The sequence below is a fragment of the Panthera pardus genome, unplaced genomic scaffold (genome assembly GCF_024362965.1).
Source record: "Panthera pardus isolate Hobbes unplaced genomic scaffold, ASM2436296v1 HiC_scaffold_24, whole genome shotgun sequence".
Lineage (NCBI taxonomy): Eukaryota > Metazoa > Chordata > Mammalia > Carnivora > Felidae > Panthera > Panthera pardus.
Window position 1 is genome coordinate 59,463,472 of NW_026526810.1, and position 1,153,433 is coordinate 60,616,904.

General features: G+C 38.3%; 7 protein-coding genes and 5 long non-coding RNA genes across 26 annotated transcripts in view; 9 read left to right on the top strand and 3 right to left on the bottom strand.

Moving 5' to 3' along the window:
• Nucleotides 1-147,865: 147,865 nt before the first annotated feature.
• Nucleotides 147,866-225,969, bottom strand: LOC128772971 (uncharacterized). 2 transcript variants are annotated; one of them, XR_008417125.1, is made up of 3 exons: nt 225,836-225,969; nt 218,954-219,048; nt 147,866-149,631 (listed from the first exon to the last, which is right to left on the bottom strand). It is a non-coding gene; the product is annotated as an uncharacterized LOC128772971 (long non-coding RNA). The 2 variants fall into 2 exon arrangements; XR_008417124.1 differs by lacking the exons at nt 147,866-149,631; nt 225,836-225,969 and adding exons at nt 193,463-193,953; nt 225,375-225,561.
• DPH6 (diphthamine biosynthesis 6) lies at nt 225,199-665,024 on the top strand. Of its 7 annotated transcripts, XR_008417119.1 has the most exons (19): nt 225,204-225,413; nt 230,275-230,369; nt 243,606-243,799; nt 330,398-330,471; nt 334,356-334,474; nt 365,692-365,753; nt 388,948-389,042; nt 395,402-395,489; nt 420,616-420,765; nt 434,254-434,380; nt 435,799-435,870; nt 438,553-438,729; nt 579,627-579,719; nt 616,185-616,275; nt 616,580-616,688; nt 627,792-627,886; nt 651,730-651,790; nt 652,952-652,987; nt 663,228-665,024. XR_008417119.1 is itself a non-coding variant. In XM_019442636.2 (9 exons), exons 1-9 carry the CDS (start codon nt 225,391-225,393, stop codon nt 397,203-397,205), a joined length of 804 nt encoding a protein of 267 aa, XP_019298181.1. In that variant the 5' UTR covers nt 225,211-225,390; the 3' UTR covers nt 397,206-403,454. The 7 variants fall into 7 exon arrangements, 2 of the variants coding, with proteins under 2 accessions (XP_019298184.1, XP_019298181.1); XR_008417120.1 differs by lacking the exon at nt 435,799-435,870 and having other exon boundaries at nt 663,228-665,023; XR_008417121.1 differs by lacking the exons at nt 616,185-616,275; nt 616,580-616,688; nt 627,792-627,886; ... (1 more) ...; nt 652,952-652,987; nt 663,228-665,024 and adding an exon at nt 610,245-610,364.
• A 27,158-nt stretch (nt 665,025-692,182) lies between these two features.
• ZNF770 (zinc finger protein 770) lies at nt 692,183-720,100 on the top strand. 4 transcript variants are annotated; one of them, XM_053889211.1, is made up of 6 exons: nt 692,183-692,293; nt 693,503-693,581; nt 703,093-703,392; nt 704,748-704,989; nt 708,706-708,912; nt 715,311-720,100. In XM_053889211.1, exon 6 carries the CDS (start codon nt 715,364-715,366, stop codon nt 717,443-717,445), a length of 2,082 nt encoding a protein of 693 aa, XP_053745186.1. In that variant the 5' UTR covers nt 692,183-692,293; nt 693,503-693,581; nt 703,093-703,392; nt 704,748-704,989; nt 708,706-708,912; nt 715,311-715,363; the 3' UTR covers nt 717,446-720,100. The 4 variants fall into 4 exon arrangements, with proteins under 4 accessions (XP_053745186.1, XP_053745187.1, XP_019298187.1 ...); XM_053889212.1 differs by having other exon boundaries at nt 704,887-704,989; XM_019442642.2 differs by lacking the exon at nt 703,093-703,392 and having other exon boundaries at nt 692,275-692,293.
• AQR (aquarius intron-binding spliceosomal factor) lies at nt 716,611-813,747 on the top strand. The gene is made up of 36 exons (XM_019442640.2): nt 716,611-716,723; nt 722,408-722,900; nt 726,259-726,315; nt 729,807-729,847; nt 737,231-737,266; nt 739,981-740,101; nt 742,472-742,612; nt 744,310-744,378; nt 745,471-745,571; nt 749,185-749,261; nt 750,841-750,905; nt 752,560-752,676; nt 753,996-754,109; nt 755,832-755,935; nt 760,993-761,095; nt 763,586-763,706; nt 766,615-766,756; nt 769,821-769,999; nt 773,307-773,474; nt 774,757-774,926; nt 778,311-778,552; nt 780,020-780,166; nt 780,988-781,057; nt 783,288-783,398; nt 786,073-786,182; nt 789,176-789,311; nt 791,406-791,615; nt 793,574-793,711; nt 797,256-797,327; nt 798,417-798,604; nt 799,287-799,458; nt 801,617-801,787; nt 805,237-805,322; nt 806,608-806,782; nt 809,891-810,004; nt 811,460-813,747. Exons 2-36 carry the CDS (start codon nt 722,826-722,828, stop codon nt 811,769-811,771), a joined length of 4,455 nt encoding a protein of 1,484 aa, XP_019298185.2. The 5' UTR covers nt 716,611-716,723; nt 722,408-722,825; the 3' UTR covers nt 811,772-813,747.
• Nucleotides 813,748-822,706: 8,959 nt separating this feature from the next.
• Nucleotides 822,707-843,427, top strand: LOC109263204 (uncharacterized). The gene is made up of 4 exons (XR_002078119.2): nt 822,707-823,598; nt 828,940-829,081; nt 830,270-830,360; nt 843,202-843,427. It is a non-coding gene; the product is annotated as an uncharacterized LOC109263204 (long non-coding RNA).
• Nucleotides 843,428-862,302: 18,875 nt separating this feature from the next.
• ACTC1 (actin alpha cardiac muscle 1) lies at nt 862,303-867,600 on the top strand. Its single transcript, XM_019442645.2, has 7 exons — nt 862,303-862,435; nt 863,020-863,170; nt 864,325-864,649; nt 865,305-865,466; nt 865,587-865,778; nt 866,589-866,770; nt 867,270-867,600. Exons 2-7 carry the CDS (start codon nt 863,042-863,044, stop codon nt 867,411-867,413), a joined length of 1,134 nt encoding a protein of 377 aa, XP_019298190.1. The 5' UTR covers nt 862,303-862,435; nt 863,020-863,041; the 3' UTR covers nt 867,414-867,600.
• Nucleotides 867,601-878,748: 11,148 nt separating this feature from the next.
• On the bottom strand, nt 878,749-922,030 carry LOC109263207 (uncharacterized). 2 transcript variants are annotated; one of them, XR_008417127.1, is made up of 3 exons: nt 921,858-922,030; nt 885,721-888,335; nt 878,749-879,069 (listed from the first exon to the last, which is right to left on the bottom strand). It is a non-coding gene; the product is annotated as an uncharacterized LOC109263207 (long non-coding RNA). The 2 variants fall into 2 exon arrangements; XR_008417126.1 differs by lacking the exon at nt 921,858-922,030 and adding an exon at nt 905,671-905,923.
• Nucleotides 905,968-910,195, top strand: GJD2 (gap junction protein delta 2). Its single transcript, XM_019442646.2, has 2 exons — nt 905,968-906,534; nt 907,633-910,195. Exons 1-2 carry the CDS (start codon nt 906,464-906,466, stop codon nt 908,525-908,527), a joined length of 966 nt encoding a protein of 321 aa, XP_019298191.1. The 5' UTR covers nt 905,968-906,463; the 3' UTR covers nt 908,528-910,195.
• Nucleotides 922,031-971,369: 49,339 nt separating the features above from the next.
• Nucleotides 971,370-982,680, top strand: LOC109262631 (uncharacterized). The gene is made up of 2 exons (XR_002077849.2): nt 971,370-971,674; nt 982,465-982,680. It is a non-coding gene; the product is annotated as an uncharacterized LOC109262631 (long non-coding RNA).
• A 70,347-nt stretch (nt 982,681-1,053,027) lies between these two features.
• ARHGAP11A (Rho GTPase activating protein 11A) lies at nt 1,053,028-1,071,773 on the top strand. Of its 2 annotated transcripts, none has more exons than XM_019442647.2 (12): nt 1,053,028-1,053,928; nt 1,057,209-1,057,279; nt 1,059,379-1,059,475; nt 1,060,168-1,060,421; nt 1,061,068-1,061,231; nt 1,061,395-1,061,541; nt 1,062,076-1,062,150; nt 1,062,963-1,063,127; nt 1,065,995-1,066,124; nt 1,066,834-1,066,942; nt 1,068,734-1,068,872; nt 1,069,265-1,071,773. In XM_019442647.2, the coding sequence occupies exons 1-12, from the start codon at nt 1,053,800-1,053,802 to the stop codon at nt 1,070,830-1,070,832; spliced, it is 3,048 nt and encodes a 1,015-aa protein (XP_019298192.1). In that variant the 5' UTR covers nt 1,053,028-1,053,799; the 3' UTR covers nt 1,070,833-1,071,773. The 2 variants fall into 2 exon arrangements, with proteins under 2 accessions (XP_019298192.1, XP_019298193.1); XM_019442648.2 differs by having other exon boundaries at nt 1,066,049-1,066,124.
• A 2,929-nt stretch (nt 1,071,774-1,074,702) lies between these two features.
• On the top strand, nt 1,074,703-1,140,605 carry SCG5 (secretogranin V). Of its 2 annotated transcripts, none has more exons than XM_019442649.2 (6): nt 1,074,703-1,074,825; nt 1,076,307-1,076,539; nt 1,124,627-1,124,776; nt 1,129,056-1,129,168; nt 1,136,290-1,136,343; nt 1,140,026-1,140,605. In XM_019442649.2, exons 2-6 carry the CDS (start codon nt 1,076,314-1,076,316, stop codon nt 1,140,119-1,140,121), a joined length of 639 nt encoding a protein of 212 aa, XP_019298194.1. In that variant the 5' UTR covers nt 1,074,703-1,074,825; nt 1,076,307-1,076,313; the 3' UTR covers nt 1,140,122-1,140,605. The 2 variants fall into 2 exon arrangements, with proteins under 2 accessions (XP_019298194.1, XP_019298195.1); XM_019442650.2 differs by having other exon boundaries at nt 1,129,059-1,129,168.
• Nucleotides 1,139,978-1,153,433, bottom strand: part of LOC109263212 (uncharacterized) — a 45,127-nt gene continuing 31,671 nt past the window's right edge. For both annotated transcript variants that reach the window (XR_008417129.1, XR_008417128.1), the window contains exons 6-8: nt 1,149,463-1,151,499; nt 1,146,400-1,146,624; nt 1,139,978-1,141,233 (exon numbers count right to left, since the gene is read on the bottom strand). This is a non-coding gene — a long non-coding RNA (uncharacterized LOC109263212). The remainder of the gene's footprint in view (nt 1,141,234-1,146,399; nt 1,146,625-1,149,462; nt 1,151,500-1,153,433) is intronic.

Below are 1,153,433 nucleotides of genomic sequence, written 5' to 3' on the forward strand. Positions count from 1 at the left end.
GCTCAGGTCATGATCCCAGGGTCATGGGATTGAGCCTTGCATTGGGCTCCACACTGAGTGTGGAGTCTGCTTGAGATTCTTGCTCTCTCTCCCCCACTTATGCTCTCTCTTTCTCTCTCAAATGTAATATATATAATATACATGTCATATATATATATATATGTCATATATGTCATATATATATAGTTGTTATATATAATATATATATTGTATATATATGTATATATTTTGTGTATATATATGTACATATGTACATATACATATGTATATATGTTGTACATATATATGTATATATGTTTTATATATATATATATATATATATATATATATAGTTGTTAATCTGTTATGTGCCAAATATATAAATTAAGCTTTATCATAGCTATGTATATTTAGGAAAAAAAATATATAGGGTTCAGCACTGTCTGTGATTAATATATATACATCCATTTTGAAAGAGAGAGAGAGTCTTTCTAATCCTCACTTTCCATACTCATTGATGAATGCCACTCTCACTGTTCAGTGTTGTTTTCATATACTCTCTCATCCCCCATTCACTTATGTATCCAAAATATTATTAAAAGTAATACTTGAACATTAGTGGAAATACTAGTGAAATCTGAATAAGGTATAGAGTTTAGTTTTAATAAAAAAAAGAAAGGACCTAATACAAACAAAATACAAAAAGTATGCAAGCTCTTTGAAGGCAAAGAATCTGTAATACATCTCATAATTCCATGATATACATTCAATATTGCCTGCTACTATTTCTGCCAACAATGATTATTTTGGATATTCTTTGTCCTCCCTCCAGATCCACCTTCCATCCTTCTCTACCTTCTCTATATCCTGACCTCAATAGACTGGACCAGCTTGGCTCCCAGTGGAGCTCAGACAGTGGGAGGCATCAGCAATTGATCAGAGGTGGAAAGCAAGAGATCAGAGTACTTATTGTCCAAGATCTCTTTATGATAGACTGCAGATTGGCAAAGACTACATTTCCCCAACAAAGTTCATGGTTCTTGTTGATCAGTCTACAGTTGCGGCTACCATTCTCCCTCCAGGTTCTGGAAATACTCTATCTTCTTGCTCCTTCAAACTTAATAGTAATGGCACCTGACCTCTGGTAGACCCAATAAGCTTCACTATTTCTTGTTGGTTTCCCTTAATTCTTCCCATATTTGTTGAAATGGTCCTTTTGTTAAACTCTCTTCTGTCATTCTGTTTAAGTGTCATCTATTTCCTAAATAGTCTCTGAGTCATTTGATTAGGAGAATATGTTCTATATCTCTAGCAACAATAATTATTAGTTTGCTTCTATTATAGCACCAATTCTCAAATAGTTTGGTAAGAAGGGGGACATTTTTTACTTAGTTTTTGATATCTGGCTTAATAAAAGATGACTAGATTCTCATATTTGCTTCTGCATTCACTCTGTTTTGGTATAGTACATAAAGAAAATCCAACCTTACATGGAGATGTACATGGAAAAGGAAACAGTAATAGAATAGTCATTTCAGATAATTATGGTTATTCTTATTTGATAATATATCAAAACTTGACAGTTTGTAATTACTTAAAGGTTAGTGGCCATATGGAATCTGAAACTTATGAATAAGCTTTTTTCATATCTCTTACATTGAAATTCACTGGCCTATCCTTCATTTCCATGGATCTTTATTCATATAGAATTGTGTAACATCATAAACTGGTCATTTAGAAAGTATCATTTCTCTGGGGCGCCTGGGTGGCTTAGTCAGTTAAGCATCTGACTCTTGATTTCAGCTCAGGTCATGATCTCACAGTTTATGAGTTTGAGCCCCATGTCAGATTCTGCCCTGACAGCATGGAGGCTGCTTGGGATTCTCTTTCTTTCTCTTTCTGCCCCCGCAAAAAAATAAATACACTTAAAATTTTTTTCCCTTAAAAAAAAGGAAAATATCATTTCACCAAATCATGCAGATCTTCCAAATGTTGACACATTTTATTGTACAATATCAAAACATCACATTTAATTACATCACCACCAAGCTTATGAAAAAGTTTTCTGAAGTATTGGAAAGCTATTAAGCTCATTGTAGTTGCAAAGAAAATTTTAGCATTTGAAATTAACAATTTAGTGAGTAATAATGAGTTATAGAGACTACAGAAGGCATAACCAAAAATAACTGGTTAAAATAAGATGGAAATAATTGAGAACAAATTGAGTTAATTTCTAAAAGCTCACATATATTTATACATTCAAACCACTACCTTGGAAAATTCTATTAAAAATAAGAATTCACCACCACCCCAAATCTATTAGTTGTTAAATCAATAACAGTAGGAGAAGTCATGTGGCATCTGGAAAGCTTTAGTGTGCACTCATGAGAGAATGACAGTGAAAAGGCGAATATCATTTAATATTATTATGAAAACAGCTTTGTCCTTGAAAATATCCTGAAAGGATCTCATAGACCCATAGGGGTCTCTGAACCACACTTTGGGAACCACTGCACATAAATTGTCATAGGTAGGGGAGCCTGGTGGCTTAGTCAGTTACGTGGTCCACCTCTGCTCATGTCATGATCTCACAGTTCGTGGGTTCAAGCCCCGCGTCAGGCTCTGTGCTGACAGCTCAGAGCCTGGAGCCTGCTTCGGATTCTGTGTCTCCCTCTCTCTCTGCCCCTCCCCTGCTTGTGCTCTGTCTCTCAAAAATAAATAAACATTAAAAAAAATTTTTAATTGTCATAGGTAGAATTATTTTATCATTACTTATGGGTTATAAATTTTGAAATAGCTTGAATTCATTGGCTTAGCAAACTACATCCCAGCACTACTAAAAATACGGTTAGAAGTTAAAAACGTAATTAATCTCACTTAGGGGCAAGACTCTTTCACAAATATATTATACCTCCAATTGTCCAGCAATTTTGTAAATTCATATAATAAATGAGCATGAATAAGATTATGTCTTTCCAAAGTTTTTAAGTCTAAGGACATATTTTCTTAAGATCAAAAATATCCACAAATATTCCACATAATAATGAATTCATTGAAAAAGGAAAAGGCTATGATGAAGACTGCATGGGATGATACATGTAAGCTGCCTAGCACAGTGACAGACACATAGTAAAAACTAATTAACAGTATATACCTCCCCTCTCCCAAAATGTCTTTCTTCAACCTAATGCTAACAGAAAATTTACCAAAATTTCTGGGTAAGAACTCAAACTCTGAATCAGTGTCATAAAAGGTCTTGAATGCAAACTTGCAAGAAATATAGATTTATTTGATTTGTAAATTTTTAGAAAGAATCAATCTAAGTCAAGCTCTGCCAGATAAGGCAGAGGTCATGTGACCTTTGGTTGGCATCAAACCTCAGGATCACGTGTATGTAACTGAGTGATAAATCTTAATTTTTTTTTTTTTTTGCAAAATCATTTGAGATCTTAGGAATTCAGTATTTTCAGTATAGTAGAACATTTGTGTCTATTGGTAGTTCTCTCTTCCATCAATTACAACTTCAGTGTATGAAGTATCTGTTTCTACAGATCGATGTCATTTCTAGTGTATAAATGATATTAGAAAAGTAGGACATTCTTTCATCTATTTTCCAAAGGGCAGTAACAAACAAATAGGCTCTGAATTTATTATTTTTCCCCAATTTGTATCTCTCAATGAACCCATCCCTACTGCCCTTAGGCAGATTAAAAAAAAAAAATTCTTAACACAATTAAATCAAAACATGCCATGCAAGTAATCAGCAAGACAAACAAACACTAAAACAACCCATTCTCAACCCATTCTCAAAACTAACATCACCTTTTAAAACAAACATCCCTGTCTCAGCAATGAGTTCCTTGGAGCACATGCTCCAGCAAATTGATGGATCTTGGCTATAAAATTAAAATGCCCAGAATCTGTTAAAACAATATGGGAAACTGCTTCCATAAAGGATTATCTTCTATTACCAATGGTGTGCATAGCCTATAGTGTATAGTGTAAATCCATGGCAAGCAAGACTTGTGGTCTGGTGGAGGACTTCAGGGTCAGAAACCCGAGTTGATGGCTTGCCCTAATCACTAGTGTAGTTGGTTCTCAAAAAAAAAAATTAATAAAAATTATTGTGACAGGCTCAGGAATCCATAAAATAGTTAAATGGCAAGGTATTTTAACCAAAGTAATGGCACAGGAAAGAAAGAAGAAACCTAACATTGTGGTAAACATGACGTAAAGGACTTTTAACTGTGGAGTCCTTTCCAGAGAGTTTCTATTTTGTTCAAGAGGCAACACTATATATAAAATCCCTTCCCACTAGAGCAGCACAGAGGGAGGGGAAAGCATTTAAGGGCAATGGTGTAGGTATATCTGAAGAAATGAAAGGATTTTGACATTTCTTGAAGTTCTATTATGTGCAAGAATTTATGTAGTAACAAATTAGAAGTGGAAGAACTAGCCTACAGAAATAAATGCAAACACTGAAACCATCACGGCGTAAACTATGAACTTTGAACAATTACAAAGATGGAGAATTGTCTGTAATTGGTACATCACTGAAAATGTCTTAAAAATCACGGGTTTGACATGGAACAACATAAGCAATAGTGGAGAGTGGCCGAACAAGTGAGAATCAGGCAGTGATCTAGAGAGAAGAGACCAACGAGGAGCAGAACTCAGATCAGAAGCAAGACGCAGTCACCTCTAGTTATAGCTCCTAGTGAAGATTCCCATATATATTTTCTTAGGGGATTGGTCTACTGTATATAAATATTATACCATACAGGTTTAATAAATTTAAAAAGAACTGTGATGCAACTATTCTGAGATCTGAAGTATATCAGTACTCCTTCATATAACACGTTGTTATTTCAGCCAAATCTGTCTCTTTAATGTGTACTTTGGGTGGTATTTCCCCCTCCCTTGCAAACTTCCTTCTCTCTAGGCAATGAAAGAATTCTTAAAGATGACTCATATCAAAGTTTTTATGCAATGTTTTTGGGGGGTAGTCTTCCTTTGTTGCTACTTTTATCTTACTCATTGCTTTCAAGCTTCTTGAGTAGAGCAAATTCAAGGATTCTTCAGATCATTTTCTTCCTCCTTTTTGCTTCATTTCTGGAAATTTTACTTTTCTCTAACTCTCCGTGAAGAGTCAAGGTAGGCAAAAAAGAGGATAAATCACAGAATGTTCCCTTTGGCTTGCTTATTGACAGTTTGGTAGGCATACTGAAAAATTAAGATAAATTAACTCAGGTTCTTGTATTTTGTGTATTTTCATTAATATTGTATTTCTTTTCTTTCCTTCCTATAAGTAAAAGTTGGCTTAGTAAATAATTGCTTTTGTTCCTGCTCTGTATATCCCTGATTAGCTGTGGGTGTTTCTCTGCTTTGCTGTCTTCTGCACATGTTTCAGTTCTCACCAGTAAAAGCTGAAAGTCAAACAACCTAGTGAGGCCTTAACTTCACTAGTGAATTTTTCATTATCTCTTTTGACTTACTGAAGAGCCTAAATTACAGCCAGTGGTGGCCGCAACAGAACGGTGGGGTTTAGAACAGCCTAGGAAACAAACCCGAGGCTGGTCTTCCAGCCTTCTTTTTTGCTGAGGGACTTATCCTACCTCAATAATTGATTGCTTAAAGATTTACTTAATCAATCTTCATTTCTCAAAGTCTCTGCTCCCAAATTTGAGCTTAAGAACTAAGTCACACAAATCTTTTCAACTGGAGCTCAGCCTACCAGACATCGGTCTCCCCCACTGAGGTGGGAGCAGGGAAGTTGAGAAAGTGGTAGACTTTCTAGGTACTGGTGAGGAGGGACAATGAAAACACCTTCATCTCTCTCAAGTGTGTGATGCATTCATGTTCAAATGTAAATCAATGTAAAAATGTCCACCCAGAGACAAAAGCAAACACTTTGGGGATTATCTCCTTCCTATTAGTGTAGATATGGAGGACTTGACAATAACTTGCTAGGCAAGGTTACCTATTCTGCAGTCCTTGTCCTTTCAGAGCATGACTAGCCAAGAAATTCCATGCTCAGCTCTACAGAGCACTCAGGATGTCACTTGGCAAATAAAATCATTCCCTAAAAACATTACCATGGCTAGATTTCTAAATTTAAACAAAATATACACATTTACAAATGACCTGGGTTTCTACTCTCTGGGTTTGTACCCTGCAGATTGAACCATTACGGGTTTTTTTTCTATCGTGTTTAGATAGATCTTGAAATAGGTCAAAAGAATGAAGTATGTTCACTTTTATTATTTTTTTAACGTTTATTTATTTTAGAGAGAGAGAGAGAGACAGGTTGTGAGCGGGGAGGAAGGAAGGGGCAGAGAGAGAGGGAGACACAGAATTTGAAGCAGGCTCCAGGCTCTGAGCTGTCAGCAGAGAGCCTGACATGGGGCTTGAACTCATGAACCAAGAGATCATGACCTGAGCTGAAGTTCGATGCTGAACTGACTGAGCCACCCAGGCGCTCCAAAGTATGTTCACTCTTAGAAGAGGGTTAGTCACTGGGGTGTTTGGAGAAGATACCCGAATCTTTAGCTTCCTTCTACTCTTTCAAATATACCTTCGGTGAAAGCAGTGGCTACATTTAATTCAGCTCAGAAACCTATCGCGATTAACTGGAAAAGGAAAACATCACATCCGGGCCAGATTACATGGTGCTCATTGTGGGCATTGTGTGTGTTTGTGTGTTTGTGTGTATGTGTATTCATTCATTTATATTTAATGAGCGCCTGTGGCGAGACATCATAAGTAAGTCAGTACATATTCTCCCACGTACTTTTAAGAACGCTTGGCATGTTTGTTAATAGGTAGGAGCAAAGGACATGGAGGAGCATGCTCAAAGCTTTTTAGCACAACCTGACATTTTTCTAGATAAAACATGGAACAGATGGCTTGTGGCTTCACAAAATTCTAGTTTCAAAGTTGATCCCTCTTAAAGGTGCTTGGATAACCCTTACAAACGCTGGTTACTTTAAACCAAACTTTTATTCTCTACCATACAGAGTAAATCCAGCTCCCAGTATGCTTTTGTCATTAACAAAAACTCTGAGGGTGGTTTCACGGGGATTTTTATGCATTGTTCTACGTTCTTTGTTTGATTTATAAACTGCTGAGGGGAAATGGGGTTGTAAACCTAATCCAGGTTTATGATATAAAAGGGCAGCACATTTTAGAAACACCTTGTGGTCTTACAAATAGAGTTAACTTTAAGCAATTTATTTAGCTAAATAACTGACTCAACTATGTATTAAATTGCTGCCAGTTGGAAATAATGGAGCTTGGCAGTTTTACTGTCAAATATAGTGGGCATAGGAAAATATGTGGAGACTGGAGACTTGCAAAAGACTGAGCTGCTGTAGCATTTAGTGATGGAAAAACCAAGTAATTCACCTTGACTCCACTCAAAGGGAAAAATGTGAAAAGCAAGCTTCCACTATTAAACAGTTAATTACAGTGTGTTTATGTGTATGGGGCTTGATTGTTAATTGCTTAAACTAAGTTGTTCTATAAAGACAAGTGCTTGCCTAGATTCCTATGTGCTTAGAGATTGATCTGAGTGGTAAGCTGGTCTGTTTTGCAGGGTGTAAACTGATTGACATAAATGTGTAGTCTGGATTTGAGAAAAGAGGTTTTATTGAATGTCTTGAGCGAAAGATAAACTATGAGGAAAATCTACAACTTTAATGGTAAAATTAAGATATTACATGCTCTGTCTTCCCACAACTTTTGAAGAATTGTTTCTTAGCCTCTTTATTCCCATCAGCAAGAAGAGAAAAGGAAAGAAAGGAGAAATAAAGAAAAGAAATATAACAGATACTGGATTATAAGATTTTATGGGTCTAGAGGCTTTGTGATTATTTATGGAAAATAAGATCCCTGGGAAGAGATCAAGGAACATGGAATTATTTGGGCTGGAGCAAGGAAGGTTAAAAACTAATATAAATGATCCTTAAGCCTATGAAAACCATATAGGAAACAGACACCATCTATTCTATTTGAACATGAACACAGAGTTTAACTGACAAAAGCTGCAATAGAAATAATTTGGGATGGAAATAATAAGAATCAATAAATGTCCTTTCTTTTTTTTATTTTTTTATTTTTTTATTTTTATTTTTTAACATTTATTTATTTTTGAGACAGAGAGAGACAGAGCGTGAACAGGGGAGGGGCAGAGAGAGAGGGAGACACAGAATCTGAAACAGGCTCCAGGCTCTGAGCAGTCAGCACAGAGCCCAACGCGGGGCTCGAGCTCACGGACCGCGAAATCATGACCTGAGCTGAAGTCAGCCGCTTAACCGACCAAGCCACCCAGGCACCCCTAAATGTCCTTTCTTAAAGTGTTGTTTTGCTTTTTTAAAAAAATTAGGTACTAGGATTCTATAAATGACATAGTAGCATTTCATATAGAAAATAGACTCATATTTCAAATTTTATATTAAAAATTCCTATAAAGTTTGGTTATTAAGCATTTGAATTTGATCAGTAGGGTAGCCTTCTGGAAAACAATTGCTCAAATCATGTTAATTAACTATACCATGTAATTAAGTTATAAGCTTGTAAATACCCAGAAATGAAAAACTAATGATGAAAGGTAAACCCAGTGTCAGGTGAAGTCATTCTGTCGTTTACGTTTAGCTAAAATTGGCTCAAGGTCCTTATTGCCTGTCCCTTGGAAGGTCCATGCCCTCTAAGATTTCGAGAATATCCCGAGGCTAAGGGTGCCATGGCTTCAAGTTCCTTTGAGCTTGGAACTCTAAGTCTCACTTGAGTCTCAAAATCCAATTAAAAATAATAATAAACCCAGTGTTATAAGGCATTGTATGCATGGACTCTCACATTAAACTGAATGTATCCTCTCAGAATAGCTGTGTAGATACTCTAGTGTTCTCAGAAATTATGTTCTGTTAAGCCCATGAGAGTCTCAACTGCCCCAAGTAAGGATGTTGTGCACAAAAATGTAGCCAGTTTCTGTAATAAACTGTGGAAGAATATTACCAAGTCAATTCAAAAAGCAAGTTATTGTGAGCAAACGTCACCATACTTTTCTACCCTTGCAGACTGTCTGTAGCTTGCAGACAGGGGACATCTGATAGAATTCGGGAGGGTCATTAACTGAAGGACAGCATGCAGTGTGGAAGTAGGTTGTGTCTGGTTCAAATCAGGAATAGAGAACAAGCTTTTTGTTCATTTTTTCTGCGAACTTCAAGCTCGGTGGTGTAAAAAACTGTTCAAAAGAGGTAGTTCAGTGTGATAGATTAAACTAAGAGGTAAGTATGATATACTTAAAATGATATAATACCTCAAGAAAGTCATTTTTCCCCCATTAATAATGAAAGTAAACAAAGGGCTTTCCAATGTTTCTTGTTTGGAATTGCCCCTCTTTATTCTTGGGCTTTTCCCCATTATTCTCACTAGCTTTCTTTGAGTTCAAGTACAGCTCTATAAAAAGGAATGAAATCATCTGTTTATTAACTTTCTATGCAGTAAACTTTTTTTGTTGTTTTCTTCAACTACAACTCTCATAATTTTTCTAGTCACCATACTTCTCGTCTATTTGCACATTCCTTAGTTGGCATGTCAGTCCCAAATGCCTCAACTCATCAGTTAAATTAGTTCTGTTTTTACAACAGCTCACAAAAGGGTTTACAGCTGAAACTCTTCCTCTAATCTAGCTCTTCTTGCTGCATGGACTATTTCTTTATTGACCTTAGCTTTGGAGAGCTTTAAAAATAATACATATCAGCAAGGCTTGCATGCTTTCTAATCATATGTTTTCTCCTGCTAATCATTCAGTTACCTGATTAGAAACAGATGCAACCTATTTGAAATGTGAACTTTTGAGTGAACTGCCCATAATGGTTGCATATATATATATATATATATATATATATATATACACACATATATATATGTATATATATATATATATATATATATATATATACACACATATATATATGTATATATATATATATTTTTTTTTTTTTTAGATATTCTATGCCTATGTTGTGGAATGTCCTAGAAGGTTTCGATGGTAAGCATTTAGATGACATTTTATAGCTACAAGCATTTTTCCTTCCGAGGGACCCATTCCCACCAATACAAACTGACAAAACAGGCAACAACAAAGATTCAACCAACATCAAAAGCCACACCATCTATAAGTAATCTGCAAACAAAAGCACTAGAACTATGACAGCACAAATTTTAAAATAGACAAAACTATTGCCCTCAAAGACCTCGTGACATGTTAGAAAAAGTAAACACATAAACCACTATTTGTAACCCAAAGCAGAATATGATACTTTAATTAAACTACATACAAAGTATATGCACAAAGAAAAGAAAAAAAAGATATTTCTGTCTAAGGAGAATCAGGGATGGCTTGATGGAAATGTTGGTGTTTGTGTTGGATCTTGATAAAGGAGTAGGGTTTCCAGGGGCAGAGATGGAGAGAAATTCTAGGCTGGAGCCAAGGATCAACAGCAACTTTCAGAAAATGCTTAGCAGTCATGCAATCATATCACCTACAATTTTACTGATAAGAGGTTAAATTACTGATTTGAAATAAGTTGATATTATATTGAAGCGATCCATTACAATAGCACACTACCAACCAGAGGGACTTGAACTAAGCCATGTAATATAAATATACTCAAATATACTCAAATATTTGCTTAATCAGACTGCCAACTCAACTGAAATTTTCTTTTAAAAAAAAGTGTCCGGCGAACATCAAATTAGAACTGAATCTATGTGGGTGTTTTTGTTTTTTTAGTTGACTTTACTTTTTTAAAGAAGTTTTAGGTTCATAGCAAAATTAAGGGAAAGGAACAGAGATTTCCCATCTATCCTCTGCCCTCATATATGCATAGCTGCCCTCATTTTCCACATCCTTCACCAGCATGGTACATTTGTTACAATTGTTGAATCTACACTGACACATCATAATCACCCCAAGTCCATAGTTTACATTATAGTTGATTTTTTTAAGCTTTTATAAATATAACAAACTCAGGGCAATCAGCATGTTCTCTAAATCAAATCTGAGCTAAACCAATATTTATTACATCTGGTTCATATCTGTGGTTATCAATGAAATACCAATTAGGTCACCAAAATCTGGACAATGAATTTTAAGTCTTAATAAACTGCTTTTATAACAACTATTGGACTATTTGGAGAATTTTTGTTTAGAACAATTCTCATCAAGGACCAAGCAAGGGCAGAGTCCCTAAGCTTAAACCCTGGTACAACATTTAAATTACACTTTTTCCTTTGGCCCAATGGTTTGTTCAGACAATTCAGGGTGGATACAGAAATAGCTGGGAGGAGGGGTGGCGCCCCAGTGCCTCAGTGGGCTAAGTGTCCAACTTTGGCTCAGGTCATGATCTCTCGTGGTCTGTGAATTCAAACCCCGTATTGGGCTCTCTGCTGACAGCTCAGAGCTTGGAGCCTGCTTCGGATTCTGTCTCCTTCACTCTCTTTCTGCCCCTCCCCGGCTTGTGCTCTGCCTCTCTCTCTCTCTCTCTCTCTCTAAATAAATAAATAAACATTAAAAAATTTTAATAAAAAAAGAAGTAGCTGGGGGGATATATTGGCTGAGGACTAGTTAGTAGTAATGGTAACCAGACACCTCAAAATCGGCTGCTTCTTAATAAATAAATTCTTGTCAGGGGACTGCTGAGTTCATCCCAACATGCGCTCTTTGTACACATGGTCCTTTCAGTAACCACGAGAAGTAGAGAGGCAGGGATCTGTCGACTAAATGGCCCTTTTTCCATCGCTTTGATCTACCACCAATTCTATTTAGTCATCTCTGCTCTGAAAACCAAATTCCTCTATAACTCTGAGGGCACACGACGGCTTGTTTTGGCACTAACTCTTAGAACTAAAACTCCGGGCTACAGAAGCAGAAAGATTTAAGAGCCTCTCACCTCACAAACTTGAGTTTTGGGTTAGGGCAGTGACAACCTGTCAGAATCTCGTTTGTGGCACCCAAGCCAACCAAGCACATGGACAGCGGAAATGGCTAGAAAAATCCTCAGGCCCTGGTTCTCTTGGTCATTAATTCCATTGATTATTTTGGTGTTTAAATACTGAGACAGACCCTGGTGCCAGCCTAAAATACGAGTCAACTCACATTTCCCTTGGCCTTTTAGAAAATGCAGATGTGCCCAAATCCTAAAAAACAGCTGAGTTTTTAGAAAAAAAAAAACAAAAAAACAACAAAAAAAAAAAAAAAAGGAAGGAAAGAAGGAAGGAAGGGAGGAAGGAAAAAGAAGCGGGGAAGAAAAGTGTTCCAAACAAACGAAATGTTGATCTGCCTTTTATTAATTTCATTTTTTATCTTCTTGTGTACAGACGTTTGACAGCTGTGACATTCATGGGCAATGCATTTGAAAAAGAAGACATAAATATTCAGAGACATATTAGAATGCTGTTCAATGTAAGCACCTGTCTACTTAGTGTTGACAGAAAATCATTTACTTTGCTTTATGCATGTTCCCTCCAGAGACCACAGAGGTCCTATTTTATTTAAAGAGCTGGTCCCAATATCAGTGCTTGTTCTTGAAACTGCAGTATATACAGCTAATTATATTTATTGAGGAAACAATTTTGTTTTATATTTTCAATAATACTTAAATAATTTTGTCAATCTTGACCTCGGAAACCATTTCCCCAAGGATCCAGTTAACGAAAGACTTCATACAAGACCTGATACCAATGTCCTTACACTATACTGTTTCCATTATCACCCAGGGAAAATTTTTCAAGTATAACTTTCATAGATGAGAAGTACACAAGATGGAACTGTAAGATCTCTGTGGATCTTATGAAAAACACCACAGTCAATGAAATCTATGCCAGTATCTGTATATATGTATTTATTATTTATCATGCTTTGATTTGTATAATATTAAACAATATTAGTATTGCACAAAGTGATTCATTATTAAAGCCCCAGGAATCATGACTTTTAAATCAGATATATCAAATTTGGTAAATCTTTGTTTCTTTTCTACTTTGCCCAAATCAGAGCAGTAATCATCTAACTTAACTAGACTAAAACAGGTGGCCACGCATGGAGAAAAGACAGAAGAAAGAAAGAAAGAAAGAAAGAAAGAAAGAAAGAAAGAAAGAAAGAACCTTTAGCAGGATGCTAAGGTTGTTGTGGGATCTCATAAGGTAGTTTTGAGCCTCCTGACTTGTTCCCAAGTGATTAAAATAGGCAGGCTTAAGTGAAATTAATTATTCACCCAAACTATAATTTCCCCCCCCCGTACTTGGTAAAATGCCTATCTGAAATGTGTATGGTTTGCAATGGGTTAACGTTGGACTACTGAGAAGCCTCCTTTAGCTGAATCTCAGGTCAGAATTACAAATGTACCATATTATCAGAGATATAATGAAACACAGACCTAAGTGAACAAAGCCTAATTTTTTGGCTATGACATTTCTCTCCATTTTAGTTTTACCTGACATGAGTGTGTAATGATGTTAGCTGGGCCTGATGAGGTGGGGGAGGGCGTGAGGGGAGGGGGGTCGCTGGCGGTGGAGGTTGAGGCGTGGGGGAAAGGCAGCTAGAACAGGCAAAGACCTCAGAGCTCAAGACTTCCAAAACCTTACAATGCTGCCACCTACAGGCCGAAACTTTCAAGGCGTATATCATTAATATTGTGTTTTCCTACCCTTAACAATGAAAAACATACAAAATCGCGGTAGAAGACCAGAGCCCCAAACCCAGAATCCTGCAAAGAGTTAAATGGCCAGGTGATACGAAAGAACAGGCCCTTTCGCTTAGCTAGTTCAGTGCCGTTACATAATTTAATTAGGATCATCACACGGCAACCAAAGCTGTCTAGAGGAATTATGAGCCACAAGTTCAGATCACATGTGAATCCTTTTGCTCAATTAAAGCTAAGCAATTTTTAAGGTTTTTTTTCCCTCTTTGCAGTATATGCAAAGAGCAGTGAAGCGTGGCCTGCATATTTTTCACATTAAAATTATTACATAAAGCCTGTAGCATTTGAAATACTTACAGAAATCAAAACGTTACACTCTGACCTTGGGCATTTAAACTTGGTCATTTTTAAAGCTATTGTTGCCATGCTCTCCTTTGTTCTAAGAAAATTACTGTGGTTAGTTATAATAGCTGAATGAATAATTACCAGGGGAGGAAAAGAAATATGTAATAGCACTGAAATGACTCAAGCCTCCGTACTACTAAACAGTTTTGATTCTGGTTTTGAAGTCCAAACATGGAGACGAAAGGCATAATCCTACTTCTCTTTCCCTACCGTGCCCAGCCATAAAAATGACCATTTCCCTTCTCAGCAAACTATCTCATCTACTTGCCTTTATGTCAGGAAAAACTCTGCTAAGAACTTGAGGACAGAAGAGAACTTCTGGAGGAGTCGTATTGTAGGTTGCTCTATATTTGATGACGCAAACACATGCAGCATGAAGCATATTAGACTAATGTGAATCATTAAGCTTTTTTTCCTAAAATTGTAAGCTTCCTCCAGGCTTATAGCTTCCTTCTTCACTGATTGTATCAGCAAACAGGAAAGATGGCCGTACTTTCTTGTCTGAACTGTGCTTTAAACATATATAATCAGACAGAAAATTATAATTTTAGTAATTCAAACTATAACTTGGGATCATGTTTGTTATTTGTACTTATGAAAATGACTCTTTGCAAACCAACCTACCTCCAATTTTCCAACGGAAGTTCAAAGTTAACTTTTAAATATTTACTTGGAGTAATCAATAGTCATCTTCATACAAGACCATGCTAATAAAAATGCCAAAACAGGAACATGAAAAGATACAAGTCAATATTAAAAAGAATCTCACAGGGGCCCCTGGGTGGCTTGGTTGGTTAAGCGCCCAACTTCGGCTCAGGTCATGATCTCACGGTCCGTGAGTTTGAGCCCCGCATCGGGCTCTGTGCTGACCGCTCAGAGCCTGGAGCCTGTTTCAGATTCTGTGTCTCCCTCTCTCTCTGCTCCTCCCCTGTTCATGCTCTGTCTCTGTCTCAAAAATAAATAAACGTTAAAAAAATTTAAAAAAAAAAATAAAAAGAACCTCACATTCAGTTGGGGATCATGGCAACTTGGAGTAGTATTACTTATTTATTTGTTTGTTTATTTATTTTTTAAATCTCAAGTATTTCCAGATGTATTGTTTAAGACAGTTGAAACTAGAACAGACAACAAAACGTCCAGTGAGTATTGTGGGAAATTCTTCACCAACTCATAGATCAAAGAGAATAAAGCAAAACTCATTTTTCAGTATTACAGCCTACTTATTATTTGCAATAGAAAAAAAAAGTCTGGATATTAAGGGCACGCACAAGTAGTGTATCAGAGTCACACATTGTTTATTAGTTTCTTAGATGAGAGGTACACAAAATGCAAAAATGAGGAGATCTTTATTTTCAAAGAATCTGAAAAGGTTAATTCTTCCTACTGTGCAACCAGATATTTGTTGGATTAACAACTCCTTTAAACACTAGTTGGATTTAGCTATAATAAGAATATAAATACAATGAGACATTCCTAAGGGGAATACAATTTTTAAAAAATTTCCATATTTGCCACAATAAATGTTATGCCTAGAAATTTTATAGCTAACAGAAACACAGAAAATACTATACCCCGAGCTACAGAACTGTTCCAGTACAAAGCAAGTCTGATATATTACCTCCCAAATACACAGCATATCCCTGGTAAAGTTGTAAATTATGGTTGCAAATGAGGCCACAAACAAAATTTTGCTCAAGGCATGAATCATAAATTCAAACAATAATCATCTCCTACGTGAGGCACAACTACTTTGTTTACTTCTTAGACACTGTTTCCTAAACATGAAGATGAAAGTAGGTCAAGGAAATTTAGCATCTTTTTCTCATGAAGCATGCTCTGATATTGGGTGCACTGTCTTATTTACAATTGCACAAACCTTTTAAATATTAAAAAACTGTGTTTCACAATGCTGGGTCCTTAAGCATATTGATATTTTACCTCATGATGACACCATATCATCAAAAGTATAGATGTTTGCTGAGGAAAAATAAATGATTCTCAATAGTAACCTGCTATTCAGAATTCTGATATGCATTTCATATTGAAAATAAAAAGATGTTTAGCCAATGCTCGATGGTACTTTTAATCTACTCAGTAGATATAATTGCTTGCTGCTGTTTGCACATGTCTGAGGAGTCAAATGTTTTTTTCTCTTTCTACATTTTAGAATTTCTAAAACTCTAATTCCACAAAAACCTTTTTAAGTATGAAGCTTAAGAAGGCTGGCCGTTAATTAAATCTGTTCAAATCATAGAAAGAATCATGAAGTTAATCACTTACACCAGTTCTAAGAATTACCTTGGAAGAGTATACACCTGTCATATATTGTTTGGAAAGCAGATTTTCAATATTAACATAATGACTTCTATCTACAGACAATAAGAATAAATAGCAGCACGCTTACTGGTCAATAAAGTCCTCAGATGTCACAAACTTCCTGTTTTTTCAGCAATGAATATCAATAATAATAACAATAAAAATAGTCACATTGATTAAGTGCTTATAATATATTCTGAAATATGCTATGTGCTTTATATGGATTATCCTATTTAATTCTCAACAGCAACTCTTTAAAACAGGGCTGATGTTTATTTCTGTCTTAGAGATTATGAATCTAAAGGCTTAGAGAGAAAAATAAAGTGCCTTGCCCATGTCAGCCTGAGCTAGGCACTGGGCATTCACAGATGAAGAGTAGTCTATTTCCTAAAGAAACCAATAATCTATTCATTGAAACTTTCTGTCAGTGTATAAACCAAGGGGGACACATAAAATCTGATTTGTTTTAGGGACGCCTAGGTGGCTTAGCTGGTAAGGCGTCTGATTCTTGATTTCGGCTCAGGCCATGATGTCATGGTTCATGGGTTTGAGCTCTGTGTTGGGCTCTGTGCTGATGGCATGGAGCCTGCTTGGGATCCTCCCTCTCTCTCTCCCTCTATGCCCCTCCCCTGCTTGCACTCTCTTTCTCTCTCCCAAAGCAAGTAAATAAATTAAAAAATTTTTTTTAATTTGATTTATTTTAAATCTATTCAATTTAAATCAGACAATTTGTGGACACGTAAACAGAACTAATAAACTGGCACAGTGACCTACATAATCCAATCATTCAAGAAGTATTTATTGAATGCCTACTGTGTACCATCTCTACTAGGGGGGATGAATTCAGTGGGGAGAAAGGTGAAGGGATCTCTGCCCTCAAGAAGCTTTTTACAGTAGTGGGAATATAAAACAATTATTTAAATCTTCAAATAAAATAATTAAAAATTAAACTAAATAGAGAATAATGGAATTTAGGCAAGAGGTCAGAAGATGTCTCTAAATAGATGACACTTCAGCTGGGACCTGAAGGATGAGGATTTATCATGCCCAAACATGGGAAGGGTATCGTATGCAAAAGGAAGTATATATGCAAAGGGCGTGAGCCTGGAAAATCACCCCACAACCAATCAATCAACAAGTCCTGTTGGCTTAGACACATCTTCCTGAATCTATCCACTCCTTTCTATTCATCATCTTAGTCTAGTTTATAATCATCTCTTTCCTGGACCACTGCCATAGCTTCCTAACTAGGCTGCCTGCTTCCACTTGGCCTCCTTTGATTCCATTCTCCTCACAGTGGCCAGAGCAATCTTAAAAATATAAAACAGTTCACATAAGTAACCTGCATAAAATCCTCCAAAATCATCCGTTTGCACTTCATTCTGATAACCATATCATGTGTTCCACCTTGTCTTTCAGATTTTCATTTAAATGCCACCTTCTAGTTTTCTTTTAATGTTCATTTATTTATTTTGGGGAGACAGACAGAGAGAGAGAGAAAGAGAGAGAGAGAGACAGGTGGCGAGCTCAGAGTAAGGGCAGAGAGAGAGGAGAGAGATAATCCCAAGCAGGCTCCGTGCTGCCAGAGGGGAGCCTGACGTGGGGATTGGTCTCACAAACTGCAAGATCATGACCTGAGCCGAAAACAAGAGTTGGAGGCTTAACCCATTGAGCCATGCAGGTGCCCCTAAATGCCACCTTCTAAATGAGGCCTTCCCTTAGGGCTCAGTCTAAGATAGCGCCCTGACACATCATATTTATTCTTTTGAAGTTTCTGTTTATGGCATATATTCATTTCCTGGAACATATGCTATTTGAGGATTAATCTTATCTATCTTAGATACTCTCTCCACTCGGTGTGTCAGTACCTAGCACATAGCAGATACTCAAGCTGAAAGGATTGGAGTAGTGTGCAGAAGTCAAATCATGCATCAACCTTTCATCCACAGTGAGAGTTGGGATTTTTATTCCAAATGTAATGGGATGTTTTTGGGAAATTCTAAGCAGGGGTCAGCAATCATGTTGGCTATGCCGTGTGGAGAGTAGAATGAAGAAGAATAAGAGTAGAAGCAAGACGATAAATTAGGAGCCAATTCAGAAACCCAAGAGAGAGATGGTTTTGTCTTGTGCTAGAATGGCAGTATTAGAGATGGAGGAGAAGTAGATGAATTTGCGATATAATTTCAACTTGCTGATGGATTGACTTGGGAAAGAAAGGAAAGTAAGAAATTAAGAGCCATTCCTATAATTTTCCCCCTGACATGGCAGGAAGGGAGAAGCTAAGGAAGTGAGACCTAGAGGTAGGACAATGAATTCAAATTGGATGCATTCAATCATCCTGATCAAACCTAATTTTTTGACAACACATTTGGGTTTGTTTCAGGTCTGATATTTCTCCTCAGAGGGGCAATTTAAGGAAAGGCCAATCTATTAACAGAAATAAACATCTTTTTAGCAGATATCCTGGCTTGATTAGACAACAGCATCGTAAGATGCAAATAACAGTTCATGAAAGATGATGAACATGTAGCTCTTCATTCTTTATAGCACTTTTCCAAAGAAGTAAAAAAAAAAAAACAAAACAAAAAAAAAAAAAAAAAACAATTTTGTCAAAGACTTCCAGCCCTAAATATAATATATGGAAGAACTCATGGGTTAGTAAGACTTCCTGCTGCATTGAATTGAAGGGATGCTGTGGGATTTTACTTTTTCATTCTCACATCACAATCCCACCATGCTATCTGTAACAACAGGGGCATGTGGGACAGAGAGGAGGCCCAGAGGTGGGAGTGTGTTAGTCACTGTTACCGAGGGAGACCTGAGAATATAGACCAGGGTAGAACAGCTAGAGAAGGAAGCCCATACAGGAGTCCAAGAATGATAGTGACTGCAGAAGGAGAAGTGGTTAAAAGATAATGAAAACTGGAAAAAGGAACACAGCAGGAGAATGGAAAGGACCGCGAGTGCCTCCTGGTTCCAAGATGAAATGCTGCTTTTCAGGTGTCCCAGTTGACTCGAAGATTGATATTCCAGTAGATGCCAAATTATTAAGAATTTAAAAATCGCTTCTCAGTGATGCTTTATCTTTATGACAAAGGCAGCCATTATATTCCTCTTGATCCTTCTATTGATATTATTTATGAAACAAGAGTGTTTGGGGCTCTAAACTTGTTCACATCTGGTGAACACAGATTTAGAAGGCATGGCAAAGATTAAGAATGCAACCAAGAGTAGGTAAATAACAACAAAGACATTACTGTGGATAAATTCCTCCTCACAGCCTTGCAGAAAAAACAAAATAACCATTGGTTGATAACTTCTAAGGAAAAAAAAGAGAACCTTTGTCAATATTCTGCTTGACAAAAATGATTATGAGAACTGAATGATTAATGTTTCCAATTAGAATTTTAATGTAACAAAGAAGGGGACAGAATACCAAAATAATATGATTGTTGTGAACATAACTACATTTCAATAATAACTTTAGTACATGACCAAATAAAACATGGACAAAGGAAAAGCATGCATTAAGACCAAAAGAATAAACTGGAAATTTCCTTTATAACACTCTTATTTTATAAATTAAGAAGTGTGTGCCAGGATATCCACTTCCTGCTCACCCCAGCTGGGGATGCTTTGAAGGGCCCGATTCCAGCCATAAAGTACAAGGACAGGAGCTTCTCTCCTTCCATTCTGCTGGATCCAATGTCCTGCTAGGTATCCTCGGTCTCCTGGGGCACAAATAAGCTTTTTTCTCAAGGGTCTGAAGATCAGGCAAGCATATATTCAGCCCCCAAATGATAATACTGACTCCCTTCAAGTAATGACTTGACAACATGCTGGTAGGATGAATCCTTCTTTGGCCTCTATTTTTTTTTTAAGAGAGAGAGAGAGGAGGGGAGGGGCAAAGAGAGAGGGGGACAGAGGATCTGAAATGTGCTCTCCGCTGACAGCAGTGAGCCCAATGCTGGGCTCGAACTCAAGAACCTTAAGATTATGACCTGAGCCAATGTCGGATGCTTAACTGACTGAGCCACCCAGGCGCCCCTGGCCTCTCTTTTGAGTCAAGTTCTGATTCACCAGCCTATGAATCTACTGGGTACTTGAGCATTGAGTCTCACAAAAGTTCTGCTAAGCAATCAGCCATAGCCCCCTTTGGGCACAGGCTGAACAGTGGATAACTTTCAGGGACTGGAGAACAAATGCCCAGTTGCTCCTGCCCCCATTCTCCTCATCTTTTCTTGAGCATCTCCTCTTTATTTGTGCTTCCTTTATCTTTTGTCCTTCATCCTGCTCCTTTTCTCCCCATAGGACTAAATATCCCATCAGAAAGAGACTTGTAGCAAGCACCCCACCATGCAGCAACGTGCAATGTATTTACCTTCTTTGAAGTAGAAGGGGCCAAATCCTCAATATGCAACTCCTTCCACAAAGGAGAGAGGAAATGTTTCTAATCCTCTTGGCATCTTGGACATTTTTAGAATGGACAAGATGACTTGTAAAGAGAAAACATTAAGTGTAACACACACAGAAGATGATGTGTTTTCATACCTGATGATGAACACTGGCATTTAAATAATTCCTCTCCATCAGGTGACTTTCTAAGTCTTTAGGTCCTACCTCCTGTCTTATCTGTAAAATGGACCAAAAATGACTCCTTTTGATGACCCTGATGCTTTGAAACATCCGGAGAGCCTCAAAAAGGTATCTGGCCAGCTTAGAGCAAAGTACTATTTTAACCTGAAGCCAAAGAAAATAAAAAATAAACTTTATCAATACTAACTTGACTTGATTTTCATATGGCAAAATTAGTAAATAGAATAATCCAGAATATACAGTTAGCATCCTTACATCCCTCCAAGGATGGAGACACCAATTCTAAAAATGTATGTTCTCCAAAAAAATAAAAGAATATGGTTCCCTGACTCCAGGTAAATATACATTTACTTGTGGTTAAACCATTTAGGCATATGATAAGGCTGAAACTGGTGATACATCTGTATAATTAAATAAAAGCCGGCATGGTTGGTAACCCCTCAGGCCCTCCTAATAGAAGTGATGCCATCTACCCATTAGAATTTATTTGTAAAGCTATTGCCATAACCTGTTAGTGTTAAAGCAGGCTATTTTGAACTAGACTTTGCTATAATTTAGATCTCATTCATGGTAAACACGGCACTCTACAGGTTTTGAAATTTGGCACTAAATTCACAGTTTAGGACAGACTGAGAACTCATCTGCCGAGCTTCAGTCTGGGGCAAATATTTTATAGGCTAGTTGTAAACCCTAAATATGGAGAGTATGATGAAAAGTGCAAGCCCCCCATGATAATAATACATTCAGTAAATCTTTTTTCTCTCTAGTTTTACCAAACTACACATGAAAATGTAAGCATATAAATTCTTACCATGTATAAATAGAATGGAGGAATAAAAACTAGCAGGAAATGAACATCAGAAGCTGTAGCCTGCTGTCTGCAGGTATATGAACTATTTCTCTATTTCTCTATTTCCCATAATTTCATTAATGTGTGCCACCTCACTTTGCTAATGTTTGCTACTCCATTTTTTTAGCAGCCTATGAAGCCGTCCTGTAAACTGAGAGTACTATTCCTATTTTGCAAATGAGACACTGAAGGAAAAAAATGGCCATAGAGCTAGTCAAAGTAGATAAGAGAGATTCCAAATGCTTTGTGTTTGACTGCTCAGCACATTAGGGGTCAGAAAACCATGGGATTCACATTCACAATGTAGCAAAATCCATCAGGCTGCCTGAAAGATCAGCATCTGGACTCAAGAAAAAATGTCAACATGAACAAAATATGATTCTAGTAATCTCAGATATTTTTTAAAAGTCCGTCAGTAACAAGTTCATGTGTGTTCCTCCCCTTTGTCACTGTTTTCTACTACACTGTGTTGAAGGACCATGCCCACATGTATGAGCTGGCTGGCAAAACTACATAGACATTTACATTAAAAGCATGCATAATTTACATGTGTCTCTGAAGACAATCCTTTGTGTCCTTGGACGACTTTCAAGATAATAGTCTTACATACCACAAGTCAATAGACTCATGACAACAATAATGAGACAATCACCAAACATCTAAGTACAGACTTGACTGACCAAGAAAAGAGAAGTAGAGAAAAGGCCATGAAGGAACTGGAAGAAACATTATAGCCCATTAAAGACCTCTGTTAAAGTCTTAGAGGCAAGATACCATTTGCTCTGAAAGACAAACTTTAAAAAGTATGTAACATTCCTCTTGTTCTGAAGAAATACAAAATCATATTGGGAGAAAAGCTAGACACTACTGAGAGCAAAGAGATTTGAAATGTTCCAAAGAAATAAAATTAAGAATGAAAAAAGACTAATTAGTTAATTCTCATAATGTGGCAGCAAAATTAAAAGATCAAGGATTTGGAGTAGAGGACCAGAGCTCCATCATTCAGTGGCCAAATGACTTCAGGTAAGTTCTAAACTTCACTGATCCTTACTTTCTTCATAGGCAAATTGAGGACCCACACGAGCAATCTTTAGCACAAATGTTTGTTATATGTGGTAAGCTCATGATTATAATTCAAAATGAAGTCAGGTGGAAACTTCACCAAGAAAACCTGCAACTAAGGTGTCATGTCTAAATTCTAACAGTTTATCTTGAAGACTTTTCCTTATCTATATCCTATTACCCACAGAACTCAAGAAATTCAAAGCTGGTGTCTGGACAGAAAGATCTAAAGAACTGGAAATAAACAACTGAAAAACAACTCATAAAGTTGAGGAAATTAAAGTACAAAGCAATTAGTCATTTATGCAAACTTCTAAAGTACTTTTAAATGTATAGAAGTATTTTGATTAAAATACTTTGAGTAAAATACAAGAGTCCATTCTAAGTCTTGAAATCCCAGAGTAACAGTAGGGACTTTATCTACAGAAGTGGCTCTAAGACAGGGCTTGACAGCCTATATTGTACTGCAACAATCAACGATGATTATTGAATATCTATATGCCTTCCCAACGCTGTGATATTGCCAAGTGCTCTAAAGATTTTGCACTTAATACAAATTACATTTTCCCCCCCATCCTCCTCCAGTTTGACTGATCTCTACACCTCGTAACAGGCTGAGGTCTAGAGGCCCGGCTCATATAAGGACACACGTCTGCTGGTTCGATAGAGTCTCTGAGGTTTCTGCAGTAGCAACATTACGTTTTCATCACTGAAACCCCCCAGCCAGATAATGTCACTTCATACACTGTAGACCCTGTGAGTCTTGCAAATGCTTGGCATCAGATCCACACGAGCATATTCTCATTAGACAGTTTCCCTTCACTTTCCTTGTACTGAGCTGCTTGTGAGGCCAAAGATTCCCCTTACCTTGTCTTATGACCCATTTCTACAGTATCTCCTTTGGCAGCAAGATTTCCAGGGGTGTATAAGTATTGAATCCCTGGGTGCTTTTGGTTGCACCTGTTTTATTCTTTACGGAGTCATTAGAATTTGGATGAGAGGACTGAACAGCGGGTATGCACTGAGTTTCTAAAAGAGCAGCTCAGCATGGCATTTTTTTCCCCCAAAGCGCAGTGGAGTGCATCCTATAACAGAAAATTTAGCCACAACCAACCACCTTTCAGTTTATAATTTGGAGCTCTCACACTATCTGTTCCTAGGATTTCTCCCTCTAGTCTTGATGCTTCAGGCAAATTCTGAATAATAAATGGGAGGAGCTGGGGAGAAAGTGTCAAGAACCCTAACCCAGGAAACGAAAATAAAAAGATCCTGTGCAGTCTATATTGGATACAGATGTACACAAGACAGCGACCCTGTCCTGTAAACTTGCCAAGAATGTACCAGCTACATATGGCTTCATAGTAGGATGAAGAACCATGATAGGATAATCTAGTAAGCCTTCCTTTACAGTTAGAAACAGAGCTATATACTGTTCTATTGCCCTAGATCTACCTGATACCTCAGCAGCTAATGAGTACCCACTATGGGCAGGAGACCAGATTGGGGAATGGAATTTTGTGTCTCTTACTGCCCTTCATTCTACCCATGCCCACAACAATGGGTCAGGACCTTATTAATTCTCAGCTGGATTCTTTTATTTAAGTTTATTTATTCATTTAGTTTTGAGAGAGAGAGAGAGTACAAGCAGGGTGTGGACAGAGAGAGAGAGAGAGAGAGAGAGAGAGAGAGAATCCTAAGCAGGCTTTTCAACTGCGGAGCCCAATGTGGGCCTTGAACCCATAAATCACGAGATCATGACTTGAGCTGAAGACAGAGGCTTACCCAACTGAGCCACCCAGGCGCCCCTCAGCTAGATTCTTAAAATCGTTTAATAATAGATCATTACCCTTCCAAACCAACTTTCACACCACAGTGGAATTATTTTTCCTAAAATATAGTGTTGATCATTTCACTCATCTGATCAAAAGCTTTCAGTGGCTCTCCACAGGGTACCCACTTAAGTCCCAAAACATCTCAACATAGCATTTAAGACATTTACAAAATGGTTCTTTTCTGCTTGCTTTTACTCTCTATTCTCTCTAGTTAGGCCTCTGAACAAATCCCATAAAGTCAGCAATTCTCTAGAGTTTCCAATGTCAGCAAGTGTGAAACAGCCAGGATGTCAAGACATTCTGGGAGTTTTCCTATTGGAAGGAAGGTTGGTGATGGTCAACAAACTGCATAGGAATGGATCCATGATGAAAAGCCAGAAAGGGCCCTCTAACTTACAGACAGTGGAGATGTTACACATTTCATACACATCACTCAACCAGATAGTTCTTACTGGTAGCCACTCTCAGAAGAATAGAGCTAAGTCCAGGTGGGGCTAGTGATCTTGGAAGTTTGCATGTGAAGAAATGGTGGTGACCATTTTCAATCATGCTCAGCCTTCCTTCTCTCTCTCCTTTCCACTCATCTGAGGACTGACTATACAAACCATTATTTTCTCCCCACTGACTCAGAGAGTATTCTTTTCTTTTTAAAACACTTCCATATTATGTACAAAGACACTTGTTAGTTCAAATATTATCAGCCTACTCTGACTAGCATTCTGTATGTTTGTGTACCTTAAAAGTGGAGGAAAGAAGAGGATTGAACTCCAAGAAGGTGGAGGTTTGAGCAAGGCAGACGAGGACTGAGTGTATGGGTGACGTGTATGACACAATCAATCACCAACACCTCCCCACTGAGATGAAGAACAAGCCAATTATGTAAGCAATCCTTACTTCTCTTCAACATTATATTGGAAGTTCTGGCTAGTGCAGAAGGGCAAAAACAAAGAAATAAGAACTTTATAAGAATTGAGAATTCATTATTCACATAGGACATGACTATGGTTGAAAAATCTGTATATATATACTCTTAGAATTGACAGATTTAGCAAGGTCATTGCATACAAGAGTGATATATAAAAATTAATTATATATCAGGAAAAATATATGCAAATAGTTTTTTAACTTAAAAATTACAATAGCATCAAAACTATTAAATAGATAGGAATTTATGTAACAAAAGGTTATACAAGTTCTTTCAAAAGAAAACTATTAAACATTACTAAGACTTCAACAATGGAGGGATATATAATGGTTGTAGATTGGAAATTGGAAGACCCAATGTTCTAAAGACCCTAATTCTCTTCAAATTGATCTATAGAGTGAATCAAAATTCCACCAAGTAAAGACGTTGTTTTTTTGTCTTGTTTGACTTTGTTTTGTTGGGGAATACATGGTTTTCATGTGTGTAGAAATTGACATACAAATTCTACAATGTATACGGACCTGCAAGGGGTAAAACATGGCCACAATAATCTTGAAGATGAAGAACTAAGCTGTAGGCTTTATACAACTATATAGGTAAATTTCTTCTAAAGCTACAATATTTTAGATCTGGTAATACTGACACAATGATAACCAAAAAGACAAATGGAACAAAAGAAACCAGATACAGCTTCATGGATACAGGCTTTGTGACAAATATGGTGCTGCAGTGTGGCGAGGAAAAAGGTGGTCTTTGGGGTCAAGTGGAGATCTATACGGAAGAAAACTAATCTTGACCTCTACACTTCATATCATACACTAAAATCAATTCCAAGGGGACTGTAGATCTAAATGTGAAAGGAAAATCAATTAAACTTTTAGGAGACTACATAGGAAATATTTTCATGGAGTAAAGCAAAATTTCTTAAGACACAAAAAAACATTACCATGAAGGAAATGATTGATGACTTGAAAGACATTAAAATTGGAAACATCTTCTCATCTGAAATACCATTAAGAGAGAGAAAAAGCAAGCCACAGAGTGGCAGAAAATACCCACAATACATATAGCAACAAAAGAATCATATCTAGAATGAATAAGCAATTCCTACAAATCAATTTTTAAAAGACAGATAATCCAACAGAGACTAAGAAAAATATTTGAATAGGTGCTGCACAAGAGGTATCCAGGTAGAAAATGACCATATGGAAGGGTGTTCATCCTCATTTGTCATCGGAGAAATATGAAGTAAGACCATAATATACCACAACATACCCACCTAAAATTGCTAAAATTAGAAAACCTGACAATACCAAATGTTGGCAAGGATATGGAACAACTGGAACTCTCATACACTCCAGGTGGGAGTGTAGATGGGTACAATTGCTTTGGGAAACTGTTTATCCTCATCTACTAAAGCTGAGCATATACAAACCCTAAGACCCAGCAATCCCACCCAAAAGAAATGCATACATACATGCACCCTAATACATTTACAGGTAGTTTCTTAAAAGGTTAAACATAGAATTACCATAACACCCAGTAATTTCCCTCCAAGAGAAATGGAAACATACGTCCACAGAGAAACATGTTTGCAAATGTTTGTAGCAGCATTACCCAAAAGGTGGAAATAGCCAAAAGTTAGAAATGACCCAAATGCCTGTGGATGAATGGAAGAACAAATTGAAGTATATCAATAATATATTATCCAACTACAAGAAGGAACAATGTACTGATTCATGCTACAATGTGGGTGAAACTTGAACAAGTTATTCTAGTGATAGAAGCCAGACACAAGGGTCATATATTGTATGATTTCTTTTATATAATATATCCAGATAGACAAATCCATAAAGACAGAGAATACATTGGTAGTTATCAGGGAATTGAGGAGAGGAGATGGGGAGTGATTATTTAATGGGTACAGGGTGCTTTTCTGGTGTGATGAAAATTTCTGAAAGTAGAGAAAGGTGGTAGTTATATAACATTATAAATACATTAATTCTACTGACTTGTATACTTTAAAATGGTTAATTGTATATTATATGAATTTTACCTTAACTTTTTAAAAGATATAAAAATAGCCCTTTTCTGGCCTCACTTTCATCTTCTCTGGAAACTATATTCCTATTCTCTACAGGCAGTCCTCACTTTACACAGTACTGGCATGAATTTCAGCTACTATGGCTAAATTAAATTATACCAGTCTCCCAACAAAATGGCCCAAATTTCAGTTACCACAGTATAGTATTTATGAGTAATTACACAAAGTGTGAACTTCACATCTAGCTTTTTGGTCCACAAATTACATATAACAAATAACTGATATGCATCATAATCAGTGACCGATCGCATCACTTCTTTCAAGGTCTGGCAGTGATTAGCCCCTGGACATCTGTTACTCAGTGTATGCATAGACAGTGAAGAATACACTTTTGTTGTTTCCCAGTGATAAGCCCAGATGACGTATTACAAAAATGGATAATTGAACGAGGGAATTGGCCTCTTAACAGAGATCAAAATGTTCACGGAGATAAAAATGCAGCAAAGAAATGGACAGCAAAATGTCAAAACTGAAATTCTCATCTAGTGAAGAGTTATAGAAGAAAGAGCTGACCACAGGATTGTTGACAGGGCTACCATTTGAGAGACTTGGGATGTAGAGCCAGAGGAACTTACTGAAGGTGAACTTATCAACATAAATGAGGAAAGAGGTTTTGACAAAAAGGACGAAGATGTCCCAGAGGGGAGATGCTGGCAAACAACTTCAATATTAAAGGCGTTCTCAGAGATATTTTGTGATATTGAAAGCACGGAGGATAAAATGTTGGAAGCTAATCAAAACTTAGAAAGGAGTATGACAATATGTCAATGCATAGAAAAATGTTCACCCCCTGTCATAAATTAGAGGCAAGAAGATAACAAGTACTATTAAAACTACTCTTGATAGATTTTTTACAAAAACAATAATATTCTTTAATTCTCAATATTTCTCACTTTTTTTATTACAGTATATTAAATTGGCTTCACTGTTTTAATTTCTCTACTTATTTATAACTGACAATACGACAGTTTTTACTTTTCAACACAATTTTTTTTAATGTTAACTTATTTTGACAGAGAGAGAGTACAAGCAGGGGAGGAGCAGAGAGAGAGAGAGGGAGAGGGAGAATCCCAAGTGGGGATCCATCCCACGAACTGCAAGATCATGACCTGAGCTGAAATCTAGAGTTGGACGCTTAACCAATTAACAGGCACCCCTTAACAGAATTTTTTTTAAGTTGCTAAACAATTGTAACTTTCTCCCTGTGACCATTAAGATTGCTTTGCATGGGTTCAGCTTGCACAGCCATTTTATGACCCCACACTACTATGCAAAACTACAACTCTGCTCTCTATGCTCCATATTCCAAATACTATTATCACCAATTTAAAATATCTGTATCCTTCCCAACAATATCTCTGCCACATAATATTGGCTTAAGAAATATTTGTTTCCACCACTCCCTTCCACTCAGTAACTTAGATCATGACATTTCCTTACCCTGTGATTTCTTCCCCTTACAATTTTAAATTCACCTTCCTTCATGAAGATATTTTCTCATTTCCTGTTCCCCAAATTATGGTGATCTCATCCTCCCTCCCTTGAAGCCTCTGCCTACTATAATAAAAAAATAGTCCTTTCGATTTAGCAACAATCCCCTTTTAATATACCTTTGTTGTAAGATAATATGTATCTGGTTTTCAGTTTTGGTTTTGTTTTGTCTTGCCTTTTTTTTTTTTTTTTTTTTTGGAAGTAGGGAATTGTGTGATTAAAACAGGATATAGCAGGGGCGCCTGGGTGGTTCAGTAAGTTTATCATCTGGTTTTATATTTTGGCTCAGGTCATGATCTTGCTGTTTGTGAGATTAAGCCCCAGGTTAGGCTCTGAGCTGACAGTGCAGAGCCTTCTTGGGATTCTCTCTCTCTCTCTCTCTCTCTCTCTCTCTCTCTCTCAAAATAGATAAATATACATGAAAAAAAATTAATGGGATATAACAGAACATATGTATATACAAATAAAGGTAAAATACACAAAGAAAGGCAAAACCAGAACTTCTCTTTTATTTTTAATAAATATAAAAATTCTAAAGCAGAATGCTCCTGGAAAACAATTAATATGCTATTGTAGCTTTTTATTTGAGTGTTCATATTATATTGGATACCTCTAAAACATCTACATTAAGAACACAGTCTATGTGAGTTTTATTCCTCAAGGATGTGGAGGAAAGACAACATTGTACACAGTAAATAGTTTAGCAGTCACTCTAACAACTACCCAATTGCTATGTTCAATTGTACTTTTTACACTTTACCCTTGAATGAATAGTTATTTGGCTCTGAAATTTCTTGAACTGAAAGCTCTTTGTTGAAGACCTCACAAGATTTTTAATAGAAACAACTGAAAAAAGCAATTGATTTTCCCCCTAGTTGGAGACTGTATTCAAAAGATTGGTAAACAGTTATCTACTATGCTCTCCCGTAAGAACGCATCCTTTGGTCTGTACTTTGAAAAAAACTACATATAAGTCAATATTTGTTTTTTTTTTAGGCTAAGCACATGCAGAATTTTCTGGGACATTTGTACAATATAGCTATTATTATTGGGGAATGGGACAAATGGTTTTTTGTTTATATCTTATTCTAGGTGACTTACTTGAAATTAGTTCTGGCTGATGCATACTTGGATCAATTTCTGCCCATATCACAGGCAACACACTTCATTACACTTTCAGGCACCCTGCATTCCCTGTCCTTCCATCCACAATGGTAGGCACAACCGTAGCCATTTTATTTATAACCCATCCCCTTAGCCATGGTTGATTGGACCAGGAGTGTGCATCTGTCTCAATCTCAGCCAAAAAGAGTCTCTTCCTTCAGAAATTGGATTTAGGTTGTCCTTTTGGAAGTGTCTGGACCAGTGAGGTACAGACTTAGAAATGCGGGGAAGAAATTTCATTTATCATCATGCAAAAGAAAACAATCTTCAGAGAGGAAAAGACAACTTTTTGGTCCCTAGTATCAATTCCTTTCAAAGCCCAAATTCCTTCCCACTACTGGACTCCATGGGACATCCCTGTATCATTATAATGAATTCTTCTTGCCCATTTAAGCTGACTAGAATCGCTTTCTGTTGCTTGCTACCGTGACTCATAACAAAAACAAGAAATATTCGAATGCACTTCTGTGTAGAGACTTCATGTCTGAAACAGGAATAACAATGATTTTAATGTTATAAATCTCAATAGTAGACAAGCATAAAAATGAATGCCCTTTTCAAATTAGAATCAACTATTAATTATCTTTACATACAAAATTTGCAAGCTTTTCCCAAGAAGGCTTTGCTACTTGTCCTAAGCTTGCTATGTAGTCTACACTACTAATTTGCTATACTCAAATTGATCTGCTATTCCACAAAATCACATCAGCCTTTCACATAACAACCAAGCTTTTTAGACCTGCAAGTAACTCTCCACCTGAGTAGGGTATGTGGTCTCAAACACCCTAGTAGATCTTTTATATGAGACACTCTGTTAAATGAATAATAATTCCAACAGCTTAACAGAGTCTGTGTTGGTTTCTCTGGTGCCATAAGATCTTTATTGGGGAAAATGTCTCTAATCTGACCACTGACCATAATGGTGCTTGTTTGCTTTCTGTCTAATGTTATTTACCTTTAGAAATGTTGAGTTATTGATTTCTTTAACTTAATATTTTCTAAAATGCACTTGATATTCTCAGAAGATTTTTTTTTCTTTTCCTATTCAATTTCTCATGGGTCTTTAATTCCACTCTCAGCACTAAACGGTATATGCAGGAGCAGAACATCTAAACTTGTCATTAATTTGGGAAGCTGGATAAATGGAATTTAAGCATAAACCTAGAAGAGAGACAATCTCCTAAGTTTAGCAAACAATCCATCCCATTCTTGTTTTTTCCTAACCCATTCTTAATGTGTTAAAAATAGCATGATTATACAAGCAAGACCAGAATAAAGAGCCATTTCTCATTTACTAAAAGCACACACAATAGGATTTATTTCCGATATTTGTACTTATTTCTGAGAAAGTTCTTGAATATCATCAAATGGTTTAAAAGGCATTGACACTCCAAATTTTACTGACTCCAACAACATAATTCAGACCAACATTTAAAAAAAATCAGTCAATTAGCTCATTTGTTGCATACCTGGAGAATAATTGGCAAATTGGTTAATTTACTGTTCGAATGTCAAGGTTAATAGTTGCTTTCTTTTAATTATGATATTTTATTGTTTTAAAGTTTCTGTCCTCACTGTGAATGAAAATGTATTTGATTTTTATAAATATGTTTAAATAAAATAGAACATTTCATTCCTGGAATATGAACTTTGGTAATCTTTTTCAGTGAAACAGGGTATTATTTAAACCAAAAATACACACAAAAAGTAAAAAGAACCATAATTAATAAATATTGTCAATGTATTTTTACTATTAGCTATTAATATATATATATATCCAATCAACTATATAATATTGATTATCAGTTATTGAAGTAACTGTATTTTAGGTTTGTCTTTAATACAGACTGCAATGGCATAGTAAAAGTTTTGAGTCAGAAAAAGTTTAAGGAATAGGAATGGGCATTTAAATTAAAACTCAATTCAACTTAATCGCCCCCTATATAAAATGGAGTTCTGATCAAAGAATATTTTGTGTAGAAGAGTTAAAGCTATAACAAACCATAGATAAAACAATAGAAATTTTTAAACGTTGTTGAATGTGAATTATAAATTACCATTATAAATACTTCTATTTTAGCTGCTTTGGAACACAGTCTGAAATTCCCCTCCAAAACTCAAATATAGAGTTACCACATTGACTCAGCAATTACACGTCTAAGTAAATTCTCAAAAGAATTGAAAATAGATGTTCAAACAAAAACTTGTAGGGAATGTTCACAGAAGCATTACTCATAATAGTCAAAAATTGTAAACAACTCAAATATCCTTCATCTGATAAATGGATAAACAAAATAGGGTATCACCATACAGTGGAATATTAATCAGCCATGCAAAGAATAAAACAATCAACAAAGCATTTCCAAATTATTTTTCATTTTTTTAAAGTTTATCTATTTACTTTGAAAGAGAGAGTGCACACATGCATGTGGGCACACGCAGGTGAGGGGCTGAGAAAGGGAGATATAGAATCCCAAACAGGCTCCAACCACCAGCATAGAGCCTGATATAGGGCTCCATCCCACAAACCGTGAGACTATGACCTAGGCCGAGATCAAGAGACGCTCAACTGACTTAGTCACCCAAGCGCCCAGCAATTCCCAAGAGTCAGACGCTCAACTGACTTAGTCACCCAAGCGCCCAGAGAGGCAAAAGACCCATAATAGCCAATACAATATTGAAGGAGATGAACCAAGTTGGAGGAATAAGACCGTCCAACTTCAAGATTTACTAACAAGCTATGGTAATTGAGATATTGTAGTACTGGCAAAAAAAAAAGGGTAAATAGATCAATGGAGCAGAATAGAGAGAACAGAACAGAATATAGACCCCCATAACAGAACAGAAATAGACCCCCATAAATATAGTCGATTGATCTTTGGCAAAAAAGCAAAGGCAACACAATGAAGTAAAGATAGTCTCTTCAACAACTGGTGCCAGAAAAACTGGACATTCTCATGCACAAAAATAAATCTAACCACAAATCTTAAATCTTACATAAAAATTAACTAAAAATGAGTCACAAACCTAAATGTAAACTGCAAAACTACAAAACTTTTAGAAAATAAGATACGAGAAAACCTAGATGACCTTGGGCACAGCAATGCCTTTTTAGATATGTCAATGACATGATCCATGAAAGAAATAATTGATAGGATGGGCTTTATTAAAATTAAAAATTTTGGAGTTCTGTGAAATACAGAATCAAAAGAATTAGAAGACAAGCCACAAACTGGGAGAAAATATTTGCAGAAGATGTGTGATAAATGACTGTTATCTAAAATATATAAAGAACCCTTAAAACTCAACAACAAGAAAACAAACAGCTCAGTTAAAAATGGGCCAAAGACCTTACTAAGTACCTCACCAAAGAAGATATATAGGTGAAGAACAAACAGACGAAAAGATGCTCCACATTATGTGATCAGAGAAATGCAAATTAAAGCAGTCACATGCCACTATACACCTAGTAATATTATAAAAATTTGGAACAGTGACAACACCAAATGCTGGCAAAGATGTGAAGCAACAGGAACTCTCATCAATTGCTAATGAGAATGTAAAATGGTCCAGCTACTTTGGAAGACAGTTTGGCAGTTTCTTATAAAATGAATCATATTCTTACCATATGAACCAGTAATCACACTCCTTGGCATTTACCCAAAGGAGTTGGAAACTATGTCAACCCAAAAACCTGCACACAGATGCTTATAGTGGCTTTATTCATTATTGTCAAAACTTGGAAACTACTACAATGTCCTCCACCAGGTGAATGTAGTACATCCCACAATGGAATATTATTCAGCAGTAAGCAGAGATGAGTTATCAAGACATGAAAGAAGCTTAAATGTATATTACTAAGTGAAAGAAACCAATTTGAGAAGGCTACATACTGTATCATTCCAACTATATGACATTCTGGAAAAGGTAAAACTATGGACACAATAAAGTGATGAGTGGTTGCCAGGGCTGGTGGGAAGGGTGAGTGAATTGGCAGACCATAGCAGATTTTTACGGAAGTAAAAATACTCTATATGATAGTATAATAATGGATATATGTCATTACATAATTGTTCAAACCCATAGAAGGTACAACAAGGGTGAACCGTAACATAAACTAAGGACTCTGGATGATTATGATATGTCAGTGTAAATTCATCCTTGGTAAATTATGAACAATTTGGATGAGTGATATTGATAAAAGGGGAGGCTCTGTATGTGTGGAGTCAGGGTATATGGAAAGTATCTGTATTTCCCTCTCACTGTTGTAAAATTAAAACTGCTCTAAAAAATAAAGTCTTAAAAAGATTGGAATACTGATACATGTTACAACACGGATGAACCTTGAATATATCATGCTAAATGAAAGAAGCCAAACATAAAAGACCACCTGTAGAATGATTCCATTTACACAAAATGCCAAGTATAAGTAAATTCACACAGACAAAAATCATGCTAGTGGTGGCCAGGAGTTGGGAAGAGGGAAAATGGGGAGTGACTGCTAATGGGTGTGGGGTTTCTATTTGGGATAATGAACACGTCCTGAAATTAGATTGTGCTGATGGTCACACAATTTTGTGAATATACGAAAAGCCACGGAGTTATACACTCTCAAAGGGTGAATTTTATGGTATGTGAATTAACTTAAAAATGATATGAGAAAAACATTTTTTTTTACAGACAAGGAAAATTAGATAGAACATAACCAATGCACATGATAATAAATCACTTGATTCTGGTCATCATATTTCATCCTAAAAATGGCCTCAATCAGTTAATCATTTGTGTGTACAGAAGCATCCCCTCACAGATCATCACCACGCACAAAGAACACCTCCAGGGGAGAGATGGGAATCACACTGGAAAGCACTGGGGAGGCTCTACAGGGAGAGAATGGCATGTTAAACTTCAAGCAGGCAAAGAAAAACTAGTGTTGTACTTCACAAGCACCTTCAGAACTTCGGATCTTGAGTCATAAAAGACTGCGAGAGTACAAATATGAATTTAGAACGGTTTGCAGAAATGGACTAAAGCATCTATCTAAATGTGAATGTTAGTTTAGTGCTAACCACATGACCCTTCTCTGACTCTTTGTGTACGCTATGTTAGTCCTCATACCAGCCTTTCCCAAATGTTTTCCTTTGCCACAAAAGACCCAAGAGGGAAAAGAAAATGAATTTTCAGCCAGTCATGCAAGTGAACACAGTTGGGGTTTTTCACAGTAGCTGATAGAACATTTCACCTTTTCAGTGCAGTGTCTTGATAATGCCAACCCTCATTTTGTGCCCTCCCTAGGCAGAGCCTTCTATTTCCTCCAGTGCCTCAGAGAATGAGATCCCAATTCCTTAGTGTATGAGTGTGATTTGCTGAAATTTATCTGTAGTCCCAGGCAATGTCAGTATACCAAAATGGATGCATTTAGTGTTAAGTACCTTAGCAGCAATTTCCCTTTTGAGCATTGGAATGTGATAAAGCATTAGAACTTTACTCTTTGGAGTGAAATGTAATACTGCATGGCCTGCAAGAAAATAGATTGGGGAGAACTTCCTGCAGCCATTTGTCCCAGTAATTGACCAACAGAGAACAATAAAGCGGTATTCCTCAATACTACGACCCTATTGGAAGCGTCTTGCCCTTCCTCTTACACATTTTATAAAGTGGAATGCAAGTAGGACAAGCACACTTCTCCATTAAATGGATAAATTTGGCCCCTGGAACATGAGCAACAGCAGTGTAGCACCTACAAACAACAATGAAGAGATCCATTTCCACCGCTTCCCAGAACTTGTGGGCCTCTTTAAGGATGAAAGTAATCTTTCCTCGTTCCTTCTTGAAGCAGTGACCAGATTGGCTCTGAAGCGGACACCTACATTCATCACATTCGGATAAGTAGCATCTCCAGATAACTTTCTTTCCAAGTAATTCCCCAACTTTATAAAATTAAATAAACTGATGGGGGGAAAAAAGGGAAAGGGTTCCACCATGGAAGAATATCATGGCAAAGAGAGAAGTGAGGACTGCTTCTTGCATGTCGAAAAATGCATAATGCATGTTTGCAATAATTAAGGGGTCCCATTCATCTGAAAAGGCATAATCTCCCAGCACATCCTTTTATATGAGAGATCCTCTAAAAACCTACTCATTTGTTGCCTAAATCTATAGCTTACTTTGGAACAGTTACATGGAAGAGAAAAACATTCTTTCCCTAGGTAACAGTCCAGTAGATTTTCCCGCCTCAATTCCTTTCTCCCAGCTATCTCTGGTCCCAGTGTGTGATTTTTTAAGCATTGCAAAATGTCAATACACAAACAAAGGAGACCAGCAGCAAACCCCTGCTATCACAGAATCTTGTTGTATAAACTGAGAAACACTGACATGTAATGAAACCTTATTCCCTTTTTTCCCTCCTCTTTGTAAATGATTTGCTTCCCCCTCCTTCTTCATGTATAAATAAACAGAAAAGTGTCTGTATATTTGGTGTTTTTTCTCCTTTGGTCTTCATAATCAAGGGCTATTACAGCAATAGATCTTATCTGTGGAATGGCAGTCCCACTGTACCTTCAGTTCAGATTTTTGTTTATGCTTGGCTGCCATTGTGGCTGTTCCTGATAGTTTTAGGTCAGCCATGACAGACTATGGGTGACACTAAATAAACAAGCTGGGAGTCTGGGACCAGCCAGGAAGGAGTGGTACTAGGGCTCACAGTTTGATTTTCCTTGATTAATCGCCCCTTTTATTTAGAATAACTTATTGCGTACAGTACCTGCTTGTCTGGCTGAGCAAATTACACCATCAATAGGCAAGAACTTAGAAATCCTCATAAACAAAGAGAAACAAGGAAGACAAGCACGGCTTACTCAACTGCAAAGTGAAGCTGCTGGCTTTAGGAGCATGATCAAGGCTGTTTATTTATTTTCTTAAATAGTGTATAGCTCTTTCTTCTACTGCTTGTTATCCTGCTCTGACCTGAGTAACCTTGTCAAGCCACCTCCCAGGCTGCCCAGATAGTCACAACCAGCAGACTAATCATTCTGAATGATAAGAAAAGGCATGATTCCTAGTGCTTCATATCTCTGTATCCATAGTGGCTCCCCAGAAGGACTCCTCGTGTGTGTGTGTGTGTGTGTGTGTGTGTGTGTGTGTGTGTGCGTGTGCGCGCACAGCGTGCTGCAGCTATTAAGTTTAAAGAAGAGGCTGCCGAATGGGGCCATGCTTTTTATTTTATTTTCTGCCTTTTGACTCAGTTCAGAATCATCCCCAGTTCCTACTGTGTGTCAAGCAATGTAGTGTTTATTTTAAAATCATCGTTAACCATTAATGTCCTCAAACTGACTCATAAATTAAGCAAAAACTTGTGACTTGTGTAGCTGATTAAAATCATTTGGGAAGAAAATGTATTCCTCACATTCTACATAGTTTAAAAGCATAGCTGTCAGGAATATTGAGAATGCTTTGGTTTAAATTTAGCAGGTTAACAAAAAGTCTTAGAAGTCATCCACATTGTAATAACAAAGTAATAATAATAATGGAATTTAGAAAAGTGTGCAAATAATTAGATTAGAAAAACAACTATCAAATGCTATGTGCGGCAAATTCATGGACAAATATCAATAAAGAACCTCACCAGTAATCAAAGAGGAATAAGAAGTAACATTATTAAAATATAATTTTTCACCTATTAAAAATGCAGTTTAGGGGTGACTGGGAGACTCAGTTGGTTAAGCATCTGACTTCGGCTCAGGGCATGATCTCACGGTTTGTGGGTTCGAGCCCCATGTCAGGCTCTGTGCTGACAGCTCAGAGCCTGGAACCTGCTTCAGACCCTGTGTTCTCCCTCTCTCTCTGCCCCTCCCCTGCTCATACTCTATTACTCTCTCTCTCTTTCAAAAATAAACAATAAAAAAATTAAATATAAAAATGCAATTCTTTTTTAATTAAGGGCAATACTCTATGTTGCAAGACTATGGTGAGTTGGGTTTTCTTATATTCTAAACTCTCCTGCTGCCAATGGAAAAATAAATTTTTATTATCTTTATGGAAAGTTAGAATTCTTATGGCCACTACCCTACTTCAAGGCTGTCCTTCTCAAGCTTTAATTTGTAAGAGAATCATCTGGGACTTAAGAAAAAATGCCCAGGTTCTGATTGACTAAATCCAGGTGGGAACTAAGATTCTTTATTTCTAACAAGATTGAAGGCAATGGGGATGTTCCAGTTTCAGGGACTATATTTTAAATTGCAAATTGTTAGGAGGCTCCTCAAAATTTCCCTCAAAGTGCTGTACCTAAGAAAGTGCATATAGAAGGCAGGTATCACATATGACTACACATGTGATGATCATGGTATGGGGCACTGAAGGACAGGAATGACCCAAAGATGAGGCCAATGCTTGAAGCCTACAGGTTTCCTAAGAAGATGTTAAGTTCTGTGTTAGATGTGTTATTTGGGAGGTTCCTAGCATATAATCATGTGGGCAGGTGTAAAAGGCAGAGAGACATGCAAGTTTTGAGCCTCAGGAAAGTCCACAGTAGAGGCATATCAGGTTGAGCCAATGAAACCATCAATAGCCAATCACTTTCAATATATAAAAATGGTCTTCTCATATGGTTCAACCTAGTAACTTAGAGGATCACTTTCATGGTGGTAATAATTGAATGTGTGGAGGGAGGTATATGATATTAGCAAGTCTAAGCATGAAGACTGATCTAGGGACTGAAATTTGGGAAATTAGAGAATGAGCAGAAAAAGACAATATGAGACTGTATTTGTTTGCTAGAGCTGCTGCAACAAAGTAAAACAGACGAAATTCATTTTGTCACAGTTCTGGAAGGCATAAGTCTGAGATCAAGGTGTCAGTAAGGGCAGTTTCTTTGGAGACCTTTTTCCTTGGCTTGTAGATGGCCATCTGCTCCCTCAGTCTTCATATGGTCTTCCCTCTGTGCATGTCTGTGTCCTAATTTCCTCTTCTTATCAGGATGCCAGACATACTGCATTATGGCCAATCCTAATAATCTCATTTTAAGTTATTTACATCTTTAAAGATCCTATCTCCATATATAGTCACATTCTAAGCACTAGGAATTAGGGCTTCAATCTATGAATTTGAGGGAAACACAGCCCAGCCCATAACAAAAATTGACAAAGAATTTTCAACAAGATAGGAGGAACCAGCACTGCACTTTCAGAATGTTAAAGAAGGAGAATTTCAGCAGTGAACTCCAGAAACAAGAATACAGTGGAAAGATAGTGGATGAGAGCTTGGAAAAATTCATTGGATTTTTAACATGTAGGTCTTTGCTGACATTTGGAAAAGCAGTTTGGGTGATGAAATTGGGGGTGGAACTCAGAACAGGAAGGGGAAGAAGGAAGACATCACAAAAAGATTAAAGGGTCCCATTGAACTAAATAAAAGAAACATAAATCCTTGGGTGATCCTTGGCCCAGCCCTGCTATGACCTAGCAGTTCTCTTTCTCTCTCAATTGAGACACCTCTTTATTTACCCAGTAGGAGCCCAACTTTCTGCACCTTAAACCATGGGTAGTCCTAAGTTCTGGGACAAATTCTATACTACCCTCTGAACACTCTAGTACCTTGAGGATAAAACGTACAGTAGAAATCACTGGAAAATCATCTCCCTCCAGTAGATTGAGCTTAGCTAAGACTGCAAGCGTCAAAGAGGAAGGAAAAAGGTTCTTTTTTGTCTCAAAATTAGTCTAAGACAAATAGTCAACAGTGAGGCATCCAAGTACCTTTGCTGTTTCTGTGACATCATCTCCATAGCATTATGGCAAGGTCATAAAATCACCCATATTCTTCTGGCAGGTCTCCCTACTGTCAGATATCAAGGACAAAGAAGTAAATTTAACCCAGATAAAAATAATTCAGTCATTCCAGTATAAAGCTTCCTTTTAGTTTAAACATTCAGTCCATTGATAATTCACTTTTAATCAAGATCCACTCGAGTACTCTCTCCTTTGAGGATCCAACCACTTGTAGATTTTGCCATCTTCTCCCTTCTCTTCTCAAATGGTGTCTGGGTATATGTTAGGGGAAGGGGCTTGCCAAGTCTTTGTGGCAGTGGATTGAAGAAGTTCTCTGATCTGATGATGTCTCTGCTTCCCTTTGACTTGGTTGCTACTCCCTCTGCTGGCACTCAGGTCTGAAGTCAGCTAATGTGCTTGATGCATACATGGCCCATTCTAACTTGAGTGGGGCCTGTTGGTGACCCCTTGACTCTTATTGTTGAATTGCCATAGGCATCCAGTATTCAGCCCCTGCTTTGATTTACCACCCTCCACCCTGCCCAGAGTAGATACCATGGTAGGCCTACTAGATCTCAACTCTGCCCCAACTAGAATACAATCTTAGCAAGGGCAGGGTTTTATCAATAGAATTTTTCACTGCTGTATTCTCAGTGCTTAGAACCATCTCAAATCCATAGTCAGCAGTCGTCAGCAGTCAGCACTTAATAAATATCTAGGATAAATGAATTTTTTCTAGGCTTGGCTCTTGCTATGCTAAAGGAAAAATATTCTTTTTTCCCTCTCTCTTTCTTCTCACCTAATTCCACATGTATTTGGTGAAATCTTTATTTGAATATCCCAAACTGAACATTAGCTCTTTTTTTTTTCACTTTGTTATCACTTTTCTAATGAGTCTAAACCCTTCCTCCTTCCTCTCTTCCCACCTTTGCACAAAAGGAGATAGTTCCTTCAGCCCATGGAGAAAACGCCATTCAACACACACACACACACACACACACACACACACACACATTTAGTGCCCCCCCCCCCCCAAGTTGATAAAGAAGGAAGGCGTTTCCCCAGTGTTGGGTTTCATGCCTTTCATAACACACTGAAAGGAAAGAATCATAAAAGGCAAAATGACAAAGTTTTAGGAGGGAATGCTCCTTCTTCTACCTTATTTCTTCCTGTGGGGGAGTTCCTTGCTCCTCTTTCACCGCACCAGCAAAGATGAAGGCATAAGAGGCAAATGGAGTTACTTATCAGATTAGTACATTTGATATGACCCTGCCCCCCCTCCTTGCTCCTAGGGAGCAGGTCAGCCCATTGGATGCTGGGAGTCAGCTCAGCCAGCCCATCTGAACATGCTTTAAGATATATTGTTCAAATTTTATCAGTAATAAAGGTGATCTTTCAGTACTCCATTAGCTTACTGCTGATTTATTTCTTGATTAATTCAGAATCCGGTAAGGAAGAGAAGTATTATTTATCGCGCTGCCTCAGAAAACCCCCAAATTGGAATATTCTCCTCAACCTAGATCTATCAATAGACACTTAGTCATTAGATAACGAAAATCCAAAGTATGCATGGTATGGATGAAATAAATGACCGGGTTAAATTATGTAACATGTTGCAGAGCATTGGAGATAACAGAACTCCAGCATTCTGAAGCTATCCAGCCCCATCTTTTTGCTTCCAGCTTGGTCATACTGCTTATCTTGTCTAGATTTGCTAAAGAAACAAATTTAAAGAACTTTCCTTATTAACCAGTTGCACTTTTTTTTTCTAAAGATTGTATTATAAAATCCTTCATTGGCTAACAGTAGTGCAAAGGAAGGACTCTCAACTAGAAAACAGAGAAGCTTCCATAGTTTCTATTCCAGTCACTTTATGTTCTGTTGCTTCAGCTCTGAGGGGGACAGGTGGACTAGATGTGCTCTAACATGACATTCTGTACATATTCTAGACAATTTGTCCTCTTCATCTCAGATAGAGTGCAAATGTAGTCAATCAGCATTCTTCAATAAGTCACCTCTAAATTAAAGATATTCCTCAACCCTATTTTTCTAATCTTAATAGAATCACCTTTGTGTCCCTTCACAGGTATTATTTGTCGATCAGTTGAGTGGTAACTTTTTGGTTCCAAAATACATTTTAAATAGTGATGCTTTTTTTTTCCAAGGGGATGTTGGCCAGAGTAGCTGACACTAGAATAGTTTAATTAGTTACGCATTTGCCTCCTATCCAGGTCCAATAAATATGCATTCATCAGCACAGCTGCATCTCAGCATGCACATTTAAATTAAAGAGGCCTCCTCAGAGGCTGGGGCAATCCTGGCATCTCCTCACTTTGCCAGAAGCCACATCAAATCCTGAATCAGTTGTCTCTTCAGAATTTCTTCATAGGTGACTTCTTGTAACAATTACAAACATGTTGCCAGATTAGATTTTCATATTGCTGCCTAATAACCTAGGGATGATTTCTAAATGACATACTAGCACCTAGTTCTTTAATGAAATGAAATATTTTTTTCTCTCTTAAATGAATATACATCAATGATGTTTGATATAAGAGAAGACTATTGTCCCATGTTTTTCTTTCAGCTTCACTATTACTTTTCTAGAAAAAAGCATCATTAATTGAAAATGAAATTGAACCTCACAGATTTGTTTTTGTACATTAGGATCCCAATGTAAGTTATCCCAGCTAATAGACGTCGGATTCATGGACATTCAAAATAAGATGCTATTTCTTGAATGTTAACATCTTACAATTATGTAGATATTCTTTTCTTCCCAATCTGAAGTCCCTAGCTAATAGGAAAAGGGGGCACTGTTATGCAGTTTCTGACCAGGGCTATGTCAGTCTCTGAACATTCATCTACAGCTTGCACCTGACAGGAAGCAATGATGGATGAGCCCACTTGCTATTTGTTCTCCCCTGCAGAGCATTTGGGCTTTCTTCTTTTCCAGAGAGCCAAAGGGAAACGGATGAGAAGGAGACGGATGGGCATTTAAGAGGCACCTGCAGGGACCCTGTATGTGTGACAGGCATCAGTGATACCTGTCACCACATGGAACCAGGCCAGGAGGTTTCAGGACCTCCACCACATACCCCCTCCAGTCTGGTCCTCAGATTGGACCCATAGAAGAGACCCATATCGGAGCCAGAGAAGAAAAGATCTTGCTTAGCCATATGTAAGTGCCTCCTTGAGAGCTGCCCACATTGAAACTTTATAGGCTGGAGCCAAGTAACAACTATCACTATCCCTGCATGAAGAGGACTTCATACATTTTGAAGACAGACAGAGTGAACGAAACAGGGTGGTGGTGAGGCAGGATGGGGTAAGGGGGTGATGAAGAGAGGGAAGTGAAGAGAGAAATGGTGAAGGAGATTGCAGATTTTCCTCTACTGTTCACTTCTTTAAATAATGAGAAGGTTAATGCTTTCTGCAGTCCTAAAATATACCTATGCCTGCCAGGTTCCTGAAGGTTAATTGCTCCTGCTGGGGGAGCTGCCCTCATTTGTTATGCCTTTTAATGACCTTCCTGTAGGCAAACTCCAGAAGAGGCCTGCCTGCAGGTGTGCTGCATGCTCAGGAGGCGACAACCCCTCTCAGGGCAACGTGTGATGGGGGGGTTGAGTGCTGGAAAAGTTGATTGGTGATTGGCAGTGATTGATATTCAGGGGCAACAGTTGCTAGACAATTTCACATTTGCATCTGTCTTTCAGGTTTCTTCAGTGGAGTTTTCAATTCCCTTCCTATCACCTTCAAGTTCTTTATTAGCCACATCGTGCTCCTATAACACGATCCATGCCTGTTGACAAGGTAGGTTGACAAGAGAAATGAATGGCATGACACAACCAAGTCCAGGGCCACACGGTTTGCCCTTCCACTGGGAACAACGAATATTTCAAATCCAAAAATTGAGATACACAGACACCTGTCTGAAACAGGAAATTCCAGGACAAGGAACGACCATAAATTTTTTGCAACAAACTAATCCCTAGAGACTCCGATGATTAAACTGGGCTACACGAGGCCAATTTCCTAACCTGAAAAGTAGATGTTAAAAGTGTATGCATTGATATTCTTTTGATATAAAAGTAGAAACTGTTTCCAACCATAGGGCTTAGTTGAGCCACTCATTTTTACCAGCAACAGCAGAGGGATTCTTTGCTTTCCTTATAGCAGTTCACACCTACATGGTCCTCTCCCATCTTCTTAATCAACTGACAAGGAGACACACACTCACATATGCCTGCTCCCCTACTTCAAGCTATTTCTAGAAGAAGGTAGAGAAGCAGGCAACCACCCATGTGGAGTGTAAAAGGGCAGGGGACAAACCTCCTTCCAGTAGTCATAATATGCTAGAGGCGCTGCCCTAACTATCGTTATAGCTTCACTTCTTTGGTTCTGGGAGGACTTTCTATCCTCTTTGGGTCCTCTTTTACATGGTAATAAGGTTGGTAGAGGCCATATGCTTTATTTGCTCACTGTGTTAGGTGTGGTGTGGAAAAGACATGGCAGTAGGCTTGGTGTGGAAACATATAATGACTAAGTCCCAGCTCTACCACTGTGAATATGGGTTGAGTACTTTGTTTCCTTAAGCTCCAACTTAGTCATCTGTGCAAAATGGAATTAATACTCTCTGTCCCACCTATGTCTCTGGGTGATTGTGAAGGTCAAAGGAAATATTTTGTATAGAGATGCATGTAAACTGTAAAGACCCTATCAATTCAACATTGTTGATTAATGACTTAGTTGAGATCAAGTAATAACTCTGTTAAACAAAATGCTAAATCTGTAAAAATGTGCCTTCACTGAGGTGGGTAGTTCTAAACTGACTAATGCCAAGTATCGTGAGGGAGAGAGAAGTACAGGTACAGAGCAAGGCATCTAGACTAACCATTAGAATTGTTTGACAGATACTCACGCCTTTTCCAGGCATATGGAGGGATTTTATTTCCCTGACCAACTAAAGATAATAAGACCATGGTTGTTGGGGTTTTTTGTTTGTTTTTGTTTGCTTGTTTTGCTTTGCAATAAATATGACCAAAAGAAAGAAATATGTTCATCAACAGGATGCCTCCACCTACTTGGTCCTGGAGAAGTTATGATATGCAGAAATCCCTGTTAACCCCTGTTAGACATGGAGTATGAATAAGAAATAAACTTTTGTTGCATTAAGCCACTGAGATTTTAGGATCATTTGCTGCTGGTATGGGTCGAACATAAATTTTGTGCATGAACCATCTCCCTAGATTTGGCCCTCTCTCTGTTGTACTTTATCTCCTGCTCTTTGGGGGAAAGAGACTCGGATGATGGTTTTCCTATGGATAATTTACATTTGATAACAGTGTTACAGGATTGGTCTAACCAGTAAGTTGTCTTTGGTTTACTTTATTGAAAAGCACAGGAATGGAAACACTGTGACTCAGTTTATTTGTCCAACATTTGGCAGCTAATCCTTACACAAAAGCTGAGAGATCTTCTCTCTGCAAGGAGAGCCACCTGCAGGAACTGGCAAATACCAAATGAGCACTAAGCAAATTCTGGAAGGCTGTTAATGGGAATCATTAAATGGAGTTAATTGTCATGAAAAAGTAAACTTTGAAGAAATATGAAGGATGAAAAGGCTAAAGTTTAGCAACATAAAAAAAGGGAAAAAAATAGGAAGACCAGAGAGCAATTTTATAGTCCCCCAAAAGCCTTCACCATAGGTGGGAAACCAACTGGGCCAGAGGATATTTGAGGCCAATTCCATTATGTCTCAGTTGGAAGTCTCTGGTTTGTAATCAACAAAAACCAACTCTAATATAATCAACAAAACCTAAATCTAATTTAAACAGAAAAACAAAATTTACTAGAAAGATATTGAGCAGCTCACAGCATGGTAAAGAAGCTGAAAGAACAGACTCAGCAAGGATTAAGGCCAAAGCAATAATGAGGGTCCAGGGAGTAGGTAGGGGCAAGTAGACAGTCTTGGAAATCAGTGAGCTCTTGCCATTTTGAGGAAGTTTTGTTTTGCTTTTGTTGTTTTTGTCACTTTGCTTCATGTCAAATTGTTGGTAGAAGGTTTGGATCACAGAATTTTGCCAAGGCCAGAGCGGGCAGGACACCTTGGTTGACAGTCCCAGGAGATTCTATGCAATAGGGCAAAATTGAAATGATGTTACCAGGAAAAACAAATGTTGAGCAGTAAAAAAATTCTACCAAAACCAACAATAGAAATGTATTTCTGGAGTGGTAAGACTGAGTTTAGATTTGACTTAAGAAATAACTAGAAGGGTGCCTGGGTGGCTCAGTCAGTTAAGCATCCAACTTTGGCCCTGGTCATGATCTCATGGCTCATGGGTTCGAGTTCTGTGGTGGGCTCTGTGCTGATAGCTCAGAGCCTGGAGCCTACTTCAGATTCTTTGTCTCCCTCCCCTACTCACACTTTGTCTCTCTCTCTCTCTCTCTCTCTCTCTGAAAAATAAACATTTAAAAAAAGTAGTTTAGAGAAATAACTAGAAACTGTAGTAGGTAGATTGCACCTGGAAATGCTATTCTCTAAATAATACTTACAGAAATGATCCTTACTTTTGGGTTCACACACACACACACACACACACACACACACACACACACAAAGTAAAAAGAAGAAGAAAACAATAGTCAGGTAACAGATTACCGGAATAGTATGAATCCATATGAAGTAGTCACTTCTTGTGAGATGCCAACTTTTCAAAAGAACAAGGACTAAATCTGAACCCTCTGAAAAATTGTCAGAGGTAGCAATGGACTTGATTTGGGGATTGAAACAGAGAGGACTTAAAGACAACTCATGTTGCAGCAAGATAATCAAATCACAGGGGCGCCTGGGTGGCTCAGTCGGTTAAGCGGCCGACTTCGGCTCAGGTCATGATCTCGCGGTCCGTGAGTTCGAGCCCTGTGTCGGGCTCTGTGCTGACAGCTCAGAGCCTGGAGCCTGTTTCAGATTCTGTGTCTCCTTCTCTCTGACCCTCCCCTATTCATGCTCTGTCTCTCCCTGTCTCAAAAATAAATAAAAACGAAAAAAAATATGTTGTTAAAGATAATCAAATCATGTAGAAAAGCTTAATACCAACCAGATAGCAATATTAAAAATGATTCTAGTTTAACAACTTTGAATGCAGCACACTGATTTCAAGATTTCTGCAAGTGATTAATCTTTTCTCTACATGATAAATTGAATTGAATTTCTATGTTTGGACTCCATGAATGCTGATGGGCCCAAAATCTCCTTTTAAATCCATTTTTAAAAAATTCCTTTCCTCTCTTTCTTCGATTCATCACCCTAAGAAATGTTGTTCAGATTGTGGTGAGTTCTAAATGGATTGATTGCTTGTTTTAAATAGCCCTCTCATTTCCTTTGGGGGGAGGAATTGTACTTTTAAGAAGGCCTGCTCTGAAGCATAATGCAAGATCACAATTCGAGATTCCTCTCATATTTTCAAGCAGGAATATGAAATGAGACACCTCCGGTACCTGAGGAGAGTTAGAATTTTTCTCAGAAGATGGGAGGTTTTGTTCTTTTATCTGCGTTGTGTGTGTAAATGCAGGGTGTGCACGTGCACATTCACAGGCCTTTAAAGATAGGTGGAAAAAGGGCACTGATGTTGAGAAGCATGAGAAATACAGCACAAGAGGAACAGAATATATCCTTTTAGGGAGAGAGACTGTGTCAAGGAGAAGGGACGACCTTAGGCTGACAGACAAGGAAGTGAGAAGGTGGAAGTTTTCAAAAGTTAATAACTTAATGAACTTTAAATTTCCAAAAATAAAAGGGAAAAAGAAGATACGTGTTCCTATTTAAGAACTCTACGCTTGGAATTAAGAATGTTATTTTACCTAAGCATTAGAACTCCTACAGAGAAAAGAGTTTGGAATCTAAGTATTAAGTTTGAAATATACCTTCCTCTAGGAATAATGAGTGCCAAGTTCAGCTGACTTTTCACATCTCCCTCTAGCCATTAGGGGGAAGGGAGGGGGGTAATTGACGAATGGACTGCGAGGAGAGATCTTTATTTGGGTCTTTCAGAAGAAGATCTTCAGAACCAAAGTATTTTGTAGTTTGAATGACTAAAATGAGTCCCTGAGGCTTAAGATTCTCGAAGAAATCCCAACCCTTTGGGCAGGTCTGGAAAGCTTTTTATTTATAATGCTCAAATATAAAAAGTGGTGACCAGCTATTCTCCTGGTCTGGTCCTTGCCAAGGCCAGAAAAAGAAGGAAGGATCTAAATCACAAAAAGAGGGTTATTTAAACATAAGTAAGCACTTCCTGCTTTGATTCAGTGGGAGGAAAAAATATACCACAGTCCAAAGAACACAGATTTAGGCAGAGCTTTGTCACTAACTATCAGATTGAAGTGGACAAGTTATGTGAAGTGTGTGATCCCCAGTTTCCTCTTCTTTAGAAAAATGGTGCTGAACTAGATTCTCACTCATGTCACTTCCACAGTTAGTGACAGAGCTGTGTCTACAATCCATGACTCTGGATTTCGTCCACTTCTTTAACCCATCATCCATCTCCAGCCTATGCTATAAAGGGCTTAATCTAGACCAGGGAGAAGAGAGGAGAAAATTTGTTTGGGAAGAGTTGATCGGAGCTGTGCATTTCAAAGGACAAGGTGCTTCCTTACTATGAAGCCAGGTTGACATAATTCAAGAAAACCTGAAACTGGTTTTCACCTGGAAAAATTCAATGATGAATGGCTACCTCTCTGAACAGAGAATAGGGGCTACACTGGATGCAAGCTACATTTAATCAACAGCAGGTAAGGATGCTTATTTCTTATAGGTGGCATATAGTAGCAGAGCTTGAATACTTGGAAGAATCCTACGCAACAGATCGAACAGACTGGAAACCTCTGTGAATGGTCATTCAGAAGGTGCATCAACTGCACCAAGGAATGGTCAAGGAGAAGTCCCTTTCCAGGAGTCTCAAAGAATTCACAATATATTTCATGAAACAAAGAACCACTATCTTGTCATGGGCCACACATAGGACCTAAATTTATAGTACAGAAGACCAGTCATATTAGAACTTGACCCTTCCTTCTAATCATCCTTCTTTCTTGAACCTAAGTTTGGAGAAGACAGATAAAGCATATAAAAGTTAGAAAGTTGGTATAGCAAAGAAAGAAGAGGAAATAAGAAAGAAAGAGAGAAAGAGAAGGAGACAGGGAGGAAAAAGAAGAAAAAAGAGAAGGGAAGGGAAGGAAGGGAAGGGAAGGGAAGGGAAGGGAAGGGAAGGGAAGGGAAGGGAAGGGAAGGGAAGGGAAGGGAAGGGAAGGGAAAGGGAGGGGAGGGGAGGGGAGGGGAGGGAAGGTAAGACAAGGCAAGACAAGACAAGACAAGACAAGACAAGGCAGAAGAAAATTGGCCATATGCCTTTCCTCACTACAGACTTCTAAATATGGCTCTAGCTTAAGCTACAGTGGAGAAAGGAGAAATATGGGATTGGATGAGAGATTCAAATTTTTATATTAGACTTAAATTGACCTAACTTTTTAATAGTGAGGTAGATTATTGTTCAGCAATGGTTCATTCTCTCTACCTCCTAGAGGAGTATGCTTCCCTCCTTATTTAAGAATATGGGTTGGAAGTGACTATGTGGATGTTCCAAGCCTACACCTTCAGTTAGTTAGCATAAATGTTTTCTGTAACCCCTCTGGAAGCTCCTGACTTCGCCAAGAAAAGAACATGCCCCAAAAAGTCTCCACTCCTCCCAGCTGGGGGTCTCAAAACAAGACAAATGAAGTAGAGCTATGATGGGCAATCTGCACACTGCACCCTGAAGCAGAGCCACTCAGGTAACCACTTGCTTATGAGAATGAGAATCAATGCTTATGGCCACAAATTTGGGGATGGTCATCATGCATCAATATTGTGGCAAGGGCTGACTGAGCTCCAAAATAATACATTCAAAGAGATGAAAAGTCAAAGAGAATAAACAGAAATTCAATGGAAATTTTCCCTCCTTCTACAATTACCCTAGCCAATAACTTCCCTACCTACAGGCACATACTCTTATTAGGTCCTTGGTAATACCCCAAAAGGTATTCAATCATACATGCTTATATATGAATATGTATGTGTTTCTCCCTTTATCACATATTGGTAGGTTATCGTATTTACTTTCTTGCTTTTTTCCCCACTTAACATTTTGTTTAGTATGCCAAGAACATCTCCATTTTTTTGGCAACACATAGTGAGCATTCTATTAATGTATGGATCATAGTTTCTAATACGGTACCTGAAAAGTGATCAAGAAAAGTCAGCGGATCTGCTGAATACATTGTCCAGGGGTAGTCATGGAGCACTGAGTGGGTGGGGTTAAAAGGCTATAGTAGGAAAAAAAAATTATTTACTGCCTTGAAACTTACTGAGTGCTGCCCATTCAGTGAGCCAGTTATTACTAGGATTAAATGAGTGAATACAAGTAAATCACTTAGAATAGTGTCTGGCATACAGTAAATGTTCAGTGTTTATATTTGACCCTTGAATGTATATTAGGGTTAGAACTATGTGGGTCCACTCATACACAGATTCTTTTTGATAAATATGGTACAACACTATACACGTATTTTCTCTTCCTTATAATTTTCTTAACACTTTCTTTTCTCTAGCTTACTTTATTGTAAAAATACAGTATATGATACATACAACATACAAAATATCTGTTGATTGTTTATGTTATTGGTAAGGCTTTCAGTCAACAATAGTCTATTACTAGTTAAGTTTGGGGGAAGTCAAAAGTTATACACAGATTTTTGACTGCATGGGGGTAGCACCACTGACCCTCACACAGATCAAGGGTCAGCTATGATTGTTCCCTCCTTTTCTTCCCTCTAGCTTTGGCTGCACTCACCTCACACAATCAGAGGATCTCCCTGCACCCCTCGGAGGACTCCTATGCAGTGTACTCATCCCTCGCCTTCATTGTCTATGTTTCATATGTCTCTGTCCTCATAGGACTGGAATCACTTAGATTTGAAGTCAGATAGATTCAAGGTTCAAGTCTGAGCTATGTATTCATTCTTATGTGATCTTGGACCATGCCAGGCATTATTTTCCTGCTGTGTAAAATGGGGCAAATTACACATACCTCATAATGTTTTTGTATAGTTTAAAGGGACAATGTAAATAACATGCCTGACACCTAGTAGCCTCTGAATAAATGTAACTCCCTTGACTCCAATTTTCTCTCCTCCTTTTCTTTATTGATAGTCTTCTTCATTTCCAGGAGTTCATCTATCTCTATGTAAGCAATCCCCAAATCTCTATAGATCACCTAATTTCTATTTTGCAAATGAGCAAATAAAGTCTCACTCTTTCCCAAGTGCACAAGGACCTGTCAGACATAACAAAGAGATGTCACTGGCAACTCCATTGCAATAGATTCAAATCAATCTTTCCTTTCCCACTGATTTCAAATTATCCTCCCCACTTGACTCTCTTGCCTGTGAATGAGCCTATTCACCCATTCTTTAAACCTCACTGCCATTTTCTATTCTCTTTCCCATTCCTCATATATCCATTCATTTGCTGAGCCCATATATTCATAATGATTATGTAATCAAAGGTCTTCAAAGCTGGAAGAAATTTTGGTGCTTGCACTAGAAACCATCCCTGTTCCACAGATGAGGAAAACTAAGATCAAGAGAAGTAAGGGGAGATCTAGTTAGAGGACAGGTAGGACTAAGATCTGAGTTCTTGGAAATGCAGGACTGTGTTCTTTCCATAACACTTCATTAATAGACTTCTTTCTTGACATTTCTGCTACTCCCACCATGGATCAGGGCATTGTAAGTCTGCCCCATTATTACAGCAGCCTTCTACCTCTTCCCTCTGCCCCAGTTTATCCATATACACCCTCCTGACTTATCTCATGACAATACAGTCTGCCATGATTCTGGATTATGGCATCCCTTCTTGTTTCCACAGTAGACCTTGGGTACTGTTTTTCATACTTCATCATTTTGTAATCACCTGCACAACTTTGGTCATGTTCATTTTCACATACACTTAACATTAACTTAACAGTTTCTTAATTCTGCCTTATGTGGACTCATTTTTTCCCCTTAGCTCCATCCAAAAAATAATAATCTATGAAATCATGAGTTTGGTACAATAATGTATTTTTTAATGTGTGTTGAAAAATATATTAAAATTATTTCCCATATATCACCTAAAACCATGCCAAATACCACATTTCGGAAGATACTAACCCAGTAAATGAGTGAAAATTCAAATAAAATTCAATTGGTTTAAAAAAGAATGTGCAAACAATTAGAATGTCCTGAAAATAAGGTAGTAAGTTTCCTATCCCTAGAGATATGCAAGCCAAGATTGACCAATCACTTTTAAGGGATTATATGCATTAAAAACTTAGAATAGATTATCCTCAAGGTTTTTTTTTTCCCCCAACTCTGAGATTCCATGATTTTAAGGTCTAACTAGTACTTTTTAATTAGTTACTACTGAATGATTCTTTTGTAGAATAAATTTTAACTCCCTCTTCCCCCATGAGAAAGCCGTGGTTGTTCTCTACTGCCTTCTAAGTGAAATATTTTGTGAAATGAGAGGATTACTCCATCCTTTTAATCTGGTAAAGTTTCCAATAAAGTTTCTACTTGTTTATTTAATCAAACAATTTCTTTTTACTTGTACTCCTCCAGACATCCATTTTAGATCCTCTCCAAAAAGGATACACTTCAACCCCAAGCCAAAGGTCATTTCCTAAGTAGAAACTCCACTGAAATCAACAGAAAGCACGAGCATCTTAATTCTTTTGGAGTTAGGAACATTCTTCCTCAAACTAGATCACAGAATTAAACCTGGGCTACTCTCATTTCTGAATTTCTATTTTGTCTTTACTTCCCATTTCTTAAAAAAATAACAACTGCACCATTCCTCAAAAAGGTGAGAAGGGTCTAGACTACTAATCTCTCTTTGAAAAAAAGAAAGAGAATTTATAGCTTTTAGTGGTTGTGAAAACCAGGAAATAATAGAGAAATCATGCATTCTGCAGGAATTCTCCTGAGTGTATTAAATTAAACTGACAGCATTGATATCGCTATTCATGTTGAAATAATTAGCAATTCTAAGGCTATTAATGGTGTATTGTATCACTGTTTTAGAATTGGTAGGATGAATGCAAAAACCTTTTGGTGACTTTTGCTCCTACTAAAATTTAATTAGCCTTAGTTACTGACCTCATGTTTTATGTAACAGTACACTCCAAAATGATCTCATAAAGAATTGAAGTTTTAGAAGAAAGTCATTCTTGCTTTAAAAACTAGCATCGCATAAAAGTTCTCTGAGTGTTTTTTAACTACTTTTGCAAAGTATTCTTATAATTGCTAACATTACCTATGGGACTGACTGACTTTGAATTTAATTGAAGTAAAAATGCATCTCTTTGACAAGGTCACTCTTTAACGTGAAGTTCTACTACTTTGCATTATAGTTCTGATTTTTTTTCTTTCTAAATTAACTATGATCTATAAAATTATCGATAAAGAATAATACCTTGGCCATCATATATTAATAATGATTACAAGAGGGGGAAACTACCTTTAATGCACATAAAATTTATGGGTGGTAGTGATCTCTACTAAATCTGGAAGACTGCGCCTGCGCAGCTGAGGGTGGGCAATGCAGTGGGGTTCAATGGAAGAATCGGAGCCAGAACCGTTATGCTTCATGAGGCATTTGAGACTATGATGTCTGAACTAGTTGAAATCAAACAAAGGCTTAAAAACTAAATGAAACAGGAAGTACTACACATGGTACAGTGCTGTTGTTTGGGGGTACGTGGGAAGGAGTTAATCCACTAATACCTCCATGTTGTTTTAGTTGGAGTTTTATAAATGCGCTGTGATTTTGTGATTGTGCATAACGTGTTCTGAAAGCACATTATGGAAATGGCTATTAATTTTTTATTAATAAATTATCTTTCTTTGACAATTTCATACATATTGTACTTTCTACCCCTTCAGAAAGTTACTACTAAACGTATCCTCTCAGTTTTGAAAAAAAGGTGAAGAGTGCTATAATTTTCCTTCTAGTGGGTCAGTTGACCTAGAAGCTTACACTAAACTTCCTTGGTCTAAAGCCAGAATCATGCTGGTCAAACAAAGCACAAGAGCTCAATATGCTCAAAGTGCAATGTCTGAGTGACCTGGGGCTTTTTTCCATGTAACCTTCAGCTCCTTAAGAACTCTTATTTAAAAAAAAAAAACCATCTTTTTTCAATATTACAATTTTATTATGCTAGAAGCTACAGGGCACAACAGTAACTGTGGGACTCTATTGGCAAATATCACTTGAGGCAGGGTTGTTATTCCAGAATGAGTCACAGACTATGAGTGTTGCAGTGATAGCTTTATGGAATGAGAGAAACAGCATGGTGGGTTGGAAAGAGCATGAACCCTGGAGGTAAAAAAGGAAACAAAGAAAGACAAAACACTGGGTTCAAGGTTCAACTACTTGCAAGATATCAATATGGATAAATCACTAAATCCTGTGAGCTTCAGTTTCTTTAGCCACAAAACGGAGTCAATACAGATTGACTTCCAGTTTTCTTGGAGAGTCAAATGAGGTCATATGTATTAAAAATATCTGAACTTCCAAGAAGCCATATACATATATAAGTTACAGTCATTAAAATAAAGGTAATTCAACTTTGCCATGTCAGACCTGCTCCTCATTTGGAGCTCCCTGCACAGGACCCATGGGCGACAGAAACACACTCCTCTTCCAGTTTTATCTCATCTCCACACAGAAGAGAGCATTGTACTAATCCTTTATGTGGTCGAGTAATTTATTTTACCTGTGATTCATGTTATAGTCAGTCAACAAACTTACTGTCTGCTCTGTGTAGAGCAACATGTTGGGCCCTGTAAAATTAAAGAAAAAAGTAATGAAAAAAAAGAGCGTGTAATTTAATTAAAAGGACTAAGCAGATGCATGAAAGAGCTGAAGAATGTGAAAAACTATATCAAGTCAAATGAAGCTATCTACATGTTCATAGATGGATCCGTTAAAGAGGCAAGTTTTAAAAAGGTTCTGGACCTGGAATAGCAGAGTGCAAGGGGAAGTGGTATTTTCAAGGAGAAATAATAGTTGTCACAGCAAGGACTTATTCCATGGCCTCCTTAGATGTCCATTCAACCTAGTAATTATATACTCTCCTCTTGCTTCTCCTCCCAACATTAGTCTATTAAACAACTATAGCTTGAGTGCTATAGAACCAGATATATATCTGTCCCAGAAGTCTGTCCTAAAATTAAAATAAAGCAAAAAATGGACTCTATTAGGAAGGTTTTAGAATATTGCATATACACCCATCCAATAAAAGAGGGTTTTGTGGGAAAGATTGATTTTTTTTATAGAGAGAGCTTGAAAGAACACACATATGCATTCCTAGTTTTTCTCTTCTTTCCTGAGGTAGAGCAGGGCTGGGTTTCTGTTTTTCTTTTTACTTATAGATACAATACAGTACCAGAGGCTGAGAACTTGAGTTTTACACACAATGGGCAAATCACTTGCCCTCTTGACTCTCAGTTTTTCCATTTCAAAATAGTAATTCTGTATTTTCTCCAGAATTTTTAGAACAGAGAATCAGAGAATATTGAATTTCTTGTGAGTAAACAAAACACTATAAAGTTTAAATTTTGGCTTATGTTAATAATCTCTTTTAAAACAACCAAAATACCTGTAAGAAAACCTATCAGCCTTCTTTGAGCACATTTTTATAAGAGTTCCTCTTATATCAACTGGAACTGAGCTTTTAAGAAAGTCTACAATGGATTAGAAAAGCTTAAGATGAAACTTGGCCTTTGCTGAATGGAAGTCTATGACCCTGAGATATGCAAAGAGGTACCCAACCAAAGAGGAAAGAATTACTTTACCTTATTGTGGATGACTACTCTTCTGCTTTTATTGAAAATTTTCTAAATTCTCTACTAATTACTCTTAAATGTGTACATAAATTAGCCACTCAACCAGAATATTTTAAATTACTATCCAATTATATTTCTGGACTTCAGCCTTTTAAACTGCTCAAGGACAACAAAGAATTCCATTGAAGAAAAATGAACTTATCTGAGATCTTTCCCACTGAATGATCAGGAAAGATGTCTTCTTTAATGAAAGTATGATGTGAAACAACATAAATCGAGCAAATATGGGAGAGGGTATCTGATCTAGAGCTCTACTTTTACAAAAGTAACAAATGAGTAAAAAACAAAAAAACATGAAGCCTCAGTATCTTCAACAATTCTACATGGGTGTTCAAAACCAAGAAGTTACCTGTCATTAATGCAAGAAAATGCTAGAGATGCTATGTTTTATTTTCTCACATAAATTTTAGATGAAGACTTGAAAATGGATTCTTTGAGTTGACAGCAGCAGTAGTCAAATCCCATTCTAACCCCATCCCCAGACAAGGTCAGGAAAAGCTCTTGAAAGTGGCTTATTTTACATCATAGCCCCAGGTTAAGCCAAAATAATCCAGGAGGAGGAAAACAACAATCATAACAACAAAAAAATTCCCACAGTGAGCTACACACCCCAGATGCCCAGACTTTCCATGGGATCTTAATGAGGGTCAGAGGTCAGTGCTAAGGAGCCTGGTGAAACAGTGAGAACCAAGATCCTGTTTCCATTTTAATGCCCTTATGTTTATGTTTTGCCTTCTGCAGGGGAAAGGCCGAGACAATTCTACTTCCAGGGAGGCCAGAGAAAAATGCACTGGATATAGTAGTTTGACAGAAAAATAGGGGTGTTCCATAGGGCTAAGGGTAGCCTCAGTTCAGAAAAATTCAGAACTGCCAAAAAGTATACTGTTAGCTGAAAGTTCTCATTCAACCCTGGCCTAAAATTAAAGTATATTATTAAAATAAAGACCATTGTTTTCAATCTGCCCCTTCACCTCTCCACCCACACACCTCCAGAGAAGGCTGCTCATGTTTAAATTTAGCAAAAATGTTAGTTACATAATAGTCATGAGCCAACTCAACATCCCAGTTTCCCAATTTGTCATGCCTGACCTTCCTATCACACTCTGATAAACCTCATTCTATTACAGCTGCTTATTTTGCTTATCTTAGAGACCCAGATTATAGTTTATCATTAATTTAAAGTTACCTATTTGCTTAGACATTTCAGTCAAAACTGGGTTTTCTCTCTACAGCACAATTTTCCCCTGTGGGTAAAATGATAGACCCCCTCCAACCAACCCTTAAACCCCCTGCCCTTTCTTAGCTTCTGAACCTTCGATAACCTCTGAGACTAGATCTAAATCAACATCTCATGTAGTTCCTGAGCTTATCACTTTGGGATAACTTTAGCTTCTGGCTTCCAGGCCAGGACTTGCTGGAAATCCTGAAACAACATGAGTACGTTCATCCTAGAGGGAAGTCCAGTGGAGGATCGGAAATGCCACAGTCTCTTCTATTCTGACCTGACCAAATGTCTAGTTGGTCCTGGCTCGGATTCAGGAGGAGCGAGCTTCTCAGACCATCCCATGGTTAAACAGATGAGAGAAAATGTCATGACAGCCTCATCCTAGAGAACAGGGAACGCGGTTCTTTAGCCTAGGTCTAGTACTGAAAATGAAATAAGCCATAGACCCTCGTGGTTAGCAATTTCAAGCAAAGTTTATTGAGCGCCTACTCTGTGCCAAGCTCTGGGATATGCACTTTATGTGGCTTATCTCCTTGAGTCCACCCAATAGTCTTCTGTGGATAGTTATTGTTATTCTCCCCCATTTTATAGATGGGAAAACCGAGGCTTAGAAAAGTTCATCTTAAAGTTAAAAAGCTAAAAAACTCTAGGGCCAGTTTTAAACTCAGTCTGGTCAGAGCCAGGAGCCTGTCCTCTTCACTATGGCACCTTCTGTCAGCATTGTGTACTAAAATCACCTGGCGAGTGCTGTCACCTGCTTCCTCCATCGACTTTACCACTTCCCAACAAGATTCCATTTCCCAAGTCAGGTTGGGTTATAAAAATCTGCACAGTAAAAAAAAAAAAAAAAAAAGGCCTACCCAGGTGATTCTGATACAAATTAGATTTGGAACCACTGACGACTACAGATAATAATGTAGGCCAATAGATTTTGTGAACTGTAAAGCAGTTTGTGAATGCTTTTATAATCAATATGCCCCTTGTGGGCAGAGACTTCATCTGACAGACCTTTGTATGATTTTTTCTACTCATTTGTTGAACAAATAGGTTCCAAGTACCTACTCTATTCCAGGAACAGCAAGGGCCTTCCCAGATAAACATCAGAGAATGTCTCTGGGCTCATAGAGCTTAAAGACCAGCTCTGGGATATCCTATGACAAAGCACTGTCACAGTGGCCATTCAAGAAGCAACTATTGAATTGTTAAAGTATTTCTCTGTATTGCTTTGCTTTAACCTCTTAATTGTAGCTTGGGAACAGATAGGATCTCTAAGAATCATGCTTTTGGCTACCTACTACACAAAAAGACTATACATTCTGCATCAACACTCTTCCAGAACCATCACCCCCACCTCCTTTCTTTTAAACCCTAAGCCCTTATTTCTATGTAGCTTAGAGCACAAATATGTTGTTCCACTGATAGGGAAATACTTCTCCAGTGAGGACACTACTTTCAATTTTCTTTTCCAGTACTGGTATTGGGTCTATGTTCTCAAATCATCCTTTTTGGGGACCTTGAAATCCACTGAAAAGTGATAATTCAGGATGACTATGTCCCTAAGATCTCGAATTCCGGTTGGGTTTACATCAAGTTTCTCATTGGCCATAAATCAAAAATTTCTGTTACCAAGACCAAAAAACCAAACAAGCAGGATTTGGTGTTTGAAATCCTAAAGACCAATGGTTTGTACACTTAAATTTTGTTGTTGCTGTTCTAACAAATTCTCATGAAATTCATCTGGTCTTGGTTTCTATACCTGATAGACAGGAAGTATCTCAGTAGTAGTCATGAATTAATTCAAAATTTGGGGCATGTAAACTATTGGTCTAAAGAAAAATATATACTTCCCAGAGTATATAGTGGAGAAGATTTAAAATATATTCTTTCACCACACAAATATCACTCTTTGGTCAACTCATTTTCATACAGTCCCAGATTTTTTTCTTAAAATAATTATTTAAAAAAAGATATATCTAATAAATCCCTCCTTAAAATAAGACAAACACATTTCCAATCTCTTTTTGTTCCTACTGTGAGTTGCTTCCCTTTTAAAATACACCTGATTGCAGGGAATTGCCATGATTTTGTTTTAAATGAGTATAAAAAATAAGCTCATATAACAGTAATAATTCAAAGATAATGTGTATTTGATATTTAACATTCCTTGCAAAGCCAAGTCCTTCTTTGAGTGCCTAAAATAGGTGATATCCATTGGGATCCAATCTAGAAACTTTTGTTTAATTGGGAGCACGGCCATGAACTTGGGAAAAGAGATCAGGCCAAAATCTTGACTTCTCTTTGAAACACTCTTTTAGGAGTGAAAATAAAAGATACAGCCACACAGAGGCCCCTCACAGGCAACCGAACAAGGGAAAAGCATTGTTATTAAAGGGAATGCAGAGGAAGGGAAGGCGGAATCATCTGGATAGTGACCCTAACCTCAAAAGCCTAAGCTCACCTCTCGAGGGGCAACCTGGAAACTGAGTGAGACCTAATACTGTTTGAGTGATCTTTCTGGACCACAGAACTGAAAATTGGGCCTGAGAATTTTCTCACTTTGTTTTGTAGTCAGACTATAAACAAAGATATTTTTATTACCTTCTGAACAATTTCCCTTTCTAAACACCATTTGTCAATCAAGTTGGGCACACAGAACACACTTGAAGGTCTATGAAAGAAAACTTACCTCTGGAGTAGCACCCAATCCAATGCCTACAGCCTATTGTTTGAATCTCTTCTGCTCACCAAACACTGGAAACTCAATGGAATATAAGGCAGGCAGGGTGAAGAAGGAGAATATCAAGAAACTGAGGATGAGGCTGGGAACTTTGTCTTAAATAATAGAGTAATATTTTCTCAACAACCAGTTTCATAAACTGCAATTATACCAAGATTTGTTTCTTCCTGGGTTCACTATATCTGAAGGTTCAAATCTAACAAAATAAAAAGTAACAGAAATCTTACAAATTACTTTGCAATTAAATTCCACTTATTTTATATTTTGTTGTTTTGTTGCTGTTTTTATAAGAAAGGATCAGAATGCATAGCATCTAGAGGAAGTAGCCACTGAAGTCAAATTTTCATTACACTTATCCATGGCCCCAGTAGAGCCAGATGTCTTGGAGTTGCTTTACAACCCACAAACGGACACTTTACTGTGACGTAGTTTGTAAAGAATAAAGTCTGGGGTATGGGACAAACCCTTTCAAAACAAGCCAGTCCCAACTTAATAAGTTAAACTCTTTGAATAAGTTAAAGTCATTCTGCTTTCTCTAGCTATGAGAAGCCTTTACACCTTAGTCATGTAGTGTTTTGGGCAGCATTTCCCTCATTGTCACAGTGATTCAAATGATCTTCTACAGAAAGCATCTCTTTCTCAATTCAGTATAAAAATAAAGGACTTTGTTTTTTTTTTCTTTTTAAAAGCATCTTAAGAGAAAATAATTAAATGTCCTCTTCTTTCTAAAAAAAAAAAAAAGAAACCACACACACACACACACACACACACACACACACATTCTCTACATTCCTATCCACTTTAGTCCATTAAAAGTTACCAAATCTTTACAAACAAACAAACAAACAAACAAACAAAAATGTTGAATCTGAGGTGCCAGGGGAGCTGACCAGATATAAACAGGGAAAATAAGATTTGATTCCTTTGCGGTGGTTTGCATACCAAATGTTCCTATTTGTGTTTGATTAATTGTTCTCTAAGGTGGCCTTAAAGCTAGAAAATACAGGTTTTATGAACTCCTTCCCTAAGGATAGAAAGTTACTCATTTCACAAATATATGCAAAGACTCACCTTATGTTATATCAAATTGGGTCAGACTACAGCATTTTAAAAAGTGCGTGTGTGTGCTTTTCAAAGACAGTAAGGAAAGTGGGCTCCTGAAAGTCGCTTGGATAGATAGCACAGTGGGAGGGAAGCAAAACGCCCTTCTGTTTTCCATTAAAGTTATGTTCTGCACCAAGTTTGATTGCTAAACATCTGGCAGTCTTTTCTCTGATAACGTAGTTCAGTGGAGTGGACAATGTGAAGCCTTTGAAGCTCTCCCTGTAACTCTTAAGTGGTAGGTGAACAAGAGAAGACGATAAGAACTCTAGAATTTTCCCCTTCTATCAAAAGTGGCAAGAGAGGTTTACAGTCTTTCACTGTCTTTATTCTTTGAGGTCCTGTTGCTCCCATTCCCTTGAATAGGTTGTAGGAGAAATGATAGGGGAAGTCACAAAAATGCTTTGGCCACCTCCACTCCCAGAAACAAAGCCTTCTGCCTTTTCTTCACTGCAGGAAAGGAACCAAGAACGGACTGAAATATTCATGACCATGCCTTTAAATGTGTTGGGTCATTTAGAGTGAGAGAGAAAGCAGAAGTAGCCCAAGTGAGAAGATCTGAAATGTTCTTCCACATTTTTCAGCTCTGATCCCATGCATCCCTTGTTTTCTAGAGAGCCTCTCCTTCATTTATCCAAGCTATTATTTCCAAGAACAAAAGTATTCATTTTAATTAAGGATCAGTACTTCGAAGCTGGAAACAAAAAACAGAAGCCCAACTTTACATTTTAAAGATGAAGGAGCTGTCTCAAAGAAGCAAAGTGACTTGCTCAATGGTACACAATTATGTGAGAATAATTGAGGTCGTTTACAAGATGCATACGGCAAAATATTTTTTTTCACAAATAAGGACATGGATGTTTATGAAACTAAAAGAGGGAGAAACAAAAGCTTGTGATGCAGGAGAGTCTTGTGTAGATAACTAGAAATGTGTTGGCCACAAATTTGCCTATGTGACTCCTAGCCACCAATGCCAAGAAAGAAAAATGATGTGTCACATATTCACTGTTCATAGATAAGAACATCTGTTTTTACTTGGACTCTCATTAAGAAGTCCCTACACTGAAGTGTGAATCACTCCTAGAGTAAATGCATGCCTACAACAGTAAGTTTCATGGGGATCATGTCCCTCAAAGAAGCCTTCTAGCATAACGCTGAAAACACAGTAAGCTCACTCCTTCTAGAGATTAAAATGATTCCACTTAGGTGCATTACTTTGAGGTTTGGCTTTATCTAGACAGGAAATCTACATGGAGGAATGAAAGGGTCAAAGATCTTTCAACACACACGGATTGGTTGAGCACTTACTCTTTGCCAGGCTGTATTCTGGGTGCTTTATTTGCATGAACCAATTATATCCTCAGCAACCTATGAGACATGTACTATGTCTTCCCACTTGACAACTGGTGAAAATGGACGCATGGCTTGACTAAGTGCATGTAGCTAGTGAGGACTAGAGGCCCACACTCAGGCTCCAGAGCCTAGGCTCTAAGCCACTCCATGCTACTAACTAGTACCAGTACTGCTTGACTCCCTAGTAGGTCATCACTCTCTCCTCTGTGCTATGCTCTTTCAACTGTTCTCAACCTTAGGATCTAGTAAGGAGCAAATATTGACACTGAAAATTATCTTTTTGGTAAATATAGTGCTGTTTTTCCAACCTGTACAACACAAGGTAGCTGAAAGTTGATATTTTTAAGCCCTGGATCCATGCTGAAGAGAAACTACTTCCCAAATTGATTTTTCCCAAAACCAACCAACCTTGAGAAATGCTGAAAAGGACGGTTTTCGCCCGATCTTCTTAGGAAAATAGAACAAGAAATGCAAGTCAAGTTCCAGGGCTCCCAGTGAAATAATTCACCATAGAAAAGGCTCCTGACACTGCAGGGAAAAGGCACTTCTGCGAACACTTCTAAATGTCCCTTAACCATGCTCTTCTACTTACTTTGTAATGATTGCATGTTTTCCCTTTGGGCCTACTAAAGTATTTAATTGCAATTACACTCATTTACATAGCAGATGAGGCTAATTGCTGGTATTAGTTACCAAATGTATGCTTGTATTGTGAGGGTGAAAAAAAATGCCCTACAGAAAAGAAAGCGACTGTGCCTCTAATTAAGGAGTTATGAAGTCAGAATGAGCTGGTTCCAAGATGTAAATATGAAATTGAGGGCTTTCAGAACTCTATAATGGTTTTTTATTACTCCATCTCACTTCCTTGATTACACACAATGTTTAGGGACTAAAGATAAATACAGTGCAACGTTCATAGTGCTGACCTGATTGCTAGGCACATTCTCTCACACATAGATTGAAATAAATGCGGTTGTCTTGCAAACCCATGATAAATGGTGGGTTATGAATACCTGGTCTTCATTTACTTGGCTATTCAATTGCTAATCCTGGCTCTCCTTATTGCAAGAACAGCCTTGGCATCATCAAATACACACAAATTGGTATTTGAGTCTTGTTATGCACACTCTATACAGAATAAACAAAGAAATCATGCAATGAGGTGCAAATTCTTTAGGAAAGATCAAAAGTTAGATACGTCTAGGTTGGTCCGTTCTTCCCTGATCTGTGTCGGCACAGTGTCTAAAAATGGCACTCTGTGCTGACCTACCTTGAGGAAGCTTGCAATTTCATTGGGAAGACAGAATTCATACCCCCAAGATCATTCCTTATACACATTTTCCCACCCATTTCATGCCAGAAAGACTTTAAGGCAGAGTGGTAGCCAACAATAAGATATGACACTGTTGGGTACTAACTATAAACCAGAGGGTCAGAAAGTCAAGCTGACAGAAACAACAGGAGCTCTTTGAGAAGATACCATTTAAAAAAATCTTTTCTTAAAAAAGATTTGCAATGAACAAATAGACAACTTGTACATTCACAGTACTCCAACTTCCAGAACTGACGAGCTTAGTTGTTTGACAGCTTCTGTCTTTACAATGATGTTTTCACCAGTAACATTTTTCTAATTTCTCATTCCTTTGTTCTTAGTTTGGATCCCCACCATGACCTCCCACACCTTCTTTCAAAGATAATTTTTTTCTTTAAAAAGAGAGACAGAGACAGACAGACTGACTAAGGAAAGAAGAGAGAGAGGGAGGGAAGCAGAGGAAAGAACAGAGAGAGCAGAGGAAAGAAAGAAAGAAAGAAAGAAAGAAAGAAAGAAAGAAAGAAAAGACAGTTGCTTTGTTGATTTTTCTTTACTTAATGCTTAACTATGGAATATTACACTGGACAGTGTTGTTACCTACAAAGGTCATTTCATGAAATGAGACTGGCCATAAGTCAAGTTCCTGACCCTCCTTTTTCTCTTTGAGAAAGAAGAAAAAAAGAAAGAAAGAAAGAAAAAGAAAGAAAGAAAGAAAGAAAGAAAGAAAGAAAGAGAAAGAAAGAAAGAAAGAAAGAAAGAAAGAAAGAAAGAAAGAAAAGGACAAGAGAGGAAAAGGAGACAAAGGGAAAGGCAAAAAAAAAAAAAAAAGAAAGGAATTGAATTGGGGAGAACAAAAGAAGGGGAAGAGAAAGAGAAAGGATAAAGAAAATCCTCCATGACCACCAAAAACTGCATTCCATGGATACCATGGCCTCACCCTTCTTAGTAAGCATTCTTTTTAAATATAGGCCTTTGGTAAACCAATCCCAGGTGGTATGATGACAGGGTCAGCTGAGTGTTATTTTTTAAACTTGTGTGAAAAATCCATTTTGAGTTTCATCTCACATCGGGGGTACTCAGGCAGTGTAATCACTAGGCTCTGGTGCCAAATGTAAACAGGACATCCTTTCAGATATCCAGGTCCAGCTGGAGAGAACACACACCCTCTGGTTCTTGCCCTGTTCGGGAAACCAACCCCAGTCCTTTCACAGAGAGATGCTGGAGCAGAGAAATCTACTGCTGCATGTGGGTGGAAATAGAATTCTTGAAAACATCTTTTTCTCGCCATTGTTTGATGTGTGCCTCCCCATGCCTTAATTCTTCTTGCACCACAGCAGCACCTGCAGGCTAAAATTGTCAGAAGCACCCCAAGGTGGTGATCTGTCACAAAGTTTTCCATTCATTGGGGAACGTTTATATCTTAGACCCTGGAATCAGAGAGTCTTAGGGGTGGAAAGCATGTGAGAGCTCATCCAGTACAATTTTCTGGTTCTGTAGTTAATAATTTGATGCTGAGGAGTGAAGAAAAGGTACAGCCTTTAAGTAGCCCAATCTCTAGGTGAATTACTGCATTAGGTGCTCCTGAAAGCAGGTGGGCCATAAAGAAACCAAAACATGAATTCCACTCTGAAGAAGTTATATATGTGTTTTCTGATGATTTCGCTCTGTAATATAGCACTAAAAAACTCCATAAGATATTGTATTAGCAAGAGCTCTGTAGCAACAAAACTGTAGAGGTTTAGAGGTTAAAAGCATTAGTGGAAAATGACTAGTCAGGAAATACTTTAGGTGGGAGGTAAAACTCTCACAGTACTCTCCACTTCCACATTGGCAAAGGAGAGGAAATATTCTCACTCAGAAATTCAAGAGTGGCTGACTCTAATCTTGGTTGACAAAGAGTTACTTTTATCTCTGCTGTGTGTTATTTTTTTCTTTTACTTCAACCTCTCATTTTCCCCTACCTTTTTGCATCAGCTCACTGAACCCCACTTCAAATTCTACACAACCACTCTTGGGTATCTGCCCAACTCAACTGACTTACTACTCTTTGAAAATTGCTCACAGAAGTAGGTCCCCAGTTGACTGATTTCATTAGTTCAGTCAGTTCTCTGATCACCCCACCCAAATCCACCAGAAAGAGATGATCAGACCAAGGTTGAATGGCTAATCCAAGTTGGATCAATCCACTTCTCCCAGGAATTTGGAATTAGATTATCACCATTCAGTTAGACTCAACATGCAATTAGACGTATGACAAATACCTCTGAGACCTGTGTACTGGCCATGTGTATCTAAAGCAGAAAGAGTTGGAGAAAGAGTACTTTTTGGCTTTCATAGGAACTACTCCAATCCCTTTACAAGAATTGGCCATACTCTTTTCTGCAGGCACCCAGGGATGCAGCCAAAGAGTCTTAATTAAAACTCAAGTCCTGGAATTAAATATTTTCCCAGTAGTTCCATCTGAAAAGATATCTCCTTTTCCTGACTATCTATCTAATTCTAGAACCAACCCATCCCTGTGCACTAAGTGTATTGAATCCAAATACGTATGTCCATTTTTTGTTGTTGTTCACCCTCCAGCTCTGTCAGAGGAATAGTATAGCCAAGTTCAAACATGATTTAAGATCAGTTAGCTAAAATCAGATTTCTCCTAACAGCTTTTAAAATAGTAATTAAATTTAAGGAAGTACCCATTGGGATCTGCAGGGCACCCTAATCCCTAGTGTATTGACTAATCAGAGCAGTCCCACTTTCAATAAGACCTGAAATAATGCTGTCACTTCATGTTTTTATATGCAAATATTTATATGACTTCATAAAGTCACTTTTTATAAAATCAGTAAAGCAAACATATGCTTATAGAATTGCATGGGACAATGATTTAAAATATTTATAAAAGATGTTTGGCTTTACAATATGAATTCCTAAATAAACTACAGTTAGAATTGATTTCACTAATTTCATGCAGAGGTTTGAAAAAAAAATTATCTGTGAGACTGAATATTTTCACTGGACTGTCAACATACATTGCCCATCATCAGGTAAATACATCAGGAAGAATACTTTCAGAGATTGTGGTCCTTACAAACAAAGTGAGATTTTCTGAAAAATCACTAAAATCATGTTTCTTCAAGAAGGTCACAAGGCCCTAAAGTATCACATCCCCTTCCCATGCCTTTTTACCAATCCCCCATCAATCCCTCCATCATCACCATAGAAGTGCTCAGGACCAGGTCTAAGCCAGACTGTGAAACAGAGCTCTGTTTTAGTGTCCTCTCCCCAGGTAGGCTCTCAGGATCCTCACACTTGTCTCTTGGGACAAGGGATCCTCCCTATGGTTCACCCCACTTCTATCACCAGTACTTTTTTCCTGGACAACGCCCAGTGCACTTGATTTCACCATTATCCACCATTATCACCACCTTTCCAAGTCCTTTTGTCTTAGGACCCTTATCCCTGCTGATAAAATGACAAGTATTTAGGAATACTGATAAATTAACTCATTATCTCACCCAGCTAATTAGGTTTGCATTTTAAAAGCTTCTGGAGACAATGTACATGTTTAGGAATATGTCTTAACCCTCTTCTACATATACTATAAAATGTAACATAGTGCAGTTCTAGTAATAGGTGCCAAATATAAGCCTGGATTGAATTTCTGAAAAGAAGTAAACCAGATGAGTCATTCTAGATTTTTCCCAATGTCTTTCCATCCGTCTCTCCTTTCCTTCCCACATATCCATATGTTCATGTCAGAGGAGGTTACATTAGTCAAACTATATGTGGCTCTAGGTAAAAAACACAAAATAAATCTAGAATTTATTAGCTTTGTTTCTATATTATGTCCCCATTGAAGTCATTTTGGACATACTTTATCTCAATTTCCTCTTCAATGAAACAGGGTTATTATTGATCTATTACTCCTAGAGCTTTTGGTAACATTCTGTTTTGGTAAAACAATTTGGGAGCCTTCCAGGAAAACTGTCAGAGAAAACTAAATATGGTCTATTAATTTATATATATATATATATATATATATATATATATATATATATATATACACACACATATATACACAGAGAGAGAGAGATGAGTCAAATGTTTGGAATATATATTTTTTTCTTCTTTTTTTTTTTTTTTTTTTTGCTATGGTTCACAAAGCACTGTATCAGCTCTTAGAGTAACACAAATGTGGCTAATATGTTCTGTCTTTAAAAAGCCTAAGGTGGAAAAGTCTAATTTGGAACTTTATAATCTAAATTATTTTAGGTATGATAAAATCGTAACATAAGCAACAGCATTTCTATAACTGCTGCGCATAAGAGAAAAATACACTTTTTACTTTCTTTCAGAAATTTCCCCATAAATAAATGAGGGAAAAATTAAAACACCCACATGTTACTGAAGGTATAGCTCAAAGAACATAGGCATGTTCTATGATTTTTATGCTTGATTTTGTAGCTCAGCAGAAGTTGACCTTATATCTTCAGAACTGTCCTTTCAATGCCATTCATCTCTGTGAACTCTAGGAATTCACGGTAGAGTGTCTTGCTAACAGTGTTCACTTTGTTAATGTTAACTGTGAACTTCAGGTCCTGCTGGAGGTATTCGAGGGGCAATATAACACAGAACTTCAAAGCCCAGGAGACAGCCAAAGAGAAATGACGATAACAGTTGAGCTAGGAAAAACTGGACAATTTTGAGTGGCTCTAAATAGAGTTCCCTTCCCCCTCCCCACCACACACACACCCGAGCCAACAGAAGGCACATCAAGTGAGTTGTTTAACTGTATACTAACTGTGTCACAGCTTGGTTGCTGGGACAAATATATATATATATTATTCCAGGAATTACCACCTCTACAGAGCAGATTCATCTGAAAATCCTGTTGTGCTACAAGAAAATGCTGAAATTTTGACACTGAGGCCCCTTCTATCAATATCATTTTATGGAAAATCCCAGAAATTATAAGGTTAAATATGTCTAGGGATATTCTGAACATTCATCACAGATGCTGCTGTGTCTAGGATTAAGGTAAGGCATTATTTTTCTTCCTAAATTCTGTTCATGTGAAGGGAACACATTTGTGGGGGGGAAATGGTCTTTGAACGTTTACTCCAAAAACAATCAAGGAAATTTTAAGAGTGAATCATATTCTCCCATTTTGAATTTGAAGGCTGATCTGCTAGCTTCTTACCCAAACACCCCAAGGAAAAAAGATTTTCTTTTCTAAGTGTGCAAATAAAAGCATCTCTCTCTTCAAAACTTTCCTCTCTGAAAGTCATAGTTTTTGAACTTAGCATTAAATGCAACTGTCCAAGAAGTAGGTGTGTACAGGAAATGGGAGGGAGACAGGGAACAGTGAAAGGGTGTTTTTATCTGGTCTCTGAGAAAGCTTGTGGAAAAATTTTCTAAATATTTCATGGAGTGGCAAGAGTCAAATGTTTGGACTTTAGGTGAAAACTCTATCAATGGAGAAACACAGCAGAAGTATTAAGGCACAAAATTTTCCAGCTTTAGGCTTAGGGAACTTAATACTGTGTGAGTGTGTGCATTGCACACACGTGCTGGGAAGTGCTATAAATAATTCAAAGCTTGAACAATCACATTTTTTTCCCTTTCCTACTCTAAAATTTCTACCTATATTAATTATGTGTCTAGTTAACTTTGTCTCTTATTTGAGTATGATCCAATTACAGAAGTTAGGAGAAAGGAAGGAAGGAAGGAAGGAAGGAAGGAAGGAAGGAAGGAAGGAAGGGAGGGAGGGAGAGAGAGGGGATGGAAGGAGGGAGGCAAGTGGGACTGGAGGAAAGAAAGAAAGAAGGAAAAAAGAAAAAACAGATTTTCTCTACCTTGTTCTTCTGTACATTTTCTATAATAATCCTTCCTGACAGCTACTTCCTAGATTTTTCCCTGTGTCCACTTTGTAAATTCAATACACCAAGTCACAGTGTTGTGTTCTGAATATCAAATAAGTTTTGTTACATGGCTTGCAAAGAAAGTGAATATGATCTCTTTAAAAATAAATTCACTTCAAGAAACACAACTAAGAACTTGGAGCAGAAAGATGGATCTTAGCCATCACTGCATCTCTGCAGGCTACCCTTTTTCATATTCATCTTTGACCTGATCTAGTAACAAATTTACAGTTTCAGAGAAACTTGGAATTTAACAAAAAAAAAGCTAATATTTTCCCCATGTATCTGCTCCTTATCTCTTTGTATCATTTTGTGTTAAAATATCCCGCTTGTCAAGTGCTTCGGCCTTTCAGAGATGAGCACTAGAAATACATAAATACATAGATGTCTTTTTATATAGGCTTTTTCTAACTAAATTTAGCTGCAAGGGGATATAAATGACAAACGTGTTGACAAATGACAAGATGTTACTCACTGTAAAAATATTATTGCATGCACACAATTTCCTGTTATGGTGCATATATTGAATGCAACTTTGTTCAAAATGAACTGTGTATTAAGAGAAATCTTACCTTCTGATGTGTTCTAGCTTAATCTTGGATGGTATGGAAGTAGCTGTTTAAAAAACCTTGCCCCGAACCTAATAATCACAAATAGAAGTGAATTTTCCCCCACAAAATGCCACAAATTTTTTTAAAAAATGGATTTTATTTGGATCAAAATTGGTTTTGGCCAGAAATTCATAAAAATATTTCAGATAAAGTAAGTGAGGGATGTGGCTCTGGAGACACATTAAGGATTGTTACTGCCAACCTCTGCTGAGATGAGCATTCTTCAGTAATAATGTATAGATAGGTAAGTGGCTATTTAAATTTATTATCTACACTTCAAATAATTCAAAGTCTTTAAAGACAAATCTGGTGTCAGAAGTATAATTCGTGTTTGTGAGGGCCTTAGAAACTCTAACCTCACAAGTATTCTTGTATAATTGGTTCCAGTATATTGATTACCTAAAGAGTATATAGTGTAGTTCCAGTATCTATTAGCAATAATAACATCATCATGTAATCCAATTTATTATTTAGCTGAGTTGGACTATATTTTTATATATCAACATTAAAAATAATGGGTCAAGAATTTATATATTCTTATTCTCCATCAAACCTTGGCATATTTAAATCTAGGTTAATATTACAACCCATAATCATAATTGATGAATGAAACTGGAGCCAGAAACTGGAACAAGTTACACACAAAAAGAACAAACTTGAATGCACTCATCTTGAGCAACTCAGGACTCTTGGGCATAGAACTCATTTGGCCTGAAAAAATAATGTCACAGACAGCATCAGACCTTAGCTAGGGTTATAAACCTAGATGTCTTGTTCCACTGGATTCAACTATTGGGTCAAAATAGCTCTAGCCAAAGGTTGTTTAGTGTTCTCAGTACTAATTATAGTTGTCCTCGTGGTTTATACTATGTCTGGAAAGAGCATGACGAACAAGCCCATTCTGGATTAGACAAGGCACATGGTAGACACAACACTGAACTTGAGGTCTATATTTGGGCATCAGCATGGGCAAATCCTAACTGTGTTTGGCAGAAATGCAGGTCTAATGATCCTTCCAAGACTAATCCAAACACAGGCAAATGGCTGGATTTGGTAAAGTTCTCAGCATACCGCATTTCAAATAAGAAATAGGCCACTGCTTTGTCCAAGCTTTTATTTGAACTCAATATTTAATTCTAAATTTTTCCTATTGTCTTCCCTAGCCTGCATATCTTACAGAGCCATCACACACTATGAGGCAAATATTTTTCCGTTAGATCTTCAGGGTGGGGATTCTACTGAGGTCAGTGTTTCAGAGCTTGGTACAGGATGTTCCTTCAGCTTTCTGAATCCTGGCTCAGTGAAATCACTGATAAGCTGAGCCTTTGCTCTTGATTTCCCACAGAACTGAAAAAAAGTATAGATGAAGTAACTCGGGAGAAATGGGTAAAATGTATTTTCCCAGCCCAGCAAGCTCCCTTTGCAGCGCCCCCCCCCCCAACATACTCCCACACACCATCTCTGTCTCTTTTTTTTTCCTTCCTTTTTGGCTTATGCTGTTCTTTTTTGGTCTCTGGCCCTAGTTATGACAGCTGATTGACATAGCTGGCACTTCCCTTCGTGTCTGGCTAAGCAGAATTCCCCCTGCAAAACCAGGATGCAAAACAAAGAACAGACATCAGTGTAGAAAGGAAGACAGAACAAAACAAAACCAAGAGAGAAGCAATGTTGTTTGCTGAAAATATTTTTAAATTTTTCAAAAAGAGAGAGCAAACCTTTAAAATATTGTTTTAATCTTCTGTGTTCCTTTTTCTTCCCTCTTCTCTTTCTAGCCATTCCTTCCCCACCCCATCCCCCATCCCATACACACTGCTTTTTGGCTTTCATTTCTCCATCTGCCTTCTTCCTTGTATTTTTTTCCCTGAGTCATAAACATTTTATCAGTAAGAAGTCTTCCTATTTCTGACCTTCCTCAGAGCCAAGTATTTGTTTTATCTTATTTATTTTTCCACCTGGAGGGTAAAATCATGATTGTGTCAAGTGAAATTGTGAGCAATTATTGTTCTGCCTCCTTCCATTTAAGACTTGTCTTCTATAGAAAACTAGATTTCACACTGCCCCCAATTCTACCACATGCAGGGTAAAACAGTCCCAACCTAAATTACTCTTCACCAAAATTTTGTCACATGATAAATGGCTCTCTTCTATATTCACTCTGTTTGAATATCTATTGGGTGGGTCATTTGCCTATGAAGTTTCTCTCAGTTTTCTATCATATAGCAAAAGATGACTTAAAATTATGCTCATTGAAGTGTTGGTAACTTAATATATCAACGCTTTGGTGGTATATTCCTTTTAATATTATTAAGGCAAAGAAACAAATACATAAGGATAAAAATTTATGCCTCAGTGACAGGCCTTCTGAGTTATTTTCTGATTTTATAATGCAAACATTTGTACTGGTTACGACAGAGGTCTGTCCAACATATCAGACAGAGTCCTAAAACTCCCTAGCCCTCTTTTCCTTATACTAATTTTGCATAAAATTTGAACTCAATACTTTTCTGTTACTTGTTTTTTTTTATGTATTTAGTTTTCCTGAACTTTTAGAAGGAAGCTTAGCTTACACAGCTTTTTTACCTTCACAGAGAATTCTTTTATGTTATTTTTGTGCATGGTTAAAAAGTATATAGTATATCTGATAGAGGACTTGCATCCAGAATATATAAAGAATTCTTAAAACTATGAAAACAAGCAACCCAATTAAAAAATGACCGAAGATTTAACAGACAGATTTCATCTCATCAAGAAGATACACGAATGGCAAATTCTACATATACAAGATAAGATACAAAGATGCTCAATTTCATTAGTGATTAGGGAAATATACCATTGAAACCTTGAGCTATCACTACATACCTATTAGAATGGTTAAAATAAAAAACACTGACCATGCCAAATGTTGCTGAAGATGTGGAGGAAATTGAACTCTTCATACACTGCTGGTGGGAATTATAAATGGTATACCCTTTTTGGAAATAGTTTGGTAGTTTCTGAAAAACTTAAATGCACACCTGCCCTATGATCTAGCCATTCTACCCATTGGTATTTACTCAAAAGACAGGAAAGCATATATCCATTCAAAGACTTATACATAAAAGATCATAGCAGCTTTATTTAAAATAGCCCCAAACTGGAAACAACCTAAGTATCTATCAACTGTTGAGTGGATAAACAAATTGTGACATATCCACAAAGTAGAATACTACTTAGCATTAAAAAATAATGAACTAATGTTATATACATGCAAAAACATGGGTAAATCTCAAAATAATTACATTGAGTGAAAAAAAATCCAGAAAGAAAAGAGTAAAACATTATGGTGCAGCTTACATAAAATTCCAGGAAAATGCAAACCAACCTATGGTGACAGAAAGCAGGTCAGGATTACCTAGAAGGGAGCAGACTTTGGCAGGAGGGATGGATCACAAAGAGGCATAGGAAACTTTTGGGGTGATAGAAATATCTACTATCTTGAGTGTGATGATGGTTTCACATGTCAAAACTTGTCAAACTGCACACTTGAAATATGTGGAATTTATTGTATGCCAATTATACCTCAATAGGAATAAATACAATGGTTTGCTTTCTGATACTTCTTTGCTCTGTTTCCCCTGCATTTCATTGATGCTCTCTTTTCCTTTCTTATTAAATTCTCATTCTGCTTCCAGAAGTTTCTCCTCACTGTGGGACTCCATCCTGGAAGGGAGCTCTTGCATCAGTTTTGAGAGCATGTGGGGGCTGGGCAAGGGCCCTGGAACCCTTGAACATTTCAGCTCTTGGGGCAAGCCAAACATCTTCCAATTTCAGCTGCTGCCCTTGAGTGGGCCTGCCACACTGCCAAGCAGCACCCTTCGTCCGTTTGGGGGCTCTCTTCTCAACCCATTGCTTCTGTCCACTTCCTCTCTCTCTGACATCAATAGCATGCAGATACCGTGACTGCATGTGGTTTGTTCCTGTCCACTTGTCTTTTGGGATTTGTGGGAATGCCTTATCACCAAGTTTTATCCCAAGGTCTATCTATGAGCTTTTGGTTTTGCTGTTTTATTCTGTTTTTATACAGATAAGAGAAATTTAAAAACTACACTGGCCACTGCTGTCACCATCTTAGAATCTCTGATGGATGATCTTTTGAGATTTTCAGATTCTTTTTTTAAAATTTCTTTCTTGCTCTGCTGACGAAAATCAAACACAGTGCTTTCATGAGGCATCACATACTGAAATTGGTTGTTTATTCAAGTAGTAGTTGTTGAGTGCCTACCCCAAGCCAGGCATTATACCAGGCTTTGCAGATGCAGTGGTGAACAAGGCAGATAATGTCCCAGCTTGCATGGGGCTTTAATTCAACAGGAGAGACAAACCTACACATAAAATAAGTAAAATATATGGACATGGTCTGAATGTTTGCTCCCCTCCTCCCCAAAATTCATATGTTGAAATTCTAACACTCAAGATAATGGTGTTAGAAGGTAGAGCCTTTGGGAAGTGACCAGGCCATGAGGGCTCTGTTCTCAATATTGGGCTTAGTGCTCTTATTAACAACAACAATAAAAAAGGCCCCAGAGAACTCCCTCACCTCATCCACCACAAGAGGTGGTGTCTATGAAATAGGGATCAGGCCCTCACCAGCCACCAAATCTGCTAGCACCATGATCTTGGATTTCACAGCCTCCAGAATTATCAAAAATAAATTTTTATTGTTTCTAAGCTACCCAGTTTAGGCTATTTTTGTTATAGCAGCCTTAACAGACTAAGACATCTATGTATAATAATATATCAAGTTTTTAAAATTATCAGCATGCACGTGATTAAAGCCCAGGTAACAGATGATGTGATTTGGGAAGATCATGTAGAATAAAGAGAAACAGAACCCCCAATCATATTCAAATTTTAGATGCAGTATTAAAAAAGAAGCCATGGGGAGGAGTCAAGATGGTGGAACAGCATGGAAGTTTTTGTGTGTCTCACGTCCATGAAATACAGCCAGACTAACACTAAACCATCCTGCACACCTAGAAAACTTATCTGAGGATTAACACAACAATGCACACAAACCAAACCACAGAATTCAGCAGGTACATGGCTCGGAGAGGTGAACTTGGGGAGAGAGAAGCCACAGAGGGCAGGAAGCCGCTTTTGCATGTGGTGAGAGGACGGAGATGGGAGTGTGTGTATACAGGAAAAGCACCCCTCCCCAAAAACAGCTGGAGAGAAAGTGGAAAATTGGAAACAGACACAGGGACTGAACTAAGAAGGGAGAAAGGAGAAAAGAGAGGGTTTAAATTCCATTAAGACTGTAAACAAGGGGAGCGCAAAGTCTGTAACTCCTCAGCTCAATACCTGGCAGTGCTCTGGTGGAAGAGTGAATCCCCAGGAATGGAGTGGGGTCCGGGAGGTTCTCGCGGACCACATGGAGAGGAGTGGTTCCACTGCTGGAAAGACATTCAATAGAGGCTGTGAGGCCACCTGGGCCCAGCAGACCCCAGAAAATGGCCACATTGGCTGGTGCTGGAACAAGGTCATTGGGGGCGAAGCCTGGTGCCAGATGTGTGTTGTGATTTTCCATAATCCCTGAGATGCTACTGTTACACTTCTCGTGAACTTTTTCTGGAGTGGGCTGGCACCCGGCCACAGTCTGTGGGCATTGGCAGCAGCATGGTCGTGCCAGCATTCCTGGGTGCGGCCAGCCCCAAGCATTGCTTGGTGAGGCCATCTGCAGAGGGGCAGAGTGGGTCAAAGCTGCGGTCTCTCAGAAGTGGGGGGCTGGGGAAGGCAGCCACATCTGCAAGAAAACTCAGGAGGGAGGGGCTGCTTGGGGCTTGGTCAAGGACATTGTGGAAGTGGGGAGTGGACAGAAGCTGAAGAGGAAAGACAGATGCACAATTGCTGATCAGGGAGAACAGAGTTCCGACACTAGAGCCTGGGTAGCTGGGTGATGCTGTTTTCACCACTCCCATGCATGCGCATACACACCATAAGCGCCACAACAATCCACCCCAGTAGGCTAGCAGCGCCATCTAGTGGAGAACGGAGCCATTACACAAAGCCCTGCCCAACTAGGCCAACCTCACTCTTCAAGAACACAAGTCTCACCGCCTGCTTAGTTTATGGACTATAAAGCGCTTCATAGTTTGACTTCTAGGGGAAAATGCAGTAATTTCAGTCATATTTTAGCCTGTTAGCCAGTCCATCTATTCAATTTTCTTACTTTCTTTTCTCTTTTTTGTTTCTTTTCTTTTTCTTGAATACAGAGAAAAAATTCATTTTTATTTTCAATTTTTATTAAGAAATATTTTCTTTAATTTTTTTTATTATATTTTTTACTTTTGTGTAAATTTTTTCAAATTCTATTTTACTTCCATCATTTCAATTTAGTCTACTTTAGCGTATTCATTTTTTCAAATTTTCAAATGATTTATTTTCTTTTCTTACCTTTTTTCTCTAATCTATCAAGCCACTTTCAACAACCAGACCAAAACACACTTAGGATCTAGCATCATTTATTCGATTTTTTGTGTGTGGGTTTATTTTTAATTTTTTAACTTTAATATTTATTTAATTTTAATTTTTTTAATTTTTAATTTTTTCTACCTCATTAATTCCTTTTCTCCGTTCAAAATGACTAAACAAAGGAATTCACTTCAAAAGAAAGAGCAGGAAGAAACGATGGCCAGGGACTTAACCAACACATATACAAGCAAGATGTCTGAACCAGGATTTAGTATCACGCTAATAATAAGAACACTAGCTGGAGTTGAAAATACATTAGAATCTCTTTCTGTGGAGATAAAAGAAGTAAAAACTAATCAGGATGAACTAAAAAATGCTATAACCGAGCTTCAATCACAAATGGATGCAGCAGCGGCAAGGTTGGATGAAGCAGAACAGATAATCAGCGATATAGAGGACAAACTTATGGAGAATAATGAAGCAGAAAAAAAGAGGGAGATTAAGGCAAAAGAGTACAATTTAAGAATGAGAGAAATTAGTGACTCATTAAAAAGGAACAACATCAGAATCATAGGGGTCCCAGAAGAGGAAGAGAGGGAAATAGGGGTAGAAGGGTTATGTGAGCAAATCATAGTGGAAAATTTGCCTAACCTGGGGAAAGACACGGACATCAAAATCCAGGAAGCACAGAAGACTCCCATCAGATTCAACAAAAACCGACCATCAACAAGGCATATCATAGTCAAATTCACAAAATACTCAGGCAAGGAGAGAATCATGAAAGCAGCAAGGGAAAGAAAAAGTCCTTAACCTACTAGGGAAAACAGATCAGGTTTGCAGCAGACCTATCCACAGAAACTTGGCAGGCCAGAAAGGAGTGGCAGGATATATTCAATGTGCTGAATCAGAAAAATATGCAGCCAAGAATTCTTTATCCAGCAAGGCTGTCATTCAAAATAGAAGGAGCAATAAAAAGTTTCCCAGACAAACAAAAACAAAGGAGTTTGTGACCACTAAACCAGCCCTGCAAGAAATTTTAAGGAGGACTCTCTGTGGGGAGAAAAGATGGGAAAATAATATATATATATACATACACACATATATGTGTTTACATATATAGAGAGAGAGACAGAGAGACAGAGACAGAGAGAGAAATAAATAAATACCAACAGCAACAAATATTAGAAAGGACCAGAGAACACCACCAGAAACTCCAACTCTACAAGCAACATAATGGCAATAAATTCATATCTTTCACTACTCACTCTAAACGTCAATGGACTCAATGCTCCAATCAAAAGACATAGAGTAACAGAATGGATAAGAAAACAAGATCCTCTATATGCTGTTTACAAGAGACCCACTTTAGACCTAAAGACACCTTCAGATTGAAAGTAAGGGGATGGAGAACCATCTATCATGCTAATGGTCAATAAAAGAAAGCTGGAGTAGCCATACTTATATCAGACAATCTAGATTTTAAAATAAAGACTGTATCAAGAAATGAAGAAGGGCATTATATCATAATTAAGTGGTCTATCCACCAAGAAGACCTAATAATTGTAAACATTTATGCACCAAATGTGGAAGCACTCCAATATATAAATCAATTAATCACAAACATAAAGAAACTCATTGATACTAATACCTTAATAGTAGGAGACTTCAACACCCCACTCACAGCAATAGACAGATTATCTAATAAAAAAATCAACAGGGAAACAAGGGCTTTGAATGACACAGATGGACTTAACAGATATATTCAGAACATTTCATCCTAAAGCAGTGGAATATACATTTTTCTCCAGTGCACATGGAACATTCTCCAGAATAGACCACATACTGGAACACAAATCAGCCCTCAGCAAGTACAAAAAAAAATCGAGATCATACCATGCATATTTTCAGGCCACAATGCTATGAAACTCGAACTCAACCACAAGAAAAATTTGTAAAGGTAAAAATACGTGGAGACTAAAGAATATCCAACTAAAGAATGAATGCACCAACCAAGAAAGTTAAAGAGGAAATTAAAAAGTATATGGAAGCCAATGAAAATGGTAACACACAAAACCTCTGGGATGCAGCAAAGATGGTCATAAGAGGAAAGTATATAGCAATCTAGGCCTTCCTAAAGAAGGAAGAAAGATCTCAGATATACAATCTAACCTTGTGCCTTAAAGAGCTGGAAAAAGAACAGCAAATAAAACCCCAAAACCAGCAGAAGACAGGAAATAATAAAGATTAGAGCAGAAATTAATGCTATCAAAACCAAAACCAAAAAAAAACAAAACAAAAAAACCAGTAGAACAGATTAATGAAACCAGAAGCTTGTTCTTTGAAAGAATTAACAAAATTGATAAACCACTAGCCAGTTTGATCAAAAAGAAAAAGGAAAGGACCCAAATAAATAAAATCAACAATGAAAGAGGAGAGATCACAACCAACACAGCAGAAATAAAAACAATAATAAGAGAATATTATGAGCAATTATATGACAATAAAATGGGCAATCTGGAAGAAATGGACAAATTCCTAGAAACATATACACTACCAAAACTGAAAGAGGAAGAAATAGAAAATTTGAGCAGACCCGTAACCAGTAAAAATATAAAATTAGTAATCTCCCAAAAAACAAGAGTCCAGGACCAGATGGCTTTCCAGGGGAATTCTACCAAACATTTAAGGAAGAGTTAACACCTATTCTCTTGAAGCTGTTCCAAAAAATAGAAATGGAAGGAAAACTTCCAAACTCTTTCTATGAGGCCAGCATTACTTTGATTCCAAAACCAGACAGAGACCCCACTAAAAAGGAGAACTATAGACCAATTTCCCTCATGAACATGGATGCAAAATACCTTAACAAGATATTAGCCAACTGGATCCAACAATATATTAAAAAACTATTCACCACAAACAAGTGGGGTTTATACCTGGGATGCAGGGCTCATTTAATATTCAAAAAACAGCGTGATTCATCACATCAATAAAAGAAAGGACAAGAACCATATGATCCTCTCAATAGATGCAGAGAAAGCATTTGACAAAATACAGCATCCTTTCTTGATAAAAACCCTCAAGAAAGTAGGGATAGAAGGAACATACCTCAAAATCATAAAAGCCATATATGAACGACCCAACACTAATATCGTCCTCAATGGGGAAAAACTGACAGCTTTCCCCTTAACGTCAGGAACAAGACAGGGATGTTCACTCTCACCACTGTAATTCAACATAGCATTGGAAGTCTTAGCCTCTGCAATCAGACAACACAAAGATATAAAAGGCATCCAAATCAGCCAGAAGGAGGTCAAACTTTCACTCTTTGCAGATGACATGATACTTTGTGTGGAAAACCCAAAAGATTTCACCAAAACACTGCTAGAACTCAGCAAAGTGGCAAGATATAAAATCAATGCACAGAAATCGGTTGCATTCCTATTCATCAAAAGGGAAGCAACAGAAAGAGATATCAAGGAATCGATCCCATTTACAATTGTACCAAAAACGATAAAATACCTAGGAATAAAACTAACCAAAGAGGTGAAAAAGCTATACACCGAAAACTATAGAAAACTTATGAAAGAAATTGAAGAAAACACAAAAAAAAAATGGAAAAAGATTCCATGCTCCCAGATAGGAAGAACAAATATTGTTAAAATGTCGATACTACCCAAAACAATCTACATATTCAGTGCAATCCCTATCAAAATAACACCAGCATTCTTCATAGTGCTAGAACAAATAATCCTAAAATTTGTATGGAGCCAGAAGAGACCCCAAATAGCTAAAGCAATCTTCAAAAAGAAAACCAAAGCAGGAGGCATCACAATCCCAGACTTCAAGCTATACTACAAAGCTATAATCATCAAGACAGTATGGTGCTGACACAAGAACAGATACTTAGATCAATGGAACAGAATAGAGAACCCAGAAATGGACCCACAAACATATGGCCAACTCATCTTTGACAAAGCAGGAAAGAATATCCAATGGAATAAAGACAGTCTCTTCAGCAAGTGGTTCTGGGAAAATTGGACAGCAACATGCAGAAGAATGAACCTGGACCACTTTCTTACACCATACACAAAAATAAACTCAAAATGGATGAAAGACCTAAATGTAAGACAGGAAGCCATCAAAATCCTTGAGAAGAAAGCAGGCAAAAACCTCTTTGATCTTGGCCTCAGCAACTTCGTACTCAACGCGCCTCCAGAGGCAAGGAAAACAAAAGCAAAAATGAACTACAGGGACCTCATCAAAATAAAAATCTTCTGCACAGAGAAGGGAACAATCCACAAAACTAAAAGGCAACCAACAGAATGGGAGAAGATATTTGCAAATGACATATCAAATACAGGGTTAGTATCCAAAATCTATAAAGAACTTATCAAACTCAACAACCAAAAAATAAATAATCCAGTGAAGAAATGGACAAAAGACATGAATAGACACTTCTCCAAAGACATCCAGATGGCCAACCAACACAGGAAAAAATGCTCACCATCACTCATCATCAGGGAAATACAAATCAAAACCACAACGAGATACCACCTTACACCTGTCAGAATGGCTAACATTAACAACTCAAGCAACAACAGATGTTGGCGAGGATGTGGAGAAAGAGGATCTCTTTTGCATTGTTGGTGGCAATGCAAGCTGGTGCAGCCACTTTGGAAAACGATATGGAGGTTCCTCAAAAAAGTAAAAATAGAACTACTCTATGACCCAGCAATTGTACTACTAGGCATTTATCCAAGGGGCACCAGTGTGCTGTTTTGAAGGGACACATGCACCCCCATGTTTATAGCAGCACTATCAACAATAGTCAAAGTACGGTAAGAGCCCAAATGTCCATCGATGGATGACTGGATAAAGAAGATGTGGTGTGTATACACACACACACACACACACACACACACACACAATGGAGTATTACTCGCAATAAAAAAGAATGGAATATTGTCATCTGCAACTACGTGGATGGAACTGGAGGGTATTATGCTAAGCGAAATAAGTCAGAGAAAGACAAATATCATATGACTTCACTCATATGAGAACTTTAAGAGACAAAACAGATAAATATAAAGGAAGGAAAACAGAAATAATATAAAAACAGGGAGGGGGACAAAACATAAAAGACTTAAATATGGAGAATAAACAGAGGGTTACTGGAGGGGTTGTGGGAGGAGGCATGGGCTAAATGGGTAAGGGGCATTAAGGAATCTACTCCTGAAATCATTGTTACACTATATGCTAATTTGGATGTAAATTAAAAAAAAATAAAATTAAAAAAATAAAATTTCATTTAAAAATGGGGGGAATGAAGCCATGAAACAGACTGAGAAAGAGAAATCAGAGAGATGGAAGTAGGCCAGGAAAGATTAGGATTAGAAATGAAAATAGAAAAGAGTGTATAAAAGGAGGGAGGTCCAAAATTACTACTTCACAGAGCTTGTCCATGAAGAAAGGAGAGAGACAGCGCAATAACAGAAAAAGAATGCAAACTCTCAGCAGTGTGTTTTGTTAGGGAGAGAGAAAGTTGGCGTTTCTGGTTGTATTGAGGAAGCAAGTGGAAGAGAGACACTGTAAAGGAATAGCGATTTATGCAGAGTACATTCAAAAGTTTCCCAGCAAGCTTTGGTGGAAATAGGGCCAGGCACCATGCTAGGCACTGGGTATATAAAGAGTTAAATTGCATCTTCTTCTGCCCCATGAAATATTTGCAGGCTAGTGAAAAGGATAGGAAAATGGACTTAATTTATCAACTACACTATCTTAAATTGCTGCATCCACATTGTGTACTGGATTGTAAACTAGTTGGTGGAATTTTATAACTGCAAAGGGCTTAGCAAATATCTGGTCTCCTTTTTACATGATAAAAATGAATCATAAAAAGTTTAAATAGCTTGTCTAAGGCTACTACAGCTCAGTAATGGAAGTTTCCCGATTAGGACAGAGTGTCCAGACTCCTGAGAATCTTTTTACTTAAACAGCACAACGCCTTACTAAAAGCATGTCTATTTATCTTATTTTTAAATACCCCATGCATGTTTTAAATATTTAAAATCTAAATGGTCAATTCCAGAAAAAAAAAAAGCAGACTTGTATAAATCTGAAACCGTCCTGCTACCAACATCCAGAAATAATGGAAAAACACAACAAAATTTTTAATGCGTGTCTAAGTTTGAAAGAAAAAAGGAAAATCCCAGGTGGCAAGAACCAGGAAACTGAAAGCCGTAATTGTAAGCACATGAGCTGACTTTGTAGCTGCCCTGGGGTAGGGTCCTCTAGTTTGGCAACAGCCAGCCACTTAAGGTAGCAGAGCACAGGAGACAAGACTTTGGGCCTATATGATGCAAGGTATTAGAACTGAAACAGAGCATAAAGTTGGGACTTTTAAAGCCACACCCTCAGAGAAAAGGATAATAGAAAGAAAATAGACCACCGCCCAAGGGAGATGACAAGGAAGCTTGTCCATGAGCTCTGGGAAGAGAAAATGAAAAACATCCCAAGCCTGCAACTTGCACAGAATTAAAGACTGAATTTATACCTTCATAGTTCACAGTTCCCCTGAACTGAGAAATTAACAAAAAAGGATAATTTTTTCCTAGGGAAACAAGGCAGATATAAAATAAAACCATTCTGAAGAAATACTTAAGTCTGGAAGGCAGAGAATTTACACACACACACACACACACACACACACACACACAACACCACTAAATGGTGTTAATGGAGCTAATAGTTGAAACTTATAAAGCAAACATAACCAAGAGTTAGCAATGAAAATCAATGGGGAGTTTAACTTCTTGTAGCAAATGTTGTTGGCTGCCCTTCCAACAACATGGTATGGTTTGGGCCTTGGACTACGTTGTTAACTCCCAACTGCACGTATCTGCCTGTCTGCCTGACGGCTGTCTCTAATTTTTTTTTTAATGTTTATTTATTTTTGAGAGAGAGACAGAGAGACAGAGTGCGAGCAGGGGAAGGCAGAGAGAGAGGGAGACACAGAATCCAAAGCAGGCTCCAGGCTCTGAGCTATCAGCACAGAGCCTGATGTGGATCTCCAACTCACAAATGGTGAGATCATGACGTGAGATGAAGTTAAAGTAGGGCCCATAACCAACTGAGCCACTCAGGCCCCCTCTGAGGGCTGTCCCTAAAGCAGCAGCGTAAGTTCCACTGTCCTTGCACAGGGCAGGCTACATGTTCCAAGGAGGTAACAGCCACAGAGAAGCCCACAACCAATGACTAATATGTAAATATCCCAGCTCCCTTGCTTCTGGGCAAGAGACAGAAGTGTGATAACTCTGAGAGTTGTGTTCTAGCTGTTTCCCATACATTTCCTTCACCTCCCAAATAAGCCACTTGCACTTGAGTCTACTCAAGGTCAACTTCTGGAGAAACCAGAACTAATAAAATAGTAAAACAACAATTTGAATGAGAATATAGAACAAATATATTTAAAAGTGTTAAAACATAAAAGAAAGAATAGAAACTGTAAGTCAAGAACTAAAGCTATAGACAAAAGAAGAGACAGATTTGGAAAAGAAATTAATAGAAGTTGCAGAATAAAAGCTGCAATTATTAAAACTTCAGTGAATGAGTTAAAGAAAAGGTTATACATAAATATGAGTCAATTAGTGACCAAAAGCATAAATCTTGGTAAATTAACAAGAATACAGCCCAGAGAGTAAAAGAAAAAAATTGGTGAAATATATGAAAAAATCCACGAAAAAAAAGTACCAAAAAGGGATATACCAAAGAGTACCAATATACCTTTAAGGGAGGTATACGCTAAATGGAATAGACATAGTACTCAAAGATAGAATAGCTTAGAGTTTTCTAAAATTAAAGAAAGAGAAGAAAGCCCAGATTTAAGAAACACTAGTCCCCAGCAGGATATATGAAAATAAATTTACACTTAGGCACATTCCCAGTGAAATTGCAAAATTATCAAAAAGTGAAAGCCTATAAAGCAACCAAAGAAAAGAGTGCATATATGGAACTATCCATTACAAACACAGCAAATTTCTCTCAATAGTAACTATAGTCATTAAATTACATTTTCAAAGTGTTAGAATAACTATTGACCACAAATTCATGTCCAGCTAAACTATTCATCAAGAGCAAGGGAAAAATAAAAATGTTCCTCAGGGGTGCCTGGGTGTCTCCATTGGTTGAGCGTCCAACTTCAGCTCAGGTCATGATCTCATGGTTCATGGGTTCAAGCCCTGTGTCTGGCTCTGTGCTGACAGCTCAGAGCCTGGAGCTTCTTCAGATTCTGTGTCTCCCTCTCTCTCTGCCCCTCCCCTGCTCATGCTCTGTCTCTCTCTGTCTCAAAAATAAATAAACATTAAAAAAATTTTTTTAATGTTCCTCAGATAAACAAAAACTGTGATGGTCTTCCATTCGCAGATCCTTCTTAAAAGAACTAGCAAAATTTAGACTTCAGAAAGACGGAAATTACAGAAGAAAAAAATTAAATGAAGGAAGCAATAGTGATCATGTTAATAGATAAATATTTAGGAAGACCTGAATAAATATGGACTGTCAGAAGTAATGACCACCTATTTAAAGGGAGAAGCTAAAATCAAGGCTGTACCAAAACATAATAGTAGCATATTAGGTGGGAATGGTAATAGCAGTTAGAATACTCTAATGATCTTGTATTGCCTGAAAGAAAAATAGATGTACTGATCATCCTTAGAGTTTCTTAAATCAAACATGCATATTAAAAATGTCAGGGGGCACCAGGGTGGCTTAGTCGGTTAAGTGTCTGACTTCGGCTCAGGTCATGATCTCACAGTTCATGAGTTCCAGCCCTGCATTGGGCTCTCTGCTGTCAACATAAAACCTGCTTCAGATCCTCCGTCCCCCACCCTTTCTGCCCCTCCCCACCTCACACTATCTCTCTCTCAAAAATAAATAAACGTTATTTTTTTAATATCAGGAGAAATGAAAGTATATCCAACAAACTAATAGAGGAGAAAATAGGAAAATAAACTTTGTCAATCCAATATAAAGCAAGGAAGGAGAAACAATGAACAAAAATGCCCACAGAAGTCACCAAAGATGCTGTAAACATACACATGCACACACACATCAGTAAATGGACTAAAAAGATGCTCAGATTGGACTTTTAAAATCTAGTTGTGTGATAGTTTAGATTTTTTTAATGTTTATTCATGTTTGAGAGATAGTGCATGAGCAGGGGAGGGGCAGAGAGAATGGAAGACACAGAATCTGAAGCAGGCTCCAGGCTCGGAGATGTCAGCACAGAGTCCAGCAGGGGGTTTGAACTCACAAGCTGTGAGGTCATGACCTGAGCTGAGATCAGATGTTTAACCGACTGAGCCACCCAGGCACACCTAGTTGTATGATAGTTTAAAGAGACTCAAAAATATTGCAGAGGTAAACCAAATAGAAAACGAATAGCAAAATGGTATATATACACACACATATATATATATATACATATATATGTGTGTGTATATACATACATATATATATATACATATATATATATATATATATATATATATATATATATATATATATAAAATGTTACTGTTACTGGGGCACCTGGGTGGCTCAGTCGGTTGAGCGTCCAACTCTTAATTTTGGCTCAGGTCATGATCTCGTGCGGTCTGTGAGCCTGAGCCCCGCATCCGGCTCTGTGCTGACAGCATGGGGCCTGCCTGGGGTTCTCTCTCTGCCTCTCTCCTACTCACTCTCTCTCTCTCTCAAAAATAACAAATAGATAAACTTAAAAAAAATTAAAAATAAAATAAAAAATAATATTACTAGTAATTTACAAAGTAAAGAGACCATGGAAAATTTGAGAGAATTATATTGTTTGCATCAGTTAGCTATTGCTCTATTACAAACGACCCAAAAATTCAATGACTTAGAACATAAAGATTTATAATTGTTCATGAGTCTTATATCAGCTGGCATCTTATGCTGATATCAGCCAGGATCAGCTGACCTTGCCTGGGCACATTCATGCATCTATAGTCAATGAATGGGCTGACCAGAGTTTGCTGGTTTAGGATAGATTCATTTGCATGCCAGCTCTTGGGGTTGGTGAATGGGCCACATCTCTCATTGTCTAACAGGCTAGCTTGAGCAGTCTCAAGATTCCAAGGAAAAGGTGCACAAAGACGACTCAAGGCCTAGATTTAGAAGAGGCACACTGTCATTTCTGATTCATTCTATTGGCCAAACCCAACATAACAATGAATAAGATCATAGGAATTTCCCAGAAAAAAATAGAGTTTAGTGGAACTTGATGGATCTCTGTGCTTTATATGCAATACCATATGTCAGGATGGCAGTGGCCAATACAAAGGATATCTGGCAAAAGAAGAAATCAGACTGATTTAAAAATGCAAAATATCGGGGCACCTGGGTGGTGCAGTCGGTTGAGCGTCCAACTCTTGATTTTGGCTTCAGGTCATGATCTCGCGGTCTGTGAGTCTGAGCCCCACATCCAGCTCTGTGCTGACAGCTCAGAACCTGGATCCTGCTTCAGATTCTGTGTCTCCCTCTCTCTCTGCCCCTCCCCTGCTCATGCTCTGTCTCTCTCTCTCTGTCAAATATAAATAAAACATTTTTAAAAATGCAAAATATCAGTGAGTATCTGAAGATCTAAAGCAAAAATAGTGAGGATAAAAACAGAAGAAAATAACAGTGGAGGTGGGTTGGGTGGGGATTTTTTTTTCCTGAAATCACCTGCATGCATTGCTTTCAAGACTATGCAAACATCCTTCTTCCACTTGCCTACCACACAATCACAGTTGCCTCTTGTAAAATGTGTCCTCTCCTTTCTTATATCCCAAGAAACAGGTGCAACACATGCATTCCAAGGGGTATGGTGGTTTTTCCCTCCATCAAAACAGTTCTCAAAATCAGAAGAATTTCATATTGTTCTGAACTTGTAATTATCATACTTTTTTTTGCTGTATTTGAATTTAGTCTTCCTAATTTAGCTGACAATTACAGAGCAGGCAGGCACATTCTCTAAGCAGTTATGCCTAGGGGTCCCATAAAAGAGGAACACTCTTACAGACCATCAGAGTTTTGGATTAACCAACTAGTTTCTGAGCAAAAGGTCAAAAACAGCTGAGCGTGTCAAACTAGATTGAAATCCTAAGTACTTAACCCACTCAGGTACAGAAAAATAACATGTGGACCACTATATATATATATATATATATATATATATATATATATATATATATATATAGTCATCTTTATTATGTTCTAAACACCTGTACAATTCATTTCAGCAAGTAATGGTACTAGAGGAAATAATCTGAAAAATTATAGATGACAAACATTTGACCTATTTTAGGAGGTGAAATTTGAGACTAACAAAAGTGCTTTTCAGCTTATTCTGTATTTAAAAAGGATTTCCATTTTCATTTTCTCAATACACTTTTAGAATAGCAAAGGAAATGCATATACCCATGTTAGATAGGAAAAGAGAGATCCAAAAGAGTAAATAGACTTAATTAGGGTCAGACTTTAGGATCTGATGCTTCTGTTATTAGGAAAAACAGCACAACAAATCTGTTCCTTCTGACCTTCTTTGTCCTGATGATTACAATATTACAACTGTAATTCAATCCCTTAGGAGTATCCCCAAGTTAACTGGGTTTGATTGCTGAGTTTACAAATTGGGAGATGCAAGAAAGGCTATGTCTCTTCTTGAGTAGATTTTCAAAGTCTGAGGCAAAGAAACAAAAATACTTATCTATATTGAATATTTGTACATTCCCTGAAAATTATCGATTTTAGTTTCTTAGTAACAGAGGCACATGTGGCTAGAGACAAAATAACATACTGCCTGATTAAAAGATGTTATAATGATGCTATTCTTTTGAGAACTTTTTGTTTTAATTTAGCTCTTGATAAGAAAGAAATATATGCTAAAAGGATAAGAGGAAATAAGTGTTAATGCATTGACTTGAATTTTGGCAATAAATCATGCCCTTTAGGCCAGTTAATATCATGAATATCTAATCACCTCAATACCCTCTTTTACTGCCTTGAGAAGATGAGGTTCTGCTAAATATTTATAAATGGCAATTGTCTACACAAACTATGCTATTTTCTGGCATGGGGGAATGCAAATGAGATTGAGCAATAAATAAATAAATAAATAAATGCACCAGCTTGTTTTTCCCAGGAAAGTATATCCTAGGACATTTGGCACTTTTTTGTTTGCTATTTCTATATTAAACTAACCTTGAGCTAAAACACTGTGAGACAACAACAACAAAAGCACAAAGCATGCAGAATGGTTAAGAAGGGAACAGGGTCACATCATTAGTCTGGGATCTGTGAAAGAGAAATCAGAGTATATAATCTAGCTGGGGAGAGAACGTGTATACACATGAAGTGATTTATCAGGTGTGATGGATTGATTATCAGTAAATGTAAACTAATATGCACAAAGCTTCCACCAACCAGTACAATTAGACAATTAGCATGGGCTGTAATTAACCTCATTTTCTCATTCATTTGTGTTTAGCTTAGCAGTAGACGGGGGTGAAGCACCACACAAGTACATTCTTATTGTTTAAAAATTCCCAAAATATGGTTTTTGGACCTTTGCTGTTCTAGCAAGTAAAATATAGTTAGAGTAGCACTGGATTTTGGGTTTTCTAGGATAGCTCCTATTTCAAATACTTGACCTCACAGCTTCCATTAAATGTTTCATTTGGGATTTTGCAAAGACTTGAGGCTATCAAACTGAACATCAGCAATCTCTTATTAGAGCTACAGATTAAGAAATCATAATAGACTGCCATCAATGCATATAATGCATGTACATACTCCATGATTTTCTTTAATGAAAAATATAAGTTCATTTTGTGAACATATTTTTCTTTAAAAATAAAGTATATCAAAAAGATTACAGTTTGCCCAAGATTCTAGTAATTGGCTCTACCTAAGAATTAATAGACACAGAGAAAACATTCATAGAAACCAGATCAGACTTAATGCAGTTAATGCAGATGTTGGACTTGAGTCCTGACTATGAACATGTAACACAGCATTTTTGATATATAAAAATATTCATATAACATCATGTCAGACAATGTAGGCTAGTCCACTCAAAAAGTTTCTTCTTTGCCTTCCTGTATTCTAAAAATTGGAAAGGTGAATATTCAATTACTTAACCTCTCTTGTAAGTAGACAGCCATGTGACACAGTTCTCCACAATGAGACGTAGGCAGAATTCTGCTAGAAAGGCTTCCCTTCCAGAATAAAAAGACAAAGTGTCACAAAGAATTTTTTTCCCTTTTTTCCTGCTTGAAATACAGACAGGATGCCCAGAGGTACAAAAGTCGTCCTTATACCAATGAGTCAACCCAGTAAGAAGAAAGCAAAGATTACCCCAGAGATGTTGGCCTTGTTTATTCTGTTTCTTAGAGCTGACCACATCTCTAACTAATGAAAATGTCTTCTATGTTTACAAAGTTTCATAGCAGCACTTTCCCCTTTACTATTATCTCATTGATTCTAACCACAAATGTGCAGTAGGCTAAGCAGTAGCAGTCATAGAACTAGTGACAATAATAATAATAATAATAATAATAATAATAATAGCTTAGATTTATAGCACTTACCATGTGCTGCCAGCATGCCAAGTGTTTTGTAAGGCATTATCACAGAAAAGCCCAGTCTTTTGAAAGTACTCTAAAATTTTTTTAACTATGAGTTTCAAAGCATACCACAAATCATGCTTATATACTTAGCAAATTCAAAGTGAAAATAATTCACAGCCATTTTTCAAATGGTTTTTTCCCCCAAGAAATGTTAATAAGAGACATTATAGTTCTATATATTTTAAAAAGAGGACATTCTCCCTTAAACACTGCTCACTGAACTGGATTGGATGTTGTTCCTCTGCTCCCCTAACACCATTTCAACATCTCCATACACCTTTGCCATATTTGATTTTAGTTATCTATATCCCCAAGTATGCACCTCGTATACTTCATGTAACATTGCAAGTAGTCAATAAATATTTGTCCAGTTAACAAACTTTTAAAATATTGTCTTTGACCTTTTTTTCTTTTAAGTTTATTTATTTTGAGAGAGAGAGAGAAAGTATGAGTGGGGTGGGGCAGAGCGAAAGGGAGAAAGAGAGAGAGAATCTGAAGCAGCCTCCATGCTGTCAGCGCAGAGCCCAATGTGGAGCTCTAACTCAGGAACCAAAGCGATCATGACCTGAGCCAGGATCAAGACTCAGATGCTTAACCGATTGAGCCGTCTGGGCACCCCTCGACCTTTTTTTCTGTAATAACTCTGCTCTCACCCTTCAGTTATCATTGGGTTATGTTGTCCTTTATTTCTCCCTCTCGCAAAAATTTGTTTAAATTTGAAAAGGGCCTATAGCAATTTAACTTTGTGATTGTAGGGACTGATACACCTCCAGGATATTAGCATATTTGGTTTAATTTATAAAAACAGTAAGCATCTAATGTTCCTTCCCCTCTCTAAAGAAAAAGGATCCAAAACAGTTAGGAAATTTTAAGGTGAGTCAGATCATTTGTTCCACTTAAGGGATTATCGTTTCAGACACAATAGTTAATGTTATGTGTTCAGGAAGCACAGTTGAAGTCCAGACTCTATGTCCAAAAAGTGAAACATTTGTCCTTTTTTGCTAAGACTTCTGCACATCAATTGCTTTTTCCATAATCAAAATAATAGCAGTAGTTTTTCCAGTATTAAAATATAGAAACACATATACATGCATGTATACATGCATACAAATGTGTGTACATGCATACAAATGTATATACATGCACATGTATGCATACACATGTGCAGATATGTATACACAGATAAGCATGCATTGTGCACATACACATACACGTATAAATACATATAATTCTGTAAAAATATTTGGCTGTGTACATGTGGGTAGAATTGAAAAAACTGTTAAAGTTCAATCTAAAGACATTTTTAAAATAATGACAAGGCTAAGGAAACCCTCAAGTTGATGAAAAAAACCCAAATGCTTAGTCTCAAAGCCTTTAATGAATACTTTGCATTCACAAGGTCAGCTGAACTTGACCTTTATATTTACTACCCTTGTATGCCTTGTATATTGAGAAATAAACAAAATTATTCAGAATTCAAGAAAAATATTTGTGTCTTTGATAAGTGTATTCTTGGAAATAATCTCATTATTCTAGTTATCAACATACAAGTTTTTTTTTTTAACACATAAGCTTTTAAGTGAAAGGTTATATAAATGTTATTGGTCTATGTCTTGTTTAGACCATTATCAGTTTGTAATTATATGTTTCCTAAAATGCATAGAGTCATTCGATCAATAAACACCAGAGGAACTAAGGAAAAAAAATTGTCATTGCTATAATTATGTTGTAGGTCTGAAATGCTACCTATGAACAGATTTTTGGATGAAAAAATTCAGAGTTATAAAATGATGGTTGCATGTGGTTAAATTGCACATGTTTGGGATTATATTATATAAGGCAACAAAACTGTGAGCATCATCTTTCCTTTCTTCCTTCTGAGCAAGCAAGATCCCCAAAGTAGCTTTGAGGATACTTTATTTATGGGCCTGCTAGTTCAGGAGCCACACACCAATTCATCATGCTCCTGCTTTGTGCCATCTGTTATAAATAAATATCCCTGCCTGCAACTTTCTGTCGGGGCATGTGTTTACTGTTATGCAGATGAATGCAATATGGGAAGACATTAAAGTTAAAAAAGAGAAAAATTGCTTATGAAAATGTCTATCGAACGTATATATTCCTACTACTTGTATACAGAGGTTCAGATCACATGAAGGCCGATAGCCCAAGCAAGCTCTGACTCAGAGCTCCCCCTGTAGCTCGCAAGGAGCTGGGGCATAGGTGCACAAAAGCAAGGGCAACACGGCTAGGTTAACAAAGAAGTGCACGGCCAGAGCCTTCTTTCCTGAGTGCTTTGCCATTTCACACCACATAGCGCTGTGACTCTGGGGAGAGGACAGACAGGTAATGTGGGAACAGTGTGAGAGAGTTTGGAAGGTGGCAGTCAGCGCTCAAGCTAAAGAGTGAAGAAAAGCCTCCAGGGGCCTTTGAGAAACAGAGTGACACGGTCAGAGTTCTCAGAAAGCAAAATAATTCTGAGAAGTGTGTAGAAAATGTCTGAACGGGAAAGAGCCTGGAAGGGTAGGAATGAAGCCAGGCAGGAAAAAAAAAAAAAAAAATGATGACAGTGACTCCAGGAGTAAAGCACCATAAACAACCTCTGGAACCAGTTACTGACGTCTCATGCACCCTTGAGACAGTCGAAGGCCCTTTTCTCCCACAGCACCTTACAAGGCTCCACCACCTTCCCAGCATTCCCGCAGACCTAGCCGTGGGAAGGAGACATCTGCAAGGACAGAGCAAGGTGTGGCCACCGCACACTACATTTCAGTAGCAGACAGAGCTTTCTGTATCCCCTTATGGCGACGAGAAGACGTAAGCCCCAGGAAAATCACAGGAAGTGATCCAGGGCTAAGAAAACACCTGACTGACTTACTAAAAACTGGAACCAGCCTTTTTTCCCCAAATAAGAAGAACAATGAAATTGGGGCAAGAAATCTAAAAGACATCTATTTGACTTTGGTTGTTTCAACTGATTACAGTATATACAAATAACCATATATCATAACATTGTGATTATTTTTCATTACCTGGAATAGCAAAAACATATCACTATCTTCAGTGGTTAAATAGGGAAATTTGGTACTTATTGTGGGTAACGTCGCCTTAAAAATCTATTACAGTCATGTGTGTTTTCTGCATGCTACAAATTAAAAAACGATGTAAGTTGGCTGTAAATTTACTAGAGTTCTTATGGCCCAGGTAGAATATTTTACTTGGTAAATCTATATAATGAAAAGATACCTCTAAATTAACATAAGAAAATAAATGATTTCCCGACTTCAAAATAAACTACAACCCTCATCCCCAGGGTGTCATTAAAGACTGGATGTATTTTCCAAAGAATATTTTTGAAAGCCTCTTCTATTGGCATTTTAATATTCTGCAATGTTGTCTGTTAGTCATTTTATTATTTCCTTTAAAGATTTAATTCAATTCTCTTTGATGTGTTTCTCAGAAGATTAATTGTTTCTATTATTTACTTTTAGAATAAGATTTCTCCTTGAAAATAGTCCCCGATCATTTCCTTTTTTATTGGATTTAAATATTTCTTCTTGGAAATCAGAGTTTGTGGTTGAAGTCGAATTAAAAAAGAAAGGAATACTTTTCATTAAGAGCAAATATTATCACTCTAACCAATTTGTTTGGCTCATGGTATTTTCTAATTTTGAAAATTTCCAGAATCCTAATTGAAAACTGCTTGTTACAAACAGTAGGTTACTGACAAGAAAGCACCTACAAATACTCACTATATATCACACTGCTTCATTTGGGGTTCTATAATTGCTAAAAGTGGTAAGCGCTAATTAATTATAGGACAAATTAATAAATGCACAATTGCACTTCTAAATCATGATTTAAATAGATGTACAGGTAAGGACTATAGACATTACCTGTGTATTCCTCCACCTTGCAGAGTTACACATTAGAGAGAATTTTTACACCCAGAACATTTAAATGGCAGAGTGAGTCATACGTTTAACCCTAGCTCTCATTTAAGCTATTGTACTGGCAGTTATTGGACATGAGCTTTACACTAAACAAGATCCACACTTGAATAAAGTCGAGTCTACATGAGCATCTGTGGCTAAACATAAAAAAGAAGGTTGGTGTTGGGGGCAGGGTGCAAGTTTCGTATCTTGATTATTTTCTACTTTGACAATCAGTCTGAGTGTTTCTTATTTCCTTTCTACCTGAACTGTTTGCCGGAGAGGAGATGGCAAATAATGGAACTGATAGTAACTTTCCAGTGAGTAAGAACAGTCCCTTCTATCTGCGAGGAAGAATGTCAGGTCTGCAAAAGCCAAATGATCCAAAGCACCCAAGAGGAAAAACATCCAGTGTGACTCCAGCACCTTGGGTCTCCTCCCCAAATAAGCCCTGTGCTGCTATCAGTTTTGATAAGCAGGCTTTCCTCACCCATGAGGCTATAACATGATAATGTCATTCAATAACCCTCACACCCTTTCCTGCTATTTGTCCAGCACAGGAAACTGAGGATTTTCTTGTCGTGTGGACACAGCGGAAATATCTAGCCAGCAAATACTGACCCTTGCATGCAAACAAACCCATATCCTCTTTCCGCCTGACAACTTCCTTCCTGCATGCTAAGAACAATCTACCCTTCATTTTTTTTTTTTTTCCGGACTTTATACTGACTACTCTGAAAGCCCTTGGGGAGAAGACCAGTGTAAACTTCCACTCAACAGCTGGATTCTCAGACAAATAGGCTGACACCAAACATGGTTGAAGGCACTGACGATGCCCTCCAGATATGGTGATGTTGTAGGAAAACGGTGTCTACTTACCACAAACAGACATGTGCTTTGGCAGTTGCCTGAAGACCTTGGCCTGTCTGGACAATTGCACTAGATATTTCAGACCAGAATCTAAAATATTTAAAACTCCAGGCCAGAAAGTTCTCTTCTCTAGCTATACTGAAGAACTGGACCTTCAAACTTGGGAATTTAAGACACAGACATTTAGACCCGGAGAGGCTATATTGGAGCTATTATAGGCACATATCCAAATTAGCAGCTAAATTCATTTTGCACAACCCAGCACCAGAGTTGACTTCCTAGAGATATTAAAAATCACTATTCATCTCTGAGTTAGGTAGCAAGACCTGGTGAGGTAAGTTATTTTGCTGGTTAATCACACCTCATACCTCAAGCAAGAACAATGTGGCTTTTCAGATTTTTTTCTGAAATACTGAAAGCTTAATCCTGATAGTCAAAAGCCTAGTGCGCATTGGGTATGTTTAATTATCAGAAAAACTTCTTGATATTTAAAAGACAAAGAACCCAAATTTGGAGGGGGAAAAAAAAGTCACTAGACAGTTTTTTCACCCTTGTATGAAATAGGTTTCTTAGAATGTGGTGGTTTATAATGGGCAAGCTTAAAAAATCCCATTTAATATCATCAATAATTTTATTTGGTTTAAAACATTTTACTTTCTGAACAGTATCAGGATATGCCTATGCACCCAAAGCTCAGGAGCATATAGCAGAGAGGAGAAGAAGGCTATCTGTTGAAAACGAGGCTGCCAAGCCTGAAGTCTGTTATCACCAGCTGCCTCTTTCCTCATATGTCCTCAAGTGCTCTCCAAAACTTCTACACATAAAATGATACCTAACAATGGCACAGAAGAATAAACACTGCTATTTCTTTAGGACAGTTGTCATAGTGGTAAGTAGCATTCACGGCCAATAATGACCTTTTAGCAAATTATCCAACTGATGAGTCTTTAGGCCTTTAATCCACACGTATAAGTTTATTTGCAAATATATGACAGTAAAGGAAGCTTAAAAGTACTGAGTGTTGTCGCCAGCATTCTAGTGAGGGAGGGATGCAAACAGGATCTCCTAGTCCTCAACTGATAATTTATTTGATTGTATATGTTATCACCATGATCAAATAAGCATCAAAATCATATTAAAAGTATTCCAAACACTTATTCAGTGCTTCTATTTTGCCAGGAAATGGGCTGAGTTCTGCATGGATTATCTCATTTAAACTTCACAAACCTGAAAAACAGATATTATTATTTTACAGCATCATATTACTAGCTGATATTTCCTGAGCACTCATGATATGCAAGGCAGAGTCTTCAGAGAACGAATTAAATTAATCCTAACAAGAACCCTGAAATAAAAGTGTTAATATAACTTTTACAGATGAAGAAACTGAGATGCAAAAAAACAAAGTATCTAGCCCAAAGTCATAGAACTATTAAGTGGTAGGGGTGGGCCTAGGCATCAGGGAACCTGAAAGTTTAGTGCCTAAGACCTTGAGGGAGATACTTAGTCTCAGGTTCCTCATCTCTGACATGGGTCTAAAAATAACTGTCCACCCCCTGACAGGGCCATAAAACTACCAAACAGGGAAAGGCGTGTGAAAAATTAAAATAGAATTTCCCTAACCCTTAATGCGCACAATTTCAGATCACTAAGGTAAAACGACAGGCTGTATGTCAATTAAACATAAAAGCCACATTTCTCCTCTGTGGCTTTTTGTTTCTTCACTTCCTTTAACAATTTCTGACATTTTCATAAGCTTGTTCAAAAGAAAGAAAGCCATGCCATTTTGAGAGCAAAGAGCAATTTACTTCATAATTGATTGGGTAAAATGTCAAGAAAACGAAGAAACAGAAGGGTATCGGTGTTGGCTGCAGCTATAAAAACAACCCAGAGTAACATGTATGAAAGTTATGGAAAAGCACGGTAAGGGAGAATCGTATGTATCTATAGTTATTTGCCAGAAAATGCTGCTACCTCAACTCTAACATTCATCCTTGGAAGCCCAAAGGCACTGACTGGCCCATTTTACTTCGGTGCTTTCTTTGGGAAGCATGATGTCAGAGGGAAGTCATGGAGCAGCAGAAATACTCAGTGTCTCCATCGCAGGACCCCACTCTTAGAGGGGATCCTGCTCACACACTCACATCACACAAGGCTCCCATCAAGGCAGCTCACGGAAATACTAACCCTCCCAAGAGAGAAGGCTGCCTAGAGTGTAGGTATGAACACATATCACTTCGTAGGAGTCCCTCAGTTTGGTTTGTAAAGATGGGCTACAAAGGAGAGAGTTTTCAATAATTTTGCATATTATCTGCCTCTGTTCTCCCTTCCATAAGGATGGCTGAATGGCGGTAATAGCTAATGTTCATTGAGCGACTCCCTGTGTGACATACTATCCACACTGTGTCTCTTAATCCTGACCACATCCCTGTAATCTTAAGCATGAGGAATTTAAGGAGCAGAGAGGTTAAAGTATACAAACACAAGTTGTATACTTGTGACAGAGCTGTGATACAAATACTTAAAATTTGATTCCAGTCTCTGTGCTCCATACATTAAGGGATAGCTTCTGACTAAAATAACAACAACAACAACAACAACAACAATAATGGACAATCGTAATTAGAAGAAAATAAACAGTGAGTTTATTTCAATAATTAAATCAACAGATGGTTGTGCCATGCTAGGTATAAAGTAGTGAATAAAGCAGAAATGTCTTGCCTCTGCCTACATGGAGTTTACTGTCTAGCAAACAAAATAGATACTGAACAAATAATTTTAAGTGCATTGAATCTTACTTAGAGTTTTAAGTACATAATAGGGCATTTCTGAAGGACCTTTAACCTGGTCCAGGGGATACCTGAGGAAGCAGCATTTAAATGGAATGAGGAAGGATAATATCAAGCAGAGAAAATGAAGATGAAGAGCCTTCCAGAGAGAGGTAGTGATGAGTGTGTGTGTGTGTGTGTGTGTGTGTGTGTGTGTGTGTGTATAGGAAGGAGCATTTCAATACGAACCAACTCCATACATCCCTACCTGCATATTATTCATACACAGAAAATAGTATGAGTGTTCTCTGCTATACAAAGATGAGTGAGATAAAGCCACACCTTTAGAAAATCACAATCTAGTGGAAGAGACAAAGCCATTTAGAAATACATGGAAAACAGTGGTGGGTGGCATAAGGAGACACAAACAAGATATCAAGAAAGGGTAAGGAAAGAAATTAATATTGACATGAAGGGGAGCTTTTAACTGGTCCTTGATGGATGGGATAACCTTCAAATTTGATGAATGATCTACTCATAAATGGGGAACAGATGGGAAAGTAGGGGTCAGCTAGCATGTAAAGGCTCAGCAACCCCCAGCCCTAGCCCAAAATAGGAAAGAGATCTCCGAGTGATGGAAACAGGGGTAGCTAATGACAATTAAGGCATGGAGATGACACCAGAGACAGCAGTATGAGAGTAGGTAAGGAGGGCTTGTGCTGAGTGAATTCTTGGCATTGTTCCCATTTTGTTTCTCCCTCTCCTGGAAAGTGTGGTGTTGGGAGGGCAGGCTGAATATAAAAGGCAGAGACAAACCCAAGCAGATATTTGCACCCTTTGCAGCAACATTAAAAGAACAAAGAAGTTAAAAAGAGAATGAGAAAAGACATTATCATACTTCAGGGAACAATAGCAAAAAAAAAAAAAAAAAGTAGTCTGGAGATCTTTTTGTGGTTGAGAACACACTGTGCCTGAAATGTAGTACTAGTCATTGAGTAAGTGTAAAGAGGATCTGAAAACCCATGAAATACACATGTGAACTTCACAGAAGTGGAGAAAGTAAGATGGAAAACATGAATTCAGAAAAAGAGAAGGAAAAAGCTGTAGAACTGACCTGTGACTGATAAACAATTGTCAACTCCCCAGCAAGACACACTGTAATAAATAATAAGCAGAAATACACCTGTACAATATGCCTACAATAAATAATAACAAATAACAAATATTTGTAGAATTATTTACAGTGCCTGAAGCATGTGTTTTGACATATATTATTTCAACTAATCTTGTAAACCACCTTGTGAGATAAGTATAAATCATGTCAAAATAGAATGCCAGTAGATACTTATCTATTGAGAGATAAATGGCCAAGAAATAAGATTCTAAATACCTAAATCCTGTCCTAGACGAGTCATTTCTCCATAAGTTCTCTGAATTCAAAAAAAAAAAAAAAATGCCCAAGGGAACAAAGACGATTTATTACTATCTGAGACTTTGACCTCAACATTGACATGGACTCCAGCCTTCTGGGCTGTGTGGAAGATTTCTTCTGCCCTAGCAAAGTAGATTCAACTAGAGTATAGCCAAAGCAATTCTAAAGGCCTATCCTGCTTCCTACCACCCCCCATCCAAAGCCTGACAGTTCGATATTACCATCCCAGTGGAAGAAAAATGCAATCCCAGAATGCATGTGTTAGTCGGAAGTAGTAGATATCACAAAAGTGAGAGTGACTGCCCTTGATCTCACTCTAGACTTTAGGAACCTCTTCCAGTCACTCTCGCTTGACCAGCCACGGGTAATGTGAAAGACAGCCTGTTGCCCCTACAGGGAACTTATCTAAGCTCACTGCGTAAGGGCAAGAAGATCTAAAAGGGCCACACTCACATGTGAGCCAGGCTTCAACCTGGCACAGTCTTTTAACACTGTGTCAACAAAATGAACCCAAACAATTCATAGAGCATTCCTCTAGAGAAGAAGCCCTGAGCTTCTCTCTCCTACAAAGAAGTATCAGTATCCCCATGTTCTAGTTGTCAATGGCTTGACTAAGAATATACAATAATGAAAAAGGAAACCAGAAATGGAATCCAGATCTTCTACTTCTAACTCCTTGGTCTGAGTTAAAATGAGAACTTTAATGCTTTATTAAATTAAATTTTCAAGACCTGATTTGAATATTCACAAATAATGCCTTTGTTTTCTAAGTCCCATCGTAAAAACTCATTTTGGAGAATAAAAGTGCTTGAAGGAAAACATATATTAAATAAAACAACAATACTGTCACTATGCTGATGTCGTCTCTGAAATACGTTAGTGCCCAAGGAGAGACAAGAAACAGGACCACACCCTGATTGACATTGCCCTGTTTGCTGAAGATGAGGAGTGCAGAGAGCAGCTGTCAACCTGGGTCCGTGCATATCTGGTGATCCTGAAGCGGGCCCCTAGCTATTGTATTCTTCAACATCTTTGCAAACACAGGGGAAAGTCCCAGTAGTTGGCAATCTTGTTCTAAGAATCAAGATTCTGTAACAAGGGACTCATGTGACCTGCCAACAAATCGGTGGGTATATTTTGGAAGCCATTTTAATCTAATATTTTGCATCAGGGGAGCTTGTCTGGTTTTAATAAAAGTCCTCAATAAGGATGGATGACCCAGTACATCATTTCTCTTGCTTCTAATTTAAGAATCTGGTACATAAAAGCATAAAGAGTGTGAAGGAAATGGATCATGACCTTATGACATTTGGCATGATTTCTGAGGCAGGTGTCAGATAGGTTCATAAGCAACTATCTTGCCAAATCTTATCAAAACCTAAAAGACAAAAAGAGAAGAAAAAATACACACTTTATAATTGACATCAAAAAGGAAGTCATTTTATTTTTAGTTCATTCGCTTTGGAGGGTGAGCCAACTAACTGGAAAGAGTCCATAATTTAACCAACATCAGATCATCTTACTGCGTTCCCTGTTGAAACTTAATAAATGTTAGTTTCCAGATTTACTGACTTTACAATTTTCTCCAGTTAATGATCAGCAAACACCTTTTATTGCTTTAAATGAAAACAAAATGAAGACCTGAAATCTCGTGATCAAGAATTGATTTCTGGCAGACAAGCAAAATTGTTTGGTCTATTTTTATGGTTGATATAATTGTATTCAAAACCCATAAACAATGTACATCCACTTCAATACTTTTTCAGCTCGTCTTTGGTCATAAACTTTAATTAAAACAAAACATCCCTTAGGTAAATCAAAGGAAGTGCCATTGAAATAATATAAACACCCGAGAAAACCTTGGGCTGTTTCCATGCTGAAGTCTGATTAGATGGAAAAGCACCAAGCTCTTGTGTCAGTAGACCAACCCATAGAGTTTGTGACTATGAGAACTTCCTCTAGTATTAAAGAGCTTTGGCATAGTTTCTGGGAAAACTTGTGCCAAATTTCTCTATTCCAAGAGAGGGTTTTCCACTTGGAGGCTGTGGTATCTATAAAGGCTATCTTTCATGAGCAGGGTGTCCTCTATTTAGCTGTCAGAAGGCCTGTCTATCGCAGGACTCAGACTGTCTGTCCCATTTGGCTGATGTCAGAAACTTATGCTAGAGTTATGGCAGAGAAAACATGTTTTCCATTACGCCTGCACCAAAGTGTTGATTAAGGTGGCACATGTCAGACCTGGGAGTAGCCAGCAGTCAGAAACAGTATAGACCTTTTACAGATGCTGAAATTGTTTCCAGAAAATTCAACATCTCGGCTTATCTTTTTTTCTTTTTCTTTTCTTTTTTTTAAGATAGAAAAGAACCCAGAGCATTTTGTGCTTATTTTTAAGCTAGTACTTTAATCACGCCTGATTTTGGGGTGGGGGGGGGGGCGATGGGTACCATATTCAGACCTTTCCTTTGTGTTTGTGGTCAAAGAGTCTTGAAATTGACAAGTGATTCTACAAGAGGCAAAGATTTCAATTTTTACTTGATATTTAGTGCTTTCCATAAAGGGTCCTTTCTATACAAAAATGATTCTTAATCTTTTAAAAATTCTGAGCCCTTTAAAAACCTGTCAAAACCATGCATTTTTTTCTCAGAAAACAATTCTGCAGGATCACAATGCTTAAGAGTTCCAATGCCTTAGCTTAAAGACCAATGTTCTAAATGAAGCCAGAAATAATTGTATAGCTGGCAGATTGAATTTTTGCTAGTAGATAGGAATAGAATCTCTTCACAAAACATAAACAATAAGTCTGTGTAATTTAAGCAGTTGTTGGGGGTTGACAGATTCTTCTCATTCTGGAAGGTAGAAAAAAGCAGAGGTTATCCCAAAGGTCAGCAAGCCTTTATCCGTAAGTCTATGGAAGACCAACTTCTTGGAGAGTATATTGGTTTCCAAAGACCATTAGTGAAAACCACAATCTTTCTCCTTTAGGAAATACACAGGCAGTGTCTAGGGCTGCCAGATTTTGCAAATAAAACACAGGACAGGGAGTTAAATTCAAATTTCAGATAAATGATAAATAACTTTTAGTAGAAGCAGATCCCAAATACTGCATGGGACATGCTTGAACTAGCAACTATTTACTGTTCACCTGAATCAAATTTAACTGTATTTTAGCTGGCAGCCCTATGGTGATCCAGTAACTCACAGTCAGATCCCTGGCTCCTCCTGACAGTGGGATCTAGGTTTCTAATATTTTCTAAATAATAAGCGATGAGAATTACCAGGAGACTTCACGGTGCCATTGCAGTGTACTCTTGGGCTATCGGTAGTTAAAACAAGCCAAAGTGATAAGAGATTGGTATTTATCATTTCCGTTTCTCCTCTGATTATTTGACTCTGGCCCATTAACTCATTTGTTCATCTTTCTCTCACCCGTAAATCTGGGTATTTGACTGTCTTCAGTCCTCAGCCCTGTCTATTCTTCATCTTTTCCCACTTTGCATTTTCAGGCCCCTCACCCCTTCAATAGCTTTACCGACAATTCCGCAACCCACACTGCTACTTGTCCTAACTCCAGACTGCTCTTTCCTGGTGTCAACAGAGCCTTGTGCCAGAAATGGACTCGTTAAATCCTGTAAGAACACCTCAACTCACCACCAAGTAGTGAAGCATTGTTTGTCCTCTTATTTCCTTTTCTCCCTTATTCCACACTCCTAGAATTAGTTCACTAAAATCTGTATATCTACCTATTAAATATTTCATTTTCCTTTCCCTATGCCTTAGGTCAGGTCCTCCTCATCTCTTTCCTGTGTTAATCGCGTTTGCCTCAAATTCATCTCCCCACATCTATTCCTTTGCCACTGTGGTGCATTCTACATCATGGTCACATTAATCTTTCTTTCCTATTTAACTATTTCATTGAGTGTCTGCCACAGATAAAGGTAATGAGACTAAATTGCCCTCAAGAAAAGTATATTCTGATGAAAGAGGCAAAAATACACACAGATAGTTACAGAAGAAAGTAACCAGCCCTATGATGGAGAATAGCACAAAGTACTTTTGTTAGAGAAGTATGTTCAGGGTATCAATGATGGTGGTAGAAAAAGTTTTATGATGCTTGGGTGGATGACACCTGAAATGAATTTTCAACTGGATGAGTGTTAGTCATTAAACAGAGAGACAGGAGTTCTAGGCAGAAAGAATACCATGTGCTAACACATAACAATATAAAAAATGTGACACTTTTGGGGCGCCTGGGTAGCTCAGTTGGTTAAGCGTCCGACTTCGGCTCACGTCATGATCTCACGGTCCGTGAGTTCGAGCCCCGCGTCGGGCTCTGGGCTGACAGCTCAGCTTGGCTGATAGGCCAACTGCGGAGCCCTCAACAAAACAGTTATTCAATACATAATTGTTAAAATTAAGTATGATTTTCTAAATCAGTTGTCTGAAATCGTCAATGCCTAAGCTTCCCTTTTATTCATGTGGACAAAGTGCAGGGATGACAGGTTCTCATTTATAAATGCTAAATCATATGTAGTGCCAATTAACTGTAACTGATACTTACTTCTATAAATAATGAACTTTCTTAGAACATTGAATATATTTACCATCACAGCTCATGAAATATCTGAGTTTTGTCCTTATGTTCTTGTTCCAGTCCAGGTTTTGGATTTGCTTAGTAGAGTAGATGCTTAAGATTCCTTATACATCTTTACACACTGATTTACCTGTCTACCAGGTGTTCTACATTGCCCTCCAACTGCTCATTTTAAGCTATTTAATTCTGCAATGCATGTTTCATTGCTGATATCCTTAGAAAATTTTTCTGCCTGGTAAAATAAAACCTGTTCTTTGTCAGTTTAATAGATGCCACTAAACTACTTCGTAGAAACACTGGGAAATATGAATGGCATGGGTGGCCAAGACTTTGCTCCTAGATTTTTACTTTATTGCCTTTTGACTTTTACAAGACTTACTTAAGGACAAAGATTGAACATTGCTTAGTCCTCTGAGGGCCATGTATTCATGACAGGCATTTCCTTTGCCCATGTACTAATTCATTTCTCACCACCTCTGAAACAGTTTATTTTTTCCAAACTCTGTAAGGTCTATGAAATGGAAAAGAACCTCTGAATTCACCATATTATTGTACACAGTGAGGATAGGGTTGGCAATTCTGTTTTCTGCTGCCATGTTTGGACTTGGGATATGTGTAAAAGCCTCAACAAGAGAACACAGACAAATCTTCAGCAAACAAGGTGATTTAGAAACCAAACTACCTTCCAAGCTACAGAGAAATTGTCTCTTTTATAGATGATAAAAAAAAATCCAGGCAAAGTATAATTTTCAAAAGCAGATGTTTGTGAATCATGTGGACCAGGATGACTCTGTGTCTTAGCCTATAATTAGTGTCAATTAATACTCAGAGAGATAGATGACGGATGGATGGATGGATGGATGGATGGATGGAAAGGAAGGAAGGAAGGAAGGAAGGAAAGAAGGAAGGTAGGAAGGAAGGGAGGGAGTAAGGAAAGAAGATAGATGATAGGAAACTATGTCCTAAGAAACGAAGTCTTCCTGAGAATATTAAAATTTGGAAAAGAACCAGTCAGAATATTGTTGAAGTTTTTAAAATGTGTAGATAATCGACATATAACATTATATTAATTTCAGGTGTACAATATAATGATTCAATATTTGTATACGTTGTGAAATGGTTGTATGATAAGTCTAGTTGATATCCAAATTTTTTATGCTTTTTTCAAAATAGCTACTCTAGTAAGAATTATAATCCATTTATTTCCATCCCCCTTCCACTACACTGACATGGAGTAAATGCATTTTTCTTATTTACGCCTGACCAAACATATTTTACTACAATATGAGATCCTAAAGACCATAGATTATATCTTATTTATCTTTATTTGTCTTCACATCACCTGGCCCAGGGCTTTGAATGTTTTTAAGTGTCCAATAATTGTTCTTGACTTTGAGTTTGGTCAGTCTTGTGGTATAAAGACAGGTGTGGTCTGAAATAGCTGTACCAAACCCCTGTAAATACAAGTTCTCACTGTATATTAATAAGTATTGAGACTTCAGTTTGCAGATGAAATTCTCAACTAATATTTGTCATACTGACATAAAAATATATTTTGTCTTTCATTAAATTTGAAAAAAATTAAAACAATTATTATTTAGAAAGAAAACAGAGGTAAATAAAGAAAATGATTGATATTATAATAGTAAGAAACTGAATATATTTAACCGCACAAATGATTTTTTAAAAAGTAATCCAGGTGAATTTAGTTAATTATATATTTTTATCCAAGTGTTTAGACTGTCCAAATGTCTGTTTTGGTACATTGTTTTGATACCAGAATAACACTGGAATGAAATCCAGTAAGCTGCAAGGGCACAAAACTGCAATGCTTGTTCCCGGATGGCACCTCTAACTGAACCTCTCCTAGAATGCCTAGGTAACATTCAAGGTCTGGTGCAGGGCAAGTCCAGCCAACACAAGTGAAGCACTTATGTGTTAATTATATATTAAATTTTACAACTTTTATAATAATAATTCTCTATACAGAGTCATGCAATACTGTTTATGTCTTCCAAGAACTTCATACACTGTTTTCATAATCAGAGTCCTGAGGTGAACAGGGCAAACACTGATCTCCTAAGTTTACAGATAAGAAAATCTAAATGAAAGGTTTTAAACAGCTTGCCCAAATACCTCTTCTTTTAGTTAGGGGCAGAGAGAGGATGGTGCTCACCAAAATCGAAGGTAGGCTATGCCTGTCTCCTTTACCCATTTTACCAGATCATACATACTAGAGCACTGACACATCATAAATAATCATTTCAATTGTTCATTTCTTTGAAAGTGATTTACTGAGTACACATAACAAAGAATAAAAGACATCTGACCTAAGACCAAAGTTTTATCTTAAATATATAGCAGTAAATTCAGAATCAAGATATCCAGATAATGTCATGGTGTAGCACCCATATTCTCCCTTCAGGACTGAGGCATTCTTTCTCCTGATTTACAGATAATAGCTGTATCCCGCTACAGAAATTGTCCTTGTCCGAAGGAAATTGTTTTGTCCAAAGTTATGTTTCCTCCTGGGACAGCCGGTATCAAATGACTGGTCAATACAAGGTTTCAAAGCTTGAGTCTTTTGCCTCAATTTGGGAAATCTATGAAGGATCATTCAAGCTTTAACACTCCCAATGAGACCATCTGAGGCTGTTATTGCAACCACATTTCAGCTCATGATCTTAGCTGCCCAGGCCTGTTGCCCTCGCTCCCTCACAGGTGTCATTCCTGACTCTCCAATAAACCTCTTGCATCCAAATCTCTACATGTCTTGTTTCCCCAGGATTCTGATCTGTGATGGTTGGTACCAGAGTCCCATAGAGCAGAATTTAAAATGAAATCTACATTTCTGGATACATCCAGAGTCCCATTAAACCTTAAACTTCAGGTGCCTCTTGGTCACATTGGGCTCCTCTGATCAAGAGATCAGCAGGTAAAGAAAGGAGTCACTCTCCTAACAGTCACAAGTGGCCCTGATAAGTCAGGGAAAAGTAGGTCTGTTTTTACACAAAAAGGACAAAGAATATGTTTGGGACTCAGGTGATCCACTGGAATATCTCCTGGTAATCTAGTGGCCAATTTTAAGGGTAAAAGACAAGTACTTCAGCTTGGGACTGAGAAGAGCATAGTGACTATAGGCAGATAGATGAGAGTCAGGTCACCCTTCCAGATAAGCCACCTGGATCAGCCAAGTTGTCAACCAAGGGTGAGGGGAAATCTAGAATGCGTAGTTAAGAAGGGAAATGATGACTATTAGGTACAACTTTGAAACCAACTATTCTGACTGGAACTATAGTTTCTCCAAACTTTCTCTTGAAAGTTTCCCCAGGGGGGGCGCCTGGGTGGCTCAGCCGGTTAAGCGGCTGACTTCGGCTCTGGTCATGATCTCGCGGTGCGTGAGTTCGAGCCCCGCATCCGGGTCTGTACTGACAGCTCAGAGCCTGGAGCCTGTTTCGGATTCTGTCTCCCTCTCTCTGACCCTCCCCCCTTCATGCTCTGTCTCTCTCTATCTCAAAAATAAACGTTAAAAAAAAAATTAAAAAAAAAAAAAAAGAAAGTTTCCCCAGGGAAAGAAACTGACCAGGATGGAGTAGCTCTTCCCAGATGGGGAGAATTTACTATATGAAGCAAGCAGATTTGAGTAGCAGAGGGAAAGACTGTACTAGATTCCATGGTGTGCCCCCCAGACCTCTCTGAGGTTCAAGTCATTTATTTCCTCCGCTATGAACTTCCCCAAGAATTGCTCTTGGCCAAAGGAAGCTATTTGACCAAGATCATGTTCTTTCCCCAAGAACAGACTACATCCAACGATTGATCATTGCAAGGGTATAAAGATCCAATCCCCTTGCCCCCATTTGGAACATCTCGGAAGGGATATCCCAGCTTCAGAACTCTCTCTAAGTTGCTGAAGCTACTTTTGTAACTCTATCACAGTTTGATTCCTCCTTCTATTCATCCTGCTTCCCTTTGCTACTCAATAAACTACCTGCAAACAAATAGCCAAATTAGTCTGTCTCTCAGGGAAGCTCACCTTTGGCAACTAAAAATTCAACTGGATACCATTTTATCCTTTATATTATACATTCTGAAATGATCCACAATTTGTTTTTAGTTTTAGATTTTTTTTTTCTTTCTCTGGGTTAAAATTTGTTGTTCTAGTGATAGAAGCAACAGCAAGAAAGCAAAATTACTACTTTTTTTTTTCCCTCTAATGATTCTGGCTCTTGGGTTATGATCACCTCACTTCTCAGAAAACTGACTTTCATACTATTGAGCTTTAATTTCATCTTATGCAGTGGAGGTTTTTTTACAGCAAATATTTCATAAGGCTTGTCTGCCTGCTGACTCAGAACCCATGTGGTAGCAGGTCTGACAAAATAGATTGTCATGATCTATTAAATCAATAATCCATGCACTAAAGAAAATTTACACTATGACTTCCACTCTACTCTCTAATATGCATCACTACAAAGCTTGGGGAAAAAGACCAGCTGCTGAAACTTGTGCATAAAAAGGTAATTTCTAGGTTTTATTCTTATGTGATATGGGAATCCTAAGTGGAATTTAGTCCTAAGGCATTCCAGTCAATCATACCAAAATTTAGCATCACAGAAACAGAGAGACATCAAATTGAATGGGACCTCAAGAGATCATTTCTTGCAGCCTGACTCAGAGCAAGGTTTGACTGAATTACTTCAAATATGTTATTTTGTGAAGTGTTCTTATAGCTTTCAAATAAGATACCCATTCTAGGCCTCCAAAAATCCTCATTGATAGTAAATTCTTCTGCATGTAATAATTTTTTCAATTTTCCTATATTGAATAAGTAGTGTCTTTGGTCAATATCTTTCCTATACTTGGAAGAAGAGAAAAGACTGCTTCAACTCTTCTTAAATACGTTTCTTTTAACCTATCATTAGATCTTTTCTTCCAAGCTTTCATCTAAACTTTAAATCTTCCTATTAAATACAGAGGAGTTAGAGTGAAAATTGACTTACTGAATAAAAATTAGCAGAGAGTCCTTACCAATGATATTTAATCTTTGATTAGTCATTATTCAGGGTGATTAATTTGTGGCTTACACAATTGACTGGCTTACTAAAATCCTCATTCCCAACTATGGTGTAACAAGTAAGTGAACAAAAAAAACCAACATAGTAGAGACAGTGGACCCAAAACTATATAAAAAGAGCTTGCATCCTCAGAGCTTGCATCTTTGAGTAACTGAAAAAACAGCAGCAATAGCCTGTCTCGTGACTTCTTGTTATATGAAAATAATAAAACTTTGTTTCAGGAGTGCCTGGGTTGCTCAGCTGGTTGAGCATCCAACTCTTGATTTTTGGCTCAGATCATGATCCCAAGGTCATGGGACTGAGCCCCATGTCGGGGTCCATGCTGAGCATGGAGCCTGCTTGAGATTCTCTCTCTCTCCCTATGCCCCTCCCCCACACCCCACCATTCTCTCCCTCTTAAATTAAGTTAAATTAAATTAAACTTAATTTAATTTAAAAAGCTTGAGGGGCACCTGGGTGGCTCAGTCAGTTAAGCGTCCGACTTCAGCTCAGATCATGATCTCCCGGTCCATGGGTTTGGGCCACATAGAGCTCTTTGCTGATGGCTCAGAGCCTGGAGCCTGCTTCATATGCTGTGTCTCCCTCTCTCTCTGGCCCTCCCTCACTCATGCTCTGTCTCTCTCTATCTCTCAAAAATGAATAAATATTAAAAAAGTTTTTTTAAACCAAAACCTTGTTTCAGTTCCTATTCATTAGATGTTTTGCTACTTGCAGCCTAGCACAATCCTAATTGACACCATGATTATGATGATGAGATATTTATTACATCACTTCTATAAGTGAAGTGCATCCCAGGGCCAGGTCTTCATTTTTAGTGCAAGCATTCAGTCAGTGTCCACTAGCAACCATTTGTACCGTTAATGCAAAACATTTCTCAAACTCTGTAAGTTGTTTTCTCTCCCTAACTTCCTAACTGTGCCACTCTTCTCAGTCCAGGAGAGGACAGAAAGTGATGACAGCAGTGATGGCAAGAGAGAAGGCATAGGGTAAATTACTGAGTCTTTGGTTTTAGTATTGCCACATGCTAGTCATGGGGATTTTGAATGAAATTATGTCATGCTGGCTGGGGTGGGTGGAGAGGGATGTGGACAAGGAGAAGAACTCTTAGTCATCTCAGGATCCAGTTGCATCTGAACTGGGTTTTTTTTCCCCTGCGGCTGTCTTATTTCCATCACTTGCCACATGAAAAGTAATAAAGCAAATATACTGAAGCCTCACTCGAAATTATTTCTTTAAAGAAGAATTTCTGGCAAAGTCAGTTTCTTTCCTAACCAAGAAGGATTAGTTTTCAGTACCAAAGTTCTTTTTAATAAAGTTAGAAATCCACTGGGTGGTCCTACAGCTTTAATTCCAGCATCATAATGAGATTCCAGTTTTTACTTTTGTGGCCATAGGAGGCAGACATTCGCACAAATCTTATATATGGCAATGCTATCAGTAGGCTCAAAGTATTACCCTTCTTAATGCCACCAATACCATAACCACAACCACCACCAACTGATATGGTACCTTACTTTGGTGGATGTTATTTATTTCCTGGGTTTCTAGAAACAAACTTACTTTATAGATGTGAAAATACATGGCTAATGGCAAAACATGTTTTCCATGCTACTTTTTTTTAGATATTTGCATAATTTTATTTTTAAAAATTACAGAGAGAAAGACATTGAGAAAGACAGATTGAGAGATATTGAGAAAGACAGAAAGAACAGGGGAAAATTATGCACCATGTAAATTCTTGATTATTTTAGTTTTTATTGTAGTTTTCAATATCCCTGAGTTTATGAAAGTACTGACCATGTCCACTGAGCTATAAATATTTTTCTAGGAGTAGAAAGCTGAAGGAACTAGAGCTCAGTAGGAAATCTTAATCTGTGATATGGCTTTGCTCCGTTAGATGAAGAAAAATCTACACGTCTTTGGGAATAAGACAGCCCTGGCCTCATTATAAAGATGTACTGAACACAATTCAATTATCCAAAGTATCCTATTCCTTCAAACACTGTTTTTAAATAAGATATTACTATAAAACTACATTAGAAGCCATCATAGAAATGTAGATAACACGTTGAAGTTTATCCATCATGCCCATCATAATTGAAAAGGAACATGCAATGTCATTCATCAGTAGAGTGTCATCATTCATTCACTTGCCTTCTTTGGCTCTTAAATGGTCAGTACAAGTCTCTACTTTCAAAAGGAATTCGTTTTCACTATTGAAAACTATAAAAGAACCCAGTTTCCCTAAGAATCTTTTGTAAAAATATCATAATTAGTGAACAAAAGATGCTAAACTCTATCAAGATTTGTTGGCAATTTGCTACAATCAGACCAACTTAAGCATAAGTTTGTACCTTGCCCAATTCTATCTAAAGACTACATAATGAAAAACCTTTTGACAAGTTGATTAATAATACTGAGCTGTTAAAGTTCAGCTGAGTGAGCAATTAAACATTCCAAACAGCAATGAACCTTCAGAAGGTAATTTATGATAATTTTATGCACAAGAGCTCAGTGGCTTTTTAATTTGATAGAATGTTAGTAGCACAAATTTCTAACAAGGGAGTGTCAGAGTTCCATACATCACTGAGATTACTTAAACATTTCAAACGTGGCTGATGAATGAAGTTTCTTGAGATGTGGGGAGATACAGAAGGTGTTGGAAGGTTGAGATTATTCATCATATCAATTATTGAGAGTGGATGCACTGACATCATACTCCCTGATCATATTTTATGTCCACAGTAAAGATAAGTCAAGCTTGAAATAACAGACTTTCCCAACTACCATATCTGTAGGTAATTCAACTCCCTATACTTCCCTCCCCTTCTTCTTTACACCTCCCTTCAAACTCATTGCCCCTCTTCTATTTTTACACAGCCTTTTTAATATCCAGACCCCTTTCTTGAAAAATCACAGTGAAATAATTAGGAATAAAGAGAAGAATAGAAGAACAAAAGTGGAAAGGAAAAGAATGAGTACAAAGCTAGAATCATAGACTCACAGAGTGAGAAAGAACTGATGGAATAATCTAGTTTAATTCCACTCTTTTCACTAACACACACACACACATACACACACGCCCCAAATATGGAAATCCCCTCTCCTGTATCCCCAGCAATGACCATCCAGCCTCTTATTTAGCACTTCCATCCTTGATTTAACACACCACATCTCTGGCAGCCCCTTTTCTTTGCAGATTAAAAAATAACATGTTCTGTTTTGAGCAGAAGTGAATTCCTCTTGCTTCAATTTCTACCCTAAAATTCCTGAATTTTAAAACCAAAGACACCCTGGAGATCACTTAGACTAGAGTTCTCACTTTTATTTAGATCATGGACCATTATGTAACTTGTTAACACGATTATTTGACCCATACATTTTTTTCGTTTCCTTTTAAATTTAAATGAATTACTCACCTTGAAAACCTGAGCTATAAAGCCTGGATTACCAGCTTGAATTTTTGAAAAATTAGTTCTAGAAACACATGTTCTTCCATTCCCAAATACCAGTGTTTTCCTGGAGCTTAGTTGCAGCTGCCCATTTAAAGGAAATGTTTTCTCTCTAGTTCATCACAAGCCCCCCCCCCCCACTCCCTACAGTCTTACACTTGGGCAGTTTCACTCATGTAAGATACCAGCCTGGATGGCCCATGTAGAAATCTGAGTCTGTGATCCCTGATTTCGATTAACCACTTTGTTTTAGAGTCAAAGAAATGAAGTCAATAGTCATAACATGACCTTAACCAAGGTCACCAGCTAGTTAATGGCAGAACCAAGATCTTTCAACTCCTGATCCAGTGCTCACTTTATTACATTGTAGTTTAGCTTATCATTCTCACCACTTCTCTGTGTTTGTGTAATATGAGTCATGCCTCTATATCAATTTCCATTGATCGAATTCCATTACTGAAATAAAAATAAGATGAACCCAGCTAAATTTAACCTATAACCATGTATTTTTTGACATGGTGGCATTTTATTGTCTACTCAGTTCTCTCCACCTTTGATACAGATTCCTACTCTAAAATCAGAGTAGTACATTAATTAGAAATTACATCACTGGAGTAATAACAAGTATGGACTGTCTTTATGCCTATTTCTGTTTCCTTCTATAAATGTTAGACAGCTACACAGCACATAATCAAATGCTGACACAAAGTTAGTTATGTTTCTCTGCTGCAAACACTGAGATTGAGTGCAAGATCACCGTGACTATTTCCTAATGCTTTTATTTCATCAAATGGGTTGGAAAACAAAACCAAACAAATAAACACAAGCTCATCTAACTATCATCTCTGCAGATGTCATTTTTTGGTAATGTGCTATTATAATTCATGTCAGGTAAACAGTCTTGCAGATGAAGTCAGAATTATTCAGGCAAGTTTCTTCATACCCTGTAAAGCTGTTTCCCTCACATGGGAAACTTCCACAAAGACTACTTGTTTACAGAGACCATGTGCCTCGTGATCCGCTTTTGTGTTTCTCCCTCCCTAGTTCTGAGCATATGTTTTTAATGTTAACACTCTCTCATCTATAGAGACCATCTGCTTATTAAAAAGAGTGTTCTCCTCCCTTCTTAGCCAGCTTTTTTGCATGGTGAATCCTCTCTGCCAGTTCCACAGATTCAGGGGAATGAGAAAAGGCTGTAGTCTCCAGTTCCAAATGAGAGGGTTTGAGGACTTAGGTGGCCTTTGTAGAAGGAGTGGAAGGTGCGTGGGTGAATTCCAAGAAGGAGAGGTATCACACTCCTGAGGGCCTGAAGCTGTGTTTTTTCTGCCTATGTAGCCTCTGGATAAAGCTGGAGGGTCCTGTTTCCCCTATATCACCACCACCTAACCCTATGGTTCTTTGCTTTCCATCTTTGCATCTATACTTAATCTCAGGAATATTATGATAATAAGACAGTTTCCCTGAAATTAATACACTTTGTCTTGAAAATTAAGTAGGAATTGGTCAGGCAGGGGACAGACGGAAAAAACTCCATGTGCAGAGACATAGTGTAAGAGCATGTGATATGTAGTAGGGCAAGTCACTCAGTATTTTTAAAGCCTAGGGTATATGTAAAGGAAAAGCAAGAAACAATGAAAGAGAACTGGAGAAAGACAAAATACTGAACATGAAAAACCTCACAGTTATTTAAGGCTGATTTGGCTTGTAAGTCCTGAAGTTGAATTTTGATGCCCTGATTTGGGGAGAGTAGATCTCAATTCAAAAAATTACAAAGGGCAGAAAGAGTTGTTACAGTTGCTCTGATTTGGAGGCTCAAAGAGGAAAATAATCTCGGCACCAACTCTTTATTTGGACTTGTGTGTCCAAGAGCATAGGAGTCCTGAAAACCTCAGCTGTCATCAGCCTCCTGGAGTCTTCTACACCTACAGCACAGCTGCTGTCTACAGCCTTACTCTGTGTTGCCTGGAAGATGGTGGGTTTGAGAAAGCTTCATAGTGTGATATGGTGAACTTTTCCCCAGTGAAGCATTTCCTACTGGTATTTGAAAGAATCTTCATAACTTAATTGGGAGTTGATAATGGGGAGTGGGCAGTGGTGAACAACATGGGAAGGCAAAAAAGGAAAACATATCTCCTCTGGACTGAACTATCAACTCCCGACTCTGGAAGGGGAGACGTGGCCAGAGAATGGCAGGAAAAGCAAGCATCTAGCATGCAAGAGCTCTCCTCTCTGCCTCAATGACATAATAAAGACAGGAGAGGAACTGGAGAAGTATTGGTAGTTAACATGCCCAAATGCTTTACTGCCCAAACTGATATATTTTTGAGTAAAAAAAAAAAAAAAAAAAAAAGACATAATTAATAATTTGGGGACAATAGCTATAAATTAGACTATCCAAGGCACAGCAGAACAAATGACCACCCTATTTAAAAGACACCAGGATTTAAAAGGCTGTCTTCCAAGTGATCTCTCTTCATTGAGTTCTCTGCTTTACCTCTTCTATCCTCCAGGCTTCCCTGACTTAATGGCTAGTATCAACATCTGCCAGTTGACAAAGGCTGGAAACTTGATTCCTATCTTTCTCTCCCCTCTGATGTTACTCTGTTGCTTAACACCCTTCAAGGTTTCAAAGCATGCCTATTCTAAGAAGAAAATCCACACTTCTTATCACGGACTTGCATGATCTTGCACCTTACCTTCTTTTTGGACTTCATCTGATGTCATTTTCTGTCTTTGCTCCTTGTGCATCTGGACTTTTTTGTTTCCAGAGTCAGTTGAGCACTTATCTGCCTTGTGACCTTTACACCACTGTTCCCTGTGCCCAATGTACTTCTCCTAGTTCCTCATATGCCTAGCTTCTCATCCTTTATCTTAGCCCAAGCATCTTCTAGAACATTCTTGACCTTCATCTAAAGACAGTCTCTTTCCTTCTATACACACAAATATCAGAGCAGCCTGTTTTATTTTATCAGCACTTATCATAAGCTGAAATTATCTTGTTTGTCAATTTAGCTTACTTGCATAAAAACAGACAGATAGACCAATAGAACAGAATCAAGATCCCAGAAATAGACCCACATATACAGAATCAACTATCAAACTAAAAAGACTCCACACACCAAAATAAAAACAAAAACAAAAACAAAAACAAAGCAAAAAACCCCACAATCAACGAAATGAAAAAGGCCACCTATAGAGAAATATTTGCAAACCATATGCCTGATAAGGGATTAATTAAACTATACAAGGAACTCATACAATTCATTAGCAAAAAAAAATTAAAAAATTAAAAAATAATAATAATCTGATTTAAAAATAGGCAAAGGACCTGAAGAGACATTTTTCCAAAGAAGACATACAAATGGCCAACAGGTCTAGGAAAAGGTGCTTCAACTTCACTTATTATCAGAGAAATGCAAATCAAAACCACAATGAGATATCACCTCACACCTATTGGAATGGCTATTACCAAAAAGACAGAACAAGTGCTGCTGGAGAATGTAGAGAAAAGAGAATACTTGTGCACAGTTGGTAGGGATTTAAATTTATAAAACCACTGTGGAAAATAATAGAGAGATTCTTCAAAAAAATTATAACTAGAACTACCATACGATCGAGCAATCCTACTTCTGGCTATTTATCTGAAAGAAAGGAAATCATCACTGTCTCAAAGAGATATCTGCATCCCCATGTTCACTGCAACATTATTTACAATAGCCACAACAATCCGTCAGTGGATGAATAGATAAAGAAGATGTGGTATACAATGGAAAGTTACCCAGCCATAAAAAAGAAGCAAACCCTGACATTTGCAACAACATGAATGGCCCTTGAGGGCATTGCACTAAGTTAAGTAAGTCAGATAGAAAGACAAATACTGTATGATATCATTTATGTGAAATCTAAAACAAACAAACAAACTCATAGAAACAGAAAGAATTTTGGTGCCTTCCAGGAGCTGAGAGGGTGAGAGAAATGGGAGATGGTGGTCAAAGGGTACAAACTGCCAGTTATAAGAGAAATAAGTTCTAGGGACATAACTAATGTACACCATGATGACTATAGTTAACAATACTGTATTGCATATTGAAAGTTATTAAGACAAGAGATCTTAAATGTTCTCAACATACACACACACACACACACACACACACACACACACACACCTCGAAAGGTAACTGTGTGAGGTAATGGATGTGTTAGCAAAGCTTAATATGGTAATCATTTCACAATAAAAATGTATATCAAATCATCACACTGTATACCTTAAACTTATACAATGTTATGTGTCACTTATATCTAAATAAGCTGGGGGAGAAAAGCTGTCATAGAAGAACTTTTTTTTTAAGTTAGTACACTTGCATATTGTCTGTCTCTTCCACTTTCAAGCAGGAAACGATACTGTTTTGTCCATGTTAAATTACCAATGATCTAGTCCAGTTCCCAGCTCTTGGTGGACACATAATAACTTCTTATTTGAATGAATGGTGAATCACCGAACAAGGTCTAAGCCACTCTTCCACCATTAGAACCTGTCACCATCAATCAAGACAAGAGGAGGAAAGGAAAGACAATGAGCCCCCAGCCCTGCACACTAAAAGATAAAACAAGATCAAACAAACCTCATAGGACAAAGTTTTTAGCCTTTCCTTTGAGTATGCTTCAAGACTTTCAACCCCCTGCTAAAAAAACAGCCTCCTAGAGGATTGTGGGGACCTGTATGGGGTCCATTCAAGGGCTCCCCCTTCTAACGCCTGGAACTTCTCTCCTTCTGTCTCTAGGGTTTCAGAGATATCAGCTTGATACACTTTGAACATGGCTAAGAACCAACACTGGGCCTGCTGGTGGATTTCTCATAGCTCCAGGCTAAACATCTTTAGTTATCTGACAATCAATATGCACGAATGTAATTATTTGTTTTCTAGGAGTTAGATGAACAAGATCATTCTAAATTCTTGTGTTATTAATACATGGTAATGCAAGTGAAATATTAATGACTTAGTCAAGTGTATTAAGAATTTGAAGTGCTGTGCAAACTGAAAACTTGCATCTTAGAGGGGAAAAAAAAGCTCAAATGCACCAGATGGCTTAGTGACAGCCATTTCATTTAGTGCAGCCTCAGCAGATATGTTTGATAGCCTTCAGGAAAGGCCATCAACTATGCAAAGGAGGGTGCTGCACCTGATCGTTTGGGAAGGCCATGCCCGAAGACATCAAAACGATGGAGCTGAACTGTACTTCTTTGTGTCTCAAGTGTGTGCCGCTCTGAATGAGATAGTAGAGCCTCTCTGATTGTCAGTGAACTGCATTGGAAAAGTCTGCTGGTTTGTCCCCCTTCCCCCATGCTGGACTGTCCTATCTATCACTGGCCTTACAGTAATGATCTTCATATCTTAAATTGTGATAGAGTGGAAACAGCTCCAGACTAGGAGTCAGCAGAACTGAGCTTAGGCCTGCCCAACCACAGAGCAGCTGAGGGACCCTGAGCAAGCAGTATCATGACTTTGGGTTGAAGTTTCCTCATCTCCAATCTGCAAATGATAAAGCCTTCCTTTCTACCTCTCTGGGACTGCTGAAAAGATTTAAAGAGATAGCGTTTTATAATTAAACAGACTGTGCAAAAAAAGAGGAGGAAGTTGTCATGAGGCTGGGTTTACATTCTTAACGGTTACATTTTTGCATCTGAATTATTCATACTTATGCAAAAAGAATACCATTCATTAATAGTTGCCTCTTGTAGAAAATATTTACTTCAGGGCTGTCTTTCTTTTATTTAGTTTTTTGGGAGATGATCTGTATCCCAGGCACATATATGTCTGCTTTGTATTTCGGTGTATGATCATGAATTTATTCTGTCTGATAATTTCAAGATAAAGAGTACTGAGGGAAAATGATAGGAGATAGTGATCTATAGATCTATCTATATATAAGTAGATATCTCCTGTCATTTTACATCCTAAAAAGAAAACCGCATAATTAATGCATTCACATTTTCCCCAGTCTGATGCCATAGTTAAATATTCACTAGCCACAATCTCACCCTGCATCAAGGATGTGGAATGCTGGTTTGCCATAGAACAAATGGAAAGAATTGGCCTAGATCACATGACAGAGAATGGGAGTCAATAATAGAGAAATAATTCCTACTTTGTCAATAGGGAAAATGCTTCTCTTCCTTGTGCTTTGTTTATTATGACTCTACCAACTCTATGGAGAGGATACCTTTTGAGTCAGGAAGTACCTGCCTAACAGGAGATTCCCAAAGAACTATAACTGAGAAGCTAAAACTCTTATGTCATTCTCCAACAGAGAAGCCTAGTAGCTTAGAGAGTAAAGATCTATGTATTTAAAGGACTGACAGAATTTTCTCATTAGTCCACACCTATCTCCTCTTCCCAGTAAAGCACAGACAACAGTTACCACTGGGCACTAGTAAGGGGGTTCATAATGCAGAAATTCTGATAGTTCAACAGCAATTGTCATTTGCTAATCTTTAATTTCCTTCTCTTTGCTAAATTCTGCTTCTGACTCTGGATGTGTATGTTAGATACTTCTGAATTTTTATCAACAGTTATGTCCTCTGGCTCTGTCCTAATGATTTGTCCTTATAACTACTCTGAGTTTGTTTATTTATCCATCCAACAAGTATTTACTGACATCCTGCTATGTACCTAGCACTGGTCTGGACACTAAAAAGGATATAGATGAACACAATATCTCTACTTAAGGACACTGTAACTGAGTCAGAGTTAACATCATTCAAACATCTTTTTTTTTTAATTTATTTATTGATTTTGGGTGGGGGAGAGACAGAGAGAGCATGTACACAAGGGAGGGGCAGAGAGAGAGGGAGGGATGGAGGGATGGAACAAGAGAGAGAGAGAGAGAGAATCCCAAGCAGACTCTGCACTGTCAGTGTGGAGCCCAACATGGAGCTTGAACTCACAAACCGAGAGCTCACAACCTGAGCTGATATCAAGATTTGGATGCTTAACTGACTGAGCTACCCAGGCACCGTTCAAATATCTTTAATGATCTGATCATCAACATACACAAAATTATTACTCTGTTATAATCAGGGTCAAATAAGCTACCCTTCAGTAACAAATAAAAATGCAAATCTCCACGGCTTAACATAATGAAGGTGTATTTCTCATTCATGTCACAATCTGATACAGGCTGCATGGCTACTCTGTGCCAGTCTCTTCATATGGAGAGTCAGAACCAGGATGCCTCCAACTTAAAACTCTGTCATCTCAAAAGTCTTTCATTTCCAGTCACAGTGATTTAATGTAGATCTTACTCTCTCCTGTCTCCAACCAGAATGACACGTTACTTCTGTTCATATTATATTAGTGACAATTAGTCACATAACCCCACCTAAATGTATGGAAGCTGGGAAATACTGAAGAGTCCATGAAATTTTAGTGAATACCAACATTCACTACATGTTGTTAGTCTTCTAAGAGAAATATAAACAAGTTCTAGACTGTCGTATTAGTTCATATTTTGAAATATATGTAGATGATTAATGTTCACATGTAAGCTAAATCTAGACAAATGTTTGATATGTACCAGGCACTCAATACATTTCTTAGGAATATTTGTAGCAAAGTATAACTTATGTCAGTGGACATAAGTTTAGACAAACATCCAAGATATGCATAAGTGAAAAGTTAGTTAAAAATACAAGAAAAACATGGGCACCTGGGTGGCTCAGTCGGTAAAGGATGTGACTCTTGATCTCAGGGTTGTTGAAGCCCCATGGTGGTTGCAGACATTACTTAAAAATAAAATCTTTAAAAATATATACAAGAAAAACAAACACTATACCACTTTATAGTGCCCTTAACTGGCAAGGAGGCTGTACAGATAATAGGTACTTAAGAGGTATATATGAGCAACCACCTTGAACTGGCATAGGCAAAGTGTTTTTTGTTTTGTCTTGTTTTGTTTTGTTTTAAGATGGTAGGGCTTGGTTGTAGAAATGGTAAAGATTTGGACAGAGAAAAAGGTCATATCTGATAAAGACCTTTGTGATCAAAGGCATACAAGCGGGCAAATGTGAAGTGTGCTTGAGATCAGTAGGTCCAAGAATCTGGTTGGATAAGATCAATGCAGCGAAATTACTAGGAGAAAAGGTTGGAGAGGAAGATTCAGAAATTTGAACTTAAATGCTTATCTGCTATATACAAGATAAACGTTCAAACAAAAGAGTAGCAACATCGAGGTCACAGAATAATTTTGTTTCCTGCTGCTGTCCTCAAGCCCATTCTAGATAAGATTCTTTGGCCTAAGTCCTGCCTCAAAATAAAACAAGAGGCTAAGTACAAAGAAAATGTAAAGTTATGCACTAAACCCAATGGTAATTATCTTTCTTTACTACTTGCCCAACATCATGGCAATGTCAAACTGTATGGTCTAAGAGATACAGACTATGAAATTAGTATAGAAAACTTTGCCTAGTCTTGAGATCCCTGGGCACCTATGAAGGACAAATAATTCAAAGATATGAACTGAAGTTAGAACTGGTTTGGGTGTAGGGCATCTGGGTGGCTCAGTCGGTTGAGCGGCTGACTTTAGCTCAGGTCGTGATCTCGTAGTTCTTGAGTTGAAGCCCCACATCAGGCTCTGTGCTGACAGCTCAGAGCCTGGGGCCTGCTTGGATTTTGTCTCCTCTCTCTGCCTCTCCCCCACTTGCACTCCATCTCTCTCTCTCTCAAAAATAAAAAATAAACATTAAAAAAAAGAACTGGTTTGGGTGTATTAGTCAAATTGTTTATTTAGAAAAATTATTTACACACATTTTTATGTGATTATATTGAAAAAATTTCTTTTGGAGAGGGGATGAATATAGATAATGAGGCTCCTACAGGTGTTTTTGTGGAAAGCTTGTTTTAAAACATCAAATTTACAAAAAAAAAATTAAACCATCAGAATGGGAATTCACAAGCATATTCTGTAACTGTTTCCCATCAGTTTTTTCTCCAGTCAGTGTTGTTTTTTTTCCCCCTGATACATTTAAATATGGTTCTAAATGTAAACATTTCACTTTAAAACCCTAAAAGTAGTTTGCAAAGCATTTGGTTGCAAATTTAGCACCAGCAACATTGTTCAGCTTCATGCTCTTAACTCTAAAACAGATAAGTACTTTGTTGGAAGTTGAGGGGTTAGCTCAGACATTTGTAATCAAGCCACATAATATTGAATCTCATTAAACTGCTTATTTTACATTAGGAAAAAATAACGATTATTTTCAGTAAGAAGAAGAATATGGCAAAATGTATCTCAGTAACAAATAACAGGCTTGAATCCATTTAGCCATTACCCTATTTGGAATCTAGAACAATGGTTTTCAAACTGTGGGGTGCCACCCAATTGGTGAGCCATGACATCAACTTAGTAGGACACAGTCTACATTGTTGAGAAAGGGAATGGAATAGGACAGGATAGCACAGCCTAACATAGATCCAAACAATTCAAGTAATAAAGATAGATACTTTAAAAATTTTGTTTTAGTTAGTTATGTCTGTGTGTATATTGAGATACACGGATATAAAATTATATCTTACTGTAGGTCAATGTCAAGTTTAAAAGTCACTAACCCACAGGCATTATAATTATAAAAAAGCATGTATAATTTTTTTTTTACCATTTATTTATTTTTGAGAGACAGAGCATAAGCAGAGAAGGGGGAGAGAGAGAGATACAGAATCCAAAGCAGCCTCCAGGCTCTGAGTTGTTTGTTAGCACAGAGCCCCACACGGGGCTCGAACTCATGAACCACGAGACCATGACCTGAGCTGAAGTCGGACGCTTAACCGACTGAGCCACCCAGGCTCCCAAAAAACATGTATAATTTTAAATAGTCATGTCAAAATAAGAAAAGGGCTATTAGTAATCATAGTGATTATAGCATAGAATCACATCCACAAAAACATCTTTCTTAAAGATAGGTAGACCCTGAGAGGATCTGAACACTTTCATAGACAAATTTCTCTTAATTGTGTTAAGTCTATCCCTTCTTGGCAGAGAAGAAGTAAAGTTGGGATTACAGTGGTTCTACTTTATCTGTTATTCTTACTCCATTTGCTTCTAGCAGAAGAGCCACCTTTTCTAGTTTTTCTTGTTCTGAGCATAACTGAAAACAAATTTTTTTAGGTCTCCCACTTCCTCATCTGACTCCACTTCCTCTGTCTTTAGTTTCCTGATCCCATTCTAATTGATTTGTGTCAGGGGCACCTGGTTGGCTCAGCTGGTTAGGTGTCCAACTTTGGTTCAGGTCATGATCTCACAGTTCATGGGTTTGAGCCCTGCATCAGTCTCTGTGCTGACAGCTCAGAGCCTGGAGCCTGCTTCAGATTCTGTGTCTCCCTCTCTCTCAGCCCTCCCCTGCTTGTGCTCTTTCTATCTCGAAAGTAAATAAATGTTTAAAAAAATAAAATCTAATTGATTTGTGTCAATTTCTATGTTGATTGTGGATCATGTAACCTTTCTTCCATTTTTGGCTAATGACTGTTGGAAAGATGGATTCATTTGAGATCTTCTATGTAGCAACAGTAAATTATTTACCTTTCTCCCCTTCTCCTTTTTGTCATTTACAATTTCATACCAGCAGATGGTTTCATTTATTGTAACCTATTCTCCTGGCTATATCCTACCCACATTACTACAACAAATCTCTTACCATACCACTACAGCTTTATTCTCCACTGACCTCTGGTCTAAATTTATTTTTTAAATGTCCACTCTCGCTTAGTGCTCAGGCATGCTCTTGGCCTTTTGGTAAATCTTTCATTTTCTCCTGCCTCATTTGACCTTTCCTTTGGCATCCATGCATGATTCTTTATTCATCAGTCCAATTTGACCATTAAAGCCCTGTAGCCATTCCTTGCGTAACAGTTTCTTCAGATTCCAGTGTAGACGATACAGTGCTTCTCTTGACATTATTCTCTACTGACGTCTTTGCTTCCAACAAAATGGTGACCTAGTTTAAGTAAGCCTTTTATGAAGACAGTTGTCTTCATTTTCTCAAATATTAGACACTATCCCTGAAGTTATTTCACATTTTACAAGGTAATGGACGAGGGAGTCACTGTGTTATAAATATGGGTTCTCTCACTCTACTAGTAACATAGAATGATTTATTCCAATTTGATGAATTTTGGAATTCTTATCATTTTCTCCTTTACATGAGGCAAACAATGCTAATGATTTTTGAAGGTCTGTTCTGCCTTCACACAGCAAAGTATCGCTTTCTTTTCCATTTCTCACTGGGACATGCCACAGAGCACTGCAATGGCTCTGTCAGCAAAGGGGTCAATGACATTTCAACACAGAATTATCACCAGTTTAGGAAAAGTAATCCAAAGCAGATTTCACCAAATTGTTGACTCCCACTTTCCTCCTTTTTTCCAAATGAAGCCTATTTCCCCTTTGTCTGGGTGCTGTCCCCTCAAATCCAATGTTCTCACACACCTAAGATCACTCTTGATATGGCAAAAGATAAATCTGAAAGCCTAATTTGTACTACAATGGTAATGACTTACATGTTACCTCTTATAAGAGAAACTACTGGAGGAAGTTAATATTTAATTCAAATATATTAATTTCATTGGGAAATTCAGGCTCTCTAAAATGTGTTTCAGGAGAGAAATTGGAAGCAGAGGTGACTGGCAAATTGTACCATGTAGGTGACTGATTTTTTTCTGAGCCCAATTTGGAAAATTTCTTGTTTTACCTCATCTCTATAGAGACATTCTTGTTCTAGGAGTTCACATCTCCCATCAGGCAAAGGCAGCCCATTCCCCATTGCTCATTACCTCCCTACAAAAATAAAACCAGAGCCCAGTAATGCTCTTTGGAATGTAGACAATCATCAACTACAGAGAATTGACTAACGTAGCTCCTGATTATTAACTCAGCCACATTTTGATGATTCAATAAATTTAGGAAAACATACTAAAGTAAAAGGGATGTGAAATCCAGAGAGAATAGAATAAAGATTTAAAGGGTTTTTGAAAAACCCTTGCCCATTTCAAATATTAAGAACTGAATTTACATGTTCTTCTGCCTAAGGAAGAATGCATCAGGAGAGTTTCACAGATTAACAGTTTTCAATTCTAGTCGGGGCCTAGGTGTTAGCAGTACCCTACTGCCATCTTTCTTTAATAGAAAGTTATAAGTTTCCAGAATTCACGGGAGTCTGGTTGGCTCCTATCCAGGACATGAGCATAGAGGAGAGGTAATCAATATGCCCTAGCCTGTCCCACAAGGTTTATTTTAAAGATTACTTTGAGTTATGGTAAGGTCTTTGTGAAATAGATCATCCTTACAGAGTAAAGCAGATCCATGGAGGTGTCCCGGATGGGTCTTTAGGGAACTAGAGCAAAATGTCAAGAAGCCCTCGAAATCTCTGTTTTTATTTTATGAGGAGTAGGAGGTCGATAGTAGTGATTGGTAGAGCTCAGTTGATGAAAAGGTCCATAACATGGGAGGATGCTTCCAGCCGTGATTGGCAGAGGGACCAGGTTGCAGGTTAGAGGCAAGAATTAAAGTTGCATAAGCAACATGAGCTAAGCCCAGACACTGGGTAATCTAGAAATAGCCTTGTCAGAAAAGCCATGCTAGAGAGAATTACAGAAATCAATTTTGGTTGCAAGCAAAGCCTTGTTTAAAATTTCAGCTTGCTAGATACTAACAACTATGAGAGATTCTTCGATTCAAGAAAATTGGAGGCAAATGCTTTGGGATACTACTGTGTGATTGACATGGTTGAGTTCCAGGAGAGAATTGTGGTGTCTTTATAATGAGGTTTAGGAAATCTTCACCTACTGCTATACTGTAGTGGTAGTTTTTATTATCACTCTAAATAATACTAGTAGGTGAAATAAAAATTTTTATGAAAATGTTTGTAAATTATCACACTTATATTGATGAATAGTTGTTATCAGCTTACTTCATTATAAATTATTTTCTCAGAATTAGTAGTCCTCTCTTTAAGTCAGAGTTTGTGATAGGTGAGAACAAATTCTGTGGCAACTAAAGAACTCTAAGTAACAGACAACAATTATAATAAGACTGCTTTTAGTGGTTATGAGAGAAGCAGATGGAACCTATTGGAAGTCCACTGGACCCATGCACGGCATCAGATAAAATAATCACAAAGGCAATTTGACTAAAGTAGCTAGCTCCTCATAAGCTCCATATCCTCAGGGTAATTTCTTGGCTCTCTTGGGGGTTTGGGGGGTTTCGTTTGTTTGTTTCTTAGTTTTTTTTTTGAAGTATAATTAATAGTGTTATATTAGTTTCAGGTGTACAATATCATGATTCAGCAAGTCTATACATTGCTCAGTGTTTATCAAGATAAGTGTAATTTTATTCTTTTCTTTTTATTCATTTATTTACTTTGGGAGAGAGAGTGGGGTAGGGGCAGAAAGAGAGGAAGACTGAATCCCAAGCAGGCTCAGGCTGTCAACACAAAGCCCGACGTGGGGTTCAGTCTCACGAACTGTGAGATCCTGACCTGAGCCGAAACTGAGTGAGACACTTAACCAACTGAGACACCCAAGAGCCCCAGTAGATGTACTTTTTATCCCCTTTTCCTATTTCACCCATACCCCACCCCTCACCACTGCCTCCCCTCTGGCAATCACCAGCTTGTTCTCTGTGTTTAAGAGTGGGGTTTTTTTGTCTCTTTTTTTCTATTTGTTTTGTTTTTTTAAGTTCCACATATGAGTGAAATCAGATGGTATTTGTCTTTCTCTGTCTGACTCATTTCACTTACCATTGTACCTGATAAGAGGTTAATATCTAAAATATATAAAGTACTTATACAATTGAATACCAAAAAACCAAAAACAATCTAATTAAAAACTAGGTAGACAATCTGAATAGACATTTTTCCAAAAAAGATATACAAATAGCCAACAGACACATGAAAAGATGCTCAGTATCATTAATCACCAGGGAAATGCAAATCAAAAGCACAATGAGGTATCACCTTACACCTACCGGAATGACTAGAATCAAAAAGTCAAGAAATAAGAAGTGTTGGTGAAGATGTGGAGAAAATAAACTCTCATGCATTTGTGTTGGTAGGAATACAAATTGGTACAGTCACTATGGGAAACAGTTTGGAGGGTCCTCAAAAAATTAAAAATATAACTACCATATAATCCAGTAATTCCACTACTGGGTATTTATCCAAGGAAAATGAAAACACTAATATGGAAAGATATAGGCAACCCTATGCTTATTCCAGCATTATCTACAATAGCCAAGATATGGAAACAACCCAAGTGTCCATCAGTAGGTGAATGGATAAAGAAGATGTGAGATATATATATATATATATATATATATATATATATATATACATGAAATGGAATATTAGCCATAAAAATGAAAGATCTTGCCATTTGAAACAATAAGGTGGACTTTGGCTCTGTTGTTTTTACTTACTACTTCCCCTCTTTGCCTTCAATGCTTATGCTCTCATTCAACTTGTAAACCCTTCACTTGATCCTGCTACTCCTAAGTATGGGGCCAATTCATAAACAAGTCTGCCCTGATTTCTTCCTTTTCATCTTCAAAGTAACCACTTAACCTCATTTCAATCTGGCCCTTATCACCTTAATTTCACTGCAACCAAATTTCTCCAACTTCACCAATGGTTTCTTCACTTCATACTCCTTCAAATTCCGTATGCCATTTAATGTTTTGATTACCTGCCTCTCTTATTAGATTTGGTTCTCATCTAACTTCTGCAATTGCTCTTTCTCTATTTCTTGTTTAAGTCTTCTAAAGGTCTCCTTCCCCCTCCCTCAGCTATCACTCAACTTTTCTTTGACCCTATGCTAACTGCCTCTGCTTTCTCTCCTTCATGGAGCTCTTGAGGCTTCAACCATCATCTTTATCTTCCAAATATTATATGCCAGCTGACACATCTCATACACTTCTGCCTAATTAATCTTTAAATAGCACTTCTTTGTTTATGTGGCTTTCCCTTTTTATGAGCCTACAAAGATGCCTGGATTCTTCCTATCTAATCACACTGGTCTCCTTACTTCCTTAACTACACTTTAATATCATTCACTGCTCTCTGAAATGCTATTCCCTGTTTTTTCCATTAATACAAATTCTGTACTTCTCTGAGACCCAACCTCTACACTTGACCTCTTCCATGAAGCATGTTCTGACCAACCCTAGTCCAACAATATTGCCTTAATTAAACTTTTCTACCAGTTTTCTATGTCACACAATCTAGAATGTACCTTTCACTGCCTTTTATTATCTATTCTATCCAGATCATCAATCTCACAATATAACATTCCACCCATATGACATTTTCAAAAAGACAAAGCTATAGTTATAGAGAACAGATTAGTGGCTGCCAAGGGAGGGGGCAACTATAAAGAGATAGTACAGGAAGCTGTTGGGGGTGACAGAACTGTCTCCATCCTGATTGTAGTGGTTGTTACATAAATCTATCCGCGTGTTAAAATTCACTGAACTTTACACCAAAAAATTCAATTTTACTGTATGATCATTTGAAAAATAAAATTTACAAAAGACTTAGAGTATGGGTAATGTTTCTTCTCTTTTTCATTTTGAAAGCTTTAGAAAAGAAAGGAGGCATGAAAAGAGTAGACCTGGTCTGTGGATAAAGCTTTGAAAACTCGAATTTATCTTCTGGGTTATGCATGCCTCCATGAGGAAGCCATCAGCAAATGTGGATTGGCCATAAATATGAAGAGAAAGCATGAAGTAAAGCAGTATTTTATAGTAAGTGCCACTCAGCTAATGTGAAAAATAGGCAAAAAAAAAAAACAAACAAACAAACCCTAGGCCTCCCAAAATATCTTCTCTTGAATTGTAGCTATGAGTGAATGAGACAGTAAAAAGCTAAGGGCTAAGATACAGGCACAAACCATCAACTCTGAGGGAAGTAGAACTTAGGAGACATCCAGGTGACAACTTTTTCTCTTATCTCTAGGTTGTTAATAACTAGTAAAGAGTCCAATTTCATGCAGATTTCATAGCTTCTCTGTATTTTTATTCCCTATCTTGATGGAAACAATGATCATAGTTGTACATAGCCAACAAACAAATACAACAATGACTAGTCTCACAATTCATGCAGCTGACTTCATGTATTTTTGACAATGCTATCATGTTTCTGAATTATCAATTTTTCTTCCTTTGCAATTTGGGATCCAGTAGGGGTAAAGGGGTATACATCATCTGTGACTGCTTTCTGATGCTACCTTCACAGCTAAGCCCCTGACTCTGGGTGAGCCTTCCCCAAAATCTCATTCTGTGGAAGGCTTTTCCTAGTCTCTTATAATCTTCATCAATCAAAAGTTAGCATCTCATGGGCCATGCCTTATTTGCAGGCAGCTAGAACTTCCAGAATTCTTTGTTAAGCAGAACTCCTTTGACTCAAGGCATGATCAATATATTTTAAAACTAGAGGCAGTTGTCTTTGCTAAGGTTAGCTACAACAATTTCTTTTATTGCCATTCACAGCTGGAGACTTTCTTATTGAAATGTAATCAGCACCATAATAGCTTTGCTATGCTCAATGTTTCCCATGATCCCTTCAGAGGCCTTGAAGTACTCATCCTTTAGGAAGGCTGGATCAGCATAACAGTGTGAATAACATCTACTGTGATGGTCCTAGGCTCTCTGTGGGATATCTCAGAAATTATGTGATGGACATCTGCCCATCCTAAAGCATCTCATCCACACATGCTCTTCAAGGTTCAAATGCTTCCTTTCCAGGAACAAAAACAGGACTTGAACATAATTTCTTTTATAGACACTGAGTGCAGTAGGGGAGAGCTCTAACACCTGCAGAATTCCTGGTCCCAGGGCTTTGGGCTGGAACTCCCAGAATTTCAAGGAAGCCCAGCATGACAATACTACCTCTTCTTTAAGCACTATTGTCACATTCATATAAGCACTATCTCAAATCCATGTTCTTAAAGCTGTGTCAGTTGAGGAAGGTTTACCTTCAGTCACTCTCTTTAGGGAGTCTAACAGGCTCTGTAACCCCTGGTAGGATATATAACCCCTTTAGAGAATTGTTTTGGAAATATAAAGCAAAAAAATTAAATCAGAGAGCACAAGGCTCATGCACAACCTTGGGCTCATTCTTAGAGCCCCACCACTCATAGTAAAACAGACTCCTAAATTTTCAGTTAGCATCTTTCCAGCACAGATCTTGAAAAATGAGCACAACAGTCATGGACACCAAATGATAACAAATGGACAAAATTAGGGTAAACTTAATGCTAAACATCCCATGAGCAATCTTTAACCAATGAAGGATGGTTCCTCACCCTTCTTCTCCCTTCAGAGGGAAAACTTTGAATCGTATTTCATACAGAGTTCCCCAGTGAGACTGAGCCCCAGTTGCCCACTGTGAAAACCCACTCATCAATATAATAAACTCTTTATTGGCTTCCCTTTCTTTCACCTCTTGTTTGCTCACTCACAATGCTTTCTAATGTAATCTTAAAACAAACAAACAAAAACAAACAAACAAAAACCTCCTTATATTCAATCCTTGTCATAAGATTTGTTTTGGGGAAAACCCAGTTTAATACCATGTCTGTGACTCAGATATAAAATTTCTGTGATTTCAATCTGCCAAGCTTTCTGCTGGTTGGACTTAATTTATTTTTCTTCAAAAAATATTTACTGAACGCCTAGAAGACAACAGGCTCAATTTACTATTATCACACAAGACATCACACTAACGGACTTCTTAGATTAAAAAGAGAAATAAGAGGTGAGAACTTAAAATTTGTATTCAAGTGTAGGAGAGCCTGGCTGGTTCAATCAGTTAAGCATCCGACTCTTAGTTTAGAATCAGGTCATGATCTCATGGTTCATGAGTTCAAGCCTTGTGTCAGGCTCTATGCTGACAGTGCGGAGACTGCTTAGGATTCTCTCCCTCTCCTAATCTCTCTCTGCCCTTCCCCATTTGTACACTCACTCTCTTTATCTCTCAAAATAAATAAATTAATTAAAAAATTGTATTCAAATATATAAAACAGGGATAATAAAAAAATTATAAATGTATGAGGTAGAAAGAAGGGGCTAAGAGACCAGGATAGAAGGACTGAAGGAGGTGACATTAGGGCTGGACCTTGAATACAAGAGGATCAGAGCATGAAATAGTCCTGAAAGTATCTGCTGGGCCAAAGGAAAAATGAGTGCAGACATTGGGTTAGGAAAGCACAGGGTGTATATGAGTAGTCCCATTTGTTCCAAGAACAGTACTATGTAATAAGTCATGAAAGATAAAGACAAAAAGGTAGGATGTTGTCGGATCATTGATTCTAGGTTTGAATCGTCTATTAAGAAGGCAATGGCATGCCTTTGAAAATATTTGGGAAAAAATATTTTACATTTTCCTCAGTTTGTTATCAGTTCAGGTGCATTTGCTTTTACCTCCTTACACCAATGTCCCTATCGCTCACTCTGTCGAGATTCTTTTTTCTTTTGTAGCATTATTACAATACAATGCTGTTTTTATTAATTTTTGGACTTATTTTTTCTCTCTCAGGGAAATACAAGTTCTCAAGAAACCTATTTAATATATCAGTGCTTTTTATGGCATCCTGAAAATAGTAGACACTTAGTTTAAGTTCTGCTGAATAAATGAATAAGTGATCATGTTTTCTGTTGGTTCTGATACTTTATCTGAAATTTCTCTGACAAAAGCGTTCTCTCTTTGATTTGTGTGTTCAAACACAAATCAAACTCGCAATACTTAAAGTATCCCATAGTTCCCAGACCCACACAAACAACTGTAACTTTAATTATGTCTATATATGATTTGAGAGAGTGCCAAGAGACCCATCTGGCAGGCTCTAATACTCTATTTAGTTAAACCTGAACAGAGAATTTAGACATTTATTCTACTTGTACATCCGAAGCCCCAGACTTTAATTGAGGGCATGGCTGGTTGCAATGTCCAGCTGGTTCTTCCACCAGGTAAGGTGACCCTCCCACAACACAAGTCAGCCCCAGTGAGCACAAAGGAGCAGAGTGGCATGCCTTTGTTCTGTGTTTTGATTGTTTTGATTGTTCCAGTCAAGCCACTATTTCTATAATAGTCTACAATAGTTTGATTGTTTTGAGTGTTTTGATTGTTCCAGTCAAGCCACTGTTTCTATAATAGTCTCCTCCTCTTGGTTAGAACACAAATCCTTGTGTTGTGATGTTACAAACTAAAAGATAGTCATTAGGCTGAAACGCTATGGCAGCCCTATGCAAACAAACCAAAATCTAAACATGTACAAGTCTCGAGGTTATAAAATCAAAAATTAAGGACAACCAATCATAGCCAACTAGGTTTTAAGCTATAGCCAATCAAATAATTTCCTTTTTTTGCTTCCATATCTTCTCTATATAAATCTTTCCTCTAGCTCCTATTGGCTGAGTAATCTTTGCCACTTCTGGGTTGACACTGCCTGATGCAAATCAATATTCGCTTAAATAAATTCTTTAAAAATTTTATATGCTCAATTTATCTTTTAAGAGCATTGAGTGTGCTGTGGGATCCCCAGTCTCCCATCTCCAAAATAAAGAAAAGATTTTTGCCAACCCAGAGAACCAACTTCTCAGGATTTACCGCAAAAGGAAGAAACTCCTGAGCAGACAGATGGTATCTCTGACTGTCTGACCTAAGCAGGAGTCTTTCCTCCAGTCGTGCAGAAATGGCCTCAACACATTACTGCAACACTCTTGGGTAAGAGAATGTGTAGAGACTGTTAACCCCACCAAATATTGGCTATAGGCAAAAAAATAATAATCAAAGCGGATAGAAGAAGGAAATTCTTCTCTCTACCCAGAACCCCAAATGACACGTGCAGGAATTCAAAGAAAGCCAGCATAGTTAACCACCAGCTGCAATTACCAAATAGCAGTGAGCATAACAGAGAAAAAAACAAAACCAAAAACAAAAAAGGGATATCATGAGTCAAATTTAAACAACAGGAAAATTACTAGATAAAAGAGAAGAGAGGTGAAGATAATCTCTAGTTGAGCCTGAAAATGCTGGATTTTTATCTTTCCGAGGATTCCCATCTTTTCCAACACCCACTGTTCATGGCCTAATTTTTCAACTATTTCCATCAGTGTCTCTTGTTTTCATTTTTCTAGCCCAGACTCCCAAACATTTGCCTGTTTACCCGTTCTTCTTCTCTTCCTAGTTCTTTCCTTCTGGTCCCTCTTTCCTTTCTTTATTCCTCCCTGTCACCCCATACTTGTTAAAAATTATTTGCATATAGCATTCATAATAACTTCATATCTTAGCAAAGTGACTTGCATGGGGGAGGATTTCAATAAATATTCATTGAAGATGACTTTTCTCCCCTCTTTCTCTGCCCACCCCCTTTGAGCCCTGGAGCCATCGGTCTTTTTGTAGGTTGCAAAATGAATGAAGTGCAAGGATTTCACTTTAGGAAGAAACAGGAATCAGGACTTTTGTCACTGACTTTCATGAACTGGGCTTCCAACTTTTAAATGTGGTGCATAATTGACACTTTGATACTTTTAGGCTATGGTGTATTCTCACACTCTCGTGGGGAAAAAATACTTGCTGACACAATCAGGAAACAGATGGTGACAAAGATCTTATACTTTGGTGCCAATCAATATGTTTTACTTGCCACTACTAAAATCTCATTTATGGGACCCAGGAATTTAAAGGAATTTTTCTGTTCTTTTTTTCTATCCTTTAAAGACTATTTTTAAGAATCTTCAGGGCTTAAAAGTTTTACTTCATTTTCCTCTTCAGTGTATTAAAGCAATTCTGAGAGGATCTGGGATTTTATCTGCCAGAAAATTCATGAATTAAAGTATTTTGCTCCTTAATGTCAGTGACAGAATAAGTTTCTTAACTCTTGCCCCCTGCCACCCAAACACAACCCTTGAGTATAGCTACCCTAAACTTGGAAAAATAATCTTCTGGAGAATAACTCTGCAGTTGTGAATTGATTTAACAACAGAAATGTTTCTGCCCATCCTTCCATACCTGCTCATTCACATAATAGTGACTGCTTGTCAAACAAGCAAACAAAAGGAATATTTCTAAAAGGAGTAGATAGTATTCTCATTCAGCTTATGAAAACCTTAATGATTTGAAACTCTATGTTTAAGGAGAAAGAATCACATAATCCCATCCAACTGGGAACCCCTCTCCCAGACCAGAAGCTTCTGAAGGGTAAGCACAATGCTTTTTTCTACCTGAGTACCCACATTTGTTTTAACAAATATTTGCTGAGTTTAATCTGCAGCAGTCTATGAATGGGCAAAATAGCCACCAAAAGAAGCCCCTCCTTTTTTTTATGTCCCTCTAGTACCCTGGATTTGCATCGTGACCTTTAGGGTTTGGGATGCCTAGAAGTGTGTAGATGAGTGAGTCCTTATGTATCACCTTCCTGGGCTAGTGTGGGAGTCGGATTTAATCAGACATCTTCCATTTCATTATGCTTTCCTCCCCCACTGCTCAAATCAGTCACTAACATCTCTCAAATAACTTGAAAATGTGTGTTGAGTATGAATTCCACGGAGGATACAGAGGAAGAAAACTACAATGTGTTGCGCATATACTTTATGCCAAGCACACATAGCATATATAATTTAACCCTCAAAACAACTGTACAGAAAGCTGTTATTATTATTCCCATTCTACAACGAGGAAGCAAAGGTTCAAAGATACTAATTAGCTAGTCTGACACCACACAGATTGATTGTAACATAACTGGGGTATAAACTTAAGTCTGTCTAATTGTAATGTCTGCTGCACAGGAAGATTACTTTTACTTTAATTTCCTTTAATCTACACAAATCCCGTGCTCCCACTTCTAGGATCATAAATAGGTCATTACTTCTAATTTCCCCAGTTACTTCTCTGATAGTTTACCCACCAGATTTTGGTTTTGACACCCTAAGAGAGTTCTTTTGATGTGGTTTTGGTTTTCGTTCTTGTTCACAGTCCCTTCTAAAAGCCCACAAAATGCCTAGAGTGCCTTGCCCTAACTCTTTTTCATATATCAGACTTCCTGAGAAAGTCTACAAACTCCAAACTGGTTACAATCTGAGCGAACATGCTGGTGTGGAAACAAATGCATGGCACATATATCATATAATTCCTCTCCTCAAAATCCTCCAGTAAATCCCCATTTTGCTCAAAGTACAAAATCTTTGGCTTTCCTTTGGCCTAGAGGGCATTATATTCATTACCTGGACCCACCTCCATTATCTCTCCAATGGACCCGCTTACTGTTTTCTCCCTGGCTCACGTTCTCTGGCCACATTGCCCTTCATGTGTTCTATTCCTGCATGCAAATCAGTCTTTGCACTGTCTGTTCCCTCTGGCTGGTGGCTTCTTCCCCAGATTTACAGACAGCTCTCTCTCTTACCTCCTTCAAGTTTTTGTTCGAAAGTCACCCTCTCAATTATATCTACCCTGATTCCTCTATCAAAAATTGTGACCAAACATGAACAAGTGTTCTCAATCTTCTTTACCCTACTATGCTTTTTTTGTTTCGGTAACATTTATCACTTTTTAATAGACTTTATATTTCAATTAGTTCTTAGGCTCATTATTGTCTGTGAGTCCACTAGAAAGAACATAAATTCCATAAAGTCAGGGATTATTTTGAATTTTATACATGGATGCACCCAACGCACCTGGAAACAGTGCATTTAATAGGTGCTCAATAAATGAATAAGTATGCATGTAAACACATACACATTTGTGCATTCTCAAACACCTGAATTTCTCAGGTGTATCACACAATATTAAGAATTATAGTAATTACCTAGTTTATGAATTTAGATTCAACTCACCCAACTTCATATTTCTCTTGCATCAATAAATTCAACAAGAATTGTAGCAGTTAAGTCAAAGCTCCAGGGGCACACATTTCTTTAAAAGGCAGATACAGGGGCTCCTGGGTGGCTCAGTCGGTTAAGCGTCCGACTTCGGCTCAGGTCATGATCTTGCGGTCCGTGAGTTCGAGCCCTGCGTCGGGCCCTTTGCTGACAGCTCAGAGCCTGGAGCCTGCTTCAGATTCTGTGTCTCCCTCTTTCTCTGATCCTCCCCCACTCGCTCTGCCTCTCAAAAAATAAGCAAGTGTTTAAAAAATTTAAAAAATTAAATAAAAGGCAGATACTTATATATTTTCTTTTCAGTAGTAAAATGACTTACTTGAATCAAAGGCCTCAAAGTCCAAGTATCAGGGTGAAAACACTCTCACATAAACTGAAAAGTGTATACACATCAACATAAAAATACCAGTCAGGGGCTCCTGGGCGGCTCAGTCAGTTGAGCTTCCAACTTCTGCTCACGTTGTGATCTTGTGGTTTGTGAGTTTGAGCCCCACATTGAGCTCACTGCTGTCAGCATAGAGCCCACTTTGGATCCTCTGTCTCCCTCTTTCTCTCTGCTGCTCCCCGGTCTCTCTCTCTCTCTCTCTCTCTCAAAAGTAAATAAACATTAAAAAACCACACACTGGTCAGACTCTAGTTTGGGTGTCTGTCTCTTTCCAGCTGTCTGTTCATCACTCAGCTTCCCGTGCCTCTTTCAGTCTGTGCTCTCCTCTAAGGAGTAGCCCTCTGTTTCTCCCAACTCAAGAGGAAAACAGTCTTCCATCAAACATGGTGCTCTGGCTCCCACTTCCTTAAGCACAGCATCAGATTTATTGCCGGCTTCATCACTTATCAATAAAACCAGCTTACACACCTTGCTCTATCTCGACAGCCGTCTCTCCAGACATCGGGAACCAAGGTTTCCATAGACTCCTGACTTTATCTGGGCCCCCATGATGTACAATATCATGGCAACAAGGCCTTTTCTCTTTGTTCTGGGGAAACTTGAGCCATAATGTGGCAGCCTGGTGTTCATGCTGATTGTGATAAAGAGCAGCACACTGAACATTTTTTCTCACTCTTCTCTTTTCTCTCTCTCTTTTTTTTTTCTCTCTTCTCTCTCTTTTAAAGAAACAGGTGTTGGCATGGATTAGAGAAAAATTACATCATCTTCAAGAGAAGAGGAGGAATAGAAAGGAGAAAAAAAGTAGGGAAAAAAAAGTGGCAACCAGACCCAAATACATTTGCACATATAAAGCTGTTCTAATGAGAGCCAAATTGATTTGACATTCAGTGGCAGTTTGAAGCCAAGAAAAGCAAAGCAGCCTACAAAAGGCCTAGCTCATTGTTTATGGAGTGTCATACTCTATCATCTGTGAGACCAATAACAGGGATGGGAAGGCCTTTAAAGGCAGGGTGTGTGCTGGGAAGGGCTGTGTGGATACCACCAGTGTCAGATCTGATAGACGGATTGAACGTGGCTTCCTGAGCTGAGATGGTGTTTGTCAGATGAGGCGGATATTCTCTGCAGATTATACATTAGCCAGCAAATTTGTAAAGTGTTAGCATTCTTTGAGGATGTGTGCTAGGCACAGGGAGGCACATTTTGCAGTGGTCTGGGGGGAAAAAATCCTCATGAAAATATTAACCAAAGAAAGAGAGTCATGAATTATGTGTCATTCAAATGGAACTATATGCATAATATCATAGAAGCATCATTACCGTGACAAAAAAATACGTTTACCTCCTAGCAAACAATGTGCATTGCAGATGTGCACATGTATACAGTTGACAGAATGAAGAAAATCATACTAAAATAGAAATTTTTCCCATTAACCTTATTTTTCAAGAGAGAAGCTATTTGGTCATTTCAATACTGGTGACTGGCCAGGGATTTACTGTTAAAAATACCTGGAAAGGAATGAGGTGTTTATTAAATGTCAGCACATGACAAGGTAGATTAAATAAGTCTTCCTAGAAATGCGTGAAATGCTAGAGTGTTACAGCCTGTGTATAAAGAAGTTTCTCTTTTTCCCTCCTCTCCAGCCTCAAGCCCAGTCTAAGTGTTACTCTGATATTAGATTCAGTGTAAGATTCAGATATGAGTGTTTACTTTTGGACTTCACAAAGGAAAGTTGATTTCGTTGCAAGGTATTGCTGAGTGATATCAAATCCAAAATTTCAGCCTCTTTCATCTCAATTTTCTAAACATTTATAGGACTAAGGATGGAATTTGACTTTAAGTAATCTAGACTTCACTGTGTACATCCATAGTACAGATTTTTATAGCACCATGAAATACTGTGTGTATGAGACAAAGAGCAAAAACAAAATTATGTCACAGGGAGGGTATTAATACATAATTAAGAACTAGAACCCCTATTAATTTAAACATATACATCTTTAATAGAAATTCAAATGGAGAAATGGAAAGTACTATTATTGATAGAAATACTAATAGTGCAGATTGGAATTTTATTATTCCCATTTATTTTGTACAGCTCTGACATCCTTCCTTCATATTCCTTGAGACTTGATAAACCTTAATCCTTCTTTGCCCCATGTTGCCGAGGGTCTGGGGTAGGAGAATCTGAGGATACATGTAAAGAACTACTGGGATTATTTACCTAGCCCACTGCCCCCTAGTTACCCCCATTCAGATAGTGACCTATAGTCTTTTTATGCTTCTGGAGCATGAACACCTTACCCTGGACCCAAACTGAATCCCTTAGCCTCTACCCTGTGCAGAATACAAGAATGAAAGCTCTAGCAGTGACCAGGCTGGGACACAGTATTTGGCATATAGTTTCTCTCCTTCCTTGCTACCACCACACCTAAGAGTCACCCCCAAGGAATTCAAATCTACAAACATTTACTGTGTCTATCATGGCTTGATGCTGACAGTGGATAGTTAAATAAGACCCTAGTTCTTACTCTCAAGGAGCTTACTGTAATTTACAGAGTACCAGACAAGAATAACTCTTATTGCCTCCAGATCTCAAGCCACTATCATCAAAGCTTGTGCTATCGGATGGCACACTGTATGCTTCACTCAACAGAAGGATAAACATTTCCTAACAGAGATTTGATGGATCTGGAATCCCAAAGCATCCAAATGGGCAGATATGGAAGCTTTAAATTAAAACTCAGCCACCTATACCTATAGAGTACACAGTCAAGGAAAACAGGGGTTCAAATTAATGTTATAACTAATTGTAGAGTGGTTGCTTTCAAAATGCTTTCACATAGGTGATTTACTCTAATAATGCCACGGAATTTGGTCTTTTTATGGGACAGTTAGAATTAAGATATAATGAATGGATTATAGCTATACTCAATTGTTATGGACTGAATGTGTTCCCCCCAAAATCGTATGATGAAATCTTCCTCCACCCCCCCCCCCCATGATGGCTTTAGGATGTGGAGTCTTGGGAGGTAATTAGGATTAGATGAGGTCATGAGGGTGGAGCCCTTGTGAACAGGATTAGTGCCCTGATAAGAGTCAGTAGAGGGGCACCTGGGTGGCTCCGTTGGTTAAGTGTCCTACTTTGGCCCAGGTCATGATCTTGCGGTTCATGAGTTCCAGCTCACGTTGGGCTCTGTGCTGACAGGAGCCTAGAGCCTGTTTCGGATTCTGTGTCTCCCTCTCTCTGCCCCTCCCCTGCTCGTGCTCTGTGTCTCTCTCAGAAATAAACATTAAAAAAAATAATAAAAAGGGGTGCCTGGGTGGCTCCGTCAGTTAAGTGTCAGATTTCGGCTCACGTCATAATATCACGATTCGTGAGTTCAAGCACCACATCAGGCTCTGTGCTAACAGCTCAGAGCCTGGAGCCTGTTTCAGATTCTGTGTCTCCTCTCTCTCTCTGCCCCCCTCTTGCTCATGCTCTGTCTCTCCCTCAAAAATAAATAAACACTAAATTTTTTTTTAAATAAATAAATAAATGGTCAATAGAGAGCTTGCTCCTCCTCTCTGCTCTCTACCCTGTGAGGATACAGTAAGCTGGCAGTGTGCAAATGTCAGCTATGCTGGCCCCCTGGTCTCAGACTTTTAGGCTCCATAAATGTGAGAAATAAATGTCTGTATTTTGCAGGCCACTCGGTCTATGGAAGTTTATTACAGCAGGCTAAAAAGATGAACACATCAACCTAAGATCTGGCATGACTGGTATAGATGCTACATAGAAGTCATCCAAAAGATAATCTTCTGGAGGTATCATGATTCTTTGTCTAGAATTTGTGGCTATATATATTTCGTGGTACAATTTCTGTGAACTTCAATAACAACACAAAAAATGCTTTGAATTCTTCTATATTTGAATTATTCTATACATTTGAATTCTTCTATATTTGATGATGTTGAGAAACATTTTAAGGACAATTCGAGACAAGCTGATCAGTCTATGTGTTCTATAAAGTAATTAATGCAATTATCACTTCTGAGTATTAGTCATATAAACTGATCCCTGCTAATATTTTAAGCTAAAATAGCTGTCAGAATCATTCTGCCCTTACTTGATAACTAAGAACAACCTGACTCAGCTCAAATATTGCCTCTACTATTTACTAGCTAAACTAATACAACTCAATAAGTTCTTTTGTGCCTCCATTTCTTCATTTGTAATATGGGAATAATAAAACAGGTATTATAAACATTAAACAAGAATAAACATTCAAGAAGAAGGCACTCAACATATGACATTTTGATAAGTTTTGATTTAAAGAATAGTTATAACAACATTTTTAGAATAATTCAAGGGGCAGCTGGGTGGCTCAGTTGGTTAAGCCTCTAATTCTTGATTTCGGCTCAGATCATGATCTCACATTTCATGGGATCGAGCCCTGAGTTGGGTGCCTAGATGACAGCATGGAGCCTGCTTGGGGTTCTCTCTCTCCCACTCTCTCTGCCTGTCCTCTGCTCGCACACCCTCTAAATACATACATACATACATACATACATACATACATACATACGTATGTACATAAATACATAAACTCATTTAGAATAATTCAGTAATTGTTTCACTAGATTTGTGGTGAAATATTTATTTTTCATGGGGTGCCTAGATGGCTCAGTTGGTTAAGCGTCTGACTTTGGCTCAGGTCCTGATCTCACTGTTTGTGACTTTGAGCCCCGTGTTGGGCTCTGTGCTGACAGCTCAGAGCCTGGAACCTGCTTTGGACTCTATCTCCATCTCTCTGTGCCCCATCCCCACTGATGCTCTGTCTCTCTCAGTCTCAAAAATAAATAAACATTAAAATTTTTTTAAAAAATAAAAAATAAAATAAAAAGTGCTAGATCACTTGTATTTACATCATATTCTTCTGCCTACAGGTGTCTTTATTGGCACATAAGTATACAGCTCTCTATATTGGCCAAATCAATGGTCTGTTTTCTGGTGTAAAACTTCATCATCTCTTTGTGGGGTTTCTCATTATGCATGCTTGCACTGCTTTACCTCACAGGCCATAGATGTCATTCTGCAAAGTTTGTCACCTTGGTTGAATCACTCTAAAACCCAATATCTAATAACCATATTTGCTGTTCTGTGTCAGAAGCAAAAACCAGAGAAAAAAATCATGTTTCTTTTCCCAGATTTGTTTAAAAATCATCACTGAAATGAAATACAAAATAACAACAGCTAGTCTAACAAGATGCCAGGAAGTAGGTATTATTACCATCTCTATGTCACAGATAAGTAGAGAGGAATTTAGTACAGAAAGGAAAGATCATACAGCTGTTATGTGGCCAAGACAAGATTACTCCAGTTTCTTATGCCCTTGATTCAGATGCACTGTCCCCTGGGATTACATGTGTGGCTAAACAATGAATGGGCATCTATCTCCTAGTGATAACAAACTGGCTGCTCTTTCAGATTCAACAATTAGTGATTATAATTTGTGGCATGTACAGCTCCAACAAGTTCAAGTTTCACAGACAGAAAGAAACTAGGGCATTGTAACTTTTTTGGGGTTTTTTTGGTACACATTTCACTAAATCTACAATGGTTGAACCCATAGTTTTGGTTATCATAAAGCTTAGATTAAATGTCTTTATGCTCACTAAATGTGCAGTTAATGATGAAAACATGATAAAAGACATAAAAATATCCATTGACGATCACTGACCTAACCAGAAATCTGACTCTCTACTTTTAAACTTAACACATGTCTAATATGGGTATTTCATGTAGTTCACATGATAGCTTAACAGAGCTATAGTCTAAATAAGTTTATAAATAACATTACTAAATAGTCGGCAAAGGTATTTTGTACTTTGTACAGAATGCCATACCAAATAGTATGTGAATAATAGAAGACACCTGAGTTCTAAATTGATGTGAGATTGGTGCTACAGAAGGCATAGTTTAGTGTTGGATCCCAATAAGCTGAAAGCTTTATGTCCCTTCCTGATAGGAAGAGATGCATCTTGTTTGGCAGGCCAGGAAGGGTCTATTATTTCTGACTCTGTATCACAGCAAAATGTATCATATTTAAATCTCAAATATTTGAAATTTTATTTCTCAAGCAAGCAAGCTTAGATGATAGTGCCTAACAATGAACCGGCCAAAAAAAATGCCCGTGATAAAGCAAAATGTCACGAAATCCATCATCATTAACTTGTGCGTAGGTGGAAAATCCTCAGGCCCTTACTCAACATATTTACGCTTGCTTTTTCTATACTGTAAAAGAGCCATTTAATTGTTTTTCTTTGTCCCCACTTCCAGCCCCACAACAAATGAGATACAACAGATTAATGGGTGAAGACTGCTATTTGAAGACACATTGAGAACATAAGAATGTGCTGATTGGTAGCAAGAGGAAATGTGGAGAGATATAGAAACAGACATAGCTTGAACCACATTCCCAGCTGGGGCCATTTAGTGTTGGAGCAAACAGCCACTCTCTAATCAAACCCCACAATATTTCATAGATCATTAATACATTATAGAAAATTATAATTTACATCCATGATAATTACCTTATATAAATTGGATGCCACAAAAATTACGTTCAGTATATTCTGTATAAGAAGACAAAAAGTTCCTAATATATTTTAAGAAATATTTCCATATGAAATGCTTCAAATTTTGTCTTAGCTTTGATATTTAAAGGATAAACACTAAAATGACCAGAGCGGTCAAACATTCACACACACACACACACACACACACACACACACACACACAAAAAGCGTTCCCTGAACGCTCTAGACTGTTGCAGTTTTATTAAATATAATAGTTTTTGAAGAATAATACTGGTATGTCTGATCTGGTTGGTGTCCTCAATAGCTCCCTCTCCACCCACAAAGCCAAGGGCTTTCTGTAAGTGCAATTCCAATACATGTTCCAAAAAATACCTGTAAGCTCCATTGACTACTCACCCTTCCGAATCCACTAATTCTGGCTTGGGGTCCCTGGTCACTATCCTGTTGCTTTGCACCTGCTTTGTACTTCAATTGCCTGTTTATTTCCTGGTTCTGGCTTTAGCCCTGGATAGAATTCAAATATCCCATAGATCCGTGCCCTAGAGTAGCACTAAGAGAAAGATAATGTAAGTCATTTATGTAATTTCCAATTTTCTAGAAGCTACATTTCTTTATTTTCCCCCATGTTTTTATTTTTTAAAGGTTTTATTTAAATTCCAGTTAGTTAACATACTGTGTAACATTAGTTTCAGCTGTACGATATAGTGATGTAACACTTCCATACAACACCTGGCGCTCATCACAAGTGCACTCCTTAATCCCCATCACCTATTTAACCTGTTCCCGCACCTCTCCCCCAGCCACCTCTTCTCTGGTAACAACCAATTTGTTCTCTATAGTTAAAGTCTGTTTCTTGGTTTTCCTCTCCCTCTTTCTTCTCTCTAGAAGCCATATTCAAAAAGTCAAAGCAACAGAGACAATTTGAAAATACATGTATTTAACTCAATGTACTGCAATCATTGGAAAAATATTAATAAGGTTTTACTCTTTTTATTATACTCAGTCTGTTATCTTGTGTATATGTTGTACTTACAGCATATCTTATTTCAAGCTAGCTACATTTCAAGTGCTCAATCGATACATGTGGCTAGTGGCTACCATATTGGACAGTGCAACTCTAGAGCACTTGAGCCATAATCACCCCAAGTGCCAGAACCCCCACCAGCTAAAGCTTTAGATTCCCTGATTGTCTCTGAACATAGTTTGTGCAGTAGGCTACATTATTTGCTACAGACTGGGTGTATGTATTGATACATAGCTAATAATAATATCATTTTAAACAACTTTCTCATTTATACTTTTGACACCAAAACACTTTTTTTAGAGAGTGAGAGAGCACACACGTGCACCTGAGTAGGGCAGAGGGAGAGGGAGAGAGAGAATCCTAAGCAGGCTCCACACCCAGGGCGGAGCCTGACACAAGGCTTGATCTCACCACTGTGAGATCATGAGTTGAGCCAAAATCAGGAGTCTGTCAAATAACTGAGCCACCCATGTGCCCCCACACAAAAATACTTTTAAATATTTTTTTCTTCCAGTTGAGACCCCCATAAACCATATAAGGTACACAAAGGAGGCATCAATATCCCCATTTTATAGATAAAAAAACTGAGAATCAGAGGGATTAGTGGTCTATTTAAGGTTGTCAAACAAAGATAATATCTCAGCGAGAACTTTGTGATTTTTAATTTACAGCTCTTTCAATGACTACTTATTACTCCTTAAAACAATTCGACGATGAACCTATTTGTTGATTCTTGGATGCGAATTCCCAAATAATGCAGACATCTGGTCAGCAGTAGCCTAATTCATTCTCTTGAGCAATGATATCAAATATATATTAAAGCATGCACAGTCGACCCATAGACATCAAGGCTAATAGAAGAAAGTCTGCATGAAATATGCGGGAAAGATGTTTTTTCTTCATGTATAAGCAGAACTAACACTTGGGCAATGATTAAATCACGTTGAGAAACCTCAAAGACACATATAAAAGGAAATTCTTTGAGGGGTTTGCTTCTTGTTTATTTTTTAGAAATGAAGTGATCTAAAAAAGAGAGGACAAGCTCATTCAGTTATAGCTTTCATATAATTACCACAAACTCTAATGCAAATTAGACTGTAGGTCTGCTCAATGTACATTTCTGTGCTTGCCAAATTATGTTTGGCAGTGTGGTCAAGCAAGAACAGATGCACACTGGGCCGAGTTTTCTTGGGCTGTTCAATAATTAGGAGGACCATGTATTATAATAAACCACATCCCCTTGGCTAAGATTTGGATGCAAATTGCACACTAATTCACTTCCAAGTTTTTTGGAAGCTCACCAAGAGAGATGAAAATCAGGGAAATATACTGTTTACTTCAGGAAATTTGTTTTAAACTAAATATGGCTCATTTCTAAGAGGCGTTGGGGAACTCCATAAGAAATGTAACAATAGCTTTTTCAGGTTCCATTCAGTAGGAATAAGAAAATGCTAACAGGCTCCTTTGAAGAGTTTTTCCTCTGTTACCTGCCAGTTCTAACCATCTCTATGAACACACTGAGGGAGTCCTAAATGGAGGATAAACAGCAGCTTCTCATATCTGTAAAACATCCCGTTGCTCAAATGGAGGGTGAAATCAGGTCAGTGAGTGAGACTTTGTCAACATTTTCTGCAACTGACTGATAGGTAGCAGGTTGTCCCTTAGACCAGGAAGTGGGTGGGTGGAAACATTTTTTTTCTGCAAAGCCAAAATAACCATTATAATAATAAAATCCCTTGCATGATTTCAACTAGTATTTCTTAGTAATCCAACAACTGCAAATACTATCTAGAATGGGATATTAAAAAAAAAAGTGAGCGCTCAAAGACCGAAGCCTATGCCACATTCATTACATATCCTCATCAATTTACAGAAAGAAGCCAAAGCCTTCCAATGTCACTTTTATTCTTAGATGAAGCTACATCCTCTCATGTTGTTAAGAAGACCTGCATGTTTGTCCCAGTCTCTTTCTCCAAATTCCATTGTATTTATTTATTTTTACTATTTGTTTGAGTTCAGTATTAACTCCATCACTGACCTGGATCTATGTATGTCAACTGTGATAGACATAAAAATACACTACCTGCATCCCCATTCCAGGCAGAGTTTGTTGCCCAGCTTTGGGAAGTGCAGCAAGCAGACATTCTCCAACACTCAGCTCTTTCAGGATCTGCCTCTGTGGCAGACAGCCTCTTCACCTGAGGTTCTGCTCAATGAAAGTGATCTACATCTAATGCCTGAGCCATTGGGTAGAGCTCCCTTCAGAGATCTATTATGATCACCTTTCTTTTATCCATGCTAATCCCCAATAAACACCCTAACTTCCATCTCATCATCTGCTTCCAGAAAATACAGCCTATAGTCGAGCTTCTTTCAGTATCCTTCTACCCAACCTGGATCTATGACATGAATGCTAGGACTTGATCATGTTCTCCAGTTAGACCAGACACTCCAGCCTCTCAGCATTCCCTTCAGGATTCATTAAATCACTCCTTTCAGGAGACTCTCCAACACTTACTTTCTTTCTTTTCTTTTCTTTTCTTTTCTTTTCTTTTCTTTTCTTTTCTTTTCTTTTTTTGTCCCCCAGAATTTTCTGACTTGATCCAATGAGTTACTCGATATCATTCTTCAGATTGATGTCTATAGCAATGCTAAGTACAGACTACAGTAGTATATTCATAATAGCAGTGAATAACCACTTTTTTTTAAGTTTGTACTTTTAGATAACTGTAGATTCACATGCAGTTTCAAGGAATAATACAGCAAGATCCCAAAAATCCTTCAGCCAGTTTCACTCAATGATAATATCTTGCATAACTATAGCATAACATCACAACCAGGAAATTAACACTGATTAAATCCAATGATCTATTTCAGATTTTACTAGTTTTACATGCCCTCATTTGTGTCAATGTGTGTATGTAACTTTCATACATACAATTTTATCATATGTGTAGATTGGTCTGACCACCACAACAGTCAGGACACAGAAGAGTTCCATCACTAGGCTTGTTGGTGCTACCCTTTATAACTACAGTGCACCATCCCTCCCAACTCCCTCCCTAACCCCTGGAAACAGCTCATGTTTTCCATTTCTATAATTTTGCCATTTCAAAACTGTTATATAAATGAAACCATACAGCATATAACCTTTTGAGAGTGGTCTTTTTCACTCAGCATAATTCCATTGAAATCTATGAAAGGATGTATCAATAGTTCTCTTTTTATTGCTGAGTAGTGTCTCATAGGAAGTATGGACCACAGTTTATTTAACCATTAATCCATTGAAGAACATTTGGGTTATTTCTAGTTTTAGACTATTAAGATAAAGATGCTTTGAATATTCATGTACAGGTTTTTGTGTGAATGTACATTTTCATATCTCTAGGATAAATGACAGAATGCATTTGCTGAATCATTTGTTAAATACATGTTTAGCTTCTAAGAAATTGCCACACTCTTTAGCAGAGTGGCTATACCATTAAAATCTGCACTATCAATGTGCGAGTGAACCAGTTTTTCAACACCATCACCAGGATTTTGTGTTATCTTTTTTTTTTTTTAATTTTAGCCATTCTGATAGGGGTGCATGAGACTGCACTGTGGTTTGAATGTGCCCTTTCAAATTGCCAAGAATGTTGAACATCTTTTCAGGTACTTATTTCCCATATGTTTATCCTCCTCAGTGGAATATTTCTTGCTGTCTTTTGCCCATTTTGTAATGGGATTATTTGCTGTATTATAACTGGGCTTTGAAAGTTCTTAATAGATTCTAGACACAAGTTCCTTGTCAATACATGATCCACAAATATTTCCTCCTACTCTGTAGTTTGTTTTTTCATCTTCCTACGTATTTTATTTTTAAGTAGGCTTTGTGACCAGCACAGAGCCCAACATGGGGTTTGAACTCACAACCATGAGATCAAAACCTAAGCTGAGATTGAGTCAGATGCCCAACCAACTGAGCCATACAAGGGCTCCTGTCTTTTCATCTTCTTAACACAGTCTTTGGCATAGCAGAAGTTTTAAATTTTGATAAGGTCCAATTTATCAATTTTTATTTTTATGGATTGTGCTTTTGGTGTCAAGTCTGAGTAATGAGTTTTTTATTGTAACTTTTTTTTTCATTTTGAATTTTTAACAAGCATTTTTATTTTATTTCTTGGAAAGAAATTCACATGGTAAAAATAAATCCAAACAGTCCAGGAAGGTATAAAATCAACAATGAATGTGTTTTCAAGAAACATCTACAAATTATTTTTAAAATCAAACAGCAGCAAGCTTTTAAATTAATTAAGACAAACTTTTAATTAAGAAAGACAGCCAGGTTGTGTAATAGTGAATATAATCACATATTTATTATACAGTATTTTCAGATGATCTACTTCTTCTCAATTCAATGAGATTCATGGTTAATTTATGAATGGGGATAGCTCACATTACATTCAATATTTATTCACTTATTTGTTCAACCAATATTTTGGACAATGTTTGAACTGAACTGCATACTTGACCTTACCTATCACTCACTTTCATTCAAAAACCCTTAATGTCGTAGTTATACAATGATATTCAGTAGTATTTCTTCTATATTCTTCTACATGGTACCATAAGTTGCCAGGAGATGTATAGTTATAAACTTTCAATTTCATTCCAAATCAGCTCTTAATTTGTTAAAGATAAAGGTGTGATATCTGTGTTTTGTGGTGGGAAAACATCAGTAGTAAGGTGTCTGATGATAGAAAAATTGCCACAAAGACAATTAATATGCTTTGTTTTTAAGAAACATTTCAAATAAAAAATAATTATTGTTAGCACCAAGCAATTTAGTTAAGGCAAAGTTGAGAAGATATCACAGCTTCCAGGAAAGCCTTAATGTTAATCAGACAATAGAATAAAATATAAAATTGAGTACACATGAACATAAATATGCAATGGCAGAAAATTTTAAATTATTTGTAGACACATATGGATTCCAAATCAGTTGTAATCACTCAAGAACAAATGGAGACATCATTATGAGTAAATCAACAAAACCATAACAACTATTTTTAAAATTGAGTGAAACTAGATTGTGCAAGGGTAAACAAATGATGTGCAGAATACTTTGATATTAACTATAATGCCATATTAAATAGTAAATTCAAATCAGCATTCTTAGGTAAAATAATGTTGTTAAAATAATATTTAATTACATGTTTTCTAGGAACCTCAAACTGTTTTTGCAAACAAATTAATGTTGTAAAGGAAAATACCTCAAGAAGTTTCTGCAAGTTAATAGAACAATAATATGTAAATCTGACACCTGTGAAGTGGACACATTTTTTATATTAAATATAATTTATTGTCAAATTGTTTTCCATGCAACACCCAGTGCTCATCCCAACAGCTGCCCTCCTCAATGCCCATCACCCACTTTCCCTTCTCTCCCACCCCCCATCAACCCTCAGTTTGTTCTCAGTATTTAAGAGTGTCTTATGGTTTGCCTCTCTCTCTGTAACCTACCCCCCTTCCTCTCCCCCATGGTCCTCTGTTAAGTTTCTTAAGATCCACATATGAGTGAAAACATATGGTATCTGCCTTTCTCTGCCTGATTTTGAAGTGGACACATTTAACCATACAGCCTGGAGAAACAGAAAACAACCAGTCAGCAGAGACTGGAGAGATGCAGAGATAAGAGATAGAAAAAGAAAGCATCACCTGGGTTGCTGAAGATGATCAATTCCTTATACTCAAATCTTGGTTGTATTCTTGCCCTGAGTTGTGTGATAAGATCTTCTATTTTTACTATAAATTTCTTTTTTTCTTTTTTTTTCTGCATTTAGAACATAGGTCCAGCCATGATGAAGTAAAAAGTACCAGATTTGCCTTACATCCTTAAAAAATTTTGAAAACAGACAAAAGAGGGGCACCTGTGTGGCTCATTCAGTTGAGCATCCAACTCTTCATTTTTGGGCTCAGGTCATGATCCCAGGGTCATGGGATTGGGCCCATGTTGTGTTCTGCACTGAACATGGAGCCTGCTTAGGATCTTCTCTCTCTCTCCCTCTAAAAAAAACAAAAAACAAAAAACAAACAGACCAAAGATCAAGATATGGAATAATAAAATGAATACTGGACAACAAGAAGCACTGGACAGTGATCCCTGGGAAAGCAGAAACAAATGATTTGATCCCTACAAAGGCCCAAGCTCACTACATGAGAAGATTTTCCAAGCCACAACATAAGGAGGAGAATCAAAAGAGAGACTGCAATTTTGCTGAGTTTCAGAGACAGAATACAGATTTTGGGGGGTAAAAGTGGCTGAAACCTTGAAAGCAAAGTAACAAAGAGGAGAGAAGTCTGTTAGTAAGAGGAAGAATGCAGGAGAGGTGCTATAGAAGAGTTTCCCTTGAGTGTCTGGCTAAGTACTGATCTGCACATGAGTAGTGAGGCCAGGAAAGGAACCACTAGAAAGAGGCAGCTCAATTCTCAAAGGCTAAATTGGTCCAGAAATAGGATCTATTCTCACTAGCCAGAGTAAAAAGACCTTCTAATACAGAGTATGTAGTAGAGTCCTCGGAAGTACTGTACTGTTCTGTTAGCAAATTAGTCTAGAATGAAGGGTATCTGAACCCTCACTAACAAACCTTGAAAGGAAGCCCCAAAGGATAATATTGGACCCATGTAACTTAACTTTATCCAAGAACAAAGCTCTCAAATATTTGAAATATTAGTCCCATAGGGCTCCTGGGTGACTCAGTCAGTTAAGCTTCCAACTTCAGCTCAGGTCATGATCTCATGGCTTGTGAGTTCAAGCCTGGTGTTGAACTCTGTGCTGACAGCTCAAAGCATGGATCCTGCTTCAGATTTTGCGTCTCCCTGTCTCCCTGCTCATGCTCCATCTCTCTTTCCTTCAAAATCAAATAAAATACAATAAAATACACATTAAAAGAGAAAATTTTTAAATAAAAAATAAAAGAATAAGAAAATATTACTCCCTTCAAAAATCCAGAAAACAACCTAAAATTCACATGTGTTAGCATTCAACCAAAAATGGTCAAATGTGCAAAGAAGTGGGAAAGTATGATGCAAATCCAAGAGAAGAATCAATGATTAGAACCATACTCAAATAGGGGCACCTGGGTGGCTCAGTCGATTGAGCATCCGACTTTGACTCAGGTCATGATCTTGTGGTTTGTGGGTTTGAGCCCTGTGTCAGGCTCTGTGCTTACAGCTCAGAGCCTGGGGCCTGCTTCGAATTCTGTGTCTCCCTTTCTCTCTGCACCTCCCCTGCTTGCACTCTGTATCTCTCTGTCTCTCAAAAATAAATAAATGTTAAAAAAAATAAAAAATAAAATAAAAGAACCACACTTAAATATGTTGATAGTATATATTAAGTTAAAATCTAGATAATCCATATCTAGATTTGGATACTCTAGATATCTAGATTTAGATATTTAGATATCTAGATATCTAGATCTAATAAAGAAGGTATGGGAAACCTGAAATTTTGGGAAGTGGAAAATAAAAAACAAAAACTGAACTTCTAAGGCTGAAAAATAAAATATATGAAATAAAAATCATGCCAAATAGGATTAAAAACAGAATAAACTTTACAGAAGGGGAAATAAGTGAGTTTATAAATACAGTAATATAACTATACAAAATGAAATACATAGGAAAAAAAAGAGTAAAATAAAAACAAAAAAGCCATCAGTGGGTTGTGGGAAGATAACAATAAGCCTAACATAAGGATAACTGAAGACCCAGAAAGGTAGGGGGTAGAAAAATATTTGAAATAATAATCACCTTATATTCCAAATTTGATAAAATACAGAAATCCTTAAATCCAACAAGTTCATGCAACTCATGCAGAACACACAACTCATGCAGAAGACACAAGAAGAAAACTATGCAAAGGCATATCACAATAAAACTAACATAAACTAGTGAGTTGAGGGAGAGGCCCTGAAAGCAGCAAGACTAAAAATGGCACATTATGAACAATAACAAAAAATAATGAAGTAGACTTTTCAAGAAACCACGCAAGCGAGAAGACAATGAACATCTTTAAAGCACAAAAGGAAAAGAACTGCCAACCTATAATTCTATACCCAGAAAAAATATCTTTTTGAAAATGAGAGTCAAAGTAAATTTATTTTGGTTTACAAAAATCGAGAGAATTCATCCCCAGCGGACTAGAGCTATGGAAAACACTAAAGAAAGTTCTTCAGGGAGAAGTAAAGTAAACGTAGGTAGAAATGTAGATCTACTCAAAGAAATGAAGATCACAGGAAAGGTTAAGTTGTGATAAAATACAAAAGGCATTTTTTTTCATTTCTTATCTCCTTAGAGCAAAAGCAATAAACATACGTTATGTGGCTTGTAGATTTGTAAGTAAAATTTACTACAAAAATAGCACAAGCTGAGGAAGGTTAAAATGGAAAAACAAGGTTAGTAAGTTTCTTATGTGATAATATATTATTTGAAGACAGACTGTGATAATAAAACTATGTAATGTAAAGTCTACATCAACAGAATAGAAAATAAAGAAGTATAGCTAATATGCTAACAATGGAGATAAAATAGAATTATTAAAAAAAAAACTAATCTGACAAGAAAAAGTAACAGAGAAAAAAGAAGTAAGAAAAGAAAAAAGAACAAAGAACAGATAGGACAAATAAAGCCTAAATAGCAAGATGGTAGATTTAAACCTGACTACATCAATATTCACATAACAGTTTATACTCCTGCAATACAATAGTTTGGTGATGGAAACATTCATTATGTGACTGCAGTAATAGTTTCATGGGTGCATATATAAGTCAAAAATGATCAAATTATATATTTAAATATGTAAAGTTTTATTGTACTTCAATTATGCCTGAATAAATTTATAAAATAGATAACCAAAAAAGATAGAAAAAGAAAGAAAATAGTAGAATTTAAAATAGTCTCAAAAATATGAAATACTTAGAAATAAATTTCCAAATATTTCAAGTTAAAGGTATATATATTGTTAAATTACATAAAACATAAACAATGCTAATCTCTATCTTGTATTAAAGAAACACACTTGACATATAAATATATAATATGTTAAAAGTAAATTGATACCAAAAGATATACGTTGTGAAAACAATAGTCAAAAGGAAGCAGAAGTGGCTATACAAGTATTAGACAAAATAGATTTCAGAGAAATGAATATTTCCAGAGAGAGTAAATTCATAATGATGATGGGGTAAATTTTTTTAAGAGGCATCAAATCTCCTAAATGTGTTTGTACTTATTATCAGAGATTCAAAATACATGTAGATTAACATGAGAAAACTAAAGGCAGAATTAGACAAATCCATAATATAATTAGATATTTCAATATCCCACTCTTAATAATCAATAAAGAAACTAGAGAGAATATCAGTATGTCTATTTAAGACTTGAAAAACACTACCAACCAACTTGACCAAATACATATTTATAAATTCTGTCAAGCAACAGTAAAATGCATATTCTTTTCAAGTGCATGTGAACTATTTAAAGAGATAGACGATTTGGGGTCTTAAAACAAGACTCAATAAAATTTAAAACACTGAACACATACATGGTATGTTCTCTTATCACACTGATTTAAATTAGAAATCAATTTCCTTAAATGATATCTGGGAAATCTTCAAATATTTTAAGTTAAGTGACACACAGCCAAATAACTTGTAGGCCACAGAAGAAATCACAAAGTTAATTTTAAAATACTTTAACTGTATGAAAATGGAAATACAGTACAACAAGATATGTAAAATGCAGTGCCTGGGGGAGCATTAAATACTTATGTAAGGGAGAAAAAAGGAAGATATCCAATCAATGATCTAAGTTTCCACTTTACAAATTAGAAAAAAAGGAAACAAACTGAAGTAGCAGAAGAAAAGATAAAGATTAGAGCAAAAGTCAATAAAATATGAAACATAAAAACACTAAAGAACATCAAGAAAATCAAAAACTGCTTCTTCGAAAAGAGGAAAAAAATTGACAAACATAGTTATACTAATAATGAAGAAAAAAGAAGACACAAATTACCAACACCATGAATAAGAAACAAGACATCATTACTGATTCTACAGGCATTAAAAGACTAATAAGGTAATCCTATGAAAATTATATTCCAATAACTAAAATAAAATGGGCAATTTCTTAAATGACATGAACTACCAAAATCCACTAAAGTAGAAATACATTAAGTTGAATGTTCCTATTATATTAGAGAAAATGAGTTTCTAACTTTAAAAGGTCCTACAATGAAAACTTCAGGCCCAGATGGCTTTAGTGGTGAATTTTATCAAACATTTAAAAGGAAATGCAGCCAATTCTACACAAGCTCTACCCAACAGTAGAAGAGAAGAGAATTCTTTTTGATTCATATGAGTCCATCATTAGCTTTGTACAAAAAAGCAGAAAAACAAGTTATAAGAATATCCACTTTTACCACTTTTATTCAATCTTATAGTGGAGATCCTGGCCAGGGCAATAAGGCAAGAAAAAGAAATAAAAGGCATGAAAATTGAAAAAGTAGTAAAGCTGTCTATATATTTTTTTAATGTTTATTTCTGAGAGAGAGAGAGAGAGAGAGAGAGAGAGAGAGAAAACATGAGTGGAGGAGGGGCAAAAAGAGAGGGAGACACAGAATCGGAAGCAGGCTCCAGGTTCTGAGCTGTCAGCACAGAGCCTGACGCAGGGCTCAAACCCACGAACTGTGAGATCATGACCTGAGCTGAAGTCCAACGCTCAACTGACTGAGCCACCCAGGTGCCCCAAGTACTGTCTACATTTATAGACAACATGATCACCTTTATTGAAAAACCCTAAGGGATCTATAAAAAAAAAAAAAGGCAATGACACCATTGAGTGTAACAAAGCCACAGAATACAAAGTGAAATCAACTGCATTTCTATACACTAGCAAATGCAAAAAGCAATTGTATTTCTATACATTATCATTGAACAATCAGAATCTGAAATCACAAAAATATGGTTAGGCAGTTTCCTTAAAAATTGAACATTCACATGCTATACCAACCAAGCCATTCCATTTCTAAGTATTTACTCAAGAGAAACAAAAGCATATGTCCATACAGAGACTCATACACAAATGTTTATCACAGCTTTATTTGTAATCACCATAAATTGGAAACAACCCAATGTCCATCAATGGGTGAAGAGAGAAATAAATCCTGGTGTATTCATACAATAGAACAGTATTCAGCAATAAAATGAAACAATTATTCATGCATGCAATAACATGGATGAATCTTGAAATCATTATGTTTTGTAAAAGAAGCCAAGAATAAAAGTAATACTGGACGATTTTTTTTTTTTTTGACATTTATTTATTTTTGAGACAGAGAGAGAGAGAGCATGAACAGGGGAGGGTCAGAGACAGAGGGAGACACAGAATCTGAAACAGGCTCCAGGCTCTGAGCTGTCAGCGCAGAGCCCGACGCGGGGCTCGAACTCACGGGCTGCGAGATCACGACCTGAGCCGAAGTCGGACGCTTAACCGACTGAGCCACCCAGGTGCCCCTACTGGACGATTTGATTTACATAAAATTCTAGAGCATACAAGCTAATTTATTATAACAGAAGGCAGGTTAACAGACATCTGGGGCCAGAGGTGTAGGAAAGGATCAACTGCAAAGGCATGAAGAAACTTTGAAGAATGATGAAAATGTCCTTTGTTTTGATTGTGATGATAGTGTCATGAGTATATAAATAAGTCAAAACTGATCAAATTGTATACATTACATATGGGCAGTGAGTTGTTCTTCAATTTTATCTCAATGAATTTGTGGTTATAAATAACTGAAGGAAATAAAAAGTAAAGAAAAATAATTTAAAATAGCATGTAAGTATGAAATATGAAAGGGATAAATTTAAAATATGTGTGAAACCTTTATGCTGAAAACTATAAAATATTATTAAAAGACAGTAAAGATGTCTTAAATAAATACTTATATACTATGCTCATGGATTGAAAGCATCAATACTGTTAAAATGTCAGTTCTCAAAATAGTTGCAATACAATCCAAAACAGATTCTTTTTCAGAAATTAATAAATTGATTGTAAAATGTATAGGTGGGAGTGCATTCACACAAATGCAGGAATGTAAAATGTATAGGCCACTTGGGTGGCCTAGTCAGTTGAGAGTCTGACTCTTGATTTTGGTTCAGGTCATGATCTCATGGTTGTGAGACTGAGCCCTGCATTGGGGCTATGCACTAGGTGTGGTGCCTGCTTAAGATTCTCTCTCTCCCTATCCCTCTTTCCCTCTCTCTCTCTCTCTTTCTCTCAAAAAAATACTAATAAAATAAATAAGAAATAAAATGTATAGGTATAGGGAACTAGAATGTCCAAAATAATTTTGAAACCAAAGGAAAAAGTCAGAGGACTTACACTACTGATCTTAAGACTTATAATAAAGCTACAATAGTCAAGGTATTAGTATTAAAATTAATAGATCAATGGAAAAGAAGCCCAGAAATGGACCAACACATATATGGTCTGTTGATATTTGATAAAAGTGCCAAGGCAATTCAATGTATAAAATTGATTTCCAAAGTACTGGCACAATATTCACACGCACAAAAAAAAAAAAAAAAACCAGAAAACAAAAATGAAAAACAAACCAAAAAAAAAAAAAAAGCAAAGAACAACTCTGGATCTTTACCTGTATATACCAAACTTAACTCAAAATGGATCATAGACCCAAATTTAAAAGCTAAAACTATAAAACCAATAGAAGAAAATGTTAGTGACTTTACATCAGGCAAAATTTCCTAAGACTCAAAAATTACAGACTATAAAAAAATTGAAAAATGATACTTCATCAAACTAAAAAGTTCCTCCTCAAAAGACAATGTTAAAAAATGTAAGAGTATGCTTATGTCTTACTCCAGATCTATGAACTCGGTATCTCCAGATGTGGTTCCATGTCATTTGAACCATGAATAATGATAATTACTGCTTTACATTCTTAAAAACAAAAACTTGAGAATTTCAATATACTATATTGGTAACCTTCATATAGGACCAAAGAAGAGCCATATGGAGAAAAAGAAGATATGTATTTTCTAAAGAAAATAAGGAAATTTGACTCAGAGAAGGTTTAAGGGATGGATTAATATATTGTTCCGCAAGTGTACAAATGATCTCTATGCAGTGATCTTCACACAAGTGCAGGAATTTAAAAGAATGGAAAAATGAAATATGAAAAATTTAAGCTGAAAATAAAAACTAGTTTCTGACAGTTGGTTTCCAAGCAAGGTTGTGGAATCTTCTCAAACATTCATTAAGATAAATTATCACTCAGTATTTAAAATGATCCTAACCCCTAGAAGATAATCTAGGAAATTTAAGTTTCTCTCTGAGGGGACTAGACACAAGGGGGCCACTCTCTGAAGGTAAAAATAGTGACCTCAACGTTCATTTGCCCAGAAGTGTCCATTCTCAAGTTGGGAGTCAAGAATATCCCAACACAAACAATCTATATCCTCTGCCCACTTGTTAAATTGTACTCTGTTAATGTACTATTGAAAAACTACAATAGTTTTCTCTTTGTTGGCCTACTTACAAGCAAAGAGTAGTCAGTAAGGAAGGAGATGAGGAAAGTTTTTAAACTTTTGAATTTATGTGTATCAGAAATAAGATCCAGCAGGTCCCAAGAATATGCTCCATGTCTGTCTGCTTTGTCTGGAAAACAGTTTTCACACATGTGTTAAAATCTAGATAATAATCAACCCCAGAAACTAGTGTAAGCAAGAACAAAATAGGTGAAGTTTTGTTTATACTGTATATCCTGATCTCCCCCAACTGAATGTTAGAAATCAGGGTGTATGTGTCTGAAGGAGTATCACAAAGCAGGCACTCTAGAAATGATTATTTTGCTACCACAAAAGTAATGCATGCTTATTTTAGAAAATAGAGCTGAACACACACAAAAATAAAATAAAAAAGCAAAGAAAAATTATTCATAGTTCTGCCACCCAGAGATAATTATAATTAATACTTGGATACCAACCATTGATACACTAACCCACCCATAACAACAAAATGAAAGCAAGAAGTGAATAATTTTTGAGATCTTGAGAAGTACATTCTTCAGTTAACATATGGATGACTCTGCTGTTCCAGCTATTATGTCAAAAAGAGTTCACTTCCACCAAATTGCTATGTTGAGAGTTTGGTAACCTCATTTACCTAATTGCAACACCCAGAAGTTAATTGTGTCTCCCTTGCTTGTCACCTTGCATTCTAAACAGAGGAACACCATTTTTTAATGGAAATGTCTTACTTTTTCTTTATCCCCAGTTCTTTCCATTGGAAACTATTGCTTCCCACTTAGTTGAAAAATGAATATTATCCGCAGAGATTAAAGATCAAAATTTACCTTCCTTATACAAATATAAATTTCTTCTCTACTTTTTCTTGGGTCCTTGTCCCTAAAGTGTAGCAGTAATAACTCTCATATTAAAAAAAGAATACCATACAAACAGGAACTATTATTGTTGCTCATTCTTGCTGTCCTTTTTCCACAACCACAGGGAGCCAAATTACTAATTCTTTATTGGATTTGTCATTGGAAATGGTGCCAACATGGAATTGGAATGAGAAAACAATTGGTCTTCCTAAGTAGAACACAGAGCACAAATCTTTGAATTAGTTCTAATAATTAAAGCATCTTGTGAAGGGCTTCAATGACAGGATAAACTCATCTGTCCCTAGTGTAAGACCCATATCAATTACACTGGGCATAAGGAGGATGGTACACAACAAAGGGAATTAAAATACAGAGGCTGACGGTCCAGACAAAGCCTGACTTTGGTCAAAGGCAGCCTCTCCAAGTGTTATCTATCTTTAAGCCAAGTGCTTTTAAATAAGTTTAAATACCAATAGGGGGTTAATTTGAGACCAATTTGATTTTATTTCTGAATTAATGGTTTTTAAATCTGCTTTTATAATTTCTGCTTATCAAGGATTGCCCTTCTGGTATAAAAACTGAGCCAAGACTCAGTTATCAAATTACTATGAAGGGTTCTGTTAATTAGATAGTTTATCTGTGATGAGTTGTTGACACTGAGATGATGTGTGTTAAATAATTTTAAAATATTCTGTGGGGCACTAACTTGGTGGCTCAAAGCATTGCTTATCCATTTTTCAGACCCTGCTTGAAGTTAAACTAGAAGCTCTTAGTAAAAATTAATATGATGGTGTAATACATTTCTTAAATATAGAATCATTCATATCTTAAAATTATACATATGAGAGAATAAATCTTCTGGCACACTTTATTAAGCTCCTCTAGACCATTCTAACTAATTCAGCCTCTTTCACATGCTGGTTGGTCTTTAACTGCTCAGTATAGACTGCCAGGAAATTCATCACTGCTGTTATTAAACACAATTCTCAGGATTTGCTCTTTTCATAGTGTTTCTTTTAAAAGCTTTTTTGGTGATTTTTCCTCTGGCTTCTCTTTCTACCTCCAAATCAGGCAACCCAAGAGAAATCTCAGAAACTGAAATATTTTTTTCCCATGTAGGTAAATTAAAGCTCCAGCTGTTAAGGGTTTTTCTTTCTATCTGTCAATTTCCTTTTTCTAGTTATAGTCTGTGACGGCAGAGGCCAAGAACAGTCCACAGGGAATGGCTTGGAGCCTTACAACAAGCTGGTATCTTTGCATTTTCTAGAGGAAAAAACATTGAACATTGGACACAAGTCTTTAACAGCAGGACAGCTGCTAATTAATTAACCTATAATTGTTAAAAGCACAAATCATTCTTTATTATCTCTGCAATTGCATTTTAAGCTCCTGTTAAATGTTGATTTTATTTACAACTTTGGTATTGTTTTTTTTTTCTTTTTTTAATTTTGCTATTTTCTTTCCTCACTAATTCTCTAAGACACATGGTATACCAGAACAACTGAGTCTCAGAATCTGGAGTCCTCAGTCTTCCTAGTTTTTTATTTTAATTAATAGCTATAATGTGTTCAGCCAGTATACACATGGGTCAGAAAAAGATATGGCTCTTTCAAGGTAGTAAAGTTCACTGTGAGTCACTAAACTCATATGAACCCTGAGTTCAGATTCCAGTGTTACCACTACTTGTGTGGTCTTAGGCAAGTGGACTCTGTTAGTCATGATTTTATATTTATAAAATAAGGAGACTGGAATCCACAAGTACCCTTTCCAGCTCTAATATTCCATGATTCATTTTATCAGAGGAACTTATTATTGCGAAGGAACAAAAATGGAGTTCACATGAAGCATGCATGCATTCTAAACTGGTTTTGTTCAGTTTCTTCAAAGGAGGTTTCAAAGAAAATTATCAACAAAGAAAGAAGAACATTGGGTATCAGGTAAAAGGAACAAACATGGGTCAAGGAGGAGGACCAGGTTCCAGTTACAATTGTGCCATTAATAACTTAACCGTGAACAAATTATGGGATTGAAACTTCTGAGGCCAATGACTGAACTCCAAATTGAAGAGATTTGACTTAATCATCTTTGAGTCCTGTTCAGTACAAAAATTCTATGATTCTAAAAAAAAGCCCAAGAGCCATGGAGGAGGATATCTGGAAATATTCAAACAATTATTGACAATGAACTCCACTCTTTTGCTCCTGGTTGGAGAATGTTGTTCAAAAACATGCTGTCTCAGACCATCAATGGCAAAGTAAAAACATTCCCTTGAGGACCTGAAACAAATGCTACAACTAAGGGTAACTTTCTAAATCTGTAACATCTTAGTTATCATGATGGCAATCTCTCAGGTATACATATATTTTGCTAAAAGGCTGGGGTGCATGAGTATTGCAAGCTTGTAATATATATATATATATATATATATATATGTGTGTGTGTGTGTGTGTGTGTGTGTGTGTATATATACACACACACACACACACACACACATATATATATATATATATATATGCATGAGTATTGCAAGCTTGTAGTATACAGTATGCATGTGTATATATATATATACATATATATATATATGTGTGTGTATATATAAAATCACTAATATTTTTCAAGCTCTATTCCAATTAAGAAATCTGAAAGAAACAACTTGGGGGTAAATTTACTGGACACTGCCTGAAAGCAGATGGTGTAATCCATTCCAAAGAGTCAATTCTCCTGCCTTTCTTTTTTCTTTTCTTTATTTATGCTTGCCTCCTTGGAACTCAGTCAGATGCTTTTCCTTTTTCTTCAAGACACTGACTCTTCCCCTATTGACCCTGAGACCTCCATTTTTTGCAAGTCCTACTTAGGATAAGTAACATATTCCAATAGCCATTGCTTTGAACCACATTATAAAAAATGGAGATGCTGTTTCCGACTTCTTCATGGACCTGGACCAAACCCCTTTAACTAACCCCCTCTAGTCTCATATTTTGATTTCTTTTTTCTTTCTTTTTGATTGGTAAGATAATAATTGGCAACATTTGAATACACTTAAATATGCATTAGTGATTATAATCCATTATACTTCAGTCATGGAAGTCATAGCAAGAGCTATCTTTAATGAATAAATAAGAAATCTGTACTTCAAAATGTTACCCATAGAGGTCTTGAATCATAACAAACAACCAATTTCCCTTAGCTACCTACACAACTATCCCATTTTCCAAATGGAAACTTTAATAGAGACTAAGGGACTTTCCTTAGGCTACAGTCCAGGGTCAGGGAATAATTTCATTACTCAATGTAAGTAATTCATTTTAAATCTCCCAAACAAAAAATTTCCAATGTAAACCTCTAAAACATGCACAGCACTGACCAAGCATGGAAAAATTTTCAAAATATTCATGATGTGACAATCAGACATTACCTAAAGTAGGCTGTAATGCTAAAGAATATTTCCTCAAAACAGGCTCTCATATAATTTTCATGTTGTAATCACACTGTTTGATGCATAGTACAGACTCTTTCATTGTGTGTTGAATGGAAGATGGTTGGTTGGCTGTAGTGTTAAATAAAGTAGCAGCAAGAAGATGGGGAATTGAGTAGAATGGATGTACAGAAATGCTATACAGAAATACTATACAGAAATACTATATACAGAAATACTATACAGAAATACTATAAAGATAAAAATAAAAGAAGTTGATAATTGGGTGTGGAAAGTGTGATGAAGAAAGGGAAACTCAGAGGGATTTCCTGGTTTCTGACTTGGGTGACGAGATAATGTAATTCACTGAAATAGGAAACACAGAGAAGTGAGAAGCAGGTGAGTAAGTAGGCAATGAGTTCAATATTAGACGTGCTAAATCAAAAGCTCTGTGAACTTCAAGAGAGATTTATTCAATAAGAATTTGGATATATAGATTTGAGCTTAATAGAGATATTTTTTCCTTGGAGTTAATTATCAGATAAGTGATAACTGAAGTTTTATCCATAAATGAAATTACTTCGGGAATAAATGTAGAACAGAATATCCATGTCCAGTATATTTTTAAATGGTTAGGAACAGGGAGTCAATAAAAGGTTGCTCATTTTTTTTTACTTTTCATGGATATTAAAAGTACATATTAGTGGCCATATACTATCATTATTTCATAGAAGAAGAAGATTTTTCAAGTTATAAAAATATGGATGACATAATCTTAAAAAGAAGGATAATATAATAATATAAAATATTTACCATATCATCCCTTTTTAAAATTTTTTTAAGTTTATTTATTTATTTTGAGAGAAAATGTATGAGCAAGGGAGGGGCAGAGAGAGAGGGAGAGAGAGAGAATCTCAAGCAGGCTCTGTCAGTGTGGAGCCCAATGTAGGGCTCAAACTCATGACCATGAGATCATGACCTGACCCAAAATCAAGACTCAGATGTTCAACTGACTAAACCATCCAGGCTCCCCACCATATCACCCTTTATCACAAAATGATACCATTTGGAGACCAGCGTTTGGGAAACACTGGTACCAGAGAACAGCGAAGACCAAGGTCAGATGTCCCACTTGAAGATATGATCTTCAAGTGTTCATCAGAGGAGAGGAGCCCACAAAGGAGCTTGCTTCTAATGGAGAAGCATGAAGTAAAGCTAGGAAAATGTGGTATTTTAAAGCAAGGGAAACAAAATCTTTCAAGGAGTATATGGTCAAAAGTTCAGATATCACTAAAAGACCCAATAGGTTAATTAATAGATTACTGATGTCCTTCCTGAGTAAGAATAGCTTTATATAAAAATGACATGATATGAGGACTTCAGCTCAGAGCCAATTCAGGCAATGCAACATTTTGTTATGGCTCCTAAATTCAGGTCAATAAGCATTTGTTGAGCACTTAGCGTGCTCAAATCAATTTAAAAGATCCCCTAAGAGATTAAAATATTAACAAAAAAATATTTTCTGTCCTTAAGAAACTTGTTCTCTCGAAGAAAAGATGAAAAAATGAACATAAAAATCTATGGGATATCTCCAAAGAAAATATACACATGGCTAACAAGCACATGAAAAGATGCTCAACATCATTGTCATTTGGGAAATGCAAATCAAATCCACAATGAGATAATACTTCACATCCACTAGGATAGCTAGAATTAAAGCACACACACCCTCAGAAAATAAAAAATGTTGATGAACATGTAAACTGGAGTCCTAAAACACTGTTAGTGGGAGCATAAAGTGGTACAGCTTCTATGGAAAACAGTTTGACATTTTCCCAAACCTAGTAATTACACTTCTGAGTATATGCCTAAGAGAAATGAAAACAGGTATTCAAACAAAAACATGTATTTGGAAGTTCATAGCAGCTAAAAAGTGCAAATAATGCCAAATGTCTGTCAAATGACGAATGAAGAAACAAAATGTGGTATAACCATACAATGGAATATAATTCAGTCATAAAAAGTATTGATATATGCAAGCTATAACATGGATGAATCTTGAAAACATGCTGCTAACTGAAATAATCTGGACAAAAGGCCACATGTTGTATGGTGATTCCATTGAAATGAAATATCCAGAAGAGGCAAATCCATACATACAGAAAGCAAGTTAGTGGTTTCCAGGGTGGGGGAATGACAGTTTAATGGGCACAGGGTTTTTTAGGGGGTGATGATGAAAATGTCTTGGAATTTGATAATCATGATGGTTGTAAATTTTGAATTTACTAAAAGCTACTAAATTACACACTTTAAAATGGTTAAAATGGTCAATTTTATGTTATATTAATTTTAACTCAAAATAAAAGTCTATGGAATACAATGTAATGAGCCATAAGAAAATTGCCAAGCACCGGGAGAGTATAAAGCAAGACAGAGTGATCAGTGTACTAAAGAAGGTGATGGTGTTCAAGTTGAGCCTTAGAGACTAACTAGAAGAAGAATAGTATTGGAAGCAGAGAGAACGCTTTCAGTGGGACAAGGGCAGCAAAATATAAGTCATGTTCAGAGTGCAGTTGACAGCCTCACTTAGTGGTCATAGGATAGGTGAAAACAGTAGTAAAAGAAAAAAAAAAACAGGGGTTCATGTAGTTTGGAAAATCAAGTCTGCTCTCTGTTCTCTTCCTTCAGGGCACATTTCCTCTTGCCAATGAGCAGTGACAGGACATTCTTTGAGGCAGGTCTGAAATGCAGATGCTTGAAATGATCCCCACAGTAAATGTCTGGACGTTCTTTCTATGCCCTTCCTCCTCATCTTTCTTTTTTTATCGTGAGCAGATTTAGGATAAACAAGACAATTAATCACGTAAAGCTCTTGATGCAGTGAAAAAACTAGGTCCTATCCTCCCACACAGGTTCTTTGCTGGGTATTAAATTCTTAAGCACTGGCAAGTAGCATCAGCCTCCCTGTTGTGTATAGTTTTGTTAGTTATAAAACTCAAAACAGCCACAAGTTAACATACTCGTCATTTTCCTTCACATGGTTTCAGAGTATAAATAGGCCAAGACATTTTAACCATCTACTTCATTTATTTAAGTCACGGCAGGGGATATAGACACCTTAAGTCCAGAAAACACTGGAGGGAATACAATATTTAAGAGCTACAGGCTTATGAGATGCATAGGATGGAAATTTAGCTCATAGTTAGAAAACACCTCATCAGTATACATGACACCCATCAATTTGAATGTTGCCTGAGAATGTCTCTAATCTTAAGCTGTTCTTTCTTCCTTACAGCACAAATTTCTAACACTTGGCCCTGCATCTCCATGATCATCATCATTAGAGTCATTGTCACTACATATCCATGAAAGATCTGCATGAGTGTAGACTAATTTGCCATCAGAATTTATATGAATGATATTATACCTCGGCAGCGGACAGACACTAAGGTGGCCCCCATGATCCTCACCTCCCGGTGTTCACATCTTTGTGTAATCTCCCTCTCCAGAGCATTGGCACGCCCTGTGATTGCTTCTAACCAATGGAATATGACAAAGATGATGGGATATACATGATTACATGTATATGATTACATTGTTGCATAGCATCACCTTTCTGGAGTCTCTCCCTCTATTGCTGACTTTGAAGAAACAAGCTGCCATGAATCCGATGGCTGTTTAGAAATGAATCTACCATCAACCTAAGTAGCATGGAAATAGATCCTTCCCCAGTCAGGCTCCTTGTGGTAAGAACCTAACCTTACCTAACACTGTGATTGCAGTTTTTTGAGACCCTAAACAAAGGACCCACCCAAGCCATGTTCTGACTCTTAGCCCATAGAATCTGTGGGAGATCATAAATGTGCATTGCTTTAAACCATTAAGTTTGTAATAATTTGTTATGTAGTATAGAAAGACAATCTCAAAGAAGTACATTGTTCAAACCAGATAAGGATATACACACAATTATTCAAACAATAAAATTAAGTAAGTAGAACTATGGGCTTTTTCACTCTCTGTGCAGGGAAGAAGGCATGAAACTTGATATTTTATTACCAATTAGAGAGGTTAGACAGAGAAATGTTTGTAAGTTCTCAATGTTAAGGAGCCAGATAAGAGGGGTATCATATCGTGACATCCGTCCAGGTCATTTAAGTATTAGGAAAGTCCCTACAGCCCTAATTCTCCTCAATCCAAGAACAGAAATTCATCCTTCTTCATTTTTGCCTATGGCTTTAGGTTCTGGGTGTGTTTATATTCCTAAGAAGGAGGACATTTTAAACTATCATCAATCCTTTTCACATACAGGCATACCTCAGTGATATTGTGGGTGTGGTGCCAGACCACAGCAATAAAACAATACTGTAATAAAGTGAGTCAAATGAAAGTTTTGGTTTCTCCATGCATATAAAACTATGTTTGAAGGTCCCTACCTGTCTCAGTCAGTGGAGCGTGTAAATCTTGATCTTGGGTTGTGGGTTTGACCCCCACATTGGGTGTAGACATTACTTTTGGGGGGAGGGGGACAGTCTTTTTTTTTTTAATTTTATATGCTTTTTATGCTTTTAATTTTTTATTTGTAATGCTTATTTATTTTTGATAAAGATAGAGACAGAACATGAGCAGGGGAGGGGCAGAGAGAGGGAGACACAGAATCTGAAGCAGGCTCCAGGCTCTGAACTGTCACCACAAAGCCCAACGCGGGACTTGAACTCACGAACCATGAGATCATGACCTGAGCCGAAGTCAGACGCTTAACCAACTGAGCCACTCAAGTGCCCCAAGATTACTCTTAAAAAAGATAAAATCTCTTTTAAAAAATTATGTTTACACTATACTGTAGTCTATTAAGTGTGCAATAATAGCATTATGCATAAAAACATGTACATACCTTAATTAAAAATACAGTACTTTATTCCCCCCAAATGTTAACCATCATCTAAGCTTTCAGTAAATTGTAATCTTTTTGCTGGCAGAGGGTCTTGCCTGAGTGTTGATGGCTGCTAACTGACCAGGGTGGTGGTTGCCAAAGGCTGGGGTGGCTGTGGCAATTTCCTACAATAAGACAACAATGAAGTTGGCTGGATTGATTGACTCTTCCTTTCACAGATGATTTGTCTGCAGCCTGCAATGATGTTTGATAGCATTTTACCCAGAGCAGAATTTCTTTCCAAATTAAAGTCAGTACTCTCAAACCATGCGGCTGCCTTATCAACAAAGTTTATGTAACATTCTAAATGCTTTATTGGCATTTCAACAATCTTCACCGCGTCTTCACCAGGAGTAGATTCCATCTTAAGAAACCACTTTCTTTGCTCATCTATTAGAAGTAACTCCTCATCCACTGAAACTGTATCATGAGATTGTGGCAATTGAGTCATGTCGTCAGGCTGCACTTGTGGTTCTCTACTTCCTCCACTGAAGTATTGAATCCTCAAAGTCATCCAGGAGGATTGAAATCAACTTCTTGCAAATTCCTGTTAATGTTGACATTTTGACCTCTTCCCATGCATCATAAATGTTCTTAATGGCATCTAGAATAGTGAATCCTTTCCAGAAGATTTTTAATCTACTTTGCCCAGATCTACCAGGGTAGCTATATAGCTATGGTAGCTATAGCTTTAGGAAATATATTTCTTAAATAATAAGACTTAAATGTAAAAATTACTGGGCACCTGGGTGGCTCAGTCAGTTAAGTGTCCGACTTGGGCTCAGGTCATGATCTCACAGCTTGTGGGTTCAAGCCCTGCCTTGGGCTCTGTGCTGACAGCTCAGAGCCTGGATCCTGTTTTGGATTCTGTGTCTCCCTCTCTGTCTGCCCCTCCCCTGCTCATGCTCTGTCTCTCACTCTCTCTCAAAACTAAACATTAAGGGGCGCCTGGGTGGCTCAGTCGGTTAAATGGCCGACTTCGGCTCAGGTCATGATCTCACGGTCCGTGGGTTCGAGCCCTGCGTCAGGCTCTGTGCTGAAAGCTCAGAGCCTGGAGCCTGTTTCAGATTCTGTGTCTCCCTCTCTCTGACCCTCCCCCATTCATGCTCTGTCTCTCTCTGTCTCAAAAATAAATAAATGTTAAAAAAAATTAATAAAAAAAAATAAACATTAAAAAGTAAAAAAAAAAAAAAAAAAAAAAAAAAAGTAAAAATCACTCCTTGATCCATGGGCTGCAGAGTGGATATTGTTAGCAGGTGTGAATGCAACATGAATCTCATTGTACAAGCCCATCAGAGCTCTTGGATGACCAGATACATTATCAATGAGCGGTAATACTCTAAAAGAAATCCTTTTTTTCTGAGCAGTAGGTCTCAACAGTGGGCTTAAAATATTCAGCAAACCATGTTGTAAACAGATGTGCTGTCATTCAGGCTTTGGCGTTCCATTAATAAGCACAGGCAGAGTAGATTAAGCATAATTCTTTACGGCCCTAGGATGTCTGGAATGGCAAATGAGCAGTGGCTTCAACTTAAAGTCACCAGCTGCATTACCTCCTAAAAGGGAGTCAGCTTGCCCTCTGAAACTTTGAAGCCAGGTATTGACTTCTTTCCAGCTGTGAAAGTACTAGATAGCATCTTCTTCCAGTAGAGGGCTGTTTCATCCACACTGAAATATGTATTATTATACTGTTATTTAGTATAGCTTCCTTCATTAATGATCTTAGCTAGTTATTCTGGGTGAATGCTGCAGGCTTCTACATCAGCACTTGCTGCTTCACCTTGTACCCTTACGTCATGGCAATGGTTTCATTCCTCAAACCTCAGGAACCAATCTCTGTTAGTTTCCAACTTTTCTTCTACATCTTCTTCACCTCTTCTAGCCTTCATAGAATTGAAGAGAGTTAGGGCCTTACTCTAAAGTAGGCTTTGCCTTACGGAATTATTGTGGTTTCCCTGGTTTGATCTTCTATCCAGACCATTAAAACTTTCTCCATAGCAGCAGTAAGGCTGTTTTCATGTGTTCACTGGAGCAGCGCCTTTCATTTCCTTCAAGAACATTTCCTTTGCATTCACAACTTAGCTGTGTGGTGCAAGAAGCCTAGCTTTTGGCCTATCTCAGTTTTCTATGTGCCCTTCTCACTAAGCTTAATCATTTCTAGATTTTGATTTAAAGTGAGAGACATGTGACTCTTCTTTTTACTTGAACATTCAGAGGCCATTGTAGGGCTATTAATTGGCCTACTTTCAATATTTTGTGTCTCAGGGAATATGGAAGCCTGAGGAGAGATGGGAATGGCCAGTGAGTGGAGTTGCTAAGAACATGCACTTTTACTAAGTTTGCCATTTTATATGGGGGCGGTTTGCAATGACCCCGAAACAATTACAATAGCGACATCAAAGATCACTGATCACGGATCTCCCTAGCAAATATAATAATAATGGCAATGTTTGAAATATAGCAAGAATGATCAATATGTGACACAGAGACACAAAGTGAATAACGCTGTTGGAAAACTGATGCCCATAGACTTGCTTGATTGCTTGATGCAGGGAACCACAAACCTTGAATCTGTAAAAACAAACAAACAAACAAACAAAACAAACAAAAACCACACACAATATATGCAAAGTGCAATAAATCGAAGCACAGTAAGATGAGGTATGTCTGTATCGAGAATGAAAATTTATATGAGTGGAGAGAAGCATGAGAACTCTGTGAGGCCAGTTCTATCCTTTTAAGTCTCTGCCCTTAATCCAGGCAAACTTTCTAAGACCCTCATAAAAGCAACACCCCCAAGGATGCTCCAGGTTTTCAGACCTGGATGTTGAGCCATCCACTTCAACCTCCTCCCTTCCTCATTGTGTATCACTGGTTAATGTCTCTGCCTTCCAGTTGATGTGTTGATTGACTACTTTGTATTTTCCCCACCTCCAAGCATGACTCCACTGTGACCCTTATCTTTCCTTCCATTGATTCTGATACTCCAAGGATGGATTTCTAGATAACACAACCTAGCACTTTCCCTGGTAACAGTGAACCATTCTTCTAGCCAGCATCTCACCTGGGCAAAGTCCATCCCTACAAACAAGACTGAGACAGGCATCTGAAAAGAGAGGGAAAAGGTGCTCAGGAAGAAGGAAAGACCATGAAAACAATTTTACCTAACAGAATTTTGCATAATGCTATTAAGTTATCTACACAAGCTGACATTCAAACTTACTTGAACTTGGTCATACTCTTCTGTACTGTCTAGGACTCAGTAGTGGTATCTGTGGAAATTAATGAGCATAGAAAATTCTCTCTTTCTCCTAATTACTTTCAACATTTATTAAATTATTGTATGTAACTTTTATTAATTCTTGTATTCAAGTCACTTTGCAAAGTACTGTTAGTAACCCCAAAATGAATACATATTGTCTCTTTTGCTGAGTTGCAAGAGGGGAGAACATAATTTAAATAAGTACAATGCAAGGCAGAAAAATAATGTTATGATAGAGTCAGAAGGAGACAAAAGGGAAAGATTATATAGACTGGAGTAATCAAGAAAGCATGGAGAAAGGAGTTAAAACAGTAGGTCAGTGAGCCATTCCTTTCTCAAATACCATGGGGGTGATTCCAGAAAAAGGAAGTAGGGAGCGACTCAGTTTAATATCCTTGTAAATATGATAACTAGAATTCTTGGAAAATAGAGTAATGATGCAGCATGTCAGAGTGCTTAGGGTAAACAAGTAAAGAGGCCTATACAACCTATGGGTTTATGATGCATAACTCTGCAGAATGTGACATAAGCCATACTACTCTCTGGAGCATGAGGCAGAGATGTTTCCTAACTTAAATGCTCCCCATTGTGTGAGGCAACCTCCAGTCCTCATTAGAGACCTCATCTATTATTCTGAGACAAAGAGCACATGTACACCAAAAAAAAAAAAAAAAAAAAAAGGATGTGGGAAGTCATCTGGGATGTGCCAGCCTTCTCTCTGCACTGTCTATACCTTTTGAGTGCTTATATTCTTAGAGTTGGTTGGAAAGCTTGATACCAGGTAAGATATCCAATTTATATGTATCTGATTTGACAATCTGATCGTTAGTGTTAGCTCAGTCTTCAGGAAAAGGTAGAATTTGAAATGAGCTTATAGAGGTGTTTAGGATTTTAAAAGGCAGAAATGAAGCAGCTGATATTTTAAGCTGAGGAAAAAAAAAAAAAAACAGGCACAGAGGTAAAAAAACAAGAAACCACAGGATATATTCGGGTCATAATACATGTCCTAGTTTGGCTATAGAGTATAAAACATATCTAAGGGACAATCATGGATGATAAAGCTTGAAAAGTAAGTTGAGGACTCAGAATTCCAGGCTGAGAACTTACACTTAATTCTGTAGGAAATGAGAAGCCACTAAAGGTTTTTTATGAAGAAAATAACAGAATCACAACATAGCTGCATGTAGCTTCCCAGCAGCTTTATGCAGGTTGCTTTGGAGCAGGAAGAAATTACCAGATTGAAGCAGGAAAAGGCTTAGTTAAGTGATTCTCAAATGAGGTCCATGAACTCAGGTGGATCTACAGGTTCAAACTGAAGTTTTTTTGAGGATTTTGTTATTGTTGTTATTTGTTTGCTTTTTTTTTCTTTTTTAACATTAAAAAAATGTGTATTCATTTTGATGATAATTTTGAAATGCAATTCAGGATCAGCTAGGTGAGCATATTATAATTGAATATTGCCACAAATTTCAGTGCTTATGCCTTCCTTCTGTTTATCATTGTGTTGGCACTAATTATAATTTAAATTGTCATGGACTAATAAGAAAAAAAATAAAAGGATCTTCAAATTTAGACATATTCATGCCAAGGAAAGGGCAATTTTTTTTCACTAATTTGAATGTTTAAAAAAAAAGAAAGAAAGAAATGGGAGAGCTATGTTATCACAAAGTATCTGGCAGTACATACTGAACTTCAAAGACCTTGAATGAATATTTTCCTTTGCCTCTCCAGACTACTCTGTCTACCTTTCTCCACTCTGTTCTTTGCCTATAACCTTCATTCCCAGGCTTCTGTGCCCTCTGCCTTCTGGTTGGGGTCAGCAAATGGGAGTTGATAGCAGGAGGTTGAAGACTGGGAAGAGTAAGGTCAGAGTATTTATTTTGATGGCTTCCTCCCTGCTGGGTTCCTACAAATTGATTGTATCCTTCTAACAAAGAGCATAGCTTCTCTAAGTCATTCTGCTGGTGTAACTGTAGCCACACTCCAGGCTCTGATTATTGCTCCTTCATTTGCCTCTACAGTCTCACCTGTGATAATAGCTCTTCACTATTGCTATACTCAACCCTGTCTTTACCTTGTATATTTCCTTTATTAAACCCTCTTCAAATGCTCCTGAAATAAATGCCTTTCATTTTCTGCCATGATCTGTCTGATACAATGAATCTCAATGGTCATTACAATGTTTGTATTGCAAACATCAATTTGGTTTCAGCAAAGCAACATTATCTGTTACATTAAAAGAAATGTGTTACTCTGAATCTTACTGGTTTTATAGTTTCACTTGTATTTAATTTATAAATTTGGTTTTGTTTATAGTTGTATCTGAGCTTTAATCATAAGAAGCACACATCTAATTTATGTTTGTATATATTTAAGTAAATGAATAATTATACTAATAATGTCAATCAACATTAAGGAGGTCCTTGAATTCTATTCTCCTTTAAAAAAAAAAGGCCATATATCATTTGAATTTGAGAATCACTAGCCTAGCTTATTGCTTCCAACATAGCTTCCAAAACATCTCTAAAAAGCACATAAAAGTTGTCAGAGTGTGAAATGGACAATTGATAGTGAATGCATACTGAAAGCCAAGAACTTCATAAAGCCCATTATGACTCCAGAAGCCATGGCTGAAAACAATTGCACGTTCTCCCACCCCCAAAGGGCTCTAAGAAGGCCTGCATGAACCACTATGGCTTTTCATGTATGCTAATCTTTAAACTCCATATTGGAAAACTGTGTTCTGAAAGTCTTCTTACTTAAACTAGTAAGTTTATGCCTCAACATACCTCTCTTTGCCAAACATATAGCAAGTATGGAATGATAAAAAAAAAACAAAAAAAAAACAAACAAAAAAAAAACATACTTTTTAAAAAGCAAGCATCTCTGTAAACCAGAATTCATAGTGGTGGGTGAGTGGGGCTGAATCTCCTGGCTAGCTGGGCATCACACCCAGACTGGCAGCAGGTAGGTCAGCTGCAGAAGCATAAGGTACTCCAGGTGAAGAACCAGAGTCAGCTACCCTACTTGCAGCCAGAGGTTAGGGGAAACTTCTGATGATTACTGCCTGGGGCTAAAGAAGGCCTAGGGCTGAGGGCACTGGGAATGTAGAGACCAGCCTTATAATAAGAACTGAAACCTGCAAGCTAGCTTGGTGACTTGTCTTCAATACCTCAAATTTCAAAATAGGATAGGAACTTTAAACCATCATTTTATAACCTGGTTCTGGAATACAGGCTGGAGTAGGGGACAGAGAGGCATGTGGTAGATCAGTTAAGGCTAAATTATGTCTCAGTAACAAATAAACCCAAAATATCAGCAGATTTAGAAAATAAAGTTTTATTTCATGTTCACATCACAGTCTGTTGCAGGTCAGGTGGCTCTCCTAGGCAGCTGCCTTTCAACAGTGACTAGGCATCTGGGATGATTCTATCTAGTATCTCTGCCAATCCAGTGTTCTTTATACCCACTGATAAGCTACAAGATATAGCTATTCCACATACGCCCTTAACTTTCTTTTGGATTTAGGAGCAATACATGTTTCTACCATTCATAGCTCGTTTGCCAGAACTAGTATCATAACCCCAAAGTAAATATAAGGAAGGCATACAATGTAGGGGAGAACATGAATATGTTCTGAGCAGGATCCACGTAGATGAGTCCTCAAATTTTCTAGAGAAGAAGGGAGTCAGTCAAAAGTGAGAGAGAGAATGAACAAGCTCTTATTCAAAGTAAACTTGTAAACAAATGTTTCCAAAGATATGAAGAAATCTACCTAAGAAAGGAACCATAAAACAACAATCAGAACATGAATTTGCTTCATGGGAAATTAATTTTATAGAAAAGAGAATTGGACTTCATAATAAGTATATTTTGTATGCTCATGGAGATAAGTGGGTTAATAACTTCTATTTAGAAATTAATTATAAAAAGAAGAAATCATTAATATCAAAGACGACCCATTAGAAATATAGCTGTTACAGGGCACCGGGTGGCTCAGTCAGTTGAGTGTCCAACTTCCGCTCAGGTCATGATCTCAAAGATTGTGAGTTTGGTGCATATGTGCACACACACTTTCTCTGTCTCTCAAAAATAAATGAACATCAAAAAGTTTTTTAATTGAAAAAATATATGTAGCTGTCAAAATAAAAAATACAATGGGTAGATGAAACTAAATTAGATATGATTGAAGAAAGAATTAGCAATAGCAGAAAAAGGAGTAAAGAAGCCACTCAGGATTCCAGAGACAATGACGTTTTTTAAACAGGAAGAGCAATTTTGAGACTGTAAGACAAATTGAGAAACTCTCACATTCATCTAATAAAAATCCCAGAAGAATAAAATAGAGATAATGGAAGGGAAGAAACATTTGAAGAGATATTTTCTGGGAATTTTCCAGAATTGAAGAAAAACATGAAATACAGAATGTACTCCAAATTATAAGAAAAAACTCCCACATCAAAACCCGTGGTAAGCTGTAAAGTATCAAAAAATTTTAAAAGACATCTTAAAATCTACTATAGAAAAGATTTTACATACAAAGGAATGAAACTAGACCAGCAAAGATATCTCATCTAAATCAACAGAAACCAGAAAACTATGGACCAATATCTTTAAAAGTTGAGGGGAAAAAAGATGTCAACTTAGAATTTTACATCTGCTTAAATTATAACTTCAGAATGAAGGCAAAAAAAAAGGAAATAAATATATTATCCGACCTAGAGTTTGCCACACAGAGATTTTAAGCATAAATATTAAGGGATGAACTTCAGCAAAAAAGAGAAGTGAACCACAAAGAAACATACATGCTACAAAATGTGTGAGGACAAAAATCAGTAACATTTTAGTTCGGAAATATAACACTAGCCATTTAAAAGTAATGATAACTAATAATTTATGTTTAAAAGGCAAAAATAAAACTTTATAATGCCGTAATAAATAGGAGAGAAGGTTCAAGAGGAGTTGAAGGATACTAAAAGCCTTATCATTATCACCCTCTATTGCTTGGGATTTCAGTATTAGAAAGTATTAGGTGGGTCAAAAAGGCTCAGGAATGATAGGTAGATCATGCCTATCTCCAAGTAGGTAGCTATGATTGGCTTTGATAAAATACAATTTTTTTGTACCTTGGTGTATTCCCTTCGTCCCATTTATTTAAAGTGTTGAAAGAGAATAGTGTCTGATCTGGGTCTTCAACATTAGAATCTTTTATGTTTTCTATTAGTCTGAGTGAGCATATTTTAACTATTCACAGAAGGTATTAATGTTTTTGAGATTGCAGAGAGGTGTCATATTTCTGAATTCCGATGGGGAGGTGCCCAATTCTCCCCATGAACCACAAGATTACACACACACACACACACACACACACACACACACACAGAATTATAATGGACTTTCACTTATGTTACCAGGTTGCTGTAGTTCAAAAGCATTGTAACAAACTGCATGAAGTATTCCAATTGCTTCAGAATGGCATCTTACTTGAAATTAAATTTGCCATCTGCAAGTGGTAAAAATGCAAAGAATCTGATAGGTTTCCCAGTTAGAATTAGCTTGTGAGAAAAAACAACAACAACAATGTTTTGTGTTCAGGAAAAATAGAAGATGCTATGCTATATCCATCATTTTGAGCATTAGACACTATAATTGTTTGGGGTCAGTGACAGTCATATCAAACTTTAGATATTTGGGTCTTTTTCTCTGTCTGAAATGGTTTTGGTAATAACGGAGTAAAATTTTAGGAACGTTGACATGTAATTTGTGTTTGATGGCAGAACAAAGCAATTGTAATAAATTCATCTATAGCTCATTACTGTAAGCAGCAAATAAGTCTGTTGCTTAGTGATAATGATCATAAGACAGAAACAAGCAGAAGAATTTTATTGCAGAGAAGTGTTCATTACATAAAATTTGTTATAACAAGATCATTCTTTCATAGAGAAACTCACTGAATGGAATAGGCTTTGTTATTCAGAAAACCTTCTGTAATGCAATTTGTACAGTAACTATTTTTACTTTTTAAATCATATTTTAAAGCCAAATCATATGAAATAAATGGTCAGTTTCTTATAGCTCTGGGATCTGTGTCACCAGAAAAATGCAAAAAGTAATAAATTATTGAGTACATCAAAAGAACAGAGAACTCACGCAGTGAAAATGTAAAACATATGAGAAGTATGGTTTCAAAGAAGATCATGACTTACAAAAGCTTGGAATTTCTGAACTGACTTCTTTTTTTTTAAGTTTATTTATTTTGAGAGAGAGAGGGAAGAGCAGAGAGGGGGAGAGAGAGAATTCCAAGCAGACTCCATACTATCAGCGCAGAGCCCAACGTGGGGCTCGATCCCACAAACCGTGAGATCATGACCTGAGCTGAAATCAAGAGTTGGTCACTTAACCGACTGAGCCACTCAGACACCCCTAAATTGGCTTCTTGAAGTAAAAACAACAACAACAACAACAACAACAACAACAAAAACAAGCGTATTTCAGCTGATTTTTTTACTAACATGGATTTGAATTGATTTTCAAGAACCTATGTAATTAACTTTGTTTCAGAGCCATAGACGTGGCTTCTATTAGTTTTCACTATTTAAATTCCATACTTTCTGAGAACCAAAATTCCTCACCATGTAGGAAGTGAGAAAACTTCATTTTATTTACCATGACTCACTTCAAGCCATTTTGACAAAGTTGAGCTACTTCTAGCCTTCTACCAACTAACTCCCAGTAAAAGGAGCATCCGTGAGACCACCAGTGTTTATCCTTAATGAATAAGCGACCAAGTTGTTACTTGTTACTCTAAGGTATGGGGTAAGTAGCAGAAAACAAGTAAGACTGAAACTAAGAGAGAGGCTGTGTCTGAGTACCAGAAGTTGAGCAAAGTTGGAACTCTATATCACAAGTTTACAGGAAGGAAAAGTCAGGCATTCAATGTTGTACCAAGCTCAATATGCAACAAAAATATGCAGAACAACACGAGGGGAGATGGATCCTGTGGTTTAGTGGGATTGTCTTCCATATTCTTTATCTTTCTATTATGGTACAAAGTAATCACAGGGTAGAAATAGAAAAGAAATAACAAAAAGAAAAGCTTTACATACATGAAAAGTTAAGTAGAAAGCGACAGTTTGCAGTTAAATGTTAAATGAATGGTAATAACATGTATAACTGAGCCTATGCAATTTTTAAGAAAGGTGGAACGTCTGTTCACTTGTCCCATTTGAAGTTCATGTAGGCATCACGTTTAGGCCAAAATTACAGTCAACAGACCTTTCAGCTCTTATCTTTCCAGAGTCAGTTTACCATCGCAGCTGCTATAGATTTACCTAGCGTGTAATTTTCTGATATTTTACTGAATGTATTACATCTGATTATATGTTGTTTTTAAAATAGCCTGGTAAAACTGAACATATAATTCTAAATAAAGAGTCATCATTAGCAGCTTTCATTACAGAATGTAAGAACAATGGGAAAGCATTTTGATAATACACAGCAAATTCACCTCTGAGACATGATTTTCTGTCTTTGTGTGATCAAAAGCAAAACAAGCCTACTGATATTAATATAGGCCATTTTTCTAACTCTGCCTTCAGCTATTTCAACCTTGAGCTTCCCATTTTCAGAGACACTGGGTCTTAAGGGACATGTTGTATTTTAAACTACTATGTCAAATTGATCAATTTAAAAATACATCTATGATGCACATCTCTAGCAAAATCCATTAAAAAATGGACAGTGTTTGTTGGAAACTAGACAAACAACCCCACTAGAATAACATTTTGGGTTAAATTTAAAAGCATCCCAAAGACTTGAGATTAGGTGAAACTTTTCTAACTTTTTAAAGTTCATAAAAAAGAAATAAAAGAAAATCTCTTTCTTTCTCTCGCTTGTCTACTATGACTAGTATTTCCATTTTAACTAGGAAAAAATGTTTGTACCATTGTCTTCTGTACCATTGTCTTCTAATTCAAGTAAATATTCAAAATAATATTATCCACATTATTCAGTGTTAGGCAATACCTGGGCATTTTACTAAGGAAACAGAGGATTTCTGCCCTCAGGCCCTTCAATTGCCTGTGAGTTAATAAGTATTCACAAAGAGATTTGAAAAGGAAACCCAAAATTCCTGCTTATTATAATGTGAGTGATGGTGCTAATCCTGGTAAAAAATACAGAAGTAGTTTGCTTTGGAAGTCGCATCTCTCCCTATTGGCCACGACATTCCAGGGTTCTTCACATCAACCCTCTTCCTCTACACATAGTAGTGACAATTTTAACCCAGGTAGAAGATGTATGCATGCCAAATATGTTAGAGAGATAAAGGATTGTCAACAGGTTTTTAGCAGATACTACTTAGGGGTAATCATTCAAAATAAAACGTCTGTGTGGCTGGGTTGGGATGCTTCAGAGAGGATTTCTACAACATCTTGAATTATTGTCCTGACCCTTTCAAAAAGCATTTAATCATTCAGAAAAAAAAAATATTGATGGCACTAACTGTATTTACTAGTTAGAGGGCATCTAGTTTAGTCCTCTGATTCTACACAATGAACCACACTCACACAACCATTTTATGATAATTCTCTGCTTTTAAAGGATGTTCGATGCTGAGTGCCAGAACTGGCATCCAAATACCTCACATTCTACGTTCAAAGAAATGCCAGCTGCATCTTCCCTCTAGGGCTTATAGAAAGACACTCTCTCAATATTAACAAAAAAGACCACTTCCATATCACCACCACCACTATAAGCACTCTGATTAATATAATAAAAAGACCGGATATGGGAATTAAGGCATGGATTTCCTGGGAAGTGTGAGGGTTATGAAGTTGAAAATCAAGGAAGGAAAGAGATGGAGTAATTCTTGCCAAAGTAGAGAGAAGAAGTCTCTAGGAGAATTATTTTCAGTGACTGTCTGAGCAGTCCTGTCCCCCATTGAGTTGGCAACTACTGATAAGATATTTAAAAGTTTCCAGGATACTAGGCTAGCAGAATGTTTGAGGCTGAGTGTGGATGAAGGGCCAGAGGAAGATGGTATTTGAGAAAAGTCAGTGAAACAGTCCACATTCCACTATTAGGTATAGGTAATTCATGATTCCCTATATATCCCTGAATAGAATGGCCATGCTTGAGCTGTCTTCCTGGGATCAACCCATCTCCAAGAACACTGACTACTAACTAAGGGGACTCCAGCAGTAAGAAGCTGGATGTCTTGTGAGAAGGGTTGAGGCTAGAGTGAAAACATTAAAGCTAACCTGGATCTCCCATTCCAGGAGATTATGGAGGGGGCATTCCTGGGACTTTCAGAAGAACCAAAGGTGGATGATGGACAGTCATCATTAAACAGAGAATAGGTTTGTTGAAGGAAAAATCAGAAAAGAACCCATGTACATCAGAACACAATTCCGTTTGGGCTGCTAGTATAGAATACCATGTCCTGGGTAGCTCAAACAACAACAACAACAAATTTATTTCTTATAGTTCTGGAGGCTTGGGAAATCTGAGTTCAGTGTGCAAGCATGGTTGGGCTCTGTTGAGGGGCCCCTTTCCTGATTTAAAGGTGGCCACCTTCTTTCCCCCTGTATCCTGACATGCAGCAAGAGCTAGCTCTCTGGTCTCTTCTTATCTCAACATGAAGACTCTACCCTCACGACCTCATCTAGACCTAATTACCTCTCAAAGGCTCTACCTCCAAATACCATCATAGTGGAGTTATGGGTTTCGACACATGACTTTTGGTGGAGCACAGTATGTGCAGTCCACAGCAAGTCATAAATCTAAGGGAAGCTGGAGGGAGGATGGGAAAGTTTTGAGTGGAATGTGAGATTCAGTTGCAAAACACACACAGGACTGACTTTTTAAAAAAAACTAGAGAAGCACCTGTAACTCAGTTGGTAGAGTATGTGACTCTTGATCTCAGAATCATGAGTTCGAGCCCCACACTGGGCACAGAGATTACTCAAAATGAATGAATAAACAAATAAAATTTAAAAACTGGAGAGGGGTACCCAGGTGGCTCATTTGGTTAAGCATCTTACTTCGGCTCAGGTCATGATCTCGGAGCTCTTGAGTTCAAGCCCCCCGTCAGGCTCTGTGCTGACAGCTCAGGACCTGGAGCCTGCTTCGGATTCTGTGTCTCCTCTCTCTCTGCCCCTCCCTGCTCATGCTCTGTCTCTCTGTCTCTCTCAAAAAAAATTAAATTAAAAAAATTAAAGAAATTAAAATAAATAAATAGATAAATAAATAAAAATAATTTAAATCAAATCAAAACTAGAGAGACTGTTCTGATAACTGAAAGACTGGAAAGTCATAGAATTGGAAGTAGTACCTCAGCAAAACCTGGAATGTTCAGCATAGTACAGAGTTATCAGAGAAAGAAATCTAATTCATGTTTATCCCTAACAAGTTGAGTCTCCTCAATAAACTCATCACAGGTTTTTAAAAATTTTTATCCTATTAAAATAAATTTTGGAATAAAAACCAATCCCTGAAAATCATACCATACTAACATATTGCTACTATTTCATAAATTCCTTTTTAGTGCTTACCCATATATATATATATATATATATATATATATATATATATATATGGGTATATATATATATGTGTGTATATATAGTTACATATTTTACAGGGCTACATCTATAGTATAATTTAAATTTTGTATTTTTTGTTTCCTGTATTACATTCTAGCACATTTTAATCATCCATTATAAAAAAAAATATATATTCCATTTCATTGAATTGCTATTTTATAATGTGTAACTATTTGTGCTTTTTAGAATATTTGCTTCTGGGGCTCCTGTGTGGCTCAATCAGTTAAGTATCTTGGTTTTGGCAGGTCGTGATCTCATGGTTCCTGAATTCGAGCCCCTCATCGGGTTCCGTGCTGACAGAATCCCTGCTTGGGATTCTCTCTCTTTCCTGCCCCTCCCCCACTTGCTCTGTCTGTTTCTTTCTCACAAATACATAAAGTTTTAATAATAAAATAAAATATTTGCTTCTAATTTTTGCTATTATAGAAAATATAGCCATTACTTTAGTTCATGTACTTTTTATGATTTTATTGAATCATTTCTCAGCCTTACTGGTCACTTATTAAGGCTTTTGATATAATAAAATAATCAAATTTGTCCCCAGAAGTTTTACAATGCAGCCAACAATAAAGACATATACTGGCTTCCCCACAATCTCACCAGCATCATGTAATACTTTTAAAGTTTTACTTAGTTTAAAAGATACCAAATGGGCCTGTATTGTTGTTTTAATATTTAATATTTAAATATTTAATATTTAATATTTGTCTTGGATTCCTCATGAAGGTGTACAGTTTTCTTGTTTACTAGGTTCATTTTCTCCTGGATAAGCTGCCTCTTTATAAACTTAGTCCATTTACCTATCTGGGGTCTTGATGTCACTCTATGTATTTAAATGAACTCTTTATAGATTGAAAATATCAACTGTTCCATGTTAAACTAGTTAAACTACTCAAGCTCTAACTCTCCCTTACAATATATGTGCACAAACATGGGCACAAACATCCTCTAACTCTAAAGAAGGTTCTCTTTTATTGAATTGTTCTTGCCTTCTAAATTATTCAAGAACTCATGCCATTTGGGAGGAGAGGTTCATCATTAAGTATATGATTCCCACTCAAGTAATTACATTCTGCTAATTGGGGCTATTCTTGTGGCATTCCTGAGGGATAGGATTCTCTGACACTGAGAAGCTTATTTTTTTGAACAGCTAGCGACAATGCGCTCCATGTGTGGGCAAAAAAAAAAAAAAAAAAATCCTTTTCTAATATTCCTTGTCCTTTGACAATTATTGAAAAAAGATCCATTCACATTTCTTCTCCACATCCTCATTCCCTTTTCCCGTCTGAGAACAGAAAGTTTGAAGCCGCTGTATAGTCCAGCAGAAAGAAAGGCCCCACGAGGCCTTAGAAGGAGGCCTGCATGGGAGATAATAGGATGGGGGTCAATGAGTGTCCTATAGCAAATAATAGTCGAGATAAAGCCTGTTTAGATGTCTCTCGTACAGATATACCTAGAGCCTAGGTTCCGATTCTCCAAGGGCAAGATTTCCTAGCTATGAGTAAAGAGATGGCTGTGTCCATTTCTACGAAACCTTAGAATGAGAGTTTCTGCTCGTACAACTGAGGTGTAAGGGTCACTCAGAGTCCTTCTTGTAAAATTAAGGAAGTTCTTCTGGCATCAGTAGCTATATTCCCTGAGCCTGGCTCCCATGCAGAAACAACACTGCTTCAACAAGAAGTCAATGACTATTTCCCATAAGGCTTCTTCTCCAAGAATGATAAGGCTTCAAAGAAGGAAACTATAAGAGCAAGCAGGGTTGTGAGCAGTAAATACATGATAAGGCTGTGTGGTTTGTAGGTGAAAGACAAACTGTTTAAAGACTATAAAGACTTACTGGGTGCACATACAACACATATGAACACTTGCGACAATAGTTTCCATTGTTTTACTCATAAATGACATATTTCATCCTCTCTTTCTAGTTTTCTTAAATTTATAAAGGATCAGTTTACATTTATACCTTTCTACCAAATATCTCCCTATATCTTATTAATAAAAGGTTTGCCTTGTATTGAAAGAATGAAATGAAAAAATATTGAAATGAAAAAAATCATAAATCCAAGAAAGGGCTAAAACTTTATTAAAGATTTTCAAAAAATTTGTAATGTTTTATTATTTATTTTTGAAAGAGAGAGAGAGAGAGACAGCATGAGTGGGGAAGGGGCAGAGAGAGAGGGAGGCACAGAATCTAAAGCAGGGTCCAGGCCCTGAGCTGTCAGGACAGAGCCTGGCACAGGGCTCAATCTTACAAACTGTGAGATCATGACCTGAGCGAAGTCAGATGCTTAACCGACTGAGACACCCAGAAGCCCCAAAAGATTTTAACATCTCTAATTCCTGACTACTACTAAACTGCTTGTATTTCTATGAACAAAGAACCATGGACTAACATGATTCATATAGGTCATTTGCTAAAGAAATCATTGTCCATTGACACACTGTCAAAGCATTAAAGAGAGGACAATTATTACCACTTTTTTTTTTTACCACTCTTGGAAAATGAAAACAAGGTCCTATACTTAGATAAGTAAGACAACTGCCCACCTGGGTGACTACATAGCTAAAGGTAAGATTCCTCTGTTCAAAAATGTTTTTCTTGGCCACTCTTTCAGCCCTTTCTGAATAAGAGATGGACCTTTGGGCAAGTATCCCATTAAACTTCAAATAGCCTCCCATATAGAAAGACACTGTCAACCATTCACATTTTGGTATGAATTTCCTTACCATACTCTTCTCCTATTTAAGAAAAATGGTTTTGAAAGGAGAAATAAGGAAAACATTGATCCAGAGAACAGAAGATCCTAAGTTCAGGCAGTAAAAAGGCAGTAAGTTTTTTATTCTAAGCCACAAATACAGGATGAAAATCCATCAAGAAATCTTCACCTATTAGTTCAATTATTTATGAATACAAGGTCCAAATTAACTCAATCATGAAAAAAAACAAAAACAAAAAACAAATTGTTCTCTCATAGAACTACTCTGGTCTGAACTTATTTTTTAGAAAACTGAGATCAGAGATGCCTTGCTCAGATTTTATGTTCTGACAAATTAATTTCCTAAATTCAGCCCCAGGGCAGACATGGCTAATTGCCACCCAATATCCTTTTTCACTTCTGCTTCTCAATAGGACCCTGACTTCTTGGAGATGTAGCAAACTGTCCAGTTAAAAACATTTGCTTTCCCAACTTCTGTGGCATGCTAATCACGTGGCACAGTCCTGCTCTATGAAACGTAAGCAGACATCTGCTGGGATTGATGAGAAAGCTACTGCTTTCCTGGTAGAATCTCCATCCATTCCTGACTCCCTCTTTACTCCTTTATCTTTCCTTCTTGTTTGGTGAAATATTAGCGTTAAGACATGGTAGCAAGCATCTTTCTTCTTTCTTTTCTTTTTTCTTTCTCTTTATCTTTCTTTTTTTTTTTTTTTTTTTTTTTTTTTTTTTTGAGAGAGAGGGTGCAAGTGAGCAAGGGGCAGAGAGAGAGAGAGAGAGAGAGAGGGAGAGAGAGAGAGAATGAAGACTCACCTGAATCGGGGGTCAAGCTCACCCAATGCAGGACTTGAACTCATGAACTGTGAGATCATGACCTGAGCCAAATCAGATGCCTAACCAACTGAGCCACCCCAGCGCCCAAAGCAAGCATCTTTCTTAGAATCATAAGATGCCAAGCTTGAGGGCAAATGCCTACAAACTACATCTGGCAGGACAGAAAAATGGAAAAATAGGTTCTTTGGTGGCATTATTGAGTTGCCACACCAATCCTGGATTGCTTACTCCCAAACTTCTTGTCCCAGAAGACAAAGCCCCTCCTGCCAGGGCCACTGTGGCAGTTTTCTATTATTTGAATGTAAATACATCCCTAACAGACCTCCTTTGACCATGCCCTGACCATACATGGATATCAGATCAGAATAGATAGCAGTATATCCTTTATTAGAACTTGCTTTAAGTAGAGTCCTCTGGATTTCTGAGCAAACACACATAGAGAAATAAACTCCACTGTGATAAAAATACCATCTTCCCAGAATTGTGTTCTGACACGTCATATGCATTGATTTCTTCTCCCTTTCAATAAATATGTATTGAATGCTTACTACATACAGTCTAGTCACTAACAATACAAGAATGAAAAAATATATAAAATCCATCTGTTAATAGAGTTTATATCTAGTTTCCATAAGAAATATCTTGTTTTAGTTTTTAAGAAACATGCTCATTGACCAGAGTGGCACTAACTGAACATTTCATTTTTCAAATGGTTAGCTTGGTATACTGTAAAATTCAAAACTTCCCTTCCAAATAGTTTTAAGAATATAGTTTTCTAACATGGAAAATACCACTAAAGTCATACTGAAAATTAAAAGCAGAGGATTCATGAATGAATGCTACAATATCCAAATTAAAATAAAAAAAAAATCTTGTCTAAACAAAGAACTTTTAGACCTCTAGGGTTTTACTTTTTTCCCTTTCATTTACCTTAATTCTTATATTTGTCTGAGTAATGTAATAGGGGTCAGTGGAAAACAACCTTCTCTGATGCTCAATAAAGTGTGTTTTTTTGTGTTAGACACTGTAGGGAGTTTTTGGAGAAGCAACAAGCTCACAAAAGATTTAACAGGCCAGGCTGCCCAACTTCATGACAGCTTAAATTATCTATCCAAACTCAGCGACATAGTTCTTGAGATCAGCCATTAGACTTTTCATAGGTGGGGTTTCAGGAACATCTGATGTTTAGAGACCAACACTCTTTGTGCATTTAGGTAGGGAGTGATTTTTACTTTGTCTTTTCCCCCATGGACACAGCATTCTTGGACTGGTCCTGAGTGCTCCCCTGGCTCCATAATGCATGAGCCTCTTATGGAGATAGCTGATTTGGGAAGAGGCACAATGTATAATAACCTTGTGTAAATTATGTGAAACTAGAGTGGAACCCAGTTATACAGTAAGTAATTCATGAGTACAGCTCAGAATGCTCAAGGCTGGATGCACTATATTTTCTACCAGATCAGCTCCCTGCTATGATTTAGATCAAATAGGATACACATACTGTTTGTTTGTCTTTGTATTGGCAATGTGCTCATAATGAATTGTATGGCTTCCGTGAGCATACTAAGGATTGAGTGAATTAATTTTCCTGTTTGGTGACACCAGCTTGTCCTATTCCAATGCAAAGTGTCAATAATGTCAGAATTGTGCTTGAGCATAAAATATGAATATGTGCACTTGTGCTTGAATACAGGTCTATGGATTCTTTTTTATTAGACTATTAAACATGTGTGTGTATACACACACACATTCTTACATATAAACATAAAGCTTGTTCTCAGAGTGGTCCATTCAAATCCTGCATGCTAACGTAGTGTATACCTGCCTCCACATTCCCAGAAGAACACATATTGATTCCAAAGGAAATTGATTTAGAGGCAGACTATGTATTCATTCTCTAGAACTTCTTGTCTGAAAGTCTCTAAGTGAAAATCCTACCTTGTATGACTTTGTCAGGGAACCACACATGAATTACCATACCTCACCCATGTTCTTGAGGTAGCATGAGTTCATAAACATTCTTTAGACCACAATGTTCTAGTGTTGAAACAATTATGAAAATGTTTCCATTTTTAAAAAAATTTTTTTAAGATTTTTATTTATTTTTGGGAGACAGAGAGAGCATGAGTGGGGGAGAAGCAGAGAGAGAAGGAGACACAGAATCCGAAGCAGGCTCCAGGCTCTGAGCTACCAGCCCAGAGCCCTGACGTGGGGCTCGAAACAACCAACTATGAGATCATGACTTGAGCCAAAGTCAGTCACTTAATCAACTGAGCCACCCAGGCACCCCAAAATTTTTCATTTTTGAATTTTGTTGATCATGTGATTGAAACCTAATATGATGCCTTTTAAGGGATTTTTCAGTAAATCTAAAGGTAGAGAGATGATAAGATCACATGCCACCTTTTCCCACCCTTTCTTTACAAACACATACCTGGAGATCCACTCTTACTGATGAGTAAGTATCTTTAAAAATTACAGGCATATGAGGATAGGAAAAGAATTTAAGAATAATTTTAAAAGTCAAAAGTAAAACATTTCTGAAGTCAATTCACCTTGTAATAGATGAATTACATGTGTGGTCTTTTATTGGTTTAAAAGAGAAAAACACTAAATTTTTCTTTATGACATTCAAGTGTTTTGTCAAACTATACCTGGCTATACTTATTACCTTCCCTTCCAACACTCCCAAACACACACACACAGAGTCAGAATAAACCTGAAGAAGACAGGTACATGCATTCATAGCATTCTGATGCAAGTTTTATATGCTTTAACATTGGCTACCCAGTCACAAGTGATGTATAAAAATGGGACAGAGCTAAAACTCCTTTGTGTACTTTGAACAGATAAATAGAATCACAATAATTCTCAACTCAGAAGAGGTCAAAGGGTGGGATGCTTCCCTGACCAATAAGCTATCAAACCTTAACTGAGGACCAGATAATGCCACCATGTTGGATAGCATGTTCTTTCTCTAGGGAATATACATTTCTACGATATTATCATGCTGTTGTTGAATCTACTTGTATTATTGCAACCATTCCTGTCATCGATTGACACGAAGTTGTTTGGCATGCTACCTCACATATGAATCTATGTTCAGACTAAATAATTATCTAGTGCTGTCAGTGGGGCCTGATATAGTATAAGCAAACTGAATTTCTAAATACGCGCTCTTGGTTCTGATAACAAATTAATATGGTGAGCTCTTAAAGTCAGGTCTGGATTCCCTTTGTTTCTCTTAATGTCAATATGTCTGAACAACAGGTCTGATATAACTCAAGTCACATTCAAGGCTACTGTATACAAATAAACATTATTTTTCAAGTCAAATTCCAGAGAGAGACAATAAGAAGACAAAAAATTGCTGATTAGTAAGAAAAATAGTAGCAACAATAGCAGTTTTTTACATTTGATAAATCATTTATAGATTAACAATTTCACGACTGAGTTCTTTAGTTAGAAAATATCTCTAGTCATTATACAAGTTGATTAATTTACATGGAAATGTTTTCAAAAGTCAGTCAGAAGGTGGTCAAAACCAAGCCTTTACTATGGTCTTAAAATCTATCATTTATGCATGACCTTTAAACTTCTATAGAATTACTTCCTTCAGTTTTTCTAATATACCTGTTAAAATATCCTCAAAAACATGACTGTATTATTCTGCTGGGAAAGTGGCAACTCAGGCAGCAGCTCTGACATTAAAGCTGTTGTTGGTGTTTTATCTTCTTTGTATCACTTACCCCAAACAGGCCTGATAGCTACTTGCCTGGAGCGAGGTCAGGGCAGAGGAGCCCCCTGAGCTGGCTCGCTGAGGAGGCCGCATGCCTGATTCGACCTTCCTCTCCAGCAGTAAGTGGGTTTCCTCTGTGCCATTTCCACACTTGTAAATATTTCAGTCAGTAGGCTCCCACCGGAGTAGAAAAAAATCTGACTCTTGCCCCTTCTTTCTTATATCTTTTTCTCCTCAGAGTTGGGGGGGGGGGGTGGAGGAGGGGGTGGGGAGGATGTGTTTTTAAGCTTTGATGCTGAGAAAGGCTAGTGAGGCTTTAAAAAACTTGGTACTCTTCAATGAACATTCCTTTCAGAAAGTTTATTCTCAACATTGTTAGTGATAATGTCAATGCTAATGATAAAAATAAAAACTATTTATTGGTGGGTGCTCTAGGTCAGTGATTTCTAGACTTTCAAATTTTATGAACCTGAAAATTAATCAACAATAAAAAACAATTGGGAAACTGACATAGAGTTGCCAACTTTTCATTTTCCCAGGAAAGGTAATCTGAATAAACAATTACTATCCTTTATTGCCACCCTATCATGAAAAGGCAATTTGATACCAAAGCAGTAGGAAGAATCCCTGAATAAGATGTAGTTTCTTACCAAACAGAATAATTTGGCTTAATAAAATGTTCACTACTTTTTGTTTTTGCCATCCAATAATGTCATTACCGACTGGCACCAACTGATATATATCCAAGCCATAAGCAGCAAAAGCCCAATGAGGCAGACAAATGTTGTCTTTTTAGTTAGTAATGAGTTTTCCATTATTTCTTCTTCTTTTTTTTTAATTTTTAAAACTTTATTTATATTAAGTGAGAGAGAGAGAGAGAGAGAGAGAGAGAGAAAACATACTCTATTGTGTTTATTTATTTATTTTGAGAGAGAGCATGAGTGGGGGAGGGACAGAGAGCATCCCAAGCAGGCTCCATGCTGACAGCTGAAATCAAGAGTGGGACACTTCACCAACTGAGCCACCCAGGCACCTGACCTATTACTGGCATTGTTAACCCAACAAGAGCAATTAATAAGTAATTTCTGAGCCTCTACTTTAAATATCTGTGCAGATCTTTAAAGGGGCAGAGAGAAAGAGGAGGAAAGAGAGAGAATCCCAAGCAGGCTCTGTATTGTCAGCAAGGAGCCTGATGAGGGGCTCGAACTAAACAACTGTGAGATCATGATGACCTGAGCTGAGATCAAGAATCTGACACTTAACTGACTGAGCTACCCAGGTTCTCCAAGCTTTTCATTGTTTCTGTATTCAATATTATATCAGTGCTTTGGGGCCTAGAAAGAATTCATTAATATCTTGCTTCTGAGAAATAAAGACCATTATAATTTCCATGACCTTCCAAATCCACTTGCTCAATGCTTTCATAAGAAAATTGAAGACCAGCAGAATCCAATTTCTAAATACCACACAACTCCCCACTCAGAGTTCAGATATCAGCTTCCAACTGTCTATACCCATATGGACACTTTTCAATTTATCGTCAATATTTGAGTGTCTAACAGGTATCAGATATGTTTACATGTTATTTCAGTTATGCTTGTGGTTTTCTTAACCTTTTGCTGTGGAAGTTAGCTGTCCTATTATACAGATAAGGAAAATAAAAATCAATTTATAGCTAACCCAAGCTCATACTGCTAGGCAGTGGTAAAGTGGACATTTAGTGAGATCTTCTCCAAGTTAAATGTTTTTTATGCTTTACCATGCAATTAGCAGGTATTTATCAAGTGGATCCATGGGTCCAGCACTCTGATTAGTGCTAAACCATTTACCACCCAGGTTGGGGATACTAGGGTTGTCATGAAAAGGAAAAAGAGGTCCCTTGAGCTTCACCTGCTGTCTTCTATTAAGAGGAGAGTGAAAGAAATCTTTTTTAGTAAGAGTAACCTAGGGGCACCTGGGTGGCTCTGTCAGTTAGGCATCCGACTTCGATTCAGGTCATGATCTCACAGCTCATGAGTTTGAGCCCTGAGTTGGGCTCTGTACTGACAGCTCAGAGCCTGGAGCCTGCTTCTGATTCTGTGTCTCCCTCTCTCTCTGCCCTTCCCCACCTTGTGCTCTGTCTCTCTCTGTCTCTCAAAAATGAATAAATGTGGGGGAAAAAAAAGAGTAATCCAGTGTGGTCCAGGTCAAGGAACACTGGGCAAATCAGATGGATTCCCCCTCCATATCTCAGTATATTGGCTCTGAACCTCCTGATTCCAGAGGCAATAATGATGGCTCCCTCCCCTAATTTTTGCATCCTTTCCTGTCCCTGGTTAATTTTTTTGGTACTACCTCATGGTATCTACTGTACTGTTAGATAAAATTATGCTTTATTTTATGTTACTACTTATGTTTTCACAGGCTTAGATGAAGTGCCTCCCTCTCTCTCCTCACCAGCTCTGTATGTATGTCTCATGTCCCCTTGAGGACAAAGAACCATATTTTGTATAGCACATATCTTTACAATAGAGGTTCAGAAATTATTTATTAATTGCTCTTGTTGGGTTAACAATGCCAGTAATAGGTCAGGGGCCTGGGTGGCTCAGTTGGTGAAGTGTCCCACTCTTGATTTCAGCTGTCAGCATGGAGCCTGCCTGGGATTCTCTCTCTCCCTCTCTTCTCTGTCCCTCCCCCACTCATGCTGTCTCTCAAAATAAACAAATAAAAAAGCACCATAGTTTCAAAAAAAGTGCCAGGAATAGGCAAATTATACAGTAGACAATGTCTCTAGCTCTATGTCTCATCTCCTTTCAATACTTTTCTCCTCTTTATATTACTCTCTTCCATGCCTACCCACCCAATCCAAAAGGTACTGGCCCCTTAATACTTCCTAGTAGATAAACTTTTGTTGCTCTTCCTAGAAAATTACTTTCCCTGTAATTAAAACTTGTAGTCCTTCTGTGTGGCCCGAGCTCAGCTACATATCACTGGTCACAGAAGTTGAGCTGATCAGCTAATTAGCACTAAAGTATGATAACTAGAAGTAATTCATTAAGAGAAGCATCAGGTATGATGCAGATATTTGGAAACATAGGACTTGAACCCATTCACTCTTTCGTAATTAACACTAGTATTTGTGGTTCTCGATGTTTCCACTAAGGTAGTTTCAGAAAGTGAAGGGACTCCGTTTTAGAAAGCCTCCATCTCTGCTGTTTTTCTGCCAGGCTCCATTTATTCATGATCCATATTTTGCCTCTGAGTAAGTCATAGAAGCTATGTTCCCATTTCAAAGGGGAAGCAAGAAAGTTAATCAATCTCTGACTTTTGTCCTAGGCCCCAAACACCTAATAATATCCAAGAAGAGCCAGATCCCAAACAGGTTGCAGGACATTAGTTCAAACAAACCTCCATCATACACGGGCATCAATACCCGCTACCTCTGGTAATTTACGGAATAACACCTATTGTTCACCTGACACTCACCTTTGATCAGACCCTGCCCTGGATTCCCAAAGGAACAGTACCCTAGACCCCTTTCTAATATACATCTGTAATCCAAGCAGCAAGACTCATTCTCCTTTCCTTTCTGAGTTTCCAAGACACTCCATCTGCTGTTCTTTACCTGTCACTTATACTATTCAGGAAACTCTGTTTTCATGTTTTCTGACTTGTGTTTGATTTCCATCCCACATGAAGCCAAGGACCCTCTTGGTTGGTCCTATAGGATCCTCCCCTGGCTTCTCGGGATCAGCCTGTCTGCATCATCAGCATTAAGTAAAGCTTTCACAATTCATTACACTCCATGAACCCTGTGTTTTGAAACATTTTGTTTATCAAACGAAATTCATTTTTAGCCATATTTGGTTTCCCATTTTATTATACGTATACCTCTGTTAATCAAAGCTTCTGGTCATCATGAAGAAACCAATATATAATCTTACTAAACTGGTAGAAGCCAACAAACAAGAAATTCATCTTTGTCGATGGATTTATCTATCTACATTGCAGCCTTATCATTGTAGATGGATAATTTCCCGTGACAGTTGAGACTAGTGACTGTAAAACACGTGGATTCTCCAATACTATCAACACTTTCCCGGTAGTCCAGAAACTGATTTAGAATTCCTGGTGAAACACTATACACTGAACATGATGCTCAATGCTCAAAATATGAAATTAAATAAGTCAAGGGCCCTTCCTTGATATGCTCAGGGTCTACTTTCTGATATGGATAACCAGCATTTCTACCTCCTCCATGTTTATTTGGTTTATTTCTTGACCACCCAGGGCTATCCTCAGGACTGAGCACTTAAGTGCTGTTATCTTTTGTTATCTTAAGCACTGTGAATAATTCAAGTACTTCTAGCCTAGCTCGCGACCAGCAGCTGCTACCAGGGTGACAGCAAACAAGGCAGCAGAGTGTAAAGTGAAGATGTCACCTGAAGGTGGGCCATCCTCTGGATTTGAATCTCAGCTCTTCCACTTTTGAGTTCAGGGACTAGGGCAAATTTCTAAACCCTTCTATGCCTCACTTTTCTTATCTGAAAAACAGAAATAATAAAAGTGTTTACCTCTTAGAGTTTTATGAGGATTAAATAACCTATGTAAAGCATTTATCAAAATAATGGCACAAAGAACGTGCTTAATATTATTAAATGATATTAATATCATCTATTATTATTATTATTATTACTATTATTAAAGGGGAAAATAAGACTAAAAAAACACTAGGATTCTGAGACTTAACAAGTGAAAAAGGATGCATTCTTTGGATCTTTAGCCAGAGATTTATCAGGTTTGAGAGGATCATTGTTTTGAGATTTAACAGAGGACAGGTGGAAGTAGATGAAAAAGAAGAACAAAGACAAAGAGAGCAAGGAAGGTGAAGCAACAAGACAGAAAATGTCCATTAAGGTCCATAGAAATTCGTGTCTCTCTTTCCTGGGTAATTTTGGATGACCAGGTTTCTAATTTTAAATATCATAATATGATTAAAATGTTGTTTTAGAGAAGAAAAATGGTAAAGAATTATAGAATGTTAAGTGGAAAGATCTGCTTTGTACATACTTCAAATGAAAATAAACCTAAGGTTTCTTTTGAGTTTATTTATTTATTTTGAGAGAGAGAGTGCGAGCAGGGAGGTCAGGAGAGAGAGGGAGACAGAATCCAAGCAGGCCTGCTGCTGTCAGTGCAGAGCCTGACATGGGGCTCAAACCCACCAACCATGAGATCATGACCTGAGCCAAAACCAAGAATCCGATGCTTAACTGACAGAGCCACCCAGGTGCCCCTGAAAATGAGTTTAATAATGAAGCTAAGTGAGGCCAAGACTTCCAACTTTTTTTAAAAATTTTTTTAATGTTTGTTTTTGAGAGAGAGAGACAGAGACAGAGAGCGAGCAGGGGAGGGGCAGAAAGAGGGAGACAGAATCTGAAGCCAGTCTCCAGGCCCCACACTGTCAGCACAGAGGCCGACGTGGGGCTCCAACCAACGAAACTTGAGATCATGCCCTGAGTGAAGTTGGACACTCAACCAACTGAGCTACCCAGGCACCCCCCTAACTTAAAAAAATTTGTTTTAAATATTTATTTATTTTTGAGAGAGAGAGAGAGAGACAGAATGCAAGTGGGGGAGGGACAGAGAAAGAGGGAGACACAGGAATCGGAAGCAGGCTCCAGGCTCCCAGCCTGATGGCAGGGTGCTCCTTGAACTCCCGAACCTTGAGATCTTGACCTGAGCCAAAGTCAGATGCTTAATCACTGAGACACTCAGGCGCCCCCGCTTCCAGCTTTGAACTCTTCCCACTTTTAATCCTTCCAACTTTTAACTCTTGGAAGTTATGTCACTAACCTTCAGTGATGAATTAGTAAGCAATCAAAATTCATTCTGTAACCTTAAAAATTTGAAAACCTTATGTTTCCCATTTCTGCTGTAACAATGACCACAGACTAAGTGACTTCATACAACACTAATTTATTATTCTACAGTTTTGAAGGTCAGAAGTCCAAAATGGGTCTCACAGGGTTAAAAGCGAGGCATTGGTAGGGCTCAGGGGAAAGTCCATTTTCTTGCCTTTTCCAGCATCTAGAGTCAGTGCACATTCCTTGGTTCGTGGTCCACTTCCATCTTCAAAGCCAGTAACAGCCAGGCAGTGTTTCTCACATTATATCTCTAACAGTGACTCCTGTGCCTCCCTCTTCCATTTGAGCATCCTTGTGATTATACTGGGTCCACCTGGATAATGCAGGCTAACCTTCTCCCAGATCAACATCAGTTGATGAGCAACCATAATTCCATCTGCAACCTTAATCCTCCTTTGCCATGTAACCTAGCATATTCAGGGGCTCCAGGGATTAGGATGTAGTCATTTTTGAAGGGCCACTCTTCTGTCTACCGCAATAGTGCACCGACTTCATTATGCTTTAGCTCTTCATGCTGACAGAACTCAAACAGAATAGATCCCAATTTTACATTTTCATGTATAGGCAATTAATGCTATTAATGGAGATTACTTCTAAAGTCCGGTTAGAAAGCAGTTCTCCTCATTTACAATTGGGAAAATTGATTAACATTCCTGAGCAACAATCCCCTCACTTTAAATCATAATATCTACCTGATATTGTTGTGAGAACTAAATGAATTAATTTATGCAAAAAATTTAGGATGTCACAAAATGAGCAGTCCGTACAGTTATTATTACTGTATTATAATATTATTATTGTTATTATTGTTTAGCTTTATAATCTATATTATCTTCTAAATTCATGTATAGTTTTATATATTCATCAGTCATTATCAAACCATTCATTTATCCAGTCCATCCATTGATCCACCATTATTTATTGAACATCTATTGCAAAATGGACAGCATACTATACACAATAGGAATAACAAAAACACCTTAAAATTTGGATAGCACTTTGCAATTTCACCATTTCAGAGTTTATCTTATCTGACTCTACTTAGAAGAAATGGTTCCTGCCCTTAGGAATTCATAGTCTCTTTGAGAAAACAACAGGTTACATACAAATTCAGCCAAATACCATAGACGGGTGTTGAAGGTTTGCAACATTGACAATTCACTAAAGCCCGACATTCATTAAGAGTAAGCCTATGGAGTAGGGGGATCACTCCCGGAAATGATAGCATCTACCATCTCAGTCGAGAGTGGGCTGGCTCTTCTCTCATAAACAGTGAGGACTAGACTCAGCAGGTAAAGCAGACCCTGACGGTTCAAGAGAAAAAGAACAACAACAACAAATGCAGGCAAAGAGGAAAATAATCTATGGCCTGGTAGCTGTAATACCTCCATAAATTCCTCCATTATACAGTTAAATCCACTCTACAAATGCCCAGATTTATGCTTCTGCCAAATAAGGGAGTGGTGGAAAAACACTTATTTGCACACAATCTCTCACTCAGTTTGTGACCTGAGAAAAGTCTGTCAGGCAAGCAACTGTGCCTCTGTGCCTCTTCCCCCAGAGTTGTATTTGAGTACATCCACTTGCTGTTTGGTAGGTTAATCATTGATTTGATAATCATGCCACACCTTAGAGGACAGCACAGGGGGAGAGGGGGTAGCACTCTTCAAGAGAAAGAAAAGACCAGTACAAACTAGATGGACTGGGGAACCCAAAAGGAAAATAGTAAGTGAGGACACAAGACAGGAACTTCAGCTGGACTCTTCTATTGCTTCCACTAATCCCTTCCCTAATCTGGTTGCCTACCCGGAGCTTTGCTCCCAGGTGGATTTCTGGGAAGAGAAAGCCACCATTTGCTCCCTTTACCCTGGGGCCACACAGCTGCCAAGTGTCAGCTGAACAGAGGTGCATCAGAGGCCTGCAGTCAAAAGGCAGCAGGATGGCCAATTGCCATGAATTTCTGCAGCGTGTCTGGCATCTTGGCATCTTGCTGCTCTCCCCCTCCCCCAGGTTAACTGCTGAGAATCTCCGCCTCAAAAGCTGCTTATCCTACCAACCTCAGCTGCTGCCCTCCTTTCCCTATGCCGCCCTAATACCTTACCCCCTCACACCCTGCAAGTGAGAGGAAGTCTGTCATATACCTGGCTCTACTTGTGAGACCACCTAAGCTCTAATGTAAATGTTTCTTTCCCCCCTTACGCACCCCCATGGGTAAAGGCAGAATTGCCGCGTCCCCCTTGGACCTGATTGCTAGGCAACACTCAGCCATGTGAATTTGTCACTTCTGTTTGGCGCAAATTTCAATTTCACCTCCAACTGTAACAACACTGCTCGATATATTTTAGATGCCACTGTGGTTGGATGGCATCCCAGGAAAGATGTGAAGTACTACTGCCAGGAATGAATGATTGGCATTGGGTAAAGCAATTCTCTGAACTCAGCCTTGGCAGACCATTAATTGTTAAGTCTGTTCTGCTACCACCAACCTCTTGTCAGAATCATGTCTATTGTAAGCCTTTGAGACAAGAGTCCAAATGGTAGAGCTCTTTCCCTCTGTAAGACTCGAATTATGTCGATAACGAAGCAGTGGATTTCTCGGCTCACAACATATTACTTCTTTCTACTTTCATCTATTGGCTGCACTTCCATGTGCAAAGAAAAATAGTTCTACGTATGAATATTACTGAGCTAAGAGCTACTATGTGCCAATTCAGATTTGGGCCCTGATAAGAGATTCACCTTCCCTTTGGTTTCTTCATCACAATCTGCTTCCATTCACGGTAACGATTAGATGCTGCTATGAGGAAACAAGTTATTAATGGAGGAAGATAGAAATTAATGCCAAACATACTCTGCTGACAATAAATATATAATATTTGACATGCGAAATTCACACACCGACGTTATATCAGAAAACACGCAACATGAAAACAATTATAATTTTTGAATAAACACGGACCATCGCTGGCAAGACATAATGCATAATTCCCAAAGCCTCCATCTAATGTGGTCTGTCCAATGTTTCCATACACATGTTGAATATTATTTGCCCTTAAAGACACGTTCAATTGCCTAGACACCTACGTCGACTATCCTTAAATACTACAAAATTGCTCAATCGGCTCTAAAGATGCTACAGTGCGCAATGCTTTCATTTCTGTGCCTGTGCTAAATAACGGTGAAAATAGGAAGTCTGTTTTGATTTCCCCTTCAGCCCTCTATCCACCAACTTTTCAGTCAATTGATTATTTTTTTCCTCAAATCAAAACATCCTCAGAAAGCTTGGAAATATTTTCCTGGAATGAGTCTAATTAAATAGAAGGAGTCAGTCAGCTATGAGTGAGAATAGTGTTTCAGACTGCGTGCATTCCCTGATTCATTGGAAACAAAAGGAGTTTCTGTAACAGTGTGAATGAACCATGAAGTGTGCATGTTCTTTTAAGAAAGGCCAAGGGTGCAGTTCTATTTTCTTAGCTCTGCTTTCATATTTATGTGTCTCATTTCCAGCTCATTGCTGATGCCTCAGCTGCGCTATCCATCACCACTTTTATCCTCCTTGTTCCTCAAAAAGAACATAAAATCCTTTTTTATGTGGTGGTAATATTATTGCAAATAAAAGCAAATACCAAAATCTTTATTAGTCTGCCAAAATAATAAACTATTTAATAAAAGCATGCTGTAAAAATAAGGTCATTTGCATCACTCAAGTTACTTGCAGGAAATACAGAGAATTATTGGTCAAAAAAGTACAAACCGACAGCAATTATTTCCGTCGTTCATCTGACGCATTGTGCAATAGGGTTAAAATTCTGTTGATATTTTGCATATTTCCTGAATTTAAATGCCTTTAATATTGCTCAAAACTGGTTTGGAAATTGGAAAATGGGAAGAAAAAAAAGCCCAATTCTCACAAAATACTGATTTCTTGTTTGTAAAAAGATCTTTGGTGAGGGAAAAGGACTAAGTAGACCGGCCTCTTTGCTGATACCTTTTTCACAAATGTAGAACTTGACCCACTGATAACCTTGATATGTTAAGATTTATTGCCTAAATATTTACCATTTTAATATCCAATATTAATTTTATTTGCTTTGGATTTGTGACCATGCTTCGGCTGTATAATTTTTCCCCTCTTTGTATTCACCTTTTGTCATTTCTGCATGCACACCAATATAAGACACTTTATTTGAGAAGGTTAGTTTAACAGTGAAAGTTAACAATACATGTATTATTTCTAAATAAATGCCTCACGTTTGATCTTTTAGCCTATTGCGATATAAACCCACCGATTCTTTTTCCCTTGTAATTTCCATCCTCAGCTGGCAGACTTGCAAATACGTTATTGATATGTTTGTAACATAACCAAATCAGTAGGGTGGTAAGAACTGAGGTATCAGTTGTGCAGTCCTTGCATTGCCAAGAACAACCTGTATACTGTTTCGTCTACATAAAAAGCCCACACAACAATTAAGGCTCTTTTCAAGACTATATATAAAGTATTTACATTATTTGTTTCATGATGACATTTAAAGTCATGAGAAGCTCATCAAATTCCAATTATTTCTATTTTTGCTTTATAAAGCCTTTTGTCTATGGTTGTTTTCTTTGGGCCACAAATTAATGACGCCATTTTTAGTGACATCAGGTTAACCTAAGAAAATGAGGTGCAATTTCTACCTAATGTAAGGAACCTGAGGGATAATTTATCTAGGAAAATTTGGACATGTGAAATAATACTTTTAGGAGAAAATAAAGGCAATTAGATTCAGATCCTATGCATTATGGCCTGAATTTGTGTCTCCCCCAAAATTCATATGGTGAGGCCCCAGCACCCCATTATCTCAGAATATGACTGTATTTGGACACAGGGCCTTTAAAAAAGTCATCAGTGTTAAATGAGATCATATGGCCTAATCCAACCTGACTAGTGTCCTTCGAAGAAGAGAAATTTGGACTCATCAAGAGACAGCAGAGGTGCAAACCTAGAGGGACGGCCAAATGAAAAAACAGCAATAATGCAGCCATCTGAAAACCACAGAGAGAGGCCTCAGGGGAAACCAACCCTGCCAGCACCTTAAACTTGGACATCCAGCCTCCAGAACTGTGTGAAAATAAATGTGTGTTGTTTAAACCACCCAGTCCGTGGTATTTCCTTACGGCAGCTCTAGCAAGTGAATGCACTATGCAATATAAACAGGAATTGTTTAAAACTCTATTTGCGATATCAAATCATATATAGTATTAATTTTGGCCAACTCTACCATTCGAATGTGTTAAAGACAATCCCAACTGACTGTGAGCAACTCAGTGTCATGATAGAACAAAAATCCAACCTGACCCCCTAAATTCTGTGTTATCACACAGTTGCAATCTGAAAATTTTGCATTATATTTGAAATTCTTTGTGCTTCAGGAGTTCTTTTTTTTAATTTTTTTTAATGGTTTTATTTATTTTTGAGACAGAGAGAGACAGAGCCTGAGCAGGGGAGGGGCAGAGAGAGAGGGAGACACAGAATCTGAAACAGGCTCCAGGTTCCGAGCTGTCAGCACAGAGCCTGATATGGGGCTCGAACTCACGGACGATGAGATCATGACCTGAGCTGAAGTCAGATGCTTAACTGACTGAGCCACCCAGGCACCCCTGTGCCTCAGGAGTTCTTAACCTGGATCTACAGACCACAAAAAAGCCTCTTAATATTTATTATATACCACATTTTGTAGGCTTTGCATGTATTCATTGTAATGGGGAGACTGTGTCATCCCCAAAAGTTACAGCTACTTAAATCTTGGGATACTGTTTCTATTTGATCAATCACTAGGCAATAGAGATTATTCCATAATGGAAATAAAATTTAATGCTAAATATCTTTATTAGTAGGTTTAGATAGGCAATCATTTGTCATCAAATGTATGATCTGGCTAGTCCATAGTGAGATGTTTGACTCAGTGAGAAAGTCATAGGACTTGAAAATTTTGTCAGAAGACGAGATACATCTTTTTTTTTTTTCTTCCTCAAAATGAAATGTTTTCTGAGACAGTTTACTGGCTTGTAGCTTCCAGGCTCATAAGGATCACATAAGTTCTGAAGATTTGCAATATGTTAAATTCTAAGAAAAACATCTGCAAATTTAATGAATTTTATTCTCTGCAGAGAAGACCCTGAGATTAAATTTTTAATCTGGGCTAAGTGCTGTGTCTTCGTCAATGACACTAGGGTAATTCCTAGAAAGTCACAGTTCTTTCTTTTTTTTTTTTTTTATTTTATTTATTTTTGGGACAGAGAGAGACAGAGCATGAACGGGGAGGGGCAAAGAGAGAGGGAGGCACAGAATCGGAAACAGGCTCCAGGCTCCGAGCCATCAGCCCAGAGCCTGACGCGGGGCTCGAACTCACGGACTGCGAGATCGTGACCTGGCTGAAGTCGGACGCTTAACCGACTACGCCACCCAGGCGCCCCAGTTCTTTCTTGACATCATCTACAAGAGATTAAGAAGCTCTCCTACACAAAGCTGACATCCCCCAATAGTTGTTGGATTTGTCTACAATGCATTTAAATTCTTGCCATCATCCTTCTGGATTCATCAGATTCAGTACTGGGGATTATCCCAGGGAGCAACAATCATGCGTGGGAGAATCAAAAATGCTGAAACGCAAAATCTCCACTATGCTGGTTTGTGGCCCAGTTATCTGTTTTGGAGTATGTCTGAAATATAATATAGAAGATGGGGCGCCTGGGTGGCTCAGTCGGTTGAGCGACCGACTTAGGCTCAGGTCATGATCTCACGGTTTGTGAGTTTGAGCCCCGAGTCGGGCTCTGTGCTGCCAGCTCAGAGCCTGGAGCCTGCTTCTGATTCTGTGTCTCCCTCTGTCTCTGACCCTCCCCCACTCATGCTCTGTCTCTCTCCGCCTCAGAAATAAATAAACGTTAAAAAAAAAAAATAACATAGAAGAAAGGACATCATTCACCTTTATCTGGCCACTCATCTAAAGAATCCATTCTTGGCATTGTTTTTCCTGGGGATTTAGTGTAGATCTTCTCAGAGGGCACCAGAGTAGATTGCAACCTGTCTCAGAGAAAGAGCAGGACAGCAGAAGAAACACCAGGGCTTCTAGGACCAGTGGATGCCAAAGTCTCTTAAGGGGCTAACAGTTTTGAAGTTCATCTAAAGGCACCATCTGATTTGCTGCTGTGAGTAGGGACTTAAATTCTCAGAAACATTCTCATGGTTTTGTGAGCTCGAGTCTCGTGTCAGGCTCTGTGCTGGCAGTGCAGAGCTTGCTTGGGATTCTCTCTCTCTCTCTCTCTCTCTCAAATAAATAAATACACTTAAAAAAATTCTCAGAAACATTTGATGAGAGGAACTTCCAGGAAAAGACTGAAATTCCTTCTACTAAAGGCAATGTGGCCTTGGAACATTGTAATATGTTTACAAATATAAATGAGACCATTTTTTACCATACATGGCACTTTAAAAATTCCTTTTTTACACAGGAGGAAACTATAGCCCAAAGATGATAAAGGTCAAAAAGTTCATAATAGACCCAGATTCAAACCTGGGTTTACCTGGCTCCAAAGCCAGTATTGCCTACCACACCACCACTGCTTGATCCATCCACTTCCTGCTTTGTAAAATGTGGCAGGTCTATAGGACTATATTAAAGCAGCCACCTAAAAAGTAGCATCATACCTGAGATAAGCAAGTTAAAGAGTACACGTTTGAAGTGGTAACTTAAGCATAGAAAGAAAGCCATAAGGGCCTCCCACTAAATGCCCATACCTCTGTCTAAATAGTTGAAATAAAACCAGTGTGGACACTGGGAGAGAGACAAAAGACTGAAGAAATCTTACCGGTTTGTAAAATTCAAGCAAATAGATCCATGTTTCAGCTGTTTAAACCAGATAACCATACTTTTCCATAACCACTTCACTTCATAATACATGCCTAATGAATGCATTTAATTCATTAAACAAAACATGGTATGACATTATATGAGTCTCCTATGCTGGTGTTAAAAACATCACCCCAGGCTTAGTGCCTTAATGCAAGACAAATTTATTCTTTCTTTTTTCTTTTTTTTTTTAACTTTAGAGAGATTGAGCTTGAGCAGGTGAGAAGGGCAGAGGTAGACAGAGAGAGCATCTTAAGGAAGCTCCATGCTCAACTTGGAGCCAGACACAGGGCTCTATCCCACGACCCTGGGATCATGACCTGAGCCAAAATCAAGAGTCGGATGGATGCTCAACCGACTGAGCCACCCACCGCTCCCCCCAACAAAAATTTACTACATTACAATTCTAGAGGACAGATGTCCAAAATCAGTTTCACGGGGCTAAAATCAAGATGTCAAGCAGGACCACACTCCCTCTGGAGGCTCTAGGAGAAAATCTCTTTCCTGACTTTTCCAGTGTCAAGAACTGCCTTCCTTGACTTGTGGCTCCTTCCCTAATCTTTAATGCAATATAATATCATCTTGCTTTAGTCATCACACTGCCTTCTTCCATATGCAAATCTTCCTCTGCCTCTTTCGTATAAGAATCTTTGTGATTAGGGATGCCCTGGTGGCTCAGTAGGTTAGGCATCAGGTCATGATCTCACGGTTTGTGGGTTTGAGCCCTGCATCAGGCTCTGTGCTGACAGCTCAGAGCCTGGAGCCTGATTCGGATTCTGTGTCTCCCTCCATCTCTGCCCCTCCCCTGCTCACATTCTGTCTGTCTCTCTCTCTCTCTCAAAAATAAACATTAAAAATTTTTTTTTTTTAAATCTTTGTGATTACATTTAAATTCCATCTGGATAATTCAGGAAAATCTTACAATCTCAAGATTCTTAATCACATCTGCAAAGGTCCATTTGCCATATGAAGTAACATTAACAGGTTCCAAAGATTAAGACCCACCTGGGTAACTTTGGAGGATATTATTTAGCCTATTTAGCCTAGGCAATCATACAAAACCTCTATCATTATGGTATACTGGAGAATTGAAGCACTTATTCAGATTTTTTAACAGTAGTTTATAATTTTTTTAAGGGACTGGTAATAATATTTATTTAGTGCTTATTTTGTACAGGCACAGCTCAAGATATTTTATATATATTATACAAGTTAGAAGCAGCAAAACGTATTATGAGGTAGGTCCTCTGTCATTCCTGTTTTAAGGATGGAGAAAACTGAGTCACAAAATGTAAGATTATCAAACGTGCCCAGGGTCATAACTACTTCATTAAATTATCCAGATTAAAAGCATAGTAGACTCTTGAACAGCACTGGTATGAACTGCACGAGTCCATTCATACACAGATTTTTTTTGTGATAAATACAGTACAGTGTTATAAATGTATTTTCTCTTTCTTATGATTTCCTTTTCTCTACCTTATTTTATTGTAAGAATAGAGTATATAATACATATAATATACAGCATATGTGTTAACTGTTCATGCTATCAGTAAGGCTTGCAGTCAATAGTAGGATATTTAGTAGTTTTCAGGGAGTCAAAAATTGTACATGGATTTTCAACTGCATGAAGGGCCAGTGTCTCTAACCTCTGTGTTGTTCAAGAGTCAACTGTATTTGCACATATAAACAAACTCCTTAAAATATCATTTCATATCGCCCATGCAGCTATTCTAGTATGTTATGTAGTTTATTGATTGGCAGCTACAATGTGCTCTTTGTATAAAGTTATTTTTTTACGGACAAACTTTAATTCTTACTTGGAATCGTTTCTAAACAATAAACCCACTAAGTCCTTCATTCTGCTACTGGCAATGATAATCCTATTTCCTGAGCACCTTTCTTTCCTCCAAATGTCACAAAGTTCAAGACAGAGTTACATAGTAAAAGAAAGCAATTTCTCTCACCAAAGAAGCATGAGATAGATAGCAGGCCTTGGCAGGCCTTGGCATATGCTCAATTTCTGTTGTTACTCAATTCACTAATTGCTTGTTTTTATTTGAAAGTCTTCTCTGAATGTGTTCCTTATAACTTTTAAAACTTCTTTTTATACTCTTGTTTTCAATGGTCCCTTACAGGCTTACAGATGGAGATCTGTTTCCCTTATCCTCATAGGTCACCCATGTTCTTGTTTTTCTTTGTGGAAGAGGAGGGGAGAGTGAACAAAAACAGCTCTGTTGTTTAAGATCTTTTACACACATTCCTTAATCTTTGGAGCTTTCTTTAAACCTTAGCTATATGGTGGTGTGTTGGGAATTTCTTTCTGGAGTTTTGAAGAATGTACCTTAAATAATGGAAAAGTTGTAGAATTTGAAGACTCAGTGAAAAGTTAAGTTTGATCCCAAACCCACTGGCAAGGGTTATGGGTTTTATTTTGTTTATAGAGGTTTCAAGTTACCCCAAGCATGCGTAGTTTGTTGTGTTATTAGATTACTTCCCTTGTAACATTATCAGAATACATAATTGTCCTGGCCCCTTCAGCTTAACTAAATGGAGTGCCCCCAATGGTAAGAGTTTTATACACCACACCATGTAGAAAGAAGAATGGTTTTCAGCAGAGTCTGGCCTTGTGGCACCTCTTAACACATGATACTATCAGGGCCTTACTACATTTCTCTCTATCCCAAAGAAATAAATATACTATGGTAATATGCATAAAGAAGTAGTGTCTTAATGAGATGGTGACTAATGGCTGTAGTGACTGGTCAAGTCGTGTTCAGATGAAATCTATAGAAAAAGATTGACTGATTGATTTTTTAACTATGAACAATACTGAGAGCAGATGATACTGAAAGAAGGAACTACATGGTCACAGAGTCAAGAAGTTGAGAAGCTAATTAATACAAGGGTAGAAATCCATGAGATAATTAGAGAACTGAGGCAGACATTGATTGTTACTTGTAGCTTTATTTTAGCCTGCACGACAGTACATATCTTAAGAGATCTGGAGAATTACATATGTACACACACAAGAGGGAAAAAAATCTGAAAGCATTGTTCTTATGACTCTAAGTTTAGGGTGATCTGTAAAGCTTTTAATTAAAAAGTTACTGAAGAAGAAACATCTGAAATAGAACAGCGAACAGGTTCCTCAAGCGACTTAGCAGCTTTCAGTAGCATCAACTGTTACAGCAAAAACAAAGATTTCTAATCTTAGAACTTGGCAGGTGAGTGAGTAACAGATTTCTCAATATAATGTTTTGATTTGGGGAAAATAAATGGATTTGTGATTTTTTTATTTTGCCTGTTTCACAGTCACATATTTTATTACCCACTTGGGAGGTTGATTACAAATATTTTTAATTAAAAGAATTCTTGGCTCTCCGTTAACTGAACAATTTCCTAGACCCTTGGCCTCTTTGGGGATATGTAAGGCAGTTCAAGTCTGTAAAAATGAGTATATCCTTGAATATGCTGATTTTAAGATATATGTAGGCCTGTGCATGCGTGTGTTCAAAATGGAAGAGAGGACCTAATTAAGAAGTTGAGGTTTTTAGTGTTAGAGTTTATTTTTGAATATTATTGGTTTCTGTCACTTTATTAATTTCTCTCAACTTTTTGATTTTACTGATTGCAAATGTTGGGAAGAAGGTGCAGAGTTGTTTGAGGTATTTTTACACCCCACAGCATACCATCTTACGTTTCTTTAAGTGCAATGAATGTTCTATTAATGAGGGCTGTTGTCAACGCTGTGCCAGTAAAACTGCCAATTAAGACAAGAAAAGGTACTCCTAGATATTTCTTAAGACATAAATTAGCTCTGTAATTGGGCTCCACAAAAATACATTTAAACAAATAATTTTTCCACTAATAAAATGTTTTTGAGTCACCTGGAGTCTCCCTTAAATTTTGCTCTTCCTCATCACCTTTACACGGGCCTTGCAAATATTCCCTTATTCACTTGCCCACTGTAAGGAATCATGTGGGCCTAGGGGTAATAAAGACTATGAATTTACTGCTCAAGCATATGTCTCCTGAGGTGAGGGCAGGTAGGAAAAATACTAAGTAAGTCAATTTCTGAAAATTATTTGCAAGGCTGCTCTAGCCCACATTACAGAATGAAAACAGATGGTCTTCAGGATGTGCATTGTATTGACGATTAAAACCCAGCACACTAAGATATTTTATACTATAGTGGCAAAGGGATACAAGCCAAGATCTGAGAGAATACGGTACCTTTCCCTCACAAAGTAAGTTGTAAAAATGCCAGACTTCTACAATATTACCTGTTGCAGATGAGGTCACCTAACATAGTAAATCCTCTTAGTTGTCTTTCTTCAAAGGGTCAACGTTCCTCGCTTTTTGTACATTGAAATTTAGAACACAGTATGGTTTGTTGTGAAGTATTTTATGCCTAACACTGTAAATATTTTCAAACATCAGCTTAATGGCCCTTGATTATTAACATAAATTTAAAAATCATTGGTAAAAGTTTTTTAATGACACATATGGCTGGAATAATCTTAACTGCTTAGGAATGGTATAAAAATAACCACACCCTTTGGTTATGGTTATTTCATATTAACCCAATTCAGTATGCATTTGCCTTCATAAATTTGATAATCCTCTGAAACAATTTCCCTTACAATGCTGTAGACTCGGTGGCTTGATTTAAATAAGTTTCTCTATTAGTTTCTCTTTCTCTGGCAGAATAAAAATTCTTTAAAACTTTTTAAATTGCCATTTCTCTTTAGAGATCACTTAATTCTTTTTTTCCTTATGGTCTCAGATGAAACATACAAGGCCTATTCTGCATCAGTGAAGAATTTTCATATAATTAAAAATATTTTCTCTTTCCTTTCTTTCATAACACTCAAACTAGGTTCATCTGTCCATCCATCTACTTAGTCATCCAACATTGACTAAGTGCCTACCATGTTAAACACAAGGACTAAAAAAATATCAATATATAATCTCTCCCCTTAAGAGATACGTATCATTCAAGATGCTAGCAGGGAAACACCTGGGTGGCTCAGTCAGTTAAGCGTCTGACTCTTGATTTTGGCTCAGGTTCTGATCTCACAGTTTGTAGGATCAGGCCCTGCACTGGACTCTGTACGGACAACATGGAGCCTACTTAGGATTCTCACTCTCTGCCCCTTCCCCGTTCATGCATGCACTCTCTTTCTCTCTCTCTCAAAAGTAAATAAATAAACATTTTTTAAAATTCAATGGAAAGATCATTTATAGAGGTGTGTGCAGAAGTGAAGAATCAGCAAGGGATACTGAGGTGTCCAGACACTGGCAAATATGGGAAGCCTAAAATGTCCCCAGGCCTAAACCTCCCAGGCAAGGAAATGGTGTTACCAGTATTCAGGGAGGGCTAGAGCCAGGGAAGCAGGGCCATAAGGCAGAAAAGTACAGCCAGACACACAGCATGAAGGCAGAAAGCAGGGAAAGAAATATTCTGACTTCTCTTTCATCTTTTATTCTCCTGCTAGAACTCTTATTGGCAAAACCCAACAGAAAGCCAGAGGGCAAGAACCTGACTGATGCAGTCCAACTAAGATCCAAATAAAGGCAGAGAATGAATTGGGGTTATGAGAAGTAGCACCTAAGGTAGCTCCCAATGATCCCTGCCTTCTGGTATTCATTCCCTTGTGTAATATCCTCCCCTTAAAAGTGGGATGGACATAGTCACAAACTTCTGATGAAAAGAATATGACAAAAGTGTTAGAATGTCACTTCCATGATATGGTTCCATCCTGGCTCCTAGCTTCAGCTTCCATCTTGGATATTCTCTTGCTGTCTCACTTGCTCATTCTATGGGAAGCCAATTGCCAGGGTACAAACTTCCCTATGGAGAGAACTACATGGCAAGGAAATGAGATAAGCCTCAAGCCTAGCAAGTTGCTGAGGTCTTCAGCCCAACAATACCATGAGGAACTGAATCCTGGCAATATTCATGCGAGTGAGCTTGGAAGTGAATCTCTCACTAGTCAAGTCTTTTCATGAGTCTTCAGCCCTCTGAGAGATCCTGAGCCAGAGGATGTAGCTAAGCTATGTCTAGGTTTCCGCCCCACTGAAATTGTGAGATAATAAAGAATTATTGTTTTAAGGTATCAGATGTGGAAGTAATTTGTTATGCAGCAATAGCTAATTGATACATGGGAAGGGAGAAAAGTCAGAAAGCAACCAGCACAGTTTGCCCTTTGCCTCCCAGCATGTATTTCTGCCCTTTTATGAAGCAACTCTTGCTCTCCACACAAAAGTGATACTAAATCCCATCAACTATTCTGTAATCATGGGATAATTTCAGTTCATTCATGCCCTTTTCTAAAACTTAAATTATAATTTACCTTCCATCAGAACTTTTCATATTCAGTAGCAAAGAGGAAAAAGAAAACATAAATTAACATAAGATACAGCCACTATAATACCTGATTCTATAACTGATCATGAGACCTAAAATGATATCCATCACTTGTTTTACCCTGTATTTTTGCTGATTGGGGTTCCTTCCTTGGTAGGGTGACCCAAACCTTTATTCCCATGATTTAAAATCTTTAGTAGTGCTGTCTTTATTGAATTCCAATTTCCATTGACTATTCTTATAGAATAGTAAGAGGTTCTTCAGTGAAACCTCTTAGTTCTGCCATACTCTTCTTGCCCCTACTGTATCACAGTGACCCAATTTCCCCGTGGCAACTGGATCCAATTACCTCATTCAGTAGAGTAAGGTCTTCCTATTGGTTCTTCAGCATGAGAAGCCCCAAATGGCCAAAGGATAGTCTCAGCTTCTAAGGTAATGAAACAGCAACTATGTTTCCTGGCAGAAATTGTCCTACCTTGGGAATTAGGACTTCTAAAACTTCTGAACCTTTAAGTGAAATATATAATAGTGAAAGAGGTAGCTCCCACCTCCACCCTTTGGTTCCTCAACCTCTAGATTCTGGCTATGGAAGGATGGCAATATATGTCTCCCGTTAGTTGAAAGTACTCTACAGCAACCTAAATTCACCAGTGTTTCTAAGCTGGTGCCTCAGCTGAAGAAAAAAAAAAAAAACAACTATTTTAAAATAGACTCAGAAATTGTGCAAATAACCACAGGGGGTCAGCAAACTTATTGGAGCCACTTTCAGGCAGAATGGAGTCAGGCCTTTTTTAATCCATTGATCTCCATAAGTCCATGCTCTGACTACTGGAACATGATGGTGTTTTACATCCTAAGACCTAGCATTATCTCAGAGGCAGTATCTAAAAATCTCCAGAAGACCTGAAAATTTCTCTCCCCCAGAAAAAGTATCCTGGTAAGTGACTTGGTAGCTTTATTTGGAAAACCCATGGAGCTCATTTATGGCCATATTGCAGGCCACGTTCTTCCTCAAAAGAACCTGGCTTGTTCCTTAATTAAAAGGGCTTTAAATCTGTGAGTTGGCTTAAGTCTGGAAGATGGGTATGAGGCTAAGAATTCTCACTATGACAACCTAAGTCACTTTTTATTTTGTAACAAGTCAAGAAACACCTTAGAAGGTTGCCCATCTATTCAATTCCCAGTGACCTTATGATCACTTAGTTATGGGCACATGTCCATGTGAGTCAAAACACTCTGATTGCAACTCTGGAAACTATATCCTTTTAGGATAATTGTGCCACATTGACTCACAGTTAAGAACGGACACTTGGCCCTACTACTCTGGGATCCCTTTTTTTTTTTCTATTCAAATCAGGGTGTCATTTTCATGGCAACATCACCCATGTCCATCATCAGCTGCTAGGGACAGCCACCACAGAGGCTTTCATGGATGTGGCTGTTACTCTCACCAGTGCATTTTAATATGTTTTGAATGAAAGAAGTTTCCTCAGGGTGTTCTGGGGGTACAGAAGGTAAGAGAATGGTGGAGCAAATTGCACATTTTAAATCTGTTCTCATTTCTCTAAGGCATCAAACTTCATTTTCTACATTTTGTCAGGGTAGACCTGTAATCTTAACCTCATTGACCATGAGCAACGGTTAAGTCCAGGCTTCCATTAACCAGCTAACCATTAGACTCACTCCCAACTGTCCTAGCTAAAATACTAAACCTCAAATCCTAGTAGTAGCCACATATGTACATTTAGCATATTCCAGTGGTTCTCAAACTTTAACCTGTAGTAGAATCACCTAGAGGATTTGTTAAAACAGATTTCTGGGTCCCATACCTTAGAGTTTCTGATTCAATAGGTCTAGGATAAGACTGGGGAATTTGCATTTCTAACAGGTTCTCAGGTGACAATTGATGCTGGCTTGGCCCAATCACCACACTTTGAAAACCACTGTCCTAATTCAGTTTTACAGTTCATTCCCCTTAACTGTAATCTCTTTAGAATTCAACCTAATTCATGCCTGCCAGATTCTTGCTTATACAAATTGGTAAAATGATCTCCTCCCAGAGTCAATCTTGCAGTTTTCCCTCAGGGTTACACTAGTATTTAATTCTCTTTAAAGACCTAAAGGTGGTAAGGGGTGTTGAATGAGGGAGGAGTGTCTTGAGGAGAACAGAAGTTACTGAAAAGTTTATTTGCAAGGAAAAACTGGTTTTTCAGACAATGGAAGAGAGCTGCATTCACTCTTAAAGCAGGTTCAAGACAATCAGAAATTCTAAATTCTCAGCCTCATCTATGCCTTTCCAAATGTTCCATCCCAAATGTCAGTGTTTCATTTCTTCCCAACAAATGCCCCTACATAAGAAATATAACATAAGAAACATGAATTCTAAATGTGTACCCTAGGTTAGAAAATCTTCCTTAAAACTTCCGTAGAAACTTTCTGATATTGCTTTCACGTTCTGGTTTAAGAGTTCAAGCACTAGGCATGACTTTTTCTTTCTTATAAGCTCTACAACAAAGAGATAGCCAACCCATCTCTGAATCTTTTAATTATCATTGTTGCCATGGTGATCAAATGACACAACCACATAATTTCCTAACGCCTTGCACCAGCTGACATTCCACCCAGTATCAATACCAGCGATTACATGAGTAATTGTGTTGTCACTGCATACCATGAATTACGTCTTATGACTTACCCTCTTTACTTAATTAACTTCTCAATAAACTTGTTCAAATTGAGCCACTTCATTTTTGCATGCCAATATGATCTCTTTCACAATGCTTCCCCAGTTACTTTACTTCTCGGTGTTCTTCATAGGAGTTCAAAATGTGGTTTATAAGTATTTAATACCAATAACTGAAAGGACCTTATGACAACATTCAATGAGAAAACAACCTGTTGAAGTAAAATAATTCCCTAAAAAAATAAGAAATGCAGCTTGCATCTTAGCATTCAGATTACTTTGCCTTTCATTATTCATTCTTTCATTCATCACATATCTTTAAGCACTTCTTACGTACATGGCAAACAAGCAGGAACTGGAAATGTATCAATAAAGAGGTATGTACATTCTTCTGTCTGCCCTCCCAAGTCCCATCCTTCATCCTTCTCTGCTTTGCTCTCTGTCTGTAAGGAGCTGATCTCTGTGAGCTGTATCAACAGCCTTCCTCATCCTCTGACCTTCTGTGAGATTCAGTCAGTGGGAGGCTCCTGGTAGGAGATGGAGAAAGAGACCAGGGTATTTCTTCCCCAGAGATTTCCCTTTTTTGGTGTACTATTGTGGAAGTATGATGTATTATTGTGGCTCCTATTGAGTGACTCCACTTCTATTGTTCTACAATAGAACAATTGTTCTTTTGTTGTTCTATTGTTCTATTGTTCTAGTCTACAAAAAAATCTAACTGTACCATTTTCTTTCCTTCAGACATACAGATATTATTTTCTTCCTGATATTACTAGTTCCTGGGTGCCTCAACATCTCTGGGTGATTACTTAATCTTGCCAATAACGCGCAAAAAAAGTCCTTTCATTCAATTTCTTTCAAATTCCAGTTTCCTGCCATTAGCCTGACTGGTACAATAGAACAGGACATTCTTTGCCTTCATGAAACAAAGATTGTAGCAGGGGAAATAGACATTTAATATATTATAACTGGAAAGCACAAGGTGCAATGGCACTGCCTGGAGGGATATCTTACCTAGCCTCCCATATCTGGGAAGAAATGCTGTATGAGATGTTAAATATCACATAGCCAAGAGTAAGTATGTGAGAATTTAAGTTTTGGCAAATACAGTCTTCTGTGTCTTTGCATCAAAGAGGTCTGTAAACTAAACCTATTTGAGAATCATGAAAAGTGACTACAAGTAAAAAAAAAAAATTGTTAGTTTTGTAAGTGTTAGGATAAGGTAAATTTTGCCTAATTCAATTTCACAGTTAATTCTCTTTGATCTATCACCTTTAGAAACCATTCCTACACATGCTTGCCAGGTTGCTGCTCATGTAAATTGGCAGGATTACATATTCCTTGAGATAACTCAGTGGCCTCCTAATTTCAGTGATCTTTAAAATCTCAGTGGTTTGCAACAAGAAAGGTTTACTTCTCAATGATGGTAAGTGTCCATCCCTAAACAGCTAAAGGCTCTGTTTCAAGACTTAGGCTTATGGAGCAATGACTGATGATTGCCAGTCTCTTGAAACAGGGAAAAGAGGATCAAAGAACTGTGTGCTGGCTCTTAAGGGTTCTTCCCTGAAGTGAATTCTGTCACCTCTGCTCATTTCATTGGCCAGAACAAATCACATGATCACTGAGCAGCAATGGATGGTCTCTCAGCAAGGGACTCCATAGGGAAGGAAACTAGAAAATTTAGTGAACAGTAACAAAAGCTACTACATCTAGTAGATGCAATTTTGCCAATGGATGGAAATCAGGTAGTCTTGAAAAGTCTTGATAAGCCTTAGGAAACAAGAGTCTTTTCTGTAAGATACAAAATTAATAATGAATATTCAATTAGGTCTAACTTACATGGGCAAAATATTCCCATCCATTCACACACATTAGTATTCTGCAATAATAGCATTAGAATATTTCAACTGAATGACAACACTTCATATGCATTTTAAAAGAGAGCAGAATTAAGGACATATAAATTTCCTTTTGCCTGAGAGAGGCAAAGGAGTCAGTGATAAAGAAAAAGAAAGAAAATCCTATAAATAAATCAGGTAGGTTAATTTATGTGTTCTTTATTAATTTATAACTCCATCTTTTTTTTCTCTCTCTCTCTATTTTTTTTTTAATGTTTATTTATTTTTGAGAGACAGAGCGTGAGGAGGGGGAGGGCAGAGAGAGAGGGAGACACAGAATCCGAAGCAGGCTCCAGGCTCTGAGCTGTCTGCATAAAGCCTGATGTGGGGCTCGAACTCACGAATTATGAGATCAACCTGAGCTGAAGTTGGATGCTTAACTGACTGAGCCACCCTGATGCCCACTCCATCTTTTATTTTAAAAATATTTGAGATTTTAGAGAAAGATTCTTCCTAAATATTTTTATTATCAATATTTTGAGATATTGAATCAAATTAATACCCACTACAATTTTCCAAAGAACTTCTTACCTGTAAAAAGCATTCATTTTTCCAAGTCAAAATACAAAATTACATGTACTCAAAATAATTATGTTAAAATTATGTGTGTGTATGTGCAAACAATTAAAAAATTAAATATGGAAAAATTAAAAGAAATGTTTGTAAGGAGATACAGAAGAATATTCTTTTGTTTAATTTCTAGAATTATAATGCCAATTTCATGACAAATTATTTTAAGTATTCACTGTCTATTCATCATCAAACATCGCTTATTATTTTCATTCCATCAGTGTTTATATACTAAATTTTGCTTGCTTAAAAATCTTACCTATTTCATTTGTCATGTTTTTTATTGTAGATAAATTAAATCATAACAACTATATATGTTCTCCTTCCTCATACTTAAATAATTTTCAAATATCACTTATCTTGCAGGTATGTGCAGAGTATGTATCCTGTGTGTATGCACTGAGATACACAGATGAGAAATGAAAAACAATATTAGAAATATGTAAGCACATAATCCAATGTACACATTGCTAAACACAATAAAATTTTGGTAACCTACTAAAATTTTCTACAAAAAACAACACCAACATACAGAAATCTTATTGATGAAATAAAAGCTCAAAGGGAAAAGGACCATAAATAAAACGTTGTTCAATCAAATTCTAATGTATTCTACAATTGCAAAGAAAATGCTCCAACTTTAAATTCTCCTTTCATATGCTAGTTTTTCCAGTTCTTCTTGCAAATTGCTCTACTTCAAAGAAATATCAGGTTTTCCATTAAAATAAACTAGTTTATTTAACTATTCCTGCTGCCATTGAGTCACCTTTTAGAATTTAGTTTGTTGGACTTTTGAATTCATCTAATTACTCAGAATTGCACAGCTGAACAGAGAAAGTTATTCATAAGGCTTTACCTGAGCCATGAGATATTGCTCTGAATGATTGTAGGCTATATATGTTCCATGATGAAAAAGAAATGACAGATGGGCATGATGTTTATGATGCTCCCAATATTTTCAAAGCTGTGGTCGGCCACTTTCAAATGATTGATTTAGAGTCTAGGGCATTTATATGTTTGGACAATATTTTAGGGGAATAAAAATAGGTGTAATATTGAATCTGATGTCATCACATTTTAAGTTCATTTCACAGAGAAGTGCTTAATGAAGAAAATCAGTGGTTGAATATGTATTCTCTACATTTCTTGAGAACTGTTCCTTTCCAGTGAGATTCTCTAAGGAAGATTGTTTTCTTTTTTTAATGGATTATTATTACAGCTCTAGAAATTCAGAATGTGTGAGAGTATACACCATTACTTTTTCAAAATTACAGAGTAGACAGTTTTATGATTCTGAAACACATAATCTGGCTTGAAAGTCAGGAAACCTGGGTTCCAGTCCCAGCTTGGTCACTAACACACTGCGTAGCCAAGCACTAACCACCTGATATATCTGTTTCCGTTCTTTCACTAGTAAATTGAAAAGAAAATATTTTCTTCAACCTATTTCAAAGGGATATTATTAGGATATATGAAACAGAACTTGTTAAAGTACTTGGAGCTTGTCAAAAGAAGAACCATAATACCACACTATAATTATAAAACTGTATATCCCACCAGACCGAAATATCTTCCTAAATAAGAATAGCAATAAATAAAATTATAAAGAAAGAATAAACTTTTTGAATAGGGAATATTAAAAACATCAATTTATCACTTAAGAAACCTCTTAAGTCCTCTGATGCAATTTTATAGACAAAACATCTGGCAATGGAGATTGGAACTGGATGCAGATACTAGTCTTAGTTCCAGTGCATTGAATAGGTAACAATGAACTTCAAGAATTTCATCATCCATCTCCAACTTATTGAGACACCTTGAGAGTACAATCTATAAGACTTGGTTACAGACTGGGGAAACATCAGGGAGAAGGGGAAGTTAAGAATTACCTTGAATACTAAGTAGGTGGAGGATGGTGTCCTCAAAAAGTAACAAACTGGTAGAAATGTGAGTTGGAGTGACTCAGTGGGAGTGTAACATGTCAGGATATTGACCTTAGGTTTGAATGTGTGACATATCAGGATATTGACCTTAGGTTTGAATGTGCTGGAGATGCAGGTGTCCCGAGTTCTTTAAATTAGTTACATCCCAATCATATTTTGGAGGAGTCTCACTTAGCCATGTTAGCTAGAATTTGGAGCACTAGTGTTCTTGATGGAGACCTTCCAAAAAACAGACTTTACCATAGTTTAGTTAATACTTTTTTCCCCCTATACTTTACCATACAGCAGTTAAAAAGAATGAGATAAATCCATATGTAGTGATACAGAATAATGTCTTAGATATATTTGGAAGAACAAAGTAGATGACAGTGAATACAGTATGCTCCCCTTGGTGAAAAATAAAAGTGATATATGCTTATATATTCATAAACTCATTCTGGAAAGATACAGAAAAATGGGTAATGTGTTGCCTCACAGGAAGGGATCTGGGGGACTGGAGATCTGAGGAAGCAGAGAGACTAATTTTATTCCTTACTCTGAAATCTACATTTTCTCATATATATGTATATAGCTTTTTTTTGACCAGTGTTTGCATAGTATATATCTTTTTTCCATCCTTTTACTTTTCATTTGTCTATGACTTCATATTTAAACAGTGTTTTTTGTAAACAGGGTAGTCGGGTCTTGCTTTCTTGTTGAATCTTTCAACCTGTATTTTAAGTGTTTGGACATTGACATTTAATGTGATTACTGATATTGTTAGATTTAAATCTACCAGCTTATTGTTTTGTTTCATTTTTCTCTTCTCCTTTTACTCTTTTTTTCTTACCTCCTTTTGGACTAAGTGAACATTTTTATATGAATTTATCTTCATTCCTTCATGGCTTGTTATAAATATTGTTCTATCATTTGTAGTGTTTGCTTAAGAGTTTGCATGTGACAGATATTGTGACCAGTGCATTTATTAAAAAAAAAATTTTTTTAATGTTTACTCATTTTTATGAGAGAGAGAGAGAGAGAGAGAGAGAGAGACAGAGTGCAAGCAGGGGAGAAGCAGAGAGAGGAGACACAGAACCAGAAACAGGCTCCAGGCTCTGAGTTGTCAGCACAGAGCCTGACATGGGGCTTGAACTCACAGACCATGAGATTATGACCTGAGCCAAAGTCAGTTGCTCAACCAACTGACCCACCCAGGCGCCCCATGACTAGTGCATTTATATACATTTAATCTTCATTTCATAAGGTAAGCACAGATATGCCTCTTTTACAGATCAAGGAAAAACATCTTGCTGAAATTACGAACCAATATCTCAGAACCAAAATTCAAATTCAGGTAAGCCGACTCCAAAACATATTTTTAGGAAAATATTGGAATACCTTTTCAACCTTTGATATGGTCAGAAGTCCATAAAAAGGACACAGGATAAACACTGAGTTGGTACTACATTTAAAATGGTTGAATATACACATGAAGACTTGAAAGGGATAAAGGGTCTAAATGTAAATAATTGTCAGAATTTGGCAATAAAATCAACATATACATTACTGTTATCCTTCTCTATGAAATTGAATCTAGTCAAACTCATCAATCAGAAGAAAAACAGAATAGTGAAGAAATTAACTATCTGCAGAAATAAAGTCTTACCCTTCAGGCAAAGTTTTAAAGTATGCTGCTGATAATATTAATGTGTAATGCAAATTTTCTTTCATATATTTATAACTGACTAGTGCCTGACATCAATACAATACTCAAAAATGTAAGTGCCACTAAAGATGATTTAGGAGGCTTTAGCTCCTCTATAATATCTAACACTAGCCTCAAATAAACTCACAACTTAAATACGAGTATGCTTACTATACAAACACACTTTTAACTACATAGCCACTCGTAAAACATCTTTGATATAGAATTCCAGAACTCCCATTATTGGGGGAAAAGAATGAAAGAAAAGGATGTCTCCACCAATGGATTCTAGTCTCCTTCAAAGTTTAATTCCTATAGTACATATACTCATTCATATACAGATACGCATTTTGAGAAAGTGAATTAATGGAATATAATTTATCAGATAATAAAAATGAACTCTATCCTTACCAGTAACTTACCAATAATTTAAGGTATTAATTACATATAAAAATTTTAACCAATTTTAACTGTATAGTTTGATGAATTTTGGTAATTGCATAACTACTGTTACTAGCAATATGTAGAACAGCACTTTCACACTAAAATGTCTCCTCAAGGCCTTTTGCCCTTAATGACCTCTCCTCACCACTGACACCAGGCAACACTGATTCCCTTTCTGTCACTGGTAGCTTTGTCTTTTCTAGAATTTCATATCAAGGAAATCATACTTAATGCGCTGTAGCTTGTTTTTGAAATTCGTTCATGTTGTGTGTATTGCTGAGCGCTATTCCATGGTATAATTTGTTTATCCACTTACCACTTGATGGAGATTGGGTTACTTTCATTTTCTTATTATAAATAATGCTACGGGGGCGCCTGGGTGGCTCAGTCGGTTGAGCGTCCGACTTCAGCTCAGGTCACGATCTCACGGTTCGTGAGTTTGAGCCCCGCGTCAGGCTCTGGGCTGATGGCTCAGAGCCTGGAGCCTGCTTCAGATTCTGTGTCTCCCTCTCTCTCTGCCCCTCCCCCATTCATGCTCTGTCTCTCTCTGTCTCAAAAATAAATAAACATTAAAAAAATTAAATAAATAAATAAATAATGCTACGAACATTGTTTTTTTTTTTGTTTTTTTTTTGCATAGACACATGTGTTTATTTCTCTGGGGTAAATACCTAGGACTGGAATTGCTGGGTCATAAGGTAAATTATGCTTAGCTTTATACGGTACTGACAAACTGTTTTACAAGGAGGCTGTACCATTTTTGTATTCTTACTAACAGTGTATTAAAGTTTTGGTTTATCCATATCCTTGCCAACACTTAGTAATGTTAGTCTTTATAACTTCAGGTATTCTAGTGGGTATGTGGTGGTATCTCATCGTGGTTTTAATTTATCAAGCAATGTTTTGATGAAAGAATATTTCTAATTTGTGTTTTCCTAGTGGCGAAAGAATCAGCTGACTCATACACATTCTGGTTTATTAATGAGTACTCCATGAAACTATGTAGCTTCCATCAGTTTCCTACCATCTGGTCTACATTGGATAAATAGTAAAGTTGATTTCTAAAATCTATGGAGCTGAAGATCTATGGATCTACTCTTCATACTTTTCTGTAACTTCATCAGAGAATTGGCTCCCTGTGAGACCAACCCTGAGGCAGTCAGGTATCCCATCTCTCTTCCTTCCCTCCTTCCATTCTACCAATCATCTCTTCTTCCAACTATCATTGACTTTATTTACAAACATTTGCATTAATTTTAGAAAACCAAAACAATACAGAAAGGTCTATATATGGAATCAAAAATTCAATTCAATTTTACCACCCAAAGACTGCCACCACCAACACATTGATGATTTTTTTCCAGATCTCTCTTTATGTAAAATAACAATAGACTATGTAATTATGATGGTCTATTTAATTTAATTCTTACAACAACTAGGTGTGGTAGATCATATTTTAATCCCATTTTACAGATAACAAAATTAAAAGAGAGAAAGAAAGAAAGAAAGAAAGAAAGAAAGAAAGAAAGAAAGAAAAAGAAAGAAGAAAGTTTCAGTTAAGTAACTCAAAGTAACAAGCTTAGTAAGTAGCAGTTCTGACATTCAAATTGAGGGAGTCTGACTCCACACTACAAGTATTTAACCGTGATTCTGCACTGTCTCCCATATATATGCCCATGTGTACTTTTTGTATGTTAATGCAATTATACTACATTTCATGCTTATATTTGCATACTAACAAATATATGCATACATCACTCTTTATAATGATGCATGATCTTCTACTGTATGGGTATACTGTGGTATATTTATCATGGTACATTTCTTTAACCAGCCTCCTAATTATTGATATTCAATTTGTTTTCCATTTTTTAATACTATAAACAGCATCACGAGGAATATTCTTGTATATACACTTCTGTATTACTGTACAATTATCTTCTTAAGATAAATTCCTAGAGATGGGAATGCTTAGAGCACATGCACATTAAAGACTTAATGTGTAGTCCCCAATTGCCCTCTAGAACAATTGTACTTACTTCTCCAGCAACCAAGCATGAGATTGTTCCTTTCCCCGTATTCTTGCCGACATTGGTATCTTCACCAGCTTTTCTTCTTTGAAATCTTTGTTAACCTGACAGTTAAGAAATGAGATTATATGGTTATTTCATTTCATTTATTTATTAATGGGGCTAAATATTTAGCCTTTGAAAATACACAAGTAACACACATATATTCATCTAAGTCAAACAACATAGATGTATATGAATCAAAGAGTAGAAGTCCTATCTCCCATTTTTTCTCATCAGAAGTATCATTGTTAACAGCTTAGGATGTAACTTTGTAAAGCCTTTAATATCTACTTACATATGTATGCATATATATATGTTTAATTTTCCTTCAGTACAAATGGAACATCTGCAACTTGCTTTTTATGCTGAAAGTATATCTTAAAGAATTCTTCATTTTTCTTTAATTGTTACACAGTATTTCACTGTGCAGAGGGACCATAATTTATCCCATTCTGTTGATGAAATTTAAGATATATATATATCACACACATTTAGTTCCTACTTTAATTCCAGGACTGTTCTAGAAGTGAATAATACAAAGTTCCTGCCCTGATGAGATTTCCATTTTGCAAATAATGCTGCATTGGCACATACTTGTATATTTTTGCACATATGAGTACAAGATATTTCTGTAGGAAAGGACATAAAAATTTTTAATTTTATAAATAAACATAATGGATTATCAATAAATGCTGGTTGAATAAAGGAATAAAGATTACTCTCTAAAGCTACTCTCTAAATCATAAAATTAATAATAAGCAGATATGCCTTATTTGGTGTGAAAACAATTAAAATTTTAAAAATTAGTTTTCTGGGCATCTGGGTGGCTCAGTTGGTTAAGCATCAGACATCAGCCCAGGTCATGATCTCATAGTGCGTGAGTTTGAGCCCCGCGTCCAGCCCTGTGCTGACAGCTCAGAGCCTGGAGCCTGCTTCCGATTCTGTGTCTCCTTCTCTCTGCCCCTCCCCAACTCATGCTCTATCTCTCTGTGTCTCAAAAATGAATAAATGTTAAAAAACTTTTTTAATTACTTTTCAACATTAAAACAAAAGGAGTTAACTAAAATGAAGATTTATGTCATTTCTTGGAAAATCAGAAGGTCTGGTCCTTCTGATTGGGTCCACATTTGCACAGCTGAAGCCAAGTGAGGAATGAGTAGTGGTTTGCCAAAGTCCTCACTATCCTGTTGTCTTATACCAGGCTACTTTACTCATTTATGTTACCTGCCTGGCTCCTATAGCTTTTGAATTTCATGTTACCCATTATGAAGCAAAGAAAAAACATATGTAAAGGCAACAGAATGACTCTCAGGCCTGGAATGTTTAACAATGACTTCATACAACATATTAATTCATATAATACAACAATTTGTGTCTTTAAGAAAAAGCATCGGTCAGCTTGGGAGCACAGAAAAAGGAAATTCAGGAGGTGAATGATGGCATTGTCCTTCCAAACATATCTTGGAAACAGGATATTTTAGCCAGAAAACCAGCTGACCATTTCAGTGGCAGATAGAGTATAGAGGTTAAAAGCATAGACTTTAAAGTTAGACTGACTGGGTTGGAATCCTGGTTCTGACATTTACTAGCTATAGGACTTTGGGCAGTGCAATGGACTGAATGCTGAAGACCTAAAATCCAATGTGAGGGTGTTTAGAGGCGGGGGCCTTTAGGTGGTAATTAGATCATGACATTGGACCCTCATGAATGGGAATAGTACTTATAAGAAGAGACTCTCTCCACTCTGTAAGGATACAGCAGTCTGTTAACCAGGAAGAGCGCTCTCACTAGAACATGACCATGGTGGCATCCTGAGCTTGGACTTCCCAGCCTCCAGAATTGTAAGAAATAAATGCCTGCTGTTTAAGTCACTGGGCTATGATATTTTTTTTTTAAAGCAGCCCAAACTCACTAAGATAGGCAGATTATTTAGCTTCTTTCTACTCAGCTTCCTCATCTGCAAGTGGGAATGACACTGTATCCTACTTCATAGATTTGCTGCAAGATTTAATTGAGTCACCATACATAAAATACTTAGAGGATTGCCCAGCCCATATAAGCTGCCATTACTAATATAGATGGATCAGATACTCATATAATGATGCCCTTAAATTTATGCTTCAAATAAGTACTTAATTCTTTTTTTCCTAAGTTCTTACCAAGAAACCTTCCGATGGCTTCCTGATACGGCATAATGAAATCCTTAAGGCCTCTGAGAATAACTACCTGCAGAGTTTTCGATTTGATTATCTGAGTCTTTATCAATCAGTACATCACTGAGATGTGCTGCCAGGAAAGCAGAATTCAGTGACAGCTTGCAACTTTTTATTACCAGCAACAGTGTTTGGCTATGGAGAGTTTCTTTTAAGTACCCTGGCAAGGGATTGAAATTATTCTGAGTTTGATTTCCTATTCACCTATTTTGTTGGCTCTACAAATGAATCCATAGTCACTCAAATGTAAGAGTTTGAGACTGCAGGAAGTGAGCTCACAATGCCTTTAAAATGCGAATCTTGGACAAGTCATTTCAGTATAATAAATAGTAATTACTTTATACTGATATAAAATTCATTAACTTGTTGACATTGACTAGGCTGCAGTAACCTTTACACTATCCATATAGAACGCTATGCACATAGAGGTCTTGCTAAGCCAACTTTTCTTGAAGTTTCAACAAATTATTGTAGGCAAATGGATATTACTAATTAAAAATAAGTTTTCCCTATTAACTTATGAGTCTTCTTAAAAACACTTTGTCAGCATTCAATGAGTACACTACTAGGTTTAAGATTAATATATTGTTTTTGATTTAAATTAAAGCATTTCTTTAAAATACTGTTTATTATGTAGATTTTTCACAAATTCAGATGGACTCTCCTTCAAATATAATTCTAAGTGTGAAGGAACCCTTCATTCTACATTTCTTACTCCAAAGGGACACGGTGTGAAACAAGTAGTGTAAACATTGTTGCCCCTCATTATGTGACTCTATGAAAGCCATTTTGCCTCAGTGTGGCAGTCATGGAGGTGACCCACTCAGATATCCTTTCAAAAACACCTGCTGCGGGAAGCATGGATGACAGACACCTTTCAACTGCCACACTTTTGGATCCGCTATGGAATTCACCGAAGGCCATGCCTTTCCAGGCTGCTCCCAGACTTGGATTGAACAGAGAGGATACTAACCTGGCCTTTCTTGTCTGCAATGACTCTACTAGCAGTGCTCACTCTATAAGCAAAGAATCCCATCCAGCAGAGTATTCATAAAGAATAAAAAAAAAAACCCACTTCACAGAGGATGAGGTACAGAAGTGGGCCCATATCCATGAAATCTAATTGTATCACATACTGGACTATTTACATGAAGCTGGCCTTATAGAGTACTGGAAAGGCCTACTGAAGTAACAGCTAAATCAGCAGCTGAAAGACAATACTCTACAGTGAAGGTGCACCATTCCTCAGGATACACTATAGGCACTAAGTCAGAGATCTCTGTATGACAGTGTGTTTCCAATAGGAAAGCTATCTGGATCTGGGAACCAAAGGGTGAAAGGAAGAACAGCTTCATTTACAATCACTCTCAACGACCCACTGGGGAACATTGTGTTTCACCTCCCACAACTCTGGGCTGGGCAGAGTTAGCAGTTCTAGTCTTTAAGGTTTTCTCTCTTGCCAGGGGGTACAACACTGATATATTGAACTAGAAGACATTTAGTAGTAGGGCATTTTTAACCCTTTGCACCCAGGGGCAGGCAACTAAGGATACTTGACTCTGATTAGCAAGAAGAGATGGGACTGCTTTCACACAGTAGAGACGAGGAAGAATACAGGTGGAGCACAGGTGGTCAACTTGGGTGCCTCTTGACATTCCCTTGCCCAATGGTAACTGTGAATGGACACATGCAACAACCCCAGAGTAAGAAGGATATGATGACCAAAGTCTACAACCCCTTAGGAATGAATGTTTAGGTCATATCACGTCTATTCCTCAATTCCCTGTCTCTTTTCTGCCGAGTACAGGGAAGGCACCTTCTATGAGGGAGTTTTATCCCTTGTTTTCAGGAATAAAGAGGGTCAGAGTGCCCTTCCCATGTCTGCTATTTCTCAATGCCTTTAATTTAAAATAATCAATACATTGAAGCAACATATTTTGGGGTGACATGCTCTAAACTCCTCCTGTTTTGTTGCCTGTTTGTAAGGTCCAACTGTTCTTCCTGCTCTGTTTTGCCCATCTTTGAAATTCAGTCCTCATTGTAGCATTTACCCTGTGGGTTCAATTCATGGGCCCCTTGCTATAGGCATCACATAACTTGTTACTTTCAAAATATGCCATCTTGTATTGCGAATATCTGTTTAATGTATTTGTCTTATCTCCCCAACTAGACAACAAACACTTTAAATAGTTGACTCATTTGTTAAATACCCACCATCTCATAATTTTAAAAATGCATCATTTTAATAATTTATTTTATTATTTTTATTTTGGAGAGAGAGCACACAGATGAGCAGGGGAGAGGGGCAGAGGGATATATATACACACACACATACATATATATGTATATATATATATGTACATACATATATATACACAGCCTATATATATATATATATATATATATATATATATATGTATGTCTACACACACACACACACACACACACACACACAATTCCAAGCAGCCTCCATGCTCAGTGGAGCCAAATGGGGGGCTTGATCCCAGGACCCTGGGATCATGACCTGAGCTGAAATCAAGAGTCAGCTGCTCAACTGACTGAGCCACCCAGGGGTCCAATAAAAATGCATCATTTTAGATGGTGAAACTGGTATGCAGACTGTCATTGCTGTAGTCACTCATCATACCAAGAGTACTGGAGTTAATGAGAACATTATAGTATAATTAAATTGAATGATTATTTTATGCTGGGCATGATTCTAAATTCCTTACATATATTAATTTAATGCATGACATTAGTATCATCCTTCATGGTTTTCCTTCTTTCGTAACTCACATCTAACCCATCCAATTCAATGAACTCTTTCAAAGTAGTATTTTGAACTTACTTTCAAAATAGACCTGGAATTCTCTTACTTCTGCCCAAATTCACTAGCACCATCCTGGTTCCTGGCTCCACCGTGTCTCTCTTCAATTACTGCAATAGCCTCACCATAGGTAGGTGTATTCTTAAAACAGCACAGTGGAATCTTTTAAAAGTTTTAAGTCAGACTTCTGTCCCAAACCCTACAGTGGCCACTGACTTCACTCAAAATAAGACAATGTTCTTTATGGCTTACAAGACCCTATATATGATCTTCCTCCTCCCTCCATCACTGGAACCTCATCTGGCTGTACTCTCTGCCTCACAGTACTCTCAGAGCTGCTCTGCTCCCACCACAGGGGCAGCCTTGTTCCTCTACAGACACCTAATACACCTGGGGCCTTGGTTCTAGCTTTTCCTTCTACCTGGAGCACATCTCCAGTCATACACAGCTATCCCTTTTGAGTTGGCTCAAATCTCACCTTCCCAGAAGTCCTATCTTGCCTTTTAATTCTGCAACTTGCCCTTCTGCCTCCTTCCTGATTCCTCTCAATCTCTAACTTTTTTTTCATACCACTTACCACTTTTTAAGATATTACAGGATTTTTTTAACCTGCATGTTGTCTGCTCTCCTCACCCCTATATAAACTTCAGGAAGGTAATGATCCTTGTTTTATTCATGAATGTATCCCAAAGAGCTTAAAACAGTGTCTGGTACATGAAAGGCATTCAATAAATACTTAGTGAATGATTCTGCAAGGCCAAGGCTCTTTCGCGAGGAGCCTTAGCCGGCTTCTACGGTGCTGTATTTACGCAAAGGGCCGAACCCCAGGGAGCTTCGAGCTTCACAGGGGTAGTTTCAGGTTTAGATTTGTAATACAAAGGAGATATTAGGTTAAAAAACACTAAAGGGTGCAGTTAGTTTCTTGCAGGTGGCTGAGGAAGTGAGGGCACACTTCCTCTCCCTTTGCATGTTCCAAGTGTTTCCATTTGCAGCCTAAGTGATTTTGAACGTTCTCTTGCCGAAACAAATCCACTGCCACCGCATTTGGGCTTGGCGACGCGGACCCTGCCCTTTCCCTGGTAGCTTCAGTGCCCTCACTTAGGTGGTCAGGCCGCGCCTAAACATCATTTTTTTCCTGGGCCAGGAGGGCCCTGTCACAGGGACAAGGCGCCGACGTGCCGCCTCCTCCGTGGCCAGATGTCCCACAAGGCAGCCGCAGAGGTCGCAACGCCCCGCCGCTCACAGGCGGCGAGGCGAACACCCGCGCCAGGCCCCGCGGCGCGTCACGGCCGGCGGCGGCGGCGGCGGCGACTTCCCGGCTCCCCCCCCCCGCGCCCGTCGCACGCACGCGTACTGCGCCCAGCATGAGGGTCGCCGCTCTGATCAGGTAACGCGGCGCGGGAGCCGCCTTCCTCCTCCCCTGCCGGCCTCTCATCCTTTCCTGCTGGTAAACGGCAGCTACCGCCGCCGCCTTCGGCGGCGCGGAAGAGTGTCTGTGCAGGAACCGCGTGTCCGGGGGCCCAGCGGCTCCTCCTGGCCACAGGAAGAGGCGGAGTTTTCGGGCTATTGCCCGGCCCCTCCCGCGGCCCTGGACTGAGGCTCTTCAGTCTGTCAGCCCCTGCCTCTGATTTTTCTGGCCCTCATACGTGAATTCACATTGGGTTCACCAGGGGAACTTGAAAACCCACCCTTTTCTGGGTCTCACTGGCAGAGCGCTGGTTTCATTACTCTGACAAGGTTCCGGGTCGGATTCTTAAAAAGTGTAACGGGCAGTGAAGTTTGAGAGCCAACGGCTTCACTTCCACTTACTCAGTCCTCTTCTGCAGTTCCTTGTCTTTCTGCGCCGACTTCGGTCCGCCTTCCTCCGGGGGCTGTTACTAGCTCCGCCCCCTCCTGCTTAAGGCCACTTCTCCCTCGCCTGCAGTCCCACCCGCGACTGGTTTGCTTTTGACCAAGGTGTATTTTACCTTGGGGCTCAAGTACAGAGAAAGGGTCTCTTCCCTCGGGATGAAGATGGAATTGTATCAGTTTTATCCTAAATCCAGTTGCTTTTGATATAGACACCTGCTTTTAGGTTGACGTATGGTAACATACTCTATTAAAAAAGAAGTTTGAAATTTATAGTAGCGCAACTTATTTAGGTGTCTAAAAAAGTGAGTCCTGTGATAACCAAAGACAGACTAGTCTATACTTTTTATTATTTATTTTTCTTTCTTTTTCTTTTTTTATTTTTTAAAATTTACATCCTAATTGGCATATAGTGCAACAATGATTTCAGGAGTAGATTCCTTAGTGCCCCTTACCCATTTAGCCCATCACCCCGCCCACAACCCCTCCAGTAACCCTCAGTTCTCCATATTTATGAGTCTCTTCTGTTTTGTCCCCCTCCCTGTTTTATATAAGGGAAGGGAAAGACAGACTAGTTTAGATGTTTCTATGTCCAATATGTAAACTGAAGCGAAGATAAACATAGTAACATTAAAAAGGGAATTTAGACTACAGTACATGTATATTTGATGAGATTAGGACCTGTATAGAGTGTCTGAGATACATCACAACCAACTTTTCTTTTGTAAGCCCATTGAAGATTTCATAAACGTTTTTGTTCAATGCCCTAGTTAATTGATACTGCTTAACAATAGTGACCTATTAAGAATGCTTAATGTTACATTCTAATCCTTTCTGCAGTGACTGGAATATTCCAATGCCATTTTTATGACTCTGTAACCTCAAAATAATTATTGATATTCAGTAAAGTTTTTCTGTTTTTTTTAAAATTTTTTTTGATGTTTATTTTTTATTTTTGAGAGAGACAGAGCACAAATGGGGGAGGGGCAGAGAAAGCAGGACACAGAATCCACGAAGCAGGCGCCAGGGTCTGAGCTGTCAGCACAGAGCCCGATTCAGGGCTTGAACCCACAAACCATGAGATCAATGACCTGAGCCAAAGTCGGCCACCCAGCCGACTGAGCCACCCAGGCGCCCCAGTAAATTTTTTCTGTTAAGTGAATGATTAATCTCTGACCATTGTGATCTTCATGATCAGATAGATAAGAATAAAAAGTAGTCCAGGAAATGAGTAATTTACATCATATGCCATTTGCCAAAAGTTTAACCATTGAAGTAAGACACACCAACTGAAGAGTCAGATCCTGGCGACATTGATAAAAGATTACTATAATCCATTACAGTAAATATTCAGTAATGTATATATATTACTTTTATGGTAAAAAAGCAAATTACTAAAAAACGTCAATGTTGGAAAATTCTTGCTAAATGTAAGATCTGTATAAATGTTAGGAGACATGCTATAAGTATGAATATATAACAATTTATATATAAGAATATGAATGCATACATAAATATACATTTATATGAATATACATTTGAATATATATGAATTTAAACTTAAATACGGTGAATCTATTTGTAATGTATCGTGTGTGTGTGTGTGTGTGTGTGTACTAAAATGAGAGATGGGATATATTCGTGTGCTTTAAGGGATAAGTGAAACCAAGATTCTCACATATCTTTAGAGCATGAAGAACATTATTCTTCTTATACACAAAAGATTGACTTCTTCAATTTTACAGTTGAAAGACACCTTGAGGATTAGCTAAACCATTCTCTGGTTTTATAATGAAGCATGTAAACCCAAGCACATTGAGTAATTTCACTTAGTATACCAGAGGTGGGAATTAAAATTCTAATCTATAGGACTTTTCACCTAACATATGCTTAGGTACTTTGTAATGTTCTAAGAGGCAAGTAAGTTGCTCAGCATTTTCAAAACCTTTTGTTCTTACAGTATTTTTTGGACACTAACATTCCATAGAACACAGTTTAGGAAATGCTATTTTAAAGCCATATTTGAAATTTTAACGTATTTACAAATGAATTATAAAGCTAAGTTCTGATTATAGGTGTCAACTCTTTATTATTTTTTAAGTTTATTTATTTTGAGACAAAGAGTGGGAGCAGGGGAGGGGCAGAGAGACAGAGAGGGAGAATCTCAAGCAGGCTCTACATTGTCATTGTACAGCCCAATGTGGGGCTCTAACCCACAAAACTGTGAGATCAGTTTGAGGCCTGAGGTGAAATTAAGAGTCAGAGCTCAACCCCCTGAACCACCCAGGTGCCCAGGTGTATACTCTTTAATCTTTAATAATCTAAAGAATTAGAATTGTGGTTTTATGCACATAAATCTTTAATATTCTAAATATTCTAAAGAATTGGTGAAATCTTTTTGTCCTGAGAAAATAGAGCAGTGAAGTTCAATAGGGGAAGTTGTGGAAGATTTAGGGGAATATCAGAGTCTGAGGAAAGGGAGCATGATGTATAACTTCACCATGCCCCTTGTGGTCTCACCTTGAGAAGTTCTGGAATGACCGTTGTTATTGATTAGAAGAATGCGGTAGAGGCAGATAAATGTTGGCAACTAAAATAAAAGGCAAAAGGTCCAGTTTCTAGGACAAGCAGTCTCTTTTTAAAAGTTTCTTGGTCTATGAACAGGTCTCAAGTGCCTGGAGGGGCACCTGCAGATCTTAAGCAAAGATTGGAAAGAATGGAACAGTAGGGAAAAAAGGGAGGTAATGATAAAGTAAAGGAAGAAACATGTACAATGAAAGGCAGTAGAGTTTTATTTTTTTAATTTTATTTGTTTAATTTAAATCCAAATTAGTTAGCATATAGTGCAACAATGATTTCAGGAGTAGATTCCTTAATGCCCCTTACCCATTTAGCCCATCCCCCCTCTGACAACCCCTCCAGCAACCCTGTTTGTTTTCTGTATTTATATTATTGTAAATAGTATAATTATTTATCCCTGTTTTTATATTATTTTTGCTTCCCTTCCCTCATGTTCATCTGTTTTGTCTCTTAAAGTCCTTATATGAGTGAAGTCATATGATTTTTGTCTTTCTCTGCCTAATTTCACTTAGCATAATACCCTCCAGTTCCATCCACGTAGTTGCAAATGGCAAGATTTCATTCTTTTTGATTGCCAAGTAATACTCTATTGTATATAAATACCACCTCTTCTTTATCCACTCATCCGTTGATGGACATTTGGGCTCTTTCCATACTTTGGCTATTGTCGATAGTGCTGCTATAAACATTGGGGTGCATGTGTCCCTTTGAAACAGGATACCTGTATCCCTTGGATAAATACCAAAGTAGCTGCACCAGCTTGCATTCCCACCAGCAATGCAAAAGAGATATTCTTTCTCTGCATCCTCACCAACATCTGTTGTTGCCTGAGTTGTTAATGTTAGCCATTCTGACAGGTGTAAGGTCGTATCTCATTGTGTTTTTGATTTGTATTTCCCTGATGATGAGTGATGTTGAGCATTTTTTCATGTGTCATTTGGCCATCTGGATATCTTCTGTGGAGAAGTGTCTATTCATATCTTTCGGAGAGGCAGTAGAGTTTTAAACCAAAATAAAGGTTGCCATTCAACCTTGTTATAGATGAACTTGGCATAGAGGTTGCCATTGGCATAAAGGTTGCCATTCAGCCTTGTTATAAATAAACCACTTGTCTTGACTAAGTGATTTGCCCTTGCCTTAGGTAGATTTGGTATGAGAATTTAGAAGTTCCTTTCAATCTGTTTATTAGATCTAAGGCTCAAGCCTTGTCCTGCCATCATCCATATAGTGATAGCTAAAGTACTGATGGTAATGATGTTTAACTTCATCAGTGTAATTCAGCGTTTTGTTTTCTAGCTCTATAGAATGTGAACCCACCATGGCCATCAAACTGTCCTTAGAATGGGTCTCAGATCTTTAATTTGAGCCTTTAATTGGTGATGGTGGTCAGTTTTTAGATTTCTTATAGTAAAACAGAATAGACTGTTTTCTACTTTTCCATAGAAAATTTCATCTAAGGAATATATGTAATAGCTGTTTAGCTAGAATTTACAATTAAATCATATTTTTAATTTTCAAAGCACTTTGTATATAAAGGAGAGCCACTGTTATAAACCAAAGAGACCAAAGAGTTATCATATTTTGTTTAGAATGGTCTTTGTTATCCTGGCACATAATTTCACAAGCTCTTGTCAGTAGCAACCTTAGGCATTCAGATACATTTGTTTAGTTTGCTTCTGCTATGGAAATTACATGTGGTCTTTTGTGTTTTAATTCTAAAGCAGTTCCTGAAGTATTCTGAAAAGTCGAATAAGTATATTTTGATATCTAATGATTCTATGTTCAATAACCTGATATTTATCTCTTTATTTCTTTTTCAGTGGTGGGAAGGACAGCTGTTATAATATGATGCAGTGCATTGCTGCTGGGCATCAGATCGTTGCTTTAGCAAATCTAAGACCAGCTGAAAACCAAGGTAAGTGTATGATACCCTTACTGGGAAGTTCTCTAAATGACTGAAACTCCCAACTTCATAATTGCATTCTATTGTATGCAGTATGCAAAGACAAAAATGGAACTAATATATATTTAGCACCTAATTAGATGCTAGGTTCTATGCTAAGTGTCTTTAATTGCATATCCTTTATTTCTCTTAAGAACTCCTAGACAGTTTTATTAGACAGAGATACTGAAACTCATAGTTTTATAAATTTCTCCAAGGTACGTAACTTGAATAAACTTGCAGACCTGAGGCTTGAACCCTTGAACCTCCTTACTTCAGAGTGTACTGCTCCTCCACCACAGCACATTCCAAGTATTGTAAGCAATGTACAGGTGAATAAGATACACCTTCTAGGAGAGTGGAGAGTGAGACATATAATGATAAATGATCCATTTTACATGTACGCTAAACATGTAAGACTTGAGAGAAGCATAAAGCAGTACATTTCCACTTTTTATTTGCCTGTGATAACAAGGGCATCCACAAATAAGCCACAGACCTCATGTAAGCTGTTTTGTTTTTTTTTTTTCAGTTTTCTTCCCAGTGAAATTTCCCTAATTAGAAATTTTCCCCCCTGTGACCTTGTCTGTGTCCAAGTTTCCCCTTTTGATAAGGACACAAGTCATATTTGGATTAAGAGACCACCCTAATGATCTTATTTTAACTAATTACATCTGCAGTGACCCTACTTGCAAATAAAACCACATTTTGAGCTATGGATATTAGGATTTCAGGGAAAGAATTTGAGGGGGACACAATTCAACCTTCGATAATTTCTTTTTACTGAGATATAACTGCGAAATAATATTGTATTAGCTGTAGGTGTACAATGTAATGATTTGGTATATGTATATATTAAGACATGATTACCACAATAAGATTAGTTAACATCTATCACCATGCATAGTTGTACTTTTTGTTGCTATTAGAACTTAAAAAAAAAGGAAAATATTCACCAATTTGCCTTTTATACTCTTCTATTATACCCATATAATTATAGATATTAACTGCTAAGGTATAATAGGGAAAGATTTACACTTGTCTGACTTTATTTAATACTACTTCTCCACATGGCTCTTCTAGTAAGAGCTTTTTATCATCCCCTTTACTCAGCTTTTTTCAAGACCATGCTTTGGCTCTATTGTTATTTTAGGATGAATTAAATGAGTAGTATATGTAAAAACACTAATTAGAGTTCCTGGCATGAAGTAAGCATCCAGTAAATTTAGTTGAATCTGAATCTAGTGCTAAATATGTCCCTTTTTTTCCCTCCCTCCCTCCTTTCCTTCTTTCCTTCCTTCTCTCCTTCCTTCCTTCCCTCCCTCCCTCCCTCCCTCCCTCCTCAAGGCTACCAGTCTGTTGAGTTTTTGTTTTTATATCATTTTACAGTTATTTTCTATTTATTTAGTCTTTGATTTTTATCCCCAAATAGACTGCTTATTCTTGAGAGGAGAGATTATGTCTTCTATGTTTCTTTAGTTGCGCCTTAGTACTTGGGACCGCTCTATGCCTCTATAGTAGGCATTCACTCAATTATTGGTAGACAGATGAATAATGAACTAACTAGAATTAGGCCTGGAATATCAAGCAGTTATTTCAGTCAGATATCTGAATTTTCTTTATTTCACACTTAAGACCCAAGTAATGTTGGAAGTGAAGTGGGAAGGTAGAGATTTGAAATATTTTATAGGAAGAAATAGAAAACAGATCTTGTAAAGGGTCAAGGGTAAACACACACTCTAGGATTTTGCATTAGGGTTTCAATGATGACTAATATAACAGCATTTCAATGACGAATAATATAACAGCATTGGAAATGACCTCCTTTTTCTGACTTTAAATAATACAGAGAAAACTCTTTGACTAAGCTTGAATGGAAACTGTATTGTAACTTCTATATTATAAAAGAAGAAGCAGACTTTTGTTGCAGCCTTATGTTCTGTTACTAAAGGAAAAAAAACTTCCCTTATTCCTTCTGGCTAAGCAGGCAAGTGGGTTTTTTAAGCTTTCTATCTGAGAGGTCTTGGTATTTAAAAAACAGAAATTTATATAATATATATAATGATATAATTTTTCTACCTGGAGTTTCTATCTTGTTTTAAACTTCTCTACTTGAATTAGTATAGTTACTTTGTACTGAATCATTGATGTATAATCTTCCATGTGTTCATGGTTCACTGGCAGGGTGGATAAAATGATAAAGTGTATCTCTAAATTATACTTCAGAATGGTATGGAGACATTTACTTAGAATATTGCTAGAAAAATTCAACAGTAAATGGAATTAAAATATTATGAAGTAAAAGCTGGAAAAAAAATCAGCTGAAACTGTAGGGGAAGAGAGTAGATGGCTGTGGGTTGGTAAATGGAGAGGATTTAGCTAATCTTGATTTAAAGTCAGCAGGAAATTGGTGATTATTGAATGATTCATTGATTGACTTATTTTTTCCCCAAACATGTTGTAAAAGGAACTGTAATGAGGAAAGACTGGTAGAGATGACTCCAGTATGAAATTGGTTAGAGTGAATTCATGGCACTGGGTTTTCAATGCGTAGTCTGGAAAGGAATTTATTTCCATCAATGGGGATAATGTGACCTTGTCATAAAATTCACAAAACCATCTCTTTAAATTTGTAGTAGGAACTTTTGTGGCATGTTAATTGAGGTGCTTCAGGCAACAGTGGAGTCTTTTGGTTTTATTTGATCTCATACCATTGTTGCAATATAGGTTCCATTAATACAAGTTACATTGTGGTTAGGACTAAATGGAGCCTTAAAGGAAAATTGTCTTCTAGGTTTTTTGAAGTCAGTAAAATGTTTTAATTATTGTGCCAACATCAGGAAGTTTCTTGCTGAGAAGCTCAAAGTTCTTTAAATATATTAATTCAATTGTATCAGTGTTCTTTAAAACTAATATATTTAAAGATCCAGGGTAAGTGTGAGATGAGGGTAGGCTGAAAGGTTTTTTGGTGACTTTGGCTATATCTCTACTTCCTACTGTTGACTAGGAGTAGACAGGTATGTAGTAATAATGTGAGTACATGCAAGCCAGTGTGGTGTATGGGTTGGGTTCAGATCTGGTGGGCCAAAATGTGATGGCATATGGTGATGGTTTTGATTAATGAAGGGGCCCTTAAAATATCATTTTTTCATCCCTTTTGATAGGATACTTTTCATACTCAGGTTAATTGGACATTCTTGGCATATATGCATACATACACACATACATACATATATGTCAAATAGTGTTGTAAACTTTTTTTAAAACTTACTAACACATTGTGAACATATTCCGTGTTATTATTATTCCATCACAATATTTCCTAGATATATTCTTTGAATCACAAATACCTGATAAAATGTAAGTCTTTTAAGGGTACATAAATTTGAGATGTAGTTCATAATCTCTCCCCTTATTGGAACACGTTAAAGCACATTAGCCTAGGAAGAATTACAGCAAAGACACCTGTTTAACATGGTTATCCCGTTTTTAATAAATTATTTGACCATGGAATCCTTTCTGCATCCAGTATTTATTACCATCACATGGGATTCCTATTCTGCAGAACATACTTTAGAAAACTAAAAGGCAACCGATGGAATGGGAGTAGATATTTGCAAATGACATATTGGATAAAGGGTTTGTATCCAAAATCTAGAAAGAACTTACCAAACTCAACACCCAAAAAATAAATAATCCAGTGAAGAAATGGCAGAAGAAGGGGTGCCTGGGTGGCTCAGTTGGTTAAGTGCCCAACTTCAGCTCAGGTCGTGATCTCACGGTTCATGAGTTTGAGCCCCGCATTAGGCTCTGTGCTGACAGCTCAGAGCCTGGAGTCTGCTTCGGATTCTGTGTCTCCTTCTGTCTGTGCCCCGCCCTGACTCACACTCTCTTTCTCTCAAAAATAAATAAACATTAAAACAATTTAAGAAAGAAAGAAAGAAAGAAAGAAAGAAAGAAAGAAAGAAAGAAAGAAAGAAAGAAAGAAAAGAAAAGAAAAGAAAGGGGCAGAAGACATGAATAGACACTTCTCCAAAGAAGACATCCAGATGGCCAACAGACACATGAAAAGATGCTCAGTATCACTCATCATCAGGGGAATACAAGTCAAAACCGCATTGAGATACCACCTCACACTGGTCAGAGTGGCTAAAATTAACAACTCAGGAAACAACAGTTGTTAGCGAGGATGTGGAGAAAGAGGATCTCTTTTGTACTGTTGGTGGGAATGCAAACTGGTGCAGCTGCTCTGGAAAATAGTGTGTCGATTCCTCAAAAAATTAAAAATAGAATTACCCTATGACTCAGCAAGTGCACTGCTAGGAATTTATATGGAGAGTACAGGAGTGCTGATTCATAGGGGCACATGTATCCCGATGTTTATAGCAGCGCCGTCAACAATAGCCAAATTATGGAAAGAGTCAAAATGTCCATCAACTGATGGATTAATAAAGATGTGGATTATATATACAATGGAATACTACTTGACAATGAAAAAGAATGAAATCTTGCAATTTGCAACAACGAGGATGGAACTGGAGGGTATTATGCTGAGTGAAATAAGTCAGTCAGAGAATGACCGATATCATATGTATTCACTCATATGTGGAATTTGAGAAACTTAACAGAAGACCATGGGGGAAGGGGAGGGCAGAAAATAGTTTCAGAGAGGGAGGCAAACCATAAGAGACTCTTAAATACAGAGAACAAACTGAGGGTTGATAGGGGGAGGGATAAGGGAGAGGGAAAAATAGGTGATGGGCATTGAGGAGGGCACTTGTTAGGATGAGCACTGGGTGTTGTATATTAGCCATGAATCGCAGGAATCTACTCCTAAAGCCAAGAGCACACTGTATACACTGTATGTTAGCTAACTCGACAATAGATTATATTTTAAAAATAAAAATAAAAATAAAAAATAGAAAAAATAAAAAGAAAATGCTCCTTCTTCATTTGCAACAACATGGATGGGCCTAGAGGGCATTATACTAAGTGAAATAAGTCAGACAAGGAGAGACAAATATTATACGATTTTACTTACATGTGGAATCTAAACCAAACTAATGAACAAACAAAACACTAGACTCTTAAATACAGAAAACAACTAGTGATTGCTAGAAGGAAAGTGGGTAGGGGAATGGGTGAAAGTGGGTTAAGAGATACAGACTTCTGTTTATAAAATGGGCATGTAGAGTAGCATAGGAAATATAGTCAATAATATTGTAATAATGTTGCATGGTGGCAGATGGTGACTATATTTATTGTGGGAAGCACTGAGAAGTCTATAGAATTGTCACATCAATATGTTGCACACTAATATAACATTGAAACTAATATAACATTGTATGTCAATTATACTTCAACAATAAAGTAAAAAATAGAAAATGCTTTTCCTCAAAATTATATTAATGGTTGCAAAGTATTTCATTATATGAATACACTATAATTTTTAATATAAATAATGCTATGATGAATATCTGCAAATAATATTTTGTACCTTCATGATTCTTTTTTCTCAAAAGTAAATATGAGATCAAAAAGCCTGATCCAATATATTTGTAAGTTCGTTTGTATCATCAAAATAGTCTGGTGTGACTCATCTATTTTGAATATTTTACCTGTATTGATATTTGTGGAATCTTGTGACAACCAGTGATTGTGTTACTGACTAGCTTAAGCTATGTTTCTGTACACATTTGTAACTGCTCTAACAATATTGAATTTCTTTTTCTTTTTTAGATAAACAGTTTTATTAAAAGTATATTACAAAGCTCATGGGTCCACCTGAGACATGGTTTATTTATTATTTTTTATTAAGATAAAATTGGTATATAACATATTAGTTTCAGGTATATAACATAATAATTCAATGTTTGTTTAAACTCCAAAGTGACCACCATGATATATCTCCTTACCATTCATCGCCATACGATTGACCACCCTCATGCATTTCATACATGCTCCTTCAACCCCCTTTCCCTCTGAAAACCACAAATCTGTTCTCTGTATCTGTAAGTATGATTTTGTTTTTGTCTTCTTTTGTTTGTTCATTTGTTTTGTTTTTTAGATTTCACATGTAAGTGAAATCATTTGATACTTGTCTCTTTCTGACTTATTCCACTTAGTGTGATGCCTTTGTATGTGGCAGTATATATGCCACATCTTCTATATTCATTTATCCATTGATGGACACATATTATTTCCATATCTTGGCTATTGTAAATAATACTGCAGTGAACGTGGGGATGCATGTATCTTTTTTGAGTTAGCATTTTTGTTTTCTTTGGATGAATACCCAGAGGTAGAATTGCTGGATCATATGGTAGTTCTAGTTTAATTTTTTCAGTAACCTCCATACTGTTTCCCATATTGGAAATTTCTTATTAATTTACATTCCCACCAAAAGTGTATGAGAATTCCCTTGTCTCCACATCCCCTACAATACTTGTTGTTTTTTATCTTTTTAATAATTGCCATTCTGACCAGTGTGAGGTGTCACATTGTGATTTTGATTACATTTCTCTGATAATTAGTAATATTTGACATCTTTCCATGTGCTTGTTGGTGATCTGTGTGTCTTCTTTAGAAAACTGTGTATTTAGATTCTCTGACCATTTTTATTTGGATTGTTTGGGTTTTTTTGCTCTCGAGTTCTTTATTTATATTGGCTATTAATCCCTTATTGGATATATGATTTACAAATATTTTCTTCCATTCAGTAGGTTGCTTTTTTATTTTGTTGATAGTTTCCTTTGCTGTGTAGAAGCTTTCTAGATTGATCTAGTCCCATTTGTTTATTTTTGGTTTTGGAGTCTGATCCAAAAGCTCAGTGCCAAGACCAATGTCAAAGAACTTACCACCTATGTTTTCTTCTAGAATTATTATGGTTTCAGGTCTTTCATCTATTTTGAGTTCTAATTTGTTTTAAGTTTTTAACCGATTTTGAGTTCATTTTTGTGTATGGTATAAAATGGTGATGTAGTTTCAGTCTTTGGCATGTAGCTGTCCCATTTCTGAACACCATTTATTGAAAGATACTATTCTTTCCCCAATGTATATTCTTAGCTCCTTTGTAATAAAGTAATTGATGATATATGTGTGGGTTTATTTGTGAGCTCACTATTCTTTTCCACTGATCTATTTGTCTGTTTTTATGCAAATACCATACTGTTTTGATTACTATAGCTGTTTTATTACTATAGCTTTATAGTACAGTTTGAAATCAAAGAGTGTGAAACCTCCAACTTTGTTCTTCTTTCTCAAAATTGGTTTGTCCATTCAGGGTTGTTTGTGGCTCTATACAAGTTTTAGAATTATTTGGTCTAGTTCTGTGCAAAGTTCCATTGGAATTCTGATAGAGATTGCATTGAATCTATAGATTGCTTTGGGTAATATGGACATTTTAACAATTAATTTTTCCAATCAATGAGCATGGAATATCTTCCCATTTATTTGTGTCTTCTTCGATTTCTTTCACCAATATCTTATAGTTTTCAGTGTGCAGGCCTTTAGCCTCCTTGATTAGATTTATACCTAGGTATTTTATTCTGTTTGATACGATTGTAAATGGAATTGTTTTCTTAATTTCTCATTCTGGTGGTTTGTTATCAGTGTATAAAAATGTGACAGACTTCTGTATACTGATTTTATATCCTGCAGCCTTTTTGGATTTGTTTATTAGTTCTAATAGTTTTTTGGTGGAGTCTGTAGGGTTACTATATAAAGTATCATGTTATCTGCAAATAGTGACAGTTTTACTTCTTCCTAATGTGGATGCTTTTTTTTTTCTTGCTTCATTGCTGTGACCAGAGCTTCTAGTACTATGTTGAATAAAAGTGACGAGAGTGAATGTCATTGTCTTATTCTGATCTTAGAGGAAAAGCTTTGAACTTCTCACTATGGAATATGATGTTAGCTGTGGGCTTGTCATATATTGCCTTTATTGTGTTGAGGTACTTCCCTCTATGCTCACTTTGTTGAGAATTTTTATTATAAATGGATGCCAAATTTTTCTAATGCTTTTTCTGCATGTATTGAGGTGATCATATGATTTTTATCCTTCATTTGTTAATATGGTGCATCATGTTAATTGATTTGCAGATGTGAACCATCTTATTACCCTGGAGTAAATCCCACTTGATTTGTTTGTTGGAAGGTTTTTGATTACTGATTCAATCTCCTTACTAGTAATCAGTCTATTTAGATTTTCTATTTCTTAAGGAGTTAGTCTTGGAAGATTGTATGTTTCTAAAAATTTATCCATTTCTTCTACATTGCCAAATTTGTTGTCATATAATTGCTTTTAATAACTCTTATGATCGTTTGTGTTTCTGTGGTGTCAGTTGTAGCATGTCCTCTTTCATTTCTGATTTTATTTATTTGAAGTCCTCTTAATTTTTTGCTGGATCTAGTCAAAATCTTTGTCAATTTTGTTTATCATTTCCAAGAACCAGCTCTTAATTTCATTGATCTTCTCTTTTGTCTTTTGAGTCTCTATTTTATTTCTGCTCTACTCTTTGTTGTTTCCTTATTTCTGCTAATTTTTGGCTTTGTTTATTCTTTCTCTTGTTCTTGAGATGTTAAAGTAGATTGTTTGAGATTTTTCTTGTTTCTTGAGGTAAACCTGCATTGCTTTGAACTACCCTTTAAAACTGCTTTTACTGTATCCCATAGGTGTTGGATTGTTGTATTCCCATTTCCATTTGTCTCAAGGTATTATTTTTTACTTTGCCTTTGATTTCTTTATTGACCCATTAGTTCAATAGCATGCTGTTTAATCTCCACATACTGCTGAAATTTCCAGTTTTCTTCTTGTATTTGATTTCTAGTTTTCATAACATTGTGGTTGGAGAAAATGATTGCTATTATTTCAGGCTTCTTAAATTTATTATTTTTTTGTGGCCTAATATGTGATCTATCCTGGAGAATGGTCACAAACACTTGAGAAGAATGTGTATTCTGCTTTTGGATGGGATATTCTGTATAAATCTACCAAGTCCATCTGGTCTGATGTGTCATTTAAGGCTGATGTTTCTTTGTTGATTTTTCTGTCTGGATGATCTATTTATTGATGTAAGTGGTTCTTACTTACATGATGATTAAGGTTCTCTACTATTGTATTGCTATTAATTTCTTCTTTTAGGTCTGGTAATATTTGATCTGGCAATATTTATATATTTAGGTGCTTCTATGTTGGGTACATAAATATTTACAAATTTTATGTCATCTTTTTTGATTGACGCTTTTATCATTGTATAATGCCCTTTATCTTTTGTTATAGTCTTTGTTTTAAAGTATAACAGTACCACTTTTCTTTTTCCATTTGCATGGAGTATCTTTTCTATTCCTTCACTTTTATTCTGTGTGTGTCCTTAGAGCTAAAGTGAATCTCTTTTAGGCAACATATAGTTGAGTCTTGTGTTTGTTTGTTTGTTTAATCCATTTAGCCACTCTTTGTCTTTTGTTTGGAGAATTTGGTCCATTTACACTGAAATTAATTATTGACAGGTATATTACTTATTGCCATTTGTTAAGTTTCCTATCTTTTTTGTAATTTCTTTCTGTTCCTTTCTTCTTTTCTTGCTGTCTTCCCTTGTGGTTTAATGCCTTTTTTTTTTTTTTTGATGTTGGATTTAGATTCCTTTCTCATTATCTTTTGTGTATCTATTATAGGTTTTTGGTTGTTGGTTGCTGTGAGGTTTATATATACATAACGTTTCATATATAGCAGTCTGTTTTGTTTTAAATAGATAGCAACTTTAATTTGAATGCATTTTAAAAGCTACATTCCCTCCCCCACACTGTATGTGTTAAAAGTTTTTTCTTTTTTTGTTTTTAAGAGAGAGAGGGGGAGAGAGAGTGTGTGAATGGAGGAGGGGCAGAGAGAGAGAATCCCAAACAGGCTTTACATTGTCAGCGTGGAGTCAGGGCTCGAACCTATGAACAGAGAGATCATGACCTGAGCCAAAACCAAGTCAGGTTTCAGCTTAAGTTTCAGCTTAATCGACTGAGCCACCCAGGCACCTCATTATGTTTTTAATATTATATTATACATTTTTAGTTTTGTATATCCCTTAATTATAATTATAGTAAATTTTTCTACTTTTGTCCTTTAACCTATAAACTGATTTTATAAGTGGTTAATTCACTACCTTTACTATATATTTCCTTTAACCCATTAGGTTTTTACTTTCATATGTTTTCTAGTTATTAGACATATGCTTTTTTTTTTTTACAGCCTAGAGAAATCCCTTTGAAATTTCTTGTAAGGCCAGTTTAGTGGTGATAAACTCCCTAAGGTTTTCTTTTCTGAAAAATATTTTATTTCTTTTTCAATTCTGAATGATAATTTTGCTGGGTAGATTTTTCTTGGCTGGAAGTTTTTTTCTTTTCAGCACTTTGAGTATATTATGATACTCCCTCTGGTCCTCAAAGTTTCTGCTGAAAAATCAGCTGATAGTCTTATGGGGGGGGGGGTTCCCTTGTATGTAACTATTAGTTTTTTTCTTGCTGCTTTTAATATTCTCTATCTTTAGCTTTTGATATTTTAATTATAATGGGTCTTGCTATGGATCTCTCTGGATTCATCTTATTTGTAATTCTCTTTGCTTTCTGGACCTGTATGTCTGTTTCCTCAGGTTAGGGACGTTTTTAGCTATTATTTCGTCAGTAAGTTTTCTACCTCTTTTTCTCTTTCTCTTCTCCTTCCAAGACCCCAATAATGTGAATGCTATTATTCTTGATCTTGTCTCCTAGGTCACTTTAGCTATCTTCACTTAATTTTTGTTTCTTTTTTGATCTGATCTTTCTGGGTGAGTTCCATTGCTTTGTCTGCCAGCTCACTAATCCTTTTTCTGCTTCATTTAGTCTGCTATTGAATCCTGCAGTGACTTTTTCAATTCAGTTATTGTATTTTTCAGCTGTGTGACTTCTGTTTGTTACTTTCTTATATTTTCTGCCTCATTGTTGAAGTTCTCACTGTGCTCATCCATTCTTCTCTTGAATTCAGTGAACATCTTTGTGAATACTACTTTGAACTCTTTATCAGTTAAATTATTTAACTCTATTTCTGTAAGGTGTTTTCTGAGGTTTTGTCTTATTCTTTCATTTGGAACATATTCCTCTGTTTCCTCATTTTGCTTTACTCTCTGTGTTTGTTTCTATATATTAAATGAAACCGCTGTCTCTTCCAGTCTTGATGGGAGTGGCCTTCCGTAGATGAACCTTGTTGTTCAACCTTGCTTTAGTTCCTGGTTGTCTCTTGAACTTTTGTGATTGCCTAAGTAGACTGATTTATTCTTGTTAGGTCCCCAGTGTCGAAGGTGTTCCAAGACCTATCAGTGTTACAAAGGGAGTGATCTCAGTTAAGAACTAGTTTCAGGTGGATTGAAAGCCAGATCCTCAGGCAGCAGTTTTTAAAGAATGCAAATATATACATTTCGGTGGGACCACAAGTATAAACTCTGCTGTTAAACTTTGAGATTTGATGAAAGTGTCCTTTGGGCATGAGTTACAAAAAACTGGGCTTCTTTCTGAGAGGTATCAGTGAGCTGTAACAAGGCCAAGGGAGGGTTCAAAGATGTAACTCCTTGCCTGTGGTTCCTGAGGGCACCTCTGTAATCTTTAGGTATGTGACTAACATGAAGCCTGTCCCTCAGGTTGAAGCTCCAGGACAAGCATATGGGCCTTTTGCAAAGCAGATGGGAGGAGTTTCAGTCTGCTGTCTGTTCAGTGCTGTAGGTGTGGTAGCCTCCATAGAGCTAGTCCTGTGGGGCTTAGAAACAGAAGCCCCTCTGGCTACTAGGTTCAAGTGATGGAGGAGTGTCTGTTGTGTGGACTGTGCTTGGTGGCCAACTTGAGTGAGGCTGCAGGAGAGCACTGAGGGTGATGTCCATGGTTTTAGTGATGCAGGGGAAGAGTGCTGGGTGCAGAACATACCCATGGCTTTAGCAAGGTATGGGAGGAGCACTGGGGTGGGACATGCCTACAGATTTAGCAATGCAGGAAAAGAGTGCTAGAGGTGGGGCTCACCTGTGGATTTAGCAAGGAAAGAGTGCTGAGGGTAGGGCATGCCTATAACTTTTGCCACGTGGGGGAAAAGTATTGGAGGTGAGGCACCTGCACTTGTCACCAGCGCTAGCAATGTGGAAAGAAGGAGAGGGAAAATGTTGTTTACCAGCACTTCCATCTCCAAAAAAAGTCCCAACTTGCCCCTGCCCCTTCAGCAGACAATTATATATTAGCAAATAAATCTTCACGTATGACCCAGTCATCTCTCAAACTGCTGTCTTTGTGCTGGGTCCTGGGAGGAGTGAGTCTATGCACAAGCTCCTGAAAAGGAATATCTCAAATCTCCACAGTCCCTTAGACCCCCTGGGTGTGTGCCCCATTGGTTTTCAAAGCCAGATGTTTTAGGGTCCTTGTCTTTCAAGTGCAGGTTTTACAGTTTTGGGGTGTCCGGTGTGGGGCACAAACCCCTCCCTCCTCAGGGAGAGGTTTCAGTATTGTGAGATCCCTTTCTGTTGTGGGTCACTGCTGGGGTTTTGGGCAAGATTGAGTCTCTGCTTTTGTCACACATTTTGATGTGGGCCTTTTATTCCTTGTTGTGGAAGGAGCTATTCAGCTAGAATTCAGTGGGAATTATGCCATATGTAGCTGTAGTTTTGGTATTTCTGTGGAAGGAGGTAAGTTCAGGGTCTTTTGCAGCTATCTTGGACTGCTGTTTAATTTATATGTTTTTGTATGTCTTGTTGAAGTACTGAATATAAAATATATCAAGAGCATGTAATTTATTTTTACAAATATTTGTCACTTGTTAGCCAAGTAGCTACTTAGTTAAGGAAGGTTTTTTCCTACAACTCCAGATGACTTTGTAAATAACCTTGAATGATTTGAAAAACATTTATGTAATAAAATCTTTAATTGAATAAACTAATCAAAATTTATTGGCTATATTACTCTTCTCTTTAAACATTTATTGTATATAGTTTTAAAAATTTATATGTATCTGTAATTAGTAGTAGAGATGACTAGAGCTGATGTGAACTGGATGCAACTGTGGACAAATGTGCCACTCTTCCACTTTATTTCACTTCGTTAATGCAGAGAGATATACTGTAGTAAGTCTCCAAGCAGTAACCCAGATGGACTTTCAAATCCACTTTCTTTTTCACTCGGTTTTACTGATTATTTCCACTTTCAATGTTGCAGTGGGGTCAGATGAACTGGATAGCTACATGTATCAGACAGTGGGTCATCACGCCGTCGATCTGTATGCAGAAGCGATGGCTCTTCCTCTCTACCGCCGTACCATAAGAGGAAGGAGTGTGGATACGGGACGAGTGTATACCGAACGTGAAGGTGATGAGGTTGAAGATCTCTATGAGCTTTTGAAACTTGTTAAGGTATGCACAGGAACCAATTACATTAACTGAATAATGTAGTAATAATTAACAACTGTTAGTAACCCAGCTATTCTTTGACAAGATATTTAGTCTTTTTGGATAGAAAAGAAAACTTACTATACCTTTATTTTAAATACTATTTAAAAATAAAACTTTTGGTATAGTTTGGCATTCATGGTTGTCAAATGTCTTTAATTAAGTTTTTCCTTAGGATTTTGGAGCTGATGACCTTTTAATCATTTTTATTTTTTAACAAATACTTATTGAATGCTACTATGTGCACGGTATACAGTTCTAGGCACTGGGGATAGTGCAATGAAGAGATCAGACAAAGCCCTGTTGTGTTGGAGCTTACTTTGCAGTGGGAGTAGACAGATAATAGACAAACAAGCAAATCATATGCTTGGTGCTGAAGAGTACTATGAAGACGAAGGAAACAGAGTGGTAAGGAGTGATGAGGGGGTGCTCAAGCAAGACCTTTCTAGTATGGTGAAATTTAAATAGACCTAAAAGACTGAACCTTGCTTAAATCTAGTAAGAGAGATACGAATTAAGTTCTTAAGTCCCTGTACATAAGAGTTTGGCAGCCATTTTGCATTCACTGTTAATTTTTCTAAATAGGAAATTTAGGAGAGAAAATGTGGGCCTTATAAATGTAGTAGAAACTTATTCACTAAGTGTTAATTAATGGAGATTACTTTATACTAAGCCATTATCTTTTCATTCGCATTGATAGTTAACTATTTGAATACATTCTGTATTCTTAATATGAATTTTTTTAATCAGCTGTAGTCAATTCATACAAGGCATATCTAATGAAATAGAGAATGTAAGCTGATATTTCCTGCTTGTCTTAGCGTATTGTCACAAAGGGAAGGAAGATTTCTGTCCCTTCTATCAAGAAACATTGCATTTCATTTTCTCATTTTTCACAGAACGTTCAGCTTCTGAGAAGTTATATTATGAACCAGTATCATGAAAATTTGTTACTTCAGTGTTATATTTTAAATTTGATGCTGATCAAAGCTTAATATCAATTAAGGATTTTGATTCAGAAAAAATACATGAAGCACTTAACTTCTTTTAAAGTTTGCTTGAATTAAGTATTTCTTATTTTGTATGTCAGATATTTTCATTTGTATTTACCTTTAGAAAAGAAACTGATAGGGAAAACACTTGGAATAATGCTGTAATTTATTGTTTAGTTATGCATAGCATAAGAAGTAGATATTTTTCAAAGGAAATTACAAGGACCTCATTTCTTTCCTCTGGGAAGATACATACTAATAACAACTATTTTGATTATCAAACAAGGGGGAAAGGCATAAAAGTTCCACTTTTAATTGTCTTTCTGTACAAATAAGATCTTGAAACTGCTCACTTTCAAGTGTGAAATATTGAGTGCAAATTCTGCATTTTTAATTTTTTTTTTAACGTTTATTTATTTTTGAGACAGGGAGAGACAGAGCATGAACAGGGGAGGGTCAGAGAGAGGGAGACACAGAATCTGAAGCAGGCTCCAGGCTCTGAGCCGTCAGCACAGAGCCTGACGCGGGGCCAGAACTCATGGACCGTGAGATCATGACCTGAGCAGAAGTCGGCTGCTTAACCGACTGAGCCACCCAGGCGCCCCTGCATTTTTAAAATTTCTTTTTTAAGGTACAGAGAAATTGGGTATTAAGTTTTTAGCATAAACAAGTTTTACAAAATGGTGGGACTCACACCAGAAGTAATTGGATTGCCTAAAAATCACTGATAACTGATAACTTTGGGGAAGCTATGTGATAATAACAGCCTTCCAAGAAAGGGAAAGATAATAAATTACTGATCAATTTAATTAAAAATGGGCAGATTAGTAGTAATTAAGAAGAAATTTCCCTTTTGATCCATGCTGTCTTTGGAGAAATGGATGCTTTGTCATTATCTTTATAGTAACCGTCAGTTATGACATAAATTAATGCTAATGTTAAATCTTGACAACTGCTTTGGAAGTTCGTACATGATAATTATAACTATAGTTGAAAGAGATGTTATCAAGTTGTCGGGGACGAAATAGTTCCTTCTCTTTCTGTATAGAAATATTAATTTTACTATAGGATATTTTAAGGACATAAATATTAGAAATATATTGCTTTTATGGAAGAGATTGTATAGCTAGGCTTTTATAGTTAAATCCATTTGTGAAACACTGGTGTAAAAATTCCAATAGAGGTCTTACATATTCTAATGAATAATTGAGTAATTATGGGAAAAAACGGATCTAGAAGAGCTATAATTCTTCAGGTTAGTGTTCACTCATTCTAAGAAAAAGATGGGATTGCATTTCTTAATCCTTTGAATATTAATGGAGCATTGGAAGCATTTAGATTCATTTTCATTTTAAGCATTTATTTATAACAGGTTGCAGTTTTGTGACTTTCCCATGTAAGTCAATCTTTTGTTTTGTAGCTCTTTTTTTACCTCAAAATATTAAAGCTAATTTTTGAGTAGGAGTTGTTTCTTTTTGCAAAGTGCTTAACTAACTGCTGAAAAGAAGTAGCAACGACTTGGGAGAAATGACAGAGTAAGTTTCCTACTTTGTAGAAGTTATGAAAACCAATATAAATGTAATAAGCTTTTATATCTCATAGATTACTGGGTGATTATGACAGGTAGATAACATATGTATATCTCAAGCTGTTTACAAGATAACCTGATTTTCACATAACTAGCCTTTTTTTTATTCTTTAGAATTTTGTTAGTATTAAAACGTCACCTTGGTTTTCACCTGTATTAATTTGGTATATATATTTTTTGGTATATAAATATTTTTGGTATATATATTAATTTGGTATATAGATAACCTATATTATTTCCTGGAAATATAGTGATTTTTAAATTCTGTGGGTTTTCTTTGTAAGTCACGTAAGAAATGTAATAGGGGCGCCTGGGTGGCTCAGTCGGTCGAGCGTCTGACTTCGGCTCAGGTCATGATCTCACACTCCATGAGTTCGAGCCCCACGGCCAGCTCTGTGTCGACCTCTCAGAGCCTGGAGCCTGTTTTGGATTCTGTGTCTCCCTTTCTCTCTCTGACCCTCCCCTGTTCATGCTCTGTCTCTGTCTCAAAAAAAATAAAGAAACGTTAAAAAAATTTTAAAAAAAAGAAATGTAATAGTTACTGAAGGATATGTGTAAACACCATATCCCTATAAAGAGTATATTTAAGGATTAACTTATTCTTTCTCTCTCTAGTGGTTTGGAGCCACTTCTTACTGTTTCTGATATCTTCCTCTGTCTTGGCTATTCCTTCTTTTTAGTCCATCTTTAAGAAACTTCCGTAAGGAAGGTACTTTCAAATCCATACATTTTGAAAATGTTCCTATTCTGCCCTCACATTTGATGGATACATTGGATGAATTTAAAATTTTAGATTGAAAAGTAATTTTTCCTCAAACCATTCAAGGCATTGCTCCATGGTTCACTAGCATTTTGCTGATGAAAAATTTGATGCTGATGTGATTTTTGTTCTTTTTAGCTGACTTATTTTTCCTCTCTGTTAACTTTTATGATTGTGTCTTTATGGTTGGTGTACTGAAATGTCACAACAATGCATTGGATATTGAAGGTTGCTTTTCCTGCATCCGTTCTGCAGCTTCCTATTGAGTAGCAGCATATCTCTGTCCTCTTTCTCTTAATGATGGTTCAGGGATGGTATTAATCCAGGTGAAAGCCAGTCACAACATGGCATTCTCCTGACTATAGTGATTGCATCAGGGATGGTTTTGTTAACTTATATGTACCCAATAGAAGGAATGAAGCCTAGGATGATGGATGGTTGGCAGGAGATAAACACTTTCTCCAGTAGAGAAGGATGTGTGGATGTAAGACCTAGAGTTGCTATGGCTTTTTGTTTTGTATGGAAAAAACATACAAATGTCAGATCTGACACACACACAAAAATAGCAGAGCCAACGGAAGTGTAGCTTGAGGATGGCTCTGAGAAATGCTCTTCCTTTGTTTGATAATTGGCTCCCTTGGTTTTCTCTATTCCCTTTTTGTGGTATTCTCACTGATCGGACGTTAGACCTCCTAGTTTGAATCTTCATCTCTCTTTTCTCACATTATTTTGTATCTTTCTATCTTTTTTGTTGTACATGATGTGAGATTTCCTTTTTAAATGCCCTCCTTTCTTAACAGTTGTATTTTTGGTGATCAATAACTTCACTTGTTGGTTGTTTCTTTTTTATAACAATTTATTTCTCCTTCTATAGATGTAACATTCTTATATCCCTCTTAAAATACAAACTAGTGATTTTAAGCATTGTTTCCTAAAATATTAATGTTTCCTTTAGGGTCTTTTTTCTCCTATTTCCTTCCCTTTCATGTTGTAGTCTTTTCTTAAATGTGTTGGTTGCTTATTCATATCTGAGAATTAGGCAGGAGCAAAGCTGACTGTGAACATTTTTGACTTTAGAGTTTTTCCAGCCCCATATCTCATACTTGTTACACCTGGAGTTCAGGATAATGTAGCCTAATTTGTTCTCTTCCTTGGTTTTCTTCTCTGCTACGCAAATAGTAGGTTACAGCTTCTGCTGCTGACGTATCAGCCGTTGTTCCATCTTCATCTGTTGACTCAGGAAATGTACTGAAATCCTTTGATGTTTACCCCTGCCTGCCCCACATTTTGTTTTCTAGATGTTATATCTTTGTTGTCATTTTAATGGACTCTCTTTAGCCAGAAATCTGTGTTAATTTTTTTTCTAATGGGATTCATTTAATATTCTTCCTTAAGCTGCATATTCAGTCTTCCTCTTCTAATCCTTGCTACTTTTCTTCTCTCATATTTGTTTTCTCACTTTATCTTGGTGTTGATGACCTTAAATTCCTTAATGGAAACTTGTATTATAATTTGAATATAATAATAAATGAATAACTGCTGTTTGTTTTTTAAACCAAATATTTACTGTTGATAAAGGTTTGTAAATAAGTGGCTGATTTTTTAAACTAGATTTTAACTTTATATTTTTAGAAACATCAATTGCCACTTTACTCTTTGTGTTGGTTAGATTTATTTTGATTATAAGTCATATTCAAACTGTTTTAAAGAAAAAGAATTTTGGGTTTTTTTTACATATTATATATTCTTTTCCTTGTTAATTTTTAAAAATTTTAATTTCATATAGTTAACTTATAGTGTTGTATTAGTTTTAGGTGTACAGTATAGTGATTCAACAATTCTATACATTACTCAGTGCTCACCACAACGTGTACTTTTAATTCTCTTCTATTTTACCCATCCCTCCCCCACCCACTTCCCCTCTGGTAATCACGTTTGTTTTCTATAGTTGAGAGTCTGTTTTACGGTTTGTCTCTTTTTTGCTTTGCTCATTTGTTTTGGTTTCTTAAATTCCAGATATGAGTGAAACCATATGGTATTTGTCTTTCTCTGACTTATTTCACTTAGCATTATCCTCTCTAGATCCACCATGTTATTGCAAATGGCAAGATTTCATTCTTTCTTATGGCTGAATAATATTCCATTGTTTATATATAACCTATAGTATATACATATAATTATTAATATATAATAATATATATAAACTATAATCACATTTATATGTGTATATATATACCACATCTTCTTTATCCATTCATCTATTGGTGGACAGTTGAGCTGCTTCCCTAATTTGACTATTGTAAATAATGCTACAATAAACATAAGGGTGCAATATATCTTTTTGAATTAGTGTTTTTGTATTCTCTGTGTAAATATCCTCTAGTGGGATTACTTGATCATATGGTAGTTCCATTTTTAACTTTTTGAGGGACGCCCATACTGTGTTCCACAGTGGCTGTACCAGTGTGCATTTCCACCAACAATGCATGAGAGTTCCTTTAAGAAAAAGATAATTTATTGACAATAACCTAAAGATAAGTTTGGCTTCAAGTAGACTAAGTACAAGACACAAATTATATAATCAATAACTTTTCCCCCCTGTTTCCATCTCTTGCCTCTATTTTCTATTGATTCCATTCTCTGACTAGACTCTTATATTCAGAAAATGGCTCCTGGTTACATTTTTTCTGGTTCAAATCTAGTAGGAAAAGCTTCAGTCTTTTTAAATAACTCAAAGGAAAATGTAGTTATCCAGTTATATTTCATTGCCACTCAGTGGCCTGACTTGTATCATCTATGAACCAGTCATTGTTGATGATTTTATTTGACTGGATAGGTCTAGATCATATGCCATTCCTAGAGCAACAGATAGAGTCATGATTACTAGAACTACATTTTACTATGGTTCTGTGGGAAGAACAGAACCCATTGGGGGGAAAAGTGGATCTCCAAATACAAAGCAAGCTGTTGCTGGTAGAAGTGTGAACTGTGTCAAGGAGGTAAAAAGCAGCAGGTTTCCTGAAAATAAATAGGTTTCAATTGCTTACAAACTTAGGAACCATCCTAAATGGCTCTTCTTTCAGTATGTCCCTCCCTCCTCTCCTCCATCTCTTCTTCCCTCCCTCCTTCTGTCTTATCCTTTTTCAAACCTAGTTGACCATTGGAACCACAACAGTGAGTCTATACTCTGGGACTGGCATTCAATTCTCATGATATCTCCACTTGAATATTCTATAGGCACGATAAATTCAACAAGTTCAAAATTTTATTCATTCTCTTCCTGCACAAGCTTGCTCCATTTCCTATATTTCTCTCTTAGTTAAAATCATCATCATCTACCCCCATCACCTAAGTCTAACCTGGGACCCACAACTAGATTTCCATTTTCTTTCAGTTTGCTCCCACACCAACCACCACTATTAGATCTCTAGGAACCTGCTATTACTTCTGTGACTTCTGATATCTGACCCTGTGATTTCATTCTCACTATTACTGAGTTTTCACCTGTACTCTGTGAGAGTCTCCTAACTCGTCAGCTTGCCTTCAATATCACCTTGTGTACCATTCAACCCTTCTACTATATTGTCCTTGGCTGTTCTGCATAAATACTTAAATAACCCACTACTAAGGCAAACTACAAGCACATTACCTTGGCAGAAAAGACTCTTTTAAGAAGAGATCCTTGCCTTCCCTTCCATTCCTACCTGTCTGATCCTGTCATTTCCATACAAGTTTCTGGGTTCAAGTTATAATGAACTAATAGGTTTTAGGAGATTGCTTTTTATATCTGAATCTTTGCCTGTACTTTTCCATATCCTTATCTCTGTTCTAAAGAACTTCTCACTTCATACACTTCTATGAAATGGGCTCTAATTTATCTGCTTCCTGTATTTTCCTTCTCTGTTTGTCTATACCTCTACTGTTTTCCTCAGGACATTAGTAGGATTATTTATGTGACTGTCTCTTGCTAGATTGTGAGACCCTCAAAGACATACTCGGTACTCTTCATTTTTACATATCTAGTGTACAGCAGTATTTCTGGCATATGGATGCCTTTTAAAGGATGACTGAACAAATTAGTCCAAAGCTTAACAAATTATATTTTATATCACAATGTGTCTAATTCAGGGGAGCCACAACATTGTTATAAAATAGGATGTAATGCCATTGGTAAATTCATTTTGTTTTTGTTTTTCCACTTAGAAGCTTAAATGGAATAGGCATAATTGTGAAACTTTTCAAAATAAGATATCCTATCAGATTTGGCACTATAACCCACTAAGTATACCAAGAATTATTTCCAGCTGCAGAGTACTTTATAAAAATGCTGAGCAGACACTTTTTCAAATTATTTTTGGTGTCTGCATGTTAGAAAACATGCTTATGGTGGAAAATTGCTCTGTGGATCTTTTTTCACTCTGAATATTAGGGAAAAAAACCCTTGGTGGTTGGGTGGCTTGAGGCAAATCCAAAAGGTTTGGAGTGGGAGGAACATATAAGAGGCCCTTAAGATTTGCAGGGAGGACCCAGACATAATGCTAATTAAACAGGCACATAGCCCTGTACAGATTGCTCCTGGCTCTTCAGCATTGCACAGCTTGCCTCAAGCCCTGTCAGTTCCCAAGATTTTGGACATTAAACCTGGTCCCTTGGCACAAGAAATGCTTTGCTAGTATTGATTCTGGACCCTAAACAGAAGAGTTGGAATCAGCACAGACAAGTGTCATTTTGACTCCCAGGTGTGACTTCATTGAGGCTGTGTTATTGCTGGCCCTTCAGACAGTAAAGTCATGCATGCATGAGAAAGCACATGATGGAAGATCTGTCTGGAAGTAAAATGTTGGATTATACTTGTCAATTATTACAGTTTGTAAACTTATCGCAGGTCTAGAGTCTTCATCTGTAGATTCCCCCTAAAGCTTAGAAAATGTGACTCCCTCATTTTAGCAAAATGATTATTCTGTCTCCTAACCTTGAACTTTCTCCTCTTGGTATCACTGATTGTGTGTGTATATTAAACATGCACATATATACTCTTTCAATTTATTTTTTGCCTGGTTCAGTGCCTCTCTATAAATTTACTAATTGACTTTCCTTATGTTCCTTTCTTCTGCAAAATATAGATTTCTATCTTAACTCTATGTATTTTAAAGTGTGTTGGGTATGTCTGACTTATCTTTCAAGTCTCTGGTGTCTGGGTCCTATTGAATTTTTCGTCTTTTTTCCTGTCTATGCTACCATTTATTTTTTCAGAAACCTTTTGCAGATGTCTGCTTAGGAATTGTGTTGTCTAAGACAACACAATGTATGTTTCTATCCTACAGTCCTTTACTTCAACTCTAGACCTGTATTTTACCTTGTCTTTGTTATATTCTCTATTAAATGACTAAGAACATATTACTAAAATTTACAAGTATAAATTACTTTATTCATCTGTTGTTATCCTTCCATTTTTTCATAGCACGGGACTTTATTGGTAGTGACACAATGGTATGATAGATCTTAAACTGATATTTTTACATTGACTTTCCCTTTTAAATTGGGAACTTGTTCATCCAGATAATTTGTGGTGCTTATATCATAAAATAGCCATAAAAAGCAAAGATGATATCAATAAATAGAGTTTTTAAATTATTAGTATTGGTAAGAGATGATTCAGTAGAGACTTGTTCTGTGACATGCTGATGTGAGAAAAAAGTTGAGTGAATAAAAAGGATGAATTAATCAACCTTGACTTTTCCTGCTATCTTTAACCTGATACTACTGCACTTTATAGACTCCTCTATGTTTTTCTTTCTGCAAACATTAATTGGATGCTTATAATGTACCAGTAGTGTAAAGAGATGTTCAAGACAGTCTCAGCCTTCAGAGAACCTGGAGAGGCAAGGTAGAGTTGCCATTGGAGTATGCAATTAAAGTGCTATGGGAATTGAGAGGAGAAAAAAAATCTCATGTAGGAGCATCAAGAGGGTCTTATGGGGGAAATTACATTTGATATCCTTGTACGTTGTTTGGGTTTTGACAAAGGCAGGCATGAGCAAATGTCTAAGAGAAAGTTGCAAATTAGGGGCAGAGTTTATCCAAACTCACAGAAGCAGGAAATCATGAGATACATGAGGGAAGTAGCAAGAAGTTCAATTTGGCTAGAGCTCGGAGTTTAAGGAGTAGTGGAAAATAAGTCTACAAAGGTTGATTGAAATAAAAAAGGAGTGTCTTAAATTTTAGGCAGGATTGTGTAGGCAAGCCCCTAAGTTGGTATTTTCCAACTGAGTTTAATGTGTCACAACCTTTTTTTCTTTAAATGAAAGAGACTGGAATAAAATAGAAAATATCAAAATGCATTGTACATAGTAAGGTTAATTATATTTTGTGAAATGTGCATTCACATATGTGAATATAAATGAGTGTTATGTGAGTATAAATGTATGTTATGTATATTCTACACTGTTAAACAAATTGTTATAGTTAAACAAATTTGAAAGCCACTACTCTGAAGGATTTTGCAAATGGAATGACATAGAATTGTACAGTTGAAGGGAACTTCAAGGACATTAAGTTGAACCACTATAATGATGCGAGAAATGGATTAGAGAAGTGGAATTCTGGAGATGAGGAGCTCAAACTGAAAACTGAGATACTGGGCTAGATGAAAGTTTCTGAGGACCTGAACTGGGGGAATAGCAGTGTGAAAGGGGAAGAACGGACATTGTAGGTGGATTGATAGGGCTTGACGGCGGCTTAAATAAAAACATGTTTAAATAAAAAGTGACAAGGAGTCTACATGAAGTACTTCATAAACTAACAGTTCCATGTCTAATTAATTCAGCTTTCACTGGGCAGTGTTTCTAAGCAAAGTGAATTACAATAGCTATGTATTACAAATATTGTGACACTAAATTTTACAGCACCCTGTCTTTGTCATCTGTTTAATCTGGTGTAGGATGGTATAGGAGATGCTTCATTCAAGCTGGCTTCATTTAATCAAGATTAACTCTTTTTTTTTTTTTTTTATAAATCAAGATTAACTCTTAATAAATCTTAGTCTTACTACAGGTGTTGGTGAGGATGTGGAGAAAAAGGAACTCTCTTGTACTGTTCTTAGGAACAGCCAAGAACACTCTGGAAAGCAGTGTGAAGGTTACTGAAAAAGTTAAAATAGAAATACCATATGATCCAGCAATTGCACTACTGGGTATTTACCCAAAGAATACAAATACACAAACTCAAAAGGATACATGCATCACTGTGTTTATAGCAACGTTATTTACAGTAGCCAAGTTTAGAAGCAACCCAGTTATCTGTTGATTGATGAATGGATAAAGAAGAGGTGGTATATACAATGGCATGTTATTCAGCCATAAAAAAGAATGAAATCTTGCCATTTGCAACAACATGAGTGGACCTAGAAAGTTTAATGCTAAGTGAAATAAGCCAGTCAGAGAAAGACAAATACCGTATGATTTCACTAATATGTGAAATTTAAGAAACAAAACAAATGAGCAAAGAGAAAAAGAGAGAGAGAGAGAGAGAGAGGGACAAACCAAGAAAGAGACTCTTAACCATAGAGAACAAACTGATGGTTACCAGAGGGGATGTGGGGGATGGGTAAAATAGGTGATGGAGATTGAGGAGTGCACTTGTGATGAGCACTGACTGATTAAAATAAAAACTTAAATAAATAAATACATAATGTTAGTCTTGATGGTGCTTTTAACTGAATGTTTAACATTTTTTTCATATTGTTATATGTGGTACATACCAACTAAAAAATTTGTTTCCCTATTTCTTAACTCTAAATAAAATCACCTAGTGTGAATTCCCAGAAGGAAGCAAAAAGTACTATATTAATGAGCTTAACATAATAATCTGTGTAAGTGGGATTTAATTTTATAGTAATTGAATTAAAAACTTATTTACTGGTGATCATGTAAAATATTGTCTTTTCTTCAGCTTTATTCATATAGTTGACATAACATTGTATAAGTTTGAGGTGTACAATGTTTTCACGTGATACATTTATATATTGCAAAATGATATCACCCTAGCATTAGCTAACACATCCATTCCATCACTTATTTACCGTATTTTGTTTTGTTTTTTTTTTGTAGTGAGAATATTTAAGATCTATCTTTTTAGCAACTTTCAAGTGTAATACAGTATTATTAACTATAATCGCTATGCTGTACCTTAGACCCCCAGAATTTATTAATCTTATAATTGGAAATTTGTACCCTTTGATCAACATCTTCCCACTTAGCCCACCCCAGCCCTTGGTGACCACAATTCTACTCCCCATTTCTCTGGGTCCGGAGGTTTTTAGATTCCACATGTGTCTGTCTCTGGCTTATTTCGCTTAGTATATAATGAGATATATGTGTACTACATGTCTTCATCCATTTATCTGTTGATGGGTTGGATTGTTTCCATATCTTGGCTGTTGTGAATAATACAGCAGTGGACATTGGGGGTGCAGGTTATCTCTTTGAGATCCTGTTTTCATTTCCTTTGAATATATACTCAGAAGTGGGATTGCTGGGTCATATGGTAGTTCTATTTTCTTTTTCTTTTTCTTTTTCTTTTGAAGAACCTCCATACTGTTTTCCATAGCAGCGGTATCAATTTACATTCCTACCACCAGTGCCCAAGTATTCCCTTTTCTCCACACCCTCACCAGCACTTGTTATCTGTTACCTTTTTGATAACAGCCTTTTTAACAGAGGTGAGTGGTATCTCATTGTGGGTTTTGATTTGCATTGCTCTGATGATTAATGATGTTGTGCACCTTTTCTTGTACTGTTGGCCATTTGGATGTCTTCTTTGGAAAGATACCTATTCAGTCCCACTGCACATTTTGAAATTGGATTACTTGTGGGGCTTTTGTTGTTGCTGTTTTTTTTTGTTTGTTTGTTTGCTGTTGAATTGTATAAATTCTTTATGTATTTTGAGTATTAACCTTTTATCAGATACATGATTTTGCAAATATCTTATTCTGTAGGTTGTCTTTTCCTTTTGTTGATTGTTCCTCTAACTATGCAGAAGCTTTTTAGCTTGATGTAGTCCCACTTACTTACAAAATACAAAGTCTTAATAGATTCTGTAGGCTTTTTGGCATCATGTTAGATTGAACCTGGCTTCAGACCTGTAAATTAATTGACACCTTAGATATTTCACTTATGGTTTTCCTCCAGTCTCTCCTTTTATAATTTATCCTACAAACTCCTGCCGGGTTAGTCTTTCTAAAGTGTAGATCCAATCACATTCCTCTCTTCATCAAAAATCCTTGTTGCTCACCATTGATCTGTCAGGTGCTCTGCAATATGGCTTAAGCTTATCTTTCATCATTTCCCAGTATTCCCCCACATGGAACCTATGTTCCATCTAAACTAGGCTATGTCAGAACTCATTTTAACCCACATAGGCCATGTCTTTCCTGTACAGTGCTGTGCTATAGTCATAAATAATCCTTCCTCTCCAGTTGCTTCTTTCACATGGCATCTCCTTTTGATATCTTCCTTCAAGTGCTCTCACTGAATGTAATATCTTTCTCTCTGGAACCTTCACATAATATTGTATTTCTCTTATAGTACTTTATCTTGATATTCAGAGCTACTAGGTTTTGTTTTGTTTTGTTTTGTTTTTTATCTTGTGGGTTTTTGTTTAAAGATGCTAAGTACCTTGAGGAGCCGGGCATTGTATTCCTTTTTTTTTTTTTAATATGAGATTTTTATACAACTCTTGAACTATATAGACAATGTGTTCAACTGTACTTCTCTGGAATTCATTTATTGCATCTGTAAACTACGAATATATCTTTCTGTTTCTGTTTTTTTATTTATCTGTTTTGAGAATAAAGGTGAAATATACGAGAGCCTCTTTAGGTTTCTAGGAAGAAAGATGCTCTATAAACTAATCTTCTTTTGTTTTTTTGTTGTTGTTTTTCTTAGCCTGCCGACTTCATGTTAGTGCCAGGTTTTCTTTCTACTTTATTCCTTTGCTTCCAAAATAATCCAGTAAAGCTAAATAAAGTCAGTTTTTTTTTTCATTGCAAAGTTCCATTAGTATATTAATATTAAGCAGTAGCTGTAAGTTGGCATTGAGATGAGTGTAATTCCTCTTGACTTTATTAGTAAGTTAATACAGAGAAGAAAAAGAATGGTAATTGTTCATATTGTGAAAGAGGTTTTAATATGGGGAAATTTGTATTTTATATTAGATTGAATTTATCTTTCTACATTGTTGCCTATAATTTTTGGCCCTCCTGAGACTTTTTTATAGACTTTTTCATTCAGATAATTGAACCTATTCTAAGGGACATGTGGAATTAATGTTTTCTAGCTAGTTACCTACATGAATAAACTGATGCATGGGTCATTCAAAAGAAGATAAAGAAGTGAACCTGAATATGACAAAACTTGTTATCTACAGATGCTTTCTTTCCATCAGAACTTACTTTGGCATGTTCTTTTCAGATTTAACTCTATGGTTATCTTTAAAATCTAAGCAGTGTTTTCTCTACTAACTCATTTGTAAAAAGTCTCAAGCAAGGACTTCCATTTGAAAGTTACATGAGCTGACTTTAGAGAATTTAGATTTCTGAAAGAGCGTATGAAAAAATAAGATATTTTTAAAAATGGCTCTTAAATGTCCAGTGGCAATAGAAAAGGGCTATTATATACACTCCTGTTTGTGAAAGCTATTACCTCTCAATGCCAATGGAATTACATCACAGTTACTCATAACATCTCCAGTGCTGGATCATGTGATTATTTTGTGTACTTGCACACATTGAGTGCTCAATGAGCAGTTGTTAAATTAAACTTAGTGAACAAAGTTAAGCGCATCTAACCCTGATAAAGTTCATTGCTCCTTGTAGATTTTTATGAAAATACATTGACAAATAGGGGTGCCTGCGTGGCTTAGTCAGTTAAGCATCAGCTCTTGATCTCTGCTCAGGTCATGATCTCTCGGTTTGTGGCTCTGCATCAGGCTCTGCACTAACAGCATGGAACCTGCTTAAGATTTTCTCTCTCCTTCTCTCTCTGCCCCTCCCCTGCTCACTCTCTCTCTCTCTCTCTCAAAATAAATAAAAAAAAATTTTTAAATACATTGAGAGATCAGAAAAGGCAGAAATTATTTACCAGACATTTGTTTCCCTTCCTTTACAGAATTCTTTTTTACCTACTATACGATTGGTTTCAGAGCCATTGAAATGGCTCAAGGTCTATTTTAAGACCAGTTCCCTTAAAGGTTCTTTCCTACATAGTAATTTTGCTGGCAAGTGGGGAAGGCAGAGAGAATCATTATTTGATAAATAATCCATGGTCTCCCTTTTGAGCTTTTCACAATTTAGCTCCGTTAATAATTTTTACTTGTCTCATAGTCATTTTTGTGGCTTACTTAACCCTCACCGAAGTTCTACTGATTTTGAGTGGTCATATAACCTGAACTTGGTCATAGAAAACTAATAAAAATCAATCCAGTGGAATTCAATGCAGATAATGTGATACTGTAAGACAAGATTTCTTAATCTAGGGGGGAGAGGTGTTTTTGAACTCTGAAATTCTGTGCAAATTTTTTGTATATGTAAATTTTTCTGGGGAGAGATTTTTATCATAGTCTCACATTGGTCTCTTCAGAAGTTTAATAACTACTGCTTTTTAAAAAATTTTTAATGTTTATTTATTTTTGAGAGACAGAGAGAGACAGAGAGTGAGCAGGGAAAGGCAGAGAGGGAGGGAGACACAGAATCCAAAGCAGGCTTCAGGCAGCACAGAACGTGATGTGGGGCTAGAACTCACAAACTGTAAGATCATGACCTGAGCTGAAGTTGGATGCTTTACTGACTGAGCCACCCAGGTGCCCATGGTAAGTACTGTTTTCATCCTCAGTTTCAGAAAGCCTTATATCCTGGGGGGTATTTATGACTACTCAACTTGGAATCAGTTGTCTTTTGACTGTGTAGCACATACTGTGCTCAGTACTTGGAGGTCAGAGGGGCTCCCTGGGTCTTATGAAGAGTGAAGAGGGAGCACCTGCGAGCCGATGAGGAGACACGTATCTCTCAAGAACGTCATTAAAATCTCAAAGAGAACAGAGTGCAAAGTGGCATCTTCAAATTTCAGGCAGGGAGTAATGGGGACCAGATGGGCAGTAGACTTGTAGACCTATACGTGGTCTGGCTGGCTCATAATAGGCCCTTGGGTTTGATGTTGAAGGAGAGAAGGATAAGGACGTAAAAGATGATTTCCTCAAGTGTAGTTTTTATTTGTTGAATTTTTGTTGTGTTTAGTTTCTTTTGAGGGAAGTTATTATGTTATGCCTTGTTTTACATATTTATTTTCATATACAGTATATCTTGCTTATTAGTTTATACCTCATGAAGGCAAGGACTATGTGTTTTTCAATTTTGGATACTCTGCAGTGCTCACCATGAGGCCTTGTCCAAGTGAGACGCTCAAAATTTTTGTTGTATATTTGCTCTAAGGATGCTGTTGAGGATTTTTACCATATCACACATTTAACTTTATGGCACTCCAAGGGTAAAATATTTCTCCGGATTTGGTCTTTGTAATAGTCTTGCCTTAACTATAACTGTTGGACAGTTTTTATTGTATGAACACTGTAAATCATGCAACTCGTTCTAGTTTTCGTTTTATATTGATTATTAGAAAGCCCACAGCCATGTGATTTTTTTTCAGTTATTTCTGTATTATAATTTAATTGATGTTGTTTATGTAGCACAATCTGCCAGGCACTGTTACACGTTGTATACATTATATTCTAATTTATCTTTATCAACCCTGGTCTACTTTCTTTATTTTGCAGATAAGTAAACTGAGATATAGAGATTTTAAGTAACTTGTCCAAGGTGACACAGGTAGAAAGTAGTAGAATATGTACTTTTAATCACTATATTCTTCTGCCTCCCACCATTACATTGTGTTATCAAGAAGATACTACCATATAACAGTACATATATAGTGCATATATAAACAAATAAGACGTGTGAATTAACTGTGAGACAGAGGGGTGGGCATGTGGTTTGATAAGGCAAAGTGGGGTTATTGAGTCAAGGATCAAAGTGATCTATCTGTGTTTGATCTCATTTCATAGCTCTCAGAATTATTTTAAATCTTTGCTACTCAAAGTGTAGTCTAGGGGCTGGTGCTGTCCATGAAGTGATTGTTATTGGTTCAAGGTCAGCTATTTATAGAAATGGAAAATAAGCATTTGGAAACTTTTATACTTATTTGAGAGTATTTTTATATCTGTTGGATCTAATAACAAAAAAAATTGGCTTCATATTTTGTATGTTTGTAAAATTTCTCTCTTTTTTTATATTTTATTTTAATTGTGTTTTATAGATGTTTCTGTCTCCAAAGTTTTAGAAATTAAGAGAAAAATACCCTTGTCTTTAACACAGTTTGAGAAGCACTGTTCTAGGTAACACCTTTAAGCTATGGTTTGTTTGAAAAGGAAAAGACATGATCTATAGCTTGAAATTACATTCTAATCTAAGTCTGTTTCTGAAGATGAAGTAGGAATCAGTACATTTGGCTACTTTGTCAGTTCCTTGGTTCTGTGAGAAAAGGCCCTAAATGAATTGACTTGGAAGAGAGGGAATTTTTCATTTTTTTCTTATCCTTAGTACTTTCCTCAAGAATGACAACATTTTAATTTTTTTTTAATGTTTATTTATTTTTGAGAGAGACAGAGACAGAATGCGAGTGGGTTAGGGGCAGAGAGAGAGGGAGACACAGAATCCAAAACAGGCTCCAGGCTCCGAGCTGTCAGCACAGAGCCCGACGTGGGGCTCAAACTCACGAGCTGTGAGATCATGACCTGAACTGAAGTCGGATGCTCAACCAACTGAGCCATCTGGGTGCCCCAAGAATAACATTTTAATTAAGTCCTTGATCCAGGGTAATAATAGCATGAGGAACTTGTCTATCATCTGTAGTTACAGTTTCCTTCCATGATTTATCAAAGTTGCTAATAAGGCAATTCATATTTTTTGTGGGTGTTCAAACTGTTCCCTGGAATAATGGAAAAATAAAAACAAATAAAAATAAGCAAACAAAAAAACAGAACATTGCTGTTAATTCCAGATTAATAGATTAGTATGATTTTTCATTTATAGAAAATAAAAGTTGCTTCAATGAGACAATATTTATACTAGTTCAGCTTTTAATTTTTTTTATTCTTTTTGGGCAGGATAGGAATCCTCCTTCTATAATATAATATGTTGTAAAGGAGTCCCATATAAAGTTACCAACCTTAATTGAGTCTTTGAATGTGTATATAATTACAATATACCTCTTCAAAATAATCTCTTTTCCGTGATCCTCCAAGGTTGCATTTGAGAAGACTCTCTCACTGGTTTTTTTGTTTTTTTTTTGTTTTTTTTGTTTTTGGTTTTTTTTGTTTTTTTTTTTTGATGTTTAAAAAGTGGCCTCCAAATAGAGAAATGGGCTAAGGATATGAACAGGCAGTTCATAGAGAAAGAAATCCAAATGACCAAAAAATGTGCAATCTCACTTACTCAAAAATGCTGCTATTATTTTGGCAGGATTAAGAAATGATATTGGTTTTGAAGAAACGAGTGTCTTATGTGCTGCCAGTAGCCCTGTAAATTGGTTCAGCCTTTCTGAGGTAATTTGGCAGATCTCATCAGACACAAAAAATAGATTCTCTTTACCAAACATTTCTACCTTGGGAAATTTATTCTGAAGAAATACAGATGTATTCAAAAATTAAGAAATGACTGGCAAACTGAATTATGGTGTGTATATATATATATATATAATGGAATATATAGCATCAAAAATAAAGTTGCAGAAATACATCTGTACATGTTATTAAGAGAAGCAAATAGATTACCAAATACCCTGTAAGGTATAATTACAGTTTTGTAAAACATATTTGTGAAATGTATGTATAGAAAAATAATTGAAAGATGTATTTAGATCTGCATGTAGCAAGTATTAAGAATGTGTAATTTTTGCACATTTGAATTTTTAAGTTTTTTCCCTCTAATGACTACATTGTATTTGAAGCTTCTTTGTTAATGATTTGGCCTCCATTTTAAAATGCACAGAATGGTCTAGGAGGAAAGGAAACCTGATAATCAACAGGATGTCGCCATTCCCTAGGTCCTTTTCTGAAGGTTTACAAGGAGCCTGTTTTTCTTTCAGAACTTGTTCTTGAAAGCTGTGTTTGAGTTTTGTGGTTATTGTTGCTGTTTTTCTCCCTGTGACAAATGCCTATCATTTTCTAAACAAGAAAGCCAATGTCCCAGTTAGGTGTGTGGAGTGTTTCTCATTCACTCTCAGCCCTGTTGTGTTAATACTGAATAAGCAGAGACAGCCTGACCAGTGGTGAAAGATAGGACGCCAGCCTCAGGCCTTTTTCTGCTCAGCCCTAAACCTCTGATTGCCACGTTTTCCTAATTTCCCATTTCCAGGGCATCGCTAGAGTGACCTTGCCTGCTGAATATGATGCTCTGAATCTCCAAGATTTTCACATGAATTTGGAAGTGGGCAGTCAGGCAATTGTTTACAGGACTCCAAATGAACTGTGCACTCACAGCAAGTTTGATAAACACACATTTCCTCCTTTTATCAGTGAGATTGCAGAATGTGAAGTATGAGTTTCCAGTTTTACTCATTCCCTTCAACCCTTTTCCTGTTTAAAAACTTAGACATACTAATTGGATGCTGATCTGTCCCTGTTTTTTAGTCTGTTTACTGATAGTTGACGGTTTATTCCAATACTTACCTAGGCGAGGTTTGGCAGTTCTTTAAATAATAAACTTCTCATGTATTCAACTTAAAGGAGATTCATCCCAAGGAATGCAATGTGAGCACTAATTAACAGTAATGACTGCTAATCACTTTGCTTTTTATACTCCTTTAGGAGCACTGCTATTACCCAATGTAGTTAAGCAAAATGCTTGTATATGAATCAACAATGCTGCATCCTTTTAGCAGCTATTGCTCACAATCAAGCTTTGCATAAATTAGAGTTAACTAAAATTGATTTTAATATCCTGCATTTCTTTCTGCAATAGTAACTAACATATCCAGTTAAGTACACTGGATGTTTAAAAGGCAGTCCCTGATTTTTTTTTTTGTAGTCATACTTATGGTAGATGAAAAGCAAGATTGCAAATAAATTTTCTCACAGTTGACGACCTTCCTCTTAGATTTCTACAAAATTGCGTGCAGCATACTCTTCATAGGCACACGGCAACACTTGGATTCTGTTGTAAGAATTTTATCACATCAATGAAAATCAATAGGTTTATGTTTAATTTTTCTGAATTTGTGCATTTACTTCCTAGAGGATCTTACAGTTCCTTTAAATTATATAGCCCATTTATATAAACTTGGTTCATAGGATTGTGCATTCAGTGTTCATTAAAAGGGGTTGTTTTATTATGTTTGGTGTATTATTAGACTCTTATAAAAGCTTTCTGTTTATTTACATGCATTCAACATACCTACAAACTGCCTTGCCTCAGGAGGAGACGGAACAAAACTCATAAATTAATAATTTAAGGGAGCAATACCCAAGTAGCATTTTGGTTAACTTAATAAGCTAAAGCCTTAGAGTCAGTGCTGGCCACTTTAACAATGCTTTACTTTTGACTTTTATTGGCTGAAAATAACTTGTTAAACCAAGGCTTTTGTCATAAAGTGAAATCTACATACCATCTGAAGTCCCTTCCCCTCTTTTTTGATTTATGAGTAGGTTGACATATTATTGAAGAATTTTTAACGCTTTCACAGTTCTGCACTTTGATTTCAGAGAAGGTGCTAATCTCTCTGGAAGTTTGGGAGTGACAAAATGAATTGTATACTGTTTTTCTGGGGAATTTGGGATTCTTTATTAGAGGCCTTAGTTTTATGATGGTACCTATATTAATGTTGATTTATCAAATACGTGATGTGGTGTTGCGATCTGATATGCATTAGCAGAATGTCCTCCTTTCGCATTTTACATGTTATCTGTAGTTGCCTGGTCATGACATTGTAATTCTTATAGCTAATGTTAGTGTTTCTACAGAGGTTCAGCAACTCAAGACATTATTTTTAAGTCACCAAAATAAAATGACTTCCCTTTTATTTTTGTATTGCTTTGTAGTGTCAGAGATCTAAATTTTTGGTGAGTAAACAAGTGGAAAGAATTAAGTGGTAGTGTAATGAAAAGGTTTATATTTTTTATACTAGTCTTATTGTAATACATTGCAAACATATGTATTAAGAAAAAACTTTGGCACTATACTTAATTGAATTTAGTTTCAAAGAACCCGCAAGAGGAACGATGTAGAGAACAGAAAATATATGGAAGCTTAATTGAATGTTATTCATATCTAATTATAATCTTTGTGCGTATTGTTGTAACTTTTAAATTTTGTATCCCAGTACTATTGCACAATAGCATGAAATACGTGTCTGTGAGGAAAAACTTGTTTTTTCTATTTTGCTTTGAGTTTGAGTTCCTGTGTGTAACAAAATTACGTTTAAAAATGGTGAGGATTTCAGTTTTGATCCTTTTTTTGTTTTGTTTTGTTTTGTTTGCAGTGTGTTTACTTTCATGTGAGAGTGATTGATCTGTAGCTGTCATTTTACCCAAAGAGGGGACAAATGGAATTGGCCTTTTAGACAAAAGTATGCAAACAGACTGCATTCTTTCTGTTGATAGAATTATGGAAGGATTGCATGAGGTGCCACATTCATTTTCCTATTGATTGTAAAAAGGATTCTGCAATGGGCTGCTGTTTCCATTGGATAAGGAGGTGCTATGATTAGTTACCTTTCTCCTGAAAGCACTACAAAAGAAAATGCAAAATGTGTGCGGTGCAGTGTTCTCAATTTGACAGTTGTTTTTGTTAAGTTTTTTTGCCCTATTGAAGTCCAGTCTATTTTTAAAAAAACATACATTTTGGTTTTGTCCCTTATATTAAGCTTGGTAGATTTCCATGCATTTGACCCTTTAAAGAAATTATACATTGTAGACAGTTTTTCTAGGCTTCTATTGTAAAGCTTCAAAGCTGATGCAACAGTGCCCTCTGTAGTCTTTCAGTGAACAGTAGATAAATGTAGATGATTTGGAATATTCAGGTAAGAAGCAGGATATTTAAATTTAATTTTTGCTCAGACAAGAGACTCCTTTTTCCTGACTAGACATTCTTGTTTTTCACGAGCGGCTTTACTTTAGACAAAGGGAACAAAGGACCATTCTGAGTTTTCATTTAGAATTATTGGCTACCTCTTGTTGTTACCCAGTGGTAAATCTCAAGTTTTATCAGACATTCATCAGGGTAATTTGAGATAGAAGGAATCTTACAAGCTGTACTGTCTCTTCATGAAATATCTTTTTGAAGTTGAGTTCCAATAGGAGTATTTTTAAAAATAATTTAGTTCCTTTGTGCTCTTTTCTTCTATTTAATTAGAGCCTAAGTGGCTGCCTAGAACTTAACTTTTACTTGTCCCTGAATTGGGTAACACAGGCTTTATACAGGACATTATTTAAATTCAAACCCAGGGAGTTACACAATGTCTAAAGTATTTGTCATTCATTAGCATTGATTTAAATTTTAGATTTCCCTTCCTTTCTTTATTGGTTACCTATTTGATTGTATATATTGATAGCTAAATTTTTCATTGTAAACACAACTTTATGTGAAGTTATTAGATGATAATAAAAGCAGGCATCATATTTAGCTGTGATCAGAAGAGAAAAATACCACGGGCTAAGTTTGTTTTCCTTCTGAAAGGGTTTTAGTAAAAAGAGCATGGGCCCAATCCTAGCTTCTCCATGTATTCACTATGTAATATTGAACACATTTCTTAATCTCTGAGCCTGCTTTCTTATCTGCAGAATGGGAGTAAAAAGTGTTTATCTTTTGAGGTTTTTGTGAGGGATTAGAGATAATGTATATTAATTGGCCAAGTTGTTACAAATGCCCAAATGGTTACTTTGTTCTAAAAAATCACAGTGTGAAGGTAAATGGCATTGTTTTATACAGGGACATTTCAATAAAAATCTAGAGCACATTTAATGCACTTTAGATTTTTCAAAAATTTCTGTCTCATGACTTGCAATGATTTATGTGAATCTGAAAGCTGACATGGCATCCCTCAGTAATGTGGACTGACACAATGAGATGTGCATTAACTTTCAAGTCTTTACAGACTTCATCCCCAAACTTCTTAAATAAGCCACGTTTATAAACTCTAATGGACAGTTACTAGCAAACCAATGTTTGGCAACTTGTGAAAACTGATAATAAATGAAACTCGAACAAAGAGTCTTTTTTTACTGTTTCAAACCCTGGGTGTATTGGGGAAAACTTAGGATGCTTTTTGTTTACCTGTGTTCTCAGTAGTAGTCTAGAGCCCATATTTTTCTAGGTAAGTGGATTTTGCTTTCTCTACCCAGTTACAGAAAAAGACTGATTTATAAAAATAGATGAAAGTGGAGCTTTTCTGGTTGAAGTGGAGATGGGGGCTCAAGTCTCTTTTTGAAGGAACAAAGTTTAAAAACCATTTTGGTGCTATACCATATATGTATATGTGTGTGTACACATAGATATATTTTCTCTCTCTCTCTCTCTGTCTCTCTCTCTGTCTCTCATACAAAGGCTTTGTGCTACTTTGATTTGAATTCAGAGCAGTTAATTCTATACCTAGCACATAAAAGATGCTCAATAGTTAATTCTATACCTGGCACATAAAAGATGCTCAATTAACATGTGCTAAATACAGAATTTTTTGAGTACCAGGCCTCCCATTATTGACACAGAAGATTTGAGATACCATATGTTTTAAAATGCACAGTTTAATGTGGCAACATACTATTACAATAATTGTTTCTATGTGAACCCTTTAAACAAGCACACTTCAAGTGTAATTCACCAGTTTATTTTTTAAAAATCAACTTGTTGTGACCACAAATAGTAATGGGAAATGAATAAAACTGTTCAGAACTTGTCTTCCAGATGATTAAAAGCTGTTGCATTCCACAGTGATGGATTTAGCAAAAGATTCTGACATTTCAAATGACCTGATGGTAAAAATAATCTTGCACAAAGAACTTGTGAATTAAATTTTCTCAACATTGACTAAAGCATTGTTTTTCTTGTAAAGTTCTTATTTGTGCTTCATATTGATTTTGAGTAGTCCTGAATTTAATGTTATAATAAACCACATTTTGTTTTTAGTATATCATTTGGGTTAAAATTGAGAACTATGAAAGTATCTTTTTTTAAAAAAAATATTATAGAGAAGGAACCAGTGTTTGAAACCAATAGAATGAAATGGAAACCAAATATGGTAGGTTTTTTTTTTTTTTTTTTTTAATAGTGACCAGTTGCAGTAAGAAACATGTTTAAAATTAAATTCTGGTTCATAAGACTGACAAGATGCTGTCTACAAAAAAAAAAAAAAAAAAATGAATAAGGTATTTTTCTTTGCAATGAAAGTACCAAATTAAGAATCTGCTTAATTAAAATAATGATAAATGTAGATTACATTACTGAAGACAGTGAAATACAGCTGCTCTGTCTAGTGAGAGCCTGCATAATTTACCAAGACTGTACAAAGAAGCAATGGAGCAGCCACTGCAGACTGTTAGAGGAAATGTCCTGTTTATTCTACATACATTTCTTTTTTTAATTAAAATGTCAATGATAATTTTATAGCAGTCCTCCAAAGAAATCCCTTAAATTTCTTCAAGGTGGTAGAATGTGAAATGAGATCATCGCTGCTGAATGAAACAGATTAAACCCAAGAAAAAAGTAGCATTTTATTATTTTTTATTAATTCAGCTTTCATTATTAGGAGTTAATATTGAAGTATGTATGGTTTTTTTTTTTTTTTTTTTAATGAGTCTTTCATGAGAGAAATGTGGCAAAATCTTTGAATACGCATTTTATTTCAAAATCTCTTGGAGCCATAAGCACGATTTGGGTGGAGACATAAGTAGCGTTGCTTACAAATAACAAAATAGGTATGTATACCGTGGAATTCTCTAGGTGAGACAGACACCTCTGGGTGTATCAGGATTGACTGAGTGGTATTTCCTCCTCAGCTCCATCACTGGACTATAATGATGACCAATAATATCTTTATAATTACATATATTTAAGAAAACCAATTTTGTGTATAACAAATGCTTTTTTGTTTTTGGTGGGTTTTTTGTGTGTTTTTTTTGTTTGTTTGTTTGTTTGTTTTGCCTACAAGAGATAAGTGGGATTTCTGGAGTCAGACTTATCTGTGTTCTAGGCTTTACCACATGCTAGCTATATGACCTTGGTTTAGTTAACTTCTCTACACTGTGGCTTTCACATTTGTAAAGTTGGGGCTGGTGATAGTACCTACATCATAGGATCGTCATGAGCATTTAATGTGATAATCCATGTAAAATAGATCATAAAGGAAGCCTCAGTAAATGTTAACTATCACATTAAGAATAATAATAGTAATAGTAATGTTAACTAATATTAATGTAATGTTAATATTAATAATATACCAACTCACTAGATAAAATGTTTCTCCTGCACGGGAACAATGGAAGAATGCTCATACTTAACTAGTTTAATAGGATCATTGTTTAATAGGATCAGTTGCTTTGACATTGGTGAATATGTCAAAGCTTGTGCATTTCAATATGTTTGTTTTAGACTTTGCATTAGGTTGATACCGACTGGAATTAATTGAATATTTTCCATGGTTTAGTTTTTCTACAGGGTCTTCCAGGAGTCCATCTGCTAAAAACTTCTTAATGGAAAGGGTTTGTGGGCAGAAAATGGTCACATCACTAAGAATTTGAGAAGTTTATATGAGAAAACGGTATGAGGAGAAACTTCTTCAGATGATTTTATTCTATACGCTTTTTTCTTTGAACTTCAATAAAATGATAAGTGCTAGAAGTGCAAAGATAAGAAGTCACACACTATATAACCATTGTTTGTAATGTTTACACATGCTGTATGAGTTGCAGAAGGTTAATATACATTTACTTTTTTTCTCTTGGTTAGTTGTGGGCTTTTTTCTAGTTGCCAGAAATGTAGATGATTAAGGCACAGTGCCGGTCTCAGGGAGGCAGAAAGTTACTGCTATGTATTCATGGAAATTATTTGTAGCAAATTCTTTGCTCTTTTAAAAATATTCCATTTTTCTTGTAGTGTATCTCTGTTCCATGACTTGGCATTCATCCTTCATCGTCTAGCCATTGTTGCTGAGTTTCTCCTAAGAATCCTGTGGTCTTTGAGGCTCAGTATTGCTCTATCTGTGCCTGTTTGGGAATTATACTGACGACTTTTGATTTAGCGCATAATTTTGACTAATACCTTGAAATAATTTATCATTTATAGAGTCTTAGAATCTCCAGGCTTCTTCCCTATCCTGGTCCTCTCCAATAGAGAGCAGGTGACTATACATTAACATAGGTTTTCAGTGCTTCCTCCACAGTACTACTGTAAGATGTTTGCTGAAGTGTGAAGTATGATATAGCACTGAAATTGAATCAGACTTTCAGTTCAGTGTATCCTGAGGTCATTATTAGACAGTATTTGCTTCCTATTTTAAATTAATTGTTTTTGGAAGGCCAGTAGCTGCCCCCCCCCCCCCATTATTTATAGAAGCATCTTTGCATTTATTTCAGACATTCTTTAGGGCCATCACAGATCAGATTCTGTCAGAGGCTAGGTGATATTATAAACTTTAATTTTAAGTTAATATCAATGGGCCTTGTTTCACATGGAGTTCTTAAACATTTATACTTACATAGAAATTCGGTCTTCATCTTTGAGTAGCTTGTATTGTGCACAGTTTCTTCTCAGAATGTTATTTGTGTATATTTTAGACAAAACAATGCTACATGATAGATAAAACTTATCTAATTTGTGAAGATTTTATATAATTAGAAGCTGCCAAACTTAGGTTGATGTTTTTTGCTTTATGGTTAATTGATAATTACCAATTCCCTACTGTGTATAAATCCTTGCATTCACTGAATTCTGTTTTATATAATGGCTTTAGTGTGGCTACTCTTCACCCTATGTTTATGTTGATTTGGAATCAACTGATTAGTCAAGCAATCTGAAATGGAAATGATACAAAGCATTTACAACCAAGAAAAGTTAAGGGAAAATATAGTAAGTTACAACTAACTGTTACTAATAAACTAACTAAAATAATTGTTTCCTAAAAGCCACAGCTTGTGGATTGTACACATTTTTGAGTGTATAATTTTCATTATCTGCACAGTTTAAAGATGTGTTTTAACTACGTTTGTCAAAAGAAAAAAACAGTCTTTGTAATTATCAACTTTTAGAAAACAAAATGAAGATCTATAAATTGTGTTTTGATTTATTGGTAACCAGTTTCTTATATTTAACCTAAACGCTGGAATAAGCCTCCTAAAATGGTTATCATTTATTTTCTGCCATTATTTGGTGCTTTTGCATAGTAAAAATAACACTGGCATTGATGAGATCCCCTTTGCTTTCTTTGTGTAGTTATTAAATTCTAATAGATCTGACTTTTCTGCATTCTTTTATTTTACTTTCATTGTTTTTATGCTTAACTGTCTGTGTTTGTCCTCTGTCTTCTGCCTCTTAGGTAGTCCAGAAAGCTTCTTTCCTCTGAGACTAGGTTCTTTGTACTCCTCTTGCAGACACACGTACTTTCTCTGTGCAGTGAAAATAGCTTTGTTATAACTTCACAGGGTTCTTACCCTTGTTCTTCACGCCTTGTTTTTTTTTTTTTTTAATCTAAATTACTCCTTAATATTCTTTGATACTTAGGATAATTGTTTTCTAAATTAAGGAGAACACATGAAAATAGAAAAAAATGTGAAGATCTTACTCAAAATTCAATCATTTAGAGTTAACATTTTGATGCATTTCCACGCATATATACTTAACATACTGTCATAGATACACACAGACACACACACATGTATAATCAGTTGTGTGTATAACTTTGTAGACTGCTTTCTTTTAACTTAAAATATCAGGAGCATTTTCCATGCCATTAAAACCTCCTTATGAACATAATTTAATGGCTACTTAATATTCCATCATGTAGCTGTATAATAATTTCCTTAATGATTCCCTAATTTTGTAAATTAGGCTGAATATAATTTTTAGTATAAAAAATAGCACTTTGATGTGGGTACATCAATTATTGTCAACATTTAAAAATATTAATTTCTTAGGATAGATTTCTAGATGTATAATTAATAGTTCAAAGTATATGATTATTTCTCAGGCCATTGATACATATTGCCTAGTTGATTTCCATAAATAATATACCTGTTTATGCATGCATTATTTATATTTTGAAATTCTAAGTCTTTGTTTAATGTGTCTGAAACCTCAACTTGGAATTCTATTTTTACAGTTCCTGGCATGTGGTGAATACAAGCTGGGAGTAGCATTCTGCCCATCTTTGACTGCATTTTCTTCTTGGAACAAAACCAAAGAGATATGTGTTAGGGCAGCTCAGTCATGTAACGCAAGGCATAGGGTGATGTTTTTCCCCCCATATTGTGAGAAGTCATTTTCCAGTGTTTTAATGGGACTACATTCAATAGATAATCTGCCGCAAAGTGGGCTGAGTTTTAGTATATTGCATACTAATATTGTGCCATGTGGATGAACACAGATGCAGAAATAGATGCATATATGTTATTTTTTTTTTAAGTTCCAGATGTCATATGAATTAAAACTCATTTTTTTCTGATAAGTTCTATTTTCTGACTAGCCACACTGTAGTCTCTGGATATCAACTGGTTTATTTTCTACTGGCATCATGAAGTTTGGTAGTATTTAGAAATTATTTCCAGTTTTCTCATTAAATAAATGCTGATAGACTATTGGATTAATCACAGGAGATTGATCATTTTGGGTATATATATTTAATATCAAGCATAATATTTTAGGTATATTTCACACTCTACAAATTATTACTGTAGGTGTAAGCCATTACTTCATGTTCACTAAATCCCGTAGAAAATATCTTATGCTTCCTTTTTTTAAAAATGAACTTCTATCATTAATGTTGGCTATTTTTATTATGTCATGAAAAATAAAACAATAGTGCTACTCTTTTGAATTTAGTGGACTTAGTATAGTAACAATAGTTCTATAATAATGGTAAATTCATTTGTAAGAATAAAACAAGTAATGTTCATTTCATGGTAATTATAACTAAATGGTTACTTAGACCTTGGGAAAAGAGAATTAGATCACCTTTTTGGTATTATAACTACCTTTTGCTGTTGGTCTCTTTGCTTTCCCAGAACTAGTTCTGTGTTTACTTGTATTATACAACTAGTATTAGGGGATGCTGGCATCTTTGACATACTTACTCTTTTAATGCTTATTGCTTGGCAGTTTCTTGTTAGTGTTATGAACAACATTCCAACACACCGGCTTAGGCTGGTATGTGGGAGTGTTGTCCAGAGGCGGTATTGCTGTTTTTTCCTAAGCAGCTGGGTTCTCACTTTATTTCTTCTTCTTTCCAGCTCTAAACATATCTGCCTCTATGCACTGTGTACACTTTGTGGTTCCATTCTCTTCTTTCTCCTGTCACTTTCATTCTGTTTCTCCTGTCTTCCTCTTTCATCTCCCTCATGCATTTGTGCATGCTCATCCGCAACTATACGTGTATTTTCAGGTATTAAAAACAAAGATTGCAGGATCTAGATCTAATTTAGTTGCTAAAGTTTTACGTACATTTTCTCCCTGTTTTCTCTTACATTATTTAAATTGGGGTCATCTGTAACATTTACACGTTTTTATGAGTACAAGCTCTTCTGTCCTTAAGCCTTTATGTCTCTTAATGATGAATAAACGGTACAACTAGAGAAAAAAAAAGACCAGAACTTCCAAAACTTCACTATGTAGACGAGCCATCCGGGAATCTTATTAAACATCCGGGTTCTGATTCAGTTGGTCTGGGTGGAGCCTGAGATTCTAACACGTGCCTCGGTGATGTCAGTTCTGCTGGTCTGAGGCCCCACTTTGCATAGTAAGGTTTTAGACTCTGGTTCCCTGCTGAGAGTGTCATTTATTTAGAACAGGAATATTTGAATTTAAAAGCCAGTTTGTTCATATATTCGCTGTACATATTAGCTATAAGAGTCTAATACCTACAAGGATGAGAGGGTACATTTTCTTTTAAGACATAATTTGCTATGTTTCTACAGTTCTCTAATTTAGGCAGTGGTAAAGCATGGTGATTTAAGTGATCTCTGAGTCTTGGGCATTCTGTGATGGTCCCATGTACAGCTTCCCTTGTTTAGTTGGCTGTTTAGTGTAGACTAATGATGACATGTCTCTAGGTTGATGTGGGTGATTAGATTTTATGGTGTTGAAAAACTTTTCTTGTGGAAGTTTTGGGAATGAGGGTGAGGGGTGGGGAATTGGGACCAGGGATGGAGGCGCTGGTGTAAAGGAGAATGAGATTACAGCAGAAAAATGCTTTGTTCCTTCTCATCGGTATGATGAGCACTAGGAGAAGCATGGACAACTGGATTAAAATGAGTTACCTGTTGAAAGTGAGAAAATCACCCAATACATATGCAGAAGTTATTCCCATTATGCTTTTAAATAACAGGTGTTTCATGTCTTTTAAATAAAGAGATCCACATAATTTCCTGTGTAAAAAATGGACAGCTTCTAGCACTAAGGATGTATCAGAACCTACAACAGATTAGAAGATGGGCTGATTTTAGAAAGGAGATGCTGTGACCAGCTTCTGCAGGTTGGCCCATTATTTGCAGTCCATTAGTCAAATGTGACCACCATCAAAACACTTGCATCTTTAAATTGCAGAATATCTTGATCTATAACATTGTTGAGGAAAAATGATCAAATTATCTAACATGGTTGGTTCCTGAAATGACTGAAGCCACGTAGTCTGTTGTAAACTCGAAGAAAGAAATGTGGGAAGCCTTTCCCTTGCCAGTAAGCACCGTGCTTGAAAATAAATTGTATTTTAATTTATGACCCAAAAAATTCATCTAGCTTTTGCTTTTTCAAACCTTTTCAAACATTATTTTAGAACTAGGAACAACATTTTAGTTATATTTCCAATCTTATTTGTCTATGTACTTTCAATGAATATAGATTGCCCTTTTCTTTCGGCAGCCTACATTTAAAAAGCTTATGTTTTGCCATAATACAGTAGAATTATTTGTAGTAATGTTACAAGTCTCTAAACTGCATGAACATTATCCTGCTGTTTTATTGTTTTATAATGTAAAAGTAAATGCAAGCATTAAGAAATGTGCAGTGCTGTCAGGCTCCTTCAGGATTTAAGAAAATTGCCCCAACTATTGAAGAACTGAAAATAATCTTTCAGGTCGCAAAGAGCAGTTGTTATAATATTGCCTAACATTTTGCTTTCTTTTTACTCTAACCATAGTGGTGATTTGAGTCAAATGCTAAAAAAAGAAAAAAAAAAAAAAAAGAAAAGAAAAAGAAAAAAAACCCTCAGATTTTATTTAATTTCAGCACTGATATTTCTTTGTAAGAATTGCATGTAAAACATCATGGTTAAAAAGTAGGAATAAACTAGAGGACTCATTCTTAACTTTGCATAAACTTAGATCATAAATCTGTTTCTTGTAATAACAGAAATTTTGCAGACCAACTTCTTGATCCAACCTGTAAATTTGATAAAATAGGCTTAAATAGTATGTGTTAATCACAAAACTGAAATTGTTGCTCTGAGAGCTCTTCATAAAAATGAAACAAACATACAAACAAAATCTAAAAGCCATACCTTCCAGAAAAGTTCACGTGAAGCATTTTGGATTTTTAAAATGTAAGGAAGGAGGTATTCCTTACGGTTTTAGCCTTTTTTCTATCTGTTTTAAAATATTTCCATTTAAATGCAGATTTTGATTTTCCATCTGGGACTAGGTGGAAGCCATTCTATTACACTACTAAAAGAATAATCCACTTTAACACAACATTTCTCCCTAAAGGGATGGTCTTTTCTAGTCATAAGGTATTATTTTTCTCAGAATGATATTAACATTCATGATGTAGCGATTTTATCTTGATTTGAAAGATGTTTTGTTCTGGCAGTAAAAGGGATTAAGAGAATGTCTTTTGTATCCTGTTGCTAATATATATATATATATATATATATATATATATATATATATATATATATCTCCTTACCTTGCTCAAGATTAGGTATTAGCAATTTTCAGAGTTTTGGGTTGGGTTATGAGTTATATTTTTAGAACATTAAAATCTTTAAACCCAGTGAAATGGAAATCACCAGATTCATTTAATCGAATTCTTAAACATTGGGTTGTACAAATATTTTTTTTTAACAGATCAAGTAGCATATTTGAAAATTTCTGAACGAGCTATAACATTTTTTTGGTTTCATTTTCTTTTACCTTGTAAAGAAGCCTTTTGTGTACATAAGAAAAGTGTTAGAGCAACTAGTTACTGCATTCAGTGTCATAAATGTGTTGATTTTGTCTCACCTTCTAAATTTATTAAAACTTTAAGATAAAGAGGGATTATATTAATTAAATGGAATGTCTCAGAAGAAGAAAGGCTCTATAGGCCTCTCTGCTATTTGTTGGGCAAAGTCTTGGCGTGCAGAATATAGCTATCCAAGGCTTAAAGCACATTGGGACCCTGTGTAGGATGCCAGCGCCATGCCCCTAGGCGCACTGTCATTCAGCCGGCAGATTAATTAACCAGAGGCTGCAGAGGCTCGTGCTTTCAGTCAGCCCATTCTTGAGGCAGATAATGCAAGGTTTTTAAGACTTTGAACATTCAAAAAAGTTTTTTTCTTTACAGAATCATAGTGTATAGTGACACTTTTTCTAGGAATCTAGGCATATATATATACAGTATATGTATGTGTATGTATATATATATATATATATATACATACACACACATATATTTTTTATTGTTGTTGTTCTCTTTGCACATGTGATTTTAAAATCCAACCAGAGTATGATATGTATAACCCCTAAAGAGAAAATTTTTCTAGTGTCAGTGTGCACGCTTAAAACTTCCTAATTAATGATTTATTAAATCACACTGAGTAGTGGGCTCTTAATTTTGATTAAGATTTAGGAGGATTTAACAGAGTCAACTTAAAAAATACATTTTTGTTTCTGATCATAAACTATGCTCATTCAAATTTTCATTAAGGTCACTTTTTATCTTCAGCAAGGACATTTCCATTCATACATACACAAAAATGTTTTGAAATGAATGAAGATTTTTACATTCTAGTGTTTTATTTAAGCAACAGTTTTAAAAAATAACTTTTAACATACCTATATATTACATTCATCTTTAGAAATGCGTTCATTAAATTTGATTGTTTTTTCTTTTCAATCTGGTGTGTTTTAGAATTATATTAAACATTGTTTAATAGCTTAGGGATAAAATAATAACTGATTATTTTCTAAATATAGCGCAAGGTCTATGTTGATCAGATAGTGTTTTATTTGTGGCTTAAAATTAGGAAAGAACAAGGACATAACTAAATGCAAGAAAAGGCATAATTTCATTTTAATTTTTTTAGCAGTGTCGATACAACTCCCTCCTCCAACCCCCAGCCTTTTTTTCTCTGACACTGTCAATTTGTTAGCGTTCTCACTGGAATTTATTTTGTTGTAGTAAATAAAAGACAAGTCATTATTAAACAGATTTTGCTGTTAATTCAATGTATGATTACCCTTTGCCATAGGTACTTTTAAGGGCTTTTATCCAAAATAAAATTCATTAAAAATGCAATTAAAAAAATCTATTGTTAATGACTGCTTGAGTGACTGGCTCATAATTGGCTCATTACAATAAAAAAGCAACTGTTTAAAAATCCCGACAATGAGATACAGTACAGAGCGAACAATTCATTGTAAGGCCCTATGTGATTACAGGATCCTGAAGGTGAAGCAGAGAAGCGTGCAAATCTGAGACTCCAGCACAACTTTCTCTTTTACACCAGTACAGTGAGTTCAGGTCATGACCTAGCATGGGCTGTCCAAGTAGGAGCCCCTCTTATTTACAGTGTCCCTCACTGAAGAGTAAACTTAGGTAATATATTCCACTTTAATGCTAGCACTCAGACTCCTCTTTGTTTCCCTTCCCCAGAAATCTTTTCAGTTGACTTAGATTACAAAGTTGTAATCAGGAAATCTTTAGTTCTGTTGGGGCTAAACTAACAAAGACAATATTGTCATACAAGCCATCATTATTACCTGCCCTTTTGTTAATGCAGGGAAGCATGTAAATAGCTCTTTTTCAAGCTCCAGAATTTTTATTTAAGCATTCCTAGAGATTTGTTTTGTTCTAGTATTTTGGTGGTTTGCTATTTGTATTAAATTATTTTGAATTCATTAATTTTAATTCATTTTATTTTAGGCCATTAATCCTAAGTAAGATAAAAATATAAACTTGGTGATGCAGGAGGAAAAGTAAATTGTGCACGGTAAGGTTTTTCTTAACAAATCAAAGTTTTATTTCTCTTTTTGTGTCTTGGATTTGGCATATTATGGTTTTAATAATGAACTTTGCTATGTCAAACATCAGCTGTTCTCTGTAGAGTATAAAATTGTAAAATTCTGACAAGTGTAAGTAAGAATGGTCAATAAATTTCTGTTCAGAGTTCCACCTATAAGGCAGAAATCCTAAGTTCCAACGGTAGTTTAAAGGATGTCTTTAATGAGCCCTGTATTTCCAAAATGCTTTTCCTGTTTAAGGCTAGAAAAACAGTAAAAGTTTAAAGACTGATCACTCCTGCTTTTGTTTAGTCTACAGTGGCAATATTAATGTTGCCTTTGTGTTCTGGTGAGTGACTTAGGTGTAATTTTTCATTATATGTATTAAAAGTTGAATTATTTTGAACTCTGAACTTAGACCAGCCCTTGTGTGAACCTTAGCATATAAGCAACACAGTCACTTTAGGATCAGAATCACTCAATACTATTGACATTATTAAATGCAATAAAAAAATGTTGATATTAGAATTTAATACAAATTAGGAAAAAAACTGTCAGTGAGATACTCATCAGTTTTTAAAGGAATAAGACATATGTAATGAACTTCATTGTAGCTTAAGTACCAAAACCGCTTGGGTATTTCATCATTACTCTGTGTTACTTTGAATTTCTCTCATCACCTTATTTTGTAATCTTTACTTTTTTTTTCTTAGTAGAATTAAGAGGAAATGCTTGCAGAGGAAATAACTGCTTAAAACATGGTAGAAATCACATTGCTTTCTGGTTGAATTTTTCTTTAAAGATCTACTTTATACACTTTACTTTTATTCGTATAAGCAAAACTTAAGAGCAGTGTGTTTCCCACCCTTGAGGCTCAGTAGACAGCTTCAGTCCACCTCACACTTATATTTAGTTGGGCATGTAAACTGCTGTTTTTGTGATTTATAAATGTAATTTAATAAACCATAACTTACCATATGGTAAATACCATAACTGGGTCATACCAGAGCCCAGATATTTTCTTCATTAAGGAATTAGTGTAGTGGGGAAAACTATTGAGACTTAACACTTCACTGTTTAGTTCATGGGGATATTTTGTAAAGTTTATAATTTGATGATTGTTTTTGACCAAGTCTTGTGACTTAGAGATAGGCCTAACATTTATGACTTCTGTTTGTTTTAATATATTTTATTATTTACTCAAAGATTGCTTGTGTAGATGGTGGAGTTCTTTGCTCAGTGGCACGTCAAGAAAGAAAGTCTATACTTGTATTAAAATTTAAACAAAAATATCCTCTGCATGTTGCTAAGTTTTTAGGCATTTCATGGGCAAATAATGATTAATTAAGATTATGATGTTTCCTACGATGTATTAATTTATCTTCCCATGTCCAGGGCACATTGATTTTGAATATTAAAGAAGAGCTACATCTATTCATTCATCATATATGTTCTGAGTGACTGCTCTTGTTCTGGGCACTGAATACAAATATCAATACGAGAATGTCCCAGTTCTGTAAGAGCTCGTAGTCTAGATTATTAATGACAGTACAATATTATATTGTAATGATAGAGTTATTACTTTTTTTTAACAAATGTTATGGGGATATAGAAGTAGAAGAGACATCCACTTTTATCTGGGAAAGGGGCAGGATGGGCAGCCCCTTTCCCAGGTGATAATACAGGTGAGCAATGATTCATCAAGAGGAGAAGATTAAAAATGACTTCGTAAACTGAGAGAACATTATGCATGGTGCATGGGGTGTGACAAAGTATGGCACATACTTCCCAAAGGCTGGTGATTAGAGGATGTGTATAAGGAAGGACAGGAGTAGGAGTAAGAAGGTAATTTGGGGTCAAGGTATGAAGAAACTTGTGTGCTTTACTGAAGAATTTGTAAACCCCATTTTGTAGGTAATGGAGAGCCATTGAAGGTTTATGAGTTAAGAAGAAAAGTAGATAGAGTTGTACTTTGTGGTAGCATAGAGGAAGCTTAGGGAGAGGAGCGATTAAGGCTGGGTCTTTCAGATATATTGAGATTAAGGTATCTCAAAATAGGAGGCAGCAAAACTAAATAGAAATCAAGACTAGATAAAGTGATGGTAGCGATCATCAGCATATAATTAATAATCAAAACCATGTGAGTAAATATGGGGATGAAGTATTGCATAGTGGGAAAGAACTTGAACTCATATCTGGTTTCCCAGCTGCCACTTTCTAGCTACAGGACTATGGGCAAGTTACTTTACCTCACTGTGCCGCAGTTTCTTCTTTTATAAAATGGGGATAAAAATTGCCTACCTTATAGAGTTGTTGTGAGGATTGAATGAGTTAACATAGTGTTACTTATTGTTATGCTATTATTTAGGGTTGAGAATAGGCGTTTTGTTTTTTCCCCTATGAAGTGTTCTGTTGAGGAGGAAGAAAATGGCTGATCAATAGAGGGCAAGAGTTTTGTAAGATGAGAGAGAATGGGATGTGTTTATAAATTAAGAAAATGCAGCCAATAAAAAAGTTACTGAAGGTACAAGTGATGGAATAAGATCCAGGAAGATGCAGAAGTGATTGTGCACAGAGCACAGGTTGCTAGGTCAGTTCTGGACAGAAGGATATAACTATGTTTAGAAAGGAGAAACAGAATGATAAAGACTGTCCATCCAGCAGCTGCTATTTCGAGGCAAAGCCGTCTCCCTCAAATGGGTGGAGATGATAGAAGTAATTAAGGGATTTGAGGAGAATTTTAAATATTTGGAATGATCTCTAAGGAGAAAGGAAACGGGGTCTGAAGATTGCCAAACTGCCCAGTGCCCATGTGGGGTGGGAAACCAAAAATTTGAAAAGGAGGCAGTCTTTAAAATTTAATGTCAACTAAATTGAAAATAAAACTAAGGATCTTTTATAATAAGATCACTTTTTTTTTGGGGTGTTACTTATATTAAAGGCAAGTAATGTATTTTATTATGGAATATATAAATAAAGCATTTCAGAAATTATTATAGAAATAACTGCTGAGTAAATCTCAATGAGAACAACCCTCCGCACTTCAGAGAGGGGAATGCAGCATTAATATGCATTTAAATGAATACAGCTGCTCAAACACAGTATTTTCTGGGCAACAAACAATAGATGATGCAATCATTTTATGATGGTCACTTAATACATCAGTGATGAAAGACCCTCATGCCAGAAAACAATTCACAGAATCAAACGCATAGCCACACCACCCTGGCATTAGTAATGAGATTAAGGAGACCTAGGTGCCTGGACTGCTGACTTAAATGAATTAAAAGCAAAGGGAGGGAGCCAAACCATAAGAGACTCTTAAAAACTGAGAATAAACTGAGGGTTGATGGGGGCGGGAGGGAGGGGAAAGTGGGTGATGGGCATTGAGAAGAGCACCTGTTGGGATGAGCACTGGGTGTTGTATGGAAACCAATTTGACAATAAATTTCATATTAAAAACAAGCAAACCGAGACATCCACAGATAAGTTAATAGATGTCTGCATAACAACTTGTTGTTGTAGTTTTCTGTATTACGTAAGTTGCTTCAAGAGTTATTTCAATTAGTTTTTTCAAAAAATCCTTTTTAAATGCTTATCCCATATTTAATTTATTAAGCAGTTTTCCCATTTTGAGCATGGCGGATAATCTTTAGAATACTTTCACTTCATATACATTAATTTATATTACAGAGGATTATTACATACACCAATGTTGACTGCTTACAATTTTTTAACTCATGAGAAATTGAGTGTTGATAGTTTGGATTCATAAATAGAAAACAAAACTCTGAATGGGAGATTATTTGTTAATAGACGAACAGTGGTTGGAAATAGGAATGCAGAGATTCTGGTGGTGTTTTGTTTCATTTCCTCTCACTCTGGTAACTACACAAAGTCTCATTTAATGCTTAACTTTTTTTCCTTAACTTTTGATTGACAAAAATTTCAAACATGTATAGAAGTAGAGAGAATAGCATTATGAATCCCCACATAGCTGTCTCCAGCTGTAGTAGTTTTCAACATAAAATGCTTCACTTAATGTGTACAGATTCCTATGATGTGTTGGTGCCGATATGATAACTAGTTATATCTTAATTATAAATATAAAAAAGCCCAGAATAGCATCTAAAATTAAACATCAGTTTGCATAAATAGGCTTTGAAGGAGTAAGTTTTTCCCTCTGTACCCTAAGGGAGCATTTTAAAGCCATTGTTTTTATTATTTTCCAGTTAGGGCAATTAAAGCATCATAATTCTAGGTTATTTATCAAATGAGAGATTAAAGTCAAGAATATCTACTAACTACATGATAAGAATTGAACTTATTTTGGGAATGCTAAACTTAGATAAGTTAAGGTCTGGCTTGAGAGTGTCTTTGAACCACTGAATAGTCCTTCTTACCCTGATTAGGAAAACTCTTGAGAGCTGTTTTAAAATACAGCCACCCTTAAAAGTATATGAACAAAATTTAAATAAGAATGGCTTTCTACTTTTCCTCCAGAAGATAAATATAATATTTTGAGTTTTTAAAGTTTCTTAATGAAGGAACAAAAATATGATCAGTATTTTGCTTTGTGGTTAATTTTTCAGGAACACATTTGCTCTATTTACTTGAAAACAAACAGCTGGGTTGACTTTCCAGTACTTAAATCAACTCAGTGGTTCGTAATTGTGTGTGTGTGTGTGTGTGTGTGTGTGTGTGTGTGTGTGTGTGTGTGTGTGTAACAGAGACTACACGTTTGTTTTTCACCGGGAAGTTGAAGAAAAGTAATGTGCAACTAACTTTTCTATCTTTTTCATCTTATATGTGAAATATGATGAAGGTTCCTAGGAAAAGTTACAGTTGTCAGCAATTGGCCCATGTCAGCAGTTTAGAGAACTAATTGAGTTTTTGACTAATCGAAACATTAATGCTGATAGGAAGGCTCCTTTAGCATTCATGAGCACCACTTTGCTCAAACATAAAGAAACATGATATTAGTGAGAGGCAAAGTTTTCAACAGAAAGTGATGTGAATGTGAGAGGAAGCTCCTAATGTTTTTCCATATCTCAGGTTATTATAACTATTGATAATCATGAAACTAGAAGAAATAATTTTTGAAAAGAGAATGGGCAGTGAGACAGGGATAAAAGAGAAGTACATGGACAACCTACTGAATAGGTAAATTCATACAATGCATACTTAAGCTAAGACCTATTTTATTTAATATTAAAAGTTAATTATCACAAAAAGGGAGTAAATGTTGCAGTCTGTGTGCTTAGAGTTATTCCTAGTAGAAACAATGCTGGAAGATACCAGGTTTGTGTGGGCATGGTGGCTTACCCATGTTTGGTACCCCCCTCCCCGCCCTTATTTAAGTGAATAAATAAATGCCAGGGACCAAAGCAGTGGGAGTTTAGCCTTCCAGTGAACAAGCACATAGTAAAACAATGACTGCTTGCAGGACAGTAGCTTGAATTATTATTTAAATCATGACAGGGATCCCCAAATCAATTTACACTTGTTTGTAAAAATAGCCCTGGCACTCATTCTCCTTGATCACCAGGTTGCATTGCTAGCAGACACAGTTCTGATAAAAGGTAGTGAATATCAAATTAAACTGACTTGGATCATATTGGGCTCCCTGTTAGTATGTTGAAAATATTTGCAAGGTAGAAAATATTGCCATCAATGACCCTTTCATTAGCCATAACATTATGATTCTACTTATGGAAAGTATGAGGTTCAAGACTGAAAATAGGAAGCTTCTGGTCAAGGGAGAGCCCTTCACTGTCTTCCTAGGATAAAATCCATCAGCATCATAGGAGGTGATTATGATACTGATTCTGTTGTGATGGACACTGATGTATTCATTATCTTGCAACAATAGCTTACTTACAGGGTAGGACCAACATGTTTCTCATATTTGTGACAGGAGCGAACCTAGCTTCAGCTTCACCTTTAACTTCTCAACGTCTTGACCTGTTGGCACTATGGAAAGCAAGTCACACCATTGCAGTCTGTGACCTTGCTGACACCCACAAGACTGAATGGTCCCTTTAGCAAGCTGGTTGTTACGGGCATGTTATTGCCAGGAACCTCGTTTCTGCTTCTGTTGACACTGCTGCAGCTGTTGTCAGGGTACTTATGGAGTTAAATGGGAAGCTCACTGGCATGACACCCCCGCACCTATGACCAACAGGCAAACCTGCCGAACACAATTTCCAGAAAGTAATAAGGCAAGCATCTGCTAGACCCATAAAGCTGTGGTTTCCTTTTACTCCTGTAACTGGCATTCCCCTTAATACTTAAATGAGTTCACTTACTGGTACAATAGTGATGTGGCCATGACAACCATGCTATTGATATTAGGGGCTTAGGCTTCTATTCCTATAGCAATAGTCAGGGATCATCTCTCCTAACTCTTCCCTCTTTATCTTCCCTCTCCCAAAATATACCATAGAAAATTCCGATTTCAAACCTAAAAGTTTTACCAGATTTTATAGGGGTAGAGTAAGGGACAGAGATATTCCTGTATTCTGTGCCGTTAATACAAATTGCACTTGGCCCAAATTTGGTAGATTGGAATAGAGGAAGTATTGACATCAGTCAAATATGCTTTTATAGACAAAAAGATACATTAAATCTCATAATAATCAGAGAAAGAATTGGGCGGGGGGGGGGAGTGTATAGAAGAAAGGAAGGGAGGGGGGAATCCTATCTTTCTATAAGCTCTGAAAGTCCTGCCCTTAGTCTGTTTCATTTGATTCTAGTCATAGCATCTCAAGTGAAACTTTGTCAGGAAAAACGGGAATTGGAAAGGAATATGAGAAGGATGGACAAGTTCATTTATATTTGGTATTCTAGAGCTGGCAAGAGACACATTTAGGAAAATAAAAAAGTATAGAGTGGCTCTCTCAAGGAACAGCATACTACTGGAATTTACTATTCTAAGAGGTATATAACATTGTGGGAATGGCTAAGTAAGTAATCCAATTAAATGGGATATTTTACACAGATTTAAAGTAAGTGCTGAAACCTATATATTAGCACATGAAAGCATATAAAAAGATACCAAATTACACATACAGTTTCACAAGCGTCTATGTAAAAACAACAATGAATAGAGACTAAAAGGGAATATGACAAAAATGTAATAACTTAGGCTATATTAGCAGAGTGGTAAACTGTAATTTGCAAGATTTAGCATTGTGAAAAAAATTATGACATATTAGATCTCTCTGTTTAGAATTCTATAGGAATCATTAAGGATCATATTGTGCCTATCCCACAGTAGAATGACCCATTCTCATCAACAAGGAAGCATGTACTTCTCACCAGCAGCAGTTTCTTAACTATACATACTTCTTGGGAAGTGGAGAGATGTGGAGGGAGGAAGAGGAATGAGTAGAAGATTCCTGGATAACCTTAATCTTGTGCTTTGATAACGCTGTGACAACCTGTGTAGAAATATGTTTTTTATGATAGTCAAGGAATAAGAGGACTCTCTAATTCTTTCCCAAGAAGTGATTTTATGTTTCAGACTGAGGGTAGGAAGGAGAGGGAGAATGAGGAACAGGAAATAGAGAAACTAGTTCTATCAGTTCAGGACCTTGCTGTTAAAAATGAGGGGCCTGAGACCGAGGTTTTAGCATTCTAGGTTTATCTGAGAAAAGCCTTCTGAGAACTTACAATCCAAGAGCATGGTTAGAAAGATATTTGAGATAGTATGAAGGGCATGGGTTTTTGACTTCTGAATTAAGAGATGTTTCTAAACTCAACAGAGAAAAGGTGCTAACTGTTAAATTTAGCAGTGGTCTTAGCTTCTAGCCCCCTTGCTGGGCTTTATGGTCTTATGTGTGCTCAACCTCTAGAAAGTGAAGAAGATGGTTTACAGAGTGATCAACTAATACCACATACGCTTTCTTCTAGTATTGAAAAAAGAAGAGCACAGCTCTCCAGTGGTCAACAATAATACAGCATTTAACCCATGATTCTTTTGGTCTGGAATCTTCAATTCGTGTGGTATTTGGTGTTTGTAGTATTGTTTTTACACTATTGGACAGTGTTATAGAATAGCATGTTTTTTAAATACCTCATACTTTCAATAAATAGTTCTGAAATGATACTGGATAATTTTAACTATGTTTGAATTACTTCAGTTTTGTGATTTGGTTTTATTCCTTTTAACTATGAGTTTGAGTCATCCTTTTCTCTCCATTATATTGAGGATTGATTGAAATTTTGATATATTGGCAGGGTTAGTAGTTTTTTTCTTTCATTTCCCGCGTACAATATAGAGACTGATGAAAGTTCTATTCTGTTTTTGCAAGGAATGAATTCACCATGTTATGGAGCTCTTCTTCCTGACTATGTATATGGTTATAAAAATCTTAGGAGTACACTCCTTAGAGCGAGCAAACTTGCTGTATGAAAGAGGAACACATTTTAGAGAACAGAGTCAATTCCAACTTTGTTAGATAGCTTCATATCTTGGTGTCAGTGATGGTTTCTAAATGTGTGAAGTGTTGGAAATTCACTCTTGAAAAACAGCAAACAAACATTTCAGTATAAAGGACAACTCACTAAAACTGTTTCCTGACTGCATGATATTATTTTATAGTTTTATTTCATTACATTTATTTTCATTCCTTTACTTAACAAATATTCATGGAGTACTTATTGTGTGACAATAAGTGATATATATCACTGCTAGGAGTATAATGGTGCACAGCTGCTTAGAATCTAGTAATTAATGTCTGTGTTAATTACTAATTAATTACATAATTAGTTATTAGGGTTTATAGGCATTAATCAAACAAACCATCTAAAACGTAAAATTGCATCTGTGACAAGTGCTACAAAGGAGAGGTGTAAGAGACCATGAGAAGGAATTTAAATTGGTCAAAGCTTTGGAAAGGCTTTCTTGAAGTTAGGCTTGAGTGTTAAGGTTTCTTCAGTTGGACAGTATCTGAGTGAGTGTTGGAAAGGAAGTGCTTCCATCCCAGAGGTGGACATGGCCAAAGGCGCCTCTCAGGCCAGAGAGCAGCCTGGTGAGTAGCATTAGGCTGGGAGAGGACAAGTATGGCTACAGTGTGTGCACTGAAAGTTGAGACTCCTGTGTGAAGAGTCTGGAGAGGTAGGTGGATTTGGGTAGCAGTTACCTAGGTTGTTTGTTTATGAGTATCTATCACACTGTCCCCTTTGATACTCTTTTCTATATGTGCATTATACTTCAGTAAAAAAAAAAAATTACTCAAATATTTTTTTGAATGAACAGTTTAAGGCTCCAAAGTTTTATGCAAAAGAGCATCTTGGAATTCCCTTATATCCACTCCTGGCCATAACTCTCCCTTTACCAGGGGCTTCCATCACCACAAGTTATTTTTGTCTGTTCCTACTGTCACACAGTCAGCATCATAGTGTTTAGGCGTTTACAGCTGGCTCCTTTCGATCCTTTTCTGTCTCTGAGATGCTTCTGTGTTTGCACAGAGTGGTAAATGTGCACTTTTATTGTAGCATAATATTCTGATGTATGGATATACATTATTTTACTTATTTATTTTACTCTTGATGGTCATTTGGGTTATTTCCAGTTTGGGGCTCTTACAGAAAGTGCTGCTGTGAATATTTTTGTATATATCTTTCAGTGTGCATACGTATCCATTTCTGTTAGGAATGTGTATAGGAGTCAAAGTGCTAAGAAATAGGGTATGCATATGTTCAGCTTTAGTAGGTACTACCATATAGTTTTCCAAAATGGCTGTACCAATTTGTACTCCCACCAACAGTGTATAAGAGTTCCAGTTGTTCTACATCCTTGTCAGCTCTTGGTATCGATAGTTTAAAAAATACAAAAGTTAGTCATTCTGGTAGATATAGTATTGGGCGTTATGGCTTTAATTTGCATCTCTCTGCTGATATTAAAATCATTTCATATTTTTTTGCCGTTTTGATATATTTTGGGGGGTAGTGCCTAGTAAAGTCTGTTGCCCATTTTTCTATTTGATTTTCTCTCTCTCGTATTGATTTAGGAGTTCTTTATGCTTTTTTTGATACAAGTCTTTCATCGGGTACATGTACAGTAGTCCCCCCCCCCACCTTATCTGTGGGGAATATATTCCAAGACCCCAGTGGATGCCTGGCACTATGGATAGTACTGAACCCTGTACTTACTGGTTTTTTCCCCATAATACATACCTATGATAATGTTTAATTTATAAACTAGGCACAGTAAGAAATTAATGAAAGTAACTACTAATAAAGTAGAACAATTATAACAATATACTGTAGTGAAAGTTATGTGAACATGGTCTCTCTCTCAAAATATCTTATTATACTGTATTTACCCTTCTTGTGATGTGTGAGAAGATGAAATGCTTACGTGATGAGATGAAGTGAGGTGAAGGACGTAGGCATTGCAATGTGGTGTTAGGCTGCTATTGACCTTCTGACGATATGTCAGAAGGAAGATCATCTGCTTCCACATTGTGGTTGACTGGATGGAACTGAAACTGTGGAAAGCGAAATCCCGATAAAGGGGGACTACCGTACTGCAAAGATCTTTTATTCTGCGGTAGAAAAATATCTTCTACTTTTTTGATTAAAAAAAATTTAAACTAGCAGCTCTTTTTATTTATGATTAGGTAAGATGGGGGGTTTTGTTTGTTTTTTTGGGTTTTTTTTAATAAAGTTTATTTATTTTGGGGCCTTGGAGAGAGAGTGCAAGTGGAAGAGGGGAAAAGAGAGAGAGAGGGAGAGAGAGAATCTTAGTATGGAGCCCAACTGTCAGCAAGGAGCCCAAAATGGGGCTCAGTCTCAGGAACTGTGAGATCATTCCTGAGCTGAACTCAAGAGTCAGATGCTTAACTGACTGAGCCACTCAGGTGCCCCAGATTAGATAAGGTGTTTTTATGCCTTGTTTAAGGAATCTTTCCCCAAACCAAAGTCGTGAAGATATTCTCCTATACTGACTTTTAGAAGCTATTTTTTATTCACACATTTAGATGTACACTTGAAATTGATTTGTGTCTGGTGTGAACTAGGGATAAAGATTCATTTTTTTCCCCCAAATGGAAACTCCTTGGTCCCAGTATTATATATTGAAAAGACCTCATTATACCACACTGTCATCTTTGTAATAAATCAGGTAACCATATATGTGTCGATCTGTTTCTGAACTCTCTGTTTTCTTCCATGGCTTCATTAGAACACTTTTTAAATTATTGCAGCTTTATAATGAGTCTTGCTATCTGGTAGTGTAATTTCTCCAACTTTGTACTTTAAGAGTGCCTTGGCTGTTTTCAGCTATTTTAGAATCAAGTTGCCAGTTTCTACAAAAATAATCTGCTGGGATTCTGATTGGGATTGCACTGAATCTATAGATTAATTTGAGGAGAATTGGTGTCATGACACTATTGAGTCTTAATACACAAATGCAGTATGTCCCTTGATATATTTGGATCTTCTTTTTTTTAATTTTTTTTTTAACGTTTATTTATTTATTTTTTTTTTGAGACAGAGAGAGACAGAGCATGAACGGGGGATGGTCAGAGAGAGAGGGAGACACAGAATGTGAAACAGGCTCCAGGCTCTGAGCAGTCAGCACAGAGCCCAACGCGGGGCTCGAACCCACAGACCGTGAGATCGTGACCTGAACCTGAGCCGAAGTCGGATGCTTAACCGACTGAGCCACCCAGGCGCCCCTATTTGGATCTTCTTTAATAATCATCTTCCTCTCAATAATATTTTGAAGTTTCTATGTAGAAGTCATGCACATATTTCTTTAGGTTCAGGTCTGGAGTTTTTTTGATGCCACAGCCAATGTTTATTATTTATTAGTTTGCTAGCACTGGGATAACAAAGTACCACAGAGTGGGTGACTTAAACAACAGAAATTTATTTCCTTATCGTTCTGGAAGCTCAAAGTCCAGGATCAAGGTATATGCTGAAGCCTCTCTCCTTGGCTTGTAGATGGCCCTCTTCTCCATGTATCTTCACATGGTCTTCCTTGTGTCTGTGAGGTTGTCTGTGTTGTAATCTCTTCTTATATGGATACCAGTCATATTGGATTAGGACCTACCCACATGACCTAATTTTATTTAAATAACTCTTTCAAGACCCTGTGTCCAAATACAGTTACGTTCTAAGGTACTGAGGGTTAAGGACTTTAACATATGGATTTTGAGGGGTCACGGTTCAGCCCATAATACAATGGAATTGAATTATTTAGTGCTGAAATAGGAAAATACAATTTGTTTTTTTTTTTTTTTTTTTTTTCAATATATGAAGTTTATTGTCAAATTGGTTTCCATACAACACACAGTGCTTATCCCAAAAGGTACCCTCTACAATTTACTTTTGAATATTGGTCTTATATATAGTGATCTAGTTAATTTCACTTAATTCCAAAAGTATTTCTATTAATTATTTTGGATTTTCTACATAAACAATCATATCACCTGTGAATAATGACTTTTATTCCTGACCTCAGAGGAAAAAGCCTTTAGTATTAGACTACTAAGTAAGATACATGCTATGGGAATTTTGTAGATACTTTTCATCTAAGGTAGCTCTCTTTCTATTGCTCATTGTTCATTTGTTAGGAGTTTTTTTGTTTGTTTTGTTTTTAATCATGAACTAACTTTGAAGCTCATAGACTATTTAAATGCTAATTGTTGCTATAATGGAGAAAAGTTGATAGGATTTACTAATGGATAATTTTCATATGGAAAATAGAAGAGAAATTTTTTGTTCATTGGAAATTGAAGTTTTGGGATGTCTCCTAGTTTCTGTAAAATTTGAAAGGAATTATTTGGAGGAAACTGTGAAAATTAGTTTGAAGTGTGAGTTTCATTGAAAAACTTAAAAACTCAGCTATCTAATATTTCAAAAGCTCTAGATATTTAAAATCAACATTTGAGTATTTTAACATAATTTTTATTTCTTTTGTTTTTGCTACACAGGTATCCAATGTTGTTATATAATTTATTTTCATTTAGTAATGAAAGTAACCGTTCTAGTTTCTTTTATTTTGGAATTTGATGCTCTAAAATAGTGAGAATGTACAAAAGGTTAAACTGTGCATTGTACAAATTGTTATCATTTGGAGCCATCTGGAAGCCGTCAAAAAGTATGTCACAGACTGTACTTTGGGTCATTGAGATAGATGTATGACAAGCAGTAGTCATAACGGTAGTCATAATAGTAGTAAGAGTAGTAATAACTAAAGGTAATATTTTTTGAACAATTAAAAATTGCCTGCTTTTGAGCAGACAGTGTTCGGTGTGATTTACATGAATGAACACAGTCCTTATAATAACTCTCACACTACTATTTTATCTATCTTTTTTACAGATTGAAAGACTGAGGCACAGAAAGATAAGTAACTTACTTAAGGTCACACAGCTAATAAAGGGTAGAGTCATGATTTGACTCCAGAGTGTTGGTTCCAGAGCTTTCTCTAGAAGGCTGCAGTATGTTGTGCTGGGATAGAAATTTTTAGCTTTAGTAGGATCTTAAAATAGATGGATAATAGCACATTTTCATCTCAGACTCAAAAAATCCAGCAGGAGCAAGAAACATGTTATTAAAATTTTCCCACATGATAGGGAATAGTTCTCCACGTGAAGACATCATTATTTGCCCCTGTACATGTGCTGGGTACACCATTTCTCCCTCCTGTCTTTCCGAAACCATCGAGTCTGACCTTCACCCAAACATCTCTTTTCCTACACGGAACCACTTCACATGCTCTCGGTAGCAACAAAGCCGTTCTGCAGTGAAATTAGGTGTAATGAAGAATCTTCCTCAGTGTCCAAATGATAAACTAGAGTGAAATTATTTAATCTCTAAAATTTTAGAATGACTAAATCTAACCTTTCATACTCCTAAAATGCCTGTAATGACCCTTCAGGTATCCCAGAATGTCCCATTCTGTTTCCTCGGCTTTCATTAACAATGCTTTCCTTCAAGCATTATGTATATGAGATACAACCTTTTTTGCTGTTGTTTTAAATCCAGTTCTTTTTGTTGCTGCTGTTTCATTACTAAAATTTTAACTATGACTTTCTACTCTTTTTTCATTACACATATCTATGGGAATATTATTATTAGGTCAGCAAATTTAGCCTGGGACTCTAACCATTATTTAAATAGGTTTGCAAAACATAATTTTTTGGTGGGTTGAAGTTTGTATACACTCCTTATCCAACACACACACACACACACACACACACACACACACACGCACACTTGATATTTGTTGCTGTTTCAATCATTTATTTAGAAATAATGAGTGAGCCAATTAGCTTTGTTTTGTCTGTGAATCTAGATTACATTTCTAACCAAAGAGAACTGTCTCAAATATGTTTTATTTTGTTTGCAAATGAGAGACTGTTGGTGGATCAATATGAATCCACTATTCTCAGATAAAGAATTTAAAGTTAGTGTCCTTCTTATGATAGGAAATAGAACTATCTTTTTTTTTTTCTTTTAATGTTAGAGATAGCACTAAAAATCAGATCAAAGTAATTTATATATTTGGATCTATATTTGTAAAGCTCTGTGTAACATTTAGTAAACCAAAATAATGGAATTAATTATTCACTTCTTTCAGTACCTTTGCTCTAGTGTTCTAGTGTAGTGGTTATAAAGTGTGGACTCAGGCCAAATGGCCAGGGTTTAGATCCTGGTGTCATATGACCCTAGTTCTTTTTTCTTTTTTTTTTTTTTAATGTTTATTTATGTTTGAGAGAGACAGAGACAGAGTGTGTGCATGGGAGGGGCAGAAAGAGAGGGAGACACAGAATCTGAAGCAGATTCCAGCACAAAGCCCAACGTGGGGCTCAAACCCATGAACAGCAAGATCATGATTTTAGCCAAAGTTGGACACTTAACCAACTGAGCCACCCAGGTGCCTCCATATGGCCCTAGTTCCTGAGCAAGTTACTTAGTCCCTCTGTGCTTCAGTTTTCTTATTTGTAAAATCAAAAATAAAAGAACACACCTTATGAAATTATAGTGAAGATTAAATAAGATAATACATGTAAAACTCTTAGCAGAGAGCATGCATTTGATTTAGCAACTCTGATTGTTAGCAGTGCTCTCAAACTTGAAAATCTGTTGGTGGTAGCCAGTGAAAGTATGCTTTGTGAGAGAAAAAATGTTTCTGAATGTTAGAAAGTATTACTCTTGTGTATTGCTATTACTGATAAAGAGGGAGGGAAATTTTATGGATTGCCGTGTAGCACCCGCATGATAAATAATTTTCATTCGTTTGCTGGCGAATATTCTCATGTCTGCATGAAACACTTGAGTAACCTAATAGGTGAATTAATTATCTTTTTTCACTGGCCTCATGTTTGATGTTGCCCATGACAGGTCAGATGATTAATTGACAATGGCCACTGAGGAAGTGATTATAAGAAGGACTTGAAAGAACTTGGTTTAGGACACTAATTTCAGTAACAGTCTACTTTGTAGGAAAATTTTCTGTATCTACAAATCTAGTCATTTCACTTTGAGCCAAGTCAGGTAGCCATCTAACCTTAACGGTGCTCTTGTTTACTCTGCGCCAGGAACTGTATGTAGGTGCCTATTAATTTTCTCTTCCCTAGTAGTGTGCAGACTTTTATCTGTCTACATTCTAACATTCTTAAAATATATATGTATATATATATGTGTGTGTGTATGTGTGTGTGTGTGTGTGTGTGTGTCTTTAAATTCCCAAAGCAAGCTGAGATGGCACAGTGTGTTTAAACAATGTGGATTTCGTCAGACGTCACATTCTTCCAGATATATTTTTCCAAATGGAAAGATGGCTCAACATTTTCTATTATTATTTTAGATGAAATGTTCTGCAATATGTTGTTGACATTGTACTGAAGTAAATACTGTATGCTCAAGTCTCTCAGGGACCCTCATGAAAATGAGATGCATGTCCCAGGAGGCTATCTCAGAAAAGAGAAATTCTAAATAAAATAGCATGAATGAAGTGGCACACAAGAATTTATTATGAGAAAATATTCTTTCGTATAATACCGGACCTAAAGAAGATGAAATGTTGGCACAACTGATTGCTGTCCTTATATGGCTCTATGGGGTCACATATACATACTAATTCATAATTTCTTTCCTTTTTCAGTAAATATACGGAAGGTATTTGTTTTGTAGTGATGGAACATAGTTTATTTATTAGCTACATTCCACATTCATTTGATCTAGTACACATCTCTCTTTATGACTGGCAATTCAGGCTGTCTTTTTGGTTTTTAGTTTTGTTTCTCGTTAAGAGTACTAAGCGGGGGAGCCACACAAATCTCAGACTTGACTGTTAAGTGAAGTACCTGTTAACCCGAGAATTGAGGTGTAATTACAGAGCTGGTGTGCCTGGAATAGATTTAGTCAAAGTAAGGAGATAATTGTTCAGTCTTCTCTTAGCATTGACTGTTTTCTTTAAGTTTGGGTGGCCCTTCTGCATGAAGAGTATTCCTTTTGGGCTTATGTATTTGGAACTGTTTTGTCTAATTGTTTGCCAAAAACAGTTTATATCTTTTTGTACTTTTTAAAAAGTAATCATTATTAGGTTTTTAAATTCAGAAGAATGATTTTTTAAAAATCTTGTAATCCCATAACCCAGCTAACCCTTGTGGATGTGTTTTAAAAAGATGTATTATTAGACAATAGAAACTGCACGTGAAGGTGTAGGTTTTGTTTTCCATCCTCCCAAAGCAAAACATTTAATAGTTTTTCATATATTGTGCTAGAAAGAAAAATTATTTTCATATTTGATCTTTTAATTTGTAAACAAAAGGCTCTTATTCTATGTACACTGTTGAATACCTCAGTTTTTTTCCCCACCCACTTAAAATGTTCAGGAGACCTTTGCAAAGATCTACTCTTGATTATGTATTTTTGATGACTATTCAGAGAAATTTGTTTATTTATTTGAGAGAGACAGGGACAGTGCAAATGCAGGAAGGGCAGGGAGAGGGTGAAAAAGAGAGAATCCCAAGCAAGCTCCCTGCTGCCAGTGCAGAGGCTGATGTGGGAATTGAACTCACCAAACCATGAGATCGTGACCTGAGCTGAAACCAAGAGTCAGACACTTAACCGAGTATGCCACCCAGGTATCCCAACTATTCAGATAAATTTAAACATGAGAAAGATATAGGCCCTTTCTGCAAGAATTTAGAGAAAAAATTTTGATTGTAATTATGGTTAATATTTATTAATATGCATAATATTTTATGTGTGTAATATATTAGTTGGGTTTCTGGTTACAAGTGACAGAAACCAAGTTAAACTAAGTTAAGCTAGAAAAAAAAGTGTTTTAAGGACAGAAGGAAATCTCATGAAACTCGGACTGGGGATTGGAGCACTTTAAAAACTTTTATTTCTTATTTCTGTTTCTCTTTGTTTATCCACTCCATTTTCTCTCAGTAGATTGGTTTTCTCAGATCCACAGGTCATGTAGGAGAAAAACATGGCTGCTAATGGTTTCCAAGGTCAAGAGCCCCATCTTAGTCTGAAATTGAAATCTCTTAGTTCCAATTTCAAATTTCTGAGAAATCACCTACTGCTGAGCTTGGAGTACCCATTATTAAACCAATTAGTTATTGTCATAGGGGCTGAATAATTGTGTAAAAAAATCAGTGTGGTTATCACATAGATGGTAGGTAGGCAGTTTGAAGAAAAGAGATACGGGACAGGCAACTAAGTACATACTTACTACATTCATTGACTGAAATTACAAGTTGCTAAGTGATTTTCTATCTTGCTGTGCACAAAGTTGCAGTATCAGTCTTGTATTTTTCGGGAATTTAGTAAAATTCAAATCTCATTTCTGAATTATAGTGCTCAACCAGATTTCTTAATTCCATTTTTTTATTATAATTTCCTTTCCTCATCATTTTTTTCTTTTTATAGCTCCATAGAACTTTATTTTACGTAATGTGTAATACATTCCTTTTTTTTTCTTAATACTTAAGTAATTAAGTATTTAATTACTTAAGATACCTAGTGTGATTTGTGGTCTCCTGCTAAACTCCAGAATATCTAGAGAAGGACAGTGGGTACTGGGAAGGCCCCTGGACTAAGAAGCCCAGGAGTCTGGGTATGAGCTTTGAATTCATCTACTCATCATATCACCATAATCTAAATTTAGCAGTATTATAGCAAACTATTAAATTCATCACAGGCTTATTATGAGAAGGATCAAATAAGATAATATGGATAAAATTACTTCATAAATTCAGAAGTGTTCTACCCAAACAAGTTATTATTAGACATTTGACTCTGACGCAGAGAGAGCGAAGCATGGGAATAGGAAGTCTTACCTTGCCAACTGATCAGAGACCAATGAAGGTATGTGACTAATAGAAGAACAAAAGATAGTTGAAAAGAAGAGCTAGGCACGTTACAGTATGTATAAGTGTGAAATTAGATTGTGTAATAAATATTGCTTATATCTAAAGGTAATCCATGCTGATGTTTTGAGCAGAAGATGAACCATAGAATAAACTTGTCTTTGTAATGACCCGGTCTTGTAATGCAGTTGACAAAGGAGAGTTAAGATTGTTTAGTTATTTTGACCTAGTAATTAATGACACATGAATTATATAGTAATGATTTAAACATTAATATGACAACACAAAAAATCTCAGTCGCCTTTACCAAGAATTCCTAATTCTAGGAGCAGCTGGGTGGCTCAGTTGGTTAAGTGTCCAACTCTTGATTTCAGGTAGGGTCATGAACTCACAGTTTGTAAGTTTGAGCCCCACGTCGAACTTTCTTTTCTCTCTCTCTCTCTGCCTCTCCCCAGAGAGTGCGCACGTGCTTTCTCTCTCTCTCAAAAATAAATAAATAAATAAATAAATAAATAAATAAATAAATAAATAAAAAAGAATTCCCTAATTCTACACTTCTGATGTGTTCTCTGTGCCATCCAATCCCCATCCCCCTCTTTACTACCTATGGAACTTTTTGCTTCTACTACTTACTAGCTATGTGACCTTATACAAATTATTTAACCTCTCTGCCTCAATGTTCTCATCTTTAAAGTTGTGATAATAGTAATACCTACTGCAGAGGATTGTTGTGAAAATTAGATTACATTAATACATGTTAGGTGTTTATAACATTTGTCTGCTATGTGATAAGTGATCAATAAATTTTAAAATAATCGTTTTTTCATTTAATAACATTTTCATTATTTTGCTACTTTGTTGAAACTTTTTCAGTTTTGTTAAACATGAGAAATGCTTCCTTACCTTTAGTTTCAGATAATAATACTTCCTCTTTGTTTTTGAGCTTTTTGTCATGGAAAATTTCAAACATATATCAAAGTAGAGTGAATGGTGTAACAAACCCAATTATCAATCACCTACTGCGTTTGGCAGCCTCTAAGATGGCCCTCAGTGATCCTTGCTTCCTAGTGTCCCTGGCCTTTGGTAGCCTTCTCCCTTTGCATGTGGGCTGGACCTAGGGACTTCTAACTGAAAAAATACAACAAAAGTGATGGAATGTCACTCCAAGATTAAGTTACAAAAAGGCTTTTTTTTTTTTTTTAAATCTTGTGTGTTTTCTTTCCTGTTCTCTTGCTCGATCACTTTAAGGGAGGTCAGCTACCATATTGTGAGCTCCCGCATGAGGCCAGCGTGCCAAGACACTGAGGAAGTCGTCTTGCAATAGTCAGTGAGAAACTGGTACGCTTGGTCTAACAGTCCACAAGGAACTGAATTCTGCCAGTAACCATGTAAGTTAGAGCCTGAAAACAGGTCTTGCCGAAGTTGTGTCTTCATATGAGATCACTGTCTTGGCTGACAGCATGACTGCAGCTTCATGAGAGACCTTATACCAGAGATGTCCAGCTAAGCTGCACTCGGATTTCTAAAGCACAAAATTTGCAAAATAATAAACACTTTTTGTTTGAAGCCTATAAGTTTTGAGGTAATTTCTTTTTTTTTAACATTTATTTATTATTAAGAGAGAGAGAACATGAGCATGGGAGGGGCAGAGAGAGGGGGAGACACAGAATCTGAAGAAGCTCCAGGCTCTGAGCTGTCAGCACAGAGCCCGATGTGGGGCTCGAACTCACAAACCGTGAGATCATGACCTGAGCCAAAGTCAGTCGCTTAACCAACTGAGCCACCCAGGCGCCCCATTTTTGGGGCAATTTCTTGTGCAGCAATAGGCAACTAATACAATAAGCTTTAAAAAAAATTATCAGGATATTACCAAATTTGTTTCATCTCTATCTCCCTACCCCTTATTCCCTGTTGATCATTTGTTTTTGTAGCTTTATTGAGGCATAATTTGAAAAATGCTATAAAATTTACCCATTGTGTAATGTAAAATTACCCATAAGTGAACAGTTTAATGATTTTAGTAAATCTATAGAGTTTGCAGTCAATCTGCTTTTCTGTCTCTATGGATTTGCCTGTTCCAAACATTTCATACAAATGAAGTAGTCTAATATGTAGTCGTCTGTGTCTGGTTTCTTTCATTTAGCATGTTGTTTTTTTAGGTTCATCATGTTGTACAGATATTATTATTTCATTCCTTTTTATTATTGAATAGTACCTCTTATATAGATATATGTACACACCTTGCTTATCCATTCAACAATTAATGGAAAATTAATTCTTTCCAGTTTGAAGCTAATATCATATAATGCTGCTGTGAACGTTCACATATAAATTTTGTGTACATGTGTTTTCATTTCTCATGCACAAACACCAGGAATGGAATTGCTGGGTGTAAGGTAAATTTATGATTCTTTCTAAGAAACTGCCAAATTATTTTCAAACATGGTTGCACCATTTTAAATTCCTAACTGCAATGAATAAGGGTTTCAGTTTCTCCACATTCTGGTCCCTACTTGTTATTGATTGTCTTTTTGATTGTAGACATTCTAATGGGTATGTACTGGAATCTCATTGTGGTTTTAATTTGCATTTCCCTAATGACTAAAGAGGCTGAGCATCTATTCATATGCTTATTAGACATTCATATGTCTTCTTTGGTAGAATATTATTGAAATCTCTTGCTCACTTTTTAGATAAGTTGTTTGTATTCTTATCATTCACTTTTAGGAATTCTTTATTCTGTATACAAATCTTTTATCAGATATGTGGTTTGCGAATATTTTCTCTCGGTCTATGGCTTATCTTCTTATCTTTTGAGCATGAAATTTTAAAATATGAGGAAGTCTAATTTGTATTTTTTTTCTTTTTGATTTTGCTTCTGACATTGTTTTTGAGCTAAGACCATTCAGATTTCCCCCTGCATTTTCTTCTAAATGTTTTATGGATTTAGCTCTTACCTTTAAGTTTGCGTATATGTATTTTTTAGTTACTTTTTGTGTATGGTGAGAGGTAAGGACCCAAATTAATCATTGTGCATATGAATATCCAATGGTCTCAATACCCTTTGTTGAAAAATTATCCTTTTCCCCATTGAATTGCTTGGAAAGTTTGTGAAAAATCAATTGGCCATACGTATAAAGGTTTTTTAGATTGTCTTTAAATTTGGGGTTTTTTTTTTTTTGTTTGTTTGTTTTTTAAGAATACCTCACAAATGGTTTTATGTTCTTCCATCAGGAGATATAGAATGTCTAATTATCTCCCTCTTTTTTGTGATGTAAACAGCCGTTGATGAATGTTACTTAGATTTATTTAAAAGGTGATATTAATGATTCTATAATTCCTTCTTTATTTGTTAGTTGGAATATTCTATAAAGAGAGTCTTCCATTTGCTGATTACTTGGTTACCAACAGTTACTCAGTGATAGAGTTCCTATGTGGAAAAATAGGACAAATTCTTAATTCTTAACTTAAAAATAATATTTTCTTACAGACAATGCCACTCTTAAGTATAAGGTGGCTTAGAGTCTCTTGTTCCATTATTTTAGTGGAATTCTTATGTTAAATATTAGCATGGTATATGTAAAATATGATAGTGCTTGTTTCAGATATTAAACACTTTAAGTGTCAATTAACTACTATAGGTTTTACAGGCATTCTACAAATATAATTGCTATTTATGTAGTTAGTATTAGATAGAAACCTTTAGCCTTTAGATGAAATTGTTGTGGTTATTCATTGGTACCTCATCAGTGCAGAATAATTTTAGTTTATTAAATCTCAGGAAGCTTAATATAGGAAGTTTTAATATAAATCATCATCAGGTCTCTGATGGAGGTCATCCTTACGTAGGATTTCCTGAAAGAATTGTCTATAAGCAAATGTTCTGTGAATCTCTGAGCTTTTATTTTAAAGTGAGAAACAAAATGCCTATATTTGGGACGGCCAATAATGATCTACCTGAGATTAGATTTTTTAAGGTAATGTTGTTATAAGATCTTCTTATTGGCTTGAACCCTCCCTAGGAATGAAATTTGATAATTGCTATAAAATCAGAAAATTATTTAAGATTAACTTTTATTGTTTTCTTCAAAGTTTAATATGATTTATATCAGTTATCACATACCAAAATAAATTTTATCATTAATTTTTTAAAACAGTAACATTTCCACAGTTCAGGAAAATACATTGAATACATTATTTTAATAAATGCCATTATTCTTATTTTCCATTCTGTTACTTTCAGAGGATGGACCTAGTATTGTAATTACATAGAGTCTCAACTAAAGCTTTTGGTAATTTTCTTTCAATTAGAATTTTTAATACTTATAAATCATTATGCTTTTTATTTAAACAAGTTGTTAAAACTCTTGCATAGATTTGGGGCATTCAGAGGGACAGTGTGGTGACCATTAATGTGAGACATGCAGAGGTCAAAAGGAGCACACACTAACAAACCCTGTGGTATGGGAAGAGACCAGGGAGCCTTGGGGATTGCTAAGAGCAGCTGAATTAAGTCACCTCTTGGCAACCAGTTCAAATTCCATCTTGTGTGTAACCTTAAGGTAATTTTTCAGCTGCTCTTTGGTGAACTCTGAAATGTGTAGATGTCTTGGAGAAGCATTAACCTGGTTTTAAGCAGTGTTAGTCCTTGCTGGACTCCCATCGTTAAAGTGTTTCCTGAAGGGTGTACATTGCTGCTTGTAACAGTTAGGAAAGCAAAACCACTTCCTCTGCACTTCAGATAATTCTTTTTCTTTTCCTTTTTCATTAAAGTATAGTTGAAATGCAATCTTAGATTAGTTTCAGGTGTACAACATAGTGATTTGGCAATTATATACATTACAAAATGCTCACCGCGATAAGTGTAGTTAGCTGCCAATATTGTTGACTATATTCCCTATGCTGTACTTTACATCCCTGTGACTTATTTATTTTTTAATTTTAAGTTTGTACCTCTTAATCCCCTTTCTCTATTTTTCTCCCCTCCTACCTTCTCTCTGGGTGAAAGTGATTTCAGAGGGCCTGTGTTAAATGTTTCAATGTATTGAGAATCTAAACTTTTAAGACATAGTGATCTTGTATTTTTTTGTGGGTAGTGAGTATGAAATTTTGTGGGATAACTTAAATTCGTATGTGTGTCTGATATTTAGCAGCTTATATTTGTGTAGAATTGGCCCCATTCTCCTGTCATAGGTCTACTTACTGAAAAGCTGCAGTTGATAAAGAAGAATGAGAATCTTGTTGCAGTGGACTACGTTATCTGATTATAGTAGAAGCGAAGAATAAAGATAATGGAGTATTAATTTGAAATTGTCTTTGTTAGAAGGTTTGGGACTCCTGTTCTGCTCTATAAATGGATTTTTCGTAGCTACTGCCCATTATGTCTTTCAATGATAATTTTCTTTTCAGATTTAGTTTCTTTCTTGCAGTTGTTACTGATATATCAGTTTATAAGATAGTGTTCTTCTATAGTTAAAGCAATCTTAATTAGGAATCTGAGAATGCTTTGAAAATCATAATATGCTCTGAAAGTTTAAGGGTTTGCCAGCCTCTCTAATAATTGTAGAAGCTTTTAAATCCTCTTATTAAAATAATCAGGACCTGATAATATGTATTATTTTAATTGGTAATATTGCAAATGACGGTTGGTGCTCGTTGTTACAGGTTAAAAATAATCTGCTTTTTAATTAACTTAGGATCTTGCTATAATTTTAGACTACCTCAGGTTTTTTAAAAAAATGGCAAAATTGCATCATTTAGTCACTAGGTGAGAACTGTGTGGGTAAATAATCTTGAATTCACATATGCTAAAAACTATGAAATATTTGGTTTACTTGGTGTAATTTCTGAAGTATCCTAGAAGTAGTATGGGTGTTAAGTTCTCTTTCAGTTCTCCAAGAATCTAGTTTTAAGAATTCCACTTTCCTAATCCACTGCATAATTTTACTCTCTTTATGTGAGTTTATCTGTGTGTGCGTGTGCATGTATGTTTGTGTGTATGAGTAAAGTATTCCTAGCCTTTTCTCTAAACTACACTTTTTCTTTAAAATTTTAGAGGAATTTGAATGTTGAATATAACATTTCTTTCCAGACAGACATTGTTATAGTGGTAAGCAGTTCTGTTTAGTTATAGGCTTATCAGTAACCTTTACACATAATGTGATATTGTCTGAATGTCTTATTTTGTTCAGCTTTCCCTGGCACTGATGAAGCCTAAGGCTGCTGTTTCTTTGAGTTAGTGATAATTTTTTATCTGATTAACTGACACATTTAGTTGAAATCAGACACAGCCCTTAGGCTGGGCATGGATTTAATTTAAAAAGTATCAAAGGTTTGCTCTGTGTGCTATTTAATCATCATGTTTATCAGGCAAAGAAAAATTACCGGAAGGACCATAGGGAGAGGGTTATCTTAAGGAGCAGTAGCTTGGGAAATTGATAATAGCTACAAGGTAATTTACTGCTAACTTTTACATTCATTAATATAACATTTCCCGCTAATAATTACAGTGCATGTAATATACTAATTAAATTGAAAGCATTATCACTAATTTTCTTTTTGCTGAACCCTAAGATGGCTAGATAAGAAGTGAGAATGTGAAATTGAAGAAAACCCATGTAAGTCACACTAATTTAAACAATTGGTTGGCCAGTTAAGACATTTTAGAAACAGAAAATGAAACTACTATGAATGTGGAGAAAAACTCATTTTAGACTGTGACAAGGAAATGAAATTTCTAAATGAATGAAATCACTATGTACTGTAGTTTATAAAATATTACAGTGGTCTGACCTGTAAAAGTAATACATCTACCAGGAACCAATACATCACTACTATCCAAGTGTATGATGGCACCACTCTAATGAATGAATATGCTCGGTTGATGAAATACCCTGATGCTATGGGCCTTTGCAGTACCTTTGTTTGTTATATAGCTCTTAACACTTCTTAATATGATTCATTTTTAACTTGGAAAAATATTTTATGCTGTATATCAAAGCACAGTAACTCCATGTTAATATTTAAGAGAAAACCTTCCTCCCTTCCAAAGACCCCTTAACAAAACAACAAAAAAAATCTAAAAAAGGATTTATTTAAAATTTTATGTAATTCAGACAATAAATGGTATACTGTGATATATAGTTATTGTATAATTGTACATTTTAATCTAGCAGTAAGCCTCCAGGGTTTTTTCCACTTTCATTAATGATAGGCGTAGGGTATAATAAAAACTAAAATAATATCACTTCAGCTTGTATGAAAAATAAAACCTATAATTAAGAAGTCTTATCTTCATAGATGTGATAAAGTATTGTGCCTGCCTCTAAATGTCTTTTGTCATAATCCACAATTGTATTTGTTTTTATTTGGTTTGTTAGGTTTGGTTTTTGAAAGTCTCGTGTTCATTTTTAGAACAGAAAAGCTTAGTGGTTTCCATGGAAAGAAAATATTATAGAAAATAAATTTTATTAACTGGAAATCTGCATAGTCTTTTGCTACCTACATTTCATAGTCTATTTTTCTTAACAGTTAGTGTGCTATAATTATTTTATAATGAACGTTCTGAAGGCTAAATCAATACATTGGGATTTCTTCATAATGCACATTATTGCTGGCAAGGGGGATTCAATCTGGTCAGGCTCTATTGTACCTGATTAATCATAGGACATTCTTTTAAAGAAGTTTTACCTCTGAGTAATCCCATAAGATAGATCTTGAAGACTTTGTAATCACAAAGTTTTAGTGTATTTTTTTTTCCTCTGTAAATTGAATGTAAGGTAATGGCAATAAATTAAAATCATCCAATGGAATAAGCAGAATTTTGTGCTTGTATGTGGACTTTTTAAAAAAATTAAAGAATTTAGATTGTGTTTAAATGAGCGTTCTAATCTCAGAATTAAAGATCATTGCTTGCATTTATTTATACTAATTTCTTTGACAATCTTAGGTAGGCTTTAGAAAAAGTGAGCCTGTGTTTCATTGATTTAACACAGCAGGACCGAATCACAGTGTACCTCTTCAGATCATCAGTTACTCCATCATCCTTACTTTGGACATGACTATATTTATCATTCTCAACAGCTCAGTATCAGAATAACAGACATGAAAAGAAGTTTAAGCCTCTTATTAACTAGTGAGGGAACCGAGATCCAGAGAAGTTAGGAATTTTGGCCAAAGACCCATAGTTAGTGATTATCAGAAATATACATCCTGTAAGATATCATTTCTGTTATGGGAACTCAGTCAGGAATATTTCTTGCTTTCACAAATCATCTAGTAGTTTTTATAATTGAAAATGGCTTGTGTATTTTAAACCTTTTTGTTAAAATTAATAAGCCTTCTCTTGTCCCAAATCTTTCCTTTTTATTTCCTCTGTACTCTTTGTAGCCAATTACAGCAATGTTTCAATGTTTTGCTTTATAAAAATTTATTTTGTTGTTTTTATTTACTGTTTTGTATTAATATTATATTTATATAACTTTTTTCTGGAAACAGGTAAACTCTGTGAGGGCAGAGACTGTGACTTATATTGCTATTTAATATTCTTCCCAATTTTTTTCTTTTGGTTTATGTTACTATTGTTATATTTTGCTGTTGTTGTTCTGCCACCCTTACCCCTCTTCTTGACTTTTTTTTTAAACCAGTCTTTTTTACATTAATTTCAGGTTCCTGTGATGCTTGATGTCCAGAAATTAATGATATTAAAATGTTAATATAATGTAACTTTGGCCAAATACAAAATACTTCAAAGCAACATTAAATTCCCCTCCCCTCCACCCCCGTTTCTTTAGCAACTGTATCAGAAAAGTTTGCTTTTCTGAAATCGACCACAGAATATCAAAGACTTGAGCTAAGAAATACATAATTCAACTTAATCAGTATGTCCCCAATAGCATTGCAGTCCCTTAATTGTAACCGGATGTCATCTCAGTCAGTGCTTGGTCTGGAAAGACCTTGGCAAGTTTGGAATACTGGCTCCAATTAGGTTCTCCAGTTTTATGATTTTTGAGTGCCTTTGATTGCAGAAAAAGTTTGGAGAAGCTAAATGAATATTGATGTCTATAGCTTCTGAAACCATTACTGATCTGGGGTTTATTTCTAGATCTGCCCTACAGCTGGTATGTGACCCTGAACTAGAAAATCACACCAGCGATCTTTTGGATGTATGTGCGGTTTAATACTTGGAAAGAAGACCTATAAGGACCGTCTCCAAGTTTCGTTTAACTCTTGCTCTCCATCCTAACTCTATCCTGTCCAGTGTCTAATGTTTGCCAGCTGGAACCAAGATAACCGTGCATTTAGATTAAATGTACTTTACTGTGTCTGCTTCATATCCAGATGCAGAGGTAAAGCCTGAAGGAGAGATAAAATCAAGAATCATGCTAGCTGTTTAAGCTTTTTTCAGCTCTCCCGATTCTGATAGTTTGCAGGTAGCATGAGGGGCAATATTCTCACTACCTCTTTCTGTCCCAAGTTTTGATATCAAAGATCTTCTGAATGAAGACATTTCATGCATTTACTGCTTTTCAGTGCAGTTATAAAGCTGACATTCATTAATTAGATAATGCTGACTAATAATCAACATAAAAAATTCTTTAGTTATTTTAACTTTTTACATTTATATAATATCCCAATGTGGTTTGAGAGAAGCACTGTTTGGCTGCTGGTCAGCAGTCTTCAGGAATGCTAAGATGAATAACTAAAAGATGATCCACCAGGAAAAATTGGCACATAGATCTGTGTTTATCTTAATTAGCCTAACCCTATACAGGCCATCAGCAGGTTGGCCTTGAAATAATTCTGAAAAGTATAGTCTATGCCTTGAAAGTTTTGATGTTATGGCTGGTGTGTGTGTGTGTGTGTGTACGTGCACGCATCAATGTCTGCATGTTTGAGTTTATTGAGGGCAAAGAAGAGTTAAGAATGTAACTGGTCCTCAGTATTTGCTTCTCCTTTGTGCAATTCCATATGTTTATGTGACAACATTCTGCTAGAGTTTTAAACCTAGTGACTCTATAGTTGTAACAACACTTCAGGCAATAATATGCAGATCAGGGCTAATTAGAATTTTTCCCTTGAATTTTTCTCTCTCTCAGAGAGAGGGGAAAAAAATTAACTTGGTTTAGAAATCAGTTTCCTGCCAAATTTGCTAAGGGCAAAGATTTAGAGTAATTTATTGTTGATGTTGCTGTTAATTTTATTTATTTATTTATTGAGGAAGCAGACATTCACCTGGTTCAGAATTCAAAATGTTCCAAACGTTCATGGGCACTTCCAATTTGTAGTTGCGTGCAGAAGTTGTGGATAACCTAAGGACCTACTACTGAGAATTGGCACGTGAAAGGTGGGGGGAGGCAGTCTCAGGGGACTGAGCCATTTCTCTGTGGGATCTCACATTAACTCCAGACAGGTAGTGTCAGACTTGAGTTAAACTGTAGGACACTGGTGTTGCAGAATTGCTTGGTGTGGAGAAAACCCCACACATCTGGTATCAGAAGTGTTGTGGGTGTGGTAGTTGTAGGTGTGAGAGTGAGGGAGAAACACAGGAGCAACTGGGATTTTTCTTATATAATGGTTATGTTATGTTTAATCTAGGCTTTTATTTTTACTTTTTTAATGAAAGGAATACATAACTCAGTATTAAGCTATTTACCTGATACTGATGCCTCTGATGTATTCGGTGAACTTATGAAAAGCACAGCACTTGCTTCATCTTTCAAGCTGGCACCATGACTTCGTTCTTTTCCAGGATGGTCACTAGCCTCTATGTAAAAATGAGACCACTCCTGTTTGTTTAGCAATCTATGTGGCATTTATTAATTAGCATCTATAAACATAGATACTCTTGCTACCCCTCACTCCTAGCAAAGTATTTCTTAGTCTGAAGCTGAACATCTTAAAGACTGTTCCTCCTTAAGTTTCCTTTTTTGGTATAGTCAGTGAAGTTGTATCTATCATTTTCCAGATTAGCACTTAAGACAATAAGAAGAAAAGAAAATTTCAAAAAGAGGTGGTAACCCTCTATTCTTAACCTTTTCTGTGGTGATGCTGGAAACCACCAAATTATATATTTCTATATCTTATTTAAAAAGGTTGGTGTATTCTAGAGGGCCTTTATTAGACAGTAATCTCCTTGAACATACAGGTGATGTCTTCTTGTGTATTATTCAATCTAGAATGCATATAGGAACTCAAATTATTATTGAGTAATTTACTGAGTAAAAACAAAAAATTGTTGGGATTTGTCTGTTGCTGATTTTTAGGCATTTTACTTTGATAAGTACCTTCCCACCACCCTTTCCTTAAGTTTTCTTAAATAATTATATATCGTTAAGGTCATTGTACTTATCCTAGACCTCCTTGCCTGTATCTCTGTTCTTTGCCCCTTCTAGGCACTGCTTGGTACCAAAGGGGCTCATTGGCTTCGATTCTCTTGCTCCTTTTAGCTGGCTTTCCCTTGGATTTGGCCAGTGCAAGCCACTGGGGAGACTGGAGGTCAAAAGGAAGGGAGAAACCCTGACTCCTTCTCTGCCTGGGTGGAGTATCTGCTGTGGCTGGCTTGCCTCTTGCTTTAGTTCCTCTTGGACACATCCACTGAGGTTCCAGCTTCTGCCAGGCTACTTGGTTGGTTCCTGCACTGTTTATCCTTTGTCCCTTCAGCTTAGGGATAGCAACTGCCTTCTGTTACTGCTGGGCCTGGGTCACTTCACTGTGCTGTCTTTCCCTTCTCAGTCCTGTCATCTGTGAAATCAATTCCCTGTACTTTTCTTTAAACTCTTAGAGTGGTTCCTGTTTTTCTAGTTGAACTTTAACTGATACAGTCTTTGAAGTCCTAATCTTGTATAACTCTGATATTGCTAAATAATTAATAAAATAGCCTTCCTTTACATTTATTACTGTAGGATCCCTTAAAAGGACTGAATTTTGCTCAGGCACTTGATGATTGATTATAAGAGTATACTGGGTTTAAATGAGGGAGAGATCACTTCTGATCAGAGGGAACAGGTGTGGCTTCATGGGTTGTGAAGATTGAGTAGGATTGCACTTGGTGGTAATTGGGCCAGAGGGTAGAACATTGAAAATGGAAAGAAGAGTAAGAACAAAGGTTGGAAGATGGAAATTATTATATTCAGCCTAAATAGTAGAGATTTGTGTAAAGGATTTATGGAAATAAATGTAGATTAGAGAGAGAAATTTATTTGGCGGATGGGGAATATGAATGGGTTGGGTCAGTTGGAGGGAGAAGAAATTAGAGGAGGAGAGAGCAGTGATGGCTCCATTGATGTTGTTTTAGGGACTGCTGATAGGATCTGAACTGGGAGTACTATAGTGAAATGCCTAATTTGCCCTACCTAGTGACTAGAGATGGGGGACTCTTCGTATCTTATGCTTATCTGGCTCTGAGCAAGCACCCACAGAGAGCGGAGAGTCTAAAGTTACTAGCCTGTTTTGAGCCTGGGTCGTTAGTGACAAAGGTAGAGAAATGGGGCAATAAAGGAGGTTAATTAAGAAACCAGTAGGGGCGCCTGGGTGGCGCAGTCGGTTAAGCGTCCGACTTCGGCCAGGTCACGATCTCGCGGTCCGTGAGTTCGAGCCCCGCGTCAGGCTCTGGGCTGATGGCTCGGAGCCTGGAGCCTGTTTCCGATTCTGTGTCTCCCTCTCTCTCTCTGCCCCTCCCCCGTTCATGCTCTGTCTCTCTCTGTCCCAAAAATAAATAAAAAACGTTGAAAAAAAAATTTAAAAAAAAAAAAAAAAGAAACCAGTATTTGTATTGCTTTCTATGAATATTTGAGTACTATCTTGTATGTTACACAAGTTGCCTCACAACCCTATGAACTAGATATTATCATTTGTATTTCATGAAGAAACTATACTCATCAGAGTTAGGTTTGTACAAGATTTTATTATTGGCTATGTTGTGAAGTTGAACATTTTAACTCAGGTCTTCCCTTTTCCTGTTTTTCTTTTTTAACTAATTCACTTTATTAGCTTCCTTGGTTACATTTAATGCCATGTGTTCTTTTGACCATAAATCACAATTTCTTCAGTAATTATGGTAAATTGAATTTTGGACATGTTAAAGGAAAGATACAAACTTTTAGAAACCCTTTTCTTCTGAGAGCATAATTTTTGTTTATGACTGAGGTAAAAGGTAAGGGTGTTTCTTTTGTTTTGGTTGCTTTTTGAAGGACACCCATGCTTTAAAAGATTACTAAACTAGATACATATTCTCATGACTGTGTCATTCCTGAACTGGATAATGTTTCTGTATGTTAACGGAAGTGAGGGGGTGCCTGAGTGACTCAGTCATTTGAGGGTCTGACTCTTGATTTCGGCTGAGGTCATGATCCCAGGGTCATGGGAGTGAGCCCTACCTCCAGCTCTGCACTGAGCGTGGGGCCTGCCTAAAATTCTGCCCTCTCTTTTGCTCTCTCTCTCCAAATAAAAATAAATAAATAAATACGTGGAAGAAAGACTGAACTGGGAAATGGCATACCAGATTCTTTCCATAATGGTGCCACCATCATGTTTCATAGGCTTTTGGTACTGAACATAATATATTCCCCTCTGATTCTACATCCCTTCTGGCAGTTGTACCCTGTCTTTTTAACAGTAGATCTTTTTAGAATATTTATTTTTACTTATTTTCTTTCTCATTGCCATTCTCTTATCCTGCTTCAGTTTGATTTCCATCAGAACCAATTTATTAAAATTTCTCTTGTTAAGGTTGGTAACAACCAAATCAGGTAGACACATTTTATTCTGTTTTTTACCCCTAATTTTTCCTTTCCTTGACCTCTTTGTGGTAATTCAGCCCTATGACCTTTCCTTCTTTTTAAAATCTTGACCTTGGCTTCTGTGATCTTCATCCCTCCTAGTTTCCCATCTGTCTCTCTGTCTTTAGTTTTCTTTCAAGATCTTTCTTTCTCTTGTCTACTTGATAAATGGTATGGTTCCTCACAGCTTCATTCTTCATCTTCTTTCAGCCTACACTTCCTTGCTGTTTGATTGCATCTCTTCTCATGGCTTCACTTACCACTGATGTACACATTTATGCCACCCAATTATACTTCTTTTCTTTCCTTTTTTCTTTTCTTTTAATTTTTTAAAAATATACATCCAAATTAGCATATACTGCAACAATGATTTCAGGAGTAGATTCCTTAATGCCCCTTACCCATTTAGCCCATCCCCCCTCCCACACCCCCTCCAGTAACCCTCTGTTCTCCATATTTATGAGTTTCCTATGTTTTGTCCCCCTCCCTGTTTTTATATTATTTTTGTTTCCCTTCCCTTATCTTCATCTGTTTTGTCTCTTAAAGTCCTCATTTGAGTGAAGTCGTATGATTTTTGTCTTTCTCTGACTCATTTCACTTAGCATAATACCCTCCAGTTCCATCCACTTAGTTGCAAATGGCAGGATTTCATTCTTTTTGATTGCTGAGTAATACTCCATTGTATATATATACACCACATCTTCTTTATTCATTCATCCATCGATGGACGTTTGGGCTGTTTCCATATTTTGGCTATTGTTGATAGTGTTGCTATAAACATGGGGGTGCATGTGTCCCTTCGAAACAGCACACCTGTATCCTGTGGATAAATGCCTAGTAGTGCAATTGCTGGATTGTAGGGTAGTTCTGTTTTTAGTTTTTTGAGGAACCTCCATACTGTTTTTTGAGGAACCTCCATACTGCACCAGCTTGCATTCTCACAATTATACTTGTTTTCTGAGCTCCATACCCAACTGTCTATTGGACAGCTCTCATTGAATGACTAAACGCACATGCCCAAAATAGTACTCATCATATCCCTTCCCAAAATTTGTGGATTTCTTATGAAATCAAAACCATTGCTGTCCATCAAATGACCAAGCCAAAAATTTGAGATCATTCTAGATTTCTTTCTCAGCCACATGCCAGTAAAATCCGTTGGTCTTATGTCACAAATCTGCCATTTCCTTGTTATATCGTCATAACCACCCTAGTTTAGGCCTTCATCATATATTTTCTTAGATTTCTTAAGGGTTTCCTAAGTAGATGTTTTGCATCCAACTTTATGCTTTTCTGATAAGCACTCCCACATAATGTTTTAAAAATATAAATCCAATTGTACAATAATGTTAATGTCCTTAACATTCCGTGCTTATCAATTGGAAGAATTACAATTGTTTAAAATGTTCATACTACCCAAAGTGATCTACAGATTCAATGCAATCCTAGCAAAATTCTAATGGCATTTTTCACATATACAGAAAAACAATCCTATAATCTGTATAGAGCCACAAAAAGCCTCAAATAGCCACAGCAGTCTTGAGAAACAACTAAGCTGGAGGCATCACTTTTTCTGATTATAAACTGTGTTATAAAAACAGATACGTAGATCAATGAACAGAATAGAGAGCCTCAAAATAAACCCATGCATATATGATCACTTAATTTTGACAAAGGAGCCAAGAATAAACAATGAGGAAAAGATAGTGTCTTCTATAAATGGCATTGGTAAAACTAGTTAGCCATATTCAAAAGAATGAAACTGGACCTCTGTCTCACACCATAAATAAAAATTAACTCAAAATGGGTTAAAGACTTGATGGTAAGATCTGAAACTATAAAACCCTTAGGAGAAAATATAAAGATAAACTTTTTGACATTGTTCTTGTCTTAGCAATGATTTTTTGGATTTGACACAAAAAGCAAAGGCAACAAAAGCAAAAATACACAAATGAGACTATATCAAACTACAATGTTTCCACACAGCCTCAGAAACCAACAAATGAAAAGGCATCCTGTGAAATGGGAGAGAACTATTTGCAAACACATTTATGGTTAAGGGATTAATATCCAAAATACATAAGGAATTCATAAAACTCAATAGCTAAAAAACAACCTGATTAAAAAATGGGCAGAGAACCTGAATAGACATTTTTTTAAATAAGACATACAAATGTCCAACAGGTATGTGAAAAGATGCTTAACATCACTAATTATCAGGGAAATGCAAATCAAAACCATAATAGGATATCACTTAGGATGCCTGTTATCAAAAAGGCAGGAGATAATGAATACCAATAAGGATTTGGAGAAAAGGGAACCCTTGTGCACTATTGGTGGGGATGTAAACTGATACAGCCACTATGGAAAACAGTAGGGAGGTGTCTCAAGAAATTAAAAATAGAAATACCACATGATACAGCAGTCTTGCTTCTGGGTATGTATCCAATGGAAATGAAATTATCTCAAAGAAATACCTCTATTGTCATGTTCATTGCATTATTATTGGTAGTGGCCAAGGTATGGAAAAAGCCTATGTGTCCATTGACAGATGAATGAATAAAGAAAATATGGTATATATGTGTGTGTATACAAACACACATATATACATATACATATGTACAATGGAATATTATTCAGCCTTAAAAGAAAGTAAGAGGAAACCTTGCCATTTGCATCAACATTGATGAACTGGGAAGGCATTATACAAGCTGAAAGAAGCCAGACAGAGAAAGATAAATACTGCATGGCATCACTTATATGTGGGACTAAAAAAAAAAAAAAAAAAAAAAAAAAAAAAAAAAGAGGTTGAACTCATAGAGTACAAAGGTGGTTGCCCTTGGAGAGAGGTTGGAGAGGGTATAAGCTTACAGATGTAAGATGAAGAGGGTCTGAAGATCTAATGTATAACTTGTGACTATTGTTGATAATACTGTATTGTATAATTGAAATTTGCTTTGAGAATAGGATTTAAATGTTGTCACCAAAAGAAAAAAAAAAGGAAATATGCGAATTGATGGATATGTTCATTAACTTGATAGTGAGAATTTTGAATTCTTTCACAATGTATGTATATATCAAATCACTGCATTGCATGTTTTAAATTGCTAACAATTTTATTTGTCAATTATAACTCAGTAAACCTGGAATAATTTTTAAATCGTATAAAAAATAATAATCCTCATTTATATGAGTTGCATTTAAAAAATTATCTCAAACTAATCAAAGGAAGTTTTCTTAGGAGCTTAAAAAATGAGTGCAGAAAGCATCTTCTAAACAGATTAAATGCTTTCTATCAAACTGATTTGCTTAGAATTGAAAACTTATTGATTGTTGCTTTATTCTCCCAAAAAGGATTAACAGTTTAATCCTTTGTTTATTTATTTTGTTGTTGTTAAAGAGTTCCACAGAAGTCCTCAAAATATCACCTTATCTTTTTACCAAGAAGAATATTCTTGGGAAACTCAATTGAAAAAGGAACTATAGTTCTAGACTTCTGTTCAGCTTCATTTTTAGGTTGAATTTGGTATCGGATGAATAGCAAACTCTCAGCTTCCACATTAAGATGTAGTAATGGCTAATTTATTCAAAACTGGGATTGTCATACTATGGCAACTAAAATGGACACTCAAAAGTAAAATAATACACCAGCTTTAAATAGAAATAAATGACAAATGGTTATGATTTTCTGCAATTTCTGTGTCATTTAATTTTCAGCCTTAACAATTTTTTTCCCTATTAAATTGAGAAAGCTCACAAAGGGAGACAATAATCCCACAAATTAGTGACCTAATACTCTGTCATGAGCTCACTGTTTAATGGAAGAACTCCACATGGTGATCATTTTCCATTTCAGAAATGTTTTATATTGATGATACTAAGAAAAACAAACGCCTTTCTAACAAGTCAAACAAAACTTTTAGTCAGAATGTATGTCATTTGAAATCACTACCATTTGAAAATTCTCAGTGTCACTTTCAGAATTATTTCATATAAAATAGTATTCATTTCTGTAGTTATTTTTATTAACCTGGACTTGTGTAGTTCTACTCAAGTGAAGAATTGGAAGTTTAAGGAAAACTGTCTAGTGCTTTCCTGGCCATATAAATTTCTTATTTAGTTATCCAGGCCCTAGAACATCATTGGCATTCACAAATGTTTCTTATTTAATAATGTCATGTTGCCAGAAGTCCAAATATCACCACTCAGAGCTATAATGCAAGTGTGCTTCTTTAATGAATGGTTCATATTAAAAATGTTGGAATGTTTTTCAGATGAAAACCGCTTTAAATTCAGCAGATCATTTTTTTCTCAACAGGCAGGAACTCATTAACAGAATAATACTCGTAACTGGGGCATTTTTCAAAGAAAATAATATCCCCGATAAATGCAAGCTACATATCTTCTTATCTTTAGAATAAGTGGGTCTAGTTTTCATTTGTTAAAAAAAGGGCAGCTTGTGTTCAATTTATCTTGTCGTCTTTGTGAACCAACTTCTTAGTATGGAGACAAGTAAATATTTGGCTCTAATATTGGGTCTAACAAGTAAATCTAATTTGGGTCTGGATTTCTACCTTGAAACCCTCCTTATAAACTTAGAATTATCACTGTTACCATATGGCCAAATGCTTTCACCATCCCAATGTCTGTATTGGGTGCCTTTCGGCTGTGATATGGTAGAGCTTCACATACAAATGAGAAAAACAGATCAGGTATAAGTCCATTTATCTCCTTGTGTGTCTATGTTCCTGACACTTTAGGGTACTGATATTAAGAGTAGGCGTTAATAACACTTTAGGACTATGGGAAGGTCCATGTTTCTACTTCTTCCAGTGATTAGACTAGGACTAATGGCAGATTAGGCCCTTATTAGTTGGTTGTTTAATACAGAAGATTCAACCATACAATCAGATACCAAATGGAGATAGGCAATTAGAATTATGTCAGTTTGTTAGCAGATAAGTTATATATAAATTTCTTGTTAGAGTCAGATTTGTTTCTTTGAAGAAAAATATTTAGTGGATTTTTTACATAAATGCTTTATTAAGGAGGGTATAGGAAGACAGTAATAGGAGCAGTTATCCGTGTTCTTATAGTCAAGAAGGGCAAAGAATCAATATCTCTGATTGTTCCATACTTGGGGTATAATTTTTTTTAAGTATTTCCTAAAGTCATTCCTCCCCTCCTTCTTTTGGTTCATTATCATCTGTATAGACTTATGTCACATATTTTATTTGAAATTCCCATTCTCCTGCATCCCTCACAGCATTTTAGTTTCTTAAGGTTAACAACTGTGCTATTTCAAATGTGCTTACCCTCTCCTAATATGGGATTGGTCACACAGTAGGGTTTTATATATTAATGTTTAATAAATACATGAGTAATTTTGCCTGCCAGTTTGTCCACACATGGGATAAGAGATGAATATGTATGTATTTTTAATAGTAATAATAGATCTATTTTAATAATAGATATATTTTTAATAATATTTCCCCTAATTGAAAAAGTAATACACATGGTATAAAAATATTTGTGGGGTACTTGGGTAGCCCAGTCGGTTAAGCATCTGACTTTAGCTTAAGTCATGATCTCAGGGCTTGTGAGTCAAGCCCCATGGCAGGCTCTCTGCTGTCAGCTCAGAGCCCACTTCAGATCCTCTGTCTCCTCTCTCTGTGGCCCTCCCCCAATAGCACATACTCTCTGTCAAAAATTAAATAAACATTAAAAAAGGTATTTGAGAAGGTATAAAGTTGTAAATAAAACAGAAAAATGAAATACTGTTTAGAAATAAGCATTATTGTAATTTGGTCTATTTCTGCTCTTCTTTCCATGCCTTATGGATATTTCAAAAAAAATCCGTATATTTTAATACACAATCTGTGGAAATTTTTTTCACTGAATCTAATGTCATAAATATTTCCTCATGTTGGGCATCTTTTGGGATGAGCACTGGGTGTTGTATGGAAACCAATTTGACAATAAATTTCATATATTTAAAAATAATAATAATGTAAAAAAAATAAATAAGTATTTCCACATGTTATATATCCTTTGAAAATATTTTGTTAATGACTGCTTTGTCTTCTCTCTTCTAAATGTACCATGGATATGCCTGGGTGGCTTAGTCGGTTAAGTATCTGACTCTTGATTTTGTCTTAGGTCATGATCTCACAGTCATGGGATCAAGCCCTGTGTTGGACTCCACCTTGGGCCATGGAGCCTGCTTAAGATATTCTCTCTCCCTCTTCCCCTGCTTGTTCCCCACTTGTTCATAAATGCACGTGTGCATTCTCTCAAAAAAAATTTTTAAAAATTAATGTACCATCCTATTATTTGAGATTTTAGGATTTTAAAATTTTTGTTCCAATTACATGAAGAATGTAAATAAGATGAAGATACTTATAAATAAACTTTTGTGTACATTTATAGTTAGTTTTATTGACTACATTTCTGAAAGTAAAATATTAAGTTGCTGGGTCTCACTATTGACAATAGCCAAAGTATGGAAAGAGCCCAAAAGTCCATCAATTGATGAATGGATAAAGACGTGGTATAAATATGCAATGGAATATTACTCCATGATCAAAAAGAATGAAATCTTGCCATTTGCAGCAATGTGGATGGAACTAGAGTGTATTATGCTAAGCGAAATTAGTTCAGTCAGAGAAAGACAAATATCATATGATTTCACTCATGTGGAATTTAAGAAAACAGATGAACATAGGGGAAGGGAAGCAAAAATAAGAAAAACAGAAGGAGAGACAAACCATAAGAGACTCTTAAATACAGAGAACAAACTGAGGGTTAATGGAGGGAGGTGGGTAGGGGGATGGGCTAAATGGGTGATGGGCATTAAGGAGGGCACTTCTTGGGATGAACACTGGATGTCATATCTAAGTAATGAGCCACTAAGTTCTATTCCTGAAATCATTATTACGGTATATGTTAACTAACTTGGACTTAAATTTTTAAAAAATTGTTAAAGAAAAACAACGAAATTACTGGGTCTAAGAAAATAAACATAATAAAGCTTCTTGATACATATCACAAGGTTGGTTTTCAGAAAGGATGCACTAGCAACAGTGTCATCCATGGTGCACGAGCTTATGCAACTCTCCATATCCTAATCATCTTTAAGTATTAATCAAATTTTAATAAAATTACACACAGACATATATCTATATTTGTTTGACAAAAAGTAATTCTAGTTTGTATTTTCTTTGTTCTTCTGAAGGTTGAAATTAGTCATTGTAGTTATTCTCTTAAAAATACCTAGTAATATCTTTTCTCATTTTTACTATTAGGTGTTAATCTGTTCCTTCTATCTTGAAAGACAAAGACATTAACTCTTTCTCATGTATGTTACAAAGTGGTATTTTTATTTTCATTTATTGACTTAGTTTTGTTTAGGATAATTGCTGAAGTTGTAATTTTATGTAATCATCTTCATTCAACTATAAATATTTATTGAATATTCAATATTGTCCTAGGTGCTTTTCTAGAGCTGAGGATATAGTGAAACAAGACCAAGTACCTGCCCTCATAAAACTAAAGACACATTTTAAAAAATTAAATAAGAGAGAAAAATAAATAAATAAAAATTAAATAAGTAAACATATGATGTAATTTCAGGTAATGCTATGAAGAAAATAAATTCAGGGCAAGGAAGTAGTGACAGGGCTGGGGAGGGGTAGTGAGTGGAGTAGGAGGACTGTTTTAGAAAGAAGGCAGAGAAGGCCTGTCTGAGATATTTGAGCAAGACCCTAAAAAAGTAACCAAATAGATCATGTAAATTTCTACAGGAAGTGTTTCATAGGCATAGGGAAGGAGACCCTGAGATGCAAATGAGCTTAAATGTTTGAGGAACAAGAAGTCCAATGAGGATCATTGGAATAAGCTGACAGGATAGTAGTAGATGGTGATGTCAGAGAAGCTGGGAGGGTCCAGGCCATTTAGAACCTTGTATATTATCCAAAAGGAGATTGTGTATTACTCTTAAGCTTTGTGGGAAGCCATTAGAGGATTTTCAAGCAGGGAGCTGCATGTTCTGGTTTATATTTTGAAAGATCACTGGTTTCTCTGTGGAGATAAACTGTAGTGAGGAAGTGTGGACTTCAGGAGGTGAGTTAGGAAACTATTGCAGTAGTCCAATTGAGAGTGATGGTGGTTAACACTAGTGGTAGTGGTGGAGGAGATGAGAAGTGATTGGCTTCTGGATATTTTTGGAAGATGGAGCTATAGAACTATTGCTTGGTTGGATGTGGGTCATAAGGGAAAGAAAAATCATGGACTCTAAGATTTTTGGCCTGACCAAAAATATATGTGCAATGTCATTTCCTAAGATGAGCAGCCATATGGAAGCATCTCTAGGTGTGATGAGTGTATGTGCCTGAATCAAGAGTTTTGTTTTGAATCTGTTCAGGTTTGAGATACTTAGTAGACACCCAGATGGGCATTAGAGCAGACATTTGCATCCTGGATCTTTAGAAAACATGCAACCAGATGAAATTGCCGGGGAATGAATATAGTTAGAGAAGGGAAGAGAGACAAGGACTGAACTCTGGGCACTTTAATTTTTGGAGATAATGAAGAGGACAAGGAGCCAGTAAGGGAGAGAGAGGAATAGCCATTAAGGTAGGAAGAAGAATTCAAGTAAGGTAATGACCAAGAATTGCCCATTGAATTTGGCAAACCTAGTGATCACTGACAGGATAAGAGAAGTTTTAGTATACTGATAGGAACTCAAGGTTGCCTGGAGGGGGTTTAAAAGAGAATGGATGATGAGGAAATGGAGAAAAATATATACGTTCTTTTGAAGTTTTACTTTAGTAAAGATAATAATTATCCCTATTAAATAATGATACCTGGAAGAGGACATGAGTTTTTTGGCTGCTATCACAGTATATTATATAATGATGAACATGAACCAGGAGTAAAAATTGATGGTACAAGAAAAAAACAAAAAGCCCTTAAGCCATCTAGATGTATTGGGATCCCATGCAAAGGATCACTTAGGAGCAGTTAGCACTTAGGAGCCCATTTTCATAGGAAGAGGCAGAATCTATAGGTACAGGTTCTGATAGGTTGATAGAGCTGATGATCCTTAGTCAGATCTTTCTGGATTTTATTTTCTTTCTTTTCTAAATGTTTAGAATGGTTCCCAAGAGCAGGAAAAAAATCACGTATGTATTCAGGATGATGATGCTTAATTAAAATCAATACAGTTTGCTTCAAAAGGAAAGAGGGTGACTCAGTTAACTGTCTGACTCTTGATTTCAGCTCAGGTCGTGATCTCATGGTTGTGAGATCAAGCCCCATGTCAAGCTCTGCACTGAGCATGGAGCCTGCTTAAGATTCTCTCCTTCCCTCTCCCTCTGCCCTTCCCATGCTCGTTCATGTGTGCACTCTCTCTCTCTCAAAAACTTAAAAAAAAATAATGACAGAGCTAAAAGGGAGGTAGTGAGGGGGTAGGAGAACTATTTGCTGAAGATCAAACTACAATCCTCTGCCTTAAGAGTCCAGTGCAGATTTGTAATATATAATTGCAGAGAAGTCTAAGAAGCTCACTAATATTTCCTGACTGAAAAAGACAAGGATTAGACATACACTAACAGGTATTCAGACATATTCTGAAGATGCTGTAATTAAAACAGTGTGATGCTGACCCAGAAATAGATCAGTGGAACATGTACACAGAAGACCTAAACATGTATAGGAATGTAGCATATGATAAAGTTGACAGTGAAACTGGTGGGGAGAATTCTCTACATAGAAGATGATATTGAACAATTTGCTAACTACTTAGAATGATAGAAATTTCTATCTTTGGTATGTCTTCTACCTTGCTAATTCGTTTTTTGTTGAGGCCTGTCTACCAACCACACCTGTGCTCTTGCTTATCTACATAGTACCACATGCTAGTAATAATGAAGCTGTGTTTGTACCAGTTTGTGAGTATGTTTGCTTCTGCATATGCCCTCTCTATTGTTATGATTGGCCTTGTTGGTCAGATAGCTGCATGGACTAGCTTCTCAGCAGTCTTACAGGTGTGTCTCACATTGACAAAGCTTGGGGGAAAGGGTGATGTAAGCAACAAATGACCCCTGTGATGTCTACTTAGCTGATCTGGTCATAGCTGACTTTGTAAATATGTGTTAGCATTTTTTATCTACAAAACAAAGAAGATGATGACAGTCTACCTTGGAGCATTGTTGAGAGTAGTAACTAATACAAATGTTTAATGGTATTCTGCACTGCTGTTTCTCATACTCAGTGATGCCATTGCTGACTATTATTTCCTCAGGAGAACTAACACGTCCATCATTGATAGTGATAATGTTCTAAGCTGAGTAGTGTCCATTTGTGTTTGAGAGCTCCTGTGGCTTAGCAATGTACTCAGCTATTTAGGGTCCAATCTTTGTCTCTAACTTCTCTATCATTGACATTATTATTTTTTATTTTGCTTTTCTCTGCCTTTGACAATCTTGATGACAGGAATGTAATTTGATTTGTATTCACTCTCAAAATTCTGTGAACTGTGTTCAATTTAACAATAGATATTCATTGTTTGATTAGTCATTTGTTTTACTGAGGCTCTGACATTCATTTTTTGCAGAATTTGGCAATGGTTTTTGTGTCAAATATTTTGTTCTTGCTTTCATCAAACATGACTGCAACTTTCCCCACAGTAGTCGTAACTAACTAACTTCTTAATTGTAAAATACAGTGGTTCTGTTGAACTTTCTATAGCATGTGGCACTATGTATATGTATATAAGCAAGAGCACAGGTGTGGTTGGCAGACAGGCCTCAGTGAAAAGGCTGCTTGTTCTACTGACCAGCTGTGTCAACTTGAATGAGATAATCTTATTTTTTCATATATAAAATCAGTTTAATAGTATTCTGGAATGCTATAAGGAATAGCTAAGATAAGATATACACATTACCTAACACAAATTTTGGCATATACTAGGCACTTGGTAATATTGTTGCTTTATCTTTCTTTTTCATCAAAATTCTATTTATGCACACATTCATTACTCTATCCTTGCTGTGTCTCTTCTTATCATGACCACTCTTTTCCAGTGTCTTCACTGAAGTCTCTTTCTTCTTCTCCTTACATTTAGCTGTACCCTCACTGTCTTACACTGAGGCACCTTCTTGCTCTTTGTCCTGCTCCTTGGGGTTCTTGTTTGCTCCTACGACTTCAAGTTCTTCTATATGCTGATAACACCCACATCTTTCTCTATACTCTTTTGAGCACCAGAGTATTCAATATACCTAATAGTCTTTCTACTTTGGATACCTAACAAACAAACTTAAAAATATACATAAAGCTTAAATAAACCTAGTATTTTGTTTTAAGACATGTAGTTCCTTTCTTAACTAGTGGTCACTTAAAGTGGAATCATTGGTCCCACCTTTTATATGTGCTTCTTGTCTCTGTGCTGATGGTTCCCAAGTTTTATTAATTTTGTCTCTAAGTTGTTTTTGGAATTTAGCTTCTTATCTCCATTCTTCAGTTCTTTCAGACTAAGCTCCTTCTCTCTCTACTCTCTTGTGTACCCTTGACACTGTGAGTCTTATCTTTCTACTTGTATATATGATCGTATCTTCTTAAAATCCTTAGCATGACCCAAGAGAAACAAAAACATGTATTCACACAAAGACATTTAGGAAAATTCATAGCAGCTTTATTCACAAGAGTAAACTGGAAACAATGCAAATATCCATCAACAAAAGAATGGTAAACAAATGTGGTATGGCCTGTACAATGGATTAAAATGGAACACAAAGGAATGAGCTATAGATACACACAACATGGATCAATCTCAAAATCATACTGAGTGAAAGAAGCCAGAAACAAAAGGATATGTATTATATGACAAAATACAAAAGGATATGTATCATTCACGTATATGTATATGTGTGTATATATATATGTAAGTATATATGTCCATATATATGTGTATATACACACATATATATAGAAAACATTATAGAAAATGCAATCTAATGTGTAATGACCTAAAGCAGGTTAGTAGTTGCCTGAAGCAAGGAGTGAAGGGAGGGTTGGGCTGCAAAGAGACACAAGCTATATTTTGGGTATAACCAAAATGATTTGTATCTTGATTGTGGTGGCAGTTTCACTGGTATATACACATTTGTTAAAACTCATTGAATTGTGCACTTTAAATGGATACAGTTTATTGTATGTAAATTGCACCTCAATAGACATAATTAAAAAAAAAATTCCTACAGGGAAGGGCTCTCCATTGCCTTCAGGATGCAGGTCACATTGCCCAACAGTTTGATCCCAGGCTACATTTTGCAGCCTTTTTTCCTTCCACTTCTTGATATGTGCTTTCAACAGCAGCTACTCAATACAGCTGACCATCCCTTCTTATATGTCATGCCCTTATTTTGTTGCTTATACGAACAGTTAAAGAACAATGACAGTTAGCATTTATTGTTGGAGAGGGTTAAATGACTGGTTAAGTTTGATAATAGTACTTGGTGAGCAATATGGTATAGCTCTCCAGGATCGGTTTTGACAATGTACCAAGAAGTTATCAGTCTCTCTAGTATAGATTAATATAAACCAAATTCCTTTAAGACTAATGTCTAAGCCAGAATGTCAGTTCATTTATAATGTAGACCATTTGTGTTAAAAGGATGAGAATGCTTGTTTTGATGGATTAGCATAATCTTTCTGGGTTTGAAAGTAACAAGGCAACCTAAATTAGAGTCTAAAGTTTGCTTAGTGGGCACAGAATCAGATCATAGGAAGTTGGTTTGAGTGTGGCCAGACTTCAGGGCCCCACATTCTGTGTTAATTATTTTCTGCAGCACATCCATTTTTTATTTCTATTATGGCACAAGGTGATTTATCTGGCTGTGTCTTCATGCAGCCTCAGTTCATTTTTGATTCTAGTCGTCATTTTCTTTTTGTTTCTCTGTTGACACTTCCACTGCTATTATTTTGCTGCTATTGTTAATTTATTGACTTTTTTCCCCAAATGATACAGGTCATGGGTAAAGGCATGAGCTTATTAGCTTTAAATTTTTTTACAGAGTAAATTGACTCTGTTAGATCTTTATCTTTTAAAGGTCTGTTTTGCCTTCTCCGAAGTTAGTAGTATGTTCTGAATGGTTAAGGATTCAACAGAAGTCTTACTTACCCTTGGATTATTCAGGACTCACTATGTTGAAAGTTTGTTGTATCTGGACTGTAGAGTTGAGTGTTAGGGTTATGTATTAGCCATGGCTCTCTAGAGACACAGGGAACTAGGGATATACAAAGATGTATAGAAAGAGATTTATTATGAGAGATTATCATCTGATTATGGAGGATTATGGAGGATCTGCCATTTGCAAACTGGAGACCCCAGAGCACTGGTGATATGTTTCCAGTCCAAACCCAAAGACCTCAGAACGAAGGCAGCCAATGATGTAAATTTCAGTGCAAGTTCTAAGTCTCGAAAACCAGGGGTGACCATATCTAAGGACAGGAGAAGATGGATGTCCCTGCTCAAGCAGAATAAATTTACCCTTCCTCTGCCTTTTAGTTCTATTCAGGCCCTCATTGGATTGGATGATGCCCACCTCTTTGGTTAGGGCTGTCTTTACTCAGTTTTAACAATTCAAATTATAATCTCTTTCTGAAGTGTCCTCACAGAAATAACCTTTTATCAGCCCAGTCAAGTTAACAAATAAACTTAACCATCACAGGTTTGTAGGCTTGTGTTGAGGAATGATAATGAGCAAGAAGTTAATGCCCAGGAATGAAGGGTTTTGTCTGTCAAGTTAGGCCTTCATTACGTAGTAGTAACAGTAGTAGGTGGTGCTGGTGGTGGCCAGTAGTAGTAATGGAAGTAGTAACAGAAGTAGTTATAGAAGTAGTAGTAATAAGAAAGAAGATTATGATAATGACACAAAAGATTTTCTGAGTGCTTACTGTTATTGATCTGGATTATTTTACTCAGTCTTCACAGTAACCCTAGGAAACAGGAACTATTATTATCCTATGAATAAGGAAACTGAAACACAGAAATTATGTAACTTGTTCAAAACCACCAAGCTAGTAGGTGGTAAGGTTGGATTTTTAATGGGTAGCAGTAATCATGATTGTTAAACAAGTCATTAGTTAGGCCTATATTTAGATTATGAACTCCCAGATGGAGAACTTGACTATCCTACCATCAGCTCTGCCTTGCACTCCAGTTGTTAACTTTCTTCAGATCAAGAGTAGGCAGGTACAAATAGTGGGTTCATAGCACTTGACCTCAACTCTTTATTCTGAGTTATTTTGTACATTTTTCAGCAGCACGGCCAAACTGAGTCTTCAACTTTATCCCTGTTTCCTGCAAGGGAAGAGCCTTTATACAATTGGACATGTTTTTATTTTTCCTCTGTAAGAATTTTAACCCTTGTATTGTTGTTATTATTTCTACAATAATTTGTAAATGTTAATTTTTACTTGCTTTTTTTAAGTTAAAATTTTGTATACGGTATTTATTTGTCAAAATAAAGATTCTCATGTAAAAAGACAGTCTCTCCAACAAATGGTGTTGGAAACTGGATAGCCACATGCAAAAAAATGAAAATGGACCACTTTTTCACACTGTGTACAAAAATAAACTCAAAATGAATGAAGGAACTAATGCCAGACCTGAAACCATAAAAATCCTACAAGAAAGCACAGGCAGTGATTTCTCTGACATTGGTCACAGCAGCATCTTTCTAGATATGTCCCCTGAGGCAAGGGAAACAAAAGCAGAAATAAACTATTGCAACTACATCAAAATAAAATGCTTCTGGGGTGCCTGACTAGCTCAATCAGTAGAGCATGTGACTCTTGGTCTCAGGGTTGTGCGTTTGAGCCCCATGTTGGGTATAGAGATGACTTAAAAATCAAATCTTAAAAAATAATAATAATAAATCAAAAGCTTCTGCATAGCAAAGCAGATCACCAATAAAACTAAAAGACAACCTACTGAATGGGAGAAGATATTTGCAAATGACATTATCTGATAAAGCGTTAGTATCCAAAATGCACAAAGAACTTATAAAACTCAACACCAAAAAACAAAAACAGTCAAATTAAAAAATGGGCAGAAGGGGCTCCTGGGTGGCTCAGTCGGTTAAGCCTCTGACTTTGGCTCAGGTTATGTTCTCATGGTCCGTGGGTTCAAGGTCTACATTGTACTTTGTGCTAGCAGTGCAGAGCCTGCTTGGATTCTTTGTCTCCCTCTCTCTCTGCCCCTCCCCTGCTCATTCTCTCTCTCTCTCACTCTCTCTCTCTCTCTCTCTCTTTCTCTCTCTCTCTCTCTCAAATAAACATTTAAAGATTCTATGCTCCTGGATAGGAAGAACAAATATTGTTAAAATGTTGATAATACCCAAAGCAATCTACATATTCAATGCAATCCCTATCAAAATAACACCAGCATTCCTCACAGAGCTAGAACAAATAATCCTAAAATTTGTGTGGAACCAGAAAAGACCCGAATAGCCAAAGCAATCTTGAAAAAGAAAACCAAAGCAGGAGGCATCATAATCCTGGACTTCAAGCTATACTGCAAAGCTGTAATCATCAAGACAGTATGGTACTGGCACAAAAACAGACACTCAGATCAATGGACAGAATAGAGAACCCAGAAATGGACCCACAAACGTATGGCCAACTAGTCTTTGACAAAGCAGGAAAGCATATCCAATGGAATAAAGACAGTTTCTTCAGCAAGTGGTGCTGGGAAAACTGGACAGCAACATGCAGAAGAATGAACCTGGACCACTTTCTTACACCATATGCAAAAATAAACTCAAAATGGATGAAAGACCTAAATGTAAAACAGGAAGCCATCAAAATCCTCAAGGAGAAAGCAGGTAAAAACCTCTTTGATCTTGGCCTCAGCAACTTCTTACTCAACATGTCTCTGGAGGCAAGGGAAACAAAAGCAAAAATGAACTACTAGAACCTCATCAAAATAAAAAGCTTCTGCACAGCCAAGGAAACAATCCGCAGAACTAAAAGGCAACCAACAGAATGGGAGATGATATTTGCAAATGACATATCAGCACAAGGGTTAGTATCCAAAATCTATCAAGAACTTGTCAAACTCAACAACCAAAAAATAATCCAGTGAAGAAATGGGCAAAAGACATGAATAGACACTTCTCCCCAGAGAAGACATCCAGATGGCCAACCGACACATGAAAAAATACTCAACATCACTCATCATCAGGGAAATACAAATCACAACCACAATGAGATACCACCTTACACCTATCCGAATGGCTAACATTAACAACTCAGGCAACAACAGATGTTGGCGAGGATTCAGAGAAAAAGGATCTCTTTTGCATTGCTGGTGGGAATGCAAGCTGGTGCAGCCACTCTGGAAAACAGTATGGAGGTTCCTCAAAAAAGTAAAAATAGAACTACCCCACAACCCAGCAACTGTACTACTAGGTATTTATGCAAGGGATACAGGTATGCTGTTTTGAAGGGACACACGCACCCCCATGTTTATAGGAGCACTATCAACAATAGCCAAAGTATGGAAAGAGCCCAAATGTCCGTCGAGGGATGAATGGATAGAGAAGATGTGGTATATATATATACACAATGGAGTATTATTCAGCAATCAAAAAGAATGGAATCTTGCCTTTTGCAACTATGTGGATGGAACTAGAGGGTATTATGCTAAGCAAAATTAGAGAAAGACAAATACCATATGACTTCAGTCATGAGGACTTTAAGACACAGAACAGATGAACATAAGGGAAGGGAAGCAAAAATACTATAAAAACAGGGAGGGGGACAAAACGTAAGAGACTCATAAATATGGAGAACAAACAGAGGGTGACTGGATGGGTTGTGGGGGGGGGGGGGCTAAATGGGTAAGGGGCATTAAGCAATCTACTCCTGAAATCATTGTTGCACTATATGCTCACTAATTGGTTGTAAATTTTAAAAATAAAAAAATTTAAAAATAAAAATAAACATTTAAAAAATGGGCAGAAGACATGAACAGATGTTTCTCCAGAGAAGATATCCATATGGGCAATGGCCAGACACACAAAAAGATGCTCAACATCACTCATCATCAGGGAAATGTACATCAAAACTATAATGAGATATCACCTCACACCTGTCAGAATGGCTAAAATCAAAAACTCAAGAAATAAATGTTGGTGAGGATTTGGAGGAAAAGGGCTCTTTTTCCTTTTGCATTTTTGGTGGGAATGCAACCTGGTGCAGGCACCATGGAAGACTGTATGGAGGTTCCTCAAAAAATTAAAAATTGAACTACTCTATGATCTAGTATTTTCACTATGGGGTATTTACCCGAAGAATATGAAAACATTAATTTGAAGGGATATATGCACCCCTATATTTATTGCAGCTTTATTTATAGTAGCCAAACTATGGAAGCAGCCCAAGTGTCTGTCGATTGATGAATAGATAAAGATGTGGGATGTGTGTGTGTGTGTGTACACACACACACACATACATATATATACATATATACATACATATACATATACATATATATGTATATATAAAATGAAATACTATATATATAATGAAATATTATTTGGCCATAAAGAAGAATGAAATCTTGCCATTTGCAACAACATGGATGGAGCTAGAGAATAATGCTAAGGGACATAAGCTAGTTAGAGAAAGATGTAAATACCATATGATTTCACTCATATGTAGAATTTAAGAAACAAAACAAATGAACCAACAGGAAAAAAAAAAAAAAAAAGACAAACCCCCAGATAGACTTAACTATAGAGAACAAACAGATGGTTACAGGGGGTGGAGTGAAATAGGTGAAGGGGATTAAAATGTATACTTATCTCAATAAGCACTGAGTAATATATGAAACTGCTGAATCACTATATCGCATAACTGAAACTAATGTAACACTTAATGTTAACTACGCTGGAATTAAAATTTTTAAAAATTAATAAAAAATGATTCTCACATTAAAAAATGAGTGATTTAGGGGCGCCTGGGTGGCTCAGTCATTTAAGCATCCGACTTCAGCTCAGGTCGTGATCTCACGGTTCGTGATTTGGAGCCCCACATTGGGCTCTGTGCTGACAGCTCAGAGCCTAGAGCCTGCTTCGGATTCTGTGTCTCCCTCTCTCTCTCTGCCCCTCCGCTGCTCATGCTTTCTCTCTCTCTCTCTCTCTCTCTCTCTCTCTCTCTCTCTCTCTCTCAAGATAAATAAACATTAAAAAAATTTTTTTTAAATGAGTGATCTATATTTAGGCCTAGCTTGGAAGGATAGTCCAAATTCAGTTTGGTATATGATTCTACAGCTGATTAATTAGGTATTATCAAATAGAAAATAAAAGAGATGGAAAGAGAAGAGAATTCCAGAGAAAGTATGTAGACTAAGAATGATTAAATAATAATTATTTTAGGGTTATGGTGAACATTAAATGAGAATTATAGAATGATAGCACATTTTAAATGGATAGTCAATGCCAGTTTTTATTTTGACAATGGCGTGACTTAGTTAAAACAGAAAAGTACCAGTACCTCTTATCTTTGTTTCCTTGATGTATAGAGAAATACACACATATACATATATAATTTTAGTCCTTTATATTTTCTTATGGCAAAACTTCATGTAAACCACTATATGATATAGGAATAATATAACTGATTTTGATCTTTTGATGACACTATTCACTACTCTGTGATATATGACATATTTGCATTTATTTATTTATTTCGTTTAGGAGAGAGACAGAAAGAGAGAGGGAGGGGCGGAGAGAGAGAGAATCCCAAGCAGGCTCTGCACTGCCAGTGCAGAGCCCAGTGCAGAGCCCAGTACAGAGCCCAGTGCAGGGCTCGATCTCACGAAACTGGAGATCATGACCTGAGTGGAGAGCTGGATGACAGACGTTTAACTGACTGAGCCACACGGGCACCTGCCATGTTTATATATATTTAGGAACACTATGTCTTGACTTTTTCTAAAGAATACAATGACTTTTATGAAAAGAAAATGGCTAGGAAGTGAAGAGAAAGGTTGTAAGCAAATGCTCTAACAATGTTGCTAAACTAGGAAAGTACAGGAAATTGCTTTTGTTCCTGTAAACCTTATGTAATAGAATCTTATTTGGGGGATGTTTGGGCAGATATTTCTTTCTCATTTTGGAGGAGAAACTCTAAATTGTCTTTATTTCCAAAGACTTGAGAGATTCTTGTTGCGCATTTTGTTTATTTATTATGGCATCCTATTAGGACACACTGGTTATTTCAATATGCCTTGAAGTATTACATATGTTTTTATGTGAAACACGATTGCTTTTCTTTGTAGATTTCCAAGTATGGAAAGAGTATTAATAATGAAGTCATCTCTCTCAAGTAGTTTCTTCCGTACTCCATATACCAGGATGGATTTTCTTTTATGCCTATTCAGAGAATTTCTATTTAGTTTGTTGTTAGTAATTACCCTCCAGTCACTGTCTTCATATCTGTTTTCTAGATAACAGATTCCTAGTGTATACCTGTATTATGTATTATTCTTCTGTAAGTGTACTATCTTATACTTCTCTACATTAAATCTCATCTTAAACCTGTCCTTCCAAATCCCCAAATTCTCCATATCCATCCATGTACATGTTTGATCTTCGTTTCTTCCTTTTTTTTTTTTTATTACCCATCCTTGCTTTGTATCATTTGCAAACTTGATCATATTTGACTTTACATTTCCTCCAACTCATTAATGAGCACACTGGATAGATTATTCCTCTTTCCTGTGAGATTCTGTTAGATGTAGTGCTGGGTATTCTCAGTTGTAACTCTGCTGATAGCAATCCATTGCTTTCTTCTCATCATAGAATTCTTTCTCCACTGTGCTATACCATTATCCAAGTAATGGCTCTATTATCTCTGCTTCCTGGAGATACAGATAAAATCATTGTGTCCCCTTTTCTACTTATGCCATTGCTTACTTTTTTTCAAGTTACTCATTCTGGGGTGCCTGGTTATCTCAGTCGGTTAAGTGACCGACTTCGGCCCACGTCATGATCTCACGGTTCGTGAGTTCGAGCCCCACATCGGGCTCTATGCTGCTGGCACAGAGCCTGGAGCCTGATTCAGATTCTGTGTCTCCCTCTCTCTCTGGTCCTCCTCTGTTTGTGCTCTGTCTCTGTCTTTCAAAAATAAATAAACATTATAAATAACTAACTAAATAAATAAAGTTATTCAGTCTGAAAAAATAGAAATTTCTCAAAAAATTTCACTGAACATCATTGAGTCTTTAAAAATATTTTTAGTGAGGAAACATCTTGAAAGTACCGTCTAAATCTTTGCCTTCTTCACAGAAAATGGTCTGTACTTATTTGGATTTTAAGTAAAAAGAATAATTACTTTCCACACAGCTGAGAGTATGACTTAAATACATGTATTTATTTTTTCTGAATGTGGATTGCATTTTCGTAAATTATTCTGCTTCAAAATGGTTTTCTAGATGAGACCCAGTTCTTTTATAACTTTCAGAGCATAATGCATAGCCACATGTTTATTTTTAAAGTTATATTTTTTCTTTTACTTTCAGGAAAAAGAAGAAGTAGAGGGGATATCAGTAGGTGCTATACTTTCTGACTATCAGCGTGTTCGAGTAGAAAATGTGTAAGAGAGCATTAATTTCTCCTGTATTTTAAAAATTACATGTATTTTAAGAATGTGAATAAATGAAAATATAATTGTATCCAAATAATAAATAGAATGTGATATTGTACATATCTCATGGAACTATCTATATTACCAAAGTAACAAAATAAACTACAATAAAAAAATCAAGACAAAGATTTTTTAAAATCAAAAGTATTATTTTCAGTGTTTCCTTATTTGAATCAGTATACCTGTTTAATCCCTTTTAACTCATCATCATTTGTAATAAAAATCAGGAGCTAATAAGAGGAATACAGTGATATTTTAAAGAAAAAAAAAAGGCTTATTAAGGAATCATTCCTTTTTTGGTCTTTAGAATTCAGTTCTTGGCCAAAAATATTCATGTGATTAAAATACTTATATACAAAGTCATTCAACTTTCAAGGACTTTTTAGATTATTGCTCTCTCCATCTTTCTCACCCTCTAAGGTTGGTAAAATATTGTATCTCCAAATACCAAAATAATCCATTCCATTGATCTCTTCAAAAACCATGAAGTCAAGTGATAATATTGATTATTTAATGTTCACTTGGCAAAAGATCACATGAATTTATTTTTCATTTTTAGTTTCTGGATACATAAAATACTGTATAGAGACTTTACATATAATTAGATTAGCAAAAAGAAAATGTGGACTCCAGTATTAATCTTGCACACAACTTGACCTAGAAATAAGTAATTTTGCCATCCAAAAGGATAAATGCAAATCACATAAGGACTGTATTTGTGTAATTGTTTCAAATTCTTGACAAAGAAACATTCGTATCAACTATCACATCAAAAACTTGCATATTAATTGACTTGAAAACTTGTTTTATTTTTATTATTGCATTTATTTTGTTTCTAGTTCTACAGTGAATCCAAGGCAGTCAAAAGTCCAAAGTTTTTAGGGTTGCCCAGCTGGCGCAGACCGAAGAGCATGTGACTCTTAATCTCAGGGTTGTGAGTTTGAGGCCTGTGTTGGGTGTAGGGGTTACTAAAAAAAAAAAAAAAAAAAAAAAAGTAAAGCATTTTTTAAAAATCCAGAAGTTTTAAAGTAAACAGAGGAAATATAGGACAAAGCATAATTAAATGAAGGGGACTATGATGATCTCCTATTTTGGGGTGTGTATCTCTAGAGAAGGGAGAGTGGAGGTGGAAGTGGAGGAGGTCATATGTGTAATTTGAAAAAGATTTCCTTACGTTCTACTTGCCTACATTTGAGAACAACTGATCTACAAATGGAGATGGATTGCATAGCCCTTAAACCATATGTTGGAAATACTATTTTCATCAAGTTTTAGGTCACATTCTCTGAGAATTATTTAGCTTACAAATCTGTGTTTTTTAATAAGTTCAAGCCCACATGGTTTAATGGGTAGCCAAACTGTAGATGGGGCTGACATTTATTTATGAAAGTTAAAAGCCAAATGAAAATGTGCTCCTGATTAAGAGGCTGCTTTACATTTATATGGGAGAAAGGTCCATAGCATACCCATAGATAGAGCAAGATTTTTCTTAAAACAGTCTAGATACGCTTCAACACATGGTTAAAATACCCAGATTTTGTACCACTAGGCATATCTCCAATAATTTTATCCTTAAAAATGTTAAAGCAATGTTACTGGGAGTCCGTTGGTTTATAATAAACTCAGTTTTCAATTAGCGTGTCTTACATTTGTAGTTTGTATTGCATCAGTGTATTTTTAATATATAAAGTATTTAATAAATGTCACAGCTCAACTGCAGTAGTGACTTACAGAGGAAGTGTATTTGAGTCATGATATTTTGAACTGTTAAAGAATTTAAATAGGTAAAAAAAAAGTTTGACTTAAGTCTAGAAATAATCAAAAGGTTATGGTTATCAAAGCAACAATCAAGAATTTTACAATAAAGATAAGGGTGGAATAAGGTTTTTTCAATTAAAAAAAATCTTAGCTTTTTAAAAGAGGTAGAGAGCCCAGTTTCATAGGTAGGCATTAAACACTGGTAAGAGGACAGCTAGAATTATACTTTTGTTACATGGGTAGTTTCAGTTATATTATTTTTGTGTTTATTAACTTCCTCAACATTTCTGTAGATGCTCTGGGATATTTTACAAAGTATGTATAACAGTCTTCAGTAGGACGGTTTTGGTTTCTTTGAAAGGGTATGTATACATGGAAAAACTAGTGATATATATATATTTTTTTAAGTTTATTTATTTTGATAGAGAGAGAGAGGAGGAGGGGCAGAGAGAGAGAGAATCCCAAGCAAGCTCCGCACTGTCAGTGTGGAGACCGACGTGGGGCTTGAACCCACGAACCACAACGCCATGACCTGAGCCAAAATCAAGAGTCAGACACTCAGCCGACTGAGCTACCCTGGCCCTCCTAAAAGCAGTGATATTTTTAAGGCCATGTATGAGTAAATGACCAAACGTGGTATATTTACTAAGTATTGGGATTTTCTGAGAGAAAAAGAGATCATTGTGGCCTAGTAAGCCAGGCAAACTTACAGACACTGGGTTTTAGGGCTATGTTTTTTATTTGAAATCTGATTTCAGCCACTTATGCTGTGACTTGGGCAAGTCACTTGGTTTTGACTACCGTTGTTTGAATATTTATTTTATCTAGGCATTTGTACTATTTTCTTTATTTATATTACTTTTAATCAATTATAATCCTTCTTGAGGAAGTCACATTTAAACAAAGGCATGAAATAAGTGAAAAAGGTAGGAAGCATGTCTAGTATATTAGACAAGAGTGGGCAGTCCAATGGTGGTAGTTGGAGCGAAGGGAAAGTAGTAGGAGGTGAGGTATGAGAACCAACCAGAGTGAGATCCATGCAGGTCTATTGCAAGGACTTTTACAAGGAGTGATGTCGAGATTTGAGCAGAGGAGTCCCATAATCTGTTTTATGTTTTAAAAGGATCACACTGGCTGCTGCATTGAAAACTGATTTTAAAAGGGTAAGGGTAGAAGCAGGGAAAGAATTTAGGGAGATATTGACCCAAAAGATAACGGTGGCTCAGCCCAGGGTGTTCGCAGTGGTATTGGTGAGGAATGATTCTGTCCTGTATTGGGGTAGATTGGATGACAAATATGAAGGAAAAACAAAACAAAACAAAAGGAATAAAGGATGACTTCAATTTTTAATTTCTTAATCTTCTCAAGAACTTTGAAAGGAAATATTTTTGTTCCTATTTATGAAATAGGAAACTAAAGACCTAGAGTTTCATTGACTTGTCAAAGTCATGTTGCTAGTTAGTGTAGGGATAGGTTTCAAATCCACATTTGTCTTGACTCGAACTTATATTCTTTCTGCTGCACCATAATGTAAAATATGTAACACAATGCCTACAGCATATTTGGTGCTCAATATATTGTACTTTTTGTTCTTTTTTTTCCACTCAGAGTCAAATTCTTTTTAAAAATGTCAAAGTTGGTAGATAAGAATAGTTCATGTAACCATAGGTATTGTAAAGTCAATCAATATATGATTATTTTATTAGGATAAGTTGATTTGCCTATTTTGCATATGCTTCACAGTTTTGATACCCAAGGAAGTTCTAAAAACAAGAATAAGCATCCGTTGGCATTTGGAAGCTTTTTAGCATAGATTTCTAAACTTAGAGCCTTACTAAAATTAATATTTCTAATCTGCCTGGAGATTTCATTTTTATCTGTTTATGCATAGCCTGTGGAAATTAAATATGTTTATGTTGTATATATAAACTTCATTATGCAAAACATGTTTTTTTAAAGCATTTTAAATGCTAAAATCCTTGAGAGAAGCATTATGTTTAAAATCAAAGTAATTGCTATGGATCCAAGTATAGAACATTAAGATATCATCTGATTTTTTTCTTTTTATTTTATAGGTGTAAAAGGCTTAATCTCCAGCCTTTAGCTTACCTTTGGCAGAGAAACCAGGAAGATTTGCTCCGAGAGATGATATCATCTAACATTCAAGCAATCATCATCAAAGTAGCAGCTTTGGGTATGTAGCCAGACTTTCAAGGGAGCTGTCTGTTACCACACAGATAATCTGTATTCACTAATAAGCAGTTACAACAGAAAAGGAGGAATAATTTAAAATGTAAAAGTGTGGAATCACAACTGAAGTAGAGGGAAGTTTAAGATGGGTTTTTGACCATTTACCAAAGTGATTACAAATGAGCCTCATCATATTCTTTTTTAAATGTGTAACTGCCTCTAAAATTGTTATAACATTACGGACCTTTGATTTAAGGTCTTTTTATACTATTGGGAACCCAGGTTCACAGGAAACAGGAAAAAACCTTTCTTTCTTTCTTTCTTTCTTTCTTTCTTTCTTTCTTTCTTTCTTTCTCTTTTTAAGCTTCTTAAAATCTATATTTGTCACAACATGTGATATTTTTCTTATTTTTTTAAACATATTTTGAATATGTTAAAATAGAATGATTGGCTTTGTAGTGTCCAAAATAAGCAGAGTAGTAGGTTTTTGTTGGGGATGGTAAGAAGATTATAATTGAGAGACTGTCATTTGATCAGTTAGCATAGACACAACGGGCAGGTGGTAATGTGATTCAAATATGGATATTACATACGAACACACTTCATTTGTTGTTTTGAATTTTTATAATAATATTCATTTTCAATGGGTTTAGCTCAATGCATTTATTTCACAAACCTATTACAGTAAATGCCCTGGAGCCTCAGGTTTCTCAAAGACTAAATCATGTACCTCATTTGTGAGTTTACATTGCTGATCTCTGAAATAACGAGGTCTCAAGCTGTGGAGGATTTTAAAGACAAATTCACATTTTAAACAACATTAAAAGAAAGATCTCATAATATTTCTCCTTGGTAAACACCAATCTACTCTCTCCTTGTTGAAGTTAAAATGTTGTCTTTCATGGAAGGTCCTATAAAAAGAACCTGAAGTTGATCTTCTCAGCTTTTAAAAAGAGAAAGATCAAGGTGAGTGTTCTCATATTTGAGAAAAGATGGCTCAGCAACCCATGACTGAAATTCTCAGTATAGATATATTTGTCCTTTGAGTTTCTATGTAAATCTATACAGATTATGCTCTCTTGCTTTCTCTTTGTCTCTTGCTCTCTCTTTTGGATTTGCTAAGATTGCCTAGTTCTGTAATGAAGTTCATGTGACACTTCACTGGACAGTACATATTCTGTCACTTTTACTGTTGGAGAATAGGATGGCTTACAACCCAGAGAGAACCTACCTCATTAGCAAGACAGAGCCATAGGATATAACCTTACTGACACCTCTATTATAGTGTAACTGATATTGTGTGTCTTTTCACTGGTCTGTGTGGATGTGCGTGCACCTCTAAGTAAGGGTTAGAGATGGTGTTTCACTGTATTAAACTTTTGGATAAAGTGTAACGCTGAGCTAATTTGTCTTTATCATTCCAATGACAAAAGTATAGATCTGATTTTAACATTTTTAGCACATAGTTTCTATTGATTACCTAAAGGTATACAAAGATAAAAGTTATTCTTGAGAACAGTATTAAGAAAGGTTTCTTGAGTGGAACATTTTTTCTAAGGACACAAAAATGTGTAAATGGTGCGATATAGGTTTCCAAAGTTTTTTACCACCACCCTGCCCATTTAGTTTTCAGAAAGGGTTTCAATCAAAAAGTGGGACAAAAGGATCTTTATAGGGAGAGGGGTTCAGCAAAGTTTTGTGGCCTATTAGATTATAGAGTGGTCTTAGAAAAGGGTTCTACATAGGTGAATAAAAATGTATTTCTGATAACTGTGTCACATAACCTTGGTGTCTTGTAACCATCAGTGAATTCGTGCAATCTAACATTAACAACTTGGTGTTTTAAGAAGTTTCTGAGCTTTAGACTTACTTGAAGAACGATGTGTACATTGTATTTAAGAAGAATCTTGCCTTTTAGAAATACTTATTTTTAATTATGTGAGTAGTACATGAAAACATTCTAGCCACATAATATTAAATTTTTGTATATAAAGTTTCCATGTGTTTTCTGTTATCTTCTCTTCCTCCAGGCACTCCCTTTCCCGAGGTATATACCAGAGTAATAACTGATCATCTGTCTATGTCACTTCTTTTGTATATGTATTATGTATGAGTCGAAATCCTATGATTGTTTTATGGGGTTCTTAATATATTACATGAATGGTATTATAATCTGTGTATTGATTGGCAACTTGACTTTTTTACTCAACAATGTGTCTTAGGGATTTTTTTCCATGTCAGTAAATATATATCTATGTCAACTACTTGAGGTAAACAGGTATCACCTTGGTAGTCATGAGCCTTAGACTAAGGGCTGCTATGAACCTGATCTAACAAATGACTTAACTCATGCCAAAACAAAATCCTTAACTATTTTTTTCTTTTTTTTCTTTTCTTTTTTTCAATTCCAGTACAGTTAACATACAGTGTTATAGTAGTTTCAGGTGGACAATATAGTCAACTATTCTATACATTACTTAGTGCTGATCAAGATAAGTGTATTCTTAATTCCCTTCACCTATTTCACACACACCCCATCTCCCCTCTGGTAACCATTGATTTGTTCTCTATAATTGAGTCTTTTGTTTGTTTGTCTCTTTTTTTGTTGTTTATTTGTTTTATCTCTTGATTTCTACATATGAGTGAGATCATATGGTATTTGTCTTTCTCTGACTTAGTTTGCCTAGAATTATACCCTTTAGGTCCATCCATGTTGTTGCAAATGAAAGATTCCATTCCTTTTTTCTGGCTGAGTTATGTTCCTGTGTGTGTGTGTAGTTGTGTGTATGTGTGTATGTATGTGTGTGTGTGTGTGTGTGTGTGCCATAACGTCTTTATCCATTCATCTATGGAGGGACACTTGGTTTGCTTCCATGATTTGGCTATTGTAAATAATGCTGCAGTAAGCATAGGGGTGCATATATCTTTTCAGATGAATGTTTTCATATTCTTTGCATAAAGACCCAGCAGTACAGTTACTAGATCAGATGGTGATTCTACAAAATCCTAAACTATTTAAAGGAATACTATAAAATCCAGTACACACTAATTAAAATTCACTGTGCCTTGCATCTAAATTACCCAGCATGCAAAGAAGCAAGAACATTTGATTGATACTGAGTAATCAATCAGAATAGACCCAGATTTGGAATTAGCAGGCAAGGAAGTTAAAACAGCCCTTATAAATATCCTCAGTATGTTCAAAAAAAGTAGAAAAATACAGGATTGTGACAAGGAAGATAAAAGATATAAAAAGGCCCAAATACAACTTCAGAAATGCATTATCTGAAATGAACAATGCACAGCAATTAGACATTGCAAAAGAGCTGAATAAACTTGAAGACAAATAGAAAGTGTCAAAAATGAAACATAGAGGGCAAAAAAGGGACTGAAAATAATTAACACAACATTGGCGAGCTATGAGACTATATCAAGCAGCCTAACTTGAGTGTAGAGTCCCAGAAAAGGGAATGGGAGACTATTTGAAGAAATAATGGCCAAAAGATTTTCCTGATTTGATAAAAACTATAAGACTACAGATCCAAAGAGGAAAAACACAACACATTATAATCAAATTGCTGAAAACCAGTGGTAAAGAGAGAATCTTAAACGCAGCCAGTGTGAAAAGATTAATTTTATACAGAAAACAAAGATAAAAGTGTTAACAGACTTTGCTTTAGAAACTATGCAAACTATGGAAGATGATGAAAAGACATCTTTAAAGTATTGAAAATCACTAAATGTCACCAAGAATTTTATACCTAGTAAAATAGATTTCAAAATGAAGGTCAGATAAGGACATTTTCAGATAGTACAAAAGTTGAGAGAATTCATCACCTGCAGATCTGCATTACAAGTAATATTTTAAAAAGTTCTTTGGACAAAAGGAAAAAATTTATGACATTCAGCGTTACAAAAAGATAAAGAGCAGAGTAAATAATTATTTTAAAGTAAATTCTAAATCTATTTTACTTTTTGAATCTCTTTAAAAGATATATTAGATTATTTAAAGCAAAAATAATAGTATGTTGTGGGGTTGACAGCAAATGAGAAGTAAAATATATACAGTGCCACAAATAACAGAAGGGGGAAATATAGTGAAATGAAAGTATAGTGTGTAAAATTTCTAAATAATACATGATGTTGTATAATATTATTTGAACGTAGACTGTGATAGCTTAAAGATATAAACAATAATGCAGCTATTTTTTAAATTGTTTTTAATGTTTATTTATTTTTGAGAAAGACAGAGCGTGAGTGGGGGAAGGGCAGAGAGAGAGGGAGACACAGAATCCGAAGCAGACTCCAAGCTCTGAGCTGTCAGCACAGAGCCCCATGCGAAACCCGAACTCAGGAGCCGTGAGATCATGACCTGAGCCAAAGTCGAACGCTTAATTGACTGAGCCACCCAAGTATCCCTACAATAATACAACTATTAAAAAATAAAGCAGTATAGGTAATAGTCCAATAATGGAAAGTAAATAAAAAATTATAAGATAATCCAAAAGAAAGCAAGAAAGGGTAAAAAAAAAAAAAGAAGAAGAACAGATGAGACAAATAGAAAACAAAAATAAGATGGTAGATGCAGACTTTATAATTTTAATAATTACATTAAATATAAATGATCTTACTCCCTCAAAACAAAAGGGAGGGATTTTCAGATTTGAAAAAAACAAAAACAAAAAACCAAGGCCCAACTATATGCTCTGTATAAAAAATGTGCTTTAATTATAGAAACATAGGCTAAAACTGAAAGGATGGAAAGAGATGTTGTAACACTAATAAAAGAAAGCTGAAGTGGCTATATTTGCATCAGACAAAGTAGTCCTTAGAACAATGAGTATTATTAGGGATAAAGAGGGACATTTCATCATGATAATGGAGTCAATTTATCAAGAAAGCATAACAGTTTAAAGGTTTATATAACAATAACAGGGCTTTAAGATATTACAACACAAAACTGCTGCAAGGTGTATTGGACAAATCCACAATTGTACATGGAGCTTTCAATGTCTCTCTTCAGTAATAGCTAAAACAAGTAGACAGAAAATCATTAGGGATGTAGGAAATTTGAACAACACTACCAACCAGTTTGACCTAGTTAGCACTTATAAAATACTCCATCCATTAACAGCAAATTACATATTTTTTCCAAATGCACATGGCCATTCATTAAGATAGACCATATTGTGGATCATAAAAGAAATTTCAGTATGTGTAATATACTGAAATCAGGCAAAGTATGTTCTCTGACCACAGAAGAATTAAATTAGAGAAACATATTTACTGCTACAAATGCACAGAAATGGACAAAAAATATTTCATAGACATACTATATTTATTAACAGTCTCCGAGCAGTAGTGTCACTGAAAATAGAATGGGCAATTGATACACTAGCTAATTAAAATGGCTACTTAAAAGAAAGAAAAAAGGGGGCACCTGGGTGACTCAGTGAGTTGAGCATCTGACTTTTGATTTCTACTCAGGTCATGATGTCACATTCATGGGACTGAGCCCTGTGTCAGGCTCCATGCTGAGTGTGGAGCCTGCTTAAGATTCTCCCTCTCCCTCTGCCCCTCCCTCTGCTCTTGCTCTCTCTTGAAAGAGAGAAAGAAAGAAAGAAAGAAAGAAAGAAAGAAAGAAAGAAAGAAAGAAAAAGGAAGGGAAGGAAGGAAGGAAGGAAGGAAGGAAAGAAAGAAAGAAAGAAAGAAAGAAAGAAAGAAAAAGAAAGGGAAGGAAGGAAGGAAGGAAGGAAAGAAAAAGAAAGAAAAAAAGAAAGAAAGAAAGAAAAAGAAAGAAAGAGAAAGAAAAGAAAGAAAGAAAGAAAGAAAGAAAGAAAAAGAAAGAAAGAAAGAAAGAAAGAAAGAAAGAAAGAAAGATAGATAGATTGATTTAAGGGTTAGCTTAACCAGTTAAATGATTTTGTAGCTTAACTAGATAAAAGAAAGTAATGCCAAGACTCTACAGGGAAGATTTCTAGAATTGGGAGATAGGAATGAGGTGATAGGACACTATAAGTACACAACTATATATTTTTCCTACTTCACAAAATTTTTCTTTTGTCTTACTTGATCTGGTAGTTCCAGGCCTAAGTTTAAAGTTACCATAGGGAAGTATTATCAATGCACTAAACAAATATTGATACCACTAAGTTTGACATGCATATTATTTTTTATTATTATTTATTTAAATTCAAGCTAGTTAACATACAGTGTAGTATTGGTTTCAGGAGTAGAACCCAGTGATTCATCACTTACACCCAGTACTCATCCCAACAAGTGCCCTCTTTAATGCCCATCACCCATTTAGACCATTCTTAAAGACTCTTAGGGGTATGTCATAGCTTCATCCATGTAGGCAAGTTAAGGCCTGTCTGTAAACATAGGGCCATGTGTCCTATGATTCTTTATCTTTCAAATTCTATATCAGCCTGGGAGTGAGTCCAAGGAGATGTGTTAACAAAGCTATTGTTTTTACTGGCCTTGTGGATTTATAATACATCTGCTGAGCCAGAGAGACCAATCACAGGGGATAGGTTATGGGTCAAACAGGTAATAAATGGAAATGAAAGGAATCATAGGAAATAGAAATGTACCTATAAGCAGATTACAATTCTATGGAGGGGTGCAATCATGTGACCTCTGTGCCAGGGCCTCTCAGGTGGAGATTCTTAGGCATCTCTCTCAGATCTGATGCTGACTACTTAACTGTTGTCAAGAGAAAAGTCTGAACCTGTTTTTGCAGGGAAGGGAAATTGCTGATGTATGAGCTCTACCTAAAGATTCCATCTGTATAATTTGGAGCAACTAAATGACACAGTGCTATTTGATGACTCAGTAAAGGGCTAGTTTCTTACAGTTAGCACTCAGTTATTAGTGTAAAGGCAATAGTCTTTACCATTCTGATCATATTTCTGATGACTTGATAATTACTAAAGAATTATATAGGTGTAAGACTCTGAACAGTAGAGCTTTTGCTCTCTTTATGGGCATAAATCAAAACAATATGTTGCTAAGACATATGTATAATGGAAAACAGATTTCTGCTGCCTGCTATAGCTTGGTCTAGTCCTTTGAATACAGAATATGTCAGTGAAAATGGAATTTATTTAAGGAAACACCACCCTCGAGGGAGATAGATTTGGAGGAAATATAATGAATCAATATTACTGATAACTCCTTTGTGAAGTTATGCAAAATACTTTTATGGAATATCCATGACACCCACACAGAGCCATATTTGGGTATAATATACCAATTGACAACGTCATTGGACTTATTTTTGTGTGCAAACCATTTTCCTAAATCGTACAGATATACTAATATACTCTGGTAATAACTTATTTCGTCGTTTGACTGCTGTTGTCTCCTCTGTGCCAGATGTTCTGTCAGGATTTTGGGTACTGGGCTTGGGAAACTACATCAGACCAAAATAATGTTCCTGAAAGCTCATCATGATGAAAAGGACTTGCTAGTCCGAATAGAGACACTAGAGGGAGCTCTCCTCCAGGAGACTGGCTCTATCTAGAAATGGCCCTGGAGGGACAACAAAGCTTTAAATGACTGGACTAATAGAGTATTTACTTTAATGGAGCATCATTATCAGCTAACAGTGAAGGAAGAGGACTTGTATCCTTACCCAGGAAAGACTATTTAATATTCTAATCATTATGGAAGTTGATGTTTTTAAAGATCAATGACCAGGAGTAACGAAGGCAAGCAAAGGATGCCAACTATGGGAATACTATGGTCAACCTAAATTATGATAGGACATTACTGTACAGTGTGACCTTTATGTATGTTTTCTAATGGCCTAGGTACCACAGATTTATAGGGGTTTTATCTTTCTCATGATACATTGGTTGGGATTGGACAGATAAAGGAACAACACTGTGTTGTCCTGAAAAGAGCATCTTGCATAATGACATCTGGAATCTAATGACTGTTAAAGCCCATACTGTGATATCTGGGATATAGTTATGTTCTCAAACCAGATGGAATCAAGAATTTATTGAATGATAATTTCTGGTCATTACCCTAGTCACTGTGAATGTGTATGAAAAGAGTTGTTTTTGTTGGGGAAGAAATGGAGAATGTTACTATAATTCTAATTGACCTCGTATGTTAACCTGGGCCACAGTATATCTACTGTAACAAGCAAGGACCTGGAAAGCTCTTCTCATGGTCCTGGAATGCCTCCTGATTTGCTGTACTTTTTCATTACTTCTATTCTTTAAAAGTATCTGCATGGTTAGGGCTTTCTGAGCAAATTTGATAGAAACTTGGGACCTAGGCTAAAAGACAAGCATTAAAATTTAATTTATGACTGAACAGTGAGATTTACTTCTCTGGAAGTATATGTTTATATTTCAAGGGTCGGGGGATGAGACCAGGATCTTGGAGACATCTGGGTTGTAAAACTGAAGACACTAGTTTATTCCCCCCAGAGATTTTTTTTTTTTTTTCACATTCTAAAGTATGAAGACACAAGTCATTCCCTTCACTTTTTCAAGGAAAAACTCTCAGAAGGGGAGAGGGGAACAACTGTCTTCTTTTTCCTAAGTAAACATGCAGATTTGTCTTTGGGGAGATTCCTTACCTTCAAGTTTCAATTACTTGAAAGATTACATCTCATTCTCATCACCTGGCTCCTGTGAGAAGAGCTGGGGCAGAGAAGAGCCAGAATGGTATTATCTACTTATTATATGTAAGTAGTAATAATCATCTGTTCTGCTCCAGGAAACTCATATTAGCATTCAGCATATTAATAAATATAGATATTAAAATTTTAGCAATATATGAAACAGTCTGAGAATAACAATGCTGCTACTACTACCACCAGTATTATCGTTGAGAATCGCAAAAAAGAATTTTTTACATGTTTTTCTGAATGTTCCCTACCTATTTTTTGAGTTCTCTATTTGGTCCAAGCATAAAGCTATTATATACTGTACACTCTTTTTAACAGTTATTGGAGATACAATTAACATCTGTAATTCACAAATGTAAAGTGTACAACTCAATGTTTTCTGGTATATTCACATGGTTGTGCAGTCATCACCATAATCAGATTTTAGAACATTTTTGTACCCCCTAAAAGAAACTTGTATGCCTTAGCAATAATTCCCCATTTTTCCCCAACTTTCCCCCCGCATCTCCACTACTAAGCCTCTTGAAGCCACTTTGCATCTTTATGTCTTTATAGATTTGCCTATTCTATGTATTTATACATTTGCATATTTCATATGAATGGAATTTTACAATATGTGATCTTTTGGACTCACTTCTTTCATTGAAACAATGTTTTCAAGATTCATCTATTTTATATCATAGATTAATATTTATTGCCATATAATATTTTGTGATAAATTTTCTTTTATAGTTATTGCTTCAGTTTGCTATTACTCTGTTTAGGAATTTTGCATGTTCATAAGAGGGACTGATCTATAATTTTTTTTCCTAGTAATTACAGATGTGGGTAATAAAGTTACCGTGGCCTCATAAAGCTTTGTAGTGTTTCTTCTTTTAATATTACCTAAAAGTTTTTCTGTAAGATTGGTATTAATCTTTTCTTCAGTGTCTTGAAGTACTTATTGTTTAAGCCCTCTGGCCATGGAGATATCTTCAGGGAAAGTTTTCAATTCAAAATTCAATTTCTGTGTTAGAGTGACTGTTTAGATTTTCTACTTCTTATTTCAGTTTGATAAATTGTGTTTTTCCCAGAATTTTTTCTGTTTCTTCTATGTTGTGAAAATTATAGGTATAAAGTAATCCCTAATGACTTCTCATTGTCCTGTCATCTGTAGGATCAGTAGTGATGTCATCTTTTACATTTGTCTATTGATGGACTTGGGTTGCTTTCATATCTGACTATTACTAATAATGTGGCAATAAACAGAGAGGTGCATATATCTTTTTGAATTAGTGTTTTCATTTTCTTTGGATAAACACCTAGCAGTGAAATTATGGGATCATACAGTAATTCTATTTTTAATTTTTTGGAGAACCTCTATACTGTTTTCCACAGGGGCTCTACCAATTTGCATTCCCACCAACAGGGCACAAGGGTTTGGTTTGTTTTTTTTTTTCTCTCTTTTTTTTTTTTTTTTTTTTTTTTTACATCCTCACCAATACTTGTTATTTCTTGTATTTTTAAAATGCCTTATTTTTAATTTAATTGAAATTTAATGCTTGTGTTTTTAATTTTAGCCGTTCTTACAGGTCTAAGGTGATATGTCATTGTGGTTTCGATTTGCATTTCCCTGGTGATGAGTGATGTTGAACATCTTTTCATGTGTCTGTTGGCCATCTGTATGTCTATTCAGGTCCTCTACCCATTTGTTAATTAGACTATTTGGGTTTTTTTCGTGTTGAGCTGTTAGTTTTTTTATATATTTTTGTATATAAACCCCTATTGGGGTTGCAAATATCTATCCTATCAACCCCTATCATTTCCAAATATCTTCTCCCATTCAGTAGGTTGGCTTTTTGTTTTGTTGATGGTTTCCTTCACTGTGCAAAAACTTTTTACTGTGGTGTAGTCCCAGTAGTTTGATTTTGTTTTTGTCTCCCTTGACAGAGGAGACATCTAGAAAAATGTTTTTCTATAGCTCATGTCAAAGAAATTACTGTCTATGTTTTCTTCTAGAAGTTTTATGATTGCAGGTCTCACATTTAGGTCTTTTAATCCACTTTGAGTTTATTTTTGTATATGGTGTAAGAAAGTGGTCTAGTTTCATTCTTTTGCATATGGCGTCCAGGTTTCCCAGTACCATTTGTTGAAGCAATTATCTTTTCCCCATTATATATTCTTGCCTCCTTTGTCATAGATTAATTGACCATAAAAGTGTGGGTTTATTTCTGGACTTTCTATTCTGTGCCACTGGTCTATGTATCTATTTTTGTGCCAGTATAATATACTGTTTTGATTCCTACAGCTTTGTAGTATATCTGGAAATCTAGAATTGTGATACCTCCAGCTTTGTACTTCTTTTTCAAGATTGCTTGGCAATAATTCAACACTTTTATTGATGTGCCTATTCCCTCCTTCCCTGAGATACAGGAATGAATGCTTTCGCCTATGATCAGGCCCTTTTTCTCTCTTTCTAGTTGGGCTAATTTCTGGTAGGACTTGTGCATAGTCTGAGAGGTCTCTTATAAATGTGAGTCTGAAAAACCACCGAAGAGAATAGTAAATGATGATAGGAAACTCAACTGCAGCAAACATTATACCTGGAAGATAGTACCTCTTTCAGGAATATAAATTAGCAATATACTCTTCTATAAGATATTTCCCATTCTTACCCATTTCAAACATGTAGGTTTTTTCCCTTCTCTTATATTCTTCCAAGTTTCATATACTGCTTTCCTTGTATTTTGTTCACCCACATGTGTAATATTATTATCAGTGGTCCTCAACCATGGCTACACATTAGAATCCTCTGGGGAGATATTGAAAAAAGTACTTCTACATAGGCCCCGCTCTAATTTGGTAGTTCTGGGGTGAGGCATAGGTATTGGTATTTGTTAAAAGTTTGCCAAGTGATTGATATGAAGGGGCAGCCAAGATTGAAGATTACTCTCTGCCTATTATAATAATCTATTGTGGGGCGCCTGGGTGGCTCAGTCTGTTGAGTGTCCGACTTTGGCTCAGGTCATGGTCTTGCGATCCGTGAGTTCAAGCCCCACGTCGGCTCTGTGCTGACAGCTCAGAGCCTGGAGCCTGTTTCAGATTCTGTGTCTCCCTCTCTCTGACCCTCCCCCATTCATGCTCTGTCTCTCTCTGTCTCAAAAATAAATAAACGTTAAAAAAAATTTTATAATAATTTATTGTGCCACCTCTTAGGCTTTTCAGTGTATGCCTAATATCAAAATGCTCATCCTCATTGTATTTCATTGTTTGGGATATTTATGTCCCTAATTCTCTTAACAAAATTGTTCCAAGAAGGTATGTCATGTTAATATGGGCCAATATAGCCTGTGGCACACTGCTGCCTGTGTACTGGAGTTTAAGGAGCACCTTTTTTATTTTATTATGGTTTAACTTGATCTTTAGGAAAGAGTACTGGACTCAGAATCAAAATATGTCATTTCAATGCCTGATTTTATCATGTGTTAGCCTTGCAATCTAGAGAATTCACTTAGCCCCAGAACCTTCATTTTCACAGCTCCTATTTTCTTATCAGTAAAACAAATATTTTATCATCTGTCCTACTAAACATTTCTAAAGTAGGACTCTATGAAAGTTTTGAACAGCTTAACATGTTACACACATTAGTATTACTTCTAGACTGGTATAGGGATAATTATGAGTGACTTTTGATATGCAATGATGTATTTTAACAAGTACACATAGTGGGTAAGCTTTTCTCATATATTTCATTTGCTCTTTCATTTTTCCATTTGGAAAAAAAAAGAAGCTTGGGTGTTGTATAACTGTAATGCAACATAAATCCAATACACCACTCTCTCTCTTTGCCCCTATAAAACTCATTGGAAGTTTCCCATGCAAAAGGTGGAATTTAGACAAGAAAATTAAAGCTGGTGGTTTTCAATGGAAATGGAGCTAGGAGATGTATTTTTTTTTTAACAGGTTCAGAAAAGTCAGTGTCTGAACTAAGATTAAATTTTGTAGCTTTTTGGCTTCTTATGCTGTACTTGTTAATCTCACATTTTTATTTGCTTTTCAAAAGATTTTTAAGATCACTTAAAAGTTATATGTTTTGGGAAAATGGAACAGTATCACAATTTATAAATAACAATGTTTTTGAATGACCCTAAAATGTTTAATTTGAAAGATCCAGGAAATGAATTCATAGTTGACATTGATGATGATTTACACTAATTTTTCTAGGAGGAAATGTTTGTATTAAGCAGTTAAAAACATAATTATAATGGTTATTGCACAAAGCCCAGCTTTATAGGGTCTGAAAGAGCAAGTGCTACAAATAGTTTTAGATAGTAATTAGATTGAAAATCACTGATTTTATTTCATTTTATTTTTTATTTTTTGGCTACCAGATAAAGAAGGATCTTATAAGAGTAAATTTCTCACCTGCCTCAGGCAGGAGTAATTAGATGTAAGCAAATTTAATGGAGCCTGTGTGCTCTGGGGCCATTCAGCTGTGCTTCGATAATTGCATTTTTTTTTAAGTATGAAGGTTGTTTAACATATCAAGTAGCAAAAAAGTTAAAGTACAGGTTATCTATTTATCTTTTAGGTAAATAACTGTAGTACTTTATAAACCAAGCAGTAATGAATGCATTACCAAATAATAGACTCCAGTGAGGAGAAGCAAATGCAGCCGATAGTATGCAATTATTATATATGTAAGTCCCTAATTCATTAGCAGTAGCATGACTTCAAACTACTTTCATCTTTGTTCCCTTTTTTCTATGTACATTCACTTAAAAAGTTCAAGGTTTACTTAGACATATATTTGAACAAGTAGATATCATATTTTGATGATTTATTTTTTAATTCAATCTTTACATATTAATGTGGTTAACTTTGTTCTAAGACACAGATCCACATTAACAAATTAATCCCCCCTCTTTTTGCTCACAGACTAGTTTTAGCTCTTATGTCCATAGCCTCCTAGGATCTAGCTCCTATTTAATCGCTGTTTTGCTTTTTACCACTCCTAACTCATAAAAACTACACACCAATATACAGTTAAAATAAAACAGCATTACTAAAATATTACTCATATTAGGGATAGATTTTTTTCATTACACAAATCCTTTCAATATTGAATTCTGTTGATATTTAAAATTTGATTTAATTTACTTAGAGTTTTTCAAAGACACCAGATTTTGTATATACAATGTGTGTATGTAAGTCGTGTAAGATAAAACAAATGACTTAATAGTTAATTCATATTTAGTTAAATAAAACTAATACTAAATTTATAGTAAGTCAGTATCACATGTTGGAAGACCTGTATCACTCTTTTTTATCCTACCCTTTTATTCCTTTAAACAGTTATTTGAATGAACCCTTGAATGGCATGCTGATTAAATATATAGATGACACAGAGGTTCTTAGGATCATTAATACTTTGAATGATACATTCAGAATACTGATTCATATTAATTGGCTAGGAGTAGGGACTAAATCTGACCAGGTAAAATGTAGAAAAAGTAAACATAAAGAGTTCTGAATGTTAATTCCTAAAGCCAACTCCACGATACAGGATAGGTAAGATACTCCTTAACGCTAGCAGTTGAGAGAAAAATCTTTGAGCTTTTATGACATTACATATGTGTCAGTGGTACCTTGTAGCTACCAAAACAGCTAAACAGATCTGAGGGGTTGCATTAACAGTTAAGGTAGAATATTTTGTCTCATTATGCACCTTAATTTACGAAGGTTACCGCTATAGTAATTTAAGAAAAAAGCAGGATAAGTAATTGGATCAAATGTATGCAAAAGGTATTTGTGGGGAAAAAAAAACAAATAAAATGACAGTGGATTAGCAGAAGATATTACTGGAAAGTGTTAACATGAAAAATTTTTAAGTTTTGCTAATTTTTTTATTTCCTACAATGAGCAGAAATTGGTTTTTTAAGCAGGGGGAAAGATCGCATTAAAATGGGACACAGAAACAGCTATACTGAGTGGAAAGTGACCAGAACAATGAAAGGACACACAGTGGTGCCACAGGAGGACTATATAAAGGAGCTATATATTTAGCCTGAAGTGAAGGCAGCAGGTTACTGGGCCAAGGAGAACAGGGATTTTTGTAGCAACTCACAATATTTGAAAGGCTGTGGGTACTTTCTGTGGATTCAGAGGATAATTCTAAGAGCAAGTAGAAGCTATATGGTGAAACATGTCTTGGTTTAGTTATGAGAACTTTCTAACATTTGGAGAGCTCTCAAATAATGGCCCAGGAGGTTGCCCCAGGCCCTTGTGTGATTTCTTCAAGACTCTATTGCATGGCCCTTGCCTTTTCCCAAATAATATGGCTTCTTTGTACTGTGTGTAACAAAATGGTAATCAGAGGTTATAGAATTGGACTAGCAAAGGTTGCTTTCGGGAGGGAATGCTACCCCTCCCCAATGGCTTCTGGCTGCACTATTGAAGGATGAAGCTTTGCCACCACTGGATGATTTCAGAACAGTATGCCACTGGCTCTGAAGGCAGTATATCTATAGAAAAAATTTTAGAAATCATTTGAGGATAAATATATCGTACTGTTGGAATAAGCATATAGTGTGCCAAGATGACCACCTTGAAGGTGACAGCCTTCATTTGCATACGTAAAAGTCAGTCTCATTACTCTACTACTTGTTAGTTTTTATTAAAATCTGATTTTGGCACAGAGCACAGTAATGAGAAACTTAAACTCAGTTATGACTTTCAGATTCCATTGGATAGGTAAAAATTTTGTTACTTGCTTATCTTGCTGTTGTCTTTTGGTCTCTTGTTTCCTTCTTGATTTGGGAGCACATCTTTCTTCCCTACTCTGTTACTGTGTGTCTTGTCCATGGTGAAATTTTTTTTTTCTTTTTTTAATTTGAATGTGATCTATACTTTTGGAAGAGGTAACTTAGTGTTAGGGAAGAAAAGAGAAATTGTCCCTGAAACTTTGTTTTCAATACTTAGCAAGTTTTACAATTAATGACAGAAGTTTCTCTTGTGGCCTCTCCTCCCAAAGACTGTGCTTATTTATTTTCCCCAATAGTCTCATGTGACCTTGTTAAAGCTTCATGTAATTCCCAAATAAATTACATTTACTGGTTTGCTTCTATCTAGTATTTTATTGACATTTCCAGATAAGTTTAATAGGATGGAGAGAAACAGTGTTCTCTTTATAGACTCAGTGGGTGATTTGACCTTAGCAGGTTAACCTTATCCTGATGTTGAAGGAAGCTATTCTTAATTAGACTCTATCAGTTTCTCCATTATCACCAAGAGAGCCACTGGTCTGTAATTCTATAAATCTTAATTTGATTGTTTTTTTCTTTCCTACAGAAAAGCGACCATATTAGCAAAGTCGCAATATTTGAAAACAGTTGCTGGTTTTCCAGATACATTGCATATCCTCATCTGTAGCTCAGCCATTTCACACTTTATTTACTTCAGAAACTCTCAGTTGAATACCATCTGGTCATGGTGATTTATTGCTGTGGTGGAATTTCTCAAGTTGCTCTATTATTTTCTCCTAGGAGATTGCTCTCTGTTACTGCCCCACTGATTTTCTCAGAAAGTGCCCTTGGAATAGTCGTTTCCCTCGTATCCTGTACAGACAAGGTCAATGCCAAATAAAACTGAATTAAACTTCTCTGCTGCTTCTTGTCCTCTTACTTGCTGTCTTTGTAGCAAGTCCTCGTCAGTGGAGAGAAAGTCAGCACTTAGTCCAACCATTCATGTTGGCTGTCTAGCCTGCATGTTACCTTTTGTATTTTTATTTTCCATATTCTCCCTTTCTTTGACAATATATTTTTGGCATTTAATTCAGAAAAAAAAGTTGCATTAAACAATGTTCTAAATACTTCCAGTGTGTTCGTAAATGTCTGTATGGACTTAGTTCTAGTTTTTTGCTTGTTTGTTTTACCCATCCACAAATTTCTCTTTTGACCTTTCAGATAATGACACGGTACATACACCTGTCATTGCCGGCATCCTTATCTGTCTTCCAAGCAGCCTGGATAGTTTTTAAACTCTTTACTTGCCTCTCTCTTAGAGGGCTGCCCACCTTTTTTTTTTCTCTTAGATTTTTAACATATACTTCTTATAGTTTACCCCTTTGGGTTAACATTCAGAGATGCCCATACTAATTAGAACACGAGCTTTAATTGTGCAACCCTCCCAATTGCTGAGTTCCACTCCTACGCATACTCACCTGTGGTAATTCCTGTATGTCATATTAATCTATTTCCTCTTTTGTAACTGCCCAAATAAGCCAAGATAAGGCATATTAATTATTGCTTCTACGCATTGTGCTCTTCTGTCATTCATTTGGATAATAATGGACATAATTAAAACCATTCATTGCAATAGTCTTCCTAGGAAATAATGGTGAACAGTAAAGGTTAGAAGCAATTTGCATTATTCTTTCATATTCTGTGGTTAACATATCATTTTTTACCTGAACTTTGTTCAAATAATTATTTTGTTTAAAAAGAGTTACTTAATGTGCATTCGAGTGTAGTTTAATTGCTATTAGAAATATATTTCTATCTTTATACAAAATAATTTAGTGCAAAATTTTTAAACTTATAACTTAAGTATTGAAACATCAAAAGTTGAGACTTCTGACATTTCCCAAATGTATTGTAAATCACCTACTATTTTAAATTGAGAGGGAAATAAACAAAGATTTAAATATCAAATTCTGAGTATGTGTGGTAGAATCCTTCCTTAAGACTCAAATACAAATACTGCCAATCCCAAGGTTCATAATCTCTGAATAAAATGCCTTTTGGTCAGTCTCTAAAGGGGAGTAACAGATTATAACAGCAGAGGACATAAATGCTGGTTTTGTTCATTTTATTGCTAACACATTTTTTTTCTCTAGGTGGGGCAGGCTGTTCTAACACTAAGTTACATCCATAACTCTTTGGTGCTGGTATGCATATGTTCTTTGAATTTTTTAATAGATTGAGGTCCTTTCCATCCCAAAGCCATGGTGTGTGTGTTAATATATGTAATATATTGCCTTACAAGAAATATGTACTATATTATAATTCCAAAACCTATCTTTCTATCTTCATCTCAACGAGTAGCTCCAATTCCCTCTATTCTACAAAAATCAAAAATACACAGAATGCAATATTTACAAATAAATAAGATCTTATTTAATGCAGTTGTTATAAAAGTGAGCCCTCTAACATTTATATCTGTGTCAGACAGCTTATGCTAAAACAACTTTCATGGTAATACGTAACAGTTAACTGAAAACTCCTGGAAAGTAAGTCCACAAATCTTTTTCTATTTGTCTATTTAGTTATATGACTATTTAATAATTATATTGTCCAAGCAGATATTTGTGTTTCGTGCCTTAATACCAGTATGATTCTGTATTTGCCATGGTTGGAAAGTGAGATTATCCTACTGTAGCTGAGCACCCAACATTTATCAATTAAAATTGCGTGGAGCAAGAATATGTTATAAAGGTTGTAGGGCTTGTCCTCTGATGACTTCTCTTTCAGGTAGATACTATTGTATTGGTTGATGTCTCAAATTTGAACAAATGTATATAGGTCACAGTCAGTATAAACTTATATAAGAACCACATGAGGTATCACATCTCAAGATATGGGAGCTGAGGTACCGGCTATTATGATTCTCCCGAGTCCCCTTTACTTACTTTTCTTAACAAGTTATTCTTTCACCAGAAAAGTCTTAGGACATATTTTCTTCTGAATTTGATTCCATCTTCTGTCAAGCAAAATTTAGTTCAAGTTCTGGGTAGTTTCAGTCCTGATGTTTTCTTCCTGATTATTCAGAGATTTTTTTCTTAGTGGAGTTTGGAATGGAGAAATGTATTAGGAAATGTATTGGTCAGGGTTCTTCAGAGAAGCAGAGCCAATAGGATGTAGAAGGTGATGTATTATGAAGAACTGACTTACATGATTATGGAAGCTGAGAAGTCCCACAATCTGCTGCCTGCAAGTTGAAGACCCAAGAAAACTACAGGTATAATTTAATCCAAGTTGGAAGGCCTGAGAACCAAGGGAGCCAGTGATGTAAATCCAAACCCAAAGGCAGGAGATGTGAGATGTCCCAGTTCAAATACTGAGGCAGGAAAAGGGGAGGAGTAATGTCTTCCTTCCTCTGTGCCTTGTTCTGCCCAGGCCCTTAGGGGTTGGTTGATGCTCACCCACATGGGGGAGGGCAAGCTACTTTACTGAGACCACCGTTCGAACACTGACCTCATCCAGAAAACACCCTCACAGATACACCCAGAAACAATGCTTAATCTGGGGACCTCATGACCCAGTCAAGCTGACACATAAAATTAACCATTGCAGGAAAAAAATGGAAAAATTAGAAGCTAGTGCTCATCTTGCCCAGAATATGTTTGAAAGATTTTGAAGTGAAAATGACCAGATCCGATTTGGACTTTGGACAGCTGACTACAGTGTCAATTAAAGTTTGATATTCCTCAAAGCTCTTTCCTGTGTTTTCTCTTGTCACTTTGCATATTCTCCTTGAGTCATTTCATCTCATAGCATCTATTTCTATATTAGTATTTCTAGCCCAGACCTCTCTACTAAACTTTAACCCCTTATAATTAATTGCCAATTAGATATCCCTTCTTGGATGATTCACTGGAACCTCAAATACATTTCCGAATTGATTCTACCTTTATTTACCTTCCCAAACATTCTTCTGTTACTGTCCTGTATCTGAAGTAAATGGTGCCACCATTTTTAACATTGTCCAGAGTCAGAAACCTGAGAATCATCCTATAGTTCATTAGCAAGTACTATATATCTTACCTATTTTATGTTGCTCTCAAATCTGTTCTTTTCCTTTTGTACCTACTGCCTTGTCAGTTACATACTCTTACTACTGCAGCAGCCCCTTTATGTGCCTTCTTACCTTCAGTCTTATTTCCTGCCAAGGAATTATACTGAAGCTAGAGTGATCTTTCTGCAAGTCAAATTACATCCTGTCATTCCTCTGCTTATCATTTCTCTGTCTTCTCTGTGACCTTACATTCAGGTGTAAGTTCTTTAAGATGAAACTCGAGGCCCTATAGGATCTGGCTTTTGTCTACTTTTTTAACCTCAACTTTTACTCCTTCAAATACTCCCTACTCATATCAAGCTTTCAGTTTCCAGTACTTACTATGTTAAATAATACTATGAAAGTTTAGGAAGATATTTCTAAATGAAATATTTCAAATTGCTCCCTTAAAAAAAATCCCTCTGTTTGAAACCCGTATCTTTTACTTTTGATTCATTTTTTACATGCTAAAACTGTATAATCTTTTTAAAGGTAAAAAAAAAAAGGACCATTTCAGCTATCACCAGCAAGTATTGATTATCATTAACTGCAGAATTATACTTAATATGATTTATTGGTCATTAATTTTATGGATGTCATGGATCTTAAAAGTGAATCCATAAAGTATCTGAGTTTCCTTTATGTTACTTACACTGAAGTAAAATACCAATTAATAGATTTCAGAAAGAAGTTATGTTGAGATGAGTTCTAATACAACCTCTAAGGTAAGGGTTTAGTGGTCTAATAGTAGAAATGGAAAATCTAGAAAGTGAAATAACATCCTTCCCCAAATAGTCAACTTTCACAATATGTGAGTTTATCTTTACTTTGAAGATCACATAATTAGTCTTTCTTACCTGTTCATTTTTACACAGGTTTAATCATTTTATTTCTAAAATGCTCAATTATTATGGTGTGCTCAAGTGGAGTCTAGGAATAAAAAAAAAAAAAAGAGAAAAGGAAAAAGTTGCATTTACCAACAAAACTGTAGAGCTTTTTAAATGAGATCTACTTGTTCTGGTGGCTGGTGAATCTGGTAGAAATAGGAAGAGATTATTAAGTGTGTGTGTGTGTGTGTGTGTGTGTGTGTGTCTGTGTGTGTGTGTTTAGCTTTTGAAGATACATGGGATGCTCCATTCCTGTCTGCACTGAATTTATCAGAAATTATAGGCAGACTAGAAATTGCTTCTCAGAAGGATTATACCTCTTCTAATATCACCTACTGATTTTACAGTAAAAGTCTAGGCTACAAAAGTTGATATGAGAACACAATTCATTTTACTTGACTCTTTTAAAAATAGCATTATCAAACATTTTGTGATGTTTCTTTCATATCGTATATTGGGCTGTCGTGAAGAAATAAACCTCCACTTGCTTTCATGACAGCAGATAATAAATTGACTGATATAATTCAGTTGAGAATTTGAAAAATGCATTGAAAATAATGGGGCATAACAGTGTAGGGTTAACATTTATTCATAGATGATGCAATTAAATAAAACAGGCATTAACTTCAAGGTCAGTCAGTAAAGTAATAAAATTGAATATTTTAATTGAATTGTAATTGCTTCCCATTGATACATGAAAGTAAAGTAAAATAGATGTCAGCTCTGCAAATTACGGTTCTTCCTCCTAATTAATTTCTTAATTCTGCATGGAGTTATCCAGTGCCTAGGTCTTGTTGTGGGTTTATTCATCCACCCAGCTTCCATCAAGGAATGTCTATAAGACATGATTAAATGGTTAGGGGTCAGGATTTTTAGTAAATTTTTTCTGCACTTTGGAGAAAAATGTGTTAGTAACTGTAAGTAACTTACGTATTTGAGTTCAAATTTACTCTAAATATAACAGCATCCTGGGTTCTATGGAATGTAATTATCTTCTTTATTACTATTGATGTTTCTTGATATTGATATATATATATTAACATTAATAAATGTAAACATCTCAATCAATAAAAATGTTTTCATATGGTAGATAGATATATTGAGACTTTCATTCTACCACTCACTGATTCAGGAGGTAAATTGAACAGACTATTAAGGTTTGGGGGAAGTGCAGTTTATGTCCATTCATGACCCAGGTTTCACTAGAAAAAAACACCTAAATTGAGTGAATCTAAAAAAGAAACATCTTTTTCAAGGACTGGGATAAGTTGAAACTTTTAGATAAAGTTGAATTTCTTTGAAAAAGCCCGTGAGCCATTGTGGCTTTTTCATAGGCTTTTCATAGTCCCTCAAAGAGTTTTAACATAATACAGTTTTATATAAAATAAAATGGGAACAATGACATTACAAAGATTAGGAGAGAGATTTTCAAATTATACTGAAACTGTACTGGGTCTAGATTCTTGGGTTTATTTAAAGAAAGAGAAGATTATGCCTTTTGGACTGGCTGCATATACCAGTTAAATGGCTACTGCTGAAAAATTGAAAATGGAATGAATGCGTGTATAAGATGGCTTTAAAAATTACTGATGTATTGTTATCTATTCTTATGCCTTAAAATGACTTTATGTATGGGGCACCTTGCTAGCTCGATCGGTAGAGCATGTGACTCTTGATCTCAGAGTCATGAATTCAAGCCCCATGTTGGATGTGGAGATTACAAGAAAGAAAGGGGGGGGGGGAGAGAGAGAGAGACAGAGAGAGGGAGAGAGAGGAAAGAAGGAATAGATAAAATGATTCTGTGTAATAGAAGATGTAATATTATATAATACAAATATATATTATATTATATAATACAAATATATTGGTACATTAGTATCTTTAGTTGTACTTAGAAATATGGGTGGATTCTTATTGGTAAAACAAGTAAATTAAACAGAGAAGGTATTAATGTTGTCTAACCATTGTGTTAAATTTTTACTCAAATATTGACTTCATTATTTAAACTGTTTCTCTCTAAACCATTTAAAGCTTAAAAGTTAAAAAATATGTCCAATGATAAATATATTTTTTGATGCTAATCTGACCCTGACCTTCCATTCTCAATTATGAAGGACTCAATTATGAAAGATATTCAAGAATGTCAGAATTTTCCATGCATATCACCAAGTTAGAAAATACCCAAGCCAAAAATACACGAGATAAAAGACTGACATCCATGAGCTTCATAATTATAGATACGCTAACAGTTTTTTCATGTTAAAGTGATTTGTTTCTCCAAATCCTTGTTTTAAAATTATTTTAGTAATAATCTTGTTCCATTTAAGAAGAATTAAATATCATAACGACTGTACATACAATGCTACAATGTTTCTAAATGAGGAAACTTGTGAAAAAATATGTGGAAGTGTAAGAAAATTAAATATTCAAACTTTCATTATATTTATAAAAATAAGTTACAACGAGTTTTCATTTGCATGTAGTTTAATATTTATGGAATCATCAGTGTTCTAGGAAGTAAAGATTTCTTGAGAAGAGTTCTATATCTGAATATATTCTGGCATAGGATGAATAATCGTCCTACCACATCCCTGACTAATATCATCCCACGTGCAATAGGCTCAGCTGATTTAGAAGAGATCTCTGAGACCATGGTGGTTCCAGGCCATTAATTTCTTAAAGAGAGTAGCTTGAATTGCTAGTAATCTCTGGATCTTATCCAAGAAAACATTTTATAAAAACAATCTGAAATTTCATATGGGCATGTCATATGAGTAGTGATCATGAGATCCCCAATGATTTGTCACTTTCTAATGAACAGAAAAATGGAAGCAAAGACAGATTGCACTTGGACAGAGTACCCAGCAAAGCATCAGGAGAAAAGGACTGAAGTAGTCATAATCAAGTACAGTGGAATGGGTTGGCCTGACCCAAGTGTGCATGATATACAGTGTTGATTTAAAGTAGTAAGATCCATTCAAGAGAATATGTAGACTATTGTATTGAACCTAGACAAAGAGTTTCATTATAGAATTTAGACATTTTTTGGAAAAGAATTCTAGTCTATTTAAATAACATCGGATCATGAGATAAGAACCTTTAAATCATTGTTCATGCCAAAGAAGCCTACCAAAATCCCCAGACAAAACCTCCGATAAATTTACAATGTGTCTAAGCTATTTATTTCTCAGGTCCTGCCATTCTCTTGCTTTTATATGTCCAGTGAAATCATCTATTGCTTTGTGTATGTGAAATGTTACTGATTGGTTGTTTTCCCTGTGTGAAATGTCTAAAGCATCAGACCGTGAATCATAGAACCTATCATGCTCACTAAACATAACACAAACCCCATTACCATACTATAAAGACTTATACATGCAGCTTATTTCATTATTAACTCTAAGAGAAAAGAAATGTAGCTCTTTTATTTTAGCTATTTTATAGCTTTATAGTAATTTTCTACTGTAGTGAAAAGGTCTATAATGTGCTTCAGGAAAATATTTGAAAATCTTATTTAAGGTTTTAAATTTTGATTTATTTTAATATTTTTAGTGCCATACTCCAGGACTAAATAAATTGAAAATATTTCAATGAATAAGGAAAAACTTTAAATAACCAACTAATTTTTGATAAAATATACTGTGTGATGATCACAGATTCATGTGGAAAAATTATGCCTAGTGGCTTATGTTTACAGATTTTACTGACTATTATCTAAAGACAAGCCAAATTACTTTATCCATCATGGAATGCAACAATCTCTGAAATGAGATGTAACAGCTATTTTTATAGGTTAACAGTTTAGAGCTGAGGCCTGGTGATTCTATAATGAATTAAACGACTGGAAGAAAAATGGGAAGATTATCAGTTTGATCTTCCAGTGCCTACCTATGTAAAACCATGTCCTCTTAAATTCCCTTCATGACTTTTAGACAGGCATTTATTTATTCCCAGATCCTTACAGAGAAGCAAAATGTCAATTATTAGATTCAATCATGAGAGACTTTTAAAATGATTTTAATGATGTGTAGCCTAGTGCCCAAGTGCTGAGTGAGATAGGTTATGTTGTAAGACCAATATGTAAGAATCAAGGGTTTGGAAGGAAAGCTAAGAAGTGACTTCCAGTCATCCTGGCCTTGTACATTCATGCTTTAAAATTTCCACATTCCCATTTCAAGCCCACAGTAATAGATAAAGATACGAAGGAAAAGTATGAAAGACATAGCTGGGCTGGAAAACATAAACATCTCTGTGAAGTAGAAATGAGTACACATACAAAATGGTAAACAAGACTGAACTGTGGGGCTGTAATACAAAAGGTTAGGAAGCAGGCAAAAGCACTTAGGAGATCATAATCTTGGGGGGAAACAGAGACTGAAAGTGTCCTGTATGAAGGAGAACCTCAGAGAGATGAAGAGAAATAAAACATCCATTAAAGAAAAAGCAATCAATTAGAAAAACAAATCACATTGGAATAGCAAGAGACTGATATGAAAAGTAACCAATTACAAATATTGGAGGGGCATCTGGGTGGCTCAGAACCTTCTTGGGATTCTCTCTCTCCCTCTCTCTCTCTGCCCCTCCCCCATTCAGTCTCTCTCTCTCTCTCTGTCTCTCTCTCTCTCTGTCTCTCTCTCCCTCTCTCTCTCTATCTCTCTCTCAAAATAAATAAATAAACATTAAAAAAGAAAAGAAATATTGAAAATGAAGCATACAGTCACTTAAAAAAATCAAAAAAACTCAGTGGATAGAATAAACTCTAGGTGAGTCAAGTCAAAGAGAATGAATGAAGCAGGAAAAATAACCCAAAAGACAACATAGAGGGAGAAAAACAAATTGAAAGAGCAATTTAAAAATACTAAGATAGATTGGTAAAGGGCAATGTTTGTGTAATAGATGTTTCAGAAAAAAAATAGAAGGCAGAAAAACAGTATTTACAGACATAATGACTGAAAATTTCCTAGACTGGAATAAAAATGTAAATTTTAGAATTGAAAGTGTACATTAGGTGCTATAGGGTATAAATAAAAATAAACTGGGGCACCTAGGTGGCTCAGTCAGTTAAGATTCTAACTTCGGCTGAGGTCATAATCTCAGGGCTCCTGAGTTTGAGCCCCACATTAGGCTCCACGCTGACAGCCCAGAGCCTGGTTGGGATTCTAACCCTCTTCCCTCCCCACTTGCACCTTCTCTCTCTCAAAATAAATAAAAATAAACAAACATACATTTACACACATTATGTTAACATTATAGTATGTCACAAGTACGTTGAAAACTGTACAGTTTAGCACAGAAAAAATAAATATTATATGGGAAGCACTATTAAGCTGACAGCATAAATCTTATTAGGAACAACTAATTTCTGAAGAAGGAATATATTATAACTAATCTATTATGTAATGATGAAAGTTAAATAGGATATTATCAGACATCTAAAACCTAAGAGGTTTTACCACTCACAGATCTTCAGTAAAAAAAAAAAAAAAAAAAAAAAAAAATTAGTAATAAAGAATGGATTTCAGTTAGAAATAGATTGAATTCCAGGAGAAGTTAATGAGAAACAATTGTGAACATAGACATGGTAGAATATGTTGGCAGGCTTAATTTTTCTTGCCAGAACTGGTGGAAATAAGAATTAACACAATAATAACAACTGAAATGGTAGGGCTTATTTAGTACCAGTGAAAACATGCTAATTTCTCTTAGTCAAAAGGATGCTAAACAAATTGTTAGATTCATATTCTAAGATTCATACTTCTTAGATAATACATTTATTTTTTTTAATGTTTATTTATTTTTGAGAGAGAGAGATTGGAGTGGGGAGGGGCAGAGAGAGGGAGAGACAGAATCCGAAGCAGGCTCCAGGCTCTGAACTGCCGGCACGGAGCCCAATGCAGGGCTTGAATTCATGAACCATGAGATCATGACCTGAGCCAAAGTCGGACACTTAACCAACTGAGCCACCCAGGTGCATCCCAGTTTAGATACTACATTTAGACTTTAAAAATATGGTTTTGAATGTTAAAAATTACAAGTATTTACTAAAAGAGTAGAAATTCAGTCTATAGCTTCCTAATCAGTAGAGAAAACAAACAGACAAAAATCCTTTCATTATAGCATGAAGCAGAAAAGAGCAAAGGAACAAATTTGTATAAAGCTTAACAGGAAATCTACAGTAAGATTTTTAAACTCCATTCTTTAGAGTTGTATTTATAAGATAGGATAAAATTTTTAAAAATCCAATTATATGTAGCTTATAAATGACATCTAAAACAAAAGCACATAGAAAATTTGAGAATAAATGATGGAAAAATATATGCCAGTAAAATATTAACAAAATAAAGCTGGTGTCGTAACATTGGTAAATAAGATATAAGATAAAAACCACATATGGAGACATATGGAGATGAATAGGTTGTTACTAATGGATAAAGAAATAATCTTATCAAGAAGTTTTAGAGATTATGAATGTGTATGCACATAACAACATAACTCTCAAATACATAAAGCATAATTTTTTGAGAAACCTCCATAGTGTTCCATAGTAGTTCCACCAATTTGCATTCCCACCAACAGTGCACAAGGGTTTCTTTTCCTCCACATGCTCACAAACACTTATCTCTTATGTTTTTGATTTTAGCCATTCCAACAGGTGTAAATTAATACCTTATTGTGGTTTTGATTTTCATTTCCATGATGACGAGTGATGTTGAGCATCTTTTCATGTGTCTGTTGGCCATCTGTACGTCTCTTTGAAAAAAATGTCTATTCAGCTAGCCGCTCATTTTAAAAAAATATTTGTTTATTTTTAGAGAGAGTGAACATATGCAGGCATATGAGCATATGAGCAGGGCAGAGAGAAAGGGATAGAGAGAGAATCCCAAGCAGGCTCTTCAAATTGCAGAGCCTGATGTGGGGCTTGATCTCATGAATCGTAAGATCAGGACCTGAACTGAAATCAAAAGTCAGATGTTAAACCAACTAAGCCACCCAGGCATCCCAGGTTGTCACCTATTTTTAAATCAGATGATTTGGGGAGAGTTTTAATGTTGTGTAAGTTCTTTATATATTTTGTATAACCCCTTACTAGTTATATTATTTGCAAGCATCTTTTCCCATTCAGTAGGTTGCCTTTTTGTTTTGTTGATGGTTTCCTTCAGAGTGTGCAAAAGCTTTTTATTTTGGCATAGTCCCAGTAGTTTGATTTTGCTTTTGTTTTCCTTGCCAGAGGAGACATATCTAGAAATGTGTTTCTATGGCTGATGTCAAAGAAATTGCTACCTGTTTTCTTCTAGGAATTTTATGATTTTGGGTCTCACAAATAGGTCTTTAATCCATTTTATTTTTAAGAAAATGGTCCGGTTTCATTCTTTTACATGTAGCTGTCCAGTTTTCCGGGCACCATTTGTTGGACTGTCTTTTCTCCCATTGTATATGCTTGCCCCCTTTGTCATAGATTAATTGACCTTGAATGTGTCAGTTTATTTCTGGGCTCTCCATTCTGTTCATTGATCTATGTATCTGTTTTTGTACCAGTACTAAACTCTTTTGACCATTAAAGCTCTGTAGTATGTCTTAAAATCTGGGATTGTTACACCTCCAGCTTTGTTCTTCTTTCTTGAGACTGCTTTGGCTATTAAGGGGTCTTTTGTGGTTCCATACAAATTTTAGGATTATCTATTCTAGTTCTGTGAAGAATGTTATTGGTATTTTGATAGGGATTGTATTAAATCTATAAATTGCTTCAGGTAGTGTGTACCTTTTAATAGTATTGTTTCTTCCAATCCATGATCGTGGAATATCTTTCCATTTTTTTTTGTCATGTTCAATTTCTTTCATCATTGATTTATATTTTTTTGGAATATAGGTCTTTCACTGCCTTTTGTTAGGCTTATTCCCAGATAGTTTATTCCTTGTGGTACTATTGTAAATGGGATTATTTTTTTAAATTTCTCTTTCTGCTACAGAATTATTGGTATATAGGAATGCAGCAGATTATTTGTGCATGAATTTTGTATCCTTTACTAAATCCATTTATCAGTTTTAGCAGGTTCTTGGTGGAGTCTGCAGAGTTTTCTATATATAGCATCATGTCATCTGCAAATAGTGTAAGTTTTACTTCTTCTTTACCAGTCTGGATGTCTTTTATTTCTTTTTCTTACCTGATTGCTGTGTCTAGGACTTCTAGTACTATGTTGAATAAAAGGGAGGAGAGTAAACTTTCTTGTCTTGTCCTAATATTAGAGGAAAAGCTCTGTTTCTTACCATTGAGAATAATGTTAGCTGTGGGGTTTTCATACGTGACTTTTATTTGTTATGTTCCCTCTAAACATACTTTGTTGAGAGTTTTTATCATAAGTGAATCTTATACTTTGTCAAGTGCTTTTTCTGCATCTTTTGAGATGATCATATAGCTGTTACTGTTTGTCTTGTTAATTTGATGTATCATGTTGATTGATTTGAAAATATTGAACCACCCTTGCATCCTTGGAATAAATCCCACTTGATCATGATGAATGGTTTTCTAATGTATTGTTGGATTCAGTTTGCTAATATTTTGCTGTGGATTTTTGTCTGTGTTCATCGGAGATATTGGCCTGTAGTTTTCTTTTTTTTTTTTTTTTTTTTGGAATAGTTTGAGAAGAGTAGGTTTTAACTCTTCCTTACATATTTGGTAGAATTCACCTGGGAAACCATCTGGACCTGATATGGTGCTTACTTTTAACAGTAATCAGAAAATTAAAACTAAAATATCTAAAACAATTATGTGTATATTTTATATATTTCAATGTATACATGTATATTACATATATGTGTATATGTATGTATATCAGATTAACAAAGATTTAAAATTCTGACACCACTAAATTATTTTCACATTATGTGAAATATGAATTCTATGTCCCTGAAAGTGGAAGTAAAACGGTAATACTTCTTTAGAGAGTAATTTGGCAATATCTAATAGACTTGAAGATTACACACATACACACACACACACACACACGCCTATATACAATAATGTATATAATTATATGTATATATTCTCCTCTGTCATAGTAATTTCACATAAAAGCATGTTCACTGCAGCATAAAAAGTACTTGTGGCAAAACAGAAATTAGAAACAGCCTTTGCCCAAGTACCCATCTATCAGAGGTGTATAATTAAATTCTGGTATACCCATATAATGGAATAGAATACAATAGTAAAAATGAATGGACAAGAGCCATAGTAATCAATATAAGTAAATCTCTTTAACAGTGTGAAACAAAAAAATCAAGTTAAAGATGACATCACTTATGTAAAAATTTAATATACATGAACAATAATAAATATTGTTTGGATACATACATTTACAGTAAAATTATAAAAATGTAATTTTAGAAGAGTGGTTACATTATAGAAGGAATAGGGGATATAGATTAAGAGTAAATATACTGGGACATTCTATTGTGTTGGTGGTGTTTATTTCTTAAAAAAAAATGTTGTGGAGGAAATATGACATGATGTTAGTGCTTGTTAAATGTGGGTGGTGATTATACAGGTGTTTCTGTCAAAGCATTTCATTTACTTGTTCATTCTAAATACTGAATTGCTAAGTGGTGGTAGACGTGGAGGAACCAGACAAAGTCAGTGATTGGTTCATTTATGCGTTCACCCATCTCCCTGCAATTTTAATTTTAGTGAATAGACCATCAGAATAAGATTTTTGTGAAGGGAGTTGACTCAGAAAGTCTCCATAGTGCTACTGGTCTGAGTTTTTTTTGCTTTGAGTTTCACCTAAAAATACTCAGTGGCAGAAGAATCCTCAGTCTTTGCCTGACTTCCCTTCTTCTGATGTGTGATTATAAGAAATATCATGTTACCAAAAAAGGCATCCAACTAGGAGCAGAAAATTATTAATCAGTTTGTGTAATTAATAAGCTAAATAGTTTAATCCCCTAAGAAATAAAAATAACTTATTTAAATGAGGCTAGGCCAGTACATATGTTATGGATGTAAATATCTAATTGTATTATGAATGTAATATCTAAAATGAATTATTTCATTCTATAGCAGCCATTTGGCATGTGACTTTTTCTTCACTGGCAAGTGAGTTTTGTTATGTCGGAAGAGTTTATTGTCCATACGTATCTGCCTATACCTTGTCACCTACATAAACTCTACTATATCAGTTGAACATCTCTGTCTAAGATTATGCACATGCTGTTGGTACAATAACAATTTTTTCAGAGCTGTCTCTGTCTTTGCTTAGGAAATACATTATTGCACAAGTGGTCATTGAAATGAAATGTCATTTAATTTGATAATGTAACTATTTTTGTCCTTGTTCGTACCCTCCTTTGAGGTGAATTAATTATAAAAGCATAATGGTCTACCACTCTCCTATTTTCTACTCTTACTCTCAAAGTAAGAATTTTAAAGCTTAGATAGAATAGGGACACATAAGAAAATTCTCACTGTTGTCCATCAGTAAAATAATGACAATAATTAAAATACCGAGGACATAAATGACCTTTGAAATGAAACCTGTTTTCCATCCTAATTACAGTTGCTCAAAATGAATTGAAACAATGTATCTGGAAGCTGATACAGTGCAATCAAATGATTTGGTATAAAACTTACCTTTCAAGAGCAAGAAAACCAGTTATCCAAGGGGAATAGGAAAATATATTTTACTTTAGGATCAAAGCAATTTGAAATATACACGTACTGGTTTCCTAGGCAAGGAGGGGCAGAGGGTAGGGGAATGCGTCTTTAAACATCCAATCCAATAATTATCTTTATTTTTTTATATTAAATATAACTTATTGTCAAATTGGGTTCCATACTCCAATAGTTATCTTAAAAAAAAATGTAACCTTTCTTGGCAGGTTTAGATCCAGATAAGCATCTTGGAAAAACCCTGGATCAAATGGAACCTTATCTCTTAGAGGTAAGAATTTATACTATTTCTCAAAATATAGGCCTCTAAAGGAAGAAAAAGTGAGGCCGTCATATGATGATTACAAAATTAATTTTATTTTGGAAAAACTCAGATAACATTCATGATATAATTTTGTGAAAAAATTAAACTTCTAATGGATATAAAAATGTCTAAAATTAATTATGAAAATCATTACCAGCTTTTGGGTCTGAATAAAACAGTAAGTTATACCAAAAGGGAACTGTCCTGTCAGAAGGTTTCTTTTATTAAAATGGACATTGTATGCTATATAAAAAGTACTATATTCCTAAAGTAGCTGATGGTCTCTGTGATCATATGCTTTTCAATCAGAAATGTGAGTAGGAACTTCCTTCAGATATTATCTAATCTAACCTCTTCTCTTTTACCAATTAGGAAATTAACCTGCAGAGTAGCAAAAAAATTATTTTAAGGTTTCAAGTAACAAGTGTTAAACCCATATCGTTGTCAAATCCTAAATGTGTTCTAAACATTAAAGAAAGATTTAGTTATTTTGATTCTTTTCTATTAACTGTGTATTATATTTTATGAGAGTTTGGGAGCAAATGTTATTAGTATGGCAATGATAACTAAAAGATATAATTGTAAGAATATTTTATGTCACAATTATGATGGAAAAAAAGAAAATTACCCTACTTCTATGAAAGAATGGAACTCCTCTAATAAGTTAGCATTTTATCCTCCACTGCTCTTAATTTATCAACATTATTTCTAGACATTGTTAATACTATTGCCATGATATGTTAGCAGTTACCTTCTTTACTAACTTTGTGGATTTCATATTTTCTTTCAGTTATTTGCATTTATTTTATGGTTTACCAATATGTACCAAATGCTTAGAAATCTCTGAAACATTAATTCCTTTTTTCATCAAGCGTTAGTAAGCATCTAATATGTGCGAGGCAAATAGTAAATAAAGATCAAAATAAAAATGAAGTTAGCATATATTTGCCACAAATTACATTTGATTTCTAGATTATTTGTTGTCACTTAAGTTGAGCTAAATGAACATGGTTGCTTTTTATACTGCTCTGATGGGACTCTTCTCACGGCGGCTACAGCTTCTCACAACCTGATACCTATGTTCACATCTATTCCCTACCATCAGACTAAATGTTGCCTCTGAAAAAAGCAATGTAGATAAATAATGAAATTAAGTTTATGGGGGCGAAAGAAAGAGAACTTCAGAAATGAGAGACTGGGGCTTTGGCAAAAAAGCTTTTTGCAAGCTGCTCCATAAATCTAAAGTTACAAGTTCAGGTTTCAAGCATGTAGAGTCTTTGTAGCACAGGCAACTAAGGCTTTGGGATTGCAGACCTTGCAAACACTCATCCCCTCCTGTATCTTCCTCCTCTTTCTCTTTATTGTGTCCTTCACATCATAGTAACACATACCACCGTCTCTCCCATGCCAGATTCCACCCCTCCTCCACTCTGTTTATTGCTTTAGCTGCTTCTCTTTTTTGCTTCCAAACCAGAAATTTCAGAAGTGTTCTTTATATTCGTGGTCAGTGCTTCTTCCTGTCCCAGACGCCTCACATACCTGGAGTCTGGCTTCTCTCAACACCTCCAAATGGATACAGCTCTGACCAAGATCGCCCACAATCTCTGTTTTACCAAACCCAACCAATGCTTCTTAGCCCTTATGTGACAGCTATAAACACTTCTTAAAATGCCCCCATCAGCGTCCGTGATGCCACATTCTCCTAGTTTTTCTCCTTTTGTTCTGGTTACTCTTAGTCTCTTTTGTCAGTTCCTGGTCTAGACTCCATTTTTACTCTATCACCTTTTTCTGGGTTTAATCAGTCACTCACATGGCTTTAATAACTAGCTATATTCTGATGATTCCCAAATCTTGCTTGGCCAAATTTCTCTGCAAAGCTCTGGTGCCCGGAGGCACTGCAAATTAAATCTCCACAAACTTGATGGCGGCCTTTATAGCTATACCTCACTTTTTGCCATTCATTTTGTCTTCACCTTAGTTCAGTGCCTGTCACACGTCAGGCCTACAGTATTATTGACAACCCCAAATTTGCCTCTACCTTCCGTTTCATTTCCCAAAGAATGCATTTTGCTCACTGCCTGAAGATAACTGTTCTAATATATTCTACTGTAATTGTGTTACTCACTTCAAAACTTTAAGTCCCCATTGCTCACTGGCTAAAATCCAAGTTCTTTAGACTCCCCTTTCCGTTACTTACTCTTGCCAACCCGTTAGCATGATCTTGTCTGTTCCATCTCCGGAATATCTTCTACACCCAAGCACTTCTCACCGTCTCTGTTGCTACCACCATAATCCTCTCTTGTCCGGAGTACTTCATCAACCCTTAAGTGGTCTACTTACTTCCACCACTGCCCTGCTACAATCCATTATTCATACAGATGCCAAAGTAATTTTTAAAAGTGTAAATCAAATCATTTCAGTGCTTTGTTTAATTTAAACAGTTTCTCATTGCAATTAGAATAACATCAAATTCCTATGAGACCACAGCCGACAAAACCATGTATGATCTGCATCCACTCAATCTTCTTGGGTTCGTTTTCTGCCAGTCTCCATCTCACTCACTGGGCCAGAGCCACAGATGCCTCCTCATTACTTAAACACACTTGTTTGCCCTTTTTCTTAGAACTCTGCTCTGCCCGAAATGTTTTTTACCTCAGACCTTCACATGGCGACTGCTTTCTCATAATTTAAGCGACAGCTCAAATGCTGCCTCCTCAGAAAAGCTTTCCCAGACTACCCCAGTTTACATAGATCTCTACAAATTACCATGTTTATCTGTTTACCTGTGTATTATCTGTTGTGCCCTCACCCATCCCACTAGAACGTAAGTTCCAGTAATCTTACCAAGGTTTTTGGCAAAGATACTAGTTCTTTAGTTCTTTCCTGCAGTTGTGTGTTCATCTGTCTGTGCGTCCATTCATTGCTCTCATCCTTAAGTTACTTAGCATTTATTGAGGACCTGCTATGTGGCAGATGCTGTGGTGAGCACTAAGTATACACGATGAATTAAACAAAAAAATTCTTGTTCTTACGGAGTGGACAGTCTGCCACCGTTACTTTCAGACCTGAGAGTGAAGTTTACTGGGGACCTTGTTAAAATGTATGTACTCGTTTCCCACCATAAGAAATCTGAGTTCAGAAGGACCAGGAATCTGATCTTTAAACAAGCACTAAGTACTTCTAACACAGTGATCATATATATCATCTTGTAGTTCTTCAATACCAACAACACACTTCAAGCCGTATATTTCTAGATTTCTCTGAAAGAGTGTAAGCCTTCTTGAAACTTGTCATCCATTGGCTTCTACTACTTAAGTCTTGAAGGCTTTCTGAATATTTTCTTAGCTTGCTTTTGAGGCTTACCATGTATGTCCCACCCCTTATAAGTGGTGGTCCCACCCATAGCCTTCCTCCTGTGGTGATACTAAATATCCCCCATGACTTCAGCTACCAATTTTATTCTTATGACAATTAAGACTGTTCCTCCGCCATCTTTTTATGCTCCAGACATCTGTATTCAGCTGGACACCTTTCTCTCTTATATGACTCAAGCACTTCAATCTCAATTGTGCAGAACTAAACATTTCTTTGGTGACATATCCATGCCATTTTTATGTGTCCTGACCATGAAAGGTTCTGTCTTCTACCCAGTTGTCCAAGACCAAGAAACAGTGAATCATAATAAATGATTTCATAGGCTCCATTATTCATAAATAAGGCCCTGACTTCTTTTAATTCTACCTTCTATCTTATTATCTGCCCCTTTTAATCCTTGTTGTCAGTGCATTGGGGTTATTGCATTCTTCTAGCTCAAGTCTCTCCTCCTCACCTTACCCCTTGTCAATCCATCGTCCACAGGACTGTCATCATCACACATGTGAAGTGTAAATCTGATCATATTACACTTTGCTTGTAAACTTTTGCATTGTTCCCCATTGCCTCAAAGTAAAATTTAACTCCTAGACACAGCCCAATGTGTCCTTGGGGAAACTGAGGCTTGTAAAAATGGGCAGTCTTCTACATCCACCCTATCTATCCTTTATGAGTTTGCTGCTAGTGATGGTTTCCCTAGAGTGAGTACTCCCTTGTTCCTCCATCTTCTACTCCCCCTCTCTGCATGCTTTCTCTCTCCTTTTTTTTCAAACTTTATTTTGAGAGAAAGAGAGTGTACATGTGCACACGAGCAGAGGAGGGGCAGAGAGAAAGGGAGAGAGACAAATAAGAGAGAGAATTCCAAGCAGGTCCCACTCTGCTAGCATGGAGCCCTACACAGTGCTCCACATGGAGCTTGAACCCATGAACCATAAGATCATGACCTGAGCCGAAACCAAGAGTAGGACAGATGGTCAACTGACTCAGCCACCCAGGTGCCCCGTATTCCTTCACTCAAGTAAATCCAAACTGTCCTTAAAGTCTAAACTTCACAGTCATGCTTAAATAAGCCTCCTGTGAGCTGCCATTTTCTTCTTTGACTCCCAGTATGTAGACTTCTCATGCTATATATTTTTTCTATTGTTTATTATAACATTAAACCATGTAATGTATAAAAACTAAATTCAAACACTATCAAAAATGAAAACTCTTATGATTCCAAGTCCCCAGGTTTTCTACCCCTTCCCACAGCAACCAGTCTTCTCTGTTCTAATGTATCTCTTCAAAAACTTTTTTTGCATATGTAAATACATATGCAAGTGTTTATTCAGTTTTACCTAAATTGGAGCATGCTGTGCACATTTTTCTCCATCTTCCATTTTAACACATAAAGATACATGTCATTTGTTTCCACAACATGATTATGTGGATAACTATTGAGCCCATTGTTTATTGATGAACTTTATTCCTTACTGATTTCTTTCATGCTTTCATGTCTTTTGCTACTTCAAATAATGCCGGAATGAACATTACTGTACATATATTTTGTGGCATGAATAAGTTTATCTGTAGGATAAAGTCCTGGAATGGAAATACTGTGTCAGAATGTATATATGATTTTAAGTGTAATAGACATTGAAGACATCCATTTTCAGCTGTGGTGGAATAACTTATATCAGACCGACTCTCCCAGTTAAAAAAATTAGAATAGTTATATGAAATTAAAACAGAAATAATGTTGGAAGGCATTAGAGAATTACAAAAAAAATGAGAAAATTTGACGGGATTCCAGTGAGAACAGAGCCTCTATTCCCTTCAAGATATTTTCTAATTCAAAAAATGGTACAGGGATAGGAAGAAGTTATGGAGAAAACTCTAGCTGAGTAGGGCTTTCATGGCACTGGAGAGACCCAAATTGGAATTCACTGCAAACCAAAGTGGAGTGGACCTGGTTAACCCTCCAGGTATTCAGTCGGTCTCCTGAATGGGTTATAGCTTAGGGGTAAAGGCAAACCAGAAATAGAGCAGCCCTTGCAAATACATATATCCCACTTTTGATCATACCAATCCTAGACTGAATTAACCTGTGCTACTACTCATATTGCTTGTTTCCTCTTAAGAAAGATAACATGATTCACAGCTTCAGACTGTCTCTAAAATATTTCACATACAGTTTTCAGCAGGCAATCAGAAATTACCAAGCATATCAGGAGATCTGATGAGAGAATTGAAACCAGAGAAACTGAGAAAAAAACACACCCTAGAAACAGTCTCAGAGGAGTCATATGATCACATTCCCAGATCTAGACTTTAAAATGACTGTGGCATTGGGTGAGAAGGTGAACTATTTTAAGGGAAATTTGGAATCTATACAGAAGAATCAAATAGAATTCTGGAACTTAAAAATACAATATCTGAAATTAAGGATACAACTGTGTAGATAATTAAAGACCTGGAAGATAGGGTGGTATAAAACATCCAGGCTGAAGCACAAAGAAAAACAGGATGGAAAGTAAAGAGAAGAATATAAAAGATATAAAGGAGAGAAGTTTGTCATACCCGTAACTGGAGTTGCAGGAGTGAAGGAGAGAGAAAAAGGAACAGAAGCAATGTTTGAAGGGATTTTACTATAGGATTTACCTGTCATTATTTTTGCTGATTTTGACAAGGAGCTTTTCAAAATGGTAAAAATTGCTCAAAAGAGAAGGATTGAATATTAATGGTTAATTGCACATTTTCGGCAGGAATTATTTTTTCCTGATGGTTACAGAAAATTATGCAAAATAATCTAGTGTGTCTTTTTCTCTGGCTTCTGCATAGTCTAATCTGTGTGTACATGAGCTTTCCATGAAGTAAGTGCTAACTAAATTTTTACACCAATTTGTTATCAATTTATTTCTCACCTCATGCACAACAGTTATCTGACACAACCCAGATCTTAACCCAGATTTTTGGTTTTCTTATTTTTCCTTTCATTTTTACTTATGCTCATAAAAGAGACCTCAATCTGATGTACCCAGAGCACAATGATTCTAATATTAAAGCAGAATGAGTCGTTTGTCAAACTCCATCTTCTTTCTGCATTTGTAGGGTATGACTTTTTTTTTTAATTTTTTAAAGACACGTTTTCTAGGATTCTGTCTTCTCTGTCATTGCCTAAGACAAATCAAATTTTAAGGAATGTCTGTATGTCTCTATCTTTATGAATAATGTGATTAACCTCATTAAGTGAGATAAAAATCAACTACGTATTCATTTTTCAACTTGTTGGCACAACTCTCCCAAATACTCAATATATTCAAAAAGAGAAAAAAAAATGTTTGACCTTGTAGGAATGGGAGAAAAAGGGATTAAATAGAGGAACCCACTTTGTTCACCTGCCTCAGATCTCCTGAAACATCTTTTATGTACCTTTTGTGTAACGTGGGTGGACATGACTTATAAAATGTAATAAGTTAATTGAGCTAATATGTTAATCCTTTAATATATTATTGTATCCAAGAGTTAATATTTTTTAGTTAAGGGAGTTTTTGTATATTATAATGATTTCCCTTGAAGAAATTACTATTTAATCGTGAGAATTACAGACAGGTTGGTGGCAGAGGTGGCGGAGAAAAGATGATACCTTTGGGCAAGGGTCCTTTTCATAGTTCATTCAGATTGCCTGGGGAAGAGGCAGTGTCAGACAGCAGTCAGCAAGCTAACTCTGTACCCAGGAGCTCAGCTGTGAATCCTGACTCTACTGCTTACTTCAAACATTCATCTAGTTAGTTTCCCACGTATAAAATGGAAGTAATAGCAATAGAATGATATATAAGGTCCTTAGCTCAGTATCTGGCACATTCTAAATGCTCAATAAATGTTAGCAATGTTTACTATTATGAGTAAAATTTGTTATTACTGAAGAATAATCCTGAAATTTTTCTGCTTTACAATAAAAAACCCCAGAAAACTGAGTAGACACAATAGTTGGAGTAACATTTAAAACTCTCAAGAGATTGTTAACTGACATATATCAACATGTAGATAACAATCCTAACAGAAAACTGGCAAAGGCTGTGGAGAAACGCTGTACAGAAAAGAATATCTCAAAACCAAGTACAGATATGAAGAGATGATCAAACAGATTTAGCAATCAGAGAAGTACAAACTAAAGCAATAATAAGATGTTACCTTGTACCAATTTGATAAAAATAAGAAAACTGGATAATGCCAGTTGTTGACAGGTGAGGTTTTTATAGAACCTTAGGAATATAGGTTGGTACTACCATTCTGGAAGGCAGTATTGCAATTCCTACATTAAATATCCCCATCCTATCAGTCCACAAGGGGACGTTAGTGAAAATAGTTTTTGCAGGTTTATTTTTGATGGTGTTGGGGTTCTTGGAAGCAGTATGAATGTCCATTGCCAGTTAGTTAAAATTAACCAGTTACTTAAAATGTGTTGAGTGCACATTATGAAATACAGGTCTGCAGTTAGAAAAATATCTTCAATGTGCATATAGCAACAAAGTGTTGAATGCATAAAAGTGACATGGAAATCAATTAAAAATACAGGCACACAAAATAATAATACATTTGCAAGGACATAGACAAAAGATACCCATTAAATATTTCTAAATGTTTGCCTCTGATAAGGAAAAATCTTGAATAAATTATACAAATAAATGGCAATTAAAAAAAAAAAACAATGTAAGGTACTTGCATATTGCTGAAAATTTGAGTATAATAACGTACAGAGAAGTAAATAAAAAGCATAGTTTCTCCACCCTGTGATGCACACTGCTAACATTGTTGGTGCCTTCTGAAACTGTTTTTTTTTTCCTGAGAGTTCACTTTTTTTACAAGTTCACATAATTAAATAGTTGTGCATGTTTTATTTACATAATTAGGTTCAACGGTACATATAGTTTGTCTTGGTTTTTTTTCCTAGCATTATGTCATATTTATTTTCCCACATAAATATATCTAATTTGAAAATACATTAATTAATGACTGTGTGGATTCCATCATATTTGTATCCTACATACAAATGTATTATGACAAATTTAATGAGTTATCTCTTGTTGGAAATGTTTGTTATTTCTAAATTATTATAAATAATTTTACTTATTTTAAAATTATTATAAATAATATTATGATTATTATCTTTCCTACTGAATCTTCATGTACCTTTCTGATTATTATTTTCTTTAGATAAATTCCTAGGAATGTAATTTCTAGATCAAAAAATACAACTTTAAGGATTGTACATTTGTAACTCTAAATTAACTATAGAACAATTTTAGCTTGCTTCTTAAACTTCTGCAGGTTCCTAAAATTATCATCTGATAAGTGAACAAATGGATTCTAAAATTATTTTCTCCTTCGTGGGTTTTTTCCCCCAGGACTATTTTCTCATTGTTCAAAAAAGTAGATGAATTTTAATATAAAAGTTGCATCAAATTTTAAAGGTTTAGAACTATTCCTTAAATGTTAAAGAGGAGTCTTATTTTTGTGATGTTTTACAGTGTTTGTCAAATGAGTCTTCAACTTTTGGTTCGGAAACAACCTTCTGAGTCTTTCCCTTCTCCCATTTCAACATCTTACTTTCATCCTCTGTAGTTGATTATTTTGATATTTACCTCCACATCTCTAAATTACATGTTTGTATTACTACTTCATGACTCTCTTCAATTTTAGCATTATTTATTCACTTATCACTCCAGAATATGCAGAGTTAGCTGTCTCCCTTTACCTCCACCGCATATGTGAACTTTTTCCCTCTACCATCTTCCCATATGGTTATTTTGCAAGTCTAGTTGACATTATGATAACTGTGAAAACCCAATACACAGCTGAATTAGGTAATAAACTCTGGTCATAAACCTTTCCTGTACAACTTTTTATTTTTTCCCTTGAAATAATAATTGTCTTGTTCTTTGATTTATTTCGTATTGTGCTCACCACTAATTCAATGCTGTACTCATTACTGGTTTATCAATCTCTTATCTAGATGTTCAGGGGTATTGAGTATTTTGTCAGTTTTCTCCCCAGAAGAAGTTTTCTCCAACGCCTTCTGACATGTAGCCTGGACCAGTTTCCTCCTATGCCTGTTGTAAGGCTGTCATCCTAGCATCTCCCCATAGTCCTGGAGATCCCTTGATCCTCCCTCTGTCTTGGAGCCCTTGTTTCCTGGACACAACATTTTCCTTTTTCTTTGTTTATTCTCACTTTTGTGAAGCATATTCTCTAGAAGATTTTTAGGAAAGGGTCCACAGGAGGTAAAACATTTGAGACACTGTGTATTTCTATAAATGTCTTCATTCTTTCCTCACTTTGGATTGGTTCTTTAGTCACAGAATTCTATTTTCAGAATATTTTTCCTTCTGGATCTTATTTCCTTGCATCTCAGTACTGTTGAGAGCCCAAAATCATTCTGATCCCTAACTATATGTGATCTTATTCATTTCTCTCTCCATCTCCTCTCCAAGAGTATATATTTCTTTTGTTCCTAGAATTATAAAATTTATTTGCTATGTCTTGAGTGAGTGTGTTTTTATCCGTTGTGCTAGGATAGGTAGAATTTTTAGTTTGAAAATTTCAGTTTGGGGAAATTTCCTTGAAGTATTTCACTGATGTTTATCTTCTTTCTGTTTTTGCCTCTTGGAATTCCTATTATTTAGATGTTACTTAAATTTCTAACTTTTCTTTCCTTATTTTATCTGATTCATTTTTGCCATTTCTAGAATTTTCAATTTTATCTTCAAACCTTTGAAACTGTGCCCCATAGGGTCAATGAGGTTGAAACTAGCCGAAAGTTTAAAGCTTGTTTTTCAGAGAACTATTCCCCCCCCATCAGATACTGTGTCTTTTTAGACACCCCCCCCCCCCCCAACAAATCCACTAGCTATGTCTGCAGAAGCCTGGACTCAAGGTCAATTGCTATGGTTCCAGCCTAGGTATAAGATATCTCCTAGAGATAAGGAGTCCCGGACCTCATCTAGTTTCTACCTGCCCTCAGAGCATGCCTGTAGCTCCTTCTCCTTGCCCTCAGGTAATCTCCTGACTCAGGGTCTGAATTGTGCCTCATTGTGGTGTCAGTCTCCACTCCCCAGTGAACATGGGATGTATGTTACATACATGTTACATGCATGTTTGCTCAGTGTACAGACTCCATCTTCCCTCATTAATACTCATAACTTTTCCCTTCCCTTTTCCTCAATATGTATGTAATCTCAACCCCTATGATTATAAAAAACATATTCTCTCCCTTTGGAGGGAGGCAGATTTGAGGCTTGCCCTCCAGTCTCGTCTCCACGTTTGGCTGCTTCTCAAACCCTTTCCTTGAAGCATACCTGACTTCTGTCTCAGTGATTGGCTTTGCTGCACATCAGGCAGATGGACTTGGATTTGGTTACAATTTCAACTGAGTTTTTCATGGCCTATTTTTAATTTCTAAAAGCTCATTTTTTGTTCTCTGAATTCTCTTTTTTAAAATTATAGCACTCTATCCTTATTAAAGTGTATCCTATTTTTATTGTTGTTCTCTCTTTTTTTGTTTCTCATTTTTCTTCCTTTGGTTTTCTTTTCCCGTATATAGTCTGTTTTCTCCATTGTTTCCGTTGGTCTCTAACTTTAATTTTAGAGATGTTTCTGCTAACCTTGGTGTTCTCCTCATATTTAAGAGTAAGGGCCTAAATTTTTTATTGTAAGCACTAAATGTGTGAATAGGGCTTTATGATCTCGAACTTTACTATAGGAAGGTATGGCTAAGTCATTTAATCTAAGCCATCTAGATTCCAAAGAAAAGGATTCTCCAATCTCCTTTCTTGAAGTAAAGACATGCTGCAATTTGTTTTGTTTTGTTTTATTTTGTTTTGGTTTGATTTGTTTTGTTTTGTTTTCCTGGGAGTTAGGCAGGAATAAATGACTAGCAGTCTCAGAATCTTATGTGCATACATTAACTGATTCCATTTTATTATAGTTCCTCTTCCCTCAGCTGTGTCTCATTTCTCCTACGCCAGTTCCTCTGTTTTCATCACCGTATGCAGAGAATAAACTTCCAGGGTTCTGCCAGGGTGGAGGAAAGACAGTTGCCAGGCTACAGGGAAGGAATTTAGGGATCTGACTGCTTGTTAAACAGACTGCCAATCAATCTTTATTTTGGGGCACTTTTCATTTCTCCTTCACTTCTCGAGGTACCTGGTGCTGCCAACTCCTTACTCTGTTTTAGGGGAAAGAGCTGTTCTACTATGTAAATTGGGTTGGTCCTCTACACTCTCCACTGTTGACCTAGGACTCGGTGTTCTTCGTTCTGCTAAATTGTTTGATTTTGTCACTTCCTCTCTTCTGTTCCCCATCTTTGTCAGTTTATTCCTTGTTAAGAAATACATTCTAGGAAGATTTTAGAAAGGAGTGAGAGTAGATATCGGGATTCAATCTGCCATCTTTACCAGCAACAATTAGTCTTTAATCAAGAAATTTCTTAAGATCATCTAAATAAAAGTTGTCTGCTAGATGGGAGCGTGGAACCATACCAGGTGAAAAAGTGTGAGTTCATAGGTTTGGTTGCTTCTTCCAGGACTGTTCACATAGAATTGGGAAATCTGAATTCTTGCCTTGAGTCAAAGGTAAGCAGATAAGTGTAATGCACCAGGATAAGTGTAATGCAAGTTTCAAGCTTAAAACTGTGTTCCAAGCTCTGTTCTATAGGAGTTAACTTATCTTCCTTCTGGGTTTGACAAAAGTACAGTCTGCAATCCAAGCTACCTATCACTTTTTCAAAAAGAAAAAGAGGGGCACCTGGGTGGCTCAGGCAGTTAAGCATCTGACTTCGGCTCAGGTCATGATCTCACAGTTCATGAGTTTAAGCCCTATGTCAGGCTCTATGCTGACAGCTCAGAGCCTGGAGCCTGCTTCAGATTCTGTGTCTCCCTCTCTCTCTTCCCCTCCCCTGCTCATGCTCTGTTTCTCTCTCTCAAAAATAAATAATAAAACATTAAAAAGAAAAGAAAAGAAAAGAAAAAGAAAAAGAATTTCACCAAAGTTGATTTAAGAGAGACAGAATTTTAAGCCTTGTTCCCTGCAGTGCCAACTTTATGGAAAAGAACACCTTTGACTGACCTTGAAAGTAAAAGGTAGGCAGAATATCTTTGACAAGAGATTTTGAATTTTGAACATAATTGAGTTGGAAGGATATGTGAAACTTTATGGTCAAGATGTCCACTATGATCAATAAAAACTACAAGATGTGTTAAAATTTACTCTAAGAAAGTAAAAAATATTTGCCAGAGAATTTCAAAGAAAAAAATTAAATGTTGAAAGTATTGTGAGTAACTTCAGAGATAAACTGACAGTCGTACTGGCCTTACAAGAGGGACAGTATTTTTGACTGGCTGGATTATTTAGAGTATATTTTGAGCAGTAGGAGAGGAAGTTGAAAAAGGAGGTTGAAACCAGACAGAAAGAGATTTTGAATCCTGAAATGAGTATTTAATTATCTAAACAATGAGAAATAACTGAAAGTTTTAGGGGAAGGCAGTAAAGTCCTTAAAAGTGTACTTTAAGGAATTTGACCAGGCAGTAGTGTCCATTGATTGTTGTATTTAAAGAGAAGAGGTGCAGGCCATCTTCCATAGTTAGTGGCTGTTTCAATATATGACTTTGAACTTATTCCTCACATTTCTCTGAATGTGTTTCATAGGTGAACTCTTAATTGCCAGTGTCATGTTGTACTAATAGAATTGAATAGTAAGTATTTGTAAGGACTTTTTATACAACCAGTCTATGCTAATCGCTTTAAAGGGTACAAAATAAGTAAATGATTTGGTATTTTTCATGACATAGAGAGTCTAACAAGTCTAGAGACCTGGATAAGATGAAGCCAGATAAATTGGTATTTACTATAAATGTAATTGGAAGCTAAAAAATGGAAGATGGTTGCATGACCTGGAGTAGCTGAAAATGATATCATTCAAGTATTAGCACTTAAACTGGTTTGAAGGATGGATATATATTACACGGATGGTGGCAATGAATTGAGACAATATGAATGAAGATTTCTTGGCAAAAAGCCATGCAGGAACAATGAGGAACTTGGTTTAAATGGAACTAAGAGCTGATGTTGGTAGATTCATAAGAAACAGATGAGGTGGGAATTTATGACCTCATCAAAAAGAGCCTGGAGAGATGGGCCAGGCAATTTGGGGTAAGAACTAACAAGATGTAGAAGGTTTATCAGCAGGGATTTATATTATTAAAAGATATCATAGGAAATTTAGTTTGGCAACAGTAGTTATGGATTTGGGATTAGAGGAAATTAGAAATAAAAAAAGAGTCTAAGACGCTGTTATAGGTAACAGTGTGAAGGGTTGGAGTATGATGCCTGCTGACAGTAAGGATGAAGAGAGAGGACAAAATTGAAAGAAAGATTCTGATGGAAGAAATGGAAAAGAAATTGGCATCAAACTGACAGAAGACAAAAGGAAAGAATTAAAGAGTAGTCCACACATAATGACTGTGGAGACTGGAAGCATGTATTTCTGCAGAGGAGAACAGGGTTAAGAAAGAACATGATGGGGCGCCTGGGCGGCTCAGTCGGTTAAGCGGCCGACTTCGGCTCAGGTCATGATCTCACGGCCTGTGAGTTCAAGCCCCGCGTCGGGCTCTATGCTGACAGCTCAGAGCCTGGAGCCTGTTTCAGATTCTGTGTCTCCCTCTCTCTGACCCTCCCCTGTTCATGCTTTGTCTCTCTCTGTCTCAAAAATAAATAAAAAACGTTAAAAAAAAAATTAAAAAAAAAAAAAGAAAGAACATGATAAGCTTGGTCTTAAACACACTGAGCTTCTAATTATAACATATAAACCAAAGGCATATTTTTTAAACTATGAGATTGGAGCCCAATTGAGATGTTCAGGCAAAACTCTAAAGTTCATTTATCAGCATATTTTAGAGTCAATATACAGCTTCAAGTTCTGGTTTTATTTAGTTCTAAGTTCCATAACCTTTGCAAATCAAGTCAGTTCTCCCCACTAGAAAAGGGAAAAAATAAATTTTTTTAGCCATTTTATGGAGTATATATTATATGCTGGACAGAACATTAGGCTTTCCTTTCATTTGGTTTTATTTCTGAAAACAGCTCTTCTATGAGATAGGTACCGTCGTCATCTCCACTTTACAGATCAGCCATCTGAGGCTCAGAGAGCTGGCATGACCTAAGATTGCACAGCTAGAAAGTGACTGAGCCAGGGTTGAAACCAAGGATTGTGTCTCCAGCACTACTGCTTTTAACCAGTTGTGCAACACTGCTCTCACTGCGCGTGACTACAAATATATGCCTTACTTACTTTTGTAGCAAAGCTGTGTATTTATTAAATGCTTACTAAGTGCCATACTCTGTGCTAACCGCTTTTTATGCATTATTTTATTTGATCAACTAATCTATGAGATTGTGACCATTGATATTTACATTTACAGATGAGGGATCATTCAGAGGGTGAGTAATTTTTCCCATAGTCACACAGCTGGAGAAAGCAGATGTTGAATATGTGCTTAAATCTGTCTGTCTGATTCCAGAATCCATGCTCCTTTTTATTCTTAAAAGTCATTCTGAGGATTAAATAATTATATCATTTTCTTAACTTTAAGGCATAAAACAAATGGTCTTTAATGAATGGTGATAGTGTTGGTTTTAGCAGCAGCAGAATAACATAAAGGTGATGGTCGAAGCCTTGGAGTATATGGGCTATCCAAGGGAATAAATTGAGAAGAATATATTACAGAGAATCATGAGGGATATTTATAATTTAGGAGGAGCAGGAAGGAGTCAGAGAAGCTTAACAATAGCTTAAGAAACATGGTAACATGAGACCTGAGGAAGATGATTACAAAGATATGTGACATCATAGTATCATGCCACATAAAATTTGGAAAGGATAAGGTCACTGGAGTCTCCCAGCAAATGCTTCTCCTGCTGAGATACCAATAAACACAACCACCATCCACCAGTTTCCCAGTGAAGAAAACTGGCAATTTTCCTTAATTCTTTTTAACTTTCCTCACTCCTCCATTCAATTATGGAGCCTCCTAATGTATGGAGCCTTCACGTATGCAGCCTCCTAACAATATCTGTCAAAATACCTTGCCTCTCCCTTCTGTCCTCACTGCCATTTCCTCAGTTCAGGAAATCTTCACCCCCTGGCTAGATTCCTCCAGCAACTTCTCAGTTCTTTGTGCTTTCTGACTTACTTGCCTCAACCATTCCCCATTGTGTGACCAGAATATTTCTAAAAGATAAATGTGATGAGTTCAGTTATCTGCTTAAAACCTACCATAGGTTCTCACTGAACTTTGGATAATGACTTAGCATGACTTACAAAACCCCATAAGATGTGTCTTCTTTCTAGTCAGCCTCATCTCAGCATTATTCATCTAGTTATGATCCAGCTATGCCATACTTACTTCAGTTTCTAGGACCCATCATGTGCTCTGGTACTTAATATATGCTGTTCCCTTTGGAACAACCTTTCCTTCTCTCTCTCCCTCCACCTCTGCCTCTCTCCGTTTAGCCTTTCCTGGTTAACTCATCCTTCAGATTTTACCTTAAGTTTTATTTTGAGAAGGTTTTGGGTTCCTTCTGGTTAGGTATTGTGCTTTATACTCCCACAGCATCTCCTGCATCCACAAAAGCAACCACTGCCTTTTATTGTGATTGCTTGTTTAACTTTCTGTCTGTATTTCCAGATACAAAGCTGTTCTATGCAGGATTTATATGTCTGCTCCCATCATTATCCGCAGCACCTAAAACGATGCCAAACCTATAGTAGATACTCAATAAATAATTCTTGAGTAAGTTCTATGTTTTAGCGGTTTTTATAAACCTCATGGTTTTCTGTAGGTGGTGAGAGGATGAAATGTGATTTGATTTCACTTTTTTTTTCTTTCCAATTTTAAGATGACCAACAGATAAATGAAGCTGGTTTAAAAGAAGAAAAATCTTGATTTAATAAGAAATTCTCACAATTGTATTTATTATAATCTTTTAAAGGAATAAAAATTAAACAGGGAAGCCAGATGCCCTTAACTTTTTCAGTTCAATAATCAGTAGCATTCAAATGGAATTGTTATGACTATGAATATTCATCTATATATAAATACACTAGAAAAAAATAGAATCATGTAAGTAATTTCCTTTTTATTTACTAGGAATTCACTTCTTAAATGTTCAGACTCTGAGGCATTTTTATAATCCATGAAATGACCCAAGTCAGCCACATCTGTCAGATTGCTTTTTAAAAAACTTATCTTAACAACAGTTAGATGGAAACCCAATGTTCACTTTCCCTAAGAGTTTTATCTAAAAGAGAACATAGGGGTGCCTGGGTGGCCCAGTTGGTTAAGCATCCGACTTGATTTTGGCTCAAGTCATGATCTCACAGTTCGTGAGTTCAAGCCCCGTATTGGTCTCCGCTCTGTCAGGGCAGAGCCTGCATAGGATTCTCTGTCTCCTCCTCTCTGCCCCTCCCCGACTCTCTCTCTTGCTCAGATAAATAAATAAATAAATAAGTACATAAACTTAAAAAAAAATAGAACATAGCACAATTTAGATATACATGAATCAATGAGTATGCTTTTGTGCGATGAAAATTATATTGTGTAATAAGTAAAGAAATGATCTTGTTTTATTAAAAATAATTCAACTCATTAGAAAACAGCAACATTTCTTTTCAACTGGTTAAGATCCTTTAGAACTTTTAATTTATCTATTGTATTAGCTTTATATCTTTGTATTCATACAAAGGTTGGGACCAAATGGTAGAAGTCCGGCAAAATAGCACATGTGTTAATCTTACCCAATAACCAGCTGGTCTAAATCTTTTTCTACATAACATTCCCCAAATGGTTGAAAAGAGTGGGGGAAATGTCACATCACTGATTCAGTGGCTAATGAGATAAGGAAAACATTGACTATCATGTTTGAATTTTATTTACTGTTTCAGATTTCTAAAACTAGAGGATAAAAATCCTGTTTCTAAGGGTAGAGAAAAAGAAGTTAGTAACTTTCTCTGCCCTTTTACTTGGTAATTCTGATTAGGGGTGGCTTTGTTTTAATTCAAATTAGACCTATCAGTCCATGTCTTTTGAGCTCTTGTCTGGGAGCATGCATGGGTATCTGGGCCATAAGGAGGGCACCCAATTGGGTCACTAAGTACTACGTGCTATACAGTGGGAAGGAGCTAGGAGAGAGTCTAAGGAATTTAGAAACATAGTCTCATGAGAAAAAGTCACACATGAAAAATTTTAAATTCAAGAGGTACATAGTGATGCAGTGCAGAAATATATCACAAGCCAGAAATATATCATAGTGTAGTCCCACAGGCAATAAAAAGGGCAATTCCTTTTAAGTTGAAGAGAAGAAAACTAGATGTTGGGGTTTATCACTTTATATTTCATTTTATAAGATTTAGTGTGTTTTTTTCCTTCAGCCAGTCAAGATCCTTTTGAATTTTTATTTTATTTTACTTACTGTATTACGTTTCAATCTTTATATCCATGCAAAGGATCGGATGAAATGGATGAAGCATTGATTGTCAGTCTACAGAGTTTGCTTTTTACTGAACAGGTAACAGTCAGCCCCCAAAAACTTTTAAGCAATTGGTCATATATTGTTAAGGAGAGTTAGTATGGTAATAATATGTAGGGTAGATTGGGAGTTATGAAAACTAAGCAGGAAGACAAGAGATGGTTGTAATTGTTGAAGTGTGAAGTGATCATGAAGGATATTAGACTGGAAGATAGTGTTCACTACCATTCCCCTAGTATATACCCTAGGATCTGGCACTTAGTAAGTACTGAGTGAATCTTTGTTGATTCAATAAATGAATTAATGTAAAAATTTTAAATGTAGGCTCTCTGGCAGGAAGAATGACAGAAGGAAAGGAAGGAGTCAAGTTCTTCAATATTTCAAGTTTTCATTGTGATTGAACCATTGCAGAAATAGGGAATTGAGCAGGGAGAGAAGGTTTTGAGAAAAAATCAAGAACATTGCTTTATTCATGTTAAATTTAGAACAACAAGGCTCCCAAGTAAAACAGTAAGAAGTTTGAGGGGTGCTTGGGTGGCTCAGTCAGGTAAGCGTCTGACTTTGGCTCAGGTCATGATCTCAAGGTTCGTGAGTCCAAGCGCCACATCAGGCTCTCTGCTGCCGCCACTTTAGCCCACCTCTGATCCTCTGTCTCCCTCTCACTCTGCCCCTCCCCCGCTTGTTCGTGTTCTCTCTCTCTCTCTCTTTCTACCTCCCTCCCTCCTTCCCTCCCTCCCTTTCAAAAATAAATAAACATTTAAAAAAAGAATTTTCACAGGGGCCTAATATATGGGAGAGAGATCAGTGACTAGGGTTTTTGCTTTGAGAGTCATTTGCATAGAAGTAATAGAATAGTGGTCATGATCCTCAAAAAGGGAGTGTATAGATAAAAGAGCAGAAGGCCCAAGGGAAGGGCAAATTAACCTAATAGAGAAAAAATAGCATATATTGAGAGTGCTTACTATGCACTTAAGAGCTCTTGTATGTATTATCTGTTTTAGCAGTGACAACACACTTATAATAGTAGTTATTACTAGGAAAATGGAAATTCAGAGAAGTTAAGCAATTCATCCTATGTTCTATGCCTAATAAGTGTTGGAGCCAGTATATGAACCTAGATCTGTCTATCCTTGATTTCCATCTTTGGTGAAACTATTCTCTGGTCATGAATTTTGCCTATCTTCTCCACTAAATTCTTTAACATATTTACAATAGTTATGTTATAGTCTTTGCCTACTGAGTCCAATATGTGGTTAATATTGGGTCTGTTTCCATTTTTGTTTGTTTGTTTTTCTATTGATTATAAGTCACAGTTTTCACTTTTTGACATCTCAAATTTTTTTTTTACGTATGTTGTGGTAGATACTGAATAAAAAAGAAGAGTAGAGACTAAAGTAATACCGTCCCTCCCCAAACCACACCTCTTCCTCTGTCTGACAGCTAGTCTGGGGTGTTTATTCTGTTTAATATCCAATTGAGCTGGGTCTGATCTGAGTTGCATTTTATTTCAGTTTACTACTTTTTTCAAATGCTTCAAGAGTAGGATCAGGGCTCTTCATTTATCAGGGCTTGTGGTCTATGCTCCCAGTGAGTCTAGATTTCTCTCTCTCTCTCTCCCCTTCCCTCCCTCCATTCCCCTCTCCTCCCTCCTTCTCTTCCTTCCTCACTTCTGTCCTCTCCCCTTGCTTTACTGTCCTGCCACCAGTGTTTCGTGCCTTTTCACAGGCTTAGTGCTCTGAGCCTCTCCTTGACTTCTTCCTGGCCTTCCAAGCCTTGGGAAAAAAATCTCTTAGTTTTCCTGCTCTATCCCCAGCCTTTGGTACAGTGAAAGCTCAATAGAAAAGACTTGATAAGTAGATGTTCCCAAAGGAATCTCTCTCTCTCTCTGTCTTCTGGCCCCAGCACATAGTCACTATGTGCAGTTGGTTAAAGCCTTTGGGAAAGAATTGGCAGGCTATACTGACTCCTGGGTCTCCCCAGGACTCTAATAAGCCATTGCAGAAGTCCGCAGATGGTCATGTGTTTGACTGTTTTCTACACACGCTGATCGAAGTCTCTCTGTGGAAGTATGCCGTTCTCCCATTAGGAAAGCGGCCATGCATCTTCACTCGCCTAGGAAAGGTCCACCCCAACCTGGAATTTAGTTCATCCAGACTTCTTTGCCTCCTTAGCTATCTCTATATAAAACAAAAAAACATGATTTTGTAACCTGTCTGACATATTTTTGCTGTTATGGTGAAAACAACTGTGTTTTCCACTTTTTACATACTAACTGAAATTGTTAAATATAGTTTAATCATTAATAAATATTAGCCCTTAGTGAAGAAATATGAAAAAAAATTTATTTTTTTATTTTTCAATATATTTTTCAATATTGTTGAAATATTGAAATTGAAAAATATTTTTCAATATTGCTATTTTATGTACTTAAATTACAGAAAAAATCATGATAATTTAGTGAGAAACTAAACTTTAAAAAAACTGCTAACTATTTAGCATTTTCAGTGACAGTAAGATTGATAGAAAAACTTATCAAAGAGAATTGCAAAACTGTATTTGGAATGATTAAGTGCTAGCATGCAATAATGGCAATTTTGAGTTGAAACCAGACATGGACTTGAGACATGTTAGAGACATATTGCAACTTTATTAAGCTGCAGTTTTCTGTGGACAGTATATTAGTAACACAGACTTAACAGGTTTTAGAAGAGTAAAGTGAATATTGTGTATCACAAACATGTCTCTGGAATGGGCACATCTGGATTCTCCACTTCCCTAAACTGACCCTTTCTATAACAGGCATACATCATGCTTTGGTGCTGCAAGGATATTGATTTCTAATAGAATGCTGTGTCTTCGCAGGAGATTCGTTACAGAGAGTGGTTGACTAGCATAGGCTTTGCTTCTTAAGAAAGTTCTCTCACAACGTCAAAGGGCCTTGGAGCTGGCTAAAAGTAAGCTGATACAGTTGGATTTTTCTCTGAGGACTCATGTCTATTAGAGCTTGAAACTAGTAGAGTTTAGAATGGCTGCAAAAGACATCCTAAGCATTCATATTCAAGACTACTTCTTAGTTCATCAGCTATAAAAACCAGTGAGCTCTTTATTCAGACTTCTTGACTTAGAATCTGTGTTCATGCTGATGAATCAATAATAGAAAGGGAGAAGAGATTGTGTACGTTTAGTAATAGAAGAAACATCACTGTTTCATTATCTTGTGGTGTTGAAATATAGGGTGTAAGATATTTGATAAGCTTCAAAACACCAGGGATATTGTCTTAATTTACTTTTGGATCTTCCTCATCTAGCATGACCTGCCTAATAATCATTTTTCAATAGATACTAGTTGAAGAAGTGATTACATGAATATTATGGAAATATTGTGTGTGAAATGAAAATATCACTGGATACATCCAAATTTTAGACTTCCTAGTACTGGCAGTCTTTTTATAATGATAATATGTTGGTTTCACATAGCAACTTACATTATTTTTACTAGAGACTAATAGAACTACTTCAGTAGGGTAACAGCAATGCCAACTTTAATTTAAAAATCCAGCTATTCTTTGCTGGTAGATTATAGAAAGTATGCAAAGCTTGGATAAAGCATTTTCCAATTAAAGGAAGCTAATAATTGGTAATGTATACTCTCACATAAAAAGACTGACCATAAAAGTGAGATTTGAAGGTTCACTTGGTGGAAAGGTGCTGGAATGAGAAGACCATTGAAAGGGAGATAAGCCAAAAAGAGGACAGGCCCTAGCTGGTAGAACGAGAAGACATTGCTGAAACCCATATCCCATTTTTGTTTCTACATTTTTATTGCAAAGCAGATATTAATTTAATTTGACTTAATATGGTAAAGTAAGCTGTTTTTGTTTTCTGCTCCCAAAAGGGCCACTGCCATAATTCTGCCTTGCTGATACTCTAGTTCATGATTCAACATGGTGAAAATTTCTGCTTTGCTCTTGTGAGCTCGTATAGCAAATGCCACCCAGTTTTCTTTCCCTCCCTTTCTTACTGTTTGGCTTTACGGTGTCATTCACATTACTGCTGATCCGTGGAGAGAACAGAATTCTCACAAACCCATGCCTTGAATCCCTAAGGGCACATAGTCAAGACTTGAAATGTAATGGATTCAGAATTATAGCACAACCACAAAAATAACCAAAGAAATAAATACATAACTATTCAGATAAAACTGAAGACTTAGGCCATAGTCCCAGCACTGGCAGTAACAGTGACATCAATGGAGTCACTCTTCCTTTGGGCAGTAAGGACTCTGGACTAGGGGAGGCTATAAGCAGGGAAAGCTATGAAATTCAGAACAAAGGGGATGGAATCACAGTCATAAAGCGTCTACACAAGAGCAGAAAGATTCTCTGACACAGCCAGTGAGCGTGTTCCCCAGCATCAATTCCAGTCATATATCAGCCCAATGGGAGATTAATTTACTGTTGATATCAGGATTATTTAAATAATACAGCTTATATTTAATGCAAATCACAGGTTGTTTATTTCTTTGCTTGCTTGTTTGATTTTTAATTTCAGAATTAATTAGACAACATGGTAAGCTATCTATCCCAACATTTCTTGGGAGTTAGACCTTCCTAAGGCTTGTCTACAGCTTTGGAATGTCACTAGTTCTTGGTACCCTTGGAACTTCACGAAAAACAGCCTCAAGCATAATAACCATGTCTGTGACTCCTTTCTGTTCACAGGCCACAGGAAAGGCCTTAGATTGCTTTCTCTGTGTCTCCGAAAAATGGCCTAAACATGACCTATTTTTCCCCATTCACATATAGGTCAAAGGACAAGAAGCAAGCACAGTTTGGCTGCGTATATTCTCATTTACTATCTAGTGACTCAGTACCTTTCCTCTTTAGCCTTCTTTGAATCTAAAGCTGGTGTCATTCCTGACATTTATAATGATCTCTAAGTTTTCTCATTATACATAAAATGTTGGTCCTTTACATCTTTTTACAAGGATTTGGGGATTACTAACATTCCTATGCTTTATGATAACATTTTTCAGATGGCTTTAAACATATGTTTTAAGTAGAAATATAAAGTTATTTTCCTGTAGCTTGTGATGTATTTTGGAATTAAAGTTTCTTACATGTATTTTTTTTTAGGGAAAAATGCTATTAAGTGACAATTTTTGCTATCTAATTTTAAGTTTTGTTGTTGTTTTTGTTGTTGTTGTTGTTGTTTTCCTCTTTTTAGCTTTCTAAGAAGTATGGAGTCCATGTTTGTGGAGAAGGCGGAGAGTATGAAACGTTCACTTTGGATTGCCCTCTATTTAAGAAGAAAATAATTGTGTAAGATACCATTTCAGCATTTTCTTCACTTTCCTTAAATTCAAGTGATGGAAGCAACTTAACATTAAGCTCGAGGCAACTTTTGTTGGGAGAAATAGAACATGTCCTCCAAGTTCACAAACACTCAATTTGTTTAATACCAGTGAAATCGTCTGAATACCTAAATCAATACCTGACAAGACGAGGCCTTCATAGAAGGCTATAAACTTTTTAGACATTGCACTTTCGTTTACTTGCTGATTATGCCCTGCAGTAAAACTGGTACCTACACACTGACACTTTTATCCTTTCATGAAGTGTGAATTGCCTGTATTATTTATCTTTCATTACAGCTACATTTGATAAACTGCCACATCAGTAGCCTGTGGGTTCCATTAACTCCATCCTCTTTTTCCTTTTTCTTGGCTTTTAGCAACTTGGAATAGTAATGCTAAACATTTCTCTTTCATTTTGGGGGGTTATTTTTACATATAAACTTTTTTTAAATGAATTCTATTTATGGTGAGCATAAGATTGTTAAAATTAGTTCAGTGAAAAACAAGAACTTTGTTTTTTTTGTTGTTGTTCAGTTTGTTACATTGTTATCCATACTCTAAATTATGTCACTCTTCTCCTATGCTAAAAGAACACTTTATCTGCTTTTCCTAAGCTCTCATTCTTGGAAAAGATTGGCAGAATTATGCTTGATTTCAGAAGCCTCATTTGATGAAAGATTAGAATCCTGTATTGAGGAACAGCTTCAACATGTTCACCACTAAGGGATGGGTTTTTTGGTACATATTAATAATGAGCGGAGGAGTGAGCTAAGAAAATTAAGACAACTCTAGGTGAATTTTCTAAACAGATACGTTTATCTAGTGAAACATGGCCAGGACACTTTCATTATCATATATATAATAATCATCCACTCTTCTTTCATGTTCTTCTAACTCTTTTCCTTTAATAACCATCAACAGAATAATTTATTTGGCAAACATTTATCAAGTACCTATTATGTCTAGAGCATTCTACTGCACATCATTGTTGTTCAGAGATGGCGGGGCACCTGGGTTGCTCAGCAGGTTAAGTGTCCAACTCTTGATTTGGCACAGGTCATGATCTCACTGTCATAAGATGGAGTCTGATGTCGGGCTCCACACCAGGTGTGGAGCCTGCTTAGGATTCTCTCTCCTCTCTCTGCCCCTCCCCTGCTCATGCTTTGCTCTCCCTCTCTCTCTCTCTCTCTTTCAAAATAAGTCAATAAACACTAAAATAAAAGATAGGTCCTGCCTTTGAAGATTAGCTGGAGGATACATCTGTACACAATTAAGATACAAGATGATAAAGGATAAAAGTCATAAGTTCATAGGTAGGAGATATTTCTTCATTTGGGTATGATTCCTGAATGAAGTGTACATTAGGTCTTACTCTATACTATCTGGTTTTTCAAGAAGAGTATTTGCATGCTAGGTTGAATTACAGTATAATGGGAAACTTGCAATATATTTGCTTATTAATATGGGTCGAACTAAATTAGTAAAAACAAAACAAAACAAAGCACAGTAAGAGAAAAATGCCAAAGAAGCAAACTTTTCCCGTTTACTTGACAACTTGAGGTCTTAGAAGTCTTTATGACCAACTTAGAATTCTAAGAGATGTACTGCTTTACACTACATAACCAGAAGGTCTGTTTATTATAGTGCTTTAGCCCTAAACACTGAATCTTTTGTAGACATCATTTGTAGGCACAGAAACCTGAGCCTGACCAACACAATAGCATGAGGGAAATTAGTCATGCTATCGTAGAGAGGGATGTCAGGGGAGGTATGGAACCCCCTAGTTTAAAAAAAAAAAAAAAAAAAAAAGAACCCTCTAGTGCCGAAATGAGCTGTTAAGTTCAATTGAATAATCGTTTATTGAGATGAATTGTGTGAGCAGAGCTCTGCAAGCTAATGCCCTGCCCTGTAGATGAGTTCTTCCTGCAACAGGAGAGGTGGGAAAATCACCCATACCAAAGTCCTAACATAACAGGTTAGACAAATTAAAGTTATTTGACTTAGAGATACAATTAAAAGTGTAGTTCTTGTAACGGTTTGTTAACAATTGACCATTAATAATACTGGATCTTGTAGGGGCACCTGGGTGGCTCAGTCAGTTAAGCATCCGACTTTGACTCAGGTAGTGATCTCATAGTTTGTGAGTTCGAGCCCCATGTCGGGCTCTGCTGACAGCTCAGAGCCCGGAGTCTGCTTCGGATTCTGTGTCTTATTCTCTCTCTGCACCTCCCCCACTTGTGCTCTGTCTCTCCCTGTCTCTCAAAAATAAATAAATAAATAAATAAATAAATAAATAAATAAATCTGGATCTTGTAACTTCGAATTCATTCCTTGGACAAATTTAACAATTTATCCTGTTCTATTTGATTTAATAGTGGCCTGCCACAGTTGGCATAAAACTAATTGATTATTAGGAAGCTCATTTCAAATGTCTAAATCAATTTATATATATATATTTTTTTTGATGAGAAGGAGAAGACCACCTCTAAGGGGAGAAAAAATAAACTTTTACTTGCAAAATGATTTGATTATTATTAGGGATTTTTTTTTTCAAAAACACAGATTGAATCCTTTTTGTATAATGAAGTAATTTAGAGAAATTGAGGTGGTTCTGGAAGTTTATTATAATATACATTTTGCCTCAATTAACATTTTTTAAATCTTACAGGAAAGTCATATAGCAGTCTTTGTCTGGAAGTAATTTTAAAACTTACTAGCTAGAACATTTCACAATTCACTTTTCATGTCAATTAGAATGTGATTACTCATTTCTAGATACAGATTTTTAGTTCAGAAAATAAAGGTGGGTGTTTTGTTTGTTTGTTTGTTTGTTTCTGGAAAGGCCTTGAGGAAAAGAATTATAGCCTAGCCTTTAACAAAGGAGGATAATTGCAAGACAATTGTAGATCCTCAAATAAAGAGCCTACTTATTACTTCTTACTTTGAAATATATATCTGTGTGTATCAGACATAAAAACTGAACTCTTAATGTTGTTTTAATGGAAGTGATTTTCTTCTGTCAACGAACATATTTTGTAAATGTCAGGATTTGATACAACTCCATCTTTCCATTTGAATTATTAGTATTGGTATTACTATACTGCTAATGTAAAGTTGCTACACATGGGATGGATGCATGCATGGATGGATGGATGGGTGAACAGATGGAAGGAAGAATGTGAAGGACAGAAGGAGGGAGAGAGGGAGAACTAAATTCCATGGTTAAAATACTTTGTACTCATTTTCCCCACCTACTCCTATTTTCTACCCACTCAAGGCATCATTCAGCACAGAGCATCATAATGTGACATTTAGCAGTAAGGATGAATCAAGCACTTATCTACCTTCTGACGTCTATCCTGTATAATCTGGGAATTTACTTAAATTTATGAACTGTTTTCCTTATATTTAAATTTTTAGACCTATTAAGTATTATCTTTATTATGCTAGAGATCCTATATGCTATTATTGGTGTATACACACACGTATACATACAGCATGCACATATGAAAAAGTATGTATTCATGTGAAGATAGGTAACTGAAAAATTAGTGTGGGTTTGTGAGAGCTCACTAGTGTGTGTGAAGATACTTAACAAAGTTTCACTATACAGTCATTTATTCAGCAAATGTCTGATAAATACCAAGCAATGTACTCTGTACTGAGCCAAGAGAGGTCGGGTGGGGGTAAGTCAGACAAAGGTGATCAAAATCTGTTCCCTCTCTACGAAGGAAGACAAGCATACAAACACGTAATTATAATGTAGTAGATGTGCAATGAAAAGTCTGTGAACACATTACTAAAGCACATAAAGGAGAAAACTAGGGAAGGCTTTGCAGAAATGATACTGGACATGTCTATGAGGATAAGTGTGAATCCACAGAGGGTCTGTTTACAGTTGTCTTTTTAGAAGAAGGGTAGGAACAAAGACCATGGCTGTGTCTCAAGAGATAATGTCAGGGTTTTTTGTTTTGAAGTGAGGGGATAGGGCCTGACCTCACACCTTGGGAGCCTGGCCTGACTCACCTATCCTTTTGAAGTTGTAAATAGGGGTAAGTCTAATGCCACAGTGAAAGGGAACATGGGCTAGCCCCCTTGGCTGCAGAGAAGCCCCACTTGTATAAGAGATAGTGCCCAGACTCTTTGTATTAATAGGGAAAGGACAGGAAAGTAGCCAACTGGAAAACATTTTTGCTGTGGCACAGTTGGTCTTAATTTCCTGGGTAACTCTGAGGATATTCCAAAAGGGTAAAGAAGAGAAATGGTAGCATTAAACACTGTTCATTTGAGATCTAGTCTCTTCCAGTTGGCTGGCTTATTGTATAAGTGAATGAATTGATGTTAGTCAATTAGAGATTATGGGTTTAATAGAATCCATAAAAATCATATTCTTCTTTATTTAGCGCTTAGAATATCTGTGTTTTCTCTGAATAACGATCTTTATTCAGAATGCAGTAATTACATTTATTAAATGAGCTATTTGCTGTCAACCTTCTGTCTCTTTTTAAAAAAATTTTTTTAATGTTTATTTACTTTTGAGAGACGCAGAGACAGAGCTTGAGCGGGGGAGGGGCAGAGAGAGAGGGAGACACAGAATTCGAAGGAGGCTCCAGGCTCTGAGCTGTCAGCACAGAGGCCGACGCGGGGCTCGAACCCATGAACCGTGAGATCATGACCTGAGCCAAAGTCGGACGCCCAACCGACTGAGCCACCCAGGTGCCCCTCAACCTTCTGTTTCTAGTGGAGAATACTGGCATGACAAGGGAGTTGCTGACACCCTTTCTGCTGACATAGCATTGGTTCTGGGTTAATTAGAGTTTTGGTGTACTCCATTGTCAAGAATATCAAGACCAAGCTGCCTAGATGAGGCATAATCAAGGCTCAGGGTCTGTATCCACGGCTGAGATCAGGAACAGGGAGATTGAAATTTAATGTAAGAGTGAGACTGTACATAGGAACTGGAATCGGAATCTGATTGCTGAGCCAAGATAGGATCAGAACAAGCAACTCTGGACTAAGTAGGAGAAATAGGATTAGGGCTAACAAGCCAGAGGGGCACGTGGGAGAAATCCTGAGGCCCTCTTTACTTTGTCTTGCTCCTCCTCCTCGTTACACCTGAGACATCTTTTGGTTGATGTAGCCTGTGAAGGCAGTTATACCTTTCTGTCAAGATCCTGACTCTTTAATAATTCTGTTTCTTTTATACTAGAAGTTGCTTTCCTTGTAATGTCACAGAAGCCTTTTTTAATGTTATTTTTCCTAAGCACTAACAAGAGGCATATTTGATATTAAAAGTTCATGAATGGTAGTTGACTTTTTTAATCATCAAACATTTTTTTTTTCTATCTCTGATCTTTCAAAGGGGAAAGTAAACAGATTTTGTCCATGAAAATTTAATATTTTGGAGCCAAGTATTTTGAGGTTCCTTTTATTGCCATTAAATAACTTTACATTACGAAAGTTGACTCAAAAATAACTTACATTAGTGGCAAAGTCAAATAAAGTAACAATTTATCTTGCTATCCTACAAAGGTTAAAATGCTAACAATGTAGTAATATAAACAATGGAACTAGCTCCCAAGGCATTAAAGAGATATGGGGGAATTTCTATTTTTAAAATTTCGGTTGAAATGCAAAACACTATTGCTTTCTTAATAAACAACAATAAAAAATAATTAGTTATTAGAACTTCACACATCTTAGTTATTCATATGTGCTTTACAGGGTATCTTTGATAAAAGTTGAGTTAATTTACATGTATCCATATGGTGCCAGCAAGCAGTTCATATCATTTTACCTGAATGTGGTAATTACTATGTCAGACAATCAATTTTAATAGCAACGATATTGCAGTGTGAAGAGTTCACCTAGAGCTTAAAACCATCACCAGCACTGCTTTTGTGAAGGATAATTGAGATTTTGTGTGAAACACTGAATGAATTACCTCTTGAAAATGAAAGGAATAATGAAGATAAAGCGCTATTGTTTAATGGTTAGCCCCTACCAAGCAAATTTGTGAAAATGAAATTGAATAGGAATTTTAAGTCTCAAAAGTGCTCAGAGAGCTTTGAGTGAACCTGAAAGTTGAACTGTGTGTCGTTATGAAGACAAAAAGCTTCGTTACTTTTTCCTGGAAATTTCATTTCCCCAAATCCTTTTCCCAATTAAAAATTGGACTATTAATATGTAGTTAATCACTACATATTGTTACCAGTGGAAATAAATACAAAAGGGGGATTTTTGGTCTCTTCTAGACACTAGCAGAGAACAATTTGCCATAATTTATGTAGTAAGTAAATGCATTATAAAATTTTTGTGTTTTAGGGATGCATCAGAAGTGGTCATACATTCAGCTGATGCATTTGCACCTGTTGCTTATCTACGCTTTTTGGAATTGCACTTGGAGGACAAGGCAAGTAAATCTAAGATTCAGACTCAACAGTGATTTCAATAGAAAGTTGAGATACATGCACTGGCTCTGTATATATAATTCTATAACAATAGCTAAAAGGGTTAAAAAAAAAAAGCATTGGGGTTTTTTTTCATATCCTTAGTGAAGAACTTTGCAAATGTTTTTAGTTGTGAGAACTCTATATGATGCAAAATAAATTACATTTCCGAAGAGTTTGTAATTCACTTCAAAAGGGACTCCTATATACATGAAGTAGTGAGAGGACAGGATATTATATAATCAAATATTAAATCATCTAGTAAAATAAAAATTAGTTTATTGTACATATGCCTGAGAGGAAAGGTTTGAGGAAGAATTGGAGCTTCATTACATGAAGTTTAAGATTGGAGGAAAAGGGGGTGCCCGGGTGGCTCAGTCGGTTAAGCGTCTGACTTCGGCTCAGGTCATGATCTCACAGTCAGTGAGTTCAAGCCCTGCGTCAGGCTGTGTGCTGACAACTCAGAGCCTGGAGCCTGTTTCAGATTCTGTCTCCCTCTCTCTCTGCCCCTCCCCCACTTGTGCTCCCTCGCTCTCTCGTTCTCTCTCTCAAAATAAATAAAACATTAAAAAAATTTTTTTAAAAAAGAGTGGAGGAAGAAAAGAAACAAGAGATTTTCCAAAACTATCCACGAGAACAGAAGTACAAGTGAAACATGGAAAGTGAGGCAGAAGTGTGATAAAGGGTTTTATTTTAAATACCTTGATTGTCAAGATACAGCAGAATGTCAATTTAAAGATGTATTTGGAATAGGTAAAGATCTGGTTTGCATCCTTTGACTAAAAGGTCCATTCCTTGAGAGGAGCTTGGTGACTCAGTTGGTTGAGCGTCCAACTTCAGCTCAGGTCATGATCTCGCGATTTGTGAGTTCGAGCCCCACGTCGGGCTCTGTGCTGACAGCTCAGAGCCTGGAACCTGCTTCATATTCTGTGTCCCCCTCTCTCTCCGCCCCACCCCTGTTTGTGCTCTGTCTCTCTCTGTCTTTCAAAAATGAGTAAACATAAAAACAAAATTTTTAAGGTCGATTCCTTGAGATGTAAAGGATCAGAAAAAGTTTTCTGCATGTTTCATGTTCTGTCACCAAGTCTTGAGGCACACCCAAGTTATATATATGACAGGGAATCTGAAGAATCAAAAGGGTTTAATGAGGATTGGCAAAGGAAGGAAAAGAATGGTAACTCCAGAAATCTTAGAATGAGTTTCCAAAGTGAGAAAATAATTAGTAGTGTCCAGAAAAATTAGGGTTGACAGGATTGAAAGTAAGTCACTGAATTAAGCTAGATGATTACTGGTGATCTTTTCCCCAAAAGCTGTTAATCCTCAAGAAAATGAAGTCGTACTATCCAAACCTCCTTCATATCCAATGAAAGGAACCTCTTACCTTCTAGTTCTCTGCTACTATTGCTGCCACGTGCAATGCACAGAAAATAAAAACCACCGAATTCTTGTTTAGACATCACTCATTGTATGTTCGGCTTTACCTAAATATCTCCTTATTCATTTGTTGTTTTAGTATTTCATTGGTTTTCACAGTCCATTTGCCCTCTTGAAAAAAAGAATGTGATTTCTTTAAGGTGGGATAAATATGAATAAATATGGTGAGTTTTCCTTCTTCTTTTTTTTAGGTGTCCCCATTGCCTGACAACTATAGAACATCTAATTATATACATAATTCTTAAAAAGCATTTTTGGACATTGCTTACTAAACTGCCATTTATGGAAAAAATTACGTAGTATTTTCTCAATTACTATATCCAGCTCTTTCTTTACATTTTTTTATTCTAATAGAAACATTGATTAGTTGGGGAAATGTGAAAGCCTTGTTCATTCTTATTGGCAATTTCTTCAGGATTCACTTTCTATGACTTTTGTTTCCATGTCCTGTCCATGACCTCTGTCTGATGTGTGCCCTTTTTCCCCTTTATTTCATCTTCAACTCTCATTTCTGTAACATTTCTTTGCTTTCATCACGCTGGTTTATTTTCCCCTTTCTCTCTTCCCTGCTCTCATCTCCTCCAATTATATAATGATGCAGAGCATTTGAAAATCAGGATGAAAAGGCAATCACTTTATTTAGCCAATCAAGTTTATTCTACTGGATGTCTCCAACATGATTTGTCATTTTTTGTTTTGATACAGTATTCATTTTATCAACATTATTGGACAATCAGGAAGAATATCATTAACTCTTACTGGTTATTTTGTAACATTAAAAAACACAATTTTTATATCCAAAAGGAAAAAGTCTCTTCAACAAATGGTGTTGGGAAAACTGGACAGCAACTTTCAAAGGAATTAAACTGGACCACTTTCTTACACCATACACGAAAATAAATTCAAAACAGATTAAAGACCTAAATGTGAGACCTGAAACCATAAAAATCCTAGACAAGAAAGCACAGGCAGTAACCTCTTTGACATCGGCTCTAGCAACTTCTTTCTAGATATATCTCCTGAGGCAAGGGAATCAAAAGCAAAAATAAACTACTGGACTTCATCAAAATAAAAAGCTTCTACACAGCAAAGGAAACAACGAACAAAACTAAAAGACAAACTACAGAATGGGAGAAGATATTTGCAGATGACGTATGTGATAAAAGGTTAGTATCCAAAATATATAAAGAACTTACAAAACTCAACACCCCGGAAATGAATAATCTAAGTAGAAAATGGGCTGAAGACATGAATAAACATTTTTTCCAAAGAAGACATACAGATAGCCAACAGACACATGAAAAAATGCTCAACATCACTCATCGTCAGGGAAATACAGATCAAAACCACAATGAGATACCACCTCATACTTATCAGAATGACTAAAATTAGCACAAGAAACATCAGGTGTTGGGAAGGATGCAGAGAAAGGGGAACCCGCTTAAACTGTTGATGGGAATGCAAACTGGCATGGCCACTCTGGAAAACACTATGGAGGTTCCTTAAAAACTTAAAGATAGCACCACCCTATGCCTCTACCCTATGATCCAGCTTGCACTACTAGGCATTTACCCAAAGAATACAAAAATACTAATTCAAAGGGATATATGCACCCTAGTGTTTATAGCAGCATTATCTATAATAGCCAAATTATGAACGTAATTTTTTGGTATTATCTTTGCTGACATTAGACGAGTTTACTTTGAACAGACTTAATTTTTTACAACAGTTTTTGGTTCACAGCAAAATTGAATATCTGGAACAGAGTTCCCACTCATGCGCAGCCTTTCCCACTATCAACATCAGAGTGGTACATTTGTTACAGTCAGTGTAACAATGTAACTCACACTGACACATCATTATCACCCAAAGTATATACTTTATATTATGGTTTACTCTTAATGATGTACATTCTATGGATTCGAACAAATGTATAGTGACATGTATCCACTATTATAGTATCATACAAAATAGTGTCACTGCCCCAGAAATCCTCAGTGCTCTGCCTGTTCATCCTTGCTTTCCCTTTAACCCCTGGTAACTACTAATCTTGTCACTGTCTCTATAGTTTTATCTTTTCCAGAATGTCACATAGTTGTAGTCATACAATATGTAGTCTTTTCAGTTTGGCTTTTTTCACCTAGGAATATGCATTTAAGCTTCCTCCATGTCTTTTCATTAGTTTTTAAGTGCTGAGTAACAGTCCGTTGTCTGGATGTACCACAGTTTACTTATCATTCAATTCACCTACCAAAGGACATCTTTGTTGCTTCTGAATTTTGGCAATTATGAGTAAATCTGCTGTAAATGTCTATGTGCCAGTTTTTGTTCTCAACTCCCTTGGGTAAATACCAAGGAGTGTGATTGCTGGATCATATGGTTAAGGCTGTGTTTAGTTTTTATAAGAAACTACCAAACTGTCATCGAGTGTGGCTACATGATTTTATATTCCCACCAGCAATGAATGAGAATTCTTGTTGCTCAGCATCCTCATCAGCATTTAGTGTTATCAATATTTTGGACTTTTGCCATTCTAATAGATGTGTGTTGTTATCACATTGTTTTAGTCACCAGCTTTACTCCTGAACTCACCCAAGTAGTAGAGAAGGGGATTCTAGAGGGAAAACGAAGTATGATTTCCAAAAGGAAGGTAAATAAATGCTAGAGGGCAAAAATATAGATACTTTCTCACATGTTTTATCAAAATCACATTGCTATTACAAATTCAGAGTAAATTAATTAAACCTCCACCCCAAATAATAGATCTAGAAGGTAGTACCTTGAATACCACTCTGAAAATCTATATCCGTTCCCTAAATTCTTTTAATTTCCATTCACTCTATAACATTTGCAATCTAGCTTGACCTCAGTTACTTTGATGAAGTGCTCTTGGTCTTTTCTCAATCTTCATAATCTTTAATTAATCCTGTTCCTTGATAATATTGGCCACCACCTCCTTGAAAAATTCCCCTCTAATGGTTACATGTCCCTGTACCATTCTGACTTGTACTCGCTCAAGATTTCTTCTGTTTCCTTCAGTAGTTTCTCTGTTTCTTACCTTCAACAAGTATATACTCCCCAGTTCCTTTTATGGCTACATTTTTTTAATTTTTTCATATTTTCTGTCTCTGGGATTTCATCTTCTCCCACAGTCTACTTTTCAGCTTTATGCAGATGATTCTCAAGTCACTCTTTTTCTGATCTTTCTGCTGATAACTACTCTTTCTCCTTAACTCTAGATCCTTATTTCTGACTGGCTGCTGGATGTGACTCTATTCAGTATTTGTCAAGTTCGTTGTGTACAAACCTTGAACTCATTGTCCTCTCCAAATGTACTTTCTCCTTATTTTTATTATTTAACACAACTGTTTCCCCCCTAATAACTCAGGAAAAGAATACTGGCATCATTTCTTACAGCTCTCTCTCTTTTAGCATGACATTAAGTTGGTTATCTAGTTCTTTACATGCTAGTCTAATTTATCTTTTACACCATTCCATCTCTATGCCCATCTCTCTAGTGAAAGTAGTATCTTGCCTAAACTCTTGGAGAACATAAAGCTTCCTTAAGTGGACTCCTTGCTTTCATTATCCCCAAATTCTGTCCCACTGCCATCTTGATTTTTTCTTCCTAGATTTTGTTTCTGTGCACAAAAATGTGTAATACAGCTACATTTTTTTCTAAGTAAAAAAGATATTTAGCCACGAATTGAAGACTGTCCAACATGTTAACCATAACGTCCTTTCTCAGTCTTGCTCTCGGGACCCCCCTACGTGTATCCTTTACTCCAGTAGTATGGAGTCATTAGATGGATACTCTCTTACTGTGCCTTATGCTTCCCTCCTCTCTTGCCTTTGCTTTTTCTATCTTATTTGTCTTCCTTTCTTCTTCACTTTCTTTAACTGTTTATATCCTACCCATGATATTCCTGGCAGATTGAGCTTGAGCTCAAACATTCATGGCCCCACCTGATGAACTGTCTGTCCTAACACTTCGTTTCTTCCTTTCTTGTGACAAATAATCAGCTATATCTTATAATGTTTAAGCACTTGTTATTAACACTAGGTCATAAATTTCTTGAGGACTATTCCCTTTTTATCTTTATACTCTCTGTAACAACTATTAGTTCTGGAATAAGATCTTTGAATTTATAATTGTTATTTTCTTCATTTTTTCTTCTTACAGAATTTTATAGACATGTGCTTCCTTTTCCTGTTGCATATCATTTAATGAAAGTCAATTTCTTGTTTATTTTTCTTTTATCTTGTTGTTAGAGAAAAAATGCTCCAAACAGACTAGAATATAAAAATACAACCTTTAGACAGATTGTCAGTGTAAAATTTAAATTATCACTAAGATTTTCACTTTACATATGATGACCCTTAAACTTCTCTATCAAATAATTAATCTATTTAAATTTTATCTTTAAGTTAAAATTGTGAAGTTATTTATGTGAATATAAAACTTATATCAACTAAACAGGGGATCTTGAACAAAATAACTGAATAATGGAAAGCTCCAGGTTAAAAAATGGGGAAATATATTAAAATTTCTTTGGGGCCCAGGCTTTATTGCTTATGGCAAACTTGATGCTAAAATGTACCATACATCACTACAGTGGCAGCCTTGAGAAAATGAAAAATACAAAGCTTTACATAAATCAGCCAAAAGATCATATTAAAATGCATAACCTTTAACAGAAGAATCAAGACTTTTACTTTTCACCATTACAAGCTTTTTCTTCCTTATATAGTTGTTTTAGATTTTCCAAACAGCTTTATGGGAAATAATATTTCAAATTAATTGTTGGCAAAGCCACTGCATATTTAAAGAAACAGGTTCACAGAAAGTTAGCCCCAGTTTTATTAATGGACTCTACTATTACTTAGTACTTAATTTTGATTTTTGAAATAATCTCATGGGACAATTATATATTTTACATAATTGTAAAGGCCCACATTCGTGGAAGTTATAACTTTTAAATATACCATAGTCTCATAGTCCATTCTTGGCTCTTTCACTTTATTTTGCTTTATTTCAAACTATCATCAAATATCTTGAAAAACTTTATAACATTAAGCTATCTCCTTTTATTTTTTGCTTCGATCTAACAAATACCTATGGACACCTACTCTGTTTAAAAAATCTCTTAGGCCCCTATGGAATTCACTATAAATAAGGACAGATTACAGAGTAATTTTAATTCTAACTTCAAAATGAAGTTATTCTGGGAATCATGATTACCGTGACAGATTTCTAGTCCATCTAGAGTGATGTGTAGGATTTGATCCTGTTTTTCTGAAAAATATTGGTGGAGGCAAGGAGCTTATGTATTTATTTATATTTGAATAAGGAGAATAGGGATGGGCATATAATAACCAGAGTGATGATATTGGTTTCTTTGGGGGAAAGGGGCATGAAGAGAGAAAATAGAAAAGCTTAATACTTACATATCTGTAATTGGTGACATCTTATAATGAGCATATACTTGTACATTTTAAGTATTTAATTAAGAAAATTAACTTCAAGGGGCAGGGTGGAGATGGTGTAGTGAGTTTTAGTGCTAAATAAATATTTAAATGTGATTCTGCAACATTATTTAGTAGTCTAAGTAGAAAGAGACATATTAGTGCCCTTTAAAACTTTCCATAGAACTCAAGTGAAAATGGTACCCACAATGTGGGTTGAAATCTAGTTGATCCTATGCTAAAGTCTACTTAGAGATTGCCGGGGAAAAGTATATGTATAAAAGAGACTGAAAGCATTCAGATGGAAGGCCTCTTGAGTTTGTTATGCATGAAAATTTGCTCTCACCACTCATAGCAACGTGTATAAACTGGAAGATCCTATCCATAGAGGTATGCTGCCACTGTTCTATGCCACCTCAAAAATATTTCCTTACAGAAGGGGCAAAAGAAGGAAGATAAATGATGATTTTTATTCACCAACATTTGGTTCAGTACAGCTTTCCTACCCCATCTTTCCTACCTCCGCATCTTTGTCCTCAAGCTAAAGAGGAGGAAAATGATTTGGTAAGGGGAAACAAGGCATTTCAGAAGCTTTAAAACCTAATTCTATAAACTTCAATGACATAACTTGAGATTCAGAGAGATTTTGGCTTTGGGTACCAGTAAGTCACTATTGCTACAAAAGGTCATTGGAGCAGAGTAATCAAGCATCAGATTCACTCAAATTTAGAGAACTACTTGACTCATTTCTGTCCCAAATGCATGAATTTCAATACTAGCAATAATATACCACTGTGTCGACAAGTCAAGAATCAAATTGGACAGCGGAAGAGTATTTTTCATTCCAAAATCCGTGGTGGACCTATCAGTTTGGGGGAAGGTAATATAAAATAACCAATCAATTTTCTTCTCTGCTTTTAAACTCTAGTTGACTATATATTATTTCCTAGTGTTTAGTTGTTATGCTCTCCTATGTGGCTTGTTGTTGTTGTTATTTTTAAAATAAAGTTTCTGATGTTTTTTATAAAGTTTCACTTTGTTGATTTCTTATAAAAGAGAAGTGGGGAAAGTATTAAAAGAAATAAAAGAAAAGTGGAATACTGTTCGTTTGTTTAACACATATTTGTTGAGTGTTTACATCTATATACCTAGCACTGTTCATATAGTAGGGATGCAATAGTGAACTGAACACCCAAAAATCATTTCTTTCCTGAAGCTTTTATCCTATGGATAGCCTATGGATCCTATGGAGTGAGACAAATAAATATATAAACTAAAGAAAATGGTGGGAAAGTTGCCTCACTGCCCAAAGAAATGGGGATTCAATTTTATGGAATAAGCATAGTCTGAGAATCCTGGGCTTCCATGGTGATAGATTTAAACCCAGATTCAGAGTAATAAGACCAGAAGTTTTGGTCATATGGCAGAGAGTGGTGGTGAGCTATGACTGTTTGGGTTAAGGTCGGGAAGGGGAGAGGGTCTTGTGAAACATCTATAGGTATAGCCAAAGAGTGATTCAGTGAATTGGAAAATAGGTGAAAAGAAAATATTAAGAATGAAGCATGTAGAAAAACAAAGATAGAAAGCACACATGAGAGGTTAGGAGAAGTAGAAACAACGAAGTGGTCTAGAATACATATAACTGGTGTCAGAAAGAAAGGAGAGGGATAATGGGAAAGATTCAATATTTCAAAAGATAATGACTGAGAACTTTCCAAAGTTGATGAAACACACCAAGGTACAGATTCAAGAGGTCTTAATGAAACCCAAGCTGAATAAAATAGAATTCTATAGGCATATGCTGATGAAATTGCTGAAAACAAATGCAAAGAAATTAAAAACAGTTAAAGTGTCTTCAAAACAGGCTACTCTCAGACTATTAGAATAAAATCTAGCTTTTAAACAGAAAAAAAGGAGAAACCCAAACAATGGAATCATATCTTTTGTAATACTAGATGAAAATAACTGTCATCCTAGAATTCTGTACCCAGCAAAAATATCCTTTAGACATAAAAGCAAGGGCACTTCCAGGATGACAGTAATGGCATTTGTCAAAATTCATTGATGGTACATTTATGGTTTGTCCACTTCACTGCAATTTGTTTCCTCAAGGAATAGGCAAATATAATTCCAGATAATAACATTCATGTTAAGGTCTTAACATCCTTTAGCATCCTTTGGTGTGAACCTGCTAATAATAAATTTTCTTAGTTTTTCTTTGAAATTTTCTTAACTTCACTTTTGTTTTATCCCAACATTTTATTAAAGAAAATTTTAAACATTCAGAAAAGTTGAAGGAATGATAAAGACCTTCCCGGATAAACAAAAGCTGAGGGAGTCCATCAACTGCTAAACATGCCTGTCTTACAAGTATTGCTAAAGTGAGTTCTTTATGTTGAAAAGGAAAAAGAAATAAAAGGACACTAGACAGTAACACTAAAGCATATGAAAATGTAGAGCTTTCTGGCAAAGGTGAATATACGTACAGAAACCTGTACTACTATGATGGTGTCATGTAAACTACTTTTAATTCTGATATAGAATTTTACAAATAAAAATTTAAAAATAAGAATACAAAATATATGAAGATGTAATTTGTGACATTGGTAATATAAAATGGAAGAGGAAGAATGTAAAGGAGTAGAGTTTTTTATATGACTGATATTATTAGTTTGAATAGATTATTATAACAGTAAGATATCTGTTTCCTGTAATTCCCATAGTAACCACAAAGAAAATACGTATGGAAAATGCAGAAAAGAAAGTAAGAAAGCAACCAAAGCATGCCACTACAAAACAAACAAATAAACAAACAAAAAACAAACCTGCGAAACACACCAAGGACAGCTGCAAGAGAGGAATGACAAAATAATTACAGGACATGAAGAAAACAATGAACAAAATGACAGTAGTAAATTCTACTCTATCAGTAATTACTTTAAATGTAAATAAGTTAAACTCCTTCAATCAAAGACAGAGTGGCTGAACGGATAAAAAAAATAAGCTATACTATATGCTATCTATAGGAGACACATTTTAGACATAAAGACATACAAAAACTGGACATGAAAGGATAGAAAAAGATATTCCATGAAAATGGTAATCAAAACAGAGAAAGAGTTGCCATACATATATCAGATAAATAGACTTCAAGTCAAAAATTGTCACAAGAGACAAGGACATTATGATAAAAAAAAAAAAAGTCAATTCGCAAGGAAGGTATAACAATAAATAAATATGCACCTAACAGCAGAGCACCCAAATATACAAAGCAAATATTGACACAATAATACTAAAGATTTTGATATTTCTTCTTCAATAATATATAGATCAACCAATTCAAAGATCAGTAAAGAAACAGAGGACTTGAACAATAGTATAAACTAATTGGACCTAATAGACATAAAAATAGCACTCCACCCAATAATAGCAGTATGTACATTCTTCTTAAGCACACAAGAAACGTTCTACAGGATAGATCACTTGTGAGGCCACAAAACAAATCTTAACAAGTTTAAGATTTAAATCCTATCAAGTATCTTTTCCAATTACAATGAAATGAAGCTAGAAGTCAATAGCAAAAGGAAAATGGAAAATTTACAAAGCTACTAAAATTTAAAAATACATTCTTGGGGTGCCTGGGTGGCTCAGTTGGTTAAGCAGCCGACTTTGGCTCGGGTCATGATCTCTCCATCCGTGGGTTCGAGCCCCATATCAGACTTGGTGCTGCCACCTCAGAGCCTGGAGCCTGCTTTGGATTCTGTGTGTCCCTCTCTCTGCCCTTTCCCTGCTCGTACTCTGTCTCTCTCTCTCTCTCTCAAAAATAAATAAACATTAAAAAAAAAAAAATACGTTCTTGAACAATCAATAGGTCAAAGAAAAAAGTTATAAGAAATTAGAAAATATCTTAAGGAAAAAAAATAATAACAGGGGCACCTGGGTGGCTAGTCTGTTGAGCATCCGACTCTTGATTTCAAGTCAGGTCATGATCCCAGGGTCATGGGATCAAGCCCACACTGAGCTCCATGCTGAGAGTGGAGCCTGCTTAAGATTCTCCCTCTGCCCCTCCCCACCACTCAGCACTATCTCTCTAAAAGAAAAAAAGAAAAAAAAATACCAAAACTTATAAGATACAGCAAAAGCAGCACCAAAAGGTAAATTTATAGCAGTGAACACATACATTAAAAACAAAAGCAAGGTGTGGGGGCAGGGCGGTGACTTCTGGGTGGCTCAGTCAGTTAAGCAACTAACTTTGGCTCAGGTCAGGATCTCACAGTTTGTGGGTTCAAGCCTTGCATCGGTTTCCACGCTGACAGTGCAGAGCCTGCTTGAGATTCTCTCTCTATCACACTCTCGCTGTCCCTCCCCACTTGTGCTTTCTCTCTCTCTCAAAATAAATAAAATTCTTAAAAATTAAAAAAAAAAAGCAAAGATCTCAGATCTACAATGTAACTTTACATTTCAGGGAACTAGAAAAAGAACACACTAAATAGAAAGCTAGCAGAGGAAAGGAAATAATAAAGATTAAAACAGGAATAAAAGAAAGAATAAACAATAGAAAAAAAATGAAACAGTTTTTTTTTAAATATCAACAAAATTGACAAACTTTAGCTAGACTAAGAAAAGTAGAAGACTCAACAAAAATAAAATACAATAGAGGAAACATTGCAATTGGTGTAACAGAAATAAACAGGATAAGAGACTACTACTATAACAATTATATGCCAACAAATTGGATAACCTACAAGAAATGGATAAAGCTCTAGAAATATACAACCTACCAAGACTAAATCATGAAGAATTTTAAATCTGAGAAGAACTGTTACTAGTAAGGAGATGAAATTAGTAATCAAAACTTCCCAACAAAGAAAAACCCAGAACCAGATGACTTCACTGAAAAATTCTGTGAAACTTTTAAAGAAGAATTAACAGGAATTCTTAAACTCTTCCAAGAAAGTGAAGAGGAGGGAATACTTTCAAACTCATTTTATGAAGTTGGTATTACCCTGATACCAAATCAGGCAAAGATAATACAAGAAAAGTACAGTCCAATATCCCTGATGAATGTTGACACAAAAATCCTCAACAAAATATAAGGAAACTAAACTCAACAATACATTAAAACTGTTATATACCAAGACCAAGTGAGATTTATTCATTTAATATGAAGACGGTTCAGGATATGAAAATCAAACAATATAATATATCACAGTAAAGGACAGTAACTACCTACCTTAATTGATAGAGCAAAAGCATTTGACACAATTCAACACACTTTCACGATGGAAACACTCAGCAAACTAAAATTATAAGGAAATTACCTCAACAGAATAAAAACCATAAATGAAAGTCCATAGCTATCGTTATTGTCAAAGGTAAAAAAACAAACTTTCCCTCTAAGATTAGGAAGAAGGCAAGGATTCCTTTCTCACCATTTCTATCCAACACAGTACTAAAAGCCCTAAACAGAACAATTAGATAAGAAAAAGAAATAAAAGGCATCCAAATCTAAAAGGAAGAAGTAAAATTTTCTCTGTTGGCAGATGCTATGTTCTTACATGTAGAAAACCTTAAGGAAGGATTTTGTTCAGAAAAAAATTGTTAGAGGCGTGCCTGGGTGGCTTAGTTGGTTAAGCATCTGACTTCAGCTCAGGTCATGATCTTACGGTTTATGAGTTCAAGGCCCACGTCGGGGCCTGTGCTGATGGCTCAGAGCCTGAAGCCTGCTTTGGATTCTGTGTCTCCCTCTCTCTTTGCCTCTCTCTCTCTTTTTCTCTCTCTCTCTGTATACCTCTCTCTCAAAAATAAACAAACATTCAAAAAATTGTTAGAACTTAATAAGTGAATTCGGCAAAGTTGCAAGATACAAAACTAGTTGCAACGCACAAAGCCAGTTGCATTTCTATACACTAAAAACAATCTGTAAAGGAAATTAAGAAAATAGTCCTGCTCATAATTGCCTCAAAAATAATAAAATTCTTAGGAATAAACTTAGCCAAGAAGATGAATAGCTTATACAGTAAAAACCACAACAAAAAAATGCTGAAAAAAATTAAAGAAGACAAATAAACAGTAAGACGTTCCATGTTTGTAGGTTGGAAGACTTAGTATTGTCAAATTATCCATACTACCCAGAATAATCCAAAAATTTAATGCAATCCCTATCAAAATTCCAATTGCTTTTTTTAATTGTTATTTTGCAGAAATAGAAAAGACCAGCCTAAAATTCATATACATTCTCAAAGGACCCCAAATATCCCGGTAATCTTGAAAAAATAACAATGCTTTATACTTTCTAATTTTAAAAAATATTACAAAGTTACAGTAGTTAAAACAGTATGGTACCAACATAAAGAATAGAGAACCCAGAAATACACCCTCTTGTATATGGTCAAATGCCTTCAACAAGAGTACCAAGGCTACACAATAGGGAAAGAATGCCATTTTCAACAAATGGTGTTGAGAAAACTGGAAATCCATAAACAAGAGAACAAATTTGGGCTCTTCCCTTGCACTATTTACAAAAATTAATTCAAAATGGATTAATGACCTAAACATAAGACCTGAAACTATAAAACTCCTAAAAAAACATAGGAGAAAATCTTCATGATATTGGATTTGACAGTGATGTCTTGGATATGACTCCAAAAACACAGATAACAAAAGCAAGAATAGACAAATGGACTACATCCAACTTAAAAACTTATGCACAGAAAATCAGTCAATCAACAACACAGTGAAAAGGCAACTTATACAATGGAAGAAAACATCTGCAAATCATATTAGTGGGATGCCTGGGTGGCACAATCAGTTGAGTGTCCAACTCTTGATTTCATCCCAGATCTCACCTCAGTGTGGAGCCTGCTTAGGATTCTCTCTCCCCCACTCTCTCGCTGCCTCTCTGCTGCTCATGCTTTCTCTCAAAATGGATACATAAACATTAAAAACACACACACATTATTATACAGGATATATAAAATACTCTAACTCAATCACAAAAATAATCCAATTAAAAATAGCAAAGGACTTGAATATATTCTCTCCAACAAAGGTAGACAAAGGGCCAACAGCTGTATAAAAAAATGTTTAGCATCACTAATTATTAGGGATATGCAAATAAAAACCACAGTGATATATCTCCTCATTCAGTAGGGTTGCACTATCAAAAAAGGAAGAGGGGTGCCTGGGTGGTTCAGTCAGTCAGCTAAGTGTCAGACTTCAGCTCAGGTCATGATCTCGCAGTTTGTGGTTCGAGCCCCACATCAGTCTCTGTGCTGACAGCTCAGAGTTTGGGCTTTGGATTCAGTGTCTCCCTCTCTCTCTGACCACCCCCTGCTTGCACTTTCTCTCTCTGTCTCAAAAATAAATTAACTTTTTAAAAAAAATTTTTAAAGAAAGAAGAGAAGGAGAATAAGGAAAAGGTAGATAAGGAGAAGAATAAGGAGGAGGAGGAGGAGAAGGAGGAGGAGAAATACCAAATGGTGGTGAGGATGTGGAGAAATGGAAACGCTTGTGCACTTTTCGTAAGAATGTGATGGTGCAGCCATTATAGAAAAACAATACAGAGATTCCTCAAAAAATTAAAAGTAGAACATGACCCAGAAATCTTTCTGGGTGTTTATCCAAAAGAATTGAAATTAAGGTCTTAAATAGTACTATCACACTCATTGTAGCATTATTCACAATAGTTGATATGTGGCAACAACCTAAATATTCACTAAGAAATGAATGGATAATGATAAGTGGTATATACATACAGTGGACTATTATTCAGTCTTAAAAAAGAAGGAAATCCTGTCATATGCAACATCATGGGCAAACCTTTAGATTATTATGCTATGTAAAATAAGCCCATCATAAAAAAAGACAATTGCTTCATGATTCTACTTATCTGAAATATCTAAAGTACTCCAACTCTTAGAAACAGAAAGTATAATATTGGTTGCCAGGAGCTAGGGGGAGGGAGAACTGAATATTTGTTCAGTGAGTATATACTATCAGTTTTACAAGATGAAAAATTCTAGAGATCTGTCGCACAATATGTATATAGTTAACATGGCTGTACTGTACATTTGAAAATGGTTAAGATGGTAAATTTTATGTTGCAAGTTTTTAATTACAATTTTAAAAAGATAGATTGAAAATATTCATACATGTGGAAATTAAACAAATTTCTAAGTAATCCATGATACACAGAATTAATCCCAAGGGAAATTAATAATTTCTTGAACAAATTGCCAATGAAAAATTTGACATATCAAAATTATAAAATAACATTAAAGCAGTATTTCTAATGTAATCTATAGCCTCAAATATATATCTCAAATATATATCTACATATATAGCCTCAAATATATATCTACATAGGTATCTATATAGATGTAGACATATATTAGATAAGAAGGATGGCTGAAAATCAATGAGCTAAGCCATCATCATAAGAAGTTAGATAAAAAATAGCAATTTAACCCAAAGAAACAAAAATAATAAAGTTTAAAAAGAAATTAAATAGAATAGAAACATACAGTAGAGCGATCACCAAAGCCAACAGTTTATTCTTGGAAATGACTAAACTGAATTCATCCCTGGCAACACTGAGATTGAAGTGAAGGCACAAATAGAGTTGATCCTTGAACAACATAGGTTTGAACTGCGTAGGTCTGCCTGAACATGGATTTTTTTCCATAAAGACGTTACTGTAAATATATTTTCTCTTCCTTGTGATTTTCTTAACATTTCCTTTACTATTTTACTTCATTGTAAGAATATAGTATATAATACATAGAACATCCAAATTATGTGTTACTTGACTGACTGTTGATGTAATCTGTAAGGCCTCTAGTCAACAGTGGGCTATTAGTAGTTACATTTTTAAGGAGTCAAAAGTTATATGTGGATTTTCAACTGCACAAGGGTTTGGTGTCTCTAACCCTCCATGTTGTTCAAGGGTCAACTATGAACAGTACCAGAAATCTTAAAAGGAAGACATCCTTATGGTTCTTTCAGATGTTAAAAGGAAAAAAGAAGATACTGCCAACCACTTCATGCTAATAAACTTGAAAACCTAGATGAATTGGAAATTTCCTTTAAAAAAAAACTGACACCAGAAATAATTCAGCAAATCTGAATAGTCCTTTGTATTAGATAAATTTATTACTAAAGATCTTCACACACTTCCAGGTCTAAATGGCTTCACTTGTAAGTTTTACCAAACATTTAAGGGCAAAATTGCCAATTTTATAGAAACTTTTCAAAAAAAACAGCAGAGGAGACTCATTATTTTGTTACTATAATGTTATTTAGTTATTACAATGTAGATTCTGTTAAGTATAACTGACATTTCTGTTTACAATGCTTTGGAAAGGATGACTGCATATCCTTTCAGTGTTATTCTGGGGTATTATTAAACCCACTCAAGGAATATTTCATTGTCTAGGAGATGAACTTGTATTTCACTTAAAATTTACTGATTAAGGCCTAGACTCTGTGAAGTTGCTAATTGATATGTAGATTTTTGCTCAGCAGGGATGTGAATGCTTTCTGTGAAGTAGAACAGAGCCCTGCAGGACATTAACCATTTTTGTATATTTATCCCTGTCTTATTCTAGAGTTCTTTCATTAGTGTAACTTCTCTGATTTCCTTGGACTAGTTTTACTCAGTGGGTAAAATCAATCTTTACTGATATTTGATATATGTTCAATCTATATTTGTCTTAGATTCATGATTCTAATTTTTTTAAATATACTTGGAAATAACAAAATCTGATAATTAAGGAATTTTTTAAGGAATTTAAAAAATAGTAAAGCAATCACAGTCATGAACATAGATTTTTAAATCCTTCAAAAAATATTATCAAATAGCACCTGTAATGTATAAAATGAATAATCAAGTTAGGTTATTCCAGGAATGCAAGGCTGACTTAACAACTGGAAATCAGTCAATGAATTCACCATATAAACAAAATAACAAAGACAAAAGCATAGGACCATTGCCAATGATGCAGCAAACATCCTACTTTCAGTGTGAGTTGATGAAATCTTTTCATCTGAGTTTAAAGACACGATAAAAATGCTTGAAATCATTACCTCTGTTCAACCAGTAGAGAAGGCAAGAAAAATAAATAAATGTATAAGTTAGGGAAAGGAAGAAAGAAACCTATTATTATTTGAAGATTATAAGTGTATAAATAGAAAACATAAAACAAATCTACAAACTTCTTAGAATTAATAGTAAGTTTTGTAAAGTTTCTGGATACAAGGTTAATGTAGAAAAAAGTTTTATTTATGTATTCCCAGAAAGAGAAAGGGATCCAGGCTGACTTTCACTTTCATGTTGACCAACCTTGAACAAATTTTCTAAACTCTCTTGTCCCAGTTTGCCCTTTAAAATAGGGATGATAATATTGAATTTTATAGATAATAAACCATGTTTTCCATACTTTAACATCTTTGAAATTATGTGTCTCCCAGTGGATGTTGTCTTGGATTTGATGAATGTAAGGTAATTTTGAAGATTAAGTGAATAAATAAATATAAGGTATGCCTGGCACTTAACAAATGTTCAATAAATGTTAGCTATAATTATAGTTTTCTTACATTATGTTTTCTAACAAGTTATTGTTTGCATAAAGCTTCTGGTTTTTTATAAATTGACTTTATAGCACTAACTCAAAAAAATTTTATTATTTCTAGTATCTTTTTTGTTAATTCTCTTGGATTTCCCAAGAATATACAAGTGACCCTTGAACAACACAGGTTTGAACTGCATGGGCCTGTTATATACAGATTCATTTTTTAATACAATACTGTAAATGTATTTAGTCTTCCTTATGATTTTCTAAACATTTTCTTTGCTCTAGCTTGCTTTATTGTAATAATTCATTATATAATAAATAACATTTAAAATGTGTGTTAACTGACTGTTTATGTCATCCATAAAGTTTCCAGTCAACAGTGAGCTATTAGTAGGTAAGTTTTTAAGGAGTCAAAAGCTATACACAAAATAAGCCAGTCAGAGAAACACAAATACCATATGATCTCACTTATATGTGGAATTTAAAAAACAAAACAAATGAACATGGTGGGGGGTGGGGGGGAGAAGAGAAGCAAACCGAAAAACATACTCTTAACTATAGAGAACAAACTGATGGTTACCAGAGAGGAGGTGGGTAGGGGATGGGTGAAATAGGTGAAGGGGATTAAGGAGGGCACTTGTGATCAGCACTGGGTGTTCTATGTAAGTAAAGAATCACTAAATTCTACACCTGAAACTAATATTACACTGTATGTTAACGAACTGGAATTTAAATGAAAATTTGGAAAAAGGGAAAGTAAGTTATATGCAGATTTTCAACTGCACAGGGAGGTCAGCATCCTCCTCATTGTTCAAGGGTCAACTGTATATGTATCAACTAATTAGGATATTTTTACATCTCACTTATTCTTCTTAAGTGTTACTTTTTAAGTACCTTAAGAACAATTACAATAACAATAGCAGTGATAGCAATAATAATAATGACAATAATGAAAGCCAACACTAATGCAGAACTTACTGTATATAACAGATACTCTTCTAAGCATTTTAAATATGGACATGCTTGCATTTTTCTTTTTAAGGGCAATAGTTAAATTATAGTACACCAGCTCAGTGGAAGACATCCATTCAAAATATTTATTATACAGGGTATACAACATTGATAATTACATATTGCATACCATTAAATGCACAATTTTATTTTATTTTATTTTCAATATATGAAGTTTATTGTCAAATTGGTTTCCATACAACACCCAGTGCTCATCCCAAAAGGTGCCCTCCTCAGTACCCATCACCCACCCTCCCCTCCCTCCCACCCCCCATCAACCCTCAGTTTGTTCTCAGTTTTTAAGAGTCTCTTATGCTTTGGCTCTCTTCCACTCTAACCTCTTTTTTTTTTTTTTTCTTCCCCTCCCCCATGGATTTCTGTTAAGTTTCTCAGGATCCACATAAGAGTGAAACCATATGGTATCTGTCTTTCTCTGTATGGCTTATTTCACTTAGCATCACACTCTCCAGTTCCATCCACGTTGCTACAAAAGGCCATATTTCATTTTTTCTCATTGCCACGTAGTATTCCATTGTGTATATAAACCACAATTTCTTTATCCATTCATCAGTTGATGGACATTTAGGCTCTTTCCATAATTTGGCTATTGGGGTACAAGTGCTATAACATTGGGGTACAAGTGCTATAAACATTGGGGTACAAGTGCCCCTATGCATCAGTACTCCTGTATCCCTTGGGTAAATTCCTAGCAGTGCTATTGCTGGGTCATAGGGTAGGTCTATTTTTAATTTTTTGAGGAACCTCCACACTGTTTTCCAGAGTGGCTGCACCAATTTGCATTCCCACCAACAGTGCAAGAGGGTTCCTGTTTCTCCACATCCTCCCCAGCATCTATAGTCTCCTGATTTGTTCATTTTGGCCACACTGACTGGTGTGAGGTGATATCTGAGTGTGGTTTTGATTTGTATTTCCCTGATGAGGAGCGATGTTGAGCATCTTTTCATGTGCCTGTTGGCCATCTGGCTGTCTTCTTTAGAGAAGTGTCTATTCATGTTTTCTGCCCATTTCTTCACTGGATTATTTGTTTTTCAGGTGTGGAGTTTGGTGAGCTTTTTATAGATTTTGGATACTAGCCCTTTGTCCAATATGTCATTTGCTAATATCTTTTCCCATTCCGTTGGTTGCCTTTTAGTTTTGTTGGTTGTTTCCTTTGCTGTAAATGCACAATTTTAAAGACACAATTATGCCTATGGTATGATTATAGATGTTTAAAATTTATGAGCCTGAAAAAAGGACAGAGAGAAACATGGAGAATGATTTGTTAGGAAAGAATTCTAGATTTTTCGCTTCTTTTTTAAATTGTTTTTTAATGTTTATTTGTATTTTGAGAGAGAGAGAGAGAGAGAGAGACAGAGACAGAATTTGAAGCAGGCTCCAGGCTCTGAGCTGTCAGTAGAGAGCCCGTCACCGGGCTTGAACTCACGAGCCATGAGATCATGACCTGACCTTAAGTCAGATGCTTAACCAATTGAGCCACCCAGGTGCCCCTGGATTTTTTGCTTCTAAATTTATCTTTTTTTGTGTGATAAAATTAGGCAATAATATTTTATAATTTCTTAATGGTTTATAATCTAAGGATACAATCTATACTTAACATGGTAAAGATTGGGAAGAACTTCCCAATTTGCTGCAAATACAAAATTTCTCTGAGAAAACAGTGTAATGCTCTTATTGTTACATTTGACCTTTTTAATATATTAAAGGTGGCATTAGGAATTGAAGTTCTTGGAAGCAGTAAAATAGTTGTGGACAGAATAGAAAAAGAAAGTCTCAAGAAGAATTAATGATAATGCAACACCTCCCCCAAATAGGTCAGTCTCAAATATTATAAATGAGCTAATATCTAACAGTGCTAATATTATTAAATAATATTAGTATTTAATAATATCTATTAATTAGAAAATGGCTACTGTAATCATAGAAAATGTTCACATTGTTATGTTATTTGAGCGGTAGTACTTTCACAATGAATGTTAGCGGTATATCGGGTGCCACATTACATCAAAAGTTCTACCCTTATTGAGCAAATACTATCTACTATGATACTTTGCAGCTACATATTTGAGTCTCTGTTGATCTTTTTATATATGTGTATAAGTTCATGGATTGTTGATCCAATTCAAACACATAAAACCTTTTATTGAGAAATATTTGATATATATCACAGTATAAGTTTAAGGTGTACCGCATGATGGTTTCATTCACATATATAGTAAAATAATCACCACAATAAATTCATCAATAACATCCATCTTCTCATAGATACAATAAAAGAAAAGAAAAAAGAAAGGGAAAACTTTTTCTCCTTATGATGAGAACTCTTAGGACTTACTTTTTTTTTTAATGTTTATTTATTATTGAGAGACAGAGAGAGACAGAGACAGAGCATGAGCATGGGAGGGGCAGAGACAGGAGGAGACACAGAATCCCAAGTAGGCTCCAGGCTCTGAGCTGTCAGTACAGAGCAACGCAGGGCTCGAACTCACAAACTGCAAGATCATGACCTGAGCCAAAGTAGGACACTTAACCGACTGAGCCACCCAGGTGCTCCAGGGTTTACTTCTTAACAACTTTCCTATATAACGTACAGCAGTGTTCACTGTAATCATATTGTACATTACATATATACTATCTTTTTTCTAATAGTGTAACCAAGGGGTAAGGTTTCACGTCCCTTTAAAAATAAGATCCTCCACTGCTTTAAAAGTGATTTCCCTGGATTAAGTTCAAAAGTAGTTCAAGTTCAGTTTGAAATAAGGTAGAAACTGCTATCTGCTTATATTTTTGTACATTCTTTAACTGTAACATAATACATAAATAGTGAATTTTCTATATTTTTTATAACTAAAGTTCAGAACAAAATGATGGGTTTTGGTAACCTATTTTTTATTTTGTTTATAATGGAGACCATGGTGCACATGTAGGAAAATATTTTACACGATATTATAGCATGTATTATTTAACTGCTTCTTTTTATTGATTCAGTTTGATATCTATCACTTGGTCATTCACTTCCTTAAATAAGTGAATATTTAATGAGAGAATATAAATCCTTTGGGAATCTTTTCTAAACTTCCTTTTAAGCCTCTCCTGAATTGTATTTACTAGAAGAATGAAGGACAGTAATTGAGTCTTCTGAGAACTTTCAATGTACAGCTTTACTTAACTAGAGACTTTCTGTTTTTAGGTCAAGTATTTATGTATATTTTGAATTTCTGGTTTACACTTTTGACCCACGTCAATTATAAGCTAAGTTTCCATTCCATTGCAAATAATGGGGCGTTCAGTTTGGAACAAGTATTTTTCTAAAGATAGAGACCATTTTTTATTTTATTTTTATTTATTTTTATTTTTTATTTATTTTTAATTTTTTTTAATATGAAATTTAATTTCAAATTGGTTTCCATACAATACCCAGTGCTCATCCCAAAAGGTGCCCTCCTCAATACCCATCACCCACCCTCCCTTCCCTCCCACCCCCCATCAGCCCTCAGTTTGTTCTCAGTTTTTAAGAGAGAGACCATTTTTTAAATGGATTTAGGATTGGCAGTTATATTTTCTCTTTGAACTTAGTATATGTCCCGCCACTCCTTTTTCTTTCTAACCTGGCTTCCCTTTATCATCAGTGGTAATTATAAACTTCTGAAAAGGAAAGGTACCTAATAATAAAACATAGACTTGATGTTTTAAACTTATCTTGTTTGATTACTTCAGGTTTAATTATAAGTTATTTCATCTGCCTAAGCACAGCTAACTGTTATTAAAAATGGAAAGTAACAAGTGCCTTATCCAGGAAAAAATCTAGATTAATCAGTTTAGTCCCATTTATTTTGAGTATCCTATATGTGAAGCTTCCTACCTCTCCTCAATTTTTTCTTAATAAAATTATATTTTCCACATGAGAAACAAATGTTGCTAGGTATTGTTTTAAATATCATATTTTCTAAATGTTAGAAATAGATCACATGGGCATTTATTGCTTTGGCATATTTTTACAGTTTTCCTACTAAATTGTATCATTAGCTAGATGAGAGGAGAGATCACTTTTCTCTTGGTGACTGCAGACGTCACAGTATATATAATATTGCAGAGGCATTTACTAGGCATTCAATAAATATTTGTTGAGAGGCACCTGGGTGGTTCAGTCGGTTGAGTATCATTCTCTTGATTTCGGCTCAGGTGGTGATCCCAGGGTCGTGGGATAAAGCCCCGCATCAGGGTGCACTCTGAGTAGAGCCTGCTTAAGATTCTCTCTCTCTGTCCTTCTGCCCCTCTCTCCTGCTCCTTCTAAATACATACATACATACATACATACATACATACATACATACATACATACATACATACATACATATTTGTTGAATTAAGTTGAGGTGAATTAGTCATCTCCTTAAATTTGTCAGAGGATGATTGATTTAAAAGCCATCTTTTACAGCAGTCTAGAGCCCTACTATTCATTGTCACCATAGATAAAAGTTATTGGAATATGAGGTAGTATATAATAGAAAATAAGGCAGCAATATAACTAAAAGGACCTCATGCACTGTTGTGTTATGGGCATCATCTCTTTTTATCTGTGTGCAGATATTAATATAAGTTAGCGTTGACTGTTCACAGAAAGAAAAGTGAACACATGGGAGATAATTCATTGGCAACTACTGAATCTTAAAGTCAAAATCCTTCTATATTGCTTAGTGGAGATTTTAAATTAAATAACATTGGATACTTAAGAATTTTACCTGTTAATAATTCATATGTGAATTAATTACTAAGGCATATATTTAGATCAGGTGTGTGGATTTTGCTTCAGCCATTTATTGTACCATCTGCTAAGATATCTTACACTTTGTTATAGTTCATCGAACTATAGTATGTCAAAATTCAATAAACCATCATTGACAAGACAGTTGATGATATTAAAGAATTATTTTTTTAGGTGTGATAATTGTATTGTGGTTGTATTTAAAAAGAAAAAATGAGTTTTCTGCCTTAACTTACTGAAATATATACAGATGAAATACTATATCTGGGATTCCTCCAACATAATCACAGTGAGGATAAAGAGGTGGGTGAAAATACAGATGAAAAGATTAGCTTTGAATTGACAAATGTTAAAGCTGAGTGAGAGGAATACTAGGCTGAGTTTCATTCTTCATTTGACTGTATCCAAAGGAAGGAAGTCAGACAACCCATGAATTACAGAAACTCTATTTAATATTATTGAGAAAAACAGACCTGATGGGCATGAATTAATCATCTTTGACACCTCTAAAATTTACTGGTTAGTTTTTTAGGAAAGCATTTAACATTTTTTCTCAAGTTCATATTATGAAAACCCATATAATAAGAAAAGTATATTTTGACATGAAACCCAGTTTAAAAAACCACTTGGAAACCAATTTGAAAACCTAGAGGAAAAAGTACTTTATTTTCTATTGTGATACACAAGTTTACCTTTCATACATATTTTACGTGTGTCTACTTTAAACCAAACTCTATTAGAAACCCAGTCATCTGTTCTTTAAAATAAACTTAGTTTTCATCTTTTAAAAGCTGATGTTTTGGGTTACCTGGGTGGCTCAGTCGGTTAAGTGTCCTACTTCAGCTGAGGTCACGATCTCATGGTTTGTTATTTCCAGCCACACGTTGGGGTCTGTGCTGACAGCTCAGAGCCTGGAACCTGCTTTGGATTCTGTGTCTCCTCTCTGCTCCACCCCTTCTCTCATTTTCTCTCCCTCTCTCTCTCTCTCTCTCTCTCTCTCTCTGTCTCTTTCTCCTTCAAAAATAAACATTAAAAAAAATTTTAAGCTGATGTTTCTTTTAGAGCTGAAATTACAGAATCTCAAATTAGTACACTTCTCTATTCCATTTTTAAAATTAGAGGACTTTGAAGAATTAAGAATGGCTATCTATCATATTTGGTGCCCATTAGATCACTATAGTAATTTAGACCCATAACACCCATGTGCAAGAACAAATTTAATCCAGATTGAACGCAAATTTCATTTCTTATGAGTATGCCCAGTACTTTAAGTTTGTTCATTTATATTACTTTGTCCTACTTTACACAACATTTATGTACTAATTTATTTAATTGAACTCATTTATTAATGGTGTTGACACATGAGTTTCTAACGCTGGCCTGATACTGCATGATCAACCTTTTCTCCTACTGGAATTTTTAAATTTTTAAAGCTTTTTTTAAATTGATGCTCTCTTTGTGTCTGTTATGCTTTTAGCGGCCATATATTTTTCCTTTTCTCGTAAGCACTTCACCACCCAACTCTACACTGCTGTAGTATAACGCCTTTGTTCCTTTGTATGATTGTGATACACCAAGGATTTGTGCGATTGTTGTAGCTCTTTTCTTCTCCACCACTCACAGACCGTATGGTGTCACCAACATCAACTTGCTTGCCATTCCCAGATAATTGCGTTTTCCTATGAATGGGTAAACTTTTTGCTTTTCCTCTCAGTTTTATCTTGAGTAAATGTAAATTCTACTTACCTATCCAATTTCAGCTTTTTAAAAAAGCTTCCTGAGTCATCATTTCTTATTCTGCTCACTAATCTTTTTTCTTAGCATTTGGAATCCTCAGACAAGCTGTTTATGGGTAGCCGTTCATGTGAGGTGAACCGTAATGAGGACAATGTCCTCACTGTAACAGGGGAAGAAGACCAAGGTGAAACTCCACCTCCCATTGGAAATCATGGAGTCACCTTCTACAAAACAGTGAGTCTATATTTCACTCAGTTACATGCTCTTTCTCCTTTATTACTTTGTACTGTAACAATATATGAGGACACACATAATTATGAACTTGCCCTTATGACTTTTTACCACCTAATTTTTGCAGAATATTAACAACAGCAATAATAATAAACAATGTTACCGAGCAGTTATTCTGAGTTGGACACTTTTCTGAGGGCTCCATACATATTATATGATGTCATGTGATTTAATTCTAAAGTACCAATTACTGAATGTATTACTAAATATGTCACTGTTACCATTTTGCACAGCTGGTAAGTTGTAGAGTGAGAATTCAGACATAAGTATCTGACCTCAAGGCCTGAGCAGTTTTAACCACTATGATATATGGTCTTTTTTAAAAAATACAATTAAGACAATGTGTTTGTTCGTGATGCTGAAGCAACCATTTGAAAAATGTTAAATTAATCCAAACCAGATTGTTCTTTATTGAGGTGAAAAAATAATTACGTTATTTTCCATTTAAATAATTTTGTACTGCTGACACAATGTGAAAATTAGTTGTCATAAACACCTATTTAGGTGATACTCTTTCTTTCTCTTTTTTAGCATCATTGCCCTCTTCTCTTTCCTCTTTTTCTTTAAATTTCAAGTGCATTCTTTTGCCTAGTTTAAACATTAATTTCTTCAGAAAGTACACACACACACACACACACAGAAATGTTAATTGGAAAGGAGATTGGATTGGTTACATGAACACAAATTATTTTTATAAATTAGATTGTTTGCAGCTTTTTTTAAATTTAGGAATAATAATGAATTTTAGAAAGCAAAAACTTTGAATTTATGAAGAGTCTTACTAATCTCCATCCTGTGAGCTGATTCAAAGTCATGTAGTGAAAGCTTTTGTAGGTGACCTAGCATCTGAGGTACAGGTGTCTGATGCCCTTGTCACATGCTGTCATCTCACCTCTGACCCTAGCTACAGCAGTACCGAACAGCCCTAGGCACACTGACAGTGTTCTGCCAGAAGCATGAGCTGTGCATTCCTCCATTCTTCTTCCCTGAGGCTTTCTCTGAAGCCAGCGGACCTCACTCAGCCCTTATGCCAGGAAAGCCTGAAAGGGTGAGGGAGTCACTGCCACCTGCAACAGCCCTCAACTAATGGGAAACAGGGTATTGTGAATAAAGGCACCAGCCTGACATCCTTCAGATAAGCAATTTTAAGGCACTTTCTACAGAGCTCCTCAGAGAATGCCCAGGAGAATTGATCCTCAGTTGCCCAGATCATTAATGAACTCAATAGCATTATTGGTTTTTCTTTCCCTCTCTCATTCCCCACACCTCCTTCACTCTGTTTCCTAGGATTCACCTCCCAAAGAAATTACCTACAGCCAAGTTCATATTTTAGACTGTTTAGGGACAACATAAACTGAGACAGGAATTTGGAACTGAATGTTCAGATAATTTACATAATCCAACATTCTTTTGAACTCTGCATTTTAATTTCAAAATTTCGATGATTCTCTTTGATAATCTTTTTAGCCCTATATACATGTTACATAGTGACATGATTTGTCTGTTTCCGGGAGATGATATACGTAGGTATACCTGAAGTGTACACTTTCATGCTTCAAATCTGTATTGAAAAGTAAAAGCTTTTGAAATCATTGGGAAAACATGTTACTATATGTTTACCTCCTCCAACTATGCACAGTTCACTTGTTAAAATCCAATGATAAGGGAAGGGATGTGTTTCTTCAACTTGACATTTTATTCTGCAGGATGTTATTTTTTCCAGGAATTCTGTTTTATGGGACTATATTAAGAAAGTGTTGACTTGATATCTGTCAGTGTAGGTTTCCTTTACTACTTTCTTTTTTTCTTTTTCTTCTTCTTCTTCTTCTTCTTCTTCTTCTTTTTTTTTTTTTTTTTTTTTTTTTTTTGTCTTTTTCAGGTCAAAAACCAGTGTGTTCAGGAAAATCTCCAAGTGGTTACCAGTGGATTAGCAGTATCACAGCCCATTTTCTCTCATTCAGTGTATAAAGTATTCCAAGTGCAGTTGCTCAAGCCTTTTCTTTTCTCCAAGGTGCTAATCTAGTTAAGTACTTAGTGGTAAGGAACCTGCTTTTAAAATTCAGAAAAGGAATAAACAGGTTTATTTATTTTTCTTTATTCTAAGCCTCCCCAAAATCTATGAATGTCTGGTATTAAATGACCTTTAGTGATGAAAATCAACTGTCTGGTGATATGAGTTTATTTGGAAATTCATTAACACCAGAGTGGTAGGGAGAAAAAGGAAAACCTGTGGATTTAAATTACCTCTGAGATGTATTGAAAAGCTTTATGCAAATACCCACAGCTCCTTTCTAGAGCCGGCTCTCCTAGATGCCTGTGTGCGTGCACGCCAGCCGTGTTGTCTGCTTCCTAAAATGCTTTTGTTAACACCATAATTTTAAATTAAGTTTTTCAGAAAGCTGTTCCTGCTGTACATTTTGGCATCTAAGATTAGGTCAGTGGCCATAAATCTCATTTATGTACTTAATGCAAAGGAGATACTGCTGTCTTGGGAATCATGTGAGCCAGATCCCTTACTTTGCCCCTCTTACAAGATATTGACATATAAAACAAAATGCTCCCATTTTGTTTTGCATCTTTCTTCATTTAAAACTTTAAATAAAGAATGTTTATGCAGGGTTCTTTTTCATTCATAAAAATGGAAATCACCCTCAGCGTCTGCATGAGTAGGCTTGTATTCTTGTTCACGATTTCACATGATAGATTGGCCCATAAAACCTTTACATTTGGCTTGTGCAGCTGAGTTCATGGCTGAATACAGAATGATAAAGAAGCTTTAGCATTTTGCAGAAAGAAAAGAAATCAGGCCTTCTAGATGGCCCTTAAGCTAGCTTTTAACTGCCTGGAAATCAGCTAGAAACATATAATCAAACTTGCCATTAGAAGTACTGCGTTTAGTGCAAATCTGTGGAGCATAATCTGTAAATTAATGCAAAGGGATTTTTTGACATTTATTTGGTTTTCATTATATTTCATGGAAGTCTGCCAATCCAAACCTATTTTTGTTATTTTTTGTTTCTTTTTTCTTTTTTACCTTTCTATCCATCAGAAGTTAAAATAGAAATGATGGATTGTGTCACTGGCCAGTCCAGCAGCCTATTTCTTTCAACACATTACTGTTGTATTTACTGTTTTAGCTATATTGTTTTCAATTTCTGGCAAAATAGTCGGTTTTTGATCCTGGGTAGAAAATGTCAGTGCTCACATTTCCTGTGGGGTTTTGGCCTTTTTGTGAAAAGGTAGGAGAGAGCTAAATGAATTATGATGCTGTCATCTGAAGAAACCACAGTGTATTTCTTTGCCAAATTTTAGCAAGAACAGAGCTGATCATCTGCTAGTGTAAACCTTTCCTTGAACCCTACCCGTGGTTCACTCAGGCTTCTGCCTGTTCTCTTTCATGCTGTGAGAACGTAGCCCACAGAAGTCCTTTTAACCTTCCCTTCCCAAGGTTAATTGATTTAATAACCCCCAAGGAAGATAAATTTTGCCAGAGGAATTCAGAAGTCTACATTTAAGAATTTAGAATTTCACAAGTTAGCTGAAGTAATATTAAAATTAAGACTGAGTTGCTTCTTAATGTTTATTACTGTCTTGAAAGCTGACACTCCTCCCATCCTTCACAACTCTATCTCCCTATATTTTATCGAATAACAAATATTGCCAGATAGCATTTGTGTGTTATAATCTTAGAAGTCAATACATCCTGGATGTGAATAATTGCTAGCACACACTGTAGTCATCTGATACTGTACTTTGCCATGCTTAAGTCCTCCCCAGTGACCATTAATTTATACTTTTCTAATATATTTCACTGACCCCCAAGGAAGTGTCTTTGCTTGCACTTAACGGCATTACGTTCCCACCTATTTGGAATAAATCTCAATATTAAGGATTGTGACCTATGAGGATTCTTCAGCTTAATTTTTTAGCAATCATTTTGGAACACTAGTTTCAAATAACTTTTCAGGACTTAACTTTGATTTATCTTCCTTGATAAATTATTTTAAGTCTTTGTTTCCTCTTATCACCTATTTCTTTCATCACCTTTTCTTCTTTTGACCAGCTGTATCCTAGGACTCCTTCTTTTCATAACCTTCATTGAGCAAACACTTTCTTAGTATCTATCCTGTGCCAGGAACTGTGCTAAATGCTGGGCATACCACAGAGAAGGAAACGGACCTGTTGTCTGCACTCACAGGATTTAGAGTCTAGTGAAAATAATACCCATAACAAAATAGGTATGAGAGGCAGAGAGACAGAGAGAGAGCAATGCACCTGACCTAGATCTCGGGGGGATTCAAGTGTCTTGGGAGTTATCAGGTGAAGATAGGAGAAAGAAGGAGAAAAATGCTGCCTTGTCAAAGACAACAAATAGCCTTATGAGATCTAGAAACAAGAGAGAGTATGATGCCACAGAGGGCCAGAAGGCAGACAAGGGAGGCAGAAAATTTTGAACATAAGTCAACCTACAAGCATGTGTTAAGTGTGTATTATGTGCGGTACCATGTCATGCCATTGAGATGTAAAGACAACTAAGGAATAGGTCCTGCCTTCAGAGAGCTTACAATCTACTGGCAAGAGTGTGTATTCAATTTGTATTTAAGGATTAAGATGAAGGTTTTTTTGCAGAAAAATAAAAAAAGCTTTGGAGATTGTTCAAAGACTTGTACTTTTATCCCATGAAGACTCTTGCAGCCACCTCACCCTGCCTTAGCTGCATAGAAGGCAGTTGCTTGAAAACTGTCCTGGGTATGTTTTTTCCCAGATATGACAGCCTCCACCTTTTCCCAATCAGGAAATAAGAAACTCAATATCATTTTTCCACAACGTATCCCTAACTTTATCCCAGTGAGTGGAAGTTTCGATGGTTCCTGTTATGCGAAGATAAATGAACTAACCAGAGCAGCCTCCTAAGTTTAGGAGGGTTTAATAAACAAGGTACAGTCATAGTACCATGCCCTTATAACTTAGAGGGTCCATAAAAGATGTTTTGTCAGGAGTCAGGCAGATAACAAGGAATGAAATGGGCCAGATAGAAGATGGCAAGTTTCGATGTTTACTGGGGCGAAGTAGAGTTAAACCAAAGAGTTCAGTCTAAGGTTATTCAAAATACCCTATTCATTGAACAAAATGTGGACATAAGATACCTGAATCAACTCACCTGTCCCATTCCATAGGTGAGGAAACTGAGGACTGAAGAAGTTTAGAGACCAAAGGCTGACAGCAAGTTACCAGCAGGGATGGGACTGGAGCGCATATCACCTGACTTCCAGTTCAGAGACTCTCAACATTGCTTATAGGACCTTCCCTGGAGATTTTAGTCAGGACTTTTTGGTAGTAAGATTATAATGATTTTGGAAAGTCAATTTTAGAAAGCCTTTACAAAGCACCTAGATTATAACCACTCAGCAAGAACTAACGTGTTTAATGCTTCAAAAACTTGCAACATCTTAAATTGCAGCACAAAGCAAATGGGGAACCAGTAGAAGTTCCAAAAGGCAAAATGTGAATGATTAACACAGCTTCCTTTTACAGAAGTTTCAGACATTGTATAGGGCCTTTGCACTTGCAATTTAGCCTTCCTGGAACATTCTTGCCTTACTTTGTGCCCCTGGGGGCATGTCACCTTCTCAGGGAGGCCTGCCTTGGCTGCCCTATCTAGGAATGCCACATACTCACTCTAATATCTTGTCTGTGTTTCCTTGTTTTAAACGTCTCAATAACACTTGTCCTTTTCTAACATAGGGTATATTTTGCTTCTTCCACTCTGCTTATACTCTGTTCCTCAGCTAGAGATGTAGGCTACTGGGTGGCCTCACGAGAGCAGGCATACTTGCATCCAAAAGATAAGCCCACATGAAGGCCTGGGCGCATGGCCAGAGCCCATATAATCAGAGCTTATACACAGAATCAGGAAAAAAAATATATATTGTCACTAGGACTGGGGACATACACTGCAGCTAGCAGTGATCAGGAATCTAGATGCTTATCCATAAACATCAAGTGATAACCAAGAATCACCAAAAATTTGAGGAAAACCAACACAGGCACCAAAGACAGGCATCATATTCAACACACAGGAATAATTTACCTGTTTGGGAAGATGAGTTGAGAAGCAGAAGAAAACTAATTATTACCATTAGCATCAGATAAATTACAGAAGGTACAGCTGACTTAACAAAAAGGGCTGCTGTTGTAACAGTGAGTCAATTGTAAACAAAATGAAACCTTGGTATTGGGATGCATGGCAGGAAGAACTGATCTAAACATCAGCTTAAGGAGCTGGAAGGTTAAGCTGAGGAATTTTTACACAACCCAGTGCAAAAATTGCAGAGATGGAAAAGTACAGGAACTTGTGTGTGGCGATCTTTATTCTCTTCTTGGGGTTTACAGGTTCCTCAGCTTCAATGTGATTGTGTGTATATGCTCAGTGCTTGGAAGACAGGGCATAGGCAATGTTTGAAATCATAGAGAGAGCTGCTAAAAAGCATCAGGAATAACAGAAATAGCAAAGCCAGAAGGCACAAGAGGAAAGAGTGGTTTTGTATTTAACTAACTTATGCCCTTATTTTTTATGCTATTTTTCGTCTATTTTTATTGGGTTTATCATTCCCTTGACTTCTAAAGTTAGCAATTTCTATCTTTAAGTCTTTTGGAAGATGACTTATAACTTTATACAATACATGCATATCTCTACTGATTTAGCATCTTCAGACACTCTCTAATGATTCCTCACTAAAAACAGGAATTGGCTAAATTTTTTTAAATTTTTAAAAATGTTTATTTATTTGTGTGTGTGTGTGTGTGTGTGTGAGAGAGAGAGAGAGAGAGAGAGAGAGAGTGCAAGCAGGGGAGGGGCAGAGAGAGAGGGAGATGGAGGATCTGAAGCAGACTCTGCACTGACAGCAGAGAGCCCAATGTGGGGCCCAAACTCATGAACCATGAGATCATGACCTAAGCTGAGGTCAGATGCTTCACTGACTGAGCCATCCAGGCACTCTGCTAGATTTTATTTAATACTTACTATGTGCCAGGCACTGTATTAACTCATCTATCCTCACAACAGCCCTATGAGTTAGGTACTGTTGTCATCCCCATTTTACAGATGACGAAACTGAGGTATCTAAAAATTAATTAGGCTAAATTCACACAAGTAGTCAGTTGGTGAGATAAACAGAAGTACTCTGGCTCTCATGCTTCTGCCTTTAACTTCTATGCTATATGACCTCTCCATAGGTCAGTGATGTACCTACATTATAAGGCTGTCATTGAAGGATTGTGTTAAAAAACATAGGTACTTTTCTCAAGCTACTTAGCTATGAAATTTTAAGTGAAAAGTTAAGTGTAGAAATTTGTCAGATGTTGTCAAATAAATTATTTCCAATGGAATCCTAATGACAGCATTTTCTAGGTGCTGAAGCAAAGCAAATACTTACTGGATGGGTTCTGGTGCTGCATTTAGTTTTAATTAGTGGCTGAAAATAATTTCTCAGTGTTGTTAGAGCAATTTAATAATGGAATAACTCTAGAGCAGTAATCCTCCTTACAAATAAATTCACCTTGAGCAAGCCATACATAAAAATGAAATGATACCACTTAGGGTAAACAATAGGCTTTTGTTAACGTGTCTAAATGTGGCAGTAACTAAAGAGGTCAGCTGGCAAGGACACTGTTTTGGAAAGCTACTGACTTTAGGAACAAAGTGATGCTGACAGTCACCTCTGCTGTTCAGATCTGGAAGTTTGATGGCAACCTGTGTTCTCTCTGTAAACAAAAATATCCCAAGGAAAAAAAAGAAACAAAATGTTTTCCCCTTCATTCCCCAAATGGCACCTTTTCTTGGCTGTCGTCCCACAAATATGTTCATTGAAACAAAACCAAAAAAACTGTTTTAAGCGAGACGTGAAACCAAAATTCTCTATAAGAAAGATGATTCAAAGCATTCATAGGAAAATGACATGTCTAAAGCATATTATATCTTAATAACATCATAGAATAGATGTTATTCTATAATAGATTCTAAGAATAGATGTTATTGTTTATTCCTTAAATAGAATGTTTTTTTAAATGCCATATTCAGAATTGGACCTTAACTTTTTAAGAATCCAGCTTAATTACTTAATGTCTGCATTGTATAACATTTGACAAGGCGGAATTTAGCATCTTTTTCAAACTCATCCATGAGCATTGTCTTCATTATTTTTCCTTTATTCTTTCACTGTGTTTGAATAATATATGTGAGTGAAAAAACTCAAAAATTCAATGAAAATCCAGGTGTTTCCAAAAATATTGATAAATTCATTCAGAAAGCTACTTGGATTCCTGAAATCAAGTATATGTTAACCTGACTTTCAGAGACATATCATATAGTTCAAAACAGAAGAACAAGTTTATAATCTAATAATTTCCCACCTGTCAAGGATGTGGCCCAGAATATATAACAAACTGGAAAATATGGAAGAGAAGTTGAGAGATATGGAAGAAAAATGTGGGCCCCACTTTAAAATAAACAGAACACAAATCGGTGGTAGAGGAGAGATATTTTATAAAATAGAAGAAAATTGTCCTTAGTTTGAGAAGACATGATCATTCAGACTAAAACTTCCACCCAAAACTACTCTTGGATGCTCTCAGGGTTATTATCTACCACTTCAAAGAAAAAGACAAATGCAGTAACACAGAAAGGACGGTGAGAGAAAATGTTTAAAAATACAGGTGACATGACCAAAATTTATTAGAAGATGGTGGCTGTGCAATTGGAGAAGCTGGAAGAAATGTGTCTGTCACCTGTGCATGAATGAAATGATATTGGGAGAATCACTTTAGTGAAATCCATACAACTGCTTTGTATCATTTTGTTGATGTATTAACACAAAGAGCAAGAATCAAATACACAGATGAGTGAAATTTCACAAAGTGCTCACACCTGCATAATTGCTATGCAGGCCAAGGAATAAAACTTTATCAGGACTGCAGAAGTCCTCCCCTCAGATCTGTGACTTTCCCAGTCACCATTCCTTCCCCTTCTCCTGAAGGTGAGCACCGTTCTCACAATTAATACCACAGGTAATTAGGAGTGCTTGTTTTTGAACACTACACAAATGAAAATGTTCATTCTCAGGTATTCTGTTGTGCCTGGCTTCTTTCTTTCTTTTTTTTTTTTTAATTTTTTTTAACGTTTATTTATTTTTGACAGAGAGAGAGAGAGAGAGAGAGAGACAGAGACAGAGAGAGAGAGACAGAGCATGAGTGGGGTAGGGGCAGAGAGAGAAGGAGACACAGAATCCGAAGTGCCTGGCTTCTTTCATTTCATTTCTCACAACATTATGGTGATGAGAGTCTTCCATGTTGTTGTAAAGACAGGTTGGGTTCATCTTTTCTTTTAAATCTTTTTCTGAAGAGTATTCCTTTGTATGGATATACTACACTTTATCCATTCTAGGATGGACTTTTGGGCATTAAATGGCTATTACAAATAATTACAAATAAATAAGAAGCTACGAATACTCTTCTACGGAACTTTTGTTTACATGTGTATGCATTCTCATTGAGTAGAATTGCTGGGTTTTCTAAAGTGTGTGAAACAATTTGAATTCCTACCAGCAGTTTAGTAGAGTTCCATTTGCCCCATAGCCTCACCAACACTTACAATGTCAGTCTTTTTAATACTTGCAGTCTTAGTGAGTTCATGGTGGTATCTCATTGTATTAATTAGTAGTCCTGTGATTGCTTGCTTTTTAGCCATCTGGAAATCCTAAAGTGTTTGTGTAAGTCTCTTGTACATTCTTTTACAAGATTATCTGTCATACTTTTTAATTGATCACTAAGAGCCTTCTTACTATTTTAAATGTAAGCCCTTTGTCAGAGATGTGTGTTGCAATATCATCTTCTATACTGTGGCTTCCCTTTTCACTCTCAGTGATGTCTTTTGGTGAACAATTTATTCTTTTTTTTTTTTTTTTTTTTTTGTCTTTTAAGGTTAATGCTTTTTGTGTCTCATTTAAGAAAAATATTTCCCTATCTCAAAGTCATGAAGACCCTGTTATCTTCCAAAAGTTGTATCTTTCGTATTCCAAATATGGACTCTGAACATGTGGTTAAATTACTGTTTTAAAACATTGAACCAGGGGCGCCTGGGTGGCTCAGTCGGTTAAGCGTCTGACTTTGGCTCAGGTCATGTTCTCACACTCCATGAGTTCGAGCCCCACGTCGGGCTCTGTGCTGACAGCTCAGAGCCTGGAGCCTGTTTCAGATTCTGTGTTTCCCTCTCTCTTTGGCCCTCCCCTGTTCAGGCTGTGTCTCTCTCTGTCTCAAAAATAAATAAACGTTAAAAAAAAATTTTTAAACGTGGAACCAATTTATATGCCTATAAAATGTGCATGAATTCCAACTTTTCTCACACATTTGCCAAAATTTGCACAAATTATTATTAATATCTTTTACTTTTACTAATATGGTAAGGTATAGCTTTCTATAGTTATTCAAATTTTCAAGATATTTAGGACACACAAAAATGATAAAGAATATATTTTTAAAGTATCCATAATACTTTTTTTTTCAATATAGTCTAGTTGAAAGAGAATTTTCTGAATTCAAGAGACTAAGCACTTTAAACGTTGTGGTTACATTGTTTCTTGCTTATAAAGTTAGCAGGATAACAGATTCTGACAAAGTTGCTGGCAAGGTAAATTTTCACAAGTAGCTGTCTCAAATCATTTTTCCATAACATGTGCATGACTAAACAAACTTTTTCTTGCAAATCAATTTCTATGACAAAAATTATATTTTCAGCTAGAAATTCCTAGTTGAAAATTCTCGGCATTAACGTGTCATAAATCCAGATAGCCCAATGGGATAATGAAAAGGATAATCTCCGAAAAATTAAAAAGCAGTGAAGTGCATCTTGATGCTCCCAGAGTAGCATTCCTTAGCACCCTGACCCACTACAGACTTGTTGGGAGGAAAAGGGAGATTGCCACAGTAGCAGATAGCCTTCATCTTCTGGGGAGCTATGGATAATAGTGGACCTTTCAGCCCATCTCTTATCTACTACTGTTTGTGGGGATAGCTGCATATAATCAGGACACCTAGTGTTCTCAGCATCGTAGTGCAAGGACTTCAGTATCCCTAGACCATCAAGAGTGGAAGCAGCTCCAACCCAAGTGTTCTCAATAGGCAAGCAAACCAGCCAGGTGTTGCCAGCAAGTGAGTCAGGTATCTTTTATCACCTGTTTGTCATCCTCAGGGAATAGCTGTGGGTTGAAAATTCCAAATCCTAAAAGTAGACGTATTTTGTATAACATGAGTTTCAATTCAAGATCTCCAGCTGTCAGACCTATTGAAAACACAGATGTGAGTGAGGGAAGTTTCTAATTCTCTGTTACTTCTAGACTAAGAGCAGTTGGAGAAGGATTCTGACATGGGAGCTTCAGATTCTCTGCTTTATAATGGTATCCTCTGTCTCCTAGGTGTAAATGCTGTTGAGTGCCACATTTAGCAAACGATCACCAACCAGAAAGGAACGGCAAGAGCTCATCTGGGCCCAATCTCTATTCTTGAGCAGAATTATACTTGAACTTGGAAAAATAGCAGTGCTTTCTTTGAAAAATATAAAGAATGAAACCCAAAAATCTTTCCAATAGTCAAATATGTCAGAATTCTTATAGCCAGAAGTTCTAATAAATGGGATTTTTTTTTTTAAATTTAAGACTAAATATTTAATCCTTGCTTAGAGATCTCACTTTTAACCTTTTATCTTTGGATTACTTTTAAGTATTAACTTGCATATCAAGCTATAACACATTAGAATAAGTTTAATTCATTTTCTTAGTACTTTAAGAAAGACTATCACCGATGAATGTTGAATAAGAGAAGTTAGTGCCCTGCCCCGGCCCAAATAAATGGATCTGGCAAGAAAAGAATATCGCTGTTTGCTGGCACAAGAAATAAATTGTTATTTTGACATAATTTTTTAGTGTGTAAGAATGACATAATATTAATTTAGAAAACAGCTTAAGATCCTCAAATGGAACTGTTTGTAAGTTATTATTTTGTTTTGTAGCTATTTTCTTTTATTCAGAATATATCATATATATTAAATCCTATTCCTTTTGTCACTTTACTGATAATTAGGTGCTCAGTTATCTTCTCAGCATTCTTTGTCTGTGATTCTCAGTTCTAACTGAATCACCTTAAAGGAGAGAGAATTTCTCCCAAGTTCCTTAACAACTGAGTTCTATAAAGTCAATGGTCACCCCAGGATTAACTTCATCCCAAGAATTTTATTGCCCTTTTCTGTTTTATTTGTAATGTTCAGTCTCCTCAGATGTTGTTCTGGTTTCTTGCTTCTTTATCACATTAAATCCTTCTGGTGTTTGTTTCCATGAAGATTTATCTCATTATTTTCTAGAGCTTTGGAGAAAGTAAGTGATAGCAATATATGTAAATAATCAACAATCTTGAAGAAAATTGTATTTATCTTAATTTTCTAGTATTTACAATCTATCTAAGGCAAATCAAATAGAAAGTGTTCTAATGTCAGATCTAGCATAGAGGGCATTACAAGAAATTTCAGAGGTCAAAAATAAGATCAATTTGTTTTAATTGAAATTTGGGTAATGGTTTCTTTCCTTATTCTGGCTATTGTTCACTAAGGGATGAGTTATTAAAAGCATTGAGATTACTCATTGGAAGTATGCTAAAATAAAAACCAATAGATTATTTTTCCATAATGTTAACATTTAAAAATGTATTCATTTATTTAATATTATTAATATAAAATTTATAAGGAAAAAAATTGGTGAATTATAATTGATTGATTTTCTAAAACCTGTAGTTTAAAGTCACACTTTAATTTTTATAAAAGGCCAAATCATGATAGCTTTAGAGCTGAGTACTGCTTCAATGAATTCAAGGTCTTAGACCAAAGCCAGTTTGCTGCCATTTTGATACCACCCACAAGCTAAGAATGATTTTTACAGATGACCTTTTGCAACCATTTTGATGTCAGGAATACTAACGTTGAAAGTTTATTGAGTGAAATGTTATCCCAAAAGAAAAGAGAACTCCATTCTTCTCATTAATCGACATTTTTTTAATGTTTCAATTATTACTGTTGTAATAAAGCAATTTGTTGTCTACATTTTGTTAGATTTTCCAAAATGTGTTATGTTCTATATAATGTCTTCATTTTTGCCTCTTGTCCTGCAAAGTCTAAAATATTTACTATCTAGTCCCTTTACAGAAAAAGTTTGCCAACCTCTGCATTATTTCATCACCAAGTGCTACAGTCACACTAGTACATTGTGAGAAATATATATAATATATGGAATATATTTTCTATGAAGCCTGCTCAAAATATCACCAATAATTGTTTAGAAGAATTTTAATTACAATTTTCCTGAACTTATGAAAATCTCTTTTCTTCTGCAGCTCCTATTAAATTAGGGAAATGGAATTTAGAGATATCATTTTGGTCCACCTATCTGAAAAAGCATGAAGAATTTCCCGGCTGCTAACTCAGCATATGTGACCACATTCACCTCTGTCTGCCTGCAAGGTAGGTAACTATTGCTGTCATGTGAAGAGAAAGTTGCCCGAATGCCTGACATGAGGCACTTTTCTGGTTATCTCGTTGAAATCCCCATTCCAGTTTCATGCCTTGCTCTGTCTGGCTCCCAAGCCTGCCCTTTATCGTGCTCTCTCCCATTAGTAGAGTGGTTGTGTTGCTTTCCAAATGTATGTGTCTTTCATGTTTCCTAGCATGATTTGTTATCACAGGCTTCTTCTCTATCCCTATCTTACGTGGCCATTCTTACTGTTCTTTAACAACCATTGTCAGTAATCCACACACAGAGAGACATGCATTAATGGTACGGCTTGAGAAGTAAAGGAATTCTGGAATATACACAGAGGAAAATTAATACTGGAGAGAGTTACTGGCAATGAGGTCAAGAAGGCATCTTTGCAGAGCTAGTACACTCTTCCTCTTACTCTCTCCCCTCACCTCTGCTTCCAATCTATGTTCATTTTCAAATGGTCCAACTTGGCCTGGTTTCCTTATCCTTGAAATAAATGGTTTCAGACATACTTTTAAACAACTGAACACCACATGTTTTGTTCTTTTTTTGACTATATAAGACTGACCAAGGAGATTGACTAATATTTAATCATATTTTTCAATTATTTTTGAAATACTTAACCTTCAAAGTAAATCAAGGAAGGAAAAGAAAATGGTTTTGATTGTATCACAGAAAATGCTTGAAGTAATTTGACAGAAAAGTTGATTTTCTGGGAAGTTTTCTAGAGACTGGTAGTCATTTAATTTTTATGCAAAACACTATTTCAGGGAGATACATCTTTTAAAAGAAAGAAAGGAAAAAGATTTTTCTTAGGTTTAGAGATTCTAACTCTCTAAGAATTAGGTAATATAATTTTGTGAAATAACCCAAGGCCCAGCACAGGTTAATAAGCAGAAAGTGATTTACGAATGAGAAAATGTTTTAATACTTAGTAGGCAGGAGATAAAGGAATGATCAGAGTATTCTGGCATTACCCAGGGAAACCAGGAACATCTGCTTTGCTTTGGGCCTATTTCAGGTGGCACAGTGAACAGCTTTCAGGCATGAGCAGGCTACCCATTTCACCCCAGAACTAGTGAACAGTGACCAGGATATGAGAATCTCTATTACTATTAGGCAAATGAGGTAAGAAATGCTCACTGGGTGCTTTACAGATAGGGGCTCGAGTACCTGACATCTGCCAGCCATTCTACTGTGTAGACAATGCTAAGATTACAACTTCCTACACAGACTTCAGTGGCTCTGAAGCCCAGAGTTAACTCACTGACTGGCCAGGTCCACCGTTTACTTTATATTACTTCCAGCCTGTTTTCCTGTTTGTCCTATTTTCTATATTTTCCTTCCACATTCTGATGAATTTCAAGGAATTTTTTTTTAATCTTTGACTCTCCTACAGATTATACTCCATATTGTAGAAACCTCCTGCATTGTATGACTACCTTCAGACTAAGAAGGAATTGTCAAAAAGGTGAGAAGAAGACCCAGTTCAAATAATACCATGGAATTCTAGGGAAGTTACATTCAGAGAGAGGGTTTAGTGGTGTTCATTGCTGCAGATGAAGACTAAGAAAAGAAAGAACATAGGTTTTGACTTATGAAGGCTCCAGCATTGTTTTCCATCCTTTTCCCATTCCTGATGAATTTTCATGATTCTTCTCTATCTTTGGCATTATGCTCTTTCCACTCCCCATTATCCCACTAACTTCAAACTAAGAGATAGGATCATGGAACTCCAAGGAAAACTTCCTCAAGAGAGAGTATTTGGCAGTGTTCATCGCTATAGGGCTTAGAGTTAATGAAAGGGCTGTGAAGGATAGGAGAGAGGTTGAATTGAGGAGCTATTTGGGGGATAGGGAAGATTTATCATCAGTTGTAGAAGAAAAGAAGGACCCACAGAAGAAAGATTAGAGATACAAAAGAGAGAAAGAGTTGGGGAGTGGGACAGTGTACTTCTTAATATTGAAGAAAGGTTAGAAAAGCAGAGTCTAAGTGAATTTACTAAAACGTTAATGGAGAGTTGGAATTAAGATGGATGGCTTCCATTTCAGTAAACTAGAAAGTGTTATCAGATTACATTTGTTTAATTGCTCATTCAGTTCGAGTTGACAGAAATTTATATACTGGTTCAAGAGAACTGACTGAACATTTTGACAGCTTTTGTCTTTCCTCCCTACCAGAATTCTATTGAACTGACACAAGAAATATAAAACAATAATAAATCCATAGCAACTACCGAAAGCAGGGAAGGGGTCTATCAGAAGTACAAATTTCTGGAAAGATACAAAGCAAATAGGATAAGACTGATGGCATATCCCAACAAAGCTCCATAGAGATGGAAAAGATCTTCCAAAACAAAAGGAATAAGCCCATGATTAGCAGCTATAAGGAACTGAGAGGAATAGGCTATGTCTGGTTGGCCAATTAATTACAAGGTGTTAGAACAACTATACCAGCACTCTGCTTTCAAAGTAGCTGACTCTACTAAGTACAGGATAAAGCCACAAACTGGGAAAACTAATATGATATGAGAGAGTCCCAAAGGAGATTTTAATGGGATAGGGTCTCTTCTGATTAGTGGGGTCCCCAAAACAAGAGAATGTGTCCACCAAAAAGGTATGGTATATACACAAGCCAGCCTGTAAGTGTGGCCAACACCAGGGAATCATCTTTGCTGTCAGAACAATGTTCTGGTGAACATTGTCACTTGAAATACACTCCAGGTAGCAATATTCAGTAATCAAGATCCTTGCATATAAATATGAGTAGATAACCAAGAACCAAAATTCAAGAATAACCAACACAAGCACAAAGAGGCAAGGAACTCAACAAATAAAACAATGGAACTTTTGTGGAAACAAAGTTAATTTGATAAATAAAGAAAACTTCAAAATTATTCTATTTAATATCTTTAGTGACATTGAGGTAGATAATATTTTTTTAATTTTTTTATATTCTTTTTTTTTTGAAAGACAGGGTGCAAGTGAGTGAGGGGCAGAGCGAGAGGGAGAGAGAGAGAATCCCACTAGGGGCAGAGAGGAAGAGAGAGAAATGGAGGGAGAGAGAAAGAGATAGAGAAGCAGGGCTCACCCAAAGCAGGGCTCGTGCTCCCCTGAGAGGGACTCAAGTTTATGAACCATGAGATGAACTGAAGTCTGATGCTTAACTGAGCCACCCAGGCACCCGAGGTAGATAATAGCTTTTTTGAAAAGCTGCTATGGGGGTGCCTGGGTGGCTCAGTCGGTTAAGCATTCAACTCTTGATTTTGACTCAGGTCATGATGTCACAGTCGTGAGAGTGAGCCCCATGGTGGACTCCATGCTGAGTGTGGAGTCTGCTTAGGCTTCTCTTTTTCCCTTCTCTCTCTCTCTCAAAAGAAATAAACTTGAAAAATTGAAAAAAATAAAAAGCTGCTATGAAAATGAAATTATTAGTGATTTCTTAAAAGTCACTCAGGCCAGGAGCTCCTGGGTGGCTCAGTCAGTTAAGCATCTGACTTCGGCTCAGGTCATTATCTCGCTGTTCATGTGTTCTAGCCCCATGTCGGGCTGTGTGCTGACAGCCCCGAGCCTGAAGCCTGCTTCCGATTCTGTGTCTCCCTCTCTCTCTGCCTCTCTCTCTCTCTCTCTCTCTCTCTCTCTCTCTCTCTCTCTCAAAAATTAAAATAAACATTAAAAAAATCACTCAGGCTGAATAATAGAACAGGCTGAAGATCAGTTTAGTGAATTGGAGGTTAAATAGACTAACTTTTACATCACCCCATGTGACTAGCAAAGAGGTGAAAGTTATAATTGTTGAATGTAATATCCTTTCTTTGTTTTTGTTTTGTTTTGAGTTTGCAAATTCTCTACTTTGTTGCAATTTTTCCCCAGTTTTTCTTTCATAGTCTTGCTTCATACCTTCCAGAAATTCCTTCCTCTTCTGGTATGCTGTTAGCACCCCTCTAACTTTGCAGCATTGCTAAAGATGTATTTTTAGATTTATAGTATTACTGTTGCTTCACTAGAATTAGGAAAGGAACAAAAAATAAATGTTTAGGTTCCATCCGATAACTTAACCCACAATAAACGATCTTTCCACATTGATTACCATGGTTTGGGGTTTTGATTTTTTTAACTTTACCTCATTCCTTTCAATATGGCTTACTTTTCAGAGTGTGTGTAGAAACTAGGTTGCTGGAAGGAATACGTTTCTCAGTAGATTGCCTTGCCCACCAGAGTGACGTGAAGATTGGTGATGGTCTCCCTCTCGTCCCAAAGAAATCCTCCATGTTCAGAGTACTTCTCATTGAGCACCTGCTGGCATTGGACCATACAGTCAGTCTATCAAGGTTAGTAGATGTGCTTCAGATTTTCTTATTTTTGTGGCAATTGACTAAATACGTGAAGTTGACAGGTTGGCCCTTTTTTAATAACAAAGTTTTCGATTCAAGTATAATCTTTATCATATTAGTGATCCCAGGTATGTAGAGTGACATCTTTAAGAGGGGAACCTCATTTATTGGCAAAAACAATTAAGCAATTTTATGTATTATTTCATCTATACAAAGTTAATCAAAACAAATGCTCTGCAGATTTTTGGTAATTAGCTGAAAATCAATGCAAATTTATTTTACAGCATGGTTTTAAATGTTTGAAAATAATTTCTGGATCAGTTTCTGCAGTGGAAAACTTCTGGTTGTTCTTATTTGTTGTAGTGTTAGTTTAGGATAGGAAACAAAGATATTTGTTATCTTTTAGTTATTGATTTCCAGCTTAATTAAGTAAGTAGTGGTCAAAGAATGTACTCTAGATGATTTTAGTCTCTTGCAATTGGTTGTGGCTTGTTTTATGGCCCACATGACCAACTTTGGAAAATGATCCATATTCATTTATGTAGAATGTGCATTCTATTACTGTTGGGTGCAGTGCTGTATATATGCCACTTACAGGAGGTTTGTTGAAAGTATTCTTTAGATCTTCTATATCTTTGCTGATATTTTTCCTTTCCCTTCTTTACCAACAATTGATGGAACTGGTTGTAAGGATTTGTCTTCTCCTTTAAGTTTTGTCCATTTTGCTTTAGATATTTGGAGGTATGTGAAAGCAAATTTAGAATTGTTTTCTTTCTGATGGATTATCATTTATCATCCATTTTAAAAGTAGAATAACTGCAGCAGATTTTCTGGTTAGAGTTACAATGCTATATATTTTTGTATCCTTTTACTTCCAACCTTTCTCTATACTTATATTTATTTTTTTAAGTTTATTTATTTATTTTAAGAGAGAAAGAGAGAGAGGAGGCATGAGTGGGGAGGAGCAGAGAGAGAGGGAGAGAGAGAGAATCCCAAGCAGGCCAGCACAGAGCCCGATGTGGGGCTCAAACCCACAAAGCTGTGAGATCCTGACCTGAGCCAAAACCAAGAGTCAGGCACTTAGCCGACTGAACCACCCAGGCTCCTCTCTCTATCCTTATATTTAAAGAATATCAATTATAAATAGCATCTGATTGTATTTTTTAAAGTTAATTTATTTAATTTGAGACAGAGAGAGGGAGTAAGAGAGTCCCAAGCAGGCTCTGCACTGTCAGCATAGACCCCAGTGCATGGCTCAACACAGGGCTTGATCCCACCAACCGTGAGATCATGACCTGAGCCGAAATCAAGAGTCTGACACTTAACCGACTGAGCCACCCAGGCACTCCTCTTACAGTATTTTTTAATCTAGTGTGAAATATTTTTTAACCAAAGCAACTACTTTTAATGTAATTACTCATGTATTTGTGTGTATAACTGTTTTCTTCTCTTCACTTGTTTCATGTTCCTTTTTTTCCTTCTTTACATTATTTAAGGTTAAACAGATTTCCTTCATTATTATACCCCACCCTTCGTTTTTTTTTATTTTTTTTAATGTTTATTTATTTTTGAGAAAGAGAGACAGGGCACAAGCAGGGGAGGGGCAGAGAGAGAGAGGGAGACACAGAATCTAAAGCAGGCTTCACACTCCGAGCTGTCAGCACAGAGCCTGACGCGGGGCTCAAACTCACAAGCTGTGAGATCCATGACCTGAGCCAAAGTCAAACACTGACTGGGTCACCCAGGTGCCCCTGTTGGTTTGTTAATTACACATTCTTTTATTATGGTTAGTGCCTATCCTGAAGAATACACCATACAGTCTGATCTTATTGCAACGTAATATAATTCCGTACATTTAAAACTTCCTGAACAATGCTAGGACTTTAGAATACTACGTATCACCATCCTTTGTGTTATTGTCATCAATCATTGTACTAATGCATCTATTTTATTCCCCCAGAAAGTGTTGTAATTGCTGCTATGTATCATCAGTATTCATTTATATTTACCCACATTTTTATTATTCCTGTTGAATTTCTGTGCTTCCATTTGGAATCATTTTCCTTTTTTGTTTTTTAATGTTAATTAATTAATTAATTAATTAATTTTTAATTTACATCCAAGTTAGCATATAGTCCAATAGTGATTTCAGGAGTAGATTCCAGCGATTCATCTGGAATATACAGATGAATATACTGGAGTATAACACCCAGTGCTCATCCCAACCACTGCCCTCCTTAATGCCCTCCTTAATGCCCATCCACCCACCCAACACCCCTCCAGCAACCCTCAGTTTGTTCTCTGTAGTTAAGAGTCTCTTATGTTTTGTCCCCCTCCCTGTTTTTACATTATTTTTGCTTCTCTTCCCTTATGTTCACCTGTTTTGTATCTTAATGGAATCATTTTCCTTTTGCCAACAGAACTAACTTTTGTATGCATTTCATTGAGGATATTTCATTTTCTTTTTGTTTGTCTGCTATTGTCTATTTCACTTTCACTTTTGGAGAACATTTTTGGTGGGTATAAAATCCAGGATGACAATTGTCTTTCAGCAGCTTGAAAATGTCATTCCATTATCTGCCTTTCATTATCTCCATTGATAAGTCAACTATTCTTATTTCTGTACCTTTGAAAGTAAGGTATATTTTTCCCCTTTGGCTATTTTCAACTTTTTTTTCCTTTGTCTATCATTTTTGGCAGTATTGCTATGATGTGTCTTTCTTTGCCTTGATGCTTTTCACTTTGGAAATCCTTTGCCTTTATTTATTCAGTTGTTTCCTGTCCTATTATTTTTCTCCTCCACAGTCTGAACATGAAGTATACTTTTTTTTCATTCATATATTATAGCTAAAATTTTTAGTATTTTCATTCCTTTTATTACCCAGATTTCAACCCAAATACTCTCTGGTGTTTCTTCCAGATCACTTACCCCTTTCAGTTTCCAACATTGTATTTAACCCACCAATCTTGTTCTTATTTCCACTTATTATTGGTCCTAGAAATTCTATTTGATTTTCTAAATAAGTTCTACCTCTCTAGAATCTATAAATTTTTCATGTCATTTATTTTTTAAAACTATTAATCATAGTTCTTTGTTTCCAACCTGATAATTCCAATAAATCGCTCATCTACTGATTTGGTTTTTATCTCCTGTCCTGTTTTGGCGTGTGTGTGTGTGTGTGTGTGTGTGTGTGTGTGTGTGTGTGTTTTATTAGTACCAAAAACTATGTTTGCTAAACTGTAGTGACTCTGGATAATGTTAACTTTCTCTGTGGATCTGGTTGAGCAATACAGTGTTGGCAGATTACCTTATTCTGATCCTGAGATTTAACTGCAGATTTGGTAATTGCTCAATCTACCACTTTTTTGTCTCTGCTTTGCTATTGTGGATACCTGTGTTTCTAATTGCAATCCTAGGGTTTTTAATCAGGATTTCTCCCCCTTAGAAGTTTCTGAACTCTATTTTTTTTTTCTCCATGGGACTGTGAGACTGTGGAAAACCTTCCTTCAGTGGCTTTCTGCCTAGCTTCTTATCCTATTTTGGATAATTTGGTAATTCAGCAAATGGTTCTTTATTCTTCAGTTCATTTATCTTTTGAAAATGCATGCTTTATTGGTTGCCTTAAATTTTATAAAATAACTGCATTTATCATAAAGTGTATACTTTTAGAATGTAGCAACTTCTCTTGTCTTCACATTCAAAAAAAAAAGCTTCCTCGCATGCTTTGTTTTCCCTAGAACCCAAGTAAAGTACGTTGCTTGGTTGGTTTTCTTTTCTTTTCTTTTTTCTTTTCTTTTTCAATTTCTTAACCAGGCCTTGGGATTTGTATCATTAAGGTAGTTATTCATGTTTGCGATAGTCATAGGACTTATACAGTTTAGCATTGGAAGGAACCTAAGGCATCATCTTCTGTTGGCTAACCTCCCACACAGTGCAGAAATGTTTCCTGCAGCATCCTTGGCATATGCTCATCCGGTCTCAGTTTGGATATCTTCAGCAAAGGAGCTCATCATTTCCTGAAACAATCCATTCTGTTGGACAACTCTATTTTAAAAATCCTTATGTTGAGCTAAAATATGCCTCTTTGTAACTTATACTCATTTACTCATTGTTTTAAGTTTTCCTTCTGGAGTAAGTCAAAACAAGAGAACATTTTAGATAGTACTTAAAGCAGATCTAAATGCCATTCCTGTCTTTTTCATTTTTAATTAATTTCTTTTCTGCTTTCTTGTCCCAGACCATCGAACATAAATCGCTAAGCTTAGATAATAATAGAAGGAAGGCCATCTATTTAGTAATGATTAAAAACTATCTTTACATTACATCTTACACACCCTCTGACATTTCGGAGACAAAATCCTTTTTTAATTACCTTGAATTACATTTTTTATAGAAAAAAGAATAAGAAAACCGCCCTCTGTTTTCAAAGATGACACTGTATTACCACTTGTGGGAATGCAGAGGAAACCAATTTTCAATTGTAGAGATGTGGTTGAAATCTGGCAGTGTGTGTTTTTGTTTCCTTTTAATACTTGTAGACTGCCTGTAAAACATGTTGCTTGTGAATTAATAATAATGACGATAGTCTTACAGCAAATAATACTTGTTGAGCATTTGCTATGTATAATTCATGTATCTTGTCTCTACTCTTTTTTTAAAGCTTATTTACTTATTTTGAGAGAGAGAAAGCACAAGTAGGGGAGAGACAGAGAGAGAGGGAGAGAGAATCCCAAGCAGGCTCAAACTCACAAACCATGAGATCATGAGCCAGTCGGCTGCTGAACCAACGGAGCCACCAAGGTGCCCCATTGTCTCTACTTTTTAAACTGAGTTCTGTGTTCAGTCTGAACTCTCTAATCCCTCATAGTGTAATTCACAATCCAAACAGGACACTCTGAGTCAAAGAAGGTACTGTTAGCAATACACAGAGACAATACGTGTAAACTGGAACTGTCCAGGCAGAGCAGGATTTATAGTCTTTCTTCTTCAAGCTGAATTCCAGGTTATTCTTCTTGGCAAGAAATTTATATGTATATGTTTATATTCTTCATTGTTTCAAAAAGCCCTAAAAGGTATTTTTAAAAGGTTCATATGTTCTGTCCTGCTCATAATTTAAGCTCCTGCTTAAATCCCACCCTCCCCTTCACATTCATGACTGTATGATATAGTTGTGTAGGCAGAATTTGCAACTTTTTTCATAACTTGTCAAAAATGAAACAAAACAAAACAAAACAAAACATTGTTCTTGCTCAGCCCTTCTTCAGCTAAAATGAGGGAAGCTGTAGGACTTGGAAAGCTAGACGACCTATTCTCAGACGGTCCCTTAGCAGCCCTTAAGGTGTTCTCAAGATGTGAGAAGAGATGGAGTTTGAAGAGTCAGAGCTATTGTGTTTGTAACTCCCACATTTCCAGACCTAATTAAAAGACAGAGCATGGGGAACGCCTACCGCTTCCAAATTATTTTGCAAAAACGATGCCCTTTTTATAAAACGAATCCCATGATCCTGAAAAAATGCCCAACCTTATCCTCAACCTTGGGTGCACAGTCAAGTGCGGCTGATACCTACATTTCACTCTGATTTCACTGGTCTGGGATGGAGCATGGGTTTGAGATTTTTAAGAGTTCCCCCAGGAAGGTAAACATGAATCTAGGTTTCCTAGAGCTACACAAGGTGAAGGGGAAATAGTATTTTTCCTGGCCCAGGATCTGTGATTTCAAGCTTTGGCATAAGTCAAGTATCGGCAGGAGGGTCACGTAGATTACAGATCTTCACACCTCCAGATCAAGGAATCATTCTGAAACATCTGGTGAATTCTAAAGGAACTTTCAGAATCCTGCCAGGAGATTGGGGGTGGAAGCGATTCTTACCCCCACCCTCCAAATATGTCCTTTTAACCTCAACCTGCCAGAAATCACTTTGATTAAGGTCTGCTGTTCATAAAATAAAGAACTCGGTGAATTTCTGTGGTATTGCATACTCTAGAAATTGGATCAAAGCAGTGATTAGGCAAACTTTGGGAAAAGCCATGTCCATCTTCTTCCTTTTGTTTGTAGAAAAGGAAACTGGGCATAGAAATATCTGTTTCCATTCTTCTTGCGTTTTTACTCTTTCAGAAGGGTTTAAGGTAGTTACTCTTTATTCTGTCTCTAAAGAGGCAAGTATCACTAAACTAATTTTCATTGGGAGCAATATTAGATGATCATCATGCAAAAGTGCCTTGTCTTTTTATGCTATCTTTTCTAATTTATGCATTGCTACAGTCAGACCACCTGTCTGACTCTAGAATGTGTTGAGGAAAATATTTTTTTACTTTTAGAATCCAATACCCTTTTCTTAATCACCTTACATCATCATGTCCTCCACTCTATTTTTTTCAATCGGTATACAGTTTTCTTTCCTGAGAAAATTGTATCTAAAAAAACAATTAGCTGTCACATCATGATTTTGACCATTGACTGGATATTTGTGATTCTACCCACCAGAATGAAATCAATCTCACATGAGCCAAGCAGCTCAGCTCTACCAAACACTGGTCCGTAACATTGCCAGAGGCCCCACTGCAATCAAACTTCACTTCTGAGAGTTAATAGTTTCCTCACGCTCCTCCCTCTGTCAAGTATATTTAGCTGAGCTTGTGCATATGACTCAGTTCATAAAAAGTTTACAAGTGCAGCTGGAATGCTTAGCATTTGATTGTTACATAAATAAGTATTTGAGAACATATGTAAACTTGACAGTGTTAGTACCAGATGTTCCAGTAACACAATAATGTACTTCAAATGTCCGTTCTCACTTTCGGTTGTTTATTTTGGCAGTATCTCTTTATCTGCTAAGTTTCAGATAAGCACATATTAACTCTGTCCACAGTGTTGATCCTCGTATTGTTACATTCAAGTTACATTTATTACATTTAGTGTAGAGAAGTACAAATAACATAGACATTACTACACAAAGTCGTTTTTTATGTCTTCATAAAATCCAAATCTTTCAACTCCAACTATAAAAAAAATAAAGAAAGAAAGCAATCTCCTCTGGGCATATGTATATATTCTCCTCTCTACAGGAATTACCTTTCCAATTATGGATTATCCAAGTATTTGCCTTCTCTCTCTGACTACCACACACTTAAACTGAGAGATTTCTGTCTACTGTACCAATTGTCCTACCTTCTTCATGCTTTCCCTGCCCCCTCACCATAGCTGACGATATCTTGTATGGTAGAAGCTATTGGGACTCTAAAGCACAATTTTTGTTTCTTTATGGCTTCATTTTGCAATTATTTCAAACTTACAGAAAATGACGAATATAAGAATACAGGGCATATACATAGAATACTCATATGTCTTCTGCCCAGATTCACCTGTTGTGGACACTTTGCCCCATTTCCTTTATCAGATGTGTGTGCTCACCTGCTCTTTCTCCCTCTCTCTGCATATGTATATGTGTGTATAGAAAACATATATTTATTATGTGTGTATTTATATGTGTGTGTATTTTTATGTGCATACATGCATTTTTCTGAGCCTTTTAAACGTCAGTTACATGGCCTTTTACATCGTTCAGTGTATTTTTTTTTCTAAGAATAGGAATACTGTCTTGCATACAAGTAAATTTTAATTTGATATGTTTTTCTAATCTTCCATATATATTGTGCCTTGCGTGGGCTTTGACTGAGAGAAGGCTGTCTTAGTTAGGGGCATGGCCCACATAAGGTGAGAGTCCCGTCTGTGACCCTCTGCAGCAGAAGCTAAAGTTCTCTTCCGAGATGAGAGCGCAGGGTCTCCTCTGCTGGTCGCCTCCGGTCACGAAGGAAGGAGTAGAGCAGCATCCAAATAAGACTCAGCAGAGTACAGAGTAGTAGGACAAAGGGATTCAAAGGCCAGTGGGTAAATGATTGCTAACTTTCAGAGTGGGCCTAGAAATCATGTTTCAAGGTGGGCAGAATGGATGCACAGCTCTAGAGAGAAGAGTGTCAACCGAGTTTACTGCTTGAATTGCTCCCCTTGGTGGGGAAAAAAAAAACTATCTTAGAAACACACTGTGTTGTAAACTTCGAGCTCACCTCCAAAGACAGGGGAAAAGAAGAAAAATGTGCATGAAGTTAAGTAAGAGTAGATCTAATTAGCATTCTTACAGAATGAGCTGTAGATTTACTGGAGACTTACTGAGGGAAAAATACCAGAGCACCAGACTAGCACATCAATCATTTGAAATTGCCTGACAGTCTTGAAGAGGATATCCTGGCTGCAGAAAGCACAGAGCTGTCTTAAGGCTAGAGGCCCAGGTCAGGACATAGTAAGAACAAAAGATGAGCACTTTTGAGAGGAACCAGCTGGCTTAAGGTGATCCAAAGTGCACAGATGTTGAGGGCTTACTGTTCCAACAATACCATTACCTAACACAAGAATAACAGAATAACCATTAAAAAAAAAATGATGAAACTTGATTTCCCATGTTGACCCTTGAGGTCTGACTCATGTGTTTCTTTTCCGTCATGCTAATTTTCTATTTCCATTTTAATGTTATTTTATTTTGTGTATTCTTGAAAAATAAAATGTAACTGATCTTTCGTAGGAATATATGTAGGATTCTGTTGATGTGAGTGAGGTCTTTAATGGGTTTTTTCAACGTGTCTAAGCACAATAGCCAAGAGTCTAATTTTCTCTATGCCCGTGTCAAAATGCCTCAAACTCTAACACAGGTGGCTTTGTGGCAAGTAGAGAGATGGTAGATCTCAACTCAATTGTAAACCTTCTGATGTGGTAATTGAACGTAAAAGGGAGTAATCTAAAACTTAAAGCCTAAGTGCTTTGAATCATGGGAGTAATCAGGAACTGAACACAAAAGTGGTTTGGAAAATGTTAATTTTGCTGTTGCTAAGTGTGTCCGCAGTCCAAAGTCACAAAAACTAGTTCTACATTCTTTAAGACTGTGGTCATTGTTTTCCATTCGAGACTACTGAGCCCTTTGTAAGTGTAAGGAATGTCACTGATAATTATTACATACCCTAGAAAGAGTCACTGCGTAGCACTCACTGTACATAGCAGAATCAACAGCGTACTCCCTGACTCAGAGGCACCCAAGTTTATTTATTCAACGAGTATTATTAAATGCTCAGTAAAAACCTTTACTCACATCTCCGAAGCATTCCCGAGTACACAGGCTGGCCTTGTTGCATGCCACGCCATACAAGGAAACTTCCTCATCTACTCTTACATGAAGATGTGGACACAGTAGTATTAAAAGTGTTCCTCTGTAACTAGTTGTCTGTATTTTCAGCTCTAGGACGCAGTAACTGTATAAATAAACAGAATTTCAGATTTGATTAGCCAACTCTGTTACATCAAGTTCCTTTGCTATTTGTATGCAGAGAATGTGAGAGTGAGACCATCTAATTGAGCTGCAGCCTGCTTCCTCTTTTTTTAAACCATCAAAATAGCTTCATGGCAATGAACTTTGAAGAATGGTGTAAACTTGCTTGTTCTTTTTCTTTCTTCTCAAGTTAGTGTCACTTCAAAAATAAAAATAAAAATAGGCACTCTTATTGGAACTTTAGGAGTTATGCTGGGTATAAACAGGCTTAGAATATACTTAACTGTAGTAATCCTTCCCGACACACATAGAGATGAATTGATAACTGGACTTGGCATTTCAAATATTTTTTACCCAAGGCAAGGGCTTTAAGGTGTTTTCTTGGTATTAGAGAGTTTAGAGATGAAAAAGCTGCCATTTATTATTTTCTCTTTCTGTCAGCTTAGGACTTCTCTTTGCGAACATGTTTATAATACTGGGCCTATCTGTTCTTAAATGTTTTACCTGTTGAAGAATGTTCCATCAGAGGATGTGCTAAACTCTTGGATTGTGTGTACCCAAGGTTTTGACTGAATAATAGTCTGATATAATCAGATAAGGTAATTTATTGGAAGAGAACTTTGGACTTGGAATCAGAAGTCATGGGTTCTAGTCAGGAGTCTGCAAGTTAATTTGTATATGATCTTGAGCAATCACTCAATGTCTCTTGATTCTCTATTTCTCCATGTGAAATGTGAGAGGTTTTGGCCAGCCTGTAAGATTCCTCCAGTGCAAAATACATTCCATCCGTTAAGCATCAAATAAATAAGTCATTTAACCATGTTAACCAAGCATCTGATCAGCCAAAATATTTAAACCGTTTATAGTAAGACTATGAACGGTCAGAAAACCACATTGTCATATCTTGAGAACATCAGTATCTGTTTTCTTAATATTCGTACTACTTTGCCAAGCAATGACGACTTAAAAGATCTTTCTCTCAAATATGGTAGTAGTACATGATTTTGCTACAATATTATCTTCCAGAGTATAACCACAGTTTACCTATTGCTAGGGCCATAGGCTATACATAAAGTAGATAAATTAGATTAAGTTTCACTAACTTACTTTCTCATGGGACTCAAGGAAGAACATAACTGTCCTTCTTAAAAACAAAACAAAACAAAACAAAACAAAACAAACAAACAAAACTATATCCTTATTCCTCCAAAACGCAGAGTATCCAAATGAAAGCTAAGTAGTCATTGAACCTTTTTTAATTTGAGAACTCACTAATTTGAATAATTTTTTTCTTCACCAAAACAGAATATTTTACTGTATTAACAGGGTATTTCTGATTGTAAAGACATAACCTCATAGTTTACTTATAGTGGAAAAAACATAGGACGTTAACTCAGGAGAGCTAGGTTCAAGAATCTGTCACCTGTCATGTAGATATGATTAGGATAGTTCCTTAAACATCTCTGAGCCTCATTTTCCTTGTTTTTAACAAGGTGGTAACAGTAATCCTTACCTTGGATTACTGTTGTCTGGATGAAATGAAATAATGAATGTGAGTCATAAAGGCCAGTATGTATTATTAACATTAAGTCTTACAAAAATATTCTAAAATATTTCATATTTAATAAATTATATTATTTCCATCTGACTACATACAACTAGCATCATACATTTACAGAAAGTATTATAAAACTCAAATATGAAATGTGGAAGGCAGGAAGGGGAATGAAACCAACATTTCTTGAGTACCCTGCCTCAGCATCAGGACAACCCAGACAAGAGCTTTATTTTCTACCTTCTATATAAATGTACTTTCTAACTCCTGTAAAAGACAGGGCTTTGCCATGTTACCGGCGCAATAAGAGAAGGGAATTCTATACCTTTCTGGGTGCTATAAATCGTGGAACAAAGAAGAGTTACTGAAATGTGGAGAAACTCTAGATTTTCCTTCACCACCTCACTCCACCATTTCTCCAAATTTTAGTTTCTTAATACATAAACCATTCATAAATATTTGGCTCACAAGTCTAATGGCTGTGACTCCACACCAAGCTCTGAACTGATCTATGTTTCAGAAGGCTGCTATTCCAGTTTGAATCCAGGTGGATTTTTAACTGAAATGCCATGAGAAAAAAAATGAAAAAAGAAAAACCTTCTTCATTATGAATATGAGATAATTACTTTTCAAAAATCATTGCAGCCCCAATCCAAGAAGGGGCCACAAGGTTTAATTGTGGGTGTGCTATTTACAGATTAATTAGGACATTTAACTTCATTTTTTATACCACAGAATTAATCCCATAAAAATTAGTGATCTCGAAGGAGTCAGTTGTCAACTCTGACAGGATCTCTTTGCCATAATCTATTAAAATGCTGCTTTTATCTTGTCTTGCCTGTGTCATATTTTATGGATTTTTTCATAAACACTGCCTATACTTCATAAATGTCTCAATTTTCTAGTCTATTAACATTACTTCAAAAGCAATTGATAAAAGAGTAGGGCACGCATGAAATAATGCACCAATAATGTAAAGTGCTGGAGGCGAGAACAGTGGGTAGGATCTGCGCAGCTTGTGAGCTGAAACAATGAAAGGATGTTTTATCTACGACAATAAAGAAACAAATGATCATTTTTGATAGTAGAAAAAAGATTGCTAGTAATTGGGCAGATGAAAAATGGGTTACATGGAAAATACAGCATATTTTGAAAATGAAACTGAAATGAGAAAAATAAACATCCCCAAGTATATATTTACATTATGGGGAACCTTTTCCCTTGGTTACTAAAGAGGTGGTATTCAGTGTGATTGAGCTCAGGCATGATAGTTTTATTCTATATGTAAACAGCGTTTTCTTTGTATGCACGTATTTAACAAACCTATTAATAGATGTATTGTATGTATTAACTACAATGAATGTTGGAACTCGTGTTTTTAATCTGTATTACTTTATAATTTGGGGTTTTGAAATCAGTTTCATTTTTCTTTTAATGTGTAAATGATATGTCTCTAGCATTCCCTTCAAGTTTTTAAAGTACTAATATATGATCTGGGTTGATGTAATGAAATGAGAATATTACCTGGATTTGTACCACAGATTCAATTCACAGGTATGTAAACAAATTGAATTTTCAAAACTTACTCAGTTATTATGTATTTAGATCAACCAATGAAAAAAAAGAAAAACAAGAATACTAAATAGATGCAGAATTCCTGACTTTCATTTTATGCTTGTATTTTACCACCTGATGTAGCTAAGTGGGACAAGATACTGGTCTGGATTTTCATTCTTAATATAACAGGCTGTATAGGGGCACCTGGGTGTCTCAGTCAGTTCAGGGTCTGACTTCAGCTCAGGTCATGATCTCACTGTTCATGAGTTTGAGCCCTGCTTCAGGCTCTGTGCTGACAGCTCGGAGCCTGGAGCCTGCTTCCAATTCTTGTGTCTCCCTCTCTCTGTGCCCCTCCCGCACTTATGCTCTATCTCTCTCTCAAAAATAAATAAACATTTAAAAAAAAAGATATCAGGCTGTATAAAATGAGTGACCATAGGTCCCAATATGCCTGAGCAGTCTTGATGGTTACCTGTAATAATCAACCACTCCTTCTTTCACTCCCCAAAATGCATTGGCATGGATGATAAAGTATACGGTTACCTATATGGTCAAATTAATATTGGAAAGGGTGTTTTCATAATACATTCAATTTTAAGTTTCTTGAAACCTACATAGTACTATTTGAAAGACTTAGTGTGATTTATTGTTTAAATTCAGAAAAGCCCTTGGTTCTTGATTCCTATTCTTTTTTTCTAACTTGGAAACAAGATCACGTAATTGTTGTTCAGGTCAAAAACTCATCTTGAGTAACTCCCTTGTGACCATTCAATTCTAACACTTAAAAAGCGGATGATTTTTTCTCATACCCTGGTTGTTGAATTGTACTGGTGGTACTCTGTGAAGAGGACAACATGGTTGAATAAAGTATAGAACCCAGCATAATGATACTACATGTGCCTGTGACCACACAGGGGCGTAAGAGATCATTACCAAGGAAATTCTTACTCCTCAAATGTTGCAAAGAATATCTGAGAACCTTCAGTCCTCAGTACTAACCTAAGGAAACAGTCACCAGAATTATTGAATAATATACAGACTTACAATGTGTGGTGAAAGACAATAAAACACCATAATAGTTTATTAACCTGACCTAACTTCCACATATCTCCCCAACTCATTTTTCCTTCAGTCTTTCAACCATCACGGGAAATATCATAAATATTCAACCAGTTTCTGAAGGCAGGAACCTGGAGATTTTCCATGTTTCCATATGTATGACCTCAGTCACCACTTATATGTATAAAATGATTCACAAATTTATAACATTAGTCAAAATTATTTCTCAGAGTTCTAGAATTTTATATCAAGCTGCCATTTTCTCATCTCCTCATAATTATGCCAAGAGAAATCAGAGTTAGCATGCCCAAACAATAAGTCATGACTTGTCCTTAAAAGTTGGCCTCTCTTAATGTCCCTAAGTCAGTAGTAAAGCATAAATACAAATTTTTTATGACATCCTTCAAATATCCCTTTCCTGGACCCTCACTTTTGATATCCAAGTGTGATAGGACATCAAGTGATCTTCTTTCTAAGCATCTCTGGAATCCATTCTCTTTTCACCATCTCTACCTTTACTGTCTTAGGACAAGCTCCCATCATCACTCACCCAGCCTGTTCTAGCAGCTTCCTTACTGGCCTTGGTATCAACTCTGACTCTCCAGCCAGAATGATATTTTCTTAAAAGTACTGTATTTGATCATGTTGACCTCTTTATTCCTTTTCCATTACTACTCTTTCCACCGTGATTCCACTTTCAGCTCCCATTCATTCATTCAACTACATTCAAGTTGCTGAACATATAGCCCTGACCTTAGAGAATCAATATTTAGTTGGAGAAGTAGGCACTAACTGTACAAACAAATGGAATAATTTCAGATTCCACTAAGTAGTAGGAGGAAAATCAATTAGGACACAGAGATAGAGAATAATGAGGATGGGTATTCCCTTTTAGATTAGAGAGTTGGAGAAGTCTTTCCCCCAAGAATTAGCTTGTGAAAATCTGCAGAAAAAGGCAGGAAGGAGCTAGGGTGGGGAGAAGCATAGTAGGTGAGGAAGAAAATAGAGATAAGGTTGGAGAGGTAGGAGATGGTGGTAGGAGAAAAAGAAAAGGGGATGATTTGGCACATTCTGAAGGTAGAGCTAACAGAATTTGCTAATGGTTGGTAAAAAGAAAGGTAGGAATTAAGGATGATACCTAAACCACAGACACATGAAAAGATGCTCAACATCACTAATCATTAGGGAAATGCAAATCAAAACCACAATGAGATATCATCTCACACCTGTCAGAATGGCTGCAATCAAAATGATAAAAAATGACAAGTGTTGGCGAGGATGTGGAGAAAAAAGAACCCTTGTGCACTATTGATGGGAATGTAAATTGGTAGAGAACAGTATGGAGGTTCCTCCAAAAATTAGAAATAGAAATACCATATGATCCAATAATTCCACTCTTAAGTATTTGCCCCCAAAAAAGGAAAACAATAATTCAAAAAGATATATGCATCCCTGTGTTTGTTGCAGCATTATTTATAATGGTCAAGACAGGGAAGCAACCTAAGTATCTATTGATAGAAGAATGGATAAGGAAAATGTGGTATACACACACACACACACACACACACACACACACACACACACACACGAGAATATTACATAGTCGTAAAAAAGGATGAGATTGTGCCATTTGACACAACATGGATGGACATAGAAATAAGTCAGTCTGAGAAAGGCACATACCATGATTCCACTCATAAGTAGAATCTAAAAAGATTTTTTAAAAACCCACAAATGAATAAACAAAAAGTTGAATCAGACTTATGAATACAGAGAACAAACTGATGGCTGCCAGAAGGGAGGGATGTGAATGGATGGAATGCATATGTCAAGAGAATAAAAGGAACAGGATAAGGAATACAGTCCTTGATATTGTAATAGCAATGTAATGTGACAGATGGTAGTTACACCTGTGATGAACATAGCATAATGTATAAACTTGTCAAATTACTAAGTTATCCACCTGAAACTAATGTAACATTGTGTGTCAACTGTACTCAAATAAAGGGGAAAAAAAGATAGTCCCTAAATATTTGGCTTGACTATCAAATGAATGGTAGTCCTATAAATAAAGACAGGGAAGAGTAGAACAGAAGCAGGTTAAGTGGGGATGGGAGAAAACCCAGTTTCCCCTTTGGCTGGGGAAAGGTAAGTTTATGGTATCTGGTAGACATCCAACTGTTCCTTTCAAGCAAGTATATAATTATATGAGTTTGGAACTCAAGGGAGAAGTCAGGGCTCTAGATATAAAATTGAAAGCCATAGCATGTCAGTGGGGATTAAAATCTAAGAAATGAGTAGACAGAAAACTTTGGGAAGTGACAAGGAGAGGGATCGAGTCCTATAGTACTCTTAATAAGATCATCAGTTAATCTCCTTTGTGGATTTCTATGTGTTAGAGATAAAAAGAAAACCAAGAAAGCATGGTATCTCAGAAGAATAAAGTTAAAGAATGAGGGGGTGGGAAAAAAAAATGAAGACTTAGTGGTATAAATGCTGCTCTGAATAGAATAAGATGAGGACAGGGAACTGACCTCTGGATTTGGCAAAGTGGGGGTTGTTGCGAACTTAGACGAGACTGGATTCAACAGATGGGTAGAGATAAAAACTGATAGCTAAAGTGAAAGTGCAAGTGGGAAAAGGACAGTGGGTATGGATTACACTTTCACGGGGTTTTGGTATAGAGGGGAACAGAAATAGGGCAGTTGTAAATTAGCATTGAGAGATTATTGTTTTTAAGATAGAGGTTATTGGGCACCTGGGTAGTTCAGTCAGTAAAGCGTCTGACTTTTGATTTCAGCTCAGGTCATGATCAAGTCCCACATCAAGCCTCATGTCAAGTTCCATGCTGGGCATGGAGCCTGCTTAAGACTCTCTCTCTCCCTCTCCTTTTGCCCCTCTCCCACTCGCCCGCTCACTCTCTCTCTATCATAAAAAAACAAAAAAGTTAAGATGGAGGTTACTACAGCATATTTTTATGTTAATGGATATAATCCAAATGAGAGGATAAAACTGAACACATAGGACAGTATAACAGTAATTTCAGAATCCAAATCTTTGTGTCAGCAAGATGGATGAGAATTCACTGTAAGTGGAGTGGTTTAACCTTAAACAGAAGTAGGGCTGCTTCTATTGTGACCTAAGGGTAGGCACAGTATATGGGCTCAACTGTTCACAGATTTGGTATTGGAAAAACAAAATAAACCGGGTCATCATTTTAGCATAAAATGAAGATGAAGCATAAAATTGTCGCCAGGAGAATGGGAAAGTTAAATTCCTAGGGAGATGTAGTAGGATTAAGCAGCATTGAAAGCCTGCTTGAAATCTGTGATCAGAAATTCAATGTGATATCTACACAGTTCTGTTTTCTCCAGTGACAGTAAGAAGCTTAGATGGTAGCACAAAGTAGTTGGAGAGTTTGGTGTAGCTTCTGGGATTTTGACAAAAAAAAAAAAAACAAAAAAACCCAAAAAACCAGAGTAGCAAGGGGCAAAGCAGTTAAAGGAATGATTAAAGTTAGAGCCTGGAATCTGAGCCAGACAAGGAGAGTTTTGAGCATATGAAGCAGGAACGGGCAATTTAGTGGAAAGTGGTGGAGTCAGTGATTTGGAAGTCTGAATGAGGTTAAAACTTTAATAGAGAAGAGCCTGGAACATGTGGGCTCTGAAAGTAGAAGGTAGTAGTTAGCAAGTGGGATGTTTAAAGTCAATGTTTTGGGGGGGCACCTGGGTGACTCAGTCAGTTAAGCTTCCAACTTCAGCTCAGGTCATGATCTCATGGTTTGTGAGTTGGAGCCCATACTGGGCTCTGTGCTGACAGCTCAGAGCCTGGAGCCTCCTTCAGATTCTGTGCCTCCCTCTCTCTGCCCCTCCCTTGCTCACGCTCTGTCTTTCTCTCTCTCTCTCAAAAATAAATAAACATTAAGAAAATTAAAGTCAAAGTTTTGGAAGTAAGGTAGCCATTGGTGAAGACAAAACAGGTCAGTATTTCTTACACTTTTTGGACTGGACACAGTAAATAAATAATATGATTTTCGAAACAGCTTTGTATGCCCATACATATATGATGTGTAACCGAAGGAAATTTTCATGAAACAATGTTTGCCTTACTTAATGTAATGAACTGATATTCAAAATCTATTTTATCTCACATAAAAGGGGGAAAAAAGCCTGGTTATAATTTGTTAAATCAAATCAAAAACTCATTGATTTTTATGATTGCTAATGGACCCAAACTTGCAGTTTGTAAACACAGCTCTAATGACTATGGGAATGGGGAAAGGGTGGTGGGAAATGCAGAATTCAGACACCTGAGAGTCCACAGGGTCAGCTAGATTATCTGTCTACGTGTGGAAGCGGCCAAGGACAACAGGAGTAGCAGCACAGTGGAAGACAGAGACATACATGCCAACTGAGTCCATGAATGAGAGCCATGCCAAGTGTGATAGGTGCTCAATGATATGAAGCAGAAATGGTGGTACAGTCTGGCTGTGATTTGTGCTTCTAAGAGGCTATAGGCTTTAAAGCACTGGAGAGAACACACTAGCCCCAGGTCCTAGAATATGAGATGGGAAAGAGAAAAGGAGCCTGGTTTGAATGACCTCAGGGAAAGATATAGACTCAGAATATAGCCTGGTTTCACTGTGAGCAAAAAAGTGAAAAGAAAATTGAGTGAAAGTTTTGTGCATATGGGGACTTTGTTGCTGTGGTATCGTTTTATTAAGTTTGCGCCTTCCACAGGGCCCACGGAGTCTTTGGGAGGTCAGAGAAGAGTGGGAGATGGGTCAAATGAAAATGACTAGGGAGGGTTGGGCTAAGATTAACATGGATCTGATTAGTCATGATGGTAATGAAAGAAAATGTGGACGGTCAGCCCATATGAGCCTTCTTCACAGTTTGATTTCTTAGGTAGGTTTTAGAGGAGAGATGGTGTTTCAGCTGAGGAAGAGCAACCTCACTGGAAGCAAAGCAATTCCAGGGACTTCCCTTCAGTCTTGAAGTAGTGATATAGCAATAGGACGAGGATTGAGGCTGTGAGGAAAGGCAGTTTCACTGAGCCCCTTGAACTTGAACATGCTCCTTTCTGCAGCAGGACCTTTGCACGTACCTCATCCTGGGCCTGGAAACTAACTAACTGGTTGTCTCCTCTCAGGTCTCTGCACAAGCTTCATGTCTTCAGGGAAACCTCTCCTGTCTCTCTGGCATCCCTGACCAGGCTCTTACATCACCTCGCACTTCACCTTTAAATCTATTTATTAATGCGTCTCAGTTGCATTTTATGCCTGAGATTGTTTTATCAAATTTGACTGTTTTACTAGACCCAGCTTCCTACAAAAGGGCATACCTGCTTTTGTTCACTACGATACCTCAAGCTTGGTGTATGGCATATAGTAGGTGCTCAGCAATGATACATTTAATGAATTAACAAATCAGAGCTGGCAGGTATAAATGACCCAAAAGAAAGGGTGTAAAGGGTGCTAAAGAGAACCAGTAAGAGAACAGTAAGGAGATACTGTTAAATTGCAAGGAGGACATCTTCCTGCAATGTCTTCATGAACATCTTCCTTTTCAGTCTTCATGGACATGACCTAGCTAATCTTGAGGAGGCAACACTGGGAACCTAGGGTCTGCAAGCAAAGAACTATTTAAAGATATATTAGTTGCAACAGTAATTGCCAGAAGGGCATAAGATGGAAATCTTGGGGGACAACAAAGGTCTGGAGGCAACTTCAAAGACAGCTCCTACAAGAACCTAGCCCTGGTTAAGGAAGTAGCCGCTGTTACAGTTCTGTAAATGGTTGTGGGAGCAAAGTGCACCCAGGAAGGAAGAGGTGCTTTGGGGATACAATGGAGAGGGGAGAAGAGGATGAGAAAAAGAGGATACAAAATAGCATTGCAACATTATGAAGCAGGAAAGCACTTGACCATATTTGAGGTAGACCCAGGAGCCGGGGCATTTGGGGGAGCGTAGCCATGCCTCAGACAGTTATTTGGGAAAGTCAGAATTAGTCATAGTTGGAGCAAACGACTTAACTAGCTAGGATGTGAGGCTCTCTTCCAACTGAGTGGGACTTGGAGTCTAGAGGTTGGAAAGCCAGAGGTTTTATGGGAACTGTGCTCTTCCCTTGTGCTACCAAGTGTCACCCAAAACAAATATCCTAAGACAGCAAATACAGAGTCAGGTCATCGTGGACACAAGTCATAACAAAGTTGAAGAATCTCCTCTAGGGAAGAGTTCATTCTGTTTCCATTTTAATTTTGTGCCAGTCAGGAACACCCTCACATTCCTTTCACGCCCACCCCCTCTGTGCATTTACAGTGCATACTCGTCATTTGTCTTGTTAAAACCTGCTTGTGAGAAGTGATTTTTTTTCCTTACTGGCTCATCATTCAATAGCAGAGGAGGACACCTCTGAGCAATCACCCAGTTTCATCTTTCTGTCACAAAGGAATTCTGTGACTCACCTCTTGCAGCTGTGTTAACTCCTTCAGGCCAAGAGGCCAGTGGCCGGGGGTTTTGGAGGAAGTAACTTACTAAATGGTGCCCTTGTGGCCAGAAAGGCTAAACACACATAAAAGAGAGAAACCCAGGCTCCATTTCTCCTTTTCAGAGTGTTGGAAACAATTAGAATTAATTATGTGTTTTTGTGTGGAAGTGATGATATGAATTTCAGTGACATATAGGAAAGGGAGATAAGCCTATTTTTCAAGGGAAATAGTTCCGATTTAGGTCCATTATAGCTACACAAATGTCTTTTTGAGGTATGAGAAGGAGATAACTAAATTATTCATATTATAATTTTATTTGTATTCTATTCTTTATTTTTCCTGTAAAATGTCCCTATTTGTTATTAAAACTAGCGTGTTTTGTAACGAGATTTATGTTAATTACATAGAAGGATGCCTTAGTCAGAATAGCAAATTCTATAGTGAATTTCAGGGCTTTTTAATGTGTGATCTCTGTGGTGTAGAATATTTCTTACTAATGGTTCATGCCATCTATATATCTAGTGATCTTTGAACCCCGTGTTCATTATTATGGTTATGGCTGTACCCAAATGGCAACATATTATTAAAATATGAGACACTGATTGAAGAAACTAGGTATAATTATGCTTACAAAGAGAAACAAACCTTTTAGGAGTTTTTAGAAGACAAAATAATACCTTTACAATGTTATGCTCAAAGGAAACACATTATGACAGATGCCAGATTTTCAAACCAAGAGGGAGAGAGACAGAACACAGTTATCAAAGGCCATCTCAAAAAAGTTGCTCATTTCAAACTGTACTTTTTTTTTAAATAGGAAGTTTCCAGGAATTTTCTTTTGATAGATTTGGAATTTTTTATTATCCAAATGAATACCTATAAAATCATTTTTATTTTGGCAAACTCTGAAGTTCTACCAATGGGTAGTGTCACAGCTAACTTTGTGATATTAACTCCTAGCCCAATAGGTCTGTTTCTGAGTCATGAAGTCTAGGAGCCTGAAAAAATCATGAAAACTGGTCCCTGTCACCAGCTGAACCAGTTCCATTATCATATTAGTCCTAAAAGTTCAGGGGGAAAAAATACATATCAGCTGATCTTATATCAAGATGTAGAAATATCGTGTCTCACAACAGAGACCCAGACTTGGAGGGCTGATTTTTTTTTTTTTTTTTTTTTGGAGGGCTAATCTTAATCTTAAGCTAGATGTCTTGCAGACTGACCAAGAGTTGATCACTGGTCTGTTGAACTTCTCTATAGAAGGATATATATTCATTATTGGTTAGGACCAGGTAGACAATTTACATTAGTATATTTTTAATGTAATAATAGCTTAATACTGCCAGGCATTTGGAAAGTGTGTTTACTTTGTATACAACTATAAGGAATATAATTTTTAGCACAGTAACCTTTTTCCTAAATATATATTTTTATCAAAAAAATATTTATTTATGAAAATGTGTTTTGGGATTACATGAACATTTATTATTTTTTGTTTTTTTCTTTTTTTGTTCTTTTAATTTTTTGTTTTATTTAAGTTAGTTAACATACATGTGATATTGATTTCCAAGATAGAATTCAGTGATTCATCACTTATGTGCAACACCCAGGGCTCATCACAACAAGTGCCCTCCTTAGTACCCATCACCCATCTCGCCCATGCCCTATCCACCTCCCTCCATCAACCCTCAGTTTGTTCTCTATATTTAAGAGTCTCTTGTGGTTAGTTTCCCTCTCTTTTCTCCGCTCCCCCCGCCCTTCCCATACGTTCATCTGTTTTGTTTCTTAAATGCATGAACGTTTAGATGTTTGTACTGACAATTCTTTTAACACCAGTACTCCTTTTAGGGCTCAGTTCTAAAAGCTTTCCTGAGAAAGGAAAAAAGTGCTTATATGAGGATGCAAGAAAGCTGATAATTAATCAAGTATTAGGGAAAGCAGTGACACTGGCTAAGGCAAGAAAAAAACAGAGTAAGCAAAGAGAATTGAACAAAATTCCTAAAAAAGAGAACAACAGTATGTGAGATAGGAAATAAAGAAGTGAAAACCATCTCAGAAGTGAAGGAAAAACTAAGACACAGGAAAATAATGTATATATCATACGAAGTTACCACCCTGACAACATGATTCCCATTAATCTCTACCCAAACACCTTTCTTCATATCTCCCTGGTCATTCATAAGCAGGCAAGGCCGAGCTTTCTGCCATAAGCCCTAAGATATCATAACATCAGCTTTTGTAGCTGAGATGCTAGAAGTAAATCCTGGAAAAAAATGGGAGGGGGTGCAAACATAAATAAATTATATAAAAAAACTTATGCCATTTATCTTCTATTAAGTCAGTTTTCCCTTCATAGGAATATCTTACCCAAATAAGCAGAGAATAAGAAAGAAGAACCAAAAATTAACAAATTACAGGGTCTATACCCAAAAACAATTTAAGAGTTGGATACTATGGAGTTTTATCGTAACATAAAAATCTATTGGTTGAGTTGTATTACAATATCATATTTCCCTTGCTATTGTTTATCTGGATTGCTAACCAGTGTTTAACACATCTTCCTAGTCATTGATGATCATCAGGTTATAGGCATGTAGGGTTTTATTTTAAATTACTATCAAATTGTAAAGACCAGAAAAGTGGCAATGAAGCAATTTTCTGTAATGCTCCTGCTTTTACTTCTTTGAAGATAAGGCTAATTTTCTGCTAATGGTTTTGGAGCCTTAGGTAAGCAACTTCCCTTATTGCCTGTGAGTAACTTACAAGATAGTCGTTGTTTCTCTTAGACAAAGTTGACTTATGTTAGCAACTCTTAATGTTATCTCCTTGAGAATGGAATACGTTTATTTATTTTGCCTCCTAAAACCCATTGTAATTAATTAATTGGGAATATATGCACCGCCAAAAAAAAAAAACCCAAAACACAAAAAAACTGTATCACATACACCAAAAGTGAAAAACACCCTAACCTTCTAGTAACAAACACTGTGGCATGCACAAAGGGCGGATGCATTAAGTGGCAGAGGGAGGGACGGAAGTGGATAATTATTTGTAGCAATGCTTTTACTGTTGTTTGAATGAGACAGACTAACAGTGGCAGCAGTCATTTTGCTGAATCAAAGTCCATGTTAGTCGCATTATACACTGCCACAAAAGGTTGTTAAGGCTGGTATTAGCATATACCACTGAGGACATTGGAAGGACTCGATCTGTCACACTAAATCGCCTTCTTGCCCTCAACCATTGAAGTCTCCAGCTCCTCTGACATGTTCTTTCATTAATGGCCTGGCCTTGACAACTGATCCTAATTGCCTCTGAACCGCACTTCATGTATTATTGGTGCCTGCCTGCCCTGGTTCATGTCAACAAGCCACAGCATGCGCAGGGTGTGCCCAGTGCCTTTGCTGAAGCCATGCTCGCATTGTCGTATTCCTCTAAGGGGCTTGGGTCTCCCTGGGAGCAGAGTAGAAAGCTAAAGATCTTCCTGTCTCTTCTTAGTGATACTTTACTGTCGATTTGTGCTGCGTACTTATGAAGCTTATGTGAGGACTCACTAAAACGTTAAACCAATTATGCAATGTTCCATTAAAGCACAAATATAAATGCTGACTTAAATTTGCCCTTATTTTAGTAACTAGTGAAATGTATGTTTATTGTAAAATCCTTTTTCAACTTTAGATAGTACAGGTTAAGTTCCTTTCTCTTTGATTACAAATAACAATTTCAATTTGATGGATGATAATGAGCAAAAAAAAAAAAAAAAAAAAAAAATCTATGATATCATGTAGCTTCTAGGTAGAAGTACACAGCAGACCAGAATTCCCCAAAAGTAAATTATTAGAGGTTTGAATAGGCTATTTTACTCCTAACACTTATCAACAGATTTATATTTACTGCATTCTCTAGAAGTAGTTAAAATAATCAATTTTAATGCATTACATGTATTTAAAAATCTTTATTTTGTTCTGACATTTCAGAAGACACTCATAAAAGGACAAAACACTTTAGATATGTTTTAATTTACTATTCTATAAGATGAATGATTTGCTTACAACAAAATATTTTAAAATCTAAAACATAACATTAGCAATGTTCAAGATATTTCCCTCTATTTTTTTTTCCTTTTGGAAGTGTCTCTGAGATTTAAAATTTACCTCATTCCTGTGACATTTTTTTACAAGCACATCTCCGAACAATAATACAAGATTCTTTCAATCTTTTCATCCTTTTTTATTTATTGAAGGCAGTTTTCTGGTGAGCCTTTTAAGCATGCAAGTTCTACCCGTGATCATAAAAAATAAATCATAGTAGCTCTTCGGTGCTAGGTATCATTTAGCCTAATCTAGACAGTGACATTTGGGCCACTAACAGCATAATCATGGTTATTGCTACAAATTGCTCCGTGTTTGAGTTTTAATGTTATAAGTAAATTATGCCACCGGATAAAATATACGTTTCTTTGGGAATTAAACATGTTTATTTCAGCAATGTGGCCATAGAATAGCACGTAGACTTTAGGCTTCTTTCATGTAGTAATACTGCCACCTTCTGAAGCACAGAAGGATTATCTTCAAGGTTAGCTGTTCAGACTTCTCAGGTGGCCATTTGCAGTGATCCAGTAGCAAAAGCCTTCTGGGTCAAAAGCATTCAAGTCTGTCTGGTTGTTAGCATCTAGTTGATAAGTTTGGTCTTCCCTCTTCATTTTAAATAGCTGAAAATAAATCTGGATATCCAGCAGTCAGTAGAAATACAGTTTCCTCTTTCCGTTTTACCACCAAATGCCTTTTATTTTCTGGACTTGAGCACCATCTTGGTTGGCGATGTGTAATTTCCTGGCAGACAGCTCAGCCGATGTGAAGTTAATTCTGGTATGGAAGTTACACAGCAAGAGCAGTTGCCTGGCAGAAGTGGGGCAGTGGTGGCCACAGCTGGGATTGTGAGAAGGGGATGGCGAATGTGGTTTTCCTATCATTCAATCAGACAGTATGCCCTTCAGCGGAACAGCGGGCCCTCCTGATTCTTCAGAATTAGTGAGATTAGCATGAAGCACATAATGCAGGATGATGGAATTTGTCATAATTTGCATTGTCCTGGAAAAATGTGGGTTGATAGAGCGATGCATCTTGGAGCATGTCATGTCCCACGGGCAGGTCACAGAGGAAGCTTGGCAGAAATAATTTTGTGATATGTGCATCAGTTGCAAATGCTTCATAAACAATTTGTCAAAATAAAATAAAACAAATAGGAAGAGGTTAGAAAGGAAGAGAAAGTAGGGTCATTGCACAAGCATCTCAAAAAATTGGATATGCCATCCTCCAGTATTGCATTTTCAGGGAGTAAATGAAAATACATAGAATGAATGACTTCATCCTCCTTTTGGTTTTAAATTCCCAAAGCCTTACTGGTTAAGTCATTCCTTTTATCATGGTCTAAAAGTCAAATCCTGGAAAATACATGTGTGCTTCTGAAAAGTTTGCTTATGGAAGTCGCTTACAGAAATGATCGAATACAGCCACATTAGGAAAGGTTCTCTGAGAGATTGCTTCTGAACTTGATAATGTTCCCCAACTGCAGATAGGAAAGGATAATCAGCATGTAGTTGACAAAACAAACATGACAGTGTTACTTATCTGCAGCGGCATTTCTGGAAATGGGCATGTAGAATTCAGACAGGCAAGGAGAGCATGCTTATTTAGCATAGTGTTGCAAGAATGAAAGGTCCAATGTCAGGAATTGTCCATGGTTTATTTATAGAGCACCTGACAGTCATGCCGCCGTCTTTGGTATTTAGGAATTTCTTCTACCCAAGAACATTATAACTAGTGCTTGCAGGTTATGTTATTTATCATTTCAATATCTGCTTCCACTTCACAAAGACATTTTGCAATGTCTCCTTTATTTGTCTTTCTTTATACATTTCAAACAAAAGATTAATGCTGGCAGTTCAGTAACATTGATCTTTTATGACAGTTGAACATTTGTGGGTTGAGGGTCTAATAAGAAAAAAAAAATTAAAGAATTTAAGGAAAATGAAAAAAAATCACTTGTGTGGATCAGGCTTGTAATAAGAATGTTTCTTCTTACTACAGTGTTAGATAGGAAGAATACTCATTTTCTCAGATGGTTATAATTGTAGAATTAGGTTTTATGAAAACTAAGATTACCTTCAGGCACAGCTCAACGTGAATAAATCTTTCAACACCCAGTATCCAGAAACATGATACACATGAAACTAATAATGCCCTACAATTACAAGAAGATCAAGACAAACTGTGTGAAGTTTTTTTTTTTAAAAAGTATTATTTATTGAGTTCTATAACATGAAAGTGACTCCAAATAATTGTTAGTTCAGAGCATTTTAAATCATTTGTTGTTTGTAAAATAATGGCCTTCTATATAAACCTCATATGTTTTATAACTTGCCCTCCTGTCTGTATTCTTCAGAACTGATTGCTTTCAAACAAACTGTTTTACTAATCAGAGATAATAACTGCTTTATGGTGCCAATTGTCAAAAACTAGGTTTTTTTATGAACATTATTTCCCTAATATATCACTCCTTGACTCATAAGAAGATTGTTTTAATGAACCCTGTTTGCTGGGTTGTAACATTTCAGCCAAATTTCAGTATTGTGGCTATTAAGTGGATATCCTGTACAATATTTGTTGCATTAAGAGTGGGGATTATAGACTCCATTTTTGTTGTCTATGCCACATTTTAATTATTTTTTCATTGTCTTATTTTTGATGGATACCACCGTGGGGGAAAAAAAAGGCACCTGTTGCTTCTGTGAGATTTCTTTCCTTGAAGGAAATGTGCCAGATAGTTTGTCTTGGTTAAAACCTTTTTTCGTATTTTCCCTTAAATTGCAAAGTACTCTTAGATGATCTTCAGGGGAGGAACCAGCCAGCAACCATTTCTTAGCTTTTCTTACAGAAGATTATGATGAATGATGAAAACTTTTTCAAATAAGTATACATCTCACCACCCACCTCCCATATATTTTAATAAAATAAAAGTTTAAATTGTATTTCTTCATACAAGATTTTCTAAATTAAATAAAAAGAACAATGTAGTCATGTAGAGTAATGCAATCTATAGATCCATTTCTGCAGTGTCTTTACTTTATTATTCTGTTACCCTGTCTAGTGACCACTAACCTAGCAATGCTAGTTTAACTTTTAATGTCTTATGAACTGTTCATTCAGCCATTTGTTCGCTCAGTCCGTATATGTTCCTACTGTTTCTGGAGCCTCTTCTGTGTCCTGTGAAGTATACCGTGTGAGAGTTTATTTCCCAGAGGGATAAAGAGTGAAGTGAGCAGAGAAGGCCCAATCAGCGAATTTAATCAAGAGGTATTTATTGGGCAAAGCACCTCATCCAGAGTTAATGGCATTGCCACTCTGGGAATGAGCCTCAGAAAATGAAGAGGTAGCTAAAGGAATTAGCTTATTAACGTGCTATCATCACATCTGGACTGGATTCAGTTCTTGGTGCTTGCCTGGAAAATTCATTACATTATCAAAGTACCTGGTAATCTTCATGTTAACAGAAGGGTATCTGATTTGTGGTTCTTTGTCCACCTACTTTGTGATGCAACCCAAATCACCAATTTATTTGAGAATAAAATGTTTGTTTGTTTGTTTTCCCAGTAAAGGTGACTTGAGGAAGCAAACTATACTTGTTTTCCAGTCTGCTTTTACTCACCTGTCTTCTTTAATAAGCTTACTGTCTCAAAGATTATTAATGGTATTTGCATGCTTTTTTATTATTATTTTGCCCAAACTTTAATTTAATAGTGGTCTCTATAAACTCTATCATTTAATAGTTGTTCTTTAGGATTCTGTGTGGTGGGCAAGTAGTCTCAAGAAAGACCATCAAAGAAAATGATGACTGAGTCAACCAAGAATATCATAGAGCTGATAGAGCTTAAGAAAGAATGTACCATAGAGATATTTTTTGTAGATATTTCAGGGTAGACAGCTAACTTGCCTGAGTAAATGAGAATGTTAGCTAAACCACAATCCACAGAATTTAATGCTAAATATTTCTTTTTAAAAATATTTATTCATTTATTTTGAGAGAGAGAGACAGAGAGAGAGAGAAAGGGTGGGAGAGTGGCAGAGAAAGACAGAGAGAGAGAGAGAGAGAGAGAGAGAGAGAGAGAGAGAGAGAATCCCAAGCAGGCTCCACACTATCAGCACAGAGCCCAGTGCTAGGCTGGACCTCATGATGATGGGATCATGACCTGAGCTGAAATCAAGAGTTGGGCACTTAACCGACTGAGCCACCCAGCCCCTAAATATTTATTACTAAATATACAGGAAACAGATTAATTAATTAATATTTATTGAAATTTTAATTTAAAATTTATTATTTTAAAGAAAAATATTCACTTACTAATAAATTCTTTGAAAAGGTGTTGGTAATGGAAAATAACTAAAAAGAAACCAAGGCAAAGAATAGCATATATTTATTTCAAATACAGTTTTCTTTTCCCCCACCAGGGGAGATGTCTCTAATAACATTTCAGTGTACATAAATTTTGGAGGTTCACCCCTGTGTTTTCCTTTTATATCTGTCATAGGTTTGCTTCTTTTAATACAAAAGTCATTGTACTTGTTTCTGGCTCAAACTTACCTTTTAAGCCCTGAAGTCCTTTTACCAGGACAGTGAAGAAAAGAAGGTGTCCTTCCCTCAACCACTCTTTTCTAACCTCACTTTTCTCCCCCTGACCAAAAAAAAATTAATGGTCCACTGACTGTTATAAAATAATTTATATACTATATGTATAATTTATACTAGGAAACATTTCTGAAATGATAAAATAAATAGAACAATGAGTTCTCTCATTTTGCTTCTCTTCATTAATTTTTAAAACACCATTTTTATTGCCCAGAAAATTTTTGCAGTCTATTAGTCCGTGATGTAGACAGGGCTCCTTGGAGAATTTCAGGGTAAGAATTTAGCCAAATGATAGTCATTTTAACTTAGCAAAAGAAGAGAAAAGATACCACTTCATTTCCTTCACACACATGGTAATTTTATTCCTCACAGACGATTCAGAGGATTTTTTCTTGCATATATTATATGGGAAATATATTAATTGTAAATATGTGTTATGATCATACTGTGCATGTAGAGTGGGATGTCATCAAACTCTCAAAGTTTCTGAAAGCGTGTGGCAGTTAATGAATGAGAATAGATGAGAAAAGAGAAAAGGCCACTGGTCTGATTGTGGAAGATGATCAGATCACACTTCAAATGGAAGGCTTTCCTGTTGACAGAACAGAAGTGTGTCCAGAAAAGAAATTGTGTTCCTATTGTCCTGTTGGCCCCTTGGAACTGGATTAAAACAAGTGGATTCTAAAATTTATACATGATGAAAGAATAAAACATCTGAAATTACCACAGCAAAGACATGTAGAGCCAGAAGGATCACTAATGTAACTCTTAGAGAACCAGTTCTCCCCACCATCAATTTATATCACTGTGATATACATCTTATATAGGGGTGTCTAAACTACTTTCCAGTGCATTCAGAACTTGTCTAAGACCATGTGCACACTATCTGCTCAGTGAATAAAGGTAAATCATATTTCTTGCTAGAAATGGTGGCCATTGTTTTCACTTGAGGTTGAAAGTGTTTTGGTGTTGATGATGGGATTCTATAGGGTCTTTCCCTGGAGTTAGAGGGGGTGGAAGGACCACAGAAGTAATGAGTCATCAGGAGCACAAAGAGAAGTGGGGAGAGCTGGTAACAGAAAGACATAAAACTTGTGTCTGGCCAGGAAAGGGAGCTAATATGATAGAGTTAAGGTCCAGGAAAAGATGAAATTCCCTTCCAAGACCATATGACTACAATGTGAGCACACCCAAAGTATAAATAAGAACAGTCAGTTAAGATGAAGAAGCTTGGCTCCACAGAATAGGGAGACCATTCTTAAAAGCAAGTTAGTTTAGACCTAATTGGGAAAAAAAAAGAAAAGAGAAAAAACTGGTCACGGGCCAGGGGCAAAGCCATAAAGACTGTATATTCCTCATGCTAAACCATCCATTTATTATTTAATCCTCACAGTCACCCTTTTAGATGAATATTGTTATCCCTATTTTCAATTATGGAAACTGAGCTTCAGAGAGGTTATGTAACTTGTCCAGAAGGACACAGCTACTACCTGGTGGAATAGGTTATGAACCTCAGTTCTACCTGACTTCAAACTATATGCTTTTAATCCATTGTTTTTCAAGTTGGGGAAAGAAGGAACCCAGGAAAAAGGCAAAAACTAAGCTCCTTTAAAACCTATGCACAGAAACTGAATCATGCCTTAGGAGCAAGAAAAACAGGTCAAGATCTGGCATCTTAGTTTTTTAAGTGACGAAAACAGAAGGATCAAGGATTGTCTTGGAGAAGCAAGGACTAATAAGACGAGTTGAATATTATTATACTCTTGAATATTGTCATGTTGTCTAAATCATGAAGCATCTTAGACTATTGTTAACTGAAGACCGTATACAAGGGACTGAATTTAAGTGAAAACAAGGAAACTAGCACACAATGAAAAACCAGTTTGTTGCATGTGAGTACTTGACCAGAGAGTGAGTGAGTGAGTGAGTGAGTGAGTACTTGACCAGTCTCTTGACCAGAGAGTATTGAAAGCTTGACACAGGCTACCTGAGATATCTACAATAGATATCTCTGTGGCATGTTTTTCCCTAAGCTGTATTGGCTCTGTGTGATTCTTTGCTTAGAATGTTTGCCTGACACATACAAAATAATCAGTAAGTGTTTTAGGAATGAACAAATTACTGAATGAATGAGTACTTTCCTTCACCAGCCTGGGAATTCATGAATGTCTTCCTAAAAGAGATGACACCTAAAAGAGTGGGCCAGTTTTTTTTGCAAAGAAGAATGGATATTGACAGGTCATGACTTTGTGAAAAGCCATAGAAAATAAAATTGAGTTCCCTGCCTTCCAGCAACCTGCTCAGGTCAAAAGGCATGTCTCCTCTTGGCCATTTTAAGTGACACTGGAAAATGTATTCATGGAACATGCTTTCTCAATTAAAAAAATTATTTGGGGTCAAAATATGTCTCAGTGCATATTTAAATAGCAACATTTAAGTAATAGTTTTCAGGCAATGCCTTTCTTGAGTCTTTAGTTTTATGAGCTATTTGGGGAAATATACGTAATAATTTTGTTTTAGAATGGTTTGATTAGAGTTTTAAAAGGAAGTAGTGATGAAATTCACCCTTGAGATCTCCTATAAACAAGAGTTTGTTTTAGGGAGCAAGACTTTAGATACCCTTTTGATTTTTACAGGATAGTTCACTCAGAATTGTAAATGAAGTGGTGTTAAAGGACAGATAGGCAATTATGTGTCTATTTTAATATTACATTTGAAGAGGCTTTCATCAGTAGAAGGCATAGAATCATCTGTCTGACAAAGATCTAGAAGAGCCAAGAAATTCGCTAGACTCCTGAGAGAATTTGAACTTTTAAAAACTAATTCTATGCAATGACAGTTATGGATAACATTGAGGGAATTCATAGCATTTGCATCCTCACCAAACATAATAAAAAAGAGAAAAATGAATTTTTTACCTCACCTATTTAACCAGGCTTTACATTTATTAAATCATCTGGATATTTGAATTTGACATTTGTACCTTTAATATGTTTAAGATACATTGGTAAATAGTTCTCTGTAACTGTGATTACTTAATCCAGAATAATCCAAATTTCAGATTCAGATTATTACTCTTGAGCCTGGTGTGTACCGCTGTGACATGCCCAGCACACATGACTCTATGCCATAGTCTCAGAGCATTCCCTCTCTCCACCTTTTCAAAGTCTAGCCATTTTTAAGTTCCAGCTTAAATCTCATCTCCTCGATGGTACTTTCATCCCAGCCATGGTCTACAAGTCATTTTTGTCTACATTAACATCCAATGTCATTTATTGGTAAGACTCTTTGGTTATCAATTACAGAAGCTGACTTAAGCAAATGTAGGAAATTAGTGATGATGATGTTTCACTGTCTCCCAGAACCTCAAGATGGGAGCTGGCTAGCCCTCAGAAAGTCATCAGAACTATAACCAGGAACTAAAATCAGACCAATAATGACAGCAAATGTTTACATCATGTTTACATTGTCCACTCAGGCCACCATAACAACATACCAGAGACGGGGTGGCTTAAACAACAGAAATTTATTTCTCTCTGTTCTGGAGGTTGGAAGGTCAAGATCTTGGTGTCAGCCAGTTCAGTTTCTGGTGAGGTCTCCCTTCCTGGCTTGCAGACAGCTGCCTTCTCACTGTGTCCTCACATGGCCTTTCCTCAGTGCATGTACTTAAAGGAATAGAGCAACCTCTCTCTCTCTCTCTCTCTCTCTCTCTCTCTCTCTTCCTCTTTTTGCAAAGCCATCAATCCTGTCAGATTAGGACTCCATCCTTATGGTCCCATTTAACCTTAATTACCTGCTAAAGCCTTAATTCCACGTATAGTCCATTGTGGGTTAAGGTTTCAATATATGAATTTGGGAAGAATACAAGTCAGTCTATAGCATCATACTTCCTAGATACCAGGCCTTCGTATAAGCATGCATCCATGTATTAAGCTATTTAGTGCACACACGGATCCTATAAAGTCGGTACTATTTATCGCTATTTCATAGATGAGGAAGAGAAAGCAGAAAAAAGGTTAAGTAACGTACCAGGGTCACATAGCTTATAAATGATGAAGGCAAGCTGAAACAGAGCTGCATGTGCCATGGAGTCCATGCCCTTGAACACTGAGCTAAACTGCCCTTCTAGAAACTAACAGGACTCCCTCTGTCATCTCTGTTCTGTCTCAGCATTTGCTCTGTCTTGTGGCATAGCTTTCTCTGCCTCTTCAGTCCACACAGAGGAATACTGCCAGCCCTCAGATCCAGAGTTTCCATGTTACAACTCTTCCAGTTCCCCATCCCATACGCCCAAGCAAGAGACTTCTACTACCAATGTGGATCAGCTTTGCCCTGAATAATACTTAACAGTATTGATTAAAGGAGTGGAAAAATGGTCATTATATATTACTCTAACTGCTTATACTTGATGTATTACTAGGAATGGCCAATATGCTCTTCATGTTTTTGTTTTGTTGTTTTATTCTTGTTCTCCCCTGAAAATGGTACTTTGATCCAGATGTTTTTCTTGGAACAAGTTTAACTGTTGAAGGTGTTTTCATCAAATGTTTGTTTTATCTTGCTTAAGGAAATATTTGCAAAGAATTTTTTTTCTTGCTTTACTTCAAGTAATGAAAAGAAAGGTATCCAGCTGGAAAAAGAAAAACCAGGAAGAATGAGTAATGCTCATTTGTTTGTTTGTTTAACTCAGTTGACCTCTATTTATTTTTTTGAAAGTTTATTTATTCATTGAGAGAGAGAGAGAAAGAGAGAGAATCCTAAGCAGGCTCTGCGCTGTCAGCATAGAGCCCAATGTGGGGCTTGAACTCATGAACCATGAGATCATGATCCAAACCAAAATCAAGAGTCGGACACTCAACTGACTGAGCCGCCTAGGTGCCCCAGTGGACCTCTGAGCCTCTCTATCCCTGGGATTCCTGGTGGCTCAGTCGGTTAAGCATCCTACTTTGACTCAGGTCATGATCTAGCAGTTTGTAAGTTCAAGGCCCATGTCAGGATCTTGCTGACAGCTTGGAGCCTGGAGCCTGCTTCGGATTCCATGTCTCTCTCTCTCTCTCTTTGCCCCTCCCTTGCTCATTCTCTGTCTCTCTCTCTCTCTCTCAAAAATAAACAAACATTAAAAACATAAATAAATAAATATAAACCTCTCTATTCCTAAGGGAACTGTCTGCAGTTTTAGCAGTCTGGCAGTTTTGTGGGAATAGAGTTAGTTTCATAATGTGAAGAAGTTTGGCTGGACTAAACCTTTTGTACAGAAGCCTCATGTTTGGCTGCCAGTGGTTTCATAGGCATGTTTATACCCTACCTTAAACTCCTCTCCATCTGACTAGACCAATAACTAAAGAACAAGGTATTTATAGGTAGAGAGTCTTCACTTCAACTCCCACTTCTTCCATTTTACAAGGGATGTGACCTTTGACAAGTTACTAACTTCTCTGAGTCTGTTTACTGAGATATAAAGTGGAATGATCCTTAGGTCATAAAACCGCTATGCAAATTAAGTGAAAATGTATCCATGTATCTTGTATGTGTTAGAAGCTCAACAATATTGTCTGTTTCCCAGTCTCTTTATTAAGAAAATATGACCATAATAATGATATGTGGTGGACTGGATCCTTCTAGGCAGTTGCCATTCACTACATATGCAAGAGCAGGTTGAAGGAACATTTAGTACTTCAGGATATTGAAGATTATTGGAGAAATAGCTTAGACTTTTCCTAGATGGCCTTAAAGAAATAAAATAGATAAAATTTCTGCTATTGTGGACCAAATGCATTAATTAAGCCAAAAATATTTTTAAATGTTTACTCATTTTTGAGAGAGAGAGAGAGAGAGCACATGAGTGGGGTAGGGGCAGAAGAGGGGTACAGAGGATCCGAAGCCAACTCTGTACTGACAGCAGAGAGCCTGATGAGGGTCTCAAACTCACAAACCACAAGATCATGATCTGAGCCAGAGTCGAACATTTAACCGACTGAGCCACTCAGGCGCCCCAAGCCCAAAATCTTATATAGAAATAACTGTTGAAATATAGTTTTAACTGTATTATCGGCATACTATGACTTGAGGTACAATTTGTAAAGGCTTGAAAAAATTTCTAACACTTAGCCCTGCATACTTCTGTCCAATATTTGGGAACCAAAGCCCTAATGTTTCTGTTCATCTTTGAAATGTTCTTACCTTTAACTTACTATGCAAGTTACAAAATAGCTAACAAGATTAGCAGAACTGGATGCATTCTGTCCCCAAGATTGTTTCTCTGAAAACGACTTCCCACTGTGACATAACACAGACTGAGGTTTATAGCAAGTCCATTTCCATTGTTTCTTTTTATTTCATATTTCTCATTTTCCTTATTGATGCCAGTAAATATCATTCTTTTGATTGTTGACATATAGAAGTTCCAACTCTATGGATTGCATCTTGTCTTTCAGTCAACATTCTTAAGAATTTAGAAGCTTAGCCTTAACAATGCAAATATATATATATATATATTATATTATATATATATTTATATATAATATATATTATATATATTATATATAAATATATATATTATATATATTTATATATTATATATATAATATATATTATATATAAAATTATATATATATATAATTATATATAATTAGGACCTGAAATTATATATAATTAGGTCCTGAAATTTACTGAAATAAGTTTATTCTTGCTTACTGAAACTACTAATAAGTCAAAACATCTTCTAGGGAGAATTTATATAATCCCTGTCATGTTCCAAGATTTCAGGGATTGGGGCACTTGGGTGGCTCAGTCAGTTGAGCATCCGACTTCAGCTCAGGTCATGATCTCACAGTTTGTGAGTTCAAGCCCCATGTTGGGCTTTGTGCCGACAGCTCAGAGCCTGGAGCCTGCTTCACCTTCTGTGTCTCCCCATCTCTCATCTCCTCCCCAGCTCATGCTCTGTTTCTCTCTGTCTCTCAATAATAAATAAACGTTAAAAATAAAAAGATTTCAGGGATTACACAAATTCTCCCTATTTCTATAGTTTTAGGCAGACCCTATAATCGGAGTTTTGGGGTTTTTGGGGGGGTTATCTTAGGTACCATCAATATCTAATGCATTTGGAAGAGTTCATAAGACAGCACTGGAAAAAAAAAAAGCATAGGTCTTAAGGAATTAAAATCATTTAACTTAGAAAGGAATGGCTTAAAAAAACAGTAGTCTTCAAACATGTGAAAGGAATTTATATAGATGGTCCTCATAAGGTACTCTCTACTTTTACAGGTTACTCAGAATGAGTCTGAATAGAAGCAAAGAAATTGGGGATTAAAATTGAGGAGTTACTTTAAATTCTCCATCATATAATTATTTGCTCAGAGATTTATATAATCAAAAGGTAGTTTTTGTGTTGATCACATCCATCTTGATATTTTTTTAAGATTTTTTTTAAGTAATCTCTATACCCAATGTTGGGCTCGAACTCATAACCCCAAGATCAAGAGTCACATGCTCCACTGATGGAGCCAGCCAGGTGCCCCATCTCGACATTGTTTTACATAAACATGTTTTACATGTTTAATGTTTTACATTATTTAGTTTTCCTCTTTCATTCCTTTTGCCTAGTGGCCTTTCCTGGCTCTCCTTCTACCTTGCCAACCTTGCTTTTTCTATCTTTTCCTCCTCATGTGCCCTAGCCAAGGTTACCTCCACAAAGCCCAATTCCTGGTACTTTGTTTTAGGCCATTTATTCATTCTTCACGACTTCTATTAATTAGCCTATCTGCCCTTGTGGTCCTGTAGCATGATTTGGTTTATGATCTCCTGCCTTCTAATCTTATGTTTCAACAAAAAATATGGTATTAAAAGACATCCTATAGTCATTTCACCTTCACTAGGTTTTTTCTACATCCCTCTTTAAAAAAAAGAGAAATAATAAGAAAAAAAATAGATGCTCTATCCCTCATGTTCTCTTTAGTGCTATAAAATCACTAACCTTCCAGGCTTCCCAAATAGGAGCCCTCAAGTCACCTTTGAATATTTCATCATCACTTCTGCATTGAATTTGTCACCAAGTCCTGTCATTTTTTCTTTAATAATGCCTCTCAGATCTGTCTTTCATCATGTTTCCTACCACTGCCACCCTGCCTTACATCTAGACAACTGGGATTGTTGTCTATCTGGTCTACCTATCTCCATCTCCCTCCTTCGTAATTCTTTCTGCAGACATGGCCACAACACTGTTTTATTATTGTTACTTTACTGCTCAGAATCCTTTGGGTTCTTTTAATATACTATGTCAAGTTCAAATTATTTTGCCTGCTTTCCATTAGACTATAATGGTAGCATGAGGATCCCATTACAGCCTTGGGCTAAGAGAACCAGGAGTTCCCATATCCTGTCCTGCCATGCAGCCCTTGTCCTAATGAGGTTCTCAAGGGAGATAAATACACAAAGAGCAATGGCAAATGAGAATATGAATTATATGTAATATTAGCAAGGTGTCTGAAACCTTCAGGTTATTCCAGAAAACTGATGAGCAATTGGAGGTTTAGGCCTAAGCACAACCCCCTCATCCTGCAAAGGCCAGATAGTGCCATAAACAAATCACCAAGCCTGAGATAATAAGAACTCCTGGGAAGCTAAGTGCTGGTAGGATTGGGGAAGACAGATAGAGACAGACAGACTGAGAGGCAATAAGTAGGTAAGAATAAGTGCCTGCCTTGAGAAGGGCTTATCTCTCAGCCTGATGGGTGAGAAAATAACAGCAGCAGCAGCAGCAGAACGAGAGCTAGTTGACCCAAGAAGAAGTCCTTAATCCTTTTACAGATCTAGTTTCCAGGGTAGAAGAAAAGAAAGAAAGAGGATCTGTGCCTGCATGTGACGTTTTGGCACCCAGAGAAAAGGGGCCTGGTCCAGGTCAAGGCACCTCACCTAGTCTGATTAGCAGCCCTTCCCTGCCTGTTAACCACAGCTTTTGAAGCTCTTTGGAAGTGAGAAGAGCCCCTGGCAGCCTTATCTTTCACTGCTCTCAGTTTTGTTTTGTTTTGTTTTGTTTGTTTTTCACTGCATTTTATACTGTCCGTGCACATTTCCACTTCCTGGATTGTAACATTTCCTTTGTCTCATCTTTCATTTATTCAAATCTTCACATTCTTTCAAGACCAGTTTATGACTGATCTCTTCATTGAAATCATCTTTTATTGCTCCCTACAGTGATTATAACTTCCTCTGAATATCTGTGGTTTTTATAATAATTTCTACCCAGTTTGGCACTTAACTGTTCTCTAATCATTTTATCTATCTTAGTAAACTCCTTGAGTGCATGAACAATGTCTTTCTGTTCTTTCACGCAAAGCTCCCAGTATAATACCTGTTTCATTGCAAAAATACAGAGCTAGGAAGGACAGTGAAGAACAGTTATAAAGGATTATCAGCGGATTAAATATTATCTTTTTGATTTTCAAGTCCAGTGTATATGGTACTATTAAATACAATTATAATGAAAGTATGTAGCCTGGTACACTTCCTTTAGATACCAACATGGAATAATATTCAAAATGTTAGCAGTCATTATTGAACAGGCACTAACTAACCAGAATGGATTCAGACTGGCACAGTACAAAATTTATATTAATTGATTGAAAGTGCAAGCTCCAACTAGTTCAGAACTAAAACTAGAAGTTTAATTCCCACTTTTCCAGGGATTAACAGTTGGTCTGTAGCATATCTTGTATATCTTACCTGATTTATTAGATATACCCATAAAACCAATACAAGCCAATCAAGCTACTCTAATACTTAGTCTGAGCATGCTTTCTTCTCCCCCCTCCTGCTACCATAGCTCTCCTGTATAAATGTACTATAGTATAATTGCCTATTCCATACACTGGTTCAAACTTTTGTGGACCTATAGGCATCATATGTGGAATGTTGTGGTCCACAGTATATAATAAGCACCTCCACTGGCTACGCCCATAACTAGGCAGTTGGTGCAGGAGCAAGTACCACCAAATAGCAGCCGAAGCCTTTCATGATATCATGAAGTCCTTTCAGATTACTTCAGATGGAGAAATTACTTTGGGCCTAGATGTTTTCATATCACACATCCTTTTACAAAAATATATTCCTTCCACGTGTCCTGAAGTACTTGTACTCAGAGCCAACCAGTTGAAACTGTAAACAAGGTTGTTTGACTATACAAGTTGCCATTTATACACTTCAACATTAATGAGGCAATTTAGGTATTATGCTACATCTGGTCAGTTACACTTCAGTGTGACTTCAAAATACTGATAATGCCACAATCATATGACAGCAATATAAAAGAGAGACCATGTTGTTGTTGTTGTTGTTGTTGTTGTTGTTGTTGTTTTTAATTTGTCAATTTACTTCTTTTTCTTTTTTTTGGTTTGTTTTCTAAATTGGTTCCATATTTTACCTGTCAAGTAGTGAAAATTAGTATTTCTAAACTGAACTCTAACAGATTATCGGGATAAGTGTGTATATTTTTAAAGACAATGGATAAGTCCCAATCCAAAAGTAAAAGCTATGTAATTTTTTTTTCAAAAAAAGAAAAAAACAGAGAGATGTCTTGCTGGGTGCTAACACCTTCAGAAGCTATTATCACAGTATAGCAGAGAAGGACTATCTTGCAGATGGAGAGAGTAATGTTAAGATTCCCACCAGACCTTGTCCTTCTATGCCTTTTCCCCTCGTGCAAAGGAATCTGTCAGATCTTATTCCTTTCTTTGAAGAAATGCCTAAAGACTGTCACTTCAGTCTGGCTACACTTAGGCATCATGTGGAAGACTGTGGATGCCTTCAAGAAAAAGAGACACATTCTGAAAAATGAAATTTAATTTAAGGATTATCAAAAGGAAGTTTTTTGGCTTTCTTATGGCTAAGTTGAAAGTTTACTCTTTTTATTATAGTGGTTTCTTACATTTGTATTGTGCTCTTTCCTTTTTATAGAATTTTAGGATTAAATATCTCTTTTGATTCTCCTTATAGTCTACATTTAATTTAAAGCTATTTTACTATGTTTATAGTCAAAAACAGTATTGTTATTTTGTGTTTTCTGACCCCTAGAACCTGGAGCTTATATTTAATTATTTTTCTAGTGGATACGATGGGTTTGTTTTCACTGCGTGGACGACAGACAGCATGGCCCAATCTGGTAAGGCATAATTATTTATATAAATAATAATTATGAACATTGGAGTATAATATATTTCCATTCAATTATTTCTAAATGTCCAGGAGGATTCTTGAAATCCTGCTTTTCATGTTATATTCTTACTCAGCCAATAGAGGCCAAATAGCTCATCAATGAGGTCTTCCCTGACTCTCGACAGAGTTAGATTCTCAGACTTTCTGCTCCCCGAACACCTTGCACACTGTGTTGACATTGTATCGGGGATTTCATTACAGTCTTGACTGTGTCCTATTTATCTCTGTGTTCTCAGAACTTTGGTCAGCAAATGTTTGTTGTCTGAATGCATGAACAGATGAATATGCATGTTGTGCTTTGTTGTATTAAACTGATACCTCAATTAAAGGCCATTCCACATGACTACTGCTCAGTTCCCACCCACCAAGTTTGAAGGTAGGCTCAGCAACATGATTGGGAAATTCAGGATCTACTTCAGGATGTTAGCCACAATTAAAATTAAAAATAGCCCTTTTGTTTTTCAAACAATACTTGTAAACTTGTAGTTCTAGGAGACCTAAGAACCAAAGAGAGCCTGCTATGGTTTATTCATGGCAATGGGATAATATGAAAGAGATATTAAAATGCTGGGTCAGATAAGAGTAGAACCTTTAAATGCCATTTTGAGCAGAGTTTGGAAAATATTGAATGTCATTGCCAGTGGTAGAAAAAAGAAAAATTCAGGTGAAATAAATGCCAAATTGAATCTAATTTCAATGAAGCAGATAGTACTGAAGAAAACAAACAAAATTTTATTCTTTATTTTCATGAAGCACTCAAAAAACACACGGCATAAATTCTTGAAATAGATTTTGCTGCTTGCTCTGAAGGGGAAAATAGAGAACCTGTGACATTTGAGAAATACTTATTTTAATACTTGCATCCTTCCTTTGATCCTGAATTTTAAAATGAGACTTGATTTATATGAGTGAAAAGTCAATGAACTAAGAAAAAAAGCCATTAAAAAAATAAACTGTTATGTTCCATTGAAAACATTTTCTTGGTAATATCCTCTTTCAAACTTAGAGACAATATGGAGGATCTTTCTAGAGCTAATTTATGCCTGTAATATTCCCAGGTACCATAGTCTCACCGGGGGTTGAGAAGATCAGTTAGATGTTTGTCTGAGATTGCTGGATGAAATGCGACATATGTAGATAAATTATTATTATTAGTTGGTGTGATAAACTTGTAAATGAAATATCTTCCTTAGTTATCAAAAGTAATGAGTTCAAATCCACTGAGATGTCTTTCTTCATTAGAAAGTTTCTATGTCTTTTTCTCTTATCATGTCAAGCAGAGGTCTTCCTTTTGGCACTTAATTATCCATATTGAGCTAAAATCGCCCAAGATTCAAATATTTTAAAGGCATATTCCTTATCTGATGGTACAATTTTAACTTGCTAATGATTTATAAGGGCAAAATTTTGCCTGGTTCTTCCATTTTCATTTTCCACTCTAAGACATGTAAGCATGAGAATAATCTAGTGGTAGGACTCCTGGAAGATATCATGGTAAAGATCTCTCTATGGCATCTGGCAAGAAAACAAAGAGATATTTATACAGTTAGAAAGTAAACAAAGTTTTCCATAAATGGCTATTTCAGAAATCTTAATTTCTGAAAAATCACTTAGAGAAAAAAATTTTTAAGACTTAGGAAAAATTAGTTCATGTAGATTAAATGTTTTCTGACTCATTATTAGAATTAAAATATTTTATAAAATGTGTTTATCTTGTTTTGGAAGCACTTTGGAGATTACACGAAAAAATTTATATCATTTTTCAAATAGGAAATTTTAGGAGCCTCGGGTAACAAATCTAATTTAAATCTTTAAGGAAATGAGAAAAAATGGCACAAATGTATAAACTTACTGACTGCTGTGGAATCTTGAGTTATAAGCAGTCTTTCTAGTATACTCATTTGTTGTATTACACAAAACCCCCAGGATAGTGAACACGGAGAAAAGTGTAAGGGCCATACATAGTAGTTCTCAAGCAGACCCTTTTTTTTATATATCTCCACCCTATATACCTTTTAACAATTTTTTTTCTTTATTTTAGAGAGAGGGTGCAAGCAGGGTAGAGGAGGGAAGAGAGAGACAGAGAGAGAGAGAGAGAGAGAGAGAGAGAGAGAGAAAATCTCAAGCAGGCTCCATGCTCAGCAAGAGCTTGACAGGGCTGGATCTCATGACTCTGGGATCATGACCTGAGCTGAAATCAAGGGTCAAATGCTCAAATGACTGAGTGACCCAGGTGCCCCTATATCACTTTTTAAATATGTGTGGTATTCGCTTCCCTTTCACCAGTATCAATTCAACTAAAACTATTTTACTCTATGCTTTGGGTCACTTTAATGTAAAATTCCCATTCCTTTCTGTAATTCAAAGGAGGAGTTTTCTTTTTTCACTAACTTTCTAGATTTGTATTCCTATTCCATCCTGAGGCATCAGTTTACCTAAGCACTTCTATTATATATATAAAGTTTATGTCTAATAATTTGGAGAAATCAAATCTATATTTGTGACTATATTAATGATCAAGGTGGAACTATTAAATTATGCCATAGCATCTGCAAAAGATAGTGAGTGAACATGAAAAACAGTCATCATGCAGAGAATTAAGTTCAACTTGAACTAAAAGACGGAGCAAAAAAAGACCTTCAAGAGGAGGGGGAGGAACCCTTAAAGCCAACAAAGACCTCTAGATAATGCTGGATTTCAGGTTAGCTGAATGTTTCCAGTTCTGCATGACAGCAAAGAGAGCGGTGTGATTATGGGTACCGTGCTTGAGGCACACTTTATTGCTGTGCTGTGTCAGGAAGGATAAAATCTCTCTATAAAAGCCGAATGAAACTGCATAAGGAATGTATTTGGGGCAACCGTTAAAGAAAAAAACTAAGTCATCTAAGGAGATGAGGCAAGAAGGACCGAGGTATGCAGAAATGACTTCCAAGAAGAAATGATTTAATAGATTGTGGGCTTTGACTTCTGGGAATTTCTTTTCATAAATCAATAGACAAGACATGAATAACTGTAAGGATGGGTAGTTGTTAAAATGTTATATAGAAAATGTATAAGGTAAAAGGAATGACTTAGAGTTCTTCCAGAAAAATTAATGAGTACCACTAAGTAACAATTGTGCTGGAACCCTCTACAGATCATATTGACGTCCTTAGGCCCAGTGCATCTGGAAACAAAGAAAAGGATACTCTGAAGAAATTGAAAGTTTTCTTAAATGGATTGCCTGAGGTCAGAGGCTAAAAAATAAGAACCAGAAGATAATACAGTTGTTGTAAAGGAACTCTCCTCTTGAGATAGGGGAGGAGACAAAAAGGAACTAGGTAAAATACATGAAAATTAGTATGTGACTTTTCATCAGAGCTAAAGTGAGTTGAGCGACCATTGTATGCGGTTGCTTCATTTATCCTAAATTGATAGAGAAAAAAATATTCTATATGAGTGAAGGATTCAGATTATTTATGTTATTTAAATATTTTAAGTAAAAAACTTGGTGAAATATATTTCACTTCACCCTGCATATTAAAAAGAATATACTGAAGAATTTTATTGTTCTTAAAGATTTATGGTCACATTATGAGCATTATTTTACTCTAAAGTAATAATTTTCTCAAAGGCTATTGAGGTTAATAAGACTATTTATCCCCATTTGCATTTCTCAGTATTTGGACTTGTTTTCTGTAGTCCTTATGTCTCCTCCCTGGCTACTAGTTGACCAGCTGTCCCTTCCTGGTAACATCCATGAGCTTGACTCTCATGCCTTCTTCTCTGACACTTTCCAATTTGTTGTATCTAACTTCTTCTGGGCAGAAAAACCAGACGAGAAGCTTGGGATAACCACAAGTAAAGTAAAAGGAAAGTAACTTTTGAGGAGACATCTGAGAAACTGCACTGAGATTGTGTGAGTTTAACAAGCATGTGGCTCTCTCAGGACTGAGATTGGCTGCTCAGCAGCTTAATTCTGGTAAAGGAGGTAGGAAGGAGCTTGCTTCAAGGCTCTTGACTACATTCTGGATAGTAAACATCATGATATTACTTATTTCTGTGTATCGCTTAACCTGTTTTAAATTGTCAGGGGGGGTGCCTGGGTGGCTCGGTTGGTTGAGCATCTGACTTCAGCTCAGGTCGTGATCTCACAGCTGGTAGGTTTGAGCCCCGCGTTGGACTCTGTGCTGACAGCTCAGAGCCTGGAGCCTGCTTTGGATTTTGTGTCTCCCTCTCTCTCTCTGCCCCTTCCCTGCTCCTGCTTTGTCTCTGTCTCTAAGATAAACATTAAAAAAATTTTTTTTTAATAAATAAATAAATAAATAAGCAATAATAAATTGTCAGTGTCTTGGGGCAACTAGTTGGCTCAGTCAGTTAAGCATCAGATCCTGGGTTTCCGCTCAGGCCATGATCACAGTTTGTGGGTTTGAGCCCCACCTTGGGCTCTGCACTGACAGCGCAGAACGTGCTTAGGATTCTCTCTCTCCTCTCTCTGCCCCTTCCCTGCTCTTTCTCCCTTTCTCTCTCTTTTTATCAAAAATTAATTATTAATTAATTAATTAATTAATTCTCAGCGTCTTTATAATCACAAATACAAAAGGGAGCTGTACAGCATGTTCCAGAGCCCATTCCTGTGAAACTGCATTTCATAATTGAAATCTTATATTTCTATTTCATCTATTTTATATTACTTGTGAATAAATACTATCACTGATTACAGAAACGAATCATTTCTTTCTATGATAGGTTATGTGTCAAAGACAGCTTTTCCTCTTGGGAGGTATAGTATACATGCACAGTCATTAGTTATATTTGTAGCAAAATCTCTGCTTTGGATAAATCACAGTAGCCAGTAATTCTCTTCTTTCAGCTGCCTCATAAGATTTTGACTGAAGTGGGGCAAAAAGTGTTGCCTTAAGCTTGCCTCTACAAATATCTGATAGAAATTAGAACCACCTACTAGAATTCAAGAGGAGATGGAGAGGGAGAGATGATCATATAGGAGGAATTTTAAAGAGACGATGAATATGGAGTATGAAGGGCAGTAAATATATAAGGGAAGGTGAAAGGATTTGGAAGCTATAGAAAATGTAGGTGTATATATCACCAACTAGTGAAAACAAAGGAATCCTTATGAAACCATGTAAAAGATAGATGTCCAAGTATTGGCCAAAAAAAGAAAAGAGTGAACATGTTTCAAAGAAAATTGAATTCCTATCTTGGTAAAGGTTTATTGCCACATTAACATATATCTAAGCTTCCTGAGACAGGTTGAACTAAAAGAAAGGACATTAAGCTCTAAACCTAACACTGTTCTAAAGAGCCTTCCAACCTTTAGCAGACACTTAACCCAGACTTGGACTTTCGCACTAAAAGTTATGAGATAAAAAGCCTACATAATGAAAAACTATGTATTATATAATTATACACATCATTATATATGAATATGAAAATTATGAATTGAAAATTTTAGACCAGATGATCTCTAGTATCCTTTCTAACTCTAAAATTCTATGATTTTTCTGAGGAGCAGACTTTAAAGTATAGGTTTAGATTTTGTACAGCCAACTAATATCACAATCAAAGTGTCTTTTCTCAAGTATTACACTGGTCTTGACCATTCTGGAGTCTCCCGGGTCCATTGTTCCCTTCTAAGAAAAAATGTCTTCCAATCTCCTTTGTAGAAGAAAACAATTACAGGCTCCTCTGTCTTTGTGCAGGGTATGACTTCCACTCCCACCTCTCATACCACCAGTGGCTTTTTGTCCAGGAAAGGCTCAAAGGGGCACCTGGGTGGCTCAGTTGGTTAAGCGTCCAACTCTTGATTTCATCTCAGGTCATGATCCCAGGGTCATGAGATTGAGCCCCGCATTGGGCTCTGGGCTGATATTGCAGAGCCTACTTGGGCTCTCCTCTCCCCCACGCTTTCTCCCCCACCCTCTCTCTCTGCCCTTCCCCTGCTCTCCCTCACTGTCTCTGTCTCTCTCAAAATAAATAAACATTTAAAAAAGAGAGAGAGAGAAAGGTTCCAGGGACTAGGCATTCCATCAGCCATGCAATGGTCTTATCAAATGGCTTGGCACAAACTGAAAAGCAAAAAGAATAACATCCTACCCATAAAGATATGGGTTAGGCAAATATCAGGCAGCTAAGGTAAAAAGAATTTATAGAAAGATGTCACAAAATAGGAGGGACTATGATGTTCCATAGGAGAGCTGAAGTTGTATCCACAAGAAACCAGAACCTAACAGGTAGGGAAGCTGTATGGAGTGGTGAATTAAGTAGCTAGCCATTTGTGGAGTTCCCTTTATTGCTTGCATTTATGATCGAAGGGTAACACATTGAAATTGTTCAGGAGTACCACAAGTCAATCAATAGATATGTCATAATGATAGAATGAGTAAGAAAGCCACACAGAAAAAGCTGACACCTAAAAAATAATTGTAATTTCATTTGAACGCTAGAATGGAGACTCCTGAACACCTTGCTACTGTGGTTCTTCAGAACCACCTTCAATCCACAACAAGACTTTAGTTCCAGTGCTCATGAGGCATTTTTCTGAGATTTTGTTTCCTATAATGTCCCTTGGATCCCTACGTTAAATCCTCATTTCTTGAACCTGAGTTGCATAGAACCCAAGAACCAATTTAAAGAAATTGTTATACTTTCCAAATCATTCTCATATCTACAAAGTCTTAGAACAACTTTTTGAAGTAGGTTGGATCCCATTTCATGGTTATGGAAACTCAGAAAATGCAAATGACTATAGGTCAGGCCAATAGGTAAACAACCATCTAATCTGGCATATCTCTAACAAGACGCTGTAACTTCTCTGAGAAAAATCTAGCCCTATGATTTTTCCCAAAGATGTTATTTATGTGTTCCTAAGAAATAGCTTACATAAAAATGAAAATCAAATACCCTTGGCTATTTATGGAGCTTCTCCTATTTTTCTCCTCCTTTCCTGGTTTGCTATACTGATGTCATCTGTAGGGAGTGATACCTGCCCATGTCATTACTGACACTAATTGAAGACACTAAAGTTTATTCTAATGGTACTCAGTCTTTTCCCAAGTCACCAATACCCTCCAGTATCACTACCAAGCCACTAACATTCTATTAGTGCTGAAGTAGCTACCACCCCTACCTCTAATGTCTATCAAAAGACCCTTTTTAATATTTCTTTATGCTCTCGATGTACATTTCTTGTCCTAAAGTTTGGAAATAATGTAGTCAAGATCACCACTACTCTTATCCCCCTGCCCCATCCCCCACAAGCTTGTCCACTGACCCTGAACCATACTTGTAAAGTTTTCTCTTTTCCCTTTGGTCAGGATGTGTCTTCTTCCTCTGCTGTCTCTACCTGCCTGGCTCCGTTTCTTGTGAATGCATCCCCTGGTGGACTTAAACTACCAGTGCTACAGACATGCCCAGACATGCCCAAAACCTGCAGTGAACACATAGCTTGACATCTACTGTACTACCAATTAATAATAGAATGCCTTTCTGTTATAGCCACACGGCCTCTTTAGTATATTATTATTGATGATTTAAATAAGTTGCCTTTTATTTCTAAGTAAACAAATTATTATATTTTAAGTACAGTTAGTATCCTGAGAACCTTCAAAGATAAAAATATATCACTTATGAGAATGGCACTTTACTTCTGTGGACTTCTTCCCCAAAATCCATAACCCTGGTCTAACCATGAGAAAAACATCAGACAAACCCAAATCGAAGAATCATTTATAAAATATCTGACAAGGACTACTCAAAACTGTCAGGTTCATCAAACACAAGGAAAGTTTGAGAAACTGTCACAGTCAAAGGAACCAAAGGCAACCTGATGACTAAATGTAATGTGGTAGCCTGGACAAGATCCTGCAACAGAGAAGAGAACATTAGCTAAAAACTAGAGAAATCCAAGTAAACTATGGAGTTTACTTAATAATAATGTATCAGTATTCGTAGAGTAGTTGTGACAAATGTGTCATGATAATGTAAGATGTTAACAATAAGGGAAACTGGATGCAGTTTATTATATACACTGTACTATCCTATGCAACTTTTCTGTAAATCTAAAACTACTGTAAAGAAAAAGTTTATTAAATATATACATTGTCTGCATATAAATAAATACACGTATTTATATTATAAACATTTATATTTGTAAATAGAAGTACAGTAAATACATTATATATTATATTTAAACATTTATATAGGTTTATATACACAGACATATTGTGTGTATATCATTTACTTTTATGTAGTATATATTATTGGTTATTTGTACAAAGATTTTAAAAATCTTAACAGATTGGATGAGTAATCCTCTAAGGATAACATTCAAATTATTTAGGAGTACCACACCCCCCCTTCAACAAGTAAACTCATTTGGTTAATTATCTAGCAATAGGCTATTGGGAAAGTCAACAACAACAACAAAATTAATATATTTTTTATAGAAGCTAATGAGAGTAAATTGGCCAATCCAAAATTGTGAAGACACGTTCAAATTCTCCAGGACTGCTCCACAAACTTTGAGCAACCTCCAGTGTCTGGCGAAGTTATGCATAGATAACGATCAGAGAAAAATGTTAGAGATAAAAGTAGCATTTACCTCCATGGGAAACAGCTTTTTAAAGAAATCAGTGTTAATTCTTGAAGAGGTCATAGAAGCATTTGAAAGGCCTATTTCCATGCTGATAACTATTGAATTTCAGATCATTTCTCATGAAGCGTCTGTTAGCCATAATCTTCAGCCCTCATTTATCTTCACTGTTACTCTATTGATTCCCAAACTGATAGATGATTGAAGATGTTGAAGTATGGTTTCACAGCAGCAGGGCTGTGTAAGTAGATTCGAGGAAGCTCCAGGACAGGACTAATACTTAACCTTCTTTTTGTTATATGAATGTTTATTTGCTAAACATCTTGTCATAACGGATCATTTGGTCGTCACTGAAGGAGCTGATACCATCTTGTTCCATATTTCTGTTTTCAAAATCCCCAACTAAAGCAAGAGCACCTGTGCGTCACCTTTTGTACCTTCTATTTTCTAGACCACAGATGCTTCTAGAGTTGCCTCTATAAACCACAGTTGCAAATTGGGTTGCAAACACATTTTGCCTAAGGCACAAACCATAAATTAAAGTAATGATCACTTCAAGATGAAACTTTTCTCTGTCTTTTAAAATCAGAACGAAAGTAGGTCAGTGAAATTTAGGATATTTTAGAGTACGTACAGTATTGTATTGTTTGCCAGTACCTAATTTACAATTACAGAGCTCCATGAATATTGAAATGATTCAGCTTCCCATTATAAATGTATGTGGCAGTTTGGTTGTTGATCAGTTTATGAAGTTAATGCAAATGGAACTGTCTTCCTGTCAGCATTTGAAATCTATAATGCAGTCATGTTGTATATTCAGGGACAGGCCATTGACAGTCAATTAACAAGTTTGATTGGTATGTCAACTCATTCTTTTGAATTGTTAATAGTATGTTAATAGCATTCATTTCTTTGTGCAGTCCCATTTGCAGCTTCACAGTTACAGCTATTTTTTATAATTCTGAGTAACCTAAAATAGTGCCTTAATAATAGATTATTAAACACCTGTCTAGTGTAGCTTAGGGAGGTTTTTCTAGACTGGGAGTTTGCAGTGGATCCCTTTGATATTCAAATCAACAAATGATAGCCTTTTTATTCAAAACGTAAATTCTTTTGATGGTTAGCTTGTTAAGAAATATTCAGCTCTAGTCTGACCTGATCTGGTTTCCCATGGAAAAGATCTGATGCCGTTTGAAGGTTCATAAATGGGATGCCAATGACAATTTGTTGTTCACGTTCAGCCGCCTCGGCCCTCAGATGCTGCTGGTGGATGTGCCGCTTTAGCTTCACCAAATAATCCTTGCAGGTAAATGATCTATGGACTGATCAGATAGTTTCAAAGCAAAGAGGGCTCTTCTGTGGTCTAGATTTTTAGGCTTGGAGGGGTACTTAAAAAGATGCATCAAAGTTGACAGATGAATCTTAAGGCATAGAATGATGGGAGAAGGCAGAAATGTGGGAATATTTTTAAGTGACTAGCATATTACTTAGAGTTTTGAAAACCTTCAAATGTCGATCAAATCTGTTCCCCAGAGCAGATTTATTTCTACCTTGGTTTTTGTTATGGTTGTTTTGTCTGTGCGCACAGGTTTACTCTCACTTTTCTGGGGAAGTTGATGAGACATTAAACGTATTATTCCCGAATGGTACTTTGGAATAAGGTTGCGAGTTCATTTGCACAGCCATGTTTTATTCATATGGTTCCTGTACACCAGAATATAAGAATCTGCCATTTCTCTAGCCTAAAAAACTGTCTCTACCAAGGAAGCAGTAAAAATTTTATTCCTCTTACCTCCTGTTCTTCACTTCTCCTGACGATGCTTTCCACGACCTACTATTTATATTTAATTTCGTCGACAGAAGTTTCTTTATAATATGGGGGAAAAACTCCCAACAATGTAGTTTAGATATTTAGTTAATGTTTTTCTGTTCTATGCTTCAGTGAATTTGGAGGAGCAATCTGCATGAGTTTGACTTTTAGAATTAGATGGTACTTGAGAGATCGCTACTCAAATATCCTTAATGTACAGATAAAGAAACTGAGGCACAGAGTAAGATCTCACAGCTAGTTTGTGCAAACTCGGGTCTCTTTATTTCTACCCTGTACATATCCTGCTTGCTGCCTTTAGAAACACATAGAAGCTCAGTGGAAAGTTGATACAACTGTAATGTACATTTCTCAACTAGGCATAGAAAGTTGCTGACGTGTTCTAGCTGTAATATAAAAGCCTTTGCACTTTAGTTTAAGAACTATATGTAACACCAGCAAAGAAAAATTGTCCAGTGTTTCTTAATATGTAATCAAAGCATCTGTAAATCGAAAGGAGAGAAGGAAGAAAGGAAATTAACTACTGTCTTCGACAATTTATTTGTTCACCTCTGACCTTAGGCAGGACCACGGGACTTAAGACCTATTTTGGGACCGGAGAAGGAGAGGAAGAGAAAGTGACATGCAAATATTAATTGATAACAGATTTTATTGTGTCACCTTAAATAACCCTCTAGCAGTGTTTTTCAAAGTGTGTTTCATGGATCACTAGTTTCATAGGACGCTTGGCCACCACAAGGCTATGTCTAGAGAATCAGGGCATATATGCCCTTAATACAGTTTTACATTGTCACAGTGCTTGTTGGCAGCATAAAGACTCTACAGTCCTGCAGTGAAGAAATTTGTATATCTCTGTTTAACCCCGGATTTCCAAAACTACTTTGAACACAAAACCTTTGTTTGTTTGTTCATATGTTTGTTTCTTTTAATGCCAATGAATATCTTTCATGGAAATTTGTGGGAGGCTTAGGCATCTTTGGGCAAACCACTTACTTTCTCTGTGGTTCAATTTCCTCTTCTATAAATGGAGATAGTAATAGTGCCATTGGCGTGAAGATTAAATGAGCTAATTTGCGTAAAACACTTAGAACAGTGTCTGTCACACTGTGTTATGTAACTATTTGCTGTTGACATTATTTAATAACAGTAATACCGCCAATGCTATTATTGAGACCAGCATCGTTGCCGTATTTGCTTTGGTTTACTGGATGTATATAGGGAGTAAACTTTATGTAAGGCACTGGGTTGGACCCAGAGATTTGATGAGCCAATAGGATAAGATAGAAGTAAGGAGAAGGAGGCATGTAAGCCACGTATGAACCATATGGAAAGGGCAGGGACAAAGATAGGAACTGGAGCACTGTGCAGTGCTGATGACAGAGTCTATGGCCAACTCTAAGAGACCCCAAAAGTTTTAGTTGGCCGCTGACAAACCACTGGATGTCTCAGAAACTGCCAGAGAAGAAGGGAAATCCCAGAGAGAGAGAGAGAGAGAGAGAGAGAGAGAGAGAGTGCTTTTACCTTCTGTGAAAGAGACTAGTGTATCTGGGAAATGAGGGTGAGTATGAGATGTTGGTTGTGACAAGCATATGTGGCACTTGGACAGGATAGACTGGAGCCCAAGCATCAAGGATTTTGTATCCAAGCTCAGAAGTTTGAGTTGTATCCTGCAAACAACAAAGCAAATAGAGAATCTTTATGTATGAGAATGACATGATCTGCCTTGTTTTTTAGAAAGAAAACTTGACATCTGGGACTGGAAGGACAAAAGAGAAGGGAGACAGGAAAGATGTTGTGGGCGTCTGGACAGAGGCAGTGGCTATGGGAATGGAGAGAACATACACAGATTAGAGACATTTCTGAGGCAGAATTGGTAAAAATCCACAACCAATTGAGGGAGGGGAACAGGCAAATGGAGGAACAAAGGATAAGACTGGCATCTCTAGTTTAGGAGGTGGTGCAAATCATGGCTCAATTTAATTTTATAACCAGAGACAGAGTTTTTCAAAAAGAAACTTCCATGGGCCACAGCCTGTCATCAGTTTTGTAACTATAACCTTCTTCTCAAGGACTAATTAAGCATATGTGTAGATTGCTTGATACAACTCATGAAGACTACTGGCAGTGCAAATCAAAAGCGACTAACTCACTAACTTACTGAAAGTATATGGGAGTATACAGCTAAAAATTAACTGTAAAATGCCATATACAAAGTTAAAAATCACACTGAAAAATTGCTTCCTTTTATCTGCATGCTTACTCAGTTTTACACATGGCTCTGCTAAAACACTTGTCACTTTCTGTTGTGTTCATAATTTTAAGGCTTTCCTCCACTTTCCTCTTCTTTCTCATTGTTTCTTGGATTCCTGGAGCTTGTCTGTCTTTGTATTTCCAGACCCATCCACAAATGATACATAGTAAGTGCTTACTGAATGGTGTAGGTATATAATACGTGAATCACCATTACTCTAATTTCATTCTGAAAAGAGAAATTCAAATAATATTCAGCAGTATTAGTTATAAAATGCCATAGGAGAATTTTTGCATAATGTGTTCCTTGTACCTTTAAAACCTTGAGATTATATTAGCCTCCAACATAAATTTGAACTGCCCTGTTACATGAACCTTAATGGAAAAATAAGCCCAAACTTTTAGTTTGATGGTTATGAAATGTCAGTTTCTCTGATATTTACAACACTACACACTGTGGTGAGGACATTTTAAGTCATGTATTTTAACCAGAAGCCTCTCTTCCCTGCCGTGGGACTCCTGCTGGTTGGTCTGTTTGAAGACACAGGAAGTTCTAGTCTTCTGGTGATGTTAAGCCGTTAGATTATATCTGAAACAGTTTTATCAGACATCGGTTGAATGTCTGCTTATAAGTATTTTAATCTAATTTTATGTTGTGCCAGTTTTCTCCATTCCCTAACATATCACACAAACTTAAGTGATAGCAGAAAAGACATTATCAGCTCCAAATTCAGAACTAATATGCTATTTTTAAAGTTGTTCTTAACTCCCAAATTGGAGGAGCATATTACTTTCTGCTCTCCACTCTATTTAAGCAGTACCAAGATTATAAATCTGTCCTGCAAAGAGACAAGAAGTAAAAAATAACCAGTATAAAGACTGTGGAAGGTCTTAAAAGTTTTAATAATTATTCATTCCACCATAAAGAATTTTACATAAAATAATTTATCCATGCCTTTGTTACCCCCAGGAATGTAGATTTATGCCATGCATTCTTTTTAAGTATTTCTAAGATTTCATTTTATTTTAAGGAAAGGAATTTATGCTTTGAGAAGGGAAGGTGACCATGAAAATTCTCTCATTCTTAAACCTGTTTTAATCTAAATATTGAACTTTTTCAATCTAGATACTTTTTTTCTAATGTAAATATTTTTCTCTAATCGCCAGTCTTTCCTAATTCCCTGGAATAGGCCAGGTTTTCTCCAAGTTGCAGATTAATTTCATCTACAGGAATAAATGTGGTTCATAAAAGGCTGCTTTCTTGAGGGACAAGCTGAGGGACTATAGTCCCTGAAAATACATAGGCCATGTCATTTTTCAATAAAAGAAGCACAATCCTAATTTATGCCACCATTATATTAACCTTCATCTTGATATGGACCACTTCTTCAAGTAATTATAGGCCTAGAATTTTGTAATATAATTCTACAGTTTCTGCTAGTTCGTAAGCATGCCATCTTTATTCATTGGTAACTCCAATACTTTAGACATGTGTTCAGTAGATATTATTGGAGTATGGAAGAAAAACTATAATGCATAAAGCTTTACATATTACTTGTCACTTAATTATATAATAATCATTATTGGGAATTATATCCATAGCTCCTCTTGATTCTATGAAATTCTCATTCCATTGGTATATATTATTTGTGTTACAAAATTCTTCCTATTTAAATAAATCAGAGATAGTTTGTCACTTGCATAGTATATGCTTTAGTTACGTATGAATTTCTAATTTTTTATGTACATAAGAATTGCATCATGGACTAACTGACATGTTATCAGGCCCTTTGCACTGTTTACCATTGATTTTATATTGTCATCCACACATTTTCCCTTAAAAATCAGTACAAATTAACTCTTAGGTTTAGCTCTATGAACGTATGATAGCTGATGCAAAACAGTGTGTACAATGATCAAACCTGGCCACTTTGACCTCTACCTGGTTTTATTTCTTGTTTTTTGTTTGGTTTTGTTGTGTTGTGTTGTGTTGTGTTGTGTTGTGTTGTGTTGTGTTGTTTTAGAGAAAGAGAGAGTGTGTGTGAGCAGGGGAAAGGGGCAGAGGGTGAGAGAAAGAGAGAATCTCAAACAGGTTCCATGCCTAGCACCAAGCCAGACACGGGGCTCCATCCCATGACTCTGGGATCATGACCTGAGCTGAAATCAAGAGTCGGACGCTCAACCGACTGGGCCACCTGGACACCCCTATTTCTTGTTTTGATGCACAGTTTTTTACTTTTACCATTACTATTTATTAAACTAGCACAGTGGAACCAACAGAAAGAACCGAAAACAGTATGTCAAGGAGGCAAAGAGATACGGTAAAGATTTAGAAATTGCATGCATGTTACTTTATCTTTGGCACGGGAATAATGGTAAACCAGAGAAGTGGTAACAGAACTGTCTGTGTTCAGCTGTTTCCCCTATTCTCCCAAATGAAGCAGATCTATAGCCCTCAATTCCTATTAATTACCTGGGGCAAAAGAGATTCATTTTCAGTAAGTTGAGAAATCCAGATTTATTTTGTGACTCGGTAGAAGTTACTTGGTGGCAAGAAAGTGAATTCCAGTAATGAAAGCTGGCAGGCCAGGATTTGTGCTCCACTCTGTTGGCGTATGAAATTACAGCACATCATTCAAACAAAATCAATAATCCAACTTTTATGTCCTTTGCTAGGTACAGTGAAAATTTTATTATTCTGCGATTATTTTATTCTTCCTGGATTAGGTCATGTGCTGTAGCAGTAAGAAGCAGCTCAAGTGGATAGAATTTGCAAGATCGAAACTTGGGTTTTTACTTACCCACATGCCATAATGATCATATAATATTCAAGGAAAGATGCTATAAAAGCCAGATTCTTATTTCCTTAAATCATCCCTGTGATATCCTGAATGATATTTACAGGTTCAATTTACCTAAAGAACAAAATTTTGCCCCTCAGTGTGGAAAGAGTTTTATAAGCTGTGGTATCCCTAATTGAGGCAAACAAAACAGTGAGAGATCGTTTGTTTCAACATCAAATTCGCTCTACATGAATAAGGAGGGAAAGTCGGATCCTATTCTTGCTCCTTTGATTTAGTTTCCTCTGTGTCACTCTTTTTCTATGGAACACGAGTATTTTTATAGAAAAGACAGATTGTTCTTAGGGAAGGTCTACACGGTCATAAAAGCCAGGTAATAAATTTACTTTAAAGCACCAGCTCCTAAAGTATGTTTGCATAGTAAAGTATGGACCAGGCCAAAATCCAGGCTTAAACATTTTCTCCTTGTTATCACCTCGTTAAGCTCTCCACGTCTAAGCCATGCCTCCTACAGTCACAGGTATGGTGCCACTAATTAAGAAGAAGGGGCTCATTACAAATTCTCATTAACATCAATTGGAGTTTTAAAGCCAAATCCCTGGACTGAAAATTTACCCCCTTAATGTTCAACACAGGTGAACGAATAAAATCATTTAAATGCCTGTATCATGGGGTAGTGCAAATGTGCTCTCCAAGGATGAACAAATTGCTTACTGCAGTCTGGCACTAATCCCATTGCTCAGTAAAAGGCAGGCAGAGCTTTGAAGAAAAATACTAGTCAAAAGGGAGACACTGAAAGGGAAGCAGGTAGGCTACGGTAGCTGATATCACAACATACAAATTATCATCTGACTATGTGTCATCTTCGGTAAGGATACACAGATGAACGGAATAAACAAAAGACTGCACCTGACAATTAACTGTTCCACAAAAATTATCTGAATTAATGAATGAATAAAAGTTCGCCAGTGTGTTTTGACCTGCCAATGAAACGTCTCTCTCAGACTGTCTTAGCATTTGCTTCAGAATATCCTGCATTATATTACTTAAATCTTCTTCTGGGATTAAAATTTCTCACAGATAAACACTGTAAATTATGTCATTGTGGGAGACTCTTGAGTTAAGACATTTCAAAATGCTTAATTTCATGAAAAGTTAAAATGTTTTGATTTGGTTGATGTGAAAGGGCTGTTTTGCAGTTCATTGAAGTGATGAGCCATGTGGAGATAGGTCTTGGAAAGTAAAAGCAACCTTCTCTTACATCAGAGAAGGCTCTCTCTGCTCTGTAAACCAAAGGCTAACCAATTTTTAAACTAAATTTCTACTTTACCTCATGATGCCTCTTCTTTACCCCAATGTAAAAAAGTGACCCAGCAATGTTAATAAGATTAATGTTTGTTCCTAAAGTACATGTAGATTGGAGAAATTTTTTTTTCTCATTGTATAGAATCTTGAGTTAGGTGATAGATTCTTTTATAAATTGTTCATATTTTTCCTGAGCGGTCATGGTGTTCATATTTAAATCACATTAACAATATGTACTGTGATTAGCCTCCCCCCAAAAGTGTAATGACTTTGGTTTAAATTTCTCATGAGTGTCAGATTTCTTCATGATGTTGCTACCTGTTGATGGTAGTTACAGAATCATTGCACATTGTGGCCAGAAGGAGACTTCAAAGCTTCAAAGCTCTAGTTCATTCTTCACACTGTACAGATAAGGAAACTGAATCCCAAGAAGTTTAACTGACTTTCCCAAGCTGACAAGCAACGATAGGATTCTAACTGGAATTTTGATATTTTGATCCCTATTTTAGCTCTTGTGTTAGTAGCTGACTCAGTTAGTTTGTAGTAGAAGTCTATAACTACATCGCCCCACCCTTCCCAAAGTTGTTCTAAATTTGTAACTGATCAAAGTAAAAGAAACCCTTCAGAAAATATTCTTCGGGATATGTGGAATGATCAGATATTTTACTTACGACAAACCTGCTTTATAAGCCTTATACCCTTATAAGTGTTAACTTTCCATCTTTTCACCTGCTTAAAAATTGAAAGACAGTGATAATGGATGCAGAAATGCATCGTGGGATGAATAAATTGTATGAGTTAGAGAAGAGAAAATGAATGTGCTCGTGAAAGAGCGAGCACATCAATCAGTGGTTGCATAGTGTGTCCAGAGGACACCTCACCAATCAATCATTCAGGAAGCTCCCTCCAGCTTTCAGAAGGAGAAAAAGATTTCACACTGAAGTGCAACAGAGAAAGCTTAGCATTAAAGAGGTCATTCCAGGGGCTCTTCCAGTTCCCAGAGGGGAGAAAAAAGTGAGAAGGGGGCAAAATGCCATAGAAAGCAGTTAGTTTGGAATTTTTAAAAAATGCTGATTGCACTCTGAATCATTCTCATTTTATATTGATTCAAAATCATTAATTAAACATCATTTTGTATATTCCACTCTTATCTGATCATGAGAATGTTTCACATTTGTTTATAGCTTCTGCCTTCAAGGAGCTTAAAAGCCAAAAAGTTTTTACTCTTTAAAGCTTTCATCAGTGTTCTGAATTACATAATCCAATACTGCTAGTTTTCTTGAACATTAAGCATATGAACATTCGCTGGAAATATTTCAGTTTTATGAATCATTCATCCAATAATTATTGGTCATGTGCAAGATACTACTTTAGCTGCTGCATCGAAGTAGCTTATATGTTGGTAAGGCAAATAAAATTATTATGTAAATAATCATGATGCAAAATAGAAATGACAGAATTGTATTGGCAGATTTGTCTATTCCTGAATTTCCAAGGAGATAAAGAGAACCACAGAGATATGAATAAGTTTGCTCAAAATAGTCTCATTACCGAGTTGCAGACGTGGGTATTTGTTCCACATGCGGCTCAGTTTTCAGTAATATTTGCTCCTGAAGGTGGTGTATCATTTGCATGGCTAATTAAAGCAGGAAACATATTGAAATGTCTTAATAAAGTGTTGCCCAGTAGTGAGGAAAGGCAGCTACTGAAATGAAATGACTTTGTAAGCAGAAAGTAGTTCTTGCCACACTGTCCTGACAGCATGACTTCATTTACTGCTTATGGTCACTCTTTCTATGCCGGCTTTTCAAGTCAAGATACTGGGAGAAATTCTAAGTAAGGATTGCCATCCAAGTGGAATTGTATAGGAAAACCCAAGCAGCCAAACAACAACTAAGTGTATCCATTCCAACCTAAGAAAACCAGTATCAATTATGATATATGAAAACTGCAGCATCTAAGACAGTGTATGATATTTAGCATAGAATTTGAAAGCATCAGTGTGGGGATTGAACAGATAGGGTTTGAATTATACTTATGCCATTTGTTAGTTATGTAACCAAAGATTTCTCTTTCTCATATGTATTAATGTTGCTATAAAAGATGGCGGAATTGCTGCTTTCCTTCGTTTTCCTCCTCTGTCACCCTTAAAACAGATGACAACCGTTTCTTTAAAAACCTGAGCCCTTATCATACTTGGTCTTACAATTTGCCATAGGCTCATGTGTTTGCCCCACTTGCTTGTAGACTATTGGAGACAAGAATCTTTCAAATTCTGTTAGTGCCTAAACAATACCATATACGTAACAGTCATTGAAAATTACTATTGATTTGACTTTTATGGATGATGGCAAAGAAGCCAACTGCATTGAAGGCTGTGTGAACAATCCATAAATCCTTACCAACCATCCCAGTTTGAAAGTAGCATTCAACCCATAAGTAATTTTCTAATCTCACTTGTTTTCTACCACTAACAACAATGATAATAATGGCTATCATTTATTGAGAACCAATTATAAATCTGGTGTTTTCCATGCATCAACTCACATAGTCCTTACAATAACCCTCCACAAAAGATCTTTTCATCCCATTTTTAAAATAACATCAAAATAAGACCCAGAAGGATGTTATCTAGGTAGTCTAAGATCACACAGCATACAAGCAGGAGAAAACCTGGATTTTAACTCGGGACTAACCCTAAAGGCCCATGTTGTATTTTTTATTATTATTATTCATTATGGGCCTAAATCCAAAACTTTCCTAATTGTATTTTTATTGAAAGTATGATATCCAGTAATGAAATTCAGAGGTGAGTAAACCACTTGTACCACTTATAAATAGCATTTCTTTTAAATCTCCATAAGACTTTCTTAAACACTTAACTATTAATTTCAGAATTCTCAGGTCCAGTGCCCTCAACAACTCACCAGATGATATAATTTGTGTCAAGCATTATTATCTATGCATCAGTTTCGTCCATTAGAAACTACAGATGCTCTTTATCAGAATACATTAAGTGTGCCACGGAAAGCCGCATGGAAGAACCCAGCTCTTGAGGCTATTGAGTAATGAAATGACTTCCATATTATATTATTTAATTAAAGCAACAAGTATTACTGCTGGTTATTTATCTAAACTCATCAAATTATACCAACGTATAGGTAGTGATGCTCTACAGAAAGGACACCAAGATCCTGGGTAGATAACCATTATAATACATATGAATAGTAGATGCCTGAATATCATCAACACTCAAGGTTTCCTAACATATGATTATAATACAGCAAATTCCTTTAAGAGATTACATAGCCTATAATTATTGTGTTTTTTTGTTTGTTTGTTTGTTTGTTTGTTTTGGTTTTTTGAGAGAGAGAAAGCATGATCTGGGGAGGTGCAGGGACAGAGAGGGACAGAGGATCTGAAGTGTGCTCTGCACTGACAACAGAGAACCCGAAGTGGGGCTTGAACTCACAAATCATGAGTCCACAATTATTCCTATTTGAATATTTTCACCGAAATCCACTTTCAAACCTCTTACTACTTGTCCACTTATATTGACTTATAAGTGAACTTTATAAAATGAAATGATTATTTTTCCATAAATAGTAAAATACTGACCTAATATGGTAGAATGTGCAATATATGCAATATATATAATATTATATATTATATCTATAAATAAATATATATAATATTATATATTATATATATAAATATAAAATGAGACAAGAGCATAAAACTTAAAGCCAGAGGGGCACCTGGGTGATTCAGTCAGTTAAGCAGCTGGCTCTTGGTTTCAGCTCAGATCATGATCTCGCGGCTGGGGAGTTAGAGCCTCGTGTCGGGGTCTGCGCTGACAGTGCAGAGCCTGCTTGGGATTCTCTTTTACTCCCCCCTCCCCCCCTCTCTCTGCTCACTCTCTCTGTTTCTCAAAATAAATAAACTTCAAAAAATTTTTTAAAAAAAACCTTAAAGCCAGAAACTCATGTGGTTCTATAAAAATAGTAGATTAGAAAGCACTTAGTTCTTTGAGTCCATCTAATCACACATTATAATAAGCATATGTGTTGGTGTTATTTCGGTTTACTATTAGTCACAGTATTTTTCTGGTTGTTCCTTTTTTAACTAAGAAAATATTCATACCACAGATTACACTTTGAAGGCACAATCAGTAGTTTCTAAGCTGAATAGCCTGCAACAGCAGTATATTTTCCTACAACCCAGACAGCAAATCCTCCACAGATGATATAGCACACTGTGGGGAAGAATGTTGTGAGCAGATACAAGGATTCAAGTATTTGAGAAATAATTCTCCATCTTAAAAAGCTAAAATCTGGGGTGCCTGGGTGGTTCAGTCGGTTAAGTGTCTGACTCTTGATTTCACCTCAGGTCATGATCTCACTGTTTGGTTCATGAGTTCGAGCCCCGCATCGGGCTCTGTGCTGACAGTGTGGAGATTGCATGGGATTTCTCTCTCCTCCCTTTCTCTTTGACCCTCCCCTGCTCACACTCTCTGTCTCTCTCAAAATAAATTAAAAAATTAAAATAAATAAAATAAAAAGCTAAAATCTGGAATACTGTAAGTTTCTATGAATTTGAAGTTTTAAAACATTATATATCCAGAAAACACACTTGACACTGAATCTTTGATTAGAAGTCTGTGAAGTTGCATTGCAGATGGGCGCTCTCTGTTCTCTCTGGAGCCAGTAAAAACTAGACAAAAGAGAAACTTCTCCTAGTTCTAATATTTTTATTGGAACTTTTCTGCCAACAGTTGACATATCGAGGGGACACTGTCTTAGAATCAGACCCTGAAATGAAGATCCATGTGCAAGTGATTCATGAGGGAAGTGTAGGATAGGAAACAGAGGAAGCCAGGCATAGGGCATCCTCAGGCAGATGTCGGGCACGGGATCGCTGGAGTATACGTTATGCCATAGCATTATCCCAATCAAGGCAAGGGAACTGCACTCTCCTACCCCTGGACTAGATAGTCATTGGGAAACTCCCAGGCTCTCTGCTACTTGTGGGCCAAGTGGTTCCAGTGGCCCAGGAAGATGTGGCTGTTACACCAAAGGGAGGTAAATGCATAAAAACAAAAAGAGCAAAAGGACTTCTGGGCAAAGCACTGACATTGTCGGCAACAGGTTGTACCCCAGATACCAGAGACAGAAATAAAGCCCAACTGAAGACCTACATTTGCCTTGGTATCTATTAAGAATATTTTGGGGGCGCCTGGGTGGCTCAGTTGGTTAAGCGGCCGACTTCGGCTCAGGTCATGATCTCGCGGTCCGTGAGTTCAAGCCCCGCATTGGGCTTTGTGCTGACAGCTCAGAGCCTGGAGCCTGTTTCAGATTCTGTGTCTCCCTCTCTCTGACCCTCCCCCGTTCATGCTTTGTCTCTCTCTGTCTCAAAAATAAATAAATGTTAAAAAAAAAATTAAAAAAAAAAGAATATTTTGATTTCAGGATGTGGAAACTGAATAGATCTCACTTCAGATGTCGTCTATTTTGGAATTTACACAGTATTATCAGGTTCCGTCTCTCAGCTCTACTTGCTCTCGGTTTACACCATTCTGCTATGACCTCCTACCAGCTCCAGTCTCTCTTCCCATTGCTATTGCAGTTACAAGATTTACATCTCCATACACCAGGCACAAATAGAAAAGAGGGATACCATAGCTCAATTTTCACAGCAAAAATACTGGGTTACTTGCTTTGATCCAGTTTAGATCCCATGCTCCATCTTATTTCAGTGGAAAAGACCACAGAAATGCAGTGTGTTCATTGGCTTATGCCTGTGTCGCATGCCCATTACAAAATCTGGCTTACATTCATGAGTGAAGTCAATACTATTCAAATTTTATCATTTGGGCATTCAGAATATATTAGAAATGAAGAAAAAGAAAGTGCATGCTAGGAAAGAAATTAATAAAGAGCAACTCATCTCCTGTTATTACTGTAAACTTAGATCGGCTGTGTTCTGAACCTAATTTCCAACTATAGGTGTGGTAATGTTTCAGCCATTTTATGAGGCAAATTGGGGTGAGCAGAATTGGTTTGGATGGAAGGAGAGGCAAGGAGTTCTCAGAATCTATGTGTTAGTATGCAAAGCATACCCCATGCTATCACTGCCACCACTATTGTCACTTCATCATCCCACCCCTGCAAACAAAAAGACAAAAAAGCCTTGTTACCATACTTACTTAGTTAGGACAGAGCTTTGCCATTAATATAGCCTTGTGACTGGATGTCCCAGAAATTCCCTATAGATCCAACCTGGAGTAAACCAGAAGAGTGAAGCTTCATCACTTGGACATATGACTATCTCCCAACCATTCCTTCATTAATTCACTCAATAAGTATGAAGCACCTGCTCTATACCTGATACTCATCTGAATACTAGAAGTACAGTGAGAAACAAAACATAATGGGTGCCTTCTGTTAGCAGGGGTGTTGTAGACATTGTCACATAGGCAAAAAAACAAGGTATCTTTAGAGGATGATAAATACAATGCAGAAAATAAAAGAGAATGAACTTGAGTCAATTAAGTGGAGCATTTATCTGAAGAGGTGATGCTTGAGCTGAGACTTGATTGAGAAGAAGAAGGCAGCCATGCAGAGATCTCTAAGAGCCTCAAAGGCAGCCGAAATAGCAAGCGCCAAGGCAAAAAGTAGGAGTAAATTTAGCATAGAAAATAGAGGGGGAAAGAAGCAGTGGCTAGAGCATGGTGAGTGATGAGGGGAGAGGTGGGGTGTAGTCAGAGTGGACCTAGGGCCAGATCCATATAGGAGTCCTCTGTGCCTGTCTCTCAGGGCAGCTGGTATTCAGCTGGAGATGAGCTTCAAATTCCTACTGTCTTCATTCTCCAACTTTGTTCTCAAGTCATTGGAGTATTCCACAGACCTCTGATGAAGTCTAATGTTTTTACCTTTCATTGATTTTGTACTGGAATAACTTTACTTTTTTTTTTTTATTTAAGAACGTGTACAAGCTTATAAAATCCAAGAAGTTTTAAATTATTTTTAACAACAAAAAGGACGTACTTTGTGAATACCATTTTATATCTTTCCTCACCCTCCCTACCACTTAATGAGGCACTGGGGACACTGTTTGATGTCTGTACATGTACCACCCTCTTGATTCCTTTTCATGGTTGTATGATTTTTCATTGATGAGTGTATAATAATTTATTTCACCAATTATTTATGGACATCTAGGTTATTTACAGTTATTTGCTATTGTAAAAATTTCTTCACTTGAACATTCTTTTACAAATGTCTTTACATTCTTGTGCAACTATTTATGTAGGACAAATTCCCCATAATGAAATTGCTGAGTGAAAGCTTGAGAATACAGATAAATATTGCCAGACTGCCTATGAACATGTTGCCCCATACTCTTCCCACACTTGGCCAACACTGGAACCTGTCAATATTTTTCATCTTTGCAAACACATAGAAGAAAAATGTTGCAGAAGTTCTTATTTTAGTCATCTACAGACCCTCAGATTATCTCCCCTCATTCCTTACATATTTTTAACTTCTGCTGCTTTGTCAGTTCTTTGTGATTACAGTATCCTTTCAAGATAGACAAGGTAGTCCTTCCAATACCTACCTACTCTTCATCCACACTGAACCTCACTGGTCATCCACTGAGGCTTGTTATTTAACCAATAACAACAAGCCCTCTGTATTCTCACTTCCAGCAATGTACCCTCTGTTTACCACCTATCTTTCCAGTTTATTCCCTGTAGTACTCTGATTCCAGTAGGAAGTATAATCATTAATCCTACCATCTCTTATTGCTTCTTAGTCCTTTCTTGTCCTCCCTTCTTAGTTAGCTCCCCATTGCCCTTCCTTTGTTTCCCTGGAAAGATGTAATGGCCCATCATTATGACACTCCATGTATTCACCCTCATCTTCCTGACCTCTTTCTCTCCCCCTCCCTCTATTACACTCACCCAACAAAACCCCAACCCCAGTGCAATCCAGTTCACTGCACATTATTTACCGGCACCTAGGCACCTAAACATAGCTAAAGAAAAAAACACTTTTATACTGATGGTCTACTTAAATCTGTGAACATGTACCCTAACTGAGCCCTTTGTGCTAATGCAGCAATCTTACCATATTCTTGAATCCATTCACTCCCTGGCACTCCTTGATAACTAGTTCACAATGTCTCCTCTCATCCTAAACCTCCAACAATTCTGGACCTACCTCTTGACTCCCGATGAGGACCTTAATTCTCAGAGATAATGGAAGCAATCAGAGCAAAATTTCCACAACCTGCCCCCCCACCACACACACACACTCAATATTCTATCTGCCTTCCTCCTCTTACTGCAAATGAACTGTGTATGTGTCAAAGGCCAATTTTGAGGCAAGGAAACTTGAAATCATAAATTAGAATGCTGCCTATGGTGTAAATTAGTGTTTGCATATGAACTAAGCAGGTAAGAGTGTACCCATTTGTTCTCCAATTATTTTTGTATGTTCACATCATAGTAAACATACTCTATTCATGTCCTCATGGAAATGGACAAGACCCCATTAGTCATATAGCTGTCTCCTCATTTTATAAGTTGAGACCTAAACAAGTAAAATGACTCTCCCAAGGAGACATGTGTATGTGTGTGTTTTAAGTGAGCAACTAGAGGAAAGATGGCAAGCAACATAAGGGAAGTTTCACAAAAAAATTTTTTTCCGTAGAATGTACCAAAACTTAACAAATGAAGCAAAAATAAAAAGTAAATGACCAATGCTAAACTAGGAAAGAATCAAATGCATTACACATACAGAATAATTTAAATCAAGTTAGGATAAGATGGTAAGAATCAACACAGAACTCCTTTTCTAGAGAGTAGTGTAATGAGGGGAGAATATGTGAATCAAACTGTTGAAAACAACTCACTGATATTCTCCCAATTTTATCCTAAATCTGGAGGGCTAGAAACTAGGAGTAAAAATAAGGCACATAAAAATATGTTGACTATTTCCTTTAGGAAACAGCCTGTCCCTTATTGTTTCAATACAGTAACCTGGGGTCCTAGCTTGAAGAGCCACTGAGCTCAGTCATTTCTGTTCTAGGTCAAAATGGAGAGAAGAGAGAAAGGGGGAATAATCTCTATGGGTAACTGGGCTTGATCCAGACTGGCAAGCAGCAGCCAACAAAGCCAGGGAGGCAGGGGGGAAACGGTGTTGTCAAACCATATGAACCACACATTGGAAATATCTGGGTTATGCTAACATAGGAAAACAAGATGAACACAGAATACTTACCCACCTCCGAATTCTACTGATGTATGAGGAGAATGAATGAAGTGCTATCAAAAACAGAATTTCTTCCTCCCATCCCCTCTGATATCTGAGACACAAAACAAATAATACTGAACATTGGCATATGTCCACCGCATATGTTTGAACAGAAAATTTACTGAGTGCTTGGGCATTCAAGAAAAGAAAAGCAATGGAAATACACCCACACTATTTTGGAATGAGCCAGGCTTGGATAGAATGACCCCCTTTAGAATTGAGAGCTATCAAATAAATTCTGCTCCCACTAAAATGAGAAAAATGGAAGCAGCAGAATAGAACATATAAAACACAGATAGAGGGAATACTTGGAAGAAAATGCACTTCAAAAATGGTATCATGAGGGCCTGGGTGGCTCAGCTGGTTAAGCGTCTGACTTCAGTCAGGTCATGATCTCGCTGTTCCGCAGTTCGAGCCCTGCAACAGGCTCTGTGCTGACAGCTCAGAGCCTGGAGGCTGTTTCAAATTCTGTATCTCTCTCTCTCTCTCTCTCTCTCTGTCTCTGCCCGCCCCCACTCATTCTCTCTCTCTCTCTCTCTCTCTCTCTCAAAAATAAACATTAAAAAAAATTTTTAATGGTATCAAAATGTCCAACTGCTTTGCACACTCAAGAAAATTGAATTTTATGAAATAATAAGATGAAATATAGGGTAAAACAAAGAATAAGGTGAAAAAGAAGGTGGAAGAATGAAAGAGAGAAATTGAGAGGAAAATAACACCACAAGAGAAAAACATGTAATGTATTAAAAACAGCAAAGAAGAGACTCAGCAATGTAGAAAACCCAGACAGGATTGAGGACAGGGTTGTGAAAAGTCACACAAAAATAAGAAGTCATGAAGAGTTAAGCACTTAAAAATACCAAAGTAGATGTGAAGAAAAATGGAAAGTTAACATATGGTTATTATATGCTGGCAGGGGTAAGAGGTGGGGTACTGAATAAATAAAACACACAAAAATTCAAAAAAAAAAAAAAAAAAAACAGTCTCCAGAAGAGAAAAAATCCTGACTCTATAGATCAAAAAGATTCAGTTCATTTTAGAAAATGCTTATAAAGAATAGGCAATAGCAAGATAAATATTTTAAATTATTAAACCCCAGGGATGAAAAAAAATTTTTTTTGAAAGATCACTTAAAAAGTGTAGGGAAAGGAGGAGACTTAGGGATTCAGATTTTTTTCAAATTGCACATGTGAAGACAATGGAATCATTTCTAGAATTTTCAGGTTAAAACTATGTGTATCAAGCCAAATTGATACCACTTGAGAAAATATATTCTCAAATGTGTATGCATCTCCCATGTTTGAGTTCTGAAAATTGTACTTAAAACATAAGCAAGATTTCCATTTCCAACAATATGATGGATTAGATTCTAGAGTTGTCAGATATATCAAATAAAATTACAGAATGCCCAATCAAATTTAAATCTTTTAGTAGAAGTGTGGTCTAGGCAATGTTTGGGATAAACTTAGACTAACAGAGTGTTCCTTGTTTTTCTGAAATCCACACTTAACTGTGCCTCCTAAATTGCTTGCAACCTTAGACAGTCTGAAAAAAATCCCCTAACGTGTAACTAGAAATGCCATATTAAAAAATACATATATCCTTTACCTTGTGTGACTGAGCTTCTAAGAGAGTAAAGGAAATCTCTAGGGTAACAAATGGAAGAGAAATTAATAAACTGAAGCTGAAATCATGGGAATTATTTGCTAATTATGGTGACCAAAACACTTGTGTTTGGCCATATGGGGACAGAAGACAGTGCTTTGCAGCTGCGTGGAGAGCAGGACCTGAGGCCTGTCTAAAACACGACTCTTGGGGCACCTGGGTGGCTCAGTCGGTTGAGTGTCCAACTTTGGCTCAGGTCATTATCTCACAGTTCATGGGTTTGAGCCCCATGTCAGGCTTTGCACTGATAGCATGGAGCCTCCTTGATCTCTTTCTCCCTCTCTCTCTGTCCCCCCACCCCTCAAAAATAAATAAACATTAAAAAAAAAACACTTTTGAAGGGCCATAATCTGCATGAAAGTGATGGACTAAGAAAATAGGCTCACTAGCAAAAGGAGACAGCAAGGAATTTGTGTGTCTTGCCTTAGGCTCTGAGGAGAAAACAAAACACGTTCCCCTGGAAATGCAAACACATAGAGTCTTCTTCAAACAAATTTGGTGTTGAAACCACACGATCAGTGTGGTCCTAGAAACCCTAAGCCGATAAGTTAACTTTAGGTAGTTCTGAATTAGTAAATTGGTAGTGTGGAGCAACTGGCAGAACTAAGCACAGATTCTTCTGAAGAAATGCACCTTGACCCCAGGCTTTATCGGAGCTCTACAAGCATCGGAGCTCCTGCCAAACATTAGTCCGCCATCCAAAATAACAGATTACATCAAGAAACAAGCCGCTACAGAGAAGAGTCAACAGTCATTAGGACAATAAATGAACAAACAAACAAAAAGATACAAAAGAAAATAGCAGCATTAGTTAGACCCTAGGAACTTTCTATGTTCAAATTATGGATCCATAATATGAAGTATTTGAAAAAACAGGAGACTACTAAAAGTAAGCGGATTTTTAAAAGAAAAAAATCGAAAACTTAGACATAAAAAATATTATTATTAAGATTAAAAATTCTAGGAATGGATTAAGCAGATTAGACACAACTCAAAAAGAGAATGAGTAGGAGCGCCTAGGTGGCTCAGTCAGTTAAGCCTCCAACTTCCACTCAGGTCATGATCTCACAGTTCATGAGTTCAAACCCTGCATCGGGCTTTGTGCTGACAGCTCTCTGTGCTTCAGATTCTGTGTGTGTCTCTCTCTCCACCCCTCCCCAACTCATGCTCTGTCTCTCTCTGTCTCAAAAATAAATAAACATTAAAAGAGAGAGAGAGTGGGGCACCTGGGTGGCTCAGTCGGTTAAGCGTCCGACTTCAGCTCAGGTCACGATCTCACGGTCCGTGAGTTCAAGCCCCGCGTCAGGCTCTGGGCTGATGGCTCAGAGCCTGGAGCCTGCTTCCCATTCTGTGTCTCCCTCTCTCTCTGCCCCTCCCCTGTTCATGCTCTGTCTCTCTCTGTCTCAAAAATAAATAAACATTAAAAAAAAATTAAAAAAAAAAAAAAGAGAGAGAGAGAGAGAGAGGTGTGCCTGGGTGGCTCAGTCAGTTAAGCATCTGACTTTTGGCTCAGGTCATGATCTCATGGTTTGTGAGTTCAAGCCCCACATCAGGCTCTGTGCTGACAGCCCAGAGCCTGGAGCCTGCTTCAGATTCTGTGTCTTCCTCTCTCTCTGCCCCTCCCCTGTTCACACTCTTGTCTCTCTCAAAAATAGGGGTGCCTGGGTGGCTCAGTCGGTTAAGCGGCCGACTTCGGCTCAGGTCATAATCTCGCGGTCCATGAGTTTGAGCCCCGCGTCGGGCTCTGTGCTGACAGCTCAGAGCCTGGAGCCTGTTTCAGATTCTGTGTCTCCCTCTCTCTGACCCTCCCCCGTTCATGCTCTGTCTCTCTGTCTCAAAAATAAATAAACGTTAAAAAAAATAAATGAAAGATTTTAAAAAGAGAGAGAGAGAGAATGAGTAAACTGGAATATAGAACTAAAGTGATTTTCCAGAATGCAGCCCAACAAGACAAAGACAAAGATAAAATTAATCTGCTTAGGGTTTCCAGGACCACACCCATCATGCAGTTTCAACTCCAAATTTGTTTGAGGGAAAACCTGTGTGTTTGAATTCCCAGGGGAATGTGTTTTGTTTTCCACTTAGTCATGAGTAACATGAAACAGGTTAAAAAACAAAACAAAACATGAAAGATAGAAAGAAGGGTCTAACATATGTCCAACTGTGCTTTGGAAGAAGAAGGTAGGGGGAACAGGCAAAGATCAATGCTCAGAGATCATGAGTGAGGAGGTTCCAGAACTGAGGAAAGACTCCTCATGCAAGACAAATAAGAAATCCTCACTTAAATATAGAGTGTTTAAACTCAGAAACAGAGATAACAACATCTTAAGAGAATATTCTGCTGATGAGAGTATGCATTGACCAACGTTTCCAAAGGACAGTTTAGCAATATTTATCCATGACTAAAATATCCATATTCTTTTACTCTCTGATCCTACTCCTAGGAATTTATTCTAAGATGATAATCTGACAGCAAAGACATTGGTCTCTGTATAATTTATAACAATAATACTTTGGATGCAATTTAAATATCCAGCAGTAGGAAAGTTAATAAATAAGTTATAGCATAATAGTACCGTGGCATATTACCCAGAATTAAAATGGTTGGTATATCCACATTTATTGATAAGGGCAGATCTTCATTCTTACCAATAAATAAAGCTTATAGCAGAACAGCATATATCATATAGTCCCATTCATGTACAGTTACATATACATTTGTTTGTACTTAAGATATCTTAGTATATTGCCCAATGAGGGTATATATACTATTGGTCTGAAAGATTGAAAATGGTTATCTCTGAGTATTGGGATTCCAGGTAATTTTCCTTACCATGCATTGCTACAGTGTTTGACTTTTTTTCTTCTTAACAGAAGCATGTTAAATACACATACATATATAAATAGGAAATATCTTACATTTTTTGATTCCCAGGGCAGTTTTCTTTCCACTAAGCATAAGACCATTTTGATGATATATCATTTTGAGTGGCACCGATAGGGCTACCCATACAACTATAATTATACTACACTTTTCTTTACCTTTTGAGATATATGTAGGAGCCTTCATTACCGCTCCCAAATGTCAGGTAATTAGTGAATGAATTTCTGTTGGTTACCTTATGTATGTAAAGACTGAGGAAAGGTATTCAGAAGTATAGGGGAAGAGAAGTACAGAGAAAGATACCAGGAGACCATATTTTAACTAAAAGCCAAAGCAGCTACTGCTGTACCACACCAATACATCTAACATGTCTTGTTCAGAGAGCATAAAACTGAATAGATATATGAGCATTTATGACTATTCCTGAAGTTTCTGTCATTTTTTAAAATAAGTCAGTTTTTATAAAGGTCCAAATAAGGCTGAGAAAAATCACAAATAAAAATATTATTGAGGGTAGTATGATTTTTTTCCTAAGATATTAAATCAAATAGAACAACTAATGGTAGTTTTCCTCCTTAACTTTTCTCAGGTATTTAAAGTTAAGAAGAATTGAATTTTCAAATTATGTCTCCTCCTATTACATTCTTAGTTAAAAAAAAAAAAAAATCATTGTGGGAACACCCCAGTGGCAATGAACACACTGACACCTAGATCTTAGTTTCGAAATGCCATTCTGCAATATAAAGAACTAGGACTCCTTGAAGAAATGGCTGACTCTGGCCGAGGTAGAGGATACAAAATAAGCCTGGAGTGTCTTATAGTCTCAGAAAGTAAGAAACTGTTCCAAAACCAAAAGGATAGAGACATAGAGACAAGTAGACAAGAGGAGCCATCAGAAACAAGCCCCCCCGTAGCCAAAGCTGGACAAATTTTAGCAACAAAATCCCAAGTATAAAATAAATATATATGAGTCCATACTGATATAAATAATTCCCGACCCTCGAGTATACACTGGTCTTAGTACACCTTTCCAGAAAATAGAGTAGGAGAAAAGGAGGAAGAGTAACTTTATAATGAATAAATCTGGCAAACACTACCTTACTCAAATGATCAAGGAACATCATCACTGATAAGCTATGTTCATTGCATGTACCCCAGCATGTGATATAATGGGAAGGACACTTCACCTCTGTGGTATCCTTCAAAAGACACATTAACCTTAATCTCTCAGGGAAGGGTCGATATGAGGTAGAGGAGAAGTACAAGGGATTTCTTGGTCAGTGAAACCATTCTGTAAGATACTGTAATGGTGGGTGTCAATATACATTTGTCAAAAGCCATAGAACACACACCAAGAGTAAAGTCTAATGTAAACTATAGGCTTTGGTTAATAATAATATATCAATATTGGTTCATCAGTTGTAACAAGTGTACTACACAAATCCAAAATGTTTATAGCAAAAACGAGGGAAGCGGGCTTGAGGGGGATGCAGGAATTTTGTACTTGTTGCACAAATTTTCTACAGACCCAAAACTGCCTCCACAAAATATATTTAAAAAAAAAAAAACAAACAAAAGACAATCAAAATTGAAAAGAAAAAATTGGTGGTAGAGGGAAAGAAATATGATACAGAGAGTGTATTAAAATGTTAGCAGTGATATATAAAGATTTTCACTTTGTAACTCTACTTTGTTCTGTTGGACATTTTTCATAATAAATGTGGGGGAAAAGTCATTGTGGGTAAAGCTTAGTATAGTAAGATCAATATGAGCCTGTGGGATTTAATTCTAACTCCAGTATGGATTTCTCATTTGATTCTGTACAAAATACATAATTTGAATGACCTGAACTAGTAATCTAGATTTTGAAACCCAGTTGGTCTGGTCTTCAAAACCCAGAGTCTAGATTAAATTACCTTTTTATTTGGAAAATACAGCTAACTATTAACTAGTTAGTATTATTTGAGAAATACAACTAGTTAATTGTATTTGAGAAGTACAACTAGATATTCTGTGTTATCTCATGGGTAGAGGAATATGAACAGTGCTTTTGTAGTTTATTTTTTAAAGTTTTTTTTAACTTTTTTTTTTTTTTATTTGAGAGAGAGAGAGAGAGAGCATGCACACATGAGTGGCAGAGAGGGGCAGAGAAAAAAAGAGATTCTTAAGCAGGTTCCACACAATCAGTGTGGAGCCCAATGAGGGTCTCAATCCCACGGCCCTGGGATCAAGACCTGACCCAAAATCAAGAGTCGGACACTCAACCGACCAAGCCACCAAGGTGCCTCACTTTGTAGTTTTTTTAAAACAATACTGATGAGGGCACCTGGGTGGCTCAGTCAGTTACGCGCGTGACTCTTGATCTCAGCTCAGGTCATGATCTCATGGTTCATGCAATGGAGCCCCACATGAGGCTCTGGGCTGACAGCACAGAGCCTGCTTGGGATTCTCTGTCTCCCCGTCTCTCTGTCAAGTTCCGTCTCTGTCTCTGTCTCTCTCTCTCTCCCTCAAAACAAATAAGCGAACATTAAAAAATAAATAAATAATCCACACTGATGCCATGGTGGTAGGATCTACACAACTCTGGACTTTGTCAGTGTTCTTGTAATGACTTAGCACTGTTTTATTTACCATCTAAGACCAAATTTTTTTATTACTTGCTACAAAATGACAATAACTCCAGTTTTGAATGGTGCATATTTCTCATTATGAACCTAAATACACAGAATGTTTGCTGTTTTCAGTCACTACACTGTAAAAACGGTGCATTAAAACTAGTATGACATATTTGCATATTTATCTGTATTAAAAGCCTCAAGTTATTGCAGATACACAGCTGTTGCTTCTTCATCATTTTTAGAAAGAAACCGTACTCCCTCTCCTATATAAATTACATACATTTTCAAATGTATCATCTGATCCAAAGGAGTTGCAAAGCTCTAAACACGAAAACTTATTCTCAGAGGAGTATGACATTAAAGGAGAGGAATTGTAAATTTTTAGTCATTGCATCCGAATGATAAATTTTTAACCTAAAATGATAAATGCGTTCCCTTGCCAAGTCAGATATTATACATTGTAAACAGAAAGTAATTCTGGATGCTCTTACAAATTATGACCTCATTGCAGCATAAAGACTGCCTCATGTACGGAGAATTGAAAGAGATGCTGCTTTATAGCAATCAAGTGACAGAAGACTCCACTTTGTGACTTAAAACTGACAATCTGTAGTAACGTAAAGAAGTGTTTCTTATAAGAGCATTTCAGTATCTTTGTGAAAGTCAACAGTAACATTTTCTCTTTAATTGAAAAGGCAACTCTACGCCCCTGAAATGCTAGCAACTCTCATCTCAGTAGTTCTCAGAAAAGTCCCAGATTGAGTAACAATTCTATCAAGTTTCATTCTTTTCTTGAGAATTTTAATATGGACTCTTTCAGTTTCAAAAAACTACATGTGTGTCTTCAGCTCCATGACCACATTCAGTTGATTAATATATAATTCAAGCGCATACCGGCAGTTATCCTTTTAGTATTCGAATTACAGTTCGTTAGTTTTTTAAGAAAGCTGTTAAATATAAACAGTTGAATCAAAGATTTCACATTTCAGAGTTCAATTTCGCCATGTTAGCTCAATAAGAGGGTCCTAAGAAGGGAGGATTATCATATATTAAATTAAAAGTTTGCCATTTTGCAGCTCTAATCCTGTTGGAAAAAGATGATTTCTGTCTTACTTAATCAGCAAGAGGTCTTTATTGCCTTAAGTATTAATTGATTAGGTTCTCATTAAGGTCAAAAGTACACTTGGCTGGCCAGAGGCAGCCAATTAGCACATTGTCAGCCATGCTTATTTACATTGACTGAACATAATGGTAGTTATTTGACTGTCAAGTCACAAGGTCACTGAATCTTTTGTGCACTTTGCCCTCTAAAAGGGCAATAGTCATTCAGACACCAGAAAGCATTCATAACAAAGATTTAGTTTATTACTTATTGACTTAAATCACTCTTAGAAACAGGTGTTTCATTCTCTTTGGACAAATGATATATCATTTCTTTGTGAAATACTTGAGGTCTGGTTGAAATTCTGTGGTTGATTGTGTCTGAGGATTTTTGTTCAGCTAGCAGCTTGCACTTCAAACTCTAAATAGCTTTTTAAAGAGCAGACCAATCCAATGACTATATCCCTTTGCAATCTAGACTTTTCTCTTGCTAAATGATTGCAGCAAGTTGGAACTAGTTGGGCACACTCATGCTGAAATGCCTTTCGGGTACCAGTCTCCCAAGTTGAGGGTTAGAACCACATTTAAGTCTCCCCTTAGTGAGGAGATTACTATTCTTTTTAAATACACTGCTGCTGACATGGGATGTTGTATATTTGTTATAGAACAAAAGAGGAATGACAATTCAAGGTTATTCATGAACGAGTAATCTAAAATTTCTGCCTATAGTCCCAGTAATTTTTATCATCATAAATCATTACACCTAATTTATAGGGTGGTCATGTAATTAGTTGCCTTTGTTAGCATTTTATTTTATTTTATTCTTTCTATTTCTCTTCTTCTACTTAAATTTAACACCATTATCCCTTCCATTCTCTATTATTGATTCAGATATCACTGATAATTCCATGAGTTAGATTTTAAGGAGAAAATTTTGTTTAAGGCATCACTTTTATGACTTGTGCCTCTAAATCAAACTAGAACCCATGAGTCAGCCTAGAGTTTTTTCCTTTGCCCTCCCTAAATAAGCATCCTGCTAAGTATCACTTTCCATCCATTCTAGTTACTGAATATCATCAATAAATATAAGTACCCTCCATTTCAACTCACTGTGACTGCCTCAGTTCAGCAATTTGTCTCTCGATTAAACTGTTGTAATGCCTTTTTGCTGGTCTTTTAAATGATTCACAGTGGCCCTCTGTTGGCATAACTGTCTTCCCTCTCAAGTGTGATTCCTTCAGAGTAGAGTGATATATTTTCACATTGTATCCCCAGCAAAGTTAGTATGTGGTACATACAGGCATTCAGTAAAAATTTACTGAATAAATAATTAAATGACCATAATTAACTTTATGCTACATATAAATGTAAACCTTGATAGAAGAGTAATTTTTTTTATGATTTAAGAACTCATTAAATCAAAGTTTTCACTGGTATTAAATTATTAATTAATACTTTCTCAGACTGTTATAAGAAATAAGAAGCTGTAATTTATCCATGTGACTAAACCGACAGCATTGAATATGAAGACAGAGAGTCCAAATCAAAGGAAAAAATTACTACCATAATTCTTGAGTAATTAAGCTACCAAATACATGTAGAAAACAAATCCATATACTATCAAAACATTTGCTTTGTGGGATCATATGATTTTCTGATGATTCAACATTAAATTAATACTTACTATTTATATATTGTCTACCAAGTACTGAGAATTCCATACACATTATCAACCATCCTCTCAAGAACCATGTAATACAAACATCATATTTGTCATTTTATGGATAAGAAGACTGGTTTCACAGGGTAACTTCTCCAAAGGTGCATGGCCCAGGTCTCCAAAGCCGAAGCTCTATCTATCACACTAATCTCTCCGTTTTCATCCTTGTTTAGAACTTTGGACAATCTATTTATTCTGAAACTTCACTACATGTTATATAGCACTGTTTCATATCCAACGCTGGGTTAAGCGTGGTTAATCAGTAGAGACAAAGGTGAGAAAAATGACAGTAGAAATTAAAGGTAATATGACTTAGTAGTTAAGATTGCATGGGCTTTAGCATCACACAGTCTTACACTTGAGTTCCAAGTCTGCTGTGTCCTACCTGCATAACCTTGAGCGAGCTACTTGATCTCCAAGTTTCAGTGCTCAAATCTTTACAATAGATAATAATAGTAGCTATCAGTGGATTTGTGAAGATCACATGAGATTATGCAGATGAAATGCTTAGCACAGTAACTGGCACATCATAATAGCTCAGTAAATATAGTTATTATTGCTGTTAATAAAGATTTACTACCAAAATGAATGAGGTTATATATACTTCCTTATCCCTGGTTGAATCTGTGTGCTCTGGTATTACAGAACACCCACAAGAGTCATGTATTACACTGACACCTAGAGAATCATCTGGACACAGGTCAGGTTAAAGATAAGATATTCAAATGTTTAAGTTTGTTAGGGACTCCCTTGATTTTCATGATCATCACGTGGGCAGGCAGCACAGAGAACATCCTGTGCAGAGCTATTCCTAGTCCCTCAGGCTGCATCTCAAATGTGCACAAAAGACATTCACTTCTTTGGTGACTTAGCACACAAATTGGGGTTATAATAAATTACAAACTGAATTCACAGAACTTGCCTGTTTGAGCACCAAGCTCCATGAGTCACTCTTAGTTATATCTTATTAGAATCAGGAAGAGTTTCACTCAGAGGTAAAGAGATTCTCTGGTGTGGATCAACCAATTATCTCTTCTGCTTCATTAGCACCTCCAGGATTAGAAATCTTGCAGTTAAAGGGGAGGGGAGGGCTTCATCTCCCACTTGATCTTGGGCCTGTTACCCTACTGGTGAAAGAAAATATGTTTATTTCACTCAATAATGAGGTTTTAAAAGAGCTGGCCAATTCTTACTCTTTTATTGCCTGTACTTTATATATGAGACAGGCAAATACAAGAGATACTTTATTGCTTTTCTCCCTCTCTACCAAGATGCTACTGGAAACTCTCTAGTCACACAAAGAAGGAACCAGTAAATTCACCACACCGAGAAAGTATGTTGACTCTTCTATTAATAAATAAGCATGCATGGAGTATCTGCTGTGTGACATAGACCTTGAGCTAGAGGTTGAGGATAATGTCCCTGATTTTACAGAACTCGTTTCACTCAAACTAGGGTAGAAAAGAAACACTGATTTATACTCTTAAGATAAAATTTAGAAATTTTAAATAAAATTCAGACATTAATATCAGGTTAAACTCTTATTCAGATATCCTTGGAATGATCACAGTTTACACTTAATATTTGATATGTAACCTTGAATTTTCATATTTTATTGTTTTTAGCATAGCTAGGTTAATCCTTTAATAACTCATTTACTATTAGTTATTCTAACCTTTTTTTTTCAATCAAACACTTCTTATTCTATAATAAAAACTATAGTGCCTTGCCTAGCTATTACCTATTTTCTTTGTGCTCTGTCTTCATCTAAAATAAATCATAAAAGTATGGATTGTCTTTCTCTTAATCTTTTGGTTTATTTTAAACAAAGGAATTGTATAATTTGATTGGAAATATATATTCCTTTTTTTTCAGTTTTTACAGTGTTTCCCATGATTTTCAATATTTGTTCTTGGCAAAAACCCTACCTTATCATTGATTGTGTTGCTTCTGAAATGGGTTCTTTTAGCAAATATTTTTTGAACACTCGCTTTGTGCTGGGTTCTCTGTTGCTGCCCTCATGGAACTTACATGCTAAGAGGGGGGAGACAAAAAAAAAAAAAAAAAATAGACCGGATAAGGGAAATCAAGAATGGAGGTAAGGGTGTAGAGGGGAAGGGGATGTTACGTTAAATAGGGTGGTCACAGTTGGGCTCATTGAGAAGGTGTCATCTGAACAGAAGAACTGAAGGAAACAAGGGATTTAGCCAAGCAGATTACCAGCATAGGACAATCTAGGCAGAAGAAACAGCCAGTGACAATTTGATAATGTGTCACTGTTTAAGGTTCCAGTCCTGTTTGAGAAGCAGCAAGGACATTAATGTCACTAAACGCCAAGTGAATTTACAAGATAATGATAGAAGGCAAGGCCATAGAGGTGAGAGGAGAAGGCCAGGGAAGGAGAAGGTCCTTACAGACCTGGGGAAGGAATTTGACTTTTACTCTAAGTGAAATGGGAAGCCAAGAGGGCTTTAAGTGGAGGACTGACCCGATGTAACTTGCGCGTTAAGAGTATCTCTTAGGCCCTGGCTTGAGCATGGATTCTTCAAAGGGTAGAAGCAGGTGGGCCAATTAAGATAATTCCCAATAATCCATATGAAAAATGATAGTGACTTGGGTCAGGATGGTAACATGGAACTTGGTAAGAAGTGGTTGTATTCTGGATATATTCTGAAGCTATCTGACAGGATTTCCTGGCAGATAGAAGGTGAACGGTAAAAGGAAGAAAGGATTCAAGGAAGATTACAAGTTTTAGGGCCTAACCAACAGAAGAACATAAGAACGTGAAAATCCTTCCCTACATACTTCCTGCTCCTAATGATTCTATATGTCAACTCTACTTGTAAAACTGTTTTAATTTATATTTTAGTCTTCAGATACTTAGAAAGTAGAAACCCAACCAACTCAAAAGTCCCAAAAGTACTCTTGCTAAATTCAGAGTATCCCTGTGTAAATTGGTGTGCTACCTGTCACTTAAGGATAACACCCCCTCTAGTACTTACTAGATAACATAACATCATCATGAGGATACTTGGAACACACAAGAGAATTAGGTGACACAGTCCTTGTCTTCTTTAAGCTTACTGTCTATCTTACCACCTGGCTAAGCAGAAATCCAAGTTGGTCTGGGATTGGATCTCAGGCACAGGGCCTGAATACAGGGGTTTCAGTTAGCTTCGGATCCCTGTGTGATGTAAAGGGAGGTCCAGGTAAGAAGTTCCAGGTGAGATGGCTTTGGGGAACTGAGGCCCAGTATAAAATGTTAGTCTCGAGTAAGGGGTCAGGCTGACCCTAACAATCTATCACAAGGAAAAGACCCACCCCAGAACACTGTATATTTTTCTAGTTAACGCAGACGCCATTCTCCTATCTCTTTTTTTTCTCCTCAGTATTTAAGAAAGGTCATGTTGTACCCTTAAAACACTAACAACAGGTCTACTGGGGAAGTGGGTTGGTGGGGGAGAGTGTGGAGAATAATCCATATAAAGGGAAATATGAATAAATGTAAAAAGCATAAAAATGTGTGGTATCAAAAAAATTCATGTCCACAATAAATTGTCTTCCTCCGCCTCCTCCTCCTCCTCCTCCTCCTCCTCCTCCTCCTCCTCCTTCTTTTATTTTATGGGTAGATTTTACTGTCATTTTAGGCTACTATTAACAGCATCTCATTTGATAATGACAAATTTGTTGACATCTCTCCTCTTTTAGATTTAGTTGAATGCAAAGAAAACCTTTGAAATGCAAATAATTGATCCTTTCTCATGCCCCCAAGAAGGTTTGGAACATGGCAAGACTTGAATGTGTCTTGGAAAATACCATCTAATTCCAGAAAAGTGTAGAAATCCATACCTAATCCTCAGACAGATAAGGACTGACTGAACATGAAATACAGACTGTGGTCAACTTTAATTCTTTCCCACATTAGATTTCTATGAAACACTGTCATTTCTTTGAGTGAGACAAATGAATGTCTCTAATACTTTATACATCCATTGGTAAAATTCAATTCAAAAACAACTCTAAGGTCAAATTTAAATTATTTTGCTGTTGTATTTAATTCTGGATTATCCTCTTGTCTTTTCTTTGGCATGAGAACAAATTACCATTGGTGAAGTCCAAAGATTATAAAGCACTACTTAAGCATTCATGTGAAGTATCAAGATTAGGAGAGAGCACAAAGACTAGTGTGTTAAAGAATAAAGTTTCTGAGACCAGATGGGGCAAACTACACAGGTTTTAAGGAGAAAGTACAACACTTGGTTTTAGAAGGAAAGGAGGAGAGATAATATGTTTTGGCAGTAGTTTGGGTTCTTAGTACAGAAGATATTATTTTAATCGTCTTCATAATTGAATCTAATAATATGCTTTCCCTGTAACAGAAAATTATATTTCCTCTGTCTCTGTGGGTACCCTCCTCTGAGACTGAGAAAACTACTTGTGAAATGAGAATTGAAGAGGGATCATATTCTTTTAGATGACTTTCCTCAGCCCTCGCATCAGAGAGCCTGAGTCAGCCTCGGGCACTGAGCACCGGCTCAGACCCAACCTGCTGGTACTTCTTTTGCTGCAGAGCACAGTCACATAATCCTGGGCCAAACGTGTTGGAGCCTTGTTCCTCCCTCTACTCCGGTTGACCTCTAACAAAACTCTGCTCTCTCTCCATTTGTCTGTGAAGAGAGTTTTCATTTTAAACTCTTCCAGTCTAACAGAGGGAAAAGGTTAAAAAGAAAATCAAACACCCCCTTCCAAAAACAAACAACAAAAAAAAAGTAGTCCACAGTTTCCCACTGTACTGGAGCCAAGCACTCTGCCAGTTTTGCTCTCTTGTCTCTGAGTTGTACCCTGACCTTTCATATGACCAGTGGGGTTTGTTGCATAAGATCTATCTGGGTGCCTTTTTAAAAGTGCTATCTTTGTCCATATTTCAAAACACTCACAGATATTTTATCATTAATTAGTATTCATATTATGTCTCAAACAATCTGTTCAAGAATAGGGGAAGTGAACTAGTTGGACAGCTCTTCTGTTTGTCTAGTGATTAACATGGATGATGTGTGTAGAGCCTGAGACCTTATAGAGGGAGGAGGCGGTCAAATATTGGGTAGGTAACTCCTGGAACATTTAGAAGCTCACCTACTTTGGAGGTTAGACTTCTCCAGAAAAACTATACTTGGCAAACAGGGTGGGGAGACACAGACCTCTTTAAAAATAGACCCATGCCTTTTTGATTCACAGCATCCTGGATTTGCTTTTCATCATGTTATCATGCCACTTGGGAGCTGGCTGGACTCCCTTGTTCAGTGACATATATTTCATAGTGGTTTTTTTTTTTTTTAAACCATTTGTTCTTTCAACCACAACATGCTTTGCATTTCTCTTTCAAATTTGAGGGTGTATATATAGATTGATCAAAATAATATTTTTTAACATTCCAAACAATTTAGAAAGATAGTGGATGGGTGTCAGTTAATCTATTATGTTCCTCTCTTCCTCCTCCCCCTCTTCAGCTGCTAATCTTAGAACTTGTGTGCCAAATTGTGTAAGATATTCTTCCAATAGCTACATGTGTGACTCTTTTGTGAGCTCTACAGACAGTTATGAGGACAGATTTGGAGTTGCATATGGGACTGTCACATGATTTGATTGCCTTGTCTTCCAGGCACTGAGATTTCTTTTCACTGAGCTTTAATACTGAGGAATTTTTAGTTGTGATGGAAGTTCAGCAAAGTCTCTATTAAAGAATTTACACCAGGAATGGGGAAGAAAAAAAAAAGTTTTTACTCAACACCACTCTGTATTTGGCATCTCTATATACTGAGCAGTTCATATGTTTATTTTTTCCAATAGTGAAAAAAATTCACAGAATTTTTATGAAAATCAGAAAGCTAAGAGCCTTTATTATCCTCCTTGCTCTTTTGGAGCAAGATCTAGTAGATGTCTCGACAGAAAAAGGAAGCAGATGCTTTGTAAAAAGGTCTCATATAATTCATGTCCAATTATAGAAAATGATCCACAGGAAAAAAAAATGTTATCTATCAACTGTTAGGAGCCAAAAATACTGCGCCTTTAGTCTCTGAAACAGAAAGGTGCAAATCCATTTTCAACTTTACAGAAACATATTGAAAACCCTCTTTCAAGACCCCAACACCACATCCCCTCATCCCATTGAATGACAGGGCCACCCCTGAGGGACACACTGCATTAAAGAAGATCTTTCTCCTAATCTTATTTCAGCTGTTTCTCAATAATAAATCATTGTCCTAGTGATAGCTGTGTCCCATGCATTAAGACACATATTATATTTTTAAAGTGTTAATCATATATACCCAGAGAACTTTTTTCTTTTCCTGCTCAATGTATAAGACTTTTCATCCTCATATTTTTTTTCACCCTGTAAAACACATACAGTAGTTAATTACTGAGAGCTTCACCTATTAGGTTTGAAGTCCTAATTTGGAAGTAATAACGATGACTAGCATATATCAATTGCTGCTCTGAGCCTAAACCCTATAAAACAAATTTTGTATATACATTACTTCTAATCTGTAGAATAACTCACCAAAGTGGGTATTATTATTATTATTATTATTATTATTATTATCTTTTTCCCAGTAGAGTAAGAACTCAGAAATACCTTTAGTGAGGAAAGAGTCTATTTTCTTACTTTGGTCCTTAATTTCCTTACCTGTTTTAGGTTGGAGAAGTCCTGTGCCTTGCTGGGCAAATTGCACTAACACTTTGCACAATGAAACTTATGAGTGGTGGAACATGAGCAGAAGCTTCCTTGTCCCTACACCATACCCTGCAAATTCTGGAGGCCACGCATAGAGACACTGGGCTTCCCCACGTTCTCAGGGCTCACTGTTACATAACAAGCACCAAGTTCATGGCAACTGCTCTGGATTCCTGGCTGAAGAACTTCAGAACACATAAGAAGGTACCTACAGTATCTGTTCTATTTCTGGTCTCCAAAGGAGCAATTCATGAAAAGGTTTTCTTCAGACAATATCAAGTCATTCTCTGTGCATTTCATAACGCTTCGAACTAAATCTGGCATAATGAGATTTGATTGAGCTGTTATGTTCTGCTGCATAAGTGGCTGTGCACAATTGAGAAAGAAAATTGCTTAATAGGAAGTTATAGTCATCACTAACTTTATCTTAATTCTCCAAAGCAGTAAGTTAAGATTCATTTAAGAGCAGCTTAGAGCTCTCAGAAAACATTGAAAAACTACTCTGTTTAGAAACACTTCTGTCCATATGGCACACTGTCCTCTCTGGAAATGGGGGTTTATCTTTCTGATATCATATTCTCTTGGGGTGAGTTTTATCTTATTTCTCCAGAGACATTTGAAAATGGCCTTTTCTATCTATTCTTCTAAAATATGTAACAGAGATGATATTCTTCAGCATAAGAGCTGTATCTTGGTTTAAGGTGGTAACTTTTAGTTATCCCACAGACATCCAAAAGCCGTTTCTGAAATATACTGAATTTAGAATGCACAATTATTTATACTATTGTATCATCAGAAAGGAATGAATATTTAAAATAAATAGAAGGGGTGCCTGGGTGGCGCAGTCGATTAAGCATCCAACTCTTGATCTCAGCTCAGGTCCATGATATCGCTCAGGTCCATGATAGATTGTGAGTCTGAGCCCTGCATCGGGCTCTGCTCTGATGGTGTGGAGCATGCTTGGGATTCTGTCTCTCCTTCTCTCTGCCCCTCCCCTGCTTGTGCACACTCTCTCTCTTTCCCCCCAATAAATAAATAAATAAATAAATAAATAAATAAATAAATAAATATAAGAAGTTTTTAAATAAGTAGTAGTTTAAGCTGATGGTTGGAATTTATTCTAGAAAGAACTTCTAAGAATCTGTTCTCTGCTAATATTTAAAGCTACATTGGCAATGCCATTGTTATTTGCAGTGGTATTATTATTTCCCTAGTAAATCTCTGAGATGGATGAACAACCAGTAAAGCTAGTAAGAGTTTTAGTTTGTTTAGAGCTTAATAAGGTTTTTCGGTGATAAGGAAATATGAAAAAATCTTTTACTTTCTAAATATCAGGAGTAACCAATTTAAAAAGATAATGGAGGAAAAAAGACAACATGCACAGTAGTCTTCAAAAATTATAAGAAATGTTAGGACCTAGGGGTGTCTGGGTGGCTCAATCTGTTGAGTGACTGACTCTTGGTTTCCGCTCAGGTCATGATCTCATAGTCATGAGATCGAGCCCCAATTTGGGCTCCACGCTGAGCACAGAGCCTGCTTGGGATTCTCTCTCTCTCTCTCTCTCTCTCTCTCTCTCTCTCTCTCTCTCCCTCCCTCCCTCCCTCTCTCTCTTTCTGTACCTCACCCACACTTACACACACTCTCTCTCTCAAAAACAAATAAACTTAAAAATATATTTTAGGTTTCTTCTATGAAGAAAACCGTAAATCTTTATGGCAGGATGAAGCTTTAAAAAATTTAGAAGAGGGGTGCCTTTATAAGAGGTGAGCCACTGTCAGTTAAGTGTCCACTTCAGCTCAGGTCATGATCTCACAGTTTGTGGGTTTGAGCCCCGCATTAGACTCTGTGCTGACAGCTCAGAGCCTGGAGCCTGCTTCGGGTTCTGTGTCTCCCGCTCTCTCTGCCCCTCTCCCACTCGTGCTCTGTCTCTCTCCCTCCCAGAAATGAATAAACATTAAAAAAAATGTTTTAAAAAATTCATAAGATACACCACGTTTCTGAATGGAAATTATTTAAAGATATATGGTTTTAAATAGTTTTTATTTTTAAAATAAACGTTATTTCGTTAAAATCAAATCTCATAAGGAATGTACTTAACACAATGATTCTGAAGCAGATTTGGAAGAACAAAGCAGGCAAAAATAGCCTGGAAATTTTTACCAGAAAAAGAAACTAAAGGAGAAAGAAAGATATAAAGGAGGAGAGGAGGAAGAATAAAAAAAAAAAAAAAGCCTCACACTGCCAGATGTTAAAATATAATGGAAAGATACAATTAAAATCAAGTAGCTTTGGTACAGTAACAGATAATAATCCCAAACTTGAAATCTCTCTTAAAATCACATGCTTTCATATTTGTAGAGGTAGAAGTGTTTGCTTAGATGTTGCCTGTTAAGGATTTAGCAAACTTTGCTTTGAAGATGCCTTGTCTTCCATGAATGAGCCTGCTCATTCCACACCTGATAAAAGGTAGAGTTTGCCAACAGTCTGTACTAGCTGCCTCTTACTTTGATTGTTACACTTGAAGTTTCTCCGAACCCAGCAGGGTCTAAAGCTCAAGTATCTGAGAGCCCTCCCTCTTCCTCGTGACTACGGGGGTCTGTAGCATTCTTATAAAAGTCACTTTCAATTGGTAGGGAAAATATTTCCTGGATTTGTGCTTTATTTAATTTTTGCTGTGGCTGACACATTTGAATTTGAGCTATTTCACAGATTCCCCCCCACCCCGCCCCTAGTGGCTTCATTTGGTATTCAATGTAAGCTAAAAATAAGATGATATAAAAATTTAAATTATATAAGCTAAACTTCAGTTTTAATATAGAATTAAAATATTTAGTCATAATGTATTTCTTCTCACTTATCCACAGATGTAAGTCCCAATTTTCAAAAAGTTTCACCAAGAGAAGATTGGGCAGTATTTTCAGTGAGGCTAAGGGGCCAAATAAATACTGGTAAAGGTAATTTCTAAGCATGCCAACCGTGCCCACTTTACAACTAAGTGTAATGCAAATTACCATATCAAACAGAAAATTTGAGTATTCCAGTTAGTGGTATTTAGTGTCCTGCTTAGTTAGTGTCAGTTTGGGCACTGCTTATAATACTTTGTTACAGAATCATTGTATGTAATTATTTTGCTGTTGTAAGAGTGCATTTAGAGTGAAGAAGAAAAAAGTTTGGGAAAGATTATTTTGCAGAGTTGACACTTATGGCCAGTATTCCAAGATATAAAAGGAATGTACCTAGTTTTTGCTTTAAAAATGACTTGCTGGGTCCCCTGGGTGGCTCAGTCAGTTGAGTGTCCGACTTCAGCTCAGGTCATGAGCTCACGGTCCTTGAGTTCGAGACCCGCGTTAGGCTCTGTGCTGACAGTTCAGAGCCTGGAACCTATTTCAGATTCTGTGTCTCCCTCTCTCTGCCCCTAGCCCGCTCATGCTCTGTCTCTCTGTCTCTCAAAAACGAATAAGTGTTAAAAATTTTTTAAAAAATAAAAATAAATAAAAATGACTTGCTAAAAACAAAAATAAATAAAATAAAAATAAAAAAATAAAAATAAAAATGACTTGCTATCAGAAGTTAAATGATCATTTTATAATTTTCTATAAAGTGAAAGAAAAGTGTTTTTAATTTAATTACCTATGCCTAAAAGGATATTTGAGTATGTTCTTACTGGAATAATTAGTAATATGAACATATCATAATAAGCTATTATACGCTTTCCAGAAATTTCTTGGTTCTTTTGTTTTCTCTGAAGGTGCTAGGAGAGTACAGACTGACATAATATTATTCAACATGCTGGTACTTTTTAGGATCATAGTGTTGGTTGTTAAAACTTTACTAAATTGACTTGACAGTTTCAAATTAAGTATCATCTTGTGTTTTTCCTTTCTCCATATCTTTTTAATGACAGTGTCATATAATATGATGGTTTTATGAGTGGTTTTGCTATCTCATTCATCAGAGTAATCAATGGGGAAAGGAGCCATATGGGTTGTAGTCCATTTGTATTGATAGGACAGATGGCATTATTGATAGATGGAAATATTCCAAATATTTATTGTATAATGTTATTGCAGGGACTCTGACTTCTGAATTTTAATACTTTAATTTCTACAGTAACAGGCAAATTAAGTAATTTATTCAGTTACCATGTATTCCATTTAATTATATCACTGTGTGAATTGTAGCGTTAATTACCTTCCAGTTAATACTTTATTTTACATGATGGACATTTTTCTTTATAAGCCTTTGTGTTTATCTGATTTCTGACCAAGCCATCAGTTCAATACTGAGGATTTTAAGGCTGAACACAGTATTTGGAGCAGACAGTAAGTTAAAGATAGGATCCCTGAAGTGAATGAAGTACAGATTCCATAACAGTCCTTCCCCAACATCACCTCCAGTGGGAGGCAGAGAGGAAAGGGCTAGTCTTTAAGACTCTCTATACATTTGCCTCTTGCACAAATTTCTACCCCCAATAGATTTCCTAAAATTATGTCCTAATATAAGTGTGAACATAAGGACAGAATGATGAATGGTATGATTCAAGTTCTAATTATATTTCATTTTCTCAATTTGAAAATTGAGTCATTTTAAGAAGGGTTACTGCTGGTATAGTATAGTTAATGCACTGGCCTCACAAATGTTGAACTTCATTCCAAAATCACACCTGCACTAGTAGAAATAGATGAAATCCAGTGGGAAAGAGGTCTTCACTTTTTACTGTGTATACTTTTGTATTGTTTAAATGCTTACTGAATGCATATAGTCAAGCTTTACTTTTGCAACTGCAGAGTAAAAAAATGATAGTTTGAGTCATTCCCAAACTTCTATTGCCATTGTTTTATTTTTAAAATGCTATCAATCCCTACTGTTGAAAGTCTACTATGTATTTATTATTTTTTTAATGTTTATTTCTTTTTGAGAGAGAGAGAGAGAGAGCATGAGTTGGGGAGGGGCAGAGAGAGAGGGAGACACAGAATCTGAAGCAAGTCTATATGTATTTAAACACTGCTAGGAGGTCTCTGATCGTACCTCCAGATAACTTGCTATTTTATTGAGAAAATAATATAAATTCTTTAAGAGTAGTGACTATGTTTCAAACTAAAATTCAGGACACATTGTCCAATCGCATTTTTTTTAATTTGTAAATTTATTACTGTGAAAAAAATTACAAAAACATAAAAACTAAAGCCTTTTATATTTAGCTAAAAATTTATCAAGTTACCTGCACTCCTGACTGACATCACTAAATTCCCAGTATCTAGCTAACTGCCTTACACATACCGAGAGTTCGATGTTTGCTGGTTGATTAATAAGGTACGACGCTGTACATCTACAAACATTTGGAAACATAGAGTTTAGTTATATATATATTTTCAAAGTTATAGTGTGATCCCATGAATCAAATAGAAACTTTAAGCTAAAGTTTGATAAGGTCAATCTTTTAAGAAAGTTCCTATAGATACAGACTATGTAATCATATTGAAAGAATAAGTTGACCAAGGTTTATTTAGTCAAAACTATGTAAGAGCATTCAGTGAGGCAAGAAGAGGATAAGATAACTTAGACATATCCCATTAAAGATAGACTGTCTGGGGGCGCCTGGGTGGCTCAGTCGGTTAAGCGTTTGACTTCAGCTCAGGTCACGATCTTGCCGGTCCGTGAGTTCGAGCCCCGCGTCGGGCTCTGGGCTGATGGCTCAGAGCCTGGAGCCTGCTTCCCATTCTGTGTCTCCCTCTCTCTCTGCCCCTCCCCTGTTCATGCTCTGTCTCTCTCTCTGTCTCAAAAATAAATAAACGTTAAAAAAAAAATTAAAAAAAAAAAAAGACTGTCTGCCATATGATTTAGAGCAAAACACTACTTGTATTCCTACTGCGCTAGCAAATACAAATGAACCAAATACACCCTGACGATTCCAAATTTCTCCAACACTTTAGGACAGTTTCAGAAGCACTGATTAAAATGGCATAGACAATATCCTGATAGAAATCTTAGGACCAATAATAAACCAAGGAAAAGACTAGCACTAATTGAAGTGATATGGAATTCTACTCATATTTACTGTTCCTTTAAAAAAAAAAATCAAAGTTTAGGGGCACTTAGGTGGCTCAGTCAGTTAAGCATCTGACTCATGATTTGGCCTCACATTATGATTTCACAGTTCATGGGTTTGAGCCCCGCATCAGGCTCTGTGTTAACAGAGTGGATCTTGCTTGGGATTCTCGCTCTCTCCCTCTCTCGGCCCCTCTTCCATCCATGCTTGCTCTTTCTTATCCGCCTCCCCCTCCAATCTCTCTCTCTCTCTCTCTAAAGTAAATAAATAAACATTTAAGATAAAATCAAAGTCCAGGGGCACCTGGGTGGCTCAGTTGGTTAAGCGTCTGAATCTTAGTTGGGCTCAGGTCATGATCTTATGGTTTATGAGTTTGAGCCCCGTGTCGGGCTCAGCACTGATAGTGCAGAGCCTGCTTGGGATCCTCTCTTCCCGCCCCCCCCCCCCCCGCCCCTTCCATGCTTTCACTCTCACTCTCTCTCTCTCTTTCTCAAAAATAAAAAATAAACTTAAAAAAAAAAATCAAATCTAAGTAATATAAAAGGCATGGGTTGTTTTGCTTTTTTGCTTTTTGTTTTTTGTTTTTTTGGTTTTTTTTTTTTTTTTTTTTTTTTTAGCAGTAAAGACTTTTATTTTCTTCCTTTATGGAATCACAAATAAAAGTGCTTTCCAATAAAATTTGGGAATAATTTTTACTCTGAACTACATTCACAGTCTTTACCCTGCCCCAATACCCTTCTAAATTTTCTCATTATTGATGTTTGTCTTTCTCCCTCTCTCCTTCCTCCTTTGGTACTCTTTCACACATTGAGAGACAGAAACAAAGACAGAAAGACACATCAGCCATTCCTTTGGATCATGAAATGAGAAACACTGGAATGTAGTTATGTTGTTATCTGGTGGTTGTTTTAAGATTTTATTTTTCCTTTCTTATTTTCAATTTTGTATATTTGGAGAGAGTTTGTTATGTCTTCCCGCTGATGGAAAGAATAAAAAACTATCTAGAACAGAGCAAATATCTAAAAATATTTGATCATATGTGTAGTGAATGAATGACTCTCTTCACTGTATTTTGCTAGAGAATTTTCTCTTGAAACCTCTCAACTATAGTTTTGAGAATGGCCCATCCTCTCCACTCAAAAAAGACCATACATTCCTAAAAATAAGACATGAAGACTAAATCTCAGAACTTAATTTGTATTCCATGTATTTCATATGGCCCAAAATTATTTAAAGGCAAACAAAAGGTATTAAAATTGTGTTTTAAATAAATAAGAACTATATGGAAGCAAATTTTCTTTATAATGTTTTAAGAGCCCTGGAATATTTATCCAACTGATCTTCCTTTTAAGATGTAATGTTCTTACAGAAGAAACAATATAAAAGTGCTCTATAATAAATTTCTAAATTTAGTCCCTAGTCATTTGGACTTTGATTTAATCATTTTTGTCAGGCAAAAAAATATATATAATGTTTTTTTCAGGCTACTACTTAATTTTTGAAGATGGGATGATAGTAACTGATCATGCTGTGAATAAAGAAATAAATGTTTCGTACTAAAGCAGTATATAAGCTGAAGTTCTTGAACAAAAGCAGCCTGTCAACTATGATGCATTTAAGTACAAGAAAGATTGATGTTTGCCAAATGTCAAATCAGAGAGAAGAAAAATGTTTTCAAGCTTAGGGGATTGCCAACAATGAAAGGCAAAATAAATAAAAATTTAGATGTACAATATTGTTATACCTTGTCAAGGAAATGTTAATTGAGATCAGGTCTCCTTTTTGAAAACATAATGTAAAATTTCCACCAAAAAACTACTCAACAGTCTGGCAATTAACACAAAAGTAGAATTTTAAAAGATACAAAGAGATGGCTGACATTAACAAAAATTGTGCTGTTATATTATCAAAAAGCTATGCCCTAGATTTCATTGTCAATGAACTCCTACCGATTAATTAATATAATTGGTTGTGTTACTAAGAGAAAGCTAAGAGTTTTGAAAATTATCGGCATGAACCATGTGGGACTCCACCGTGAATTCAACAGTTAAAATATGCAGGTTTCTGTTTATTTATTCTGCATTATCAGGTTTATGACATTTATTTGGTAGCTAGATATTGTTGTGAATGTGCAATGATTTGAGTTATTAAAATAGAGTTTGCTTATGATCTATGCTAAGAACACGCAGTGCATTCAAATAGCTAAGTAACATTAGGCCTTTCATCTCAGAGTGGTATGTTTCATTTCCCTAGGGTTGGGATTAAATTGAGATTTTGTATTCATTTGAAGTAATTGTAATGAGAATATTTAACATGGGTCAAATGGAGAATACTGGCACCCTAGAAGTGCTTAGAAATAATTTGCCTTTTTATACATTTTTCCACAGTGGGATTGAAAAAGATTACCACGCCTTGTTTAACGATGCTATATTGTTCTATTTGTGAATCTAATGAAATCTTTGGCAGAAAAGAGCATAAATTGCTTAAATGAATTTTTAAAATAAGGCATCTGAATCAAATAATTATACATTTGAAACACATGAGATACTATTAACAATCTTTACAATCTTTACAATCAGAGATATGTATATTTGAAAAAATCTTGATATTTCCTTTTTATCCCCATGATGGAAAGTGGGAGGAAAATTGTATTTTATTTGTTCACAGACTTGGGAAAGAATTGCTCAGCAGAGCTATGTACCCACAGCAGATTTTTCCAGACTCCTTTTTCCCCTGAAGCAGTCTTTTTATTTGAGCCCCATAAGTGATTTTCCATCTTTCTCACTGAAGTGTTCAGATATAGTAGGACCGCTCTCTCTCTCTCTCTCTCTCTCTCTCTCTCTCTCTTTCTCTCAGGACATTGGCTTTGTTAAAGCCAAAAGGAAGTAAATTATTTCTTTGTGCTGGTTGTGAGTGCTAAACTGGACCAGCCTGTCACTGAATGATCACTTACTGAAAACCAATGTAAAAATTGTATTACATTGGATGATATCATGTGATCTTACAGGAAGTTTCTTTACAAAAGAGTGCAAATATCGATAAAGTTCATTGAGCTCTAAATGATATTCAGAAACTGTTTTAGTGCTAAAACATACCCAGTGATTGCTTGAGGCTAAATTATACTGTCTCAAAAGAAAATGATAAGTTGGGTCAATGTAACAGGCTAAAATAATACAACATTTTCTAAAAGATTACAGACTTTCTCTCTAAGTGAACATGTATTTGTGTGGAGCACATGCTAGCATAGCAGCCTGCTCGAATGTTCTGATAAACCCAGACATTACTTTAGGAAACAAACAAGTGTCTTCCCAGTACCGGTAGGAGTTAATATATTAATATAGCTACTATTCATTGTATATGCTTGATGAAGACCTCAAAAACAGCTACTATATTGTACATAACAGGCACAGACCACATCAATATCTGGAACGAGTCAAAGACGGCTAACAATAGCACTAAAATTTAAGATTATTCTGGAAGTTCTAGACAAATTCAGTAAGGCACTGAACTACTAAGATGCTTTAGAAAAAAGGAGAGCAAATTGTCATTATCATGAAATGTATAATCACATACAATGTAATTTAGATCAAACATACCTAAAATTGCCCAGGGCTTACTCATCCTGTTTCGGAAGACTATAGTAAATTGGGATAATGGGAATTGCCTGATATAACTTTTTCTAATACATTTGCAGACTCCTGCCTTACACATATGTATATTTGTGTTGAGCTCATTCTCACATGGAGAAATCCAAGTAAATCAACTGGGAAAACTTCTTGAACTAAAAAGAAAATTAATTAAGATGGCATGATACAAATAAAGAATATATTTTTAAATTTTTCATCCTCCAATAATATCTTGATTTGTGGGTGGGGAAGAGGGAAAATAAGATCACATAATAATCACAACTATTAAATAACTGGTAACATTCTTAAAAATTACACAAGACCCCTGTCTAGAAAGAATTACAGTACTTTCCTGTGTAATATACAGGGAGACAGATAAGCGTCAAGAGTTATGCTTCTTAATAGGACTATTGTAAGACGGCATTCAACGTACAGACATAACTGTAACACATCAGTCAGAATTCTAGTGGGATTATTTTAGAAACATGAAAAAGCTGTTCTAAAGTGTTTAGGAATCAGGATGCCTGGGTGGCTCAGTCGGTGGCTCAGAATTGGGTGTCTGACTTCGGCTCAGGTCATGATCTCAGGGTTTGTGGGTTCAAGCCCTGCGTCGGGCTCTGTGCTGACAGCTCAGAGCCTGGAGCCTGCTTCGGATTCTGTGTCTCCCTCTCTCTCTGCCCCTCCCCGACTCGCGCTCTGTCTTGGTCTCTCTCTCAAAAGTAAATAAATGTATAAAAAAAATTAAAAAAAAATAAACTGTTTAGGAATCAAAATGGCAAAGGACAATTTAAAAAGTATTAATAAGAAGAGATATGATGTATTAAATATGAAAATATTTTTCTAACACTACCATGTTTAGGATGGCTTGGTACAGCTGCAGCCAGATTAGTAAAATGTGAGAGATAAACATAAAATTAACTCTACATTTCTATGAACCAAATACGACAGAAACTCCTAATAATGTAGACAGGATGGGCTATTCAGTGAATGATAGTAAAAGATTTGGCTGGAATTTGGAAAGAAAAAAAAGAATGATACAATAGAATTCAGACATTAAACATAATTTTTAAGGAGTTTTAATTGCATAGAAATGCTCATAAAATAGAAAAAATTGAAAATATTTATGCAATATGAGTTTAGTCAAGTAAAATACATGTGTGTGTATGTACATGCGTGTGTATGTGTGTGTATGTATATATACATATATATACATACACACACACATACATACATATAAACTGGTAGGAATTATACTAGAATGATAAAAATGGTAAAAAAAAAAAAAGGGGGGGGGAGGGCAGGGGCAGGGAATGTTGATCAGATTACAGATGATTTTAATTTTCTTCTTTATACTTTTTGTAATTTGCAGTTTCTTTCTTCAATTATAGTATATTATGTAATCAGAAAAGCAAAACTTTTTGTCCTTGGATTTTAAAGTAGCCATCATGTTATCCCTGCACATAACAAATATTATAAAATTTGTTTATTAGCATCAAATTTATTAGCATAAAATAATTCCAGACTTGCCTCAAGATACAATTTTCAGGGCGCCTGGGTCGCTCAGTCAGTTAAGCATCCGACTTAGCTCAGGTCATGATCTCCTAGTCTGTGAGTTCAAGCCTGCCATCAGGCTCTGTGCTGACAGCTCAGAGCCTGGAGCCTGCTTTGGATTCTGCGTCTCCCTCTCTCTTTCTGCCCCTCTCCCACTCGCACTCTGTCTCTCTCAAATAAATGAGCATTAGAAAAAAAATTTTTTTAAATAAGATACAGTTTTGTTGTTGTTTTCCTTTTCCTTTTGTAATGTACACTTAGAATAACCTCTATAAGCAGAGGGCATACAGCAATGCTCACCATTATATTTCCAGCACTTAGCATAATGGTTTCTCTCTCTTTTTTTTTTTTTAAGTAATCTCTACACCGAATGTGGGGCTTAAACTCACAACCCTGAGATCAAGAGTCACACATTCTTCCGACTGAGCCAGGCAGGCACCCTGGCATAATGTGTAATACATAGTAGGCATGCAATAAATATTTGACTAAAGAAATAACTAATCAATTCAAAACTCATCTATTTGCAAAAATATTAATGAATTGGTCCTTTCAAATAATCTTTTTCTTTCCATGTTAGTCATTTTTTAAGGGTACAAGCTAATTAAGGAATGCCAATTTTTGGATTATCTAGTATCTAATTTGAACCAATTAAAAATATCCCACCCATCTTTTGTGGGTGCCTGGGTGGCTCAGTCAGTTGGTGCCCAACTATTGATTTCAGCTCAGATCATGATCTCAGGGTCATGAGATCAAGTCCCACATGAGATCAAGGGGATTCTTTCTCCCTCTCCTTCTGCCCCACTCCCCAACTCACAGACACACATTCTCTCTCTCTCTCTCTCTCTCCCTCTCTCTCAAAAAAAACACCAAAAACAATCCTCTTTTAATTTAACCTAGGAAGATGTAGGATAGTACACAAGGCAAGAACTGAAAACACCAGAGAAATGTCTTACTTCCTTCCTTTTTGCCATGCTAGCCCTGTAATCTTCCTAGGGGACTTTCTGGTTTTGGAAATTTAACCCCCCCCCGCCTCACTTAAACTATAGCACCATGCCACCTATTGTCAAATAGGTTCTATTCTTTCTTTGTTTTCCAGAGCATCTCTGGGCATTTGGCTTACAAGTTCTCCCTTGCTTGGAATCTTATTTCTTTTGAGGAGCCCAAAACTTCTCCAGTGGAGAAACAGAAACCATTCTCCTCCACCTCTCCTTTGAATGACTCAACATCTAATTCTCAGGGAATCATTTTTCGTTAAAACAGCTCCCTGGAGTCTACGTTGTAATGGTGTCACAATGTCGGACCCTTACCCTTCTTCAAGTCTTGGTGCCTTCGTTTTAAGAAGTGTATTTTTTTTTCTCTTTCTTCTATTATATACCCATACCCCTCCTGCCACCCACTGAGCATGGTCCTGTTCTGTTGAGAGAGGATCTTCTTCCCCTCAGGGTCATTTATGCTCAGCATTTCACTGAATTGTATTCAGCCGATGTTGTAGTTATTCCATTCTTCTCTATGACACAGGGCTCTCCACATAAAAGCTTGGCAATTTGTCATCCTCAGTTTATACTGAAAACATAATAACATGAAAAATAATTGATCCGGAAGTCAAGAAAGTTGGGTTCTAGTCCTTACTGTTTTTCTCTCAGCCACAAGTTAAAATGAATGGCAGTTAAACCAACTGTGACCTCCGTTTTCTTTAAAAATAATATTCTCTTCCATCTCTAACAGTCTTTGACCATTTCACTTATTTATTTATTCAACCAATGCCATTTATTGAATGTTTACTGATTTTCCACCACTGTGTCAGGTATTCATTTAGAAATGAATTAGAACAGAAATGATTAAGAGGTAGTTCTCACCTCCATGATACAAGTTGCATTGCTTTCTGCATCAAACTCTGAGGGAGCTGATTATACTATAACTAAGATGTTGAATCTTGGCTTTTGACTGAGCTTCTTAGGCAAGGTCTTTTAAAACTAGAGCTTAAATTAAGGAGTACCTGGGTGGCTCAGTTGGTTAAGCTTCTGACTCTTGATTTCAGCTTAGGTCTTGATCTCAGAGTTGTGAGTTCAAGCTCCATGTGGGGCCCCATGCTGGGTGTGAAGCCTACTTATAAATAAATAAATAAATATATATATATATATATATATATATATATATATATATATTTATATATTAAATAATATATGTATATATATTTAAAATATACATTAATATTAATATATATACACATATATGTATATATCTTTAAAATAGAACACCTAAAGCATTAAATTATGTTATGTCATTCTATCAAAAGAATAATAATTTTTTTTTAATTTCTATATTTAAAGCTATTTGGAGTGTTATTTTATAGGAATGCATTTATATTTTTTACAATCACCTCCCTGTTGTACTTACGGTGGTATATTACCTATATTCAACTTTTAAGAATTTTGAGCAGGCAACTTTCTTCCATGATGACTTTTCAAATAAAGATTTCAGATCCCATTATGTTTGCTGTTACTTTCAGAATATAGGAAGGTACATCTTTGGTATCCTTCAAGAAGAACTTAACACATTTCATATTTGCTCACCTGAGGAAATTGCTTTTAAAAGAAAGAATAGCCAGACAGTTTTCCAAGATGAATAGCTCTTCCTGACTTGCACGTGATTAAAAGAGTAGAATAAATGAATAATTTTGCATGCAAGTTTCTTGGTTTGCTTACAACTTTCTGCTAAGATTCCAGAGACCTTTAAGCAAAGGATTCCACCAAGTACATTTGTTGTATGTGTATGTGTGTGTACATTTTTTTTCAGAAAGCATATGCTAGAAGGGCTATTAAGCAATTAGCTTCATGCATATAGATAGTTCATTTTGCACCAAACCATATGATGTGATTGGAATTTATAGAAAACCATCCTTCTTGCCAGGAACTGAGGCAAGTTAATTCTCTAGTTTGGAGAAGCGTGGTCTTATGGCTGCAATCTGTACCCTTAAAAATTAGGAGCCTAGTATTCTATATTCGATAGCTTAGAAAAGTATATAAAATATGAAAAAAATTGTCTTTATTAAATATAGAAATTAGAAAAAGAAAACCCAAGTAGAGTACCTGGTTCATTTATCGTGCTCACTAAATGTTTGTTTCTTACGATAAAATGAAACCAGCAGGGGTTGAGTTTAGGTTTGTTTTTTTTTTTAATAAAAATATGTGCCATAAAGTTTTATGTCCTTGTCAGATTTGGCTCTGAGCTTTCTAGCAGTCTATGCAAAAAAGGGAATGCAGTCAGTGAAAGAATCCATAATGTCAATGAGATAAAAACAAACTGGCCACTCAGGTGAAGCCCCGGTATTTCTAGAGATTTAATAACTATTTCCAGAATGAATGAATGATGCTGAAAGCTGAGAAAAATTTCTTCCATTTGCATTTTTAGGAGGTCACTTGGCTCTTCACTATCTTTACGGTAAACATCAGAGAACTTCAGTTAGCTATTTCTCAGGTCAGTGGTCAAGGAAAACTGCTTTTATGGGGATAACACACAATTGCTTGCTATGGTAATGTGCCTTAATTCAAAAAATATTCTGAAATGCCTAGAAACCCTAGAGATAGGATGATTGCATATACTTCAGGCACGTATCCATTTTCCATGTGTAAAATAAGATTCTTTGCCACCTTTTAAAGTTCTAGTTGGGCTTTACAAAAGGAGTGTGTTACCATCTTATCTCATTTTTATAGTACTCATATCCAGGGCCACAACCATTCATCAGTATTTTTTCCTCTTTTTTGAGGGGTGGATATTATAGTAGAAGTCCATGGAATGTCTACTATAAGATGTAAAATTCTACATGATTGGCCTTTTGTAAATATTAAGCAAAACCAGTAAGTCAAAATGATCAGATTAACATATTTTAGCAGAAGCATCCATATGAAAGGAAATGTTGACATTCTTTATGAAAGCTGCTTTTTCCCTTTACTGCTGCCATTTTTATTGTGGATTTCCCTGTTCAGCACTTAGTTCCAATTTTTTAAATGATCCATTTCAACACTAGACAGCAATATTCTTCCAGTCCTATGAGTTTTGGGTTGCATTTTATTACATTAAAGATTGCAGGGCTCTACTGTGAATTATAGTATTAACATTTCTTGTATTTTAGAGGACTGTGTTCACAAGAATTAATGTGACTGAGTCCAGCAATTCTTTGTGTGTGCCTTTGAAGAGTAAAGTCCAGTGCAATTTAATCTTTAGTACTAACCAAGTTGTGAGTTCCTTGTATAATTGCAAAAAATTTAAAAGTATAAAAACAATAGGGAATTCATTCGAGAATCCCAAAGAGATGTTTGATTTAAAGTTGACTTAGTTGAAGATGGTAATACTTTCAAGTGGTAACCAATTTACCTGAATGTGTTTCCCAGACTTTGCTTACAAGTTAGTTGCCTGAACTCAAAATGCAGTTTTCTTAGAAATGATGCTATAAATTCAGATCCTTCCAATGGACACTTAAGCGTCAATGCTATCTCAACCCTTAAGAGTTTACTTACTGGTGGTGTGGAAAAAAAGGCAAGGACACAAATAACTCAGCAAACCTCTTTTCAACACATTGTCAAGTGCCTTACAAAGCAAGCTCAAATATGGCAGAAAGCCACCACCAAGTTTCAGAGTCAAAGAATGCATAAATTGTTACAAGCTTATTCTATAGATCAGCTACCCAGAAAGATATTGTGCTAATATCTTGTTCTCAACTCATTGCCATTTCTCCTTCCTCAGCATAAGTACCCTGCCACACAGCTACCCACCCCCCACCCCCCCAAATGGATAGGGCAATACACTATAAAGCTTTTCTGGCTAATGAATAATTGGAACCTTACTGGATTTAAGAACTTCACCTTTTTAATAAGCTTAAAATCTCTACCAAAGATTCTACCCAATGAGGTACATGATAAATATTGGTCCACAAAAATAACTAATTGCCAAAGCAGAGGGATTTTTATCTCTTTACCAGAAGTGGCGGAGTTTCTGACACCATAATCTATTTTCACCTGTGGTGAATTTATTTCATGATCTCTTCAGCATAGCCCAATATTCTTGTTATTCTTTTTGAGAAATGTTTACACTGTCTTACCTTAGATTTCATGTTTGCATTTGGAAAGAAGTTTTTATTTTTTCCCTGTGGATTCCATTAAAATGTGATTTAGAGCCCTATTCTATTAAATAAAGGATATCTCATTTTATCAATACTTGAATTTCTCTCCTACTCTTCAATTCAGAGATGACAGTAAAATATTTAACATCTACTGTAGCACCCACTCGTGGCCCACCAACCAACCCACACTTCTGGGTTCTTTTTCTCGCCTTGGCTCCGTCAGAGCCAAATTCCCATGGAGACTTAAGTTCCCAGAGCTACAGAAGGGACAAGGGCCAGTCAATCTGTAGACATCCCTGTAGGAGCCGCTGACCGTACCCAGGAGGGAAGGCTTTGAGAGACTGACTGGCACAGGCATCAACTAGTCAGAGTTAGAGCAGATTTCTGCAAACCAGAGTATTAACTCTTTTTTTGCTATCCCAAAGGCATCTTAGGTGAGAAGCCAGCATGGCAGACACTTTTACCAACCTTTTGGGGAGTTTTAAAATATTTTAATAATTCCCTGCTCGTGCTCTCTCTCTGTCTCCCAAAAATAAATAAACATTAAATTTTTCTTAATTTAAAATATTTTAATAATCTGTGGAGCCTTACCTGTAAATACTGACTGAGTATCAGACCTGCTCACAGCCCATTATAAGAAACTGGATCTATAGACTTAAGACAGTCATGTGTGGATAAAAGGGCATTTTAGCCTGCTGTCTAAATGTTTCCTTATCTCCCATACTTGAATCCACTTCTCTTGCTTTGAAAGTGGATTCAGTGCCTGCAAGACTTTGGTATTTGTTTACCCAAACTTTTGACTTTCTCCTCCCTAAGCCTTAGTTTCCTCTTCCGTAAAATGGTTTATATTAATAGTATTTCAACATACTGTTACTGTGAAGTTTAAATGAAAACATACAAGTGCAACCCTAGTGCAGTGCCCGAAATAGTGCTGGCCATCATCCCCTTTTCACAGGACCTGCAATTAATAGATCTCATAATCCTATATGTGGGTACATAGCTGATCGGTACATCTGACTCCATGAACACATACTGTGCATCGTGTTAGAACAAAGGTGACCAGAAAAATAGGTTATTACTGGGTATGAGAAGTTGTCATGCTTTCAGACACTACAGGGCTATTGTGTACTTTGACAACCTGAGGAAGCCTGGGGTTGCAGGGGCTGATGTCAGCTCGTGGCTTCTGGGCTTTTATTCCTAATGAGGAAGAGGTATTCTCGCTCTCTAGAAAGAGGGAGATCCTTTGTCAAGCTTCAGGTCACCCTGTACTCATATATTATCTTTTCCTTTGACTTTTGCTCAAAACCCGGGAATAGAGCATATCTTAAAAGCACTAATGTCAGGAAACCCCAGGCTCTTTCATTTCTGGGCAACATGACTGAGAAGACTGTCATAAAAGATATGGAATCGTAGGAGGAAATAAATAAAAATGAATCCTAGAGGGCAGCATAAAAAAAGTGTATAGAAAAACTCTGTTAACAAGTAAATGAGTATTCTTAACAAGGTTTTCTTGTCATCCTCTTTGACTGGCATCAGAGTCTTCATTTGAACCATGTCATCTTAGGTGCTCTGAGCAAATGTCAATTATAATCAGCACTCCTGATGAAGACTAAACATCAAAATGAGAATGGGAAGGAAGCACCGTGCCACACCATTTGCTGAGAACTTCTTTGAGCTATGTCTATTTGTTTCCTCTTCCCTCTTGGTGTTTTATCTTATTCATGATATGCTGTTTTTTTGTGTGTGTTCTGACTTTACTTCTTGAAAGTCTTATTCACAAGTGGGTGTCATTGTCCCAGTCACATATTGGTTTGGCACTGATTAATTACTGAACCTTTCTTGATGTTTTGTCCATCATGCATGAGGTGGGAAAAAATGCCTCAGATGCATTTCAAAAACTCCCATCTAATTCTCTAGTTGTGATTTCTAAACCAAAACTGTTTGTATTATTCTAACTCTAAAATTTCTTAGTTTGAACACTGTATTGTATTTACAGTCTCTAAAGGAGTCTTATTTAAAACACTTCCCTCCTGTTCATTTCATGCAACTACCTTCACTACTTCCAATGAACATTTCCATGACCATCTAGATTAATAAGTGAAAGCCAAAAATAAAAGGAGAAGAAAAATGTAAAGCTGAATATATATCTGAGAAAATATTAAGCAATAACTGCAAGAGTTAAACAGTACTCAAATATTGTTAATTCATCTTTGGTTTGCATGTCTGTTGGTATGATTTTCTTTGTTAAATGAAAAATCCCTTTTTAATGTTAAATGAAAAGTTCTTTTTTTCATTAAGTTAGGATCATTTAGCGAAGCCAGATTTAGTGAGTGTCCGAATTTCTCTGTGTTTGCATCATTCTTACAAAGGGTAAAGGTTTGAAAAAGGTTTTTTTAATGTTTATTTATTTATTTTGAGAGAGAGAAGGAGAGCGTGTACACACGTGTGTGAGCAGGGAAGGAGCAGACAGAGAGGAAGAGAAAGCATCCCAAGAAGACTCCACACTGTCAGTGCAGAGCCCAATACAGGGCTCAGTCTCACAAACCATGAGATCATGACCTGAGCTGAAATCCAGAGTTGGACGCTTAACAAACTGAGCCACACGGGAGCCCCTGAAAAAAATATATTTCAATGATACTATTTAATGAAAATAGTTTACTATTCAGATATTACTCATAGATATTGTAAATTTATTTTCTCAACACATACATTATCTTTATCTTTGTTATTAATATTATTTTTGAGATAGAAGATAAGAATTTAGCGTTACAAAGGTGTGAAATCTTCTCTTTGATCTATTAGATCTTTTAATATAATTCAATATAGCACGTGTCAGTTTGAGTTCCCAGCATTAACTTACACCTCTGTCTCTTCCCCCTTCAAGATTGGCAGTTTCTAGAAAGCAACAACCTTGCCTGCCTTATGTTCATTTCTTATCAACACATACGTTCTTGGCATGGTGCCTGGCAAATACTTCAAAAATGCTCTGTAAATAAATAAATGAATGATATTGATGTTACAGATGCACACAAATTGTGTAGGGTTGCTATAAGTGTACAAATTCAACAGTCTTACAAAATAGCGCCAGTTAACTGTATTTTAATGTACATCAAGAAGCAACAAAGAACCTCATAGAGATTGACACGCAAGCTTAATCCCAAGCAGGTTACATGGCTCCATCTTATGGAGAAAAAGGGATGTGGTCACTGAAGACCTTTTCTAAGGCTTGGGATGGCACCTAGAGTTGTTCATCCATGGGGGAAATAATGGTTAAACTTGATGGTAATTGTCAGTGGGAGAAAACAACAGAACTATTTTGCTCTCAAATGGACTGCCACATAAAGAGAGGGAAATCATGGTCACAAGATAGGGTAGAATGAAGAGGGAACTAATATTTATGATCTCTACTCACACCAGCCACTATGCCAGGAAATGTAACTGTTGCTTCCTGTAGTTCTTACTACGAGTTGGGCAGTATTATTCCCTTTTGTTAATGAGGAAACAGGTTTCTCACAGCTAGAAGTTGGACAGTATTATTCCCTTTTATTAATGAGGAAACAGGTTTCTCCCAGCTATCAAGTAGGGGCCCCAAGATTTAATGAGGAAACAGGTTTCTCACAGCACTAAGAGTTGGGTAGTATTATTCCCTTTTACTAATGAGGAAACAGGTTTCTCACAGCTATCAAGTAGGGGTCCCAAGATTTAAACTGGGGCTGTACAACCCAAAACCCATTCTTCTATGCAGAGAACATGATTGTGCTTCACCTGTATCTTGAATCCTTTCTAAAATAAGGCAGAGCATAAACCAACGACACAAATTATTTTCACCACCTTTATCAGAAGTCATACCCATCTCAGCGGCGGGGAGAGGGACTATTAGGGAGGGTCTTCATAGTGGAAGAGAACAGACTTTGACTTGAGATGAACTTTGATCCATATCCCTGTTCTACTTCTTGGTGATCTTATGCAAGTTGCTTATCCATGCTAATTTTTAATTTTATCATTTACAAAGTGAAGGCGTTCACAGAATTTCCAAATGACAAGTACCGTCAATGCCTAATACAGAGAAGGCCTTCAAAAATGGTGGTTGCTCTAATCACCATTTTAGTAGAATCATGCTTCGTTCTTCCTTCTGGGTATGCTACCTAAAGAAAGACTTGGTTGTTGGAACACAACACAAAAAGAAAAACATTGTCTCTAGGGGAAGCTTGGTTGATTTTAAGGTATATATACCTCAAGCTAGGGGTCAGTTTGATGTAAAATGCCTTTGGCGCACAATGAAATACGGCCCATTACACTGAATTTATATTTTTGCTTGTTATTTGCTTCATTATAAAGTGATTGATGATACATCTTGAAATTCATTGAAATTTCAAACAATTTTTTGAGAAAAAAAATTACAAAAGTTCCTTCAAGGGATTTGCAAATGTACTGTAAATTATAATCAATGCCATAACAAATGCAATGGAGAAGTCAAACAGGGAGAGATAATTCCAAGTTTAGCAGATAATTCCAGGTTTGGGGTTTGCCTGGCTCTTAAATTGTGAAACAGACTCTCTGAAGCAAAAGGAATATGAGAAAAAAATGGAGAAAGGGACACCAAGACCAGTCAGTACCTTTGTGGTACCAGCATAAGAACAGTGATAGAAAAAAACCTGAAATGTAGCATGAAGTAAAGCTGGTCACGATGCTAAGATACCTAATCATGACAAGTCATTTAAATGCTACTTTTAGAGTAAGAAGTAGAGCAAAGAAGTGATCATCTCATTGCCTGGGAAGCCTACTGTGAAGTTACCAGCTGAAAGAAAAGGGCATTGGTGTTCACTTTCGAATCTGTTTCTGTCCTATCCAGCCATGCTGATGCTCCTTCAACTAGAAAGGCAGACGATAGCAACACTAACAATAGTACTTTGTTAGTGACCCCAGGCTTTTCATGCTTCTCCAAATCCCAGAGCAGTAGCCCTCCTGAAATCAGAGTGCATGGAAACCAGTTAAAATTCTGGTGAGAAGTATGACTGTGCCCTTGCCATTCCTTTCTCTTAAACGTCTATTTAAATTGCTTTGTATGGCTACTTCTTAACTTATAAAATACAATAAATCAAACTACAAGAAAAGAACCAGACCCAAGAAGCATCTGGGCAACCTGAGTGATTATTGCCCCCCACCCTTCCGCCAAAACGAAAAAGCAGCTAGGCATAAACACTAATGAAATTTAAATCATTGCATCTGGCAGCTATTCCCCAGTTTATAAATGGGTGCCACTAAGCCATTCTGTCTACTTCATGTTCAACAGTTACATTAATTCATTTAGCTATTGACGGTGCATTTGCAACCCAACATGGCTAAATCATCCAGAATGGAATCCTACTCAAAATTAGACCATAATGAAACAGCATTTTGCCGTGGAAATAGCACAGGCTTTGGACAGGCCTGGGTTTTTATACAGGCTCTCCAAATGATTAGTTGTACAATTATAAAATAAGGATGGTAGTACCTATTTGTCACTTGTCATTGTGATTCAATGCAATGACATATTTGGGGAGGCTGATATTTATTGAGCACCTTCCATGAGTCAGGTAGCCTACCATTTATTCTTCTAGGCAACTTAATGAGGTGGGTATTACAGAGCCAGGCCTTGAGCCCGAGTTTTAGTCCAAATTTCATGCGCCCTCCATACCACATAGTAAGATGCCAGGCTTGGTACCTAGCACAAAGCAGACCCTCAAGAAATATCTACTGAACTGATAAAAGAGCTGGGTTATAGTGGAAGTGAGCAAATCATCAAACATATCCTTTAAAGTTTAGGCCCAAATCATCATTTATGCATTATGAGTGAAAATTTTGGGTATCTCAACTAATAACTTAGACACGGGACCTATACTTAAACTATGGATTGAAAAAGTTGTTTAAATCCGGGGTTCATTAAGAAATGAACTACACATGCCCTAAAACATTCTGATTAAAACAAATAATGTACATTAATTCACTAGTCTTTTGGTGTAGGGCCTAAGTCTGGTCTTGGCATGTGCTGTATGTGTTGGATATCTGTTGCATAAATCCTACTCATAATACATTTCCTAAAATTTCTGTTTTCTTTTTCTATAAAATGGAGCAACAAATTAAAGACACTTATGAAGTAATCTGAGTGAAAAACATTTCTGGATTTTAACTTTTTTTTTCTAATCTTTTGCAGCTAAATTAATAGCTTTTTTTATTGTGGTAAAAAAAACCCACGCACACATACCACAAGATCTACTCTCTGAACAAATGTTTAAGTGTACATTGTAGTATTGTTAACTATCAGCATAATGTTATGCATCAGATCTCTAGAGCTTTTTTATCTTGCATGACTGAAACTTTATACCCATTGAACAGCAACTTCCCACTTCCTGCCTCTCCCCAGCCTTTGGCAACCATCCTTCTACTTTGTGCTTCTAGGAATATGACACTGTAGACACCTCATATAAGTGGAATCATGCAGGATTTGTTTTTCTGTGACTGGCTTATTTCACTTAGCATGGTGTCTTCAAGGTTTAATTCGTGGTTGAATTTCCTTCTTTTCTGTGGCTGAATAATATTCCATTGTAGGTATATGACACATTTTATTTATCCATTAATCTATCAGTGGACCTTAGGTTGTTTCCACCTGTTGTTGGCTATTGTGAACAATGCTGCAATGAACATGAAAATGCATACACTGTATCTACTGTATGTTAGCCAACTTGACAATAAATTATTTTTTTTAAGAAAAAAAAAACATGAAAATGCAGGAGTCTCTTTGAGATCCTGGTTTCAATTCTTTTGGATAAATACCCAAAAGTGGGACTTCTGTATCATGTGGTACATCTATGTTTAATTTTTTCAGGTACCTTCATATAGTTCTTCATAGCAGCTATACCATTTTACATTTCTACCAACTGTGAAAAAGAGCCCCAATTTCTCTATATCCTCACCAACACTGACAGTATATTTTTATTAACAGCTCATTTTTTGTGAAGTTTATTCAACTTAAGCTTTATAGAAACAACACTACCTTGCTTCACATCCATATTTCACAGGATTATGCAATACTTAATTGAAAGTACATAATGTCAATAGCAATTGCAACCAGCATACTCAAGTTCAAAATAAAGAAAACTGATGATTTGTAAATGCACAGCTCAATTGGTAGGAGCAAAGTGGTAGGAACTCTGGAGAAGTGTTAGTAGCCCAAATTATTCATCCCACCATAAGTATCAGTGCATATGTTTACAGAGAGAGTAGAAAGGGCTACTTATGTGGAAATGAGTTAAGAGAGCTCCTACTTCTTGAAATGAAAGGGTTGGACAAGGTAACCTTCAAGATCAAAACAGGCCTTTGTGGTAGACTAAAAATCACACAGCTGGATTAGAAATTCAAAGACATCATCAAGGTGTCGTATTTAATGATCCCTTGAAGGTTTTGAGTGTACAGATTTCACATCTTGTATACTGGCCCCTCCCCAGATTTTCTTTGAAGATATAAAGGAATTGGTACAGGCTTTCTTCTAATTGAACAGCATCACCTTTATTTTAAAGCTGATGCTTCTAAAATGCACTGTAAGTAGGGTGGGTGGCTAGACCAGACATCCAGAGACGTGGATTCAAGTGCTAACTCTCTAACTGGTGAGCAAAGAGGACTTGGGAAGATTGAACAGATGAGGACTATGACTCTGCCCCATCTTACAGTTTTATAATTCCATGATGCTTTTTTTTTGTTTTTAATTTTAGAGAGAAATTGAGTATGAGCAGGGGAGAGGGGCTGAGGGAGAGAGAGAATCCTAAGCAGGCTCCATGCTGAACGTGGGATCCCATGACCCTGGGACCATGACCTGAGCTGAAATGAAGAGTCAGACTCAGTCGCTCAACCACCCAGGTGCCCCTATAATTCCATGATCTTTAATATTTTCTCCACTCAGACATTTTCATGTGAAAACTGTCATTTATATGGCAGGAGCTACTACCTGAAAAGGTTCGTCACTATTTGCAACTCTACCTTCTACCTTCTAGGCAGTAATCAGCCTGAAGTGGGTTTTTTTTGGTTTTTGGTTTTTGTTTTTTGTTTTTGTTTTTTGTTGTTTTTTTTTTTTTTTTTTTACTAAAAACAATTCTATTTCTTGTGGCTGCATACTAGGCTGCTCTTTCACCTAATGTCATAGTCATCCACAGTTAATTCCATATTGCTCTAGGCTCTGCTTCAGTAGTGATTTAAAGCATTTCTCTGCCTTCCTGTTTGGAAATATCACACTTCAGAACATTCTACTCCAGTGTGCTCAGTACCCTGCTGTTGTCTCTTCCTCATACATGACCAGTAGGCAGAAATTGTGTTTTGATGAGCATCCCTTCAGTCCCGTTGGTGTGGTTTCTCTCAAGGACTTTATAGTTACTACTCTTTTCTTGTCACTTGATTTTCAAGTCCGATGACAAGTAACCCAAGTAAAATTATTCCAGAAGGTAGATATAATGTTAGCAACTGTCCATGTTTTCTAGCCTGTAAAATATTAGAGAGCATAATTTTTTTTAGTTAATTTTTTTTGGTGGGTGGGTTTTCCTGCCACATTAGAGATGCGTTTTCTACATATGTGTCTTCTCTTTCAATTCAGTTCTATTCTTAATCAATTTCTAATAAAACCTAAAGGCAGAATTCTCTGGAAGTTTTCAGTTCCATATTTCCATACTGAAACTGTCCATAGGATCTATGCTGGCGATTGCTAAGAGAGCTCAGTTGATTTTAGTTATTGAAGCTGCACAGTAAAATGCTGATACCACAAAGTGACCCACAGTCTTGTGTCACCTGAAGGTATACACAAGTCTCGGGTCACTGTTGCCATGACTTCCAACATTACCTACAATCTATTGAGTTTGAAGAATTAACCCAGATTTTGAAATGCATGATCCAATTGATATCAACTGTTGGGAGTTGAGTGTGAAGGTGCTCAAAAATGTTTGCATGAAAGGAGACATGTCAGGAAACCCACTTATCCTTTTACAATGGAAAAAGGAAGATATAAGTGACTTTTTTTAGGTCAGCTTCTTCATACTCTAATGATCCTCTTGACCTTACCATTTGAATTTTCATGAAATGGGCAAGTTTAGCCCCCGCTTGTAGGTTTAGCTCTGCTTCAGGCTTTGAAGCCAATGCTATTACTTTTCAGAAGAAAGATTAGGAGTTTATTTTAGCAGCTTCGAACACTCAGAATGTGCGTTCCCTCTCTCCCAGTAATTACACTTCTAAGTTTCTTTTTCTTTCTCTGAAAGATTTAGAGTAGCTTTCCTGGAACACTGTTAATGTCATTCTTTTAAAAGCATCGTGTCTATCAGACTTGGCTGAATGAATCCATTGCAAAAACTAAATCTACACTAACACAGCAAACAAACACACGGCATCAGTTTTTAGAGTAATTTATAGAGTTGTAAGACTATGCAGATAAATTTATTGATTGTTACATGCAGATCTGTTGCAGTTTTATTTATTGGAAATTCCATGAATTGGATTCTACAATGTATCTTCACTTTTCTGGAAAAAAAAAAATATATGTCCTAACAATCTATCCTAGACATCCAGAACTTAGCAGGTGATTTCATATTAATGATTTGTCTCTCCAACAGTGTTTTTGACACATCTAGGCACTACTTATAGTCCCAGGAATGTATTCTATTTTCTAGGAGAGTATTTTTTAAGTAAAACCTTGCTAATATTCACATCTGTAGGCTCCTCAATTTGGTAGATAATGCTGTTTCCTAAAAGATGGATCTATTTTAACACTGCTCTATGAGGAAGAATTCCTATTTTAATAATTTGAGATTGTGTTTTTTCCAACAGAACTCATTTGCATTTAGTTTATATCATGATCAGTGTATTACTTCGATCCATATGCAGCTTTCTTTTATCAGTTATGCAACAAATATTTTTAATGAATGTTAGATATGGCATGATATTTCAAGGAAGTTTAACTTGAGCAATTACTGATTTCATGCAGTAATTTTGGGGCCTCTGTTTGTCAAGAAGGTAATATTTTTAAAAGGATAAAATGACTTTATAATCTATAATTATTTTCCTATCAATTACATTTTTTATAGTCTCCTGATTAGCTGGCACTTGGTGCTTAACTTTACATTTTAGCTCTGCAGGGTCCTTTTAGACATTATTATTGCAAAGAAAAATCAAAACTCAAAGTGAATTCTTAGTTTTGTACTCGAAGCAATAGAGGTGCACTTGCTGAAACTGCAGCGAAGCATTGTGCAGTGGAACTAACTCACAGCTTGGTGCCCAGTCCCCGCTGAGAAGGAAATGTACGGGAACTGGCAGAGTTTTACTACATCTGCTCCCTGCTGCTAATGAGCTTTAACCTGTTTCATTCTTATTATGCTTACTGTTTAGATATTTTGCTTGCAAAATTAATTCTTTAGCTGGGAGAACACATGAAAGAGGATATGATTTGTAAAGTAGGGCTGTTTAAAAATTAAAAGGTATCAGCAAGGGACATTAAAGGCTATAATGAGTGATATGGTTACTTAATATCAATTCAAGGGCAGACGCTCAGGTGGTAAGGCTGGAGTTGTTTCTCAGCTTCTGGAGTTGTTTCTCAGCTTCCGTTCTTTCTGTAACGTGGGCTACAGCCTCCAGGAGGTACAGTTGCTGTTTTGCATGGGGCATCTACACCAATATATTTATATTGGTGTTATATATAGATACATATATATATAATTTTTATATATTTATTGTTTATATATATTTATATTGGTGTTTTAATATATAGATCTCTATTTATCAAAGAGATGTAATGGTAGTTTTTGCTTTGAAAGCTTCCTTGGTTCTCTAAAAGGTGCCAAAGTTTTAGTGATGTGTAACGTCTGAAAACAATCAGGTTTCAGCAACCACATTTTATTATGCCCAAGAACTAACGTGCTACCTGTTCCTAACTGCATATAACCTATTCCTGATCACTTAAACAGGAAGAACAAGAAGAACTCAAAGGGTAAATAGGCCTGAGACTATTCTTAATGAAATAATAATGATGTCATTTGGGTAGCCATAGACTATTTAATTTGCTATTTAAATTGCTTTCACACATTCCTTTGTTCCTTACCTTAAACTTCCAAGATAATCATACAGGTATTGTCCGTTTTATAGATGTAAGAATGGAAACCTGCAAATGCATGTCATTTATCATAACCAGATGAAAATTGTCCATGGGTCAGCATAAATCTGTGCACATACTATTGATGGGGACTGGGATCCTCATCTTTAGATTTGCAGAATCATCCTCAACCACTCTCATTGTCGACTTTGTCAGTAATAAGCCCACAAAGCTATCTGCTTCTTGAATAGAAGCCAAATGTATTGGATTTTCAGCCAAAATTGCACGTTACTTTTGGTAATGATATGGTTTGAAACATTCTGCAAAGAAAAGCAGGTTGCTCTACTACAGTGTTTCTCAAACTTTTACTCTTGAAAATAAGGGAAAAAATGTTTGCAAATGTCCAGTTTGGGTCTGTATTATTTTTAGTATAACGTTACTTGTACACGTAAAATTACAAAACAGTCTATGAACTCCTTTAACTACAGCTCTTATCACTCATACAACCAAAACAAATGTAAAGGTGAAAGAAAAATCAACCTACAAGGCCGACACAACTGTAATTGAAAGCATCACACTATTGTGACATTACTGTGATTTTAGTCACAAGTATATACATCTTTATTTAGAAGGATAATCACTTTAATGATCCTAACACTGATTAATACAGAAATATTGTTAAACAAAGAAATTGTAGAGCTTATTGTATATTTACTTCTCTGCACTGCTAATGAGCTGCTGCTGCAAAAAAAAAAAATATTTGAAAAGTAGGGCTCACGTAATGGATCTCCTGATCAGATAAATGCTGACTCCTATGGTATAAGCCCTTTCGTGGCTGGTGTAGCTATACCACATGACATGTAGTGACTCATTTCTCCCACTATTTTTCTCAATATGAACCACTGTAAAACCTTCTTCTGAGCAGAATGTCATATCATTTGGCCTCTACTTGGCACAAGGGCATCATTTATATATTAGTCCATCTAGGTTCTTTCCCTGTTAGTGTAAGACAGTTAAAGTAGTACATTACTCCACTGCAATATAATTTCCTGATGTCAAATCATAATCTCAATTTATTACATAAGTTAAGAAACTAAAATCTTACTCTATTAAAATATCTTTAATGGTGAATTTTTACTACAAAGCCAAGTTCAGTCATAGCTGACGGAAGACTGTGAGGGCAGTAATAATGAATGCAAGAACTGCAGGATGTAGGGTCCGTGTTTGCATAAGTTGGTGCCAAATGAATACTTTAACCGTTAGGTGCTTTACATGATTGCTGGCATCAACACAATGTAAACATGGCCATAAATATGTGTGGCAATGCCACATAAAAGATGATCATCTAAACAAATCTAAAAATGCTCTCTATTATTCTCATGATGACCTTGGGACAGGAATTAGTGTTACCCCATTTTACAGAATAGGAAATGGGAAAGTGAAATGCCTGCCCTGAGATCACACGGCCAGTAAGTGGTGCAGCCAAGAGTCAAGCACTTGTTGTCTGGCTAGTATCAGTGATCTTGATCATTGGCAGTGACAATTGAGAGAACAGTAACATCCACACAACTACATTCATTAGTCACTTAAATGCACATGCCTATTTTGCTAGATAGGCAATGGAAAATATAGAGGAATGGATTTTTTTTTCTTTTTTTAAGTTTATTTATTGTGAGAGAGAGTGTGTAGAGGTGGGGCAGAGAGAGAGGGAGCTAGAGAGAACTGGAAGCAGGCTCCACACTGTCAGTGCGAGGAGCCCAATGTGGGGCTTGAACTCATGAACCCTTGAGATCATGACCTGAGCTGAGATCAAGAGTCAGACATTGAATTGACTGAGCCCCCCTGGTGCCCCAGGAATGGAATTTTTAAAATTACTTTCATTGCCTACTTTATTATAGGCACAAGTAATATATATATATTAAAATGTATTACTAAAATATTGATTTGAAAGGGTAAAATTAATTTTTTTCAAGAAAAAAATTGGTAAATTTATTATTTGGCTAATCAGGCATTATAAAAGTCATTGAGAAATATAAATATATGTGTGTGTGTGTGTGTGTGTGTGTGTGTATATATATATATATATATATATATATATATATACTATGTGTATGTGTGTATGCTGAAAGCAAGTGTCCTATTTCAGAGGGTAACCAAAAATGAAAGGAGCCTCTGAGGTTTCTTAAATTAATTGTAAATTAGAGGAGTTTGCTTTTGAATATATTTTAAAGTCTTTCTCGAGACTACCACTTTTTAAATTCATTCATTTATTAACTTATTTATTCATTCATCCGACATCAATTTATTTTTTTAAATAACTTTTTTCTGATTATAATAGTAATGCATATTCATTAAATAAATTTGGAAAATCCATTACCATGCACAGCAGGGAATAAAAATCCCTCTTTTCTGTCTACCCAAAGCTAATATTTTGGTTCATTTCTTTTTAAAGATATCCCAGATGTGGTTGGGCCCCTTAGGCAGCCTTGAATTTTGCCCCTGAGCAGGAGTCAACACTCTGTCACTTCCCCTCAAAGCAAACCTACCTACCTTAACAAAGTGTAAGAGAAAAATGAAAATTTTGCTGAAGTTTTCAGGAGGAGGCAAAGGAGAAGGCTACAATGCATATTGCACAGAAAAACTGAATAAAAATTCCCCATTAGACATCTGGGTTCTTCTCCCTATTAATTGCCAGCTGCCTTAATTCCTTGTCCATCACTAGCCCTGCTGCACAGAGCTGGCCCTGTCCTCGGCTCTGGCCTCTCTTCTTTCTGTGTCTTCACGCAGTAAATAAAGGGTCCATTTTAGCATCCTCTACCTTTATAGGCTAGCAGGGGCTTGCAAAAAACCCATGGAGTTTTTTCTTAGATAATTTTGTCCTGTCTCATTCAGATATGTATGCATGTGTATATATATGTGTGTATATAAACCTGCACACACATGTTACATATGCATTTTATTAATATCATACCTACTAGACTTGGAACTCTTTTCCTCCCACATATTTTGTTTTCCCTCAAATGTTCAAAACACAGTTTCGTAGTTGCATAATTTCATTATAGGATAGACCCTAATGTGTTTGGCTAATACTCTATTATTGGATATTTTGATTGCTAGCAGTTTTTGCTATTACATATAACACTATGATAAAAATCCTGTATAACTCCAGATGTTTTCTTTGTGGACATCTCTAATTATTTTCTTAGACAAAATTTCTGAATTTAGGATTTCAGGGTCAAATTGAATGAGCATTTTGGAATTTGATATACATTGCCCTTTAGCATGAAAGCTTGACTGAGCACCTACTGGGTACCAGGCACCATGCTACCTGCTGAGGATTCAAAAATACGTAACATATCAAAAAGCTTGCAGTTAGCCGTTTGCTTCAATTAGATGGTAGGCCTCTGCTACTTTCCCTAAAAAGTGTATTTGAATTTCTATTGGTGGTATGATTGAGAAGTTCCTGGCTTGGACCTAAATTTATTTTTTAACTATATATTGCCCAAAAAAGCCTTTCTAAGTTTTGAAGCCAACCAAAAACTTCCACGTAAAATATTTGTCTTCATATTAAATTGTGGGTATATTCAATAGTTATCATTTTACCCCCAAAATGTGTTTAATAAGGAAAAGATAATTGCTTCATATTTATGAATTGAAAGTTATTTTAATTTGGTGTTGAAGAGGAAACTTGTTGATATAAATGTTATATATCAAAACTACCGTTTCAAAACTTGATTACAAATGAACATCTATTAAACCCATGGCTTTGAAGTCTCAGCAGAAATTTACTTACCACCTCTTTTCTCCTTATGGCTGGCCACCACGGACATTTACAGGCCGTTCTCAGGATTACCCGAATGAAAAGGACATGAGGGAGGGTAGACAGAAATGCATTAACCTTCTGGGAATGGCTGAATGGCAGTGACTTCCCAGATTTGCAGAATAGCAACATAAATTGGCAAATACAAATACATTTGACCCTATGAATAGAACTTTAAGCCAAATAGTCATCAACGCCATTTTTAGGCATAATTGTGTACTGTATGTTGTTGTCTGTAATCATGTGTCTTACAAATGCAGAGGGACAGTAGCCACTTCTGTATTTCACATGTCACATGAAGAACACTATGGCTTCAACTTGGTAGTTAAAATAGTCTATTGTATGCAATAAGGCTTCTAAATAATCCAAATGACAACGGACTCCTTAAAAGACCTTAAAATTGCCGAATACTATATGATAAGGAATTCTGAAAGGTTGGGAAAGACAGACCATGGAAACGAAACACAATAACCAAGCTTTTAGATGCCCCTCCTTTTCCTTTATTTCCAATTTTAGATGATTACGTGCTCCTCACTTCACTAAGGGTGACAACACTTTTCTTAGGCCTAAATTGGAGATAGTTATTTTAAAAATACCTACAACACATAGTAGTAAGAGTATGGATAAACACAGATTTAATTTCAACAGCTATATCACAACGATTATACACAATATCTTACATTTTGAAAAGGCTTACCAAACAAAAACAAAAACAAAACAAAACACCCAAAGTGTGGGTGCTGTGTATACACAGTGGCTTACACATAAGGATTATCATTTACTCTCTGGAAATGAACTCCATCTTGGCCCTAAATTCTTATATTTCTACACAGAGTTGAAATGCCAGCTGAAAGCATTCCGAAATTTAAAGTAACTGACTTAACAACCTCAGACAAAGAGAACATGTCTGAAAGTTTGTCTCAATGTTTGACTTGACCTAAGAGAGTCTCTCTGGGACTTATTTTCTAAACAGTACCCTAGCACCTTGGGCCAGCAAAATGGCCTTTAAGCTTGAATGAACAGGGTATTTTTTTTCCTCTAGTTCAAAGCTTCACTATTTCATCTTTTCAAACTCTTTTACTGCACTCAGTAAGGAATTATATTGACAAGGGTAGAATTTATCTCCTAGAGGAGAATGCTATGCTTCTGTTAAGTGCTAATATAACATTTATGTGTTGGTGCCTTAATAACAGCCCCAGCTCACCTAATGAAAGTTGAAAGCAAACAGTACTCTCTGAGATTTTATTATGACTGAAGTGACTGCAATTTGAGGCAAATTATCTCTATTTTTGTTCCCATATCAAAAACAGAGATGCTAAAGCAATTGCTACATGTTTGGTATGGAATTAGGTTCCACTCTCTCATTAATCTACAAGGAAGAGCATTTTTCATGTAAACAGCTCACGAGGGTCAGAGAGAAGAGCTGTTTCTGTGAAAAATGCTTGTCAATAACTTTGTGAGTGAATTTTGAAATAAAGTGCCTGTAACCTGTCATTATTCCTTCCTCTCAAAGTCGAGAGTGAGTGGATGAAAATTGAGTATGTGAATTGAAAGCAGGTTGAGTGTTATGGCCTTATCGACTTCAGGTAAAATGACTGTTTTAACTTGTTATTATTTTTCCATTCAGAGGTCAGGCAAGGTACAGTATTACCAGCATAGACTGCAGTGTAAGCAAATTGGTATACAAAAAGGCTATTACCCACACTCACAAAGCAGAGGAAAGTATAAGTCACTAGTATCAAGTGGACTCGTGATCTCTACAAAAACAAAACACACCAACAGTGTTTGGAAAAAGAATAGCATAGGCATAGAAGTATAAAGCACCTAGGAAGCAGAAAATATAAACCTGTTTAAATAAAGGTGCATATGTTTAGAAGGCAGATAAGAAATATACATGTTCCTGACCATTTTTAAAAATCATGTTTTGATCATATTTGTTTTGCAAAAGAATTATGGGACTTGAATGCTAAATGTTAGATACGCCAACTCTACATGTCACCTTAAATTTTTTCATGCCTAAGATCATCTTAAAAGTAATTAGCTTCTGATTTTTCAAGTCCATCTGATGTATTCTTATCAAAAGCAAAATACTGCTGTGGTCTTCCTTTTCGCTATAGAAAAAAAATCAATGAGACTTCAAAACATCAAAAACCCTTTTCTTGTCTTCTAGATGTTTATTTCTAATTCTGAAGGATGGCTTAAGAGTTTAGTGTGGCTGTTTTAGGTTTGCAAGAAAAATATCTTTCCCTCAAGTAATCTCAGGCCCATTGAAAGCATATATTTAATACTATTGTTCAGTTTATTCTTCTGTTTCAGAAGACTAGTCGGTGTTTTTGTCTTTCAGACAGATTCTTAGAGACTCTGTTATAGACTCTGTTGGTCAGAAAATGAGCAGATTGGCCTAGACATTAAAAGAGGTGATAGATAGGCTTGATTAAAACCAAGTTAAGGGAAAGAAAGGGTTACATGTAATTTTGAAGACATGTTTCTGTGTCTATTCATGAAATTCCCATGTCATGTAAAAAGTCAGGTTCTTTTACTTCTGAACTATTATTTTGGCTTCAGAATAATTATATTGACCTAGATAAAGGAAATATATTGACATTTCTTTGTTTCACGCTTGCTAGTCTATTCATGTCTTTAAACATTTACTGATTGGACACTGTGCTAATCAGAATAATACAAAAACTTCAGGAGAGCCCTCCTTCATCTAGTAAGCAAGAGAGTCAGGAAGATAGTGAGATAGGTTGCCATGCTAACGCTGGAAGAATGAAAGCTCGTGGAGGCAAGGATCTTTTTCTGCTTCTGATCAGCAACCTCACCTACCTCCCAAACTATTACTGGGCACACAGCAGACACCTAACAGATATTTGTTGGATGTTGAAGAGATATGATTGGGCCTCATGCAGTGCATTTAAGAGACTGTGGGAAATTCAGCAAAGACCTTCCCAGTGAAAGAGAGGTCTAACGTCCTGGAATGATTAAGCCAGGCAGAGTTGAAGCAAGGCCTTCTGTATCAAGGGAGCAGAGAATTCCAAAGATTAAGTCGGAATACAGAGTTGGATGAACAGCTGTTAATTGTAGATGGTCCCAGGAATGAGGGGTGGGGCATGCACAGTTGATTGAGATAAATAAGGCCAGATCCTGAAGGGCCTTGTAGGCCACACTAAGGAACTTAAATGTTAGATCAAAAGCCACTAAGTAATAATATTAATCATGCAGAGTCTTAAAAAAAAAAAAAGGCAGATATATTTTAGAAAGAAATGACATTAGCTGAAGTGTGGCAAATGGATTGAAAAAGAAGACTGAAAATGAGTAAGGAGAACCATTAGGAGGCTTCACAGAAATCTAAGCAACATAAATGACAGTGGCCTAAATTAAGGTAAACGTAAAGAGGCAGAAAGAATGGGCCTATTTAAGTGATTTTTTTTTTTTAATTTTTTTTTTCAACATTTTTTATTTATTTTTGGGACAGAGAGAGACAGAGCATGAACGGGGGAGGGGCAGAGAGAGAGGGAGACACAGAATCGGAAACAGGCTCCAGGCTCTGAGCCATCAGCCCAGAGCCTGACGCGGGGCTCGAACTCACGGACCGCGAGATCGTGACCTGGCTGAAGTCGGACGCTTAACCGACTGCGCTACCCAGGCGCCCCTATTTAAGTGATTTTAAGGGGTTAGAGATGACAAGACTTAGTGGCTACTTGGAATGACATTGGGAGAAGTTCCTAAGGAAGACACAGAGACAAGGATGAGGTGCAGTTCTCCAGCCTGGGGAAACCAAGTGGATAAATGCCATTTCCTAAGATGAGGAAGATGTGTTTGGTAGGGAAAGTGGTAACTTTATTTTTGGACTCCTCCCTGTAGTCTCAGACTAGATGTACACAAATCCATTACAAATGGATGAAACAAATCTAAATACCTACATAGTAATTATGAGCATACTTTCCTTACATACAAAACAAATCTCATTGTTCAATATAAAAATATTCTTCTTTCCTCATAAGAGTCTTTTTGAAATGTAAAGGTATACAAAAAGCACTTGTTTCTAAGAGTTAAATTATTGTCATGACCCTGAACTGGTATAGTCAGTGAAAAGCATGACACCACCAACTAAGTCAGCACAGATGATGTGCTGTACCTTTTTGAGTTATATGTATCTACATAGATAAATACACTTCAATATGTTCGCATTCACGTTGGGTGACATACTGAAGTAACAAGTTGGATTGAATATATATGCTCACATATGTTTCTAAGCATAATTTTTTTCTTACCTTTTCTCTCTTGTTCTACTGAAGACATTAAAGTGAAGTTGCAAAAACTATTCAGATCGCACAAGTACATTAAAATGTTCATAACTTGGGGCACCTCTGTGGCTCAGTCAGTTAAGCATCCGACTTTGGCTCAAGTCATGATCTCACAGTTCATGAGTTTGAGCCCCGCGTCAGGTTCTGTGCTGACAGCTCGGAGACTGGAGCCTGCTTTGGATTCTGTGTCTCCCTTTCTCACTCTGCATCTCCCACATTCATGCTCTGTCTCTCTGTCTCTCAAGAATTAATAAACGTTAAAATTTTTTTTTAAAAAAAAAGGTTCATAACTTATATTGGTAATTATGAGCAATGCCTATTAATTAATTACGAGCTGGTAAACTGAAACACCTCATATATCCCCTGTATTTCAACCAATTTCCATTTATTACATAATTATTTAATTTGCTAAAAATTTACTGAAGTATGCATACGTAAACCTAATAAAGTTTCTGAAATCCTAGAAGATCCATTCTGACGTTACATCCTGCTTGTGTTCTTTTATTCTGGGAAGAACACAAGTGTCATGGCAATTCCAATGACACAGGTCATATCCTGGTGGTAGCGGCAGTTCCCCATCTCCCCAGAGATGCTGTAATTGAGTGGCACATCATTGCAGTGGTGGACGAACCATTTAGAAGGAAGTATTTTGCTTTGAAGACAATACTGAGGGTTTTCAAATTGAGTGTGAAGTGGTGGCATCCAGTTCTGCATCAAGTACCTCAATTTCCATTTCCTTAAAGGTGGACATCGCTGTCTATTTCCGCACCTGATTTAAACAGGACACTAGAAGACCTTATGGCTATGCTTCTAGAAGCAAGAAGTCTCTGAAGACAGCCAAACCGCACCCCTGTGTTTTAGAAGATTCTATAGAAAAGACAGCATTCATGCCAAAGTACTACAGGCAGGTAAGGTTGCTATTAGAAAGCTGACAGGAAGTACAGACTGTGGAATCACATCATCTGTGCCTGTCAGAGAGAGAAGTAGAATAACCTGAGCAGTGCAGGAGGCTTTGCCCCCATCCACTCGGCGAGAGAGTGGGAGACAGGAGTCCACCATTTCTGCTGCTCACCTCGCTTGTCTTATACCCTTTGTGTGAACCTTCACTACCCTATGAGTGATTGAAAGTGTTTAAAGAAATTTACTGGAGGGGGGGGGGGGCCCTTGGATGGCTAAGTGGGTTAATCGTCCAGCTCTTGATCTTGGCTCAGGTCATGGTCTCAAGGTTTGTGAGATCGAGCCCCACATCGGGCTCTTTGATGACAGCACAGAGCCTGCTTGGGATTCTCTCTCCCCCCACCTCTCTCAACATAAATAAACAAACTTAAAAAAAGTTTTTTAAAGCAATTTATTTTTTTTCAACCGTATAACCCTCTTTATTATATTCTAAGCCATGTTGCACGCATTAGACATTTATACATACATATTGTGAATAAGTTTTGTGTACACAGTACCATAAACACCACGCTTCGGAGATGCCCTGCAGTGCTCAGACCCACCCACTGTAAATCTGACTCCACGGTACACACACACACATCAGCGAGAGTCAAAACCTCACTCCCCAAACCAGCTCTGACTCAAAGGGGAGCTCTGCCGCTCATGTTCCAAAAGCATTTTACCAAAAGGGCTTTGGTTCATCCTCCCGAAAGAGAAATGCACCAGTGTGCACTTAGTATCTATCACCTTGTGGCTGGCTACCAAAGCAAGGGGTTTGGCAAACGTGCCAAGTGAACCAAAAGGCACATTTCATTTTCATGCAGCAAGTCGTGCTCAAGAGTCCAAACTCAAAGCCTGGCAACTGGCTCATTTCCAGCCCGAACAGCCATGGGGAGTTCTCGCCTGTCACAGGCAGATGAAAGTTTTGGTTCTCATTGGGCCAGCCTCATGAAAATAGGACAGACAGAATTTGATTCAGAACAATCAATCCCGATCTGAAGTACTCTTCCTTATCGTATTAGCCTAAATGGTGTACAAAGCCCCTCAGTGGGTTTTAAAATGCAGTTGTGCCTCAGGCCTTGCCATAGGTGCATTTTAATCCAATATTTGCAAATTGAATTGTGCTTTGAACATTTTATGGAAGTGAGCTTTTAAAGTGCATCATTTCTTGTATCAGATATTTCTAAAGTAAAGTGAATACCTCCTCATCTATCTTTTAGTTTATTTTTTTTAGTTTATTTATTTATTTTGAGAGAGACTGAGACAGCGTGAGTAAGAGAGAGGCAGAGACCAAGGGAGACAGAGAATCCCAAGCAGGCTCCACTCTCTCAGCACGGAGCCTGACGTGAAGCTCCAACCCACAAAACCCTGAGATCATGACCTGAGCTGAAACCAAGAGTCTGACGCTTAACTGACGGAGCCACCCAGGCTCCCCTATCTTTTAATTTAAATACAAATTTTAATATACTGAATCTGTCTAAAGCCAGAACCTTTCTAAAGCTTACTTCTCTTTGGGGCTGTTGGTGATTATTTTTGTTGCAGACTAAACAGAATTATGACAATTGTGTCACACCGACCCTGTGGTGCTCTTTTCTTTATATTATGAGGAAGAGAGCAAGCCACAGGCGACTCTGGCCACCATCCAGTGATCAGTCACCTGACCCTTGAGTGGATAGTTATGCATAGAATCCGTGTTATCTGAGTTCAGGTTCAATGTCCTTTTCACTGCTCCACTGACTGCTGCAAGAAGAGAAGAACAGGTATATGAGAACTAGATAAAGAACTACTTTCCCATGTCACTAGGAAGCCTGTCAGTGGCTTTGAAACTGGCTCCTAAAGGGAAAAACAGAAACTCTACTAATAAACTCAGTGCCTAATGAGCATCAACAAATCTTTTTGCAGCCTTGGTATTTTCTATCATTTAATCTTTTGTGAAATAAAAGGCACCATCATGGCCATACCATACCACCTTGTGACAACTTTACTTTTAGGGAGATACTACATATGTCTTTATAAAAATAATTCTGGAATATCTCTTTGTACCTGTATGCTAGTATTAAGGGTCAGAGTCTGTGCATTCACATTTTTTATGAATATGAATATAAAATATTAGTTCATCTGTAATAATTTAATAATGTAAAAGATGATGCTCTAAGATCGCAGTATCCTATTTTTTTCCCCACTTAACCTAAAGCAATACTAGAAGGAAATTCAACTTGACATTCTTTAACACATTTAAAACATAAACTAAAGAAGGCAATGAAAATGTAGCAAAGAATAAGCTCCTTTCATTTACGAGGGAAGGAATAAGCATAGAGCCTGACAGAATCTGGTGGTTTTTCTACAAGGACTAGTTTTAAAGAAAAAAAAAATCAACCTGGTAAAATGTATTTCCTTTCTGCAACATGCCTATTTGATTGCTGACAGTCCATTCTTTGAATAAATTATATTCATTCTGTTTGAAAAAGAAATTTAACATGTATTTAAATAGTGCAGTTTTGTGAGGGAGGAGCTAGGCCCATGTGTGTTCAGCTAATGGCACTGGGTGCAGAATGAGTCATCATGGATTTTATTTATTCATTCATCCTTAGATCCTTTTAAAAGTCTCCAAGGCCCTAATGACCATCATCATTATCATCAGCAAAAACTGCTTTCTGGAGAAAAGGCAATAGGCATTAAATTTAGAGGCAGCATTAAATGATCAGTAAAAAAGACCTGAAATAGTATCACACGCATATTCCTGGACACAAGATGCTGAAAGTTTATTTATAATCACCAGTCAGGCGATCTTCTTTATGAAGTTTGTGACTGAGATGTTCTCTTCTCCTTTACAAGGCAACATCTTTTGGCTCAGGAGAAAATAAAGTATAGGCCAGTTCTCACTCAACCATTGTTAAACATTGGAAGTCAAAGGCATCAGTCATAAGAAGGTACTAAATTATTTAAAAAAAAAAATTGGGAGCGCCTGGGTGGCCCAGTCGTTTTGGCGTCCGACTTCGGCTCAGGTCATAATCTCACAGTCCATGAGTTCGAGCCCTGCGTCGGGCTTTGTGCTGACAGCTCAGAGCCTGGAGCCTGTTTCAGATTCTGTGTCTCCCTCTCTCTCTGACCCTCCCCCCTTCATGTTCTGTCTCTCTCTGTCTCAAAAATAAATAAATGTTAAAAAAAAATTTTTTAAATAAAAAAATAAAATAAAAAATTTAAGAATGATCAGGATCAAAACTTAATTTCAAGCATTTCTCTTACCTTACAGTTCCTTGCATGTAATATAGACTGTCCAGTGAGTGGATGAAAAACTATCATTGAGAAGGGTTTTGAACTAAACCCTCTGAAATCCTGTCTCAGAGGTGCTTTACATATCCCATAGTCACTCAGTGAACACAGCATGGGCTTTATCTTCTCTGCACAACCTCGAGAAACAATTAGAACTAGATTTGCAAGGCCAAGTTCCACTCATCTGGGAACACCTGGTGGCATCTAGAAGTATGGGAGAGGTGGTACCTGTAACCAATCCAAAGGGTTACACCTGGCAGTGGCCATCTCCTTCCTTTGCCCACAGTTCCCTCACAATTTGGACAGGGGATGCAGTTCAGGAGTCATCAGGAATAGATGTCCGAGTCTTTTTGTGGAAACATTGTAGGTGAACGCAAAGTGTTCAGAATTTGGCACAAGGCTGTTAGAGATCATTGCTACAAATGATCCATTTTCTTAAACTCTCTGAGTTTAGGAGCTGTGGGATTTCTGATTTTGAAGCGGTCAGTCAGGCATTGGAACTTTCTGCTTTGTAAAAACAAAAACAAAACCACCACCAACGGACATAAAATCCCATTATGGAACAAAAGGAGTACCATACAGTGTAAAATGTAACTTTGGTTATATTTGTCAACTACTGTTGACAAATTTTCCAATTCTATGAATGCGGTGTTTTGGTTTTTTGTTTTTGTTTTTTTTTTTTTTAATGTGGTCAGACTGCTCTTTATCAAGAGTGACATATCTTTTTGAAAACAACGGGCAATTTCTCCAAAGCCTCATGTCCTTCTCTGCAAAAAGGTAATGCTAATTAGCCTTGTCCACATGTAGGGTGCTGCTTGGTGATCAACTGAGACAGTGTAAGTGAAAGTGCTTTTAAGTATTGTACCAATGCAAGGTGTTGCTCTTGTGTTTGCCGAGATACCTAGTGGCTTTAAAAAGGGTATAATCAAGGTTTCATCTCTGTCACATCCTGTAATAAATTGGCTTTTGTTTGCTCCGAAATTTAAAAGCCAAGTTTAAAGATATGTCTAGTTTTATTGTTGATCTTTATAAATAGATTTCCCTAAGGCAGGCATATACTAAAATAGGAAGAGAATCCACTTCTATGGACACTCTTAACTCATCTACCTCCTCAGTACTTCTAAAAAAAACAGAAAATATTTCCTTCCTTGATCAGAATCTTCTTTCGTTTGCCTTTTGCAAAATGCTTATTTCCCTCGAGTTCCTTCTTCCTGCTGCTTGAGTGACAGGATTTTCAACTTCCAGGACGTCCTGCCCCCTCCCTTAACAGAGCACACTGACCAGTCCCTCCTCCCAGCTGGCAGACTTGTGATAGGGTTCCCTTTGGGAAAAGAGTTCTACATTTTGACACTTTTCAAAATTCTTTTTGTGGTGATTCTTAGCATCCAAGTCTAAGCAGTACTTTTTTTATTTTTTTTAAGAACTGTGAACAAAGCATGGTTGGGGTTTCTTTTTGCATTCTTCTTGTTGCACTGCTGCATCATTATCATATTGTGTGTGTGTGTTTTGTTGTGGTCGGTTGAGGGTTTTTGTACCAACTCCCAGGAATAAACCATTGTCATGTTTTTAACTCTATAAAATGTCAATGGAGGCACAGGTGCGATGTTGTAATTCTGAGACGAATGGTTTTGAACCAGAAAGATCATTCTTAATTATTGCTTTCCAAAGCAAAAGAATGCTGTGCCTTGTTATCAATTTTAGCATGTATATTAAGAGACCCAGCATATAGATGTTCTCATAATTATGTTTTGACAATAATTTGATTGTTTTGTTACCATAAGACCCCAAATTATTTGAGAGGAGATGTATAATAGTTGAACTTTGTAGATACAGAATTGTACTGATCTGTGGGAGTTTCTGAAAAATTCACAGATCTCTAAACCTTGTGTACTCTACAGAGTTGTGAAGTGAAGTTGAAGTTCTGAACTTTAGGTTGAACAGAATTATAAGCTAAGATCAGCTGGCTGAGCAGATGTGCATCTTCGAATTACTGATCATGACTTAACTAAACCTGTTTAAGTGAATTAAAGGTTTTAGCACTGTCTGCTGCTAAAACAACTCCTGGGCTCCACATTTGCTCTGTTTCACCATTCTAGGAGCCAAAGACTCTAATCCTCAAAACACATGAAGTTGAGTGCTGGCAAATTCAATTTCATACAGAATCTACAAGTATATTTTTATACAGAACTGAAATTAATCATGTGGAATAACTTCAATTTCAATATCTGTAGTTATGAAACTTGAAATGATAGAAATCAGAAAGTCTCTATTGTTACTGCTATGCTTGAAGGCTTCTCCACTGATCCTCCCCACCTTGGCAAAATTTTGTGTTTGTTTAATTTTTCTTCGTAAAATTAATTTTAGTTTCCTACAAGTAAATCAAAGGATGTTTTCTGCCAGAGTGACCATATACCAACATAGGAATTCAATTTTATTAATATCTATTGGGACACAAAGATTAATAAGACAAAATCTCTGCTCACTAACAATATGTCTTAGAATAAAGAGGGGATTGGTAATGAAGGGGTTAGACTGAGGGCTCAAGACAGTTTGTGTGGCTTTATTTGGGTGATCCTAACAATCCTAAATGTTAATCTAGAAAAGAGCCTATAGAACATTTCTTTATCAGCCATTCTTTTACCTACAGTTGGGATAGACACCACTTAGGAGAAAATCGTATGTATGTAGTAAACTCAACAAACGGGTGAATTTGGGGGGAAGGGATAGTCTTATTCCACTATAAAATAGAGGGGTCGGTCTCTTTTCTAAAAGTTTCATTGTTAAGGTCATTTAAATAGCAAATGCATATAGGGGCACTAGCATAGAATTAATTTTGCAACAATTCAATTTAATTCAATTTTCCAGAAGTAATAGCACATAAGACCAAAGCCTAGAATGGCGACGGCTACGGAGTGAACGTTTTGTAGTAAGAGGACATCTTTCAAAGGTTCACTTATTTGGTTGGCGTTATTAGCTGTTAAATTGACAATACACTTGATCACCTCAGCCAAAGCCAAAGGATGGATATGAGGCACGGGGTGAAAATATGGCATATGACCCTCCTATAATTTGGCTTTTCTCCCTGCCCACAAAAATACTACATTATGATTGAAAACAGAATATGGGCAATGAACCATTTTTATACCAAACTGTTAATTTAAGATGAATACGTTAAAAAAAAAAAAACTGGGAAACAGTTGCTGACTGCATAGAGGAGGAAATTTCACTGCTGATTCTTACAGTTTTTTGTTAAGAAAGCAATGATTTTGCCAAGTTTCATAGTTCAGGCATCAGAACTCTGCTGCTGTTCCAAAAAATAAAAATAAATAATAACTAGTTAAATTAGTGTTTGGGGAAATGAATTAGATTGTAATGTATGCAAGCAATTAAGCAACACTGACTTGATTCACTGTGATGTCTAAAATGGCATTTTAAAAAATGAAAGTAGCTAAATTTGGCCCTGATAAAATATATAGCAGCAATGGGTTAGGAATTTTGCAGTTTTGCCCAAAGAGTCCAATCAAACAACCCATATATTAGGTGGCTGTTAACATGCTGGCAGCTGAATTTTTTACATCAGTTTCCAAGGTTGCACAGTAATTACATCTACTGTGAGTCACTTTTGCAGCATATTTCATAAAACTTTTACAGGTTTGCTGGGAAGGGATTATTCAAAGTCACCTTTTATAGATTCTGCCATGAATATTAGACAGTTCTTTAAAAATGTTAGTGTTTACCACTTACATGGCTTCTGGTTTAAGCGTAGCTGGCATTTGAGGGTTTAGTATAGTATACGAGTGGAGCTTCCTTTTCTGTGTAGACCTTCTGTTCCCTAGCATTGCTAGTTTATGTTCCCACTGAGCTGCTGCCAGAACAAAATAAATCCAGTTGCCTTTTGCTGCTCAAGGCCAACCTAGCAACCATGGAAAAAAATGAGTCGTTCTGAGCATTTGTCCTAGGATGTCATTGGCGGGTGGCGATGTGCAGTTTCATGACCAATACAGTCCACAAAGGGTTTGCTCATTTGAACGGCTGACTAATTTAGATTTAATATTTTGGAGCTTGCTCCTTATTCTTATTCCCAATTATATCCAGCCAGTGCCCAGAGATGTATTTAAGACTGTGATTGGATAAACTACTTAGCATAACTTTTAGATCCCCTGCTTATTAAATCAAATATGTTTTATTTAGTTTATTCCATTTACCTCAGTATATTTTCACACCTGAGTGAAAAGTCCTGGTTGTTTCTTAAAATTAATATTTTAAGCATATCTTATTTTATTTCAGGGACGTTATGAAATTCATTATAAAATATAAAGGCCAGTGAAGAAATATGATGAGATATTACAATTTGGGATTGGTGCATGATCTTACTGAGGGGTGATGTCAGTCTTGGAATTTGGGATGGAAGAAAATAAATGGCAGTAAAGCTGGGGTCCTACGCAAAGCTAAAAGCCAAGAGAAAGGGAGCAAACTGGTCTTCTCTGCTGGAGTCATTAGCAGCCTCAACACAGTCCAAATAAGATGTGGTAACTATAGTTCTGACGGTATGGGGGTGAGAAGATTATGGGTGGCACAGTAGAACCAACTTCTCTTTCAGTCTGCTGCTCACTTAAGGATCCAAAAAGCACATGTAATTTTCTGTGCTCTGCTTTCTGTACTTCATCATCATTGCTGTAAGCATGGTTGTAAGCTGTGCTGATACCTCCCACTTTGCCACTTTCAAATCCTCTTGATTTACAAAGAACTGGCCCTGGCTCTTGTGCCATCTGTTCAGGGGTTTTTCCCCCTTCGAAGAACACATTTTTCGAAAACAGACTTCAGACCTTAAAATGTATAAATAGCAATTTCTGTACCTTCGGAAAAACATCTAAAAACTTCATTCATTCAACACATATATGTTGAGTATCTGCTCTTTAGTGGGGGTTCTTCTAGGCATTGGGGATCCAGTGGTAAACAAGACAAAGAACTTGGAGCTTACATTCTGATGGAAGAGAAAGTTGATAAAAGAAATAAATTATTGTAAATGCAATAGTGATAAATACATCAGGACAAGAAAGAAAGCAGGATGGTGACTATTTTAGACACAATGCTCAAGAGAAACCTTTGTGAAGAGGTGCCCTTTGAACAAAGACCTAGATGAAGTGAGGGAGTGAACACCGCAACACTCTGGGAGAAGAGTGTTTCAGAAGGAACAACTGTTGCAAAGGCCCCAAGGCAAGAGGAAGACTGGCACATTTAGAAGCAGCAAATATAGCCAGACCAAAGAAATAAACAAAAAAATTGGGAGGGAAATAGGGTGGAGATACAAACAGTGCCTCTATTTTAAAGGACCTTGAGGTTACAGTCAGGTCACTGGATTTCATTCTGAATGCCCTGGGGTACCACAAAATTTGTAGGCAGAGGAAGTAACATTTTCTGACTTTTCCTTCTAAAAGCTATCTCTGGCTGCTGTGTGGAGGATATTGGGTTGAGGGCAGGGATGAGGATACGGAAGAGTGGAAACAAGAAAACCCACTAGAAAATTTTGCAAAAGTATAAACTAGAAATATAAGTGTCTCGGGAAATGTTGCTGAATCCAAGATTCAGGATATATTTTGAAAAAGAAAGACCTGACAGGATTTGTTGGTGAATTTGGATGAGGAATGCAGGAGAGAGTCAAGGATGCCCCTGGCTCTTAGTCTGAGCAAGTGGATACATACTTGTGTCACTTATCAAATGGCGTAGCCTGGGGAGGAGCAGGCTGGAAGGCAAAGCTGTATTAATCAGCTCAGGCTGCCATAACAAAATACTATAGACGGGGCTTAAATGATAGAAACGTATTTCTCAAAGTTCTACAGGCTGGGAAGTCTAAGATCAAAGTGCCAGCTGATTCCATTTCTGGAGAGAGCCCTCTTCCTGGCTCACAGATGGCTGGCTGCCTTCTCGCTGTGTCCTCACATGGTAGGAAGAGAAAATAAGCATTCTAGTGTCTCTTAAAAGAGCACTAATTCCATTAGACTGGGGCCCCGCCCTCATGATATCATGTAACTATAATTACCTCCAAATACCCCTTTTCCAAACATTATCAGATTGGGATATAGGAGTTCAATGTATTAATTTCATGGGGAGGGACACAAACATGCAGTCCCTAAAAGGGAGGTATGGTTTTGGTCATTTTCCTGCTTTTCTTTACTGCAGATGTAGATGAATCTATCCATCATTCGAGTGAAGATGAGCAGACAGACACATGAGTGTAGATCTTGGGGAGTGTTTGAAGACGGATAAAAATTGGGAAGGCCTCCAGCATTTTGATTCTAAACCACAAAAGAAATGAAAATACCTAAGAGAGTTGGAGGCAAAGAAAAAGGATGAAGGACTAGGACTCTGTTTAGAAATGAAAAAGTTGTTGGTTTCAGCAACAGAGGCTAAGAAGAAGAGGTCTCTGAGTTAACAGCAATGCTAACCAGAATATACTATCTCAGAAACCAAAGAAAGAACATGTTTCAAGAAAGGTAGACAGCTTAACTGTGTCAAATTCTGTTCGTTAGTCAAATAAGATGAAAACGAAGAACTCACCATTGGATTTAGCTGGATGGAGAATTCTGGGGATCCCAACAAGAGTGGCTTCTGCGGGGCAATGGAGAAAACAGCCTGAATGGAGTGGGTTTGGGATAAAAAGAAGTGAAAGAGGTGGATATGAAAAGTATAGACACAGAAGGCTTTTGAAGATTTTACTGCAAACAAAAACAAAGAAATGGTACGATGGGTAGAGGGGATGTATGGTCTAGAGAGAAGTATTTTATTAATTAGAGATACTACAGTCTGTATTTATGCTGATTGGATTGATCCAGTAGAAAAGTAGAAACTTAAGATATAAGATAAAGGTAGGATCATGGTAGAAGTGAAGTCCTGGAATGGTCCAGAGGAAATGGGATCCTTGTGCAAGTAAAGAGGTCAGCCTTCCCTGGGACCAGGCTCCCCAGTGTAAAGGAAGAGAAGGCAGAGGCAGATTTTTTAGTGGGAAGATGAAGCAATCCTCTTCTGCCTTCTCAAGTTTGAATTTAAGAGGCAGGATCATTAGCTGGGAGTGAAGAGGAGGGAGAAGTGTTAGAAGTTGGAGGACAAAGGAAAGAGTGCGAGTGTAAGAAGTATCAGCCAGCACTTTTTCCCAGCCACCTGTACTGTTTGGTGTGGGCAGCAAGTAGGTGGAGTTGGACTTTAAGAGGATTAGGGTTTTGCTTGGTGAATAAGACAGAAGCAGGGAGAAAGGATTTTTAAAACATCATTTCCAGTCATCTTGAGCTAAAACCAATTTCCCTAACTCAAACCCATTGTGTATGCTGGTGTGTAGGCGTTCAATTTTTTAATTTGTCATGCCAAAACTAAAAACTCAACATCTGAAGAGTAGCTTTCCCAACATAAGTACTATAATTTCTTCTATCTCTCACTTACTTAATTCAACTTGAGGACTCTATTTTTTACATTCCTTTTACCAATTTTTCTTATATAATATGTAATAGCATAAGTTGTAGAGAAATAATTATGGATGTTATTAGCATTGGTACTTTTGAGGTTCAAAACAACTTGTTGTAAGAATGTTTAGAAAAATATGCTATTCACACAAGGAGGTTTATTTTAAATGATTCAGATTATATTTAGTGCATGCCTAGAACTCCATTATTCTATGAAAACCACAAGTAAATTTAGTTTTATTGAGAGTCATGGTAAAGGTAGCAATTCAAATACCGATCAAACAAACCCAAGAAAAAGTTCAATCAAGATATAAAAAGCAGAGATCTTAGTCCATTTGAAATGTAGACTTTTGGTCTCACCCCCCGCTCGCTTTTTTAAAAATTTCTGCCCTTCTGTGTCCTGTAGAGAGGAGTCCAGATGCAGACTGGGAACATATAAACAAATAATTGGATACTGTAGAAGTACAGAAAACAAGAGAGTATCACAACTGGAGCCTAGGCAATGTCACATACACTCTTTTCTTCCTGCCTGGTTGGAATATGGTGGTATTTATGTATTACCTAGGGATCCTAAAACATAAAATGAAAGTTGTTTTGTTTTGTTTTAATCAGAAAGGCAAAGAAATTATAAATTCAGAAGATCTGATAAGGGGTCATTCACTGGATAGATGCGGAGTCCTGCTCAGGAGGTGCCTTTGAGTTCTGACTGCTAAACTCCCTGTCAAAGTCTAAAATTTAGGAAACTGGCTTGCCTTAGGTTCTCAGCATAAAAGAGGAGAGTGAAGGAGAAAACTTTTCGATATCTCTCTTCATTATCCAGCTGGTTCACAGGAGCAGGAATGGCAACTAAGATTCGAGATAGATACCTTATTCAGAATTAAGAAATAGAAGCATCTGTTCTGTATGTCTCTAATTATTAACTTGATTGTGCATGCATAGGAGTCTAAGACTAAGAATGAACCTCAACACTAGGCATACTGGACAGGATTGACAGAAGAGGCAGGCAGTAAGGAAAAGGACTATTAAATCGTGGTCTCTAAGACCTTCTAAGTTCATATAATTTGTCTGCTTGTTTGTTTGTTTGTTTGTTTTGTTTTGTTTTTATTTAAATTCCAGTTAGTTAAAATATAGTGTAATATTGGTTTCAGCAGAATTTAGTGATTCATCACTTACGTGTAACACCCAGAACTCAATACAAGTGCCCTCCTTAATGCCCATCACCCATTTTCCCCATCCCCCCAACCTCTTCCCTCCATCAACCCAGTTTGTTCTCTATAGTTAAAGAGTCTTTTATGATGTGCCTCCCTCCCTCTTTTTTTTCCCCTTCCCCTATGTTCATCTGTTTTGTTTCTTAAATTCCACATTTGAGTTTGAAATTATATGGTATTTGTCTTTCTCTGACTGACTTATTTCACTTGGCAGAATACACTCTAGCTCCATCCATGTTGTTGCAAATGGCAAGAGGTCATTCTTTTTGATGGCTGAGTAATATTCCATTGTGTATAAATACATCTTTATCCATTTATCAGCCGATGGGCATTTGGGCTTTTTCCATAATTTGCCTATTGTTGATAGTGCTGCTACTTTAAACATTGGGATCCATGTGCCCCTTTGAATCAGTACTTTTGTATCCTTTGGATAAATACCCACTAGTGCAATTGCCGGGTTGTAGGGCTTATTTACTATCAGTGGTTCTTAACTTTAGGAGGTAGGAGTGGTTATGGATTTCTTTGAGAATCTAATGAAAGCTATGGTAAACAAACACACACACATAAAAGAAAAGAAAGTTCATGCACCCAAGATAAGGAATCACTGCACTATAAATGTTAAAAATGTAGGCAGCCAATAAGTTATTTGTGGTATGAAGTTCCAACCTTGATGTCGGAGTGTAATGGTGTCTTGGACAAATGTTTTTTGTAAATCATTTTGATTCTCTTCATTTGTTTGAATGATTGACATGCTGAAACAGAAAAATTAGAAGCACCACTATCTCAAAAGTTAATAGTATGGTAATCAAATACCATCAGAAATATTCCCAAATATGTTTAAGGCCAATATGTTTAAGGCCTCACCCTTCTTGCCTCAGTCCCATATCATGCTGTCTAGAATCTTTTTTTCTAAAACAGATTGTGCAATGATTCTGGTTAATCAAGATCTAATTTTGGGTAACAAATCAAAATTACAGGGTGTCTGTCAAATATTTAAGAAGATAATATTTTGAAATCTCCAAGATACAGTTAAAAGAAGTCTTTTCTCCAGTGTTCTGTCACCTGGGCATTAATTCTAAGCTATGATGCTCAGAAAGCCGTAACTCTGTGACAGACATCTCTCTTATATATGTTTAGATGAACACCCATTTTCCACAAACACAAACACAGAGCACCTACAAAACTGTATTTCTTTATTCACGACCCACTGGGGCTTTCCTGTGCATCAGATTTTAAATAGGGCCAAGGGGAAAAAGCGTAACCAGATCGAGACAGATAATCCATGTCTCCAAATCAAAAGTAAAAACAAGAGTGTTTCTCAAACACTTTGAATGAATTTGCATTCCCTAGTCTTTATTTCCTCCTCTCTATCCCACTCAAGTAAGTGTATCCCCCAGCTACTCACACACACACAGAGACTGAAAGTTCAATGGTGGTGCTTTAACATTAAACTACAAAAGACGATTTTTTAAAAAAATTTTTAAATATTTACTTATTTTTCAGAGAGAGAGAGAGAGAGACAGAGTGAGAGCGAGGGAGGGGCAGAGAGAGGAGACACAGAATCGGAAGCAGGCTCCAGGCTCTGAGCTGTCAGCACGGAGCCCGACGCGGGGCTCCAGCTCACAAACTGTGAGATCATAACCTGAGCCGAAGTCAGACCCTCAACCGACTGAGCCACCCAGGCGCCCCACAAAAGACAATATTATTACAACTCTTTCCATATATCATACTACTTCAAATAAGAGGATTTAAATGATAAAATTCCAGATGTTTAAAAAAGGAAACATTTGGGCTTTTTTTCAAATGTTTCTGATCCTCTAAAAATAGCTTCCCCAAATTATTTCAATTTAGCCATTCATATGTTCTGCTTCCTTTTGTTCAACATGTGACAGAAACAGGTCTAAAACTTCAGCCCCACAAATCAGGTTTTATGTGTGTGTGTTTAATTGTATGTTTTTAAAGAAATCTTGAATACATTTCATATTTAATATGAAAAAAAAATTATGGTTTCCTTAAATCTGGCCTGGGTTTCCATAAGAGAGAATGCAAGAATCACTGAACATTCAGGATTACCTTAATTTCTCAAATGTGAATGCCATCAGAGGTGAAGGAAGACAAAGTCATTGAAGTGTTACTGGTGGAGGGGACCTTTAAAAAAGACAGGTGATTCTGTAATATAATAACTTTCAAGATGTATTTTATTTAAGATATTTCAACCTATGCCCATAAAATATAAACATTTAAAAAATTGGTACAGGTCTAATTTATCTTTGGTGAAACAAATATGATATGATTTAAAGTAATAATAGTAATGCCTCATAAAATAGCACCTTTCCCATGGAAGAATGCGTGATTCAAACAAGATTGAACTTCATGTGTGGTTACCTTTTTCATGAATGTGACCTACTCTCCTCCAGCTGAGTGTCACTTTTACACACACATTCAAACATGATAAATGTCATCTTGGCATGTGTTTCACATAAGGATTGCCAAGCCCTTGGCTAACACCATGGAAGGCCCGGAGATGCATCATCTCCCTTTACCCTTTACCCTGGGGACACATGGACCAAGGTAGTGCAGTGTTGTATATAGCAAGAGCAAGGGACTGAGAATTGAAAGACCCAGTCCCATCTCTGCCCTTACTGACCAGGCAAAAGTGGATGAAACCCGAAATCTCTCTGCGTTTCAATATGCTTTTCTATAAAATGGAGGGTAATTACGCCTGCTTGCCTGGTGAAGTTGTTATGAGAACCAAATGAGATAATGTAAGTGAACATGCTTCAAAAACTGCACTACACGCATACATGGTAAAAGAAAATCTGGATTCAAATTTTATAGTTCTCTGGCTCTTGTTTGAATTATGAGGAGTTCCATAAATCCAGCCCTTTTTTATGGTTAGCTCTAATACTTTATAATGATGCAAAAAGGAATGGGATTGTGCACTATAATCATGCAAGAGAAGATCTGGTACTTTTTCTTTTCCATCTCAATCAACCTCTGCTGAAGGTCATAGACAGGCCAGAGCTAAAGGTCCATTTTCCTTTTTGATCTTGGTGTGCCTTCGAATGGAAAGGGAAGAAGTAGCCAGTTGTAGAATATTCAGTTTCCTGAAATACTCTGAGGAAGAAAGAACATTTTCCTCATGTGGCTCCCTTATTCACATTTTTCTAAAATGAATAGATTTTTTTTCTATCTTCTTTGCCTCTCTGTCTCAATCAAACCTGTGAGTGTCTGATTATAATCATCAATGGTCTGTGATATTTCTGCACGATATCTCACAACAGTGTAGGGCCAATGTGTCTCCAGGGCCTCATAGGTTTGATCATGTTAAGGCTACTGTAAGTAAAAGGAACTTACTACTATAATAATCCAAATTTCATAACAGTTCAGGCAATTTGTCTTATTGGTGTTCCTTTCAGTCATAATCAAAATGTAAAAGCACAGCACTTTTTAAAAGGTATACCTTGTTTCACAGCAGGGAGGGAGGGAAAATATTTCTATTTTATATGCAACAAATACTGTGTGAGCACCTACTGGGTGCTCAAGAGTGGGCCGAGAATGATGAAATAAGAGTAATGGTAGCAATAATATCAGCCGTTGATTGAGACCCTATTACGTGCCAGGTACAGGGCTATAAGCTCTATATAAATTATTTCATTTATGCTCCACAAAGCCCTTAAAATAAGTATCCTTGTCCCCATTTACCAGTTGAAAAAATGAGACTGAGCAAAGTGAAGTAGCTTGTACAAGCTCACCATTCAACAAATCCTTATCGATTATACAAGTGAGATGTCAGTCACACCTTCCTTCCTCTGGAGAGCTAGGTAACATGGTCTTGAACCACTCAGTTATGCACCTTTTGCAACCCCCAGCCTTCTCAAATTTTTCCACTAACCCCTCCATCTCTCTTTGTCTCTTGGATTCCAGCTATGCCTCGCCCCAACTGGAAACCTCATTCTTTCCAGGTTTTCACAAACCAAATCCCCTGCACCAAACATTCATGTCATCTGCAGACTTTTTTTGAAGGTTTTGAAGGCCCCTCTGGAGGGTTCACATTACAAACCTCATAATCTTCCACTCATTCATATTCTTTCTCTGTCTGTCTCTCTCCCCTCCTCTCTCCAGGATTGCCCAAATTTTTCTTCCTTTCACAGAGAGCTCTTCTGCTCTTCCTAATTCCTGGATCAGACTTCAGCACAAATCCCATAATGCCACAGGTCTTCCATTTCACCAGCAGTATAGACTACTTAGAAGGTTGTTGGCACTCACATTTGAAAAATTAAGGTAATCATGAATGCTCAATGATTCTCCAATCTAGATGCCTGCTACTCACAATATGGTCCACAGACCAGCAACATCAGCTGTACCTGGGAAGTTGTTAAAAATAAAAACTCAGAGGGGAGCCTGGGTGTCTCAGTCAGTTAAGTGTCTGACTTCGGCTCAGGTTATGATCTCATGGTTCACAAGTTTGAGCCCCACGTTTGGCCCTGTGCTGACAGTTCAGAGCCTGGAGCCTGATTGAGTTTCTGTGTGTCCCTCTCTCTCTGCCCCTCACCTGCTCAGGCTCTGTCTCTCTCTCAAAAATAAATGAACATTAAAAAAATGTTTAAATAAATAAATAAATAAATAAATAAATAAATACAGACAGACAGACAGACAGACAGACTCAGGCCACACCCCAGGACTACTGAATCAGAATCTTCAGTTTGATATAATCCCCAGGTGTTTAAAGTGCACATTAAAATTTTAAAACAGTGCTACAGACCATAGTTTTGTAAATAATCCTGTAACTTAAGCTAAAGGAATATCATAGATCCGGAAGCTAAATCATAATATGAATTACTAGAAATCTTGGTTAGTAGGAAGTAAAATCCATTTCCATGGGTTAAAGTTGAGTAACTCAGGCTAGTTGCCTATATTTTTTCCTTCTCTTTTTCTCATTACATGCTGGTGTTTAATTTTATTTTTCTTTCATTTTTGTGGGTTTGGGAGAGCAGGAGAGAGACAAGGCAATTAAAAAATAAATTTACAAAAGATATAGTCATTAACTCAATGTTCTGAATGTCTTCAAAGCCTTAAAAAAGAGATTATTGTTTTGGAGCCAAAAATGTGAACTAGAAAAAAACCATCTCTTTTTGTTTCCAATCCTCAATAGAACCACTAATCTTCATAATCCTCATCTTTTAATAAATCCGTTTTCTCAAGGAGCAGCTGAACCTTTGTTATTATTTTTGTTACTTTGAGTAAATACGATGATGTCCCAGGTAAAAGCCCCCCAGGACATATTCCTCACCACAAGCTTGTGTATTTAGGTAGGAATAACAGCTAAATTTGACTGCTGTTTACTGTAAGAAGATTTTTAAGGGTGTTATATAAAATTTACAGTACATACTCTGCCTTCCAGACATGTGTTAGTTTAAAACTACCATGATCCATGAGCAATGGTTTTCTTAAGTTTGTAAGTGCTTATTAGGAATAACAACTGTGAAGGTGTTCTGTACTCACTAATGTCACATGCTGTTTGGAAACCAAATGAGATTCTTAAATGGGTTCATATAAATTTTCATTGCTTACCACTAGTTCGGATAGCTAAGGGACTTATCTCTATTGCTCTTCTCAATCCTACCTTTTGTTTTTAACTGTTATTGAGTTGCACCACATGATAAAAAAAAAAAAAATGTTCCTGATTTTATTCTCCAGTTATGATTCTGAATCTATCATGCCCTCTGATACTTCAGAAAGAATGATCTGATTTTAAAAGGTGTACATGAGGCACGATTGAAAATAACATTCACATTATCTCTATTTGTAAAAAAAATCTTTCCAATTTCCAATTTTCTGATCCCTTTTGTAAAACACTTCATCGTATAAGATTAAAAAGTCATAAGACTCCCAGTGGACCAGATCCTCATTCTCCTCCGAGAAAGCCATCGAGAGTAGTCTGCATTAAAGCGATGTGTGGGCCATGGAGCAGAACAAGCATCTGGGCCACACATGTAGTTAACAGGGATGGATATACGTGATAAAAATATTCCTGCACTCACTGTGCTGTGGTGGCACTGAAAAGACCCTAACTCCAGCAATAATTCTTTTACACAACTCTGATGCAATGATAGCCTGTGAACAGTCAGCCCTAGTTGTGGTCTATTGCAGAATACGAACAGGACGCTTGTTGAGTACGTTCCCTGATGTTCAAGGATTTCCGCTGGTACAAAATTCTTCTGCTCCAATATGTCAGCCTAAGTTTCCTATAAAACTGAAACCTCTGCATGATATGTGGTCATTCCAAAATAGTCAATATCTAGCTATCTCATTCAGGCACCTTAAGTATAAGGTAACAAAACTGAATTAGACCTCAAATTCTCAAAGGATTAACATGTGACCCATGTCGATTGAATGAGGGTTTATACAATATTTTCACCCTACTACTGCCCACCTTCCATCTTTCTGGATCCACCTCAGTTCTGCTGTTTCCAGTAAATCATTTCTTATTTCCCCAAGCTGGTAATTCTTCCTCTTTTGAATCTCTGAAGTATGTTGTGTTTCCTTTAGGGCACATATGATGCTGTTCTGCCTCGTCCTGTGCTTATGTTCACATGGAGGTAATAATAGTAACTGCGTCACACGGTTGTTATGAAGATTATATCAGTAAATATATGTGAGACTCTTAGAACAGTGTCTCACACACATAGTACATGCTGTCAAAGTACTAGCGGCTAACATCATCATTATTTGTAAGATTTAGCAGGCCTTTCACACTTCACATGTATAAAGAAATTTGTATTTTCTTCTAGAAGTTTCGCGGTTTGGGTTTTTTTTTTTTTAATATTTGATCCATCTGGTGTTTTATTCTGATAAGCAGGGTAAAATATACAACTTTCTAATTCTCCCCATGGCCACGTCACTTATTAAGTCTTACTATCATTTATTCTTGAATTAAGTAATTAATATAATTAATAATTACATTTATTAAGCCTCTCCCATTGATTTGAGATGTCATTTTGATCGCATACTAAATTTCTGTGTAGGTATTTTGAGTCTCTTTCATATGCCAGAATGACACACGTCTTAAAGCTTTAAAGTTTGTTTCACTATCTCCCCCTCACTGATCTCCTTTGGTGATTCTTGCTTATTTATTCTCCTAAGTGAACTTTAGACTTAGGTTTATAATTTGGGGGAGTGGGAAAGAACAACAAAACCTGGTGATATTTTTTAGGGTTGAATATGTTATTAAAATTACAAACAACTATCTGTTCTTGAACTTTCCTGAGCACACGTTTATCTTTACATTTGTTCCAAGTGTACTTTTCTGTGTAGCAGGAATATTTCCTCACATGGGTCTCACATTTTTCCTATTGAGTTTATTCCTAAATATTTTATGTTTTTGTTTTGATTTTAATAAGTCTTTTCTTCAATTATATCTTCTAACTGGGTATCTATATACATGAATACTGTTTTTCTTTTTTGGCGAAGTAATTTGACATCAGCCATCTTCCTAAACTATCTTATTGTATATTGTAGCTTTTCAGCTGAATTTCTCAGGTTTTCCAGGCATATAATCACACCATCTGTAAATAATATAGCTCTGCATTCTCCATAAAATTTTTATGCCTACATCTTATACAATCCTATGCCTTTCTGTTATACAATTCAATTAGGTAACTTCTTACATAATATATAATAACAATAATTTTATATGATCACTTTCTTTTATGTAATTGTGTTGCTTAATATCCCAGGTCATTGAGTATGATAGTTGGCATCTTTGTCTTGCATCCGACTTTAGGAAATATCTCCAGATTTCCCCAGTAAGTTAGACGTTAGACTTGGGCTAAGATGTATTTATGTTATTAAGTTAATCAAGCGTCTATTGATTTCTTTTGTATTAAGTGTTTTTTTAATGTTTATTTTTGAGAGAGAGAGAGCATGAGCGTGGAAGGGGCAGAGACAGACAGGGAGACAGAGAATCCCAAGCAGGTTCCACGCTGTCAGCACAAAGCCAAACATGGGGCTCGGGCCCACGAACCATGAGTCATGACCTGAGCTGAAGGTGGATGCTCAATGGACTGAGCCGTGCAGGCACCCCTGTATTAAGTGTTTTTAAAAGAATAGGTGTTTAACTTTGTCAACTGTCTTTTCAGAGTCTGTGGAGAGGATCATTATTTTTCACATTAGTTTATAATATGATGAATAACACTAATGTATTTTCTGATAATATAACCTATATTCCTAATATTGAACCATTCTTACATTTCTGGCATAAATTTTCCATAGACATGCATGATTCTATAACAGTTAGATTCTGTTTGCTAATATTTTATTATTTTTTATAGTAATATTTATGAGTGAGCTCAGTCTATAGATATTTGTTCTGCACAATCTTTGCCTAGATCCATTATTCTGTAAAGGATTAACAAAACAATGATATTATAATTTTATAACTTATATACCAATGATTAATTCTATTTGTTATTAGATGGAGTACATCTACAAGGAGAAATTTCTCTTCATCAACTATTTGGTTATACTGAGGTCTAGCGTATACTGATAAGGCAGGTTAAATGCTCCATGTACTATTTTTGAGAATAAGTTAGTTTCCCAGAATTCTCCAAAGAAAATCAATAAGATTTTGTGGCTTTCCTTCAGTATTTCTATGAATGCATGGATTTTTGATTTGATGTGTTTTAGTCATTGCCATGAGTATTCTTATTGATACTCAACTTGCCCCATATTTTGGCCACTAAAATCTTTTAGCTTGGCATCAGGGTCTTTGATGGTGTCCCTGCTTTCTCATGGGTCAAGGTTTCTGGTTTCATCTTGCACAACTTATTGTCTCAGGCCAGAACAGACAGGTCTTTATACTCACCCCCACTCAACCATTAGATTTTGTCCTAAAAAAAATGCAAGACCTTGGCAAGGCAACGCAGTTCAGGCTGAATCTGCAGAATGGGCAGTTGGAAGCTCTAATATGACTATACTCACCACAGCTGGGTCTTCAGCCCTTCCTGGAAGTTGATCTGGGTAAAGCTTGTCTATTCATTGCACATGTAAATGTGCATATTCACTCATATGAGTGAGGCCACCAGTAAGACTACATAATACCTATGTATTTATTTGTGTTACATTTATTATGTGTTAAAACAGTATTGTAAGGGTAAGCATAAAAGCCTACAAAGGGAAAGGGGGAAAAGACCAAACATATAGAAAGAAAACCAGGAAACTATAGTGTCACTGAAATCCATTTCTTTACATTTTCCCCACCATTGTGTCTCCTTTGCACCTAGAACAATGTTTGGCCCATAGAAAGAACTGAATAACTATTCAACAAATAAATGAATGGTCAACTATGTCAAATTCCACAAAAGGCCAAGCTAAATCATGGAAACATATTCATTCGCTTTGTCAAAACAACGGTGATGGTGATGGTAATCATGGTGACAGAAGGGCAAAAGCTGGAATGGGTTGAGAAGTGCAAGGTGGTCAGGCAGTAAAGACAGCCCATGCACTGGTCTTTTCTGCAAATAACTTGAGTAAAGATGAGATACTTACTGGTGTTTAGAAAGGGAGGAAGGGCAAGGAAATTTTCTTAGTTTAGTTTTTTTGTTGGTTTTGTTTTTGTTTGTTTGCTTTGTTTTGCTTCTTAAAGTAGAAGACACCTAAGGATATTTATAGGCTGATGGGAATGAGCAAGTGGAGTGGGGGAATATTACATACTGGAGAGAAAGGGTAAGATCTTTTTTTAATTGTTGTTTATTTTATTATTTTTTTAAGTAAGCTGTACGCACGGTGTGGGGCTTGAACTCACAACCCCAAGATCAAGAGTCGCATGCTCTACCAACTGAGCCAGTGAGGCATCTGGAGATGGTAAGATTTTTTTTTTATGTTTATTCAATTTTTTTTTGAGAAAGAGAGCAGGCCGGGGAGGGGCAGAGAGAGAGTGAGAGAGAAATCCCAAGCAGGCTCTGCACTGTCAGTGCAGAACCCAACACGGGGCTTGAACTCACAAACTGTTGGATCATGACCTGAGCCAAAACCAAGAGCTGGAGGCTTAACTGACTGAGCTACCCAGATGCCCCGAGATGGTAAGATTCTTGAAGCAAGACTCCTGAGAAGGCAAAAGCAATTAAGATCCATAGCACAGGTGGAGAAATCCACCTGAACAGAAGGAAGGCCAAGGTTTCTATTGAGACAGGAATAAAAAGAGGGAAACATGGTGAACTTTCAGCAAGAAGACCTTCAGTAAAGCATAAAAATGACAAATTCAGAGCTAGGTATCATAGGTAATAGTAACAGTCTTTTATGTATTCAAATACTAGCTATGTGTTTTTTTCGAATGAGTATGAGGAACTTGTGTTTATGATATTTTATTATATTAATATATATTAATATTTTGTTGAGACAGATTAGAATTAAAACAAAGCCCTTTCGGCTAGTATCCAAAATCTATAAAGAGCTCACCAAACTCCACACCCAAAAAACAAATAATCCAGTGAAGAAATGGGCAGAAAACATGAATAGACACTTCTCTAAAGGAGACATCCAGATGGCCAACAGGCACATGAAAAGATGCTCAACATCGCTCCTCATCAGGGAAATACAAATCAAAACCATACTCAGATATCACTTCACGCCAGAGTGGCCAAAATGAACAAATCAGGAGACTATAGATGCTGGAGAGGACATGGAGGAACGGGAACCCTCCTGCACTGTTGGTGGGAATGCAAACTGGTGCAGCCACTCTGGAAAACAGTGTGGGGTTTCCTCAAAAAATTAAAAATAGATCTACCCTATGACCCAGCAGTAGCACTGCTAGGAATTTACCCAAGGGATACAGGAGTACTGATGCACAGGGGCACTTGTACCCCAATGTTTATAGCAGCACTCTCAACAATAGCCAAATTGTGGAAAAAGCCTAAATGTCCATCAACTAATGAATGGATAAAGAAATTGTGGTTTATATACACAATGGAATACTATGTGGCAATGAAAAAGAATGAAATATGGCCTTTTGTAGCAACGTGGATGGAACTGGAGAGTGTGATGCTAAGTGAAATAAGCCATACAGAGAAAGACAGATACCATATGGTTTCACTCTTATGTGGATCCTGAGAAACTTAACAGAAACCCATGGGGGATGGGAAGGAAAAAAAAAGAGGTTAGAGTAGGAAAGAGCCAAAGCATAAGAGACTCTTAAAAACTGAGAACAAACTGAGAGTTGATGGGGAGTGGGAGGAGAGGGGAGGGTAGGTGATGGGTATTGAAGAGGGCATCTTTTGGGATGAGCACTGGGTGTTGTATGGAAACCAACTTGACAATAAATTTCATACATTTATTAAATAAATAAATAAATAAATAAATAAAACAAAGCCCTTTCTCTAAAACCATCACATAGGTCAGAGAGATGGCTGAACCAGGAATTAGAAGACCCAGGTTCTAGTCTCAGCAGGACAATCTATGCCTCTGGGTCCATAGACATAATTAGCCTTTATGAATTGGACCCATTTATAAGATATTTAAGAGATATAATCAAGAACACATGTTGACTAGCTATGAAGTGGGAAGGGAGAGGAAGAAATTAAGTATGACTCCCAAGTTTCTAATTTTAAATAACTGGATAGATGGTAGAAATACTGGAGAGGAAGTAGTAATAATGGATTATTAGATATATTGAGAGAGTGTATATATTCAATCTATACGTGAATTAAACACATTCTACAAAAGACATTAATATTAAGAAACTGATACACAATGTTCATTGAAAATATGGAATGTTTAGAATAAGTTATCATGAACTATAATGGGAAGCCAAACCACAGTACAGTTTAATAGCAAGTCAGATAAGTGGAAGAAAGTATAATCTTACTGTGAACTTAAAAGAAACGGCAGGAATAGATACAGAGGATTTTTAACAATTTAAATTTTCCTATACTCTTATTTATCCCGAGATACCAGTGGCCTTGTTATTTAACTCACCCATTATTTCTTCTGAAACAATTGCATTACAGTAAGAGTAGATAAATACAACCCTGGAGTACTATAGATCACTGAAATGTTTGTTGCTTTGAACAAAAAGAAGTATCAAATCAAGTTAGTTTCTAGATTGCTGTTCTCCTGGGTATGGGTTCATCGTTCAGAGCTGTCAAAGGGTCTTGTCACTCCCAAGCTTCTGTGACACGCAGGACTAATTGTTCGGAGCCCAAGGCAGTGCATGTCCCACTTTTAAAGGCATCAAGACAAGCATCTTCTGAATTATCTGATCACTCTAATTCTTCTATATTAATGCTACAATAATGGTGTTTTAAATTCCTTTGTTTTGTGTTTGTAATTCCCACTCACCTGCTGGGGTTTAATCAAGTTCTCGCTCTATCTACAGATGATTCCAGTTACTTTCAGACCATCTGTCTTAGGGATTTTCAGATGCATTTTTAAGCTATTCATATTTTGGATAACTTTCAATAAGGAGCAGAAAAACCATCTTGATCTTGGTCCAAATGTCTCAGAACTCCATAAATATGAGGTCTTTGCAGATTTCCCCTGCCTTTAGTGACCTGGCCACCTTCACAACCCTAGAGAGCTCTTCTGAATGGCTCCTTTATCACAGCTTCTGTTTCCTGGTATTCTCTGAAGTTTTATATTGTTTACCCTGTCTTTCTAACTAGATTGAAGACCTGTAAGGGCACAAACTGTCTCGCACCTTTTTCTTTTTTAATGTGTATTTATTTTGCAGGGGGGAGGGGGTGGGCCCGAGAGGGAGGAAGAGACAGAGACTCCCAATCAGGTTCCCACGTGTCTGCCAGAGCCTGACTCAGGGCTTCATCCCATGAACCATGAGATCATGACCCAAGCCAAAACCAAGAGTCACATGTTTAACCAGTTGAGTCACCCAGGGGTTCCTCATACCTTTTTCTTAAACATTCCCTGTACATGACATAATACTCTGAAAATTTTTTCAAATATGATCAAATGTTTACTGATACTATAATTAAGGTTAAGAGCCTCTGGAAGTAAGCTACCTGGCTTGAAATGCCAGCTCTTCTCCCTAGGAGCTCCATGACTTTTGACAAGTACTCTAACCTCCCTGCTCCTCCATTTTCTCAACTGGTAAACAAGGATAATATTGTACCTATTCACTGTATTGTTAGAGGAAGAAACAGGTTAATATATGTCAAGAATTTAAACCAAATTCTTGCCATATAGAAAGTACCATATAAATGTTTGCTTGACAATGATAATGACATCTATTTAGCCCTTTAAAGCTTAATTTATGCAATAATGTGGCACTGCTATATGTAATATACATTAACCTGTGTTTCCTCCAAAAAAAAAAATTAGGAGCATCTTCTACACTTTTACTTTTCTAGAGTTAGCTGCAACTGCCCCCAAGACATCTATGAGCAGACTAATATTAATGCTAGATTGGCAGGACAGTCTGATCAGTTACTTGGTGACATGTTGGGTTGTAAATTAATGGTGGGCATTTACCAAATGAATACCATTTTAAACAAAGGAACCTAACCAATGTAGAGGCTTAATATACTATTAATGTGCAGACCAAAGCAGTGTTAAGACACTATGAAGACAAACACCGTAAAGTCTTTCAAGCCCACCTTCAGCAGCACGGCTAGTGGTAGTTCTGGAATATGGCAGATCAGTGTGATTATTCTAGGAAAGAAAGGGAAGGGGTTGGGCAGAGAAGAGACGGAAGATATAGAAGGCAAAGAATGGTACAAAGCACTGTATGAGATCACACTAAAGTAACCCATAAGTAAAAACAAAGTATGTTTTCTTCTCCCACTCCCCATAACATCCAAAAGAAAAGATAATGCTTAAAGATATAAATGTGAGCCTGTTCAAGAAGAAAATAAGGAGAAATTAGACGTGAGAAAAGAAAATATTGGAATAGACATGAGGCATCTATAACATCTAAGCAAATAGATAGTCTTGACCGTCTTGGGTTTTGATACCACAGTTTCTAAAACATCCCGTGGTCAAATATATTTTTTAAGAACTATAAATGGAAGATGATTGCAGTGGAAACTTGTAAAATTATTTCTCATGAGTCTTCTTTGTTTTGTCTACCACAAAAGTAATATATATTCAATGAGTAAAACTTTGAATGAGTACTCAGGCATGTGGGTACACGTGTGTGTTTACATGCATGCTCGTAGTTACATACAGAAACACTATAAGCCCAGTACATTCATCTAAATTTTATATACATTATGGTGTTTGCCTTTCAGTGTTTGGGGTTTTTTTAATTTGTTTTTATTTAGTTACACATCAATTAAATATTACACAAATACTGTTGCAAAGGGGATTTAAATGTTTCATTATGCTATTTACTTTATTATCATTCCTTATTTTTAAAATGAAGGTATTCAGGTGAAGTGTTTTTGTGCCTCAAGATAGCTAAATGGATATATAGACAGAAATATCTCCAGCCATCCTTTTCATGAGGCATAAAAAAAATTATTCTTTGACTGCTGGCTAGGGTCACTACTTTAGAACTTGGAAATATTTTCATCCCTGTGAGTTCCAGTGAAGTCAATCATTGTTCATTAAGTATTCAGGCCTACATTGCAGCAAAGGGAGAAACGGCAGAAGAATTTTGACAAACCGAAGGGATCTGCCACATGCAGACAAGAACAGGGAATGTGTATTTCTGAGCAAGGGCTTTCTGAACTTCTCAGGAGGCCACCAGCTTAGAGAACATGGAAAGAGCTCCCAAAAAGTATGTTCACCTTCTAACTACTCTAATGGACAGTAGATGCCAATTGCTGGTATTCCTGATTTCAGGCCAGTATGATTTACATATAAAGGAACTTTAGTTAAAGGACACCAGGAAAGCAAAAACTAAACTCACTGTGAACGCCAAACATACAAAACATAGCACGTCCTTGCTATGAAATCTAAAATTGGTCACCAGGAAATGCATGTGTGTGTACACAAAAGGCTGAAAGGAAATTTATTTTTTATAGGTTTTTTTTTAAGTTTATTTATTTATTTTGAGAGAGAGAGAGAGAGAGGGAGGGAGAGAGAATGTGAGCAAGGGAGGGGCAGAGAGAGAAGGAAGGAGAGAAAATCCCAAGCAGGCTCCATGCTATCAGCACAGAGCCTGATGCAGGGCTCACACTCACGAACTGTGAGATCATGACCCAAGCTGAAATCAAGAGTTGGTGGCTTGAACGTCTGAGCCACCTGAAAGGAAATTTACCAAAATGTTAAAAGAAGTTATCTCTACATAAACGTAGGTTTAGGTTTACGATGATTTGGGTTTTCTCTGTGGTAGAGTCCCCTCCCTAAGGAATGTGGTGAGAAAAAAAAAAACCTCAAGATAAGGGAAGGCAACCTGGTTGTGTGTGTGAATGGGATATCCCTCACGACCCTGTCACATGAGACCGCCCAATCAGACCATATGTCTGTATTACCATGTATGGGAGATAGAGAAGTCGGAAATTTATAAAAGGCTACACCTCACTGTGCTGGGGACTCAGTTTTTTGGGTACAAACCCACTGAGCCAGTGCCAGCACAAATCAAGTTGCTTCCCGGAAAGAAAAGCCTCGGTGTCACAACTCTCTGGGTGTGAACCTGGGTCCTTTCACATCTTTATTATAAATTTCTGATATTGCAGAAAGAACATATTGTAAGAAAACAGAATAATAATTATTTTAATGAATACACTAGAGAAGAAAGAAGATTAAGGTAACATTAACCATAAGGTTAGGGTTATTTCCCTATAATTAGATCTCAACAAAAGTCTTTGCCTCACAATCCTTAAAATTCAAAGTTCTTACCAAGAAAAAAGAAAGGACAAAAATTCACTGAGCACAATATAGTTTCATTATAGAAAAACCTTTTCTCAGTGTTTTTGTTTTATTTATGTTAACATTTGTCAGGTTCCAAGTAGGCTGATAACTCAATTCCTAAAGTTCTTGGTTTACCAGTATGGTTCAGTTAGCCCAGATTAACAATTGCGAAAAATTCCTATTTATTGGCATTGCTTTGAAATAAACTGAGTTGGATTTTTGAGAGAAAGGAGACAGAGAAGAAGAGTCTAATTCCCAGGGTATATGAAAGAGATATCCAACCAAAAATAGCTTTTTGATAAATACTATGCATTTAGGAAGTGATAGAAAGTTAGGGTTTTTGAGGAATGGCCCCTAGAATAAAGAATAATTAAATTAATATTTTAAAATTAAAATTAAAAAATTAAAGAACTCTAAGGCAACTTCTTTTTTCTTAATATTTTATTTATTTTTGAGAGTGCAAGCAAGGGAGGGGCAGAGAAAGCGCAACATAGGATCTTAGCTGGCTCTGCACTGACAGCAGGGAGCCTGGCCTGAGGCTTGAACTCACAGACCAGTGTGAGATGATGATCTGAGCCAAAGTTGGATGCTCAACAGACTGAGCCACCCAGATGCCCCTTGAAGGCAACTTCTAACCTGAAACATCATTAGGAAGTTAACAGCTTTATAAACTTAGCATTAATAAAATAAATTTCAGTCTTTTTGAGTAGTTTACACTTTTTGAATAGAATCATATATGCTGTTTACAGTACATAATTTCCAACTAAATTAAGTCTTAGAATTATCTGTGTTGGGGGGCCTTTCTTTTTTACGTTGTTTTTTTTATTATTGTTGCCTTTTGTTTAGCTGTTTGGTCCAGTTTATATCAAATTTAAGTTACATTATTTCTTCAATGGTTCTCAATGTGCCTTCTTCAGAAATGAATGAGGGTAAGACTTAATCACCTTCTCCTAGCATTCCTGTGATGAGATGTATATTTAGACCAGGTATATTTTAAGTCTTAGTTCATTTAAAGTTGAATGCAGATAGGTCTAGCAGGCCATGAATCAACCCTGGGTGCCCTCATTTTGAATTTTCATTTATAAGCCCTATGAAATGTCACAGTAAGAAAAACAGCCCAAGGCTCATACCAACAAAGGGAGGAGAGTTAGGCTAGAAGACCCAATTTGGAGGTCTCATGCCAGGGGGCAGCTGAAATCCCTGAAGGCAATAAAAGAGAGGGTAAACAGGTCTATCTGTTGTTTGTTCCCCTTAATCTCAGAAAGTAGAATTTCTTTTCAAAAATTTTTTTTAACGTTTATTTATTTTTGAGACAGAGAGAGACAGAGCATGAACAGGGGAGGGGCAGAGAGAGAGGGAGACACAGAATGGGAAGCAGGCTCCAGGCTCTGAGCCATCAGCCCAGAGCCCGACGCGGGGCTCGAACTCACGGACCGCGAGATCGTGACCTGAGCTGAAGTCGGACGCTTAAAGGACTGAGCCACCCAGGCGCCCCTCAGAAAGTAGAACTTCTTCTACTCCTTGAGGGATTTAAAAATCCTATTTTTATAGAATTTTATATAGATTGATACTCTAAAGAGTATAAATTATGGCCTGGATTAAACTGTTACTCTTCTAATCCTTACAAGGACCACATTTTCTTTGAGAAACCAAGAAAAAGTGAATGATTATAAAGTTGCTATGAAACGCTGACTAGAAAAGTCCATCCTGAGGTCTCTAAAGTGTTTGCTTCATGAATTTACCCAACATCGCTTTCATGTGTTCTTAGTCCTCTTTGATTTTATGCCATGAATCCAATTCCCACATCAATAAGAGATTGCCAGTCCTGGGGTCTCCTAATAAAGACAGGTTGTGTACACACGTAGCACATACCCTGAAGCAGGACCCTTCTGTCCAGGCCTCCCCTGAGGAGGGATGGCCAGCAGGAAGGTGGACACATCCAACTACACTATATCATCTGACCCGGCTTCCCTCCTCCCTTCAGATTTCAGGCATCTCTGCCTGGGCCCCAGTCTGTTTAAACTCACACTAGCCCTTCAACAAAACCATCATATCTTTATAACACTCTTTAAAATGTAAAGTTTTCAAGGATTTTTTTTTTCTTAGAGTAGTACATATATTGAAATAGCTGTATAGCTTCACCCAGTAATAAATAACTCCTTGGAAAAAAAGAAATGCTCAAGATGGATATTCTGCAAAACTCCAGAATTATTGCGAAATCACATTTTTATCTACCATTTTTAGAGCCCATTTGATTTATCCCAGCTTGGCATATTAGAATAGACATGGGGATACAAACAGCCTGATAGTTAAAATTTTGTCTGCATATGAATCTCCTCTGGCTTCCTTCTCTGCCAGGAAAATTTTTCCTGTTGTCAGTCAACTGATCCTAATATCTTCTTGGAACAGAGCAAACATTTTAAAGTGCAAAGCAAAAGTCCTCCCCCAGCCCTGGAGAGAAAACTTTTTTTTCCCCCTTGAGCTGTTGATGTCTTTAAGAGAAATGGCTTTAGTTGGTTCAGTCAGATGATAGAGGACACATTTAAATCCATATAAAGGGAAATGTTTGAACACCAGTACCATTGATTTCAAGGAAGGTTTATTTGGGTAACATTTGTTTAAGAACATAATCTGAGTTATAAATTGCCTAGTGGGTAAATCCCTCTTAAGCAACAGCAGAGGAGTAGTTTTGTTATTTTGAACTTCGTATCTTTGCTTTGAAAAAAGTCCTATATAATTATGCATTTTGAAGTATTTTATCAACTTAGAAAGGAACTCAGTCCTCTCGATCATGGACTGCATTGCTGTAATTAACTATTTCCAATTCTTTTTAGAGTTTTGGTCAAATTAGTTACCCTGAATCTAAAGAAGAAAATGAAGACACAACTTTGTCTTAAACCCTAGTAAAGGGTTTTGTTTTAAGGCAGGCAAAGCAAGTCTTCTTATGAGAGCCTATGGTAATTGATCTAGAGTTTTTGAGCTTATTTCTGCTAGTAACTCAACACACATTACTTGAACTGTTGGCTAAACATAAATTGATAGAAAATAGTCACCAGGGAGATTAGAAACACAGTAGTGATAGTCACTGAAAAGAGATTTGAACCAAAAAAGCAAATAAACACCCAAACTACAACAAAGTGTCTATAGAGCTCTTCATTGATCTCGTATTTTAGAAAAATGAAGTGTGTGTTAGGGATGATTCATGGGCTGAGTAAGAAAGTTGTTGGGGGCTGGTTTAAGGTGGAGAAAGAAACACAGGAAAGAGCAAGCAATACTGGTAGAAAGAGTAAGTTTTTTTTTATTTTAAATTTTTTTTTACATTTATTTATTTTTGATAGAGAGAAACAGAGCACAAGTGGGGGAGGGGCAGAGAGAGAAGGAGACACAGAATCGGAAGCAGGCTCCAGGCTCTGAGCTGTCAGCACAGTGCCCAACGCGGGGCTCGAACTCACAAACCATAAGAGCATGACCTGAGCTGAAGTCAGACGCTTAACCGACTGAGCCACCCAGGTGCCCCGTTGAGCTTTTAAAGTTTTCATTATCAAATTTGACTAATAAAACTTAAATTTTGGCTCAATTTAAATAAAGCAAGTGATAGGTGGCCAAAATGAGACTATCAAATTATGTCAGAATTAATCAAGGTATTGTCTTATTTGAAAGCTGTTTGGGCAATAATAGGTATATTATTGAAAGGTTCTCCCGAGGAATGGAGCCAATAGGAGATATAGCTAGCTAGCCATCCATCCATCCATCTACAGATAGAGAGATTTTAAGAAACTGACTTACACAATTGTGGGGGCTAGAAAGTCAAATCCAGAGGGGAGGCCAGCAGGCTAGAAACTCAAGTAAGAGTTGATGTTGTGGTCTTGAGTCCCAAATCTGCAATGTAGGCCAACAGGTGGGAAACTCAGGCAATGTTTCCATGTTGCAGTATTGAGGCAGACTTGCTTTTTCGTCAGGAAACCTTAGACTTTGCTCTTAAAGCCTTTAATTAATGACATGAGGCCTACCCACATTATGGAGGGTACTCTGCTTTATTCAAAGTCTACTGATTGTAAATGTTGATCACATCCAAAAATTACTTTTATAACAGCATCTAGACTGGTGTTTGACTAAGTAATTTAGGCACTACAGCCTAACCAAGTTTACACATCACAGTAGCTTTAGCGACTACCCTTAACTTTTATACATTTTAGTTTCTCATAGTGTCTAAAGTATGATATGATATGTTAAATATTAAGGAAAATGTTAAATAGTGTATGTGTTTTTCAGATTTTGGAGTGTCGTGTGCCTCTGGGTGTGTGTGTGTGTGTGTGTGTGTGTGTGTGTGTGTGTGTGTGTGTGAAAGTTTGTGCCATATGCTCAGTATTTCTGGTGTGTGTTTCTAACTTACATGTGCAAGACAAGTGTATGCTGCTACAGCATTTCTAATGCAACCTTCCAAAAGAATATAATCTGTACGTCTCAAACACTACAGTTGAACATACCTCTAATGATAACAAGTAAAGAATCCCACTGCAGACTATGGATAATACATCCAGTATCTTTGAAGGGGAAGGACTTAAACATAAGAAATAAACTGACCCATTAGGATATATGACTCCAGTAGCCTAGGCATTGATCTTTTGTCCTTCATTTTAATACTAACGAGATAAAATAATCTATTAGAAATTTCATTCTGGCCATTTGCATCTATTGTTAAAAGTGACTGCTTATAAACTTTAAATGCTTTGGTTTTGGTTCATTTTATTTTTGGTTTTTGCTCATGCTTGTGTTTGCAGAGTGTGTCGTTCAGCTGGTTGAGTGATTGGTTGATTTTTGAACTCAAATATTGTATTTATCAAGACTACAAGAAAGAATACCTAAGAATATAAATGGGAATTTAGAGAACGGTTTTGAAGAAAATGACAATAGATTTTAGCTGATTTTGTTGAAAGTCTTAATATCTTGATAAGGATAAACAATGTCACTGGCCTCTATAAAATAATGCATTGTTCCTCTTCAGTATTCACCTTTGTATGGAAATTGGATAATAAATACCATTGTTCTTGTAGGTGAGATCTGAAATGGGTCTCACAAGGCTAACGTCAAGGTATCAATAAGCCTCCATTCCTTCGGGAGGCTCTGGATGAGAATCTGATCCCTCATCCTTTCCAGCTTCCAGAGACCACCCACCCACATGCTCGGCTCAGGGCCCCTCCCTCCATTTCAGCCCAGCTACAACCTCAGGCCCAGACCTTCCCACGTGGGCATCTATCTGGGTCTCTCTCCTCTGCCTCCCTCTTGCACTCTCTTGCACCTATGAGAGCTACCAAGTAATAAATGTTTGCTGTTTTAAGCCACAAAGTTTGTGGTAATTTTTTATAGGAGCTATAAAGAAATTTCTGAAAAAGAAAAAAAAGAGACTGTTATTACAGTATGAAGAGGATAAAATCATCCTTAAGGATAAATCGAGAAATTTCTTTGTATTTTCAAGTAAAACAAGTATTTGCCAACTTAGCAAAGGCAGACAATGCTCTTATTTGTGTACTTTGACTGTAGTGGGGATGGATACCAATCTCAAAAAGAGATTTGAATATATACCACCAAAGTTAAATAGATATTTAAATTGCCAATCACAACCAATCTAATCACACACATCTCCTCATCCTGAGGTCAGTTGATTAGCGACTTAAATTCCATCTGCAACCATAATTCCTACTTACTAGGTAACCTAACAGATTCACAAGTTCCAGGCTTTAGGATATGGACATCTTTGCGGGGGTCATTATTCCACCCTGTGAGTTAATAATTCTTGAAACTGGGTGATGGGCACAAAAGGGTTCATTATTCCAATCTATCAATTTTTATAGGTTTTAACTTTGAAAACAAAAAGGTAAAACATATATAAATTTAGGACCTTATATCACCCAAGGAATTGCGTCTAGAAGAGAATTTCAAATTCAGTTACAACCTCATTAGTATTCAGCCTCTTAGGAAATTTCCATATTTATTTCTAGTGAGCTATCTGAAAAAAAGATAAAATAATGCAAAAGTTTTCAAGCTTAAAAGTATAAAAATATAGGAATACATTTTCCTTCCAGCAAACAACCCTTCCTCAGGTTTAATCCCCCCATCCCCACCACCGCCAAAAAAAAAAATGGTTTAAAATAATTTTTAAAAATACTCATTACAGATTCTTAGAACTTTTAGGTTTGGAGAGTTCTTTCATATAATCTGGTCCAAGTACTCTCTGACACAAAACTTCCTGCCAAATGATCATCCACATGTTAATTGAACATATCCGGGGGTGAAGGATGGGAGGTCACATCCCCTGAATTAGTTTATTTCATCTTTGGACAACTATGATTATTAAGATTTCATTCCACCAATGCAGCTATGGAGTTATTCTACTAACTATATAGTTGTTTACTTATAGTTGTTATAGTTATACTATAGCATAGTACTATTCTAAGTATAATACTACTTCTACATAACAGTCTAGAAACAGAAAGTAGCCCAGATGTCACCCCAAGGCTAAATACCTTTAGTGCCTCTGGACATCCATGGCAACCCAAAATTGCTAGAGGAAGACTGTGGGGCACCTGGGTGGCTCAGTCAGTTAAGCCTCCCGGCTCTTGGTTTCGGCTCAGGTCATGATCTCACAGTTCATGAGTTTGAGCCCCACATTGGGCACCTCACTGACAGTGCAGAGCCTGCTTGGAATTCTCTCTCTCTCTCTCTCTCTCTCTCTCTCTCTCTCTCTCTCTCTCTCCCCCTCTGCCCCTCCCCTGCTCTTGTGCACTCTCTCTCTCTCCCTCCCTCTCTCTCTCTCTCTCAAAGTAAATAAATGAAAAAACTTTTTTAAAAAAGGCATGAAGACTGTGTTCCTATGGAATATTTTATTGGTGGTAAATTTGTTACTTTAAGAGTAAATTCTCTAACAACTCATTTATCTGATATATTGAATCATAATGCATTGGGAAAATCCAGAGAAGATTTTATCCATGGCCCTACTCCAAAAGCCAGCCTCACAGATTTTCTGGGATTCTTACCTTCTGTAGACAGGATTTGTCATCTTGGTGGTAAATAAGCTTTTTTGTCCTGGGATAGTTCTAGACATAACTGCACACTTATGAGCTGGGAGCATAGATGACTGGATTAGAGAGATCAGAAGAGCATTAAGTGGTACAAGTGAACCTTCAGCCTGCACTGAAGACCTTGCATTATATAAGGACAGTTGAATCTGTAACTTGAGAGAAGCTGATCTCTTCCTACTTATTAGCAGATTTTAAAACCAATTTTACCTGAAAAACAAAATTTCACAAAAAAATGTATGTTCCACTTTTCATTTTTCTGGTACCTAGTTTGCCAAGATTGGCTACAAAGCTGAAAGTAACACAGTTAAACAGGAGGCCATGGCTCCATAAAATTTAAAGCTTTTCAGGTTTATTTAACACATTTTGTTACCTCAGGACAACTTTGTTCTAATAAGATGTAAAGGAGGACCAGAGTCATGCCATTAGATTTCATTAGGCAAAAAGGATAAATTCTAGACAGAATTACCATAGATATGAAACGCGTGGGGAAGTTGTCCAACAGACTTAGGGGGCTCATTTCTCACCACCTTACAACACAGTTAACTACCTCAACTTCTGTCGAGCAGGGCTTCAACTGTACGGCTGTTTGAAAATATAAATCAGTAAAGGCCCTGGTTAAGATACTTTGCCCCTGAAGCTATTCAGTGACTTTTCTGAACTGAGCTCTTTTCTCCTGTCAGTGGCTTTTTTTTTTTACACTTTTGTTGACTCTGGGCCTAGTAGCTCCTGGTGGGAATCCATCGTTTATCCCATTTTCAGAAAGGACCACCTCTGTTCCCCCCAAATCATAGACTTACAAGACCACTCGACTGTTCACTTGAATCATATACCAACCCACATACCTGACCAATTACTTAGTTACTCAGGACATCATGAGGAACTGGTGGCCCTTAGACATAGCCTATCATGCTACAAACTGTCACTATACTGTCATGTGTTTTACCATTTCATGGCGATATCTTCCAGGAGTGCTTTCAGATTATGTGCAGCTTTTATGAAAGTTTGCCTCTGAGAACAGAAATCAGTTATGGGCCAAGAAACACAAGCTCAACATAGACTACGTTCATCCTATCTCTCTAATGTTTACACAAAAATATAGTCAGCTGACTGACACTAGAATTGGCTTGGGCCAGGATGATCTTTTAACACAGCAGTTAATTTTTTCATCATTTGTGTTCTGTCCCTTCTTCTTTTGAACTTGCCTCTAAATAATCTTAGAAGCAGGTCTGGATATACTCAACTAAAGCCCGCTCATCATAGAGACTATTTGGCTGATGCCAGTTGGGTCTTGCAAGCTCAGAATAGCCCAAACAGGCAATTCCTCCTGCTGACTAATCACTGTCAAAAGGAAGAGCGACATGTCAACCATTCTAAAACCAAAGTTAGTGTATTTGTTAGATGTATACATCTTTTACTTGGTTTAAAAATAACAAGCCAAACAACAAGTTAACTTATGTATTTGGATTGACATAAATGTCATGAATAAGTCATCTTAGCAAATATTTGGGCAATAGAATTATTAAAGACAGACATTCCACAAGCGCTTTAGTAGGACTGTGTTTTGATGAAGGAAGCATTTGGTTATACCTCCTTTAAAAATTATTTTCAAGTGAAAATCTTATGACAATGCTATAAGAATGAGGATATCAGGACATCTTTCACCCATATGTCAATCAGAATAAATGACTTCAAAAATCATCATTTTGAAAAATTCTGGCCTTTGCAGTGGGTGCTGCTTCAGCTCGCTGGAGCTAGGGTGGCATTCTTTCCTCAATTGGTTCTTTAACTTCCACACAAAGATGTAGCAAACACACAAAGGTGTTTGCCAAGATTCAGTGACGCCTATTCCTATTTTCATTACGTCCTTTCCCTCATCTTTTCTCTTCTTCCACTTTCATTTTTACTCATTCTCTGTATACTGCTTAAAATTCCATATTTAATAAATGAGTAGATGAACAGACAGAGGGATAGATGGACAAATTTGTCCTGCTTAAGAATGAACCTGAACCCTTTCCTATAGTGCATCTTAGTGTTTATTAACACACGCTCCTGACGATTTTTACAGTCTCATCTCTTGGCTTTTTCTACTACCCGCTGTCTCTCACACACACATACACACACACACACACACACACACACACACACACACACACACACACCGATACACTGAAGTGGTTACAACTCCAAAAACATATCAGTTCCTCTTTGGGACACATTTCTTTACCATTTGGGACTTCATATTCTTATCAGGAAAATAGGAATAATACCCTATTTTATAGTGTGGTTTGTAAGAATTCAAAGCATTAATTTATGAAAAGTTCATAACATGATATCTGACCCAGGGTAAGTATGCAGTAAATGTTAGTTGTTATTGTGATTGCTCTGGTAGTGACGATCATGTTTTCCCCCAAATCCATGAATTTACACATATCTTTATTTTCTGCCTAAAATACTGCTTTTTCCACCTGGAAAATTCATGTTGATTTTTCTCATTGAGGCCCTTTCTAACACCTCTAGGGTAAGGTAGGATCTTCCTTATCTGTATGATAAAACATTTTTATAGACCTTTATACTTGTGTTTAATGCATTATACTCTAATGGTGTCTGATGTCTTCATGTAGTTCTTTTCCTCACAAGATTTTTTAAATTTTTTTTTAATGTTTTACTTATTTTTGAGAGATGGAATGTGAATGGGGGAGGGGCAGAGAGAGGGAGACACAGAATCAGAAGCAGGCTCCAGGCTCTGAGCTGTCGGCACAGAGCCTAACGCAGGGCTCGAACCCATGAACTGTGAGATCATGACCTGAGCTGAAGTCAGCCACTCAACTGACTGAGCCACCCAGATGCCCCACTAGATTTTTTTTAAGTTTAATTATTTATTTTGAGAGAGAGAGAGAGCACGTGCATGAGTGAGGGAAGGGGCAGAGAAAGAGGAAGAGAGAGAATCTCAAGTGGGCTCTGCATGGTCAGCGCAGAGCCCAACATGGGACTCAATTCCTACAAACAGTGAGATCATGACCTGAGCCGAGATGAAGAGTCAGATGCACAACTGACTGAGCCACCCAGATGCCACATCCCCACTAGATTCTTGAAGGTGGAGGACATGATCTCCTTAAGGATATCCCTGACACTTAGCACAGAATAGATCATCAATACAGGGAAAAGAAGGAAGAAAAGAATGGAGGGAGGGAGGGAAGAAGTAAGGAGGGAAGGGAGAAGGAGAAGAAGGAAAGAGAGGAAAAGGGAAGGTGAAGAAGGGAAGAAGGAAGGGAAGAGAGAAAATAAGGAGAGGAAGAAAGGAGCAAGCAAACAAATGAATCCAGTCCTCTGGCAGCCATCCTGTCCTCCATCATTCCTGGAAGATCCCCAACAGTGATGCATTGATCTCATTTACAAATTCTGTCAGTGCGCTGATTAACAGTTCCCAAGTTTATCACTCAGGGCATAAATAACTCTGGTTCTGGAAGATATTAATTCATTTGCAGTGACTAATTTGGCTCCTATTTGATGATAATGCCAACTATTGACTAAGGCAAAATCCCTCAGCTTGCCAACCAAAAAAAATCACTTATTCAGAAAATGGCTCATATAGGAAAGAAGCAGCTGCTTTTGCAATTGACACAAATGAGCCAAAATTTGTTTCTTTAGAAAAAAATTCATTCCAGTGATTCATTTAGCTTCAGTGGTGAGGTTTTGGTGAAGACAAGAGTGGAAAGTGGAAAATGAAGGATAAGGGAATACCAAGAAGGTAAGCATATTGATTTTCTTCATCATCTGCTTTCTCTTTGATGATTTTCCCTATTAGATTTCCTAACTTATAGATGCAGAGTTCTTACTGATCTAGCCTGTTATATCGGAGAAAGAAAACTCAGTCAGAAAAATAAAATTAATTGTAAACTAGAAACATTTTCTCATAAAGAGCAATAGCTTTTCTCCCTTGACGTGACAAAGATCTTCCTTATAAACATCCTGCCTTGGAGATACTGTTCATTGGCAATAGAACTCATAAAGGTAAGGAAAAGTTTCCCATTTTATGAACCAATATTTCAAGCTCTGGAAATGCTACAATATGTAAGTTTTATCAGATAACCTGTTAGAAGATCCCAATATTGCCCAAATTTTTTATACTAAAAAGATATGTGGTAATTAATATGTAGATGGGGTTACTATTCACACACACACACTCTCTCTCTCTCTCTCTCTCTCTCTCTCTCTCTAATTCTCTTGCCACCAGTGAAGGAATGACCATATGTAGATTAAGGGTCTACTCTCTTCCTTCAGCCCAGGTTCTTTCCCACATCAGTGTGTTTGTGGGACGTAACCATGACTGAGGAATTCCTCCCTCTGAAGCAGACTTAGCCCTTCTCCCAGGAGCTGGCTGTGCTCTCTCCTTTCTATTCTCTTCATTTCCTCTTCTCAAAACTACCAATCAAGAAGCTATCTATGACTAAACGTACTGCACTCTTCCTCTGTTTATATCTTCAAGTAAACATGTTTTCTGTTTATATTTTGTATGACCTCTTATCTAAATCTTTTTTGGCTCTTGTATAATTATTCTTGTGACTTTTGACTCTCTTTGTCTCATATCCAGCACCATTCTTACTCCCAAAATCCTACTGCAGGTATGCAATTTCTACCCCTTCCAACTTATCCTACACATCAATGTATGTCTCCTAAGTCACAATTCAGAAGAAGTTTGAGTTTCTTCATCTCTTATTATAAATCTTTTGCAGTCTGACAATGGCAGCCTATCTTTTCAGCCATGTCACCCACCATTTGGACACTGGATTGCCACCTCCCTTAGCCAAACCTTCTCTAGATCAATAAAGAATATGACCACCCAGCAAGTTACTCAAGTAAAAAACTTAGGAATTATCTTTGAATCTTCTCTTGCACCACCCACATTCAATCCACCACCAATCCCCTTGACACTACTTCCATAATATATGCCCAATCTGTCCATTTGAATTACTACCTATCTGAACAACTATTATCATTGAGTTGGGTTACTACCGTACTTCCTAGCTGGTCTCTTATTGGTCTCTCTACAATACAGTTTCCACACAACATCTGAAGACAGCTACATTAAAGCATAAATCAGGTCACATCACAACCCTGCTTAAAAACCTCCAATGATATTTCATTCTACCTAGAATAAAATCCATATTTCTGCCCCTATGTCATCTGACTCATATGGACCTGTTTGACCCCAGCCTTTACCATGTTATCATCTCCCACTATGCAACAGCCACACTGGCCTTCCTTATATTCTTCTTTCATACATTTTCACTGAGAGTCTTCACTAGCTTTTTCCTTCTGCCAATAATGCCCCCCCAAACTTTGCATGGCCACTATCTTTGACATTTAGCTCCCAGTTTCATATACCCAATATAAAGTAGCCACTAAGACCCAATATAAAGTAGCCAATATAAAGTAGACTAAGACACCACACCCTGCATAGCATTTATCTGATATTTTTTTTTGTTTATATGTTTATTTTCTGTCTTGTCCACTACTGAATTCTCCCATATCTACAACAATGCTTGAGTCTCAATAAATGTGCTTAATGGATGGATGAAACTTACTTGCCCATTTCTTTGCCCAGTCTACAACACTGGACAGTATTTCAGAGGAGGAATGTTAGGACCAATGACCAGATGTAGATTGAGTTGGTATGGAGACAAGAAAAGCTAAGGAACAGTAAGAGACAATGACTTGCCTACAGGGGAGAATCTTTGTTGAATGATAGTTAAGAGACAGGGTCAATGAAGATCTTCAATATCAAACTAAGAAAGTTTGGATCAAATCTGATAAGTAATACAGGCACCTTCTTAAACCTGGGTAAACACAGATCGTGAATTCCATGGAGTCAATGATGTTTGCTTTTGTCACTACTATAAACCCAATGTCTAGAAAACATGGGTACTCAATAAATAGTTGAAGGCCTGAATGAATGAATGAATGAATGAATGCATATGATATAATCTTTAGGATTCTTTGTTTGGAGATAGTTTATAAGACCCAGCAGAGATAAGAAGACTATAGAATTTTTTAAAATCTGGACAAGGGATTATATTTAAGTGAGTTACTAAATTTCAGTTTCCTGTGCTTTTCCTAAGACCACTGAATCACCTGATATTGGGATCAAGAATCTGTTAAAAAAAAAAAAAAGAATCTGATTGTTGTGAGTTTCCTTTATTTCTTATATGCACACTAAAGTTTGAATGACTGCCCTAGAAGGGGTAAGATGAGGAGAGGCCTCAAAGCAGGATCTACATTTGAGGGAAATAGTGAATGAGGACAAGTTGCCCGAATTTTGCAAAGTGTAGGAAAGAATCCATATGACTGATTCCAACCTTGCAGGCAGAGAGAATGACACCATCATGGCAGAATACAGGAGACTTGTCCATCAGTATGAAAAGGCCTCCTCATTTGAAAAACACGTAAGGTGATAGCTTTTCACCTTTTCGGAAACAATATAAAGTCATGTGTAAGGTAAAATGTGAGACTAAGTTGTGAAATTCTATATTCCCAAAACCATGGAAGGCACTACACTGTAATAAATAGCAAAGGTATTTCCCCTGCACCCCACAGTGTGAGAGTGCTTAAGACAGATAAGTTTTGTTTCTTCTTGTCAAAACCTATATTAAAGGCATGCTACTCCTGTTTATTTCATAGTGAAAGCATTGCATATGTCTCAGTAAATAGCTCTTTGTGCAATAAATCCTTGAAATTGGCTCCCTCCCAGCCATGAACAGATATAACATTGGAGCAATGCTAGAAAGCAAGGAAGGAATGCCAGAGATCTAATTTGAGGGAAGATCTGAATGCAAATGTCTCCAGCAAATAGTAACATTTAGGAAGTTGTTCAGTTTTCCATAGTTCAGATTTTATTCATTATTCTTAGGTTTTAGAATCTAGAATCCATACTTAGAATTAGATTTTTTTTTTTTTTGATGTACAGATGGATTGAGGCCAGTGGATGCTACTCATGAGAAGAAATCTTAAAACATGGAACTACTTTGGGCACCTGATAGCCTCTATATTTTTGTGTTATGAGAAACCTGACATTTAGAATACTCTGTGAGTTAAATACCCAAAGGTAAATCAGCCTTTCCCAGCATGATGGATAAATGTTTAATATAAACGTGTAGACTAGTCATCATAAAAACCCAAGTTCCTCTTGTCAGTTTCCAGTTAATCACTATCACATGGGAGAAGGGAAGTTAGGAAGATCCCTGATAGAAGTGAGTATTGGAACATGCCCACAGCTATACTCATGAGACTGCTTGCTTCATTGCAACATCTTAGAAGCTCTGATTTTTTGAGTTTGTTACAAAAGTAAAGAAATACATTGGGAGATTCCATGTGAATTCTTCTGCAGACAAAACCTTCCTGTTTTTTCTCTAAGCTGAATAAGAAGTAATGTTGACGCCAGTTTAAAAAAAAAAAGCAGAAAGAAAACCACTACTGGTTGAAAATTTATGCCGCAAAATTTGGGTCACACATTATTGAGGTGGGGGATACATCACTCCACTGTTCCTGTCAAGGGAAGCATGACTTACAAAAAAGAAAAAAAGCCAAAAGCTAATTAAGGCAGTATACCTGACAGTAACAATTTCCTCACCACCACCCCCCAAAAATGTCTGGTGAAATCAATACTTCAATGAAGAGAACATATTTAAACATGAAAGAGGATCATAATTTGCTTCATAAAGTTCTTTGCTTCATATATGACCATTCCCGGGGCATCTTCATGTAGGAATCCTAGGTGAAGAAATCAACACCCGATGAGGGAAATACTTTTAACTTTTTAAAACGTACTAATAATTACTACTGAACAATCCCAATTCAAATACTGAAAGGTCTTGAAGTTATTTATGCATTTTCAGTTAATAAATATTTATGTACAACTTCATATCTACATGATATAATGTTTCAATACCAACTGTCAGAACGATGCTCATCTTGATCCAGCAACAAGAAAGAAGCAAAGCAAAGCCCCTCAAAGATCCCCAGAATGTCTCAAGCCTCAGAACACTAATTAGCATACAGCCAGTGTCTTATTTGGCTTGGTCCCCTTCGTGTCCAAGCCATCTAGGTAGGGCATGTCCAATGCAGAAGCAGAGGAAGAAGAAAGAAGTGATCTTTATCTGAAGCTCAGAGCTTTGATAAATGTGAAGTCAAATGTTCCAAAAGAGAAAGAGCCCTTCTGTGTCCTTGGCTTGTTGTGAAACAGCTAACTTTAAAAATATGAAGACCCTCTTTCTTCATCTTAATACTGTAATACTTCTATCATTTTTATCACTTTCTCCAATATGGATAAAGATCTAGTCATCACTACAAGGAAAAAGTGTTTTCTTTCTGCAGAGATATGTTTTTGTAGTTTTCTATGTGTCAAGGACAACTGAGCTCAGAAGGCATAAATTAGATTTATTTAGAGTCTGAATTTATACAAGACTAAATTGTGACATTTTATTTCACTCAAGGTTGGCCTTAAAACCATGTCACTTTGTTCTGAAGGTGTATTTTTATTTTTGTATATACTAGATTTATAGACCTTTTGTGAAGGATAGATAATAGTGTTAAGTTTAACTGTATTTTAATCACTTAGCAAAGTGCTAATAATTGCATTTAGTGAATAAATGTTTTTTGAAAAAACCCTCAAAATTCAACTCTTCAAACACACTGTATTACTATTTACCTTTATTCATCAGGTGACTATGCTGCAATTACCCGGAAACAAACAGCCCCTAACTAACGTTGCTTCATGTCTGGTCCTCCTTTCAACACTAGCTAATTAGATATGTTTAAAAAGCAAAAAGTAAAAGTAAATTTCATCCTCTGTAGTCAACAATGACAAAATGCTTTTTTTTTTGCAGATTATAATGCTTTTTATCAGGCATTAAAAAGCATAACACCAGAAACATAAACCTAAAGAAATAAGTCGCTTCCAATAATTTGGTTTAAAATTATTAACTCTGGGTCATTTGTCAAAGTCCATCTTCTATGTCAGGAAAACTGAGAGTCATTTCAAGATACATAATACCCTTTCCTAAAATATTGCAATCCAAGGCCTTCATCTGTAGTAGAAGTAGGTAAAGAAAGAATTACGTAACAACCGTTCAGGTGCTCCCAAGCTGTGAACACACCCATTTGCAAACATCAAAAACTCATGAGTAAAGAAATGCACATTTTCTTCCCTTCACTGCAACAAAGCTAATCTGTGCCAGTTATGGAAACCCTCTACCTCTTATCTCTTCCCTATGCCTCCCTTTCTTAGTCTTCAAGAAGATTATGCACAAATTACACAGAGACAGTTAACAGGCTTCTCTGAGATTGGGGAGGACTCAGATCCCTTCCATTTTTTGAGGCTCCCAGTACACTAAACATTAAAGATGCATTAAAATGAGGTTAAAGAATTTGTAGCATATTTTAAAAGTTCAGTCCTGACAATGAATCTCAGTGACAGTGTGGATAGCCTCATTAGGAGACAACATCAGGAGTCTAAATCTGAGGCCCTTCATGAAGATGAGAACAGACCAAATGGCTCTCCTGGCTGCCTCTATAATTAGCCTGCTATTTACTCCCAGCTTTCATTCTCTTGCAGCTTTCTAACCAGTTTCTCTGCCACCAGTATTTCACACCTCCGATCCATCCTCCATCATGCTGCCAGAGTGATCTTTCGAAAATGCCTGTTTGATCGTGTTATTTCCCTGTTTAAAACCCTCACATTTCCAGTCATCTGCACGATGAGTCAGTCCGCTCCACAAGGGGACCACGGAAGCCCTTCCTCCCTCCAGCCGGGCCCTGGCTTGCCACTCCATTCCCATCTCCCAGTGCATTTCTTCTCTCCCAGTCAGCCTCTGTACTCTGCACACGTTGATGTGCTCACACTGTTCCCCAAGCCTGGATGGTTCTCTCTCTCTCTCTGGCTCTCTCTCCCTCTCTCCCCATCTGCCTGCGAAGCACCTGTTCCTTCTTCAAGATTCACCACAAGCCTTCACCAACCCCCTCAGGAGGCTCTGGCCACCAGCCTCTCTCTGGCCCCATTATGCCCAGTTACCTTTGTCATGCTCCTTATCACTTTACTTGTTTATGAGTTTGACTCACCTGACTACGCTCGCAGTTTCTTGAGGGCAGACATTATGTCCTATCGATTTTTATACTCTTAGAGCCTGGAGCAGGGGAGGGCCTAGATTGATATGGATTATAGTATTTTCATCTTGGCTGTTGTTTGGTTTACCTGATTTTTCTTCACTTGTTTCTCTCTTTTCCCCTTTTTACCATTCCATTTTTGAATTTTAAAAAGCACTTTAATCTTGGCTGATAAGAGTTAAAATAATTATTCAAAGACTCTTATCATGGATAAGTAGAATTCTGTTTTGAAGGGGGATTCTACATAATTTTTAAAAAGCTATCAGCTTCTAAATTCCTTGAGCTTCTAAGCCTCTCTGTGACAATCTCCATACATCTCTTCATACTTAAATCTGCTTCTCTTCAAGCACTAACAGACAAGAAAATTTTAAGTTTTTATTCAACTTTATTATTTCTCTCTTTGGTTTTATTGCTGCAATATTTTTTTTTTCCTGCTACTAGTTCATCTCAAATGTATAGTATCTCTGCTACGTTGTAGATTAAGTGACTTTCAAGGGCTGGCCTGCCCACTCCCCTACCATCCATGATAGTTTCTTCTGTGGGGAAATGTATTTTAAGTTGCAAACAATCTGCCTCAAAATTCTTCTGGAACTTAACATATTTGTAAGTTGTGGATTTTCTACTGAGGTTAGGAAACAGATACGTACTAATTTGAGGTATTCATTCAGCAACTTTTTATTGATTAACAAGGATAGGAGCCTGCCTTCTAGGAGTTTACAATGTACCCGTAACTTTTGTTAAAAATCGGCATATTTCTGTTTCTGCCTCTCCAGTCTTCATTGCCCCTCATGAAAACAGATAAATTCTATTTATGATCTTAATCACATGGAAAACAGCTCTTATGAGAATAATAAATTAACTTTTATCCTTCTGAGAAACACCTCATAGATATTGGAAATATTTTGTCATGTTTGTTTCCTTAAATACTCATTTGAGATCATTATCATCCAAGAATATTTTCCTTGTTGATGAGCTTCCCACCATCTCAAAGAGATTTGTGGTGTTTTGTTATTTCATAACCAGCCCTTGAACATTCTTCTGGAAGGACTCCTCAAACTGTATACTTATTTTTGTAGCCCTCTTTTTCTCTAGTCTAGATGAAAGAAGATCCATCCACTATTTGAGGTTCTCATTTATTGTCTCCTACCAAGAGAGAAAGGATAATGGGTCTGGACATGTAAGGTCTTTTTAACAATGTACCACCCTGAGCATTTAATATGTGAATTACTGGCCTTAAATGGTTATCCTTTAATCAGATCAGAATTATTCTTGGCAACTAATGGATGTATCTGTAAAATGGAATTTGTCCATTAATGATAGAAAGGTTTCTAAAGATCTTTTAACATGAGATAAATAAAGCAGTAGATCAACAGAAGATAGGTACATTTTATAATAATCACTCTGAAAGAGCTATTTCAAGTAATAATTACCCACTCAGAAATGATGGGGGAATTTCTAATGGCTATAACTGTAAGAATCACTTACCGTGTGGCAAGACCAACCTGCCATTTCCCCAAGCTTAAAATGGAAACATTCATTAATGGGGAAATAATGTCTTACTTCACTCTCTTAACATTTTTAAATTAAATTAATGAAGTACAATGTTTTCATCTCTACAGTTTAACTCACTTCCCTAAGAATGATTTTTTTTAATCTATCCTTCCATGCATGAAAGGTGGGCAAAACAGTGTATTCCTTTTCCATTCCCATGGAAGCCTTCGTTCTATAAGACATACCTTACCTTTCCTGATAAACTTATTTCTTTAATCATTTCAACGTTTAGTAGTCTTTTCTCCTAAGTCTCCAGTTCAAATCAGTTTATATTTTGTGGCTTGTCTAATTGGAGAAAACTCATTCTATGAAATTGGCCTCATGACCTAGAAGAAACAATACGGTTTCTTGGTGCCGGTGGAGAAGAACAAAGAGGTCAGCACCTGTGGCTTAGACCTGAGTAAAGGGAAGGAAGATCAGCCCTGTCTCTCTTGGCAATTTATTCATTTCTAGGCTTATTCATTCAACTGGTACTTACTGAGTGTCTACTCTAGACAGGCACTAACTAAGGGCGCTAAATGAATGCTGGGGAGTATCAACATGCAATGAAATTTCTGTATACTGCAGGATGACACAAGAACTTTAGGTGCAGTGCTCCAGGAACTTTAGGAAAGAGCCCTAAACCCTCACAACACTGTGAGGTGTTCCCCCTTTCCTGTCCAGCAAAAGACTCAGCATTGGCATTTTCAGCTCTAATTTTTCTGATTTTTATGTATCGATTTTGACGCGCCAAAGGCCCGTAGGGTGTATTTCTCAATTTAAAAATTACATCATGTTTGCTACATGTCAGAGACTGTTTTTATGACTTTGCAAATATGAACCCATTTAAGTAGTGATTTGTATTTTTTCTTTTTATTTAGTTATTTTTTAATGTTTATTTATTTTTGAAAGAGAGAGACAGAGGCAAAGCGCGAGTGGGGGAGGGGCAGAGAGCGAGGGAGACACAGAATCCGAAGCAGGCGCCAGGCTCCCGGGCTGTCAGCACAGAGCCCGACGCGGGGCTCAAACTCACAAACTGAGATCATGACCTGAGCGAAGTCAGCTGCTTAACTAACTGAGCCACCCAGGCACCCCTGTAGTTTTTCTGAAGCAAGAAGTGGAATCACAGGTACCTATAAGAAGCACCACTAAACCAGTGAATGAACCTACATGACTGCCTAGTATTTATATCTTACCATCTAGCACCCTCACTACTATTCAGCTTTGCTTTTTTACTTGCTTTCAACAGTAATTGTCATGAAGATTTATGGGGGGAAAATGACTCAAAAAAGAAGGCTAACTACTAGGGGCTGTTGACAGAAATAAACAAGAAACAAAATAATTTGGAAAAATAATGTTTCTTAGCCAAAAAAAAAAAAAAAACAGAGGTTTTCAATAGCTTAAGTGGCAGAATACTGAATTTGATAGTAGATCAGAGGTATAACATGAAAGAATTCCCAGAACCTTCTAAGCAAAGCAAAAGAAAACCATTTCAGGGAGAAGATTCATGTCTCAGCAATGCAAAATTGCAGACATGGGGAAGAAAAATGAGTAAAAGTTGAATTTCTTTCCTTGGCGTTAGGAGATGTACCAGAAAGAACTATCAATGGAAAAGTAACTGGAAAGAAAACCAGAACATTCCATACATATAAAATTAGAGATTCACAAAAGTCTCCAAATCTATTGTAAATATCAGGGGTCTACCATACTGTTTAAGATGCTTAAATACGACATAATTTGTGTCACTCCATGTGAATATTTTTTTTTTGGTAAAATATAACATTTACCATTTTAACAATTTTTAAGTGCACAGTTCAGTGGCATTAACTCCATTCACGTTGTTGTGCGACCACCACCACTATCCATCTCCAGAACTTTTCACCATCTCAAAAACTCCGATCCCGATAAACAATAATTCCCCATTCTTCCCTTCCTCCAGCCCCTGGTAACCACTGTGTCACTTTATGTCCCTATGAATTTGACTTCTCTAGGTATCTCAGATATGTGAAATAATACAGTATTTGTCCTTTTGTGTATGGCTTATTTCACTTAGCATAATATCTTCAAGGTTTATCTGTATTACACCATGTGTAAGAATTTTTCATTCCTTTTTAAGACTAAATAATATTCCATCGTGTGTATATACCACTGTCGTCATATGTATTCTGTTTATCCAATAATCTGCTAATGAACATCTGAATTGTTTCCACATTTTGGCTGTTGTGAATAATGCTGCTGCAAACATTGGTGTCCAAATATCTGTTCGAGTCCCCCCTTTCCATTATTTAGGGCACATACCCTGAAGTGGAATTGTTAGATCAATGGCACTTGTATGTTTAACTTTTTGAGGGGCTGTCATACAAATATTTTTAATAGAACTAATATAGTAGAATGGTATCAAAGCTTCATTTCAAGCAATAATTATCCTCACTGCTGGTTTCAAACAATTAAAACAAAAATCACACTCCCCCTTTAATAGCTCTTATTTGCTGGTGCAAACATCTTGCACACATTCCACTGTTTCTAGTCCAGGATGTCTATAGCTATGTCTGCAGCTTCTGTTTCCCTGGAAGCTGTCTGTTGATGTTTCTTGGTGATTCATGGCCTCTGATTCTTAATTATCGATTGTGTTTTGATGGCAGAAACCCAAAAACAGAAGAATTATCTACTGTGAAATTTGTTCATCAGAACTTAGGTTTACCCTGTGCACTGTGGGTGAGATTGTAAATTGGTGCCGCCACTATGGAAAACAGTAAGAGGGGTCCTCAAAAAATTCAAAATAGAACTACCATATGATACAGCAATTCCACTTCTGGAAATACGTCTGAAGGAAACAAAAACACTAACTCAGAAATGTGTCTGTACCCCTCACATACATAGCAGCATTATTTATAAGAATCTAGACACGGATACAACCTAAGTGACCATCAGTGGATGAATAAAGAAGTTGTGATATATATATACTTATATATAACTGTGATATATATATATATATACACTTATATATAAACTTCTTTAAGTTGTGATATATATATCACTTCTTTATTCATATATATGTATATATCTCTATATATGTGTATATATATATATATATATATATATACACAATGGAATATTAGTTAGCCATAAAAAATAAGGAAATCTACCATTTTTGACAACATGGATGGAACTTGAAGGCATTATAATAAGTGAAATAAGTCAGAGAAAGAAAAACACTGTATGATCTCATTTACATGTGGAAACTAAAAATAAAACAAAACAAAAACAAACAAACTCATAGAAAAAGAAACCAGATCTGTGGTTACCAAAAGCAGGGGACTAGGAGGAGAGGGAATTGGAGGAAGATGGTCAAAAGGTATAAACTTCCAGGTATAAGATAAAGAAGTACTGGGGATGTAATGTAAAGCATGATGACAGTAGTTGATGCTGTTGTAAGATATGGAGGAAAATTGTTATGAGTGTAAATCCTAAGAGTTCTCATCACAAGAACATTTTTTTCTTCTTTCTTTTCTTTATATTGTATGTATATGAGACGATAGATGGTAGCTGAACTCGTGATAATCATTTCACAGCCTATGTAACTCAAACCATCATGTTATATATCTTAAATTTATACAGACATGTATGTCAACTATTTCTCAATAAAACCAGAAAAATAAATAAAAAGTGAAAAATATGGGGCACCTAGGTGACTCAGTAGGTTAAACGTTGGACTCTTGGTTTCAGCTCAGGTCATGATCTCACAACTCATGAGTTCAAGCGCGGCATTGGGCTTTGTGCTGACTCTCTGTTCCTACCCTGCTCACGTTCTCTCTCTCTCTCTCTCTCTCTCTCTCTCTCTCTCTCTCTCTCTCGATCTCTCTCACTGTCTCTAAAATAAATAAATAAACATTTAAAAAAAAGTTAAAATAAAGGATTTAAGTTCACATTTTCTTTTGCCCCAAGGTAATTTTTACTTACTTCCTCATACAAGTCAGAAACAAATGACAGGTATGATTTTGTAGTTATTTTGCAATGTTTTTCTGTTCACATCTGTAAGGAAACAACTTATTTAAGATGACTGGGCGTCTTTCTTCCTCCTTTGTTTATAGCAACAGCAGTTGTATCTTCAGTTCGTTTCCTGGGTTTTAATGTAACAATACAAACATTGTCCATTAAAGGGGTCATTCAGAATCCTTTCAGAGCAAAAGCCTAGCTCAAATATTCAATATCAACTGAAGGCATACATTTGTGAGAAATAACTTTTGACCTTAAAATTTGTAGAGGAATCAAATGCCAGACAAGCTGTTTTGTGTGTCTCTCATCAACAGCAAAACTGTGGTTTGCTTTAATACAATAATGCCAGCGATGAAATATTCAGGGAAAGCAAGGAATTGAGATAAAATTTAGTGAAACTTTTTCCCTACCTTATTTTATTTATGCATTACACTGCAGCCCAGTAATGACCCAGATTTCTGTAATAATATTTACTTAACTCTGAAAATATGTGTAGCATTACATGTTGTGATAGTATAATCAAATTAGATATACTATTCTTATTCTGGGACTATGACAGTATATTGCTCCAAATTTGAAATCTGCTTAAGTTTCTTTGCTTCAGAGCCTTAAATCAACTCAGATCTTGTAAGTGTGTAGCTTCATTTATTCTGAACCAAATATAATTTCCCACTTAGGGAGAGAGTATCTTTAAAAGGCTCATTAATAAAATCCTAATGAGGCATCTTGGACTTTGGAGAATACTCATGTCATTTTTATGAGTTTAGTACAGAAAGGTTATAAAGTGTAAAGATCAGATTTCCTATCAAATACACAATGGCAAAATGTCCCTGACAAAATCGGAACATTCTAAAAAAGTTGAATGCTTCTCTAATGCCTTTGGAAAACATCAAAGCAATTATGCTGATATCTTATGAACCAAAGGTCTTATTTTCTCATTGTGACTTGGGTACTGGGGACACACCTATGGAAAGAAAAACTGGCACTCCTTAGATTTGTAGCCCAGATGGCCTTACGGCTTTAACTCTGAGGATATAAATGGTCTATTTCAGGAACCATGTAAATATGCAAAGAGAATCCATGCCAATTTACCAAATGAAAGGACTAGTTGAAAATATGTAAATAGAAGAACATTAACAGGACCCAAGATCTGTAATAAATTAAGGCTGAAACAAACAACAAAAAAAAATTCAGACCGTGGATATATATAATCATTGTAATAAAAGCAGAACTTGAACCCAACGACAATAAAATTTTACCTAAGGCTATTAGTTGGCATCAAATGGAGGACTGGTGATAATGGGAAGCATAAGAATGGCATAAAATTTTGGAAGCTGTTAAAATCGTCAAAGGTCAAAATACTTGTTTTTGTCTAGTGACAAATTCATTTTCCAACTAGGCTCGTTCACATATGGCCTTGTACCCATTGCACAGTTGCAGATTGGCAGTTCACACTTTATTGTTGGCATCTGAAATACGGATAGATATAAATCACAGAATCATTGATCTTCAGAAAGCCTCGAGAAATTATCTGGTCTGCCCTCCCAACACACACATAAACCATTAAAGGCAAAATATCAACTTTCTAATTTTAGAAATCCTCAGGAAAATTGCTGCTGCAGTACTTTCTATTCAAAGATGACCTAACACATTTCCCTGTTTTGCTTTGTGGCCCCTAAGTTCATAGCACAAACTACCGTTTTGTTTAAATTAAGCCAGCTTAGAATTTGTTTTCGTTCTGCAGATGTCTCTTTTCTTTATTTGATCCTCAAAACTGTTGAGCTGATTTTAATATTAAAAATAAAAACCTTACTCCTAGGCTGTAAACCTGCATGACGAATTCCAGCCCAGAGCAACATTTTATGATCCAGTGTCAAGTTCCTGAAAAATGAAAAATGAGGGGAAAGAGGGTTTAACTGTAACATGGATACATTTTGGACTGGATGTTAACCAATTGAAAAAGGTGTGTGTGTTTAAGCATAAAAGCTGACTGTATTTTCCTTTTCTGATTTGAGCACGCAAAACCTTTTATTTTCATAATCAGGGCCAAATGTATTTTGTACTCTGGACTTGAACCAGAACTCAAAAGGGGTATGAAAGAGCATTACCCATGCAACCAATAGATTTGAGGCAAGTTTTAATTGAAAAAAAAAATCCCACCATCTATTCATTTTTAAAGCATGAGCTGCGTTTAACACACAAATCCTTCATTATTCATACATGGAAGTATGTGTTTAATGATTAAGTCTCCAAGGATTTATTTGATAGAATAATCTAAATTTCTTTTTTTAAAAAGGCAAATGAAATGTGGTTTTTAATTCTTTAAAGGACAAGTTACAAAGCATGCAAAAATATAACACAGGCTCTTAGTTTTTTAAACTATATCTACAATTTGCCTATCCATTGGTTTGTTCATCTGGATATCAGTAACATACAGACTTGATCTAATAATGGCTAATTATGCACTTGTTTATCAGCTCATTTGAAACATTTTGAGATTCAGTCTAGCTCAGCAAATTACTGTGCTTAAGGCAGTTCTATATTCTAGAAAATTATAATATCCCCAGAAGGCAAAGAATTAATAATAAAAATCCTCTTTTGTAAAAGATTATCATTGCAGAGCAAATGGAGCAGATCTTCCCTATCCTACTGCATTTAATATTCTCATTTTTTCCCTGAAACTTTGATGGAGAGGCAATGAGAATATCTCTGTTTTATTAACTTATTAAGAGGCACATTTACAGAACCCGTGCACTATATTGATTCCTAAAACTGCAGTGCTAAGAGCCAATAATCACAGAAGAGCAGGATGATTCAATTTGTTATCCCAGAACGTTTCTGAAACTCAGTAGAGCCCAAATTTTCACCGAGTTCAGAAAGCCTGGTTATTTAACTTCCCTAAGCCTCCATTTTCTCATCTGTAAAATAGAGGGGATAACAAAAGGCAGCCTCTGGATGTTGTGGGGAGTAAATGAGACAACGCACGGAATGCATCCAACACAATGCCTGTACATAGTAAATAATGTTAGTTTCAGTTACTATTATGGTTATTGTCATCATTACTTCTTGGGGTTCAGGACTCAAATAAGATGCATGCATTTAATTATCCATTTACCGCAGTAGTTATGCAAATTTTCAATGTAAATATTTTCATATCAGCTGAAAGATTAACAGGAACTTAATGCCCTGGCACTTTTTAGCCCAAAACTCACTCACGAAGCTAACATCAAACCATCCAGAATAGATGGGGTACAACTATTCAAGATCAATCGCCTACACCCAAGTTTGGAATCCTTCCACTTCATGGTGGTTGGACTTGACAACATCGTATTTTAAAAAGCACTTGGCGTTGCTTCTCTTGAACTATGCCAGCGAGTTTTGAACTTTTTCTTCATGATTCAGATTTTGTCATAGATTTTTGCCACCTTCATTTCCTCCGTGTTGGATCATTGCATCATATTTTAAGAAGAAAAAAAACACCTTTAAAAACTATCCAGATACCTTAGCTGGAGCATATGAGACTATTTGCTTTACAGCATTATTTGCACAGAATATATGTACCACTTCATTTATTTTGTCAACAAGGACTACTTTTCAACCTCCTGGTAAAATTTAGGGTGCTACCTTTAGTTTATAAATATTCCTGAAGCTTCCCTCTCCTTCTTTCCCTCTCTCCCACCCTCCCACCTTCCCTTTCTTTCTCTCTCCATATGTATATATACACAAGTACTTATACATACATACACATACCCTATATCTTCATTTGTATTTCTGAGGAGTGCAGTTAATGAGCGTTTCTCAAAAACCAGTATCCCAAAGGTAAACTTGGATGGCTGGTGGTGGCTCAATTTCTCCTTGCACTTCTTGACTTCTAGATATCTCCGCCTCTCTTGGTTCAGGTGAACAACCCATGTTGCATAGCATTTCAACTTGATGGACAATGGATACACTATTATTAAGCATTTCTTGCCCTAAAATGTGAAAAGCAAACTATCTAAATGGTAGGGGCTAACTATACAAGTGAGTTATTCTTCCTTTCACACTATACCCAGCGCCTGACTTTCTCTGATTTTAGTTATTTTTTTTAAGTTTATTCATGATTAAAGAGAGAGAGCACGAGCAGGAAGGGAAAGAGAAAAAAGGGATAAAGAATCCCAAGCAGGCTCCACGTTGTCAGCAGCACACAGCCCGACACGGGGCTCAATCTCACAAACTATGAGATCATCACCTGAGCCGAAACCAAGTGCTGGACACTGAAGGCGACCCTGTCTTTTTCTGATTTTAAAGCATGAAAGCAAATTTTCTTATATTTAAAAACACTCAGGAATAGGCTCTTCTCCTTCCAAATGTCCCTAAGGGAAAATGAAATCTATTCCAGGGGTTACAAATGTAGAAGGGTAAAATGAGACCAAACAAAATTAAAAGTTCATGTAGGGTGCAGCAGCTAACAGCTGTAAGAAGTAGAGACCTGCTGGAAAGCAGTGACCCTGCAATGTGTTTTTACTCTATAGATTCACGAGACCTCAGCATGCTGGAGGAGAAAGTTTTGTACCCTTTTCATTACTAAAAACTGTTAAAATGGCCTCTGTCCCTCCACTTACTACCAAGATGGTTTAGAAAAAGCTAATCTGGAAGGGGCAAGGTGTCCTTCACCGAAGGTTTCCAGAATCCAATCAAACCTATTGCCACAGGGCCATGAAAGCACCACCCTTCATCACAGCCATCACAAGCATGGTTGTGCTGTTTCTATTGTTTAATCTCTCCACGTTCAGCCTGCTATAATCACCATAACTCACCTGAATGTAATGTGATTAGCAGCCTCTGCTGTGATGAGAATGAAACCCACTCACATGGCATCTATGACCCTTCACCCCTCATGGGCCTGGCCAGGCCTGCCTTGGCCGAGAGACAAAATGCAGAAACTGTCATGGCGCCACCTGCAGTCTCTCAGGCTGGGGGAATAATTGGAAATGTTCACTTTCCAACTGGATGTGTTGATCCCTCTGTAACCATACCATGAAAGTTCCATTCCTCCGCCTCCCTCAAGAAGCTAGTTTATTCTCATCCTGGGAGGTTTTCAAAAAGATTTTGTAGAGTCTTGCTGCAGTGCCTTCCTGCAGAAGGCAAAGTGACATTTTTAATAGAAAGATAGCAGTTCTTAAATTCCATTCGCAACACTGTCAGTAGATTAACCGCATGTTGGACAAATGAAGAAGAGGTTTGGGGAATTTGATGCTTCTTTGTCTTAGACTGAAGTCAACACAGGCGTGACAAGTCCACTGAATGATAATCATTGGCAAGAACGTATAAATAACTAACCATCCTCTTTCTCTAAAAGGAATGTATTTCCTTCCATGCTAGTTATGGGGGACACTGTTAATCGTAAATACTATAGGGATCTGTTATTTAATTCACACAGCTTTCAGACCACAGGAAGAATCAGTCAGAATTAAGAAATTATTTCCTGACAACTAATACGGCAGGGTGAAAGTAGTAAATTTTAAATATATGAAAAAATAGGCATTTATGGAATGTTGCTGTTTACCACACCTATACTTTTAACCAGAATGACAGCATGCAGCATGACGAGCTTAATTTTCTTTAGCACAGTACAAATTCTCTGCGTTTTTTTCTAATTACCACTTTCTACAATGCGGCTCAAATAGGAATAGACTCCCTTGGTTCAGCTCAATTTCCACAGCTTGACAGGCATTGATATCAAAATTAATTCTAAAATGAAACTTCATAAAAGGAAATCCTATTTGACAAAAGAACTATTGGGCTTGAATCACAGTTGCATTTGCATTGTGGAGTCCCATTTTTGTTCTGATTGTATATGAAATAATGCTGGAGGAGAGATTGAATACCCAGAGAGAGTTCATTTGAGGCATCCTGATGGTATCTGCCGTATGCAAGTAAAGAAGGAGACGTTTTTATGACATCTTCAGAACTTGAAGATTGAATTACAGTTTCGGTAATCATCAGCTTCCCTTCTCCAGTGTCACTTTTTGACAATATATTGCATAGAAAAGACTTATGGTTCCAGTTTTATAAGCTTGCAATAAAAATATAACAACTGTTGTATTAAATTATTTAAGTTGTAAACCATTGTGAAAAAGGAGAAAAAGTTGTATCGACACAGAGCCTGAAAAACTGATTATAATGGAGAGCAACATGTATTGTGTGGATTATTCCCAAGTTTTTCCCTAGTTTAACGTATTTTAAATCTCCAAGATATCTTTCAAATCAATGTTTGGGCATGTAACATTCTTTTATTTGTTCATTGTTTAGAACTGTTGATGGCGAGAGAAAAACAGAACTTGTACACTTCCAGGTCACCAATTTATTTTAACAGAGTTATAGGGGCAAACAAAGTAAGAAAAAAGGTAATATAGAGAGACTTAAGATTAAAAGATGCTAACTGAAAGAAACCTAAATACTAAATGAATACATTCCTTCAGAGCAATATAGACTCTAGACATTGTCTAGTCTTTCTAGAATTTTCTTATTTTGTACTGGTTTTTATGGGCAATCAGTACGTCTACTTTCTAGCATATTACACTATTCTGTTGCTATGTATGAAAGGTAGTAGGCTAAGAGGTTTTCTCTTCTCCAGTATTCCTCCATAGGTCTCTTAGGTCTGCCCTTCCAATGCCAGACTTCCAAAACTTTTTGTCCACCCTGCCTGCTTTCCTTTGCATTTCTAGGCCCCATTTATTTCTAGGCTCCAGAGAATCTAAAAGTATTCTCTGGCTTGGTCAGGATGGTGGCATTCCATGCCTCTGCACTCACACATTCCCTCTCTGCCTAAACAATTGCTGGATATTGAAACATAGCTCAAATCAGTCACATGCATGCACACACACACACACACACACCCCTCTTGGCCTCCTGGAAGCAAAAAGGGATCCCCTTGACTAAATAATCAGATTTTATTTCTCTAAAGGAAATTAAAACAAGGAAGCCACATATTTCCACCTGGTAAATCAAACCACACAGAGGATGCACAATAACTGCAGGTTAACTGATCTATTACTGTTGTTCATGACAGTAATTCTGGCACTCTTACCTCCTGCTACAGATGTTGTCTCTCTCACCTAAATTCAGCAGCAGCAAACTGGCCGTATTCTCACTTTGAGGGTGGTGATGATAATAATGATAATGATGATGATGATAATAATAATAATAATAATAATAATATAACCTGTATTTGCCAGGTACTTCATGTTAATTTATTTAATCCTCACATCCCAAATTAAATAAGTATTATTCTGGGGCGCCTGGGTGGGTCAGTAGGTTGAGCATCCAACTTCAGCCCAGGTCATGATCTTGTGGTTCACGAGTTCATGCCCCACGTCAGGCTCTGTGCTGACAGCTCAGAGCCTGGAGCCTGCGGCAGATTCTGTGTCTCCCCCTCTCTTTGGCCCTCCCCAGTTCATGCTGTGTCTGTCTATCTATCAAAAATAAATAAAAACATTTTTAAATTTTTTTAAAAAGAAATAAGTATTATTCTAATTCTATAGAGGAAGACACTTAAGTCTTACTCAAAATCACATAGCTAAAAAGTATCAGAATCATGATTCAAATGAAGCACATGGCATTCATGTGCTTACCAACTATACTATACCAACATGGAATGATTCAATCTCTAGGTCACTATCACCAAAGGGAAAGAGTAGGATTACAAGGAAGTGTAGCAGACCTGGTTTTCCTCTGGTTTCTACTGTTCACTCATTTGTCATACATTTGTTTTGTGCAGGTAATACGCCAGAGTCTATCCATGGTCTGAGGATATAAAGACAAATAACACATGGTTACTGCTTTCATTATCCACTGGAAAGGAAAACCAGGTAAACAACTACAGTTCAATATGAAATTTTAACTGAAAGGTATACGAAGTACTGTGACAGCACTGGGGAAAAAATAAAGTCCAAGGAATGCTATGTTTTCACTTAACTTGTGGGCAGCCTATCCCCAGGAGAATAGTAGATCCTCTAAGGAAGAATCCAGAATAGCTTCATCTTCAACTAAGAAGTTTTGCAAAAGTGACTTCTTCCCCTTCCCTGGACTAAGAAGGAAAGCTAACTTAGCCAGATCATCTCCATCCATTTACTTGAAATCAGAGGCTCTTCTTTCTTCCTTCCACACCTACAGCTTTATGAGCCAGGAGCACTCAGATCAATTTGAAGCAACTCACGTCAGCAATCTGGAAGTGGATGGTAACTCTCTTGGGCTACTTCCCTGACATCTGGAATCCATGAAGGTACATTGCTTGGTTTAATCAGACCCTCCTACACCTCCACTTCCAACTCCACAGTAATGAGACTTGAAATTGAGTAGCCATAGACATATAGATAACTAGTAACAAAACTACCAGTTCCCTTGGCCACTCCCTAACAGGTGATTTCCATCATCAGGACATTCCACCAAGCTGGCTTCATTGCATGGACATGGCCCAGTAGTAGAGAACCACACTGTTTCCTCCACAACAGCCAAAGAGTACCATGAGCTCCCTCTGAGAATACCTCGGAAAGCACTAGATACTTCCCATTCTTTATATTATTAAGAACCATGAACTTGAGTTCATAGTACAGCCCAGATACTAGTCACTGTGTTTGGGCTTCCTAGATGTATAGTTTTATAGAAAAACCAGAAATTGAAAATGCTCTAGTAAAGAAAAGGCAAAACTTTATAAAAGATCAAGGATAGCTAAAACCCCTTTTTTTAATCCCAAGTAGCCAAAGTTCTTTCTCTTCTAACCAAAAATCCCAAGTATCTTTGTAATCAAAGTCTGTTAATTTTTTCTACCCAGACAGAACAGAAACAGGGTGTTTGGCCCCTGGCAACAAAATCTGTGGGACTACAACTAGGAAAATCTTTTTTCAAAATTTTTTTTAACATTTATTTATTTATTATTGAAAGGCAGAGAGAGTCAGAGTGTGAGCAGGGGAGGGGCAGAGGGAGACACAGAATCCGAAGCAGGCTCCAGGCTTTGAGCTGTCAGCACAGAGCCCGACGCGGGGCTCGAACTCACAAACTGCAAGATCATGACCTGAGCCGAAGTCAGACGCTTAACTGACTGAGCCACCCAGGCACCCCTATAACTAGGAAAATCTTAATAACAAGGTTGCCTGACTCATCTTGAATAAAGAAAGCTGTCAGGAGCTTCTGATAGACTGAGGGCTGCAACGTAGAGGATCTCCAAAGGGTTTCCTAGACCTAATGATAAGATCAGGTGGCCAAAGATCAGGGCATCTGTACTAGCCAGCATATCACTATGGATGCCCAGGTTGAGATGAAAAGCTTCCTAAAGACTATGAGCAGGTGAAGGATAATCATCTAACACAAGAGCTGTAGGAAACAGTATTTCTTCAGGGAAGCCAGCCTGGACCTGGAGTTTTTATGCAGTAAAAGAATGTTATAACCTGCACTACAGAAAAGACCTGAAAGGCAAACAAAGAAAGGAGATACATATATATATATAATCTCTAGAAAAGAAACATTTCTACAGTTTATTCTACAAAATATATATATATGTAATAGTTTGGGACAACCAATCAGAGATCAACTGGTTAGGTTTGCAGGGAAATGTCATACAGAGATAAATATTCTATAACTGGATACAGCAGGCCTTGAAGACAGCAATTAGTATTGCTTACCATAGGAGATTATAAATATGGACTTATCTATGAATAATAACTAGGACTGCTGATAATGTAGTAACTTTTCCCCTTACTTATACCCTCAGACTGTAAGTGATAACGTCTTTGAACATAAGGGACAATGAATCTATGCAAGAGATTTAGTTGAAAGGACTGGTTTGTTTCACACCAGCTGTCAGATAGGCCTCTCAAAACTCCTGTAAGTATTGGAAATAGTGACCTGAGGGGGAAAGGCTCATAGCCCAGGAACTGATCCCTTGAGCCATCCAGATCTCAATCCCTGACGATTTTGATTAATCCATGCTGACAAACCAGATTTGGATCAATAGAAATTATCTGTAACAAGAAACTAATTGTATATTTAGTAAGTTTAGTGCCATTTTTGGTGGCTTCAAATTTATATGGAAAAGACCTTATTGACTTTTGAAATCAAAATTCATACCGTTTTAAGGTAATATTGCCTTGGGTTATAATAAATTACAGTGTTCTACTTTCTCTCTTGGGTAATGTATGGTCTGAAGGCATCTAATCTGTTTACTCTTAGCCTATGAATATTCTTTAATTGTTATTTATGGAGACTTCGGATCTATTTACATAATGTAAAAAGCACAGAACATGTACCTCTTATGCTACTTTCATACGCCATCCCTGTTTAAATGAAGCAGCAAATCACAGCCAATTTCAAGCCACGTTACAATCTCAGCTCAAATTATGCCATGGCTTAATAGTAAAAAGATGTCCCTAAAGTTGCATCATCTTCGGGATACAGGAGACCTCAGGTGTTAGAGAGCTACTGTGAGGCAAAGTAGATGAACCAATGAACCAGTGTTGAATTTATATTGTACTTTTCACACAGGAAGATTATCTAGGCCTTCAGTACACCTATACGTGAAGCCATGTGTGACGTCTAACTCTTTTCACTTGATTTCCTTATGGACCATTTTCCTGGAGAGGAAGATGGGAAATTTCAGCCAGCCACAAATGGACTGAGACCCGCCAGTCTCATTTCACATGGAGCAGGTGTCCCAGACAGGGTTTGACGCCAAGCCACAAAAGTGAAACAAAGAAAATGCTGTTAGGGCTAAACAGATGGCCCTTCATGGGAGCTGTGTCATCAGCTTAAACTGGGTTTGTCTTAGTATCTTAGGGGCAAGACGTGCCTCATAATTCTTTGCAATTTAATGTTATTAAAATCATCTTTTGGGGCGCCAGGGTGACTCAGTCAGTAGAGCATCTGACTCTTGACTTCAGCTCAGGTCATGATCTCACAGTTTCTGATTTCGAGCCCCACACAGGGCTCTGCACTGTCAGTGCTTGGGATCCTCTCTCTTTCGCTCTCTGGCCCTCCCCCACACTCACTCGCTCTCTCTCTCAAAATAAGTAAAGTTTAAAAAAAATCATCTTTTTAGCAGAAACTGCTAACATATCTAATAAAAGGAACTGACTAATCATTCTACCTTCATGGACAAAAAAAGTTAAGAGGCCAGGGCGTGAGGTCACAGGTCTATGAGGGAACACTGCAAGGTCTGTACTTTATCAAATGCAGAAACTCCAAGAAAGCTTCACCTCTTAACCAGGTTGCTCTTTTTGAGGCCAAAAACAGAATTGCTCAAGCCATTCTCTGCCTTAAATGGATAAAAACACTTCTGAATATTCACTAGTATCCTCTAGCATACCTGCATTTGTTATATTAAGGATTTCCAGCAGACTATTAGTGTTTGTTCTGAATAGCGGTACCACTGTACCAAGCACATGTAGGGCAAGAGGTGAAAGGGTAAAAAGCCCTTGTTTAATAGAATTTACATGCTGTGTGACTCTAAATTGTTTAGCTGCCTGATAGAATTTTTATAAAGCCCAAAATAAATATCCATAAACTTAACAGATATGCAGGAGAACTAAGAAGCTGCTGCTTGTTTTATTTCTTCAAAGGTCACACTTTTTTTCCTATGACATAACAGTAAATAGCATGATAAAATGCCGCCAATATATCATAAATTATGGAAAATAACCATTGACTTTTCAGGATAGTTTGGGGTATAAATACTTTGAGATTAATGTTATAAGTGCTTTTCAAATACAAACAAGAAATATTGCCAAACTCATAATTGTTCAAATAAATCATAAATACGATATAAATTAAAAATTAGATGGATGTTAGTCACACTTAGAAAAATGGCTCTAGAATAGTCCAATTTACTCATAAAATACATTGGGTTGAAATTATATAAATTTGAAAACCATTGACGGTGGACCCAGAACTACTATTCATAATCTGAAAATCTGTTTGATTTTGCCTCTGTATGTCTCCAGATTATAAATCGTCTGGTTCAAGGGCCCCACCTTATAAATTGAAATAATTCTTCAGCCCACTAATATATTTACCAACTATCCTGTCATTTAAAAGAAATGATGAAGTAGAAGCAACTTTAAAAAGATACAATAGCCGTATCCTAGGCCCTCTTCAGAATATTTATTCTCCAATCTAAGTCTCAATTCCTGTGTGTCATCCACATATAGCATATCTCTAGTTAGATTTTCCTTAATATCTCAAGCATTATACACCAGGAGCAAGCAGTCTATGATCCACAACCAATTCTGGGCCAGCTGCTTGTTTTTTTGTAAATAAAGTTTTATTGAAACTCACCTACACGTATTGTCTATGACCTTTTTTGCCCTACAATGATGCCGTTGAATAGTAGCAGCAGAGACCATATAACCCACAAAGCAAAAGGTATTTACTATCTGGCCCTTTACAGGGTACAAAAAAATTGTCTACCTGTTATAAACACAAAAGAGAACTTAGGACCATTTCCCCCCCAAAAATGGGGCCTCCTCACAGTTCCTACTATTTGGGGACATAACATGATATGTTCACATTCTTGGATACCCTCCATTCTAGTTACATATTACTGCATAACACAATACTCCAAAACATAATGACTTAAAACAACCACCATTGTATTATATCTCATGATTCTGCGGATCAAAAACTTGGGCAAGTCTCAACTGAGCAATTGTTCTGCTTCATGTGGCACTAATTAGAGTCACTCATTGGAATTTAACTGGCAGCTGGCTTGTCTGGAGGGCTCAGTGGTGTCAGGACCTCTCTGCATGACCACTTTGGTAGGGTGGTTGAACTTCTTACATTGCAATTCAGGGTTCCAAGGTACCAGTCTGCCAGTCTTTTCTTAAAGGCTAGTCCCACAACTGGTACAGCATCAATTCATCTACAGGCCAGCCCAGATCCAAGGGGAAAAGAAATATAACCCACCTCTCAAGGAGAGGAATGTCAGAGTTTGTGGCCACCTTTAATCTCCTACCTCCTAACTTGTTTCTTTGCCTCAAATCTTTTTCCAAACTCTGGCCAGATATTCCTAAAATACCAATTTCATTATGTCTCTTTCCTTCCCAAAAACCTCAAATGACTATCTCTTGCCTGTTTGGTTTAAACTCCTCTCCTTAGGTTTTAAAAACCTATTATGTAATAAGAATCTAACATTATTTTGTATTAGTCTCTTTGCTGATATTAGCTGGTTTTCTCTTATAAATATTCCTTCCTTCACCTACTCTGTTCTGTATTGTAGAAATTGACTCCTGCAGAGATTTTTTTTTCCCCTAGGCTTCTTGTCAGCTTCTGTCTGGACTTAGCCCATGGGAGATACTGCCAGGTGATGGGGGAGGAGAGGCAGGCAGAAAGAAGCCAGGTTTCAAGAGTTCGCCTCTTCTCTCTGCTTCATGTAGATCTCTAGTACTAACTGCATTTGTATTTCTCCATTGTTCTAGCACCCACTGGCCACGCCTTCTCTAGTTCCATCCTCCACTGGGTGGTCCTGGTCTCTGAGCTCCCGAGACCCTATCTTCTCCCTTGTTCTTTCAACCCAAGTGTTATTGCAGTTACCTGAAGTTGCCAATCTTTCATTGCCACACTGTCTTCTGTTGGTCATCTCAGGTCATCACCTGTAAAATCAGTTCCTAGTTTTAAATTTTTTCTGTTAAATACCTAAAGTGGTTTCTAGTCTCCCGATCAGACCCCAAGAGATACACTCTTCAACACAAAGCATCCACTCAAGGCAGTGGTATCTCCTACCTCATCTTCCACCCTCCATGTTCCTGTCACTGCGCTTTAGGCTCGGACATCTGGCCTCATTCTTCAAAGCCAGATCAAGCTCTGTCTTCCTCAGAAAGCCTTCCGATATCACTCTAGTGTTTAGTCCTCCAACTCCATCATTCCTTGGTGACTTCCAATGTGTGCATCTTCCCAGTTTGTAGTTTGTTGAGGATGCTTCTGCTGTTTCCTGGTCCCCAGAGTTCCCAGCACAATGTCAGTGCACAGTAAGCACTCAATACCTGTTGCCCCAATTAATTGGCTTTCACTTATAACTTATTTGTTGAAAATAATGTCTTATAGGTCTGACTAATTTCTATCAAAGCCAAGATAGTCTGCACTCTTGAATAGCATCCTAACTAAATTCAGGAGTGCTTTTCTGTTTAGTGCTAGTATTGCCTTTCACCAGTCTGGATGAACATGGTGGAATAGATAGAGACAAGCATTTGGGGGTGGGGGTAAGACATGGGGTATAACTCAACATCCTATATGAAGTAGATACCAAATAAATATTAAATGAAAAGGATAAGCCCATGACTGATGGATTTGTGTGGAGGAACCAATGAATGAAAATTTTAAACATGGCACAGTCCTTTGGGCCCTTTTATAAAGTACAATTAATTTTGGTATTAAAGGGCATGTATAATTTAATTTATAGCTCTTTAAATAAAATCATATTAAAGAGGAGGAAGTGCCAAAAGAAGTAGGTATAATTAGTTAATTTAAGATTCAGCCTCTAAACTATGTCCCACATTTCTTATACCCTGAATCCATATTTTGTTTATTTTGTTCCTCTGGCTCCGTAACAGTGGTGGAAATATAAAGGGTATTCAACAAATACCTTAATTGTTTGCAACTATTTCCTTGCTATGATAGTATTCTATATGCTCTAAAGCCAAATTAAATAGATGATGTTCCTACCTTCTAGGTGCACAATCGCCTTATGAAAGGGACTATTTTAGGCAAAACTGTTCCACCTTGGCATTCTATTTTGCCAAATAAATTACAAATGCAAGTGTGCTCTAGAATTTACTGCTTTAGGGCCAAAAAAAGTGTGTCTATTTTAGACCAGAACATGGCCCAGTTTGAGTTCTTAAGATTTGGCATGACCTAACTCAGCTTCTGGTACTCCAAGATGACATCAAAAGGAGCCCCACTGGGGCGCCTGGGTGGCTCAGTCGGTTGAGCATCCGACTTCAGCTCAGGTCATGATCTCACAGTCTGTGAGTTCGAGCCCCACGTCGGGCTCTGTGCTGACAGCTCAGAGCCTGGAGCCTGTTTCGGATTCTGTGTCTCCCCCTCTATGCCCCTTCCCCGCCATGCTCTGTCTCTCTCTGTCTCTCAAATATGAGTAAACGTTAAAAAAAAATTAAAAAAAAAAAAAAAGGAGCCCCACTTTCTCCTGCAAAAAAAGTCTAATGGTTGGCTAATTTTGAAAATGAATTTCTCCCCCACTGCTGTTCGTAACCACAGAGACAGCCATTTGAATGCTTTACAAAAAAAAAAAAGGCCTCAAGCCTCCTCATGTTTCACCTTTTCATTGCACTGACGATCATTTAGAGGGCAGACTTGTTCCAGACAGCTTTAATTAAACTGTACCAAGGACGCAGATAGATGTCAATGGAAATGATCCATAACATGAGGCTAAGCATGTATTTAACAGTGTTCCATCCAGTTCAATCACCTTCTAGCATTTCAGTGGCTTTATATTCATGTAGCAAAGACTGAACGTGTGTATGTGTTTTTTTTAATCCATCCCATTAGTGACCATATGCTTGGGCTTCGATGGATACGAGAACTGTCTGCAATCTGCCAGGGATTTAGGGACATCAATAATTTGTGAATAGTCATGTTGGTACTGGTCGAAGGGTTAAGTGCTCTGCACACCAGGGGCACCTCTTTTGGGATTTGAACTCTTAGTTGACTGTTAGGAACCTTATCCCCTGTGAGGTTCCTACTACATGCTGCTTGTCAGATGCATCCAGCTGTATGTAACTGGGAAGCATTATTAGCTCTGGGATTTAAAGATCTCTGTTAATACCGATAGAATGGTGTCTTTGAGTTAAAAAGCATGGAGAGTATATTGTAGCAAACTCAAAGAGGTTTTCATGTTCCATATTAAGCTTATGGTCTTTCTTTTTTCTTATTCTTTCATACATTCCTTGTGAATAGATAACACGGCATCCTTTTGAGAAAGAGTTCATAATTGAAATTTGTTCCTACAATTTGCTGGTAAATTAGATTGCATCAGCCTAAGTGGAAAGATAAATGTCTCCTTAAAATAAGAGAAATTTTGTCATGAAAAGCTTTGCTTCCCATTCCCATACCCAGAGGGTGAGAAACAGGTAATGTGAATGATTTTTGAAACTTAACTCATTTTAATGGTCTTGCATGAAGATTTCTCAAATACAGTTGCTTTAATACCGACAGCAACAGAGATCATATCAAATCTTTTGCATTATGTGCTAGCCTGTAACTTCATGTATAACTAAGCCTTGTTGGACTGGCTCACTATTGTAGCCCCTGAACTTGACACAGTGCCTCACAGACAGTATTTAATAAATATTTGTTGTATGAAAGGATGGATGGATGGATGGATGGATGGATGGATGGAAGAGAGCAAGGCAGAAGGGAAGGAAACACTTGGGAAAACAGTTTGTCAGCCTGACCTGCATGTAAGTAGTTGCTCTCTAATATTTTCTAGAAGCTGTCTTGGATCTGGGAGTGATGTTTAACAATAAAACATGTTTCAACAGTTTTAATGGATATGGATTTCAGAGCTAACTTACATTATTATGACCTCTTAATAATAGTAGCATTAGTTTCCTTGTTGGGTAAACGGTAAGAATAATTATGTTGTGATGACAGATTTCCATGAGATTATGCTTTTTCTACCACATATCTAGACATGGTTTTGTTTTAATATAACTGAATACTCCCATAGTGTCTTGTGGTTTCATTAAGGAGGATAATGATTATTAAGCAAAAGTATCTTTAGTCTTTCTCTCCTTAAATATCTAACTGATCTTAAAGGTAAAGATAGTTTGTCTATTTGTAGTTGATATTCTATGTGTGTTTGTTTCCAGTAATTTCAGCCTTCTTACCCTGGAGTAGTTTTACCCATCCCTTAATTGTCCCTAGCTGATGTCTAGAAGGTCTTTTTAAACTTCTTAACTGCACAATGAGGCCTCAGTGGACACCTAGATTGTGTCTGCTTGGGAAAATGCCAAGCACTAATGAGTATTTTGTTTAATGTAATGGAAACTGAAAGTGCACGGCTTCTTCCTTGACTGATCAATGCCCACTTCTGTTGTTTGAATGTATCTATACATTCTAAATTCTAGAAGAAAGGTCACAGAGGGCAGAGCACTTAGTGTCTGCCCAGGAAGGACTTGAAGATTCAGAATTGTGTTTATATGGGGCTCAAGAGGGAGAAAGTACTTGAGTTAGCACTCAGCTCCTCTTCTCTGTTCAGATAGCCATCCTTTCTCGCAAGCCCATAATCTTAAACTTTTTCATGTTAGTTTTAAAGTTTTACATTAACTTAAGAAAATAACAATAAGGGATTTATTTCTATGTAATTATCTTTTTATTTCATCATCGTTTTGTTATTATTAAAAAATTGGCATCTATTTACTTTATTGTTTGCCTTTTCCCAAGTTCAATCCTAATGTGTCCAACACAAATTTTGAAATAAATAATTAAAAACTATTTCTTAGTTACATTAAAAGTCAGATTTGCTGGAAAACAAAACCTTAACAATTCAGTAGGCCAATATGATCGAGTATGTTTGAGTGAAGAATAATGATTTCCATGTGGTACTAATGTTCTACACACAACTAAGTGGAAAGTGTAGAGGTTGTTTCTGAGATTTCATTGAACCATATCTGGCTGAATAGATACAGAGCTCCCTTTGGTAGTATTTGTAATTCGTAGCCTACTTGAATGTGCTAGATAATTTTCAAAAAAGTAAAGATTCCATTTAAAACTTAAAAGAGATTTACCTCTCGTCTAAAGCTTCTAGGTTTAGAGATTTCATAAAAGTTCTATCGGGATGGTAAGAAAAGATAGGATTTGAATGTGGAGAGTGGAGATAATCTAATTCCTCAACTTTGAGTGTAATGACTCACAAGCCATCGTCTTGCTTCAATCATACTATCTCATGCCTTTGGAGACTCTGGAACTATGCAAGCGTCCCCAAATTAGAGTTTATAAAAGAAACCTTGCCTGACCCTTAATAATTGTTACTTTACCGAAACACTGTAATACCTAAACTAAGTTGCTTATTACACTAAACATGAAGTCCTTTGACCCTTAAGGTTCAATATTGATCAGCCCTACTTCTGTCAATACTTGCCTCTAGTGTCAACAATTTTCAGTGTGGAAGAAATTCAGGAATGGATAGTCTTCTTAATCCACAAACACTCCAAATATTTAATTCCTATGCATTACACTTTCTGTCCAGTTAAATAATTTGCTTATTTCTTCTGTACTCCTAATTAATAATTAGAGACTGGGTATCATTGTCAGTATATCATGAAATGTCATTACAATAAGAAGTTAGCTATAAATGATCCCTATATTAAGTACAGGATTCATGTAACAATCCTAACTAATAAAATGTTACTCTAAAGGAGACTTAAAGCAAATGCACCACAAATCAACAAAAGTGGCTGAGCTATTTTTTAATCCTGAGATCTTGTGGGGGAAAGGCTTTTAAAAGGAATATTCAAGTGCTTTGCCCTTGGATAATGTAAGAGCAGGTTCATTTTTTTTTTTCTTGAGCTGTGGTATTTTTCAGATTGTCAAATGTGTATCAAAGAGTTATTCTCTTGGCAAGTTTTATGAATTTTAGTTCCGTTTTCTTGACAATTTAAAATTCAATTATCCAATTATAACTAAAGGTCATTAGTCTAATGTGGTAACTTCATGACAGTTTCAGTTACAAGAGGATTTCTTAGTTTAGAGAAGAAATTCTCCCATATGAGAAATTTTTATTGTACTTACAAGTTGAATGATACTGGAAAATATTTTTGTTTTCTTCTTGTGCTTGTATTACTTAATCAAAACATATACTTAATATTTTTTCTAATTCCATATTTGTAATATACAGTATCCCATGCTTCGTTTCTATATTAACATTATCAAATTAACAGCAAATAATAATGCTGATTTTTATCATCATTAGATTTTGTCTTAAGTATTTCTTTAGGGTTGCTTTCCTGTTGTATTTTAAATAACTTTAACCCGAACATCACTTCCAGATCTGGGGAAAGGCATTTTCATTTCAATCATATTACAAGTAGAATTTCTGCTAAGATTACAAACCAGAAAAGTTAGAGACCTAATATTTTAACATTAGTTCCATTTGGTATGATAATGGAGAACTCCTCAGGCAAAACATACCACAGAACCAGAAACAATGGATGCTTGCTGGCTGTCAGACCTGTACAAGATACGAGAGTCTTTATTCCTATCCTACCCCCGAGAAACTGACTTTGCAGTGGTAGATAAATGTATTCAACAGCTATTGATCGTGCACCTGCTGTGTACAAGGTCAACAGTGAAAATGCATCATTTTTCCGTTTTTGCATTTTAGAGTTCAAGACATTGCTGGAAGCAGAGATGGATAAGATGTTACCCACACTGGTTCTGGCCCCTGTGATGCATTTACCCTGAGGAGAAATTATCCAGGTAGGATGCTGGCTTAGCACCTAGACCGCCAAACAAAGATTCTACCACTCAGCTTGAGGAGTAAGCTTTTACACTAACTGTCCTCTGCACCATTCTGATGAGATCGGCCACATTCAGGGTGGTATGGCCATAGACCTCAGCACTATTCTGAAATGTCTTTATCTTACCGGTGCAAAGCTGGCCTAAGGATCTTAATACCGAAGTTCACAGTTAGGCAATAAGACCCAAAGTAAACTTTTCTATCTAGGTATAAACATGTGTTTTGCTTCAAGGGTTCAAAAATACTTCCTATTAACACAAACTCCCTTGAACTGTTAGCTCCCTGCTACAGCTGTGTAAGTCAGATTCTTCTGAGCTACTTGCAGTGTAAATGGACTGATTTTTCTGGTTGTGGTTTACCAGTTATGTCAGCACCATCATTTCTTGTCCACCGACCAGAGAAATTGTAGCTGTAGATGAGAATGGTATCTGACATTCTATATGGCTTCCCTTATCAACTCACTTTTAGGGCCCCACATTTAGCAGAGAAAGCTCTTTTCTATATAGCAGGTTGTTATATTTATCCACCATTGTGCTAAACACCCATTTCACCCAGACCATCTCATTCAATCCTCACAGTGATCCTCAAAGTTACAAAGAGGCTCAAATGACTCAGACAGGTCATTACAAACTAAAGAAACAGCATTTGATCCAGGGTCATCTGACACCAGAGCTCTTATTGTTAATCACTTCACTTATCCTCCTTCTCTAAGAATTGTCTTTCCATAATTAAAATTAGACAACAAATGTTTAAAACTCTTTTACAAGAGTGAATTCTGAGAACTTAAAAACTAACTCTTGATCAAAATGGAAGCTTTTTATTAGTGTCCTAAAGATAGAGCTAGAGATCAGAGGCATGTATATTTACTTCTAATTTACAAGTTGGTATGTAGTAACAGAAAACATGGTGATAAAAGACTATTTCTGCCTTTTTACACATTAGGCCATTCTTCCACCATCTAATTGTTCAGATGCATATTCTGCAGTGTCCTTCAGCTTCCCCACCATAGCCAAAAGGTTCTGTACAGCTATTTGAGTATATATGATGAGGTCTATTTGGAATAAAGAGTGAATGTGATTTTTCTTTTTTCCCTGCGATATATAAGCATGAATCAATAAAGGATACTCTTGAAATTTCTCCAAGGAATGGCACACATTTCCAATTAATCTCATAACTTGTCTTTAACTGTTTGGCTATGTTCCATAATTGGTAGGTGTTATTTTAATACAGATACAAAAAAAGAGAGAGGAAAAGGGAGAATGGTCAGGCCAAAGAATGGGGTATACATGAGCTTTTAGACACATTCTACTCACCCAGTCAATCAATGTTTTTTGAGACCCCAATACATTTGGCTGATCTCTGTGAGTGATCACTATTGTCAGTTCTTAACAAAATTATAAAAACGACTTGCCTTATAAGATTTATCAAATTGGTGGCAAAGCTTGCTCAGGGTCCAGGACATCAGGGTTAGTGCTTACCTTTCAAGGGTGAGTGTCAGTGGAAAATCACTTAACCCTCTAGAAAAGATGGCTTTTAAGGAAAAAATTTGGCTGAAAGAACCCTGGTAGACAGGGAGAGAGGAGGACTTGAAGTTTGGGTGAAGGTTCACAATGAATGCAAGACAAACGGATCAGGGCGGAAAGTAAAGAAATGTTGAGAGAATAAAAACCAATGCATCTTCCTTCACTGTTGCCTCCATGAGAGCACCCAAATCCCTTCACACAGCACTCAAGGCCCTCTACAAGCTGATGCCAACCTTCTCCGCAAGTCTGAGAGCACTTCGCCTGTGTTTTCTGTCCCGCCACCTCACCGCGGGCTTTCTCCCAGCGACATGGAGCACTTTCACATGTGGGTGCCCTGGAATGTGCTTCCTACTCAGCCCCCACCTCATCTGCCTGGCAAAGTCTTACTCAGTTTTTGAGTCTGGATATGCCACTCTCTTTTCGTGAATACATTGTAAACTCTCCTATCCCCCACCTCCACTCACCACACCCAACGAGCAGAAGTTAATTGCCTTCTCCCTAAGTTTCTCTAGCTCTTTCATTATCTGTCATATCATGTTGCCATCTGCTGGGGATCAAAAAGCCTATCTTATTCACCTTACTATACCAAGCGCATAGTCAGCATTGAATACATTTTTATTGACGTGTTGCTTTTGGGTGTCCAGACTGGCTTCCACTTCCCAGCTCCTCCATGATACCCCCCTTAATAATAATGATGATAACTAGCATTTTTAAAGTACTCCATAAATCACCAAGCACTTTCAAACCCGTGTTCTAAATACCGCAGACTTGGTGCCTTAAATAGCAGAAATTTGTTTTCTTACAGTTCTGGAGGCTAGGAATCCAAGATCAAGTTGTCAGCAGGTAGGTTTCTTCTGAGGTCTCTCTCCATGGCTTGCAGATGGCCACCTTCTCACCTCCTCACAGAACGGCCCCTCAGTCTGGGTTGTCTGGGTCCTAATCTCCTCTTTTTATAAATGCACCAGTCATACTGGATTAAGGCCCACCCATATGACTCCATTTTGCCTTAATTATCTTTTTGAAGGTGCTATCTCCAAATCTAGTCAAATTCTAGGGTACTGGAGGTTAAGACTTCAGCATATGAAAGGGGAATTGGGGCAGGTGGTGGGGGACACAATTCGCCCAGACCAATATCCATTATTTCATTTATTCCCTCCAGCACTAGCTATAGCCACGTCTCCCTCTGCACCATTTTCATGGTGAGCTCTTCTGTGCCTCACTTAACTCCTTCAGTGCTTCCCCAGTCTAGCCCTAAGTCTCTTTATTATGGAAAGGGCCTTTGTTCCTTAATAAGTGAATAAAAACAGTACTTTCAAATTCTAGGGTTTCTTACAGAGTTTAAATTGTCAAAAACCCAGCGCTAATGTCAGTATAGGAAGAAAATAGAAAAGCTGCCTCCTTTCTAGCACTGAGAAGACAGGAAAACAATGTAATATGTTTCTTTGGGTTTTGTAGTTATTAAAAATCTGACTAAAGGATTTAAAGTTGCGTGTATTAGCCACTTCAATGAACAAATGCTGGCCTAGTTAAGAAGGGAGTCAAGTGATTGCTACCTACTATATCAGCCTACCTTCTGACCCAGGGAAACACCCACCACAAGAATGTTCCTTTCATAGGAAGAAAAGTGCTTCTTTTCAAAGGGGTCTTAATCCCAGGCCAAAGTTGGGAGCATTGTGTGTTCTACAGTGTATTGACTAAGAGCCTCTTGAGAACTCTGCAGATTTCCCTTGCTTCCATGTTAGTCAGGGGTGAACAGGGAATTCTTAGGCGGTACGAAGACATCGTGTTTTGCAGGTCTTAGCCATTTCTGTCTCCTCCCTCATAAATCACTCTCACACTGTGCCCAGAAAAAAAGCAGTCACGTGCAGCCCAATGCATTTCAGCACTGCATCTGAGCTCCAGGTGGAAGACACAGTGCATGTGACGTTGACCATGACCTGGATGTGGAGCTGGTCCAAACTCAGACCTACCTGTCTCAAAAGGGGAGTCACTATCTCTGTCCTCTTTTCATTCGTGTGTTGAAAATTGGGGAAATAATGCAGAGGTTCAAGACATGGTCATAAGAAAACTCCTCTCCAGTCAAGAAGTACCTCCCTTCCTTTTACAAGGTAGAAAAATGTGAAGTCATCCCTGTGAGAAAAATGGTTTTTGAAATGTTTTCGGGAGGGTTGAGAGGCTGCCGTTTCTCCTCTTCCTAAGTCACTGGTTCTTTTTGTCTCTCCTCTCTTCTCCCTTTCACGTCCTCAGGCTTTTAACAGAAACATTTTATATCCATATAGTGATGTGACTTATGTGTGTAAATAGATGCAAATAGCTATTAAATGTTCGGGAAGTAGCATAACCATCTTTTTACACAATTTGTGCTGGTGAGTGTTTCTCATTATAATTTCCCCTATCCCCTGCCCAAAAGCACTTCCCAGAGATCTTTGTGGCAATATATGTACCCAGATTATGATTTCAAGAAACCCAGGACACTGTATGGAGGAGAATGTCTTTAAGATTTGAATGTTTTAAAAAATCATTTTAGAGAGAGGGCGAGCAGGGAAGAGGGCAGAAGGAGAGAGAGAGAGAGAGAGAGAGAGAGAGAGAGAGAGAGAGAGAGAGAGAATATTAAGCAGGCTCCATGCTCAGTGCAGAGCCCAACACAGGGTTTGTTCCCATGACCCTGGGATCATGACCTGAGCCCAAATCATGAGTCAGACACTCAACCAACTGAGCAACACAGGTGCCCCTAAGATTTGAAATTTAAGAAATTTTTTGTCATTAGGTGATCAATATTTAACTAGCAAGGTTTTGATTTTAGGATACACAAATATATATTTGATTTTTGTTTCTAGAATATTTTTAAGAATATATGTAGGCTAATTTTATTCTGTTTCCTTGACTTTATTAACCATGCCCTCTTGCCAGAAGAATTTAGGATTTAGTGATTGTGTCAAAATTAGTCTATGCTGATGAGTATTTCAACACCCAAAACACAAAGGTGTGTTAGAAGACCCTGTCAGTGCACAAGGAAAATTGTAACCAGTTATGGGAAAACGAGCATTTTTCAAATGAGCCTTGATTTCCCTCTTCCTTATGCACATCAGGCTATGAAAATACCTCTTAATATTTTTCCTCCGGATCTGTGTCGTGTATGTGTACGTCTGCCTACTAGGTCTTGTCCTCTCTCCCCTCTCTCTCAAGGGCTCTCCCTGTTCTTCCTCTAATTGTTGGGCAGTGGGACAGAAAGATGGATCTGCTAAGTGAGTAGAGCTTGCAGAGAGCAGAAACAGATTTACTAACTTTGATGATGGCTTCTACTGAGTCCTTACCATACACATGGCTGAGTTGCCATAAAGCTAGCTAAGCCAATCGCCCTTAATAGGTTAAAAGATGACATCGAGAAATTTTAAGCAGGAATGATTTCATTCTTTCCTCGCACCAGTTATATGGTTAGCTGGTTCATGCACTGATTTGTTATACCACATAGGGCTGGCTCACAGTCCCTGGCAGATTTCTGAAGTTTTGATGGAGTCAGAAACTGACTGTCTCCTGGGAATGTGTAAAGAAAGGAGGTTGGAGCTCTTCTCCTTCAAGGACACTGTCTTCAATCCATTATCTCCTACCCGTGCACAACAGTCTAGTCTATCAAAATACAGTGATTGAACAAAATTTGATTTCACATAATGAATGCATTGATTTAATAAAGCGTTTGTAGTACATGGTATTATAGTTCCCTAAATGAACACTGAAATCCTAAAATGAGAAAACTTATCATTGGTCCCAGTTAAATCATAGCTGGGTTCTTTTAACCTGCATACCCTAATAAGATACTAACCCATTTGATACTCTAAAAAAAAAATCTGTTATCTTATATAAGTGCTTAACATTTTCCAGCTATTTTAAAGCCACCTGTTTTTCCTATCATAAGTACATCTGGCATCAGGCAAACAGATTATAGCCATGGACAACTGACTAATTTATGATGTTTTTATATTTTCATATTTTTGGCAGACTAATCCAGTTTGATATATTAACCCAGCTTTCAGAGATGAATCTTGAAATCTTGCACTCTTGCAACCCTTTTACTTTGTTCTCTTCCAAACTCTAGAATATTTTTTCCATGTCCTAAAATTTAATTAGAAAACAGACAGGGAGAGCAAACTGAATCCTTATGTTCTGCCCATCTAGTGCCCTATCTAGCTGGCTTCCTAGAAGAAATTATGTATCTGTCTACCCAGTGTTAGTTGTGAAAGATCTTTGTACTTTTGATCATTCTCTCTTCCTAAGTTCATTGGGCACACTGGCACTTGTGTTTGTATCCTAGTTTGACAACTGCATTTTTGCCTACATGTAATGGGAGTTTGGTAGGTCAAACAAAGTAGAAGAATCAGTTGCCTGTCTTTGCAAAAAAAAAAAAAAAAAATTGAAGTTTTGAGCAACAGGGAATGGAGGCAAGACTATTTTCTGTAGTTAGAGAAGCCAAGTCCACTCAGCTTCTCAGAGCATCTTTTTGATTCGACATCCCCTGATGGGTCATGCCTTGGCTATTTATGGGTAATTTTAACTGCTGGGTTGGATATGCCATATTCCTCCTTTAAATATCTACCCAAGGCCCCAAAGTAATGGATGTGTTTTTAATAAATCTAACATATAAAGCATTCATCAGACATACTTCAAAACAGAGAAACTATCAGAACACCCTGAAAGATTCATTAGAACATTTTTATTTTTTGCAGACACTGTCACCAAGTTAAATAAATGTGTGTCAACTCAAAACTGAGATGAGAAATGGCAGAGTGTTTTATGGATCGAGAGTCAAGAAGGTAAGAACTCTAGTCTTATCTCTATTGCTGACTTGTTTAATAACTGTAGTATGTTTATCACTTATTCCTAACCACTCTTCCCTCTGGCCAAAAACCAGAACAAATGTCTACAGAGGATTTTGAGCTCCTAATAGAATAGCTCTCAGTAAGTTCAGCTGAAGTAATAAAGCCTTCCATCTATAAGCATAAAGTTAGCTTGCCAGCCCAGTTTCACCATTACTTGGTACTTGACTCTGAGTTAACCCCTACTGAAGAGTATTAGGAGGCCTATTGTTCAAGGCCCAGTTCCACCATTACTTGGTACTTGACTCTGAGTTAACCCCTACTGAAGAGTATTAGGAGGCCTATTGTTATTGTACATAATACTACAATGAACATCTTTTAACAAATAGATGTGTTTGTGCATTTATATGTTTATGTCTGTAGGGAGAATTCCTAAAAGTGAACTTCTTCACTCTAAGGTTAGGTAAATTTAAAATGTTCATGTGTGTTAAAAAATAATAATTAAATAAAATTAAATAAAAATAAATAAATAAAATATTCATGTATATTGCTAACTCGCCCCTCAAAAAAGTCATACCAAATTTGTACTCCCAAATACATGTGCGTTCCTATTTCCTCACACCCTTGCTCACACTATTCACTGACAATCTTAACTTTTTAGTCATTAGCAGTATCAAAAGTCAAAGAGAGAATTCCACTGTAATTTGCACTTCTTTGAGTAAATATGTGCATCTTTTCATATTTTAGTAGTCTCTTTAGTTCATGTATACCCCATTCCCAATTTCCTAGTGTGTATTTGGTGTTTGTCTTTTTGCTTTGTGATGCTCTTGGTAGATTAATGTCTTTGTAAAAACAGAAAAGTGGGGAAGAAATTCTAGTTAATTTCATTCATGAAGGATACTTATAAATTTGAAAACTTTATGGTGATCAGCATTCCTACCTGAAAAAGCGCAAGACCTCCCCAGGTATGAGCAGTGAGAGGCCCTAGCTATGTATCACCTGCATTATTACCATACTCATCTTTGAAATAATCCATATTACATGTAAAGCAAAATGCAGAGAAGTCCAAGATGTGATCTCTACCCTTAAGTAAGACGGGAAAGCTCATCTTCAGTAAGAGTAGTTAAAGGATATAAAAAATATTGCTTCAAAGAAAACACATACTTGAATAGACAGAGAAAGATTCAAAAGTACAAGAGTGAGAATTAAATGTGAGGAAACAATATGTAGACAAGGGTGAATAGAAGAGAGGTTTGGATGAGGGGACAGGGGGAAAGTTCACATATGGAAAGATAGGTTGGAGTCAAATTATTGAAGGCCTTGGCTACCTGGTTTATGCCTGGATTTTATGCCATAGGAGCAAGTGAAATTTTTGACACCAGTATGAGATAATGAAAATAATTTTTAGAAAGATCACTGTGACCTGTGAATAATGAATGAACGAATGAATAATTAATTAATTAATAGAAAATGTCACATTGGAAGAGAGGATGACAACCATATTAATACTTTCTGTGGGAGAGAATCAACTAGTTTAAAGGAAAAGTGGTTAGGATTTTCGTCAATTTATAATGCATAAAACAGCTATAGAACTAATGCTACCTAATGTTACCTAAGAAAAGAAAACTGATCCAAACCCAGAATTCTCTGTGTATAGATTGAACATTCCAATGCAGTGCCTTTTTCTAAATCTGTGATTCAGCTTTCGTACCCCTCCACTCGCTCATTCTGATGATGGTAAGCCTTTCCCTGTTGGGTCTGGAATTCATACCAGCTTTCTCACAGACCAAGAAATTCCAAACATGCTATTGTCATTACACCTCATCAGTCATCCTAAGGAATGGCTTTATTTATTCCTGTGATTTGGAGAAATGAGGTGATGGTAGAAAGGGCTCAGAATAATGGGAGGAAGGTGTTGGCTTCACAGAAGCAGCAATTCCTTTCTTACTTCGTTTCCTTTACATGTTCCTAAAGGTTAGGTAATTGAGCTGAGCCCCATGCACTATTACTGCACTGCAGTATCCGTTCAATAAACATTTATTGAGCACCTACAATAAATGTCAGGTACTGTGTAAAGTACTGGGAACAGCATTTAAAATATAGACCCAGTCCTTCCTCCAAGAGGCTTACAGACTGGCGGGAAGCATATAAACAAGTTCACATTCTACTGTGCTCTTCACACAGGACAAGGGGTTGGACTCTTCCCTTGAAATGTTCTACATGTAACGACCCTACAGTACCCCGTCTCCAGTTCACTTCATGTTGTCCTCCACTTACATTCCTTTGTGTACTAGGTATAGAATCCATTTCTGAGGGGTATAAGAGGATAAAAGGAATTCAAACAACATATATCTGGTAAACTTGCTGCAAAATGCCAGATGCGATAGTGGTTATGGAGATCACCAAACAGTCCAACGTGAAACCAATCCATGGAATTGGAGAGATGCAGTAAATGCATTTGCAAAGGTAAACTTCCTAATGTGGGTAATAAGTATTAAATAGATGGCACAGATAGTAAGTGCTGTGGGAACTTAGAAAACGAGGCATAACTTCCAGAAGAGGTGAGCTTTGCACTCTGTCCTGAGGGATGGATCTAACTGGAATAGGTAGAGGAGACCAGAGGTGTCTTGTGGAAGCCTGATTAGTGGTGTGGCTCTTTCAGTTCCCAAGGACAGAAGGCCAGTACAACTGACTCATGCAGAAGGAGTGGTCATGGGGCTTCCACATGGCTGGAGTCATGGGGTTCTATGATTTGAATTAGTTTGTCTCCCCCTCTTGGCTCTGCTTTCCTCCGCACTGGCTTTTGTCTCAGACTGACTGACTCCACCTAGTTGCTGCCAGGTTTATAGTTTAGTCCATTAACCACTCAACACAAAAGACAATGGTTGGGTCTCATCACAGTGGCTTCCTCCATGAGCTCATTTTTTCGTCCTACACGTACAGAGGGGTAATGGTCTTACCCACTTCTCTTCTCTAATAGTTCCAAACAAACTCCTATGATTTACTCTGATTGGACCCACTTATATCAGTTTCCCATCCTTGAGTCAATCATGGTAGCAAGGAGACTGGACTTAACTGATTGGCCAGGTCTGGATTATGTCTCCAGCTTTGGAACAGAAGCAAGTGGGGATAGCACCATCTGAGCCATATCAAAACAAGATTAGGGAAGAGAGGTGGCTCCCCAGAGAAAAAAAAACTGTAATGCTGTCACCAGAAAAATAATAATAATCACCATCACTTATGATAAAGAATTTACAGCAAGTACTAAAAACTTACTCCCTGGGTACTAGTCTAAACAACTTTCATATAGTATTTATTTATTCCTCCTAACATCCTGTGAAGAAAGTAATCTTATCCCCATTTTTAGGTGAGGAAACTAAGGCATGGAGATGTACAGAAATTTATCTCATGGCTAGTAAATGTCACACCAGGGAGTTGAACCCAGGCTATCAGATTGCAGAGTTCATGGTCTTACCCACTATATTTTACTAAAATTGACTTCCTTACACACAGAAATCTAGCTAATGCTCAGACTCAGAAATGAGCAAGTGCATCTGAAGAAAGGTGAGAAGACCAGCAATCCAGAAAGATGGTAATTTTGGTCTTTTCTCACAGCTATGGTAACAATATCCAGAAAGCTTGTAGGCAGTGCTATCCTCACCAAGAGGTCAAGTTCTGACCAGACCCAAGCAACCATCAACTGAACGTCCAAGGGGAATGAAATGATCACTACATAAAATTGAATTATGCCCCAGAAGCTACCCCAGCCCAATCCACTCGGCAACTTGTAGTTCACACTTTTACACAATTTACCAAGCACTGATTTCATATCTATATGTGATTCAAATTCCCTCTCTCTCTCTCTCTCTCTCTCTCTCTCTCTCTCTCTCCTGCTTTGAAACAGTATTCACAGGGCATATATAGATCTTAGTTAAAACTAACAATGCATTTAAAAACACACACAAAATCAAACAGTTGCCATTTTGGCATTGAGAAATAGCAGAGCCGGGCTTGAGTCTGTTTACCATGCATTTCCTGATGCAAAGCAAAAGCAAGCACAGTTGAGAAAACACCACAAAGCATTATATGGCGACAGCTTGTGTACTTCAGAAGAGAAATGGATACATTAGGAAAAGTTTTTCTCCCTTTGATGTAGAATATGTGCTCTTTTTTTGTATTAAAATGGGAGTTAACTTTAAATAAATAAAATTCAGCCTGTAGGCTTCAGAAAACTAATGTTGTATTTTGACAATGTCATTTCTCTGATCCTTGGAAGCATTATGGGAGTTAACTTGGGCCTTCGTCATGATTTTCCTTTATGGCATGGAGAGCACATTATTTTTTCATCTCTGTGTTATTGATTTCCCCTCACTTCCTCCCACATTTTCTCTTTGCCAGCTGTTACCTCTGCCCCTTCTGCTGCCCCACTCACTGACTCATGTGAAGGAGTGGTCATGGGGCAGGTGAAGAGCCTTTCTGCTGTGTCTTTGGCTGCACGCCATCCAGGCACGGCTGCCTCAGTGCTCCCTCCTCAGGTGCAAACCTGTCCTCTGCGTGGTTTCAAAACCTGGACAGACCTGCCTTTAAGAGATCAGAGTGAGCCTTGTGTTCACCTGATAATGCAGTGGAAGACACACAATTTGTACTTAGCATGGCTTTCATTGGATTTGAAGATGTTCCCCTCCGTTTAGGACAGAGAATGCAGGAGCCTTATACGTTGATGAGACTTGTTTTCTTTTGTGTTTCTATTTCTCCGAAAGAGTACTGAATAGTCAAATATCACTCGATCTGAGCTCCCGTAGAATTTGGTAATAAAGCCTTTTTTCTTCTAAACGAAATTACTTTCAGGTAAACGAATATGTAGACACCTCACATAAGGTGTGCTTTGCTACATGAGGAAAAGGAAGTGTTTTTATCCTATTAATTGTCCATTTTGATCACTCTTTCTATTCAAGGAACTGCTTCTAAAACAATGCATTTGAAACATACAGAGCTACAATTAGAAAAAGAAAATTCTTTAATATGAAAAAAGTTGCCACGATTGAAGAATTTTCAGAATTTCTTGGTTATTATTTGGAAATTTATAGCTTCTAGAGTTGAAGTTTTTCAAACAAAAGGTGTATTTGTGTGTAAGGAAGAGTCTGAAATTATATGCAAAACAGTGTGCATATGCATGTTTGTGTTCTGAAGAAAGGCTTCATGGCTCTAATCAATTCTCAGGAGGGCTGATGACAGAAAGAATTCCCAGTTCACCTGTCTCACTCTCCTCCCTTCCCTTGCTTCTCTGAAGTCAACAGCTCTCTGTCTCTGCCTCTCTCTCTCTCTCTCTCTCTCTCTCCCTCTCTCCCTCTCTCTCTCTCTCTCTCTCTCTCCCTCTCTCTCTCTCTCTCTCTCACCAGCTTCCTGTTAATCCCTTCTCAGATGAACTGTTCTTTTGTTTTCTGACCCGGTGAGGCTGAGCCAGGGTGGTGATGGTGGTAAATGGCCAGACTGCAGTGAGCGCCCTGGGGGTGGGCTGTTAGGAAGATGGACGGTGCCTCCTAGACCTGCCCTGAGGAGCATCTCCTGGGAGGGAAATGGTGCATCCAAGATGCCACCGTGTCAAACCTCCATTACACTGAAGATACACTGACCGAGACCATCCAGAGGAGAGACTGAAGTGGGTAGTAGCTTTCCCTGAATACTTCCCTGTCATCCATTTTTCCCCCATTTGGTTTTATTTCTTATTTGATGTTTCAGGGCATCTTTTCCCCCACTTTCCTTGGCTTCAGTATCCATTACAACATCCTAACACTCTAATTGGCTTTCTGTGGGGGCAAACAGGAGGCATTGCTTCCGGCAGGATAGGATTTTCTGTCCTGTTGATTGATGGGTTAATTTTTATTGGACACTGTGTGCTACCAGCAGAACCAAAAATCCAAAACACGCTTCTAGCTTTAGGAGTTTATGTTCTGATGAAAGTAAGACAACACATTCCAACCTCCCAGTTTCTTTCTCTTACCAGTAGTATTCCCTTCTATTTCTTTCCTTTAAGACAAGTCTCCATAAGCAATAAGTGGATACTGAGGTACCCAGACACATAGTTTAGGGCCCAGAAACATGCTATTAAAAAAAAAAAAAAAAAGCTGAGGTGCCTGGGAGGCTCAGTCAGTTAAGCATCCCACTCCAGCTCAGGTCATGATCTCACGTATTGTGAGTTTGAGCCCCGCGTCGGGCTCTGTGCTGACAGCTTAGAGCCTGGAGCCTGCTTCAGAGTCTGTGTCTCCCTCTCTCTCTCTGCTCCTCCCCTGTTCACGTGCTCGCTCGCTCTCTTTCTCTCTCAAAAATAAATAAACGTTAAAAAAATAGAAATTAAATAAATAAATACATACATACATAAGCCAATTGGATCAGGCAGCCTGATGGGGGGAGTGGGTTCATTGGAAGAGTTTGAGTAATCATATTCATTGAGTGGTTGTTCAATGCTGGACTTTAAAACAGTCAAACATTTCTCCAGATTCTTTTGGTTCTATCCTACGTCGTTAGATTACATTATGTCAAATTTTAAGTAGTCATTTGAAGAATGTTTCATTGTGCCTCCATGTCCATGCTATAAGAATCCATATGATTATTCCTCCATAAATTAACGGCCCCCCTTTCCAGACATTTCATGTTCCTTTCACCAAGTGCTCACAGCTGAGTAACCCAGAGTGTTTCCCAGTTTGCTCAGAGGAAATTTAGTGCTCAAATAAGCTAATTGTTTCATCTCTGAATCAGTCACAATATTTCTGAACCACCATTTCCTCCTCTGTAAAATGATGGTATATTGGAGATGGTGATCTTTAAGATTCTTCCAGCTCTGCATCACCTCCCAACACACACACACACACACACACACACACACACACACACACTTTCTTGTATGATTTCTGATCTCATTCATACCCTTATTTAATTAAAAAAGAAGCTGCATACCAGTATGACCCATGTCTGCCTTGTTCACCTATATACCCCTGGTTTCCATATAAATGGAGTGCACTCAATATATACTGAAGGAATAAATTACTCTACATGCATCGTGATGTGTGCCTCAAATCCTTCTTTAGAAGGAAAGGGTCCATAATATAAATTCTCACATTTCATTTGCATACAATTCTTACATCATGTGTAAAAATCTTATGTTCACTCTGCCTGTGCAGCTACAGGTAAAATGTTATCACTTCTTTCTCTTCTTTTTTTTCCCTTGTTGATCTAATTCTCCTGCATAGTTTTCATAAAAGTCCCCAATTTGAAAAGAAAGCTAAAATGTAGAACAAGAAGCCTGCCAGCTGGTGGCCAGAGCTGGGGCTGCTCAGAAAGAAAGGAGCAAGGTCCCTAAGCCCAAGGAGGCCACTAAACCTACCAGCTGACCACCAATCTAACAATACACAGAAGGAACAAAGCTCCTTGTTCCCTAGGCTAAAAATGCTAAACTGTCCCAGCAAACAATGGGTCTGATGCTTCAGAACTGGGCAGAATGAGCCAACCACTGCCCAGAGGCCCTGGAGACTCCCATTGTTGCCCAGAAAGAGTCTACCCTGAAACTAGGATCAAAACAACTTCAACCATGTTAAATGTGCTGCTTTTATCTTTCCCTGTGAGTCAGAGGTTTTTCTCTCAACATAAAGCTTAGCCAGAACAATGAGATGGTGTTCTTGGAGAGGGGGATGGCAGGAAGTTAAAGGGTGGATTATGGGGAAGATCGAGTTAAAAACGGGAAACCAAGATGGGAGAAGAGATGTACTTGGATTGATTTTCTCCCTCTAAACGGCAGTCTGAAGCGACTTCCTTCCCATACATTTGATGGGCAATGCTGCTCTCTAGTGGCCAAGTGAGATGAGCACATGTTCCAATTAAATTCCCATAATATTTAGGGGCATTTTTTGTTGTTGGGGATTTCATTGTTTTTGTTTTTGTTTTAAGTTTCTTTATTTACTTTGAGTGAGAGAGAGCACACGTGCAGGAGGGGCACAGAGAGAGAGAGAGAGAGAGAGAGAGAGAGAGAGAGAGAGAGAGAGAGAGAATCCCAAGCAGGCTCCTGGCTGTCAGCACAGAGCCTGATGTGGGGACTCACCAGCCAGGGAGATCTCGACCTGGGCCGAAACCAAGAGTTGGTGGGTCCGGTCGCTTCACCGACTGAGCCACCCAGGTGCCCCTCATTTTTAAGATTATTTTGGTTTTATGTCTTAAAATGAAAAGATAGACATTTTACCAAAACACATAATTCCTTCTAAAAGAACTCAGGTAACTCTCCTCCTCTTTGTTTCTTCACTCATTTTTCCATGATGTTCCTACATATGTGGGCAATTGTGGGCCTTCCCAGCAAACCATGTGGCCCAGGTGTTTGAAGAGGCCTAGGGAGGCCTGGCACCTCTCTTCCACCTCAGGCTCTGGCCACTAGAGGACCTCTGGGAGACGCACCGGGTGGACATTTTCTGTCACTGCTCCCTTCAGTTGGAAGGCTCTGTCCTTATTTCCTCACATGGATGGTTCCTTCCCATCACTCAGCTAAGCTCAGAGGCCACTTGGCTCTGGCAGTCCCACTGCACCCCCACCCTCCCAGAATGCCAATCCCCAGCACATTATCATTTTTCTGGCTTCATACAGCTCATTGCTTTTCAAAATTATGTTGTTTATTTGTTTCCTTATTTACTGTCTCTCTCTCTCCTCCATCACAATATAAGCTTTGTAACAGCAGGAGCCTTATTTTTTTGTTCCATTCATATATCTCCAAACACTAGAAAATGTTGCAGGTGCTTGGCACATAGCAGACTCTCAAAAAATATTTTTGAATGAATGATAGAAAAATATTTGTCTCCTAAAACTTCTCTCACAGCAGTAATAGTTTTGTCTAACATGCTGCCATCTCCAATGTTAGGAAAGTGGGACATGAAGATATAGGCAGAATTTCACTAGGGAAATATAATGTACAAAACCCCTGTCCAAGCATCAGCAGAAGTAGCAGATTAGTCTTGCAAATTACTAGTACTAGGTTTAATTTAATTTTTAAAAGTCTGATTGTCTAGGTTTCTCCTTGTCTGCTCAGCAAAAAGTCCTACTGTATGCAGGTACAGTTTTCTAAAACAATAGAAATACCCAGAAGGGAACGTAATGGTAAAGAAAATTCTCAGTCTTGTTAATAATCAGATGTCAGTTGGTAGTATGATTTAATTTAATTGATTTAAGAGACATAAAGCTATGGATATACAACCCGATCATATCAGGAGAGTTTTTAAGAGGACAATATACCCTTTCTTGGTAATACCAGTATATCCTGTGCTGTAGTGACCACAATATCTGCCTTCATTATACCTTTTATTTTTTTAATGTTTATTTATTTTTGAGACAGAAAGAGAGTGTGAGCAGGGGAGAGGCAAGGAGAGACTGGGATAAACGATCCAAAGTGGGCGCTGTGCTGACAGCAGCGAGCCCAATGTGGGACTCGAATTCATGAACCATAAGATCATGACCCGAGCCGAAGTTGGATGTTCAACTGACTGAGCCACCCAGGCACTCTGCCTTTATTATATCTTTTAAAGCAAATGTTTAATGGTTTCCTTATGTAACTATAGAACCATCTTTAAAATAAGACATGTTTTGATAGTCTACTTATAGCAAGGTTTTTGTTTCATTTTTTCCTTCCTCCCCTCCCCCCATATAAAATATAATATGCCACTCCAGTGCATAAAACAAAAAAAATTCTGAGCTTCCCTGGTTAAAGCCATGTAGGGACCCAGAGTTCTGCCCAATGAGTCTCTCTCACCATTCTGTCCTCCCTCTCTCCCCTCCTTCCATTTTGAAAGCCACTAAGTTCCCCCAGTGGAGCTACAGGGCTCCTAAATACAGACAGAAAACAATGGTGTAGATCATACCCATGGTAATCCCAACACTTTAAAAATTCTAATGTTCTATTATTAATTCTGGCTAAAGAGAAGCACTTATTAAACAAGCTAATGTGTGATTCCATACATTTGCTTATTCAATAAAAAATGTGGATTGCGTTCTTACTATGTGCCGGGCTCTGCTAAGAACAGGGAATACCTGTGAAACAAACAAGGCCCCTGCTTTCACAGAGTTTATTGTAGTGGGAGATACTGATAAATGGACAGTTATAATGCAGCGAATGTAGCAAATGTGATGATCGGGTAAATACAGAGCAGAGCATACAGGGAGTACACTTAGCAGGAGCTTTATAGATCAGATATAAATGTAAATGAGTGAAAGGTGTGGGAAGTGCTTTTCCAGCTAAGAGGATCACAAGTACACACGGGCCCAGGGTGAGAAAGGGCATGGCCCACCTGAGGAACCAGAAGAAGCTCTGTTTCAGTGGAGCATCAAGTGTATGGGAGACACAACAGGGAGAGGGAAGGGTGAGGCTGGAGAGGTGAGCAGAGTCCACATCACAAAGGGTCATTGTAAATAGCTTGAACTTGAGCTGGAGGACAGTGTAAACCTATTGAAAGATTATAATCAAGCAAATGATGTGATCAGTTCAGTTGCAGTTGAAGAATGCCAGCAAGCCTAATCAATGAGGTTGACGAGGAGAATGTTGTAGTAATTGAGATGAGAGATGATGGTAGTCTAATTTAAAAATGGCCATTGACATGGAGAAGAAAGGTATTTAAGAAATACTCAACAAGACGTGGTTGGTTGACTATGAGAGATGAGGGTAAAGGAAAGGGAAAGGATCATGTCCAGGTTTCTGGCTTGAGCTACTGAGTGGATGGAGATTCCATCATTAATACAGAAGAACTAATATGGGCAGAAGGATAATGAGTTTTATTGGACATGTTGTGGGATATGCTTGTCAGACAAGCAAGTGGAAATAATTGGGATACAGTTGTGTATGTGGATTTGAATCTCAGAAAAATTACGGCCTAAAGATAAACATAGAGGATTCATCAGCATATGTGGTTGGTGGTACTTGAAAACATGAAAATACATAAGATATACAAAAGATTTGTAGAGAAAGAAAGAGAGGCTCTAGAATAGAACCTTGTGGGACAACACATGCAAAGGGTAAGGAGAAGAAGGGCTCCACAGGAAACAGAGAATGAAGCAACAAGAAGGTAGAAGGCAAATTTTTGGAAACTAAAGGAAAAAAGTGTTTGGGGCACCTGAGTGGCTCAGTCGGTTAAGCATCCAACTTCAAGTCAGGTCATGATCTGACGATTTGTGGGTTTGAGCCCTGTGCCGAAGCACAGAGCCTGGAGCCTGCTTCAGATTCTGTGTCTCCCTCTCTCTCTGCCCCTCCCCCCTCACACTCCATCTCTCTCTCAAAAATGAATAAATGTTAAAGGAAAAGAGTGTTGCAAGGAGAAAGTGATTGACAATGTTGGATTTTGCTGAGAGATAACTGAGAAATGTTCCTTGGTTTTATCCAGAAGGCACTCATTGGTAACCTTAGTGAAAATAATATGCATGGAAGTCATAAGAATAGAAGTCACACTGTTACAGGGTCAAGGGAAGATGGAAAAGTAGAGACAACAGTGAGACAATTCTTAGGAAGTTTCGCTATGAAAGAAAAGTAGGACACAGGGTGATAACAGAATAGAAATGTAAGGTCAAATGAGGTTTTTGTTTGATTTTATGTAGAAATACTGATGGAAAGGAAAGTATTGTCATTTCTATTTTATAGAGAATCAAAGAGGTTAAGCAATTTACCCAAACTCAACCAAGGTAGAGGTGGTCAACCTTTTTTGTAACACAAAACTCCTATCTGTGTACACATCAGATTTAATTCAGTGGCATGATGGTTTAAAACATGAAAATTAATAAGCGGGTAAGAGGTGCCATCCAGACAAGTTTAGCTTTTGGTGTGTACCCAAATACCTCCTAGGCACACCCACAAATTCAGCTTCCAGGAGACGTAAACTAAAACACTACTCATGCAGAGCATGTGTTCTGGAATCAGACTGCTTAGTTCAAATGCTAGTCACATGTGTACTAATTTAATGACCTTAAGCAAATCACTTACCCTCCCTAAGTCTCAGACTCATTAGTGTAATATGAGGATGTTCACAGTGTCTATTTTTGGTACATAAGTTCTCCATAAGTCTCTCGTATTGCTACATATCTTATGGAGACACTGACTGCCCTCTGTTCTAGGCTACCTTCTTGAGGATTTTGTATAGCAAACAGCCTCGGGACACAGAATTAGTGTCTCCCTCAAAGCAAAGGGCAGGCATACCTACTGTCTATGATAAAAGAGTTAAGTTTACTAAGCTTAGGGCTCCTCTTAGGGCTCCTACAACACAGACCACTGTGTATGCTGGCATCTCCATGGAACTGCGGGGCCAGAAGAACTATACAAATATGCTGAAACTCATGCTTTAGCCTGAGTCGTGAGTGATAAAGTCCTTTGTCTCGTTCTCAGGAGGTTTATGTCTTCTGCCAGGCCTCAGAAGTTTGCCAATAAAGTAAAATCTCAGATCCCTTGCAGTTCTTCACATCTTATAGAATTTAAAGATGAAATGAGTTTGTTCATTGAAAATGTTTAACACACTCCTTGGTACTTAGTAAGCACTCCATAAATGCTAACTCTATATTATACCCATCACAATAAGGGTACGCCCATGGGAGTACCACATAAATGAAAGCATGTATGCCTGAAGCCCCACTTGAAGAAATCAGTCCTGTGTGTTAAAGCTTTGTGTAATTCTAGGAGTATACTTTTATATATTCCGAATACAAATGCCAACGGGAAGGTAACTTACATAACTGTCCTTTCCCATCAATATCTCAATGACTACCAACACTCAATTCTCATAGCAGAATTTGGCGGAGGAAGACTTAAGAAGTGTATGTTTTATGTGTGTGGGAGAGAGCTTTGAACATAAGGCATTGCCCAGATAAACAGACTTGAGTAGGAGCTAAAGGTATCATTATGAGGATGAGGTTGGTATCTATCTTGTTCAGTACTGTATTTCCAACACAAGACCTAGGATACAGAGGCCCAAAGAAATCTTTCTTAAATAGATGACATCTCAGAGAAAAGTTCAGGGAGCCTTTCTTTGTCATCCAGAAGTAGATATCTCAGTCACTGAAGTGTCCCTGTCCTCAAATTATCTCCACCAAACTTGACAACCATTTTACCTACTAAAAGGAAACTGCATCAAAAGTCTAAGATAAAAAGAAACAATAAAATAACAAAACAAACTTTTGACCTACTTTGTTATGCACTGAAAGGCACACTTTGGCAGACAAAAAGGCTTGTGCTATGTAATTGTCATCAATGTTTCACTTAATATTTTAATGAGCTGAGCAACTGACATCCTGGCTGAACACATGCCTTTTGTGGGTCTTGTTGCTAAGCAAAAGAAGTGTATAAAAAAAGTGTTGTCCTTTTTTTTTTTTCAAAAAAACAAAAGTCACTAATTCCTGAAAACATAAATACATCTCAACTGCCACTTGGATTTATACAAAGATGATTCCTGTCATCCTCCTTCCTTCTCAAGCCAGCTCTTCTCATATTTTCCTTTTCCCTCAGAGCTGCTGTGTTGGGTTCCAGACCCCTATGCCGGTTCCTGGATGCAGAGCAGATGCTTCTGAGCCAGGACATGTCTGCCAGGACAGGCGGTGTCATTTTTAGCTATTTTTCTCTTCTACTTTCCCCAACCCTTCCCAGAACTACACTGATACATTTATTTTAATATTCTTTCTTTCCCTTCAGCTGGCAAAGTTTTCTCCATATCTGATGTTTTTCTCTATTTACTCTATACTCTTCTCTCTTCCCTCCCCCCCTGCCCTCAGTTCTCTCCATTTCCCTCTCTGTGGATGGGTGATCTTTTGGAAACTCCAGGATGATCAAGAAGCAGTTTTAGAGAGGGGTGCCTGGGTGGCTTAGCGGGTTAAGCATCAGACTTCAGCTCAGGTAACGATCTCACACTCTGTGAGTTCGAGCCCCACCTCAGGCTCTGTGCTGATAGCCCAGAACCTGGAGCCTGCTTCAGATTCTGTGTCTCCACCTCTCTCTGCCCCTCCCCTGCTCATGCTCTGTCTCTCTCAGTCTCAAAAATAAATAAAAACATTAAGAAAAAAAATTTTTTTAAACAAAGAAGCAATTTTAGAGAAGCAGGGGAGATTGGTAATATGATTCTAAATTTGGGGCACCTGAGTGCCTCAGTTGATTAAGCGTCTGACTCTTGATCTCGGCTGAGGTCATGATCTCATGGTTCATGAGTTCCAGCACTGAGTCAGGCTCTGTGCTGACAGCATGGTGCCTGCTTGGGATTCTGTCTGTCTGTCTGTCTCTCTCTCTCTCTTTCTACCCCTCCCCAGCCTTTATGCTCAAAATAAATAAATAAACTTTAATAAATAAATAAATAAATAAATAAATAAATAAAATTGGAAGGTGGGGGAGCAGCAGCAAACTGAATACTCTCTAAGCAGTGTGGTATTTACATTCCTTATTCGCCAGCCCTTGAAGATAAACAAAAATTTCCCCATCATATAGATCGAAAAACTAAGGACTGAGAGGTTAAGCTACCACACCAGGTTTAACAGCGAGTAAATGGCACCACCAAAATTTGCACCCAGACAGTGTGATTCCACGGCTGACTCAGCCTTGTGCTCTCATGTCTTGAGCTCAGATTTTTTTTTGGGGGGGGGGGGGGGGGTGGATAAACAGGAGTTATCTAAACAATTTAATAAAGGAGAGGTCAAGTTCTTCTAGGCAGAGGGCATGGCAATGTATAGAGGCCTAAAGATGTGAACCAGCTTAACAAACTTGGTGAACCACAATATACACAGGGGAGTAACCAGGAAACAAACAAAAAACCTAGGAAACTTTGGAGACTCATTTATGACATACTTAGGAGTGGAAAGACATGGAGGGTCATATTTAAGAGACTTGGGCTCAAATAACATCTAACATAATGGTCAATGCCTTATTTAACCTCGGTCAGCCCCTATTTCCTCATCTCTAAAATTGGGATGACACATATTTCACGGTTTAATGGCAAAGATTTTTAAAAGATAACATATGAATTAGTTTTGTAAACCGTGGCATTTTATGCAAATATCTTTCACCCTCTTAGCTTCTCCCTCTCTGTCACGGAAAGTAGGTTCATAATTGAGACTGAGGAAGCAACTATAAAATAAAGGACATTCCAGGGGCCTGGGGAAATCTTGCAGGCAGCCTGCAGTCTGGAAGTTATTCTTTTTGAGCTTGAAGTCTGGGAGGTTTATGAGACCCATCCTAACCCAGCGGTACAGAGAAAACGGTTTTGTCAAAGACATTAGTCAAGCATTTTTCTACTTGAGAGAAGTTGCACCTTTGAACTCTGGCATTTTATGGATTTTTTGAAATATGATAAGAACAGAAGTGACTAAAACAAAGGAATGCTAGACTCTATATCTTAAAAACTGAACTTTGAGAAAATATGGAGAACCCGCAGAATTTGTATACCTGCTCCAATCCAGTGAGCTGGTATGGGATGCAGGTCAGCTCAGAACCTGGACTGGGGTGGAAGCCAGGCTCATCAGCAGATGAAAATGTGGCCCGTGACAGAAGATCCCAAGCCCAACACAAGAGCCACCTCCCCAAGCCACCACTCGGTTTCAGTACATGGAATGATTTGGAGCCATTTGCAACTTGGGCAATACTAGTCAGCAGAAAATTCTGTCACATTTTGAGGGCTCCTCTCTGTCCCTAAGCACCATTCTAAGAGCTAAAGGTAGAGCCATGGACAGGACAAGCAATGTCCCTTCTCTCTTGGAACTTACATTCTAGGCCTAGTTGGGTAGGTGGAGAGTACAAATGAACCAGGTGATTTCAAAAAAGTGCTCAGTGACATATAAGAAGTACTCACCTGTATTTGTTAACTGTATAGATAGATTAATGAGACCTAGGATTCTCTCAAAAGGCCCTCTTTTTTTTTCCCACAAGGCAGTCAAGCCAACTGTCTTCATTGGCAATGCCATTGAAAGCCGTCATTCAAATTCATTCAGCCATTTGGCAAACTGTTCTTAAGTCTCTATTCCATGCCAGGCACTATGCTAGGCGCTAGGGATATAAAGACAAAACATATCCCACTCAGTAACCCTTTTCTTGAGGAATCAGCTTCTGTGGACTTTGTTCTTCTACTGATTTGGCCCACTTGCAGATTCAGCCTGAATGTACCTGCTACCAGGAGGACACAGAAGGCTTGGTGTCAAAAGGCTTGCAAGAGCCTGGATGGCCCAGGCTTCCCATGTAGAAGTAAGGAGTGACATTTTCACAAGGCAAGTGGCTCCCTCCTGGAGGTTCCCATTGTTCTCAGAAACTCATGTAAATCTAGTAAAGAAAATGAAAGTTAAGCATTTGGCAGTGTGGCGACCAATTCTCTCCCAAGCATGAGCACACATGGTATTTAATTTATAGAATGGTAACCCAACCACAGAATGTTCTAGAAGTCTCCAATATTCTAGAAGTCTAAAAGCCTAGTTTACCTTCTGTAAAGAGGAGTGGGAAATCATTACAGAGGAAGAGTCTTACTGGCAGCTGCGTCCACACAGCAGAGCAGAGTCCTGTGAACTATAGTGCAAGGTCCCCTAACTACTAACTCTCTCTGGGCCCACAAACATGCATGGACACATACAAATAATTAGGATGGCTTTGGCCATCTTATTATTAATATTTGGCCAGTTCTATAGCATCTTTTCTTCACTAAATTCCATGATGCCTTTGAGAAAAGCCTAATCTTTTCTTGCCAAAATATAAAGCTCTCTTCCAGGTGCCTGTTAATCCTTTTTTATTTTTACTTTTTTTTTTTTTAAAGTGAAGAGAGTTTATTGAGCTAACAGACCCATTTAATTTGTGATTTCAAAATTGTCTTCTCTCAAAAACCAGAGAAGTTTGAATTTGTGAGTTGTTTAAACGTTTGCAAGGTGGAAAACAGCCCAGATGAGCAGCCAGAAAGGCCGAGAAGGAAACATAGGTGATGAGAAAGGAAAATAATCTTCCCCAAGAGGCGGAGCAGGGAGCAAATGGAAAAATACATTACAGAGCAAGAAAGAACACATTGTGTCCACCAGAAAATTGTTGTCAATCTCTTCTCAATTTTCGTCCAAAAAAACATGCATGAATATGCAACAATAAATGTACGTGCCAAATGGGGTTACAAATGCCATCATTACACACAGCAGGACAACAAGGCTCTCTTTTGAGGTAGGAGACTTGACAGGAAGAAGAAATCTAAACTATGTTCAAATTTAGCAGAGAGCCCTTCTGGAGGAAAGTTGATCCATAAATCCAAGATATAAATAAACAAGCCACCAACTTAGACAATGTTCTTGAAAAACTGACGAGGCAAATCTCTTAAGTTGGAAACATGGCCCCGAATTCCGTTGGGTTTCCCCTGACTTGATGAAGGACTATAATTGCTGCTCTCCCTAACCCGCAGTCCCACCCTGCTTCCACCCATACACAGGCACCCCTCCCAGATATTAATGTGACTTTCTTTTTAACAGGCTGAGGTATCACACTGACCTCTTTGACTCCATGTCAGTTGTGGATCCTAAGAGTCACCAGGTAGGCTTTTCCAGATATGCTTTGGTTTGATTTCTTACTATGCCTCTACTTTAAGTGGCAGGAAACTTTTTTTTTTTAATTTATATATAAACTTCATAGGCCATGAGTGAGAACGGTAATTTGACTAATATAGATTTTATATTGTATAGTACTATTATCAAAGTACTTTGATAACTTTATAGGTTGATTTTAATTTTGTTTTGTTTTAACCACAGAGGAGACCTGATTAAGATTTAAGCTCTTCTTCAGGATGGAAAATTCCATCATGAACCCTAGACTTAGTACGCTGAACAGGAGCCTCAGTCATATTTTTGGATACTTGGTGAAGCAGATGTATTCCTGGATAGATGGTTGAGGCAGGGTACCCTCAGAGCTATTAGGCCATAAGTGACAGCACGTAACTCAAGGGTAAAAGGCTTGTTCTGAAAAATACAACTGACTGTTGTCCTAAAGAATGAATCCTGGAGAGAATAAAACAGACCACGAAGGCGAGGGCTCTCTCCTCTTCAGTGCTGAGCACAGTGCCTGGCATGGACGAGTTGTTCTATGAATAATATTTTGAATAAGTGGATGTTCCCTTATCCTCATTGGTATATTCACTAAGTACCTGACAAAACACCAAAACCTGAAATCATACTTCAAATTTGAAAATTCAAATTTTTCAACTTCTCTTACTAATGAGTATTTTGCCACTGTTCCCAATGGATGGCAGAATGAACTGACTAGACTCTTCTATACTCAACTTCTCATCTTTTAAAGCTCAAGGATCCTTCACCTATAAGACCTGTAAGACCTGTACTGGCCTTAACTCGGATAGATCATTTTCTGTCCCACAGCCCATCACAACAAAGATCTGGGAAATTCATAAACCACCTAATTGTCCCCTGAATCACAAAATATCCAATTCAAAGCAGAGTATGGGTCAAGGGACAAAGACGGTTTTCTAATGGTTTGTGCTTCACTATGTTTATTATTATTTTTTTATTTTTTTAGAACGCCTTGTTTGGAATGTGAGTACTGTATTTTTATCCTACCAAGAATAGAAGGTTTTGTGCCTGAAAAGATTTTTTAAATTGATAGAAGCCATGAAAAGGACAAAACCACTGATAGCTTATGTTCACTTATGGTCTTCCTAACCCTCTCTTCTTGGTTTCTTTACAGCTGTTAAGTATGTTTTGCCTGAATGCCACCAAGACAGTGAGTACACCTCTGCCCCTGTGCACTCACCTTGAGGTCAGACTTGATATTTGACTGCATTTTTTAAAAATTTTTTAAAGACAAATTCACATTTCCCAAGCATTAAGGATTAGTTTAGATTTTCTGAAGAATGTTCCAAGAAGACAGAGTCCTGCTGGCAGGTGGCAATATATCCTCTTTGCAACCATCCAGGAGAAGAGATTTTACATTCCTTCAGCAAACTCTGCTAGTGTTGAACAAAAATACCTGCAAAAATGTCAGTTTACTTGGTCTGGGAGGAGATAAGCCATTGCCTCAGATTCCTTCTTTGCATTCCCTTTCTCTTTGTTATCTTGCTCCTGAATTAACTGCTATATTTCTATGCTTAGGAAATATAATAAACTATAGTAGAAAGCACAAAGGGCCAGCGTGGGATTGTAAAATGGCAAGGAACAGAATCCTACTTTATGCTACTTCAGGACGCTCAACTGTCGCACAGCAGAATCACAAGGGGAACTCTACAAAAATTGCTGGCAATTTTCATTAGTGGGTCTGGGCAGGAGATTCGTGCATCTGGAGTTGTAAATCCTGCACGTAAACCTTTCCCTCAGCAGCCTCTGGTCTCTCCTCCTCTCTGCATATGATTTGTTCCTGCCTAACAAAGCTAATTCTTTCGCTGATTCCTACACCGTGATGCCAGAGGTCCTGTGGCTTTGGTTTGCCCGAGCACCAGTTCTGGCTCCCACCCTGCAGAACCTTTCAGAACCATCTGTCAGTTCAAATTACAGAGCAAATAGAAGAACCTCAGTTCTTCTTTGTTCAAATATTGGTCCCACCACTTCTAGATGTGTGACTTTGACCATGATACTTAGAACTCTAATTTCTTCTGTAAGACAGAGATACGAATTTCTACTTCACTGGGCTGTTGTGAGGATTAAGTGCAAATGTATATATTGCAACTGTCCCAGTGCCTGGCCCCTACCAAGTCGGTCCCCATCCCCCTTCAGGCAAAGGTAAGGCTAAGAGCCCAATTTGCAATTTGTCTCTCACCCTGAGCTGGTGTCACCCCCGCTTTCCACAGGTATCTACAGTGTGGTCAGATGAGTCTTGTTGCCTCTCCCTTTGCTCACATTTTTCAATAGCCATTTTCATAACTCCCTATGACAGAGATAGAAAAGAAAGTTTCTGAAATTCAGAGTGGTTTGGCTTACTTGTGTCAGAGTCTCTGGCTGAGAAGAAAATTAAAACTAAAAGCCAAAATTCAATGTTTGTTGTGGGTGTCGGTGGATTTCATTCATCTGCGCTGTCTTAGTTTGGGCTACTCTAACAAATTACTACAGACTGGGTGGCTGGAACAGCAAACACTTCTCAGTCCTGGAGGCTAGAAGTCAAAGATCAGGTGCCAGCAAATCCAGTATCTGGTGAGAACCTTCGTCCTGGGTTGCAGGTGATTTGTCTTCTTGCTGTTGTGCCCTCATATGGTGGGGAGGAGAGGGAGCAAGCTCTCATGTCTCATCTTAATAAGGTCACTAATGAGCGGCGCCTGGGTGGCTCAGTTGGTTAAGTGTCCAACTTCAGCTCAGGTCATGGTCTCATAATTTGTAGGTTCCAGCCCCGCGTCGGGGTCTGTGCTGACAGCTCAGAGCCCAGAGCCTGCTTCGGATTCTGTGTCTCCCTCTTTCTCTGCCCCTCCCCTGCTCACAGTCTGTCTCTCTCTCTCAAAAATAAATAAACATTTAAAAAAATTATTTTAAATAAGGGCACTAATGCCATCCATGATGGTTCCACCTTCAGGACTTAATTACCTCCCTGAAGCCCCACCTCCTAATACAATCACATAGGGGATTAGGATGTTAGCATATGATCTTTGCCGGGGGAGGGGGGGGGGGGGATATAACATTCAGTCTGTAACAGTACCATCTGTCACTCCTGTGGCCCTGAAAAATAGAGGCTTTGCACTAAGTCAGCACACAGTAACCACATACTAATTTGTTTTCATTAAAATGCGTCCTATATTTTCATTTTTTTAATTTCATAAGTCTTCCGAACATAGGTAGAATTGAACATGGGTAATAAGTCTTAAATCATTGTTCCTCTTCCCCCCCCCCACCCCCCGCCCCGACTCCTGAAATGTTTCCAGTTTCTTTGTTGGGTAGAATCAGCATATTCTCTTAGTTTTTAATAGCTCCGTAAACTCTCAGGCCTACCCACCCTGTTTGGAGTTAGTTGGCCTTGTTGCGTTTTGGTTTTGGTCAGTGGAGAGAGCCTACAGGATGTGCCTCTGTGGGATGAGAACTAGGGAGAAAATTCTGACAAGCCGAGTTTTTATCTGACAAGCTTTCTCATATAACGTTAAGCCCTCTCTGCACCTTACCAGGACAGGTGGTGGAGAAGCTTTTTAGATCTTTTTTTTCTTCTAGTAAACCTTGTCCATTTGGAGCAAAAGCTTCCTTTTCTATCTTTTGCCACATTGTTCAAAGCTTAAAGGGAAAAAAAAAAGGCATCACAGAGAAAATCTGTTTGCATCCAGAGATGGCTCTTTTGGAAGCCCTGGACTGTAAGAGAGATATCAAGGGGACAGGAGGTCATCTTCCTTTGAGGTCAGACAGGTGTCCCTTTGTCATATTGATAACTTCTAGCTGGGAAGGACATCTGAAAAACATGTTCCAAACATGAAAGTTGAGGCAGCTCTTTACCCTGCCACTTGCCACCCGCGTCTCCACAGGAGTCCCTCCAAACAAACCTCCCGTCACAGGAGAGGCAGGCCCGCTCCTTCAGCCTCACCCTGCTCAGGAGCCTTTGCCAGGAGCACATCCATCCTCCCACGTCTCCCAGCCACTTCTGTGGATGTTTTGAAGTTTATACTTTCGAGATGAGAGAGAAGTCTAACATCTCAGTGACAACATTCAAATGTATTTTGTCCCCTGCAGAAATGAATAAATCATCAGAGCCACTTTGAAATTGGGAACTGAGGCGGAGCTAGACCACATGAACTTTGGAGGCCTCACCAGGAACCCTCAGTGAGGTTCTGAGTGAAGCTTTTGGAGGGCAATTTACGTAGACGTGCCATGGTCCTGCCTGTGACCTTGAAAGGGCATAGGTTCACCATTTCCACTAGTCAGAAGGCCCAGGGATGAACCTCTCTGAGAGAAGGAAAAATAATTTATGAAATCCATATTTAAATAATTATGACAGACAATTTTACTGAACATTTGCTCTGTACCAGGTACTATATTAAGTGCTCTTATAAGCATTATCTCATTGAATCCCCCCCACCAATCCTACGATTTCTTCATTTACAGATGGGGCAACAAATACGGTAAACTAGAATGTGTATGCATATGCGTTGTTTGTAGTGGTCATAGACTAGAAACATCATGACTCTCCATTAATAGAGAAATAATTAAATATGCTGTCTAGTAAGAAAGCAGTTTACAGTATCATACTGATTTCCAAAACTACCTTTTTTAGCCAGAAGGAAAGAAAAAAGGATCAAAAGAAATTTGGATACAGTTAAAACTGAACGCATAGTAGGACCTAGGAAGCCCGCTTCCTCTCATGGAAAGCTCTTGACCTGTCTAGACCAGCTTCTTGGTCCTTTTGAAGCTCTATGTTTATGTTTTACTGCACTGACAAACATAGTACCCTCTTAGAAATGCTGACACAATATCTAGGGAGGTGAACAGGCAGGCTGACAATGTAATTTAGCATCCAAATAGGGACTCTTTTGAGAGTAAAAGGGGGTGCTATGGATAACTGCCCCCAAGCAACAGGCATAACCCAGGAGCATCCTGAGCAGACAGTAGCCTACGCACGGGACACCTATGGAGAGCAAGCCCCAGCCAAGCCACCAAAGGCTGTGACCTTGAGTCCAGGTTCTGCCCCTCCCTTGGCTCCAGAGCTACAACCGGACCTAACATCCTCTTATTCATCACATTTGCAAGCATTACGTCTCTTTCCCTCTCATCCCCTGACTGACTTCAGGTACCTTAGCCCCAACATACCCTGTGGGGTTAACAGCTTCCACTCATGTCTCCAAGCAGATGAGATCATCCTCCACCGAAGGCAAGTGGACCCACAGATTCTGTCTCACTCTCCTCTGTGAATCCCTCCGTACTCACCACTGTGCACAGAGACCGACAGCAGGGAGGACAGAGCAGATGCCTGGGACTCCATAAGGAAAGGAGTCCAGCTCACAATCCCCTCAGGGTTGCTTGAGAAGACCAGGCAGTCCAACGCTCCAGGGGACTGAAGAGAAGACAGAAAGAGGCCAAGGAAATCCAGAAAGTAAAATGCCAAACTCAGTTCCATTCAAATTGTCTCAATCATTTGTCAAGAAGAAAGCACAGGGCCCTGACCCTAGAATAAAGCAAATCTTCATTTCGTCTTCTTCAAAATGAAATAAAATGCAGATGGGAGATCCATCCCTTCCTCTCTTTGCTCACCCACCACTGCCCCATATCGCGTTAGTCACTAGAAGCCTCTTATGCCACATAAAACACAGCCCAGGAGAGGCCAGGTCCATTAAACCAGGAACATGTATTTATGTCCACTTTATGGGGTCCTAAGGAATCCTATTTTCATGGTGTACAAAATGTCATTTAAAAATAATTGTGCAAATGATTTCCTAAATCCTCTCTCCCTCACCTTTCAATGGTTATTTCTTGTGCTGTGGGTTCCGTGGCTGAGTTGAAACAAATGCTAAATGTTTTGTCCCAAATAGGGAGACGTGGCAGAAGCCCTTCCTTACTCAGCTGGTGTTACCTGAATCAACATCCAAGTCAAATCCTGTCCGTTGCAAGAGAACAGCTTCCTGTGGTCAATGCCACACATGACAGCTTTAAACAGGAGGTGGGGGAACATCAGAAGGGCCCCAAGAACTTGGCTGCTCTGCCCCAAGTCCTGTGCTCTGAGTTACATTCCCACTCTAAGGCTGAGAGTGGATGCAGGACAAAGGGATTTGAGGAAAGTCTCATTGCACCCTGGAGTGGGGGACAGAGGAAGTTAAGTGGACAGAGTGACCGGTGCTCTCCTTCCTCAGGCACCAACCTCTGTGCTTTATGAATAATCATTAACACAAATGGCTGAGCTGTCTTCTGTACCTTTAGTCATAGCTGGGTACAGAGGAAGACTCACAGAGACATCTACAGGTCATAGTTGGAACTGGATTAAAATAAAAAATAACATCTTACTTGTCAATATTTTAACGTGTATGATTCCATCAAACACTAAGGTCAATTTATTGGTAGTTAATTGGAGTCAATTCAATAGGAAACAGTTTGTCAATGTGCAAATTTTTCAGTGTGGGAAGAAAAGAAAATTGACATTTGTCGAGCATTTACCGCATGACAAGCCTGCGTTGGGCAACTCTACATTCAGACACCACTTAATTTCAGACCAAGACTCTAGTCAGCAGTATTAAATCCATTTTACAGACAACCGTGACTCAGAGATGTTAAGTGACTTGCTCAAGTTCCCACAGGGAGGGAGCAGAATGCAAGGGCTAGGATCAAACCTAGATCTATGTGAGGCTACAGCCCACCATCTTCCCACCGTCCCAAAATGGCCAGAAGTTTTCAAATATAACTAACTATATAGAGGGTTATTGACAATCATATTTTGAGGTTGTAATTTACTCACTTTTATTATCAGATGAGTAAAAAGAAAATTGGTATTTGTAAACAAACATCTTTGGTCAACTTTCAACTGCTGCGTAGCAAGGAGAAAAATAACTAAAAGTCCAATCTGGTCTAAACCGTGGCCCAGTGCAACCATTTAGAGTCCCCTGGTTTAATGCTCCACCTTTCTAGATAAAGGTACTTGGTGATTCCTTCGTCTTCCACCTCACTTCCTGGCTCCTCCCCAAGATGGCACCTGAATACATGAATATACATGGGGCTGGGCTGTCATTCCAAAACTTTTCATCCTCATGGTAGGACAGGTCAGAAGTCCCAAGCACGACATCCCCTAGCTCCCCGGTCTGCAGGACCTTGTCACTGTGCCCCTAGTTGCTGTTTCCTAAGGTCTGCTGTTTCTGCTGCTTGTAACTTGTCCTCTGGCTTGTCTTCAAGGTTGGCCAGAGCCCAGTGGTGCCTCCTGGCTACCTAGCGGTCTCATCTTCACTCTTCCTGGGGGTCTTGCTGGAGAACCTGGGGAGCTCTTCCTACAAATCTCATCTGGGCTCCAGACCAGTGCTGCCCTGAACTAAAAGGTAATTTTTCAGGGTGCCTGGGTGGCTCTGTGGGGTAAGCATCTGACTTCGGCTTAGGTCATGATCTCACAGTTTGTGAGTTTGAGGCCCACATAGGACTCTGTGCTGTCAGCTCAGAGCCTGGAACTTACTTTGGATTCTGTGTCTCCCTCTCTCTCTGCCCCTCCCCTGCTTTCTCTCTCTCTCTCTCTCTCTCTCTCTCTCTCTCTTTCTCTCTGTCTCTCTCAAAAATAAGTAAACATCAAAAGAATAAATAAATAAAAAGCAGTTTCTCTCCTCTCCCCATCCCACCTCCCAGATTTATACACTAACACACATAGACGCAGACATGCCAGGGACCTCACTGAGCCCTCTGCAAGCTGTCAGCCTTAGTATTCTTCCTGGATACATGGGCACCCCCAGATACCTTCAGGGTATCATGGAATCTGGGTGAGACCTCTGAAGGACTGAATTCAGGCCGTTCCTCAATTTCCCCTTATGTGGGAGTGGAGAGTGACCTTGAAAATGGCAATGTCTGGGTTCAAAGATTACTGGGAGGGTAGACACAGGATTTTGCCTTGAGAGATTAACAAGTGGCTGGAGGGAGGGCAGGGGCATATGCTGTTTCTGTTTATGTACTAGAATGGCTTTGCTTTTATCCTTGAATTCATATCTTTGTCTTAGTGCCAACTAAAATAACCATGTCTTTCTATGAGTCCTATGATAGTGTGCTTACTGCGAGCCAACTGGGCCGACATAAAATAAGCCTTATTGTAGGGCTGGCCGCCCCTCTCGCCACAGCCTTTTCCCTGAGAAGAGGCCAAGGCACCTGCTGTGCCCCTCCCCGGCTCACCCCACCCCCACCCCGCAGCTTCAACACTGGAGGTTGTGTTTTGTGCCTGGCAGGTCTGCGATAGAGAGCTTTGATTGTCTTTGTCCGGTTTAAGCTGCCCGATGTCTGATTTCAAATAGGTAAACCTTTTTCTGAGAAACAAACTGCAAAAATACCAGATATGTAAATGTCCAGTATGAGAAAATGTCTCTTTTCTCAAAATGTCACTTCACATTTTATTAAAGTAACCAGATGCTTCCAAATATATCCAAATTTTCATGACTGCCTTTACTTAAGTATCCAAATAAAAGAGTTCAGGCTATTGTGGAATGGTCAGAAAGGTCCTTCCCAGGGCTTCAAGTTCCATGGTCACCTCTCACTTGAAATGTCTTGTTCCCACTAAGCTCTTGGTGATACCAGCTCAGCATCTCAGTGCTTGAAGCCACTGCCCTGTCCCCTCTGCTCTTAGCCACTTTGCCTCATCCCCCAAAGCTCTACTCACATAAGAATGTTGTACATGCCAGATTTTCTTAGTTTGGGGAATTTATTCATTCACAAATATTTATTGAGCCTCTCCTATAGACTACACCCTGTTTAGGTTCTGGGGATTCAGTAGCAAACAAAAGAGATAGAAATCTCTGCCTGTGTGAAGCTTATATTCCAGAGGAAACGCTCAGAGAATAGACACAATAAATAGCACACTATAGAGTGTGTGTGGTACTAATAAACACACAGAGAAAATTAAAGTAGAGAAAAGGGAAGCAGAGTGCTGGGGTTGGGGGACGGGGCGGGGTGGGGAGTTGATTTTTCAAATGCATGACCCAAGCAGGCTACAGCAAGGAAAGTTTGCATTGAGTAGAGGAGGTGTTGGAGAAAGCCATGCCCATATATGTGGGGGAAGGATGTCCCAGGCAGAGGGAGCAGCAAGCGCACAACCCCCGAAGGAGGAACAGTCTGAGGCCAGTTTGGCTGCAGTGGGAATAAATGAGGAAAGAGCCAAAATGTGGTCAGAGGGGTTGCAAATGTGTTGTGAAGGCCAGTAGGTTGGTGTGATGGCTGACTTTCACTCACAGTGAGTTGGGAAGCAGTTGCAGGCTTTGGAGTAGAGGAGTGCCAGAACCTGACTGTACTTCAAAAGGATCATCTATCTGGCTTCTGGGGTGGGAGGAGACTGAGAGTGGCAAAGGTAGAAGCTGGATGATGAATTTGGAGGCCATTTCAACTGCACACGTTAGAGCTGGTGACGGGAACCACTGTCCAGCAGTGTGGTGGTAAGGAGTGGACATAGGTTATAGATATATACTGAAGGTCTGCCAACAGGCTTTGCAGATGGATCAAATGCAGATGCAAAAGAATGAGAGGAACCAAGGATGAGACCCAGGTGTTTGTTCTGCACCAGAGGAAAGATGGGCCTGTCATTTGCCGAGACGGGAGGACAGTAGAAATAACACAGCTCAGGAAAGAACGTCAAGTTGAATGTTAGGCATAAGAATTTCACCCCGGCTGTGTCCCTCCAGAGTCTCCGCCTCTGGCCTTGCTGTTGGGCTCCTCTCCCTCCATATTCTTTTTTTTTTCTTTTTAGTTTATTTATTTATTTTGAGAGAGTGTGTGCACACAAGTGGAGAAGGGGAAGACCGAGAGAGGGAGAGAGAAAATCCCAAGCAGGCTCGCACCACCAGTGCAGAGCCCAACGTGAGGCTTGAACTCAGGCATCATGAGATCATGACCTGAGCTGAAGTCAGACACTTAACCGACTGAACCACCCAGGCGCCCCCCACTCCATATTTTTTTTCTCTACCCACTCCTTTCAAGGTTCCAACTACATACCTTGAGCTGCTGAACCCTGAAACTCCAAAATTCCTGGTATTTTATATGTGCCAATGAACAACTGAGTTCTTTTTATGTGATGAAAAAACTGAAGAAAGTAAATTCTCAGACAAATCGTAAGAAACATTGGAGTTTTTGTTCAAGCTCACTGCAAGCCAAGCCAAAGGATTCTCTCTTGGGAGAAATATGTATGGAAAAGAAAGAAAAATAGGACTCAAAGGAGGAAGAAGAAGTTACAAGAAAGAAGACACAGAGGAAGGCGAATAAACGAAAGCCTGGTTGAAGATGGCCTGCTCCACACTGTCAACAGGTGGGTGGCCAACCCACTTCCCAGAAGAGGCCTTCAACTCAGTAACACGTGCAGTGTCCAGCATTTGATTAGGAATGCTAATTACTTCCCATAACAGGCCTAAGACCTCTTAAAGTAAGTAAGAACATTTCTGTCCCCAGGCCGTGTTCTCTCTCACTTGTTTTTCTTCTCTTTACTCACAACTAATAAACCCCATCAAGTTTTTGAATTAAAAAAAAAAAACAGGAAATAGGTATTTAGGCAATACCAAAGAGACATGGGCACTACCCCTCGCTACAATGCACTCAGTGACGAGCCTTTCTGTGTGTCTAGCCATCATTTCATTCTTCTAGTACGTTGTGCCCCAATGGAAAGGTTTTCACTGACATATTAGGGTCTGACTTCTATCTACTTACTGTAATGCCATTGCTGCCCCTCCAATCTGCTTTTTTGTGCAAAGGGCTCTACTGCCTGTGGGCTCTAGAATAGCAGTTTGACCAGGCAAGCAATGAGAACACCAACAGCTTAGAGAATCAATCCTGTTGGTGTCGTGTTATTTAAATCTTCTATTAAAGAGAGTGCCTGGGGTACCTGGGTTGCTCAGTCAACTTAAGCATCCGACTTCGGCTCAGTTCATGGGTTCAAGCCCCTCATTGGGCTCTGTACTGACAGCTCAGAGCCTGGAACCTGCTTCAGATTCTGTCTTTCCCTCTCTCTGCCCTCCCCCACTCAGGCACTCTCTCTCTCTCTTTCTCTCTCAAAAATAAATCAACATTAAAAAAAATTTCAAGAGCATTAGTAACATATGCCAAAAGTAGGCAGAGGACGATAAACTTCTGTATACCCATCACCTAGCTTCAATAATTGCCAACTCAGGCTTTTCATATTTCATCTCTCCTCACCCACTTCTCTTCCTCTTGTATTATTTTGAAGCAAATCCCAGACATATCCTTTGGTCTGCAAACTTTTCACTGTGTATTTCTACACCATAAAGTTGATTCTATATAAACTCATTACCATTGTCACAATTTAAAGATTAGCAATAATCCCTTAATATCATTATATTTCCAGTAAAAGTTCAAATTTTCAACTGCTTCTTGAATGTCATAATTTTATTTTGCAGTGTGTTGGAATCAGGATGCAAATAAGGTCTACATGCTGTGATTGATTAGTAAGTCTTTTAAGTGTTTTTTATAGGTTCCCTTTCTTCTCTCTCTCTCTCTGCCCCTAGTCCCTGCAAGGTGTTTACCGAAGAAACCATTTGGAGTCTTATAGAATTTCTCAAGGTCTGGACATTAACATGCCTTTGTGGTATAGTTTTTCGTGGACTTCTTGGAAATTGGTAGGTAGAGCTAGACACTGCTGGCTTGTTTTTAAATTACATTTGTAGCTTACTTTAGCACTATTTCTGTTATGAAATGTTACTATTTCTCCAAATAAGTTGCACTTGTCCAATTTTCATGTGTTTCAAATGGTACAACATTCTTTTAAGGTAAGAAATAGCTTTATTCCAAAAGGGCTTACCACCTTAAATCAAATTTTAAGGAAAAAAAAAATTATTATTTTAGAACAAAAAAAACAATGATAATGTTTTGGCACAAAAGTTATATTCACAGTGAGAATAAAAATTGTCCCAAACCTGGTCTAGGGCAGAACTTTTTTTGCATGATATAATTCACAACCTCCTCTGGGATGTAATTGGTGTTGCTGTTAAAATGCTTGAGCAATTTTCTGATAGACCTAAATAAGATTAAGGACTTCTGGGAAGCCAGGGTTACCCACCCAGCTGACTGGCCAGCCTAATAATCTTTAACCAGACATGATTTTTTCTTGTATCCAGTTTAACAATGATTAACCATTCACTTTTTTTATAGAATCCCTAAAGAGAATATTGAATCGGCACACTTAAAGGTTTCATCCCTTGTGGCCAGCTTGAAACAAAATTTTGGCCCAAACTTATAAGCCATTTGTCTAAGAAGGTGTTTTAACAACATTTAGGAAGAAATAGTGTAATTTTTTTTACTACGTTGTGTGGGTAAGAAATTTCATTGAAAGGTATTAAGTGTATATACAAGAGTCCTTAAATATATGGAAAATTGGTTTCTTTGAAAGCTGTGGGCACTTTGACTAATGGAGAGAAATTTCTTCTTTGGATAACATAATTCAAACTTAGCTGTTGTCATGCAGTAAAAGATCTTCCTTCAGATTCTTTCTATGAGCAAACTGGTGCCTTGAACATGGGATCCAAGTGCCCTGAGGAAACAACATCTCTTCATAGGTGGAAACAGGATTAACATCATGATTTAATTATTATACCAAATACATCATGGATAATCTATGGCCTTTAATAAACCTAACAGTTAAAGGCTGAACTGGTAAGAAATGAACTTCATTTCTGCATTTAAAAAATACATTTAATCCAATGGGAAATAAAAATGAATGCTGGGATAAAAATTTAAACTTGATCGTAAATAAATAAAAATTGAATGAAATATAATAAAAGGATAGGTTGTGTATTTTATGTATTGTGTATTAATATATATTTTAGAAAATTATTTTTTACCATGTCTGTACAACAACTTTGTTGACATTATCTGGGAACTGTTTTAGTTACCAAGGAAAGATAAATGAGCCTTTAAATGTACATAATACCATAGAGTGAAACCCATACTCCTATACCTTTTGGGATGCTAGATTGTGCCAAATGGCTCAAGGTGGCTCTAAATTAGGCTCTAAATTAGATCTCAAGGTTTGAGCAGAGCCACCAATGGCGGGTTGGGCCTCACCCTATCCAAGGGTTGACCGGCTAGTAGTTTTCACACAGGATTTATGTTAATAAGCAAAATAGCAGACCAGCCCAGGTAAATTATACTGGCTTATCTGCTTTCATCAGCCCTGAGTCTACACCAAAAGAGAATGAACTCTTGTATTAAGGAAATTGACTTTAGGGGCAATGGAGAATAATAATAACTATTTCACAGAATTTTTAGAAGGATTAAAAGCAATGATGTATATAATGTACTTAGCACAATGTTCAGTGGAAACAGGAGGTACTTAATATTTATTATTTTTAGTATATTAAATTGTTAATAAGTGTATTAGATTATTATTTAATATACTAAATTAATCATACTTATTAGCTCCTTCTCTCTCCCAAAGTCGAGATTCACATGTACGCAGGGTCAGGGACTGTCAGTGAGGAAAGCATGATATAACCAAAAGAATTATGTCTGAATAGTGCTTTATACAATACAAAATGCTTTAATATGCATTATTACACTTGGACCTCAGCTCACCAGCAACCACCCAAAGTGCTCTGTGGGACAAAAGTAAGTACATGCAGTTTATGGGTCACTGGGAACCTGGTAAAGAAGGATGTTATATTGTAGCCACACTCCGAGAGGAGGTCTGATGTCTGAGGGTCCTGACTCTCAGGTAACACCCCCAGTCCAGGCCTCACCCCACGTCTCACAGTCACAAAACTCCAATCTGGGCAAACAAGTGGAGGGATTTCGGGAACAGCAGACTTCCAGCGCTAAAACTGGGAAAGTCTCTAGCAAACCAAGATGGTCAGTCACCCTAAGTCTAAGAGAAATGAACACCAACCCCCACAGGCCAAGAGTGCAAGAAAGGCAGCCATCAGAGCCTAGGAAACGTGCTGCTTAGCACACGCTGTAGGGCACCAAGGTTTCATGGTGTGAGAACCTTACATGTTGTTTGATCTGGGAACACAGCTTCTCAAAGCTCTCAGCTTCCCAAGTGAAGACAGGAACGGGTTACAAAGCATTTCTTACCAAAGCCCTGTCAGGGGTTCAGTGTTGGTGCCCTTCTCCCTCTATGGTTCAGTCATACTCTCCAAAACTTGTAGGTGTGTCCCCGCCTGCACTGGGTGACCACCCACCTCAGGTTTCCCTTCCCAGAAGCAGATGTCTGTAGGAGGGCCAAGCAGCTTCGCTATAGCAACTTTACAGCTGTGGCAAGAAACTGTCACAATGTAAAGTAGAGGGCACCATCTCCAAGCCTCTCCTTTAAAAAAGTCTAAAAACTCCCACTTGACACAGAATTAAAGAACTTTAGGGGTGCCTGGTGACTCAGTAGGTTGAGCATCTGACTCGATTTCAGCTCAGGTCATGATCCCAGGGTCACGGGATCAGGCCCCGCCTCAGGCTCCACAATGAACATGCAGCCTACTTAGAAGTCTCTCTCTCTCTCTTTCCCTCTGCCCCTCTCCCACCCTCCTCTAAAATTTAAAAAAACAAAAAACAAAAAAACTTTAGGCCCTAAAAAATCATGACATCTTTTGCTTTCAGTTTTGTTCCTCACCCTTGCATTAGTTTCAGAGCCTGATTCTGGAGCTCACAGCACATTGCTCTGCCAATTTTGGATCTGGTGTATAGGAGTTCACTGAATTATCTCCAGAAGAAATGCTGAGTCATAAGGCTGTGCAAGCTCAGAAGAGGCTATATTTAGGTGGGTATCTTGCCATCCAACTCAGCAACATCTCAGTTCCCATCCAGAGAATCTGTTCCTCTCTCCAAAGATCAAGACTCTGCTTTTTCAAATTCTCCACGAGTTTGTGTGTGTGTGTGTGTGTGTGTGTGTGTGTGTGTGTGTGTTGCATTAAGGTGGGAGAAGAGGGAGAAAATCCTCTATGGCTTCCAACACTTATCAGACATGTCTCATAAAGAAGGTGAGTCTCTAGTGAAAGAGAGGAGAGGAGTTTGGTTTGTGGTTTGATACCCGTCACCGAAAGGAATACAGCTGAAATGGGGCGTCAAACAAAACTGCAGTTTTGCCATCAATGCAGCTATCATGGCAGCAGCTTCCACAAGATCAAGATGTTGGAGGCTGAAGGGCTCTGAGACAAATCTGTAAGCCAGAGAGCCAGGGAGTAAGGCTGTAGGGAATCCTCTACTTACCATATTATTGAACTAGTTTAGAAAAAAAAATCTTTCATAGAAAAACATGGCTATATAAGCTTCTAAGAGGCTTCAAAGACGTGCCACTCACTGCATCAAAATATCCTTATCATTTAAGGAAGCAACCTCAAGCTGAAGATCAATTACTAGACGTGCCGGATATCTTCAGCATCAGCCCTCCAGATGTTCTTTCTAGCCTCCTGATCTGCTCCTTCCCAAGACAGGCCGACCTGTACTTTGCATCATCTCAGGTCCCATCCCCTGCCTTCTGGTTGGATTCCGCTAATGGGAGGTAGCGGCAAGAGGTAGGTAGGAGACGTGAGGATGGGAGCAGAATGAAGCAGAGTGAGGTCAGAGGTCCCTCCCTGTATGACCAAGGCTTGGCAGTAGCTCCTTCCCTCTGGAAAGGGCCACACAGCCCCATTATACTATAGCTACAGCTCTCTCTCTCTCTCTCAGGGCTCTGGTAGCTTTTCCCTTCTCTATCCCTTTAAGCCAATGGCTGGTAAGGATCCCCACTGTTACTAGCCCTGGGGAGACTTTACCATCCTTTGTTGGTTTCCCTTGAACCTATCTACACCCTTGTAAGTAGCCTCTTGGTTAAACTCCCTGAATAAGGCCCAATCAAGTATGCCTTCTGTTTCTTGTCGGGACCTTGACTGATCCCTTCAGCATATCAAGGGTCTCCTTGGGGTGATGCAGCAAAGTACAAAGGCCAACGGGGAGTAAGTTAGAGACAATGCAGAGGTAAACTCCTCCTTTTTCCCACTTTCACCTATCAGCCAAGGAATGCATACATTTAAGGGAGAATGGTAATCAACAAGGGCTATAAGGAATCCTTCTGAGATTTTGTCCCAGGTCATAAGTTCCTGGCCTTAATGATAGCTGGATGAAATGATCCAGAGAGCTTTCTTCGTCTCATCAGAGTACAAGTGGTTCTTGCATAAGTCATCATTTTGCTGACACTAAGAAAGCTAGGTAACTGTCTCTTTTCCAACAGAGGAATACATCTGAGTTTCTCTTACTGTCCTAAACAAAACCAAGTGGGGACATCCAGACAAACTGAGAAGGCTGAACCATTTGGGGGAAAAAATGAGATGTTCAGGATCTGTGGAGAGTCAGAGTTCCACATAGGAGGTCATCATGGCCAGAAGATGATTGTTGTATGAAAGGAGATGTTCAATCTAGGATGTGGGACTAAAACAAAACACCAGCCCAAAGGAGGAAGGACAAGGAACACGCAATGGACTCCTGAGACCTGGGGAGCAAGGAGTTATGGCAGGCAGGCCCGGAGCAAGCAGCATAGATCCTTACTAGAGGCAACTGGTGGGATGGATGTAGGCACATGGTCAACATTATAGAAGGGTCAGCAGCTGATGTCATTTTCCAGTCCGTGGAAAACAAGTGAAAAATGACTAAGCTCATCCTAGTAGAGCCAACAAAGAAGACCCACTCAGAGAGGGTATGGGGCTCCTTATCTTATTGACCCCACAATTAAGGCCCACATTAGATCTGCCTCTCTGAATAAGGAAAGCCCATCAGTGCAGGTTAGGAGCCCACGGGCCAGAAACAGAGGAACAGAAATAAAGCAAACATTGCAACTAAACTGATTTATTATAAATAAAGCTGGTGTTGAAATGCATTCTTCTACTAAGATAAAAAGCCATACAATGAGAGCTCTTCAGGCAGCTCCTTCACAAAAAGGAATAGTATCCTCATCTTGCTATCAGCATTTGTTTAAGTAAAGCTACATAAAGCCCAACATTCCTCCAAATATCAAAGATCAAAGATCAAAAGAAAGGAGTGAGTCCCTGTTAGAAACTTGACTGAGTGTTTTCTGTGCAACTTACAGGTGAGAAAGCAAGCTTTTGAGTTCATCTTTTCTTCCTTATGTCAAATAGCTCTTCCATTGTCCCTCCCAAATTCACAATCGAGTCTAGTTAGGATGGTGGTCAGCAAGCACCTAAAGGTGAAGCAGTGAGCAGTTGAAGAAAATACACATAAAATGGGAATGAAGCACACAGTAAGTCAGAAGTATTCACTAATTGAAGATGGAGGACAACATACAGTCCTTAATGAGGCATGAATTGTAGTCATGTTGGAAAGGAAGAGCAAGAGAGAGAGAAAGGCTGGAAGGCTCTCACTCCTTAAAGTGAAAGGAAATTTGGGAATTCGATCTTTCTTAGAAGGCTGACCTTGACCATCACAGTTACATCATCAGAATTTGAAAACATATTAATATGGAACCTATTATATATAGAGTCTGTAGTAACACAAAGATAGTACTTTTCCTGGCCAAAAAACAATTCTTTTCCCATGTTGCATAAAAGATCCTCTTTCCTGGAATTATTAATTTAAACATATATACATTAGATATATATCATATATAATGATGCATAATAATTATATATACATGTGATATATAATAATATATACATGTATGTGTTTATATACAAATATATAACATGAATCAATGTATAGTATCTATACAGTTATATATACATTATAATATATAAAATGAATATCCATACAGCTGTATATCTATGTATAGATACCACCCATTTTATTCCTCCATTCATTGAAGAGTAACCGGTTATCATGTTCAAGGCCCTGTGTCTAATGATGAGAAGACAGAGGTGCATAAGATGTCTTCTTTATCACAACTTAGTGGGAGAAGCTGTTACTATGTATCGAATTAAAATACAATATGACAAATGCCTTCAGAGAACAATATAATTAATAGTTGCCCAGTGTTCATTTAGTACCTTGTATATACAATTATTAAAATCCATAATACATTAGTCTGTCTGGAATTATTACATGTGCCCCCAGCTTCTCAAAGAGGATCTGTGGAACCTTTTCATCTGGACCACAATACTTATCACAGTGTCCAGCAAGTGTTTGGTGTTTTAATGAGGATTAAATAGATAATTCTATGAAAGTTCTCTGAAAAATATAAAATGTGATACATATACAGACAGCCATAATTGTTTATTCCATGGAGTTAAAAATAGAAAAACATTTAAAATAACCCCTTTAAAAGATAAAAGAATGCCACTATTTTTCTTTACTGATTAGAACATTGAGAAGAAGGTAGATAGTATATTAACACGTCCAGGCAAAATACACTGAAAAGGACCAAAGTCTACTGGAGACCTAGTGGTCAGATTCTACATGTTTATTTCCTTTGAAACCCATCCTCATTCCCTGGAAAATTGTGAAATTTCCATCATCGTAATAATTGTGTTGTGACTTAAAAAATTAAAGAAACCACCACATTCCAGCTTGTTTAGTATTTCCACAGTGGAAATAAATGATAATACAGGTTTTACTGAGAGTTTCCATTTGTTGAACACAGCGGGTAAGTTGGTGGCAGCTGAGCTCTGTCGATGAGAAATCAATTTGGGTTAGACTGATAAGGAAATTAAACCGCTGTAGTGTATCAGAATGTGGTAACGTACCTTTAAATCTTGGCCTTCGTGATTTATTGAAAAGAAGGAAGTGACTTATTGGAAAGGAGGAAGTAAAGAAGAAGACAGCAGCGAGAGGAGTTAATGATGATGAAAGATGGAAGACATGGTCGTGAAACCAGCCGGTTCCTTCCTTCAGTTTTTGCACCTGTGTTTTATTGCACTTAAAGGGAGAACACCAAGGTTTGTTTTGTCTTATTTTTTCTCTTCTTTAGGCATGGGGGAAAAACTAGGGAAAGAATGATGGTAAGATAGAAATAAGAAGAGAGAGTTGTGACTAAAAATGAAAGAATTAATGAAGAGCAAAGACACAGACACCTGAGAACTTAAAAAAAAAAAAAAAGGAAGGAGAAAAGAATATGGGGCAGAAAATATGCAGAATTGGTCCTTTTGTGTAAAGTACCTTTGCCACAAATCACAGGACAAATACCTTGATAATGGTTTAATACTATGGTTTTCCTTCTACTACATTATGTCCATCATTCTACCTCCTGTTCTAAAATGCTAAACACCAAGCACCATCATTCCCTCCTTCCTCCTCTAACCTTTAGTGTTTTCACAGTTTTCTTTAGGCAAGAATTTCAAGACGAGATATCTTCAAGTTTGGAGCAAATGGGTGGGATTATTTTTTCCAGAACAAGAACAAGCAATTCCATGTGGGAAAACAGATGATCAAAAATTAAGAGTGGTCTAAACTGTTGGAGTCCCAGACACTCTGAGATTTTAGAAATGGCTGACCCATAGGGATCACCCCTAAAATTGGGATAAATATCTCTGCAGGTTACAGAGTCATAAAAATGCAATGAGTTAATGTTCCTAAAGCCACCAGGGACAAGGCACATAGCAAGAGGTCAGCAGTTGTATTTTGAATGAAGATTTGTGCTTGAATTGTTTTAATAACTGAAGCATTAAAAACTTAAATTCTGTGGGGCGCCTGGCTGGCTCAGCCAGTGACTCTTGATCTCAGGGTCATGAGTTTGAGCCTCCTGGTGGGTGTAGAGATTATAAATAAATAGACTTTTGATTATAAATCAACTTTTTTTAAAAACTTAAATTTTGTTTAATTTGGGGAAATGCTTATTCTTTTTTTTAACCTTCTTATTCTTTAAAACCTTTGAGATGTAAAATCCACAAAACCAAAGCTATTCCAATAGAGATGTTCAAAAGAGTACTGAGAACGTCCCTCCTAATGAAAACCTGATCCAAGATATCCCCCTTTTTCAAAGGAAAATCTGACCTTGCACTCTTTTCTAGCATCATGACCTTAAATCTTTCCTGTCAAGAAAGATCTCCAACCTTCTACTTTGTAACATTCATTTAAACAGCACAAGGCATGAAGGCATCTCTCCAACTTTCTCCTTCAGCCTTTTTCTTTCAGGCTTCCGATAAGGAGATAAAATGGAGATAGGTAGGTAAATGCTTGTACATCTAGCTGTCTTGCTAGTGAAGTATTGTAGAAATAAATTCACGATGGCAATTTCCTCAAAGGGTCAAAAACGAGCCAAGTAATTTAATTTTAAAAGTGACTTTAAGACAGGAAATCAGGAGTTGGTTTGTGAGTAACCCTGGGAAGGCTGAGGATTGCGGTGAAGGCACAGATCCTGCACCACCCCAAACTTAGTGAGGTCAAGCCTCGCAAAGGAAAGCTCGTAAGCCCTTTGTAGAACAATATCTTACTTTCAGGCCTCTGCCTGTCAGTCCTCTGCTCTGGTTAATATCATCAAGGGAATCCTTGCCTGACAGAATGTAATTTAGGATCTATTAAATATGATTACTTGGCCTTGAAAATGATGGATATTGGACAGAATTATAGAATCACTTTACAAAAGAAAGGTCTCTTTTACATCCTTTCTTGTGGAGCCTAAAATGAAGCCTGGGGAAATCCCTCAGAGGGGTTGTGGCATTTATAGGTTAGGTTTATGAAAAAGGGAATTGATATTCATATTAAAAACTGTGAAAATTGAGCAAGGTGAAGATAGTGAGCATGCAGACAGCTGTGACGTGTGTCTGAAGGGTGAGTGGCTTGTTGCCCAACTGATTTACTTGCTTTAATTATATTAGTAACGTGAAAGTCGACATGATTCGAAACAAGCTCTTTGGGTTTTTCATTCAAATACTAGCCCCCAGTGACCGCTTTTTATGGTCCTCCCAATTTCCAATTACTTAAAATGTTCATAGCTGAAATACTTCAGAGTTCACTGCTGGGTTTGCTTTGGAGGTGGCCTCAGTTTGGGTTTTGATTTAATTACATTTTGTTCCTGGTTATAAAAGTAATATATGGTCATTGAAAAAACTACAAAACATAAAAAATTGCAAAGAAGAAATTAAAATCACTAATAATTCTGCCACCCAGAGATTGTCATTAACATTTTCTGTATACCTACTAGGATTTATACATATATATATAAATATATAAATATATAAATATATAAATATATAAATATATTTATATATATTTATTTATTTATTTATATACACATATATATAACATAATTATATATATAATTTTTATTACTTAATTGATGTAATATAATATTGTTTACTAAAATTGTTTTAACTTAATACTGTAGTGTGACCATACCCCCCTATTTTAAGTATCATTCCATAAGGAGATATTTAGTGGTTATATGCTATTCATTGTATGTATATGCCATCAATTCTTTTTAAGTTTATTTTGAGAGAGAGAGAGAGAGAGAGAGAGGAGCATGAGAAGGGGAGGGGCAGGGAGAGAGGGAGACACCTGCTGCCAGCACAGAGCTCGATGTGGGGCTCGATCCAAGGAACCATGAGATCATGACCTGAGTGGAAATCAAGAGTTAGATGCTTAACCAACTGAGCCACCCAACCCCCTATGCCATCAATTTTTAAATTGCAATTGGTGAGAATTTAGAAGGTCTATTTATATTTTCTCCTATTACCAGATAACTCTGTATACCTCCCCTGTTATTTCCTTAGGATACATTTTCAGAAGAGTTACTATGTCCAGCCTTTTTACATGTGGCAAATTTCTCCTATCATGCAAGGTCTATATTACAGTAGACTACATCTTCTGACTATTTTTCTTACCAGGACCAAAACAATGAAGGTAGTAGATAAAATTGAGATTATCACCATTGTATTTCTAACTGGTAATGAATTTTGTGTTAGGGATAAGGTGGGAGCAGCATTAGAACTTTAAATTATCTCAAAAAAAAAAAAAACTAACACAACAAGGAAGCAGGAAGTGGGGAATTATTGTTTAATTGGTTATAGAGTTTCAATTTTGTAAAATAAAAGAATTCTGGTAATGGATGGTGGTAATGGTTGCACAACAATATTAATGTACGTAATACCATTAAACTATACATTTAAAAATGGTTAAGTTAGTAAATTTTACATTATATGTCTTTTACCACAAAAAAAGAAATTGGGGGGAGAAAATGACTAAGCAAATGAAAAAGATCACTACTACTAGTGTTGCAGAGGAGCTCATGTGGAAAAAGGAAATAGGCCCTCCATATTCCATGACATGGTTCTGATATTATGGTAGATGAGGCTATAATCATAATTAACATTTATATGGTACTTTACAGTTTACGGGTGCTTTTGTGCACATAATTTCATTGACATAACAGCCTCATGAAGTAGTTGATTATCATCATTTTGTATATGAGAACTCTGAGACAGCTCAAATAACTGCCCAAGGTGATATAGCTGGCAAAGAGCAGAAGCAAGACATCATTCCAGGGCCGCACCCCCTTGTTTAAACTGTCTCCCTTGAAATACACTACCAAGATGGCGGCAAAGCTATTGTGCTGGCAAAACTATCAAGTGTTTTCATTTGACAAGTCAAATGTGTCATTTGTAACTGAAAAGAGCAAACCTTTAAATAGCACTTAAAAGACTTAGCTTAGAAACACTTCTTTCTGTAACAGCTTTGGATAAGTAATCAATAAAACAGTAATTTTACTAATATTCATAACAAATAATACTCCCCACTGTTGAACCCTTATTTCATGTTTTTGGCACTTTTGGATATTGAGTTAAGTTTTTAAATTCTCCCTCTCTAATATATTTATCATCCTAAAGGGGAACACATGCAACATCACCAGGTATCAGTGTGGCCAGGCAAGGTCATAGGGAGAGGAACTGAGCCCACAATAATTTAGAGTCAACAGTTTCTCTCTTCACTATCTCCCATCCAATTAAATACAAAAAGAAATGTTACATTTTTCCAAATTAAATATTAGCATAAACATAGATTTTTTTGCTCCCTAAATTTTCTTCGCCTATTTTTTGGGTGCAGTATCTGATCAAAGATTAACAAGCTGTTATTGGCTCTTATATCTATCCAATATCATCTTCAATTTTGATAGATGATTCCTCCAACTTTTCAAGATTTCTTGGAGTTCTGTCCTTGATGATTCCTGAATAATTTAATCTAACAAGCAGGTAGTTTTGGTAAACAGAAATCTGATCTGTGAGATTTATTTTGCCTGTGAGCCCATTTGTCTTTGGAATTAAAAGTATCAATAGATATCATGAACATTTCTTGTTCTCATATATTGACTAAACTCATGCCTTTAATACACTTTTTATGGACCTGCTCTGTACCTAGTTCTACAAAACTAAATAAGACACGGTTCCATGGAACTCTCATTATATTAATAAATAGAAAAACTAACACATACTATTAATTAAAATGAAATAGAGTAAGTGCAGTAGTATAAGTATATTCACATACTCTGGGGTCACAGAAGTATTATATTTGCTCCTATGAGTAAGAGAAAGCTTCACAAAGGAAGAATCATCAGAGTTGGGACTAAAAGGATGAACAATTTTTCTTAAAGAAAAGGATGGGAAGGTTTATGCACATATATTATTTTGTCCCTTGTTTTATGATTAGATATTTTTCTTCGATTATAGTATGAAATCACACAATATCATATACTCTGACTATAACATTACAAACATCTTTAGGGGCACCTGGATGGCTCAGTCAGTTGAGTCCAACTTTCGCTCAGGTCATGATCTTGCAGTTTGTGAGTTCAAATCCCCTGGCAGGCTCTGCTGTCAGAGCAGAGCCCTCTTTGGATCCTCTGTCTCCCTGTCTCTCTCTGCCCCTCCCTTGCTCTCTCTCTCTCAAAAATCAATAAACATTAAAAACATCTTTAGATTTCATAGCATTCTCTGTAAATTCACCAAACTATCATCGTTCACTGCACCTGCCATTGAGTAGAATTCATTGTTGATCAATAAGCATTAAGCTTAATTGTGAAGCTCCTTGATTAATTTACCACTGCACTGGTAGTGTGAGGATGCCCAGCTGCAGGGGACACCATTTATATGAACACTTCCCTTGGGGTCCCTAGGCAGTCTTCTGCATACTTATGGATTTGTGGTATTTATCTCCCTCTACTTTGTACACAATTCTATTTTAATACTGCATTTTCCTTTCCAGTTGAACTATACTTAACGCAGTAGAATTTTAAGAAAAAAAAAAAATCTTCCTAGTATTTATGACAGCTACTGCTCCAGTTAATTTGGTTAAATAGAATTTCTGGAACAGTAGTTATGATTTTCTAAGATACTGTATCATCGCCTCTCTTAATTTCTTATGCTACTTATATAATATGGATCACCGCACAATGTAAATCCCCATTATATACTTGATGTTGATGGTTTCTGGTCAGTTGATGTATGCCAGGTTTTTTCAGAAATCATACCAGCTTTGAGATTCCTGAGCAACTATGCTGTATATTCTTCTTTAGCCATTAATTGAATTTTGAAAAGGAATTTGATATATTTCTAATTTCTTTTTTCATGGTAAATCAGGGCATAAATCATCTATTCTCTACAACCCTGAATGGCATCAACTGTGCTTGTTCTTTGTTAATAAATATTTCAAGTTATCTTAAACTATGCTTAGATATTTTTACATATCTCAAACAAATGGATGATAGACCAATAGTTAGATGGTTCTCCTCTACAATCTTACTTCATGTTTTTTCCAGAGTTTTATATTGAATCTCCTCTACCCCATTAGATTCCTTTAACTTTGATCTGTCTGCCTAGCAAGGACTCTAAACAATAGCATTCTCCTTGATTTAGATTTTAGCCCATCAGAGGCTGTGTACTTTTTGAAGAAAAGGAAATTCACTTAAACAGAGTGGTTTGCACATTAAATATTAGCTCATAAGAATGAGTTCTGCAGGACTTTCCAGCTCTAGGATTCCGTGTGTATAATGGCAGAGTGAAAACAACAGATTGTAATTGTATGAATGTCATCTGTGTTATGTCAAAGAGAAAAACAACTTCGTCCTGAATCAGATCAAATAGAACAGTCCAAAAAATTTTAATAGAGGTGAAAACTTAGCCAGTTAATTGAATTGGTTAGATATTATTTTTTAGTGGTTAGATAACACATACTGAAATTAAATTTTCTAAAAAATATTAATTAGTACCTTCCCAAGGGCTTTTTTTTTAAACGTTTATTTATTATTTTTAAGAGACAGAAGGAGACAGAGCATGAGCAGGGGAGGGGGAGAGAGAGGGAGGGAGACACAGAATCTGAAACAGGCTCCCGGCTCTGAGCTGTCAGCACAGAGCCCAAAGTGGGGCTCAAACCCATGAATTGTAAGATCATGACCTGAGCCTATCAGACGCTTAACTGACTGAGCCACCCAGGCGCCCTATTCCCAAGGGCTTTTGAATCCCATCAGGTTTATTTTATTTTTTGGAATCTTTTGCAATATGACACATCTGTGCTGAGGTGTCTGCAGAGTCATGTGTGATCTCCCCACTATAATATTTCTGTGTGGGGTTTCTCACATATTGACCTGCCCCCTGACAAAACAGGAGGTCATGGCAACTAAGAAACCAGTGATTTTGCCCTGAACACAGATAGAGGAAAGCAGATTTTTCCGTCAGTGGATCAGCCTTTTTCCCATTTTTAGTGGAGAACTTCTCTGTAAATTATTCAGGAACAACCTGAGCCTTGGTCAGTGCAAAACCAAAAATATCAATGAATTATTTTTTTAAGACTTGAAAAGAGCGGCCGCTTTCCTGCATTCAGGAAAATATGTCCATCTTCTTGTAATTTATATGAGTTGCAGGGAATTGCCTAGAGTGTTTCATTAGCAACATGTTGTCCCCTGCAGGGGCAATAATTCACCTAGTACACTCTTATTCTCTTCCTAAGCAAATCTGGGGATGAATAACAATAATGATTTTTATTTTCATTTCAGTCTTTAGAAATCCTCCTTTATTCCTACTCTGCTCTAGTTCTCTGGAATGATGAATGATGACCATTTATAACCTAGCATACTGAAAGTGTCATGATCTCATCGTTCGTGGGTTTGAATCCTGTGCCAGGCTCAGTGCTGGCAGTGTGGATCCTGCTTGGGATTTTGTCTCTCCCTCTGTCTCTCTGCCCCTGGCCCACTCACTCATGCGTTCTCGGTCTCTCAAAAAAAAAAAAGATTAAAGAAAAAGAAATGCAAATTCCCAGGCACTATCCTAGTCCTGCTGAGTAAGAAACTCCAGGCCCTTCTGAGTTTTATAAGCCCTCCAACTGATTTTGATAATCGTTTGCGTAAGAACCACAATTCTTGCTCTGCAGTACTGATACATCTTCACTTCCTGTTCACTCTTCCTCCCACAGACCCTTCAGCCTCATTTCTTCCTCAGAGCTTGGTCCTGGCTCCTTCAACCTCCTTCTTTGCATTCTTCCCCCGAGGAGATCTCACTCATCCCTTAGTGGGATCTCACCCATTTCTAAAAGAAAAAATCTATTGACATGGAGTGATCATTACCTAATAGCAATAGCCTCTTCTGGACTTCTCAGTAAATGCCAAATCTCACCTCAGTGGCCTGTTCTTTTCAGAAGTTTCTCTAATGCTGAATGGACTCATATTAAACCTCTTATCTGATGGTAATAAAAGTTAACCCTTGTTGAGCAATTAATATGTACTGTCCCAAACATATGTGTATATTATGTCATTTAATCCACACTACAGCTCTATGAGGCAAGTAACATTAATAATCCATTTTCCGGGTAAGCAAATTGAGGCACAAAGTAGCTAAGCGAGAGCTCAAGGTCATACAGGCAAGAAGTAGTAGAGAGTATATTAAAAGCCAAATGGTCTAAGAGATGATTGTTACTCAGCAAGTAAGAAAAACCTAGTCTTATAAAGCAAACAGGAAATTAAGCACTTTTCCTTCTGCCATATGAAGACCATAATGGAATTTTTCCTAAAAGATTGTCTTAAAAAGCAGGAGATGCACCTTAAAATTTATGTATTCTAAATTGGGGGTGGGGGGGGAGAATTCCCCCAGGCAGTGACCTTTATTACTAAGATTTGATTTGGAAGCCAATTTTTATAGCTCAGTTAAAAACTGCTAAACCCAGTCACTTATATAATAGAAATGCTGACGTGACCTTAATTCTAGAGGTGCAAAGGGTATAATTGAATTTAAGAACAATGTACCTCATCCATTAAGTCATTAAATAGATCGTAATAATCTGACACATTTGGTAAGTACTACATGAAAGTGGTTAACAATGGTATGCAAATAAAATGAGCTTACACGATTAGCTGCTGTATTTTCGGTTGTGTTTGCCAAATATAACATTAAATTACAATACAGTCATTTAGAAAATGTTATGGCAATATATTTTAAATGTTCCTGAACATGATGCCAACATAAAGAAAGGGAATGTTAGAATCTCCAGGATATTGCCAAGTGCCTGTGTGTAATTCAGATAGCTTTATATTTACAGTTAATAGAATTAAACTTAATCAGGAATACATCCTTTTGAACCAAACTTCTGGAGTTGCCCTGGTGAGATAGTGCATCTGATTGAAAAGTATATATAAAGATGCCAACTAAATGCTAAAGTCAGATCATTCCTCCCCATAGATGAATATTTGGCACTGCTGAGAAAAAAACATCCAGATGTTTGGCATCATATAACCAAATACCTAAATCCAAGTGAAATCATGAGTTAAACACACACTTAGGGAATTGAATCAATGGAGACATCCAGTGAGGCTCGTTTTAGCTCAAACAAAATAAAACAAAGCCAAGACAAAATTTCTTGAGGGCAGGGCTAGAAATCTGAATTTTCAATTCATATTGTCTCAATTCTTCATTTAATCTGACTATTTATAGGACCAGTAATGAAGCGTACTAATCATTTCAGTGTAATAGAGAATCCAGTAGAGCAAAACACTGGGCTTCAGAACTCTGACAATTATTTTAATCAGATCTTCTGTTTTATTTCCTTATGCAAATGCTAATATAACAAATAAGAGTTAGTAAATAATAGTATATCTAATAAATTATCCAGGTTCTTACCTGCTGGTCACAATAATTGCTAATATATTCAAATGCCTTATGTTATATTTATGCATGGGCAACAAGCCATGGAAATGAATATACGCATTTATATAAGAGATATATAACATGGTGACATAAAAATCAAAAAGGTCAAAAATCGCTGTCCTAGTAAAAGAAATAAAAATAATTAAGGGTTTAAATTGAATATAAGTGACTCAATTAGTAGGATAGATCAATTACAAAAATGACTCCTATTTTCCCCCTTCTTACTACATGTCTGTACATCTCTTCCCATCATGATGTGGCATTTATTTGTCCCACCTCTTGAACTGAACTGTCCTGCAACTTGACCTCTAGAGTGTGGTTGATATGAGGGGGTGTCACAGTTAACGGAGGCCTCAAGAGACATTATGCACCCCCACTTACTCTCTTGTTCCTGTTCCTTTGCCCTGAGAATAACTCTGAGCTAGCCTGCTGTAGAATGAGAGATCCTGTGAAAAAGAGCCAAATCGTCCCCACTGGAGACATCCTAACCCACCAGTTTAGCACAGATGCATAAGCAAGACCAAGAAGAGCTGAGCCTGGCACAGACCAGCACAATCCACCCCGCTGATCGATCAGTAAGGCTTATGGCAAATGATAAATGGCTGTTTTAAGCCACTGGGTTTGAAGTGATTTCTTATGCAGCAATAGATAACTGATACAATTAGTGTCAGACAATATTTCTATAGCAAAATAATGCAAATATGGTTATCTCTAAATATTAATGATTCTTGAATTTACATACATTTGTGATATTTTTAGTGCACTGTCACAGTCTTGCTTGTGTAATAAAGAGGACAAATGTGATTATCCCAATTTTAAAGATAAGACAATTAGACAGGAAAATGAAATCACACAGCCAGCTATTACTGAGGTGAGGAGTAGGGGTAAGGATAGAGTAAAGTGTAGAATCCAGTTCTCTCTACATCCACATCAATTTCGAATAATCCTTATGATCTTAGCTGGCTTCGCTGTGAATTTGACTTAAGGATAAAAATATCAGCATCATGGTACCCCAGCTAACATGGCAGGTTCCATCTTCAACATTAGAAAAACTAGGGTATCACTGCCTCCAAAAAAATCTACTAAAACAGAAAATGAAAATATCCCCAAAACCCCAGGAAATTTAATATTAATTGTTGTTCTTGTTATTATTTTGTTGTTGGATGTCTTAGGCTTCTGTGATGTTTATCCTTCATAGAGATAAAAAGGGAGCAGGAGGAAAATTCACCTCTTACTTTAATGTCAAACTTTGAACTACTTAATAAACCAATTAAATGAAAGATTCAGAAAGTACCAATCTTTACATTGAGATAACCACTGAGCAATCAATGATAATTAAAAAAATCAATTGGTCTTCTGTAGTAATTAAATTTGTCCACTTAGATATAATTGATATTGTTCGCAACTAATTATCCAAGTAAAGTCTCTGAGGGACTCTTAGAGACTAAAAGATTGAGCCAAAGAGTCTTCCTAATTTGAAATTGGACCGATTGCCATGTTTTCTCAAAAACCGATTAAGTCTTCCCTAGAAACATAGTATCGAACAAACTCAAATAAGTCAGGAAATCAGTATTAAATTAGAGGCAGTTTAGCATACTATCTTGTACTCTCTGTGTGACCGAGGGCTAATCACTTAACCCCTGTGTTTCAGCCTCTTCATCCATAAAATGGAGATAATACCAATGTCTACCTCATGGAGTTGCTATAAGCATAAGTTATTAGTAGTAAAATATTTAGAACAGTAAGATGTGTGTTCATGTCATTATTAGTTGTCCCTTGGTACCCTTCAGAAAGAATGGACAGATAGTCACCCATCACAAGTTTATTCCCAGGTTTTATTCTCACTTGTGTCTAATTCCTGTGGGCAGTTTACATCCAAGGATTACTTCCACCCTTCCCATCTTTGAGAATCAATTGTTCTTCTTGAGATAAAAGGTGGCTAAAATAGGGGAAAAGGAAGTTCACATGTGCCGTGTGGCATATCTGATTACAAGTTATTAAGCCAATCCTTCCCTCTCTCTCATAAGCAATTCATTTCCCAGCACCATAGGGGAGAAATAATAAAATAAAATACAGGATGATCTCATCACTGATGCTTAGCATTTGTATATTCACTTAAAAAGGTGGCAGAGCAATTTACTACAGCCCTCAGGCGGCCTAAATGACATGTTAGCAAGTTATATAGATACGCTATTACCTATTTATTCTGAGATTCAATGCAAAAGTGTCAAGGAGATCCCTACTTAAGTACACTAAATTACTGACTCCTGGGGCTAGAAAGTACTGGGAGAAGCTATTAGCTATTGAACCCATCTCCTGGATAAGAATCTATGGCGCGTATAGATGCGAACTTTTCCGAAATCTAGAGAAAGCTATTAAACTATCTTCTACGTTAACATCCTCACTCTTCCAAGAAATTCTTTTCAAGGTGTTCTGGCGTCAGCATAAGTACATGTGCATTTGTTCTCTCATTTGATGGTATGAAAACAGCTGGTGAGGCTTCTGACCCATGCAGCATTTCTTTGAATTCTCTCCTTCATCCCAAAACTGTATTTCCCAGTACCAATAGTGATGTGGAGAAGAAAGGCAAAAGAAATGTAGATAAGATTAAATTTCCTTATAACCTGCAGCCCACTGACAAATACTGGAGACAAGCACATTCCTCCAGGAACTCCCAACTGTCTTAATGTTAATGCTTTGCTAGAGGGAAAAACAACCTTAGCTTGACCATAGCTAGGCCTCCAGGATCCTGTAAGTCTTCTTTAACATATGAAAGTCCTTTTAGAAACTTCCCCATCTTTACCTCCCCCAACTCCCAAGTGTATAATCAGTTGCTCTTCACAATCCCAGTGCAGGGTCCTGTCCCTGTGCTTTAATAAACACCATTTTCACGTCAAAAATGTCTCAAGAATTCTTCCTTGGCCATTAGCTCAGAACCCTAACACTTCAAACCACATCGATAGCACAGCTTCATCTCAATAACATCCACTTATCCTATAAGGATTATTGTCTTCTATCCTATAAGGTTACTGTCTTCTAATATGAGATTAAATTAAGAATATCCTATACACTCTGATTCTGAAAATGCAGGAATCATCACTTGAGCTTTGCAATCCAACTATCCCTTCTCTAACCTTCTAAAATATCCACTGGTCAAATAAGCATTAATCAAAAAAAGTGTATCTGAGGTCAGATACATCTCTATTATTACTTCCAACAGTGAGTGAGTTAAGCTATCTGGCCAAGAATCAGAACTCAAGCAGAAGGCCAGCAACAGATGAAAAGAGCACAGTTCATGGTGTTGCCCGACCATAAGGCAAGCTGAGGGCAAAGCACAAGCTAGCACTCCTCCCCAGGTGGGACATGTGTGATATTCCTCAGGCACTCCCGGGTGCCCAAGAACAAAGGAAAGGAAAGAAAACAAATGGTTAACTGATAGAGATCTTGGTAATGCAGGACATGAGTCTTCATCAGTGTACATATGTCCTAGTAAATTACAAGAAAAAGGCAATCTTATCAATAGCCTAATCTCCAGAAACCTATACACTCAGTTTCCGGGAGTCCTAATATCACTCTCTGCTCACTAGTGATGTGGGGGAACAAAGGCAAGAAAGAAATGGCAGGTAAAATTAAATTTCCTTATAACCTGCACTCCGTTGACAAATACTTAAGGCAAATACAGAGTATAATATTTCTCCAGGAATGCCCTACTGTCATAATATTAATGACTTACTAGAAGAAAAACTACTTTAGCTTGACAATAGCAAGGCGTCAGGTATCTACTGAATCCTTTTTAGCATATCAACTCCTTCTGAAGACCTCCCTTTTGTCTTTACCTCACCCAATTCCATAGTATATAACCATTTACTCCTCAAAACCCCAGTGCAGATCTTTCTGCGGGTCCTGTCCCCATGCTTTAATAAAATCACCTTTTTTGCACCAAAGATGTCTTCAAGAATTTTTTCTTGGCCATCAGCTTCTAACCCCCATCACTCCAAAACCCCATCAATGGCACTTTGGAGTTCCTAAGTAAATGCAAAATTGAATACAAGTAGATGTATGAGTAAAATATAACCAAAAACAAACTGTCAAGTTTTGGGGGGTTTTTTTTAGATTTTATTTTTTTACTGAAAAACAATATTTTTTCAGTGTATATTAATAAATATGAATTTTAATGACATTGGGAACAAATGGAGGTAGATGCATGTGCTCAAGCTGCCATTTTGAAACCATCCTCTTAATACCATAATTAAATAATTAATAATTAATTAAAAATTCATAATTATTAATATAGCCAGACAACAAGAAAAGGAGCTAGTATCAGACCAGAAAGTTGCAAGAACTATTAGACAGAAAAGCAGGATAAAAACTAAAAGAGAAAACAGTATAGGGAAATCTGCAGCCCAAATAATCAAAAGGTAAGAAAAGTCTTTCTCTAGGAAGCCATGGTCCTGGGGTAGCTCTTTCTGCCCATGAGGCCTGTCCCCGTGCTTTAATAAAACCACCTTTTTGCACCAAAGATGGCTCAAGAATTCTTTCTTGGCCATTGGCTCCAGACCCTGAGGACCCTACTATCACCCCAAAAATTTCATCATGTAGCACCCACCTCTGACAGGCAATCTCCACCTCAAAGTCTGTTTCCAGGGGACTGACCTATGATACTGACTTAGCCTTATGAAATATACCTCAAGGAAACAAAAGAATTGATGATTATTTCTCAATAATAAATAGAAAAAGAATAATGTAGTAAAACAAACACCATTTTGCAGACTTCTAATTAAATAATGGATGTAGGTAGGGGAGCCTGGGTGGCACAGTCGGTTAGGCGTGATCATACTAATAAATGGTACTGAACTATATAATACAATAAAATGACCAAACTGATCAAAATCCTTATTGATTTAAGGTTAAGACACAGAGAGCCCAAAAAAATACATGAAATAATTGAATAGATATGTTAAATCTTAATCTCCTGTATGAAATTATGAGTAAAAAAGAATGGCTATTTTGAAGGAAAATGTAATTCTAAAGACACAAAATGATAGCATTCAACTCACATAATCAATGATACTACAGAACGAATATTTTTAAGAACATTTAATTTTTCACTATGGAATAATTAGAACAGAACTTAGGGAAAAAGGGATGCTTTCTATTAAAAGTTGCCTGATAACATATAGGACACCAAGTTAAATTTGTGTTTCAGATACAAATAATAAATAATTTCTTAATATATGTCCCAAATAATTTTATTTGCTATATCTGGCAATCCTAATTCTATACTTTTCTTCCCAGTTTTATTGAGATGTAATCGACATATAACTTTGAGTAAGTTTAAGGTGTACAATGTGATGATTTGGTATATGTATGTATTGTGAAATGCTTTCGCTTGTTTTTTTAAGTTGATTTTTTTTTCTTCCACCATTTGACTACCTGTGCTAAAATTATCCATATGGTGCTTCATTAAGGCAACTATTATTTAAAACTTCTCCTGTTAAGAAACCAATGGAGATTTCTAGCACTGTCACCTTGGAGATGGCAGTCCTAGTACAGGTATTTAATTTTGAGATCTCAAAATACCAGCAAAAAAAATTATCCCCTAGAGAATGAGGAATCTGGAAAGTGTTTTTGACAGATCCACCACATTCTTACCCCAGCAAACGCTGCTACTTTGTTCTCTCTCCTCCTCCCCTTTCCCTTGCAATAACACACCAACAGTATTAATCAACCAGATAATGGTGGTGGTGAGTGGGGGTTGATGAGGGCTCCACTGTACTGACTGTGCTGACTTGACCAGACATATGGCTTGAGGTGGGAAAAATAGGAAACAGAATATGTCCTCTTAGTCCCAACCACAGCCCTGTAGAGATGACCCCATACATTCTATGTCTCCACAACTGTGCACTCACATTGTTTTTAAAGTACTTTCCTACACTTTCCTTTGCTACTCAGAAAAGCTCTGAGAGATAGATAGGCATCAAGCAACTGGCCAAAAGTCGCACACCTTGTACTCTTGATTCTCATCTCGGGATTCTTGGCATCATCATCTGCATAAAGTAAGTTGGGCTTTGGTAAAGTCAGGGATTCTATCCACTGGATTTCCTGTGAACTGATCACAGTTCCAGTCCCAACCTTTGATTGTTCTAAGTGAGGGGCTCACTATGCACACAACCTCACATCCTCAGCTCTTTCGATCTCATACATATATATTTTTAAATGTTTATTTCTTTTGAGGGGGGGGAAGCGTGTGAGCAGAGTAGGGTCAGAGAGAGAGGGAGAGAGACAAAATCCCAAGGAGGATCCACGCTGTCGGTGCAGAGCCCAACACGGGGCTCCATCTCACAACCATGAGATCATGACCTGAGCAGAAATCAAGAGTTGGACACACAACCGACTGAGCCACCCAGGTGCCCTAATCCCCATACATACTTAACAAACCTTGGATTCCTGTAAGGAAACAGTGAGGGACAAGACAGAAAAGGTCCTTGTCTTCCTTGAGCTCACACTTTAGGGGGAAACAGGCAAATAGATATGTAGTAACAATAAAATGTGATGAGTGCTACAACAGAGAACTGTCAGGACATGCACTAAGAGTCTGTAACCTCTATGTTGGGGAAGCCTCCCAAGAAAGGAATGCTTAAGCTGAGACCTGCAAGACTAATAAGATAGGTGAGGGGAAAGAGGATCAGAGAGAGCAGAAGAGTATTCCAAGCAATGGGATTACATGTGCAAAGATTTGGAGGAGAAGAAAGGTGATGTGGGCATGGTGTGAGAGATAGGGCAGACCCAAAACATGGGGATGCATGAAGCAGGTCAATGATTTGTGCCTCTTCAAACAAGTATACTTAATATATCTGCTAAATATTTACTTAGAGGAGAAGTTGATTCACCTGGAGAAAAATCGGCAGAGAGGACACTAGTGGCCCCTCAGTTACTCCTCTGTAGTCCTAAACAGGGATGTCCTTTGGCCCCTAAACTTCAAAGTCTCTCAGCCTAATAAAAGGTCTGCACTTAGCAGGACCTGCTCCTTAGAACCAGTTTAATGACTGTCTTTATTACTGATCTATACTCCTGAGGAGCAGGGTGGGGGGAGGTTCGTGTCCTGCTTCCCATTCACTACCCCAAAGTCTCCTTCTTTTCAACTATAAAGCCAGTCCAGTTCTTGCTGAAAACAGTTCCCTCTACCTTGGTACATTCACATGTTTTGCTTTAGCACCCTTCCCAGTTGGCCAGCTTTGCCACCACGTGAGAGAGGCAGATGAGCCTGGAGAATCTACAGGGGCCAAGAGGGGGGCATTTTGTGCAGACTGTGAAGTCACAGGTAGGTCCTCCAGCGTCTCCAGGCCCCAGCACCAGAACGTATCCAGCCTCACTGTTGATTTAGGAGAGGCACTAGGGGATGAAGCAGCGGCCCTCAAACCACCCCAACAGCAAATCAACAAGGCTTTTTAAAAATACAGGTGCCTTGGTCCTATTCCTAAGCTACTAAATCAGAATTTCCAGGGACGGAATTTAGGAATTTGTATTTTCAACATTCTTCTTGAGTGAGTCTGATGTTAAAAAATTCTGGGACTCATTGGACTTTATGGTAAAAAAGCACAAATTTCAGAGCCAGTAAAACCTAAATTCAAACTGTAGCTCCAGAATTTATTAGTTGTGTGATCTTAGATTGAGAGGTGTTTTTTTTTCCCCTCTCTCTCTGAGCTTCAGTTTCTCAGGTTTAAAAAAAAAAAAGAGAGAGGAAGGAGGAGGCGGTGGAGGAGGAAGAGGAGAAGAAAGAAATAACATTACTTATCTCATATTATTAGAGGATTAAATGAGAGCATGACTAGCAAGTACTGGACACAATAGTCTGTAGATGAAAGTAGTCACCTATCTTACCTGGTTTTACCTTACTGGGAATGCCACTCTCATTCTGCTACAAGCCCCATCTGCAGCCCTACTTACTGCCTTTTTATTTCCCAAGAACCTATCTTAACCCTCCTCTAACTTACTAGCAACTTGCATGGGGAATGACAAGAGAGTGGTCATTGCCCACGAGAAAGGCGCCGAAATTAAAGCTCTAGAAAAAGGAGTCTGTCTATACACCCCTCCACCCCTACTTGAGGCCCCACCTCCGGCACAAAGACTTTCCCAAAAAACTGGCCATCCCTCCTGATGACTGGATCGAGGTCGATTTGACTTTTTCTTACACATCGGGGTTAGCATATACAAAGAGTTCTGAAGTGGTAGTGGCATATATACTGTGCTCTTTTAATGACTGAAAATGGCTTTTAATTATTTACAGGCATATCTGTTTATTATTAAGAAAAAAGTTGCACATGGAGATATATATCAATTTTTTTCCTTTAACATAAATACTTAGATTATTTAGCACATTTCTCAGGATTCAGTTTTAAACTTATTTCCATTTTCCTTACAACATCCTTATGAATTAGGCTAGAGTACATTGTTTCTATGAAAAACATCTTTTCCTAATGGCAAAATTAATATACTGTACAAACCAAGAAACAGACTTTTAACTATAGGGAACAAACTGATGGTTACCAGAGGGAGAGGAGTAGAGTGATGGGTTAAATAGGTGATGGGGATTAAGAAATGCACTTGTGATGAGCACTGGGCACTGTATGGGAGTGCTAAATCACCTGAAACTAATATAACACTGCTTGTTAACTGGAATTAAAATAAAAACTTAAAAAAAATTACTATACTATATGTTCATTAGACACAATTTGGAAAATAGTGAAAATACCACATAAAGAAAATTAAAAACTCGTCTCTAATAACCACCTAGAGATAAGAAAATTAACATGTTGATGTACTTGTCTCAAGTAGTTTATAATCATATATTTTATAAAATTGGCATAATTCAGTAGATATGGTTTCTGAATCATACTTTTTCCCTTAACCTTATATTATAACTTGTTAGTATATTGCTAATCATTTTCAAAACTATAATTTCTAATGTTGATAGTACTGTAGTATATAAATATTCCATAATCTATTTCCCTGTTACTGGACACTTGGGTTTTCTCCCCCTATTTTTGGTTGCCATAAATATTAAGAGCTAGACTTCCTATTTTCTGTATACCTTGGGGAAAACAGAACTGCAGAGGTTAAATGGTTCGCTTCAAGGCTAGGACTGGAATATAAATTCTGGACTCCAGCCTAATTCTCTTTTTCATGGACAAACTTTAATTTGTCTTAAAACTATTAATCAATACTTAGATCATACTTGGCACTTCAATACATTTTATTTACTGGTCTTCATATTTAAAGTAAATATTACTGACAATTTAGGAGGGTATGAATTGAATTATATATATAGTCCCAAAGTGGGGGTTAATGGGGGTGAAGGCGTAATTCAGAGTCCCTACAGCCCCCTTCTTTGTTTCTACCTTTCCTCATTACACCAACTTCCCCAAATGGATCACCCAGTAGGGATAACATCACTTTCTGGTTTTGATTCATAAGAAAAGATAAAGTTTCTCTGCTACTCAGCATCACTACCAAGACATCAGCCCTTACATACTTCCCCTCTTTCTTCACCTGATTTCCCAGTTCAGTTGCTCGCTTTCTCTCTCTCTCTCTCTCTCTCTCTCTCTCTTTCAAAGTCTAACTAGTCTTTGGTTTCTGTAGAAACCACTGCTATTTGCTGTTCTGTCACATCATTAAAGACATACTTACAGTAGAAGAGCTATCCTGTGTCCATTCTTCTTCCACATTGCTTAGAGTTATACTTTAATGGTGTTCAGCACCAGGTCATGGAAAAAATCCAGTCCTGAGAACCTGGAAGCACAAGTTACAAGTGTTCAGCTCAGCTCCATTACAACTTGTGGTCTAACCTTGGGCAAGTTACTTGTCTCTGTGGTGTCTATTCCATCTTTATTAGATGATCTTGAAGATTTCTTCCAGTTTGACATGACATACTTTGGAACAGTGTGGTTCTTTTAGAACATCTCTTGAAACTTGCCTGTTTAAAAAATAACTTGTTTGAAGTGACTTCCTTCTGGCTATTAAACATCTTTGCTTCCATTTCTTGTATAGGTCCTACACAAGAGACAATGCCTGTATGAGGGTTCTGCCCAAGAGTTTTCTTATTGGTAGTACTGCTCTTGATCTAATTAACCAAGGCTTCTTTCCTGGGTTCTATGCTTTAGGTCCTATTCTAGCCCTCCTCTGCCTTCCTCCTCCCCACAAGGTGACAGGTTTGTCAGGATTTGCCCTCCTGGAACCTGCTGTCCTTCTAGACCAAGCTCTCCCTACCCAGGAAACCTTAAATTCCCTGCTCATGAAGCCCTGAGCCTCCTTCTGGTACTTCCTTGGGATTCTGCTCTTCTCTGTCCTCTTTTTTTTTTTTTTAATTTCTAAAAAATTTTTGTTTATATTTGAGAGAGAGAGAGAGCATGAGTGGGGAGAGGCAGAGAGAAGAGACAGAATCTAAAGCAGGCTCCAGGCTCTGAGCTATCAGCACAGAGCCCAATATGGGGCTCGAACCCATGAGCTATGAGATCATGACCTGAGCTGAAGTCCAACACTTAACCGACTGAGTCACTCAGGTGCCCTGCCTGTCTGTCTTCTTAATGGCAGGCTGTGTTATCCAAAGTAAGGCCAAGAGGTGACTATTTGTGCAATTTGTTTTCGGACTTGCAGACAGAGCTTGGATACGTAGGGTGAAGTCTACACACTTATACACAAGTTTCTCTGAGGTCAGTATGAATGGAAGGGTATGTGGCCCATTGAGATAAGGGGAAGATTGGAAACAACCATTCATTTGCACATTTGCCTCAGACTCACAAATGTTAAGGATGGGCCAGCTTGTGAGAAACGCTGTCTTGCACAGAGTAGGATAGTGGAGCAAAGAAGAGTGGCTCTTCAAAGACTCTATGAGTTACTTGTGGCCATACTGGAGAACTCACTAACTGGAATGAGTGGACAATAGAAAGAGCATGGAGAAGCCTCAGACTTTTCTTCTTTGGCTCTAGTTAGATGCAAGTTTTAGACACAAAGATAATTTAAAATCTCTTGTCTGGTCTTCATATTGCCAAACTAGAGTTATGCTCTTACAGGCATAATGTGTGATATTTTATTGACAGTAATGACAATAGATTATTGAGCCTAAACTGATGCCCATGTTGACATTATTTCCTCTCTACATGTGTTGGTCCATTTACCCTCAACTCCCTCCCCACCAAAATAAAATCTTTTATAAATGTTTATTTTTTATTTTTTGACAGAGAGCGAGTGAGCACAAATGGGGGATGGGCAGAGACAGAGGGGAACAGAGGATCGAAGTGGGCTCTGTGCTAAGAGCAGCAAGCCTGATGCAGGGCTTGAACCCACAAACCAAGAGATTATGACCTGAGCCAAAGTTGGACACTCAACTGACTGAGCCACCTATACCCCCCAAAATAAAATCTTAGGTAAAGCTAAACGTTAAAAAAAAAAATTAAAAAAAAAAAAAGAGGGGTGCCTGGGTGGCTCAGTCGGTTGAGTGTCCGACTTCGGTTCAGGTCATGATCTCACGGTCCGTGAGTTCAAGCCCCGCATTGGGCCCTGTGCTGACAGCTCAGAGCCTGGAGCCTGTTTCAGATTCTGTGTCTCCCTCTCTCTCTCTGCCCCTCCCCTGTTCATGCTCTGTCTCTCTCTGTCTCAAAAATAAATAAACGTTAAAAAAAAATCTTAGGTAAAGCAAAACAATCTCCTTGAGCCTAGCCAACCCTCAAGTAACTACCACATCTGACACCATAGTTATAATAAATGATCTATTAAGAAACATGGTAATTCCAAACTTCATTTCACTATTTCTCACATCACAGTGTTTTGTTAGGATTAGGAGTCATGATTTTGTAAATTTGGTTCTATAAATTATATTCATATGACAGCTGAGAAGGATCAAGATGGAAAAGTAAAATGGTTTAAAATGCCCTTTAAAATGCCCCTTTTAAAATGGTTTTAGTTGTAGTTCTACCCAATTCAAAAAGTTAGCTTCAGGAAAATTCTACCCAGTTTAAAAATTAACTGGATGACATCGAACAAGTTATTCACCCTCTTGGGGACTCAATTTCTTTAACTGTAAAATGAAGAGGTTGGATTAAATGATCTCTAAATTTCCTTAAAACTCTAAGGTTTTATGATTGCCTATGATTTTCTAAGCAGTTATGCCTAGAGCTATTTAGCAGAGAAAATTGCAGAATGTGAAAACCTGTAGGACTCAGGGAAAAAATGAAAAGCCCATTCATCAGGAAATGGGGTCAAGTTAGAGAGCAAAAAGTGTAGTTGCCTGAGCAACTTGAGTCTGAAAAGAAATTATCACAGAGTTAAGCACAGGCCTGAGCCAGCCATGGAGAAAGAAAAGAATGAGAACTCCATCTTTTCCTAATGCTGTCCTGGAAGAGGAATCACAGGAGCACTGTTTGACTTCTGGGAACAAGGTGAGGTACACAAAAACCAAACACATAGATACCCAATTATAAGCTGATTACAGCTGTATCTGCTACAGCTTCCTCCCTAGTGTTTTCATCAAAGTCTGAAAGCTTGATTGCCAAATCTCCACCAGTACTTCAGGGACTACCCACAGCATGCAAATTGTCCCTCCCTCTTTCAGTATTAGAAATCCCACCCACAGTCCTACAAGTATAATGCTGTGCTGAAGCTGGGGTTTAAAGCTGGCACCAAGTCCCCGAATCCTGTTAGTGATAATATGAGGAAGTAAGACATTCAACTTTGTTGGGAAACCAAATCATGATACGGCAGACAAAAATATGAAACTGCTTGGCCACAGTGTTCAACCCAAAGCTACAAACTACTGCAGAGAATACGGAAGCTCCCCAGAAGGTGTGGCCCTTTCCTCCTGTATATATAACTAATTATATTAAGGGAAACCAATTTCACACCTGACTTTACATGCTTTGTAATTGATCAAAATGCAGACAATGGCAGGTTTGGGATGGGAAGGAAACAGCAACAAAAAACTTGTAAAATGTCAGATTTGGCTAATCTAGCTCTTATAGAAATAAAAATCGAATGTATCTCTGATAGTTGTCATATTAAAACCTGAAAATGTGAGGTATAAATATTTATTGTCAGTGAATTTCATATAAATTTCTTACGTTCAGACAGTCACAGATTTCCTGTGAATCCAGACAATTTTCACTGTATTTATGTTTCTGAAATCTAACTCAGTTTCTTCTATGATGTGTTTTTGCAAAGCTCCTCTTCTTATAAGAATTTTTTGTTTGAACACAAAGAATACTCTAACAACTGTCTAGAAAGCAGACACCCAATATCAGCCCATCTTCTTTTTAACCTAAAAAAGGTATCATTTCTCATTAGAGGTTTGGACATCCAGAACAGACCACTGAAATACAGGACTTTTGTGAGCACTATATAGAGAAAGAGAAACCTCTACTGTGAAGGGGCTGATGAATAGGAGAAGGAAGATTTTTCATACCATATTTTGGGCAACTTCAGCTATAATTGAGCTTTGGGAAAGTTTCATGAGCTGCTTCTTTAGGAAACTAAAAACAACCAGAGTGCCTTTAACACTGTGCCATTCTTATTCAACAAATACCTATATAGAGCTTATTATGTGCCAGGCCCTGTAAGTGCTTTACAAATACTAATCTTTGATTTTTTTATAGCAACTCTACAGAGTAGGTGATATCATCATCACTATCTCTGTCCCTATTTTAACAGATGAAGAAACTGAGGCACGAAGAGGTAAGTCATTTGCTCAAGCCCCAGAGCTAATAAGAGGCAGAATCTGGGGAGTATGACTTTAGAGCCCATGGTACCAGCTAACACACCCTCCTCTTTCCAGAGTAGGTCATTATTCGAGGCAGAGGTGGAGGCAAAGAATTAGAAAATGTCCTGGTGCCATGGCCGTGTAGCAGGTCACTTCTCTAGTGTGGAAACACTGCTTTTAAATTCTAGCAACTTCCACCTCTTTAACCTGGATGGTTTTTCTCAGATCTGTGCTTCTTAGATGGTCCTACAATAAAAGATATGATGAAGCGAACACCAAGGAAAAAATTTTAAGAGTAATCTCCAGAATGATCTTGCTTAAGAAGATGAGATTGGTGAACTAAAGGGGTCAATAACAAGATATTAATGGCCCTCTTAGTCACCTTTATGATTTTCATTAAAAAATCAACAAAATGCTTTTTGTTGCTGTATTTACAGGTTAACACGAATAATTTCTCTTTGGTTTAAGAGGAAAGAAGGTATCAATTCCTACAAAATATATACTTTGGCCAAGGACATTGGAGAGCAAGGCCCTTTAAGTATGATTAAGAAGTAGTACAGGGATGTTAATCTGAAAGATTATTTAATAAAAACATAAAAAGAACCTATCTACCCATCAATAGGAGAATGGTTAAATTAAAGAACATCCAGGGGTGCCTGGGTGGCTAGCTCATTCGGTTAAGGGGCTGACTCTTGATCTTGGCTCAGGTCATGGTCTCCTGGTCATGATCTCCTGGTCATGAGATGGAGCTCCACGTCAGGCTCGGCTGGGAGCCTATTTGGGATTCTCTTTCTCCCTTTCTCTCTCTGCCACTCCCCTGCTCGTTCTCTCTCTCTCTCTCTCCCTCTTTCTCTCTCTCTCTCTCAATAAATAAACTTAGGATGTGAAGGTGATCTGGCTGCAACATCTGTCACCCCATTGATCGCCAGGGTTGATTCCGCTGATCTGGCTGGCTAGGCAGGTGTCCCCTTCCTTCCTCACTGCTCCATGTGTGTCCCTCCCGAAGCTGCGTGCTCGGTGGAAGAGGACGACCTTCCCCAATAGAAGAAGACCGTTCTTCGGTCAAGGGTATACAAGTAGCTGCGCTCCCCTGCCAGAACCTCCAAAGAAGTTCTCAAGGTCCATTTGTAGGAGAACATAGGGTAGTCAAGCTTCCAAGACTCCAGACATATCCAAATGAGGCACTGCACATGGCAGTCTGCCTTTCTTAAAAATAATAATAATAATAATAATAATAATAAAAAATAAACTTAGAAAAATTAAAGAACATCCATATGCAATAGAACATGAGGCAATCACTAAAAATAATCAGGTTGATCTATACATATTTCCATGAAAAGATATGTGTAACCCATTAAGTGAAGAGGGCAAACTGCAGAATGCTTTCACAGTATCATGCCATTTTTGTGAGAGAATGACACAAGAAACAATATTTGTTCTTGAATATCTGTGACCTAAGGCATGTCTGCATACAAATAGAAATGGTCTGAAAGAATACATACGAACCTCTCAAGAGTGGTTACCTCTGGGGGTGCCTGGTGGCTCAGTCAGTTAAGTGTCAGACTCAGTTTTGGCTCAGGTCATGATCTCACGGTTTCGTGAGTTCAAGCCTGGCATTGGGCTCCACACTGATGACCCGGAGCCTGCTTGCCATTCTCTCTCTCCCCATCTCTCTGCCCCTCCCCCACTCACTCCTCTCTCTGTCTTTCTCTCTCTCAAAATAAATACACTTTAATAAAAATAAATGGTTACCTCTGGAATATGTGCAGAAGGGGGAGGGGATAGTGGTGAAAAGGAGATAATCTTTTTTACTTTACAGACTTCTACTTGCTTGTGGTAGGTAAGATTCGCCAAATGCACATGAGTTAAAGCACAAGCAAGCATAAGGAAACCATTCACCAACTGGAGAAAGATTAAGAAATAGTCAATTATAAATAAGCTGTGTATCAATTTAACAAACTGCCTCCTGAGATATGTCATATAACCACTTTAGGCACTAGTCCTTCCATAATTATGCATAAATTACTGTGTTATCTTTACTAGACTCCTATTTTGCTAATGCTATGAATTTTGAGGTTTTATTTTTATCAAAACTTAAGAAAAAAAAATAATAGTTTCTGAAAGACTGATAAATAAATAGTTAATGGACTGGTCTTTTATGATTTTTTCTTTTAGAACTCAAATACACATTTAGTGAACTATAACCATATTTTAGACTGATAGGATGTCAGTGTAGTATGAAAAAAACAATCTGAACTCATTTGACAAATGCAGCACACCAATGAGTTCAGACTGAATCTGGTTTTCTTGCCCAATGCTTTCAGCTCTTAGAACTTTTTGGAATTCAGAATTACATCTAAGAGATTGTGACTCATACACTCTACTGTTTCTTTTTTTTTTTTTTTTTTTTTTTTTCTTTTTTCTGTTTAACATATACTGCTTCTTCTATCTGGAATTCCCTTTTCTCCCTGTCCAACTGGCTAACTTCAATTTAGTCTTTAAATACCATCTGTCCAGTGAACTTCAAGGTTGAAGTGTCCACTGACCAATCCCCTGTAGACAGTCCCCATCCCACAGACCTGGACACCCGTAAAGTCCCTGGAACAGCCTTGGAAGACTTGGGTAAGAATGGGGCTTAAGGGAAGCCCTATCTGGGGAAGTGATGGAGTCACAAGTATGCTTAATGTTACATATGTCAAATATATGTTGAATGAAATGTTTAAAATTTCTTAATATTGCTGCATGATTCAAGAGACAATGGGTGAGTGTACTCCTACATGACTAAAATTTGGTGGGTTTTAAACCTCTTTTGATCACCCTCTTGCACCAAACACTCACAGACGAAACATAAACAAAAATTTTTGAAAAATACTCATCTTTAATATGTGAAATGTATTCTGGCATTGTCTAGCTTATTGTAGTCAATACCACTTTCTAAAAATACTGATCAAACCCTAGAAATGTATCATTTTATACATAGTTTGAAAGACCCCAAACTGAACAATATTTGTTGACAAATGCTTGCAAACATCGTCAAACAAAGAATCAAAATGTTAACCAAAACTGCACCCAAAGTTTAGTTAGTTTTTTGGCCACTTCCACTTTCATGTTGTTTCTCTCCATTTTCAGTAACTTGTTTGCCCAAGTAGGGGCAGAAATTCCTGTCTGAAAGTAGGATGACATCAGGTCAAAACCACAGGACGTGTGCTGAGACAGAAACCAGAACAGCCAGCCATCCGGGAGTTGGTACTGTCTTAGCCAATTTTAGATATTTGGTCACCTTATCTGAGACTACGTGTAAACTCACCTATTTCAGTTTCTCAGAAGGCAGCTCTTACTGTGTAATTCAAAGAGTTTTTTCTGCATTCTTTAATGGTTTGGGTTAATTTTAAACAAGGGTTTATGAAATGTGAGCTGGTGCCAGAAAAATGTGGATTAATTTTTGCTGCTTCCCTAGAGAAAGTAGTGGTGTTTTTAATAATAGATTCTAGTAAAGTGTCTATATATTTTTTGAGGACTTAAAAGACAAAGCAAAATATGGGTTGAATAGAGGTTTTTCAGTGTGTGTGTAGACTAAATTGCACATGGCCTGAATGAGAAAAAAATGTTAGTAGAGACTTTTTTTGCAACAGTTCACTATTTAGGTGACCTCAAAAGAAAAGGAATTGATTATATGGATATTGTATCATTGAGGATTAATGCTATCTGCATGTGACAGAAATCCAAAATAGTGGGGAATAATGGTCTTATCTCAACTAAGATAGTATTTAGCTCTCTTGTAAAAGAGGTAGATAGTCCGGAACCGGCATGGCTCCATGATGACAAAGGACCAGGATGCCTATTGTTGCTTACTACTGGTGTTTCTGTCGATGCATTCAAATTCTAGAAATCTGAAAGTAGAAGGAAGGAGACATTGCATGCCCCCTCTCTTTAAGGATGTGTCCAGCAAATTGCATACACTACATCCCCTTATAGGCTATTAAACAGAATATAATCATATGACTGTAATTAGCTCCATGGAAGGTTGGGAAATGTAATCTTTATACCAGGAAACCATGTACTAAGCTAAACAGTGGAAGGTCTGTTACATGGGAAGATGGCAAGGATAGATACTAGGAAAACAAGCGGTTTTTCCCACAAGTATCCATGGCCTTGGATAAAAATAAAAAATAATAACAATAATAAAAAAACACTTTAAGCTCCATTTCTGCAGCCTTTGCCTCTCCTTCTCAATAGTCAGACTTCTCCTTGTTCTTTAATCTGTGGTTAAAGGGAATTACAAAGACCTCTAGTCAACTCAGCTTAGTTGATTACTTTACCCCTACATGGCAGAGCCTGCCATGCTAGGACAGTATGTGGATGGCTGGAACTAGAGCCAATCAAGCCCTAACCACAAGGCCAGGAAACAGGGTCTAGCCAGGAATCAGAAAGAGGGAAATGAATGCTGGGGAAGTAATCAATAAATAGCTTATCACAATGTCTAAAAGGCAGATCTAAGTTAACATGATCAAATCAAAATTCTTGATTTCTCTCCCAAATTCCACCTCCAGATGCACTACCATCCATAGTATTGTTTAATCCTTGAGCTTCTTTTCCTTCACTTTTCATAGACAATCAGGATTTGCTACACATTATGTGGGGCCCAATAAAAAATAAATTTGCAGGGACCCACATTGAAAAATTATCAAGAATTTCAAGACAGCAACAGCAGAGCGTTAAACCAACTGTGGAGTCCTTCCAAGGGCGGGGCTTGATACAACTACACATGAAGTCACCCAATATATATCTATCATGAGATAATATAAAAAACATATATTGGTCTCTGTCTCCAGTTCCCGGCACACAGCTCCCAAAACTCATATAAATTCCTAAGAGATAGGAGTACTACAAGCATCTTTTGTTCTAACGAGGTGACTGAGTGTGTTTCTGGATGACTCTTGGATGAGGACTGGTCACTGGAAAGACCAAGTCATGATTAGAAGCTTGGGATTTTCAGCCCTAGTACTGAGGGCTGAGAGGCAAAAGGGCTGAAAGTAGAATTAATGATTGATCAGTCATGCCAACATGATAAAGCCTCTCTAAAATCCTAGAAGTATGGGGTTTAGAGAGCTGCCAAGTGGGTGTACACATCCATATCGGGAGGGTTACATACTCCAGCTCCATGAGAACAGAAGCTCCTTCACTAAGGGACCTCCCAGACTTTGCCCCAGATAGCTCTTGATCTGATTGTTCATTTTCTCATTTATCATATCCACTAATAAACCGGTAAATGTATGTAAGCATTTCCCTGAGTTCTGTGAGCCACCCAGGTGCCCTCAAAACATTTCTTAATTGGTAAACTTCTCTCCATCTCCATGATTACATCCTATATCTTTGGTCCTGGACTAAATGGTATTGGTCTCTTAACAAGTGTACCAGCTTTCACTTTTGTCCCTGCTTCAGTGGTGTTCAATCAGGGAAGCAGAACCACGAGGGAGGATACACACACACACACACACACACACACACACACAATACCTATATAATACACATCAAAATATATTTAAAATGTATTTAAATATATAAAATGTATTTATATAAATATATTAAAATACATAAGCACTTGACTCCAAGTGAAAAAAATAAGAACAAAAAGTACAATATATTGAGCACCAAATATACTGTAGACATTGTATTACATATTTTATATTATGGCACAATAGAAAAAATATAGATTTTGGAGTCAAGACAAATCTGGATTTGAAACCTACTCCCACACTCACTAGCTGCATGACTTTGACAAGTCAACTAAACTCTAAGTCTTTATGTTTCCTAATGCATAAATAGGGACAAAAATATTTCCTTTCAAAGTTCTTGAGAAGATTAAGAAATTAGAAAGGAATCACAAGGATACTTACTGGGTTTGAGAAAAGACTAGAAGACATCACTGAGACCCTTACCACAGAGATAAAAGACTTAAAGAAGAATCAATCAGAGATGAAGAGTAAAATAAATGAGATTGGAAACAGGCTTGATGCAATGAATAGCACGCTGGAAGAAGCAGAGGAATGAATTAGTAACCTAGAAGACAAAACCTAGAAGACAAAATAATGGAAAATAATAAAGAACAAAAGAGAGAAAGAAGAATTATTCAACATGAGAATAGACTTAAAGACCTCAGTCACTCCATCAATGTGACTGATATAATGTAATATATCATATACAATATATCAATATAATATAATATAATGTTTGTATTATAGGAGTCCAAAAAGAAGAGAGAGAAAAGAAGGCAGAAAATTTCTTTCAAGAAATAATAGCTGAAAATTCCCCTAGGAGACACAGAGAACTACCATCAAAATAACACAACAGGCCAACACCAGGACAAAAACAAGAAAAAAATCTTAAAAGCAGCAAAACAAAAGAAGCCCTTAACCTACAAGGGAAAATCCATAAAGCTAGCTAGAGATCTCTGAACAGAAATTTGTCAAGCTAGAAGACAGTGGCATTATATATTCAAAGTGCTAAATGGGAAAAATCTGCAGCCAAGAATACTCTACCCAATGATAGCAAGGCTATCATTCAGAATAGAAGGAGAGATAAAGAGTGTCCCAGACAAACACAAACTAAAGGAGTTCATGACCACTACACCAGTCCTGCAAGAAATATTTTTTTTTTAATTTTTCTTAATGTTTACTTATTTTAGAGAGAGACAGAGTGGGAGCAGGGGAGGGAAGAGAAAGAGGGGAGACATAGAATCCAAAGCAGGCACCAGGCTCTGAACTGTCAGCACAGAGTCCAACGTGGGACTCAAACCCATGATTTGTGAGATTATGAACTGACACTTAACTGACTGAGCCACCCAGGCACCCCAGCCCTGCAAGAAATATTAAAGGGGGCTCTTTGAGTGCAAAGGAAAGACCAAAAGTGACAAAGACAAGAAAGGATCAGAGAAAATCTCCAGAAACAATGACAAAACAAGTAATAAAAATGGCACTAAATACATATCTATCAATAATTACTTGGAATGTAAATGTACTAACTGCTCCAATCAAAAGACATAGGGTGTCAGAATGCATAGGAAAAACAAGACCCATCTAAATGCTATCTACAAAAGACTGTAGACCTAAAGACACCTACAGATTGAAAGTGAAGGGTGGAGAAACATTTATGATGCAAATGGATGTCAAAAGAAAGCCAGAGTAGCAATACTCATATGGGACAAACTAGACTTTTTCATTCTTGTATTGTTTTTTTATCATGATTTGGTTTCAGGGTAGTACTGGCTTCATAGAATGATTTTGAATGTGCTCCCTCTATTCTATTATTTGTAAAATTTTGATCAATATTATCATTAATAATTTTTTGAAATTTTTGGTGGAATTCACCACTGAAATCATGTAGTCTCGGGCTTTGCTGTGCTGGGAGATTTTTTTATTCCTAATTCAACTTTCATTCTTGTTATTGGTCTAAGAAGATTCCCTATTTCTTGGATTCAAAATTCATGATTCAATCTTGGTAACTTATATGACTTTAGCAATTATCTGGATTTTTTCCCTAAGTTATCTGATTTGTTAGTACATAACTTTATAGTAATTTATTATCACACTATGTATTTTTGTGGTATCTATTGTATTGTTTTCTATTTCCTATTTTAGTTTTTGAGTCTTCTTGTTTTGTCTTAGTTAATGTAGTTAAAGTATTGCCAATTTTGTTTATTTTTTTGGAAAAAAACAGTCATTTCTTTCTTTCAATGTTAGGTTATTGTTTATCCTGGTTTCTATTTTATTTATTTCTGAATTTTCTTTGTAATTTCCTTCCTCTACTAAATTTCAGATAAGTTTCTTCTTTTTCTAGTTTCTTGTGGTGTAATGTTTATTTGAACTTTTTTCTTAATACAGAATTTATAGCATAAAAAAATTAAAATAGAATTATGATATGATCTAGTAATTCCACTACTAGGTATTTACCCAAAGAAAATTAAAATACTAACTCAAAAAGGTATATGCACCCTTATATTTACTACAGCATTATTTACAATAGCCAAGATATGGAAGCAACCCAAGTGTCCATCAATAGATGAATAGATAAAGAAGTTGTGGTATATGTAAAAATATGGAATATCACTCAGCCATAAAGAAGAATGAGATCTTGCCATTTGCAACAATATGAAGGGATCTATAGGGTATAATGCCAAGTGCAGTAAGTCAGTCAGAGAAAGACAAATACCATATCATTTCACTCATATATGGAATTTTTAGAAACAAAATAAATGAACAAACAAACAAACAAAAAAGAGACAAACAGGGCATTGTGGGTGGCTCAGTCGGTTAGGCGTCTGACTTTGGCTCAGGTCATGATTTCATGGTTCATGGGTTCGAGCCCTGCATTAGGCTCTGGGCTGACAGCTCAGAGCCTGGAGCCTGCTTCGGATTCTGTGTCTCCCTCTCTCTCTCTCTCTGCCCCTCTCCCACTCACGCTCTTTCTTTCAAAAATAAATAAATATTTTTTTTTTAAATGAGAGACAAAAAATCAGACTCTTAAACACAGAGAAGAAATGATGATTACCAGAGGGGGGTGGGGGGAATGAGTGAACTAGGTAAAGGGGATTAAGGGTACACTTACCTTGATGAGCACTGAGTAATGTATAGAATTGATGAATCACTATACTGCATACCTGAAACTAACATAACACTGTATGTTAACTATACTGGAATTAAAAAAGCAAAGGCTTTGAAGAAAAGTTAGGACATTTGAGTTTTCTTCCACAAAAAAATGGGTAACTCAAGATATTTTTAAATAGAGGATTGACACGATTTAATTGGGGTATAGTAAGACCACTCTAGTTTCTGAGTAAAACATGGAGGGAAGAGAAAAAAATTTGGATTTGGCAAATTCCAAATGAGGCTTTGTTGGAAAAATCCAGGACACAGAGAGAGAAAATGATGATCATATTTTAATGTGAAACGTGAATGAATTTAAAGGATATTCAGAGGACATAATCAATAATAAATGAATTTTGGTTCATGTTGATTGTGAAGTTTCAGTGGGATAGCCAGGAGGAGTTACCAAATACAGAGTAGGCTATGTGGGACAGAGAAAGAATTGGGAGTAGAGCTTCAGATGTGAGAATCTAGGGCATACAGATGGTTTTCAAATTTATGAGCTTACTGTGTGCTAAACAAACCTAATAAAGTTCTGTTCTTTAAAAAATATACATATATATAATAAATATTTATATAAAATGACACATATTTCAAATATAAAATATAATTTAAATATACAAAATATATATCACATATTAAATACATAAAATGTATTTATATAAATATAATATTACACATTATATAACTATATAAATATTTAAATATAGATACATAATAAAGTATATAAATAAATTCCTATATATATGTATATATTATATATACATGAGTTTGTTATAGCGCTTTGGCCTCACACAACTATAGAAGCTGATAAAACAGTGTATGTGCCCCACACCCCCCCCAGGCTCTGGCACTTAAAAGGGACAATGAATATGAAGGAGGAGAAGGAGATGTGAGAATCAACTGGAACCTGGAGGGTAAGCTTCTACACATCTACAAGGATGGACTGGAATCGGAAAGACTGTCAGTCTCTCATCACTTCCAATCCTCCAACTTGGATGAGGGCATGTGTCCCACAGGAGAAGCTGATGCCCTTAGTCATGGGACTGAATATGCTCTTGGCCCAGGACTTCGAGAAGCTGAAGGATAAAATTTGGCAGGAGCTGAAGGAGCTGTGGGCCAGATGTTGCCCCAGGCCAGGAGGGTGAGTCAGCAGATTACAACAATGTAAATCTACTGCAAGAGTGCCTGTGCTCTGCTCCCATCTTCCAAGTGTAAAAACAATAGGCTACTGCTTCTTTCTACCTTCCAAATAGTGTACAGAATTGTACTTGTGGCTGCCTGGGTGGTTCAGCCGGTTAAGCATCAGACTTGGTTTCAGCTCAGGTCGTGATCTCACAACTCATTGGTTCAAGCCCTGCCATCGGGCTCTGGGCTGACAATGTGCAGACTACTTTGATTCTGTCTCTCTCCTCTTTCTCTGCCACTCCCACACTAATGCTCTCTGTCTCAAAAATAAACATTAAAAAAAAAAAAATAACTCAGGCAACAACAGATGTTGGCAAGGATGCAGAGAAAGAGGATCTCTTTTGTACTGCTGGTGGGAATGCAAACTGGTGCAGCCTCTCTGGAAAACAGTACGGAAGTTCCTCAAAAAATTAAAAATAGAACTACCCTACAACCCAGCAATTGCACTATGAGGTATTTATCCAAAAGATACAGGTATGCTGTTTCGAAGGGGCACAAGCACCCCAATGTTTATAGTAGTGCTATCAACAACAGACAAAGTATGGAAAGAGCCCAAATGTCCATCGATGGATGAATGGGTAAAGAAGATGTGGTACACACACACACACACACACACACACACACGTATATACAACGGAGCATTACTCGGCAATCAAAAAGAATGAAATCTTGCCATTTGCAACTACATGGATAGAACTAGAGGGTATTATCCTAAGCAAAAATAGTCAGAGAAAGACAAATATCATATGACTTCATTCACATGAGAACTTTAAGATACAAAACAGATGAACGTAAGGGAAGGGAAGCAAAAATAATACAAAAACAGGGAGGCGAACAAAACAAAAGATTCTTAAATAAGGAGAACAAACAGAGGGTTACTGGAGAGGTTGTGGGAGGGGGGATGGGCTAAATGGGTAAGGGGCATTAAGGAATCTACTCCTGAAATCATTGTTGCACTTTATGCTAACTAACTTGAATGTAAATTAAAAACAAAAAGCAAACAAAAAAATCTTTTTGTGAGGTTTGACAACTCTGAGCCATGCAGGGAAGGGAATTCTGGGAAACTTAATTCCAGCTTAGCTAAATTGACACAATGCAATCTCTCCATACTCCTTCAATTAACTCAACTTGCTGTAGGTATCATTTAAAAATTCAAATCAGACCTTCTTAAACCCTTCCAAGTGCTTTCCCTTGCATCTGGAATAAAACCCAAACCCTTTACCATGGTCTACAAGGCTACACAAGATCTAACTCCTCTGTTCTCTGAGCTCATTTAATTTTGTAACACTTCCTCCTTGAATGTCATTTCAGAGCCCCTGGCCTCCTACCAGTTCCTGAATCACAGCGAGATCATGCCTGTCTGAGGACCTTTGCACCAGCTGGATCAATTGCTTGCAACACCCTTCCCATTGATGGATCTTCATATCACTAGCTCTTTCTTATTATTCAGGTTTCAGCTCGATGTCATCTCTTTGATGCAATTTTGGAGTGGTGGTGGGGCTCTAGAGCCGATGGCCAGGAAAGAATTCTTGAGACATCTTTGGAGCAAAAAGGTGATTTTATTAAAGCATGGGGACAGGACCATGGGCAGAAAGAGCTGCACTGGGGTTGTGAGGAGTGACTGATTATATACTATGGAGTTGGGGCAAGTAAAGGCAAAGGAGAAGTTTCTGAAAGGACTTTCATATGTTAAAGAAGATACTGGAAGTCAAGTTAAGATTATTTTTTTCTCTAGTAAGGCATTAACATTAAGATTATAGGGAGCTCCTAGAGAAGTGTTATACTCTGCCTATCTCAAATATTTGTCAATGAGCTGCAGGTTATAAGGAAATTTAATTTTATCTATCATTTTCTTCTTGCCTTTGTTCCTCACATCTCTATGGAGGGGAGGGTGATATTAGGGCTCCTGGAAACTGAGTGTATAGGTTTCTGGAGATTAGGCTATCGATAAATTGCCTTTTTCTTGTAATTTACTAAGACATCTGTAAACTGATGGAGACTCATGTCCCGCATGACTGTGATAATTTATTTGTGTTATTTGTTTTTCCCTTTCCTTTGTTCTTGGGCAGCCAGGAGTGCCTGAGGAATATCACACATATTCCACCTGGGGAGGGGAAGTTGTGGGGTGTTAGCTTCTGCCTTGGTCTCAGCTTGCCTTTGGCTCCCTCATCATCCTCAGAGACCTTCCCTGACTACTTAATCTAAAGAAGTCCTCATGATGTAGTTTTGGGGTGATGGGGGAGTCCAGAGCCAATGGCCAAGAAAGAATTCTTGAAGATGTCTTTGGTGCAAAAAGGTGATTTTATTACAGCATTGGGACAGGAAGAGCTGCACTGGGGTTGTGACAGGTAATTCACTATATACCCTCAGGTTGGAAGGGGATCAGGGATAGAGTAAGTCTCTAAGGTATTTTGGAAGCAAGGTTTTCAGGACATTGAGGGGCTAGCTGTTGGTAGGGAAACACCCTTTATTATTGTTTAATAAAACCTGAGTCATGAGACCCTTCAGATATATATGGGGGGGGGGGGCATAAGCATGGAGTATGACTGTCAGCATATATCTTGGGGCAGTTGAGATAAAGGGAGTAGACTTACAGGATCCTCAAGGTTGGGATAATGTTAAGCTAAGGTTCTCTTTTGCCCCTAGCAAAGTGTCATCATCGAGGCAGCTGAGCTCCTAGAGGGAGGTCTCTCTGCCATTCTCAAGGACTTGTCAATGGGCTGTAGGCAGTAAGGGAATTTAACTTTCCATTTGCCTTAGTTTCCCACATCATCATAGCAAGCACTTAAACCCCTTTCCTTTGTTCTTGGGTAGCCAGGGGTGTCCGAGGTATATCATACATATTCCACCCAGGTGGGGGTGGGGTGCCAGCCTGTACTTTGCCCTCAGCTTGCCCCACACTCCCTCATCACTCAGACACCTCAATTTTGTCTTTGTCCCAATAGTCCTTTTATCCATCAGAAATTATCTTGTTTATTTATTGTTTCCTTATTTCCTATCTTTCCCATCACCATCACTATCAGAATGTAGGCCGTGCGTAAGAGCAAGGACTTTGCCTGTCTTGTTTCTCTGCCTGGCACATAAGTGTGCTCAATAAATGTCAAGGGAATAAATAAAAATATTTGGACTTACATCAGTTTTCAGGGCTCCAGACCCCATGAACTCCACGATCACCCCAAAAGCCTCATCATTCATATGGCCATAACAAAGGGCCACAAAATGCATGGTTTACAATAGAAATCTATTCTCATGTTCTGCAGGCTAGAAGACTGAAATCAAGGTTTCGGCAGGTCCAAGGTCCCTCTGGGGATCTGGGAGTGAATGCTTCTTTGCCCCTCCTAGCTTGTAGTAGCCTGGAGGCTCCTTGGCCTCTGACTGTGTCACTCCAGCTTCTTGTCTCCATGATAAGGGAGCATAACGCAAGCTGACAGGCCTTAAACCACCCCCCCAACACCCCACCCCCACCCCCAGGTGGGATATGTGTGATATTCCTCTGGTTCTCCTGGCTACCCCAGATCAAAGGAAAGGGGAAAAACTAAAGGACCTCAGTCTCCATCAGTTTACAAAAATCTTAGCAAATTACAAGAAAAAGGCAGTCTTATCAAGCTCAGTTTCCTAGAGCCCCAACATCACCCCTCCATAGTGATGTGGGAAACACAGGCAGAAGGGAATGGCAGATAGAACTAAATTTCCTTATAACCTGCAGCCCATTGACAAATACTTGAGGCTGGCAGAGTAAAACTTTCTCCAGGAACTCCCTATTGTCTCAATGCTAATGCTTTGCTAGGTGGAAAACCACCTTAGCTTGACAATAGCTAGTCCTCCGCTATCCTGGGAATCTTCTTTAGCATATGAAAATCTCACTAGAAACCTCCCCCAACTCCCAAATATATAACCAGTCTCTCCACAGGATTCCAGGGCAGTTCTTTGTCCCCATGGGTCCTGTCCCCATGCCTTAATAAAGTCATCTTTTTGCACCAAAGACGTCTTCAAGAATTCTTTCTTGGCCATCAGCTCTTGACCCCACAAACCTCACCCACTATTACCCCAAAACCTCATTATTCACATGGCCTTCTCCTCTGCGTGTCTGTGTGTGTCTCTGTGTCCTTTTCTTTTTTCTTTTTTAAAATGTTTTATTTATTTTTGAGAAAGCGCAAGTGGGAGATGGGCAGAGAGGGACGGAGGATCTGAAGCGGGCTCTATGCTGACAGCGCCAGGGAGATGGATGTGGGGCTTGAACTCATGAACCGTGAGATCCTGACCTGAGCTGAAGTTGGACACTCAACCGACTGAGCCACCCAGGTGCCCCTCCTCTTCTTATAAGGCAAATCATCATTGGATTTAGGGCTTACCTCAAACCAAGGATCACTTACTATCAAAATCCTTAATTCTATCTGCAAAGACCCTATTTCCAAAAAAAGTCACATTTTCAGGTTCTTGGGCTTAGGACTTGAGCACATCTTTTTGGGGGGACACAATGCAACTCAGTACAGGGCTGATGAAAGATTCCTTCTATAACTGCTACTTCCACTGAGTCAGGGTCTCTCATAGATCTGAACTGGGGACTGCCTCTTAGGACCCTCAGTGAGTGTCATGTACCACAAGAAATAAAGACATTTGGGGGTAATGCAGAAAAAAAAGGATTTTCATATTCCCTGAAATAGAGGAATGACAGCTGGAATGTAGACAATGATTAATTAAAAGTTTGTAGAATCCAGGAGAGTCTGGGTGGCTCATTTGGTTAAGTGTCCCTACTTCAGCTCAGGTCTTGATCTCGCAGTTGGGTGAGTTAGAGCCCCATGTGGGGCTCCGTGCTGACAGCTCAGAGCCTGGAGCCTGCTTCGGATTCTGTGTCTCCCTCTCTCTCTGCCTCTTCCCTGCTCACACTCTGTCTCTCTCTCTGTCTCAAAAATAAATAAACATTAAAAAATAAATAAAAACAAAAAAAGCCTCAGCTCAAAGACAGTCTCCACCTGAAGCCCCAGATAGCTTTAGACATTCCTCCTCCTCCCTCCTGCCCTCTACATATCTTCTCTTATCACATTGTACTTCCTTGTACGTTGTTCTAAGCTGAAAACTACATTGACTTCAAGGACTTCATATACTAAGAAATGAATCTTTCGCACTTTGTACAGGATATGTCATTGGTTGATTGATTCATTCATATGCCAATGAATGATTAATTATATCCCCATTTTACAGATGAGGGAACTGAGATTCAGAAAGGTTAAATAACTTTTAAAAAAAAAGTTTTTTATTTATTTTTCAGAGTGAGAGTGCGAGCAGAAGGGCAGAGAGGGGGGGACAGAGGATCTGAAGTAGGCTCTGTGCTGACAGCAGTGAGCCTAACGTGGGGCTCGAACCCACGGACCCTGAGATCATGACCTGAGCCAAAGTTAGATGCTCAACCAACTGAGCCACCCCAGTGCCCCAAGGTTAAGTAACTTTTGAGGACATATACTAGTGAGTTGCAGAGGTAAGATACTAACTCAAAGGTATGTCTTGCCATTTTTCCTTGTCACTACCATCCCTCCCTACAATGTTCTATCCTGCCCTTACAGTTTCTGTTTATCCATATTGTACCCATTGCTGAGTCCCCATTCAAATCTTACCTAATCAGTGAAATCTTTCTGATGACCTATTTGTGATAACTTCTCCTTTTCCCCCAGAAGCCTCCTGAGATGGCTTTCAAAGTGAATGGGGGAAAGTTATGATGTAGGGTATGTGGCCTTGGAGAATTGCTTATTCATGTCTCATCTGTGTTCCACACTCCAAATTCAGGCTCTTGGTGCAAAGGCCTATGTATTTTGCAGGCAATGCACCCTCCATTGGTTCCAAATCTCACGTAATATTCTCTCACAGTTTCATATCTTTCCTGAGGATTTATGTGGCTGGTGATGGATGCAATTGTTTGCATGGTTTAGTCAGCTGAACTTCCAGGAGAAGCTGCAGAATGGAGCAAGTCCCCAAGGGTTATCTGAAACACACAGAGTCCCCATACTGGGGTTAGTACTTAGGACACCTAAAGGTTTTCCCCTCCTCTCTCTGTCTCTGCTTCTGTTGAAAGTAAGGGCTTCAACCTTTTCCAAATGTGACTCCTCCAAGGTTGCTATATAAAAAGCAAAAGCTTATTTTCTATTAGCCATTTCCTCATGTTACCACACGGAAAATAGACACTTACTTTTCACTGGCCCAACTTTTTCCTTTTTAAATAGAGGAACGTATATCGACATTAGAAATAACCATTTTTGTTGTCAGTGGTCCTTGAAAAGTAATGCAGGAAGTTACTTACAGTTGAAAGAAAATGTGCTTGTTACCTGTCCTCATGACCTCATCTCTCAAGCTGAGACAGTTACAGTCTGAACCTGCAAAAATCCACAATAATTTTCCAATGTCTTTTGTACTTAAAATTTCGGGTAGGTCTTATTCACATCTTAAACATCTTATTCAATAATAATGTGCCACCCAAGTCTGTAACTTAACTACAACATTTAACCCTTACTTGTGTCCACATACAATACAGAGATGATCTATAATTTGGGAAGAAGTAGTGAATTAAAAGTTCAGGTCTAGTACTAGCCTACCTGTGTTCAAATTCCATCTCTACCATCTATCAGCTGTGTGACATGGTGTGTTTCTTATCGCCTCAGCCTCATTTTGCTCATTTTTTTTTTATTATTTTTTTTTAATTTTTTTTTTTTAACATTTTATTTATTTTTGAGAGAGAGAGAGACAGAGCATGAACAGGGGAGGGGCAGAGAGAGAGGGAGACACAGAATCGGAAGCAGGCTCCAGGCTCTGAGCCGTCAGCCCAGAGCCCGACGCGGGGCTCCAACTCACGGACCGCGAGATGGTGACCTGAGCCGAAGTCGGACGCTTAACCGACTGAGCCACCCAGGCGCCCCACATTTTGCTCATTTTTAAAATGAGATCCTATCACTTTATAAAGTTGTGTTTAATATAAAAAGTAATACATGATAAAGCTATTTAAGGGCTTACTACGCTCTAGGCACTATGTTGAGCACTTTACATTCATCTCATCGAATTGTCAGAGCCATCTCAACAAACGCCCTTCTCCACTTGTCTATTCTCTTCCTCCCGCGAGGGCACTGCGGTGTGGGCGGCGCTGGGGGTAGGGACCCACCTCTGGAGCCCCACCCACCACCACCCAGCCCCCTGGCAGACCACGCCTAAGGAAGGGCGGCCCTGGGGTGGGGGGAGCCGGTTTCCAGCCGGACCGCGTCCCTGGGCGCTCCCGAGCGCCGCGCCTGCGCGCTCAGCCCGTCGCCGCGCCAGCCTTGCGGACGTGCGCCCGTAGCCTTCGCGGCGTCTGGGCCCTGAGATGCGCGCCTACCCGGTCCGTGCCAGCTCCAGGTGCGTGAGGAGGACTTGAGGAGTCCGTGTGTGAGGTGGAGCGATCCTCGGGAAGGGTCGGGCCTGCCTCGATCTCTCCAAGGTGTCCGGGGACCCATAGCGGGGGCGCCAAGACCTTAGCCCCTTTCCTTTTCCACTTCCCCGCCTCCCGACTGCGTCTCATGGGGGACGGCAGTCTGTCTCCTAGAGGAAGGCGCAGAAAGGATGCTTTTCCCCTGCTGTGTGTCGAGTCTCCTGTGGCATTTTTCCCCTGGCTGCGGCCAAAGCAGTTTTCACCCTTCCTTTCCTAGTGTGGGATTTTGCAGTCTCTGGATTCGGCTGGACCCCCTAGGTGCTTATTGGTTGTGGACGATTAGGGCGACGGCCAGATGTCAGGGTCCTCTGTCCATTTCAGCCCCTCTGGGACGAGAGGTGAGGGTTCAAGGCCACGAGAGTGGGCCAGGGGAAGTGGGGCAGAAGCGGCCACAAAGGAGGAAAGGTTGTGATCAATGTCGCCAGAGATTATTCCCCAGCTGGAAGTGATCCAAGTTTCTCTCCGGTCTTTTTTTGTTCACTTGCTTTTTGTGAGATCCTTATTTCGCTTTGATGGTGTTAGGTAAGGGTAAAAAACCAACAGGCTTTCAGTCGGGAAGCGTCTTGGAATTTTTTAAATCGGTTTTTACAGTCTTCCAACAGAGTGTTGTCTTGCAGTTGTCAGAATAATCTTCAGGTTGAACCTCTGAGGTTTACTTTTTTTTATTTTCAATTTAACATAGGAAAAACAACATGGTGTTGGCTTGGTCTTGTTTGTTTGTTTGTTTCTTCTTTGGGATTACCAACAACAAAAATATCAATTGAGAGCACAGAGAATCAGTTGAAGTGGGATTTGGAGCTTTATCAAATTAATATGCACCCTGTATAAGTACATAGGGTACCGCACTTGGAACATTGGGGATCCCGAAGCTATGGCTTATAAATAGCAGATGAGATCACTGGTTGCCACCAATGGTTCCAACAGTACAGGGCTCCCAGTAAGTGCTTTCCCACATGGTGTGAAGGCAAGTGACAACAGAATACAGTTTTAGTGCTAGTGGTAGGTGATCAGCCATAGACACTTTCTGGCATAGGAACCCTGTTAGAATCGGAGATGGTTGTTGTATGTGGTGCAAGTGTGGGATTTTTTCAAGAGTATTCCATGGAAACTATTAAAGAGGAAAACTGTACAGTAGGAATCGAGGAGGTCAGCTGTAGGCCAGAATCCTTTGTGTGATCTTTCAGGCCTGACTGTAGACAATTGCATGGTTTTGGCTGGCTGGCCTTCTGGAGGAAACTGCCCTCTTCACACCAGACTTGTGCATGGCCAGTTTCTGGGGGGAGTTGCAGTCAAGGACTCACTCCTTCCCTCCTGCTACCCAGGCTTATACTAGATTGCATTGTTGGCTCAGGTACTTCCATTCTGAAAGATCTTGGCTGAAGTATTTCCCAGGTGCCTCTGTGCCCACCAAGACCTCTTTGGGTAGGTGGGGGGAGGGACTTGCTTGAGGTACTTTTCTCCGTTTTGACTCAGGACCTTTCCACTCCTTCGTCTTCCCTTCCTTCGTCTTCCCCTGGCCCACAGATCCATGAGGAGGCAGAAGCCTTTTTGTTCTGGCCTCCTCTGCAGAGAGATGATTGTGTGCACTGCATCCATCTGATCCTCACCTAGTATAGTTCTGTTCAATGGACCCTGGGGAACCAGTACTTGTTTTGCCTTTTGCTTGCACTGTGGCAGTAAGTGAATAAAGGCTTGATTATTACTTTCATTTTGGCTCATTGTCCTAATTGACCACCTTGACACCTGATAGCTCGACAGGAATGAAATAAATTGCCAAGTTCTTGGCAATTTACTGGATTCATGACTTAATTTTAATAACCAAAACTGTTGCTGTGTTAGCATGTTTAGGGATTTGGAGGTTGTTCACCAGTAACTCCATGTAATGAAAATGCATATTAATAGCACCAACAGCTGATTGTCACTAACATGGATATCTGCGTTATATAGTACATTTTGTAAATTAATATAGTGGCTTGTAGTCAGAGTCTTTTATTTTGCATAGACTAGTGTGGCATATTCCATTTGGCCTCTAATTAAATTTTTTGATAAATTTGGGGGGTTATATGGGCCAAGTGAAGAAAATCAGATACTGTTGCTTTCCTTAGTAATCCTGTCTCATCCTGTGGGCCCCAATCTTACCTAACAGATTATTTGGTTACTTTGAATAAAGTGATTGATTTGTTGTGGGTTCCTCTGTCTAGTGTTGTCTGAAGAGATAACACCAGGAACAGCTTTCACAAACTTTCTTAATCTTTATACAGAAGTTTCACAAAACCGTATTTATCTTTACTATTTGTAATACAATCTGATATATTCTACTTTTTATTAAACAAAATTGCTGATCATAACCCACTATATTGATTTCATAATCCATTAGTGGGTAGCGATGTACACTTTGAAAAACAGAGATACAGCAACTGGTAGAAGATACTTGCTCAGTAAATGAATTTTTTGCATGTTTCTAATTCACATTGCTGAAGAGAACCACAGTGGGTGTGTTTGTGACTTTGTGTTTAAGGTGTCTTCTAGGACAAGGCAGTTAATAGCAAATAGCATATATGTTGAATATTCGCAAGATCAGCTGACAGAAAGAAGAACGCGGAGTTTCTGGTAGATTGATCAACTTTCTGATCTCAACGAGAAAATACATTAGATGAGAAAGCTAGAGGAGCTTTTTTTTTTTTTTTTTTTTAAATCTCTGATCCCCTTATTTAAGGTAGTAAAAGGATTAGAAGAAAATTGGTTTCTGATAAAAGGGAAGATAGGTTTTTGTGAAAATACCTGGTAAACTTTTGAATGTGTCCTCCAGGGGGATATTGGAGAAACCATTTTTATCTTCATATTAACTTCAAGACCAAAATGATCCTTTTATTATATTGTCTGAAAAGTGAACCACACTCAACTTTCAAATTACTTAGCCATTGATAAATATAGAAGTAGCCAATTTGCCTCATTGCTTTTGTACATGTCTTTTGAGAGCTGAACAACAAAATGCAAAGAAGACATAACTACAAATTTAGTTAATGTATTTATTTCTTAGGTAGAAACCCTAAAAAATTATGCAGACAAGGATAAAGCTTTAAAATTTGATTACTGTTGAGCTAAGTAATACCTTACATTTGTGTATTGCTTCACAGTTTTCCAGCACATTCAGATGCATTATCTCCATGATTCTCACAACTTGATATGGTAGGCAGGCCAGGAGGCATTTTTCCCATTTTAGAGATGAAGAATCTGTATTTCTTTCTTTCTGCCACTGAGATCATATGGTGACAAATCTAGGACTAGAACCCCAGTTATCTGGGCCATTTTCTCCCAGCTGTCCATGTTGTCTTTGTTGGTCCAAAGAAGTAATTAAAAGTAAATACTGTTATGGGCGCCTGGATGACTCAGTCAGTTGAGCGGCTGACTCCATTTAGGCTCAGGCGTTGATCCCAGGGTCATGGGATCAAGCCCTGCATCAGGCTCTGAGCTGAGCATGGAGCCTACTTGGGATTCTGTCTCTCTCTCCCTCTGCCCCTTTGCCCCGTTCACACTCTCTCTATATAAAAATAAAAATAAAAAAATAAATACTGTTAATGAGGTGGCTAAGAAATCCAACTTTGGTATCTGAAACATTGCCTTCTCAGATTGTGCCCATGGTATGCTATAATTAAATGCAAATACATCTTATTTTTAGTATTATATTTTAATTCTTACACTTCTTACCTGTCTAGATTAATTTTTTTTAAATGACAAAACAAATACTGACAAAGCTACTTACTAGAGAACTAGGAAAATTGGAATTAAAAGGTCTATTTAATGTTAAGAAATTCATTTCAGTCCCCTTTTAATGCATTATCTCAATTAGAAATCCAACTAATATTGATTTTTAGATATATATTTTTTTAATTTATTTTTTTAATTTCCCTCTGTTAATGTTTATTTATTTTTGACAGAGAGAGAGCATGAGTGAGGTGGAGGAGGGGCAGAGAGAGGGAGATGGGATCCAAAGTGGGCTCTGTGCTGACAGCAAAAAGCCCATTGTGGGGCTTAAACTGAGGAACTGCAAGATTATGACCTGAGTCGAAGTCAGACGCTGAACCAACTGAACCACCCGGGCGCTCCTAATTTTATTTTTTTTTAAGTAAACTCTATACCCGACTTGGGTCTTGAACTCACAACCCTGAGATCAAGAGTCCTATGCTCTATCTCCTGAGTCAGCTAGACGCCCCTAAAGATTTCTTTAATTTAAAGACTCATCATTTCTATGTATGAAGTTAGTTTTATGATTCTAAAGTATTCATCTAAAATAGTTATTAACTTACTTATAAACATAGAAAAAGTCCAGGTTCCTCTCTACCCTTAATATCTTTAGCCAAAAGACAAATTATTTCTTTTCATATGAATAAGTTTTAAATTAATACATTTTTATTTTTAATTTTTAGACATCTGTGGAGTTTAAGAACATGGAGTTCATCAGAGTATATCACTGAAGAATATGATGGCTGAAAACAATTTAAAAATGCTAAAGATTCAACAGTGTGTAGTAGCCAACAAACTACCTAGAAACAGGCCATATATTTGCAATATTTGCTTCAAGCACTTTGAAACGCCATCAAAATTAGCTAGGCATTATCTCATTCATACTGGTCAAAAGCCATTTGAATGTGATGTGTGTCATAAAACTTTTAGACAACTGGTTCATCTGGAGAGACATCAACTAACTCATAATCTGCCTTTTAAATGTAGCATTTGTCAACGCCACTTTAAAAATCTGAAGACGTTTGTGAAGCACCAACAACTTCACAATGAAACCTACCAGAATGACGTTAAACAGGTCAGAAGATTGCTGGAGGCCAAGCAAGAAAAGCCGGTATATGGGATGTATCATACTTTTACCACAGAGGAAAGATGGGCATTACACCCGTGCTCTAAATCTGATCCTGCATACAGCCCTACAAAGAAAAGAAAGAATATTCATGCATGTACGATCTGCGGCAAGATGTTTCCATCACAATCAAAACTTGATAGGCATGCACTTATTCATACTGGTCAGAGGCCTTTTAAGTGTGTCCTGTGCAGTAAGTCTTTCCGACAGTCAACTCATTTAAAAATTCATCAACTCACGCATTCAGAAGAAAGACCTTTTCAATGTTGTTTTTGTCAAAAAGGATTTAAGATTCAAAGCAAACTTCTGAAGCATAAACAAATCCATACCAGGAATAAGACCTTTCAGACTCTTTCATTAAAGGTGAAGAGTCCAGAATCATGCCCGCTGCCTAATAAATTAAATGCAAAGCAGGATAGTTTGGAAAATGGTGATTTAGGTGAATCTGAGGAGAATAATCCACTTGATGTCCACTCTATTTATATCGTCCCTTTTCAGTGTCCAGAGTGTGAAGAGTGTTTTGAATCAGAGCAGATTCTCAATGGACATAAGTGTTTTCCTGCCAGAGGTGGCAAAATGCCAAGCAGGCTCAAAAGAAGCCACAACTATAAAACCGTTGTTAAAAAAATCTTGGCTAAACTTAAACGTGCTGGGGGTAAGAAATTAGATAATCTTCGATCTGAGAAAAAAGTATTTAAAAACAATTTCTTGGAAAATTGTGATCTTATTTCTGGTGAGCAGAGCCCTGAACAAACCCAGAGAACATTTATGGGTCCTCTTGGCAAGCATGGAACATACAAGACAGTTGGCAATAAAAAGAAGAAAACATTGACTTTGCCATTTTCTTGGCAAAAACACTTCCAGAACCAAAATGTGGGTAAAAACTTGAAAGGTATCCTTACGACAGAAAACATGTTAACTATAGATAATTCAGCGAATAATAAAGACGTATCTATCTACGGTTCATCAGGTGAGGAATTCTTTAATAACTGTGAAGTGCTTCAGTGTGGTTTTTCAGTTCCAAGTGAAAACCTACATACTGGACATAAGATGTGTCCTTGTGACAAATGTGAGAAAGTGTTCCCTTCTATATCCAAACTACAAAGACACTATTTAATTCATACTGGACAGAGGCCTTTTGGCTGTAATGTTTGTGGGAAATCTTTTAGACAGTCAGCTCATTTAAAAAGACACAAATTAACTCATATTGATAAGATTCCTTATAGACGATCTCTTTGCCAAGTAGAATTTGAAAATTTGAACCAACTTCTCATTCATCCAGGTGATAATGTTAACTATAATGCTTCCCAACAATGTCAGACTCCCGGTTTCCAAAAATATGAGGCCTCAGAGTCAGATCAAATATCAGAAATAAAAGTTAAGGCAGAATCGGAGGATTTCATTCTTAGTCCCCCCTATAGGAACAGGCAGCCCTATCTCTCCAGTGTACTTTTGCAGTCAGAGCAGAGCCATCACGGTCACTGTTGTGGTTATTCAGGGCGGGCGGAGAGGAATGATGGCCTTCTCTACCAATGCAGTGTTTGTTCCAAGAGTTTTAGATCTCCATCTAAACTGGAAAGACACTATCTAATTCACGCAGGGCAGAAGCCATTTGAATGCTCAGTCTGTGGCAAAACATTCAGACAGGCTCCTCATTGGAAGAGACATCAACTTACTCACTTTAAGGAGTGACTAACCACAAGAGAAAGTGGTTCTCAAATTCAGTTACGTAACTGACAGAACCAGTAACACATTCGTAGTCTCTGATAATCTTGGTCTTAAAGCCTGTATCATTTTAAATGTATTTTTACCAAAAGGCCTTCACTAGGTTGGGTGATTTCATAGGCAGTTGCTTGTTCTGCATAGTAGGAAGCAAGATACAGTATGTAGAAAATTAATAGGATGTTTTAGGAACAGCCAAATTAAATTTAGGGGGAAGAACATGGTTTGATGCCACACAGTAAGCATTTATTTTATTTTAATATATACTTTGGCTGTACTGAAAATATAAATCCAAGATGTGGTACAATAACTCAGTTCATTCATTTTTTTTTTTTTAAAGGACTTATTCCTTAAGGCATGCCATCTCCTTAAGACTGAGAGGTAAAAATTGGTTTTTAGCTGCAGCAAATAGCCCCACTACATTTTACTTGTTTTATATTTCACACGAAAGCATAATTTTGTCCACCTATGGCTCAAATTCCATTGCAAAATTTTTTTCTCTTGTAAGTAAAAAATACAAAAGCAGTAAAAGTGAAGATGGATGAGAAAATCACAGTATTATTTTCATTGGTCTTTTGCAAGCTATTCTTAGGATTCTGGTAGCTTCACCTCCTTTTCCACAAGTGATTAGAATTGGTTTTTTGCCCAGCTTGCTGTTTTTCCCAAATTTAAAAGTAGGAGAGAAGTTAGTATGCACCTGTATACATTTACCATGTTTACTTATCAGGAATATTGTCCAAGTGCCATAATCTCTTTGATGTTCTGTATGCAGTGTTATCTTTTCAGAGGAATAAATGCAATTCATCTATTTACTTGGTGATTGACAGCAGTAGCTGTAGACTTAAGACTCCCCTTTAGATCTGCATCTCCCTAAGACTTTGATTTACTTTAGTAAAACTTTGTTTTAATGCCTCATGCATTGGGTGGTTATATGACTTAAGTAAATCTGTTAAGTTTGATCAAATGGCAAGGACTAGGTCTAGTTCTAGTTTATTTTCTTTTTGATTTTTTTTAATGTTTATTTATTTTTGAGAGAGAGTGAGAGCATGAGTGGGGGAGGGGCAGAGAGAGAGATGGAGACACAGAATCTGAAGCAGGCTCCAGGCTCTGAGCTGTCAGCACAGAGCCCAATGCTGGACTCAAAACTATGAACCGTGAGATCATGACCTGAGCCAAAGTCAGAGGCTTAACCAACTAAGCCACCCAGATGTCCCAGGTCTAGTTCTAGTTTTTAAGTCTATGTTTCTTGCAAGAGTCTAATGCTAAAGAACATTATTTTGATAATTCATAAATTGTTTTGATAAGTAAGGTAATTATTCCCATATAGGAATAAAGTGCTTGCAGAATTGAGGGTATCCTTTTTCTAAACAGCACTGTCATTATTTGGGAAATATTGAATCTTAAGCTATAAAAGACTTACACAACCACAAATTGTCCTTCATATTTGCCATTTTTTAGTAAAATCTTTAAGAATGAGATTTCTTAGTAATTAAAGAAAATAACCATTAGCTTTCTAAAAGAACAGGTGGGTATTTGTCCTATCACAAATATAGTGGCAAGCCCTCTATTGAGAATGGATAAAATGAACATTCTTTGCTTTGTAAGCTCTGTGTCATACTCTAAAAATTGTCTTTGTGTAGCAGGAGAGAGGAGGGGACATTGGTATCTTCTTTTCCAAACGCATTTTGAGAACCTTGGGTTTAATACACAGACATAAAACAACAGTACAGAGAATGCTCAGTGATGTATAAATGTGCAGGAGAATCATGTTTTAAAGAATAATTTATCTTCGATTTCCTTCAGATATGTTCCTCCAGTGCAGGCAACATGATGGTTTACAGAATTTGCTGTACACAAAACTTTTCAAGAACATACCTATTGCATAAAAACAAGGAATAACTAGTTCCTGTTTTCCAAGAATATAGGTTCAAGGGGTTTTCGTCTGAAGTTATGTATTTTGGGATTTTCCAAAACTATTTATGTAATTTTATTTGAAGTAAATGTCTCATTTAGTCCTTTCCCAACCCAAACAGGGAGAGTTCTAATAGTGTTGTGCTTGTATGATTATTAGACTTTCTTTACTTAAGTGATAACTACTATACTTTTTTTTGGCCCATGCCTTTTTAAGCTGTTTCATATTGAAAGTTGGAATATTGTACAAATTTTGTCAAAGATGTACTGTAGTGCTATTTGAAGTACCTGTAACAAAATACTTATTTACCTTTATCATTGCAAGCTTCTTGTGGAAACTTTATAGGAATGAAAGTAAACTGTATACATCCATAAGAAGATTAAACATTAGATGTTACATGATTTGCTGCATGCTAGAACTGTTGGTATTGTTGAATCAATCACTTTGGTTTTCTGAAAAAATAAACTTTATAAATATCTTTAAGGAGATTTATTAAAATTTTTTTGTTTCGGTGATTCCAGGCTATAGCATGATTACTTCCTGAAGTAGTTTGATTGGCTGAGTTAGTGGAATTATTGTTTCTTGTTTTGTACTGCAGTAGGGCCAACAATTTTAGGACAAAATGTGTGTGTGTTGAAGGAAAGTAGATGGTGATTAAGAGTCTTGGAGAATTCAAATTTCAGAATATTTTAAAAATAAACTTTCAAATTATACAGTTTGGACTTTTTTTTTTTTCTTTAAAAAGGGAAAATCACATAATACTGGCATAAGGTACCAATTGCCAAACACTTTCCTGGGCCCACTCCAATCCACCTTCTACACTGAATTTCCTAACATGGATATTTAATCATTTCCATTTTTACCTATTTTTTAAAGTTTATTTATTTATTTTGAGAGAGAGGGGGAGAGAGAGAACCCCAAGCAGGCTCCACGCTAACAGCATGGGGCTTGAACCCCGGAACCGTGAGATCGTGACCTGAGCCAAAAGGAGTGTGGGACGCTCATTTGACTGAGCCACCCAGGTGCCCCAACTTATTTTTTACTTTTCCTTTTTATTACATTTCTTTGATAGCTTCTTTTTTTTTTTTTTTTTAATGTTTATTTATTTTAGAGAGATTGAGCAGGGGAGGGGCAGAGAGAGAAGGAGACACAGAATCTGAAGCAGGCTCCAGACTCAGCTGTCTACACAGAGTCCGATGCGGGGCTCAAACTAATGAACCGCGAGATCATGACCTGAGCTGAAGTCGGACGCTTAACCGACTGAGCCAGCCAGGAGCCCCTGATACCTTCTAATCACCTACAAAAGGATATGTTAACTCCATTTCATGTCACATGATCTACCTCCTTAACCATTTATCCTCTGCCCTTCCTTTCCAGATTTGTACTAAAGAAATACAGAATTAGTTCCTCCCATGTATATTCTTGTCTCCATCTGGTTTACCTACTATTATTTTAAATTAGATATAGACTTTCACACTCTACTCAAAGATTAAATTTAGTTGAGCCGGATTTTATTTGGTTTTCCATAATTATGGGGAAAACTAAAGTTTAAAACTGGCTTGCAGAAAACTTTTTTTGAAATGATGAACTGGTTTATTATTATTATTTTTTATTTTTAAGTAATCTCTATCCCAACATGGGGCTTGAACTCACAACCCTGACATCAAGAGTCACGTGTTCTACTGGCTGAGTCAGCCAGGCACCCTGAAAATATTTCAATTTACATGTTACAGAAGACAACCTATTAGAACTACAGTTTTAAGACATAGCAACAATTTCGAAGTCTAGGTAACTTATGAGAATTTTTTGTTAGAAATAACATTTTCAAGGACTACTGTTTGTTTTAGTAATCTCTACACTGAACACAGGAGCTCAAACTCAAAGCTCTGAAATCAAGAATCCATGCTCCACCTACTGAGCCAGCCAAGCGCCCCAAGGTGTGTTTGATGGTACAGAATATCTGCTCTTTACAATCAGGGAAAGAACATTTAATTCCTGTCTTGTCGAGCTTTCTGTTGCTGGTTAGAAGAGCTTAAGTTTCAGGGCTAACTGCTGGAGTTCTGTTAGCATTAGGAGGGGGAAAGAACTGAAAAGAAAAATGACGCCATGGTATTATTAAACGAATATGGAACACATAATATTTTGCATATACATTGGCAAGTTTCTACTCATGCTTTGAGTTTGAACTTAAATGTTACAACTTCCTTCGGAAGCTTTTCTGATTTGCCTTAAACACTCCATCCCCTATGCTCGCACTGCTTTTCGTTCATAACTCTCTTGTCACTGTTGATCAGTGGTTTTTAAACTTTAGTGTGCACTGAAATCATGTAAAGGGTTTGTTAAAAGCACAGATTACTAAACCGCACCCTCAGAGTTTCTGATGTCTGGTGTTGGGCCCAGGAATTTGCACTTATGCAGGTTAGCTGTTATTGCTATATTGAGACTACTACCCTTTGAGAATCACTGAACAAAACTACATGCTTCTGGAAAGCAAGGGAATGCATCTTTTTATGTTTTCTATTTTACATATACAATATAAAACAGTATGGATATGGATAATGGTCAAATTTGAAGTTGTGTTTGGAAAGAAGGGAGGATAGGCAATCAAAAATTTCCACTGCGCTTAGAGTAAAAAGAGATAGCCCTTAAGACAAACAACGTCAGTCTTATCTGTTCTCAGGTTACTGTTATATTTTTTTCCTTTATGTTGAAAATGCATTTTACACTTACTTCCTCCATTGCCTCTTCAGTCACTAACCTCTTAGCCCCTTATCTGGGCGACAGGGATGGATTGCAAAAGTCATGAGGAAACTTTGAGGGGCGTTGAATATGCGTATTATCTTGATTTTGGTGATGGTTTCACGGACGTATGACTGAAAACGGATCAAATTTTACACCCTAAATCTGTGCATGCAGTACATTGTATGTCAACTTATATACCTCCATGAATCTGTTAAAAACAGTTAAAACTGAGCCCTGCATACCAGGCTGGTTTTTTTTTTTTTCTTTTTTTTTTTTAGGGTGGAGAGAACCCCCTCGTCAAGTCTCCCCCCTCCTCTGCAACTAACTCTACCACGAAAAACCCTCACAACACCACCTACCTGAGATTTATCACTGAGACCCGGTCCAGACTGCTGGGTGTGTTCTCTCAGATGTCCGCTAGGGGGAGCATGCGGAGGAGGCCGAAGCCCCTGCTTTCTCTAGCTCAGACCCAACGCCTACACGAACTTCCGTCCCTGTTCAGTTCCGCTTCCGGGGAAATGTACGGGCTGTTGTACGCGTTTCTTGTGGGACTGTGAAGGCTGAGGACCTATCGGCTGGCTGGCCCTTGCTTCGGGGAATTAGGCAGCCGTGGCTGCCTGTTAGGGGAAGTGTATCGGGTTCACCGTTCCTCCTACGGACCTTTCCTTACCACTGGAGCGTAGTAAGAGTGCTGCCATGGCGGCCCCTGCTCAGCCCAAGAAAATCGTGGCTCCTACTGTGTCCCAGATCAACGCGGAGTTCGTAACGCAGGTGCGCTTGGGCGACTCTGGTGTGTGTGAAGGGAGGAGATGTCGAGGCCCCAAGGCCTGGGGGGTGGGATTTTCCTTGGGACTGGGAGCACCCAGGAGGCATTCGTTCGTCGCTTCATTCACTCGTTTCTTCGCAGAAGAAACAGCACCCTAGCCTATTTGAGACTGGCAAAGTTTCGTAGCAGAGATAATGGCTAAGAGAGGGCGGAATAGGGTTTTTCTTAGCCGTTTGAGTGGAGTGATGAGAGTCTGACAAGACACCTGCTCCAAGTAGATGCATCTGTGACGAGAGCAATCGTTTTATCCGAGAGCGTGCATTTACAGCCTGTTTACTATGTTGCATTGTGAACCGCGGTTGGCTGTAATTAGGGAAACAGCCCTGTGGCCCTCAGCAGCATAACTAATCTTTACATTTTACATGTTTCTATTCTAAGTATCTTTTAAATCTGTCTGCTTCTCTGTAGACTAAGTCACGTCGCCCTTGTTTTCTCTCTGGACTTAGGCATCCAAATCTTTTGTCTTTCCTCTTGTTCTCCTCCAGCCCATTCTTCATATTGCTCATATTGCTGGCAGTGATTTTACGCAAATGCAAATCTGATCATATCACTTACCTTCTTAAAATCGTTAAAGAGTTATAATTTTCCTTAGGGTAATGACTAGGATCCCTCAAAGTATTGGCCTGTGCTTACATCCATTTTTCTCTCTCTTTCTAACTCTTCTTCAGCCACACTGAACTGCCTGTATTTGAATTTGCCATGCTTTTACCTCCTGGTCTTTCAGCATTGTTCCTTCTGCTCAGAATCCTCATCTTCTCCCACCTTCCTTTATATGGTTAATTCATTGTCATCCATCTACGTTACTTTGGAGTAGCTTTCCTGACAACTTTAACTAGATTAGATCTCCCTTTTCCCATTTACCTGCATTTTGTGGTTAAAGCCGTTTATTAGTTTCCTCATCTTAAGAAGTTTGCATTTTACAGAGATGAGTCAGACAAAGGTGCAGTATAGTTTCAAACAGTAATAAGTGCTGTCAGGAAAATGAAACGGCGTTGTGACAGTGATGGGGGTGGGGTGTATGAAAGGCAGTCAGGAAAGTCCTAGCTGAGGTGACATTTGAGCTAAGACCTAACTGCAAAGTAGGAGCCAGTTTTGGGAAGAACAGGAAAACAGTCCAGGGAATAGCAAGTGCAAATGCCCTGTGGTGTGAATATCAAGAAGGCCAGGATAGCAAACATAAGAGACAGGAGAGAGGGGCACCTGGGTGGCTCAGTTAGTTAAGTGTCCCCCTCTTGGTTTCTGCTCAGGTCATGGTCTCCCCGTTTAGTGGGTTCAAGCCCCACTTCAGGCTCTGTGCTGACAGTGCAGGGTCTGCTTGGGATTCTCTTTCTCCTCTCTCTTCCCCTCTCCAATTCATGCTGTCTCTGTCTCTCTCAAAATAAAAAAATAAACTTTAAAATTTTTTTTTAAAAAGTAAGAGAATGGTATGAAATGAGAGTATGTAGGGATCAGATCATATACACTTGGAGGCTGAGATAAGTTTGGATTTCATTCTCAATACAGTAGTTTGGGGTTTTTTTAATTAATTTTTTTAAATGTTTATTTATTTTTGAGAGGAGAGAGCGGCTATGCTAAGTGGGAATTGGGAGGAGTTTCTATTTTGCATGAGGCTGGAGAGTGTTGGGGAGGGCAGTATATTCCTGGAGGTGGTAGTGTTGGAGAGGTCACAGGTTACACCCTAAGGGAAAAGCTGTATCATATATTTACAGTAAGCAGTTTGGATCAGAAGATAAGATTTACATATTTGTTTGGAAGACCCTGAATCATAAAAACAGAGCAGATTCAGTTCTCTTGATGGTATGAGGTAAAGAAAAGATGGCTAGATGTCATAGGCAGTGGAATAAGGAAATGAGACTAGCATAGAATAACTGAGGGTGAAGTATTTTCTCTCAGGTTGGAGGGTGATTGATAGTTTAGTAAGGTATCACATAAGTGGGCCGTTATTTTACTGGTTTGGAGAGACTTGGTCAAGACCAGTGTCCTCACTGCTTGAAAGGCCCTTTGAGTGTGTTTACTGTGATAAGTGCTTAGCTATAGAAGCAAAGAAGACATGGGTCCCATCTCATAAGTGTTCCAGTTAAGTGGGCAGGAAAGCTAGATAAGCAATCAAATAATAATACAGAAACACAAGACTATTCAGTAGAGTTCAGAAGTAATTATCACCATCAGGTAGGGTTGAGGAAAGCTTCACAGAAGAGGTAACCATTTCAGATTTTATTTTATTTGTTCATTCATCCATGCACACATGCCTACATGCATACATCAGTCCATCAGCTATTATTTGAGTTCCTCCAATACACTAGACCCTGTGCAGATTCACTTTTTTATGAATATATTGAGTCTTTGTGCTTGCTAGAGTTTTCATTTTTGAAGAGATTGTAGTTGAGTTTCTTTTAAAAATTTTTTTTTTAACGTTTATTTATTTTTGAGACAGAGAGAGACAGAGCATGAACGGGGGAGGGTCAGAGAGAGGGAGACACAGAATCTGAAACAGGCTCCAGGCTCTGAGCTGTCAGCACACAGCCCGACGCGGGGCTCGAACTCACGGACCGTGAGATCGTGACCTGAGCTGAAGCTGGATGCTTAACCGACTGAGCCACCCAGGCGCCCCTGTAGTTGAGTTTCTTTAAAAAACATATATTAATAAAACCACTTTTTTCTTGAATATAATATTATGCAATCCAACTAAATGTCTGGAAATATTGAATGTATGTGTTTAGAATTCACAATTTCCAAGTGAAACCAAATCTGCTAAAGTATACCAGCTCTTTTATTCTCTGTAATAATCCGCTTATAGATAACTTTTTAGGTTTTGTTACATGTGTCCACTAATCACTTGAAGGTTATTGTTTTATACATATAACTGAAGATTTTGAATCTGTTTTTCTAATACTGGCTCAACTCTTAACTAATTGTAATCTTGGGTAGCTCACTTAATCTGTAGGTTCTAGGGTGTTCTTTCTAGGAGGTTCCTGGGTTTTCTTACCTCTAGCTGAAGATATTTGACTGTGGTTATTAATTGGGTCCTACCATTTCTTTAGCGGTGATTAGAAAAGTATATTTTGTTTTTTAAAATTACAATGACAGAGTGCAGTGCAGGGCCTTACTGGCATTTAGTGGGCTGGGGCCAAGGATGCTAACTGGCCTGCTTGCCCATATAGTCCTCTTAGAAAGTAGAATTACTTTGTCCCCCAGTGCCTGTAGTGTTTGTTAAAAAATAGCTTATTGATATATGATCTCAGTCTTTGTGCTCGACAATGATATGAACCTGTGACTTATTGTTTATACTATTTACTTTTGCAGTTAGCATGTAAATACTGGGCTCCGCATATCAAGAAAAAATCACCTTTTGATATAAAGGTAAGTATTTTTGGTTTACGACATTCTTTTTGAATAGGTACGTTCTTTGTATCTCTTTTTTTAAGGGCTAATTCAACAGAAGCATTCCATGATTTCTTTTTAAGTTCAAATTATACTTTTCTAATTATCAGACTAACAATTACTCATGTTAGAATATTTGGAAAATGTAGAAGTTACACATTAGAAAATAAAAATCACTACCCAGAGATCACCTTTACTGTCATTTTACTGTGTTAAGCTTTTCAAAAATTGTGTGTATAATTTGTTTTCCTGTTTATAGATTCTTAGATTATTTTAAACTTATCATTATTATAATGACCATGTAATGAATATCTTTGTAAATATACAGGAATTTCTGTACAATTTTTGACAGTACATGTAGGATAGAAGATATATTTTTTTAAATTTTTAGGTTGATGAACTGAGATAAAAATTTGTAAAACTGGTGGAAGCAGTGGGAGTTGTTTAGGGTAGAGGATTAGATAACTAAAGACCAGTAATATTTAAATAAGGGAATGGACTTATGGTTCAACTGGAACAATTTAGGATAAATGAAAACAAAAATTCCTAAATGTAGGATTCATTCTCATTGAAATGTTTTGTTTTCTTTTGTTTGTTTGTTTTGTTAATTTATTTTTGCTTGTTTTTGAGAGAGAGCATATGCATGCTTGTGTGGAGCTGAGGAGGGTCAGAGAGAAAGAATCCCAGTCAGGCTCTGTACTGTCAGCACTGCGCTGGATGCAGGGCTTGATCTCACCAACCATGAGATCATGACCTGAGCCAAAAATCAAGAGTCAGACACTTAACTGACTGAGCCACCCAGGAGTCCTTGAAATAGATTCTTAAAAGAGAGATCTTTAAATGAAACAGAGATAACATTGCATGCCATTTAACAAGTATTGACCCTTGAGTAACGTAAGTTTGAACTACATGGGTCTGTGTATACATGTATGTATATATACATACACAGTATGGTACTATAAATGTATCTTCTCTTCCTTATTTTTTTTTTAATGTTTATTTTTGAGAGAGAGAAAAACAGAGTGCAAGCGGGGGACGGGCAGAGAGGGAGGGAGACACAGAATCTGAGGCAGGCTCCACTTTCTGAGCTGTCAGCACAGAGCCTGATGCAGGGCTCAAACTCATGAACCGCAAGATCATGACCCAGCCGAAGTCGGATGCTTAACCAGCTGAGCCACCAGGCTCCCCCTTTATGGTTTTCTTAGTAGCATTTTCTTTTTTCTAGCAGTGTGTAATACAGTATATGCAGTAAGCATACAGTATATACTATACATATATATATATAACATACAGTATATGATACAGTAAGAGTACAGTATATAATATATATAGCACATGAAATGTGGTGTTTATGTTATCTGTAAGTCTTTTGTTCAACAGTGGACTATTACTAGTTAAATTTGGGGAAAGTCCAAAGTTACAGATGAACTTTTGAGTGTGTGGGGGATTGGCACCATTGTTCAAGGGTCAGCTAATGAAGACTCCCTTTAGGTTCTGCCATTGTAAATTGAGTTGTGATGCTTTAGGCACACTTGGTAACACTGAACTTAACCGAAAAGTTCTTTTTTTTTTTTTTTTTTTTTTTTTTTTTTTTTAATTTTTAACACTTTATTTTTGAGAGAGAGAGAGAGAGAGACAGGAGGGGCAGAAAGAGAGAGAGGGGGACAGAGGATCCAAAGTGGGCTCTGCACTGACAACAGAGAGCCCAGTGTGGAGCTTGATCTCACTAACCATCATGACCTGACCCAAAGTTGGACGCTTAACCAACTGAGCCACCCAGATGCCCCTTAACCAGAAATTTCTTACATTATTTGAGCTTAAATGTTTCATTTGTAAATATATTTTTGTTTTGCCTGTAATCCCTGTATTCGTCAGGAGGTATTCATAAACATGTATGTGTTGATCACTTTAATTACTACCAGAATTGCTTTATTTTATATGCTGTTTGTATGTGTTTGTGTTTGTATATGTTGTCTGGGGGTTCCTAGGGTCATTTTTCACTAATAACAAGAATATTCTAATGATGCAACTACATTGAGTTGAACCTAATTGTTAAGATTTTCATATATTTTTATTTTTTTAATTTTTAAAAAATGTTTTTATTTATTTTTGAGAGAGAGAGAGAGAGCACGAGCAGGGGAAGGGCAGAGAGAGAAGAAGACACAGAATCTGAAGCAGGCTCCAGGCTCTGAGCTGTCAGCACAGAGCCCAGCACGGGACTCAAACCCGTGAACCATGAGGTCATGACGTGAGCTGAAGTCGGATGCTTAACTGACTGAGCCACCCAGGCTCAGCTCCATATTTAGATTTTCAAAGATTATATCCAGATCATTTTAGTTAACACTAGTTATAATAACTGAATGAAGTTATGTATATCTGTTTAGAAGAACTTTATTGTAGGTTGGTATTTAAAGATTATGCCTTTCATTTTATTATTTAATTTGAATTTTTATAAAAAGAAAAGCAATAACAGAAATTTTTTCTAAATTGAATAAGACTTGTTTGCCTCACTGTCTTCCTCCCTCTATCACCCACATTTACGTGACAAATAACTTTGAGCAGTTAAAAGATATTATAGCTACAGTAAAATATATGACATGTTAAAGGACTTCATAATTTTACAGTAGGATTTTTTTTAACTATTATTAGTAGCATTTCTGTTACTTCTGCTGGTAACTGTTGTTAAAGACTCACCATATGCCAACATTTGCACTAAATTCTTTACATGTGGTATCTTATTTATAGCAACCCTGTGGGATACTTTGTGTAGATACTTTGTGTAGCAACCCTGTGGGATACTTTGTGTAGATCCTTTTTGTAGATTGGGAAAGTGAGCCTTAGAGCTGTCCTAGGCAAGGTTTCTAGCTATCTGCAATGAAAATGGGTGATTTGAACCAGGCTTCCAACATCAATGCTGAATTCTGAAGTATCACAGCATCCTGGCCTCACTAACCTAAAAGAATTGAAATTCTGAGGCTTTATTGTGTGTATTTGGAAAACCAACTTGTAATCTGCTTCTTTTATGTCTTCACACTTCTAGTTTACTGTCTGGCTTTTGAAAGTACATTGTTATGATTCTTAGATGGAGTCTGATAACATACACTTTTAAGTTTTTTAAAATATTCTTATTTGTGAATTTTTATTTTTCCTAGAAATATTAGGAATAAGTCATCTTAGACGTTCACAATAGAGCCACCTTGAATATATCGTTTAATGATTGTTTATAGGAATCTTTTTATGTAGACATATTTTATTATTTATCTTCTTCTACAACTTTGCTTTCTGTTATTTTACATTTTGAGGAATGTGATGAGATTATAAAGATCTCTTAATTATTATTTCAGTAGTATTTGATATCCTAAACCAACTTATTTTGTGTAATCTCAGTAACTCAGTAATAGATAGAAAACTATCAATTTAGGATAAAAAAATGTTTGAAATATTAAACATTTTTATATTTTTGATAACAGGTCATTGAAGATATATATGAAAAAGAGATTGTCAAATCGAGGTAAGAATGAGTTTAATTTTCATACATAGGGATTAGGTGGGATCAAATTGGATCTCTTCTGTATTTCTAAACTAAATGGGATCATAACTTGGACCTTTTTTTTTTTCTGTTAGATTTTGTCATCAGGGAGATGGTGGCTAGAAAAACTTTATATGTAGCTGCTGAAGAGCCATACATTATTTTCTTGCTTCCTAATTTTTGACTTCATTTAGAGGGATTAAATCCCATCAGGTTTATTTTGTTTCTGATGAAATGTGAGGGACAGTAAACATGGAGATTTTATTTCAATTGAACTAATACTAATTTTCTTTGATAAATCTTTTAAAAATATTATTAAAAATTATAAAAGTAAAACATACATAATAATACTTTATACAAAGTAGTAAAATATACGTTTTATAAATGACGTATAGCATATATATAAAATAATAAAAATAAAAAATGAAAATTATATTTGAACAATGTAAAGAAGGAGGTAAGTTTCAAGAAATCTTCCCTATCCTTTAACCCTCAATTTATCTACATATATATCTGTATCTAGCCCCCTCCCTGATTTTTTTTTAAATACAGAAAGTTTATACTCTACACACCATTCCATATCATGTCTTTTTTTTTTTTTAAACTAATGTATTTGAGGCATATTTTTATATTTACACCTGCAGACATGGATGCCCAGTGAGTATCGTAGAAGAACAGTTGACTAAATGTGTTGTTTTTTTTTTTTTTTTGATGTTTGTTTATTTTTGAGAGAGAGAGACAGAGACAGCATGAGTGGGGGAGGGGCAGAAAGTGGGAGACACAGAACCCGAAGCAGGCTCCAGGCTCTGAGCTGTCAGCACAGAGCCCTACATGGAGCTGGAAACCATGAACTGCAAGATCATGACCTGCGCCGAAGTCGGACGCTCAACTGACTGAGCCACCCAGGCGCCCCTAAGTGTTTTAATATGAAATGAAAACATTTAGGTTATGAATGTAACAAAACTTTAAAATCTCAGATTTGTTATTTTTCATGTGTTTGATTCCTAGAAGGTTAATTTTACTAAATATCGTGAAGGTAAATCCATGTTATTGTCAAAATAAGAGGCTAATTGTTTTTGCTTTAATGATTGATTCGTGAGCATGTAAAAGGAGACAGGGCCAAAGACCATGTTAAAGATTTTGTTTCTTATTTGAAGAATAATGGGAAGCCAGTTAAGAGTTGTAAGAGTGATGATGATCTTTTAAAAAAAGAATTTAGAGTTGATAAGAAGCTGGAAATAAGGGTGAGTATTGTAGTAGTTAGGTTCACAATAATGATGGCTTGAATGATGTTTGAAGGTGGAGAAGAGTGCCAAATTGAGATAGAAGTGAAAAGACAGTTGCTCGTTGGACTTGGTGGGTTAGGGAAAGGGGGTAATCAAGGGTGACTTCTAAGTTTTCGGCTCAGGTTGCCCGGTGATTAGTGCGTGATTCCATTACTGACTTCTGCTATTGTCATTAGGGCTGGGGTTGGGCATAGATCATAGTCCACTTTTGGAAATGTTGAATTCTAGGTACTAAAGAGCCATTTAGTTGGAGATGTAGAATAAGCCATTGGGTATCTCTGTGTAGAGCTCAGAAGAGGACAAGGTTGAGCCTACATTGTATCAACCACCGTTTCAATGCTAAGGGTACAACAGTGAACATGACAGATAGTCTCTGCTCACCGAGCTTATGTTCTATTTCCAGTCTAGACAGATAGGAAATTTAGAGGTATATAATGTCAGCAGGTAGTAAGTGCTATGAATTAAAATAAAGTGTGTTTAGGGGCTCCTGGGTGGCTCAGTTGGTTAAGTGTCCAACTCTTGATTTTGGCTCAGGTTATGATCCCAGGGTCGTGAGATCAAGCCCTATGTTGGGCTCTATGCTGGGCATGGAGCCTGCTTAAGATTCTCTCTCTCCTGGGGCGTGTGGGTGGCTCAGTCAGTTGAGCATCCAACTTCAGCTCAGGTGTCACAGTTCATGGGTTCGAGCTCCACGTCCGACTCTGTGCTGACAGCTCAGAGCCTGGAGCCTGCTTTGGATTCTGTGTCTCCCTGTCTCTCTCTACCCCTTCCCCGTTCACACTCTGTCTCTTTCTTTCTCTCAAAAAATGAATAAACTTAAAAAAAAGAAGTGTGTTTAGGGTAGTGACAAGGGCTTTTTTAGATTGAATGATCAGGGGAATCCTCTGAATATATGAACATTTGAGCAGGTATTTAATTTAACATATGTCTTATTGGTCTGGCATTGGGTATGGATGAAATTGCCTGAGAAAACTTAAATGAATGGGTAGATAAATTCTAGGATTCTTTTTTCTTACATATTAAGGATACACCAATCTGAAAATTATCTTGGACCTTCACAACTAGTTTTCTGTCTTTTTCAGAACAGGCTTTTATTCCAGTGGATAGTAATTGATTGTTTTTTGTTTGTTTCATTTAACTTTAGCTATTAATATTTCTTCCTTAAAGATAGTTTTTATGTAACTAATAACCACTGCCAGTGATTTATAAGTTATATATTTGGCTACATTATTTTTAATTGCTGAAGGAAGTAACTTGTTGGCCAGACTCACTAGGACTTATGGCTCTCTTAATAGCCATTTTCTCGTCGTGTATACATTGTTGAATACTTAAATGAAAGTAAGCTGATTACATTCTGCTTCCAAATCTCAAAGTTCAAAAAGTTAAATGCACTTCCCTAACACAGAAACTATAACGTATATATGTTTTTCATCATGATAAGCATAGTCTTTAATCCCTATCCCTAATGTAAATGATGTTTATTTAAATTTTTAAACGACAGTTTTTTAGACTAGTGCCTGAGGAAGCTGTTTTGCTGAGTTATGTGCTTATAGCATCTTCATTACTGGGGAAATGACTTGATGTAAGATTATTAACTTGTTTGTAGGCTATCAAAATAGGCCACTTATAGCCAGCCATAAGGTACTCTTTAGTATTCTACATTAAGGTTCTTGTAATATGCATTTTTGCATATCAACCCTATTTCTGAAGGAGGCATCTGGGAAATAAATCAGTCAGTGCTTAATATTCTCATGGTATAAATGATAACTTTTAGGATCTCAAAAGTAGTAAAATATATTGCCCAATAAGCCATGTGATTGATTCATATTTGCTATCCTCACCATTATCAAATTTGGCAAGCGTGTCTTAACATATTTTCATCCGTTTAATTTTAAAGCCTTCAAAATAATCGTAATTATTATTTGTTGAGTGCTTACTATGTGCCAGATTCTGTTCTAAGCACCTTGCATGTATAGTAGGTCATTTTTCCTCACTATAACCCTGTGCTACTCACTGTTATTATCCTCATTTTATTGATGAGTAAACTGCAGTACAGAGAGAGGTTAAGTAGCTAGCTCAAAATGTTTCCCACTTAGAGGAAGAGCCAGGTATTAAATCCTGGTTCTTTGACTCTTTTCCAGTACTATGTTCTTAAGTAGTACAGGGTCTATTGCCTTTTAGAACTCCCCTCACCAGTACACTTTGGTTATGGCTGTTAATTCTGTTATGAATACATCTAAGTGGGTTTTGTGCAGGAAAAAAGTGAGTTATTGTGTAGTTTACTTTTGCCCATGTTTATATTTGTTTTCATTTAAAACATTTAAACCCCAGAGGGCCTGGCTGACTTAATCAGAAGAGCATGCAACTCTTGATTTTGGGGTTATCAGTTTGAGCCCCACATGGTGCAGAGATTACTTAAATAAAGAAAAAAAAGACTTAAAAAATGTTTAAACTCCTTTACTATGAAATTTAACACAGAAAAGAGCATAAAATAGAAATGTATGGCCTTCTGAATTATTATTATTCATAACCACCACCAAGTTAATAAAAGCCAACATTTGTCAGCATCCCAGAGGCCTTCTCATAGCCTTTTGCTTTAACACTGTAAAATGTAAGTATGGAAACATGAACACTGTAGTTTTGGTTGTTTTGAATAAATGGAACCACATGGCATACACTCTTTTGTGGCTGACCTCTTTTGTTCACTATTATTTGCTTTTTTAATCATCTATTTTATTTTTTATTATTATTTTTTTAATGTTTATTTATTTTTGAGACAGAGCGAGATAGAGCATGAACAGGGGAGGGGCAGAGAGAAATGGAGACACAGAATCCGAAGCAGGCTCCAGGCTCTGAGCCGTCAGCACAGAGCCCCATGCGGGCCTCAAACTCACAGACCATGAGATCATGACCTGAGCCAAAGTTGGACGCTTAACCGACGGAGCCACCCAGACACCCCTTAATCATCTACTTTATAATAAATCTGGAAATGGGTAGTTCAGAAGTTCACGTGAGGGCCTTCATCAGCCTTTTCACAGGTGTGGTTTTTTTTTTGGCTTTCCCTGTATGGTTGCAAGGGGGCTGCCACAACCTTAGACTTCATGTTTTCACACAACCATATCCCAAGAGAAGAAGCAGTGGGCAATTACAATAGCAAAACTTATTGGCAGAAGCATAAAACTCCAAATGTAATGAGTATGGCCGAAATTGCTAGAAGAGAAATTGAGTGTTTTTCAGAGTGTTTTTGTTTTATCTTGACCCATGACTTCTTTTTTTCTTGTCTAGTCATCCAGAAATAAATGGGCCACTTTGCCTCTTTTGAGTATGAGGAAACTGGGTCCCAGAGTGTTTAAAAGATGTTGTCAGGGTAACACTGAATCATGACCAGAATACTGTCTTCTGTCTCATGTGCTGGTATTTTTTCTCTCTTTCATCATGAGGTCCTATTTGGCTGACGACATGAAGCATGCAGTTTTGTGCATAGTGGGCACTGAGTGAATTCTGTTCTCCAGCATGCTATTAAAGTGAAATGTCTGCAGCTGGAAGGAAGGAGACCTAGTGTGTCTGACACACAAGATGTTGTATCCACTCAGTGACCTGGCTGGCTGTAGAGGCCAGTACCTTGCCAGTGTTGTATCTTTGTGCTTTTTTGCACAATAAAAACCTGCATTTTATTCTCACTACAGTTCTGTGACACTACTTGCTTAGTGAAACTATTTAAGAGATCAGAAGTCAGTGGAACAGGATTTTGACAGGATAATGGTCTCCTGGCGTATTATAAATTCGTAATGCATAGACCTTTAACTTTCTAAGCTGGAGAATATTATCCAGTGGCAGTGTTCTGGTCTGACTGCTTTATTTCCAGTATACAAAATGATAAAACTAAATTAGTGGACATTTGAACCAGCCTTTAGAGAGTTACCTGGTAGCTACAGCATCATTTATGCATGAAGTACAATACTTGTATTAAAAATAGACAGTAAAGAGAGCTAATATTCCTTCCACAATTTTCTTTTTTTTTTTTTTTTAATTAAATTCAAGTTAGTTAACGAACAGTGTTGACTTCAGGAGTAGAACCCAGTGATTCATCTCTTACATATGATACCCATTGCTCATTCTGAAAAGTGCTCTCCCTAATGCCCATCACCCATTTAACTTGTCCTCCCACTTACATCCCCTCCAGCAACCCTCAGTTTATTCTCTGTATTTAAGAGTCTCCTATGGTTTGTCTCCTTCTCTGTTTTTATCTTATTTTTCACTTCCCTTCCCCTGTGTTCATCTGTGAAGTTTCTCAAATTCCACATATGAGTGAAATCATACGATATCTTTCTCTGACTTATTTCACTTAGCATAATACCTTCTAGTTGTATCCACGTTGTTTCAAATGGCAAATTTTCATTATTTTTCATTGCTGAGTAATATTCTGTGTGTGTGTGTGTGTGTGTGTGTGTGTGCGCGCACGCGTGTGCTACACACACACACACACACACACACACACATATACATACCACATCTTTATCCATTGATCAGTCGATGGACATTTGGGCTCTTAACATACTTTGGCTATTGTTGATAGCGCTGCTATAAACATTGGGGTGCATGTGCCCCTTCAAATCAGCATTTTTGTGTCCTTTGGATAAATTCCTAGTAGTGCATTTGCTGGGTTATAATTTTTTGAGGAACCTCCACATTGTTTTCCAGAGTGGCTGCACCACTTTGCATTCCTATCAAAAGTGCAAAAGAGTTTCCCTTTCTCCGCATCCTAGCCAAAACCTGTTGTTCCTTCCACAATTTTCTAATTTTGTAGACTTAATGTCAAAACTTATGAAACCTTTGAAAAATCTGATTCCTGTGTTTGTGATATAGATACATGTGTCTCTTGTACTTTCAGGAGGGCATGACTTTCAGGTAGGATGCCTGGGTGGCTCAGTTGTTTGAGGATCTGACTATTTGGCTCAGGTAGTGATCTCATGGTTGGTGGGTTTGAATCCCACTGAGTGTGGAGGCTGCTTGGGATTCTCTGTCTCCCTCTCTCTGCCCCTCTCCTGCTCATGCTCTGGCACGCACATGCTCTCTCTCTCTCTCTCTTTCTCTAAATAAGCTTAAAAAAAGAATGTTGGTCAATGCTAAGAAATTAAGATAGGTTAGGTTTTGGCAGTTGTGATCCAGTGTTATGAATAATGATGAGCATCTGTGTTTTTATTATAATTATTTGCCTTATTCTGGAGCCTGCTTCTGTGTCTCCCTCTCTCTGTCCCTCCCCCTCTTGCGCTCACTCTGTCTCTCAAAAATAAACTTTAAAAAAAATTACTTGCCTTTTTAACTTATATGTTATATTTCAGTGTATTGTGGTGCTTGTTGTGTTTGTTATATGAGTAGGATAAGATTTCACTTAAGTAGGGGTGCCTGGGTGGCTCAGTCAGTTGAGCATCCGACTTTGGCTCAGGTCATGATCTCACAGCTCGTGAGTTCGAGCCCCACGTCAGGCTCTGTGCTGATAGCTCAGAGCCTGAAGCCTGCTTCAGATTCTGTATCTCTCTCTCTCTCTCTGCTCCTAACCCACTCACATTCTGTCTCTGTCTCTCTCAAAAATAAACAAACATTAAAAAAAAATGAAAAAGATTTCACTTAAGTAATTTCTGGTTTTAAAAATAAAATGGGGGGCACCTGGGTGGCTTAGTCAGTTAAGCTTCCAACTTCGGGGCAGGTCATGATCTCACATTTCATGGGTTCGAGCCCAACATCAGGCTCTGTGCTGACAGCTCAGAGCCTGGACCCTGCTTTGGATTCTGTATCTGCCTCTCTCTCTGCCCTTCCACTGCTCACACTCTGTCTGTATCTCTCAAAAAGCAATAAACATTAAAGAAAAAAAGTTTTAAAAATAAAATAAACTACCCTGACGAAATACAAAGAAAAAATATAAAAGCAAATTTAGCTTTTCTCAGTGCATATTAATATATGATTATTCTGCTATGTGAGTCAATATTAACACAAGATTCCAAAATGCATCTGCATCAGTAACTCTGAAATGTTTGTATTTTCTGTTTAAACACTTTTATTTTTACTTTTACGCTTTTAGGTTTGCCATCAGAAAGATAATGCTCTTGGAATTTAGGTGAGTTTAAAGACGAAGTTAAAGATGGAGTATACCTTTTTTATTATTATTATTCTACTATAGTTAATATACAGTGTTACATTAGATTCAGGTGTACGATATAGTGATTCATCAATTCCAACTCTGTGCTCATCATGACAAGTGCACTCCTAAATCCCCATCATCTATTTTCACCCATCCTCCCACTCACATACCTGTATCATCTTGAGCAAATCATTTACTCTCATAGCCTCGATTCCTCATCTGAAAATGTAAAGAATGGGTTTGGAGTTTGCTGTTAGTTAACTCCCAAAATAAAACATTATTGTTAAAAACTGTGGCAAGCCAGTGATATCTCTGAGGCATGTGGCAGAAACAAATATACACTTATGTATTCCAACTGTATTGCACAAAAATTCCCATAGATAAAACCCTGGTAAAGGTGAGTTCAAACTCCCAATTACAAAGCACGTTAGGATAAGAATCAACTATAAGCAAGTTGAAAGAACAGAATTCGTTCTCCACCCTGCCCACCCAGGACCTGAGATAATTAAATTATTTATATATACCACCAAATAGTATGTTTAAAGTTACTATAAGTATAAAAGAAGAAATTGAATATGTGAACATGGAACAAGATGCTAAAAATGGGTAGATTTGGAGAAAATGGAAGTAAAAACGTTTGAGATTTAAAAATTCAATGGACAAATTAAATGCAGGCATACCTTGGAGATATTGCAGGGGCATTTCCAGACCACTGCAATAAACCAAGGCAGACGTATTTTTTGGTTTCCTAGTGCATATGGAAGTTATATTTATAGTACCTATATTGTAGTCTATTAAGTGTGCAGTGCCATTATGTCTAAAAAAATTTACATGCCTTAATTTAAAAATACCTTACTATTAAAAAATGCTAAACATCTGAGTTTTCAACAAGTCATAATTACTAATCATGGATTACCATAACAAATATAACAATAATGAAAAAGTTTGAAATATCCTGTTGCCAATTTTTTGGTAAATCTTACTACCAAAACGTGACAGACACAAAGTTAACAAATACTGTTGGAAAAAATGGTGCTAATAGACTTGCTCAGTGCAGCATTGCCACAGACGTTCAATTTGAAAAATGCGACATCTGCAATGAATAAAACAACGCACAATAAAACAACATAGGCCTGTGGCAGATTAGACACAGGTAAGAGGGAAATTAGTGAATTGGAATACAGGAAATTAATTAGATAATAGCAAAGAGAAATAGGGATGACAATATAAAAGGAAATTTAGAGATACAAAGGCTAAAATTAGAAAGTCCAATCAATTTCAGAAGAGATTTAGAAAAGAGGAGTAGCAATTTAGAAGAGATGGTGGTTGAGAATTTTCTACAGTTGAAATATGTGAGTCTTAGATTCAGGAAGTACAGTAAATTCTGAATAGAGCAACTGAAGAGTGACAAAGATGGAATGAAGATCTTACCGTATGCTAGAGGGGAAAAAAAACATAAAGAACGCATAGATTGTAGATTTCTCAGTTGTAGTAATAGAGAATGGAATAGAATGAGACTAATACAAGAAAAAAATCCCCAACAACCCAGAAACAATTGTATAACCAGCTAAACTATTATGAAATAAAGAAATTTCAGACAGATAGATTAACACTAACAGACTTGTTGACAGACGTTCTGAAGGGTATAATTCAGGAAAAAGGAATTTATACTTGTAAGAGAGGAATGAAATGAAACTTTGTGCATATTATTTATGAAAGAGCACTCAGGTATCTTACTTGGAGCCTCTTGACCATTATTTCAGGTAAAATTCCACTTACTCAGTTTTCAAGATTCTTCTAAATAAACTAAGTATTGCTAAAGATAGACCTGTGGAAATACTGATGTAAGCATAAGAGGAAGTAGAAAAATTACAGTGCTGTAAAGGAGTATAAACACTTAACTATGGGTGGGTGTGCATGCATGGTTGCATGTGTGCATACATACGTACACACATATGTGAGTGATTGCAGCATGCATGCAGAGTGATTTAAAGTGGGAATAAAACACCTTGCTTTTTTTTAGTGCTTGAGGGTATTTTAACCCCTGTACAAAAATTGACATTTATAACTACCCTGAATGATTAAAAAAAAAAAAAAAAAAAAAAAAGACTTAAGTTGTATTTTAGAAATTAGAAATACTTAAATTTCTTGAGGAATATTTTCACCACAGTCTTAAAATAAGAATTTTGGTATTTTAAGAGGAAAATGCTAGTTACCTTGTAAATTGACTTATGTTGAATATACCTAGTAAATTATTAAAATTAGCTTCTTTTTGATTGTTAAATCTCTTTAGTTTCTAGAAGTCAGTTGGTCTTTGTATGAGGTAGTATTAAGGTCTTAGATACATTTATCTGCTGAACCTGCCCATTATATCATTTTGGCTTTTTACTTCACAAAGAGACTTAGGGAATATCCAGTGTTCTGAGGGTGATAATTACATACGTTAGTAATCTTTGCTGTCTTCCTGCCTTGAAAGTGTAAACTCTCATTCTACAAAGCTGCAATTGCTGTATATAAGTTTGTAGCAGGTAGTGACCTAGATTATAGGTAAATTTGTGAAGGATTCTCAAGTTACATAGTTTTTTAAAAAGTTTCAGAAAGTTTTAGATAATTAACGCTTTTCCAGGCGAGTGACATATAGTGAGTGGTGATAACTAATGAAATATTCTGTGCTTTTTTACTCTTCACAGCCAGTATCTTGAAAATTACCTCTGGATGAATTATTCTCCAGAGGTGTCCAGCAAGGCCTATTTAATGTCAATCTGCTGTATGGTGAATGAGAAATTCAGAGAAAATGTCCCTGCATGGGAGGTAACAGATTTAAATTACTTTGTAGCTTTCATACTGTGCTCACTTTAAGCGATTAAAGAGTAGCAGAACTTTTTACTGATAATAAATAATGCTTTTATATATTTATTTTCTAGGTTTATTTATTTTGAGAAAGAGAGAAAGAAAGCGAGTGGGGGAGGGCAGAGAGAGAGAGAGAATTCCCAGTTGTCTCTGCACACTATCAGCACAAAGCCCTCCATGGGGCTCGAACTCATGAACCCTGAGATCATGATCAGAGCTGAAATCAAGAGTCAGACACTTAACTGCTGAGCCACCCAGATGCCCCCAAATAATACTTTTAGAACAAAACTTCACCCAATAATAAAGTAACATTGACAAAAAAATGGATATATGAAAAATGCTTTTTTTTTTTGGTTTCAATACATTGTTCAAACTAATTTACTATGAACTGAAAAATTATGAAAGTGAAATTATTTTTGTTTTGTGCTTGATATGAAGAATGGCATGGATTATAAAGACTTTTGCCTGAGATTAACATGAAGTTTGTATTATTAGCACAAATAGTGCTCAAATAGGATAATATTTTTCAGTGTCCTTTTTCACAACAGGGAGTATATATTTGTAGTTTTACGTACAGTAATGTTGCCAATGTAAAGACAGATGTTTATATTGTAATTTCAGTTTTCTCTTTATCCCTGATTTAGAGTCTGCTTTCCCTTTTAGAAATTTCTAATAGACATTTTTTCTTTGTGCTAGTGTAATAGAGGCTTGCTCAGTAGAGATCCAAAGTCTAGGTTTTCTTTGGCTGCCATAAAAAGGTCAGCTCATCAACTCTTTTAAATAAAAAAAAGGCTTGGGTAATTGTCATCTTTTTGTGGCAATGGTCTCTGAATTAAGAAAATGTTAGATTCTTTAAGATAAACCCATAGACCCTTCTCTCGAATATTCATTAAATAAGTGCCATCTTTGGGCAGATGAGAGCCCAAAGTAAACTGTGCTTTGTGTACTATTGAAAGGTCTTGGGTATTTCTTGAAGTTTATTCAAGCTACTATAGGAAGGGAGAAGGAAGATTTTTTTTTGAGCTAAACAATGACCTGATCAGTTTGCATGTTAAAATGACCATTTTGGTGATTAGGGCTTGAAAAAGAGAAATACAGATTAAGAAAAGATGTTACACACAGATTTTCTAGAAAGTAGAATTGACTGCATTTCATAGCTGAATAATTAGTATTAGGGAAGGGTGTTATTTTCAATAATTTTCCAGGCTTGGGCAACTGAGTATAATAGATGATTCTGCCATTTACCAAGATAGGTAATCATAGAGGGTTGAGAAATACTCTGAAGGGTACAAAATTGTTGAATTGAGTTTTGGACTTCCTGAATTTAGATTGCCTTTCAGTTATCTAGATGAAATTGTCTAGTAGGCAGAGGAATCTTGGGATCTAGGGTTAATGAGAGTAATCTGGACTGAAGATATATATTTGGAATCATTAGTGTGTGGTCTTTGAAGTCATGGGAGGGAGAAAAGAAGAATGGGATTAGAACCCTAGAATAGTGCTGTGTATGCAGCAAGAGAAGAGGAACCCTCAGCACATTGTAGAGGGCTAGGGTAGGGGGCTGGTAAGATTCCATTGTCTTTGATAAAGATTCAGGGGAGTGCTGGGGTGGAAGCTTGTAGAGAAGTACATGAAAACAACTAGTGTATACCACACATTTGGAGCACTTCTCTATGAAAGAAGAAGGATGTGGGTGGGGGGCATAGTTCAGTGAGAAACTTGAATGTATTTACCTAATTTACTTTTTTAAAATATTACTTTCATGTTGAAAGTAAAGAGCTAATACAAAGCAGGAGAGGCTGTCGTTGAGAGTCATCAGTGGGAAACTAACTTTTGCTAAAGATGTTGTTTTTCTTGCTTTAAGTCATAAGAATTAAAACATTTCAGATTCTTAGAAAACAAAGACTAAGCTAAATATGAACATAATCCATAAAAGAAAAAAAATAAAGGAATTAAAGCCATTATTTTAGGGGCACCAGGCTGACTCAGGCAGTAGAGCATGTGACTCTTAATCTTGGAGTCCTGAGTTCGAGCTCCCCGTTTGGTGTGGAGATTTCTTAAAAAAAAAAAATGAAAAAATAAAAATATTTTTAAAAAACAAGAAAAAAAAAAACCCCCATTATTTTATTAGGTGAAATTTTCTGCAACTCTTTCATGATCTTGCCAGAAACCTGTATTTGACTTGCTACTATTAATTATAAATAAGCAAATAGTCTTTTTTGCAATTATTTGCTTTTGTTAAAGACTTCTAAAGAATGACCAATTTTTTTTAAGGGAGAAAAGAGAGGGCTTGCAAGCCATTTCAAATTAAATTTTTATTCTTTCTCTTTTCAGACTTTTAAGAAGAAGCCAGATCACTTCCCATTTTTTTTTAAGTGTATCTTGAAAGCAGCATTAGCTGAAACTGATGGTGAATTTTCACTCCATGAACAGACGGTCTTACTGCTTTTTCTTGATCATTGCTTCAATAGTTTGGTAATTTTACTTTATCTTTGGAGGAAACTCAGATTTTCTTGGTGGTGGTTTTATTTTTTATTTTAGTTTTTTTTTTTAAGTTGAACATAAATGAGATATTACCTCTGTAGCCAACTTTTCATCCAATGGTAGTGGGGAATATGGATAATGCCAAAAGCTTAATTTTAGCCACTTCTCAATAAAAACATTTTAGAAGATCCATTCACTTTTTAAAATAGATTTGTACTGGATCTCTCCTTTTTTCTTAAGAAAAATGGTAATAGCGGAAATTCTCCAAAGATAGAGCAGCAAAGAATCTGGTTTTTATGAACTTTGCATAATGAGATCTGTGCCGTAAGTTGCACACAAAAACTACCTTTATTACTTTTTCGTCCTGCTTCATGGCTGGCAGGCAAGAAGGAGAGTTCTAATTTGAGCTCACTCAATTAGGTGCAGTTTTCATCCTTCTAAAGAATTAAATATTTACAGTAATTAATATTTCATTTGCACTGCTCTGCTGTGGTTATCTGAAGGTCTATACCTATTTATTTAAAAATAAGTACTGCTGAGCTGAGAGTGCATTAGACCCATGCAGGAGAATGCATAGGGTTCTTTCTTATCCTGAAGACTGAATGTTGATAGATGGGTAGTTATTGCTTGTTCTAGGTCCTGCCTCAAATGAATCTTGTAAAGGCATTAAAAAAAAGATTTACGCCCCCAGTGGATGCCACTATTACCTCTAACATTGATTAAACTAAACAACGTCAATGTAAATATAGACATGATTATCAGAAATTAAGCAAAAACAAGATGAAATTAGTATTAGTAGTTTGGTACTTGGTTTAGTTAACTGAAAAACTTGTTTAGTATTGAAATACTTTATTTTTTTCAACATGCCATCAGTACTTATTATTTGTGGTAGTTAGGTCTATGACTACCGGCAGGCAGCTGCCGACACTGAATTAGCTAAAATTGAACCATTGCTCCTAGGGAGAATAAAGGGTTGGGTGCCTACAAGCCAATGTCACAACATTTCATCATTCTATCAGTACATAATCTTGTTTTATGTGTTTCTGTTTAAAGACACCTTATGTAATATATATTGTTGCTTTATTGACATGGAACTCATGGCCAGAAACACTATAACTTAAGTATGAATGAGCCTTCTGTAATACACTTATTTTCTGTATAAGACACATCACAGCCTTCTTGCACATAGGAACACTAACCAGCACTTCAACCATGTGCTTTACAATAGCAAAATCACCAACAAAAACCATAAAAATGTGAGAAAGGTAGCACTGAACAGACACACAGAAAAGGATGCTTCCTTATAGTATGAGAGCTGAAACAAGAAGACGGATCATTACCTTGTTCATCCCCAGCTGAATACCTCAAGCCTGTAACCACTGCGTGTTGGGCAACTTAGCATTTTTCACTGATCTGTGCCGCCCTTGGACAGCACTAGGCGTATTGAATTTGGGGTTACAAATACATATTTGTGAATAGATGAACTCGCAAATACAGAATCTGTAAATGGTGAAGATTGTATCTTTTTTGAAAAGTATTAAGCTTCTTAATATTAAAATATCATTAATTTGAAAGTATTGGTGACATGTTTTCACCCTGGGACTTAACAAGACAGTATTTCCTTATGTAAAGATTTAAGTTAAAATACTGATGTGTGTATAAATTTGTTTTCTTTGTGCCTTAAACAGGAAGTAGACTTGATACGGAGTCAAGTACAGCAGCTTATCTCCCTCCCAATGTGGATGGGCTTACAGCCGGTAAGTATCTTCAGAAACTTAGGCGTATGTGTGTTACAAGTGGAAAATGTGGTTTTAGACTTTGTAGCTTTAACATAGGTATAAAATGGTGGCCAAAAACCCCTTTTCCTGTTTAGAAAATGTATTTATTATGCATTAATTTGTCATGGATGCAGTTTTTTTCAGTTTTAAAGTTTTTATGTATCTGCAAGCTAGTAGATTTCACCTCATGTCAGTATTATAAGGTAAAATAAGATAATATCTATGGAGTTCATAAAGAAGGGGGATAAATTTAGCAAACTATGGTGATTATTTCTGCGTGTGCCTTTGGATGAGACTAAATATAGACTAGAATATTTTATTTTCTTAGATTAGAATGTACATATAGCTATAGGAGAAGGTCTGGATTATGTTTAATGACTTCCTTTTTTTCATCAAATACTTATTGGATAATATGTGCCTTTATCAAAACCCAATTAACTGATCTTGGGGAGTAAAGTTATAACTGTCAAATTTTAGTATAGTACTTTATTCAAAATACCATTTCCTGCATATGGGTTTTTGCATAGAGCCAAATATGCAAGTTCATTCATAGGTACCGGCTGATGGTGATGAAAACAGGCATATATAAATAATTAGTGCTAAGCTAATTATTTAATGCTAAGTTAACTGATAAGTGCCATTAGAAAGAATGTAGTCATATGGACATTTCCTTGTCTGCTTGTGACAGCTGTTTCTATGTTCATTGTTTTAGACTCATTTTTCAAACTTCAGTGATTTTACTAATAAGTGTTAATGCTCATATTTTTCAAATTTAAATCCTTCATTTTAGAAATAAGAAATTTAATTGATTATTGAGCTTATGACCTTCATAAGAAAAGGCAGTTTCTTTTTTTTTTTACATTATTAGTAACAATTGTTAGAATTAAATAGTTTTTTTAAAATTAGAGTTGTTAGTTTCTTAGTTTTCAGGTTTTGTCATGTTGCTTTCAGGTTTTATCCCATTGCTTTATATTGTATGCACACATTAGAAAACTAGCTGATAGTTGATCTAATATTTACCTTTGTAAACTTTGAGGTTACTGGTGATTTAATATCACATCATTCTTTCAGGCACGATTGGAATTAGAATTAAAAAAGACCCCTAAGCTAAGAAAATTTTGGAACTTGATTAAAAAGAATGATGAAAAGATGGATCCAGAAGCAAGAGAACAGTATGTTGCCAAAATTTTGTTCCACATTGGTTTATTATTTTGGTTGTAAGTCCTAGATGATGTTGATTGGTTTGTTGTTTCCTTTATATAGGCTGAACTAAATAAATAAGAAGTGCTTTTACTGTTGTAGGAATATTTTTCATAAAGGTCTAAAGGGGAAACAACAACATTACCATGTTTTTCTTCTTTCTCTTCTCTCTGCTCCAGTGATAAGTATATCATTGATCCTCTCCCTGCCTCTTGACCGTAGTTTGTCTGTCATGGATGTTTTTCAATTTTCTGCACAATCTTCAAGCTATCAATCAACTTTTCTTTCTTTTTCTCACTCCCTTACTCTTAATAGTGACTTTTATACACTCCAGCCATCATTCATTTGTTCATTCATTTATTCATTCATTCAACAAATAGTGAATGTTTATCATTTTGCCAGGTGCTCTTCTAGGTATAGGGGACATAATAGAGAATGAAATGGAAGTAGTTCCTATTCTGTGGAGCTTACATTCTAGTTGGAGGCAGATAGCACCAAAAAAAGATCAATTATATAGTGTATTAGATGGTGATACATGTTAGGGAGAAAGATAAGTCAAGTATAAGGATTAAAAAAGCAGGTGAGGATTATGGTTTCTTTTAATAGTAGTATTTATTATGAGTTGGGGAAGTCTGATAGCAAGTATTTATTTCACCACACAAAGTGCTATTAGTAGGAAACGGGAAGGATCCACATACTCTTAAAGAGGCTTTTCTCTCTCTCTCTCTCTGTCTGTGAGGCTAACTCGGTGACTAGTGCAGCAATACCCCTTGCACTGTCTCCATCTTTAAAATCTTTTTTTTTTTTTAATGTTTATTTCTGAGAGAGAGAGACAGAGCATGAGTGAGGGAGGAGCAGAGGGAGAGGGAGACACAGAATCCAAAGCAGGCTCCAGGCTCTGAGCTGTCAGCACAGAGTCCGACGTGGGGCTCGAACCCACGAGCTGTGAGATCATGACCTGAGCCAAAGTTGGGCACTTAACCAACTGAGCCACCCAGGCACCCCGTGTCTCCATCTTTTATTGCTCTTTTCCATTCACTCCTTTTTTTCTGCATATGTATATATGCTGAAGACTCCCTTCCCTTGGACCTATGATGACTTTCTGGTTCTTTCTTATTGTTTGATCCACTCTGGAGAGTACTCTGTACATGTGTAGCTGGTAATTAAATTCATGAGTATGGATGAGATTATTTAATGAGATACATAAACCATGAAAAGAGGGTTGAGGACAAAAAGAAATGGAACCTGGAGTTGTGCTGGTGGTTACTGAAAACAGGAAGAACTAAGAAAAGCTACATGTCAGAAAAATGAGTTTGGGTGGGTGGGAGTGAGAGCCACGAGGAGAAAATATTAGGGACAGGGTAGGAAAATTCCTTCTTTAATTTCCAACTCTAGTCTCATTATTCATGGTGTCTTCCCACCCAGCAGCCTCTTGATTAGATTAATCACATGGCATCTGCATTACTTGACTATTTTTTCTTAAACCTACTCTTCCTGTTACCTCAACATGATTTAATCATAAATCTCTCTGGCCCTGTCTTTGAATAATTCTTCGCTGTATACAGTTGACCCTTGAACAGGGCAGGGATTAGGGGCACTGGCCACCCTCTCATACAGTCACAAGTCCTCATGTAACTCGTGACTTCCCAAAAACCTAACTGTTAATAGTCCTCTGTTGACCAGAAACCTTACTGATAACAGTTGGTGAACACGTATTTTGTATATTTTGTATATCATATACTGTACTCTTATAGTAAATTAAGCTTAGAGAATAGAAAATATTATTAAGAAAATCATAAGGAAGAGAAGATATATTTCCAGTACTGTGCTGTATTTATTGAAAAAATCTGCATGTGAGTGGACCTATACATTTCAAACCTGTGTTGTTCAAGGGTTAGCTGTACTTCTGTTTGCCATGAACTCCAGTTTCGCTTAAGTAACATTCATTGTTTTCCCTCCTAAAGTTAATTTTCTGGCCAGTTTCTCTTAATTCTTTCAGAAATTGGGCTTGGAATATTCCAGTCCTTTGGCCAGCAATTTATATCCAGTCAGCCAATCCTGTTGATCTTTTGTCCTTCCTCTCTTTTGCCTGTTCACACTGCTGTCATCTTAATTCAAGCCTCCAGAGCCTCTTGACTAAAGCATTACAATGAATTCCTATTTGATGTTTCTTCCAGCTTTCCCACAACAATGAGTCTAACTAGCCATCTTCATAGAAAATTTTGTGGTTTTCCCATATTCACAAGCTTTGCCTATTCACAAGCTTACAGTGGTTTCCTTCTTAGAGGAGAAGCTCTAAACTCCTTGCAGTGGCATTCAGAAACCTCCAGCTGTTTTGTTTGTGACTCCCCCAAATCCCTGGGTATTCACTGTTTCTTCAACATTCCTTCCCTAAGTACCCTTTCCCCTCCACTCCACTTTATTGAAGGCTAACCTTCCAAACACTTCTGGACCAACTACTTCAAGCCACTGTGCTTTCTTCTGAACTTCAAACCACGCTGTGTGTTTTTTATTGAAACTCCAGCTGTTGGTGTAATAGTTAAAATATGTGTAGTTGTTGAGGGGCATCAGGTGACTCAGTTGGTTAAGGTCATCTGAATTCAGGTCATGATCTCGCAGTTGGTGGGTTTGAGCCCCATGTTGGGCCCTGTGCTGACAGCTTAGAGCCTGGGGACTGCTTCAGGTTCTGTGTCTCCCTCTGTCTCTGCCTCTCCCTCACTTGTGCTCCGTTTCTCTCTGTCTCTCTCTCTCAAAAATAAAAATTAAAACATTTTTTAAAAAAATACATGTGTAGTTGTTGAAAGAATAGGTTCTTCAGTTGGAACCTATTGGAACCGTAGTACCTGTTTAATGGGACTGTTGTCAGCATTTAATGAGATTATTCGAGTGAAGCACTTAACACAGCTCAGATCCTGACACAGTAAGTGCTCATTTAATGTCAGCCAGTTTTAGTAATTACATGTTGATTTGTGTTACTGCTTATCGTCATGTTATATGACTTGTTTCCGGTCATGTAGTCATTCCCCTCCTTTGTATTTCCCCCAGGACTGGCATAATCATTTACAGCTGTCCAATACCTGGTGAATGTTTGTTGATTGACTGGTACACAGTGCATCTTAAATTAGTATGAGTAGAAAGTTGTTCTTTAAACCAGCATTTAAGTTTTAGACATTGTAATACTCTATTATATATAATACTTAAAATATACTAAAGTATAAAATTGCTTGTTTTAACTGTATACTTAAACGTCAAATTTTGAATGTTAAGGGCAGACTGTAAATGAAATTTTGAAAATTTCAAGTTCTGACCTTTAAATCTCAAGTGAAAACCTTCACAGTAACATGGTAAGAGAAAGTGGTGTTTTCTTTGCTGGCTCATTTAGGCCGGTAATGAGGCTCTTCTTTTCTTTACATAGTCTTGTGTATACATACAAAGAAGCAGGTGTGTGTTCAAATTATGATCCTAATTTCAGAGAGAAGTGGAACATTTGAATAGTGTAAGAAAAGCTTGTTCAGCATTTAAATTTTACTTTTGAAATAATTATTTTTCAAAAACAATTTGGTCAACATTGTTCTCTGATTTTAGAGCCTACCAAGAAAGAAGATTCCTTTCACAACTCATCCAGAAGTTTATCTCTGTGTTGAAATCAGTGCCACCTTCTGGTAACTATCTTCTTCCTCTCAGCTTATTTGTGAAGTTGTGGTTTAGATGCTCCTATAGTATTGACTAGCCTCTAATCTAAAAACTGCTCCTAGAACAGTTTTAAATCATAAAGACAATGTACCTGCCCTCCCCTTTTCATATATATGACCAGTCTGAGTATTATGACTGCGTTAAAAATTCACATATTTTGGGGTGCCTGGGTAAGCTCTGTTGGTTGAGTGTCTGACACTTGATTTTGGTTCGGGTCATCCATGGGATTGAGCTCTGCATTAGGCTCTGTGCTGAATGTGAAGCCTGCTTAAGATTCTCTCTTTCTCTCCCTCCGCCTCTCCCTCTCTCTTCTCTTTTTATATGGTTATTGAAATATTCATTTACTTAGCAAATCTTTTTTGAGTTTGCTTGCAAGACCTAGATCCTGAACAAGGTGCTAGGGTACAGTGTTGAACAAGTCAGTCACAGACCCACATGGCATTTATCCTGTGGTACTGAATAGTGTTTTTAGACAGCATCAAATACTGATTGGACAGGAGACAGTGATTTTTGAGATAACAAGCTATCAGGCAAAATGGGAAAGATATTCCCTCCAATGTGGCCCCTATTTATTGATGAAACAAATACAAATATATACTATGTAGACTATGTACATGGCATAAAAATATGCCATGATTATACTGTATTTGTGTGTGTGTGTGTGTGTGTGAGAGAGAGAGACAGAGAGACAGAGAGACAGAGAGACAGAGGGAGGGAGATATGCTTGTATATCCAGAGGGGCTAATTACATTATGTTGGGTTTGCAAGCTCTACATAGAATACTTTTTACTTAATAAAGGTGTATATATACTATGTAAGGTGTATCATTTATTAATATTTTATTTCCTAAATGGGATATAATCTAAGAACAGTTCTGTAGATACACCATATTTATATTTTTGCATCAGAGATTGTTGCTTTGTTTACACTACAGTAGAACAGAATTACTTATAAATGCCAACCTTCCAAGTAATATTTTACAACTGAAAATCATACCTATAATTTAGTGAGGAATAGATACTAATGCTATACATCAGCTATACCTGATTTGAGGCATAATGTTACTCCCAGCCTAAGTGTATAGAAAAACTTGTCATATGCTGATAATCTAAGTCACTTACTTAATATTAGTATTTTTATTATTTTATTTTTTTTAAATTTACATCTAAATTAGCATATAGTGAAACAGTGATTTCAGGAGTAGATTCCTTAATGCCCCTTACCCATTTAGCCCATCCCCCCTCCCACAATCCCTCCAGCAACCCTCAGTTTGTTCTCCACATCTATGAGTTGTTAATGTTAGCCATTCTGACAGGTGTGAGGTGGTATCTCAGTGTGGTTTTGATTTGTATTTCCCTGATGATGAGTGATGTTGAGCATTTTTTCGTGTGTCAGTTGGCCATCTGGATGTCTTCTTTGGAGAAGTGTCTGTTCATGTCTTTTGCCCATTTATTCACTGGATTATTTGTTTTTTGGGTGTTGAGTTTGATAAGTTCTTTGTAGATTCTAAGTAAGGAAATTTTAACATGTTCTGTCTGTTATGTCCAGAACCTGTCACTATGGACAAAGTTCATTACTGTGAAAGATTCATTGAACTTATGATTGATCTGGAGGTAAGAAATTTGCAGTGACTTTCCTGTTACATCATCATTACGGTGGATAAGGTTAAGCATATGATTGTGAAATATGTGAAATATTTCTTCATTACCTCAGACAGGCCTTAGATTTTACCTGTTTCTATGTGTAACAGAAACAAAAGTAAAATGCAGTTGGCTCTTTAAGTTTTCAAATAACTGTCAGATGGCTGCTATTTGTAGAAAAAAACATGTAGTATAGTTATTAAATATGGGTCCAGCAGTGGCAATTTATTTTCTATCATATTTTAATACCCCATCATGGAGTTTTTAATAGTGGCTGAAATTGTGGATTTATGGGCATCTCTTTAATCTCACTTTTCTAAATGTGCCTAATATTGTTGGTGAAGAAAGATATAGCTGCTATTGTCAATTTTTTAAATTAAGATCCTTGAGGAAGATTTCATAATACTAGGTGCAAGATTTTGACAGAGAGTTCAGATGCAGAGTTGGTATAATTCAGACTGAGTTCATTTCCTTTCCCTCTTTAATGCAGGAAATTGAAAGAAAATCCTTTGTGTTCATTTCTTATCTGGAGAGAGAAGGTAGTTTCTTGACATACGTATTAGAGTATTGGACTTGCAGCCATGCATGAGATCTTCATTCAGATTCTCATTCTGCCAGTAACTAATTTATAGCCTCTGAGGATCTCAATAACCTCATCTATAAAATGAGGATATTTGATTAGATTAGTGGTTTTCAAACTGATGATCACAGTGTCTCAGCATTGTCTTGCTGACTGTCAGAGGACGATGTGGTAAGAGGAAATGGAGGACGAAGTCTCCATATAGGGGTCCCCAGTCCCTTTTCTCTCAGAGTAGCACCATTTTTTTTTTTTTCAATATATGAAATTTATCATCAGATTGGTTTCCATACAACACCCAGTGCTCATCCCAAAAGGTGCCCTCCTCAATACCCATCGCCCACCCTCCCCTCCCTCCCACCCCCCATCAACCTTCAGTTTGTTCTCAGTTTTTAACAGTCTCTTATGCTTTGGCTCTCTCTCACTCTAACCTCTTTTTTTTTTTTTTTTTTTTTTCCCCTTCCCCTCCCCCATGGGTTTCTGTTAAGTTTCTCAGGATCCACATAAGAGTGAAACCATATGGTATCTGTCTTTCTCTGTATGGCTTATTTCACTTAGCATCACACTCTCTAGTTCCATCCATGTTGCTACAAAAGGCCATATTTCATTCTTTCTCATTGCCACGTAGTATTCCATTGTGTATATAAACCACAATTTCTTTATCCATTCATCAGTTGATGGACATTTAGGCTCTTTCCATAATTTGGCTATTGTTGAGAGTGCTACTATAAACATTGGGGTACAAGTGCCCCTAGTAGCACCATTTTTAAATCTATACCCAAAATATATTGAGATTTCATAGAAGATTTTGTTTGAAAACTACTGGCTTTCCTATCTGTGAAATTTCTTCTAATGTCGTATTTTATTTATAAACATTGCCACTGCGCCTATTTACACATGGACCAGACCCTTTGCTTTGTGCACAGTGTCTTTTGGGAGACTAGAGGGTACTTTGTACATGATTGACACTTCTGAGTGAAGGATCAGTAGAGTTTACCTCTAGCTGCAGAGAACATGCAGATTTATTGCCATGGTATTTATTTTTTTTAGGCCCTCCTCCCCACAAGGCGCTGGTTTAATACCATTCTGGATGACTCCCACCTTTTGGTTCACTGTTACCTTTCCAATCTTGTTCATAGAGAAGAGGATGGGCATCTTTTTTCCCAGGTGAGCATTGATATATCTGAACATATTTTCATTTCTAAATTGATTCTTTTTCTGCCATGCAACCAAGAGTGCCAGTGGTGATATAAAGGAAATTTTACTAAATATTGAATTAAGTAATGTAAATTCCCAATTAGTCATTTTAAAGTAAAATCAAATCTTAGTATAGAAAACAAATGAATGAAGAGCTTTGATTAATCATATGTGATTTTATTATTGGACTAAATTAGGATTTTGGCAGTGCAGTCCCACATACTCATATATTTTATGTTAGTAACCACTGTGGAATACAGTAGATGATGAGCATTAATTTCAAGAGAACTATGCCCTCCTCATGACTGTCTTTCCATAAGATGGTGGTGACCAAAACCGTTGAGAGCATGGCAGTGCACTTCATTTGCTACCTTGAGTAGAAAGAAGTAATAGTGTTTCACATTTCCTGTTTCGCATCACCTCTTCAGGAAAGTCTTCTACCAAACTCCTAATACTTGCCTTTCAATGAGATCATAGTTGGAGATATAATTTTTGTGTGCTTATATATTCTTTTAAGAATTCTTTTATCTTGTATCTATATTTTTTCTCATTCTCTTACTAAATTTCTATCCAGTGATTTGCCACATACATTAAAACATACTAAAATTCTAGTATCTGTTTTGCCATAGGTTAGAATCAATAATGATGAAGATTTGGGGTAAATGTAGCCAGTAGACTGTGTCTCTGGGGAAAACAGGCCTTCATTATAGCAGCAGGAACTAAGCCAAAGAAAGGGCTTAATGGCTGTGGAGACTGATGAGAGGAATAAATATCTTAGCTTTCCTCACCTTGCTGCATTTCCCTAATAGTAGCAGCACACAGAGAAGAATATCTCCAATTATGAATTCCAAAACCCTCATTCAGAAAATTCTGTATTAAGTGGCCTACCTAAGTAAAGGACCTCAGGAGTTCCCTCTAGTGGTGTAGTTCCATAAATTGGCAGTGGTGTACTTTGTTTTTTTCCATTTAAGTGTTTGGCTTCCTTTGATTAAATCCTTAATGTCCGTTCAGTACTGGGATTTCAATTTAATTTCCTCTCTGTAGAAGTAGACCGTGTATATGAAATAGACTCTTAACAATTTATTCACAAGAAACATACTTTTTCCTCACACAAATAAAACATGTTTGGATATGTTCTGAAGTGTTTGTTGCAGTGTTTACATTCCAGAGTTTTCCAGCACCTTGGAGAAGGTATACAGACTTACTTAATCTTTATAATAAGTAGTTTTTGTTTGTGGTTTCTTGTTCTTATGTTCACACAGTTTATTAATGTAAATGTATCCTTTCAGCTTTTGGACATGCTTAAGTTCTATACTGGTTTTGAGATTAACGACCAGACTGGGAACGCTCTGACAGAGAATGAGATGACCACAATTCACTATGACAGAATCACTTCTCTCCAGGTGACTGAAATGCAGTATAGCCTGTGCTTCTGCTCCCATCAAGTTGGTTCATAAATAATGTAGTTTCATGTAGTACAGGTATAAAAAACTACTAATTTAATAGTGTTTCATCTTGAACTTTTAAAATATTACTTTTAAAATTTTTAAATACTCAAAATAATGCTAATTTTTAAATTTTTTAAAAATATTACTTTTAAATATTTTATTTAAATATTTTATTTATTTTTTAAGTAAGTTTTTAAAATATTACTTTTAAAATATTACTTTAAAAATTTTTTTTAAATATAACTTTTAAAATATTACTATTTCTAATGAATTCATGGGGAAAAAAATGGCTTTCTTCATAGTCTTCAATCTTGAGAATCAAGATACTGATATTTGACACTCAGAAATGTTTGATTAATTACTGGGCCAATTTGGTGCATATACTTACCAGTTTTATTTATGAAAGAGTATTCCCAATGTACCGACAAAGTATGTGTGAGTGTTTTATAAATTTTAAAGATAAACACACGTAATGGGACCGAAATTGGCCAGTACAGCTCAGCTGTGTCAACAGAGTACCTTTGTTTTCTGTTCTTGATTTCCTCTTGCTCTTGCCCTTTCTGGTGGTAGAAAGAAGCTTTTATTTGTCACTTTGGAGAAATTCAGTCCTTTCTGTTTCAGTCTTTTTGGGGAAAGAGTCAAACTTAAGTTCAAAATGTCTTTTATAATCAATTCCACTATCTCTCAGGGACTCTCTGCTCTCCCTCTTCTTTCCCCAGATGGCATCTGGGTATATGGAAGCATTGAGATAGCCTCATTGTTTTGGAAGAAGAGTGACCTGCACAGCTTAACATGTCTTTTCTTGCTTTGCTCAGAGCATTGGTGTTTTTGTCCTTCTGCTTCTGCCCTTGAAGTAACCACAGCTGGCGCGGCTTGTGGTCTGCTCTTTTGGCACAGGCATGGCATGATGATTCCCGAGGAGCTTGGCTATCTCCTTGCTGACGAGGCCGCACTCTTGCTTTTGGTGATGCTGGAGTCCTCCAGAGAGCTGACTCCCATTCGTTTCCTAGCTTCAACAGTTCACTCTCAGGCTTGGGTTGCAGGGTCATTTCACCATTGCCTGTAGTAACCCTATGGCATGCTCACCAGTAACCTTGGCAGGTTTTTATGTCATCCCACTGTGGGGCACATGAAAACTTCCGGATTTCTCTGTGCCACATGGGCATTAAGACTAGGGATGTTATCACATACACTCTTACCCGGTCACTGTAGTGCTACTATTTCTGTTTTCTTGTGGCTTACCCCATGTCGGCTGGGGGTGTTAACCCTGTGAAGTCCTTTCTTTCCAGAGTTCCTAAGTAAAACAAAGCACAAACACACTGTACTTTTGGCTTCTCCCTCAAGCTATCTCTTCAGGTATTTTATTTCTCTCCCTTCCTGTCAGTGAAGGTAGCTTTATTGGCTGTTTCATGTATGTTCAAAATACAACTTAGAAATAAAAAATTGAACATTGACTCTTTGTTTTTGCATTCCTGCTAGAATAATTCTGGTTTTCCCCCATTGTATTGAATGCTTCTGGCTAAATAAGGCAGAGGTCACATATGAGAAGCATATAAGAAACAGAAGTGCATTAATATATTTTTTGATATTTTTATTATATAGTATATAAATTGTAGTTTATTGTTAATATGCAGACATTAGTTCTTGAGTTTTGTTTTTGTTTTTCCCGTTTTCTAGAGAGCTGCCTTTGCACATTTCCCTGAACTCTATGATTTTGCACTCTCAAATGTGGCAGAAGTAGATACTCGGGAATCTTTGGTCAAGTTTTTTGGACCACTTAGGTAAGTCAACATGGAAAGAAAACTGAATTTTAATTTTCTTTGTGTTTTTAATCATTTTGCACTATCTTAAATAATGTAACTTGTTGCACCGCTCGCTTTGTTGACAACTAAAACTAATGCTTCTCTCCAGCAGTTAGTATCATTAAGTCACTTCGCTATAATTATTGATCATCTATTTTGGGAGCAAAATTAATATTTATTAATTTAATGGTTTTTATTTTTGTTTTGGAGAGACAGAGCATGAGCGGGGGAGGGGCAGAGAGAGAGAGGGAAGCACAGATTCGGACATGGGGCTTGAACTCATGAGCCATGAAATCATGACCTGAGCCGAAGTTGGACACTTAACCAACTGAGCCACCCAGGCGTCCCAAAATTTATATTTTTCATAACTTAAACATTTTTCCTAGATCATAAAGTTTTCTTAAAGTAGAACATAAAACTGGTATCCCATCAGTCATATCAGTAAATGTTCATATGTGACATCAAAGGTATGAGTTAGAAACCTTTTTGTGTGTTTAAAATTTATGAAATTAGTAATATTCTTTGGCACTCAGCTAATACACATTTTTGAAAATGTAGTAATATGTTTGTACCACGTGGTAGGCACTCTGCTAAGTATGTAAATAATCCTCAAGACTTTCATTCGTGTGAGAAGTAGGTACCATTTTAGGTATAAGGTCACTGAGACACAGAATTGTTAGGTCATTTGTCTAGGTCAAATAGCAAGTAAGCAGCAGAGATAGGATTCAAACCTAACTTTTATTTTTTTATTTAAAAAAAAATTTTTTTTAACGTTTATTTATTATTGAGAGACAGAGACAGACCGTGAGCAGGGGAGGGGCAGAGAGAGAGGGAGACACAGAATCTGAAGCAGGCCCCAGGCTCCGAGCTTGTCAGCACAGAGCCCGACACGGGGCTCAAACCCACAAACCGAGCGATCATGACCTGAGCCGAAGTCAGACGCTTAACCAACTAGCCATCCAGGCGCCCCTCAAACCAGACTTTTAACTGTGCTCTGTTATCTCCCTATTGTCCTTAACTCTTGGGAGAAATTATGTTTAGCTCATTATGGATCTCTAAAATGAAACAAACTTGGCTTTAACTTAGAAGTTGATTAACTTGGAAGATTATTGAATCTTCATAAGATTTAATAACTCTTTTTTTTTTAATGTTTATTTTTGAGAGAGAGATACAGAGCGTGAGTGGGAGAAGGGCAGACAGAGAGGCACAGAATCTGAAGGAGGCGCCAGGCTCTGAGCTGTCAGCTCAGAGCCCAATGCGGGGCTCGAGCTCAAAAACTGTGAGATCATGACCTGAGCCAAAGTCGGACGCTTAACCAACCGAGCCACTCAGGCACCCAAATAATAACTCTTATAATGACACATAGAATTATTTCATTCTCTTAATGAACTGCAGAAAGTTCCTTTGAATAACTCTGCCATATTATTTTGTGATCACTCTCCAATTGACAAATCTTTAATTTCTAAATTTTTGGCCATTATTAATGACTCACTAATGAACAACATCCTTTTTATTTCTATGTAAAAATTTTTGGCACTGATTCACAGAAGCACAATGGCTGACTCAAAGGGGTTATGTATTTAAAATTTGTTATATATTGCTAAATTCCCTTCAAAAGTATGTACCAGTTATACCAACAGAATTTGAGGATTTATTTCTTTCCCTACCAGGTAGGTAAATTAGTCTTTAATTTTCACCAGTCCAAAGATAAAAGAACCGTCATTGTTTTACTTTGCATTTTGTGATTATGTTGGGGAAATTGAGCATCTTTCTATTTTTCTTGGCCATTTGCATTTTGTCTGTAACTTTCTTGTTATCTTTTGCTATTTTGTATTTCATTGCTTGTCATATTGATTTCTTTAAGAACCTTTATTTTGCATACTAATATTTTGTCTAGTTTGTGTTGTAATTATTTTCTCTCAGTTTCTCACTTTAGATTTTGTGTTGGTATATTTTGTTATTACAGCATTTACAATTTTTAAATTATATGTCAAGTCTTCTTAACAACAATATCAAATGTTTTATGTTAGAAGGCCTTCCTCCCCATAAGATTATAAAGTAGTATGTTTTTAAAACACCTTTATAGATTTTTTTTTTACATTAAACGTAGCTGCATAATCCATATGGGGAATTTATTTTTGCCCGTATTACTTCTTTACAATCTTGTAAATTATAGATGATGTTAAAAACCTTTTTTTTAATGTGGATTATAGCCATTATATTTGCTATAATAGAAATTAAAACTGGAAAAATGTTAAATAATTTATTTAAAAAGCTAATTAAAAGCCTATTATGTTAGCATACATATTATTAATGAAAAATATATTCTCCCAAATTAAAAAAAATATAGTGAAAAGTGGCATTGTTTTACACTTTTGCAATCTCTTTAATGTCTGACTTAATCAAAGACAGTTGAATTTGCAGATGTGCTTCTGTATTTCATTTATTGTGAGATTGTCTGGTTGAAGTAAATGAAGAAAATCAGGCCTTATGCAAAAGGGAAATATATTTCAGTAGCTTTTTCAAATAATTGTGAATATTTTTCTTTGATACAATATAAAAACTTGACAAGTGGTAGTTTCTTAAACGTTAGTTTTAGTGTGGTATCTGAAACCATATTAAGGAACTCTGTGCAATTAAAGTGAATTAATTTTAGAAATGGCGATATTTGCCTTTCTTATGGATGAGAGGACTCAATTAAGGTATGAATTCTGCCCAAACTGATCCATAGATATAATTCAGTTCCAATCAAAATTCCAGCAGAATATTTTCTAGAAATTAACAGGCTTATTCAGAAATTAATATAGAAAGGCAGAGATGAGAACAGCCTAAACCATTTTGAAAAAGAACAGAGTTGGAGGATCCTCACTACCGAATTTCAAGATTGCTTGTAAAGCTACAGTAGTCAAGACCCTGTGGTATTGAATAAAAGACAGACAGACATAGACATCACCGGAACAAAATAGAATTCAGAAATAGACCGCACATATATGGTTAGTTGATTTTTGACTAAGATGCCAAAGCAACTCAATGGAGAAAGGATAATCTTTTCAACAATAGTGGAACAGTTGGACATCTCTATGCAAAGTATGAAATTTAACCCATACTTCACATTCTGTACACAGATTAACTCAAAGTGAGTCATAGACCTATTTATCAAAACGCGAACTAATAGGACATACAGGATATCTGTGTGATTATGGTTTGTACAAACATTTCCATAGACACCAAAGCACAGTCCGTAAAGAAAAAAAATGGATATGTTGGACTTTATAAAAATTTAAAACTATTACTATTTGAAAAGACATTGTTAAGAGAATGAAAATACAACCCCAAAGGGGAAGAAAATATTGGCCAAACACGTATCTGATGATGGGCTGTCTCAGAAATCAGTGATAAGAAAACAATTTAAAAATAGCTCAAGGAGTGCCTGGGTGGCTCAGTCTGTTGGGGTGTCCGACTCTTGCTTTCAGCTCAGGTCATGTTCCTGGGGTTGTGGGATCAAGCCCTGGTCAGGCTCCGTGCTGGCTGTGGAGTCTGCTTGGGATTCTCTTTCTCCCACTTGCACTCTCTTTCTCTCAAATATATATAAAAAAAAATTTAGCTCAAGATTTGAACAGATACTTCACCAAAGATAATGCATTTCAGTAACGCCACAGAAAGATGCTTAGTATCATTAGTCATTAGAGAAATGCATATTAAAATCATAATGAGATACCATTACATGTCTATTAGAATTGTTTAAAAAAAACATGCAGTGTATTGACTTATGACAAGGATGTGGAGCAGCTGGATTCTCATACATGGCTGATAAGAATTCAAAGTTCGCAAAAATTTGACAGTTTCCTGTAAAGTTAAACATGTACTTACTGTACAATCTAGTATTCTCACAGATATACCCAAGAGAAATGAAAATTTGTGTTTGCACAAAAATCTGTGTGGAAATGTATATAGTGGCTTTAGTTATAGTTATCTTTTAAAAACATATCCTTCAACTGGTGAGTGAATACACGTGCTGTGCTACATCCCGTATGATGGAATACTACTCAGCAATAAAAAGGAACCGATTACAGACATGCAGTCTGGGTGCATTTTAGTTGCGTTATGCTGAATGAAAGCAACCAGTGTCAAAGGCTACATAATGTATGATTCCATTTATTTGACCTTCTAGAAAAAGCAAAGTCGTAGAGATCAAAAACAGATTAGTGGTTACCAGGGACTGGGATAGAGTATGTGAGGGAATTTGGGGAGCGTGATGAAACGTATTTAAGTAATGGAAAGCTGTTCAGCTCACGGTGGTGAATGCAAGTTTTCTAGAATTCCAGTTTTTCACTTGGCAGTTCAAATTTTATCTTTGGTAACAAATACTGTCAGTTGTTTTCCTTAAAGTTACTGGTTTGTTCAGATTTGAAATTTTTTTGCCATTTATTCAGGTCTGAATAACCATAGTTTGTCAGTTCTTTCAAGCAAAAATTGTGTGCAAAATGTGTGCATCCCATTCTGTCACACAGAATTTTTTAAAAGCATAGTCAAGAGTCCAAATTTAATTATATTAATAATTAATTTTAATTACTAATTTAATTTTAGTTAATATATTAATTTTGCTGCTTCATTAATTGCATTCTTAATGTTTTTTACTCTGCATGGGGTAGTGAGGAATGCTATGGCTACTTACAGTCCTGGTTGGTGCCACCACCTTACCCTATGTCAGCAGTTTACCCACCATTGCTTTACACTGTGTAGGTAAAGACAGTGGAAAAAAACAAATAATGTCCTAGTATTAATATAAAATAGTATTTTTCTTGCATACTTCCTAGAAGGGTCTCAGGGACCATAGAGGTATGCAGACGATAATTTGAGAGCCTACATTAAGGGGATTAACTTTCATTGGTAATTTTTTTTTAATTTTCTGCTGTATCGTACGATTATATTTTCTAGGTAAAATGTTTTAAGCCATGTGTAAAATTAGGTGTTTCAAAAATGAACTAGGGTTAAATAATAGAATACTCTTGATCTGAATATTCCTTATTCTGCAGTTCAAATACACTCCACCAGGTGGCATCATACCTCTGCTTGTTACCAACTCTTCCTAAAAATGAAGACACAACTTTTGATAAAGAATTTCTTCTAGAATTGCTGGTAAATGTTAATGTTCTTTGAATTTTCCCTACCATTTTGAATCATACCTAAAGACCTGGGTATGTCTTTTTTTCCAGGGCTAAAGGGTAAGTAGATCGTTGCTACCTATTTTACAATTACATCATCATTTGGTTTTGTCAGATTTCTTTTCTCATCTGTTAGATTTCTTTTCTCAAGACTTTACCTCTCACAACTGCTTTATGGCATGAATTCATTGCATACAGACATTTATGAGCAGCTTCTTTGTCAGGCTCTGGATTCAGGCAATGGGGAATGCATAGATAATTGACACCATTCCTGCCTTTTAGAGGTCACAGTTACATACACACAGGTAATACATATGTATTCATATCTGTCTATCTGTGTATTTTAAAAGTTATTTAAAGTACCTTGAATATTGACGTATACCTTTATCATTAGAAAACTCAGGAATGTTTAAAGAAAATAAGTTATCACTGACTTAGTGGTTTAAGAATTCTAAGGGATTTTTCAGTCATTTTGGAAAGTAGTGGACTTTATCTCTCAAACTAATACTTTTTTTGGTAAGGTTTTTTTTTTTTTAAGGTTTTCTTTTTTTTAAGTGCAGTTTTAAGGCTCACAGAAAAATTTGAGGGAAAGGAGTATACCTTACTTTTAGCTTTAGTAAAATCATAAAATGTATGAGTAATTATGTCTACACTATGAATATTTAAGTTGTTTGCAATGTTCACTTACAAATAATGATGTGATCCTGGCACATGCCTCTTTGTGCCTATGTGGGGACATTTAGGAGAGGTACCTAGAAGTGAAATTATTTGATTAAAACATGTGCTTATTTCAAAGATAGGATGCAGCCAAATTATCCTCAAAAAGGTGCATTTCCCACCAACAGTGTGTTAGAGTATATCTCCTTAAGCTTGTACCAGCATTGGGTGTTATGAGTCATCCCAATTTTTGCTAGTGTCAAGAGTAAAAAAAAACAAAACAAAAACCTTGTTTTAATTTTTTGTTTTCTGTTTGCTATTGAAAAGATCCTAAAGGACTTCCTTCCTCTGCTATAGTTTGAGTAGTTTTTAGTATGTTTTTTATAACTTTACAGACATACACTATGTAAGAGTATATATACATCTTTTAACATAGAGCCATAATGGGCACACAGTTTTGTGACATATATTCCAAGCTAATACTTTTAATATAGGGTATAAAATACAATTCCTTACTGTAGAGAAGAAGATATGCTACTTTGGGAATAGTTACCAGAAACCATTATAGCAGATGTTTTAAGCCTGGTGACAGGTGCTTCAGTGCCATTTGGAGAGAAATTCCTGGAGTTTTAAATTAATTCATGTGTGGAAAATACTTTTTTATTGATATATTTACTTGTGTGAAATGTATGTCTCGGGTCACCATCTTTGCCTTCTTCGTTATTTCCGAGTGCCAAGTGCTTTCTAAAAATTCCTTGTCCTATTTTCTGACAATGTAAAATCGTTTCTCATAAGTCAGGTTTGGGGATTATTAATAAATCCTTACTATACAAAGAAATGAGGATTTCTTTAGGAATCTTTCTAATGGAAAACAGGTTTAAACATAAGGCTTGATTTTATGCCTTTTACAGTCTTAGAGCTAAGATTTTATTTTTGAAATTGAAATATTTATGCCAAAAAGAAAACGGTTTTAAAAATTTAAAAATTTATAGTGCTACAGCGTTATCTCTCATTTCCTCTTGTTCCTAAACGATTTCCTCAGGCTTTGGATTCTTCTAATATCTGAATAATGATGAAGAAGTTGAAATATGCATATTGGTTAGATGATATCACACTGTCTTCTTTCCTAAAATAATACTATCTCTACTGAAGAGAACATGACACATTTTTCAAATATATCATTATTTTAACATATTAATTAGGGAACAAGCTTATTTCTGTGTTTGAAATAGAGGACTACTATAATATTAACAATGGAAATCTACATAGAGGCCATCAAGTCCACCTCTCATTTTACAAGGAAGGCTGAGACCAGGTTATTAATAAACAAAATTTTCCATATTGTTTACTTAGTATAAGAATAAAAACTTTAATCAAGGACTTAGGGCTCCCATTTTTTTCTTACATTGATGAATACTAAGTGCTGGCATGTGCAAGGCACCTTGATGCTATTTTACAGTATTCTATTTCATTTTCATAAGAAACCTGAGAGGTAGGTGGTATTTTATCTGTTTTACTGAAAGATTGCTAAAATCAGGGAAGTTGAGGTATCTTGCCCAGTTTTTATGTAGCTCATACATAGAGGTTCTGGGAGTTGAACTCAGATCCATCTGATTACAAAGCTCTCCGTAATGGGTGCCTCTTTCATCTTTGATTTATGGAGAAATTGAAAAAAGGAAAGAAAAACCTCTAAGTACTACCATAACTGAAAGAGATGAAACTTCTCATTTCAAACTTTATGGTGAATTTCTCCATAAATCATTTTAACAAAAGATGCTTCTGACTTTCTACATGAACCTGTTTCTAGGTATCTCGTCACGAACGTCGAATTTCTCAGATTCAGCAGTTGAACCAGATGCCTTTGTATCCAACTGAGAAAATCATTTGGGATGAAAATATTGTCCCAACTGAATACTATTCTGGGGAAGGTAAGCCAGAGAAGCACGGGATTCAGGTGTGCCATGAAATTTAATTTAGAATTTATCATAGGTAACTGAAAGTACTTCTGTCTGTTACATACATTAGGATAATATTCTGGTACCTTCAAGTCATTTTAAAGCTGGAAACTATTCAGTATTTGAATGCTTAGCATTAAGGATTTTTATTAAATTTAACCATGTCCTAATGTGTGTATGTGCATGTCCTCAGATGTGCACGTGTGTACATATTTTATGTCATGTACATATGTCATCCTTTATAACATATGACCATAAGCAATAAAAATACTGTAAGGAACCTAATAGTATAGGAAGTGCAGCTTTCATTATGTCACTGTAATAGGTTTTGTTTGGTAGTGTTTTATTTCAAAGCCTTTTTTAGAAGTTCTTCTGAATTCCTTGTTAAGCCAGTTAATGACCACCAAAAATTGTCATTAGTTAATAATAAACCCCTAGTCTGATTGAAAATAGTATTCCCTGGTTTGTTTACCTATTTCAGCAGATTTGTTCCTAAATGCTTTTGTTCATCCTTTAAGGATGAGAATTCGCCAAAATTGAGTATATGCTGAAGTATATTGTGACATATTTTGAAGGCATATTTCAAAAAAAATTTTAAGGAAATTTTTTGAACAATGGCATCATTATGAGAAGCTTAGCTGTTTTGAAGACCTCACCAGTGGTACATTTATTTAAAATGGATATTTCAGAGTCCTGTCCTAAAGCCGTAACTTTAGTAAACCCACACCAAAGTTTTTCTAGATTTCAGAATAGGCAGTCTTCATTTTTTATTTTTTTCATTCTTACAATGGCCAGTGCATTGTTTTCTCACTTTTTCCAGTTTGTTCATGCTAAAAGCATTTATGACCATGGATGTATGCCATCTCTTTTCTAATCAGTTCCTACAAAGCAGATACCACTTCATACTTTGTTTGGCAGTAAATAGCTTATATTTTCTTAAACATAGACCTAGTCATACATGTACCTTTTGGTGCTACTCAGTCACACTGGTCAGCATATAAAACATTTTGCCAGGTATAGAAAGTATTGCTCTTCTTTCATTCCGGTGAACTTAAAGGAAAAGGGATTTAAATCTTTTCAGCTTTCATAGAAAGAAAGTATTTCAGAACAATATTAGTTGCCACTGTAATTAAGCTGTTTTCAGACCCTTGACTATATCATGCCATTGATCTCTCGTGACCATGGATGGCCCTGTGTTTTGGGGGCTCAACATCTGCTGGTAATAAATAGGCAAAGATCAAAGCTAATACTGCATGATACAGACTGCTTCTAGCTCCCAGGGAGAGGAAGAAATTGGGACAGATATAAAAATAGATATATTGTAAGAATTGTAAAGAAAATTCTTGTAAAATCTTTTGCCCCTTTTTTGGACCTTTTTAATAAACACAGATCTAGAAAGCCACACAGAATAAATATAGAGCTTAACTAAGTGTCATAAGAGAAATAACCACCATGTTAGCCATCCCAGAACCCTCCTATAAGCTCCTTCCTAGTTACTGCTTCTGCCTCCACTTGAAAGTAACCATGTCTTCACTTCCATAGTAATCACTATATATTTCTTCATAGTTTTATCACCGAATTGTGCATCCACATATGATAGTTAATCGTGCACATTTTTTAAATGTCTTTTACTTTACAAGTACCTCATATCCCTTCCTTTTGTTTTGAAGAACCTGAGTTGTTTGTTCCACAGTCTAGCTTTTTTTTAGTGACTACTCAGTATACACCCGAGTATGTCCCTCTGCTCTTTATTTTTCTTACAGATTGGTATCTGAATGCAGAAGCGTGATCAGGCTTAAGGTTTTCTCTCTGGCAAGATTCTTGGTAGTGTTGTATTCTTTCATCAGAGGCATATGATGTCTGGTTGTTTTTGTGGGTATGATGTTAGCTGCCATTGCTGCTTAACAGCTAGATTTGTTAACTCAATGACAGTTGCAGAATGGTGACATTTTAATTCTTTTTTTCTTTTTTTTTAATAAGATTGTGCTCTCAAAGAGATGCTTTCCCTTAGCCTCTGGCCTGAAAGATACTGAGTCAGATTATAAATCAGAATTTATTAACATAAATGATGTGAAATAAAAAAAGAAATTTTTTTATGTTTATTTATTTTTGAGACAGAGAGAGCATGAGCAGGGGAAGGGGAGGGGTAGAGTGAGAGAGACAGAGAGACAGACACAGAATCCGAAGCAGGCTCCAGGCTCTGAGCTGTCAGCACAGAGCCTGATGCAGGGCTCGAACTCACAAACTGTGAGATCATGAGCTGAGCTGAAGTTGGTCGCTTAACCAACTGAGCCACTCAGGTGCCCCCCATTTTTTTATTTATGTTTTTTGCTATTAGGTTCATTATTGCTTCGGTACAGTGGGAATGGAAGTAACTCCAGGAATAACAACCAATGCCGTATCCTTAAAGTCTAGCCAAAAGACGAGATTCAGAGCACAGTAATGACCACTGGAGATAGATTTATGCATTGTAGTATGCTAATTAGGTTCTGCGATAAATTTGTCATGGGGTTAGTTTATGGTCATTGATTACTTCGAGCTTTGCCAAATAAAAATTAGTAAAGGAAGAATTTTTAAACTACTTGAGACTATATTAATTTTAAGTATCTTCAAATATTTTTTAGAAGATTGTATATGAATTATTGGTATGTGGTTATATGTATTAATGAGATTTGTTCTTCCTTTCCAGTTCTTAATAGATAGTTCTTAACCTGGTTTCAGTTCTGTGTGAAAATAAAAATAGGACCTTATCAAATATGCTGTATTTCAGCATATTAAACATTAAATTAGACTCTACCAAATTTGTGGTACATTTCTTTATATATAGTACAGCTGTCTGAGTAAGAGAATAATTTGGATGTGGATGTTGTTTCTTTTTCAGGTTGTCTTGCTCTTCCCAAGTTGAATTTGCAATTTTTGACTCTCCATGATTACCTTCTAAGGAACTTTAATCTCTTCCGCTTAGAATCAACTTACGAAATTAGGCAGGACATCGAGGATAGTGTCAGCAGAATGAAGCCATGGTTAGTAAATTGGTTCCATTTGTAGTGAAGAGATGCAAACCGTGACATACCTCTGTCAGAAACCTCATAAGTGTGTTTAGAAATAGTATACCTGGCTTGTAGATGCCCTCCAAAATATGATATTTATTCTTTGAGAAATTGTCTGATTTCTGTAAATTTACTCTTTGAGAAATTCCCTAAATTCTCTAATGTGGATTAGAGTATATCAAAAGTGATAAAATATAAAATATGTATCTGGATCCTTGGGGGTGGGGGACTGGAAATAAGATAAGCGGGGAGAGGTCATCATTCTCGGGGACAGGGAAGAAGTGTAGAGGAGAGTAGGTTGAACATGAGTAAAAGGGTAAAGAGGGAGGGTATGGGCTGACCCAGCCGGCCTATACTAGGGCAGGACAGTTTAAGTCCTGGGAGCTTATAATAAAGGGGTCTTCTGCTACCCCAGCTGCTCTTGTGGCTGTCACCAGTACCTCAGTTAGCCTCTCTAAGGGACCTGACAAGAGATGAGGAGCATTGCTGAGCATCACATGGAATGGAACGTTGGGAAGTCTTCCTTGGCCCTCCATCCATAGATTACCTTGAAGAGACTAAATCAGTATTTATTTGGGGGCCTGTGAGTAGGGCTTATTATTTGATGAAGTCTTCTGCTTAAACTCCCTGCCTGCTAGCTCATGTCTGGAATTCCATTAGCTAGGAAAGACTTTCATTCTAATTATTGGAAGCAGCTGTGCATTAGGAGATTTGTGGAGGTTAGTTTTGCGTTTTAGACATGACTTTATGTCCTTCATTTATTATTTGATTCTAAGTATGAAATTGATGAGGGTAAGTTATATACCACAAGTGACCATAAACTAGTAAAATTAATTCTGTAAAATGAATTTTTATTATAGTCCTACCATGCGTGCACATATAATTATGCTGCATTCTGTATGCAAAGCTTAACACTTTTTGAATATGAACTGATGCAGGTATTTTCCAGGCTTCTCTCCTTACTAATTACAGAGAGCTACACGGACACTGTGATTATGATCTATTTTTTTCACTTCCACATTTTATTTCATACACATTTCTATTTTTTAATTAATTATTATGTGAAAAGTTATTCTGGGTGAGACTATAAAACACAACATAAAGCATTTTTGACTTAATAATCAGTTGAGTCAGTAGGCAGGCTAGCACTGTGAGATTTGTATACTCACTGGCTGATCATCCCTGCCCACAGCTTTGCTGAAATTATTGCCTATTGTTTGGACCCCGGGGGGAGTGTTTGATCGGAAGCTTCCTTTCAGTTTATGGTTACCTTGCGTGTATATGCTCAGATTCTGGACCTAATTTTGGCCATTTTGCAAACTAGGGATTTATTAATTAGCAGATTATCAAATAGAATTCACTTATATTTTACTTAAATGTCAAATAAGCCAAAAATAGAGTTCTTCTGGTCTATTAACAAAGGAAATTTTTTTAACTTACATTATTTTCTGCTAAGGAGGAAAAATATCATTTTTGAGAGTTTTAACTTGTGATAATAAACTTTTCTAGATTTTCGTAAAAATGATGAGATCTAGGGGCACCTGGGTGGCTCATTTGTTTGAGTTTCCGATTGTGGCTCAGGTCATGATTCTTGCATTTGTGAGTTCAAGCCCTGCATTGTGCTCGCTGCTGTCAGTATAGAGCCCACTTTGGATCCTCTGTCCCCCTTTCTCGCCACCCTGTCTCAAAATAAATAAACATTAAAAGAAAAAGATGAGATCTAAAAAGAGGCCAGACTTCTTTCTGCTCGTGTGTGCTGAAGGTGGAGAAGAGAGGCATTTTTACTCAGTGCATGGTTCTAATGATCATGTTTTCAGGCTGCTAAAACCACTGAGCAACATACAGGCAGAAATCTGTCCTCTTTAATGCTTCATGTTGCAGGTAGATTTTCTAAGCAGAAGTTGGGGAGAATAGATTAGTGGTTGCCTGGGTGTAGGAACAGGATTGACTGTAGTCAGATGAGAGGGATCTTTTATACATAGGATGGAAATGTTCTCAAATTACATTGTGGTGATGGATGCACAACCCTGCAAATTTACCAAAAATCATTGAAATGTGTGCATTTACAGTGAATGAATTTTATGGTGTATAAACTAATACTGTAGTAAAATTGTAAAAAATGGAGGAGGTGATAGTTATTACCTTTTAGAAATTGTACTAAGCAAGTCACTGGATGCAGAACATTTGTTTTTAATTAGTTTTACTCTTTGATATTACAAAATGTGTAGGTGTTTTCTTATAACACAAAGACTTTACATGGAATATAGCTTTTCTTTATCTGTGTAAGCATGTTAGTTTTGGCAGTGCTTTCCAGTTTGGGAGTGTGGCTACAGAATTTATGTTACAGATTTCCCAGATATACTACTTAATGTAAAATTTAAAGCACTACTTAGACTAAGAAGAAATAATGGGTATTTGAATGTTACTGATTCTGATTATTACAACTAGCTTATTTGTACCCCTAATTCATGGCAGCATCTTTTAAATGATTTAACTATTACGCCCTAAAGCAAGCATTTGCATAGATATTAATCATTTGTTGGTTTGGTTTTAATTTTTAAAATTCTAGCTTGTTCTAAAACAGCTTATAGAAATACCTATACATAAAATGGAAATAGTTGTGACTATCTTGATGAAAAGAGGAAGAGGATAAGAATATAAACTAAAGCTAACTATGCTAGATTATTATTATAATCTAGGTTATTCTATCATTATAATAGATTATTCTTTGACAGCATGGCTCTGCTCTTATGTATATAGTTACCTTTTTTTCCTGGGTGTGTGTTGGCTCCTCCTCCTTTGTCCCTTTCTTTACTGGACCATGTTTGCCAATTCATACTGTTGAATATATTCCTTATATATTGGGACTTGGTTTTTGTTTTTTGTTTTTTTGTTTTTAAGTTTATTAGTAAGAGTTACTAATGTCAGGGCTTAGTTAGGAGCTAAACATGTATTCCTCCTTACTAATTGTACTTGTCCCAAAGTTGGGGAAAAGTCCTTTTTTGTTTGAGTAATCATGCACTTTTTTGGTTTTCAGGCAGTCTGAGTATGGTGGTGTAGTGTTTGGTGGCTGGGCACGAATGGCCCAGCCTATTGTCGCTTTCACTGTGGTTGAGGTTGCCAAGCCCAACATAGGTGAAAACTGGCCAACCCGAGTTCGTGCGGATGTTACCATCAATCTGAATGTCAGAGATCATATCAAAGATGAATGGGAAGGTAATTCTCTATTTCAAAAAGTAAAGCTACCTTTTGCCTTTATAGTTTATAGATTTTCACTTAGAAAATTGGCAAAACACTTGTACTGAATATTACCCTTCTAAACATTGTCTTTATATTCATTAGTAGTAAAAATAACAAGGATCATATAAGAATCATTAAATGTCTCAATACTTTAATAAAAAGCATAAAAGAGCATACATATCACAGTATTTTGAAAATTGCTGTTTGCGAAGCTGAGATGAGAGCTCTTTAAATGTCACATATAGTAAGATGATATTTATGAATTTGTAGGATTGGTATAAAAAGAATTAAAATATTACTGTTTGCTAAAGAAGGGGGGGGACAGCCCATGTATAACTTGTACACATGCAGAGTTATTATGGAAAATTGGTATTTTTAAGAGATAAAGCAGCCAGAGTGAAGAGAATAGGGATGTATATGGTTGGTGGAAAATAAAGACACAATATCAAAATTAGACAAACTCAAAAGCAGTTCTAAGGGGATCTGGGAAAACAACTCAGAGAGAAATAATGGTTTATTTGCACCAAAGGGAGGAAGTCAGATAAAAAATTAGTGGTATTAAATGTATTCAAGGATAGATAATAGATGCAGAGAAATTGAATGACTTATTTCCCCTGCTCTTTCCTAGGCAAGATTTTAGGAACAGGAGTTCCGTGTCACTGTGAATTTTATGTAGAGGCAAATATGTTCGTAGTTAGTAAGACAAATAAAGAGTTAAAACATTGATAACACCTGTACCAGAAATGGCACGTGAACTAATTTTTAAGTGGCACTTTTATGTTTTTCCCCCAGCTGTCTATGAGAGCTCTTGCTTGCTGTCCTGTTGTGAGAAACAGTAGCTGGCAGATTTCATCTCCATCCACCTTCTTGGCATGCCAGAAGGAAAAGGATAGTCCCTTAATGGATCAGTTTTCAGAAATTACTACTCCCAACATAGCTGTTTATAACCTTAGGGACTATATGATATGTTTATCCAGCAATTCTGAAGGAATTCAGCAGCAAAGCTGGCCAGATGCTTAACAGATGGCCACTGTAGTGGGTATAGTTGTAACAGATTGTTTTGGTGACTCCTGTATCCTTCAAAAGAGTTCCAATCTAATCTAGTGCATCACACATCTAGAATAATGTACACCTTTATTGTTGCTGAACCTTAAGAAAGGCATTAAGTTGCTGGAGAAGGTTTTATACTTAATACCTTTGACGCTTAAGGAGGTATTAAAATAAACACTGTTTTACACAGTTACCTAAACTCCTTTCCTTTATTACTTTGGAGGCTTCTATCAGAAGGACGTTAAATAGTCTTTTTTTTTTTTTCTCTTTCATTCTTTTAAACACAGGCCTCTGATGGAATGAGAAATCTAATGGGTCAATTTTGATGAACAAGTTAGGGAACAGTAGGGTACTATAGAACAGTATATTCATTTTCCTATTATGGGGCATGGTGGGGAGAAAAGTGTTTCCTGGGAGGCCAGAGCCAAAATTCAGGCCCTGTGTTGATCACAGATGGATTAACTAAATAGAAAATGGAGGCAAAAAATCAGAGGGGAGTTCTATAAGTACTAATGAATATTGTCCTGTAGGAACAGGATAGTTTTGAAGAGTTTAAGTTGAATATATAAAGCATTCTTCTTGTTCCTTCAAAAAGGTATGAAGCTCAGGCCCTTAAATACCCCATTTAAAATTAAGGAAACTGAATTATGAAACAGGAATGCTGGATTCTGCTCTAGAGGGCACAGCCAGGACAGAGTAGGTACATACAGATGGTTGAAGGAGAAAGATAGTTGAGCTGTTCTCTAAGTTGTTTTTTGTTTGTTTGTTTGTTTTTTATGTAGATATGAGATGTCCCACAGTAAAATGATCTGCTTTAGCAGGGAATAGGCAGTCATCCATCAGTGGTGCCAAAAAGTGACATTGGTGGGGACCTAATTACTTCTTTTTGTTTTTTAATTTTTTTTTTTTTAATGTTTGTTTATTTTTGAGAGAGACAGAGACAGAATGCGAGTGGGTTAGGGGCAGAGAGAGAGGGAGACACAGAATCCGAAGCAGGCTCCCAGGCTCCAAGCTGTCAGCATAGAGCCCGACGCCGGGCTCAAACTCAAGAGCCGTGAGATCATGACCTGAGCCGAAGTCAGACGCTCAACCGACTGAGCCACCCAGGTGCCCCGGACCTAATTACTTCTCAGGGCCACTTTGACTCTAAGACTTAGAAGTTGTAATGAGTTGTGCAGATCAGAAATCCTAAAGGCAGTACAACTCAGATAGTAGAATAGTTCCCCTTCTCATCACTTCTCCTGCTTCTTTACATAGAATTTGTTGGGAAATAAGCAATGAAGTTATTATCAGAATCAGAATTGTTTCTAGCACACGTAAACCCCACTCCATATTAAAACAAACCAGAATGGTCCCAGTACTGTTAACCACGCACTGACTGAAATTGCTGATTTGATTTAGTTGTAGATCTTATTACCAAGATTATAAGCAAACAGACCATTTAAGTTTGCATTTACGTCCTACATTGGCTAACAGAACGAATCAGGAAAGAAATGAAGATTAAGTGGTGTGACATTACATGATATGAGATCTAATTTTGCGTCCCTTGTGTTCCCATGTGTCTACTTTTAGTAGAGCGGGGGATTCAGTTGAGTCTAGTATTTGATGTAATGATTAAGAAGCTATGGACTTTGGCACAAGTTTCCTATTTCTTGACATTTACCTTTAAAAATGTTAAGTATTTGCCAAACGAAACTATATATTCAACATGTTCTCAGGATGGTATCTATAAACAATGCTTTTGTGCCTTGTTAAATTATTCTTGAATTGACCTCTTTCGGGGAGTGCAGTTAAACTGTTATTGGAATGGCAGTGATGGATAGTTTAAACCGATGTTAGAAACCTGCTGAATATGACATAGATGGACTATATGCCAGCCATATTTTTGGTTACTTATTAAGAATGTTAAAAATAAGAATGATGACGAGCATCCAATTTTGGAGCTGTAACATGACTTGGAGGGCTTATTCAGTAACGTATTCATGGCATAAAAGTTTCTAATTTTAATATAAAGAGAAATTTTCGTTTAATTATTGCTGTCAGACATTGAGTATTAAAGATGATAGGAAAAAACCCGTAATTATATTATAATGCAAATGTAATCATCGATCGCATCTGGTATTTTAAATGTTTCTTATATCTCTATTCCAAAGATAAGAGGATGAGAATTTGCCAACAAAAGACTGAAAACAAGAACATTCTAGTAAGTGAAAGCATCTTTATGTTTTACCAGGTCTTCGTAAGCATGATGTCTGTTTTTTAATTACCGTGCGTCCCACAAAACCGTATGGTACCAAGTTTGACCGGAGGAGACCTTTTATTGAGCAGATTGGCCTGGTTTATGTCAGAGGCTGTGAAATCCAGGGCATGCTAGATGATAAAGGGCGTGTCATTGAAGACGGTATGGTGATCTATATTTTTGAAAGAGAGTGTGTACATAATGATAAAATTCTTCACCTTTTTTCCTTTTTGCATCTTAAGTAGTATTTTTTAGTTGTTTTACATAATAAGTCATCACAAAAGGATTATGTATAAAATATGTGTAAGTTACCTACTACCCAGTTTTAGAAATAATAATATGGTTTCTAAACTTTTTATTAGATATTGGAAAGGACAGGATCTTTTGAAGTTACCTTTATTTAAAATTTTTGTAATACTTTGCAGTATTGCTTTTTAAAACCTCTAAACACCTCTTATGACATATTTGCCTAGTGTTTTAAGTTTTATTGTTTTGATTCATTGTAGCAGTGGCTCTCAGTTGGGATTAATACTACCCTTTATTCTGAAATGTATGGTGCTATTTATATTGTCATATGACCGGGGTAGGGTTGGGGAGGGTGAGCTATTGGCATTCGACAAATGGGGGCTCGGGATGCTAAACATCTAAACAGAACTGCCTTGTCTAAGGAATTGTCATACCTAAGATGCAGAGACATTACCCATTTAGAAATACCATCTTACAGTGTTAGTCAGCTCTTTGATTTCTTAGATTGATTTTTCTTTGAAATTCTCTCATTGATTATCATTGATTTTTCTTTGAAATTCTTTCTTACGTTGTCTTGACTTGGTACAGCTGTTAGATTATATATGCATCTGTGTCCAGTGCTTACTTTCCAATTTGTTTACTAAACTTCTCTCAGAACTAGAATTAACCTCTACCACCTGTGATTTTAAGATTGCACCATTGCTCAAAAGTGCTGATAATTAAACTAATCTTATTACTAGAATAAGAGAAAATGGGAAAGGTGGAATAAACATAAGGCCACATATCGGGACCAGAGTTAGAGGTCTAAGACAAAAAGAAAGGAAATTTCCTTTCACACTGGTGATATTAGGAATGGTATGTGGATGACAAAAGTAATCAGCCAAGTAAGGCGGTGGTAGGAGCTATGAGTGACTGACAAAGTTGTTTGACTTCTAGGGCTCTTATTTTGTTTGAGGACATAGATAACTGCAGTCTGTGGCATTGCATCATAAACATTACATGACTATTCTGGGAAAAGAAATAGCAAGAATTTAAGAAAAGGAGGAAATATTTTCAGCTTCGTAGCATCTACTCAGGGGAATGACTGGAGTTAACTCTGGACAGTTTACTCATCATTTCTAGAAAAGGAATACTGCTGACTTATTTTGATACTTGAAAAGTGTGTATTTCATTTACCAAATCTTTTCAAAATGTCTAGGACCTGAGCCAAGACCCAATCTTAGAGGAGAGTCAAGGACATTTAGAGTGTTTTTGGATCCAAACCAGTATCAACAAGATATGACCAATACTATACAAAATGGGGCAGAAGATGTGTACGAAACTTTCAATATCATAATGAGGAGAAAGCCAAAGGAAAATAACTTTAAGGTAATTTTTAAGCTGTGTGTAACTAAAAGTAGTACTATGTTTAATTTGAATAACTTCTAAAACGTAAATACATAGATATGAAGTAAAAATGATTCGTTAAGAAAATGATCAACTGCTTTTGATTCTAAACAGTTCTTTTAAATTTTTCCCTATAGACTAAATATAAAAACTTAAGAAAATTTATTTACTAAATCTGTGTTGTCTTTTGATGAGTGTAGAAACTTAAAATATAAATTAAGCCAGGTCAGACTCCTTCCTTGCTGTTGGTATATTAGATACTCAGTATGGCCAGTATGAGGTAAAGAAACTGCTTGTTTATGTATTTACTGGGAGTTCTTTTTTAAATCAAAAGTAAGTGTACTTCCAAATCAGTTTACAAATACAGATGTGATACCTCAGGGCTCTGAATTGCTGTGATAAAACATGTTCATTGTTTACTCATTAGCAGGAAAAGAAAGGTTTAGGGGCTGGAGAGTTTTACTTTCATAACTTAATGGAGACAAGGAGTTTTGATAAAAGAAGATTCTTTATTATTGGAAAGTGTATTACAAAACGTAAACGTTGAGCGATTTTTAGCATTTGGTAATGCTAGCTTCGGCACAAGTGCCTTTCTTCATTCTCTCCCCCAAAACAGTGCTTCTACATTATCGCTTTATCATCTTTTTTTTTTCCTTTTCTTATGATTATAAAAAGAAGACCTCACATATGAAGGAATCTATTCTCCATTTAGCCCTGTTGTTGAAGATGAAACAGTGGAAGTACTCTTGATTTCTTTTTGTCTCCCGCTGCACATCCAGTCCATCAGTCAGTTTGATTAGCTCACCACCTCCACTGATGCCACGTCGAAGATACCTTCATCGCTCACATCCCTGCTTCCATTCTTGACCGCCTCTCCCCTTACGCTATTCTCCACATAGCGACCGAATGCAAATTATGCCCTGGTACCCCTGTTCAGCTCTTTTTAATGGTTTGCCATCACAGTAGAAAGTTACCGCCATAATCCAAGAGGCCCCTTCATTATCTGTCCTCTGGCCACCTCTCCCAACATCATTTTCTAACACCTATCTCTGATTCAGTCCATGCCAGCCTCACTGACCTTTTTGCTATTCTTCAATAACCCATACCTTTTTTACATGGTGTTCCCTCTACCAACACAGTCTTCCTCCCAGGGATTTACGTGCTTCGCTCCCTCACTTTGTGTGGGCAGCTCTGCTTAGATGTTACCTCCTGTGGGAGCTTTTTCGGGAAACCCCCACCGAAAGTGGCATCCCCCCTTCTCATCAGTCTTAATCCAATTATCTGTATCTTTCCTCACAGCTTTTATTATACCTGCTGGTTATATATTTGTTATTTATCTGACTTCACCATTAGAATGCAGGTCTATGAGGGCAGGGTCTCTGTTTCTCAGTAATGACCGGATTTCAGTCACTGTACTAAAAATGAAAAAAAGTTCCTTGTGTTCATTCATTTGACCGGTTTATTTAATGCCCACTGTGTGTCTGGCATTGTCCTGAGTTATATGGAGTCAGTAAAGATGAGTAAGACACAGCTTATACTTTTAGAGAGTTTAGACTACCAATAAGGGAAGTTAAAAATACAAACAGATAACTAAGTTGAAGTGTTTAAAGGTACCAAAAGTCATAAGAAGGATGCAGGTAAAAGTGCCATGGAAGTAGCGCCTGCCTGGCTCAGTTGAAAGAGCACGTGACTCTTGATCTCTGGGTCGTGAGTTTGAGCCCCACATTGAGTGTAGAGATTACTAAAAAAAAAAAAAAATAAACTTCAACAACAACCAGAAAGTATCATGGAAGATCAAAAGGCATTCAGGTTCCTATCCAAGAAATGGGCAGTGATTAACTCAACCTGTGTTTGGGAAAGGACGAATGCTCTTTTGGTGTGTTTGGTGTTTTGTTATATACCTGGGCAGCATCCCATATTTCCTTCTCTCTTTTCCAGTCCATACAGCCTGTTCTGACCTGGATATTTTATTTCTTGCCTGAATAGTTGCACTACATAGCTTACTCTGCCCTACCTTTGTTCTCCTCGTCAGTCACCTATTTTTCATGTGCTTCCGCTGACCATTTCACTCTGCTTCTCAAAACATTTCTGTGACTTTCCATTAATGATGAAATAAACCAAAGCTCCTTCACAGATCCTTTACTTTGAGCTAAATTGAAATGCCACCTTCCTCCATGAAACCTTGCCTAAGGTCAAAAGTCTCCCCTCCATGCATCTCTCACCTACTCGGAACTGTGTTCCCATTGTATTTTGGAATATTCTTTACCATTTGCCATATTCTGCTGTGTAGTGTCATTGCTAAGAACATATTTTATCTCCCTACTAAAATTTTAATTTTCTTAGAGAGTAGAGCTCTCATTTTATCCATCATTATGTGAACATATTCATCTGTCCATCCAGTGTTTTTACCCATCTCATGGTCAAATTTCCTAGATCCCTGCTCTCATGGAAATGATATTTCTAGTGGGGATTATACAGATGACAAACAGATAACTACATACATGAAAAGAGAATTTCAGGTAGCGATTAGTACAAGAAAATAAAACAAGGTGATGTGATGAGAGTGTGATTAACGTATGCCATCCTGTTACTTTGTTATCCTGTTGGAGTATTTAGCATTTATGATATAAAAATGGTTGGTTTGGTTATTTTATTCCTTGAAATTAATAGCCTAGCCTTCTGATTTTCATATGTGAGATAGATCGCTGTGTCAAAGTAATTATTGGAAAGTCTGAGTTTGCCTTGACCATGTATATGTTAACTACTATAATGACTTTTTATTGTAGAATATTTCTTCCATTTTGAAATTCGACATTTCATTTTTACCATTTGTCTGCTTTCCTTTTTATTTCCTATTTCTTCTAACAGTGTTAATTTTAATATATTTAAATTATGGTATGTTTCACAATTGAGGCATATGTTGATATGCTTCTGGTTGTGTGTTGTCTTAGCACTGAGGAACTATGGAATATAAAGAGGAGAAAGCTCCAGGAGTTTCCAAGAGGAAGCGTCCGCTTTAAGGGTTTGTTCTATAATGTTTTCTTGCTGTTGTATAGTCTTGATCAGATTTTCATTATGTCCAGCAGGAGTCAAGTGGTAAACTCATTTATGACATTCTGTCTAAATCAACTCCTAACGGATAAACTGTTCTTGCTAAGTTTGGTCTTTTGTTTAACTCAGTGTATGGTATCAGCTGAAAATATAGCTGTTGATTCAGTCTAGCCAAGCACCTGTCAGCAGAAAATAGCTTCTTGCCTTGAAACACTCGGGAATTCTGGATTAGTGCAGCCGGCTCTGCATTCCACTGAAGTGCAAATGTTTGGGATGTCTTCTTGACACAACTCTTTTCTCTCCTTTCACTGACAGGCTGTGCTGGAGACCATTCGGAACCTGATGAATACTGATTGCGTGGTACCTGACTGGCTGCATGACATCATTTTAGGTTATGGGGATCCAAGTAGTGCACATTATTCAAAAATGCCCAATCAGATTGCCACTCTTGATTTCAATGATACGTTTCTTTCCATTGACCATTTAAAAAGCAGCTTTCCTGGTCATAATGTCAAAGTAACTGTGGATGACCCAGCTCTGCAGATCCCGCCTTTCAGGTAATGTCAGCACTGGATATATTCCTTTCAGGCTTTCGGTAGCCAACCTCAGATAGGCCATCAGACTGCAGCTAACGTTTTGACTGTCTTGATTTTGTTTGGGCACTCTACCTTCACCATGTAGTGACAGGGATACATTTATTTTATTTGACTTGTTTCTCATTCTTAGTACAGCAACTATTTTAAGCCCATAATAAAAGTAGCCTCACATCTAGTAAGGGATCAGTAAATGCTTGTTGTCTGAAGAGTATTGTATAAACATATTTATAGCATTTGACTGAAGAAACATGGGGCGCCTGGGTGGCTCAGTCAGTTGGGTGTGTGGCTGTTGATTTCAGCTTAGGTCATGATCTCACAGTTCGTGAGATGGAGCCCCGCGTCAGGATCTGTGCTGACAGTGCAGAGCCTGCTTTGGATTCTCTCTCTGATTCTCCCCTACTCACACCAGTATGTTCCCTCTTTTTCTCTCCCACTCTCTCTCAAAATAAATAAACATTAAAAAAAATATGTCTTTGCAAATTATGCATAATCTGGTATATTTCCTAATTAATGGACACACCCATGGGATATTGAACTTTCTTTTGTTTTTTCAGGGAAAAATTGTTTTTCTTTTAAGCTTTCTTACTCCACAAAATTTAAATATTCGCAATATAGTTATATGTAATGTTAAAGGAGCTTTGGTTTTAAATTGTGACTAGAAATGGAACAAAGAACCTGATGCAACGCCTCACTCTTCCCTGAATTCTCTTGTGTGGAAAAGGCGCACACAGAGAATTAGTTTTTTTAGTTTAATTTTAAGGTATTTGTTGATTTCCCCAGGTGCCTAGGGAGAGTCACCTCCTGAGGTATCCCTGACCCCAAGCTAAGAACTCTGCCCCGCATGCCCCTCTCCACCCCCAGTCTTCCATGGAAAGCTAAAGCTTTTACTTTGAGATTGAAAGTATTAACCCTTACTGGTATATCTGCCTTAAAGGCTTGATATTCCACAGTGTTATAACAGGGCTCCAACTTGTCTGTCTAGTTTTCTCTATTGTATCCATTCTGGCAAAACTGGCCACTTGTACTTGAACCTGTATATAGTCTTACTTCTTCCTAGACTAGCTTCTCTCCCATGTTTATATGTCTAAGTTCTTTGAAACTCATCTTTGATGCCATTCCTCCCATGAAGCCTTTTCTGATTTAAGGAGGGACAATGTGTAAAGCACTTACAGTGCATGGACATAAGTATGTAAATCCTGCTTCTTTGATTCTCCCTTGTTCAGCTGACTTTTTCTTATCTGAACTCCATGAACACACATTTTAGTGCTTGTATGTCTGCTCTTTTCAGAATGTGTGTACAGATAGTGAGTTCCGTTAAGCCATACGTGTTTCTTTCTGGTCTGATTATCCTCCATACAATGTCATGCACAAGGTAGGTGCTTGGGAAATTGTTAATTCTAAAAATGAACAAACATTTTGGTCTTGTAGGATAACCTTTCCAGTAAGGAGTGGAAAAGGAAAGAAAAGGAAAGATACAGATGGTGAAGATGAAGACTCCGAAGAGGCGAAAACCTTAATTGTTGAACCTCATGTCATTCCCAATAGGGGCCCTTATCCTTATAACCAACCCAAACGGTAATTTTACTATCTGTGTTAATTGTAATAATGAATAATAGTTTGCTATTTTGTATTAATAATGTTTAAAAATTTACTTATCCTTTAAAAATCCCAGGAAACTTAGGTTTCTGGACCCTTTTTCCTTGTATTCTGTCAGCTAGATAGCTCAGACATTTTTGGCCGTTCTGTAGTCATATTTCCAAAAGAAACATTTTCAGGTCCTATGAACAATAAATGTTAGAGGGCTACCTTAATTTGAGCACAGTGTTCTTACTTCATGGCCATGTGCTATATGTAGCAACTACCCTCATGCATGTTTGCCAGGACTATTAAACTGGCATTATATTTGGTATTACATTGGGAATTGGAACTTTGACATTCCAAGTGAGATATTGGTTGGGCTAAGTGTATTGAAAAATAACTGTAGTCTTTTCTTTCTGTAAGATTCACTCAGTTTCAGTTGGTCTGTAGAGGGGTAGGGGTGAAGGAAATCATTTAGAAGAGACTGGTTCAGTCATGTAAGATGTAAAAGTACGAGATTTGCTATCCAACATTGTGCTTGTAGTTAACGATACTGTAGTATGCAGTTAAAATTTGTTAAGAGAATAGATCTGTTATTTTTTTTTTCTTTACCACATACATGCACACCCACCTACCCACCCTACCCCCCTCCAACACACACACTCACTCACTTGAAGGGCTGGGGTGAGGAAAAGAAGAGATTGGGAGAACAGGGGCATATATAGAGCAGACGTTTGGACTTCTGGTTATTGTCTAATTTTTACTAAATGTTGTTCATCTGTATTTTTAACCAACTTTTTATTTACTCTTATTTGTAGTAATACAATTCAGTTCACTCACACACAGATAGAGGCCATCCGTGCTGGAATGCAGCCTGGGCTAACTATGGTAAGAAAGGCATTGTTCCACATGTTTTTACGTGGATTTGGATAAGATAAGCATCAAATGTGTAGAGTGTATTTGAAGCACAAAAACACAACTGAATTTAAGTGTTCATAAGTAATTGTGGCATTGTTTGCATATGGACATTTTGCCTTCTTATTTCAGTGTTCATAAATAAAGTTTTATTGGAATATAGCTATGCCTGTTTGGTTACGTATTGCCTCTGTCCAGCTTTGTGCTGTAACGGCAGAGTTTAAATACTTGCAGCAGAGATTGTATGGCCTACAAAGCCTGAAATGTTTACCTGCTGGCCCTTTACAGAAGAAGCCTACTGACAACTGATTTAAAACTGTCTTTAATTTCCAAGTATTTAGAGATTTTCCTGTTATGTTCCACTTACTAATTTCTGTTCTGAGTCCTTTATGTTCAGAGAAAATATGTTGTGTGATTTCAATTTTTTGTTTTTTTAATTTGCTCAAGTTTGTTTTGTGGCCCAGGATATGATCTGTCTTGGTGAATATTTCATGTGCACTTGAAATGAGTGTTTATTCTATTGTTTTGGGGGGCAGTGTCCTACATATGTCAGATTCATTTGATTCAGTATTTCTCTGTACTTACTGATATTCCACCTACTATTTCTGTTGATTACTGAAAGAGGATTATTGAAGTCTCCAACTACAATTACATATTTATCCATTTCTCCTTTCAATTCATTCAGTTTTTGCTTCATGTTTTTTAAAGCTTTATGGATAGGTACATATACGTTATCATATCTTCTTGGTGAATTGATGCATTTCTTATTATGTAATGTTTTTCTTAATCACTGGTAATTTTTTTTTGTCCTGAAATATACTTTGATATTAATATAGCAACTTCAGTTTTTTGATTAGTGTTCACATGATACACCTTTTCTCATATTTTGTTTCTAACCTACATATTATATTTGAAGTGAGTTTCTTGCAAACAGCATGTAGTTGGGCTATGTTATTTTCTTCATTCTGATAGTCTCTGTGTTTTAATCAGTGTGTTTAGACCATTTACATTAAATGTAGTTGATATGTTTGGATTTAGACCTACCACTTTATTATTTATTTTATTTCCTTTGTTTTGTGTTCCTGTTCCTCTTTTTTTTTTTTTTTTAACTTTCTTTTGGGTTAGATAGTTTTAGTGTTTCATTTTAATTTATCTATTGTGTTCTTTTGTATCTCTTACACAGATTTTTCTTAGTGGCTGCTCTAGAGAATAACAATATAAATACTTAGTTTTTCACAGTCTACTTAGAATCAGTATTTTGTCTCTTAAGTTGAACAGAGGATCTTTACCTCCATGTAGGTCCCTTTCCCTTTTCCCTTTTATGTCAGAGTTGTTATGTGTATTACACGTACGTACATTGAAAATACCATCAGGCAATGTTAGAAAAGCAAACATATTTTAAAAACTCTAGAGAAAAATGAATAGGCTGTTATAAATTTGCTGTTTATCCTTCATTCCTGATATTTTTAAGTTTTCTCTGATGTCACTTCCTTTCGGTCTGAAAAACTCTTACCACTTTTAAGAGCAGGTCTGCTAGCAATGAATTATCTTTGTTTTTCTTCATGTGAGAATGTCTTTCATCCTCATTCTTTGAAGATATTTTCACTTGGACATAGAATTCTGGAGTTCTTCAAAATGTTAGTCCACTTCCTTCTGGCTTCTGCGGTTTGTGAGAGAAACCCATAGTCATTTGAAACATCCTTTTGCTATACATAAATATATCAGTTTTTTCTGGTTGCTATTAAGAATTTTTCTTCAGTTTTCAGCTATTTAATTATGATGTGTCTGGGCTTGGATTTCTTTGGAATTATTCTCTTTGCAGTTTGCTGAGCTTCCTGAGTCTGTAGATTTTGGTCTTTTGCCAGATTTGAGAAGTTTTCAGCCATTGTTTCTTCATATATTTTTTCTGTACTATATATTTTTTACTCTTATTCTAAGACTTAAGTGACATAAACGTAGACCTTTTAGTATTGTGCCATAGATTCATGAGGCTCTGTTTCTTTATTTGTTTTCAGTCTTTTCTTTTGCTTATTTTTTAGGTTGGGTGATTTCTATTGTTCTGTTTCAGATTCACTGACTCTCTTGTCCATTCTGTTACTAAACTCATCTGGCAGTTTTTTTAATTTCTCTTTCAGTTTTAGAATGTCTGTTTTCTAACAATATGATAGCTTAGTAGTTTGCTGTGTTTTCATCTCCTTTTTAGGTTGTGGGTCCACCAGGTACTGGAAAAACAGATGTGGCAGTCCAGATCATATCCAACATCTACCATAATTTCCCAGAGCAGAGGACTTTGATTGTTACTCATTCTAATCAGGTAAGTGTGTATGTGTCCCTGAGCACACGCATAGATACGATGGATGGTAGAGGAGGTAAAGAAGGAGTGGGGGGATGAATGAAGGCACAATGGAGATTCCTACTTGTATGATAACCCGATCATAGGGACAACAGTACTGAAATAGTGTTTCCTATTGAGTAACTCTTGGATTGTTACTGGTCGTGACCAGATTATATGAGGAAAATATAAAAACAATCTTTTATTTCTAATAAAGAAGGTCAAAATGTGGGAAGCTAAGAAGAATACTTGGATATATGGTCAAACATTTGGATTAAATTAAGCTGCCTCTGCCCCACACGCCTCCCTTCCCCCCAGTCTTCCATGCAAAGCTAAAGCTTTTACTTTGAGATTGAAAGCATTAACCCTTACTGGTAACATTTTTCATCCTTTAGTAGAATGAATATTACCAAAAGACTAAGGCTTAAATGTATCAACACTAGATGAAGTTTTCTTTCATTATGAAGTCTACATATAAATATCTGTATTACATGGAAGGACTATTTTATGTTGTAGATTCAATACATAAGGCATTATAAACTGTTAATGTAATAAAAACCAATTTTTTTACATAAATACTGTCTGAAAAATGATCTTTACATCTATGTGTGTGCTGTGGTAGTTTTTTTTAAATCTCAGTGTCACAGAAATGAGTAAGACACCTGACCTTTATTAGCTCTTCTGTATAACGTAACAGGAAGCTCTCAGAACATCATGAAACTTGCAATATAGTCTAACCTCTAAGGTACTTACGGTTCTCTAAAGGGTGATTTCAGTTGACCACTTCTTTAAGAGTTGGTCTACAAAGAAGCACTGGATTTTTAGAATGCTAAATGTCACTTACTCTATTATTTGTCAACTTTTAGTCTATAGGTTTTTAAAATTAATGCTCTCCAATTCATTCACTTGTTTTTATATCTTTGAAGTTTGTAAGTAATGGTGACATTATTGTACAGTATACTAAAATTGTGCAGGGGAGAAAGCTGACTGAAGCTTAATAAAAGAAACAAATTATGTAATTACAAATTATGCCGTTTTTCTTCTATTTAATGAAATTTAGTCTGTAATAATCTTACCTCTTTCCAGACTCAGAGTGAATAAAGAATAATTCATGTGTTGTTGTTTTAACAGTATTTTTAGTAAGTTTTGTCATAACCTGATAATGACTTTCTGTAGACTCTTCTACTCATGATTGACTTGTATATTACAATTATAGAGGTTGTTTTATAGAGGTAGCCAAAGACTTCATTGTTTGCTAATGATCTTTGATAATCATATCATCCTTGATATCAGTTGTTGATTTGTTGCTTTTCATTTGTCAGATCTTCATCTGCATACTTAATGCAAGCAGTTCTTCAGTATTACTTTAATTCATAATGAGATCTTGCAGGGTTTTTTGAGTGCAGTGTGATAGTATTTTTTGTTCTCTAAATCTTTGTGGTTTCTGAGTTTGGCTAGTCAGTGATGAACGCTATGTGGTCTGATCCATTGGATCTCAGGTTTTGGATGGAGAGCATCAAGAGTTTGAATATTGGGGAATTTTTTTCTGAAAATTTATGTTCATTTCTTCAATCTGAGCTCTAATTGTTAGAGTTTTGATAGCAAAAGATATCTGTATTTACATTATGAGACTGGATGTTGGCTTATGGGTAGGGTTATGGTAAATTAAGAGAGACATTTGGCTGAGTTTTAAATGATGTCTTTCTTAATGTATCTTTCCATACTATGAAACTTTTGCCTGTCTACAAAACGCTGTAACTGTAGATGTTCAGGTAATTGATACTAAGATTCGAGGGAGCCCTAAACACGACTATTTTATAGGTAGAAAGGAGTGCTTCTAGATGGCCTCCATCAGCATAGTTTGCAATTAATGAGTGTTCTGTTCATTGTTGTATAGAGAACTTCAGACCTTTGGCCTAAGATTTGAATGATGCAATTTACCTTCCCCTTATGTGGTCTTCTTGACATATTCTCTCTACACACTCACTGCCTGAGAGTCCTTTTCCAGCTGCAAAAATGTTTCAGTTTTCTACAACCCATGGATATTCTGTGGAGTGAAATCTTGGTGTGTTTATTAATTATTTCAGTAATTGTTACTATTTGGGGAGAATAGAAACTGATCCATAGTTTTTCTTTCTTTCATAAATTAGTGGAAGCAGAGATTTAGTGGTTAGATGGTTTTCAGTCATTCATTTGGCCAAGTATGTGTAGGCAGCAATATCAGAAATCAAGAAAAATGCTATTTTGTTTACATTGTAAGTAACCTAATATAAGACTTGTTTTCTTCTGTGTTTTGAATTTGATTCTTATCTGACTAGGCAGTGTTCATTCTTTTCTGTCCTTCTAAATGTTGGTTTTTGTTACTTTTATAATTTTTTTTAATGTTTATTTATTTTTGAGAGAGACAGAGACAGAATGTGAGTTGGTTGGGGCAGAGAGAGAGGGAGGCACAGAATCTGAAGCAGGCTCCAGGCTCCGAGCTGTCAGCACAGAGCCTGACGCGGGACTCGAACACACGAGCTGTGAGATCGTGGCCTGAGCCAAAGTCGGACGCTCAACCGGCTGAGCCACCCAGGCACCCCTGGTTTTTGTTACTTTTAAAAGAGGCTGACAGTTCATTAAAATTCACTGTCATCCTTTTTGTTTTATTCTCCAGGCCTTGAACCAGTTGTTTGAGAAGATCATGGCTCTAGACATTGATGAGCGCCACCTGCTGCGTCTCGGTCATGGAGAAGAAGAGCTGGAGACAGAGAAAGATTTCAGCAGGTGAGCAGACGGGGATGAGTTTTGAAATGGTACACAAAACAATTTTTAACCTTCCCTTCCTCTTCTTTATTGAAGAAACGCGAGGGGACAAGAGCCGTGAATAGTCAAACTTAATTCTGAAAGATTCTAGCATAACTACTTATAGTTGACCTAAACATCATCATCTCCTTCAGCTCCAGTTCTGTTTGTTTATGCCATTTTTTCCCTGAAGAGTACAGTTATTTCAGTAAAGAGAGTTATCTTATTCATCTTTTTAAAATTGCAGATTGCCATTTGTTCTCTATTTATTGAGGTCATTTTTAATGTTGCCAACTCAAACTGTACAAGTTTCCGTGATTCCTTTTCACACTTCATTCAGACACTTAATTTGCATATATTTTAGGCACCAATTAAGAAGTTGGTTCTTTAATGAAACACAATCGGAGATTAATGATAGTATAAGCTTTGAGGTTTTAAGTATTATCATAGGTACTTAATTGCCATTTAGCTGGACTTTATGTTTAACATTACATATTACAAAGTAACTAAAATTTTACAAATCGAAATTTCTCCTACTGTTAGTATTTTAGATTTCCCCTTCAAAGTCTGTTTATAATAGCTCATTTCATTTATATTGAAATGCATTTTTAAAGCATGATTTCAGACAATAGTCATAACAAACAGCTGCACATATTTAATACAGCCTTTGGCTATTGAACATGACCTTTGACTAAATTGATCATAGACATCAAAAGAGCTAAAGGAGTGTTAAATTATTATGTTGCATCTATTTTGAGTTCTTGTATTACAGAGCTCACCAAACATTTGTTAGCTTCTAAAAAGTCATAGGGCAAAGAACAACACACACTAAGTTATATTTGGGGCTCTAGATTCTTAATTTTGGATTAGCCAAAGTTACTTCTCTGAATTCTTGCCATGGATATTTCCTCATATTAAACTTACAGAAGTGGGCTAGACTGTAAAATGTAATAATCCAGCATTCAGTGAACATAAAGGTAGTATTATAATTATACTGCAGTAGGGTCTGTAGTTTTTTAAAGAATATTAGAACAGAACCGAAGTAAAACTTAAAAAAGGATTTCAGGTAATACCAACTTTCCGAAGAAAATAATAGTTTTTGCTTTCTGATGCACAAGCCAAGCCCTGGCTCTATTAGTAGGTATGTGCTTGCTGCATTGGGCATGTTCTTTCATTTCTCTCCCTTTTTCATAACTAAAAGGAAAAACAGTATCATTTCATAGTAAAAGTAATATCATTTTGCCTAAAGAAAAATTTTCAAACCTTGTGAGATAGAGGAGGAGTGGTCATACATAATTCCACTACTCCAAAACAACTCTTTGGTATTCACCCTTTTAATAATCAGCTGTGATCATGCTATTATTGACAATTGTATACATTGCTTCTTTAAATTAAGACTTTTTTTTTAGTATAGTTTTAGATTTATGGAATAATAGAATAAGTAGTAGTACATAGAATTCCATTGTCTATTTTACATTTAACCCTATATCACAAGAATTTTGGCATTTTATTACAGACTCCTTTATAAGCATCTTCAATTTTTTCCTCATTCCTAAAGTGTTTATTATAGAAAATGCTTTAAGGTCTAGATAAGCAAACTTTCTGAAAAAAAGTTACCTGCTGTGATGTTTATATCCTTCTGAGTTGGGAAATTCTTTAAACATAGACTGTGTCTTATAGCCCTTTTATTCTCAATCATTCTTGCTTCCTCAGGTGAATTTCAGCTGTGGAGCATTTAGGAACATGACTTCTTCCTTTGACCAGTCTTTAAAAATGAGAACAGCAGTGTTTACATTGTGTTTTTTGTTTTGTTTTGTTTTGTTTTTTTTTTTTTAATAATGTTAAAAGGCTATAGAAGGCACTTTGTTATTGTGGAAAGAGTATGTACAGGTTTTGGGATCCAGTTCTGATACACTGCTTTTTTTCCTTAACTACATACCTCTGGGCCAGGTACTTTTCAAATTTCAGTTTTCTTACTCATTTAGCAAATATTTATGAACATAGTAGATTCAGGTGCAATGGTACATGCTGGGACAACAAAGAATGATCAAACATAGTTTTGGGTTTGTTTGTTTTTTGTTTTTAAGTTTTTATTTATTTATTTTGAGAGAGGGGCATGAGTTGAGGAGGGGCAGAGAAAGAATCCCAAGCAGGCTCTGAGCTGTCAGCACAGAGCCCAACTCAGGGCTCCATCTCACGAACCGTGAGGTCATGACCTGAGCCAAAATCAAGAGTCGAACACACAACCGACTGAGCCACCGAGGCGCCCCACTCACATACATTTTATTTTATTATTTAAAAAAAAATTTTTTCTAATGTTTCTTTATTTTTGAGAGAGAGAGAGAGAGAGAGAGAGAGAACGCTCTCTAACGGAGTTGGAGCAGAGAGAGAGGGAGACGCAGAATCCGAGGCAGGCTCCGGGCTCTGAGCTGTCAGCACAGAGCCCGATGCAGGGCTCGAATCCATGAACTGTGGGATCATGACCTGAGCCGAAGTCAGACACTTAACTGACCGAGCCACCCAGGCACCCTCAAATACATTTTAAAATCATTTATCAAAGCTTTTAGAACTAATCTATCTCAATGATAGTGTAAAACAGTGCTATTCAAAGCAGCCATTCCATAAACTATGTATTCTTGGTCTGTGATAAGATGAACTAACACCAGAATACACTGTACTTCTTTGTGAAGGTCTTGTTATGGAGGTGAGGGGAGCAAAAAAGAATGGTGTATTAAGTGGTGCATTTAGTGATGTAGTTGATTTTCCTTCCTCACAGACCACTAACATGTTTGCAGATCAGCACTGATCCAAGAACTACCACTTTTATTAAATAAAAACAGTGTTTTCTACAGTTTTTTTTTTTCTATTTGGCCATTTATGGTTTTTACTATGATTTTCTTAAATATTTTTCTGACAGTCTCCTTGAAAGTCTCTTCTTTATATAATTTTGCTTTTTACTTAATTGAAATTTCTAGGTATGGAAGAGTTAATTATGTCCTGGCTCGAAGAATAGAACTTTTAGAAGAAGTCAAACGCTTGCAAAAGAGTCTAGGGGTTCCAGGAGATGCTTCATATACTTGTGAAACTGCAGGCTATTTCTTCTTATATCAGGTAGGAGATTAAGAGTTTTTAAATCATATGGTCTTCATTTGGAAACTGGGATAGGTTCTTGAGGTCCTTCCTGAAAGCTTATTTTTTTGTTGAGTAGATTAAATTTATGCTGTTGTCAAAGCTATATTTGTGAATATTAAGTGTTTGTATTTCCTGTTAACTTCGATTTTCTTGACTAAATGACTGTTTGATGACGCATTCACTGAAAGGCCAGTGTTGCTACTTTTTAATTTTTTTACTTTTTTCTTTCTTGCTATTGACAAATTTTCTAGTCTCTCTTGTTTTCTTTACTGTGGAAAGACAACTAAATATGCTAACTACCCAGTGGTAACAAAGTACAGTTCTTTAACCTACTTTTACTCTTCACGTTAATCAACTAATGAAGAAAAACACATTCTCCTTTCAAATTTACAGAAATATATTTTACAACCAGTTTCAAAAGTAGGGGTTTAAGTTAAAAATTCTTTTGACTTCAGTGTAAAGGTGTGCTTTTTTTTTTTTTTTTTTGCTTAGGGTTAATTTTTTGGGGTGTGAGAACCATTGAGAAATAGAAAGCTAAATAAAAAATGAACAGAAATAAACCTTAATAATCAGTTGGTTTGCTAATAATTTTAAGCAGAGTAAGGTATAATCATATAATGGAGAATTTTGTATAACATTATTTGTTCTTTTTGTATTCATGTTACTCATATATTTTAAGTCTCAACTGTAACATTGAAATTTTAAAATGTATTTGAAAGAATGGGTGTATGTTCATTATAAGTAGACACCCTAACCAGTTCAGTCCATTTAAAATGATCAGATTTCATGGTTCCTTGTGACACAGAGAAGATATACATTGAAATTTTAAAATGTATTTGAAAGAATGGGTGTATGTTCATTATAAGTAGACACCCTAACCAGTTCAGTCCATTTAAAATGATCAGATTTCATGGTTCCTTGTGACACAGAGAAGATATACATCATCTTGCAAAGTAGTCTGTCTGCATTAGACTCAGGCAGTTTAGAACTTTGAATAGTGGAATAAAGATCATGCCTAAATGTATATTTGGCACAAAATAAAAATCATTGGGCTCTCAGTGAAAACTACCTTTAAAAGTAGGAGAAATAATCTATACATTTGTGGAGGCTTAAGTAATCGACTTGGGAAAAATTAACAGTACAGATTAACAATTGTAAATTTTTTTAAAAATTAACAGTATAGATTAACAATTTTCAACACGTAAGAATCACAGTGGGAAAGTTATTTTAAGATAAAAACAGAGGAGGGCAAACCATAAGAGACTCTTAAATGCAGAGAACAAAGTGTATTGCAGGAGGGGAGGTGGATGGGAGGATTGGGAAGTTTGTCTCCAGAGATTCTCTCTCAGTAAGAGGTGGCATCCAGGAATCTACATCTTTGTTTTGCCTCTCAGATGTTCTGCCTAAGAACCACACTTGGAGAAACCCTGAAGTTGTAAACGTAAAAGGCTAGGAGAATTACCAAAATTGAGATAGAGCGGGAACTGCATGGTAGCGGCATAGTACAACATACCAGGATATAATCGAGCTCTATCACAAAGTCATAAAATGAGTTTTCAGATACATACTCAGTTTAACAGAAGTTCATTGTAAATGTACAAAAGAGGATTGGAAAAATTATTAGGGTCTGGGAGAAGGGTTGGAAATGCCAAATTTACTTAAATGGTGCTAAAGTGGGACTTCCCATATATGGAGAGAAACTGAGATGAAAAAATAAAAAATTTCTTTGTTTAGGAGTTGTTTTGTTTTGTTTTTTAAGCGTCAGTAATACTGTTTTGAGTATCCATGGAGAGTCTGAAATGTCTAAGATCAAAAAGTCCCATGAGATGACCCTGAGGTTCTTTCTAGCTTTTACATTTTTATTAAAGAACCTTTTTCTTAAAGGTCACTTTTATAAAAGAAGGGCAGTCTGTCAGTGACTCAGATAAGAAATAGTCCTGTTGGGTCAAGGACTGCTTTTTTTTTTTCTTTCCCTTAGCAAGTCTTTATTTTTATTAGATATCTCTTTTATTTTATCATTTAAAGTATAATAACTAGCTGAGAAATTTGAAGTCAAGTCCCTTTTTTTTATAGGTCATGTCTCGTTGGGAAGAATATATCAGCAAAGTGAAAAATAAAGGTAATACACTGCCAGATGTCACGGAAGTCTCCACTTTCTTCCCTTTTCATGAATACTTTGCAAATGCCCCTCAACCCATTTTTAAAGGCCGATCTTATGAAGAAGACATGGAAATTGCTGAAGGATGTTTCAGGCACATTAAGAAAATCTTTACTCAGCTTGAGGTAAGGATTCTCAAGTTTTTTTTTAACTTTCCTTTTAAGGTTTTGAGTTTAGTTGGGTTTCGGGTTTTGTTTTTAATGAAGTAAATGTGGAATATTCACATGTTACAAACCAGATTGTTACTTTTAAGTGAGATTATTGAAAACATTCATAGGGGTGCCTGGGTGGCTCAGTCAGTTAAGTTTCTGACTCTTGATTTCAGCTCAGGTCATGATCTTATGGTTTGTGGGATGAAGCCCCGCATCGGGCTCTGTGCTGACAGCACAGAGCCTGCTTGGGATTCTCCCTTTTCCTCCCTCTCTGCCCCTCCCCTGCTCGTGAGCTTGCTCTCTCTCTCTCTCTCTCTCTCTCAAAATAAATTATCCCTTAACAAAAAAGAAAAAGAAAACATTTATAGTTTTAGTTCAAGAAGTGAGTAAAAATTAAGATATGAATTGAATCCCCATTATTTTTACTTTTCTCGTGTAAAAGTCTTCTAATTTAAGAAAGGAATGCTTCCCTCAGGAGATTCAATAGTGTTTCTTTGAATTAGAATCTGAGACTGCCACATGGCCAAAAGGCATGTTCTTTATGCCTTCTGACCAGTGGCAAAAAGTGAGGTTGCTTTGTTAGCCAGGTTGATTTATGTTGAGTATTAAGGTAAAATAAGAGAAAAATATGTCTGGAATCCAGGCACCTATACCAGCCCCCTTGTGCTTCCTACTTTTCTCATTCCCTATGGAAAACATCATTTGAAGACTATAGCATAAAGGGATCACATTCAAGCTCACATTCCTCAGTAGGATGATTCAGGATTATTCCAGGTAAAGGAGCAGTGGCTTTGTTTTATTTGTACCTTTTAGATACAAATACTCTTCTTCCTAGAAGAGTATCTGGCACATAGTATATGTTTAGTAAATATGTATGAGTAGGTCGATGGATGGGTGGATGGACAGGAGGTACAAAATAATAAATATACAGTATAATAATAAATTTTAAGAACCTATGAAACAATATTAGAGTATGCTTATGATTACATAAACAGAAAGTAAAAGGAAAAAATATACTTAATTCATAATAGTAGGTGTGTTGGGAGAGGGTGGGAGAGATTTAAATAGCATACCTCTCCTGTACCTGTATTGTTTTAATTATTTAAAAAACAAATATGTTCAAAATGTCGGAAGTAAGTATGACATAATGTTCAGATTTTAAAAACTTTGTATTAGGTACTCTGCTTGAGCTTGTTTGCTCCTCACTCAGCATCTGCTGTCCATCCTCTACTCTGCTCTGTGGGGGATCCTCTGCCATAGTCAGAGGTGGGGCTGATCCTGCCCTCCCTTATCAGCTGACTTCTGGCTCGGTTCAGCCAATAAAAATGTGGCAGAAAAAGAGAAGCTAGGATATTTGTCCACCAGCTGCCTTGGATTTCATCTCTTCCATGGCTCCAGTTTCAGTTGGCCTGGCTCACTATGATTGTTCTGGTACCCCAGTCCCTGGGCTCTGACAACACTGCCTCCTTCCCTTGTCTATCCTAGCCTAGGAATGGTCAGATTCTACAATGGTTCGTACTATTGCTAATCTCTGGGTTACTTCAACCATTCCCTGACTGGCTTCTCTCACCTGTGAAACCAGACCCCTGCGTTCAATTCCCTTTGTTATGAATACTTGAAATAGTTTTCATGGAGGGACCTTGAGTAAAATAAATAATGAGATAGATGTTTTATTCAGTAATCTTATTGATACAGTAAATATTTTACATTATACAAAAACAGCCTAAATTATAGCTTGAATATCAGTTATTATTTGAACACAATTAGTATCTAATTAATAATGAATAAAATTATGATTCATTAGGCTTAGTTTGTGATTTATTTATATTAGCTCATCAAGAATTAATTCTGATAAACTGGATTGTAGGAATGTATGCATAAAATGTGTTTATCTTCCTAACATAGTCTCTCACTGACTCCCACTCCCATAGGAATTCAGAGCTTCTGAACTGCTTCGAAGTGGACTGGACAGATCTAAATACCTTTTGGTGAAAGAAGCCAAAATCATTGCTATGACCTGTACTCATGCTGCCTTAAAACGACATGATTTAGTCAAGCTAGGTTTCAAGGTAGAGACTTAGTTCCTTAGTTCATCATCTGTTCAGTTGTTAGTGTTTTCTTTCCTCTCCTTTCTTTTCCTTTTTCCCCTTTCCTTTCTTTTACCTACGCCATTTTCCTTGGAGATTGCTTACCTCTGACTGAAGTTCACACTCAAAATTACTTAAAAACGTCTCTTCTGAAAATGATGATAACCTCGGATGTTTACATGATTAGTGTACTCTAAAATCTAATTTTTCTAAGTCTACTTATTGGACCTATGGCCACTAAATAACATTATGACCATGACCGTCTAACTAAATTCTAATGTCTGTTAAGGTAAATTCATCTGTTTTCACTATGTTAAAAAATCTCCAAACAGAACTAAAACCTATAAAAATAACACTTGACAATGTTTTTCACCTATTAGACATTTATATGCTTGCATTATTCATGTTTTGAGTACACATTCACTCCCAGTTATTTGTTCATTCAGTAGACAAAAAGCTTTCCATATAAGGATATGGGATCCTCATTTAGATTGTAGGATGAGCTATTAAAATGATTTCATCATATGATAAAAGACAGAGTTAATGGGCACCATAGCCTGATAGCCTATGACTCATTTAAAGTAGAATGTAATAAATGAGCAGTAAATTTGAATCTGCAGGCTCTTTGTGACTTTGCTAGTGATACAGGCCTAAACTCTGATTTTAATGCAAATCATTTCACTTCTCTGAAACTGGTTTATCTGTTGTTTAAAATTAGGGTTTGTGTACTGGTTTGAATTCAAGGTTAGCAAGGCATTTGTTGTTAATGAAAGTAACTGAGAAATTTTAAATGTTGTGAGCTCACTGGAAGGTAAGTGCTAAAAAAATTCAAGGTGATAGAAGAGTTGCTATCTTGGATGAAAAGGTTCCTCAGCTGCAAGGTAACACAAGTACGATAAATTATGAAAAGGTACTGTGAACTTACACGAGTGGTGTGAATTTACCCTTTTGCAAATTATTAGTGAGAATTTTTCACCTAAATATTTTGTTTCTGGGACTGACATTGTATACTTGGGGCGCCTGGGTGGCTGTTTGTTGAGTGTCCGACTCTTGCATGATCTCACGGTCCGTGGGTTCAAGCCCGGCATGGGCTGTGCGCTGACAGGGCAGAACTTTCTTGAGAACACTCTCCCTCTGTCTCTGCCCCTCCTGCACGCTCCCTCTCTCTCTCAAAATAAATAAATAATTGTTAAAATAAATAAAATATGCTTTATTTGATATTAAATACTATCAGTTTAATAACAAGGGAAATGGTGCAAAATCATAAATAACATTTTATGGTGTCATGCAGCTTTTCATATGCACGTTCTAAAAAGCATTACTTGTAGCTTATCAAATTTTCATTAATCATTTATTTAATTGTGCTATTCGTATGTAGTTAGCATGAGTGCTAATAGTATTCCTTACATTTTTTTATATTTTCAATTTTGAAGTTTTATTTTTATCAAACTTAAACACCTGCATGTGGTTTAAACATTTAAAAACCTTACAGAGCTACTTAACATTAAGAAAGGTCAGTCCCTTACTCCCCTGATAATCAACCATTCTTTCAACTCTTTTAGTATTTCCTTTCTTCTTTCCCTTTTAGACTTTGTCATTTAACCTTGTGCTGTCCCCACGGGGACATGCATGCACAGTCATATACTCTCTTCCTGCCTTAATATGCCCAATACGGTTATGTCATAATCTTGCTTGGTGATTAAAATCGTCTTTTACAAAGTATAATCTATAGATATGTTTTTGGTAAGTTAAATTGCATTAGATTTTCAGTTATTTTTCAGAAAGCAGGTTCTTTAAAACATCTTTGAGCTGCTCCCACTCTTTTTCATATCATGTCTATTATCCTGAGAGTCCATGCAGAGACTTGTGAGAAAATGTGGCTCTTAGAACTCCTCCTAAGCTCCTACAGGGATGACCTAATTAATCCTTGTAATAGGGAAATTCAGCATCAGATAGAGCTAGAGAAGACACCCATCTACATGCCTAACCCTTTAGTCATTTTCAGTAGAAAACCGTATATAATTGAACCTTAACTTTCATCATTGGATATCCAATGGAAATTCATCTTAGCTACTTATCTTGGACAAACAAATAGGTACAAGCAGAGTTTGGTAAAAATTAATAGCACAGAAATTATAGTACTGTATATATAAACAATACAATCCATTTAAAAGCAGAGGGTTAGTTAATCATTAAGAGTAAATATATGTTCCTACCTTCTGCCTCTCTAGAAAACAGACTAAGAGGAGAAAACTTTAAAAACACACAAAAAAAGGAACTCTAATTTGTATTTAGTGAGATTCTCAAAGAAGGTATTTTACCAATAAGACAAGGAAGGGGATGTCACACAATCAGAATTAGAAGTGGAGGGGAAGGACAGCATGTCGAGAATAGATCTAGCAGATAATTGGGCAGATGTAAGTAATCATGAAAGAAAGAAGGAAAATTCCTTATGTTGGAGAAAGACTTGATTTTTCATTATTTTATAAGTGTGCAGTACTTGGCGTTACCAGAAACTGGGCTAGTGGAAGGATACAGATACCAAACAAGTAAATATACAGATAGAATTACAAATCGTGATGTGCTGTGAGACAAATGGACAGAGTTCTGTGAAATCAGTTTTAGATTTGGAGGTGAGAGAAGACCTGGATAAAGTGGGTTTTAAGCTGGTACTTTAAGAATAAGAAAAAGCCAAGCAAACAAAAAAAATGAGAGAATAGTATTACAGAGGGCCTGAAGTCAGAGCATTTTGCCATTTCTAAGAAAATGAAATAGGTCAACATGGTTAAAGTGTAATTAGTAAGGAGAAGGGTAGGAGAGGAAGACAGAGACCAAATTCAATATAGGCCCTTATTAATACATCTCGTGCAGGCCATGTTCAGGGATTTCTTTCCTAAGACAATTAGAAGCCATTGAAGGATTTGGAACCAGTCGGTGACATGATCTGATGCCTGTTGTATCAGTGGTTTATGAGAGGCAAGCCAGGAAGGGGAAGGGCTAGTAAAGAGATTTCTGGCAATAGAGAAGTGGCTTGGATTTTAGTGGTCGTGGTGGTAGAAATGGAGAGGGAGTTTTGAAGATAAAATTCATGCTTTGGTGACAAATTGCCAGGGATACAACAGAGGTGGATTATCATGTGCTGGGTAGAATTCATAAGGGAAAAATAAATGCTCCCAAATACTACCTAGGGTAAGAGTATCAATGGAAATGACCTCATATATAATCATAATTTGATTCTTGCTTATGTAGAACTTAAAGAACAGAATTGAAAATAACTTAAGTTGATGGGCAATGCAAGAAATGATCTGTGAGATCTCCTCAAGGTAGTTGTTTATTTAGAGGATTTCCCTGAGGTCTAAGACTTGAACTAGAAAACCAGGGGCATCATGTTTGAATAATTTGTATGATGTTATTTTTGTCTAATATTATTTGGGGTTTTTTTGGCTAGTTGTTACAGTTATGGTGGTAGTTGTTTAGATTTCAAGCTGCCTTTTTGACAAGATTTCCTTTTTTCTCCCTTTCTCAGTATGACAACATTTTAATGGAAGAGGCTGCGCAGATTCTGGAGATAGAAACTTTTATACCTCTTCTTCTACAGGTAGGAGGAGACTGAGGTCTGAAACAAAGAAAGTAGAGTTTGAAGAATTCCGGGGGGCAGTGTCAAAAAGCTACACAGTTTTGGGGTGCTAATTGCCATAATTACATATTCTCTTTAACTTCATTATGGTTGCTAATCTATTTTAAGCCTGTAAACTTCCTTTAATCTGTTCAGTGGTTATTTAGTAGTTTGTTTTGTTTCCGGGAGTACTATTTAAAAATTCATAGTTTATCTTTAAGTTTTGAAAAGGCTTAGTAATTTTAATTGGGAAAATTACGTTGTTATGCAGTTTGGAGGGTAGATGAGCTATTTTTTCATTTCTTTTGTTAGAGTTGTTTCTAGAATTGTTTTTGATGTTCACTGAGTACATTGCTTTTCTTTATTTTATGCCTAAATTTTTTTAGCCAACTGATGATGTTTAAGAATGTTTCTTACTGTACCATAGTCTTTACTATGGAAGAATTAAAAACAAAATATGGAATCCCAGTTTAAGAATAAAGACTGCTTTAATTCATAGATAAATTGGGTTCTAAAAGTTGTTTTATAAGCCAAATTATTTTGGACTTGGAATGCATTTTGTCAGGGTATGTTTCAAGGAACAAGGAGAGCTATAAAGCAGGAAATGGAAGTAATACTGTGGGAAATATTAAAGACATAATTTTTACTGCTTTGGAGGTTTTCAGAACTGGTTCTCAGCGTAATTGTGATATGAGGTGTCTACTCTGACATCCTTCCATTTCCCTGTTTGGGCATCTGTTTCTTTCTGTGTACCCTTTGCTTAATTCTGACCAGAGTCTTCCAGACCTCTTTGGATTGCCCTACCTGGTAAAGCAGAGTTAATTTCATGCTTGCCCTCTCAATCCTTCCACCCTCCCTCACCCACTGTGAGCCACGAGGGTGATGGCACCTGTTTGTGGCTCACAAGTCATTCTGTACATTTGCCAGATGTCTCTCTGTGGAGCTGGTGAATGAGAATTAGTAAGCTAATAAAGCTGTTTTGTAAATAGGACTCTTGTATGATAAATTGGAGACTAATAGGATAATATATTAATCAGAGTATTTTGTTATCTCCTCACTTTTCATTTCTAGAATCCTCAAGATGGTTTTAGCCGACTGAAACGCTGGATTATGATTGGTGATCATCACCAGTTACCTCCAGTCATTAAGAATATGGCCTTTCAGAAGTATTCAAATATGGAGCAGTCTCTGTTCACTCGCTTTGTCCGTGTTGGAGTTCCTACTGTGGACCTTGATGCTCAAGGGCGAGCCAGAGCAAGGTAAAGGAGCCTTAAGTATTCCCTGTTTAAGGACCCCTGTTCTGTAATCCAAGTATTTGATAGCATATTCTGTAGAGACTCTAGTATTCCCAGCTGTCTAGGAACTTGGCGTCTACAAATCTGAAAGTGCCTGTATTGCCTTTTGCGTGGTATGTGAACTAAGTAATTTCCTGCACTTCGTTCACTAAGATTAATGTATGTGATTTGTGAACTGAGGGCTTCTTTTCTCTGTCACTTTCACTGTCTTTATGCCCCCAGAAGATATACAGTTAATATCATTTTGAAATCTAAAGCAAAAGGTAAACGAGGAAAACACACCAGTTCTTATTTATATTGAGTATATAGGCCCCATCTCATAATTACCTCAAAATATTCCTCAAGTTACAGGCTCTTCCCTGATTTTTTTTCCTGGTTTTTTAATTTAAGGATTAAAGATAACATTTACCTCAGAGTACACAATAGAGCTTCATCTCTATAGTATCATCAAGTCTGCTGACCTTTGGTTGCTAGAAGCAGGGAGGCAAAGTTGAAAAAGCATCATTGCTAAAACGATGAGAGCAAAATGGTTAACATGAGAATTAAAAGGAACAGCACAGTTCCTTAGGAACCCCCTTATGTATATTAGAAGAAGATTTTACATTATTAACGTTTCCTGTTTGGGGTGGGATTTGTCTTTCGGAAGCTTGTGTAACCTCTACAACTGGCGATACAAGAATCTGGGAAACTTACCCCACGTACAGCTCTTGCCGGAGTTTAGTACAGCAAATGCCGGCTTGCTTTATGACTTCCAGCTCATCAATGTGGAAGATTTTCAAGGAGTGGGAGAGTCTGAACCTAATCCTTATTTTTATCAGGTAAGAAAAAACATAAAATTTTTAGGTTTATTTTGCATTTGCCTAGCTGAATTACTACCTAAATCAGTGATACCAAACCATTTGGCTAGCCATTGAAAAAAGGAAAACTAGGTCCCTGCCTCATACACAACACAAAAATTTTCAATTTCAGATAAAGATACATCAAAGAAAAAAAAGTATAAACATACTAGAAAGAAGAAAATACTGATGAATACGTAACGTTGGGATGAGAAAGGCCTTAAACTCGTTACCAAAAGTAGACGTCATAAAGAAAAATATTGATTGGAGATAAAATTTATTTTTAAGATTTAACAAATTATGGATTTGAATTCTGAACATACATACAGAACTCCTATAAGTCACCTTTTAAAATAATCAACACCCAAACAGACAAAGGCAGTAAGGACAAGAATATTGTGTTTCACGCAAAAAAAGAGATTCGTAGCAGCTATAAGTTACCGGACCGTATTTTCACCTCCAGTAATACTCAGCATGGAGTTGGTTTGTGGAAATTCTATACTCTTGCAATGCTAGTAGGAAAACAGTTTGGTGAACTGTCAGTATGTATTAAAAGCAGTGTTCTCACTCTAAGGAATTTATCCTAAAAAATTATTGGACAAGTTTGCAAAGACTTATATGCTAAAATATCTATCATATCTTTTTTCTTTTACTGCATAGTATTTTAGAAAAGAGAAACAACCTAAATATCAGTGGGGAGTAATTACATTATTACCTATTTCATATAATGAAATAATGAATAGGCATTAAGAATCCTAAGATTATAACTTTGTTTACTGACAGGGAAAATGTTTATGCTATATTAAATGAAAAAAAGTCAGGTTTCAAAATACGTTGTATAAGATCCCATTTTATTTTTATTTTTATTTATTTATTTTTTTAAGTGATAGTAATTGTTTTTTAATGTTTATTTATTTTTGAGAGAAAGACAGAGCATGAGCAGGGGAGGGGCAGAGAGAGAGAGAGGGAGACACAGAAACCGAAGCAGGCTCCCGGCTCTGAGCTGCCAGCACAGAGCTTGACCCAGGGCTCCAACCCTTGAACCAATAGATCATGACGTGAGCCGAAGTCAGGTGCTCAACCCACTGAGCCACCCAGGCGCACCCCCCCCCATTTTATTTTTAAAGAGGATCAACAAAACATAGGAGTGTATACAGATAATCTATATTAAAGATCCAGCAGCATATACATCAAAAGATTTTACCTATGTTAGAGCTGATGTTTAGATAAATGTAGTTACTATCAGTACAGACAACAGATTTACAGTCATGTAGCTTCTCTTCCCTCCTGTCTTCCAAAGAACTAGAAAAGTTAAATGAAAGAGGTAACTCAAGCTGTGAGTGTAACCCAGAATCAGAATATAAATGATTTTTCTGAAGGTCTTCCAGAATTTTCCTTTTGCCTTTACATGAAACCCAGCTTCCAGCTTCTTGTCTTTCTCTTTTGATTTTCATGTTGTGTTTTATGTTCTCATTTTACTTTTTTCTGTCTTCTAATGCTTTTGATTTAGTCGCTACTGAACTGGACAAAGCTTTGGGTTCGCTTCCTCGCTTTCAGGTTCAGCTTAGCATAAATGTAAGCCAGACTGACCAATTTGAGGCCGCATTCTCTTCTCACTTTAAAGTGGTCTGGTAGAGGTGGCAACCATAAGAAGAGACCAAACATAAAACACACAAGGAAATAATAAGGAAAAAGGAGAAAACATTGCACCCCAATTGAGAGTCCACTGCTATTAGACTGGATTTTTCTGCTGGCTTCTTAGATGGTTACCTTGCTCCTTTGTGTTACTATTTCATTCATACCTACAGTTGCAGTGTATTGTAGCAGAATATTATTGATCTTTATTATGATTGTGGTGGTCCCAGAAATATTAAGCCATTAAGTTGGTAAATTATTTTATGATTATTCCATATATCACTGATATATTCCAAATATCAAAGAGAAATAATTACCATATACTCTTTATTTATCATTATTAATCTAGGATAGAATTATCCCTCAGTTTTACAGAAGGTGTTCAGTTATCCAAGTTAATGTCACTTCTTGAATTGTAATAAATCAACAGTTGTGCCAGTTTGCCATTCTCTCTGTAACACTGAAATGAAAGGAAATAAAGAATCTGTTTATGTTTACATTACAGAATCTTGGAGAAGCAGAATATGTAGTGGCACTTTTTATGTACATGTGTTTACTTGGTTACCCTGCTGACAAGATCAGTATTCTAACAACATATAATGGGCAAAAGCATCTTATTCGTGACATCATCAATAGACGATGTGGAAGCAATCCATTGATTGGAAGACCAAATAAGGTAATTTTATGAATATTATATGTTCTCTTATTCATCATGTTGGCAAGTGGAAAAATTTGTATTTATTATGAGTTATTTATGTTCTACTTTGTCTCTTTGCTATCTCCTTTCATGATGTGAGAAAATGAAATAATAGGAACTATAAATAATTCTTTGGCAGTCCTAGCTGAGATTGTTGTTGGTTTACTGTGAACTTCTGTCTCAGCTATCACATTAAAGACTTTTGTTGGTGATAATCAGAAGTAAATGATCCTGAAACTTTTTGTTGGTAAAATGAAGGATAATGAAATGACATTATTTATGTACCGTTATAATAGAAATAGAAATTATAGAACTTTTTAGCAACGTGGATGGAACTGGAGAGTGTTATGCTAAGTGAAATAAGCCATACAGAGAAAGACAGATACCATATGTTTTCAGTCTTATATGGATCGTGAGAAACTTAACAAACCCATGGGGGAGGGGAAGGAAAAAAAAAGAGGTTAGAGTGGGAGAGAGAGCCAAAGCATAAGAGACTCTTAAAAACAGAACAAACTGAGGGTTGATGGGGGGTGGGAGGGAGGGGAGGGTGGGTGATGGGTATTGAAGAGGGCATTTTTTGGGATGAGCACTGGGTGTTATATGGAAACCAATTTGACAATAAATTTCATAAAAAAAAAACATTTTGACAAATTGCATTTCATCAAAATTGAAACCTTCAAAAAGGAAAAAAGAAATTATAGAACTTTTTATTTTGTTATTTTGCAAAGGTATAATTTGTACTGCTTTTTACAGTATGTGTGTGGGAGAGTGTTTTTTCTTGAGAATCAGAGAAGATTGTAAAGTACCATCAGACCTGACAATTATTTTTATACTTTTTAAGTTTTTTATGTGGCATGGAGTAATATCAAATAAATATGAAGACACTTGATTATATCAATAAAGGGCTGAAAGTTAAGGATAACAAATATATTACCAATGATGAAATTAAGACCTTGGTTGTAAACATGGCTATATCAAAGTGCTCTCACTTTTTCTTGGAAATCATCCAAGAGTAACAGGAAAATGGAAGGAGAAGACAAACTCCATTGTTAGGGAGATGACATAGATCAGGTGACCAAGAACAGAAAGAAAATGTGGGAAGAAGAGAATTTAGGGAACCAGTCTTGAAAGCACTTTCTGAAGGTGAGTGGCACACTCTGAAGTGTAAGAGCCACCTTCTTATTACTCAACAATAGATGTGGGAATTAGAAGTGTTCCTGGTCCCAGATTGGTTCAAAGAAGCCTTCATGTTCGCCAAAAAGTAGACTCGTCTCTACAGCAGCAGAGGAAATGAGAACCTTCTGTTGTGAAAATGCAGCCTTTAGGAAACTGTCCAGCTCACCCCAGTTTAACCTCTTGCACATAGCTAATCCAAGAAACCCACTTATTCAGTGATGAGAGAGTCAGACAAAGGAACCTAGCACAAAGCATACTGACAAGACGTTTGCCTCAGATAACGCGTTGTCCTGGAACAGATGAAAACATCAAATACATACTTGGCAGTGGATTTTAAAATGCTTAATGAAGTAATCATTTCTGTGAGGGAAGGCTACAAAGCAAAGAAATGGAAGAACTCGGGAAGAGATGAAATGTGAGCTGGAAGAAAATAAAACAAAAACCCAGAAATGGAGACAGTTGAAAAGAGTACAAGGACACACCGGCCACTCCATAAGGAATGTGGAGCATGGAAGTGAGAAACTAATAGCTTTGAAATACAGAGAGTTGAGAAGTAGAACATCGGTATCCGAGTCCTTTTATTATTTATAACACAAAAGCTTAACTGAAATAATAGAAGAAAGTTACTCTCTCTCACACAAGAAGACGAAAATGGAATGGCTCCAGGGTTGGGTTACAGAAATGACTCCATCATGTCATCAAAGACCAAGATTCATTCCATCCTTCTGCTCTGCCATTCTCAGTGTATGAACCCATTTCTCAGACAAGCTCTCCACATGGTCAGGTTGGGAACACATTTCCAGGGGTTATATCCACGTGTAAGAGCAAAGGACTTAAATCCAAAATATAAGAACTCCTGTGACAGTCATTGTTAAATAAAGACAACCCAATACAAAATGGCAAATGAATAGGTACTTCATGCAGGAAGACATAGGAATGGCCCATAAGCACATGAAAAATGCTTACCATCGTTCATTGTCAGGGAAATACAGATTAAAACTACAATGACACACCAAGTAGATTGGCTAAAATTGACGAGGTTGACAGTATACCAAGTGTCGGCAAGGATGTGGAGAAACTGGAACTCTGAATCTGGAACAGTGCTGGTGGATGTGTAAAGTGGCACAGCACCTTTGGAAAACATTTTGACAGTTTCTCGTGAAGTTAAACATACACTTACCATACAACTCAGCAATTTCACTCCTAGATAGTCATTCAAGAGCAATGAAAACATGTTCACAAATCTACTTATACATGAACTGCAGCTTTATTCAAGGTAGCCCCAAACCAAATGCAAACTGCTGCAGCCCCTGTGGAAAACAGTAAGGAGGTTCTTCATAAAATTAAAAATAGATCTACCCTATGATCCAGCAATCGCACTACTGGCTATTTACCCAAAGAATATAAAAACACTATTTCAAAGGGATATATGCACTTAGGTACAATAGCCAAGATACGGAAGCAGCCAAAGTGTCCATGGATTGATGATAAAGAAGATGTGTACACACACATACACACACACAGTGGAATATTACCCATTAAAGAAATAATGAAATCCTGCCATTTGTAGCAACATGGTTGGAACTAGAGAGTACCATGCTAAGGGAAATAAGTCAGAGAAAGACAGATACCATATGATTTCATTCATGTGGAGTTTAAAAAACAAAACAAATGAGCAAAGGAGGGGGAAAAAAGTGTGACAAATTAAGAAACACTTCTAATTATAGAGAACAAACTAATGGTTACCGGAGGGGAGGAGGGTGAGGGAATGGGTTAAATAGATGATAGGGATTAAGGAGTACTCTTGCAGTGGTGAGCACTGCGTGATGTGAAGAATTCTGAAATCACTGTGCTGTACACCATTAAATCCTAAGTGAGAATGCTAGGTTATGTTGCTGGGCATCAAACTGGTATACCAGGTAATAAGATAAACAGGACCTGTGTCCATGGACTTGGGTCGTCTAGTGGGGGAAGACTGTTAATTCTACAGATAGTTACTTCGTTGTCAGCAGAGGTAAAGATGAGTGCTGTAAGTGTAAATAACATGGGGACATAGTCTAACCTGGTTCCTGAGATTTATTTCATAGTGTTCATCAACTGTTTTTCTCAATTCCAAGTATATGATCATGTTTCTCTTGGGATTATTCTAATGATAAGATTTTTGTGCTGGCATATGATTTAAATGATCACTCTAAAGTCTTGTTATGGTGCGTTTGAAAAGATACCATATTTTCCATTTTTTTTCTCCCTAGGTGACAACTGTTGACAGATTTCAAGGTCAACAGAATGATTATATTCTTCTTTCTCTAGTACGAACCAGGGCAGTGGGCCATCTGAGGTACATAAGGAAAAATGTTTATATTATTAAACTTTACTATCTGCTTCAATTTTGAACTTCTGTAGCTAAGTGGCTTTAAATTTTTTTAAGTTTAAAGTATAATTAATTGGTATGGCAGCTTTTGGTTTAGCAGCTTTTTGTTGGAGTGTAACAATATCAGATTCTTTATGTAGTTAACTATTGTCATTGCATCTGAATTTTTTGAATCTTTAATATATTTAGTACATTTACTTTTTAATTTTCAGTAGCAGAGACAATTTTATTATAAAATCTTAATATATGATGTTTTTTGGAAACAGTGTCAGAAATTAAAAGAGTTAAGAAGGTGGTAAAAATAGTTTTCAGAGTACATTTCTCATTGCATAGGATTTCTGACTTTTTCCTCACACAGTCTTTCAGCCTCACTGTTAGAGGATAAAGGAACCATTTGTTCTCCCAGGATTAAGAATTGTCAAAACAAACAATAATCTATTTTTATCATTTATTGTGATATATTTATGTGCTAGAGAATTATGGGAATAATACCTTCTTATTACAAAGCAGCCATTTAGTTTTGTGTAAACTTTTATCTCATATGACTTAGTGGCAAAAACTATAATGCGAGTTCATTTTATTATTTTATTTGGTGGATATAAAGAAAAAAATTCTCCAAGCTCTCATAATGTTGTCATTTAAGTCAAAATCTGCTTGGAGCTTAGCCCCGCTCATCAGGTTCCATTAGACTGATAACTTTTATGTAAGAGTAAACAAAGATGTAATTTTCAAGAAATTGTTTCAGAATTATTGCATTCTAAAATAGTTTGTTTTTGCTTATTTATAGCTACTGTCTAAATACGGCATCATCATGATTTACGTAATTAAAATGTCTCCAAAACTCACAGTATGAATACATGAATACTGCCTCGTGCAGTCTCCACCTTTTTTTTATTACTGTCTAGTGCTTTTGTCTTTTTCACATTCTTAAGACGTGACTTCTTGTACCATAATACTACTATATCTACTTAGATCTTTTAATCAGTGCATTGGTCGTGATTCCCCCCTCACAAAAACAAAAACATGGAGGTCAGTGATAAAGCATTAACTTTACTTGGTTTAACTAGTCACACGACACTGATTAACTTAATGTTTATTCTATTAAGTTTTTAAGAAGCTTAACTTTTTATTGCCATAGCTGAACAGAAATAATGAGTGGAATATGTTAAAAAAAAACAAAACAAGAAAACAAGCTGCATACTTATGTTATTAATCTTGAACTATGTTAATTAATATTGTTTGTTTTCCAAAGGGATGTCCGTCGCTTGGTGGTGGCCATGTCTAGAGCCAGACTTGGACTGTATATCTTCGCAAGAGTATCCCTCTTCCAAAACTGTTTTGAGCTAACGCCAGCTTTTAGCCAGCTCACTGCCCGTCCACTTCATTTGCATATAATTCCAACAGAACCTTTCCCAACCAGTAGAAAGGTAGGACTCTTTCTTCGCTGTATAGAGCAGTGCTCTCTTACAGATGATCACAGTAGCTAGGAACATCATCACATAGATCATCCGATCACTGGTTTAGAGCACTCCTTACACTGTGGAACTGAATTAGATTTTCTGCACAAAATAACAATACATGCTAACATTGAGTACTCACTAGGTACTAGGCAGTGAGTTCTTTACATGCATGATCTCACTTCATCTAATAGTCCTTTTCAGTAAGGTTTCTTATTAACTCCATTTTACATATGAGGAAACTAAGGGTTAGCAAAGTTAAGTAGTTTGGTCATGCATCTCATGGATGGAGAATCCAAGATTTGAAAACCCAGGCAGTGTAACTCCAGAATCCTCCTTGTTAATCACTGTACTGTACTGCCTCTCTTCAGCTTTTTAAGGAGAACTTAACTAATTACTTGATAACAGAGTAATAAATGGTTTAGCTCTTGGAGAACCCTTTCTTACCTACATTTTTGGAGAATGTCAGAGGGAATAGCACATACACTTAACAAAGGACATGCTCAGAAATGTCATTGCCTCCTCATCGCTGCTACCATTGTTAAACCTCTCATCTTTGCTCCCCTTTTCCACCCCCACCCCAAAAGGTGACCAGTCCCTTTAATTTCTGGTTTATGCTTCCTACATTCCTTTTGCATAAAGGAGCAAATAACCTGATTATTTTTTTATATTGTTTTCTTTCTTACATAAAGGTTAGCATACTCATTAATCTTTAGGTTGTCACTTTTGAGCTTTGCATTTTTCATTTAATGCAATGTCTTAGAGATCCATTTGGGTTTTAAATAAAGCTGTTTTCAATGTTCACAGTACACCTATTTGCCCCCCCTACTCCCCCTTTTGAAGAAAAGATTAAATGCTGTGTGTTTGTTTTATAATAAGGCTGAGTACTTTTTTTTTTAACTGCATTTTTTTTTTAAAGCAATGCTTCTGTAGAGGAATAGAAGGATGAGGGTGGAATGATATGAGGGGGTGGAGTCATGTAAAGCCTTGAATGTCAGCCTCTGAAGTCTGGACACAATCCTATGGCTCTGAACTTCTCATTCTTTTGTGGGCTGATTATTAAACAGGCAGATTCCTAACACAAGGTCTGAGGCAGTCTTTTTATCCAAAGGCTGCAGGGACACACCTGGAGACACGTGGAGGAGATCAGGCAGTACCAATGAACAGAAGGCTTAAAAACTAGTGCCTTACCCAACACCATGGAGTCAAGCCCTTGGGCGACTACCTGAGAGCATCTCCCCACCTTCTGCTCAAGAGATCAGTGTTGGAGCTGGGCGGGGCTGTGCCGCTAGTGCTGCGTCTCAGAAGAGGCAGCTCCCAGCAGAGCCACCAGAAAATAAGCAAACAAACAAAAACAAAACAAACAAAAAGCCTTCCATGTTGTAGTATTTCATAGTTGTAACGGCATGGCGGTCTTGGCACACCGAAGTGGTAACCATTGCAGAAAGTGACCATTATCAAAAGAACACCTACTTACATGTAATACTACCGTCCTGCCTAATTCTGAGAAATACCATTTAATACACTTCGTATTTCTGATGTTACATGCCTTAATTTGTTACTTTATGGTAAAATTTTTTACCTTTATAGTCTTCTGAATTGCTTCTACAGTGAGAAAGGGTGAGACTTTATAAAATATTTTAGAGTTGACTATAAATAGGAAAGTTGTTCATCTTTATTCTAGGATGGTTTAGGAAGAAATACACATTTTTTATTGTCTTCATTCATGCTTTACCACTTTAGAGCAGTGTTTCTCAGATTTTTGTGGGAAACGACTGCATCAGAATCACCTCATTCTGTGTCAGACCTACTGAATCTGGGATTCCCACAATTTAAGTCTCCCCCAAAGAGTTCTTAGATACCACAAAATTTGCACTTTAGACTAGCATTTGACCATATGCTTTATTAGGGAAAAATTTCTTGAATATTCACCCTTATGACTAACAAGTCTATATATTAAATACCAGTAATATTAGCTTATTTTTAGAAAAACAAAAATAGGAAAAATAGGTTTAATATTTTCTTTCTGAACAAAATTGAAAATTGCCTTTGTTGCATACAAGGTATTGGAGACAATACTTTAGACAATGTTGATTTTTCTTTCTATTCAACTGATCATTTATCTCTTACTCTTCTGCATGAATTAGACCAAAACTCATAAATTTTACTTACCAACCTGAAATTGTATTATAAGGTAGTAACTCTTAGCTTTCTTCTAGTCTCTTTTACTAAATTTAAATTGAATCACTTTCTCTTTCTGAAGTCCTTATTGGACTCTCACACTTAACATCTTTTTTTTTTTTTTTTTTAAATCTTTTATTTATTTTTGAGAGAGAAGGGAGGACAGAAGATCTGAAGCAGGCTATTTGCTGAAAGCAGCAAGCCCGATGTGGGGCTTGAACTCACAAACTGCAAAATCATGACCTGAGCCAAAGTTGGATACTCAACCAACTGAGCCATCCAGGCGCCCCAGTCACTCACACTTGTTTCTTAATGTCCTGTGACTGTTCTTGTCCTTCTTGTCCTTTTTTTTTTTTTTTTTTTTTTTAAATAGAGAAAACATGAGCGAGAGGCAAAGGGAGAGAGAGAATCCTAAGCAGGCTCCATAACCAGGGAGGAGCCCAACCTGGGGCTTGATCCCATGACCACAAGATTATGACCTGAATGGAAATCAAGAGTCAGACATTTGGGGCACCTGGGTGGCTCAGTTGGTTAAGCATCTGACTTCAGCTCAGGTTATGATCTCACGATTTGTGAGTTTGAGCCCCACATTGGGCTCTGTGCTGACAGCTCAGAGGCTCAAGCCTGCTTCAGGTTCTGTCTGTCCCCCTCTCTCTGTCCCTCCCCCTTCATGGTCTGTCTCTCTCTCTCAGAAGTAAACATTAAAAAAAAAGAAAAAAAAGAGAAGACAAAGAGTTGGACACTTAACCCATTGAGTCACCCAGGCACCCTGTCCTGTTACTGTTCTTATGTCCTCCAAACCCTAGTGCTTATACATAAGACATGGGCTTCTAGAATGTTCGCTTTTAGCATATTAACTTTCTTACTGTACTTAACTTTCTTTTTGCCTTCTTCTAGAATGGAGAGAGGCCACCTCATGAAGTACAGATAATAAAGAATATGCCCCAGATGGCAAACTTTGTATATAACATGTACATGCATTTGATACAGACCACACATCATTATCATCAGGTGAGTTTTCTCAAAATTCAGTCTTATTTTTGTTGTTGTTGTAGAAAGAATCTTTGCCTTTGGAGATTATACCTTTAAAGTATTTGATTGCTGTGGGAAAACAGCTAAACCAAACAGGGTTGTTGTTATTCATGTAACATCCATTTATTTAAAGTTTATTTATTTTGAGAGAGAGGTTTAAAAACACCTTTATGTGGATAGAATTTGGCAAACAATAAGTTCTACATATTTAAGTATATAATTCAGTATGTTCTGACATATGTAAATACCTGTGAAGCCATCACTGCAATCAAGATAATGAACATACTAATTATTTCCAGAAGGTTCCTAGTGCCCCTTGGTAACCCCTCTGATCTTTCACCGGTCCCTTTCCCACCTTCTCCAGGCCCCAGAGATCTTCCTGTTAATCGGTATACTGTCATTTCCTTTTTATTGACAAATAATGTTCCATTGTATGGATGTACCAAGTGTACCCGTTGACCTGTTGCTGGACAGTTGGGTTCTTTCCAAGTCTGGCTATTACAAATAAAGCTGCTGTGAACATTCTTACACAAATCTTTGTATTTTCTTTTGGGTAAATTCCTTAGGAGTAGAATGGTTGAATAATGGAGTGAATATGTGTTCAACTGTAAAAAAATTTTTTTAAGTTTATTTGTTTATTTTGAGACAGAGAGCATGAGTAGGGGAGGGGAAGAGAGAGAGGGAGAGGATCCCAAGCAGGCTCCATGCACAGAGCTTGACGTGAGGCTTGAACTCACCAACTGTGAGATCATGACCTGAGCTGAAATCAAGAGTCCAATGCTTAATCAGCTAAGCCACCCAGGTGCCCCTATGTGTCCAACTCTTTAAGAAACTGCCAATCTGTTTTTACAGAGTAGTTGCACCATATTGCCAGCAGCAGTGTGTGAGAGCTGTAGCTGCATATCCTCACCCACACTTGTCATGGTTGGCCTTTTTTATTGTAGCTGTTCTAAAGGGAAGGCTAAGCATGTGGAGCTGCTCCAGTGTTCTGGTGGAGTGAGACAGAAGCTTTGTACCATGCTGTTCCCGCTTGGCCATGGTTTTGTCTGAAGGCTTGGTTCCTCCCCTCACATGGCTCCTTGATTAAAGTTGGCCCTTTCTTGAGCTGTTGTCGGTCAGTCCTAATGAGCCAGTGTTTTTGCAGAAGTGTTATAGCAGATATTTTTGCTTTTTAGCTTTTTTAAGCTTATCAATTTTTATATTATTTTCTTCTCTGAAGATTTAATATGTACTTTGATCTTTGGAGTCAGGAAGACCTAGGCATTGTCATCAGAGTTGTTACGTTTGTATTATAATATGGCCAGGAGTGTTTTGGAAAACTGTAGATTGAACGATATCTATTAAGAAAATAACATTAATGTGAGAGTTTAGCTTTGTAAGCCAGTGTTTTTCTTTCATTTGAGTTCATATTGATGTTTTCTTTTTTTTCATTAGACTTTGTTACAGCTACCACCTGCTATGGTTGAAGAAGCTGAGGAAGTTCAAAGTCAGGAAACAGAACTAGAAATAGAAGAAGAGGCCAATCCTCCCCAGGCTGATCTGTCCAGTCTCACAGATGCCAGCTCCAGTCAAGAATCCTCAGCCTCTCAGACTGAGACCACCCCCGATCACACAGGAGCTAGTTCCAATCCAGAAGCTGTCCCTCCTGTGTCTGATACCACTGTTTCTATGGCAGGACCTGCAGCTGTACCAGCAGAGGCTAACACCCCCCAGCATGTCACACCTGCCTCAGAAGAGACCAAGTAGTCCAACTGTAGCCTTTCTTAGGGAGGACATTTCATTCATAAAGTCTAAGTAAAGCTGCTTTTTGTATTTTATATTTGCTTCTGCTATTTTAAGGGCACTAATTAATGTTAAGTCCTTATTTTTGTTAATTGATCTCCATGCTTGTCTTCTTGGATATGTTTAAAAGAAAATTGTATGTGTATGAGCAACTTCAGTTTCATTTCTTCAGTCAGAAGGGCAAATAGCCATTCCTTTTATAATTAACCAAATATATCTTATTCATACCTACATTAAAAGAATTTGCTATAGAATATATAAGACATACTTTACATTTTCAGTGAACTCCTCTAAAGAAGGGGATCAAATACACTGAAATCAACCATAAGCACCCTTAAGTAAGTGTTCAAATTGGGGAGGAAGTTGTTTCTTCTGTTATAGTATCAGATCCTCAAATTGTGATTCCTTTTTTCTTACCTTTCTTGGCTGTCTTCCTTGATGTAAAGGCATTAACAGCCATAGATAGGTCTAGATTTCTCTGATCAAAGAGGCTACATGTATTTCCTGCCCCAAAGTCTCATAATGTATTGGAACCACCTGGAGTGTCTGTTCATTCTTGGGGCCACTCTTGACCTGATAAATCTGAATCTCAGGGTTAGGACTGGGCATTTGTATTTTAGCAAGTGTTCCTAATGTTTGAGTTGCTGGCAGAGTGGCATCAAATCAAGCTGGTAAGGCTGAGCCAGGGTATGTCATTCAGCTGATCAAGAAGATCTGGCAAATCCGTCTGGGCAGGAAGAAAGATCCAGAGTCTGGGCAGTGAAAGTCAGTGAACCTAATTCCCCTATATAGGATAGAGCTCTCACAATGCAGAGGTTCTGAATCTTCTGCCCTGTTTAGTTTTCTTGGTAGATAACCAGCCACAAGGAGACCTTAAGGTAAAATGTGCTCTAGATTTGGGAGGGCAGAGTAGGACCTTGCTACTCAAGTGTGATTTGCAAACTAGAAGTATCAGCATCCACTGAACCTTGTTAAAATTGCAGCAGTGTGGACTCTACCCCAGATCTATTAAATGTGAATCAGCATTTCAGCAAAGTGTCCAGGGGACTTATATGCGCTTTGTAGTTTGAGAAGCATTGTTCTGAGGTTACTATACTGTCCTCAATGTGAATGAAAGGTAGAATAGATTCTGTGATGGTAAAATTAATAGTGTGACTGATGTTTTCTGACATGGGACCTCTGCTTATGAAGTTTCCTGGGCGTGGTGGCCAGAAGAGAGATGAATAAGGTAGGGAGAACTTGCCCACTACTTCTCTTCCCCATTTAGATGTCTGCTAGAGTGGCTAACGCGGAGCATTTCCCCCAAAGTATCCCCTGTCGTGCATCTACCTAAAGGTTTGACCATGTACAAAGAACCTTTGAGGAAATAGGCAAGAACCACACACTGCCACTGAAATGCTTCTAATCCTGATGTATTGAAGGAATGAACTCTTATAAAGAAATTAAACCAAGAAAGTCAAGTTAATGATTTTTTGACTGACTAGTGTTTGCTCAACTCTCCCAGGCTGTGGTGGAGATGAGTCAGACTCTCCTACTACACGGTGTCTTCCTTCATCAGAACACAAGAAAAGGAAAGGGAAGGGATGATGAGGGGAAGGAAACGCCAAGGAAACTATACTGGAAAGTCTTTATCTATTTGTTATCAGAGTAAGGAATGAGCCAGATAGTCTGTTACATAATTTCTCTGATTATAGGAATTTGGAAGCAGGTGTTTTGGGCATCTGTATGAGGAATAGGACTCACAGAATTACTTTCGTCTGTGAATATCTAGTATCAGGCTAAGCAAGAGAGAAAGAAGCTTTACTGTATTACTGTGTGTCATGGAAAAGATTGATGTTTCTCTCTACCTGTTAGAGGATGTGAATCATGATACCTGCAACCAGAGTAAGCAAACTGTTGGGCTGCTTTCTCATGAAGTAAACCATTTTGCAAACACTATATATCACTCTGTCTAGCTAGTGACTTACTTTTTTCTCTGCTGCTTGATTTTCAGTCACGATAAAAAGAAAATTTAACTGGAAGATGGGTGAATCCTTTGCCTTTGTCAAAGGAATTTTAGAAGGGATGATAGTGTTGGGATTTGAATTACTTAAATAAAATTTTAACATTCATTTTTGAGAGAGAGAGAGAGAGCATGAGCGGGGGAAGGGAAGAGAGAGGGGGAGACACAGAATCTGAAGCAGGCTGCAGGCTGTCAGCACAGAGCCCAATACAGGGCTCGAACCCACAGACTACGAGATCGTGACCTGAGCTGAGGTCAGATGCTTAACCAGCTGAGCCACCCAGGTGCCCCAGGATTTGAATTATTTTAAATTGTTTATTCACAGGAACGATCAGTGAGTTGCAGTTGACTATAGAATTTTGGAATTTTTAAACGAACTTAAGAGATCTATTTTTATTTTAATTAATGAGGAAACTGAGTCAGATAGTCTTAACTAAGGTGGCAACTATGGAAGAACAGGTTAGAATCCAAGTCTATAGTCCTAGGGCAGTGTTTTGTTCATTGTTTTTTGTTTTGTTTTTTTCAGTCAAAAACACAAGCATGATTGCTTCATAAATTCAAGAGTTTTCCATTTGGGATTACAACAGACACAGGTACTCTATCCATGTGACCATTTCAGACTAGTGTTCTCATTGCCCTCCATCCTGTTTGCCATATCTGAATATGTCATGATTTTGGAAACTATTTTTAAAAGCAGACCAAAAAGATGTGTGCAAGTGAATGAGCATGAAATGAAGCAATTCAAGTATTTAGACTTTTTTCCACAAAATGCTGAGTTAAGAAAGTTCATTACCAGCAGTTGAGAATAAATAGCTCCATTGATTTGGGCAAATGAATGAGAGGATCTAAACATTATCAGGGCTCTTGAAGTTAGTGTCATGATAAAAGTTGAGATGTTGTGCTAGGTACCGAGAAAAATGGCATAAGTGGGTCATTTGTGCTCCTATATAAATGGAGGTTTTTTTATGATCAGGAAACTGCATGATACTATAAAATAGACTTTGGACTCTTGCAGACCTGGCTCAAATTTTACCTCATTTGCTTATCAATATTTGGTTTGACCTTGAATACATTTTATAACTTAAGCCCCAGTTTTCTTTATTCTCAAAATTGGAAAAAGGTCTGTTAATGACAATTAATTTGTTAATATTTGTGAAAATATTTGGCACCTGGGTGGGTGTTCAGCAGATACTAGCCCTTCTCTCTCCGTTCCCCGCCCCCCCCCCCCCCCCCACACACACACATTTTTGAGACAATAGAAGATAATTGCCAACCAGTCTTCTGTCTTGGGTGCTTAGCTTTGCCCCTATTCTGAGAACATGGAAGATGATGAAGGGGACATGTGGCAGCAGCTGACATTTGAGGATCAAAGATCAAGTTTACTGATTGGGAGTGAGAATCAGTATATTGAGGATCACAATACTGAAGATGGTCTCTGCTGAAATGAAAATTCTGACAGAACAGAATAACCAGAGGGATGATACTAGGTTCCATCATGCTTCTGATGTATTGATCACTTCCGTCAATTCTGAATCCTGTACACCCCACCCCAAATCATCTGATTGTCGCATTTAGTTAGCTTTGTGCCTCAAATGTCCTTTTTCTTTTTTATCTTGCAGCCACTCAGATGACATTTTTAGAGATGTTTCTTCGGTTAACATAAGATGAGATTTTTTTAAAAAAGCTGACCCTTTTGCATGAGCCAGAAGAGCAGTTAAAGATAAGCAGTGCCTTGCTTCCTGTGAAAAAGGCTTGGCAGTTAGCCTTTGTAATTATGAAGCAATCATGTTAATAGATGTTTAAGAATAATGCAACTGGAGCTGTACTGAGCCAAGGATGGAATGAACACATGAGACCATTTTTTCTTCATCTGTTGGTACTTAGTGTCCGAGGAGGGGATTTAATTCAATGGGATCCAGAAGCTTTGCACACTTTGGTTTGCTTCCTAGGGACACAAACCAGAGCTTAGTCCCCTGGAACAGGACTCAGAATGTAGCATGGTTACTGCTGACTGATACTGTGCCAGTTTTATTCAGTTTTCCCATCTTTTGGCTTATACTTACTTCCATGGCTGTTCAAACTTCTGCATTACATACGAAGGTGGCTAATCCCATTACTTCTCAACATATGTTACAGGAAAACACTAGTCTTGAAAAACATGCTCCATGGTCAAATAAGGTTGAGGAACACAGTGAATTATTCCCATTTTGCAGAAACATAGTGCATTGTTAGTTAATTAAAGGTCCTGAGAACTCCTGCTGAAAAAAAAAAAAACAAACCATGTTTAACTCAGCATTTCCCAAATTCTTTGAACATACAACTTTTTTTGTTTTTGTTTTTAAATAAGACATCTTAGAGAGCTAACTGCAGAACACGGTTTGGGAAACAATATCTTTGCCAGAGCATTTGAACTTTGATTTCCCCCTTAGAAAATTAAGGGGATTATAATATGGCACCCTGAAATGTGCCATTTCGGCATAAGGGTTATTTTGAGCTAAAGGCCATTGAGAAGCAGCAGATGCAGGAAGAACTGTCTGTCCTCTGCTTCTGCCAAAACTCAGGGCATAAATATCCCTTCAAAAAAGAGACATAAATTTTCATTTGTCAAGGTGTCCCCTCTCTTCTGTACTAGGAAGAGGACAGTAACCTTTATTACTGGAAACAGATGGCACTCAGCTGAGTCCACATAAACAAACCTTACTAAAATCACCCTTCTCTTCATCCATTTCCACATTTTTTACTTGCCCCCAATTGGCCACTTCTAAAAGCCCCAAGCCCCTTTTTGTTTGCCTATTTGCTTCAGCATTTATCCCTCTTTGTTAAGATGGTATATAAACTTCTAAGCCTAACAGCTTCTTTGGGGTTTTTACCCAAAATGGATGTAAAGTTGAAAGCATTAGTTACATTTTTATGCCTCTTCTATTAACCTGTCTTTTGTTGGTTTAATTCACAGGCCCCAGCCACCAACCCTAAAAAGGTCAAGGTAAAATTTTTCCTCCCCTACAAAAACAACAAAAACAAAAAAAGGCTCTTAACTTTTTTTTCCTAATTAACCAGAGGCTGAAGTAACAGAGCTGAAGAAAAAACTAGAGGTGAAGTGATTGGTACAAAATGTCATATTGTGTAATTTGTTGAGTGTCATGTATTAATAGCAACATCCTGAAAATGCAAATGAATACAAATCTGATCAGTGTGCCATGACATTCTTTCATGTAAGCCTCCTAAGAAAAGGTCACTGAGCATTCTCTGTTTAGATTTTAATTTTAGACTCCAGTATTTCACACTAGACCTTTCTCATTTCTTACCAAGCAGTGAAAGAACAGTTCTTATTTCCAATATGTCTTGTTTTCTCAGCCCTTTAAATGCGTGTTTCTTCAAAAAGTTTAAGTTTCGAGAAGGGAAAAGAATGGACAAGAAGGGTAGGCCAGAGATAATACAAGAAAATAAAGGCAAATACAGGAAATGACAAAACTCCTCCTTCCTGAGAACATTTAACATAAAGGACCCCAAAAGTTACCTTGCGTTAGACATGTTGAATCCTCTCAGTTGATCTCCAGAGATGACTGTGCCCACCATGCCTCTCCTCTCTGTCTTTAACTTACAGAATACACTCACCTAACATTTCTTCTTGAAGTGCATTTAAATTCAAGAGCCTCAGTGGTAGCTGCTGCTTCTTGGGAGATGCCTGGTTTAGTATAAACAGCTGTTTTGAGAAACTGCTTTTACTGACATTTTGAAAAAATTAAAAGTTCTGGATAAGAATTGGTTGTATCAAATACTATCTTTTTCTACTTTGGTTCATTAGTTCATTTTGGCCATTTGGGAAGGTCTTTTTTTTTTTCCTTTTTAGTTCAGTTGTTCATGAATAAGTGTGCTTACTGTACTACTGTATTCTCATTACCCCTTTGCTTCCAGAGTACCTTCCAGTGTGGTTTTCTAATCCCAGACTGGCCCGAGAATAATAGTGGAACAGGAGTAGGCCTAGTTAATTTGCATTTTGTTTTGCTGGTTTACTACTTTTCACAGAAATTAATTGGGTTAAATATACAAAAAAGCTGGAAGATGTCTTTGAAAGAATTTAATTCTTGTGCATTACTGTTGAGAGCCTACTGTGTGATAGGCACCAATGCCAGAAAGAACCTCGTTAATTTGTAGGTAAGAACACAAAGGCATTGGTGATTTGCCTAGGACACCATAGTTAATTGAACTGGGGTAGAACCACCTTCCCACTTTCTGGAAAATCCCGTGCCATGCTGTTCTTTAAACTTATTTGCTTGAGGACCACCTAACTAGCTCAGTCGGTTAAGTGTCCGACTCTTGGTTTTAGCTCAGGTCATGATGTCCTGTCTCCCTTCTCTCTCTGCCTCTCTCTCTCAAAAATAAACAAACAAACTTATTTGCTTGAGACAAAGTAGAAGGAGCAATACCTACACCCCGCACATAAGTAAAGCAGGCTTATTAAAGAATTCCTCTCGTGTTAGAACTCCAGAGAGGATATGAGGTTGCCAAAAATCAGGCTAGAAGATGAGAGATCTATAGAAAACATGCTTTGATGTTTATAAGTTTATATTTATGGGTAAAAGCCAAATTAATACTTGTTTTATTCTGAAAAAGGTATAAGAAACATAAAATGGGAAGGAACTCTAGTACATAATCTGTGCCTCTGAAATGCTAAAGCTTTTTTTATTTTTAAGCACAGTCAGAAGAGGTAAAATAACAGTTTTAAAGTGTAACATACAATAAAGGGAAAGATAAGATTTACCAAAACCTGCACTTTCAATTAACATTATACACCAACTGGCTCAGCCTCCCAATTTAACTGTACCTACTACACCCAGTCTTAGAGCACTTGGGATCTGTAAGAAAATCTATGTGAATTGAAGTTCCCAGGAGTAAAATTCTATTAAATAATTCAAAGCAAGACGCTCTTATACAATTACAAAATCAATTGTGATAAGTTTTTAGAAGCTACCATTGCAACTCTTGATCTAGTTTTATTTATTTTTGAGAGAGCATAAGCAGGGGAAGAGCAGAGAGGGACAGAGGATCCAAAGCTGGTTTTGCACTGGCAGCCGAGTCTGATGTGGGGCTTGAACTCACGAACTGTGAGATCGTGACCTGAGCCTACTCAGATGCCCAACCAACTGAGCCACCCAAGTGCCCTTCTACTTGGACTCTTAGTAGATGAATGGGCTCATCTGAGCAAGTAGAGAATGTGTCTCCTCTGTAGAAATATAGCCCTCGCTTTGAAGTGATGAATGTCAGCTGTCATCAATACTTAAGGAATTAAATTGGTCACATAGTTCTCTTAAATTGCCATAGTACTATTAATATTGGGCACGTGAAGTGAAACTGTTGGTCCTTGTCTAGAATTAAGTTACAAGAATCACCTGACCTTGACTTGGCTAGTCTGAAATGTCAAATGTAGGTCAAATGGATGCAAAGATCTCTGACATCACATTTGGCAATCTCACAACAGATTGAAAGTATCAGTTATGAGGAGTTCCTAAGTTAGTGGGACCTTGCAGAAAGTGCTACATACCAGTAGGCATTTGGGGATCCTAAGGGATACACTTAGAAACATCGTGTGAAATATTGACATTTATTTTTAGGAAAAAATGACAATAGAAGGAGGGTATTTTGTTTGTGAAATGCATAAACTTCTTTGGCTCTGATGCCAGCCATGTACAGACCGCTTTTTTCTGTTTAAACTTTTTAGTGAGGTATTTTACACATATAGAAAAGTACACAAGTCGGGTGAACAAACTCAATGCGTTTTCATAAAGTGAATATAATCTTGTAATCATCACCCAAATCAAGAAACAGAACATTACCAGCTCCAGAAATTCCCTAGCAAGCCCCCTACCAATCATTATTCCCTATCCAAAGAAATATTTTGTCTTCTGCCATGATTAGTTTTGGTTTTGAGCTTTATATAAATGGAATCATACAGAATGTACTTTATGTGTCTGCCCTCTCAAATAGGTTTGTCTGTATGATATGACGTAGGGATCAGTTGAGCACTATTTATTAGAAGACCATCTTTTCCCTTGCTACACAGTAATGTCATCTTTGTTATTAATCAAAAGATAGTTTATGTGTGGGTCTATTTCTAAAATTTCATTTTTACAGTTTTCTTGTGCCAGCATTCTACTGTTTTAATTACTGTAACTTTATAATCTTGGTATTTGGTTGTGTATATCCAACAGCTATATTCTTCTTCAAGATACTGGCCTTTCTTAATCTTTGTATGAATTTTAGAAGCATCTTGTCAATTCTACAAAAAAACAAACAAACAAAACTTGATGGGATTTTTACTGAGATTACATTGAATCCATAAATCAATGTGGGGGAAAATTGACGTCTTTACAATCTAAGAATGTGGTATTACTTTACATTTAAGCTTTTTAATCTCAATAATGTTTTATAATTTTTTATAGAGGGTCTTGACCATCTTTTATTAAATTTATTCCTAGGTTTTTGATTTTTGTATGTTCTTATAAATGGTGCTTTTTGATGACATTTTATTACAGTTTTTAATTGTTTGTTACTAATATATAGAAATACAATATAATTTTGTATGTTGACCTAGTATGTAGTAAAGTTGTTTAATTCACTGATTATTTCTTAGAGTTTGACTATAGATTCTTTTGGATTTTTTACATACATAATTATGTCACTTCTGAAAATGGTAGTTTGGCTTCTGTTTATATCTTAAGGCTTTCTTTCCTTTTTAATTATCTGCTTTTTATTTCCCTTTTCTGCCTCATTGGCCTATTGAAGACCTTCAGCACAATGTTGAATAGAGGTTGTCAGAATGAGTATTTTTGTTTCTTCCCAATCTTAGGAGCCAAGCTTTCAATATTTCACTATTCAGTGTTTGCTATAGGTTTTGTGATACTCAATATCAGATTTCAAGAGTTTCCTTCTATTCCTAGTTTGCCAAGTGTTTTTTTTCAACATGTATGAGTGTTGAATTCTAACAAATTTTTTTCCTGTATTCATCCAAATGATTGTAAGCTTTTCTCCTTTATTCTGTTAATGAGGTGAATTGCATTGATGCATTTTTCTGTTGATTGTTTTCTTTCTCCTGGTTATGGGCCAAAATTGCTACTGTTTACATTCCTGGTAAATTTTTATTGGATCTTGGAAGTTACAAATGTTATATTGTTGAATATTTGAATTTTGTTGTCTTCCTTTATTTTTTTAATTAAAAAAATGTTTTAATGTTTATTTTTCAGGGAGAGAGAGAGAGAGAGAGCAAGCGTGAGCGGGGGAGGGGCAGAGAGAGAGAAAGAATCTTAAGCAGGCTCCATGCTCAGCATGGAACCGGATGTGGGGCTCAGTCTCACAAACACAAGATCATGACCTGAGCCAATATCAAGAGTCGGACACTTAACCAACTGAGCCACCCAGGTGCCCCAACAAATTCCATTGCTTTGGTGGAACTCTCTGTCTTGTATTTTTCTGTAACATATAAATCATAGTTATCTTAATGTATCTGGTACACTAAATTCTTAGTGGTACACACAACTCTCTAATGAGTGACTGACATTGTATATGAAACATTGCATTGGCTCTGGTTGGTGTTTTCTCCCCGCAGAGAGGGCTTACCCTCTTCTCTCACAGCCAGGGGACAGATGGCCTCAATCTAGTTGGGGCCACACCTCTCCCAGACTGGCTTGCTGTTTCTGGGAATATCAGAGTAGCTCTGTCTCACCCTCAGTATTAGGATGTAGTCCTCTAGAAGTGAAGGCCTGGGATATTTTTTCAGTCAGTCTTCCCTGGCTAGTTCTGAACTCCGTTTTTGTCTCCGTAGCATTATGAAACAACCCCAAACTCTGCTTTGCTATTTTACCCAATTTGTTTGGCTTCCAAGCCTCTTGTCCTGCACGACTTAATCAGTAAATAGCCTGAGGAAAACTGATGCTGGTGGTGGGCTCACATTTTTGCATCCCACTTTTGTCTAGGATCTTGATTCTACAATTGCCTTGGCAGCTTCAGACTTCAGTATTTATCTTCCCAGTCCCATCAAGTTCCTGCTGACTTCTTAGCTGTTTGCCCTGCACCAAGAATTGCCAAATGCCCTATCTTACTGCATTTGGGCTGCTATGACAAAAATAAGATGAATTGAGTGGCTCAAACAGCACACATTTCTTTCTCACAGTTCTGGGGGCCAGAGAGTCGAAGATCTGTGTGCCAGCACATTGGGGTCTGGTGAAGACCCAGTCTTTTCACTGTGACCTTACATGTTGGAAGGAGGGCAAGAATGCTTTCTGTGGTCCCTTTTGTAAGAGCACTAATCTCATTCATGAGGGCTCCACCCTCATGACCTAATCACCCCCACCTCCAAACACCATGGCACTGGGGCTTCAGATTTCACCATATGAATTTGGGAAGGACACATTCAGTCCACTGCATGTCCCTAGGAGTAAAATAATGTGCCAGAAGTTGGGATGACCTCAGTAAGCTCTCCTTCCCTCAAATCCTGGGTATCTCAGCAGGTTTCTAATAACTGCTAGCAGATTTTTCTTTAATCTAGCTTTTTCTGTATTGGTCAAGCTGTTGAATCAGAGTCAGCCTGGACCACATTTGAGAAACATTGATTTAAGGCCTTATTGTACCTATTTTTGTAATATCTTATTTCTTTTACTAAACTTTAAGTCTCTGCTGAAAAATTATCCTTAATCCTCAGCTTGGTCACACCCTGCCTCATTCCTGATACTGATGTGGTTTGAAATGTTGGGTTCAGAGCTGATGGCCAAGAAAGAATATTTGAGACATCTTTAGTGCAACAAGGTAGTGTTATTAAAGCACGGGGACAGAACCCGTGGACAGAAAGAGCTGCTCTGGGGTTGTGACAGGTGACTGATTATATACCTTCAGGTTGGGAGGGAATTAGGGATAGAGTAAGTTTCTAAGGAATTTGGAAACAAGGTTTCCAGGACCTTGAGGGGCTAGCTGCTGTTAGGAAATGGCCATGAATTACCATTTAGCAAAAACTCAGTCATGCGACCCTTCAGATTGGGGGGCATAAGCTTGGAGTATGATTGTCAACATATATCTTGTGAGGGTAGACATAAAGAAAATTTCCAAAGGAATTTTTATATGTTTAAAGTAGACTCACAGTATCCTGGAGAGTTGGGCTAAGATTCCCTTTTGTTCTTACCAGAGTGTCAACATCAAGGTAGCTGAGCTCCCAGAGGAAGATCACTCTGCCTGTTTCAAGGCCTTATCAATGGGATGTAGGCAGTAAGGAAATTTAATTTTTCATTTGCCTTTGTTTCCCACATCAATCTCCCTTGGCTTTTCTCTTCATCAAGGAACCTCTAGACCCCGCCTGCAAGTGTGGCCTTATCCCTGATCTCTGACCAATCCTGGGATTCATTAGCAGAAAGTTAAAGTAGAACACCCAGGGCCAGCCCTGTGATCCACAGCTTTGGGTCAGACCTGCTGCCAGCTGGGCTTAGAGCTTATGCAATAGACAGGAGCACTTCTGAGTTTTGGTGGGCCCAAAGCATATACAATTTTAAGGGCATATTTAAGAAAAAAGATGCAAATTTATGAATACAAAATTAGGTATAAGGTCTTAGAAGGGGCCATCCAAGAGAGGAGTCTTAAAACCTAACCTTTATTTACTTCACACTAACTCTGCCTCTTTTCCTAAATTTGTATCTTGATGAGAAAATCTACTCTAGCTAGATCTGTTTCTTTCACACAAGGTTCTCCAAGAAGAGAGACCATGGAGCCAGGAAGAGGAGGCCCACAAATCAATGAGAGACACTGAAGGTAGACTTCTAGACAATATATTAAAGATGTTTACTGGGTATTTACAACATGCCAGATACTGTGTTTTTACATGCTTTCTAATTTGATTTTCTCAATAGCCCTAAGACATAGGTATTTAAGATCCCCATGTACATTTGAGAAAACTTCTCTAACCATTATTTATCCAAAGTCAGAAATATTTATTTAAAAAAAATTTTTTTAATGTTTACTTATTTTTGAGAGAGAGACAGACAGATTATGAGCAGGGGAGGGGCAGAGAGACAGGGAGACACAGAATCTGAAGCAGGCTCCAGGTTCCAAGCTCTCAGCACAGAGCCCGACGTGGGGCTTGAACTCAAGAACCATGAGATCATGACCTGAGCCAAAGTCGGACACTTAACCGACTGAGCTACCCAGGTGTCCCCGAAGTCAGAAAATATATAAGTGAGAGAACTGGGATTTGAACTTTGACTCCAAAGCGCATCATTCTCTAAACTGCTTCAAAATATAATCATTTTGTTGTATCTATCTACAAGGGCCTGGCTCAGAGGTAGGTTGTACTGTCTGTGGTGGTATTAGAAAAGTTGCTTCATGGTGTTGAGATCACTATAGATCATAATTATACTGTTCTCCCTATTAGATGGAGATAATAAAATCTACTCGGTGTTTTGCCTATAACAGCCGTAGAGTTTGTTGCTTTCAGGCACTTGATTTTTGGTTCAGTCCCCATGGTTATGAATTTATTTACATCATTCTTATTGAAACATTTTTTAGTTACTTGTGAATGCAGTGTCAGAGAGATCTCCATTGGCATTTATTCCTAATTTGTACCATAGTATATTCAGTTTAGAATATCATAGGGATAAGTGCTTGTGATCGTTTCATGATTTATTACCAGATGAGTTGGTATTCCTCTAGCATAAGAAGAGAAACCAAACAAACACTATCTCATTTTAGCAGGCTCTGGGGTTGTACTGTTGCCTTTTGTCAGCTCTGCTTATGTAATCCAGAAGAAGAGCACTTACCACTATTTAACAGACTTTTTCAGGAGGGCCTGGCTGTACAGCACCCTGCCAAGTTTCCCATTAGCTATGGAGAAAAGCCATTTGTATTCTGAAATTGCAAATCAGCCAGGCAATCACCACACAGAAATAGCCCCCATGAAAATAAAGCAGTGCTATATTTGAAGCCTTAATCATGTGTATTTATAGACCTGAGTTTAGTTCTATTTGGAAATTTTCGCATTATACAGTAACATTGTGCTTACCAACATGCTCAGAGGGTGAGGGGATGGGACTTCTGATCCATTTACATTTTCTGAGTAATGGAGAGTTAGTCACAAAGAATTTGTCTGTCCACCCTTTGCTAAATGCCCTTCACAAACTGCTTTAGTCAGCTCATAAGGAAGGCCACCTATGAGGCATCAGGAGTAGAAGGCGTAGGGGAAATGTGTTCTCACTAGATTTGAAAGCAATGCATAAAAATCCACCATTAGAGATTCAGTCTTAGAGCTTAGAACCCTTTCCCACATTCAAATGAAAAACATTTGAGTTGGCTAACATACTGTACACATTAGTGTTTTAGCACTTAGTATTGCTGAGTTTATCAGGACATTTCCTGAGAGAAGATTGAGATGATGGTGAATACTTGAGGGCCTTGAGTACCTGGGGTGAGAGAGCAATTTTACCTGTTTCCAGATGCTGCCCTGGTAGTGACTGTCTGCCCTTCCTCAGTGAATATTTGGCACTGATCTGTGATGACTCAGCATTTTACTGGCCCCTTCAGACTCACATCAGCAGAATGACTCATCAGCTTTTTCACCCTCACACCTGCTTCTGTGACAGTCACTGTCTCCCCATCTCCTAGTCACTCATGCTGGTAAGGGAAGAAGACATTTGGATTCCTGGAGGAAGAATATTCTAGGCAGAGAAGATGGTGAGGTGAGGGTCCGGACCCAGGATATGGCCCAGGGTATTAAGGAGGACGAGGGGGCAGTAGAAGGAGAGGGAGGCCAGAGAGGAACATGTGTGGGCATTTTCCAAATTAGAAAGCTTAGAGTTGGCTTTGATTTCTTTCTCTGCCTCTATCCTCCATCCAGACCTTCCCCAAGTACTCAGACACATTACTCACACTTGTAACCTCCTCTCCATTACTCACACTTGTAACCTACTGTATGAAATCCATTCCTTCCAGAGCCTCCCTGACTAATGGCTTTACCCTTCCCCGATCTGTCCTCCATTTGCTGTTAGCTAGCTTTTTACACCACATGTGGTTCCCCTCTTTACCGCCCTCAGTGGCACCTCATTATCTAGGCCAGTACTGTCCAATAGAACTTTCCGCAATGACGGAAATGTCCTATAATCTGCACTAACGTCCACATGTGCATTTGAAATGTGGTTAGTGAGACTGAGAAACTGAATTTCTAATTTTATTTAATTTTAGATAATTTAAATAGTCATGGGTAGCTACTGGCTACATTATTGAACAGTGCATGATTTTTGGTCTCTGATCTTTTGAGAAAGTATTCCCTTTGGGAATCTAATGAAAGCGTTAATTTCCTTTAATATTTCAGTGACGGTATTTTTCCTAGAATTCTAGTGGTTCATGATTCCATGGATCTGGTCCATGTATCCCACATTAAGTATTCTTGACCTACAGGGTAAAGTCTAAGCCCAGTTCTGGGACTAGGAGGCAGATAGCACATGGATAATGTCCTTCGTCTCAAGCTAGATTGGATGGGTCAATTGTCTGGAATTTCTGGAAGTAGACTTGTTGGAGGGATAATGATGATCAGGAAGGGAAACTGGGGGGTTCTCAGAAGGGCAGTATTAAGTGTCAGGTGGCACAGTATCAGGAGTTGAGGAAAGCAGAAACAGACTGGAAATGCAGTGTCAGATGGGGCAAGGCAGCATGGTCCACAGTGGAGGTTATGAGTGAAGTGAGGCGGTCGTACCAGTGCTGGGACACACTAATCCACTTACAAGGACTGTAGCCCCATTCCGTATGCTCAGTGCCACCATCACACTGTGCCAGTCTGTCACAGTTTCCCAAATCCAACATGCTTCCATATCTTTGCTTCTATGGCCTCTTGCTAAAATGCTTTCTTTTTTGTTTTTGTTTTTAATGTTTATTTATTTAATTTGAGAGACAAAGAGGGAACAGAGCACGCAAGAGCAAGGATGGGGCAGAGAGAGAATCCCAAACAGGCTCTGCACCATCAGTGCAAAGCCCAACTGGGGGGTGGCAGGGGGATCCATCTCACAAATCTTGCAATCGTGACCTAAGCCAAAATCAAGAGTCAGATCCTTAACCAACTGAGCCACCCAGGCACCCCTAAAATGTTCTTTCTTTCCTGTTCACCTAACTCATTCTAGAAGGCCAAATTCATCTCCTTTGTGATGCTTCACCTCTCTTCCTTGTGAAATCAATCAGTCACTCTTCAGCTACCCTCTTAACAGCTTACCAGCTCTTACTAGCTTACCTTTACCCTCTTACCTCTCCCAGCCTCCTAGCCACCCAGTGTGGATTAGTAGTTTTAAAGTCAGGCAGACCTAAATTAAAAGTTGATAAAACAGCTGTGCCACTTGCTAACTGGGTGACCCTGAACCACACTGCATTAGCTTTCTCATCTACATAATTGGGGTAACAACACCTTTCCTAAAGAGTTGTTATAACGATTAAATGTATTGAGTTATGGTAACTGACTAGTATTATGCCAGACACACAGTGGGAACCCCATAAACAGTAGCTGTCACTACCATTATTATCATCTATCCAAATGTGGCTTTACCACATGATGTTACCATTACTTGCCTATGGATGTTCTCTTCTCTCCCACATTAGATGGATTCCAGAGGGCCTCTCCTATTTCCAGCAGTTTAGAAGCCACCTGATATGAAGAAGGGGCATATGACTTGATTTGCTAGTCAAAAAAGTTAAGGAATCATTTAGCTAAAAAATTTTAGGACACCCTAATTGTGTATCACACCCTTCCATTAGACAGACTGATAGTATAATAAATATGTACCATCCAAACCTGCTTTATTGCGTGGTTTATAATGTTCAAAAAGATCCAGTCAAGGGACACCTTGACCCGTGGCTATTGGTTAAGTGTCGGACTCTTGGTTTCTGCTCAGGTCATAATCTCACAGTTCGTCTGTGGGATGGAGTCCTATGTTAGCCTCAGCACTGACAACACAGAGTCTGCTTGGGATTCTCTCTCTCCCTCTCTCTCTGCCCCTTCCCCACTCTCCTTCTCCGCCTCCTCCTCCTCCTCCTCCTCCTCCTTTCTTCTTCTTCTTCTTCTTCATCTTCTTCTTCTTCTTCTTCTTCTTCTTCTTCTTCTTCTTCTTCTCTCTCTCTCTCTCTCTCTCTCCCTCCCTCCCTCCCTCCCTCCCTCCCTCTCCCCTCTCCCCCACTTGTGCTCTCTCTCTCTCTCTAAACAAAACAAAAGTCCCTTTCTAGCTCTGGTATTGTTGGAATGCTGTTCTTTGGGTATACCTTGGTTCAGCAGACCAGTATAAGCACATGAGATAGGGCTGCTGTTCCCCAGCTCTGTCCCTGCGAGTTGAGGGAGAAAAATACAGAGCAGGCGTAATCTCAGTGGGGAAAAGACCTTAGATCATGATGACGATGACGATGATGATGATGATGATGATGATATTTATTGAGCACTTATGCCTCAGATACTGTTTTATGTGTTTTACATAAATGATTAAGTTTGATTCTTACAATGACCTTATGGTACCATAGTTTCTGTTTTGTAAGTGAAGAAGTTGAAGCTTAAATTAAGAAGCACATCCAAAGTTTATACAGCCAGTAAATGATGCAGCCATGATTTGAAACAGGATATTTGAGTACAGAGCATATGCCTGTGACTGGCTCATACATGGAGGTGCTACCCAGAAGGGTGGACCCAGATTTTGCAAAAGGGGAGGGACTGGCTGGTGTGTGCAGTTCTTTGCCACCAAAAACAAGATGGAGGTGCTGGGGGTGTGGAGAGGGGCCTGCCGAGAAATCCATTTTTATCTACTCCCAAAACATGTGTATTGTGTAAACTGGCTCCCTCTGGCCTCTTGAATGAGTGAAAGCCCCACTCAGCTTTCTGAAATGTATTTCTGCGGGTAGTGATGCCTTGACAATTGTTTACATGTTGCTGGTGGACTAACCTTACCTATCCTTTGCCAATATTGTCAGCAGCATCACAGGTGGACAAAATGTGTTAAAGTAGCATTCATTCCTCAGCCCCACACTGGCTGCTCTTAGATTGGGTTTCCTTTTATTAGTGCAACACATAATGGGGTCATTCGTATCAGTTCTGAAGGAAAAAACACAGCTCCTCCTCATTTTTTTCTTTTTTCAGAAATGACTAGAGATCTGGCTTCAAAACAGGATGAATGACTGCCCAGTGCTGACCCCTTCCTCAGCCGCCACAGCCCTGGCCAAGAGGGAGGCCTCTGGCATCTGCACAGTAGCCACCTCCTGTTAAGGTGGTGCCTGCTGGGGTAAGTCTGCTCAGAGACCTCTCTTCTGCTTCTGGCTCATGGCCCACACCCTTCCCTGGGTCCTGTTCTGCTCCTTCTTACCACTGTTCACTGTAATCTCCCAGTGTCTGAGGCCTTGAACTTCTCACTGCCTTCCCCACATCTGTCCCAGTCCCCTGTCCTGACTGGCCTGTTTTCTCCTCGCCCTGAGCCTTGATGCCTGCATTCCTGCATGGGTCAGGAGCCATTGCTCACCTTCCTTTTCCTTCCCACTCCCACCTTGGCCCAACTGAAATGTCTTCTCTGTCCTTCATCTGCTGTGATAGAGAAGGTGTCCAGTGTCATTTTAGATTAAGATGTCACCTAGCATAAGCCTGAATCCCAGCAGTCTTGATTTAACCAGACCTTTAAGGCCATTCTAGCCCTGAGCAACCATGATTAAATCCTGCCTGCAGCTTCGAACAAGGAAGACCCTTGCCATTGCAGACTAACTAAAACATCTAAAATTTGACCGCTGGGAGAAAAGAGGTGCATATATTGACAGGTGTTCACATGGGGAGAGGAGCTGAGAGAGAGCTCATCAGCTAAGGTCACCTGCTTGGTATGTGGGCCAAGCTTTGCTAGGATGTTATTGCCTGCATTTCTTTTCAAGCCTGGGAAGCTAGCACAGCCCCATTTAACAACTCAGCAGGGGCAGCTTACCAATCCTGTGCTCATTTGTTTGGAGCATCTGAAGGATGCCAGCTGTCCCACAGCTTTATATGTTGCTCGGGGTAGGCATCAATCATTACCTAGTAAGCTCCAAATACTCACTCACCTGAATGCAGTGATATGCAAAACAAAATCTCAAAGGTGGGGAATTCACAGTTGGATATCTTAGCTTCTCTACAGCATCTTTTTAAAAAGATTCACTAACTCCCATATCCAGAGAGCCTAAGAGATGCCATAACATTTCTAGGCCACTGTTATCACCACCATCTTTAGAAGGGGTGAGAGGAAACCAGTCTTGGGTCCCTCTCACAGCCTCCTGCTACTCGAGGCTGCTTGCAGTGTATGTAACCCTCATAATTTTGAAAGAAAATTAATTAAATGGAAGTTCTGTGCAGTAGCTGATTGGAGGAAGCATAAAGGTGTTACCAAAAGCTTCATCAAGCAGAAAGATATTTTATAAGGAAACTAGATATCCAAGCCTTTCCATATCTGTCCCAGGAAAACAGAATGAAGCCTACCTGGTCGTCAGCTCCAAAGGAGAAGGTCCAGCAAACCTGTGTGAGAAACATCAAGCTGCAGGATTTCTCAGGTTAGCAAAATAATAAAGGCTCTATGCTTGAAGGTGATCTATAAATAAAGTACCTCCTGTGAAGACCAAATCTTGAAGCTATGATCTTTGAAGAGAAAGTCAATATCTGCACACAGATCCATACCACTGGTTAAAGTGGATCCAACAGCTTATTAATGAGACAGAACATGAGATTGATACTGGAATCCTCTGTATTCCTTTTATGATATAGTAGGGTGTAGATTGCCATTCTCAAGAATACCCTTTGTCGGGGCGCCTGGGTGGTTCAGTCAGGTAAGTGTCCAGCTTCAGCTCAGGTCATGATCTCATAGTTGGTGAGTTCGAGCCCCACGTCGGGCTCTGTGCTGCTGACAGCTCAGAGCCTCGAGCCTGCTTCAGATTCTGTGTCTCCCTCTCTCTCTGTCCTTTCCCCACTCATGCTCTGTCACTCTGTCTCTCTCAAAAATAAATAAACATTAAAAAAAAAAAAAACCCTTTGTCATTATTAAGTTTTGTCAGGTTTAAGCAGCCCCTTTAGGCATAGTTATGTGTAGATATCTGGATCTTTCTGTGTCATTTTTGAAAGAAGATATTCATAAAAGAATGCATACATTATGATTCCATTTATATAAAATTCAAGAACATGGTGATAGGAATCTGTTGTCTGTGGATGTAGAGACTGTCTGGAAGGGGGCCTAAGGGAACATTCTGGGGTGGAGATGTTCTATATCTTGATCGGTTACATGGATATATACATTTTTTAAACTCATCAAGTTACACACTTAAAATATGTGCACATCAGATTTGTAATTCTAAGATAAGATTTATAGAAATTTAATTCAACATAAAAGGAAAAAATTACTCAAGCTCTCGGGTTACTGCAATGGATAGCTATTTTCTAGAATAGCCCTTTTATCAGAGCATATTCTTATATATATATATATATATATATATATATATATATACACACACACACACACACATATACATATATACATACATATGTATAACATATATATGTATATACATATATATATACACATACACACACTTATATATATAACATAGTTAACATACAGTGTTCTATTCATTTCAGGTGTACAATACAGTGATTCAACACTTCCATACATTACTCCGTGCTCATCAAGATAGTATACTCTGAATCTGCTTCACCTATTTCACCCATCCCCCCACCCACCTCCCCTCTGGTAACCATCTATTTTGCTTAGTATTATATTCTCTAGATCCACCCATGTTGTCGCTAATGGCAGGATTTCATTCTTTTTTTTTTTTTTTTTTATGGCTGAGTGATCGTCCTTGTGTATGTACACCACATCTTCTGTATCCATTCATCTATCAGTGGACACTTAGGTTGCTTCCATTTCTTGGCTACTGTAAATAATACTGCCATAAACATAGGAGTGTATGTACCCCTTTGAATTAGTATTTTTGTATTCTTTGGGTAAATGTCCAGTAGTGTGATTACTGGATCATAGGGTATTTCTATTTTTAATTTTTTGAGGAACCTCCATACTGTTTTCCAGAGTAACTGCACCAGTTTGCATTCCCACTAACAGTGCACCAGGGTTCCTTTTCCTCTACATCCTCACTAACACTTATTGTTTCTTGTGGCTTTGATTTTAGCCGTTCTGACAGGTGTGAGGTGATATCTCATTGTGGTTTTGATCTGTATTTCCCTGATGATGAGTGATGTTGAGCACCTTTTCATGTGTCTGGTGGCCATCTGGATATTTTCTTTGGAGAAATGTCTGTTCATGTCTTCTGCCCATTTTAATAAGATTATTTGTATCAGAGCATATTCTTACCTGTCAGGGTTTCAGTTCTCTTTTCATCTTTAGCATCTAAGGATTTCTGTTTCTTACAGAGGCTTCTATACACTTATAAAAAATTACTGCTCTAGCTTATCCGGCATTTCTAGCTGCTTTTCATGGGATAGTTTAAGCTTATTCTGGTACATTATCTGCTGGAACCAGAATTCTTTGCTTTCCCTAATGATTTTGTCTAAACCACCTTTTGCCTTATATGTGAAATATATGTAACTATATGTACATATATGTAAAAAGTCTATCTTGGGTAGCTTTGAGATTCTTATCTGGGGTTAAACCTGTGCTTTAAAGGTTTAACTGTTGTCCCAAATCTGTTAGGACAAACCAGCTTATATATTAGGTATACCTAAAGTCAGTTATCAGTAGTGTCTGTCTCAGTCCTATACCTGACAGTTGCTAACTGAGCAGCATGCTGCCCAGTAAAGCATTGAAAAAGAAAACAGAAAAAAGCATCATGAAAACCAGCATGTCCTTTGGGAGGCTGACAGATGGCTATGTCATCTTCTGTGCGTGTTTATCTTTTATCCTTTGCCTTATATTTTTCTCCTGTGGTTAGGAGCCATGTTTAACTTTCCCCTCAAAATGTCACATATAACCTCTTTCTTGAGTTTTAGAAAATGATTGGCCTTAAATAATTAAAGTTATATAAATCAACATAAAAATAATGCAGTTTCATTTGTCGTATGATTTAAGTGCCTCTAAACACAATAAAAATCAACGTTAGGATCACCGCTACTGTTTATACCTAGGCATTGTGCATACATGTGATATTTAGAAGTTCTTCACTGTTCTATTTAGAATGTCCTGACTGTTGTAAATTCCCCATGATATTGTCACACTGAAATTATCGTTTGCACTGTAATATTTAAAGAATGGAAAATGGCACCCAATCTGTGAGATTGTATCACTTATGTGAGAAGTGTGCTTCTCCTGATGGCATGGATGTGAGATCGAAATATATTTACTGTGATGTTGGAGGTTTTCCCACATAGGTGATGTGTGTGTTCATGTGTGTGTGAAAGAGAAAGAGATTAAAATATATATACGTATGCTTATGAGAAAAAAATATGTATGTATGTACATGCATGTTTATGAGAATATTATATTACCTGGATTCTAAGGTGTGCCCTTCTCTCTATTGTAACATTTATAACCATTATACGTTTTCTAGAGTGGTTTCTTTTTTCCCAAATATCTGTTGCTGAATCAATGGTGTATTTCATGGTCATTAGCCTCCTAGACACGGAAGTACTGTGTACATGGAGAACTGAGACTTTTGGTGGAAAGGGTAACATCCTAGTGAGCATTTCATCAGATACCAGATGCTGGTGTATACTAACAAGTTGAGAACTTCAAGTTGTCAGGTTGTGCTTTCTGGAGGCTGCTTCAAACTTGTTTTTCAGATAGCTTAACAACCTCCCCCCCCAAAAAAAAACACATTGGAGAAATTTTTTTTTAGTGTTTATTTATTTTTGAGACAGAGACAGAGTGTGAGCCAGGGAGGAGCAGAGAGAGAGGGAGACACAGAATCCGAAGCAGGCTCCAGGCTCTGAACTGTCAGCACAGAGCCCAATGCGGGGTTCGAACCCACGAACTGTGAGATCTTGACCTAAACCGAAGTCAGACGCTTAACCGACTGAGCTACCCAGCTGCCCCTGGAGAAATACTTACTTTAATTTTAAAAAAAAGTTTAATTGGTTTGGCCAAAGTTTCAAAGAACTTGTGCTAAATGAACAAAAATGTAGCCATTTTTATGGCATTCTAAAATACATAGATTGGATGCCTCTAAGAAACATTTATAGGTAGAAACAGGAAATACATTTAAAAACTTGGGGGCTTTGGAGAATAAACTTTCCATCTTTCCTTCAGCCTGTTTTATTGTAGCAAGCACTCTCTTACACATCGTTGATATCCAGGTATTTAGTCAATGATTGCAAATATTTATTAAGCAAACTGCAGTTACCCGTTAAAAAAAAAAAAATAGAATAATTTCCATCTTTCAGTGAACAAAAATCAATCTGCAAATGCTAATAATTTGCTTGGTGCAGATATGATCTGAGATACTTCTTGTAATATCTTCTGTTCATATCAGTGACTGTTACATTAAAGTGCAGATATAGCTGAAATTCTGGAATGGATGCATGCTGAGTGATGCTTTTGGGTGACCTAAGACTTAGCCCCTTATCTCAAGATTCATTTCTTTCCATCCAGTTAAAGAGGACAGATTACTGAGCTGCTGAAATCAGGAGCAACAATGTTTTTTTCCTTTTTTCTTTCTTTCTTTCTTTCGTTTTTTTTTTAATACAAGCTTCCTAGGTTGATTCAGTAAAGTGATAATAGGACAACAGAAAATAAAAGTTGATTGCAATGAAGTGTGGGCAATTTGAAAACACTAACTCTAAGTGGGAAATATGACTCTTGTAGAATGTAGGTGATGGCTTTTCTTGTTTCAGCTTTAGCACTAACTGCCTAAAATATCTACCAAAATTAGCATTTTAGAAATAGGACCATATGCTAAAATGACATAACTTTAGACCTCTGTGCTTTTATATGTAAATGTAAGGACATTTTAAGCTATAATGCTCAATAGAAGGGAAAAAAGATGGGCTGTTAAATCTCCAACAGTGATCCAACTGACTTTTATAAGACTATTATAGGAAAACTCTGCCTAGATCCAGCCGTCTTTGCTAGTCTGTTGCTTGCAAAGCTGTGCATTCTCCAATTCAGTACAATTCAATTCAATTCATTTAGTCCCTCCCATATTTTCAAAACTTTCTAATAATAATATAACTATTGGGGCACCTGGGTGACTCAGTTGGTTGAGCGTCGGACTTGGGCTCAGGTCATGATCTCTCGATTCATGAGTTCGAGCCCCGCGTCGGGCTCTCTGCTGTCAGTGCAGAGCCTGGAACCTGCTTCTCATTCTGTCTCCCTCTCTCTCTCTGCCCCTTCCCCACTTGTGCTTTGTCTCTCTTCCTCTCTCAAAACTAAATAAACATTAAAAAATTAAAAAAAAAAAAAAAGAATATAACTATTAACTTTGATTCCTCCCCCCTTCCACACAATCTTTGGGTTTTGTGGTTTTGTTTTATTCCTGAAATATTAGCAAAGCAAAGAGGAAATGCATCTGTTCTCTACTTTCAAGAGAATTTAATTTCTAGTACATATTTCATAGTTACATCTTTTACTAGAATTTGTCTTTTTGCCAGTTTTATAACCTATATTATGAAAATACTATGTTTAACCTGGCTTGATGGTCTATAGCATATTTTGCAGAAACAGCATGTGTCTTTCCCTTTCCTTTTATTCCTAGACAGATTTTCCTTGCTGTATGGTTATTCACATTGCCATGAATTTCCATACAATTTAAATATTTTTTAAATGCAGTTCTATGCAAATCAATAGCAAAACAAACAAACAACAACAACAACAAAAACAAATCTGATAAAAAAAATAGGCAGAGGAACTGAATGATCAGTTCCCAAAGAATGTATACAAATGTCCGATAGGTACATGGAAATGTGCTCAACATCAATAATTATCAAGGAAATACAAATCAAAATCACAGTGAGATATCACTTCACACCTGTGAGAATGGCTATGCTCCAAAAGAAAAGAGATAACAAGTGTTGGAGAGATTGTAGAGGAAAGGGAACCCTCATGCACTGTGGATGGGAATGTATATTGGTGCAACCACTGTGGAACAGTATGAACATTCCTCAAAAAAATTAAAGATAGAACTACAATATGATCCAGCAGTTCTACTCCTGGGTATATATCTAAAGGAAATGAAATCACTATCTTGAAAAGATATCTGACCCTCATGTTCGTGGAAGCATTATTCACAATAGTCAAGACATGGAAATAACTTGTGTCCACCGATAGGTGAATGGATAAAGAAAATGTAGTATAATTATACAATGAAATATTATTCAGCCACAAAAAAACAGAAATTCTGTCATTTGCAAAACACGATGGACCCTGAGGGCATTATGCTAAGTAAAATAAGTCAGACAGAGAAAGACAAGTACTGTATAATCTCACTTATATGTGGAATTTTAAAAAACTGAACTCAGAAAGAGAACAGATTGGTAGTTCAGAAGCAGGGTGTGGTAGGGGAAATGGGGTCAAAAGGTACAAATTTCTAGTTAAATGATAAATTCTGTGGATGTTATGGATAGCATGTACATATGCAATATTTATTATACATAACCATTTTGCAATATATACATATATTAAATCATTATGTTGTAAATCTGTAAGGCAATGTTTTATGTTAACTATGACTCAATGAAAACTGGGAAAAAATATAAAAATGTACTTCTATTCCCTTCAGACTACTTTTAACATGTTCTAGTTATAAGTTTCATTTCGCCAAGTCCGTGAAACCTATGAGATGATTCCAAGTTCATCCAACTAGCTGTCCACTAGTGTATGGAAATAAATGAAGACCACCAAAATGAGAACAAACAGAGGCTATTTATTCACAGCTAGCTATAGCAAGAGAGTCAGCCAACTTCACTGGCATTTGGCAGGACTCAAAGTAGGTAGGGGAGTGGAAAAGCTTTATAGTGTAAAAAAGAGAAGGCTTCAGGTGTGCTCTGAATGGAGGGTTTTGGCATGGAAAAGCTAGAGGCTGGCTAACTAGAAGTGGGGCATCTTATGTAATTGGTTTGGAAAACATATTTAGCAAACTCTGCTTGGTCCTGAATTGGAAGCAGGGATGAAAACTAGCGAAGTTGGCAGTCACTGACCAAGACCCAATCATTCTGGACTGATTGAGACATAGGTTGAGGTTTAGTACCTGGATTGGTTGCTGCAGAATTTGTGGGTTAGAGTCCTATTGTCATATATGGTCTTACTATTGTCTGTCTGCATATTCAGTCTCTCTTGTGTCAGAATTTCAGCCTACTAGCTGTTTTCACCAGACCCAAGGGTGGCTGGTAACTGGGTTGATTCACTGAGACATGGCATAGGAACTGGGGTGGCTAATGGAGCATCTTCCTGATGCCTGGCAGCCAAATTTTACATAGTAGATGATGGGCAAAGTGGTATGGATGGGGAAGTAGATGGAATGACCCCAAAGACCTCCTTCAACTTTCTGGAAGATAGTCATTGACAAAGTCATTCATGAGCATGCAGTCTTTCAACTCCTCCATGGGCGTGTAAGAATGGGCTTTGGCCCTGGAAGACTTCCTCACCAAGAGATAAACCCACAGCTTGTGCTGGGCTTATCACATTGTGTGGGAATATCTTTTCTTGTTTTAGACTAAATGTGTGCTCCTTTGTTCTGATTAAGTCTGTGTGTCATATGGCACCGGGTCAATACTGTATCTCTTCCTGGCGGGGAGGGAATCAGGTCCTTCTCTTGCAGTATGACAAGGATGCTTGCAGACCATCACCCTGCCTCAGCCGCAGGACAAGATCTGCTGGCCACGGGGGACCAGTACACACGACTGAAGCTGATCTTGCTCTGCCTCTTCTCTATGTGACTAAAGCATTGTTCCATCCAGTGCCTGAGTGAGTTGTGTCTCTCTAGGAGACCCTCAGCCATGGAGTGTGTTGATATCCGCACTGTTGCTCCTGGCACTGTGGGACTTCTCCCCTGGAAATGATAGGAGGTGTCATTTGCTCAACAGTTGTCATTAGGGAACTCTGACTGCAGAAAGAGGGGACCCAGGCTCGAGGCTAGGACTCAAATGGAGAATTTAAACCTTTGTTTCTAGAGTACTGTCAGATACACAGTAGGTAAATAAATGAATGGGAGGACTCAGAAGAAGAAAGTACACTGGCTAGCAACTTATGAAGATAAAAACCAGTGTTGGATCTGGGTAATAACGGTAACAAAGATCAAGCCAGAACCCAGGCACTATGAATAGAACAAGGACATGAGGTCCTGTTTGATGCTTGGCTACTCTAAATTCTTCATAATTAGAAAATAAATGGGCCCTAAACCACTTTATCTGAGGCTGTGGCTGCCTGGCAAGCAATGTCACAAGCCACAAAATCTCCACTAGGGCCAGTGCCCACCTGCCTGTAGGAGACTGTTGGGATTGGCTTGTTCATGCTGTTCATCCTCCAGAGCTCCACCCTCTCTCTCCTCCATATACACCCTTTCTGTCTCCAGAGTCTTCCTGTCCCTCTGGGGCAGCTGCCAGCTCCCCATTTCCCTCAAACTTCTTAAAAGGGCTTCTCCCTCCACTTCCCCTCATTTCTCCCCGAGACCTCTGCTGCCAGCCCCTTCTCCTGCACTTGTCACCATTGCTGTCTTTCCTCTTATAACAAATCCTCTAAACCTGTCTTTTCACTGTTTAAATCCTTTGCTATCTTCTAATATTTTGTAACGATGCTGATCTTTGTCAACAGCATCAATTGAGGATAAATAAAAATTCCTACTACACATATGGATTTATGTAGTAGAGTTTATCTGTAGCTTAAATGAACATGCTCCCTACCTCCAGGTATGGAGATCTCCACCTCACACTCTTGGGCCATGTACTCATTCATCCAAGAAATATTTTTCAAGGGCTACCTCTCACAAGACACTGAGGCAAACACTGAGGATGGAGTAGTTAAAAAAAAAAAAAAAAAAAAAAGAAAGAAAAGCAGACTAGATCTTTACCCCCTCAAGGAGTTAAGACCCCAGCTCAGTGTTTCTCAAACTTCAGTGTACATCAGAATCACTCTGGGGGCTGGTTAAATCCCAGAATGCCAGGCCCAACCCCCAGAGTTTCAGATTCAGTAGGTCTGGAGTGGGGCTGGAGAGTGAGCATTCCTAACAAATTCCCAGGGGGTGCTGATGCTTTTGGCCTGTGGAGAACACTTTGAGAACTCCTGTTCTAGCAAAGCACACAGGTAAAACACAATTACACAATACATTATTTACTTACAGTAGATGCTGGGGAGAAGCACAGGGTAAGACAGGCTAGGTTAGCAAGGGCTTTATTGAAAAGTCATCGAGCTGAGCCTGGGGAATGAGCTAGAATAGGATAGATGAAAAAATAGAGGAAGGAAGGGCCTTTGTGAAGGTTTGATGCAATTGGGAAATTGAATGAAGGCCTACTTGGGGAACAGAACAAGATTGAGAGAGACATATCCTTGGATAAAGTTAGACTCTTTTCCTTTACCAATCTACTTAACAGGTGATGCTTACCCTTGGTCAACTAACAGAGTGTTTTGTTCACCCTGAATGCACACTGGAATCACCTGGAGAGCTTATAAAAGTACTAATTCCCAGAAATTCTGATTTGATTGGTCAGAGATGGAATCTGAATTGTGGTCATTTTAAAACTCTCCCCGAGTTGTTCTGTGTAGCCAGGGTTGAGAATCTAAGAATACTGCATCCTTTATCCAAAGGACTTGTTTCTTAGTATTTTCTCTTTCCCAGTTGGTTGATATTTCCTCATAGTAATTCTTCAGTGCCACCCACCTCCACCATTTTTAATATATCCTCTGAAGTTAATTGTAAGATGAGGGGAAGCAAGACAAAATTCACTAGTAGTATTTTCTTTTTTTTTTTTTTTTTAAGTTTTATTTACTGAAGTAATATCTACACCCCACATGGGGCTCAAACTCATGACTCTGAGATCAAGAGTCACACGCTTTTCTGACTGAGCCAGCCAGGTGCCCCAGTAGTGTTTTCTTTTAAGCAAATATCAGAGTCAAGCAACAGTATCAACAATAGCCAAACTATGGAAAGAGCCCAAGTGTCCATCAATTGATGAATGGATAAAGAAGATGTGGTGTATATATAATCAATGGGATATTACTCAGCCATCAAAAAGAACAAAATCTTGCCATTTGCAATGATGTGGATGGAGCTAGAGTGTATTATGCTAAGCAAAATAAGTCAGGCAGAGAAAGAAAAATGCCATTTAATTTCACTCATGTGGAATTTAAGAAACAAGACAGATGAACATATGGGAGGAAGGAAAAGAGAAAGGGAAACAAATCACAAGAGACCATTAACAATGGATGGAGGTGGGTGGGAGATAGGCTATATTAAGGAGGGCACTTGTTATGATGAACACTAGGTGCTGTGTGTAAGTGATGAATCACTGAAGTCTACTCCTGAAACCAATATTGCACTGTATGTCATCTAACTAGAATTTAAATAAAAATTTAAAAAGAAAAATAAAGCAACCATCAAAGTAAAAATTGAAACAACAGAGGAGAAAGGCAAAGGCTTATTATAGTCAGCAGGGGAGTACCCCCAGGAAATCGTTCTTATTTTATGTTAGGGCCATTACCTTTCAGACCATAGAATTTCTATTTGAGGTTGAATTTTTCACAATGTAGTCTTACTTAAAGTAAGGTTTGTTGTTCAGATGTGTGGAATCATAAGCATCTAAAGAGAAAGACTATGTCTTATATAACCAGATATTTCCCACGAAGCCTGGTATTTAATGACTGGAGGAAGAGCTAATGTAGAACTGGTCATGATTTTGCATTTTCATCCCCTTTTACCTGTAAGTTCATGGTCTTTTCCATCACTCCTTTAAGGCAGACCAACAATATTATTCCATTCTCCCCTCACATTGCCATTTGAATCAATACTTATAATTAATACTTACAAAGGGAAAGGAGAGAAGGAAGGAAGCCTGAGAGGGAGGGAGCAGTGGAGAATGGAGGAGCGAAAAAGCATCAAGAACAAGCTTGGCCTAAGGGTTCCTGCCCATATGGGAGAAAAAGAGAACCAAGGGGAGACAGCTGTGGGTTGAGTGTTGATGCACTCCACCCACCTCATTTCCTTCTATTTTCACAAATACCCTGTATGATGGGTACTATTTTTCCTATTTTACCCATGAGGAACAAAGACTCGGAGAGTTTACATAACTTTCTTAAGGTCATACATTTTACTTTATGCTCAACACCATAGGAAGCACTTTCATAGACTTATTTTATCACCCCTCACAATTACTTGAATTTTGCACCCGTATTCCAAACAGTCTTAGACAGGCAAAATCACTTACCTAAACCTGCATACCTAATAAAAGGTGAAAGTGCAATTTGAGCTCAGGCAGGACCTACTCTATGCTCTGTCATATGACGAAGCTGAGATGGACTTAGGTCTATATGATATCATAGTGCAGAGGAAGAGGGAGACATTTGCAGCATGGAGAAAGGAGCATCACTTAGTCAGGGAAGGGCTTAGAGAGGAACAGAGAAGATGAGACACCAGAAGACATTGGTTGGCACTTATGAATGTCATTGCCCTGGAGCAACCTATGTGGAGCTCCATACCTGGCTTATAGAAGTGGGGAAAAGGGGCAAAAAGTCATGACTTCTATTCTTAAAGATTTGAGAATATAAATAGACACTGTGTGCATGTGAACACAAATGGAAAAGTGACACCTTATAAAGAGAAGCGATTAAAAATGCCCACGTGCTAAGAACACTGCTGAAACTAGACTGCGGACTAGACAGGGAGTGTTAGCCTGGGAATTGAGGATGAGCTGGAAAGGAAGGTGGGTTGGTGGGAAAGAAGGGATGGGCAGGAGAGATGCTTTGAAGATGACTGTGTAAGGAGCAGAGGATGTTGACTTTGCTAGGATGGGATGTAGTTGAGAACTGACTCAAGATACGGCAAAAGATGAGGGCAGTGGGGTCGCAGAGGTGAAAGACTGAGAGACACCACCCGAGTCCTGAGAACCATTGAGAGCAGATGAAATGCCCTGCCCAAAGGGCAGAGAGAGGATCAGGATTCCACCTGGGCTGAGTAACTGCATTCTCCAACCAGAGTTGGGGATGGCCTTAACAGAGTATGGAGTCTGATGTTACTCAAAGTGTAGTCATTGGACCAGCCGCACATACATAGTCTCTGAACTTGTTAAAAATTCGGTCTCTCATCTTGAAATCATTGTTGCACTATATGCTAACTAACTTGGATGTAAATTTTTTTAAATTAATTAATTAATTAATTTAAAAAATTCAATCTCTCAGAGCCCACCTCACCCCTGAATTAGGATTTGCATTTTAACAAGATACTCAGGTATTTGCATACACATTGATAGTTACCAAGCACTGAAGAGGAGTGCATAAGAGATAAGAGTTGCCTCTTGTCAAATGTGGGAAAGACCTATACCCAGAATGGAACCAACATTTTGTCAAAGAGGGAAGAGGCTTTTTGCTGCTTGTTGTGCTTCCCTAACATTACTCAGTCCTGCTAGAATATGGAACTTCATGAAAGAGGAAAGGTGAGTTGAAATGTGGAACAGTAGAATACACGGGTTAGCAGCCCACAGGTTTAACATGAGTGACTTAAGGATGCTCAGCTGATCCTGGCTGCTGTCACCCTATTATCAAGCACAAAATCTCTACAAAGACCAGAGAATAGAGGCCCATGGGAAGAGCTGTCTAAGGAATGAGAGGGGAACATGGTGCAATGCAGATAGCCCAGAGAACTAGAACGGGCTCCCAGCCTCTCGAGTTGGTTGTTAAGTATTTCAAAATGGTGGTAGCTTGAAATTGGCTGTGGTGGGAGTATTTCTACCACAGAAGTCAATAAAAACTACAAATCCAGACTTTGTATTTTTCAGAGAGTCAGTTTATCAGCACGCCACTGTGGGAGAGTAGACAAGTCAAAGGAGAAAGCCCTGGAGTTGGTATGTGTAAAGTATGGAAGGAGAAATTCAGGAAGGGAAAAGACAAGGGACATCCTAAACATTGATGCTAGAAAATGTTGCTAGAGATACCTTATTCTAAACTCATGGTAGGGGCTGGGATTCATCCAATGCCTTCATTTTTTTTTTTTTTTTAATTTTTTTTAACGTTTTTTTTTTTTTTTTAATTTATTTTTGAGACAGAGAGACAGAGCATGAACAGGGGAGGGGCAGAGAGAGAGGGAGACACAGAATCTGAAACAGGCTCCGGGCCCTGAGCTGTCAGCACAGAGCCCAACACGGGGCTCGAACTCACGGACTGTGAGATCATGACCTGAGCCGAAGTCGGACGCTTAACCGACCAAGCCACCCAGGTGCCCCCAATGCCTTCATTTTTAAAATTTCTTTCCACAGGCCTGTCTCAAGAGTGGGAGTTCACTGAAGGTTCAAAGAGGATAGAGAAGATGTGAAATAATGTGGAGAATAAAATTCTGAACTGACCAAAGAAACGTATAAATGTGACTGGGCAGCCATTGCCCCATGGGGTAAAATGTCCCTGTAAGTTTTTATCTGCTGGGATATAAGCCTAGAGAAAGTAGACAGTGGGTTCATCTAGGGTGGAGGCTTTTTCTCAATCACGTGGATATTGTATTTAATAATAATAATGATACTTCTGGTGGCTTAGATTTACCTTCATGTTTCTGATATTATCATTATCATTTTGGTTGAAAAATAAGTTTCTTTTCTTTTTTTAATGTTTTTTTTTTAGAGAGAGAGAGAGCGTGCACATGAGCATGCACGTGAGAGAGAGAGAGGAACAGAGGATCTGAAGCAGGCTCTGCACTGACAGCAGAAAGCCCAATGTGGGGCTCAAACTCACAAACCATGAGATCATGACCTGAGCCAAAGTCACATGCTTAACTGACTGAGCCACCCAGGCACCCCTGAAAAACAAGTTTCTGATAAAGAAGTGTACCATTGGAAGGTATCTTTCTCTTTTTATTTAAACTGTTAAATGTATTTAATAAGCTTCATCCCTAAATGTCTCTGATTCAGCCAGGCCGCTCTCATTAGTTTCCACTGAAAGCATCTTGCACTTCCCCAACTTTGTGGTCTTGCTTTTTCTGTACCTCTTATCTGTGACGCCATTCTCTTTCCTGTCCTCCTGTTGCACTCTACCCAGACCTTCAGACCAAATACTACCTCTTCCAGGAAGTCTTCCCTGACCGCTCCACCTGTAGTAAACTCTTTCTCCATTCAACACAGATAGTCTGGACAAAATCCTTGGGAATTGTGTCTTATACCTTTTTCAAATGAATATTAGGAGCTGTGGTCTATCCATTGCAGAATTCCAGCTATGGAGACAGGACAGTCGCCTACATAAAAGCACTTGATAAAAATAATACATATTTTTCCCTTTATAAATGTTCTCTCTACTGTCAAATTCCTCAGTAGCCCTCTAAGTATGCTTCCAATGTGTCAGTTAGCATTCTTCTCTCTTTGTTCTAAAATGGACCTTAAGAAATAGCAATGGCACCAGTGCCCCTCCCTTTCATCATGGCACCAGTTCAAGCCAGCAGAAGGGATCAGCTGATTTGGGTTCCAATCTAAATCTTTGCTTTAGATGATCAAATTGCATAAAACCTAATTTAAGTAACGAAGAATAATGTGCATTTATAATACAATAAGCTTACCCTTAAAAAAAAAATAAGCTTACCCTTTCAGGGCTAAAGGGAAAAATAAATATCTTGATAATCCCAAATGAGTCTCTAATTAGCTCAACAGGACTGGGGAGAAGAGAACAAAACAAATATTCACGGAGACCTGCTCTGCCCAGCCCCCCCTCCCCGCCCCCGCCTGCCACTTCAGGACACTCCAGGACCTTGGGCAGCACAGTTGAGTAGCAGAGTGTCCAGATCAAGCAGACATTTTTCTTATGTATGGGGCTTTTTCTTTAAAGAGAGGATTTTTTTTTTTTTAACCTCCTGGGGCCTCACGAAATGCTCACACTCTATTCTTTCACACATGGACATGACCAGATCTCTGGAAGAGCTTCTAATTATAAACATGGTGTTTATTTTCCTGGCCCTGTGTCATTTGACTTTCTTTTCATTTGTATGAAATAGGAGACATCAGTTTTGAAGACTTGCTGACACTTTAATGAAAAGAAGTTTGGTTGTGAGTGGGTTGCTCTTTATCTCTGTTTCCATGTCTTTTCTAAATCAAGTATCTCAAATTCACCTTGGAGGTGACTGGCATCCTACTTTCCACTAGAAAATATCCATAAGTCAGCACAGGATGGGAATCTAACCCTTACTATGAAGGCAGGGCAGAGGGACAAGTCCAGCATAGGTCTCTGGGATACTGGTGATTTTCCCCTCCTTTGTTTGGTCAAGGTTAAATTGTTTTCCATTGTATTGACACAATGTTTACGTAAGCACCCTAAGCCCAAGGCAGAAGCTATGTATCCCTTGCTGTCCTTTCCTCAGTTTATAGGTACCTTAATTTTTTTTTTTTCAACCCAACAACCGAATTTGTCACAGGATAAGAATTCTTTCTCAGTTCATGGCTCAGAAAATATGTAATCCTTTGTTTTTCAAGGGCAAATTCTTAACTTTTTTTTCTTTGCATGCAAGCATTCTTAATAATCAAAATACAGAATAAACGTTCCTTTTTAAGATGGATAAGAATGAAGTTCTTCAGGACATTTCATTTTTCTTAGCTTTACTCAGTCAAAATTGGCACTCATTAGTAGGCTGTGGGGGAGATACGCACTATGGTTCCTGCCCTTTGGAAGCCAAAATTTCATAAGGAGAGAAAGGATGACCACAACAAGGATATTAAAGGCACTTGACCGAAGCTCATGTGTTTGTCATCTCTAGAATACATAGAACAAGCCACCTGTATCTGCCTAGAAGATGGGAGTTGGGGAGAGCAGGAACTGGCTAGGGATGAAGGTACAGGAAGGACTTTATTCTTGCTTTGGAAGTCAAGTTGGCGTGGTGTTGTGCTGGAAAGATTTTTTAACAGGGAATGCCAACAGAGATCAGAAGAAAAGTAGAAACATGATTTGGCAGGAAAGATTAGAGATGATATTCTGGGCAGAGGGCTAAGTGTGTGACGGGGGTGAGAGAGACAGACAGGGAGAGCAGAGAGACAGAGAAAGGGAGAGAGAGTCTTGATTAAATTGGTAGGGCTATCTGGCCAAAGAGGTAAAATCCTGAAGTCAAGAGATGGAGAACAGCAAGGCAAATGCTACGTTAATATAACACTTCCTTGACTTTATTTGGTATTGTCAGTCTTAAATTTTAGTCATTCCACTGTTCTGTGATGGCTGTTCATTGTAATTTTAATTTGCACTTCCCTGTTGCTATTGAGATTGACTGCACTTTAAAATGCTGATTGGCCACTGGGATACCTCTTTCGTGTAGTGCCCATCTAAGTCTTTTGCCCATTTTTATATTGGCTTGTCTATCTTTTTTTCATTGATGTATAGGAATTCTTTATATAGCCTGAATCTAAGCCCTTTGTAGGGTGTATGTATTGCAAGTATTTTCTCCCCAGGGTTCTTACCCCTGATAGATTCTTTGTTGAAACAAAGTTGTTGTTATTTCTTTATGGTTAGTGTTTTCTGTTTAAGAAATCTTTGCCTAGGGGTGCCTGAGTGGCTCAGTTAGTTGAGCATTAGACTCTTGGTCTCGGCTAAGGTTTTGATCTCACAGTTGTGAGTTTGAGCCCCGAATCCAGCTCTGTGCTGATGGCACAGAGCCTGCTGGAGATTCTGTGTCTCCTCTCTGCCCCTTACTTGCTTGTGCTCTCTCTCTCTCTCTCTCTCAAATAAAATAAAAAAGAAACATATATACATGTATATATGAGAGAAAGGAATCCTTGCCTATCCAAAAGTAATCAATATATTATCCTGTTATATTCTAAGAACTTAATCCTGTAAACTCACCCACTTAGACCTACAATTTGCTTAGAAGTGAATTTTGTATATGGTGTGAGATGGAGTCAAGATTCATTGTTTTCTTCATATGGCTATGCTACTGACCCAACACCATTTATTAAAAAGATCCTCACTTTCTCAATATTTTTCAAGTTGGCATTTGTCAAAATCAAGTATATATTTATGTATGGGTCACTTTCTGCACCATTTGTCTACACTTGCACAAATACAACATGCTATATTCATGGCTTTGTCATAACTCTTGCTATCCAGTAGGGCAGGTCTTTCAACTTTGTTGCTCTTTAAGGTTATCTTAGCCATTCTTAGCCCTTTGCACGTCTATATAATTTTAGAATTAGTGTTCCCATACACACGGACAAACACACTACTAGTAACTGGATGCATTCCATTGAATCTAAAAATCAATTTAGGTTGAATTGACAGTGTTATAACATTGAATCTTCTGACTCATAAATGTGACATATGTCTCCATTTATTTAGGTCTTCTTTAACTTATTGCACTAATATTTTGTAATGTTATCAGTAGCACTTTTATATATCTTTAGTTGGATCTAATCCTAGCTATTGATGTTTCCTGATGCTATTTTAAGTGGTCTATTTCAAATATTATCTTTCCATTTGTTTATTGTTGGCATGTAGAGATAAAGTTAACTTTTGTATTTTGTCCCTTAGTGCACTTTGCTATTCACTTACTAAATTAAATAGTTCTACCATAAATCCTTTTGTATTTCTTATAGTTACTATTAATGACAGCTTTGTTTCTTCTTTTCCAATTCTTATGCCTTTTATACATATTTCTTGCCTTACTGCACTGTTTAGGAGCACTGGTATAATGTAAAATAGAAGTGATGATAGCAGACATCTGTGTCTTATTCACAATCTCAGGGAACAAGCGATAAAATATAATGTTGTTGTAGATTTATTGTAGGTACTCTTTATTAGATTAAGGATTTTCTTTCTATTTCTAGTTTGCTAAGAGTTTTTACTATGAATAGATGTTAACTTTCATCAAATGTGTTTTCTGCTTATATCGGAGAGATCATACGATTATTTTGCTATATTCCATTAATGTGCTGAATTACATGAACTGAATTTTAAGTGTTAAACCAGCCAGGCATTCTTTTATTCTCTTTTCTTTAATCTGAATATATTTTACTGGCCTACCCTAAAATTTACTAATCCTTTAACTGTGTCAGTCTGTTCTTAAAGTCATCTATTGCGTTATTAATTTGTTGTATGTTTAATTTTAGAATTTCATGTGATTGTTTTTAATAGATTCCAGTTGTTTGATGAAATTTTCTATTTTGCCATTTATTTTCCTGAGTATATTACTCAGTGTTTTAAAACCTATCTATCACGTATGTCCGATAACTTCAGTATCTGGATCTCCTGATGGTCTCTTTCCATTGTCCTTTTTTGTTTTATGGGTTTTCAGTTATGTGGTCTTGCCAAGTACTGCTTTATATATTTTATATACCCGGCATTATGTATGAAAACTGTACAGATAACATCTGTAAGAGGTTAGATTCCTCCAGTGGGTATTTACTTTTGGTTTTGACAGACAAGGCCAATCACTTTAAACTATCCTGGGACTGAGCTGACTCAATGCCTGTTTACTGTCCATCTGTCTTAACCCCTAAGGTGTAGCCTATTGTGGGTCTCAGCTGAAGGCCTGGACTGTTTACCAAGGCCACTCTTCCTTGGCAGACCCTATGCTCCAACTCTGTCTCTCTCTACCACCCCACCCGCCCCCAACTCCGCCCCCCAGCCCCATGTGTGGCCAAGGTTGAGAACAACTGGCCTAGATTTTTGTTTGCTTGATAACCCCTATCTGTGAAACTATCAGTGTTCCCTTCCCTGCTTTCACATACTCCTGCCTTTTTTAGGTTCCCACGTCTTTTGCATTCCAAGAGCCACTGGGGATGGATACTCAGGGTAAAGTACGGACTGTGCTACTCTGGCCAACGCCAGCCCCGTCCACTCTGGCCATCATTCGCACAGCCTTTGTCACTTGTTCCTGACTGCCAACATCCAGGCTTCACAGATGTCTTTTGGTGCTGCATCTCAGGCTACGCATCAGTCACTGTTCAGTTGTGGATCTGGACCAGAGCAGGAAGGTAACTTCCCACCCTTTAAGTTCTGTTCTGTTACTGTGTGCTCCCAGCTGAGGCCCTCGGCTCCTGAGTGTTGGGAGACAGCTCTGTTTGTTTGCAAAATATGCCTTCTGGTTCCAAGCATTCACTTGCTCCTGGAGTAGTTCACTTGGGATGTTGTAAACAGCTACCATGCTGTTAATTGGAAACATCACTCCTCTCCAATCTTCGGGTCCTGTTGCCGAGTCCATTCATTGTGCCAGGTTCCACCTTAAGTAGGTATCAGTTCTCCTTCGAGGCTCTTTCATCACCCTGTGGTTTGCCTACTGTCATCAGCACCTGATTCATCAGACATTCCCATGGACATTGGAACCTCTTCAGCCCCAATGGCGCCTAACTCCACATGCCAGACCTATATTAGGTCAGCCAGTACTTCTGCTATAAATATAGGAAATGTGATATATTTAGTGCAACTATTTAAATTTCATAATCTATGATCACCTGAATATAGGAACTAATTCATTCAGAATCAAACTGTTTGGAAAACTAAAACAACTGAATTTTTGTACCACTTAAACTTGGCTTTTAATACTTTTACATTTTGAGATAATTATAGACTGTACAAAATAATCCAGAGATCCCATATACCTTTATCCAGTGTTCCCCCAATGGCAACAACTTGTATAACTATAGTACAATATCACAACTAGCAAATTGATATTGATATAATCCAGCAACGCGTTCAGATATCACCAGTTTTAGTTTTACATGCACTCACGTATATGCCCGTGTGTCTATTTAGTGCGAGGCAATTTTATCGCATACACGGGTTCACACGGCCACCAAAATATAGGACAGTTCCACCTGTTCTGTAGGAACCTTCATGCCACCCTGCTGACACCACCCTGGTGGGAGATGAGGAACTCTGCCTGCTTCCAACAGGCAGGAAATGGAGAATCAGTCCCACCAATATGTCTGGGTGGGAGAACTGGAGCCCCACCACCTGCTTCTGCAGGGATGGGGGTGAGGAGGAAGATCAGCTCCCTATTCTGCCCCACTGAACCCAGGGAGAGGGGGATACAATTCTCTATGAATGTTTGGCCAAAGTAGGGCAAGATTGCCAAAAAGCCTTTCTATGGTTGAGGCCGCTCCTTCGTTGGTTCGTTGAGTAGGAGGAACAGATGTTTCTCGTGGCTTACTTTATCCATGCCTACTGACGGTTCCAGGATGGAAGCTACTATAGTACCCAGCCTGGGGTATATGGGAGGCAGTAAGGAAACCTAGATTCGTCACCATGTTATTTCTCAAGTCCCAGAGTCCCTAGGCAGTCCATCTTCTTCGTTCCTCCTTTGAGTCTTCCTATGTTTGTTTGATATATTATGTCCACAGTTGTAATAAGGAGCACCTGGAAGGAAAAGGGTGCTCCATCCTGGCTAGAACCAGAGGTCTTATCTATACTTGATTTTTAAGAGAAATAAATAGATAACAGGTATGTTGATACCAACAGTTAACTCATGGAAGCAACTTTTCAGGATGTTACCATTTTCGTCTGGCTCAGTATTCTGTATCTGTCAATATTCCATGTCTCATAGATGTGTGTGTGTTACATACCTTGGCATGTGACAAGAATTTGTGTTCAAAATGAGAATATTCTGTGAATAACTTCTGAAGCATCAAAGAAAATGAAAGTATCTTCTCTGCAGTTTTGTGTGAGTGTATTCAGATGAGTTTAATTCTGTAAACAATGGTTGTTTTCCACTGTGTCAGAAACCCAATACCCCAGCCAATCTGGCTAGAAGAGATTGTATTGCACATAGACGTCTTGGAGCAGAATTAGATGACTGACCAAATATGAGGACGGTTTTAAAAACAGCACCGCTGGTGAACAAGGTCCTAAACATGTCTCAGAGAGGCAACGTCTTTCTTCAAGTAGGTGGAGGTTATTATGTGGAAACCTCCATTGGGTAAGCAAGACAAAAACATGCTGGATTTTAAGCAAGAGGATGTTAAATTAGATTGTTTTCCTCCTTTCTGAAATTTATAAAAATTAATACATGTTTCTGGAAAAATATTAATACGTAAATGGAAAATGGAAAATGTGATAGGTTCCTTCTTCTCTTGCCTTTCAACACCCTCTCCTCTGATGATAGTTTTGGTGTGTTTGGTTAGATTTTTTAGAAACAGGCTTCAGCAGTCAAAGTTTTCTTTCATTTTCTTTTTTTAAGGTCTTATTTATCTTTGAGAGAAAGAGAGCACATGCATGCAAGCGGGGGAGGGACACAGAGAAGGGTACAGAGGATCCAAAGCAAGGTCTGTGCTAACAGCAGTGAGCCCGATGTGGGACTTAAATTCATGAACTGTGAGATCATGACCTGAGCTGAAGTTGGATGCTCAATTGACTGAGCCCCGCAAGTGCCCCAGCAGTCAAAGGTGTCTATGTACAAGCAAACTTAAAACTTCTCAGTCCTGGGAGATTTTTTACAATTGGTCATGGGAGGTGATTTGGGGTAAGTGGGAAAGAATTTTCTCTCAAATCTGTTCAAGCTTTCAGTTAAGATGGGGCTACCCTTTAAAATACATGCATATGCATGCACACACATGCACTCATATGCATGCACACATATGCACATATGCACACGCACTCATATGCATGCACACATATACACATGTATGCACATTTCTCACCTGAAAAGGCCATTTCACGGGTCACCTGGGGGGCTCAGTCAGTCAAGCGTCTGATTTCCAGTCATGCCATGATCTTGCAGTTCATGAGTTCAAGCCCCACATCTGCTCACTGCTGTCAGCCTGTCAGCACAGAGTCCCTTTCAGATCCTCTGTTCCCCTCTCTCTGTCCCTCCCACACTTGTGCTCTCCCCAAAATATATAAATACAAAAAAAAAAAAGAGAGAGAGAGAGAGAGAATGCCATTTCAGTGGCATCTTCAGTAGTGTGCATATTTCTGAGTTCACATGGAACCTGGAAGGTTGTCTTCTCAGAAGTGTAGCATGTGGTGTGCAGTGGGCATTCAATGGATGCCTGTTGAACAAACTGTAATTATTCCAGGAGGAAACAAACATATCTTCATCTGTACTCTTCATCTTTTAAAAAACGATTAGGACAGAAAATAATTGCAAAAATACAGCCCAATATACTAAAATTTGTCAGCTTTATACTAAATCTCCAGTTGTTGTTGTTTTTCAATCTTTGAATCCTGGCCTTGAGTAGTCCTGACCCCCTCTCAAACTCATTTGCTAAATTATGCCAGATTGGTGTGGGTTAGGGTAGGAGGAAACCACTGAATTAGTTCTTATAGGTTCTGTTCAAAATCCACAGACTATGAAGTCGTGCTCAAGTGCCATGAGAAGGACTCTCTCCCTCTCCCCAATGCCCCTGACTTGATTCAGTACTTTTTTATGCTGCTTAGCACAGGTGTTTGTGGCGGATGGTCAGGTTTATATACTACCTAGAAGAGTGTTAAGTGTTTTCTTGGTGCGCAGAGAAAGGCATTTCATAAATATTGATTAAATGGACAGATTAAAAAGCCACGTCTTGATTTCAAGGGAACCCCACTTAGCTACAAAATTGTATGTTTCCTCCTGTTCATATCTACATTTGCACAATAAGCACCACTATTTTCTTTCTATTTAGTTAAAAATAATGCTTTTTCAGGGGTGTCTGGGTGGCTCAGTTGATGGAGCATCTCACTCTGGATTTTAGCTCAGGTCATCATCTCCTCATTTGTGGGATCGAGCCCCGAGTTGGGCTCCATACTGACAGCGTGGAGTCTGCTTGGGATTCTCTCCCTCCCTCTCTCTCTCTCTCTGTCCCTCCCCTGCTGTCTCTCTCTCAAAATAAATAAATAAACTTTAAAAAAAATAATAATAACGCTTTTTCCAGGCACCTGGGTGGCTCAATCGGTTAAGTATCTGACTTTGGCTCAGGTCATGATTTCATGGTTCGTGAGTTCAAGCCCCCAGTGGGATCTGCATTGACAGCTTGGAGCCTGCTTAGTTTAGATTCTCTTGTCTCCCTCTCTCTCTGTCTCCCTCTCCCCTCCCCCACTCGCATTCTGGCAATCTATCTCTAAAATAAATAAATAAACAAACAAACATTTTTTAAAAATAATGCTTTTTCGGGGCTCCTGGGTGGCTCAGTCGTTGAGCGTCCAACTTCGGCTCAGGTCATGATCTCACAGTCTGTGAGTTCGAGCCCTGTGTTGGGCTCTGTGCGGACAGCTCAGAGCCTGGAGCCTGCTTCAGATTCTGTGTCTCCCTCTCTCTCTGACCCTCCCCTACTCATGCTCTGTCTCTCTCTCTGTCAAAAATATTAAAAATAAATTTAAAAAAAAATAATGCTTTTTCAAATCAAAGGTTTATTCATCTGAAAAATTTTGCTCAGTGATTTGTAAAATGAGAGAGTAAGAACATTTTTAAGCTTCTGCATAGGTGAAAGCAAGCTGGAATTTCCCAGGGAAATTATTTGAAATCTTTTGTTCAAAACCAGTTACTGAGAACGGGATGCTCTTTTCGTTGCTGCTGAGAATTGAAATACTGTTCAGAGAGACAGGGAGGGTAACAGATACTTTACTGGAAATGACACAGGTTCTGACAATCAGGTACCATGTTTTTTCTACCATGCACATTAAAAAACTTTTTTTTTAATGTGTTTATTTATTTTTGAGACAGAGAGAGACAGAGCATGAGCAGGGAAGGGGCAGAGAGAGAGGAAGACACAGAATCTGAAGCAGGCTCCAGGTTCTGAGCTGTCAGCACAGAGCCTGATGCGGGGCTCAAACTCAGAGACTGCGAGATCATGACCTGAGCTGAAGTCGGACACTTAACTGACTGAGCCACCCAGGTGCCCCTCTACCATGCACATTTTTGAGGAAAAGGTATATTCATATATATCACAGTCTCAGTGTGGCAACATTATAAAATGTTACCTAGAGCTTCTATACCCACTATTATCTGAAGAAACAAAGAACATCTGTTCATTCTTAGCCACTGCTCAACACCAACTTTGAAGTTTTTGAAAACCTGTTTGTGTGATTATGACTGAATTAGATGCTTTGGAAAGGTGTACTCTATGAAATGTAGGAAATAGAAGCAAGAAATTTTTTATTATTATTATTATTTTTATTTTGAGAGAGAGACAGTGCCAGTAGGCAAGGGGCAGAAGGAGAGGGAGAGGGAAAATCCCAAGCAGGCTCCATGCTGCCAGCACAGAGCCGATACGGGACTCAAATTCACAAAACTGTGAGATCATGACCTGAGCTGAAACCAAGAGTCAGATAGATGCTTAACCCACTGAGCCACGAAGGAGTCCCAAAGCAATAAATCTTTTACTCATGACTGATTCTCTCAGATTCAAACAAATCTATTCCAGGTGAGAAAGTAGGCAAGCTTAACATTTAACCTCTCATATGTAGTCAGAATAAAGGTTAGTTTCTAGATCACAGAAAAATCTGACTACATAAAGTTATAGGATACAGAACGATATTTTAGGGTTTAATATTTAAGCCTGAGGTGTGGGCACTTCTAGAACACTGGAGCTGTTCTAATAAACAAGGGATCTGTTTTGACTTTCCTATTACCATTTTGGGGCCCACATCCCTCAGTTGGACAAAACGAGCCCATGTTTACCCTAGATTTTCTACTGCCCAGTGTAAAAGCAAAGCCTCAGCCCTTGCACCAGTATCTGTATGTCAGGTTTCATGGGAAGGGCAGAGGGGTTGTAGTTCACTCCCCCATCACCATCCCCCTGCCCCCTCTCCTCATCCCCACTCACCACCTTGAGCCAACAGCATAATGATGTGATCTTTGGCTGGACACCAGAAATGACCCATTACACTAATCTGAAGGGTCAGCTTGGTGTAGGGTTTTAGGGCTCCCTTTCTGCACCCTCAGGAAAAAAGCTCTGGACTCTCTTCTCACTGGGCAGAGGACCCAGGAAGAAGATGACTTTATACCCACTGGTGGGGAGATGGGCCCAGCATGAACCTTTTGTGGCAGTTATAAACACTGAGCTATAATGTTAAACAGCAGTTAGAATCTCTCCCCAGCAAACTGCATATCTGAGTAGAATTTAGAGGACAATAGAATTTAGAGGACACCCTTCCTGTTCTTCCATAAAGAATGTTCTCACCTGAGATCTATCCAGTTCTTGCAGGTATTTCTTTGGTGATGTAATACTTTACTCTGTTACATTCTTTCGATCATGCTCGAGATTTTTCTCATCATTTTTCAAAGCCACATCATGGTTTAATGGCTGATTCATTTCCATTCTCAGTTATTGAAGGTTGGGTCTTCTCTCTGAAATGCCAGAAGCACCTAGCCCTAGTTATTTATGTGAGGGCCAGCATCCACACTCAACTGCTTGAGAAGGCTTTTCAGTTGTTCTTATTTTGGAGAAACCATCTCTGTTCCCTTTCCCCTAGTTAATACAGATTACTGGTTTTAGGCAAAGCCTTTATCTTTATTATTTTTCTAATTTATGAAATTAAATTAGAGGCTCTGGGGCTTGGGGGGAGATGAATTGGTTATCTGTAGCCCTAACCAAGAGGAACTGGGAAATACTGATCATATAATTACTGTAGACCTGTTCCCTCAAACTACTTTCCAACTCCCCACATACAAAGCCTCCAGCAACATATTTATATGGCCGAGTTTTATGTTAGTAATAGATCTCTGTTTTTAGACTGCAATTTTGAAAGAGTTCAACAGCTGAATTGGAAACTAACACCTGCCCTCTAAAATATATAAGTGAGATATAGATGGTACAATCTTAAGAGCAGACCCTGCTCCCAACTTGGCATTCTTTGGTTCCAGCTGTTGACTAGAGATAATTTAGATTATAATAGTAAAGCCAAGAAATACTTTAAATGTAAATTCCTTGCATTGCGTGTCTCTCTTTGAAGAACAAGTGGACATTCTTGCAAACTACCAGAATAGGAGGCTGTCTTTCCTCAGTCCCGCGCCTGTTAAGTAGATATGGAAGCCAAGGCCTCATGAATTTCATATCACATTTAGTTTTATTTTAGGGATGCTAAAATATAGGGCTAAAAAAACTCAACCAGACATGTCTTTTTCTTTGTACTTTTCTGGCCAGTGTTTTCCGGTTCACCACAATAAGCACATATTATTTTGTGCTGGGGGAGATGTTATTCTATGTTTCCAGTTATACTTATCATGATATTAAGAGGAAAATCAAAGCAATACAACACTTGCACAGGGATGAAAGGAACCTACAGCCAGTCATCTGGACTCCTGGCTGCCTGTTCTCTCCACTGTTCCCAGAGTTCAGTCTTCTCTATTTATTCATCCATCCTTTGCTTTGTCCCACAAAAGTTTTACAGCAGCTTACAAAGAGAGACAAAGGTTAACAGTGGAAGACAAAGAAAAAGGAGAAGTTGAAGTGGGCATGTAAAATGGACCATAACGATTTGTAATCATGTTAACAAATGGGCCACATGGGTGGCTTTCTAAGATTTTTTTTAGCCCCTCCCAAAAGAAATACCTGGTGAGTCACTAGATTCAGGATCTACAAGATCAAAACAAACCAGTTACTTGACAGAATGCTACTGTCTTTTGGGTTTTTTTTTTTTTAAGTTTATTTATTTTTGGGAGAGAAAGAGAGAGAGTGAGCATGGGGGAAGGGCAGGGAGAGAGGGAGAGAGACAGAATCCCAAGCAGGCTCTTCTCTGTCAGCTCAGAGCCCAATGTGGTGTTCGAATTTACAAAACTTGAGATTATGACCTGAGCCGAAACCGAGCCAGATACTTAACTACCTGAGCCAGCCAGACACCGCTAAAGTGCGATTGTTGTTGCTACTAGAGCTACTAGAGCCAGCAAGGACATTTTTCTAAAAGGCTCATAGAGACGGCAGTGTCCTTTGGTGAACGCTGGTGACAACATTTTTGCAATCGAGGCCGTGGTACCTCAGTTTGTGACAGAGGCGGTCTACTTCTTACACATCCCCTCAGTATAAGCTGGTGACATCACATCAAAGGGCAGTTCTGCAGATTCTGCAGCCAGTCTCGCTTCATCTAGAAAGCTTCCAGTGGACCATGCACCCACATATAGTCTCCAGTTAGTGCATGGCCCCCAGCAAGTGCTCAGGAAATGTTAGCGAGTAGTTTTCCTACTACTATTATTGTGTGTCGAATGAATGAATGCCCAACCTTTCATGGGGAAGAGATGGGCTCCATGGTGTGCAGGTGAATGAAAAGTGGCTGTCATCTCTGAGCTCACAGATCTCACCTACGCAGTCTCTCTGGCACGTGTATGAGCATGAAACACGGTCAGGCTTAGGTTGGGCAATAGCACACCTGGGCTCTCCAGGAAAGCCAGGCTTGTTCCAGGTAACACTTGAGAAACTGAAACTCCATAAATAGATTTATTGCCGGTGTGGGGAGCAAGCCAAATCTGAGCTAAGAGAAATACCTTCCAAACAGAAACCTGTGAGCATCAGCATTTCATTCTTGGAGGGCAAAAGTCCTTTTAAGGAATTAAAAAAGCTTATTAGAGATCCTTTGTGATTTCCTGGACTTACATCAGGATAGAGGGAATGAAAATGTAGCTTTTAGATTGTTAGACCCATGTGGCTCCAAGATCCAGAAGAAATCCCCCCCTTCTACCTCCTGCTTCCTCTTCTCCCTTCCTCCTTGCTTTGTCCTCCTTTTCAAAATCTCATTAAATGGTTCATCATCATTCGGACCTCTCATGTCAGAAGGCAGCCACTGCCAGAATCTGCCAAGAGCAGAATCTGTGGAGAGTTCAAATACCCTCCCCCTGGGTTAATCTCTTTGGTGGTTGCGTGTGAAACATGGGAAAGCATGTGGTGGAGATTAGGCATGCCTCGGTATTGAATTCTGAGCGCCAGGATGTGTGGGGGCCCTGCAACCCTCACAGTCACGTCACTTTCTTCTTTTCATGAAAACTGAAACCCAGCCCCAGCCAGAGGGCAGTGGGAGTGAACAAATGTGTAGGGAAAGAAAATAGAAATGTTTCAGAAAGCTGGCTCCCCCCACCCACCCTTAGTGTGGTCTAGAAAGAGCCTCTCCCTCCCTCCTTGCCCGAGGAATGCAGGAGGGGCCACAGGGGAGGTGGGGAGGGCTCATGGGGGGGAATTAAGTGTGGCTAAGTCTGTTTCTGGCTTCTCTGTAAATACTGCGACACCTCCAATGGAGGAACAGCTGAGATAAGTGACTGCTAATCCCCCAGTGCCCGGAGGAGGAGGCCGGCCGCTCCCTTCCAGATCCCAGCAGATGGTGGACCAAACAGGCTTCCCTCGAGGCAAGGGCAGCGGGAACTGTCCCACCTTCTGTTCCTTTAGCCTGCCCTGCACGTCTGCCTCATGGCCTATCCCTGCCCAGAAGGGCCTCAAGGGCCCTTGAGAGCCCTGGGGACATACCCCGGCTTTCCCTCCTGCCCTGGATGCTCAAGGTCAGCCAAGCTGGACTCTGGCCAGGGCTGGCAGCTTGGGCAGCATTGAGCATAGCTCCGTGAGGAGGGGCAGAAACATCCAGGCAGTGCGGCCAGGTTTCTCCCTCCATGAATCACCTGGGAAAGAGAGGCAGTGACTTATTTAAAAATGCAGACTCAATCTCCCAGGGTGGAACCTGGACTACTAGACAGTCCCGGGAATTTGGCTTCAAGTGGTTCTAACGTTCCACTCTGAGAAACAGCAGCCCAGGTAGAGTCTGGGAAGGCATTTCAGGTGGTGGTCGGAACAGGGCGCAGCCAGGTGTCTGGAGGTGAATCCTCACTCTTCCCTTTGCTCATCTCAGTGACCTCTGGCAAAACAGGCGCAATGGCTCCCTGCCTCAGAGGGTTTAGACCAGTCTTTCTCACACTGTAGGACACAGCCACTCCTGGCTTCTGAAGTCACTTTAACCCAAATTCGCATGGAAAAATGAAATTGGGAGATTGGTTGCACAACAATGTGAATATACTTAACACTGCTGAGCTGTACAAGTTTAAATGGTTAAGATGGGAAATGATAGGTTATGTATATTTTGCCACAATTAAAAAGGAAACGGAATATCTAGGCTGCACCACAGAGGAGAGGTTATTTGTACATAAGTAAATGTGACAGAAGCCAATCTTAATTTTCAAATTAAATGGATCCCTCAAAAATTGTATCAAATGAAAATCAGGGGGTGCCTGGGTGGCTTACTCGTTAAGCAACTAACTTTGGCTCAGGTCATGATCTCATAGTTTGTGAGTTCAAGTCCCACATCAGGTGAGCACGAGTCTCGCTTCACGCAAAAACACAAGCCCTGGATCAGCCCCTGCTTCTCCCTCTCTCTCTCTCTTCCCCTCCCCGCTCTCTGCCCCTCACTCACTTGCATGCTATCCTGTGAGTGTGCACTAAAAAAAAAAAAAAAAAAAAAAATCAGTCATTGAATCTTACTTTCCCATTGACTTATATTTTAAAATATATACAATAGGGTCCAGAGTTGTAAAATGTGGAAATTGAGTAGTATTACAATTAATAAATATTGAACTGTAAACATCTTTAAAGGAAAAAAGTGTTCTTTCTTGCCATAATATAATGCATATGAAAATACATTTTGTTTTATTTATTTAATGTTTATTCCTTCTTGAGAGAGAGCACAAGTGGGGCAGGGGCAGAGAGACGGGGACGGAGGATCCAAAGCAGGCTCCTCACTGACAGCACCAAGCCCGACGTGGGGATCAAACTCAAGAACTGTGAGATCGTGACCTGGTGAGAAGTTGAATGCTCAACCCATGGAGCCACCTAGGTACCCCTGCGTTTTGTTTTCAATGGGAAAGAAATGAAACTGTTTTAAAAACATTTTAAGGGTTAGATTGTCTTAAGAAACTGGTCTAAGGGCTCTACCCACCTACCCACTCCCACCAGAGCAGACTGATCTCAAGGCGGGCTGGCTGGAATTGGCCTCCTGAGCCCTGGAAGTATTGACAAAGGCTTCCGGTCAATGGCCTTGGTGCTCAGTGATAAACTGGACTTTCCAGGAATTCCCTTTGCACATATGGCAGTGAACGTGGAAATCTGCCATCCGCCACTCCAGGTCGAAACTTGCTTTCACACAAATGTCCACGGATTTCAGTTCTACTCTACTTTAAAGACAATGAAGTGATACTTCTTCAAGAAGGCTTTGGGGCGCCTGGGTGGCTCAGTTGGTTAAGCATCCAACTTCAGCTCAGGTCATGGTCTCGCAGTTCATGAGTTCAAGCCCTGTGCCGGGCTCTGTGCTGACGAACAGCTCAGAGCCTGGAGCCTGCTTCAGATTCTGTATCTCCCCCTCCCCTGTTCATGCTCTGTCTCTTCTCTGTGTCTCAAAAATAAATAAATGTTAAAAAAAAAAAAAAAGTCTTTCTCTGACCCCTCTTTTGGATCCCTCTTTTCATGACTATCACAGTGATTCCCTCCTTTTTCACCCCATGCTCCATCAGTGGCTCTGACTTTTCTGTAATTGCCCTGGAGTATGAGCTGCTCTGTTTCACTTATCGCTGCATCCCTGTGACTAACACAGTTCCTGTCCCATAAATATTTGCTGAATCAATAAATGAATGAAATTGACCCAATTCTTCAAAAGAGCAAGCTACTACTGCCTCCAAGAGTATCACTATTCCTGAACTGTAACGGTGACCATTTGCTTTGTATCTTCTATGTGGATTCTATCACTTGTCCCTAATTATTTTGATAATTAATAACCCCTGGCAGAAAAGAGTTATCGTTATTGTGTCCTTTTTCAGAGGGGAAAATTGAGGCTCAGGAAAGTGAAGTGACTTGCCCAAGTCCAAATGCACCAGAAGTGAGGGAGGCCAGGATTTGAACCCAGGGCCGTCTGGCTGTAACACCAGTCCCATTTCTCCTTTTTCTTCTGCAAATGCTTGAGCTGAGGCAGCTCCACTGTTTGCATCCTGTGCACGGGCATTTTCATCGTAAAAGGCGTATTGTGTGGCAGGGCATGATCCCAGCCAGACCCCTCACCTGGCTCCATCACCCAGCTGCCCACACAGTTTCTTCTCCAGACCAACCCAAACATGGTTGGGGAGCTCAGCAGGGAGGGCCCAACATTCCCTAGTCTGGACAAGTATCTAATCAGTAGACCTCCTCAGCATATCAATCCAAGACCACTCTAGAGATGAATGCCTTGTGCCCAGTTTTCTATTTTTAACTGGTGTGAGCGGGAGGGAGAACACAAGCATTAAAAATCAAAGTGCCAGTCAAGAACCGAGAACACAGGGCACCCCACAGCGAATCAGTGATGCGTGTGTGTCCTTCTTAGGTCTCTCTGTTCCTTTCTCCTCTCCCCGGTTCATGTCATCTCTCTGTTCCCTTCTCCAAAGTCCCAAGATGTAGTCCTTCTACATGTGTTTGCATGAAGGAGCCGCTGTCATTTATACCACTGCTTCTCACACTCTTATGTACGTAGAAATCAACTGGGCATCTTGCCAATTCTGATTCAGTAGTTCAAGGGGTGGGGGTGGCATGGAGGCAAGGCTCTGCTTTTCTAACTCTGCTGTCCTGTGATGTGTGCATTTGGTTGAACCTTCTTGACAAGAATATTTGCTCTTTCAGTCTCGTCTCCACCTGGCATAAAGGCCTTTGCCCCCAGTTTACAGATGTTCATCTATCCACCAGCCAAGTGCACACACCACTTCTGGCATTCCCTCCTTCTTTCACTTTGGCAGTAGGGGATCCTTTTCTAGCCTGAAGACAGGAGTCTGAATTTGAGCAGAACCTTGGCAGTAGGGGGAGAGCCACCAGCTCTCTGTGCTGGGGGAAACCTGGCCCCTTCTCCAGCAAGACTTGGCCAGGATCTGACTGCAGTTCTGAGCCTCTTCCCTAGCCACACCCGAAGCCACACATGAGCCGGGGGTCAGGGTGGCCTTGGTTAACCTCCGCTTTCTGACCTAGAGGAGCGTGACACCAGCAACCTGAATCAAGTCACCCAGGCCGGTGGGGACTAGTCCAGAAGGGTGACCTGTCCCAGGTGCCCCTTTTCTGGCCACCCAAATGTACTGGTGTGGTGCCTTGAGCGCCCACGAGGAGTGCCAGGGCTTCCAGTCCTGGAAGATGAGAAGCTGCTGTCGCTCCTTTGCTGTCCCGGTCCAGCTGTCAGGACCCCTCAGCAGAGGGAAGAGAGCCAAGCCTTCCGGCTTGTATGTGGCTTATTGTCTCAGGCTGGCGGGGCCGCGGAGGAACAAACCCACAGCACACCCAGGGTGCACCTCCATCCAAGAAGGGGGAGGAGGTGGGCTGGCGTCATTCAGTCTTCCCCTGCCCCCTACCCTTCGCCGCCCGCCCCTCCCTCGCTCCCTATTTGGCCATCCCCCTGGTTGCCCCCTCCCCTTCCTTACATGGTCTGGGAGCCCCCTGGCTGATCCTCTCCCCTGCCCTTGGCTCCATGAATGGCCTGGGCGCTCCTCAGTGGTGCGAAGGCGACCAAATAAGGCAAGGTGGCCGGCCAGGCCCCCCACCCCTGCCCCCGGCCGCTCCAACTGACCCCGTCCGTCAGCGCACTATAAAGCGGCGCGCCCCGCGCCGGCCTCCCAGCGCCTGCCGCCCGAGCCGAGCCGAGCCCGACCCGCGGACGGTGAGTCAGCGCCCGCCCGCCCCGAACCGGCGGGCCCCGCTACTGCCGCGCCGCCACTTTTTTTTTTTTTTTTTTTTTTTAAAGACCAAACTTCTGGATTTGGTTCTAACTTCTGTTGTCCCGGGTCGTCACAACAAGAGAGGGGCGCGCAGAACGCGAACCCTGCGGCCCCCGCCCCCAAGGGGCGTTTGGGGTCCCTGCTGTCGTGCGCGTTTCCCTCCAGCGGGGGCTTGGGCGTGGGGGTGTGGTTGGGACCCAGGGGGGCTCTCAGTTCGCGGAAGGGCAAACATGTGAAGGGCTGGGGAGGGCTTGCTAAGGGGTGACGGTGCCTCCTTGCCCCCGGGACAGAACGTGACTCCTGGCCGGGGGAGCCTGGGTGGGCTCCGCTCCCCTGCTCTATGCACGTCCCCCTCAACCTCCGCAGCCTCCTCCCACCCTTCCTCTCCCGCCCCGACGGGAAGGGAGACGGCAGGCGTTCCCCCCGTCGCCCCCAACCCTCCTCTGCTCTGTCCTTTCCTCCGGGCGGGAGGAGGCCAGCGCCACCGCAGGCAGTGAGGGCGGGCCACCCGGTTCTCCACCTGCAGACCCCGCCGAAGCTGTGCCAGGATGTGCGACGACGAGGAGACCACCGCTCTTGTGTGCGACAACGGCTCCGGGCTGGTGAAGGCGGGCTTCGCTGGGGATGACGCGCCCCGTGCCGTCTTCCCGTCCATCGTGGGCCGCCCGCGCCACCAGGTAAACCTCCCGCCCCGACTGGCCTGCTCTTACCTGGGGCGGTCCCCAGCCCCACTCCGCACCCCTTCCTGCCACTTCCTCAGGCCAGCAATCCAGGAACTGTCTCACCTGACGCCCCTGTGTCATGAACTGCTCGGGTCAAATAAGGAAAAGATGGATTAGCCTCAGATCCAAGCCAGGACAAACAATACTCACACCGCCCAGTGTGCACGGGTCCCCCTTCCACCGTTCAGGGACAGAGCTCTCCAAGGGGCCCACTCCTTGTGTGAAAAGTCAGCGGCTTCGCCCCTCCACTCCGCACCTTCATGTTCAGTACTCCGCCGTTTCTCTGCCCCTTCCACACTCCAGTCTTTCCCTCGGCCTCCCTTTTCAGTCCTGCTCAAAACTTGCAATGATACAACTTCTCTCCACCAACCGGGACCCAGCCCACATTCCTCCCTCCGTTCACAGCCAGCTTTCTGGGCTCTCAGAGGATGTAATCTGTCTGCTTCCTGGCTGCTGCATTTTTAGAAGCCAGGCGTGACAGAGGCAGCAAGTGCCTTGGGGATAGTGACATACCACCTTGCTTATTAAAAGAAATGCCACGCTCTCTGGCTTTGCCACATGCCTGGCCAGACAGGTTGCCAGGGCTAGAGCTGTATGCCTCAGTGGTGGTGACTGATGGGTACTGCAGGCCAGCTCTGGGCAGGCTGGATTTCGCTTGTGGAGTGATAATGGCATATCAGCCCATCTTTTTATGTTCACTTGATAAATGTCAAAATCTTTTCTTAGGAGAAATGCGATGTGTCATTAATTCAGTCATTTATATTCTAGTTGACATGGGCGATGGACTTAATAATTTAATGAAGGCATTATGGTATTTTTAAAATGAGGTGAGGCTGTACTTCTTTGGTGAAGTAGCTTCATTCCTCTTTCCCTAGTTATATTTTAAAGAATAGAATTATACCTGGGGATTGGGGGGGGGGGTAGATAGGGGGAAGGTACTAGATTGATTTTAAATGATATTTCTAAATTGAGGTAAAATTCTATTTTTTGTTATTTTTGGTATTTATAAGATGTTCCTTGACTTGGCCAGTTAGATGTAAATTTATGAGGCATCTGTTATATTCCTGAAATAGTGGAAGCTTGACTTTCCCATCTTTTTCTTCTTCTAGGGAGTCATGGTGGGTATGGGTCAGAAGGACTCCTACGTGGGTGATGAGGCCCAGAGCAAGCGAGGTATCCTAACTCTCAAGTACCCCATTGAGCACGGCATCATCACCAACTGGGATGACATGGAGAAGATCTGGCACCATACCTTCTACAACGAGCTCCGCGTGGCCCCTGAGGAGCACCCCACCCTGCTGACTGAGGCCCCACTGAACCCTAAGGCCAACCGTGAGAAGATGACTCAGATCATGTTTGAGACCTTCAATGTCCCTGCCATGTACGTAGCCATCCAGGCGGTGCTGTCCCTGTATGCTTCTGGCCGTACCACAGGTATGTTTGGGCTGTGGAGACAGTCACTGATTAAGCACATTCCTAAGGCACTGACCTTGCTATGAATCAGCTTCCCCAGTTGCAAAAGGAATGATCCCTGCCCTCGCACTCCCTGGGAAGGTGTCCGAGATAAGAGAGAGAGGTAACAACAGTTTCAGATCACATGCATTTCTAACGATGGAAAGCACATGGAGTTAGATCCTTACCTTTCCTAAAGCATGTGATATCATGTATTAAGGCTCCTCACAATGTGCTCCATACCATCACAGTCCCTGGGCAAACATCCCCAAGGAGAACCAACGTTTCCTACAGGGTCTGAGTCAAAAAAGAGAGAACACGTGTTTGTTGGATGGGAGGAAAGTATCCATGCCTGGATACTTACATAATGTGCTAATGGCTGGTAGAAGGGATGGTCATTTGAAAGTGTCCTGGGGAAATTTTTCTACTACAATATTTAAAAGGGTGAGCTGTTGCTGGCTTCAGATTTAGCACTCGTTATGCTCATTTTTATTCTTTGTGTGTAAGGGATCTAATTTTATCTGGACCCATGCCCAGTGCTAGTATCTTTTAGCCAAGATTGGAAGTAGGCTTTGACACAGCTAGAGCAGTGGTGTCCTTGGAGATTTACTTTGTTCTTGTCTATTTCTCCTGACAGGCATTGTTCTGGACTCTGGGGATGGTGTAACTCACAACGTTCCCATCTATGAGGGCTACGCTTTGCCCCATGCCATCATGCGTCTGGATCTGGCTGGTCGGGATCTCACTGACTACCTCATGAAGATCCTCACTGAGCGTGGCTACTCCTTTGTCACCACCGGTGAGTGTGTGTGTGTATGTGTCTCCTCTGCCACAGCATCGTGTCTGCTTTTTTCCTCCACCAGAGAATCTACCTACTTCATTCTTCAGAACTTGACTGTGATAACCTTTATTTCTGCAGCTGAACGGGAAATTGTCCGTGACATTAAAGAGAAGCTGTGCTATGTTGCCCTGGATTTTGAGAATGAAATGGCCACGGCTGCCTCTTCCTCCTCCCTGGAGAAGAGTTATGAGCTGCCTGATGGCCAAGTCATCACTATTGGCAACGAGCGCTTCCGCTGCCCTGAGACACTATTCCAGCCCTCCTTCATTGGTGAGTTGTAGCGTCTGGTGCACATGCACAGCTTTTCTCTAGAAATCTGGGGGTGTCCCAGAGTAAAGTCTATTATAATCAAGAAGGATTAAGAGGCTCTTGAGTTAAAAGAAGTCATAGCTTAGAGTCCCACACAGCTCAGCCTCAGATCCCAATGGCCCATTACAAGGATGGCCATACTGTAATGTGGCAGTGATATGATAAAGGATGACACATTGACTTCATGTCCGAATAGAGGCTCTGACAGAATAGTAGTTGAATAATCCGAATCGGCAGGAAAGGAATGATTACTCAGAAGTGCTGACTTATTCCGGTAAGTTCCATTACCATGTAGCTGGACTTCCCTCTGAAGTTACTTATCATGAAATCCAACAATGATCATACTCGTTGTAATAACTGGACCCTTGTATTTCACCACATGTCTTTCCTCGGGAATGATTTCTAAGAGGAAGCTTGTCGGGATCTTATCTTGGTCCATAAATAAAAACTGCATTAATTTTAATGTATGTCTCACCCTTTCCAAATATATCTCCATACATCTGATGGATACAGCACGTGTTCGCTCCAAACAGGTGCTAAACACAGTTGTTTGTGTCTTGGCAGAATCTGTTGTGGATTAACTGTCAGCACTTTTAGACACACCTGTTCCACAAATGCCTTGCAGTGTGGAACATCTTATAGAGGGACATATGTTTCAGAGACAAATGGGAGACAAATGTGTTTATCAACACAAAGGAGTCCTCTTTTCTTCCCTCCACCTGGGCTCCTGGCCTGAGTGCACTTTGATTTTTTTTTTAAACATATTTCTAGGTATGGAATCTGCTGGCATCCATGAAACAACTTATAACAGTATCATGAAGTGTGACATTGATATCCGCAAGGACCTGTATGCCAACAATGTCTTATCTGGAGGTACCACCATGTACCCTGGTATTGCTGATCGCATGCAGAAGGAAATCACTGCCCTGGCTCCCAGCACCATGAAGATTAAGGTAAAGAACTCCTGTGGTGTGAGAGCCAAGGCAGGACTTAGTATTCCAAGTAGAACTCACATTTTGCTTCCCACCTACTATAAACTTTACTAGCTTTTCTAGCACTTTTCCTGAGATAGGAGACTTTAAAAACATTTTCAAGCAGCAGATAATAATAAATCTTGGAAGGAAAAAAAAAATCTAAATCTTCGGACATGTTTTAAAAGTCCCCAACTTTTGGGCTGTCCTCTATCATGCATATAGCTTGTTGCCACATTATACTCTAGTTCAGGGAAGTGGGGCAATTCTATTTTGTAGAGCCTCTGATAATGGAAATAATGAAATAGAGGACAGTGTGTAAAACTCAATTCAGTCATATTAGTTTCTGGTATGAAGCATCTCACGTTACAATGAATTAACATCTAATATTTTTTTTGGAGAATCTCTCTCTCTGGCATGTTGCTTGATCTGTTGCCTGGAATGTGAGAGTTCACTGGAAGTTTTTCTTTCCTTCCTGCAGATTATTGCTCCCCCTGAGCGTAAGTACTCTGTCTGGATCGGGGGCTCCATCCTGGCTTCCCTGTCCACCTTCCAGCAGATGTGGATTAGCAAGCAAGAGTATGATGAGGCAGGCCCGTCCATCGTCCACCGCAAATGCTTCTAAGGTGCCTTCTCTCTTAGTCTACCTTACATTCAGGATGACAGTATTATGCTTCTTGGAATCTTCCGAACCACCCTCCCTTATCTCTCATCAATCATTGTACAGTTTGTTTACACATGTGCAATTTATTTGTGCTTCTAATATTTATTGCTTTATAAATAAACCAGACCCGGACTTGCAACATACGAAAGTCTCTCATCTTTCTTTTTCTGGTAGGCATGGGGAGGAGCCAGTGTCTGCTCACTTCAGTCTGTGAATTCATATATTGGTGGCTTTGACCCCATGAGCACTGTAATATTACAGTAGCACAAAGTTGAGCCGATGAATTAGTGTGACATTTAGCGGGGGCTTAACAATACTAAATATCAATTTTCCACTTTGGGACAGAATCATGAATATATTTCACATGTGAAAAGTAGATTAACTTCAGCTCCACATAAGCGAGAAATGAAATCGGATTTCACAATACTTTAAGATTAGTTACTATGGATGACAGTGAAAGTTGTTTTCATATAGGCTCTAGTTGTTTTCGTAACTTTGTAGAAACCACATACACATTGGTAATGAGGAAGTTTTAAGTAAGTTAGCTTAAATTCTCAATGCTGGATTCCTCAGTTGTCCTTCCAAGGGCTATGCATGTTAATGGTGAAACACTGAGGCTGGCTCACGGTTAAGCCCAGCCACATCCAGTTCTAAACACTCCCTAAACAAATCAAGATCATTGTGCATATTCAAACTAAACGTGAGGAAACAGGTACCAGATCCTTTTGCCTCATCAGTAACTAATTTGTGGGACATAAGTCGTCAGTCTCTTCATGTCTTTGAAATCTTGGAATTTTGGGTTGAGTGTAGTGAAGGCCAGGAAGTCTGAAGGATCAAGGGGAGTGGAAAGCCACAATATTCCTTTTATTTCATGCTGGACTCTGCAACATATGCTGTGGGGGCTGCTGGGAGCAGCATCCAAAGCAATCAGTCATGCTCTGTCCTTGAGGAGCTCACCTACACTATGTGTAAACTCCCAATGTGTGTGGTCTGGGAGACTTCAAGGAGATGGACATGGGTCTGAGTCTTGAAGAATGGTTAAGAAGTACAGAGGTGAGGGGTGCCTGGGTAACTCGGTTAAGCATCTGACTTCGGCTCAGGTCATGATCTCACAGTTCATGAGTTCAAACCCCACATGGGCTCCACACTGACAGCATGGAGCCTGCTTGGGCTTCTCTCTCTCTCTTCATCTCTCTCTGCCCTTCTCCCAGTCATCTCTCTCTCAAAAACATAAATAAGGGGACAGAAGCCAGCAAACAAGGCACAGGGCAGGCTGGTGGGAGCTGATGACTTAGGAAATCACTTTGGAAAGGTAGATGTCCACCTAATTGCAAAAGCTCTAAAATTTTTCATTTTCAAGTTAATTGTTCATGAACTGTTGGAGCATTTGAATGGATGTATTTAAACTTAAATATTGATGAGGGAATCAAGACAGAAAGATTAAGCAGCTAGTGCAGTGTTAACACAGTTTGTGGAATACCCAAGCTAGGAAGCCAGATATTCTGACATCTTATCTAATGGTGTTCCTCAAAGCATCTTTAGTCATAAATCTTTAGTTTTAAACTATACTCATAATGTTATAAACATACATAAACCTTCAGTCATGCATTAATTCTATCACCTAGCCTTTTGGGAGTCTGGATTCAAAATTTTGCGTGTTTGGGGCTCATCAGACATCTTCTTATTTTTTTAATTTTTTTTTTTAATTTACACCCAAATTAGTTAGCATATAGTGTAACAATGATTTCTGGAGTAGATTCCTTAATGCCCCTTATCCATTTAGCCCATCCCTCCTCCCACAACCCTTCCAGTAACCCTCTGTTTGTTCTCCATATTTAAGTGTCTCTTATGTTTTGTCCCCTCCCTGTTTTTATATTATTTTTGTTTCCCTTCCCTTGTGTTCATCTGTTTTGTCTCTTAAAGTCCTCATATGAGTGAAGTCATATGATATTTGTCTTTCTCTGACTAATTTCTTTTTGTATAATCCCCTTTAGTTCCATCCAGGTTGTTGCAAATGGCAAAATTTCATTCTTTTTGGTTTCTGAGTAATACTCCATTGTATATATATACCACTTCTTCTTTATCCATTCATCCATCGATGGACATTTGGGCTCTTTCCATACTTTGGCTATTATTGATAGCGCTGCTATAAACATTGGGGTGCATGTGCCCCTTTGAAACAACATATCTGTAGCCCTTGGATAAATACCTAGTAGTGCAGTTGCTGGGTCATAGGGTAGTTCTAATTTTAATTTTTTGAGGAACCTCCATACCGTTTTCCAGAATGGCTGAACCAGCTTGCATTCCCACCAGCAATGCAAAAGAGATCCTCTTTCTCCGCATCCTCGCCAACATCTGTTGTTGCCTGAGTTGCTAATGTTAGCCATTCTGACAGATGTCAGGTGGTATATCTCATTGTGGTTTGATTTGTATTTCCCTGATGATGAGTGATGTTGAGCATTTTTTCATGTGTCAGTTGGCCATCTGGATGTCTTCCTTGGACAAGTGTCTATTCATGTCTTTCACCCATTTCTTCGCTGGATTATTTATTTTTTGGGTGTTGAGTTTGATAAGTTCTTGATAGATTTTGGATGTTAACCCTTTATCTGATATGTCATTTGCAAATATCTTCTCCCACTCTGTCAGTTGCCTTTTAGTTTTGCTGATTGTTCCCTTCGCTATGCAGAAGCTTTTTATTTTGATAAGGTCCCAGTAGTTCATTTTTGCTTTTGTTTCCCTTGCCTCTGGAGACGTGTTGAGTAGGAAGTTGCTGTGGCCAAGATCAAAGAAGTTTTTGCCTGCTTTCTCCCCAAGGATTGTGATGGCTTCCTGTCTTACATTGAAGTCTTTCATCCATTTTGAGTTTATTTTTGTGGTTGGTGTAAGAAAATGGTCCAGGTTCATTCTTCTGCATGTCACTGCCCAGTTTCCCAGCACCACTTGCTGAAGAGACTGTCTTGATTCCATTGGATATTCTTTCCTGCTTTGTCAAAGATAAGTTGGCCATATGTTTGTGGGTCCATTTCTGGGTTCTCTATTCTGTTCCACTGATCTGAGTGTCTGTTTTTGTGCCAGTACCATACTGTCTTGATGATTACAGGTTTGTAGTATTGCTTGAAGTCTGGGGTTGTGATGCCTCCTGCTTTGGTTTTCTTTTTCAAGTTTGCTTTGGCTATTCAGGGTCTTTTCTGGTTCCATACAAATTTTAGGATTATTTGTTCTAGCTCTGTGAAAAATGCTGGTATTATTTTGATAGGGATTGCACTGAATATGTAGATAGATTGCTTTGGGTAGTATTGACATTTTAACAATATTTGTTCTTCCTATCCAGGAGCATGGAATCTTTTTCCATTTTTTTGTGTCTTCTTCAATTTATTTCATAAGCTTTCTATAGTTTTCAGTGTATAGATTTTTCACCTCTTTGGTTAGATTTATTCCTAGGTGTTTTATGGGTTTTGGTGCAATTGTAAATGGGATCAATTTCTTGATTTCTCTTTCTGTTGCTTCATTGTTGGTGTATAGGAATGCAACCAATTTCTGTGCATTGATTTTATCTCCTGCCACTTTGCTGAATTCTTGAATCAGTTCTAGCAGTTTTTTGGTGGAATCTTTTGGGTTTTCCGTATAGAGTATCATGTCATCTGCGAAGAGTGAAAGTTTGATCTCCTCCTGGCGGATTTGGATGACTTTTATTTCTTTGTGTTGTCTGATGGCAGAGGCTAAGACTTCCAATACTATGTTGAATAACAGTGGTGAGAATGGACACTTCTGTCGCGTGCCTGACCTTAGGGGGAAAGCTCTCAGTTTTTCCCCATTGAGGATGATATTAGTGTTGGGTCTTTCCTATATGGCTTTTATGATCTCGAGGTATGATCCTTCTATCCCTACTTTCTTGAAGGTTTTTATCAAGAAAGATGCTGTATTTTGTCAAATGCTTTCTATCTATTGAGAGGATCATATGGTTCTTGTCCTTTCTTTTATTGATGTGATTAATCACATTGATTGTTTTGTGGATATTGAACCAGACCTGCATCCCAGGTATAAATCCCACTTGGTCGTGGTGAATAATTTTTTTAACGTATTGTTGGATCTGGTTGGCTAATATCTTGTTGAGGATTTTTGCATCCATGTTCATCAGGGAAATTGGTCTATAGTTCTCCTTTTTTAGTGGAGTCTCTGTCTGGTTTTGGAATCAAGGTAATGCTGGCTTCATAGAAAGAGTTTGGAAGTTTTCCTTCCATTTCTATTTTTTGGAACAGCTTCAAGAGAATTGGTGTTAACTCTTCCTTAAATGTTTGGTAGAATTCCCCTGGAAAGCCATCTGGCCCTGGACTCTTGTTTTTGGGAGATTTTTGATTACTAATTCGATTTCCTTACTGGTTATGGGTCTGTTCAAATTTTCTGTTTCTTCCTCTTTCAGTTTTGGTAGTGTATATGTTTCTAGGAATTTGTTCATTTCTTCCAGATTGCCCATTTTATTGGCATATAATTGCTCATAATATTCTCTTATTATTGTTTTTATTTCTGCTGTGTTGGTTGTGATCTCTCCTCTTTCATTCTTGATTTTATTTATGTGGGTCCTTTCCTTTTTCTTTTTGATCCAACTAGCTAGTGGTTTATCAATTTTGTTAATTCTTTCAAAGAACCAGCTACTGGTTTCATTGATCTTTCTACTGGTTTTTGTTGTTGTTGTTGTTGTTGTTGTTGTTGTTGTTGTTTGGTTTTGATAGCATTAATTTCTGCTCTAATCTTTATTATTTTCTGTCTTCTGATGGTTTTGGGTTTTATTTGCTATTCTTTTTCCAGCTCTTTAAGGCATAAGGTTAGGTTGTATATCTGAGATCTTTCTTCCTTCTTTAGGAAGGCCTGGATTGCTATATACTTTCCTCTTATGACTACCTTTCCTGCATCCCAGAGGTTTTGGGTTGTGGTGTTATCATTTTCATTGACTTCCATGAACTTTTTAATTTCCTCTTTAACTTCTTGGTTAACCCATTCATTCTTTAGTAGGATGTTCTTTAGTCTCCAAGTATTTGTTATCTTTCCAAATTTTTTCTTGTGGTTGATTTCGAGTTCCATAGGGTTGTGGTCTGAAAATGTGCACAGTATGATCTCCATCTTTTCATACTTACTTAGGGCAGATTTGTGTCCCAGTATGTGGTCTATTCTGGAGAATGTTCCATGTGCATGGGAGAAGAATGTATATTCTGCTGCTTTAGGATGAAATGTTCTGAATATATCTGTTAAGTCCATCTGGTCCAGTGTGTCATTCAAAGCCATTGTTTCCTTGTTGATTTTTTGATTAGATGATCTATTGCTGTGAGTGAGGTGTTGAAGTCCCCTACAATTTTGTACTACTATCAATGAGTTTCTTTATGTTTATGATTAATTGATTTTTATATTTGGGTGCTTCCACATTTGGCACATTAATGTTTACAATTGTTACATCTTCTTGGTGGATAGACCCCTTAATTATGATATAATGCCCTTCTTCGTTTCTTGATACAGTCTTTATTTTAAAGTCTAGATTGTCTGAATTAAGCCAGTATTCTGGCTTTCTTTTGTTGACCATTAGCATGATAGATGGTTCTCTATCCCCTTACTTTCAATATGAAGATGTCTTTAGGTCTAAAGTGGGTCTCTTGTAAATAGCATATAGATGGATCTTGTTTTCTTATCCAATCTGTTACCCTATGTCTTTTGATTGGAGCATTGAGTCTATTGACATTTAGAGTGAGTACTGAAAGATATGAATTTATTGCTGAATTTATGTTGCTTATAGAGTTGGAGTTTCTGGTGGTGTTCTCTGGTCCTTTCTAGTCTTTGTTGCTTTTGGTCTTTATTTATTTGTTTTTGTTTTTTCCATCTTTTCTCCCCTCAGAGAGTCTCCATTAAAATTTCTTGCAGGCCTGGTTTAATGGTCACAAACTCCTTTAATTTTTGTTTGTCTGGGAAACTTTTTATCTTTTCTTCTATTTTGAATGACAGCCTTGCTGGATAAAGAATTCTTGGCTGTATATTTTTCTGATTCAACACATTGAATATATCCTGCCACTCTTTCTGGCCTGCCAAGTTTCTGTGGATAGATCTGATGCAAACCTGATCTGTCCTCCCTTGTAGGTTAAGGACTTTTTTCCCCTTGCTGCTTTCATGATTCTCTCCTTGCCTGAGTATTTTGTGAATTTGACTATGATATGCCTTGTTGATGGTCGGTTTTTGTTGATGTCTGTGTCTTTCCCCAGGTTAGAAAAGTTCTCCATTATGATTTGCTCACAAAATCCTTATTTCTCTCTCTTCCTCTTCTGGGACCCCTATGATTCTGATGTTGTTCCTTTTTAATGAGTCACTGATTTCTCTAATTCTTAAATCGTGCTCTTTTGCCTTCATCTCCCTCTTTTTTTCTGCTTCATTAGTCTCTGTAAGTTTGTCCTCTATATCACTGATTCTCTGTTCTGCCTCATCCATCCTTGCCACTGCAGCATCCATTCGAGATTGCATCTCAGTTATAGCATTTTTTATTTCATCCTGACTACCTTTCACTTCTTTTATATCCACAGAAAGCAATTCTAATCTATTTTTGACTCCAGCTCGTATTCTTATTACCATGATTATAAATTCTGGTTCAGACATCTTGCTTGTATCTGTGTTGGTTAAGTCCCTGGCTGTCGTTTCCTCCTGCTCTTTCTTTTGGGGTGAAGTCCTTCATTTCATCATATTGAAGGGAGAAAAGGAATTAATGAGGTAAAAAAATTAAAATTAAAAAAGTATTAAAATTAAAAAATTAAAAACACACACACAAAAAAAATCAAATAAATGATGCTAGATCCTAGGTGTGTTTTGGTCTGGGTGTTGAAAGGGCCTTGAAAGATTAGAGAAAAAATGGGAAAGAATAAAAAGGAAATCGTTTGAAAATTTGAAAAAATGAATACACTGAAGTAGACTAAAATTAAATGATGTAAGGAAAATAGAATTTGAAAAAATTTACACAAAAGTAAAAAATATAGTAGAAAAAAATTAAAGAAAAATATTTTTAAAGAAATTTAAAATAAAAATGAATTTTTTCTCTTTCTGTATTCAAGAAAAGGAACAAAAAAAAAAAAAAGAAGAAAGAGAGAAAGAAGGAAAGAAAATTGAATAAATGGACCAGAGAACAGACTGAAATACAACTGAAATTACTTCCTTTTCCCCTAGGAGTCAAACTATGAAGTGCTTTATAGTCCGTAAACTAAGCAGGCGGAGAGACTGGTGTTCCTGAAGAGCGAGGTTGGCCCAGTTGGGCAGGGTTTAGTGTAACGGCTCCGTTCTCCACTAGATGGCGCTGCTTAGCTTACTGGGGTGGATTCTTGAGGCGCTTGTAGGTGCGTATGCGCATGCGCGGAAGCATTGCCCGTGGCATCACCCCGTTACCCACTGTCTTGTATCATATCTGATCTCCCCGATCAGCATTTGCGCACCTGTCCTTTGTCTTCAGCTTCCATCCACTCCCTGCTTTTACACAGTCCGTGACCAAGCCCCAGGCAACTTCTCCCTCCTGAGTTTCGTCTCAGATGCGGCTGTTTTTCCTGACCCCTTACTTCTGAGGGACTGCGGCTTTGACCGGTTAGGCCGCTCTGCAGGAGGGTCTCACCAAGCAATGGCCAGGTGCTGGCCGCACCCAGGAACATTTGCTGGACCGGGCTGCTGCCGATGCCCAGAGACTGTGGCCGGGTGCCAGCCCACCCCAGAAAAAGTTTGCAAGATGGTGTAGCATCAGAATTTCAGGGATTATGGAAAATCACAACACACATCTGGCACCACCCTTCACCCTTGTTCCAGCACCAGCGAATGTGGTTGTTCTCCTGGGTCCACTGGGGCCTTATCTTTGGGGGACCACACAGCCTCTACCAGGTGTCCTCCCAGCAGGGCAACCGCCTCTCCCGTGTGGCCTGAAGAACCCTGGACTCCACTCTGCTCCTGGGGATTCGCCTTTCTCACCAGAGCACTGCCAGGTATTGAGCTGTGGAGTTAAGACTCTATGCTCCCCCTGTTTATAGTCTTAATGGAATTTAAACCCTCTCCTTTCTCCTTTCTCGTTCAGTCCCTACGGCTGTTTCCACTTTTCCACTTTCTCTCCGGCTGCTTTTTTGGGGATGTTGTTTTTCCCGTATCCCCTACCCCTCCCCCACCACCGTCCTCTCTCCACACACAAAAATACCTCCTGCCCTCTCCAGCTTCTCCCCTGGTTCACCTCTCTGCGCCGCGTACCTGCTGAATTCTGTGGTTCAGGTTGTGCAGATTGTTGTGTTAATCCTCAAATCAGTTTTCTAGGTGTGCAGGACGGTTTAGTGTTGGTCTGGCTGTATCTCATGGACGTGAGACACACAAAAAACTTCCACACTGTTCCGCCATCTTGGCTCCTCTTCCCCCCATCAGATATCTTTAGTAAAGTTGCCAATGTCATTATTCAAGGTCATAATTGTGTCTTTATAATATTCACTCCCAAAGTATCTCTTGATTCCTGACTCTGGGCAGTAGTAGTTTCAGGGGACACAAAGGTGAATCAAAGCACATTTTCTGTGCTTAAGGAGTCAGAGTTTAGAGTTCCATGTTTAGCATAGAGGAATGGAAGTCCTTCTTTGCATTAAGCATTAAATAATAAGGAAAATGGTACCCTTTCAAACCCCCCACCCCCAGCTGTGTCCCATAGCATAGATAGATTGGCTTAAAAGCTAGGTATTAACCAAGAAGATGGAATTGGGGCATATATGAGGAGATGACTTAACCAGTCTCTGTGTCCTTTTTTTTTCATTTCCTAAATAGAATACATAAGTATTATGAATTTTATCCTCAGACTATAGAATGAATACTTCAACTTTAGGCAACTGGCTGGGCTATTGCCTAGGTTCTTTCCATGTATGAATGGAAAGGGAATAGATATTGTTTTTTCTCCTTAAAAGTAGAAGTTTTTGGAATCAACATCTGATATATGCATAAGTGATAAGCACATGGATCTTGTTGAATTCTGAGGTTTTCTCATCTTTGCTTGGTGATATGTATAAGATACTAAAACAGCTAAATATTCTCAAAATTGTGCTGCAGGAAGACAGTGAGGCAACAAAGTTTTTTTAATGTTTTATTTATTTTTGAGAGAAAGAGAGAGAGAGCGAGCAGGGGAAGGGCAAAGACAGAGGGAGACACAGAATCTGAAGACAGGCTCCAGGCTCTAAGCTGTCAGCACAGAGCCGGATGCAAGGTTCGAACTCATGAACCGTGAGATCATGCCCTGAGCTAGGGCCAAATGCTTAAACGACTGAGCCACCCAGGTGCCCCAAGTTTGTTTTTTTAAGGCTATCGTCACATGTGTAGAATATTTGAGAGGTCTATAGCAAATGTGTCTTTGGTTAAGATGCAATGTAAATAACCTATAGAGATCATGATATTTCTTCTCAATTTATAATGAAAAGACTATTTTGTTAATTTCTAACATCCCCAACACCATTTCTTCATTTTTCTTAACAATGGTCATCTCTTAGCAATGGTCATTATGTAAATGAGATTAAATAATCAAAAGAATATGGAGCACTTGGGTGGCTCAGTTGGTTAAGCAGTTAAGCGTCTGATTCTTGATTTCAGATCAGGTCGTGCTCTCTCGGTTTGTGAGTTTGAGTGCTGCATCGGGCTCTGCCCTGGCAGTGCAGAGCCTGTTTGGGATTCTCTCTCCCTGTCACTTTGACCCTCCCCTGCTCTCTCTCTCTCTCTCTCAAAAATAAACTAAGAAAAAGAATTTTTTAAAATAATCAAAAGAATAGAGTTACAGAGAAAAGGAAAATTACTGAAGAAAATGGAATAGAGAAGCAGCATCAGTTGACTATAACGATGTCACTTTTCTCTCCATTTCTTCTATGGAATCTGTTATGGACTGAATTATTTCCCCCCAAATTCGTATGTTGAAACCCCAACCCCTAATGGGACTGTGTTTGGAGATAGAGCCTTTAAGGAGGTAATTAAAATTAAATGAGGTGATAAGGGTAGAACCCTAATACAATAGGACATGTGTTCTTATTAGAAGAGAAAGTACAAGGAGTGTGCATGTACAGATGAAAGGGCAGGTGAGGTCATAGCAAGGAGGCAGCCGTCTGCAAGCCAGGTAAAGACTTCTCACCGGAAACCAACCTGCTGGCACCTAGATCTTGAACTTCCAGACTTCAGAACTGTGAGAAAACTAATTTCTATTGTTTAAGCCTCCCAGTGAGTGCTATTATGTTAGAGTGGCCTGAGCAGACTAATACAAGATTTTCCCACATGTTTGACCTGATGGCCCAAGATTCATGGTTTACCAACTTATAGGCCTCTGAAACAACAGTGTCTTCCTACCTGTTTCTGACAAAACTTCCAGGGAAGTCTCAGTCTGGTCAGGCTTAAAGACTGAGTCATACAATCTTCATCATACGGACTGGCCAATATTAATTAAGGGACGGGTAATTCTCCAACAGAAGGCAACAAAATGGCATACACACAATACTGGATGAGCTAGAGCTGAAGGGAAAAATGGTAGTTTGTGGGCGAGGGCTCCAACTTCCAGTTTGGGAATTTTATATGATATAACAGGTCCTGAGAAGGGCTTGAGAAGAGCAATGACTTCACTTAAACAAAACTGGGGGGTAAGACTGAGAAACTTTGGATGGTGGTATGTGTGATTGACCAGACTTTTTCCAGACTCCAGTATAGCCCAGGACCCAGGAACCCAGTGATCTCTCTATGACCAGATTTGCCAGGTGTTTTAAAAAGAAATAAGTCAGATTTTCTTTGTGATTAACAAGACACAAATGCTATAAATATCTCCTAGTAACTGATAGGTAGTGAAGAAATTTTGAGTCTTTTAGGCCAAAACTGGCAAGAGTTGTTGATAGTCGACTTAAGATTGTTAACTTTAAACAGAGCAAAGAGTAATTTTATTTAAGCAAAGAAAACCCGACTTTATTCAGAAATAACAGAAGAATTACAATTTGGGACAAGCAGGCCATGGTGATCCATTAGCAAATCCAAAGGGACAAAGGGAAGGTCAGCTTTTATTGGGTTTTAGGAGGATATTGTAGGAGCGTGGCTTAGAACAAAAGTTTATGGGAGAAGAACAAGAATTCAAGGTTGTGGTTTCTTATTGGCTACAAGTGGGGGTTACTGCAATGTTGCTGGGGCAGGGAGGGATCTTCTTTCCTTTTCTTAAATGCAGGAGACAAAATTCCTATGTGAAAAATGTCCTTTGCCAGAATAATTCTGATCCTCCTTCCCACTGGTTACACTGGCTTCAAAGAGTGGTACATGCACGAGAGCTCCCCCTTCAGGGCTTCCCCTCTCCATTGTAGATGAGATTTCCTTTATTTTCACAAGGTCTGGGCTCATTATACAAGGAATTTCTCCTTCTGGCGGAACTTGGCTGTTGCCATGGCAACCAAACTCTCATTTGGAAGCTACAGGATAAAAGCATTGGAGAGATTGTAGAAGTATACTTTTGGCCACCAGTGAGCCTGATGGTAGAAGAAGTTCAGTTGATGTGCAATCGATGCAAGCAACACTGACCAGGCAGATAAAGAGTTCAAGACTGGCTCTCTTCAGTTGTTGGGGTTCTGGGCTCTCTTCCCTGCTTGGCAAAGAGAGCTGAGTCAGGTTAGAGGCAAGCAGGGTGGCCTGGTCTTAGCAGTGTTGTTTGCTTATTGTCCTGCATTGTTTTACTGCAGCTTCCATGGGAAGCAGGGTTGGGGAGGGGAAAGAAACAGACCCAAGGGAAGGTTTCAGTAAAGCTGAATTAAAATATGGCATTAGTAGTAGATGAGCAATGGACTCTGCAGGCAAGTGTCAGCAAGGACTTGGGTTAACAGGTTCACTTGAAGAGCTTTGGAAATACTACTGGATAGTGACAGGGTATGCATCATGTAGGGTAGGAGATGAGAGTGCAGGTACCATGTAGGAGTTTTAAAAGCAATTTTAAAAAATAACGAAATTTACCAAGACATCTTTAACTTTAGGATCTACACTTTGAACTTCTTTTCCAGTGTCTTCTACCCAATGCTGGCTACCCAGGACATTCTCCCTACCACTCACATTTTTTTTTTTTTTTTTTTTTTTTTTTTTTTTTTTTTTTTTTTTTTTTTTTTTAGAGAGACAGAGTGTGAGCAGGGGAAGGATAGAGAGAGAGGGAGACACAGAATCCGAAGCAGGCTCCAGGCTCTGAGCTGTCAACACAGAGTCCGATGTGGTGCTCGAACTTACCACAAAATCATGACCTGAGCTGAAGTCAGATGCTTAACTGACCGAGCCACTTAGGCGCACCCCCCCTTTTTTAAAAAAAATATTTATTTATTTTTGAAAGAGAGACAGACCTACCACTCACATCTTGATGAACTTCCCTTTTCTTCACTTGCATTTCCCTAGAGAACAGACCACGTTAGCTAGCATGTCAGTTACCTAATCGATATGCCTGGGGGAAAGTTAGAGAACATATTTTCCCACTAGAGAACACACTTATAATTTGACGATAGTTTTCTGTATGACATTGTTTATTATTTTTATTATACTAATCTGAAGGAATGATGTTGTAGAGGGCTTTCAGTCAAAAAGATTGAAGTTCAAATCCTGGTTCTGCCTTTAAGTAAATAACTTAGCCTCTCTGAACATCAGAACAGAGGGGCTCACTAAAATCATGCTCCCAGAGTTGCCATGAGGCTGTAGTGATATCATGTACTAAGACACCAAGCACAGTGCCCAGTACAAGGACACCTGTGCTTCAAGTGAACTTCAACCCGGTTGACTTCCCTTCCCCAACTGCTTTTTTTCTTTCTTTCTAGCATGGATTATGAAGATTCAGTCTTGAGGGGTGGATAGAGGAGGAAATGAGTTGTAAAGTTCCCTTCAAATCACATTGCAATGGGTTCTCCATAGATCTTGAATTTTTCTGGAGCCAAAGAATCAGAATAGGACAAATGAAAGAATAGAAAGCTTGAGAGAAAGAAAAAAGGCAAAGAGGAAACCAAGGCTCTTGCTTGGAGACCTAGAAGACAAATTAAAGGAAGTTGTGGTGGGGAGGCTACATCATGAGCGCATGTGTGTGCAAGTGTATTTGTACTCCCACACAGAACACAGGTGAGAGCAATCAACAGGGAGTAGAGCTGTTGGCCATGTGGAGAGGATTTCCTTTCTGTTCTGTGCTCTTTGACTCCCACCATCCTCCCTTCCCTTCTTCTGGCCCCCATTCAAGAGCCTTGGTTTCCCTTTTTTTCACTTTACATCCATGAAATTAGCATAGATGGGCAAACAGATGTTCAATTGTTTCAAGTAACGTTGATAGGAGAGAATTTGGTTCCACAAATCAAGTCTCCCAGCTAACCCCTTCCTTACCAACTGGGCCCTTGCGGGAGAGCCACTTTGGGAGACAGATTATTCCTGCCCCACTGCCACTCAGCTTCCTGGTTCCATGCCATACACCTGCCTCACTGGACTTCTCTCATCTTCTCTGGGGTCTTGAGTTCTATGTTCCTCAGCCCCAGTTTCTGGTCAGTGCTCTTCTAGCCTTAAGGACAGAACCTTCCTCAAACTATTTCAGGTTAGGAAGAGAGTTTATTAAAACCATATAGAGGAACTCTCAGAACCTGAAAACAGAAAGTAAGGGATAATTGTAGACCCTACTTTATTGTTTTGTTAGATTAGATAATATATTTGAAGGGTTTAGTGCAGTGTGGGCACAGAGGATGCACTCAATCATTGTTAAATAATATTCTTAATATCCTAATCATTAACATCTTAGGCATCCAGCCCATTGGCTACTATACCCATTTTATTTTTGAAAATTGAGACCTTAAGTGCCTATTTGCCTTACATCATACTGTTAATAAATGGCAGAGCCCAGAGTCGGGATTCTTGAGGCTGCTGCCCATCCTAGTCAGCAGCCCGTCGATCTCATCTCTGAGGCTAGCTGGAAAGCAGAGGACATGCTCTCAGCACGTATTCAACCCACTAGTAAGAAGTTGAGTTCCTGTCATATTCTCAGTGTTCAGAAAGGAGCTTTAAGGAGAAAAAGAAAATTATCCTGTCAAATAGTTTAAATCTAGTTGGAAGAATTGATTGTTTGTTTGATTGATTGATTAAGCCAACATATGCTTACTGGGATCTTTGTACTGAGTGCTGGGGACAAAGCAGACATGGCCAGAATACTCATGTGGCTTACATTTCAGTGGTCCAGTGTGTTTATGTGTTGGGGTGGCACTGGGGGAAGAACAAATGTCCAAATCTACATATACATAGATAGAACTTGATCTCAGCCTGAGGAGGAAATAGCAGAGTGCAGTGAATGGAGATTCTAGTAGAGAGGAAGATTCCAGTTAGGTAAGACTGTCAGGGAAAGCCTCTTTGTAAAGGCAACATTAAATCTGAGTTCTGAAGAATGGGAAAAGTCAGCGTAGAAATAGCATCTGTAAAGACCCAGATGTGGAAGAGTTTACTGTGTTGAAAGAAGTGAGAAGAGCCTAGTGGATGAAAGTGATGAGGGATGAAGGGGTTGGTAGATTAAGTGCCACTGGAGAGGTGGTCGTAACACCCATTATACAGGACCTCTGGACCATGATGAAGTTTGGATTCTATTCTAAAGGTAACAGAATGATGTTAAAGGGTTTTAAGCTTACAAATATAAAACATATTTTAAAACCTTATTCTAGGTACCTTGTGGGGACTGGACTGGAGAAACAAGAGTGAAGGCACATAAATCACTACGAGCTCTTACACTGATGCAGGCAGGAGATGCTAGGTCTTGGATCTGGAGGAATCTGTGAAGATGGGGAGAAGTGTAGATAGGGTCAAGATGGGTTTCATAAGCAGCAATGACAGGGTGTGCGGTGGGCTGGATGAGGCAGGCAAGAAGAGGGAGTGGCCATTGAGGCTACCCAGACTGATGGCTTGGATGGGCTAGGTGTTTTCAAGGAAATTAAAATTTCAAGGTAATTTAAATGCAGCTCCAGTCCTACATGGGAGAGAGGGCATTACCCAAAGATGGGATTTGCCCTGAGTCTTGAAAAGTGGTAAGGGTTTGGAAGAATGGGAGGGAGACTGAATGAGCGGAGAGTGGTTTGAGGGACATGAAAGTGGTGGGGAGACCTGACTCAGAGAGTGTGTGGTGGGGAGGCAACAATCCGCTTGATTGGGACCCAGTAGGATGAGGGCTAGGGCATGGGTTTTGGAGACACAGGAGAGCAGTGTCCTTGCCTATAAAACACAGATGACGCTAGAACCGCCCTTCAAAGTTACTGTGAAGATTAAATGGAATAAAGTTGATACCATGCTCAGACCTTGACACATAGTAGGACCTTAGTTAATGCTCTATAATCATTATCATTAATATTTTTACATTTACATATATTTATTTATATACAGTGTATGTGATATATATTACACATTATACACACACACACGTGTTTGTATGTATGTGCATAAGAATTGAAAGACAAGTGTGGGAATTTGGATTTGATATGACAGCATGTGTGTTTTCTGCTGGTGTGTTTTCTGAGAGGTGAAGTAATCCACTGAATGATATTTAAAGAAGGTGAATTCTGGCATTTGGATCCAGAATGGCGTAGTGAGCAGAGATCCTTACTGAATAACTCAATAGTCCAAGAGCAACTAGACAATTTAGGCAGCACATACTCCAAAGGCTGAGAATGTAAAGCTTCACATGCCAAAGGAGAGAGGGACCTAAATAATGTCATGACTTTGGGATATAGGGTTCAAAGAGTTCAATGAATAATCACCGTGGCCTTACATTACTGGGCCTTTTCATAAAATCTAAACTGGCCTCCTGAATTCTCAGTGTAGGAAGCACTTTTCATACCACATTGAGCCTCCTCTCAAGTTAAAGCAACTTATTTTAAATGTGTTTAAGTCTTACAGTAAAGGGTAGCCATAGTCTCCTTTATACCCACTACTCTAGTGTCAATTCCATTGTGTTATAATAACTGGTTTGATGTTAATACATAAAAGGGAGCTCATCACTGAAATAGAGTATGAGGATTCCAGTTTTTAAAAAGAAAACCGTAGGTTGGTAGGGATGAGCGTTTCAGCAGGAAGAACTTGATGAGTGTTTACTCCAAATATAAATCTTAATAGGGAGGACATAAAATATAAAATATATATTCAAACTCTTAAGAGAAAGAAGCATGATACAAGGAATTGAAAATCTATTACAATAGTCACATGACGAATTGAAGCCTCCATCAGCTTGGGTCCCCACAGGATTAGAATGAGCAGTGCCTCCTGCAGACACAAAGCATAAATGAGAAACTATTATGTTAACCTGAGCCTGTTTGTTACCTCTGCAAAACCCATCCTGTTCTGGCTGTTCTCACCAGCTCTGGACACGGAACTCCCCAGGATTTCACTTTGCCTTAGGGCTCTGAGGCAATTTTATGCCAGCTGAATAATACATTTACAATAATACATGTAATACAGGATTTTTGTTATTTCAGGTGGGATGATTGTTCAGGGTGTCCAAAGTGCCACACTATCTGAAATGGATGTCTAGTGTATCTAGTTTGGGATAATTTTTTTTGTGTTTGCAGGGGGGCTGGGGTAGGGATGGGTTTTATTTGGCCTACGAATGAAGTAGAAGATCTATCTGAAGTTCCATCTTGTTGGTTCAACATGTGAGCAGAATGCTAAGGAAGTAGAAATGAAGGGTTTCATCCAGGTTACTTTGCTTTAGTCTGTGTCCAAAGTTTGAACCCAAATCTGCCTCATCATAGAATTATCTTTTTTTTTTTTTTTTTTTTTTTTTACAATTTTAGGTTATAATTCATATACCATACAATTCAGTCATTTAAAGTGCACAGCTTAATTGTTTTTTAGTATATTCACAGACAAGTGTAACCATTACCACAGTCAATTTTAGAACATTTTCATCACCTTAAAAAGAAACTTCATACCATTTAGCTCTTGTTCCTGTGTACCCACATGTAGAAGGACTCCCCAGTCAAGAGTAAAATTATGACCTTGTCTTCATATAAGTCCTCGATTACAAGAAAAATAAGGAAAACAGTCAGGGCCTTTGTTCATGGGATTCCTTCCACATGGGCCTCTTTCTCACTCATGGCCAAGAACCTTGACAGCACAGAGAAGCCTTCTTGAGACTCTCATTACAGTTAGACTCCTCCTTTGCCTCCACCCTTGGTTCATTTCTTTCATATCACATATTATATTATTTTTTGTTTTCACTTTATTGAAGTGTAGTGTATGTACAATAAAACATGCCCGCTTGAAGCAAGCAATTCATCGACAAATGTGTATAACCAGTGACAACTACCCCAATCAAAATATGGCACACATTCCATCACGCCCCAAATTCCCTCCTGTTCCTCCAAATTCAGTCCTCTCCACCTCAATCCAAGGCAACCCTTTCTATTATTACAGATTAGTTTTATCCGTTCTTGAATTTCATACTAATCATAACTTAAATTGTTAGCTCACCTCTTTGCTGTCTCTACTACTAGACCTTTTTTTAAACCATCATTTCCTAGTACAGCATGTCTAGCACAGAGCTAGACAGTGTCAGAACGGATGAATCCCAAATCATTCTATTTATCAAGTTTAATTTTTAAAAAAAAGTGAAGCATCTAAACATTTGACAGTAACAGTGAGGACTTTATTGTGAGGTCTAACAAATAGGAGTCTCTTGTTCATCTCTTTTGCTTTCTCGCCCTGCCCTTTTTCATCACAACAATGTCAAAAGTAGCCAGGTAGGGGAGAAAGCTGGGTAGAAGTCACATTCTTTTGCCTTTAGGCAAAATGTATTATCGTTTTTAATGAAAGGGTAGGAATGGTCTTATTCATTTGTAATGTTTTGTAACTTTCAACTTTGAGCTTTCAACTTTGTCAGTGAAGACATTTCTTTTTGTTTATTTAATTTTTTTTTAAATATGAAATGTATTGTCAAATTGGTTTCCATACAACACCCAGCGCTCTTCCCAAAAGGTGCCCTCCTCAGTACCCATCACCCACCTTCCCCTCCCTCCCACCCCCCATCAACCCTCAGTTTGTTCTCAGTTTTTAAGAGTCTCTTATGCTTTGGCTCTGAAGACATTTCTTAAGGGCATCTTGCAAATCCATCCATGACCTTGACAACAGGATATGAGATCAACTCAAACTACATCTCCATTTCTGAAAATACACTCAAGATTGGTGTCTTACCAGCAATGTCATGGCAACTCTGACAAAACATTGTTACTATGATATAATCAAACCTTGAGTCACATACCTTTGAACTGGAACTTCTGATTCATGCACAAGGGAGAATGGGGTCACATTCAGCATCTCTGCCTTGTAGATGGAGGAGCTGAGGTATAGAGATCCTTCTACAGAGTGTTCTTTGCTTCTTTGCATGCATTCACTGAAGGCAGTGTGTGCATCTCCCTTCAGCCAAAGTTCTAAATCTCTTTCTCTCTCAACTATCTAGGACACATGAGAATTAACCTACTCATGTAGATTACAGGGCCCCAGCCCTCATTAACCTTAATATTGAAAGAAATACAGCTTTTGTGGTAGGAGAAGTGGAAATGCCCTTCCACTCCGCACAAATAGCAACATTTGCATGAACAGAGGAAATGGACTTTTTAGGAGGTAGTTTATCCAATGTAAACATTTGTTTCCGGTTAGTAAACATTTCACATATATAACACTCCTGGATTGGTGGACCTGTTAATAAAGCATTGTAAAATTGCATCCCTAAAGTTATTTTTTTAAATAGTAGATCAGGATGATGTCTACTCTGTATTTTCTTGATGTCCTTTGAATTAATGATTCTGTCCTAAAATTCTTTCCTTCCTCTGCAGGAGGTATTTGAGTGCTATTTGTTGAAGAACTGAACAGCTGGGCACTTGGTTTTTAAATATTGAAGTCAAATGTGCCCTAAACCTTCTCTTTTCTAGATGCAGGCTGTCTGTCCCCTGCTTGCCAGGCCTGACCTTCGTACTTCAATGGGATTTAAGTACTGAGCGAATCTCAGTCATGTCCTCATCCCTTCTCTTTGAAGATGTTGCTTTTGTTAATGACCTTGGGCTTGGGGGGACAGTCACCATTTGGGGGGAAGAGAAGAGGGAAGAGAGGACAGGATATAAATTCATAATCCCCAGCAAATTGGAGAAATGCCTGAGGACTGGTTTGTGCCTCTGAGAATGCAGAAATGGGAGGCGAGTGGGGAAGAAGCAGCAGACCATGGCTGCTGGTTGGCAGGACAGATTCTAGAAGCAAATAAGCCCGTGTAAGAAAAGTTGGGCAAGTGGGCCATGTACACAGAAATGGTAGCTTATGAAACGCTCTCATTTTGCTAAGCCCTGATGATGCCCCCATCACCAGACCAGGGTCAGGCTTTTCCAAGAAGGCTGGGCAAATATCCATAATTGCTCATTCTGTTTCAATCCCTCTCCAAATAGTCATTACTCTCCTGCTGGCCCAGGCCAGCAGGCAAGTATTCAATTGCCCACCAGAATGAGTTGATACTGTTTGGAACTGTGTTTTTCAAACTGTAGGTCACGAGCCATTAAATGATTCTTGAAATGAGTTGAGTAGGTTCCAACCAACATTTTTTTAAAGAAGCAGGGCAGAAAATAGAAAACATCAGAGTATGTTGTGTATGGTGTGGTGCATGGTGAGGGTGAATAATGTTTTGTGGAACTTGGTTTTAGTCTATATGTTTATGTACTGGGTTGCAACATAAATGTGGGTGTGTGTGGGTGTGTGTGTGTGTGTGTGTGTGTGTATCATGGTGAAAAAGAGCATTTGAAAATTACTGGTTTACAACTACCGATTTTCAGATATTCTTTCAAGAAACCATTTTATTAGGAAACTTTTCAAATATCCATAAAGGCAGTGACAGTAGTAAAACAGACACCTTGTATCTTCATCTAGTTTCCAAATTGTCTTTTATAGATAATACTATCCTATTCATTTCCTTCAGTAATTTATTTTTCTTTCTTTGCTCTGTCTTACCAAATGCAGGGAAGATTTCAGACAGAATCAAAGTAATCCTTCCTGATGGTTCAAGTTGTGAATATTTCAGGTCCGTTTCGAGAGCCTTCTTGAGAGGCCTCAGGAAACCCCTGGGAAAAACAAGTTTGGAAGGAGAACTGAGGCATACCTCACAGATGCTGCTTGTGCAGCACTGTTCCTTTTCTGGAAGAGACAGTCCTGTCATCCGGTTTAGTTCAAAGTTCTCTTCCCCCATTCCCTTTTTACCTCCTCCCCCTGAGAGAATACAGAAGGAGAGAGCTGGGCGGAACCTGAGAACTTCTAGTCCAATGCTTTGTTTTACAGATGAAGAAACTGAACTCTAAGGGTGGGGACTGAAATATCCGAGAGAGCCTCTCTTGTAATGCGGTCTGTCACAGTCCCCACAGGAACCTGGCATTAGGGTCACCCTTTCACAGACAGCAAACCAGAAGACAGAGAAATTAAGTATCTCACCCAGAGCCTTTGACAACATCATTAGTGAATCAGGAAAAAACATGAAGTCTCTTCCTTCCCTCTCAGTACTTTCCTTCTTAAGATTGGACCAAGTAAGTCAGGGTTTGGATGGGGTGTGTGTGGAGGGAGGGATGGACCAGGACGGGGGAGTCACCAACTTGCATCGTGTGCCTGTCCCTTTCTTCAAAGCCACCTCAATCAGACAGAAGTGGCCCTGGTGCATTATCAAGATTGTCCCATGCACTTCTGCACACTCAGGACTTTACTTGCTCCCCAGACCACACAGCCCAACATGTTCCCAAGAATGCTTTAGGTGGTTTCAGAAGTTACATCCAGGACTTGGCCATCCCTTCATAAGCTCAAGCTCTGTGTGCAGTGTGGAATTTGAACTAGGAACTCCTACAGAAACTCCTACAGAAAAAGAAAAAAAAAATAAGCTAAATTAAACAAAGACCTTACAACATAGGAGAGATCAGTTGTGCCCCTATGTAAGGAGATAACACGTATAAAGCTAAAGACTAGTGTAGTGCCTATCTAGCCCATATTTAGTAACTGGTAGCCACTTTAAACCTTCTTCCCTAAGCTTTCAAACAATTACTTCTGCTCTCCCCTTCTCTTCTTTGTATTTCATGACTTGCCCCTGCCAAACTCAAGCCAGAAACTGAAACTCCCGCAACTTCCTAATAGCAAACACACAAATTCAGGTCTTTGCATTAGAAATCACTCTGCCTCAACCCAACATTCCACTGCAGTCACTGTTCTCTTTCTCTTTTTCAGAGTCAAACCCCTCAAAGGGACTGCCTCCTTTTCCTAACTGCTCACTTCTCAGCCCACTCCAGTTTGTCACTTCACTCCACCAACACAGCTCTTGTGAATATTTCTGATGACCTCCATGGTGCCTAATCCAAAGAGCCATTTTTCCAACCCTTATCACAGCTGACAACTGCCTCTTGGTGAAATATCTTCTTTCCTGGCTATACTCTTGGTTTGCCTCCAACGTGTAGCTTTTCCATATTCTTTGCAGGTTCATCTCCACCTGCCAGCTGTAACAGAACTTGTCAGGACAGTGACTTAGGCCATCTTCCCATGCCACAGTGTCTCCATAAGTGAATTTACCCATGTCCCCAAGGATTGATTCCCACCTTTATATTTCAAACATTTATATTCAACTACCTCCTTGAATCGCTACTTGGGTCTCAAAGGCACTTTAAATTCAATTGGTCCAAAAGCAAACTCAAAATCTTCACCTCCAAGCCTGGTCTTATTCTCACCTCTTTGAAGTGGCAAGAGTCCATACAGTGATGCCAGGGACTCATCTTTTCACCTCTTTCTGCCTCACTAATCATGGCCAGTCTATCAGACTGTCCTTTTGAATGTTCTTCTAAAAATCTTCTGACTCTGATGAAATGAATTTCACCTCCTCTGCCTCCTTTTCCTCACACTCCCAGTCTCACCCAATGCTACAATAACTCCCACACATCTCTTCTTGCCCCTCCAATTGAGATCAAGAGCAATTTTTTTAAAAAAACACTTTTTTGAGAGAGAGAGAAAGAGAGTGTGTGCACGAGTGGGGGGTGGGGAGAGAGAGGAAGAGAGAGAATCTTAAGCAGGTTTCACATCCAACGTGGAACCCCAACTTGGGGCTTGATCTCACAACTGCAAGATCATGACATGAGCCAAAATCAAGAGTCTAATTGCTTAACCAGCTGAGCCACCCAGGGGCCCCAACTGCAATCTTTTAATACTGCAAGTCTGATTAATATCCCCTACCAAATGAAACCTGTCAATGGCTTTCTGCTACTTTACAGATAAGGTCCAAGCCCTAAAGCAGCCTGCAAGACCTAAATGGTCTGGCCCCACCTCACAAACCCCTACCCCTTCCCCAGCCTCAGCCCTACTGCCTTATATATGTCTACTCCCACTGCCAGGGTTTTGCACATGGTGGCTTCTCCATTTAGAGTGCTACCTTCCTCGCTACTCCTGCACTCCCCCACTGCCCTCCTTAAACTTACCATAGTTATAATTTATCTTTTTGTAATTCTTTGATTAACATCTGCCTTCCCTTCAGACCATTAGGTCTGAAGAGAAGAGGTCTGGGAGAACAGGAAACCTGTTCCTGGTCATTGTATTATTTTCAATGCTTAACATTAGGCCTGCCATACAGGTGTTTAAAATTTTTTTCAGGTAAACCAAAAGTTCTTTTGTACTCCTCCTCAACCCCTTCTCCGGTTTTAGTTTCTGTTTTGTTTTGTTTTCAGTCTTCTGAAATTGGTAACTGTTCTTCTAATCCATGACTCTGTGTTTTTTTGTACAGTTCCCAAATATTCATATATCTCCTAAATATCCCTGTAGAAAACATAGGCTGTGGTTTCCTGTATTTAACATTTATACAAATGAAGCCATCTTCTACTTATCAACCAGCACCTTCCTTTTTTTGTTGTTTATGAGATCTATTTTTATTGATATCTGTGGATATGGATGTAGAACAAGTTCTTTCATTTTTTGCTACTAGATACTACACCGTAAAATAAATAAGTCACATTTTGATACTTCTATCACTGAATTATGTGTTTTGTTTTTTAATTTACTGTGATTTTGGTTTATTTATTTAGTGTCCTTGTCTTCCTTTGCTGACAATTATAGACTAAATGTTTGTGTCCTCCAAAAATTTGTATGTTGAAGCCCTAATCCTCAGTGTGATGGTATTTGGGGGTGGGGGCCTTTAGGAGTAATTAGATTTCGATGAGGTCATGAGAATGGGGCCCTCATGATGGGATTCGTGCCTTTATAAGAAGAAACACCAGGGAGCTTGCTTTCTCTCTTTCTTCTCTGTCTGAGGAGTTAGCAGAAAGGTGACCATTTGCAGTCCAGCAAGAGAGCCCTTGCCAGGAACTGAATAGGCTGGCAGCTTGATCTTGGATTTCCAAGAACTAGGAGAAAATAAATTTCTGTTGTTTAAGCCATCCAGTCTGGTATTTTGTGATGGCAGCTGGAGCAGACTAAGACACTGACTTCTAGTGAACTGATGTTTTTTCTACTAGTCTGGAAAGTTTACATCCCATTTCCATTTATTTGTGTTTGCTCTTAAGCCTTTAATACACATTTAACTTAACACAACCTAAAGTTATTTTCTATGGCCCTCGTGTTACGTTGCTGTTTTTAAATTTGTTTTTATCCCCACTTTGCCCACATTAAGTATTTACAGTTGATACTTACCTTTATGAACAAGACTACCTTTTTTTTTTCATAATATTTTCCCCCTGACATTCCACTCTGGGCTTAATTTTTTTTCTTGATTGACATTTCTTCATTATTCTTTCAGTGAAGGCCTATGACGAGGAAACCCTTTAATTCTGGGTCTCAAAAAAATATTTTGCTCTCCCTCTCTAATATAGTTGGGTATATAGGCATAGAAAAATCACTGCAAGGCAGTGCTTCTATCTGAATGGAATAGTTTTCTTTAGCTGCTTATATATTCTAATTTTTCTAAGCTGAATGTTATTTGTGCAATTTCTCAAAAGTCAGAAAGTACACAACGAAACACAGTAAGACATGAAATACTTTGACCACTGGCTCATCAAATCCATGCCAAATCTTCACGTATTGGGATCGTGTTTCTGCAAGATTTTCTTCAGGAGAACCGTTGAAGGTGATGCTGTTGCCATGGCATTATACAAGTAGTTCCCTTAGATATTAAAATGGAAGAGTCACGTCACTCTAGGCTCAGGTTTCAGTTACTTTGGGCTGCATTTATTTGCACAACTTTAATGCAAATGTGCCTTTACTCCTGCTTTCTACTTGATATTAGAAATTCTCCTCAGTCACGGAATGGAATGTCTGCCTTCATGCAGACAATAGTCTTAGGGCTGAAGTGTGAGAGAATCATCTCGGGCACCCATTGTACCTGGGAAGCATGACTATATCCCCGCTCTGCTTCCAAAGCAGATTTTTTTTAATGGCCTTGAGAGCAGCATCTGTGCATGGGATGGAGAGCCAGAGCACAATCCAGGTCCCCTCCGGAGTCACTGGATTTCAGAGAATTTCACAACAGTGAAAATTAGATTTCTAGGGAGAGACCACAGCCAGTGACACTGAGTTAACATCATTTTTCCAGCTGCTTGAGGGACCTGGTCAGCTGGAGAAATCTGAATTTTGTTCACACAGAATTTCAGTTAGTCAATTTGTCCACACTGCTATTTTATTTTTAGCAGATTATGTTTAGATTCTTGTTTTCTTTTGGGTTTAGGTTTAAATTTTTTTTTTTTCTGGCTCCTATCATACTGCATCCTGCAGATTATGTGGGCTCCAAATCAGCTCCTCATATTTGTAGCCATAGATTTCTTTAAAAGAAAAAAACCCAGCCAAACCACTCCTGACACCAAAACTCATTTGTTAACATGCACTTGCAAACTAGAAAAAGCCAGCAGAATGTCTACATTTTGGGGGCACCTGGGTGGGTCAGTTAGTTGAGCGTCCAGATGGGGCCACAGTTGATGATGGGGAGACAATATGACCAAGGGAGTGATTAAGTGACCTCTGCACTCTGTTAAAACCACCAGTTCACTACTGCCCCCTGACTCCCAGAATGTTGGGAGTCAGATCTGAATTCCCCAGGCAGGACACTGGTGGATTCTTTTTAGCAGAATCTGACCAGCCCAAGAGAAAGATAAAAAAAAAAACAAAACCCAAATCAGAGGTTTTTAAATAAATGGCCCAGAGACATAACTCAGGATTTTTCAACCAAAACTACTGACGTTTTGGGCAGGATAACTCTTTTATATGTGTGGGTTGTCTCGTGCTTGTGGGATGTGTAGCAGCGCTCCTAGGATCCATCTACCAGATGCCAGTAGCACTGCTCTACCCTGAAGCCAGTAGTCAACAGGCCCCACCCACCCACTTGGAGTTTCCAATCAGTTTCATAGTATTCCATTCATTCTTAAGCATGAGCTGACAACCAGGGAGCCTGGGAGGCGTAGTGGGGTAAACATCCTACTTCCGCCCAGGTCATGATCTCACAGTTGGAGGGCTCGAGCCCCATATCAGGCTCTGCGCTGACAGCATGAGCCTGCTTTGGATTCTCTGTCTCCCTCTCTCTCTGCCCCTCTCCCCTCCTAAAAATAAAAAAATATTTTTAAAAAACAAATATATGAGCTGACAACCAAAAGTCAGAAGATATCTGAGAAGGAAAGCCTGCAACGTGAAATATGGAGAGAGAAACAATTTTTTTTCAATATGTGAAATTTATTGTCAAATTGGTTTCCATACAACACCCAGTGCTCATCCCAAAAGGTGCCCTCCTCAATACCCATCACCCACCCTCCCCACCCTCCCACCCCCATCAACCCTCAGTTTGTTCTCAGTTTTTAAGAGTCTCTTATGCTTTGGCTAGAAACAATTTTTTAAAATTTTTTTCAATGTTTATTTTTTGAGAGAAAGAGAGACTGAGCATGAGAGGTGGAGAGGCAGAGAGAGAGGGAGACACAGAATCCAAAGCAGGCTCCAGGCTCTGAGCTGTCAGCACAGAGCCAGATGCAGGGCTCGAACCCATGAGCCATGAGATCATGACCTGAGCTGAAGTCAGATGCTTAACCAACTCAGCCACCCAGGTGCCCCAAGACAGAAACACACTTTAAAAATAAAGAGTAAACACAGACCATGCAGGGAGAAGAAAACCTCAAAAATTATATTATTATTCTGAGAGAGAGACAAGACAGTGCAAAAGAACTATTGCAAATTAAAATTATGATTATAGAATTTTTAAAAAATGAAATAAAAGGAATGCAAGAAAAAGTTTAGGAAATCTCCTGGAAAGCAGAACAAAGAAATAAAGAATTAAAGAGGAAGATAAAAATTAGACAACAGGTCCAGAAGGATGAATATCCAAGTGATCAATTCTAATAGGAGAGAACAGAGCAAATAGAGGTGAAGGTCTGAAGGAAATCATCAACGAAATAATCTAGGAAGCTGTCCCACAACTGAGATGTATGAGTTTGTAGCCTGAAAGGGCCTCCTGAGTATCTAGCACAGTAGATGAAGAAAAGATCTACATTAAGGCAAACTATTGTGAAATATGAGAATACAAGGGTCAAAGAGAATATCTGAAAAATCTTCTATAGAAAAAGTTGCACACTTTTGCAACAATGTGAACATCTTTGTACTCAGGGGAAATACTGGAAGCTATAAGACAATGGAGAAGGACTATACATTCAGAAGGAAATGGTGACGCAACAGGAGACGGAAGTCAATTGCTGATGTGAGAGGCCTCTAACATTTTCCTCCCATGGGCTATTTGTCAGAAAATTAGTAGAGGAGGTACTTTATCAAAACAAGGGAGGACCCCACAAAAGAAAAAACCTGGGGCAAACCATTGCACACAGAAGAGAGGGAAAGGGAACTCCCAGGATGATGGTGATGGTACATCCCAGTATATCAGTTGCTCGCTTCTCTAATTAGTCCAGATTGGAGAAGTCAGAATGTTGTGGAAGAAGTTTCTCTAAGAAAACGTAATGGACAGAACATGGCATATTCAAATATTTTGAGGGATAACTGGGACAGAGAATTTGGGGTTGAAGAAATGATAAGACTTTAGAAAATCAAAACAACCAACAAAAATGCTCAGATCAGGGAGAATAAAATTTTACACAAAAGAGAAATTATGGAATTCTACAAAACTAAGCTGGGAATAGGACTCACATAACACAATATACACTCTGACTACCCATTCAACAAAAGTATGATACAGTTATTTCAGGAAGATGGTAGAATAAGAAGAGTGAAATATGTGCTGCGTTGAGTTGGTAGTGATGGACGTAAATACTGAATCCTCTTCTTCCATGAAGGGAAGTTAGATTGTGCCTAATACTTGATCAGTCTTTGTGAAGATATGCCTGTGTAGATATGCACAGATCCTATTTCATAGATACATGTATACATTGATCTCATGGTTTTGTGCAGTTGGACGAAATAAGTATTGGCTTAAGCATTCAATTTGTGTTGTGGTTCTTGGCTTAGCCATCTCTTAGCTGTATGAGTTGAGCAGGTCATTTTAATGTCTCTACGCTTTTAAAATGGGAGATTTTATTCGATGAACAAGCAACTATTGAGCAATTCCCATGTCCTAGAGTAGGGAGATAAAAGATACAGTCCTTGACTTGAAGTCCAACAAGGGAGGCAGACAAGGAAACTGATGGGATTGGTAAAGAATGCTAAGGAAGCACAAAGGGCGAATGCAGACTGACATTATATTAAGCACTTACTATGTGCCAGGTTATATGTCATGTAATGTTCCCAGCAACCCAGTGATACTTTCCGCAATTTTACAGTGAAGGAAATCAATACTCAGAAAGGCTAAATAATTGAACCTGTAGCTAGCTAGAAACTAGCTACAGATCAGAATTTAGGCCCAAATCTCTCATGCTCTCATGTCATTCTCTCTTTAGAAACATATGCCCCCTAAGGGGCACCAAGCCTAGATAAGAGAAATGTTGAGATCAGAAAGAATTCCTGAGAAGGTGGTGCTGGAGATCAAAATTGATGGACTCTGGCCATGGAAAAACCCGGACACTAAATCTCTCTCTCCTGGACCAGTGTCCTATTGCTGCTCTATTTACGAAGCTTTACTTAGTAAATATTTGAGTGACTATTACATCCCATGGATCATGCTAGGTACTGAAGGGTGTAAAGGTAAGAGCACAACAAAACAAAAATAAAACGGTTCCTGCTCTGGATAAGTTTATGGTCTATTGGTGAGGATGATTATTATACAGCATGGAAAATTATATGCTGGGAGCACCTAATACAACTGTGCAGGAAGGGATCTTCCTAGTGGGCATAGCTGGACTGAGTCTGGAGGAACAAATGGAAGTCGAGAGAAGGCAGAGGAGCAAGGTCACCCATGTGCACATCATAGCGCCCTGTCAGTGTGCAGAATATTTTGGGAACTCACTGCTTGTTGTATTTATTCTGGGCCTGGAAAGTAGGTTTATGAATATCTTCAGTGATAGCAAACCCATTCTCTGAAGGGGAATTTGATATTGTGAAAAACCAAAAGTTACTGGATATTCATGGACAACAGAAGGAAACTTTCCAACTTGTATCCTGGAGAAGCAGAAGGGACCCGAATCCCAGCTCACAGTTGCCAAGAAACCCTATATGAGGCAGGTGCAAAACATTTTTCCCCCTCTTTTAAATTCAGACTCATTAAAATATGTATTTTCAGAAGCCACTAATGAAAATAAATTGGGCAATCAGGCTGGCTCACACAACTTATAGTAAAACACGAGGTGTGATTTTTTCAAGTAATGAGGATCTTCTTACATGCTAACAAGGGGTTCTGGAGACAATTCTAAAAGAGGATTCTCAGAAATAGTTTGAGCTATGGCACCAAATTTGGAGTATATTTATATTCTCCTAGGAAAACAACTTTCATCTGTGTGCTACTCCCCAGGATCTATTTATTAACAGCAGTGTTGATCTCTTCAGTTTCATTTGATAGTTGGGCCATCTTTAAACAATGTTATTCAAAAAAATTAGTCCAAATCTCAGGAAATTCTAAAATATTAGTGTCCTCTTCCTCCGTCAAAGAACGCTACCCTCTACCTGAACCTTTCCCTGGCCCCTGCTGAACTGAATAACTGAGGCAAAACATGGGTTTCCAGGGCAAAATAGGTTCACAGGAGCCCTGGCTCTTTAATTGGGGGGCCCGCTCTTACCATTTCTTTGAAATTGCTTGGTGCTAAGGGGCTGCCTTCCACAATTTGTTTACTGTATTCAGAGATAAACATGTTTGAAAGACGCATCATAATTAGTAATGCTCTTTAGATTCAACTAATCACGGAGGTATTTATGTTGACCATTACAATCAGGGCCTATTTGTTTCTTACATAATTAAGGCAGATTATGAGTTTGGGATGGTTTCTGAGAAACCATCTAGCTCATTAACCTGAGAGCAGACAGGGTTAAATGCTGGAGGTGTTTCCTTGGGATAGCCACATAGTCCCTGAGGGAAGGAAGGTAATGGGAATGGGTGTGACTTGAGTATAACCTTTCACCAGTGGCTTGTCATCCCTAATTTACCTGCATCTGCTCTTGCCCACCCCCTCCAGTCTAGTCTCTCCATAATGTAAATGGATTGAGCTCTAAAAAACAAAACTAATCATGTCACTTGCCTCTTTAGAAGCCCTCAAAAGCAGCACATTACTCTTAGGAAAATGCCAATGTCTTTACCCTACCCTATAGAGTTCTGCCTGATGATACCCTTGCAGCCATGTTGCAACCCAACTCCTTTACCCCTACCCCCATGAACCAACACTGGAGACTTCACAATTCTTGGAATGTGTTCTCTCCTACTCCAGGGTCTGTTTAGTGCTGTTCCCTGAGCTCAGAATGCTCCCTTTCCACCCCTTTCACCTGCTTTGCTATTAATATTACTGGCCTATTATATACTCACAGATGCATAGTTCAGAGCCATCCAATGGTAGCATTTATCACAATTTTAAAAGGACACATTACTATGGAGTAATTTATATATATCTCTCCTACTAGATTTTAAACCCCATGAGGTCAGGGATAATATTGTTTTACTCATTACTGTATCCCCCTGGCACACACTAGACAATGAGTAAATTTTTTAATGCCTATTTATTTATTTTGAGAGAGAGAATGAGTGGGGGAGGGGCAGAGAGAGAGGGAGAGAGAATCTCAAGTTGGCTCCGTGCTCACCAGGGAAGCCTGATGCCCACCACCCTGGGATCATGACCTGAATTGAAATCAAGGGTTGGACGCTCAACCAACTGAGCCATTCAGGCACCCTAACAATGGCTAAATCTTCATTGAGTAAGCAAATTAATGCGAGGGCCAATAATCTATGTGTGCAAAAATAAAATACTATTGGGTTGATATAACTTGGTTGTAGCAATGTACATATATTTATATTTATATGTATATACATTTGTCAATTTTTTAACATTTACTCTAGTAAAGTAAAAGGGTAGGAGAGAATGTAGCTAGTTAATAAAAAGTGAGCACCATGCTATTTATTGGTTCATCCATTCTTCATTTATTTTTGTTCATTCAGATGTCACAGGATAGAAAAACTTCCTTTTTATTTGAACAATTGTCACTATAAAATTTCCTGAGATGAACAGTCTTGGTTGCAACAACAACACAAAAGACTGTGGTAAATATTTAGGCTAAGAAGTGGGTCCCCTTCCCCCTGACCCTTCATACTCCACCAAGCAATGGCATAAAAATAAAGTCTAGGTATATGGCTTTCTGACCATCTGACCTGTTGCAGAGAAACTAGAAAAAAAAGTGACAACTCAGCCTTTTGGTGCTCTTAGGTGATCTCTCTTGTATACTAATTGTCACCACTTGGTTATTAACCTGAATTATGTGACAGACATTTTATTTTGTTTTATTTTATTTTTTAAATGTTTATTTATTTATGGGGGGAGGGGCAGAGAGAGAGAGGGAGAGAGAGAATCCCAAGCAGGCTCTGCAGTGTCAGCCCTGAGCCCGGCATGGGGCTTGATCCCGCAAACTGCGAGGTCATGACCCAAGCCAAAATCAAGAATGGGATGCTTAATGGACTGAGCCACCCAGGTGTCCCCCATATGACAGATATTTTAAAATGGAGACTACTGCAAATGAGGGGCGCCTGGGTGGCTTAGTCGGTTAAGCGTCAGACTTCGGCTCAGGTCAGGATCTTGTGGTTCCTGGGCTCGAGCCCCTCATTTGGCTCTGTGCTGACAGCTCAGAGCCTGGAGCCTGCTGTGGATTCTGTCTTCCTCTCTCTCTGCCCCTCTCCTGCTCACACTCTGTCTCTCCCTCTCTCAAAATAGATATTAAAAAGATAATAATAATAATAAATAAATAAAATGGAGACTACTAACAAGTATCTGATCTGGGGAAGTCTATGCTTTTGAGTGAAATGTCTACATTATAGATAACAGACAGCAAAACTGAAATTATATTGTAAGCAATAACATATTTGATATACACTCTTACCTTAATAGAAGACCATCCCACCTCTGCATGAAATAGAATAACTTAATTATTGACTTCATGAGAGAAACAGTCACGCTGGAGAATAAAATACATAGACTGTTCTTCTTGTGTTCTGAATAAAAGATGTAATCGGATGCAATCATTTCATTAATACACACATGGCCCTGTAATGGAAATACAGAGGACCAGATGGCCAGGAGTGGACGGAGATGAAATGAGATGGGTGTTTGCAGTTTAGCAACTAACTACTTAGCCTGTACGGATTATACTAAGTACTTACAGAACCACAGGAACACATTTTCAGAATGAAATTCTGGCTTTGTGTCCAGAAGCACCATTCCCAGCACTAGGAGAAAGCCTATTTTACTGGGCTCTCACAGAGCTATTTTGCCTAAGTAGTTGGTAGTGGGTATTATTGCACTAGTGCACAAATCTGACTGCATGTTGGAATCACCTGGAGAGTTTTTTAAAAATATATATCAACGCATTGGGCTCACCTCCAGAAATGTTGCTTTAATTAGTCTGGGATACAGGCTAGGCAATGGGATTTTCCAAAGCTCTCCAGGTGATTCTAATGTACAGTAAAGTTTAAGAACCACAGTGCTCATGTAATTCTGTATTTCCACAAGTAGGACCACTTTATAGACAATAAAAGAGGCAAATACCTGTGTGGTGTGATTTGAGGAAGCTCAGAACATCCCCTATCCCCAAAGAGCTATTCTCTTCTTCTGTGTGGTGTTTGGAAAACTACCTAGAAAAATTCATGTCTTTGAATGAAGGCTTTCCAAGTTAAATGAGGATAATGCCTCTGAGAAGGATAATACATTAAGTGGTTATCAGTTATTAACACCCCGGTATGCTCATTTATCGGATTACTTTCCTTTATGGTGGTGGCGTAAGGGGTGGGGAGTGGTGAAGTACAACTGTAGGAGGCTCAAGGGTCGCTAAGTGTGGATTCAAGATGAGTTCCAGGGATGGGAGGTATGACCAAAGGCAGTCTATAGTCAAGGTGGAATGATGATATGATAACAAAAAGAAAAACTTGGTGTGGGATTTTGTGGATCAGAGAAGACTGTGAAAGGGATCAAATGTGCAAGTCGGAGTCCATGGTCTTGACAAACCCTTGGCTGACTTACCAAAATACTGCAGTGAGAGAGCTGAACACATGGTCAATAAGTGAGTGACAGCTTCTTTCCAGTCTCACCCCAGCTCCAGAAACAAGAGTTCTCCATACCAGACTTGGATTTGGTGCCCAAAAGTGATCAGAGGGCAGCTAGGTAGACAAGAGCTAGAAAATCACAAAAGCCTCTGGGCTGAGTAATGCCTGAGCCCCCAGAGTCTTGGCAAAAAGAGAAACTGGCTGATTTTTGAAGGTCAAGATACCAGGCAACCAGGAGAATCCATGTATGGTTATGAAAGCAAGACACAACCTTGAAAATAAGCTCCAGATCTTAAAGAAGGTTCCTTTCAGAATGAATATCAATTCCACACAATTATCTTGGCTGTAGATATGAAGCAACCAGATGAATCCAACTTTCAGCAGTATACTCTGATGTGGAAGACCTGAAGGAAGAGCACACGTGGAAACTAACATCTATTCTCCCAGTTTAACAAACCTGCCAGAGGCAGGTCCAACCCATGTGCATTTCCCCTGCAATTTCCTCATCTCTTTTATACAGCCTGGAAATTCGCTCAGCTGGAAGCCCAGCTATGTCCTGCATGGCCGGGACTCTGGCTGGACAGCGACAATGAGAGTGTGGGGGTGGGGGGTGCCCAGACTCCAGGCAGGCTCTTCTGCACTGTTGCTGAATGACTTCTGAATAGGGTTGACTTAAAAGAAATCTCTTCCTGCAGGTTTAATAAGCCCCCGCTGGGATGCTCCTGATGTGAATGGGAATCACGACTTGACATAGATGTGAAAGATTATGTGTCAGCAGGACTGATTTGATTCTTAATGGAGTGTTAATTTATTTGCTGTGATTTCATGCATCTGCTTTGGCCACAATGTCATATTACATTAATCCCTGAGATATCACTACACATAGGTGTATCCTCTATATACACGGTGGCTGAGGAATGGGGAATTTGTGCATATGATTTTTTAAAAGGGATATGTATACCTGGGCTGCCTGGGTCGCTCAGTTGGTTAAGCATCTGACTCTTGATCTTGGCTCAGGTCATGATCTCACAGTTAGAGGGATTGAGTCCCGTGTCAGGGTGTCAGGCTCTGCACTGACAGAATGGAACCTGCTTGGGATTCTGTCTCTCGTTCTCTCTCTCTGCCCCTCCTGTGCTCTCTCTCTCTCTTTCTCAAAATTAATAAACTTTAAAAAAGGGATATATATATATATATATATATATACAAGATATATATATATATATATTCAAGATATATATATATATATTCAAAATATATATATATATATATATTCAAGATATATATATATATTCAAAGGACTAGCAAGCAGAAGATTTTGGATTTTCTCACTATTTGGATACATGGTCTCCTGGGGTGAGGACATGACTTGGTATTTGGAACCACTAGATTGAGGAATAGTTTTGAAGGTAATAGGCTCTGGGAAGTCCTAAGCCACACAGAAGTCACCATATTCAGGGCTACTTATAATTGTGGGTTGGAAAGCTTTACTTCTTTTTTATTTAATGTTTGTTTATTTATTTGTTTTTGAGAAAGAGAGAGAGAGAGTGCACAAGTGAGGAAGGGGCAGAGAGAGAGAGAGGGAGGCACAGAATCTGAAGCAGGTTCCAGGCTCTGAGCTATCAGCATAGAGACTGACCCGGGGCTCAAACCCACAAACTGTAAGGTCATGACCTGAGCTGAAATTGGATGCTTTACCAGCTGAGCCACCCGGTGTCCCTGGACAGCTTTACTTCTGTAGGAAATATTACTCTATAAACTTTGAACAACAAAAACAAGTGTTTCCATAAACAGTTGGGCTGGGGCTTAAATATAGGTAAGGGAGCACAGAAGAAAGAAAGAGAAAAATCACTTTGCAGCAAAGAGGAGTAGACTTCACATGCCACTTATGTTCTTTTAAGTCGCACAAGACAGGTTGGGTTTGCCCCCTCAGAAGACAGCTTGATGGTTTCATTAGGAAATAGATGTATGTAGGCCACTGGGGGAGATATAACTCAGTTAATCCTAACTGTTTGTGAATGAAATGTGGAGGACTTTAACACAGAGACCAGAGAGGTTCAGAGGGACAGAAGGTAGTCCCTCCCGAGCCACACAAATCCCAGAGGCTACAGATGCTGGCACATCGGAATCTATGTATCCAGGCCCAGCTCCCTGGGCTCCCTGCCTCTCTGATGCTGCAGCATAAGGCTGGCAAAGCTGAGCAGGGGGTTGGGGCCACCGTGAGTGAGAGCAGCACCAAGTGAGAGCAGGGGGCTGGAAGTTAACAAAAAATGCTTTCTGTTGAGGGGCTCAGGCTGTCCCAAGTGTGTAGGGACTTTCACTTGGCAAAAGGGACCCCCTCTCACTTTGAATGTAACCTATGGTCCCAGGGGAGCCGAGACCCACTTCTACTCGGGAAATGTGCAGCTTTCCCAGGTTGAGGGGAATAGAGAGCCAGAGAGCCACCCTGCTCCTTCAATGAACTTAAGTCTCCACAATGCTAAAGACACTATGGAAAGTATCATGACCTATAAGTATCATGCCTTCTGGTCCCCAAGAATTCACAGTCTAGTAGAGGTGGGGTCAATAGATTCACTTTCATTCTTACATGTTACACAAAGTTCCTAGCGGGTTTTCATTTACCAAATGTTTGAAGCTGCAAAGCTAATAAGTTCATCTGGGAATCTGTGGCTGAGAAGAAAGTGAAGTTCTAAGCACATACAAGGATAAGAGTGTATCCAGGTAACCCATGTAGTAAATTGGATCAGTGTTAGTAACTCTCTATTCTCTCCTTGTATTAGTATATACACGCCCTTTGCTATGTGCCTTTATAGTTTTCATCACTAAATGTGGAGACTGTTTTCCTGTTCCATTAATGGAAATTACTGTTTAGTAAGACATGGCTTTGCAAAGCCAATGATCCAGGTATTACTTTCCTTTAGATGCGTATAGGTAGCTATGTCCCCATGATCCAAACCACCTTAATTCTCTTTTCCTTCTTCAAAGTTCTTATCTTTCATCCTTTAAAATTATTTGGTCTTCTTCTCTGGGGTTCTTAAGTAGCACGTTCTTCATAGCTTTTTCCTTACTAGTATAACTGTAGGCAATTCACCCAATTTGGGGGTCAATTTTAACATCTGTGAAACAAGGAGATGGGGTTTTCTGATTTTAGGACCCCTCTCTGCCCTAATACTCACAGAAACAAAAGTTTTCAACTTTTTATTGTTATCAGGGCCACTGGTGAGAATTAAATGAAAATTCAGGTACTTAAACTTTGCTTCCATAGATTTTAATTTAGCAGATTTGGGGTGGGACCCCAGCAAATGGTCTAATGTACAACAAAAGTTTACTCTATGAGCTCCATTGTTTTTCATCCAAAACCATTACTATCATAGAGTAAAATGAGGTTTAAATAAGCATAAAACAGGGGCACCGAGGTGGCTCAGTTGGTTAAGTGTCAGACTTCAGCTCAGGTCATGATCTCATGGGTTTGTGAGTTTGAGCCCCTCACTGGGGCTTTCTGCTGTCAGCACAGAGCCTGCTTCAGATGCTCTGTCTCTCTCTCCCTCTACCCCTCCCCTTCTTGCACTCTCTCTCTCTCTCTCTAAAAAAATAAACAAACATTAAAAAAAAAGTACAAAAGGAATGAACTTCCCAGTTGACTTAAATGGTGATCTTCAATTAGAGGGGAATTGAGACAGCAAAAATCTAGCTGGATGAGATAGTGCTCTGAGGAAATTCAGAAGCGTGCAGCTCTACATAGAAACTTTCCATATTTGGGGCACCCGGGTGGCTCAGTCTGTTAAACATCCAGCTGTTGATCTCAGCTCAGTTCATGATCTCACGGTTCGTGGAATCAAGCCCTGCCTCGGGCTCTGTGCTGACAGTGCAGATTCCCTCTCTCCTTCTCTGTCTGCTCCTCCTCCACTCGCACTCACAAGCTCTCTCCCTCAATAAATAAATAAACTTAAAATTTTTTTTAAAAAAACCCAGTTCATTGTTTTCAAGGTGTGGGGATGAGAAGGTTTTTATCTACCAACAGGCTACCAAATCTAACATAGGAGTCTTAAAATATAGGTCCTATGTATAGACGTTTTTGTGTTTATATGCATGTTACATATATTCAACATGTGCTCACATGTTGAATCTATATGACAGACTAAACTGTATTTCAAAGTAATAAACTAATGATTGACACTGTAGTCATAACTTAGTGCTTGAAAATTGCATTGTATGAACATTTAAAATGTATTTCTGGCACTCTCTGGCCTTAGGACCATCATCTTTAAGGGTTTGGTAAAGCCACATGTAGAGAATATAATGATTTTGAGTTTTTTAGGACATTTGAAGATGTTAAGCAGATTTACCAGGGGACCATCTCACTCATTCACCCCTTATCTAAGATACTTTACTGCAAAAGTGTCTACCAAAGGAGAGAATATAGGGAGCCAGAGCCTTTTCTCATTTTTAGTAGACTCTATTACTTCTTTGCAGTGAAAAACTGCTTCCTTGGGGTAAAGGTATCAGGCCTAGGAGAAATATCACTGATCCCTCCTACACCAAATAATGAGTTGTGCCTTAAAAGTCATCTTATACAAAAGTGCAGTGTGAGTAGACTTAAGCCCATGCCTGTTACCCTTCCTCCCAGGGCCAGGGCCACCAACTACCCAACCACCCTGGTTGCTTTAGAGCTGAAAGCTTATCACGGTGATTTAAGTAATACATATGTGCTTCGATCTTTACGGATAATTAAGGCTGCAGTGTATACCTAGGATGAGTTAGCAACCTTTTTACAGCTGTATTTTCAAAAGGGTGACAACTACTTACCCATTGTGCTTTGGGTACATTTGTGTGAATCACTCCCAACTACTGTGTCTCCTAATACTGACCCCTGAGCTAATTAGCAGCCTGGTGTGATGGTTTCTATTTTGTAGCAACCAATTAGGCAGTTGCTCTGGACAGAACTGACAACAAAATGTAAATTTAAACACAGAAACCAGGGTCTGTTGGTTGAGAGGAGAAAGCCAAGGCCAGATAAGTGAAGATGAGGTGAGATTGTGAACGGGTTTTGTTTCCGGTAGTAGAATACTGGGCCTCCTTAAATTCAGATTCAGACCAAGGTACCCCATTAGCAAATAAATAAATAAACAGGCACATAAATATATATACACATAAACAAGCAAATAGATAATTTTTAAAAATAGCGGAGCATTAGTGTTTGTGCTGGGAGAAGCGAGACTATAAGTCATGGCCACCCACCTGCTCTCGGGAGGCACTTCCTAGGTATAGACTTGTGCCCAGACCCCTTCCTCAGAAGCAGCTTCACATCTGCCTTTAAGCTTCAGCCTAAACGGCCTCTCATCAAGCCTTCCTCACCCCAGCATCTGACCCACGGAGGCACCGAATGGCAGGCTCCCTCTCAGCCACTCAATCCTCTCCAAGGGAGATTTAAAAGTGTCCTACTGTCGTTCTCACTCCCCTCCCCCCAACTAGCATCTCCATTTAGGGAGGGAATTTCCGTTATCGCCCCAAAGACAAAGAGCAAAAAGGTGAGGGACGCACGTAGAGAAGCCACAGGACCGACTCGCGTCCGTTCCCACTCACCCACGCGTCTGCTCCCGGCTCCCCCTCCTCTCGCCGGGGACTGGCGGTCAGGTGAGGATACCTGTGCGCCTAGAGAAGCCCCGAGGGGCACTGCGATCCTTCCTCCCGAAGTCACCCCACTCCCCACGGGGGCCCCAGGACTCTTGCCCCCCTCTCCCGGTGCGCGCGTCCCCTGCCCCTCGGGCTCCGGCGCGCAGCGACAGCCACACGCCGCGCTCGGCTCCCCTCCGCCGACCTGGCGTGACGCAGGCAGAGACTACTTAAGGGCGGATTAGAGGCGGCGGCCGCGGATTCCCGAGCCCGTCAGCCAGCTCCGCGCGCTGCGCCCAGGCCTCGCAGGAGGCAGCACAGGGGCGCCCGGTGCCTGCAGAAGTGCCTGGCGCGGGGGGTGCTGCCCGGACCTTTCCCTGGCCCCCAACCCAGGGGGTGAGACCTCTCTCGGGCCGCCAAGAGCTCACGGACCTGCACGCTGCCACCCCCGCCCCGCCCCTCTCCCGGGCATCCGTGGGCTCCAGACCTGATCCCCGGACGGCGCGGGAGGTTAGTGCCCGCTCTCCCAACCGCGCCAGCTGCCCCATCAGTCGGGGTGCGCTACGATTTCTTTCCTCATTTCCCTCTTTTAAGTGCAATAAAAGGGAGAGGGGATTCCTGGATTTTTTTTTTTTTAATTTGTTTGCTTCCTTAATTGGGGGGCAAGCGCTCCCAGTCGGGAGGTGCGGCCCAGGGAGGGGCCAGGAGCGGGAACGTGCCCGGTGCTGCCCAGTCTTTGTCTGCTGCCTCCGGATGCACAGCGATGGGGGAATGGACCATCTTGGAGAGGCTGCTGGAAGCCGCGGTGCAGCAGCACTCCACTATGATCGGGAGGTAAGGGCGCCGAGCCGACTGTCAGCGGGCCCCGTCGGGCGACCCCCGGGAGTCCCTTCTCACGTCCAGACCGAGCCCCAACAGCCCCCAGCCCATCCACTGCCCCTTCCCATCGTCCTCGGCCCGTGTGCCTGTGCCCCTGGTAATTGTGCACCCGATGCTGATGCCCGGTGATGTCCCCTTCCCCCAGCCGCTCCTGATCAGCTCTCCATCCCTTCCCCCTGAAGCACCACTGGGGGGTTGACTCTTCTCCCATTAGAAAAAGAGTTGTTGGCTCAGTCGTGGTACCCCCACCACTCTCTGGAGTCAGAGCCAATCTCCATCCGGTTCCCTAAATAGAATCTACAAGGAAGGCAGGATTGTGTTTGGACAGAGAAGGGCAAATGGGGAGATGGATCTGCTCTTTGGAACAGATGTATCTTTTCCCAAGAAATACTTATCAACCTAAACTGATTTGGCTGTTAAAACTTACAGTATCAGACACCCACACTCCCAATTGATATTTTGTGTCATCATATGTATATATATACTCATATGTATATACACTATAAAAAGCCGTGTATATATGTGGATATACATTCATAGCTGTCTGTTTATATAAGACATTAAGTTCAGTATTTATACTGAGGGTAAATTAAATATCCACTTGAAATAATTACATGCACACTCTGTGTGTAGACTTTGAAACAGGTACTCTCTGTTCAGATATTCCATGTGCAGTTGCCATATCCAGAGTGAAGGTGTGTTTTTTGCCTCTGTGCATTCCATGTAGCAGATGAAATCTATTTGTTGCAAATACACCATGCCCAATACATGGATGGAGATATATATATATATATATATATATATATATATATATATATATATATATATGAGATCCTTGTAATATGAAGTGTTTCCAGTCTACCAGCAACCAGCAGAAAGGGAAGAGCCAAAAAAGATTTCCTAGTTTCCCAGGTCAGAACCACCAGGGATGGACAGCTCTTAAGTCAAAGGACTGGCAAACACCAACCAGAGCAGGGAAAGGAGGAGCAGGGGTTTCCTAAGTCAGTGACTCAACCCTTGAGAACCTCTCTCCCTCCCTCTTCCCCTGCTCAGGATCCTGTTGACTGTGGTGGTGATCTTCCGGATCCTCATTGTGGCCATTGTGGGGGAGACGGTGTACGATGATGAGCAGACCATGTTTGTGTGCAACACCCTGCAGCCCGGCTGTAACCAGGCCTGCTATGACCGCGCCTTCCCCATCTCCCACATTCGTTACTGGGTCTTCCAGATCATAATGGTGTGTACCCCGAGTCTCTGCTTCATCACCTACTCTGTGCACCAGTCTGCCAAACAGCGAGAACGCCGCTACTCTACTGTCTTCCTAACCCTGGACAGGGAGCCCCCTGAGTCCATGGGGGGTCCTGGAGGAACTGGGGGTGGAGGCAGTGGTGGTGGCAAACGAGATGATAAGAAGTTGCAAAATGCCATTGTCAATGGGGTGCTGCAGAACACAGAGAACACCAGCAAGGAGACAGAGCCAGATTGTTTAGAGGTTAAGGAGCTGACCCCACACCCATCAGGGCTGCGCACTGCTGCACGATCCAAGCTCCGAAGGCAGGAAGGCATCTCCCGCTTCTACATTATCCAAGTGGTGTTCAGAAATGCCCTGGAGATTGGGTTTCTGGTAGGCCAATACTTTCTCTATGGCTTCAGTGTCCCAGGGTTGTATGAGTGTGACCGCTACCCCTGCATCAAGGAGGTGGAATGTTATGTGTCCCGGCCTACTGAGAAGACTGTCTTTTTAGTGTTCATGTTTGCCGTGAGTGGCATCTGTGTTGTGCTCAACCTGGCTGAACTCAACCACCTGGGATGGCGCAAGATCAAGTTGGCCGTGCGAGGGGCCCAGGCCAAGAGGAAGTCAGTCTATGAGATCCGCAACAAGGACCTGCCCCGGGTCAGTGTTCCCAATTTTGGCAGGACTCAGTCCAGTGATTCTGCCTATGTGTGAAGGGGCAGCTTCACACATAGGGCCTGGGGAATGAAATCTGCCCCAAGGCAGATGACTACTCAGAGAGAGTGGCTGTATCTGCCCTCACTTGCCATTGAGCTATAGGACAAGACTAGTTAAGAGAAGACCCTGCATCAATGGGAGAGGAGAGAAAGTAGAGCCATTACCACAGGTCACACCATTGGTTCCTACAGAGACCACTGCGCAGAGTGATGAGATGGATGAGTCGGACTTCTTTGGGCCTTTTCGTTGATGTCCCAGTCTGATCCTGCCAACAGTGTGCTTGCACAGCTACCAAGTAGGACTTAGCTCCACTGAGCTCAATATCCTGGTGAATGGCATTAACAAATACTTCATCGGTCCAAAATTTGTGACCTATCTCAACACGTCCCTTCATCCTGGGCTGCAGGACAAACATCCTTGAGGCATCTTTCGTGTACCTCCCCCATCAGCATGTTCCTCTCCTTCAACCCAGGATAGCATGCCAGCTTTTTTCTGAATCTAGCCTTACAGTAGACCTAATATGGTTTATCTGCAAGCTAGAGGGAATTACATGGGGTGCTTTTTGGAGATTGGCCATGGCAGAGGTTCGCATTCAAGCCCCATCTGACAAGCCCTTAGTCATTATGAAAACCTTAGGAATGTCTCAGTATTTCCAATTTTCTAACTCAAACTGCACTGGTGCTGTTTATTAGGGGCAGGGTTTGGGTGGGAGGGAGGGAGTTGCAATATGCAAGTATAACACTTCTGTGAGATGGTCGTTGCACTGTTAGGCATGTGGCTATGAGCTTTGGGATATTTCTGCCTTCCGGCTTGTGGACTTTGGCTAGCATTAAAAATATTTTGTTGTTGTTGATATCAAGGGTGTCTACTTGAGCCACAGAATTTCTAACTGGTGTATTCCATTCATTTTCTTATACTTCATTTTGCCATGGTTTGAATTTACCTGTGTGCTCACACCAGAGACCTTAATCAGCCCATGTCAATCCCAATTTATTATTTTATCAGTTATTTTTGAAACACACACTTAATCACTAGCTTAAGAAACCTGGAAACACTATTGGCTAACATGTGTTTACGGATGTGTATTTGAGACATATACCAAAGGTTCAAAAACCTGTTTCTTTGGACTGTGAATATGTTTCCTTCTCTTTGCTCTTATTTAAGTGCCATATTATACCTTTTACATCCACTGTGTATTTAGTTAAAGCACTGGCTGAGAATAATATTTGAATAATTGCTTTTATGAAGCCCCCGATTTCCTTTGCATTATCATTTATGATTTTTGATTTAGGTATGGACATGGTGTAACACACAACTGAGGATTTGTTTAAAATAAAGTTCTTGCCTTTTTTTTTCGTAAATTGGGGAAGAATCTTTATTTTTCTATTTTGATTGGGGTTCTATTTATTTATATGTATGTTCGAAAGTGTTTTGTTTCATGTTCGAAAGAGCACAACATTAGGGGCAGGAACTGAAAAATGGATGACCAATAAAGTCCAATCAGCCACTAACGGATGAGAAGAGGCTGGTACATTTTGGAATGCTGAGAAGACTGTGATGAAGTATTCAAATAGTAGGATTTACTAACTACTTTCCATTTTAGCCCAAGATTTCTCTGCTTGTCTAAGGATATTTCTTGTAATAAAATGCCAACACTATATCATATTGGGTCAATTCCACGAGTTAAATATTTTTCCTTTCCACCATACTTTTCTGCCATGGACCGTCACATCTAGCAGGTGTGCTGTGCTCCCCATCATCTCTTTAAGGCCTGATGTATAAAATGATGCTAACCCAAGTTACCTGGGTCGCTCAGTCGGTTAAGTGTCAGACTCTTGATCTTAGCTCAGGTCTTGATCTCAGAGTTGTAAGTTAAAGCCCCACACTGGGCTCCATGCTAGGTATGGAGCCCACTTAAGAAATAATACAATGAAAAAATAAGAGAAATAAAAATAAAATGATGCTAACCCAATAGTCAAACAGAACCCTCCAGAGCACCACTATCCAATACAACTTTGTGTAATGATGGAAATTTCTACTATCTATGTTGCTCGGTATGGGAACAACTGGCTACATGTGGCCATTGAGCTCTTAAAATGTGGGTAGTGCAACTGATGAACTGAATTTATAGCTTTGTTTAATCTTAATTAATTTAAATAGCCATGTATGCTTAGTTGCTACTGTATTATACAGCACAGTTGTACACTGTCAATCAGTCGTTGCCTATTGGGGTCTTTCAAAGGAGACTGATCCTTTGCTTATAGTTCATAAGGTCTTACTTTTTCATCACACATTTCACTATTATTTTTGGCATTTTCTGTCTACATGTGGTCCTATTCGCTCAGTAGGCTAATATTCTTCCTTCAGTTCTTTATTGCTATTCACCTGATTCCAGAAGACTTGGTCTGAGCATTGTGAGGCAATGTGGCATTTCCTGGATGATTGTTTTTCAAATACAATTGTGCCACCCTTTAACTATAGCAGAGCAGATGCCAATTTTAGAATGAAAATATGTTTATTTCCGTCTATAGGTTTCCATCTGTAGTATAAATAGGCAATTGAAAATTATTATCCTTGAGTAAAGAAACAGATCCTCCTCTATTTTCTGTTTGGTGAGCTAAAAATGTTTTAAAACACCTCCCAGAGATGGAGGAAGAGTGTTGTTTGAGAGCTCTTAGCATATGCTTGGGTGTGAAAGAAGTAGGAATCTGTGTGGAAAACAAGGGCTGTTGTATTTATGCCATGATGTAAGATTAGAAGAACGGTAGTGTTTCCTGGCGGAAGTGCATCCCCTACCAGTGGGGCTGATCTATTTCAGGTCCTTGATGTTTCCAAATACCCGCAAATGGAAAAATGATTAATTCACTTGTCAGAAATGGAGGCGGGAACATACCTTCCTCTGGGCATGTAGAGTCATCCCTCGGAATGACTGATGTGTGTCAGTCTGATTCTGTTGCTTTCTACTTAATGAAAAAAATATACCAATGATTTGATGTTTCACGTAGCTATGTGACGGATGTGACCTTAATCTGTACTTTGTGAGAGGACAACACCAATATATTCTTTTAGATTTAAGAGTCTTGGTGACTGAAGACCCTTTTGGCCTACGTGTGAGTGTTTGTGTACATGTGTGTGCACACATGTGCATTGGGAGGGGTAGTGGGCGCCAATGTACAAATTGGGTTTAAAAGTTTAAAAAGTGGGGCGCCTGGGTGGCTCAGTCAGTTAGGCATCCGGCTTCGGCTTAGGTCATGATCTCGCGGTCCGTGAGTTTAAGCCCCGCGTCAGGCTCTGTGCTGACAGCTCAGAGTCTGGAGCCTGTTTCAGATTCTGTGTCTCCCTCTCTCTCTGACCCTCCCCCGTTCATGCTGTGTCTCTCCCTGTCTCAAAAATAAATAAACGTTAAAAAAAATAATAAAAAATAAAAGTTTAAAAAGTGGGCACCAATGTATGAACCCTGGACAGGCTGAAGTTACGTAGTCTGTGGAAAGAAAATTTGTACTTTTTAAGTCCTCAAATATTTAAAGGGTTAAAAAAAAATGAAGGATAACAGCTGTGCTCTCTAACCTCTGAGGAAAGAGGCAAAGGAATGCATTTAAAATTGAGGGTGCAGGGGTGCCCGGGTGGCTCAGTCAGTTAAGCTTCTGACTTGATTTTAGCTCAGGTCATGATCTCACAGTTCATGGGATGGAGTCCTGTGTTGGGCTCTACACTGACAGCACGGGGCCTGCTTGGGATTCTCTGTCTCTTCTCTCTGTCACCACCCTCCCTCCCCGCCCACCCCCCCCCCCCCCCCGGCCCTGCATGAGTGCTCTCTCTCTCAAAATAAATAAGTAAACATTTAAAAAAAATCAGTTTGGGTGTCCACTCACACAAGAACCTGTACTAAACTCTTCTCCTGGTTGGCTCAGTGACCTTGCACTGAGCCTTCACGAAAGTCACTCTGTCTGCTACTTGTTGCATGGAGATGAGTTGTTTCTAGATCAGCTCCTTGAGAGTAGGAACTATGCCTTACTCACGGTAACATTATATAACATGTGTTGTCACCATCTCAGTTACTACCCCAGAGATGGGTACCTCAGTCTTCCACATGGAAACAGTCTTATAGACCCAGGGTGTATGAAAACTAATGGCATCCTATGAAGACATCAAGTCAAGGCTTTTATTATATGGTTGAAGAACCCCAAAAATCTAAACTCAAGACAGTGGGTTTCTGGGAAAATGCTATAAGCATTCGTCTTGGAGGATTGGAATATTTAGGAAACAGTATTTACACTGGTTTTACTTTCTTTATATTCTACCAAGTGTGTTTGCTGGCTTGTTCTTTTGGTGAGACTTTTTGTTTGTTCATTTTTTGCGACTGCTACCATAACAAAATATCATAGACTAGATGGCTTGAATAACAAAAACTTATTTCCTCACACTTCTGGAGTCCAAGATCAGGGTGTGAACAGGTTTGGTTTCTGCTGAGGCCTCTCTCCTTGGCTTGCAGTTGGCCACCTTCTTGTGTCTCGTTGTGTCACACAACACAATCTTTCCTCGATGCACACGTGTGTATCCCTGATGACTCCCTATGTGTCTAAATTTTCTCTTCTTATGAGAACACTAGTCAGATTAGATTAGGGCCCACCCCCAATGGCCTCATTTTAACTTAATCACCTCTTTAAAGGCCCTGTCTCTAAATATAGTCACATCCTAACCTACGGGAACACAATCCAGCTCATAACACTAAGTGTTTTCAAACCTTCAGGTACTCTTATGCTTAGAGGGGCTGTATAAATTTATTGTACAAAAAGAGATACCTTATAGAATGAAAGGGGCAGGGTTGCTAATTGACTGTGCCACAAGAACAATGGGTGTAAATTGGATCTGTCCTGAGCAAACCAAGATGCATGGAGACCTTATGTAAGACAATGAACCTGGGCTCCTGCTCCAAGGCCTGGAACCCTGGAGATAATGATAATACCAAGTCTCGGCCTTTGGCAAGCATGCTGTCAAAGCTACATCTCCAACACAAAGATGGAAATTTGTCAGCGATCAGGGGAAAATAGTATTTAAAAAATTCCAGTGCCCTTGACTCACTCCAGACCACCTAGATTAGAATCTCGGATGCGGTAGCCTAGCCATCAGTATTTTTTAATTTTCCATTCCTAGGGGATTCTAATCTGTAGTCAGGATTGAAATCAATGGAGTCAGAGACATTAGCATAAAATAATGAGAATCAGATATTTGGAGGAGAAACTAGGAAGGGAGGAGAAGGGAAGTATGAGGTTCTCACAACAGAGCTCCCCTTGTTTATATCGTAGGTAAAGTTAGTGATGAAGAGTTACGGATGGAAGACTAACAACAACTCTCAAGGCTTCTAGAGCGGAAGCAGTGGCCATGGCAGTGAGGGGGACTGACCAAGGTTAAAAGCTGGAGTCAACAGAGGAGGAGGAGCCTACGATGGAGGCTGAAAAGAGCTGGCTAGCAAAGGATAGTTGAAAAGTGATATCGTAAAGTTAAGGGAGGCAGAATCTGAAGGAAGAAGATCTGCTAATAGTTCAATTTATAAAAAAGCTAAATAACAGCTAGATAAAAGCCTCAAGAACATCTACTAGATTTGGTGGGTGGGATGTGAGAAAGCAGAAACAGCACAAACTATCCTTTGCCTGAGATACCTCCAGACCTCCTGCAGGTTCCATGGAAGCAATTAAAATTAGAGCAGGCAAAGGGTAAATCATTAGTCTGGTCTCAGCCAGGGCTCTGATATTCAGACAGGCATGGCTAGTTGGCTTTGTGACTACCCAAAGCCTACGTTCATTTAGAAGATTATTATACACCAGATAGAATTGTACCTTAGCTGAAACCAACCTGATTGAACCAAGCTCAGATGAGTAGCTGCAGCTACAATGTACTCAGCTTTGGGCCTTGAGGGCTGTAGGCAAGATCAGTGCATAAATCTAGGGATCTCTGAGGGACACTGGTGCCAAGTATCAATGCATGAGTTTCTGTTGTGAATCAGATCCATTATTCACCCAGGCCAGTGTTCTAAGTCTCTGACAGCTATGGCAAATGGAGTTGTGAGGAATGGACCAGTTCTTTTCCCCGGCTCCAAAGACCAGGGATGCCTTCTCAAACATGTTTATTTAACTTAATAAATAAAGTATCTGTCATCTATAATTACACCCCAAGTCCCCAGTTCCCAACCTCTTCCTTGAAAGTCCCAATCTCCAAAATCAACAAGCAAAAGGAAGTCATTCAATTCAAGTCAGTGCTTCCTTGAACATTGATGGGGTGCAAGGGCCTGGACTGGATGTTAAAGGAAATATAGACAGGTGTGATGCACTTTCTACCCTCACAGTGCCTACAGACTACCTGAGAAAAATGAGACAACTTCATAAGGCAGGATGTGAACTGTGCCACACTCAAGGCTCAAAATATTTGGGGTTCCAAAGAGGCAGCCATCACATCTGGGCTGTATGTGTGCATGTGTGCATGTGTGCGTGTGCGTGCGCGTGTGCGTGTGTGTGTGTGTGTGTGTGTTTGGGTAGGAGGGTGTGGAGCAGGTATAGAAAAATTTCACCAACAAGGTGGCATTGAAATGGGTCTCCTTGAAGAAAAGAGAAGTAGGAAGGGGCCAATATAAATGTTCTCCTCTGGCAGAGAAGTCTGGGGCATATGTGGAAGACTGGGGGATTTTGATTTGCTCAGACATCACAGAGTAGTGGGAAGTGGGTTTGGAAAATGAGCAAACTATATTGTGCATCCGGCAAAGGAAGCCACAGTGAATTGGGTAGACAATGTGAAGACACACCTTTCAACAAACTCATTTCAAGTGCTGTGGGTCCCTGGGTATCAGCCACACTATTCCTGTCCGACAATGCAGTGATTCCATCTCAGGATCAGCTTTGATTTGGAAAACACATTTCAATCTCAACAGTAAGGGATTGGAACAAATATCCAGGGTGATGGTTGGGGATTTGGCAGCATGGCCCCATTAACATTAGTGGGAGTTAGTCTGCTAAATCCCAGACACAGAACAGAATCCTTATGTTTATTCACCAGTGGTGACCTTTCTGCTGTAAAGTGATACAATATTTCAGAATCACTTAGAACCGATTAGGCTTTATAGCATCTCCCTCTCCTAAAAGGGAAACCTTTGTGAAAATTGCTGCTGTACGCACTGAAATGTCTGCATTTTGGGGCAACTCTGGCCAGAAGGAACATATGGGCACCTAAATATAGATTTGGTAAATTTTCATACCTCTGAGACATTTGATCTGGGGCATTTTTATCTGTTATACCTGTCTCCGGGTAGCAGTCAAGTTTTTTTTTTTGCAAATGATGGATGGCTTTAATTTTTTTTCCTTTTTCCTAATTTTCTTTTACCTACCCTCCATATTTTTATTTTCCCAAAGATAATAAGGGAAAAAAACCACTAAATTTTTTTTTAATGAAATCCGAATGGTCTAAAGATTTCTATGCATGATCTCATAGTAGCAAATATGTGTTAAACATATCCCCCCTTAAGCCTTACAACAGCCCTGGAAGGAGAGTGCTAAGTATGATTATACCCATTTTTCAGACAAGGGAACCAAATGGCAATGGCAAATCAGCGTGCCTAGGTTGTATAGGCAGTCTATGATATGTCTAGCTTCCATCCCAGGCAGTGCGATGTTGAAGCCAAGTTTTAATACTTCATGACACTACTTCCAAGAAAGCTCTGCTAAATGAGGTTTCAAGAAACCTGGCATATTGGTCTGCTAGTTCCCTCTCAGTACATTCTTCACTGGAACATTTCTTCCTCCCCCTCCTCCCCACCAAAATTTCTTTTCACGTGTGTCTCAGTACAGCACGAGACTGTCAGGCTTTCTAAGGCATTGCCGTGCCAGAGTTATCTTTGTATCTGCAGTTCCTGGCACAGAACAAGGCTTCACAAACGTTATTGATGGAATGAGTAAATGACAATATTGAATCACAGGACCTTAAGGTGTATGGGAGAGCTGAACCCATTCACTCCGTCATTCGGCAGATACCACTTAGATCCAGAAGGTAAGCTTGAATGAAGAGCTCTAGATTAGATGAAAGTTGAGGAAGGGTGGAATTAAGACAGTAGCTTCTCAAATTGTCAGGAAAGGATGGCCTAGGCTGAACAAAGTTTACTTAGTGGTGGTTGGCAAAGTCAGAGGTCCTCTCACTCCTGGTCCAGATCTTTCTAATCATGGGTCATGAGAGTCATGAGCTGGCACAGTGTTGGAGAGAAGGAGATCTTGAACTGGTTAAGCACGTGGCCCATCCAGTTCCAAGCCATCGTATTCCTGGACTTAGTCTGGGTTAGAGGATTAACTCAAGAGCACAAACCTACGGCCTTGGCCTCAAGTTGTGTGTGTACATGTGGGTGTGGGTATCTATCTTTGGGAATAACTTGGACATCTCCACACAACCCCACCCTGAGAAACCATGTTTTTGACTCTTCTTCCAGAATCCCTGGCGAGTATGGTGGGTCCCAAATGGAGCTCAGGCTCTCCTAAACCATGAAGAAGACCTCTGACTCTCACCCATCTTGACTGCAGCTTCTCTGCAGGCTTTTCTCTCTCTCCCCCAGGAGCCTATGGTTGCCCTGTGCATACTCATTGGTCAGTGTTTCCCACTGCTGTTTACAAGATTCCCTCCCACCTCCATTTTCCCCATCACTGACTAACACTACTCAGAAAAATCATTTATTATGTTAATACATATACACTGAACATAGTATTTGTACATCCTGAATTTAAGCCAAGCACTAAGGGTACAAAAGATATGTAGGAGAAAAACAAAGGAAGCAGCTTGGGGCTTATCATTTTTATAGAGAAAAGAGGCAGAGGTGAGGGACAGCCAATCACAGATGGAAAAGAGCATAAGCAATAGAGTCCTAGGGCCTTCCTCCAGAGAAGCAAGCAGAAGCTATATGCACCTGACATCATAAAAGCAAGTCTTCTATTTTATGAAAATGTATAAGAACATAATCTCAATTGGTGCTATCAGCCAAGCATAACTTGGTCACCCGGACATCAGGGATATTCTTTCTCCCTTAGAAACTAAAGTCAAATTACAATATTCACTAGTTTCTTTAGTTACAAGAGCAGGTAATAGTAATAATCATGATCATAACAAAAATCGTGACAGTGATAGTAAACATTTGAATAGATGCTTTTTCTGACCTCTTCCCTATGTATTATCTTATTTAATCTTTGTAACCTCTGTCTGTGGTGGGTACAGTACAAAATTAGTGGCACCTCTTTTTCCTTAGGACAGCAGAGCCTCAGAGCCTCAGTTTGGTGATTCATCTAAAACCATGGTTAGTTTTTTTTTTAATTTTTTAAAAGTTTTTATTTATTTTTGAGAGAAAGAGACAAAGCACAAGTGGGGGAGGGGCAGAGAGAGAGAGAGAGACAGGGAGACACAGAATCTGAAGCAGGCTCTGGGCTCCGAGCTGTCAGCACAGAGCCTGATGCTGCAGTCAAAGCTACAAACCATGAGATCATGACGTGAGCTGAAGTCAGGCGCTTAACCAGCTGAGCCATCCAGATGCCCCTAATACCATGGTTAGTTTTAACACAGATGGGACAGAACCCAGTTCTCTGACTTAAAGTCTGGTGCACTTTCCAGCCTCTGTGGCTTCTTGACTCAACACATGTTATGCTCTAGATTGTCAGGAAAGAAACCTACAAATATTAGGAGAGAAATGAATGTATTCTCAAAAAGTGGTTTCCAATACTTCTAACGAGATCGCAAAGAAATGTGGCAGGCCAATCTTTAGGGGAGGATGTTGGTCTGGTCTCTCGGGAACTGAGGTTTGTTCAGTGCAGTTAACAGAGTGCTTTCACTTGGACCACAAACCAAGTAGAAGCTAAGTGAACATTCTGGAAGGGCAGCCAGACTTCCATGTGATCCTCCTCTTAGCTGTTTTCCATGCTTTCAGAGATGAGGAAATACAAAGAAGCACTTTTCCTTTTTTTAAAAAGCTAGCGTTTATTTCCCCCAAATACAGAGGTAACACCTACTCAGAGAAAAGCACAGTGAAAAAAATTCTGCCGCTCAGAGAATCACCATTAACCATGTTTGTCCTTTGATGTATACCTGTGTGGGACTCCTACTCCATAGATGGTAATACATAGGACCACAGATGTGGGTTTTCTAGAGGTAACATCCCAGTGTCCGTATTATTTTGTAGCCTTTCTCCATTTAGATATAGATGGTTAATATTTTCCACACCAACAAATAAGTTGACGACATGTTTTTGATTAGTGGATAAATATTCTATGATACAATGGTGCCACAATTTACTTGAACGATTCCCTGGCTTGGGGTATTTAGGTTGTTTCCAGTTGTCACTGTTATATATGAAAGTGAAGTAAGCATCAATGTACATTACCACACTGTTTCTACAGGACCGCTGGATTACAGAGCAGACCCCTAAGATTTATTGCTACATTGCCAAATTTTCTAGAGTCAATTTGAGAAGGTTAGCTGTTGTTGGCAGTTAACAAGAATGTTCAAGAAGAAGATAATTTCTGGGATTCTAGAAAAACTAGCTTACTAAGATAATAACACACAGTAAATCTTCTCAACTTTGCTTTTGGGGGAAAGGGTGGAGGGGAAAGTATTTGGAGGTTCATTTTTGTATTTTACTGTGTGTGTGTGTGTGTGTGTGTGTGTGTGTGTGTGTGTGTAATGGGAGCTAACTTTCTAAATATAAGCTCTCAGCATAGAGACTGCATGGCTGTGTGTTTGAGAAAACAAATCTTGGTTCAAGGGCTAAGGATGAGCATGATCACAGCCAGGTCAAGGAAGCATCCTGGGGTATCCATAAAATGATGGCAAAGTTTTGAGCGAGAAAACTAGTGGATATAATTAAATTCTGAAGTCCTGCTCATGCACTGGGTCCTGAACCAGCCTTAGCTATAGAAATGAGATGGCTGGAAGCACACTGAGTGATCCAAACCCAGCTGGTGCTTCACAAGGAAGAGATGGTCACAGAGGTGGTGCTTCACCTCAGTGATAAAGCTTTTATATGCTGGTATCGGGCCTATGCCCAGTTAGAAACCAAAGACAAGTGGCAGAGATGGAAATTTTATAAGGGAACAAATGTAAAAACGTACACATTACACACCTGTGGGTTGAAGACCAGGCTTAAAAGGGCACATAAGATAGCCAGTCCTTATTAGAAGGATCAAAAATTTCCAAAGGAACCTTGTTTCTACCAAGTCACTCTGAAATTTATTTAAATGAAGGTACATTTGATAAAAATAGCAGTTTCCTTCTCTGTGCCTGGGTGCTAATGAGCTCGACAGGCATTTATTCCTCACTTTGATATATTTGTTCTCCTTACCACACCTTTCTCTGGCGCTCTCAGGGTCCTCGGGTGTTGAAATGAGGGTGGCTAGTACTTGAAAAGACTTTCCTAGGTGAGGAAGTACAATGACATAATGATTTCCTTTTTTAAGGAACGAAGGGAGAATGGAGGCAAGTGGTTGGCCGAAAAAGTAATGTTTTAAGAAAACCGGAAGGCAAACTCTAATGTCACTTGTCTGAATACTTTGTGGGGATAGATTTCACATCTAACATGTGCTTGGGGGCTTTCTGGGGTCAAAGAATTAAATGAGGAAAATAGGAGGATGACAGATAGCTGGTGAGTAGTTACAATCACAGGCTTTACAGTCAAATTGCCCTAGGAAAGTAAGAGTGACCCATAATATAGTGTCCCATGATCACCTCTGATTAATGCATTTGATGCATTCATTGTGCAAGCGTTTACCAAGCCTCCATGTGGGTCAGACTCTGCATTAGCTTCTTGACTCTTTGATTTTGTAGCTGTGGGATCTGGGCAGTTATGTAACATCACTAAACCTCAGTTTCCAGATCTGTGAAATGGGAATAATAAAACCATCTATCTTACTGTGTTGGAAGTTTTAAATTTGGTTATGTCTGTAAAAAGAACTCTTCACAATTGCCTGATACCTACTAAGTGCTTAACAAATATTATTCATTTATTATAATAATAATTATTACTGTTAATGAGACTCCGAGTATTGGATATGGCCATTGGTACATTGAGTTCATCACAATGTTTTCTGCAAGAAAACTGAAAAAGGAGAAAAGAACATAGGAAGGCAGATCTGGGTAGGGACATCAGCTTTTCCCCATTCCCTGGTTTGTCTCAGGCCATCACAATGACTCCCAGGGAAGTCAGTAATGGAAGTAATGGAAGGAGCAGTATATATAGGGAACACATGATCTAATCCAGCTTTGACACCAAAGAAGGTGGATGGGACCACCAGGACATCAGATTCCTTGCTGAAGGAACAATGGTTAGGAAAGAAATCCTTTTTTTATTTACCTAGACTTTGGCTCTGTTGAGATCTAAATAAATTACTTCCACTTGTGTAGACCTTCATATTGTCTAAGAAGTGTCATCCACATTTTCAAATGATCCTCTCTCAGAACCTTTGTAAGACAAATAGAAAATAACCCCATCTTACAGATGAGAAAATGAGGTTTAGAGATACCTATTTTTCAAACAACCAGTTTCAGAGTCAGAGTTGAAACCAAAGCCTGATCTAAACCCAAACTTCTAGTTACTAGAATGTTCTGCCGCTCCTAATACTGACCCCTTTACAGTTTATGTGAATATCTGCTCTTCAAAGGGCTTTTCTGGGCAGAGAGAAACTTATTTTCACCTTAGATAAGATCGTGCTTAAACAAACAAAATTCTTGGAGACATTGCAAAGCTGGTATAACAAATTCTAAATCAAAGAGACATTTGGAAAATATTACTGTTATTTATTATCTATCACCCTGATCTTGGCTCTTGATGAAGATCAAGAGGAACTGACCACCATCTTATTTTATTTGTGGACTCCCTGGGCATTACTAATGGACTCATTTATTGAATTAATAGATGTGAAGCTCTCAAGGACAGTGTCTCGCACATAGTTATGTCCTCCATGAACTTGTGTATTGTTGAATGAAAAACAAATAATTTTACTTATTGAGTGCTTATTAAGGGTTTTGTGTGTAATAATGCATTTGATAAACACAACAGCACTAAAGGCACATATTAGAGAGGAGGAAGCTGAGACCCAAAGAGGTTACAGAGTGCTAAGTGTGGTATAAATTCATTTTTAACTATATGTATTTGCATGTGGGAAAGGCTGCAAGGAATATACCCCTCTCTAAATGGTAAAGAAATTGGATGATTTTAAATTTAACTTATGGATTTCCCACAAATACAATATTATAATACTTAGATATGATATCATTGTGATATATTTAATTTTGTAATCTTATAAGAATTTTTACTTACTGCATGTAGAGAAACTTTTGGAGTTTAACAATGGTCTTCTGTGAACTTAACGTTTGTCAGTTGTTTATTCATGAAAGTTTTCCTAAACACTCAGATTAGATACACCATTAGTTTCCAGACTGGGCTCTGATTGACACAAGATAAGAAAGCAGCAGGAGGTGAAAGGGCAGAGGTAAGAGCTCAAGTCACTGAGGATTAAAGAGAGAAAGAATCTTGGTTGAATATACCCTCTGTACTGATGATTCTAGAATCCTAACACTTTGTGTGGTGGGAGTTGGATACAGTGAGGGTAGAATTGGGAGGCAGTGGGTAGCTGTGAAGGTAGACTGTCCACTGAGATTGGTAACAATGGGAGGTGATTGGGATTTGGGATAGGATAGATTTTTAAGATGTACCCCACAAGTAATTGAGAAATTCCAAGGGGGCCCTTGTCAAACTTGGTCCCAAATAACTGTGGTGTGGCCCAAATTTCTCATAGGTCTTCCTTTCCTTCCTTTCTTCCTTCCTTCCTTCCTTCCTTCCTTCCTTCCTTCCTTCCTTCCTTCGTTCCTTCCTTCCTTCTTCTTCCTGTTCATGCTTTTATTGGGTTTCCATTTTTTCTCTTGAGGGGATAAACAAGTAGTTTATCACTTATTTCCCCCCGCAAGGATGAACTTTTAACATTACTACCCCTTTAAAAAAATTTTAAGAAAATTAAAATGTTTGGCACAAAAGAAGAAATGACGAATGGTGGACTTTCCGGTGTCAATGCAAGGGATTTTTTAAAGCAGGTTCTTCTTGTTCAAACTATACAGAGAGGGGCCTGGTACTTATTATGAACCATGCAGCTGTTTTAGACTCACAGGCTCCTGGGGTTGTTGGAGGCATTGTGTACAGTTAGTCCAGCCTCTTACTGGGTGTTTGAATTCCCTAAAGCTTCTTTTCCCCATGGTGCCTACATCCAGCTGATGAGAAGCTGGTTCCCTTCAAGAGGATCCACTCTATCTCTGGCACCTCTGACTGCTCGAAAGTTCTCTCTCATGTTGACCTCGACACCTCCTCCCAGAAACTGAGGCACCTTTCAGACAAGACCCCAACAGACAAGGTGTTTTTGTCTTCTGGATTCTTCCCATTGAAATTCCCCCACAGGGTTTGCTGCCTGGGATGGAGTTATGGCCACTGGCTTTCTTCTAGAGAAATCGTTACTGCTGTGATGCCTGATACAATGTTTCCGGTAGGAAGGAAATAACTTTGAAATTCAAGGGTTTTGGATTGGAAAAGACAGGGCATGGAGAAGTGAGTTAGAATGTCAGAGGCTGTACACACTAGACTCAATGACTCCTTGCCAGGGATATAAATTTCATTCTGAAAAAATAGAAATAAAACTCTAGTAGGAAGAGCATTATTTGTCCTACACACACACAATGATCATTGTACAGGTTCACATTTGGAAAAACAGGCAAATTTGTTCATTCAGATCAAACTGGTCTCAAATAACCACAAATCCATATGTTGCCTTTTCTGTTTTCGTTGCTAGGCACAAGGAATTCACAGGAAGCTTGCTAAATATGTTTGACACATTTTCGCATGTGAATCATAAATATTAGTGGATTCTTTTCAGGAGTGGCTGTCACTCAGAAATAGGTATTGAACAAAGCTTTCTTCTTTAGGGAAAAAAGACCCGGGTTTCAGGCTGAAAGAAGGCCTGACGGGGCATGACAACAGGTCCCCAGGTATGAGGTAAAAAAACTGTAGTGAAAATGACAGTCCTTTACGATTGCCTGGCATTATGCAGTTAACAAAATACCTCCCCATTCACAATTTCATTTGATCCTCACAACTCTCCTATGAGATAGATATTAGGGCTGGCAGCTGCCTCTGTCCCAGGAGTAACGTCATGGGCACCTAAAAGCCATAATGAGAGGAGAAACCCTGGGGACGAGAATCTCCTGAGAATGACTCTAGCTCATTCTGGCAGTTCTGGGGCTGTGTTTCTTCACTGTGGGAAAGCACACTGTACTATACCATGCTGAGTCCAGACATTTCATTTTTTATCTTGGTTTACTCAGTCCCCAGCCAGTGGCGCTTGCATAAATGTCCTTCTGGCATGAGGGAGGGAGGGAGAGAGAAAGACAGAGAGAGAGAAAAGGGAAACAGCAGCTGTCAGCAGAGTGTCAGGCTGGGGACCTGCCATCTCATTGAACAAAGCTCCGGCCAGCTCCAACAGTGTCCCTGGTGCAGCTCTAATCATGGCTGATGGGACTGTCCCCAGGTTCAGGATTACTTCCTGCCCTTAAAGGGAACAGGGAAAGAGGATCCCTTAGCTGTTACCAAGGTGTCACTTGTAAATCATTAGCCAGGAGCAGAGAGAGGAACCAGAAAGAGATGAAAATAAATGAACCCTGATGCTGAGGCCTCCCAACATCGCATCTCAGGTGGCAACATGTGAGCATTAATCTTACCTGGTTATCACAAACATGCAATATGTTTGCAGGGGGCTGGGCTGCGTTTTGAATTTTGTTTAACTCTGTTGGGTCCTCCAACATTTAGTACTTTCCTCTGGTGCTGGAAAAGCCCTCTCTGTCTCTTGGGTGATCTAATCAATCCTCCTCCCTCCAATGGCACAGTAGATGCCTGGGATCCCAGCAGCCACTCTTCCTGAGCGCCTGTCTCTTCCTTTTCTGCAGTTTTCCACAGAGGACCACTGCACAGCCACACTGTAGATCCCACTCCAAGGACTCAACAAGACTTATTGAGTGTTCTCTTTTCTCTCAGGGTTTGCTGGTTAAAAGGGCATCAAGAAATAAGACTGGTTTGGGGCATCTGTGTGGCTCAGTTGGTTAAGGGTCCGACTTCAACTCAGGTCATGATCTCACAATTCGTGAGTTTGAGCCTTGCGTCGGGCTGTATGCTGACAGCTCAGAGCCTGAGGTCTGTTTTGGATTCTGTGTCTTCCTCTCTCTATCTGCCCCTCCCCTGCTGGTGCTCTTTCTCGGTCTCTCAAAAATAAACAAAAGAAGAAATAAGACTGGTGAATGTGATAATGGTGGAAGTTGGTTGATCATCAGTACATAGGAAATCATTATGCTATTTTACTTTATATGTGTAAAGTGTCCATAATAAAGTGTTTAAAAATTTTTTTTAATGTTTATTTATTCTTGAGAGAGAGACACAGAGCATGAGTGGGGAAGGGGATGAACATAGGGGAAGGGAAGGTAAAATACGGTAAAAACCAAGAGGGAAGTAAACCGTAACAGACTCTTAAATACAGAAAACAAACTGAGGGTTGCTGGAGGGGAGGCAGTTGGGAGATGGGCTAGATGAGTGATGGTCAGGGCGTTTGTTAGGATGAGCCCTGGGTGTTGTGTGTAAGTGACGAATCACTAAATTCTACTCCTGGAACCATTAATACACTAGATGTTAACTAACTTGGATTTAAATAAATAAATAAATATGTACATACATACATACGTAAAGTGAATTGAAATCAGGGATTCCAGGGACCATACTTTGTTTCATGTCTCTGGGTCTCTCTGCATGATCGTTCTATCATTCCCTTGGCCTCAGACCCATTTTCTTTATTTGCCAGCCTGCACAAATGAAAATTTGGCGGTCAACAGCAGCTCCCAGGTTTACCTTTTCTCATTTCAATCACATAACCGGCTGAGTTTGGATCTCTTGGTCTGGATTCCAAGTTTTCAGGAGCACGTCTCTTGTCTAGCTTGAATAAGACAGAGGTCTACCCCTGTGCCCAACAATGAAGGCCACGAGCTGAGGTCATACTGTGTTAACATGGAGGCTCCCGTGGTGGCCATATGAATGGAGTTGGTGAGAAGTTCCCAAAGGCAGGGAGAGCAGTCTCCAAAACACGATCAGGGTGAGGTGGTGGTGGTGCTGGGCAGAGAGAATGATGAGTCAAAACACAAAATACTTAGAACATAGTAGTTTAGAGTTCAGTATTGGCTTCTACTCATTTGAATTGACTCATCTTCATGCCCTCTGGGCAAAGTCTTAGTTTAGCCTATCCAGTAAGATGAGGAGGAAAACAATTACAATGATTCCTTCATTCCTTCGTTCCAGTGTGCCTGCTCTATGCCAGGCAAAAGGGAAACAGCAACAGTCAAAAATCCCTGCCCTCGTGGACCTGAGGATGCAGCGATACAATAACAAAAGCCGAAATATATAAGGTGGAGCACCCTGGAGAAAAATTAAGCAAATGGAACAGGAAGTGCGGGGCATTATAATTCCAAACAGGGTGGCTGACAAGAAAGCGCATTTGAGCATAGACTCCACTCGAAGAAAGTGGAGGAGTGAGTCCAGAGGATCTGGGAGAAGAGTATTCCAAGTAGAAGGAACAGCAGACACCAAAGCCCTGAGCCCGAGGGGCCCACAACTGGAGTGAAGTGAGAGAAAGGAAGTGCATGAGACAGAGAAAACCAATGACCTTTACCCGGATCTTTAGGAGTTTTCTACCCGAGGAAGAGAAGAGGTGTGGTAAATATGAACGCTGGTGGCCAGAGCACCAGTCTCATCCATTCTTTAGTGATCTCTAAATAACCCCCCTTTTTCTTTTTAAATTTACATCCAAGTTAGTTAGCATATGGTGCAACAATGATTTCAAGAGTAGATTCCTTAGTGCCCCTTACCCATTTAACCCACCTCTCCTCCCACAACCCCTCCAGTAACCCTCAGTTTGTTCTCCATACTTATGAGTCTCTTCTGTTTTGTCCCCCTCCCTGTTTTATATTATTTTTGTTTCCCTTCCCTTATGTTCATCTGTTTTGTCTCTTAAAGTCCTCATATGAGTGAAGTCATATGATTTTTGTCTTTCTCTGACTAATTTTGCTTAGCATAATACCCTCCAGTTCCATCCATGTAGTTGCAAATGGCAAGATTTCATTCTTTTTGATTGTCGAGTAGTACTCCATTGTATATATATATATATATATACATACATATATATATATATATATATACATATATATATGTATGTATATATATATATATATATGTGGTATATATATATATATATATACCACATCTTCTTTATCCATTCATCTGTCAGTAGACATTTGGGCTCTTTCCATACTTTGGCTATTGTTGATAGTGCTGCTATAAACACTGGGGTGCATGTGCCCCTTCGAAACAGCACACCTGTATCCCTTGGATAAATACCTAATAGTGCAATTGCTAGGTCGTAGGCTAGTTCTATTTTTAATTTTTTGAGGAACCTCCATACTGTTTTCCAGAGTGGCTGCACCAGTCTGCATTCCCACCAGCAATACAAAAGAGATCCTCTTTCTCTGCATCCTCGCCAACATCTATTGTTGCCTGAGTTGTTAATGTTAGCCATTCTGACAGGTGTGAGGTGGTATCTCATTGTGACTTTGATTTGTATAAACAACTTCTAATGGAATCAGCCTGTTATAAGTCAACTTCTCACACTGTAAGAATAACAAGAAATTATACACGGCTTGCAAACCGAAGGCCTACCTGCATGGACACGTCAGGAAAACCCTCACCTCCACAAACAACTAAAGCAACTAAAAATAAGTGCACAGTGCTGGTGGGACAACCAAGGGTTCCATGAAAGCTGCATGGTTTTTTGCATACAGATGGCCCACTGAAGAAAGAAATTGAAAGTCCAGGATTTCTTGTAATAAAGAAAACTAATAACCACTTCTTTTAAAAAAAAAAAAATAGTTTTTTTTCCAGTGTCCTTAATTCCACATATTTAAAAAAAAATTTTTTTAATGTTCATTTATTTCTGAGACAGAGAGAAACAGAGCATGAGTGGGGAAGGGGAAGAGAGAGAGGGAGGCACAGAATCCAAAGCAGGCTCCAGGCTCCTAGCTGTCAGCACAGAGCCCGACGCGGGGCTCGAACTCACAAACCATGAGATCATGACCTGAGCCAAGTTGGTTGCTCAACCGACTGAGCCACCCAGGCACCCCTAATTCTGCATATTAATCAAGAGATGATGCATGTAGTACCAGAAATTAAAAAGCATGTTATGTAACCGTGTCCCTCAGCCCTTTTTGCAATGGTCAGAGCTAAGTATTTTGAGCAAGGATATTAGCTAATCAAGGACCAGGAGGAAATGGAAAGGAAGAGCCAGAGAGAAGAATTTCATGGTCCCAGAAAGTCAGCACCAATCCAAAGTCCACACTAATATCCCGCTCTTCTCCAGAAGCCATGATTCGTTTAGTACCAGAACAGTCTGTACTCTCATGCAAAACGCGGCTTGTTCTGAGCCTTGGACAACTACATGTAAGAAAGAACGTGTGGTTATTGGGTGAGGGATTCCAGAAGTTAAGCACCTGTCGAACATCTGGGCAGAATGAAAGAGGGAAATGTAATTTGGACAGAGGAAATGAATTACAAAGGAGGAGCACAGCAAATCCAATCCTCCTGTAGCAGGTGGTCCAGGAAAAGGGAGGGTGGGCAGAATAAGCCTCTTAACTGACCTAGATTAGTAACAATATTCTCCCCCTTTAATAACTGATTCTGATGATCAGATCAGGGAACTTCTTTCTGTAGTTTGGAATGGGTGGTGTCTCCAAGAAGAACCTTTTCTAACAAGTACTTTGCACCTATCTTTTAAACTTGTGGCAAAATGTGTAAAAATATGCAAAAATACTGGTTTCATGGAGGAATGAAATGAGGCAAGGCAAAGGAAGTAAGACATTTTTCCACCTTTTTCTCACATGTGTACACTTTGGTACATTGACCCAACCTGTGAGTTTGGTTTTGTTATCATGAAATGAATTATGATAACTATCATCTCTTTCTCCTGGTCATCTTTGATTCCAAGAGGAGAGAATTTGGGGGTAAAATATGCTAAATCACACTATATCCCAGAGCACATAATTATTAAAATGTGGGTCTATCTACCTACCTTTTCATGTCTAAATTTATCTATCATCTATCTATCAACTATCAATCATCTATTTATCTATCAATTATCTATCTATCTGTCATCTATCAATCATCTATTTAATCATCTATCATTATCTATCTAATAAACAATACAGATAAATGGCACAAAATTCAAAGATTATATATTCTTTTCCCCACTCCATCCCCAGTCACTTTCCCCAGAGAAAAGAGACATTATATGCATCCTTTGTTTTTTTATGTTAAATATAATTTATTGTCAAATTGGTTTCCGTACAACACCCAGTGCTCATCCCAACAGGTGCCCTCCTCAATGCCCATCACTCACTTTCCCCTCTCCCTCAGCCCCCATCAATCCTCAGTTTGTTCTCAGTATTTAAGAGTCTCTTATGATTTGGCTCCTTCCCTCTCTAACTTTATTTTTTTCCTCCCCCCTTGGTCTTCTGTAAAGTTTCTCAGGATCCACATATGAGTGAAAACATATGGTATCTGTCTTTCTCTGCCTGACTTTATGCATCCTTGTTTAACAGTACCATATGCATTATTTCTACGATGCCTTTTTATTTCACAAAGTAAAAGTAACAGTGAGATGGCTCCATATCACTACCATGTCTTTTTTTTTCAAAGGCTGCATAGTATTCCCTTGCCTGTTGTTCCATTGCATCTTCTATTTAACCACTCTCCTCATGATGAACATTTTGGTTGTTTCCAAGGGTTTGTCACTGCAAACGATACTCTACTTCTGGATGTTAGGCATTAGTAAAGACAGCCAATGTAGACGTTGCTCAATTTGTTGATAGAGCATGCTTTACAGTTGAAACTGAAAATGTGGAATGACAGTCTCGTGTCTCAGGTTGATGTGATGGGGAGTAATAAAGCACTATGTTTTTCTACCATCGATTACCATGAAGTAAATAAACAGAATCAGGAAGGAAGAAGGGAAATAATCTTGATTATTTTTAAATCAACTTTCAATCTTTTATTCACCTGTACAGGGCAAGAACAGGATGGACAGCACTTTCGCTATTCCAACTTAAACGTTTTTGATACATTTATTTAAGCTTAAGTCTAGACATTAATTACAAGACACAGAAAGGTGATATAATAGGCTAGATTATGCTATATCAACCTGGTTATGGTGGTAACCTGTTTCAGGGTGAGAGCTGGTCAAGGAAGAAATTTGTGTGAGATTTGCAAGATGGAAGCAAAGTGGCAGACAATCATGAAAATTATGTGGTCATATATGGTGAGGGACAGAAACAGAGGTATCGGGTGGGTTCCAGCTGGTCCTTGCTGTCCTCTGCTCTGTTACTGGGTCATCATTGCAACCTCTGGCTCTCTAGACCAACAGAGGCATCGAGTCTTCCAGGGGCTTGGCTGCCTATAGCTGAACAGAACCACAGCCATACTTGGATCTTTCCAGGAGTTCCTCCTTCATGGCTCTACTCTAGCAGTCAGACATGCTTGGCTTTTCAGATTTCCCTGGAAGGTCTGACATGTCCATCCATGTCAGTACTTCAACTGGACCGGCTGATGATTCTTTCTTTGATCCTCTGACTCTTTCTTGTAGACCTTTCCCATCCTAGAGTATTCATATTCTTACTGTAATGATTTTGGCTCTGCTTTTCTGCCTGGACCCTGACTGCTACATACAGGAAAGGCTCACTTGATTATATCCTTCCTGAAATACTTTATCCACTTTGATCCTCTGACTCTTTCTTGTAGACCTTTGTATTATGTAGAGTATTCATATTCTTACCGTAATGATTTTGGCTCTGCTTTTCTGCCTGGACTCTGACTGCTACATACAGGAAAGGCTCACTTGGTTATATCCTTCCTGAAATACTTTATCCATTTCCAGGCTCTGTGTTACGAAATGCAGATGAGAAACTTGAAGGTAACAGCAAGATGATGGTTCTTTCTCTACTTCTAATTAGACAGCAAAAAAAAAAAAAAAAAAAGAGCAGTTTAAGCTTTCTTTAGGAGATGTGAGTTAAACATCCAAGGCATGATTTTGGAAGTCTTCAGAAAAAGTATAAGTTCTCAGTTTCAGATGGTTTACTTGCAGTCCTTCAAAGGGATGAATAAATGGCTCTAAGAGTCCTTTCTAGTCCTAATGTCATACCAGAGCCACATAAGACTCAAGAAATGCCACATTAAGTCAGTTCCCTGGTTCCAGCCCATCATTCTTTTTCTCCCAGTGGCCCCAAGAGATGGTTGTGTGAGGATATGGCTGTACTCCAGTATATCACCTAAATGTGAAGGATGCCTTCCAGCAGGCTTTCCCAAACCCTTTTAACATCCCTTCCTTTGCCTCCTACTGAATGCCATTAGTTATTTCTTTGCTGTTGTTTGAAGGACACTTTGTTTTCCCTACAGAATGTTTCCTGTCAAAATTAAAGTCCTGAAGTCAGATGTTTTCTATATAATTTTGTTGACCTAAATACCTGGTTAAACTTGCCTGTTGACCTCTTCTAAACGGTGCTATTTTTCTTCTATGTGACACCTATTTTGGGGATACCAAACTCTTCTTTTTCTTATAGTGGTAGAATATGTGTAACATCAAAGTGACCATTTTAACAATTTTTAATGGTATGATTTAATGGCATTGATGACGCTCACAATGTTGTACAACCATCACGACTATCTAGTTCCAAAACTTTTTCATCCCCCAAAACAGAAGCTCTCCAACCAAGCAATACTTCCCATTCCTCTCTCTCCCCAGGCCCTGGTAACCTTGAATCCACTTTGTATCTCTATGAATTTGCCTCTTCTAGGTATTTCATGTAAGTAAAATAATACACTACATGCCTGGTGTATTTTGTGTCTGGTTTATTTCACTTAGTATAATGTTAATCTTAAGATCCCAGACTTCTTCTGTTCAGATTGAATATAAGGTTCCCCTCCCCTCTTGTTTTGGGAATCCTTTTATGACTTCACTTTATCTTGGTTTCCTAACTGTCATTCTAGGAGGGGAAAAGAGACCTAGATATATTGGGCCTTGTTCAAATGTGATGTTTTAAAAACATGAAGAGATGAAGAAATAAATTCAACATAAAGATATTCTTTTGTAAGGCTAAATAATCTTAAACACAATTATTACACAGATGAAATATCAATAAAATATTTTTTCTATCTTTGTGTTGAAAGTTGAAGAGCTACTGATATAAATATTATTTCAAGGTTCTTAAGCCCCTGACTATCTAATAATGGTCTACACATATTTAAACATATCCTAGTCCTTCAATATATGGAAGAGATAACATGTCTGTGCATCTTTAATGCATGATTAATCCCTTTTGACGTTTCTCTTCAGTGCCGAGGAAGATGGTTGAATTTGCTTGTGGCTGCATTGACAATAACTTATCTCTTCCTCTTTCATTCCTGAAGGGAAATGTCATAACAAGAGCCCACCATTAAATAAAACGTGTACATCACAGCTTTTTTTTTAATTTCTGAAAAACAAAAGAGGCTGACCTCAGAGTCAGAAGGAATTTATACTGAACAAAGAAACGAGACCTAAATATAGAATCTTATTTGTTTTAGCATTTGCTATTTTTCCCGTGGCAAGAAAACTGCTCCAGAATATAACGCAACAAGAAAATAGCTACTTTCCACCTAGGTAAGTAGATTGTAAAATTATCTATTTGTAAAAATATCAGCACTGTAACATATGTAATTTATAGTTTGCTTTATTTAATCACTTTTCATCCAGCCAGCCAATAAATGTTATTGAGTGTCTACTTTGTGCAAGATATTGTGGTAGACATTGCCTGCTCTGCCCAATATGGTAGCCAATAGACATGTTGGCCTTTGTAATATAAATTCATAAAGTAAAAAAATCACTTCCTTTGTTTCTCTAGCCACATCTCAAGTACTCAACACTTACATGGAGATAATGGCTATTATATTGGACACCACAGATGGTAGACCATTTCCATTAACGCAGAAAGTTCTAACGGGCAGCCCTGGTGCAGGGTATAAAAAAGTAAAATATAAGGTTTTTCCTTAAAAGAGTTTGCAATCTAGTTGCATATTTGTAAGGAAAAGGAGTATGATTCTTGTTTCATTTTGCAATATGTCATAGCAATAAAATAAAAGGAGCTGCCCTTTTGGGGGCATGTACTAGGTGCCAGGCCCTGCTAAATCCTTCACACATGTGGCAGAACAGAAATAATATGTCTTTTCTCTGTGCTCGTTGGCCTTTCCCTCGTTCTCATCTTCCAAGTGTGTGTGGGACAGTAGGCCCTTGAAGACCTGGCTGTATTGTTATGCAGGTTTACAAGAATGGGGAAATAGACACAGGACTAGAGTGGGGACAGGAAAGGTTGAGACCACAGCAAGGTTCTGTGGTCTCAAACTGGGAGAGGAATTGAATATCATGAAAAGAAAGGTTCTGAACAGTTATGGGGTGTAAGGGAAGTATATAGGAAAAGAAAGGGGATTGTCAAGGGGGTTTTTTGGCCACAAATATACATTCCTTCCAGATATTAAAAAAATGTGAGGAAAAAAAAGCGGAGTTATTTTGAGGTAGATATTTTTTAACTGGACTGTATTCTTCAACCGTCACACTCGGAGACAGGACGATGAAAGTCACAGATAAAGTTATACTATCGTTATTTTCATTAATTTCACTTTTACTACTACTCTGCAAGGTAGGCCATTCTTCTTTTATTAATGCACAGCCTGAAAGTCAGAGAAGTTAATACCTGCCCAGAATCATTTAGCCAGTAAGTGGTAGTGTCCGATTTGAACCTAGGGATATATGACTTCAATGTCTATGCTTCAGCTGTTCTGAGTTACTGCCTCAATACAAGAAGGATCAGGTAGTATGTAATAAACTGCCAAGAAAGCCATATGGAAAGTAATAAAAGCTATGAAGTCCAAAGAAACACAGGGAATAGTGAGCTGGGATGGCTAGTACATGCTTCATGAACAGTGTAAAATATAAACTGGCCTTGGAGGGCAGGTAGGATTTGATGGAGAATGGAGAGAGGTGAACAAAGGAATAAACAAACAGAGCATGAACAAGGGCACTGGCTATAGCAGAGGTTTTCTGATATTGGCATTACAAGCTGGAGCAAATTAGGGGTAAATAGACTAAACAAACACTGTTTTTATGAAATTGCTGGAGAGCATTTAAAGATTTAAAGATGATGGTTGAGATAATACTTAAATTTCAGCCTATTTGCAAATTGCTCAATCCTCGCTGGTAAATGGTGGAGCTGGACCCAATTCATCTTTCTATGAGATTCAAAAAAAATATTTTTTTTTAAGAGAGAGGGAGAGTGCAAGCTGGGGAGAGGGGCAGAGGGAGAGAGAGAATCTTAAGCAGGCTCCATGACTAGCACGGAGCCTGATGTGGGGCTAAATCCCACGATTGTTGAGATCATGACCTGAACTGAAATCAGGAGCTGGACGTTTAACCAACTAAGCCACTCAGGCACCCCACTATGAGATTCTATTTTATGTGTCAACCTGACTGGGCCAAGGGTGCCAAGAGATTTGGTTTAAAATGACTCTAGGTGTGCCTGTGTGGGTGTTGCTAAATAAGCTTAACACTGGAATCAGTAGACTGAGTAAACCATATTGTCCTTTCCATTGTGGGTGGACCTCATCCAATCTTTTGGGGGCAAGTAGAACAAACATGTGGACTAAGGGAGAATTTGAAGACTCAGACTTGGACTGGAACTATACCACCCTCCTGGATCTCCAGTTTGCTGACTCCGGATCTTAGAACTTCTCAGCCTCCATAATCATGTGAACCAATATCTTATAATAAATCTTGTGTGTGTGTGTGTGTGTGTGTGTGTGTGTGTGTGTGTCCCATTGGTCCTGTTTTTCTGGAGAACCCTAATATACATGGCCCCAGCAGGTTGATCATGATGCAACAGTTAATCAGAAAGTTCAACTCTGTCTGCAGCTCCTCAGGGTGTGAATTCAGAGCCAGGACACTTCTATCTACTCACATCTTTAGGTGTAGCCTAGAACTAGAGGGATTCCTACATAAGTCTGGGTGGACAAGAAGATCCAGAGGCCAAGGATCAGGTCTGAGTGGCCCTTCTTATGGCCAAAGACTAGTCTTCTCAGACTTCTTAGAGAAACTTTATTGAAACAGCATGACTTTCCATAACAGAAAAAATCGGAAAGGGAAAGAAAAGACTATCCAAGGGGCGCCTGGGTGGCGCAGTCGGTTAAGCGTCCGACTTCAGCCAGGTCACGATCTCGCGGTCCGTGAGTTCGAGCCCCGCGTCAGGCTCTGGGCTGATGGCTCGGAGCCTGGAGCCTGTTTCCGATTCTGTGTCTCCCTCTCTCTCTGCCCCTCCCCCGTTCATGTTCTGTCTCTCTCTGTCCCAAAAATAAATAAAAAACGTTGAAAAAAAAAAATTTAAAAGAAAAGACTATCCAAGAGACGCAAATAAGTTTTGTGACCAGATTTGCACTGGGAATGTTCTGTTCATGATTCTACCTGGTATCCCTCTGAAAATAATCTTCAAGTAGGATCCACTAATCCCCAAATAGCAAAATGACCAAGCTTCACTTCTTCAGCTAAGTAGGACAACTTGTTCTATTGAATCAGACTCTGGGGTTAGCCCTGTCCCAGCCAGAGTATGGACCTCTATGTCCATGTTTTTTTTTTGCACGTAATCTTTGCCACATGGAACAATTAGACCAAGGGTTCCCAACCTGGAGAGATTTAAAACAAGGAAACAGACTTGAGCTGGGGCTCTACCTCTGGATATTAAGACTTAATTCTCCAGATGTAAATCTAGTATGGATACATTTTCATGATTCTAGTGAATGTAAAATGCAACCACTTGGGGGCACCTGGGTGGTGGCTCAGTCGGTTAAGCACTTGACTCTTGATTTCTGCTCAGGTCATGATGTCACAGATTGTGAGATCAAGTCCCGCATCAAGGTCTGCGCTGACAGCACGGAAGCCTGTTTGGGATTCTCTCTCTCCCTCCCTCTCTGCCCCTCCCTCACTCATGCGCCTGCTTGCACTCACTCTCTCTCTCTCTCAAAATAAATAAATAAACGTTTAAAGAAATAACAAAAACAAAATGCTACGTTTGTGAGTTGAGAAGCACTCATCTGAACCATTCCACAGCAATAGCCCACATAGGACCAAGACACTGTTGGATTAGCCCACAGATTCTGAGGAGAATTAAATTCCTGCGATGCTCTTTAATGCAGTTTTGCCAGAATAAGGCAGAACCCACATCGTCTCCTCTTCCACTCTCCCTGTTTGGTAGTGACTAAGGAGTGTCCTTTAGGGGGCTGCTCTCTCCTCTCTTTCCCCCCCCGTATTCTTCTGATCCCTATCACCTTCCTCTGACTCTGGGCCTTTGCTATTCAAAGTATAGTCTTGAGACCAGCTCCTGCGGCATTACCTATGCTTGATAGAAATGCAGACTCCCAGCCCCCACCTAAAAAGTCAAGTTCTGAATTGTAATAAGATCCCCAGGTGATTTTCATGCACTTTACAATGTGTGAATCACTGCTCTGTACAACCTCTACGTGGATACCACTGGATAAATGTCCTGATATTAGGACATTTCTTTTGCAGAGAGGATGGTGCACTCTTTTCCTTCTTTCATCTCCTAAAAAATGAGGTCATTAGTGGGGCGCCTGGGTGGCTCAGTCGGTTAAGCATCCGACTCTTGATTTTGGCTCAGGTCATCTCTCACGGTTCATGGGTATGAGCCCTGAGTAGGGCTCCATGCTGACACTGTGGAGCCTGCTTGGGATTCACCCTGTCCCTCTGCCCCTCCCCCACTTGTGCACGCAGGCGTGTGCGCACACACGCTCTCTCTCCCTCCCTCTCTCTCTGAAAATAAATTAACTTTAAAAAAAAATGAGGTCATTAGTTTCCTACCATAAAGCCTACTCCCCAGCGTTAGTCATTAAGTGAAATTACATATAAAGTATACTCAGAGTCATGGGGAGAGAGAGCGGAGGGACCAGCCAGTTGTCACTGCAGCTGGCCACACAACTGATTGATGGGTGAGGAGAAGATGTACTGGAATGCCGAAGCTCAGCCCTCAGTTATGTACTCAATGCACAACAGCTGAATGTGTGAGCCATTCAGATGCCATCCATATTTCTTAAATCTCTTGTTTTCTATTTGATTTGGCTTTGGCCTCTCTTAGCTTGTGTTGTGTGGGATCTCTTTCCAGTGTGGCTTATGGCTCCAGGGCAGGCACTGGCAGCTGGGTCTGAGCAATGCTTTAGGTATTTGACTCTTTCAATAGACATGGCAAGGGACTGATTGATCCAAAATAAATCTCTTGAGCACACGCCGCTCTTAAACTCCTCATTATCAGTTGAGGAAAGAGTCTCCTGGTATTGAGAGTAGAAGCCAGAGATGTTTCAGTCCAAATGACCTTCCTCTTCTCTCATAGTCTCTCACCTTGGCCACACCCATTTAATGAGGCCTGTGTCTGGGTTCCAAAGGGAACAGCATAACAAAATATAACATTGACATTAAGAAGATGGGTTTTGGAGTCAGGTAAATTTTGCTTGAATCCTACTTCAGCCACACTCAAGTTTTGACCTCGGGTGTATTTCTTCTTGAATTTTAACATCAGTGTTTTCTTCCATAGAGCTAGGATGGTGAGAGAACCCATGTTATAGGAATTTTTGAAGGTTAAATATACAGTACATAGCATTGCATCTGTTACACAGAAGGGCTCCGTAAATAGTATTATGGTCATCACAATTATCATGGTCTGCATTGTATACATTAGCAAACACTGTGGATCTGGGGTGAGACTAGGATTCCCTTAGGACTGTAGTTTAATCTCACTTACTATACGTAGTGTTCTGTGTAAGTGGCTTTGAAGTACTCTACATGTGAAGACCATAGGCGTCCTCCTCTTAAAAATAGCAGGTATATTACTTATACACAGGCTCCTGGGGAAATACTCTTTCTGAGGAACAAGAATAAGCTGGAGCAGTCTTGGGTGATTCTTAGGAATCCAAGAGCGTACAGCAACAAAATTCAAGTCCTATTGCAAAAGGACTTAGCACCATGCACATATTTGTTTAAAGAAAGCTGCTACCAAGTTTTATTCATTGTGCTCATTTTTGAGCCACACTCAAGTTTTAACCAAGTGCTTAGATTGTATTTACTGTCCCCAGTCTGCCGAACTTCTCTGTGACAGCTCCAACTCAGCCTCTACTGTAATGCCAGAGCTTAAAGGCAAAGAGTTTGAATATCCTGATGCCAGGTTATTCTTGGCAATAACCCGCCTTGGCCCAGATGGAGTCATGAGGCTCTGTCCTCTTTATTCAGGGCTGGAACCAGAAGAGAGCTCCTCTGTATAGAGGAAGGCAGGCATGAGAATCCCACCTGGGCACACCCAGGGGCATCCCTGTGGATAAAGAAAGGGTACGATGGGTTCACAGTCTTTTTCAAGTGATTTTCTTTAAATAACAGAATCCTTTTATCAAGCAAGGAAGTATCCCATTACATAAAAGAGATAAACCATCTTTTGTTCTGGTTGATAAATACGTCTATGTGCATAAGGGACTTTGGGAGCCTTTCTTTTTCTAGACAATCACTGCTGCTTGTGCTTATTTGGTCACTCACACGCACATCCATGTCTGCAGTGGCCTCTGTTGCTTGCCACCTAGGAATCCCAAGGCTCCTGGAACATTATTTAAAAATCACTACAGCGGGGCGCCTAGGTGGCTCAGTCGGTTAGGCGTCCGACTTCGGCTCAGGTCACGATCTCGCGGTCCGTGAGTTCGAGCCCCGCGTCGCGCTCTGTGCTGACTGCTCAGAGCCTGGAGCCTGTTTCACATTCTGTGTCTCCCTCTCTCTCTGACCCTCCCCCATTCATGCTCTGTCTCTCTCTGTCTCAAAAATAAATAAACCTTAAAAAAAATTTTTTTTTTTTAAATCACTGCAGTAACTGATGTCTGAGGCACAGTCAGCTCCTGTTTTCCGTTATACCAATGAACCAAGTATGGCTCTGGGGATAAGAAGGGATTCCGTGTGTTGGGGCAAGGGTGGGATAGAGCCTGGAAGAGAAGCCAAAGCTCAGAGAGTGAGCCTTGTGTTAAAGCACATGAAACAGCTAAGGGTGGAGGGAAGGGCTGAGTTTTAGTGGTATAGGTGAGCAGCTTTTTAAAAGCAAACCAGGCAGGGATTATTTCTGTGTGCTCAGGCATGAAACACGTGCCAGCAGCTCACCTGAGGCAGTGTTTGGCTATTGTCCATTCATGGCCTAGAGTGTTCATGTACCTTTAGTCCCAATCTGCTTTCAGTGCCCGGTTTTGGTTAGATGCTCCTCCTCTGTGGCTCAGAGGAAGTGTGGGCTGAGTAAGGAAGCCTGGGAGCCTGGCAGAGGGCAAAGGGCAATGGGTGAGCTTAAGTTTGCATCCACGGAAGTCTATCTAGGACTCCAAAGCTCTGGGCCTTTTGAGTTACCATTTATACCTATAAAGTGTGTGCTTCAAAGCATATAGAAGCCGTTTTGTATTTACTCCCTACCCTGAGATCTATAAGATAGAAATCTGACATTTTGATCAATCAAAAATCTTAATCGACTAAATCTTTAGAAAGATTGAAACTTAAAGAATGGGTGGTTTAGGGGCACTTGTGTGGCTCAGTCGGTTAAGCCTTTGACCTTGGCTCAGGTCTGATCTCATCGTTCACCAGTTCAAGCCCCACATCAGGCTCTGTGCTGACAGCTCGATCCTGGAGCCTGCTTTGGATTCTGTGTCTCACTCTTTCTCTGACCCTCCCCCACTCGCACTATGTCTTTGTCTCTGAAAAATAAAGATTAAAAAAAATTTTTTTAAATAAAAAAAGAATGGGTGGTTTAGACAGAAACAAGGAAAACATTAAGTAGTGAAAACATTAACTAGTCATTGGATTAGGCAAAACATGCTGCCAGGGTTAGAAAATTTAGGGGGAAATCATCTCAACCACTTTGAAAACCAGGCCAAAAATACCAATAAAAACAGAGACAATGCTTCCTCTCTAAATGTTGTCCTAACATTTAGATGTTTAGGTACTATCTATTTTTTTTAGTGTTTACTTATTTTTGAGAGAGAGACAGAGTGCGAGTGGGGGAGAGGCAGAGAGAGAGGAGACACAGAATCTGAAGCAGGCTCCAGGCTCTGAGCTGTCAGCACAGATCCTGATGCGCGGCTTGAACCCATGAGCCGTGAGATCATGACCTGAGCTGAAGTCAGTCATGACCTGAGCTGAAGTCGGAGGTTTACCCGACTAAGCCACCCAGGCACCCCAAAATGTTTAGGTACTATCTAGATATCTAATACTTAGGTACTATGTAAATATCTAACATTTAGATGTTTAAAACTTTAGATTTTCAAAACTCTCTCACAGTCATTAATAAAACCTGCAAAAATGTTCTCCACAATCCAAAATATGCTTCCTTCTGCTTGGGAGGGGCTGATGAGAGCGTCAAAAAAAAAAAAAGTCAGCCATCAAGATTGACTTAAAACGCAATTTCCATTCAAAATTGGGCTCTCCAACCCACAGTATTCAACTACTGTTTTATCTTTTTTTTCCTTCTCCTCCCTGACATATCTTCCGAAAGCAATCCCTGAAGGAATCACTGGGCCGCCCTGTCCAGCTCAATGTAAACAGGAGTCAAAGTGCCCAAGGTTATGGGCAGGAGGAGGCCGCATAACCTCTCTAGGGGAGCGGGAGTGCAGCTTCCCCGGGACAACTGAGGCCTTGGGGCACTGACCCGCCCTGAGCAGGGACTAAACCTGGGGGCAGCAGCAGTGAGTTGGTTTCCTTTTCATCATGCAGAGCTGGGTGGGGATACACACCAGCCCTCCTCCCGGCCTGGAGTGGGGTCTGGGGGGCTCCGGTGCGGAAAGCGCATTTTGGAGAAAACCCCATGGCCTTGGGAGTGGAAGTGCAGGAGCCTGGAGGAGGGAGAGGGTGGGTGAGAGGTGAGGGGCAGGGTGGATTTGTAGAGGAAAGGGGGGAACCGAGACGGCCTCTGCAGATTCTAAACACAGTCTAGGTAAGAAAAATGGGTTTCTCAGAAGGGCCCATCTAAGAAATTCCATGGGCATCTGCAAGTCTAATTTTGATACTCCTCAGGCTTCAGCAGGGAACCGCCGGTCGCTGTCCGGTTCCTCTCCAGTCCTTAAGCAGCAAGTGGAGTGGTGGGTGCCAGTGAGGCTGTGCAGCCGCCTCCCTGGGTGCCCGGCCTGAGATGTGCCGGCATCTGCTCGAGCTGTCTGCCCAAAATAGAACGTCTCTTTGTGATGGATTAATCCTTGGCTCCGATCCTGCCCGGGTCACCAGCTCAGCCCGCACTGCGTGCTGGGGTGCCGGGGGTGAGGGTGGGTGGTGGAGGGACAAGGGGCACTTAACTCGTTCAGCACATTCCCCCTTCTCTCCTGCACAAGTGCCCTGTCCAGCCTGCTCAGCCCCTGTGTAGACACAGAGATGCGGCTGGCCGGTGTCTGGGGTGGGCCTCCCATAGGAGGACTGTTCGCTTCCTTCTACGTTTATTTTATTTTTTGGGACAGAGAGAGACAGAGCATGAACGGGGGAGGGACAGAGAGAGAGGGAGACACAGAATCGGAAACAGGCTCCAGGCTCTGAGCCATCAGCCCAGAGCCTGACGCGGGGCTCGAACTCACGGACCGTGAGATCGTGACCTGGCTGAAGTCGGACGCTTAACCGACTGCGCCACCCAGGCGCCCCTGTTCGCTTCCTTCTAAGTGGCTCACTGAACCTTGGGGACAGAGAACCAAATTAAGGGAGACGTTGCCTTCCTCTGATCTCTCTGAGCATTTATTTTCTACTTCTCACTTAGCCTGTTTCTGTCTCAATCTCCATCTGTGAAATGGGGATTATAATTTTACTTACCTCATAAGGCTAGTGTTATGATAACCAAAACATAGAAAGTTCCTACAACTTCCCAAAAGGACAAATACTGAATGATTCCTTTATATGAAGTACCTAGAGTAGTCAAATTCATAGAGACAGAAATCAGAACATAGAATGATAGTTGCCAGGGCTCCAGGGCAGGGGAGAATGGAGAGTTAGTGCTTAATGCAAACTGAAACAGAGCTTCAGTTTGGGGAGGTGGAAAAAGTTCTGGAGATGAATGGCAGTGATGGCTCACAATAATGTGAATGTATTTAAGGCCACAAAATATTGCACTTAAAAATGGCTAAAATGGTACATTATATATATATATATATATATATATATATATATATATATTTTTTTTTTTTTTTTTTTTTTTTTTTTTTACCTCAACAAAACACACACACTGTGCCTGGCATATAAACTGCTATGCAATGTTGGCTATTAATATCATTCTCTCATGATCTGTATCATTTCCCACTTGATTTTATAAATGAAGTTTCTTTGTGTTTTTTTTAATTAAAAAAGAAGTCTCTTGCTCATACACATGTGTTTCCAACACCTCACTCAAAGACATCTGCAATTTACACACAAAGAACGTATGAGTGAATATATGTTGAGCCAGAAAATAGAATAGCCCAGAATATAGTGAATTCTCCTGCCCTTAACCCCCTGACTTACAAAGGAGACAGCAGGTAATGGCTGAAGTCAGCCCTGACAAGACACCTGGAAAGGCTATGACAGAGTGACAATGACTCGTACTGATTCTGTAGTTTCCTCAGTGAACTGGTTCTGAAGTTTAGGAATAATCGAGGTTGACCTGTGAGAGCTGCTCAGGGACCCGCCTCAGGGCCACCTTGTGTTTAGAGGACTCTTTGGAAGCTGAAGCCACATGGCAGGTACCCTTGGGTTGGACTTGAAGCTTCATTCAAGATTCTTTGCTGCCAGTCTCCTGGGATTGGCCCTTAAGTATCCAGGCTTTGGAGGAAGGAGTAGGGAGTTGTGTGTCCTACTCTTCGCTATAAAGTCCATCTTTTCAGGAGGGTGGACTCTCGACTTTTCCTGTCATCCTTTATCATCCCATCCGAAGTGAGCAGGGAGGAGAAAGCCCGTCTATAGTTTTCAGTAAATATTCCAAACCTAACTTAAGCCATACAAGACATCATATATATATATATATATATATATATATATATATATATATATACACACACACACATATATACATATGTATGTATATATGTGTATATATATATATATATATATATATATGTATATATGAATATATATATATGAATTCTTTGGAAAGATCCAGAAATGATTGATTGTATCTTCTAAGCAAGGAGAAAAACCAGAGGGAGCAATCTGAGGCTGAGGGCATGAAAACTCTTGAGTCTCACACAGTGAGCATGAGGCTATTTTTGTGTGGAATACTTTCACAAGCTCATTGAGGGTGTGAAGCTTCATCAGAAAGCACAGTTCACCTTGCGGGAGGCTAAAGTTAATTTTCGGGGACCTTAAACAACCTTTGGCCCTGGCTGGGGAGGCCAGGGAAGGAGGAGGAGACGAGTGACACCGGGCAGCAGAAATGAAAAGCCACAGGCAGATGATTAAAATGGTGGCTGAAAAGGGCAGCAGAGAAAAGAGGAGCCAAAGGCTTGAAGGTTACAAGAGAGGATCAGTGCCGCTGGAAAAGGTTTGGGGGACAAAATGTGTGTTTAGGCCCTGGCTCCAGCCCTCCCGCTGACCTGAATGGTTTCTGCCCCCACGCTGACCTCCAGTTTCACACACTTTGGTCTTCTAAAGCAGGTTTTACTTAAATTCCCTGTTGGCTAGAGATTATAGATGAGTCACTGTGTATAAAGGATTGTACCCTTTCAGCCACCTTGGGAAGGCATATTCTGCTGAGTAGGCCTACATAGAGTGCATGACAGGTCCGTTCCTTGTCAGCCAAAGGCTCCCTTTTGAAGCCTCCCCATGGGGCATCTGGAGGGACAAGGGCAGGGCAGCATGTAGGATCTGGGGAACATGAACCTGATCTAAGCTGCCGTGACTATTATTCCCTTGTGCAGGATCAGATGTGAAGATACTGCCCTCACAGGGGTCTTGGACCCATTAAGACTCTTAAGATTATGTTCATGTACACACATAACACACACACACACACACACACACACACACACACACACACACACAGCACTGGAGACCAGCTTCCAAAACCAGGCCTGGGGTCCAATGGCACCTTGTTCCAGAGGAAGATGGAATGGCCTGCTAGAAAGAGCAAGCTGCTGCTTTCAGCAATGGGGCTGAGATACATCATCCGTGTACACGTTGCACGCGGAGAGAAATCTGAAATAAAAATGAATTCAGATAAAGGTATTTAACATTCACACTGAAGTGAGGAGAGGCAGATTGGCTCAGTGCCCAGAGAATCAAGAAGCAGTCATTTCTAAATCCATCTCTGCTGTTGGTGACCTTGAGCAAATCACTTAACCTCTCCTTTTTTCAATTTCTCCGCGTGTAAATCAGGAGCTGTGGTGCTCACCAGCTAATCAGCTACACAAAGGGTAATTGAGGGGAAAAGAGGGAGGGAGAGGGAGGGAGAGGAAGAGAGAGAATATTAGTAGAATTCCTTGCCTATGGATACAAAGTGTTAGGACTTTGTAGTGACTTTTGGATACGTATGTTGCAATTTCATGTCTCCACGATACATTTGGGTTAAGTGTTCTAGCTCAGGCTAACATATGCCTACTCACCAGGCTGAGTACCCCACAGACGGTGCTTGTCTCAGTCATAATGGTGTAATGAAATAGAGCATAATGCTTCGTGTGCCCCTGTAGTTCCTGACTTGGCCTGCAAACTGGTCAGATAAATCTTAGTGCGGTTCGCCACGTCAATTAAGAGTCCTGGATTATCACACAGACATTTATACTTCAGGTTTCTTATTTTGCTTGAGTTTCTCTTAGATTTTGCTCTTCCCATATCCCCCAACTGTAGTCTCCAGGTGAAAAGAAAAAATGTCATCTTTTTATTAATCTATGTTTAATTTAGCTAAGAGCTGATCACTTTGGAATCTGGATCTGGAAGTATTCAATTATTCTGCACTTGTCAGAAGCAAAAATAATGATTTCTCTTGAGCATCAATATTCTGTTCAAGGAGATTGTGAATTACACACCAGTTTTCACTCATTCCAAGACATTCCTGGGGACCCTGGGTGGCCCAGTTGGTTCAGCGACCCACTTCAGCTTAGGTCATGATCTCACAGTTCGTGAGTTCAAGCCCTGTGTCGGGCTCTGTGCTGACAGCTCAGAACCTGGAGCCTGCTTCAGATTTTGTGTCTCCCTCTCTCTTTGTCCTTCTCCCACTTGTGCTGTCCCTCTCTCTCTCTCAAAAGTAAATAAACAAACATTAAAAAAAAGAAAATCACATTGCTATGAACCTCTTTTTATGACTTATATAATTAAATGTTTGTGAAAGTGGGGTGAGACAGATAGGCTGAAGTAGATGAGTAATCTATATAACATTCTATGGGGGGGGGGGATGTAGGGTGTCATTGATGTACGTATTTCACCTGTGTTTGTTAACAGCCAGTGAGTTTAGACAATGAGATGAGATCTGGCCTTTTTGATTGGTCCTCTATGGAGAGAATAATCTGATACATTTCTATTTTACTTAGGGTCTATGCTCTAAAACTAAACAGCCAGATGCCTGGAAATGAAACAAATTAATTTCTCTTCAGCCAGTGCAATTATTCTCTTTGACTTGAATATTCTGCATGTCTGTGTTATTTTCTGCAGCATTTCAATATAAATGTCTAACAAGGTGACCAGAAATAATAAGCTCTTGACATTTCCCTCCCGCTCTCAAACAGAACCTAATTATTCCCTGACATCAACTTTCCTTGTCAGGAGAGTCCCACAGAGCCTAGAAGCAGGGACATTTTAGCCTTTACAGATTAGCAGAGCTGAGGAATTTGTACGAGTAGCTTTAAAATAGCTGAGGTGTCAAACAGGGGTCAGTTTTCACATAGGACATTTATGGTGAAGAGTCTGGTTAGTAACTCACATTGCTTAGAGTATTTATTTATAGTAAATTAACTATTGCAAAGCTTGGTCCCAATTTATTTCAAGGGCTATAGGGAAGTCAAGCGCACACACACACACACACACACACACACACACACAGGGGTCTCAGACATAATCTGAACACCAGTTCTTCAGGTTTATTCTATCTTCTAATAATGATTGAGAGGAATTGTCAGAATCTAATACCAGAAGACTTGATGTGAAAACAGGGCTTTGTGCTTACAAAGGGGAATTTTTGTTAGCCATTTTTGTAGATTCGTGTCTAGCTTAGTGTGGGACAGCCCTACACGGTGTAACGAAGACTGTTTGCAATGCCCTTTCTGGGCCTCTTTGTCCCCCTTTGCTCACCTGTCTTCCCAAGCCATCCCAAAACCCAAAGAGAGAGCTCTTCAAAGACCCAGACCTTTCCTGTGGGACTAGGGCCGAAAGCAAGCTAAAAGGTCATGCCCAGCAACCTATCAGGGGTTAATGGGAACCCCTTTTTAAAGCACTTACATGTTAAAGGAAAAGCCTAGAAAAGGTGAAACTTGAAAGAGCCATCTCTCGAATGCTGGAATTGCAGGGGTCTTGGCAAGAGGTGGATGGGGGAAGTGGGTTGTGATTGTTTTGGAGGGAGGCATTTTCCCAGTGCCCTTCAAAACACCCCAGAGACAGCACCTTCTATTATCCTCACTTATAAAGTCACAGCATGGCCATTCAAAGGCAATATGGTGTTTTAACAAACTAAATTCAGTTTCATATTGCTTGATTCCCACCCCCCCACCCCCCCCGGAAGCTGCTCATACATTTATTGTAATATGTTCACTGGTAAACATTGGACATGATTTTAGCGACAAGCTGTCTGATAAAATTGTTCAAGGTTTCTGGCAGATTTGCTCCATGCACCCCATCTCTGCTCTTCTTAAACCCTTTCCTAACACAGTCCTCCAGGAAACCCACCTGGCCCTATGTCTCCTACTACTGCCTCTCCTAGTTGGCATGGATTTAAACAGTTACATAGTCTTTAAAGGAGAGATGTCCCCTCAGCAGAGTGACCTGCAGGCCAAAACTACTGACAAGCCCAAGTCTATGGGCTTCTTGCCTGAGGAACAGCAGGGTCTTGTTCTGAAAGACAAGGGACAGTGTGGTCACTCAGGAGGGCTGAAGGGCAGGAAGCACCATGCGCTTTCCAGTCTCTGTCCGAGCAGTCCTGGCAGCTGGACAGGGCAGAGATGGCTGGAGGCAGAGAGGGCACGTCTGTTCACCAGCTCTGTGCTCTTGATCCACAGAAACAATTCAATCATGAAGAAACATGAGCTGGTTCACACACATGGTTTCCCTCATCCATTTACAAAAAGACATGTCCTAAGAACCAATTGTTAGGAGTTTCTAACTTTTCAAGTTAGAGCTGGTTTTTATGGTCAGTCAAACCTGGGGAGGGCGGTAGGGTGATAGAGGACAAGGCTTAAGGTGGGAATTAATTCATGTTGCTGAACACATTTTGTGCACTGTTGGTCTGAGAAAATGACGGTCAGTTGTCGGACTCTCACTGGAGGTGTTTTGGTGGATGTGGCCTCTCTGCCTTTCTGCAGCATAACTCAAACTCCTTTACCCCAGAGTCCTCATTCGAATGAGCTCAAACTGCTCTTGTGGATTATTACTGGTGGATTAACTCTGTCTTGTTAACCTGTTTCTCCTTCACTTTCCTTCTCCCATAATTGCTATCTCTCCAACATCACAGAGAGAGCAAAACTTGAAGAGCATAGATTGCTGTTATTATCTGTGTCTTGGTTGAAAACCATTTCCATGGGGTCCCCTGTGACGCAGGTCATGAAGCCCAGAATGCTGGTTCAGTGCCTGTCCTTCTCTGTGAGTTGAGAACCTCTTCCACTTTTCTCTCTGAGTTCCCCCATGTCTGAGATGAGGATCTTATTTGTCTCTCTCTCTCTCTCAGGGATGTTGTCAGGAGGGAGGGAAGGAAGTGAGAAGGTGCTGAAGCTACGACACAAAGAACCTCCAAGAAGGTGACATGGGTTGCAAGGAACAAAGTCACTTTGGCTGGGAGACATGGCCATGGCTTTAATCCCACCTATGCTGCCTCTTCTAAGGCTGGACTCGAGTGAGGTGTGTAAGCGGTCCTGTTATCACACAAGCTGTATTGCTGGTGTATTTACCCCATGTTGGTTTTTTCCAGCACTGGGTTTCCAGTCCAGTGGAGGTGTTCCACAAGCACTTAGTAAATAACTGAAGGACCGGATGAATGAAAATACCCTTTTCTGGACTTTAAGCGCAGTGTCATATGTTCAGTTGCCCCTCAATGAGTGTTTTATGGATGATGTTCTATTTCAACTCATTTTGTGTACAGAACTTAGAGCCTCGTGTCCACTGGTTTGGCATTGCATCATTCTTACAATGAATGAAGGGTGAAGCTCAGGGCCGCCTACACCAGCACCTTATCAGCAGTGAGGTTTCAGGTACCTACGCAGTGCAGCGAAAGGCCACGGCACTCTGTGGCTTTCCTTGGGAAGCCCAAGAGGTCCAGAAAGTACCAGGAAGTCACTGTTGACTCTAAAAGACAAATAGATCCATTCTTTTTTTATTTGTTTATTTTTTAAGTTTATTTATTTATGAGAGAGAGAAAGCATGAGTGGGGGAGGGGCAGAGAGGAGGGAGACACAGAACCTGAAGCAGGGTCCAGGCTCCGAGCTGTCAACCCAGAGCCAGATGCGGGGCCTGAACCCACAAACCAGGAGATCATGACCTGAGTCAAAGTCAGATGCGTCACTGACTGAGCCCCCCCAGGTGCCCCTAAATAGACCCGTTCTTTAAGCTTATCATGGAACAAAACACCAGACACAGCCATATCTAGCTACGCCAAGCCAGCACCTTCACTGAGGTCCAGCTCTTCAGTACTTATCCAGAAAACCCAGAAGAAGCCTGTTTACATTTCTTTCTAAGTCCTTCTCTGGGTTGCACAGTGAGTGAACACATCTTAGTTACTGCACAGCTCCAGGTTCCCAGCACCTGCATGGGGCAGAAGGTGCAGGTCCACGGGTCACCCATGAGCTTTGCCCGAGTGACAACGGAGATGTGCTAATGTCTCTGGTCCTGTCTCATATGCAGGTTTTCATCTGGGTGTGATCAAGAGTGTACCAAGGAAGTCTTTTTACATGTACTATCTCACGTCTATGTGGGGTTGCAAGCACAGCCATGTTGTATCCTGTTTTCATTTGACCAAAATAAATTGTATGCAAATGAGTATTAAGGGGGTAATTATTCTGGTTGCTGATAAATTTATCAGTCTCAGTATCTGCCAAGGCAAGTCGATAACCGATCACAGAGTAAGGATTGGGGTGAACAGAAAGGGCTCCAACTTTTAGGCGTTTATGATGAAATGGAGAAGAAGAACTAATATTGAAACGGTGACTGGGGCACCCAGAAATCAGGGCTGGATTCACATAAAGTGGTTGGCACCCGAGTATGATGATTTTTGGAAGCTTCAAATTGTAGTTTTAACCACCAGCCATTGGAATAGATATTTTATAACCTCTTAAGAAGGCGGCATCAGGGCTGTGCCTCTTCCCAGCAAGGTGAGCACAGCCTGCCTGCATCTCCGAGTTGTGACAGATGTAAAGCCTAGCTTGAAAATGCTTCATAGGAACAAGTAGTATCAAATTACTGAAATGGTAGTGCGTTTTCCAAAAGCCTCTCCCACTGCTCCATCTGCTAAATTTGCTCGGGGCATTACACAGTTCAGCATTTAGAACACTCCAATCATTTGAAGGGAAAGTGACCTTCCCCCAGGTCAGGGAACCCTGTGCTGCGACCTAATGAGGACATTCCCTTTAGATCTGAGAGCCAGGAATTGTTTCTCCTCTGGAACCTGATGTTCTCTTGATGTCTGCTGACCAGCTTAGCTATGCCACTCTTGTGCATGCCTTCACATAGAATGGGCCATCAACAATCGAATTGTATCCACTTTCCATATGTGCCTATACACTAAAGAGAATAATTCTGTAGCCACGTCTGAAAATCAGCCTCATTGCTATGGTTATAGCTATACCATCGCTATGGTTGAAATTACATTCCCCTTTTCTCTTTGAGCTTATTAAGTGTCTTAGGGTAAAACAAGGCCTTTTCCTGCTGTATGTTATTATCTCCTATTTCCTTAACATTCCCTCAAGCCCTACTGGGTCATAGGCTCTAGCTCCTCTGGCCCAGGTGTTTAGAAGAACTTTCTCTCCCTGCCTTGTCTGCAGCCTCCCTTGTTAACCACTGCCTTAGTCATCTACTCCATTAGAGAAATTTAGTGACCCCCACTGACTACTGGCCCAAATCCAAACTCCAGAGCCTGACATTTAAAAGTCTTCCTAACAAACCCCCAACTGCCCTTACTCGACTCATGTCCATTTACAGACTATTTAAGCCCCATGCTACCATCACTGAAACTTCCAATTTCCAAATGCACATTATATGTTCATGGTTCATTCTCACCTAATTCCCTGCCTCCTTTTCACTTTCTGAGGTCCTCCCCAGTCCTTGAGGCTGAGTTCAAGTGTTCTTTTCCCACAAAGCCTTCTCGGTGCTCTCTTGACAGGAAAGCACTTCCTCATCCAAATTCCTTGTTGTTGTTGTTGTTTTAATTTGAGCTTTGAGACATAACTTATACAAGTATTACATGTTTGTTGTGGAAAATTTTTAAAAGTGAAACACATTATATCTTTATCCCCGAAAGATAACTTCACCTCAGTAGAACATTCTTGTTATGTCCACTTCCAGACTTTTCCCACATACATATGCACACACATGTCACATATTCTCTATCACCTAACTGGTCATTCTTGGATATTGTTTGGTTTGGGTTTGTTGTTGTTGTTGTTTTTCCTTTGGCCCCAATCCTGTCTTTTTATTTTAATTAATTTATTTTTTATTTTATTTTATTTTTATTTTAGAGAGAGAGAGAGACAGCATGAGCAGGGGAGAAGGGCAGAGGGAGAGAGAGAATCTTAAACAGCCTCCACTCTCAGCGTGGAGCCAGACATGGGGCTTGATCCCATGACCCTTGGATCATGGCTTGAGCCAAAATCAAGAGTCAGATGCTTAACTGACTGAGCCACCCAGGCGCCCCATATTTCTTAAAATTTTTAGTTAAATTCTAGTTAGTTAACATACAGGGCAATATTGGTTTCAGGAGTAGAATTCATTTACACACAACATTGGGAATTGTTTTGAGTAGTAGGTCTTATATAAGTGCAATGCAGTCTATACAACACTGTGATCTCCCCACAGACCATAATTCTTTTTATTTCCCATGGCACTGAGTACAGTTACATAAATGTTTGTTGAAAATCAGAATGAACTAATATACTTCCCTGAACACCTGGGGAACTCTCAGTAAGCATTATCCAGTGGCAGTTAGGAGCTGTCCTAAAAAAATAATTTTTTTTATTTGATCAAATACTCTTATTAGTTAATTGTGATGAAATATTCAGGTTTTGAGCTTTGTAAGATCTTGGCGAGTCAGTAAGCTAAGCCAAGCAATTGTCTGAGTTGATTGCTAAGTACTTAGATTCACAAACTCCCACTCTTAGGTTTTTAAAAAAATTATTACTCTTTTAGTTTTAATTCTTTAATTGAAGTATAGTTAACATGTAACATTATACTAGTTTCAGATGTACAACATAACGCTTTGACAATTATAAACATTACTCAATGCTCACCACAGTAAGTATAGTTATCAGCTGTCACCATACAATATTATTACAGTGTTATTGACCATATTCCCTCTGCTGTACTTTTCTTTCCTGTGGCTTATTTATTTTATAACTGAAAGTTTGTGTCTCTTTATCTTCATCACCTGTTTCACCCATTCCCCCCCTCCCCCCTCTGACAACTACCAGTTCTCTGTATTTATGAGTCTCTTTCTATTTTTAGTTGTGGTGGTTGTTTGTTTGTTTGTTTGGGTTTTTCAATTCAACATAAGTGAAGTCATATGGTATTTGTCTTTCTCCATATGCCTTATTTTAATTAACATTATATTCTACAGGTCCATCCATCCATGTTGTCACACACCTCAAGATATCATTATTTTTTATGGCTGAGTAATATTCCATATATATGTATATATATGTATATGTATACACACACACACACACACACACACACACACTACATCTTTATCCATTCATCTATCAATGGACTTGCATTGCTTCCATAACTTGGCTATTGTAAATAATGTTACAATAAACATAGTGATGCATGTCTTTCCAAATCAGTGTTTTTGTTTTATTTGGGTAAACACGAGAAGTGGAGTTACTGGATCTTGTGGCACTTCTATTTTTAGTTTTCTGAAGACCCTCCATACTGTTTTACAGAGCGGGTGCACCAATGTATATTCCCATCAACAGTGTACAAGGGTTCTTTTTTCTCCATATCCTCGCTGACACTGGTACTTCTTGTTTTTTTTTTTTTGATACTAGCCATTCTGACTGATTTGAGGTGATATCTTGTGGTTTTGATTTGCATTTCCCTGATTGTTAGTGATGTTGCCACTCTTAGCTTTTTACCAGAAGTCCAGAAGTGGAGAAGATGTAGGAGATATAGGTTCCTGAGGAGTGTGTTCTGGAATCTTCTATTCCTAGTCCAGCTCTTTTTTTTCTTTAATTTTTGTTTAATTTATTTTTTTAAATTTACATCCAAGTTAGTTAGCATATAGTGCAACAACGATTTCAGGAATAGATTCCTTGATGCTCCTTATCCATTTAGCCCATCCCCCCTCCCACAACCCTTCCAGTTAACCCTCTGTTTGTTCTCCATATTTAAGAGCCTCTTATGTTTTGTCCCCCTCCCTGTTTTTATATTATTTTTGCTTCCCTTCCCTTATGTTCATATGTTTTGTCTCTTAAAGTCTTCATATGAGTGAAGTCATATGATATTTGTCTTTCTCTGACTAATATCGCTTAGCATATTACCCTCTAGTTCCATCCACGTAGTTGCAAATGGCAAGATTTCATTCTTTGTGATTGCCAAGTAATACTCCATTGTATATATATATACCACATCTTCTTTATCCATTCATCCATTGATGACTAGTCTAGCTCTTAATGTCTCAAATAAGGATGCAGGCTCCCATCTCTAGACCTTCCATGACTTGCACTCGATATACGGTGGTTAGTTGAGAAACTAAGAGTTACAAATATCTCAATGCTCACAGTTTAAAAGTACTTGTCTGGGCTTAGTTTTGCCTTCCTCCTGTGCCATCAGAAGCCAGCTCTTTATCCCAGCTCCAAAGGAAATACCCTAAGTCTGTTTCTCATGTATTTAGAAAATATCTTCATAAGAGTGGAATGGCTATTCAAGAGCTGAGCTGCCCAGTTTGATTTTCCAGATGACTCATGTGGTAAGAGCTGAACTGACCTGCGGGCACCAGCAACCCAGAGCAAGGCTGGTAGGTGAGGCACTACCCTAGCATTGGGTTGGATGGGTGAATCAATGTTGTCACATTCCTTTTTTTAAGTGCTGTGGAAAAAGAAAGAAATGTGGTTTCCAGATCCACTGTAAACATTTCTTAGGAAGTAGGGGACAATTCTATTATTGGATCATTTAGGTCTGGCAATGCAAATGGAAAAGGAAAGTCTGAGACTCGTGAACTATGAAGATGCAGATATTGTTTTGTCCCTGTTGTTATGCTTATTTACTTTGGAAATAATACCTTTTTTTTTTAACCAATTCAAAGTAAAGTGCAGGGGGAAAAAAAGGAGCAATTCTGATTTATTTAGAGAAAGTGTGTGTTTATGAAGAGGAAGAGGGGAATAAATGTCATTATTTTATACCCATATCTTATGGAGACATTATTTTTTAAATCCTGTATTAATCAAAGTTCAAAATAATCAAACAGGAAACACCCAGTTATTTGAGGAGGCACTCTGGTAATGGTGATTTCTTGGGCAAATTAAAATAGATCTGAGTGAATCTCAGCTACAAGGACTGGGCCATTGTTTTGTCTTAGCAATTCTGCAGAAGTCTGACATATGCTGTGGGAAATCAGAAGTGATGCATTTTCCCAGGTGAGTTAGCGCCTGTCAGGGAATGGTACTTCTTTCTCCAGGAAAGGATGATGAGAAGATGTCTGTCTCTAGGATGAGAGTTTTCTTCCTCAGAGGCATAATATTCAGGATGCTATGTTTTATGGAAACTAGTTCACACGAGGAGACTTTCTTTTCCCATACATCAGTCTCCTAATATTAAATAGTTGCTCTCTGAAAGGCACTGTACTTAGTGTTATTTTCTGTGTCTTGATTGAAAACCATTTTCATGATGTCCCCTGTGGAGCAGCTCATGGAGCCCAGAATGCTGGTTCAGTCTATGTCCTTCTGTGTGAGTTGAGAACCTTTTCCACTTTTCTCTCTGAGTTCTCCCATGTCTGAGATGAGGATCTTATTCGTCTCCCTCTCTCAGGAATGTTGTCAGGAGGAAGTGAGAAGGTGCTGAGCCCATGACACAAAGAACCTCCAAGAAGGTAACATGAGTTGCAAGGGAAAGTCACTTTGGCTGGGACACATGGCCTTGGTTTTAATTCCACCTATACAGCCTCTTCTAAAGCAGGAGGGACCAAGCATCTCAGAGTTGGGTGAGGTGTGGAAGTGGTCTTGTTAACACAAGGTGTTTTGCTGGTTGTACTTGGCCCATTTCCTTTTTTTTTTTTTTTTTTTTTTTTCACCACTGTGTTTCCAGTCCCATCCATGGAGGTGTTTGTCAAGTACTTAGTAAATAATTGAATGACTGGATGAATGAAAATGCCCTTTTCTGGACTTTAAGTACAGTACCCTGTATGCCTGGGCATTGAATAAATGCTTCGTTGATGCTTTGCTGTTACATTTTAACCCACGTTATGTACAGAATTCAGAGCCTGCTGTGGACAGCTTTGACAATTTATTGTCTTTACAATGAATGAGGGGTGGTGTTCAGGACTTTCCACATTGATGACCTACTAGCAACAAGGGTACAGATGTCCATTCAGTGAAAGGCAGTGGAATTCTGTGGGTTCACTTGGGAATAGTGAAAAGCCTCATTATGGATCCTTCTTCCAGTTTTCTCTGGTTTAAGTCTTGTGCTTTGCCATGAAGAGCTCTGTTGAAAGGCTAGTTACTAGGAGACAGTCAGACTTAATAAGTCCCGATGAAATCTGCGAGCATTGTGCATCATAATGACCATCATTGTCATCTTCATATGATGACAAAGAAGCCCCCTTAGATAAGAGCTAATGACTCTGAGCAAATGAGTTAATTACTGGGTAAGCAGCACAGTTGGAGGAGAGATGGGAAAGTCTGACGCCTAGTGGTCATCAGGGAGGGCCTGGAACTAACCACACATGATACAAGAGGGAAATGTCTCAACAGCATCCCTGAATCCTAGGACCAGAAGAGACTTAAAGAGAACCATTTCCAGCTTAAAAAAATAAAAATTAAAAAAATTAAAAAAAATTTTAAAAAAATTGTTCTAAGACACAAGGTTTGAGAGTCTGTCTGTACCCTGACCACTGGTCTACATAATGGGATTGGTTAAAGTTTTGGTGGAAAGGACTGATTACCTGAAAACTACAGACCCATGAAAGAAAATCCAGAGTTATAAAGCGGCAGACACAGGATGGCTCCATATGAAGTTTCAGACAGTATCTTCCAATTCAAGAAAGGACTGAGGAGAGAGGCCCTTGAGTTCAGAAAGCACACACCTTCCTTCCTCAATTTGTAAAACTAGTGGACTTTGGATGGACTGATTTTAACGGGTCTCTCCGTGTCTAAAACATCTCAATTAACAGGTGGACATGTAGGCACCTCACCGAGTAAGTGAATTATCTTCACAAGGCCATTGAATATGCTGTGATCCATGGAAAAGTGGAAAGTAATTCTATTCCCTGAATAGGGGAATTCAGGGAATTCCAGAAGGAAGGCAATTCTGGAAAGTAATTTATCTATAGTTGACAAAGGAGTTTAAAAGTTCAAAAAGCTTTTACTACAGTGTCTAGGAATACATCCTAAGAAAATAACAAGTATTGAAAGATGTATCAGTGAGTTGTTCATTGTTAAAAAAAAATTTAAAAACAGTCTAAATGTCTATCAGTAAGGAACTGGTTAAATAAATCAAGTAACTCCATATAATGGAATACTATGGAGGAATTTTTCTTAAGTTTAAAGTAGGTCTACATGTTTTAACATTATAAAATGTTAAGAATATCTTGATAAAAGCAGGCTACAAGACATGATCTTTTTTTTTTTTTTTTGCAATATATGTTAAAATGTACAATGGAATGTCTGAAAAATCTCAGCACTGGTTGGCGGAATCACTTGTGTGATCTTTTACTTTTCATATTTTTTTTTGTATTGTCTGATTTGTTTTTTGCAATGAGCATATATAACTCCACATTAAAATAATCAACAATAAAGCATCTGAAAATATTCATTCCTATCATTTTATCACCAAAAAGAGGAAAAGATAAGAGGAGATAAAATATATGAAAACTGTTAAGCTTTATGTTAAAGCACATGACCTCTTGTCTGATGAGGCACTTTTACTTACTGATGTTGTTTGTTCTTACTACTGAAGTATTCTAAATCTTGAAAATATTTTATGAAGGTAAGCAGGGAAAACCACCAGATTTGTCTTCCTGTGATAGATGAATAAGCACAACACTGATTTTAAGTCTGTCCACTCTTACTTTTGCTGTTCTGTCTTCAGGGGAGTTGTGATCTGGTTCCGGGGTACGGTGGATGACCAGAAGTCACCTATGACTCTTCAGAAAAGGAAATAGATAAACATCACCCACTGAAAGCAAATAGACTCCATTCTTGCTTTTCTATCCATCCTGCAAGTGGATGGTACACACTAGAGATAAAGCGGTTCCTGTCGTTCCTATAGTTCTGCTCTGCCCGACAGGACCAAAGACCTCTTTTATTTACACTTTCAGTGCCGAGCAGAGGTTTGGTCCCTGAGTCCCACTCTCCAGGAGATGGCAGTTGGGTGGAGGTGGTAAGAAACGGAGAAGATCCGAGGCTCATTGTGAGGAGAGGGGTCTGTGTGTGAGTGTGCCTGGAAAGATTAGGTGAGTGTGATCATGACGTGAGAAGTAATGGCCCTGGTGGGAAGCGGGGAGGTGAAGACACAGCCAAAGCCCAATATAGACCATTTCAAGGGACTAGAAAAAAGAGTATAAGAATGGCCATCTAGATCACATTTGGGAAGGATCAGGCCCAGTTAGCTCTTTGCCTAAAAAGAACTGTACAGGTGGGGGCGCATGGGTGGTTCAGTCGGTTAAGCGGCTGACTTTGGCTCAGGTCATGATCTCACAGTCCATAAGTTCGAGCCCCGTGTCAGGCTCTGTGCTGACAGCTCAGAGCCTGGAGCCTGTTTCGGATTCTGTGTCTCCCTCTCTCTCTGGCCCTCCCCCATTCACACTCTGTCTCTCTCTGCCTTTCAAAAATGAATAAATGTTAAAAAAATTTTTTTTTGAAAGAGCTGTACAGGTGAGCAGAGTTGGTATTCTGTTGTTGAACAGCTCTTCCGTGCTGGAAGTTTGCCCCTTCCTATGGGCTGCATCCACCCTCAGTGGATGTAGGCCACTGAGGAGGGAGACCAATGTGCACTTTCCATGACTCTGCTTCTGAAGCTCTTCCTGAGCTATTTTGCTTGCTGTTAGGAGACCGCTAATAAACAGAATCTCAGGTTGCAGGGATTTTTTTTACATACTCTTTTTTCCTTTTTCTTTTTTTGTTTAAGCATGAGGGCAAGATCTGTCCACCAAAAGAGATCACTAAGGAAAGCTAAATTCTGTGAGGATTTGTAAAATGAGGTACCTGTTTTTATAGGCATTGTTGGGAAAAAAATATTGATGATAAAAATAATGATGATGATCCCTAGGCAGCTTGCTGAGTGCTCTTCATAATGATGTGTTTTAACATTTACTAAAACTTGGGACATATGTAAATCTATCTTACAGGTGAGGAAACCAAGGCTCAGAGAGTTTACCATAACTTCTCCAAAATAACACTTGTCTCTTCTCACCCAACTACACTCCCGGCTATGTTGTAAACTCCTCTAGAGAAGGGCCTGTGTCTCATGAATCCTTGAAACTTTGGGCCCAACTGCTTCAAAATCACTCCTTCAATCTAAGTCAACATTTGAATTTAGCCATGAGTCCGTTATCAGTGGCAACAATCTTAGCAGCTAATAGTTATGGGACAAAATGAGAGGCAATTTGTAATGAGCTTGGCTTCTGAAACAAGAATTCTGGCTCCAGAATTCTTACTAGCTTACTAGCTATCCAGATTTATACAAATTAATTAACCTCTCTGTCTATCAGTTTCCTCGACTGGAAAAGGAGGAACGGAGGCGCTACACATGGAGTCGCTATGAGAAGTCAGTGAGTTAATATCCACGAAGTCCCCAACACAGGCTAGTACACATCCGTAAACATTAGCCATTCTTATTACTGTCACCATCGTGTTCTTAATTCTTAGCATTTTGCAAGCATCATCTCATTGTGCCCTTGCAATAAATCTATTCCAATAAGGAAACTAAGGCTCAGGAGGTTAAATAACCAGCCAAGGAGAAGGAACTAACCAGTGGAAGGGCTGAAATTCCAAGTCAGGTCTGACTCCAGATCCCACCCTCTGCTGCTTTTCCAAGGTTGCTTACCTGACCAAGACAATAACACAATATCATGGATTAGGATGGACCATTGAATTTGCTCTCTGTGTTGTAACACAGATTGGTGTATCAGAGTAGGCTCTTACAAGAAAATACTCGACCTTGTTCCTGGGGCTAGCACTATGTGGTATATTTTTTTACATGCTTGTGTAAGTCAGAACTTTCAAAATCCGAGGGACAGCATCCACTTTATTGGTTCAAATAAATGAAATTAAATGGAATGTCCATGGATAGACCTCCCCTACCTTCAGGTATGACTTGATCTAAGTGTTCAAGTGATACCACCATGAATATTTCTTTCTCCATTTGCAAGCCATCTTTTCATCTCTGTTGGCTTCCTTTTTATTCAGGTTTTACTTTCTTAGAGGCAGGATGGCCTTCGGGAGCTCTGAGCTCATATCTTAATAGTCACATCTATTGAACAAGGGTTTTTCTCTCCCAGTTCTTCTGCCAAAAGTCCTGGATAGCATCTCATGGACCTGGAATCCTACGTACCTCCCTGAAGCAAACCTTGTCGTCAGAGTGGCTCTGGGTGCCCAGGCTTAGGTTAAGTGACACCCTCTTCATCTCCAAAAATAAAGCTGAGGCACATAGACTAAGAGTGGGGATTGGGTGGCTCTCCCAAGGAAACATTAATCTGCTATTACCAGAAGAAGAAGGAATGGATGCTGTTTAGGCAGAAAGGATCTATGCCCACTGCCATGCTGTTCGCTCACAGAATATGGTGTCTTGCACGGGAGTGAAGAGACTAGATTCCACTGCCATCTAGCTGAGGAAGCTTACACAAATCCCTTAACCCCTCACAGCTTCACTTCTCCCATTTATAATAACACCTGGCATTCATGCATGGCCCTGTCGATTTCTCACAATAACCCAATATTGTGAACAGCTTCATTTTATAGTTCAGAAAACAAAAGTACAAATAAGGGACAATAAGGGACAAATAAGTCCCTTCTCCATGTGATTCCCAAGGTTATACGAGATTTGAACTCAGCCAGGCTGACTTCTGAGCCTCCACTCTTACCCACTAACCTCTACTGCCATTTATCTGTACAATGATGAGACTAGAAAAGATAAAGTCCCCTTTTTATTTTTTTGCCTCAGTATTTCATATTTAGGAAAGAAGAAGGAGAAGGGGAGAATAATTAATAACAGAATGGAAAACTCTGAAAGCTCTACATTATGATAAATGCTAATTTGGAGGAATAATGTAAACGTGGTCTCCTTGATTTCTTGCATTCTTGAGGGTGTGTTCTCTGAATCTGTTAACAGGAAAAATGTTGTTCTGTGATTTCCAAATGAATTTTGAGTCTGTCTTTTATAATAGCCAGTATACCAAGGCCTTCATTCATTGTCCATTTTGTTCCCGAAATATAATGATTTCTTAATGCAATTGCATAAAACATACTTAATGAAAATTAATAGCTGAATATGACTGTGAAGAAGATATTTTCTAACAGTCACTTCCTTTTCATTGTTTCCTTTTAATGAATTATTGAGCAAACATCAAGCTGACTTAAATATTCTCCTGCTTTAAGCTGCTTATATTCAAAATCTACATCTGGAACTGTGCTTTGTCACCAGATGACTTAAGGTAAAAGCAGTCTATAAATTAGTAACTTACATCAAAGTGAAAAGTAGCTGCTTAATGCTGAATAATAGATAAGGCAAAGCCTTTTCAGGTTGACAATTCACGGTTAGATAAATAAAATAGTCATGTAATGTGAAAAGTTAACTTATTTTAGATGGTTCAGTAATATAAAAGATTAAGCTATAGACTGTGGTATAAAAATACCAACATTATGGGTGCTGGGGTGGCTCAGCTGGTTGAGCATCCAACTCTTGATTTCAGCTCTGGTCATGATCCCAAGGTTGTGGGGGTGAGCCCCCCATCAGGCTGAACATGAAGCCTGCTTAAGATTCTCTCTCTCCCTCTGCCCCTCCCTCGCTTTTGCATGAGCACTCTCTCTTTCTCTCTCTTGCTCTCACACACTTTCTCTCTAAAATTAAAAAAAAAACAAAAATTTAGGGGCACCTGGGTGGCTTGGTGGGTTAAGCGTCCGACTTTGGCTCAGGTCATGATCTCATGGTTTGTGCGTTTGAGCCCTGCATCGGGCTCTGTGCTCACAGCTCAGAGCCTGGAGCCTGCTTTGGATTCTGTGTCTCCTCTCTCTGACCCTACCCTGCTTGCACTCTGTCTCTCTCTGTCTCTCAACAATGAATGAACGTTAAACATTTTTTTAATTAAAAAAAATTTTTTATGTCAACATTAAATGTATATTATACTCATTTTTTAACTTGTCCAGCTAAAGAACACTTAAACTTCTTGGTGTTGTGAAGAAATTTCCAAGTTTGGGATTGCACTAGTGGAGGGGGTATATTCCAAATTGTCCTCTTCTTGTTTAAGATTATTATTTTGTTGTCGATGTTCAAGCTTCTCACTAACATTACATATCAAGATTTTTGAAGAGTTTACAACTGGAGGGGCACCTGGGTGGCTCAGTCATTTAAGCATGCGACTTCAGCTTAGGTCATGATGGCACTGTTTGTGAGTTCAAACCCTGCATCAGGCTCCATGCTAAGAGCTCAGAGTCTGGAACCTGCTTCAGAGTCTGTGTTTCCCTTTCTCTCTGTCCCTCCCCTGTTGGCACTCTGTCTCTCTCTCTCAAAAACAAATAAACATTAAAAAAAATTAAAACAACAAAAACATGTTGTTGTTTTTTTTAGAAAACAACATCTTAATTAGAAACATGATTCTAATTAACTATATGGTAGTCACGTGATTTGGTCAGTACCAAGAATTAGCAATCACACATAATAATTTTCTTCTACAGAGTTCCCTTCCTAAAAGCCAGAGGGGTATTTGTAATAACATCTACAAATATAGCAACAGCAACAACTGTTTTTTATGTAGCATTTCCATTGGACCAGGCTTTGTGCTAAGCATTTTACTGATATTTTGTCATGTAATTCTAACAAGTCTATAAAGTGGATATTACTACACTTTTTTTTTTTTTTCTGACAGTAAGGGTCAGAAAGTTAACTCAAATTCCTCAAATCACACAGCTACTATGTGGTAGATTCTTTTTTTTTTAAGTTTATTTTATTTATTTTGAGAGAGAGAGAGAGAGTACCTGTGCAGGAGCACACACACAAGCGGGGGAGGAGCAGAGAGAGAGGGAGGGAGAGAATCCCAAGCAGGTTCTGTGCTGTCAGCACAGAGCTTGGCATGGGTCTTGATCTCATGAACCATGAGATCATGTCCTGAGCCAAAATCAAGAGTTGGACATGTAACCTACTGAGCCACCTAGCCACCCTGGATTCAGATATTCTTAAAGTCCTATTCTGAGGCTAGCAAATTCCTCTCAAGTTCAGATAAATTTGAATTCTAAACACTGACATGACACATGTATAAAGTATCCCTTTGTCACTCTGTTAAGAGCATAAGAGTTCCTGAGTAGGGAAGAATTTCTCTTTTATTGCTTCCCAAGAATGAGATCTATCAACTGTTTTCTAGAAATAATCTGGAGGGTGATAAAGGTGACCATGAATCAGGGCCCACACAGATCATATGTCATATTGAAACTGAGCTGGGATCGCTGGCAAGTTTTGCTTTTTAAGCCGTTGGCATTGACTTTTTTAGCACAAAACACCACATGTATTATGCTGTCATCAGAGCCATCCTCAGTGATAATTGTAACATGCCAGAGATGAAAACACCCAGCCCTGGATCCCACGGCCTACTTCTGAAAGGAACTGCATGGCTTTACAATTATCACTCAGACTGGCAGGGAGAAGGGGAGGGTGGGAGAGCAGCAGGAGAAGAAATCTTTTCAATCTGGATGAACAGATCAGCTGCCTGGGACACCATGCTGTTCTGGCCAAGCCAGGGTTCCTGTGACATCATGCCCCGCTCTCATACTGTCAGCAAAATTCCCTGAGGATGACAGCTGCTGCTGCCTACAAACGACGGTCTCGGCTCACTCCACTTGGGAACGCACGCTGGTTCTTCCTTTCCTCTTTTCTGTGAGGCTGCTCATGTCCTTTCTACTCACCCAAGGTGCCAAGTTCAATGAGCATGAGAATGCTGGAAGACCACGTGCTCAGGATAGCTAGGGGACAGACACCACAGGTGAAGTGGCCCCAAAACGGCCATCTCCAGAACTTCACTGCCAGGGTGCCACAGGTGGTTCTAGGTGAGCAAAGATGCAGGTCGTTTTTGCCCCCAAGGCAGCAGGAAGGGACACTAGGAGGCCAGGGCCCCAGCAGCCCCCTCCATTATTCCAGGGTGCATTCACATGTTGTTGCTGAGATTATTATTATTATTATTAATTTTTATTATTTCCCATCTGTGCCAGGATGTGAAAGGATCTGGGAACTGCAGATAATATGACTGGGAAAGACTCAAATATTATTTCATTTATCATTAATAACAAGGTAAAAGTACACAAAACTCAAGGATAGCTACATTCTATTTCCTGGAAAATAGGGAAAGTATGTCAGGTGTCTAAATTCTGCCTCCTCATTATTAATTTTGTGGTCTATGATAAGATTGTAATTATGTCCAAATAACCAGACAATTCAAATGTCCAGGTTTTCATGGCTTAAAGTGAAGTTTCTTAAAACTAGGGTCCTGCATAATTATTTAGGGCCTCTGCATCACTGAAGGCTAAAGTATTCCCTGTCATTATTGGGTATTTGATTGCAGTCTAATTTATCATGAAATTGCAATCCATTGATGATGTGGGGTTAAAATGTTTTGCAATTTTATCAACCATAGTACCGAGACTTCCTAACTTTAATTACTTTGTCAACCAGGTTAATGGAGAGACTGTCGTGGTCTTCTACTCAGCAGCCATTTCTTTTTTCCTCAAATTAAATCTGACACATTTAAAAATGCTATATTTTAAAGAATGATATGTAAGAAGAAATATTTAAAGAAATCAAGTCATACTTTCTACTAATCCTTAACTTCTATCCATTTGGGTTTAAGTCATCCATATCTCTAGACCACAGTGGATTGTTTCTTTCTTTCACTTTAAATCAGATCATTCTTGGGGCACCTGGGTGGCCCAGTTGGGTAAGCATCCAACTTTGGTTCTGGTCATCATCTCATAGTCTGTGAGTTCAAGCCCCGTGTCGGGCTCTGTGTTGACAACTCAGAGCCTGGAGCCTGCTTTGGATTCTGTGTCTCCCTCTCTCTCTGCCCTCCCCAGATTGTGCTCACTCGCTCGTTCTCTCTCCCTCTTTCTCTCTTCTTTTCTCTCAAAAAATAAATACAATTAAAAAAACAAAACATAATTCCTGGGAATTTGTCCATAGATTCCTAAGACTCTAGACCAGTTTTGCATCAAAAGTCTCTAAGTTGATTTTCCCAGACAACAAAGCTGCCCACTGCTGTATGCATTTGACTGCTGGTCCTAAACCAACACTCTTGCTGTCCCCTTGGCTTCCATTTTACTTTATTTTTTTCTTTTACCTAACTGCAAGTGTCATGACAGACTGTCCTGTTAATGTGCTCTATATATGCAATATTCCTTGATATTATCTTTCTTCAATCAAGATTTCTTCCACTCAACTTTCAAATACAGTTTCTTCTCCTACTCTTTCTTTCTGCATTTAGGAATCTAGCTTTTAAATTGTGTTTACTGGTAGTTTGTACATGATCATGTTGTATATGATCATGTTCTAAGTAACCAACATCTTGCTTGTGATGAAACATTTGGCTAACAAAATCTTAAGTTACACTAAGAGACTATTTTCTAAAAATGCTAGTGTTTTTTTTAATAAATTATTTTTAATATTTATTTATTTATTTATTTATGTTTGAAAGAGAGAGAGAAAGAACAAATGAGGGAGGGGCAAAGAGGGAGAGGAAGACACAGAATCCAAAGCAGGCTCCAGGCTCCAAGCTGTCAGCTCAGAGCCCAATGCAGGGCTCGAACCCATGAACCACAAGATCATGACCTGAGCCAGTCTGACGCTCAACCGACTGAGTCACCCAGGTATCCGAATGCTACTATTTTTAAAAATTGCTAAGTAGGGATTGTAAAGCACCTCGCACATAGGGATGCTCAATAAATATCAATCTACTGTATACAACTTATTTGACATTTCCTTGGCTATCAATCAATAAACATTTATTAAACTGCAGCATCCTGCACAGAAGTCTAAGGGAAAAGGACAAAGTATAAGATATTGACTCTACCCTCTTGAATTGGCCATGAGTTGGGATTTAAAACCAACACTTGGCCAACAGTAAAGAATACAGTACAATTTATGTTCAGCTGTTTAAATTAGGCCAAAGACTTCACAGAATGTGGAAGCATGGTTGATTTTTGTGTGGCCTTCTGAAGACAGATTGATGGGCCTGGGAGAATTGCAAGCATAGACAATGAAGGGATAAGGACAGGAGCACACACAAAAAAACACCCCAGATATTAACCACCCTCGATAAATATGAACTGGGTTAAATTAATTCAACTAAAAAGAAAGAGACGTGATTACTTGATTAGGAAGGTCTTTGAAAGTCTGGCTAGTGCACCTTCTCATCTCCCAACATGTCATTTCTTCACTCTTCCCCCTCCCCCAGGAAAATACAAATTGGAGCTATTTTAAAAGACCCAGAGGCAGATTTCACAGCCTTCGTAGGTGATTTGGCCTGTTAACAGCCCTTGCTAGGAAGCAAGCTTACCTGGGAAGATAACGTTATAGTCCTACTACTCTCTAAGTGATTCTTCCTTGTTCTGCTCTCTGTGATGTTATACAGAATGCTGGTTACTCTTTGGGTTAGATGCCCTTTAAGTAATGAAGTCTGTCTTTGGTCTTCTCTTCTTTGTTCTCAAACTGTTTCTGTATTCAAACATTCTCATTTGCCTTCGGCATGATTTTTCCTTGTTCATTCTGGCTTTGTGGCAGGGGAGGCCCTTGTCTCCTCCATTCCCCATTGAGGAATGATGACCTACCTGGGTAAGGACAGCTCTCCCCCAGAGCCCCTCCACCCACACTGTGTCAGCCCCTGTGGGCACCCGAGGAAATGCAGCAGGTGAAAAGCATACTCTGGTTCTAGCGATGGCTATGGAGTGAATAGATTTTTTTTAATTTCTTTTTTTACATTTATTTATTTTTGAGAGAGAGAATGAGACAGAGCAGGGGAGGGGCAGAGAGAGAGAGGGAGACAGAATCTGAAGCAGGCTCCAGTCTCCGTGCAAGTGTTCAGCACAGAGCCCTATGTAGGGCTCGAACCCACGAACCCGTGAGATCGTGATCTGATCTGAAGTCAGTCACTTAACCGACTGAGCCACCCAGGCACCCCCTGGAGTGAATAGATTATAGCTGCATCTCATTAGCAGCCTTTGGAACATCGAGCAAACCACATCATCGTGATCTGAGAGATGAGGCTTACAGACAAACAAGAACTGTGAAAGGAGAGAGGACTGTTTTCTGCTCCTGCCCCTGTGCTACACATCTAGGCTTCAGGGATGTTCATTTTCATTATGTTATGTTGTGTGTATAAGGGGAGGGAAGTTTCACCTTCACTAGCGATGACCCATGGTTTCTTACCTTAAAGACACAATATTCTTCCTAGTATGCCCCAACTCAGGATCATGACAATGGTGTTTTCTTGCCTATAGCATCAACTTGGAATTCCTCTGCCTGATTTACAAGGCATCCAATTACCTGACCCAGTCTACCCATTCAACCACATTTTTCATGATTTTCTGGAGTGTACCCTTTGCTGTGCTAGAGAGATCTACTCATCCAGTCCTGCATAGGCCATTAATGTTCCTACCACTATCCTTCACTGACGTGAAATGGAAAGCTATCCCTCCCTGTCCCCTCTCTACAAAACCCAATGAATTCTTCTTGGCACACTTCAATTTTCTCTTAGAATTATAGATTCCCAAAATTGGAAGGGATCTTTAAGTTCACCCAATCCAGCAACTGGCTTATAACAGAATCCTATGATTTGAATGTGGGGGAACCAGAACAATCCCTAGGTATGACAATCTGGAGGAAAAAAAATCAAACTTATTTTTATAAAGTGGTGGCCAAAAGCCTGAGGAAGAGTCTTCTCAGTGACCACTGGATTGGCCCAGAGTAAGTGCCTAAACTTCCTGAAAGTAGTACATAGAAGAGAGGGGGTAAGGGAATGTGCATTGAAGGCTAGTGAAGGAGGCATATAGTTGGGAGGCTGGGGCAACCCCAGAGGTTTAGGCACCTGAGCTATTGTATTGCTCTTCTGTTGAGGTTCAGTGTTTAGAAAATGTTGTCTTAGGGAAGAAAGGGTCCCAGGGAAGGTCACTGTAAGCAGCATTTGCTCCCCTCCTTTATAGAGAGTATCCCTCCTGGGGCATGTTCTAACTGGCTCCAGGAGTTCTGAACAAGGCATATGTGCCTAAGTTGATGTTTGGTTATGCACATTCTGAAGTCAGTGACACCTATTGGTCTGTCTTTGCCTTTGAGAAAAGACTCTGCATTGCAAGTGCTGCCTGGGCTGTTCCCTGAGAAGCCAGAAGATCAACAGGTGTCAATGTTGGCTCCTTGAGAGAGGTCACTTTGCTCGGTGAGAGACTGAGTAAAAATAGAAGCCCTACTGTAGTCTCTTGGGCAAATGACTTATTCATGGGTTCTAAATTATTGAGGTCATTGAGGAGAGTGCTATTTTAATCTTTAGGAGAGGAGAAAATGGGGTGAACTGGGCTTTAGGGAAGGCTGTATCTTCATGGGACAAAAGGTGGATGGTATAAACAGTGACTGCAGGGAAGATAGTGGGCGCATGCACTCTGTGGTGGGCATGTGCTCAGTGGTTGACCCTCAGAAGCCTTGCGTCTGTGGACGAGTCTGCCTCATTTGGAGCCACTCAGCATGAGGAAGGCCCCTTTGCAGATCTGTGTTGGCATTGCAGGCAGGTGCCTTAGCTAGAGTGATTTTACAGGAAGAGCTCTCTGCCACAAAATACTGTCCCCACCTTTTGTCACTTTTCCAGAGCCTGAAGGCTTTGTTTTTCCTCCTGAAATGCACACGCTCTCTGGAAAACTTCACACATTAATGGTATATCAGTTGCCATTTCAATTGTGCGTGAATGCTTTTGCAAGAAAATGAATCAATCGTTGATTGAGAGAAAAATGGGATGCAGAATAATCTTTGGGGTGAGAGCAGGGGAGGACGGTTGCAGCAGATGAAGGGCCTGGGATGTAGAATCATAGAAATGAAGACTTCAAGAAAGAACAGAAAAATTGACAGGGGCAATCATATATTTGTAAATAAGGTATTTTCCCTTCCTGAGCTCCTTAAGGAATCCTGGATGATCTTCTCTTATATCCATTTTTCGTCCCTAATAACAACTTCTCACTCAGATTTAGTCAATAAGTATTTTTAGGTAGCCTATGATATGTTCAGCCTTATGTGTGGATTGCTGGTTTGTTTTTTTGTGGGGTTTTTTTGGTTTTTTTTACAGTTTATTTATTTATTTTGAGGGAGACAGAAAGAGTGCAAGTGGGGAAAGCGCAGAGAGAGAGGGACGGAGGACCCAAAGCAGGCTCTGTGCTGAGAGCAGGGAGCCCGACACGGGGCTCTAACTCACGAACCATGAGATCATGACCTGAGCTGAAGTCGGATGTTTAACGACTGAGCCGCCCAGGCGCCCGCCCCTGTTTTGTTTTGTTTTGTTTTGTTTTGTTTTGTTTTTCATGTACCATTCCTTTAACTTTTATTTCTTGGTGCCCTTTGCCCGTTTAGCATTCTTTTTGACTTCTCAGTGTCTTCCATTTCTAAAATTGGGAATTCTTCAAATTTGTGAGTTGCGCTTACCTCTAACTTTATAAGCTCCCTTGCAGTTATGACGTGAGCCTTAATCTACCCCACCCCACACATGAGCCTTTTCTCACCCCAGACATGGAATTGGAGGCTGGCAGCCCAAGAAGGCAGGGTGCTACAGAATTCCTTCTGGGAAGAATGACGGATGCTACTTCCAGTTGCCAGTGGCAATGCCCTTTGTCCGGCAACATGGCATTGGCAAATGGCAATGTCTGTGCTGCCTTACCTTCAGGCCTGTGCTGTCTTCTTGGAAGCAGCTCTGTGGACTACCCATCTATTCCTCCTAGGTATTCAGTGAGCTAACCAATATCCTCTTCTGCTTAAATTCACAAGGGTTGATAGTTGTTGGGTGCAACTTAGATTTTTGGTGTTTTAAATGTATTTAACACCTACAAGTTTTTAAATGTACCAGCACTTTGCAAACATTAACTCATTTAATTTTAATAACTAAGGGTCTAAGTAGGGACTATTATTATCCCCATTTTATACATAAGGAAACCAAGTTACAGAGAAGACACATCATTTGCCTTAGATAACTCTGTTGGTCAGGGGCAGACCTGGGATTCAAACCCAGGCTATGAATCATTATGTGCCCCTGCCTCCCAGGCCAATCTTTCCGCATGTCTTACCCTGCAATTCTTCTCACTATTCTTACCTGCCCTCATGCTCGGACATTCCTCATCCCATAATGAACCATAAAGGCCGGCATCTAGACTGGCCTGGTTACTTCCCCAATTTACAAACCAAGTCATTAAAAAAAGGGTAGGTAGTTTCCTTCTGAGACCTAAAAATACTTCTTGACAATTATAAGGAACAACTGTTCTTGAAAAATTGTAGTGTTTGCCTCAACTAAGTAGCTGTGTGAATGCCTAATACTTTGTAGACATAAGGAGGAAATATTGCTGTCAGTTAGGGAACGGCAAAGCCAAAAGAAATATTGATATTAATTCAAGCCAATTTATGAGACCATTCCTGGTGTGCAATAGGCGATGTTGAAATCTTGAAGAAAGTAGGCTATTTCTATGTTGGATGTTGAGAAGAAATCTGTGATAAATATCATCGCTGGTTCTGAGGGTTTTATGGTTTATGCTTCTGTCTCTGTCTTTCTCATTTCAAGCCCTCTGTCTTCATATTAATTGGTTCATGATCTTGAGCAAAGCAGTAAGTGGCATCCAAAAATACATGCCTCTCAGAGGGCAGGGAACCAAGCAAGGAGAACCGTGGTCCCAAAGACTCATCAGTGCTCTGTTCCCATTTATTCCTTCTGGACCTGTCACAGCCTCCTCACAACTCCTTCTGCTGGCTATTGCTAAATGTCCAGCACCCTCTTTGAAGAGGATTTTAAAAACAATGCAATTGCCTTCCACTTAGGTCACATATATGCTTGAGAGATTTGCCAGAAGGTTTCAGTATGTGAGGAGATTTTTTTATAAATGAAAGGCAACAGTTGAGGATTGGATAAGAGAAGAGTGGTCATATACATCGACAGTAGGGACCTGGGTGAAAAATGGGAAAGGATTCTCAAATGGAGAGAGTGAAAAGGCATAAATACTGCAGCAGGGAAACTATGGATTCTCCTTTTTGGCTTAAAGAGGAAAAAAAAATACAGGTAATTGCCAGTTAGATATGAGAGAGTAGCCCGGCTTAAAGCAGGAGTGTATCCATCCCATTATGCCACCTGAGTGGGCTCTAACAGGTTGGAATATATAGGAAGCATCGAGAGGACCAGGAGGGAAGAGAACAAGAGAAGAGAATGAAATTAGGCATATCTGTAATACCATACTCTTCAAAATTCCAAGGACTTTACAAAGAATGTGTCTGGACTAACAAAAATCCCCGTAAAGGGTAGCCAGTGTATAAATAAACACAAATTATAGGTTCAGGTATTCTTGTCACAACATGGCTGCTGTGGGCATTCCATTGCCTGCTGCATGCCTGCAAGAGGTTCTAGATGGCATGGTTCTCCAAGTTGGTCTGGGGATGTCTGTGGTTCCCAGACACTTTCAGGGCATCTATAAGGCACTGAGACATCAAAGGAGATGAGTGGCAACCCTGTCCTTCAGGTGGACACATTTTGAAAGGCTACTACTGTTTGCTCTCTGTGATCCAGAGAATAGAGAAAAAAAGAATTTCAAATTGTCCATTTCAGGGAAGCTTCTTGAAGTGAGTGAAGGAACTGTGTCCAAGGACTGTTCAGTGAGGCGTGGTTTTCTTCTTGTCCTTATGCAAGCTCTTTCCTGAATGTGCCACAGACAGCCTCCCATATTCTCTCCTGTATTCTGACCCCATAGAGACCCCCCTCCTCTGTCTCCCCATCCTTCTACACACAATTTCAGTGGCACCTCCTATGGGAAGACCTCTTTGAGCACCTCTACTACCCCCAGGCAGACTTCATCTCCTCCTCACCTGAGTCCCCAGCATTCCAAGAGTTATTATTGTATATTGCTTGCAACTCATTGTCTACCCCATGCTGAATGTTCTTCCTTTAGAGGGAAATGCACAGCTTCTTCTTTTTTTTTAATATAATTTATTGTCAAATTGGTTTAAAAAAAAAGTGAGGAGATATATTCTTTGACCCTAAGCATGCTTGTAGCCCACACAACTGGACTCTGGGTGGCATTCTTAGGAGTCTCTCCATTTATCTTTCCCAGGTCATCTGAAATATTATTTCCCTTTTCTCAAACCTCACTCATTCTTTATGACCTGAGCCAAACCCCAACTCCTCCATGAAGGGATCGATGGTGACTCTAATTTTGCTGGCCAAACTTTTCTCTAAAATACTGTTAAATTAAGAGTCTGTGCCACACAGTGTAAAAAACAGATATTTCTAATCTGTATTGGATTGTTTCCTTGTTTCCTGTGAGTTACTCTCATCCCCTATTCAGGAGTTGAGCTTCTGAAGAGGCTAATTTATCATATACTTTTTATATTAGATGCTTCCCAAACTCCTTCCAGCTGCAAATAAAAACTCCAGCTCAAACTAGCTTCAACAAGAAGGACATTTCTTATCTCATGTAGTTAGAGGACCAGCCATAGGGCGGGCTCTAGGCTTGGCATGTTGGGGTCTCAGCTCCACCTCTCTCTGTGATGCTCCGCCTTCTTTTATGAGTTGATTTCATCTTCAGGCCAGTAGGAGAATGGCTGTGACCATTCCTGAGCCCCTTCAGTTATGACAATATCTGGAGAGAATAAATGCCTACGGGAATGTGGAAACTTATTCTTCAGAATAAGTCTTCTTCAGAAGACCACCTCACACCGGAATTAGCCAGAATTGAGTTACATGGCATTTCTTCAACTATGCGAGGAGATGGGATTGCCATGATGGGCTGCAAATTGCCCCAGAGCTGAGGACAATATCAGTTTCCTCAAGGTCATGTATGGTGATGATGAAGGAGGTGAGATATTTGAACATAAAAGAAGGAAGAATGGAGGATGAGCATCAGATAGACGATCAGTGGTGGACTGGGGCTGCCTTGTGCAGGTTTGTAAGAGCCAACTGTTAAAGTTAGGAATTTTGAGTGCTAGGGTTCAACACAATCATTATCAAAAATTAAATTATAATAAGCTTTCTATTAAAGTATATTAGGGGCACCTGGTTGGCTCACTCAGGTAAGTGTCTGACTCATGATTTCAGCTCAGGTCATGATCTCACAGTTCATGAGATCGAGCCCCTGTTCGGCTCCATGCTAAGCCTGGAGTCTGCTTGGGATTCTCTCTCTCTCCCTCTCTCTCTGCCCCTCTCCTGCTTGTTCTCTCTCTCTCTCTTTCTCTCTCTCTCTCTCTCAAAAATAAATAAATAAACATGAAAAAATAAAGCATATTAAAGGAAAGGTAAACTCACTACTTCCTAATTATTTTTATTACATCACACTGTTATCTATGCTTTTGATGTTATTTACAGTTGTATCTGTATGGTAGAAATACTACGTAATGGAGAGCTACTGTGCACTCTCAACCCTGTATTCAGTGATATCATACTGACCACTTGAAAAGAGCCATGGTATGAGTATTTACACCATGGAAACAGTGAAATGATACAAATCAGGGCTTGATTTATGGCTTGGCTGATTATCATTTAAGAAAGTGATGGAGAAAATGTTATCAATGCATATTAGAACTAAAAATGTGTTTTACCTGTAGCCATTATATTGTGAATAGCACAAAATACTGAGGAAATGGTCTTCCAGGTTTCAAAAGCCATTATTTGAAGCAGCCAAGTCATTTGCGTCATTGATAAATGAGTGAAGTTTTCACAAAAATCTTCCTTGTTTCACTTCCATATTACTCATTAACATAAATGAGCATAGCAACCAACGTTCAGGTCAGAGTTACATTCATTTGTTACCAGCAACCATAGAATAATCATGGGTACAGGAGTTCAGAAAAAAAAATCAACAAAAGCATTCTGTGAGAATCAATTGGTTTTATGAAATTCACAATAAAAAACACTGCAGGGGCACCTGGGTGGCTCAATTGGTTGAGCAACTGATTTGGGCTCAGGTCCTGATCTTGCGGTTTGTGTTCAAGCCCCACGTCTGGCTCTGTGCTGACGGCTCAGAGCCTGGAGCCTGCTTTGGTTTCTGTGTCCCCCTCTCTCTCTGCCCCTCCCCTACTCGCGCTCTGTCTCTGTCTCTGTCTCTCTCTCTCTCTCTCAAAAAAAAAAAATATATATAAATTATTAAAAATATTGTATATTTTATTATTATTTATAAGTTTTGTGTTACATGCCCTTTATATTAGTAAAATCTATCATGTAAAGTACTGATACATGTAGCACATATACTATATACAGCATGTATAATTATATATATATATATACCTGCCCCTGGAGAGCCCATTGGTAAACATTTATCAGCACAACACAGGGACCACCAATATATTTACTACAACATCCTCAATGACCAACTAACTATAGTTAATTTTTTTTGGGGGGGTGCCATTTAGAAAATATATTGATCCGATTTTAGATCTCCTCAGTAAGTTGAAAGATTCAGAATCATTCACTAAGTTTATTTTTATGGAGATAGAAGTTTGAGTGGGCACGTTCCTTTGCTTTAGTTTGCTGGAGATTTCAGCAAACAAGTTAAGTTATTTCCTTATTGGGTCTGTATGTGAATCAGTCCCAATTCCTGGTAATAATAAGCCACACTGATGAAGAGATTTACAGTGATAGGAGGGTGTTCAGTCGGGAAGGTGCTCAGCTCCGAGTTTATACCAAGGGGAATGAGGAACTCCATTCATAGAATGTTTCTGCCTCCTTTTTGACTTGCTTTTTCCTGATGAGCAGACCAGCAATCACCAGCTGTTCTATATTTCTATCATGTTACCCAGCGGTAGGAAGAAAGAAAAGTTTTTGGCCCCTGGAAGTGCATGTTAAAATTTGAATCTCTTCCCAGGCCAGATGTGATTTGGAGATGTGCCCTCCTTGTGGAAGTTACTCTCTGGGCTTCATTCCCAAATGATAGTTTCTCTTCTCAGTAAATGTGATACATGTTGAAATGGAAAATGAAGGAAACCTAGTCATTATGGTTTTCTCCATAATATTATATCTCTTTATTGCTTATCTCAACTGTGCTTCTCTTTTAGATTCTCAATATGGTTAAGCAAATTTGACACCTCAACTCTGGTTGTTGTTGTTATTATTATTATTATTATTATTAGCATAAGGGCAATGGCAGTAATTTATTGATCCTCAATATGCGTCAGGGACTAGGCCAAAGATTTACCTACATCTTCTCTAATCCCCATAATGACCATAGATAGAGATAATCTTTTTTTTTCTTTTTTACAAATAAGTACACTGCAACCCAAAGAGATTTAATAACCAGGTTTTTTAAAAGTTTTTTTGTGTTTATTTATTTTTGAGAGAGACAGAGTGCAAGTGGGGGAGGGGCAGAGAGAGAGACACACACACAGAATCTGAAGTAGGCTCCAGGCTCCACACTGTTAGCACAGAGCCCGATGCAGGGCTCTAACTCACCAACTGCAAGATCATGACCTGAGCCGAAGTTGGACACTTAATCAACTGAGCCACCCAGGCGTCCCAATAACCAAGGTTTTAATCAGAGTCTGTCTGACACCAAAGCTTCCATTTTTTTCAGTACACCAGGATTTCTTTCCTCCCCCAATAACTCATTAGGACACAATCCTATTGGAGAAATATATTGAATGATTACAAATTTCAAAAGTTCATTTGGATAATAGGCAGTAAGCCACACTGGACATTTTTACCTTAAGCCTGACCATTTGCTAACGGTCCATTAATAGTATTGATTTTTTTTTTTTTTAATTGACTTTTGGTGTCCTCACAAGTCTACTAAGGTCAAGTGGAGCCAGGGCAATAAGTACTCATAGAAACTCCCTGACAACCTAGTGACAATCCAGGCACATTGGGGCACAAGGTCCTCTGTTTCATTGGTTTTATAAACCTCTTGGTATTTGGATCTCAGAAAGCAGGCTGACTTCAGTCTCTTCAAATATAACCACGTAGAATTTTGTCATGTTTCATTGTGTAGTTGGCATGCTGCAGGGGTCCAGCAGTGCCAGAAACGAAGTGTGCCCTATCTGAAGTGGCTATTATTTTCCTGGTGGAATCCTAGCCAGAAAGGGGCTGCATTAGGTGTAAAGCCAACCAGGCAAGGAGCAAGAAGCCTTTCAGCAAAGGGATCCTTTACTATTATGGAACGTCTTCATTCTAAATCTCACATTGTGCGATCTGAAGACATAAAAAGGGGCCCAAGATAGCACAGAACCACGGCAATTCCTGGCATCCACAACCAAGTGGCATCATGCTTAGAGAGAGAAAGGTATCAATGGTGTCCTTTTACTTCCGTGGAATGCTTCTAAATATCAGAATCAAAAGCAAATGGAGATGCTTTATATCACAACAATAGAGATGAGCTATGCCATTACAGGTCAGGATAGGCTTGTCCAAGTTTATAAGCTCAACCCAGTCCTCAGATACACAACTAACTTCAGCCTCCCCTAAGAAGATTCTCTCCAGCTCCCTTTATCAGATCACTGACATGAGCAATGAGAGCAGCCTTGGAATAAAGGAAGCATCACTAAAATACAACAAAGTCCATGGCAATTTCTTCGAAGTGTTTTCCTCCTGTACCTGCTTAAAGAATTATGAAAAACTATATACCTCTGACAGTTTTTAAAAAAAAATTTTTTTTAACGTTTATTTATTATTGAGAGACAAAGAGAGACAGAGCATGAGCATGGGAGGGTCAGAGAGAGGGGAGACACAGAATCCAAAGCGGCTCCAGGCTCTGAGCTGTCAGCACAGACCCCGACGCACAGACCCCAACGCAGGGCTCGATCCCACAAACTGCAAAAACCGCGAGATCATGACCTAAGCTGAACTTGGACGCTTAACCGAATGAGCCACCCAGGCGCCCCTCTGACAGTTTAAATTTACAAATTTTACCATGCATTTTTGTAGTTGCAAAGGATGTAGTTTCTGACATACAGTATGTTGTCTATGCGCATTCAAGATCTTTTCAACAAAACCTTGAAGTTACAGATTTAGTACAATCTATTGACAGCATCTACCACATAAACTAATTGACAAAGGGAGTCCTCGTTATCAAACTAATAAGGAAATCAGGAATACTTTGTGTCAGAAAAAAAAAGTAATTTAAAAACTTCAGCTACCCTATTTAATATGCATTTCCCCCTTGACAACCTTCTCCTAAGTGTGAGAGAGAGAATGAGAGAGAACAGAGTGTCACCTGGATGACATAAAACCACTGCACTCTTCAGTATTTCTCGTCCAACCCTTCTTGGCTTCCTGCCAGGGGACCCTCCCTCGGAGGGATGTGTTCTTGAGTTGACCATTTGTTTTTACTCCTAGAGCAAAGGGCTTGGTAGCATTAAAGGTGATTAGTGTGCCTTTCTGTTCACATGGGAGAGTGTCTGTCATGAAGATGGAGGTAACAGGAGACTGTGACAGCAGAGACGTTCTCAGACAAAGTATTTAGGGAAAGGTTATAGGGAAGTTGAGCCTGAAAGATTATCTTCTCAAAGCTTTTGATACTGTGTACAGATGGCAAACTCTTCCTGACCCCAGAAGTAAGCAAACCATATTTTTGAAAAGCCACTGTTTCGAGCCACGTGCATGGAAATGAATAGGGTTTTGTTGTCAGGATTCTGTATTTATGAGTTTCTGGATCTTCCTTCTTTCTTCCCTCCCTTTTCCCTCCCTCCCTTCATCATCTGATAGGAACAGGGAGCCCCTGTTTCTCCTCCAATATCAGATGCTCTGACAGTCATTAAAATTCCCCATCCTCAAATGGGGTAGAAGTTGCTCTCTATTTGCCGTTCCTTAGGGCTGACAAAAAGGTTTCCTCCTTACATCGAGACATGACACAGAGAGAATTTCCCATTAAGTTCATGAAGCATAGTATCAAAGCCCCTTGCTTTCATAGTCTTTTCCAAGCTGTTGGGAGAGATCCTTCATTTTTTCAAAGTACTTTGGTATTCTCTTACTTAAAGAGGACCCCTCCCCCAAAATGTATAAACTTCCCACCTTATTAGGATTTCCAGACTTAGAAGATAAAAATTCAAGATGCCCTATTAAATTTAAATTTTAGATAAAAAATTAATATGTTTTGTTACTCCAAATATTGAATCAGACATAGTTATACTAAAAAAAAAAAAATGGTGTTGTTAATGTGAAATTTTGACTAGCAGCAACTTTTGTTTATCTGCTTCCCTACCTGCCTCCAAACTTTGATCCTCCCTTGTTTGGACACTGAACGACAAGGTAAGCTTTGCTGTTCCCAAATCAGATAAAGATATCTTTAGCTTTGTATTCCTAAACTCTTCTCAGACTATAATACAAGACTTTGAATGTCTGTCCTGACCAATCTTATGCAACATTTTTTTTTTAGCACATTTTTGCTGCAGAAACACAAATTAAAATAATTTCTTAACTCTGGGAAAATGAGAAACTCTGTTTCTTCTCTAGTGACAGACAAGAGAACTAGGAAATGTCACTGTTGTTCTTTATGTTGGGATTTAGCATAGAACATTTGTGCTTGGAAAGGAAGCTCCTTAGGTGGCTACAGAGAAGAAACAGCCTGAGCAAGGGAGGGGAGAAGTAGGCTCAAGAAGGTTTTGTTGCAATAGGAAGTACTGGAAACTAGTGTTTCTCAAATGTTTTGGACCTTGACCTACAGTGAGAAATACATTTTTCGTAGTGACCCACAAACACACTTCCATATATATGTGAATGAAACAAAAATTTCATGGAACATTCATCATTACATGTACAATTATTATGTATAATTCACACTGATATTTTCTACTCTCATCTCTCTCTCTCTCTCTCTCTCTCTCTCTCTCTCTCTGTGTCTTTTAAAGAGTTGATTGCCCTCAACCAACTGATGGACCATGATCTGTAGTTTAGAAACCACTGCACAGAACTGCTCAGGGAACTGTCTGTGGTGGTCTCTGACAGAAAAGGATTTCCATTGCATCACAATGGAAATCAATGAGATGCTTCCTTCATTGAGAAGATTTTTTTTTTAAGTGTTGCACTTTTTCTTAAAAATGTTTTTTTAACGTTTATTTGTTTTTGAGAAGAGAGAGACAGAGCATGAGCTGCGGAGGAGAGAGAAAGAGGGAGACACAGAATCTGAAACAGGCTCCAGGCTCCGAGCTGTCAGCACAGAGCCCCACGTGGGGCTCGGGCTGACAGACTGTGAGATCATGACCTGAGCCAAAGTCGGATGCTTAACCAACTGAGCCACCCAGGTGCCCCGACACTTTTTTTTTTAATGTTTATTTATTTTTGAGAGAAAGAGAGACTGTGAGAGGGAACTGGGCAGAGAGGGTGGGAGACAGAGGATCAGGATCTGAAATGGCCTCTGTGCTGATAGCAGATAGCCTGATGCCAGGGCTCGAACTCACAAACTGCGAGATCATGACCTAACCCACAGTTGGACGCTTATCGACTGAGCCACCCAAGCACCCCCTTCATTGAGAAGATCTTGCACTGAAAACAATGTTAGCTGAACAGCACACTTAGCAACAGTTCATTCATGTTCTGGTGTGAGTTCCTTTTCCTTTCACAAGGGGGAATAAATGCTTCCCAGGTGAGCACCAATCCCTCAGATGATGCTTTGAGAAGCAGTTGCAAGCTAGAGTCTGACACAGAAGAGATGAGATAAAACCATGGAGGAGGGGTCCAGAGCAGCATAGAGGGGATGTGTGAGGAGGACAGAAGAGCGAATGGTGAGTGCCTCTTGGAAAGCCCATGAATACACATCACTGAGACCAACATACCTGATTTGGAGAAGATGTACATACTTTTCCAGAGATCCCATCCAACTGGAGGAAAAAGTGCCTCTCGGACAACTGGCCCAACAACAGAAATTTAATCCCTGCGTGGAGAGGAATGGGTCTGAGAAAATGTGAAGATTTACTGCAAAGAACTCTACTGCTTTTCGTTACTCTGAAAAAAATGAACTCCACCTCCCACTCTCTACAGTGTCTGTGTCAGATCCCATCCTTTCTCTTAGAGTCATCAATTATTTTGTCTAGTCCCCTCCATCTAAGTTAATGACCTTGCCTTATACTTTTTAGAGAAAGTGGAAGGTCTCAGAAGGGAATTCCTTTACTTTTTCTCTACTAAACCTACCAGCCCCCTAGCACTGCCCTCAGTCTCCCATCCCAAAGAATGTGATCCGAGTCAACATGAGGAATTAAGAGAATCTCCGTTACCCCATGACAAGCCCAGCATACAAACCCTAGATTATATTGCTGGATTCTACTGAAACAGGAAAACAGGTGAGAGACAAGTAAATAATGCTGAACAAAACAGATCCATCAGGCTGCCAAACAGCTTTATTCTAATTGCACTCTAAATCTTGGAATTTGAGAAGAAAATAATATGGATTAACAGGCTCTCATCTCTCTTTAGATAACATCAGTGGTTTAGCCACTCCTTTGGAAAACTGTCTCTAAGTCATACTGGTTGGGGGAGGGCTATCAACTGTTCATCCTTGCGTGTGTGATGGGTTCCCGCCCCACCTGACACCTTCCAGCACTCGCACCTTTGACTCTCTTCTGCCATCTTTCATCCTTCCCTCTCTTTCAGATCCTTCTCATCCTTCCCGAACTTTCAGATATGTCACGGTATACCCATCTCAAAAAAAAAAAAATGTGCCTCCATTTACGCCATGTCCTCCTCTGGGGTCTGCGTTCCCTCTCAGCTCCCCTTCACAGAGAAGTTTCTCTGAGGAGTTGCCATCTGCATTTATTCCCCTTTGCTAGCCTGCCTTCAGCACCTCTACCCCTCCACCAAAAATACTCGTTATGAAGGTCATCAGTGGCTTCTTTATTGCTAAAGCTAACGGAGACTTTCATTTCTCACCTTCCTCAACATTTTAGCAGCTTGAGACACAGTTGTGTCTCCCTTGTCTTTGAAAGACTGTGAGTTTGGCATCCCTGATAACACATCTACTCTCTTGCCTTTTCCTCCTTTTTTTTTTTTTTTTTTTTTTCTCTTAGAGGACATCCCTCCTCTATTCTTTACTGGCCTATCCATCTTGAATTGATCTTTGAATGTTGGGATATCTCTCTCGAATCAAGAAAAAGACACTCCCTTAATATGCCCCACTCAGGTAAATGGCAACTCCATTCACTCGATTGCTCCCTGATCAAGTCCTGTTGACTCCACCTCCAATACCTATGTCAAGTGTGTTCACTTTACTCAGTCTCCAGTGCTACTACCCTAGGCCAAGCCACCATCACACTTCACCTCTTTTCTTGCCATAGTTTCCTTATTGGTCTCCGCATTTCTAATTTTGCCCTTACCTCCACCCTACCCACCAATCCATTTCTCATACAGCAATCATAGTAATATTTTTAAAACAGAAATCAAACTATGTCACTTCCTTGCTTGAAAATAAGAAATCATTTCCCTTTGAACTTAAAATAGAACCCAAGCTTTTGAACATGGTCTACAAGGCCCTGTGTCATCTGAGTCCTGCCCATCTGTCAAACCATCCTTCCTTCCATTCTCCCATGTAACTCTCTGTTACACAGCCCTTCTCTTACTTCCTTATATGGTCAAGATCTTTCCTGCCTCAGGCCCTCTGCACACACTGTCCCCTCTTCTGCAATTGCCCCTGTCCTTCACCTGCTCATCTATCCTTCAGGTAGCAGTTGAAATATTAATTCTTTAGAGAAACCACTCCCAAATCACTCATTCCCACCTCTTATACTCTCTTAACACCCTGTATTTTCTTCATAACAGATACTACAATTTATAATTAAGTAATGATGATCTCTATGTTCTTTTGTTTGTTTTCTTAATATTTAGCTGCAAGTTCTAGTGCCTGGAATAGTACCTAACACATTAGTAAATGTTCAATAATTTTTAAATGAATGAATGAATGAGGAATATGATGACCACTTGTGTTGAATGTACTCTAAACATTCACAAGCCGTATCTCCTTCAACCCTAGGACTACTGATATACCCTTCACACAATGCATGTGACAGGGCCAGACATCTGTTTATCATCTACCAGTGGTGTGCTGGAATGGGCTTGTATAGGCTTAAGAGAGCCAGTTCTGGACATCTCTTCTCAATTTCACATTTAGTGACATCATGTTAGTAGCTATGTTGGGAACACTTATACCACCAAAAAATAAGCAAATGGTGGAAATCAAGACTTTCTTTTTCTTTAGAAAACCACTTTACCAGCACACCACTGGTGTCTCCTATACACCCAGCATCATGTTAGTAATTATGGAGCCACCATTAAAAATAGGTCATGGTCACTGTTTAGTAAGTTTCCAGTCTAGTTTAGGAACTATGACATACATCAGGAATCAAGAAGAATCAGGATACAGATGTGCAGTGTGAGAGCATCGTGATCAGAAAAGGAAGAAATCAGTATGGGTTGGTAACAATGGAGACTCAGAAGGTGGAACCAATGCTGAAATCAATGGATGGAGAGGATCTATTTAATGAATAGTACCACGAAGGGCAATCCTGACAGAGGAGCAGGGAGGATCCAGGGCTAGTCGTGAGCCAGGGAAATGGAGTTGGAATGGGAGTGGGAAGAAAGTGAGAAGATTGTCTCAGTTGGAAAGAGTTGCTCTTGAAAATTTCTTTTTAAATGTAACTTTGGTAAATTGGGTTATATATATTTTAAGTTTATTTATTTTGAGAGAGAGAGCGTGTGTGCATGTACATGCAAACAGGGGGGAGGGGCAGAGAGACAGAGAGAGAGAGAGAGAGAGAGAGAGAGAGAGAATCCCAAACAGACTCCACATATCAGCGCAGAGCCCAACTTGAGGCTTGAACCCATGAACGCCAAGATCATGACCTGAGCCAAAACCAAGAGCGGGATGCTTAACCAACTGAGCTACCCAGGAGCCTCTGATCATATTTTTAAATGAAAACTTTAGTTAAAGAATTTTTAAGGCAAGTCTTTTTCTTTTTTCTCTAACGGTGAAGTATTTAAAGGATCAGCAATCTTCCTCTATTATTCATATTTAAGTTTTGACCAGTAACTTTCCCTTGAAACCATGAATATCCTCCCAAATCACATCTCCAACCTGCTAGATGACCTGGCAAGGTGAGGGCTTCCCCTATCTTGGCCCTCAGCTCCTTCTTGTGGAATGAAATGGTCCAACTTGATTGTCCCTAAGGTCCTTCATATCCCAGAAGAACTGTATAGTTGTCATCTGCCTCTTGGTTTCAGCTCAGGTCATGATCTCACAGTTCGTGAGTTTAAGCCCCACGTTGGGCTCTGCCTTGACAGTTCAGAGCCTGCTTGGAATTCTCTCTCCCTCCCTCTGTCTCTGCCTCTCCCCTTTTCTCTCTCTCTCAGAATACATACATACATACATACATAAAAATAAATAAATAAATAAACTTAAAAAAATAAAAAATAAAATACTCCTTCCTTTTTAAAAAATTTTTTAAAAAGGAAGAAAAACTGCAGAGTTCTAAATGGTTAGGCATGTGAACTACATTTCTAAATGAGTCGAAGAAGGCCAAGAAAACATCATTCTAAAACTTCCTTTCCTGTGATTAAAGGACTCCCAGGGGTTGTATTTGGGCACAAAAGGGTGAAGTAAAACAACCCTTTGGCTACAGAGTTAGGTCAATTTTCTTTTAGCCAGAGAAGGGATTTGGCGTCTGAGGATATAGCAGGAGACCCCATGGGTTCTCCACATGAACACCATTAGGGAAGTCCAATAACCATTTGACAAGGAAATAAGGTCACTATTTTTAAATCAACAGGAAAAGAGCAGAACATCAAGAGAGAAGGGTGATTTATCCTGTGACCAGAGTGCACAGAATCGACTGGAGAAACTAATCAAATCAGACTTGATAAAGCCGATGCTGCCTTATATCCCCTGTGCCTAGAAGCCTTGTCAAGCTGGTCTGCCATAGATTCTGATTTAAAATACAAGCTGACTCCTTCACCCCTTCTGAGTAGCAATCCAGCTGCATGGATTTCAGTAATTGGGGTTTTTTTAATCATTATTATTAACTATAACGTGAGGCTTGATGCTAAGTAATGGCAAAGGGCTGATGTCTATCAGCACACAGGCACCCACGGAATCCCCAGGTAGGGCCGGATCTGGGCTCTCCAGGGCCCCCTTTTTCTCTCCCTTTCTGCCTCCTCCTCCCCAAAGGCAGGAACAGCTGTTGCCAGGTTGGCTTGTTCAGCCCACTCATCTCAAGCTACCCTGAAGCGGCAAGACCGCAGGCAGCCAGCCTGATGTTCTTTCCCCGTTCAGCACAGCCCAGCTGTGGCTCAGTAGGCCATGTTGGCATCTGGCTCAGAGAGAGGCAAGGCTGGAATCTTCTGAGTCTGGAGCTACCGGGTCCAGCTGGCTGTGGCCATGGCAGAATATGAGGGTCAGAGCTACGCTACCCCAGAGGGCAACAAGACATTTGTTTGGGGCCTGAACCTTTTGATCTTTTCAGTTGGAGGATGAAGGCAGTAAAGGTCTGGTGCTCAGAATGGTTTAATCCACCATTGATTTAATAAGTGCCTGCACCAAGGGTAGAAAGGTGAGGGTGGTGAGGCGAGAGGATTAAGGACACGGTTTCTGCATTTGAAGAGTTCACAGTCAAATGTGGGAGATTTTACATGAACAAGGGAATAGAACAAATGGTAATGTAAACATATGCACAGGTTGCCATGGGAGCTGCCACCTGAGCTGTGTTGTGAAGGAGGAGGAAGAGTCAGATGAAGCAAGTTAGAGAGGGAGTTGCAGGCAGAGGGGTGTGCACAGAGCATTAACAGCTGGAAATCCCAGGGAGGCAGCATTTGGTGAAGGAGGGACTTGAGAGCCTTGGAAAGGAAACTGAGCTGTGTTTTGCAGGAGTTTGGGAGCCACAGAAGGGTGGTGAATAAGGAAATTACATGACCAGTTTGCAAAGATAGATCCCTCTGGTGCAGGGATAGGGTGGGTTTAGAGAGTGAGACTGAAGGCAGACAGATCCATTAGGCTTATGCAAAGATATCAGTGCTCCAAGGCACCTTTCTGATAAGACAGAAAGGAGGGGTGGGTCTCAGAAGAATTTAGGAGGAAATATCAGAAGAACTAGAAGTGCTTGATAATGGGCTGAACCTGTGGGGTGGGATGATGAAGGAGAGGGATCTGCCTAGGAAGGCTGCCAGGTTTCTTGCTTGGGTGCTGTGGGTAGAGCTGCATTTTGGAAAATATGTGCCTTGTAACACCAGCTCTGTGGATGTGTGAAGGTACTGTGTCAAAAGCAGCTATACCCTTAGATAAGTTTGCGAAACATCAACTTAAACAAAACTAAATCAGATCTCTCTGCTGCAGGACTTCTCAGAGCCTTAGTATGCTGTGTCTGCTGCTAACAATAAGAACTATCATTATTAGGCATATACAGGAGTTCTACTTGTTATGTGTGCTTTGAGCAATTTGGAAAGAAGGAAAGTCCCTGGGAAGACTGTTCTGAAACTTGAAAATAACCTGTGAGCAAATACACAAATGTGTACTAATAATGTAATAATATGGGTCATGAAGCAAGAAGTTCCTAGTGCAGGTGATATGAGCCAAAGGCATTGTGGGACATGGCCAGGTGCAAGACTAAATATTTGATATACATTATTTTAAGTTCCCATAACAACACTGTGGGGTATGTGTTCTATGGCTATTTTACACATGGGGAAATTGGGGGTCATAAAGATAAATTAACTAACCAAAGATTACCACATATCTAGCAAGGACTAGAATCTCGCCCTTAACAATTCCATCATATCATTTCCATGTGCTAATGAATATAGTGAATCTGCAAGGAAGGGACCAGATAGCATATTGTGTCTCCCAAAATTCAGTGACCACAGAACCCTGTGTTTATGGAGCATCTCACAGGATTAGTGGTCCTTGGAGTGCATTTTGTGGGGAATAATGCTGTTCACTAAGACCGGGAGTACAGATTGATAAAAAGGAAATTACATTTATACAAATCATTGTGGTAGAAGGTTGAAACTTGCCATAATAGAAATACAGCTAACATGTTACAGAAATCCAAAGCGGGCAGAGATTATCTCCAATATTGGTGTCCAGGGAAAATATCAGTGAAGATGTTATTAGCTTCAAGTAACAGAAGACCCAACTAAACATGGCTAACCAAAGAAATTTATTTTTTTTTTAACGTTTATTTTTGAGACAGAGAGAGACAGAGCATGAACAGGGGAGGGGCAGAGAGAGAGGAAGACACAGAATCTGAAACAGGCTCCAGGCTCTGAGCGGTCAGCACAGAGCCCGACGCGGGGCTCGAACTCACGGACCGTGAGATCATGACCTGAGCCGAAGTCGGACGCTCAACCGACCAAGCCACCGAGGCGCCCCCCAAAGAAATTTATTAAAACACATAACAAAACCCAGAGATAAGACAATTCCACTGTTGGTTAATTCGGTGCCTCAACATCAGCATCAAGAATGCAAGACATTTTCTGTTTCACTGCTTTGCCATTTTCAATATGTTAGATTGTCCTCTGAGGCCTTAAGGTGGCCGGCATGGTTCTAGATGTCAGCTGCAGACAGCAGCACTGACATGAGTATTAAGACTGCACATGGGCCTCTCACTGGGCTCTCAGCAAAGTGGTTGAAGAGGGGAGTATTGAGTGATGTTACTAAGAAAACATCTCTATCTATGCCAAGAAAAAAGTGACACTTCCTGCTAAAAGCATTTCAAACATTTCTTGAGGCCATTCCCACACACAGATTGAACTGGGCCGAGTGAACACAGACACAGGGCACTTACTTTGGTGAAGAGGGACGAGCAGCCAGGAGAAAGCAGGCAGCCGGGTCTCAGCTGAGCACACTGGAGGAAAGCCAAACCTGTGTGATGGCTGTCCTGGATGCTGATTGAGTCAGCACACCATGATGACTGATAACATCAAAATAACGGCCATCCATCCAGCACAAGACATGTCCTCTGCAAATGGCACAGGCCAGGAGTACTGTGGGGCCAGAGACACAGAGATGATGAAGTTTATTGTCAGTTCCCTAGTGGGCTATGTGATAGACTGTCCCAGGCCTCAGCCAGGAGGTGCGCTAAGAGTGTGCATTCAGCCAATTCTCAAAAACCCTACTGTTATCCTCATAACTGGGTGATCAGAACAATTTAGGCCTTTTTATTTAGAGGACTCTGCACTAGGTGAGACCTATCTTTGGCTCAGATTGATTCTAAGAATCAAAGTGAACAGAATTTAAGATTTCTGTCCTATGAAGGCTCATTTCTGAATTACAAAAGCACTAGGTAAGCTGTAAGCCCCCATGCAAATGGTGTCCCCTATTAGGAAACATATTAAATGGGTTCTTGACATGACTTTGGAGGAAAAGAAAAGGGAGGGGAAGGGATAGGAATGGGAAGGGAAGAAAACAGAAAAGGGAGACTGAAAATAAAGAAAATGTAGAGGTGCCTGGGTGGCTCAGTCTGTTAAGTGTCTGACTCTTGATCTCAGCTCAGGTCATGAGCTTACGGTTTGTAAATTCAGCATGGAACCTGCTTGGGATTCTCCTTCTCTCTCTGCCCCTCCCCAACTCGAGCTCTCTGTCTCTCTCAAAATAAATAAAATTTTAAAAAAAGAAAGAAAAGAAAGGAAATGTAAAAAAGAGTAAATGTGGAATAGTTTATATAATGGAAAACAGGAAAGGGAGCATCTCTGGTATCAATTTTATTGGAGATTCATTCTGTTTTTTAATAGCAGATTAAAAAATGGGTTCTCATTTAATGATGCATGAATATAGTACAGTATAATGGAGTATCAGGGCAAAAGCAGTCAAAAGACATCTCACACAGCAGCCTCTGAAACAGCTCTGGAGTCTAGTAGTTTGGAGTTTCAAGTTTCATGGTGGGAGATGACAAAAAAAAGGGTACTAAGTTCAGGTTTCATCTGCAAATGTTGAAAAAGACTAGTGAGGGCGAAGTGTTATGTTGAAGAGCAAACTTCTCAAAATCAAGAGAGCTCAACCCACCAAATGACGTGGGAAAGAGGTGGCAGGGAGGCAGGGGAAGGCCAAGGACCTAAAAAGGAAAAGCAGCCCTGGGAGAATGGGGCTGCAGAGGCAACAAAATTTTATGGGTCTGCAACCACTCTGCTATGTGCTTGGACATGTCCAATCATTGAACAGGGAACGCTGAATTTCAAGGCCATATCAATAACATTTAGACTTATAAAACACAGTTTAGGTTGCAGGCTAAAAGCAGTATCAAGTTCTAGAAGAAGTGAGTCAATGTCTGCTCAAGAGACAGACATGGGAAGAGGGGCCATAGCAACAGTTTGTGTGAGAATGACTCACGTGAGCCATCATTGGCCAAGGTTATCTGGAAGGCAGTGGATATGCTGTAGTTGTAAGGACAAGTTTATTGGGTCTTAAAAAGCAGGTTGTGTGGGGTCTGGGGGATGTTTCCCTTGGTTTCATGTTACAAATAGAGATGGCTGCATCTTATATCACCAATCCTTCCCTCTGCTCTCTAATAAAGGAAGAGTAGCTTATATGATGGGTGAGCTTGCGAGAAGCTAAAGGGGCCTGTCTCATCTCCTTTCTTCTTCCTCTTTGGGGATCTGCCACCCGTCAAAGAGCACACATCCCACTGTACTCCTCCATGGCACCCACAGGGGAGACCTGGAGACCCAGGGCGACCATGCACGATGGAGGAGATAAGTCAGATTCAGCGATGCATATTAGGGAACCAATTGTTGCTGCACTCCCAAACCGTGCCCTCCAAGTTCAACCAACCTTGTAGTGGAAACACAGGTGAAATGTTTATTTCCACCTGCCCGACTCTTACATCTATATCTCAGTTGTTTCTAAATTCAAGGGGACTGTCAGGGGTACTATTTCTGACCCTTTCAAACCCCAACATCAGGAAGGCAGGGAGAAAAACCAGAATCAAAACTTTTCAGAATACAGTAAGAAGTAGTGGGTTTAAACTTGCTTTACCAAATAAAGTCCTGATACTATTGCCTGACATTCAAGGCTCTTTATGATCTGAAAACAATATATCCTTGGGTGTGATCTAACACTACTTCCCCGTGTGGGCACCACTCTCTGATGGCATCAGACAAAAACACACTCAGCACTCCACTGTCTCTGTGCTTTCACTCAGGTATTCCCTCCAAATGGGAGGCCCTTCTCATTTTTTTCATGTCCGTATCTGGCCTATTCTTCAAGGATTAGCCTAAATTTCACCAAATCCATATGTGCTTCAGCAGGTCTTATCTAGAAGTTTCCTACCCAATTCACCTCCGCTTACTCCTTTTCCCTCAATTTTCTTTAATTCTTAGGTGGCCATGAACTTTAGGTGAGGCAGCACTCCTGGGAACCAAACTCCATAGTGGTATTTCCCCTTGCCAATGATTGGTTTAGGAATAAACATGTGACTAGGTTTTCCTCATTTAGAAAGAACTTCAAGGCTGGGGACACATTTTCCCCCTGACTCTTGATACTCCCTGAAAATATTACATAAAAATTCCTTCAACACTGTAAGTTTCTCTTTTCCTAGCGTTTGAACATTGCTCTTTTTTCTCTCTTTAAGCCCACTATCACCCTTTCTTCTTTCCTTTTCTTGTATTTTCAAGGACATTTTATTTCGTTCTTCCCTGCCCTTCTCATTCTTTTCTTTTATAACTTTGTACCTACAGAGGCCGCTTTTAGGCAAACAGTCTTCAGCGATGGAATGTGAAACGGGCCCACAGTCACCCCCTGGCCAAATACAGACAGGCCCATCAGGCAACCCACCTCAAAATATCCATGAGCCCTAACTGACCAGTGGGTTACTTACTACTAGGCACAGTTACCAAAAAAGGAAAAATTCCATACTTCACCATGCCTTTTCTTCTCCCCCCTTTAAAAACAGTCCCAACCTACTGCCTCATTGCAGACAGCCTCTCCTTTGCTGTCCTGCCCACTGCTCCCTTAAGGTGTATTCAATAAACCTCTACCTCCTTTGTTCTGCCTCAGGTGAATTCTTTCACTGCCTGCGTCAACGGTCTCCATCCTGTTGTTGCCCCACATTTGGGAGCCCCCATCTGATTGGGAGAGATACTCCATTTAGACACCAAAGTACCTGTTTTCTTTTTGTTTGCCTTTTTTCTCCCCCATCAATGTATTCCAGCAAATTCTTGTCCAGCCAGGACTGTCTATGTTGGTCTGTAAATCCTTTGGCTCTACCCTCTTCTTTGAGAGGTTTCTATATACCCCAAATTCACTTCTTCCACCTCTTGGATACCCTTTATTTTTTGCCTGTTCTAGTAGAAAGACACTGCTGACTTCTGACAGGATTAGCTTCAGCTATTCTTGGGCAATATCTTTCTTTCACTTTGCATTTAACATCTCTAATCTATCTTACATACAAATCACATCGTGCATATCCATTCACCTAGCTCACTCCCTTCTTAATGTAAAGTACAGATGACCAAACTACAATAAATAAGTAACCTTCCATCTTTGTTGTTGACATTCTGACCCTAAATATTTGGTCCATGGATCACTTCCTTAGGTCTAATTCTTTCACTTTTGCCCAAGGTTATTGTGTTGTCCTAAAACCACCTTCTTGATCTAAGTAGGAATGGTTCCCAAACTTCAAGTACTTGACATCACTTTCTCTTTCAGATTTCCTTGTGGGTTGTTCATAGAGATGTTTCTTCCTAATTCTCACTGCAATCTCATATTCATAGAGGTGGGGGGAAGAACTGGTTTATTAATATATGTATGTTCTCATCTTCCCCATGCTCTTCTGCCCTCTCCTCTAGGACTAGGTAAAGGGGAACACACAAGCTTTGTTGAACTGAGATGGAGAATATTTGGAGATGGGAGCCTCTGGTAAAAGGTGGAGAAAGGGACTAGGACATAAGAGAGAAGCTAAGTGATTCATAGAAGAGAGGGGTTGGTGAGAAGGAGAGAAGAGTTGAAGAAAAAGCCAAAGGGGAGAAAGAGAGAAGGAGAGAGGGGTTTCATGTGCAAGAGGCTCTAAAACACCCTCCTTTGGATGGGGAGGAACAGCTTCTGAGAAGTTTCCGAGGAAATTGCCAGTAGCGCAAGCATGAGGAACAATGGAAAGTCAACAGTCAGGTGTCACTTAGGCCAAGTCACCAAACTAGATCTTAATACCTACCTAATTGCAGTTTCAACTTTCCCAGAAATAGAGTCTCAACTGGTCGGTCAGGAAGTTCCAGGTCAGCACTGATGAGGTAATGTGTCACATGGACCCTCTCTATTCCCCCAGGGAAGATGAGGTAATAGGCCCCATAAGGCCCTCAGCTCTTCTGCCGAGGGAAAGTGACCTTGCCTGGGAACTTCCTTCTCTTTTGGTAATAACTTCCTTGCCCCATCACTCTGCCTATAAAAGCCTTCCACTTTGTACAACTCCTCAGAGTTCCCCTCCCCTTGCCAGATGAGTTGCTGCCCCATTCATGAATCACTTAACAAAGCCAATTAGATCTTCACGTTTACTCAGTTGAATTTTTGTCTTTAATAGATTTTTTCATCAGCTTCGTTGGAAAGTAAAAACAATGGAGATCAAATGAGAGCTGAAGCAGTTGGTCTCCCAAATCCTGAATTTTTATGAATTTGTGAGACCTACATTCTCTATTTTTAACAGTGAACCTTGTCCTAAGTGTGTAAAGTGCCTTTGGGTGTTTGCTGATGGTGATACAAAGTCATCATGGCTATCTAGGTATTAAAAATAGTTATTTCATTTTTTTTTTTTTTTACTTTTGGTGGGCACATCTTTTTTTTTTTTTTTTTTTTAATGTTTATTTATTTTTGAGAGAGAATACAGAGCATGAGCTGAAGAGGGGCAGAGAGAGAGACACACACACACAATGAATTGGAAGCAGGCTCCAGGCTCTGAGCTGTCACAGCAGAGCCTGACGCAGGGCTCGAACTCATAAGCTGTGAGATCGTGACCTGAGCTGAAGTCAGACGCTTAACTGACTGAACCATCCAGGCGCCCCTAATTATTTCAATTTAAACAAAAATAAAAATAAAAATATTTCATCTTTAACTTATCCCCTTGATGTGTTTGATTTAAAATGAGTGGAATACATTAATGCAGGAAAACATGTATATATATATGACTTATAAAGAAAATATAAATATACTTTGAGGGAAAGTGCCCCAAATTTTTATTGATGGGATGGGTTTGTTGCTAGGTGAACTGGAGAGACCCTAGGCCCTGGATCCTCAACCCAGCCTGTTCCAAAGGTGTCGCTGAAGGTTCTTGACCTTGTCTTGTGAAAGAATTCAAGGACAGGGCACCTGGGTGGCTCAGTCGGTTAAGCATCTGAGTTCAGCTCATGAACTTGTGGTTCATGAGTTCAAGGTCCACATCAGGGTCTCTGCTGTCAGTGCAGAGCCTGTTCCAGATCCTCTGTGTCCCTCTTCCTGAACCCCTGCTCCACTCGCTCGCTCGCTCTCAAAAATAAATAAACTTTAAAAAAAAAAAGAATTCAAAGACAGACACACAACAGAGTGGATGAGCGACACAAGTGGGAAAGTTTATTAAAGTGAAAAGTATACTCTTGAGATATAAGAGCAGGTGAGCTAGAGACACAGCTCTGCATCCTGGGGATTGAGTTTTTACCTTTTAGCTTTTAACTAGGGGGCAGAATAGTCATTGCTTGGGGTGAGAAGCAGGCTTTCCTGCTTTTTCTTCCTAATTTGGTCAGGGGTTTCCTGTCATGGCACCTGCCATCCTGGGCCAGTCTGGTTGGATCGGGATTCTTGTGGAATGCTGCCAGGACAGGCCTCTGACTTTTCCAATTGGCGGCCATGACTTCGTTGCTGGCTTCTAAGCATCCGGTTAGAACCCAACGAACCACCTACTCTGACATTATCACCCTTGTCAGGCAGCTTCCTGGCGGCAGCCTTGACTCTCAGAGGTGTGCAGACCACCTCCTTCTGGCTGCTCCGTGGTCTCTAGGAACAGCTGAGTTGAGAAATGGGCTGCTGATAATAATCCGTAGGCCTTGGATGGGCACTGCTTTCCCTCTGATGAGTTTTTGAATGAAGGGCTTGAGTCTGAGATGCAGATTTTTCCTACTCTGGGTGGTTGGTGTCAACAGAGGCAGAGAAAGAAGCTCTCACTGTGATTCCTTCTGCTCTAGTTGGTACCAAGTGTTGCAAACACTAACTGGGACAGAATATGGTGCTCCCTAGCTCGGCTTATCAGGTAAAGCATTTGAAATCTCCACATGCCTGAAAACCAGAGACTTGTTTTTCTGGTATGTGCTTGGTTTCTAAATAAAGCAACAGATGTTTTGTTTTTGCCTCTTTCTTTTCTGACTGTGTCTCCTAATGTGGGTGATATTAACCAAGTGTGACAGGTTTTAGGTTTTTATTTATAGCAGTGGAAAATGGTTTTCATGTCTTTGCAGAGTTCTGGGCATCTGAGCCTATTTTCTATACCCTCAACTCAAACTTCTAGAGGTTGAGAGTGAAAGACACTTCAAGGTTCTAGAGTTTGGGAGTTGCATCCAAAGGAGGGAAGACAGCATGAGGAATTTGATAGAACTTCCCCATCCTTTTCACTTAAGGTAAGATACATACTGGCTTAGCTGGAAATCTGGGGCTTATTACAAAAATCTCTACATCATCATGTACAGGCCTCTTATTTGACACCATCAAAACTGCTAGCAAGGCTGAAAACTCTCTTAAATTGGGGAATCAGGGGTGCCTGGGTGTCTCAGTAGGTTGAGAGTCCGACTTGGACTTCAGCTCAGGTCATGATCTCACAGTTCATGAGTTCGAGCCCCAGGTCACGCTCTTTGCCAACAGCTCAGTCTGGAGACTGCTTTAGATTCTGTGTTTCTCTCTCTCTCTCTCTCTCTCTCTGCCCCTCCTCCCACTCACTCTCTCTGTCTCTCTATCAAAAATAAATAAACATTAATTTTTTTTTTTAACTTGGGAAATCAAAATGATGCTTACCTTAAACACTTTATTTTAGGTCACATCAATATGTATATTCATTTGCTAATTATTCAAAATAGAATCAAAGCTTTTTACTTTGAGATGGGTCTGCTGACTATAGTTCTGTATTACCTTTCTTAAGTAAATCACATCTGTAAGGCATTTTGTTTCATTTAAAAAAATCTTTAATGCTTATTTCTATTTGAGAGAGAGAGACAGAGACAGAGCATGAGTGGGGGAGGGGCAGAGAGCGAGAGAGAGAAAGAGAGAGAATTGGAAGCAGGCTCCAGGCTCTGAGCAAGCTGTCAGTACGGAGCCCGATGCGGGGCTCAAACTCATGAGCTGAGAGATCATGACCTGAGTTGAAGTCAGATACCCAACTGACTGAGCCACCCAGACATCCCATTTTCTTTCATTTTTAATCAGTTTTTCTCAAGTGGAAAAATAATTTTAAAACACTTGCAAAGCTCTCTAAGTATATCTTTCTTCTGGAGTTTTATAAATTCTGCCCATCCACCATCATTACATACACACTGCCCAATCTTTAATATTTGTTTCTCTTGCACCTAAATTGATAATATTTTTAAAATAAAAATTGGGACGCCTGGGTGGCTCAGTCGGTTGAGTGTCCGACTTTGGCTCAGGTCATGATCTCACAGTTTCTGAGTTCGAGCCCCACATTGGGCTCTGTGCTGACATCTCAGAGCCTGAGACTGTTTTGGATTCTGTGTCTCCCTCTCTCTCTGCTCCTTCCCCACTCGTGCTCTGTCTCTCTCTGTCTCTCTCAAAATAAACATTAAAAAATAAAATAAAATAAAATAAAATAAAATAAAATAAAATAAAATAAAATAAAAATACATTTCACTGGATTATCCCAACACAGTCAGCTACATTTTTATAAAATCAACAACCCTTTCTTCTTAAAATTCCTTTTTAAAAATAATGAAGTATAATTGACATATAATAAACTGCACTTATTTAAATGGTACAATGTAGTAAGTTTTAATATAGGTATATAACTGTGAAACCAATATCACAATCAAGATAATGAGAATATTCATCACCTGAAAGCTTTCCTTATTCTTCTTTGTAATTTCTCCACTCTGTTCTTCCCAAACCATCACCCTCTCCCCTTTCTCAGTGACCACTTATCTGCTTTCTATCACTATCGATTAGTTTGAATTTCCTAGAGTTTTATATGAGTCAAATCTACAGTATGTACTGTTTTGACTGGCTTCTTTCATTTTCTTTTTAAATTTTATTTTTTTAATGTTTATTCATTTTTCAAAGGCAAAGAGAGACAGAGCACAAGCAGGGGTGGGGCAGAGAGAGAGGGGGACACAGAATCTGAAGCAGGCCCCAAGCTCTGAGCTGTCAATACAGAGCCCGACATGGGGCTCAAACCCATAGACCGTGAGATCATGACCTGAGATGAAGTTGGACGCTTAACTGACTGAGCCACCCAAGTGCCCCAATTTTATAAAGACCTGTTTTAATTTCTCTTAGGTAAATACCTAAGAATAGAATGATTTGGTCATACCCTAAAAATATAGTCAACTTAAAAAAAAATTGCCAAAGTGTTTTCCCAAGTGGATGTATCATTTTACATTCCCGCCATCAATGTATGAGAGTTCTATTTCTTCTGTTTCCTCATCAACACTTGGTATGGTTAGTCTTTCTAATTTGGGCTATTCTAATAGTTGTGTAGTAGTATCTTATTGGATTTTAATTTGCATTTCCCTAATAACTAAAGATGTTAAGCATCTTTGCATGCTATTTTTCCCATTTATATATGTCTGGGTGTCTGTTAAAATGTTTTGCCTATTTGTAATTGGGTTGTTTGCTTTCTTAATATTGAGTTTTGAGAACTCTTTATATATTCTGGATATGAGTCCTTTATCAGATACATGATTTGCAAATATTTTCTCTCAATCTATGGTTTGTCTTTTTTCAATTAAAATTTTTATTAAGATAATTGTAGATACACAGTTGTAGAAATTGTTGTAGAAATAATGCAGAGAGCTCTCTCTTGTACACTTTACTCATTTTTCCCTGATGATAGCACTTCGCAAAACTACAATACAGTATTACAACCAGGACAGAAATCTTGGTATAATCCACTCACCTTATTCAGATTTCCTATTTCACTTGTACTCATTCATGTACGTATGTATTAAATTCTATACAATTTTATCATTTGTGTAAATTCCTTTAACCAACATCATCATGATATTAAACAATTCAAACACCACAATTAATTCCTCAGGTTGCCCTTTTATAACAAACCTGACTCCCTCAAGCAACCCCATCCCCAACTCTAATCCCTGACAATCATTAATCTGTTCTCTATTTTTAAAATTTTGTCATTTCAAAAATGTTCTATAAATGAAATCATACACTACATAACCTTTTGAGATTTGCTTTTTATTATTCAGTGTAATTCTCTGAAGATTTGTCCAGTTGTTGTGTGTATCAATAGTTAATTTCTTTTTATTGCTTTGTAACATTGCATGGTATGTGTATACCACAATTTGTTTAACCATTCACTTGGAGGATATTTGAACTGATTCTACTTTTTGACTATTCCAAGTAAAGCTGCTCTGACCATTCATTTATAAGTTTTTATGTATGGGGTGCCTGGGTGGCTCAGTCAAGTGTCCGACTTTGGCTCAGGTCATGATCTCATGCTTCGTGGGTTCAAGCCCCGTGTCAGGCTGTGTGCTGACAGCTTGGAGCCTGGAGCTTGCTTCAGATTCTATGTCTCCCTCTCTCTGTGCCCCTCCCCTGCTTGCACTCTGTCTTTCTCTCTCTTTCAAAAATAAATAAATGTTGGGGCGCCTGGGTGGCGCAGTCGGTTAAGTGTCCGACTTCAGCCAGGTCACGATTTCGCGGTCCGTGAGTTCCAGCCCCGCGTCGGGCTCTGTGCTGACAGCTCGGAGCCTGGAGCCTGTTTCCGATTCTGTGTCTCCCTCTCTCTCTGACCCTCCCCGTTCATGCTCTGTCTCTCTCTGTCCCAAAAATAAATAAAAAACGTTGAAAAAATAAATAAATAAATAAATAAATAAATAAATGTTAAAAAATTTTTTTTAAAAACAGGTTTTTATGTGAACATAAGTTTTCATTTTCTAGGATAAACACCTTAGAGGTCAATTGCTGAGTCATATGGCAATTACATGTTCAGTTTTATAAAATATATATATATATATATATATATACCAAATAGTTTTCCAGAGTGGCTGTACCATTGTACATTCCCATCAGCAACGTATGAGTGATCCATTCCTCCACATTCTTACCAGTGTTTGGTGTTATCACTATATATTTTTTTTAAATCTCAGTCATTTTGATAAGAGTGTATTGATAGCTCATTGTGGTTTTAATTTGCATTTCCATGACAGCTGATAATGTCGAATATCTTTTCATGTGTTTGTCATCTTATATCAACTTCAGTGAAATGTCTGTTCATATCTTTTGCCCATTTTCTAATTGCATTGTTTGACTTTTCTTTTTTAATGATTAAATTTTGAGTGTTCTTTATATAGTCTAGATACTAGTCCTTTGTTGGATATATGGATTACAAATACTGTCTCCCAGTCTGTAGCTTGCCTCTTCATCCTCTTTGCATGGACTTCCTGAAAGCAAAAGGTTTTCATTTTGATCGGGTCCAATTTACCATATTTCTCTTGTATGGAATGTGCTTTTGGTGTCAGGTCTAATAACTTTCTGTCTAACCCTAGATCCTGAAGAGTTTCTCCTACATTTTATTCTAAAGATATTTATATTTTTACATTGTACGTTGAAGCCTATGATCCATTTTGAATTAACTTTTATATCTGGCGTGAGGTTGAGGTTGAAGTTTATATGTATCAGTGCTCCAAATATTTCCTGTACTCTTAGTGTATAGAATTACTTACAGTTCGCTGGCAGGAGATGTTCTCCCAGGCCTCTTTCTGGGCCTGTGTGCATGTTTCCTCCTCTTTCTTCTCCCCAGCTGGTCCTTGTCCATTAAGACTCTACTTACCCTACCTGCATTCAGGACCCAACTCCTCTTGCTTCCTCACAAATGTTGTTTTTTCAGTTGTCCCCATCTCTCTTCCTTTGTTAACTTTCTTCTCTTTCCCCTACACTATTCCTATTACTGTACAAACATACTTTTATACTGTCCTTTAAAGTAATAATAATCATCCTTCCTTAACTTGGTATCTCCTTTCTAGCTATGTGTCCTATTTCACTGTATTTTTCACAAACTTAGTGAAAAGAATTATCTATACCCTCACTACTCCACGTGTGATCTGTGGATGGACAGACCACACTGGCATCACTGGGGGCTCCAGTTGTTAGAAATGCAGAATCATGGGTCCCCACCCAGACCTACTGGGAAGTTAATGTGCATTTTAAAGTTTGAGAGGCATTGATCTATATTAGGGGTTCTCAAACTTGGCACATTGGAATCAGTGGAGGAGTTTTAGAAAACACTAATGCCTGGGACCTACCAACAAAGACCCTGATTTAGTTGATACTGGATACTGCCTAACACTGGGATTTTTAAAAACTTCCCAGGTGTTTTCAAATTCAACCAGGTTTGGGAACCATGAGTCTCAGTGACATATTTCCTTACTTCCTATTAGCTTTTAATACATTACAATCAGGCTTTTGCCTCCACCATCAACAGAAATGTCTCTCGTTGAGTTTACTGACAGTGGTGGTTAATTTTATATGCCAGAGTGGCTTGGCTACAGTACCCAGATATTTGGTCAACGTTATTCTAGATGTTTCTGTGAAGGTATTTTTTTTAATGAGATTAACATTTAAATAAGTAAACTTTAAGTTTAGTTCATTAACCTCTATAACGTGGGTGGACATCATCCAATCAGTTAAAGGCCTTAACAGAAAAAGACTGACCTCCCTAGAAGAAGAGAGAATGCTACAGGCAGACCACTTTTTGACTCTAACTGCAACTCTCATCTGGGTCTTCAGACAGCCAAACTTCCCTGCAGATTTTGGACTTGCCAAGCCTCCACAATTGAATGAGCCTCTTCCTAAGATAAATCTCTAGATATATAGATGATAGATAGATAGATAGATAGATAGATAGATAGATAGAAATATGGATATAATATATATTACACACAGACACACACACACACACACACACACACACACACACACCTTATTGGTTGTTTCCTTAGAGAACCTGATTAATATACCAACACACTTCTTGTTGCCAAAACCAATGATTAATTCTCTGCTTCTCATCTTACCTAAACTCTTAGCACCTTCATTCTTAAAAAATTCTTTGTCTTAGTTTCTTGTATTTCCATTTACTTTCACTGGCCACTTGTTTTCAGTTTACTTCGTTGACTTCAAAACGTGATATTGAAGTTCCTCAGGACTTAGTCAACCCTAAGTGCTTTGTTCTTCTCTTTCTTCACTTGTTCTCCTGGTGATCTCATCCAGTCCCTCTGAAGCTGCTGACACCCACATTTTCATTTCAAGCTAAGCCCTTTACTCTAAATTGATACGTGCATATTCAAATTGCCTACTCACTTCTTCCACCTGGCTGTCTCATAGGCAACTCCAACTCAGCACTTCCAAAACTAAGCTTCTGATTTCTGCTCTCTGCCCCTTACAAAGCTGTCCTCCCTCAGCCTTCTTTATCTTGGGAGCCTTCATCATCAATCCATCAATCCATCCCAGCCTTCTCCGTCTTGGTAGCTGACACTACTAATCCATGCAGCTGCTCAAGGCAAAAATCCATCCTACAGAACATCCTCTTCCTCAACCTCACACCCAGTTTGACAGTGCTTCTGATCATGTCTATCTCTATAGTTTATCTTAAATATGTCTACTTTTTAAATCTCTGCAGATCTTAGTCTAAACCCCATTTGTGCCCCCAACACCACTCAATGCCTTTTGGTACATAGTCATCCATCACTTCCTCTATGATGCCTTTCCTGACTCCTCCCTCCTGCTCCAGGTTAGGGCCATGTCCCATGTATTTTTTTGGTACTTTGTTTTTGTCAGTAACTTAGTACCTATTGTACTATATTACAATTTGATGTTCCCTTTTTGTTCATCCTGATAGACTATACATTCCCTTAGAGCAACAAAAATGGTTTTTTAAATATATTTCTGGCGTTTAGCATGGTGCCTGGCACAGAATACATATTCTATAAATGTTCGTTGAAAGTTTAGTTAATGAATAAATGAATGACTTAATGTACAGATAGCAGAATTGGAAAAACCATATTTGGAGCTAATTGCTACTTTACAAAATTGTCATCTGTCTCTAAGATTTCTATTTTTCATGTCGTGCTTAAGATTCATAAAAATGAAATTTTTTTAGCACCTTTTACTGAAGACATTGTAAGTAACTATTAAACTATGATTAATACTGTGTGCAAAGCTTTTTGGTTTTTGTTCAGACTTTACTTTCATTCCTTATTCTCTTTTTAAAAATTTTTTAAACATTTATTTATTTTTGAGAGACCGAGAGAGACAGACCATGAGTGGGGAAGGAACAGAGAGAGAGAGAGAGAGAGAGAGAGAGAGAGGGAGATACAGAATCCAAAGCAGGCTCCAGGCTCTGAGCTGTCAGCACAGAGCCTGATGCGGGGCTTGAACCCATGAACTGTGAGATCATGACCTGAGCCGAAGTCAGATGCTCAACTGACTGAGCCCCTCAGGCGCCCCTTTCATACCTTATTTTTTTTTTTTTAATTTTTTTTTCAACGTTTTTTATTTATTTTTGGGACAGAGAGAGACAGAGCATGAACGGGGGAGGGGCAGAGAGAGAGGGAGACACAGAATCGGAAACAGGCTCCAGGCTCCGAGCCATCAGCCCAGAGCCTGACGCGGGGCTCGAACTCACGGACCGCGAGATCGTGACCTGGCTGAAGTCGGATGCTTAACCGACTGCGCCACCCAGGCGCCCCAACCTTATTCTTATTTAAAGTTCAATCATAAGGATATCGTCCTTGCCATGTCCATGCAATTACTTCAGTGTGTTTCTCTCTTGATAAACAGACCTAGTAAATGACTCAGATTACAAGGAGAAAAGTCAGCACACAGGTTACCCACATCCATGAGATTTCCTGCTTTAGAATCATTCTCTTGGTCTATTAAATATGTTCTCTTGCCTGAAGCAGTGATCCTGAGAAGGGAAAAAGTTGCCTAAAACCCCTTTAGCAAGTTGTAGAATATTGAGTAGTGAGTACCTCTTCCTGCTTGACCCACAGCATCTGCTTATATGTGCTCTATAAGTGTGTGGTTTTCATATATTTTCTTTCAAGTATTAAGAAAGAGTGATTAAGCTTTTCAAAATCCCATTCAGGTTTCAGATCTCAGTCTCAATACTTGGTCATTAGTGATTTTTATCTGCTTTGAATCTATTTCATTAAGCCCCACAGAATGAGTAGAATCTACCAGGCCGCTGCAGCGGCTGTGTGTGGAGGCAGGGACAGTTGACTGAGTGAGTAGGACACCGCACAGCTGAGAGTTAAGAAAGAAGAAGGTGGGCACTGGCAAGGGTTAAAGTATAATTCCTAAAAGAGCATGTAATCATGATTCTCATACAAATACAAAATGAAGATGTGTCAAATTTTCTATCCAACTCACTAAGATGTTACAACTGGCTCAGATAAGGATTTGATTAACTGAAATTTATATCTTCTACCGGGAAAAAAAGTCCATTTGCATTGCCATGTACAGGAATCACATGAATGAGAAACATTTGTATAATTACTGGTTTTCTATAATTTTTAGCTCTATAGAGTTGTGAAACAGCCTTTGTCAAAGAGAACCAAAGGTGGAAACAACCCAGATGGATGGGCAAGATCAGACACCTACTAATCTTTTTTGTTGTCCAATTCAGAGTCTTTCACAGTATTTCTTTTTCTTTAAGTTTATTTATTTTGAGAGTGCATTTGCGTGCATGCAAGTGGGGAAGGAGAAGAGAGAAAGAGAGAGAGAGAGAGAGAATCCCGCTCTGCGCAGAGGTCAGGTCGATGTGGGGCTTAATCAGGAACCGTGAGATCATGACCTGAGTCCAAATCAATAGTCCGATGCTTAACTGACTGAGCCACCCTGGTGCCCCTCACAGTATTTCTTTTCTTTTCTTTTCTTTTCTTTTCTTATTTATTTATTTATTTATTTATTTATTTATTTTCACAGTATTTCTTAATAGAAGACTATAAGCTTATGGAAAGATGGTATGCTCCTAGAAAGAGATCAGAGAATGTTGGAATATTGATATTCATACATGCTTACTGAGCATTTACTATGTACCAGGAAATATTCTAGGCCCTTTACATACAGTATTTCATGTTCCTTAAATAAGTTAGTAAGGGAGGTATTACAGATAGGAAAATAGAGCCTTGTAGATAGTGGGTACCATGAACAAGGACACACAGCTGAATCAGGACTGCAACTTAAATAGCTTGCCGGATTATAGCAAACCTATTATCCCTATCCCCAGTGATAGTTTTTATATCTGGAACAACAGGGAATTTGTTGTTTTCAAGGTCACAAATCTCCAAGCCCGGAACTGCTCACATTCATCATTTTGCCTGTCCTGGTGATGAAAGAACTGGATCAGAGATGATTTCACTCTGTCCTTGTCCAGCTGTATGATCCTGGGTAAGTCAGTTAACTGTTGGGATGTTACCTCACTTTTGAAATGGAAAATAATGAGATCCACCCAGGTCATGAAATTCTTTTAAAATCAATTGAGGACATATATGTAAAACACTTTGAAATTATAAAATCCAAGGTGGGTGTTAGTTTTCCCTATTTTGGGTTTTGAAGGTAAAGGCAAATGCTGAGCACGGGATATGTAATTGGATGGGTCATAGAAAGCATCAATACAAATATATACACATATAGTGTGTATATATATGTGTGTGTGTGCGTGCGTGTGTGTGTTTGCAGTAGACAGCCAGTAACTTTTGAGAAAAAAGAAGATCTGAAAACTGAAAGGCCCTTTAGGAATGCTGACATCTCAGAAGTCTTCAACCCAAATTAAAGATGAAAAAGTGAAGCTGATGCTAAGTGGAAGTAGCTCCTTTACTCGGGGCCTCCAGTGTTTAATCCACATGCTCTCTGGGGCATCTTCTGGTTCTGATCTGTCTAATTACCTCCCCATGGAACGTGCTGGCTCAGCAATGAACTCACCAAGCAACTGCAGTAGAGCCTTCAGCCCTCCCTTCAGACGGTGGGGTTCTACCTGTGGTTCATAAGCAGATCTATGAGATGTCTGCCTCTGCCCAAGGAGAGAGAAATCCAGTGAGAATCTTACCCACGGAAGGTTTAATCCCTTTAAGCGGGGAGAATTCTGCCCTTCTTGACCTGGCAGGAATACTGATTCTCTTTTAGTCCCCATATGTTATACATGATAACAGGAAAGGAATTCTTTTTTTTTTTTTTTTCTGATAAAAGAGGCTTTTATGCCTGTATAAGAGGATCATAATTTACCTTTTTGTAAAAAACATAAATTCGGCCTGTTTTCATTACATTCTTTTGGATCTGTGTTATATGAAAGAAACCATGCAGAAGAGGTGAGCACAGTTCCACCACCAGCCCCCAGTCTACTTTGTGAGTTAGAAAAAAAGCACCCCCTTCAAGCAGACAATTGTAAAGATGCACCCCCACTGGATGCAGTAATTCGACACAGGCAACCTGCACATCAGTTAGAAAACACTGCCCCTTCCCGTGGGCTGCCACGGCTTGTGGCCTGGCCTCAAGTGCAGAGGAAGAACTCAGCCCGTGCTCCTTCCTTCTTACCTACTGGAGGGATGCAAACCGCACAATGTATCCCCCTGTGCAAAACAGTTTATTTCTCAGAACCCAGCCTTCTGAGGTTAAGAATGGGAGATGGAGGGCTGTGTACATAAACAATATCTTCTTCCGACCTCAACACTATGACTAGCACAACTGCAAACGGTAAATAATAATTACAATAATGATAATAATGTGCTCTGAAGAGGGGGGACAAGTGAGGGATTTTCTGGAGGCAGCTGGAGGAGGGGTAAACTTCATGGGGGGAAGGATGTTGACTTTGAAATGAGATGTTAGTGAATGGAGGTGGCAGGAAGAGAGAGGTTGTTCTATAAACATTGGACCAATGCTCACAAGTGACAAGGAAGATCAGGTTCACTGGGAAGGAGCAGAGGTGGACCTAACAACAGAGGGGGGAAAGCTGGGCAGTGAGAACCTCAAAATGATGGTTAGGGCTTCTTCAGTCCAATATCCCCCATTGCTTATCATGGAGCCTACTTCACCATGTCTATGTAATTGATAGACTGATTAATCAATAGATTTTTAAGCAATGTCAGATTGATCTGGAGAGTCTAATGGAATGGTCAAAGTGGCAGCAGATGAAGCCATCTTCTACTCTTTACTGATGACCCAGCCAGTCACTTCTGCATTCCCACAGCAGCAGTCACATCTGCTGGTGACTGCTGTGCTTCTAGAAATCCCCAAGTCAGAGCAGCGATTTCCATCAGCGGTTGCCCAAACTGAGCAATGGCTGACACACCCAGGGAACATCTGCCAGTATAGCTCCTGGGTCCTCAGATGCCAGGTTGAGTTAACTAACACAGGGAAGGGAAGAAAACAGAACTGGAGATTGGGGCAGGGGGTGGGGGTGAGGAAGGGGCTTCCCTAAAAGGGCAGTGTGAGCTTGTTGACCTCAGGCTCTGAGAGCATTCCCCTCTTTATGCCCTCCCTCTACACGTCTCAGGTTCGTGTATCACCTAACATAGATGCTACAGCAACAGCATCTGGGCTACTTGAGGTTGACAACCTTCAGGATTACAGCATCATGTCAGCTGTCACTTTGCATTTGCCCTAAGTCATCAAAGTAATTATCTGTACAGAAAGGCAGCAGAATGCTCAGGACCCAGCCCCTCATGTGGTTCCAATTTCTATCCCCTCCTATTCAAATACAACTTCTGAGCTGAATCACAGTTTCTCCCCATCTCCTACCCCCACCTCCCATCCCTGTCCCCTCCCTTTGAAAATCCTCCTCCTTCCTAAACTGAATGGCTGTTATAGGATATCTCCAGATCACAAGGAGATTAGATGCCCAAAATTTCTTTGTTAAATAGTTTTTTGGAAGTCAAAGCACATTTCCCAGAGAAATAATGCTTGACAGATTCCTAGATCACCCATAAAATTCTATTTAACTACATAATTAAATTAATTCATACCATTTCAGTCTCTTCGGTTGCTCCTTTAACTGATGAGTAAACCAAGACCAGCGCGAGTGAGTTGCCAGTGAAGTGACTTGCCCAACCCAAGGCACTCAAGGAGGGTGGGGGGAGGGCAGGGAGTGCTTGGTCATTGTGTGGCACACACAAAATGTGGCTCCGACGGACTGGAGCTCAGGAAGTGGCAAACAGATTGGACACAGCTCTAAGAGGCATCAGGAAGAAGGGGCAGAGTGGTCACCTGCTTTCAATATCCAGCCAGAGTGCTACTTGCACAGGGTGGGGACAGCCCCTCTTCCCCTCCCCCCCCCTTTTCCCTCCAGATTCATCAGAACAGATCACTATATAAGCTAGTTTATACTTACGCAGAGTCCCCATTGTGTAGCACTGTACATAAATACAACGCCGTGAAGTTGCTACCCCTACTTTATAGATGAGGAAAATGAGGCATAGAGAGGGTAAATAAATACCAGACTGCAGCTGGTGGATCACGGAGCCAAAATTCTTCACCACTACACAGTACTACCCCTTTGGCGCACAACTCATCTGGATTGATCCACCGCTAAACAGCTCTCCTTAACGATCTGGAGAGCTGCTGACAAAATGCACTGTCAGAGACTTAAAAAACAAAAAACAAAAAACAAAAAACAAAACAAAACAAAACCTTTTCAATGATCCAGTAGAGGGCATTCTTCCGAGCCATGGAAACCTGGGGTTTGTCACTAATTATATAACTAGAACAAACCATTCCACTTCTCCGGTTGCCAGTTTCTTCACCTATTAAAGGAAGGCATTGGGTGAGACAGGGCACTGCCAGCTTTAAATGCTGTGTTTCCAATTTATACGAAAAAGTCTGTAGACAGGTTTTCACGCCTGTCTGAATGTAAATACTGCATCTACCTTTTCATAGCCACGAGACTTCTCTAAGCCTCGGCTTACTCTCTGGAAATGGGAATAACAATATCTACCTCTTAGGGTTACTGAGAAGATAAAATACAAAGCCTTTCCCATCTGATCTAGTTTTAGCTATGTGATTAGCACCTAGTGTGCATTCAAAAAATGTTCCCTCCTCTGGGGCGCCTGGGTGGCTCAGTCAGTTGAGCGTCCAACTTCAGCTCAGGTCATGATCTCACAGTTCATGAGTTTGGGCCCCACATCGGGCTCGCTGCTGTCAGCCTGTCAGCACAGATCCGACTTTGGATCCTCTGTCCGCATCTTTCTGCCCCTCCCCCACTTGCACTCTCCTCCAAAATGAATAAATGTCTTTTTACAAAAAGAAAAAATGTTTCCTCATCATCATCACCTTATAGGTGATAGATAGGTGCTACCTATCAAGGTGCTTCAATTCTAAAACTCTGCACATTGCAAAAGCAATGAAGAGTTCTCAGATTCTCAGAGCTAGCAAATCCGAAACTAAGTGTACTGTGTCTGCCTTCTTTTTATATTAAAAAAAAAGTATTTGTTATTTGGCTTCCTTTTTTAGAATGGACATTTTGGAGACCCGGGGTAAAGTGATCTCTGGCAATCAATTCCCTTGCATTACCCCACATGCACCTGTGGCACAGTCTATGGAAGAGGAAAGAATTCATTAGTATCTCTAAGAACATCCGTCACTACCCTTGGCCTCCAGCACCAAACATTAGCATGCAACTCTTCAGCAATAGATTAAAGGAAGGCAGGCCCTCTTTTCTGCTTTTTGAGAAATTCTGTGTTATATGGTGTTCCTATCACATGTCATCTAGAAAGATACCGAACTGGAAAAGGAGTCAAGAGACTCAAGTTTTAATCCTCTGTTTGCCACTAAGTAGCTCTCTGACCTTGGACAGGTCACTTCCCCTTTCTGTGTTCACTCTTCATCTGCAAAAATGCTGCACCTGAGCTAGATAGTTTTTCTGATCCCTTCCAAATCCAAGATTTTGTGGTTGACTTTTAATCAGGTGATTCTATTTTTCTTATGAAAAATTATTTCCTCTCTTCCTCTCTTTCCCCCAGCTCAGGGTATACCTAAATGCCTGAATCCATGCCCAGAGCCCCATTTATATAGCAACCATAGGCCATCAACAAGAGGGGTGATCTGCTAGGACAACTGGGAGCAAGGACATTGGTGTTATTGGGGGCAAAACCTCTGACCTGGAGAGTCTGTAAGAATGGATAGAATTTCAGTACAGAATATCACAAGCGTTAGTCCCCATAAAGACATAAAAAGATCCAAAGAGTGTGGATCTAATGTGTGGAAATTGTCATAGCAACTCACATCAGGGTCATAATATCACTGGAAAGGAGGCATCTGAGAGTTGCATTACCCTGTCCTCTTGTTCTCTAGGAGGAAGCTGAGTGAGTACTTCAGGAGAATGAGGAGGCAGCCATCAGTACAGTCACAGCAAATGTCTCCCTTCTTCACTACCACCCACACCACATCCCCATGAGTTGGAAATATCTCACAGCTGAGCCAGCGGTGACTGGACATAACATTCCTTTGAGGGAGGAGAGGGTGTTTCCTATTTTGCCCTGACTCATGCCTAGTGTGTAGGTTTCCAGAAAGCTGGGAGCCCCCTGCCTTTGTAGACACATCCCTTGTGAACCCAGGGACCACTCAAACACTGGAGGACAGGGAATGTCTTCATGTGTGCCCAGGAAGAAGCGGTGTGGTGAACACGGAGCAGTCACTGTGCCACAAATGGTCCTTTAATTTAGGTGGGTGTTCAACCTGGAATGAACACCCATCATGGGCCAAGTATTTCCACACATTGTTTCCTTCAGTCCTTGAAGTGTGCTTTAATTGGATCCTACCTATACGAAAGTAACTGAATTGTGGGGAGAGTGGAGGAAGGGTTCCCTCCCACCATGACTTTTACAACGAATGTTTATTTTACAGTTTTCATGTCATAAGTATATAGAGAAGACCCACTTTGTGCAAAACATTGTGATAAAGAGTACATTGTGGCAGGAAGCAGGAAAGGCCTGCAAATATGAAAACAGTCCTCCAAAGGAGTTTGCCATTTACATGGGGAATCAAATGTGCCTCAGTCATAAGGGGAAGTCAGGCAGAGGAATGCTGGAAGGAGTGTCCAAATGGTCAGCCTTGATATCACAACCCGGAATTCTGCACCTATGAATCCACTTTTTAATAGTTTGTTGTTTTTGAATAAGTATTGCATGCACACAATATGAACTCCAATAGGGACAAGTGATATTCAGTGGACAGCATCTCCCCTTTCTCCTAACCTTTCAGTTCCCATCCCTAGATACAATCACATTTTCAGTTTCTTGTACAGCCTTTCAGAGTATTCTGTGTATTTACTTACGTCCTTGTACTTTTTTTCTCCTTGGTTTACTTTGCACAACGACGTATCTTAGAAATCCTTCTGTGGCAATATACACAGACTTGCCTCATTTGTTTAAATGAGGGTGGTCAAACTATAGCTCACGGGTCTGAACCTGGTTTTTTTTTTTCATTTATTTTTATTTATTTGTTTATTTTTATTATTTATTTATTTATTTGGGGGGGGGGGGCAGATAGACGAAGCGGGGAGAGAGAATCCCAAGCAGGCTCTGCTCTGTGAGCATAGAGCCCGTTGTAGGGCTCGATCCCATGAACCGTGAGATCACAACATGAGCCTAAACCAGGAGTCAGATGTGTAACCAACTGAGCCACCCAGGTGTCCCTGCACCTGTTTTTCAAATAAAGTTTTATTGGAACATAGTCATGTTTCATTCATGTATTCATCATCTGTGGCTAATTTTGTCCTACAATGGTAGGACAACAGAGAATGTATGATCTTCAGAACTTAAGATTTTATTATATGGCCCTTTACAGAAAACATCTGCAGACCCCTATTCTAAATGGCTGCCTAATATTCTATGTGTAAAGGGTCATAATTTAATAGTACTCTATTAAAGGACATATCAGTTGTTTCCAATCTTTTATTAAAAATACTACTGTAATTGGGGCACCTGGGTGGCTCAGTCGGTTAAGCACCCACCTCTTGATTTCGGCTCAGGTATTGATCTCATAAGTTCTTGAGACTGAGCCCTGCATAGGGCTTTGCACTGACAGTGTGGAGCCTGCGGGGGATTCTCTCACTCCCTATCTCTCTGCACCTGCCCTCCTTTCTCTCTCTCTCAAGATACATACACATTAAAAAAACCTGCCATAATTGATAATACATGTATGTCATTCTCATGTATGTGAGTATATCTGTAGAAGTACCTAGTACTGAGATTACTGGACCAGCAATGTCATGGGCTTTTCATGGGTGTATTTGTTAATCTGGTGCTATCAGCATTCATTATGTAAAGGAAGGCCAAGGCCAGAAGTTAGATCAATAGCAAGAATTACTTGAGAACTCTGTGCTGTGGGAGATGAAATGAAGAGCAGTATTTCAAAGGAGGGTGAATGGTGGTTGTTTTCAGCCACAGCCCTGGAGTGGGACTCAGGAAGTTGACAGACTGAAATATGTATTACCAGTCAAATAAATCTACTGATGTATCAGGACCGTGGAAACCAATGCAAGAACATTCATGCCCATTAAGGTCACTCCTTGTCCTAGCTGCCAACTCCTCCCCACCTCCCTCCCTGTTCTCATTCTCCAAAAAGAGCTACGTCAGAGCCTTGGAGGCAAACATGTGTGACTGTTGGAGCTGCTGATTTGGGGGACAGCTGTGTGGATCCCAGAGGTCATGAAGAGTTTGCCTTTGTGTGGACAGCTTTGGGTGATTCTGACTTCGCTAGACTGAACAGGTCTTGGTGATGGGACTCTGGGTTCCCTGGCCCTTAGAGGCTAGTTTGAGCTCATCTTTAGGTCGGGGGTGATCTGAAATCAACAAGCTTTGGGAAGAAAGTCACCCTTCAAAGACTCAGAAGAGTTCTGATCTTCTCTCCAGAGAATGAGAGGTAGAACCAAAAACGAGGAACAGTTCAGACCTCTACATTCACCCACTAATGCCCTGCTATGTGCCAGGCCCTATGCTAAAGGTGAAGGCATAGGACAGAATAAGAGAATTTGGCTGGCTGTCAAATGGCTCACAGCCTAGTGGAAGGAAATAGATAGACTTGCAGTTCCCATTCAGTGAGCACCTTTTAAGTTTGCAAGAAAAGCACAGCAAGATTTGACATCTGTCAGGTATGTCACAAACAACCAACTCAAAGTAGTTCATTCACAGCTTTGACATTAGATTGCACTTTTGATAGTGCCATATCTTTTCAAAATGAGGTTTCTGGAAGTTGCTGTGCTAAAAAGAAGGTAACATGCAAAACTCAACATGGAATAGAAGATGAGACTGGTGGTATCCAATTTGATTCCAAGTTCGAGAAGCCATGCATGTCATATACACCCGTCCCACTAGTAAGTGATCGTGGTTTTTTAGGAATGAAGTAAAACATGTTATTTTTTTTTTCCAATTTATGTGTATTGTTTTCTCAAATGACTACTAACTTGTTGGGACAGAAATATGTGGAAAGTTGTTTGCACCCAACTACATAATAAATGGAACTCCTGAGTGTTTCTTTCGGACCAGGCGCACTGTGAAAACATTCCTGAATCACTAAGGACACCATGAACCAAAAAAGTCGGGGGAGCCTCTGAGATGGAGATGTAACACTACTTACCAGCATCGTGGCCTTGGGAGGGTTAACACTTTAAGCCCAACCAGAAGTTCCTCAATTACAAAATGGGGATAATAAGGCTAACACCCCCCAGGGCACCTGGGTGGCTCAGTCAGTTAAGGGTCTGTCTCTTGATCTCAGCTCAGGTCTTGATCTCAGGACTGTGAGTTCAAGCCCTGTGTTCGTCTCTGTGCTGGCCGTGGAGCTTAAAAAAAAAAGCTAAAAAAAAAAAAAAAAGTGTTAGTTACCCGGAGGGCTGTTGTGAAGGTTAAAAGAGATAATGCAAGTAAGGCACCTAGCACAGGGGTGGCACACAGTAAATGGGTAAACACTGGCCAGTGTAGATCCACAGAATTCTGCGTACTATAATAGAAGCGGTGTTTAGTCCCTGCCCTGACTACCTCAGCCTCTATTCATTTTCAAGACTACAGCTTTTCAAATCAAGGACTGTTGCCATGGGGACTGTTGTAATATCTTTGATATCTGATGTCAATGAGTGAATCTGAAACCAGAAAATTAACAACCCCCCTGAGGTTTGTCATGGTACCACATGAATGATTCCACTCTTCCGCCAGGGCTCTCCTCCTTATACTAGTTCACAGATTCCTTCCTCTGTTTGATTAAAAAATTAGGGTGTTAGTAAATCTAGTGATATTTTAAGAAGTAAATTTAAAACAAATTTGTCAAGACTATCCTCTTGGCTCGACTAGAGTACAATTTTATTGTGGTTTGTATTTTGTAAATACTAATTTTGGATCTAAGGTCTTTTCCTCCAAAAGATACATTTATAAAAAGAAACATGACTCTACCTTAAAAGAAAAAAAGCAACAAAAAACTCTTTCATTTTGGATGCTACCCTAATTTCAACACATCCATGAAGATGGCTATTTTCGTCATTAAACAGAGCTTCCCTGGCCTTTCTGCAAATCTTGTAACTTTTCTGCCAGTTCCAGATGGTTTTTAAAAACTTATTCAACTTGTTCATTTTAGGGAAGATAGAGCAGATTTAGATAAAGAAGAGGGGGAAACCACACTGTAATTGTCTAGATCATTGGTTCTCAAATGCAGGGGCTGGGTACATAACAGGAGACATTTGGCAACGCCTGGAGACATTTTTGGTTGTCACACCTGGGGAAGGGTCGGTAGTGTTCCTACTGGCATAGTAGAAGCCAGGGATGCTGCTAAACATCATACAATGCACAGAATAGTTTCCCATAACAAAGAATTATCTGACCCAAAATGTTAAGACTACTGAGATTGAAAAAACCATGCTGATTTCGATATTACTCTTTTTCTTCACTGAATCACACTTCTTTTTGATTCTTCCTTCTCATACCTCTTTCTCTTGACCTAACAGGTTCTTTTGAATGATTAGCTTCTGAAATTAGCTTGCCAGCCACTGCAGAAAAATATCAAGTTTCTCTCCAAACCAGTGGTCCTCCGAATTTCTACACATTAAGCTCTCCTGGGAGAGCTTGTAAAGTATGATGTACCCGTAAACAGAGAATTTAGCTGTGGGAGGAAGAGGTAGTGGTTTTTATCAATGTAGAAATCCCTTTTTTTTTTTCCCTTAGGGGTCATGTTGACTATTCAAATCAAGAGCTATTTGAGGTTTTTCACTCATGTGGCTTGATCACCTGAGAGAATTCAGTTTTTGTGGCTGATTCACACCTGTATAGGTACAATTTTATGTATCCATAAGTTCTCAAGGGTTTTCTTATTCTTTTTAAAAAACTACAAGGAAAAGAGAATTTGATTCTTGTGCCCTAAAGCTTGGCTTCCAGCTTTACTTACATCTAAAGAGGACAGGAATGTTTTTTCTATGTCCCTCATGCACCAATTGAATCTGGATGCCTCTCACCACCCTGAAAGACCAAAAGAAAGTTTTCCAATTTATTCTTTCTCTGTCCCTTTCACCCCTATTCCCAATCCCCCTAGCAAATACTGTTCAAGCAGATGGTTTTGGTGTGATGCCCCAGAGGTTGACAGATGTGAATTCTGATGGCATAATAACAAGAGCACAGACCTTTGCCATTGCTGCATTCAGACCCAGCACATGGTCTTCCCCCTAACAAATAAATCGTGCTTCAGATGGATGATTTTAAACATTCTAAGCCAGGGTCAAAGACTTCTCAGAATAAGAGGAGAAATAGAAGTCAGTAAGAAAGAACTGCGGTTTCAACATCACAGAAAATGGAAAAAAAAATTTATGTTTATTCATTCATTTTTGAGAGAGAGTGTGAGTGGGAGAGGGGCAGAGAGAGGGGGGAACAGAGGATCTGAAGTGGGCTCTGAGCTGACAGCAGAGAACCCAATGTGGGCCTTGAACCAATGAACTGTGAGATCACGACCTGAGCCAAAGTCAGATGCTCGACCGACTGAGCCACCCAGGTGCCCCCAAATGAACATTTTTGAGTAGACAGTCTGCTTCTCATTTCTCAAGTGTTAGATATTTACATAAGACTGGCAGCTCAAGGAATTAAAAGCTCAGCACTCAACCCTGCAGAGTAGAGGACATTTAGTGCCACCTTCTGGCCCTGCCCAATGCCCTCCTCAAAGAGCCCCAGATGTTTGGGGAACTGGGCCTCTTTCTTTTGATAGTCTTTGATAAACTTACAAAAGTGACTTTGTCAAAATGGGGTCCAGGCCCATAGATATGTCCTCAGAGGTCCAAGGGCTTTTCTTCAGTAAATATTTTTAATATTATGCTGTTATTTTATTCTGAATGGTATGTTTAACACAATTCTAATCATCTGAATAACTGCCTTATGATTAAGATGCCACTCACTGATGGGGCACCTGTGTGGCTCAGTTGGTTGAGCAACCACTTCCTGATTTCAGCTCAGATCATGATCTCATGGTTCATGAGTTCAAGTCCCACATTGGGCTCTGCACTGATGGCTCAGAGCCTGATTGGGATTCTCTGTCTTCCTCTCTCTCTGCTCCTCCCCTGCTCTCTCTCTCTCTCTCTCTCTCTCTCTCTCAAAATAAACACATAAACACTTAAAAAAAAAAAAAAGATGTCATTCACTGTTGGTGCCTGAATTGGCTTGTGTTTACACTCAGACTCTGTAAAGGGTCACAGATGTTGGTGTGCTCTCCTAAAGCTTTGGTTGTAGTTTGACTAGAGAAAAAGATGGGAGAAGGGAGTCATCCCATGGTCCCCAGAACAGCAATCTTACAATATTCACTTTGTGAATAGATATACTGAGCACCTGATTATGGGAAGCATTTGATTATTAGTATTAGTATTTTCTGCTTTAATGATTTTATTCTGATATATAAAAATTTATTGTACTAGAGGCTAATTCTTTCTAGCACTAAACCCAATAGCAGCTATTCTGCTTCTGCAGATCATTAGTTGCCACATTTAGTTGCTATTTTAAATTTAATTTTCATTAGTCTTCTATTTTGTTGGCACTTAATGTGCAAGTTTGTTTTGGTTTTGTATTTATAGACGAGCCATTAGCATACTAATGTTTATACATAGATAACATAAAAAAATGTTAGTTCGTTCTGGGATTCTATGAGCACTTATTTTTCCCTTTAAAAATGATTCACCCATTGGTCATTTGGGGAAGTGCAAGACTAGATTTCTTCTAAACCCAGGCAGGTAGAAACCTCAGATTTATACTAGATGAGGGCTTGGAGCCTGGCTGAGCTGACATAGACTTATATTTTCCACCCCACCGAGGGGAGGAGAAGGCAGATTTTGCCCAACTTCCCATGCAATACAGATCATAAAGTTTACTTAATATTGCTATAATTTCAGAACCAATGCTCCTAATCCTTTGATCTAAAATCTATGGTAACTGGGGCGCCTGGATGGCTCAGTTCGTTGGGCGTCCGACTTTGGCTCGGGTCATGATCTCACGGTTCCTGAGTTCGAGCCCTGCGTAGGGCTCTGTGCTGACAGCTTGGAGCCTGGAGCCTGCTTGGGATTCTGTGTCTCTCTGTGCCCCATCCCCACCCATGCTCTTTCTCTGTCTCTAAAGTGAATAAACCATTACAGGGGCGCCTGGGTGGCGCAGTCGGTTAAGCGTCCGACTTCAGCCAGGTCACGATCTCGCGGTCCGTGAGTTCGAGCCCCGCGTCAGGCTCTGGGCTGACAGCTCGGAGCCTGGAGCCTGTTTCCGATTCTGTGTCTCCCTCTCTCTCTGCCCCTCCCCCGTTCATGCTCTGTCTCTCTCTGTCCCAAAAGTAAATAAAATACGTTGAAAAAAAAAAAATTAAAAAAAAAAAAGTAAATAAACCATTACAAAAAAAAAAATGTAAAATCTACTGTAACCTGTTTCACTGCATGATCTCAGCCCCCAGCAAAGTCCTCCGAACCAAATATTTTGGGGTGTATTCAGTCTCACAGGTGTTCACAAAGATGCCTGATCAGGTATCATCTGTTGTTTTCTGCTTCTTTCTCTGGGCCTCCTGGTAGGTAGCTCTAGAGAAACTGGTCCCTCCCCAGCCCTGCTACATTTGCGGGACGCTGCTCCTGATGCTCTGGGTTCTCGAGTTCAAAGCAGTGAAAAACAAGAATCACCGCCCACCCCTTTTTCATGTAACATTTTGTTAGCAAAATACCAAAAATCTCATGTGTCAGCATCTTACTGATTTCCTATAAAAAGGAAGAGTTTTGTTTTTGTTTTTTGTTTTTGTTTTTGTTTTTTTACCTACAGCTTCCTTTTCCTCAGATCAAAAAGTAGAATTGTGGGCACCTGGCTGGCTCCGTTAGGAGAGCATGAGTCTCCTGGTCTCGGGGTCATGAGTTCAAGCCCCACATTGGACGTAGAGATTACTTTTTAAAAATTAAAAAAAAAAAAAAAAAAGAAGAAGTAGAATTGCTAGCTCAAAGGGAGAAAGGGGAAGACAATCATCTACAAACCAAGGGGAGAGGCCTCAGAAGATATTGACTCTGCTCACACCTTGATCTCAGACTTCGGGCCTTCAGAACTGTTAGAAAGTAAATTTGCATTGTTTAAGCCACACAGTCTGTGGTACTTTGTTATGGTGGCCTCAGCAAACTAATGCAGGGAGAAAGAGCTTGAGACTTTGGAAAGCCAGAAGTAGCATTGCGGGTCCTGTTAGGTGGTGTCAGTCGTACATGTTTTTGAAATTCTATGTGTAACCAAGTGATTCATCAGTAGATTTACTTAGTATATGGTGAAACATTCATTCTAGCCATTTCTGTCCCAAGCTCTATGTGTTCTCTGAGTTCCCACAGACATGTACCTGTATTATAAACCTATGTCCACCACTAGATTATGAGCCCCTCAAAAGCAGGGGTTAGGGTGGTTTTTCAGTCTTCTTTGTATGTCTGGCACCAAGCACAGAGTAGGTGCTCAACAAATGTTTATAGAGTGAAGGATTTAATAAATAAATAAGTTAATAGGAAAAGGCTACTGGGGTGCCTGGGGGGCTCAGTTGGTTAAGCGTCTTGACTCTTGATTTCAACCCAGGTCATGATCTCACGGTTGGGCTCTGTGCTGGGCATGGAACCTGCTTAAGATTCTCCATCTCTCTCTGCCCCTCCCCCCTGTTCATGCACACTCACGCTCTCCCTCTCTCTCTCTTAAAATTAAATTAAATTAAATTAAACTAAATTAAATTAAAATCTCTTCTTTATTAAAAACAATGAAAAGCTACTTTAAGCCAAAAGATAACTTGAGGGAGTGTTTTCCTAGGGGATTTACTGTTTCCTCATCAGTTCAGTCAGAGTGGCTGTGGCACCTAGGCACTGGAGCAGAGCCACCCAGAAGCCACTGCACACCCGTCCAGCCATAAGTGAGGTAACCTGTGTCCTGCCTGAGCAAGCATTTTGGAGGGAACATGACCCAAGGCCCACTGCCCTGGGAAATCTTTTGTGGCCTCCTATCCCTAGGATGGGCCTCCTGATTAGTGCCAGCAAGGAATGCACTAGCTGAAGTAAAAGCTTGGCCCATTCAGACACATTTGTTGTTAAAAGGATATAATCTCTCCCCTTCTAAACTGCTTTCTTCTTGGGAGCCCTTTGCTTGCTGTAAAACAGTTTTACCCTAAAAGGAGCAGCAAGCTTTTTCTGCAGAGGGCCAGGTCGTAGATACTTCAGACTTTAGGGGCCATGCAGTCCGCATGTTGCAACTATTGAACTTTGCCCTCAGTGCAAAAACAACCACAGTCATTGTGTAACCAACATGGCTCTGTTCCAATAAAACTGTGGACACTGCCCTTGGAATTTCATATAACTTTCACGTCACAGACTACCCTTCTTTTGATTTTCTACCATTAAAAAAAACGTAAAAATCATTGTTAGAGGGGGGTTGTACAAAAATAGGCGTCCAGCCAGATGTGGCCCACAGGCTATAGTTTGCTTCCTGCAGCACTAAACCAGTATCTTCCCCTTCAACCTTGTCTGTTTCCTTCTGACCATTCATTTTGCTCCAGTTAAACAATGATATTCAAATGTTACAATTTCTAGAAAGCAATGGACTCTCAGATCAGTCATTTACAGCTTGGTGGGAATGAGCAATTATCAAGGCTGCTCCTCAGAGCCCGGGGAGATAGTGAAGATTAAGAATACTCCAAAGGAAACAGGAAGACAAAACCAAGTTGAAGCCAATAAAGCCTCACCGCAACTTGCAAAACAGAACTCACTTTGGTTGCCGCTCTGGAAAAGTTAATCTTCCATTGGAAAAGAATGAGTTTATTTCTCTCATCAGAGTAAAGGCCCTCATTTCAGATAAATCAAGGAAGTCGTTGATGTGGTCTTGACCTCACACTTCTATGTGTGCGATTTGCTGACCTCAAATTGTGAAGGGCTGGTCCCGGCCACGATGACTCACAACTGATGCGATCTGGTGTTGTGCCAGTCTGCACAGAATTAGAAGATGGATTATTGTGGATTTGTTTTCCTTTAGGAATTAGGGCTGGCACTGGCTTAGCTTCAGTGCAGCCAAGGTATTAACTGAAATGCATTTCGATCTTAACAGCCGCATCCCATTTAGCCATGTTGACTTTGGAGTGACTTCCAAAGCAATCTCATCAGAGTGAGTCGGCAGATGAAGGCTAACTTTCCTGTCAGACCCCTAGGCAAGGAGAAATGAAATGCACCACATAGGTCTTCCTGCTCCAAAAAAACAAAAACAAAAACAAAAACAAAAACAAAAACCTGAAACCAAACGGTGTGAAGTTGGCTTAGGAATATTGGTTGAACTTTCAAATGGATCTCCTTTAGTCAATCAGCTTCAGGAAGATGCAAGGCAAAACATTCAAGGCAGGGGCACCTGGGTAGCTCAGTCGGTTGAGCTTCTGAATCTTGATTTCCGTTGGGGTCATGATCTCATGGTTCGTGGGTTCAAGTCCCGAATCAGGTTTCACACTGACAATGTGCAGCCTCCTTGGGGTTCTCCCTCATTCCCTCTCTCTCTGCCCCTCCCCTGCTCATGCACACGCAGGCGCTCTCTCTCTCTCTCTCTCAAAACAAATACATAAACTTAAAAAAAAAAAAATGAGGCAGATAAAAATGCTCCCCTGTTGCCGACCATGCACCATGCTGGAGAGAAGGCTGATTTGAAGTCTTTCCCCGCCTCACGCCCCAATCCTTCCCTGTTTGCTAAGTTCACTAAGCTCTATTGGAGCATATCCATGCCCAGAGGATGGCTCCCTTTGGATGACACTCCCCTTCACTGAGCAGTCACCTAACCTCTGGGAGCCTCAGCTTCCTCATCTGCAAAATGGGGCTTAGGATCCACATCCCAGGATTGCTTTCAGGATTACATGAGATAACACATGTGAGGATGCCTTATAAACTCTACGCATATTGGCTTAGAACCCACATAGGAATATGTCCTAGTCAGCTGCCAGGAAACTGAGACACAGACAGCTGAGTCAGTTACCCAGGTGGTCTTCTTCCCTCTTGCCACATCAATAAGCACTTGTCAAAAGGATGTCTGACTGTGGCAGGAGACATCTGATTTACAGAAACATGCATTTCTTGAAGGGTCAAGACCGGAAATATTTTTTCTGATGCAATTCAATTTGTTAGGATCCCTTCATTTTTACGTGCCACATCCCTGCCAGGCCAATTCTTAAAATAAGCTTAACAAAAGAGAAAGAAGGTGGTAATGATGAGCTAGTGGCATTGTGCTAGTTGTTTTACAGACATTATTCCATTTCATCTGTATAACAACCCTATGAGGTAGATATTATGCTGCCCATTTTATAGATGAGGAGACCAAGGCTGGTAGAAACTCAGTCGTGTGTATGATGTCATGAAGCTAAGAGGAGGCAGAGCTGGGATTTGAACTAGGACAGTCTGATCTCCAAGCTGATGATTTTCTGTTATTTGTCACCACCTTCCAATTAGTAACTAAGAGATGATTTTTAAACTTAGTCAGCATAGCGTCATGTTACATTGTTAAATGGAGCTAGGTTCCAGAGGCTATGCTTGGTGTACTCTATAACCAAGGTGTTCCTGACTTTGGGGGATTGTGTGTGTGTGTGTGTGTGTGTGTGTGTGTGTGATGGAGATAATGATTTTAATTTTCCTCTTCCACTTTTGAGGACTACAGATCAGTCCAGGAAAATCTCTATGGTTCTCTTTCACTCTTACCCTCTTTTTCTACTCCCTTCCCCAAGCTAAAGCGAAAACGGTCACCTACAATGATTTGATCTTCTAAATTTAAAAAGGAAGGAGGGGGGGAGGTAATAGATGCCTTCCTTGGCCATATATATGTGGCATCCAAATTCGTATTCCAAGGGATCATCCTAAAAGCAAATAAAGGGTCCTCATAAGCCTGAGGACTCTTCTGATACTGTAGATCTTGGTGCAATAATTACACCCCTCCAGAATCTTCATTTCAAGAATCCAGTCTGTCACAATCACATCCTATCTTGTAAGTGAGAGCCTTCACAGTGCCCGCACCTTACTTTTCTGTCTCCTTGCACAGAAGCATAACTAGCATAGAGAACTGACCGCATGAGCCTTCCTCTTACAGCATGGTGGCCTCTCTGACTCTGCTACTTACTGGACAAGTTGCTTTACCTCACTGAGCTTCCATATGGGTATTATAACAGAACCTATAGCATAGGGCTTTCGTGCGAGTTAAAGAAATCTTTAGCACAGTACCAACTATTAGACAGCCTCCAATACCTGATCCTTATCCTAAGAAAACATCAGAAAATGGTCCCTGGGACATTGGACAAATGCTTTGGGAACCCTCTAGCCTAGTGCAGATTCCTGTTGTAAGGAGGCTCCTAGGGGTCAGGACCAGCTAGATCTGTGGCCAGCAGTCCCCGCACAGGTGAGGATTTGGTGCCTTTACCACAAGACCTGACTCAGCCCAGGGAAGCAGTAGTGAAGACACACTACCTACCAGGGGTGTGGTAGCTGTCTTCCAACATTTGGAAGGCTGTCACATGCAAGACCGATCAGACTGTGTAGCTCCAAAGGTCAGAACAAGGATCCATGCGTTAAAAGTACAGGAGGAATTCGTGTTTTGTTTTTTGGTTTTTGTTTTTGTTTTTTGTTTTGGACTTAACCGAAGAAAGACCTTGTAAATCTACCTCAAACAATTGACAGACATTATTGGGATAGAAAGGACACCTGCATGATGCCTTCCAATTGTAATCTTATAGAAGTTGACATGCATTCGCTTGTCTTGGGGGCTCAGAAGGATTCAACATACCAAAGGATCAGAAGTCAAAGAGATGTTTAATGCTTTTTTTTTTAATGTTTATTTACTTTTGAGAGGGAGAGAGTGAGTGGGTGAGGGGCAGAGAGGAAGGGCGAAAGACCATCGGAAGTAGGCTCTGTGCTGACAGCAGAGAGCCCGATACGGGGCTCGAAATCACAAACCATGAGATCATGACCTGAGCCAAAGTCAGATGCTTAACTGACTGAGCCACCCAGGTGCCCAGATGTTGAATGCTTTTTATGTCCAGAATGTTCTGCTGTGAGACCAGGACAAACCTGAGGAAGCTAGAGTAACCATGGATCGAAGCCCTAGGAAGCACAGCCTCTGCTGGAGCCCCACGTGAAAAGCCCCCTGATCTGTAACTGCCTTGACTTGCAGTGTTCGTGTTCAGGCATGTGCCTGACTCTTCTGCCTGGCACCTGTGTGATCCTCCTGGGTCAGCTATATCTGGAACTTGTCTGGTGCCTGACTAGCCCTGTACTCCACAATGTCTAGCCTGACTCTAATAGGCCATGTCTCAGTATTCTGAGCTCTTAAATTAGTCCTGAGGAATGGCTAGCTAGTCCTGACCTAAAATGAGTGTGTATGTGGGTGGGCACATGAGGAGTAGACACTGACATTCAAAAGCTGACCTAGCACACACTCATAAGCCATGTTATTCTCCTATTAGATATTGACGACCTCACAGAATACCAGCTTCAGACAAGGTTATTCCAAGATCATGAAAAACAAGGCCACTTCATACTTTTGTCCAAGCACTCACAACAGCAGGGTCACAGTGCCAACCACCAAGCACCAAACACCCCTCTTTCCGCCAAAAAGAGTGACTTTGTTACTTCTTTCCCAGGGACAATTTTATACTCATTATAATTTCCCTCCTTATAGGTAAAATGTATTGAGATACCCAATCATAGAAATGCTCCACTGATAGCATCTAATCTAGAGGGAATCTCCCACCTGCTTGGACCCTTCCCTGAGTCACCCCACCAAAGCCCAAATATGTTCTCTCTAACCCCCTCTTACTGAGATGCCCCGAGGTTTTCCATGGTATACGTTGCTCCTTGCTGCAATAAGGTATGAGCCCAATTTGTTCAACTGCATGTGTGGTCTTGGTGTTGTTTAGCTGTGGTACTGACAACTCAACATTTGTCTAGAAAAGAAGCACCAAGTCTCCCAGTGGTTATATTTTGCTTTACATTCAGAGGTGGCGTCATACAACTGTCATGACCCAGTGGACTTCAGATCGATTCTATTCACTCATCCTGGTCATGACCCAGTGGAGTTCAGATCGATTATATTCACTCATCCTTGTCTCATCCAGGTGCCCATTTCCATCCCTGGCTCTTCTCTAGCCCTGATGTCTCCAAGCCACACTCATACATCTGCCAGAATGGTTCTCCTAAAGCCCCTCCCCCATCAGGATTTGTAGCCGTGGATGACACTCTCACAGAGTTATCTTTTTTTTTTTTAAGTTTATTTATTTATTGTGAGAGAGAGAGAGAGAGTGAAAGTCAGGGAGGAGCAGAGAGAGAGAGAGAAAGAGGGAGAGAGAGGGAGAGAGAGGATCCCAAGCAGGCTCTGTGCTGTCTGTGCAGAGCCCAACGTGGGGCTCAAACTCATGAACTCTGAGATCATGACCTGAGCTGAAATCAAGAGTTGGACCCTTAACTGACTGAGCTACCCAGGCTCCCCTCAGAGTTATCTTTTAGTTGAGATAAAATGAACCAGAACCAAGATTTCTAAATCTTTGACTATTGTTTCATTACCTACCACTGTTTTCACTTCACCCCCACTGACCCTCCAAACTACGACTGCTTTGAGGATTTTTTTTCCTGTCTCCCACAGGACAAAAAAACAAAAAGGCTGATTAGCATGGCTTCTTAGGGTCCTGGAGTAACATAAGAAAGATGAAAACAGGTTAAGCACAAGTTTTACTGTTTCCTGTTGTTGTGGGAGCAAAGCATGAACATCTTCCTTCTTGCTCAAAGGGAGTGTTTTGACTAAGGTTTATGTAAGTCACCAAAGCCCTTCTCTGACTGCAAAAAATCCTGATTCCTTTCCAGTTTCAACTCTTTCTATCACCCTACCTGCCTATTTACCAAGCAAAGCAACAAGGGAAATAGCCAATGAGGATGAAATGGTCAGCCTATCAATACAATCTTTGCCCAATTCAGAGATGTTTATCTCCATAAATCCTTCCCCTTGGGAAGTCTCAGCTTCTTAAGACATCTTATTTCATGGAGTCCTCAGCTTAACTCACCTTCTGGCACCAAGGCTATCTCTTCTGTCCTCCCTAATGCCCAGCTTCAACATCTCAGACAAATGCAAACTTTATATAAATGCTAAGTATTAACTAGGCAGAAGCCAAAAGCAGTGTTCTAAGAAACAAGAAACAAACCAGAACAGTTTGCTTCGTTGAGTAAGTAAGGAAATGCAGAATGATACAGGCATGTAAATGCGCTTCATGCTGGAGAACAAAAGGGAAGAAGCCTAACCCTGCAACTTGAGTTCCAGTCTTGTCAGCCTAATTGAGGAGCCCAGTGTAGACTTCCCAGCTCTATTTGAAGCGTATCCAACCCAAGCAAATGCCCACTGTTTGTTACAGACCAGCAATTTGGCTCTAAATTCCTGGGAACTCATGAAGGCTCTTTTTGTCTAGAACAGAAGAAAACTCAAGCGTCTGGTTCCTTGACTCCTTTCTTCTGAGTCTACTGTGGGTCTGTTCTCTCAATCTCTCTCTATTCCATAGGCCTCAGGTACAGAAACCAGAACTTTCTTTTTAAGAATTGGCCACAAAGGGGGCACCTGGGAGGCTCAGTTGGTTAAACGTCTGACCTGGGCTCAGGTCATGATCTCACAGTTCATGGGTTTGCGCCCCGTGTCAGGGTCTGCTTCGGATTCTGTGTCTTTCTGACCCAAACCCACTCACGCTCTATTTCTCTATCTCCCAAAAATAAATAAACACTTTTTAGAAATTAAAAAAAAAAAAAGAATTGGCCACAAAGGCTCCCTTTTTCTTGTATCCCACCCTGATCCTGCTAGGCCTCCCAGGATGGAGGGCAGGATCCCCCCCAAACAGGGACACAGTTGAACTTCTTCAGTAATTTACATTAATTGAGTACTTGTCATATGCCAGGCGCTCTTCTTGAGATCTTTGAGATGAGGAAACTAAAGGGACCCCATGAAGAACTGCTTCTTTTCCTGCTTCTATTCTTGCTAGGACTTACACCCCCACTTTACACACGCCTTATAGAACAGAAATGTACATCCTCCTTGTAAACGTCAGGATTTAACGATGTCTTTGAAGTCTTCCAGCACAATAGATACCATCTGAGGAGTGACCAGGGGCGGTCTTCGTGAAAGTTTTCCAAGACCACTGACTCATCAAGACCCCTGGCTTCAGGGCATAAGTGACTTATGGAGGACAGCTAAGCACTCTTTGTTTCTGGATTACTGGGAGGACACCTGCACCAGACCACCATCCTCAGTAAAAACCCCAGGCCCCAAGCAAAGAGGAGACTCATTCTCCTTTCCTGTCTGAGTCTCCTGGATGTTCTGTCCATATCTACACTCTCTCTATGTCTTTAATAGACTCTGCTCTCATTTAATTTCAGCTCACGTTTGATTTCTGTCCTGTGCAAAGTCAAGGATCCTCTTGGCTGATCCTCTGGGTCCTCAGACCTAGTGAGCCTGCATCAGCTTTATGTGCTTGGATTCATTAAACTCTCATACCCATCCTATGCGCTGAATACTATAATAATCGGCACTTTACACATTAGTAAACTGAAGCACAAAATTAAGTCGTGTGTGCAAACTTAGAAAACTGGTAAGTGGGAAAACTGAAACTTAAGTCTTTAAGAGTCTGACCTTGGAGGCCACACTCATCTGCGGCTCAGGGAAGAGAAAGAAAAGGAGGGACTGATCCCAAAATGTTTGTCTATTAGCCACATAGCCATAGAGGTGTGGCCAAGGATGCCATGGTGTCCTGGAGTAAAATTCCTCTTCCTTAGGGTCGGAAGTGCTCCTCACACTGGAATCTGAATATTCTTAGCCATAAGCAGAGGCTTTCCAAGAGTTATGTGGGTACAGTCAGTTTTGAGGGGACCAATTTCCATGTCTTCACCCTGCACGTGAGATTTCCTAAAATGGATCTTCTTGTGACCTTACGAGTGATGACTGCAGCTCTCTCTCTCCCACCTCACTTCCTCACTAGCCCTTCTTCTAATTTACAACAGAAAAATACACCTCCCATCCTTCCCAAATGTTGATAAGGTGCATTGGCCCCAGGTTGTAAACCTCTAGTGCACACACAAAGGCCCAGTTGGAAATTCTGGAGCTGAGAAAGTAAATAACTCTAACGATTGCATAACGTGCTTTTTTGGAAATTGAATGTTTCCAATTCTTTGCTTTCAACAATTCTTTTCTTTCAACAATTCTTTGCTTTCAACAAGACAAACACTAGTAGAACTGATGGATCACTAAAAATAATTGTTGATGCTAGACCATAACATGACTTTTGACATATAATTCAGGAGTTCAAGAATTGACTGACATTGCTATAATAAAACTCTTCAGATATTTGTGTGAACAAAATTATTCAGTGCTTATATCTATTAAAATGGAAATAGTGTGGAACTTATTAAAGGAACCCTCATTTAAAATAGAGTGGGGAGGCCAGAAGAGGTTGCCCTCACACCCCCACCCATAGCAGACCCAACAGAAGCAGACCCATCAATAGCAGACCCAACAGAAGAGAGGAACCTTGCCACCTGACTCAGCAACAAGCTCAACCAATAAGAAAATATCACAACTTGGCCAATAGGAAACCATCATCATCTGAACACTGGCCTCAGCCCCTCCCAACTTTTTTTTTTTTTTCTCTATAAAGCAACTCTATAAAGTTCCTCTCCTTTGACATCAGGACTTACCTGTGGTTTGCCATAGTTTGCATGTCCTGAATTGCAATTCCTCTGCTATTCCTGCATAAATCTATTTCACTGACAAAATAACTGGCTCTTTCACTTTTAAGGTCAACGATGGGAATATAATTTTACGTTCATTTGTAATATTCATCCATGGGTATATAATATTGTTCACCCACAGGTATATGACTAATTGAGGCCAGGGGAGCGACATTCACTAGAGATGCATTTCCAAAATTATTTGCTTTTTGTCTTTAATAATGATCACAATTAATAATATTGTTTTGATATATTATATATTAATAGTCGTTATACTAATATGTCAACCCAGAAGACTGTTTCTTAACACTTAGACAGATGTTCCCAAGCTCTTGCTGAATCAGTAATATTTCCACTGGGTCCCCAAATCAAAATACCTATCCATTCCATTTAGTTAAGTGCTTAGTTTCAAACAACTTAATAAGTATTTATATCCTAACAACATTGTAGCCATGGAAGAGGACTTCAGCTACTCCATTTTGACTTGTCTGTACTTTCTAATTAAGTTCTTCTTTCCAACTTTTCTCTAATTCAGGCAAAAGACCCTGCAGGCAAAGCATCCCCAGATGGGAACCAAACTACCCCCTCAAGCAGTTGGGACTGCCCTGAGCCAGCATCACCCCTTGTGACTGATTCCGAGACAGTGATCCACATGACCTTTACTGCCCACCTGCTTGTACCCACAAGCTTTTTTTCCACCTTTTCCTTATATAAACCTGGAAGTATTTTCAGCACTTTGAGGACTTTCTTTGAGATGCTAGTCTTCTGTCTACATCTTCCCGCTGTTGGTCTCACTGAAATAAATTCTTTTCTTGTTTCACCTCCACTCCCTGTCTTTGGATCAGCGGCAAGTGGCTGAACCTGGTCTGAATAGGACCCCCAGAGTCAGGTACTCTTGCACTCGTGCACCCCAGTTACAGCCATTTGCAAAGATAAAGCATAAAGACGAGAAATCATATCTTTATATCAGTCTTAAATAACCACAATTGCCAATGACATGTGTGTGCCATTGTATGCTGCACAACTTTGCTAACCTGGGTAGCAGATCAGGCCCCACCACCCTCATTTCCTCTTCCAAGCCGGCTTTTGTGCTGACTTGCTTTTTAATCACAGCAACTGCCAAAAAACAAAAAAGAAAAAACACCACCTTTGCAAAAAATATAACACCATCAAAGGAATGTAGTTCGACCTAATGTGAACACTGTGAACTACTTCCAAACTGGTAGTTCATACTGAGTTTCCCTTGAAAATTTAAAATATCCTGCAGTACCCATGTGACTTCATGGACACTTCCCAAATAGTTTGGGAGCTGCAGACTTAGAGCCCTAGGGTCACAGGAAATGTTTCTAAATTTTTCAATGTACGTGAACACACACACACACGCACACACACACATATAGTTGTCGTTGTAGAGAAAATGGTTGGGTAATTATAAGATTTACAAGTATAAACTATATTACATCAGAATAATATTCCTGGGAGGAAGTGGAATGGAAGTATACTTTGTTCATGTATCCCTTCAAAAGGATGATATCAGATATCAATTTGATATGGTGCTTAAATATCACTGGATACATTTAAAATAATGATAGGACTTTTGTTTTTATTTATTTATTTTATCTTATTAAAAAAATTTTTTAAGTGTATTTATTTTGAGAGAGAGAATGACGAGGGGCAGAGAGAGAGAGAGAGAGAGGGGAGAGAGAGAATCCCAAGCAGATTCTGCATTGTCAGTGCAGAGCCTGATGCAGGGCTTGGACTCACAAACCATGAGATCATGACCTGAGCTGAAACCAAGAGTCAGACGCTCAACCGACAGAGCCACCCAGGAGCCTTAGGACTTTTATTTTTAAATATCAGTATTAATGATATACATCACATCCTCTGCTACTGTTTAAACTTGTGATGAAACATTTAAATGTCAACCTAAATATGTGTGAAGGGGTCATCAGCTTTCAAGATCCTTTCAGGGCAAGGCTTCTCAACTTTGGCACCACTGGCATTTGGGGCTGGGTTAAGTCTTTGCTGTCAGAGGCTGCATCATGCATGGTAGCATGTTCAGCAGCATCCCCGTTCTGTTCTCAATAATGCCAGTAGTCTTTTCTCCCCAGTTGTGACAACCAAAAGTGTCTCCAGAGATTGCCAAATGTCCCTAGAAGGCAAAATCACCCCAAGCTGAGAACCATTGTTTTAGGGGTGTTTGAGCAAAAAAAGGTATAAAGACCACAGCTAGATTTATATGAGAAGCAATATAGCATAATTCTTAGGAACTTGGCTTTTAGTACTTCCGGTTCTATCCTATGTGTGTGTGTGGGTGTGTGGGTGTAGTTTATTTATCTATTTTGAGAGGGAGAGAGCACAGGAGAGCCAGAGAGAGACGGAGAGAGACAAAATCCCAGGTAGGCTCCACACCATCAGTGCAGAGCCCAACACAGGGATCAATCCCACAAACTGTGAGATAATGACCTGAGCCGAAATCAAGAGTTAACCAACACTTAACCAACTGAGCCACCCAGGTGCCCCTCTGATTCTACTTTTTCTTGGCTTGGGGCAAGATAGCTAATTTCTCCAAGGCTATCTGTTCCCAACACTTCTGTGCGTACCTCCTTGAAGAGTCTCCTTGTTTAACACATCATCTGCCCAAACCTCTCTGGCTGATATTCAGATCTTTTATACCCTGTCCTCATGATGAGGCACCAGCAGTGCAAGCTGAGGACGGCCAATCACAAGCTAGTTCCTTCCCGCCCCCCCCCCCCCCACCCGTGGGATATGTGTAGTATTCCTCAGGCACTCTTGGCTGCCCAAGAACAAAGGAAAGGGCAGAAAACAAATGGTTAAACTGGGGGAAAAAGTCTCCATCACTTTACAAATATCTTAGTAATATTATAAGAAAAGGGCAATCTTACCACTAGCCTAATCTCCAGGAACTCCCTACTGTCTTAATGATAATGCTTTGGTAAAGGGAAAAACAACTTTAGTTTGACAATAACTAGGCTTCCAGTAATCTGTGAGTCTTCTTTAGCATATGGAAATCCCTTTAACTTGACTTTATTTCCCCCAACTCCACAGTACATAACCAGTCACTTCTCACAACCCTAGTGCAGCTCTTTCTGCCCATGGGTCTTGTCCCAGTGCTTTAATAAAATCACCTTTTTTGCACCAAAGACATCTCCAAGAATTCTTTCTTGGTCTTTGGCTCTGAACCCCCACCACCACTCCAAAACCCCATCACTCATACTATCTACTAACCTCATGTTCTAGGAAGAAAGACACCAGACTTGGGGAACCTGGATGGTTCAGTTGGTTGAGCATCCGACTTCAGTTCGGGTCATGATCTCATGGTTTGTGAGTTCAAGCCCCACATCGGGCTCATTCTCAGTGCAGAGCCTGCTTTGGATCCTCTGTCTGTCTGTCTCTCTCTCTCTGTCTGTCTCTCTGTCTCTCCCCCACTCACACTTGTGTTCTCTCTCTATCAAAAGTAAATAAACATTACCAAAAAAGGAGACACACTCAAAATTATGTGATCCAATTTCTCGTCTGAGCCTAGTTCCATTCTCTGTCACCAAATAACTATGTGTGGTGTGAGCCCCTCGGTCTATTGCCTGATGGACGTGTGTGTGTGTGTGTGTGTGTGTGTGTGTGTTCGGGGAGGGAGGTGTTGTGAGACTGGCGATCTCAAATTCTCTCTTAAACTTCAGAAGAAGGAGGAGAAGGAGAAAAGGACAGTGAAGAAGGAAGGATTATTCTATAGACCTTGGCATGAAATTCTTTTCCGGGGAGACAGGACTCACACTGTTTCTTCTCATATAGACTATCTTCCCCTTGCCCTCACCCATGCTGCCCCCTGGTCCTCTCTGCCAATTCTGATCCCACCTCTATCCTAAACCTGGTCTGCTCACCCAGCCCACACAGCTGTCTCACTTCCCTAAACTTCTTTAGCGCTTGGGGTCTAGGCCATGCAGTTTAGCAATTATGTTGACCTTGAAAAACAGCCAGTTATTGTACCAGCAAAATATCTTCCCTGGGGGATAGTTGAGGAATTGCAATTGGGGACATGCAAGCTATGGTAAACTATTAGCAGGTCTGAGGAGACAAAGGGAAGGTCAGCTTGTACTAAGTTTTAGGAGGAAATTGGAGAAGTCTGTTTTGAATAAAAGTTTATTAGAGAACAAGTTTGAGGTTGTGGTAGTTCATCCTTGGCTACAAGTGGGACTTAGTGCGATGTTGCTGGGGCAGGGAGGGACCTTCCTTCTTTTTCTCCCTTTCTTCCTTTTAAATTTATTTTTGAGAGCACAAGTGGGGAAGGCATAGAGAAAGAGGGAGACAGAGGATCTGAAGCAGGCTCCACGCTGACAACAGGGAGCCTGATGTGGGGCTCAAACTGACAAACCAAGAGATCATGACCTGATCGAAGTCAACCGCTCAACGACTGAGACACCCAGGCACCCATGTTTCTTTCTTTTAAAGTATTTTTATGTATTTAAGTAATCTCTACCCCCAATGTGGGGCTCGAACTCACAACCCCAAGAGCAAGAGTCACAGGCTTTACTGACTGAGCTAGCCAAGAGCCCTGCCTTCTTTCTCTTAAGAGGAGGAAATAAAATTTCTATATGAAAAGTGTCCTCCCTTGTCAAGATAAGAACTCTTCCTTCTTCCTGCTGGGTATGCAGGCTGCAAGGAACGGTATGAGCTTGAGAGCTCCCCTTCAGGGCTTCCCAGCTCCATTAAAAAAAAAAAATGGTTTTTTTGTGATGTTTTTATTTACTTTTGAGAGACAGAGAAAGACAGAGTTGGGGGAGGAGGGGTAGGCAGAGAGAGAGGGAGACAGAATATGAGGCAGGCTCCAGACTCTGAGCTGTCAGCACAGAGCCCGATGCAGGGCTCGAACTCAAGGACTGTGAGATCATGACCTGAGCCGAAGTTGGATGCTTAACCAACCGAGCCACCCAGGCGGCTCCCCCCCACCCCCCGGCTCCATTTTAAGTTTCCTTTACTCATTTTCACAATTAGGTACTATCGGGTCACATTGGTCTCCACTTGTTTCTTGTGTCCTTCGTGTGGGCCCATTGAGATGATGACTTCTTTAGGTCAGAGAGTACCTCACATCCTAATTTAGGGTGTTTGTGTAACAGACTGCATCACACTACACTGAAAGACTACTGGCTAAACGGTTCATTGTCCAGGTCATCATATTTTAGTGTGTGCTACACATTTGGTGTGTGCCCTAGAAAAGTCTCTCTGGAAATGATGGGGTTTGAAAATAAATAGCCACTCCAAGTTGTACAAGCATAATCAGGCAGGACCGTGTCCTGGAAACTCCCCAGTCATTTCACCTCTAATGTGCCCTTCCGTGACTGGAGAGTGACGGGAAGGGCTGGGAACATTTGATACCCAAGCTGCTCTAGTTCATGTACTTTTATAGGCTCTAAGAGTGCTCTCCTAAGTAATTCCCTCAATTGTGGTTCATTAACAGCCGTTAACAATCCCCTTCTGGCCTTAATTAATTACCTTGCCTTGGTGCTAAAGAGGGAGAATGGTTGTCAAGGGCATTATTTGCTCAATTACCCAAAAGCCATAGATGATGTGTGGTAATGAATTGGAAGACGGAACACCCAGCTCTTCTCTGATCCCACAGCTGTAAAACCTCATCTGCCCTTTAGGGTGTATAACGTCAGCCCTTAGAAAGAGCTTGCATTCGGGGCGACCCTACATGGAATAAGAGGATGTCAGATCTTCATTTTCCTTCCAGCAGAAACACTAAAATTCCACGTTAGTGATAAGGCTCAGCTTTCTAGATAATTCAAGGGCCAAGTACTGAGGCCTCTTGCCTTTCTTTCATTGTCTGCTCCTCCTCATAGTTGGCTTTTTGGTCATTTATTGGAAATAGTTAGCTATTTCATAGCTGGCTTTGTTCATGGACTAGTTGTACCCTATATGGTATAATTAGACTTCCAATTAGAGGGGCTTCTGTTGTAAAACTATATTTTACTTTTGTTTACTTTAAAAATCATGTGCAATTAGACTTGGGTTTATAATTGTAAAAAGAATGCTTTTTTCTTTTTTTAAAGAAAGCAGTGATCTTCATCAGAAGAGATAAAGTTGACCCTATTTGAGACTGTTGCTAAGGAGATACTTGGTGTCATTTTGGAAATAACACATCTTTGAGGGGTAAAGAGCTAAGGTGAAGAGAGGTCAGAGGTCAAGCACCTCTTCTCTAATAGGAAAAAGAGACTATGGCCTTTCCTGTTGTTGTGCTGGTTTATATGCCAGAGATCTTTCTATTTTTACTTAAACCAAGGAGTAGAAAGCAAGTCTTTCTGATTAAAACAGAAGCTGTCAGTTTGTGACTTCCTTCTACCCACGTATAACAGATTTTGAACTGACATTGGATTTGGTGTCCTAAAACTTTCAGTTCTGGCGTCAGTGGAGGTGGTGGGTAGGGTTGGATTCAGAGGAGTTGAAAACCGCTTTGAAATTCACACCACTTGAAATGTTCTGAGTACGATTTCTCAATATAATTGTAAGAAAATTACTGTTTAAAAATGTACACTATAGGGGTGCCTGTGTAGCTCAGTCAGTTAAGCATCTTTCTCTTGATTTCAGCTCAGGTCATGATCTCATGGTTCACGAGATTGAGCCCCGCATCAGGTTCTTTTTTTTTTTTTTTTTTTTAATTTTTTTTTTAACCTTTATTTATTTTTGAGACAGAGAGAGACAGAGCATGAACAGGGAAGGGGCAGAGAGAGAGGGTGACACAGAATCCAAAACAGGCTCCAGGCTCTGAGCTGTCAGCACAGAGCCCGACGTGGGGATCGAACTCACGGACCGTGAGATCATGACCTGAGCCAAAGTCTGACGCTCAACCGACTGAGCCACCCAGGCGCCCCGCCCCGCATCAGGTTCTGCGCTGACAGTGCAAACCAGCTTGAGATTCTCTCTCTCCTTACCTCTCTGTCCCTTCCCCTCACCTCTCTCTCTCTCAAAATAACTAAATACATAAATATTAAAAAATGTGTGCTATATATAACACTAGAGGCATATCAACCTGCATTGCTGAGGAAAAGATCCTTAACTTGGGGTTGTATATGGCAGGGGGTCTGTGTATGCTCACAGATGTGCATTTGGGTTTGTGGTTGGTGCATGAGTGTGTGGTATGTGCAAACATATGTATGTGTATGATGTGTATCTTTGTGTTGTTTTTGTTGGGAGGGAGTGGTTGTGGTGGTGTGTGTGTGTATGTGTGAGGGCTTCACTTGGAAAATAACTCCTGAATCGAGTCTTGAGGAATGAGCGTTCCAGGTGGACAAGAAGAGTGAGGACCATTAGGCAGAATAAGTAGCACTTCAGCAATAGAGAGGCACAGAGGATACGGAAGCTAGAGCCTGCTGACACGGAGTACAAGCTGGGAGATGAGGCTAGATGAGTGGATAACAACCAGCTCACAAAGGTCTTGTCTGCGCATACCTGGGCAAACAAATGAGAGCAGAGAAAAAGGCAGCTAGTTTGATCAGCAATCACACAACTATTAAACTGGCAGTGTGGAACTTGTCCTTCTGTGCTGAGACTTGGGAAATCGTCCCCGGATGTGTCTGCTCCCTGCCCATTCCTTGGTTCCCTGACCCTCAGGTGCTTACCTTAGCCAATTTGTTTAGACTCAACCAGAGACAAACTTTGGTCCATTTCCTTGCTCTGCCTGTTTCCTCCTGGTTTGGCAGACACTTTGGGCTCTGACTCCAGCTTGCTGACTCTGATTCTGCTTCTTTTCAGCTGAATGGCACATCTGGGTCTCTCCTCAGAATGGAGATTTCCAGATCATTTCCTTTGTTCTTACCTCCTTTCTATATCTTTCATATCCACCTCTCCAACCAAGTGTTTATTTTGGACATTTTTTTCAGTCCATGACACAAACTTCAAATGCCTCTGCTTATTTATCTATTTCTATAAAAGGCTTTTTGTTTATTTCCATTTTGTCTTAAAACACCATTGAATGAAAAATGATGTGCCCTCCCTTCCCCACTGTGATATATTAAGAAATATATTTTGTCTCTCTCCCCGGTTCCTGGCACAAATATCCTAAAACTCTTGGGATCTCCTCAGTGATAGGCTATCATTTTGTCATTCATAAGGAGCCCTTTTTGAGCTCACCTGAGTTTATGCTAATGAGGTGACTTAGGGTGGGGTCCCTAGATAACCTCCAGACTACAAAGAGGTGTGATTATAGCTAGAACTTTTGGTCACACCCACCCACCTCTGGGAAGGGGAAGGGGGTAGTACAGATGAAGCTCTATAAAATCTCTTGAACGACAACAGTTGGTGAGTTTCCATGTTGGTGGATACACCCCCATGCCCGGAAGGTGGTACACCCCAGTTCCCTGGGGACAGAAACTCCTGCACTTGGGAGCTCTCCAGACCTCACCCTATGTACCTCTTCATCTGACTGCTCATCTGTATCTTTTCTAATATCCTTTATAATAAACTGGTGAAAGTAAATAAGAAGCACAGGTGATAACCTGGCTTGGTAGATGGCATTTGAAGTGGGGGGTAGGGGGGAAGCAATCTTGTGGGACCAGGCCCAGGCTATCTCTCCAAGTAAGTAGGGTCAGAATTGAGTTAAATTATGACACCCAGTCAGGGTCTGCTGAGAATTGGAGAATTGCTTGGTGATGTTGGAAAACACATGTGACCCATCAATCAATCCCATTTCACCATTTATTTATTTATTTTTTTTAACGTTTATTTATTTTTGAGACAGAGGGAGACAGAGCATGAACAGGGGAGGGGCAGAGAGAGAGGGAGACACAGAATCTGAAACAGTCTCCAGGCTCTGAGCTGTCAGCACAGAGCCCGACGTGGGGCTCGAACTCACAGACCGTGAGATCATGACCTGAGCCGAAGTCGGACGCTTAACCGACTGAGCCACCCAATCGCCCCCCATTTCACCATTTAGGCCAAAAGTTCTCGTCATGAGGGTTCTCCCCTCAGTCATGGTTTGGCACAGTCCTTCCTGAAGATCTTCCTAGATGAATTTGGAACCTATCAAAGTTCCTCCAGTTCATCCCTAGACTTCATTATCTGCAGCCCATAAATGCTACTAACAATGAAAACTAAATAATACTTTTTGCATTACTACTTTTCAAATTTCTGATCCCTGTAGATCATGTTTCTGTATCAGAGAAACCATGTTGGCATTCTCATAGAAAGAATGAAATGTCACCAGGAGCTCCCCTGCGGCCTCCCCCTGAGGATAACGAGTGCGGATACACCGGCTGGCATCATGACACCATCAGCCTGGAAGGCTTGCGTAGGGCTCCCTCATTTGAGGCTGTAATGAAAACAGACTTTCTGACTTCAGTGAGCATTTGACATCCAAGCAACTTGACTATAGTATTGTGAGGTGATTTCAGTCTCCCAGTTCACATTTTATTGTATCTCGGTGCATGACTCAGTTCTGGCACATCCCCGTGTGCACCTCATCCAGATTTTCTATGTAAATCCACAAATTTGTAACTTGCAAACTGATCAGATTCTGTCTTCATCTGTCCGGGCTACTATAACAAAAATATCGTAGACTGGGTGGCTTCATAACAAGTTATTTCTCACAGTCTGGATGCTGGAAAGTCCAAGATCAAGATGTTGGCAGAGTAGGAACCTGGAGAGTATAGTTCTTGGCTCATGAATGACTGCCGTCTTGCTGTGTCCTCACATAATGGAAACCTGGATGGAGAAGTGGCAGTATTATAAACTGAACTGTTTCTCCTCAAAATTCATATGTTGAAGCCCTAACCCCTAGGACCTCAGAATGTGACTGTTTTGGGGGGTGCCTGGGTGACTCAATTGGCTAAGCGTCTGACTTCAGCTCAGGTCATGATCTCACAGTTTGTGGGTTCGAGCCCCACCTCTGGCTCTGTGCTGACAGCTCAGGGCCTGGAGCCTGTTTTGGATGCTGTGTCTCCTTCCTCTCTCCGCCCCTCTCCTGCAGGTGCTCGGTCTCTCAAAAATAAATAAACAATAAAGAAGAAAACTGTGACTGTTTTTGGAGATAAGTCCTTTACGGAGATTAATTAAATTAAAATGAAGACTCTAGGGTGGGCCCTAATCCAATCAGACTGGTGTCTTTATGGGAGGTGGAGATGAGGACACAGAGACACCAGGGATGGGTGTGCACAGAGGATGACCCTGTCAGGAGGCAGTGAGAAGGTGGTTATCTCAGAACAAGGAGAGAGGACTCAGAGGAAACTAACCCTGCTGACAACTTGATCTTGGACTTCCTGCCTTGAGAACTGTGAGAAGATACATTTCTGTTGTTTAAGCCACCCGGTCGTGGTACTTTGTTATGGTGGCCCTAGCAAACTAATGCAGACAGCAACAGACAATTGTTAATCAGCATTTCAACAAACAAGAGACTTCTTTCTGAGGCTACAGTGTGAACCAGAAATAGAATGGCCTGATGATTGTGTGGATTCACCCTCGTTGCCAGGATATTTGGAAGGAAAGAGCATCCCCCATGAGTCCCTTGAGAAACTGAAGGGGGCCGATTCCATATCTGGATTCCTGCCGCTACTCAGGGGCCTAGTGCTGAATTATTAGCCATCCATCCCACCTTTCACCCTCTGTAGCTCAATTACTGTCTGTTAATTCTTCTCAGTGACCACTTTGACTTTGAAATGTACCTTGGTTTATGTGAGAAGTTACCTGGTCATCATTTATAGGTAAAATTGGGGTAATGTGCCTCTCTACAAGAAATCTCTTTCAGCTAGGATCAGAAAACCAAGCAACACTTTCCCAGGATGATTTGCTGATGGAGCCAAGGAGTCAAATGTCAGTGGCTCTGTGGCAGGTTCCTACCAAAAACACAAACAAGCAAGGTAACAAATAAAAAGCAAGATTTAGCATGTTATTTATTTCTTTATGTATTTATTTATTTAGAGAGAATGAGTGCAAATGAGTGAGGGGCGCAGATGGGGTGCCTGGGTGGCTCAGTCAGTTGAGCGTCCGGCTTCGGCTCAGGTCATGATCTCGCTGTCCGTGGGTTTGAGCCCCGCGTCGGGCTCTGTGCCGACAGCTCAGAGCCTGGAGCCTGCTTCAGATTCTGTGTCTCCCTCTCTCTCTGACCCTCCCCCGTTCATGCTCTGTCTCTCTCTGTCTCAAAAATAAATAAACATTAAAAAAAAAAATTAAAAAAAAAAAAAGAGTGAGGGGCGCAGAGAGAGAGAGAGAGAGAGAGAGAGAAAGAATCCCATGAGGGGCAGAGAGAGAGACAGAGAAGTGGGGCTCACCCGAAGCAGAGCTCGAGCTCACCTGATGCGGGATTCAGAATTACAAACCATGAAATCATGACCTGAGCCGAAGTCGGATGCTTAACGACTGAGCCACCCAGGCGCCCAGATTTAGCCTGTTATTATAGGCCTTTGTACCACACGACCTAGAAACCCTCCACTGCCCTCAAGTCTAGGTTACATGGGGCTACATATGCACCTCACATCCCTTCCTCCATATTCTTTCAAAGAGTTTCTAAAGAGTTTTAGTTTTTGTGACTTCTCCCATTAAGCCTGCTCCTTAAAGGAATTCACTTTTATGTAGTGCCATCTACAGAAATACATGTGGGCCTAGGGAGGGGATCTCACAGTGTATTAGACCTGCTCCTCTGCATTTCCTGCCTCTGCACAGAGCGAAGAAGATTTCCCCTTCTCCCAAGTAGATTTTCTGACAGGCAGAGCTAGATGCAAAATGAAATTTTAAAAGAGCAGCTGTAAAGAGAGTAGATCCTAAGTGTTCTTACCACACACACACCAGTTATGTGAGGTGATAGATGTGTTAACTAACCTTAGTGTTGGTAATCATTCCGCAGTATATACGTGTATCAAATCATCAGGGTGTTTACACCTTTCACAATGTTGTATGTCAATTATATCTCAATAAAGCTGGAGAAATAAAAGAGCAGCTCTAATGAGGAAGATGGCCAGCATGTGACAGTAGCTCAGGGAACAATAAAACCTTTATATGAAATAATAGGAATGTAGGGGAAGTGGGCTCCTGGATGCTATTTTGATTTTCAGCATTTCAGGCTAACACAGATTGAGTTAATGATGTTTTTCTATAGCTCCCAGGCAACTCAGAAATGGCAAGGCTCAGACTAGCAGAGAAGCACTTCCTGCAGATTTGGAAGGGATGAGAGGCCAAGAGGCCGGTTGTGCTGTGTCCCCAAGCTGCAGATGCAGAGGAAAGAAGTATTATATCAGGGAGTTTCTTGCACCCTAGGCACATGGCAAAATTCACAGGCCCCCTCCTTGTCAGTTTCACCAGTTTGAATCAACTGCTTCAATTTCAGGGGCTAAGAGTTGTGGGTTTTTTGGGGTTTTTTTTGTTTTTAATTGAAGTAACCCCAGAGGTTCAATGATGGAAAATGATCCACATTAGAGTAGGGAATCATTTAAGAATCCTGAATTCCATTTTACCCCTAGTGTTTATGTTTTCCATGGGAAAGATAAAAAAATGTATAGGCTCGGAAAAAGGAAATTTCTGAAACCCTAAAGGGAAAGTGTGAGATGTTTCCTGCTGTTAAAGGATCATTAAAGACCAAAAACGCAGCTTAAACTGGAGGTCCACTGTTTGGATGACTGGTGATTGCTATTCATAAATTTCATGTCAAACTTTTTAAGTCAATGAAGATCAGTACAGACATTTTGAACTTTCTGCTTTACTTCTTTAGAAACATTTTGTCAGCATACCTCTCCTGGAAATATTTATTTACTCAGCATTACTTAATTATTCAAAAACCTGACTTGTGAATGTTTCATGAGCTTCAGCAAGTGGCGTGTGTGTTTGTGCGAGTGCACAGGCTCACGTTCATGTATGTATATTTTCACGTGCACCCTGTTCTCAACTGTCCAATTGTCTGCATTGGGTCATAGTCTTCAGACTATAAGCTCCAAGAGAACTACACCTAGGTGTGTTAATGCTGAACTCTATTATTACGTGGTACTCAAAACATAAGCATAACGGACATGGCGAAAGGTAGAGCACCTTTCCTGAAAAAGGAAATGGAATTTTTTTTGGTTATTCATACCATATTATAACCCGCATAAACCAACTCACATTGTCATGTTTTGTTATTATATTCAAATATTATGTTCTTTGTACTATAGAATTTTTTTGCAAAGAAAAGCATTCAAGGTAAATGATGTAAAGATATTCAACCTGATATGACCTATAAAAGCAGATGTCATAAATATTTAGTCTTCCTCTCAAGCCTTTGGCCTCCAGATAGTTATCTATTTTATGTCAAATGTATTGTGTATTGTGTTTTTATTGTTTTTCTTTATTGTGGCAAAATACATAAATTAAAATTTACCCTGTTAACTCTTTTTAGGTAGACAGGTTAGTAGTGTTAAGTAACATTCACATTATTGTGCAATGGATCTCCAGAACTTTTTCATCTTGCAGACCAGAAACTTTACACCCGTTAAACAACAATTCACCTTTTCTCCTTTTCTTAGTTCTTGGTAATCACTATTCTTCTTTCTGTTTCTTTTCTTTTCTTTTTTTTTTTTTTTAATGTTTATTTATTCTTGAGACAGAGACAGAGCGTGAACAGGGGAGGGGCAGAGAGAGAGGAAGACACAGAATCTGAAACAGTCTCCAGGCTCTGAGCTGTCAGCACAGAGCCCGACGCAGGGCTCGAACCCACGAACGGTGAGATCATGACCTGAGCCGAAGTCAGAAGCTTAACCGACTGAGCCACCCAGGCGCCCCCTTTTTTCTGTTTCTAAGAGTTTGCCTGCGTTACTATATCTATCATATTAGTGGAATCTTTATTTATCTTTTTTTAAAATATTTTTTTTACATTTATTCAGTTTTGAGAGACAGAGAGAGACAGAGCACAAGCGGGGAAGGGGCAGAGAGAGAGGGAGACACAGAATTCAAAGCAGGCTCCAGGCTCCGAGCTGTCAGCACAGATCCTGATGTGGGGCTGGAACTCACAAACCGCGAGATCATGACCTGAGCTGAAGTCGGACGCTTAATCGACTGAGCCACCCAGGCGCCCTTATTTATCTTTTTGTTATTGGCTTGTTTCACTTAGCATAATGTCCTCAAATTTCATCTGATATAGCACGACAGGATTTCCTTCCTTTTTTAAGGTTGGATAATATCCCACTGCATGTATACATCACGTGTTCTTTATCCATCCATCTGTTGATGAACATTTAGCCTGCTTTCACCTCTTGGCCATTGTGAATAGTGCTGTTACGAATATGGGCATGCAGATATCTCTTCAAGACCTCACTTTCGACCCTTTTGGATATATATCCAGAAGTGGGATCGCTGACAGTTATATTTTTAATTTTTAAAGAAACTACCACACTGTTTTCCATAGTGGTTGAGCCTTTTTACATTATCACCAACAGTGCACAAGGGCTCCAGTTTCTCCTCACCAACACTTATTATTTTTTTCTGATAGCTATCCTAACGGGTGTGAATGTTACTGATTTTTAACTAATGGGTTACACAACGTCTAATAGGATCTGCTTCTGTGTCCTATAGTGTTCACTATTGAAATAACTTGCTTTATATTTATTCATTCATTCACTCAGACTTTGTTTAGCACCTACTTTGTGCAGGGATAAGGGGATATAAAGACTTTTTAAAAAAACATCTTGCATGCCATCGGAGTTTCATCATGGACAGGCCTATAAATACATAATCAGTACATTACATTTACATCACATAAGCAAAGTGATAAGTGCCAAAATACATTCAGGTGAAATGTAACAGAGCAGTACTAAAGAGGGAGTAATAAGTACTGCTTGGGGAGAGAAGCCCAAGGAGGTGATGGTCGAGCTGATTCTTAAAGCATAAAGTTCTTTTCTTTCTTTACTTGTTTAATGTTTATTTATTTTTGAGAGAGAGCACAAGCAGAGGAGGGAAAGAGAGAGAGGAGGAGACAGAGAATCTGAAGGCTCCACTCTGACAGCAGACAGCCCAATGTGGGGCTTGACCTCATGAACCATGAAATCATGACCTGAGCCAAAAGTGGACACTTAACTGACTGAGCCACCTAAGCACCCCTTAAAGTATACAGTTCTTAAGGGGAGAAGAAGGGAGGCCCAGGGGCTTATATGTGTAAAGGTACAAAGGGATAGAAAAACATTCAAGTTTAGGAAACCACAGGTTGTTTCCCAGGGAGATGGTCCGAGCATAGGGTATGCAGTGGAGTGTGACAAAGGCAAGAAGGAATGTGACAAAGCAAATGGTAGAGGTGATGCTAAAATGTAGGCAAGAATAACATCTGAAGCATTGGTGGGTCATTCTATAGAAGATGTTAATTCCATGATCAGGGAAGTGAGACTGATGAGGGTGGGGGAGAAGTGGAGAGGACAAGACTGATAAGGAGGACAATTCAGAAATTTCAACTGTCCTAAATACAGGCTGAATTAAATAGGATGTTAATGTAGGACCAGATTCAAAAGATACTTAGGAGTTGAATATGAACTCTGGTGAATGTGGACTTAGGAGGTGAATATGGGCTCTGATGAGTTGCTCGATGTGGTGCTTAATGGAAGGAAAGGGATATGGGAATGCTCAGATTTCTGATTTGGGAAATTGCATGGATGTGATGGTATTAACAGAGACGAGACAGGAGGATAGAGAATAAGCAGGTTGTTGGTGCTACTGAAGTGAAGGCACTAGGAAGACAAGGAGAGAGCAGAGGGGTTCAGTATCTGGAAGATATAGAAAGAGAGATAGCTATAGGGAGCTGGAAATGAGCCTAGAGATCCAGAATGAGGTTTCAGCCAGAACAACATGGACTTGGAAGTCACCACAGATAGGTTTATGAAGCCCACAGGAGGGGATGACATCACTAGCAGACCACACGGCACAGAAAGAGAACACTGAAGATGAAACTCTGGGAAGCTCAGCAGTTACAAGATGAGAGACATGAGAAAAGGTGAGAAGAGCCAGAAGGGAAGAGTTCTTAGGTTGGCCAGAAAAATGAGATCATGACTGAAAATCATCCAGTGAATTTGGCAATCAGATTATTGTCACTGGAGCAAGAACGCTTTCAGGGATTTAAAGGTCCTAGAACTCAGATTGCAGTGACCTGAGGGAGGTGAGGAGTTGAAAACCTTAAACATGGGATACTCTTCCAAGGTTTTTGTCAAAAGAGGAGGAGAGAGTGGGAGGGTAGCTGGTGAACTGAGAGACAGTTTTTATTTTTTACTTCTTTTTTTCTGAGATAAATATGTTTTTAGGCTGTAAGGAAAAACTGGAAATAGAAGGGGGGGGGGGAATTGATTAAACAAGATCCTGAAGTGGAAAACTTGTTGGGCTTAAACGTTTAAGTGTAGAGACATTAGCCCTGGGGACGAGGAGGTAGGAACAGATATTCTGGGCACTTACCTCTCCTGTGTAAGGAGATTCTCTCCTTCTCACTTTATAGCAAGTGTCTTAGTTCCCAGCCAAGAGCAAAAATCGATTAACGTCTTTCTCCATTATTAGAATAACAGAAACACAAATCCCACTATCTAAATTTCTAACCCAGTCTTAGTCATTTGAACGCCACTGAGATATTTTGTAAAAAAAATCACCAAAACAACAGACAGACTCTCCTATGTGTTATTGCTCCTTATGATTTCCCAGCAAACAGGAACCCTGAGTTTGTCAGTGGCAGGGTTGCTAAGTGACCACATCACTATCTAACATTAGCCATCAAAATGGCCTGACATGCAAAATAACCTTACTTTAAGTGCAAATATGGCTCCCTACTTCATTTTGCTTTCCCCTTTCCCCCCCTAAGTTTGGTGGTCTTTAAGGGAACATTTGCTATAAATACAAGGGATAATTGTGTACTTAACAATGAAATTCATTTTAAGGCATTTAGCCCACAGTGCAAAAATAGCACCTATATCCATTCCAGAGGAGTAGCTAGGGAAATGCTTGAGTTGTTAGAGTGATGTCATTTAGAAACACCCCCATCCATTGTACATTTGCATCGTGTTTGTTGCTAGAGAAAAATAGAAAAGATTTGCCTTAAAGAATTATTGATAAAACTTAAGTATCAACATTTTTTTTATGAGCTACAAGGGACTATTTTCATGAGCATAGAACACAAGAGAGTGATAAAGAGATACAATATTTATTATTTATGTTTATATTTATTATTAAAACTATTGATGATAATGTGCTTTGTGTAACACTCTGAGATTTATTATATTTAATGCTTACCAACAGCCATTTTTTTGGAGAATAGTATTTCTAGGATGGATTTTGATGACTGGGGAGTGGAAAGGAAGTTAATATTGGTAAGGTACCCACTGGAGTCTGGAAGACTTGCAATCACTTACCTCCCAATTGTGATAATCTCATTTACCTCCCAAATTGTGAAACAGTTGCTATCCTTCGCCATTCAATACATCTACATTTATTAATTTTGGGAAAGAGAGAAACCTTCTGGAGTCGCTCCCAGGTGTTATGTGTTAGATCCAGAATAATGTCCTTTTTTTTCTCCACGTGTTCCAGTAGGGCATGATCCCTTAAACTCTGGAAGACTAAAGGATCACTACCACTTGTACTCTGTCATTACTCATCACTCCTTATAACTCAGGTTACTTTCTAATACTTTTAATCAGGTACTTTCTAGTATAGAACCACATTCTTGCTAAGCACCTTCTCCTACCTAGATTGCCTTTTTACTCCCCTTTTAATGCTCATATTCTTTCCTTATCTTTGAAGCCCAGCTAACATTCCACTTTCTTGTCCTTCCCCAGTAGTCCCCAAATTCCTTGATTGCCTGGTGTGTTGATCTCTAAAACCCTCACTAAGACCAGGAACCAATCAAGCCTATCTTAGCAACTGACAACTATCTTAGCGACGTTCCAGAATCATGGTGGGTTTACGGATAATATATCGAGTCTTTCTATCAACACGTGATGTGCTAGGACTGGAAAACATCAATATGAACAGAAGACCTTCAAACCTGCCAAAGCGGGTAAGTAACAATGTATACAGTATATTCATTAAACCAAAGAGGATGGCATTACTCCTAGATCTTATATAAAAAGCCAATGAAGATGAAATTGATGAGTGGACATTTCGTAAAGTGAAATGTAAAGCTGACATTTTCCTTTTCTGGCCTACCAGATTGGAACTCTCGAGTATGAGCACAAAACTCTGGTTAGCACTGTTACATTAGTTGAACAGGAGACCATTGGACTGACGTACCTCTAATGCCCTGGCAGCCTGTGTAAGCAAACCCAAATCGAAGTCTGTCAATGCCTCCATTTCAAAATCAAAACTGAGGACAACCAATCTCAAACATCCAACTAGGCTTTCAGCTGTAGCCAATCAATCATTTCCTTGGTTTGCTTTCGCCTTTTTGTTATTATTATTATTTTTAATTTTTTTAATGTTTATTTATTTTTGAGAGACAGATCACAAGCAGAGGAGGGGCAGAGAGAGAGGGAGACACAGCATCCAAAGCAGGCTCCAGGCTCTGAGCTGTCAGCACAGAGCCTGACGCGGGGCTTGAACCCACAAACCATGAGATCATGACCTGAGCCGAAGTGGGACGCTTAACCGACTGAGACACCCAGGTGCCCCAGCCTTTTCATTATTTTTTTAAATTTTTTTTTTTAACGTTTATTTTTGAGACAGAGAGAGACAAAGCATGAACGGGGGAGGGTCAGAGAGAGGGAGACACAGAATCTGAAACAGGCTCCAGGCTCTGAGCTGTCAGCACAGAGCCCGACGCGGGGCTCGAACTCACGGACCACGCGAGATCATGACCTGAGCCGAAGTCAGCCGCTTAACCGACTGAGCCACCCAGGCGCCCCAGCCTTTTCATTATTAAAAGTCTCTCCCTGAGTTAGTTCCTGTCAGTGGAACATACCCAACCACTTCCAGTTTGGCACTGGCAGATTCCAACAGATTTTTGTTCAAATGTTAACCTGTCTCGGTTTATCTTTTAACATTTCTCTATGAAACCTATCGATCGAATAAAAGGGAACAAGAAACTTGGTGAGTCATACCTGGGTTAGATATTGGGATTCTCATTTATTGGTAATTGGCTTTCTGTTTCCTATAAGAGATATCTCGTTGCAAAATATACCCTCATTTTTCTCCTCAACTTGATTGTTCCCTCTCAAGGCAATGGCCTCTTCCATATCTTTTTGTCTCTGGTGGCCTCGTAGGAATCAGCAGGCATTTCAGGTTGTAGACAGTGAATGTGCCATCTATTTCCTCTCAGTAAGGGTTCATAATTCTAATCCCCAAAGTCACCTTCTTTCAAGATCTACAGAAAGAGGTTTGGGAACACTAAGTAGCATTCATCTAGAGGTGAATAACTGGCTTCTCAAAGGTTGTGTGTGTATGTGTGTGTGCACGCACACTTCTAGTATATTTTGAACAGGCATCAGATTGTGTTCCCATATCCGCTCTTCATCTAAGCAAAGACTGCATGTATCTAAGATATAGTACATGCAAGTCATATCTCCATCCACCAAGGTATAGAGGTGTCTTAAAAAATGCATCTCACTGGAATTTCATTCTAAATGAATACTCAAAAGTAGGCATGCAAAATTAAGAGAAAATTTGAGTGTAGCAAAACTGACTTCACTATAGTTTCAACACACTTGGAAAATAAAACTTTATACTTGGCAAACTTGGCCAGAAAAATGCACGAAAGTAGTCCATTCTTTTCATCTCTTACACCTTCCTGTCAAAAGTCAATGCCTTTGTGACCCAGGGATCTGTTTACCTCCATTACAGCCTGAGACGTTCATAAAATTTAATGTTGTTCTCGTGGATCCACTGGCTAATAAAAAAGCATGGATTTGCAGGCATTGCTACCCTGTTTATGCACAAAAATTATCCTTAACTGAAAGGTGTTTTGTGTTCCTTTACTACCCTCTGCTGGTAATTTCTAATATAGCACTTACTTTTTAAAAAGCTTGACAGAGACACTGTTTTTAATATAAGAGAAAATAATGTTTAAAATCACCAAAAAATGTATTCCATCTTTTCCTAGAAGGCATTTCTTTCAGTTTGAAATATTAGACCTTATTTTCTAGAACAAATCTGGTCTATATAATTTGGTCTATATAATGTGCTCCCAGTGTCCAGATATTTTTTTCCTCACTTGTATTTGATGACTGGTCACGAGAATGGAGCCACGTAGAACAGAAAGAGTGAATTCAGCCACAAAAAATGAATTCACTTACAAATTGAACTAGCACCACACATTATTTAGGTTGATCCATTTACATTACAAAGCATTCTCACACACATCTCTTGTCCTTCAACAATACCGTGAAATAGGTAGGTACATTCTAAAATACAGAACTTTTCCTAAAAAGCAAAAAGGATCACTGAGGTCAGCCTCAGGTAAAATTCTGAAATAGATTCATGTATTTGACACCTCCAACTATTCCCTAGTTGCCATTTCCTCTATAAACCCCTCTGTCTCTTCCCCAGGAGATCCATGGTCTAACGCTATCAAGATCGCCCTTCAGAAAATAAAAGTATCTGAAAGATTTATTCACCGGAAGTGTCTCATCTCTCTGGATAATTTGCATCTTAAAAGAAAACCAGAACTAAAGCCAAAGTAACCGGCTGCTTACAGGAAATTACGGAGATTAGCGAGAGAGACATACTTAGAGAGACAGGTTTTCAGTTGCCGCTCCAATCAAAAGGTGGTGACTTTAGAATCAGGGCTGCTCCCAGGTTTGCAGGTGTTCCCCATGGGGACGTTATTGCAATCAGTTTTGTGGGTGTGTGTTAGACTGGGCATGGATTTTGGAGGCAGGCAGATTCAGATTGGATCTCAGCTCTGCCAATTAACAGCTTAGGATCTCGTGCAATTTTTTTAACCTTTCTCGACCTCAGTTTTCTCATCTGGAGATAGGGATAATACCTAGTTCCGTAGGGCTGCTGTGAGGATTAATGTCTGGCACGTGGTGTATAATAAATGCTAGTTCCTTCTGCCTCCTCCCTTGATGGTGCCTCTCAGATGGCAGAATAATCCAAGGTTTTCAAGAGGTTACACAGCAACACCTGATAACTTTAGTAATAAGGTTGTGCAGGTGAATAAGCTCTTTCCTAGGTAATTCTTCATAGAAACATTTCCTGGCAGTATTTCCAAATCAGGCCTGATTAGCTGCTTCATGCAGAATTCCTTCATGCAGAATTCAGGACTCTCTTCTGGATGTGAAATATCCACGTAGCTTCATGTTTCTCTCCGTCCACTCTCCTCCTGAGCTGTGAAGCCACTATCTTTAGTTAACAACCACTTCTGCTTGGTGCGGTGCAGAGGAACAGAATCTGTGTAGGGCTGTTCCTGCTGCATGGTCAATGGAAGGACAAGTTATGCACTAGAGCCGGTCAACAACACTGACCCAGGGGGTCAGGTACCCAATATCCTTGAGAAACCATCAGCACTCCCTTCACCATCAGCCCGGTCTCAAATGTGTGAGGATGTCTCAGCAGCTGGTTCTATTATCACCCATGTCTTGTCTCTCCTTTTTCTTCAGGGAAGGTGCCAAGGAAATAACTCCTTCCCAAAATATTGAGTTCCATAGAGACAGAATTCTCTGAACACAGAAGGTAGTTCAATGAATTTAAGGCTGCTGGCAGGGGTTAAGTGAATCCACCCTGTTTTAATTTTGGCTATAAAAATGTACTGAGGTAGTTCATTCTTCTCATCCATAAATTCTAACCAAAAGTCAAGGCATTAGGGTTTAAATGCCTCATATATTCTGTGAATTAGACTGATGTACTTTACTGCCATGACCTTTTCAATATTCTGTAAATTGCATGACTGAACCAGGAGCTCTCCTCTGTTTACAGCATTACTGACCTCCCTAAGAGGTACACAAGATACACAGATAAATACGCTAAACTCATCAAGGGAAACTTGCCAACGTGGGGTGTGTGTGGAGGGGGGGGGATCCCCACACCAGTCCTGTCAATATAGCAGGGAAATGGGACCGCTTCCTTTTCTCTTATATTAAGCATTTGGAAGTGAAGTTCATCAGAGAGCCTTTGTTCTGAGAAGCAGGGAAAAAGGATCACATTCCAAAGATTCTGGAGAAGAGTTCCATACACAGTATGACACACAGGGTAAGGACTTTCTCCCACCTCTCAGCATTTCATCCAGATGTCAGAATTCCCTGAGGGCTGAGACTTATGACTTTGTGCCAGCTCTAAGTACCTGTAATAATAATAGTTAACATTTACTGAGGTCTTCATTGGACCAGGAAAAAATGCTAAGAATTTTAGAGTCATGTTATTCTCATCACAACTTTCTGAGGTGGATACCTTAATAATTTCCATTTTGCAGATGAGGAATTTGGGGGGTCAGACAAGTTAGATAACTACCCAGAATTAAATGCTAGACCTGGAATTCAAACCCTGGTCATCTGACTTCATTCCCCTGTGGGGTCATAAACATTCACCCCTCTGCTTTCCTGCATAAAGGTGGATAGTCCCAGCTGCTGGCCCTCCAGATCCACCATGGTATTTGCATTGTGGACCACTATCAGCTAATGGCTTAGGGTTACAACTGTTGTTCTATTCCTATGGGGTACAGGATTTCTTTCACATATGACTGTATATGAGGAATACCCTCTCAGCCAGGCCAAAATTTCTCAGAACTGCGCTAGTTGTTGATTCGTCCTACCCAACCCTTCCTCCCTCTCCCTGCAGGTGTGAGACCTGCATCATGATGTAAAGCTGTCCCCTTATTCCTGCTTCCTCTTTTACCTTTCACAAACATTGCCCCCAGCAAATCTCTTGCACATCTAATCATGCCTTTGTGCCTGCTTCTTGGAAGGCCCAAACAACACACTATGCCTGCCTTATTCTGACATAAACCTCTCCTTGTCTGCTTACTCCAAGGGTCAAGCAAGCATTGCCAGTGACATTTTAGATTGATGGAATGTCTGTCTTTGAAAGACCTTTGGTGATTTCAGAAGATACTTCCCTCATACTCATTCTATCTTCTTTCTTTTAACAATAATTAAAAACATACATGATCTACAATCATGTCCAAATTTCTTCGATATGAGGGACCGTAAAAACATTTGACTAAAGCTTGGAGACACAGTGTGGGTGCAGGGACAGGAAAATGAGAAGATCAGCCTTGAAGGGTATTCTCAACAGGTTTAGCTGAACATGGGGCAGAGTGCACCAAGGTTAATTCTGCAAACCAAGTGCTTTGAAATGACAGAAAACAACAACAACAACAATTCAGTACCACGGTATTAAAGACCCCTAGAGATCTCATGGCAAGGACACTGGTTTAAATCCCCACACTCATTATCAAATGGGGATCTGCTTTTTAACATTCCACAGAGCTAGGGATCTGGAGTCTATGCACATAGATATGTAGAGCTTCAGGTTCGCCTGCCTTCTTCTCATTCCAAGTCTAAAGTCTTTTAATTTTCACCTCAAGGCCTTTTCTTGCTTTCATTTGTTAGTTTGTTCACCCTACTCTGTAAGAGTGGTGGCTGAAAGCTTTTCTTGCTAAGAGGAATTCCTCATCCATCCATCCATCCATCCATTTAAAAAGCATTCACTGAGAACTTGATTCAAAGCTGTGGGCTACACTTTGTGGGAAGTAAACATGAACCTAGTCCCTGACTTCTTGAGAGATTTAGAACTAGAGGAGGAAAGGTAAGGCATGCAAATAAGTTGTCAGGAGCAGCTCTAGAGTTGCTCTAGAGGGCTCTAGAGTTGCTCCTCATAACCATCAGGAAACGTTTTGTGAGAAGTCAACTTTGCGCCTTCACAGATCATCTCCCTTCATATTGATTATAACTCCATTTAATTTTCAAAATGGAAATAACCTTAATGATTATCAGGTAACACATGTATATTAGTTTCCCGGGGCTACTGTAATGAAGTATCACAAAACAAGTGGCTTAAAACAACAGAAATTTATTCTCTCACATTTCTAGACACTAGAGGTCTGAAATCAAGGTGTTGATTTCACCTGGCCTCTTCCTAGCTTCCGGTGGGCGGGCATCAATCCTTGGTGGTTCTTAGACACAACACTTCAATCTCTTTCTCCACCATCACATGGTGTTCTCGCCTCACATGGTTGTGTCTCCTCTTCTTAGGAAGATACTAGTTATATTAGATTAAGGACCCACATTATTCTAGTATGGTTTCATCTTAACTAAGTACATCTGCCAATAGAGTCACACTTTGAGAAGCTGAGGGTTAGGACTTCAACATATATTCTGAGGGGAAAGAATTCAACCTATAACAATATACTCATTATAAAACAATTCAGATGATGATAGTAGAAAAGCACAGAGAAGAATGCAAAAGTCACTGCAATGTTGCCATTGAGAAATAACCACTGTTAATATCTTTCCTTTTTTTTTGTTGCATGTATGCATATAAAGAACAGCAATCATATTATACAGACAATTTTGTCTTGCTACTTCTCAAATTATATCCTGAATATCTTCCAAATCAATAAGTATATTGACAATTGGTAATTGGTACACAATAATTTATCTAATCAAGTATGTACTATGATTGAAAGCACTATAAGCTTCCCATTATTTAGCTTTGTAAAAGACCAAAAAATTCCTAAGTCTTTAGATACTTACACTTTTTATGTAGTCATTTAGTCATTTTGGTATATCCATCATTACCTTTTCCATTTCATTTTACCTACCTTAAAAAAAAAAAAAAAAAGTTCTTGCTCCAGAACACAAATTATTTCCTAAAGAGAAACTTGTATTGGTTTCTTTCACTCACAGGTCTCAGAAGGTTATTACTCTGTGTTTGAAATTTTTTTTTAAGGTTATATATTTTGAGAGAGAGAGAGAGAGAGAGAGAGAGAAAACCAAGCAGGCTCTACACTGTTAGCACAGAGTGCAGAGCTGACACAGCGCTCAAACTCAGGAACCATGAGATCATGACCTGAGCTGAAATCAAGAGTCAGACGCTTAACCAACTGAGCCACCCAGGCGTCCCTGTTTGACATTTCTTGTCCTTCATCTCAGAGTTCGGCTCTGAGAGCATTGTATTATTTTCTACCTAGGTCAAGTTCAAATTTAAGACAGATGTTTCCTCAAGTGGTTCTGTTTTATTAATAGGTGGAATTGTGTCTGTGCAATGTGCCAGGCCTCAGAGGCAGTGATTTCAAGGATAATCATTTGGGCTTTTCAGAGAAAAGCTCTGGATCTGATTTGAAAAGCTACACAAGTCACCTTTTTTCCAAGCGAGGATATAGTAAGCAGGTTCAGGGAGGTACTTCAGCAGACACTTGATTTCACAGAAGAGAGAGCTAAGTGACGTAATGGATAAAGAAAATCATGTGTGCCGTGTGGTGGCACTAACCAAAAGCAAAGTCTAATGTTTTAATAAAGATGATGTCCCCTTTACCCAATGTACAGATTTTCCTCAACTTACAATGAAGTTAAATTATGGTAAACCCTTAAGTTGAAAATATTAAGTCAAAAACACATTTAATACACCTTACTGAACATCACAGTTTAGCCTACCCTACTGTAAGCAGGCTTAGAGCATTTACATTAGCTTACAGTTGGCCAAAATAATCTAACACAAAACCTTTTTTATAAAAAATTATAATAAATTATCCTATGTAACTTATTGTATATTGTACTGAAAGTGAAAAACAGAATGGGTGTGGGCCGCCGGGGTCGCTCAGTCGGTTGAGCATCTGACTTAGCTCAGGTCATGCTCTCACAGTTTCTGAGTTCAAGCCCAACATCCGGCTTGCTGCTGTCAGTGCAGAGTTCACTTCAGATCTTCGGTCCCCCTCTCCCTCTTCTCCTCCCCTGCTCACCCTCTCTCTCAAAAATAAACATTAAAAAAAAAACAAAACAGCACAGTTGTAGGAGTAAGGATGATAGTAAGTGTATGGGTTGTTTACTCTCGTCATCATGTGGCTGACTGGGAGCTGCAGCTCGCTGCCACTGCCCAGCATCATGAGAGTATCGCACGGCATATTGCTAGCCCCAGGAAAGATCAAAATTCAAAATTCAAAGAATGATTTCTACCAAATGCATATGCATTCCATACCATTATAAAATCCAAAAATCTGAAGTTGAACAATCAAATTGGGGACCATCTGTACTCCATGGGGCTTTCAGTAGTAGAGTTTTGCTACTTTTAGAGGTAGGTGTGGGAGTCTGCTGAAGTGAGAGAAAATGAAAATGTCTAAGGTTGGATGGCCATATGGAAAAAGAGAAAATTCCATTCTTTATTCTACACTGGATAAATTGCAAATGGATCAGAGACATATTTTTTTTAAAAAAAAAGAAAAACCACCCAGTACTAGAAAAATTAAATGAGTGAAATCCTTTATAACCTGGGAGTGGGGATAACATTTCTGATGACTCAGAATCCAAGCATTAAGGGATGACTCAGAATCTAGAGCATTAAGGGAAGAGACTGATTATAATTTAAACAAATAAAAACACAAAGCAAAAACCCAATAAAAGTCGTTAAAAAGAGTTCAACCTGTTTTATATTGGGCTAATATGTACAAAGTTTCCAAATTTTTTTTTTTAAAGGTTATCTGATAGGAAATAGGCCTTGCTCTCCCTCTATTGGTTACCATTTTTATTAGAGTTTGGTTTACCTTTCCATTGTTTATTTTTGAAAATATAAGCAAGTGTCTATTTGTGTATGTATTTCTGACCTCCCTCCACCTTACACAAAAAGGAGCATACTGTACACATTCTTTTGGGCCTTGCTTGTTTCCCTTCATTTCATAGCTGTAGATCTCCAACATTCCTTAAAACTCATACTTCACTGTATGTACACATTTGAAAAGATGCTCCACCTTACTCATAAAAAGATAAATGCAAAACTGTAATGAGACACCATTTGCCACCTATCAAATTAGCCAAAATCGACTCCATTAGAGAGGCCGTGGGGAAACAGGAACTCTCATACTTCACAAATGTGAATACAAAATTGTGTAACGCCTATGATGGTGAATTTGACAATATTAAACAAATAACATGTTCTTTTATGCTGTAACCTAGCAATCCCATTTGTAGGACTCTGTGCTAACGGTCCATTAGCAAAAGCATATTGTGTATGCACAAGGAACTTTTTGTAATAGCAAAAGGCTGGAAATGGTGCATATATCTATCCATAGGGGCCTGGTTGAATAAACCATGGTACATCCATATATAACCAAAGAGAATTATGTCCAGCTGATTTAAAAGAGTATTTTTGAAGAAAAAAGAAACAAGCTTCATTCAGCAGTCTTATTTAGCAGTATTGTTATTATTGTTTTACATATATGTATGTGTGTATATATGTGTACATGGACAAGGCAAATAAGTAATTATGTTAGTATCATTAAGAGCCAGTAACTTCCATCTTAAACGAGACAAAAGAAACAAAATCAAAGAGCTCAGTTTGGGGAAAAAGGATTATGACATAGAAAAGGTGCTTAATGTTCAACAGCAGTGTCAGGTTTTTAAGAAAAGGAAAGCTGAGATATCCAAAATCCAAAACAATGTCAAGTTTGAGGGAGGGAGGAGGTTAAAGACAACATAAGTCATTTTTTAAAGTCATTTCTGAAGCAAGAAGAAAAGAGTAGGAATAGGTTCGGTTTAGTCTCTGATGCACCGGATCCTGTTAAAATCGATGGTTCCTCTTCAGTGCCTTTGTCTCTCGATCGCTGTTCCACTCCACCATCCCACCTTTTTGCCAATTTCTGATTCTTCACATCAGTTAACCATCGGTATGTTGCTCCTCCCCGCATCAAGGATCTTTTATTATACCCTATCATAGAATAGTATTCCCTTCCTTGCTACACTTCTCTCAGTGGATAATTATGTCCTCATTAATATCATTACTTAATATTTTCCTCCCCAACGCCCCCAAAACTGTTTTTGCTCTTTATCCTACACCATATTGCATAGTAGGCGCTAAATAAACAGTTGGTACAATGCTTCACTTCCATTTTATTCCCATTTCTTCAGAGAATCTTCTTCAGGCTGGGCAAGGTGGAACGCCTAAGGACTGAACTCCTAAGGGGGCAAAATGATTCTAGCAAAATGTTCTCTACTTAATTCATTCATTCGGGAAATGCGCACTGCTAGGCGACAGGGATACAACAACGGATAAAATAGATACAGCTCTGTCTCTGTTCTTCCCAAGTTTACGTGCGGGTGAGGAGAGGTGATCTAGTAAACGTACGCAACATTGCCAGTATTTAACTTGAGTCCATGTGTCCTCCCCTAAATGAATTACATCCCAGAAAAAAGAGAACATCCTGATGGGACCGCTGACGTTTGAGAATGGATCAGCAGCCCAGGGACAAGAGTTGGGGGTGTGCAGTACTGTCCGTCAACAGGATAGCGTGTGGGACTGGAGCGGGCCTCCTAATTGCATATTCCAACGAATGCCGCTTCTGCAGCTGTCGCCTCCCGAAGACTTCGCTCGCCCCGCGCACTCAACTCTCCCATGACAGGTCTTCTTTGTGTATTTAACTACCTATGCGCTAAGATTTGAGCCATCAGTTCCTCAAATACGGGCCAGTTTCCAGAGCCGAAGTAACCTCTAAAGGCCCTGCTTCAGGGGTACCCAGATCAGCGTTTGTACACCCTAACTCAGGCTGCCTCACTTCGGGTCCCGTAGAATCGGTTTCTCCGTTACAGGGCCTTTAGCCTCCGCCAAGTTCTGAAAAAAAATGAGAATGGGGTGTCTATTACATTTCCCCGAATGTATTGTCTCAGTCGCAGGCCAGATATATTAAAATGAGCTTGAAACAGTACCTTCCTCCAAAAATACGGCTATGGAGGAGCAAATGGAACTCACCTTTTTTTCTCTCTCTCTTTTCACATTTCTTAGTTGTGCCCACCACGCCCTTCCGCGTCTTACTAGACAGGCAGCTCCTGGCCACTCTCTGAGGTCCTGATTTTGAAATGAGAAACGGGCCAATCAGAGCGCGGAGCGCTGTTTGGCGCTGCCATTTGAGCCTGGGCTGGAAGTGAAGGTGGAAAGATTGCGGCTCCGGAGCTGCAGAGGCGGTGAGGGCGGAGGCATGAGGAGAGTTGCGTGGCTTCAGTGAGCAGACCGGGATGTGCCTGCCGGGGGCTGTAGGCAGGCTGATGGGGGAGGGAAAGAGCAGCCTGTGAAACGGGGTGACGGCGGCGACCAGCCCGGGCGGGGACCGGGACTGGAAGAGGCGCCTGAGCAGCCGGCTGGTCCGGCGGCTGGGCTGGGGTTGGGGACGGGGACTTGAGAGACGAACGTCCAGCTGAGCCTGCCAGCGCAGGAAGGCCGAGGAGAAGGGTCGTGTTTTGCCGTTGGGAAAGAGACGAGGGCGAAGGAAGGATTGGAGGAAGCTGGATCTTAGGAAGTGGCCGGAAGTGCTGAGAAGCTGGTAACAGGAGTCTGTACAAGGAACCGAAAGGATCAGGAAGAAAGAAGGGAGGTTTGTGTAAGTAGCCGAAAAGATCGAGTGACAAGAAAGAGGGCCGGTGTAAGTGAAGGAAAAGTGAGGTGTGGCTATATCAGAGGGAAGTAGGAGAAGACGGTCAGTGCAAGTGGGTTGAGGACCGAGGGAAAAGCCGTGGAAGTGGCTGGGGTCCGGGGCCGGAACAGTGCCAGACTTGGCCGGAAGGCAGCGGAGCGGAGCGCAAACCTGAGAGTGTTTGGAAATTGGAAGACTTGGTGGCGAACGAGGGTCAGAACTGAGATCCTGCCTCGGAGAGTGAGCGACGTGTCCGGGATGTGGGATCGGAGGCTGGTGAGGTTGGCCTTGTTGCAGCAGCTTCGGGCTGTCTATGGCATTAAGGTCAAGAGTGGCCGTGGGCAGTGCGATCGTAGGAGACATGAAACAGCGGCCACGGATACAGCGGTAGGTTCTGGGAAAGAGGTTTGTGTTAAAAAAAAAAAAAAACAAAAAACCCACCCTATCCATCACTTATTACAGGTCATGCTAAGATGTTCATTCTGTATGGATCCAAAGGATCCGAAAGAGAACGTGGCTAAGCGTGACTGATTGAATCCAGATGGTCAACTGCTGAAATTTAAAGAATGACATTGTTGATTCTTTACAGGGATTTTTAATCATTGAGAAAGTTGCAAGGTTTTTCAACCTCGCAACATTGACACTTGGAACTAGATAATTCATTCTTTGGGGTGGGAGGTGGGGGCTGTCCTGTGCATTATGGGATGTGTAGCAGCGTCTCTGGCTTTTACCCACCAGATGCCAGTAGCATATCCCAGTTTTGACAATTAAAAATGTCTCCAGATGTTGCCAATTTATTGTATTTTCCCAAGTAGATCTTAGGAAGGGAGACAAACAGTATCCACCCCACCCCGCGCCACCGTTTTAGAATTAAGATTTGGAAAGGGTCAAGGGGGATCAGTAAGTTTTCTAAATAAGTCAGTAGAGGAGGTGTGACAGAACATTAGAAATAGACTTCAGATAATCTCTCTGTATTTACTAATTTGAAAAAAAAAATAAGCTTGCTGCTTGTTTTTTTTTTTTTTTTTTGAGATACAAAGCTATTTTAAGTATTTAGAGATGAAAGCTAGTAAGATTTGCACAGCTCTTAGTTTATAATTTCTGAAAAAAAAAATAAGTACTTGGATAAGAAAGCTAGTAATAAAAATAATTTGTATACCTCTTAATAGCTTATAGATTCTGGAGACAGTAATTTTTGTTGTTTGCAGCTGGTGGCAACATACTTGTTTATATGTAAAAACTGGAGTGGTTTTTTTGGTTGTAAAACTGGTTTTCCAAGATCTCAAATGTAGTTGGTTTTGAAAGTGTATGAAAGACTTTGTGTCAGAGTTTTTTCACCCCTTAAAATCAGTACCAACTTTTAGAGTCAGGTAGACCTGAGTTTGAATCCTGCTCTACCCCTACTAGATATGTGATCTTAGGCTGTTTGTTGAATTTTCCTAAGCTTCAGTTTCCTACTCTATAAAATGGGAATAATGATATCTCTCCTTGGGTTATTTAGGGGATTTAAAAATGGTAAGATCTGTAGATTGGACTAGCACGGTGCCTGTCACATGCCACATATTCAGCTAATGATGGTTGTTACGGCAGTCATTGGTCTAGATCCTAATGGGTAGTCAGGCTAGAAATTGTAATAAAAATATTCTAATAAATATTAAGGTCAAGAGTGGCCATGGGCAGTGCGACCGTAGGAAACATGAAGCAGCAGCCACAGATATAGCGGTAAGTTCTGGGGAAAGAAATACAGAAGATGGTTGTGTTATAGGAATGGAAACAGGATGAGTAATATTTGACAACTAGATTTCTTGTAGTTTTCTAAGTACATTCTATTGACTTACTTATAAAACTTACTGATCCCCCTTGACCCTTTCTGAATCTTAATTCTAAAACGGTGGTGCGGGGTGGGGAATGGGGTGGGTACTAAGTACATTGTAAATGATACTCCAATACACAAAGTTTAAAAAGCATCTTGTTAGTTTTATTTTATGAGCTTATAGCAATTACTGTGAGTCCATTGTTGAGAATAATAGACTTGAGGAAAAAACCCTGAATTCTGTGTATGTTAAGATATCTCTAGACTTATAATCAGCTTCAGCATCTGATTTTTGCATTTTGTTTGGTTGTCCAGTATCAAGACAATTCTGATTTACCCAAATAAGGGGTTTCCCACACTAACATTTTTTTTAATAGCTCACCTTGAAATGGGAATTCTAACAGCAACACATATTCTGTGAATGCTTACTCAATGTCAGACACGACCGTAAATGTTTTACATCTTTTAATTCATTTAATTCTCTCTGTAACTCTGTGACTGAGGACCTGTGTGAAGGTGCCGAAGCATACAAAATTAATTTGATCAAGATCATTCAGCTAATAATCAGAAGAGCCAACGTTTGAAACCTGGCAGTCCTGCCACTAGGAGCCTGCTCCCTTAAGCACTATCGTGTACTGCCTTCTGTATTCACCAGTTGAATGGAGCCAGATGCTTGAAAAGGACTGGCAAGATTTTGTTACTCTGTTGAAAAGCTGACAGAGCTGAATGATATTTGTCAATGTAAGGGTAAATAAGGTGCTCTTATCACATAAGTGCGTCAAGAGCATTCATGGAGAGCAGATGCATCTAAGCTAAATGAATGTTTATGAGACTGGGTATACCCACTCATCCAATTCTGTATAGGCAGATATATACACGCGTGTATTTATTTTTAAATCCAGGGCAAAACTACAACCTTCTTAATCAGTAACACGTTTTTAAGAAGTTTGAATGTATGCACAAAGATAGTGGCAGATTCTTTATTCACAAGTATGTAACATACAGATTTAGTCTTGGATCTTCAGTGTATTAAGTTTGAATATGAGTAATACATTTGAATGTGACTTTTCACAAATATTTTTCAAAGTAGTTAGATGTGAATTAAATGTTTGCAGAAGAATCCTTTTCTTGGTTACTTTAGAACATAGTTTGAATAGCACTTTTCCACCAAGTGTGGAAAAGAAGATCAGGTCTAAAAATAACCATTTCTGATGTAATTTTAGGAAGTACTCAATGAGTGACAAGAATTACCATTATCAATTTAACCTTTTGTTCATCTTAGTATTTATAAGGTGACAGAAGGAAAGTATAAGGTCAGTGTTTATAAGGTTACTGAAAGAACCTGTAGTATTTTTAGAAAATGTTAGTGTTTCAGCCAAATTTTGTTTTAAGCATTAACTGGATTGATTTTCCATTATGGGATTGGAAACTGATGGAATGCATTACATTGCTTCAGTGCAATGACTTTCTCTATTTTTTTTTTTTAATTTTAATTCCAATACAGTTAACATGCAGTGTTACATTAGTTTCAGGTATACAGTGTAGTGATTGAACAATTCTATACATTATTCAGTGCTTATCATGATAAGTGTGCTCTTAACCCCCTTCACCTGTCTCACCCATCCCCTCACCCACAATGACTTTATCTTGACTATTTTTGTACTCCTAGCACCAGCGATGTTTAATGTATAGTAGTTACCTTTTACCAAATGTCCTCATAGTAATTGTTTTCATTGTCTTGATTGATGATTTCAATTTTTAAAAATTTTCTGAGGTTTTTAATTTGCTTAATATTTAAGAAAACTTATATTATGCCTAATATTTGTGTTAGAATAACTGAATTTGCCGTTTTAGGGTAAAATATTTGGAGTACCTTTTAATGTATTGCCCCATTCTGTTGTACCAGAATATGGACATATTCCAAGGTAAGCTAAGTTTGAGATGAAGAAAAAATATTTCAAACTGGTGTTTGAGCGTTTAAAAAGAAATAGTTGATTGACTCTTTCACATTTGTTTTGAACTAGCAAATGATTGAATTTCTCAACATTAACGAATGTAATGTCGAAATGTTTTTAAACTTTTACATATTTTAACTTTTTAATTTCTGTTCATTCCTAGGATTGAATTTAAGGTTCAGTAATAAATTAAATGTTAAAAAGCAAGTTATTTTTGTTCTACTAAGAGTGTTTAGTTCTATACTAATTCTTTTGCTGCAATTCTGACTATATTCAGTAATACACTGAATTTCAAATTCAGTTACAATTTATATATTTTTTCTGTCTTAGAAATGTTGGATGAGAGTATTTTTTTCTCCTATACAAGTTTTTAAATTTTGTTAGGTTTTCAAAATTGTGATTCCATTATAGTTAACATACAATATTATATTAGTTTCAGGTGAACAATATAGTGATTCAACAATTCTATACATTACTCAGTGCTCATAATGATAGTGTACTCTTTAATCCCTATTTCACCCATCCCCCTACCTACCTCCCCTCTAATAACCATCAGCTTGTTCTCTAGTTAAGAGCCTGTTTCTTGGTTTGTCTGTCTCCCTCTCTCTCTTTTTCTTTTGTGGATAAAAGAATATTTAAGATAACATTCAATAGTATCTGTGAATACAAATTATGTAACACTTGAGCTTTTCTATGTCACTTACTATTTATTTAAAAGTAACCTTTTAGACTAACAGCATCAGAAATTACTTGGGAAGTTTACATCTTAAATAGTTGAAAGACACATGTAAGGAAACTATCTTAGGTCTTACTAATTCATTTCCCCTCTATCCAAAGTAGGGTTTATTCTGGCTACTCTTGTTCAGTAACCTAGGTTTTTAACTGATGCATTGTACAAAAGCATTTATTGAATACTTTGCTGCCTTGGAACAGTTTTCCTTCATTCAGCATATAAGTGTAGATTAACAATCTACACTTCACAATCTTTGTAAGGTGAGCACTTACTATTTTGCTTTTTAAATGACCTATGAAAGGTGTGCTTATGCTTTTCTACCTTTAGAATTGCAAAATATATCCCCAGTAATGATGACTAAATCTTTTTTGTAATTTCTATGCCCACTTTAAACAAACAAACTTTAAATTCTGTCAGGCGCCCCCTGGGACACTCAGCCATTGTGCACCAGTACAATGCTATCAGTTGCTTGCTGCTAACATCTATTCTTACTTGTTGGTATCACCTGTTAACTATTAAAGCCAACATCGATGGTTCAAATTGTTCAGTATAAAGAAATTGAGCACACACTTCTAAGTATGAGAAGGATTGTAAGGACTAGGATATATTTGACTTTTTTTCTGAGAGGTAATGTTAGAGTGAGAAAAACATGTTGCCTTTTTTTGGGCCAGTGTAGTAGATGGTAAATATTTAAAGCTATGTATTCTCTGCAAGGTTACACATGAAGAGAGGATAAAGAAAAGAAGAAGGCCTTAGGGCCCTGGGTTATACTAGCATGAAGAGGTATGGCAGAAAAAGAGGAGCCAGGAAAGGAGTTTGAGAAGGAGCACTTAGGGGGACAGCAGGAAAACCCGAAGTTATCATGAAAAAGAATATTTTCCAGAAAAGCAGGGAGTGGTCAAGTGTGTGAGATGCTGGCAGGACAAACAAGATGAAGACAATTGACCATGGGTTGGTGACCTTGTTGAGAGCTGTTTTGTTGGAGTAATGGTGGTGAGAGTTCATTGGAGAGGGTTGAGAGAGACTGGGATATGAAGTGGGGGCAGTGAAAAAGACACACCCTGTGCTGTGAGCAGAAGCAGAGAAATGGAGTAGGATTGAGAAGGATGTAGAATTAAGCAGCTTATTGAAGTTGTCCTGGATAAAAAGATGGACCATAAACCACTTAGGAAGCAAAAAAGACAACTAGAGGTAACCTTTTTATCCCAAAGATTGAAGGGATTTCTGACACCAAAGCTTCTAAAGACAGTACTTAGTCTGCTCATGTGTTTTGGTAGGAGAATAGGATTTAGTTAGATGTGTTCTGAAAAGAGTTGAAAAGAGTTCTTTCTTTCAGTTTTCTTGTTGATGCTTGCACATCTTTAGAAGAGCATATTCATACAGAAGGGCTTTTTAGGAAATCAGGATCTGTTGTTCGTCTGAGAGCCCTAAAGGTAAGCATATTATTGAACTATTATTTTTCATTTGTGCCACTTTTTGATTTGGTTTTTAGAATTTAAATATTTAGAACTATTGCATGAATTACTAATAGAAATTGGATTTGCAAATAGCCTTTTTCATGGCAGAAGAACCTTTTTTTCTAAAAGGAATTGTGCAGCATTTATATAATGCTTTAAGTGTTACTGAGATATAATTGACAAATATTTAACGTATACAACTTAATGCTATATGTATATACTGTGAAATGATTGCCACGATCTATTTATATAATGCTTTAAAAGTTCAGAGTATTTCAAATTCATGGTCCTTTATTGCTATAAACTATACGAAAGGAAATGTTTTTTTAATTTTAGCCTTCTAAAATGGCATGTGTATAGTAAAACAAGTGTTAAGAGACATTTATTTTTTTTAATATACATATTTAATGTTTATTTTTTAGGGGAGGGGGGGAGACAGAGGATCCAAAGCAGGCTCTGTGTGACAGCAGAGAGCCCAATGTGGGGCTCGAACCCACGAACCATGAAGTCATGACTTTAGGTGAAGTCGGACGTTTAACCGACTGAGCCACCCAGGTGCCCCAAGAGAAATTTATTAAAGAAAACTCTCTAGAGTATAAGAAAGGATATTTTTATTTGCAGTAAACTCTTAAGCCCTCAAATACTCAAGATTATTTTATTTATTTCAGAGTAAACTGGATCATGGTGAAAGTTGCCTGGCTTCTGCACCACCTTGTGATGTTGCAGGACTTCTTAAGCAGTTTTTCAGGGAATTGCCGGAGCCCATTCTTCCAGTTGATTTGCATGAAGCACTTTTCAAAGCTCAACAGTTAGGAACAGAGGAGAAGAATAAAGCTACATTACTGCTCTCCTGTCTCATGACTGACCACACAACCGATGTATTAAGATACTTCTTTAACTTTCTCAAGAGTGTTTCCCTTAGGTAAGTAATAAGTCTTAGGAAATGACAGTTTGTTAATCAGCTTGATTTACCCTTATAGACAATAAGTTAAAATTACATTTGGAATGGAAATTTTTCTTAAAAAATTACTCCTTACTATAAGAAGTATATCCTGTATAATATAAGAACCAATATACCGAACGATTTAGTATTTTCTCGCTGACTTAACATCATCATTATGAATGGCTTATTGGTGTCAGTAGGAGTCTTTGTCCACTGAATAGCTTCAGATGACTGTGTTTTAAACAATTTTTTTTTCTTTTCTTCTCAAATTTGTCCCCCCTCTCAGCTGTCAGTGAGCCTCCTTGTTCTGGACATGCTTGTAGCCTTCTAATACAGTTTTTCTGTGTGTGGATTTGAAAACCAAATATACATGTTCAATTTGCATGGAAACCCAAAGTGTGGACTCCATGGTTAGCATGGTTTTTATGATATATATTTAAGCACACACACAGGAGCTATTTTTGGTTATGTCTTATTTCAAGCCAGTCATATAGATGGGTAGACAAAGGGTAACTATTTTGACTTGTGTTTGACTGATAAAGTAAGAAGTCTTCAAAGTGTGCCCAATATATTAACTCCCTGTTTTTCTCTGGGTCAATCTAAGAAAAACCTTGTTTCATTTAAGGTCTAGTGAGAATAAGATGGATAGCAGCAATCTTGCAGTAATATTTGCACCAAACCTTCTTCAGACAAGTGAAGGACATGAGAAGATGTCTGCTAACACAGAAAAAAAGCTCCGAATACAGGCTGCAGTGGTACAGACCCTTATTGACCATGCATCAGATATTGGTAAGATGTAGTTGCTTTATTAAATAACAGGAGTTGTTTGAGGGAGATCCCATATTCCTCCAAGTGAACTGTGAAGACAGCTGTTAGAAAGTTGATGTATACTATCTGAACATTTTGAGTGAAAGTGGAGGAAAAAATGTTAACTCTGAACGTTTTTGTTTAGGGCATGTTCCAGATTTTATCCAGGAAAAGATACCGGCCATGTTGGGTATTGATGGTTTCTGTGCTACTCCATCATTAGAAGGTTTTGAAGAAGGTGAATGTGAAACTCCTGGTGACTATAAGAGAAAGCCAAGACAAAGTGTAGGAGGTAAGGGGTAGTGGCAGTCCTGTTTTGTGGAGGTACAGCAATATGCTTTTATCTAAAATGTGTTTAAATATAATAAAGATTAAGCTGTGGTATATATCTTTTGGGGGCTTACAGCATAGTTGGAAAGACATGACACATGCATGTGAAAAGCAAAAATGACAATACAATTTAGTATTGAATGCTAAACCTTTACACAAACGTGAGAGGTATTCAAAGGAAAAAGTTCCCTGGAGTCAAGGACTCCAAAGAAGAAGTCAAACTGAACCTTCTTGAAAAACGGGTAGAGGCTAGGGGAATTGGGTAGAGGGTCAGAATATTTGTATCCTATTGTAGATAAGAAGGATGCTATGAAGAAAGATTTGTGTAGGGAAGTAATCTATCTGTGTCGGTAAACAGACTCACATGACTTGAGTGAGGGGTTCATTGTAAGCTGACATAAACTTAGATGCTGGAAAACCACAAATATTAATATGAATTATTGGTGACAGGTAAATGTTGAATTATAATTGATAATATATGTGCTTTGCATTTCAGATTTTGTTAGTGGAGCATTAAATAAACTTAAATCTAACAGAACACCCTCTATTACGCCTCAACAGGAAAGAACTGGTAGGTATTATATATTTTTTGTTTAAGTGAAAATTTCTGTATATTATGTAAAAAGTAATCATAACATAACTTATTTTGGTTTAATCAAATCCAAGTACTATTTCCAGTGGAAATACTGTACTCTAATACTAAGTTGTGACATTACTAATTACATTGGATATAATGAACCCAAAATTGTAGTTAAGAATTTCTTTTAGTCTCTAGTTATATCTTTAGTCTTCTAAATCATGCTTTTCTGTTGAATGTAAGTTGGATGCTATTGAATATGTGAAAATAGCTCCAATCTCATTTTTGTTTAGAACCAGAAGTTTATTATTTTATCTTCCAATTTTTTTTATCTTGGTTTGCTTGTGGCTGAAATTATTCGGCCCAATAACACAATAATAGACCATATGATCACTTGTTTTGTTTTTCAGATTGAAGAAAAGATTGAAGAAATTTAGTGGTTAATACTCATTTATGATGAAAAGCAGAACTAATAAGTAGATCAGTTTATTTGAACTCCTTGATTACGATTTTATTCCATATGTTAATATTCTTTAATGTGGATTATATACATCTTTCAGTCTGTTTGGTTTAAGTTACTATTGTTTGTTAATCTTGCCTCTTTGTGACTTTCCTCTTTTCATTTTAAGTAATTGGATGGTGTTAATTTAGTTATAACATATATTTGATAATGTAAACATATTCCCTCATTCCTTGGTTAGCTCTAAGTAATGGCTTTATAAGAAGAAATTATTAGAAGCTTTTGTATTTTATCAACTCTGTGGGAGAAACAACAAATGATTGTTTTTTTGTTTTTGTTTTTTCAGCTCAGCTACCTATATCACCCATGAATCTTACACCAAATGCTAAGCGTAAACTACCAATAGAGTCTTCTCATGGTTTCTCAAGTAAGAAAAGGAAATCAATCAAGCACAATTTTAACTTTGAGTTGTTGCCAACTAATCTCTTCAACAATTCTACACCAGCATCAGGTAGCAAATAGAATTTGTATAATTGGGTTGTAAACGTTAACATGAATGCCTATTCTGGGCAAAGTGCTATTTCATATTAATGCCACCCCGTTTAGGAGCTTTGGCTTTATTCTGTTTATCAAATCTCTGAATTTTTATAAAGTCCCTAACTTCTAAAATAGACACTGGTTCAGTATTATTATGTGTATGTGTATATGTTTTATGACCATGCTGTTTGAAAGTTAGGATAAATAACTCAGAGTGAGAGTTTGGGCTTCTGTGTATAGCACTGGCGCTCAGATACTAGGTGACGGGACATCCTGAATACCACTTTAGTTACTTCTTGATCTATTGCTAGGGCTGTGTTGCTATCTTCTGTTGAGATTGCCAGTTTGATTTTCTCTAAAGGCAGAGTAGTGGGGTATTGGAGGAACAATTATGGTTGCTGTTGAAGGGCGGGGGGGGGGGGTGGGATTTTTTAGTTTTATACTCAAGTAGCTTTTATAAAAGCTTTAAAAACTTTGTTTATGCTGTTCCTTGTGGCATGGTTTCCAGATGGTTTACTGACCTGCCATTTTCTTCCAAATGACCTCTGAGTTTCTAATGTGGCCAACCAGAGCCTCCAGAGAACAACTGAGTTTTGCTAATTTGAGTATCAGATCTTTGTTAGTGTGATCTTAGATTGAGTTGGCTCTTTCAAGTTGGCTCATAGTCAGTCTTACAAGTTAACCTTATGATCAGCCCAAAAAGAAATGAAATTCTAACTAAGCCCAGAGTCTTCCATCTCAGATTTGTCTCACATTTCGTCAAAATATGAGTGATCTCTGATTCTTTCAGGTTTTCAATTTCAGTTAATGTTGAGAATTTTACTTTGACTTTGTTAGTTAAATGATGAGATCTTCTTCCCAGAAACTTTTTGTTTACGTTATCCAAAAAGTTCAGATTTTCCTTGTTTGTTTTATTAGAAAGTTGAACAGAATAGCGACTTGTTTTTTATGGTCTTTCACAGGTTCTCTATGGGTTTAAATGTAATGATAAGAACTCTAAGGCTCTGTCTGTATTTCTTTGAGTATTCAGAAGTTAGAGACTTACGTTCTTTTAAACTAACTTACTGTTTTCTTAATTAAGGTTTTTTCCACTTTGGAGTAACTGTTCCCAAATGGCCAATGTGAGCTGTAATTCTGCCTGCCTCTGCTTATAAGCATTATAACATCTGCCCCAAGAAATGAACCTTTATTTATTTTTGGGACAGAGAGAGACAGAGCATGAACGGGGGACGGGCAGAGAGAGAGGGAGACACAGAATCGGAAACAGGCTCCAGGCTCCGAGCCATCGGCCCAGAGCCTGACGCGGGGCTTGAACTCACGGACCGCGAGATCGTGACCTGGCTGAAGTCGGAGGCTTAACCGACTGCGCCACCCAGGCGCCCCAAGAAATGAACCTTTTGATTCCTTCTCTCCAAGCTCCCCAAACATAGTTTAAACCTGCTTGTGTTACTGGAAATTCAGTACGAGCCTGCTCAATCAGTGATTTTTTTCATGGATGCGAGACACAAAAAGAACTTCCATGCTCTTCTGCCATCTTGGCTCCTCCCTTCAATGACTTTTTTTTTAATAAAAAAAATTAGTAAGTTCAATAACCTGTTATTTTAACACCATTTTTCTTTGACCACACTTTCTCAGCCACAATTCAATAAATTCTGTCTGTAAAATTGAAAATAGATTGGTTTCTAATTTTGGGTAATAGCTATGATGCTTTTTTTAATGTATAAAGGCAGCTATAGTAATCTATAATCCATGAATTACCTATTTATAATTTTTTTCCTATATGTGTGATGACTTTGCATTATTCCCTATATTCTGGCCGTGCTTCCTTGTGACCACTGATATATTTTCAAGATTAGACTACAGCTCTAGAATAAACTACCTATGTCACACTGGCTACATTACATTGGCCTCTAAAATTTTTGTCAGCCAAATGTACCCAGAAGTCTCTGTAATGGTTGTATTATTTTCTTCCTGTTTTTGCAACTAAAAAAAAACCATGCTGTCTCTGTTTGGGGACCTGTGTGAATTTTTTATCAATACAGGTGATGAGTTGAGAGGGTTCATGTTTATTGAGTATATCCTGGACTTGATTCAAATATAAGTCAAATGTATATAGAGCCTTGGTTCATAACTTTTTCCCTTAATTTTTTATTATAGTTTCATGGTATAGTGTTAAATAACTTAATCAGAATGAGCTGTTGTAACCACTTATTGTTAGCATGGAACTTGGCTGTAGCCAAGTGGTTAGGCATGTTTTATAACTGGTTTTTGTTTGCCAGAAATATTGAACAGAGGCAGGTAGACAGCAGTTGGCTAGCCAGGTACATACTAGATACTCAGACTCTAAATTGTTTTCAGTAGCTCATTTTTGGTAATAGCAATAATTAACATTGTGTAACATAGGTACTGTGCTAGACATTTCATATATAAATATATAACAGTAGTTTTTATATTTACTGTAGAAGTCCATTTTCAGAGCTATTTAGTAAGTGGTGGGACAAACTCAAGTCTGCCTGTCTGGAAAGCTTGCTCTTTCTCCAGTCTGCAATAGTGCTCACACCTCCCTTGTATTCTTAAACGAGTTTAAAGTAAAACTCTGATATAAAAGTCATGTTTCATCTGACCCTTAATTGCCAACAAAAAATTTAAAGTAAGAAATTGATACTATTTTTTTTTTTTTTTGAGTTGAGTTTATTTGGCTTCTGAAGTTTCTTACCAGAAATTATGTGATTTTGTTGTTGCTTAGGGTTGGATATTAAGACTTTAAACCTAATTGCTACTAATATTTTACACTTGGAAAAGAAAGTATGTGTGGTGTATTATATGTGGTTATTTTTATAGTTCACATTGATACAAGCCCCGAAGGGTCAGCTCAGAGTTCATTCTCTCCTGTAGCCATCAGTGGAAACGATTCGATCAGTACAAGTGTGCTAAGGCGAAGTAAGAGGATTGCAAGTAAAAAAATTTGCAGGTAATACATCCAGGACATTTTGTTTTCATGGATAAACATTTGGTGTATATAGTAAATAAAATGCTTTGTTTGTCTTTCTGCTGAGAAACATGTTTGAATCATAATTTTTAAAAATTCTCTCTGCCTTTATTGTCTTATTAATTAGTGCCCTTTGTATATACTCCAGAGAAAGAGTCTTAATTTGAGTCCACTTGCTTGCTTAAAATCCTATTGTATGTTGATGTGTGTAATTTTTTAATTTCCTGCTAATTTAAAGGTAGTCTGTTCTAATGATTCTGGTTTATAAGTGACTAAATAACTCTTGAGATAAACAGGAGAGGCCTCTTTATACACAAATATAATGTGTTCCTATACTGTATTTCTTTTTTTTTTTTTTTTTAAACATTTGTTTATTTTTGATCGAGCACCAGTGGGGGTGGGGGGAGAGGGGTCAGAGGGTCCGAACCAGGCTCTGGGCTGACAGCAGCGAGCCCAATGTGGGACTTGAACTCAGAGACCGTGAGATCGTGACCTGACCCAAAGTCAGACACTCAACTGAGTGAGCAATCGAGATGCCCCCATACATGGTATCTCAAAGCTTAACTGATTTTAGAAAATTATTATGCTGTTTAATTGCTAGCAATATAATTTGCTCTGGACTTGAAAATTTCATTTTGCGAGAATGCCTCCAGTTTTTATGCTGACATTTTTAAATGCCATTCTTTTTTAGGGTGGAATCGGGAAAAGCAGGCTGCTTCTCTCCTAAGATCAGTCGTAAAGAAAAGGTCCGAAGATCTCTTCGTTTGAAATTTAGTCTGGGGAAAAGTAGCAAAGACCTAGTAAGTGTCTTTCACCATTTCATTGATGTTCATATTAGCATAAAGTGTAGATGTGGTGGTGAAAGACCCTCTACCCTGTCTCTCCAGCCACAGTTGCCTTCTCTACTCCCCTTTATACCAGACTCTTGCATGTGAATCAATACTGATTGTTTCCTCCTTTTCTGTTCTGCTTAAACTGATTCATTCCAGTGAGGCTTTTATCCCCAATATTCCATGCAACTGTTCTGAAGGTCATCCATGAATTCAGTGGTGCTCAAACCAGTGATCAGTCCTTGTTAGTCTTCACCTGGCTGGTTACTTGCTCCTCTTTCGCATACTTCCCTTCCTTGCTTCAGGGACACTTTTACTCATGATTTTCTTCCTTCTTCATGGGTTACGTTTCTAATTCCTTTACATTAGAGTGTCCAAAGCTTTGTCCTTGGACTTCTCTTTTCTCTTTCTACTCAAAGTGTTCATTAGCATTAAATGTCCTATATTTGCTTAAGACTTCCAAATGTATATCTCCAGACCAAAATGCTTTCCTGAACAACTTGACTGTTTAGCACCTGCCTACTTGACTTCTCTGCTTGGATGTCCATCCAGTAGACAACTCACCTGTAACCTGTCCCAGATAGAGCTCTCAAGATGCATTTCTTCACTGTTGCTCTTTCTCCAGTCATTCCCCTCCCCACCAACCACACACTTACCTGTAGTCTTCACCATCTCACATATGGCGACTCACCTGGTCACTTCGGCCAAAAACCACGTAGGCATTCTTGACTCCTCACATCCTGTGTAAACCAGTAGGGCATCTTGTGTATCTTCTGCTTTCAGAGTATATCCAGATCGACCAATTGTCACTGGCACTACATTTCCACCATTCTCTAAATTCTGTCATCTCCAGCTTGGATTACTGCAATAAGGCCCTACTAGTAGGTCTGCCTGCTTCTACCTTGCTGCAATACTAGAGCCAAAATTATTCTTTTAAAACCCAAGTGAAGTCCTGTCACTCCTCTGCTCAGAATCCTCCAATGACTCCTCATTTCACTCTGAAAAAAAGGTAAAATTCTTATGTTTACAAGTGCCTCTCCACGGGACTGGATCCAGCCTGCCTCTCTGAGCCCTCCTCCCGTCAGCCTCCCTTGCTCACTCGGCCTCTTGTTTGTCAAATGTGCCAGACCTGACTTCAGCCTTGGAGACTGTCCTGGCCTTTCTTCTCTGTGGAATGTTCTTCTCCCTTTTATCCTCATGGTTCTTACCCTTTCACATTTTTCTTTACTCACCAGTCATCTTCCAATCACTCTGTTTAAAATGACAGCCCCACCTTTCTTCACTCCAGAGCCTTCTTACCCTGCTTTACTTTTTGCCATAGCACTTCTCACCTTGTGTATTGCGTAATATACAAAATAATCTACGGTTTTTCTTGTCCTGATCAAAATCACCCCATCTAAAATGTGAATTCTGTGAGGTGAAGATTTTGGTCTGTTTGTTTTGTTCACTCACTGTTGTGAACATGCCCTGGCTCAGAGTCCTCACAAAAGAAAGAAATTTTTTAGTTAATGAATATGTGAGGCTGTTTTTATTTTAGATCATAAAATATCAACTAACAGCCAAGTCAAAAGCTTACAGTTTTCATCAACATGCATGCAAGTAAATTTGTGTTGGCTACAAATTGTTTTTCAATTTTTTATACATTTTTCAATCAGCTGTAGAGGATTTTGATAAATACAAAAACTTTACTTGGTCTTAATATCCTGAATTAACTAGATTTATTTCTTAACCAAAACATTTTCAATTTTCTTTTCTTTACAGAACGGGTGTCCTGGTGTCGATAGATACGAAAATGTTGGTCGACGACTTGCAAATCAACAAAGTTTAAAAAATAGGATTGAATCTGTAAAAACAGGTCTCCTTTTTAGCCCAGATATTAATGAAAGATTAACAAAGAAAGGTACATTTATATGGTATTGTTAGTTTTATGCAAAAAAACCTACTTTCATTGTTTTTCTGAAAAATTTGTTCCAGCTTGAGACGTAATTAACATATAACCTTCAATTATTTTTATGGTAAAATATATTAAGTAATTTACTCTTCTAGAAATTGAAAATTCATGTTTGAAAAGTAAAAATGTTTGAATTGGGATTGTATTTTTGTATGAACAATTGGAGGATGCTTATAAATACAAAAAGTTTGACGTTTTTATACTAAAAATTATTCTTTTAACACAAATCCTTAACTTATTGAAATTAAATGCTTAATACCTTTATATGCCATGTGTTTGAATAATATTTGAAATATGTTTCAAATATAAATGATTAAAAAGACTGAACTGCTTTATTTTAGGTTCAAAAAAGATCAGTAAGTCTGAGGAGAACTTATTAACCCCAGAGCGTCTAGATGGAACAAGTTACCGGATGTCTTGGACAGGACCTACTAATTCCGGTTTTCAAGAAATGGTGACAAATGAAGTTTCTCCAATCAAGGGAAATCTTGAGGTGGAAAGCTCTTCTTCGGAGCCTGATACTTCAGTTGAAAAGTTACCTGTTAGTTCATATGAACGCACCCTTTCTAATGTACAGGATAAGCATAACAACAGTGTAACTGGAAGCTCTCTTAGTGGGGATGAAAATCACTTGACCACAGAGACTCTGGTGAAAATTCAGAAAGCATTTTCCGAATCTGGAAGTAATCTTCATGTATTGATAAATCACAGCCAGTCATCAGTAACTAATGTGGGGAAAGTAAAACTAAATGAAACCTCTTCTACAGAATACAGTCCAGAGAAAAATCTGTTTGAGACTAATGATTTGACTGTGATAGAATCAAATGAACATCAAACTGGTAAAGAAGAACATAGTTTTTCAGAACGAGACATCTCACTCCATCAAACTCAAAATTTGGATAGAGAAGCAACTGTAAAATGTTATTCAACTCATGTGAAGATTGAACATGAAGAAAGCATTTGTTCAAATATACCTAAAGACTATTCAGTTAAGCAAGAGTTGCCTAGTGATGAACACGTAAAGGAACAGCAGTCTCTGGGGGATAAAGTAAATCCTGAATTAAGGGAGAGTGAGAATATGATCGAAGAGAACTTGGCGAAGCATGCAGCTAGCACTTCTTCCTCAGAGCCCATCACGTGTAACATAACAAACTTGTCCAAACGCAGGCCTGTGAGAATTGTTAAGCAGCAGTCGCTGGTGGAAACCTGCAGCGCTACGGTTTCTGAAAGCTTACAGATGACAGAGCGTGGTAATGTGTCAGACCACATACAGTGGTTTAACAAGCTTTCTTTAAATGAACCAAATAGAACAAAGGCAAAGTCACCTCTTAAGTTTCAGCGTACACCTGTTCGTCAGTCTGTCAGAAGGATTAACTCCTTGTTGGAGTATAGCAGACAACCTGTACGGCACAAATTGGCGAGTCTTGGTGATGCCGCTTCTCCTCTGGTGAAGTCAGTGAGCTGTGACAGTGCTCTTTCCTCTGGTATGGAAAGTACATCAAAAGATTCCTTGATTTCATATACCAAATCAGGTCCTAAAGAACAGAAGTTTATGGGGTGTGGACAGTCCAATGTTGATACAGTTTTGAAATCAAGCATGGAGTTAACTTCTCAATCTTTCTCAAAGACCAAGAGGCCCCCAGACTCCACGAATGCTTCTCTTGGGTCTACCAGAGTTTGTAAACAGGAAGTGGTGTCCAGAGGCCAAATTAAGGTTCCCTTGGATGACCTGACAAATCATGACATATTAAAATCTGTTGTAAATAATAATGTGGGCTTTTCTCCTGGGATAAATAGCAGAGTCCTTAGGAAACCATCAGAAAAAGAAAGGGTCTGGTATAAAGGTTCTCCAAAAAATCCCATCGGAAAAGCTCAGTTACTACCAACGAGTAAACCTGTAGACTTGTAATTGGTAGATGTTAATACTTGTTAATGTAAATAAAATTAGCTGTTAGTGATAGGACTTGCAGGATAATCTGCATGTTGGTTTGTTAGCTCAGGAAGGTTAAGTGATAGATTTTAATTTCAGTGCACAAGCAACTTGAATTCTTATGCTTGTATAAATGACTTGTTTTTCTTAATTATGGCAGTATTTAAATTTTGTAATTGTATTGTGATCTCTTCAAGCAGAGGTTACATTTTACCTTTTGAAAGAAGTTGTTGGCTGGGTTTATGAGAAATTAATTCTTGAAAATTGTATGAATTTTATTTTTAAGTGTGATAGGAAGAGTGAACGAGTTGTGACTATTTCCTGTTATTCCTCCTGAGTCAGAGAAGGTTTCTACAAGAAATTTCTAACCCGTAAAGGGAAGAGATAAGCCCTACAGGTCTTATTTCTTGAATTCCGTTGATATTTATGGTTTATGCCAGAATCCCTAGAAATTAACTTGCTTCAATAGCAACTTAATCTTTTATTCCAATTTGGGGCAGAATAATTGGGTTTATATGGTCTGTAGATGTGTACAGCCGGTTCCCTTGGACGAAGAATAACGGCTAAAGCAGAATAAGGACTCAAGTGTGCTCTTAGGGAAAGATGCTGCAGAAATATTCGATGACTTTTGAGCCATACTATGTTTTATAGTTAATTTGCACAAATATATTTGTAGCTGTTTTGTCCAATATAGGATTTAAAATTATTTAAGGAGGAATAATTAAGCTTGGAAATTTTTAATCAAGGTGATTTCTTACATTCACATACTTGATTTTATAATTTAAAATAGGTGATGTGCCTCTGTACATTTAGCTTGGATTCTTAACTTTTGATTCTTATAAAAGCCTATGATGGTTTTGTCTGGTGTGTAAATGTTATTTATTTAGCATAGACATTAAAGGTAACCTTCTGGAAAATGACTTGTCTGAATCTCTAATGAAATTCAAAATACCTTTTAGAATTTGAACCAAATTGTTGAGCAAATCTATCTAAATTTGTATTTTAAGTTATTAGAAGTTAATAATCTTTAAGGAAAGAATAATAGCAACAATGGTGGATATTCTCTAGGTTTTAGAGGAAGGAATATTGCAGGCCGAACAAACCACTGAAGATAGTTTTACAGGTCAGTTTTTAGAATGTCACATTCAGACGGTGGAGCAGAATAGAACAGCATTGCAAATCTACTCAGAGCAGCCAGAGTCATCAGATGTCTGCTTGACCACGTTCTACTTGATAGCAGTACACCTGTTTTATTTCAAAGCGATTTCCTGTCTATTACCTAGGAATCAACCCTTTCTCACTACCAGTAAGAATTTGACTTCTATAAAGACTGAAAGCCTGTAGATATGAATACCATGTTTATCTGACATCAAAACAGGTTTGTGATATAAACCGGATATTCATTTCGGCTGTTTATGATATTTCTGATAGTAAGTCGAGATAGGAAACATTCATAAACTTCGAAATAGATATTGTCTGATTCAGAGCAATTTTTTAAATTTCACCTTCCCTCTGGATAAACTTTTAAAGATGTATTAATATCATTTTATATCCATGGGTATGGGTGAAGTGTTGAATCAGAAGACTAATTCAGTAAGAAGCCATGGGAGATTAATGGTACAATTACCTGAATTAGTGGCTTTTCTGAGAGATTAATAATGAAAGATATTTATTTTTTAAAAAACTATCCAATATTACTCCCATTTTTGTTAGGTGAAAGCCAGCAGTATAGGAAGACTATGAAAGTAAGAAACTTGTACAGTCAGTAAAGTTAAATTTTAGAATTAATCTCTCCACTTTATCTAAAGTGGAGATGTTACTCATCTCATGAAGATATTTGGTCAAATGGTATGTGAACGTACTTAGTAAAGTTAGGTTAGGCCCTATGGACATAGGCGCCTGGGTGACTCAATAGGTTAACTGTCCAACTCTTGATATCAGCTCAGGTCACGATTTCACGGTTTGTGGAACTGAGCCCCAAGTCGGACTCTGGAGCTGTCATCACAGAGCTTGCTTGGGATTCTCTGTCTTTCTCTCTGCCCCTCCCCCGGCTCACATGCTCACTCAAAATTTTTTTAAAAAGTATGGACATAGGCAGTAACTTAAAGGATTATTTTCACTTTGTTATTTACAAGTGTAAATAAATATCTAATATGAATTTATTTATCATGAGCAACAATACAATTACACAATTACATAGGACTTAAATTAGCAGGCTGCTTGGCAACATTCTATAATCACTAAGAATTTAACGTAGTCATTTGATCACCAAGTCCAGGATGTGTATAATTTAAAATCTCAAATTTCAAGGGCACCTGAGTGGCTCAGTTGGTTAAGCGTCCGACTTTGGCTCAGGTCATGATCTCGTGGTTTGTGAGTTCAGGCAGTGCATCAGGCTCTGTGCTGACAGCTTAATGCCTGGAGCCTGCTTCAGATTCTGTGTCTCACTCTCTCTGCCCCTGCCCCGATGGTATTCTGTCTCTCTCAAAAAATAAACATTAAAAAAAATTTTAAATAAAATACAAACTTCAGGGGCGCCTGGGTGGCTCAGTCGGTTAAGCGTCCCACTTCGGCTCAGGTCACGATCTCACGGTCCGTGAGTTCGAGCCCCGCGTCGGACTCTGGGCTGATGGCTCAGAGCCTAGAGCCTGCTTCCGATTCTGTGTCTCCCTCTCTCTCTGCCCCTCCCCCGTTCATGCTCTGTCTCTCTCTCTGTCTCAAAAATAAATAAATGTTAAAAAAATTAAAAAAATAAATACAAATTTGATATGAAACCTTTTGGTGTATCTTAAATGTCCATTCAACAAAAAAAACAGTAAATTGTGATGGCTTCTCCATTTTTCCAAGCATAAAATGAAGATAACAGTAAAAATGTTAAAGTAAAATTCTGGATTGAAAACCTCAGTATGTGTAAATAAAAAATAGTAATCCCTAGCGTTTGTGTTTGAGCCTAAAACCAATAGACCATATTTGTCCTGTTGATTTAGCACTGAAACAAAAAGCTGGAAACAAGCATCCATGAAAGAAAAGATCATAGGAAGGAGGCTTGGCTCTAAAACCTGCAAGGTCTTGTGTCTGTAGATGATAATGGATTTGCTGCATAGAGCTAAAGAGATCTGGGTGCTACCCTCATCCGGGTACTTATTCTCTGGCCTCCCGGGTTCTTTACTCATCCCCAGTTTTCAACGAAATGTGCCATACTCTATTGTATGGTCTCACATCTCAATTTTGAATTTGGACTGAATTCACATGTTCAAGGTTGTTCCACAAGTCTTTAACAAAATATTCCAGGGCTACCTGGACAAATTTCTGCAATGTGCAGGGAGTTCAATTTCTTAAGAAATCTTGATAGTCAGTGTGGAAGTTTAGAAATAACAGAACTAACATTCCCAGGTTTTCATGTGGTTTTGGTGTACCATTTTTAGCAGAAGCTTCTAATAAATACAGTTTTCTGTTCCGTGAAAGGGCTCCTGAAAGCACGCTTATGATGTACTCTATCATTAAAAGGTTTTAGGACCTCTTCATCTTTTGTCTCTTACCAGTATTGCCCCCTTCGTCTTCAAGCTGGAATACTTACAAAAAAAAAAAAAAAAATTAAAAAGCTGGGAAGTGGCAAAATTAAAGATGTGGTATTGGGGGCGAAGGACAAAAGTGGCGATCTGGCACACTGTTTAGAAAATTGCTTGAGAAGAGGGGAATTACGTCCACAGAGGGTCGGATAGATAAAGAGCCTCCAAGACACGTGCATGTGGAGTGCGTGGGTTGAACCCTGTGTGGCTCACGGCAGGAGGCACCAGCGTCTGGGTGGTGATCTAGGGCGACCGCGCGTGGCCGCCTCCACCTGCTGGAGGAGCGGTGGGGGCGGAGCTAAGATGCGGAGGGAGGTGACGCACGCGCAATCCACATCACCAGGCTCCCGGCTCGACCCTCACCCAGGCCCAGACCGCGGCAGAATCCTCCGGCTGCCTCTCGGTGAGTCCTGCTTTGATGCCTGCTCGACCCCCTGAAGCCCACCTGAGACACGCGGGTTTTACGGGACTGGCAAGGGAGGGGGCGTCCTGCTGAAACCCTTGAGGTGGAGTCTGAGGGCAGACAAAGGCTGGGTGGGGATTAGGAGGTTCGGGTATAAACTGGAGGGGAAGAGTACCGAGAGAGGAAATTGGGTAGCTGATGAAATCAGAACGGTGTTGGCCCGGGGGTTAAATGAAACAAAGACATCCTGCATTCGCACCGGCCAGAGGAAGATGGAGATGGCAGGAGAGGTTGGTGTCTGCCTCCAGCCTTTTACGTCAGAATTGCAGGCTTTGCTGTCTCAGCTCTTTGGGAAACAAGGTTTTATATCTAGGGGTCGCTGGAAAAAAGCCTTTCCTTTACAGAGACAGAAAATGGGGGTTATAAATATTGCAGTTTGAAGGAATCAAATGAATCCTCCAACTTCCCCCCAGATGAATGGTCAAAAAGGAGGGTTTGCACAGCCATTGCTTGTAGCGTCCGTCTTAAACAGGTTCAGCTGCAGCAGCTGCAGAGGGCAGCTGCGTGAATCTTTGTCCTCTTGGTTTGCAGGCTTCTGCTTCCATTGAAGGCAACATTTAGGACAGGTTGACTCCCCAGATCAGTTTTCTCCCTCCCCTTCACCTGTTCTGTCTTCCTCCTCATCACTACCACTTCAAGTTCTAACCTCTAGAGCCCTGAGGCCATATTGCCAACGTTATAGTCACAGTATAGGGGGCTCTGTGCCTGGCACTTTTTTGATGCTCCCAACAATCCTGTAAGACAGACACTTTCCTCATGCCCGTTTTGCAGAGGAAGCTGAGGCATTCGCCCAGGATCACTCAGCTGGTATGTGGCTAAGCTTGCCTATTCTCCCCTAGCAGACTGCAGGGCAGGCCTGAGTTGTGTGTATTTTCGTCCCCCTCGGGTCTCAAATGTATTAGATGTTTGCTGAGCTGAGCTCTTCCCTTCCACCGCTCCTAACCTTTCTGTGCTTCTTTACCATTTGTATCTTCCTAACTCCTTTCTCAGAGCCTCTTTTTCCCCCGAGACTGGGAAGACTCAAGATGTCACTCTCCCTCTCCCTGTCTCAAAATCGAAGCAAGTTCTTGTTGTTGGTTGGTTGGTTTTACTAAGAGAGGAGAGAGTGTTGGGGTTGGGGGTAATGAAGGCTTTCAGGAAACTGAAAGAAGAATAAAAAAAAGAGTGAGAATGGCCATTCCTGTCTAGTCTTCCCAAGGATGCGCGTGCAGAGGGAACTGGCTATCTTGGATTGTTTTGTTTCTTCAGTACTGTTTCAGAGCAGATGCTCTGCCTAGACTGGACACTTAAGGCCAAAGCAACCCCCTAAGTATTTTTCATTGCAGCCCCAATTGGGTGGTATTTGAATCACTTACTTGCATCATTGATCATCACAGATGCCGACTGTGGCCATTTGATACATGTTGGTCTTTTTTTTGCAGGTTAACAATGGTTTCTGGGATGGTTTCTACCATGCTATCTGGCCTATTATTTTGGCTGACACTTGGATGGACTCCCACATCTGCTTATAGCCCAAGGACCCCTGACCGGGTCTCAGAAACGGATATCCAGAGGCTGCTCCATGGTGTTATGGAGCAGTTGGGCATTGCCAGGCCACGGGTAGAGTATCCAGCTCACCAGGCCATGAATCTTGTGGGCCCACAGAGCATCGAAGGTATTTACTGTATTCTGCCATTTTGAAGTTTCCAGTAGCATTTAAAATAATTAATACATGCTGAAGAACCTTTACTTCCTCCCTCTGTTTTCCATTTCTTCTTTTTTATTTAAAAAAAATTTTTTAAGTTTATTTATTTTGAGAGAGAGAGAGAGAGCGAGCACAGGCAGGGGAAGACAGAGAGAAGGAGAGACAGAATTCCAAGCAGGCTCCTCACCACCAGCGCAGAGCCTGACGCGGGGCTTGAACTCACACACTGAGATCGTGACCTGAGCCAAAGTCGGACACTCAACCGACTGAGCTACCCAGGTACCCCCAGGTGCCTCCGTTTTCTATTTCTTCTTATTCTATACAATATATACATACATACATCCACATCAGAATATAAGTTTCAAGAGAACAGGGACCTTTTCTGTCTAAGTGCACAGCTGTAGCCTTAGCACTTAGCACAAAGTCTGGTACGTTAACATTTGACTGAATAAGGGAGCATCTGGCATTATTCCTAAAGAAAGATTAGAACCCAGATCCCATATCTGTCTTCTCCCATACTGATCTTTAGGAAATTGTGTCCCCACCTGGCTGCCTCTTTGAGTCATTGCCAACCAGTGTTTGTAAAAGATCCTTAAAATGCAGGACCTGTAGGATCTGACTTGATTCTTAGGGATGATGTCATATAAACCCAAAGAGAGCTGAAAGAGGTGCTAACATTGAGTTTATGTCAAACATTTTTTTGGAAAAAAAAATTTTTAAGTTTATTTATTTTGAGGGAGAGAGAGAGAGCACGCTGTCAGTGCAGAGCCTGTCTTGGGATTCGATCTCATTAACTGTGAGATCATGACCAGAGTGGAGATCAAGAGTCGGACGCTTAACTGATTGAGCCACCCAGGTGCCCTGAGATATTGTGAATTATAACAAATGTTAATTAGATTGTTTTAGTGTGGCAAGACCGCTTCCCCCTAGAATGTTTTTTTCAATTTTTGGCAATACTGTAATACTTTTATTAAAAAACAGTACTTTGTTATTTAATGCTTTATTTATAAAGAGAATCTGAATCTAGTTCTTAGGAGTTGGTGACAGGCAGGTGCCTCTATGTTCATGCCTTGCTTTGTATTCTGATTCTGAATGTTGTCTTTCTCCTGTGAGGTGTAGTCATAAAGCAGTAGCATGGCTAATTTAACTGCAAGGGAGCACTCCAAATATTTGCCCATGTGCGTGGGTTCCTAAGGAAAAATGTGAACTCTGAGTTTTGTCAGAATACACAACCAGTAAATGCTATTCTCTATGGCTTGATTATGCATAATTTTGACTAAGTCTGTGATTTCCTAAAAATGCTTTCTGTCCTGGAAAACTGTAAGTGCCATGGATATGGTTGACTTCATGGTTGATAGAGAAATGATTCCTGGGGCGCCTGGGTGGCGCAGTCGGTTGAGGGTCATGATCTCATGGTTCGTCAGTTCGAGCCCCGCATTGGGCTCTGGGCTGACAGCTCAGAGCCTGGAGCCTGCTTCAGATTTTGTGTCTCTCTCTTTCTCTGCCCTTCCCTTGCTCACACTCTGTCTCTCTCTCAAAAATAAACATTAAAGAAAAATTTAAAAAAAAGAAATGGTTCTCATTTCTGTCTTGTTACCCATAGTTGTCAGCCCCTAAGTAAAACTAACTCTGTGGGATTGTTGTCTGTTTAGGTTGGCATTGGATTTCAGGAACGGATTAACCAATAATTTGAATTAGCAAGCATGCAAACTTAGCATAGGGCTTGGATCAGAGCAAATCAGGGCTTCTTGCCACTCCTTTTGGGATCAATCTAAACCCTTCCCACCTGCCACCTGTCGTTTCTAGCCCACCTATCCATTTCAGACCAGCTTTCTTGAGACCGTAAATATCTGCCCTTCTAGTGCAGGAAGTGCTTGATTAGTCACCCAGCTGTTGTCATGGAGAAAGCTCTCCAAGTTTCCATTAATACCTGAGGCCTGATCATCTGTGTGGAAGAGAAACAGCAGCTCCCTGGCAATCAAAAGCTTCTGTTTATCCAGAGCCTCATCTTCTTCACTCAGTATGCAGTTATTTAGCACCCACTCCAAGGCAGCCACTGTGCAGGGCGGGGGCAGCTGTGCCCTAAAAGATGCTCAGGCTAGGGCTGGGAGAGGGAGAGAGGTTACTACAGTGCACCATGGCAACTTTTTTGGTAGATGTACAGACAAGCTGCTGTCATGGAAGCAAAGAATAGGAGTAATTTATTCTGCTTGGGAGTAGATAGGGGTGGCTATAAGAAAATGCTCCTGGGGGCACCTGGGTGGCTCAGTCGGTTAAGCGAAAGACGGGCTCAGGTCACGATCTCGTGGTTTGTGGGTTCGAGCCCTGTGTTGGACTCTGTGCTGACAGCTCAGAGCCTGGAGCCTGTCTTCGGATTCTGTCTCCCTCTCTCTTTGCCCCTCCTCTGCTTGCTCTCTTTCTGTGTCTCTCAAAAATAAATAAAAAACACTAAAAAAAAGAAAAAAAGAAAATGCTTCTTTAAAGAAGCAACATTTGATTTGGGTTTTGAAGTCTTTTAGGAGTTCATCAGGGAACACTGAGTGAAAAGGCATGGAAGTTTGAGAGAGCATGGATTAGGACAATTTAGAATGAAAAATTCTGTTTCCGTTATTACCCGTGATGTGAGGTCATGGCCATGTTAGGTCACCTCTAACAGTGTCTGTGTTAGGGATGAATACTGGCTTGCATTTGAGTTTTTTATTACTCTATAACAAATTACCTCAAATTTAGCACCTTGCCATAATGCTCATACATTATCTCATAATTTCTTTTGGGCAGGAATCTAGCATGGGTTTGCTGGGCCCCTCTGCTCAGTCTCATCAAGGTGTTTGTTGGCTGGAGCTTGGGGTCCTCTTTCAAACTCATTAAGGTTGTCAGCAGAGTTCAGTTTCTTGCTGCTGTAGGACTGAGGTCCTTTCTTGCTGGCTGTCAGCCAAGGTCCCTCTCAGCTCTTAGAGGCCACCCTAGGTTTTAAGCCACATGGCCCTAGCACAATATGGCAGCTTGCTTCTTCAAAGCCAGAGGGAGAATATCCCTTTAGTCTCCTAATTATAGTGTAATTATGGGAGTGGCCATCCCATCCCCTTTGTCATTTAACAAGGGAGTGATATCTCATTATATTCACAGGTCTCACCCACACTCAAAGCAGAGGATTATGCCTGGTGAGGACTCCAGGGTGGCAATCTTGGGGGTCATTTTAGCATTCTGCCTATTACAGCTTGGATGAGAGCTAATAGAAAATAGTCCAAAGGCTTTGGGGGAAAAAAGAAACAAAATAAGAAGCCTGGCCTTTTCCCAGTCTTAAACCTTAGCACTTAATTTGTTGGGTGGTCTAATCCTTGTTTATGTGAGTATAGCATCATTTCAACTCATCCATTTATTTGAATCGTCTCTGCTCATTTACTCATGCTAATTCCCAGGCTTCTGACAGATATGTGTAGTATCTTGTATATCCCTTCCAACGTTTATTGTAGGATTCTATTATGAAGGACTAAGTTAGAAAAGTATTTTGTTTTGTTTTTTATAGAAAGGATAGACGTAATATATGTATGCTGGTATGAATTTTAACATATGTTTAATGTAGGCTATTTGCAAAGACATCTGAATTTCAATGCCAGCTCCATCATTTAGTAGTGATATGACAGTGAGCAGATTACTTCTCTAAGCTTCCATTTAGCTTGGGGGTAGGATTTGAATTTACTCGCCTGCAAACAGGTAATATTCCAGTTCAGAAAAAAGTGTTAGCACACATAATTGCACTACTATGAAATCACTTCTCAATGAATCATCATCATCACTTTAGATGACAATTACTGGACTCTCAGTCCCTTGCAAGAAGAGATATTTATTGTCTAATGAATGGCACATCAAAGATGACGTTCTCTTATTTTGTCTACTCTGATTAATTAATCATATGATCCTCAGATTAATCTCATTACTGAAGATATATATTAGTCCTCAAAGAGTAGGGTTATAAACTAGCCTTTTTCTATGGGATACAGGATATAGGATCATTATGAATTACCATTGGGTCACTGTGGTCAAATATTCCATTAAAAAACTTTCCCTCCTTTGATCTCATATCCCTTGTAGTTATTGTACTTTTTTTTTTTTTTTTTGGCTGCCTTTCCCAGCAACTGTTCACCACATACCGATCGCACTTCCCCACTTACCGATTTCTTCTAGTCCATGGTAGTCCACTGTTCCTGCCACTTATTTACCAGGTCAACAAGTATTTCTTGAATGCCAGGCACTGTTGTAGGTACCAGGGAAAGAAACATGAACCTCAAAGATTGGTAGGACAGGAGAGATATAGTCCCTGAATAAAGAAATAAGTAAAATACATAATAAGTCAAATGGCTCTAAGTGCTATAAAAATATAAAGCAGAGGAGGGGGATGGAGGAAGAAATAACTTAAATAGGGGGAGGGGATTACTCCCTGGGAAGATAAGCAAAACTCTTGAGAGTTGGAGAGTGAACTGTGTGATATGTGGGGGAAGATGTTCCAGGGAAAGAGCTGCACATGCAAAAGCTAGATGGGAGCAAGGAGGCTAGTGTGGCTGGAGCCCAAGACTCAGGAGGACAGTAGGAATGAGGCTTGACGATGGCAGCAAGGGGAGGTGGGAGGCGTGGTGCGTGGAGACAGACCACTTCACGGGGTCTCTGGCTTTTCCTCTAAGTATGTATCCTTGAAAAGGATCGCTCCAGCTGCTGTACGAAAATAGTTCTGCAGGAAGGGAGGACTGGAATAGGGGAGATTAGTTGACAGCCTGCTGTAATCACCTGGAGCAGAGAAGTGTTAGCATGATAGGTAGGGAGGTGGTGAGACATGGTCAGATTGGGGGTATATTTTGAAGTCAGAGCCAACAGGATTTGCTGCTGGGTTGGAGGCAGGAACTGAAAGAAAGAGGACTCACGGGTGACACCAAGATTTTGGCCTGAGGAACTGGAAAGAACGGTTTTCTCCAGGAGGAGCAAACCGAGCTTCTCCAGAAGAGTTCAAGTTCAGTTTTGCATGTGTTCATTTTGAGATGCCTTGGATGGTTCTCATCAAGGCCAACCACCCTTGCCAAATTTACCTACATTCTGCCTTCGTCTTATTCACCTTTGGCAGCATTCGGCACGTTTGACCTTAACCTTTTTATTTTCTTGGTTTTTGTGCCAAGATGGCACGCTTTTGGCTTTCCTCCTTCCCCTTTCCCATTAACCATTTTCTTCTGGGGTTCCTTGGCAGTTTTCTCCTGCTGCTCTAATGCCACCTTTAATTATTAAGTTCTCCGGGGCTCAGTGCTGGGTCCACTTCTTTTATTCTTCTCAATTCTCTGCCTACATGATTGCATTTGTTCTCTTGACTCCAAAAGCTATTTCTTTGCTGGTGACGCATTTGTATTTTCAGCCCGAACTTGTTTCTTGTCTATGTATAGGCTTATGTGAACTGCTAAATTACCACATGTCAATCCTGATTTCTCTACCACCATCTTCCTCAGCGTGTTTATGTCAGTCTTTTCTGTCTAAATGAATAGTGCTATCACTTAGCCATACATGCAGGCCAAAACCTGGAGTAATCTTCAGTATTCTCCTTTACATGTCATACCCAAGTTATAAGCAATTTATTCATTTCTGTTTCTAAAATACATCTGTAATTTGTCTGTCCTCTCTTTTCTCTGGCTCTGCTCCCAACAAGCTGCTTCAGGATACCATTGTGTCTGGCATGGATTTATGAAATTGTCTGTTAGTAACTGCGTTCCTTCTACTTTTCGTTTCTTTCAAATTGTTCCCCACAGGAAAGTCAGAGTTAAACTTTAAGAATAAAAGTTTAGGGATGCCTGGGTGGCTCAGTTGGTTGAGTGTCTGACTTCAGCTCAGGTTATGATCTCATGGTTTGTGGATTCGAGCCCCGTGTCAGGCTCTGTGCTTTGGATTCTGTGTCTGCCTCTCTCTCTGCCCCTCCCCTGCTCACGCTCTGTGTGTGTGTGTGTCTCTCTCTCTCAAAAATAAATAAACATTAAAAAAAATTTTAAATAAAATTTAAATCCCATCACTATCACTTTTCGTGGTTAGAATCCAATCAGTGGTTTCCCATTGCACCTTGATTAAAACTAACACTTCTACAGGCACCTGGGTGGCTTAGTTGGTTAAGCATCTAACTCTTGATCTTGGTTCAGGTCGTGATCTCATTGCTTATGGGTTTGAGCTCCACACTGGGCTCCACACTGAGTGTGGAACCTGTTGGGGGATTCTCTCCCTCTCTCTCTCTATCAGCCCCTCCCTTGCTTGTGCTCTCTCTCTCTCTCCAAAAATAGAAACAAAAATAGAATAACACTTCTAGCCATGCCCTGCAAGGACCTACAGCTCCTGCACACCCTCCTTCCCAAAGTTGCTCTGCCCCCCATCCCTTCAATCCCTTGATCACACCAGTGCATTTCCCACCTCCAGCTTCCCACTCCTTGTTCTTCCCGCTCTGCCTGGTGTACCTTCCTCTTCCATCTCATTTTCAGAGTCGCCTACTCAGAGAGGGCTGCCCTGACCGCTCTGTCTGTGTAGCTAACATTCTCCGTCAGTGTTCTTTTGTTTTTTCAAACCTCCATAGCATCTTTTGTAATTTGTAATTAAATGTTTGTTTCCTTGTGTATTATCTGTCTCCCCACTGCAACGTAAGCTCCATGAGACTGTTTTATTTACTACTTTATACCAGGACACATAGCAGGCATATAGTAAATATTTGAAGAATGACTATATAATATCAGGCGAAAATAAATATATCTAGTGGCAACAGGTAAGTTTGATATACTGTTTGACATCTGGATCTATTGAGACTTTTCTCCTTTCAGTTCAAGGAGGATATTTCATTTATATTCTGTGTTTTTAGAAAATCTGCCTAGAAGTTTTTGCCCAGAGCTTGGTGATACATGCTCAGCAAAAAGTCGGGTTTACTTTGTGACTGATAAGCACAGTACAGGTACAAGGTCGGGTGTCCTTTCTACTCCTGTCTGTTGAGAAACTGGAAGGACCTTTTGCAGTTCCAGAACTGAACCAGCAGGGGGCCAGCTAGACTCGCAGTGTATCCGAGGAATCCTGAAACTTGGTTACCAGCTTCCTGATTAAATTGCCAGTTGTTAAGTGGTCACTAGGGAGGAAGCATTTGCCAAAAACATCTGAGAGCATTGGGGGGTTTTATTTCTCCAGAGGCACCTTAAACATGACTTGGTAAGGAGCATCTTTCAAAGTGTACATTCTTAGCCCAGAGCAAAATTAAAACACAGAGTAAAGATAAGGACCAACTTGTTTTATAGAGGACAGAATGTTCACTTTGATGGCCAGTAGAACTGAGGCTGAGTCTTGGCCATACTGTTCACAAGCTGTATGTGACCTTGGCAACCTTCCTGAGTCTTAGTTTTCTCATCTATAAAGTAAGGCTTTGAGCCCACTTGCTCACCTGCAGTGAGTGGATGCTGTTAGTAACTGCATTGCAACCTGCCTCCTCTCATTTGGATTATTAGCAACACACTTTCATTCTTTAATGGCTTTCCCCTGATATTATTCTTGATTACTCATCTGGTTAGAAAAACCCCCTTGTATTTCAGTAGCGGCCATCTTCCCCCAAGCCCAAAGTTGTTTACTGGTCCCTGTGACATACCTGAATGGCTCCTGTTGTCATATTGTCCCCAGAAACAAGAGAAGCCACCAGCCAGCAAGGTGATTCAGAGAGCCATTTGCCATGGGGTAGAGACTCTTGGAAGTCAGGAGCCGCTTTACCAGCTGACAGTAATGTTGGCCTTGGATGAATTCAGTCAGAAAATGTGCTTTAGTTTTTAGAATATTAATAGCCTCTGGTAAAAGTGGGTCTCCTCAGTGCCTCCTGTTTATTTTCCCCCACAATTCTAGGCCACCAAATACCTAGCTTTGTGATAACACCAGATAACAAACCACTGGATATAAATGTATAAACACTGGCATTTAATGGTTTCAAATAATTTTAAAGTTTATTTATTTGCTTAGAGAGAACAAACATGCATGTGCATGCACGGTGGGGTGGGGCAGAGAGAGAGAGAGAGAGACAGAGCTTCCCAAGTAGAGCACTCCTGATGCAGGGCTCAATCCCACGAACCGTGAGATCATAACCTGAGCCAAAATCAAGAGTGGGACACTCAACCGACTGAGCCACCCAGGCACTCCTCAAATAATTTTAAAGCTATATTACCAAACATAAAAATACCAAAATTCTTTTTTACAACACTGACTTTTGGACCTCAATATTTCCATTTCAAAACAAAGAGAACCAAGATTGTTTTCCTAATAAATATCAAGAGGAGAAAGAGTCCTTTGTCAGGTAAAGCCTATTTGAAGGGGCACATCCTAAGGAGCATTATTAGCCAGACTTTGGACTCTGTAAATAACTGCAGTGCCTCCATTTTGCCATAGGGAGGCAGCAGTTGCTTCCCATTTGAAGGTTGGATGGGAGAGAGACTTAAACACTGAACGGCAGAGGGGCCTCACTTATTTCTGGCTAGCCTCTCTGCAGTTGGAGGAAAGGATGGGGCTGATTCTTGACCCATGAATCCTGACTAAAATCTTTCTAGGCTGGCCGCATCCTGGGGAAGCCAGTGAGAGCAACGGGTTGGATCTGTGAGAAGGCCAGGGCCTCTAGTTTGGCCCATGTCCTTTGGGGTTCCATTCAGCCCACCCTGAACTCAAATCCTTAAAAAAAGTCCCTGGATGAGTTCCAGTTTTCCATCTTGGTCAATTGCATGGATAATGATAAGAAATTCAAAAGGAGTAGTAGGAGGTTTGGAGTTTTTTGGGGGGAAGTGGAGGCAGGATAGGGAGATGAAAATAATGACTTATTTTTCTGTTGTGTTTAAGTTGCCCTGAAACATCCAGGTGCAGGTGTCCAGGAGGCACTTAGATGTATATGACACAGGAGAGATGCTGGGGTGAGGGAAGAGATTTCAGAGTGCTCCCCATGGTATTGGCGGCTGATGCTGTAGGAACAGGTGAGGGTACCCTGGGTGAGTGTCAAGGAGGAAGAGCATAACACCTAAGAAAAAGGCCTGTAAGACTCAGTCTATGAGGGCCAGGTAGAAGAGTCTACAAGGAAAACAGAGAAAGATTGGCCACAAGGCATCAGAATGATGACGTGTATAGAAAACAAGGAAATAAAGTGTTTCAGGAACTGGCAGCAATTGCCATGGTAAAAAATCTGCAGAGAAGTCATATGAAATAAGGGCCATCAGGTATAAAGCATTCACTGGGTAGAGCAACACCAGAGTCACTGGGGCACTTGGGCAGAAACCACGGGGCAGGACACAGGGAAGGCACCATGTAAAACCCTCTTCCCAGGAGGCCAGGTAAGGGGGAGAAGACTGAGTAAGCCTTATGGAAGGCATGGGGGATGGATGCCAGAGAGCTGAAGAAGGTTTTTGTTTAGGTTCTTGGTTTTGGATGGGAGAGATCTGAACTTGTTGAAGTACGAATTGGCTAGAACCAGTGGAGAGGTAGCCTTGAAGATGTGGGAGGAACAGCAGATAACGTGAGTGGTGGAAGTTCCTGAGGGTGTGGGAGGGGATGAGAACTGGAGCACAGGTGGCCTGGGTCTGGTCCTTCCTCCGTGGGCAGAAAGGGAAGAGGCAGAGGGGCATCGGGGTGCAGTGAAGTTTGGAGGTTTAGGCCTCAGTATTTGTTGTAGACACGCTACCATTTCGAGCCACCTGCTCAGAATTAAAATAAGAACACAAGAAGGAAGTGTAGTCAGCCTCCCAAATCTCTGTTTGTCATCTTATGTATCTCATACCCCTTGCCTGTATGTTTTTTGGTATTTTAAAGTATCAGATATCTTTAACTTTTTGTGAACTCGAAAAACTCATTTTGGGGCCCCTGGGTGGCTCAGTCCGTTTAGTGTCCGACTCTTGATTTTAGCCCAGGTCATGGTCTCATGGTTTATAAGTTCGAGCCTCAGGTCAGGCTCTGCTGTGACTATGTGGAGCCTGCTTGGGAGTCTTTTTCTCCCTGTCTCTGCCCTTCTGCTCTCATGCACACACGCATGCATTCTCTCTCTCAAAATAAATAAACTTAAAAAAAAGAAAGAAAGAACCTCAGTTTTCCTATTGTGTTTCCCCTTTACTGTCACAAGACTGCCACACACAAAACACTTCTGACCCCAGATGTGGGGGGGGGGGGTGATTTCCCACACCAGGCAATTCTGTGACACTAGTTGGGTGTCCTATAATTTAACTCAATTCTGACATGACCTCCCTGGAGAGAGTGGCAGCTCCCCCAGCTTAAGGGCTCAGTCCCACAAGACTCCCCCACTCCAGATGCCAGCTTCAAGTCCAGACAGTCACCTGTGCTTCTGACTTACTGGCTATAATTCTGAGGTTCCTGCCACCCACTCCTCAGGTTAGATTGATTTGCTAGAGCAGCTCATGGAACTCAGGGAAACACTTAACATTTACTGGTTTGTTAAATGATATTATAGAGGAGATAGATGAACGGCCAGATGAAGAGGTGCATAGGGCAAAGTCCGGGAGGGTCCCTAGTGAAGGAGCTTCTGTCTCCATGGAGTTGGGGTACACACCCTCCCAGTGTGGATGTGTTCACCAACCTGGAAGTTCCCTGAACCGTGTACTTTTGGGATTTTATGGAGGCTTCACTCTGTAGGCATGATCAATCATTAAGTCTGTTTTCAGCCCTCACCCCTCTCAAGAGACTAGGGGGCGGGGCAGAAAATCTTAAGCTTCTAATCATGGCTTCATCTTTCTGGTGACCAGTCCTCATCGGGGAGCCACCCAGGTGCCCACCCAGAGTCACTTTATTAGAACAAAATACACTCCAGTCATCCAGGAAATTACAAAGGGTTCCAGAGCCCTGTGTCAGAAACCAGAGTCAAAGACCAAATACTAGAATTCCTAGTACTCTTATCACTTAGGAATTTACAAGGATTTCAGGAGCACTCTGCCAGGAACTAGGACAAAGTCCAAGATATATTTTCTGTTATCTTGCATGGATATATCATCTAACTACTAGTTATTTATTAATTCTGTTACAGCATTTTTGTATTTATGTTATAAAACCCATATATAACTTGTAAAATATAATTCAAGATGAAAAAGACTGTCATCTTTGTCTCCTTTCTTTTTTGATTAATATAATGAATGTTTTCAGTGAGGCATTAACCAAGATGACAACTAGAAATAATCTTAATGGGATGTTGGGGAATGTTGTGTGTGCATTTTATATGACTTTGCAACAGTGCAATACAAAAAATTAGTATGATCTCGCTGCATACACAACACGGGAAGTGATGTGAATCCTCCCAAAGTAATGGTTTGTCGAGTGTCCCAATTTCAAAGTAGTAGGCTTAGTAATTGCAAACAGTGCTTGTTGTATTTTAGCAGATAAGCAGAAATAGTCATCATCCTTGGTCAGGATTGTTGTTGAATTATGTGAATTTTGAGTCATGTTGGCATCTTCGGCTCACCCCTTAAGTAAAATGTGACCATCTTATAATGGCAGAGGGGGTTGTGGAAAACCAGCACAGTTACTGAGATTCAGTTTACTGTGTAACGACTGCTAATTTCTGCGCCACGTGTCTTCAGGACAATTGCTATGAAATGCTCACTTCCACACAGGTTGGAACCTGCATGAGTCTGAGCCTCCACATATTTTCATAGAATTCAGGAGAAGTCAGAGTATTGGTCAGGGTTTTCCAGAGAATCAGAACAAATGGTCTGTGTATGCATATGTGTGTGTATTTATAAATAAATTATAAAATATGTTTATATTTATATAATATATAATCATAATTATAAGATTTAAATAATTATTAATAACCATTAACCATTAATAATAATTATTATTATCAAATTAATTAATATTAATAATAACCATTAATAATTATTATTTAATAATCATAATGATTAAGTAATTATCAAATAATTAAATTATTAATAATTTATTATTATATTATAATATACTATTATATACAATATATGATATATAATTATATATAACATAAAACATTATAATTACAATTATAATCATTAATAATGATTGCTGTGAGTGGGGTGTTGAAGTCTCCTACTATTATGGTATTACTATCGATGAGTTTCTTTATGTTTGTGATTAATTGATTTATATATTTGGGTGCTTTCACATTTGGCGCATAAATGTTTATAATTGTTAGGTCTACTTGGTGGATAGACCCCTTGATTATGATATAATGCCCTTCTTCATCTCTTGATACAGTCTTTATTTTAAAGTCTAGATTATCTGATATAAGTATGGCTACTCCGGCTTTCTTTTGTTGACCATTAGCATGATAGATGATTCTCCATCCCCTTATTTTCAATCTGAAGGTGACTTTAGGTCTAAAGTGGGTGTCTTGTAAATAGCATATAGATGGATCTTGTTTTCTTATCCAGTCTGTTAACCATGTGTCTTTTGATTGGAGCATTGAGTCCATTGACGTTTAGAGTAAGTACTGAAAGATAGGAATTTATTGCCATTATGATGTTGTAGAGTTGGAGTTTCTGGTGGTGTTCTCTGGTCCTTTCTAATTTTTGTTGCTTTTGGTATTTATATATATGTAGATAGATAGATAGATTAGATAGATAGATAGATAGGTTTTTTTTTTTTTCATCTTTTCTCCCCTCAGAGAGTCCCCCTTAAAATTTCTCGCAGGGCTGGTTTAGTGGTGACAAACTCCTTTAATTTTTGTTTGTCTGAGAAACTTTTTATCTCTCCTTGAATGACAGCCTTGCTGGATAAAGAATTCTTGGCTGCATATTTTTCCGATTCAGCACATTGACTATATTCTGCCGCTGCTTTCTGGCCTGCCAAGTTTCTGTGGATAGGTCTGCTGCAAACCTGATCTGTCTTCCCTTGTAGGTTAGGGACTTTTTTCCCCTTGCTGCTTTCATGATTCTCTCCTTGCCTGAGTATTTTGTGAATTTGACTATGATATGCCTTGTTGATGGTCGGTTTTTGTTGAATCAAATGGGAGTCCTCTGTGCTTCCTGGATTTTGATGTCTGTGTCTTTCCCCAGGTTAAGAAACTTTTCCTCTATGATTTGCTCCCATAACACTTCTACCCCCATTTCTTTCTCTTCCTCTTCTGGGACCCCTATGATTCTGATGTTTTTCCTCTTTAATGAGTCACTGATTTCTCTAATTCTTAAATCGTGCTCTTTTGCCTTCATCTCCCTCTTTTTTTCTGCTTCATTATTCTCCATATGTTTGTCCTCTATATCGCTGATTCTCTCTGTTCTGCCCCATCCATCCTTGCCACCATGGCATCCATCCATGATTGCAGCTCAGTTATAGCATTTTTCATTTCATTCTATTTTTTACTTCTTTTATCTCTGCAGAAAGAGATTCTAATCTATTTTCAGCTCCAACTAGTATTCTTATTATCGTGATTCTAAATTCTGGTTAAGACATCTTGCTTGTATCTGTGTTGGTTAAATCCCTGGCTGTTGTTTCTTCGTGCTCTTTCTTTTGGGGTGAATTCCTTCATTTTGTCATTTTGAAAGGAGAAAAGGAATTAGTGAGGTAGAAAAATTAAAATTAAAAAAATATTAAAATTTAAAAAATATTAAAATTAAAAAAGTAAACACACACACAAAATCTAATAAATGATGCTAGATCCTAGGTGTGTGTTTGGTCTGGGTGTTGAAAGTGGTTTGACAGATTAGAGGAAAAAAAAGGGCGGGGGGGAGGAAATCATTTCAGAATTTGAAAAAATGAATACACTGAAGTAGACTAAAATGAGATGATGGGAATAAAATAGAATTTGAAAAAATTTACACAAAAGTAAAGAATACAGTAGAAAAAAATTAAAGAAAAATATTTTTAATAAAAATTTAAAATAACAATGAATTTTTTTCTCTTTCTGTATTCAAGAACAAGAAAAGAAACGAAAAAGAGAAAAAGAAATAAAAGGGAAATCGTTTGAAAATTTGAAAAAGTGAATACACTGTCATAGTCTAAAATAAAATGAGGGAAGTAAAATAGAATTGAAAAAATTTGCAAAAAATATAGTAAAAAAATTAAAGAAAAATATTTGCAACGTGGATGGAACTGGAGAGTGTGATGCTAAGTGAAATAAGCCATACAGAGAAAGACAGATACCATATGGTTTCACTCTTATGTGGATCCTGAGAAACTGAACAGAAACCCATAGGGGAGGGGAAGGAAAAAAAAAAAAAGAGGTTAGAATGGGAGAGAGCCAAAGCATACGAGACTCTTAAAAACTGAGAACAAACTGAGGGTTGATGGGGGGTGGGAGGGAGGGGAGGGTGGGTGATGGGTATTGAGGAGGGCACCTTTTGGGATGAGCACTGGGTGTTGTATGGAAACCAATTTGACAATAAATTTCATATATTAAAAAAAAATTTAAAATAAAATTTAAAAAAAAAATATTTTAATAGAAATTGAAAGTAAAAAGTTTCTCTTTCTGCATTCAAGAAAAAGAAAAATTAAAAAGAAAAAAGAAAAAGAAAAAAAAGGAAATTGTTTGAAAATTTGAAAAGGTGAATACACTGAAATAGACTAAAAAAATGATGGAAGTAAGATAGGATTTGAAAAAGTTTACACAAAAGTAAAAAATATAGTAAAAAAATTTTTAAATATTGAAAATAAAAATGAATTTTTTCTTTTTCTGTATTCAAGAAACAGAAAAGAAGCAAAAAAGAAAAAAAAAGAAAGAAAATTGAATAGATGGATCTGCTAACAGATTCCAATAGGACTGAAATTACTTAGTTTTCCCCTAGAAGTCAGATTATGAAGCACTTTATAGTCCATAAACTAAGTAGGTGGTGAGACCTGTGTTCTTGAAGAGCAAGGTTGGCCCAGTTGGGTGGGGCTCAGTGTAATGGCTCTGTTCTCCACTAGATGGCGCTGCTAGCCTACCAGGGTGGATTGTTTCGGCGCTCGTTCGTGCATATGCGCATGCGCGGGAGTGGTGAAAATGGCGTCACCCAGCTACCCAGTCTCTAGTACCAGAACTCTGTTCTCCCCGATCAGCAATTGCACACCCGTCCTCTGTCTTCAGCTTGCGTCCACTCCCCGCTTCTTCACTGTCCATGACCAGGCCCTAGGCAGTATCTCTCTCCCGAGTTTTGTCTCAGATGTGGCTGTTTTCTCCGGCCCCTTACTTCTGAAGGACTGCAGCTTTGACCCATTCTGCCCCTCTGCAGGAGGGTCTCACCAAGCAATGTCCAAATGTCGGCTGCACCCAGGAATGCTTGCTGGACCCTGCTGCTGCTGGTGCCCCGAGACTGCGGCCAGGTGCCAGCCTGCCCCAGAAAAAGCTCGTGAGATGGTGTAGCAGCAGCTTTTCAGGGATTATGGAAAATCACAACACGCATCTGGCACCAGGCTTCACCCTTAACGACCTTGTTCCAGCACCAGCGAGTGTGGCCGTTTTCCGGGGTCTGCTGGGACCAGGTGGCTTCAACAGTCTCCACCAAATGTCCTTCCAGCAGTGGAACCGCTTTTCCCTGTGTGGCCTGCTAGAACCTCCTGGACCGCACTCTGTTCCTGGGGATTCGCCCTTCCCACCAGAGCACCACCAGGTATCGAGCTGCAGAGTTGCAGACTTTGAGCTCCCCTTGTTTACAGTCTTAATGGAATTTAAACCCTCTCCTTTCTCCTTTCTCCCTTTTTAGTTTAGTCCCTGCAGCTGTTTCCAATTTTCCACTTTCTCTCCAGCTGCTTTTGGTGAGAGGTGCTTTTCCCGTATTCTCCATCCCCACCTAGTCTCCGTCCTCTCTGCCTGCAAAAGCAGCTCCCTGCCTGCTGCCGGCTTCTCTCTCCCCAAGTTCACCTCTCCGCGCCATGTACCTGCTGAATTCTGTGGTTCAAGTTGTGCATGTTGTTATGTTAATCCTCCAATCAGTTTTCTAGGTGTGCAGGATGGTTTAGTGTTGGTCTGTCTGTATTTCATGGACGCGAGACACACAAAAAACTTCCATGCTGTTCCACTATCTTGATTCCTCCCGAGTCTGAAGGCATTTGAAGGCAGAATTCACTCCTCTTCAGGGGACCTCAGTCTTTTCTCTTAAGGGCCTCGACTGATTGGATGAGGTCCCTCCACATTATGGCAGATGGTCTGCTGTCCTCAAAGTGTCCTATTTCAATGTGAACCATATCTAGGAAACACCTTCATAGCAACATCCATCTATCATCTATCTTGGTGTTTGACCACACAGAACTAGGCACTATAGCCTAGCTAGGCCGACACATTAAATTAACCATCACACCAGAGTAAGAGTAACACAGTAACACAGTTGCCCTCACGCTGCTGTTTTCTAAGGAAAATGATTATAATCCACATAAAAACAATATTAACTTTTGGATACCTCTATTAGATTCAGGATCTCAAGTTACCTTCATGTGTAGTCCTGTGTTTACCCCTCACAATCACTTCCTTGAGATGGGCAAGGAGGGCACGTATTCCTTGCCACATTTTATAGACGTGGGAAGAGAAGCTCAGAGAAGTGACTTATCTGGGGATGCTGCTAGTATTGCATGTGGGTTCACAGCGTGAGCTCAACTCTTGGGTTCTGTTCTGCTCTGTGCAGCACAGTGTGCATTTCGTGAGGCTAGTTGATTGAAGGTGTAGATGCGGACAGGGTTGATCTTAGACCAAATTGTGAAATCAGTTTATCTTTAAGGATGATCCTTGCTTGTGGGCTCCCTGTGGATCTTTCTCTGAATTTGCTACTTATAGACTCACTGTGAATCGGCATTTACGATGAGGCGTTTCTTGCCTTCCTCCGCAGACTGTAAAATCTGCAGGAGAAGACATCATGGCTGTCTGCTTTTTGTATCTGCAGTGTCCAGACAGGGCCTGGCACATAATAGATGCCTACGGAGTATTTGTTAAAATCATCTTGCTGTATTTGCTCCTTTGAAACAACATTGACCTCCGAGACTCCAGCAAGTGAAACTAGTATTATTTCAGTCAAGATCATCTAGCCTGTAATACAACCTGTAAGCACATTTGGAGCCACCCTAATAATCCTAAACTCACTGGCTTTTCTCATACCTACTCACTCAGGACCCCAGCTCCCCACAAACTGGCTTAAATATTTCTTGAGAGCCCAGAGCATACCCCATGCATGATTATGAACATAACCAATCAGTCTGCTGTCATGGGGGCAGTTACCCATTTCCCCCTTTTTCCTCTTCTTGTCTCCTTCAGCTGGGCACCACCATGTCCTTCAGCCTCCAGCCACTGAGCTGTTGCAGCCTCAGGGAGTCCTGTTGGAATGTGTTGGGTGGGAACGGCAGGGGGAGATCCCTCAGTGTACCTCATGCCCCTAAATCCTAGAGAGTTTTCAAGAAAACAGCTTTCCATTTTGTTCCTCAGTGTTCCCAACAACCCTCCCCAAATCCCCCTGATCTATGCTTTTCATAGGATTCACATGAGAGTTTGGGCCAAGAGAGAAATATAAGCATGAGACAACACGGGGGCTAAGAATCCCTCCCTTCCCATTAACCACAAAGGCATGATTTATTCCGGTCCTGGCATCGGCAGGCCAGACTCCTCTTTTCTTCAGTCTGAGCTGTTCCTCAGCAGGTCTGTCAGGGCCTCGTACAAATCAGCTTCTGGCAGGTGTGCCCCTACACATACTGTTCTCTCCGAAACCCAGGCTAGGTTCAAGCTAGGACCTCGTGTCACATCACCTGAGACACGCCGTCTGGAAAAAGCGTGAAACAGCAAGTCTCCAGGGAAGTCACAGGGAACAGTTTTCCAGAGATAATTGACAAAGTGGATCAAGCACATGTGGGAAGTGGAGTGGCGGGAGCTAATATTTTATGGTTTGCAAAAATATTTTCCTGTACACTCTGTCTCATTTGATATAACCTTTATAGCAGTGAAAAAAAAGTTTCAAGTTGCCCACAATCATCACACAGCCTGAGCTTTACGAGTTGGTTGGCAAGGCCAGCTGTGTTAGGTTTGAGTGTATCTGTCCAACCAGCTGTCTTCTATCCCTGTAGACTTGTATAATCCCGTGATATTTAGCTGAGAAGCTATAATGATGCCGGGAGTCGTGGTAAACCACATGCGGATTTAGGCAGATGGCGCTTCAGGGACGTGAAGCTTCAGGAAGCAGATTTTCTGACAAACTGCCCTCTTGGAACAAACTGGTGCAAATACCTTGGACACCACGGTTCATAAAGAAGGCTATTGAAGCAGGCTGGAAGGGTTTAGCGTACCCCAGTCTGGCACTGCAGTTAAAAGTAAGCGTGCATTTTTGACCACGTGGTTGCAGTAGCAGAAGCACATGGTGTGGCTCACGGGGAAGGTGGTCACGTACAGCAGAGCAGGAAGAGCACTGAGGCAGGAAACCCGGGCTGGGTCCTGGCTCGGACCTGTGTGGCACTGAGCAAGTCCCTTTAAACTGCAAAGCTGATTTTCCCAGTCTGACCGTGGAGATAGGCGATCCTGTCCATCTTACAGGGTTGGTGCGGCAGTCAAGATAAATGATATATAGAAGAGTGTTTTGGACGATATAAAGGGTTACACAAATGCAAGGCATCATTCTCACGGTAGCAGCTTCTTTCATCCTGCCACCTGTGTCTCCAGGTGTACATGGCTTCAGTTTTGGAAGATGGGTCATGTCTATGGTCATATCCTATGTTCTCTGTTCCTTATGTCCTTCTCCTAAGCTTGGCCTGGGAAAACTGCCACCAAAAGTTGTTCATCTTTGGAGGAATGGGCTTCCCTCTGGTCTTAGGAAGTGCTCCCCCCCCCCCCCCCCAGTATTGACCTTAGGAGTCAGGGTCATGTGACTATAGTGAGGATGGATGCTTTCCAGAAATCCTGGTAAAGCACAACTTCTTCATACCCAGCCACGCTCTGTTCCATTTCTTGTCCTTGTGACTGGTTAAGTATTGTCTTTTTCCATGAAATGGGTTATAGAAGCATCTTTAAAGTCAAGGAGACCATTTAGTCAGCTGCTAAGCCAAGAGTGAAGCATGCCCACGTAGATGTCAGAATGCCAGTATAAGGAAGGTATGTAGGTGAGCTGCAAATCGTGCCCTCTGTGGCTTGAGAGCAGGCTGTCCACGTGTTGGCCTGTCTAGGAGTCAGTGATCAGTACTTCCCCTGAACCATGAATTCTTTCAAAATGTCATCTAACTCATTTCCAGTTTTGTTTATTCAATAAGTAATTATTGAGTGCTTACTACATGCCAGGAACTATTGCCTTCATATTGGTTTAAAAAAAAAAACCAGTAAGCACACTAATTTAACACATAGGATCTTTGTAAAATAGGTAGGAGTCAGGCATTCTCTTTGTTTTTAAGTTTATATTTATTTATTTTGAGAGAGAGAGAGTATGAGCACAAGCTGCGAAAGGACAGAGAGAGAGGGAGAGAGAGAATCCATGCTGTCAGCATGGAGCCCAATGCGGGGCTCAATCTCACGAGCCATGAGATCATGACCTGAGCTGAAATCAAGAGTCGGATGCAGTGTATGCTTAACTGACTGAGCCACCTAGGCGCCCCAGGCATTATCTTCTTTTAACCTGTTAGTAAAGGTCAAACTCTGTCAGGAGTAATCCAGTAGTTTTACAGATAATCGGGGATGACGGAGGATTAGGCTGCTTTTTGCCTTACTCCTCCAGTCCCTGGCTGCATTTCCCACTGGTGTTTCAGTCTAGAGGTGTCCAGAGGTGCAGAGTGACAGAACGCAAGATCAGGAATAATGAACTACGTGTTCTCATGCCATCTCACCCCTGTGAGGTGGGGCCAGCTAAATGAATGTCAGGAAAAACATACCCAGGGAGCAGCAAAGAGGAGTAGCTGGGCCCACTGTCTGTTCCTGTGACTTACAGTCTTTGTTTGAGAAACTCGGAGTCTAGATGAGGGAAAAGGACATTAAAGATTGCAACTCATATCTACAGCACACTGGGACAGAAGTCAAGAGCCTCGTGTGTAGGTAAGTGAACAGCGGGGAGCTCTGGAGAAAGATAAGGTGTTGGCCCCCATAAAAGATGTTGCAGATCAGTTGAACTTGAGCTGGCCTTCCTACAGGAGGCTGTAGGAGGTGGATCATGGGGACTCATGTTCAGGCAGGAAGAAGTAGGAAGAAATAGACTTTTCAGCTAGTGTGTGTTGAGTGCAGGGTGGTGATGGGGAGAGGCAGGGGCAGCCGGGAAGGCTGGACACTTTTACGAGTGTCACCAAGTTTCATTGCTTAAGAATGAAGCAATGGGCCCTGGGCAACAGGGGGTATGTGGTCGGTATTGTTCAGAGCCCTAAGCTTCCCCAAGGAAGCTCCCTGCCCTCAGAGTGTCCTGTAAGCCCTCTTTCTTTGCTGATTAAAATGCTGCCCCAAATCTGGAGATGCCCTCAATGCCAGCAGCATTGGTAGTAGTGGCATCAGGTGCGAGTGTGGATTAGATATTTCTTTTTCTGTTGGATAAATACATGCACATTTGGCACCAACACCTTTGGGATTTCGGGATGGAGACAGGTGTTTCTTCAGTCACTCAGCATTTACGGGCGTCAGAAAGATAATAAAGGGAAGGTGCTTTCTGCAGTGCTCAGCATGTTCTGAACAGTCTGTAAGATGGACCTTTGCTGTAGCAGCTCCACCTTTTCCATGTGGTTTTTCACTTGGACCCATTTGATTACAAGGCCCCAGAGGGCCAGACACGGACCTCTGGCCAGCACTTTAGAGTAATACGCGGTCTCCAGTGGGTGGTGGCACAGCAGGCAGCGGGAAGAGAAGTGGCCACTGGCATTTGGCCTGACCGAGACAGAGTGATACTTACTCAGAGCCTGAAATGGCCGTGCTGACAGGCCCGTCCAGCTCATGGCAGGCTCATGGTTCCATGGGCCGTTTCCTCCAGTAGCCTGTCAAAGTTTTGCTTTGCACAAAACAGAGATTGTGGCTTAGGGGATGTTTAGTCCAGGCGACTGGCCTGCCCCGCAGAGGCCCCAGGGACCTTCCCGATGCCACTTTCTGGTATGACAGCTCAGCAGGCCTGTGTCAGCAAGCCCTACATGGCTTGGACAAGATGCGAGTGACTAACGTTTTCCTCACTAGCAGCAGGAATGGATGGGCCTGCTGGGAAGAATGTCTTTGCTATAAACTATCAAAGACGCCTGTCTTCTGAATTGAACCAGCGGGTCTCCTCTCCTGTCTCTTAGTTTATTTCCTTCTTCTTCGGCTTCTTTTTTTTTCAGTCCTTCGGTGGATGATGGGAGGGACCATTTGTTGAGTTTGTGCAGACTCTGAATAGTCCTTGCTCATTGGAGTGTGCAAAAATATGGCAACAACACAGGTGCTATTGTCTGAAAATGTTTCCAAAGGGAAAGGGAAGAGCTGTTGTTCTGACAGCAAGTGATGCATTATACTAATTTCACAAGGATTTTTTTTCGCATGTGTGGTCAGTGAAGAGAATTTTTGGCAGTTGGCTCTCACTTAACTAGATCTGTATACAGCACACTGGAGCCTGGTAAGTGCCTCTGGCTTTTTTTACAGGCAGAGTTTTGGTGCCTAGGGGTCTGGGCTGTGGACAAGCAAGACGTGCCTGCAGGCAGGGAGTGGTCAGCTTGCTCCCAACTCACCAGATCCATGGCTGTGATGCTTCTGTCTGTTCACCCGTACTCCAGCGGAGAGGACCTCTCTCCCCCTTCCATGACAGCCTTGAGGAGTGTGCGTGAATTAGAGCTTTGCTCCAGTTTGGGCAAAGGCAATGGCGGGATGTCCCACAGCTCCAGCAGACAGTGCCAACACTGTTCTCATGTAGAAGTAGTAGGAGCGAGGGTCTTGGGTCTAGTGTTCTGCTTTCCTTAGACCATTTTTAGTGTCTGTGAGCAGACTTAAAAATAGAACTGCATCATTCCATGCAAGGGAAAAGTACAAGAAACCCAAGTGGATGGATGAGCCCCAATCATTCACGTGTGGCTTTGGTTGATAATGAGAGATGCACACAGGACACCTATGCATGTGCCCTTAGGTGCTTCATAAGCTCAGCCTTTCGATCATAGGACAGACCCAGTGGGCAGTGTTGGAACGAGAGAGCTGCTTTTCACCTATGTTATCTATCCCCCAGTTACTTAGAAGGTTTGCCTCCGTGAGTTTTTGGTAATCACTATTGTAGATCCAAAAAGTCATTTTTTTTCCATCCTATCAACCTGAATATTGACGCTCTAGAATCCAGGGAGAGCACACCATGTTTGAAATGGGTAATTGGTAGATATTAAAAGGTTGGAAGAACTCTTTTTAGAATACCTAACAAAAGGAAACAAAAGGTTGAATGATAGTGTTAGTTCTTTAAATGTGGTTCTAGGGGGGAAGAGAACTAGTATTTCTGTTTTTATCTACTATTGGCCTGACACTTTATATACTGTTATTTAAAAATCGTCAAAATGCTATGTGATGATACTCTTTTACAAGGGCAAGTTATAAGATGAGGTATACAGTATGTGGGCAATTGGTCCAGGATTGACCAGCTAAGGGGGACAGGATCTGGATTCAAATCCCATGAGCTGGTCTCTAGAACAAGGTTTTCACTCTCAACACTTTTTTTTAAATTTTTTAATGTCTATTTATTTTTGAGAGAGAGAGAGAGAGAGAGAGTCAAAGTGTGAGTAGGAGAGGGAGGGAGACAGAATCTGAAGCAGGCTCCAGGCTCCGAGCTGTCACGAGCTGTGAGATCATGACCTGAGCCAAAGTTGGATGCTTAACTGACTGAGCCACCCAGGCACCCCTCACCCTCAATACTCTTGACATTGGGCCAGAGAGTTCTCTGTTATGGGGGCTGCATCACTGGCCTCTGCCCACTGGATGCCAGTAGAATTCCCCGACTTGTGACAGCCAGAAATGTCTCCAGATACTGACCACTGCCAGTCAGCAGTGGAGACCCATTGCTCTACTGTCTATTTTTCCCACCACTACACTTTCAGAAAGAAATTTGGGGGACCCTTAAAGACTATAGATGTTATGGTTCACTTATGTTTATAGTGATTTTTCTTATTATAACTATAATAAAGTCCATTGTGGATGAATTGGAACATAAATTATTTATAATCTCACCACTTTCAACATTTGGTATATTTCCTTCCAGTATCTTTTTCTATGCATATGCATGTAGTTTTGAAAACTCACACTTTTTTATCTGAATTTTTGGACTTAATATTATATCAAGAACCTTTTGTATATCATTTAAAACTCGCTGTAATTATGTTCAGTAACTGCATTATATCCTCTTACATGTTTATACCACAGTTCAGTTAAGCTTTTCCCAAATGTTGGACATTTAGAGTTTTTCCAGTTTGTCCCCATCATAAACATTGCTTCAGTGAACATATTTGCATATAAATCTTTTTGTAGACTCCTGATAAATTCTTGAGGGTATATATTTCTATGAAAATAAAAATTGGGTCAAGCTCCTATTTTTAGGCTCCATTTCCTCCACACTGTCATATTGCTTTCTGAAAACGTTGGGCTAACCCGGCTGCTTTTTCCTATCTGTTCATGGGAATCTGGTCTCACTGGTTAGTTAACTAAGATTACCTTTCTTAATCTTTTCATTTGATAGGCAAAAATAACACCTCATTGTTGTCATTTGCATTTGTTTTATTACCAACAAAACTGACCATCTTTCTGTGTATTATATAACTATGTGCTTTCCTTATTCTCTGAAATATTTGTTAATGAGATGCATTGCTGGTTTAGTAAATCTAAACATGTCTCACAACTTCAAGATTTGCTACTTTCTTCACAGTTCAGACTTAGAGCTGAAACTCCTTATGCTTTTTTTAAGTAGCCATAGAGGGGGACGCAGAGCAAGAGCTGGGAGAAGAGATGGAAGGGAATGTTTGTGTATAAATTGTAGATTACCTAACAAGAATTCATGAATCCTGAACTTGAAAAGTGGAGAGACTGGCTTGTGCATGAGGTCCCCAGACTGAGAAATGGTACAAATACCTGGTTGGGGATTTCCTGTGATGGCCACCAGGTGGTGCCATTGGCTCAGAACGACTTAGTTTCTCTGGTGTGGGAGGGTTAGGGAGGGGTATTGATACATATATTCACTAGGTGAATGAGGTGATAAGGAGGCCAAGTGCCAGTCACACACATAGGACATTCTCTAGTCAGGGTTTGTAACTAATCATGGGTTGGCATTCTGCACCTGCACGTGTGGGTGATTTTTATCACTTGCAAAAGATATCCCATTCCCTGTAGCCATCATTCCTCCAACCTCCACACCTCCTCCCCACTGATAGCCACTAATCCAATTTCTGCCTCAGTGAATCTACCTACTTTGGGCATTTCATATAAATGTACAAATGTCTATGAAATATAGGACATACAATAAGCAATCTTCTGTGATAGGGCTGTTTTCTGATGGTTATTATTTGCCCCAGCCCACACTACTCTGGTTTACTTTGTGGGAAGAGACGTCAGGGTAGTTAGTTGATTATTTCAAGTGCTGTAGCATTCACAGGCCTTTTAGGACAGAGAAAACTACCTAGAACAGTGATTTTCTGACCTGATAATAAGAATCACTTGGGAAGCTTTTAGATGTAACAATTCCTGGCCCCCAATATCTCCAGGAATTAAAATTTGGTAGTTCTGGGAAGTTGGGCTACATAGGATTTTTTGTTTTTTGTTTCTTTGTTTTGTTTTGTTTTGTTTTGGTGCTCCAGGTGATTCTACTGATAGTCTAGCTGTCAGCAATGGGGAGTAAGGTCGTGGAGAAAAGGAAACCTGCTTTTGAACAGACACGAGAATAGAATGGCCTTTCCCTGCAGACTGGATCTACCAGCTGCAGCTTTAAATGCAGTGCATCTCCTGGGAAAGCAGCTGTACCCTCGTTGTCTGCCACATTGCATGCTACAATGCTGGTTCATGTCAGTGTCATCTTTGACTCAGCATGACAACAGTGCATATTTGAAGGCCAGCAAAGCCGATGACATCAGCCTTATTTACTGTTCAGCTGGCAAATATGTGCAATGTGGTATAGCTAAGGGTACACCGAATTAGAAGTCTGAGGCTTGCCACAACGTTGTACTGAATGCCCCCCGAGGGCCGTTGTGACATCCGGTGAGAGTAGGGTGTGAGATGTGGCACATGACATGAAGCAGGGTAGTGAGTCCCAGGTCCGCATGGGACTTTAGAGGGCATCTTGGCCACCTGATCAGTTCATAGTAGAGAAGACTGTGAGCCGTGAGAGGGAAAGGTCCTCACTGAAGGTCATACACCAGCTGTTAGTACAGTCAGGACTAGGGCTAGGGTCAGATCATCTGCCTCTCTTTTCCCACTATGCCTTCCTCCACTACATCTCTCCCTTTTGGAATCAGAGGAATCGTATCCAACTGCCTTTCATTTTCAGAAGTGAGGAAACCCAGGCCTAATTTGTCCAATGTTCCAGAGCTAATTGATTTATATTTGCTTTGGATGAGTAGGAGTTACAATGATGACAGATGAAAAATCCAAGATGGCGTTCATGGATGGCTTATAAGAACAGCCCAGAGCAGATCCAAGTTTTATGAGGCCTGAAGCTTATGCAATTTAGAAATCCTCTTTAAGAAAAATAATACAAAGTCACAAATGCAAAATTAGGTCCAAGGCTTTGGAAACCGCCTGTGCAAATGAGGGGCTTCATTCTGAATTTTACACTTCATGTTTCACTGTAAACCCACCTCTAAGAACAGCAATAGCAAATTCCCTGGTCATATGTGTTCTACCAGATTCTTTCATTTATATTAATAATGTGCGTCCTGCTGAGAACCAGTTAGTTTACCTCCAGTTGCACGGCATTGAGGCTGTTCTGTCAGCAAATATGTACTGAGGGTCTGTTCCACATAAAGAATGCTGAAGGAGACAGAGGGAGGTGAGGAAGCTGGAGGAGATGAGTCTTGAGCACATAGCAACTGCTGATATGTCTTCCTTCCCCGCTGTGGGACTGTGGTCTGGGCCAGGAGTGCCTAAGGAAGCCTAGCCTCTGTTTCTGTCCCCAGTTTTGGTCTCAGAGCATCTTCCTCTTCAGATGTTCTTCTCTATCAAATGGGGAATGGACCTCAACATGACTGAAAACCCTTTGGGGTTTCTGGATGGAAAACCTGTCCTGGTTTAAATGTCATTTCTATAGCTGGGCAGCCCCCCCCCCCCCCCGCCCCCCACCAAGTCCCTTAAATATCATATCACCACCTTGAAATGAATTAAAAGTGCATTTATTCATCAGGGCCACTTACCCCCAAAATGTACATAATGCCATTGAAATAACTAGAATAACATGAGTACCCTGCACAATCTCTGTGCATATTATCAAGAAATTTATTTCCGTTTTGTTAAGTCATCTTCACACAATTCTGTTTATTTAACTGATCACATTTGCATTAACTCCTATACTTAAAAAAAATCCTGGTTTCTGCCACTTTGTGAAAGATATGACATGGAGATAGAAATAAATCTAAGGTTGGGCTGCCTGAGTGGCTCAGGCGGTTGAATGTCTGACTCTTGATTACAACTCAGGGTCATGGCATTGAGCCCCATGATCCCAGGTTCGTGGGATTGAGCCCCATGGAGCCTGCTTGAGATTCTCTTTCTCCTTCTGCCCCTATCCCCTACCCCCACTCTCTCTCGAATGAGTGAATGAATGAATGAATGAATGAACAAATCAATCAATCCAGGGTCAGGAGGGGAACGACTTCAATGGAAGGTGTTTTTGTTATGTTTCCTTTATTTCATTTTTTACTGTTACATTTAGTTTTTATTGAATTCCTCTGGAGGAATGAAGAGCCGAGCTGCCAAGTCCTAAGTCCCTTTAGGTAAAACCAAGTATTGCTTGTGTCTTACCAATATTTCCCTTTCCATTGGTGAGGGAAAAGGATGAGGCCCTCAGTATCACCCACTTTTACTGTCATTTGGAGACAAACCTTGTGGAAGTTTAAAGGACGAGGGGGCATTAAAGCCTGGGACTGTTAACAACATTGTCTTGAAGGGCGGTAGGCATGGACGGTTCCCAGCCGAGTTGAGGAATGGCCAGTTATCCCTGATGTCACAACCAATGCCATCATTCTTGTGTCCCTCCCTGCTTTGAATCATGGATTTCAAACATCCTCAAAAGCTCTTCCCTGGTAATTCCAAAATTCTTAACAAATCAGTGCTAGGAAAAAATAAACAAATATGCAGAAGAGCAGAAAGATAATTAGGATATGGTTTTAATTAAAAATTTTAAGTTTTTCTTCTCAAAATCTTGTATAAGCCACTAAATATGAAAAAGCAAACTTCTGGATAGAAAAGCAGTCAAAACCATTACCATCAGAGATTTTGAATTATATAATAAACAAATAGCTTATTCTCTTCTCATTACAATCAAGGGAGTCGAGTCATGGCTATAATTTTAAAACCGTGAATGGCTGTCTATGGAATTAGACATACCCAGGGATATATCACCCAAGAGGCAGACATAGCCTCCACTGGCCTGTGAATCAGTGAACCTGCTTGCTATTATGGCACTTCTAGTAAAGGGACTACCAAAGAAACACATCTAGTGGGTACTCTCAAACTGCCTGAGATAGGTCAGAACCATTTGGATGCTTGCTCAAACACAGTTACCTCATGACTATCCACTTTGCCAATTATCCAGGCCCATTTTAACGTTTATTTATTTATTTTTTTGAGACAGAAAGAGACAGAGCATGAACGGGGGAGGGTCAGAGAGAGAGAGGGAGACACAGAATCTGAAACAGGCTCCAGGCTCCCAGCTGTCGGCACAGAGCCCGACGTGGGGCTCGAACTCACGGACCGTGAGATCATGACCTGGGCCGAAGTCAGATGCTCAACCGACTGAGCCACCCAGGTGCCCCTATCCAGGCCCATTTACCTCTGTTCCCGTTCTGCTGGCCCTTTGGCTATCTCTGTTTATTGACATCAGAACCAAGGGGATCAAAGTGAACATTTATTAAGTGCTGTGTTTGTGTCAGTTAATCTTCTCAAGGAAGTATTATCATCAGCCCTGTTTTACAGAGAAGGAAAATGCATATTCAAATAGGTAAGATCTTTTGCCTGGGATCACATAAGTTTCTAAGTATAGAGCTCGTGCATTGTCAAATGATGACCACTTCATATTTGCCAGAATCCATGCAAAAAGCCTTTTAGCTTTTTAAATAAATAAAAAGTATTTTATTTTATTTTATCCTCTCACCAGCCCCTTAAGATTGGCATTACTTATATCCTCATTTTACAGTTGAGGTCTTACAGCTGGTGTGAGGGAGCCGAGATTCAAACTCAAGCACATGGATCACAGAGACTGTATTTTTGCCCCCCAAACCTCCTCTATGAACCTGAGCTATCCAAACTGGACACCAGCCACATGGGGCTACTGATCATTCAAAGCGTGACTGGTTTGAATTGTCATGTGCCCTAAGTATAAACCACACACCAGATCTTGAAGATCATTCAAAAAAAAAAAAAAAAAAGAATGCAAAATATCTCATCTGTCATTTTTTACATTAATTACATGTTGAAATGACAATATTTTTGATATATTGGGATAAATAAAGCAAATTACTAAATTTAACTTGACTTGTTTCTTTGTACTTTTTGAAATGAGGCTACTAGACAACTTAAGTCCACCTGTGTGGTTACCATTATATTTTTACAGGACAGTCCTACAGTTTACTATTCCAAGTAAGGAAGGACTGTGAAATTTACTTAGGCCAACATTGTTTCTCGGCAAATGTTCTAGTTAAAATTTTAGTTGAGGGCATAGCTGGAGAGCCTGAAGCCATTTCAAAATTTTTTAAAATTATTTTTTAAAGCTATTTTTTAAAATGTCTTACAAATGTATGTGTTAAATGTGAGTCTAGATTTATTTGTGAATTTGAATTATGCTTTCTTTATCCCTATTACCATTTGTGGGTAAGAAAGATTGTCACTGAAAAAAAACGTTTATTTATTTTGAGAGAGAGAGACCACATGCACCATGTGTGCAAGCAGGGGAGGGGCAGAAAGAGGGAGAGAGAGAACCCCAAGCAGGCTCTGCACCGTCAGCACGGAGCCCAACGCAGGGCTCGATCCCATGAACCATGAGATCATGACCTGAGCTGAAATCATGCTCAACCAACTAAGCCACCCAGGCGCCCTACCGTTTTTAAGGTTCAGAAGAAGCATGTGAGTTATAATTTCAGTGTCTACCACACATGGGGTGCCTCACCTGCCTGAGTATGTGTTGCCAGATACCTCTCTTCTAGACCCCATTAGTGTGAGTTTTCTGCCACTTTCCACACAGCTTTGTGACCCAAACACCTTTGTGTCTCCTTCAACATGCCATTGGGCCCTCACCCCAGGCATGGTGCCTGGAACTTAGCTGACACTCTAATAAGGAGCTAAGCGGTTTTTGTTGTTTTTGATGTTGTTTTCTTCTTTTTGTTTTGTTTTGTTTTCTTAAGTTAGTTTACATACAGTGTAGTCTTGGCTTCACGAGTAGAACCCAGTGATTCATCTCTTACATATGACACCCAGTGCTCACCCGAAGATGTTTTATTCTTACTAATACCAGGCAGAGATTATGTGGATACAAAAAGAAGAAGTTGGGAGTATTTGTGTGAGGTAGGAAAACTACAGGCCAGGGAAACTGTACCAGAGGTTTGTAGAAGATTCCATCTGATTGAACTTCCCACCCCCACCTCCCCAACACACACACCACCTGTTTTCCTTTCCCAGGGCTGGAATTAAAAAAAGAAGAGGGGGCGCCTGGGTGGCTCAGTCGGTTGAGCGTCCGACTTCGGCTCAAATCATGATCTCACAGTCTGTGAGTTCGAGCCCCGCATCAGGCTCTGTGCTGACAGCTCAGAGCCTGGAGCCTGCTTCTGATTCTGTGTCTCCCTCTCTCTCTGCCCTTCCCCCACTCATGCTCTGTCTCTGTCTCTGTCAAAAATAAAAATAAATATTAAAAAAAAAAAAAAAAAAGAAGAGGGGCATCTGGGTGGCTCAGTCGGTTAAGCCGCAGATTCTTGGTTTCAGTTCAGGTCACGATCTTGCAGTATCATGGGTTCAAACCCTGCATCAGGCTCTGAGGTGAGAGCATGGATCCTGTTTGGGATTCTGTCTCCCTCTCTCTGTCCTTCCCACACTTGCGCTGTCTCTCTCTCTCAAAATAAATAAATAAATGAAAAAAATAATTAAAAAAAGAAGAAAAAAGTACTAACTGCTAGAAAATTGGAAACAGTAAAGTGTTTCCTACAAAGAGATCACTGTTTGTCCAAAACAAATGTTTACACTAGCTATTTATAAAAGACACCTACTGGGGTGCCTGGGTGGCTCAGTCAGTTGAGCATCTGACTTTAGCTCAGGTCATGGTCTCACAGTTTGTGGGTTTGAGCCCCGTGTCAGTCTCTGTGCTGACAGCTCAGAACCTAGAGCCTGCTTTGGATTCTGTGTCTCCCTCTCCTTGCCCCTCCCTGCTTAATCTCTCCCCCACCACCTCTGAGAAATAAATAAATAAAAACATTTAAAAAAAAACTACTTATTTACAGCAGCTTTGGATGGAGAAAGGGAAGCAGGGAATCGATAGTCAATGCAGGCACCAGTTTGTTAGGCCAAATGAGACATTTCTTTGTCATGGCCCAGAAGGCCTTCCCTGACTCACATCAAGTCCCCTTGTCTTAATTTATAGGTGCGTAGAGCAGGAACTGCCATATGAGACAATTCTGTTTCTGAGCCCACATTCCCAGTCCAGGCCAGAGTGCTGCTTCCCCGGCCAACACAGACCTCAGAAAGGAGACTCTTGAGACCAAGTCAGCTGATAGAAGAGGGCTCTGCCCGGCTCCCCTACCTCCATCTCCATCCCGTCCAGAGCGAGCCCATCTGGGTCTCTGCTACCCTTTATCCACACCCCCTTCTCAGCCATGTGTTCCCAGTGGTGTGCTTCCCTGTAAAGTCCAGGCTGTGGAGAAGTCCATCCTCAAATGAAACCATCAAAGAGCTTTGAGTCTGGGCCCACCTGGATGGCTCAGTCAGTTAAGTGTCCCACTCTTGGTTTCGGCTCAGACATGATCTCACAGTTCGTGAGTTCGAGCCCCACATAGGCTCTGCGCTGACAGCACTGAGTCTGCTTAGGATTCTCCTCTCTCTCTCTCTCTCTCTCTCTCTCTCTCTCTCAGAATAAATAGTAAACTTAAAAAAAAAAAAAGCTTTGAGTCTGGGACAGAAGATCACTTCTGTCATATGTCTTGGTGTTGACATCGTCTGTTGGCTCTCCCTTTCCTTGCTTCCCTGTGTCCCAGGCTTCCGTGGACCTCCTTTATCTTTTCTCTTTGTGTTGGACACTATCTCCTTGCACACCCATCACTAATTATAAACCTAGCCACTTGCTTGGCTCTGGTCTGGCCCCTGATGTCCTACTTGAGTTGATTTCTGCCTGCCTTCCAGGACTGGCACTGCCACTGTCCTTTTCCTCACCCAAGAAACTGTACTGTCCCGCTTGTCTCTTTAGGTGGCACATCAGGGGGCTGGGGACTCCTGGGAGGGAAGTCACCACTTTAAGTTACAGTGATTACCCCAGAAATTCTCTGGGGTGCAAACATGTCACACAGGAGCAAAGTAGCACGTGGTAGTTAGTACTCATTATCTTTAGTGGCGAACCTTCCCTAGAGGAGTGACACGTGGACTTGTCACGTCTTTGAGAACAGAGATGTGGGGCGCGGCTCTGGGACAAAGGGCATCATCCATTAAGGGGAGCTCGGAAAGGAAGATGAAGTTGGGAGCTTTAAATAAGTGGAGCCAGCAGCAGTCTAGATAGGACCAGGTGCTAAAGGGCCTGAGTTTGTATCTTGACTTCTTTACATTTTCCTCCATGTCCTGACCCAATCTCAACCCCTACCACAATTTTTCTTCTATGTCACATTATTTTTTCAACAGTAATTAATACCTCGATTTAAGCTCCACTCTGACTCCCAGTTAAGTCATATAATTTCAGCAAGAATCATAGAATAAAGGTTTTAAAGGATCCCAAATGGGTCTGAACCTCAGTACAAAAACATACTTGGCCTCCATACAAATTGCCAAAGAGAGACTGCACTCCGGGCAGCAAATAAAGTTATATGAAGGGATTAAAAGTGCTACTGCAAATTACCTATTAAAGTGGCTTTTTCAAAAACCTACAAAAGTCACAGCTATCCTCAAAGTGCCCCATTTTCAAATTAATGTATTTTATTCTAATTTGGGGTTTTGTGCCAAGGTGTGGGGGGTGGGAGGGGTGGGGCTTGTGGTGGCTGCAGAATTAGTTAAATTCACAGAATAAAATTTGAACTTTAGCAAAGGAGCAAACAGCCAAAACAAACACCACTTTGGAAAAAAATACACATTTTCTTCTTTTGAAAAGCCAGCAGTGCCTAAGCAAAATACCTTAAAAGTGAACTAAAAAGCTTTTCTAGAATAAACAACTCTGCTTGTGATCCTAAATTGGGAGCATATGTAGATGTGAAACCCACAGATGCGGTACGCTTCGACTCCGAGTTGCTGCCTTCACTGTTTGCGTGTCTCTGAGAAGATGATGATAATGTGGCCTTTGGTCCCAGAGGAGCCTGAGTTTTTTTAGATCCTAGTATGAGGGAGGAAGCAGAAGAAGAAAGGAAAGGAATGAAAACAAATGCCTTATGAGACAGAATATCTGAATAAGGAATTTTATTTTGCTTCTCTGACAGCAGTTTCAACTCGGGTGGGATCTCTCCTGCACCTTTAGGAGGGTGCCAGTCAAGTGTGATCGTGATGATGATGATGTCGGCCACAATGATAATGCGGGCTACTCGGGGAAGTCCCTGTGAGGGACCAGGCTGGCACTCAGAGCATTAGGATGGTTCTAGCAAACTGCCCGGACCAGCCCCCTGCCCTGAGGCAAATCAGTGAATAAGCCAATTCAGCAGAACTAGAATCATTCCTTTGTTTTTCTGAATTACCAAATGCTGTGTGCTTTGGGGTCACTTGTCATGGGTTTAGAGAATGTGGATTTTGCAACATAAGTCCTCACCATTCTAAACAGCTTCAACTAAATTCCGTTACCAACAAGGAGGAGAGTTGAGGCCATAACACCCATCTCCAACGGTATAAACGAGTCTGTGTTCATCGCCTCATTCTCTCACATGTATTACTCTGTCCCCTCAGTGCTCATGGTCTCCTCCACAAACTGGCACTGACATCAGATATGTTTTGTGTGGACGTGTTTTATCCCCTATCACTGCATGACAATTCTTAAGAGAAGGGATTATGCCACCTGGGAAAGAATGGAGGATGCCTGCTCTGAAAAGAAAACGAATAGAGTGAGTCCAGGTAGTAACTTAGTTACTAAATTTTAAGTAAAATTTACCCACTTAGTTTTAAGTGGATGAGGAGGCATTGCTGTTAACAAAAAGTTCAACTGTTTTGAGCCCCTGTTGCTCAGTGCCTCAGATACAGAACTGTGATCATCAGAATGAAGAAATCATAGGATTGTTAATTTGGGCTCTGTTAATTCTGTTAGGAAGTATTGATTGGATCATAAAAGTGGCCAACATTTATTGAGTGCTTACTACATACATACCAGGCAGCAAGCTAAGCATTTTGCATATAATCTCTTATTTGATCCCCACAAGCATACTATCCCCAAGTTCAAAAGAAGGGACTTAAAATCCAGAGAGATTGGGTCAGTCTCAGATGTGTGACAGAATGTGGACTTGAACCCAGAGTCCTAACAACAGGAAGCTAAAAAAGGTTCTTGGTATAAAAGGTGCTGTCCTTTCTGAGGGTCCTCACTAAATGAAAATTAGCTGCTTTTCAAAAACATGTTTGATTTGGGGCACTCTCATTTCTTACCAGGAACCAAGGTAAAAATGCCTTAATATAACAGAGTTCATTTTGAGGAAGCACACATACAGAAATTACTCTTTATCTGTTCTTTTTGGCTCATTTAAATGATTTAGCCGGTAGGAAGCAGAAAGGTGAATGTTAGACATCTAACATTTTAAAATCCCACCCTGAAGGTGACCAGTTTTTTCAGGTATCCCCCCCTCCCCCATTAATAAGAGCTAAGTTGTGTGTCTTTCTGCAGCCCTTTTCTCCATGGTTCTGTGTTCTTTGCTGCCGTGCAGGCAATCAGGTGTAGCAGAGCCACTTGAATGTTGTACTAAGGAGAAAGCCAAGGTGTGGATTATATGGGAAGTGACAAGTTAGTCCTCCCATCTTCGAGAAACGATAGTACTTTCTGTAAAAATTAGGTATTTGCCTCAAATGTGGGGACGAAACAAATCTTGCAGGCCCTTCCTCAGGGTGGCCCTCAGGATCTCAGAGGATGCGGGCTTCTCTTTGTCCCCTCGTGGCCACCTTGGTGCTGCACGCGGCCGTGTCCCGCGTCCTCCCTTTGCATGCCTGCCCTGCGGTCTCTGAAGCCAGGTTCCACTCCACATGTGCCCCATTTTACTCTGCCTTCCTCCAGCCCCGCTCTCAATCAGGAGTGTGGGGGTAAACCAAAGCCAGGCAGCTTTCACTGGAATCACCTATGTGATGCTTCTGTGTCCCAGACCATTGACAAGAGAAAAACTGGTGGTGGCTTTGTAAATGATGTATGGGGACACGCAGGAGGAACGAAGGCTCAGACCGCAGGGTATTTTTAGCGTCTGCTGTTTGTGGTGACCTAAGTGAAAACTGCTGGATCCTGTCCCTTCAGCTGAATGGCTGGTATTGAGGAGAGCGTGCCCACTCCCTGCCAGACGCAGCTCATGGAGCTGCCTTTTTATGAGGTGGCTGACAGGCTCCTTGGCACCAGGCTGCCCGGCCACAAGTCTCCTTTATTGCCCAGCACGGATGCCCGGTGGTGTGGGTCCACGGGCAGCCCTGGTGTGGCACTGCGGGTGGGTGGGGCTGCAGGGGACACCGCCGGCTGTGAGTCTGTCATGGTGTTACCGAATTGTGAGGCAGAGTCCGCAGGGCAGGGGCTGCATCTCGAGGCCCTAAACCCCCGGCACAAGGCTGGCACAGACACCTCCGAACCACAGGAGCGAGGACCACGGTTGGCTCCCCATCCCGGAGTCGTTCTGCTGGGGCCCAGCTGTGGTGGGAAGATGACCCCACCTGGTCTCTGACCCTTTGGAGCCCCAGAGGGAGCCAGAAAACATGAGAGCGGCCCCTGTTATTCTGACAGGTCATTCTCCCAACTACTTCTCTCGAGCTAGAGCTGATCTTGGGAAGATGAAAATCCCCTGTAAAGGGTATGGGATGGCTGCATAGGGCCTTGGAGGGGCTCCCCTGGTGCCACGGTGGAGTGGGAACAGTGCTAGGGTCCCAGTCTCCAAATAGCACCAACTTGCTGAGTGGCTTCAGGCACGTAACGGTCTCCTAGGACTCGCTTTCTCAGTTATGAGTAGTAATTCTTGTCTTACCTCACTGAAACATTTTTAATGACGATATAAAAGTACTTTGAAACTATTGAAACTCTAATGGCACCCAAAAGCAATAGTGGTGCAGGACCCCATTTATCTTCTTCAAGTCTGACCTTGACTTACCAAAGCTGTGCCCACCAGTTCCAGCCAGGAGGGACTCTTGGATTTTGGTGTGAGGGCATCAGGCTCTGTGAAGGACATCACTTGTGAGAACTTACCTTCAAGACCAAAGTATTGACTTCTAATTCTCAAAGGATTCGTTGAATGAGAAAGGGTGCAGTGGGATCCTTTCCTTAACGAAATGTGAGCAAATGCCTCTATAATTAGAATAAAACTTTCTTTTTTTTTTTTAATATATGAAATTTATTGTCAAATTGGTTTCCATACAACACCCAGTGCTCATCCCAAAAGGTGCCCTCCTCAATACCCATCCCCCACCCTCCCCTCCCTCCCACCCCCCATCAACCCTCAGTTTGTTCTCAGTTTTTAAGAGTCTCTTATGCTTTGGCTCTCTCCCACTCTAACCTCTTTTTTTTTTTCCTTCCCCTCCCCCATGGGTTTCTGTTAAGTTTCTCAGGATCCACATAAGAGTGAAACCATATGGTATCTGTCTTTCTCTGTACGGCTTATTTCACTTAGCATCACACTCTCCAGTTCCATCCACGTTGCTACAAAAGGCCATATTTCATTCTTTTTCATTGCCACATAGTATTCCATTGTGTATATAAACCACAATTTCTTTATCCATTCATCAGTTGATGGACATTTAGGCTCTTTCCATAATTCGGCTATTGTTGAGAGTGCTGCTGTAAACATTGGGGTACAAGTGCCCCTATGCATCAGTACTCCTGTATCCCTTGGATAAATTCCTAGCAGTGCTATTGCTGGGTCATAGGGTAGGTCTATTTTTAATTTTCTGAGGAACCTCCACACAGCTTTCCAGAGCGGCTGCATCAATTTGCATTCCCACCAACAGTGCAAGAGGGTTCCCGTTTCTCCACATCCTCTCCACATCTATAGTCTCCTGATTTGTTCATTTTGGCCACTCTGACTGGCGTGAGGTGATATCTGAGTGTGGTTTTGATTTGTATTTCCCTGATAAGGAGCGACGTTGAGCATCTTTTCATGTGCCTGTTGGCCATCCGGATGTCTTCTTTAGAGAAGTGTCTATTCATGTTTTCTGCCCATTTCTTCACTGGGTTATTTGTTTTTCGGGTGTGGAGTTTGGTGAGCTCTTTATAGATTTTGGATACTAGCCCTTTGTCCGATATGTCATTTGCAAATATCTTTTCCCATTCCGTTGGTTGCCTTTTCGTTTTGTTGGTTGTTTCCTTTGCTGTGCAGAAGCTTTTTATCTTCATAAGGTCCCAGTAATTCACTTTTGCTTTTAATTCCCTTGCCTTTGGGGATGTGTCGAGTAAGAGATTGCTACGGCTGAGGTCAGAGAGGTCTTTTCCTGCTTTCTCCTCTAAGGTTTTGATGGTTTCCTGTCTCACATTCAGGTCCTTTTTCCATTTTGAGTTTATTTTTGTGAATGGTGTGAGAAAGTGGTCTAGTTTCAACCTTCTGCATGTTGCTGTCCAGTTCTCCCAGCACCATTTGTTAAAGAGACTCTCTTTTTTCCATTGGATGTTCTTTCCTGCTTTGTCAAAGATGAGTTGGCCATACGTTTGTGGGTCTAGTTCTGGGGTTTCTATTCTATTCCATTGGTCTATGTGTCTGTTTTTGTGCCAATACCATGCTGTCTTGATGATGACAGCTTTGTAGTAGAGGCTAAAGTCTGGGATTGTGATGCCTCCTGCTTTGGTCTTCTTCTTCAAAATCACTTTGGCTATTCGGGGCCTTTTGTGGTTCCATATGAATTTTAGGATTGCTTGTTCTAGTTTCGAGAAGAATGCTGGTGCAATTTTGATTGGGATTGCATTGAATGTGTAGATAGCTTTGGGTAGTATTGACATTTTGACAATATTTATTCTTCCAATCCATGAGCATGGAATGTCTTTCCATTTCTTTATATCTTCTTCAATTACCTGCATAAGCTTTCTATAGTTTTCAGCATACAGATCTTTTACATCTTTGGTTAGATTTATTCCTAGGCATTTTATGCTTCTTGGTGCAATTGTGAATGGGATCAGTTTCTTTATTTGTCTTTCTGTTGCTTCATTGTTAGTGTATAAGAATGCAACTGATTTCTGTACATTGATTTTGTATCCTGCAACTTTGCTGAATTCATGTATCAGTTCTAGCAGACTTTTGGTGGAGTCTATCAGATTTTCCATGTATAATATCATGTCATCTGCAAAAAGCGAAAGCTTGACTTCATCTTTGCCAATTTGGATGCCTTTGATTTCCTTTTGTTGTCTGATTGCTGATGCTAGAACTTCCAGCACTATATTAAACAGCAGCGGTGACAGTGGGCATCCCTGTCGTGTTCCTGATCTCAGGGAAAAAGCTCTCAGTTTTTCCCCCTTGAGGATGATGTTAGCTGTGGGCTTTTCATAAATGGCTTTTATGATCTTTAAGTATGTTCCTTCTATCCCGACTTTCTCAAGGGTTTTTATTAAGAAAGGGTGCTGGATTTTGTCAAAGGCCTTTTCTGCATGGATTGACAGGATCATATGGTTCTTCTCTTTTTTTTTGTTAATGTGATGTATCACGTTGATTGATTTGCAAATGTTGAACCAGCCCTGCATCCCAGGAATGAATCCCACTTGATCATGGTGAATAATTCTTTTTATATGCCGTTGAATTCGATTTGCTAGTATCTTATTGAGAATTTTTGCATCCATATTCATCAGGGATATTGGCCTGTAGTTGTCTTTTTTTACTGGGTCTCTGGTTTAGGAATCAAAGTAATACTGGCTTCATAGAATGAGTCTGGAAGTTTTCCTTCCCTTTCTATTTCTTGGAATAGCTTGAGAAGGATAGGTATTATCTCTGCTTTAAATGTCTGGTAGAACTCCCCTGGGAAGCCATCTGGTCCTGGACTCTTATTTGTTGGGAGATTTTTGATAACTGATTCAATTTCTTCGCTGGTTATGGGTCTGTTCAAGCTTTCTGTTTCCTCCTGATTGAGTTTTGGAAGAGTGTGGGTGTTTAGGAATTTGTCCATTTCTTCCAGGTTGTCCAATTTGTTGGCATATAATTTTTCATAGTATTCCCTGATAATTGTTTGTATCTCTGAGGGATTGGTTGTAATAATTCCATTTTCATTCATGATTTTATCTATTTGGGTCATCTCCCTTTTCTTTTTGAGAAGCCTGGCTAGAGGTTTGTCAATTTTGTTTATTTTTTCAAAAAACCAACTCTTGGTTTCATTGATCTGCTCTCCTGTTTTTTTAGATTCTATATTGTTTATTTCTGCTCTGATCTTTATTATTTCTCTTCTTCTGCTGGGTTTAGGCTGCCTTTGCTGTTCTGCTTCTATTTCCTTTAGGTGTGCTGTTAGATTTTGTATTTGGGATTGTTCTTGTTTCTTGAGATAGGCCTGGATTGCAATGTATTTTCCTCTCAGGACTGCCTTTGCTGCGTCCCAAAGCGTTTGGATTGTTGTATTTTCATTTTCGTTTGTTTCCATATATTTTTTAATTTCTTCTCTAATTGCCTGGTTGACCCACTCATTCGTTAGTAGGGTGTTCTTTAACCTCCATGTTTTTGGAGGTTTTCCAGACTTTTTCCTGTGGTTGATTTCAAGCTTCATAGCATTGTGGTCTGAAAGTATGCATGGTATAATTTCAATTCTTGTAAACTTATGAAGGGCTGTTTTGTGACCCAGTATATGATCTATCTTGAGAATGTTCCATGTGCACTCGAGAAGAAAGTATATTGTGTTGCTTTGGGATGCAGAGTTCTAAATATATCTGTCAAGTCCATCTGATCCAATGTATCATTCAGGGCCCTTGTTTCTTTATTGACCATGTGTCTAGATGATCTATCCATTTCTGTAAGTGGGGTGTTAAAGTCCCCTGCAATGACCACATTCTTATCAATAAGGTTGCTTATGTTTATGAGTAATTGTTTTATATATGTGGGGGCTCCGGTATTCGGCGCATAGACATTTATAATTGTTAGCTCTTCCTGATGGATAGACCCTGTAATTATTATATAATGCCCTTCTTCATCTCTTGTTACAGCCTTTAATTTAAAGTCTAGTTTGTCTGATATAAGTATGGCTACTCCAGCTTTCTTTTGGCTTCCAGTAGCATGATAAATAGTTCTCCATCCCCTCACTCTCAATCTAAAGGTGTCCTCAGATCTAAAATGAGTCTCTTGTAGACAGCAAATAGATGGATCTTGTTTTTTTATCCATTCTGATACCCTATGTCTTTTGGTTGGCGCATTTAATCCATTTACATTCAGTGTTATTATAGAAAGATACGGGTTTAGAGTCATTGTGATGTCTGTATGTTTTATGCTTGTAGTGATGTCTCTGGTAGTTTGTCTCACAGGATCCCCCTTAGGATCTCTTGTAGGGCTGGTTTAGTGGTGACAAATTCCTTCAGTTTTTGTTTGTTTGGGAAGACCTTTATCTCTCCTTCTATTCTAAATGACAGACTTGCTGGATAAAGGATTCTCGGCTGCATATTTTTTCTGTTTAGCACACTGAAGATATCGTGCCTAGCCTTTCTGGCCTGCCAAGTTTCAAAAGAGAGATCAGTCACGAGTCTTATAGGTCTCCCTTTATATGTGAGGGCACGTTTATCCCTTGCTACTTTCAGAATTTTCTCTTTATCCTTGTATTTTGCCAGTTTCACTATGATATGTCGTGCAGAAGATCGATTCAAGTTACGTCTGAAGGGAGTTCTCTGTGCCTCTTGGATTTCAATGCCTTTTTCCTTCTCCAGTTCAGGGAAGTTCTCAGCTATAATTTCTTCAAGTACCCCTTCAGCCCCTTTCCCTCTCTCTTCCTCCTCTGGGATACCAATTATGCATATATTATTTCTTTTTAGTGTATCACTTAGTTCTCTAATTTTCCCTTCATACTCCTGGATTTTTTTATCTCTCTTTCTCTCAGCTTCCTCTTTTTCCATAACTTTATCTTCTAGTTCACCTATTCTCTCCTCTGCCTCTTCAATCCGAGCCGTCGTCGTTTCCATTTTGTTTTGCATTTCATTTAAAGCGCTTTTCAGCTCCTCAGGGCTGTTCCTTAGTCCCTTGATCTCTGTAGCAAGAGATTCTCTTCTGTCCTCTATACTGTTTTCAAGCCCAGCGATTAATTTTATGACTATTATTCTAAATTCACTTTCTGTTATATTATTTAAATTCTTTTTGCTCAGTTCATTAGCTGTTGTTATTTCCTGGAGATTCCTCTGAGGGGAATTCTTCCGTTTGGTCATTTTGGATAGTCCCTGGAGTGGTGAGGACCTGCAGGGCACTTCCCCTGTGCTGTGGTGTATAACTGGAGTTGGTGGGCGGGGCCGCAGTCAGACCTGATGTCTGCCCCCAGCCCACCGCTGGGGCCACAGTCAGACTGGTGTGTGCCTTCTCTTCCCCTCTCCTAGGGGCGGGATTTACTGTGGGGTGGCATGGCCCGTCTGGGCTACTTGCACACTGCCAGGCTTGTGTTGCTGGGGATCTGGCGTATTAGCTGGGGTGGGTAGGCAAGGTGCACGGGGGCAGGAGGGGCAGCCTTAGCTCGCTTCTCCTTAGGTGATCCACTTCAGGAGGGGCCCTGTGGCAGCAGGAGGGAGTCAGATCCGCTGCCGGAGGTTTGGCTCCGCAGAAGCACAGAGTTGGGTGTTTTCGCGGAGCGAGCAAGTTCCCTGGCAGGAACTGGTTCCCTTTGGGATTTTGGCTGGGGGATGGGCGGGGGAGGTGGCGCTGACGAGCGCCTTTGTTCCCCGCCAAACTGAGCTCTGTCGTCCGGGGGCTCAGCAGCTCTCCCTCCCTTTGTCCTCCAGCCTTCCCGCTTTCCGAGCAGAGCTGTTAACTTATGACCTCCCAGACGCTAAGTCGCGCTTGCTGTCGGAACACACTCCGTCCGGCCCCTCTGCTTTTGCCACCCAGACTCGGGGGCTCTGCTTGGCCGGCGGGCCGCCCCTCTGCCCCGGCTCCCTCCCGCCAGTCCGTGGAGTGCGCACTGCCTCACCGCCCTTCCTACCCTCTTCCGTGGGCCTCTCATCTGCGCTTGGCTCCGGAGACTCTGTTCTGCTAATCCTCTGGCAGTTTTCTGGGTTATTTAGGCAGGTGTAGGTGGAATCTAAGTGATCAGCAGGATGCGCAGTGAGCCCAGCATCCTCCTACGCCGCCATCTTCCCTCTCCCTAAAACTTTCAATAAAAGGATGTCAACAGTAGCCACAGCTCTTTTATCTGAAATCTCAAGTGGACTTTAGATGCCTCACAGCAGCCACCCTGGATGTCACAAATTCTGTGACTGTCTATCAGAGATAATTTAATCTTATTTTATGTATAATTCGAATAAGTCTGGCTCTCTCACTTTCTAGCCGCTTATCACTGAAAGTGTCATGTGTGAACTGACAACATCATCATTACGCGGGAGCTTGTTAGAAATACACTCTCAGGCCCCACCCTACCTTGTTAATCAGAGCCTGCTTTTTGATAAGATCCACATGTGATTTACGTGTGCAGTAAAGCAAATTAGAAAAGGGAATTTGCAGGACCTAGGCCCACTCTTTATTTATATACGTATATACTTCATTGTGAAAAGGATCTGGGATGACTAGGATTAACAGCTTACAAAGGAGGGAGGAGATGAAGAGCTGTAAAAGCCACAGCAGCTGGGACCGTGTAGTAGGGTGATATCACTGTGTGCACTTCCTTACTCTGAGAACACTCTCTGCTGCATCACAATATAGTCATTGATATTGACAATGATGGTCCCAAATTATCAAGAGGAGGGAAAGTCACATTCCAAGGCCACTGTTTAAAGTCTTTACCTAAAATTCATAGTGAACATTTTCCTTTAAAATGGTTAAATAAATGAATCTGGATGTTAAAAAGGGGATGCTTCAGTGATGTGGATACTATATGGAAAACCACATTCTCCAGGAAAGAGGTATGTAAGATGTCACAATAATTGGAAACTTCACTCAGGTTTTTGTTTTGTTTTGTTTTGTTTTTTTAATGCATGACATTGAGGAAAGTCAAATGATCTCAAGGTAAGGTGTGATACCAGAGATTTACGCTATAACTAAACAACTCAACAACTCAACTGATGCAACAAAAAAAGCCCATGACTGTTTGGAGGGCAGTTTTAAATTAACCAGAAAGAAAGCTAGTACCTTTCCTGGATAAACGAATATTGGAGGTGCGGGGCCCAGCTGGTGGTCCTCGGGAGTCTTGCTGAGAGCTGCCATGTTGACATTGCACAAGTCCATGGGGGGAAAGCAGAGATGAGGTTGACCAGATAAGCCAACTGAATGAAACAAGAGAATTGCCAGTCTAAAAGGGACGTACAGAGGATGGAGAAACCAGGCACAAGGCAGGGGATGGGGACGCAGTAAAGAGCTGAAAGCTGTTAGAGAAATCCCCCAAGATGTGGAAAAGTGCCTCCACAGATTTTTATGGAGAGTTCCAGCACAGTCCAAGAAGGAGACTTAACAGCTTTGGCCCAATCAGACCAACCTGGGTCTTCTCCTTCTTCCCCACTCCCTGCTTCCATTGCCCCTGAACGGTACAGCTGACTGACACTTTACTGCCATAACAATGCAAAGAAAATCTGATGGCCTAGAGCTTGAGAATAAACAGCTGCATGGTACCAATTTTATTAAAGGAAGCAAAGTTTATATAAACAAAACTGAGCCGAAAACCTATTTGGCAAGAATTAAATATTTTCTCTTTATTCTAGAGACGTTTGTGGAGTGCTAGGATGGAAACAGACAAATTAAGTGTCATCACAGGATAGAATTAATTAATTGCCTGAAATAAATTTAAAGCTGTAGTGAAAGATCGTGTCTTTACTGATGGCATTATTTTCTCCAATCGGGGGCCTCTGCACTTTGGAAACCTCATGGGCTCTTGACTCCTCTTCCCCTTGTGCACTGTTTGAAATCTTTCTTTTTTTCTACTCATGTTGTGGCCACCCTAACCCTAGTCCTCGTCGCTTCACCCGTGACTTTCAGCAATGGCCTTATAGCAGGACGTCTAAACTTCCTTCCAGTCTACCTTTATATAGTGTGGTCTTCAGAAGGATACTTGGATACAGTGGCTCTGGAGTAGGGGACATTGGAATTTTTAAAAAATTACTCATGTGATTCTGATATGACCTTTAGGTGGGAACGAGGGCTTTAAATTGATGCTAACTTAACATTCTATGTGACATCCAATTATTACATCGCTCTCCTGCCTAGAAAGTGTCGTTGCTATTTATTGCTATATTAATTCATACTTTTCTGCTTGGCATCGGCCTTCTCCCCTCCCATCCAGCTCCTCCCTTCCCCAATAGTGCTCATCACTGATGTTCAAACATTCCTTGCTTACACCTATTTCTGTGTTGTCATTTGTGGTCTTTCCTTTGCCACCTGCAAGGATGGATCCTGTCTTTCATGAATCAACTCAAGGGTCACCTCTTCCATGGATGTTTTCCTGGCAGATTCCCTGTTTCCTGAATTTCACCTCTTTTGAAGTTTATACCATAATGAATTATGTCAAGGGATGTATCTTATCATATATCACTGTTTTATTGTGGTAGCCTTGAAGAACCTAGAATGAAGAACCAATTAGAGAGCTTGAACCATGTCTTTTACATTTACGTGTTCAACAGCACCTAACGTAATCAATGTTGTGTTCCTTCCTGCAAAAAAGTCATCCGTGTCCTACATGTGGGTTAGATGTTTCTCTTGTCATATGCGTGACATCTTGCTGTAGTATCCCAGTTGCATTATGAGTGCATTACAACCCTGCATTTCAAGTGTGTCCTTTGTGTATCTTTTGTCGTCTGTAATCTCTGTGAAAGCAGGACCCACATTTACCTGGTTCATCACTGACCTTCCAGCACTTTTAGTCCAAATCTTGATATGTGGTGTGTGCTCAATACATATTCTTAAAACTGACTAATTAATGATTTTAAAATATGTGTTTGGGGGGGCACCTGGGTGGCTCTGTCGATTAAGTGTCTAACTCTTGATTTCAGCCCGGGTCATGATCTCACAGTTCTTGAGTTTGAGCCCTGAATCTGGCTCTGCGCTGACAGCATGGAACCTCTCTCTCTCCTCTCCAGAGAGAGGAATTCTCTCTCTCCCTCTCTCTCTGCCCCCCCCCCATAAATAAACTTAAAAAAATATATGTGTTTGGTTGAAACTATGACAGATGGAAGAAATAGCATCCCCCCCCATAAATAAACTTAAAAAAATATATGTGTTTGGTTGAAACTATGACAGATGGAAGAAATAGCTTCCATCGCATCATAACGTGTTAATTGACCTCGTTTCAGGTAAAATAAATTAACATAATCTAAACATAATGAACCAGATAACTAGCATTTGGTTGCAAACTCAACTATATCATTTTTCTAATTATTTCCTATCTGTGGTTTCTTGTCTATAACATTTAAGCTCCTGGAGAGCAAAGGATAGAATTTGTTACTTACATGTATCTCCCACAGTTCCTACCTCAGTGTTTCTTGATTCGATGTCATTAAATATAGTTTTAAAAGAGCCTGTGTTATAATGTATCTGCTTGGTGCTGAACATCTGCTTCCTAACAAGTGCTGCATTCATTTTAATGGCACTGGTGCACAGAGGTAAACAGAGCCTTGGCAGGCCTTCCATAAAGGAAACTGTGTTTGCTTCCTTCATTAATTACTAATGGAGCATTAAGAAGACATGTATTCTCCCTTAAGCCAAGTTGGATAATTCCTGGCACTTAAGGCTAGGGTGCTTTCAAAAGTTGAGACATGTATTCACACAGCAGAAAGCATGCCCTATGGCGAGCACAGGGGTGGCTCCATTGCCAAGACCGTACAAAGCTTCAGATATATCGGTACCAAGTGTACTGTGCTGTCCGTTGGACCTTTTGCAAGTCTTGGGTTAATGTGGGATAATAAATATAAATCCCGAGAATGTCTCTGAAGGCAGGCATCACAACAAGACTCGGAAAAACCACCAGAAAGATACAAATAAAAGGATGATCAAATATTTACCAAGCAAAACAACAGAATGAGAGTGGCAATGATAATAGAAGAAAGATGATTTGTGAATTAATTTTTTACTTAACAGCCAATTAATAACACAATTAAAATAAGAATTTATGTTCTCGAACGTGGCAACTAACACAGCATCAAAATGCTAAGCAAAAACAGCAATAAGAGATTGAGAGATTTATTGGTAATAATAGATTTTAACACATAACCATCAGAGTAGGATGGGTTAAGCCATCAGATTATGATAGATATAAAAATACATCTCATTTTAAATATTTACATGGATATTTTCCAAAAAAAAAAAAAAACGTTTTTTTTTAATGCGGAAATTTTGCAGGCTACTCATTCTCATTACAAAATAATGAATTATAATATAAATGTAAATGAAACAACCCAGCCACGTGATGATATCTATATTTGGGGGCTAGAGGAATTTGAAATTAAAGGAGGTACAATTATCCTTTTAAGGATAAACTTTAATCAGATGTAATAAATTAAGATAGAGTAATACAAAGTCACTTCAAAGACCATGTACACCATGATTGTACTGAATATATTAGTATTTCCAAAGAAAAAAATGTGTCTTTCCATAGGGGAGCTGGTTCAGTCAAAGAAGCAAAAAAAAAAAAAAAAAAAAAAAAGTGTCAAAAGTGTCAAAGCAATAACCTTGGCACAGCTTCTCCAGGGGAAAAGGGTGCCTCATCCAACTGGACTGAAACAATATAACCTATTGGCAAGACTGTCCTCTCTGGAGGTACAAGTGTGGCTCTTGTAGCCTGGTTTTGGTACTAAATTCATGCACACCAACCAAGGCACCTTTTGGCTCTTCATGTATAGGATGTACAAGTCATTAAGAGAGCTATGTCCCAATAAAATTATTAAGTAGGAATTCATTCCAAGAAAAGTCTGCTTTAGTGCTGGTAAAGTAAGCTTCCTGAACCTTCTAGGATATTAAGTCTACAAGAAGATAAAGAGTCTCGAAATTGGCATACATTATGTATAAGTAAAGCAAATTACACAGTGTAAGTTGTTTTTATTTACTGCTGTGCCTTGGTGCTCAGAGAAGGTTTGCTATGAAGGAGGCACTTAAATATTTGTTGAAAGAATGAAATAAGTGAGGAAGGGCAGAATTATTTAACAAATGCAGGTGGGATAATTGGTTACTTATTTCATGAGCACTGAAACACGTAAGGACTAAAGAGTTAATGTAAAAACTAGAAAAACTAAAATATCCAAATTTTGGTAGTACTTCTGAAAGGACAACGATTTTGTAAATTTAAAAGGTCAAGAAGAAATCACAAAGGAGAATAACAACAGTAAATCTGATGACATAAATATTAAAAGCTTATGTTTGCAAAATATTGCAATATATAATAACCAGAATTCAAAGTCAGACAAAATGGGGAAGTGCTGCAGGGAATGTAACAGCCAATGTCTTGTCACCTTTATTATGTAACGTTTTCATGCAAATTGATAAGAGAAACATTAATATTCCAAGAGCTAACAACTTGCATGAAGAAATTAGAGCTCATAAATAAACACATGGAAATATATTTGACTGAGCTGGCAATCAAAGACATTCAAAATAAGACAGTAGTTTTCCTAACACCTTTTAAATTAGCAAGAAAAACAAAAATTATTTTTATAAAACTCAATGCTGGTAGAGATGTTAAAAATGGTGTTCTTATATTTTGTTGATGTTATTTTATAAATTGGTACCTCCTTTTTGGAAAACAGCTTGGCAATATGATATAAGGGGCCATAAAAATATTTATAGCCTTTGACCCAGTAATTTGACTTCTGGGAATCTATCCTGAGAAAAATTAATCCAAAATATGGAAAAAATTAAATTCCTAAGAGTAAATTGGGAAATACTGAATTTCCCACAACAGGGGAATGATTAATATGTTGTGGTAGAGCCACTGCATAAAAAACAACATAGCCACTTACAATTATGTGACTAGAGACCATGCAGCCACATGGGATGATGCTAGTGCTTTAATATTAAATGAAAAGTGAATACACACTTATATATAAAAAGATATGCAGAGGAGAAAGGATTGGAGTAAATATAACAAGTTTTAAATGGTTCTACAATGGCAGGAGGACAGTGACTTTTTTTCTTCATTTCATTTCATTTATTTCATTTCATTTTTATTTTTTTGGAAATGTGTTGTCTTTCAGCCTGTTCTCATACCTGGATGCAATTGCCTCTCTTTCCCTTTCTCTTCTCCTACCCTGCCACCAAATGTCACCCAAGTTCCAACTGGTTTAAGAAGCCCTCCCCATCCTATCAGCCAAATGAAACTCTTCCTTAACTATGCTCCCATAGTCCTGTATTAACACTTCTCTTATGGTAAGAATCTAATGTGCCTTGTATGAAAATGATACACATGCAGCAGGTGTCTGTTTCTCCAACTAACGCTGTAAGCCTTAAAGGGCAGGAACTATTTGATTCCTGTTCTCTCCCTCTACAGCATGGATCACACTGCTCTGCCTGTATGGTATGCCTGAGTAAATATTAGTTGAAATGAATTTAATTGCTTTGAAGTAAACTACTCTGATTCCCTGGCAGGTGGAGCTCATGAAGGTCTTCAGCACTTGGGTCCTTTTGGCAACATCCCAAACATTGTGGCAGAGTTGACTGGTGACAACATTCCTAAGGACTTTAGTGAAGACCAGGGTTACCCGGACCCTCCAAATCCCTGTCCCGTTGGAAAAACAGGTAACAGGCATGCCCTTGGGTTCTCATGGATGGTAGATAGAGTCTTTGGGAGGAAATTAAAAATTCTAACATCAGCTACAAATATTCTGAGAAATAGTATTTCTATTCTAATGACCCCCTATGTATTTGCAAGTAGATTGTAACGACCCACTATGTCTTCATAAGTAGATTGGAAAGAGAAATTTATTCTAAAACCGTTGGTGCATTCTGGTGGTCAGATACACCCACATAAGACTCTCTTGCCAAAGCTTTGCATTCTCTCCTTCTTTAGGAATCGATCCGTTTTTTTCTGCACTTGCTACTATTATAATAACAATGGCGAAAGATTTTCTTCTTTTTGCCTTTTCTATGCTATAGTTGCTTCCCATTTTTACTATCTTTGGAATTTAATTTACTAGTTTGTGGATTATCCATGTCCGTCTGTTTTCCTTACTTCCTTTGACAATCATCGTTTCAACCATGTCACAAATAGCACCTATCCCGAAATATTTCTTTGGAGTTAGGAGGTGACATGAGAGACAGGGCCCAGGATGATAAGAAGTTGGTTAACAAAGAAGGTTGAAACTTTCTTTGCTACTCATGTGTCCCTCCCACTTTCCTACTCCCTAATGCCAAAGAGAATGCATGTAAGCGGGCTACACTTATGGTAGGCTTCAAGCAGCTTACCTGGGTGGTTAAGAGTGGTGGCTCTAAACTCAGACTACCTGGAGGCACCTGGGTGGCTCAGTAAGTTAAGCATCCAACTCTTGCTTCCTGCTCAGGTCGTCATCTTGAGGTTCGTGAGATCAAACCCCATGTTGAGCTCTGCGCTGATGGCATGGAGCCTAGAATTCTCTCTCCCTCTCTCTATGCCCTTCCCCCTGTTTTTGTGCTCTTTCAAAATAAATACGTAAACATTAAAAAAACACACTGAATTCAAAACCAGGGTCAAGATACATGACCTCAAACGAGTTAACTAACCACTTTGCACCTCGGTTTCCTCATTTGCAAAATGGGGGTTGGTGTGGGAATTAAATGAAATTATCCATGTTAAGGACTCGGCGCAGCACTTCCCACAAAGTAAAAAATTTGTTAAATGGCATCCTGATTATAATTGGTTTGGCCACTAATAAATAACGCTCTCGTTGAGCTTGTGTTAACTTCTAGCACCAGAGTAGTCTTTTCCTCCAAGCCTACAGTAATAGTGGGTATTTATTATCCCTGCTTTGCATGTATGGAAACTGAATCTTAGAGCATAGCGTGTCCAAGCTTATCTATGTAGCAAGTAGCTGAGCCAAGACTCAAACCCAGGCCTAGCTGATTCAGGACCGTGTGCTCAACCACCATGACATATTGCCTTGCTCACTGGCCCCTCAGATTTTCTTGAACACAATGCAGGCTTTCTCTGAAAGAGGTTTTCCCTGAAAGATATTCCTCCTTTCATTTAGGGTAGGTGTCTGATTTCTGTGGGGTACAGAGCCTCTGCAACAACCAGAGTCACTGGATGTAACCTAGCCAACGTAGAAATACTGGCCCATGACCTCAGGAAAATCTGAATCATTGCACCAAGCCAATCACTTTAGCCACGTTTTACATGCTCATAGCGTTTGGGAGGGGTAGAAGGAAAAACCAGTTCAGAATTTGAAGAGCTATAGTCTTCGCGGGGATTTGGTTAAACTGATTAGATATGATATGGTACAGTGGTTCTTAAAGTGTGGTCCCAGACCAGCAGCATCAGCATTACCTGGAAACTTGTTGGAAATGCAAATTTTCAGGCCTTACCTCAGACCAACTGGGTCAGAAACCCCTGGGATAGGACCCAGAAGTCTGTATTCTAAGCTGCCTTCCATGTGATTCTGGTGGCTGCTAAAGTTTGAGAACCACTGTTGTAGGAGATTGGACAGAGTTTGAGCCGAGAGATCTGAGGTCTAGTCCTAACTGTTGTATGTCAGTCCACTACCCTGTGCCTCAGTTTCTTCATCTGTAAAATGAAGACATAGTCAGTGCCTTCAAGGACATAAATGTTGTTCTAGGTTAACCTGAGAAAGGAAAAAGTCCAGATCTGTGTAATCAAGCACTAGTTTTATGCATGCCAGAGCTCTGAGACGAGGCAGTCAAGGTGGGCTGGTACAGTTGGGTCAAATTACAACTCCCAGACCCCTTCTTGTTACACACTGTCTGCCATTTTCTTTGCTATTTTCCACTAAGCTAACGTTTCTCATTCTTTGTTCTACCATTATTTTCATTCTAAAAAGGAAATCACTAGCTAAATTTAGATATTATTTGTAAGAAATTGCTTGAGTTATGCTTCACTGAGAATCGTGACACCACACAGTTGAGCAATCCAAGAATAAAACCTTGGCTTCTGGGATGACTGGGTGATTCAGTCATTTAAGCATCTGACTTCACTCAGGTCATGATCTTATGGTTCGTGGGTTTGAGCCCCGTGTCGGGCTCTGTGCTGACAGCTCAGAGCCTGGAGCCTGCTTCAGATTCTGTGTCTCCCTCTCTCTCCACCCCTCCCCTGCTCACACTCTGTCTGTCTCTCTCTCAAAAATAAATAAACATTAAAAAAAAAAAAAAAAACATTGGCTTCCCTCTCCCAGGCCATGCTCTCCTCTGAATCATGGCCCAGCCACCCAGGATAGAGCAGCAGAACATGAAGAGGCCATCCCCAGGGATAGGATGTGAATCCCAGGGCACACTTTCAGGCCCCGAGGTACCACCATTCCCAGAGCAGGGCTTTATCTCTAGATCTCAGTCTGGGCCCACTCCTAAGTACTCAAGAAACAATTATGAAATGGTTGTAAAGCTGCCATATGCAGACTGTCTGAACTCTTTTGACTGGCTATCCCTTTCCTACAGGTTAATTGCTGCAGATGAAGAAGTTAGATAAATAGTTCAGTGAAAAGTTGGGAGCCACGTTAGGGATTTGTTCGAATGCTAATGCCTTGTACACGAGAGCTTCATGCTGCTGAGACAGTGGGTGCTTCAAGCTGCTGGAAGGCTTCATTCAGACGGGTCTCACAAGACTGGACTATCTGGCTGGTTGTAGTGGATCCCTTGTAGCACTGACTTTGATGCAAAGGGACTCTCTTTCCTCCCCCTAGCCCTGCACAAAACTCACAATCCGTCCTCTGCTCCCACCTCCCCATCCTTTTAAGCTGCTGTCTAAAAGCACATTAGAGACAGGAAAAAAAGGACTCGTTTTCAGAGTATCATGTCTCATAATGATAAGGCTTAGGTAAAAGCAGCAGTGAAGTGGAATAACTTTTCTTGGGTTTGATTGAAAGACATGTTTATTTCAAAGAGCAGTCACAGTATAAATTGTCATTTAAAGAGAGACGGTGGAAAGGAAACGATAGCAGGCGCTCTACATGTGATCAACTCTGTTCCTCACAGCTACCCAGTCAAGTAAGTCCTTGATTCTGTCCCTCTTATAGATGAACAGATGGGCTTAGAGAGACAAAGGTAACCTTCCCAAGGAAGTAAGACCATCTGTCAGTTATGAGCCAGGATGGGAACCCTGAGCTCTTGGTCTGTCTGACTCCAGACTTACCCCATCACCACTATAACACACACCAATACTGTCTGGTGATTGTTGTTGTTCTTATATAATGTGCTTTCTCCAAGAAGCCGAAATTGTTTCTAAAGAGCTCACGCAAGAGAAAACACAGTGACGCATGTGGAATGGAAGTATACTAGTTAAGGAAATATTTGCTGTCATAACAGATAGAAAATCATGGTGGTAACACAATAGAAGTTTCTTTCTCACTCGTGTGAAGTCCTGCCAGAGGTGGGTGAGGGTATGGCAGAGGTAGATGGTTCAGCAACCCAGACTGCCATCTTTCATCTTTACACTTGACACCCACAGTTACCCTGGTCGGCAGCAGGTAGCAAGCAGAACAACAGATGGGAGTGGGGGGTGGGAGGGAGAGGGGAGCATCCAGGAGGTTTTTATGGGCCAGTCCTGGAAGTGGAATACATCACTTCTGCCCACATTCCACTGGCACAAACTTGGGCATATGACTCGACCTGACTGCAGGCAGGGCAAGACTGGGAAATTAGCTGGGTGCCGAGGGGGAAAGAAAAGTGGGTTTGGTGAACTGCCAACCAGTCTCTGCCACAGGTGGGCAGAGGAGTGAGAGTTCAGGATGAGCAAATCCAGCGGGAAAGTGACTTAGAGTGACTGATGTGGATAGATTCTGGCCTGTGGATATCTAGTTGTTTTTAATAAGTTAACTCTTAGAACCACAACAGATACCTTGGCCATTCCTCAAAAGCCTTTTGCTGTTTGCAGTAGATGATGGATGTCTGGAAAACACCCCGGACACAGCAGAGTTCAGTCGAGAATTCCAGCTGCACCAGCACCTCTTTGATCCAGAACATGACTATCCAGGCTTGGGCAAGTGGGTAAGTCAGATCTTAATGACTAGTAGATGTTACACTCTGGTACTGATGGCAGAGATGAGCAATAGGGTGGGGTGAGAGAAGAAAAAATGTGTAGAAGGTGATTTTTTTCAGAAATTTCTGGTCGAGAGGCATGTTAGTTAATTACCAAACCACATGCATGTCTAGGACGCGATATACCAACCCATCCCAAGTCAGTGATCTCTAACCTGCTCGTCAGCTGTAGTCTCCAAAGGCTTCTACTCTGGTCTCCTCCACAGCCTGTGTAAGTCTTGTCAGTGTTTCACAAAGCACATATAGGAAGTATATGGGTTGTGGGTTTTTTTGGTAAAAAAAAAAATTGCCAATTATCTCTAGACTGAGGGAGATGATCTCTGCAGGACCAAGGAAACATGATGCCAGAAGCTTAGACACAGACAGATGTAATTCTGCTCTATGGAAAGAGAAGGAAAATTCCAAAACGTGTACCAGTGAACTTGCTGTCAGTACCAGGCAAGAATCTATAACTGTCCATTAAGAAAATTGTAAGCATTTGGAAGGAGAAATCATCACCATTTGGCATATGTTTGTTAAAAACAAGTTTTGTCGAATTATTTGCCAGCGTTATTCATTGACTTTGCCAGCTTGATGAGGGAAATGAAGTGAACGTGGTGTATTTGGACTTCGGCAAAGTACTTGATGAGATCTTTCATGATCTCCTGTTGAAAGAGGTGGAGAGATACAGCCTTGGCAAGAGAACATCCCCGGGAGGGAGCTTGTTGAAGAGTCCATCCATGTCCATAGGGAGAGAGACTCCACATGGTGTCCTGCATGTCTTAGTACTACCCCATTCCACATATTAAATATGAAATTGTAATAAAATGTTTTGAATAAAAAATATTGAACAGGTACTTACCAGATTCTCAAATGATGACACAAAGTTGGAAGGTAGAGCACTGAATGACAGAGTCGAGATTCGAGAAGATCCCAACAGGCTGGAACAATGGGTCAAACAGGATCACAGTTGAATGGGAATGGAGCTATGTTCCTGTGGTTGGGCCCGTGTAATCAGATACTGAGAAAAGTGGAAAAATACTAAGGAGTGTTAATTCGTGGATAAGCAGGTGGTCAGTACATCTGTGGAATGAGTGAATGAGCAGATATTCCTGCCTAAGCACTTCTAGAGCTACTTGTCCCTGCTCAGCTCATTGCTGGCAGCTGACCTTGATTCCTTCATTACTGGGACTATCTTAGTCTTAGGAGTAACCTCCTTCCCTTCCTTTTACACTGTTTTAGAGAAAGGTGCCTCTCCTCATTAATTACCACTTTCATTTCTCCATTATTTTGCTTTAACATTGCATTCAGTTGCTTCCACCTACCCTCACTGTATACACTTTCCCATCTTAAAACAACAAAGCAATTTTACTTTTGCTTTCTCCAATATGCAATAATTCTTTTAAAAAATTTAATGTTTATTTTTGAGAGAGAGAGAGAATGAGTGGGAGAGGGGCAAAGAGAATGGGAGACACAGAATCCGAAGCAGGCTCCAGGCTCTGAGCACAGAGCCCGGTGTGGGGCTTGAACCTACAAACCACAAGATCATGACCTGGGCCGAAGTGAGATGCTTCACCGACTGAGCCACCCAGGCGCCCCTCCAATATGCAATAATTCTATTTCTCTTCTTTTTCACAAACAGTTTGGTTAGGGAGAGTTGGTTCGTGGAGCCATTCTGAAGCCTACTAGTAGAATTGAAACATGTCAGATTACAGAGGTAGACATCTATAGGTTCTTGAATAGGAGACTGAAATCATGAAAGTCTTCTATAAAAGAAATTATTTCTGGTGGCATATGGAAGGATGAAAGAGAGAAGAATAGATTAAAGGAAATAAAAAAGTGTAGGAAGTAATTCCAGTTATGAAGGCCATGAACATAGTAAATTTGAGTGAACCTCATCAACGTGATTAGAATCTAAGACATTTCGAAGGCAGATGGGGAGCCAATTAGAACTGGTATATGGCATAAATATAGTAGGAGGAGGATGGAAGAGCTATGTCAGGTTTATGTGAAATGGATGGCATGAACTTTTCTTCTGATGGAAATTTTTAAAGAAAGGAATAAAGAAGAGAGGGAGGTAGGAGGAAAAGAGGGGAGCAGAGAAGGTGGGGAAGAGCAGGAGATAACAGAGGAGCCCTAGGAAGGAATCCGCAGGAGACGGGCAAATCCACAGAAGCAAGGGCCAGTTTCAGCAAAGAACAAGTGGAAGATGCTAAGCCTGCTTCATTCCAGATGCTGCGCTAGGTGCTTGATCTATAACAGTCTCTGAGACATGGTGCTGGTCTTCAATGAACTTACCACCTTGTGGTTGAGAAGAAATGTGAAAACACAACGAACCCAATGTAGCACGGTCCAGCTTCATGTTCTGGCTATGCTGTGATCACTAGGAGATAGAATTACTGGCAAAGAGGGAAGATAAGGGCAGATAAGGAATTTCTAAGATGGAGGGCTTGCACAGCCAATTGTACAATTGCCAGCGAGGAAGTTGAAGGCAACACTGAAGTCTAAGGTGAGAAGGGCCCCTGAAGAACGGGTAGGTTGGAAATGAGCAAAAGGAAGCAAGAGTGAGACTGGGAAAAGTGTGAGTGAGGGCAGAGAGCCCTTTTGAGGAAGCAGGAGAGATGGAAACTTCTCTCCTGCCAACTTTCCTTTCCTCTTCTTGAAAGCCTGGATAGATTACTATTACAGATCAATGACCAGGAACAATGTTTACATGCCTTTTATCATCAGTAATTATGTTTATTTAAACCTAAGTTTCTCTCATTTATTTTCTCAGTACCACCTGGCAGTGAACATGATTTGCTTGAACTTCACATGGTAGTGGGAATCAAGTACAGTAGTCTTCCCTTATCCAAGGGGGGTGGAATGACGGTCTCAAGCTTGTCCTAAGCTCAACCAGATTTTAAGTTAACAAAGTAATTATCTTAAACAAGAACAGTGCACACAAGACCATGATTCCTTATATGCTAATAATGTTTGCCTGTCTTTGACATTGGCTGGAGCTCAGCTAGGTCTTTAGCAATGATTCATATATTAGAAATATCAGCGTCTGTCTCATTTCCTGCATTACTTTCTCTGTGTTAATGCATCAAGACACATTTTTTAAATGCACATCACATGCCTTCCAGGCCCTGTGTTGGGTGATGGGAATGGAGATGAAGAATAATAGTAATTGTATTTTATTATATGATAGTAAATAGTAATATTTATTAAGCATGTACTGTGTGCCAGACACTGTGCTAAATACATGAATTATCTCACTCAATCTGCCCATCCCAAACACGCCCATTTTACAGATGAGAAAATACAGGCTTAGGGGGTGTGAGTAGCCTGCTCAACACCACAGAGCTGATTATCAGCAGAGCTAGGATTTGAACTAGATCTTCTGGCTCCAGGAGTTCTTTAAAAACTGGTAGATTTCTTATCTTTTCATGGCTCATGGCTCATCATGTGTCCTGTACTGTGGTCCCATCAAGTCCTGTCTAGGACTGGCTATCTTTTGGATGGTGTGTGTGCCCCCAGTGTGGAGTGTCTATACCCAAAGGCGGCTATTGTGGGTGTCAGTCACCTCCTCCTTCACACAGTAATCGCTGACTGCTGCTTAGGAAAAAGTTCTCTTGAAAAGCAAATATTTCTCCTTTCCAAGCGCTTTTCATATCTTTTCCTCAGCCTGCTGGGTGATTAGGGTCTCTTTCTCCCATGGAACCAGCTGATCATGGCCAGAGCCGACTCCATGAGAGGAACAAGAAGCAAGGACTTTCTCTGCCTTTCCTTGTGTTTCAGGACTTCACACAGCTGAAGAGTCGAATCCTCTTCACTTTGGGTTCGTCTCATGTTTCCATGTGATTAGGTTTGAATTCTGCCTTTCTGATATGTTCCTCTTAGTGTTTCACATCGGGAGGCACATGATGTCACTCTGTCCCAGAATTGGTGACTTGTTCTAAGTGATGCCTGCCGGGTTTCTCAAGTGTAAAATTACTGTTTTTTTCCCCCTTTGAAATTAATCATCTGTGGGGAGGTACGTTGCAACTGTATAAATGTTTGGTCCCCATTAAACTTTCAACCAACAATCTTAGTCTTCATCGATGATACTCGCTAAAATTAGTCATAACCATGGTACTTGTAAAACAGTGATTTTTAAACTCTATTACTCATTCTGCATTTACTGGTTGCCATTTGACTCTAAACAACAGTCCCCCCTTTTATTCATTCATTTATTTAAAAATCTGTTTATTTATTATCAGTATGGATTGGTTAATTCCAATTATTTATTTTGGCATTCACTCTGTCCTAGATATAGCCAGCAGGAGTCTCCAAGTTGGCTTCTCTTTCCCTTTGACACATCTCATCACTTCTTGAGCACGTTCTTACTTTATGGGACAATTAGATGTTTCAACTCCATTGATCCTTAAACTTTCCCTGCCCTAGCCCTGGATTCAGACATTCTCCATTCCCTGGTTCCATTTAGGAATGGAATTTGAAACCAAGATCTGGGCAGTTGTCCAAAATCTTGATGGCACAATAGAAAGCCCTTTTTGTGAACTCAAACCTGCTACTCACATGGAAAACAGGCTCACCGCTCCCCCATCCCTACCCTGTCTACAAGGAATGGGTATCAGGAGAGGAGGCTGTTTTCTTCTCATTCTTTTTGTATACTTCTTTCCCCCCACACTGTACCTGCAGCCCTTGCTTCACATCCATACAGTAATAGCAGGGCTAGTCAGGAATGCCCCAGCCACTTTCATGCAGGGATGGGAAACTCTCATCCAGCTAATCCTAACCCTGGCTCTTAGGGGGAAACCCAGGGACTGTCTCTGGGAGGACAACTTGGTAAACCTTTGGCATTTCTTTTCAAATGAAGGTTCTTATTGGTATAATCTGCCCCACAACCTTCTCTTTTTTTATATAACTTGTTTTATTTTTTATTTTTTAAAATTTACATCCAAATTAGTTAGCATATAGTGCAACAATGATTTCAGGAGATTCCTTAGTGCCCCTTACCCATTTAGCCCATCCCCCCTTCCACAACCACTCCAGTAACCCTCTGTTTGTTCTCCATATTTAAGGGTCTCTTCTGTTTTGTCCCCCTCCCTGTTTTTATATTATTTTTGTTTCCCTTCCCTTATGTTCATCTGTTCTTTGTCTTAAAGTCCTCATATGAGTGAAGTCATATGATGTTTGTCTTTCTCTGACTAATTTCACTTAGCATAATACCCTCCAGTTCCATCCACGTAGTTGCAAATGGCAAGATTTCGTTCTTTTTGATTGCTGAGTAATACTCCATTGTGTATATATACCACATCTTCTTTATCCATTCATCCATCGATGGACATTTGGGCTCTTAACATACTTTGGCTCTTGTTGATAGTGCTGCTATAAACTCTGGAGTGCATGTGTCCCTTCAAAACAGCACACCTGTATCCCGTGGATAAATGCCTAGTAGTGCAATTGCTGGGTGGTAGGTAGTTCTTAGTTTTTTGAGGAACCTCCATACTGTTTTCCAGAGTGGCTGCACCAGCGTGCACTCCCATGCCCCACAGCCTTCTGAAGGAGTTGAACTGAATCGATGCTGCCTTGACCCCCCGGGTGGTACAGTGGAAGTTTGCCACCCACGGTTGACCAGCTGCCCCACCCCCTCGTTCCAGCTCTGGGCCCCCTGTGCTCCTGCCCACACAGGCAGATGAACCTGATGGTGCACATGAAGAGCCTCTGTCCTGACCTCCCAGCCCCCAGAGCCCTTCCCCAGCCTTGGTGCAAACTCCCAGATGTTCTCTGCACAACAGGAGTTGTTACGTCCACAGAAATGCAACTCCAGAGGACAAGAATGAGCCTCCCGGCGATGTGCTCGTTCTTTGAGACTGTGATCTGCACATCTGCCTTTTCTCCCTTCTAATATTAGATTGACCAGTTTCCCAAGTGAGCAGGAGACCGAGGCTGTGGCCAGTATTGGCCTATTGGGTACTCTAGATCCTTCACTCCCTGGTGCAGCCTCCCTGCATAGTTGAGGTTGGGCAAGAGATCCACATTGTAAATTGCGGGTGGGGTAGATTTTAATGAACATGAAAATGATGAAGCTCATTCTTGGCATCTGTCCTTTGTATTTCCAAATGTACCATTAAAAAAAAATCTCTATATCCAAAACAGTTCAGAGGATACAAGTGTTGTATAAACTTGGTCCCTAACAGAACTCTGTCATCTCTTTAAAAAAAAAATCAATGGCAGTATATTTTATTTAGAGTAAGATGCAATCATCTCTTTTATGCATTATTTCCCTTTGGATGAAAAAAAAAACACAAGTCCCCCCAATACCCCTTCTCCCATTTTGCCTTCAGATTAAGTGTTCTGTCTTTTATAATCTCAGTAGGGAAACCTGTGGAACTTGTGTCTGATAGTCTAGAGCTCATTTAAATCCACTGTGTGCTTGAAATACAGCAATATGTGGAAACACTTATACAAACTGTGGTAACAGAGCCCGTTTTTTTTTTTTCTTCCCCCAACATAGCTTTCCTTCTGCCAAGAAGTTTTTTGGCAGTTTTTAAAAGGTTCACTCTATTAAAAATGTTATAGACCAAATGGTTTTCCGATTGTCTTGACTGGGGGCACTGACTTAAGCCACAGGAGGAAAGGTTGCAGAAGTCAGGATGTCTCATTTATTTACATAGAGGATTGTTATTAATAGTCAGACACTCCTCTAGAGAACAGTTTATGTGTACAGCTCATAAAAAGGGAGTTGGATACAAAAGTAAAATGAGATAAAACTGTTTGTTTTAAACAAAGGCTGTTCAAAGTGAGGAGCTGAGTTTCCAGTGCCTCTTGTGTTTTAGAATGTCGTATTTTCCTGTTTATATGATTGTTGGTGACACTGGTGTGCCTCGGGGCATTGCAGAGAACTTTATTAAAAGCTACACAACCACCAGTCTTTCTCTTGTGGTCTATCTTTCTGACGCGACATTCCTTTCATCTAACTTTGTTTCCAAAATATGTGTGTGCAAATATCCAGGGGGACACACCAAGTATCGCTTCTAAAATAGACGTTCACCAAATCTGATCCATAACTTCTGCGTTCGTGTTTTCTTTTCTCCCCATTCTAGAACAAGAAACTCCTTTACGAGAAGATGAAGGGAGGACAGACACGAAAGCGGAGGGTAATGTGTGGCTGGCTGAGCTGCTGGTGGGATGCCTGGAGCTTTCTGAGTGTGCCCCCTCAGTTGTCGGAAAGTAGCAGAGGCCTTTCATGAGCCATCCTGGGAGGGCGGAACTCGGGTCCCGTGGAACGAGGGCCACGCTCTTGGTTTCTGGGGTGGGCCCCCCACGACTCGGCACATGGTTTTGAGTGGAGGGCTGTTGTGTGGTGATCCCACCACCTCCACTGCATTTGTGAAATGGGTGTAGCGTCCCTCCCGTGGGTGTGGGAATTCGGGGAGCACGTGAGGGTGTCTTTCCTTAGAGGGGCTCTGGGTCGCTGGGGGCAGCTGTGCACACATCTGCACTGATTCTGTAAACACAAAAGACAGGAACAAGGACGTGCTTGCTGAACTGCAAGCTCCAGGCAATAATTTTGAAGGAATGTAGGGGCAAAGGATGAGATGAACAAACCTCATTCCTCCTACATAGCTTTTCTTCACCTAGCCCAGCCCCCTTCTCCAGCCTTGGCACAAATTGATGTGAAACGCTCTTCATCTGTTACATTTGTTTGCCGACCGGTGAATTTGCTGCCGGCTTCCTTATTTACCATCTCAGGGCTGCCCATGGTGGGATGTTGGTCTGGGTGTTGTGCGTTGAGCCACTATGGTGTTGCCTCTTGTAAAGCTGAATGTCAAGTCTGCTTTGGGTTTCCAATGTATTGAATGGCAGCGAGACTGAATAAGTGATCAGTGACTATTCTGACAACCCACTGGTGCTCTAGTGGATAGAAGTGCCTGGCAACCCCCTCCTCTCCTCCTCTGACCAGGTGGAGGAAAAAGTTAAAGTCCTGTTATTATATAGCAAAGTGCCATGTAGTCACCACATTAGTTAAATGTACAAACCAAACCATATACTCAAGGCCACTATTTCTTAAAAACAGCAAGTGCCTGGATCTCGGCAAAGTTTGGGAATCTGGGCAGTGGTAGTTGTGGCCATTCTGCACAGTTCTGCCAAATCCTGTCCGAGTGCTTGAGAAGGCATAGATCTTCTGGACACGGCATTAATTCACGGGCCCCCGCAAGAGAAAGTTCCAAGCCCCTCTGCTGCCTGACACGTGGCCAGTTTTGAGAAGCAAAGTTGTCTGGAAACCGATCTTCTTTGGGAGAGTTAGCAGGGTTATTAGGGGTTTTTCTTGGGTGATTACAGTTTCCAGTGGCAAATGGTGACAGGAAGGGTCTGAAGGGTGTAATGTGGTCTTGAGAGAACATCAAGAAATTCTATTTCAGGACCTCAGAATACACATAATTTACCGGTGAGATGGCTCGAGTATCTCCCCATGGCACAACAAGAACATTTCCAAATAAGACCAATGACCGGGCCAAAATGAAAAACTTAGCATGAAGCTTTAATTGTCTCTACTTCCTGGCTCACCGTTCCTTGTACCCTGATTCGGCTAGTGACTGTGGGTCAGGATTTAGGTCATTTTTCCATGAGACCAGTGATTACCAAAACTCAGAATTCTGGCTAGGACACATGTTATAAAGGATTGTACTTTGGTCTCAACTTCCTCCACACAGGAAAGGCCTAGAATTTATGAAAATAAGGGTCATTTTGACCCAGTCGTATCAAATTCTTCCTGTTCTCAGACATCTACAAAAACCCATGGTCATGCCATAAATCCTGGCCCCCTGGGGACTCGGGGACACAGAACTTGCTTCCCCTGCCATCAGGCCTCATGCGATGCTCCCATTGATTGAAGAGTTTAATCACCTGCTCAAGTGCACCCATCACCAAGGCTTTCTCCAGTGAAGCTCAGTATCTGCTGTGGGTTTCCAAGGCTCCCAATGGTTCTTCCAGTTATGAAATGGGAAAAAAAAATGTTCTCTCTGTAACCTAGCCATTCCCTCTCACCCAGGAGAGGAGATAGATACGTAAGTGCCTTGAGTTCTTCAGAGTATACTTAAAATCAAGTATCATTATTATTATTATTCCTTTTAAGTATAGGATTCAATACTGATGAACATTTATCAAAAAAGTTCAAGTGATTGCTCCTTTTGCTTCCTCACTAATTTACTCCCCCCCCAACCCCCACCTCCCAGTATTTGCCATTTTCTGGGTCTAGGCAGAAGGACTTGCTCCTTTGAAAGTCCCTTTACCCAGAGGGATTCTCCCCAAAGTTACAACAGACCCCCAGGTAGTTTTATGTAACTTTATGTATTTGCTTAAATCTAATTGAATTCCACTTGCTTCATGAGTAGAAAGTCAACTCCCCTTTGCAAACTTTAACCATTAAGATGGATCTTGTTAATATCTGAGATCTATTTATCTTACTTAAGGAGCTTATCAACCTTTTATTCTCATATTTGATAAATATGGAAATCTCATATCCTTTTTTAATGGCTTAGAATTTTCAGGTAAATATTGTTACTAAAAAACAATAAAGATATTTATGATATTGAGTACACTTCTTCAGTGCACGCTTGCGTCACCTACCCGGAAATTTTAATATGACTCTCTGGAGTCGGCCAGGCCATTCTCGTTGACAATCTCTGATGTAGAAAGCATTTTAGTTATTTTAAACATGTTAAAGATGCCTTCCCAGCGAAGTACTATGTTTTTGTGACGTGTCACTTTTCAGATATGAGGACGTTGCACACTTTGTAATTCTCAGTTTGTAATGCATTTTTGCTGGATGAGTTGGGCCTTTCGTGATTCATGCATTTAGCTGTCAGAATGTGGAAGGACTTTTACAAAATCTCTTTCGGAGAATGATCTGATCACCCTTCAAAAGAGCCAAGGCAGACAATGTCCCCTTGTCTAGAGAGACCCACCTGTGAACTGCTTCCATTCATTCATGGGGACTTGGGATGGATGATCATTTGTAACTACAGCCTCTTGCTTATATTTTTGTCCAGTTATTGGAAGGGGACTTCAATAAACAAATACCTTCCAAAACTTTCGAAATTTTTTCTGCTTGGTAAATACTATGTTATAAAGCTCCAATTACTAGTTCAAATCCAAACCTCAAAAAGTGGATATGTATTAAAGAAGGAATGGAAAAACCTTGACTCATTCAGAATAGCAACAGATGAGAGATTTCAAAGTCTTGAGTCCAAAGTAAAGGCACCTTGTGCAGAGCTTACTTCTTTTCTTTAGCTTTTGAACTTGAAGGTGGAAATGATTGCTAGGGTCACTGATGAATCCTCTTTAGGTAGAATGGAAGAATTAGGTAGCATGTAAAAATCAATACAGCAACAGGATGTCCTATGACCAGTCTACAGACACTAATTCCTACTTGATCTGTTGCCTTCTTTAGAACATTCTTATAAAATATACTTTAATGCATTTCACATTCTCTCTTCCACTAAATAAGGCCATAGAACAATAATTTTATTTCATATGGGGCTTGGTATCTAAGTTGTAGTGAGAACTTGTTAGCTGATTCACTCCAAAGCTTTGTGCCAAAGAACTCTTCGGTTGTGTGCAAGACACAATTAAAGACATCTGTCAGTCAAACAGTGTTTCTCAGGCCACTAAGATTTTGAAGATGCACTGAAATAATCATGTGGTAGGTGGTAGGTACCACTGTTACCTTGTTTTTAACCCAGTAGTCCAGACACAATTCTCACTCACGTCTTTTGTGAGATGTCTGTATCTGATGTTCAGGTATAATACCAAACTTTTTTTTTTTTTTTTTTCCAGAGTATCAATCCATATCTACAAGGACAGAGACTGGACAACGTTGTCGCAAAGAAGTCGGTCCCCCATTTTTCAGATGAGGATGAGGACCCAGAGTAGGGTGAGGATGCTGGGTAGAAACCCACACGGCCCGTAGGCCTCAGTACTGCTTACGTGCACGTGTTATTAGAGCCCCTGTGAATGGCAGCATGTTTCTAATTTAGACTAGTATGGATGAAAAGCAGCTGTATTTTGATATTGCATTGTCCTTCACACCGATAGCTCTGCTTTCTACCAAATTAGAGTAAGAGCTCTTTTCTTTTTAAATGTGGATCTGCAACGGGCATTGAAATTAAGGTGTATATATCAACAACAGTAAAAAGCAAGACTATGAATGAAATGTCCTCAGATTTCTTGCAATTTAAAATGGTGTTTTGGGCTGTGCTGTTTTGGCCAAGTCTGTAGAAAGCTGGCATTTGATTTTGATTATGTAGTTCACCCAGCCCTTGGGCATTGTTACACATCAATAAAGAAGGTTGTACTCAAGAGGAGGAGCGGACACATTTCACTTGCCTACATCTTAATAAATGTGTATGCAAGCCTTGGTGGGTGAGGCTTTTTTATTTAGATCATTATAAAAACAATTTACGTGCTTGCTAGAACAAACTCACAACACGATCTCATTTGATCTTAACACTAATGCTGTGACGTAAGTGGGGCTGGTAGTATTATCCCCATTTTACACGTGGTAGGACTGAGACTCTGGGCTTCCACAAAAATCTGGAAGTGGAGCAAGCAGTGCATGATGACTGAGGTCTTTGGCTTTGAGTTACTGTGTCTTATTCAGCAAATACTGGGTTTCTAACACATGCCAGGCACAGAGCTGGGCTCTGTGGGTGCTTCGGGGGCTCAGACTGACCCCACCCATTCCTCAGGCAGCAGAGTATGTAATCCAGGTCGCAAGACGTCTCTCCATGAGCACAGAATAGGTCGGTCAGCGACACTCCGCTTTTAAAGTTCAGAGCTACAGATGCAGGCACGCTCCCCTGCCTATTTCTGAAAAGATGTGCAATTTTCAACCAGCTGAGTCCTCCCAAGCCAGAAAGGCAATTCAGTGGAAGGCTGGCAGGATGCAGTTCACTGGTGAGGTTGTTTCCATGCCTTTTACAACTCTTCACTGTAAAGAAGACAACAGTTTCAGGCTTTGCTATCATTGGCCTCGATTTCCTGGTCTATAAAAGGGAGACAGCAGTGAGAAAGCACTGAGGAGAAAGATCATTCTTGGTTTTAATTTTACTGAGTGCACATTAAGTCTAAATGCCAGTGATTTATCTAATAGAAACAGCTTGACTGCCTTCATTAACACAGGAGTCTGTTACTATCACTTATAAAAACCAAGAAAGGTATTGGCACGTTTTTTCATAGCAAGAGGCATTTTTTTCTAGAGAGCATCAGCAGGCAGTTTTGCCACATCTCATAGCATGATTTCAGCAGCACCCTCGCCACCTGTTTCCAAAAAGATAGTTCCCTCATGTTCTAGAGCCGTACAGAGCTGGGAGGGCTTACCCTATGAATCTTGTGTTTTGTGGGCATGTAGTTACTTTTCATTTCAATTTTAACTCTCTTAGAAAAACCAAAGGAGGGGCGCCTGGGTGGCGCAGTCGGTTAAGCGTCTGACTTCAGCCAGGTCACGATCTCACGGTCCGTGAGTTCGAGCCCTGCGTCAGGCTCTGGGCTGATGGCTCAGAGCCTGGAGCCTGTTTCCGATTCTGTGTCTCCCTCTCTCTCTGTCCCTCCCCCGTTCATGCTCTGTCTCTCTCTGTCCCAAAAATAAATAAACGTTGAAAAAAAAATTAAAAAAAACAAACAAAAAAAAAAAAAAACCAAAGGATACCTCTTTTTCTGAGGTTGGACAAAAGGAAGGAAAAATGGCTACAAGATGTTTTGAGGCCCTGAGGAAGGAAGCATAGCAAAGCAGGAGGAGATAAGGTCACTGTGCCTGTGTTTGGCCCAGTTGCCCTCAGATGGGTTCTTAGCCCTCCCCTGTTGTCTGAATGACAGACTGGGTTTCCGAGGCTCCCAGGTCAGCTGACCTCTGCCTGCATTTAATATGAGGTCACGGAGAGGAGAGTAAAGGTGAGAGATGGCAGAAAACAAGGTAATTTGTTTTCTGTCTCCGTAGCTGCATCTTCCCCTTAAGGGCCCATCTCCCGCTAGGTGAGCATGGCTCCAGCCATCTTGCCTCTTCCCCTGGTCCCAGCGGCTCCAGGAGGCCATGGCCTCTGCCATATTGTTAATCTCTGGGTTATTTCACTTACCCTAGTAGGCTCTTCCATCACCCGTGTAACCAGTTTTCTATATTAAATTCCTTCTGTTTGAAATCTTTAGAATGTTTTCTGTTTTCCTTATTGGACCTTGACTGATAGAATCATCCATCAGGGGAATCAAGAATTAAGCACTGTGAGAAAAATGTAGAACAACCAATGTGGGAAACAGATAGCATGATGCTTCTTGATTTTTAATGTAAATATGATGCGTTTGGGGGAATATTGTTAAAAATGCACACTCTGATGCAGTAGGTCCAGGGTAGGCCTCAGATTTTGGCATTTCTTGTAAGGTGATGCTGATGCTGCTGGTCCATGAACAGCATCTGAGTAGCACAGAAATAGAGGATTAGGAAAAGCTGAATGGAAGTGGGGGAACTGCCCTGACACCAACTTAATTTAGTCTGAATCTATAAGGACCCTGTCAGCATTGTGTGGTAACCTTATCCAGCCACTCTCAGCACCTTGGGAAGAAAAGCAGAGAGGACAGACACGGGAGTGAGCCTCATGGGGGAACATCAAGAAGTCAAAGATCCTAAAACACCAGAGAAAGCAAACAGAGTTGTCCCATTTGAGATCTGAGCCTTTGTTATGGGTTGAGCCAAGACCAGTGATCCGAGAGGTCAAAAGAATGTAGGAAATGATGTGGACCAAAAATAAAGTCAAGGAGTTGGCAGTTAGGGGGACGATGAGTTTGGATTCTTGACAAAGGAAAATTTTCAAGTGCTGGTAAATGATGTCTCAGTTGGGACAACTACAAAAAGGAGTCAGAATAGCGTGGAGCTAAAGATCAATGGACTTGGGAGAAGTAGAAAAACCATGAGGTCAGGGAACAAAAGGCAGAAGCATCAATGTGGGAGGTAAAGTCTTCACGTTAGAGGGGGTCAGCGTACCAAAGTTCTGTACAAAGTCAAAGCTCCACCACAAGCTTGTAGAGTACAGGGTAAAACTGAGAGCCAGGATATTCTGACACTAACTGGAATGCTATGTGCCTACACATTTTTATTTCTTGTTACGAAGTTCTAGATTCTCAAAGGGATCTGTGACCCTCAAAAGGTTAGAAATCGCTGTTGAGAGTAGCAGTGTGAGCCATGTTGGCAGTCACTAAGGAATATAAATGTTCGTTATGAGGGGTCCTTGAGAAAGAAAGAAGAGGACAGAAAAACTTCTCCCATGTAGATTTCCAAAAGAGATCTTCGTGGTCAACCACTATCAATGACGTCACCAGTGGGTGAAAAACCAAGAGTTAATTCCTGATGGTTAGATCAGGCCAGCAGCACCTGAACCCACTGGTCAATCAGATCAAAAAGAGATGGTTATTATATGCCTCCTGGTGTGATTAATAAGAAACAATGTCAAGGAAATATTCTTGTCAAAACAATCTAACCTAAAACTCTAGATTTAACTCCCTGTCAACAGTAAGCACAGAGAGGAGAGAAACATGTTAAACACACTGCTGAGAAGCAATCACCAAAATCTAGAATGGAGACTACAGGACAAGTGACCTAGCATTTTTCAATGAATAAATATTAGGAATTGAAAACAAGGAGGTGGAAACTGTTCAGATTTTGTTTAATGCTTATTTATTTATATTGAGAAAGAGAGAAAATGAAAGCAGGGGAGGGGCAGAGAGAGAGAGAGAGAGAGAGAGAGAGAGGGAGAGAGACAGAATCCCAACCAGGCTCTGTGCTGTCAGTGCAGAGCCCAACTCGGGGCTCAAACTCATGAACAGTGAGACCATGATCTGAGCTGAAATCAAGAGTTAGACATTTAACCAACTGAGCCACCCAGGTGCCCCACTGTTAATAGACTTTAAAAGACTTAAGAGACATAACAAACCAAATACAATGTGTGAGTCTTATTAGTATCCTGACTCAAACAAATCAAATTAAAAAAACATTGATGTGGGGCACCTGGGTGGCTCAGTTGAGTGTCCGACTTGGCTCAGGTCATGATCTCACGGTTCATGAGTTTGAGCCCTCATTGGGCTCTGTGCTGACAGCTCGGATCCTGGAGCCTGCTTTAGATTCTGTGTCTCCCTCTCTCTCTGCTCCTAACCAACTCGTATTCTGTCTCTGTCTCTCTCAAAAATAAATAAACAAAACAAAACAAAAAAAAACATTGATGAGACAATTGACTAATGACTGGCTGGATATTTGGTTTATTTAAGGCTTACGTGGTATTATGGCTATATTTTCTAAAAAGAGCCCTTATTAGCGATAAATTCTGAATTATTTATAGATAAAATGGTAAGATGTCTTGGAGTTCCTTTAAAATAATCCAGTGGTAGTGATGGTAGGAGGGGTATTGGGGGTATAGATCAATCAAGATTGTCTCTAAATTGATATTTGTTGAAGCTGGCTCATAGGTACATGGGGATTCGTTGTACTTCTATCTCTACATTTGTGATTACTTGAAATTTTCTACAATACAGACACAATTAATGGTTTACGAGTAGGTTATGTATGGTAAGCACTGACCTAGAAATAACAACATCGGACAAGGTATACCGCTTTACTGGATAAGGCTATGGAAAAGGTGAGGAAGCAAAAAGGAAGATTAATGAAGAGAATTTCCCTGGAGTGTTGTGAAGGGACCTAGCAGAGGGTTCCACGGAAGAGACAATCTGGTGGTAACGGTGGTGATGGGTCAGAGTCCGTGGGAGGAGAAGGGATTGTCATAGAAAGAGAAAGGTGACTGGAAGCAGTAAAGAAGGGGGACCTTCATAAGACTGATGGATGCAAAAAGGCCATTTCTTTCTGGGGGAGTCTGGGCTGGATCCACAGAAGAAACACACCAATTTTCCTGGGAGCTGGAAGGGTTATTAACTCACCTCTGGGGTCTGTTTATCTGCAACGCTCCAGCCAAGGATCTTTGACAACAGGAAGGTTGTTTATATTTCTCCCTGCCACCTATCCACAACACACACACACACACACACACACACACACACACACAGAACTAAAGAAGATGAAAGAAAGAAGAAAAAAGAATACTGAGCACAGTGGCCACAATGTAAGGCAAATGTGCCAGCATCATCAGCCATTAGACCTGATAGAACTCCCGCTGTGCGCACAGCCAGCTGGACGCCCTGGGGAGCAGTTACACAGCATGAGGAAGACACACAGCCTTAGCACTGGAGGCGTTTACATTGGGAACATTCTAGAAGAGAATTTCCTCCATTCTTGCTGCTAGGAGAGAGAAAGTAGACCAAATTTCCTATTTACCCAGCTAGATACAAAAGGCACCAGAACCACTCTTTCCTCCTCCCCCTTCCTTTGAAACTTTCAGAGACACCAAGCTTCACTGAGAAATGTCACAGATAACAGTCATAGCCCAAGGCATGGGGTCTGGGACCAGAAGTCTCCAGTTCTGTATCTGCCACAGCATCACATAGTGATCACTAAGGTGCCACTGCCTTGGCCCAGGGGGACAAGGGAGCCAAGAAAACAGAAATATTTTTTTTAAATAGCAAATGTCAGGTAGATTATCTGCTAGAGGAAGTTAGTCCTCCAGGGAGGACTATGGAGTGGACGCCAGAATCCTCAGGGGGTGGTGGGTGAGGGAAGGGTGTAGTTAACCATTACACTTACTACTTGGCTAGTGGGCATGCACAGAAAAGAAAAAAAAAATAGTAAGTGGTGTGGGTTGAAAATCGTTGAGAGCACTGTTCCTGGGGGGTTTTTTCATTCAAAGACTTATAGAAAATACTGATGTAGGTGTAAGTGTGCAGGGAGAGAAGCACCACCAAGAGATGGGAAGGTGGCAGCAATAAAGCTAAACCAATGAAGCCAAGGCTGTGTGAAAAGGTCCACATTTCGGGGGAGGGGGCGTTGCGAGTTACAAGGAGTGGTAAACAAAGACGATGGAGTTCAAGGTTGCTGAGCTGGGGTAGGGTTGGGCAGGATGTTGTAGGAGCTCCTGTTCAAAGCCTAGCAAATTTCACATCTGTGAAAGCCTCCATTTCTAGATCCAGTGATCTCATTATTACCACAAAATTGAAGCAAGATGAAACACAATAGTCACTGCTTTTTTTCTGTACCCAAGAACTGCACCAGTTTAGTGAAATCTTACCTGGAGCCTTTTTCTAGTGATGGTGCTGGGAGTCGGCAGACACATAGTTTGAGGAGTATCCACGAGAGCATCCAAATGGCAAGGAGCACCTGGTGGGCTGTTGGGTTCCTCGTCTCTGTGCAATCAACATAAATACGTGGTCTTTTATGGTTTCAATAATCATTCAGGTACATGCCTGGCAGGTGGTCCAGAATCTCCTTCCATAGGGCTCTTCCAAACAATTGTCTAAGAACCGTAGGAAACATCATCAGTCTGGAGTGGGGGGAGCAAGGATTGCTTGAGCACCGTCAGTAACTACGGGCATTTCTTTTAAAGAAAAAATTTTTAATGTTTATTTCTTCTAATGTTTATTTTTGAGACAGAGACAGAACACGAGTGGGGGAGGGGCAGAGAGAGAGAGAGGGAGACACAGAATCTGAAACAGGCTCCAGGCTCTGAGCTGTCAGCACAGAACCTGAGGTGGGGCTCGAAATCACAAACCGGGAGATCTTGACCTGAGCCGAAGTCGGATGCTCAGCCGAATGAGCCACCCAGGCGCCCCAGGTATTTCTTGCCTATAGCATTACTGGTGAAACTTGACCTTGCTTAATGTTTAGATATTTATCTAGACTCACATCCCAGGATGGCTGCCGTGGGGCTCCAGAACCGTGCTATGAAGTTAAAACGTGCTGAATTCACCGTCACAGCTGCTTTCTAGAGTACAATCCCGTTCCAGGAGCATGTAGAACTGCTCCAATACGTGCCACCTTACCAGCCTCTTCCCTCACTCTCTCTTCAAGGACCACTCAAAACCAGACTAGGTCTAGCTATGCCCTTTCCCATAACACTGGCCTCTGCCATACTAGAGAAGCTGGCATTTGAAACAGCCCTTTCATTGGGCAACCAGTTGACTCTTGAGAGAGAGCATTGCTGCACATACAAGTGGAAGATAGCTGAGATTCTTTCTGAGGTTCTGTGATTCATTCACAAATACCTCATGTGTCATGACTGTGCCAGGTGGGGAGACAAAAATGATTTATGAGCCCAAGGAACCCACAATGCAGAGAGCCTGAGAGGGTAGCGGGAGTCATGGCAGAATCTGTGCAGATACTCTGAAGACCCACAAAAGGACAGCTAACCCAGAATGAGTGGATCAGGAAAGGAAGCCAGAAGGTCTCAAAGAGGTTTTCTTTGCCTGAAGCATTTTGCCTTCAAAACCAAGAGGGAGAATGGAAGCTGAGTCTCGAAGAGGTTTTCAAAACCAAGAGGGAGAATGGAAGGCAAAATGCTTCAGGCAAAGAAAAATGAATAAATCAAAAGCGTGAAGGAATGTGCAAAACTATAGACAATAGCACGCATCAGGGTTCAGTTTGGAAGTAGCATAAAAGGTAATACGCCAAGGAAAGCTAAGAGATAAGCCTGGTGACAGAGGCAGAGCCATGAGAGCCTTATGGGCCACACTAAAGGGTGTGGAGAGTCCCAACAGGATTTTATAAGAGGTAGGGACATTATCAAGCTCATATTTTACAAAGATCCCTGGGGACAGTGTGCAGACAAGGCCAGAGGATGTTCAAGTCTATAATCTGGACAAGAAAGAATAGAAGAGGGGAGAGCAAGGGAACTAGAAATAATGAAAGTTCAGGGCACAGAGAAATTCTGGGCCTTATGAGCCTGAGAAGCAATTTGTTGTTGTTGTTGTCGTTTTTAATTTTTTAATGTTTTTTTTATTTTTGAAGGAGAGAGAGAGCATGAGTGGGGGAGGAGCAGAGAGAGAGGGAGACACAGAATCCGAAGCAGGCTCCAGGCTCTGAGCTGTCAGCACAGAGCCTGACGCGGGGCTCAAACTCACAGACCGGGAGATCATGACCTGAGCCAAAGTCGGAGGCTCAGCTGAATGAGCCACCCAGGCACCCTGCCTTAGGAGCTATTTGTAAAGCTAGGCAGACTCAGTGTTGGCTCTGTGTGCCATCTTGATCTCATTATGTCAGAATATTTAGGCTTAAGTCTGGGAGAATATGAACTCCAATGTAATGGGTAGACATTCTTCCCAGCAATTTTCACCTAGATATACATTGAGGTCAGAGGTCATTCTTTCCCCCAGAACAGGTAGTGCTGTCTCTCTTCTCACTCTCCTCTGTGATATGAGACCTCACACATACTTCCAGTCTCTGCAGCAGGGCATAACAATAAGAGTTACTATATACACAGAACAAGTTTTATATATGTGGTTCATTGAATCCTCCTTCCTCACATTTTTTCCAGGAAGCAATTGAAGCTAAAAGGTTACATGACTTAACCAAGACTCCACAGTTAGTAAGTGGCAGAGTTGGAACTTGAGGTTAGATCTCTTGGACACTCTTCCCCTCTATACACTCTGCTACTTGATACTCATTTGCTTATTATGTGTCTGCCTCACTCTACTGGATTATAAACTCTTTGAGACCATGGATTGTGCCTCATTTTTCTTTCTATCCTGGTACTTTGCTTAGGGCCTGACAAAGGCATTAACTTCTGAATGAATGAACTTTGTGGGAGGTTTTAAAGAAGTCATAAAAACGTAAGGGAAGGGAAGCAAAAATAATATACAAACAGGAAGGGGGACAAAACCTAAGAGACTCTTAAATATAGAGAATAAAGGGTTGCTGGAGGGGTTGTGGGAGGGGGGATGGGCGAAATGGGTAAGGGGCATTAAGGAATCTACTCCTGAAATCATTGTTGCACTATACGCTAACTTGGATGTAAATTAAAATATACATAAATTATTAAAAAATTAAAAAATAAAGAAGTCATAAAAGGTTGATCACCCAGACTATGTATAAAGAAGGAAGGGGAGTATTATTGCCTCTTACTTGGGTACAGCTGACGTATTGGCATTAAGTTGTACATATGATTCTCAAGTCCTTTTAACACCAGCCAGTAGAACTTCCCCCCTCTTTCCTGAGTCACTGCCCAAATGGCAGCACTTAAGAAATGTCAGGGCACAGAATTCTAGCCAAATGCTTCAATTTGCTGCACTCCAGGGATAGCTGTGCATGACCTATTTATTAGAGAACTAGACCAGACCACTGTAGTGGTCCTGCTTACCTTGAGGGCAAATCTGTGGGCCGGCTCAGCATTGGGTCACATCACAGGCTTTCATCTGCCAGTGAGCCTCTGACCATGGGAACGTCCCGGAAGCATGTAAGCAGCACACAGGGCATAGGCCGCCTTTAACTGTATCACGTGCTCTGGCAACAGCTTTGGGAATTAGAACGAAGTGACTTTGAGACACGTTGGCCAGTCAATGGGGACCTTGCCTACAGCCCAGGAAGACAGCCCCAAGGAAGAGTCAGTGAGGGGATTCAGTTCCATCCCTCCCCCCGACAAAATTCCCAGGACATTCACGAGATCCACCAAAAGCCAGACCTATTTGAAGAGGCATATCTCTTGAAAAAGGAACATTCCCTGAAGCCCGGGGTTTTCTAGCAGCCTAAACACAGCAAAACTTGAGGTGCTGGCGTTTTGTATGCTTAACTTCCTGTTTCTAAAGGAAAAGAGAGACTTTACCAAGACTTTGTGGCTGTCAGGCTGTTCCCTCCAAACAGTCTGGTGACTTCACTGTGGATGAATCAGAAACATATGGATCAAATTTCCTCCTAAAATACACTTCGGTTTGGCAATTAAAAGAAAATGTGTACGATATAGCAGATTTGGTGGCCACCAGCCCTGCAAGAAGGGGGTGGCCAAAATTATCATAACTATTTATTGAAAGAAAACTTGATTGCTAATGGGCACAGAAGAAACCATGGCAAAAACTGGCAAGAGATTTGTGGATGGCGCATCTTGGCTTCTGAAGCTTGTAAGCAAAGACAGGGTGTTTACAAAGATTCTAGTGGAAATGTGCTCTTGAATTTGGGTTTAGAAACATTGACTTAGAAGTTATAAAGAAAGATTCTTTTAGGAAAAGAGGTGCTACAGATTGGAATGAGATAGACCTACAAACTCCTTCTAACAGACTGACTATTCTACTGTTTAATGAAATTAATACGGCAGTACAGCTTGTCAATAAGCAGAAACCCACAGAAACCAAAAATGTATACACAGGAAACATAAAAATGCTTGTAATAGTTCTTAGCAGAGGCAATTGAACACACGAAGAGCGAGAAACATCTTAATAAACCAGTTTGGCAATTTATAGTGATTTATCCACAAGCAGGGCATCATAGGAATTTTTCATTTTTTAGTGTCACTTTCCTGGGTAGGATTCATCACAATGACGTTCATTTATTCATTCGTTTATTCTTTCACTAGTAACTTACCTAGGACCTATTCCAGATGCCAAATACTGAGCCATGCTCTGGGATTTGGGTGTCTTATACAAAGATGTCCACGACACTGACTCTTCCCTCATGTAGTTTGTAGCAAAACACACAAATAAATCTTTAGCTATCTATGTGCAAATTGTTATGTACTTGATCCTGTACCATCACAGTTTAGCAGAGTAGTTAGGCACAAAAACTTTGTAAATAGATTTGCATTTGACGTTGAGTTCTGCTGCTTACAAGTTGGGTGACCTTGAGTAAGTTATTTCATCTCACTGGGTTTTAGTTCTTTCATTCGACATCTGGAAAAAGGTAATACCTGCCTCATCAAACTGATGTGAGGAGAAATTCCCTGCAATACAGCACCTATACTAAACTTTGATTTAGATACCAAATTTGGGATTAGTCAGATTTCAGTGCAAGAAACAAATTCTTTGCTCTGAATACTCCAGAGAAAAGTGATTTAATACAAGGAATTGGGCACTTACAAAATTATTTGACGACAGGGAGGAGCAAGAGGCAGGGACCCACAGCTGGGCTTAACTGGTCTCCAACGTAGCTGGGACTCATCAGAGATCAGGGTGCATTGGCTGATCACAACTGCTGGGACTGATGTGTGATACCCTCAAGGCCATTGTCCCAACAGGAATGCTGAATTTGCCTGCAGCTACTGTCTCTCATAGCAGAAACATTAGCAGAAAAATAGTTTTCCTCTTTTCATCTTCAAAACTGTGTGGGAGTGTATTTATTTGGTGTTTTAGTGCTTCCAGAATCCCAGTTGCCAGGGAATCAGCCAATGTAATTTTTAGTTTTCTAGCCCCTGTAACACAAAAAGGAACATAGAAATTGATGGAAGTAAGTATTGTGTGCCAGCTGACCATGTCCAAGATTTGAAGTACTTACCACAATGTTAATATACGAGAAGGGCTTGAATGTTAACTATGATTATGATAGATACACAAATCTAAGTCAGCATTCATAAACTACTATTCTAAGAAGTAAAGGTAGTCCATATCATATTTTCCTTCTCCACTTTGTCTAAAGCATATAACCAGGGAAATTAGATTTTCCATAACTGAAGCACAGGTAAATTGAATGCTCTGTCAAGGTCTAGCCTAGTTGTTCTGATCTCAGTTCACCAATGCAGCATTTTGTTTTTTATTTTTTAATGTTTATTTATTTTTGAGAGAGAGAGAGAGCCTGCGCGCGAGCGGGAGAGGGGCAGCAAGGGGAAACAGGATCCGAAGCGGGCTCTGCACGGACAGCAGAGAGCCCGATGCAGGGCTTCGAACTCACATACCGCGAGATCATGACCTGAGCAGAAGTCGGACACTTAACTGACTGAGCAGCCCAGGCATCCCTCTAATGCACCATTTGATAACAACTTCAAAGGACAAAGTGTGGTAAGATGGTAGATGATGAAATTTCAGAGATTACTCTCTTTTCAAAAAAAGAAACAAACCCTCTTACTTGATGTGATAAAGTAGGTTCTGAAGAAAATGAGTAATTATAGCAGGGATGTAAATGAAACTCAAGCTTTGTCCAGAGTGTTGACATGGGACCATTTTCCATCTCGCATACAGTGGCATGAACAAAAAGATGAAGGTGGAGTCAGTTTTTAGTTTAGTTTTTTTTTTTCCTTTTCCAGTTTTTCACTATACTTTGGTTTTCTATTTTTGTTGGTTTTTGAATTGGACTTTTAGCTGATTTGTCCTGTACAGCTTTTGGAAGCTTTCAGATTGAATGATGCTGTTTTCCAGGGTTTGATGGGGACTAATGCATCATATTTAGATGGTTCCAGTTATTCAGTAAGGTCATGTTACTTTGCAACTAGTCAATCGTATCCTAGAGAACTCGGAATGAGGTTGCATAAGAAAGATGGGGTTATTTTTATTGTAACAGCAGATGAACTTAGAAAGTGAAAGGGGCCAGTGGAAGAGCCAGAAAGACAATGGACAGATGCCCCAACAGCCTATTCCTCCTCACCCCCTCCCAACAACACACAAGAAATTTTTCCAAATCACTTTTTACATATGCCTTGACTATTGATTCATCAAAGATGTCTTCAATGGATTCACAACTCAAACCACATTGCAGTGGTTTTTTTTTTTTTCTAATAAAGAAAAGGATTGAAAATGTAAATATAGTATTTCTTCTATTTTTACAAATGAATGCGCTCAATACAAAACACTGTCAGCAGCTAATACTATGTTAATATGCTCAGATCAACTGGTTACACAAGTGAAACGGTAACATTCCCAAATGAAATGTGATCAAATGCTTTCACATGCAGTTTGCCTTCTTCCTCCACTTCTTAGCAGAAAGAGCTTTTTTGGATACATTTTGTCAACACTGACAGAGTAAACAGCTTTTTCAAGAGACTGGAGTGTTTTCCTTCTGATTCATTGTGGATGCCTACAAGAGTACTTCCCTTTTAAGTTAAAGCATTTTACAAATTCTTTCTACTGAATCAATTTACATACTTTTATCACCACTGTTTTTTAATAAGTAACTTTTCTTTCTTACTCAAAATTCATTTCACTGTGTCCCAACCTTTCTGTGATGCTTGGAGAAAAGAAGCAGAGTTCATTTAAAACACTCTTGTTTATGATGGATGAAACCACAAACTTTTTGTGATGTTAACCCGCTCACAAAAAGAGAATCTGAACTTCAGAGTATTTTGTGTTTGGAGAGAAGGCACACCAAGGAGAATGGGCTCATTTCAATTCAATATATTATAGGAAGGAAAAGATC

Bases quoted from the DNA above. Each gene is read 5' to 3' on its own strand.
- DPH6 (XM_019442636.2), top strand. From the start codon at position 225,391: ATGAGGGTCGCCGCTCTGATCAG. The intron at 389,043-395,401 runs GTAAGATACCAT...TTTGTGTTTTAG, and splicing joins TTTAAGAAGAAAATAATTGT to GGATGCATCAGAAGTGGTCA. The intron at 395,490-397,151 runs GCAAGTAAATCT...TCTTTTTTTTAG, and splicing joins AATTGCACTTGGAGGACAAG to GTGTCCCCATTGCCTGACAA.
- ZNF770 (XM_053889211.1), top strand. From the start codon at position 715,364: ATGATGGCTGAAAACAATTTAAAAATGCTAAAGATTCAACAGTGTGTA.
- SCG5 (XM_019442649.2), top strand. From the start codon at position 1,076,314: ATGGTTTCTGGGATGGTTTCTACCATGCTATCTGGCCTATTATTTTGG. The intron at 1,076,540-1,124,626 runs GTATTTACTGTA...ATTCCCTGGCAG, and splicing joins GGGCCCACAGAGCATCGAAG to GTGGAGCTCATGAAGGTCTT. The intron at 1,129,169-1,136,289 runs GTAAGTCAGATC...TCCCCATTCTAG, and splicing joins ATCCAGGCTTGGGCAAGTGG to AACAAGAAACTCCTTTACGA.
- AQR (XM_019442640.2), top strand. From the start codon at position 722,826: ATGGCGGCCCCTGCTCAGCCCAAGAAAATCGTGGCTCCTACTGTGTCC. The intron at 750,906-752,559 runs GTAAGAAATTTG...TATTTTTTTTAG, and splicing joins AACTTATGATTGATCTGGAG to GCCCTCCTCCCCACAAGGCG. The intron at 798,605-799,286 runs GTAAAGGAGCCT...GTCTTTCGGAAG, and splicing joins CAAGGGCGAGCCAGAGCAAG to CTTGTGTAACCTCTACAACT.
- GJD2 (XM_019442646.2), top strand. From the start codon at position 906,464: ATGGGGGAATGGACCATCTTGGAGAGGCTGCTGGAAGCCGCGGTGCAG. The intron at 906,535-907,632 runs GTAAGGGCGCCG...TCCCCTGCTCAG, and splicing joins CACTCCACTATGATCGGGAG to GATCCTGTTGACTGTGGTGG.
- ARHGAP11A (XM_019442647.2), top strand. From the start codon at position 1,053,800: ATGTGGGATCGGAGGCTGGTGAGGTTGGCCTTGTTGCAGCAGCTTCGG. The intron at 1,060,422-1,061,067 runs GTAAGTAATAAG...GTTTCATTTAAG, and splicing joins CTCAAGAGTGTTTCCCTTAG to GTCTAGTGAGAATAAGATGG. The intron at 1,061,542-1,062,075 runs GTAAGGGGTAGT...TTTGCATTTCAG, and splicing joins GCCAAGACAAAGTGTAGGAG to ATTTTGTTAGTGGAGCATTA.
- ACTC1 (XM_019442645.2), top strand. From the start codon at position 863,042: ATGTGCGACGACGAGGAGACCACCGCTCTTGTGTGCGACAACGGCTCC. The intron at 863,171-864,324 runs GTAAACCTCCCG...TTCTTCTTCTAG, and splicing joins TGGGCCGCCCGCGCCACCAG to GGAGTCATGGTGGGTATGGG. The intron at 865,467-865,586 runs GTGAGTGTGTGT...TTATTTCTGCAG, and splicing joins CTACTCCTTTGTCACCACCG to CTGAACGGGAAATTGTCCGT.